The sequence below is a fragment of the Trichoderma asperellum genome, chromosome 3 (assembly GCF_020647865.1).
Source record: "Trichoderma asperellum chromosome 3, complete sequence".
Lineage (NCBI taxonomy): Eukaryota > Fungi > Ascomycota > Sordariomycetes > Hypocreales > Hypocreaceae > Trichoderma > Trichoderma asperellum.
The window spans coordinates 455-1039394 of record NC_089417.1 but is presented as its reverse complement, the minus strand read 5'-3'; the positions used below and the strand labels follow the sequence as shown (position 1 = coordinate 1039394).

The 1038940-nt window shown below is 47.8% G+C and overlaps 326 protein-coding genes and 9 non-coding genes across 355 annotated transcripts in view; 177 read left to right on the top strand and 158 right to left on the bottom strand.

Annotated features, from left to right (window-relative positions):
• Positions 1–1557, bottom strand: part of TrAFT101_004941 (uncharacterized protein) — a 3066-nt gene extending 1509 nt beyond the window's left edge. Inside the window, exons 1-4 of one of the 2 annotated variants that reach the window (XM_024908289.2) lie at positions 692–1557; positions 404–458; positions 208–291; positions 1–142 (exon numbers count right to left, since the gene is read on the bottom strand). The exon at positions 1–142 is cut by the window's left edge and continues 218 nt beyond it. In XM_024908289.2, the coding sequence (XP_024759695.2) occupies positions 1–142; positions 208–291; positions 404–458; positions 692–906 (496 nt within the window). In that variant the 5' untranslated portion in view covers positions 907–1557. Of the gene's footprint in view, positions 586–691 lie in introns of those variants that run through there. The other variant, XM_066127333.1, reaches the window with a different exon arrangement.
• Positions 1558–1816: 259 nt separating this feature from the next.
• On the bottom strand, positions 1817–2964 carry TrAFT101_004940 (uncharacterized protein). The gene is made up of 2 exons (XM_024900414.2): positions 2812–2964; positions 1817–2754 (listed from the first exon to the last, which is right to left on the bottom strand). The coding sequence occupies exons 1-2, from the start codon at positions 2897–2899 to the stop codon at positions 2354–2356; spliced, it is 489 nt and encodes a 162-aa protein (XP_024759696.1). The 5' UTR covers positions 2900–2964; the 3' UTR covers positions 1817–2353.
• Positions 2965–4959: 1995 nt separating this feature from the next.
• Positions 4960–8011, top strand: TrAFT101_004939 (uncharacterized protein). Its single transcript, XM_024901953.2, has 3 exons — positions 4960–5795; positions 5877–7464; positions 7530–8011. The coding sequence occupies exons 1-3, from the start codon at positions 5372–5374 to the stop codon at positions 7627–7629; spliced, it is 2112 nt and encodes a 703-aa protein (XP_024759697.1). The 5' UTR covers positions 4960–5371; the 3' UTR covers positions 7630–8011.
• A 795-nt stretch (positions 8012–8806) lies between these two features.
• TrAFT101_004938 (uncharacterized protein) lies at positions 8807–12408 on the top strand. Of its 2 annotated transcripts, XM_066127332.1 has the most exons (4): positions 8807–8852; positions 8986–9283; positions 9343–9474; positions 9542–12408. In XM_066127332.1, exons 1-4 carry the CDS (start codon positions 8848–8850, stop codon positions 12242–12244), a joined length of 3138 nt encoding a protein of 1045 aa, XP_065983443.1. In that variant the 5' UTR covers positions 8807–8847; the 3' UTR covers positions 12245–12408. The 2 variants fall into 2 exon arrangements, with proteins under 2 accessions (XP_065983443.1, XP_024759698.1); XM_024901954.2 differs by having other exon boundaries at positions 8807–9283.
• Positions 12409–12593: 185 nt separating this feature from the next.
• TrAFT101_004937 lies at positions 12594–12672 on the bottom strand. Its single transcript has one exon. It is a non-coding gene; the product is annotated as a tRNA-Gly (tRNA).
• Positions 12673–12955: 283 nt separating this feature from the next.
• On the bottom strand, positions 12956–13050 carry TrAFT101_004936. The gene has a single exon. It is a non-coding gene; the product is annotated as a tRNA-Ser (tRNA).
• A 193-nt stretch (positions 13051–13243) lies between these two features.
• Positions 13244–16508, bottom strand: TrAFT101_004935 (uncharacterized protein). The gene is made up of 2 exons (XM_024905775.2): positions 15941–16508; positions 13244–15874 (listed from the first exon to the last, which is right to left on the bottom strand). The coding sequence occupies exons 1-2, from the start codon at positions 15951–15953 to the stop codon at positions 13566–13568; spliced, it is 2322 nt and encodes a 773-aa protein (XP_024759699.1). The 5' UTR covers positions 15954–16508; the 3' UTR covers positions 13244–13565.
• A 732-nt stretch (positions 16509–17240) lies between these two features.
• On the top strand, positions 17241–19095 carry TrAFT101_004934 (uncharacterized protein). Its single transcript, XM_066127331.1, has 2 exons — positions 17241–17344; positions 17400–19095. Exon 2 carries the CDS (start codon positions 18028–18030, stop codon positions 18796–18798), a length of 771 nt encoding a protein of 256 aa, XP_065983442.1. The 5' UTR covers positions 17241–17344; positions 17400–18027; the 3' UTR covers positions 18799–19095.
• Positions 19054–22345, bottom strand: TrAFT101_004933 (uncharacterized protein). The gene is made up of 5 exons (XM_024900417.2): positions 21838–22345; positions 21641–21771; positions 21012–21564; positions 20182–20941; positions 19054–20114 (listed from the first exon to the last, which is right to left on the bottom strand). Exons 1-5 carry the CDS (start codon positions 21970–21972, stop codon positions 19471–19473), a joined length of 2223 nt encoding a protein of 740 aa, XP_024759701.1. The 5' UTR covers positions 21973–22345; the 3' UTR covers positions 19054–19470.
• Positions 22346–22822: 477 nt separating this feature from the next.
• On the top strand, positions 22823–25716 carry TrAFT101_004932 (uncharacterized protein). Its single transcript, XM_024904021.2, has 2 exons — positions 22823–24227; positions 24292–25716. The coding sequence occupies exons 1-2, from the start codon at positions 23178–23180 to the stop codon at positions 25144–25146; spliced, it is 1905 nt and encodes a 634-aa protein (XP_024759702.1). The 5' UTR covers positions 22823–23177; the 3' UTR covers positions 25147–25716.
• Positions 25092–26494, bottom strand: TrAFT101_004931 (uncharacterized protein). Its single transcript, XM_024900379.2, has 3 exons — positions 26171–26494; positions 26016–26093; positions 25092–25917 (listed from the first exon to the last, which is right to left on the bottom strand). Exons 1-3 carry the CDS (start codon positions 26249–26251, stop codon positions 25834–25836), a joined length of 243 nt encoding a protein of 80 aa, XP_024759703.1. The 5' UTR covers positions 26252–26494; the 3' UTR covers positions 25092–25833.
• Positions 26495–26638: 144 nt separating this feature from the next.
• TrAFT101_004930 (uncharacterized protein) lies at positions 26639–27624 on the top strand. 2 transcript variants are annotated; one of them, XM_066127330.1, is made up of 2 exons: positions 26639–27394; positions 27448–27624. In XM_066127330.1, exons 1-2 carry the CDS (start codon positions 26847–26849, stop codon positions 27494–27496), a joined length of 597 nt encoding a protein of 198 aa, XP_065983441.1. In that variant the 5' UTR covers positions 26639–26846; the 3' UTR covers positions 27497–27624. The 2 variants fall into 2 exon arrangements, with proteins under 2 accessions (XP_065983441.1, XP_024759704.2); XM_024908290.2 differs by having other exon boundaries at positions 26639–27624.
• Positions 27625–27884: 260 nt separating this feature from the next.
• On the bottom strand, positions 27885–28954 carry SPC25 (kinetochore-associated Ndc80 complex subunit spc25). The gene is made up of 2 exons (XM_024900378.2): positions 28623–28954; positions 27885–28541 (listed from the first exon to the last, which is right to left on the bottom strand). The coding sequence occupies exons 1-2, from the start codon at positions 28849–28851 to the stop codon at positions 27994–27996; spliced, it is 777 nt and encodes a 258-aa protein (XP_024759705.2). The 5' UTR covers positions 28852–28954; the 3' UTR covers positions 27885–27993.
• A 154-nt stretch (positions 28955–29108) lies between these two features.
• Positions 29109–32657, top strand: TrAFT101_004928 (uncharacterized protein). Its single transcript, XM_024909912.2, has 3 exons — positions 29109–29438; positions 29509–31498; positions 31561–32657. The coding sequence occupies exons 1-3, from the start codon at positions 29315–29317 to the stop codon at positions 32471–32473; spliced, it is 3027 nt and encodes a 1008-aa protein (XP_024759706.1). The 5' UTR covers positions 29109–29314; the 3' UTR covers positions 32474–32657.
• Positions 32658–32799: 142 nt separating this feature from the next.
• On the top strand, positions 32800–33888 carry TrAFT101_004927 (mitochondrial 54S ribosomal uL3m domain-containing protein). The gene is made up of 2 exons (XM_024910658.2): positions 32800–33190; positions 33324–33888. Exons 1-2 carry the CDS (start codon positions 32937–32939, stop codon positions 33745–33747), a joined length of 678 nt encoding a protein of 225 aa, XP_024759707.2. The 5' UTR covers positions 32800–32936; the 3' UTR covers positions 33748–33888.
• Positions 33889–34050: 162 nt separating this feature from the next.
• On the top strand, positions 34051–35375 carry TrAFT101_004926 (uncharacterized protein). Its single transcript, XM_066127329.1, has one exon. The coding sequence runs from the start codon at positions 34133–34135 to the stop codon at positions 35129–35131; it is 999 nt and encodes a 332-aa protein (XP_065983440.1). The 5' UTR covers positions 34051–34132; the 3' UTR covers positions 35132–35375.
• TrAFT101_004925 (uncharacterized protein) lies at positions 35128–36381 on the bottom strand. The gene is made up of 2 exons (XM_024900313.2): positions 36162–36381; positions 35128–36045 (listed from the first exon to the last, which is right to left on the bottom strand). The coding sequence occupies exons 1-2, from the start codon at positions 36334–36336 to the stop codon at positions 35543–35545; spliced, it is 678 nt and encodes a 225-aa protein (XP_024759708.1). The 5' UTR covers positions 36337–36381; the 3' UTR covers positions 35128–35542.
• Positions 36382–37015: 634 nt separating this feature from the next.
• Positions 37016–37907, bottom strand: TrAFT101_004924 (uncharacterized protein). Its single transcript, XM_024908291.2, has one exon. It carries the CDS (start codon positions 37858–37860, stop codon positions 37108–37110), a length of 753 nt encoding a protein of 250 aa, XP_024759709.1. The 5' UTR covers positions 37861–37907; the 3' UTR covers positions 37016–37107.
• Positions 37908–38468: 561 nt separating this feature from the next.
• On the top strand, positions 38469–39438 carry TrAFT101_004923 (uncharacterized protein). The gene is made up of 2 exons (XM_024908292.2): positions 38469–38673; positions 38754–39438. Exons 1-2 carry the CDS (start codon positions 38544–38546, stop codon positions 39344–39346), a joined length of 723 nt encoding a protein of 240 aa, XP_024759710.2. The 5' UTR covers positions 38469–38543; the 3' UTR covers positions 39347–39438.
• NUC2 (anaphase-promoting complex subunit Apc3) lies at positions 39437–44528 on the bottom strand. The gene is made up of 9 exons (XM_066127328.1): positions 44319–44528; positions 43720–44211; positions 43283–43501; positions 43112–43196; positions 42681–42803; positions 42568–42618; positions 41682–42480; positions 39826–41606; positions 39437–39750 (listed from the first exon to the last, which is right to left on the bottom strand). Coding segments are annotated over exons 3-9 (3024 nt in total). The 5' UTR covers positions 43285–43501; positions 43720–44211; positions 44319–44528; the 3' UTR covers positions 39437–39567.
• Positions 44529–45181: 653 nt separating this feature from the next.
• TrAFT101_012022 (uncharacterized protein) lies at positions 45182–47056 on the bottom strand. Its single transcript, XM_024901955.2, has 4 exons — positions 46888–47056; positions 46500–46797; positions 45963–46442; positions 45182–45906 (listed from the first exon to the last, which is right to left on the bottom strand). Exons 1-4 carry the CDS (start codon positions 46906–46908, stop codon positions 45503–45505), a joined length of 1203 nt encoding a protein of 400 aa, XP_024759712.1. The 5' UTR covers positions 46909–47056; the 3' UTR covers positions 45182–45502.
• A 187-nt stretch (positions 47057–47243) lies between these two features.
• Positions 47244–49962, top strand: TrAFT101_004921 (uncharacterized protein). The gene is made up of 2 exons (XM_024900418.2): positions 47244–47675; positions 47741–49962. The coding sequence occupies exons 1-2, from the start codon at positions 47454–47456 to the stop codon at positions 49556–49558; spliced, it is 2040 nt and encodes a 679-aa protein (XP_024759713.1). The 5' UTR covers positions 47244–47453; the 3' UTR covers positions 49559–49962.
• Positions 49963–53456: 3494 nt separating this feature from the next.
• Positions 53457–55690, top strand: TrAFT101_004920 (uncharacterized protein; the record flags this gene model as incomplete). Its single annotated transcript, XM_024909913.1, has 3 exons — positions 53457–53686; positions 53756–55384; positions 55447–55690. 3 exons carry the CDS (start codon positions 53457–53459, stop codon positions 55688–55690), a joined length of 2103 nt encoding a protein of 700 aa, XP_024759714.1.
• A 38-nt stretch (positions 55691–55728) lies between these two features.
• TrAFT101_004919 (uncharacterized protein) lies at positions 55729–56085 on the top strand (the record flags this gene model as incomplete). The annotated part of the gene is made up of 1 exon (XM_066127327.1): positions 55729–56085. One exon carries the CDS (start codon positions 55729–55731, stop codon positions 56083–56085), a length of 357 nt encoding a protein of 118 aa, XP_065983438.1.
• Positions 56086–59033: 2948 nt separating this feature from the next.
• Positions 59034–61778, top strand: TrAFT101_004918 (uncharacterized protein). Its single transcript, XM_024905779.2, has one exon. The coding sequence runs from the start codon at positions 59408–59410 to the stop codon at positions 60689–60691; it is 1284 nt and encodes a 427-aa protein (XP_024759715.1). The 5' UTR covers positions 59034–59407; the 3' UTR covers positions 60692–61778.
• Positions 61779–61936: 158 nt separating this feature from the next.
• TrAFT101_004917 (uncharacterized protein) lies at positions 61937–64668 on the bottom strand. Its single transcript, XM_024906769.2, has 2 exons — positions 63399–64668; positions 61937–63325 (listed from the first exon to the last, which is right to left on the bottom strand). The coding sequence occupies exons 1-2, from the start codon at positions 64065–64067 to the stop codon at positions 62231–62233; spliced, it is 1764 nt and encodes a 587-aa protein (XP_024759716.1). The 5' UTR covers positions 64068–64668; the 3' UTR covers positions 61937–62230.
• Positions 64669–65700: 1032 nt separating this feature from the next.
• Positions 65701–67975, bottom strand: TrAFT101_004916 (uncharacterized protein; the record flags this gene model as incomplete). The annotated part of the gene is made up of 2 exons (XM_066127326.1): positions 65701–67409; positions 67495–67975. The coding sequence occupies 2 exons, from the start codon at positions 67973–67975 to the stop codon at positions 65701–65703; spliced, it is 2190 nt and encodes a 729-aa protein (XP_065983437.1).
• Positions 67976–68064: 89 nt separating this feature from the next.
• Positions 68065–68460, bottom strand: TrAFT101_004915 (uncharacterized protein; the record flags this gene model as incomplete). Its single annotated transcript, XM_066127325.1, has 1 exon — positions 68065–68460. The coding sequence occupies one exon, from the start codon at positions 68458–68460 to the stop codon at positions 68065–68067; it is 396 nt and encodes a 131-aa protein (XP_065983436.1).
• Positions 68461–68903: 443 nt separating this feature from the next.
• On the bottom strand, positions 68904–69471 carry TrAFT101_004914 (uncharacterized protein; the record flags this gene model as incomplete). The annotated part of the gene is made up of 3 exons (XM_066127324.1): positions 68904–69076; positions 69141–69200; positions 69258–69471. The coding sequence occupies 3 exons, from the start codon at positions 69469–69471 to the stop codon at positions 68904–68906; spliced, it is 447 nt and encodes a 148-aa protein (XP_065983435.1).
• Positions 69472–71484: 2013 nt separating this feature from the next.
• On the top strand, positions 71485–73961 carry TrAFT101_004913 (uncharacterized protein). Its single transcript, XM_024900442.2, has 3 exons — positions 71485–71642; positions 71719–72148; positions 72201–73961. Exons 1-3 carry the CDS (start codon positions 71594–71596, stop codon positions 73696–73698), a joined length of 1977 nt encoding a protein of 658 aa, XP_024759719.1. The 5' UTR covers positions 71485–71593; the 3' UTR covers positions 73699–73961.
• On the bottom strand, positions 73869–74976 carry TrAFT101_004912 (uncharacterized protein). The gene is made up of 3 exons (XM_024906770.2): positions 74856–74976; positions 74339–74749; positions 73869–74273 (listed from the first exon to the last, which is right to left on the bottom strand). Exons 1-3 carry the CDS (start codon positions 74922–74924, stop codon positions 74148–74150), a joined length of 606 nt encoding a protein of 201 aa, XP_024759720.1. The 5' UTR covers positions 74925–74976; the 3' UTR covers positions 73869–74147.
• A 256-nt stretch (positions 74977–75232) lies between these two features.
• TrAFT101_004911 (uncharacterized protein) lies at positions 75233–79376 on the top strand. Its single transcript, XM_024910659.2, has 2 exons — positions 75233–75352; positions 75415–79376. The coding sequence occupies exons 1-2, from the start codon at positions 75284–75286 to the stop codon at positions 79111–79113; spliced, it is 3768 nt and encodes a 1255-aa protein (XP_024759721.1). The 5' UTR covers positions 75233–75283; the 3' UTR covers positions 79114–79376.
• Positions 79377–79447: 71 nt separating this feature from the next.
• On the bottom strand, positions 79448–83197 carry TrAFT101_004910 (uncharacterized protein). Of its 2 annotated transcripts, XM_024900331.2 has the most exons (5): positions 82512–83197; positions 82310–82429; positions 81970–82233; positions 80149–81875; positions 79448–80077 (listed from the first exon to the last, which is right to left on the bottom strand). In XM_024900331.2, exons 1-5 carry the CDS (start codon positions 82716–82718, stop codon positions 79918–79920), a joined length of 2478 nt encoding a protein of 825 aa, XP_024759722.1. In that variant the 5' UTR covers positions 82719–83197; the 3' UTR covers positions 79448–79917. The 2 variants fall into 2 exon arrangements, with proteins under 2 accessions (XP_024759722.1, XP_065983434.1); XM_066127323.1 differs by having other exon boundaries at positions 80149–82233.
• A 2670-nt stretch (positions 83198–85867) lies between these two features.
• TrAFT101_004909 (uncharacterized protein) lies at positions 85868–86299 on the top strand (the record flags this gene model as incomplete). The annotated part of the gene is made up of 1 exon (XM_066127322.1): positions 85868–86299. The coding sequence occupies one exon, from the start codon at positions 85868–85870 to the stop codon at positions 86297–86299; it is 432 nt and encodes a 143-aa protein (XP_065983433.1).
• Positions 86300–86568: 269 nt separating this feature from the next.
• MBZ1 (BZIP-type transcription factor mbz1) lies at positions 86569–88315 on the top strand (the record flags this gene model as incomplete). Its single annotated transcript, XM_024900334.1, has 2 exons — positions 86569–87457; positions 87513–88315. 2 exons carry the CDS (start codon positions 86569–86571, stop codon positions 88313–88315), a joined length of 1692 nt encoding a protein of 563 aa, XP_024759723.1.
• Positions 88316–88845: 530 nt separating this feature from the next.
• On the bottom strand, positions 88846–91781 carry TrAFT101_004907 (uncharacterized protein). Its single transcript, XM_024905303.2, has 2 exons — positions 90847–91781; positions 88846–90729 (listed from the first exon to the last, which is right to left on the bottom strand). Exons 1-2 carry the CDS (start codon positions 91702–91704, stop codon positions 88972–88974), a joined length of 2616 nt encoding a protein of 871 aa, XP_024759725.1. The 5' UTR covers positions 91705–91781; the 3' UTR covers positions 88846–88971.
• A 94-nt stretch (positions 91782–91875) lies between these two features.
• TrAFT101_004906 (uncharacterized protein) lies at positions 91876–94737 on the bottom strand. Its single transcript, XM_024902590.2, has 2 exons — positions 93454–94737; positions 91876–93381 (listed from the first exon to the last, which is right to left on the bottom strand). Exons 1-2 carry the CDS (start codon positions 94017–94019, stop codon positions 92169–92171), a joined length of 1779 nt encoding a protein of 592 aa, XP_024759726.1. The 5' UTR covers positions 94020–94737; the 3' UTR covers positions 91876–92168.
• Positions 94738–95183: 446 nt separating this feature from the next.
• TrAFT101_004905 (uncharacterized protein) lies at positions 95184–95789 on the top strand (the record flags this gene model as incomplete). The annotated part of the gene is made up of 2 exons (XM_066127321.1): positions 95184–95352; positions 95758–95789. 2 exons carry the CDS (start codon positions 95184–95186, stop codon positions 95787–95789), a joined length of 201 nt encoding a protein of 66 aa, XP_065983432.1.
• A 1178-nt stretch (positions 95790–96967) lies between these two features.
• TrAFT101_004904 (uncharacterized protein) lies at positions 96968–102336 on the top strand. Of its 2 annotated transcripts, XM_066127320.1 has the most exons (5): positions 96968–97616; positions 97687–100568; positions 100626–100980; positions 101038–101470; positions 101563–102336. In XM_066127320.1, the coding sequence occupies exons 1-5, from the start codon at positions 97272–97274 to the stop codon at positions 101571–101573; spliced, it is 4026 nt and encodes a 1341-aa protein (XP_065983431.1). In that variant the 5' UTR covers positions 96968–97271; the 3' UTR covers positions 101574–102336. The 2 variants fall into 2 exon arrangements, with proteins under 2 accessions (XP_065983431.1, XP_065983430.1); XM_066127319.1 differs by having other exon boundaries at positions 100626–102336.
• Positions 102337–102713: 377 nt separating this feature from the next.
• Positions 102714–104116, top strand: TrAFT101_004903 (uncharacterized protein). Its single transcript, XM_024900441.2, has 2 exons — positions 102714–103186; positions 103309–104116. Exons 1-2 carry the CDS (start codon positions 102899–102901, stop codon positions 104008–104010), a joined length of 990 nt encoding a protein of 329 aa, XP_024759729.1. The 5' UTR covers positions 102714–102898; the 3' UTR covers positions 104011–104116.
• Positions 104117–104596: 480 nt separating this feature from the next.
• On the top strand, positions 104597–106777 carry TrAFT101_004902 (uncharacterized protein). Its single transcript, XM_024900420.2, has 6 exons — positions 104597–105065; positions 105136–105395; positions 105470–105542; positions 105604–105773; positions 105831–106046; positions 106119–106777. Exons 1-6 carry the CDS (start codon positions 104893–104895, stop codon positions 106610–106612), a joined length of 1386 nt encoding a protein of 461 aa, XP_024759730.2. The 5' UTR covers positions 104597–104892; the 3' UTR covers positions 106613–106777.
• Positions 106778–107724: 947 nt separating this feature from the next.
• Positions 107725–112607, top strand: TrAFT101_004901 (uncharacterized protein). Its single transcript, XM_024901956.2, has 3 exons — positions 107725–108275; positions 108367–110565; positions 110631–112607. Exons 1-3 carry the CDS (start codon positions 108091–108093, stop codon positions 112351–112353), a joined length of 4107 nt encoding a protein of 1368 aa, XP_024759732.1. The 5' UTR covers positions 107725–108090; the 3' UTR covers positions 112354–112607.
• A 1079-nt stretch (positions 112608–113686) lies between these two features.
• TrAFT101_004900 (uncharacterized protein) lies at positions 113687–117418 on the top strand. 3 transcript variants are annotated; one of them, XM_024900308.2, is made up of 7 exons: positions 113687–114540; positions 114824–114846; positions 115022–115039; positions 115252–115591; positions 115762–116516; positions 116603–116799; positions 116868–117418. In XM_024900308.2, the coding sequence occupies exons 1-7, from the start codon at positions 114345–114347 to the stop codon at positions 116917–116919; spliced, it is 1581 nt and encodes a 526-aa protein (XP_024759733.2). In that variant the 5' UTR covers positions 113687–114344; the 3' UTR covers positions 116920–117418. The 3 variants fall into 3 exon arrangements, with proteins under 3 accessions (XP_024759733.2, XP_065983428.1, XP_065983429.1); XM_066127318.1 differs by having other exon boundaries at positions 113687–114846; XM_066127317.1 differs by lacking the exons at positions 113687–114540; positions 114824–114846; positions 115022–115039 and having other exon boundaries at positions 115151–115591.
• A 368-nt stretch (positions 117419–117786) lies between these two features.
• Positions 117787–121033, top strand: TrAFT101_004899 (uncharacterized protein; the record flags this gene model as incomplete). Its single annotated transcript, XM_066127316.1, has 8 exons — positions 117787–117844; positions 117917–118449; positions 118505–119245; positions 119302–119872; positions 119923–120126; positions 120190–120486; positions 120554–120729; positions 120794–121033. 8 exons carry the CDS (start codon positions 117787–117789, stop codon positions 121031–121033), a joined length of 2820 nt encoding a protein of 939 aa, XP_065983427.1.
• A 135-nt stretch (positions 121034–121168) lies between these two features.
• Positions 121169–126671, bottom strand: TrAFT101_004898 (uncharacterized protein). The gene has a single exon (XM_024909914.2). It carries the CDS (start codon positions 124335–124337, stop codon positions 121854–121856), a length of 2484 nt encoding a protein of 827 aa, XP_024759735.1. The 5' UTR covers positions 124338–126671; the 3' UTR covers positions 121169–121853.
• On the top strand, positions 125023–127314 carry TrAFT101_004897 (uncharacterized protein; the record flags this gene model as incomplete). The annotated part of the gene is made up of 2 exons (XM_024904023.1): positions 125023–125162; positions 127212–127314. The coding sequence occupies 2 exons, from the start codon at positions 125023–125025 to the stop codon at positions 127312–127314; spliced, it is 243 nt and encodes an 80-aa protein (XP_024759736.1).
• Positions 127315–127319: 5 nt separating this feature from the next.
• On the bottom strand, positions 127320–127907 carry TrAFT101_004896 (uncharacterized protein; the record flags this gene model as incomplete). Its single annotated transcript, XM_024908294.2, has 1 exon — positions 127320–127907. One exon carries the CDS (start codon positions 127905–127907, stop codon positions 127320–127322), a length of 588 nt encoding a protein of 195 aa, XP_024759737.2.
• Positions 127908–127933: 26 nt separating this feature from the next.
• TrAFT101_004895 (uncharacterized protein) lies at positions 127934–128167 on the bottom strand (the record flags this gene model as incomplete). Its single annotated transcript, XM_066127315.1, has 1 exon — positions 127934–128167. The coding sequence occupies one exon, from the start codon at positions 128165–128167 to the stop codon at positions 127934–127936; it is 234 nt and encodes a 77-aa protein (XP_065983426.1).
• An 8309-nt stretch (positions 128168–136476) lies between these two features.
• On the bottom strand, positions 136477–140893 carry TrAFT101_004894 (uncharacterized protein). Of its 2 annotated transcripts, none has more exons than XM_066127313.1 (7): positions 140662–140893; positions 139869–140581; positions 139587–139800; positions 138538–139487; positions 138377–138469; positions 137930–138295; positions 136477–137858 (listed from the first exon to the last, which is right to left on the bottom strand). In XM_066127313.1, exons 1-7 carry the CDS (start codon positions 140719–140721, stop codon positions 136958–136960), a joined length of 3297 nt encoding a protein of 1098 aa, XP_065983424.1. In that variant the 5' UTR covers positions 140722–140893; the 3' UTR covers positions 136477–136957. The 2 variants fall into 2 exon arrangements, with proteins under 2 accessions (XP_065983424.1, XP_065983425.1); XM_066127314.1 differs by having other exon boundaries at positions 139587–140277; positions 140335–140581.
• A 959-nt stretch (positions 140894–141852) lies between these two features.
• TrAFT101_004893 (uncharacterized protein) lies at positions 141853–144077 on the bottom strand. The gene has a single exon (XM_066127312.1). The coding sequence runs from the start codon at positions 143722–143724 to the stop codon at positions 142108–142110; it is 1617 nt and encodes a 538-aa protein (XP_065983423.1). The 5' UTR covers positions 143725–144077; the 3' UTR covers positions 141853–142107.
• A 4120-nt stretch (positions 144078–148197) lies between these two features.
• Positions 148198–149329, top strand: TrAFT101_004892 (uncharacterized protein). Its single transcript, XM_024909915.2, has 3 exons — positions 148198–148423; positions 148488–148711; positions 148769–149329. Exons 1-3 carry the CDS (start codon positions 148262–148264, stop codon positions 148953–148955), a joined length of 573 nt encoding a protein of 190 aa, XP_024759741.1. The 5' UTR covers positions 148198–148261; the 3' UTR covers positions 148956–149329.
• An 885-nt stretch (positions 149330–150214) lies between these two features.
• Positions 150215–152617, top strand: TrAFT101_004891 (uncharacterized protein). Its single transcript, XM_024910989.2, has 2 exons — positions 150215–150752; positions 150810–152617. The coding sequence occupies exons 1-2, from the start codon at positions 150299–150301 to the stop codon at positions 152378–152380; spliced, it is 2025 nt and encodes a 674-aa protein (XP_024759742.1). The 5' UTR covers positions 150215–150298; the 3' UTR covers positions 152381–152617.
• A 252-nt stretch (positions 152618–152869) lies between these two features.
• Positions 152870–156151, top strand: PRO11. The gene is made up of 3 exons (XM_024908295.2): positions 152870–153486; positions 153554–155437; positions 155495–156151. The coding sequence occupies exons 1-3, from the start codon at positions 153111–153113 to the stop codon at positions 155752–155754; spliced, it is 2520 nt and encodes an 839-aa protein (XP_024759743.1). The 5' UTR covers positions 152870–153110; the 3' UTR covers positions 155755–156151.
• Positions 156152–156188: 37 nt separating this feature from the next.
• Positions 156189–156260, top strand: TrAFT101_004889. The gene has a single exon. It is a non-coding gene; the product is annotated as a tRNA-Asp (tRNA).
• A 3289-nt stretch (positions 156261–159549) lies between these two features.
• Positions 159550–160835, top strand: TrAFT101_004888 (uncharacterized protein; the record flags this gene model as incomplete). The annotated part of the gene is made up of 2 exons (XM_024905792.2): positions 159550–160277; positions 160715–160835. The coding sequence occupies 2 exons, from the start codon at positions 159550–159552 to the stop codon at positions 160833–160835; spliced, it is 849 nt and encodes a 282-aa protein (XP_024759744.1).
• A 284-nt stretch (positions 160836–161119) lies between these two features.
• Positions 161120–164561, bottom strand: TrAFT101_004887 (uncharacterized protein). Its single transcript, XM_024902592.2, has 3 exons — positions 163950–164561; positions 161676–163892; positions 161120–161596 (listed from the first exon to the last, which is right to left on the bottom strand). The coding sequence occupies exons 1-3, from the start codon at positions 164179–164181 to the stop codon at positions 161382–161384; spliced, it is 2664 nt and encodes an 887-aa protein (XP_024759745.1). The 5' UTR covers positions 164182–164561; the 3' UTR covers positions 161120–161381.
• Positions 164562–164687: 126 nt separating this feature from the next.
• TrAFT101_004886 (uncharacterized protein) lies at positions 164688–166939 on the top strand. 2 transcript variants are annotated; one of them, XM_066127310.1, is made up of 3 exons: positions 164688–165050; positions 165210–166231; positions 166295–166939. In XM_066127310.1, exons 1-3 carry the CDS (start codon positions 165017–165019, stop codon positions 166301–166303), a joined length of 1065 nt encoding a protein of 354 aa, XP_065983421.1. In that variant the 5' UTR covers positions 164688–165016; the 3' UTR covers positions 166304–166939. The 2 variants fall into 2 exon arrangements, with proteins under 2 accessions (XP_065983421.1, XP_065983422.1); XM_066127311.1 differs by lacking the exon at positions 164688–165050 and having other exon boundaries at positions 165165–166939.
• A 113-nt stretch (positions 166940–167052) lies between these two features.
• Positions 167053–170628, top strand: TrAFT101_004885 (uncharacterized protein). The gene is made up of 7 exons (XM_024905304.2): positions 167053–167119; positions 167232–167480; positions 167545–167664; positions 167724–168365; positions 168422–168655; positions 168714–169049; positions 169112–170628. The coding sequence occupies exons 1-7, from the start codon at positions 167108–167110 to the stop codon at positions 170453–170455; spliced, it is 2937 nt and encodes a 978-aa protein (XP_024759747.1). The 5' UTR covers positions 167053–167107; the 3' UTR covers positions 170456–170628.
• Positions 170629–170671: 43 nt separating this feature from the next.
• On the top strand, positions 170672–171852 carry TrAFT101_004884 (uncharacterized protein). The gene has a single exon (XM_024909917.2). It carries the CDS (start codon positions 170801–170803, stop codon positions 171725–171727), a length of 927 nt encoding a protein of 308 aa, XP_024759748.2. The 5' UTR covers positions 170672–170800; the 3' UTR covers positions 171728–171852.
• A 1483-nt stretch (positions 171853–173335) lies between these two features.
• TrAFT101_004883 (uncharacterized protein) lies at positions 173336–177097 on the top strand. Its single transcript, XM_024908296.2, has 3 exons — positions 173336–174458; positions 174517–175342; positions 175399–177097. The coding sequence occupies exons 1-3, from the start codon at positions 173477–173479 to the stop codon at positions 176930–176932; spliced, it is 3342 nt and encodes a 1113-aa protein (XP_024759749.2). The 5' UTR covers positions 173336–173476; the 3' UTR covers positions 176933–177097.
• A 3-nt stretch (positions 177098–177100) lies between these two features.
• Positions 177101–179159, bottom strand: TrAFT101_004882 (uncharacterized protein). Of its 2 annotated transcripts, XM_024904024.2 has the most exons (3): positions 178633–179159; positions 178471–178568; positions 177101–178392 (listed from the first exon to the last, which is right to left on the bottom strand). In XM_024904024.2, exons 1-3 carry the CDS (start codon positions 179114–179116, stop codon positions 177283–177285), a joined length of 1692 nt encoding a protein of 563 aa, XP_024759750.2. In that variant the 5' UTR covers positions 179117–179159; the 3' UTR covers positions 177101–177282. The 2 variants fall into 2 exon arrangements, with proteins under 2 accessions (XP_024759750.2, XP_065983420.1); XM_066127309.1 differs by having other exon boundaries at positions 177101–178568.
• A 1427-nt stretch (positions 179160–180586) lies between these two features.
• Positions 180587–185868, bottom strand: TrAFT101_004881 (uncharacterized protein). Its single transcript, XM_066127308.1, has 3 exons — positions 184667–185868; positions 181852–184601; positions 180587–181755 (listed from the first exon to the last, which is right to left on the bottom strand). The coding sequence occupies exons 1-3, from the start codon at positions 184845–184847 to the stop codon at positions 181324–181326; spliced, it is 3363 nt and encodes a 1120-aa protein (XP_065983419.1). The 5' UTR covers positions 184848–185868; the 3' UTR covers positions 180587–181323.
• Positions 185869–186101: 233 nt separating this feature from the next.
• LET1 (26S protease regulatory subunit 8) lies at positions 186102–188237 on the top strand. Its single transcript, XM_024900370.2, has 2 exons — positions 186102–186671; positions 186744–188237. Exons 1-2 carry the CDS (start codon positions 186437–186439, stop codon positions 187676–187678), a joined length of 1170 nt encoding a protein of 389 aa, XP_024759752.1. The 5' UTR covers positions 186102–186436; the 3' UTR covers positions 187679–188237.
• TrAFT101_004879 (uncharacterized protein) lies at positions 187796–189669 on the bottom strand. The gene is made up of 4 exons (XM_024908297.2): positions 189308–189669; positions 188944–189250; positions 188341–188790; positions 187796–188248 (listed from the first exon to the last, which is right to left on the bottom strand). The coding sequence occupies exons 2-4, from the start codon at positions 189179–189181 to the stop codon at positions 188034–188036; spliced, it is 903 nt and encodes a 300-aa protein (XP_024759753.1). The 5' UTR covers positions 189182–189250; positions 189308–189669; the 3' UTR covers positions 187796–188033.
• Positions 189670–194250: 4581 nt separating this feature from the next.
• On the top strand, positions 194251–195028 carry TrAFT101_004878 (uncharacterized protein; the record flags this gene model as incomplete). The annotated part of the gene is made up of 2 exons (XM_066127307.1): positions 194251–194505; positions 194975–195028. 2 exons carry the CDS (start codon positions 194251–194253, stop codon positions 195026–195028), a joined length of 309 nt encoding a protein of 102 aa, XP_065983418.1.
• TrAFT101_004877 (uncharacterized protein) lies at positions 194874–199171 on the top strand. Its single transcript, XM_024900368.2, has 2 exons — positions 194874–197580; positions 197671–199171. The coding sequence occupies exons 1-2, from the start codon at positions 195742–195744 to the stop codon at positions 198706–198708; spliced, it is 2877 nt and encodes a 958-aa protein (XP_024759756.2). The 5' UTR covers positions 194874–195741; the 3' UTR covers positions 198709–199171.
• A 1983-nt stretch (positions 199172–201154) lies between these two features.
• On the top strand, positions 201155–205189 carry TrAFT101_004876 (uncharacterized protein). The gene has a single exon (XM_024910990.2). It carries the CDS (start codon positions 201625–201627, stop codon positions 204688–204690), a length of 3066 nt encoding a protein of 1021 aa, XP_024759759.2. The 5' UTR covers positions 201155–201624; the 3' UTR covers positions 204691–205189.
• Positions 205190–207111: 1922 nt separating this feature from the next.
• TrAFT101_004875 (uncharacterized protein) lies at positions 207112–209961 on the top strand (the record flags this gene model as incomplete). Its single annotated transcript, XM_024900386.1, has 3 exons — positions 207112–207215; positions 207324–209264; positions 209352–209961. The coding sequence occupies 3 exons, from the start codon at positions 207112–207114 to the stop codon at positions 209959–209961; spliced, it is 2655 nt and encodes an 884-aa protein (XP_024759760.1).
• Positions 209962–211101: 1140 nt separating this feature from the next.
• On the top strand, positions 211102–211795 carry TrAFT101_004874 (uncharacterized protein; the record flags this gene model as incomplete). Its single annotated transcript, XM_066127306.1, has 4 exons — positions 211102–211258; positions 211446–211532; positions 211635–211692; positions 211753–211795. 4 exons carry the CDS (start codon positions 211102–211104, stop codon positions 211793–211795), a joined length of 345 nt encoding a protein of 114 aa, XP_065983417.1.
• A 224-nt stretch (positions 211796–212019) lies between these two features.
• TrAFT101_004873 (uncharacterized protein) lies at positions 212020–213268 on the bottom strand (the record flags this gene model as incomplete). Its single annotated transcript, XM_024901957.2, has 2 exons — positions 212020–213002; positions 213098–213268. The coding sequence occupies 2 exons, from the start codon at positions 213266–213268 to the stop codon at positions 212103–212105; spliced, it is 1071 nt and encodes a 356-aa protein (XP_024759762.1). The 3' UTR covers positions 212020–212102.
• A 241-nt stretch (positions 213269–213509) lies between these two features.
• Positions 213510–216336, bottom strand: TrAFT101_004872 (uncharacterized protein). Its single transcript, XM_024906773.2, has one exon. It carries the CDS (start codon positions 215413–215415, stop codon positions 213715–213717), a length of 1701 nt encoding a protein of 566 aa, XP_024759763.1. The 5' UTR covers positions 215416–216336; the 3' UTR covers positions 213510–213714.
• A 731-nt stretch (positions 216337–217067) lies between these two features.
• On the bottom strand, positions 217068–219541 carry TrAFT101_004871 (uncharacterized protein). Its single transcript, XM_024908298.2, has 2 exons — positions 219126–219541; positions 217068–219002 (listed from the first exon to the last, which is right to left on the bottom strand). The coding sequence occupies exon 2, from the start codon at positions 218996–218998 to the stop codon at positions 217529–217531; it is 1470 nt and encodes a 489-aa protein (XP_024759764.1). The 5' UTR covers positions 218999–219002; positions 219126–219541; the 3' UTR covers positions 217068–217528.
• A 254-nt stretch (positions 219542–219795) lies between these two features.
• TrAFT101_004870 (uncharacterized protein) lies at positions 219796–220972 on the top strand. Its single transcript, XM_024904025.2, has 3 exons — positions 219796–219942; positions 220104–220499; positions 220566–220972. The coding sequence occupies exons 1-3, from the start codon at positions 219937–219939 to the stop codon at positions 220740–220742; spliced, it is 579 nt and encodes a 192-aa protein (XP_024759765.1). The 5' UTR covers positions 219796–219936; the 3' UTR covers positions 220743–220972.
• On the bottom strand, positions 220746–222798 carry TrAFT101_004869 (uncharacterized protein). Its single transcript, XM_024900353.2, has 2 exons — positions 222688–222798; positions 220746–222611 (listed from the first exon to the last, which is right to left on the bottom strand). Exons 1-2 carry the CDS (start codon positions 222774–222776, stop codon positions 220970–220972), a joined length of 1731 nt encoding a protein of 576 aa, XP_024759766.1. The 5' UTR covers positions 222777–222798; the 3' UTR covers positions 220746–220969.
• Positions 222799–224912: 2114 nt separating this feature from the next.
• Positions 224913–227894, top strand: TrAFT101_004868 (uncharacterized protein). The gene is made up of 4 exons (XM_024909916.2): positions 224913–226350; positions 226437–226654; positions 226743–226967; positions 227030–227894. The coding sequence occupies exons 1-4, from the start codon at positions 226121–226123 to the stop codon at positions 227746–227748; spliced, it is 1392 nt and encodes a 463-aa protein (XP_024759767.1). The 5' UTR covers positions 224913–226120; the 3' UTR covers positions 227749–227894.
• Positions 227834–230443, bottom strand: SDA1 (Severe Depolymerization of Actin). The gene is made up of 3 exons (XM_024906774.2): positions 230351–230443; positions 230253–230288; positions 227834–230192 (listed from the first exon to the last, which is right to left on the bottom strand). Exons 1-3 carry the CDS (start codon positions 230395–230397, stop codon positions 228062–228064), a joined length of 2214 nt encoding a protein of 737 aa, XP_024759768.1. The 5' UTR covers positions 230398–230443; the 3' UTR covers positions 227834–228061.
• A 260-nt stretch (positions 230444–230703) lies between these two features.
• Positions 230704–240737, bottom strand: TrAFT101_004866 (uncharacterized protein). Of its 2 annotated transcripts, XM_066127305.1 has the most exons (4): positions 240549–240737; positions 240042–240321; positions 232196–239980; positions 230704–232135 (listed from the first exon to the last, which is right to left on the bottom strand). In XM_066127305.1, the coding sequence occupies exons 2-4, from the start codon at positions 240301–240303 to the stop codon at positions 230841–230843; spliced, it is 9342 nt and encodes a 3113-aa protein (XP_065983416.1). In that variant the 5' UTR covers positions 240304–240321; positions 240549–240737; the 3' UTR covers positions 230704–230840. The 2 variants fall into 2 exon arrangements, with proteins under 2 accessions (XP_065983416.1, XP_024759769.1); XM_024910992.2 differs by lacking the exon at positions 240549–240737 and having other exon boundaries at positions 240042–240446.
• A 77-nt stretch (positions 240738–240814) lies between these two features.
• TrAFT101_004864 (uncharacterized protein) lies at positions 240815–243784 on the bottom strand. The gene is made up of 2 exons (XM_024902593.2): positions 241970–243784; positions 240815–241904 (listed from the first exon to the last, which is right to left on the bottom strand). Exons 1-2 carry the CDS (start codon positions 243489–243491, stop codon positions 241294–241296), a joined length of 2133 nt encoding a protein of 710 aa, XP_024759770.1. The 5' UTR covers positions 243492–243784; the 3' UTR covers positions 240815–241293.
• A 1695-nt stretch (positions 243785–245479) lies between these two features.
• Positions 245480–247164, top strand: MIR1_1 (mitochondrial phosphate carrier protein). The gene is made up of 3 exons (XM_024904026.2): positions 245480–245775; positions 245935–246354; positions 246416–247164. The coding sequence occupies exons 1-3, from the start codon at positions 245648–245650 to the stop codon at positions 246798–246800; spliced, it is 933 nt and encodes a 310-aa protein (XP_024759771.1). The 5' UTR covers positions 245480–245647; the 3' UTR covers positions 246801–247164.
• Positions 247165–248438: 1274 nt separating this feature from the next.
• Positions 248439–250211, top strand: TrAFT101_004862 (uncharacterized protein; the record flags this gene model as incomplete). The annotated part of the gene is made up of 1 exon (XM_024909918.1): positions 248439–250211. One exon carries the CDS (start codon positions 248439–248441, stop codon positions 250209–250211), a length of 1773 nt encoding a protein of 590 aa, XP_024759773.1.
• Positions 250212–252585: 2374 nt separating this feature from the next.
• Positions 252586–253224, bottom strand: TrAFT101_004861 (uncharacterized protein; the record flags this gene model as incomplete). Its single annotated transcript, XM_024905804.2, has 1 exon — positions 252586–253224. One exon carries the CDS (start codon positions 253222–253224, stop codon positions 252586–252588), a length of 639 nt encoding a protein of 212 aa, XP_024759775.1.
• Positions 253225–255712: 2488 nt separating this feature from the next.
• Positions 255713–258907, top strand: TrAFT101_004860 (uncharacterized protein). The gene is made up of 2 exons (XM_066127304.1): positions 255713–256999; positions 257597–258907. The coding sequence occupies exons 1-2, from the start codon at positions 255821–255823 to the stop codon at positions 258671–258673; spliced, it is 2256 nt and encodes a 751-aa protein (XP_065983415.1). The 5' UTR covers positions 255713–255820; the 3' UTR covers positions 258674–258907.
• A 1477-nt stretch (positions 258908–260384) lies between these two features.
• Positions 260385–260561, bottom strand: TrAFT101_004859 (uncharacterized protein; the record flags this gene model as incomplete). Its single annotated transcript, XM_066127303.1, has 1 exon — positions 260385–260561. The coding sequence occupies one exon, from the start codon at positions 260559–260561 to the stop codon at positions 260385–260387; it is 177 nt and encodes a 58-aa protein (XP_065983414.1).
• A 1007-nt stretch (positions 260562–261568) lies between these two features.
• TrAFT101_004858 (uncharacterized protein) lies at positions 261569–264953 on the top strand. Its single transcript, XM_024900312.2, has 2 exons — positions 261569–262356; positions 262457–264953. The coding sequence occupies exons 1-2, from the start codon at positions 262154–262156 to the stop codon at positions 264417–264419; spliced, it is 2166 nt and encodes a 721-aa protein (XP_024759780.1). The 5' UTR covers positions 261569–262153; the 3' UTR covers positions 264420–264953.
• Positions 264954–266503: 1550 nt separating this feature from the next.
• Positions 266504–266583, bottom strand: TrAFT101_004857. The gene has a single exon. It is a non-coding gene; the product is annotated as a tRNA-Gly (tRNA).
• Positions 266584–267254: 671 nt separating this feature from the next.
• On the bottom strand, positions 267255–267689 carry TrAFT101_004856 (uncharacterized protein; the record flags this gene model as incomplete). The annotated part of the gene is made up of 2 exons (XM_024904027.1): positions 267255–267501; positions 267652–267689. The coding sequence occupies 2 exons, from the start codon at positions 267687–267689 to the stop codon at positions 267255–267257; spliced, it is 285 nt and encodes a 94-aa protein (XP_024759781.1).
• A 1993-nt stretch (positions 267690–269682) lies between these two features.
• Positions 269683–270421, top strand: TrAFT101_004855 (uncharacterized protein). The gene is made up of 2 exons (XM_024904029.2): positions 269683–269882; positions 269941–270421. The coding sequence occupies exons 1-2, from the start codon at positions 269733–269735 to the stop codon at positions 270196–270198; spliced, it is 408 nt and encodes a 135-aa protein (XP_024759782.1). The 5' UTR covers positions 269683–269732; the 3' UTR covers positions 270199–270421.
• A 2895-nt stretch (positions 270422–273316) lies between these two features.
• Positions 273317–273944, bottom strand: TrAFT101_004854 (uncharacterized protein). The gene is made up of 2 exons (XM_066127302.1): positions 273817–273944; positions 273317–273584 (listed from the first exon to the last, which is right to left on the bottom strand). Exons 1-2 carry the CDS (start codon positions 273837–273839, stop codon positions 273392–273394), a joined length of 216 nt encoding a protein of 71 aa, XP_065983413.1. The 5' UTR covers positions 273840–273944; the 3' UTR covers positions 273317–273391.
• A 4152-nt stretch (positions 273945–278096) lies between these two features.
• Positions 278097–278521, bottom strand: TrAFT101_004853 (uncharacterized protein; the record flags this gene model as incomplete). Its single annotated transcript, XM_024904030.2, has 2 exons — positions 278097–278343; positions 278502–278521. The coding sequence occupies 2 exons, from the start codon at positions 278519–278521 to the stop codon at positions 278097–278099; spliced, it is 267 nt and encodes an 88-aa protein (XP_024759783.2).
• Positions 278522–282753: 4232 nt separating this feature from the next.
• TrAFT101_004852 (uncharacterized protein) lies at positions 282754–283360 on the top strand (the record flags this gene model as incomplete). Its single annotated transcript, XM_066127301.1, has 2 exons — positions 282754–282785; positions 283045–283360. The coding sequence occupies 2 exons, from the start codon at positions 282754–282756 to the stop codon at positions 283358–283360; spliced, it is 348 nt and encodes a 115-aa protein (XP_065983412.1).
• A 1920-nt stretch (positions 283361–285280) lies between these two features.
• On the top strand, positions 285281–285762 carry TrAFT101_004851 (uncharacterized protein; the record flags this gene model as incomplete). The annotated part of the gene is made up of 2 exons (XM_024900428.2): positions 285281–285312; positions 285522–285762. 2 exons carry the CDS (start codon positions 285281–285283, stop codon positions 285760–285762), a joined length of 273 nt encoding a protein of 90 aa, XP_024759785.2.
• A 2541-nt stretch (positions 285763–288303) lies between these two features.
• TrAFT101_004850 (uncharacterized protein) lies at positions 288304–288792 on the top strand (the record flags this gene model as incomplete). Its single annotated transcript, XM_066127300.1, has 2 exons — positions 288304–288347; positions 288525–288792. 2 exons carry the CDS (start codon positions 288304–288306, stop codon positions 288790–288792), a joined length of 312 nt encoding a protein of 103 aa, XP_065983411.1.
• A 258-nt stretch (positions 288793–289050) lies between these two features.
• On the bottom strand, positions 289051–290025 carry TrAFT101_004849 (uncharacterized protein; the record flags this gene model as incomplete). The annotated part of the gene is made up of 1 exon (XM_024900348.1): positions 289051–290025. The coding sequence occupies one exon, from the start codon at positions 290023–290025 to the stop codon at positions 289051–289053; it is 975 nt and encodes a 324-aa protein (XP_024759787.1).
• Positions 290026–290491: 466 nt separating this feature from the next.
• TrAFT101_004848 (uncharacterized protein) lies at positions 290492–292764 on the top strand. Its single transcript, XM_024900372.2, has 5 exons — positions 290492–290686; positions 290762–291430; positions 291491–291694; positions 291746–292020; positions 292083–292764. Exons 1-5 carry the CDS (start codon positions 290553–290555, stop codon positions 292697–292699), a joined length of 1899 nt encoding a protein of 632 aa, XP_024759788.2. The 5' UTR covers positions 290492–290552; the 3' UTR covers positions 292700–292764.
• Positions 292765–296804: 4040 nt separating this feature from the next.
• Positions 296805–297431, top strand: TrAFT101_004847 (uncharacterized protein; the record flags this gene model as incomplete). The annotated part of the gene is made up of 1 exon (XM_024904031.2): positions 296805–297431. One exon carries the CDS (start codon positions 296805–296807, stop codon positions 297429–297431), a length of 627 nt encoding a protein of 208 aa, XP_024759789.2.
• Positions 297432–298549: 1118 nt separating this feature from the next.
• On the bottom strand, positions 298550–300065 carry TrAFT101_004846 (uncharacterized protein; the record flags this gene model as incomplete). The annotated part of the gene is made up of 3 exons (XM_024909919.2): positions 299009–300065; positions 298784–298950; positions 298550–298709 (listed from the first exon to the last, which is right to left on the bottom strand). Exons 1-3 carry the CDS (start codon positions 299942–299944, stop codon positions 298550–298552), a joined length of 1263 nt encoding a protein of 420 aa, XP_024759790.2. The 5' UTR covers positions 299945–300065.
• A 637-nt stretch (positions 300066–300702) lies between these two features.
• On the top strand, positions 300703–301633 carry TrAFT101_004845 (uncharacterized protein; the record flags this gene model as incomplete). Its single annotated transcript, XM_024904032.2, has 3 exons — positions 300703–300779; positions 300833–301403; positions 301465–301633. The coding sequence occupies exons 1-3, from the start codon at positions 300737–300739 to the stop codon at positions 301631–301633; spliced, it is 783 nt and encodes a 260-aa protein (XP_024759791.1). The 5' UTR covers positions 300703–300736.
• A 25-nt stretch (positions 301634–301658) lies between these two features.
• TrAFT101_004844 (uncharacterized protein) lies at positions 301659–303180 on the bottom strand (the record flags this gene model as incomplete). The annotated part of the gene is made up of 3 exons (XM_024900415.1): positions 301659–302363; positions 302427–302770; positions 302835–303180. 3 exons carry the CDS (start codon positions 303178–303180, stop codon positions 301659–301661), a joined length of 1395 nt encoding a protein of 464 aa, XP_024759792.1.
• A 315-nt stretch (positions 303181–303495) lies between these two features.
• TrAFT101_004843 (uncharacterized protein) lies at positions 303496–307768 on the top strand (the record flags this gene model as incomplete). Its single annotated transcript, XM_066127299.1, has 5 exons — positions 303496–304819; positions 304888–305734; positions 305795–307138; positions 307196–307520; positions 307742–307768. The coding sequence occupies 5 exons, from the start codon at positions 303496–303498 to the stop codon at positions 307766–307768; spliced, it is 3867 nt and encodes a 1288-aa protein (XP_065983410.1).
• Positions 307769–307780: 12 nt separating this feature from the next.
• TrAFT101_004842 (uncharacterized protein) lies at positions 307781–310242 on the bottom strand. The gene is made up of 2 exons (XM_024905306.2): positions 310044–310242; positions 307781–309995 (listed from the first exon to the last, which is right to left on the bottom strand). Exons 1-2 carry the CDS (start codon positions 310084–310086, stop codon positions 308029–308031), a joined length of 2010 nt encoding a protein of 669 aa, XP_024759794.1. The 5' UTR covers positions 310087–310242; the 3' UTR covers positions 307781–308028.
• Positions 310243–310556: 314 nt separating this feature from the next.
• On the top strand, positions 310557–312481 carry TrAFT101_004841 (uncharacterized protein; the record flags this gene model as incomplete). Its single annotated transcript, XM_066127298.1, has 2 exons — positions 310557–312066; positions 312129–312481. 2 exons carry the CDS (start codon positions 310557–310559, stop codon positions 312479–312481), a joined length of 1863 nt encoding a protein of 620 aa, XP_065983409.1.
• Positions 312482–314652: 2171 nt separating this feature from the next.
• TrAFT101_004840 (uncharacterized protein) lies at positions 314653–316450 on the top strand. Its single transcript, XM_024906775.2, has 3 exons — positions 314653–315415; positions 315487–315880; positions 315937–316450. The coding sequence occupies exons 1-3, from the start codon at positions 314780–314782 to the stop codon at positions 316296–316298; spliced, it is 1392 nt and encodes a 463-aa protein (XP_024759796.1). The 5' UTR covers positions 314653–314779; the 3' UTR covers positions 316299–316450.
• Positions 316451–317111: 661 nt separating this feature from the next.
• On the bottom strand, positions 317112–317677 carry TrAFT101_004839 (uncharacterized protein; the record flags this gene model as incomplete). Its single annotated transcript, XM_024906776.1, has 2 exons — positions 317112–317389; positions 317458–317677. The coding sequence occupies 2 exons, from the start codon at positions 317675–317677 to the stop codon at positions 317112–317114; spliced, it is 498 nt and encodes a 165-aa protein (XP_024759798.1).
• A 1337-nt stretch (positions 317678–319014) lies between these two features.
• Positions 319015–321560, top strand: TrAFT101_004838 (uncharacterized protein; the record flags this gene model as incomplete). Its single annotated transcript, XM_066127297.1, has 8 exons — positions 319015–319420; positions 319514–319853; positions 319967–319979; positions 320051–320086; positions 320151–320435; positions 320531–320546; positions 320672–320779; positions 320848–321560. The coding sequence occupies 8 exons, from the start codon at positions 319015–319017 to the stop codon at positions 321558–321560; spliced, it is 1917 nt and encodes a 638-aa protein (XP_065983408.1).
• Positions 321561–322868: 1308 nt separating this feature from the next.
• TrAFT101_004837 (uncharacterized protein) lies at positions 322869–324370 on the top strand (the record flags this gene model as incomplete). The annotated part of the gene is made up of 2 exons (XM_066127296.1): positions 322869–323649; positions 323697–324370. The coding sequence occupies 2 exons, from the start codon at positions 322869–322871 to the stop codon at positions 324368–324370; spliced, it is 1455 nt and encodes a 484-aa protein (XP_065983407.1).
• Positions 324371–326457: 2087 nt separating this feature from the next.
• On the bottom strand, positions 326458–327748 carry TrAFT101_004836 (uncharacterized protein; the record flags this gene model as incomplete). Its single annotated transcript, XM_066127295.1, has 2 exons — positions 326458–327590; positions 327646–327748. The coding sequence occupies 2 exons, from the start codon at positions 327746–327748 to the stop codon at positions 326458–326460; spliced, it is 1236 nt and encodes a 411-aa protein (XP_065983406.1).
• Positions 327749–327835: 87 nt separating this feature from the next.
• TrAFT101_004835 (uncharacterized protein) lies at positions 327836–328327 on the bottom strand (the record flags this gene model as incomplete). Its single annotated transcript, XM_024909921.2, has 3 exons — positions 327836–327929; positions 327991–328067; positions 328136–328327. 3 exons carry the CDS (start codon positions 328325–328327, stop codon positions 327836–327838), a joined length of 363 nt encoding a protein of 120 aa, XP_024759801.2.
• Positions 328328–330487: 2160 nt separating this feature from the next.
• Positions 330488–331568, top strand: TrAFT101_004834 (uncharacterized protein; the record flags this gene model as incomplete). Its single annotated transcript, XM_024900365.1, has 2 exons — positions 330488–331214; positions 331270–331568. 2 exons carry the CDS (start codon positions 330488–330490, stop codon positions 331566–331568), a joined length of 1026 nt encoding a protein of 341 aa, XP_024759802.1.
• Positions 331569–332311: 743 nt separating this feature from the next.
• On the bottom strand, positions 332312–333541 carry TrAFT101_004833 (uncharacterized protein). The gene is made up of 3 exons (XM_024898721.2): positions 333018–333541; positions 332639–332955; positions 332312–332573 (listed from the first exon to the last, which is right to left on the bottom strand). The coding sequence occupies exons 1-3, from the start codon at positions 333469–333471 to the stop codon at positions 332409–332411; spliced, it is 936 nt and encodes a 311-aa protein (XP_024759803.2). The 5' UTR covers positions 333472–333541; the 3' UTR covers positions 332312–332408.
• A 3866-nt stretch (positions 333542–337407) lies between these two features.
• TrAFT101_004832 (uncharacterized protein) lies at positions 337408–338705 on the top strand (the record flags this gene model as incomplete). The annotated part of the gene is made up of 2 exons (XM_024908299.2): positions 337408–338194; positions 338263–338705. The coding sequence occupies 2 exons, from the start codon at positions 337408–337410 to the stop codon at positions 338703–338705; spliced, it is 1230 nt and encodes a 409-aa protein (XP_024759804.1).
• Positions 338706–338870: 165 nt separating this feature from the next.
• On the bottom strand, positions 338871–340844 carry TrAFT101_004831 (uncharacterized protein). The gene has a single exon (XM_024908300.2). The coding sequence runs from the start codon at positions 340639–340641 to the stop codon at positions 339031–339033; it is 1611 nt and encodes a 536-aa protein (XP_024759805.1). The 5' UTR covers positions 340642–340844; the 3' UTR covers positions 338871–339030.
• A 450-nt stretch (positions 340845–341294) lies between these two features.
• Positions 341295–346103, top strand: TrAFT101_004830 (uncharacterized protein). The gene is made up of 3 exons (XM_024902595.2): positions 341295–344837; positions 344920–345248; positions 345305–346103. The coding sequence occupies exons 1-2, from the start codon at positions 341854–341856 to the stop codon at positions 345020–345022; spliced, it is 3087 nt and encodes a 1028-aa protein (XP_024759806.2). The 5' UTR covers positions 341295–341853; the 3' UTR covers positions 345023–345248; positions 345305–346103.
• Positions 346104–346813: 710 nt separating this feature from the next.
• On the top strand, positions 346814–348926 carry TrAFT101_004829 (uncharacterized protein). Its single transcript, XM_024908301.2, has 5 exons — positions 346814–347678; positions 347776–347865; positions 347953–348176; positions 348264–348448; positions 348538–348926. Exons 1-5 carry the CDS (start codon positions 347494–347496, stop codon positions 348682–348684), a joined length of 831 nt encoding a protein of 276 aa, XP_024759807.1. The 5' UTR covers positions 346814–347493; the 3' UTR covers positions 348685–348926.
• A 3557-nt stretch (positions 348927–352483) lies between these two features.
• TrAFT101_004828 (uncharacterized protein) lies at positions 352484–354981 on the bottom strand (the record flags this gene model as incomplete). The annotated part of the gene is made up of 2 exons (XM_024905815.2): positions 352484–354546; positions 354783–354981. The coding sequence occupies 2 exons, from the start codon at positions 354979–354981 to the stop codon at positions 352484–352486; spliced, it is 2262 nt and encodes a 753-aa protein (XP_024759808.1).
• Positions 354982–355204: 223 nt separating this feature from the next.
• TrAFT101_004827 (uncharacterized protein) lies at positions 355205–355628 on the bottom strand (the record flags this gene model as incomplete). The annotated part of the gene is made up of 2 exons (XM_066127294.1): positions 355205–355282; positions 355332–355628. The coding sequence occupies 2 exons, from the start codon at positions 355626–355628 to the stop codon at positions 355205–355207; spliced, it is 375 nt and encodes a 124-aa protein (XP_065983405.1).
• Positions 355629–360305: 4677 nt separating this feature from the next.
• Positions 360306–360746, bottom strand: TrAFT101_004826 (uncharacterized protein; the record flags this gene model as incomplete). Its single annotated transcript, XM_066127293.1, has 1 exon — positions 360306–360746. The coding sequence occupies one exon, from the start codon at positions 360744–360746 to the stop codon at positions 360306–360308; it is 441 nt and encodes a 146-aa protein (XP_065983404.1).
• Positions 360747–360864: 118 nt separating this feature from the next.
• Positions 360865–362055, bottom strand: TrAFT101_004825 (uncharacterized protein; the record flags this gene model as incomplete). The annotated part of the gene is made up of 3 exons (XM_066127292.1): positions 360865–361117; positions 361178–361891; positions 361943–362055. The coding sequence occupies 3 exons, from the start codon at positions 362053–362055 to the stop codon at positions 360865–360867; spliced, it is 1080 nt and encodes a 359-aa protein (XP_065983403.1).
• A 1732-nt stretch (positions 362056–363787) lies between these two features.
• TrAFT101_004824 (uncharacterized protein) lies at positions 363788–364541 on the bottom strand (the record flags this gene model as incomplete). The annotated part of the gene is made up of 3 exons (XM_066127291.1): positions 363788–363818; positions 363875–363966; positions 364440–364541. The coding sequence occupies 3 exons, from the start codon at positions 364539–364541 to the stop codon at positions 363788–363790; spliced, it is 225 nt and encodes a 74-aa protein (XP_065983402.1).
• A 5743-nt stretch (positions 364542–370284) lies between these two features.
• TrAFT101_004823 (uncharacterized protein) lies at positions 370285–372782 on the bottom strand. Its single transcript, XM_066127290.1, has 4 exons — positions 372392–372782; positions 370782–372143; positions 370504–370714; positions 370285–370437 (listed from the first exon to the last, which is right to left on the bottom strand). The coding sequence occupies exons 1-3, from the start codon at positions 372570–372572 to the stop codon at positions 370587–370589; spliced, it is 1671 nt and encodes a 556-aa protein (XP_065983401.1). The 5' UTR covers positions 372573–372782; the 3' UTR covers positions 370285–370437; positions 370504–370586.
• A 208-nt stretch (positions 372783–372990) lies between these two features.
• On the top strand, positions 372991–374718 carry TrAFT101_004822 (uncharacterized protein). Its single transcript, XM_066127289.1, has 4 exons — positions 372991–373845; positions 373914–374019; positions 374077–374104; positions 374179–374718. Exons 1-4 carry the CDS (start codon positions 373240–373242, stop codon positions 374585–374587), a joined length of 1149 nt encoding a protein of 382 aa, XP_065983400.1. The 5' UTR covers positions 372991–373239; the 3' UTR covers positions 374588–374718.
• A 613-nt stretch (positions 374719–375331) lies between these two features.
• On the top strand, positions 375332–379700 carry TrAFT101_004821 (uncharacterized protein). The gene is made up of 3 exons (XM_066127288.1): positions 375332–376021; positions 376089–378646; positions 378713–379700. The coding sequence occupies exons 1-3, from the start codon at positions 375682–375684 to the stop codon at positions 379034–379036; spliced, it is 3222 nt and encodes a 1073-aa protein (XP_065983399.1). The 5' UTR covers positions 375332–375681; the 3' UTR covers positions 379037–379700.
• Positions 379701–380331: 631 nt separating this feature from the next.
• On the top strand, positions 380332–381558 carry ATG27 (type II membrane protein; the record flags this gene model as incomplete). Its single annotated transcript, XM_024904034.1, has 3 exons — positions 380332–380599; positions 380683–381298; positions 381363–381558. The coding sequence occupies 3 exons, from the start codon at positions 380332–380334 to the stop codon at positions 381556–381558; spliced, it is 1080 nt and encodes a 359-aa protein (XP_024759815.1).
• A 769-nt stretch (positions 381559–382327) lies between these two features.
• Positions 382328–383944, top strand: ARG8 (acetylornithine aminotransferase; the record flags this gene model as incomplete). Its single annotated transcript, XM_024909922.1, has 3 exons — positions 382328–382459; positions 382601–382840; positions 382916–383944. 3 exons carry the CDS (start codon positions 382328–382330, stop codon positions 383942–383944), a joined length of 1401 nt encoding a protein of 466 aa, XP_024759816.1.
• Positions 383945–384279: 335 nt separating this feature from the next.
• Positions 384280–386182, bottom strand: TrAFT101_004818 (uncharacterized protein; the record flags this gene model as incomplete). Its single annotated transcript, XM_024909923.1, has 5 exons — positions 384280–384333; positions 384407–385042; positions 385127–385735; positions 385805–385832; positions 385896–386182. 5 exons carry the CDS (start codon positions 386180–386182, stop codon positions 384280–384282), a joined length of 1614 nt encoding a protein of 537 aa, XP_024759817.1.
• Positions 386183–388013: 1831 nt separating this feature from the next.
• Positions 388014–390230, bottom strand: TrAFT101_004817 (uncharacterized protein; the record flags this gene model as incomplete). The annotated part of the gene is made up of 2 exons (XM_024900359.1): positions 388014–390072; positions 390139–390230. The coding sequence occupies 2 exons, from the start codon at positions 390228–390230 to the stop codon at positions 388014–388016; spliced, it is 2151 nt and encodes a 716-aa protein (XP_024759818.1).
• Positions 390231–392203: 1973 nt separating this feature from the next.
• On the top strand, positions 392204–393608 carry TrAFT101_004816 (uncharacterized protein). Its single transcript, XM_024901958.2, has 3 exons — positions 392204–392607; positions 392678–393075; positions 393151–393608. Exons 1-3 carry the CDS (start codon positions 392307–392309, stop codon positions 393508–393510), a joined length of 1059 nt encoding a protein of 352 aa, XP_024759819.2. The 5' UTR covers positions 392204–392306; the 3' UTR covers positions 393511–393608.
• A 346-nt stretch (positions 393609–393954) lies between these two features.
• Positions 393955–395983, top strand: TrAFT101_004815 (uncharacterized protein). The gene has a single exon (XM_024900408.2). It carries the CDS (start codon positions 394009–394011, stop codon positions 395854–395856), a length of 1848 nt encoding a protein of 615 aa, XP_024759820.2. The 5' UTR covers positions 393955–394008; the 3' UTR covers positions 395857–395983.
• TrAFT101_004814 (uncharacterized protein) lies at positions 395953–396634 on the bottom strand. Its single transcript, XM_024908303.2, has 3 exons — positions 396544–396634; positions 396272–396473; positions 395953–396201 (listed from the first exon to the last, which is right to left on the bottom strand). Exons 2-3 carry the CDS (start codon positions 396471–396473, stop codon positions 396176–396178), a joined length of 228 nt encoding a protein of 75 aa, XP_024759821.2. The 5' UTR covers positions 396544–396634; the 3' UTR covers positions 395953–396175.
• Positions 396635–396910: 276 nt separating this feature from the next.
• TrAFT101_004813 (uncharacterized protein) lies at positions 396911–400814 on the top strand. Its single transcript, XM_024900376.2, has 2 exons — positions 396911–400307; positions 400382–400814. Exons 1-2 carry the CDS (start codon positions 397195–397197, stop codon positions 400560–400562), a joined length of 3294 nt encoding a protein of 1097 aa, XP_024759822.2. The 5' UTR covers positions 396911–397194; the 3' UTR covers positions 400563–400814.
• A 1177-nt stretch (positions 400815–401991) lies between these two features.
• TrAFT101_004812 (uncharacterized protein) lies at positions 401992–406502 on the bottom strand (the record flags this gene model as incomplete). The annotated part of the gene is made up of 9 exons (XM_066127287.1): positions 401992–402125; positions 402274–402367; positions 402433–402585; positions 402734–403582; positions 403660–404424; positions 404490–404530; positions 404593–404758; positions 404822–404836; positions 404913–406502. 9 exons carry the CDS (start codon positions 406500–406502, stop codon positions 401992–401994), a joined length of 3807 nt encoding a protein of 1268 aa, XP_065983398.1.
• Positions 406503–411374: 4872 nt separating this feature from the next.
• Positions 411375–413045, top strand: TrAFT101_004811 (uncharacterized protein; the record flags this gene model as incomplete). Its single annotated transcript, XM_024900305.1, has 2 exons — positions 411375–411865; positions 411929–413045. 2 exons carry the CDS (start codon positions 411375–411377, stop codon positions 413043–413045), a joined length of 1608 nt encoding a protein of 535 aa, XP_024759824.1.
• A 1962-nt stretch (positions 413046–415007) lies between these two features.
• Positions 415008–416645, bottom strand: FDC1_1 (Ferulic acid decarboxylase 1; the record flags this gene model as incomplete). The annotated part of the gene is made up of 2 exons (XM_024904036.1): positions 415008–415547; positions 415608–416645. 2 exons carry the CDS (start codon positions 416643–416645, stop codon positions 415008–415010), a joined length of 1578 nt encoding a protein of 525 aa, XP_024759825.1.
• Positions 416646–418299: 1654 nt separating this feature from the next.
• TrAFT101_004809 (uncharacterized protein) lies at positions 418300–419774 on the top strand. The gene is made up of 3 exons (XM_066127286.1): positions 418300–418589; positions 418646–418887; positions 418955–419774. Exons 1-3 carry the CDS (start codon positions 418485–418487, stop codon positions 419586–419588), a joined length of 981 nt encoding a protein of 326 aa, XP_065983397.1. The 5' UTR covers positions 418300–418484; the 3' UTR covers positions 419589–419774.
• Positions 419522–420833, bottom strand: TrAFT101_004808 (uncharacterized protein). The gene is made up of 2 exons (XM_024902596.2): positions 419960–420833; positions 419522–419896 (listed from the first exon to the last, which is right to left on the bottom strand). The coding sequence occupies exons 1-2, from the start codon at positions 420678–420680 to the stop codon at positions 419688–419690; spliced, it is 930 nt and encodes a 309-aa protein (XP_024759827.1). The 5' UTR covers positions 420681–420833; the 3' UTR covers positions 419522–419687.
• A 120-nt stretch (positions 420834–420953) lies between these two features.
• Positions 420954–423896, bottom strand: TrAFT101_004807 (uncharacterized protein). The gene is made up of 3 exons (XM_024902597.2): positions 423651–423896; positions 422756–423577; positions 420954–422685 (listed from the first exon to the last, which is right to left on the bottom strand). The coding sequence occupies exons 1-3, from the start codon at positions 423774–423776 to the stop codon at positions 421405–421407; spliced, it is 2229 nt and encodes a 742-aa protein (XP_024759828.1). The 5' UTR covers positions 423777–423896; the 3' UTR covers positions 420954–421404.
• A 184-nt stretch (positions 423897–424080) lies between these two features.
• On the top strand, positions 424081–425527 carry TrAFT101_004806 (uncharacterized protein). The gene has a single exon (XM_024908304.2). The coding sequence runs from the start codon at positions 424257–424259 to the stop codon at positions 425151–425153; it is 897 nt and encodes a 298-aa protein (XP_024759829.1). The 5' UTR covers positions 424081–424256; the 3' UTR covers positions 425154–425527.
• On the bottom strand, positions 425470–427349 carry TrAFT101_004805 (uncharacterized protein). The gene is made up of 3 exons (XM_024902598.2): positions 427041–427349; positions 426770–426982; positions 425470–426712 (listed from the first exon to the last, which is right to left on the bottom strand). Exons 1-3 carry the CDS (start codon positions 427182–427184, stop codon positions 425645–425647), a joined length of 1425 nt encoding a protein of 474 aa, XP_024759830.2. The 5' UTR covers positions 427185–427349; the 3' UTR covers positions 425470–425644.
• Positions 427350–432214: 4865 nt separating this feature from the next.
• Positions 432215–433513, bottom strand: TrAFT101_004804 (uncharacterized protein; the record flags this gene model as incomplete). Its single annotated transcript, XM_024904038.1, has 3 exons — positions 432215–432579; positions 432687–433346; positions 433438–433513. The coding sequence occupies 3 exons, from the start codon at positions 433511–433513 to the stop codon at positions 432215–432217; spliced, it is 1101 nt and encodes a 366-aa protein (XP_024759831.1).
• Positions 433514–436305: 2792 nt separating this feature from the next.
• On the bottom strand, positions 436306–437592 carry TrAFT101_004803 (uncharacterized protein; the record flags this gene model as incomplete). The annotated part of the gene is made up of 3 exons (XM_024900422.1): positions 436306–436730; positions 436798–437443; positions 437509–437592. The coding sequence occupies 3 exons, from the start codon at positions 437590–437592 to the stop codon at positions 436306–436308; spliced, it is 1155 nt and encodes a 384-aa protein (XP_024759832.1).
• A 667-nt stretch (positions 437593–438259) lies between these two features.
• Positions 438260–439105, bottom strand: TrAFT101_004802 (uncharacterized protein; the record flags this gene model as incomplete). Its single annotated transcript, XM_024906778.1, has 3 exons — positions 438260–438660; positions 438762–438922; positions 439086–439105. 3 exons carry the CDS (start codon positions 439103–439105, stop codon positions 438260–438262), a joined length of 582 nt encoding a protein of 193 aa, XP_024759833.1.
• A 353-nt stretch (positions 439106–439458) lies between these two features.
• TrAFT101_004801 (uncharacterized protein) lies at positions 439459–441145 on the top strand. The gene has a single exon (XM_024900326.2). It carries the CDS (start codon positions 440081–440083, stop codon positions 440957–440959), a length of 879 nt encoding a protein of 292 aa, XP_024759834.2. The 5' UTR covers positions 439459–440080; the 3' UTR covers positions 440960–441145.
• A 4533-nt stretch (positions 441146–445678) lies between these two features.
• Positions 445679–446471, top strand: TrAFT101_004800 (uncharacterized protein; the record flags this gene model as incomplete). The annotated part of the gene is made up of 2 exons (XM_024900340.1): positions 445679–445801; positions 445875–446471. The coding sequence occupies 2 exons, from the start codon at positions 445679–445681 to the stop codon at positions 446469–446471; spliced, it is 720 nt and encodes a 239-aa protein (XP_024759835.1).
• Positions 446472–448481: 2010 nt separating this feature from the next.
• Positions 448482–450425, bottom strand: TrAFT101_004799 (uncharacterized protein). The gene is made up of 2 exons (XM_024901959.2): positions 450052–450425; positions 448482–449950 (listed from the first exon to the last, which is right to left on the bottom strand). The coding sequence occupies exons 1-2, from the start codon at positions 450267–450269 to the stop codon at positions 448708–448710; spliced, it is 1461 nt and encodes a 486-aa protein (XP_024759836.1). The 5' UTR covers positions 450270–450425; the 3' UTR covers positions 448482–448707.
• Positions 450426–455581: 5156 nt separating this feature from the next.
• TrAFT101_004798 (uncharacterized protein) lies at positions 455582–457982 on the top strand. Its single transcript, XM_024906780.2, has 3 exons — positions 455582–456415; positions 456475–456655; positions 456729–457982. The coding sequence occupies exons 1-3, from the start codon at positions 456145–456147 to the stop codon at positions 457228–457230; spliced, it is 954 nt and encodes a 317-aa protein (XP_024759838.2). The 5' UTR covers positions 455582–456144; the 3' UTR covers positions 457231–457982.
• Positions 457924–458734, bottom strand: TrAFT101_004797 (uncharacterized protein). Its single transcript, XM_024905307.2, has 2 exons — positions 458608–458734; positions 457924–458504 (listed from the first exon to the last, which is right to left on the bottom strand). The coding sequence occupies exons 1-2, from the start codon at positions 458666–458668 to the stop codon at positions 458134–458136; spliced, it is 432 nt and encodes a 143-aa protein (XP_024759839.1). The 5' UTR covers positions 458669–458734; the 3' UTR covers positions 457924–458133.
• A 330-nt stretch (positions 458735–459064) lies between these two features.
• Positions 459065–460334, top strand: TrAFT101_004796 (mitochondrial 37S ribosomal protein mS23). The gene is made up of 2 exons (XM_024908305.2): positions 459065–459608; positions 459676–460334. The coding sequence occupies exons 1-2, from the start codon at positions 459229–459231 to the stop codon at positions 460016–460018; spliced, it is 723 nt and encodes a 240-aa protein (XP_024759840.1). The 5' UTR covers positions 459065–459228; the 3' UTR covers positions 460019–460334.
• TrAFT101_004795 (uncharacterized protein) lies at positions 460041–461394 on the bottom strand. Its single transcript, XM_024905828.2, has 3 exons — positions 461245–461394; positions 460978–461184; positions 460041–460910 (listed from the first exon to the last, which is right to left on the bottom strand). Exons 2-3 carry the CDS (start codon positions 461125–461127, stop codon positions 460161–460163), a joined length of 900 nt encoding a protein of 299 aa, XP_024759841.2. The 5' UTR covers positions 461128–461184; positions 461245–461394; the 3' UTR covers positions 460041–460160.
• A 200-nt stretch (positions 461395–461594) lies between these two features.
• TrAFT101_004793 (uncharacterized protein) lies at positions 461595–463231 on the bottom strand. The gene is made up of 6 exons (XM_066127284.1): positions 463046–463231; positions 462626–462981; positions 462530–462557; positions 462241–462444; positions 461996–462175; positions 461595–461902 (listed from the first exon to the last, which is right to left on the bottom strand). The coding sequence occupies exons 1-4, from the start codon at positions 463181–463183 to the stop codon at positions 462361–462363; spliced, it is 606 nt and encodes a 201-aa protein (XP_065983395.1). The 5' UTR covers positions 463184–463231; the 3' UTR covers positions 461595–461902; positions 461996–462175; positions 462241–462360.
• Positions 461753–462187, top strand: TrAFT101_004794 (uncharacterized protein; the record flags this gene model as incomplete). The annotated part of the gene is made up of 1 exon (XM_066127285.1): positions 461753–462187. One exon carries the CDS (start codon positions 461753–461755, stop codon positions 462185–462187), a length of 435 nt encoding a protein of 144 aa, XP_065983396.1.
• Positions 463232–463652: 421 nt separating the features above from the next.
• TrAFT101_004792 (uncharacterized protein) lies at positions 463653–467615 on the bottom strand. The gene has a single exon (XM_024908306.2). The coding sequence runs from the start codon at positions 467288–467290 to the stop codon at positions 464081–464083; it is 3210 nt and encodes a 1069-aa protein (XP_024759843.1). The 5' UTR covers positions 467291–467615; the 3' UTR covers positions 463653–464080.
• A 2416-nt stretch (positions 467616–470031) lies between these two features.
• TrAFT101_004791 (uncharacterized protein) lies at positions 470032–471500 on the bottom strand (the record flags this gene model as incomplete). Its single annotated transcript, XM_024908307.2, has 3 exons — positions 470259–471500; positions 470126–470207; positions 470032–470067 (listed from the first exon to the last, which is right to left on the bottom strand). Exons 1-3 carry the CDS (start codon positions 471287–471289, stop codon positions 470032–470034), a joined length of 1149 nt encoding a protein of 382 aa, XP_024759844.2. The 5' UTR covers positions 471290–471500.
• Positions 471501–473356: 1856 nt separating this feature from the next.
• TrAFT101_004790 (uncharacterized protein) lies at positions 473357–479410 on the bottom strand. Its single transcript, XM_066127283.1, has 2 exons — positions 476652–479410; positions 473357–476591 (listed from the first exon to the last, which is right to left on the bottom strand). The coding sequence occupies exons 1-2, from the start codon at positions 479143–479145 to the stop codon at positions 473404–473406; spliced, it is 5682 nt and encodes a 1893-aa protein (XP_065983394.1). The 5' UTR covers positions 479146–479410; the 3' UTR covers positions 473357–473403.
• A 658-nt stretch (positions 479411–480068) lies between these two features.
• TrAFT101_004789 (uncharacterized protein) lies at positions 480069–484032 on the top strand. The gene has a single exon (XM_024906781.2). It carries the CDS (start codon positions 480414–480416, stop codon positions 483465–483467), a length of 3054 nt encoding a protein of 1017 aa, XP_024759846.2. The 5' UTR covers positions 480069–480413; the 3' UTR covers positions 483468–484032.
• A 2054-nt stretch (positions 484033–486086) lies between these two features.
• Positions 486087–486392, bottom strand: TrAFT101_004788 (uncharacterized protein; the record flags this gene model as incomplete). Its single annotated transcript, XM_066127282.1, has 1 exon — positions 486087–486392. One exon carries the CDS (start codon positions 486390–486392, stop codon positions 486087–486089), a length of 306 nt encoding a protein of 101 aa, XP_065983393.1.
• Positions 486393–488680: 2288 nt separating this feature from the next.
• TrAFT101_004787 (uncharacterized protein) lies at positions 488681–493028 on the top strand (the record flags this gene model as incomplete). Its single annotated transcript, XM_024904040.2, has 2 exons — positions 488681–490956; positions 491153–493028. 2 exons carry the CDS (start codon positions 488681–488683, stop codon positions 493026–493028), a joined length of 4152 nt encoding a protein of 1383 aa, XP_024759847.1.
• A 1007-nt stretch (positions 493029–494035) lies between these two features.
• Positions 494036–495781, top strand: TrAFT101_004786 (uncharacterized protein; the record flags this gene model as incomplete). The annotated part of the gene is made up of 2 exons (XM_024900424.2): positions 494036–494740; positions 494819–495781. 2 exons carry the CDS (start codon positions 494036–494038, stop codon positions 495779–495781), a joined length of 1668 nt encoding a protein of 555 aa, XP_024759848.2.
• A 59-nt stretch (positions 495782–495840) lies between these two features.
• TrAFT101_004785 (uncharacterized protein) lies at positions 495841–496848 on the bottom strand. The gene is made up of 2 exons (XM_024908309.2): positions 496491–496848; positions 495841–496427 (listed from the first exon to the last, which is right to left on the bottom strand). The coding sequence occupies exons 1-2, from the start codon at positions 496805–496807 to the stop codon at positions 495911–495913; spliced, it is 834 nt and encodes a 277-aa protein (XP_024759849.2). The 5' UTR covers positions 496808–496848; the 3' UTR covers positions 495841–495910.
• Positions 496849–497411: 563 nt separating this feature from the next.
• On the top strand, positions 497412–499011 carry ALG2 (Alpha-1,3-mannosyltransferase-like protein; the record flags this gene model as incomplete). Its single annotated transcript, XM_024902599.2, has 3 exons — positions 497412–497662; positions 497736–498344; positions 498413–499011. Exons 1-3 carry the CDS (start codon positions 497470–497472, stop codon positions 499009–499011), a joined length of 1401 nt encoding a protein of 466 aa, XP_024759850.2. The 5' UTR covers positions 497412–497469.
• A 418-nt stretch (positions 499012–499429) lies between these two features.
• TrAFT101_004783 (uncharacterized protein) lies at positions 499430–503119 on the bottom strand. Its single transcript, XM_024908310.2, has one exon. The coding sequence runs from the start codon at positions 502752–502754 to the stop codon at positions 499461–499463; it is 3294 nt and encodes a 1097-aa protein (XP_024759851.2). The 5' UTR covers positions 502755–503119; the 3' UTR covers positions 499430–499460.
• A 396-nt stretch (positions 503120–503515) lies between these two features.
• On the bottom strand, positions 503516–508629 carry TrAFT101_004782 (uncharacterized protein). The gene is made up of 2 exons (XM_024905832.2): positions 507963–508629; positions 503516–507787 (listed from the first exon to the last, which is right to left on the bottom strand). The coding sequence occupies exons 1-2, from the start codon at positions 508193–508195 to the stop codon at positions 504373–504375; spliced, it is 3648 nt and encodes a 1215-aa protein (XP_024759852.2). The 5' UTR covers positions 508196–508629; the 3' UTR covers positions 503516–504372.
• Positions 508630–510702: 2073 nt separating this feature from the next.
• Positions 510703–511236, top strand: TrAFT101_004781 (uncharacterized protein; the record flags this gene model as incomplete). Its single annotated transcript, XM_024909925.1, has 2 exons — positions 510703–511101; positions 511216–511236. 2 exons carry the CDS (start codon positions 510703–510705, stop codon positions 511234–511236), a joined length of 420 nt encoding a protein of 139 aa, XP_024759853.1.
• Positions 511237–512502: 1266 nt separating this feature from the next.
• On the bottom strand, positions 512503–514013 carry TrAFT101_004780 (uncharacterized protein). The gene is made up of 2 exons (XM_024902600.2): positions 512891–514013; positions 512503–512832 (listed from the first exon to the last, which is right to left on the bottom strand). The coding sequence occupies exons 1-2, from the start codon at positions 513908–513910 to the stop codon at positions 512587–512589; spliced, it is 1266 nt and encodes a 421-aa protein (XP_024759854.1). The 5' UTR covers positions 513911–514013; the 3' UTR covers positions 512503–512586.
• A 765-nt stretch (positions 514014–514778) lies between these two features.
• On the bottom strand, positions 514779–518910 carry TrAFT101_004779 (uncharacterized protein). 2 transcript variants are annotated; one of them, XM_024902601.2, is made up of 2 exons: positions 518354–518910; positions 514779–518160 (listed from the first exon to the last, which is right to left on the bottom strand). In XM_024902601.2, the coding sequence occupies exons 1-2, from the start codon at positions 518461–518463 to the stop codon at positions 515232–515234; spliced, it is 3039 nt and encodes a 1012-aa protein (XP_024759855.1). In that variant the 5' UTR covers positions 518464–518910; the 3' UTR covers positions 514779–515231. The 2 variants fall into 2 exon arrangements, with proteins under 2 accessions (XP_024759855.1, XP_065983392.1); XM_066127281.1 differs by lacking the exon at positions 518354–518910 and having other exon boundaries at positions 514779–518331.
• Positions 518911–520390: 1480 nt separating this feature from the next.
• On the bottom strand, positions 520391–523654 carry TrAFT101_004778 (uncharacterized protein). Its single transcript, XM_024900375.2, has 5 exons — positions 523644–523654; positions 523560–523569; positions 522597–523499; positions 522426–522536; positions 520391–522358 (listed from the first exon to the last, which is right to left on the bottom strand). Exons 3-5 carry the CDS (start codon positions 523311–523313, stop codon positions 521555–521557), a joined length of 1632 nt encoding a protein of 543 aa, XP_024759856.2. The 5' UTR covers positions 523314–523499; positions 523560–523569; positions 523644–523654; the 3' UTR covers positions 520391–521554.
• On the bottom strand, positions 523644–525677 carry TrAFT101_004777 (uncharacterized protein). The gene is made up of 4 exons (XM_066127280.1): positions 525128–525677; positions 524322–525070; positions 523743–524248; positions 523644–523656 (listed from the first exon to the last, which is right to left on the bottom strand). Exon 1 carries the CDS (start codon positions 525513–525515, stop codon positions 525312–525314), a length of 204 nt encoding a protein of 67 aa, XP_065983391.1. The 5' UTR covers positions 525516–525677; the 3' UTR covers positions 523644–523656; positions 523743–524248; positions 524322–525070; positions 525128–525311.
• Positions 525678–526301: 624 nt separating this feature from the next.
• On the top strand, positions 526302–528275 carry TrAFT101_004776 (uncharacterized protein). The gene has a single exon (XM_024908311.2). It carries the CDS (start codon positions 526727–526729, stop codon positions 527795–527797), a length of 1071 nt encoding a protein of 356 aa, XP_024759857.2. The 5' UTR covers positions 526302–526726; the 3' UTR covers positions 527798–528275.
• A 124-nt stretch (positions 528276–528399) lies between these two features.
• Positions 528400–528479, top strand: TrAFT101_004775. Its single transcript has one exon. It is a non-coding gene; the product is annotated as a tRNA-Arg (tRNA).
• Positions 528480–529192: 713 nt separating this feature from the next.
• Positions 529193–529272, top strand: TrAFT101_004774. Its single transcript has one exon. It is a non-coding gene; the product is annotated as a tRNA-Arg (tRNA).
• Positions 529273–531822: 2550 nt separating this feature from the next.
• TrAFT101_004773 (uncharacterized protein) lies at positions 531823–532347 on the top strand (the record flags this gene model as incomplete). Its single annotated transcript, XM_024910995.2, has 2 exons — positions 531823–532010; positions 532107–532347. 2 exons carry the CDS (start codon positions 531823–531825, stop codon positions 532345–532347), a joined length of 429 nt encoding a protein of 142 aa, XP_024759858.2.
• Positions 532348–533751: 1404 nt separating this feature from the next.
• TrAFT101_004772 (uncharacterized protein) lies at positions 533752–535518 on the top strand. Its single transcript, XM_024904041.2, has 3 exons — positions 533752–534783; positions 534886–535057; positions 535121–535518. Exons 1-3 carry the CDS (start codon positions 534330–534332, stop codon positions 535308–535310), a joined length of 816 nt encoding a protein of 271 aa, XP_024759859.2. The 5' UTR covers positions 533752–534329; the 3' UTR covers positions 535311–535518.
• Positions 535519–536716: 1198 nt separating this feature from the next.
• On the top strand, positions 536717–539392 carry TrAFT101_004771 (uncharacterized protein). The gene has a single exon (XM_024908312.2). It carries the CDS (start codon positions 536998–537000, stop codon positions 539005–539007), a length of 2010 nt encoding a protein of 669 aa, XP_024759860.1. The 5' UTR covers positions 536717–536997; the 3' UTR covers positions 539008–539392.
• Positions 539393–539909: 517 nt separating this feature from the next.
• Positions 539910–540454, bottom strand: TrAFT101_004770 (uncharacterized protein; the record flags this gene model as incomplete). The annotated part of the gene is made up of 2 exons (XM_024909926.1): positions 539910–540330; positions 540438–540454. The coding sequence occupies 2 exons, from the start codon at positions 540452–540454 to the stop codon at positions 539910–539912; spliced, it is 438 nt and encodes a 145-aa protein (XP_024759861.1).
• Positions 540455–541910: 1456 nt separating this feature from the next.
• TrAFT101_004769 (uncharacterized protein) lies at positions 541911–546912 on the top strand (the record flags this gene model as incomplete). Its single annotated transcript, XM_024904042.1, has 2 exons — positions 541911–546632; positions 546715–546912. 2 exons carry the CDS (start codon positions 541911–541913, stop codon positions 546910–546912), a joined length of 4920 nt encoding a protein of 1639 aa, XP_024759862.1.
• Positions 546913–547944: 1032 nt separating this feature from the next.
• TrAFT101_004768 (uncharacterized protein) lies at positions 547945–549183 on the top strand (the record flags this gene model as incomplete). Its single annotated transcript, XM_066127279.1, has 4 exons — positions 547945–547978; positions 548090–548173; positions 548240–548357; positions 548445–549183. 4 exons carry the CDS (start codon positions 547945–547947, stop codon positions 549181–549183), a joined length of 975 nt encoding a protein of 324 aa, XP_065983390.1.
• Positions 549184–549386: 203 nt separating this feature from the next.
• TrAFT101_004767 (uncharacterized protein) lies at positions 549387–549992 on the top strand (the record flags this gene model as incomplete). The annotated part of the gene is made up of 1 exon (XM_024908313.2): positions 549387–549992. One exon carries the CDS (start codon positions 549387–549389, stop codon positions 549990–549992), a length of 606 nt encoding a protein of 201 aa, XP_024759864.1.
• Positions 549993–550666: 674 nt separating this feature from the next.
• Positions 550667–551620, bottom strand: TrAFT101_004766 (uncharacterized protein; the record flags this gene model as incomplete). Its single annotated transcript, XM_024909927.1, has 1 exon — positions 550667–551620. The coding sequence occupies one exon, from the start codon at positions 551618–551620 to the stop codon at positions 550667–550669; it is 954 nt and encodes a 317-aa protein (XP_024759865.1).
• A 1635-nt stretch (positions 551621–553255) lies between these two features.
• TrAFT101_004765 (uncharacterized protein) lies at positions 553256–554755 on the top strand (the record flags this gene model as incomplete). The annotated part of the gene is made up of 1 exon (XM_024909928.2): positions 553256–554755. The coding sequence occupies one exon, from the start codon at positions 553256–553258 to the stop codon at positions 554753–554755; it is 1500 nt and encodes a 499-aa protein (XP_024759866.2).
• Positions 554756–554865: 110 nt separating this feature from the next.
• TrAFT101_004764 (uncharacterized protein) lies at positions 554866–557753 on the bottom strand (the record flags this gene model as incomplete). The annotated part of the gene is made up of 2 exons (XM_066127278.1): positions 554866–556921; positions 556982–557753. 2 exons carry the CDS (start codon positions 557751–557753, stop codon positions 554967–554969), a joined length of 2727 nt encoding a protein of 908 aa, XP_065983389.1. The 3' UTR covers positions 554866–554966.
• A 1247-nt stretch (positions 557754–559000) lies between these two features.
• Positions 559001–560978, top strand: TrAFT101_004763 (uncharacterized protein). The gene is made up of 11 exons (XM_024902603.2): positions 559001–559131; positions 559187–559337; positions 559405–559428; positions 559497–559551; positions 559605–559663; positions 559733–559898; positions 559953–560019; positions 560088–560169; positions 560225–560459; positions 560523–560649; positions 560721–560978. The coding sequence occupies exons 1-11, from the start codon at positions 559086–559088 to the stop codon at positions 560849–560851; spliced, it is 1143 nt and encodes a 380-aa protein (XP_024759868.1). The 5' UTR covers positions 559001–559085; the 3' UTR covers positions 560852–560978.
• Positions 560979–563128: 2150 nt separating this feature from the next.
• On the top strand, positions 563129–563623 carry TrAFT101_004762 (uncharacterized protein). The gene is made up of 2 exons (XM_024910660.2): positions 563129–563378; positions 563440–563623. Exon 1 carries the CDS (start codon positions 563187–563189, stop codon positions 563373–563375), a length of 189 nt encoding a protein of 62 aa, XP_024759869.2. The 5' UTR covers positions 563129–563186; the 3' UTR covers positions 563376–563378; positions 563440–563623.
• Positions 563624–564900: 1277 nt separating this feature from the next.
• TrAFT101_004761 (uncharacterized protein) lies at positions 564901–565200 on the bottom strand (the record flags this gene model as incomplete). Its single annotated transcript, XM_024909929.1, has 1 exon — positions 564901–565200. One exon carries the CDS (start codon positions 565198–565200, stop codon positions 564901–564903), a length of 300 nt encoding a protein of 99 aa, XP_024759871.1.
• Positions 565201–565250: 50 nt separating this feature from the next.
• Positions 565251–565781, bottom strand: TrAFT101_004760 (uncharacterized protein; the record flags this gene model as incomplete). Its single annotated transcript, XM_066127277.1, has 3 exons — positions 565251–565454; positions 565515–565684; positions 565742–565781. 3 exons carry the CDS (start codon positions 565779–565781, stop codon positions 565251–565253), a joined length of 414 nt encoding a protein of 137 aa, XP_065983388.1.
• A 1063-nt stretch (positions 565782–566844) lies between these two features.
• On the top strand, positions 566845–570337 carry TrAFT101_004759 (uncharacterized protein). The gene has a single exon (XM_024908314.2). The coding sequence runs from the start codon at positions 567157–567159 to the stop codon at positions 569899–569901; it is 2745 nt and encodes a 914-aa protein (XP_024759872.2). The 5' UTR covers positions 566845–567156; the 3' UTR covers positions 569902–570337.
• Positions 570338–570341: 4 nt separating this feature from the next.
• TrAFT101_004758 lies at positions 570342–570437 on the bottom strand. The gene has a single exon. It is a non-coding gene; the product is annotated as a tRNA-Arg (tRNA).
• A 325-nt stretch (positions 570438–570762) lies between these two features.
• On the top strand, positions 570763–571802 carry TrAFT101_004757 (uncharacterized protein; the record flags this gene model as incomplete). Its single annotated transcript, XM_024906782.1, has 3 exons — positions 570763–570846; positions 570937–571140; positions 571215–571802. 3 exons carry the CDS (start codon positions 570763–570765, stop codon positions 571800–571802), a joined length of 876 nt encoding a protein of 291 aa, XP_024759873.1.
• Positions 571753–573813, bottom strand: TrAFT101_004756 (uncharacterized protein). Its single transcript, XM_024908315.2, has 4 exons — positions 572828–573813; positions 572659–572767; positions 572461–572602; positions 571753–572398 (listed from the first exon to the last, which is right to left on the bottom strand). Exons 1-4 carry the CDS (start codon positions 573728–573730, stop codon positions 571954–571956), a joined length of 1599 nt encoding a protein of 532 aa, XP_024759874.1. The 5' UTR covers positions 573731–573813; the 3' UTR covers positions 571753–571953.
• A 2086-nt stretch (positions 573814–575899) lies between these two features.
• TrAFT101_004755 (uncharacterized protein) lies at positions 575900–578228 on the bottom strand. Its single transcript, XM_024910662.2, has 7 exons — positions 578067–578228; positions 577983–578013; positions 577750–577887; positions 577648–577678; positions 577562–577581; positions 577228–577480; positions 575900–577134 (listed from the first exon to the last, which is right to left on the bottom strand). Exons 1-7 carry the CDS (start codon positions 578189–578191, stop codon positions 576128–576130), a joined length of 1605 nt encoding a protein of 534 aa, XP_024759876.1. The 5' UTR covers positions 578192–578228; the 3' UTR covers positions 575900–576127.
• An 841-nt stretch (positions 578229–579069) lies between these two features.
• On the top strand, positions 579070–582492 carry TrAFT101_004754 (uncharacterized protein). The gene is made up of 15 exons (XM_024900335.2): positions 579070–579749; positions 579827–579930; positions 580042–580114; positions 580192–580223; positions 580280–580344; positions 580402–580473; positions 580530–580758; positions 580842–580870; positions 580944–580976; positions 581025–581049; positions 581109–581310; positions 581381–581458; positions 581511–581639; positions 581691–581917; positions 581975–582492. The coding sequence occupies exons 1-15, from the start codon at positions 579655–579657 to the stop codon at positions 582151–582153; spliced, it is 1572 nt and encodes a 523-aa protein (XP_024759877.2). The 5' UTR covers positions 579070–579654; the 3' UTR covers positions 582154–582492.
• A 570-nt stretch (positions 582493–583062) lies between these two features.
• TrAFT101_004753 (uncharacterized protein) lies at positions 583063–583455 on the top strand (the record flags this gene model as incomplete). Its single annotated transcript, XM_024904044.2, has 1 exon — positions 583063–583455. One exon carries the CDS (start codon positions 583063–583065, stop codon positions 583453–583455), a length of 393 nt encoding a protein of 130 aa, XP_024759878.2.
• A 900-nt stretch (positions 583456–584355) lies between these two features.
• On the bottom strand, positions 584356–585352 carry HTZ1 (histone H2A.Z; the record flags this gene model as incomplete). The annotated part of the gene is made up of 3 exons (XM_024905841.2): positions 584356–584544; positions 584601–584732; positions 585245–585352. The coding sequence occupies 3 exons, from the start codon at positions 585350–585352 to the stop codon at positions 584356–584358; spliced, it is 429 nt and encodes a 142-aa protein (XP_024759879.1).
• A 695-nt stretch (positions 585353–586047) lies between these two features.
• On the bottom strand, positions 586048–586484 carry TrAFT101_004751 (uncharacterized protein; the record flags this gene model as incomplete). Its single annotated transcript, XM_066127276.1, has 2 exons — positions 586048–586292; positions 586478–586484. 2 exons carry the CDS (start codon positions 586482–586484, stop codon positions 586048–586050), a joined length of 252 nt encoding a protein of 83 aa, XP_065983387.1.
• Positions 586485–586787: 303 nt separating this feature from the next.
• TrAFT101_004750 (uncharacterized protein) lies at positions 586788–587938 on the top strand (the record flags this gene model as incomplete). The annotated part of the gene is made up of 2 exons (XM_024910996.2): positions 586788–586796; positions 586865–587938. The coding sequence occupies 2 exons, from the start codon at positions 586788–586790 to the stop codon at positions 587936–587938; spliced, it is 1083 nt and encodes a 360-aa protein (XP_024759880.1).
• A 615-nt stretch (positions 587939–588553) lies between these two features.
• TrAFT101_004749 (uncharacterized protein) lies at positions 588554–591036 on the top strand (the record flags this gene model as incomplete). The annotated part of the gene is made up of 9 exons (XM_024908316.2): positions 588554–588825; positions 588879–588994; positions 589049–589199; positions 589256–589373; positions 589438–589564; positions 589618–589882; positions 589933–589987; positions 590037–590354; positions 590404–591036. The coding sequence occupies 9 exons, from the start codon at positions 588554–588556 to the stop codon at positions 591034–591036; spliced, it is 2055 nt and encodes a 684-aa protein (XP_024759881.2).
• A 6561-nt stretch (positions 591037–597597) lies between these two features.
• TrAFT101_004748 (uncharacterized protein) lies at positions 597598–599634 on the top strand (the record flags this gene model as incomplete). Its single annotated transcript, XM_024905842.2, has 4 exons — positions 597598–597957; positions 598030–598615; positions 598673–599515; positions 599573–599634. 4 exons carry the CDS (start codon positions 597598–597600, stop codon positions 599632–599634), a joined length of 1851 nt encoding a protein of 616 aa, XP_024759883.1.
• A 541-nt stretch (positions 599635–600175) lies between these two features.
• Positions 600176–601412, bottom strand: TrAFT101_004747 (uncharacterized protein; the record flags this gene model as incomplete). Its single annotated transcript, XM_066127275.1, has 2 exons — positions 600176–600224; positions 601291–601412. The coding sequence occupies 2 exons, from the start codon at positions 601410–601412 to the stop codon at positions 600176–600178; spliced, it is 171 nt and encodes a 56-aa protein (XP_065983386.1).
• Positions 601413–601709: 297 nt separating this feature from the next.
• TrAFT101_004746 (uncharacterized protein) lies at positions 601710–602932 on the top strand (the record flags this gene model as incomplete). Its single annotated transcript, XM_024908317.2, has 2 exons — positions 601710–601854; positions 601953–602932. 2 exons carry the CDS (start codon positions 601710–601712, stop codon positions 602930–602932), a joined length of 1125 nt encoding a protein of 374 aa, XP_024759884.1.
• A 1647-nt stretch (positions 602933–604579) lies between these two features.
• Positions 604580–606769, top strand: TrAFT101_004745 (uncharacterized protein). The gene is made up of 2 exons (XM_024904047.2): positions 604580–605349; positions 605436–606769. The coding sequence occupies exons 1-2, from the start codon at positions 604760–604762 to the stop codon at positions 606508–606510; spliced, it is 1665 nt and encodes a 554-aa protein (XP_024759886.2). The 5' UTR covers positions 604580–604759; the 3' UTR covers positions 606511–606769.
• Positions 606770–607235: 466 nt separating this feature from the next.
• On the top strand, positions 607236–608081 carry TrAFT101_004744 (uncharacterized protein; the record flags this gene model as incomplete). Its single annotated transcript, XM_024909930.2, has 1 exon — positions 607236–608081. One exon carries the CDS (start codon positions 607236–607238, stop codon positions 608079–608081), a length of 846 nt encoding a protein of 281 aa, XP_024759887.2.
• Positions 608082–608369: 288 nt separating this feature from the next.
• Positions 608370–609117, bottom strand: TrAFT101_004743 (uncharacterized protein; the record flags this gene model as incomplete). The annotated part of the gene is made up of 3 exons (XM_066127274.1): positions 608370–608426; positions 608493–608792; positions 609100–609117. The coding sequence occupies 3 exons, from the start codon at positions 609115–609117 to the stop codon at positions 608370–608372; spliced, it is 375 nt and encodes a 124-aa protein (XP_065983385.1).
• Positions 609118–609606: 489 nt separating this feature from the next.
• On the bottom strand, positions 609607–612324 carry TrAFT101_004742 (uncharacterized protein; the record flags this gene model as incomplete). The annotated part of the gene is made up of 3 exons (XM_024909931.2): positions 609607–611230; positions 611286–611928; positions 612093–612324. 3 exons carry the CDS (start codon positions 612322–612324, stop codon positions 609607–609609), a joined length of 2499 nt encoding a protein of 832 aa, XP_024759888.2.
• Positions 612325–612574: 250 nt separating this feature from the next.
• Positions 612575–615994, top strand: TrAFT101_004741 (uncharacterized protein). Its single transcript, XM_024905847.2, has 4 exons — positions 612575–613016; positions 613212–614671; positions 614862–615207; positions 615267–615994. The coding sequence occupies exons 1-4, from the start codon at positions 612684–612686 to the stop codon at positions 615957–615959; spliced, it is 2832 nt and encodes a 943-aa protein (XP_024759889.2). The 5' UTR covers positions 612575–612683; the 3' UTR covers positions 615960–615994.
• TrAFT101_004740 (uncharacterized protein) lies at positions 615895–616903 on the bottom strand. Its single transcript, XM_024905846.2, has one exon. It carries the CDS (start codon positions 616894–616896, stop codon positions 616048–616050), a length of 849 nt encoding a protein of 282 aa, XP_024759890.2. The 5' UTR covers positions 616897–616903; the 3' UTR covers positions 615895–616047.
• A 1988-nt stretch (positions 616904–618891) lies between these two features.
• Positions 618892–621766, bottom strand: TrAFT101_004739 (uncharacterized protein). 4 transcript variants are annotated; one of them, XM_024908318.2, is made up of 8 exons: positions 621514–621766; positions 621107–621459; positions 620711–621024; positions 620566–620646; positions 619885–620489; positions 619653–619835; positions 619198–619563; positions 618892–619132 (listed from the first exon to the last, which is right to left on the bottom strand). In XM_024908318.2, the coding sequence occupies exons 1-8, from the start codon at positions 621705–621707 to the stop codon at positions 619048–619050; spliced, it is 2181 nt and encodes a 726-aa protein (XP_024759891.2). In that variant the 5' UTR covers positions 621708–621766; the 3' UTR covers positions 618892–619047. The 4 variants fall into 4 exon arrangements, with proteins under 4 accessions (XP_024759891.2, XP_065983383.1, XP_065983382.1 ...); XM_066127272.1 differs by having other exon boundaries at positions 619198–619543; positions 621514–621741; XM_066127271.1 differs by having other exon boundaries at positions 618892–619563.
• A 270-nt stretch (positions 621767–622036) lies between these two features.
• Positions 622037–623715, top strand: TrAFT101_004738 (uncharacterized protein). Its single transcript, XM_066127270.1, has 4 exons — positions 622037–622390; positions 622447–622552; positions 622612–623442; positions 623497–623715. Exons 2-3 carry the CDS (start codon positions 622481–622483, stop codon positions 623425–623427), a joined length of 888 nt encoding a protein of 295 aa, XP_065983381.1. The 5' UTR covers positions 622037–622390; positions 622447–622480; the 3' UTR covers positions 623428–623442; positions 623497–623715.
• A 1391-nt stretch (positions 623716–625106) lies between these two features.
• TrAFT101_004737 (uncharacterized protein) lies at positions 625107–626031 on the bottom strand (the record flags this gene model as incomplete). The annotated part of the gene is made up of 5 exons (XM_024904048.2): positions 625107–625499; positions 625565–625689; positions 625740–625780; positions 625846–625924; positions 625980–626031. The coding sequence occupies 5 exons, from the start codon at positions 626029–626031 to the stop codon at positions 625107–625109; spliced, it is 690 nt and encodes a 229-aa protein (XP_024759893.2).
• A 670-nt stretch (positions 626032–626701) lies between these two features.
• On the top strand, positions 626702–627490 carry TrAFT101_004736 (uncharacterized protein; the record flags this gene model as incomplete). The annotated part of the gene is made up of 1 exon (XM_024906783.1): positions 626702–627490. The coding sequence occupies one exon, from the start codon at positions 626702–626704 to the stop codon at positions 627488–627490; it is 789 nt and encodes a 262-aa protein (XP_024759894.1).
• A 1526-nt stretch (positions 627491–629016) lies between these two features.
• Positions 629017–631307, top strand: TrAFT101_004735 (uncharacterized protein). Of its 2 annotated transcripts, XM_066127269.1 has the most exons (6): positions 629017–629063; positions 629154–629594; positions 629692–629859; positions 629919–630004; positions 630065–630148; positions 630214–631307. In XM_066127269.1, exons 2-6 carry the CDS (start codon positions 629211–629213, stop codon positions 631112–631114), a joined length of 1623 nt encoding a protein of 540 aa, XP_065983380.1. In that variant the 5' UTR covers positions 629017–629063; positions 629154–629210; the 3' UTR covers positions 631115–631307. The 2 variants fall into 2 exon arrangements, with proteins under 2 accessions (XP_065983380.1, XP_024759895.2); XM_024900325.2 differs by having other exon boundaries at positions 629017–629594.
• Positions 631308–632778, top strand: TrAFT101_012021 (uncharacterized protein). The gene has a single exon (XM_066129446.1). It carries the CDS (start codon positions 631335–631337, stop codon positions 632679–632681), a length of 1347 nt encoding a protein of 448 aa, XP_065983379.1. The 5' UTR covers positions 631308–631334; the 3' UTR covers positions 632682–632778.
• A 614-nt stretch (positions 632779–633392) lies between these two features.
• On the top strand, positions 633393–634863 carry TrAFT101_004734 (uncharacterized protein; the record flags this gene model as incomplete). Its single annotated transcript, XM_024901961.2, has 4 exons — positions 633393–633718; positions 633804–633917; positions 633980–634561; positions 634621–634863. 4 exons carry the CDS (start codon positions 633393–633395, stop codon positions 634697–634699), a joined length of 1101 nt encoding a protein of 366 aa, XP_024759896.1. The 3' UTR covers positions 634700–634863.
• Positions 634864–635166: 303 nt separating this feature from the next.
• Positions 635167–635579, top strand: TrAFT101_004733 (uncharacterized protein; the record flags this gene model as incomplete). The annotated part of the gene is made up of 2 exons (XM_024909932.2): positions 635167–635178; positions 635238–635579. The coding sequence occupies 2 exons, from the start codon at positions 635167–635169 to the stop codon at positions 635577–635579; spliced, it is 354 nt and encodes a 117-aa protein (XP_024759897.2).
• Positions 635580–636239: 660 nt separating this feature from the next.
• On the bottom strand, positions 636240–638828 carry TrAFT101_004732 (uncharacterized protein; the record flags this gene model as incomplete). Its single annotated transcript, XM_024900320.2, has 1 exon — positions 636240–638828. The coding sequence occupies one exon, from the start codon at positions 638826–638828 to the stop codon at positions 636240–636242; it is 2589 nt and encodes an 862-aa protein (XP_024759898.2).
• Positions 638829–640129: 1301 nt separating this feature from the next.
• Positions 640130–640303, top strand: TrAFT101_004731 (uncharacterized protein; the record flags this gene model as incomplete). The annotated part of the gene is made up of 1 exon (XM_066127268.1): positions 640130–640303. The coding sequence occupies one exon, from the start codon at positions 640130–640132 to the stop codon at positions 640301–640303; it is 174 nt and encodes a 57-aa protein (XP_065983378.1).
• A 397-nt stretch (positions 640304–640700) lies between these two features.
• Positions 640701–642459, top strand: TrAFT101_004730 (uncharacterized protein). Its single transcript, XM_024908319.2, has 4 exons — positions 640701–641133; positions 641210–641268; positions 641337–641403; positions 641464–642459. The coding sequence occupies exons 1-4, from the start codon at positions 641106–641108 to the stop codon at positions 641955–641957; spliced, it is 648 nt and encodes a 215-aa protein (XP_024759899.1). The 5' UTR covers positions 640701–641105; the 3' UTR covers positions 641958–642459.
• Positions 642460–642565: 106 nt separating this feature from the next.
• Positions 642566–643598, top strand: TrAFT101_004729 (uncharacterized protein). Its single transcript, XM_024900381.2, has 2 exons — positions 642566–642821; positions 642899–643598. The coding sequence occupies exons 1-2, from the start codon at positions 642651–642653 to the stop codon at positions 643301–643303; spliced, it is 576 nt and encodes a 191-aa protein (XP_024759900.1). The 5' UTR covers positions 642566–642650; the 3' UTR covers positions 643304–643598.
• Positions 643505–644115, bottom strand: RSM19 (mitochondrial 37S ribosomal protein uS19m). Its single transcript, XM_024900357.2, has 4 exons — positions 644059–644115; positions 643974–643989; positions 643710–643892; positions 643505–643654 (listed from the first exon to the last, which is right to left on the bottom strand). Exons 1-4 carry the CDS (start codon positions 644099–644101, stop codon positions 643621–643623), a joined length of 276 nt encoding a protein of 91 aa, XP_024759901.1. The 5' UTR covers positions 644102–644115; the 3' UTR covers positions 643505–643620.
• Positions 644116–644587: 472 nt separating this feature from the next.
• On the top strand, positions 644588–646931 carry TrAFT101_004727 (uncharacterized protein). Its single transcript, XM_066127267.1, has 2 exons — positions 644588–645608; positions 645698–646931. The coding sequence occupies exons 1-2, from the start codon at positions 645071–645073 to the stop codon at positions 646237–646239; spliced, it is 1080 nt and encodes a 359-aa protein (XP_065983377.1). The 5' UTR covers positions 644588–645070; the 3' UTR covers positions 646240–646931.
• Positions 646932–646939: 8 nt separating this feature from the next.
• TrAFT101_004726 (uncharacterized protein) lies at positions 646940–648743 on the top strand. Its single transcript, XM_024908320.2, has one exon. The coding sequence runs from the start codon at positions 646999–647001 to the stop codon at positions 648532–648534; it is 1536 nt and encodes a 511-aa protein (XP_024759903.2). The 5' UTR covers positions 646940–646998; the 3' UTR covers positions 648535–648743.
• A 2484-nt stretch (positions 648744–651227) lies between these two features.
• TrAFT101_004725 (uncharacterized protein) lies at positions 651228–653125 on the top strand. The gene has a single exon (XM_024908321.2). The coding sequence runs from the start codon at positions 651616–651618 to the stop codon at positions 652900–652902; it is 1287 nt and encodes a 428-aa protein (XP_024759904.1). The 5' UTR covers positions 651228–651615; the 3' UTR covers positions 652903–653125.
• Positions 653118–655134, bottom strand: TrAFT101_004724 (uncharacterized protein). Its single transcript, XM_024908322.2, has 2 exons — positions 654195–655134; positions 653118–654117 (listed from the first exon to the last, which is right to left on the bottom strand). The coding sequence occupies exons 1-2, from the start codon at positions 654678–654680 to the stop codon at positions 653284–653286; spliced, it is 1320 nt and encodes a 439-aa protein (XP_024759905.2). The 5' UTR covers positions 654681–655134; the 3' UTR covers positions 653118–653283.
• Positions 655135–655876: 742 nt separating this feature from the next.
• Positions 655877–655948, top strand: TrAFT101_004723. Its single transcript has one exon. It is a non-coding gene; the product is annotated as a tRNA-Asp (tRNA).
• Positions 655949–656101: 153 nt separating this feature from the next.
• MUS23 (Double-strand break repair protein mus-23) lies at positions 656102–658688 on the bottom strand. Its single transcript, XM_024909933.2, has 4 exons — positions 658557–658688; positions 658368–658495; positions 657207–658299; positions 656102–657153 (listed from the first exon to the last, which is right to left on the bottom strand). Exons 1-4 carry the CDS (start codon positions 658570–658572, stop codon positions 656198–656200), a joined length of 2193 nt encoding a protein of 730 aa, XP_024759906.1. The 5' UTR covers positions 658573–658688; the 3' UTR covers positions 656102–656197.
• A 344-nt stretch (positions 658689–659032) lies between these two features.
• On the bottom strand, positions 659033–660601 carry TrAFT101_004721 (uncharacterized protein). The gene is made up of 5 exons (XM_024900403.2): positions 660595–660601; positions 660272–660518; positions 659653–660209; positions 659525–659594; positions 659033–659452 (listed from the first exon to the last, which is right to left on the bottom strand). Exons 2-5 carry the CDS (start codon positions 660311–660313, stop codon positions 659144–659146), a joined length of 978 nt encoding a protein of 325 aa, XP_024759907.2. The 5' UTR covers positions 660314–660518; positions 660595–660601; the 3' UTR covers positions 659033–659143.
• A 1450-nt stretch (positions 660602–662051) lies between these two features.
• Positions 662052–663522, top strand: TrAFT101_004720 (uncharacterized protein). The gene has a single exon (XM_024908323.2). It carries the CDS (start codon positions 662091–662093, stop codon positions 663351–663353), a length of 1263 nt encoding a protein of 420 aa, XP_024759908.2. The 5' UTR covers positions 662052–662090; the 3' UTR covers positions 663354–663522.
• A 663-nt stretch (positions 663523–664185) lies between these two features.
• On the top strand, positions 664186–666172 carry TrAFT101_004719 (putative secondary metabolism biosynthetic enzyme). Its single transcript, XM_024909934.2, has 8 exons — positions 664186–664272; positions 664339–664483; positions 664567–664716; positions 664773–664880; positions 664952–665092; positions 665192–665254; positions 665313–665391; positions 665446–666172. The coding sequence occupies exons 1-8, from the start codon at positions 664223–664225 to the stop codon at positions 665472–665474; spliced, it is 765 nt and encodes a 254-aa protein (XP_024759909.2). The 5' UTR covers positions 664186–664222; the 3' UTR covers positions 665475–666172.
• Positions 666173–666174: 2 nt separating this feature from the next.
• TrAFT101_004717 (uncharacterized protein) lies at positions 666175–667451 on the bottom strand. The gene is made up of 5 exons (XM_024904050.2): positions 667177–667451; positions 666874–667098; positions 666765–666822; positions 666539–666706; positions 666175–666465 (listed from the first exon to the last, which is right to left on the bottom strand). Exons 1-5 carry the CDS (start codon positions 667387–667389, stop codon positions 666362–666364), a joined length of 768 nt encoding a protein of 255 aa, XP_024759910.2. The 5' UTR covers positions 667390–667451; the 3' UTR covers positions 666175–666361.
• Positions 667452–669797: 2346 nt separating this feature from the next.
• On the top strand, positions 669798–671106 carry TrAFT101_004716 (uncharacterized protein; the record flags this gene model as incomplete). The annotated part of the gene is made up of 5 exons (XM_024900355.2): positions 669798–670024; positions 670091–670217; positions 670276–670294; positions 670345–670811; positions 670876–671106. The coding sequence occupies 5 exons, from the start codon at positions 669798–669800 to the stop codon at positions 671104–671106; spliced, it is 1071 nt and encodes a 356-aa protein (XP_024759911.2).
• A 143-nt stretch (positions 671107–671249) lies between these two features.
• Positions 671250–673241, bottom strand: TrAFT101_004715 (uncharacterized protein). Its single transcript, XM_024908324.2, has one exon. The coding sequence runs from the start codon at positions 673108–673110 to the stop codon at positions 671518–671520; it is 1593 nt and encodes a 530-aa protein (XP_024759912.2). The 5' UTR covers positions 673111–673241; the 3' UTR covers positions 671250–671517.
• Positions 673242–673663: 422 nt separating this feature from the next.
• TrAFT101_004714 (uncharacterized protein) lies at positions 673664–674252 on the bottom strand. The gene is made up of 3 exons (XM_024909935.2): positions 674048–674252; positions 673879–673950; positions 673664–673816 (listed from the first exon to the last, which is right to left on the bottom strand). Exons 1-3 carry the CDS (start codon positions 674156–674158, stop codon positions 673757–673759), a joined length of 243 nt encoding a protein of 80 aa, XP_024759913.1. The 5' UTR covers positions 674159–674252; the 3' UTR covers positions 673664–673756.
• A 1914-nt stretch (positions 674253–676166) lies between these two features.
• TrAFT101_004713 (uncharacterized protein) lies at positions 676167–677460 on the bottom strand (the record flags this gene model as incomplete). The annotated part of the gene is made up of 2 exons (XM_024900330.2): positions 676167–677130; positions 677204–677460. The coding sequence occupies 2 exons, from the start codon at positions 677458–677460 to the stop codon at positions 676167–676169; spliced, it is 1221 nt and encodes a 406-aa protein (XP_024759914.2).
• Positions 677461–679591: 2131 nt separating this feature from the next.
• Positions 679592–679974, top strand: TrAFT101_004712 (uncharacterized protein; the record flags this gene model as incomplete). Its single annotated transcript, XM_066127266.1, has 3 exons — positions 679592–679687; positions 679748–679756; positions 679822–679974. The coding sequence occupies 3 exons, from the start codon at positions 679592–679594 to the stop codon at positions 679972–679974; spliced, it is 258 nt and encodes an 85-aa protein (XP_065983376.1).
• A 2721-nt stretch (positions 679975–682695) lies between these two features.
• TrAFT101_004711 (uncharacterized protein) lies at positions 682696–683235 on the top strand (the record flags this gene model as incomplete). Its single annotated transcript, XM_066127265.1, has 1 exon — positions 682696–683235. The coding sequence occupies one exon, from the start codon at positions 682696–682698 to the stop codon at positions 683233–683235; it is 540 nt and encodes a 179-aa protein (XP_065983375.1).
• Positions 683236–684418: 1183 nt separating this feature from the next.
• Positions 684419–684985, bottom strand: TrAFT101_004710 (uncharacterized protein; the record flags this gene model as incomplete). The annotated part of the gene is made up of 1 exon (XM_066127264.1): positions 684419–684985. The coding sequence occupies one exon, from the start codon at positions 684983–684985 to the stop codon at positions 684419–684421; it is 567 nt and encodes a 188-aa protein (XP_065983374.1).
• Positions 684986–685137: 152 nt separating this feature from the next.
• On the bottom strand, positions 685138–689511 carry TrAFT101_004709 (uncharacterized protein). 2 transcript variants are annotated; one of them, XM_024908325.2, is made up of 6 exons: positions 688948–689511; positions 688693–688885; positions 687593–688633; positions 687264–687533; positions 686996–687146; positions 685138–686929 (listed from the first exon to the last, which is right to left on the bottom strand). In XM_024908325.2, exons 1-6 carry the CDS (start codon positions 689076–689078, stop codon positions 686037–686039), a joined length of 2679 nt encoding a protein of 892 aa, XP_024759916.2. In that variant the 5' UTR covers positions 689079–689511; the 3' UTR covers positions 685138–686036. The 2 variants fall into 2 exon arrangements, with proteins under 2 accessions (XP_024759916.2, XP_065983373.1); XM_066127263.1 differs by having other exon boundaries at positions 688693–689477.
• A 559-nt stretch (positions 689512–690070) lies between these two features.
• TrAFT101_004708 (uncharacterized protein) lies at positions 690071–692237 on the bottom strand (the record flags this gene model as incomplete). Its single annotated transcript, XM_024902604.2, has 8 exons — positions 690071–690152; positions 690212–690673; positions 690726–691117; positions 691170–691418; positions 691471–691578; positions 691633–691724; positions 691790–691986; positions 692041–692237. 8 exons carry the CDS (start codon positions 692235–692237, stop codon positions 690071–690073), a joined length of 1779 nt encoding a protein of 592 aa, XP_024759917.2.
• Positions 692238–694026: 1789 nt separating this feature from the next.
• TrAFT101_004707 (uncharacterized protein) lies at positions 694027–694713 on the bottom strand (the record flags this gene model as incomplete). The annotated part of the gene is made up of 1 exon (XM_024909936.2): positions 694027–694713. The coding sequence occupies one exon, from the start codon at positions 694711–694713 to the stop codon at positions 694027–694029; it is 687 nt and encodes a 228-aa protein (XP_024759918.2).
• A 245-nt stretch (positions 694714–694958) lies between these two features.
• TrAFT101_004706 (uncharacterized protein) lies at positions 694959–698115 on the bottom strand. 2 transcript variants are annotated; one of them, XM_024905853.2, is made up of 8 exons: positions 697646–698115; positions 697447–697571; positions 697300–697365; positions 696906–697222; positions 696766–696846; positions 696099–696709; positions 695859–696041; positions 694959–695786 (listed from the first exon to the last, which is right to left on the bottom strand). In XM_024905853.2, the coding sequence occupies exons 1-8, from the start codon at positions 698110–698112 to the stop codon at positions 695210–695212; spliced, it is 2427 nt and encodes an 808-aa protein (XP_024759919.2). In that variant the 5' UTR covers positions 698113–698115; the 3' UTR covers positions 694959–695209. The 2 variants fall into 2 exon arrangements, with proteins under 2 accessions (XP_024759919.2, XP_065983372.1); XM_066127262.1 differs by having other exon boundaries at positions 697300–697571; positions 697646–697945.
• A 216-nt stretch (positions 698116–698331) lies between these two features.
• TrAFT101_004705 (uncharacterized protein) lies at positions 698332–700063 on the top strand (the record flags this gene model as incomplete). Its single annotated transcript, XM_024909937.2, has 3 exons — positions 698332–698556; positions 698624–699717; positions 699783–700063. The coding sequence occupies exons 1-3, from the start codon at positions 698351–698353 to the stop codon at positions 700061–700063; spliced, it is 1581 nt and encodes a 526-aa protein (XP_024759920.2). The 5' UTR covers positions 698332–698350.
• Positions 700064–700805: 742 nt separating this feature from the next.
• Positions 700806–701850, top strand: TrAFT101_004704 (uncharacterized protein; the record flags this gene model as incomplete). Its single annotated transcript, XM_024909938.2, has 2 exons — positions 700806–701138; positions 701200–701850. The coding sequence occupies 2 exons, from the start codon at positions 700806–700808 to the stop codon at positions 701848–701850; spliced, it is 984 nt and encodes a 327-aa protein (XP_024759921.1).
• Positions 701851–702322: 472 nt separating this feature from the next.
• Positions 702323–703761, top strand: TrAFT101_004703 (uncharacterized protein). Its single transcript, XM_024902605.2, has 3 exons — positions 702323–702804; positions 702863–702912; positions 703006–703761. Exons 1-3 carry the CDS (start codon positions 702481–702483, stop codon positions 703616–703618), a joined length of 987 nt encoding a protein of 328 aa, XP_024759922.2. The 5' UTR covers positions 702323–702480; the 3' UTR covers positions 703619–703761.
• A 392-nt stretch (positions 703762–704153) lies between these two features.
• Positions 704154–705095, bottom strand: TrAFT101_004702 (uncharacterized protein). The gene is made up of 2 exons (XM_066127261.1): positions 704360–705095; positions 704154–704338 (listed from the first exon to the last, which is right to left on the bottom strand). The coding sequence occupies exons 1-2, from the start codon at positions 705072–705074 to the stop codon at positions 704211–704213; spliced, it is 843 nt and encodes a 280-aa protein (XP_065983371.1). The 5' UTR covers positions 705075–705095; the 3' UTR covers positions 704154–704210.
• Positions 705096–705606: 511 nt separating this feature from the next.
• PRR1 (serine/threonine protein kinase prr1) lies at positions 705607–709076 on the bottom strand. The gene is made up of 5 exons (XM_024902606.2): positions 708992–709076; positions 708674–708920; positions 707849–708557; positions 706553–707798; positions 705607–706490 (listed from the first exon to the last, which is right to left on the bottom strand). The coding sequence occupies exons 1-5, from the start codon at positions 708997–708999 to the stop codon at positions 706034–706036; spliced, it is 2667 nt and encodes an 888-aa protein (XP_024759924.1). The 5' UTR covers positions 709000–709076; the 3' UTR covers positions 705607–706033.
• A 312-nt stretch (positions 709077–709388) lies between these two features.
• On the bottom strand, positions 709389–709742 carry TrAFT101_004700 (uncharacterized protein; the record flags this gene model as incomplete). Its single annotated transcript, XM_066127260.1, has 1 exon — positions 709389–709742. One exon carries the CDS (start codon positions 709740–709742, stop codon positions 709389–709391), a length of 354 nt encoding a protein of 117 aa, XP_065983370.1.
• A 384-nt stretch (positions 709743–710126) lies between these two features.
• Positions 710127–711722, bottom strand: TrAFT101_004699 (uncharacterized protein; the record flags this gene model as incomplete). Its single annotated transcript, XM_024900426.2, has 1 exon — positions 710127–711722. One exon carries the CDS (start codon positions 711720–711722, stop codon positions 710127–710129), a length of 1596 nt encoding a protein of 531 aa, XP_024759925.2.
• Positions 711723–713766: 2044 nt separating this feature from the next.
• Positions 713767–714678, bottom strand: TrAFT101_004698 (uncharacterized protein). Its single transcript, XM_066127259.1, has one exon. It carries the CDS (start codon positions 714633–714635, stop codon positions 714123–714125), a length of 513 nt encoding a protein of 170 aa, XP_065983369.1. The 5' UTR covers positions 714636–714678; the 3' UTR covers positions 713767–714122.
• Positions 714679–716022: 1344 nt separating this feature from the next.
• TrAFT101_004697 (uncharacterized protein) lies at positions 716023–718846 on the top strand. The gene is made up of 2 exons (XM_024900319.2): positions 716023–717843; positions 717903–718846. Exons 1-2 carry the CDS (start codon positions 717609–717611, stop codon positions 717938–717940), a joined length of 273 nt encoding a protein of 90 aa, XP_024759926.2. The 5' UTR covers positions 716023–717608; the 3' UTR covers positions 717941–718846.
• Positions 718346–719077, bottom strand: TrAFT101_004696 (uncharacterized protein; the record flags this gene model as incomplete). Its single annotated transcript, XM_024905857.2, has 1 exon — positions 718346–719077. The coding sequence occupies one exon, from the start codon at positions 719075–719077 to the stop codon at positions 718346–718348; it is 732 nt and encodes a 243-aa protein (XP_024759927.1).
• Positions 719078–720372: 1295 nt separating this feature from the next.
• Positions 720373–723198, top strand: TrAFT101_004695 (uncharacterized protein; the record flags this gene model as incomplete). Its single annotated transcript, XM_024904053.2, has 11 exons — positions 720373–720615; positions 720686–720823; positions 720887–720894; positions 720964–721100; positions 721158–721204; positions 721262–721290; positions 721353–721386; positions 721440–721527; positions 721598–721810; positions 721870–722221; positions 722284–723198. The coding sequence occupies 11 exons, from the start codon at positions 720373–720375 to the stop codon at positions 722567–722569; spliced, it is 1575 nt and encodes a 524-aa protein (XP_024759928.2). The 3' UTR covers positions 722570–723198.
• A 1733-nt stretch (positions 723199–724931) lies between these two features.
• Positions 724932–726999, top strand: TrAFT101_004694 (uncharacterized protein). The gene has a single exon (XM_024908327.2). It carries the CDS (start codon positions 725927–725929, stop codon positions 726755–726757), a length of 831 nt encoding a protein of 276 aa, XP_024759929.2. The 5' UTR covers positions 724932–725926; the 3' UTR covers positions 726758–726999.
• A 137-nt stretch (positions 727000–727136) lies between these two features.
• TrAFT101_004693 lies at positions 727137–727245 on the top strand. The gene has a single exon. It is a non-coding gene; the product is annotated as a tRNA-Leu (tRNA).
• A 1726-nt stretch (positions 727246–728971) lies between these two features.
• Positions 728972–729325, bottom strand: TrAFT101_004692 (uncharacterized protein; the record flags this gene model as incomplete). The annotated part of the gene is made up of 1 exon (XM_024905862.2): positions 728972–729325. The coding sequence occupies one exon, from the start codon at positions 729323–729325 to the stop codon at positions 728972–728974; it is 354 nt and encodes a 117-aa protein (XP_024759930.2).
• Positions 729326–731029: 1704 nt separating this feature from the next.
• Positions 731030–733581, bottom strand: TrAFT101_004691 (uncharacterized protein). Its single transcript, XM_024905863.2, has 4 exons — positions 732714–733581; positions 731579–732647; positions 731378–731518; positions 731030–731301 (listed from the first exon to the last, which is right to left on the bottom strand). The coding sequence occupies exons 1-4, from the start codon at positions 733074–733076 to the stop codon at positions 731186–731188; spliced, it is 1689 nt and encodes a 562-aa protein (XP_024759931.1). The 5' UTR covers positions 733077–733581; the 3' UTR covers positions 731030–731185.
• Positions 733582–734382: 801 nt separating this feature from the next.
• Positions 734383–736513, bottom strand: TrAFT101_004690 (uncharacterized protein). Its single transcript, XM_024906784.2, has 2 exons — positions 736177–736513; positions 734383–736024 (listed from the first exon to the last, which is right to left on the bottom strand). The coding sequence occupies exons 1-2, from the start codon at positions 736318–736320 to the stop codon at positions 734759–734761; spliced, it is 1410 nt and encodes a 469-aa protein (XP_024759932.2). The 5' UTR covers positions 736321–736513; the 3' UTR covers positions 734383–734758.
• A 927-nt stretch (positions 736514–737440) lies between these two features.
• TrAFT101_004689 (uncharacterized protein) lies at positions 737441–739480 on the top strand. The gene is made up of 4 exons (XM_024909939.2): positions 737441–737817; positions 737877–737980; positions 738060–739107; positions 739180–739480. Exons 1-4 carry the CDS (start codon positions 737695–737697, stop codon positions 739327–739329), a joined length of 1425 nt encoding a protein of 474 aa, XP_024759933.1. The 5' UTR covers positions 737441–737694; the 3' UTR covers positions 739330–739480.
• Positions 739391–741337, bottom strand: LEU2 (3-isopropylmalate dehydrogenase). Its single transcript, XM_024908328.2, has one exon. The coding sequence runs from the start codon at positions 740955–740957 to the stop codon at positions 739815–739817; it is 1143 nt and encodes a 380-aa protein (XP_024759934.1). The 5' UTR covers positions 740958–741337; the 3' UTR covers positions 739391–739814.
• Positions 741338–741500: 163 nt separating this feature from the next.
• TrAFT101_004687 (uncharacterized protein) lies at positions 741501–742673 on the top strand. Its single transcript, XM_024906785.2, has 2 exons — positions 741501–742220; positions 742283–742673. Exons 1-2 carry the CDS (start codon positions 741649–741651, stop codon positions 742452–742454), a joined length of 744 nt encoding a protein of 247 aa, XP_024759935.2. The 5' UTR covers positions 741501–741648; the 3' UTR covers positions 742455–742673.
• Positions 742667–744476, bottom strand: TrAFT101_004686 (uncharacterized protein). The gene is made up of 2 exons (XM_024910997.2): positions 742946–744476; positions 742667–742880 (listed from the first exon to the last, which is right to left on the bottom strand). The coding sequence occupies exons 1-2, from the start codon at positions 744302–744304 to the stop codon at positions 742740–742742; spliced, it is 1500 nt and encodes a 499-aa protein (XP_024759936.2). The 5' UTR covers positions 744305–744476; the 3' UTR covers positions 742667–742739.
• Positions 744477–744927: 451 nt separating this feature from the next.
• Positions 744928–746137, bottom strand: TrAFT101_004685 (uncharacterized protein). Its single transcript, XM_024900336.2, has one exon. It carries the CDS (start codon positions 745991–745993, stop codon positions 745163–745165), a length of 831 nt encoding a protein of 276 aa, XP_024759937.2. The 5' UTR covers positions 745994–746137; the 3' UTR covers positions 744928–745162.
• Positions 746138–747013: 876 nt separating this feature from the next.
• On the bottom strand, positions 747014–749992 carry TrAFT101_004684 (uncharacterized protein). The gene is made up of 9 exons (XM_024900389.2): positions 748973–749992; positions 748743–748903; positions 748644–748685; positions 748517–748586; positions 748408–748435; positions 748329–748341; positions 748181–748270; positions 747751–748093; positions 747014–747660 (listed from the first exon to the last, which is right to left on the bottom strand). Exons 1-9 carry the CDS (start codon positions 749096–749098, stop codon positions 747427–747429), a joined length of 1107 nt encoding a protein of 368 aa, XP_024759938.2. The 5' UTR covers positions 749099–749992; the 3' UTR covers positions 747014–747426.
• Positions 749993–751165: 1173 nt separating this feature from the next.
• On the bottom strand, positions 751166–752686 carry TrAFT101_004683 (uncharacterized protein; the record flags this gene model as incomplete). The annotated part of the gene is made up of 1 exon (XM_024900360.2): positions 751166–752686. One exon carries the CDS (start codon positions 752684–752686, stop codon positions 751166–751168), a length of 1521 nt encoding a protein of 506 aa, XP_024759940.2.
• An 8058-nt stretch (positions 752687–760744) lies between these two features.
• On the top strand, positions 760745–763340 carry TrAFT101_004682 (uncharacterized protein). The gene is made up of 7 exons (XM_024904054.2): positions 760745–760942; positions 761017–761141; positions 761207–761274; positions 761341–761445; positions 761504–761881; positions 761949–762598; positions 762653–763340. Exons 1-7 carry the CDS (start codon positions 760787–760789, stop codon positions 763109–763111), a joined length of 1941 nt encoding a protein of 646 aa, XP_024759941.1. The 5' UTR covers positions 760745–760786; the 3' UTR covers positions 763112–763340.
• A 311-nt stretch (positions 763341–763651) lies between these two features.
• On the top strand, positions 763652–765521 carry TrAFT101_004681 (uncharacterized protein). The gene has a single exon (XM_024904055.2). The coding sequence runs from the start codon at positions 764174–764176 to the stop codon at positions 765173–765175; it is 1002 nt and encodes a 333-aa protein (XP_024759942.1). The 5' UTR covers positions 763652–764173; the 3' UTR covers positions 765176–765521.
• TrAFT101_004680 (uncharacterized protein) lies at positions 765367–766470 on the bottom strand (the record flags this gene model as incomplete). The annotated part of the gene is made up of 1 exon (XM_024905870.2): positions 765367–766470. One exon carries the CDS (start codon positions 766468–766470, stop codon positions 765367–765369), a length of 1104 nt encoding a protein of 367 aa, XP_024759943.2.
• A 171-nt stretch (positions 766471–766641) lies between these two features.
• TrAFT101_004679 (uncharacterized protein) lies at positions 766642–768724 on the top strand. The gene has a single exon (XM_024908329.2). The coding sequence runs from the start codon at positions 766953–766955 to the stop codon at positions 768456–768458; it is 1506 nt and encodes a 501-aa protein (XP_024759944.2). The 5' UTR covers positions 766642–766952; the 3' UTR covers positions 768459–768724.
• Positions 768725–769636: 912 nt separating this feature from the next.
• On the top strand, positions 769637–772660 carry TrAFT101_012020 (uncharacterized protein). Its single transcript, XM_066129445.1, has 4 exons — positions 769637–770161; positions 770233–771038; positions 771119–771405; positions 771486–772660. The coding sequence occupies exons 2-4, from the start codon at positions 770281–770283 to the stop codon at positions 772304–772306; spliced, it is 1866 nt and encodes a 621-aa protein (XP_065983368.1). The 5' UTR covers positions 769637–770161; positions 770233–770280; the 3' UTR covers positions 772307–772660.
• A 244-nt stretch (positions 772661–772904) lies between these two features.
• On the top strand, positions 772905–775391 carry MCH1 (Putative monocarboxylate transporter mch1). Its single transcript, XM_066127258.1, has one exon. It carries the CDS (start codon positions 773222–773224, stop codon positions 775007–775009), a length of 1788 nt encoding a protein of 595 aa, XP_065983367.1. The 5' UTR covers positions 772905–773221; the 3' UTR covers positions 775010–775391.
• Positions 775392–779499: 4108 nt separating this feature from the next.
• TrAFT101_004677 (uncharacterized protein) lies at positions 779500–781541 on the top strand. The gene has a single exon (XM_024908332.2). The coding sequence runs from the start codon at positions 779806–779808 to the stop codon at positions 781483–781485; it is 1680 nt and encodes a 559-aa protein (XP_024759948.2). The 5' UTR covers positions 779500–779805; the 3' UTR covers positions 781486–781541.
• A 1925-nt stretch (positions 781542–783466) lies between these two features.
• Positions 783467–785683, top strand: TrAFT101_004676 (uncharacterized protein). Its single transcript, XM_024904057.2, has 5 exons — positions 783467–784019; positions 784098–784594; positions 784664–784730; positions 784795–785033; positions 785127–785683. Exons 1-5 carry the CDS (start codon positions 783899–783901, stop codon positions 785355–785357), a joined length of 1155 nt encoding a protein of 384 aa, XP_024759949.2. The 5' UTR covers positions 783467–783898; the 3' UTR covers positions 785358–785683.
• A 2672-nt stretch (positions 785684–788355) lies between these two features.
• TrAFT101_004675 (uncharacterized protein) lies at positions 788356–790582 on the top strand. Its single transcript, XM_024908333.2, has 5 exons — positions 788356–788506; positions 788583–789383; positions 789441–789755; positions 789839–790005; positions 790075–790582. The coding sequence occupies exons 1-5, from the start codon at positions 788420–788422 to the stop codon at positions 790235–790237; spliced, it is 1533 nt and encodes a 510-aa protein (XP_024759950.2). The 5' UTR covers positions 788356–788419; the 3' UTR covers positions 790238–790582.
• A 36-nt stretch (positions 790583–790618) lies between these two features.
• Positions 790619–791210, bottom strand: TrAFT101_004674 (uncharacterized protein). Its single transcript, XM_024906786.2, has 2 exons — positions 791107–791210; positions 790619–791046 (listed from the first exon to the last, which is right to left on the bottom strand). Exons 1-2 carry the CDS (start codon positions 791164–791166, stop codon positions 790645–790647), a joined length of 462 nt encoding a protein of 153 aa, XP_024759951.2. The 5' UTR covers positions 791167–791210; the 3' UTR covers positions 790619–790644.
• Positions 791211–793443: 2233 nt separating this feature from the next.
• On the top strand, positions 793444–794506 carry TrAFT101_004673 (uncharacterized protein). The gene has a single exon (XM_024908334.2). It carries the CDS (start codon positions 793588–793590, stop codon positions 794410–794412), a length of 825 nt encoding a protein of 274 aa, XP_024759952.2. The 5' UTR covers positions 793444–793587; the 3' UTR covers positions 794413–794506.
• A 34-nt stretch (positions 794507–794540) lies between these two features.
• Positions 794541–796510, bottom strand: TrAFT101_004672 (uncharacterized protein). Its single transcript, XM_024902608.2, has 2 exons — positions 795185–796510; positions 794541–795118 (listed from the first exon to the last, which is right to left on the bottom strand). Exons 1-2 carry the CDS (start codon positions 796493–796495, stop codon positions 794582–794584), a joined length of 1848 nt encoding a protein of 615 aa, XP_024759953.2. The 5' UTR covers positions 796496–796510; the 3' UTR covers positions 794541–794581.
• Positions 796511–796923: 413 nt separating this feature from the next.
• Positions 796924–799459, top strand: TrAFT101_004671 (uncharacterized protein). The gene has a single exon (XM_024908335.2). The coding sequence runs from the start codon at positions 797239–797241 to the stop codon at positions 799429–799431; it is 2193 nt and encodes a 730-aa protein (XP_024759954.2). The 5' UTR covers positions 796924–797238; the 3' UTR covers positions 799432–799459.
• Positions 799460–799672: 213 nt separating this feature from the next.
• TrAFT101_004670 (uncharacterized protein) lies at positions 799673–801126 on the bottom strand. Its single transcript, XM_024908336.2, has 2 exons — positions 799915–801126; positions 799673–799729 (listed from the first exon to the last, which is right to left on the bottom strand). Exon 1 carries the CDS (start codon positions 801081–801083, stop codon positions 799947–799949), a length of 1137 nt encoding a protein of 378 aa, XP_024759955.2. The 5' UTR covers positions 801084–801126; the 3' UTR covers positions 799673–799729; positions 799915–799946.
• A 17-nt stretch (positions 801127–801143) lies between these two features.
• TrAFT101_004669 (uncharacterized protein) lies at positions 801144–805959 on the bottom strand. The gene has a single exon (XM_024904059.2). It carries the CDS (start codon positions 805809–805811, stop codon positions 801279–801281), a length of 4533 nt encoding a protein of 1510 aa, XP_024759956.2. The 5' UTR covers positions 805812–805959; the 3' UTR covers positions 801144–801278.
• Positions 805960–809603: 3644 nt separating this feature from the next.
• TrAFT101_004668 (uncharacterized protein) lies at positions 809604–817593 on the top strand. The gene is made up of 7 exons (XM_066127257.1): positions 809604–810096; positions 810184–810391; positions 810857–811219; positions 811313–811636; positions 811758–814264; positions 814295–816160; positions 816252–817593. The coding sequence occupies exons 3-7, from the start codon at positions 811048–811050 to the stop codon at positions 816804–816806; spliced, it is 5424 nt and encodes a 1807-aa protein (XP_065983366.1). The 5' UTR covers positions 809604–810096; positions 810184–810391; positions 810857–811047; the 3' UTR covers positions 816807–817593.
• A 678-nt stretch (positions 817594–818271) lies between these two features.
• TrAFT101_004667 (uncharacterized protein) lies at positions 818272–818880 on the top strand (the record flags this gene model as incomplete). Its single annotated transcript, XM_024900412.2, has 3 exons — positions 818272–818386; positions 818498–818621; positions 818739–818880. The coding sequence occupies 3 exons, from the start codon at positions 818272–818274 to the stop codon at positions 818878–818880; spliced, it is 381 nt and encodes a 126-aa protein (XP_024759960.2).
• A 340-nt stretch (positions 818881–819220) lies between these two features.
• On the bottom strand, positions 819221–820226 carry TrAFT101_004666 (uncharacterized protein; the record flags this gene model as incomplete). Its single annotated transcript, XM_024901962.2, has 2 exons — positions 819935–820226; positions 819221–819874 (listed from the first exon to the last, which is right to left on the bottom strand). The coding sequence occupies exons 1-2, from the start codon at positions 820190–820192 to the stop codon at positions 819221–819223; spliced, it is 912 nt and encodes a 303-aa protein (XP_024759961.2). The 5' UTR covers positions 820193–820226.
• Positions 820227–821353: 1127 nt separating this feature from the next.
• TrAFT101_004665 (uncharacterized protein) lies at positions 821354–823779 on the bottom strand. Its single transcript, XM_024900406.2, has 2 exons — positions 822610–823779; positions 821354–822517 (listed from the first exon to the last, which is right to left on the bottom strand). The coding sequence occupies exons 1-2, from the start codon at positions 823370–823372 to the stop codon at positions 821457–821459; spliced, it is 1824 nt and encodes a 607-aa protein (XP_024759962.2). The 5' UTR covers positions 823373–823779; the 3' UTR covers positions 821354–821456.
• Positions 823780–824018: 239 nt separating this feature from the next.
• On the bottom strand, positions 824019–825201 carry TrAFT101_004664 (uncharacterized protein). The gene has a single exon (XM_024908337.2). It carries the CDS (start codon positions 825061–825063, stop codon positions 824260–824262), a length of 804 nt encoding a protein of 267 aa, XP_024759963.1. The 5' UTR covers positions 825064–825201; the 3' UTR covers positions 824019–824259.
• Positions 825202–825466: 265 nt separating this feature from the next.
• Positions 825467–827475, bottom strand: TrAFT101_004663 (uncharacterized protein). The gene is made up of 4 exons (XM_024902609.2): positions 827036–827475; positions 826610–826937; positions 826365–826538; positions 825467–826288 (listed from the first exon to the last, which is right to left on the bottom strand). Exons 1-4 carry the CDS (start codon positions 827201–827203, stop codon positions 825657–825659), a joined length of 1302 nt encoding a protein of 433 aa, XP_024759964.2. The 5' UTR covers positions 827204–827475; the 3' UTR covers positions 825467–825656.
• A 1762-nt stretch (positions 827476–829237) lies between these two features.
• Positions 829238–832185, top strand: TrAFT101_004662 (uncharacterized protein). 2 transcript variants are annotated; one of them, XM_066127256.1, is made up of 6 exons: positions 829238–829627; positions 829679–829784; positions 829851–829978; positions 830040–830776; positions 830853–831000; positions 831070–832185. In XM_066127256.1, the coding sequence occupies exons 1-6, from the start codon at positions 829592–829594 to the stop codon at positions 831418–831420; spliced, it is 1506 nt and encodes a 501-aa protein (XP_065983365.1). In that variant the 5' UTR covers positions 829238–829591; the 3' UTR covers positions 831421–832185. The 2 variants fall into 2 exon arrangements, with proteins under 2 accessions (XP_065983365.1, XP_065983364.1); XM_066127255.1 differs by having other exon boundaries at positions 829318–829627; positions 829705–829784; positions 831070–831509.
• Positions 832186–832938: 753 nt separating this feature from the next.
• On the top strand, positions 832939–834654 carry TrAFT101_004661 (uncharacterized protein). The gene is made up of 4 exons (XM_024901963.2): positions 832939–833424; positions 833484–833629; positions 833697–833876; positions 833931–834654. Exons 1-4 carry the CDS (start codon positions 833142–833144, stop codon positions 834522–834524), a joined length of 1203 nt encoding a protein of 400 aa, XP_024759967.1. The 5' UTR covers positions 832939–833141; the 3' UTR covers positions 834525–834654.
• A 739-nt stretch (positions 834655–835393) lies between these two features.
• On the bottom strand, positions 835394–837873 carry LYS21 (homocitrate synthase lys21; the record flags this gene model as incomplete). The annotated part of the gene is made up of 17 exons (XM_066127254.1): positions 837528–837873; positions 837454–837465; positions 837173–837269; positions 837099–837114; positions 836879–837041; positions 836711–836815; positions 836590–836657; positions 836517–836537; positions 836381–836464; positions 836286–836325; positions 836114–836234; positions 836020–836051; positions 835940–835968; positions 835825–835878; positions 835664–835769; positions 835559–835587; positions 835394–835488 (listed from the first exon to the last, which is right to left on the bottom strand). The coding sequence occupies exons 1-17, from the start codon at positions 837725–837727 to the stop codon at positions 835394–835396; spliced, it is 1272 nt and encodes a 423-aa protein (XP_065983363.1). The 5' UTR covers positions 837728–837873.
• A 2621-nt stretch (positions 837874–840494) lies between these two features.
• TrAFT101_004659 (uncharacterized protein) lies at positions 840495–841706 on the top strand. The gene has a single exon (XM_024908339.2). The coding sequence runs from the start codon at positions 840538–840540 to the stop codon at positions 841603–841605; it is 1068 nt and encodes a 355-aa protein (XP_024759969.1). The 5' UTR covers positions 840495–840537; the 3' UTR covers positions 841606–841706.
• A 1504-nt stretch (positions 841707–843210) lies between these two features.
• Positions 843211–845641, top strand: TrAFT101_004658 (uncharacterized protein; the record flags this gene model as incomplete). The annotated part of the gene is made up of 5 exons (XM_066127253.1): positions 843211–843558; positions 843636–843834; positions 843906–845033; positions 845096–845535; positions 845612–845641. 5 exons carry the CDS (start codon positions 843211–843213, stop codon positions 845639–845641), a joined length of 2145 nt encoding a protein of 714 aa, XP_065983362.1.
• Positions 845642–845883: 242 nt separating this feature from the next.
• TrAFT101_004657 (uncharacterized protein) lies at positions 845884–848143 on the top strand. Its single transcript, XM_066127252.1, has one exon. It carries the CDS (start codon positions 846175–846177, stop codon positions 848083–848085), a length of 1911 nt encoding a protein of 636 aa, XP_065983361.1. The 5' UTR covers positions 845884–846174; the 3' UTR covers positions 848086–848143.
• A 257-nt stretch (positions 848144–848400) lies between these two features.
• TrAFT101_004656 (uncharacterized protein) lies at positions 848401–850415 on the bottom strand. Its single transcript, XM_024900342.2, has 5 exons — positions 849979–850415; positions 849755–849908; positions 849227–849701; positions 848860–849177; positions 848401–848805 (listed from the first exon to the last, which is right to left on the bottom strand). Exons 1-5 carry the CDS (start codon positions 850379–850381, stop codon positions 848530–848532), a joined length of 1626 nt encoding a protein of 541 aa, XP_024759971.1. The 5' UTR covers positions 850382–850415; the 3' UTR covers positions 848401–848529.
• An 818-nt stretch (positions 850416–851233) lies between these two features.
• On the bottom strand, positions 851234–852269 carry TrAFT101_004655 (uncharacterized protein). Its single transcript, XM_024901964.2, has 3 exons — positions 852131–852269; positions 851735–852079; positions 851234–851678 (listed from the first exon to the last, which is right to left on the bottom strand). The coding sequence occupies exons 1-3, from the start codon at positions 852227–852229 to the stop codon at positions 851418–851420; spliced, it is 705 nt and encodes a 234-aa protein (XP_024759972.2). The 5' UTR covers positions 852230–852269; the 3' UTR covers positions 851234–851417.
• A 2232-nt stretch (positions 852270–854501) lies between these two features.
• TrAFT101_004654 (uncharacterized protein) lies at positions 854502–855750 on the bottom strand (the record flags this gene model as incomplete). Its single annotated transcript, XM_066127251.1, has 3 exons — positions 854502–854517; positions 854602–855185; positions 855247–855750. 3 exons carry the CDS (start codon positions 855748–855750, stop codon positions 854502–854504), a joined length of 1104 nt encoding a protein of 367 aa, XP_065983360.1.
• Positions 855751–858351: 2601 nt separating this feature from the next.
• Positions 858352–859180, top strand: TrAFT101_004653 (uncharacterized protein; the record flags this gene model as incomplete). Its single annotated transcript, XM_066127250.1, has 3 exons — positions 858352–858518; positions 858575–858995; positions 859069–859180. Exons 1-3 carry the CDS (start codon positions 858353–858355, stop codon positions 859178–859180), a joined length of 699 nt encoding a protein of 232 aa, XP_065983359.1. The 5' UTR covers position 858352.
• Positions 859181–859710: 530 nt separating this feature from the next.
• On the top strand, positions 859711–860869 carry TrAFT101_004652 (uncharacterized protein). The gene is made up of 4 exons (XM_024902610.2): positions 859711–860024; positions 860093–860325; positions 860382–860483; positions 860548–860869. Exons 1-4 carry the CDS (start codon positions 859726–859728, stop codon positions 860736–860738), a joined length of 825 nt encoding a protein of 274 aa, XP_024759975.1. The 5' UTR covers positions 859711–859725; the 3' UTR covers positions 860739–860869.
• Positions 860870–861261: 392 nt separating this feature from the next.
• Positions 861262–863987, top strand: TrAFT101_004651 (uncharacterized protein). The gene is made up of 3 exons (XM_024910998.2): positions 861262–862444; positions 862502–862753; positions 862812–863987. Exons 1-3 carry the CDS (start codon positions 861413–861415, stop codon positions 863703–863705), a joined length of 2178 nt encoding a protein of 725 aa, XP_024759976.2. The 5' UTR covers positions 861262–861412; the 3' UTR covers positions 863706–863987.
• A 1090-nt stretch (positions 863988–865077) lies between these two features.
• Positions 865078–866749, top strand: TrAFT101_004650 (uncharacterized protein). Its single transcript, XM_024908340.2, has 3 exons — positions 865078–865581; positions 865646–865984; positions 866054–866749. Exons 1-3 carry the CDS (start codon positions 865131–865133, stop codon positions 866587–866589), a joined length of 1326 nt encoding a protein of 441 aa, XP_024759977.2. The 5' UTR covers positions 865078–865130; the 3' UTR covers positions 866590–866749.
• Positions 866750–867417: 668 nt separating this feature from the next.
• Positions 867418–869890, top strand: TrAFT101_004649 (uncharacterized protein). Its single transcript, XM_024908341.2, has one exon. The coding sequence runs from the start codon at positions 867474–867476 to the stop codon at positions 869745–869747; it is 2274 nt and encodes a 757-aa protein (XP_024759978.2). The 5' UTR covers positions 867418–867473; the 3' UTR covers positions 869748–869890.
• A 280-nt stretch (positions 869891–870170) lies between these two features.
• Positions 870171–872029, top strand: TrAFT101_004648 (uncharacterized protein). Its single transcript, XM_024900433.2, has 3 exons — positions 870171–870590; positions 870659–871102; positions 871203–872029. Exons 1-3 carry the CDS (start codon positions 870272–870274, stop codon positions 871850–871852), a joined length of 1413 nt encoding a protein of 470 aa, XP_024759979.1. The 5' UTR covers positions 870171–870271; the 3' UTR covers positions 871853–872029.
• Positions 872030–872389: 360 nt separating this feature from the next.
• On the top strand, positions 872390–874277 carry TrAFT101_004647 (uncharacterized protein). Its single transcript, XM_024902611.2, has 2 exons — positions 872390–873777; positions 873834–874277. Exons 1-2 carry the CDS (start codon positions 872437–872439, stop codon positions 874023–874025), a joined length of 1533 nt encoding a protein of 510 aa, XP_024759980.1. The 5' UTR covers positions 872390–872436; the 3' UTR covers positions 874026–874277.
• On the bottom strand, positions 874130–878342 carry TrAFT101_004646 (uncharacterized protein). Its single transcript, XM_024910999.2, has 2 exons — positions 876080–878342; positions 874130–875912 (listed from the first exon to the last, which is right to left on the bottom strand). Exons 1-2 carry the CDS (start codon positions 877893–877895, stop codon positions 875251–875253), a joined length of 2478 nt encoding a protein of 825 aa, XP_024759981.2. The 5' UTR covers positions 877896–878342; the 3' UTR covers positions 874130–875250.
• Positions 878343–879951: 1609 nt separating this feature from the next.
• TrAFT101_004645 (uncharacterized protein) lies at positions 879952–881193 on the bottom strand (the record flags this gene model as incomplete). The annotated part of the gene is made up of 1 exon (XM_024902612.2): positions 879952–881193. The coding sequence occupies one exon, from the start codon at positions 881191–881193 to the stop codon at positions 880135–880137; it is 1059 nt and encodes a 352-aa protein (XP_024759982.1). The 3' UTR covers positions 879952–880134.
• Positions 881194–883252: 2059 nt separating this feature from the next.
• TrAFT101_004644 (uncharacterized protein) lies at positions 883253–885284 on the top strand (the record flags this gene model as incomplete). Its single annotated transcript, XM_024902613.2, has 4 exons — positions 883253–884503; positions 884587–884825; positions 884875–885118; positions 885174–885284. 4 exons carry the CDS (start codon positions 883253–883255, stop codon positions 885282–885284), a joined length of 1845 nt encoding a protein of 614 aa, XP_024759983.2.
• Positions 885285–886393: 1109 nt separating this feature from the next.
• On the top strand, positions 886394–887872 carry TrAFT101_004643 (uncharacterized protein; the record flags this gene model as incomplete). The annotated part of the gene is made up of 1 exon (XM_024906787.1): positions 886394–887872. The coding sequence occupies one exon, from the start codon at positions 886394–886396 to the stop codon at positions 887870–887872; it is 1479 nt and encodes a 492-aa protein (XP_024759984.1).
• A 2727-nt stretch (positions 887873–890599) lies between these two features.
• Positions 890600–893297, top strand: TrAFT101_004642 (uncharacterized protein). Its single transcript, XM_024900328.2, has 5 exons — positions 890600–890981; positions 891040–891473; positions 891549–892072; positions 892140–892429; positions 892488–893297. Exons 1-5 carry the CDS (start codon positions 890776–890778, stop codon positions 892945–892947), a joined length of 1914 nt encoding a protein of 637 aa, XP_024759985.2. The 5' UTR covers positions 890600–890775; the 3' UTR covers positions 892948–893297.
• Positions 893298–893520: 223 nt separating this feature from the next.
• TrAFT101_004641 (uncharacterized protein) lies at positions 893521–894108 on the bottom strand (the record flags this gene model as incomplete). The annotated part of the gene is made up of 1 exon (XM_024900388.2): positions 893521–894108. One exon carries the CDS (start codon positions 894106–894108, stop codon positions 893521–893523), a length of 588 nt encoding a protein of 195 aa, XP_024759986.2.
• Positions 894109–898090: 3982 nt separating this feature from the next.
• On the bottom strand, positions 898091–899359 carry TrAFT101_004640 (uncharacterized protein; the record flags this gene model as incomplete). The annotated part of the gene is made up of 3 exons (XM_024909940.2): positions 898091–898261; positions 898336–898650; positions 898709–899359. The coding sequence occupies 3 exons, from the start codon at positions 899357–899359 to the stop codon at positions 898091–898093; spliced, it is 1137 nt and encodes a 378-aa protein (XP_024759987.2).
• A 4042-nt stretch (positions 899360–903401) lies between these two features.
• Positions 903402–906901, top strand: TrAFT101_004639 (uncharacterized protein). Its single transcript, XM_024905879.2, has 3 exons — positions 903402–903659; positions 903756–906131; positions 906188–906901. The coding sequence occupies exons 2-3, from the start codon at positions 903927–903929 to the stop codon at positions 906734–906736; spliced, it is 2754 nt and encodes a 917-aa protein (XP_024759988.1). The 5' UTR covers positions 903402–903659; positions 903756–903926; the 3' UTR covers positions 906737–906901.
• Positions 906902–907334: 433 nt separating this feature from the next.
• Positions 907335–908558, top strand: TrAFT101_004638 (uncharacterized protein). Its single transcript, XM_024908342.2, has one exon. It carries the CDS (start codon positions 907455–907457, stop codon positions 908433–908435), a length of 981 nt encoding a protein of 326 aa, XP_024759989.2. The 5' UTR covers positions 907335–907454; the 3' UTR covers positions 908436–908558.
• A 174-nt stretch (positions 908559–908732) lies between these two features.
• On the bottom strand, positions 908733–910732 carry TrAFT101_004637 (uncharacterized protein). Of its 2 annotated transcripts, XM_066127249.1 has the most exons (4): positions 910025–910732; positions 909534–909969; positions 909096–909472; positions 908733–909024 (listed from the first exon to the last, which is right to left on the bottom strand). In XM_066127249.1, the coding sequence occupies exons 1-4, from the start codon at positions 910613–910615 to the stop codon at positions 908926–908928; spliced, it is 1503 nt and encodes a 500-aa protein (XP_065983358.1). In that variant the 5' UTR covers positions 910616–910732; the 3' UTR covers positions 908733–908925. The 2 variants fall into 2 exon arrangements, with proteins under 2 accessions (XP_065983358.1, XP_024759990.2); XM_024905881.2 differs by having other exon boundaries at positions 908733–909472.
• A 243-nt stretch (positions 910733–910975) lies between these two features.
• Positions 910976–912169, top strand: TrAFT101_004636 (uncharacterized protein). Its single transcript, XM_024902614.2, has 4 exons — positions 910976–911286; positions 911401–911554; positions 911625–911739; positions 911809–912169. Exons 1-4 carry the CDS (start codon positions 911234–911236, stop codon positions 912159–912161), a joined length of 675 nt encoding a protein of 224 aa, XP_024759991.1. The 5' UTR covers positions 910976–911233; the 3' UTR covers positions 912162–912169.
• Positions 912170–916602: 4433 nt separating this feature from the next.
• Positions 916603–918181, top strand: TrAFT101_004635 (uncharacterized protein). The gene has a single exon (XM_024908343.2). The coding sequence runs from the start codon at positions 916654–916656 to the stop codon at positions 917776–917778; it is 1125 nt and encodes a 374-aa protein (XP_024759994.1). The 5' UTR covers positions 916603–916653; the 3' UTR covers positions 917779–918181.
• Positions 918182–921953: 3772 nt separating this feature from the next.
• On the top strand, positions 921954–922331 carry TrAFT101_004634 (uncharacterized protein; the record flags this gene model as incomplete). The annotated part of the gene is made up of 2 exons (XM_024908344.2): positions 921954–922141; positions 922196–922331. 2 exons carry the CDS (start codon positions 921954–921956, stop codon positions 922329–922331), a joined length of 324 nt encoding a protein of 107 aa, XP_024759996.2.
• Positions 922332–922417: 86 nt separating this feature from the next.
• Positions 922418–922822, top strand: TrAFT101_004633 (uncharacterized protein; the record flags this gene model as incomplete). Its single annotated transcript, XM_066127248.1, has 1 exon — positions 922418–922822. One exon carries the CDS (start codon positions 922418–922420, stop codon positions 922820–922822), a length of 405 nt encoding a protein of 134 aa, XP_065983357.1.
• A 315-nt stretch (positions 922823–923137) lies between these two features.
• TrAFT101_004632 (uncharacterized protein) lies at positions 923138–925076 on the bottom strand. The gene is made up of 6 exons (XM_024908345.2): positions 924823–925076; positions 924621–924754; positions 924261–924552; positions 924055–924207; positions 923441–923996; positions 923138–923376 (listed from the first exon to the last, which is right to left on the bottom strand). The coding sequence occupies exons 1-6, from the start codon at positions 924946–924948 to the stop codon at positions 923306–923308; spliced, it is 1332 nt and encodes a 443-aa protein (XP_024759997.1). The 5' UTR covers positions 924949–925076; the 3' UTR covers positions 923138–923305.
• A 3125-nt stretch (positions 925077–928201) lies between these two features.
• On the top strand, positions 928202–930583 carry TrAFT101_004631 (uncharacterized protein). Its single transcript, XM_024908346.2, has 7 exons — positions 928202–928324; positions 928380–928615; positions 928693–929058; positions 929141–929398; positions 929502–929664; positions 929735–930068; positions 930147–930583. Exons 1-6 carry the CDS (start codon positions 928285–928287, stop codon positions 929995–929997), a joined length of 1326 nt encoding a protein of 441 aa, XP_024759998.2. The 5' UTR covers positions 928202–928284; the 3' UTR covers positions 929998–930068; positions 930147–930583.
• Positions 930543–931344, bottom strand: TrAFT101_004630 (uncharacterized protein). The gene has a single exon (XM_024908347.2). It carries the CDS (start codon positions 931234–931236, stop codon positions 930682–930684), a length of 555 nt encoding a protein of 184 aa, XP_024759999.2. The 5' UTR covers positions 931237–931344; the 3' UTR covers positions 930543–930681.
• Positions 931345–932652: 1308 nt separating this feature from the next.
• Positions 932653–934466, bottom strand: TrAFT101_004629 (uncharacterized protein). The gene is made up of 3 exons (XM_024901965.2): positions 933992–934466; positions 933546–933915; positions 932653–933486 (listed from the first exon to the last, which is right to left on the bottom strand). The coding sequence occupies exons 1-3, from the start codon at positions 934254–934256 to the stop codon at positions 932736–932738; spliced, it is 1386 nt and encodes a 461-aa protein (XP_024760000.1). The 5' UTR covers positions 934257–934466; the 3' UTR covers positions 932653–932735.
• A 1678-nt stretch (positions 934467–936144) lies between these two features.
• Positions 936145–937685, bottom strand: TrAFT101_004628 (uncharacterized protein). Its single transcript, XM_024901966.2, has 3 exons — positions 937354–937685; positions 936675–937290; positions 936145–936611 (listed from the first exon to the last, which is right to left on the bottom strand). The coding sequence occupies exons 1-3, from the start codon at positions 937638–937640 to the stop codon at positions 936273–936275; spliced, it is 1242 nt and encodes a 413-aa protein (XP_024760002.1). The 5' UTR covers positions 937641–937685; the 3' UTR covers positions 936145–936272.
• Positions 937686–941219: 3534 nt separating this feature from the next.
• TrAFT101_004627 (uncharacterized protein) lies at positions 941220–942059 on the bottom strand. The gene has a single exon (XM_024904060.2). It carries the CDS (start codon positions 941944–941946, stop codon positions 941272–941274), a length of 675 nt encoding a protein of 224 aa, XP_024760003.2. The 5' UTR covers positions 941947–942059; the 3' UTR covers positions 941220–941271.
• Positions 942060–942968: 909 nt separating this feature from the next.
• On the top strand, positions 942969–943832 carry TrAFT101_004626 (uncharacterized protein). Its single transcript, XM_066127247.1, has one exon. It carries the CDS (start codon positions 942985–942987, stop codon positions 943672–943674), a length of 690 nt encoding a protein of 229 aa, XP_065983356.1. The 5' UTR covers positions 942969–942984; the 3' UTR covers positions 943675–943832.
• Positions 943833–945355: 1523 nt separating this feature from the next.
• TrAFT101_004625 (uncharacterized protein) lies at positions 945356–946039 on the bottom strand (the record flags this gene model as incomplete). Its single annotated transcript, XM_024909942.2, has 1 exon — positions 945356–946039. The coding sequence occupies one exon, from the start codon at positions 946037–946039 to the stop codon at positions 945356–945358; it is 684 nt and encodes a 227-aa protein (XP_024760005.2).
• Positions 946040–946153: 114 nt separating this feature from the next.
• Positions 946154–946690, bottom strand: TrAFT101_004624 (uncharacterized protein; the record flags this gene model as incomplete). The annotated part of the gene is made up of 1 exon (XM_066127246.1): positions 946154–946690. One exon carries the CDS (start codon positions 946688–946690, stop codon positions 946154–946156), a length of 537 nt encoding a protein of 178 aa, XP_065983355.1.
• A 3293-nt stretch (positions 946691–949983) lies between these two features.
• TrAFT101_004623 (uncharacterized protein) lies at positions 949984–953524 on the top strand. The gene is made up of 2 exons (XM_024909943.2): positions 949984–950703; positions 950762–953524. Exons 1-2 carry the CDS (start codon positions 950448–950450, stop codon positions 953161–953163), a joined length of 2658 nt encoding a protein of 885 aa, XP_024760006.2. The 5' UTR covers positions 949984–950447; the 3' UTR covers positions 953164–953524.
• A 2837-nt stretch (positions 953525–956361) lies between these two features.
• TrAFT101_004622 (uncharacterized protein) lies at positions 956362–958032 on the top strand. Its single transcript, XM_024905321.2, has 5 exons — positions 956362–956557; positions 956614–956670; positions 956724–956737; positions 956793–956911; positions 956963–958032. The coding sequence occupies exons 1-5, from the start codon at positions 956455–956457 to the stop codon at positions 957861–957863; spliced, it is 1194 nt and encodes a 397-aa protein (XP_024760007.1). The 5' UTR covers positions 956362–956454; the 3' UTR covers positions 957864–958032.
• Positions 958033–959154: 1122 nt separating this feature from the next.
• On the bottom strand, positions 959155–960408 carry TrAFT101_004621 (putative secondary metabolism biosynthetic enzyme; the record flags this gene model as incomplete). Its single annotated transcript, XM_024906790.2, has 2 exons — positions 959155–960321; positions 960376–960408. 2 exons carry the CDS (start codon positions 960406–960408, stop codon positions 959155–959157), a joined length of 1200 nt encoding a protein of 399 aa, XP_024760008.2.
• A 2696-nt stretch (positions 960409–963104) lies between these two features.
• TrAFT101_004620 (uncharacterized protein) lies at positions 963105–963974 on the top strand (the record flags this gene model as incomplete). The annotated part of the gene is made up of 1 exon (XM_024909944.2): positions 963105–963974. One exon carries the CDS (start codon positions 963105–963107, stop codon positions 963972–963974), a length of 870 nt encoding a protein of 289 aa, XP_024760009.1.
• Positions 963975–966686: 2712 nt separating this feature from the next.
• Positions 966687–967892, top strand: TrAFT101_004619 (uncharacterized protein; the record flags this gene model as incomplete). Its single annotated transcript, XM_066127245.1, has 5 exons — positions 966687–966821; positions 966871–966947; positions 967264–967422; positions 967649–967739; positions 967854–967892. The coding sequence occupies 5 exons, from the start codon at positions 966687–966689 to the stop codon at positions 967890–967892; spliced, it is 501 nt and encodes a 166-aa protein (XP_065983354.1).
• Positions 967893–968854: 962 nt separating this feature from the next.
• Positions 968855–970613, top strand: TrAFT101_004618 (uncharacterized protein). Its single transcript, XM_024902615.2, has 3 exons — positions 968855–969378; positions 969429–969685; positions 969737–970613. The coding sequence occupies exons 1-3, from the start codon at positions 969019–969021 to the stop codon at positions 970572–970574; spliced, it is 1455 nt and encodes a 484-aa protein (XP_024760011.2). The 5' UTR covers positions 968855–969018; the 3' UTR covers positions 970575–970613.
• A 775-nt stretch (positions 970614–971388) lies between these two features.
• On the top strand, positions 971389–974925 carry TrAFT101_004617 (uncharacterized protein). Its single transcript, XM_024909945.2, has 4 exons — positions 971389–972339; positions 972398–973114; positions 973169–974300; positions 974353–974925. Exons 1-4 carry the CDS (start codon positions 971451–971453, stop codon positions 974435–974437), a joined length of 2823 nt encoding a protein of 940 aa, XP_024760012.2. The 5' UTR covers positions 971389–971450; the 3' UTR covers positions 974438–974925.
• Positions 974926–975318: 393 nt separating this feature from the next.
• TrAFT101_004616 (uncharacterized protein) lies at positions 975319–975773 on the bottom strand (the record flags this gene model as incomplete). Its single annotated transcript, XM_024909946.2, has 2 exons — positions 975319–975598; positions 975667–975773. The coding sequence occupies 2 exons, from the start codon at positions 975771–975773 to the stop codon at positions 975319–975321; spliced, it is 387 nt and encodes a 128-aa protein (XP_024760013.2).
• Positions 975774–975879: 106 nt separating this feature from the next.
• Positions 975880–976316, bottom strand: TrAFT101_004615 (uncharacterized protein; the record flags this gene model as incomplete). The annotated part of the gene is made up of 2 exons (XM_066127244.1): positions 975880–975914; positions 975977–976316. 2 exons carry the CDS (start codon positions 976314–976316, stop codon positions 975880–975882), a joined length of 375 nt encoding a protein of 124 aa, XP_065983353.1.
• Positions 976317–976784: 468 nt separating this feature from the next.
• Positions 976785–985349, bottom strand: TrAFT101_004614 (NRPS; the record flags this gene model as incomplete). The annotated part of the gene is made up of 2 exons (XM_066127243.1): positions 976785–976958; positions 977091–985349. The coding sequence occupies 2 exons, from the start codon at positions 985347–985349 to the stop codon at positions 976785–976787; spliced, it is 8433 nt and encodes a 2810-aa protein (XP_065983352.1).
• A 599-nt stretch (positions 985350–985948) lies between these two features.
• Positions 985949–990815, top strand: TrAFT101_004613 (uncharacterized protein). The gene is made up of 3 exons (XM_024905322.2): positions 985949–986324; positions 986386–989357; positions 989421–990815. Exons 1-3 carry the CDS (start codon positions 986103–986105, stop codon positions 990691–990693), a joined length of 4467 nt encoding a protein of 1488 aa, XP_024760016.2. The 5' UTR covers positions 985949–986102; the 3' UTR covers positions 990694–990815.
• Positions 990816–992158: 1343 nt separating this feature from the next.
• Positions 992159–994305, top strand: TrAFT101_004612 (uncharacterized protein; the record flags this gene model as incomplete). The annotated part of the gene is made up of 5 exons (XM_024906585.2): positions 992159–992287; positions 992339–993103; positions 993163–993294; positions 993348–993471; positions 993524–994305. 5 exons carry the CDS (start codon positions 992159–992161, stop codon positions 994303–994305), a joined length of 1932 nt encoding a protein of 643 aa, XP_024760017.2.
• Positions 994306–994533: 228 nt separating this feature from the next.
• On the bottom strand, positions 994534–997276 carry TrAFT101_004611 (uncharacterized protein). The gene is made up of 4 exons (XM_024911000.2): positions 997104–997276; positions 996708–997049; positions 994812–996657; positions 994534–994752 (listed from the first exon to the last, which is right to left on the bottom strand). The coding sequence occupies exons 1-4, from the start codon at positions 997218–997220 to the stop codon at positions 994631–994633; spliced, it is 2427 nt and encodes an 808-aa protein (XP_024760018.2). The 5' UTR covers positions 997221–997276; the 3' UTR covers positions 994534–994630.
• A 571-nt stretch (positions 997277–997847) lies between these two features.
• On the top strand, positions 997848–998588 carry TrAFT101_004610 (uncharacterized protein; the record flags this gene model as incomplete). Its single annotated transcript, XM_024905323.2, has 1 exon — positions 997848–998588. The coding sequence occupies one exon, from the start codon at positions 997848–997850 to the stop codon at positions 998586–998588; it is 741 nt and encodes a 246-aa protein (XP_024760019.2).
• A 2274-nt stretch (positions 998589–1000862) lies between these two features.
• TrAFT101_004609 (uncharacterized protein) lies at positions 1000863–1003167 on the top strand. The gene is made up of 2 exons (XM_066127242.1): positions 1000863–1002591; positions 1002658–1003167. Exon 1 carries the CDS (start codon positions 1000913–1000915, stop codon positions 1002275–1002277), a length of 1365 nt encoding a protein of 454 aa, XP_065983351.1. The 5' UTR covers positions 1000863–1000912; the 3' UTR covers positions 1002278–1002591; positions 1002658–1003167.
• Positions 1003168–1004116: 949 nt separating this feature from the next.
• Positions 1004117–1005634, bottom strand: TrAFT101_004608 (uncharacterized protein). Its single transcript, XM_024902616.2, has 3 exons — positions 1005425–1005634; positions 1005264–1005352; positions 1004117–1005200 (listed from the first exon to the last, which is right to left on the bottom strand). Exons 1-3 carry the CDS (start codon positions 1005533–1005535, stop codon positions 1004270–1004272), a joined length of 1131 nt encoding a protein of 376 aa, XP_024760022.1. The 5' UTR covers positions 1005536–1005634; the 3' UTR covers positions 1004117–1004269.
• Between the last annotated feature and the right edge of the window lie 33306 nt (positions 1005635–1038940).

Genomic DNA, 1038940 nt, shown 5'->3' with positions numbered 1-1038940 from the left:
TGGTCGTGGAGACGATGTTGTCGCCGGCCTGGGCGAGGGCCGTCAGGGCGAGGAACTGCGCTGCCTGGCCAGAGGAGGTGGCCAGAGCAGCAACACCCCCTTCCAGGGCTGCTATCCGCTTCTCGAAGACATCGACGGTGGGCTGTGAAGGCGCGTGAGCAAGTTTCAATGGACAATTGGAGGCTGCGCATAGTTCGAGGCACTCACGTTGCCGATACGGCTGTAGATGTTGCCTTCTTCTTTGAGGCCAAAGAGCCTGGCGCCGCGGGCGGAATCGCCGAAAACGAAGCTCTGTCGCACAAGGAATTGTTAGCTTCTGGTGTGTTTTTGAGAAAGATACACGACTATAATTGATCGCGCATGTCATGTCGCAACGAGGCGAGTTGAGCAAGTCGACGCTTACAGTGGAGGCGTAGATGGGGACCGCACGGGCATTAGTCGCCGAGTCCGGGGCGTGTCTGGGGACCAGTTAGTTGTCGCAATTCATTTTGTTTTGTTGCGTTGCTGTGTTCTCGAGTCTCTTTTACTCCTTATATCTTTCAATATAGTACAAAAGCAGCTCAAATGGGCAGCGTCCGCAGCAGCTCCTCCGGCCATAGCATTGACCAGTAAGCCGAAGTCGCAAAGCTGCTGCCCCGCGATTGTGTCATCCCAGCAATTGAGTTTAGGAAACACCAAAAAAAAAACTTACCCCGCGTGAAGCTGGAGAGTCGCAAAGTTCTTGCTGTTGTCCGCCATTGTAACCAAACGCTTGATGCTAAAGCGACTCGATAAAAAGTAGAGATGGTGTAAACAAAGAAAGAGAGAAAGCGTGTGAAGTCTAATTCGAGAGGGCGGGAATCGGCCCAAACTTCGAGTGTGCCACTGAGACGTATTTATACCAAGCAATCTACATTCCGCCGGCATCAAAGATTACACTCCATGCTAGCACCGTGGCGGCGCAACCTGGACTGACTTCTCTCACTAAGGCTTCTACAACTCAAACTAGTAGGGATCCAGCCGCGACTAAACCGCGGCTGTAGGGAATCCATTTGCTATATTGAGCCCTTTGGCTTGACAAAAACAGAAATTGAGCGTTCTAAGAGCCTCCACGCCGAGGGTGGGGTCCAAGGCCGTCCCCAAGCACGCAATCGTCGTCTGTTCTTGACACACCAACGGCGCAGACAGAAGCCCTCTGCCGTGTGCTTCTACTAGAGGGGTAAACAGCCAAGAGAGAGAGAAAAGCACTCGTTGATCCTGGTTCTCGCGCAAAAAGCGCCCCTCATCCGCGTTCTCTTGTCCGCCGGTTTTCGCCCTTCGCCCGTCCATCTCCCCCAACGGATCCATCCACCGCGGCCGTTCCCTGCTGGTATGGTTATGGTTCCCCGAATTTAGCCAGCGTATCAGATTCTTGTTTCCTGGAAAGCTAGCTCGTCTGCTGCGAAAAATTACATAGTAGTAGTTGCCCATGGTCTGACTATTCGAGACTTTTTAATGCTGAGAGGCTTCTGTTTCTTATTCAGCCCTTATGTAAGTAAACTTCCTGCCATAGCACTGGCTTATGGACGGTATTAAACAGCGGCAATAAAATGTAGTAATAGATATTTGTAAAACTGCCTGTGTAAAGATGGTTGCGTCAAGCGATGTTGATAAAACCGCACTTGATAGTTAGCCAAGCAGCAAACGCGAGTCCTTGACTCTTGACCAGCCAATCAATCGGGCTTGTCTGGGATTGCATGGAAATAGTCCCGATTACCTCTTCTAGCGAAACAGGAAAATCCTTGAGAGCGCTGACGGCTCTGCGACGCCGAGAGGAGCTCAAGTGGGTGTGACTGCTGTGGAGCGCTAAATACGTGTATTAAATCCGACAGTCTATCCGACTATCGTGAATGGTTAGGTAATATTAGCTAGTTGTAGACGCTGCTGTTGGCCTTTATTCTTGACCATGCTTATCCTTCCTTTCCCATGTTCTTTACATGCTCTCACAAAGTAGACTTCAATGGCTGCTTATACTTGGTGAGCTGGCAACGTCTTCAGCACACATCAGCCCATCTCATGAGAAATAACAAGTACCGCTAATGCATGATGATTGAGTTACAGATTCGCTTAAGGAACCGGTTGTAAACCCAATGCAATGAAATAACTATCTTTTCAACTAGTAAATGCCACCTGCTTACCAAACATGCTCCCTTCTCAGCCATTACCCTGCCTCTAGTCATCATGAGCCATGCTAATCGTAACGCCATGGTGCCCGCTAAGCTACGATAATCTACCTGCATGTAACCCCAGTTCAGCTCCCACCTAATCGGTAGTCTCGACGCTATCTATATCTGACACATGGTCCAAAAAGAAAAATAAAAACAAAGTGCAACGCTCAGAGCTCCACGTCTCTGGTGCCACGTCCCCTGCCCGGCAGCTTAATCTGTCTTCCACCGCCCTGGAAGATCTCCTTTGCAGCAAGGATGGCGGAGAACATCCACAGGCTGAACTGAACTGCCGCTAGAACCGCAGCGCCACGGCCAGCCATGCAGACTGAGCCGTTGCAGAAAGCCAGGTCACCAAGGCATATAGCCACGGCGATAAAGCCTGAAAAGTAGATTATACAGTTAATGGCTTCGATGCCCAACGATAATATAGGGCGTGTAGCTTTGGGTGCGAAGCGCTGCATGAGCTCGATGTAGAAGACGGAGGCGAGTGTAAAGATTGGACAGAATAGAAGAAAGTTGATGGAAGGCGGCGTGGAGAGATGACGCCCTCGGAGATGCCAATTAACGACTGTGAACATGACGAGTTAGAATGAAACAAAAGTGGTATTAGTGCTAGAAAACATACCGTATGCTGTCAAGGCGATGCTGGCAGCGGCCGTGATGCCCTGGAAGGCCCGGACGCAGATGATGAGCGTTCGCGGCATGACGAACATGGCGAGAATATTCTAACCGAAGAAGCTTGAAGGAAAAATTATGGAGAGCCGCAGAACACGTCCATGCCAAAGAGAAGAAGTTGATGTGGTAATGTATTAGCATTAGCGGTATAAAGCTTCATGTTCATAGTCGTACACACTAGCGGTGATGTCTAAGACATTTTGAATTACAGGTCCAAGGGAGGTGAAAAGGGCGGATCAATTGAGCTAGTTGTATGGAGGGCTATGTGGGTGATGTGCGTCCCGAGAAAAAAAAATATGTATGATACTAAAGAATACTACATTGTCGACTCTCTTATAGCGAATGGATCGTCCATCTTGCACAAAGTAGGATATTAGTCTCAGATATCTTGTGATAAGTTTTATATATGTCTAGGTAGGTATGAAATTGTGGCTGTGAATTGGCATTATAGCCTCAATCTGATTCGTTCCAAACGAAAAAGAAATAAACAAATGCAATTGATCATGCAATGGTTTCATGGTGATACAGGGGCAGCTTTGACAGCTTATTTATAACTGATCTCGTCTTAGCATTACAACGTGGCACACAGGTCACCTCGGCAAAGAAGCTCGAAACAGGCTCAACTTGGTCGTGTGCATGAAACACATCAAATGCTAGGCTCGTGACAGCTTGAGCCTTTGACTCTGAGATCTTGATGATATTGGATCTTCTAAGCGTGCTACCTTGAGCGGTGGTGATGAATTGATTGAAGCATTGCAAGAGTATAGGGTAAGCAGCCAGTACATGTATGCCACTCCGTGCCAGCAATGTTCCCTCCAACATACTGCATACATGATACAGCTGACAACTCCAATATGCTGCCCCTTCAACTAAGTATTGCTGTACAGCTGCTTAGGCCTAATGGGTATCTAGCAGAAGTTGTGGGAGAACCAGTCAGCATGAACGTTGTCCTCGGCTTTCAGAATGCGGGATAACGCGGGGAAAAGCACTACTGTCTACTGCTTTGTGACTAATGTGGCTCCAGCATTTAAGCGCAAGTACCTAGGGACACGTTTCCAGCCCGGAACCAGCTGCGCAAGTACAAGTACTGGAGACATATCTCACTACCTGTAACTACCTATTGGCTTGTGAGGGGACGGACAAAGCACCCTTTTACAGAAGCCCGTCCGCGGCGACTCTCCAAAGGGTCTGGGGTTTCACATGCCGAAACAAGACGCTGTGTCGAATAGCAGCGACGTGATTGGCCAGACAGCTGCGGATGTCCCCCTGGGGACCGAGGCCCACCGCCGTGCTTTAGCGGAAGCCAGTAAGCCAAAAGCTGCCTGGCCGCCAAGTTGCTCCCCCAGACAAACTGATCTGTTGCCCCGGATTCCGAGGCATTGCGAAATCCAGAACAGGAGAGCAACACCAGCTCAATACCAGTGCAGAAGTCGGGTTTGAAAAAACAGGCCACAATGTGGGAAGAATAAACAGAAGCACAGAAAGACGAAATAGGATCCGCCTCGCCTGCTGTGGGAGCACAAGCGTCGCCACCGAGTGGTGGTTATTCCCCGAAACAGCCGACGTCACTACGGGATCCGGACTTTTGGCCTGATTGTGCTACGTTGTGGCCCGGAATTTGTACGGCGCCGTTTGGCTGGAATAGACGACGATTCCATTCGTTTTTGTCTTGAAAGAGCAAAAAAATTCGACGGTTGTTGACGTTGATTGCAAGTTGTCAATGTTCAACTAACAAAAGGCGTGTTTACGAGCGACTGCCTAGGTGTTTTGTCGAAGCATTGGGGTAATACGGAGTCGGGGAGTCGGGACATCAAAGAATCGCATGGGGCGAAAAAAAAAAAAAAATTAAAAAATTAAGCTATCAATGCACATGTACCAGTACTTGCCAATCAATATACTATTCGCATATAGATAGACACGCAACTTGAGTTTAATGCCACTCATACAACATTTCGTCGTCGCGCATAGCAGACTTGAGGATCTCGCATCTCGCATCTCATTCACCGATCTTGTTTAGTTTCCAGCGAAGACCGACGGACTGCGGAACACCAACCGCCACGAGGACCTTGAGCGCCATCTATCCGCTGCCCACGGACGTCGAGCCCACTATAAGTCCGCTGGTGGGAACGCCTCAGTGGGCTGCTGTCGGCGGCTGGCCGCTATTAGCAGCTGCGTCGCAGCGCTAATGGTTTCTGTACTTGGCTAGGTTTTTTCCTGCGCGAGCCACCAGCGACCAAAATCTGGGGCTGCCGAGGCCCTCGGCCATCCTTTTTCAGCAGCCCATGTTTCGTTAAACCTCCACCTTTCTCCCAGCCTCAACTCCAGATCTGGATTCCTTCTTTCTATTCCAACTTTCCTTATTCCCTCTTTCAGTAATTTCCTTTCCTCTCCCTCTTTAGGCTTGCACGTCGCCTTTCCCTCACACCATCTCGATTCTCGTGTACGTCACGAGCGTTGCAGGAACTCGTCTCAACAACACGCGGCCAACTCGACTCACAACTCGCGACACAATGGCTACCAAGGACGTAGAGGCGTACATCAAGACCCTGTCAACTCCGCCTGCGCCCGGGGCTCTTCACGGCGTTGCCATCCCCGGATCAGAGCGCCCTGGCCGCACCGCCGTTTACCGCCACCACAAGATTGGCGATGGAGCACTTTTGACCACGTTCTACCCCGAGATCCAGTCAGTCAACGACCTGTTCGAAGCCTCTGTCAAGAAGCGCCCCAACAAGCGCTGTCTCGGCACCCGCCATTGGAACGCGGCCACGCAATCATGGCAGGATCAGTATGAGTGGGAGACGTACGCCGAGGTAGCTGAGCGCCGCAAGAATCTGGGAGCTGGTATCGTCGAAATCCACAAGGCCATCGGCCATAACGCGGATAAATACGGTGTCGGTCTCTGGTCTCAGAACCGCGCCGAATGGCAAATCACCGGTAGGCTGATACCTGCGCATTGCAATGTCCCCCCCAGGATCGACTATAAGCTGCAGAACTAACCAGTCTCTCGATATGTAGATCTTGCACTTGCATCACAGGCCCTCTTCACTGTGTCGCTCTATGAGACTCTCGGCCCAGACGCCTCCGAGTACATCATCAACCACGCCGAACTTGCCTGCGTCGCCTGCAGTCTGCCTCACATCCCCACTCTCCTGAAATTGGCGCCTCGAATTCCCACCCTCAAGCTGATCATATCTCTCGATGAATTGGAGCAGGGTGAGCAAGAGGGTCTGACCAAAAAGTCTGTCTTGAACAACATTGCTGCTCAGCATGGCATCAAGATCTACTCCTTTAAGGAGGTCGAGGAGATTGGCGCTAAGTCAGGCCGACCCGTGCGCCCCGCTGGCTGGGACGATATCTGCACAATCAACTACACTTCAGGAACCACTGGAGCGCCCAAGGGCGTTGTCATCACCCATGGCAATGCTGTTTCCGCCATCTCATCCAGCCGCCTGCAGGGTTCCGTGACATATAAGGATGTCCACATGTCCTATTTGCCTCTTGCTCACATCTACGGCAGATTGGTTGACCAGGTTGCCCTTTCTGAAGGCGCCAGCATTGGCTTCTTCCGTGGCGACATCCTGGGACTGGTTGATGACATGAAGATTCTCAAGCCCACAGGTTTCATCTCTGTCCCCCGGTTATACAACCGCTTCAACTCGGCGATCCGAACCGCCACCGTTGAGGCCGAGGGTGTCAAAGGTGCTCTATCTCGAACCGTCATCAACACCAAGAAGGCCAACATGCGTCTGCCACACGGACAGGCTAGCAACACGCATTTCCTCTACGACCGCATCTGGACTCCCAAGGTCAGGGCTGCCGTGGGCTTGGATAGGGCCCACTCCATGATCAGCGGTAGCGCTCAGCTGGACCCCGATGTTCAAGAGTTCCTCCGTGCCGCCTTTGGTAACAACTTTTACCAGGGCTACGGCTTGACCGAGTCATATGCCGTCGGTACCATCCAGGTCCCTGGAGATTTCGGTCTTGGCACCATTGGACCCCCAACTGGCTGCGTCGAGATCTGCTTGGAGTCTGTACCCGAATTCGAGTACACTGTCGAGGACAAGCCTAACCCTCGTGGTGAGCTCCTTCTCCGTGGCCCGTCCATCTTCCGCGAATACTACAAGAACGAGGAAGAGACCAAGAAGGCCATCGATCCCGATGGTTGGTTCCACACTGGTGATATTGCAGAGTTTGACAAGCTGGGCCGTCTCAAGATTATTGACCGCAAGAAGAACGTCCTCAAGCTGTCTCAGGGTGAATACATCTCCCCCGAGCGTATCGAGAACGTCTACTTGGGCAACACCAACCTGATTGCCATGGCCTATGTTCACGGTGATGCCAAGGAGTCCACTCTTGTCGGTGTCTTCGGTATCGATCTGGAGAACTTCCCTCCGTTTGCCAGCAAGGTTCTTGGCGAGACTGTCACCGCCGATGATCGTGCGGCCCTCAAGACGGCTGCCAACCACCCCAAGGTTAAGCAGGAGTTCCTCAAGGTCTTGAACAAGATTGCGCAGAAGCAAAAGTTCAACAGCTTTGAGCGTGTACGAAATGTCTACCTCGATATCGAGCCTTTCAGCATCGAAAACGAGCTTTTCACACCAACGTAAGTTACAAATCATTGCCGCATATATATATAACAAGAGTGGATTACTGACTTGTCGATAATAGTCTCAAGCTGAAGCGGCCTCAGACTGCGAGGGCCTTCCGTACCCAGATCGACAAGATGTATGAGGAGATTGCTGCCGAGGCTGGCCCTGCCAAGCTGTAAAATAGACCGCGCGGGATGTATATGAATAGGCATGACGATGTTGAGCGACTTTCTTATTACGTTTTTATGTTTGCATAGCTACTAGCTGCTTCAACTCGGTTACCCAGCTACCTACCGATATATAGTGGTTGTGGATAGAAAGAGGCTGGAGGTATTGTATTGCAGTACGTACGGCGGCATACTTTTCTCTTTTAGTTATTTATTTTTCTTGGCTATCATGTGTTTGTCGAGTATCATCGCGAGAGGCTTTATGAATCTAAAGTAATAAAAAAACACTTAATTGAAGAGTATAACTGGAAGCTATGTGCTACAAAGTGAAATATCAAGAAAGTTTTGGTTATAAAAAATATGGTTATAAAAAATATGTAATATAAGAAGAAATATAAAGACTGCTTATAATAGCAAATTTAATGAAAAAAAAAAAAATAGCGTTTCTATATTTATAAATGTTATTCTGCTCTAAATTAACTACTGCAAGTTTTCAGATGCTATCTGATAAGCTGTTGTCGGCGCGCGAACTCCTTTTTGTGGATCATGCTAGATCAACGTCACGCCGGATCTTGCATGCCGGAGGGTAGTAACCATATCTTGTTTGTCGCGATCGTGGTCGATACCCCTGATCTTAGCCTTCAATACAAAACCGTTAATTTTGTTTAATGTGCATAAATTTGCTTTAGAAAAATGCTAAGCATGGTTTTGTGTTCATAGATATAGAATAGTTGTGGTTAACTTGCAACTGGAGGGAGGCATTGTTATTAGCCAAGAGACATCATGACAGAGCCGACGTATAGCAGCGGAGCTTTTAGAAGGCTTTAAGTTACATCATTTGACCCCCAAAAGCAATTCAATCCGACTATACTTTAGTTATAATTGAAAGAGCAGAAACAACCATATTAAACTGTAAGCCCTTGTACTTGATAATGTAGGTAATTTAAGGTCAATAATGCTTAATACAGCAGTTTTAATAAATATATATATATACTTAAGTTGCTGTAAGAAATTAATGCTTTTTCTAGATTTAAAGTAGGAATAGTATTTATAATTAAATAAGCCTTATAATACTAACCGAGGCAAATATAATAGTATTAGTTTTATTACGTAACTACATCACGTGATATTCCATCTTTTAGCTTCCCTTTAGCCGTGTTTAAGACCCCCATTCTTACGTATCCGTGGTTTTAGGAAGTAGCCTGAGTGCTTTAGACGTGTGGGCACGCGATGGGGTAAGTCTTATATCTCTTCCACCGCGCCCATATAGCCCGAGATCCGTTTCGACGCCTGCGTGAGATGCTCGCCCGAGACTTCTGGCGAGCCGGCCGTCTTCATGAGCCTCGTGCTTACCTCTGGCCCCTCCAGGCCCCCGGTCGTTGAGGTTGTCGACTTGACTGAAACGCCGCCACCATCGCCGCCATCTTTGGAACACATCGCAAACGGAAGTCGAAATGGCACTAGCCAGCCTTTGCTTGAAGCACAGCGCCAACAACATGGCCGAGTTGCTGCCCAGGATGAAGGACCGCCGTTCAAAAAGAGACGCGTAGACCTTTCCTGGCCTGAGAAGCAATCAATTGCCTGCCAGCAGGTCTCGCCATACGTCAGCCGTGGCTTGGCGGACCTATCATCCTCCGAGTATATAATAGATGAGATCGCGATAAGGGTATGGGATGCTTAGAATGTTAAAGCAATCTTGGTGATGTTGGCTGACTGTGGTAACAGGCCGTTTCTATATTTGCCAAGGATCCGGTGTTTATTTCCCGATTGGACGAAAACGACTATACGCTGCCTGCCAACGATGAGTGGACTGCTATCAGGGTTAACATGATTGTTACCGAGCTATCCCGGAGACCTGTAGGTGGAATTAAAGAAAAAAGAAGTCAATACACACATGTTCATTCGAGCTGACACTGCTCTCCAGGAATATCAAGTTACTCCAGCCAAAGAGCCAGCAGCCGCCGAATGCCAGTTTCTCTCAGTGGAGGATCCACCGCAAACGCAGGGCGAGGATGCGCCAGAGGTGCACATGGCAGATGTCAAACAGCTGGAGACCCCGAGAACCGACATAATCGAAAACATTACACCTGCAATACACTGGAGCCGCTGGAAGCCGCTTCCCAAATGCGGCCCATCATCAAACGCCTGGTTTGCTCTTGAACAACGACCTTACCAATCAGCATCGGATCGCGACCTAATTGCGAAAGGCGCCGGCAGCCTATATCGTGACCTACGACGAGAGATGAATGGTCCAATGGTCTACCATGTGGACTTTAGCTCTGATGAGGTTCGGCAAATCATGGCGTGTATTTCAACATATCTTCCTCCAGATACCCCTGCTAGTTCTGAAAATTTGGCGCAGCTATGTCTTCAGTTTAACGTTCCTTCAATCGTTGGCACTACGTTGCCTTATCGAACGGCTGAGGATATACGGAATTATTGCTCGGATATACTTGCGGGCAAGGCGACACCACCTGATCGAGCCCAAATTCTGACAATAGATCCAAACTCCCAGAACTCTCGACATCAACAGGAGAGTAGGCGTGCTAGTCGACTATCAACCTTGCTTCTGGCTCGTGAAATAGAAGGAAATCGAGGGTTTGGATCGATGCGCCAATATGAAAACTTTCAAAACGAGTTTAGAAAGGTCTTTGAGGATAGCCTAACCTTGGTCGCAGAGTACACAAACTGCGCCGGAGATATTGCGACGACCACCTGGATTCCGGACGGCAACGTTTTATGTGGCACAACGGTGCACTCCGACAGCCATAATCAGCAATATAACAAGCCTGGAAACTTGCTCCTTTGTTCGACCAAATTGGGTCAGCTGAAAGCGTTTCCCGATCACCGAATTCCGCGACCGCTGGTTGACAAGGGTGAAAATTCCACTGTGGCCATGCGCCAAAGCCAAGATCCGTGGCTCTACTCATCAGTTGTGTGCTCAGATTACGACAACGTTCTCGGCTTGGCATACACTTCTAGTTTTGACAAAACAGTCAAAGTTTGGAAGGTTGACGAGACTGGTAGCAACATGACAGCGTTGGCCACATGGCATTTTGAGGGCAACGTCAACTTTGTTGCCGCGGCCAAGGATGGCTCTGGACGGGTTGCTACTGCGGCCGACACCCCAACCGAGGCTGTTCGAGTATATACTGTCAATATGAACGACATTGCTAATAGCTCCTACGTCTCCTTTTCTTGCACGCGTACCGATGCCGACGACTCTGACAAGTGGGCATATTATCCTGCAACTATGCAATGGGGCCGCTGCTCGAGGAGCAAGCATCTGCTGGCTGTAGGATACTCTCCTCGCAGCTTTTCTGGAGAAGACCTTGATATCCCAGAAGATAAGCGGAACTCGGGAGAGATCACTCTATGGGACGCAGCTGCGAGCCAGCGAGTCACTGTCTTGACGGCGACAACGGCCAACTTTTTCGAGGTGGTTTGGCATCCTACATTGCCGAGATTCATCGCAGCAACTTCGCCCTCACAGTTGAAAGTGGCGCCTGGCGTGCGGACACAGATTCATCTGTTTAGAAAACAGGATGCCGCCTATGCTGAATATCACAACCTTGACTGCTTTGCGGCAGATATTAACGAACTGACATTTATGCCAAACTCGTCGAGGCATGCATATGTTACTGCAGCGTGCACAGATGGTAAAGTGTACGTGTGGGACACAGCTCAAGGGGACAAACCTGTGCACATATTACAGCACGGCCGTCCCTTGGATGAGTATTACGAAGACCGAGAGAAGGAAGATACCGGAGTTAAATTTACAGCTTGGGGAAATAATTTGGATCGATTCTACACAGGCGGCAGCGATGGTACCGTCAGGGTGTGGAATGTGCGTAACAAACGCAAGCCATACTTGCGAACCCTTTTAGAAGCCCCTGGTCCTATTTCTTGTGGCTCTTTCTCTCCCGACTTGCGGAAATTAGTCGTTGGAGATGCTACGGGCCGGGTGTTTTTGTTTTCTATAGACAAGGAAGACGAGCCAGAATCACATTTCATTACGATCCCGGGTGTAGATCGCCAGCTTCGACGCCCTACACCATTTATACCCCACCCCGAGCCAGAACCTCCAGCCCGGAACCCAGGAGGACCGGAAGATGTGTATGATGACGACGAAGACGTGCATATCGCTGATTTGGTGAAGCGTACCTACCTAGACACAAATCAGATTGTGATCAACCCTAATCCTACCATTGGCGCCGTACAAGGGCCAGAATATGCCTCAACGGGACTCTTCCGCCGAGAGGCACACTTGAATGAAGATCCAGCAGGCCATTTACTCAGTTATTTTGAAAGAAATCAAAGGCAGAGCATCGAAGCAAGCCGCGGCGGGTTTGCCCGCTCAGTACGCAGACTTCGAAGCCCGGGAGAAGTAGATCCCCTAATGCAAATTCTACACTATACAAATAAGGCGCGGGAACTGGATATAGAAGCCATTTTGGCAGACGACCTCGCGGATTTACTAGCAAGCAAGGCGGAGTTATCGATGAGCGAAGTGGATTGCGGGTTTGTATATGAGGAATTGCCAGATGAAGAAGGAGAAGAAGAAGAAGAAATGGGGGATGAGATGAATGATGACTCCAATGCAATGCAATGGGCTGCGAGCGGATAGACTTGCGGATACCAAAACGCTGTAGCATATACAGATGGCGCATATGTACATCCAAGATTAGTTAACACGCTGCCCGTTAGATGGGCTATTTAGAGAATATGGTACATGCAAGAAGCCCCCTTCTATCTATTGCCTTGATCGTTGGTAGAAGTAAGAAGTCGAACCCATAGAGAATATTTATGATATAATGGAGTCAATGCAAGGGTACGCATGGATGACAGAAACGACACATGTGTTCACAAGCATGGACGTTATTGAAAAACAGCGCAATATTAATGAACAAAACAATGTAAAGGGTAAAAAAAAAAAAGAGAACAAAAGAAGAAGAAAAATATAAAAGCAAAAGAAATGCGTCATCCGGAACTCGAATCCGGGCCTCAACTTTTCAGCATGGAAGAGTTGAATCCTAACCCCTAGACCAATGACGCTTTTTATCCTTGTACAGAGAGGAGCAATAGACAGCTTATGAAGCTACTGAGACCCATCGTGAGAAATACTAGCTAGCTTGATAGGAAGCTTAGCTTAGCTTGTGATGAAAGCTACTATATATACACCAGCTAAAGAGAAACAATGTTTAAACAATCGAGAGAGCTTTAATAGCCCAAAATAAAGCTAGCTTATGCATAGCCTACCTAGTTTGCTTCGATTGGGAGAAAAAAAAAAAATTTAAAGCCAATGTATGTACATCGCCAAACTTGTCAAAAAATGAAACGACACCTGCAGGATTCGAACCTGCGCGTGCGAACACAATGCCTATGATACCAATTGATAGCAGGGCATCGCCTTAACCACTCGGCCAAAGTGTCTAACCGTTCATGGAATGACATTGTCTTAGACAAACATATAAATTCTATTGCGGCAGAACATGGCCTACAAAAGCTCTAGTTGAAGCCGATTGACATTGTTAAGTAGTAACATCAGATGCTAGTTACTTGTACAGCAACATGCTCTTCACAGGTTACGGGGAATATATCTGTTTATAAATGGAAAATATGAATTGCAAAGAAATAAATATCATTGCTGCCCTTTCTCCCTTGGAGCTTTGTCGTAGCAAAAGTTATCTCCACCGCATGACCCTTTTTTGAGTTCCAATAATCCAAGAATTCAGTTCTACCAATCTATCATCCGATTCAGCTAATTTCAAAGATCGCAACAACAAGCAAAGACAAAAATAAGCAATGAGGAATATGATGATGAGAAAAAAAGAGGGGGGGAAAGGGGGAAAAAGAGCATAGAACGCGCCAATAACAAAAGACAAAAAAAAAGTTCATTCATCGGACGTAGATGAAGAAAGAGCGAGCCTTTGATCTGAACTCTTTGTTTACGCATATCCAAGGTCCTCGCCGCTTCCTCGACGCTCACCAAATAGATACGCTGCTTCAAGACAGAATCGCCCATGGCCCCTTTCCATTCGTCGCTCGCTACCGTAGCAAATCAAAACTGCGTCGACGATTCCGCTGAGAATGCCTTCCATTGCGCCCATAACCGAATACCCAATGAAACTAGCCATCATGCCGACCACGTATGCATATGCTGATCCTCGCACACCTACACCATCTGGAAGCTGAATTCGCAACTGTTTGGCGGTAATTACCCAGCCCGCGAAACCAAGGCCCGTCGCCATAATCAGTCGTGTTGCGACCAAGAGCAACTTGGCCAGCCGGTACGGCAATAAGCCGTTCCCTTGGCCACGTAGGCGCAGAGCCCTTGGTGTTAACGTAGTAGTAGGGATTGCAGCCGAAACAAACTCCATCTGATCAAGACCCCGAGCAGACGTGGCCAGGCCTTGAGAGTGTATAGCCGCAAAAGTAATTGTGAGAGGGTTTGTGAGAGCCACTATCGGCGTAGGAATCCAGAATGAGGCAACGTTTGTAATTATTGCGCCTATCCGCCTTGGTAGGAAAATTAACGGTGCCCGGATGAGGAGAGATAGCAGCGTCGATTCACAAATGCTACCAAAGATTGTCGTCGTACCGTGACTCAGGGCTGCCAGCACAATCTCCTTTGAAGGCGTAGAAGGTCCCGCGTTGCGGTGGAAGTACCACTGAGAAACAGTCGCAGCAGTGGTCGCTCGATGTATCGCGTTGATGACGGAGAGCGTCCACATATACATAAAGACAAAGCCTGCACCGAGCCACCAACTGGATAAGCGGATCACAAACTGAGCCAGAGACTTGGAGAAATACCCGCCCATGAATACCCGGGTAAACATGGCCAGCCATACCCAAGTCCACACAACAATCAATGCCAGACAGCCAAAGCCCACCAGCAAGAGACCTGGGTTTTGAGCCAGAATCTTGGAGGAGAATTGAAGAATCTCAATGGCTTGCTGAATCGCTCTTCGGCTCTTAACGACAAGCCACAGCCACAATATGCACGAAGCTGCAGGGACGGCGGCTGTCCATCTCATAACGCTGTCCTGAAAGCTAGTCCTTTGTGTCCGTCCCTTGAAGGATGATGCAAACGAAAAGATGGCAAAGGAAAACATGATGGCCGGCACAGCGATTAGAATAACGGAAACCAGCGGCCGAACAAAGGACCGCAGGGCTGCCAACCATACAAACGACACCATTACTGCCACCACGGTATCGACGGCGAGCATGTTGAAGGATTTTTGTAGCGTTGTATAGATGGTATCTCCAACAGGACTACTCCTGGGGGAGGTATTTAGCCATACTAGGACAAAAGTTGACATCATGCCAGCGAGACAGATTAAGAAAATCCATGCAAAGAAGGGATCTTGTCGAAATATTTCTCCTTCGATGAACATGTTTCCCGCTAAAGCTGGGTCAACTTCTGGTGGCTCCGTGTGTCGCGTGCTGGCCATGTCGGTGTCACTTCTTGCGGACCTCGCTATTAGGGGCGTTCGTCCGGAATGATCTTTGAACCGCTGGAAAGCTGGGGGGCTGCCATCGACCGTCTCTCCTAACAACGAATCCGGCGGATCCTCGTCAGGATCCTCCTGCGACCCAAGACCGACATCAACCATGTTCCCCCTGTGATCGCCGCCGTGATCGCTTCCGCCATATCTGATATCCTCGTTGTCGTGATCAACTTCTTCTGCTTCCTCCTCTTCTAACGGTGTATCCTTTGCAACGGAGGCTTGGTGTGAGCTCCTGGTTCCATTCCAACTGCTCTTGATGCCTCGACCAAAGCCTTGGGCTCGATACGGGTGATCGAACTGACTTGAGCTATCTTCGAGCGAGCCTCGACTGTTGGCATCTGATTCAACACTATCAGCCAGTTTGCTGGCAGCAGCCACCCGCCGAGATCTCTGCAGCGCAAAGAGGTCGGCGGCTTCCCTATCGCGCTCCTCCTCGTCATCCTCCTCCCGAAACTCGTCCAGTGTGCTGTGGAACAGAGGTGCATCCTGCGCAGCCGTTATGCGCGAGCCGAATGCGAGCTGGCCGAAACGTGAACCGCCGCTGCCGCCAGCTGCTCCTCCGCCACCGTTCTGATATGGGTTGCCCCTAGAAAGAAAGGACCGCTGGCCCCCATTTCCGCGCCCGGCGTCTCGGTAGGGTCGAGATGGACGTGATGACCAGTCGTTTTGCCGGGATGTGTTATCGTTGTCTGGCTGGCCAAAGTTCGATAGCCTCGACTGCGACTGCGCGAGAAATCTTGAGGCGTCTAGCACATGGCGTTAGCAGCAGGTTGGGAAGACGCAGCCTCGCAGGATGCAGTGTCGTCACTCACACTCGGAAAACATGATGGCCCTTCACCTGCCGCCGCCCCCACGATAAGAGGCTGGTCCGGCTGTCACCTCGACGGCTGCGTAGCTGCGGTTATGGTGAGCGGCAGTTTGCTGTTATTTTCTCGTTGCAACGGCGATGTGATGGAATCGGCTCGCAGACTGGTGGCGATGACGAAAACGCTTGGACAGGCAGCAAAGACTAAGACGGGCGCTCTCCCTTGCATTTAACGGGGAGAACAACAGCCCAAGATGAATAAGAAGGACCAAAAATATTACACCATAAAGGGATATGATAAGATGTATAGGCGGCGGTTATTCAGTCGCCAAGATGGAGAAACACCAACGAAAAAATAAAAGATGTGCCTCGTAGTCAAACGAGAAGAGAGAAACAATAGGGTCAGGCGACACAAGGCGGATGAGTCGGTTTGGTGACCTCGATAGCCGCAAAACTTAGTGAATGGCTAGGGGACGATTGGAGCGTGCCGTCGCCGGCGCAGAGCCTAAACTCTGCTGGCGGTCAGCGCCTCAGCGAGAGCCACAGGTGACTGGGCGGCGGCCCCGTAAGTCTGGGATGGACGAGGGAGGGAGGGAGGGAGGTACTTTGTACAGTCAGACAGCCACGCCGGGGAGCGCAGCGATAGGGAGAGAGGCTCTGGGAGGATCCGCATCCGGGGGGTGCTGCCTGCTGGGATGGCACAGGCTGCGTGGTACCTGGGACTTGTGTTGAATGAGCACAAGGGCAGCGAGGACGTCATTTGATCCCGGCCAAGGTATCTACTAGGCAGCGCTACGTGGTGTTACATGATGCCTAAGGGTTGAATAGCCCGCAAAAAGGATGGCAATAATAGCTGAGAAGAGGAAAAGGCAAGTGGAAGGATGCCCAAGCCCTAAAAAAGCTTGAGCAGTTGAGGCTGCGGCTTATACAAGCAGTGGCGCCATCATGCCTCCGAGGGTGTTCCCAAGCTGCCTAAAGGAAAACGCAGCACAGCTTCAAGACCCCGAGATCCACCTCGGCTGCATACCAACCTACGTACAAGTGCCTAGTAGGTAGATGGCTTCATGCATCTGCCATTACAGTATAGCTGTGCATGTACTCCGTACCGCCAGTAGTAAAAAATGTGCACAGGCATCTCTGCTGCCTCCCTCGCTGCAGAGCACGAAATGCTCTTCCACGAGGCCGCTGCCGGGCCGTGCTACTGTAGGTACGGGCCTAAGCACCCACCGCTAGGCCGGCCACCGTCTCGTCATGATGCCGTTATCGCGCCGTTGCGTCACTGATAACGCCAATTTAGGCACGGCAGATGCAGATGCCAAACGAAACGTCAGGCAAGCTCCCGGCTATCTATGCACGTTTCTGCAGCGCAGCAGCCTTAAAAAAGATCATCAGCGAGGCATCCGATCTACTAGTGAGTACACGCCAAGCATTCTGTCATAGATTTCCTCGCTAGAAACAGACAAAAGAAAAAGAAAAAAGAACAAAAAGAAAAGATCCCCGCCCCCAACATCTTCTCCTCTTCTCCAGCTTGTCCCTCACGCACGGGTCACACCGAGCACCAAAAACAGGCCCCTCAGCTCCTCTCTTGTCGTCGCTGGCCCGTGACAAGCCATCGTCACCTGCCCTTTTCCTACAACCCAAGACCCTTTGAACTTGTATTTCTGTCCCTTTCATTCCTGTGTAATTGTACTTCTTGCAACCGCCGCATCCTGTGATTTCCTTTCATTCTGCTCTACAAAGCCTTCCAACCCTTCCCCCCTTTGTCGATTGCGTCAACGGCTTTAAGAACCATCTTTGTCTTGGCCTTTTCTTTTTGTTCCCACGCCGCACTCCACGCACGTGCCGTTCGCCGCAGCGATAGCCTCGAACCCACCTCAATTACACTTCCGTTCTACGAACCACCACCCCGGCAATTATAGCTCTGGAACTTGCGGTTTTTAATAGTCTCAGTCGGTTCGATTCTTATTATAATCCACCTCTTCAGCTCCTCTTTCTTCTTCATCCTCTCTCTCTCTCCCTCGCTACTCCTCGCAAAAAAAAAAAAAAATCAGTCTTGCGCCAACTGCGCAGCACACCTCATTAAGCTCCTCCCACATGTCCTCCTCAGCGCCCTGGGACTACATCGCCAAGCTGGTCTGCATAGGCGACTCGGGATGTGGCAAATCCAGTCTCACCATCCGCCTCTGCGAAGGCCGCTTCTCCGCGCACCACGACGTCACAATCGGCGTTGAATTCGGCTCGCGCATCGTGCCCGTCGGCCCGCCTCACACTCCCGCCGCCATCGCATTCCCTCCCTCCTCGTCCTCTGCCGATGCGCCGCCTTCGCCCGGGGGCCTTCCGGAGCCGCCACGCGATACCAGCAACACCCCTCAGAAGCATATGAAGCTCAGCTTGTGGGACACGGCCGGCCAGGAGACATACAAGTCAGTCACGAGGTCATATTTCCGCGGCGCAAGCGGCGCGCTGCTCGTCTTTGACCTGTCGCGCAAGGCCACCTTCCAGCACGCTACAGACTGGCTAAACGACCTCCGCCAGATCGCCGAGCCGGACATTGTCATCGTCCTGGTCGGCAACAAGGCCGATCTGACACAGCAGGAAGACAACAAGCGCGAGGTCACCCGGGAAGAGGCGGAAGAGTGGGCCAAGCGCAACGGCATCCTCGAGTATGTCGAGACCAGTGCCAAGAGCGGCGAGAACGTGGAAAAGGCCTTTATGAGAGTCGCCGAGAGGATATACCAGAACATCCAGGCCGGCAAGTATAATCTAAACGACAGGAGATCCGGCGTCAAAGGCCCCAGCGCTGGTGGAAGCCGGCAAGTGAGGTTAACAGCTGACGCCAGCAAGTCGGGCGGCGGATGTTGTTGATTTTTCCTGGCATATTTAAATTTCCTTCTGTATAATGCAAATCGTAAGCGAACAGCCGTGTTGAGCAACATGGGAAGAATGAAAGGAGGAGGGAAAGCTAGCAAGCAAGACATGATACCCGATGGGCTTCATCATTACATGACACTCTGGTCATTGAGGACCGACCCTTTAAAAATGACATAGCAAAGCAACTGGAACATGGCACTGTATAATAATAGTAGATGCTCAAAGCAATTGGCATTCATCAAGCCTGTAATCACACACACAACTATTTCTTTACATAAAGTCAAGATTGGGGGGAGATATATGTCTTGCATTAAATGCGGTTTATAGTATTTTCCGCCAACCCTTTTGTTCCTATCATCGTTTTTATATGACTTACGAAATCCATCCTACCTATCCCGTTGCTCTTTTTTTCTTCATTAATGCGAAAAAAAATGTCTCCATCCCATCCCGCGCCTTTTAAATAAAATCTTACATGAAATATTTTTTTCGTTTTTAGAAATGAGTAGTCTCTCCTCTTGCCCATCCTCCACTCTTCTTCCACCGCCACGATAAGAAAAAAGGGAAAAGAGCTTTTGACAACTAACATGAAGTAAGATATAAGTAAATCATGCTCGCCATCAATGCTTGTCGAAGGTGCCTAGTTGAAATACTAGATAAAAAACGAGTTTAGTCGCTGATGCGCCAGTTGTCAAACCACTTCAGGTACGAATACTGCTGGTTGTTTCCAGTCATACCCCAGCAGATGGGCATGAACAGGATGTAAAGTCCGATAATGACGCTGTACAGGACGCCATAAATGACGCCCTGCACGATGGCAGCGCGGTTTCTCATGGTCCAATCGACAAAGAAGCCCAGAGATAGGATGGCGAAATACAGGGCAGGGTAGTAGTGGTGCACGTAGGTGACACGCGCCATGATGACAAAAGGAAGATAGTGCAAGAACCAGCCGATAATTGGGTAGATACCGGCATAGTGGATCTGTTCAATCTCTTTGTTGTCCAGCTCCCTGTATCCACGCTGCCATCGCACAATGTACCAGACCACGACGAGGCCGACGAGGCCGAGAGATACCGTGCTGCCCCAGTAGATGAACGGGTTACCAAGGAGGAAGTACTTGACAATGTTGTCATCCCAGCCGCACATACGAAGTCCCACGTTAAGGATGGGCCATTGCCACCACTGAGAAGCCAAATCGTCCTGCTTATCGGGATCCGGCACAAGGGCGTTGTTGGATGTCATCATTGCTACGTTGAGATGAATGAAATCGTGAATGAAGGGCGACTTGTAAACATTGGGATCACTCTCAGGGACTAAAAGGTAAATGGTCAGCTATTGGCGTCATAAAAATTAGAGGTCCAAACATGAGTTATAACTTACGCTTCTCGTTCCAGTGGGCCTCGACGTTCCAGTGAGTATAAGTGTCACGAGGGTTGTTCTGCTTGTCGCAGGTCACTTCAATCTGCTTAAAGCCCCATTGAGGAAGGTTGACGTTGCCAGCTCGTAGATAACAGCCCAAAGAGGTGTGCTTAAGACGGAAGGCCGTAGTAAGAGTGCGGATCTTGCTGCGATCACGAGATGCCGCATCCCGGACAACCTCAATTTGCCAGTGATCCTTCTCATCTCCAACAGTGAGGTTACCGTAGCTGGAAACTTCGCGGTGGGACTTGGTAACGGGGGCGTCAATATCGTGAGAGTGCAAGTTGCGGCCAGTCTGGGCGTGGATAAGGCGGATGACTGATCCGTCACCGATGAATCGGAGATCACCTTCGGGATCGTAATCCGGCTCGTAGCGGTTGGGGTAAAAGAACCAATCGTTGTTAGCATCCTTGTGGTGGTAGCAGGTGACTTGTTGCTGTCCAGAGCCCTCGGGATAGGTCTGAACGTGAGAGTGAAGGAGACCTCCGCCATAGCCCATGTTCTTGATGGTGGCGCGAGATCCAATGGCAATCTCAAGGGGGCTGTTCTTGCCGACCTCGGTTCCCTTCAAGTTGGCTTGGAAGAGGGAGCTCATCTGGGCATCGCCGGGACCGGTGGAGTCGAGGATAGCGAAATGCAGAGCAAACGAGAGCATATAGATGAGGAAAGGAACGACAATGAGCCCCACGACGCGAGCGGAAAAGTGAGCGGCGAGAACAGGCTAACAGGGTTGTAAGCGAACAATTCAATCACTGTAGCAGAAGAAGGAGGGGATCTAAAAAAGGACTCACAATAGGCATCTTCCTGTCACCATACTTTCTCCAGAGATCCTCAATTGTGTAAAGACCAACCAAAGCAGTGACAAAGAGACCCACGAGCTTAACACTGCAAACACATCCAATGCTCACACCAGTCATGAAGAGCCAGAAGAACCATTCGGGCTCGAAGCTGTTGTGTCGCTGATTGTGGAATTTGGCCCAGCAAAGAGTGGTAGCAAAGGTTCCGCAGAGCAACATGGAATCGAGGAGAATAAAGCGGCTGATGGTGGTGTAAGAGTTCTCGCAGAGAACCATCAGAGTAACGAGCCAGACAGCAGGTCGGGTCAGCTTCAGCTCCTTGGCGGTAAAGTAGGCCATGGGGATGCAGGCAATGCCAAAGGCGGCATTAAAGGCGCGCATAAAGGTGTAGTTGACATCTTCGGGGTATTTCTCGCCAGACTTGAATTCGAAAGATCCGTTGTAGCCGGCAAGGACTCCAGAGAGACCTACCAGCATCTTTCCGAGGGGAGGGTGGACGTCGAAGTAGTATTCATGCTTGATGTAGTAGCTGCCAAACTTGCCAAAGCTGTCAAACAACAATCAGCAAACCCGCTCCGTTCTAGCGTCTCTCAAGCAGCAGAGACCAGGATCCTTGTACATACTGAGCCTCATCCCAAGTCACGATATCGCTAATGCCAATTTTATACAATCGAGTGAAGATGGCAACGGCCGTGAAGATCAGCGGGGCAAAGATGGACTCCAAATCTGCAAACACTTGGAAGAAGGATTTCTCCTGCAACCGCTGTCAGTCAATCCCTGTGCGCGCAATCAAGTCTCGTGGCTCTGGCTGCCTCTATACCTTATTCGCAAGCTTCTTCTTATCATCTGGCTGGGCTGCATTGGACGAGGGCGCGGCTTGCGAGGCAACCTGTCGCTTCCTCAAGCCATCGCCCAGGTCAGCGCCAGAGGCGAGAGCGGCCTTTTCGGCAGCCATGGTTCTGAAGACAACTATCTGGTGTCCCCAGAAGTTGCAAGTGGAAACAAAGAATCAATTGAGTCTGTAGAAAAAATTTCAAGAAGCGGGAGGAGAGAAGAAAAAGGGGAGGGTCGCTCGGCCACCTCCCAATGCGGCACAATTTGTAATGACTGGACGAGTTTGGGACTCAAAAGACTATAACATCGACGACGGCGACGACGCGGCACCGTCGATTCGAAAAGGGAGAAGAGGAGGAAGCAACAATCCTGAGGGCCAAGTCCGGCTCAGGGGACAGAAACGAAATGGAAATGACAAAGGAGGTGTTTGTGGTGGATATTGCTGCTTGCGTCGGATATTCCAAGAATACGACAGCTTCCTTAAACCCCCCTGGTTCAGCTCTAAGGAATATTGGCCACCTTGCAATCCCTCTAGCTAAGGCCGCGCCGGTGCTCAGCCGCGTGGCTAGTGGCGTTCCTTGTTGCTGGGACTATTTGCAAGTAGTGTGCGTACCCAGTTGTAGCTCTCCCTCTTATTTTCCGTTCCGCATACCAGCCCACTACCTGCGGTCCAGGCACACTAGCAGCCACCAGCCACAGATGAGAGCGACTGAGCCACACCGAGCGAGCGCCTGTATAAGGCCCGTCCGGCCGTGGTAAGTACTGAGGTACGTTCCAAGGTACTGCAGCTGCCGGATTGTTGGGCTGGAGCTGGAAATCCATTTGATGGCGCAAAATCACATGCAAGCGTCCCGCCACTAGACCTGCTTCTGTGCAGACCCGCGACAAGAGGGAGCTTTTTCGTTGGCCCAAGAATAGTAATACAGTGCTAGCCTGCTAATCTAATCCCTGCCTTATGTCATCCTTGCGATTAACGCTGGCCATATCTTGCTGAGAATCTCGCCGACGCCTGGCCGGCCATCGCACGACTTCTCTTCAAGCCTTACCCTTTCTTCTGGCCTCCGGTGGCCAAGCAGATGGAATCTCTCACCAGCCGAGCATGTCTGACTGATCTTGCAGCTGAACCTACTTGTGCTCGTCCCGTATCCTACTTGGCGTCTTTTTCTGTCTTGTAATCCCAGACATCACCGCCTTTCCACGGCTGCCCGTCTTATTGCACGAGCCAGGTAGTAGCCTCATCTTCTCGTACTTAATCTTAGACACCCCCCCGTCCTTCAGCTGCGCCTCAGCAGCAGGCGTTGCGGCTGCGCCAACAAATCAATCCCGATGCCTTCCCTGGTTTCCGAATTCATCATCAACCCTGTGCTGCGACAGGCTCGCCGCTTTTCTGAGATCTCCCGTGCAGCGCCATCGGTAGCCGGGGAGGAAGAGACTCCGGTGGTCCAGGCGGATGTTGTCCACGATTCGGATGATGCCGAGGATGTTGTGCAGCAGGGGCCGGATCTCCCACTTGAACGGCAACGCTCACGGCCTCTGAGCTCTTCAACCCAGGAAACGATTGTTGAAGAGGCCGCGGTTGAGCCGGTAACACCCACTGCACCGCTACTCGATCATCTTGGCTTTCCCATAACGCCACCCAGAAATGCACCGGCCAAGAGCGGGCCCATCCCGGCAGACGATGGCATGCGAGAGCTGCGGTCCCGCATCCAGGAGATCAATTGCCGAGACATCTCATCTGGCGAGAAGGCAAGGCTCATCCACGATACTCTGCTGGAGGGCTATCGTGCGTCCATGGCCACGGCCACATCCCTAGGCAAAGGCGACTCGGATGATGGAATAATCGGCCATGTATGGGAGCCCGCCAGCCCAACCGGGCCTCTCGAGTCCTTCAAGTTCTGGCAAAATCAGGTCATGGGTGAGCCGTCGGTCAAGGAGACGTTTGTCTTGAGTGAAAGTGACATCGCCCCGACCTACGCCCCTATCCGGCACTCAAGAACACCAAGCGCAACAACGCCGACGCACTCAGCTGCTTCGCTTACTGAAACCCGAGGCCCGCTAGGATGTGAGCACTATGAGCGGAACGTGAAGCTGCAGTGTTCCACCTGCAAGAAGTGGTATACTTGTCGGTTCTGCCATGATGCGAACGAGGATCACACTCTTATCCGCAAAGATACAAAGAACATGCTCTGCATGCTATGTGCTACGCCTCAAAAAGCGTCTGATGTATGCAACAACTGCGGTGAGGTAACGGCTCAGTATTACTGCAATATTTGTAAGCTCTGGGAGAATCGCCCCAACAAACCCATCTATCACTGCAGTGACTGTGGAATATGCCGCCGGGGCATGGGTCTTGGAAAGGACTTCTTCCACTGCAAGGTAAGTTGGCTACTCTTTCAAATAATCTTTTTTTCCAGATGCGGTTGTTAAACAGCTTAATTAGACATGCCGAGCATGCATCACTACATCGATCGAGAGCTCACACAAGTGTATCGAGCGATCAACTGACTGTGACTGCCCGATTTGCGGCGAATACATGTTCACATCACCGAAACGGGTAGTCTTCATGGTATGCGGCCATAGTATACATAAAAAGTGCTATGAGCAGCACATGAAATCCTCATATAAATGCCCGATTTGCAACAAAAGTCTCGTCAACATGGAAACGCAGTTTCGCAACTTGGACCTTGCCATTATGAGCCAGCCTATGCCACCCGACTTTCGTGACACAAAAGCCAAGATTCTATGCAACGATTGCTCCGCCAGAAGCACTGTGGCATATCATTGGCTGGGACTCAAATGTTCAATTTGTCGGTCGTATAACACGGTAGAGCTGCAGATAATGGGCCGGAATATTGAGGGACTCCAGCCTGCTGCTGGTGACCAGCCTCCGGTTGCAGAAGAAGCCAGCTTACCAGAGGCCATGCCTGGAAATCGGCGAATCTCTATTACGACAGGCCCGCGAGCAATCCCAGGCCCTAATAGACGGCGACACTCTTCCAATGCGCTCGAGCCACCGTCACGCATAATAGACAGATATGCGCGATCCATGTCACCTTCACACCTAATGATGGATCTACCACAGTCAACCGTTGTAGAAGTGGATGGGGAGTCTGATGACGATATCTTGGGTTTCTGGAGAAGCGGTGAAGACGACGAGGACGATGGAGCCAGTGATGACGATGACTATAGTTCAGAGGAATCCAGCGATGACGACGCTCCCGAGGCAGATGATGATGAGGACGACGACGACGACGACGAAGATGAAAACGGAATCAACTTGATTGGACACAGATAATGAACTAGCATGTTGTCCGAGCCTTGGGTTCTCGATGATAGCACACAAATCGCTATTTGATAACAACCATGATGACGTATGGACAAGCAAGTATTCTAGGTATATACACGAGGGTCGTCTTTCTGGGGCGGAGTTTTGCGGTTGAATAAGTTTTGCTTCTTGGGATACCACTCTTTCCTTCTGTATTTCTTTCTTCTCTTTCTCTTCCTTTTTTTTTCTTTTTTTTTTCCCCCTCTCTTTTCTTGCATCACTTTATTAATGGAGTTGCTTGACGAATTTAAAATGACAGCATGGCGTATTGAAATTGATTGGGATTGTATCGACGGCAAAAAAAAGGGGCTCGCTCAACCAAAAAAAGAGGAGGAAGCATTTTTTGGAGTATCAAGATTGAGAGACATCAAATTGGGAGTCAAGTCTTTTTTTGTTTAATTCAACATTTACCATGTAAAATAGTAGTTTCATGCCTCAGTGGTAATACATAGCCTTTTGTAAACATGCCTTAAGCGCCATCAATAACAGTTGATAGAATCCCAGCTCAAAATAAAGTGGCCATCATTACATTCGTAACAGAGGAAAAGTCCCTCAAAATTTGTCGAATAGTGCGCGAAAGAAAGAAAAGAAAAGAAAAGAAAAGAAAAGAAGAAGAAGAAGGAAAAAATCATCTGAGAGAGAGCGGTTGGCGTTGGTTCACCGACGGCTGTTAGCTACAGCGGCCTCTTGCTGTTCCCGCCTCGTCTCGTCGGCAATCTCACGTAGCTCCTTGATGACTTGCTGTAGGGGGCGTTAGCAAAATGACAGAACATCTGAGATTGAATACGATGCGCGCAAAAGGAGGAGGAGGAGGAGGAGGAGGAATCAATGTTACATACGACCAGCGATTCGGGATGGACGCCCTGTTCGATTAATGAGATACACGTCGACAGCATGCGGCGGTCCATGTGACAGTTCTAGAGAGATGAAAGAAAAAGTCAGTCTGAGATTAAGAGGACGGGTGAGGAACGGATGGCGCTGCTTTGGTGCGTACCAGCATGGCGGCAATCTCCTCGAGAATATCGACGGCTTGGGACGCCGCGGCGTGTTTATCTGGCTTATCAGGCTTGGGCATGGCGAGTTGATTTAGATGGTGTTGGTTGCGAGTTGAGAGAGGCCTTGCGGCTCGGATTGTTTGGGATAGGTAGGGATGGATAGTGGGGCCAGACGCGCTCAGTGGGCGTGCTAGGGAGATCTGCCGCCTTCCGGCTTGACGTGCCACTAGGAGCCGCCCAAAATATGAGCTTTAGGGCATTTTTAGAACGAACGTATGCATGTACCTGGATGCCTGATTTCGGCTGTGGCGACTTGAAGATATCCATTGGGCCTTTTAATGGTTGGTTACATGTGATGTCGGGTTAAAGACGCGGGCTTGACTCATCCAGGCCCGGGCCCGCGCCGCTTCCGTACTCCGCACAAACAAACATGCACTCCATTTACTCCAATTATAGCAATCACCGTCTTGACTCTCCTGAAAACAATTTGCTCCTCCCGTACATCGTGCAGCACACAGCCAGCCTCACCAGACCGATTGCTTCCTTTGATTAGACTGGAGTTCGCGGTGATTTTTGCCATTATCCACAATCTATTGGTTTTGATGTTGAACACATACTTAATAGCCAGCTTACTTGTGGGACTCTTTGCACATGTGAAATACTAGTCAACCATCAATGACAATGGCCACCACGTTTCAGTCCTTCTCACGCCTCCCCTTTGAAATTCGCAGCCAAATCTGGGCCTTGGCAGCGTACCCACGTCTCGTCCACATCCGCACAGAGCCCAAGCCAGGCCGATTTGAGGGCCACCGTTTTGCAGGCTCGGACCGTTATTTTGCCTCTATGATTCCACAAGCGGAACTCATGCATGTCTGCCGGGAGTCTCGTCAACTCGCTCCATATCAGAAAGCATTCTTCACTACCTTACCTGGCGACTCCGAGACTCGGTATATTTGGGTGAATTTTAACGAGGACATGATCTGCCTCGAACACCACCATCTGTCCGCCCTTAACCCGCATGCGGCCGATATTCAGCGGCTTAGGTTCACCGTACCAACGGGGAGAGAATTTGAACACTGGGGCGAACCATTTACTAGATTTACGAGCTCATGGTTCACGGAGTTTACCGCTCTGCGGGAATTGCACTTGGCCATATCGTATTACATGAATTTCTGGGGGGCAACCTCTGGCTCGTATGGCATTTGTCCTATCGCTAATGTTAGGTTTGTTGACATTCATACGGGGCTTATGTTGACTAAAGCTCAGATTGATTTAGCAGAGGAATGGTTAAGCCAGAAGGGGTGGCTAGTACAGAATATGGATGACATTGACGAAGAGTTGTGGTCCGTTAGTGGATTTCCTTTTATTGAGCTTTGCTCAGATGTAGAATAAGATTACTGTATAATACAATAACTAAGCTAGCTCAAATGATGGAGAGATTTTTATATGGTGAAGTATAAATTTAAAACAATTGAATACTAACGTTTTCAAACCGCCAACTACGTAGATTCCGAAAATCTCTCTCGTCTCCTGTCCTGATCTTATTCTTTTGCTGGTGGTTTTGGGAGACATCCTGCAGCTTTGTTATATAACCCGAAAGTTAGGCTAGTACCTACTAGGTAGTGGGTATTTTTCGCTGGTACTTGCTGCATTGCAGTACACCGCATTGCATCACTCTGCGTTATCAGCCGAAAAAAGGTATGAGACATCAGTTTTGCATCAGGAACCGTCATGTAAATAAATCATCATCTGCGGGTATCTGGCATATAGGCACAATAACATCATCATCATCATTAAGCAAGAAAACCGAAATCCTCCTCTTTCAAGATTTTATCGCCTCCACAAAGAGTTCTCGCATCCCCTTCAGCAGCACCACCAGCTCCCTCGTCTCATTCACCTTATCCAGCACTCTCTCTACACTCTCCCGCTCCAGTTTCGGCCTGCAATGTTTCACGTCGTAGTCTCTCGAGCTCGTCACCAGCTCAAACCACGCCTCGCGCTCCCAATTCTTCTCATCAATGTGCGTGTACACAAACTTGAGCCTGTCGTCCTTTCCAGCGCCCTCGATCCGCATGCACAGGGTTGAAATCCAAAAGTCCAGCTCGGGGACATTGTACCGTGATTGTGCTTCTTTTTGCTTGTTGTATGCGCGCTGGGCGGCGATCCGGGTTTCGATTTCGGCTTGGGTCTCGGCGATTTGGGCCTTTAATTGGTCTCTGGTGGCGATGTGGCTATCGCGCTGGGCCGCCAGCGATGAAATGGCCATTTCCATCTCGCGCTTCTCAGCCTCCTCCTTCTCGATTGTTTGCTGATAGGTGGACATCTTGACTTGTGCGATTTCGATGTCCTTCCGCTTCATTCGCTCGTCCTCTGCAGGCAAGAGTAATTAGCATTAGAATGATTGCATCTCCCTGTATCCAGCATCCCAGCTTTCCACCCACGCATGCATACCTTGAAGCTCGGCCATGTTGACGCGGAACTGATTGCGCTCTTCCAACACACGCTTGCGGCCTTGTTCAATAAAGGCATCGAACTTGGCCGTGAATTTCGCCATGCGCTCGCGCAAATCATCGAACCCAAAGTCGATGCTGGGCAGCGTGTCGGCGATGGAGGGGCCAGTGGGCGCCATCGTCTGGCGGCCGTGGCCGATAGACATTGCCGGGTCGAAAGCGTTGGACATGGTGAATGCTGTATTTTCTTTTGTGTGTTTTTTTTTTTTAAATGCTTTCTTGGACGCAGAATATTGTCCAAGGCTCGAGTGCCCAAACGGAGCAAAAGACTAGGTTGCTGGTGCTCGTTAAAATCGCCCCAAGTTTCCGGCTCGTGTTTACCAAGAATAGAACGTTGCTGGGTCGACTGTGGCGCAAAGCTCGATCACGTGACTTCCGCCAAAGAACTTCATTAAGATCAGATCAACTCAACTAACACAAGCTTGAATTGATTAGTATTGAAGCAACAAAATTTTGGTTAGCTGAATATGAGCAAATTTTATATCCTCAACCTATCATAATATTAAGCCGAATCATATCGCTTCGTCCCCTTTATGTGACCCCGAATGGAAGCTCGGTTATCTCTCGTTAATTCGAGATGACGGAGAAAAATTGTCACTCTTTATTCACACTCGACACACTTGCTAAGTCATAATGGCTGACTGGTGGCCTGATCCTCTTATGGGCTTGGGTGCTCCAGGAATATTGAAATATATTCCGAGCGAGCACCCTGAAGAGACATTGGGAATACTGGAGACATCTCGGATCACCTCAAAGTGTAAGTGAAGAGTTGGGGAGGATGTTGGTAATCAATAGTCACCAGAATAAGTATTGACATTTATGTGTAGCTCCTCATTTTAAGATTGTTGGCTCTTCGTTCAAGTCTTATGCAGCTTCAAGAACTCAGCTTCCCGAAGCATCCACGAGGCTCTGGAGAGAGCGTCAAGTCCAAGAGCGATGGCTATCCAAGTCTCACCCAGAAATAGCCATGGGCAATACAGCGTTTCAAGATATTCTCAAAGAAGATATGGAGGAGCTGATCATCTCAGACGAGGCCCCTAATACTAGGCCTCTGCTAGCTATTGGGCATTCTCCTGATCCTAGTGATAAATCTGGGGTCAAAAAATTTCCGATAATGGCCGTCGCCGCTGGAGAATCAGGCGAGATCCTACGCCTTGCTTGCATGGAAAATGCGCAGTGGCAGTGGGGAGAGAATGGGGATGCGTTCTTGAACGCTGCGATCATCGACTCAACCGATAGAGCGGCAGAAGCAACTTGGGCTGACGATGGATTGCCCATTCGACAGATCATATTTGCCGGGACTCGCTTGCAAGATGAATCGCATCGTTGGCTACTGGTTCAAAAGGAAACAAAGATCACGATACTCTGGCCAGAATTACGCCAGGTTCCAACAGCTTCGACTCAGTCAGTTAGTAATTTTGCACAAGAACGGCCGTCGCTAATCAACCCAAATCCCTTATTCACGATCCATTCTCACCAGACGGGAGGGAGTGCTCATTCTGACGTTGCTTTAATTCCTACGGCGTCTGGCCGATCACAGCAAATTGCTATTATAAACGAGACCGGATATTGGAGCATCTGGGATCTTCCCGCTGCTTGGCAAAGCCAACGAAAAGGACCGTCTCAGCTATCTCTCAGTAAATGCGGACATATTTCTGATGGCCTATTAAATGAGCTACCATCTATATCCTCTCACCCGAACGAAAGACACGGCATTCTTGTTGTGGAGGGGAAGGGGCCCGAGAAAATCGAAAGCTCGCCTTCTCCCTCATATAACGGGAGAGGCAACGATACTACGCAATATTTACTAATGTGGAATCATGAGAAAATGGAAGTTTTGAACCTAGATGCAAATATACTGCTCCCAAGACTGGGGCGCATAATACGAGACAGAGGGAAGTTGGATTGGATTTTGGATGTTCATCGCAGCCCCGTTAAACAAGACCACGTTTTCATTCTTACACAGTATCACATCACCTGGGTTGATTTACTTAGCCGCGGTGAATCAGCATCAGGCCCTTTGAAGCCGTCTATCTTGCTCTCTTGCCCACACTTGGGGACTAAAAATGACGACTCGAGGATGTTTGTTTGTCGAGCATCGGATGATGATAGAGATACATCACTGGTCTTTATATATTATCCGCGCATGGGTCAGCTTTGCATATACTGGTTCACATTTTCCGCTGTGGGGAGAATGCCACAGTGGCATCGTGACATCATTTCGCTCCCAGGGAGCGAAGACAGAGAGTTTCCTGCAAAGAACCTTATCGAGTTTCTAAGAGTTGATCCAGTCCAACTTGCTATCTCAGTCAGGGAAGGGGCTTCGAGTCCAGGGATAGACTACTATCAAAAAGGAGTCAGGTTCTACCAACTCTCTTTCTTGGGCAAAGATCTCAGCCTGCAACGTTGCTTATGTGCCACATCCGACGATCGGGCGCTTGAAATCCAAGTTCCCACATCACCGGTGGCCTGGGCTGATGTTAGGCAACAGAAACAAAAAGAGAAGAGAAGAAAAACCGCTATCGCGCATGTTACCAGCTCTTTTGTACTCCCAGACGATATAACTACCGAGGATGTTGAAGCTCTGCTAAACAGAGAAGAGGTCGAAGATGTAAGCAACAGTGATGATCTTCGGAGCATCTCAGCAGGACCACGGCCCGTTTATGCCAAAATGGGCAGGATATACCAAGCCTTGCAGAATTCACTCCAGATATCAATAGATAAGGGAGAAACCGGTCTCCCTTCCCATCTTTTCGATGCTCTCAGACAGTGCCTTAACGATGGATTCGATCAGGGGAGGCTCCCGTTGTTGACTTGGTAAGTAGTTTATCTTTCTGATTCTCTTAGCCTCGGCGATTACTAACGATATCATTACTCAGGAATGAAGTAGTCGATGTGATGCTACGAAATCCCACTTATGAACCAGCCGATGATCCTATGAGAGAAGAGATGGAGAGCTTGCTAGATGAAGTTGACGAAAGGATTGTCGTCACCCAGCTAAGGAGAAATAACACTGGGGAGGACTCTATGTCCTTGGTCAGCCTACAATATTTACAGCGACATTTTTCTGAACTGTGGCTCAATCCGGTGAAAGGCGCTATTTCTGAGGATATGCAACGAGTCCAACAGATATGGGCTGCCGAATTGGCCAGGGAAGCCTTCTTGTCCAATTACGGCATCATGTTTCAGAACATACCAGTACTTGGGCCTGCAAGCTCAGAGGTGGCGGAAGAAGGTCATAAATCTCGGGCAGAATCTCTTACGTTTAGCTCCCAAATCACCGCCCCATCAAGATCAAGTTCCAGAGACATTGGATCTTCGCCTGCTTCATCGCCAGCTGCGTCAACAGTTTCTCCCGATGCTGATGGAGCTATTCAACGCCTTCGACTACTAGCTCAATCTTTAGATACCGACATGTTGGATGCTTCCAAACGATCCAAAATACTATCATACTGGCCGAAAGAGCGCGGTGTCGATCCGAACGACTACGTGTCCAGCCTAGCGAGAGCAAATGAGGAGCTCTTCAGGGACGCGAAAGAAAGACTCAAGAGGAAGGAAGCAAAGCGCAAAGCTCAAACAGAAAAATTCAAGCGCCCTGCTTTCATGAGACAGGGACTCCCAGATATCAATCCCATGGCGCCAATGCGGCCACAACCCATGCAGATCATGTCCAGCCAGGCGGCTCCAGCTGCGACTCAGACCCAGGTACCGATTGTGACGATGAGTCAGCCTGTCCCTGGAATGTTTGGAGATAGGAAGAAGAAGAAGAAGAGAAAGAGTGGTTTTAGATAAGGTTGTTGGAGAAATAGAAATTAGGATCGGAGCATATGATTGCTTTTGCTTGCTTGCGGCTACTGGTGTTGGGAATTTTTGATGGTTTTCATTGATACCCGCTGCGATGATTTTGGATAGACAAGTTTACTGGATAGAATAAATTATGGATTCATCTCAATAATATTGAATATTTCTATATGGGCATCTATTGCATTGTATTGTATTGTATTGTATTGCAGCTTAATAAGGGTGGCGATGTTGGCCGCGAGGTAACACTTGCAGTCGCTTTTACGGCGACTTGCGGGGCCGTTCTCACTGTATCAAAACAGTCCATCTACATCATCAAATTCGAAAAAAACTCGTTGTATCTTCGCATCTCCATTCTCATCGATTCTTTTTCAAATAACCGTTTCAACCAATTTCCTATTCTTTTTACTCCCGATTTATTGGATTACCCAAGTGCATTATACATCGAGATAGAATGTCTCACTGCCACGACGAGCATGATCACCATGGCCACGGCCACGATCACGGCGAGCACGACCACTCAGACGACATCACGCCCGCGCTGCAGTCCTCGCTGTACGAGCAGATCAACTTTGATGAAATCACGACGCTCAACGAGTCGCGCAGAGATGCCGGCAAGGCCATTGTCAAGAAGACGTGGGCGGAGAGACTGAGCCAGGATCCCGAGCTGGAGAGTGATGCTGATGAGCAGCTTCTCATGACGGTCCCGTAAGAGTTTTGATGGTCCTTTACAAACGCCCGTTGCAGTGATTTTTCATTCACTACAGTCTTTATGAATATGCTGAATTATTGATTATTATTATTCTTATTCTTATGATTATTTGCTAATTTTCTGCAACAGATTCACTGCGCAAATCAAGCTACACTCCATCCTCATCCGCACATCACCCGCCCTCTCAGCCCCCAAAACCCTGCACCTGTACATCAACCGTGACGACATCGACTTCGCCGCCGCCGAGGAGACGACGCCGGTGCAAGTCCTGGAGCTCTCACAGACGTCGGAAATCCAAGAAATCCCCGTCAAGCGCTCTGCGTTTGGAAGCGTCCAGCGCCTGGTGCTCTTCTTCGTGGACAACTTTGGCGAAGGGGACGAGGACGTGTCGCGGATCAGTTACCTGGGATTCAAGGGCGAGTGGACGAGATTGGGAAAGGCGCCGACGAATATTATTTATGAGGCGGCTGCGCAGCCGGGAGATCACAAGGTGAAGGGGATGAATGTGAACCAGATGGGGAGCGGGATTGGAGGACGGGGGCCTGGCATTTGAGGTGATGTTGAGGTGTGGTGGCGAGGATGCATAATGGAGATGGTGAAGGGCTAGACGAGAATCACGATTATGAGTCTCTCATGACGGCCCTTATACAATACATCAGTTACTTTAGACAGTCCGGAATATGATACACGATGCCAACTTTAGTACCAAGGTGCTTGAATGATGCCATTAGCAACAGTACGTACCCCGCGAGGCTGAACACTTGGGAAAAAAACACCCCGCCCGCAGAATACCCGAACTGCATGCAGTGCTAGCAGCAAATCGCCAAAATTTCCCATCAGCCCACTATCCAAGATCGCAACTCGATCGTCCAAATTCTCCCAGCCCAGAGGGCAGCCGCCAATTCACAAAAAATAGCAACAACAGAGGCTCCCCTCCAATGCCTCCCAGGATACCCATCCTAGTGGCTCTGCCACGCTTCGCCGCAATCAACCGATCGCCTCTCCTCCTCCCGCATATCCCCCAGCGAGGCATCAAATATGGCTGGTCGACGGCACCGCCACGATCCAAGCACAAGCGCTTCAACCAGCCAAACTCGGGCCTCCCCGCGCTGACGACCGGCCCGGCCGCCGCCCTCAAGCGCCGCGAGAACACGACGCCTCTGCGCACGGGAGTGCTGGCCATCAAGAAGGGCATGACGAGCATCTTCCAGGGCAAGACGCGCGTGGTGTGCACGGTGCTGCAGATGGATCAGGTGCAGGTCATTGCCAACAAGACGAGGGAGAAGCACGGCTACTGGGCGGTGCAGATTGGCCTTGGGGCTAGGCAAGGACGCAATGTGACGAGCCCGATGCTGGGATACTACGAGGCCAAGGGCATTGCGCCCAAGGCCGAGCTGGCCGAGTTCAAGGTTCGAGACCAGGAAGGTCTTTTGCCCGTGGGAGCTCAATTGCTGCCGGATTGGTTCCAGCTGGGCCAGCACGTCGATGTGCGAGCTCGGTCAAGAGGAATGGGCTTCGCCGGTGGTATGAAGCGTCACGGCTTCGCTGGTCAGGAAGCCTCGCACGGAAACTCCAAGAACCACCGAACGATTGGTTCAACAGGTCCCTCTCAGGGTGGAGGTAGTCGAGTCATCCCCGGAAAGAAGATGCCTGGCCGCATGGGCAACGAGTTCCGAACGGTGCAGAACCTCAAGGTGCTCAAGGTGGACAACGAACTGGGCGTGGTGCTGGTCAGCGGACCGATCCCCGGACCAAAGGGCCGCATTGTGCGGCTGCAGGATTCGAAGAAGAGAAAGGCCCCTGCGCTGCCTCACAGGGTGAAGGCGCTGGAGCAGCTGGATGAGAGACAGCCTGACTTGCAGGAGAAGCTGGAGCAGGCGAGGCTGAGGCATTTGGAGATGCAAGCTCAGCGGAAGGCATATGTTGCGGAGGTGTAAAGGTTTACAATGAAGGGAAGCGGGGGGGTTATAAACAGTGTAAAATACCTAAGACAGGGCCATGGGATGAAGACGATGGGCAAGGGAAGAATTTCAAGGGCTCTATGTTAATGAATACATACATGGAAGAGACTAGAGAGGGAAAGGGGAGGGAAGAAAGATGTAAAGAAAAGCGGGCTTTTTTTGTATTTATAGGAGTACATCATACATATCATGACAACCTCGTCCAAAGGCTCATCAGGCAAAACAAAAAACAATCTACTTGTACAAAAGAGAATATGCTCTCTTCTCTCTTTTCTCTTTGAGATTTTCTTTCCCCATCTTTTCCTCCTCCCCCAGCTCTTTTCAATCCTCCCATCCGCGTTGTGTTTCCATCCAGAATCTGCTCAAAACAACCGGTTATATCGTTTTTCACCGGTTAAACGCACCCTGCTGCCTGAACCCCTTCGTCTGCAGCTCCGCCACATCCTCCTCCGACAACAGCCCCGAGTCACCCTCGCTCTCGCCTCCCAGCAATCCCCTGAACGGATCCTCCCCGTCCAGCAAATTCACCACCGTGCCATCCTCCAGCGTCAGGCTCCACACCGTCGTCTTGAACAGCGACTTGCTCGAGGGCCGATGGCTCGCGAAGCGCATCACGCCCGAGGCCCTTGAGCCCTTTACGCTGAAGCTGACGTCGATGCGGCCCTTGACCTGGTTCATCTGGCCGCTGATCCAGGGGATCTGGTGCTTGAAGTAGATCTCGTCGCCGAGCAGGGCGTTGCCCTTGGGGGACGTGCGCAGCGCGTAGAGCGTCGACGCGATGATGGGCGACGACGTCTTTTGGTAGTTGAAGATTGCGACGGAGCTGACGGCCACGAGGAGGACGAAGATGGGAAAGGTGCGGCGCCAGCCGTTGGAGACTTCGCCGACGTCTGGTGCAAATTTGCGTTTTAGTATAATTGAAAGCCAAATTTTCTTTTTTCTCCCCATATTTTCTTTCACATGATTCTTAAAATTGAAAATCATTATCAAAGCATCAAAAACTCACCAGGCAATTCTCGATCCGCTCGTCTCGACATCAGCGGTCCATCACCGGGCTTTGGCGCAGGCGTCGTCGTCACTCCCCGTCTCTGCGCCACCGCGCGCGAATTGGCGCTGCATCTGCTGCCGACCCGTCGAGAGGCCACGGCCAGCAATCTCCTCCTCGCAAGTTGTGATATCATTGTCCCGAATTTGTGTGTGGGGGGTGTGAGAGGGAAGAGACAAGCTTTCCGGTATTAGTGAGAGGTTTGGAGGGTCAGATCAGATCATCTCTCGCATCAGGCTGAAGGAATTTTAGTGGGGGCGGGTCAAGCAGGGGTACGTACCTTTATTTGTGGCGTCATAAGGCTGAAGGACATCTTTTAACATATGCCATCAAGGTGCCGCTGCCTTTCTGGAACATATCATGGTATATTTCTACTGTGGATTCGCATTTATTCAATTTTTTTTTTTTTTTTTTTTTCAAATTCGTCCTTTCATTATGCCCAGGTTACCAGTTATCGCAGGACGATACCACCATGTTCATGAGACTGTCTCTACTATTCTCCATTCCTCAAATAGCACCGTAGGCTTATGAATCTCATTACAACGCTTTGTGAGACACCTCAATAAAAACTTGCATCCTCTCATCCAGAATTACCATGATAATGGACTTGGAGTGATCAGTGTGCCTCCACCATTATAAAGGTAATGATAGAGTGCCATACCAAAGCCGTTATGCTACAGTATGGGAAAGACATCACTCTACCGCTCGGCTTATTCAGGTCAGATGAGCCCTGTTTCGCCTGGTTGGCCATTCAAGCAAATTCTACAGGCCGATAGTTTCAAATAGCACCAGATTACATGTCAAGATTCAACAAGCAGCAGCAAGTTATTTCAGTTAGTCTGGCCAAAGGTGAGCCGCAATTACCGTCATCAAATCGCAACACAAATCTGTGCCCGATACTCTATAATCAATGTCCAAGAGCAATAGCAGCAACCTCAGCCAGTGAATCAACCGTATAATCAGGCTTCAAGCTTTCACAAGCATTTCGATCTCCATATCCGTAGCGGCACCAAACAGACTTGGCTCCGATATTTGCCGCAAACTGGATATCCGCAACCGTGTCGCCAACAACCAGCACGTCACGGCCGTCTTCAATTCCCTCAAAGTCTTTGATCCCATATCTCGCGTCTTTCAACCTCGGCAATAAAACATTAGTAAAGCTTGCCGTATCTGGCTTCCGTGTCGCTCCAGGCGTCTTGTCTCCAACAATCAGCTCCTCGTCAACTGCGCCCCCAAGCCCATTGCCATTCAAAGCGGTGACAACAGCAGCCACCCCCTTGTTGCTGACAATCGAAATGGCAACTCCAGATTCCTGGAGCTGCTGAAGGAGCTCGACGGCAGATGGGAAAGGTTTGATCAGAGGCTGGCCGTGCTGAGCGTACAAGTCGCGATACGTGGCGATCCAGCGTTCTTCGAGTTCTGTCGTCCACTGGAGCTTTTCCGTAGCCGCATTGTCTGCAGGCTGGAGGGTGCGGAATGTGTCTTGTAGACCTGCGCCCGAAGAGATGAGACGGTGGATTTCTGCCTCTGAGGGGGTGTCTTGCGGTGATGTGAGGAGGGTATCGAATGTGAGCTTGATACAGTGCGAGATGGAGGCATGAGTGTCAAAGAGAGTGCCGTCAAAGTCGAAGATGACGAGCTTTTTCTTGGAAGGCGCCATGGTTGCTTCAATTGCTCTTTTTTTCGTTCTCTTGGAGTTTAATGTTGACGGAAGAGATTTGCTAGTTTGAAGGATTCAGCTAATGCACTAAGTGCTAACTCGCCGCGATATCGGCCATTGTAGCATCGAATTTACAGGGAGTAGGACAGTCGTGGTAATTTTTAACCATAGCTTTTTCTCTATTTAGTAGATGTTTACTTATACCTTGCCTAAAAATACATGATTTCTACTGCCTTTATTTGCCTTGATGTAGAAACTCCTATAGTGCTCGAAACTGCACTAACAATGCATTCACATGTAAATCTGAACCGACTTGTCACGACTTTTTCTCAGAAGCACAACCATGTTCTTTACTTGAAAAACACAAAGTTGAATAATATTTACACCAAAAATCTTCCTACAGACGTAAATAAGTCACAACAGATGTTTCCATCGCAGCCACTTTTTACCATGCATTGACACTTCCCATCTTAATATAGAGGCGCATTCTGTGAGTGCGGTTGCTTAGGTGCCTTGATTACCTAATCGAGTCCAGGGACCGACCCAGACCAGACTTGAAGTACGTCATAAGGCTGAGGGAGCTCTTCTTCCTCAATGCTCATCGAGGTGCTGCCATTGCTACCTCTAGCAGTGTAATCATCAGCGCCGCTTCGCAAAAAAAAAAAAAACACTCTCCACATTACATGTTTACTTTCTATAACCTTCGTTTTCTCTCTATTGCAGTCATCATGGCATCTTCCGCCCGTCTAAGACGGACCTTTCAATACCCCAACGACTCCGACTCAGACTCTCCAGAAGCTATGGACGAGCAAGGCATGCACAACACCCATCCCTTTCGACCATCATCCAAGCCTCATATATAAAACCCATCCAGACTAACCAAGAAAACACAGAACAAGACAACCTCATCCAAACGCTCGCTTCCCAAAACGCCTCCCAAAACGAAACCCTCGCCCGCACCCTCCTCGCCCTCCCTCTCCTCTCCATTGTCGCTTACATCCGCCCGCTCCTCAACCCAGCCACAACTTCCTTCGCTATCTTCTGCATTACGTCCCTCCTCGCGACGGCGTTTCTGCTCTACCGCCTGCCCCCCGCGCAGACGGGCATTCCAATAATCGACTCTTGGGCCAGCGGTGGGACTGGCCGTGCTGGAGCAGGAGGAGGGCCCAGCGGATCGTCTGCTGCGAGCCTTATTGGCGGACTACGGTCACGTAATTCCCTCGGTGGCCTCCTCGGTCGTGGAGTTGTTGATACACGGTCGCCTTTGGAAAAGACGCTGCCCTACTTGAATCTGGGTCTGGTCGCTTTATTGATACTCATGGGATTAGTGAGAGGAGACGAAAGAGGTGGCGGTTTTGGTTGGGTAAGCATGGGCAATATTCCTGGGCTCGTCTACTCTGTCGTCATAACAGCCAAGATTGTCATGGCTGGCGTGGACCCTGAGAGAGATCTGGGGAGCCTTAGGTACGGGTACAAGGGTGCTTGATAAGAACTACTAGGTAGTCTGTTTATATAAGTGAATTTTCAAAATAATAGATAATGCACCGAGGCCACATGTAGCACCTAGGGAAGGATAGTAATATAGTATATTTCTCTCATTCTTCATTTTATAACATCCACACCATGCCAACTTAGGTACCCAATGGAACAGTTTACCGCACCCAGATTCACGCCTCATTCCAGTATAAAAGAAAACCCTCATATCGTCTACATGTCTATAGAATCATTAAAGCGTAAAATACCATGATCTCTCAAAATTCCGTCGATTCCATTAGGCGGCCGAGGGAAAGGATCCGCAAGAGGGTTTGCTTCAGGGGTATCAGACGACTTGTCCATAACAAGGGCAAGTCCATGTGACTTGACAGCATCAACCAGCGCTGGCACCATATCCTATTAAATAAAGAGTTAGTTTCATGTTTGACGAGAAAAAAGTATAAACAAAATAGAGAAAGGGGATTTGCTTACCAGCAACCGAGAATAGCATATCAATCCCATAAAGTTATTCGTCTGGGCAATCCGCACCGCCTCCTTAATCGACGTCGTCCGCCTGCCGCTAGCTCGCACTGCCTTCTCATCTCGGCCCAAGTCATTACACAAAAATACCGGGAAATTGGGCTGTTTCCAGTTAAGTGCAGTACATAATCGTGCGTTGTAACTGCTGAATACCATGGAACGCACCACGTGTGGCGAATGTGACTGGGCCCTCTGAGCTCGAGCATGATCGAAAACGATTGTGAGGATTGAGTCGACAAAGACATTGACATCCAGAGCCGGGCCCAAGGCTAGTGTCTCTTCCTCCTCCGAGTTAGGATACAATATCTGCAGATTAACATGCATACCAGGAGGGAGAATAGACAGGGCGTCCTTCAGGGTTATGCCTGCAGTCGCCAGGATATGGTAAATCTCTGCAATATCATCCGTCGTCTTCGTTGCCAGACTCGCAAGCTTGGCGCGACTGGCGCTCTGAGCTGTGATGGCATCGAATTGCGCAAACGAAAGCCGGCAGACAGGGATGTCGAGCCCACCGCACGAGATAGTCCATTGTGGCCAGATGATGGGCACTGCATCGCTAGTGTACTGAACAAATACCCGGACGTAATCACCAGACAGACTTGAACCTGTGACAACAGCGTTTGTTGGCTGGTTGAACTGGCTTGTTGCCTTCCAGTAAGTTTCAAAGTCCGTAATCTCGAGGGGCTGCCCTCTAAACGGCTTGATCACCTGCGTCGTAAAGCTGATTTGGCCAATAGCTCGTAACCGCGGGTCAAACAGTGGCAGGCAAGATTTTAAGCCGCCAGACTGGTTTAGGAATACAGATGGTAGCACAACTGTCTTTGCAATTGTCTTGGCGCCGTAAGCCGGGAAAACATCGAAATCGAGTGAAAATGTCTCCAAGTTGTCAACTTGGAACGAAACAACACGGGTATCTTCTTGGAATGGCAAAATAATGTTCTTTGGGATAAGATCTGAGACTTTGGAGGAAATCGTTAACCGAGCAGCCGGATATTTTCCGTCCTGGAAGAAGACCAGCGGTTGCTCGCCCGCATCCTGGAAGCCGATTTGCACAACTGTCTTCGTATCAAGGAAGTTGTGGCCATATCGTCGGAGAGGGATGATTGGCGGTGGCAGCTCTAGGATCGGGATGGCATCTGGATCCAATGACATGGGCAGGGGGCCACTACTGCTGCCCATGATATCAATTGCAGGATGGCCACCCAGCGGGCTTGCTCTCGGGCGTTTGTTAAACGGGGAAAGCAGTTGCATACATTCCAAATGGCCTTCCCAAGCAGCATAATACATGGCGGGAAGATCTTTTTCGTCTCGTATTGTCGCATCGACACCAAGCTTAAGCAGTGCTTGGAGGCATTCGACATTGCCTTCGCTTGCAGCATGCAATAATGGCGTCCATCCATAGAGCTTGTCGATTTGGTCGAGATCAGCCCCATACTGTTTGAGGAGCAGAAGTAAATCCGAAGTCCGTCCACATCGCGCTACCATGTGCTGAGGATACAGTCCCTCGGCATCAGGAAGAATCTTTGCGCCATGCTTCAACAGGATCTCCACAATTGCAACTGAGCCGTGTTCACAAGCAAGATTCAAGGGCACATGATCCGCATCAGAAACCGGGTCAATGCGAGCGGACCTGGCAAGTAAGCGCTCGACACATTCCACATGCCCATGTATGGTGGAGTGTATTAGCGGTGTGAAGTTGTCGTGGTCAATGAGATCAATAGTGCTTGGATTGGCTATTGTATGAGGAACAAAGATAAAGTTAGCTCGTGTATCCTACCAGTTAACGCCGCCTACTGTCTCTGACTCACCATTTAACAAAACTTCGAGCATATCCAGGCGGCCGTGCAAGCTAGCATAGTGCAACGGAACACGTCCGTAAACGTCAGTCCGATCCACAGCAACATTAGCTGCAAGACCCCATTCTAGTACGTGCTGTCTGCCATAGATGGCGGCTTGGTGTAGGCAGTTTCTTTCATTGATATCATCATATGAATGTAAGTCAACCAAGCCGGTATCCAAAAGGACTTTTAGAGCGCTCTTGGGAGCTTCGTTGATCGCCGTCAAAAAGGTCCTTGTTAGCCGCTCAATCAAAGAAACGTCGCCGTCGCTAGCTTGAGTAGCCGATTGCATTTTGGCAAGAAGATCCTTTATGGATTCAAGATTTCCGGTAATGACAGTATCCAGCAGGAGCGAATCCGCATCTCCTTCGTCAGTCCCCACGAAATGCTGAGTTGTAACGACATGTGTGGTAGATGAGTCGAAGCTAACTTGGATTCCATCCGACCAGGCACCAAGTTCTTGAAGGCTGGTAGTGGCCTGGTCGGATAGTTCGCTTATGACCGTCGCATTGAAGAAAGGTTGGACCTCAACAGCACGCGAGAGGTACAGCTCCTTTGTCTTTGATTTGGATGTCTTGTCCCATTTTTTGAGAATCTTTGAGAAAGCGGTGCCATTGATCTCAACAAATTGTTGAAGCTTGTTCAGATCCGTGGCGAACTGCTGGAAACCTTCTTCGAGGGTGGTGAATTTGGACGAGCGCCTCGAGATGCCTTGGCGCGACTTGATGACTTTTTTCTTGTCAAGCAAAGTCTTGAGTCGAATTTTGAGCTATACAAAGGTTGGCGACGAAAAGATTCACAAAACATAGTTAAGGGAGCTGATGGATTAGACCACAGCGCCATTCTGTCTACATACCTCGGCTTCTTTTTGCAGATAGAAAGCGTTCACCTTGTCCAACTCTCTTTCCTGCTCGGGTGTTAGCAAGTCCACCGGAATATTCATCTTGATGGCTGCATGCAGTGACCTACCAATTGGAAGAAGAAAGTTGCCTTGTTAGCCTGCAGAGCAGCCTGCGAGTCGGCCAGTGTGTCCAGGCGGTGGACGTCATTTTGCGCAGCAAGGGTCGGAGTAGCTGAGAGCTTCTTGATGAGCTATAAAGCAGTAAGAATCAAGTATTAGTAAAGAGTGATGCAAGATACAGCAATTGGAGGTGTACATGTCCGAAAGATATGCCAATGATTGGAGAGAGAGAGTCAGAGGGTGCAGGCATGCATGGACAAGGATGCCTGGAGCAGTTGGTACTCCCCCTCTATCAGCCTCCCATATGTCCCGAGCGACTTCATACAGAAGAGAAAACAACAAGAAGGCAGAGCATGAACCAAACGCCTTGGAAAAGGAAAGACGAGGGAATGAGAAGCCATATGCTATCCCAATAAAGAGCAAATCAATAGATGTTTACCTTCTTCAAAGCCTTGTAGTTAACAAAACTGGCAGCATATTCGGGAACCTCAAGCTGGCGCTTCTGAATTTGCTTGCCAAATTTCCTGCGGTACAAATCGCTATGTGAGCCTGGGGTATTATTTCCGAGGGGGCAGGGATTGCGTCACAACGCAGCGGCCATCTGACTTACATGTTGCGACACAGAACCCCGGGGCGGGCGGGAGTCGCGGGGGCAGAGGAGTTAAAGAAACAGAAAAGCCCAAGCCGGACAGGTCAAAGGAAGGATATGCTGGCCGAAGCAGCACAGACGGGCTACAATCTCACGCCTGAAGGCCTTTCCTTTGGGAGGGAAGCCAAGAGCTGGGTGGTAAGATTGTATTGTGGGCGATGGCGCCTGTAAGAACAAACACTGCTATGACCATTAGCTACCTGTGCGACTTGACCAGGCCTATATCGACGGGAAAGGACGGAGGTGACCGAGGGACAGGGCAGGGGTTTAGTTCAGCGCAGAGTCTCCAGACACTTGTCCGCGTGGGGGGAACGATTGACTGATGGACGTCGGCAGCTCGCTGACAGTCCAACGGGCCCCATCAGACAGCAAGCAGCAGGCTCCGGCGCGGCTCATACCTTGAGAGGCCAGTCTTTGTCCCACCAGGGTAGCAGGCGGAGGTCGGTGCTCTGCTTCCGGGATAGTTTGAGATGCAGGTTGAAGCCGAGAAGAGTAAGAAAGCCGGCATGGAGCAAGCCGAAGATGTGGACAAGAGCAAGTTTGAGGTGCTGTATGATGTACGCGCAACCTTGGATGGGCTTTTTGGATATGGTGCTAATACTCGACGCAGGACAAGGCAGTGTGCTGGGGAGGGGGAAGCTTCTTTACGTACACGAAGCAGAGCTGCGGCAGATGCCACTCTTTTGATTCTCTCACCCCGGACTGAGATTTTCAGTCACGAGGGCGTGGCAGCAAAAGAATTTAGTAGCTAGCCTACCGAATGAGGGCACCCTGGGCGCAGAATGGGCTGGTGGTTCAGATTGATCAGATCAGACCAGCAGGCCGAGGTGACGAAGTTGTGTGACGGGCTGGCTACCTTTGGGGCTGGCTGGCTGGCTGGGCGTCTCTATCTGGCCGTCCTTGTTAGTCAGAATGTCTTGCTCCGACCCAATTGGAGAGGAGGGAGAGTGAAGAGGTCGATGGCTTCGGTGAAGGGCAAAGGATGTGAAGGACTGACTTGACTAGCTGGTCCTAGTCTCGAGGGCACGTTGTGCCTCGCCCTGGTGAAAATGCCACTTCTCTGGTCTGGCCTTTCACAAAGTATGGCGACCCTTTTCGAAGCGGGGGCGACTCATCAGAGCCCTCGACTGTCTAGATCATCGCGAGACTAGGCGAATAAGGCCCGTGGCGGTTGTACTTCAGACACCTTTAGCACGCCGAAGCAGGTCGTCCTGCAGAATCGACCAGGGTTGCTCATGCGGCGCTGAGACTTCTTGCGGGCCGTGGCACCGACTTGGCTGTCGGCACATGATGCCGACATTTAGCCGCATAACAGATTTACACCAATTGCAGTATTGGAGCCAGATAGCGTCCTAGCGTCGCCATCCTCCGCGCCCCAAAGCATTCCCTTTGGGGCCCCTCCATTGGGCTGCATTTGTAGGGATGCTTTGCCGGATCTGCTGCTACCATCGTCCCCGTTCTTTACACCGGACCCAATCGCCGTCCAGCATTGCACCTCGTGCGTGAGCGATAGGTGCAGTTGATTTAAGCGCAAACCCAAGAGCCCCGGCCCCAGCTCACTAGAACGAGCTCTGCTTTTATGTACCTCTTCCCACCCGGCCTCCAAATTAACCGTACACACACATGGCACGAGTTGGAGGCACAAGTATGTACTTCGTACAACCCGAAATCTGGGTGGCAGCCAAGTACTTGCTAGTCGTGCCATCTGTCCTGCGCTACGTGACTCAACGCACCGAGTGCCGTTGAGGCAGCTGCAATATGAGAGCGGGCAGCCGCTCAATAACTCGGATGTACCCATCAATTCTTTGTCATGAGAACCCACGCACGGAAAAGATACCCGGCCCATCAGCGCAGTGCTAGCAGGTCAAGCGCGCAGCAGATTCAATTCGCTAATCGTACTCAAGACGTCGCAGTCATGCATATTACTACCTAGTAGCTATGGAGGTAGTCTTCATAAATCTTACCTTCCTATTCAACAGGTAGCATCTACAGTACGAAACTAAACGATGTCACCCAAAATCGTAATAAACCTTCCAAAGCACCAGGAAATTGCTGTTGCTTAATTTCAGTTACCACTTGAAAGCAACAGCACAGATAAAGGATTTTAAAAACATGAGCAGCCTCGCCATTGATTACTTTTAAGGTAATTTAACTCCATCCCGTTTCATCTTCATCAAGCAATCAGCTCTTCTTTGCGCTTGAATCTCCTTCTTTCGCTGGATCGACCAGACTATCAGCCATCGCCTCGGCAGCCGCCTTTTTCAACCGCTCGGCATCGTCCAACTTGCCATCCTTCGGCTTCTCTTTTGTCTCCCCCTCGTCCTCACTATCTCCCAAGCTGAAAGGATCGTTATCGGTAATCGGATCTGGCTCCACGCTAGAGAGCGGCTGCCATTTGCTTGCCTTGGCCCCTGTTGCGCCCGGGGTCTCGCCCTTGGGAGAGAGTTTTGGCGAAGCATCATACATCTTAATCTCTTCAGGTTCGTCCTTGAATCCCACTCTTCGGCCCTCTGGTCGCGGTGAAGCTGAAGGAGGTGGTCTGTAAACGCCAGTATTGGCCATCGGTCGGATGTTATGAGCAGGGGCTTAGAAAATGATTGTCAGCTATGCTTTAGCCACGATGATAGCACCAAGTACTTACTGCCGTCCGACGAGAACTTCATACCAGCGAAATCATCACTAAGCACCTGCGGATCTGCGTCATAATCCGTACTCCTGTTGCTAGGCCCACCATGGCGATACTGAGGCCCATCGCTGCGGTGAGCATCGTCACTCTCGTCGAAATTCTCCTCGATCTTTTTCTTCATCATACTAATCCAGCCGTTGACCTTCGACTGAGTCTCCACGAATCCCTGTCGGAGGTTCTCGCGGATGATTGGGAGGTCGTCATCTATAAAGCTATGCTCTCGCTCCTCTCCTTCGTAGCCGGGCTGCGATCTTGTGCGCCCATTACCGCCACGGTTGGAGGTGCGAGCTTCGTAGGCGCCGACGTTATCGTAGTGCTCTGCCAACTGGCGCGCATATAGCTCGTCTGCTTCAATCTGGGATCGCGAAGGCCTTGGGGGCTGCTGGGGCGGAACTTCTTGCGGCTCGTTGAGAACCGCTTCTGGGTCGGTCATTTCTAGTTTCATCGTAAGCATGCGTTTCCGTAGAATATTCGTCTTCGCGCGCAACACACCTAGTAGAGCGTTGAAGGCGGGCTCGACCTGGCCGCCACTTGCTCTCAAGACCGCTTTAATGACATTATCGTCAACTGTCGGAAATGCCTCTTTCAGAGTGATCTGATTCTTCTGCGCCTCGGTCATGGGACGCGGAGGCTTTGGTGGAGGGGTTGGGCCCTCTGAGCTTTGCCTTGAGCCAAGCATTGGTGATACGGTGCCGTCTCCTGTTATTCCGGATTCCTGCACCTCATCATCTGACATATCAAGCGGTTGCGCTGTGGTTGGCGATTCGGCGCCTGAATCTGTCACTTTGCTCTGCGCAGTCGAACCGCAAGCATCAGCATCAGCGCAAGCTCTCTCTCGCCACTAACAAGCAGCCCGTCTGGGGAGGTGGATCATATATACCGTATCTACGGGAGCCGACATCGTCGCGATCTCTTGTGTTTACCCTTGGCGCGCGCCGAGTGTTACTAATGCGATCGATTCTCGTGATTTCGCTTATAGCTGAGGTGTTCTGGAAAATTATCTCGCTTCAGTTTCGGTCTCTCCGTTGCGATTATGACGGAGGGGTTGAAAGCTAGCCACGACGCCTGCCACGACGCTGATGACGTCCCCACTGTAATAAAGGAGCTCAGGGTGGCAGTGATGAGCCGTGTATAGCCACAGCGCCACACTGTGGCTGGGGTGTTTGGTGCTCTAGGGTAAGTTAGATTGCCTACCTAAAGCGTTCAACGGAAACGAAGAAACTGGATATGCAACGGGTCTTGGGATTAGGCCATGAAAGAGCTAGATATGAACGGATGTGAAGCTGCTGGCGCACGTCTTTAAGTAATTCGATTCTCTCAACAATTTGGCTAGCATAGCATTGTGATGCTATAGCTGAAACGAGCTTCAGACAGACGTCAATCTCACCAGCTAGCTGCTTATTTAGCAGCAATTTTACCAAATGAGATCAACATAAACATTTCACAATGACAGACCTCGACCTCGACTCGTCATTCATCCCCGCATTGCACAAGCCACCATCCTTGCTTCCCATAGCAAAATACCGCGAAAGTTTACTTTATGTCGTAGAGAAGTTCCCGGTTACCATCGTCATAGGCCAGACCGGCTCTGGCAAAAGCACACAGATTCCCCAGTTCCTCGAACGCGCTGGATGGTGTTCAGATGGAAAGATCATAGGAATAACACAAGTGAGCGCTGGTTTTCTCTAGAGCTGTTTCATCCAAATAATTTTTTACTGACATTTACGCGCAAGCCGCGCCGGGTGGCCGCCACAACGGTTGCTCTACGAGTGGCTGATGAGGTGGGATGTGAAGTCGGCCAAGAGGTTGGATACTCGATTCGCTTTGAAGATGTCACCTCGTCTTCAACTCGGATAAAGTTCCTGACCGATGCTCTGCTTATCCGGGAAGCACTGACTGATCCCCTGCTGAGGCGATACTCTGTCATTATGGTGGATGAGGCTCACGAGCGATCCATCAGTACCGATATCTTGCTTGGTTTGTTGAAGAAGATTCGAAGGAAGCGTCCCGAGCTTCGCATTATCGTCAGCAGTGCAACGCTCCAAGCTGAGCAGTTTCTTAAATTCTTCACAGCAAGCTCTGACCAGGAAGCAAAAAAGCAAGAAGACGGACAGCCGCCACAGGAGATTGCTACCATTGTTAGCCTAGAGGGACGAACATATCCTATTGATGTTCTATATCTCGAGGCGCCAGCAGAAAACTATGTCGAGAAGGCAGTCAATACTGTTTTTGATATTCACACCCAAGAAGGCGAGGGAGATATCTTAGTCTTCTTGACGGGTCGCGAGGAGATTGACAATGCGATTCAAGCCGTAGCTGAGAGAGCCATGCAGTTGGAAAGCCAGCACGGCCCATTACAGCCATTGCCGCTCTATGCCGGACTCTCGACAGAGCAGCAGATGTTTGTGTTTGACAAAGCACCTGAAGGAACACGAAAGGTGGTCTTTTCAACAAACATAGCAGAGGCTTCAGTCACAATTGACGGCATAGTCCATGTCATTGATTGCGGCTTTGTCAAGCTGAGAGCTTATAATCCCAAGACAGGCATAGACACATTGACAACCACGCCCATATCCAAAGCATCTGCCTCTCAACGCGCCGGTCGTGCTGGCCGTACCAAAGCCGGAAAATGCTATCGACTCTACAACGAAGCCGCCTACCAGGCGTTACCGGAAACGAACCCTCCAGAGATACAAAGGTCGAACCTTGCATCAACCGTTCTCCAATTGAAAGCCCTGGGTATCGACAATGTGGTTCGATTTGATTTCCTTTCCTCACCACCGTCGGAACTCATGTCAAAGGCACTCGAACTACTGTACTCATTGGGAGCTTTAGATGAGTATGCAAAGCTAACACATCCGCTTGGGTCTCGTATGGCAGAACTAGCAGTCGAGCCGATGATGGCAAAGACACTGTTATCAGCACCGCAGTTCAACTGCCTAAGCGAAATGTTGACTATTGCTGCCATGACAAGCCTAGGGGGGAACATATGGTTCTACCATGACGGCGAGCGACACAAGATGGAGTCTTCACGGCGTAAGTTTGCTGTAGAAGAAGGTGATCATCTGACGTTGCTCAATGTCTACCAGACGTTCATCACGAAGGGAAAAAAAGAGGCTAAATTTTGCCATGAGCATAACCTCAATTACAAATCCTTGACTCGGGCAGTCAGTATCCGAGCCCAGCTCAAGCGCTACCTCGAACGATTCCACATTAACGTTGACGAGACGCTATCGTCCAAACAACAGTCGTCCTCGAATGTGGATAAAAGCAACAAGGCAGAACAAATTAGACGCTGCCTCACTTCTGGCTACTTTGCCCATACAGCACGAATGCAGCCGGATGGAACTTATCGAAACGTCGAGGGCGGCACTATCCTGCACGCACACCCTAATTCGCTAATGTTTAATCGCAAAGCTGACTGGGTCATTTTCTATGAGATAATGGAAACGGGAGACAAGACGTATATTCGCGACATTACGAAAATTGAGAAGAATTGGTTAGTTGAGTATGCGCCTGAGTTTTATAAACTTTCAAACTCTCGAGGCTAGTTGCTTAGCTACGATGCATCAACAACTACTATTCAGGCTATTAGGATCTCGCAATACTCAAATATAGAACAAGAGAGCATGGACATGTCACGCAAATACGACCCTACACAATGCATATCGGCTTGATCCAGACTACTCCGACTAGTCCCAGCTATTTGCCGTAGTTGCCGTCTCTGGGATCTTTGCACTGCTCAATGGATCGTTCTGGAATGCCCCCTTTGTATTTGCCACCCAAACGGAAAACGATTGTTGCTAGTGAGATATAGGTACTTCACTGTTAGGTCTTACCACTTTTACTACTACTATACATACTTTGATTACAAGCATGTATGGAGTATTTGTATGGAGAATGTTAAGGGTCGATGGAAATAGCCGAAAGTGAATAGAACCCACGTCTGTTGCCGCCTTGCTCCACGCCATCCAAACATGCCTGTGCTGCTCATATTCTAAAGTTTCTTTATACGCTCCTTGAAAAAAGATTCACTGAGCTGGGGGCACCCATGATTCACTTTTCATGCTGCTCTCGCCATTGATACTGATACATACACTGCGGCAGCAAAATCTCGTTTGTTTGTTTTTCTGATGGCCAAAACAGGTACGCTTTCTGCCCCCTTGCGTGATAAGAGGGCATGAGCTAGGATCCTAGCAGCCCCCCCTCATGATGCGGCACTTGTACCTACTAGTAGTGCTTGCGTATAATGTGAGAATGGAGAGGCCTAACCAAGATGGCCACCGGGCTCACGGGACCAAAAATGCCTCGACTATCGAGCTCCCAAACGCCAATAGCCTAAAAAGATCTTTCGACGTTGCCAATATTGATGTCAAGTCTAAGGAAAAAGGCTTCTCTAAACCGACTGGCCAGACATAGGTTGGTTGCTAGAGGAACTCTCCACGCAACCTCCACCAGGCTGCATAGAAAGACAAGAAGCTTGTCTTGGTCTCACTCACAGCGAAGTCCCCCATGTCTTGCCAAGGGTCTTAGAAAAACCAACGTGCGGCAGAAGCTTTTTTTCTTTTCCGCATGTCAAGACCCGTTTCTCCTGTTTCGTCTGAATTATTCTGGCGACTCACCGACCTGTGGCATTATGCGGCAAGGGAGAGAGACATGGAGATGGAACACACGGCCTGGCTAGGGCAATTCATTGTCCTAGTCGCCGGCTTAGCATCCGAACGTGGTGCCTGGTATTGATTATTACAAGTACCAGTGCCTGTATCGCAATACACTACTTTCTTTGTTTCTGCTGGAACTCGGCGCTGGAACTCCGTGCTTTTTTTTTTTTTCCTGCTAGTGCCATTAATTGGACTCCGCAACTATCATCCTGAGCGTCTCATCGGCAGGGCAGTGCTCCGGACCACGGTGGCCAGGGGGCGAGTTCATATCGGAAAAGCGGCAGCTTCGTTTTCAAACCAGCCGGGCAGCGGGCCGGATCTTCACAGCACTGCACGAAGCGCACTCTGCGAAGGAGTTGTGGTACTAGTAGTATTATGAGCGTATCGGCAATTTCGATAGTGTGAGCGGAAGACATGCTCTGTATCTATATTAAGACCAGTTGATTGCACCCATAGAACGATAAGATTGCATTCGGCCAAGGGGCTGCGGCGCAAGTGTTTGCGGTGGATGCCTTTGAGGCGAGGATGGAGACAAGCAGGATGCGGATGGAGCTCTTCTGCAGCTCCGCAGTTGCGCGAGACTGTGTGCATTGCGGTGGATATGCGTTTAATGAAGCTGGCATTCTGGCCGCTCCTATTGGATGGATACCGGCTGGGAAGACGCTTGCGCTCAAAGAGGCACCCAGCTTGCGAGTGCGATCAAGGCGAACTCGCTTCTCGAATGCGCCATTTCTTCTATAGCACCAGCAATTCAGACACAAGTTTGTGCGTGCCTCTTTCGCCTGGTTCTATTCTTTCATGACCCAGACAGCGCTGATAATGCCTGCACTGACACAGCACGGACATCTGGTGACAAATTTCCGAAGAAAATGTGGCCGAGGCGTTGTGTTGCTTGTGCTTCGAGCTGTGTGCATTCAATTCTAAGCTCGGGGCGCACAGGCTGGTACTAACAGCATGTACACCGCATATTGTGTTGTATCAGGTGCTTGCGGGAATATATTACCATGTTATAGTAGTTACCTTGGCCATGCTGCTGTTGAGCCTTCATCTTCATAGGCCTAAGCGACGATGTTATCGTGGTACAGTGCTTGCAGCTCTACTTGACACACCGGTGCCGCCAAGTCTCTTCAACTAAGCGGAAGTCAAGTATTACGGAGCAGTCCGAAACCCCATCAGCTCTGCGTTGGCAGCTTCCCCTCAACGGCGCATATGTGGAGTGTCATATACAAGGCTGGCGCTAGCTAAGTTTTTTTTTGCTTTTAAACAGAAAATGCTGCTGCCAACAATGATAAAGGAGTTGTGGCAACGCCGACGCTGTTAAAGTAGCGAGATCACAGATGCTGAGTCAAATGCATAAGTTCAATTTGCTGTTGGAGGACTCCTATACGCGCGCTGGCGGGACGGCTAAGGCGTTCTTGGGCTAGCGTCAGGGGCAGCACTACTGAAAAGTTGCAAAACACAGTGCCAGATGCAGGGATCTGTTGCTTCAGACTGGCCCTGGGACAGTGCAAGCCAGCCTGCTGTAGAGAATGTTTCATACTGTGAGGGGTGCTCGCGTGGGCCTTTGTACCTGCGTCAGGCCCCTGCTAGGCCCAGCTCGCCAGGCCCTTTGTTTTCCTCTTTCGACGCACTGAATCAACAGCTAGAGGACGCCGCCTCGACTGGCGCTCGCATCTGGCGCTCTGGAGCTGCCGCCATGCGCGAGAAACTGGCCGCTGTGGCACGGGGTTAGCGATGGAGGCGATCCCCAGTCGCCCACAGGCGGGCGATTCGTTGCTGTTGCGTCTCTTGGGCGCGGCGGCCCGGCGCTAGCACCGCTCAAATTAAACTCCCTATGACCCTGGGAAGCTCGTCGGCGCCGGAGCTCACTGACCACAGCAGGACAAGCTCCAATCTCCAATCTCCAACCCCTCTCGGTACCGGTACATGTGCCTGCGCGCTCGACCCCTGGACCGCTGCTGGGCCTTGCCCTGCGCTGTCTCATTCGCTCCGGCAAGGGGAAGGGAGCTGCCCAAACCTGCCGGGCTCCCTGCAATCACTCTGCTCACCACGGCCCCGGGCAGGTACCAGTACGCTGGGCGACTGCCGCTACGGGCAGCTGCAGCCGTCTGCAGAACACGCCGTCTGCTGCCCACCCGGTGCTGCTTGTAGCGGTACCTGCGCTGGTACCTGCACATTGCGCCGTCCCACCAGGCCTATTGCACAGGGCCCATCGCCGTCCTAGCCCGCTTCGTCTCCCTCTCCTCTCCTTGGGCTTATCCTCGCTCGCGCTCTTCCTCTTCTTTTCTCCTCTCCCCATCGCCAGTCTTTCCTTTCTGTCGACCACTGCGATTTATCGTGCGAACCGCCTGCAAGCGGGCCAGTCACTCTTTTTTTGGTATTGCTTGTCAAGCTCTCAGTCATTCCTTTTTGCGCGCTGCTTCTGCGAACCAGCAGCACCAGTCACTCATTGTCTCTGCCCGTCCGGTTGGCATTGCATTCGTTTTTTACCCGCTTTTTCTGGTTTCCTGGTCCTTCCTGGACGAACGTCGATCGACAAAGCTATTTGGCCAACTTTCTCTCGTTCGCGGGTTTTTTTCCTTTGGAAAGAGAAGCTACCAATCGGTGTAAAACAAAACAAAACAAAACAAAAAAAAAAAAAAAACAAAATCCACATATTAATGGCGATCGGTATATCACGTCGATTATAGTCAGCGAACGTCATATATAATATCTTTTTGTTTATTTCGACATATACTTCCCAGCAAGTAATTTTTATTATTTATTTGGATTAGGAGGAACGGGAAAGATGAGTTTCATACGAGCTCGAGGGTTCAACCCAGCCACGGCTGGGTTGGTTGCGCGTGATGCACAAGTTTCTGGGATGGGATCGCGAATGAACCTGCGCCGAAGCCTTGAGTCCGTTGGATCTCTGCTGCGTAGATCAAGCACGAGCTGTACTTCGACAGATGCCTCCAATACTTGTGAGAAACCAGTTGGACCATCGGACTCGACGCTCGCCATCGTCCTGGGAATTATGTAAGTGATTTGCTATTGTTTAAAGCCGAAGAAGTTGTCCGTCCCGGATGGTGATGCTAATTGGAGCAGTATTCCGGTTGTTGTGGCCGTCATCGTTTTGTTTTTCCTCCACCGCAGGAATATGCGCCGAGACAGGCTGGAAGAGCTCAACGATCCTACCAAGGACCTGGATTTTGGATTGGGAAATGCTTCCTCCAAGAAGCGAAAGAGCATGTTTGGCGGAGTTGAAAAAGGCATGCACAAGGGTGGACTTTCCATGGACATGAACCTCTCGTCACCGTATCTTCTTCCTCCGGGCAACACTGGATCTCGCGAATCTATTCACTCGTATGCTCGAACCCTCCAAACCGAAAATGACCCCTATAGAACCGTTAGCCAATACGCAAATAGTGATGTTGGCTCTATCCGATCCTTCAAGACGACTGACAGCCCTTCTGGAAGACGCCCTCCCAAGTCCAGTGCCCTCGCCATGCCTCCGACAACGCCCCAGGCCCATTCGGATGAGAAAGAGGATCCCTTTGCTACCCCTACCGCTCCCAAGCCTACGCACCAGCCTCCTCCCAGTGCCGCCGAGGTCCACGATGTCATGGTTCCCGTGCAGCCAATTGTCCCGGAAATCGAAACTGTTGCCCCTGTCGACGTCTTCAACGCCGACGAATTCGAAGTGCCCGATATCCCGGCTCCTGCTCCCGCTGCTCTGAAGCTCGACGGCTCCCGAAGCCCCAACATGGAACCTAGCTCAGCTCGTTCATCTGCTTACACCGATAATGGTCGTGCCTCGCACGTCAGCCCCGCTGACGTTCCCCAGATTCTCTCTCCCGGACTACCCCCTCACGAGGACGCCCCCGCACATGAGGAAGAAGAACCCCGTGGCCGACCTCTCTCTCGACTTCCCGCTCCTCAGCAGAGCGGTGGCCTCGGTGTTCCGCAAAACAACGCCAACAAGCGACTCTCTGTGGGATTCAGGCCTCTGCCTCCTAGCGAAGCCATGGAGTCTGATGACCCTGAAGTCCGCGCCAACCGTATCCGTTCTTTCTACAAGGAGTACTTTGATGATTCTAATGAAGCGCCCCCTCCTATGCCCACTCAACCTCCCCAGCACCTGCAACAGCAGCAGCAGCAGCAGCAACAGCCTCAGCCACAGAGACAGGGCGGTCCCGATTACTATGAAGACTATGATCAAGGTTACCTAGAGGCAGCTGCTTACTATGACGCCGACACCAACGCCTTTGTTATGCCCTATGCCCAGCCTGTTACCCGTCGTGCCATGACACCACCTCCCAGTAGCCGTCAAGGTGCTCCTCGGGGTGGCTCACGTGGCCCCGGCCCGCGCTTCCGTGGTGCTAATGGAAATGGCGGAACCTTCTCTCCCGGCCCTGGTGGACGTCCTCGCGCCGGATCAGCTTTCGGCCCTAGACCGGATTCTTCCGCATCTGGCAGATGGGCTCGCCAAAACCAGCCAAAGAAGAACTTGCCTCCTCCGGCTGCTCTGGCCACGCTGCCAACACCATCCAAGCTAGCTGACGATTCTTTCGCCATCTTCAATGCCGCTGATTTTGCTCCCCCGTCTAGCATCAGGGATAACGTTGCCGGCCGAAGTCAAAGCCCCTTTGGCGAGAGACGCCCCTTCCTGCAGCCACCAACTGCTGCTTCACCGCTGGTGACTGCTTTCGAAGATCTAACACCTCTACCCAGCCCGTAAGTACTATTGATCACATTGATAAAAGTGGGACATGCTTGCTAACTCATCTCTCTTATAGACACTTGCTCCGAAAATCTAGCACCTTCACTGGCCTGGACTTTGCCCCTCCCAAGAAGTTCAGAGATCCTGAGGTCGCCAGCGACGCAGGCAGCATCAGGAGTAACAGAAGCGGCATCTCCCAGACGCAGCTCAATGCCATCCGAAGTGGAGCAGGCCGCATCAGTCGCCTTCCAGGTGACACAGTTTTCACGACAGCTGCCATGGACGACCAGCTGAAGCCCTCATGGACCCTGCGACCTTAGATTGGGAGCAGAAAGTGAAGGTTATAAGCTGAATCTTGATGAAGATTAGCATTTCTTTAGTATCAGCGTCGTCATTTCTTGCTTACGGCATTTGCATGATCTTGCCACCAGACAGCGGCATTCGAAGCGGCTTCTCCCCAGGGAGGTTTGTTTTATTTTTGTTCACTTCCAACCAAGGAGTAATTAGGGATTTCACGACGGAGCTCTCTTTTCGAAAGTTTTATTTATATATTGGGCCTTTTTTCGAATTTTTTTTGTTGCTGCGATGTTTGCATATAGACGGACACTGGAACCTAAACACCCTCCCGAAACACATGAAATTCTATATCTCAGGTGACGACAACACTTCGTGCCTCGTCTTCTTTGGGCATCTGAAGGAACAAAACTGTACATAGGCAATATAGGTCAATCAGATGCACTCACCCGTTTTTATATATTCTCTTCCCCGACTTTCTTCAGACAAGATTATCATGATATATGATTAGCTACCTTTTGAAATATAAGAAATTTTATTCAATTTGCATCTTTCTCTACCTTGTGTCGTCTTTTCAGCTCATTGTACAGGATCGGCAAACAGATAAACTGATGGGATGAAGTTCAACCAGCATCACGTGCTGTTTACTCAGGACTGTTTCCTGTCGAAAGGGAGTTCATGCTGTCGGATGCTTTAATGGCCGTTATTGTGGAGCAACCGGCTTGCGGCGGCGCTAACATCTGCTATGGATGCTTTGGTAGGTAATAATAGTAGCAGTAGGAGTAAGGGATCGTGGCGTCTCTTCTCTCTCTCGCTTCCCTATGGAATAGGAGACCTGGATCACTCATTATAGTACCACTATGACTATTACTACAGTAGTACTACACTGATACTACGATGTACGGTATCAATGTTGTCTCGCTCCAGCTTAGGAGCTTGGCATACAGCAGAGGCGGGAGAATAGCATGTGCACCACCAAGGTACATTGAAATGTCACTGTGCAAGGGCCGCTAATAATAACAGTGTCTAGGCTTGATTTTAGTAATCCACACCTCCCACGGATCCGTCTGTTGTGGCAGTGGCGGGTGGTGAGACGGGCAGTGCAAATTTCATTTCCGTCGCTTTTCTGTTCCCTTGCCGGCTTGTGTTTTTGCCATGTGCAAGGCAGGGTAATTTGGCGCTACTACCTACTAGACTAGTAGTGACAGCTGATGGTGATTGCGATGATGAGATGCGTGAGCGAGATAAGGCTATTGCTTACATACTAGTATGTATCCTGCTGGCAGCGGTCTGGTATGAAATGAGCACACGCATTTCTTCTCTTTCTTTCTTGTCTGCGATTGATTGTTGTGAGACACAGCAGCAGAGCCAAGCCCGTGCGTAATGAATACGTATGATACGCATCATCTGAGCTTGCCGCTCCGTAAATAATGACCGGGGGTTCCTTAGGGGGGAGGGGGGGGGGGGTTTTGTACCGCGAGCGAAATGGTTTGCAGCGCGTTTGCGAGCGTTGCGCAACACTTACAGGCACAATGCTACCAAAGATGGGAAAAATGATTCGCTGATGCGAAGCAAGGCTCCCAGGAGGCGAAAGAGAAGAGAGCAGAAGGGAAAACAGCACGTCGTTTTCCAGGAAGGCGATAAGGGGAAGAAGAATACCTATACTACTACATACAAGCAATACGACCTGCAAATAAACACAGGCGGCTTTGCCCGAAAAAGGGTCACCATGTGCAAAAAAAAAACATGCTGTGCTAAATGGAGCGGCGGCCTCCTTGGCTCTCACAGGGACTGGCCGCGGCTGACACTGACCCAGACCCGAATGGATTGGCTTTAGCGGTTAGCCGGCTGCTGGCGTGACAGCCCAGGTCCGTAATCTCGCCTACCAAGTCATCAATTGACTCTTGTAAGCCACCAGCAACCAACTGCACAAAAAAAAAGAAAGAAAAAAAAAAAAAAAAAAAAAAAAAAAGAGAGAGAGAGAGAGAGCGAGAGATAGAGAGAGAGCCGGTTCTAGTCCACCTGGTGCTAAATTGAACCAAAACAGCCCCATCCGCCTCCTCCAGCGCCGTCGCTCCAAGGCTAGGCTAAGTTTCTTCGGCCATTTCTCTGGGGGCTGCTAGAGTGGTGGTGGCTCTGGCCTGATCTACTAGCAGCGCCAGCCACTGGCCGTACTAAACAAGTCCTGTGCGGTTTTCACTGCTGCTGCTTTGTTTTTCCCTCCCATGTGAATTTTCCTTCTAGGGGGGAGAGAAGCTTTGCATCAATAAGCTTTCGGGGAGGCAAAAACCTTAGAACAACCCAAAAGGCCGGCTCAAGGCGAGGCAGAGAAGCAAAAATAGAACAACAACAGCTTGCAGTACAGCATAGGTAGAGGATGAGGGGGGAATAGGTACACCTACACAAGTACATGTAGTAATACAGGCCAACAAAGAAAACGAAAAAACTGGTCGAGACTGCAGGAACGCGCATCCGGTACGAGTGGCGCTAGCCAGAACAACCCCCATCGTCCGTTTTTCTCTCTCTCTTGTCTGGGTGCATCTGGCCCTCGGGTGCGTCAGAACTTTACAGCTCGGCGTTTCCTTCGTATCGTCGCCTGTAGCTTCTCTTGGCCTCACCCGCGCAGCCCACCCAAACCGAATTTTTCTGCCACCACTTCGAGCTAGTCGTAGCAGCTTGTCTTTTTTCCCTCATCGGCCCAAGTGAGAGCGAGCGAGAGAGAGAGCCCGGCAGCCTTTTACGCGTTTCTGTCGTAGCAATTGATTGGGGCTTGGGCTCGGCCTTTTCGTGTCATCAAATCCTTTTTTTCCCTCTCAGCCCACCCCTGGCAGCGGTTCCCTGTCCTGCCTGGCGCTCGTGTGTGTCTGTCTGTTCGCCTTATTATTATTATTTTTTTTTCCCGCCTTCTCTCGCGCATTCCTAAGCGCTTTCAATCCTCCATCTCCTCTTTTTTTAACCTTCCCACTCTACGACGTGTGTCTCTCAGTTGCAAGACACGCCCCTCCACTCTCCGCGGCCCACAATCCCGCAGCTGCTTGCCGTTCCATTCGCTGCAACGGGTGCGAATCTTGTACGAGCCCAGGCCCAAGGCTAGCTTTTCTGGCCGGCCCGTCAGAAAATCGCTGCATCCCAGCTCTGCGGCTGGACGCCCTTTTGTGTTTTACGACACGGAAAGATAGCGAGAGACCCATCTTGGGCACAGCGCTTCTTTTTTCTCTTCTTTTTTCTCTGTTACTCTGTGACGGTGGCTGCTCGGTTTTCCCATCTGTTTCGTCGTTCGAATTGATTGATTCGTTCCGCGAGCGCCAAAATCCTTTTTTTGGATTCTTCTTTGGAACGCTCGACTAGTCAGAAGAGGTACGTTTGCGGCTTTCATTGTCTTGCCTTTGGCCTCCCTTATCAGGCCGATCCGTTGCTCCGACGATCCTCTCTGTTGTGCTTCGCCGACGTCTTTGGATCTTTTTCTTTTTGGGCGTGTGATTGGATTCTCGCCGACTTTGTGCGCTGCGCCTGCATCCGGCCTCGAGCCGCTTCATGGCTCCGTCTTGCTAGCTTATCTGCGCAGACCCGGGCAACTACCCGTTGTCGACTTCAGATGCTCAAGATGATGATGACTGCTACTTGCTTTCTACGCTGCACCTCTACATTCTTGGCCTGCTTAAGCGCCTTTTCGGCCTCACGCTGACATCACACATAAACACAGCCAATTCACGCCTCTGACCAACCTCGTCGGCGCCGTCACCATGGCCACAACCGATCCACCACAGGGTTCGACCGCACCACCAGCGGAAAACGCAGCGCCCAGTTCTTCGGCTCCTCCACCGGAGAAATCGACGTCGCCGCCAGATCAACCGCCAACTTCGAGCGAACCACCGCCGACATCGTCGCCTCCATCCTCAACCCCGACAGAACCCCCGAGCTCGACTCCGTCGTCTACTCCTCCTCCAGAGAGCTCGACTTCTGCGCCGCCTCCAACATCCTCGCCTCCGACTACGGAACCGCCGCCGTCAACCTCATCGAGCTCGTCACCATCTTCGACGCCAGACTCTACTTCTTCCACTACATCGCCGGACCAAACAACCAGCAGCCCCCCTTCGTCAACAACACCCCCGAGCTCCTCCAATCCGTCATCAGCCACCACAACACCACCACCATCGTCAAGTGATGTCACCGTGTCTGTCTCGGGCACAGGTGGTTCTACCGTTAATGTCATCGTGACACACACTACGACGCCTTCAGGCTCTCCAAGTGGCATAACTACCTCTTCTACCTCTACGGCAACCCCGAATGGCGTTGCTGGTAAGGACAGCAGCAGCGGCCTTAGTTCAACAGCCAAGGTAGCCATTGGCGTGGTCGTACCCATCGTTGCTATTGCTATTTTGGCAGTCATTGGGCTTTTCTTCTGGAAGAAGACTCGCGCGCGCCGTCAAGCAGAGGCGGAGCGCCGAAAGGAAGTCGAAGATTATGCCTACAACCCCAATGCGGATCCTACAATTCCCGTTGTCGGTATGTCTGGCGGAGATTCATATGAGATGAGAGAAGAGGAATCCGTGGGATATCGTGGCTGGGGATCGACCACTCTCGCCGGCGGCTCAACCGGCCGAAAGGCTTCTACAACGATATCTGGCGCCACCAACAACGGATATTCTGACATGGCGCCTTCTCGCGGTAACATGTCCGAGGCCGCATTGATTGACAACCCTGAAGGAGAGATTCTTGGTGCCATGGGCCCCGCAGCCGCAAACAACCGAGGTGACGTTAGACGAGGAGCCTCGAATGCGTCTTCTTCATACAGCGCAACTGGCCGATCAGACGGCTCCGATGCGGGCGTGGGCGTGGCTTACGGCGGTAGTGGCGGCTATTACGATCAATATGGCCAGAGCCCGTATGAGACTGGCTATGGCAATCCTGGCGACAACATGCCCGCTCCACCCATTATCCGTGATAATCCTGCACGTCGCAGCGCGCGCGTTGAAAATCCTGGCCACTTCCCCCAACAGAGCGCTGGTATTTCCCAGAACTTCTAGTTGGTGCGGCTTGTGAGACTCGTATACTTTTTTTTTTTTAACGCTCGTTGTGTTTCAAGGATATCCTGGGGTTTGGAAGATGCTCAAGGACCATGAGAGGCGTTTTAGGATGTTTCTTTTTTGCGACCACCTTGTTTAATAATGCTTTGCATACCATGAAATCTGGCTCTTCTCTTTTTTATTTACGCTCGCTTCATTCACACTCTCGCTTTATTTATTGCACCGCACAGCATAACACGGCGCAGCTGCATATTTTCCCTCATGCCATGTATTGGCATTTGAGTTTGAATTTATTTTAATTTTATGCGCAAAAGAATTGATATAATCTGGACAAGAACAAGAAGGGCGAGGGAGGAGGAAGGAGGATTAAAAAAAGAAGGACGCGCTTATTATGTTTGCTTGTTTTGCGAAGATGACAGGAGGAAAAGGTGACAGCTATCATGGCTAAATGGATGAAGGAGTTGAAACATGACTGTTCATGCTTGGTACTATTAATGCATGTATTGGCCATGACAAGCAAGCAAAACAAACAAACAGAAAAGAGAAAGACGCGCTGCTTTGTACATACGAATACGATATGCATATATAGGCGTAGCGAGCCCGATTTTTCTGCTGCTGCTGCTGCTGCTGCTGTTTCTTATCCAGACTTGCCATTGTCATTAATGCCTTTTTGTCTGAAATATCACACTCTCCCCCTTTTTACGTATTTATCCATATTATGCTATTCATAAAAATAATCATAGAGTCACTACCACGCTTGTTAATGAGTTTTAAATTAACATGTTTTTTTTTTTACTTTTTTATATTCTTTCTTTTTACATGGCTCCTTATAATAAAGAAAAATAGTATAATACTACTATCAGGTATTAAGGAGATCAACGCAGAGCTCAAGCCAGTCATGAGAGAAGAGCAGGAGCTCACAGCGGGTGTACAAAGGAGAAGCCCAAGTAGAAGTGGAATAATTAGGCAAAATCGCAAACTGACGAGAGGATCAGGGAAAGGGCATCGACTAGTGGCGTTATCAGCAGACTAATTCTTCCTCCAAAGCTGCTTCCTTTTTCGCAAAGGAATATATATATATATATATAAAATAAAAAAAAAGAGTGCAGAGTACGCTGTCAGGTTATCAACTGAGCTGATGTGTGATGCCCATATCTGATGAACGCTAACACACCCCTCCTCTCCTCTCCCTTGCTTTCTTGATTCTTTCAAAGCGAGATTCAAGTGATTAATAGGTAGTAGTTACCCGCATATATTGTGTCAGCCATGATTTATATAGCTTTATTTACACATCACGGCACTACTTCTTCCTCAATACTGACCTATCTACAAGTACACTATCTTCGCTTATGTGTTAGCAGTGTACATCATCTACAAATCGCTAGGTAGTTTACAAGCCACTACATCCTCAACTCACGAAAAGCCTATCATACACATTTTTTATTTTCATATTTACCCTTTTTGAAACTCCAAGGATAAAACTATCCCCAATTCATGCCTTTTTTTTTCTCTTTTAATTATTCTCTTCCCCTGATGCTGTCACGCTCTTAACCAGGCTGTCGCTGCGCCTCGCTCTCCCATGCCCTGACTCAACTCCATGCGGTCCCACCAGAAGCGACATTGCTCCAGCTCCCTCTCCGTCAGCGTCCTCGTCTTCACCGGCGTGCCCTGATTCCGGCCTCCCGCGGCTTCATCATTGCCATCTCCAAAGACGAGGAGCTCGCCGAGTCCAGCTCCCGGCAGAGAGCCATCGTCTCCAAAGGGTGATTGAAACTCGGGCCATGCTTCATCTGCGTCGCCTTGGTCCAGGGTGCCAGATGGAGATGAGGAGAAAGAGATCCAGCGTTGGCTCATTTCTTTGGCGGTGGCTACGAGGCCTGGGGTGAATTCGAGGACGTTTAGATCGTGCGTTACGGCTGGAGGTTGGTCGCCGTGAGACGCTGCCTTGAAGGGGGAAGATAGCGCAGCATATTCGTATACATAGACGCGGGCGCCGGCTCTAGATAATGTGTGCGCGGTGTGTAGAACAGGACATATATAGGCGTAATGGCCATACGCCTCGTGAATGCGTCGGAACTGAGCGCCATAAGGGCGTTTCTGAGGACCGCCTATACCGGGAGGTTGACGGTAGGGAGAATCAGGATGGATGAGAGGATCTGGATATAGCATCTCGAGGGCATCAAGATCGTCTGCTGAAAAGGAAGGGATGAGTTTCTGGAAGAAGGAGCGGAATTCGGCGCTGGTAGAAGCATGCTGGGGAGCAAAAGTCGTGCCCTCATGAGAGCAGAAGCCTGTGATGACGGATAAGTCCTTTGCGCGGCCCGAACTGATGAGATCACGCCACAGGTTCAGCGGTAGGTCGGGGATGACGCCTCCAGGGCCATCAATAACGGGCTGGAACGGCCAGGTCACGGCTGTGTGGTGCATCGCATACACCGTGAAGGAAGACTGGACGAGGGAGTCGATGGGTAGGGAGTCGAGAGGCTTGTTGTTGGCGTACATGACGAGTTCGCTTAGCTGTCCAACGTTGCGAGGATGTGACGCTGAGAGGACAGAGCGCGCGGTTGGAGAGCCAGACTCGAGGATGGCCTTGCGGAATGGAAGAGGAGAAGGGTTCAGCATGTGATGACCGACCTGGAGAAGCAATCAATATCAGTAATTTGTATACAGCCATCACCACAATCATCGTCAGCATATCATAACTCACTGAATGAGCCCCAGCACTTGATCCCCAGAGCGTGATATCATCAACATCTCCGCCAAACTCGCCGATCCACTGCCTCACCCACTCAACCGCCACCCGCTGATCCCTCAACCCCAGATTCAGATTCAGGCCCTTTGTCGTTACATCTGGCGAGCCGGCCAAGAACCCCAGCGCGCCCAGGCGATACGAAATGCTCACAACCAGCACCTGATTCCTCCCCCAGGCCACAAACGACGCCAGATCCCTCTCCGCGGGGAAGCCAAAGTTAAAGGCCCCGCCATGCACGTACACCACCACCGGCAGGTCTCGCCTCGTCCCGGCCGCAGCAGCAAGAGCATCCTCCTCATTGCCGATGCCATCGCCATCGGCCACCACAAACACCGACGTCGACGACGAAAACGACGGCCGGAAGATGTTGAGGCTCAGCGGGTCCTCGGCCGTTGCGTGCGGCGCCATCGGGAACGGCTGCGAGGGCGCCGGCCGGGAGGCATCGATGACGAGGCCCGAGGCCTGGTCGCCCAGAGGCGTCGCGACGGCGGGGGCGAAGCGCTGGGCGCTGGCAAAGGGGATGCCGTGGAAGATGTCCAGCGCCTTGGGGTACTTGGCCGAGGCGGGCTGGAAGGCGCCCACGATGGTGCAGCCGTTGACCGTGACGGTCGGCGAGGAAGACATGGCCGGCGGTGCCGTTTGGGCTCCTTGTCTGGCGGGTGAATATCGAACAGCAAGATGGAGTTGAAAAACTGAAAGTTGAAGTTGGTGACGCCTTCAACAGAGCTGCACGCGAGTCAGTTTGGCTTATGACGTACGTCTTTCTCTCTCTTATATCCTATTGAGAAAAGACTCGAGAAGGTCTAAAATGAAGTTGAATAGAGAGTATGGCAACAATGTCTTTGTCCAGTAGAAAGAGAGAAAGAGATGAAAAGATGACGAGAAACAAGATTACTACTAGCAGGTAATGGTAGATGCAGATGAGATGAGATGAGTTCTTGCCCGCCAAGCTAAAACAGCTCCAAGCTTCTGACAGCTGACAGGATTCACGTTTAAGCTCCCCGACTACTGCACCTACTTTCTAGGGCGGGTCTTTTAGGCCGATGCACAACGGCCGGGTGCTTTTCGTAGTGCTATAAAGTCTCTGTAAGATCGCTCGCCTGGGTTCTTTGATCCAAGCAAATGAGGATATGTTGAAGAGTTGTAGAGCTAGGGAAAGGAATAAAAAGGGAAACTGGCAACAAAGGGTAAAAAGGGTAAAAAAAAGAGGACTAAACCCGCAAGATTGCGAGAAAATCCGAATGAATAAATGCAACGATACCTGCGTCCCTAGCTTCGAATTTATCAATAAAAGTGAATACCAGAAACCAGCCGAGCCAATGAACGGCGTCTAGATTGCTTTTCCCGCTTCAAGCGCTTCCCTTGTATTTTCATCCTTCTCGGACCGAATTCCTGCCATAGTTGCTTCCCAACTTGTATAGTAGCTGGTAATAAATCCGTCATTACCTCTCGGTATTATACTAATACAGTAGAATTTGTAACAGTGGCATGTAAATAACATAACACAACTGATATGTATTGCCGTCTATTCTTAATAGCAGACAACTGCCTTGAACTACAATCGCAAAAACAGAAAGAGAAAAAAAAGAAGAAGCAGCCCGTTAGTCTAGTCGAAATGATATAGCCATGTATGCACTAATCCTAGTCTATTGTTTCAACAATGCATTCAAGCCCGGCCAGCAGATCCCTTTAGTCTCATCCACCGTGCTCCAACGCATCTGCCCAATTATCGGCCGCCAAATTGTCAGCCCTGCATCTTCCAATGCCGTGTCCTCCATCTAACTGCTACTAATAACTTACTACTGCTGTGTAGTACACAGTAGCAGCAAGTGCTAATGTATGTTAACATTACTCTAGTCAGGTAAGTATTATTGCGCCTCCGCGGCTGCAACTACGGGATCGCTCCCAAAAAGACGTAAAAGTCTTTGTCTCCCAAGGCGTCAGCAAACGCACAACGCCAAATCCAGATGCCCAAAACTCCAATCCCTCCCGTTGCCGAATATGCCCTATTTGTACAATCCGATCCGTACCAATGCTCAATAAACTTCGCCGCCTGTATGGCCTCCCCCTCAGTTGTCTAGAATAATTGTCGTCGTACCGGTGTTGCTCAGATAACGCAGAGCGTCTGCGGTAGGACAACAAAGAAAAACAAAGAAAAAAAGAAATAGCAGCTAATGATGGAAGCGAGAATAGCCAAAATAGACTATGGGCGGCACCTCTCAAGGTCTAGTGGTGATGCCATCGCTTCTTCGCCTAGTTACGGTTCCGCTTCCCGCTTCAGAGGTGACGTCTCCTTACGGTGCTTTCTCTCTGCCCACTCTCGGCTCGCCTTCCTAGAGTGCTCAGCAGCCTCGTCTCTGGCTGCTTTAGCTGTCATCGGTCTTTCGCTGATCTCACAGCTCTTCCTCTCGTTGATGCTTGCAGTGTCTTGTGCCTGGATCTCCTTGCTTCGGGGTTTCAGCCGCGACATCATGCCTCCGATGGACAAAAGATTCTTATTCTTAGTCGAGCTGCCCAATGATGCTAGAACAGTCCTATTGATCTCTTCAGCGGCCGCCATCATGGAGCTACGCCCGCCGCGCTTCTTCTCCGTCTTGATTAGCGTGGGTGTCGTAGGCTCATCGCGCACAAGACCCAGCGATAGCCGCTTGACCTTATGCAACGAGGCAGCCAATCTCTCTGCAGTCTCTTCCTGGATTTTGGCTTGGCGAGCCCGACTTGCCACCGTGTCCCGGGGAAGCGTGCTGGGTGTAGAGCTTGGCTTTGCTGGCCTTGCCTTGAATTCCCGTTTCTTGCGCTGCTCTTCTTCCTGGGCCTTCAACTTTGCCTCGTTTTCCTCCTTCTTCCGCCGGGAGATGGTATCTCCAGGCAGCTCAAAGGTAGGCCTGGGCAAAGTCTTGCTGGTTCTGGGCTTGGCAGGAGGAGCTTCCAATGCCTTGTGAGCCGCGGCTTGCTGTGCTTCGCGGGCGTCACGAACTTCCTTCAAGCGTCGAGCTACAGCCTTACCTGGTAACTCGAACTTGGGAATTGTAGGCGTTTTTGATGATCCAATTGATGACTTGGCGACCGTCGCCAGGGTGCTACCAGCTTTCGACATGAACACGCCAAGACCCGACCGACGGCTCAGAGATGCCTTGGTTGGCTCATCTAAGCTCTTCTCCCGTACCACAAGAGACGTAGACCGACGCGGCAGTGCACTAACTTTCTCTGTAGGCTTCACGCGAACCGTGGCCGGCGCACATGCTACGGTCGATCTTTTCGAGGCGTTGGCTGCCCTCTCTACAGTTGGCTGGGTCCCAGCTTTTGCTAGCTGCTGCTGCTGTTGTTTTTCTAGCAGCACTAGCTGTTGAGAGTGCAGCTGTTGAGAATGCAGCTGTTGAGAGTGTGTAAAGTCATTCAGTGCCTCTATCTCATCCTCCAGCCGGTCCAGCTCCTCCAGTGAGTCTTCAATCCGCGGCAGTGAGAATGATGTGGTCCTTGATGAGCTCTCGCCAAAGCTTCTATCACTCACTGCCGTAAACGTCGGCGATACTGCATTTTCAACAGCATATACAATCTCCGGAACCTTCATTGGCGGCGTTCCTGGGCGGCTCCTGTCTACCCAGGTAACAGATTCGTCCTCGTCGTTCACAATTCGAGGCTCCTGCATTTCCACAGTCCAATTGGCGCTGTACTGCAATGGCGTAGCCAGCAAATAATATGAATTGAGCGGGCACTCGCTGTCGCTATGAAGCCCTCGCTTCTTCTGCAACACTAGACTGCAAGCGTATACCGTATCGTGGACTCCGTGCGTCCCGTCCCCTGTAGCGTACTCTTCAGAGGAGCTGTCGTGGATGGTTGAGTCTGGAGACGGCAGATGGGTCATCAGCCATTCAAATTGACCGGCTGAGTGTTTCTTAACCTGCTCCCAGATGGAGCGCTCGGTAACCGTGTCTTTCAGCAGGTCGTATACTTCAGCGAAGCGCTCTAGGAGAACCGCAAAATATGTTAATGACTGGTTGCAAAGAAGGAGAAGGAGAGCGCCAACGATTGCGACTGTATGCCAACACACCTGGAGATTCACGAGTGGACGGTGACCCCGTGTTCTCATAATTGTGCTTGTTGACACTCAGCGCAGATGCTTCTCGCAATGAGTCGAGAGGCCGGAACGTCTCTGAATCAACCGCTGGCCGACGTCGAAATGGCTGTGAGGCTGGTTTGGCTGCTCGACAAAGGGTCGAGGGGGATGTTGCCACGACATGTTTCTTCAGCCCATTAGCAAAGGCAACATCCGATGCCTGGCGACCCTGGCCGTGACATTGACCTGGGCAGGGATCCTGGTCAACACTACCCCCCGCTAAATTCCGCTTCGACGAGGTGATTTGCTTTGTCGGAAGATGAGGCAGTTTCTCGTACTCGTAAACGTCACGAGAGCTGGCGGGTCGCCCAAAAAGGTCGGCCCCAAAGCAAACGTCAAATGTGCCTCCATTCCGCAATCGTTCAAAGTCGCCGGCCTCAGTCGCCGGTGTAGCTGCAACGCTGCACCGGGCCATCCCTTCGCCAATGTGATTCCGAGACAAAAAAAAGAAAAAAACCGTTGAGGGCCAAGTGGACTGGAAACTTCGCAAGCAGGGGGTTTCTATCAGATACGACAGAAATCAATTACACTATTCGCGCCCAGTACCAAAAAAACGTATGTAATTTCGCAAACAACCCTGAAGCCCGTCGAGTGTGCAAGCGGGGCCAGATTCAATATGTTCGAGAATTCTTCTATTTCAACTAGTGGTGCTGAACTGAAATCAAGGTTGCGTTGATGATGCTGATTTGGGCATAGTAACATAGGCAAATGATTTTCTGGGGTAGATGAGCTGGGCTGGATTGCCGTAAAAAGCTGCATGAACTGAGTGTGTTGATGGCGGGTGAAACAGATATGGCCTTTGGTGGAGCCGAAATTAAATGAGTGCGGCCTCTTCCGCCTTCCACCACTGCCGGCCATGTTCCACTGTTCTTGCTTTGGACCTTGTCGACCCATCGTCATTTCCGTTTTTCTTTTTTTGTCGCTCGCTTTTCCGGTAGCTGTGCTGAAGTGGCGAGCGGCATCGCAGCCGAGACCGAGGCAACGCGTCGCGATTTTATCGCCCGCCCCGCTATAAGTTACCAATATTCAGGATGCGAAGCTGCCGATCGATGGCTGGTGCTGCCAGCATTTGGGAAGATGTCTCCTCTATCCGCTGCTTGGAGTTCAATATTTTGCAGCAGAGATAAGGGTGTCTTCTGAGGAATAACTTTCCATACCGGGGAACCATAAAACCAAAAATGGAGCTGCCCATCAAGCTCCCCTGTGAGCTGTGGTTCCTGGAGTCATATCCCTAGGTAGCCTCTTATTCCCCCGTGATAGCTTATTACCGAGCCTAGGTTCAATTCTCATAGTAGTCGGTCCAAGGCTCTCTCTTTTAATTACCGTCGTCTGCTCGTTCTAGCCTAAGGATCTGACGTCGATTCCCCTTCGGCTGCCGCTTCTGCCGCTTCTGCTTGCGCCTGCAGTGTTGGTGCGTGTTCCGTAGGAATGCGTACTAGAGTTTGGGGTAACGGCCCTGTCGATGAGGACGCTTCTTCTTCTGGGCCAGGCCCGGCTGCTGTTTTTGCTAGCTTTGCTGTGGGATGGTTAAGCTGCTGTGCAAACTATAGCTATAGTAACCTTGATGAAGCCGGACTTACTTGAAGCCATGTTGATGGCACGAAGCACGTTATGCCAGTTGCCAACCACAGCAGCAATAGCTACCCGTATGTTAATATCAAGCCAACGCTACAATAATAGCTAGGTACCAGTCTTACCCTCTGTTCCGTCAGACAGGGTGGACAGTTTCTCTTCTAGAGCTTCCATCTGGGTTGCTACTGCTGCGCTCAAGTCTCTGAGCTCTTTGAGATTCTCAAGCTCTGCCTTCTTCTCTTCAATTCGAGCCAACAGTGCTGGTGACTGTGGAGCTGAGGCGATTGAACTGCTTGGTGCGCGCATATGCGACGAAAAAGACCTGGTGGGATACGACATTTTCGGCAATCAATGTCCGCGTGCGTGCGGAAGTACGCTCGATGAATATATCCGCTATTGCCGTAGGGCAGTCTGGGAGTAGTGTCTAAGAGGTCGACTGGATAGATCGTGATTATGATAAACAAAGATGCGAACGCGCTGGTGAGCTTCGAGCCTTGGACCTTGAACTAGCTAGCCTGGAGCAGCAGTATTGATTTGGTGCGACAATGTTGGTGTGGCATACAGTGCGGATAGTTGGTATTCGGATTATATATGCACTGTATATTGACCTATAAGTCAAGCTAGATGCACCTTGTGAAGAACCCAGCTTCATTCTACTGGACGAGACACTCATGACAATTCCACTGTCCACTAGCTAATCTAACAGTTCTAGCGGTGTGTGTTGCTTAATTTGACTCACACACAATATTCAGCCCATAAGTCCACTGCAACGCTGCATAGCAGCCGTCAGTTAAATCAACCGTAGTAGCTATAACAGCCGCCCTGCGGCTCTGAGGGGTTGCGCCAGTGTCACACTCTCGGACCCAGTAACCGTGCATGTCTGTTCCTCGTTGGTCTTTAAAGGCACGGGGATGGTTTGGCCCGGCATCAGTTGAGCCGCATCTCCAAACAACTGTCTCCATGTTTCACATCCCGTTCTCGGTTACTGTCACGTTAAGGCCCTAGAAGGTGACTGATGTGCAGTGCTCGGTGGCAATGCCTCCACTTGTGGTGGAGGACATCTCAAAGTCGAGTCCGTCGGTGGTTGCTACGGGGGCAATGGCCAATGCGAGAAGCGTGCCAAAGATGTATCGTTGCATGGTTGACAGGTTCTTGGTTGTGTTATTACCTAACCTGGAACTATTTGAGTCGGTAATGTATTGGGCGTTTTATAATTGCCAATAGCCTGCCTTCCTCCTCCATGAGTTGTTATTTCCTACTGCTAACAAAAAGCATACCTTAGTAAGTACCTAAGTACCTGAAGCATTTCACGGAACTTAGAAAGAATATACAAAGTAGGTGGACATTGCACGATGTAACTGGGACTAGGATTAATCTCTAGCAGCACCTTCTGTATGAGCTTTACAGAGCAGTGATTTTTACTCAAAGTTGAGAATTACTTAGTAGGCACTCAGTATAGCTGTGACCTCTAGCTATACTAGATACTTACCTATATTAGTATTGTAGCCTTTGTCTATTGAGGGTTGTAAATGATGTAGACGCTTAAGGAGGTAGGGGAGAGCCATGCGGTATTGTGCTTCAGGCGCTTCCTCAGTGTCTGCTCTACCAATCCGTGTTAATGCTCCTTCCTGCTAGAGTTAAGTTGACTTAGGAAGTAGTATTGAAACATAAGTCAGCATTATTAGGCTGTCCGAGTCTATTGAATGCTTCAATCGAATAAGAGCTTCCCCCTTCCTTATCAATACAACAGATTTATTGAAGGAGACAACAGCTAACACTCGCAGCCAAACCCAACGCAGCTGTCTTTTCTCACTGACCATAGTGCCACATAATGTAAAAAGGCCACGGAATCATTTGTTGCAGCTACTCAAGACCAGTTTCTCTGAGGACTAGGCAGATGCAATAACTAGGCGTCCTTTTTGTAGGAATTACTTGCCTGTTTCGCCGTCTAAGTGAAGGAATTCATCTTCTTGTTTAAGGAGTAATAAGCTGTAGGCTAATTTAGGGAATTTTTGATTTCCCGTAAGGTGTAGTAAGACTAAAAGCTATACCAGAAGAGCTCTTAGGGATTGTTTAAAATTCAAATACTAGAAGTAAGTTGTCGAATAAACCGGTACATGAACCTGTGCAGGTTAGTTGTTGGGTTGGCGGGGCTTACAGCACTGAAGTGCTAAATTCGCGTGGCGTTTTATGCTCTGGGCATAGCAACGGGAGCTGCTTTGTGTACATGTAGGTACAATGGCATGTACAAATGGGCTGTTAGCGCATGTCCATTCTACGCTATGCCTAAACAAGACATGGAGTAAACAATGATGTCCAAATTCATCCCGCCAGAGTCGACGTCCTGCAGACCGACTTGTTAAACGCTCTTGATGCCCGTGCAAGCATCTCTCGCTCCATTGTATACAAACCCGTACTCTTCGCCCTTTGCGTAGCAAATACGCGCGCTCTGTGTGGAGCCATGGCCAGGCTTAACGAAATGCCGGCGCCGACAGAGAGCATCGAAACGCGTATGTGTCTTCCCTTTGTTTTTCGAGCCCTCGGGCATCAAAAGCTGGAGTGTCGCGTGTGCTAACTACGGCGCAGTTCGCAAGAAGATGCTTCGCCAGAATAGGGAACTCGCAAAGACAAATAACATTCGGGCCTTACGAATTCGAGAGCTGGAGAACGAGTGCGCCTGTATGCTATCCGAAAATCTCGAACTGCGCAGCCGCATACTGGAGCTGGAGAAACAAGTCGAAGACAATGAAGCGCAAAGAATTGCAGATCACGCAATGGCCATCAAAGCCAGATTAGAATCGCAGCTTACGGAATGGGGCTCTCTTATTGCTGAATTAGGCCTTGAGCCTCCCGCAAAGAGACACTCTCCCATGATAAGGAGAAGGCCGAAACAGACAATGGGCTTTAGCGCAAGTCGCCCCAGTCCATCGCAGAGGAGGCTACGCGAGATCGCAAAAGATATTGAGGAGTTGGGCCATATTGCGGAAAATAAGAGCTATCCTCGGAGATCTATGAAGTAAGTAGGCTCGACTTCTTGCAGATGAGTAAAATTACTGACTGATACACAGTCCTGAACAAATCATGGCGCTGCGATCAGAAGCAGACATTGACGCTGAATCACCAGAATTGGGTCCTCCACCAATGTCTAAATATATTGAAGAAGACCCGGTCAAAATCGACTCACCCAGTAGATTAAAGTCCGTCAAGGAAAACGATGAACCTTCCAACAGCTCGAAAGCGAGAAAACTTGAGCCGCCAGTTGCTCTATCTTTATCGAAACCAGACGGCAACCAAAGCAACGTAACGTCTCCACCAAAAGAAGTAGAAAAGGAGAAAGAGCACAACGAATGGCCCGTGGTAGCGCCAAGACGTGGGCGACCGCCTAATAAGCCCAAAAATGTCGTCGAAAATGCACCAATTGAACCCCTTAAGGCCGGGTCTAAACGAAAATTTGGAGCTCGAGACGATGACGAATATGTTCAACCCCAAAGAGTGACGGATGAGAATAGCATTAGCAAGATGTTGGGGGAAAAGACGCTGATTCGCGACAAGGCTGATGGAAGAAGCGTCAGTGATTTTGCTAAGCTGAGAAAGAAATCAATGCTAGATCTTTCAGAGAACATTCGAAAACCACTATCCGCCAAGAGCACTAACGACGATATCAATTCTCCAAAGAAGAACCCTAAGATGAAATCATCCATAGCCGATGATATTATAGCAGCTAAGACCAACGCAGCAAAGCCAAAAGCCGCACCTGGGAGACCACCAAAAACGACGAAGCTTTCGTCTGTCAAAGCCGAAACTGTACCTATTCTTACCGCTGAACCTCAGAGACCATCGGATGATGTGCATGATTCGGCAGCACCCATTAGAGAGTCTTCTTTATTCTCACCCTCTTCTCCGGCACTAGCTACACTGCTCGATGGATCACGGGGAGACACGCCTCCGCCTAACGATATCTCGTCCAACGGAGAAACATCACGGCCTAGTAGGCGGAATAGGATGACAATCAGCTATGCCGAGCCCAACTTGAGAGTCAAGATGCGAAGGCCTACCAAAGAGCTATTCGATGCGGTAGCCGGAGAGGGGAAATATGCTCGACGAATCAGCAACTATGATCCTGCCCTTTCTGAATCAGCGAAAACCCAGCGGCAGATAGAAGCGACGGATATTCCCCCAGAAAGTGATAAGGTTCCGGCAAGCCCGCTGGCAACAAAACACCTGACCACTGATATTCTTTCCGGTAGTGTCGTTACAGAGCGACGCAAACGTTCCTCTAGTATAGTGCCGAAGGCGATGGAAGTTGCAAGCGATAACTCAATGGACATGGAAAACGCCGAAAGCACCAATCTTGATAGCAGCGGGCTGGTAGAGAACGATGTGTACGAATTTACGAGCGGGTCGCCTCCGGACGAGAAAGAAGAGGTCAAACAACCGAAGAAAAGGGGTCGAAGACGGACTACTACCTCAAGGCAGTCGACTATGATGATTGACGAGGATAGTGAAAGGGAAGGTATATCATTTAGGGAGAGGAACAACTCTCGGCGAAGGAGCATGATGATATAATAGCCACTTTGAAAGTAAGAAGGGGGAAACCGGAAAAAAGAACGGGGTGTTTCAAGCACAAGACGTGCTGGGCGTTTCTGGATTTTCACGACTGTTAAATCGGGATATATTGTTAGGCGATCCGGAATCATTTTTCATGCTCGAGATACCAAGCGATGGAAGTTAGTGGATGGTGTTTGTATTTATCTTTATGGCCTCTTTTTTGAATCTTCTGTGTTTTGTCCGTGGTCTGTTTCTCAAGGACACTTCACATCTAACCAAAGTCTGCTTCTTTTTTTTATTTCATTTTTTAGTGTAAGTGATATATGCCTGTGCATCGACAAGTACTAAGGCGTTTTGTATAACTGGGGCTGGCCGGGTATCAACTCTGCTTCTACCTCTGCCGTCGGCAATTAAGATGCTTCTCTATTAGTTGAGTTTCCTCTTGTCTCTCTCCATTCAATTATGCGTCATGATGAGCCGGTAGATGGCTCCACGGGCTTTGTATAAGTAACCTTTTCTACAGCGACATTCTCGTTTCCTTTCTCGTCCGTCTTCAATTGGTATACATAGAGAGTGAGCGAAATGCCCTGAACCTGTGGTAATAGTAAGCACCATGGCGAAGTATGTATTCCTGCGAAACATAACAAGGGCATCTTACATCCATAAGGCAGAAACTTGGAGACGCAGGCTCTGCATCTAGGCTTGCCCCTGTCACGAATGCTCCCGTCGCGCTTCCCGGGTTCACAAAGAACTTGTCCATGTACTCAAAGGCATCGAATCGGTGGGTACCACCCCAGCACAAGACGTCGACGTCTAGTCTGTTGGCTTCGGCCAGAAGCAGATCGGGCTCGTTGGAAACAAGAGTGAAGCCCTCCAGGAAGCCAATTCGTATGCCGCCGTGGGTGACGACCTGCGTTAGCGGGAGAGACGTGGCCTCGACATCGGTGCGGCCCTTGACGATCTTGAGATCCGGCGACACGGATCGCAGGTACTCGTATGTGTGTTTGTCTGTGAGGTTACCGAGACATAGCGTCTGGCCAATCTTGCCGGGCGCAAGCAGTTTCTTGAACTAGAAGAGCGTAACGCAAGTCAGCCAACAAACGCGCAATCGAACTCGGTGACAACACTCTCTACTCCAGGGTATGAGCTGGCCGGCCTCCAGTTTGCGCATTTACCTTGGCTGGGATATCAAGCGCCCGGTCTGGGATGTGCAGATCCCCAATCACCAATATGAGGAACGTCATGGCTCCTCGAAGCTGTGAAGAAGAGGTCGGAATCGAACTTGCGAAAGCTGGATCCCTCAACAGCTGACGACCAATAGCTGCTATTTGGAGCTAGAGACTTGAGGCTTAGAGGGGCCGCAGGGTGCGTCGACGGCTCGGATACAGCGATCAGACGGATACTGTCATAAGGCACGCCTGTGGCTGGCTATCAGCTTAGCCACACTCTCCACAACTGCGCACTACAATGGTCGTTATCGGGCTGGCGGGGATTGCGATAAGGGAATTTTTTTGATCTTGGTGCTTTTGCTTGTCCTCGAAGGCGCTGCGCTTTCTGCTCTCACTCAACCAGATTTGGAGATTGCGACGGAATCGATAAAAAGATGGCGACTCCGACTCTGGCCGAGAAGCTGGACAAGATCAAGTCCCCTGGTCTTCAGAGCCAGCAGAAGGTAAAAGCACATATGAGAGACAGGCTTGGTGATTTCTGTTGCTGACTTTTGTGTGCGCTTAGACTGTCGTTGTCTTGCAGGCGGTCGAATCAACCTTGAAAGAGCAAAACACCGCTCCGACTTCTACTGGATACTTTGCTGCTCTCCTTGCGCTTCTACAACAGGCCGAGAACAATGGAGGCATCAATGTCGAATTAGCCACTCCTGTGGTTTACCTTCTTGACGTGGTCACCCCGTTCGCCCCCCAGCCTCTGCTTCGATCCAAGTTCACTCAGATCCTTACGCTACTCGCACCGGTTTTGCTGATGCAGGATGCGGAGCCAATTCTGCTACGAACTTCAATTGGATGCCTTGAATCTCTCCTCTTGGCTCAGGATGCCGCTTCATGGGAGCTGTCTGTTACCCAGATCGGACCCAGGCGCGCAGTTGCTGGATTGTTGAACCTGGCTTTGGATCAGAGGCCCAAAGTCCGGAGACGATCTATGGATGCGCTCAAGAGAGTGCTTAAGAATCCCCCGCCAACCCCATCTTTGGACCACCCGGCCGCAGACATGTGTGCGCACACTGCGCTGAAGAACCTGGAAGATTTGGCCGCCCAGGCTATCCAGGCACGAAAGGGCAAGAAAGCGCCCAGCACAACGCACGATCCGGCATTGATCCATGCACTTCAGTTGGTCAAGACTGTTGCTGCGGCGAGCGGCGGCTGGCCAACCACCAAGATCGAATCTCTTTGCGAGTTGCTCCTGAACATTGCTAAATCTGGCAACGAGTACATGACCATGGCGGCTTTTGAGATTTTCGAATTGATGTTTGAGGGAATGACGGACGAAGTCACTTCAGCCAAGTTGCCTCGCCTTATGGAGATTATTTCGGAGCTGCGCCCAGCTGCCAACGATACCCAGCTCGTCCCGGCATGGCTTGCCATCCTTTCCCGAGGCTACGACGTCTCGGCACAAGTTGAACCAGATGAGACTTTCCAAAATCTTCCCGAACTCTTCAACATGGTGGCGCAATTCCTCCAGTCTGATTCCGAGAATATCAGAATCTCATCTTCTGAGTGCTTGATCTCGTTCATGGCTAACTGCGTACCGCCAAATGTTATCCTCGAGCCTTCAATATTTGACGAGAAAGTTTTAGATAAAATTGCAAAGGCGGCTGAGTCCCTCCTCAGTGTTCAGTATCAAGCCGCTTGGTTACAAACATTTAACGTTCTAGAAGCTATTTTCACCGCCCTGAGATGGAGAGCGAACCCCATCATGCTCAACGTCACACGTACCATCGGAGAGATTCGAGAGAACCCGTCTTTCAGAAACAAAAAGGAGGCAGATGATGTGCTAGGGCAAGCTGTCCGCGCAATGGGCCCTGAGGCAGTTCTCTCTGTCCTTCCACTGAACATTCTCAAGCCAGTCAAGGGTCAGGCCGGAAGAGCATGGCTCTTCCCAATCCTGCGAGACTACACTAGCAACACCAACCTGTCTCATTTCAAGAGTGAGATGGTTCCTCTCAGTGAGGTTATGTTCCAGAAGGTTTTGGACCATGGTGAAGCCGAGAAGACCATGGAGATCAAGATCTACGAGACACTCGTGCAGCAAATTTGGTCCACTCTTCCAGGCTACTGCGACTTGCCACTCGATCTTTTGGAATCTTTTGACCAACCCCTGGCTGAAATTCTGGCCAACCTTCTTTACCAGCAAGTTGATCTTAGACTGGATATCTGCAGAGCTCTGAGGACCTTGATTGAGTCAAATCAAGCCGTTGCAAACATCGAAGAGGAGGAAGATCTCCTTTTGCAGAGCCGGGTAACCAAAGATGCTGCTCGCAAGAATTTGGCATATCTCGGCCAATTTGCTGGTAACATGCTCGCAGTCCTCTTCAACGTATATACCCAGACTCTCCCCCAAAGCCGAGGCCCCATTCTCCAGACTGTGAATGCCTTCCTTAGCATCACGCCAAACCAGGAGCTTATGGAGACTTTCGATCGCGTTAGCAAGATGCTAGCAGGAGAGCTCCAGAGTGCGCCGGCAACAGAAAACAAGCAGCAAGGTCAAAAATCAAAAGACCACATGCCTTCCACTGCGCAGACGCTTATGGATCTTGTCATTACTATTTCAGCATACCTCCCCCGTGAGAGCTTCGCCACGCTGTTTGAGATTGCCACGGCAATCATCAACAGGCAAGAGGAGCCCCAGCTGCAGAAGAAGGCTTACAAGCTGATCCCTAGACTGGCAACTTCTGAGCTTGGCAAGGCTGCCCTGCAGGAGCGGAACGGTGAGATGCAGGCCCTGATCCTCTCTAGCTCAGAGAAGGTATCTGCGCCGGCCAGACGAGAGAGAATTGCTGCCATCTCTGCACTTCTTCCCTTCATTCCGAACAGCGACCTTCATTTCATTCCGGCTGTCTTGAGCGAGATTGTCATCTGCTGCAAGGAGAACAACGAGAGAGCCCGTGAAAGCGCATACGACCTCCTGGTTGAAATGGGACAGAAGATGGCGGCTGCCAACGGCGCTACCATCGACAACAGCAAAGTACCTCATATGCCGAGCGATGCCCCTGCTGCTACTGCCAATATCGAGGAGTTCTTCACCATGGTGAGCGCAGGTCTTGCAGGAAGCACCCCTCACATGATTTCTGCCTCTGTCACCGCTATCAGCCGTCTCCTCTACGAGTTCCGGTCTTCACTGAGCGAGCAGACTTTGTCCGACTTGGTGCAGACTATGGATCTCTTCCTGACTTCAAATAACCGAGAGATTGTCAAGAGCTGCCTGGGTTTTGTCAAGGTGTCTGTTATCAGCCTGCCCGTTGAGCTGATGATGCCACGCCTGGCCACACTCGTGCCCAACTTGGTTACCTGGAGTAAAGAACACAAGGGCCACTTCAAGTCCAAGGTCAGACACATCTTGGAGCGAATGGTCCGCCGCTTTGGCTTCGACGCCATTAACAATGCCTGCCCTGACTCTGACAAGAAGCTGCTTGCCAACATCCGCAAGACTAAGGAGAGAGCGAAGAGAAAGAAGGACGCTGCCAAGAGTGCTCATGACGAGGACGCCAGCGATGATGACGAAGAGGACGGCAAGCGACAGTATGAAAACGAATACGACCGCGCGCTGTATAGCAGCGACTCTGAGGAATCCGAAGGGGAGGGTGACGAAGAAGACGCGAGACCTAAGAAGAAGGCCCAGAAGGGTGGCAAGACATACATTGTCGAGGACGACGACGAACCTCTCGATCTGCTGGACAAGAAAGCCCTCGCTAGCATATCAACCACCAAGCCCGTCAAGCTTCGCAAACCTCAACGGACCAAGGCCAAGACTGACCTCGATGGCAAACTCATCCTCGGCAAAGACGACGATGAGGAAGAAGGCGCTATGGAGGTCGACCAGCCCGAAAACTCCGGTGTTGGCGCCTACGTCGCTGCTATCAAAGGCCGTGATGCCGCTAGGCGCGGTCGCGGCGGAAAGCTCAAGTTCTCCAACAAACGCTCCAGGGATGGCGACGATGGCGACGACATGGACGACGATGACGCAGTGGCCGTCAAGAACAGCATCAGCCCTGGCCGCGATCGCGGCGGCAGAGGCCGTGGAAGAGGCGGACCTATGCGTGGTGGTGGTCGTGGAGGCCGTGGTGGCGGCGGTTCTTTCGGCGGCCCGAGGAGCGGTAAGGGCGGCATCGCAGCTGGCAGGAGGGGATTGGGCTCTGAGAAGAGACACGGTCCTTCTGGTGGCGCAGGTGTAGGAAAGGGGAAGAGAGGAGGCCGAAACTAGAAAGAAGAAAAATTAAAATAAAGTAAAGGACAAAGTAGAGAGGAGATATAATGCATCTCTGATGGGCTAAAAAGATGTCATCTCATGAGAAGAAACTTGATGGGATGATTTGGGTGAATATCTAGCTTTACAGGCATGTTATGGATACCACACGATCATGAAAGAGAAGAACACTAAAAATACTCTCTTGAACGTGAGCGAATGTGGGTTACGTGGTTAGCTTTTTTGTTTTTCTTTAATGCAATATATATTTACATGCTCTAAACATCTATCACATCCACGTTCACAGTACTGAATAGAGTGAAATCCACACTCATATAAGATGTAAAAGAATGCTCTGTATAGATATAGTCTTCTAAGACAAGAAGATGTATATATTCAACTTTCCACCCATCTCCATCATCCAAGCTTTGTTCCTGACAGAGAAATACCAACACATTTATACAGGCCCTCTTCCCCACTTAATGCTCTCTGTTTTCCCACACCTTTCCTCGAAGAATAACACAATGCCAATGCCTTCCTTCTTTTTGGGTATCAAATAGTGGTGCTTCCACGTTGCCAAAATCTGGCACAAAGAAAATGACAGTATTGGGGTATAATAACGAGTTTAATGAAGCAAAATTCCTCCACTCCATGCTTTTTTCCATCATGCCAGCTTTTGAACAAACCAAAATGTAAGCTTCTAATCAACAATATCGTCGGTATCATGATTGAAGCATGCTATGTGATTGCTTAAAATAGAATATGGGAAAAAAAAAAAAAAGACGAGCTGGTATCCGTCAAATGCTGAAGAAAGACATACAATCAATCGATAATGATTACATTTGGCGCCGGTTGGGCTAAAGGGCGGCGGCCCTGCCTGGTTTCAAACCGTTCATCCGCTCTTGGAGGCAGTGTATTGATGGGATGATAGACTGCGGGTTCGTGATGAGGTCGTGAGACTTGCTCGTCGCCGTGTTGTCGTCTACAATATATGAGCACCACAAAACAAAAATACTCAAGATATCTTTCAATCAAAAGGTTACTATAACTTACATAGTCCAGTAGCCCTCAGGAGGTGCTGCACCATAATCTCCACCAGGCACTCGCCGGGATTGTACTCTGTAATCCTCCTCTTTAGCCGGTGGTGGCGCGCCAAAGTATTCATGGGGAGCGTATTGTCGAATATGGGGCGCGTGGGGGCGAGGATCGATGATAGGGTTGACCTCAATTTCGGCGACGCCACGGCGTCCGCCTCGATTTCTTAAATCTTCCTCCCATGAGAAGATTGTGTGGGGTCTGATAATCCCTCGGTTTTCAACCTCTGTTTGTGGTTGAGAGGGGCGGACGGGGCGTAGCTGGATTCTCGAGCTGCTTTCAGGCCTGGGATTAACCCTTTCGAAATACCCGCCTCTATCCTCCATAAGGATAGGATTAGAACGTTCTCCAGGCCGGGTTGCTTGCAAAACGATTCTCCTTGTTTCCGGGAATCTGGAAGAGCTTGGTCCTGGATTGCTGAGTGCCTGGTGCGCAAAAGGGGGCGCTGGTTGTGCTCCATATCCAGTAGGGGGATGCAAATAGGTAGAGCCACACAAATCATGCGATTGGACAGAATCTCTACTGGACATAGCGTCGATACTCATGGCTTGAGATCTATTGAAACCAGTGATTACATGCGCAGGTGGGGGGCGGTCCCAAGAACGGACTTCTTCTCCTGGATGTGAAACAAACTTGGGAGGTTGTTGAATACTGGTCAGGGATGTGGCCAGCGGCGCATACGAACTTACAGAGGCTTGACTCCTAGGAGGCAGGGTGCGTATAAATGTGGGCTGCGCAGTCGGAGAACGAGATTCGATAGAACGTACCAACATGTCTTGGAAATGACTGGAAGCCGAAGAAGACGCCAGCTCGCGAGAAGACGTGCTAGTCGGAAACGGAACAACAGACATTACCTTTTCATGAGAAGATTGGGCTTCGACTGTTCGGCCAGGGTAGGGCGAAGAATTCAAAGAAGACGGCATCCCATATACTGGCTGCTGCATCCGATGGCCATCCAGATGAGAGGAGATTCCAAAGACACCGCCAGAATGGACCGTTGGATCTGGGTTGTCATATGGCCGACCATAAGCGTCATAGGAAAACCTAACAGGCGGCGATGGTCGATATGAAGCATGACTGATGGCCATATCCGGGGATGTCTGCTCCGCCAAGGGCGTTTCTCCTCGGTTACGTCTAATCGCTTCTTCCCAGGCACGGTATCTTCTGAAACCTCGCTGAGCCCTCCTATCAACTCTACGACCGCGATCAATGTCTTCTAGTCCGATCCTAATTGGATGAGAAGAAGGCACTGGAATCGCTTCTCGAATAGGTGACTGGGGAGGGGAGCGATCTGTTCGATCCACAGGTTGCAAGGGTGGTGCTGACCGATACACAGGCATGGGTGTGAGCCTGGCATTGTCAGCACCTTCATCTGACGTGTAGTCAGTCGACTCCTCTTCGTCGTCGTCTTCATCATCTTCAGAGTCAGAGATGACAACCACCTCGCGGAGGATCTCATCCAGCTGGTCGCGACCAGTCTCTTCGTCTCCCCGCCACTTGACGAGGATGTCGAGACATAGTGATTCTACGGTTTTCCGAGCTTTCTGCCAGGTTGTTTCTTTCAAAAGCATGTCATACCGTGTATGAGTGTGCCTGATATGAGCCAAGACAGCCAGCTGGACCCTGCGGGATAGTGCAATATCTTCCGAGAACCCGACAGGATGCTCGGATCGATTAGCTGAGCCCTAAGGAAGAGATTATTGTTCGTTATGTGTCCTTTCTTTGGAACATGGGGGAAAAGGGAGGCGGGAGACTAGGCAGAAACGAGGAAATACAAACCCGAGTGAAAGAGTGCTCAATAATCATCTGGCGGTCAGTATTGGGAATGCGTGGAAACAAGTCTCTGATAGCGGCATCAACCTGAGCATGGTAGGCCCTCTGAGATTCCGGAATGGGCTCAGGCCCTGCGTCTGTTACCGGAACGACGTGATGAGACGAGCCGCCAAGGCTCTCTTTGGCTTCCTCAACAATGACTTGCCTGATATGATGGCCAACTCGATGCACCTGGTTGGCCAGGATGGTTTCGTCGAGACCTTTGGCATTCTTAAAAAGAGCAAGCAAACGCAATGGTTAGATGGATGCTTTACTGGCAAGAACGCAGCCGGGATTGTAAACAAACCGAAACAATGAAAATCATGGCATCTTTTTCGCGGGATATTTCTTTGCAGGCAGCAGTCAACTGTGGATTGCCGATGGGGACAAACTCAAATCCGGGCGGCGGGGTCTTTTCGGTGGTAATCTGCGGACAAAGTGAGCATCTCTTCTCCAGAGCCGGAAGAGACGACTGTAGATGAGTTGCATATGGCGCCGACGAAGCGTACCTGATACTCGAGCTTCTTCTTCTTCTCTTTGTTCTCAACTAGCTCGAAGTAAGAGTGGTGCTTGGATTTTGGCAGCGATGGCTTGGCCTTGAAAGTGTCTGGCGGAGGCGAGTAGGGATGATGATATTGAGACCGTTGCGATCTCTTATGGCGTTCTTTGGGGCCAGAGGCTGCTGCCGGTACCAAGCCGCGGCGTCCTCTTCCCATCTTTTTTTCTTTTTTCTTTTTCTTTTTCTTCGACGGCTGTCAAACACGATTATAGTATCATAACGTAGCGTAGTGATCCACGAACAAAGGTATTGTTAGCATAGCAAAAAAAAAGGCACAGTTCACCGGCTCAGTACGCGCCCACAGCTGCATCGGTAACCCGATGAGATCTTGCATAAATCTCGCTCACTGGGCGGGAGCGGCAGCAAGAGGGGTTGTCTGGCTCTGGGCGAAAACAGCACACAAACAGATGGGAACGACCAGGTGGAAAACTAGATGCGTGGGTCCCGCGCGAATGGGCAGAGAAGAGCCCTACAGCGACTGTTATCAGTTGCAAGGCGACAGTTCCCAGTGCCAGCAGACGCGTGAGGTGGGCTGTCGCAATATAGAATCAGCCGCTTTGAGATGCACCGCCGGAAGCTGGTTGGGCTTCGACTGATCAGGTGCTGGAGCCAGATGCGTGACCATCTGGCAGTTGGACGCGAGACTCTCTCATGGTGTTGGGCAGTCTGAAGCCTATATTACATAAGGCACAGCGCAGTGGAAGCTCCGGGAAAACTAAATTCCCTTTCCGACAGGCGTTCGCATATTTGGGTAGCAGCGATAAGCAAAGATTGCGCAAGTCTCCCGCAGACAAGTGTCATTGGTCTCTACCTGCCCAGATGATAAGCTATTGGAAGGAGATAGTTGAAATATAGGCAGATATAGATAGGAATAGCCAGCGATGTAGATAAAAAAAAAAAAAGGCTCATCGTAGCTCTAAAGCGCAACAACAGCTGGTTTCCAGACAGTATCACAATATGACCTACTAGGTAACTCCGTGGACGCCTGGTAACAAGGTCCCTACTCATCGCTTGTATAACGATGATTTATCAGAGTTGAATAGAGGCTACTCGGAGATATGGAATAAGGATATGGAATACAGATAAGGGCATAGAGATCAAGGCGGACGACCATCTGTGAAATCACAAATCACTGCCTTGACGGCTTCCCATCATACATTTCCTAAAGCGGATAGCCATTCGAAAAGAACTGACATCGCGGACGGGACGGGTTATGTCATGATCCGCACGCCATCCACCCTCCGGCACTGCCACGAAACACTCGAGGACCCGCGGCTGCCGAATCAGCGGAAACCGGAATGATTGGATCCTCCAGAAATCCGAATGGGTCAAATGTTTAGCCAACGGTGCATTAGATATTTTCTCGTTGTTTGAAAAACACTTCGTTGTGGTCTCGAAGGAGATGGAGATTTGGCGGAAATAAGTGGGCATGTCACCAATGGTCAAACGAGCATCTGCTCTGCCATGAAACCAACAGTGCATCGCCGTCGTGTAGGTGGAACTACCTACTAGCAGTACTGGTATTTGCGAGTATACCTCGTACTTTAAGAATTTGCCTTATTTGTACATGTCGCAGAGCCAAAATACAAAAATAGAAACATCACACGTGTTCTGTCACATCCTGGCCTTGAACAGGTTTCAGCTGGACAGGTATTACTACATGCGGAATACTGCTGCCACCGCGTATGTGAGAATGCCGCGCCAGGGCATTGAGATTAAAGCATCGCCAGAGAAGCAGTGGTTAGGCGTTCTACTGATTCAGTCAATGCTTCTCAGAGCATCTCATACGAGGGACTCCGCCTTTAAAGGATCTCAGGAGCAGTTCGCTGCCGACTCAGCCGCTGCCTAGCAACTTTGAATCCTGATTCCCGGCAAGACGGCACTTGATGGCCAAAAAAGTTTAGAGAGAGGATTCCTAAAAATGCAGTGCTAGGTACTCCGCAGTAATATTCCATAGGTACCTGTACAGTATCATTGTTCGCAGGGTGCGGCTTAGATGTCGCTACGTGGAACGGGATCCAAGCCACGACGGTGATGGGCCTGAAGCTGAATCATGGGAGAAATTGCTTCTCTTCAGGCTAAGCCTTGACGATGGAGACGAACTGGCTTTGACGGCTGCGATAAGACGATGTTCACTGTCAGAATTGCTGATGGAAATCGGCTTCTCAGCCTAATACTGCTTTACCGCACGGTTGGACAACGAAACATGGCATGGCGAGGCGACTTCGTTTCAACAACCAACGATCCACCAACAAACTGACCTTGGCAATGCTTGAGAGGAGTTGGGCTTTGGAGACGCGCACCATGAGCCAATCAGACGAGCGCAGCACCAACCAGCGAATCGCCGCTGTGAAACACTGCCACCGCCTGTCTCTTAGATAAACGAAAGCGAGCGCGAGGCATCACGTGATGAGCATCGTGATCCAGGCCGCCTCGGAGACCGAGGGTGCCACCTCTTCCAGCAGGATTTCAACACCTAATTTGTCTTGGATGGCTCTGAGCAGAGAAGCGTGGTGCACAGCCACCACATTGTGGGGAGATGGTCTCACCAGCAGGCACTTGTAGATGGACTTTGAGGGTACGTTATCCGGCACCGAAGGTTTGCGATTTGCGAAGGAGCCCAGTCACACTCGCTTCCCGGAGTTTAGAGGCGCCAAGTACCCGCAAGGTATCTTTGGCTGCTCACTATTGGCGTCCCCAGAGGAGTGATTACGAACCGTCGGCGTGTTGAGCAGCCCGAAGGAGCGGAAATGGTGAATCGGGCTACAATAAAGGCTGCGTTATCGACACCTAGCAGCAAATCAACAGCAACTAGCACAAGCGAAACGGCGCCGACGAAGTAAAAAAGAAGCCAGCAAGAAAGCTTGGCCTAGTCTTTGTGCTCTTCCCGCGACAGACTGGCAACCAGGGTGGCACCCAGGAGTACAAAGAACAGGCATTGAACCATCTGCCATGGAGTCTATCTAGTAGCAAGTGCTCCCGTATCTACCGTGCAAAAACAAGTGATGGGCAGATCTCCCGCCGGGAAGATGACGAGAAGCAATAATATTCTTCTTTTCCGGGACAGTCGTCGTAAACTTCTGTTGCTCCGGACCTAAGCAGTCAAATCCTCGTACTGATGAGAGCTAAAAGGCTTGGCCTCGCGGCCGCTGCGTCGTGTCGTTCGTCAGCCCTGCCCATCTCCGAGGCTATCGTGCTGCGTTTGCCAGCGGCTCGGTTGGTGCACCCGGCGAAAGCAGCCTCAGGATTGGATCTTGGCCGGCGGTTGAGCACACAAGCAGGTATCACTCTGTATGGAGCGTGTACATGGAGCGTCCAGCTGGCGGGACGGGCGTCGTCATCGCTCAGGCAATGGAGATGCAGCTGCTAGCCCAAAGGTGCAAACGCTGCAAAAGATCCATCGCGCACTTGCACCGAACAGGCCAACGGGCTGCGCCTAGTGGTTGCGCCGCTGTGGCTGCCCGCCGAGCTTCAGCAACGGCGCTCACTGCATTAAATGCTGAGGACCAAAAGGCTTACGCGTCCACTGCCCCATTAGTGCTGGCACCCCTGCTGCATCCCTGCACCCCTCCCAGACGCCAGCAGACGCCAAGGGGCCTCCGCGCATCCCCTAAAGCGGTCCCTTCCAGCGCTGTGGCCAGTGGGCTGTCCACTGGGTGCTGGCGCCTTGTTCCCGGGCTCCTGGTCTGCCCCCAGTCCCCAAGGCACCCATCCATCGCATTCCACCCGCAGCCATAATATCGCCGCTCCCCCAAGCCCAACCCGCCAGGCGTCACTTTCTTCCTGCCTTGCAAATAATTCTCAACCATTTTCCACCCTCCGCCATCTCCAACATCTAACCTGACTTTGTTCACGAGCGGAATTATACATATTCAATTACTCTTTTGGTATTTCCCACTGTGTCTTCTGAAGCCGCCTCGACGACCTCACTTTTGGCACCGTCAACCCGGATCGAGTCGAATCAATAGCCACCAGGTCTCGTTTCGTATCGAATACATCCCGCCGCAATGTCGGGCCCCAATAACGTCGACATCGACGCGCTGCTGGATCTTTCCGAGTATGATGGAATCCCCAGCTACAACTCGCCGTCGCTGTCTCCCTCCACCACCTCCAAGCCCACCTTCGCCAGCCCGGTCACCACCGCCGTGACGACGCCTTCAATGACGACGACGCAGGCTCTAAGCGGGCCTAGCCACAACTATGACATGTATCGTCAGCAGACTGGCTTCGTCCCTGGCGCCATCGCAAACACCATGGCCGTCAATGAATCAAGCAACGCGGGATACCAGGACTTTGGCAGCCTCGACTACCTGACTGGTTTCCCATCAGAGAACGACATGTTCGACTTCAACACCTCGCCTTCGCAGGCTACCCTGGGAGCGTCGGACATCATGGACTTCGGCTCACCGACCGATTCCCAGCTTTTCCCGACAGTCAACCCTAGCAATATCGAGCAGGACTCGGCACTTGCTTCTCCCAGTCTATCCAGCCAGGCTAGCGGCGTCGGCCGCTTGTGGCCTGGTGCGCACTCCCAGGCCGCCATGGCCAAGGCTCATGCCCAGCAGAGACAGCAGCAGCACATTATCCAGCAACAGCAGGCACAACGCCAGCCCATGCAAACAAAGGCTCGTAGCGGCAAGCTGCCTCAGCCCAGTGATCCAATTGTCGAGCAGAAGATTACTCAGCTTCTGAACTCGATGCGGGCTAAGCCTGCTCCTCCGCCATCCGACCCCTCCTCTCCCATGGCCCATCTCAACCGTGCTAAGAAGGATGAGGAGGAAATGGACGAGGACGAGCGTCTTTTGGCAAGCGAAGAGGGCAAGAAGCTCAGCAGCAAAGAGCGCAGACAGCTACGCAACAAGGTTTCTGCCCGAGCTTTCCGATCAAGAAGAAAGGGTAAGATGATATTATCATTCCGTCACTCCGAGACATATTTGCTAACACGCTACAGAGTACATCTCCCAGCTTGAGGCGGAGGTCGCCACCAAAGTCACAGAGAACAATGATCTGCGTGCCCAGAACCGCGCTCTGCTTGAGGAGAACAAGCGCCTGTCTGATCTCACTCGCATGCTCCTTTCCTCCCCTGCATTCTCCAACTTCCTAGACCACCTCAGCGCAAACCCTTCTGTTGCTGCCCCGCCACAGGTCAAGCCGGAGCCCCAGCCATCGCCAGAGCAGCGCTCAGTTAAGGACGTCAACCCTTACGGATCGCAGCCCTCTCAGCATCAGATTGGCATGGCCATGATTCCTGAGCAGAACGTTGATTTCTCGCTTATCGGAAATGGCTTCAACTTTCAACCCCGAGTGTTTGTTGTAGAGACTTCCGAGGTTCCCTCCCCCATCGAATCCAGCATTCTGTCTGGCAAGGCGCCTAGCGTCATCGAGCAGACTTTCCAGTCTGAAGACGAGAAGGTTGAGGTGCCTGTGATTGAGCGACCTGTTGAGCAGACTCCAGTCGCCCAATCTGAGGCAGGCCCCATCGATGAGGAATTTGAGGCCGACCCCGAGTTTGCTCTCTACCACTCGGAGCCTACATCAACAGTGCCCGAGTCCAACGAGTTGGACACTGAGAGTCTCTCACATATTGATATTTTCGGTGGCATCGAGTCCGAGAAGATGCTGTCTCGATTTGAACTTGTGGACGCTACTGAAGAGGAAGCCAACGCTGCGATTGCCATGGCCCGAGTACAAAGCATTAGTGCTAGTATGGAAGCAGTGATATCAAGATTAGAGATCTTGACTATGGACCTTTAAAAAAAACAAGAAACAAGAACGAAAGCAAAGAAAAAAAAAAAATCTTACCACACGGTCTACTATAATTAGCGACTTCTCTTTTCTTTTTATCATGGCTTCTATTTTTTCCACTTATTTCAAGGCTGGAATGTGCATAACATGGGCCAGGGAGCGGCATACGGAGTTTTTCTTTTCTGGGGTTACAACGGATGGGATTCACATATGACAACGTCGCTTCACTTTTTCTTCTTCTTTCCTTTGTCATACCTTTTCGCTAGAGAGGCAAATTATTCTCTCTACTATTCTTATCTATGGAGCTGGCCGGAAAACAGCGGCAGGGCTTTCGTTTTGTTACTTTATGTTGGATTTATATATTTAAATAGACGGGGGAAGGGAGAACTATTCCACTCGGTCAGTGGCTCAGCAGACAAGAAATGCCAAAACTTTTCCATGAACTTTATCTCCAGTTTAACGTGTTCATTGTGATTGTGTGTCATGTATAAGATTGCAGAAGCTCATCGAGCATAGTACTGAGATTCAAATGGCATCATGGAGGCATCGCCAATTAGTCTTATTAGGAGTGTTCTCATTCATTCATTCATTCATTCATCCCATCGTATGTTTGAGCTATCTTCATTAATCATCATTAAGAATCCTAAGAGACCATCCCGCCAAGCTCATTGTACCGCAAACACCTCTTCCTCCACCCCTTCAACATCCCACCCTTCCCCGTCCATCAGCCCATGCGCATAACACTCCCCAATAAGCACCCACCTCTCATTATCACCACCGGCACTAACCTTCCTCAGTACAAAGGGGACCTTGCCGCCGCGCAGCACAGCCACGACGTCGCCTGCCTGCAGCGCGTTGGACCCAAGCACGAAGTAGCCCCTGCGGGTGACTGCGAAGCGGCGGTAGCGAGTAACCAGGACGGCCTCGTGGCTCCATTTGAAGGGGTCGCCGGTGAGGGAGAGGGCGTGGATGGCGGCGTGGATGGGGGTGGCGCTGCGGGAGGAGGAGGAGGAGGACATGGAGTTTGCTCGCTCGTAGAAGCTGGACATTGTGCTTATGCTGGAGGTGCTGTCGGGACTGCCGGGGGATCTGGCAGGGTATGAAGGGAATGTTTGTGATGGCGATAGCGCTGTGGAAGGGGGGGAAGATGAAGACGAAGAAGATGGAACTGCGTAGCGGACGAGATAGGCTGCTGCGCTGGTGAGCCATTCTTCTGAAGGGATGGACGAGTAAGGGCGCGAGCGATCTATGCCCGTGCAGGCGTTGGTGAGGGTTTGGATGAAGGCGAAGAAGGCAGATCTGCGATGATCGTGAGGAGGCGTGGGGGAGGAGTGTGAAGATGAAGGCTGATGGTATTTGGCTGCTGGGGGGTTCTTGAGGAAAGGGGGGTATACGAGGTTGAGGTTGAATGTTCTGTAGCCGCAGATGCGTCTCCAGAGGACCTCCATGACGTGCGTGCGAGGACCATTCTGGTCGAGCTGTGTTCTTCGTCGGTGGAGAGGCGGCGGACGGCCTTTCTGCTGAACGCCTTGTTCATCATGATGCCAGTTATTGTTCCTGCTTGGAGCGCGTGTTGTAGTATCATCCCCCTGAGGCTGAGCAAACCCATCCTCGCCATGATCGCCCTTGTCAAGATCATTGCTGCCATTGCTGCCTCCCCAATTTCTCCTCTTCCGTTCTCCTCCTCCTCCCTTCTTCTTCTTCTCCCGAGCGTCGTCCTGCCTCACCTGAAACGCCGACCCGTAGATGGTCCACGAAATCCTCTCCACCACGTCGACCCTAACGCCGCGAATGCGCATCACGCGCGTGTCCTCGTCAATGGTTAGGTCCGGCTTCGTGTCCCCCGACGCGCGGTGCGGCACCGTAGGCGAGCCGAGAATGTGTATCGGCAGATGCCGCCAGTCTGGAGCCCAGGAGGGAAGGCCTAGATCCTCGCTGGTCCATGCTGCTCGTCGTTTCATGAGGGGCTGGCCGTGGTGTGCGGCCGAGAGGGTGACGAGGTCTTTGGCGCCGCGGAGGGCCCGCACCGCGACGTCGATGTAGATGTCCTTTACGCTCTTGGAGTAGTCTACGGTGAGGGACTGGAGTTCCTTGCCGGCTTTGCTGATGGAAAAGTGTCCCAGGAAGGCGTATATGTGGTCCCGAGGGTCGTTTCCAAGCAGATGTCTGGCCCTGTGGAGTTCATATGCAAAGTTGCCTCGATTATGGTCGTGGTCGTATTCTGTGTCTGGCTCGACGAAGCGTTTGTGGAGGTAGCGAATACTGGACGTGTTTAGAAGAAATCGGGTGCGAAGGTGGTAGTATCTCTCGTTGAGAATGGCCGCCACATGAGATAACGTGTCCCAGTCCATCTCTGTATCGCCCCAGTACAGAGTCGCAGGAGCGTCAGTTCCAATCTCTTGGACGATCCATATTCGTTGAAACTAAATTTCCCCCAGTGTTAGAAGATTCATTCTTACAAGTTCAAAGACTACTAATAGTTCCCACTATTGGAGATACTTTTCAGTAAGGGGGGTGTCATGAGGTATGTAAGTACTTACCCAGGGCAGCTTTGTCAATTTTGCCAGGGGAACCCAAGGCTCAGAGCTTTGCAGCGACAAATTTTCCTCATGAGCGAGCTTGAACTCCTCATGGGCCTTTTCATCTTTGAATACACCGTCGAGATAGCGGATAGTCTGTCCTGCTTCTTCTGCAACTCCATCCGGATCCCTCCCCAGCCATACAAGCACTCTTTTGGCATTTCTATATACCAAATTCATCAGCTTCACCTGCTGGCTGCGCTCTGGTATATCGTCTTGGTTGATGCAGACTTGATCAGCCCACAGCCTCCGCGGCCGGTCCGGTAACCGAACGCGATTCAGCGCATCGTGTATGCTCTGTGTGAGAGGGAGGACGGCGCCATCGCAGATGAGTTCATATTGCCGGCTGCCAGAGCCCCAAACGTACGATATAGCCTCATAGGGAGGAAGCTGTTCGATGTCCTCTGAGTCAAGGCTTCCGAATTGCAGGCTCCCCACCAAAGGATCAGAGCCAGATCCCGGTTGAAGCACAAGAAAACGAACGCTGTGGTTGTCACTCAGGGGCTTGTAGACAAAGCGCTTCTCTTTTGAGTTGCCATGAGGCTTCTCAGGCGGGCGGCAGGGATTGCTATCCATGAACAACGGCCGCAGTTTGAATCCGCGACGCTTGACAGGCTTCTTTCCGTGGCGCGAGTAGAGAAGATGCGAATGAGGCTGAGCAACTCGCCCATGTGGGATGACTCCAGGCACAGCCTTGGAGCTCTCAACGTCGCTGTATGAAAGACGCCTGAGCCTGTCCCCTAGTATGTCGTGCCGTGAATGCAGAGTCAATGAAACTGGCAACCTGCCGTGGCCTCTAACACAACGCGGAAGACGCATGCTTTGGCCGTTCTCTACGAAATTGCGACGACAATGATCGCGGGTTCAGTGTTAGTGCCGCGCTATGCATGAATGTGGAGAGCTATTCCGCTTACCAGCTCCTACAGCTGCATGTCACGGCGTTGACTCACCGTGCTGATCGGATCCTGCACCAATTAATGTAGTATTGGGCCGGGGATTCCTGTTTTTGGCACGCTACGGTAATTATCACCAGGAGCTGTATGGGTCGAGGATATTGAAAAATTTTGACTGGTATATTATTATAAGGTAAGGTAGCATAACCGATATTCAGAAGCAGCAGTAAAAAAAAGCTCTTAAGCTATCCTTCAGTCTGACGGACGATATTACCTAATTTTTCAGTGATGCGAAAAGATGTAAGTGAAGCAAAATGTGGGATATCATGTACCGAGTCTCGCCGGATCTCATCTCGCATTATCTCGTCTCGTCTCGTCTCATGGCTGCATTCAAACAGTCTCGTGGATTTTCACCGGCTGGACTCCTGTTAGACTGATTTCGTCGTCGTCCAGATTCCGCCCCAAATTGGCTGTCGCTACATCAGCAGACCCTACCGGAGGCTCGCCCGATCCATCTCTCAGCTCCCAGCTGCCAATCCTTTCATGCCGCATACCGCGATCCGTAACGGTGACATCAACATCGCTAGCTCTCTTATCTGATCCTTTGAAGCCGCCTGGAGAGCCGCTACGTAGACTGGGCTTGGATCGACGTCCAAAGGCGCAGAATCCAAGCATGTAGAGAGCAAGTCCAGCAAGGCCAGTCACGGCCAGTGTCACCATGGCACCGATGACGCCAGCAACAGGTGCACTCACTGAGGAGCTTTCACTGGTAGAGGAAGGATCTGAGGGAGACGCATCGGCGCTTGTACTGCACCAGGGAGCAAAGATGGCTCGACAAGTGGTGCACCATTGTACAGAGTCCTGGGTGAAGGCCTGAAGCTGACCCAAGAAAGAGGTATAAGGAATCATCTGGCTATCAAAGCCCATCGAAGTGAGGGGATAGGCCGAGAATGGCTCGCCAACATCGGCATTGGCTCGATATGTGAACCGAAGCATGAAATCTTGAGGCGAAGGCATTGCGTTTACGTCACCCGGGTTTGTGCCGATTAATTCAAAGATCATGGCCGAGCCAGGGTTTGGAAGCGTGGAGAATGGGCCAGAAAGCAGATTTTCCGTGGAATAGAGGCCTATTAGGGAGAAGAAAGCCAGCATGGGCTCGTAAGAACCAAACATGAGTGTCAGTGGTGTGCCAACCCCTATGCTGGTAGCACTGAGCGAGCTTGCAATCTGCATAGCAAGAGTTTGTCCAGCAATGGTAGAGATGTTGTTGTAGGCGAATGTTGGATTATCTTTCAAAGTGTCCCCATTCTTAGTACGCTCCAATTCGAAGGCATTGGCTCTGAGCACAGCGATGGTGTCGTTGGCGAATCCTAACCCAGCTGTGACAGTCGCATTGTGAGTATTCATGTAATTTACATACTCGTATATGCCATACGCGTTCCAGTAATTCACCGAGGCGTTGGGTATCGTGCCTTTGAGAGGTGGTGTGGCAAAGAGAGACGTGTAGAGACTTTGAGTTGACCTAAAGCGTCCCATAGGATCATCCAGCTTTATCGCGTTTACGTTGCTATCCCAAGCCCAGCATTGGCTAGTACCTTGGATGCTATACGTTTATCGTCATGTTAGCGTACAAGGTGCAAAGTGCTATCGCCTTCAGAAAGCTGGGCCAACTCACGCAACGGAGTTTGAGTCTGTCATTGACAGAGTCTCAATATTAGGATACTGATAACCTCCCAAAGGATAGTCAATCGGATCTGGGCTGGCAAAGAGATCTTGAGCCACCTCTCGACCCCCAGCAAGGCTGTTGAAAGCGTTGGGATTGGGCGGGTATAAGCCCTGTAGGAAAGCCATAGCACCTCCAGAAACCCATTCATCTGTCTGAGACAAGATGGTGAGCTGATCATTGCTGATGGCATCTGTAGAGATTCCCTGAATCTTTGTGTTCCCCGTTGTATTAGAAAAGGTAGTGGAGTTACGACTGCCCAAGTAGCGGTTTCGGAAAGCACTTCCTTGCCTCCACATTTGACGAGCTCCCGTGGGTGTAAGAACATTTCGCAAGCCGCCGAAAGTGGGAGTCTTTTCTCCATGATTAATATATGCAACGACTGCCCAAACTTTGGCGTTGAGATTGTCACTAGGCTGTGCCGAGACGCCGAGACACAGCAGCGTGATTGAAAGCAAGATTGACAGAACTGGAGCATGTATAGGCCAAAAGAGGCCGCAGCTTGAACGAGAGGCCATGTCGCTGTACTACCTATAGGTAGCTTAGCTCTACGTCATCAAGCGAAAGTGTAGCTCTTCAGAATGGGATCCTGAGCTTTCAGAAGATGGGATGAAACAGCGCAAGAAGAAGCTGCTTCTAGATGGAAAGCGAGTGTGTGAGATGGATGGTGAAAAAAGAAAGATAGATCCTATGTCAGCCAGAATGATGGTAGCCATGGAAGACGGGGGCTGACAAAAGGATATCTAGACCAGGCTGCCAGAGATTCCGGCCGGATAAGAGCTTGAAATTCCAGTTCGCCAATTGTCGTGACGAACAGGTCAGCCACCCATCAAATGGTGTAGTCAGAGTTGACATATGCATATGCGCTGCCGAGCAATCCTTGACGAAGGATCAAATAGCGTATCTATCACAATCAACCCGCATGAGGCTACTGGAGCTGCTGCGATAGAAGCAGCCTAGAACCGAAGCCAAAATCCACTCTCGGGTCCTTCATGGCGAATCCTGGAGCAGCTTCTTGCGGCAGCATCCGCCCATTTTGGCGGGTGGCTGTCCGTCGTCCATGCTGGCGGACGATACGGGAGTAGCAGGAAGGCCTAAATGCTGGCGGATGGAGGTGAGGGGCCATATGACAGGCACTTGAAAGGCAGAGCTTGATTGAGGCTTAATTGTATCCCAGGCTTCCGATCCTGTCGTTGGATTGGTGTTGGATGATGCTTGCGGCCAAGCTCTGGGACTAGCGGCGTGGTAGGTTCAACTCTGACGCCCATGACGAGAGTCAATGGCGAGCGTGTTCTTCACTGACGTCACGCCAGGCCTTGCGTCGGTAAAATAAAATTTCAAAGCCATGAATTACTTACTTTCTCCAATTTTAAAATACGCGTGAAGAAATTTTAAATAACGAAAAGTTAACGAGCAAATGGCTTTATTCTCGAGTCGCATGCCTCATCTCTTGGGTCTGGTGTAAGTAAGCACCTACCTCATAGTACAGACAGGTGAATGCCCGAGTTGGCAGAGGCATTCTTCGGCAACCATCGCCGGTATCTCTGCATTCTATTACAACACTGCCATCAACCCAAATTATTTCCATCGGCCGACTAATTTACTAGCGGTACAGATTGCAATGCTTTTCACAGAGAAGCTCACAAGTATCCTGGTCTTACACATCTTGGTAGGTCGCACAGATGTGCCTGTGCCGCCCCGCACAGCACCGGCCCACAACGCCAGGCTTCATAACCAATAATACACTCATCCCCACCATCGCCATAGGAAGCGGATCACCGCATTCCAAACCTGGGTCAGGGTTCTATGGTCTAACGGTCATGACTGCGGATTCTGATTCCGCCAGCGAGGGTTCGACTCCCTCTAGAACCTGTCTTTTTGAGTTTTGGGTTTGTTTTTGAGGTTTTGCGGGATGGCTTTGCCAGCTGCATGGAGGCGTCAACAAGGGTCTTGCATACTTTTTTTTTTGTCTTTGGCCCTGCTACAGTGCGAGAGTCGCAAGTCGTCGGCAAGGGTTGAACACTGCCACAAACTCTCTCTCTCCTTTTTTTTTTTTTTTTTTGAATGTTTAAGTGGGTTGATCATTCCTGGGCTTTTGATAAACAGCAACTAACATGAAATCATGTCTGTTTATCGTATATAAAGAAGGTATCTATTTATTCACTTGATTGGGCTTTGGCATCTTTGAGAATCTCCTTTCTTCTTCTTTTTCTTTCTCATTGAAAGAGACGTTACTTCTATTTGCATTTCTTTTAGGTCAATGGCGCCGTGATGCCTCCATGGCGTAGTATTCTAGGCTTTCACCAGGCGTTGTCGGCAGATGGGGCTCTCTGCCTATAGTAAGTGAAATAGTAAAGGATGAATCTGTGCTTCAATTATCTTTATTCAGTGTCCTTCTGCCTACCTTCTCGGTTCATGCGCTCTATAGCTGTACAACTGCTCATCCCGGATACTTGGCTACCGTGTTTCTGTTAGTGAGTGTGGTGGTGTCAGACATTGGAGATGTGTTCCCTTCTGTGGTGGGCAAGACCTCGGATTCTGCATCATGAATCTGAGACAGCAGACGCCAAAGCCTTTATTCACATCCATTCATTTACACTGCAGAGAAGCAGGATATGGCTATAACCTGCGCTCGTGATAGCCATGCGTTTGCTTCCTATTTTGGTCCATCTGCGAGTTTCAATCAAGATTTTCTCCTAGACGCAGATCTTATCAATCTGCAAAAGTTCCCTGATCTGGACAAGCGCAGCATGCATCTCTGCCTCAGGTGTCAGCAGCCATGTCGAATCGGGACCACTCTGCCCTTTTTTGGCAATTAATTGTCCAAGGCTGCCAAGACTAAGGCCAGGTACATGCACATGTTCCTCCTCTCTGCACCCATCGTACTGCTGCTATAGGCAGGGAACAGAATGCGACCTTTGCTATTCCGTATCCCAGGCCAAGTATTTAACGGCGATCCTACGGCAGCATGCGCATGATAAGACTAGAATGCTACATACAAGAATCAAGAAGGGATCATCCTCACAGCTTTCCGTTTGTGTGGGGGGCGCAGATTCGGACCCGCTTATCCGAACATCTTTGGCTTTTCCCTTGCATTAGAAGGGCGAGGCCATTGGATATTGGATTCAGCTGATCTGGGAGGCCGTAAATCAGGCTTTAGGAGTACTCTAGGAGTGCTGGCCACGTGCTCCGCTCGAATCGATGCAGCTGCGCGTTTTGCCGCAAGAGAGGCTCGGTGTATTCCAAAAGCCTCCGAATCCAATACCTTAAATCAAACAGTGAGAGTCTAACTAGTGAGGGTACGAGTACACAGATATAAGATTTCGCCTGGAACTGGAGACTCCAGTCGTCGAGTTAAGGGATGCACACAAGGCCGACCGCCTAGTCCATCGGCCGCATCCCTGCTCAGCGCATGCATTTAGCGCTCAGGTGGCCTGACGCTCAGGTGTTATGAGCCCACTGAACGCTTACATCCAGAGCCGCCTGCATCCACTGCACAGCGTGTTTCAGCCCTTCGGCACCCGCTAGGAATTTCTCCGCAACGACGACGACGACTACGAGTTCAGTGGACGCAACTCCCTGTCCCACGCACCACCGCATCTCGCACACCCACACCGAGCATCTTAACGCTGCGCATCGCTCTACGAACCTAGGACGAAAAAATAAAATCAAATTCCTAGATCCTGCTGCTTGGTCGCATTGCGCCTGCGCTTGACATCTGCCGATCGCTCGATGGCCCAGCCGCACGCTGCGTGCTGAAATCGCCCGCCATGTCAACCGACGACATCGACGCAGCCGTCCATGCGTCGTCTGAGCCTCTCCCTGTCGACACGCGGGATAGGATCGATGACCAGATTGAATGTGCCAAAGTGCCCTTGCAGCCCGCCTTCTTGCACTCGCCGCCGGATAGCAACGATGCCGGCAAGTCAGAGGCCAGCGACTCGGAGCTGAGCGACCTCGAGGACGAGCCGCCGCTGGAGGATGCGCCGATGCTACCCCCGGCTCTCGCTGCTGAAGAGGACGATATTGGTGAAATCGAGCCGGACCACTGGTCGTCCGGCAACGTGCCGGTTTTCAAGCCGACGATGGAACAGTTCAAGGACTTCAAGCGATTCGTATGTTGCCAGCCAGCCACGCGAGTCTTAATTGTCCCTATTCGCTAATCGCTGGGCCTTGGCCAAACAGATGACAAAAGTTGACAAGTATGGAATGAAGTCTGGTATTATTAAAGTCATTCCGCCAAAGGAGTGGTCAGATGCACAGCCACCACTCGACGATCTCGTGAAGCAGGTCCGAGTCCGCGAGCCAATCAAACAGGATATCATGGGTTCGAACGGCACTTACCGCCAGGTTAATATTCTCCATGGACGTTCTTACAACATACCGCAATGGAGGCAGCTTTGCGACCAGAGCGAGCACCAGCCTCCTGCGCGGCGCGGGGAGAGACGCGCGAATGCGGATAAGCCCAAACCTGTACGATCTCGCCCTGCTGCCCCGAAGACTGCGGATCCTAATGCTGCACCAAAGACTCGTGGACGAGGACGACCACCTAAGAATAAGGGCAAGGCCAAGCGGGATGAAGAGAGCCGGCCTATGACTCCGGTATCTCCAAGGGTTGAGGCTGATGGTGCAGCAGACGAGGTGATGGAGTCTATCGAACCGATAAAGGAACTGGGCACCGAGATAGACTACGAAGACGATGAGCAGCCTGAATTCCGCAGAATGGGCGGGATTAGACCCAGCAAGCCAAAGATCCAATCAACATCTGCGCGCCGGAAATACAGCCGCCGAGAAGGATCTGCAGTGATTGATGAGGCTGCGTTCAAGGATTTCGACTACCGGATGGATATTTCCGATTATACGCCTGAGCGCTGCGAAGAACTGGAGCGGACTTATTGGAAGACATTGACTTATGCTCAACCGCTATATGGTGCTGACTTGATGGGCACGCTCTTTGATGACAGGACTGAGAATTGGAACCTCAACAAATTACCAAATCTCCTGGATGTTCTCGGCACCAAAGTCCCTGGCGTCAATACCGCATATCTCTATCTTGGAATGTGGAAGGCGACTTTTGCCTGGCATCTCGAAGATGTCGATTTGTATAGCATCAATTACCTTCACTTTGGCGCTCCAAAGCAATGGTATAGCATTTCTCAAGCCGATGCCCGAAGATTTGAGGCTGCCATGAAGAGCATATGGCCCGCCGATGCTAAAGCTTGTGATCAATTCCTCAGACACAAGGCTTTCCTCATCTCACCGCAACACCTTCAACAGCACTATGGCATCAAGGTCAACCGAGTTGTCTCTTATCCCGGCGAGTTCGTCGTCACGTACCCCTATGGATATCATTCCGGCTATAATCTAGGATACAACTGCGCCGAAGCAGTCAATTTTGCCCTCGATTCCTGGCTTGAGATGGGCAAAATTGCCAAGAAGTGTGAATGCGCCCAAGCTCAAGACAGCGTGTGGGTTAACGTATACGAGATTGAGCGGAAGCTGCGTGGAGAAGAGACTGAATACGAAGAGACAGAGGACGACGACGACGAGGACGAGGACGAGGACCACGATGAGCTTTCCGGACTTCCTACTCCTCCTGGTCACGCTGTGAAATTCAAGGATGCAAATCGTAAGAGGAAACGCGACAAAGCAGACAAGGGAGCCAAGACCAAGGTCAAGAAGATTAGACTACGACTTAAAGTCAAGGCCGAACCACCTTGCTGTCTGTGCCCCAACGACATCCCCAGTCTGGAGTTTCTACCTACAGACGATGGCAGAAAAGCCCATCGCCTCTGCGCCCTCTATATTCCCGAGACATACATTGATACAGTTGACGGCAAAGAAACTGTCTTCAACGTTTCCGCTATACACAAAGATCGCCTGGACCTCAAATGCTTATTCTGTCGATCAAAACGTGGGGCTTGCTTCCAATGCTCCCAGAAGAAATGCACGAGGGCATACCACGCTACATGCGCCGCAGCAGCAGGGGCGTTTACTGAAGAGCAAGAGGTCCCAGTGTTTGGCGAGGACGGCACAGAATACAAAGAACAGGCCTTTGAGTTTAGCTGTCGCTTCCACCGTGCCAAGCGCGATAAGAAGCTGGATGGCGATGCTTTGGAAGAAGACTCTCGTATCTTGAAAGCCGCCGAGGCCCTCCAGAAAGGGGAGATTTGTCAGCTGCAATATCATAAGGGCGAAATATTTGCTGGAGCCGTGGTGGACAATCGCCCAGATGAGAGAATGCTGTTGGTTGATGTTCTTCCAAACGGCGATCGGATGGAAGTCGAGTGGAAATGGCTCCTGCTTCCAGACCCATCTGATTATCACCTGCCCAAGGCGTCCGCAAATGCCATCCCGCTGCCTTCTTCCCAAAAGGCAAAGGATAAGCTCAATGCCAAGCGCCAGCAAGGTGATGACAAGCCTCGGAAAGATGATACTTTTGTTGAAGGTGGCTTTACCTGGGCAGAATTTCACACCAGCGAGGTTACGAACAAGGAGCAGGCAAAGGTCGACTTTACCAAGCAAGATCAAATCTGGCATTATCTTGGCAAGACATCGACCGAAGCCAGAGCGCAGTATACCGAGGATCCAGCAATCCCGCGATACAATACCAAGAGCAACTTCTTGGATACGCTCCCAAAGCCCCCCAAACCTGCGCCTGTGCGACAAGTATATCAACAGAGAGCCTACGGGCTATATGGCCCTACTGCTACGGGTTATGCGGGTTTGGAAAAGCCATACGTCTACCAGCCGAGAACTTCTACAGTGTCGACATACTATCATCCCGGTACATACTCATTCCAAGGAGCTAATGCTGCTGCTCCCGCTATTCAAAGGTATCAGCCGTATACAGTACAGCGATTTGATTACATGGCTGGAACAGGTGGGAAGTATCAGAATTACACAGCGCCGCCACCTCCACAGCCGGCACTACCCTCAGCATCATCAATGGAAGGCCAAAGACCTGCTCCACCGGCACAGGTTCCTCAGCAATATAGCAAGCCTACATGGCAGGTTCACTCGTCAGTATATCAAAAGTACCCATTCTTCCAAGTAAATCACAACAGGCAAGTCTCCTTCTCAGTCACTATTATATGATACGTTCGATTAACAGGTTTCAAAAGGGACGCGTCGAAATATAGAACTCCGTATTCACCCTGGGGCGGGTTTACCAACGGGTACGAAGGCGATTTGAGAGCACATCTGCTAGCGAACCAGAACGATCTCCTCCGACGGGCATCTTTGGCTGCCATGTCTCCGGTTGGCTCCTCTAGACCATACCAGGCATCACCTACAACAGCTATCTCACCTGGGGCAACGGCAATCTCCGCAGCGTCACAGCAAGCGACCACTTCGCTACCCCCACCAATACTGGGAACCGCTAGCCATCAGTATCATCCTGCAATTAAGGCTCAATATAGGAATATGGCTCAGCAGCCCAGCAAGCCCAAGCCAACCCCCGCGCCCAAGCCGTACAAGGTTGGCTTACCCGCAGCTATCAGTCTGTCCCTGAAATCGACTAAATCCGCAATGCAGGTTCCACCTAAGCAGTCTCCAGTACCTTTGCCGGCAGGGTTCTTGGCCGCTATGGCCTCGTCGCCCGGCACTCCTTTGCAGTCCTCTTCCAAACCTTCGCCACTTCCACCGTCCAGTCCCCAAGACGGTTCTCCCAACACTAAACCGGCTATGCCATCCTCACCATCGACATCTCTCCGTGGGTCAGCAACGCCTGTGGGATCGACATCCAAAGCGCCACAACAGCTGCAAAGAATATCAGTCACTCCGGTACCACTCCCCAAGTTTTCTATGGTGTCCCAGGAGAGCAAAACAGCGACGATGCTTTCACCAGCAAAGCCCGAGTCATCGAATTTACCACCGGCCACGGGACCGAATGGTTCGGAAGACGGTGTGCCTGGAGCTACTACGCCCAAAGCAGAGGAGGCTACTCCAACAGAAATTGCAGTACCGAGTATTGAAACCCCAGTTACCACCAATAATGTAATTCCAGACATGAAGATATCTACGGCTTTACTAACGCCGTCTTCTACGATTAATCAACAGACCATGGCTGATCGCCCTCCTCAGCCCCATTTTGCGCAAAATACGATGCATCACCAACCCGAAGGATTCCCTGACGTTCCAGGCTGCGAATCTATGGAGTTTGTCGAGCGGATGATGGAGAATTTGAGGAGAGCCTCTCAGCGGCGGAGTACAAGCTGAGGACAAAAATAGTTTTCCTTTCGACTTTTTTTTTTTTTTTCCTTTTCTTACAGGCATACCCATTGTGCTCCTTTTCTAGTACGCATGTACAACTAGGTATTTTTCTTCTTTTCTTCTTCTTATTTTCTTCTCATTGCCTAGGGGCATCAATTTGGCGAGATAAATCATGATTCGACAAGATTACGTATCTTAGTCATTAACGACACGATTGATGGGAAATCCGTGAATTTTCCGAGATTTTTTTTTCTTCTTTGGTTGGAGAGACACATCTTTGTCACTCAGAATTTTCTTCTTTGGAATTCCGCTAATTGGGAACGGGAGTATATGGCGATTGGTTGAAGGCTCGGTCTAGACGCAGATGACATCGTTATTTGTTGTTGAAATTGCGCGGAAGACTGGAGATCTTTTTCATGATTCTCGAGGGGTTTTTGTGCTTCCCTTGTGTTATTAAGGGAAGAGGGCGCGAAGGAGATATCTTGACGTTCAAGTGTATAATTATAATTACATATTGCAGGAGTCACACGACAAACATGATTGTTGAATTTGAACTTTGGTTGTTTTGGAACTTGCTGCAATTAAATAATGTGAAATAATACGCTTTTGTGTAAATAAAACAGCACTTGGATATTCTTTTGTTCATCATGACGAGTTGCTTGTAGAGATATTGGGTGTGTTCCCGGTCATCGATTCACCCAACAGCTGATAAATCTGCCTTGCACGCAATTAAACCGCAAATTTTATGGATGTACTTTTGCCGTCAGATTGTTAAAAGCTAGGTTTTAGAACTGACATAGATGCCCTTGATATAGAATTTTTCTGCCAAGGCCGCGTGCTCCCTTGGGCACCAAGGCACTCTAGTCTTTTAGGGAAGAGGGTGGTGCATCGCCCGGGCGTTTGCAGTCGTTCCGGGCTTGGCTGCACGTATTTATGCCGTTCTTCTTCACTTCGTCCTTCTGCTTCTTTATTTTCTCCTCAGCCTCGCCCTTGTTGATGCGTTTCATCAATCGATGCACACCATCACATCGTGTAACATTGCCAACACTTAGCTCGCGCCTTTACTGAATGATCCTTTTTCGTCCTCTCTTGTTTCTTGCGATCTAAAGGTTATTCATTTTCTGTTCCCTTGTGCCCACATAAAGCATCTGATTCCCATCGCCCTACAGTCTCTGTTGTTACCATGGACAACACTCCACCTGAGGGAACGTGGTTCTCTCAAAGCAGAAACCCAGATTCTAATCTCGACGCGTTTGACATCTGGACCGAAAAAGATGAAATACATTCGGATGTGCATAAACGCACTTTTGCTTCAGACAAGTATCTTCGTGGCAGTGTCTTGGGCCAAGGAGGATGGTCTACAGTCTACAAGATCCAGAGAGTTGGAGATGGACAGATTCTGGCTGGTAAGGCGTCTATGTCGGTTAATCAGCTCTATAAAGAGACACGGATGCTTCGTAAACTAGTTCATGTAAGTATATTGTTTAAAGAATTATGAACCCCCCTCCTCCCCATCCCCTTTCTTTGACTATATTTTGAAAGCAAAATATTCAAGACACGCAGCTAATTGCTCTCTTTTCTTTGCTCGTTTAGAAGCACATCTTGGAGTTTATTGAGCTTTACAAAGAGGCTGGCAAAGAGGAGGCTACTCTTTTGATCACCGAGCTCTGCACTGAAGGAACGCTTCATATGCGTATCAACCATGCTCCTGGCGGCATGAGCCGAGGGGAAATCCTTCTAGCCACAAGCCAAATATCAGACGCGCTAGCCTACCTTCACGGACGAAATTATTTCCACTCAGACATAAAGCCAAGGAACATCCTTGTTCGTCGTCTCGACCCCATCAGCGTAGCGTTGGCGGATTGCGCAGACTGTAAGCTCCTTGATTCGTATCGTGGCCCTCCTGGTGGAACGCCCAACTACTGGTCTCCAGAAATGACGGCCAACAATCGCCACGCGGGCAAGAGTGACGACATCTGGGCTCTGGGCATTAGCCTATTGGGGATGATCGGACAGTGGCCGCAATGTGAGAAGACAAAGGCCGGGTTGGCGAGATACCCTCGACAATGCGCCAACCACGCGCAAGAGCTTCAAAAGCTGAACCCTGGAAATGGACTGGTCAGCCTTGTAGGGAGGCTGCTCACTTGGAGAGCCAGAGAGCGCATCACGGCGGAGAAATGCTGCGAAGCGACGATTAAGCTTCTGGAAGAGACGAAGGGAGAGGAGGAGAGCGTTGGCACGGAGGGGCTACGAATCAAATCTCCTGAAGGGTTTCGACCGATTTCGTTTTGGTAAATGGTGTTTGGAATGGCCTTGTATCTCGGGTCATGGTGAAATGGTTGTGGTTGGGAACTAAAGTGTTGATTCGTTTTGATAGCATGAAATAAGTTGAGGCAACTATCTCTGAGCTATGTGCACATTTGGTGGTTATAGTATAGTATTCCAGTCGTGATGTATCACGGTCGAAAAGGACTGATCCGATAATATTAACGTGTAAGATTGTAGAATCAAATAGCTGGCCTCTTTTTTATTTGATAATACTCGCTCAAATCAATTTTAGTTGAAAATAAATTTTATATATGAGTGGAGTGTTTTCCAGATCTTAAACCGCGATCCATCAATATTAGGGTAGCTCAGCTGCTACAGAGTATATGTGCTAGGTTCTGTATGTCCTCTACCAAGCTGCTGCATATAATCAAGCCAATAGAATTACTTGTATAGAGTACCGCCAGCAACGTCCCCCAATGCAGCCTTCATGCCCTGGCTACTGCACGACCCCAATCGTAAACCCAGCTGCGCGGCTGATCGTCAATCTTCACGGGATTTGACGCCATCGCCTAGATCCTTTTGCGCCCCCGCAGCCCCTCTTAGTCAGCGACCTGCTGCTTTCAGTGCCTGCTCAAGCCGATGTCGCAACCGGCCAGCTCGCCCTTTGAGTGTCATCAAATACTAGGCATTGCTACTCTGACAGAGCGGAATTGCTGTTGAGTAACCGTCCCGGCCGTGTCATCCTGCGTGGCTACAGGCGGCATATAAAGATCAAGGCCCAAAAGGAGGGGTGGTGATAAGCCAAGTCCGAGCTCTGTCTTTTTTTTCTCCATATATCAATCGCATCACCGGCTACTGCGTTAGCTCTTTTTGCCGAGAAAGGGAAAAAAAGCGGGCGCGCGTCTTTCAATGTCTTTTTCTGCTCTGCGAATCTCTTCTCTTGTGACTTTTCGAAACCAAATCGCACTCGCAGCGAGGAGAAGAGGGCCTGTGGCGCATACAGTCAGAGCCTATTCCGCGATGAGTGGCAGTCTGAAACTTAAACCCGCGGCGCGGGTGGAGGGCCAGAAGCAGGATGTGTGGTAAGTTGTGTGTGTGTTTGTGTTTGTATGCATGCAAGAGACAACAAATGCTGAGACGCGAGTGGCCCAGGTCCATCATCAATGAGGCGGCTGCTGCGTCACCCAAGCAGCCCATCGTGAACATGGGACAGGGTTTCTTTGGATACAACCCACCCAAATTTATTCTCGATGCAGCCAAGGATGCGCTCGACCGCGTGGAATGCAACCAGTACTCTCCCACCAAGGGCAGACCCAGGCTAAAGCAGGCGATTGCCGACGCCTACTCGCCCTTTTGGGGACGGAAGATCAACCCTGAAACTGAAGTGACCATTACCACGGGAGCCAACGAGGGTGAGGTAACCTGGATGGATTGAAGCGATGTTGAGAGGATTGGAGCCGGTTCTGACATTGGCGGGTGATTTTAGGTATGCTGAGCGCTTTCATGGCTTTCATCGAGCCTGGTGATGAGGTCATCATCTTTGAGCCCTTCTTTGACCAGTATGTATTGCCCATCAACATAATTTGTGCTACGCAAAGAGTCGCTTACACTGAGGAATAGGTACATCAGCAACATTGAGATGCCCGGCGGCAAGATTGTTTATGTGCCCCTGCACCCTCCTGCCACGGGAGCCGTCAAGACATCCTCAGCAGCCGACTGGACCATCGACTTTGATGAGCTAGAGAAAGCCATTACTCCCAAGACGAAGATGATTGTCCTCAACACCCCTCGTGAGTTTGCCTCTGCGGATGTTATGGGAGACGAGAATCGCTAACTAATAGCCACAGATAACCCGGTTGGAAAAGTCTTCTCCAAAGAGGAGTTGCAGAAGATTGGCGACCTGTGCGTGAAGCATGAGATCATTATTCTCTCCGACGAGGTGTATGATCGCCTGTTCTACGTGCCTTTTACCAGAATCTCGACTCTGTCTCCCGAAATCGAGCAGCTGACTATTACGGTTGGTTCTGCTGGCAAAAACTTTTATGCCACTGGTTGGCGTGTCGGTATGAGACACACAACTTCATGCTACTAAACAATCCCGAGTGCTCATAATCACTAACATGGCTTTCCTCTAGGCTGGCTGATGGGCCCCGAGCATCTCATCAAATACGTTTCTGCAGCCCACACTCGTATCTGCTACTCATCCGTCTCCCCCTTACAAGAGGCTTGCGCTGTTGGGTTCGAAAAGGCCGATGCCGAAGGCTTCTGGGATGAGACCGTTCGCGATATGAAGGCCAAAATGGACCTCTTTAACGAGGTCTGGGATGAGCTAGGCCTCCCGTACTCCGAACCCGAGGGCGGTTACTTTGTTCTCGTCAACATGGCCAAGGTGCAGCTGCCGGAAGACTACCCCTTCCCGCCGCATGTGGCAAGCCGACCAAGAGATTTCAAGCTGGCGTGGTTCTTGATCCAGGAGGTTGGTGTTGCGGCAATCCCGCCGACGGAGTTTTATACGGATGAGAATGCGCATATGGCGGAGGATTACTTGCGGTTTGCGGTGTGCAAGGAGGACTCGGTGTTGGAAGAGGCGAAGAACAGGTTGAGGGGACTAAAGAAGTATATGAAATAGATGGAGAAAAAAATATATATATACACAATGCTTCTAAAGTATTTCTGGACGAGGGTAAAGGGCTGATGGAATATAGAAGGGAGGGGTTTTCTGTGGAGTAAACGGCAGATTGGGGAACAATAGACTTTCATTCCACAAAGGGAAATATCTGTGAAAGTACGAGTTACCAAGTCTTATGAGTTCAAGTTGTTATCTCAATGACGATCTTAGTACATGTAAGTAACATTGTGAGTTGGGATATCCGACTTTTCCAGAGCCGTGTTTGACAGAGTCATTAATGCTTTGAATCAGCCGGGCGGCCAAAAACTTTATATGCCAAAATCTACTAATGCTAATCGTTTATTTATGTACTTTAGCACTCTTTTACCTTGGGATATGACAAGAGCCTCAAATTTCCGCCCCCCTCTTATCAGCATTGACGGTGGAACTACCCGATGGGTGGAGCGACCTTCCAGCAGCGGAGCCGGCCGAAGCGCGGTTTTCTCCAGCGGGGGGGCGATGCAGGTGAGGGGCGATAGCGATCTTGATACGGAGGAGAGCCGCGGGAACGAGATTTGACCCAGCTGCTGTCAGGCGCTATACTGGATAACAGATGCGCCTTATGGTGGTACCTAGTAGCGTATGTATTTGCTATTAGTATTTATCATGGATTACGTAGCGCAACGGCAGCGCAGAACTTTGCTTACTCGAGGTAAGCTTATGTAGCGTACGATGCGATGCGAAACATAGCACAGTAGTACGTACCTAGTAGTTTTTCGGCGTATAATGCTGCCGGATACCTGGTTTCTCGTACAAAGTTGCCTCCGGCATGACGCCAATGTGTACCTCCCCAGGAGGTAGACTTATGTGAGAGGAGAGGCAGCAAACGGGGATACAGGAGGGTGGCATCGGCACAGCCCAGTGCAAAGTAAAACCACAAACACAAACAGCGCGGATCATCCACGTTTCACGCACATGTCTCCGGCTAGGACCAACGTCCATTGGCTCGTGTGCTGTGCTCTTATCTACCCGCTTGGCCAGTACCGGCATGGGCAGATGCGGAGGCACTGGGTACCCGGACTGGAGGTAGCCATAATATAGTATGGGGTAGCGGCACCCGTGGTTGGGCTGCTCTGCGCCATGCTCGGCCACGGGACCTGAACCTGGCCGTTCCTAGGAATATATACTTGTACTTGGGTACCACCGCCTCTTTCCAGGAACTCGACAACCCTTATCGCCACCTGGTACAACTACATGCGCTTGAACATCCATACCGGTGAGCACATCACACAATCAAGTTGACGAAACTGTGTCATCTTGACCGGCCATATTTCAAGCGGGATACTGCATTGATCTGAATCGGATTGTCGTACTGGTGGTTGATCCTTTGCATTTCTAATCATCTCCTGCATCATCATCGTCTTCACTTTGCTATGTCCTAGCGTCCTCTTTACAACTCTCTTCTTCCTGTTCTCCTCTCCTCATTTCAAACCATCACAATGGCACCCATTGCTATATCCCCCGAACGAGACGGGCAGTTGGACACGCTGGCAGATCTAACTGCCAAGTTTGACGACACCCTCCGCTTCTACCTCAACGGAACCAAAGTCGTTCTCGACGAAATTGACCCTGAGATAACAGTCCTAGAGTACCTGAGAGGAATTGGACTGACAGGAACCAAGCTGTACGATACAAGTCTCGCCATTGCATTTGCATCTTGATAGATGCGGTCAATCATCATTTATAGAACCAAGCTGACAAACTCTAACTGATAGTGGTTGCGGCGAAGGTGGATGCGGTGCTTGCACCATTGTTGTAAGCCAATACAATCCCACCACTAAGAAAATCTACCACGCGAGTGTAAATGCCTGCCTGGCGCCGCTTGTAAGTCTCGATGGCAAACACGTCGTCACCATTGAGGGTATTGGCAACACCAAGAGTCCGCATCCCACACAGGAACGAGTAGCAAAATCTCATGGGAGTCAATGCGGGTTTTGCACGCCTGGGATTGTCATGAGCTTGTATGCCTTGTTACGAAACAACTCGAACCCTACGCAGCATGAGGTGGAAGAAGCCTTTGATGGCAACCTGTGCCGTTGCACGGGGTATAGGTCCATCCTGGACGCAGCCAACACTTTCAGCGTCGAGAATTCATGCGGCAAGGCCAAAACCAATGGTGGTGGTGGCGGCTGCTGTATGGAGAATGGGAATGGCAAGCCTGAAGGAGGATGCTGCATGGACAAAATGAACAATGACCAGCCGATCAAACGCTTTACGCCTCCAGGGTTTATCGAGTACAATCCTGATACCGAGCTCATCTTCCCCCCTTCTCTGAAGAAGCACGAACTACGGCCTCTCGCTTTTGGTAATAAGAGGAAGAAGTGGTTTCGACCTGTTACTCTAGAGCAGCTTCTCCAGATCAAGAGTGTGCACCCACAAGCCAAGATTATTGGAGGAAGTACCGAGACGCAGATCGAGATCAAGTTCAAAGCGTTGCAGTACCCAGTGTCGGTTTATGTGGGCGACATTCCCGAGCTGCGACAATACGAGTTCAAGGAGGACCATCTCGAAATTGGTGGCAACGTTACCCTGACTGATTTTGAGCATATTTGCGAGGATGCTGTCAAACGATATGGACAGGAAAGGGCGCAAGTGTTCACGGGCATACTCAAACAGTTGAAATATTTTGCTGGCAGGCAGATCAGAAATGTCGGAACTCCTGCTGGAAACCTGGCCACCGCTTCGCCCATATCTGATTTAAACCCGGCGTTATGGGGCGCCAATGCAGTCTTGGTGGCCAAGTCATTGGCTAAAGAGACGGAGATTCCGCTGTCACAATTCTTCACAGGCTACCGAAGGACGGCGCTTGCTCAAGACGCCATCATCGCATCGCTTAGGATTCCTGTTACTGCGGCCAAGGGAGAATTCTACCGAACCTACAAACAGGCTAAGAGAAAAGACGACGACATTGCCATTGTCACTGCGGCGCTAAGAGTTAAGCTCGATGACGACGGCGTTGTTACGGACTGTAATCTCATCTATGGCGGCTTGGCTGCTATGACTGTATCGGCCAAGACTGCATCAGAGTACCTAGTTGGGAAGCACCTTGCCCAGCTAGAGACGCTTGAGGGAACTATGAGTGCTTTAGGAAACGATTTTGATCTTCAGTTTAGCGTTCCCGGCGGCATGGCATCGTATCGAAAAGCGCTGGCACTCGGCTTCTTCTACCGCTTCTATCACGATGTCCTCGCTATCCTTGGCGGGCAAAGCGAGCACGTTGATACGCAAGCTGTTGATGAAATCGAGCGATCTATTTCGTTTGGACGAACTGATCTAACCGCAGCAGCCGCATACGAACAGGAGGTCACGGGCAAATCGAATACCCATCTGGCCGCATTGAAACAGACAACCGGTGAAGCGCAGTACACAGACGACATCCCACCCCTGAGGAATGAGTTGTATGGATGCTGGGTTTTGTCAACACGAGCACATGCGAAGATTATATCCATCGATTATTCCACTGCTCTCGACATGCCTGGCGTGGTCGACTATGTGGACAGGCAAGATGTGCCTTCCGACTCGGCTAATAGGTTTGGAGCTCCCAATTTCGATGAACTTTTCTTTGCCGAAGGTGAAGTACATACAGCCGGCCAGCCCATTGCTATGATCCTCGCTACTTCGGCCTCCAAAGCCCAGGAAGCAGCCAGAGCTGTCAAGGTTGAGTACGAGGATTTACCGGCTATCTTGACGATTGAAGAAGCCATCCAGCACGACAGCTTCCATCCATTCTATCGTGAAATTAAAACAGGAGATGTGGAAGAAGCTTTCAAGAACTGTGATTATGTCTTTACGGGAACTGCACGGATGGGTGGCCAAGAGCACTTTTATCTGGAAACCAATGCAACACTGGTCGTCCCTAGCCCGGAAGATGGAGCAATGGAAATCTTTTCCAGCACACAGAATCCAAATGAGGCGTAAGTGTCTATTTCCGTTCCAGCGGTATTTGTGGGATTTTATAACTGATTCTTCTTATTTATAGACAAGCATTTGCTGCTCGCATCTGTGATGTACCGGCAAACAAAGTTGTCGTCCGTGTAAAGAGATTAGGCGGCGGCTTTGGTGGCAAAGAGACTCGATCTATCATTCTCAGCTCTGCAGTGGCTCTTGCTGCCAAGAAGACCAAGAGACCAGTTCGCTGCATGTTGACTCGAGAAGAAGATATGATCACTATGGGCCAGAGACACCCTTTCTTGGGCAAATACAAGATAGGTTTCACCAAGGACGGAAAGATCCAGGCATTTGATGTCGACGTCTTCAACAATGGTGGATGGACCTTTGATCTCAGCGCTGCTGTACTTGAGCGAGCAATGACACATGTTGACGGGTGCTACCGCATCCCTAATGCGTTTGTTAGGGGCCGTATCTGCAGAACAAACACCGTCTCCAATACGGCATTCCGTGGCTTCGGTGGACCTCAGGGGATGTTCATCATGGAGACTTGCATGGAAGAATGCGCAGACCGATTGGGCATCCCCATTGACCGACTGCGAGAAATCAACTTCTACGAGCCTCTTGGCCTGACGCACTTCAACCAGGCTGTCACGGATTGGCATGTCCCGCTCATGTATAAGCAGGTACAGGAAGAAGCAAACTATGCAGAGCGCAAAGATGCCGTAACCAAGTTCAATGAGAGCCACAAGTGGCGCAAGAGGGGAATGGCCCTCATTCCTACCAAGTTTGGAATCTCCTTCACGGCTCTTTTCCTTAACCAGGCGGGAGCCTTGGTACATATTTATCACGATGGCTCCATCCTGGTGGCTCATGGAGGCACTGAGATGGGCCAAGGCCTTCACACTAAGATGACCCAGATTGCTGCACAAGCTCTACAGGTTCCTCTGGATAACGTCTTCATCTCAGAAACGGCCACAAACACGGTTGCCAATGCTTCTTCAACAGCTGCGTCAGCTTCTTCTGACTTGAACGGATATGCCATTTTCAACGCCTGCAAGCAGCTCAATGAGCGACTAGCTCCTTATAGAGAGAAGCTTGGCCCGCAGGCCACGATGAAAGAGCTGGCTCATGCTGCCTATTTCGACCGCGTCAACTTGTCGGCCCAAGGCTTCTACAAGACCCCTGAGATTGGGTACACATGGGGAGAGAACAAGGGCAAGATGTTCTTTTACTTTACACAAGGAGTGGCACTCTCCGAGGTAGAAATCGACGTGCTAACCGGCACGTGGACCTGCCTCCGATCAGATATAAAGATGGACGTTGGCCATTCGATTAACCCGGCGATCGATTACGGCCAGATCCAAGGCGCTTTCATGCAAGGCCTAGGGCTCTTCACTATGGAAGAGTCGCTGTGGCTACGAAACGGCGCCATGGCCGGCAATCTGTTCACGCGCGGCCCTGGAGCATACAAGATCCCTGGCTTCCGCGACATCCCTCAGGAGTTTAACGTCACGCTCCTCAAGGACGTCGAATGGAAAGATCTGCGGACGATCCAGCGCAGCAGAGGTGTGGGCGAGCCTCCACTATTCATGGGCAGCTCCGTATTCTTTGCCATTCGAGATGCGCTCAAGGCTGCACGGAGAGACGCCGGTATCGAAGCCAAGGTGGGAGAAGATCATGGCGAAGGGCTACTCAGGTTGGAAAGTCCTGCGACGCCCGAGAGGATCAGATTAATGTGTGAGGATGAGATTATGAGAAAGGCTCGCGTGACTCCCAAGGAGGGAGAGAAGAGCTTCTTTGTGGCGATATAAGTGCATGTTGCAGTGCATCATATCTGCATATGCACTCACTATGTAGATATTAGCTGGGACGATTTCTTTTGATTGGCCCTTTTGTTTTCCCCTGCCCTTCTTGGCGTGCTCATCGCTCGGCTATGATTCGAGGGCCATTTTCGTCTCTACGTTATGCCAATCATGTATGTAGCGACCATGTGATATTAGCGCTAGGATTATTGATATTAAAAATCCGTTGTCTCTTGCTTCAAAATTTCAAAATTGAACATCCCTACTGATACTATTATAACTCAGCCAAATTTAGAAATCCCAGCTTGGCTTATCCCGCGATTTTCCGTCAAAGACAGAGGCATTATGTAATACTATTAGTGTCCTCGAGGTGCGCCGACCCGAGAAGTTCCGATGCGATGCGAAAATCGTCGAAGCAAGTGCCGGATAGAAGGCACTCAGCGCTGGGGAAAGCCTGCCATTAGCCGCGGAGACAATTGTCTATTCTACCTATAGTACCTATATGTTGCCGATCTATATTCCTAATTTTCCTTTGTTTACGGCCAAGTATGTATGAATAAAATGGGCTGTGCTATTACTAAATTATTCATTCATTCTTACGAGACAGGGAGAGATTACTGCCGGAGCGCATGGGCAGGCCCTTTTTGATGTCCATCTTTTGAGCCCCTTGTATAATATTTGACCCATGCCTGTAGTTCCCGAGGTCCTGCATGTGGTTTTGCATGGTTTATGTACTATGTATGTCATGTAGCTCGGGACGAGCGAAGCGACGACATCCGACCCGTGAGGCCGGTGGCTGGCCTGGACCGGGAATATGGACGGGAGGGCGATTAGCCCGGCGGAGCGCTTCAAAAGCCTGCTAGACAGTTTTGATGTTGTGGCAGGCTGTATGTGTTGGTAGCATGCATCATCTTGATTTCCTAGTGGTGTCGTGCTTTAGATGAGAGGGACGAAGGGCAGAGAAGAGATGAAGAAAAGCTTTAAATCGCAGTGTCCAATGAGGATGCGGATATTAAATATGACAGGGACCAACCACCAGGGAAAACCCATCAATATCGCGCTGGATGTTACCTGTTCGTGTGTTATGCAGCTCAGCAAATTGGGGCGGTTGGGCGACATTGAGGCCCCCCTCCCCTACGAGTTACGGCGGTTACAGTTAGGTTGCCTGCCCGTTCCAGGCTGTCTAGGGATTCCCGTACAGCGGCTCAGCAGCGCCCATCAGCGCCCATCACCTGCCAACATCTGGCTGCAATTCGCGGGCCCTACCTAGGTAGTTAGCGCAGCGCAGGTACTGCGCCCAGTTCTTTAGCGCCAAGCCCCGCGAGACGAAAAGGCTTCGGTGCCAGGTCCCCACCGGAAGGGAGGATTTTGGGGGGGGCCGCCCAGCTGAACAAGGCCCGGGTGCCTCAACGCAGCTGCGCTTTTGCGCTTCCTGCTGATGCGCTTCCTGCTCTCGTGCTCGACTTAAATCTCGGTTTGCTGGCCAAACTCTGCGTCTGCATCCCATTCCTGCCTGGCAAAAGGGCCGCGATTCCTGATTCATCACGAAACACCGGCCGAACGAGACGACGCTTGTCTGCGCCCCCCGAAGACCGGCCATACGGATCGGCTGGTGGTCGGACCTCACACGACCTCTTTTTTTCCTCGTCTGTATTTTTGCGTCTGTTCCTCTTGCCCTCGTGTGTTGACGGGGGAGACCCTGCGTCGCCTTCCTGTGGGAAAAGGGCTGGCCGCACAGCTTCGGGCAATGCTGGTTGCGCCATCGGGACCGCTCGAATCGACAGTTGCGGCGTCTTGTTCTCCCTCCCTCCCACTCGATGATCTGCAGTCTTGTCGTGTTTGCGTAACCCTTCCGAGGCGGATAGGTCCAATGGGAGACCGAGCAGTCGGGAGATGAGAGAGAGAGATTCCGAGGGACAAAGACAAAGGACAATAGTAAAACAAAAAAACAAAAACGGCATATACGAAAGGGGGCAGCACCTTGAGCGAGCACAGCAGCAATGAGTGAGCGCAAGGCTGCCGGTACCACGGCCACGGCGTCGGGCGCCATGGATGCCAAGGGAGGCGGAAACAAGGTGGTGGAGCGAAGCAGGCTGGCTGCTAAAGGCGATGCGGCCGAGCGCAACAAGGATAAGGATCGCAATGCGGCTGGAGGTGCAGGGAAGAATCCTAAGAAGAGACGCAAGGTTAACCACGGTACGCAAGATCTTGCCTTCCCACCCTCCCCTTTTTGTTTTCCAGTTATCGTCATGTTTCCCGAGGGAGTTTGAGAAGGAGGGCAGCCGACAGCCGACAGCCTTGGAACACGACGGGCTGCTTTGCTGCCAGTTTCTGTTTCTCTTTTCTCCTCCGCACGCCTTCAGTTCGGTCGAATTCATGTGGCCGGTGACTCTGGAGGCGCAAATGTCGAGCGTGTGTATATGTGTATGCAGCATGGGCTAACGAGTAGCTGCCGGCCTCTCCCTCTCTGCCTTTGCAGCTTGCGTGTATTGTCGCAGATCTGTAAGTCTGACCCGCTTTGGAAGGAGAGGAGACGGGATGTGATGTGATGCGATGCTACTTGCATATGAAAAGCATGGCTGGCATATCATCCGTTTCCCCTCTTTACATGTAACGAAAAGGAGATAAAAAGAGAAAAGGGACTGTGGCTAACTGATTGGAACTTGGATGCGAGTAGCACATGACATGCGATCTTGTAAGTACATCTCTTGCATAAACCTCCGCAGAGGGGTTCTCTCTCTCTCTCTTTTTTTTCCTTTTTCTTTTTTTTTCTTTTTTCTTTTTTCTTTCCTTCTCTTCTTCCCGTCTGCCACGGCAGCCTTCATGGGACTATTCAAGACCCCTCTCTATCCACCACTCTTCCTACTGGCCAAACACTCTGATTCGACATGCTAATGCCCGGGATAGGAGCGGCCATGTACTAGATGCATTAAGCGAAATATTGGCCACCTCTGCCACGATGAGCCCCGCGAATCAGAGCCAAAGAAAAAGACGGCTACCGCCAAAACCGCCTCAACAGCTTCCGTAGATGATTCCGACACCATGTCGCAGTCTGATTTGGGTCACAGCTCCATCTCGAGCGCCATGGGCCCACCCCCAGCTTTCGATGGCGCCAGGCAGAGGGCAAATTCGGGCATGGGGTCTGGAGGCGTGCTTGGACAAGGCAATCCATTGTCTCTTGTGCAACCCGACACTTCGTCGGGCTTGCAGTCCAGCGCGTTGAGCAGCAACGGTAACGCGAATCAATGTAAGCCCTGCCAAAAGAAAAGAAAAAAGGGAGCCCCCCTTTCCCCTTTTAATTACCTTTGCAATTCGCTCTTTTGTCCTTTTTCTCCATTCTATCAAAATGCTTGCCCGTCCTCTAGCCCAGTTTCTCTGTCACGATTATGATGTTTTGGGTAACTAACAGCGAAGCAGTTGCGGGCTTCTCGGATGCTTGGCTCACGGCGCAAAATTTCCATGAGATGAATACCTATAATCCCAACTACATGATTGGACCCGAGGTCACTCACGAGTTTAACTTACTCAACGACTTTCTACACAACAGCCTTCTCGACGAGAGCAATATTGCCTCTAATGAAGCTCAGAATAGTGCAGCCTTTAACCGGCCAGGAGGGGCATCAGAGATGCTTGGCAGCTTTGGTAGTAACAATGATTTAGCAGCAGGTGGCTCCCTACAGGCACAACATATTCGAGGGTCCATGCTACCTCCTCCCAATGTCGATAATAAAACCACTAGGTCTGACAAAGACAAGACGCGGGAATACTATCTCCAGGCTGCGGACCCTTCTGGAAACGATAATCCAGAAGAGCGTATGTCTCGCGTGCTCAAGGCCAAGTACGATGCTGGCTTACTCAAACCTTTTAACTATATCAACGGTTATGCACGGCTCGGCAAATATCTGGACGGGCACATCGCGCCCTCTTCAAAACAAAAGATTTTGCGGACGATCAACCAGTTTCGGCCCAAGTTTAGAGAAAAGGCCCAGGGCTTGACGGACATGCAGCTCGTGTACGTAGAGATGTGGTTTGAGAAACAGCTGATGGACTACGATCGGGTATTTGCGAGTATGGCAGTACCGGCGTGTTGCTGGAGGAGAACGGGAGAAATCTTCCGAGGAAATAAGGAGATGGCAGAGCTGATTAATGTACCAGTGGATCAGCTGCGAGATGTTAGTGTCTTCTCCCTCCTCCCTCTATATCCCGACACAATTTCTTCTGGCAACAAATAGGCAAAGATACTAACAAGATCGTTTAGGGCAAAATCGCGCTACATGAGATCCTCACGGAAGAGTCCATGGTGCGATATTGGGAGGAATTTGGCACCATCGCCTTTGATCCGGCACATGATACGTTGTTGACGGCGTGCTCCCTCAAGAATCCTAGTGATTCCTCAGATCATCCCATTATCAAGTGCTGTTTTTCTTTTACGATACGGCGTGATGAACATAAGTTGTGAGTTGTCTACTACGGACACTACAGAGCAAGCATCAAACCAGAAGCTGACAAAAAAAAATTGATAGGCCCGCGCTAATTGTTGGCAATTTCTTGCCACACGATCCTCCTGTATCATGAAATAATATACTTTCCGATTAATGAAACACTTTTTATTGCTACTTTTAGCTTTTATTATGCTCGGACGAGAAAAGGACGACATATTGGACACGGTATGGAAGGACCGGTTTATATAACCAGCAAAGGCTGGGGGACAAAAAAAAAAAGGGAGCTTCTACGCCTTGGATTCCTGGGCATGACTGATGGCGCAAACATTTTCGATATTGCTTTTGTCTTTTTTTTTTTTTTTTTTTTTTTTTGTTCTTCTTCTATCCTCTCAACGTATCTCAATGATGCTTTATGCACTGTCTAGATTCCTTGAAGTTGTTGCAGAGAAGTTATTGCGGAGAGTTGTTGGGGCTGATGCTGATGAAAATGGGAAAATTTCCTTTTGGGTTGGCTAGAGACTTCAGGTACATAACCTATTTGAACATACAGTAGTGTTTTAATTGGATAATTGCTACTGCAACGAGCACGCACTAAGGGAGGCTGAGGCCAGAGTTGATGAAGAAGCACACACGTATAGCACCTATAGTAGGTAGGTAGTACTTGTGCAGAAGTACCTGCTTCCTGCTTTGAAGCGCCTGCATGCGGGAGCAGCTTCCCTTTGATGGGAGGAGGAAGGAGTGGTGCTGCTGACTTTTGCGTGAGGCCATTTCCCAGTGACTTCGCTTCTTTTCCCTTTCCCTCCTTTTTTTTCCGCCTTCTCCTTTTCTTCCCTCTCTATGGCTGTCTGTGTGATACTATTGTTTGTGACTGGCATTTTCTTTTCTTGACACTGCTGTGATACCAGGCAGTGCGACACCTGTGTGATCAAGTAATCAAGGCATTTGACCTCGCATATCTCAACTTCCACCACATTCTGTGCCGTCGTTTCGCGTCGTCAACATGCCTCCCGAGGATATTGCTTCCGCTGCGAGGATAAGAAAAGTTCGCTCTTTCATAGGTACTTATCTCAACGTCGCGGCCTTCATCAGTACAGCTCCTAGATAATCATCTAACGGGTCTATGGTTATAGATTTCTCCGCGACTCTTCAGTCCAAGCTTTGTGATCCCCTAGAAGTTACAGATATCGAAGTGCTCATCGCGGACACGGGTCATCATATTCAGCAGATTCATCATGCAATCCAGCCAGGCTCAGGCGGCCATTTGCCCTCAAATTTGGCCAAAGATGCCGAACGACACGGGGGTAATCTATGGAATCTTTGCGTAAGGTTAAAAAGAGGGAAAGATGCGACTAAACCGGGGCAGAACACCAAGCTGGTCGCCAAGGCTCGACTTTTCGCCTTGAATATGCTGGAACTGGGCCGAAGTGCAGGCAGAGCTAAGAAAGACGACACATCTGAGGCCGTGGATCTTATGAATCTGGCTTTGGAACTCGCTAAATTCTGCATGGCAGTATCAGATTTGGATTCAACTAGGTTAGCGCTACAAAAAGCTGCAGAGTTGATGGAACGTCTCAAAGCAATCTCTGTTGAATCCTTAGGTTCCATCGGACAAAATAAAGGAATGAAACTTGACGCAGAATATTTGGCAATGAGGACAGCTATGGTATGTATACGCCCTTCCATATACTTTTGGCATGCCTTTCTAACAAGTTGGAGAGTCTTGGAAAGAAGATAGGCTCGACGTTGCAGAGCACATGTTTGGAAAAATTGATCATCTTCGACCGGCGCTTGATGCTAGCTCTGCAGAGATCATAGCTGATACGTTTCATCGCATTGGATATGATCTTTCTTCAAAAGGAGACTATGGTATGGCTGTGAAGTGGTTAAAGCGTGCGTATGATATTATATGTCGTCAAGCGCTGGATAAACTTTCAGTCAGAGGGCTGGAATTGCGATTGGCAATATTTCAAGGACTCGTCCGCGGGCTTCTTGACACTGATTCACAGGAGTGTTTTCAAGAAGCTGATAAATTGATTGAATATATTGAGTCTGAGATTGGAGATAAGCCGCTGGTACTGCACTTGCGCCTTGAGCTTCTCCAGAAAGCACCAGAAGTAGTGTTTGATGTTGAAGCCTACTCTGGTGTACTCCATCGCATGGTTAGATCGTTTGACTATTCCGATATGACTTTCATCTTTCTCTTACATCATCTCAAGAATTTGAGAGAAAGAAACCATCGCCTGGCGCGCGGTCTATTGGATGAGCTTTTGCTGCGGCACGTCATTGCATCAAAGAATAGTGAATGGATGGGTAAAACTATCGTGCGAAGGATCTGGATGAATACAGTGGACGATGCCGATTCTATCTCAGCCTTGACAGATCTTCAAAATCTACTAGACAAGGTTTACGATGGCCTTTCAGAGCCCCTGGAGTCTGACATCGCTGGTGCAGCGCACTCTGTGAGTTGAAGTCCAAAACATTCGCATATACTTCATTATCTGTGCTAATTGGATAGAAGGTCATATGGAATAAAATAGAACCCGTTGTTTCCAACGATCCTGTTGAAGTTGTTGAGGCTTGGTGCTCGATCGCCCTACACACAATATTCATTAATAGTGGCGAAGCCAACCAGGGCAAATTTAGCAGAAAACTCATCACATGTGCCCTGAATCTCAGAGATACGGAAAAAGCTCGACAAGTTTTTCATTCTATGCCTGATAATGTTAAAAACCATTTTCTCACGAGATACCTCACATTCAAAGTATCCCTCATTGACCAGGATCATGAGCTTGGCTGCGAGAGCATCGAGTATCTCAGTAAACTCTCCGACTGCTCAGAAGGTCGGGACATATTGTATGCATGTATCCGCGAGGCACAACAGGCAGGAGATAGACAATGTGCCTTGGCGGCACTTCAAGCCATTATCAGAAGTTGGAATGGCAATGAAGTGACGCCGAGCAATTTGCCATCAATATTACGCTGTTCAATACGCCTTATCCAGCTAATTGAAGAAGATGACGATACGGGGAAAGTTCATCTTCAGAACACGGTATATGCCGACGATTTATGCTATTTATTTGAGAAAGGTAATTTTCAACATCCTCATGCGAAGTCTTTGCTAACTCTACGAATGTAGCAGCTGAATGCGCTGAACAGAATCCTCAAGACGGCGATAACAAAGTGTTTACTGTGTTTGAATTACACTGGTTTCGAAAAAATGCATACAATTTGGGCGTTTTAAAGTGCGAAAGTTGGGAGGTTCCTTATACTATCCGGATCTTCAAAGCTTGCCTTGCTTTTTCACACTTCTATCTCAAGGATTTACCCGCATCTGACGGCAGTGAGATAGCAATAATGGCCATGCGTTGTCACTTTGTTGTCTCATCAGCGCTGATATCGCTAGCTCGAACGGAAGACAAGGTAGATGACCAATTACAATACTACCTTGAAGCTAGACGGCACATCAGGGAATTCGATGCCATGTTAGAGATCAAATTTGATACGACTCAATATGAAAGCGTGATAATAGATTTAATGGCCAAGCTCTCTACGTTGCTTGTGTTCGACTTTGAAGCGGCCACTGCGTTGAAAAACTGGGACTCCTTAAACGAAATCGTTCGAAAAGCAAAGACATGCCAAGACGAAGTCACTTACAAAGCAATGGGGGACTGCATACTGAGAAGCAGAGCCCCGGCAAAAGGTTAGCGCGTAGATAAAATCGTCCATGTCACTTCGTGGATGAGAAAACTAACTTCATATGCCCCTAGTAATGTTTTCAACCATGCGACTAATAATTAATGAGATTTTCGAGTTGGAGAAGTTTGATTACGAGAAACTCATGAAATACATTCGTTGCATGTTTCAAGTGATTCTGGGAACGGACGACATTTCAGCTCTCCAGCTTCTTGAACAAGCATTGCAGATAGCCAGCGAGGCGAACGAAGTAGGTTTCCCTTTATGAGAAGACGTTTTCGGCAGTAGTATAAACTCACCTCATTGCTTCACAGATTGGAAATCAGCTACCGTCTGCTGAAGTAGAATGGCTTGTCGCCACTACCTTTAACCATGGTATCGAATACTACGTCCGAGGAGAAGCAGATGCATGCCATCGCTGGTCGCTGAAGGCCATGAATCTAGCTAATTATGTTGATGATGGCGGTGTGATGAGAGACATGCTGCATGATAAATTTGCCCAGTTGCAATTTGACGGGAGACTTGGGCGAATGGCGACGGCAGTATCTCGATGAGTTTTTGTATGCTCTTTTTCATTTGCAGACGCATACTTTGAGGGTTGATAAAATAAATAATGGACAAGCGCCGTATCAGACCTGGAGTAGACGGTCGACGATGGTGATCATTTAGGAGTAAGGACTGAGATGAGCGTGAGAGTGTACGTAAGGGTGAAATTATCTTGCTATCAATAATCGAATACCAGTCAATAGTATACAGGCTATTTATTATATCGCATGTGTTCTTGAAAAGAAGCCTCATTACACATACAAGACAAATGCACTACACGCTTTCATCATAAAAAAACAGAGACAAGGGAAAGGGAAAAGAGGGCTAGAAAATGGGTAAAGCACAATAAAAATGCTCTCGTGGTATCTCCTACTCTTGCGTCCGTGCTTGACAACGTTTTTAAACAGAAACGAATTAAAAAAAAAAAGGCAGAATTGGTATATGTATATATAAAGAAGAAGAAGAAGAAAAAAGAAGCTTCTTCTCTTTCCAAATCCGTGTGTAACAAAGAATGAAAAAAAGGGGGGGAGGCAATGCAATCGCCACATCGATGGGTATGCGTGAGAGTAGATTGGTATCAAATGTCGTCCCTGCGACCACTTTTTTATTTTCCAAATCCAATAGGTAAGAACAATTCCAAGGTTCAAAAAAAAAAAAGGCGAGTCGTGATTTCTCCCGTGACCCCCTTTACCCAATAGAAAGTCGCAAAATAAAGGGACAACAACAACAAAAAAAAAAAAATACAGGTAGTGGAAAAATTCAAATTGAACGGCGTTTCGTCTTAGATTTCGTGTATCATTTCCAAGTTCCTATCGCTCTTCATTGTGATCATATGATATTCGCAATGCTTAGCCTGTCTCTGCCTGCTGGACTAGCAGTCGGTCTCGATGGTTCGCTACCATATTTTGGAACTTCTGAAGTATACCGAGGGGCATCTGATAGCCGTTGAATAGCAGGCATACTTGGTGTTGGGGACTCCCTCTTCACCTGAGGAGGCGGGAGAGTTGTCCAGTTGCTTATGGCATGAGTAGTCGTTCCTAATGCTCGAACCGCCGTCTCTAGCTGAGACCATCCGCCCCAATCTCTGCGCTCTTCTTCACTCAACCCAGTTCTCATTACTGTACTAAAAAGGGCATGTCCAAGCCCGCCAGATGGAATAGCATCTAACTTGGGGGGCGGATAATCGCGATCGTGCCCTTCGTTCCAAACCCAAGATCTTGAAGGTGAAGCATGAAGGTCGGCGGAGACATATGCTATAAGCTCTTCGTCTCTAGCTAGCGAAACCAAAAGGGTTGATGGATCTACCGGAGATCTTGCAGATGAAAAGGCATGAGGTGATGTTGTTCTTGCTATATGGCTTGAATACTCCCCTCGCTTGACACTTAACGTTGAGGTGAAAAATGAAAGGTACCTCCCACAGGCAGTGGTAATATCGCGCCTGGCATCTATTGCCGCCAAAGCTCGGATACAGGTGATGGCATGGTCCAAGTATCCAGTCAATAGCAAAAATAGAGTAGAGCGAAAAATGTGAGTTGTTAAAAGCGCAGTAGCACCATCAGCAGGAGATCCCGTTCGGTTAATCAGCGATGCGGTCTCTATCGCAATGTGCATACAGCTTTCAATAGCAGCAAGGCGAGTATCGACATCGCAGCTAGGATTCAAATTATGACGGTGGAGGAGCAGTCGTGCATGGAACAAGTAAGTAAGAGGCGCCAAGAAGTGAGGCGCCAATGCCACTGTGCTCGCCGGATCACAGGCTGGAGGGAAAGTGTTTAGGCATTTCTTGAAATGCGCATCAAAATTCGCAAGCTGTGTAGGCGGTATTGTGAGAGAGTCAGTGGCTTTCATGATGGAGGTGTAAGACCGCACAACATGGATAACGGCTAGAAGAGAATGCGTCAGCGGTTCGGCCCCGGTAGGAACTCTCATCCCGTCATCTCGAATATACTGGTCGTCCACAGCAGCCGGCAGATCAAGGCTGCAATCTGCATCGTCAATAAGAAACGGATGGCCCATCTCGGTGGCCAATACCCTGTCTAAAATGTAAATCGCCCACCAAGTCCTACGTCGCATTTCTCCTTCAATCACAGGCCAAGTCTCCGAATCGAAATACAAGCCTAGATCCTGGCCAACGCGCACAGCATTGCCCAGCCAGTTCCACGCCGCAGATTTCAGATTCATTTCATTAAGGCAGATAGTTATGAGGATCAGAGCTCTTGCGTCATCGAGGGTGTGATGATTGCACCAGGGATCTATTGCCTTGCGTGCCGATTCCAATAATTCGGCAGGCCTGTAAAAGGTAACAGGGGTCGCAGGCAATTCGGTAGTAAACAAGCTGCCGGTTGCCAAGACGGCGAAGAATAAACACAAGAAGCCCGGTGGCATACGAGGTGGGCTCGCTCTATATAAATCATCAACCATAGCTTTAAAGGTAGGCAAATGAACGATGGGAAACATGGTATGCGCCGAAACATAATATGTGTTTAGCAGCTGGTCGGCAACCTGACGAGAGGGCAATTCCGGCGTAGGAGCATCAAACACGGCTGGTGCTGACAGGCGGTGCAGCGCCGGAGGTTTCCAAACGCCTTTTGAGAAGCTTCGTAGGTTCATTCTTGCCAGGGCAAGATCAGGGACTGGTTGAGGCCTCTTGCGCGGTCTGCTCTCAGACTCGATGGGAGGTGGCATCTGGGAAGATGATCGCTCTCTTGATTCGACATCGATATCCATGGAGCCATCTCTCTCCTGCAGCAGCCGACGGAGGTTGTTATTGTCGCGCCGGACCTTTTCAATCTGTTTCTCCAGATCCTGCACCTGCTTGATAGAAGACATTCTCCGATTTGTTTCCTTGGTGAACTGGCACTTGACATTTCGGCTAGAGCATTCAGAGCAACTCGTCGTCTCAGTCGCATCACATTTGACTTTTCTCTCTCGACATGCGTCGCAGCTGGGATCTTTCCGTCTTTGACGGTACGCCCTCTTTTGCCCTTGCACGCCTGAGGTGCCCGACAGCTGGGAGCCCCCAAGTCCTTGGCTACTTACCAGAGAGTCGGTTGAAGCAACAGATTCACGACCCATGATGGAAGTTGGCGGCATGGCCGCATAAGGCGGAAAGCCCTGGTTGACGGGAGGCAAAGTTGGGATGCCGAGGGGCTGAGGCGGTGTCGGGTTTGGTCTTCCTGCTGCACTCAGCATGCTTCCAAGGTACCTCGACGGAGGCCGGGGCGACGTTGCAGATGAGACAGATGACGAGTCGTATGACCGAGTTGAAGGGTTGGGAGATCGTGGATAAGGATTGTGCGATGTTTCTGCCATGGCTTCGGGGTGATTTGATCAAGCCCAAGCACACCAAGCCACCAGCCTGCAACGTTGATAGACCCGTCCGTCGTTGCTTTACCGATGCAGAATTAAGTTTGGTGCTGTGTTAGGCAGTTGAGTGACCCAACCGATCTGGCTCTCGGCACTAGCGGAAAGGAACTCCGCGTGCCGTATTCGAGGGGGCCTGTATTACGCCAGCCGTCGATGTCTTCTAGAACCAACGGCTCGATGGCGGCGCCGAGTTCTGGGAGCGAAGTGGCTGAGAAGAGGGAAGCGAGAACCACGGCCACGGGGGAGAGTGGGGAGAAGGGAAACGCAAAACGAAAACAAGGCTAGCCAAGGAATAAAAGCTGCTTCGAAATGCAAACTATTGATTGGGTATGGGCAAATCCGTACGGCGCCTCAGCCGGCTCCGACCTGGTCCTGTCCTGCGATATGGGACAGAATCTATATCGAGCTTCGGCTGTGGCACTGCAGTTGAAGGACTTGGCTCGCAAAATCCACAGCGGCCCTCCCGTTTAGTGAAGCTGTCGCAAAGACGGCAAGCCGGCATCTGACATGTGCAAATTGGGACACGGCGGCGATGACGCGGTCTGCGCTGCGCTCAGCAACTGCAACAAACAGACAGCACGGGAGCGGGAGCTGGTGCCCAGGCCCAAAAGGTGCGCCGCCGGAGGTGACGATGGGCGAAGACGCTCGCGACCAAGGAGACCAAAGAGGCCAAAGAGACGCCTGGAAGGGGCTGGCTGGTCGTTTTAAGACGGCGGCCGATGCTGTGACTGCCGAGATGCAAGCAATGCCGCGCGACGAGAGCCAGGTCTGGTATGTGAAGCAAGCAAGAGCAGCGTGGAGGAGGGGTGTGAGGGAGGCGGCGACTCGGTGCAGGTATACTAGCAGGTAGACGCTGGTAGTGGCATCGCCTCGCGGCCCCAAGCGGGTTACAGCAGCGATGTGCTGGTACTGTATCAGTCCAGTATGCGTGCTCCTCCGTCATCCGCCCATTAAAGCAGATTCGGAAATATATCTGGATTGGCAGGCGTGGGGCTGGCAAGGCCACACCACCCTCTAGCACAGGTAGAAACTGACCAGTCGCGATCAGCCAAGGCTAATGTGTGTTTCGAGCGCCAGCTGGGCGCTGGAGCATTGCATTGACTCCAGGGACGGCACCACCCCCGTCGTGATCAATCGGGCCTGCTACCGGGTCTCTCCCAGGTCATATGTCATGCCGCGCCGCGAACCACCGCCGCACACTCGCTGCATGGGTTGCTCTTCCTCGTCAGCTTCTCTTCTTCTCCCTTGTTAATTTCCGATGATTTGACTGTTTAGATTTGGATATGGAGCCGCTTCAGCCCGAAAACACAATACGACACGCTTCTTACCAGACTCTATTCATACTCGCAAGACAGCTGTGCGTGCTGCAACGTAAAGACGATTGGCACACACACACAAAAAAAAAAAAAAAGAAGGGAGAAAAAAAGAGGTTCTAGAATAGTCAACCAAAGCAAATCAGTTGATCGAGAGATGGCTGTCTTCAGATACCCAAATTCCTAGTAGGTATATCCTTGAAACGTCTGGGTCGCCCAGAGTCCTCGCTGCATGTACGCACAGCAGGCGAAGAGCCAAGTTTGCTGTATTATACTCGCACTACGGAATCCAAACAGCTTCTACTGATGGTTGACAAACGGCGATTCCGATCCGACGACCAACCCCACTCACAGATAATGAAGCTGGCGGTCACCGGTACGGTATTCTGTTACCCCTACTCCGTACACGCACAGAAGCGAGGTGAAAATGAACGAGCCACACAAACTACTTCGCAACGATGGTGATAATACGGCGCGCGTCGTCCCATCTACGGACCGCTCAAACCTGTATCAAGGCGCATTTGGCCAGGCCTGCCAAGCTTCATACGGCATGTGGCTCCCTCCGGGGCCGAATCCGCCTATTTCGGGACATGATGTGCACCAGCGCTCCGTGGACAGGGGATGGTAAGCTTTTTAGCCAATTTTCCTCGATGCCGACTGGCTGCTGCTGCCGTCTCCAGACAAGATTCGCCTTTGGGAAAAGGGTACTGCTGCTACTAGTAGGATCCGGCTACTGCTCTGTGCCTAGTATGAGGCACACCGCATATCCACACGTTGTTTGCTTGGGCACGCCGCACCACTGTAGGCACTTGCGTGCTTGTTCCGGAAAATCAAGTCGCTTGCATGCCGCGTGGCCCGAAATCCCCTCTCAGAAATTCTGATGTGTGCTCGCACCGCTAAACAATAACAAGCGTCCGTCATTGTTGATCAGATTGAGCGCTTATCCTCAGCAACGTCAGGAATCCGACGTGGCGGTTGTGGAAGCTGAAAACTGTAGTCGAGGCTTTCGTCCGCGAGCTCGCGCTTGTTCTGGAACGCCAAATTAGGCACAAACAGTGCTTCTCTGCATTCTAGCGCGTCCGCATGACGAACATTGCTGTAGCATCAACCCCGCAAGTAGGACGGATTCTTCCGTAGTGGTCAACATACTCTCTTACGAAGACGCAACGCTCTCGCTCTCAACAGAGCCCCTTGTTAGGCCGAGCCAGGGCGAGTCCTCGCAGTAGCAGTACAGAGTACCATACTAGCACTGCTGCTAGTATTGCTTGGTACCCTAACCAGAGTGAAATCCACAATAATAAACCATCTCGCCTGGTTAAACGGATGAATTGGTACTGTGTGGCTCTGTGCTAGCTTGGTAGGACGCTCTCAGAGGATGGCCAAAAAGTCGGGATCCTCGCATGAAATTAGGCTCATTTTTTGCCCTCTGCCTGCCTCGCTCTAGCGATCAAGCGCGTGGCGTCTGAAGCTAACGTGTCACCACCCACCACGCTCATTCAAATTTCAGTGGCCGCGGCCAAGAGGTGGTGGGCGAGCCTAAACTTGACCGATTCGAGGCTGTCCCCCGAACCGCCGGCCGGGACCCCGACGGGAACGATAGAGTGCCGTAGTAGCATCAAGAGATGGACAAGGAGAGCTGGCAGGGCTGTTGCTCACGGAATGACGCAGGCGAAGAGGACGACCCTGCACGTTGCCGTCTAAACAGTCGAATGCCAAGCCCTAGAGCTTGTGTCTGCTCGTGCATGAGGTGGTTGGTCCTTGCAAGCAGGACAAGCAGATGCCGCACTGCGCGTGGGCGCCAATGGCGTGGCTGTATCCGCTGAGGAGGGCGCCGAAAGGTGACGAATCTCTCGAGTTGCTTCACGCTGTGGAGCAAACATTCGGGTTGGAGCCGAGTGAGCCGCCGTCTGTAATACGAGTAATGCAAGAATGCCCCGTGCTTGTACATACTTGTCCCTGCAAGCATCGTTTGCCCCCAATCCCCATTACTCCGTGCTCTGTTGCTCTTTATAGAGCGGATAAGGTGTAAGCTTCGGTTCTCGGGACTTGATACAGCCTCTTCGATAACCACGTAACTAAATGTGGCCGAACTGTATCCCCTTTGCTCTCTCGTCCTTTCTTCTTCTCTGTATATATTATGAAAGGAAAGATGGACAAGATAACAAAGAGAAACTGCTATAGGCTCTTCTTTCCTCCCAAACATGGCCTCTAGATTTAGAACTTTAAGATTTAGATAGACGTGATGAAGATGGTAGAGATGTTGACATACTGGCAGGCCGTTGAAAACAACCCCGCATCGAGCGGCTGCGGCATAGTTTCACCACCTGCTGCATATCGGCATGCTGTGTAGCAAAAATACGGAGCAGTGCCCGAGGCACCAGATTGGGGAGAGAGTACCGGGTGCCGGGTGTTGGTGAGCCGAGCAAAGCGCTGGAGAGGACCCTGGCCAACACTCAGCTCCATGGCGGCTCTGCGGCAATGTGCAACAAAGACGAGCCAGAGAGCGCGTGGCGCCGTCCTAATAGGCCAGCGATCGGGAGTCTCCGGAAGATTGCAACATTTAATTGTGCTTCGTGACGCAAGGCCGTGCCTGGGCATGTCGTAAATGTACCGCTGGGTCAACAGCATGGAATACCCAGGTATCTGAGTGAGACCGGCATGGCGGAGACAAGATGGGGAGACAAGATGGAGCCAAGACTAGAGGAACTAGAACCTGGGGGGTCCTAATGGCAAGAGCGGAGAAAAAGGGCTAGCACGAAAGATAGCAGTAAGATTCATCCGAGAACCTTCGTTTAGCTCTTTTCCGAAGACCGAGAATAGCAAGATGTCGAACAGAGAGGCAGCGTTTGGGCTCTGTGATATGGCCTCGAGATTCTCAGCCGCCTGAGCTTTCTTACAAAGCCCTGGCACGGCTATATAACACTGCCAGTAAGGCGCAGTAGCTTGAGATGCTGTGCGAAGCGCTGCACAATAAAGACAGAACGGGTTGATGATCGCCCGAAGTCTTCCTGGCTGCGAGCCCAGAAACATGGTACGCTCAGTGCGACGCGCAGCATAACCGCTCGGACTACTCCGTGGTGAAGTCGCATCGGTTGTGGGCTAACTTGGCACACTCACAGGGTGCACAGTGCCCATCGCGTGGTGTCTGGCGGCGATGGTGATTGCGTACTTGTATCTGCACCACCGCCTCCGTACCCACAGGGGGACAATAGGCATAGGCATCAAAGCGGCCGCGCTCAAATGAGCTCAAGGTCAAACCCAGGCAACAGCGCCGAGGACGAAATGTGACAACTGATCAAAACCAAAGAGGTGTGAAACCAGCCACACGATAGGAGACGCTGGGTCCATCTAGCAGTCCACGATGAGCACACGGGATGGCTTCAAGGGTGCTTGTACGGCGCAGTTCTCTTCTCTGCCTGCCAAGAGCCTGGTGGTGCCCTTGGGTGTCCAGGATCATTCTCCCCATTGACCGTTCTGTCGAAACGAGGCTCAGGTTCGAGAAGTCTGGTACCTGCTGTAGTCATTCAGAACCAACATATGAGCAACCTTTCCCGGCTGACAAGACTGGTGCGAGGGGTGTGCGGCTCTGTTCACTGGATGAAATCTGTTGGAGATAAATTTACTTGATTGACATCACGACCAACCTGTTCCTATACCTGTTCCTGTACTTACAAGTACCTGGGGCGCACAAGCACCTACCTACAGCAGCTATAAGTAATTAAAGACGAGCCTTGGTATATTATGCGCATGGAGCCCTAGATGTCTGAACCTCGAGGGTTTCGAGGTCCTCGTTAGCAGTCAAGCCGCTGGAATAAACTGTGTGGCCTCCCAATCCACCGGTCTGCGAAAAGCGAAGTAAAAATACCCGTTTTGCTTACTGGTCGCACTTGCATCTCGAACGATGAGCCCACGCCAAGTTGTTCCTACTGTTGCACCTTCCCTGGGCCTTCCAGCCAAGTAGGTAGCTCTTTCTAGGGCCATTTAGAGGCTCTATCAAGTACTAGAGGTACTGCCTTCCAACTGCTAAGATACATGGACTTGTCAGCTCATGTGTCCACAGTAGTGCCTGGCACCGGTGGCCTGGACGCCCATATCGGAAGGCTCTCGGCGACTGCGAAGCACTAGATGCCGTAAATTTGCCTGATTGATAACCAATCTTGCCAGTAAAGCGTAGCCCTGCAGCGCACTAAGGCATGTACCCGCAACGTATCATATTCATGCTGCAGGTAGGCGATACGGCCGACGGCACCTACATAGTACGATTCTGCTTCATACCCCGCTAGTCAGATACCTACCTACTACTAGGTAGGTAGGTAAATGCCTGTACGGGGCATCCAGCAGGGCTGGTAACGCCACACGTGGAAGAGAGCACCAGCTCGTCGCCTGTTGCGGCCCATGCAGGTGCGGAATTCCAGGCCACGGACAGTACGACTTTAGCGGTGTGACAGCTACGGTCTGCGAGTGTATCGAGGTGCTAACTGCTTACAAGTAGTAGTAGTAGTGAGTGCCTTCCTGGTTGGAAATGTGGAATCCTAGTATACCACGAGGGAAGTGCGGAAGGAACAATTGGGCAGGTAGTCCAACAAGTATAGTAGGTACTTATCAGGCATTCCGCGAACTGTTGCCCAGCATGAGGTGCCTGTTCAGCTTGACTCGTGCCTCCTATCAAAATGTCTAGTAGGAGGCTAAGTTCTCCGCACCGCCGCCGCTTCAGAGCCACAACCATGCATTTCAAACTAACACCGTCGTGCTTAATTACCGATTGCTACTACTAAGGAGTTTCCAAAGCAATCCATCTCCCGTGTCTGATTTAGGCGACTTTGCATTACCAAGGACATATCAGCAACACCAATATATTGTGCAATACCTACTGTGTGGCTGTGAGGCATTCCCGTCCGCTGTGTCGGTGCTGACTTCTGCCCTTCTACTTGCAGTGAATCAGCGGAGGCTCCCCGGCCCAGATCCTACGAAATACTGTACGCTTCCACACACGCGCGCGCGCACCAAAGACCCCCGTTGCCTCCGAGTCGAAAATGGGCGAGCATACTTGTACATCCCACAGAAGCGCTAATGATTGGGTCGAGCGCTATATGAGTACCCCATATATCTCGTCATGGCTATGGAGCAGTGGGTTCACCAAAAGCGATGTCAGTAGTGATCTGCAGTGCTGCAGGAGAGTCGCCGAGGCCAGGGGTCGATATCGACGAATTCGTATCTCCATCTTTCTTAGTTGACCCTTCTAGGCAACCCCCTAGTATCTTGAGAGCCATTGCCCGCGAATTAGAAATGAGCAGCGACATGGCGGAGAGACCGCTATTCCTGCTGGGCCAAACGAGTACGGCAAATGGGTAGCACTCTTCATCAACCGCTTGCTGGTTTGGCCCCCAAGCCGCTCATGATCCGAATCACTAAGAGGGCGGGTGAATATTCCAAGTTGACTACGTCTAGCGTCACAGAATGCTGCCAATCATCCGATTCGACGCTTTTCTCGAGCTGTCTTAGGCGCCACCATGTAGTGACAGCTAGGAGTGGCAGACGACGCTGCTATCCACGAACAACATGGTGCGCAGCAGAAAATAAAGGGCTAAGCGAGAATGCCTCGAGGAGGTGCCATTCGCACAGCACAAGTACTAGTACTCGCACTACATATTGATGATAACACTAGCGCCAGCCTCTGCTTGCTAGTGGGAGTTGTTGCAGAGCACTCCTCTGAGCACTGGGTCTCTGCAGATGAAGATGGGGCAGTGGTTACGTGCGCAGCATTCCATCCTTAGACGCACCAACTGAGCTCGCGCCTGGCCCCACATCTGGAAAAGCATCTCCTCTAACTCGAAACACCGGCCTCGCGGCTGAAGACTGGCAAGGCATCTAGAAGCACAGATTAGAAGGATGGTCATTGCTTCCAGAAGATTTCGCTTCGCTTCAACTAGCGGTACCGCGAAGTACCTCTTCTGATCATGATGACACTTTTAGTGCCTGTCATCGCGGTTTGGGCAGCAGCCCGCTACCTTGTCGTCGTCTTTGCCGATTGAGCTTTAGGATAAAAAAGTATGGCGCGCAGCCAAGGCTAGTAGAGCAGTACGGCGTCTGTGATCGTCGACAACTAGCCCATCATATCCCCTGGAATGATCTGGATGCTCAACGCTCATCTCCCTTAGGCTCGGGGGCGGAGTTCGACACCTGGTGCGTGCTCTACGAAGTCATCCATACAGGCTACGAAGCACCATCACATTGTGACATCTGATCAGCCAATTTCACGCATTACACTCTATGCTAATGATGGCCCTTAAGAGATCGGCACTCAGCTATCCTACGCCGACATCCAATATCTAGATGTCTAGATCTGTATTGTCAGTCGGTTCATTCCGGAGAAAGCATGGCTGCCGTCTTAGACCGCCCCACACAAGTCAGGCACAGTAGATAATCACCCTCTTCTTGCGATTCGGACCAAAACCTACCAAGAGCAAGGCGACGGTTATTTCCAGCATGCCTTATGTACGTACATTCAAGGGCTATTGGCGCTTAAAAGGCGATACCACCAATCGAATAGTAGTATGGCTCCTCGCTATGCCCAGTGAGGTACGGATAGGTACACAACCTATTTCATAAACAGTGTCTCGAACCGTTTGCACAGAGTTAGGCCAGTATAGCGAAAGTGAGGAATTGGCTTCTTTGCATAAGGCTGTGTCTGCTTTGAGAATTTCGTTCCGGCGAAGCACGTTTGGCGGCACTATTCGATACGGAGTAGTATAATCCGGTCCAGTTTTCGTTCTGCTCGCCTCATTGCTACAGCAGAACTCACTTCCGCTTCTTAGTCCTCTAGCATCATTTTGAGATAAGAACACAGCTCGGGACTTGACACCAGAGTCAAGGTGGCGTCATCATCTCATTATCAATTCATCGCCGCGGCCGAAATGAGCTACTACGAGAAGCAGTCAAAGCATGAAACAACGTAGGTAGCTACTCTAGCCGCAAGGTTCACTTTGAAGAAGGCTGACTAGGCTACTAGTAGTAATGCTACACTGCATGTGCCCCCGTCCCCAATCTACAAGTACGGGCACTCTGACAAGCCACCAGGACCGCTGTGGTAAGGAATTAGATTAAGCCACACGGCTATCTGACGAGCTAGCACGGAGTGCTCCGTACAGCTAGCACTAGCACGAATCACGGCCATCCTCATCCTTGCCGCGCCCCGGAAGCTTGTATGTACTGGAGCATTACCGTATGGATGCTGAATGCTTCGTTTAGAGCCGAGCCGGGGTTACCGAGCTATATGCAACAATGGCTTGTCCGCCCACATTCCGAGTAGACAAAGAGGATAAGCGCATTGTCCTTGGACCCTCTTAAGATCCCAGGAGCACGCGTTGAGCGATTTACAGCACATGGCCTGCATCTGCTAATATTACCGCTACTGTTACTAGTCATACAAGTACATTAAATGCCCAAGGCGGCAGAATTCTGCAACTGGCATTGCTGCCCAGAGCTGATTTGTGCGGGACGCACGACGCAAAGCATCTTGTGGAGTGAGCGGCGCCTCAGAAGTGGTTGTTGGAACCACGGTTGCGATAACACCTCACAGACAACGGGAATGATGCACACAGGTTTAACCCACAGAACCAAAGCGCCCCGCGGCAGCACTTGCGGTAACTGAAATACATACAAGGGAGCAAGCCATGAACGATTGTGCCAGATTCCGGCTCTGCAGCAAGTTGAGCATTTTCGAGATGGAATCCATGCATGTACGAGTAGTGCCATTCTACATAGTACAAGTATGTACTAAACCTGCCAGTGCAAGGTATACCGGCTGTCCTCCGAAAGATCGGAACCTGGATTTACAAGTACGCACACTCGTACAAAGCACCGAATACCGTGCATGTCCTCGCATGAGTTGAAACTGGGGCGAAATATGCCTCCTAGCGTCGGAGACGTGGTGCACTGTGGGGAAAGCTCAAGGATTCCCTGTTTGTGTTGCTCGCAGCCTAGCCAAAGCCGGGCGGCTACTCACAGTCTCCGGATGTTGGCGTCCTGGGGAGAAGGCCTGGCGAGCGAGCTAGGGTTTGCTTTTAGCATTCTTATTGTGGATTTTATCGGGACTACCCACGCCATAGGATGGATCCTTTTGATGCCACACATGTGACTCGCTTAGACCGCCAGCTTTTCCCGAAGATAGACGCTTCTTCCTGTCTCATCATTTGGCAGCAGATATCCAAGCCAGGGTTGTCGCGGGAGCTGGCAATTTGGGAAGGGCGGTCGCAGTTTTGGCCTCGCATCTCTAGCTGAAAGACCTAAGCTTCCGTGGTAGCAACCGAGGCTGGTAGGGTTGCAGTCGTCTGACGTGTCCGGGGGTGGCTAAACAAAAGCCGTACGGACACAAGGCGCATCACGCGAGGAAGTGTATGCCGCGCAGCACGCTCACATTACAAGCATGCAAGCATGCAAGCCGAATAATGCGCCGGCGAGAGGCAAAGGGCATGCTGCTGTTACGGGTCTATCTACGAAGCACCTGCTCGTACAAGCACTACCGCTTCGGAGCAGCTGTGCGAGCTGGGAGGGCACCCGACTCATTTGTATGGATGGGGGGAGTGTGCATGTACTCACCAGCACAGACCTTTGCGCAAGGGCTGTTTGCTTGCCGGTTTCTGATCGCGGTCGTCGCAATGCGCACCTCCTCAAGCCAAGCTTTCAGCCTGTAGCCGTCTGTCCGAGATTAAAGAGATCCCCATGTCCGAATTACGTATGTGCACGCCGATTCGTTAAGCGCCTGTGTGCTTCGGAGAATGCTTCCGCGCTGTGTCGTCCTTACGGGGGGTGGGCAGGCCCATTGCTAGTACAAGCAGAACACCAATACTGACCCTCAAACGCCAAAGATTGCTGACTGCAGCTGGGCTTGGGTGATGGCGCTAGCCACTTTGCGTGCGCTGAAGAGACCAGGGCGACACTATCTGTCGATCGTCGGCGAGTTGGTGCGGCAAACGACTTGCGGCAAAGCACGGAGGCTTAGCCGAGATAATGCTACGAGCACGGAGCACGGAACGGAACACACCCAGGCTAGTCACGATATGTTTCACCTGACCCGGCACGTTGCGCAACGCTCATTACAAGCAACTTCGCAACAGAGAGCGGAGTTTTGCTTTGCGGTCTGTGCTGTGCGTTTCATGGTCACCCAGAATGCTTCCTACCATGTTAGGCTAAGTCCATGGCCCCCACGATGGCACCAGAACAGGCTGCTGAGTCTTGATAGTGCTGTGTGGGAAGAGGGAAGATGTGGAGTCTCTGGCACTGAGACTTGCTTAGTCTGTCGTTAAGCATTGCCTTAGTCTTCCATTTACGGCAGGCCGCCTGAACATGATCCAAGCTGCTGGGCTTTGGAAGCTCGGAAGGTTTTTGGCCGAGCTTCTTGTTTGTCATTTTTACCGATCACTCCTCTTCTTTGCTGCTTCGTGATCGGACACCAGGTTCCTTCTGGCCCTCCGCTATTACTAACAGCCACGTTTCAACAGCCTTTTGCCGGGTCTTGCCTGGTAGTGCATACTGTACTACAACTGGATCTGGAGGCCCCTCAATCGCGGGGACAACGGACCAAATGGTACGGCATCTATTAGCCTTCAATCCACTGATGGGCCTAGCACAATGAAACGAAATGACGAAAGCCTGCCAGGAGTAAGGCTTACGGGTTCGTGTACCGGATTGCTCTCCTAGCCCTACATATGTGTTCTTATCCGAGAGTTTATAAATGGCGATGGCGGCAGATACAAAGCCAGCTACATGCAAATACTAGGCCGCCCTTGTGCGGAATACTGAACAATACAGAACATAGGGCCAGTTCAGTCTTCGTACACGGTTCTAAAACAAGCCGCATTGCTTCTAAGCCGGGAGTGGCTGCCGATTGTTGCGCTTGGCCACCGGCTAGCAAACCGATCTCGAGGCTCAAGATGAAGTCGATGCATGAAGTTCGCTCGCTTCCCTAGCAGGCATGCGTCGGCTCATCGGACAATATTCCTGTCAAGGTGTCAGCAAATGGCTTCTGGAAGTGCTCCGTGCAAAAAGACGGAAGCCTAGTTCCTTTTATCTCACTCCGTATTCTCCCCCCTGGGGCAGATCCTCTGGCTTCTGACCTACTTTTTTGATTGTGTGAAATCCTACTACCTACTACTACTAGGTAGCAGCACAATATTCGGAGTTAAGTGTACAGCGACCCGGCCACGAGGGCGGACCTGTCCTTACTCGTATAAACGGGCCACTGGCCTGTGATTTGTAAGAGGCCTCTTTTTTCATTCATCTCTTTGTGCTTTAATGCTCTCGCGCTCACGCATTTTGCCACCCCGTCTCATCCTTTTCTTTTTGTTGTTTCAGAAGTTTCCCGTACCAATCCTTCGTTGCCGAACAATAAAAGGATAGATAGCAGTGCTTACTCGCCCCCTGTATTGGCGACCTCCCAAACGCCCGTCAATGTCGTCCCCCCTCCCTTTTCTAAGCCCGTGTATATGCCTATTAAGTATTTGTATGGACGTGCCGTGCCTAAACTGCCGAGTTTTGCCTTCTTTGGCTTGAATTTACTAATGCCCTGCTTGCTATTTGGTCATCCATGACAAATTATAAAGTTGTTTTACCGCCTTATCTTGTATATAATAGGTCACTTTTGTCTGATTGTCGGATCTCACCGACTTCTTGGTTACCCTTCTAGTACTACTACTACTACTACTACCACCAACATTTTGCCACGTGAAAGGCCGAGGTACTGTAGTTACATCCCCACCAGGAGCTAATGTTTGCGGAGGTGAACCTTTTTTTCGATACACAGTAGGATGCCCTATACTCTATTCTCTCTAGAGAAGCAAGAGTTCGATCTATCTACCTTCTATTCATAGCTACAGCGTAGAACTTTTGATGGGCTGAAGTGAAGAGTGCTTATGGCCATCCTTGATGCTGAAACACAAGACGTACAGGTGAAAAAAATAAATTCTCAAGACCCCAAAGGGAAGAAGAAAAAAAAAAAGGTACATAATCATGATTTCTATTCTCTGTCATCCCTATGTTGTATCATTCGTCAAAACGATTCGCTTTTTGTTTGCCGCAGATGAATTTTCCACTTGGTTTCCCTTCCCTAACATTAACCAGACCCAAAATGAAAAAGAAAGAAAGACAATGAATCGATGGAAAGAGGGAAAAGTATGTAATGGAAAGGGCAGGAGGGGGGGGAGGACATGCAAATCCATCACAAGTCAGCAATAATAATCTCTAGCCTTCTTAGCCTTAGCCCTCAGCTGTATCCATCGCATCACTTCCTTGTTGTGCCAGTTTCTCCTTTGAAGCCTGAATCTTCTCAAGTCTCCACTTCTCAATCTTCTCCTTCAGCTCCGTCTGCGGAATCGCATCCTCAATTGTCATAGGCTGACGCGTAAACGGATCTTTCGGGTCGCTCAGCAAGTGCTGCACGATTGTCGATCGATCGACAACGTGCCTACTCGGTAGGAGCACGGGATCCTTCATCAGCTCTCCCATGATGGGGTCTTCGAACTCGGGCGGGATGTCACCGAGGTCCATCTCGGCTTGATCCTGCTGCTCCTTGGCCTGGATAAACTTGACCTTGAGCTTGTCCCACCGAGCAATATCTGCGGGGTCTTTCTGGTGTCTTGATGAAAGGATTTTAGCGACGCGATCCAGAACCTCTGGCTTGTAAGAGCGTCCATCTGCCGCGACAGCCTCGATGAAGACGGATGATGCCCCAAGATTCAAATAAATCTCGACAAAGTCTGAGAGCAGCTGAAGGGGTCGGAAATGGTACTTTTCCCTGTTCGAAACGCTCAACTCGGCTGCAGCTTTCTTGCCAGCCAACGTCTCGAGGTTGTAATTCAACATGCTCGCTAGACGTGAGACAATCTCTGGCATGGTGAAAGCCTCGCTTAATGTCTTGGTGAAGAGCTTCATCATCTCAAGGGTTTCATTGGCCAGCTGCATGTAAGATGTCGCTTGGCTTCCTAGGCTCTGTAACTCTTCTTCTTTCTTTTGTCGGTCCTCTGTTGATAGGCTGCGATCCTCAAGCTCTCTCTCAAGATTTCGCATCTTGGGGAACTTTGTAAACGCCTCATCTAGGACGTAAGTGGTATCATTTAGAAGCATATTAACGAACTGAACAAAGAAACCCCGGTTAACCCTGGTAGTATGTTAGAAATTTACCAGATATGCGAGCAGCTCAGAATTTATACGATGAAGGGATTTACTTACTTGCTTTCTTTGATAAGCTGCTGTCTATAAACATCATTAACCCATACGCATTTGATGACTTGGAAGATTTCATATCGTATGTTGAACTTGTCGTAGAAAGCTGTATTGGCTCCCGTAGACTCGCACTCGATGTAGAATTTCATCAAGGCATGCAACAAAAAGTCATTGGCAAATTTGATGGAGATGAGCTGATCGCCTAAAACACCTCTCTTGAGGTGCATAAACGGCCAGGTTCCGGAGAAAAGCAGAGACACCAGTGATGATTTGAGATATGGGTTTTTGATCTGTTCTGAAGAACGAAGGAAAGTGATGCACAGAGCAATCATTTCTTCACCCACAGCGCTGGGAAGAATGGTAGGAAGCCATCTATCAAGAAGACAGAGTTTGATTAGTTTCAAGGGTTTCATATTTGTGAGATGAAGTTGAAAGCTGGCCTCAAATGCTTACCGGAACACAAATTTGAAGTTATCGACAATGTTCTGAAGCGCATACTCGGGAAGATACGCAAAAGCGCCAGAGTTTGCTAGTTCAATGGGTAGCCTAGTAGTATTATTAGTAAAGTAGCTTGACTAAATGAACATTGTGCAATTTGAGGACCGGAGCCTTACCTGATCGTCTCAGTCTCTGTTCCAGGCTTGTAATCGGACCCTGTTGCAATACGAAGCAGCCATACAGCGACATATCGCATGAAGCGCAGAGAAGTGCTCTGCATCCTTTCGTCGAGCAGAACACCCTCAATTGAGTATTTCAGTGCAATTGTCTTCTCTAGCACGTTCGTATGTCGTTTGAGTGTCTCTTCAAACAACCTCAGCTGATGCGGGGCATTGACTAGTTTTGAACGCTCTGCTTCCATAGCCTTAAGATGTCTCTCCAAGTATTTGATCTCACGATCGAGATTCTTCAGCTGTGAGTTGAGTGCCTCGCTACCATAGTGGTGAGCAGCCAGTGTCAAGAAGAAGGCCTCTGAGATAAAGTTTGACTCCCCATCTTCCTTTTGAGCGTAATACTTTTCAGCAGCAGCTTGATCGGCGTTGAGTTTGGTCTCATCTGAGATATCAACTCGCGGCTGCCTCCGAAAATATCTAACATCAATCTTATCTATTTTGCTAAAATCATTTTCCATGAACGGTTCGCAGAATCGATCCAAGATTGTGGTTATGTTCATCATGAATCCGTCCGAAGCAACCTCTCTAGGGTCCACCTGGATAGCTCTCCGTTTGTGGTTGGTGTTTAGGATGTAGGCAAACCAGTCCAACGTAAGATTTCTCGTATCTGGTCCTGCGCGGATGAAAGCGTTGGTAATCACGAACAGGTCATCTTGGTGTGTCCTCAGTACCATTCGTAGAGCGTCTTGGGCGTTGGTAATGCGCGCCTTGTCTAGAGTACGCGACCCGGGAAAGTAGCTTTTTATCACTTCTGGCTGCAATGGAGATAAACGGAAGAAGGGGCCTAGAATAGTGTTCCTCTCAATGGTGTGGGGTGATAAAGGTAGTTTAAAGCAAGCGTGCTTGGCAAGATTAGATATTAAGATAGGGAAACGTGTATATGTTAGCAGTGCCTGCACATACTCAATGTCAGTTCGTCACGCAGCTAGTGATAGAGAGATATACGCGAATTGCTGTCTTTCATTGCTGGAAGAAATTATTAAGAGACTGACCTGGACGTATGGTTTGTACTCATCGCTCATGGAAAGTCCTGAAAGTTGGGTGCTGAGCTTAACCATGGCATCGTTAAAGATGGCCGGAAAAGCCTCATCATCATCGAACCGCTTGATGGCCTCTTTGATAAAGTCGAAGCAGATTCCATTCTCATCTACAGGACCCTTGAGGAGATAAGGGGCAATAGTGTCATGATTTGCGTTTGGCTCGCGGCTGGAAGAAAAAAGTATCAGATATGAAAAGGTACTCAGGGACTGCCTCAAAAAGCATCTGCAACTAACCCATATAAAACCGGCATAGTAACAGCGAAGAGGCAATTGCTCATGCACAAACGCTTCGACTCTTCGTGTAGGTCTAACTTGGGGCCGCTCGTTTGCTTATTTGATGAAGCTGCTTTCACAGCTCTCTTCCAACACGGGAGAAGATAGTGCATCAGAGGCTTATCAGGAGACCAGCTACTACAAGCCTCTATAATAGCCTGATCCAAGTTATTAACAGACAGCTTCAAAGACTCCCCAGAATCGTTGAGCTCCTGATTCAGGTTCGGGAGGAAGGTCAGGCGATGGCTGCCCTGGTTGCTGGTCATCCGGTGGGGATCGACAGTTATGCGGAAGATCTGGCTGAGAATTCTATCGGCATAGTCCTCATCTGACTCGAGCTGGACGGGAGTGGCTTTACGCGGGGGTGGTGCTGAAAGGACGTCGTCAACTTGAGAGGCGGACCTCTTGCGAGCAACACGAAAAGTACCTGTAGAGCCTTCAGGGTCGGTCGGTTTGCTCGACCGCACGCCTAGCTGCGCAAAAGGGTTTGAGGTCGGCTGGGCCGCCGGTGTGATGTTGATCTTGGTCTTCTTGGTCTCGGTTTCGGCCTCGGGGGCTGGAGAGCCCGACTGCGGAGGAGCAGGCGATGATGAGCTTCCAGCCTCTGCAGGCGTGCTCTCCGCGGGCTTTGGAGGGGTTGGGTTGCCCAGCTTGGCCAGACGTCGTGCTCGAATCTACGTCGACAGTGGTCAGTCCCCCGTCTATAGGACCATCACCCACAGTGACGGCTTAGAGGATGCACGAGACGACTTACCTGCTCCATCTTTTCTTTATCAGGGCCATCAGGCCCCGCGGGCGTCTGGTTGGGATCCATGGCGGACGTGTCTTGCAGAAAGAAGCAAAGAAAGAAATCCCCAAGTTCCGAATGCTGGACAGGGAAGCCGACGACAAACCAACAAGAACAATGCAGAGGGCGAAACAAAAACGTGAAAACGGAACGGAGGTTTCGCGGTAACCAACGTCGATGAAACGTAGAAGCAGGTGGAATGGCGAGGCTGACAAAGATGCAGCTTTGGGCAACCCTGCGGCCCTTGGTGGAGAAGTGATGTCGTCTGCCTGCGGGGCTCTGCCGCTACCACCTGCTAGCGATTGACGGCTTCAGCGGCCTGCTCCTCCGTACCTAGGCAGCGCTAGGGCCCGTACTGTAGTGATATTCGATGTTGGCTTTGGCGATTGACCTTTTTTGCTTCTCACTCTCCCGGCGGTTCAAGCAGAGGGCCAGAGGATGGTGAAAAAAAAAAAAAAAAAAAAAAAAAATTGGACAAACAGCTTGGATGGCTGTATTAGGCTGTGCGGACTCCGTGCTGACCAGGCATATACATAGATCGAATGTCGTTCAGCTGCAAAACGAGCACTATTGATTGGTTGTTGCTCTTATATCAGCGGCGTGTCGTTTGTTATTTAGTAAGCCCGTCAGCTTGTTTGTCGCGTATCTGTAGCCTGTAGTAATACTGCCGTTGTCTGCCTAGTGATGCTTGCAGCGAATGAAAATGTGAAAATGTGAAAATGTGCGCTCGCTGGCCGAGTTCAAAGAACAACCAACAGAGTCTAACAGAAGAAGACGGCATGAAGAGAAGAAGAAGAAGAATCAAAATATTAAAGTCTGAGGCCGTGATTTCATGTACCTCGGAGCCCTACTCGGTACAGCACCTTACTAGTAACTTGGTAGGTCTGCAGTGGAACTCCGCTGCCATGTACGCATTTATTAGTGCTCTGTGAGCCCAGTGCCTCATCAAAAGTCCGCGAGCGGGGATTCCCAAATCGGGGACTCTACCATTGCAGCGTCGATAGGCTCAAGGTAGATTTAGGAGAAGGAAGAAGCTCCTCCTTGGTTGCCGAGTTGCGGATTTCTCCTTTATCGTGGCCGCACTCCAGCGTTCCACCATCTGCATGGCGGAGTTGCCAACAGCGATAATCGGCGTCAAAGGTATTGATGAACGCTATTCTTGATTTTTTTTTCCCATTGGTACTAGAAAACATAAGATACAGATTAACATGGTTAATATTTTTTTGGAATTGATAGAGACATAAATAAGTAGATATAGGTTGGCTCCCACAACAATTGGGATAAAACAAAAACATAAAAGGTCTCCCAGTTTTTATACGCCCTGATTGGTATATTGCTCAATGGCATCCCATGCTCGTAAATGCAACATCACCCCCAAAATGACTCAAATACTTGACAAAAAAACTTCGCTATCTATAGTCGTGGAAGATCAACGTCTACACTGGTCGATCGCCGTCTCTGGCGCACCATGGGAGGCAGTGGCTCCTGCACCGTATCGGACCCCATTGACGTGGGCCGTGTGGTGCCACTGGAGGTTGGTCTCGCATGGCCTTCTTCGCGGCTGCGGCTCAAGAGCCAGTTGACCTGCATTCGAATCATATTGATGTTATTTCGTAGTTCAGCAACCTCTTCCCGAACAGGCATAATCTGGTTGACAGTCCACACATTCTGGCGCTCGAGATTGTTCAAGTTGTGGTGTACTTCGCCGAATCCAGCATCAAGATCCTGCATTGCTCGAACGTCCCTGAATCCAGGTTCGCCCGGACGGTTAAGGTTAACCGGCCCAGAAATCTGATCGAGCCGTCGGCTTGTCTCGTCTTGCCTAGCTCGTAAATGACGGATCTGGCTCCCCAGATTGCCGAATGTTTCTATAATCTCGCGCTGGCTGCGTATAATGGCGCCAGAGGGCGAGTCTGGATGGAAAGGACAGGAAAGGGCATGAAGTTCTTGGTGTGCCCGTATAACTCTCACAGGGCAGCCGACGCTTTGAAAGCGGCATGCCACCTCGATGGAAACACAATCCACGTTTCGATGAACTTCTTCGTCCTCACGGAGGATCATGGCCCAGCAGGCCGCACATCGAGTCTTGCTCCTAGGGCATTGAAGCAAGTGGATATCGCAGTCAGCTTCTTCAATAATGGCATCGCAGAACTCGCAGTTGCTTTCTTGATGCTGGCATTTATCATCAGTTGGCTTGTAGCGAACAGTCTTTTCGCATTCGGTATCTGGACAAGGAAACTCCCGGAAGCTGCACTCAACAGTCGCGTGCCGTTCTACCTCCTCCCGTTTCATTTCCTCCTCGCAGCCTCTGCCATGATGAGGGCACTTGACAATCAAGTTATTCAGCTGGGTACGTATCAGCCGTATCGAACTAGAGCAGTCCGTCCATAACAGAGGCTCTCGGTCTATTGGACAGACGCCGCCAGCGGGGCTCGACGCCATGCTTCTGCGCAAGCATCGATAACAGAATGTATGGTCGCAAGGAGTCGTCACAGGGTCGACGAGGGGGTCATGGCAGATAGGACATAGCAGATTCGGGTCCGGGTCGCCGACGTAGGTGAGCGCATACATGTCGAGGATGGCATTGCTGCCATAGCGTCTTGGTATGTCCAAGGAGGACAGGTGTGGTTTGATTTGCGGGCCAGGACGGGGGTTACTCGCAGCGTAGTATTGCGAATATCTTCCAGCGTATTGGGATCGCAATCCGGCGTCATCTTCCACAAGCATCGGCGTCTGGCTTGGTGGATCGGAGTTGATGGAGTATACGTCGGGCGAGTATCGGTCGGGGTTCAGGGTCATGAGCCCTCCTTCGCCATGCGAGATTCGATTACGACGGGAAATTTGCCGCGCGGGTGTTCGATGGGGTTCTCGAAGGTCCTCGTCGCTCGAGTCGGACATGATCACCGGCGGCGGCCAGCCTTCTGAGGACATGTTGTCCATGTGTGTTTGAGTGCTGGGGAGGGATGGGGGTCCAAAGGGAATATAGTCGTCTTCATCTCGTCGCCGTCGCCGTTGAGACGTCGAGGACATGCTGGCAGCGAGCAGCAACTGAGGCGACAGCAGTGGCAGGTGCTGGAGCTGGAGTTGTGTTGGGGGATAGAGTTGAGGCCGAGCCGAGAGCTGAACCTAGATGGCTGATGCCGATATGCGAGCCGCGGGTGGAGACTGATGGAGCTTTTGGGGACAAGAGACTGTGCATGAGATGCCCGGAAGGGAGCCCCTCAGACAGGCACGAGTCTCGACTCAAGACACCTCTAGTGGGCGAGCATGTGCCAACGCAATGCTCGTGCAGCTTCGCGTGTGGCGGTGGATGAATCTAAGGCGAGGGTGATTTCCACCACGATAAGATTTAGGAGGGTCGGCGGTCTGCTAACCGTGCCTAGCGTCGAGACAGACGGTCTAGTGGTGCGTGTTGGTGTTGACCTGCTAATTTATATGCAGTGGCGATCCGGCGGGGTAAACAATATACCGCAAGGGGACACAGCCTGTGCTGTGCCACGGTAACCCTGTATTACGTACGGTATTAGTCGTGGTGCAGCATGGAAGTTCCGGGAATGATGGTATTACTGGCATTACTGGTGGCAGGCAAGGTACACGAATTCTTCTTAACTAAAATACTTTTTATGCCTGTTATAGGTACCGGTGCGTACATACATCATATCCTACGGGCAAGAGTCGCGATGATAGCCACAGGATCCCTCACTAAGATGTTTGTTTTAGTCTCAGCGCTTACAAGTATATTGGCTCAGTACCTGCATATGAATTTTCTCGCCGTAAAAGCTGTATACGTCTAAAGAAACCCCTCCCCCCTTTTTTCACCGCACGTCTTCACGGAAGACTGCTGGCCCATCCCAAAAGCGCGCATGTATGAAAAATGATTTCTTTTCGATGCTCCTTGTTCTTGACATCCAACCATTTAGTTAGGTGAATACGCATGTAGCACCCCCTTGTTCCCAGAGCCCAGTTTTCGTAGTTTTGGAAGTAATTATTCGAGAATTGAAATACGTAAAACCGTATGGAATGGGTCGTTGCCAGGATTGTTACTGACCTAGACACAGAAAGATCAGTATCCAAAATATATGATAACCAAATTAAGATATTCGAAATTTCATCCCAAGTGCCAGGTAGCTGACCGTGCTAAATAATATATTCTTTAATTAGCTTCTAACGAAGTGGCAATGGCGGCGCATTTCTATTCTTGGGAAAGTCAAAATGTAGCATAGACTATGAAGCAAGCTCTCTTCTGGTTATTTTATGTAGTCTGGGATGAATGAGTTACTAAAAAGAGAAATCAAAATAGAAGCCAAGAAATGGAGCGAGTTCTATATTGTTCTATCGTGATCTATTAAACAGCTCCATGTACCCAAAGGCAAGAAAGTGTAGTATATCTTCATGCCAATTCTCCCCTTCTTTGAAAGATTCACCGAAATATCTGTAGTAAGCATATGCTCTTGGTACAGTTGTATATTACTATAAATCAGATTTAGGCGTTTGAGAGACAAGGTTTGCGATCTGCTTTTTCTTATTTTCTCTAATCTTCTGTTTTCATTGGATGATCGGCGGCTGTCTGAAGTAGAAGTACTAGAATGCAATCACGAAACGTACCAACGGGCGTGCGAGGAATCTTGAAAGCCTGAATCAATATCTGAGGCAACTCTGGTAGTGCAATATTAGGATAATCAAACATGTCTAAAAGGGAGGAAGGGATAGCTGTTTTGTAAAGATATACGTAGTTCTTAGATTCATACGAGAACAGAACTTGCGACTATATTGATATTAGCGCTGAATTTATCATAACATGTGACCGCCAGGAGACCTACTGGGTATATCTTCAATGTAGACAAATCTTCCGGTTTTTCTACCTCGAGAACAGACCTTCGTTGTTGTGCTACAGCAATCAAAAGCGCTGCTATATATGGGTCTTTGAATGGGTTTGCGGGCCTGAGTTATTCCAATTTGTGGCTCAATATTGAATAGACGGGAGCCTTTTGGGGGTTGCACGTGTTTAGGTGTAGTGATTCTTTGCGCATTTCTTCGATGCGTCCGCGATCAACGTATGCGCCAATTGGATACTCTGGATCTAACTACTGAGCGCTCGGCTTACGAAGGTAAATGCCTTGGCCGGGTGCTGTGGAGTAGAGCCCTTTGCCGCTGGGACTATCCAAGTTAATGGGAAGGGCATCCCTGTGTGATATCTTCCAGTTAGGTAAAACTATGTAAACAGACAATGGGAAGAATGCGAACCAGTAAGAGCTGAATGGCGAAGGGCTGCAGAACATGTCGCAAAAATACACCTCTCGGCTTTTAAACAGATGGAATCTCCGCAGATGTTATTTCATATACCCCCTCTTAGGAGCTGTAATGCCACGTCCGCTATAATTATCTGTGCGATCTATTTTTGGCGCAGGTGAGGGTTCATCAAAGGAGATTCGTAGTAGCTCGAGCTGACGGCTAGTCCAAAGGCGTGGCTCGATAATGAGGCTTTCTCTGGCATGACGCCGAGCGATTCCGTAAATAGATGAGGCGGCTGGACTTGATGGAACTGACGGTGGTCGTCTAGTGCCTTCGGTAGGCAGCTGCATGTTGGATTCATCCATGATGCGTGATGAAGATCGATGGCCAGGTTGAGTTACGTTTCGAAACGGCCCTGGATGATGTTGGCCAGGAACCAAAATAATAGCGGGGCATCAGCACCGCCGTTTGTGCATGAGGTATTCCTCTGTACCCCCTGTAGAGTACGAGTACCTATCATTAAATTGAGTTCGTTGGCTGCTGCTGTGCTTTAGCAAGTGCCCAATTAGCGCCTAGCACGCTGTAATCTTGTACTGAGCCGACAGTGAATCATCATCTAGGGGAGAGGAGGTACGCGCCTGTTGAAAATAAAAGCTCCTCAGAAATATTCCCCTGGCGCTGGCCCAATTCACCACCGCGATATGCGGTTCAGGAAGACTCCACTTCTGCCGATTCGGTTGCAGAGCTAGAGGGAATGGTGGGTACGTGCTAGATAGTGGATAGCCGACGTGCATATGCATGGAGGCTCTCCACATGCCCGCGCATTGTCAAAGACTGCATGTCTTTTATGGCACAATGAGTAGCCAAGTGAGCACAAGTCGCATGCACCAGAAATACCCGAGCTCAAGCTGCTTACATGGAACCATCTAATGCCCTCCATAACTCATCAACTGGGCCGTGTTGATGCAGTAGATTGCTACTGTTGGAGAATCCTGCAACTAATCTTGAATACCTATTTGATGCCGTCCCAGCCGGCTCGCCTGTAGCCATCAAACTGATTTGTATCAATGCCCCGAATACACGTGCATACTTTATATGGAGCCAACGTTAAGATGGAAAGATTAGAGATTAAAAACCACTACATGAAAAGTGCATGCGCACTCAGTAAAACGACTACGATAAGAATAACGTTGTGAAGCCACGATTGACTTCGCACTAGTAATATGATAAGAAAAACCACAACACATGTGTAGGCATCCGAGTGTAGAGATGACATGGTAATATAACCTCTTTACGCATATGAATAAAATGAAGATATTTATTTTGTTGTTCTACATGTGTCTACGGCGGCAGTTAAAGTTTTGGTGATGTCATCATCCATAGCTACCTAATTCTTGATGCTCGCCTGCGTCTCAGCACAATTCATCTCTGCTCAGCAACATGCGCTACCTATGGAGCATGACATGCTTCGCTTGCTTCGCTGCTGCAGAGCTGGACAGGCTTCGTTTAAACGGTATAAAGTACAAGTATTCCAGACGAAATATCACTGATTACTGCCAACTGGCGGCATGTCCGAACTCGTCCTCTCCAGATCCTCCCGATCCAGCCGCATGCCGATCTTGGTAACAGGCTTTCATGCAATAGATCGCTTGAAGCTTCAATAGTAACCGTTAGCTGCTGAAGCAGTCAAAGATGAGGAATTCCCATCTTACCGAGCCGGCGGCTTTCGTCTCGGAGCAGACGGGAGAGCATGTGTCCGATCAACGGCGCCATGGCCAGCACTTTCGGCAAAGCGCCGTGGAGAAGCTCACTTTGCGCAACTAAGAAAAAAAAAATGAGCAGTTGAGCAAGTTGAACGGCAACGCTCATTGTGACAGAAGGTCGCGCTGCTGTCAGGATGCCGTCGGCATGATGTGGCGTTGGCTTCTCCCGCGCCCAATGTAAGCATTACATCTAGCTCAGTCAATGCGGCTGCTCTGCCAGCAGTGCTAGCACCGGCTTAAACACGCCACCCCAGCCTTGGACTGCTTTAGCTTCCTCCTCTTATTTTCATAATGGCCAAACTTTGTTGAAGCCAGGCATTCTTCGCGTTTTGTTGACAACGGCTCGGCCGGCACTGTGCTTGTGAGGTGGGTGGTGTCGTGTGGTAGAGGCCGGTAGAGGCGCCATGGGAGCTGGAATGATATCTCATATATATAAAAGCTTCCACAGCCCAAGTGCTTCTTTTCTTTCTTCCTTCTTTTTTTTAATAACCACTAGAAGATCTTTCTTTGTTTGATACCCATCACCAGAAGATTAATCGTTGAAACACAACAGCTCATAAAATATCCTCAAGATGGCGTTAGGTGCTGGTCTCGCCAATGTTGGCCTCCGGATGGGCTCGCTCGTCTGTTACATCTTCACCTTTATATCTTCCATTATTGTCACTGCCGTCGTGGGCAACCTTTTGCAAAAGTTTTCGAACCGAAACGTTCAAATTGTGTATATGGAAGTCATTGTAAATCTCCCTCTCTTTGCCATCTTTACAACCAATCTGCCACCATCTAACACACATTCGCTAGGCCGTCATTTCCATGGTCGTTTACCTCGTTGGATCGATTGCGCCATGCCTCCCCAAGTATGGAGGACTCTTGGTCCCTGTCCATCTTGTCTTCAGCTATCTCTGGCTCACAGCATTCATCTTTGCTTCGTTGAGTTGGAGCCACAACCGATGCCGCAATTCATTCCCCGCCCCTGGTAACTGTAGCAAGAAGCACGCAATTCAAGCATGGCTTTTCATTGGATTGTAAGCTGACAAGTCCTCAAATCCACTTTTGTCTTTACTAACGGTATCTGCCTCTAGCTTCTTCATCTTGTGCAACCTGATCATTGAACTCTTCCTCATCAGAGCTCACCGACGAAATACCGTCAACGAACCCAGGCACCATCACACCAAGGAGCGACCTGATTCCACCATCTCTGGAGAAACTGGTACCACTGCACCTCCACCTGTCGCAGCTCCACAGCACACAGCTGCCCCAGCTGTCTAATCTACGCCAAGCTTGAATGGATCTGAGCCCTCTCTAATTTTGATACCCAGGTGCGAGAGGGGCGTGAGAGTTTTTCCTTGATTCATTCATGGGATGAAGAAACTTCAATTACGAAAGGAAAAAAAAAAACGTTTGGCTGCTCAAGCTTCAAGTTTTCTTCAGGCTTCAATTTTAATTAAAAATGGCTTTGTCGAGAGGACCTATGACCGTTAATTTCTCGTCAAGCCTCTTCAAGAAACCCTGATTGATAAACAGAAGAGATATTAATAATAATGTAACTAGCTAGTAATAATACCTAGTTGAGTGAGTAATATTTTAATGAATTAAAAAAAACACCAAAAAACAAGAAAACAATAAACCCGGTTGGCATTGACACGGTAATTTGCGTTGAGTGGCTTTTGTGATGTGCTCCTCATGTCAGAACTCTGAAAACTCTGAAATTGTTGGCATCTGCAAAACTACCAGGTAGCTAGCTGCCAGCTCCAGCTTGCCAAGCTAAGCTCCCATTCCCACACAGTAAGATAACAGTGAAGATTCAAATGATTCAAATACCACGGAAATAAAGTTGTGGCTCGGGTCTAGTTGAGCTAACCCAGAAACCGGATACTACGATTTTTCCAAACGGAACTCTCTGAAATGTTTGGGTCCCTCCGAAACAGCCGGAGCGTGTCTGGGCTGACATCCAGATAGTTCGATTCCAGCGCCATTGACGTGATGGTGGTTTTACATATGGCCACACCTTGTCCCGGGCACTCTGAGCTTGTAGGGCTGTCAAAAGAGAGTTCTGGGGTATTCCACTCTTACGGGCGGGTAATGGCCGAGAGGGAGAGAGAAGAAGAAAAACAAGTTCTTCGCCTATAAGCTCTTTCTATGCTCGGCGTGAGAAAGGAAAAAACTACGCGATGATCGGAGTGAGATTGAAGCGAAAACGAAAAGGGGAAAATTACGTATGGCGGGAGAGCATCATTGTGAGATCCAGCAGTATTGAGCCAGGGTTCATAGCGCTGGGTTCTGGACAGCATCAATTGCGATCTAGCCCATCGGCTTCGCCGCGTGACGACTAGAGCCTATACCATTCGCCTCCCAGAGGATCTCGAAGAGTCGCCAGAGCATCCACCTGACTCGAATATTTTCCCAGCACCACCGCCGGAGAAGCTATCACGAGATGGATAGCTTGAGCTTCATGAGGCTGCCATGGCTAGCCACTAAGGTTAATTAGCGGGCGCCATGCCACAACGGGCAGCACGGTCTTGGCTCCAAGTCACGTTTTTTCCCTTCAAACCAAGTATCGCCGATCCCACGGCAGGCCAGAAGCCACCATCCTTTGCGCATCTGATAGAAGCATGGTGGCTTGCGTCCGTGAATCGCTATTGGCCGTTTGCGGATCATGGAGCTATCTATGCGCACGATGCAGCTCCGTCTGCCTCGGCGCTCTGAAGCGAGAGCTGCCGGCGGGCCTGACGTCTCGTCTGGGGGCGAAAGAGGGGATGGTGTTGCTCCGAGATGGCTCTACTCTGGCCCAGTCGGCAACAAGATGCCGGCTGTGCGGCCTCATCCAAGAGGCGCTTCTCTGCAGCCTCCAGACCGTTGTCAACAAGGACAAGGGCGACGCAGTAGCGGCGCTCTCGTTAGCCCGCGATGCTGTCGTTCTCGAGCCAAAGGCAGACTCGCAAGGATCAACGTTTCCTGATCCGCCAACCGGGGGTTCGCACTTGACGGGGCTGAATGTCACTGCAACCGAGTCAACTACTGGGCGGTTATTGCAAGCCAAGATCCGGCTCTACACACATGGCCAGCGTATGTGGGCTTCATAGCATATCAGACAAGGTTGTTTTAGCTTACAACTAGCATCAGACAAAGGCCCTCGCCACCGCCATGATATCGTAGGCAGGCCTCAGTTGCAAGGACCAGCAAGTCCTGAGGCCTTTTCCTTAGTTGAACGATGGCTGGGCGCTTGTAAAAGGGATCATCCATGTTGCTGGGAAACTCTATCGGGGGAGCTCTTAAACGAGTCCCAGCTACCAGAACTGCCGAGTAGGGTAATCCAAGTTACCGGCAACAGTGTAAAACTATTACCATCAGGACGCCGGTGTGGAAGATATGCAACCTTGAGTCATTGCTGGGGCTCTTCTGGGAGACAGCCGTTGAAGACAACCCGGGCGAATCTCCAGGGCCATCTCCAAGGTATTCCTTGGGCATCGATTCCAAAGACTTTCCAAGATGCAATTACAGTTACTCGCAATATTGGTCTCGAATATGTTTGGATTGACTCGCTTTGTATCGTGCAAGATGACCATCAAGACTGGCTAAAGGAGTCGAAGCGCATGGGCTCCATATACGAGCAGGCAGAGATTACTATCGCCGCTTCTCATACTCCAGGTTGCTGGGAGGGATTCTTTTTCGCTCGCCATCCACCGCCTCCCTCTGTAGAGATTCCCGGTTTCTTCTCCCACGAGACAGATGCATCTAGAGTACAAGTTTTCGCAACCATCCGGCGGGATACAGCCACCAACACCTTTCCCGAGTTCGGTGCGCTCAACAGTCGTGCATGGGCTACTCAAGAATGGCTTTTGTCTAGGCGCATAATCTTCTTTACCAAAGGAACCCTCATTTGGTCTTGCAAGGCCATTACCCAGCGTGAGACGGGAGAGCGGTGCTACAGTGTATCGCGAAATACGCGCTGGAAGAACATCATAGAACAGTACAGCGACCGCCAGTTGACTTTTCCAACGGATAGACTAATTGCACTGGAAGGCCTGCGAAGGGAGCTGGGAAAGAAAATTGCATGTGAATATGCCTTTGGGGTATGGAAAGAGTCTCTTCCCAACCAGTTACTCTGGCAAGTGACCAAAAGGATAGGGGGAGCTGCTATTTCGGACCCTCTCAAGCTGCCAACGTGGACATGGGCTCATGTTCCATCCGGAGTGCGGTTCTTGACGATTGATAGAGCCAAGAATCTGTGTGACTCAATTGCTTTCGGGGACGACGCAAGGCGCATGAGTCTTCAGGTGCGAGCAAAGCGTCTTTCTAACCTGACAACAACCTTGGACTTTGGACAAGGTGACGCTGTTACTGAAGCCATCTATGTGGATATGATATCGTCTCACGCCAAGGCAACCAAGTCCATGGCTCATTTTATATTGGACCAGGGTGACTCTCCCATAGGATGGGTCGTCTTTGACCTTGCAGCGGAAGATACGACTTCTGAGCCGATTCTATGTCTTGCTCTTATGGGTAGCATTGGACGGCGAGAAGAGCAAGCTGAGAGACGCACTGGCAAGGTCGTTTCAAAGAAGCTTCGACATTATTGGGTGCTGCTGGTGCGGCAGCGGAATGACGGCCGGTACTACAGAATTGGGATTGGGAAGACATATGGATCAAAGTGGTGGCAAGACGCTGACATTAAGACTTTGGAACTGGTTTGAAGAAGAATTGGTCAACGTGAGGGTTTGGCTAAAGACGAGACATTTGCGTGTTGTTGTCTTATGCTTGTATTGCTGTGGGTCCGGCTTTTGGTTGAAGTAGCAAGCTCAATACGTGTACTCTGTACTCCGTAGACAAGTTACTTTTACTACTGTTATGATGGAAGCAAGAGTAGCGGGCTGATAATGAAAACAAAAGAAACAATCAGAGATTGGTTCAAAAGAGAGCTAATAGAGCCGAATGCGTATGCAATATGCTCGTTTGAGGCTATACAGCGCGTCATCGATGAAACTCTGCGATGCCGCATCGTGCAGCTTCTAAAGTTCCCAAAAAGACCCCGCCATCAGATAGCAGCGCTGCACGCTCAGGGGTTGAAAATTCGTTGATGCCTTGCGGCCTCACGGACAGCCGCGCCCTCTGATTGGCCGGCGTGCTAGTCTAGCAGTAGATCCCAGCGACAGCATACGGACACCTATTCGCCAGAGCTTCTGTTGAATACCTGAGAATCGTCACCTCCTCAACAAGGCGAGCTCCACGATAACGGTCGATTTACGTGGCAGAAGGGCTGCCAGACAAGCTAGGCGGGTGACAAAGACGCCTCAGCTTCCCTCAGCGTGTCCACGGCGCGTGAAGGTCTCTCATCCCGCTCTCTGAAGCCCAGCCTGGGAAGCTTTCCTCTTTGCGAACGGCTTCCTCTCGATGCACCCACGCAGATAAGCTTGGCGTGCCGTTATGGGCTCGAATATTGGCAACGGCCTCGGAGGAATGGATCTAAGCGGCGCAATGCAGGGCAATGTGTCCAACCAGCCGCCGGCTACTGAATATACGCTTCAGGGCGTGATGCGCTTTCTGCAAACCGAGTGGCACCGACACGAACGCGACCGAAATGCCTGGGAGATTGAGAAGCAGGAGATGAAGGGGAGGATAGCGAACCTCGAGGGCCAGGCGAGAAGAGCAGATGCTACGCAGAAGGCACTGAAGAAATACGTATCCATCCTTGAACGAAAGATCAAGGACCAGGCTGCGCAGCTCAACGGCACCGCTGCTGCAGAGGACGCTGACTCGGCGAAGAAGGATCGTGCCGCCAAGATTCAAGAGAAGCTGCGATGTGGGATATCCTTTCCTTCCCCGGTGATATGAGCCTGGATTTGAACCATTGCTGACTGCAAAACCAGCCTCATCAGAGAAGCAACCGGTTCCGGGCGTTGAAGGCATCGAAGTCGAGAAGACAGACGACGAATCCCAGCGAACAGAGCTTAAGACGTTCCTAGACCAATGCCAATCCGAGTTTATGTATCTCATGATTACACCAGCGAATCCCCTACCTCCTCGCGAGTCACCCCCGCTACCGATTTTAGAAGATCTACGAGAAGCCGAAGCCTTTGGTATGCCTGGCGCGCAGCTCATGGAACGACAATATCAGCTTCCTATGCGACAAGGGCCAAACCACATGCAAGACATGAACTCGAGACAACACCCCGGGCCCAACTCTTTGCAGCAGCAGCAGCAGCAGCAGCAGCAATCCAGGTTCATCTCAAACGCTCCCGACATGCAACCGCAGATGGTGCGCTCCACAAACGACCACCAACAGCAGTCACTTTTTCACAACTCGAACGAGTGGCAGCAGCAGCAGCAGCAGCAGCCGCCCATTTCAGTGACCACGCGACCTGTGGAAGACGGCTTACCGCGACCCAACCACTCTGCTGAGACAATGGGTATAGTAGAGGAGTCTATAGAGCTGAGGGAAAAGCCTCCAGCTGCCCCTGACCCTGAAGGCTGGGAGTTTCCCGATGGCTCATTCCCAGAGCCTGCAGCTGGCCACCCACCTTCGCAAACATCTACTTACCGATCCGATACCGACGCGTTTCCAAACGCAGATTACTTGACCAAGTCCCCGAATCGAGCTCCAGGGCCTCATCGAAGGAAGAGCTCCATGTCCAAGAGACGCAACAGTGACCATGATTTGCTGACTGGCGCAAACCAAAAGGCTGAAAGTGGAAGCTTCAAGCTACGATTTGGGCTGAGGGGACATCTCAACACTATTCGTACTGTCATATTCTCGGGTGGAGGTAGCCCTGGCGAACCTGAGATTTGCACAGCTGGCGATGACGGCATGATTAAACGATTCCACATCCCACGGCTGGATGGCAACGCTGCCAATACTAACAATGCCGCATCCGATCTGGACGTCACTGCAAACTTTACACACCGCGGCCACGCTGGTGCCATTCTCTCGCTGGCATCATGGTCTCTCGCCCCCAACTTTTCTACTGGAGGTCGTGCTCAGGGCGATGGCTGGATCTTCTCTGGAGGTCAAGATGCCACAGTCCGAGTCTGGGAGCGTGGCAGAGTCGATCCCAAGGCGACGCTCGAAGGACATACAGACGCTGTGTGGGCGCTCTGTGTTTTGCCCACGACACTGGGAGCGGTGTTTGGCAATACGAGCAACTACGGAACCCCTGACCGAATACTGCTCGTCTCTGGCGCAGCAGACGGAACTGTGCGGCTCTGGTCAATAAGTGCACCTCCTCAGCCAACTTCACCGCAGCCGGGATCAACCCGAGCGGCATCGGGACGCGGACGGGTGCGTGGCAACTCGATGAGCTCTGGCAGCGGCTTTTCCAACTCTCCCCAGCCCACTGTGGCATCAAATTCGCCCTTTAATCACACACTTGTACACGTCTTGTCCAGAACAGACGGATCTGAGGCAAGCCCAACGTGCATTACGCCTCTTGGAGGCTCAGGAGAGACTTTTGTCGTCTCCTATTCAGATGCAGCCGTCATTGTGTACGACACCAAGACAGGTGAACAGGTTGGCTCCATGGACAGCTTGGAGACTTATGATGGCACGATAAAGACGAGCGTCAATGCGGTGGTGGCTACTACAATCGGCCTGGACCAAGGAAACCAGCATCACGGCACTAATATTGGTGGAGAGGAAGATCCAGCCATGGGAGGACCAACTGGTGGTGGGCGCTCAATGGCTGGTTCTGGCGTAGAGGGCACCATTATCTCTGGCCATGAGGATCGCTTTGTGAGATTCTTTGATGCCAATAGCGGTAAGTTGAACTTGAGATGTCCCCTAAGAGAATGAAAATGCTAATATTCTCCGATAGGTCAATGCACGTACAACATGCTGGCCCACCCTGACGCCATCTCTAGTCTGTCGCTCAGCCCAGATGGGCGCGAGCTAGTGAGTGCCGGCCACGACGCCTCGCTCCGGTTCTGGAGTCTGGAGAAGAGGTCATGTATCCAAGAAATCACAAGTCATCGAGTGATGCGAGGAGAGGGCATCTGCACGTGCGTATGGAGTCAGGACGGCAAGTGGGTGGTTAGCGGAGGGGGCGACGGCATTGTTAAAGTGTTTGCGCGATAGTGTATGATGGTTTATCAAAGAAAGAAAAAAAGAAAGAGGCATCCTGTTTTTTTTGTTTCTTTCAGAATGAGTGATGACGGTGATGAATGAATAGATTGATGGCCTTGGGAAATTGGCTGGTAAGACGTTTGGGAGAAGCATGTATTCTTTTTTATTTTCAGGTTGAGAGGGTGGCGAAATTTGTTGATGTATAAATAAACTTGTGTGTACAGAGTAGAATGGAGAGGTAGGTATGCATTGAAGAGGGAATTCTACTCGTCGATACCCGGCAAAACATGGTCGTTTTCCGATGCTTTATCGTTGCGTGCCCAGATGTGAAGCTGCGCGAGATGTGATGTTTGAAGATAGTAAATGGTGCTTGCAGTATATAAAATATGATAGTTTAGCATTTTCCAAGATCGATCCGCTACACTGGCTGTCCACAGTCAGTTACATCTTCCGTAGTATAGTGGTCAGTATGCAAGCTTGTCACGCTTGAGACCCGGGTTCAATTCCCGGCGGGAGAGATCCGCCAACCCTCTCAGAGGGTGTTGTTTTTTTACATTTTTTTCTTCATTTTTCCATCTCTCTATATTAATAAGCCAGCATGGGAATATTTCAAACTGTTTTTTTTTTTTTTTTTTTTTTTTTTTTTTTTTTTTTGCTACTATCCATGACTTTCTGGACTATTCTTTTTCCATTGCTTCCGGCCTTGAATAGAACAACAGAGCACAGACGCAAAACACCCCACGTCCAGTATCTGGTCAGCGCTTATCCGCCGTATTCGAACGCCTGGACCCCCCCTTCTGCTGCGACGAATGCCGGGCCGATCGGCATTTTTGTCCCGAAAGCTGGCGTAGGCGCCTGCAGCTCAAGTGGGCTCCCCGGGAAATGCGGCAGAGCGCTGGAAGCGAAGCGCAAGCCTCTTTTCCCAAGCTGGGCTGGCTTGAGGCATAGTGTCCAAGGGGATGGGATGGGAAAAAAGGACAGGCACTTTGTAGATGCGCATGCGTACGGTGGAGATTGGCAATAAGAGGAAGCTGGGTTCTAGAATCCCGTGGGGAGACGCGCGCGTGGATTTTTTTTTATTGCTCACGATGGCAGTTTTACTACTGCTATCCTAGTCGATTGTACATGCGGCCGGCACGAATTTGCCATTTTATTATTATTTTACTTTATTTTTTTCCTCTTTCTTATTTTCGCCTTTGTTGAGTGATGGGGGGCGTGTGTGTGTGCTCTTGTTCGGTGATAGTGGCGGGGATGGGTGGTGCGACATGTGAGAAGACGAGACGAGACGAGACGAGACGAGACGGCGAAATGGAAACGAAAGAGCGAAAGCAGAGCAAAAAAGCAAAAAAACCAACACTTTACCCCATACTGCTCGCTACTCCATCCCAATGCATGCAAGAAACTCGTCAGCAAAAAGCGAGAAGCGTGCGCCCTCCCCCCTTGTTTTTTCTTGGCTCTTCTTGTGTCGTGTGCTCATTTACTGTGTCGTGTGCTCATTTACTGTGAATGTGCGCGGACTAGAGGGCAAATGGGGAAATGATCAGTCTCAAGTGTTATTCTACTTGGGCTTGGCAGCTTTCGAATTTTAGGGGGCGTCCGTTTGGCTTTAATCAAATCAGAAAGGAGATTTGCTTGGCGGGCGCGAGGCTAGAGTGGGGCAACTTTCCTGTGTACCTACAGAATGTATGTAGTGCTATAGTACAGATTGTGTATGTGTGTGTGTGTGTGTGTGTGTATCCAGTACGCAGGATTCTGCAGCAGCAACCTCTTGGCGACAAGGTACCCAGTACCCCCTTTGCGCGAAGCAGTGATTGGTGGAGACACCGGATTTGGGACTGCTGAAGCGGCGAGGCGCCGGTGGCTTTGTCCTCTTTTGCGCAGTGATGACGCAAGGAGCGCGTGTGGCTGGAAACGAAGAACGACACACGACTGGCTGCCGCGAGAGGCTTAGCGCTGGGCGTTAGTTTGTGGTGGTGCTTAGCTGGACAGAGTAAGAGAGAGGGGGATGGGAAGGATTTTTGCTTGCTTGTTTCTTTTCTTTTTTTTTTTCTTTTTTTTTTTTTTTTTTTAGATGCAGTAGCTGAGGGAGTGCGTGAAATGAGTGAGCGAGTGAGTGAATAAAGCTGGGCTGCAGGTAAAGACAACGCCATGCCATGCGGCAAAATGGACAGTCAGAAACGACGCAGCGCATCTATACTCTTTTGACTCTGCACATGCTGTATTGTAGATGGCACTACGGCCAAAGAGGCAAGTCGCGCTGGATGATCGTCGTCGCGCACACAGGCAGATTCCAAGCATTTCGCGGAGTTTTGCAGCTGTTAGCACTGCTACCCAGGGCTTGTCTGCCTTCTCCGGATTTTTATTCCCATCGTAGCGTCGCTCCACTTAACGCGTGTATGTAGTATGACCCTGGGCTTCAAACAGGCCCCCGCCTGCATTAGGCTTGTCCCCCCTTGTCCCTTTTTTTTTTCCTCCTCTATAATGTTCCTACAGTAGGTAGTACGGATATTGTAGGACTAACAAGAAGGTGTGTGTATCGTATGCTGTATCACGTTTGTTTCTTGCAGCGGGAATACGTTGACGGCTGAGAGGAGCCTAGAAAGCCGAATCAATCGACGATTGAGCCTTGCCGATTACGCAGCCCTTGCTTTCATCTTTTTCCGTGTGAGGCGAGTGTGTGAGCGGTTGAAGCGCTGTGTGTGCATGTTTTGTGCATGTTCTGTTTTGGCAGCAGAAAGCCGGAGCGGGATAGGACGCAAACCCAATGTCGGCGCCTTGGCCGCCGTCATTCTGCTGTCAAGCCACGTAATTTCGCGGCGCTGTCAGGCTGGGCTCTGCAGCGTCAGGAAACAGAAGATGAGAGGGAGAGGGCCGGGTTTAGTAAGAGGAGAGGCTGGAAACTAAGGGCGAGTGAATTCAGAAGAGGCCTCTCTTCTCTTCTCTTCTCTTGGCCTCTTTGATTTCCTCTTCTTCCTTTCTTTCACCTCGAATCTCGAATTATAGATAACCTCCCAGGCGATTTTGTTGACGCTCGGTTTCTGGCCCATTGTCCACTGCTGTCACTGCCAACAATAGCACCAGCTTATACTGCACACACCCGCCCACAAACGCTATTCCCCATCTCAACGGCGCACACCACACACCAAAAGGCACCGCTTAGCCGACCTAACCACCAATCCTTGCCCCCCCAGCTCGATCTCAGCTCTTTGTCTCTAATTCTCCTCCCCCTCTCCCCTTTTCCACTTAGTCTGCCCTTTTCTCCTCTTCCAATTCTTTATTTTACCATTTTGCCCTCTTTTACCGTTATATCTTTTTTGGGGGCTTCTTTTTTCTTTTGCGTCTCATTGTGTGACCAAGTGGCTCTTTCGGGCCTTTTCGTGGTTTTCCATCTTATTGGTTACTCCATTTCAGAAGACTCAGAAGAAAGTCTTACATTCGCTTGGCGCTGCTCTTTTGAAACACCCATAACGCGATCCCATAACGCCCTACTTTTGCTACCGAAATATACTACCGCTGCTTCAATCATTTTTGGGGACCACATCGACGGGACTAGTAGTAGCCTGCTCCATCTTATCTCCTTTTGACGAATTTCGATATTCGATCTTGCTTCAGGGAATCCCCAGCTTGGAATACTACTGATACATGCCATCCTGGACTGGGCAGTGATTCTCGTCTGCTACACGCCCGCTTGAATCTTCCGCCTTCCTATTCCACGCCTACCTATCCCTCTCTTCATTCCTCTCCTCCTCCTACTACTCTTTTTTCCTTCACACCTACACGACTTATATCCTACAACCACCGCCCACAATGATACCCTCATCCGTGATCTCGCTGCTCTTCGCCGCCCTGACCATCTCGTCCACCGCCGCCTCGCCAACCGCCCGCTTCAGCCGCCTCGGGCGAGACAAGACGCCCAAATACTTCATCGAGCCCGGCGGCAGCCTCGCGCTGGGCCACTACGACAAGCGCTACTTCAAGGCCGAGATCCCTTACGGCGAGCACCGCGACGTGCTGCGCCAGCTAATCCGCAGCTACCTCACCACGCTGCACGAGCACGGCGTCGAGACATGGCTCGCCCACGGCACGCTGCTGGGCTGGTGGTGGAACGGCCAGATCATGCCGTGGGACTACGACCTGGACGTGCAGGTGTCCAACAACACCATGACGTGGCTCGGCGAGAACATGAACCGCACCGAGCACACCCACGTCTTTGACGGCGTCTCCAAGACGTACCTGCTCGACATCAACCCGCACCACGTCGACCTCGACCGCGGCGACGGCATGAACATCATCGACGCGCGCTGGATCGACACCACCAACGGCATGTTCATCGACATCACCGGCGTGCGCGAGCGCGAGGCCGACCGCCCGGGCGTCTGGAGCTGCAAGAACAAGCACCGCTACGGCAGCCAGGACCTGTGGCCCATGCGCGTCACCGAGTTTGAGGGCGTCAAGGCGCGCATCCCCTACAACTTTGAGCAGATCCTGCGCGACGAGTACGGCGACAAGAGCTTGGTCGTCGAGGAATTCCAAGGGTAAGCGATCGCCGTTTGTTTTTCCCTTTTCTGGCTATTAGCTTTTTCTCTCTCTCTCTCTCTCTCTCTCTCTCTCTTGCATTTCTCTCTTGCTCTCTTATTCCCTTCCGGGACAAAGCATGTCTCTGCTGCTGGATCTATGGTATTCGGGGAAGAAGAGGACCCTTTTTTTTTTTTTTTGTTTGTTTGTTTCGTCACGCCCGCTTCTTCTTCCCCCTAAAAAAGAGAGCGTTGTCGTCATTTTTGAGGGAGGCTGAAGTCTTGGCATTGCAGCCCTGCAGCCGAAATACGATCTGGCTCAGCACCACCAGCACAGCCCCATTTAGCCTGCACTCGTTTCCAGCATTTCTTTTTTCCCGGTTTATTGGATATTTATTTCATTTGATTTTCTCTCTGTGGAAATGAAATTATCCGCTAACGTGTTTTTGTTTTTGCAGTCACCGTTGGGATCACGACATTAGCGAATGGGTCAAAATGTCCGACGAAGAGGTCAACCAGCGCAAAGAAGAAGAGGAGGCCAGGAAAAAGGAAGAGGAAGAGAAGAAGAAGCAAGGCTAAGAAGGACTAGAGAGAATCTTCTTTCTTTGAAATTCTTGCCATGCAGCCTTTTTTTTTTCTTGGACAAAATGGCTTCTTTTTTTGTATACCTTGTTTTCCTCCTCTTTTCTTTAATCCTTGGTATATTCCCTCTACACATCATGTTTTCATTGGAACACAAAAGCGGAAAGAGCATCGCGGGCGTTTGTTTTTTATAATGGCGGGTTTTGATTTTATTACCACCTTTTTTTGCGTAATTGCAATGCGAGGGACATGAGCTGTTCTGTACATAGTTGGATACCAGTCTTGTTTAATGAGTTCATGTCGAAAACACATGTCGAGTGAGCAACGGGGAGTTTCAAAGGCTGTTTCCCCCCCTGTTTCTATATATCTGGATACGATATACTATGTACTATACATGAAATATATATAAAAATTTATATATGTCATATATTCGAATGCATCATAACATCACATGCAGTGCCAAGCAGCAAAACTTCCGCCGTGGTTATATACTATTGCAAGCGGACGACCTTTATGCGAAAATCATTACACGCCGCTTTTATGCTATGATTCAATCCACCTCTTCCATACTGTCAAATCTTGCTTCACATCTCCGCCCTCATCCCACGCTCGAATACGACATGCTGATCCTAAATCTACCAGAGGCACCAAGCTGGGCCGTCCATGTGCGCATTGGAAAGGGAATGCGCACCGCGCAAGCCGTTGCACTAGATGCTCGCACTCTCCAGCCGATAAAACATCATTGAACATGACGGCACCTATAAAATACACGCATTCGTTAGCAAAAGATAAAAATGAAGCTTGCATTTAGTGAGAAGACATAGGGGAGAGACTTACTTCGACAGGCCCTCGAATGCAGCAGTTCGAGGATACCTCTCGGGCAGCCATGAAAGTCCGCCGTCAAAGATTGATTCAATGTCCCCTTTCCAGCACTGCGCGGCCGTGGGGGAATCATGCCCTCGTCGTGGAGCTTCCAAATCTCATTGCGTATTAAATCCACCAAAAGTCGCGGCTCACCACGACATCGTTCCAAAATGCTGGGAGGAAGAGCCGTCACCGTAATTGTATAGTCCGCCGCTTGTTGTGTAGTCCTGTACATGATGCCCCATGCTTCTAGATGCCCCTGATACCGCTGTAGCAAGCCATGTTCGCGCTCTGAAGTTTCAAATATCAGCGGTCGCTCGAGAGACTCGACAGCTGCCCTGAGCACCCTGCTGGAAGGGTCTTCCATGAAATATTCCGTCATAAGGTCCTCTAGACGGCACCTCTCGTCCGCAGCATGTTGATCTAGCATCACCAGGGCACAAGAGCTGCCCGGTTTAGGCGCGTCTTTCGTTTCTCGAAGCGGGAGCTTCAGCATAATGAATTTTTTGTCGACTTGTGCAACGACTTCCGCTCCTTCCAGGGCTGATCTAGATACGCGGCCTTCTATACCGATGGATGCTGCCTCGAATTTGACTCCTCCATTGCCATCATTCCGGCATCGGTGTAAGCCGTGAACCAGCGTTGTCTCACGCACTGGTGCCGGCGCTTCATCGTTGATACGTGGTACAGGGAGCTGCGTTGGCTCAAAAACCGGGTTGCGCCACGAATTGAGAACATCTTTGAGCCATTCGCTTGGTTCTTCTCGCCCTCCCATCTCCTTCTTCTCTTCTGATTTCCCACTCGCCCCATCTGAATCATTCACTTTCAACCGCTTGGCCGTTTCGCTCAGCGAATCTTCTGCTGCCCTCTTAGGACGCTCAACAAGCGAAAGAGAGCCCCATTTGCAGATGCTCCCAGTATCAGTTCCACTGGAGTTTATGCTCTCAGCTTCAGTACCAGGCGAATCTGGGATATCGAACGGCTTGCGAAGCAGCTTTCCACCTTCTCCAACTAGCCTCTCTTTTGCGATAGTATCTGAAGGGGTTAGATTAGGATCAGGCCGCGTCGCTTTCTCTGCCGGCTTGGCTTCTGTTCGTGGGCCAACCTTCATCCTACTCCAGCCGTCAAAAGGGCTATCTGACAGGGAGGAAGAGGAATCTGACAGCAAAGCTTGTGAAGATGGAGGCATTGAAGCCTGAGTTGATGGAGGCTTGTTGGGCGCTTTAGTGCTGCGATGTGGCGTTGTTGAAAACACAGACTTGTCTGAAGATAACTGAACCTTTTGTGGGCGCATGTGGTGTTTTCTCAGAAAGCTGTAAGTCATAGCCCTCAACAAGTCGGTAATCCTTTGAAGGTCTCCGTGCGAGTGGTTAGATATGTCGTCTACATCAAAAGAATCTTCGATCCCTTTGAGCGTGATTCGGAAGTAAAACATAGGCCATCGGTCTGCTCCTTTGCTCTTCTTCTGAGAATTTGGACCCACCCAGTTATCCGACTCCCCTTCATTGCCTTCGGCTATCCCAAAATCTGAGCCTTTGAACATTTTGTTTACTTCTTCGTAGAGAACATTGTTACCATACTCGTTTGAGATTGGTAATATGCCTATGCTCATAAACTGAGATCGGCGTGTCGCCACCGGAGTTAGAGAAATGCAGCCCTTGATAGCGACGTGTCCAGCAGTCGCTGATACTGGCACCCACGAGTCCATTTCGCCGGAGTCTGCGAATGAAGCTTGTACAAAGTACCGTAGTGCTCTAGGGACCATACTCGCATTTTCCGGTGGCTTCAGACGCAGTTCACGCTGTGCCTTGATTTCACACAAGAACACAGTGACTCCAGAAGACCAAGCCACAAGTAAACCGACAACATCGTGAACTAGGCGTCCCCATTCCTTGTCAAGCCCAGGGCGGTCTGCGACGAGAGTCGCGCGGTGTTTAACGCGAACAGGAAGCGAGCCAAATAAGTCATTAACTGCAACTCGCGTACCATGGTCAAACACATCGAATCTTTCCCCAGAAACAGATTGTGTCTGCCTCTTTAAGAGTTTGCCGTGGTGAATCGACAGGGAGTTGTGCGAGTTATGGCGATGATGGTGAGATGTCACTGTCAGCAAGGACAAAGTGCTCAAAGAGGCCAAAAAGGTCCCCTGCCTGCCATGCAGTCCATGCTGAGGCGGAAATTTGGATGAGTCTTGACACAACAAAAGTTAGTATCCACTCTGTCAGCCTCAGATTTTAGTTTTCATACAATAAGACTTTCCAAGTCCTCCGTCCTCTGAAAAATCTCCGGGAGCAATGCCCAATCCATTGTCTTCTACGGTACAATTCCCTCGGCCATATTCGACATAGATATTGACTTTGGTGGCACCAGCGTCAAGCGAATTCTTGAGCAGACCACAGACAACGCCGTTCAGCGATGTGATGGTTGACGAGGATCTGATCTTGCCGACGACATCCTCTGGGAGTGGCCTGATGGACATGGCACATGATGCTTCATTACAAGTAGCAGCCCGTGCTAGTCGAAACCAAAGCCGAAACCGACGTTTGAACAAGCTCCCGACGCTGGCGAGCTGAAGGCTGATCTACGGGGTATCGTGACGTGAAAATGGATCCAGGGTTTATGTAAGATTAGCTTGCCACCATTTCGGGCATGGATCGTCGACCAACTCCAAGCGCCACTTCGAGTCAGGGTCTATTGCGGGAGGAGTACTCCGGACAGCGCGGCGAAACGCGGGGAGGTGGATGTACTCGCAGACGGCTATTGCTGTAGCTCTTAATAAGAGGAGCCCACTTGAGCGCACAACTATCGTCAGACGCGTGTGTCGTGGGCATGGCGTTGCTAGATTAGCTCAACCGCAGATGCGAAAGGCTGAGACCCTCTTTCTCCCAATTCAGATGCAGCATTTCGTCATCGTCAGCGACTGCTTCATTCCTCCATGTGATCCCGGCGCATCACGTGATGGACCCTGCCCTTTGAATGCCGAAATGATGCTCAAGCAACGCTACTGCTCCTAGCGTTGCACCATCGGGATGGTTGGACGGGCTTCAACCGCTTCGCGATCTGCCATCTACGCTTCTCCCTCGCATCATATTTCTGCACGCCACGCTCCTTTGTTCCCGCCGTTGGTCGACTGAGAGACCATCGTCCCGATAGCCGATTCCGCGAGTCTGAGCCTTTGTCCAAGGCCCCTCTCCCCCTTCTTTAATCTCCATCTTTAATCCCCATCTCAGCCTGACGCTGTTCGCCATCGCGCCAACACCAAATCCGCTACTCCCTTCGAGCCGCACCCGCGGCACTCCCAGTCTTCGCCCTTGATGGCGACTACCGATTTTATCTCAGAGGCTCACGGTACTGTCTCCTTGCTTTTCGCCGCTGTCTTCGTCGTTGCCTGCCTCGCGTAAAATATTGGGGCGTTTCAGCCCAAGCAGCATCCCTTGTTGGGTTCTCAGCGGCGCTCATTCCAAAACAAAAACAAAAAAAAAAAAAAAAAAGACTAACCATCGGTAGATCGCCAAGTACAGCAGAGAAGAAGACCGTTTTCAACATGGGTCAAAAAACTCACCAATTTCAAGTCGTCATCCGATGGCGAGCGGCAGAAGCGACACATCAGAATCAAGCGTGGTCCCAAGCTCAATAACCCGTATCCTCAATCCGGCCACGTTAGTAGCAATCATCCCAATGGACAAAGCTCGTACTCGTTTGCTACTGGCCGCACCGACTGCAGCCTTTCGACAATTGATCAGCCCACTCGCTTCTCGGCAGATGGATATGCACCACCGACTTCAGGAGGGCGGAGCCTGACAATGACCATATCAACCGAGACCGAAGCCGATCCACCTCGATCCATCATCGCGCCGAGTCACGCGCCGAGCTCTGTGACAGGAACAAGCAGGACGGTCAACGGGGGGCACGAATCTAGAAGAGGCGGCGACAGCACATTTTCGAGTCCTTCCCCATCAGTCAGATCACTCGCTACGACGCTGACCACCATTCAATCATTTGCTCCCCATGGGCAAGCCCCGGTAGCGCCAACTCACAGCATCACCCAGTCGATCCAGTTCAGCCAACCGTTCCCTACGACTTCACCGGCATCAGCTATACCATCGCATCTCATTCCGCCAAACCACCTCACGACATACACTACAGCTACGGCCAATAATCTTCTTACAGACAATGCATCCATCTTGACTCTAGCCTCGTCGAGCAAGCGAGGCCGTCGTCGGTCGATGGATACCGATGCGTCTGTGCGAGCCCTCGCGCCCTCATCACTTTGGGGCGGCAGTCGTGAAAGCCTACCGCTGAGTGTTCTCAGCGCCAATATTGATCCATCCGGCATTCACAATGCCTCCAGGCTGGGGGCAGAGCGAAACAGCATATACTCTGCAACGGGCGTGGCGCCAGCCATTCCAAGCGAGCGCAACAGTATTTATACCAAGCAGGGCGACGGTGCAAGCGTCAGAAGTGGCCGCCTAGGACACAACCGACCCGATAGTGTGAGCGGCAGCGTTGCACTCGCCAGCCCCCGAGAGGTACCTGCTAAGAAGAGCCTTGCCGAGAACCAAGAGGATATCCCGCTAACACCAGATTCCAAGGAGGACTAAACTTGCTTTTTTTTACCACCAATATTTTCAGTTTGCTTTATTACTAGGCGTTTCGGAAGAAGTACTGTCCGTATTCGATTAGACAGGCTTATATGCGTGGCTGGGTCTGGGATTTCCTGGTTTTTTTTTTTTTTTTTTTTCTCCTTTTTCCTTTCCTTTCTTCCAGACTTTTTCTGCTCCTTTCTAACTCTCTCTCTCTCTCTTTTTTTTTTTTTTTCCTTTCTCTTTCAGCCATGGGGGTAGAGACTTCAAAGATGTGACAAACGTGATACCCTTTAGCCTACGGGAAGTTGCGAGCAGTATTGAATTTGTTTTGTGTTTTTCGTGCTGTGAAAAGAATAGAAGAGAAGACCAGGCTTTTTAAAGCACAACCAGCGGGATCCTATTAGTTGAGAGTATAAGCGATGGAAGATATATTTCTGGTAGCGTCTTACCATATTTCTGGTAGCGTCTTACCATCTTATTATCGGCTTTGTAGAGAGGTCACTGGCAACAAGATTCGGCACAGGCGTATAATCTGAGGTTGATTTCCTGTTCAAGAATGAAATTATCTATTACCATTAATATCTACGTTAATTCAAGAAAGATGGAGTGCATGCCTAAACAATTGGCCGCTGCTGTTTAGGCACTTGGGCCGTATCTAACATGAGCCACTGTGGCGCTAATTATGCTAGCCCAGCTGCGTGCACCTGGCGTTGAGAGCTTCGGCGCAGCTCCAGCAGCCCGCTCTCTGTCCCGCCATCGTCATCGTGCGCTGAAGCGCTACTGCGACTCTTCCAACCTCCGCCTCTCCAAGGCGACAAGATGGCCATCTCAGTACGTGAGCCAGCACCGGCATTGGTTTACTCTTCCAGCATCTATTCTTCTCCGCTGATGGTGAACTATGGCTTGCAAACGTTCTCCCGACCGCTAACACCCGTGCCCACAGTGGAAGTCGTTCGACTTCTTCGACGTCTCGCAGGTAGCGCTGCCTGACGATGAAACCCGCCAGCTCTTCGAGGGCAACGAGATTGCCAGCATCTGCGCAGGCTCCGACAGCCTGTTTCTCGGCTCGAGCGATGGATACGTCAGCATCATTGGCAAGGGCTGGAAGGTGATCAGGAAGTTCCAGGCGCATGAGGCGCGGATCACGCACATGCGTCAAGTGGAGGGGACGAGCTTGCTGGTGACGGTTGCGGTGAGCTTTGAGCAGTCGTTTGCAGCGCAGTAGGGGCTCTCTCTTGTTGCTGACGGTTATGTAGGAGGATATGAGCAGTGAACCGATCCTAAAGGCGTGGGCGTTGGACAGATTGGTTAAGAAGACAAACATGCCGACCTGCCTTAGCACCTTGACGATCAATAATGGGAGGCGGCAGTTTCCCGTAAGTAGCTGTGATATGGCTGAGGGATTTTCCATGCGTTGGCTGACTCTTGCATCAAGATATCGGCGTTTACTGCGCTCGACGACCTTAGCCAAATCGCTGTGGGCTTTGCGAACGGCGCCGTAACCGTCATTCGAGGAGATCTCGTCCACGACTTGGGAACAAAGCAGCGGATAGTCTTCGAGTCGGAAGAACCTGTAACTGGTGTCCAATTGGCAACTCAGGAGACCTCAACAACGCTCTTCATCTCTACGACGTCGAGGATATTGCAGCTCGCCTTGTCCAAAAGGGGGCAGGGCTCACCGCCGAAAACCATTGAGGATTCTGGCTGCGCCGCAGGCTGCATGACGGTCGACCCTAGGACCGGAGACATTATCGTCGCCAGGGACGATGCCCTCTATACATACAGACTCGACGGCCGCGGTCCCCCTCGGGCATACGAATCTCCCAAGCGGCTTATATCCATCCATAACAACTACTTTGCGGTTGCAGGCCCATCGTCGGTCAGCAGCAGCCGAGATCCCGAGGCTTTGCGGAGGAGATTCGGTTCAGCGACAGCAGACGGCCTATTTAATGCGTGGACCTTTGTTCTCTTGGAAGCGGATCTCCGAGTAGTTGGCCATACAGAGACGCTCATCTCTCCGGTCCGATTTATCGTTGAATTATGGGGGGATTTGCTCACTATTACAGAGGAAGGAAAGGTATGTGTTTTCAAATGCTCAATGCATAACCATAATTCTAACTGGATACTATTCAGATTTTCCGATATCATGAGAAGCCACTTCAGCAGCGTCTTGAGATGCTCTACCAGCGCAACATGTATCCTCTTGCGATCGAGCTGGCTCAGAACTCGGGGATGAGCAACGAGCAGCAGAGTCTGATCTACCGCAAATTCGGCGATCACTTGTACCAAAAGTCAGACTATGACGGAGCGATGAACCAATATATTCGAGCGATTGATGCTACTGAGCCCTCTCAGGTTATCAGGAAGGTGAGGAACCCGGATATTGTGTCTTATTTATACTTTAGTTCGCCACTAACGAGACCAGTTTCTGGATACACAAAGAATACACAATCTGATTTTATACTTGGAAAAACTGCATCACCATGGAAAAGCAACTTCGGATCACACAACACTCCTGCTCAACTGCTATGCCAAATTAAAGGATATCAAGAAGTTGGAGGAGTTCATTATGGCGCCAGGAGACTTGAAGTTTGATCTGGATACAGCCATTACCATGTGCCGACAGGGTGGCTACTACCAGCAAGCTGCTTTTCTTGCCAAAAAGCATGGCGAGACCGAGCTTGTTGTGGATATCCTAATCGAGGACTCAAAGAGCTACGATGAAGCGCTGGATTATATATGGCATCAGGATCCTGCTATTGTAAGCAGCCACCCTTGACCATCGCTTATTACGCGAGCTGATCGATATGCTAACATCTCCAGGCGTATCCGTGCATGCAAAAATACGCCAGGGTTCTAATAGAGCATTGTCCCAAGGATGCCACGAAGCTCTTTGTGGATTACTATACTAGCAACTACCGACCACGGCGGGTAGTGGTACTGCCAGCTGAAGTCTCTGGGACAGCCACTTCAAGTACAGGATTCACGGCTGGAGCTGCCAGTGCTGTGCAGAATCTCACAAATCTCCTCGTCTTGCCTTCATACATCAGCCCTGCCACAGGCACACCAGGCAGTGCGAAGCCAAACGAAACTACCATTGTACCTGACGAAGACGATATCCCCATACCCAAATACAACCCCCCACCGCCGAGAACGGCATTTTCATCTTTTATCGACCATCCCGATGAATTCATCACATTTTTGGAAGCATGTCTAGAGGAAGAAAAACTGAAGACTGCTCATAGCAGTGATCTGTACACCACATTGTTTGAGATGTACTTGCATAAATCCAATGAAAAGAAGGGAAGTCTACACAGGGAAGAGTGGGAGGCAAAGGCGAAGAAACTGATTGAGGGAGAGCATGTGCCTATGGAGAGCTCAAATGTGCTCTTGTTGTCGCATCTATCCAACTTCCAAGACGGTACCGTTTTAGTCAAGGAGCAAGCTGGGCTGTTGTCTGACATATTCAGATCGTATACCTCGGCAAAGGACACCCGCGGTGCATTAAAGGCACTGAGGAAGTACGGCCCGGAGGAACCGCAGCTATACCCGGCAGCCTTGTCTTATCTCACTTCAGATCCTCGGGTGCTAGAAGAGGCTGGACCCGACGAGTTGGCGGCCATCCTAGCAAAGATTGATAAAGACGGGCTCATGGCCCCGCTCCAGGTCGTTCAGACTCTTGTCGGGCAAAATTCCGGAGGTGGAGTAGCTACGATGGGGATGATCAAGCCGTATCTTCGCGAGACAATCACCCGGGAGCGCAAAGAAATTGCTCAAAACCGTCATAGAATATCTACACTGCGTACCGACACGGAAAAGAGACGAAGTGAGCTGGAGGACCTAGGCTCCAAGCCTGCCGTGTTCCAGGCTACGCGGTGCTCCGACTGTGGCCAGGGACTAGACCTTCCGGCTGTGCATTTTATGTGCAAGCACAGCTTCCATCAGCGGTGCCTTCGTGGCGGCGGCGAGGATGATGAGATTGAGTGCCCAAAGTGCGCTGGCGAGAACGAGGTGATTCGCAAGATGAGAGAGGGTCAAAGGGAGCGAGCAGGACGGCATGAGATATTCAAGGCAGACCTAGAGAATAGCACCGATCGATTTGCGACCATTTCTGAGTGGTTCTCACGAGGAGTGATGGATGCGCAGGGCTCAGAGCAGGCTTCTTGATTTTTTTACATTCCATGAGCGGGCGCAGGCGATGAGACGGTGGTTACCTTTTATTGTTGCTCTTTCCTATCCTTTTTTTTTACCTTTTCACAATTTTGGGATATATATCTAGCTAGACTGTTTGATAGTAATTGTGACGTCGAAGCCAGAATAGAATGATTTTGTTGTGGCCCAAGATGCTTATTATTCTCCTGTTAGTCAGTTTTGTGGTTGATATGCCGAAAATGCCCCGCGTCTCATGCCACTTCAGATCAGATCGGATGCTACTCATAGTCAGCCATTTAATACTCCCCTGTCGTCATCACAAACATTCAGTCATCCTGCGTCTCATTCTGGTGCAGCATCATGACTGATTCAGAGGCAAATCCATCAACCATGCGTCCAAATCCGAAGCAGCTGGTCGACTTCTTCTCGCGCTCGCTCTCGTCTTTCCACTCATCGCCCGATGTCTTCCGCATTCTATGCACACTGCCCCATCACAGCGGCAGCAAAGAGCCAGCTTCACGGCCGTCGACTGCAAAGCCGCGGCAGAGATTAGTGGTTCTGGATTCAAGCTTCAATCCACCGACTCGGGCGCATGCCGAGATGGCAAAGTCGGCCCTCAAGTGGGCTTCTTCTTCTTCTTCAGAAGGCGGGGCTGCACGCTTGATGCTGCTGCTGTCGGTGAACAATGCGGACAAGGCGCCCAAGCCGGCGAGTTTCCCGACGCGGCTGGGGATGATGGAAGGATTCGGGCATGAGCTGCTGAGGAGCTTTGACGGCGAGGGGGAGGGGCGGCCGGAGATTGACCTGGCCGTGACGAAGATGCCGTATTTCCACGACAAGGCGAGGGTGATTGCCGAGAGCGGGTTCTACGGGCCCTTGGGGAGCAGCGCAGGGCCGGAGCAGATTTTCCTGGCGGGCTTTGATACGGTGATTCGGATATTCAATCCAAAGTATTACAGTACGGAGGAGGGCGGCATGAGGGCGGCGCTCGGGCCGTTTTTCGAGAGGGCGAGGCTACGGGTCACGATGAGGACGGATGATGAGTGGGGAGGGGAGGATGAGCAGGTGGGATATGTGAAGGGGTTGGGAGAGGGCGGGTTGGATGAGGTTGGGGGGGATGCTGCGTGGGCTGGGAGGGTGGATTTGGTGGAAGGGAGGGAGGGGAGTGGTGTGAGTAGTTCGAGGGTAAGGGAGATGGTGAGGAAGGGGGAGAGGGAGGAGTTGGGGGAGATGGTTGATGGGGAGGTGTTGAGGTGGATTGATGAGAAAGGGCTGTATAGAGAGTGATGGTGTTGAGGATTTTTATATTGCCTACCCTGAAGTTATGCAGATGGATGGATTTTTACGTGATTAGAACCGTTTATCAATGAGGAATGAATTATGAATGATTATCATTATTAAAATAAAGGCTGTTTTGTGGTAAATCACTGATGCAGTTTTATGGTTTAGTGGCGCTGGAAGGGATATCGCTGTTGGTTTTTTTTGACTGAGGTTGGCGGTATCACAAGCAAAACTCGGATGCTATATCGAAGCAGCTTGATCGAGGCAAACACAATAACCGGCAAATTCTCTACTAGCGCAATCTTTTTCGGTGAAAATTTTCAAGAACCACAGAATAGCAGGCATCTTCAATTACTCTTACGTGATATCTCAACATCAATCAGTGCAAAACGCAGAAATTTTCTTCACGGCAGCTGTGCATCTCGGCACTTCTTCTCACTAGCTGACCCAACTGAGGATCTCGCGACTCATTTTTTTGCAGTGCACCCCTGTCGCTCTAGGCAGATAAGCTTGATAACGCAGATTGCAAGCCACGAGCTAAGTGAAAGTGGTGGGTCTGTTGACATTTTTCGTTTGTGGCAGAAAAAAAAAAAAAGTTCTGGGCGGTCAGGCCGCCCCACCACAGCAGGTATAAATGTCTGCTTCGTCCGCCGTGCTTTGATTTTTTTTTTCTTTTCTTCTTTACGTCGACAATACTTCAGTATGTGTACCCCTAACTGTGGCCCTGCAGTGACTTTTTCCCCATCACAGCAGCGGCTGCAGGAAAAGAATTGCTGTTTAGGATTCGAAGATGGCTAACAACTTTGCTACAGGAGAATCATTTCTATAGTATTTGTCTCTTGCTTTGGTTCCCAAAAGAGCCATCGAATCCACCCTGGTTGATGATTGTATATCCTCGATACCCAAGAGTGAATTTTTTTGGTCCTCTCGCCCTGTCCGCAAGGATGGCGGTAGTTGCCTTGTGCTTCTGCTGTATAGAGAGCTGTTTTTTCTCTTGATGATCTCGACCCTATCCGTGGTCATGCCTTCGGGCGCACTGGTAGGGTGGGTGTCGATGGACGTCTGACAGGCGTGTCTTTTTCTATCTTTTCGTTGCTGGTTGGGGCTTGCCCTGATGGTGAAGAAGGGATCTAAATAATAGTCAGTTATAGGCGTGAGAAGTCTTCGATTTGTTAGGCACAGGATGAAACTAGAAAAGGAAAATTGTTGAACAGGCGTGAAATACACAGGAAACATCGGCGGCTCTTGAGCTCTTGACAAAAGCGTGTTCATGCCATTGCTGTACGTGCTTACGTATTTTGCCGTCTCTGTTCTGCCTCCAGAATTAGACCGTCTCTAGATTTCACGCTGGAGAAATTTCAGATAGACGCAGGCCTAATTTAGCGGCTCTGATTGTCTGATTGTTCCTGGCGCCGGATGCTTATCCGCTAGTGATAGCTGAATACAGGAGACTGTATCGTATAAATAATGCGATGCGAACAGTTTGGGTTGATGGCATTGTCTCAGCCTCAGCCTTGCCTGTAAAGCACATTTGCGCACTTAATGCACAATGCAGGCGGCTCCTGGTATCATTGGATGACGGCAAAGACTAATCCCAGAGGCGCACTGCCCAATGGAAGAAATGCCTCTACAAAGTACAGCGTGCAGCCTCTGGCGCCCAATATTGGCCTAATTCCACACCTCAACTGATAAGATTATTTCATCTTTCGTTCTTCACTCTATTATAACACGAAACACATAGTTGCCATTTGTACAATGTCGGACCCGAAGAATTATACCGTGGGTTGGATCTGTGCTCTAAGCACTGAGCAGATTGCAGCGGCAGAATTTCTTGATGCTGAGCACGAATCCCTGGAGGACCAACCGCTAAACGATACCAATAGCTATATCCTAGGATCTATTGGAAAACATAACGTTGTTATTGCTGTTCTTCCTTTGGATCAAGGAACAGCCTCCGCCGCCAATGTAGCGACCAACTTACTGCGAACATTTCCCAATATTAGGGTTGGTCTTTTGGTTGGTATTGGCGGGGGCGCACCTAGCAAGAAGCATGATATCCGCTTGGGAGACGTTGTGGTCAGCGCACCCTCAGGCGGAGATGGAGGTATATTTCAATATGATTTTGGGAAGACAATCCAAGAAGGGGCCTTTCAACGCACCGGACATTTGAACAAGCCTCCGCCTGTTTTGCGTTCTGCGGCGGCAACCCTCCTGACTAAATATAGGCGCCATGGACATCAGTTCAAAAAAGATATTGATGGCATCCTGGAAAGGAATAAGAGGCTGATAAACGAGTTTCGACGACCAGAGGCATCCAGCGATATGCTATTTCTACCCAACGTAGTTCATAAAGAAGGAGAATGCGCAGCAGAATGTGTGACGGAAGACAAATCTGGTGTAGTCTCACGTCGCAAACGTGCAGAACACGAGAATGACCCTGCAATCCACTACGGTGTTATCGCCTCTGCAAATCAGGTTATGAAAGATGCCCTCATTCGAGATAAACTTTCAGCCGAGAAAGACGTCTTGTGCTTTGAGATGGAAGCAGCTGGGCTAATGGATAGTTTTCCTTGTTTGGTAATACGTGGTATATGCGATTATTCCGACTCCCATAAGAATGACGAGTGGCAAGGTTTTGCAGCAATGGTAGCCGCTGCGTATGCAAAGGACCTTCTCGGCCTGATTCTACCAAGCAAAATTGAAGCTGAGCAGAAAATTAGCGAGGCCATTGCGCAAGGTTGTCCACCCCCATATTATAGAACTTGAGAGTGAAGCTGGTCCTAATAGGATTATAGTCAGAGACACTGTAGCCAAAATTGAGACAAACGTTGAAGATATCAAATCTCATATAATTTCACAACAGGATCTCGAAATTTTAAACTGGCTAGCAGATTCTGATTATTCTAGTCAGCAAAATGATTATCTTGCCAGACGCCAGCAGGGTACCGGGCAATGGCTCTTGGAATCTAAGGTACATCAAGATTGGCTATCGACAAGTAGACAAACATTATTCTGCCCCGGTATACCCGGTGCCGGAAAGACTATCCTTACAGCTATTGTTATTGAGCATCTCTATACCCACTTCAATAGTGATCTAACGGTTGGTATTGCATACAATTACTATAACTTCAACCGCCAAGGCCAGCAGACTGCTGATAAAATTTTGGCAAGTCTCTTGAGACAGCTGTGTGCCTCTAGATCTTCGCTGCCCGAGCCTCTAAAATCTCTCTATATCAAGCATAAAGACTCGAACGGCAGAAATACTCGGCCATCCTCTGAGGAAATTGCAAGCACTCTACAAGTTGTAGCCCAAATGTTTTCTCGAGTCTTTATTGTAATTGATGCACTCGACGAATGTCAAAATCAAGAGCGATCTTCATTTTTTACAAAAATATTTGAAATTCAGATGAAGGCCGACGTTAATCTTTTTGCAACTTCACGACCACTTTCAGAGATCAAAAATATGTTCCAAGGGTGTCATTTAGTAGGCATCGTGGCCAACCAAGACGATATATCCAAGTACATCGAAGGCCAAATGCCAAAGCTTCCAAGGTTTGCCCGTGATGATAATTGTCTCAAAGAGCAAATCAAAACAGAAATTACAAATATCGCGCAAGGAATGTCAGTATTAAACACACTCTAGATAGCTAGCTAAACATGTGCTCACACCCATCCAGGTTTCTCTTAGCCCAGCTCTGTCTTGGCACGCTTGAGGATATGGTTACACCAAAAAAGATGAAGCAAGCATTAAAAAAATTCCAACAAATAAGCCAGGAGCAAGGTGAAGACAAGAAATTTAAAATACTTGGAGCCGTATACGAGAATACAATGGAGAGGATCAAGCAGCAGAAGTCGGGTCACCGCTGTTTGGCCGAAAGTGCTTTATCCTGGCTTTGTCACGCAAAAAGGCAACTTACAACCGTTGAGCTTCAATATGCTCTCGCAGTGGATATAGAACTAGACGGACAAGACAGCGGCAATGTTCCGCAAGAGTTTGATGATGATAATATCCCAGAAATTGACGTCATAGTCTCGAGTTGCTGTGGATTGGTCACTGTTGACGAAGAGAGCAATATCATCCGACTAGTACATTACACGACGCAAGAATACTTTGATCGAATGCGAAAACAATGGTTTCCTAATGCAGAGGTCGAAATTGCAAATGTCTGTGCTTTATACCTCACTTTTAGTAATTTCGAGAGCGATGCATTTCATGATGAATGGAGCTATGATTATGAGTTGCCTCGAGAGCCATTTTATGGCTACGCGTGTATGAACTGGGGATATCATGCGCGCGAGGCAGAACCTTCCAGTCGCATAGTTCATGATTTCCTCGCAAACACGGCAAAAGTTAAGATTGCAGGTCAGGCTATACGCTGCATACTTGATAAACTGGACCGATGGCTTTATGTACCAGGAGATATGATCACAACGGCGCTGGGCTTGACTGCGTATTTCGGGGCTATCAATTGGATGAAGAAGCTGCTGCCAGATATCCTAAATTATCAACTGGATGATGCTGTTTGTGACCGCGCGCTTCAAGTGGCGGTAATAAATCGACAAAGAGATACAATCCGGCTGCTTCTTGACATGGGTGCTGACCCCGACTTCCTAGATGGTCACTATGGGAATGCCTTGATTTATGCAGCGCGTTACAACGATGCAGAGACAGCTCAATTACTTTTGAACAACGGCGCAGATCCGAATGCGATGTGCAATGCAGGCTGGACGCCTCTCACAATTGCGGCAGACGAAGGCAATGTAGCTGTGGCTCGGCAACTTCTTGATATGGGTGCCGACGTTACTGAAGAAGCAACTGAGTTGGGTACAGCTGCTTATTTCGCAGTGGAGCATGGCGATAAGGCTATGATACGCCTTTTGCTTGAGAAGACTACCTATCCTAAGCAGAGAGTCTACCATCTGAAGAACCAGTTACTTGAAGCTGCGGTATGGCGTAGAGGTATAAATTTTATTGAAATGGTCTTTGAGAAGCATCCTTGGCCGAATATGAAGGGAAGGTTTGGTAGCAAGATGCTTTATGGGGCACTTGTTTCAGGTCACAGAGACATTGCTGAGCTACTTCTCCAGAAAGGTGCTAAAGTTTTGCAAAATGGATTTTACGGAAAAGAGAGGATAATTCGTTTTACAAAGATGGATAAAGAATGGCTTGCTCAAAAAGTACCTACACTTTTCATAGACCATGTTGGATAGAGGAAATACTGCCATATGTTTATGCTCATAGACCGAGGATATCAGCTATTTTGAGACTTATTAGACTCCAAGTTTTAATTATCAAGGCACGAGAATGCTAGGCTTTGCTTATTTTGTAATACATAGGACTTAAGTCAGTGTGCACCAGATACACTTGTTATCTCAACTGCCTCTTTCTCAATATAAATATATATACATATGGATATGTGACACGTATGTTTATATATTTACACTTTTAACAATAAGTAGCCTCATATTCCAATGTGTCGTTAGGGTGAGTCGACGATTGATACCATTCTTCATATTCGTGTTATATATAAACCAAAGTCACAAAACTCATACAAGTCCATCTATTTCATCCATCCCAGTTTATTCGCAACAAAGCTCACACATCCCACCAACGCCGTAACACCCGTAAATACAATCAAAACACCATAGCCACTCCCATACCCTCCAGCAGCCTGGCCCTGCCACGGCATACCCCTGATCAGAGCCTCGCTCAGCGGGCCTGATACAATATTCCCAACACCTCTACCAATGGAGAGGAACGAAATCACCATGAGCGGATCATACTTACTCACGCTCATGCCATCAAGGTCTCCAGCGCTGGCTGCCTTGTCTCTTTCGGTAGCAACCTTGACGACATGCTTCATGATGCCTGGCCACGAAGTCGTAAATGAGCCGGCGAAGATGCCATAGGAGAGACAAAAGACATACAGAATGCCAATGTTGGAGCCCAGACCCCACAGAAGAAGAACACCGAAAACAGCTCCTACGGTCGATATCAGAATGCAGGTCGTAACATGCAATCTGTCAACCAGCATCCCCATCGTCACAGGCCCAACCACCGACCCAATGTTGAGCACCAGCAGCGTAGCCGCAGAAGCAAACGAACCCGCACCGAGAATGTCCTGCGCATACGTCGGCAGGAAAATACCCGGCAAGAAGAACCCCATGCCTTCGATCACGTTGCCCAGCTGGTATATCGCAAAGACGCGAGTCCTCATGAAGCCCCAATCCAGCGGCTTGATGTGAGCAGTCATTGACGGCGGCAGACGGGGCTTCACGAAATACACCAGAGGCATCGTCACCACAAAGAGAGCCACCGCCCATATCCGCAGCGTGGCGCGGAACCCATAGCGGCCGAGCAACGCCTCGAGAACCAGCGGGATCGTGAAGCCGCCGAGGCCCGTTGCGGACCACATGAGGCCATAGGCCATGCACTTGCGGCGGTCGAACCACTCGTCGACGTACATCAGACACGGGTTGTAGGCGATGGAGCCGCCGATGCCGTACAGCGCGCCCTGCGTGAGGATGAGGTGCGTCGTGTTTGTCGCAAAGGACGAGAGCGCGAGGGCGACGCACATCATGAGCAGGCCGATGGTGGGATTCAGCCGTCCTTGGTTGGGATAGAGGCGGGCGAGGGCGATGACGAGGGGGGCGTCGAGATACATGATGCCCTGGGGTTGAAGAGCGAAGTCAGTTCATTGCATCTCTCTTGCTGGTGAGGGTGGTTGTCAAGGTTTAGTTTGGTTTACCGTGGCGCAGGTTCCTATGATGGCCGTCTTGGACGAGCCTTTAAATGGTTCGTGAGTGCGGTAGTAGTCCTGGAAGATGCCAAAGGCAAATGGAAAACCTAATGTTTGCTCGAATCAGCATCTTTGTCGATACTCGAGATATCCGTCACTCAATCAACTCACCCCATACCATGACCTCCATCATAAAACAAGCCGCCAGGAAGAGCCATGCTTCTTTGCTTGTATCAGGCGGCGGAATAGAAAGGTCCAGCTCTTCTTGGCTCTGGCTCTGGCTCTCACGCTGGGCCTCCACATCACCCGGACCAAGTTCCACTACCGCAGCAGCATCGCTTTCGCGTTTCTCATCTTGGCTGCTTTTGATGTCCGCCAGAGAAGTGAGATTCTGGTCGCTGGGACACGTAACCGTGGGAGTTGGCGAGGACGGCGACGTCACTGTTGGCGACGTCGAGGCGGATATTTCGGTGAAGATGGGCTCGACCGTAGGCATTGAGCTGCACCCGGCGGAAGCCCTTGGACAGATTTGCTGATATGAGGTGATGTGTCTCTGTCTGTCTATCTGCCTGTACAGCCAATGTCTCAAGTCCTGTTGTGATAGAATATGCTGATATGTAATAAAGCTGATATATAGTAAAGGCCAAGATGGCATTGAAGATGCAAGATGAAGCTTGTTTCCCAGAATCCGCAACTCTAAATGTCTTTCTATTCCTAGTACTAGGGAAGAAGAAGGCGAAGAAAAGCAAGAAATGACGAAAATAAGACAGACAGACACACAATCACGATCACGCTCGCCCCTTTTCTCTCAATCTCATTCCATCTCTTCGAGCTTTATATACCCAGCCCCCCCCCCCCCCCCCCCAAAATCCACCTCAGGATACCTCCCAGTATCACACGGAGTACACCCGGCGATCATACCCAAAGATGGAACCACAAAACAGGTAAAGAGAACAGGAAGGAAGGAAAAAAAAAAGGTTAATCTTCCATCCTTCCTAGTTTCGGCTTGTCAGATGTCACGTCTCTTACCCCTGGCTTCGGCACTTTTGCCCATCGCCCAGATACAACAAAGTAGCCGCACGCTCTTTGTGAGTGTGCATATAATAGGTATTAGTATATCGGGATAGGGGGCATCATCCGTGGATTCCATTACGAATTAGTTTAGTTTTTCCCTTTTGACATAGCAGCATCTGCCACTACTACTATCATTACTTACTCCTCGTAGTACCTAGTACTCATCGAGTAATAGTATCAAGCAAGGAACCGAAACTTTTCTATGACTTCATGCCTTCTCCCTCCTAACAAGTCAGGAGACACGAAAGAGGCGCTTATTTAAAAAAAAAAAAAAAAAACAGGGTGCAAACACCAAAAATTCACAGCCCCCCATCGGTATGCGCCGCCCGGAAAGGGCAACTCCAGCAGCCCAGCAGCAGCATCACCCAGTCCTGGTATAGTATTACTAGTAGAAACAAAAAAAAAGAAGGGGTTAAAAAAAGATGGAAAGAAAAAATTAAGATAGTCAGCTGAGCTATCCATCCAACCCCCCCCCCTTGTTCCTTTTGTTTCTCCTCTTCCAAAAAACTGGCTGCGACTTATCGCGATGCCGGACGCACGAATTATGGGGCTGGGCAAACTTGCGGTAAAGCCATCTTATACCACCCGCATACATAGATTACATACCTATCTTGCCTCTTCTTGCTCCCACGTGTTTATATATATATATATATATATATAGATGTATGCTTCAACACTTTATTTTACTAAGTAGACACCATTTTATTCTTCTCTAAAGCTGCACTAATGAAACCACCACTTTATTCACTAGCATTAGCAAAGGGGCATTCCTCCAAGTTCCATTTGCTGATAGAAACAGAGCATCGTTTTTGCTGCTCTGCTCTCACAAAAGCGCCGCCACCACCCTATCCAGGGTCCTCATGCAAGATATGCACAGCGCTTCCTATTCGGGCAAAGGAAGACCCTATTTTTTCTCCGGGAGCTAAAAATCGTCTCCCGCGTTAGTGGAAAAACTGGAACTTCGTGTGTGTACTTGTACAGTATGGTTGACCTTGTTAGTGGAGAAGATCTAGAACATGCTGTCTTGGGTGGCTGTCATTCCTCTTTGGAGGGCTTGCCATCGTGCTCATGTTTCAAGAGACAGAATGAGTGAGAGTGAGAGTGAGAGTGAAAGATGCAAATGGTCACGCGGCTCATGCAGGGATTAATATCAATTCATGCTTTACATAGTCATGGTGGCCATGGTGGCCTTTTATATGGCGGGAACACACAGTAGTACAACGGTTGACAAGACAAGAGATTTTCTTTTTTCATAGAGATACATCTGTCGACTTCATGCCACATCAAGCTTGTCGCGTAAAACTAAAGACAGAGAAGGAGAAAAAAAAGGAAACAAGCAAAAATGCGACTCGGCCCAAGTATTACACAAATACATGCAACTGCCGTGCAGCCTGCCATCCTGTCAAACAAGTTCGAACAAACCATGCTATAGATATGGGATAGTGATGACAAAAGAAAGATGGCGAAGAAAGAAAAGAGAGAGAGAAAAAAATGCACCCGATTCGCTCAAAGGAACATGCCGGCTCTGCAAAACAAGACAAATACCCTACGCAGTTTGCCCTCCAAAAAAGAAGGAGGAAAAATCATGCAGATAACCCACACTGCAAGATGGAGCACCCACTTTCCCAAAACCCGCTTAGGGCAAGAAGTAAGAGGAAAAGGAAAAGCAAAGGAAACACAGACGAACAAGGCTTCCCGACAAATACAGCTTGTTGTTCGACCCTGGCGGATATTTTATCAAACTAAAGAGATGGAAAAATTGCTGCTGCGACTCCCCACAGTCTTGGCTCAAATCACTTGGAATGCTCTCCCGTTTGTTGATCTGCCAATCGTCTTAAACTTCTGGTACTTGCCATCGGCTCCCATCACGTCGAACCGCTGCAACCCCATGGTTCCCTCGGTGTAGCCGCTGAAGTAGTACCCAATCACCACCACAAGGTATGTCAGCATGAGGATGCTGCCCTTGAAGTAGTTACTCTTGCCTTCACCGTATACATAGCTGAGCAAGAATACGCACAGGACAACGGTAACCAAATCCCATTGCGGGAAGAGCAGGGAAAATGTGTACATGGCGGCGTCACCTCCCACAGGAATATTCGGGAAGACGGCCGAGAAGAGTACCAGGCAAGGGATTTGAAGCAGGCACACCTGGAGAGCGTATGCGGAGCCAATCTCCATCGACAGTGCAATGTTTCCGTTCATGGCGAAAGAAATGGCGTTCTAGACATATTCAATTAGTGTCAGCCCAGACAAGAGAAAAAGGAACGTGGGCATGGGTTCAGGGGATTGGGCGGGAATGATCCGTTTTGTGCTTACCAAGAACTCGGTAGTATTGGGGACTAGAGCAAAGAGGGTCAGTCCGAGGAATTTTTGGTCAATGGCAAAGCTCTCCAGCACGACGTCGACAGTGTCGACCAGGATCTCGGCAATTATGGCATACAAGATGGTGGCCCCTAGCAGGATCACAGTACTCTTGGTGCGGCTCCAGTTTGGCGCGTCGTGGCCTCCATGGCCCCCTGCGTGAGCAGTTGCAGCCCCCGCAGTGGCGGCGTCTTCTTCGACATCATGGAGGTGGCTTGCCCGGCTGGCGCCGTGCGGCCGCGGTGTAGCAACGCCGGTGCTGGGCGGCTTATGCGCATATCGGTCACGGGAAGCAATTGTAGCCGCAGTGGCTGCGATCTCGGCAACCTCACGTACGAGAACGCTGTTGTCGACCTGGCTGAGACCGGGGACCTTGATCGTTGGGCGCAAGAGCGGTTGATCCTCATCAGCAGCACCCTTAGGCGGCACTACGTGAGGAGTAGTGTTTAGTCCGCCAGCATCCTGGGCGGCCGTGGAGCTCGGCCGGGAGCCGTCTGGTAAGCCGACCTGCTTTAGAGACTGGCCCAAGATGCGCTTGTAGAGATTCGAATCCCGTATATCAGCCCCGGTACCTTCGGCCGTGGATGGCTGATGCGGGGCTCGAAGGGTGGCCGACGCGTGCATGGCCTCTTCATGTCTCTTTTCTTCCACTTCTGCATTCCAGATGACGGCAGCGTGCGTACGCAGAGTAAACCAGAGTCCGACGAGGTATGAGAAGAAGAGCAAGAAGGCTGCCGCATAGCAGTATGGTCGCACGGCCTCGAGATAAAATCGGTCGTCGAGAGCAGGCACTTGCGAAAAGTAGCACCGGCGGCAATCCCTTGCGGCACCGTCGCCGTTGAGGCCACCATGGGCATAATCTTCGCAGTCCATGCAGTTAAGCTCGTGAGAGCCGTAGATTTGGTAGAATAGCGTCGGACCAAAAGCACCAACCACGGCAAAGAGCAACATGGTGGATGTCACGCCGGCCGACTTGGCGTTGAAGCGCTGGGTCTTTCGCTTCAAGGCGCCAAAGCACATGGAAATGCCCGGCAAGAACAAAATACCGGCGAATATACTTCCCACAATACTTCCTTCGACAAGCTGTCCTTTGCCCTGGTTCAGTGCAACGCAGTAGAGGAAAACCTCAACAACGGTAGCAAAGAAGGCGTTGATGGCAGCGCCCAACCCCATAGAAGACTGAGCAGAGATGGATGCTACGGCCTGGCCAATGAAGTACGCCAGCGGGATAATAGAAAGCAAGCCCGCAGCAAACAAGAAGGCGGGCGACGTGATGAGAATCTCTAGTCCCAGTGTTCGGTCCAGAACGAGCCAGTCGGCGATGACAAAGACCACAACGACCATGAGGTTGATTAGGAAGATGTTTGTACCATCGATGGTATACTTCCAGTACTTTGAACCAACGGCACGATAGGTGCAGACCAGGATAGATGAGTCGGGAGCATCGTCCACTCGAGCGTAGCTGATGTGAGACTCGAAGGATAGAGCGAGAGGATGTCGCCTAAGGTGGTCAAATAGCAGCATGGTTACCTTGCCCATGGGGATCCAAAAGACGAGGAACCAACAAATGCCAGACACGAGAATCAACGATGGTGAGATAAGGCAATAGAAGAAAACGAAGAAGATGATGCGGCCGATGTTCCACTCTCCGCGGCCAAACAGCCTTCGCTTCAAGCGAGGGTGTAGATCGCTAGACTCCCTGCGGCGTCCTCGTCCCAACAAGCTCTCCGTCTCGCTAGGCGGCTCCGAGTCCAAGCTCCTCCTGGAGCGGCCGATGATGGAACGGTGTCTGTCAGGCCCAAAGAATAGGCGGCCGTATTCGAGGTCGCCGTTCTGCCATTGCTCGTATTCCGAGATGCTTCTACCTTCATCCTGATCCTCGTCCAGGTAGGCTTCGTCCTTCTCAAGCCGAATAAACTTGCCAAAAGGGTAGAATATATAGCCCGCTAGACCCCATAGGACTCTTCCATACTCTCGGCCGCTGGGCGCGGCAGCAAACAAAAGGCAGATGATTGCGCCAAAAGCTGCCAAGCAAGCTATCCACCATCCAAAGAATATGGTCCAAACCAAGTTAAAGAGAAGCAGCCAGCTGCTTACTCTGCCACCAGGCGTCGAATGAATATCTGCCTGAGCAAACTTTTGAATCGATCTGTCTTTCTTGTACAACGCAGGCTTCCAAACTCGAATGCCAAAAGGGTGCGTTTGGTTGATGGCCTGTTGTCTGTCTTTAAGGGTAAAGCTTTCGGCTTCGCTGATTTCGCCTTCAGACTCGCAGTCAATATGCTCGTCTAACGGTAGTTCCTCTTCCTCTTCATGTTCTTCTCCCGCTTCACTATTTTCGTCGTCTCGTTCGGATTCCTGCTCCTCCTCAGCACTGCGATATGACTGGATGCGGGTGAGCCCTGAGGGAGGTTGTTGGCGTCGGCGCGTTGATAAGCCCGCGCGGCGTTCGGCGGCGTCTGCCTGGACTTCGTGGGCGTCGTCGTCTACGGAAAACACTGCGCCTTTGTGTGGTGTATTCGCTGACGTGCGCCGCGACAATGGCGGCTTTCGCAGGCGGGTGTAAGACTGACTCCTTTCGGGGCCTGCGGCAGACGTAGAACGGCCTGCAACAGCCTGAATGTTTCGCGCTGCCTGTTGGCGATCGATGGAGGGCTCGCCTAGTGTTTGACTGCTTCTGATGCTCGATGACCCCTGGATGGTGCCTTTGACGGGTTAGCATCTCCAACCTCAGAATCTCGCTTGGGTATGACAGTATCGTTTGTCCTACCATATCCCTCGGGTCGCCGCCGTACGGTGTCTGTCGACTGACTGTTTTCTGGCACGCCTTCGCCAATTATCGACGAATGCCTGGACAGGGGATTCGTTCGTGTGTCTGTCGGTGACATCATGCCAGAGGAAGTGCTGGCGCGATGCGCTGGAGGCGCGTTGTCCTGCTGCGGAGGATCCATGGCGGTCGAGGCGAGCAGCGACGATGCCGCGACGCAGTTGACGATGAGCTTCTCACGCCTGCCGGACGAGAGCTAGGCAGGTCAAATAGAAAGGGAAGAAAAGGCTGAGATAACGTCCGACGTCGAGGGTATCCCTGTCGCCCAGCGGCCTAGATAGATCGGGCTAGTGAGCTCTAGCAGTGTGGAGGGGCGCTGAACACGGGATCAGGGAGAGAGTGTGTCGATGATGGTGGCTTGAATTTGTAGCATCAGAGACATGGGGAAAAGACACGTAAAGGGGTGGTGGGAGCGTGCCGTGAGCAGAGAAAGCGTGGAAGAGCCAAAGAAGACGGGCGGTGGTGATGTGGTTTAAAGCCAGAGCCTTGGAGAGAGGAAGCGGACGAGGTAGGAGTAGAAGTGGAAGCAGCAGCAGGCAGCGCTAAATAGAATTAGAGCTAATAGCTGAGGCTCGGCCTCACCTCTTGCCAGGCCGACCGGCGATGGAACTCTAAAAGACGCTTCACAGTGCCAAAGTGCCGAGTAATAGGCCCGGATCGCTTTTATCGCCTGAGCCACGGCCAACCAGCGATGTCTTCCCTTTGTCTCTTCAGCCGTACTCGTACTCTTTGCAGAGGCGCTGTGCTGGAGCTTCTGCAGGATGACACACTATTAATACGCGCAGCCCGCTTTTCGCATGGCATGCAGCGTCTCCCTTGCTTGGTCACAATGAACGGCTCGAGAAAACAAAGGCCGGGGAAGAAAAAAACAAAAACAAAAACAGGGCATCCTTGGGCTCTTCACCGTCCGGCGGGCCGCTCGCACGACTTTTGCGACCTATCGCCTGGCACATCTTGTGATCCGCCGGGGCTCATCCAGTTCGTGACCTGCAAGGCCTGCTCTTGGCGGCTGTAGACAACGTCATTGTGCTTATCTTTGGCGGTGGCACGATGGACAAGATGATTAGAAAAACGCGCCGGTTGCTGCCCAATGGATACAGCAAGTATGGAGAATTATCATGCGCTTTAGATTAGGTACTCTGGCGAATTTTGGTAGCGGTGAATGGTAAATGGCGGGCTTTGAGTGGGTAGAGAGATGGAGATGGATCTTGTTCATCTACATTCGCAAGGCACTTACACACATTAGCATGTCGACTGTACAACAGATAGCCGCTGGAGCTTGAGACTAAAACGGTGTGGCTTTTGACGTGCATGCCTCGTCCTTAGCAGCTAGTCTCGCTTTTGGCATTCTGCAGCCTTTTATTGGGTGCACAGGCTGCTTAGCACGGTGCTACACCGAAGTACTGCCCGGAGTCCAGCTCAGCTCAGCTCCCGCTGCGCGGAGCCCGGCAGATGGATATTCCGCTGCCCAACGACAGCCCGCCCTGCTAGGCCAGGCCGCCTGGCTTACGAGCACCAGCTGTAGCCTTGTGCAGCTTCAACCTTGGCCCCAATTCGTCTGTACACTAAGCAGCAACTTCCTACCATTCCGCATTCCACTCTATACGAGAACCATCTTGACGACGCATATCACGGCCGCAGCAGATCCCCCAAAGCGCCATCACCGATTCTCTCTCCTCCTCCCTTTGCAACCCCACCCAGAGCCCGCCCAAGATGGCGCTCGACGAGTACTACCGCAACAAGATCGAGGCGATGAAGCTAGAGATCCTCAAGGGTCAAGCTGCTCTCCGCCGTCTCGAGGCCCAACGCAATGACTACAATTCCCGTGTCCGGTTACTGAGAGAGGAGCTGGGCCTGCTACAACAGCCCGGATCCTACGTCGGAGAGGTCGTCAAAGTGATGAGCACCAAGAAGGTTCTCGTCAAGGTACATCCCGAAGGCAAATATGGTTGGTCATCACCATCATCATCGCTATAAGACACCTACGTCCCCACAGCTACTAACTACTCTCTTACCCCAGTTGTCGATGTCTCCGATAATGTCGAAATCGCCAAGCTTACCCCCGGAAAGAGAGTCACACTGCTGTCAGACAGCTACAAGCTAGAGAAGATGCTGCCGTCATCCGTCGATCCCCTAGTATCGCTCATGATGGTAGAAAAGGTCCCCGACAGCACATACGACATGATTGGTGGATTGGATCAGCAAATCAAGGAGATCAAGGAGGTTATCGAGCTGGGTCTTAAGCACCCGGAGCTATTCGAGTCTCTGGGAATTGCCCAGCCCAAGGGTGTCCTGCTATACGGACCCCCAGGTACAGGAAAGACCCTGCTGGCCAGAGCTGTGGCCCACCACACAGCTTGCAAGTTTATTAGAGTCTCTGGTTCGGAGCTGGTGCAGAAATACATTGGTGAAGGTAGCCGAATGGTCCGAGAGCTCTTCATCATGGCCCGAGAGCATGCTCCATCAATCATATTCATGGACGAAATCGACAGCATTGGTTCCTCTCGAGTAGAGGGCTCATCAGGTGGTGACTCCGAAGTCCAGAGAACCATGCTGGAACTGCTGAATCAGCTGGACGGTTTCGAGCCTACCAAGAACATCAAGGTCATCATGGCCACGAATCGTCTCGACATTCTCGACCCCGCCCTGCTGCGACCCGGCCGTATCGACCGCAAGATTGAGTTCCCTCCGCCAAGCATCGAGGCACGAGCCGACATTCTCCGAATCCACAGCCGAAAGATGAACTTGACCAGAGGCATCAACCTCACCAAGATTGCAGAGAAGATGAATGGCTGCTCCGGAGCCGAGCTGAAGGGTGTGTGCACAGAAGCGGGCATGTACGCCCTCCGTGAGAGAAGAGTTCACGTCACACAAGAGGACTTTGAGTTGGCAACAGCCAAGATTCTCAACAAGCATGATGATAAGGAGGTTTCCCTCGGCAAGCTGTGGAAGTAATTGGGTCGCGTTTTTTTCAAGCAAATACATACAAAAATACACACACACAAAATTGTATGCCGCGACCTCGGTTTTGTTTTATAGAACAGAATGGCAGTAACGGAATTGGAGTTGTATGGATAGTTGAATTATACCATTATTCGGGTATCAACCCCCCCTAGCTCCCTTTTACATTGGCACCATCTTCAGATACGTGCTAAATGAGTAACGAAATTGTATCATACAACAACTACCTAAAAAGAGACAAGCCTCTCTATTTTCCCGCTCGAAATCTCGGGCTGTTCAAGTGCTAGTAGATGAATGAAGATCAGCGATATATATATACTCTATGTCTATACTTGGTTCGAAACTGATCTTATTTTCGCTGACTGGCCTCTCCTTCAGGGGAGAACACTCCATGCAGACCTTTATATCCGGCGGTCTCTGCGGGCTTCCACCCGCTCTTTTGCAAGAGCTCCTTGTCTTGGAGCTGGTACACCTTGACGTGTAAGGGACGGCAGACCTTGATCATCTCTTTCTCGCTGTCACTTCCAAAACCCCAGAGGGAAAGATCACCACCGGGACAAGTACCTGTGAGAAGCAGTTAGTCAGTCAATTCTGCCGTTCTTAAAAAAAAAAAAAAAAAAAAAAGCCTCGGATCCATGTATGAAATCAAAACATACTCAACGCCATGAGCACATCCTGCTCTGCCAGGAACTCAATCGAATCGCCCTTCTCAGCCGGACAAGGACTCATAAAATATCGTCCCTTGTCATCCAACCCGGTAACCTGGAACAAGTTCAACACATCGTGGACGTCATCCTCTCTCAGTCCCCACTTAGCCACAGCCCGGCTCAGGTTCGAGTGGCAGTGGAAGTCGTACTGCGATCCGGACAGCACGGTGTTGATGTACGGGTCGCAGCGCGTGCCCAGCAGGTCGTGCACGCGGCCGCCGTTCTCGTCCTGGCCATACCATGCGAGGCTGTCGGAGATGATGGTGACGAGGGGCCGCATGTAGGGGAGGTTGGACCAGAGGCGGTCGTGGGTGGTGACGTGGGTGGAGTGAAGCTGGCGGGTGCGGGAGGCCCAGAAGCGTTCACGGGGGTTGTGGCGGTTCCAGATGTTGAGATCGCCTTTTTTTGGTATGATGTTAGTGTTTTGGCATGCAATTGCTTTTTGTGGAGTTGAGCCCTTATATAGCGGGTTTTATATGAAAACAATATCGGAGAGTGATGTGATGTCCATATATAGAGAGCAACGGCAATGGCATGGTGTATGTAACTTACCAACCTGCGGTCCTTCGGGCGTGCTAATCTCAATAATCGATCCAGCTGGTGCCTCCCAAGCCCTGCCCGATCGAATGGGCACGGTGAACTCTTCAATGAGAACTCGCGGGGCCTGCTGGATTGCAGCGTAGAGATCCTTGTCGACGCTCAAGGGGGATCCGGCAGTTGGGAGATATGCCGGGACGGGTTTGGGGACGGGCTTGCGGGCCTTGAGGCGCTCTTCTGGGGATTGGGACATGATTGAAGCTTCCTGCTCTAATGATCCCCTTTCAACTCTTTTTTGAAGATGACGATGAGTCTGATGAGTCTTTTTTCATATCAGTGTTCTGAAAGGAGAGAGAGAGAGGCTTGTGCGTCAACTAACATTGAAACTTCAAAGCTGGCTGTTAACGGATATAGTCTTGTTCTACCGTAGAGTCTCGACAATGGTTAACAGATCTTTTTGCGAAGACTCTCGGAAATGTGTTTATCCCAACTCTCACAAAATCCAATTATCGCGCCCTTATTCTAACAACCGCAAATAAACCGCACCTTATCCCCCCTCCCTCCTCTCCTTCTCCATCGCCTTCATCGGCCTACAATGCGGAGGGCGATGACTAAGTAAAAACCACAAGCTCTTACATTGTGGGGATTTTTGGCGCCTCCGCAAAATTGGTTCTTTCGCCGCCAAAACGGCTTTATCTGAATAGTTTTTTTCTGGGGCAAAAACTAAAGGGGGGGGGGGGGATTCGTTATCTAGCACTGAATACGGCGCGCGGGAAGAGGGAGTAGAATGTACTTGTAGATAGGGCGCGGCTTGGCGGATTTTGGCGGCATAAATGAATTTCGGAGAATTGAGAGGTAGATAGGTGGTTTGTCCGTCTTATCAGCCTGATGTGGGAATATATGGGAAATTGGGAAAACATTTGGGTGGTGAACTATCTGCAATTGCGCGCAGTAGAGGATTTTGCAAGTGATACCAGTGTGATGGGTCTCAGAGAAAATGTTTTATATGAAACCTACATCTATTAAAAATGTAAGCAAGTATAATCCACCTGATACCAAGACTTATCGAAAAGCATCCGTCCCCAAAATTAGCAATATGAATCGAAAAAGTCTAGGGTAAATTAATCAATCAGATGTCAAGCCCCTCATTTTGACGTTAGGCAGCCAATCTGGACTGTTGCATGAAGACAAAATGCATGCATGTACTCGGTCCGACCCGTGCTACTCAAAACGCAACACAAAATTTCCCATGATTGCCCGCTATAGGTGATCTACCGTTTTGTCCTAGACACATGTTGAATTCTGCTGATGCGTGTGGCAGATCTCAATGAAATGAGCATATCGACTGATATGGACATATTGGCTTTTTAGCTACATGTTTAATAAGGATATGCAATGCATGCATAGCCGAGACAAGGAGGCTGCTCTTATTTTTAGATGTCTCAATTTTTCTAACATCATATGCGGGCCTTGGGACTCTTTACCTACCTAGAAGATGCATCGTCTTGATAATCAGACCTTTTTTTTGGCTAAAAGAGGAGTTTCCATGATGATGATGATGATTACATATATACGTATAAAGTACTGTACCAATGTGCAGTATCTACAGATTACTAACAAGTGTCCGAAACTATCAGTAGAGAATAGCACGGATGAGGGAAATTCACTGTGGACATTGTCTCTTGGGCTTCAGTTGCCTGGAGTCACCCCCACTTCTCCATTTTCTAGAGACTGGTGTCTTGCCAGCTCTACTCATGATCTATTGGACCGATTGTGGGTAGCAGCAGCAAAAGGTATCATCAATGTGAGATATGGGGCGCGTGTGATGCGCATGATGATGATGTGTGTATGTATCAAGGAGTTGTAATGATATCATGCCAAGCATCTCAATAGCTTTGCCACAAAGGGTCGGTATAACAGTATTTTACCTTCTTTTCACTTGATAACATGTGGTCGAGTTTCTTCGAAAACAATCCAACACCAAACCTCGAATATAAGGCACTAGCGAGAACCGTCAGTAACAGGGCAGCAGCGTGCGTTATTTGCAGGTCCCTCCCCCTCAAGCACCTCCATCCAGCCGCTGCCTAGCGGGATACGTGGGTGCTTGTTGTTAGTCCAGGTGTTCTGTGCGTCGAGAAAAAAAGACGTGGTGGGCAGGCGGTGGTCGTTGCGAGCTGCTTTGCTGGTGCTGCCACGCTATTTCTCGCCGAGCGATGAAGTCTACTAACTTGGATCGGATTCAAGGCCATAGACCAATCATGGTGCCTTGCAAAGCGGGAATAGAGAAGATGCTAGTGCAGATTTGAAATGACCTGATAATGCCTTGGAATCGTTTACTGTACATCAGTCAGCAGGAGAAGCTGAGGCCAGCCTTACGAGAATCTTGAAAATGAAATGCACCGAGATTTTCGATTTTTTTTTTCTCATCAAGGCCTCGGACGTTCGCGGCCTCGGATTTTCAGAGGTCTGGAACCCCCAAAGACAGGATTTTTATCCCAATCCCGCTGGGATCGCTGTTCGCGTGCACCAGACCTCATGAGACGTTGTGGGGAAAATGGTGTTTTGACGATTGCGTGACCTGACAGAGATTGCGTGACTCGGAAATCGGGCCAGGCCCAAGGCCAGAAAAAAAAATCATTGAGAGTAAATCCCGGGTTCACCCCTTGCTGATATTTCTAATACTTAATAGAACATAGGCTTAGTAGAAAGGACTAATGACAGCAGTAGCACGAATGAGCTGCGGAATACTCTTAGAATATCGTCTCGTTCTGCGTTTTATTGGCAGCAAAATATATGCATGTTTTGACATATGGACTATGGTTCCAGCTACCCGCTTTACCTGCTCTTACCGTTACTAGAGAGAAAGAGGTTATGCACAGCGTTCCTGGACTATGGGGCTTGCTTTCCTTCGTATTTGAAGTTTTAGTGATGCGCCGTTATTATGGAGCAGCCGAATGTGGTGCCATTACATACTCGCTCCGTTGGCTGCTGATCTTCGGAGACTTATCTCTGCTGTAGGAGGGATGCTGTGATACCTGAAACTACAGCACTTTGCAAAAGTCAGCCACGCTCCGAAGCCCTGCTGGGGTCACCATCTCAACACAAACTGAGGGATGCAATGCATCCTTAGTGGATGGCAGATGAGGGGCCCCGAGCAGGGGCACACAAAAACTGGCAACTCTTGACCGATCGTGAGCATTTTTGGGGAATCTGAGCGGCTGGCCTTGTCACCGGTGTAATAAGAGTGAGATGAGCGACTAGATGGCCAAGTGCTGCGCTCACAGGAATCGGGATACGACGCTGAATGTTGGGCATGGACGAGTCTGGAACGCAGAGGCGGGAGAAGGAGAAACGGCAGTGGTCTGGAGCTGTCAATGGCATTGAGGGACTCCATACTGCTCCGAGCACTCCGCATAAGACAAGGGACTCGCTGACTTGTCCACGCACGCCTTACAGACAGACGAGGCCTGCCAAAGGGAGAGAGTGAAGGGTGTGGTGTGTAGCTTTTCGTGTATATGTTAGTACCGCGTAGCGTGCATGGATATACATGCTACCGCTATCGATAGTCCACTTGCGGCCATGTTTTGATGCTCGTGCCTGTCCATCACCATCTTTCCATCTCGACGGCCCCTTTCCTGTGGTTACGCCTTGCCTCTGCTGCGCCGAGTTGCATTTGCAGCTCTGCATCGTGGTCTGCTTTTCCATTGAGGATGCTGGCACCGTTTAGGAAGGCGGACAGACGCCGCTTACAGCCCTTATGCCGTTTCGAGACGGCTACGTCATCGCCCAAAGGAGAGCTGCCCTTGTGCTCCCCCGTTTTTAAATCTCAGCTGGCCGCTCGCCTTGGCGCGCCTTTGTCTTGGGGGAGGCGGGACACAGGCGGACAAAGTACAGCGAGGTACCGCGCAGTAGGCGCCTTCAGGGCTGTTAGGTACCGTCTACAGTGCAGGGAAAGGGAGCAACAGCAACAGCAACAGCAGCAGCAACAGCATTGTGCCCTCTTCTGTGCGATATGACAATTCGCTTCGACTGCCCGTGTATGAGGTGAGCGTGACCAGCCGGCAATTTGCAGCTGCAGAGCACTGGATTGGCACAAGAATCAAATCAAGCTTCCGCGGCAGGCACCCGTTGCGCTGGTGGATGGAGCGAAATCCCTAGCCCGTGATTATCAATCGCTGGCTGGCACCGCTGCTAGCCCAGTCCGAGTAATCGTAGCAGTAGCACGAGTACGGGATGCTAGCTGCAGCACTTGCTTTTTCGTGCTCTGTTCTTCGTGTGCTGGTGACGATGCTGGTGGAGATGAAGCAGTAGCAGCAGCAGCAGCAGCAGAAGGGAGAGAATGCCTGGGCTGTGGACGGCTCTCTACATGGAGGCTTGTGATGGATTCGAACTCTGCTCGTGAAGCAATTCCAATCTCGAATCGTGCGTTGAGCTACTATGTAGCAGTCTTATGCCATTCTGAAGCAACCATGATGAAAACATGGGGGAGCAGCTGGACGTCCAAAGTATCGCAGCGTCTACAAGGCGGTACGCGACAGGGATGTAGAGACACGGAGCATCGCGGAGCCGCTTTTTCTTTTGGGGCTCCAAAAGTCTAGACTCGCAGCGACCAAGACTCAAAGGGGCCGGTGACGTTTTGCGGCAGCGCCACCCGCTCTCTGGTTGGCCCTGGCGCCGTGGATGGGGGCTTTTTACGGGGACCTATTGGGGGGGCTGTTAGCGGGGACCCTTGAACTTTTGGCGCCGCAATGACGATGGTGGTGGAGCCTCCTTTGGGACTCGACGGTCGACCCAAACGGGGGGAGGAGCTTTTCCTGTGTGCCTGTGTGTCGGGAACGGTGGCTGCAGCGTTTTGCGAATGCTTGACGCTGCTGCTGTCTCATTGATGGGTCAGGACTGGCCTGGCTGGCCCTAACGGAGGAGGAGACGCCCGTATCGGAATGGATGGATCGATGGCCGGCCTGGGGGGAGATTGATTTTGTTAGGGGCTGGTGTGTTAACGCAAATAAGTAATCAGAGCAACGAGATTCTTTTTGTGCTGTGTATGTTCTGCTACGGGGAGACAAGGAGGAGGGAGCTTCGTCAAGAAGCCATCTTGTGCTGGCATGCTGTACAGTAGGACATTTCTCAGGTGAGCAGCCCGTTGCCAGTCAAATGAGAAAAGAAAAAAACCGGAGAGCCCAGCGTCTCCCCTCACTCGGCCTGGATATTGCACAGCACTGCAGCATGCGAGCAAGCAATATCGATTGCTGCTAGCAGGTTAATGCGCACCCCCCATTTCGCGGATCCTGTCCTGGCAAACCGGATTGCAAAACCAGAGCCATGGCCCAGACCCTTCTCTTTCTCTCCGCCAGCGACGATCCCTACCGCACGCGATCAGCGTCCAGCGACTCTCTCTTCCAGCCCCGGACCACCGCCGTCATCCCGGGCCAGGTACCTCGTTGTACCTCTGCTGCACCAGCCCGCTGCTGGCATCGCTCACCAGGCCGTCGCCACGCCTTGCGTAGTGTAGACCAGACCCGCAAAACCCTTCAGCCTCTGCACATTCTGCTTGTCTATACGGCCACATTGGTGCTCGTACGCGGTTGGTTTGGGCAATCATCATCATCATCATCATCATCATCATCATCATCATCATCATCCATCATCAGAATCATACCAGAGCCTTGTAGACACACCAAATGCTTCGGTACATCCACCCCCTCGCCGAGTACCGCCAAGTACCAGCGCCGCACCGTCCCAGTCAACACTGCGCTCTCGCGACACGACCAGCTCCCCTTCCCACAGCGGTACCTTGCAGTACATGCTGCTCGACCCCTGTCGCTCTCCCACACGCACTCCCAGCTTGCCCTCTCGTGGCCCGTCCAGCGGCTGCTGCTGCTTCTGCCGCTGCCGCTGCTTGTACACGCCGGTACTCATGCTAGCAGCTTTGCGTTGTGTCGTCTCCCTTTTTCCCACCGCTCGCCCCAAATCTCACACACACCCTTCGCCCAGAAAATCCCATGAAAAAAACCCCTTCTTTCTGCGCGCTAATCTTGACGAAAAGGCCCGCCTGGGGTGGGATCCTCACCAGAACGTTAGGCCCTTCCAAAGCACCTGAAGGGCTCTACTCTGCAACACGAGAAGCACCAGAGCGTCTTTTGCCCCCTTCATCCAATCTCTCTCCCCAGGACCCAAGAGGCATCTGCCGAGGAGACTGGCGGCGGCTCAAACCAAGTTCTGGGCCTTCTCTCGGCTTCACTCGTCTTTCTTGCTTTTGGTTCTGCTCCATCTTTTCCCGCCTCGTATGCAAAGCATCATCTGTTCTTCTGCTGAGCACCCCCCCTTTCCCTTGTCATCCGTTTCCTCTTGTCTTGCCGGGCACGATCTAGATCCTGCGGCAGACAAGCCATATCCCAGCTTGTCATCATTGCTACTCCTCCTTGATCACTTTCCTTGCACCGCACATTCGGCTGTGTGTACTCGCCCATCTGTTTATAGATATCAGCGCCACATCCTTTTTCTATGACCCTCGTTTCGGCTCTCTTGCCACCACGTTCGACTTAAAGAGCCACCGAGGATCTACGATTGCCACTCATCACTCTTCGTCCATCTACTTGATTCTATTCGACTTTACGGCAGCCAACGACTCAGAAGAGGAATACCGGCCCTGAGCTAGCTGACTTCGACACCGTTAACGGGGACACTGGTACCGAGAAGGAAAAAAAAGCCTCTCCTCGTCTGTTATTCATCATTGATTTGTTTTCCTTCACTTCACCTCACAGCATCAGCCTGGCTATAGGCCTTTCCAGCTGCCGATGAACGCCATCTTAAATGCTATCGACGCCTCCACTTGACCACCAGGCCCAGGCCATGCATGACTCTCGAGCCGGCGACCGGACGCCGGTCCACTACACACTAAAGACCAATGCACCCATCACTTCTCACTCACATTCCCTCTCGCTGTCGTCTCGCACTGGCTTGAATGGCGGCATGTCGACGACGCCCATATCATCTCCCCGCGCATCATATTCCGTTGGCCAGAACCACCCGCCTAAGCTGTCCCCGCTTCGACCTGACGTGCGTCCATCAAGTCCCAACTACTTCGGCTTGGTTGTCAACGACTCTACCCACGATCCCCGAGAATCTTCTGGCTTGGGGAACAACTGGAGTCCGGCATCATCTTCGGTCAAGTCTTTTGCAGCTGCTCTTCCTAAGCCTGTTACCCTCGAGGCCAATTCGGAGTTTGAATTTGAGGCCTTCAGGCGGCAGGTTGACCTGAACAGGGGAGCCTCATTTGCCCTATCGACTTCTCACTATATCCAACCCCCAGCTCCTAAACGCCCCCAGCCGCCCAGATGGCACACACATGCTAGTGACACAGGCTCTGAAAGCTCATTTCCTCGTGCCCTGAGCTCTGCCAGAGATCACCCGCCAAGTCGTATGGATATTGACCAAGTTAGCCTTCAAGACTCTGCCTATATGTCATCTGAGTCGAAGCGGAATTCGGAATCATCTTTGCCCACCATGCAGTTCCCAGGCAGCATTCCACGGTTTGAGTCTCCGCGCCCCATGGATCCCATCCAATCCCGGACAAGCTTGACTCGGTCTGAGGATAGAGATCCTCGACTGTCTGTAATGGAGCACCGACCCGAGCCTCCTTCGCCCCAGATGTCGGAGATCAGGAGATCAGTCACCATGCCAACCAAGTTGGAGCCTGGACAGCCATCCATGATCAGTGCCGCTGCTCTCAAGGAGCTTATTGAAAAAGAAGACGAGGAAAACATCCTACTGCTAGATATACGCTCTTCTACAAACTACGCTGCTTCCCGAATTAGGGGAGCGCTCAACCTATGTATACCCACCACTCTGCTGAAGCGTGCGACGTACAACACCGAAAAGCTGCAGCAGATGTTCCAAAACAACGACGCGGCGGGAGAAAAGTTTAGCACGTGGCGTGACGCATCCTGGATTATCGTTTATGATGCTCGTTCATCAGATAATCGTGATACCGTTGCAGCTCAGAATATGATTAAAAAATTCACTAATGAGGGCTTCTTGGGGGAGACGGGCATCCTGAGAGGTGGCTTCCAAGGATTGCAAGGCACAAATCCCGACTTAATCGACAGCTCATCAAGCGACTCATCGAAATCAAACGCCGGCCCTGGCCCCATTGGCGGTCTGGCTCCTGTGATTGGCGGCGTCATGCTACCTACGACTAAGAACCCTTTCTTTGCCAATATTCGTCAGAATATGGATCTTGCAGATGGCGTAGGCCAGCGAGATGTCTCTTGGCCACAAGGGCTTGAGCCAGAGGTGCTTCCTCAGTGGCTTCGCGATGCCGCAGACCAGCCGGACCATGGCAAGAAGGTGTCGGATCGATTTTTGCGGATTGAGCAGGATGAGAAGACTCGGATGCAGAATGCGTATGCCGCATTCAATGAGAACAATCCGTCCCACAATCCCGCCATGAACGGCAGAGTCCAGCTCTGTGGTGTTGAGAAGGGAGGCAAAAATCGCTACAAGGACATTCTCCCCTTTGAGCATGCTCGCGTCAAGCTCCAGAACAAGCCCGAGGGATCTTGTGACTACATTAATGCCAGTCATCTTACAGCTTCCAGAAGCAACAAGAGGTATATTGCGAGCCAGGGTCCTCTGCCCGCCACGTTTGAGGTAAGTACTAGAGAGTATCGTGCACCGCCTTGTAGGAACAGGGGGGGGGGGGGAAATATCCTTGGCAGCAGCTAATCTTGATCTTTCTAGGATTTCTGGTCCGTTATCTGGGAACAAGATGTACGCGTAATTATCATGTTGACTGCCGAATCTGAAGGCGGCCAAACGAAGTGTCACACATATTGGAATGACCGTGAATACGGCCCCATCAGGCTGAGGAAGCTATCGGAGAAAAAGGCGTCTCTTGACCTTGACAAGCATCGATCTAATGCTGCTGCAACCCAAAGCACGATGTCATCGGGCGAGGCTAGCCGAAAACGAGCAAACACAACCACTACTCTGGAAGCGCCTGCAACGAACCCTACTCCAGCACAGCCCGAAACGTTTGTCACCGTTCGGAAGTTTTCACTCAGCCACTCAGCCCACCCCTTTGAACCTATCAGAGAAATTACGCATCTGCATTTCTCTTCATGGCCCGACTTTGGAGCGCCGGCACAGCCGTCTCACCTCCTCGCTTTAGTGGAGCTCGCCAACGTCATGCAGCGGGCGGCTCTGCCTGTTGAAACGGCCTCGATTGTGGGTTCCAGCAAGATTGCCAACGGCCTTGCGCCAATTACTTGGTATGACGAGCCCGAAGCCGATAGCGCGAGTCGTCCCATGCTGGTCCACTGCTCTGCAGGCTGTGGCCGGACAGGAGCTTTCTGCACTGTCGACAGCGTGATTGACATGATGAAACGCCAACGACTATCCAAACTAGCGGGAGGACAGCCACAAGCGCAAGGGTCAACAGCCGACGTGCCCATGGAAGATTTTGATGATGCCATTTCCCCCATGACGAACAGGCAGATGAGCTTCAAATTCGATCTGGGCCACCCGCCCACGTTTGAGGAGAGGAAGATTGAGGAGCACCCATCCCTTGATCTGTCTTGGATGCAAGATGATTCACTTGACTTGATCCAAAAGACGGTAGAAGACTTCCGTGAGCAGAGAATCAGCATGGTTCAGAGCCTACAACAGTATGTGCTGTGCTACGAGACGGTCCTAGAATGGGTCAATCGACTACACGAAAAAGCAAGGGTAGGGCCTGACGGCAGACGACCCCGTAGCGAGAGCTACCAATTCGCATGATTGAACTTTTTACTATTCTTCATTTTTTATATTCTCTTCACAATAATTTCTAGAATGCATCATGGCCTGCGGGTAAAAACCTTGGGGCCAGAAAGAGTTTTACGCATTAGTATGAGTAGAGCGGAAGCAGAAGCAGAGCAAAAAGATTAGCAGGCACAGCAAGGGAACCGGCGTTGGCAAGGATTGAACTTTATTGTTATTATTATTATTATTTTTTTTTTTTTTTCAATTCTTTTTTTATGGAAGAGTAATGCATTACGCGGAACAACAGGAAGCGTAAATGGTCGACTGGGAGGAAATACGATGGCATGGCATGGTTATTGGTAAAACACAACACACAGACACACACACACACGCACAACTACAGAGTATATGTACATATTATATATTATATATACATCTTTGCTTGAAAGATGGTAAACCCAAGGGGACTGAATTAGTGTTACACGTTTGATAATTCGTTCCACATTACTACTGCTCTATAGTTGTGAAAACATGATGTTGAGATATATATTTCGTCGTTCATAAAGACGAAATAGCAAAAATTCAAAGGCTTTGATATGGCTATCATCTAATATAGGTTTGGCTATTGTCTATAGGTTTCACTGCAAGCCATTACCGCTTGTATTACGAGAAAATACGTCTAAACGGCAATGAAAGTGGGAACATGACGTGCATGTCAATGAGACAAGAGAAAAGGGAAGAAAAAAAAAAGTGAGCTTTCCAGGGATGGATTAAAAAAAGTCGGGGCTGTCGACGGGGGGTCGGTCGCGTGCGTTGCGCGCATGGAGGTGATGGGCCCGAGACAAGAAAGACGTGCATATGCATGCATGCCTCTGTGTCTTGCGGCGTACGCGGGGACGGCGAAAGTGGCCCGGCGGAGCGGATATGGGATGAGAGTTGGCCGTGTGGGATTAGATGGATATGGATATGCGTGAGTAGAGTGTCGACGTCAGCTTGTACATGCTTTATTATTCGAGCACGGGTTTCCCGGAGTTACGCGCATGTTCTTTTTTTTTTTTTTTTTTTTTTTTTTTTATTCTGATTTTCTGGGGTAGGGGTCCATCTGATATCGTGCTTGCATCTGGGCAACGGTGTGCGCGCGCGTCAGGGGAATAGCATACATACACGCTGTAAAAGCACACCTAGGCAACCAGATCTGCTACTGGCCATGTATATGTTTTGCCCCCTTCTTTTCTTCTATTCGTTCATTCTGCCGTGCTCCATCGAAGTAGTATAAAGTAGCATGTGGATTTGAACTTCGGAACGGCGGTGCTATTAATAGAACGGGGGGTTCTGAATAAGAGAGCTGTGGGTTTAGATTGAAATTGACACGCCGAGTACAGCGAGAAAGTACACAGACAAGTACGGTACTGCGCGGTGACTGCCCAACGCCCAGGGGCCGGGAAGAGAAACATGACCGATGCTAGCTCCTCCCATGCCATGGAAGATGAGCAATGCCATGATATGACAATCCTCTGCTCTGAAACCCGGTAGCCCGATTCTTGACTTGCTTTGTGCACCAGATGAGGAAGTGCTGGGGATGGCTGGCGTGGAAAGGAATGGAAGGTGATTGCCAATCAATCGGTGGGTGTCTCATATTAACACCCCCGCTGTTTATGAGGTACAGGTACTGCTACTTGCTGCTGCTACTACTGCAATAATGCAGTTGTTGGGCTGGAGCCGAGCCGAGTATTGATGGCAGTAAAAAGCAATTGACGCCCTCCTGCATATCGTTGTTGTCGCCTGGATGGCATTTGCTGCAATAGTGCTACCTAATTCGTATTCCTCAAAGCACAGGTGAATGCCTATTAGGCGCCCGTTGTTTTTTAGCAAGGATTATCGAGAGGCCAATTAGGCAGTCGAAAGCTGCCCTGGAGCTGACTCGATACACTTGCATGACCTCTTTGCCTGCGCAGATGACGTTCAGTGCCCAGGTACCAGTACTTTGATTGATGCTTGGCGGCCTGGGCTGTGCTGAGATTGAATGGTGATACCACTTGGAGCACTTCAATGTTACTTGGTAATCAGTGAACAATACGGAGTACACCCGATAATAAATAGGACATGCATGGCTGTGCATACGTACAGAGCCGGGTGCGCATAATGGCCCCTGGAGCGCTCTGAAGGGGCAGACATGTATGTAAGGTAGTAGTAGTAGTAGTAGTAGTACGCATTTACAGGCACCGCAACTAAAGCAGTGCTGCGCTCTCTTGCTAGGTTCTCTGTACCCAAGAAGATGACCTGCAGCAAGCTCCAGCATCTCATCTGCAGCACTCCAGGCACTTGCTAGGCGACTCGCGCCCAGGTACCGGTACCGCCCCCCTCCACCGCCTCGACACCGCCTTTCCCCTTCTGTAAATCCGGATCAGTCATCCGTCATCGTTGATTCACCACCCTGTTCTGTCGATTCCTCCTTCGAAACCAGCCTCGTATGCATGCAGAGCTCGTGAAACTCGGACCGGGGGCCTTTTCTGACGGCCTTTTCCTCTAATACCACATCGCGTCTCTTTGCAGTGAGGCCTCTGTCTGTCTTTCGCTTTTCTCTCCTGTTGGTATTGTTTAATCCTCTTTTGGCACAAGCCATACCTCGATTTTTTTTTTCTCTTAGCATTGCCTGGTAAAAGGGTATTTGCACCAGGACGAAGCGGCGCACCACCTCACACTCTCTATATCGCTGCCTTGTCCGACGAAATTACAAGAACCACCCCGCGCATACTTAGTTCTTGGATCTAATCCTACCTTGTCTATACATACACTCATCGAACTGGCGGTGGCCTAGAGGGATTGGCCTCCATTGCCCCAGCTGCTGCAGACGACGCCTGCTGGTTTCGTATTTTGTTATAAAGAGGCTACTGGCCGTCCCGCCGGAACTGGCAGCAACATCTACCTACGGTCGCAACTACAACTCTCACCATGGCCGAAACCAGCGAGGCAGACGCCGCGCGTCGCTCTTCTGTTGACCTGACGGACCCCGTGGACAACTTTGAAGACTCCGACTGCGCATTCTCAGACGACGACCTAGGCCTGGGCATAGATATGGATTTTGCTCTTGGCATGCCATCCGTGGAAGAAGACATGCAGGATAACGAAAGACGCATCTTTACGCCTCCCCCACGAATCGCCGCTCGCTTCTACCGACCCTCGCAAACACGCCGCAGGGATTCAGCTGCCTCATCGCGCCGCAACTCCATGTCTTCCGCCCACTCCCGCTGCTCATCCATCCAGCCCACCAGCCGCCGCAACAGCGACCAGAGCAAATATAATGCACAGCATGTACGACGCACAAACTTCCTAGAGGACCGCCGGGCCCGGCTAGCTGATAGGGCTGCTCATGCTGAAAAGGTTCGATTGAGGGCTGCTTTGGCCAAGGCGGCTCCTCGTGGACAAACCGCCTCGGAGGAACGTGCGTTGGCGGCGCAACAGGCACGACAGCGCAACTTGGCTGAAATCGTGGCCAACTGCGCCGAAGAGGTCAAAAAGGCCAAGCTGGTTGCCGAGTCAACAAAGGAGCGCCGCGAGCAAGAAATTGCAAAGATGAAGGCGCAGATGGAGGAGCGCATGGCTGAAGCGCAGAAACGGCGAGAGGAGCTTCTAAACAAATCCGCAGTGAAGCGCGCCAGGGGCCAGAGCGTCGTTGCTAAGAAGTCTTCTGCCGAGGCACTGCCCCTTGCAAAGGATGTGGCTCTACGTCCGGCGTTGAGTGACGACGAGGCAGCCACCAAGATCCAGACCTGGTGGCGCGGATGTGCGAGAAAGAAGACTATCCAACAGTTTTACGCCCTTGGCCTCAGTGTTGACGGGATACGAGATACATCCTTTGACGCTGTTGTCAATCTACTTGCTCAGCCACACGTCGTGCTCATTACATCACAGCTTCTGAGGATTTGTGGCCTCCAGGAGGGCGAACCAGGCTCTGTCGAGGAGATGGCTGCGGTTCGCACCTTTTTGAGCGCATTTCTCATTCTTGGGCATCCTAACCAGGTGCTAAATAACGTTGATGAAGGGGCCGAAGCTAAAGATGAGGAAGCGCTATTTGCCGGCCATCGACTGCCCGCGACAGACTTGAATAACCCTCAGCTGCAGGACTTGGTCGATAAGGCAAAGGATGTCTTGATCTCCTTTGAAAATATTCTGGCTTGGCTGACGCCAGCTAACCGGTACACCATGCCCCCTTCACTGCAGACGACCTTTCCACAGGCATACTCGGCGTTTTACAATGCGTTTATAGCTTGGAAGTCCAGAGACTCGGACGCCCTTATTGAAGTAATGTTGATGCAGATTGTGGAATTGGATGCCATCTTCCATACTGTCAAGGAGACTACGGACGAAGCGGCCGCGGCGCTCTATCAACAGAGCATCCAAGACAGCCAGCTTATGCTAATTGTTAGGATAAAGCAGCTGGCGGGTGCGGAGAAGGGAAGGAAGATGATTTTCCAGGCAATAAGTGAAGCCAGAAAATCACGTAGGGTCAAGAAACTCGGCGATACCAAGCCCCGAGTTGCTGACAGCGAAAATGCGTCTGGAGATGCTCAAGCGACAGCAGCTAGCAACTTTGTTTCGTCGGATTCACAAATGCTTACTCCTCCGTCAACACCAGCTAGCAAGAGTCAGGCCAGAGCAACAACAACAACTAAGACGGGGCTTAACGGACTGATTCCAGACAATCGCGTCATTGTACACGAGCTGGCCATTAACAAGAGGTACCAAATTCCAGCCGAGGAATATGTAGAGAAGCAGGCCGTCGTTTCCCGGCCACTGTACGCTCATATGAGGGCTGCTATGGACGATGCCCCTGAGGAGGCGAACTTCCGTTTGTTCATGCTCAGGGCCGGCCACATCAAGGACCGGCTCCAGCGACCCTTGAAGGAGGGAAACCCCATGTACAACCTGATTGGCGAAATCTTGGACGTGGAAATTGCGCACAAGCAGTTTGAAATGGGGAGCTTTTCATACGAAAAGTTCTTCTCGGCCATGGCGTCCCTTCTGCCCAAGCTCTGCGCGCCATTCCGGGATGACCAGCTCAAGGATCTGGTCCAAAACAGACTGAGCAACGGCAGCGTGATTGACAAGATTGAAGCTCTGGATCATTTTGTCGATGTTTTGCTTTGCGACTACATAAATTACCTGCTTAAGGCGGCGGCCCCATCGCTGATTGAGTCAGCTGCTACGTATGAGTCTAAACGATTCGCTGAGGAGCAAGGAGACAAGCAGGATGATCTACCGGTTGCCGAAGCAGCATGGCGGTCGGCAAGGGCCAAGGTAATGGCTGAGGTTCAGAAACGGGACGTCGAGGGCATCAACCACCCCAAGTCACGACCAACTGCCTCCAAGATTTATGCTCAGATGCTTGTGGATGTCTTTACACAACCTACCCCTGTTGGCCCGGAGCAGATTCCAGAGATGCTGCGCCTTGACCAGGCCCGCATCAACCAGGTGTCGATCATGATTCAGCGAATCATTACTGCTGGTGCCGTGCTGCTGCAATGCAAGAATCTCATGAAACGAGATGTACGTTCAGCGTGGAAGACGGAAGCGGCTCGTGTCATGGCTGTCCTCGAGGCTAATCACGCATCGGTGGACACGGCGGTTGACGGTGTCATGGCTGCTCTGGAGGCGGGCCGCTCTATGCCCCTTCCCACCAAGACTCACCTGCGTGCTTTGGTGACCAAGGTGTTGACGGCGAGTCGGGAGATGTCTGCCCGATCTACGGAGCCGCGCGACCCAGTCCTACGACTCCTTCTCACTCGTTTACGAGGCAATATCCTGGCTCGTCTTGCATCCGGATCGGCGAGTGAAAAGGTCAAGGCTGCCAACACTGCGGGCGAGAAGCTGGCCAGTCTTGGACTGTCCGAGTTTGTTGAGAATGTTAGGCAAATGTCTGACTTGCTGGACAAGGTTGGAGCGGTTGATCGAGCAGCTCACAGCCAGTGGTGGGATGCTGTTGCGGCCAAAGTACAGCAGGAAGAGTCAAATGCTTGAATTGCATTGTCATCTATACCAATGCTATACCCCGTATCTAGCCTCGCCTTGTTGCTAGAGGATAGATGAATCAGGGCGCTTGCCTAGTCTCTGCCTTTTGTCTTCCTTTTGCATTGTTCTTCATTTATCATACTCTCTCTTTTGTTCTCTCTTTGTTCTCCCCATTTTCCTAGTTGAGATTCTTGGAGACTGAGGCTCTTGAGTAGAGCTTTCTACAACACGGCGTTTTACGGGAAACACTACCTTATCATCATATGCTTACTTGTTTGTGTGCACATCTTTAACTGAGGAGCCATTCTGGGTAGAGCAGGTGCTTAGCAGCGTCTTTTGATGGTACTTTTTCTTTTTTCTCATTATCATTTTGTTTCTTCCATGTTATTTTCAAGCGCATCATCATTTTTTTTTTTTACTTGATTTGATATGGGTTCCTTTGAGAGCGATCTTCTGGTTTTGTCATGTTTAATATAGGTATAGGTATATGCTTGCGAGAGGACAGCGTTTTTTGTTTGTTTTTTTTCCTTTATACTTTTTTGCTTCTTTAAATTGTTCTCTTTGTCTAGATCTAGATGAGAATAAGAATCTATGATTTGAAGAGAAAGCTTGCTTAATTTCTGCCCCAACAATGTAGACGCTTGTAGTCGGACTTGGCGTCTGATCTCGGCTCTCGGCTTGGTAACACTGCAGATGAGAGCCGAAGCCGAAGCGGAGATCAGGGGAGGATTTTGCACTTTTTACGTACAATTTGGTAAAGGTCCTTTTGTATATCTATTTATGATGCGCTGCCTGTCACACAATTGGCAGATTTGCGGGACACATGGGCTACAAAAGTGCCCGTTTTGCGAAGGAGTTGTTGGCTGATTGGGAGGAATTGCCTGATATACTGTAGACCATTGTTCTCAAAATAGTGGAGCCAGAAAGCGGGAATTTGGTGCTTTTCTCAACTTCTATCCTACACACTAAGGTCTATGTACCTGTATATCATATCTTTTTTGTAATAGGCCTCATAAGGAAGATTATTGCTCAATTGGGTTATTTCACCCTTTGAGCTAAACACAATCTTTTATTCTTCTTGTTTTGTCATGAGGTGAACACACGTCTTGGGTGGGAAGATCATCTCTTTTACTTAAAAAAAAAATCTTTTTTTTTTTTTGCCCGTTATGAGCGGGTGGGTGACGAGGCGGCTGGTGCTTGCTGCGTCGGCCACTGCACCGAAGCCGACTCCTAGTCTGCGGCCGGTTGTTGCTGGTGGTGATGCATCGGCTGCTGCTGCTGCTGCTGCTGCATGGAGGTGTGTGAGGCCAAGGGTTGGTGGCACGGCGGGCGTGGTTGGGCTGGGACGAGGAGCAGCGGCTTTTCAGACCCGGCGTTGGTTTCATGGCTCTTTGACTGCGTCTTCAGCCTTGTGGCCCGTGTCGTCAGTATCAATTTCTTCTCGGTCTCGGTCTCTGTTCTCATCGTCTTCTGGTTCATCTTGGTCTCCTTCTTCTGGGGTTGGCATTCGAAGGTATGTCTTTTAATTTTTCTCTATTGTTTTGCCCTCTCATATCATCCATCACTCCATTCATTCCATACCATGCCTCGTCCATCCATTCATTCACCAATCCGCAAGGCAAACGCCCAGCTGCTTTCCGGCGTCTTGCTATCTTCCTCCTCATCCATGGCCTCATCAAACACTCGCAGCCGCCTTCTTCTGCTGCCATCATTTGATTGGCTCCTCTCGGCGCTACATCCTGCCGTCCAAGTCCTTCACATTGGTGGGTTAGGCGCAGCAACGCAAAGGCTTAGCGGCAAGCCACGGTTCCGGGACCCGAAGCTGGTGGTGCCCAACCCCGGCCAGATGAGGTCAGACGAGAAGAAGGACGAAAAAGAGAAAATGAAATTGAAGGCACAATCAATGCGAGGATGAACAACAAAATCTCCCGCCTTTTTCAATATTCAGCGCTCACCTTTCCACCTTCCACCTTCCAATTTCAATGCATCACCCCCTTTCGGCATCTTTTTCCATCGCACGGCACTTTTGCAAAAAAACGAGCTCCGAACAGTGGCTCCGCACCAAACGCCGCGGTGCCCCGCAACGGCCAGCGGCTCAATGCGGAACTTGGTGGCCGCTAAAGGCACAAAAATGCAAGAGCTGGGACGAGCTTCAACTCGGATTGGAGCTTTGAATCCGGCCAAGCCTCCCCTACAAATCATTTTCTTTCTTTTTTTTTTTTCCCTCTTCCGGCATCTTCTTATCCACTGCAACTTCCACCAACGTCTTACGCACTTTGCCTCAGCACTGCTTAGGTAATTGGCACATACGAGCTCCATTCAAAAGACTAACTTGCTGCCCCTCCTCCCCTCTCTCCTCCATATAGTCATCTTCCTTTGATACCCTCTCGATCTTGCTCTGCGCACGCCAGAGCAGCGAATCCGAACAAAATGACCGACCGCGACGTTCTCCCCGACAACATCAAGCCTTCTCACTATGTTCTGTCCTTGCGCGACCTCGACTTCAAGGCTTGGACCTACAAGGGCACTGTGACGTAAGTAACCGCCCATCAGCTGTGGTAGCTTCAGCAGCTGCAGCTTATTCCTCTACTCTGCATACCCATTTTCTACAATTGCCAATTAACACAATTCATCCATGACAGCATCCAATCCGAAATCGTCAAGCCTACCAAGGAGGTTGTCCTCAACTCCCTCGAGCTCAAGGTGCACAATGCCAAGGTCCTAGTAGACCACACAAAGTCTGAGCAGAAGTGGGAGTCCTCCAACGTCTCCTACGACGAAAAGGCCCAGCGTGTCACCATTGCCTTTGACCAGGAGATCCCCGTTTCCAAGAAGGCCTCCGTCGTCATCGAATTCGAAGGCATCATCAACAATGAGATGGCTGGTTTCTACCGCAGCAAATACAGGCCCGCCGAAACTCCCGCCGCCTCGGTCCCCCACGACGACGAGTGGCACTACATGCTCAGCACCCAATTCGAATCCTGCGATGCCCGCCGAGCTTTCCCTTGCTTCGACGAGCCCAACCTGAAGGCCACCTACGACCTTGATGTCGAGATCCCTGTCGATCAGGTCGCCCTGAGCAACATGCCCGTCAAGGAGATCAAGCCGTCCAAGGAAGGATGGCACGTAGTGTCTTTCGAGACTTCTCCTCTTATGAGCTCCTACCTCCTGGCATGGGCTGTCGGTGACTTTGAGTACATCGAGCAGTTGACCGACCGCCGATACAATGGAAAGCAGATTCCCGTCCGTGTCTACACCACTCGTGGCCTGAAGGAACAGGGCCGTTGGGCTCTCCAGCACGCACCCAAGATTATCGACTACTTTTCTGAAATCTTCGACATTGACTACCCTCTTCCCAAGTCCGATCTGCTTGCCGTCCACGAGTTCACCCACGGTGCCATGGAGAACTGGGGTCTCGTTACCTACCGCACTACCCAGGTCCTTTTCGACGAGAAGACTTCCGATGCCCGGTTCAAGAACTCTGTTGCCTATGTCGTTGCTCACGAACTTGCTCACCAATGGTTTGGCAACCTTGTTACTATGGACTGGTGGGATGAGTTGTGGCTCAACGAAGGTTTCGCTACCTGGGTCGGATGGCACGCCGTCGACCACCTGCACCCTGAATGGGAGGTTTGGTCTCAGTTCGTCAACGAGGGCATGCAAAGTGCCTTCCGCCTTGACGGTATCCGTGCCAGTCACTCCATCCACGTGCCCGTCCGTGACGCTCTCGACGTGAACCAGATCTTTGACCACATCAGCTACCTCAAGGGATGCTCTGCTATCCGCATGCTTGCCAGCCATCTCGGTGTTGAGACGTTCCTCAAGGGTGTCTCCAACTACCTCAAGGCTCACGCCTATGGCAATGCCAAGACCAAGGCCCTTTGGGATGCGCTGACCGAGGCCTCCGGCAAGGACATTAACGAAATCATGTATCCTTGGATTTCCAAGATTGGACACCCGGTCCTGACTGTTGAAGAGCAGCCCGGACAGATTGCCATCAAGCAGTCCCGTTTCCTGCTTACCGGTGATGTCAAGCCCGAAGATGACACCACCACCTGGTGGGTTCCCCTTGGTGTGGCAGGAAAGAAGGGTGAGGCTGGCGTTGCCGATCTGTCCCTGACCAAGAGGGAGGATACCATCCTTGACATTGATGAGGATTTCTATAAGCTCAACAGCAACGCAACTGGCTTCTACCGTGTAGCCTACCCTCCCTCCCGTCTGGCTAAGCTGAGCACTCAGCTCAATAAGCTTGGCACTGAGGACAAGATTTTCACCCTTGGCTCGACTGCGGATCTTGCTTTCGCCGGCAACAGCTCTTCTTCAGCCCTCCTGACCTTTATCCAGGGCTTCCAGAAGGAGACTCACCCCCTCGTCTGGAGCCAGGTTCTTGGCTGCATCAGTGACCTCAAATCTGTCTTTGAAGAGGACAAGGAGATTAAGAAGGGTCTCTCCAACTTTACCGTCAAGCTGATTGATGAGAAGGTTAAGGAGGTTGGATGGGAGTTCCCAGAGGGCGAGGACTACCTCGGCGGTATTCTGCGCAAGGAGCTCCTTGCAAACGCTATTTCTGCTGGCCACCCCGAGTAAGTAAATTTTCTCTTGTTTTGTTTGTTTGTTCTCTTGAGCGCATAAACACGACAAAGCAAGTAGCATTATTAACCATTGAACAGGGTCAAGGCGGAAGGTATCAAGCGATTCAACGCCTGGGTTGAAAACCCCGAGGCCAACCCCATCCACCCGTCTCTCCGAGGCGTCGTCTGGCGCGCTGGTCTTGCCGACAATGCCGCTCGCAACGTCGAAGTCCTCAAGAAGGAGTGGTTCAATACCAAGGCTATCGACGGCAAGCTCATTGCCCTCGCTTCCCTTGCTACTGTGGAAGATGCCGATCTTATCAAGAATAACCTCGTCCCCTTCAACTTCAACTCTTCTCCTCCCCAGAACTCCGTCCCTGCTGCCGATATGCACGTGCTTGGTGGCAACCTGGCCGCTCACCCTAGCGGCCGTGCCATCCAGTGGGAGTTTATGAAGAACAACTGGGACCTTGTCGTCGCCAAGCTCGGAAACCCCATTGTTGTCGACCGCTTCGTTGGCCTCAGCTTGAAGACCTTTACTGACGCTGCGGTCCTCGACGAGGTTGAGGAGTTCTTCAAGGACAAGGACACGCACAGCTTTGACCGTACGCTGGAGACGGCCAAGGACAGAATTAGGGGCAGGGCTGCGTACAAGAAGCGTGACTCGGCTGCACTGAAGCAGTGGCTGTCGACTAACGGATACATTTAAACGATACGAAAAGCGTAAAAATTATTAGCCTGTGGAATCCCAATATTTAACATGCTTTGCGCATGCTGTATATATAAATGCGAAAGGAAGCTTAAATAAGGGGTAATTAAATTCAAAACAATGTATCTCTCACTTAGTGGTCACAAAGTCTGAAATCATGATGATGCTATGAAGTCTGTGATTATGATTGCCTTTGGCCTCTCCCTTTCTACGAGATGTGCTGGAAAAAGACCTATGGGCAAACCACACCCCCTTTATCTACCTAGTAAGACTCAAGGGGTATAAAGACTTTCAGAAACTAATGGAGGAAACAAGCCCGCCGCCCCAAGATTTAGATTGATACTACACTTTTATTTCTTCATCTGAAACGTAAACGCGCGATCTGAACCAGCGGCTGTTCCTGTCCTGTTGCTCAGCCGTGGCTCAAATGCCAGTAATAAAACAAACAAACAAACAATCGGCTCTACATATGGTGCCAATTAATAGCACTTCTAAAGCCTCGACCACTGGTACTAGACTTTACTACTACTTTTGCTATTTCTCCTCTGCTCTCCTCCTACCTCTATTACTCCTACCAATCAAACTTTTATGGCTTCTAAAGTGGAATATACGGGAAACCTGCAAATACACAAATCTCTCTAACTGTTAAGAAGAAAATCTCATGAAATGGCTCCTGGACCTACTTGTTATACGGCGTTGATGTGCAATAACTTAATATTTCTGCTCCAACTCAACCGCTTTTTCCCTGTGACCACACATGTCTATGTCTATAAGAGGGACCAGGATCTGCAATTCTCGACTTGGGAAATGCTCTCCGTGAAAGCAAGATGAAATCCGATGCAATGGCACAGAAAACAAGGGCCCCGTCTAGTGTGCATCTAGCAGAAATGCTCTCTTATATGCTTGATGAGGATGAAAGCTCTAACTGTTATAAAGGGTCACGCCATGGATGGTGGTCAAGGAAGACGAGATCCGAGAAAATGGCCATGTTGCGATTGCTATGCCAGAAGTATTGGATGCGGGCTACAGGCCCGGCGGATTTTCCACCAACAAAAGCACCTCTTCTGAAAGAAAGTTTGGTAAAACATTTCATCTCACCTTGGCAAGGATATTTATAATTCAAAACGCAAGGTACACGGAATGATGGACTTTTATCTGCAGCTGATGGATTCAGATTTTGGCCACGGTCATGACGTCCATGAAATAGATCCTTCTCAGCTGGATAACGCCGATTGTTTGGACGATAATCCGCGCCATATTGAACGAATTGGTTTAAACAAGTTTGATGAACAAGAAGGTGAGCTGCTTAGAGCATTAAAATGGAACGAGCAAAATGATGAAAGGTTAGATCACAGCATGAAGAGAGGGGATGAGTGGTACGAAATAACGGATGCGATTGCGCATGCGAAGATGGGACACCTGCACAGAAGGACCGAGAGCATGTTTGTTTTCCAGTCTGAAAAGTTGACTGATTTTGGAAATAGCTAAATATGAAGATGAAGAAGACTACGACCTTGTACCCGACGGAAATCAACCACGCGAATGGGACAAGCATGAACTTCTTCGCCTAGGTGAGATTGTTGCTATTCTGAAGAATGACGAGCCATCCGGTGCTTCTAGAGGTTTCAGACCTTTGATTTGGGTTAATTATTGACTATTCGGAATGGTTGCAGGTACATGTAGTGATGGAGGTCCACATGTCATTGAGATTGTGCACAAAGAGCTCTGGAGGCAAGTACACCGGAATCCACCATGTTGAAGCTTTCGTCGGTATGATTAACAGCAAACGAGTCTATCATTTTTGTTGTTTATGGAAGATGATCATAATGTATAATGCTCGTTATATGCAGTTATACACGCTGCGTCTGCTACTTCTGCTGCTTATACCACTTCTACCCAAACGCTTTTACCACTTCGACTATGTACTTTGATTACTTCTGTCAGATGCTTCTACCGCTATTATAGATGCTTATTATATAGCTACTTATCAACATTTGTTTTGTAGCTGGGTGAAGGGGAAGTAAAGGATTTGCCTAATCCATACGTAGGGGGGAGAAAAAAAAAACAGATGATTGATGGTAATATAATTACTGAAAATACCAGTTTTATTAGTATTCAATTCCAGATCCGAGAATGGCACGTCAATCCACGACTCTATGAATCACAGCAAACTCCAATACAATAAACGCAACATAACCAACACCCATCAATCCGCCAATCCACCGCGCAACCCTCCCACCAAACCACACCGTCGCCGCAAACGCAGCCGTTGAAACCCACAACACGGCCAATTCCGACATTTTCACATTCTCCCCCTTCAAATCACCCCCCGTGTCTGTCATGATGATGCCGCAGCACAGTGACAAGAGGAAAATATTACTGCCGGCGCAGTTGGCGACGAGGATCCCAGCATGGCCGCGGTAGCCGCTCATCACGGCTATGAACTTTTCCGGGAGCGTCGTGGCGATGGCGAGGATGATGACGCTGAAGAGCACGTCGGACATGCCGAGCTGGTCGACGATGTTGATTGCCGCTTGGGAGAGCACATAGCTGGCGAGACATATGGCGAGAAATCCAAACAAGAGGTAGAATCCGTGATGGCTGAGTCGTCGGCGCCGTCTCACGTTCGGATTAGAGCCATCAGAGAGCAGACCAGTCGCGCTCCCCACAGAGCCTGCATCGATCTCATCGTCATCATCGCCGTCGCTGTCCGAGTCCTCCGGTGCGACAAGGACGCCTCGCCCAATCGCCACGGCCACAAGCAAGAAATAAACGCCAAACACAGCCACCAGCAGCGGCCCGCAAACCAGCCAAACACTTCTCGTCGGGAAGCAAATAACCGGAACCACCAGCGTCGTCAGCACAATCGTCAACAGGGCATAGATCCGAGCGCTCCTATCAAACTCGACTGCGCTCCCGCCCTCATAGCACAGCAGGCCGAGCGAGAAGGCGCCCAGGATGTTGGAGATGGCCGAGCCAACGACGTTGCCAATGGCCAGGGACGGGCGGCCCTGCGCCAGAGACGCGACAACAACCGCAAGCTGGGCCAAGGGGGGGGGTGGATGACTCGCATCAGCAAAATGGATTCTTTGTTCCAAAAACAGCCCATCGAGTGCCGGAAAAAAAAATCACTTACTTCTTCCCATTCTGCGCCCGCGGTGACGAGTCCAATCGTCACTTGAGAGACGCCGATGCGGCTTGCGATGGCGGCGGCATGGGCGATGAACTTGTCGGCTCCGAATTCGAGAAGGAAGAGTGTTGAGATGAATGCGCCAATGTTGAATGCAATCGCATTAGCTTGCGCCATTGGAAATATTGAACATTTTTGGAGCTGAAATAAAAGGACTGTTTGGATACCATCTTGTGATGGTAACTGCGTGCCTGGGAGCTTATACATGAAGTGACATAGTTGGGTGCTAACCAGGTTTAGTTAAAGACATATTGACAATAGAGGCTTCCTTTTAACACTGCCAAGTATTAGAGACGAAAATAGATAGGGAATTCTACAAGTGTAAATATCTAATTAATTTCTACTGTCTTTACTGTCTCTCCTGTCTCTATAAAAGACACATACATAAAAGCCAAAATAGTTTCACGTAGCATTACCAGTTCATTCATTCATACACATATATATTCATTCATTTGTCTTATTCATAAGTCACACGTAAATTCATCCAGTCCCAACCCTTCAGATCCCAAGTTTTTCACATAAATTCCATTCCTAAACGCCAAGCCCGCCCATCACCGCTGTATTTACACTCTCAAAACAGCCTTATTTTGAACAATCCACTGGTAGCTCTCATTCCGGAAGTTATCCGCCAGCAGACTATTCGAGTTGGAAGATTGGAACCACATAAGCTGCTGGTTATCCGTCCACTTGGGCCACTTGGCGTATCTTGTCACCCCAACGTTTGGATCCAGATTGTACATAAAGTTGAAAAAATATGTTCTGGTGCTCGACATGGCATTGTTAGGCAATATTCCGTAAAACACCTGTAAGATATCGGAAGCATGGAAAGTCCCGAGGAAGGGGGTGCCGTAGTCGTAAGATGAGAGGTAAGACCAAATGGGCACGCTGGGATTCAGTTTTGCGGCAGTAGTGAGTTCCATGCGTCTGGTGAGCGTGAAAACGAGATCGCCGAGAAGCGCGGCCGTTCGCTTGAATCCGGGGTAAAATTCGTTGAAAATACTTGTCCGGAAAGGACTACCGCTGGAAATAGCGGTATCGTACGTATTCACCAATTGAGTCAGTTGAGCTTTTGTGGCATTGGAGAACATGTACGTGGATAGCCAGTTGACAAGGCTCGGGGTGTCGGTCACGTTGGTCTGGAACACAGAGAACAATGTGCCCTCATCCTCCTGATCGCCGACAATCATAGGGACTGGATAGTATTTGCCTTGCTCGAAGAGAACCTCGGGACTATCCTCAAGGACAACGCCATCCGGGCGTGGCAAATAAGACAGCCCAAGAGAGTTGTAGGAGAAGATGCTTGGTACCGAGTTAACCGCATTGAGGAACGTGCTGTAAGGAGCTTGACGCAAGCATGCCAAAGTATCCGCCTTTCCGCTGCAGCCGGCCTTGTTGACAACATTGTTATACACGGCTTGAGCTTTTGGAGAGTCGATAGGCTCAGCTGGTGCGGCAGTTCCAGAATTCATAATGGCACCGCGAAACAGAGGCTTGCCATTGTACGTAGCATTGCCGCCGTAAAGAAGCATCTGGTCAAAAACAGACATTGCACCGGCAGACTCGCCCCAGATGGTGACCTTGTCTGGATCGCCGCCAAAGGCCGCGATATTATCAGCCACCCACTGAAGGCCCATGCGTTGGTCCAAGAGCCCCAAGTTTGCGCTACCATTCCTGAGGATTTCAGCTCCAGGAAGGAAGCCGAAACCTGCAACGCGGTAATTGACAGCAACGTAGATAATGGGCTGGTTCTGAGCAATGGCAGTAGCGAGGAGACTGGTGCCGTCATAGGTGACTGTGGCACCAAGCTGAAATCCTCCACCGTATATCCAAAATGCCACTGGCAGCTTGTCACCGGCCTTGGTGCCTGCAGGCCGCTGGACAGAGATATTCAGACAGTCCTCTTGGCCAGTGATGGGCTGCAAGAAAGGAAAGTTCAAGAAGCTTCCCAACAGCTTGATCAGAATGTTTGACGAGCCTGTCGAAAGAAACATTTGAGGGCACGCAGGAGGAAGTACGGGCGTATTAAACGTTCCCAAGTTCTTGGATAGCTTTTGAGGAGGAGCAAGTCTGAGGTTGCCCACCGGAGGGTCAGCAAAGGGTATACCGTTAAAGGTATCAATGCCTAAGAGGGAGCTGCCGACGATGGTTCCAGAGGCTAGTTTTACGCTGACTGAAGACCGAGCCTCGAGAGTCTCTGGTGTTGGGGCTGCCACAGCCAAAGAAAAGAAGCCCAAAAGGGCCGGCAGAATAGTAGTCAACTTCATCTCGAAGGGTCAAGGCGTTGCCAGAGAGATGATGGGGAAGAAGACTCGACGACTGGATGGTTCCCAGCTCAGACTCAGAGTACTCGCCATCTTTTATATATTTTCAACTGCATACGAATACGGGTCATTCACGCCGTAAAAGACCTCTGCGGGGAATTGTGAGACTAATTCTCAAGAGGCCATCTCATGGTAGGCCAAAAAATCTCTGCAAAATTCTTGGCTCAGGTTGGGTTCCTGCCTTCCGCATGGTTCAATGCGTGGTCGGATAATGAACATCTCCACCCATCCAGCAACTCTTGGAGAAAAAAAATGATTTTTGAAAATGGCACTACGCCTCTTGGCGGAAGCAAAACGTATCCGCTCTGGCGTTAAACAGAGACTATCACATTGATAAGCAACGGCCGTCTACTCATTCTCGTGTGTAAAAAGAACCGCTGCCAGGCCACAATGCAAGCAAGGAAGGGCTACACTGCAGCCCATAGCCGCAAGACGAGAACGGAGGTGGACAAAAAAGGGCCTTCTTCCTCACTTATGGATGGTCTCGTGCCATATATCTGTGGAGCTTGCATTGAAAACGCGGCGGCGGTGCATTTTTGTCGACGCTTCGGCCATCTTGCTGATGCTGCAAACGCTTCAAACCCCGCCTTTGACAGCTGCCGGTACTCTGTATTTGTCCTATTGAACTGCCTAGAAGAGCAAAGAAGCTCCTAGTTGAAGTCCAATTTTTCCCCGTGGGGTAAGAAGTGCGGGGCGCAGTGCAACGCCAGCAGGGGGGTGGGCAGTGGAAGCTGGAGTCGTCGTAGGCGAGCCTCGAGGAGTTGTAAGCTCTTGAAGCTATTGGGAGCACATGTAAAAAAGAATGGTGTTTATGGTGATAAAAGACACAGACAGGGGCATGAATAAGGTTGGGAGCCGAGGTCAGTTGTGTATTGGGTGGCATACCCGAATTAGCTCCCATTGCCTATTCGAGGTATACCGGTCAGCTCAGGCACAAAACGACGGATGCGGAGAGAAATACCTCACGATGCGATTGGCCGTCAGAGTAGCGTTGAGGCTGGACTTTGGTCTTGGCTGGGCAATATCATTGGCAGTGTCTGCCGTGTAGATGCATCGACATGGCAATGCTGCAAGCCACCAGCGCTAATTCAGTCACGGCTTTGTCTCACTTACGTATTACCGTAAGACTTTTTCGGTGTCTTAGTCAACATATTGCAAGGTTGATAATGGAGGTTGATAATGGAGGTTGGAGGAATGCAGAAAGAGAAGAGGCTCTTTAATGCATGCCTCAGGAAGGAAGTCACATGCTTCACCTGTTTTGCCTTTGATGCTGCCTACATGTAGATGCCAAGATACATGGGTGTTAACTCGGTCTAATGCAGCAGTTTACCTTGGACAACACAATGATCAAGTACAGTATCTAGAATATGTAATATATTACTAAGAGACGTGATAATAAAAACCTCATGCGGCCAAAGATTAGGTTGTGCAATGTGTGCATTCTTCAAGACATCATCTCACAAAAGAACACACGGCACAACGCCCCGTTTGTTCCACCACAATCGACATAACACTACTAGTAAAATTTTTCCATTTCACTTTATGCACGTCGAAAATGATAATTGCTTTACAGGAAAATCTGGATTTCGTATTGATTTGGTAGTTAAACAGAATATTGCATTTAAAATAACGGTGTCAGCGCCATAGAACTCGCTCAACATTTCCATGGTTATATCTAATCTAATCGATTCATCAATGATATCATTACATGCCTATCTTGTCAAAAAGAATACAAAACAAAGTCGTCAAGTGCCTTGCTGATGAAGAGATGGTCTGGCCTTGCCACCATCTTGAAATCTCGGCACCGAAACTGAAGCCTTCAGACCATGTGGGATATCTGCCTGTAATATCCGCAGACCGGATTGAGTAAAAGTCAAATGCTGTCCTCCCAAGATACCGCCAATCCAGTCTAAGAGACCTCTCTGGTTCAACCCTGCGCCAAATTGGCTTGGTATATATAGCCCCCTCCTATCTAAACATTACATTTAGTCGTAAGCCCTGCCTTTAGCGCCCGATGGCAACGTCCATGCATTACCAATTACAGCTGTTTTCTGCCTTAAACCACAACGCCGACAAGATTTCTCTCCTCGCTCAGACACCGCTTCTTGTCGCCCATGGCGGGCTGGTCTTCGTCAGATTCTTCATCCAAGTTTTCATCAAACGCTGTCGGAGTTCTCCGCTTCCGCTTGATGTTTGCGCCTCTAGCGCCTGAGTCTGAAAATCTCGACTCGGATCCAGAACCAGAGCTATCATCCTCCCACGTCTCCATTTGATTTGAATCAAATGACCCCACAATATCCTCTCCCAAAGCTTTGCCTAGTCGTTCTCGCAGCCCCAGGATGGGCCAGATGGGAACGCGGGTAAACTCAACCTTCATCCCCGCAATCGTGCCGTCCTCGTCATAATAGGCACCAGAAGGATCGAAAAACCGATCCAAAAATTGAGCTGTTACATGGCCCGTATAGACCAAGAACTCGCTGGTCTCATTATCATGCGTCAAAATTCTCATCTTGACATCTTGAAAGTCGGGCCGACGAGAATTAAGCTTTTGTAGTCCCAAAGATGATTCTCTTGTCGAAGTTCGTATCGGGGGCGTATAGAAATGCCTCTGCGCCATGGCCAAGAAGATACCGACGAAGTGCGCATCTTTATCAGCATCCGCTGGAATAAGAAGCTTGGCGCGAAGTTGCTGCAGCCGTTGGACAGGGATGTTTGGGTTGTTATCTGGTCCGGTAGCTACCCGAAAGATGCACTTTCGTATTGATGCAAGCTGGTACTTCCCAATGTAACACAGCATCGGCAAGTTTGCAGTGCAGTGAACAGGCGGACTTGACGACGAGCTTACAGGTCGTGCTGGTATTGTTGCAACTGAGCTTTGCGATGATAGGGCCGAAGGATGTGAGGGGAAGTTCCACAATGCTTGAACACGCACCACATCATGATATATCTTGTCACCGAAATATATGTTCAGATCCGGCAACGGCTGCCACTTTGCAAACGCAGTAGGCCACAGCGTCATCAGCACAGTCTTGACGGCAGTAGAAGTCGGTTTTGGAAGCCCCGAAGAGAGCAACAAGACCTCTGTCAGCGCGTCACTCAGCTTGGTAATGGTGGGCGATGGGCGCATATGGCCCTGCGTCGGCGGAGAGCCTGGCAGGTTGCATGGCCGTGGAGTGTCGCAAGCCGGCAGTTCACAGAAGCGCACACCTAGCAGGCTGGCATGGAGATCTGTCCAACCGATGGGGCGTACAAAGAGCGAAGTCCCGGAGTTCTCGCGGAGGATGTCGCGAAGGGAGCCCTTTTGCGGGCGGCGCCTTCGAGCTGCACGTCGCGATGGAAGAGTTCGCCGCGGTGGAGGTGATGAATCGAACTTGGGCTGCTGCGTTGTTGGTGGAGTGGATGCAGGCGACTCTATGACCTTGTCGTCATCTTCTTTGGGGTCGGAAGATGGCGGCATGGAGGGGCTGCTGGTCATATCGTCCACTAGGGCACGCAACTTGGCGACGATGGCGCTTTGACGAAACATGAAGCTACGAAAATGCGTTAGCAAGACCGCAGCGAGCAAAATATCCCTCTACTCCTTCAAAATCAAAAGGTGAGGAAGCCACCCGGCTCCTAGACGAGCATCTCGTGTTGCGTGATTCATATCTTACCATGCGTCTGTCTCTGAATGGCTGAGGGCCCTTCCCCGCGTTAAACGCGACAGAAAAATGCAACAGCCTGCTGCACGTCTATTCCCTGTTGAATTTCCCCGCAAATCTTTGCTTTTTTTCTCCAAATATTCGGAATTTTTGTCCTTCTTTCTTTCTGGAAGTGCAAAAAAAGGAAAGAAAAAAAAAAGTGCAGGGATTAGCAGTAGAGATGGGGGAAGGGGAGATTTGGAGATGAGAAACCGCAAGTGGTGATATTTTGCGTGCGCAGGGATGACGGAATATTACACAAGGGAAATAACAAATCGTGAATGAAGGAAGGGGCAAAAAGGGAGTCGTTTGTCTTTTGTAGGACACAAATCCGGGCCTGAGGAATAACGTGAGACAGCTCTTGATACAGCAAACGCGCCGCGCAGGGCAATTAATCGATTAATAAATATTCACACGTTTGTTGGGCCGCAGGCAAGCGGGCGCGTCGGGCCAGGGAGCTCCTAGGCGGCGCGACCGTAGAGCGAACTCACGTGATCTAGGCAGCCAGATGCTGTGTGGCGGTGCCAGCCGCGGGCTCGCTGTTTGCTTGCATGCGCGCTGTGGCACATGTGGCACGTGTGGCCCGCGCTTACCTCAGCACGGAGAAGACTGAGCTCGGCGCTGGCCCCACTTGGCGACTCGAGTTGACGACAGCTCCATGGGTCTTTGATCTGGCTGTGTGTCTTAGGAGGAGCCCCGCCAACCGCAGCGCAGACCATCTCGTGCTTCCAACCTCATTCCCAGCAGCTTCGTCCTCCGCGGCACGGCGCCATTGCAGTTCAAGATGCCGGTACGTGCATTGCCTTGTTGACGGAGAGGACCGGACGGCGCTCGTCCGATTGCAGGTCGCATTGCCGGTGATGCTATTGCCGGGTGCTTGCTTGCCCTCGGCGTCTCCTATAGACTCTCCTCGAATCTTCAACTCTTGCTAATCCGATCTCCAACTGCCAGGCCTACAACTCCGACTTCAACTCCGACCCCAACCCTCCTCGCCTCATCGGCAACTTCCCCCTCCTCCCTCTCCGCACAAAGACTCGCGGTCCCGCCTACGTCCTGCCCTTCCCGTCACCGCCGCTGCCCGCCTGGGAGTCTCCCGAGATCGAGAGCGAGAGCTACGACATCCTCGATGAGGTCCTCCGCCTGTTTCGCGCAAACACCTTCTTCCGCAACTTCGAGATCAAGGGCCCGGCTGACCGCCTGCTCGTCTACGGAATCTGGTTTGTGAGCGACTGCCTGACCAAGATCAAGCCCAATGCCACCGCTCGCGATGCCGGCAAGGAGGTCAACAACCTGGCTTTGGACCTCAACTTTGCCATTCCTGGAGACCCAGCATTCCCTCTGAACCAGGTTCGCCTCTACTATTTCTTTATTCGTTACGATTGAACGGTGAAAGAGACTAACATTAAATTTAAGATGTACGAGCCTCCTCGGGACAGACAGGACGCAGAGCAGCTCAAGCTGTACATGGCGCAGGTCCGCCAGGAGCTTGCCACCCGATTACTGGCTAGAGTGTACGAGGAAGACGAAACCAAGCCGAGCAAGTGGTGGTTGAGCTTCACGAAGAGAAAGTTTATGGGCAAGTCGTTGTAGAGTGGAATTTCGTACTTGGAGACATCTAGACCGGGAATACTATTATTGTTTTACTGCATCTTAAACAGCGTTGTACACGCCTGGTTGGAAATTCCGTCATGAAAGGGGGCCTATTTTGCATGCACGCAAAGGGTATTCGAAATTTCGATTCCAACTTGAAACTCTCATATACACTCCGTCGCCAACTTCAATCCATGCTTCTCTCCCACAGCACTTGTCTACCATGATTATCCAGTCCTTGGCTTCTTCCTATTAAATTTGCCTCTGGCCGTAATATTTCCCTCCGCCGGGATCGCCCTCCAGCCCGTAAACACGTAGCCGCTCGCCCCGCCCCTCTCCGTCATGAACGGATGTGTCCGGCCGGGCAACACTTGCCATCTCCTCGCCCGGCTCGTCTGCACCTGCGCTCCGATCAGCAGCGCCGGGTTGATGGGGAACTCGGTGGTGCCCGGCCAATTCTCCAGCTCCACGGCCGTCTTACCCTCCGCCTCGGCCGGAGGATTGGAAACCCAGGCGCCTCGTCGGCCAATGCTGAAGCAGTCCGCCAGTTGCGTCAGGGGTTCAATTGTCGGTGAGTAGATGGCGACGGGGGCGCCGCCTGCGAGCAAAGGGAGCGCGTGACGCAGCACTGAGATGGGATCCATGGTGCTTGCGACGGCGAGACCGGAGAAGCCGCCTGTTCGGGTGGCGTCGACGATTTGGCGAGTGCGAGCCCATCGCCGTCGCTTACGGTGGTAATTTGCGCGGCGGTTGGTCTTCCAGGAGGCGAGGACGTCGGACTCTACTTCTGGTACTGGCTCGGAGTAGGTAGGGTCGGATTCTGGATCCAGCAGCTGGAGCCAGGATATGGGTAGCAAGTTGGTGAAGAGCGGGTGGTAAGGATATGGGGGGTTGGGGTCGCTGTAGTCGTAGTCAAAGTGGCGGAGGAGAGAGAGGTTGGGTTGTGAGTTGGCGTGAATGAGGGTAATGCTATTTGTGAGAGCATAATGATCATCCAGATCGTCTTTTCGGGGTCGCTTGGGTCTGCTTCGCTGGGCCTTGGGAGACGCTGACACGGCTAATGACTCTGCTGCCTCTGCCTCTGCTTCATCGTTGGCAGGCTGTGTCTTTGGGTTCTCTTCCTCTTCGGCTACCTGTTTTGCCGTCTCCTCTGCTTCTAATGGCTCGGCATGAAGTATTCCCATCCTCTCGGCCATGGCTGCAACTAGCAGGCCACCTGTGTCATCAACAGCCAGCCATCGTCCGCCATGGGGACCTTGTTCCCCGTCGATTGGCAAGCCGCCAAAGTGAACATCGGCCCAACATCCTAGCAAGCCAATCATTTCTTGCCGCATCTCCATAACCTTGCTCGCGTCTCTCTCGAACAGCATCCAGTGTCCAAGCATGGCCACATCAAGAGGCAGGACAGTAAAGCGTCGCATATATTTTTTCTCCTTGAGCAGCTTATACTTGGCTAGCGAATAAGCCGTCTTCTGGTCAATCGCTGTGTGAGAGAGCATGAGCTTGGCGATCAATTCCTTGCCCGCCGACGCGCCCTCTTTCTTCAGCTGGTCAATCTCTGCCATGGTGAGGGTTTGGCGTGCAGATTCGTCAATCACCTCGCGGGTGGATCGCGCGACAACTTTGCCGCTTTCGTCAACAAGGGTGAGCTCCTCTCCATTTGCCGGCTCGATAACCTCGTCTGCGTCGGCGGACTCGGTAGCGCTCACGTCGGCGAGCTTATCAGCATTGAGCTCCTTGCCGGGAACGACACGGAGTCGAGGAAAGCTTTCGCCCTCGAGCTTATCTTGGATTTCATAGGTGAGATGGAACGGTCGTTCGATTAGAAGATTACTCGGGAAAGAGCCGTATTTGCCTAGAGATATGGTTCTGTCGTTCCAGTCAGTTCAGAGGCAATCAAGGAAGGAAGAAAGAGACAGAGAGAACAGAAGGGAGAGAGGCGCACGTATTGGGAACAACCTGAAGGACTCGCGTCACTTCACTTGGCAATCTAATTGCAACCCATCCATTGGGCTGCACCGTGTTTCTGGACATTTCGGCAAGGCTGAAGAACAAGCTCTCGGTCTTGTCGAAATTTTGTCTCGGCAGAAAAAAAAAATAAATTGAAGCGCCGACTTGGCCTCGGTGAGCCCCGCGTCCACTAACGGCCCCACCATGGCGCATGTCGACTCACCGAGGTGGGTCGATGTTTGAATGCTTTGACGGGGGGGTATCATTGGATATTGCATATAAATGTTATTTCTTTTAAGCAGACACATTTAGCAACGTAGATTTTTGGTTGTTAGTTAAATATCTACGAATAAAATGTTAATAGGGCCGACAAGTCCCTGAATCAGGCTTGATTGTATCGCATTTCAAATTTGGAGCGCCGTCGGGATTGCTTTAGAGTATAGTAAAATACTAGGTATATCTCGATTTAAAGGGTTTATCCTATAAACAGCGATTCGCTTGTCGCCTTAGTGTTGGAACCACTCATGATACCAAATGGCCTAGAATTCTGAAGTATCTTGCAGTGATCAGTATAGCTATGAAAGGCTAATTCTCTCCTTCTCTTAAGGTCCAACATCATCTCCGCTCCGAAGACGCTGAGCAGAAGCAGATAATGTACAGTAGCAATGGTTCAAATTGATTACAATTTTATTACTCCAGAGGTTAATTGTCACAGTCGCCATAAACATACTCCAAATTCTTCATCGCTAGTGGGATGAAGACGAATTATCGGTAACAGAGCTAGACTACCCAACTTATATCCTCAAAGCACATTTTCTTAGGAAATCTGATAGTATAGTACTTGATATTTTCACAAACACTAAACTCCTTTACAGACACTTTATACTCGATAAGATGCTTGTGCATTTCCGTCTCTATAGCTCTTGTATCAAAACGGTATCGGCAACAAATACTTATAATCCATATCGGCGTCGCTTAATTTTCAGCTGGATGAATAGACGGCAATCATGGATCATAAAGTTATTATGAAGTGGCGCGGGAGAAAGTCCAGACAGGTCTCATTTACCCGACGAGATAATCTTGCTGCCGTGTTAGTCGCCCTGATAGGATAGCCTCAAGTTTACGATGCGGTGAACAAAAAATATGAGTCTAGAAGAGTTGGCGCAAGGAAATATCAAAGTAAGATAAAGAATATTTGAGCGACGGAATACGATATACAAAGGCCATCTGACAAAGTCATGTGTAGCTCGATGACTAACAAGCAGTAGTAGTCGTTTCAAGCTAGAAGTCTCAGCTCATGATAGCCGACGGGAGAATGAGGCAGAGCTTCCAGATGGCCCACGAGATCAAATCAGGCAATCTCAAAATACTTAGCGTTTTTTATTCATCCTTGCACCGTTCAGCTACAGTCAAAGTAACCCAATCCTGAAAGGCTGCATTACAGCTGACGATGCAATAGTCGACGCCATAAGGCGGCAGAGTTGATGAATAGCTTCTCTTTGGCTGTGGTTAAGGCGAGCTACTGGTGTGGCGCATTTTATGCATGGGGCTTCTCATAGCCAGTCGTCAATGGCTGGTCGCTTCGTGCCGATCACGGTCCAGGCAAGGCTGTCCAGTAACATCCCGCTTGGGGGAGGCCATCAACGCCTCTACTGGCATCGACGTAGAGTAGGGTGACAATATAAGGCTTCGCCAATTTAGCCAGCCGGCTGATTCTAGTTTCATCGGCATGGTCCGGGGCCCCAGAGTTGCGGCCTGCTTCTGGGGCTGAAAGAGCTGGAGATCTGGGGAAGAGATGCTTGGACCCGTTGGAATGAAGCCGACGGGAGCTTTCACTGATGGATGGAAAGCGAGTCAGCCACCGGCAACGTATCAAGGTAAATAGCCGAAACGCCTCTTGGAACCAACAGCCGTGTGTGAGGTATGCAATACAGGGGTACTTCTCACAAGACACGTCCAGAGATTGGCGGCCGCACGTGATAAGCGGTGATCTGCGAGTGGAAAGTCAAGCAGCACTTTACAGCGCCTGCGTCTTAGCAGCCACGACCTCAGGCACCGAAAATGGTTCCTTGCTTGAAGTCGGGACTTTTTCATCTTCTGCTGTAGCATCTCATCCATCTACTATATCTACTAGAATGTACGACAACTCCTACTACTCTCCAGTATGTCAACCCTTGGGATGAAATGGGTGTGAAGACTTGTCCACATCGCTACACAACTTCTCCGCACGCAGATAATATGCTTATGCTTAGCCGATTGACAACCCCCGCGAGGATAATATAGGCACCAGCTAGGGGCTACATGCGGCTACAGCGCCACGGTATTGGATGTGGGAGCGCAAATGCAGATGCTACCGGCCCATGAGCAGCGTTTAGCACCCCACGAACGGTGAGGGGAACCTGTTTCTCTCGTCTCTACTCGCGATAGAAAATTCCAAGGCTTCTAGCGCCAGCAGATCGCGACGCTGCAGTGCTGCGAGCTCCCCGCATGGATTTTGCAGAGGGAATGTACAATACGACGTCAAGGCATTCTTTGTGGTCGAGTCACAGTGACGATCTCTATGATATCTGGGGAACTACTGGGGGGCTTGTTCGGCAGCCTACAGTTGCCGTCATCGTTGCGACTCGCCATCGGCCCATCTTGTCCTCCTCGTGTCCTGCGCCCAGTTCAGCGCGTAATTACCAGGATGTCGGGGCAGCTTTGACTCGAGATCCAGTGTCCCCAGACTGCTAGACCTCGCTTCAAGCCAATGGCCAGCCATTCTAGGTTCCCCGCCTCCTTCAACCCCAGCAATCCCAGACACCTCCACCTCCGAGACCCGTCTTTTCTCCAGAGTTGCTAAAGACGGGTGGGCGGCTGTGATGCGCGTACAGATCACTGCCGTCTCTCTGTCTGCTAGCAGTGAACTCGGAGGAGTTTCGACCGCTATTGTCGGGGGAAATTCTCGCTAGCAGCCGAAGGACGCCACCGTAAGCGGACAGTCTCTCCTTTATTGCGTCGCCTCCAATAAGTCGGGGTTTAAGACGCCACACTTTAAAAAAAAGACGCGAAGAACCCACAGCAATGAGGCATCTCGCAGCTCGTTGGAGGAGCCATTTTACCGACGGGAGTTTTTAGGGCGACGAGGCTAGTACTAACCTGGAGTTTGAGGCCGGTAATGCGCCGGATGATCATGTCCACATTTTGCCAGGGACAGCAGCGTTGCAATGCAATGTACATGCACTATCTATCAAGAAGTTGCCTTGACGAGTCAAAGTAAACCCTGGCCGGTGATGTGAGGGGCTGGTCAACCGAATTGAGTCAAAAGGGTCGCATTCCCAGCGCGGGAGAGCAGTTTTGATCGAGAGTGTCCCAGCATCAATTTCGTCCTTCTCTCTCTCTACCGCCTCTCTCACTTGGTGGAATCCTCCAGATTGGAGTTCATCACCATGGGCGCCTCATTCTTAAAGAGCCGGTCGCTCAAGGCCAACGACAAGAGCCGTACAAGATCTGCGGAGCTCACTCTCAGAGAATCAATCTTTCCTCTCGCGCTTGTCACCGTCCTGTTTTTCCTCTGGGGATTCAGTTATGGCCTGCTCGACACGCTGAACAAGCATTTCCAGAACACGCTCCATATCGACCAAGCGCGTTCTTCTGGTCTTCAGGCCGCTTACTTTGGGTGAGTTTCTCTTTCTAATCGCGCAGATACACATTCCATTGCGCCGCGCTTTATCAGGAGAGTTGGCTAACATTGAGTCTCTTCAGCGCATATCCGTTGGCCTCGCTCGGTCATGCCGCCTGGATTCTTCGCCACTATGGTTACAGAGCCGTCTTCATCTGGGGTCTCTTCCTTTACGCTGTAGGCGCTGCTATCGCCATCCCTTGCATCAAGGCGAAATCGTTTGGAGGATTTTGCGCTTCCATTTTCATCATCGGCAATGGCCTTGGTTCCCTCGAAACTGCCGCCAATCCCTTCATCACAGGTATGTAATGTCACAATACCAAAGTCAATTATGCTTAAACCTACCTCTCTCCATCTTTTCAACCCCTGCTAACTTAATATTACCCCAGTCTGCGGCCCACCAAAGTATTCTGAACTCCGAATCAACATCTCGCAAGCTTTCAACGGAATCGGTACCGTCATTGCCCCCGTTCTTGGCTCGTACGTCTTCTTCAACTTCAGCGACGAGAAGGCTCTCCAAAACGTACAATGGGTTTACCTGGCGATTGTCGTCTTTGTCCTTCTCCTGGCAACGCTGTTCTTCTTCGCCAAGATCCCCGAGATCACAAATGCTGGTAAGTATCTTGTTGTAGTGGACACCCTTAACACAGCTTGCTAATGAAAATTTCACTTCTAGATATGGAATTTCAAGCCCAAGAAGCCCATGGCAGCTCAGACGACAAACCACTCTGGAAGCAATACAGACTCTTCCACGCTGCCCTTGCCCAGTTTTGCTACACTGGTGCTCAAGTTGCAATTGCCAGTGGCTTCATCAACTATGCTGTAGCGACCCGACCAGGCACTTCAAGCAGCCTCGGCTCAAAGCTGTTCGCCGGTGCTCAGGCTGCTTTCGCCATTGGCCGATTCTCCGGAAGTGGTATCATGCGCTTCGTGAAGCCACGATGGGTGTTCCTTGTCTTTATCAGCATGTGTATCATCTTCATCTGCCCGGCTACTACCCAAGGTGGAAACACTGGTATTGCCATGCTCTACGTCGTTCTCTTCTTCGAATCTGTCTGCTTCCCTACCATCGTTGCTCTTGGAATGCGTGGTCTTGGCAGACACACTAAGCGTGGCAGTGGTTTCATTGTTGGTGGTGTTGTCGGTGGCGCCTGTGTCCCACCCTTGACCTTTGTAGCAGCAGAGAGACATGGCAATGGCATCAGCATGGTTGTTCCTCTTGCCTTTTTCGTCATTGCTTGGTCATATGCCTTTTGCGTCAACTTTGTGCCTGCGTATCGCGATGTTGTCGATGCCTTCAGCGAGACTGATGTTGGCACCCAGGGCCACACACACGATGAGGAGATTGCAGAGAAGATTGATCACGAGAAGCCTGTAGTCACCAACGTTCAGTAAAGGATGTTGGGCATTGGATTGATGGAGATGGTTTTTATCTCTTTGGTTATTTGGGTTGGTGGATTTCATTGGATACCAGTATTACCGCATGTTTCTCTTCATATTATGCATATAATGATTCTATGGCAAATATACAACATTGATACTCATTTTGTAATGTCTTAATTACTCTGTGTCCGCTGTACTCTCCTTTTCCCTCTTCTTGTCTACGTACTTAACACCACGCTTCGTTGTATAGATGTATATACGAAACTGAACAGACTATTCCCCCGATACATAAATCGAAGCCCAAAAAACCCCCACATTACATCTTCTATGTACCGTTCCTTCTCCTTCCTCCTCTCGTGCTCCTCTCCACATGTCCTCTCAAGACTTTCCTCGTCTCGACCAAGCTCCTCTTCTGCTTGCTCTTCGCCTTGCCCAGCGTCATCAAGAAGTTCTTCTTGCGCTGCTTCTCCTTGTTGCTCGTGCTCTTTCCCGCAGCCTCCTTCTTGGACTTGCGGATGGCCGTCGTGCTCTTGTGCTCCTCGCGATCGGGCTTGCCCTCCTTGGCGAGCGCGACCTTTTCCTCCTTGGTCAGCTTGCGGAGGCGAATGGGCGCCTCGATGTTCTCGGCGGTGAGGCCGTCGTCGACGTGGCCGTCTGGGTTCTGGTTCTGCTGTTTGCGGAATTTGCTGCCCATGGCCTTTTGGACGGAGGAGGCGGCGCGGAGTTCTTGAAGCTTGGCGAGGTCGGCGGGGGTGAGGATTGTGGTGGTGGCGAGTTTGGTCATGCGTTCGAGCTCAGCGGCGGCGTCTTGTGCGCTTTCTTTGTCTTCGTCGTCGCCATCTCCTTTTCGCTTCTTGGGCGCGGGTTCGTCTTCTTCGTCTGAGGAGTGCTCGACATTGATCCATTCTCCGGAGTCGCTGCTGTCCTCTGAGCCAACTTCCCACTCGTCAGAGTTGAATCCATCTTCTGGATCCTTCTCGTCATCAGAGACATCGCTTCCATCTCCCTTTTCAGCGCGCTTCCTCTCTCGCTGCTCTTCCTTCCACTTAGCAAGAAGATCTAGGCCCTCGATGCCACCGACTTCTTCCTCTCCGAATTTGCGCTGCTTCATCCCTCCAGAACTCAAGCCCATGGTGGCTTCCTTGCCACGGTCTCTCCTCTTGAGCATCTCTGCGCCGACTTCTCGGTACAGTGACAAGAGACCCTTGGCAGCCATCATGACACCCTTATCTTTACTCTTGCGGTACTGAACCAAATCCTGCAGCAGTGTTTCCGTCATGGCAAGAGATTGTCTGGAGCAAACTTCACGAATAGCATTCAGACCAACGGCAGCGACTTCTGAGGCTGACGCCTCTGAGACGAACTCATTTGCAATCTTTTGGATCAGGGGCTCCAGAGCATCAGGAGGCACCAAGTTGTGTACACCTTGTGCTAGAGATGCCAGGATTGAAGTGACGGACTGTTGCTTGGGTGTAAGGTATTTGATGAACCACGAGTAGAGCGGCACAATAGTAAGCTTGTGTAGACCAACTAATCTGGTGACCAGCTGCAAGATGAGTAGCTTTGTATCCAGTGAGAGCTTGTTCTTAGTACCCTGCAGGTGCTTTGTGAATAACTCTTCGGCAAAGTCCTGAGGGTCGTGCAGCAGATGCAGGGCGGAAAAGTTGAGCGGGTGAGGCTTTGACTTTTTCTTTTCCTGCCTCTTGACCTTGTCGACTGCCTTTTTGTATGCCTGGTTCTGCTTCCTTGATTTTTTATTGATGGTGATTTGATGCCTCACTTTGGCCAAATCAATCTCTTCGTCGCTGCTTTCGTCCTCAAGCTCTTCACGCTCCTTGTCGCCACCTAGGAAAAATCGTACAGCGCCGACAATGACTTTCTCGTTATCGGCCAAACAAGCTTCTTTCATGATATCTACCGGCTTCGCATCCGTCCAGATTTGTCGCTTCCACAGTTCGCGCGTCAACTTAATGGCCCAAATAGCCCTCGGCGAAGAGCGATCGGCTGTGATGAGGTTGTAGAGCACCGCCTGAATAGTTCGGTTCAGCGGATGATTTGTAGACTTGGAGTTTGAATTTCGCAAGTCGTTGAGGATTTTCTGGAAGAGCATCGCGCGCATAGACTTGCTTCGCGAGGATACGAGGATCGGAAACAGCGTTGTTAGCAGAGCAGTTGAGTCGATTACTTCTTTCCGTCGCAGCAGCACCAGACTTCCGACGACCTTGTCTCTCAGCTCAGGGTGGAGCGTTTCATGGTTCTGGGAGACAATGGCCTTCAGATCGTCCTGGAACGTGCGAGTCTCTTCGGGATAGCAGTCGGCGACGTGCGCAATCAGGTCGATCATGTTGTGGAAAGACTCGACCGAGTCGGCAGCGGCCGTCGTCGGTGACATGAAGAAGATCTCGCGCTGGGCTTCATATTGCTCCCACTGCTTCATGAAATCATCTTTATAAGATCTAGAGGAACGTGAGCGACAGCCCGCAGCAAAGATGGAGAGACGGTCACGAAGAGCTTACTTTGGGTCTCGCCGGATTTTGTACTGAAGACTCGCGCTGTGTGACAATTATTAGCATAACGAGGAACTGGAAGCGCATGTAAATGCAATTGAACCTACAAGTCAGCATCGATCTTCTCGAGCGCGGCGACTTTTCGTTTCACCATTTTTGCGACTGTCGGGGCGCAAAAGGTGCGATTTCTGGTGTATGGAATTTGGGCTTGGCCTTTGGCGGGATCGATATGTCGAAGAAATTTTGGCTATCGGCGCGGGTTGATAAGATAAGGATAAGCTAGCTCGGCGCCAAGTTTATGGTGGCGCAGGGGCATATGTACCTTGGTGCTTGTAGCAAATCCGACTAACACACCAAGAGGCCTGGTACGGCATTATCAGATGAAACAATTCCCAACTTGTTCCTCTACATGACCCGGAAGAAAAATAATGATTCCATATGGAATTTACATGGAAATGATCAGGTACTCATCAATTTCTAGTTTCCATTCAGATACAGTAGCGCTACACCGTCTAATAACATTACAAGTAACCTCTCATCTCTCAGAGCAAATTGAGTAAGTTGAAAAAAAATCAATATAATATAGTATTGCAAACTTCAATCAACATCTTCCTCGAAATCCTCCTCTGTCAACAAAACCCCGTCCAATATCTTTCCTAAATGCGTCTTCTCAACAACTTCACAGTTCCGTCGAATTTTCGTAACCAATACCTTAATAAACTGCACAGGACTCTTTTTGAATTCGGACTTGTTCACAAGATTCCCACTATTTACCCCAGGTGGGATGAAACCGTCAGGTCTGAGAACAACAGAATCATCAGCAGGGCTACAGGCAAGGCCCAGCTTATTGCACACTTCGATATATTCTTCGAACGACGACAAATATAGTTGACCTGCAAAGATGTTCAGTTCAACCATCATTCCAGGCGGAATGACTGACTTCTTCGGTCTATGAGGCACCGTGTACAACACCAACTGATCCAGGGGCCTGAATCCAAGATTACTCCTCGGCGCATATAAATGCAGGGTGACTGCCTCAGATGCCTCAATATATGGCATAAGCTGATGCGCTTCCCACGGACTTATTATGACGAGACGGCTAACGGTAGAGGAAGAATCTAATTTACTTGTCAAAATCCAGTGTACTGGCCGCTGGAAGAGGTCCATGCCGTTGTCTGGTATGTTCTCCATCTTGACAGTTTTAGAAAAGTCTTCAGTCACCCATATGCTCGTAGGAAACTCGTGTATATCGAAGTATTGGACTGCCGAAGTTCTCTTTAGAGCCTGGAAGGCAGGTTTAAACGCGTCCGATCCTACCGGAAATCCTCCAAGCTTAATGAAAGAGCGGAGATCTGGATGGCATGAATGTTTCTCGGGAAGAGCAGGGGAAGGCTGCTCGACCTGGCGTTCCTGCTCAGTCTCGGGTGAAAGCTCCCTTTCTTGTTCCTCTTGAAGTGATGAACTGCAGAAATTCATCAATCCGAATTCTTCGCAGCGACGTTGAAACTGAAACTTCACGGCGGGCCTAGCTCGTTTAATTAGCTCAGCTGATTCAGAGCCAGTTTTTGGTCGATAGCGAGCCTTGAGACTTTGAGCTTCGGTTTCAAGGAATTTCTTGGCCCATGTTTCCATATCATGTGAATATTGTTCCCCGTCGTTCCAAATAGACTCTTGTTCGTAGTATCGGACGCCTTGCGTTAACCATAACGGGACCATCCGTCGAAGGTCGCGCCAAGTCTCGGTTATTGCCCAACATAAAACATCAGATACTAAGATTTCTTGTGCCATAGAAGATTTGGTGTCCCGCTGTGCTTGAATCTTTTGTTCAATTTCTCTTGAGATACAAAACACGACCGACTGTCCTCGTCCAAGCTTTCTCATCCGCATACATGCTATTATACGAGTGAGCAACAAAATCACATATAATGTTGGTAGACATATACACTCCTTACCTTGTACAAGTTTGTCTTTAGTTAAATTCGCGCCGAGCGTCACTGCTGCCTGATAATTTGTAGGCAGTCGCAGATCTGTGCCCCTCGTATGTGCTTCGTCAAGGAAGACAAGGCATTGATCTAATTGAGTAGCAAATGGCGATGTCTGTAGGAGCTCAACCTTGTTCGATCTGTCTAGAACCATCAACTCATCTGCTTCATTGAAGAAGACGACAGCTTGAACGCTGTCATCTTCATGATAGCGCTTGAGCCATGCCTCGGCAAATTGACGGTTGTCAAGGTCAATAACCTGTGCGCCTACGTCAAGAATGACTCTAGTCTTTGAGCTCATCTGCGATACCATCTCAAGAAGCGATTCGCTTTCTAAATTAGCTCCTTTCATATGTTTTGGCATTAACATGATACCATTTTCAGAACGAAGAAGATGGTTCAACACCAACGCATTAGTATGATTCTGTTCTGGTAGATCCAACTGCTTTATATCCATCGGCAGTATATACCTGGAATCATTGGTGCCGCTAAAGCCAGTTGTAGGATTAATTTTTCTCTTGCCAAGATCCCAGCCTGAGGCGGAAAGTTTGTGTGGAAATTCCCTGGATTCCTTCGCAAACACTATGCGTGAAAGAAAATAATCAATACATCCTTTAGAATAGCGCAGGTGAGGGAAAACATCACTAATACACTGCGTGCGATCTCGAACGTTGATGCCCGTTAGATGTCTAAAACAAGGAGGCAATCCTGGCGCAGATTCCACCCAAGCCCGGTACTCGAGATCGGGGTTATCTGACCTCACGAGGAGCTCTAATGCCTCAAAAAGCTCTTCATCCTGAAGACCTTTATAATAGTAGCTCAGACATGTGAGGACAATGACAACATCTGGGTGGCTAAATTCTGACCGAGGCGTGGGATTATCCTTTGCCCTGAATGGCACGGCCAATCTAGTTTTCTTCTCACGATTAGGATGCGTACCGTAGTCGACTCTCCAGCGCTTCTGGCCAAAGGCAAAAGAGAGTATTCCACCCGACAACAACCCGCGAAGTAATAGAATGTTGTCGGCAGTCGTCTCACCCCAAAACAAGCTTTGTTCAACAGCATCAATCTCCTTCGGTTTCAGATCAATATTGCTGATATAGTGGTTGACCGCGTTTCGCAACCGTGTACATTGCTGTGCAATTGGAAACCCAGACATGCCTGTGTTGCAGATGAATTCAGCAAGACGAGTCAAAATAGCCGCCTCAGCATCGGAACGCAAAATTCGGATTCTAGGAAACCTCTCAGGATACCGGTCATCGACGTCAAGGGACTCTGGGAAAGACGTCTTCAACTGCAAACAGATTCGAGCAAATCTAGAGAGTACATTCTGAATTACCACCCAGCGTTCAGGCGTATGTTCGATTGGCCTCTGTTTGCCGATGGTATATACTAGCTCAAACTTGACGCTGAAATTCTCATCGCTCTCGTCAACTATGTCTCTGGAGGAAACATTGAAAAGACGCTGGGTTTCCAATAAAGGACGAGCAATTTCATTACGTCCATTGATCGCGCATTCGAGTCCCATTAACTGGAACGAGAGAATGTGCTCTGGCTGGACCAGTAAGATACCGCCTTCTTCCATGCATCGGCGCGCCAATTTATTTACAATCTCTGCCTTGTTTTCGTTCATCTGCACTGCTCGTGAAAAGGGCATTCGGAATATTGGGCGGTCCAACAGGCCGGAGAGCTTCGACATTAACATTAGATGCATCTGCTTAACCTGCGGTTTAGCAACGATGACACGTACGATTTGTGAGCCGTTGCTGAGTGCAGTAGCTGCAATTGGCACAATCACAGAGGATTTTCCTTCTCCCATGTTGAGCTGCATCACAGCGTTCTCGTTGTCTTGAGGTGAAATCATCTGCTCAGCAATTTGATGTTGCACATGCCGGATGATGATGCCACTCTCGCACTCCAAAAGTAACCATTCTGGATGTTGGCATGGATCCCATTCCCTTTTGCAGGTATTCTCAAGTTCTTTGAGGAGATCAACTTCGTTATCTTGCAAGTTTACTAGGCGTTGAGCCTGTTGAAGGCTGGTTATTGCAATTGCGTAGGTAATAATGGTCTTCTGCCATGCTTCGGTGAGAGAGGGCCACCGATGCCTTCCGAGCTGCTGTAAAAAGAAAATAGGACAAGCCCTAGGATGGAATCCAGCTGCTGAAATGATCGATCGTATTATCGTGCTGCTATCGTCTGGGCCTAGATGAGAGCAAGTTGATTCCGGTAGAACGGCTTTTAACAACCTGCCATAACATTCTTGAACGAACGATTTGCATTGCTGTAGATAATTCTCAAAAGTCATACTACGCGAGGAAATATCATTCCTTTCCAATCGCATCGTAGTAAGACCTCCGAGATCAAGAAGACTTTTTCGTAACTCGGAAATATATTGACGCTCATAGTCGAATTCGATTCGTGAACTCAAGTGATCAAGAAGGTCGACTAGCTTATTGTTCGCCTCTTCTGTGATATCCGCTGCTTGCTGTAAGGCTTTTCGATTTAGAAGTGCAGCATTGCCGATGACGGGCGATGTATTACAAAACACGTCATCAATAGATACATATCCACGAGGACGAGTAGCTGAGGCTTGGTAGATAGGGCGCAATATCCGAGGAATATATACATTCCCCAATTCTACAGCATTGAATGTGAGTATAAATCTCTCAAGATACTCTCTAAATCGTAAGTTTTCAAGCCAAACTCGCCATTGTTGTTTAACGAGCGCCATTGCACTTGAAATCTTTATATAGGGCGTGAACCAAGACTCATTGGGCGTGACTAGGTCAGAATTCGGCCATTGTATGGCAAGCCTGTTGACGAAGGAAGTAACCGCCCTCCCCTTTGCATTATTGAACTCGGTCTTTCGCCGCTGTCGTGTGTTATTCTGAGATTCATTCTTGTATGGGGATAATTTCATCTCGGGACAGCCAGGGCCGAAATCTCTAGTCGCACTACGCACAAGATTCTCGAGCTGATACATTTTGACTGTATAACCTTCACTTAGCTTGAATGCCGACCCTACGGGTAAAGGTACGGCTGCTAATTCAGTCGATAGTGGAAGCATCATTATAGCCTGGAGAACACTCGTCTGGCGTTTCGAGGAGTATGCCAATGTCGCGAGCCAGATCATGGTCTGGAATTTGCTAATCCAGGACGGTTTTGTCTGGAAAGCGAAATGCAATCGGCACCAGTAGGCAGGGAGGAACATATTTGGGTCACTGAGCCATTCTGCGCCATACTGAATCTCTTGCGTGCCAGGTATATTCTGGGAAGCGAAAGTTTCTTCAGGCCCTGAAAGAAGGTCGTACAAAATGTCCAAAAATCCTTCTCCAGCCCGTTGTCCCACGGTTTTGATGTTATTATGAACGCGAAATGTGGTTTCGAGTGTATAAGTAGTCCCGGCCGATGACTGGCCTCGATCTCTAGTTGAGTACTTAACATCATAATCCACATTGAAGTCTTCAGCGCCAAATCCAGACACTTGGTAGCGCGAACTTCGAAAAATTTCTCGATGAACAAGATCCATTTCGTTATGAGCGAGTTCAACCGTAATAGCCTCATCAGACGGATACAAGAAGCTCATATCTGAAACATTATCAAGGATGCTATTCACAACATTATAGAATCGCGAATCTTGAGCCATAAAACTCAACACAGGCGACCATCGGACCGTTTGCATATGCTTAATATGTTTTGGATAATAGTCCCGACAAGGAGAGAGGTTGGCGATAACTTGCAGTACCTGCACATTGTCAGGGGTTAGACAGTCGAGTGATCGTATTGACGCAGATGCCAGAATTGAGAGGCTCTCTTCAGTTCCGGTCCTACCCAAAAAGGGATCCGGAATGCAATAAGAAGTGAGTGCGTGTATATAAGCAAGATATAGCTTGCTTTGAGCCGTGGCATTGCCAACCAAGTGACGGAGTTGATTGTCAATCAAGTATCTCTGGACGCGATTTGCGGTACCATAAGCCACGTCCACATGCACGTGACCCTCTGAAATCGCTTCGAAGTCGATGTTTCCTTCGGGGATAATCACCATCCTATTTTCTGAATTGTGAATGTCTTTCATCACAAGCTTACTGTTAAATCCAATCAACGTGCCAATATATTGATTAGAATCGATTTGCATCCCTCGAAACTGCCGTGATACGATAACCGATTCCCCCTTTTTCAGCGTGAATTCAAGCTGTAGCCGAGTCACTTTGATCTCAAGATTGCCTGTCTTTGCGTCAAGCAGCATATGTAAATGCAACACAGTGTCGAGTGGTGAAAATATGGATGCAATATAGCGGGCAGAGGAGCTACCAGGTGAAAGAAGTGATATATTTCCAGCCCGTGTGAGCTTCCAGTGCCGTTTATGCTGGCTTAAAATCCAACCTTGGGTAGATGGCTTCCATGGGTCACCTGTCGGACGAAATTCAATACTCCCCGTAGCTTGATTGTACCAATGGGTATAATCATCGATGAATGAGTTTGGTAGCCACCCGGTAAATAATCGAGATGGGATGAGATCTAATACCGGATCTTGGCCATCCAGACGTACCATCAGATCTTCGTCGGAGAATAAAGTATCCTCCATACTGAAGTGTGCAACATAGCCTTCGAGATCTTTAGAACTGCAAAATTTCATTCCATGTGAAGAACTAGGCATGACATCCAGTACAAAGGCCCCAAATAACTTTTGATAATCCTTATGGACTTCGTATTTGCGAGGTAGGCGAGATAATGGGCTCCCGTTTACCAACAATTCTCCGGTAAGGAGGTTGACATGTATCTTTAGTTCAGCAGATACTGTCTCAAGCCAGCTGCAAGTGGAATTAACCAAGCTCCATTTGCCTATCCGACTGAAATCTGGCCAGCATCGCTTTATAGCTCTATCAAGACAAGAATTTCCGCCGCAGAGAATCTCGTCCGAGAGCATAGGCCGAGAACGATGCATCGTAAAAATCCATCTATCATACATAATCTTCTCAAGCTCATCTTGGTCTTTTTCCACCAATGAAGTATTGTTATTTATATTGATGGAAATTTCGATCAAGATGGCCGCCTGGCGAGGTTCACTTAGTATACAGGCCAAGAGCTCATCGTCCACGTTAAAAGTGTCTGCACATAACAGAGACACTCGAAACGCGATCTGTAAAAACTGAACCCTCTCATCTTCATTAGGCGAGTCATACGCCCTTGAGCGTAGCCTTGCCAACCATTCGTAAGATATCTCTCTACACTTCTTCAAGAGGTTAAAAACTTCCAGATTTAAGTCAGGCGTCGTAGTCATCGATAGAAGGCGAGCTGCAAGAAAGACAAAAATCCACATGGCAGTGTGGGATTCCCAATTCTCTTTTATACGAGAAACGCACAGCTGAAGCTGATCGAGCATTGCCCGACCAAATTCTGCGTCCGTCAGTCGCCCATGTGCACATCTCTCAACTGTACAATGTTCGTTTGGCCCTGCTTGAAGACTGAGCTGTAGGAGGAATATTGCAGTCTCAAATTTATTGAAATCGACATCAGGCATTGCGAGTTGAGTGAGAATACTCATCCACTGTAGACGGTATCCAAATGGTAGCGTAGCTAAAGCTTTATACTCGCCAAGAGACATATTTTCAGGGCAAAAGGCCTGACTCGCAATAACTGCATTTGGAGCCTCGCCGGTTGGCTCATCGTGGGTACGAACAAGAAAACGCTTCAATTGGTTCAAATCCTTGCCTAGCCTGAAAGTACAGAGTTCAGACAACCAAGTAGAAGCGGTAAATGTCTCAACAAAAGTTCTCCTATTTTCATCGAAGTAACGCAATTGAAGTCCATTATTCACACAGACATCCGATTCAGTGCTATGGCCAATCTTAATATTTTTCCGGTGAGTGGCCACATGGGGCTTCGACTCAGACAAGAGGTGAATGCGCCGCCTAGAATTAGACCGGAAGAATTCACCGAGACCAGCATATGATCTTAACGGATATTCCGAGTTTAATTTTTCGTTTTGAGAGCACATGCTTTGAAGAACATCGTCAATAACATAAAGGGTCCCATCACGCCATGCGCCGAAGCTGTCGGGAAGGGCCAATTCAAAGACCGTCGCCTGAGCCTCACGTGGAGAGCTCGAAAGGGGCCATTCGTAAACATTTATCGACATATTAACGGCTTTGGTACGGTACGCGCAACGTTTGCAGTCTGAAGCGTGCTCAGTATACCAAACCCCATCCTCCCACCACCCATCCCTCTCACAAACTCCTTGCTCGTAATGTCGCATAAAGGTCTCGTATTGAGCGCGGCACAATCGGTATTCTTCCAACTTTGCTTGTTTATCGAGGTAAGCTCGCGCCTCAATCTCTATGAGAAGATTTTGGTGGGCTGGCGACTGCGAAAAGTACTCAACCGGGAAGGACCCTCTTTGGCCGTAAGAGGAGAAAATTGACAGGTTCTTTTTTGGTCGCGCAAGATCTCGCCGCTTTGTGAGGTATGTTTGAACCAGATGAAGCCTTTCCATATCTCTTCTGAATCCAAACAGCAGAGATTGAAATACTTCGATAGGAATCTCATGTTCAAATTTTTCAAGCTGTGGGAACTCATGGATTGCGGCTTTATCGGCAGCAACCCAGAGCTCCAGAATGACAAGAATCATTCTAGATGCTCCTTCTGGGCGGCTTGAATACCAACCCCTACCCACTGCATGATAGTTTTGCATCAAATTGAATAGATCTATGCAAGCCGAGTCGTCTCCGACGTGTTTTTTAATCCAATCGCTAAGGTGTGTGGCCACCCACGATTCTACCATAGCAAGATAAAAAGGACATTCGTTTTTATCGATCTGGCCCGAGATACTAGGAAGTTTCTCGGGTCCAAAGGCTGTAATACCCGATTTCGGACAGAATGATGATACTTGGCTGCCATTGCGACGTTCCGATATAGACGAGATGAAGTCTTTCAGTCCTGGGATAGATATGCTTGTATCGCCAGCCATGTTGAGATTTTGCAGGCTTGTAAGATCAAATTGCGACTTAGCTTCATTTCGTATTTGATACCATCGGTCATCTACAAATTTCGTCGCAATGGACACAGTTTCGTGCACATCTGTCAACCATGTCCCGTTTGCGGGGTGCCCCAACTTCAAAAGGCGTCGAGAAATTTTGGCTGACATTGTCATGAGGATTTCACTAACCATCATGTCATTTGTTGCAGCGTTAAGAACCCGAGACAAAAGAAAAATGATGAAAGATTTGTAGAGCTCCTCAGAGCCAACAGCAACACGGTCCATAGTGAGCTGAAGAGAAACTCGAATGAGAAGCCATACGGCAGATCGCCTCCAAGGAAGTTTACTTTGCTCCCACAACACTTCTTCTCGTGTATTCTTTGTGATCCCAGCTACGTTGGCCTCGCTCCCTATGCCCCGTAGGAAGCCATATAACAGCTCTGTAACTATCTTTGGGTCGACTGTATCTCGCTCCTCGGCATGATATTGCTTAGCTTTCTTAGTTTTTGGAAGTGCTTCGCTGACTGTTTGATAGCTCATCTTCACGAGAGTCTTGGCCAAGACATCTTGGAAATCATCCTCTGCATAGATGTTGACAGGGATACACACCGCAACGGCGGGAAATTGACGGATTAGGCGTCCTTTGGTTGAGTAGACAGACCCGCTGGTTGGACAAAGTTCGAACATCTCGAATGTGACAGAATCATTATCCAAGCGAAGCATGACGCCTGCATTCTGAGCTGTGATATGCAATGATGCAAGGGATTTTGAAGGACCTATGGAAAGAGTAAAGTCAGCGATTTGCAAAGCGTAGACAGGCAGCGCACAAGAGCATACTATGAGGACCTATCTGTTTCAACACGGCTCTCACACCATCTTCCTGCAGATATCCGTCTGGACCTGTGACATAATGCATGTTTTTCATCAAGGCCACCGCACTCTTGATAGCGTCATGGTTGCTAGCATCTGTCTTTGGTAGAAACTCGGTCAAGGAATCTCTGACCAGCTCAATGAGGCATAACTCGTTCGCAGGAGATCTATCGTCTCCATTTGGTAGCTTAGGGGGTAAGAATATATGATGGAATGCATATTCTAGCATTTCTGAACTCAGGAAGTGCTTGGCCATTTTGGATAAAGATGTCAGACAAAAGAATGCAAAAGAAATTACTACAGTTTGTAAAGCCAGAAGGCAGCAGCAGGTGAATAAATAGGCAGAGAACCTTGTGAATGCCTTGAACCTCGTGAAAGCCTTGCGGCAATAACGAGGAGCCCCTCACCAAGCGCCTGCTGCCTTATGTGCGTCACTGGGCGCCTAAACATCTTCAGATTCTGTGGGAGGCCTACCAGCTGAGTTCCAATAGGCTCGACAGGAGGAGTAGAAGAAGGGCTGTTGGCCCGGTTTGTCGACCAGCTGTCGCGGCTGGTGTGTAGTGGCTGTGCAGGGGTCTATGTCTGCGTCGTTGTTGCTTCGATTGCGATTGTAGGAAATGCGGTACTCAAGTACCTTGTATGCCTTGACCGTGTTTCATGCGCACCAAAGTACTTTACTTGCAGGTATCTAAATATAAACACCTTTAAGTTTGCGAAATTGTAGATGTATTTTGACTGGTGTTTACGCTAGCATGTTACTTTTAGAAACAGAAAAATGCTTGTTCTGGTTGGACCAGGATCTATGAGATGCGACAGCGACCCCAGCGATAGATTCTCTGTGGGAAGAAAGGGAACTGTTAAACGCACCACTTCCATTATCCAGCACTCCAACCATGGTTCTGTCGCGAATTTACAACTGTTTTAATACTTCTGCCTCCACTGCCTCTACCTTTACAAATGCTATATGTTTCTCAAATATGTTTCGGCGTGGCCTAGGTTGTTAGATAACGATACTGGAGCGTTTACTAATGATTCTCTAGACATTCAAACTTTTAGATGAATCCAAGAGTTGCCTACTAGTAAGTTATTACGGCTGATAGGAATTCCTGATACCCTATGGATCGTAGCAAAACCTTCCAGCATCTTAATTACTGTGCCAAACTGTCGTCCTGCCTCTCTTTATTATATTGCGCTATCAAATATAAAACATCCATTGACCTTAGCAGTCGGGCACGCTGACGGGAATATGAAGTGGCACACTTGTAGCCAAACCACTCAAGCTCGTCTCTTTAAACTCGTTTCTCATGCCCTGCGCGGTAACGCGCATGGCCCGAATGGCATCATCAAGGCTGACCTTTTGTGTGCCAGTCTCGCCGCTCAGAGCCAGGTTGGCGCTCGAAATGGCTTTGATGGCACCCAAGGCATTGCGCTCGATGCATGGCGCTTGCACCAACCCGCCAATGGGGTCGCACGTCAAGCCCAGATTATGCTCGATTCCAATCTCGGCGGCCTGCTCAATAGTTTGAGGACTAGCACCCATGCATGCTGCGAATGCGCCGGCTGCCATGGAGCAGGCAACGCCTACCTCAGCCATGCAACCACCCTCGGCTGCTGAGATGGTAGCACCACGCTTATAAAGCATACCGATGGCAGCGGCTGTTAAGAGGAAGGACAAAATGTCTCGCTCGGGGTCGTCGCTGACGAATTCGACAGTATACTTGAGCACTGCGGGGATGATACCAGCTGCACCGTTTGTTGGAGCTGTGACAATGCGTCCTCCTGCTGCGTTAGTCTCGTTGACAGCCATGGCATACACCGTAAGATAGTCCACTACAGAGGCTTGAGTTAGTTTCTGTTACCATTTCCAGATTATCCCTGAGATGGCATCTACTTACTAGCTGGGAATGTCGTGCGTCTTCGAGGTGATGGCAGCACTGGGTGAGAAAAGGAGCCATGGGTGCGTAGAGCTGCCGCTCTCCTAATAGCCATGTCTTTTCGGCCAGTTGGAGAAGATGAAGGGGTTGGCGCCGTAGTCAAGGATCCTGGCATTTGTGAACCAGGCGACGGTTCTTTACTGTCAAGCGGTAACTGGGCTTGAGCTGACTCTGTAGCATTGCTTGCCGAGGTAGTGTAGGAAGGATATAAACCTCTTGTGAGTCGTCTATATAACGCCGGTGCTCGCCTATGCAACTTCAGACTGCCTGGTAGTGTTGAATCTGGAGCTGCTTGGACGCCTTCCAAGATGCTGTTGTCCATCACCTCCCAGATTCGGAACAGCTTGTCCCGAATTTCATCGTCTGTGTAACCGTGGCTCTTTTCATTCTCGTACACGACTTGTGCGATCGTCAGGTTGTGCTTGTCACACAGTGCTAGTAAGCTCTTTGCGTCTCTAAAAGGATATCGAGGCTGAGGGCCGTGCGCTCCGCCAGACGAAGAAGCCTCATCGGTTGAGGATGCGGCTGGGGGGAGAGCATCTCCGCCATCAGCACCAGACGTAAGCAGACCGGCAGCGTCTCCGATTGGCTTGATCTCTTGTCCAGTCCTTCGATCTCCTGCTGCATCTTCTCGCCGAATCTCCTTGTAGTACATATTCTCGGCGAGGTCAGATGGATGCGCGCCGTGGGCTTCTGTAGACAGTCCCAAACCGGCATCTTTCGCGGATGACTCCGAATCCGCCTTATTGATTGACAAGGCACCATTGACAACAAATCCGCCGCCCACGCTGAATAGGTCATTCGTTGCCAACATGTATCCCTCTTTGTCGAATACCATGAGGCGCATGCCGTTACTGTGCAGCGGCAGCTTCTTGCCCCACTCCCATTTGAAGTCACGGTCAAAGTCAAACGCGATTTCCTTGCCCTTGCCATCTGGGAGTTGATGGCCCAAGAAGAGTTTTTTGTCCTTTTTGATCTGCTCAAAGCGTTCAGGCACGTAGGCTGTGTCGACGGTCTCGACGTTGGCGCTTTCAAGGCCGAGCAGAAGAGCAGACGGCGTCATATGGCCCTCGCCTGTGAGTGCAAGACTGCCGTAGAGAGCTACGCGTATTCTGTCGACTTTTGGGAGCAAGCCAGCCGCCAGGAGGTCTGCAACGAAGATATTGCCCGCTCGCATTGGCCCAACCGTATGGGACGATGAAGGGCCAATGCCAATGGAAAAGAGATCAAAAGTTGAGATGACAGCATGTTCATGATCGGACTCGCTGTAGGTTCCCTGGTCATCATCGAAACTGCTCCGCAGAGAAGTCGTGCTGCTGAAGCTTCGACATATCGATGCGCATGGTGTAAGATTAGATGCGTGACTTTTATAATTGGCAGCCAGACTAAGTGGCCGCTTGGATGCGCTTGATGAAGCCCATGATGCCCGCAAGGCAGCACTTCCCGACAGCCTAAGCTGCTTTGTCGCTGCACGGCGGTACATCGTGAAGTTGGCGCCGATAAAGGAGATGAATGGATCAAGGTGTCAATGAGCGCACCATAAATCCAATTAATTTCACTCCCAGCTAATTGGCCAGCCGCGTGGTTGATGGAAGCTTGATCGACCCAACGCCGGTCCTGATAAGGAGCAAAGTCTTAGCAAACCGTTTGATAATCACTTTGTGCCGGGGCTTGCCGACAAAGGCCGCGAAATCATCTTGGGAGCGTTGCAAGTTTGCTCAGCCTCCCGATCTTATAATCCTATATTTATTCTCTACTTGGCAGGAATTCCCTGGACCAACGCCCATACATCTCGAGCCCAAAGTCATGCAAGACTTGGATATACATACAGCTGTATCCAGGGCATTGGTTTGCGACTCAGCAAAGGGCCGATTGAGGCCACGTGACTCTGCGTCATATATGCAGCAGCCAATGAGACACATCGGATTAGAATGACTCGCTGAAGAGGCGGCTGGAGTGCAAGACAATGCATGTCCCTAAAAAATACTCCTTATATCAAACGGAGAAATAGCTTGCACGTTATATAACCTCGATTCGCCTTATATACAGCGCATCTTGTAAATATTGCATCCCTATGATTCCCGTCATTTTTACCAATGAATGGATTTACTTATGCTTTAGGCTTTGGAAAGCCCGATGGCTACGATATGTGTGATTCATGTAATGTCATGCGGTCAGCTTATATTCACTGCTTGTAGCACTTTCCCTGCGTAGCACCGCACGGCTGCAGCGTGAGATAGAATTCGCTGATATCAGTAGAGATTTCTTCCGCTGGTCGGTTGATAGTACTAACGAAGTCTAAAAATAGTTCGGTATAATACGCAGTAGGGTAGCCGGGAACATACCCGGCAGATGCTACAACAACCATGCCAAAATGAATAGGTCCCTTAGAAGACGATAGGGCAATATAATGATTAACAAGATGCTTGAAAATTAGAATGACACTATTTCTAATTACCGCTCACTCTAAGTCTAAATATCATCCCTGCGTTTGTCGTTCAAGATAGATAGTCATGAATTACCAGACTTAGTGACATGCATCTATTAGCCACTTGATATGGGGAAATACAACCACTCGCTTCTCCACAAGTCGGAAAATAATAACCCGGGGAATTATACCGCCTCTGTTAGATAATATGTTACTAAACAACGTAAGTGAAAGGAAGACCTTTTGCGAGAATGTCCGAATGTTAGGTAGAGTTCTGGGTATGCAATGTCGGAAGCAGCATTACCGTACCTCCGCCATACAAAATTTTACTACTGAAAAAGTTAATTTGGACCCTACAAAAAGAAATATAAAATACATGAAAGATAATATATTCAAAGTACACCTTTTTGACTTCTATATTATAGGCTACCGGCAAAACCCGGCATGGCCGAACTGGGCGCTGCTACTTGGTGCAAGTTTGCTCTGCGTCGGCACTTCACTACTGCATTAATATCGGCTATTTGCATGCATCTATGCTTAATACCCTCGAGCTGCGATTAGCGGGGCCGATCAAAAGGCCCCCACGTTGACAAGGCTAGGAAGATGAATGGCTCCGAGAGCCTCGGGAGACACGACACCAGCCACGGGAAAGATTAGTATCTCAGGTATTGATAGGCAGATGCCGAAGCAACGCACGGAAAGGAAATTGCTGGAATAATGGCTAGCTGATAACCGCCATCAGAGACATAGAGGCACTGACACTCATGATACTAATAGATGAGAGAATAGACATAGTGATGCGCAGGACAGACCGGCCAGAAAATTCTAGATAAAAAATGCAAACTCTCCTCAGCCTCATCATCACCCCAATCTCGGTATCTCGGAAAGGCCGATTTCGACATCGCCCTGGGACCTGTGGCTGATGCAGCCACATCATCATGGCCCGTGCCCACCCTTTGATCCGTCCAATCGAATTACCCGAGTGTTCCCGAACCCACCCTGGCAACAATTTTTTTTTTCTTGCCCCTAGACTAGCGTCCGGCGAGAAGGGAAGAACAGCGAAAAAGACCTCAGTCAAAAGCCGCTGCTTTTCACCACCGCTCCCCAGACAAAACCTCAAACCTCTCCACGTCGGATCTTTCGACCCTCCCTAGACTTTCTCTTTTCTCCCCACTCAGTGTTTGTTCGCTGCTTCGACTCCCTTCGTCACAATGGCTGCCGCTCAAGTTCAGGTTTCCGAGCCCAAGAAGCTCGAGGGATTCTCTCTCTACTCTCGTTTCGCCCTCGCTGGTGCCGTCTGCTGCTCCGTCACCCACGGTGGTTTGACTCCCGTCGATGTGTATGTTTGATGATACTTCCTGAGTTGTTCTTTGAGGATGGTGGAAGCCCAGATCACCCTGGCCTTTGGCTGGCTGGCGGTGACGGCTTCGTTACCGCCATTCTCTTGCATGTGAAGATGGACTGTTTATGGCTGACACGTTTTCCTTTTGCAATACAGCGTCAAGACCCGTATCCAGCTCGACCCCGCTACCTACAACCGCGGCCTCGTCGGTGGCTTCCGCCAGGTTATTCAGAATGAGGGTGCTGGCGCTCTCCTGACTGGTGCTGGCCCTACCTTCGCCGGTTACTTCCTGCAGGGTGCTTTCAAGTTCGGTGGTTACGAGTTCTTCAAGGCCCAGTTCATCAACCAGCTCGGCCTTGAGACTGCCTCCAACAACCGCACTGCCATCTACCTGGCCTCCTCTGCCGCCGCCGAGTTCTTCGCCGACATTGCTCTCTGCCCTCTTGAGGCTACCCGTATCCGTCTCGTCTCCGAGCCCACCTATGCCAACGGTCTTGTTGGTGGTTTCTCCAAGATGCTGAAGAACGAGGGTATCGGTGCTTTCTACGCCGGTTTCGGACCCATCCTCTTCAAGCAGTAAGTTTCCTAGCCAAATTAAGCTCCTCATATGTCGGAATTGCGCTTACATTATCTCCAGGATCCCTTACACCATGGCCAAGTTTGTCGTGTTCGAGAAGGTCTCTGAGGCCGTTTTCCGTGCCTTCCCCAAGGAGGACCTGTCCGCCGGCATGCAGACCACTGCCAACCTGGGCTCTGGTCTCATTGCTGGTTTCGCTGCTGCTATCGTTTCCCAGCCTGCCGACACCATGCTTTCCAAGATCAACAAGACCAAGGGCCTTCCTGGTGAGGGCACTACCTCTCGTCTGATCAAGATCGGCAAGGAGCTCGGTCTCCGTGGCTCCTACACCGGTATTGGTGCCCGTCTCTTCATGGTCGGAACCCTGACCGCTGGTCAGTTCGCCATCTACGGTGACCTGAAGAAGGCTCTCGGCGCCGTTGGCGGTGTTGAGATTGCCAAATAAATTTAATATTTTATGATTTCATGACAAAAATGGGGCTTTGGAAGGACGAGTGAAAATGGACTGAGATTTCGAAGAGGGGGCAGCTATATACGGTACTGCCCAGAAGAGCTGGGCTTTCCTTTGGTTGCTGGGAGTTTTTCCTGTTACATATAGAAAGGGAACAGTTTCCATTTCCGCCGAGACCTTAGAGAGATTTGGTTTCTTGTTCGATTGTTTTATCGGGTTGATGAAGAGGGCCTAGATACAGGCGCTGGTATACATCTCTTGATTGCCTGGAGTAGAGTATAGAATCGGCAGACCACCGGCATCCCCGCTAAGGGTTGTATAATAGTCAATCTTCTTGCGTTATCTAATAGACTGGAGTTTTCTGGTTACATGACACGCTTTTTCTTGGACGTTCTTCTGTATCGATGATACATGTTTGTTGACACTATGCCTATAATATGTAGCTTTAGGCTCTTACACCAAAATTCGGTGGTGGACTATTGATAGCCCGACGATCTTGAACAGATGCCAACGCGCAATTCACTTGCATAAGCTATGATTTCACTTTGCTGTAACTAGGTGCCTATCCTTGGTTCTTCGCTGCCTTGTCTTTCACTTGTCATGTGGCATACCTATAAGCTCTATTCTCTTATGTTGCTTCTTGGAATAGATCCACGTGAAGTATTATCAAACAATCGGTTCCTGATACTCTGATGGCATCAATACTGCTATGCGGATGTACGTCATTAGCTATCATTCACTATGCTCGACTATCCCATATACAGACTCATTCACTTAACGACTAATTTAAATTAACCCCTTCTTCTCTGTACACTAGTATTAAAGTGTAGTGATAATGATAAGAGAAGCTCAGATACGGCGCTGAGCCTTTGAACACGCATTCCAGGGCATCGCTCTCGCCAACCGAAAGAAATCGTCCTACAAAGAATACGATCCACGCTGGTAATTCATGCTAATGCTGTGGCAAGATAGTTCAGACTTTTTTTCCATTCAACATCAAGTGCTTCACTGGAGTCCATTATTTAGAGCTAATTGGATCTCCAGTCCAAATTTCAGATTTGTTCCTCTGCTTTTTATTCAGACATGACTACCAACTTGCTATAAGAGCAGTCTTTTCGCTACATCGATAGTCATCTTGTGTAGATTTTGTTCAAACTTGACAACCACTAGCTAGGTAGATATTAATTTGGAAAGCCCGTAGCTACAGAAAGGATCATTGAAGCTTTTGGGGAGCATCTCTGTGTGTCTAATGCCAAGAAAAGCGTGAGAATCTTTACCTGTAAGCAAATGATGGCGACCAGCTCTCATAGCTCGCATCAAGCCCAGGCATAGAGGCCTGCAGCTGTTTACAAGTTTGCCGTATCGCCCTTTGCACGCTGTTCATCGTCGCTGGCCGCCAGCCGGCAGTCGTTTTTGGGCCGCCACAGCATGCACCGCTCCTTCCGTACCTCATAACTGAAATCAGGTGACAGCCACGTACAGATTTATTTTGCAACACCAGAAACACGAAGCCTTGGACCGTAGAATCTCATCTTCTTCTAGTCTTCCTCTCTTTACGAGTAATGCTGTGAACTGTCGCCATTCTCACGCACGAGATATTGCGCTTTATTAATCGTTACTCCCATCGCAGCTATGGAGCGCGAATCCCTTGTCACTGGGACAGCTGTTGCCAATAAAGATTTGCAGCCCAATCTCAATGAAGAGCCAAGCCATTCTCAAGCCGAATCTGACTGGCAAAATATTCTACTTCATGTCAACGGCAGTATTTTACCAGGCTTTGATCTCGAGCATATTCGCTCCATGGGAACAGACGACTCTCCTGGACTTCGAGTAGAAATTCTAGCTCGGGCTGGAACTCCTGCTGCGCCTTTGCTTCTCATGAAGCTACAAATCAAATGTGGAGAGATATGGCATCTTTTTGCGATCATCGCTTTGCCATTTAGCGAAAATAGAGTTCCGTTGTCCGCCGATCTTATTCAAGTAGCCAACACGGCTACTATGAAAGCCTTGTTCACCATACCGTCTACGTATATTAGCTCCAGTACTGTTATCGATCCTACGAATGGCTTGGATTTCGACCTCATAAGATTGGGACTACCTGATCCTCAATATAATAGCGCTCCTTCGCCTAGTAGCACTTTCGTCCGGCCCGAAGGCACCCAGATAATCTGTATCACCGCTGAGGCAAAAGCTAACCAACTTGTCGTGGAGTACCCATCCTCATTTTGGCGGCAAGTTCACCGCCAGCCAACGGCGACGCGAAGCATCGTTAGTCGCATTAAATCGATGCTCTCGCCGATGAGTCAAGAGAGCCATATTTCATTCTGGATCACGTTCCCTTTCTATCAAGATTGGAGACGTGATTGGCGACTTTTCTTTGGCGATGGACTCAAAGAGAGTCCCTTTGGCAAAATTAAGTGGGAGAAACGCCAAGAAGACAATACCCCAAGCCGTCCATTTCGATCCCTCTTGATTCCCTTCCCAGATTCAGAATGGATTGCAGCAGAAAACGACAAGCAGGAATACGGCATAGACGCTACAGGGCTTCCTACAGCCTACTTGATGGCTGTCAACATGAAGACCACCGAAGTGGTCCTACCTGATATCGGAACCTTGGTAGAAATAGATCTGTCAGTTGCCCAGGGTTATTTCCAGCTGCCGAAACAGCCTCAAACATCGCCTCACATCCGAAAGATTGCGGTAGAAGTTCAAGGTGTCCTTAAAGTAGCTGAAAATAAGGCGCAGGGTGCTACAGAAGAAGCTCAGACCAAGCTGAGTGGTATCCGCGATAGGGAGGCTATTGCAGAAGACTTCGCCCCCTTGATATCCGAGATTTATATCGAAGCCGCTGCCAAGGGCTTAATGCCATATATCAATAAATTGTCAAATAAAGCAAAGGCAAAGCATCCCTCCGGGCCTGAAGATGCTCAGCGATGGGTAGACGCCCTAGAAGTAGCATCTCTACTTCGAGCACGCAGCGGCGAAAATGACAACGCGCATGTCAAACGTATTGCCAAATGGGTCAAGTCTCAAGGTGTATCATTGCGGACCTTGAAGCCAAATAAACTCGGTGAACCATTTCTGGGCTGTCGTTTAGACCCGCCTTGCGATATTCCCACAGAGGTTGCACTCTTCCACCTGGAAGTACCCAAGCAGCCAGACTGGCCGCGCGGCTTTAAACAACCCCCCCTGCGAATCGCCATCCCAAAGGTCCTTCCGACCCCCAAATCCCCCATAAATGTATATAGGAAGAAAGACTTCTTTTTTGCTACTGAGGCAGAGGCGGTAGAGGTGGAGTGTCTCGAAATCCGCGTCGTGGACAATCTTGAGCTGGATCCCATAGAGAGCGAACAGTTGGAGTCTACTCTCCGGAAAATTGCCGTTGCAATAACTACGGCTGAGTAGGCCGCTAGATCTAGACCTAGCGACTTGACGTATACGCACTTGAGTAACGAGTGGACTCTGGAAACTCAGGACAAGCTCGCATACCCACAGTTCCATTATGCTTCCCTCGCTGCCAAGGTCAAAAAAAAATATTAAAAAAAAAGGGCCACTTCAGAGATGACATCCGCCAAGACTGGTTATTTTCTTTTCCTCGATATGAGCACGGCTATTGGGATGAGATATGAGACCTGGGATCGGTATACAGATGGAGTTTCTTTTTCTTTACAATAGCTAGAGCTCGATATATTCGTTGTTGCTTCATTTGAGTTAGAGCGTCTCAGCAAACGCATGACAATGCGGTATACGGCCGTAGCAGTGTTGTCAATCAGATACTAAGAAGCCAATTGGCATTATATGTTGCTGTCAGGCCGTATTCAATTTCTCTGCATCTCGGCTCTATAGCAATGCTAACTTGAAAAAAAAAAAAATTAGAGCATTTTCAGCCGTTCAAGGTTATACTTGCAAGCTAAAGGATGATAATTCGATATTTACAATGGTATTCCAGGGATACTATTATAATGTGTTTAACATATGAATAAGAGAAGAAGAAGAAAAGAAAGGAAGAAAGAACTATTCAGTCCTTCTTTAGGCAGGCTTTCTAGACAGACACGAGCATTATACGGTCATTCCTATAGGCTATCGTTGTCCATCAAACTGACATAAGATAAAGGCAGAATAGAATATGCCAAGTGAAAGGCTTTGTTCAGTCAGTCAGTCTCCAAATCGAGGTAAAGAAGCCAGCCCCATACAAGTCATGGAGGCCAGCGTCCGCGAAGCTCTGTATCAACATGGCACAATGTTGGTCACACGAAGCTCCTTTGTTCGCTCTGGAATCCAATCATTGCAGCATCCCCGTCAAAAATGAGAGTATATACGAACGAGATGAGTTGGCAACGAATGTGATTTCCAGTTCAGGCATCAAGCAGTGTCTGTGCTCACCGTCGCCAAATTTGCCCAAGAGGCACGGGGCATTTAGCGGACTATTCAAGCATCTGAGGGTCCCATTGGCCGAATGAATCTGAGGTGACCAAAAAAACGTCTCTCAACTGGCGTGTTGGCCGCAAATGGTGATAGGCCACGGCCGTTTGTACCCAACGACAGATCGATCGAGAGTCCATCAGCGATAATTGTCATTGCTGAGCCAACAAATTCAACCCAAAGACGGAGAATGAAGAGAAATGAGCAACTCAGCTCGTCATAGAACAAGAAAATCTCTTGAGCTAGACTTCTGGCTAAGCTTCTTTCGTCCCTTGTACTCTACATACTGTACGGGCACCATGTTGAAGGATGATCCTGAAAACCACAAAGCTGAATTCATCGGGATAACTGACAGTAGCATCATTTGGCTGTGGGGACCTCAGACCACAAAGCCGGTCGCTCCATCGCCCCGTTCGCCACCTCTCTACGCATAGGGACGGCCTGGCGGTCGGGCCACAACAGGTGGGCTATGCCGGAGCCGAAAAAGTAACATCACGATGATGTTGGGTATGGTAGAAGATGGGGCACGATGACTGGAGAAGGTGGCTACCCGAAAATGCCGAGCCTGTGGGCTACAAACCACCCTTTTACACGCAGGATATTGCTAGAATGAGGGTGGTCTTAGTGGAAGTTGGCAAAATAACTCTCTAAGCGGATATTCGTGTGAGAGTGGTCTTCAATGCATGATGGCAAGTTTTAGGGTTGTATAAGCTTAATACGATGGGTTCCGGATGCTAATTTTTTGCAGGCAATATAAAGCCTCTTGCTCATGTGAGTTGTGACTGTGTATACGAGGCGTTGATACTATTATTACCCATTGAGCCTCCAGCTTTCCATATAGCAGTGACCCGCTCGTGCGAGCCGTCGTACAAACAGAGGCCGCAGCGCTGGTGGTAGCCTAGGATGCAGCTAAGCTTGTCCTCCTGTCGATGAATACGGGATGCGGAATGGCGGGCCCTGGGCAGTGGATCTCGTGTCTTTGTGCTCCGTACTACGGCCTTTGGGATTCCTGCTTCTAGGAACTACCCTGTATGGATCGATGGCTGCGGTGGGAATTGAGGCATCCAGCATTCGCTCACACATACGCAACTACAGCTGCAGTAGCCCATCTAATTCAGCTACAACACAGCAGCAGAGGATGGCAGATCTAACGAATATTACTGGATGGCTCAGCTGCATGAAGCGTTGGTGGCTGCAGTGCAATATGGAGCTGGGCCTCGTATCCAGACCACGCGGGAAGATGAAAAATAAAATTGGAAAATGGCCCTAGGAGTGCTGTGCTGTCATCGGGGCACACGCTGATAATCGAACGACACAATCAATCAGCAAAGAGGAGGGTTCAACTACCTACGCAAGCCTACAGTACTTCATCCAGCGCCAAGGATAACAGGTTTTGGCAAGCCTCGACTAGCTGGTGGACAAAATGGCTCAAAGGCGAGGCCTCCTCTATGATGCTATGCGGCCCATGAGATCCACCTGGGGGCGCACAGCACGAAAATTCGCATCTGGTGAAGCCAAGCCCAAACCCAGTCCCTCTCCGTCCTGTGTGCGGATTGTGCGACTCGGCAGGCATGAAATTTTCGAGATCGGCGTCCCACTCCCAGCCGCGGACGTGGAAGACCAAGCCTTGGAAGGCGGGAATAACTTGGCTGGATCGTAGCGATCGTACCGACGGAAAAGGCGATGCGCGATCGATGCTCGGAGTAGCAGGGAGAGAGATGAGGGTATTACAGAGCAGCGGCCGGACCTTGGAGCTACTTGGTGCGGTTGTGTGAGGTAGATTGGCTTTTTTTAGCTGCTTGGATCTGCCAAAACCTCGCGCTAGGCAGTCGTGTCTGGTGCATGAGAGCCTCTCTGCCCAGTCGCTGCAATTGCATCGCAGCTTCCTGCGGTCTCCTGTGCTGGGAATCAGAGACAGCATGAAGCAGGTACTGGGTGCTCGGTGTCGAATCCGCTCGCGCATTCTTCGCCCTTCCACTTCCATCTTCATCCTCATCCATCGTCGATGTCGTCGGCGTCATCGTCTTGTCCTCCAGCCGGCATCATCCCTCCTCGACTCGACTCCCCCACCCTTGCTTAATGCCAAACAGATCAGCACAGCCCATCAGCAGCTGCGGCCCCTGCCAATTTGACTGGCCAAAGAGACACGCCGCACGAGCTGCCGAAAGTACTGCCCGGCTCCAGCGCACAAACCGCCACGGCTCACGGACGAACCACAGCCAATCATTTCGCGCAGCACACGCTGAGAGCAATCTTTGCGCCTTGGCGGCCTGCCCCCATCCAGTGCATTTTCCGGTGATGCAACGCGCATTCGCACATGCAAGCTGCATCGTATTGGCACTGCCCAGCACTCTCAAGAGTACAAGCACAGCGGCAGCAGCAGTGAGAGAGCGCTTGCAACGTCACGGTTCCCCGCCAGCCCGAAGTGAACTGAGTGTGGTGGGGGGACGATCGTGCTCAAGAATAGAAACAACAGGTGAAGGTGGTGAGGGATCTGGAGAGCTTGCCGTGTCTTTGCCGCCGCTGCAGGTCTGAGTGGACGGAAACAACTGCCGCTACTCTGTCCACCTGAACGAAATGACATGCAGATACGCAAGCAGCGAAAATACGGATAGTAACGCGGCCTTTTTTTGCCTACAAGCTCCCGAGTACTTTACTCGTACGCGCAAGAAGGCCCAAGTCACGACCGTTTTGAGCGGAGCACAGACGCCACATCACAGCATTGCAGCTAACTCACGCTATTATGTTAGACATCGTCATTCTCCCTACGTGAAGATGGAGGAATGATAATGGCGTTAATCTATCAAACGGCTGCGAGGTCGACTATGACGCCTTCACTAAGACACGCAGTAATGGCCCCTCGCTGAGTAGGTAATTGAGACAACGGGCGCTTACATGCCTGTTATCGATGCTGTTAGGAAGCTGCATGTCTCCCATCTCTGTCTCCTTCTATGTACGGAGCGTGTATGCCTTCAACTCGTGCAAAGCACAAAACCAACTACATTCATAGGTGAACTGGATTATGTAAGACCGCATCTGCCGCCGAGCCGTGTAAGAAGCAGGGCTCTGCATGATTTCTAATTTCGGATCACCGATATGGCGGGACTCCGAATCTCGCCAATGAGTCTAGAAGAAGAGAGAGAGTTAGGCTTGCCACCTTGTTGGTCATTTCCGGTGGCCTGTTGACTCTTAGACGGCAATAGGCGATATGCAGCACAATATGACATGTTACCTTGGCTCCGATACTGCAGGTATACGAGCGTATGGCTGCTATTGATAGCAATTTTGCAAAGTGCAACTCCGTATTGTTACTGCTGCCCAATATGGAAACTGTATCGGCGCACTTTTACACATAGGGGCCATCCAAATTGTGGAACATGGGACGCTCGGAGAAAAATACAAGGAAAATACCGTTTGTCCCTTGATACAAGTGCGAATACCTAGTATGTATTACTCAATTTCCAAGGAAATTCTACGGTTATCTGCTACTACTAATACTATGGGGTGTTAGTAGTACGGAGTATTATACTCCTTACGAGCGTTACAAGCACAGATACAACTGCACTATGAACAAAATACTACAGTGACACGTTTCCCCGTATTAACTAAACTGGGGTGTTTTGTCCTGACAGAGATTGCGATGGATGAGTGCTTGTTTCCAGAGACTCCCCCGCGAGGAAGATGGGGGCAAAGACAGGGCAAGCACGGCTAAACATGGCTGCCCAATGCCCAAAAAAGATTGGTTGAGATTGCGGGAAACGAAGAAACAAACGACGAGGGCAAAAGGAAAGCAAGTGGACGGGCAAGCAACGGCGAAAGATGCCTTGTCGACACAACCGAGAAGTGGTCAAGTTGCGAAAAGGATTGGTCAACAAGCCCCCATTCCGAGTGATAGGTGCTGGTCGTCAATGGGCCGCGAGACGCTGGCAAGGCCCTCCCTGCACTTGCGTTGGCGGAAACGCTGCTGCGCTAAAGACCTAGTCAGGGGCGCGCCGAGTGGAGAAGCACGCTTCTGCGCTTCGAGTGTGCTCGTACTGTACTCTGTTCAGAGTGCTGGCGGTGCTTTTTTGGCCCTCTCCCCTTGTCATCCCAGTTTGGCACCACACCAGCGGCTCCACAGCCGGGTCTTCGCGCGCCACCACACCACAGTATGCAGACGCTGCCGTGCCATGTACCGGTACCATTTCACCTGTGCTGATGTACCGCCCTGTTGGTGGCGGCGGCTGCGGCTGCACCTCAAAGGAGATGGATCCTGGATCCTCCTCTCAAATCATGCACGCAGCACAGCGTCTTCGGCTTCACCACCTGGACCACCCGTGCAGGGTTATTTTCGTATTCCGGGCCTAGCACTATGGGCACTCCTTGGTCCAGCCAGGCTCTTCCTTTCTTTGGAAAGAGTGGAAGATTGCAAGCTTGCAAACATATAAGGCTGCCATCCGTCCCAGAGTCCCCGGATTTGGAACCCTCTTTCCTTCCTTATCCCAACACATTCTTTTGCTGGATTACTTTCTTTTCCTCTTTCCTGAGTGGTTCATTCGTTTATACCCTCAGGTAGACATTTCAAAAGAGGCTTTCTTGTTTTTGTGTTAATCATGAAGGGTGCCTTAGTTGTTGGCGCCATCGCCATTGGCGCGGCCAATGCCACGAAATTCCCCGAGTGCGAGCAGAACAACTGCTACCGCAACCTGATCGATGAGCGCTTCAGCGCTGAGGCTACTCCTGCTTGCTTTAGCTGGCTCGCCGGTACCACTACAGCCAACGCGGCTATTCCCACCGACTACTCCAACTGCCCCGACTACAATGCTTTCAGCTCTGCCTGCTCATGCATCACTTACACTGCTACCCACACCGGCGGTGCTGCCGCTCCTACTTCTCTGCCCGCCGTCCCTACCACTGCCGCCGGTCTTCCTGGCGACGAGGACTGCGACGAGCCCACCAAGACCCCCGGTAGGCCCGGCCACCCGGTGACGACTCCCGCTGGACGCCCTACTCCTCCCTCTGGAGGCAACGGTGGCTACCCTCCCCCAGGCCAGTCTTCTGAGGACTGCGACGAGACCAAGACCCAGAACTTCCCTGGCCACCCAGTGACAACTCCCGCTGGACGCCCTACTCCTCCTGCTGGAGGCAACGGCGGCCACCCTCGCCCCAGCAAGTCCGAGGATTGCGATGAGAGCTCTACCCAGAACCACCCTGGCCAGCCTACTGGTCCTGGTGGCGTTCCTCCTTACAGCGTCCCCGTTGGCACCGAGACTGGTCCTGCCGTCTCTGTTCCTACCGGCCCTGGCGGTGTTCCTCCTTACAGCGTTCCCGTTGGTACTGAGACCGGCCCTGCCGTCTCTGTCCCTACCGGTCCTGCCCAGACCACCGGTAGCGAGCTCCCCGTTACCACCGGCCCCGCCGTCTCTGTTCCTACCGGCCCCGCCACTGGCCCGGCTTCCGTTCCTCACAGCGTCCCTGTAGGCACTGAGAGCATCCCCGTTGGCACCGAGACTGGTCCTGCCGTCTCTGTTCCTACTGGCCCTGCTTCCGTTCCTTACAGCGTCCCCGTCGGCACTGAGACTGGCCCTGCTGTTTCTGTTCCTACTGGCCCTGCTTCCGTCCCTGTTGGCACTGAGAGCATTCCCGTTGGCACCGAGACTGGACCTGCTGTTACTGAGACTGCTCCTGTTACCACTGGTAGTGCTTCTCCCGTTACCACTGGTGTTCCTCAGTTCAGCACATCCACTGTTTTCACCACCTCTGTCCGCACTATTACTCAGTGCCCTCCTGAGGTTACCAACTGCCCTACGCGCCCCAAGACTGTGACCGACACCATTGCTCTGTACACCACCATCTGCCCTGTTACCGCGTCTGAGGGAGCTCACCCTACCTCTTCTGGCCCTGCCGGCTCTTCTCCCTCTGGCCCTGCTGGCTCTTCTCCCTCCGGCCCTGCTGGTGGCTCTCCTTCCGGCCCTGCTGGTGGTGCTCCTCCTGCTCAGACCTCCGGTGGCTCTTCTCCCGCTACCACTGGTCCTGCTGGCTCTTCTCCTTCCGGCCCTGCTGGCTCTTCCCCCTCCGGCCCTGCTGGTGGCTCTCCTTCCGGCCCTGCTGGCTCTTCTCCCTCTGGCCCTGCTGGTGGTGCTCCTCCTGCTCAGACCTCCGGTGGCTCTTCTCCCGCTACCACTGGTCCTGCTGGCTCTTCTCCCTCTGGCCCTGCTGGCTCTTCCCCCTCTGGCCCTGCTGGTGGCTCTCCTTCCGGCCCTGCTGGTGGTGCTCCTCCCGCTCAGACCTCCGGCGGTTCTTCTCCCGTTACCACTGGCGCTCCTCAGTACAGCACCTCTACTGTCTTCACTACCTCTGTCCGCACTATTACCCAGTGCCCTCCTGAGGTTACCAACTGCCCTACGCGCCCCAAGACTGTGACCGACACCATTGCTCTGTACACCACCATCTGCCCTGTTACCGCGTCTGAGGGAGCTCACCCTACCTCTTCTGGCCCTGCCGGCTCTTCTCCCTCTGGCCCTGCTGGTGGTGCTCCTCCTGCTCAGACCTCCGGTGGCTCTTCTCCCGCTACCACTGGTCCTGCTGGCTCTTCTCCTTCCGGCCCTGCTGGCTCTTCTCCCTCCGGCCCTGCTGGTGGCTCTCCTTCCGGCCCTGCTGGTTCTTCTCCTTCCGGCCCTGCTGGTGGTGCTCCTCCCGCTCAGACCTCCGGCGGCTCTTCTCCCATTACCACTGGCGCTCCTCAGTACAGCACCTCCACTGTCTTCACTACCTCTGTCCGCACTATCACTCAGTGCCCTCCTGAGGTTACCAACTGCCCTACGCGCCCCAAGACTGTGACCGACACCATTGCTCTGTACACCACCATCTGCCCTGTTACCGCCTCTGAGGGTGCTCACCCCACTCAGCCCGCTGGCCAGCCTGGTAACTCTGCTCCTGCCGAGCCTACCACCACCACCACCGCCACCTCTTACATCACCCAGACCTTCACCATCACCCGATGCCCTCCTGGAACCCCCAACTGCCCCGTTGGCGCTGTCACAACCACTGTCTACCCCAACGGCCCTTCCACTCTTGTGTCCGAGACCGTCCCTGCGGTTGTGACTCCTCCGGTCTCTTCTGCCGCCGCTGTCACCGTTCCCGTGGTCCCTGTGCCTCCTCCGGCCGCTTCTTCTGCCCCTCCTTCCAACCCGGCAGTTCCTCCTTATAACCCTGCGGTCCCCGTTGGAACTGCCCCCGCTGTTCCTCCTCCCGTTGGCACTGCTCCCGCTGGTTCCCCGGTGTACACCCCTCCGGCTAACCCTCCGGTTGTCTCTCCCGCCTCCCCTGTCGGCACCAACCCTGTTGGTCCCCCAGCTGGCGGTCCTCCTGCGGGCTCTCCCTCAGGTATCCCTGTCAACTCTGCCGGCCGTGTTGGTGGCAGCCTCTTCGCTGTCATCGCCGCTGCTGCAGTCTTCCTTTTGTAAGTTGGATAAGCTAAAGTGTTTTTTTTTTTTGGTCTGGAACATGTACACTTGGGAGTCACCATGTCATAATGTTCGGCAACGTGTAAATAGTATGATTTAGAGAAGGATTTTTTTATTGCTTTATTCTTAGCCAAGCCAGGTCCTGTAGATTTTGGATACATAGAGCGGGCTACATATGGTAACGAACGCCATATTTATTTCTTATTCTATATTAGTTTGAATGGAATGGCAGTCTAAAATTATCCTCTCTTTACCTTTATGATGTTTTCTACGTGCTTTTGTCTATATTATCAGTCTACAAGCTCAAAGGATGGAGGAGTGAAAAGCCTCTGTGTGGTGTGTAGGATGGTGTGATGTTTTATGCATTGTCCACTTTCAGCAGCTAGCTGGGTGATGCATGAGCTTCCCCGACTTGAGGGTTACGATTCACAACCTAAGATGTGATCTTTGCTTTTGCGTAGGTTAGGTGGAGTATTCTTGACCATTCAGCGAAACTGCGCAAATCAATGTTTACTCTACGGCTGCTATTGTTGTCGCGAATGTGATTTTGTCAAGCACTGACCGTTGTCAAAAAGAGCGTTGCCCTAAAAACCCAGACTTGTCTGCTCTCGATGCTAGTCGGGCACCCGGATCCAAAAGGGGATCCAGAAAGGCAACAACGTTCCGTCCGCCGGGCCCTTAGTCAGATCTGGTGGCTGAAACAAGGTGTCGCCCGCCACCGGGGGGAAAAGGAAAAATAACAAAGAGCTAGACAAGGGCTCCATACGTGAAGACAAAAAAAGAAGCGACGGAAGGGAAAAAAAAAAAAACGCCGCAATGTGCGACTTCTGCGGCTTTACTATTTTCGGTTAGAATCCGGTGACTGGGAGGAAAGAATCTTGCGCGGAGGAATGAAGGTATCGTATGCTTTTTTTTTTTTTTTCGGTACTCGCCGAGAGGGATGGAATGCATTTGCAAGGATCGAGAGATAGACCTAGCCAGTTAGGACGATAGACTTAGGGGATGATTGAGCAAGGAGCAAAAACAGGTTTGTACTCTTGAGGAATAGGTATTGGACTACTGCAGCTGCTGGCCTTGTTCGTCTGTGATGTGATGAGAGATGTGGCATCAGCACCATACGATTTTCCCTTCTTCTTTGATCGGCAAATACCACCTCTCCTGCCAGCAGCAGCAGCATCCTTGACATACACCACGGAATATATTCGTATCTGCGAAATGAGCTGCACAGTACGTGATTATTCTCTCAGAGTACTCCGTACTTTGACCGCTGGACAGGTGCTCGTATAACTCCGCATGCTAACAACAGCCACGCACGCACAAGAAAACCGTCACTCACTCTACCTGACACATGCCGATGCAGGTACCAAAAGCACTTTACTGGGAGTGCTTTGCACACCCACCAAAGAGAGGATCCTCCTCCAGGATCTGTCTGCCGCTTTAGTGTTAGCTAAATTACCCAGGGGCAGAGGCCGGGGTGGGGGAGCTTGTCCACGTAAGGCCTGGCGGGTGTTTCATGGCGTTTGTCCCGCGTTCTTTTTTTTTTACTTGCTCTTTGCAGACAGCGGGATGCCGGATGTGGCGTTCTTAAGTGCCTGGCCAAGTGGAGGTGAGGCGTTTTTTCTTTCTGGCTTCCCGGCTACTGTCACCTTTTAATGCTGTGGAGCTGGCAGAATGAACATGAACGAGCTGTAAAGTATCCTCCTTTGTACGGTCATTGTTCTCCGGCATGCATGTCGCCCTCACTTGCTTCGGCGCCTTCGGATCGCCCATTGCTAGTGCGACACTCGATGATTTGGGACCAGATGGTACCTGCGCGATCACCGATCCAAGCAGCCAGGCACCCGGGCGCTGATGAGCTTTTCGCGCACCAGTGAGACTGGATAGCCATGGTGGGCGGTAGAACACACTCCGAACTCCGCAACTCTCGCGCCATCCCTCCTTGCCCAGCAGCGCTCCACAGCAAGCTGGATTGAGCGAGATGCCGTGCTCTCTGCCTGCACTCACGCCTGAATGAGCGCTCCATACCTGGGCAACGCCGTTGGTTTGCTACGCGAGCAGTCCGTCTTCTTCACCGCTCGCTTCTCCAGGGAATCATGAAGCCCCGGCGGCTGGTGCGAGTCACGCAGAATCCTGCTTGCGTTAGTCATTGCCCAGTTCGAAGCCCCCTTATATGGAATGTCTTTCTCTCCTTTTGCCTTTTTTGTGCTGGGGAGCCTGTTCTCTGGAGCAACAAGCCTGGGAACAGCCAGTGCTGCAACATTTGCTTGCTGAATTTGGCATCCTGGCTATTATGGAGACCTCGTGTGGTCGTGACCCTTGCCCTGCACAGCAACTCGTATTTGTATGCAGTACAAGCATCTCCCTATTTATTTCTTGCTTTTTCCTGCTCCACGCAGGGTTATGGGCAAAGTACACTTGTATAGGTACGAGGATCAGTACCATACTGTATGCATATCGGCTGCACATTAAAGTGGACTTGAGCCCAGCATTTGCCAGGCTTGAAACTTGGGACATCATGCAGGGGCCGATGTTGTGAGGCAAGATGCTAGCACCTGCAGCACGCAACGCAGTGTGGCCTCCAGTGGTCTTCCCCGCCGTGGCCAGCAAGAATTCGCTGTGCCGTAGATGCAGAATATTATGCCGTGATCACTTTTGCCCTTTATGCCGCTGTGCTATGCCGCTGTGTCAGATGTGCACATACGGCAGTGAGTTCCACAAAGAGCACCGCATGTAGGACAGCCGGCTCCCAATAGTAACTGGTCTTCTGTGAGCAGCACGGCGCCATTGCTGCCTTGGAGGCCGAACGTAGCCGGCGCCGCATGACCGTCGTGGCCGCTGACTGATGGCCTTGAAGCCTCACTCGCTTGCCGAGAGCCTTGCTGTTGGGTGCGACACTTGGGTTTGTTGCCTGTTGCAGCCTCAGAAAATGGCCGTAAGCTTCGAGTTTGTGCCGCTGGCCAGCAGAGCTCAGGCATGCAATTGGGGGCCGTGATGTCAGTAGTGAAATGTTTTTCCGTGCTGTCGTGCTCCGCCACCGAACCAGCCACACCCGCCCAGCGGCCGGCTGTAGGAGGATGCGAGGCGCAGTCTTGCCCGAGCCAATGACGCTGCGCAACGCCGCAAACCAACATGAGCAGCGAGCAAGATGACCGCTGAAAGCTGCACCGCATCGCCCATGAGATGCACCGTGGCCGGCCGTGAGACCAGATGCGCAAGTCTCCAATGGGACGGTGGTGGCACAGCTCCGTCGATGCCCTTCGACGGCCCTCTTTGCCTGCTCAGCCATCCCTAGACGCTGCTCAAATATCGCGAGAGCCCAACTGGCATGAGACACCCAACACCCGTCTTCTCTGAATCGTCGATGCGGGCACGGGGGCCCATTCCTGAGTCTATTTACTTGGTTGAACTCTGAACTGGGCCCTGATAGCTTCTTCGCGCGCGCCTACGCTCAAAGACTAGAGCTGCAAGAGGCCGAGAACCATGAGCCAGCGTCCGGTAACCAGGTTGGTGATACCAACACAATCGTCGTCGCCTAACAGCCAGCCGACCACTCCAAATGGCCGCCCTTCGGCATGGTCCTGGTCTGCTCAGCGTAAAATGGCCAGGCTCTACCTGTATACCACGCTCCCGGCCGAGAAGATTCGGGCCATTATCAATGCCCATTCTCCCGACAAGACCATAAAGTATGTCCATCTTTCCAGCTTGGCCAAGTATTCTGAAATGCTAGGCGCCTGGCTATCTTATATACGCCCGGGTGGTCCGTCCATGCTAAGAAAAGTACAGGCAAAGTTCTGCGAACAAAAAACTCCAGTCCTTCTTTGACAAGGAGCCGCGATGGCTCCATCCTCACGACAATGAAGATATGGGGCGGCGAATCACCGAGCTGGCCAATTCGCCAACCCAGATTCAAAAAGCATCGGAAATGTACTTCTCCTCTGTTCATCTGGGCCCTCAAGACCATCCCTCATTGTATGGAAAGAGCGACTTTCTTGGGGTCGGCGCATCGCCAAGCGCTTGCTCAGATTCCATCTACAGCAGCAGCGACGCTTTCTCAGAATCGCAAATGTCACTGCCTTGTGCCATGCCTGACGTTCCAGGGGAAAGCCCGGGAGAAAGTAGCAGAGGCCAAGTCCATTCCGTGGACGATAGCCAGGATTCCAGCCCATTTATCCCGTTCCTGGAGCGAACCACGTTCATGACCGAGTCGAGCGCAAGGACTACGGGGACTTTTAGAGACCATCTTCAGGAATATACGGAACCCTATATCAAGGTGGTCAAGCGTCTTGTCAAGAGGTTCACGTCGCCGGCACTCGATCAGCCAAGCCCCTCTCCGCAGCAGGACATGCGCGTAGATCCCAGTCGTGATTGGATTGGTGAGTCGACTAGAAAAATACCTGACGCTCCCAAGGATTTCTTGGTTTTACCTGGATACTTTATCAGTCATGAAAGCTTTGCTTCGGTAAATGCCTCGGAAATATTAACGGCCTGGAGATACTGGTGGGGCTGCCACCCAACCCCAGATAAGTTCTTCTGGTTGACGCCCGATGGATTGACAGCTCTTGCCAACGACGTTTTGTCTTTGAGATCCATCCAGTTCGATGATATGCCGTGTGATTGCTTTGCAAACACGGCACTGCATTTCCTGGGGATTTGGGGTAATCCCGAGGTATTATGTCGAGCTCTTCAGATGGGCACATGTACCCTCACAATCAACATGCAAAACACTGCCGGACAGACATTTATGCACCTTCTCAATCCTTCAAATGGATGGAATCAACAATTAGTTCTGGAGTTAGTCAGAATTGCGCAGGCAAAAGGATTCGACTTGTTCGCGCGAGACTGCCTTGGCCAATCTAGTCTCCATGTGCTCAAAAGGCTAAACCTGTTCCCATATGAATGGAATGATATTGGCCTTTACGATTTTTTGGTACGAGATGGATTTGGGTGTATTCCGGTTAATCACAAAGTGAGCCGCGAGGTGAATTCAAATCACAAGAATCTGTTCAATTACGAAAAAGTTCGAGGAGAGAACGAGAGCGTCCTGATACCCGACCCTGCTCTTGACCTTGTAGAGAGTAACTATCCTGAAATATCGCAAGAGAGTCAGCTTTTGCAAAACATCAGAATGTCCTTTACAAGTCCGCATTGGGAAGACGAATATGGACACAACGGCCTCCACTGCCTTGCTATGGCAACGCTGAGTTTGGACAGCCTAGCAGAAAAGCACGACATGAAAGGGGAGGCGGAACAATTTTTTAGTCCGGGAAGTTCCCACCACTTGAGCGACTCGTCCACAGAAAGACTGCAACTTCGTCTCTCGATACTGGAAAGCTTGCTCGATGCTGGACAAGACCCCAACCACAGAGACAAGTTTGGCCAAACCCCTCTGATGGCTTTCGTTGCGGCGCTTCCGGAGGATGGCGGCTATAAGATTGGACCCGCCATCTTAAAATTACTCATTTCGAAAGGCGCCGATATCAAGGCGCGAAATAGGGCTGGAGAAACTGCCTTACATATTGCCGTGCGTTTCCACCGAAAGCTCGCTATCAGAGTCTTGACTGAGGCAGGAGCCAATGTCCATGTCACGGATGCCTACGGCCGAAGTTTGCTTGGTGTATGCGATATTCAGCTGGCAAAGTACAGCCATCCGGCAGAGTATGGCAAATACTTGGCTTGTCGAGCTTTCTTGAGTGGGCAAGCTGGCGCGGTGCAGAGTCCATTTTGTTTGCAGCAGTGGATGGGGTGAAACTAGGTTTCATGATGGCGCTGAAGGAAGAGACGCTCAAGACCTACTCTCCTGGCGCCGATATCCTTTGTTTAAATTTTTTTACCTTTTCTCCTTTTTCCCTCTTTCTCTAGCTTGAGCTTTTCCTTGTACTCTTTCAGGCGTTTATCATCGGGGTTTGGACTTGTTGGAGGAGCATGTGAAGCATTAGATGCGATGCGAGGCTCGTGCCATATACCTTTATTTTTCTTCATTGGGTTTTAGAATGAAGGAATATGATGATAAGACGGAGTAGAGCATATCATAATAGACTACTGGATAGTTCTTGGATCAAGTGTTAGAATGATTGGCATTTTCTTAAAGAGTGTCTCTTTGTTATATTGTTCCAGTTTGTGTCACGATGATTGGACCTCGGTTGACGAAGAATTCTTGCCCCTTTGTTGCTACCATGATGCCTCTCCTGTTATGTATACATTGTGCGGCCTCGTTACATGCACTTGGTGAAACCGCCATAGCGTAAGATACTGCTACTATGCCGGAATAGAGTACATTGAAGATGCTCGCTTTATCAGATCTGTACGCTAGGATGTGAGGTCTTGACGTACTTGTGTTGCTGCATTTCCAGAGCGCTATAGCAGAATGAACATCATGTCAGAGTCACTCCAAAATATTTGCTACCGCCTATCTCATTTTATATAACAACGTCCCAAATTGGTTTTTTCTTTCCTCCTTAGAATCGAGGCTTAGTACTAGTATTTACCACCCTGGCAGCATAGAGAGCACAAAAGATGAGAGTCGCCCTGGCCCTGGCTTGAGCACAGATCAGCTGTTGGACTGGGGCTGTGTTTTCCTAGTTAGGCAGCGACGGGCTCTGTGATTGGCTGGTGGGCCTAAACCGAGAGACGCTTTCGCTCGATAGTGAGGTGGAGAAAACAGTGCTACTAGTCGTTTGAACCCTGTCTTGGGGAGTCCTGGTTTTTCGTTTGCGCGCCGTAGTTGAGAGGTGTTTTTGAGATTTCTCGGAACTTACACGCAGGTAGTAGTACGTGCTGCGGTGACGAGGCTGCTGTGTGCAGGCACCATATTCCATAATAGTGCCCTACCAACATACGCTCACACATCCACGCTCTTGATCATTATTTGTATACATTTCAGGAACGAGGTGTGACACTGACTAGGGCAGATTAGAGCACTTAACCCCTAGCGGCCCGAAATTCGTTCAAGCCAAGATCCTCAAGCTCCAGGCTAAAGGAATGATGACGCTGAATACGGAGGTGACGCGTCTGGCTCTCGGCTGTGATGCGTTTGATGCTTTCCTAGAACAATGTTCGGGGATGTTAGAGTCGAAAGAAAGCTCTGCCTTTCCTTGCGGCTCTGCGACAAAAAGGTCCCCATTTTCCCATTTACCCATTCAACAGATGAATTTTCTCGTCTTAGCGCTTGGAGGATTGCTTAAACCATGTATGCTTGCTTGGACCCAACAGATGGTAGGCTGATATGCCGCCTTCTCCACACACTGGCCAGTTAATCGTCTTCGTATATGTAGAACTGAATCATGTGCTAATATGTTTGGTGGAGGCATACGTGTTGGCCGCTGTTCAGCGGGTTACATCGGGCTTTGCCGAAGTCCTCGTCAGCATGCCAATCCTTCCTACCAACCACCCATCTCCCTTGTACTAGTAAATAATACTTTCGAGGAACTATTGAGAGTTTCGACAAAACTGAATGTCCATTTAGCTACACGAACTCTACGATGGGCCAATTTTCTACTGATCCATTAATCACAGGGGTCTCAGCCCGATGCATGTCGGCCTAATAATAAACCACCAAATGCAGTAACGGGAGGGTTGCTTATCCCAGATAGCTGAGAAGTAGACTTATTCTCACCCGCGACGGTGCATCCCTAACTGTAGCCGGATGCGTCACATTAGGTACATGTAGCTGAAAAGAACGCATTGAAGGAAAGCGAATCGACAGACGCGGCGGCCAGACAATCATCCAGAGCAGTTTGCTTACGCGCCGCTTTGTTGCAATACTTGGTCTACCAGAAATGAGATTTAAAAAGAGCGTCAAAAAATGAATAAACTCCAAAAAGAAAGGTTTGTTGCGTAATCTGGGAATCGAACCCAGGGCTCCCCGACGTTGCGGATGGCAACGGAGAATTTTACCACTAAACCAATTACGCGCTTATGTGATTGTTGAAGTGCGATGGCAAGTTTTCATCTATGAAGTTTACATTTTGCAATTGATGTAATCGAGGGACCCGAAAGTTCTTGTTTGGATGTCCAACTACTAAGGGACCTCGTTATATTGGACATACCCTACTTACTCTTTACATTGTGTTCCACAAATGAGCAAAGCATGTATGAAGCCGCCCAAATTCTGCATAGATTCGTATTCTATATTGCTTATCTTTCTTTAATCCCATTCCAATCACACATTAATGTATTTAATTACCAGAATCATCGTGGTTCTCTAAATATCCGCGTACGAGTTTATCCACGTACCGGCCATGGACCATTATCTTCCTCACACCATCTCGGACGCAAAAGAACCCTCCAATCCTTCCACTCAATCTGCCTGCAAGGTCAAGACTCGCCTTGCCAGGTCAAGTAAATATACTTCTGTTGTTGGTGACCATTCGGGCACTCCGAGGAGCAGCCAAACCATGAATAAGTTCGCACTAGACTCCATTGGATCGTAAAATGCGACTTGGAGAAGATGCTGTGCGGCTGCTGTGACAAATGCTGCAGGTTCCTGCCACTGGAGCCTCGTTTCCAAAACGTCCGATATCATTAGGTATAATTTTATTTCTTGAATCGGCTTGGAAGATTGGCAGTGTATGTGTGTAGTGCCCTACTGTTCTGGAGGCTTGCTAGAATGACTGAACTGTGTATCGAATGCGTGTAAAATTGCGGTGGCTCTAGCTTGTCTTGCTGCTATGGCTCTAGTTTCTACCTCTGCACGTCCTGAGCCTGGCGATTGGCGTTGCTGGTGACTGACGATCTGCCCGCTGCGGCCAATGAATCGATCTATGTTATAGGTCGGATGGTTGGGGACCTTTCGAAGTGCGGAATTCTTGCCACCGAAACCTGGCTTGTCCCTGTATAAGCTTATCAGCATGTGCATATACATCAAGCGAACATAGAGCAAATCTAAGCTTGGACAAGGCAAGGCATGTTACTTTGAGAAGGCGAAGTGGGTGAGAAGAAGACAAAAAAGGAATACAAGACACTTTGGGCTGGGGGCTTACTTGGACTTGCCATAATAGACAGCGTTGTGAGAAGACATGGCTCTGGAGGCTTGTAAGATGTTACGAGGAACAAGGTGGATGCGGATGCTAAGATGTACAAGCTGTATGATGAAGATGGAAACTGTGCACTCGACGAACATTCGACGATAGGTACTGCGGATGAGCATAATTCTTGGATAAATTGGACAAGCGGCATTATATATTCTTTATCGACCATTTGTGGACGCCGTCTCGATACTGCAAAGCTCACATGTGTGATCCTAAAGAGAGAGGGTACACTATCCTGGCAAGCCACTCTCCCGGGTTGGCACTCTGTGCCGGCGCACTTGCTCGATCGGGAAGCATCCTTGCTCAGTGATGGATTTAGACACGTTGGTGTCAATTGTATGGAATAACTACTTGCACCCGGAGCTACTATTTGCTGCGTGACAATGCTGCCGGAACAATGCTAAATTTATAACCCACGCGTTCGCCGGGAAAGTGCCCTGAAATATACCACTACATCCGGCATAGCCAGTTTAAAAAAAATTCTGGTGAGTCGATGAGGCTATTTGCTGAATGGAATGACGTGCAGAATCATTTGTGCAGAATCATTTGTGCAGTAATCATGGCGATCTTTGCTGTTTAAATATTAGGCATCAAAGTTTGAAGAGTTAGAGAAATGATCCTAAATCATAACATAAAACGTGGCTAAAAGTCAACATGTACCACGCAGCTGGGACGAGTATTGTTGGCAATAGCGTTGGTAGGTAGCTGTAGGGCGAAATTGAAAATACCTTTGCCCTATTATTGGATGTCCTTCTCTTATTACTGTCGTGGCTACTGCATACAGGGCGGGATTTTTATAACCAATACTACCTACGTATTTATTACTCCCTGTCTTGGAGCGCTCTTAGTGCTAAATAGTCTTGTGTTATGGCTATAGCGGATCCTATTTTTTTCTTTTCTTTTTTGTCATACTGTGCCTGCACACCTTTTAAGAGCTTATTGCAAGTAGAGTACGGTATTGAAGTCGCTAATTGACCTTGAAGTTTCATAAGTCATTTTTCTTTTCTTTTAATTGCTATTGGTCTATAGACATTATACAGTAAAGATATGGCTGTGCCTGCAGCAAGAGCCAAGAATACCTACTGTGGGCAATGATCAGCAAACATTGCAGCCTTGTATCGGCCAACAAAAACTTGATGAGTTCGTTTCTCAAACATCCATCAAGGACGAGAATATGTTACACATTCAGGGAGAAAATCCTGAATATATTAAATAATCTCTACGGTATACATAAGTAGCTGATAGAAGCTTTGTGCACAACACAAAATAGAAGCCAGTTCATCAATACATTGAGATGCCGGATGGGAGCATGGCTTTAGTGGGCTGCAGGCTAGAACAGGCAGCACTATAAAATAAAAGTAGAAATCTCCGAGAAAGCAGGCAGCTACAATACTTTTCTGATCTGGATTGCATTTGAGCCAATAGATTGTATGAATGTGTTCTATCCTTTCGGGATCTTTTTTTTTCCCTGCTGCCTGGACGCCGAAGACTTGCATAATAGAGAGTTTGTGTTATTCCCGTCTCAGTTACTCGGCTTCCTAGAAACCGGCGTGTCGGCGTCGCACCCAGATTTGGCCGACGAGAGCAGGAAATAGCACGCAGTGTTACAGCGCCACAACGTAATGGAGGCTGACCGGCCACTATTGAATTTGATGAATGAAGTGGGAGGGAACATGGAGAAGGGAGGAACCAAAAGCGTCGAATAGGCTGGGCCGAGCTTGTATATCGCGTAGAAGCCACCTTGCTGAGACTCTCCTCGGCCGTACGGCTTGTCTCCTCGTAGACATTTATGCAGGGGCGCTTTTGACACGGAAGCTGAAGGATTGGACGGTAAACAAGATGCTAGCGCTGGATGGGTTACTCCATGCTACAGGTAAACGAGCTTAGGTTACGTGTAATTGAGCCCTCGGTCCATAGTTGATCCAGGTCGACTTACCCTGGCCTGCAGGTCCGTTGTTGCAACCACAAGAGTTGGGTTGAAACAGTGGCCTAGCTGTTGCGAAATTAAACTTCATTCCACGACCCTTTCTACGATGACTTCAGCAGGGCTGTTCAAGCTCACAATGTTTATTAAGCGCAAGCCTGGTCTTAGCGAAGAGGAGTTCCATTCTTACTGGACGGAGAAACACCCAGCAGTGGTAAATGAATGGCTTGCAAAGCATGGTGTAGTTACTTATGTTCAGGTGCGCAATGCAACTGCAAGAGCACGCGCTTTGAGCAAATACTAAGCTAGAATCATAGTTTCACACTCCGTCAGAGATTCGCGAACAGTGCAAAGAGGTCGGGACTGGTTTGGGGAGCGACAATGTCGTGGGTTACGATGGTTACGTTGAGCTCACTGTGCGGAGCATAGACGCGTTGAAGAACGCCTTCTCCGACCCATTCTACAAGTCTTATGTCCAGCCCGACGAAGCTACATTCATTGACCCGATTTCAAGCTACCGCACATTTGGTTATGAGGAACGATATATTGAAGGTAACAAGGTACTGAAACAATAGATGGGGGCGGCCGAATCTAAGACAAATCGTCAGTGGTGGTTGATGGGGAAAGTATGATGAGTATGACGCAGCAGATCAAATCGTACGGTTTAACAAATAGGGTTCAAGGCATATAATATCATTGTTCTTAGTAAAGACGGGATGAATCAAATCTGCGAAATAAGTTGTTGATAATGCTATTCTATCTATCATGGCTCTATGCCTTTATGTGGATGATAACTAGTATGATTACTTGTGATTAAATTCCGGCATAGTTTTCGCTATAGAGGTGCACTCTCAGACTTATATTGTAATGTTTGGGAATGCACAAGCGAACTTATCTTGTTCTTAGTTGGCCCGACCAGTAATCGACATGGTCTGATATGAACTAACGAGGCTTTACGCAAGCCTTACTTTCTATCACATTATGCAAGGACCCTTTTCAAATTGGGCCTTCGGTGACTCCAGTGATGTCAGCTGAGTGGGAATAAATCTCTTGCTAGACTTACGAGGCAGCTGGCAGCTGGAAAACGTTGTATTGGTGTAGGCCATGGCCGGTAGGATGGTTACATTCTAGACGTGCAAGGCGTTTATTACCTCATGGTAAACTAATCTCGCCCTGTTTTCGGTTTTAATACTACTAGCTGCTGCCTGGATAGTCACTGCGCCATTCAATAAACATGTGCTATGACCTATTAAAAAAAGCCTATCGCCTGCATGTGATTAAATTTGATATTTATCACAAGGCTCTCCCTTGCAGTAAGACCAACACGGACGGTAGCCGTGACACCGAAAACAAGGCCTGCCTAAACGCTAAAATGCGGCTGAGATTTGAAATCAAGCATAATGCGATGAATGATTATAACCAGAGTGTTTCCAATACCTAGAAAAAAACAAAAATAAAAAAGTCTGTCTATGCGGAGTATCTAGCGAATAACAGAAATCTGGAGTTATCGCAAACGGATCACCGAGAAGCTATACCAGCCCTGTAAGCGGGGTTATTGAGGGATTTCTTTTTTATGATTCTTGCATACATATTTCTCGCTCTTCTACAAGAAAATCCCTTTACCAATGCGCTATTTTCCCTGTTTATCTCCATGGTCGTTATCCACCTATTGTGGCGTTGGTACTGAATCTATGTAGGAAGAAACGACTGGGTATTCATTTAATAATATATTACAAGCAATCAAATAGCGACAGAAAGCCACCAAGCAGAAACAGGAGGATATGAGCGACACGGAGGCAACCTTCGAAGGCGGCCCTTTGCGGTTTTCTGATGCGACGGCGTATGCATCTCAGTACGCCTTATGAAAAGCCTACACCCAGTCGTTTCGCGAGAAACATCATTTGCAAATTCCGACTAACAGCCTCCGCCACCGCTTTCACTACTACGACACGATCCTTTTGACGAGCTCTACGGAAGTTGCCTTTCCTTAATGCAAACAACTACATGCCCCATGCATAAGGCAGAAGCATCTGCTACGCCTTGTCATGTCTGCCTTGGACGCCTTGTTTGCATCAACGAGCCCGAGTCGAGAATTTCGATAAAACCACCATCATCTACGAATCAGGCGTGAGCCTAGAAATCTAGAGAGAGCTACCATAATAAGACAACACGAGAAGCGTCGGGCGCCTTCACAGAGTCCGTTACATGGCGCATGGCAAGAGGGGGCAGAAAACCACTCGAATCTTGGCATAGGTCTACGTCGCTACTCTCCTGATCTCGGTCCCTTCCGATATGGATGATAATGTTTCAAAACGGAGAAAAAGTTTCAAGGAGTGAATAAGCTGTGAAGGCTCTGGAGCCGCTGTCGTGGACTACCTGAACCACCTCTTTCGCATTAAAATAGCTGAGCAGATCCCTAAACCCCCTTACTCTACTCTACACCTTTAGATTTACGAAGATGGATCCATAAGATTGAGGGATGAAGAAAATTTGGCGCTGTTAGCTGGGGGTAGCATAATATGCGTCTTGTACAGGTGACCACTGCAGGGTGGATTAGACGTTGTATAAGATGTATCGAGCCAACTAATACGGTGCTAAGAAACACACAGAAATAGGTATATGTACTTGTGCGGCTCTGCTCGATTAGCTCCAATTAGTGTGACGAGCGATTCGACAACGAACTGCCAGATCCACTCGTCGCGAAAACGAGCAGCAGGAGGCAGAAAGTATAGCGCTGAACGATGCATTTACATTTTCGAAGAAACGAGTCCACTAGGTCGCAGAGTCTGAGGCCAGGCGCTTAGATGTGAAGAGGAATACCAATACTTTGGCGACGTGGCAGCAGATAATCCAACCAAAGCCCGGTGGGATCAACCCTGTTGGCAGAGACATATGCTGAAGGAACTAGGATGCGATGTTATAGGGGCAGCTTCCGGACTCATCACCCCCACACGGATGTCACGAGCCCACTAACTAGTGTTTCGTGTGGCTGTTGCTGATATTAGTCTCTCACTTACGAGGGATGATGTAGGAGGAGGTGCACGAGAGGCGATTAGGCGTACCAATGCTGCTGGATGCCTTTTTATGTCTGGACAAGTTGGAGTCTAGACTCAAGAATGTAAGGATCTTTCGGTTATCAAATATTTGACTCGGTTTAAAAACACTGTTTAAGGTTAGAAAAGCCACATCTAGTTTTTGTGTATTGTCGAGCGACATCACATCCCTAAATTAGTCAATATAGACAATCATTATTACGGGGGGTCGAGACGATATGGCGCCTTTGAAAGTGAGTCTGGAGGGCACTGTATATCGGGGCGGCAATGGCTTTTCCTCTTCGAGATTTGACCTCCGCAATTCTCCTGTCCGTTCTTACGAGCCCAGCTGCCGAGCCGTTGTGGGTATTGTCACGGCTATCGCAACCTCGAGTCCAACTACCAAGCGCTTACGGCTGCGGGGGAGGGGACGGTTGGCCTAGCTTCGGAATCGCATTGTTCTTCGCTGTAACCGTCTTAACCCGTAGCATATTTAAAAACATACTCAATAATTTGATGTAGCGACTATTGTTAACATGCGACAACACGAAACGAGTGTGTATTGTGTGTATTCAGCTACGTAGAATTGACACCAATATCCTAAGCTGTATGCGCATCTTGAACAAACTACCATAAGTGAATTTCATCAAAGATTCGTATGCCGCCCTTATAAATGCCTGGCTTAATCAGATTTCAGCACAATGTGACTACTTCACAGTCCACCCCTACGTCCACTCTATTGAGGACCGTTTTGTTCATTGTGTGGATCAAGTTGTCTATCAAGCTCCTGCAACTGCGCGTATATACGAGCTATCCTCTCATCTCCGGTCTCCTTCCGATCAGTATGGTTGGCATCGAGGAAAGTATTTAGAGTATGACTTGGATCGTTGGGAATTTGTGCGACAAAGCAGGGCGTTAGGTTTGGGGCCCTGAGATTCTCACTGTTAGGATTAAGGGGCTGGCAGACGCGGTAATTGTAGGATACAGAATATGGTGTAACCAGTAAACGAATGAAACGGGCCTAAAAAAGCCGAAACAGGACGTGACCATCGATACATGTTTGGCAATGTAGCGACACAGAATCTATTTGGGAATAAGGAACAAATGGTGTATCATGTTTTCGTAGGACAGCATAGTAATTGAACATGTGTTGTACAGTACCTTTCCTGATTATTATCTGCCATCTTGGTTATGGAGTGCAAGACAATGCCAAAGATCTGGATAGTGTATCTTCAGAGAAGATGAGGAAAAGAGTTGAGAAGCTCTGGTATATAAACCGAGGAGATAAATCTAGCAGTGTACCATTGACTAGAAGGATATATGAAGTTGTTGTTAAAGAGAGCACGTAAAGCAAGCGAAAAGGAAGGTCGTCGTTTTTGCTATTTAATCGCTCCGACTAGCTGTGTTGCCTTGTAGCATTTGAAGTCTAGTGCGAGGCACTCGTACATTATCATATACATTTGCCGAGTCTCCTTTAAGCTGCATTAGAATACTTTAGCGGCGTTAAATATACGCTGTGGTTCTGACTATTGGCCAAACCAAGACGGAGCTTGATGCGTATGGCGTACACCCCGTGTGACTTCTCTGTATGCATACTCTTACTCTTACCGCTGCAATCATTTTGTAGGATGAGAATAAAAGAAAGTATATATCTAATAAAGCTCTCCTGCGGATGATGGTGAGATATCTTGATAGCAACTAGTCGTTGGCGGCATCGTTAATTTGCGTTGCTCGGAGAGTGATTTTGAGCGTGTATATGCTCGAAGGTACGGATGGCCTGTACTGCCATCCTCTTCTGCGTTTTGCACTCGATACGTCGTACCTTGACCAGTCACTCAGTGGCCTCACAGCCAAGCGAGTGGCGAGGTATGGATCAGCTACTGCAGTGTGATAGGCAGTAACATGCAAGATGCAGCGATGTGAGATTCTGCGCCATTCAGTGAGCGTAGGGGAAGTGCGGCAGAAGCACAGAAAATATTGCAAGCCCAACTTTTTTTTTTGCGCAAGATTGAGGGGGGGGATTTTGCCAGAGTATACATGTACCTACTTTGGCACGGGTTGCCTCGAAGGGTGCCTAGGTCAATAGATGATAAGGCAGACACTCATGCGCAAGTGTAGGGGGGACATACTCGTACCGGATGTTTCCAAGGGCTTTATCTCGCTTCTAGAGCCCTTCACTGGCGAATATGGGGATGTTTGCACTGTAGTAATAGTATTACGAGTACCTTATCTGAATACGACGGGCGCCGAGCGAGAGGGGCTGCAGTGCATGTACCTAGACATGCTCCTTTGGAAATACCGGAACGTGCCGAGCAACTAAATATAGCAGTGCTGGCAAAAATAAACCTGTGGCTTATGAACCCGAAATTACTAGGCTGTTTTCTAGCCTTGATTTGACACGTTTATTCTCAGACCAGAACGCCGTGGCGTTTGTGGCCGTCGACCTAATGCGCTTAATTAGCCCGGATTTTATGCTCGCATACACACATGATATCTCCAATTGATGACAGTTGGATCATGCAGCGTGGCATTCAAAGCAGATGCGAGATTTTATGGTTGCATATTCGGCTGCATTGTGTATGTAAGCGCATGTAAATGCGCAGCGCACAGCTGGAGCAACGTTTAGGCGTTTCAACCCTTTTTTACCTATTCGTTATACAGTACATATGTAATTATTTGGGTAATTTGTGTATATCTCTATTTGCACTATCTTGATATGTTGCAGCTGTGTATTCGGGATTGGCCAATGCCTTGTCTTCCGTACCGCGCGACACAAACTACTCTCCAATACGTTTTTCATTGGGCTGAATTGGCATCTGAGGTAAGGGATCTTGGTACTTATGTCATCCCTGTGCTCCGATTCGACGTTTTGTGCATACAAGCACGTTCAGTGTGACGCAACGGATTTGCTTCCGTGGTCTCCATATCCGATATCCGAGAGCCGGGTGAGCTCACTTACACGTGGCAGGCTAGTATAATCTCCATGCAAGGGTCCGACGCACCTGCGATAGCTTATGCATGTACGGAGTAGATGGTTAGAAAGCTTGAATCACCCTAGAGCTATATAGGATTAGATCAATGGAAGTTAAAGAGGAGGGGGAAAAGGCTGTCGCCCCCAGAACTCAAGTATAAGGAAGCCATTCGACTTTTGGTACTGATGTTGCGGTGGTCTGAACAAATGTTATATATGTCAAACGCCAACTTACTTATAAAGACCCAAGCTTGTAAATGATTGAAGCAAATAGTCTATGATCTTAGTGATATGCTACCGCTAGTGACGAAAGTAGCAAAGCTAAATGAGCCCACGACAGAGATCGCAGACTAGTGGCGATTGATCGACTCTACCAAGACTATCTGAGCCAATAATAGGCTCTTCTCTTTACAGAACTTTAGTTACAGCATACAAAAGGTAAGGGACGTCGATTGGATCATTGATGCCACTAGCAACCAATGAAAGCAAATCCACAATCGAAACTCACCCTTGCGCAAACACTGGAGCCACTCAGCGAGAAGATGCTTGCGTCTATGTAATCATTCAGCTAATACTTCAACATCAACACGGTTGTTACAGGGATATATAATGAATCTCAATTCCTCCCCCTCCTCCTTTTAAGTCTCGTTTCACGTTTCTGGGTATGTATAGTGTCTTTGTAGCTACTGGCTTAGCCTACTGACACAGAGATGTTTTATCCTAGGCAATTTTACTCTCTATCACACAAGAAGCCTTTGCGAGAGCACAGTTATCAATGAAACAAAGGCGCCAAGGCTTGCTCTATGAATCGAAGAAAATAAGAACGAATCGCTACGACAGTGAAGAATTGCTGTTGGCAAGAATGTAGAATAAAATGATTTTTGCCTATTTTCACTTCATTTTATCGGCTCTACATATAATATTGGCGGGTAAGAATTATCGGATCATTTTCTGACATCTCTCATTGCGAGGAGGAGAGGCAGAGACGAAGTTTGGCGAGACAGATACACCGCCAAACGTGAGATTAAAGCGGGAACGTTGTCTCCAGCCCCTCCCAAATGCACATATGCAGCCCACTGCGGGGCATCCAACTGATATGATATTCCACTTATCGAGATGTACCTTTTCCCAGGCACCAAATACTATAGGACTATGTAGGTAGGTAGGTATATATCCTTCTAGTGAGCGATTCTTGCACCAATATGTACATGTATATTGTATCTAGGTAACCTCTACAAGTAATTTCATGCACGTCCTAACGTGACCCTGCATTATGCAATCCAGCAATAAACTGAGGCTCGAAGACCAATTACCGGAAGCCATTACAGTAGGCTGTCAAGCTGCCGACATTTGCTTTGCATTCTAATCCTGGTATAATATTCGAGGGTTCCATGTCCCTTTAGAAGCAACCACAGATGCTCAATATGTAGCTCTTGGACCACTGGGTTTAAATAAAACTTGAGCAGGTGGTGTTCCTTAACCGTCCCTCAAGATTGCCTAAGCATTATCCCGATTGTGGCCATTTCACTTTTTCATATGAGATAATCCCACCGCAGCTCAATTATAGTGAGTCCGCTTGAACTAGAGTTAAAAGCCCAGATAGCTTCTATAAATAGCTACTGTAGGTACGTCAGGATTTTGGGTACACCGGACGTAGCGCCGATCAAGGATTCGTGGGTGACTCGGAATCAGCCTCTCTAGAAAGAAGAAAGAGAGAAAAGAGAAAACAAGAAATTCTGCTCTCATTCGTGCTAGCGTTGGTACGGCTAGAGTAGTATAGAGTAGCGTAGAGTAGCGTGTATGTTGAAATTAAAGGCGTACATTTGCTCTTTGACGGCCCAATATCCCCACTATTATTTCGAAGACTAATTCGGCGGCTTGCATTCGGAGGGCGGTTGCCTGGTGTAAGAGGCAGGCTTCCCGAAAAGGGTAAAGTGAATTAGAAAACATTTCGTCGGCACAGAGTACCTGTTTTTTTGGTGGCAATACAATACTCAGTAGCAATGTATCAAGAACCGTGTGTGTTTACGATTCGCATCCAGAACGTTGCTTTCTGTGCATAGCACAGCCGCAATATACAATACTGCTACTTCTGCTGAATTAATTCAACCTCGATTATATCAAGAGATATGTGACCAAAATAAAGAATGCAGTTGATGGTAGTTGTATGAAAGGTCTTATAAACTACTATAGGTCCCGCCCCGCCACAAACGATGCGAGTATGCCTGTGGTTGACGGTGCTAGCATGCGCATGCACAGATCCATGCATACAAGACATTGAGGGGTGGGCTACCTTCAAAAGGGCTGCATCCTTATATATTTACCGCCACTACTACGAACAATATTCCTCGCTCCCTGAGAATAGCATATACATACATGTATGTAACATCATCATCATCATCATCATCATCATCATTCCACCATAACTACATATTGTAGGTTCATCGTCATATTTTTCTCAGCAGCTGCTTTATTTTTGCGTAGACTTAGTCCCTGGGGGCGTATTGCCACAGCCAAACTGCCTATTAAAAGCACTAATATTTGCCGATGCGCGAGCTTCACCCGCAGCTTTGGTCTCGTCTTGTGTCTGAACAGGCCCAAGGCCAACTGGGGCGCATTGATCCTGATCGACCAGGAAGCGATTGATGTTATCGGCACAGTGGAGACGGGCGCGTTGGGAGTCGCCCTTGCTAGCAGCTGAGGCGGGGTTGCTCGCACTGTATAGAGATTGAAATTAGCATTGCTGCTTCTCACTTAACGAATGATCGCCACGAAGTATTAGGGATTATGAGACATCTGAAAAAAGCACACATTGTTTGTCTAAGGCAAGAGGGATAGAAATAATGAAATGTCTCTTATGTAAAATAACACCTACCTGTCGCTGCCATTGAGCATGGTATAGGTAAAACTTGAAGCCATTCTCGTGTCGATTTTCGAACAGTTTAGTAGAAGCCAAGACAAGGGGAGAGAAAAAAATGTTTAATGGAGTGAATGGAACAAAAGCAAATTTGTATTGGCCTCTATTCATTCTTATATTCATGAATGAAGTGAGAAGAAGGAGAGTCAGATTTATATGGTCTTCATCCAGAAGGCAAGGTTTGCCCATCCGGGCAACAAGACTTTGATCAGCTGCGAGTCTGTCTAAACGGCCAAATAGCTTGCAGGGGAGGGGTGTGTGATGTGACATCGACTGAACATGGATCCGGACCCTGGCGGGGAAACCAGACCAGCAATACAAGCACGGGCGGCGCTGCGCCCCAGAAAAAAATACTATACTTGCGCCGTACGGCATATGCGCTATGGGAAACGAGATTCAAAGTCATTGAAGGGTCTGGTGCTACAGATGCAGACAAGGAAAGCCGGATATGGCCAAGCAGCGAGACCCATAGTGCCAGTGCCTCTGCGTCCATCCAACATGTAGTATGGCACTTACCAGCCAAATACTTATAAGCCTTACGCTGTGCTGTAGGAAATTGGTATACACGTAGGGAGTATATACTCGGCCAAAAAAAGAAGACCGCTTATGCTAGTCCGTAAACAGATGGTGCGGATGCCTTGGCTATGGTTCTGGGCTGCTGAGGGATTCATAAAATGTCTACAAGAACATCCATAGCTGTCTACCTCTCCCTGCGCTGCTCGCTAGCTGCTCACCAGGCCTCAGGCGCTGCGAATGCGAGGGTACTTGGCAGATACCCTTACTTGCATAGAACCATCATGTCACAGAGGAGAAAACGCCGCTTGTTGAAGCATGAGAGATGTGATAAGTGCTCGAGACAAGAGAGAACTAGGCAGAAGGGTGTTGTCTCCACCTCTGCCGCCAAGTACATGTATCATGTATCGTGCTGCTCAGCTCCAGCGCCATTGCAGATACAAGGTGGCGTTTCCTCTTCGCCCGTACCCGTTGTTCTCCCATTTCTTCTCTTTCTCCCCCCTTTCCGTCTTTGTTTCCTTCTAAAGCCGATAGCCGCCGCGCCATACCTTCAATATTCGCACGCCCTTAGCCTCTCCAGCTAGTAGTATCATCTTAGATTCTGCGTTTCGTCGTTACTGTCATTTTAGCAGCCCACTACTTAATCTAGTATGTTTATTACATGCACTCACCGCTTAGCCGGACGGAGGTTAAATACGTTTTGCGTCTGGGTTGCATTGACTTTTGTTTTTACACCCCCGCTCTATTAAAAATGCCGTGTCGACCGAGGCGGAGCCCGGGTCATGGTCTTTTCTTCTTTTTGGCACCCTGGAGCTGAGGTCCTGCCTTGGCCGACGTGCCTTTCAACTTTCGTTATGATCATGCAGCCCTACTTTGCTTCGCCGACACACACTTGAACGGCATATAGCTGACGTCCCTCTTCCTGCGCTTTGTGCTCCCACACCACCCACCGGCGACATGGTATACTACATGGCTAGGGAGTATGTTGCTATACTCGTGCCTCATGGATTCACGGCTCCGGCGCCTCTCACGTTTTTGTTTTAATTTCCATCTTCCTGCTAGCTTCTGGAAAAATATCCTCCAAGGTTACTCGCATGAAGCCTAAAATCTATCTCAAGATGATTAATTAATAGGCACATACCGCAATGCGTTTCTGGAGCGTTTATAATACGATGCAATGTAACTGGTTCAGTATTCAATCATTGAGCGATCGTATGCAGCAATGTATATCATCTGCGGCTAGCCGTTATGGATGGCCATGCGGGAGTGTCTCCTGCAATCTTAGAATGATCAAGAGGCTGAAGAGCGGTGTACTATAAACAGACCAGCAGAAAACATAAAGCAGCGACTAGAGCAACCTTAGCAGCTTATTGAAAACAAAATCTCCCAGAGATTACTGTTAGTTACACCCCCTGGATGCAAAAACAGAGCAATTTTTTTTTAAACAAACGGCGCAGAGTCGCCATGAGGATTTTCCCCTGCGCCGATAGGCGGCAGCGGGGTGGAGATAGGATAGCCGTGCTTTGTTCGTGAGTTTAGGTCTCGACATTTACTGTGCTTATCTAATGAGCTGTAATGATACGTTCGATTTTCATAGGAAGGGCTACATAGATGCACGTGGTTCGCGGCCACTCTTGCTTCCCCCGTCTTCTTGGAAGTACAGTGCGAGTATAGGAACTTTTGCAAAAAGGCAAACAAATGAGCTGCCCAGGTACATGTAGCCATTCACAGCTCACCTCACGTGGATGCCTGCAGCTTTAGAAACGCAATATATCTGATTTAATGCTGTCCAATCTGGCCGATCCAATATGACCTGTCATCATATGCCCTCCGCAGCCCGACAGTTTATAGATATAGCGCGTGGTGCGTGGCCCCGTCGCTGACACACGAGTAGCTATTGCGGATTCGCCAACTCTGTTGTTAATTCCTTATTTCAATATCTACAATAGAATCTGGCAGCAATAAGGATTAATGTGTATTATATAATTGGCTATATCCATGTAAATGCTTACATGTAGCTAGGCTATCCTGTTTGGTAATGGATAGTGAGACAAAACAGTCTGTCTGCCAGCTTACCGTTGAGAGACTACTAAAGTATTGCCACCCACCAACCAACAGCACTTAATATGGATTGAACATTACGGTATAACATTTGGGACCAGTGCCTGATGCCGCTGCTTGTCATACTGCAGACAAGTGACCTGCGACAGGGCCAGGGTTCGGAGAAAAAAAAAGAAAAAACTGAAAGGCTTATGCGCCCAGATTTATTAGCGCAAGCGCTAAAGCAGCACGTATTAGCCTACAAGTACATAAGAGAGATGGCGATTTGATCAGAGATGGGTACATGCACATACATACATAGTATTGGTGCATGCAGCAAGCCGAGTCCAGTCGTTAACTCATGTGTGTTGAGAGTCTACTAGAGCTTTTCATCTTGGCCATCTTTGTGGGATCTGGGACAAGGATGCCTCCCCTGCAGGGATATCATCTGAGCCGCTCGTAAACAATGGGCTCGGTGCATTTTTCAGTGGCGGCAAAACAGAGAGGCTGATTCTTCTTGCCACGTCGTGAATACATGAACTGACGTGGTAAGCAGCCGAACAGCAGCCGCATTATTCGCCTGTCAAAGTCTATATTTTTGATGGATTTCTTCGTGGGAATGTCGACTTTAGAAGGGGTTAGCTACATGCTGAATGCGAGCTTGTCGTCCAAGGCAGCACACCATAGGGGCAAGGCGACAAGTCGATAATTGCTCCAAAATCTGGCATGGAGTCTTTGGATTTTTCAAAACACACGGCAGGGCAAGGGAATGGGACACGAGAAATATGAAAGAACGGGGGATGGAGGCGGGACACACCGGTGACGGATTGTAGGGCGGGCAACAAACGCTAGAGAAGTTTGAAGTTGATCGGCTGCCTCCACCCCCGATTCTTGCCGCCTTGTGTGAGATGAAGTGCTCAGCAATATACACGCACCTACATGTAGATATTGAGAACGCTATGCGTAATGCTCGACCGGACGCTGGCTTGGCTCTCCCTGCCTGGGGCATGCGGTGCAAAGAAGTGATCTCCATACTAAAAACACCAAATTCAGCCGTCTTTTCTTTCCCCCACCTGGACCTGGTCTCTAACAATCAGCCTTCACATCCCTTGCTTTTTGATGCTAGCGTTGCCCCTAGCGCGTGCCTCTAGCGTGCCTCTAGCGTCCGTCTAGCACTCAATGCGTCTACTCCGTGCGGCTTTAGCGTCATGTCATATCATTCAGCGTCCTGGCCGATGTCGTGCCCGTTGCCCAATCCATTTCATCCGCCGTCTAGCTGGGCATCTTGCCCAAGATCCGGCACAGCCTGGCGCTAAAGGCACACGTCAACATGTCTAGTTCGCCTTTAGTTTGGTCAAACGCGAAGATTCCGACAGAGTCGGTGCTTGGCACGAAGGAATGGATGCGCTGCATATTCCAAGCGTAGCAACGCCTGGCTAAATAAAAGGAGTAAAAGACATCGGGAGAACAAAAACGCTTCATCTTGTGCTTAGTCTGGTATATATAATTCCTTGTGCCTCTGTTCTCTGTGCCATTTTTCCTATGCTATCTTACAAAGTAACCCTAATCATCACCCCATTCTCCTGTTTGTTGTATTTCGCTTCCAACTTTGTACACCCGCGCGTGCTGCAACATTGCATGTACCCAACTTTCCAAAATGGCTTCTAACGCTAATGGCAATGGCAGCCAGTAGGTGCTATCATTTCCTACCTTTTCCTCCCACTTTTTGCTTTGGACTTGGCAAGTGTTATTGTTGCTGTCGCCATTACAAACACTGTTTATATCTAGTACAGGTCTCCAGTCCAAGATTGGAAGCTAGCCTCTTCTACTTGACTATTGTTTCCTCCGTGCAACAGCAGCGATGGGATTTGAGCAACCCCTTCCAAAATAGCCTACAAATGGTCCTCATTAGATAGCCATGGCCCTGACTGACCAGTTTCGATGCTAGGCACAACGATACCTCTTTTACAGCCACCCAGGGTTGCACACAAGCCAACATCTCTCTCATCCCTGAAGATCTAACCTTTTGCATCCGCCGCTTTCTCTCCGACAAAGACCAACGCCCGCCGTCCAAGGGCTGCACACGAGACGGTATCCCACTCGTCCACGAGGATGCAGGCTTTTGCATGCGTCGATTTCTTGAAGAGCCTATGCCGGTCGGTATGAGGCCAGTACGAGGCGAAGCCGAAGCTGAAGGGAACATGTCGGTATTGCTGCACGCACTTGATGCGAAAATTGGCAATTCCCCTGTCGGCCACAACTGAAGACATGCACGATATTCGCACAGTGTTGTTCTGCTGCTTGTGAGTGTGTAAAACAAATTGGCATAGTATACATATATATAATGTATCAAGTAACTATATATATGCATTGCGAATAAAGGATAGCCTAGGATTTCATTACGTCTTTGTTCTGTCTTCTTTTCTTTACCGGATACCTATATGTATGAGCGCCTTTTGATTTTGATTGCATGTGATTGCACGGAGCCACACGTGCCCAAGGCAGCCAAAAGTTTCCTAAATGGGCACTTGACCGCTTAGCCGCATCTCGCAACGGAGCGCGCCGCCGATCTGCCGTGTCCGATCCACAATAGCGGGCTCAGCCACGCTAGAGCAAATCTAAAAGAAATTGAAGTGAGCAGCGGGCAGTGTATGGTCACAGCGAAACGTTGTAAATGGTGACTGGAGCATCCCTGCCCCGCCAGTTCTGCGCTCTTTGCTACATGTAGCTACGTGGCAGTGGTTAGCAGATGGAAGCACTGAGAGAGACTTCGATGTTCTCTTCCCTGGATGTTCCGCGCCGCCAGCTTGTGGCTGAAATACATTCCGTGTGCTTACTGCCTTGCTTCCCCCTGGCCTTTACGTCAAACTTTAGGCCACACATACTTATTAGTTGTATTTATTTCAAGAAATATACATTCAATTTCAGCATTTATTATACTGGTCTAGTCTTGAAAATAAAGAAGCCTGTTAAGCAGAATTGCTGCTATATTGACAATGGGGATTTAGAATGCGGCTTTTTGCTCAAGCCCCTCGATTTTCTTTTCCGAGGTACTTTTCTACCATCTGTCTTAAGGCTTGCGCCCTTAACAGAAAGACTCATAGTAGCTTATGCTGCGAGCTGCTATCCCTGCACTATGGAATATGAAGCTACATAGTTAGGACGCCCTAGAGCCTATTGGCCATGACGCCGAGGCAAAGGCTCTACGCAACGATCATCACCTTGATATCTTGGCCTCAGCAATAATCGAAAGCGACACCTCGAAATCTCCTTTTGCACATCTTGGTATCTGGAGCTAAGCCTCACCTGCTCATTCATTCCGACTTCGATGTGAGACATTGGATAGTAGTGTAGCAACATTGAAGTGACAATCCGCGGCCAATCTTATCTTATCTTGGCAATTTGGTAGAATTGAAAATTATGACAAGTAGATTAGCTACCTATGTATCGTATTACTGCACAGCCTATTTAAATAGCTACCTTGTAATATGGCGTCAGTAGATACATGCATACTATATGGTTACCTAGTAGGTACCTTGGCTATATTTATGTACCTATTGGACAAGCCACCACCCCTAAGGCGGGCTTTTGCTGCTTAACACTAGTAGTAGGCTCCCGTGGGCGGGGTTGCCATAAAGGGAAAGAGAGAACAGCTGTAGTCTGCCGTCCCGACTTCGCTCGGATCCGACGCATCGGCGATTGGACCCGTCCAGTCAAGATCTGGCGATAGGCGCTAATAACATGGAGTATGCCTGATAGAACCTCCGAGGGGCGAGTACTAACAGTTATACGTGCATAACCTACCGTTGTGCAGCACGCTGACCGATCACCACCACGCTTGCTGATTGGATTGCATACACGCTGACTTGCCTAGCAGCGTGTATTTTTCTTCGCTGAACGCCTTAATGGTGCGTGCTGCTAGACTTTCCCGAGGCATTAATGCGTGCTGAAAAGTGAGATGGAAATCCAAGTATCGGTGTGCCATTTCGTCCTTTGGCCTACCTATTTAAATGTTTACATTTCCCTCTGTTCTCCCCGTCTACTCTCTTCGACTCTTAACCATACCAACTAACTGCAGTCATCAGCCCGTCCCTTGTTCTCTTGTCTGCTGTGTATTGACCACAGTTTAGCTGATCTGGCTCCCTGCCCTGTATTTGCTTGTACTAGGATATTCGCTTTCTACCATGGCTGATAACGCTAATCATAACGATAATGTGTAAGTACTATTTTTTTTTTTTTTTTTGGAATTGTATTAGACTGAGTAGCAACCGTTATCGGTACGGCCAGTATAAATACTACTATATATTCTCTACGATTGTTATGTTTTTCCAAAGTAAACCATTATTATCTGTGTCCAACGTCTCCTTACAAGCTACCGTTCGAATCATTCTTTTGGCCTGAGCTAATCCAAGTATATACTACTAGCCACAACGATGCCTCTTCCCCAGCCACTGTGGGTTGCACTCAAGCCGCCATCTCCCTGGTCCCGGCAGATCCCACCTTTAGCGTCTGCCGCTTTCTGTCTGATCAAGACCAACCTCCGGCGCCCGGTATGAAACAAGCACCAAATAAGGCCGAAGCAGAATCGAAAATGCTTGTGAAGCTTCGCGAGTTTGATGCAAAATTTGGCAATTCCGTTGCGGGCCGCAGCCCTGCACACAACTGAGCATATGCGGGATATTGACAGAGTGCCGTTCTGCGAAATATAAGTGTAAAAAGTGAATTGGCACAATATACATACATTGAATGGTCATTTATATGCATTGCGAACAAATTATTACCTGAGATTTTATCATGTCTCCTGTTTACTCTAGCTTATCAGTGCTCTGCATGCCTGATTAATACTCTCAGCGGTACAAAGTGCGAGGCAACTAAAAATTGCCTAAAATGGTAATCAAAGCTACTGTACATGCACGTAGTAGAGACGGCTCCGTAGCGTAGCCAGTGCGCGGCTCGCCACCCACAGCATCCTTGAGTGGTGCGCCACGGCTAGAAAAGGCTGCCGTATGCTGAGGCCAGGCCTGATTCCCGAGGAGTTGGGATGTGCGACATGCTGGGCAAAAAAGAAAATCTAGACTTTGATAACATGTACCTGCTCCGAGGACTTGTCTGGCGCTGCTGAGGTCGACTGGGGGGCTGGAATGATCTAATTGTTTCCTTTGGGCATCATCGCGCCATGGTCCCCGTCTATGCTCTTGTTCAACTCGGCGCTGGTGGTTGAATGTGTTTACTGCGAGAGACTTTACTTCCCCGGACGCTCTATGGTGCTGGCTTGTGACATTGGACTACCGCAATACCTACGTATACGTATTACGCCAATTTATATCTTGCACTCAAAAGAGACGAAACGACATGCAGACATCTTGCATCTATTCAGTGCAGTGCTGTGCAGATCTGTGGCCGGCAGGAGAATTGCCATGCTTCGCATCGGAAGCGCGTGACTGCACGTACATGCATTTTCCTTCTCTTTCGGCTGAGCTTGTTGGTTGCTTTATACCGGGCGGCGGGGCGGACATCGACCTTGATCTTTGGCTTGGGTGTGCTGCGGAGGAGGCGCCGTGGTGGCTAGAATTGATACGGATTAGCCTTGATCGAGCTTACATGTATCTAATGAGCAGCGCTTTGCAGGTTACGTGCCCCCCCGAAAGGACTCAATTTATCAACTGTGTCGGGAGATATGACATGTGGTCAATAAGTAGTGAGGCTCGCTTTGAATTCTTTTGTTTGAGGGTCTGTACTTGGATATAACAAACATGTCATGATGTAACTGGTATTTGCACTGACCGCAATAGTAACTTTTGCCAAGTCAAATAGAAAAGATTGAGAAAAGATTAACGAGTAAAAGCCAGGCTGCGCGGATGCACGCACTAAAATGCCAGTCATATAAAGGACTGGAGACAGATGGCGATTGCAGTCAGTCGATGCAAGAGTATAGAAAGGAGGGCAGGGCGAAGAACGGAAGAGGCAAATGAGTACTGGTCTCGCTTGTACATCTTCTCGAAGCCATTGTTTGAATCAGCAATTTTTCTCCCCCACAAGCGAAGCCCACTACCATGTCTGCAGGTTTCCCTGACACATCGTCGTCATCGCCCATGCCGTAGGACGAGGCGGCGGCCGGCTCAGGGGTGGAGAACCACACTTTGGTTTTGGGCGATGAGATGCGATTCTGTCGCCGTGCACACCCTTGGTTATGTGCCAACCCAGAATCTGCAACTAGCAATTAGTGCATGGGCGCCAACTTCGATGCTGACTAGCTCTTTTTCAATTCGCACTCCATCATGCATGGATGCATGCATGGGCACGCAGAGCTTAGGGCACCATAAAGGCAACCAGACAGGCAACTATCTCGCCCAGCCATCCTGGATCGACGTCGGACAAGCCAGGGCGGAGCATGCTGAGCTTTGTGCTTCGTCCCTGCGAACTCTGCTGCGGATGCGTATAGGTCGAGGGTCCAGACCCTCACCACCTCCCGCCTGGTCTTGTCGTCGCTGCTGCTCTGCTCTGCGTGATCCATTCACCCGTCCCTGCATGTACATGTTACCGGCGTCACAAACGCTAGATTGGCAGTTCACCGGGTACGGGCAGGCATATAACTGAGAATGAGTAATAGAATGACACCTTGTCCAGTAGATAATTTGGCAAATTACTCTAAATTAAAAACAAGAAAAGTACTCTAGAATGGTGTAAAACGTAAATACTAAGTTATATGACTTTTTTATAACTCAGTAGGTTCTGTAGGTATAATTTGTGGTGTTTGAGAGATACCGGCCAATCTCTAGGTATGTATTTAAGTATCACAACCTCATTCTCCATACTTCAACAAATAATTAGCAGGTCTCTATACAAGCGCCAACTTGTACCGCTTTGAGGTTCATGGCGCTGGCAGGGTGCTCCACTTGGCTACATCAAGAACGGAGTAGTAGGATTTGGCGCAGATATTAGTGGCGCACTAGTTCATGCATGCTCGTGGGTGTGCAAATGACATTGAGCAACATTGATCTGTGAGAATGCACCATTCGCGCTGGAGTTTGGAAAAAAAAGCATTCTGTCATCTATTATCCTCTTCAAATATAAAACCCGATCAAACCCCCTTTTTATTCCCTCTCCAATCTGCTTCATATTGCTCTATAACCATAACTTAGTGAATGCAGCTGACCTTTTGCACTTGTTTGTCTTCAAGCTTTCAACCGCTCTCCAATCTTGCCCAATGCCTACCTCATCTACACACGCGATTTGCGGTGACAGCATTGTGTAAGTGCAACCTGAACAAATACTTGTGGTTCATGTCCTCTTTCGTCTCATTAAGCCCCATTCTCCCCGATCGTGCATTGCCAATATAGCATTCTGATGTACGGTTCCTGTCTCCGGCATCCCCATTTTCCCGTAGCTCAAATGTACACGCTAACACTGAACCAGCCCATCACACAGAGCCAACGAACCTCTGGCTGCCACCGATAATGTTGCACAAGCCGATGCCCGTCCTCGCGTTCCTGACGACCTGAGCTATAGCCTGAATCGTTTTCTTGACAAAAGCAAGGAGACAGCACACGGTTGTCAGCGTCCACCACTGGGGTTTGGCAAGGTGCAGTGCGACGCTGAAGCAGAGATTGAAGCGGAAACCCGCACACGCAGAGAGTTGCGCGCCTTTGATGTCCAATTCTTTGGTGCAAGGTCGGCTGGTAAACAAGCGCATTGATGATTAGACAATGTTTTGATGAGATCGTGTGTGAAATGCAGACTTGTTTAGACTATGATGTACTTAAAGGCTTTGTGTGTCAGATGCAGATGGTAACCTACCAGCATGTATTTCTGGCAGGCTAAAGAATATATCGCTTTAGTGACATATTGTACTCAGATGAATAGAATAGATTACAATACAAATATAGATTCAGTCGTTGAAAATAAATACGATACTCTATTGGAGATTGAGACTTCTAAATTATTTGCCTCTGCTTTACAGTTTCAACCCGTTTAAAAATTCGACAATAGCATCTGCCATTTGCTGCAGTCCAGGTTCCTCGAGGGGATAATGACCCGCCTTTTCAAGTTCCACAGTCTTCACAGGCACCTTGGTAATACGAGACAGGAACAGTTCACTCAGCTCCAAAGGTGTCCATCGGTCCAGCGAAGGCTGGGTTAAGAGCACGGGACACAAGTCAAAGGCTTCTGGCTCTATCGCCGGTTTGTATTGAGAGTAAGTTGCCAAGAAATGCATCGAGGCTGCTGAACCTGCTGAAGTGCTGTCGTTCAGGAAAATCTGTAAGGCATCGTCGTTGTTTACCAGCGTCGACATTTTGCTTGCGAGCGACATGGGTATCTTGGTACGTGCGAAACATGTTGCGTTGGCAGCGCGAGTGAGGGGCAATCCAACACGGCTCAGGACAATGTTTCTTGCGGTAGTGTCGGCGACTTGCTGAATGCGCTGGTCGAGAAAAGTCATGCCAATGATGCCTTTGACCTTCTGGTTGAGAGCGGCAGAATGGTAGGCCAGCATTCCACCGGCACTCAGACCGTAGAGAACAATGGGCCGCGGGTCTGCCTCCAGTTCGCGGTCCATGAAATCGCTCGATAGCTGAACCCAATCATCGTATGACCAAACTTGGCCACTAGGCGCCTCCGTACAGCCGTAGCCAGGCATGTCGATGGCAACAAGCTCGAAGCCGGCCTTGTGCAGGGGTACTCCGAGAATCATCGACATTTGGCGGCCATTGGTTCCAACGCCATGGTGCAGGATCAACCGAATCTTGGCTGCTGCGTTACGCCATCGATCCAGATGTAGTTTGTATCCTTTGTGTTCCCACCATTCTTCCACAGGGCAATGTTCAGTCGTGAAATGAAGTCTTTCGGGAAGAAATTTCTGAATGTCGCGCCAGGCTGTTTGTGAAGCATAACCATCGGAAGCGATGCTGAGAGGCTTTGTGAAAGGCATTATTTTTTTTATATACAGAGGCAGAATGGGTATCTGATTTGCTGGTTTCAATTGCAGATGAGGAATGGCAAACAGAGATTAAAGTCTAAAGAGGTTGGAGTTATAAGGAGAAATAGTAACGGAAAAGGGGATTGCTTAGAATATAAATACGAATGGTGAGGGTCGACTTAGTAACAAGTATTAATGGATGTTAGAAAAAAGGGTTTGTAGTTTGAATTTATTGCCATTGAGTATTATGATTCTTCCCCCATTTATATATCATTCTCTCGCCGTACATGCGTTATGCAAAGTCGTGCTAGCTGATGGGATATTGCCACAACTCCAATCCCCAAGGCATGGAATCTCCCAAATCCGCGGGGTTGGGGCCGGTGTTGACCAAACCCGTGGATTTCAAGTCTCCGGCTCCCGCGGCTTTTCAGCTCTCCCTCGTTCTCGGTTTTGTTTCGTATCGCTCACAGCTTGCGATGCAAGAATCCTGCTCTGGCAGAACTAAACGAAGCGGAATTGATTTCGATTGGGATTAAGCGATGGAGCCCAGCGCACTCCACCAATCAACTTCAGCAGAGTCACTGACACCAGCGCCATATGGACGTGCATGCGTGGCATGTTCCCGAGCCAAATGCAAATGTTTCTATCGGTCTGATGGTTCTGGATGTGAGAGGTGAGGGCGCATTGCCATTTCTGACCTACTTCGCCCAGAGTTAGAATAGTTGCATGTAATTAATGGAGCCTCTAGGTGTCATCGTCTAGCCAAGGCTTGTGAACAGCCGATATCTATACGTAAGCGCAGAGCTCGAAGGGCTCCCTCTCGGTTAGCGCATTCGCCGCCACATCGTAATTTGCTGGAAGAGAAGCTGGACAGCGTGATATCCCTTTTGCGCTCGCAGGCGTCCGCCAAACAGCCCGTCGAACGAATCCTTGAAGCTAGGCCCAGTACTGACGATACCCCATCAACAATGAGATCGCCAGACGATCCTATCCTTCCATCGATTGCGCGTGGCCCAGAGGTCGTTATTGACACGACTGAAAGCGTCGTTCATCTATTTCGGCCTACCGAGACCCCAAATGACCCACCATCGATGGCGCTTAGTCCTGTATCACCAATTGCGCTTGATATACCTCTTGATAGTATCACGAAGTGGGAGGCTGAGGAGCAATTAGCAACATTTCGTCGTGCTTTTATCCCCATGTTTCCATTCATTAATATTCCAACCACAATATCTGCTTTCGATTTACGTAGGGAGAAACCTTTCGTTTGGCTTGTCATCATGGCGTTGACTACAAAAGTCGTTTCGAGACAATTCGATCTTGCAGACCATATTTGGAAAATCATATCGCGACGGGTCCTGTGTGAACAATATGCAAATTTGGATCTCCTTCTCGGCATAATTTGCTTTTCCTCTTGGTATGAAATGATTTATCACACTGAAGTCTTTGAATTAGTGCTAGGGACTGATTAATTCAGGTCGCATCACTTTAAAAAAGACAAGCCCTTCATGACTATGCTTACCCAGATGGCTGTGTCGATGGCTTTCGAACTCGACCTACACTGTGGAACATCACCACGTGGCAGACCTAGCCGTCTAACAGCCCACCAGACATCCGCAAGACCTGATCGGACCATGGAGGAACGTCGCACATTCGCTGCACTATTTCATCTTACTTCTGCGTGGGTAGCATCAAGTAGAAAATGAAACGTCATCTAGCTAACGGGAACTAGTACGTGGGCAGGGTATAGGAAAACGTATCCACTCGATTGGACGCCGTATCTGGAGGATTGTGCTCGAACTTTGAGCCAAGGTACTCAGACGAGCCTCGACATTCTTTTAGCGACTCAAATAAGATGCCAATTAATCACAAATCGGATTACTTGTCTCGTAACCGAGAATGCGGAAAGCGGAGGCCTGAACCCACCGTCTAGAATGCTATATTTGGTGTTGCTTAGGCAGCTTGATGATATCAGGCAAAACTTACCTGCACAGTTTCAATCAGAGAGTATAAAACCATTCCAGTAGGATTAAATAAATACTTGAATAAGTCTAACTGAATTATTCCAGGAGTCACACTGTCTTATCTACTCAGCACAGAGCTGAAAATAAAGGAATTCTTCCTCAGACGCAGCGAAAGCAGCAATCAACATAATGGAACTCACATTCAAAGATTTCAAGACCTCGAGTCGGCTCTAATCGGCATTGAGCATCTACTGGCTTTGTTTGGCAATCTGGCACTCCCTGACTGGGTTGGAATCACAGTTGACAACTTCACCCAACTCACTCACTGCCTCGTGGTCCTTTTCAAGCTCAACACGCTCAACGAACCTGGCTGGGACCTAATCGAAACTAGGAAACGCGCTGATGTGATTCGAATTCTTGATCATTATTCCGAGAGAGCCGAACGCGCCTTGGAAATGGCCGGGATAGTGGAGAATGACGGGCTGAACAGAGGACTGTTGAACAAAGCGCCGCATTTTTTTAAGACGGTCAAGATGTTGATGTGGACAGAGATGACTAAAAACATGGCCCATTTAAACCTCGAGAAAGATATTACTGAAGTGTTTCCTAGGTCAGCTGAGGATACTACGATTTCGGATGATTTTATGATGAGTTTGGTCCAAGAGCCGTGGCTCTCTGACTTAATGGAGGATTCGTGGGATTGTATTTATACTAATACATAAGTACCGAGTGTTGTAAGTTAGTGACAAATACTAATACCACTGTTTTTATAGCCAGACTATAGGAGACGAAAGAATTCATCTTTGGTTGGCATAACAACAATACTACTCATATTATTTTACTGAATATAACAAGTGGTAAGCAATTTCCGCTAGTAATTGGATTAAGTAAAAAGGCGGCGTGTATGTAAAGACGAAATAAATATGAAAGACAAAATAAAAGAAAAAAAGTAGGATTATTTCGTATTACAAAACACACGAACACAAAAAAAAAAAAAGAAAGTTCTCGTTACTACCTTATACGAAAGACGTAAGGCGAAAATCTCACAACCCTGCAAGCAGCTGAGCTCTGTGGATCAAGAGCGGGGCAGTACACACGCTACAAGCCTGATGTTGAATGCAAAAGGGTAAGTGTTGTGAGGACTTGCATCAAGATGTCTGCCGAACAACCCACAATCGGTGATACGCGTAACTCTAAGTCAATTGATCCTAAGGAGGGGCTAAGATATTGAGCACATCTGATGTTCTTTGTGCCCTGGTATCTATGTGGATGCTCATTGGACAATGAATGTCATATATCGCTGATTCGACGCTATGGATCTCAGCAAACTTCAACCCCTAAGGTGTTCCATCCAAGCATACAGTCGGTATCACACGCAAAAATCGGTAGTCGACGCCGATCAATCTCCCGACTGCGCTTTAGAATGACCAACCAGAGCTATATATATCGCCTTCCCCAGTAGTTACATCCTTCTCTTACTCCTCCTTCGGGTTTCCGCGAGAAGGGCTATCGATGGATCACCTGTCTAGACCTTGTTTCTGCTTGTACGAGATCGGAAAACGCATCTCAAATGCTTGTCATACCATCTTCCTGGTCTTGTGTTTGGAAATTCTACGATGAGAGACCGCAAATGTGGTTGCGTTGTGGGCCAGATTTTGATCACTAGCTTCTGACCTCGGAAAATCGAGAATGAAGATATAAAGGAACCTAAAGGCAGAGCCGCGTGCTAGATTCTTCGATCCTTCAATCTTCTTTCTCTCATATGGACCACAATCATGCTTTCCTTCCCCCAAACCTTCCATTTTGTCACGTAGCTTGCGTCCTACAAGTACATCAATGACTCGAGATTTGAGTGTTTCACAGAGAGGTTGGTAGTCGAAGGAGCACATCGGCATGCGGCGAAAAATTTGCCGTATTCCAGCCTGCATTGCATAAATTACAATGTCGGAAAAAGATGTAGTGTGATGAGTTGGTAATGGAGCCGAGCCTGACGGCTTGCAATGTCGTTGGTGTCTCTCTTGACACGCCCCAGAACAGGTACTGTGTTTGTTGACTTCGTATGTGGCGCACTGGTGGCTTTCCGCGACCTTGTTCATGTCGTCACCTTTCTCCCATTTCTTTATGTCCTAAAGCGAGTATAGGCGACCAGTCAGTGCTCATTCTTGCTTGCCACTTCTAGCTGTTAATTTGTTCCGCCGAAATCCTGGAGAGCGTCTTTCGTCTTGATCTCCATGCCTGTAAAATAATGCTGCCCTGTTACTAGCGATCTCAACTTGAATCTCGAAGTCGTCAGAGGAGGGCTCTTGAACAAAGCGCAAGAGTTTGCGGATATTGTTCCTATCGGTAACTAGATCCATACAGCGGGGGTTTCGCGCCGCACTCTGGTCAATACATGTATGTAGCTTCCTAGAATCAGGCGTTAGCTTCGGAGGCACTGGCGGTGAGAATCAAAGAGGCGGAGCACTTCAAACATTAGAACTACTCATCAAGGCAGCGCAGAAGATATCCTATCTGGAACCGAGATAGTCGGTAAGTATCCCTCAAGCCAGTCGTATGAAGCGATATGCTGAAGCCCCTTAATCGTGGTATCGTATGATAGAGGGGTATCCAGATTGGAGAGAGATGTTTCGGCCAATGCAGAAGCCATATTTAATCTTTGATGGCTAACTGTGTAGCCATGGCTGTTCTAAATCTATAAAGAAAATTGTAAAATTTAATTATACGCTCCTTAGGTTAGCTTTCTGCTAGTATTAACTTACCTTGTAATTGATCTATTAGTTTATAGTATATCTGCAGGTATACATTTTATAAATATTGGATTGTAATAACGTGTAAGATTTTAGCGCTTATTTAATCACCTTCCTATTTAAAATGAAAATTGTTCAATTAAGAAGGTATTTTAATATGGGAAGAAAGTCGGACATATTGTAGTATATAGAAAGTTGATTGCTTTCATACTTCCCGGGCTTGGCTACCGTTACAACCTGGTCTCTTGTAGCAGTTAAATCCATATAAGCAACTGGTGCCATTCCAGTAATTGCTACAATTGGCCTAATCTTTTGTCCGGTTTGGCTGAACGGACCAATGGGTTATTACAGCTCCTTAATTCGGCCTAGGTGTTTTCTACGTGTTGATTAAGCTAACTTAAATATGAAGAGCCTTTGCCATTTGGGCAATATGATTTTGCTATTCGGGTAATAGTCTAAGTGTAACGATCCGTTATACCGTTAAGCCAAACAAGGCAAAACATTAAGCTTAGAGTAATTCCAATTATATCAATTACTATAACGGAATCGGCTACTTTTAAGGGACGAGGTTGTACTATATGTGGGCGAAAGTAGTCCACAGTGTATATATTGTAACGATCCGTTATACTGTTAAAAAAAATTAGGTCAATAATCGCAATTGTGGCAATTACTGTGATGGAGTCAACTACTTATAGGGATCCTACAGTAATACAATGCTCTCTCCCTCCAGGGCTTATCCTCAAGCCCTATAACCAATAGCTGCTTTAACCCTCAAGGCGCCCGACTACATAAACGCTCCCTGTAGCGCTGACTATAGCAGTCGTCAGCAGCAGGGTTATCCAGTCTTGCAATATACAATAAGCTGGAATTAAACCCTAGGCTACTATTATTTGATCATTATTTGTTAAAGTATTATACTATTTAATTAAATTAAATAAAGATAGAAGATTAAGTTAATAATTATATGTAAAGGAATTACTGTAATAGAACCGGCTATTTATAAGATTTAAGTATTATAAGAAACTAGGTTCTAACACTAAGTACTTATATTATTTGTTGTTAATTTATAAATATTTACAATATTAATATTTAAAATTCTTAATAGCATTGAATTTTGTATAAATTTACAACCATATCTAGCCCTTCTCCAGAGCCCTTGTATTGTAATCCAATATCCTCAATTCAGGCTTACAGCGAGTCATGTACTTGCAAAAACCCAAAATCTACCAACAACACACAATCATGCCGTGATTCTGTGAATCCTTGCATTCCCCCGCCTGGAGAATGCCTGTAGGCAAGGATGATACCATCGATAAATAATAGTAGCATTTCGTTCGTCGGGACATGCCGTCCGCTCCACCTAGTGACTATCCAGACACTGATGGAGCCCCACTGAGACGAGTAGTTATTTCAATACATCAGGCCTTCGTTGCTAATAATCATGCCAGATTTCCATCCATATCCTACTTTCGTCCCATCTTGATATTACGGACATCTGATCACCAAGCAATGGCTTCTAAAGATGATGACTGGTCAGAGATTTCAGATCCAAAAACTCGGAAACGCCTGCAGAACCGGCTGGCCCAGAGAAATTACCGTACACTTACTTGCAAACTATGTATGCCTTTCAAAAGGATCTGACTGATCTATGGCCAGGAAAAAATCTTAGAACACGAATAGAAGAGCTGGAACGCCAGCTAGCTGAACGATCCGCTGCTGATGCTCAACGCAGAATGTCGAACCAACTAATGGCCTCTCCAGCATCGATGATGTCTAACGAGCAGATGGACTATATGATTTTAGCCCAGGCATCGTGCCACGGCTTACAGTCGTTAGTCCCGTCGCATTCAAGCAACTCAGGACAGCAGAACCCGTTAGCAATCTCGAATGGCAAATTGGACAGAAATCTGACATCAAGTATTGAACACCCTCCATCCCTGAGTGCCTAGGCCTATGTGTACATTCTTGGTGCTAATCTATATATACAGGCCATGCAGACGAGAGCGGTAGAAGTCCAGAGCTATTGGCGGAAACTACGCTACACCAGAGTAATGGATCGGATAGTCACAGTTCGGATATCATGTATGATTTGGAATGGGACACTAAATATGTCTTTTCAGATGCCAGCGTCTCATCCAATGTAGAGTCTACTAGAAATGCCTCGCGTATACCAGAGCTTCTCGAGTCAGACGTTGAGTCTCCGAGAGATCCCAAGGAGTACAGCATAAAGCATGTCGAGTCTGGAATGAAGCAGCCTAACGAGAATGCATCACTCACTGAACGGCTAGAATATCTTGTCGGGGTCGTGCATCGATTGGCGTTTGACGACCTAGAGAGCGTGATGTCCAAGTACTATACCTCAGACTTTCGTCCTTTTCCCAGACTCGCTAGCCTGCAGCGCCTAAGTCGGAACCGCAAGTTGCCTACAGTCTTATCAGACTTGAGAGCGAGCGCGATGTCTTGGTCTGAGTGGGAGGCACAGGGGTACAAGAGCGAGATTGTACGGTCTGCCGAGAGCATATTAGCAGCTGAGAGGAAAAAGCTGGTGTCGCCCCTCATGCTCCAGCAATTCATGGAAAGTTACGAGAAACATGACCTACCGGAGAAAAGCAAAGGAGAAAGTCCAAATTCAGCTTTGCTTATTGCTACTCTCCAGCAAGAGGTTAATTGCCTTGGGAAATTTTATGAGGGGAGGGATATGCGCTGACTTGAGATTTAGGCACCATACTTATGGACACTCATTTCCTCGCTGACGACGGAAAATGGATACGCAGAAACGCAGGAAGATGTGCAGCAAGCACTCGCCCTGATGTTGATTTTGTGCTGTTCAGGAAACACATCGCGGGGGAAGCTTTTTTCCATGCTAAAGCAGTGCCTTGATGAGGACTAAGCTGTAGATTCTGTTTGGGCGTGAGGGGGCAGCTGGGGGCCTATGGTCATGGTTTCACATGATATCTCGCTTGGGGATTATAAGGGATATAGGCTCAAAGCCTCTGAAAAGCGATATTCTGTTTTACATACACACAGAAGCAATACTTACCTACAGTAGATCCAAGGCAACATCAATATTTGGACTGCTACATATGCACGATGCGGTCTCAACATGTACCTAGTATCCAGGGGTGATCGTGCACTAGGAGAAAGACTAGCGCTAGGGAAAAGACCAGCGCTAGGGAGAACTCCAGCGCTAGGGGAATATTGCGGCATCTAATCCGTAATTTCCGTGCCAACTTGCGCCATATGTGTAGGTGCTTGTGTTTCGTGTACAAGTACTTGATAGAAACCCATTTTCGCCGAAGGAACTCTAGGTTGCACAAAACAAGTTAAGTAACGACTATGTTTAGAACGTTATACGAGTGGGGATAAATACTTTGACGCTCAATGGGTTTTATTGTAAATTAAAAGAGACTTGTCCTTTTATCAAAGCGTGGGATTTAAAGTGCCGGGGAGAGAGCGAATCCTTTTATTATACGGTAGAGGCACAGGCTATGTGCTTTCAGGAAGCCCTAACTGGATTGGCTAAAAGCACTATGCTCGAAAGTGTTTATTATGTTGTCTTAACCCATACTTTACCGTATACATTTTACGTAGATGCAACAGCGCAGATCTAAGAGCAACTATAAAGCCTCACCATTGATTATGAGAGTGGCATTCACGTAGATTATACAGCGTAGGTTGGCTTCTGAATATAATACACACTCATGCTATATTCTGACCGACTTATAGGAGAGATATTCTAGTGTTGTATCTATATACAGGTCATATTTTCTCTCTCTACATTACACAATGTAGTAAAATTACTGCACAATATTGGGCCCTTGAATGTCAACCCTGACGTATACTGAAATGGACGAGAAGGGGTCGAAGCTGCCATAGATGAAAGATTTTCATATCTTTGGACCATTCTGCGCATGATTTGTCCAGGGAAATGTCAAAGTGGAATAGTATTTTTGCAATAAGCAGCTGGATTTCTGCCAATGCGATGCTATAGGTAATCCTCTTATGTTAATGGAGAGGGTCTTAGAACACAAATTGTTTAAGCTTGAGGCTTTGACGTACCTTTTTCCTGCACAGGCTCTCGGGCCAAGCTGAAATGGGTGGAATACTTGCGGCTGGTCAGATGAGAACCGAGGGTCATCCGTCCATCGTTCCGGAAGGAAAGACTCGGGGTCTTTAAAAAATTCTGCATGGTGGTTAATGCAATAGGGTGGCGCTCCTACTCTAGCCTTGTTATGCAGTCAGTCTCCAGATATGCCTACTGATGGGAGAGATCTTAGATCTTACGCCTTCGGGCACCAGGTTACCCGAGACAGCAACGCCACCCTTGGGCACAACTCTCGACTGTGTCGTTGGAGCTGCTGGGTTGAGGCGCATCGACTCATTAACAACACCAGATAGGTACTTCATCCCACCAATCGAGGTAAACGTGATGTCCTCGTCACGCTTACAACTTTGTCGCACTTCCTCTGTGGCTTTGCGAAGAGCGTCAGGATTCTTGAGTAAGTGATATATTGTAAACGATGCTGTTGTTGATACATTTTCACTACCGGCGATCATCAGCGTACCGTAAGTGGAACGAATTTCAGCCATGCTCATATGGGTTGTTGCTTCGTCGTATGGGAGTATGTAACTCATAAAGTCGTGACTATTTGAAGCCTTGCCTTCCTTGAGTTGCATTCTCTCATCGACACTATCCCGGGTGAAAGCTGCATGTTTGACTTGCTGGTCCATCAAATCCTTTGGAAAGAAAAGCTTCAAGAACGGGGTGAGATGCGGGAACTGTCGTGCCGCGTTGAAATACGTGATGAGGCGCATCGTGCTTCCGAACAGGCCGTCGAGCCATGGATGTGGGTGTTCACCTTCTACGTTGCCAAGGTTTTTCCCAAAGATCAAATCTGCAACGATGTCAAAGTACAATAAAGCAGGCCATTTCACCATATCTTGTGCCTCCTCGCTGCTGCACTTGGCCCGAAGCTTCTCGATAAGCTCATCAACATGCGTCATGACCATAAGCTCTTGCCCTCGAAACGCCCGCGTCGAGAAGCCCGGGTTCAACCGTTCTCGAAACCTTGCATGCTCTGCGGGATCAAAGCTCGTTATAATGTTGTATGCACCTTCGCTACCAGGTGACATAACGTATGGATCTTTGGTGAGCAACTTCCTCTTGGGCCGGATCTGGTAGATGTCTCTCCAGGCGTTTGCATCGCGGAAGGAGAGCATGTAGGGCAGAACCCGAACCACATCACCGTGCTTTGCGTGCAACTCCGAGAATACAAAGGGCAGACGGCCGTTGAGTTGGTGCCATACATATGGGATCGGTGTTGCGCCCCACCAGAACGGGCCAGGGAAACGGGCAAGTGGATGGAAGTAGGCGTTGTACACCACTAAGGAAAGCAGGTAACAGACGTACTATAGACAGTTAGAACGGATTCAACACGACTCTGTTTTCACGTACGGATGCTAAAAGAATGCAGAAAGGGGCAACGAGCCGGTCAGCGGCAAATTTGACTGTCTGAAACTGTTCCATGCCCTGAACTTGTGTTCAGCTGCCTATGGGTGGCATATATTGTGCTAAACAAGCAATACAGAAGCAAAGGCGCCCTCTCTTTAGTACGATGGCTATAAATTTCGACTTTTGCAGTTGCGCGCCGCGATACGTGGCACTAATAGCCACCAGAGAAGCTGCTGGCTTGTTCCCAGATCTCGGGTTTAAAGGGCCGATTTCGCATTGTCAGTTATAGACTTGCTCGTGTACAACTCGACATGGAATCACTGTTCGGCTTTGGGGATGTAGGTGGGGGTGTGGGCAGTTACTTGCCGTCTAACTGGGGCATAGTCAGATTCCGGTCATCCTACGGCCAATCAGCGAGTGCTGGTCAGACAGCTTCACCATTACTCAGATCAAAGACGCCTGACATTATGAATTAAAAGATAGCATTATGTTCTTGCAACTCAATAAGTACATCCGATAATGAGACGACAATCGCGCCACTTAGACGGGAGACACTCAACATGGCGGAGAAAACAGTCTATTTGATCACTGGTGCAAATCGAGGTACGATCCGGTGCACTTTGTTATACTGGACCAGATTTAACCGTGTCTCACAGGACTTGGCTTTGCACTCGTTGCAGCCCTCCTACTGAGGCAACACCACATCGTCATCGCCTCTACCCGTCATGCTACAATTCCAAGCGAGCTTGAGGCTCTTCCTCGAAATCCAACTTCCTCAATCTTACATGTAACTGCTGCTCAAGAGCCGTGGCCCCCTGAGACTCAAGGCAATGGCGCGCCAAACTTGAGCACGGCGAAGTTACAGTCTTCCTTGTCACAAGCTCATCAAAACATCGATCATATTGATGTCGTAATTGCCAATGCAGGAACCACAGGCGCTCGAGAGTCTATTCTCGAGACAAAGCAAGAGAACCTACTCGAATGCCTTCAAGTTAATGCGCTCGCGCCCCTAGAGCTTCTGCAAGCAAGTTGGCCATTACTACAGCGTGCTCAAGCACCCAAGTTTGTGCTGATCGGAAGCATAGCTGGCAGTGTTTCTGGGATTGATGAGACGGGGCGGTGGTCAAACGCTGTCTACGGTGCAAGCAAAGCAGCAGGCCACTATTTGATAAGGAAGGCTGGAAAAGAGCTGGAAGGACAGCTTGCAGTGTGTGTAATACATCCTGGGTAAGTAACCGTCTTTAAAAATGATGTGATGATTCCTTGCTGATTTTCATGCCTGAATTAGATGGGTTCAAAGCGAGACTGGAAACAAGAGAGCCATTGCCCAAGGATTGGACAAGGCGCCAGTCACCTTGGAAGCGTCGACGGAAGGAATTCTCGATGAGATAGCACAAATGACCCCAGGGAAGGATGCTGGATTTCGCACCTTCGATCACGGGTCTATAGCATGGTAGATATATTGATCTATGTATGCATTGTCTAAGGCTTTGAGCCGAGAACCTCTTCTACTACCCCCTTTATACGATCGATGATCAATTCAACTTCTTCCACAGTAATGTTGTAAGGCGGTGTAATCGTAATGTGATCGCCAGCAATGGTATCCGCCGTGCCCATACCTGCGTTGAGTGCAATGTTCCACGGATCCTTCAATCCCGCAGACTTTATGCGACTTGCGACGCGTTCCTTTAGAGGGAACGGCTCTTTTGTCTTACGGTCGTTCACAAACTCCACTGCCCACATGAGTCCTCGACCTCTGATATTACCGACGTGTGGATGATCACCCAAAGCTGCCCTCAGCCCTCTTCCTAAACAATCTCCGGTCGTCTGAATGTTCTGGAGGAGATTGTCTCGCTTGATGATACGCTGGACGGCTAACGCAGCGGCACAAGCTACAGCATGAGAGCTATATGTGTGCCCGTGATTGAAGAAGCCAGAACCGGCTTGAATAGTATCGACAATTCTCTGGTTCATGAGGAGCATAGAAATGGGAGCATACCCCGCCGCAAGGCCCTTGGCGACGGTTTGGATATCAGGATACACGTCCTCCTGCTCCCACGCGTGCATTGATCCAGTTCGACCCATACCACAGAAGACTTCATCAAGGATTAGGAGTACCGAGTGTTTATCACATATCTCTCTAACTGCCTTGAAATATCCCGACGGCGCGGTGAGACAACCCATAGACTCAACATCATGTTAGAATGAATATCGACAAAACGGCATCTGTTCGGCTACGGGGATACCTACGGTGCCAGATGCGGTTTCCGCAACAAATGCGCAGACCCTACTGGGCCCTATGCGCTCAAACTCTTCATCTAGTTCCCTTGCAAGCCGGTCAACGTAGTGAGCCTCTGTCTCGCCAGGATGCATTCCCCGATAGAGGTTAGGCATTGAAACAAAAGAGACGTTGTCGTTCAACATGATGGGTTCAAACGGTTTCTGCACCGCTGCCTTTGCTGTCAGTGCCAAAGAACTCAGAGTTGTGCCGTGGAAAGCGCCTTTGCGTGCAATGAAATGCACCCTCTGCATCTCTCCTTTATCGACAAAGTATTGTCTCGCGAGCTTCAAACCTGCCTCGACGGCCTCAGAGCCTGTTCTCGCGTTAGACCACTATTTCATTTTTGAACAAACAAGATTTACCGGCATCCTACGCACCTGAACACATAATAGTAGCTCTAGCCATCACTCCATTAGTTGAATCCACAATCTCTCTAGCTAGGTCTTCAGCTGCTTCGTTGGCGAACGTCAAACTGTGGCAATAAGAGAGCCGATCCATTTGGGCGACAACGGCATCTCTTACTTCAGTGTTGCCATGGCCGATGCAAACCACACCAGGGCCCCCACTTGCATCTAAGATCTTCGAGCCATTGTCTAGAATTATATAACTGCCTTTTGCTGAAACGACTTTGGGGTTCGGCGTGTAGATGTTGGGATGAAGCACTTTGCTGGCAGTTGATGGGTTGGTGCCATTTTGCCGAACAGGCTGGAATATGGAGGCCATTGAGTACCGAATTTGGAAGTATGGTGTGATTGCGGGCACTTTTTTTTTTATCAATGTTGTTGTATTAATAGTTAATTTTGCGGCCAACGCAATTTCATGCTATCGCCCAATGAGAGGTTGCTGGACGCCTGGTACAGTAAGAAAGGAGTCAGAAAATGTTAGTCCACCAGATTGGGCACCCCCTCGTTCCTGTCGGCACCGCGCAGGTCTGAATGCTTTTCCCAATTTTTCGAAAGGAAGATACCGCACCGCTGTTCAAGCTGTTGAGAGTCTGTAGAAACTCCATTCGATTTTCAGTAGCCACACGCATCCATCATGGCCACCTTGCAGTTGGACGGCCATGAACGAGCCATTTTGGATCGCCAGTTGAATGGCCTCGAAACCGACGGCAAAAAGAGCAACCATGTCTTTGTATATGCGACGTTTTTGGACAAGGTCATTCTGTCGATTAGTTCCCTATGTGCAATTATTGCTGGCGCCCTGAATCCTCTGGTTCCTGTAGGTGATGCTCGAGACAAGTCTCTTTTCCTTGCTTACCATCCATTCAAGGTCATCTACGGTCTTCTTGTTGGTGTATTCGATGGCTTCACCGCTGGAACTGTTACCGCCAACGAGCTGCGGTCCAAGATATCAACGTTTAGCCTCTACTACGTCTACCTCGCCATCGCACTCTTCGGCTTCTCATATGTATCCACTGTTGGCTTCTACTACTCTGGAGAGCGCATCGCTCGGGCGTTACGAACTGCATATCTGTCGGCAATCATGCGCCAGAATATGGCCTTCTTTGACCTACTTGGACCGGGGGAAATAACAAACTGTATCATGTCGGACATGGGTGTCGTCCAAGAAGCTGTCACAAGCAAGGTTTCAGTTATGCTGACTGCCGTTGCGCAGTTCTGTGCTGCTTTCGTCATCGCCTTTATAATGTATTGGAAAATGGCATTCATCATCACTCCCTTTTTTGTCACCATGATCGTGGTGGGAAGCGTCGGTGGAGCGTATGTCGTCAAACACCATAAAAAGGCCATGGCAATTTACGGCCAGGCGTCCGTCTTAGCGGAGGAGGCCATCAGCGCTGTAAGGCATGTAACTGCCTTCGGAATCCAACCGTTATTGTCGCGACGATATCTCTCTGCGCTGGATCAGGCGGCGAAGGCGGATGCTAAAGCAGAGAACACGGTTTCGGCCATAATCGCTTGGTCAAATGCCATGCCGTGTCTCATCTACGCACTCTCCTTCTGGGCGGGCTCCAAATTCCTGGTCAAAGGAGAGGTCTCCGTTGCAGAGGTGACGACAACGACTTTGGCCGTAACTATCGGCTCGTTTGCCATCGCCAGAATCGCTCCTTCAGCCCAAGCATTAACATCCGGGATCGCAATCGCTGGCACAGTTCTGAAAGCCATTGCGAGACAGTCACCCCAGGACCCATTGTCGGCTGGAGGAGAAGAGCCTGAGGGAGTTGTGGGCGATATCCAGTTGGAGGATATTGGAATGGTGTATCCCTCTCGGGATGATGTGAAGATATTAAACGGCATAACCCTGATCTGTCCCGCAATGCAGAAGACAGCTATCGTGGGCCCATCGGGAAGCGGAAAGAGCAGTATTCTGGGATTGATAGAGCGATTTTACGAGCCAACGAGTGGCAAAGTCTGCATGTATCATCCTGGAACCAGGTCGATAGTGTTCATTGCTAATTGAAGGTAATAGTGCTTGACGGTCGGGACATACAACTTTTGAATCTTGGCTGGTTGCGGCGCCATATCGCCATTGTCGATCAAAATCCGATCCTCTTCAGTGCCTCTATATTTGAGAATATTCAGTACGGATGCTCTGAGATGTTGAGTCAGCTATCAACAGCCGAAGTCTACGAACGAGTCACAGAGGCTTCTAAGAAAGCTAATGCACATGACTTTATCATGATGTTGCCCGATGGCTACGACACCCAAGTGGGTGAGAAGGGCCTCCAGCTCTCTGGGGGGCAGCGACAGAGAATTGCCATAGCCCGAGCATTGATCAAGGACCCAAAGATCCTTCTGCTTGATGAAGCAACATCTGCGTTGGATTCAAAGTCCGAAGCAGTAGTACAGACAGCGCTTGATGCCGCGGCAGAGCATCGCACAACTATCATAGTTGCACATCGTCTGTCAACTATCCGTAATGCTGATAACATTATTGTTCTCGCCGAAGGCAAGGTTGTTGAACAGGGAAAGCATGAGGAACTCATTGCAAAGAACGGCGTCTATTCTGCGTTGGTGCAGAAGCAAAAAATTGAAGATGGGAAAGAACAAGCAAACATCGACAATCGCCTTTCCATCGATGACATTGAGAATGGCTCACAAAGGATGTCAGCAAAAAATCTCGATGAGAAGATTATTGAAGTAGAGGAACGGCACCGCAGCTCAACTGCAGGGATGGCAGCAGAATCGGGGAACAGTTCCCAGCGCCTAAGTGCGAAACACACACTGGCTTTCATTGGAAACATGGCTAAAGATGACTGGAAAGTATTACTTCTCGGGATGATCTGTGCTATCCTTGCCGGTTTAGGAATTCCCGTGTTCGTATTCTCGCTCGTTTTAACTCTCCCATCGCAGCATTAGCTAACCATTTGGCACAGGCAATCCATATTCTTCGCCAAACTCTTGACAGCTTTTGGTTTGCCACCTGCTCAATATGCTCATCTTCAAGACGAGGCAAAGCTTTGGTCCGGCCTGTACGTTGCCATGGCAGGTGCTGCTTTCATTTTCTGGATGGCTGTTGGCATAACGCTGTCATACGCAACTAAACAGCTCTCACGCCGAGTCCGTGATGCCTGTTTTAAGTCCATCATGACGCAAGATATGGCTTTCTTCGATGAAGCTAAGAATGCCCCTAGCGCACTTTCAAGCCTGCTCTCGAAGAGTACGAATGACCTTGCCGGAATGGGCGGTCCTGTTATTGGCGGGATCCTGACATTCATCTCGACGATTATCGCCGGCATCGTTCTCTCTTTAGCTGTAGGGTGGAAGCTAGCCCTTGTTTGCACTGCTACTATGCCTGTCGTGGTGGCCTGTGGCTGGCTTCGGCTGCAGATGCTATCGGCATTTGATAGCAAGATTAGACAGAGTGGACTTGATTCAGCGGCTTATTCTGGAGAACTTGTCCGCTCAGTGCGGACAGTCGCATCCCTTGGACTTGAAAAATATGCTCTGGCTCGTTACGACGGCTTCTTAGCAAAGCAAGCAGCCAAGTCTCTTCGCTCTATACTCTCTGCCTCTAGTCTGTACGCCGCGTCGCAATCTCTTGTCTATCTCTGCTCTGCTTTGGCGTTTTGGTATGGCGGAACCCTCATAGCAGATGAGGAGTACACCACTTTCCAATTCTATATATGTTTCGTCAGTCTTATTTCAGGGTCTCAGATCGCTGGATCCATATTTACCTTTGCGCCTGATGCTAGCAAAGCTATGCATGCCAGCGATGAACTGCAGCGCATCCTGAACGTAAAGCCTAGCATCAACAATAAAGCATGGAGTAGGCATTCTGCGGACGAAATGCAACTGAAAGAGAAACAAGATTTGGAGACGAGCAGCACCTGTCAAATTCACTTTGACAATGTGTCATTTACTTACCCTACTCGGCCAAACCGCCGTGCTCTCGATGGGCTCAGTGTTACAATCAAGCCAGGCCAGACTCTTGCCCTCGTCGGTCAGAGTGGAAGTGGAAAAAGCACGTGCATATCCCTACTCGAGCGCTTCTATGATCCGGATCACGGACGGATTCTTATCAATGGACAGGATATTCGAGATTTGGATGTGGACGAGTACCGCCGGACCATCTCACTTGTTAGCCAAGAAACAATCGTGTTCTCGGGCACAATAAGAGATAATGTGGCCATCGGGTTGGCCGAGAACGCAGTAAGCGATGACGACGTTCTGGCAGCGTGCAGAGCGGCCAACATTCTAGAGTTTGTAGAGTCGCTACCGTAAGTGCCCCCCAGTCAATGTCATCCTGTTTGCGAGAGAATCTGACAACATGATAGTGAAGGGCTGTCCACACCTGTAGGTACTGGCGGAAGCATGCTCAGCGGTGGGCAAAAGCAGCGCATCGCCATTGCACGCGCCTTTCTCCGAAAGCCAAAAGTGCTGCTGCTCGACGAGGCCACTTCAGCGCTGGACACCGAGTCTGAGACCATTGTTCAGGCAGCCATGGATGCTGTCAGAAAGGGCAGGACCACCATCATGGTGGCGCACCGGCTTCGCACCGTTGTGAATGCAGATGTTATCTGCGTGCTGCAGGATGGGGCGTTGCTGGAAATGGGCAGCCACGAGCACTTGATGGAGAGGCGAGGGAAATACTGGGAGATGGTTGGGATGCAGGCTCTACACTAAGAGACAAATTTGGTGGATGAGGTAATCCTAGATACAGCACTGGGTTTGATCTTTATATCAAAGTCAAAGTAACATTCATTCAAGCGAGACTTTAACATAGTTAAGGATTCATTTTTTTTTTTTTTTTTTTTTTTTTTTTTTTTTTTTTTTTTTTTTTAGAATACTGTCTACTTGGCAGTTGATGAAAATTGTTGTAGGAGAGATGGCAACAACTACCTGTTTAATTTAATTCTGAGGGAAAAACTAGACACATATTTTTGTGAAATATTATCAGAAAGGCGTCAGCCGCATTTGGTTGGGTGCGTTCGGTTCACCAATGAAGCATGTTCGACAGTGACGGCAGGAGTCAAGTATAATTTGAACTGGCTTATAGCCTTGCTCAGAGTACCTATTGGTCTTATGCTCGAATCAAGTAGGGTTGTGATACACCCACTACTCTAATACTTAATAAGTACCTAGGTATAGAACAGCTCTATGCCTTGGTTCAAATAAATGAAAAGCGAACCTCCTCCCGCACCCTATCCGCCAACTCCAGGGCCTCTCTCCTTCCCTTTCTTGAGAAAACATTGAAATAGGCCAAAAAGCTATTCACTCCAGAACTCGGATGCGGCACCTTCTGTCCACGCTTGACCAGGCACCCACATCGGCTAATATGGTTCGCAAGATCCGGCCTACGGGCCTTCAGCTCAGCGCAGATATCGTCCGAATCAAAGATGCCTTGGCAAGAGGAGGGATAGTCAGCCGGAATAAAGACCATGACACATGTGTACTGGGCTCCATGCTGGAATGGCTGGGAAAGGAAGCGGGCGCGAGACTTGTCTGCAACGGCGATGAGCATGGCTAATCCCCAATAGTCGATTCCGTACGTCGATTCAATGACCTGCGAGCCCGTCATACCGAGCGGACGTGGATTGATTTCAATAAGCCAGGCAGTGGGCTCTGGAGTCGCGGCTGCGGTGTCGCGAGGGTGCAAATCGAGAACTCCATCCTGCATCTTGTAGTCAACCGACGAGTACTCCACGCGGCCTTCCAGATGCATAATGCCGTTCCGCAGGCCGAGCTTGACTAGCGTGTCCAGGAAGCTGTTGCGAAGCACATCGACTTCGTGAGCGGGCAGCGCCGATGGGTATACACTGTTCAACTCAATGAAGGTGTTGAGCGACCCGACGCTGGGACCGTTGGAGTCGGCGGTTTTGGGGAAATCGTCACACGCTTCGAAGAAGAGGATTTCACCGTCCAGCAAGACAAAGTTTGCATCAACTTCCGGCCCTGAGCAGTATTTCTCTATAACAAACTCGGACCCATGACGAGATGTGTCGATGGACTTGACCGCTGCTGTGAGAGTGTCGAGAGAATCAACGCGGAATACCCCCTCCGAGCTCCATCCATTGCATGGCTTGATGATAAGAGGGTAGGGAAGGTCGTTTTTGCCGGCAATCTCGAGAGCTTCATCTGGACTAGATGCCTGATAGGCCTGGTGCCCTGCAAACTTGCTTGTCAAATATTTGTCCGTGGCAATGCGCAACGCATCTGGTGAAGCAGTCTGAAGGCCTAGTTGCTGCGCGGCCTGAGCAACCTGGGTCACATAAGAGTCACAGAACGTTATGATGCCGTCCACTGGCTTGCCGTAGGTTTTCACAGACTTGACAATGCGATCGGCAAAACCCTCTTCTGGGGGGTCCGTCAGTTTAGTTGGGATAAATGCCTCACGCCAGTGCGCATATTCCGGCCCTTCTAACCAGTGTCCTGAGTTGTCTAGGACGACCAAGTTAATGCCAAGGGCTCCGGCTGCGAGATAAATGCCCGGCCCTACACCGCCGTTTTCGGGATGCGCGCGACTTCCTTCTACTAGCACCAACGTTCGACGTCGAATAGTCTCAGACGATATCCAGGGAAACGAGAGTCTATTGTCAAGCTCGGATTCCACGGCGAGAGACAGTGCTTCAATGCCCTCACCTGATTCGTTCTCAGAATTATGGTGCAAGATCAAGCCGGCTGTTGCAGCCGAGAAGAGTGCCACAAGGTTGCTGGTCTCTGAGGATGTGATTGCTAAGCCGTTGTAGCTCTCGAGAGGCTCTGCAAAAGACACTGCAGTTTCCACAAATTGAGAGTCCCTTAGACGCAGAGGAATAATGTCCGACCGCACTATATGTCCCTTCTGCAGAGGGACGATAAGCTTCACCACACTTCGACGCCCCCCAGAGGATGCAGTCGTGGCGCGAAGACATTGCAGGAAGAACTGAAACGCCCTGGCTGAACCAAAAGATTCGGGCTGGACGCTCTGGCCCGGATTTTCATTGTCGATATGGATACTATACGCGCTTTTAAGGTAGTTAAAATGATCGGCCGTATCGGCCGAGTTAAGGTGCTCGAAAACGATGTCCAGCGACTGCCAGAGGCTTTTATTGATCGGCTTGTTAAGTAGACGCCATGAACACTCCAAAAGTAGCGCTGCTGCATATTAGCAGAGGTCGTTTCAAGCTGAAGTGAGTTTCCCACCTCCATCGTCGGTCGACCGAACTTGAATCTTTTGAGAAGTCATCACGAGCAAACGATGCGAAACACATACACCACAAAAGCTGTATTGGCACCAGAATCAAATCTTGGTAGGTATCGTCCCTCCCCTGTTACAACTGCTGGGGTTATGGTCCAACACACCCAGTTCATCCGTGTTTATCCGGCGACAGCTCGAAATAATCCGCGACTTACTGGCAGACAGCCTGTTGCTCAAGAGCAACTTGATTGGGCTGACTGTGTTTTGCGAATCCCACATGTTGTCATTTCTGCACTGTGCGAGCTCTGACTACATGTAGTAAATGACTACTCCGTACATGGCGAGTTGTTAGCTAAGGTAGCATTTCTTTCCACATATTTCGATCTTATATCTTATAATTCCAAGATAAACATCTACTTTACCAAGATCTCAATCTATGCTATCTAACTTTTGGTTAGATACGGCCTTCTCCCTAAATAGGCAATTACAAAAAAGCTCAAATCAACATCGTTTAAGCAATGCCTTCTAAGCGAGAAGAACAAGCCTCAAGGGAGCCTACGCGCTTTCTGCTCGTCGGCGTCGGCCCTCATGCCAAACGAATCTATATTCCACATCTCAAAACTTTGGAGGGTGATGGTCGAGCAAAGCTTGTCTGCGCCGTCGACGTTGAAGAAAATGCGGAAGCAATCACTGAGCACCGCAACAAGGCTTTCCCCGAGGCAGAACTCTTTTTCGTCCCTTTCTTCTCTGGAGCCATGCCGGAAAATGTTTCACTCTCGTTGGCAAACCTTGCTGCTCGCCTCAAAATCGACTGTGTCATTATTTCGACTGAGCCGCTTGCACACAAGAGCTACGGATTGTGGGCAATTAGTCGTGGCCTCCATGTTATCATGGACAAGCCTATTACCGTCAGAAAGAATGTCATACACGACATGGACCAAGCACTAGGAATTGCCAAGGATTACGAAGACTTATTGACCGCCTACAATGAGCTTCAGAAGCGCCAGCGTACTTTTTTCCTCGTCACCAGCCACCGCCGATACCATCCTGGCATGTACTGCACGTTCGATATGATTAAAGAAATCACCGAGAAATCCGGGTCGCCAGTCACAAATATCATTTCTACGCACTGTGACGGTATGTGGCGGCTGCCGACGGAGATTGTTGATCAAAAGTATCACTCATTCAATAACGGATACGGAAAAGTATCTCACAGTGGTTACCATTTCCTCGATATGGTGTACCGATTCGTCAAATCTGGGTGGACCGCAGAGAAGAAACCCGACAGGATCGAAGTCGTAAGCAGTTTTGTGACACCTGCCGGGTTCCTCAAGACATTCAACTACAATGATTACATGAAAGCGTTTGGAGACAAGACATACGGCGACTCATGCAAGTATACAGATCGCTACATCCAAACGTTGTCGCCGAAATTTGGAGAGATCGATGCCGCTCTCCAGATCTCTTTTATACAAGATAATGAGCCGATATGCCTCGCTCAAGTCAATCTCCAGCATAACGGTTTCACCCGCCGTAGTTGGGTCACTCCCGGGCCGGATCTATACAAAGGTATCGGCAGAGTCAAGCACGAGTTCCACGAAATCAAGAGCGGGCCTATGCAGACCATTGTTATCGACTCACGACAAGCCAATGACAAACATGATCGATCTAAGCCCAGCACTGCCACCATCGGCACAGATAACCACTTTGAAGTGCACGTCTTTCGCAACTGCGACCTACTTGATGAGGAACAGCCGCTGGTGAGCTACTCAGTTGCTGACTTAGACCGGCGTTATAACTCGCAACTCCCAGGAATCTACTCAGAGAACGTCAAACGAGGGATCCTGTGGGAAGCATTGGACTTCATTGAAGGCAAGAAGCCTTTTGATGACTTGGCATCAAACTTGGACGATCATAGCGTGCCGGCAAATATCATGAGTGCTGTATATGCATCGCATATCCAACGCATGCGAGGTCTTAATCCGGTAGTGAGCATTGAATTAACGTATGATGGTGCCGTGCGCCCAAGTAAGTACCCTCGTCTAAGTACAGAAACTTCGGATGATAACCATTGATAGATCATGGCTCAGCAAGAGCAAGCATCCGACGCGGTGAGGACGTTACCCAGACGCTGACCTCACCTACACTAGCCCCCACAACTCCTCTTTTACAAGAAGATAAGATCTCAGAGGTTGGGGTTAATAATGAAGAGAGTACACGTGGTGGAGCGGTGATGTTGAACAGTAAAAAAAGCCACGATCGAAGTATTGACGGTGACAAATTTACGACCACTCTCTTGGATAAGCTCAATGCCACCAATCAGTTTGTGTCCCCGCACATCTCGACAGTCTATCCTAGCGAGGAGAATATCAACCATGATGTCGAGGCGCATTACAACTTGGCGCTCACGAGACAATCCGTTGGCGCAGAGGTCAGTGCTTGACAGGCACTAGAGCCGTTTTTGAGGTTGAACACTATAGATACTTATATATAGATACAAAAACACTGTGAATCTTACGAAACAATGAATATTATTTTTTGTAAACACTTCGTCTTTTCATTGTGCCATACCATTTTATCAGCTGTTCTTTTGTTTAAACTACATGATTATGGGACGATGCCAAAGTTCCCGTTGCGTACATTGGACTTTGTTACAGCCACTGCTTATTTTTGTTGCTTCAGATTCCACCAGATACAAACAGCGATCTTGCAATTGTTGGACCTAATCTTTATGTGATAGAAGTCTCAATCTTGATAATTCTACATATATTTTGGCAAAAAACTAGAGGGAGGGGAAAGCCCGAAGCAAGCACCATGATAAAGTGGGTGTATTAAGTTTTCTCAGACACGGGTTGATACGCTAACCACTTGTATATCTTGAATGGCTGAGACTTTCACACACAACAGTCCGTATGATCAGCCCTTGATGAGCAATTCATATCATCAATAATGCTATACGGAGCCCTTTGGTCACTGCGCAATGTCCTGATAAGATTGATATGTATCTTCGGCTTATCATCCTATTCTGCTTGTCCCTATTTCGATCTCCTTTTTAGATTTGCGCTCGTACCCGTGTTAATAGCAGGCAGTAGACTTTTTTGTAGGCTCGAATAGCTATAGCTGATGGTGGGTCTGCTTGGTGACGCTTCCCCAGTTAGCTTCGGGCTGAACCGGTAATAGTGGTATATCTTCTGACAACATTCTGACTGTACTCGGGAGATCACCATCCAATCTTCCCTCTACGAACTGACTAATGCTAATGCTAATGCTGTAACCCATGCTTCATACACGAACGGTGGTAGTAAGAACCACCAATCTCGCAAAGTCAGCGTCAGCAGAATCGGACATGCTAGAGGCTATCCTAACGTCGCACCACCAGGACTGCCTCGTCTTCCTCGTTGACGAATATGAGTGTGACGATTCAGAGTTTAGAGGCTATGTCTTTGGGGCTGGAGAAACAGACTAGGGATTATAACTCTTATTACTAAAGAGCTTCTTTCCTTTCCAAGTGAAAGCTAAGACCACGTACCTCGTCCTGTTAGACCTAAAAATAGTAGTAGGATTGCGAATTATATCGTACACGCAAATGGGTGTTCAATGAATACGTCCTCTTAAACTTTTCCAAGAGTTTGAATTAATACAATACATCGCGAGGAAGATAGACTAAATCATTTACCTGACTATGCATACTGTATACATGTATCTGACAATGATACGGATAGCTTATATTTTCTCTGCAATATTTACGATAATACCTACTAATATGATTCTCCTCCACCAAGCCCTGCGTATATTCAAGAAATCCTATCGTTCCTATCATCAACGTAAAATCAGGTAAGAACTTGAAGCATACCTAGTAAAGGGCCCTCTTACTCCTCTTTTGCTTAGATAAGGTTGAACAGGTATCACTAGTCATATGATAGATGCTAATAATATATGATATAATAAATGAGATAATAAATACTTAACCTATACGTATAAGTTAAATTTATAGCAGACACATACCATCGCGCCTCTTTAAGTTGGCATAATGCGCCTACAGTTTCTTGCGCGACCCACTGTACACAATCTGTCTGCTTCCAATTAGAAGAAAGTACTCCGTGGGATTCTGCGGCGGCATCTGTGGACGCTTGTTCACCACTTCAATATTGAACATCAACTAGTAATATCCTGCGCCCGAGGGAGAAGGGACTATTTATAAGAGGCGTGTTATCTAATTGTTGTGCGCGGGGAAAATCCATGTGGTTTTCAATGGTATTAATCCGGCTTGGCATTGAACACGTTGAGTCGTACTCAGCTAAGATCGTCCCATCTCAGCCCACCCATTCTAAGTATATCTTCCACTTTACCTATCTTGGTGGCCTGATGCAACATCAACCCTGTAACTGGGCATCCTGACGCTGATCCCAAGCCTTGCATCACCACTCACAGCCTTGCAATTGGCGCTCCCTGCATCCTTCAGCACCGCGTCCCTGCAAAATTATCTCATACATAGTGGCTCACCAAGCTGCGAAAGCTTGGCAGTGGAATAATGCTACATGAGCCTCGCTCGGATTTGAGGGGAGCCACCTGCAGGCTGAATTCGCCTGAGTAGCCTTACCATTGGCAGGTTTCTCTGCGACACGCGACGCCATGTCTTGAATCCTCCTCTTCCAACCTCTCTTCTCCCCTCCCCTCTCTTGTCCTATTTTTCTTTGCCTTCTTCCTACCTAGAAACGACGACTTCCAGGCGCCCCAATTGATGCTCATGGGATCACGCTTCAGCGAGGCCACAGGGCCTGAAGTTTTGCCAGAGGTCGATTCCTCCGGAAATGGCACCGCTGCACCTGAGCTTCTCCGCGGATATGATGGTTTAGAGGTGGTCGCCGACGATTTGCCTGGCTCAGGCGTCAAGACAAAAGCCGAGAATGAGGCTGTACCGGCAATTGAACTTCCCACGCCGCAGAAAAATGCCAGAAGAAGGAGAATAATATGGGTTGCGGTCGCAGTCGTGGCCCTGGTTGTGGTAATAGTCGCAGCCGTGGTTGGCGGTGTTGTTGGGTCGCGACATCATCACAACTCCGCAGCGTCCTCGAGGTCTTCGAGTGCTCCTTCGTCCCCTTCTTCGACTCCTTCGTCATCGTCGCCGAACTCCATTGCCCGCAACTCAAGCATAGCTGTAACCGGATGGTGGGAAACTACTAGCCAATACAACATCCGCCTATTCTACCAGGGAAATGATGGCCAATTACGCATGACCGGCTACAGCTCCAGCGATGATAAATGGTCTACGGTAGCAACGTATCAAACCGACCCGCCACCTAGGATGGGTAGTCCACTTGCAGCTAGTTGTTACAATTCCACATTCTACTTCAAAGATGAGGTCAATTCCACCAGCGTAAGTCTTGCGCCCCCCTTCTCTAATCGTTGTTCATAGCTAATGTGCTACATGTCATCTGTATCACATAGAATTACACGCAAATCGATATATACTATCAAGGAAAAGAGGGCTTTCTCAACAATTGGGCAATCCAAGAGGAAGTAGCTCCCGTGCGGAAGACTACTGACACAAAAGGGACACTCTCCGCGCGAGCCTTAAGAGCAGGCATGAACACGAGGCTTGCGGCACACTGGCCAAGCGTTATCTTTCAGAACGGAGTGAATGGAATAGAAGAAGCCTATTATTCAATACGCAGGTATTGGGGTCACAACGTCTTGAACCTCTCAGCCGTAAATCATTCAGCACTGGCAGAAGTCCCTTGGTGGGGATCCAGGACCGGAAGCGCCAATTTCATCTACCAACGAGGTGACCAGAAGCTTTATGCGGAATGGAGGCAGAATGCTAGTGTAGACGCAGCTCCAGGTGAGATATAACAAAACATCTCTGGCAGTCAATTTGTACCTAACGTAGACTTGCAGATGCACCACCCGACATTTCCATCCCGCCTCAAGCAGCCATCGGGGCATTTGCTATCCCCAAGACTGCTGGAGTGATACACAGCCTCATGAATTTCTATATTCTATGGCAAAATGATACTGTTCTCCAAATGACCAAGAATGACGATAACAACGGGTGGCAGACTTCATCAACTCCAGATACTCTCGGAAGTCCCGACGAAGGAACTGATATAACGTGCCTTACCGCGACCGATTATGTTTGGACCCCTATACAATCCAAGTACGATATGGCCCGCTGTTATTATATGGTGGATGGAAAAGTAAGAGAGGTGAAGTACGACGGGTCGACTTGGTCTGTTGTTGGATATGTGCCATTGGATTGAAACAAAATTCTGCATTTTCCGCTTGGGTCATTAGAGGAGTTAATTGATTTTTAGATAAACAATGCGATTTCAGCAGTCAATTAAACGAACTAAAAGACGAAAACGAAAAGAAAAAAAAACATACAACAGCCGGTGTTCGCTGATGGTCACCCACTCAACTACTAATCTGCCGGTTAGTGGCTTGTCTATGGGGGAGCAGACGGGACCCCGAATTTTCCACTACCTATGGTCGTATGTGACTGTAGATAGGTATGAACAAGTATATAAGGTTAGTTAATCAGTAGATATTTTATCGAATTACATCAACCCTCAAGGTCTTGAAGGAAGGGAATAACATTGATACTAATGGAGCGTTTGTTGCCGACTTGGTGAGCCAGCAGACTCTACAAGACCTCGTAAACCGTGAATATTAAGAGATTTAGCTCTATAATCCTCACAATGTGCAGTCTTTAAGTCACCCGGGCCTCGTCGACGAAGCCTTTGTAGCCCAACTCCACGGATCCATGGTATTTCGGGTATAATCATCTATAAATCTATTTGCACTATGATCCAAATAAAATGACCAGTCAATCAGAGCAAATAGATGTGACTTCTTGTTTACTACAATTTTCTAGAGTGTATACTAGTACATATAGAAGAAACATACAGGATAGAGTGTTCCAAAGAACACAAATTCGAAAAGTACCAGGTACTTATAGTTTCAATAATAGTCAAACAGAAAAGAAAAGTGCTTGAGCTATCTTATATCAACCGAGATTACTCAACGCGCCGCATTCTAGGTCAAACTTATATCCTCCGGTCCAGAGTGTTCCATCAAGGTTTATTGACCATCTCCCAGACATCAACTGCGACTGTGGTCTGTCCCAAGGTGGATATGCCGACGGCAACGATATTGTTCAACCGGAAGTACTTGTCGCTGCCGGTCTCAAACGTGATATGGTTCAAGACTTGTCCGTTTGGCTGTGTTGGGCCGGTGACATGTACAAAGATGTCTGCGCTATCATTGGTACGCAACTGATAGCGAGCGTCAGCCCTGAAGGTACCGTTCGCGTCAATAGTCCCCCAATCTGCACCAACGTTCATAACTTCGCCTGGTGATAATGTATGCAGTCAGTATGTTGAATGGCCAAGATGCGGAAGTCGATATGGCAAAACGTACCGCAGATGTTAGGGCCTTCAACAGTCCCGCCTAGAATAGGAATAGACATTTTGGTACCGCTTGGGCCGGGACCAAAAGAGACCGGCTCCCCAAGAGAGCTATTGAGGTGATACAGAAATCTCAACTCTGGAGCGGGTGTTTGATGAGGAGCTGGGTGGCAGTTAGCGGCACCTGTTAGCACCAGCAGCTGTAGAGCGAGGCCAGACTTTGCAAGAGTCATGATGGGATTGGCTCGGATTTGTTCTTGGCGTTATTTGTCTGAGACGGGGCGAAGAGATAGTCCAGCTAATATACCGATCAATAACTGCTAGAATGGATGGAGTGCCAGTGAGTATTTATATCTCCTCTAGAACTACCGACAAACCAAGGACGGTTGAGGCTTAGGCACCTGGAAGGCTGACTGACCCATCTGTCGAAAGCCCCTTGGATGCAGCCAATGCCAATGTAATAATTGATCATACTTGGTTCTGGCAAGCAGGCTTAGACCTCGACTCATTAAACTAACAGGAATACTCCTCAGTGTTGTCCATGATCCCAAAAACGCTCATCGCTGGGACCGCTAGTCTTCGCAAGCAAAGCAAGCAAGGCAAGCGTTCTCGCTCATTATCCTTGCAGTCAGGGACAATCCAGAGGGGTTCATCTGGTTTTCAAGCCGAGTTTCCGTAGAGCAAAACTTGAAAAGCCTTAGGGCTTACTCTGTGTTACACACATGAGCATGCACTCGATCCTTGCTATCAGACCTAAAGCGGAAGCGTTCTGAGAGCCCTGCTGATATCAATTTAAGCGGCTGTACAAACTGTGCTTACTTCTTTTGATCTAAAATAGCTAACAGCTATTAGGTGACTGTACGTGTGACAGTTTCGTAATGACTAGTCTCAAACGATTATTTAACATTTATGACGCTCATGGGTTGGGAAAGGAGATTAAAACCATCGCGATCTTGGCCCCGCTAACCGGGCAATGATAATGCCTGCGTGTATGAATACCCCAACGCTTCTCCCAAAAAGGAAACCTAGTGCGAGCTGGTCTGTGCTTTTTAATTAAGAAGATCGCGAGGCCATGTAAGACTATAATATGGCGATTTTTTTAGACCATCCGGGGGTTTAGTCTCACGAGAGAACTTTACTCTTGTTACACGTATACATTGTTTCCAAGCAAATTGCGCCTTGGGCATTCATATGCGGCAATGCTTGTGTTGATACAACTGTCTGTATGGACAGGCGATCTTCACTACGGCTCTCATCGTATTTCCGTTTTAAGTAAGCGATTCGAGAAAACGATTCGGGCAAGTGATTCGATTCGAGCAAAGCTCGTATTTATCAAAATTTTTGTATGCCATCCTTAAGCGTATCTTTTGTTGAGTTAACAGGATATGCGTGGCCGAAATATCGTCTACTTGTCTATATACATGTAAACAAGTCCTGCTCTGTATCGCACTCGCGTCTTACACTACATTCAAACTATGTTCTTTAAATCTTGATCCCTCATCTGTGACGGTTTAAGAGTCACCACAGCCCATCTTTTACATCTCAAAGAGCAGTCAAGCTTCTCTCGACGATGGTTGTTGCGGAAGAAATGCCACCAGCGCGCGAATACGAGTACTACCGTCAGCAGGCTCACGATCGCGAAGACCTCCATGCCTATGGCCGAGTATCGCCTCAAGAAATAATGGACCAACCTTCTCAGTCTCTAGTAGAAAATAACCCAAAATGGTGTCCCCAACATGATGTCCCCGAGAGAGACGTCGGTGACTCGACTGGCACATTCATGATTGAGCCCCTGGATGGAGAGGGACACGCCTTGGGTCAACCAAACCAGGCCTGCGCTTGCGCGAAGAAGCCCGAGCGAAATAGCACAAAGTACCGGATCAAGCTGATTGCGGGTTTGGTGCTGCCATATTTGTTAGCATCATTGGATTTGACCGTTGTCGCGACAGCATTGCCCTTCATCGCGTCCCATTTCGGTAAGTACAGCGTCTAACCCGGAGTATTAGAATCATATCACAATTGTTGTTGCTGTTGTCGATACCACATTCTAATCTGATCACATATTGCAGACAAGTTCGACCAGCTCGATTGGATAGTGACTGCCTACACCCTCACTTCGACAGCGTTCATTCCCTTCTATGGCCAGTTTGCCGATGTCTTTGGCCGGCACGTTTCGTTACAGGTGGCTCTATTCTTTACAGTGATTGGCAGTGTGCTCTGCGCCGCAGCTCAGTCCTGGAGCATGCTCCTACTGGGCCGCGCGTTGCAAGGGTTGTCCTCGGCTGGATTAAGCAGCATCATTCTTGTCGTCTTGGCCGATAAAGTCACGCTGGAAGGGAACGCAAAGAACAACACTCTCTTCACCATCGTATCCGGAAGCACTTATGCCATAGGTCCGGTGATTGGCGGGTAAGTGACTGGCCTGCTTCCTCGTTCGCTGCGGCCCGACAAGCCATCATCACTGACGGTCTGATGCCGGTATGCAAAATCAGAGTCCAAAAGCTAACAGTTTTGATTCGCAGATATTTGAAAGACGTATGTGGCATGCCGCCCTCGTAATGTTATCTAGGCTTAATCACCATCGCTAACACATAGTGACTCTCCAGGCAAACTGGAGATATGTCTTCGTCATTTCCATCCCAGTAAGTAGTGAAGATCGCCCATGGCTGCATTCTTTTACTTCCTAGATCACGGTTGACGTTACAGATCGCTGTCGCGTCCCATATACTTCTCTTCTTCATTCTGCGGAACGAACTGCTAGAAGGTACCCACTTCCACAAGAAGTCCAAGTGGTCTGCCATCTTCCCAGCAATGGCAACTCTTGATATAGGCGGCGTCATTTTGTTCATTTTCGCTGTTGGTCTCATTATTCTCGGCACCTCCTGGGGAGGGAGTACTTTCTCATGGGACTCTGTACAGGTCCTAGCGCCCATTATCGTCGGGGGCGCTCTGCTGCCTGTCTTCTTTCTGTACGAATTCCTTTTGGGGGTGGTAGGATACTGTCACGGCTGTTTCCGCATCAGTCACCTATGCTGCCATTAGATCTCTTCTCTCGAAAAGATACATTCGTTATAGCCGTGATTCAGTTCTCTGCTGGAGCTGGTGAGTTCATCGACCCCCTTTCCCCCAAACTGTTCAACCAAGTACTCCTTCAGTCTCTTCATATCATTATTTCTTGCGCTCTCTCTTCATATTTTTCCGACGAAGACTAATCTTCACTGTTCCAGCTATGTATGCCGTCTTTTACTTCGTGGGAATCTATTTCACATTAGTCGAGGGCAAACCCGCCTCGCAGGCAGGTATTCAGTTGCTATACTACATTCCAGGAATGGCAAGTCAGTTTCTCCATGATCCGCGCCCAAGATGCTGAGCTGTTACTAACATGATACTTCACTATGCGCAGTTGGCGTTTATTCAGCAATGTACTTGTGCAACCGATCCCCCGGCCAAACGTTTTGGCCGCTGCTCCTGGGCTCCGTCGAGGAAGCGGCCGGGCTCGGCGCCTTGACCTGGGCCGTTTCAGCGAGCCGGTCCAGTATTGTCTCCGGCATGATGGTCTTAACCGGTGCCGGTACAGGTTTGCGCTTTATGCCTGCTTCTCTGCATGTTGCTGGAGTGTGGCCTGATCGATTGGCACCAGCCATGTCACTTATGCGCTTTGCAATGCCCTTTGGAGGCACCCTAGGGTTGACAATCATGAACGCTATATTCAACTCCAAGTTCACTTCAGCCATCTCCTCTCTTTCCATACCTTCCAGTAGCGAAAATATTGGGAGTGTCAATGCTCAGGACGTCCAGTCGTTGGACGCCATTGCAGATCTACCTAGCGCCTTGCAGGCCACTGTGAGGGAAGCAGGCCGCAGCGGAGTTGAATGGGCCTTCATTTCCATCCTACCAATACTCGGGCTCAGTATTTTGGCTTGCTTAGTTCTCGGAAATGTCTGGGTTAAGCCCACGGCCAGAAAGGAAAAGGAAAAGGTCGCCAGCTCTACATCTTCTGGTCAAGACGAGAAAGGAAATACTGGAGACAGCACGGTGGTCTATGTCCCATATCTTTACGCTTTGCTAAAGGTAGCTATCCCCCCCACCCTTATCCCCCAAGAGTGCTCATCCTAGACACTTTCCGGTCTCATCTCCAATGTATCATGTTAGTCAACTAATGCTAATCCTCCGTAGGGAGTCGATCGCTACAAGCACGAGTCAACAAGGCTACCAGCAACGGAAAGGCATACCAGCGCCGACGGCGTATAGACGGTGAAGCCTTGCAAAAGGAGGTATGCGTAGCTTTTATATACTTCAACATGGTAGGGATTTGAGTATATGCAGTAGCATCAGGTGAGCAAATGACAGGGTACTTGTAGTGAGTGATAAGGCAAGCTTGAGGGGGAGGCATAGAAGTTCGACTCATATTACGTGGTTAAATTACGGGTTCGTATTAACCATGGAAACTATTATAATGAGTCTTTGAATATATTTCTAATATTATCTGCCCGGCTATTAAATAGCAGATATAAATTAATACAAACCAGCTAGTGTTGGCGATTGACTAAAGCTGGGTTGTGGACTACCTGTAGTCTTTCATTAAACCAGCTGTTACAGCTCTGTAGGCTCCCTCGCTTTGACTTTAAATGTGATCTCTGTAGATAACCTCTAAAATGATAAATTTTTTTCTTCATCTCTTTCTACCTTTCGTTATCCAATTTGGCTTCTAAATAGAGATTGTATCCCCTTCTCACAAATCAACATGTCACACATCTTATACTATTGCCGTAAATATAACGACATAAAGGCAGATGATGTATAACATACATGTTACAAGGCACACAAAAAAGACGTGAGCTATTACTAATGCCCAAAGGAGATGACATTGACCCTGAGACGAGGACTTGGCAGGACCCCCCTTTATGGTCGCATGAGCCCTCATTTACTCCACTACTGTTTTGTTTGGCTAACTGCGATCAATCTCGGCGGTCCTGATTAATCTACCATAACTGTACTCCGTAATTATATTAATATGCCAATTTTCTATACCCGTTGGTTCCACTTTCAGTAACCAACTTTAAGGCTTCACCTTAAAGTTAGGCGCTTCCTCATCCAGCCAGGTCAATCCCGGCATCACCCACCTATCTAAGCGTCGCCCAACAGCACAGAGCAAACAACGTATCAAGCTTTTACCGGGGAACAACCTAAATTTCCTTAATAAAGTTTTGTCTAAGGATGCGTTACTTTACGGTTGCAATGTTCGCGGTTGTAACCTTCAAGGCTGCACATATTTGACTCACAGAAAGATTTCCACGGTTCCCTCGACAAAAGCACAATGCGCCACAAATTCAACTATAAGAAGCCGACTACCCTTTTCTGCCAGCAATCATTGGACAAAATCAACTTACTCAACAAGTCATCCCAGACCATTCACACTACAAGATGATTTGGTCTCAGTTCCCTCCCGAAATCAAGTGCATGATTCTCGAAGCCCTGACAGATGACAAGAACTGCAGATTATCCAATGCTGCTGTCGTGTCACGGGAGTGGCAGGCTGTTATCGAGCCACACATCTTTGCATATATACGAGTCACGTCCCAACGCATCGCCCAACTTAACGCCATGACGCTGCGCAACCGGGATCATGTGCGTTATATATGGTTCTGCATAGAGCTTGAGCGATACAACTGCCGCAAGTGCGATTCTTTGGATCCTAGAGCATTGCAGACAAGCGACAGCGAGAACAAGTTCATCTTGGCATCGTTCCAGTCGCTATTCACAGCTTTGAATACGTGGGAGCCAAATGGGAACCTGACCCTCGACATTAGCCTGTACTCGAAGAGCGATAACGAGCACGCATTCAAGTACCTAACCTTTATGCCCGACGCTACGGGACACCAGGTCGAGCCGATGTCGATCGCCGGAAGCGAGGAGCCCGACAAACACCGATGGGAAACGACTGTATTGGGGTCTATCCCACCAGAAAGAAGTCTTGAGCGTCTCTTTGGAAATGTCTGGCTCCCCATTAAGGATGAACGAGAGTGTTGGGCGCAGACACCAATGGTTCCGGCTGTGACACGCCTTGAAATGAGGCTACAGAATTATCGCCGATGGGAGACGTTTACAGTCTCCCAGATTCTTTCTCACCTCTCTGGCTTACGTGAATTCCACTATGAGATATGGATGCAGTGGTTTAGCGAGATGCACGAGAGCTGGCATGAATGTGAGTAATTCATAACTGAAGTTTGCTAGCTACTAACATTTTCACAGCGTTGCTTGAACTTCTTTCGGCTACCGAAGGGCTGGGCAAGTTAACAATCTTTGAAAACTCCAACCAACAATACCCGCTCTACTTTCTAGGAGAAGGCTGGCCAGCCCATGCTCCCACTATTCATCTCAGTCAGAAGCTTGCCCGAGTGAATGTCGGCGTAGAAGTCCTCTCGGCGTCATTCATGGTAGATGCTGCAGAGTTTTTCTCTGAATTTTCAACATGGCCAAACCTAAGCCATCTTACCCTTACTTCACAGCTTCTAGCACCCACAACATGTCCTACACAGATTATGGATCTCCTCCAAGCAGCAGAATCTGCAGCTTGTTACATGCCCAAGCTCAAGATGATGGAGATATGGTATGGACGAGAGGGGCTGGCAACTTTATTCAAGTATGAGCTTATCCCTGGCTATTTGCGGCAATCTGTTGTTACTTGGCGAGCAACATGGTGTATGAGTATACAGCCTCGAGTGATTGAGGCGTGGGAGGGGGTTGTACGCAGCCGTGGTGGATATCCTGGTGGCGTTGATGTGGTATATGAGGCGGTCAACGAGCACATCACGTCACATGTTGATGCGATTGTCAGCCTGAAGCTGTCAGAGACAGTGCTCCGGCCTATCTCTTTGCAGCAGATTAAGAGAGAGCAGAGCTTTGTTGGTTCCTTGACAGTCTAGACAGATATAATTATACACGAGAACAATCGATGAGCACACAGCAAGCACTTAAAGGATCCGTTCAAAGAGAAGTGACGAATTAAGAATCTACAAAGTCTACTTTGACGGCTATATACAAGCAATTAGTCAGGTCTTGGTTTCGACAAGCTCCTTCGGGCTGCCTACTTATCCAGAACACCGCGGAAAGGTGCCTGACTGTCGTTCTGGGCCACTTCCAGAACTTTCGGACAGTGGTGCCTCCGCTCGATCACTCGACCAAGCATCACCGGCCTATCTACTGGTGCAAGGGCAGATTGTGCAAGGTTGCGCAGAAGGAACATAAGAAAAGAAGGGACTTAAGTTGAAAGAGCGGCAAAGCCGCGGACAAACGCCCGTTCGACGGCGCGGGCCGCCTGCTCGCGCCGAATGGCGAGACGCCACGCCTCAAAGGCGGTGGTGGTGGTGGTGGTGGTGATGATGGGAGAAGAGGAAAAGAGAAGAAAATCGAGACGCGAGGGGAATATGTAGGTAGTCCATCCTTGGACAAGTCGATTAACTCTTTCCATGTCGCCGTCCTTGCCAATATTGCGGTGTTCTCACAGGCAGTAGCGGTAGGTACTCTTCAATCCAGTACATGGCTGTCCGAGAAATAGCTCCCATGACCTGACCCCCTCTGCTACTACTAAGGGACTACCAACCCACGTACCTACCAGGACAGAGGGACCGCTTTGCGGCGCCAGGCAAGATCTGTTGTACAGAGCCTCTCAGTCAAGTGATTGACAGCTTCCTCCCTCTCTCGTGCTGCTGGGAAGCTCTGCAGCTACGCCCTCTTAGGCACACATAATGGCACAAGATTGGCAGGCCGATAAGGGATCCAATACCCCTAAGGATAGCCACGATACCCAGTTTCATTCCCAAGCGACTTATATCCGGAGTAATAGATGCTAAAACAATAGACTTAAGTAACACTACACTGCCGGACCAAAAGCTATATAAAACAGCAGATATAAGACTACCAGCTTTATTTATTATAGCAATTTAATAAAAGACACTTATACTGCTTAAGGCATATATAATAGTATATATATTTAATAAACTAACTTTATTAATAATAAAGCCAGGTAAAATTTTCTTAAGGAGGGATAATGCTATAATGTATCATCCTATAATAACGCATACCATGGATTAAATATAGACCAACAGCTAATTATTTATAAGTTAACTATAATCCAGCATTAACTTTACAAAACTTAACATAAGCCAATTATTAACCTCTATTAACCTTATAAAAATAACTTACTATATAAAAAGTTATATATATGCTTGAAAATGTGTGTCCTGAAGCACAACTGAATCCTGACAATGTCTTATAGCCCGGTGTGACGTCCGCTCCATTCGCTGCGCTTTCCAGTCCAGCGCAAAAGAATTTCATCCTTGGCCCGTCATTCCACTTGATCGCCCGTGAATATAATTCTGTTAGATTCAGTCCAACTGCGAAAACATGCTATCTGGTATCCAGACCCCTCAACCCGCAATCTGCACACATGGTGGCAAGAGGGGGGAGTCAAGGAACACGTAGCATGAAATGGAGGTGGATGTGGCAAGGGTATCTCAAAGGGAGTGTAAGTAGCAATGTTCCTTGTTTTGGGGTTAACCAATGTTGGATTCTTGAGAAATAAAATAAATAAAATAACTAAAATTAAAATTAAGAATGGCTAAGAATGATACAAGTACGTATCTGAACTGTTGGGGGTTCAGTTTGCTTCAAAAAAGGCCCGTTTTAAAACAAGTAGGTCACATAAGAAAATAGTTTTCAGTTTCAAAGGTTGCGGACGCAGGGGCCGTGTATTTCCGATTTTGGAAGCCGAGGAGCCAAAAATAGAAGACTTTGAACCGCATTGTAGAACTTGACGGGACCCCGAATTTTCCACTACCTATTGTCGTATGTGCTGGTGATAGTTCAAAATGGCTATATATTTGATACGAGTCGATAAGCTCGTGAATATGAAGCTGCGAACTTCTTTGCTGCATGAACTGCACTTCGTAAACTCGGTTTCATTGTAGGTCACTACTAGTAGGAAAGCATGAACATGAACCTTTGCCTTGTGTTATGCTCCGGGCTCTATAACCAAATTCTTTCCTTTAATGTTGATCCAAGGTATCCCAAACGATATCAGAACCGCAGCTGCAGACGCCGCTGCAGAGAGATAGAATGTACCTACGAGAGCCTGGTTAAATGCCCCCAGAACAACGGGCAAATCGTCTGGGGGCACCAGCTCGCGAATAGCCCCTGAGCCACTGGCAAGCAGGCTCTGTAAATCAACACCGGGGATGTCCACCGTCAACTTATTAATGAAAATATTGGCAAAAACAGCTTGAGAAATTGCGAGAAAAATGGCACTGCCAAAGAATTGAGAGAAAGTAGCAGTAGAAACGCCAAGAGGACTTTGCGAAGTCGGCAAGGATGCTTGCACCGCTACAACGGGCATTTGAGCCATCAAGCCAAATCCTATGCCCGGAAGGATTTGATAGCCTATCCAATGTGAGGAGGGCGTAGAGAGATCAAATGTACCATAGAGACCAATGCCGATAGCCATGAGAGCACAACCAATATAGACCCAGGGGTTTAGAGGACCTAGTTTGGGGGCCAATGCTCCAGATAGGAGGGCGGCCGCGATTTGCGGAATGAAGGTCGGGAGATTCATGACGCCACTTCTGATTGGACCAGCCCCTTTGACGACTTGGAACCACTCTGGAAGATAATACACGACTGAAAATATTGCGCCATATGCAAACGCTAGAGTCAGGCTGCTGAAAGCAACAGTGCGGTTGAGGAGTATGGTCATGGGCAGCATGGCTTCTTCGCCTTTGTAAACCTGCCAGATGACGAAGACTACACAGAGACCTCCGAAGCCGAGGAAAAGTCCGATGATAGTCGCTGACTTCCAGGCATATGTGGACCCTCCCCATTGAAGCGCAAGTAGAGCCATCAGGATTGCCGGAATGAAGAGAGATGCACCGATAAGATCGAGAGCCCGGATGCGGCGGGCGATGGGCTCTGTTTCTATTGCTCTCGTGGGCGGGTTGAAGACCAATATCAACACCAGGCCGGCTACTGCACCGATTGGTAGGTTGATGTAGAAACACCATCGCCATGATACATGTTCTGTGAAAGCCCCTCCGATCAGAGGGCCAATTACGGTCGCAATTCCAAAAAACGAGGAGATAAATCCGATATACACTAATTTCTTTGAGTTAACTTCAGGGGGCAGATATTGGAAGAATGCAGTTCTTACGCGGTCTTTTCTGGAGTGGAGCAATGAATGCAACAATGGAAAAGGCACCAGAAACGATACCTGCTCCTCCGGCTCCTGCAACAGCACGCCCCCCGATAAACATATTAGAGCTCACAGCCGTGGCACATAGTAGAGAGCCGAGCTCAAAAACAGCAAAGAAGCTGAGGAATGTCCACTACTGGCGGTCAGATTAGACTTTTCGCATAAACGTTACGGGAGGAGCTTTGCTTGCTTTGAGAGAAAATGTCGCGTAGAGTTTACCACTTATCGGCTGTAGTGAGCATCTGGGTAGACCAATATTAGCACCAATATATCATACAATAGAAATCGTCTAGAGAAACGAACAGTGCAAGGAAATATGCGCTCCCGTACCACCCAATATCTTGCGTGGATCGGAATCGATCTGTGATATAAGGAATAGCCTGTGAACGACGCACAAATTGGTTAGTCAGTTTCTACTATCAGACTGGCTAGTGATGGGGGTACCAACTGTAGCAACAATGGAAGTGTCCAGGGCAATGAGAAAAACGGGTAAGCTCAGTCCCAAGAGAATAAAAGCCACTGCCGTGGAAGAAATTGATGGCTGATCTGAAGGCTCTGCCGTTTCGACTGGCTGTTTAGTCTCGTCGTCTGTATTGTCATTAGTGCTTGTTACTGTTTGAGATCCTGGCTTGGAGGACATGGTGAAGGTCCTCTTGGGCGGACAGTCTGCAATATGATGAATGACTAGCCTATCAAGAACTAATAAGCTGACTTAAAAAGAAGAAAAAGAGATGTAACAGCAGGTTAAATGTCAAAATTTTCACGGAGCCGATGGATATGTTCGCAGCTACGGAGTACAGCGGCCAAAGTTTAGGCCGCCAATACACAGTATACATTACTAGGATTTGTTTAAGTATTTCAAGACATTTCCACTCCGCTGCGGAGTTCGTCAGCATAGCTATTTTGTCCGCGTGTGCTCTTGAGGCTATTTGTCATCGGAAATAGCAGAGAAATAGGTTCATCGCATTGGCTGCTAGCATTATTAGCAGCAAGCTGTAATATCATTGATCTTCATCAGTGGATATTAAATCACACGTGTCCATTAAAATAATGATAATAGTAATGTAAACACAGTTCCAAAACCGTCTGGAACAAAAACAGACTAACTTTCAGAATATCTACGCTTATAGCACATTAGAAGGTCCAGTAATGGAAGCAACGAAAGAAAAGACAGATTAGAGGTAAAATAAGAATTTTAGGTGCCCCATTAGGACGTAGGATAATGGTTTTAGGGTGATGTGTCCTGAAATTGTAGAATCTGTGTAAGGGATTTTGCCAGAACAATAGCCTACATGTTGGTACTGTGTTTCGTATCCAATATTCTACAATTAAAGTTGGACCCCGAGAAAATAGTCACGTAATGGAATAATTGAGCTGCCTCCGAAATCTATGTACTTTTCTCTAAGTGGGATAGATATATAATCATCCTGTTACTGTCATCTCTTCCGTCATTAGATAAATGTAAGTTGGTCATTACATCTGCCATTAGCTGGTAGCCAGAACCCGCGAATACATCCTATGTCCCGACCTGATTTGTCCGGTCGGAAATAGCTTTGCTTTGCTATGCTAATCAGACTGCTTGCAGACTAGATTACCGTATCCCTTCGCGAAACTCGGTAGTGGATTGCTGTTTTCTTTTCTAGCATGATGCTAGGATAAAATAGCTACCCTTGGTGATTACGGTATTCTAGTCAAGGCAAGGCATTAGCTCGGCTAAAATAGTACAGCTTCCAAAAGAGGAAAAAAAAGTCTTGGCGCTCCGACCTAGCCAGTTGGCGGCCGTCAAAGCGTAAGGAGGTGAAGAGAGAGAGCCTCTTTTCATTTATTGTGTAATTCCTTGAATACTTCTCGGCACAGTGATGTGGCTAGGTGTCTTTATTTACCAAGCATCTGGTATGCGGAGAATTTATTTCCGCTCCGCAGAAATTGTCAATGAGTCCATGACTTAGTTATAGACACAGTCCATGTACGAACTCTCCATCTCGATCCCTGGCCATGTAAAAAAAACTTGTCATTTTGGTTCAAATTCAACAGGTTCATTGTTTCACATTAGATATTCAATAAACAGGCTGAAGATATATGATGTAAATGACACTTCCATCAATAATTTTGCTTATTCAGACTACGGAAAAGATTGATCAAGTGGCGGCTCTCCAAGCCAGTAATGTGATAACTAGCAATTTCCCCCATCAAACACTATGTTATTCATCACCCGAGGTACAATACGCTAGGCAGGCGTTTAACTTCCTGCATTTGGCATATTATCTGTATTATCTGTCTAAATCCGTCAGCGTAGTCTTGAAAGAAGTACAGACTCTCAGAGGGACTCTTTGCACACATTCCTAGAACGGTAATTTCTCCATCGCTTCCTCGGACGATTTTTTTTTTTCCAACCTCGGGTGTGTTTTTCTCAATAATACTAACTATTTCATGCTCTCACGGCTTTATTCTTATTTGAGCTACATTTGAAGCAACGAATCACGCTAATGTTTGAGTGTCGGTCACTGTGGATGTGGCTAGTCAGCTTCGTGATGTGATCCCCGGCTAAGATTCCTTACTCTACGGAACACTTGCCCGTGATTATCAATCTATTGAGCCTTTTATAACAACGAATGATAATTATTAATTGTGAAACTGATTGCTCAGCAAGGCGGCTCAGGGAGCAGTATCTTTGGTAAAGAGAGGAGTAATTAATGTATATAAGTATGAGTAATAGATCGCGGAGGGAAAGAGTTTGTTCATCAAGATTAAATTATCATCAGACACCAATCTCATCACCAATTGATAAATCTATAGCATCATGGCTGAACTGACTACAGCTATCCCCAAAGGTTCCGTCGTCCTCGTGACCGGCCTCACGGGCTACATTGCGACACATGTGGCACAGGAACTCTTCTCCCAGGGATATAAAGTGCGTGGGACAGTTCGTGACCCCGTTAAGGCGTCTTGGCTCAAAGATGAGGTGTTTTCGGCTGAGCATGCGGCTGGCAATCTAGAGCTTGTCCAGGTGTCAGATCTTGGAGCTCCAAATGCCTTTGGTGCTGCCATTAAAGGGGTTGCAGCTATCGCTCATATTGCCACAGTCTCGAACATGGACCCGGACCCGAATGAAGTTATTCCACGAACTGTGTCTGGAATTGTTTCGCTTTTGCGCGCGGCTGCTGCGGAGCCTTCCGTTAAACGATTCGTGTTCACATCTTCAGCTGGCTCTGCCATAATGCCTGTCCCCGGTGCATCGGGACATGTTGGCCGTGACACCTGGAACGATGCGGCTGTGCAAGCGGCGTGGGCTCCACCACCATACGATGCCAGCCGTGGCATGATTACCTACATGGCGAGTAAGGTGGAGGCTGAGAAGGCTGTTTGGAAGTTCCTTCAAGAGGAAAAGCCCAACTTTGTGCTGAATGTTGTGAGCCCATTTACCACGATGGGTACTGTGCTGCACCCTAGCCATGCAAGGGGTACAGCCGGTTGGGTGAGCGGATTGTACAAGGGTGACACAAGTGCCGTTAGCATGATGCCCTCATGTGAGTCTCACTTCGACCCTCTCATTTTACCCAGTGTGTTAATAGCATGAGGCAGTAATCTATGTTAATGTCAGAGATGTTGCAGTCCTCCATGTCGCGGCCATTCTCGACGAGGACACCAAGGAAGAAAGAATCCAAGCCTGGGCCGGCCCTTTCAATTGGAATGACGTCCTGGCTATCCTGCGACGTCTTTATCCGACCCATGAATTTGTTGGCGATCTCCCGGAATCGGCGGCAATTTCCGTAACGGCCGATGACAGTGTTCCACTGAAGCTGTTAAAGAAGTGGGCTCAACAAGATGGCTGGAAAAGTTTGGAGGATACAGTTCGCGAGAATATAAGCAGCCTCCTATAGATACTGAATATCAACCGCATCAGATCAAATTCATGATGGATTAATTATCAGGGGATGATATCATAAGACAAAACACCAAAGGACTAGCCAACCAATATAAGAATGGGTGTCATCTCAGCATATGCAACACTAGCAATAAGCTTTTATCTTCTCTAGCTATAACGTAGCATCCTCGCTCAATATAGAGGTCAATTCTTGTTGCGGGCTATTATTTCATTCACTAGCCAGATGATTGGCCCATTAGTGACTGTTGTGGCTTTCAAAGACATTGCTGTCATGTAACAAAAGCCTTTAATTGTAATTGTTTGTTTAGTCAAGAATAGCGGAAAAGATGAGATTTTCACAACTTGAGATTCCGTCATCTCCTCACCCCCTCTTCACTCCTCGTAACTGGTTCAACCGCTTCGCTCCGGGAATCGGTCTCTTTCAGCACTATGGCAGTCGATAAGTTCACTCAGTGAGCTGTGGCTTGATATCGTGCTCGAGAATTCGGACATTGAGGAGTGCATGTTACCTTGGCAGTCATTGATGGGGATATTTGATGTACCTTGGGCCAGGCATTTCACCGTCAATGGTGGTATCGAAAACAAAAAGGTGAAACCTTATGCCATAAGACCATAATTTCCCTTAGAGCAGCTAAGTACAGTTTGGACTGAAGCTAATCTATGTGCAGGTCGCCAGCAGTCTCTTGCATTTACATATACAGCACCGGCCTTTGTAGACTCTGGAGCCAGATTTGCTTCCTTATGTGGAGAAGTTTTGAAAGAAGCTCTGTTACCATAAAACTAGTATACAAATAACTAGGGATTTCATATATTATCCCCTGTACTTTTAAGATGATTAACCTTTGAAGTCCGTCTTCAGGATCATTTCCAAATTGCACCATTCAAGAGCCTTTCCCAAAAACCAGCTAGTGCCGAGATTTGATAAGCCTCCTTTCAACTTTATCATTTTGTTTATTCCTTGAAAATGCAGAACTGAGGCATTTAGGTTCTTGCATATAAACTATGCAATATTTCTATTAGATATTCTATCTCGCCACATTTCTCGAGGAATCGATATAGACTCACGTCATCTGCGCACAGCAGTAGGGTTATCGCAATTATAGTTTCGTTAATGATTGGTCTCTCTGCGGCAATAGCTGCATTTACATATCTGATGCACTCGAGCTTGTACATCGTTGCAATTTGAGAATAGTCGTAATTTGCTTCCGCGTGACACCCATGGAGTGCAAGATTACGACACGAGGATAGAAATATACCAGCTAACAAGGCAGTGTCTGTGATTACAAAGGGGAGCCAATACAGCCTCACACCTTCAAGGAACAAGGACTCCTCGTCGCCATGGGGACACCAAATCCGAGCGTTTGGGATAACTGACTTTGCATCTATGGCGAGTTAGTGGCATATAGGGAAAGAATTCAAAGCTACTCAGCCGGATGACACTTACAATATGCGAGAAGAAAATGCTCAAGCTTTGTTATAGGTCGCGCACAGCAATTAAACAAGTCGTTGTAAATAGGAATCATTAAGTCTACTGGCCAAGCCATGTTCAAATGAGAGTCCCCGTCGGTCTCCACTCGCATTCTTATTCTCCTCTCAACCCTCGGCTGCGAGGCCGACGCGCGACGCGAAGCATGAATATCTCGTGCTGCGTGTGAGCGAATGCTAGAAATGGCGGTTGAGGAGGTGGCATCATGAGGATGTGCAATGTTAATGAATTCCAACTCAAGCCCTTTTCTCAACGGTCTAGCTGATGGCCCAGACGACGTCCGCGGTGTTGTCTCATCAGCGTCCAAACCATTATCGGAATTAGGATTCGCCGCCGGTTGGTAGCTTCTCCAACGACGGATTCGCGTCTGAAGCTGCGGTCCATTTGCGGACCGGCTGCCTACCATTCTCATGATTGACAATGATCATTGACTTCGACATCTCAAGTTTGCTAAGAAGATGTCTGTGACGGTATATAGCAGGCGCAGCGTTGGTGGCCAGTTGTCAGGAAGTTTAGTCCAAGATTCTGACTAATGTCGATAATCAGCACAGACCGCGTATCCACTTACACATTCTGAAATAGGAAATTTTGGAGTTGATTACTAACATCATATAATTGGCCATTACGGTGATGAGAGAGCAGCATTAATGCTACTGCGCTTAATAATTATTTTAGCGGGCATATAATCACAGAGGGAGATTAGAGCAGGTATTTTCACGATATACAATCTCGCTATTATTTACATACAACATCGAGTCCGTATCTTTAGCTGAATATTATGTTTACGCGGTTTCGGATCAAGACTTTCCCTCCCCCAAAAATTATACAATTGGGAGACCCAAGGCGTAGGGAAATGCCACCAAGAAGAGGATAGCAAATTCAACAACGAACATGCATCAATGGTCGCTCATTTGATTACTAGTCTGCCGGTGAGTGGCTCATCTCTTGGGACCAGACGGACCACGTATTTTCCTATAGATACTGTCCTATATGTTGAGGTCAAAGTCTTAGATCGTTTACGATATGCATAATCTAGCGTCGTGTCTTGATTCATTTCCGTGTTAAATAGCAGCTTCTTCGTACAACATCCGAAACCGGCTCTCAGTATAATGCCTGACCAAGCGGCGGCCAAAAAATTAGCAGGACTAGCAGCTTTGTCTATTCAACACGAGGCTACAGAGCCTGGAGCAGCTGAGATCCGCAGACACGTGGCGCATCTTGCGTCGTATCTTCCACACAACGACGCATCACGGCACATGCTCTCATCGCTGCGGCAGCTAGTATTGCTGCTTGGCATTTAAAATAGATCGGCAGCCCAAGCTAGGTAAAACCCGCTATTAGATACTAGCGGTCGTTTTAAGTATATACACATGTGATAAACTTTTATTGGCCTTTGATAGAGCATAGATGCGGGTATCGGAATAAAAAGGGCATATATCATAAATGATAGGTTGAGCTAGGGTGATACGCACATGCTGCTACTGCTCGAGACGGGGAGAGAAGATGATAAAGACATGACAGCACCGTCATGTACCCGCCATGTACTAATGTATTATGCAAAATTTGAGATGCTTAACTAGCAGTGTAGTGTAAATACAGAAAACGCAGTGAAAAGCGATCGATTACTTACTGTAGCTTTGTACGTACGTATTCATTTTGCGGTCCCTATTTTTCTGACCCCCGCTTGAGAGGATATAAAACTTTACCTGATATACTTGATATACTTGATATACTTGATATACTTGATATACTTGATATACTTGATATACTCCGATTGGTTTATAAGAAGACGAAGCAGCATTTTTTTTGGCGTCCGTTAGGTAAGTTTAAAAAACCCAGAAGGACACATATGCAGAGAGAACTTGATTTGACAGCACATCTTGGACTAATATAGATGACAGTAAACAGAAGTAGTATACACATGTTGAAGAAAGAACAGAGCAGGCTACATACCTTTTCGTAGCTACGCCAAGTCTCGTGTCTACACCGAAATGGGTTGTGGGCTACTGTGCTGGCCTTATTAGCAAACCAGTCGACTTAGGTAAGGCGAATAGGGGCCACAATGAGCAACTATGATATTAGCGATGATCGATCGTGTAGCTGAGAATCATGCGGGTAAGATTGTACCATTTATAGCTTTGCTTCAGGCCAATCTCCTTTTCTTCGACGCATAGGATATACTGTAGCATGCAGTGCATAGCATGTTTGGCGCCTATTTGCGTCTTTGTTCTCTCTTGTCTTGCTAACCACTGTGAGCATTTACTTTGGATGCTCCAAAATTAGACGTTGAATTGGTGAATGGCGCTGAAGGTATCGGTGCTGTCGCCACAGCCTTCAAGTCTCCACGTCGTGTCTGTGTTAGGGCATATCCGTGCCGCAACGTCCTGCTAAACCGGTTTCCAGAAAGAATTGCTCTCGCTTTGGCGCCACGTCTCGATCAGCTCCTGGCTGCTGGTAGCCGGATCTGCCTGCGCCATCAAGATGCCGTGACCAGGTCTTCAACGTCCTCGTCTAGGCTGTGTAGCACGGAATCTCCTTGCCTACAACTGATCCCTCCTTGAGCTGCAGTAAGCATTCTCGGTACTCATCAGAGGTCAGATACACATTTCTAGATACCACGCAACTCACCTAGGACAATCACTAGCCCTTGTTCCCTTCTATCCCCAGTTTTATGCGTCTGGTAGCATGAATCGCGCAAGAATACGCGATCAGCGCCCCATCTGGGGCATGGATTATACACATATGTACTATGCACACACCACTTGGCTGATTAGATGCACGCCCCAGACCCTCTTTCTCCCGTCCCGCTTGCCTCCCTTCCGTGGCTGTAAACTCGCACTTGGAAGAGGAACCAGATCCCTGGAACCAGCCCTGGATTTCGCTCCGAATTCTCGGGGAAATCGGCATGGCGTTGATGGGGCGTGTCACGATGCATCACATGCTTTGACATTTGGTGTTAGCATTCGCTCTGCTTGTTTGCAGTGCATCTCTCAGCTTCTATGTTATGGTGACTGCTGGATTCAGGGAGTGAGCTGGGACGGTCTGTTTGCTCAGATGGGGAAGTTCTATACTGCGGTGGGCGCACTTTGCTCCTGAATGAGAATATGAGCCCGCTGCTCGTCTTTTTGTTGATGCATTTTTATTCTTCTCAATAAATCTACTGTGTTTCTCGCAGCTGCAACGCCAGATGAAAATCGCCTGGATGCTTATCCACCCAGCCAGCTCACAGTCGTGCCGGGTGTAGATATAGCCCTGTAAGGGGAAATCGCTTTAGCTTTATCGTGCTGCATCTCGCTAGTAGTAGGAATTTACTGGCTCTGATATCTAGAGTGCAATTTTTCTGATTCAATGCTCCAAGTGAAAGTGTAATGGATTGTAAATCGAGCCCTCATCATGCGAGAAGCTCTGAGTGGCGCACCGCCACGTCTGTGAATGCGCGATTCATTATAGCAGGTTCCTAGTGCCCACTGCCTTAGGTACGTTGTGTTTAGCCCACCCAGCAGCGCTAACTGCATGTACAGTAGCACTTGCCCAGCATCTGCGTCTGCAGCGGGCGTCTGTTGATAGCGGCAGGCATCGAACATCCATGCTATGAAAGTAGACTTGGGTGCCTATTCCCCCTCCGTGGCGCCTTTAGCGGCCCAGATGCGCCCCTAACTTGGCGTTCACATGGCGCCTGTTGATGCCTGAAAGCGCGCGAATGACTCCTTCTCTCAACGATTTACCAGCCGAAGCAGGGTGCCGTTGAGGTTCTCAAGAAGTACGTACTTACTTTGCTGGTTCACGGCTCCAAAAAAAATAATTCCTCTCATCCTCATCCTCACGTCTGCTGCTCTTCCTCCTCTTCTCTTCTCTTCTTCTCCCTCTTCAAAGCTCTCTTCGTCCACCACCAAACATTTACCACCATTTGTTCCAACATCATCACTGTCATTTCAGCTAGCGACGCCTGCAGCAACAGTCAGCAACGGCTCGCCCCTCCCACACTCGTCACTGCACTCGCTGCAAGCAACCGTTGGCTTTTATTCCCCGATCTAAATCTTCCCAACGCAGAGGCACATGCAGCTTCTTAGTACGTCACCGGCGGGTGGACTATTTTAAACACTCTTCCTACCCAAAAAGGTCCCCGGAGCTGCGTTGGGCAGCCTTCGCACGCAGGCAAATACCTATTAACTCTAACTCTTCTCCATCCTGCACAATCCACATAAATTACGCACTCGGCTCTGTGGCTCAGTGCAAGCCGCTACAAACGTCCCTCATTCACAGCTCTGCTCATTCCGTGCTTTACATCGAGCTTCCTCACCCACGAGCTTCATCTGCTGCCGCAAAATCCCGACCCCTGCTCAACAACATGAGCGGCGCACCCATCAAATTCGAGATTCCCGACGAGTACCGAACGTTTCTGCCTTTCCCCCGCCTTCCGCCTGAAATCCGCCAGCAGATATGGCGTGAGTCCGTTTCGACGCCGGGGATGCATTTTGTGAAGCTGGAGAGTCGGGGCCGACACTGGAGGTGGATATCGTTGAACAGACTGGCGCAGTTGATCACACAGCAGCAGGACACCGAAAAGGACGACGACGAAGAAGACGACGACGAGATAGCACACGAGGTCAAAAATGAAGTAACTCCCAAGCCGCTGTGGGACACCCGTCTGGTACCCATATATCCAAACCAAAAGTCCGACATCTCCAGCTACCATGGCCTCAACAAGCAGATTGCAGCTCTGACGACAGTCTGCGGAGAGTCAAAGGCTGTAGTTGACAACTTGATAGCCAAAGACGGCGTCCTAAAGCTGAGCAACGGTAAGCTGGTGGCTTTGGAGGCGTCGTCTGATGTTATCTACCTCGAATATTTCCCTCCTGAGCTCTTTGAAAGCGGGTGCGGCTACGACATCGATCCCAACTGCTCCAGCTTGGACAACATAAAACGAGTAGCAGTGCGTTATTGCCATCAGTGGCAGGAGAAGCCGCTGCCGACAGTCTGCTCGCTGTGCGGACTCGTCCATGATACGACGGGCGGCATCATCTATCCGAAGCACTTGTACCATTTCCTAGCGAGACATTTGCCCAACGTGGAAGAGTTTTATTTTGTGGACTATTTCCTTTTGCGCAAACCAGTACAGTCAAATGCCGGTCCCGGTGAGTGCCACGCTTCGTGTGAAGAATGGTAGATTTCTCTGTTTCTCATACGTAGATATGTATACTAGGCAAACTACCCACACGCAAGTATCAATGCGGCAACCGAACGTTTTACGAGGCAAATGACGAGCATTGGAATGTGAAGCCGCAACTTGTCAAAATGCAGACGTGGCTGCAGGACAGATTCATTCGTTATGCCAAAGCCAGCCGATTAAGCCGCCACGAAAACCCTGAAAAGGTGCGATTCAGCATTTTGGCCTGCGAGTGGGATATAGTCCCGCCGCTGTCACTCAAAGCGCAGCCCACGCCACCAGCTCAAAAGGGCCGTAACAAGCGCATGCTTTACGAAGATCATGCGCTGCGTCGAAGTCGGCGGCGACTCCTGCGCCAGAAGTCACGCAATGCACAGCTGATAAACTCCAATGCATTCACGGCCAATGTGCCGTTCATATTCGGTAATCCAAACAACTCGTTTGACTTTACCTTTACAGTTGACAGGAGGCAGACGTAAATGGAATCATAATTTGGAGATGAAGCTTTCTTTTGTCGGATTGGATGATTATGCCATGGATTGGGCTTTAGAGGACAAGGCGTCAGACGGAATGCGGGCTTTCTTCTTCTGCATGTGTGGCAATGGTAAACGAAAAAGAGAAATAACGAAAAAGGCATGCGAGCTGTACGATAAAATGATTGAGTTAAACAAATACCCTAAAGAACTGGATGACTATTATTGTTACCTAACGAGTTGAATTACAAGTTTTTTTTTATTACACCAGTTGCCTGACTTATGATGCGTCTACGGTAAATCTCTATAGAAAAGTCTACAATTTACTATTTTATAAAAAACCCTTTACAGCTTCCCAAAATGCATCCGGGTCTTCAGACATGGGCAAATGGCCCGTGTTGGGAACAATTTTGAGCTCAGTGCCGTTTGGTCCAAGCAGGCCCATAAACCCTTCCATTGCTTTGACCAGCACTCCATTAGCGTCGCCCTCTCCAACGACAAACAGTCCCGGAACAGAGCATGAAGGCATATCAGGCTTCATATCGTAATCCGAAAGGGCGGTGCAGCTATGCTTGAACCCCTCTACATTATTTCCAGCAACCATTTCGGTCATCCGCTTGACGAGGTCCGGCTTTTCCATGGACACTGGGTGGAACCAGCGGGCGACGGTCCGTTCCGCGAGTTGGTGGATACCACGGCCGGAATCCTGCTCGGCGATGGCAACGCGGTCTTTCCACGCTTGAGAGTTTACGGCAGAAGAGGTGGCGTTGAAGTCGCAAGCGATGAATTTGCCTAGGCGAGAAGGGTATTTGAGGACGAAGTTGAGACATGTGGCGCCACCCATGGATACGCCGTCGAGGGCGTACAGTTTTGGGATGCGGAGGGCGTCAAGGACGGTAAGGAGATCGTCGGTGAGAGTGTGGAGAGTTGCTGAAACGGGGGGTTGTGGGATGGAATGCCGGCCGCGAGTATCGTAGCGGAGGATGCGGAGATCTGGACGATTGAGTTTGAGGATGTCGATGAAGGCGTCCCACATGTGGAGAGAGGTGAGAAGGGAGTTGCAGAAGGCGACTGTGGGGGCAGTTGGCGAGGGATTGCCTTCTAGGCGGTAGGGAATAGTGAGGGAATCCGGGGTGGTGATGTATGATGTGAGGACGGGAGTTGAGCTGGCGGTCGTAGATGTCTTGGAGTCTGCTGAAGTGAAAGATGCTGCTGGGGGCAGTCTCGACAAGTGGTCGAGATCTCGCGGGGCAGGGCCAAAGGTGTAGAAGAGAGAGTAGATGCGCCTCTTCCTAGACGCGACGGAGTTATCAAAGTCGTCGCTCTTCCAGGAATCATCGGTGGCAGCTTTCTGCACTGCAGCCAGTAATCCATTATCCTTGGCAAAGTCGTGGAAGCTCAGGAATTTAGTGGGTTGGTCCGTTTCGAGGGTCGAGATTACGAAGAGACGACTCCTTAACCAGCCGGGAATGTCGGCGATCATTGGGACGTGCTCTTCGATGAACCATTTCTTGAAGAGGTCTTTTGCCTCGGGCGTGTCTTTAAGGGTGATTTCGGAGGTTGCCGCCACAAGGCCCTCTGCTTCTTCGTCTGTCAACTTCTCAACCGGCATGAAGAGAGGCGACTCCTTGACATGGACGAGGTCGTAAAAGTACCGCGAAACGTCTACTTGTGCAATTGTCGCAGCCTCTCTCGGGGATCGATTCGCGCGCAACGTGAGGTACGTCTCGGTCTCGAGATGCGCCATGTCGGTGACATCATAGGTAGCGAGGAACTCGGGCTGCTGGCCGTCGGCAGCTCGATAGCGCAGGCCGTTGGCGAAGATTTGTGGGAGGCGTAATCGCGTAGGGCCGTGTTCGTTGTTGTACCACTCGTGGAACTGGTCGAGCGAGAGGCCAGCTTGAGGCTGCATCGTGACGTAGAGGTTGCCGGGGGTTGCCATTGTGGGGTGATTTGTGCTTTGTTAGAGCAGTGTCCGCGGTTGGCAAATGAGAGAGGGGAAGAAGATGAAGCAAAAGATGCGTATCCGGATATCATCTACTCCTTATATAGGAACAAGGAGAGACGAGAAAATCCCCGAGAGAGCCTTTTTCGAAGCGCAACATCTTGTCCGGATAAACATTTAGGTAGCCTTTGAATGCTCCAGTAAGAAAGTGGCGCTCGAGAAGAAAAAACGAACCCCGCGATGTCTCGGCAATTGGGGTCGGAGCTGGACGCCCCCCACGTGGATTTTGGCGCAAGCCACCGGGGAGATAAAACTTAGTATTGATTATGGAGCACCTGCCAAATGCCCATCGGAAAGTGCCAGCAAGTGCCTGGATTTGATCCCCGATTTGCCCTGGGCTGGGGCTGTTAGGCTAGGGAGCTACAGCGGCACTGCGGTAGACATTAGCTTCCATGCTGCCTACTAATACATTAGTAGGAGGTAGGTAACTTCTCGACTCTTTTCTTTATTCATCATCTGCATCATTCACGCGGCGTCATGGGAAAGCAGCACAATCCCCAACATTGTTGCATTGTTGCACCAATCCCCCAGCTTCGCCTTATCTAGAGAGGAGACAAAAGGGCCGCAGCATGGCGCAGTATCACCAGTCCCGGCGATTAGGCATCAGCCAGTCTGCCTCTCGTCTCGTCTGCCTCGCCTATCATGGCCACACGTCGTGGTAACCCACTATGAATGGCCACCGCATGTAGAGGCCACGAGCGGGCAGCCTCCTAGACCTCTGGCCACTCACCATCAGCTCTCTCAGCCAAACAGCCAAGAATCTTCGACATATACAATCCCCGTTTGCTGTATGCAACCCCACCTCTGGCCATCTGCGCTGCGGTGGTTCGCTGGCCTGGGCCAATGGCACGCCTGGTGGAGCAGACGGGTGGGATGAGCCCGGATCAACCCCTCAATTGACGCTATCACGCGCTTTACGGCTGTAACAAATCGAATCCAGAGTCCATTCACATCCTCCGCGAGCTTCGCTGGCCTCCCACATTAGTGTCGTCTACTGCCTGGTTGAGGTGGTACAGAGAGGCATTAATAAGAAGAGGGGTCGAGCTGTTTTCCCTCACTCTTTTCTCCTTCTTTCAGGGCATTCCTCTCTTCTGTCCTTTGAATGAGTCCAAGAAGTATTCCATCAAGGCGTTTCCAACAAACGCCGCGATGGAGCTGTTCTTAACCAATGTGCCCTCCCACCTCACCGATGACAGGCTTAGAGCCGAGCTTGAACCCTATACGAAGGCCTTGGGTATTATAGATTGGTTCTGCGATAAACCCAAAAGAAAGACTCATGCCTGGATCACTTTGCTGTCCGAAGCTGACGGGAAAGAGTTTCTCAAAAAGCACGAGAGCGTCCTCAATATTCTGACACAGCCAAGAATATTCCAAAATGACAAGGGTCCGTCTCAGTCTGGGACCAAGGCTGTGGCAAGACTATACATACTCAAGACTCCCATTTTTGTCAAGAAGAGCAACAGAAAAGTCGATAAATACTTGCTGCAGCATCTGGAGTACATGAAAGAACAGCGGAAAAAAGTGGCTGAGAATCGCAGCCAAAAGGCCCCAAAAGACTCAAACGACTCAAAAGACTCCACCATCAGCACGCCTATCCGTGGCATCTCTTGCGGCAAAAACATATTTGCAAACGAATCCGATACTCTGATGTTTGTCCAGCAGAGCAGTGTCGCTGTCAAAGGTGTAGCAAAGTTTGGCCGCCGCGCCTTGATACTCATGCTTGGGCAGGAATTTCGCGTCGATATTGCCTATGAAACTATTCAAGATCTCATAGCCGGAGCATCTGATAATTCGTTGACTCTTGTCTTGATTGAGGCTCCAAGATTTTATGAGATGGGGGAATCTACATCTCTGCAGTCTGTATATGCTACACATTCTACGAAATGGGAACGGCAAACGCATATAAGTATCTGGTCTGCTCACGATAAATATGTCGCTCATTGTCTGGTCTACCAAATAACACTTGCTTCACATTATATGGAAACGTTAGAAATTCTGAGGTCTCGGAATGTTATCGCTGTTACGAGACAAAATTTGCCTGTATTGAGGAACCCTAAGCCCTTTGAGGATGATTACACTACTAGCATGAGTAGGTTTGAGGGGTCTATTAGGAGTGCTGGCGCTTCGGGGAGAACAACATTGTTGCCCTTTGTCATCCTTTTCCAGCTCCAGGCATTGGTGTGGAACAATTATTTACATCCCGCGATTGCAACCAAACTGCTTCAGCTCATGACTTCAGTTGCAAGAGACTGCAAGAGATCGGGCATTCCGCTACCATTCACCACTGATGCCATGAAACAGTTGTTTCAGAAAATTCCATATCCATGTCCTGGAGTAGAGCCTCGAGATCTTTTTGAAGGGGAGCTGGCGTCAACTGTCGTGGAAACTGAACGGGCTCTCCGCAACGAGGATCAAGCACGAGTCCTACACTATGGTGCTCAACTACCTAGACATCAAGCTTGGATTTTGAAAGCAATGGTCACCCCAACTCGCATTACGCTGCATGGTCCGGATGCCGAGAGCATGAACAGGGTCTTAAGAATGTTTCCAAATCACTCGGATTACTTTATGCGAGTCATATTTGGCGACGAAGATGGTCAGGATTTAGCCCTGACCCCCAACGTGAAAAACACCATGATTTTTGAGCGGTACAGAAAGATTCTGAAAGACGGAATTCTGGTTGCTGGTCGAAGATTTGAATTCTTGGGCTTTTCTCATTCATCATTACGCTCACACTCCGCATGGTTTGTGGCAGCCTTTGTTGATGATTCATTGAACCTTCAAAATAATGACACCATCATCAAATCACTCGGCGACTTTAGCGATATTCGTATTCCCGCAAAGTGCGCAGCGCGCATTGGTCAAGCTTTTTCCGAAACTCCTTACGCTGTGCCAATCTTAAAATGTGGCATCAACATCGATTACATCGATGACGTGAAGACTGCAGATGGCAAACGAGTTTTTAGCGACGGAGTCGGAACCATCTCGTGGGATGCCATGGAGGAGGTATGGGATCAGCTTCCAAAGGCCTCGTCAGAGGCCACCTGCTTTCAAGTCCGGCTAGGAGGGATCAAGGGCATGCTTTCACTTGACTCTCGTTTAAATGGAAAAGTGATTTGTGTGCGGAAAGAATCCATGATGAAGTTTCCCAGCAAAGATCAGACGGAAATGGGCATCTGCGATACTGCCTCCAAACCGATGCGCACAGTTTTGAACCGTCAGACCATCAAGATTTTAGAGGATATGGGAACAAATTCTGAGTGGTTTATAGATCAGCAGAATAAAGCTCTCAACGTCCTGCGAAATGTCACTACCACAGCAGCAAATACTAGCACCTTTTTGAAGTATCAGCTGGTTGGTACCACTGCAGGCCTCCCCAGGCTCATCAGATACTTAAGTGCAATTGGAATCGATTACCGGCGAGAAAGGTTTATGAAGTCGGTCGTGGATCATACCATCTTGCGAGAGCTGCGGCTGCTGAAGCATAAGGCCCGGATTCCAGTCGACATGGGAGTCACTCTTTTTGGAGTTATGGATGAAACCGGCTTCCTAGAAGAAGGTCAGATATACGTTACCTTTGATGAAAGCCACGACAATATCCAGGGTCGGATCAAACGGTCGCTCAAAGATGGGACAGTTCTCGTAACACGCTCGCCTGCCCTTCATCCTGGAGATATTCAACTTGCAGAGATGAGGACACCACCACAGGGGCATCCGCTTCGCAATTTAAAGAACTGCGTCATCTTCAGCCAGAAAGGGAGTCGTGATTTACCAAGCCAGTTAAGCGGGGGAGATCTTGATGGAGACCTGTACAGCGTCTTTTGGGATCCCTTCGTAATCCCCAAACAATATTTTAGCCCTGCCGACTATCCAAGAGTGAAACCGCCGGAACTGGATCGGGTGGTGACGCGCGATGATATTGCGGATTTTTTTGTGAATTTTATGGAAGCAGACATTCTAGGTTTAATTGCCACCAGACATCAGATGATGGCTGATTACTGCGAGGAGGGGACGCTAAGCGCAGACTGTGTCAAGCTCGCGGAGATGCATTCAACTGCGGTCGATTACTCCAAGACTGGTATTTCAGTGAAGCATCAAGATATGCCAAAGCCGCCACGGATGCGGCCAGATTTGTGAGTTTGCATCTCAAACTTCTCTTAGCATCCCTGTACCTTTCTCTACCTGTTTCTAACTTCCGTCTTTTTTCCTACTTAGTCTCGCTCCTGCCCCCCAACTCGTCTATATGATCGTGGTGAAATTGACAACATCGGAGATCCAAACGATGACGAAGACGATGAAGACGGAATGGGAATGGTAAAATATAAATACTACAGGTCATTAAAGATATTAGGCGAATTGTACCGCGGCGTGGACGAAAAGAAAATCTGGGCTAAGGATGTCCAACGGCCAGTTGATATGAGCGGTCCGTCGTTGTGGGACCAACTAAACACGCATGTGCGGACTGCCTTGAGGGAAGAAGGATATTCCACCTTGGATATTAATTATATGCGTCAGATTGATCACGCTTGGAAAATTCGCGATCTGTAAGACTCTTGTGGATTCGCTTCGCAATTAAAGTAGCTAACTTGCACGCATTTAGGTACGAATCAGCCGTCTCTAATAACATGTGGCAATTTTCATCCAACCCTCGTGTCCCTATAACAGAGGTGGAAGCTTTTTGTGGTTCAATTTTAAACCCCAAGGGCAGCCAGACTAGGCGACAGCGAGACTCGTCAATTAAGTTGAAAGATGAGATGGATAGTGTCATGAGCCATATCGTGAAACTCATAGGTGATCGCAGCGGGAGTACCACCAATGCAGATGATGCCTTATCCACTATGAGCGATGACGATGAAATAGGTGAAAGGAAATCAATGAACGCGATAGAATTGTCCTGGGCATGCATGACTGTTGGGAACGACAAGTCTGCGGACAAGACCAATCGTCTGGATGAGCCGAAGCTGGAGAGCTTTCGAGTGGTGGCGGCGTGCTGTCTGGTGAAGGAGCTGAATGATCTTTTGACGAGGAAGAACTGGGGGAGGATGTTGAAGAAGAGCGGTGGCTATGTTGGAGTTTCGTCGGGGTACCACAATCGACAGCATGGACCGTTGCCGATAAGATGATGGTGGATGTTTGTTTATGCATCTTGGTAATGGATATTGCGCACGGAGATTACTAACGGATTTATAAGTGCATACCTTGTTTGTACGCACTTATTAATTAAAGATGTGTGATTATGTCATGATATCTACTGAGTAGATTATGAGATGAAGATGATGATGGGTACAGAATGACAACAACAACTCGAAAACTCTACCATTAACCAGTCGACCAGTCTTTTTAATTATTATTATTAATAGTAAAGGAATAAAAAAATTATAATTATAAAAAATAAACGGTTAAAATATACAGTATTTTTTTTTTTTTTTTTTTTTTTAAAAAAAAAAAGGAAGCGATGCATATTTCGCCTGGAGATTATCTCGCTCGACCCATTCGAGTGGTGCCCGGGCGGTTACAAGCAGGCGGATGATACAGAACACGAGAATATGAATATTGGGCTCTGTATAGTCAATACGGATATAAGGAAGGATGAATCTAAATTCCCACAAGTATGCATTGTAACAGCAGCTGGGACTCTATTCGGCAAATAAGGAGTTAGACTAGGTGAAGCCAACATGTCGCAGTGCTTCCTTGCCTAGGATTGGCCAATCATCACGAAGTGCTACCTGATCTAATTAGGGAAGACCCAAACTAGAAACGATGGAGGATGTGGGCGTTTTTTGGCTTGCATGGCCATCGTACGAGAGGCGCTCTAGCTCGACTTGGGCGACGATGATGCCTGGATCCGTGGGATATGATAGAGCGGTGATGGTCGCAATGTTTGAAGAAGACGCCTTTGGGTCACAGCGTGATTGGATATTCCATAAATTTCACACCATTCTTGATTAAAATGTCTTTCGAACAGCTGTCTAGTCAATTCGTAACGCTCTGTTTACCTGGTAGTATTTGAACGTCCGCTGGACCCACCAAAATCTATTGAGAGGCAGAAAGTACGTACCCTCGGGCGAGCGGAAAAGAGTGGGGAGTGGGGAATGGAGGGGCAGAATGCGGGAAGTGGATTGGCTAGTGGATCTGGTCGGGAAATCTGGGGTAAACAAAATAGAGATGGGTTACTATATTAGGAAAGACGGCGAAGTTGGACAAGGAGATTCGATGGACGCCATTGGAAGGAATGGGTGGACGGGGGGGCTGTACCTCCGTATGTGCGGTGAGATTGATTGACTTTGTTTAGACTACCTTGCTAGGATAATGATGGTGTGGGGGTTTGGAAGGATTGGAGCTGAAGGGTTGATGGGCTAGGGCTTGATGGCCTGATGATTGGGAGCGTATTAGTACGGGGAAGAGGAACTGGGGACGACGTGATGACACAGGTCTGGGGTAAAGCATAATGTAGGTGAGATCTATCCATGCTGACTCGGGCGGCCGGGAAATGGCAGCTCCCGACATTTGGAGCTCCAAGTAGCTGATAGTCGGAGTTTGGGGCCAAATGGCATAGAGTAAGGTTCTGCGTGGCTTTTATTGGGTCCGGGACAAAGGAGGAGAGCAAGGTTGATGATAAGGGGCTGACAGGCTGGATGGAAATGTATAACAGTATTGGGCAATAACATAAAGCTCTTATTCATCCTTTGATAGACAACAGGAAACAAGACAGCGGGAAACAAGGTTGATCGATCTCACTCTTACACATACCTCTCCGCCCGAGATCATTCACATCACAAACGTTTCACCATGGCAGAAGAAAAAGGCAATCGTGCCAATGTCGACTCCGACTCCGACCGTCTGGATGCCCTCAATCGATTCCGCTCCGCAGCGAGCATCAGCATGACGCCCGAGCTGTTTGAGAAGCTGTATTTGGCGCCGCAGAGCAAAGTAAAGGGACAGCTGAGAGATACGTTTGGAAATCCAACACCAATGTAAAAAAAAAACAACACCCATTTGGCGTCTGCCGCATTTGATAAACATTTTTGCTCAAGTGGACTGACTATGTACTCACCTTGTGGCTCTGCACAGTGCTCTTGTCGGTTTCCTCATGTCTTTGACGCCATTGTCATGCGCTCTCATGGGCTGGCGCGGTGCAGGTGGTGACGGCGCGGCAACAATGTGCGTATACGTGCTTCTTATCCTATACCTTTTTTTTTTTTTTTCAACGAGAGAATAGTTGTACTAACGGTGGAAAATATCTGCCAGCCCCGTGTACTTCTTCCAAGGCGGAATCCTCATGACCCTCGGCGGCCTTCTCGAATGGATTCTCGGCAACAGTTTCCCCGCCGTTGTATTTTGCACATTTGGTACATTTTGGCTTTCTTACGGCGGAGTGTTAAATCCTTCCTTTGCGGCCTTCTCTTCATTCGCGGGCGAGAATGAAGCTGGTGCAGAGGGACTGAAAACAACTGGCTTCAATGCCAGTTTAGGTAAGTCTTATCCCATCGCCTACTATTTTGTGCTTTTCCTATCTTGATATAAAGTGTTCTCTGACCATCTCTGTTATGAATAAATAGGCTTCTGGTTTCTCTTCATGGGTCTACTCTGTATCATATTCCTCGTCTGCTCGCTACGCACCAACGTTGCCTTCTTCGTCATCTTTCTCAGCCTGACGATTGCTTTTGGACTTTTGACAGGAGCGTTCTGGGCAATGGCAGAGGACTTTGTTGGTAATGCTGACTATGCTCACAAACTACTTGTGGTACGTACGCTCTTGATATATGTCATACCTGACTCAATGCTTAATCCAGAGAGCGACGAGAGACTGATTCGATGTGTGCAATAATGTAGGGCGCTGGTGCTTCGACTTTTGTGACGTGTTTGGCTGGGTGGTACATCCTTTTAGCTATTGCGCTGGCCATTGTCGATTTTCCAATTCAGATTCCTGTAGGAGACTTGAGCAATGTGGTTAAGGGGAGATCTATTAGAGAGCGATAGTAATGAGGGTGATAAGCTTCTTCTTCCAAAAGTTTGTTATCTACAATTGTAATCTCATTCTCAAACCATCGATATATGTGGAAATAAATCAGCTATTGCAGGGAAGACATCTGGGATGATCTTTAGGTATAGTTTGACGCCGAAGATGTATAGCACTGTCTTTTTCCACTCAAGAGAAGGTTGTGAGCTGGTTGTCTAGGACACTTGCAAACGAAAGTATAGTATCTTCTAATGTAAACGGGTCTAGTATAGCATTCAAGTCTCGCAACAGCTGGAAACGGCCTGAGCACTCTCTTGCTGTTCTCTTTCTTTCGACGTCTCATCTTCATGACGAGCGTCGTAAGAGAGTTATGAATAGCAAAATGGACGGTAAACCGCCCTGAATCTACACATAGCACTGGTTCACATTTCTCACACGTTTACAGAGTAATATATTAGATGGTAACCTTGATAGGGCTTCTTTGCCGTCTCCTCTTTTTCTTGACTATCAAAGCAGAATTTATTATCGATAGCTACTTGAGAACACCATTTCCCAGAGCCAAATCTTCTACCCGCACTCACGCGTCTTTGACGATACCCATTTACTTAGTGCCGTCTGCTATCTCACCGCTATCCACAGAAGGACGTGCCAAGAGTAGCATTAGTAAAGTATCTTAAAATCCTTTGGTACTTGCCGCTGCTCATTCAGCGGGATATTATATTTCTAATTGAACTCTGCCTGGAAGGATCATATATGTTCTAGTAGAAGCAAAGTGCCTCGGCCTTTAAAATAATTTAAAGTATTCTAACTAACCTACTGAAAAGAAGACCCTTGGCAATTGACTCTCGGCGACGTCTCAAAGCTGCCCATCTGAGGTATTGTTGAGATGAAAAGGGCCAAGTTCTATCTTGCAAAATCGTCTACGACGCACATCCCTGGCGCTATTTCAAATAACACAGAATATGTCTTTCTGCGGAAGATTCATATTATTACTCTGCTCGTAAGATACAATCGTCATAACGAACACCTATCTAACTGTCATCTACATTGGGTAGCTCTTCTTTAGACGCTATTAGCTGTGGTTTATAAACATCACCGACTACGAGACTTGAAATACCTGAAAAATACTGTTTGACTACGGAAAATCCTAAATTCATGGGGCTTCGTCCCTTCGATTGGATGAATTGTGTAGTGAAGTCTCACAACTGAAGGAGTTTACTTTGATAGCCACTGACGATGCATGAAGCTCAGTCACTTCTAGTTAGAGCTCCGAATTACGATCTATTTCGTGCTGCCCTTTGATTGATTTGAATGCTACTTTTAACACTTCTCAGCCAAAGAGACACATACCATGGCTTCGGACGTTATTAGCTATTATTATTTGCTTAATCCAATGACAATCCATATCCACGTCATGGGTCAACTAAATCGATTTCTTTATACCAATCTCCTGCCTATAGCACATGTGGAAACGATTATATTCCTAGTTTACTCATACTAGCAAAATGAATGTTGTTGCGTGTATAACTACGCACATACTCTAGTCTCTGAGTCTGAACAAGGAGAATAGTACTGAAATGCTTCAAGCACTCTGCAATCCATCCTTCTATCAATTCCTCCGTCCTTTGCTTCTTCCCTCCTTCACCGCCTCCACATATTCAGCCCGCATACAGAACTAGGCAGCAAAAGGCAAGCAAACTCTCTTCAGTGCCCGTCCACCACTAATCCTCCATACACCCATACACACACACACACACACACAGTAAAGCAAAGGCATCCAATTTAAAACCAACTTAGTCCGAAGGACGCCTAAATCTTTATCCTATTCCCCTTCCGATAAGCTGCATCAAGCCACCACCTCACCGGTCACACCTCCCAACAAACCCCCCTCAGCGGCAGGGAGAAGGGCATTTCTCTCCGAGCTCCGAAAGGAACTATTAGAAAAAAACAAATCCAACGATAAAAAGCAATGTTTATTGAAAAATCCCCTGCAATAGACACGTTTTAGCCCCCTAAGTTAATTTTTTTTTCTTCGCCTACGCCTATCGGCGTTATTCTCCGGCGCAGAACTCAGGGGCAGGTTACCTCCAGCCGCCCAGACACGGAATGCCACCCACCCATGTCAAGGAATAAAAATTAGATAGCCAAACTTGAGCGCTATTTGTTCCTAAGAAGAAAAGAAACCAAATAAATAAATAAATAAATGAATAAATAAATAAAAAATAAAAAATAAAAAAAAGCGCCACCGGGTTTGCAAAGTGAGTTGCCTAAAGAGGAAGAAAAGAATTAAAATGATTGGCTCTTACAAGGTGTGCGAGAAAACAAGAGTCGGATGGCGAGCTGATTGGCTGAGCCACTGTATCTCGGTTTGCTAGGTTTGTGCATTCATTGTGTAATAGTCTAGTATATTCATTAGTATGGTAATGCTGGCATTACTACGCTCTTGGCTAATTTGGACATGCAACTAACTAACCATTATCGCAAATACGGGCTTTGGAGCTCCAATCACCTCAGACCAGGTCATCGGCAGATGAGCCCAACTCCCCAGCCGCATTTACTCCTAGCGAATCAAACGTCTTCATTTCCAAGCTAAACACGTAGGCAAATACGTAGTAGTATTCCAATGCTTGCTAGTTTAGCAGCACAGCTGAAATACGCTCGAAAAGTACGGGGGCCATCTTCACGGGCTATCCAATCCCAAGCAGCCGGCACTTTTGCACCCTCCTTTCCTCTCAGCCGCTCGGCATTCCATCCCGTGACTATCCAGACAGATCAATCACATGTCACTCCGCAGGCAGGCCGTCAAGACGAAATTAACGGTTGAGACAGGCCCAGGGTCCACAGTCCAATACACCGCATTAGACGGTCCAAGAACTCCGTTTCGCTCTCATACATCAACACCCACCCACCCACACGCTATCTCAATCCCATCATTTCGCCACAAACACCGCCGTTCGCTATCAAATAGAGGCCAAGAAGCACCTATATTCGCACATCATACTTGGCTCTGGTCCCGTAGGAGTAGTACTTACCACCATTACTACCACTTTCGGTAAAGATGTATGTTTCAGCCACAGATGAAGGCAGCAGTGGCCCCAAGACCAGCCAAGAACCAATCTTCTCGTACCGATCTCAAAGCCAAGCACAAGGAACAGCCATCGCACAAAATACAACAGATTGTACTTTTCCCCTTAGTCATCCGGCATCTGCTCTCTCCGGTGCAGAATACGAGCACGTTTGCTTAGCTCCGACAACCCAGACATGCGATTTTGCAGGCTCTACAACGTACGACCATCTAGACTCTGTCTAGAGACAGTGCACGTCGGTTGCTTCTTCTCCGGATGGCCCAGCTGCGACACCGAGCGAAGGAATCGTGCTGTGTCGTAACCAAGGTACATGGTAACACAAGTGTAAAAATAGCCGTGCTAACCGTGCGCGTAAATGGTCGTGTAGGCGCTGTGAGCGCTTCTCATTGGCATGCCAGCAGTGGTAGCATGATGAAGAAAGCTGGACGGCGCATGTCTCGGCAATCGCTGAAAACACTGGATTTAATATTCCCTGTCAGCTGTCTCAAGCCATGTTGACTTACGTTCCGTGAAATATATGCGACTCTGCCAAGGAGGCAAAAAAGATAGGGAATCATGCAACCACAAGCACACAACTCCACCATAACCTATAACGCACACTGTATTACACAATCTCCGTTATTGCTTCTATTTGTATCATGTAACAAGACTGTTTCCATCCGCGTGTGTATTTCGGATACTCTATTAGTCATTATCGTTTTCATCAGCAAAAAATTAAAGCAGAATCGGGCATCTATTCCGAGTCTATAATTCTCAGGCTTCCCCGCCAATACCAATTTGTAGTGTTGGGGTCCGCCTTTCGTGCTCGCCCAAAGGCTTCACGCGCGGGAAGCTGGAGCTGACGCAATGTAGCAGCCACATCCTTAGACTTTATCTCATCTTGAATGCCCTGAGGTGGTTGAATCCGCCGGGGCAAAGAAGCATAGAGCCAAACAGTGTGAAAAATGAGGCATTCGCGGGGAGTCCCGGCTTTCTGCTGAGTGAGATTGACGGGCCCTGCACCCTCTTTTAAGCCACAGTTTACAACTAGATAATTGTATAATTTGACGATGGCGTTCGGTGCCTCAGGATTACCAGCCCAGACCACTATTGCATCACTACTTCCATCCTCTGGCTGATGAAGCACCCATTGGTCTTTCATGGCATCTCCATCTGGGGTTCTTGGCGACGGGTTATATGCGTCCCACGGCTGCACAGTGGTCAACGGGGATTTGAGCTGACTCATATCAGGGCAGGACCAAAGATCTAGATGGGGCCTTGGCGGCGATGGCACCTCCTCTAATGGACTGTCAAAAAAGCTGAATGGGGTCTCGTCAAAGTTCATGAGTCCCTCAGTGTCCTCTACGTTTAAAGATTCCGGTTCCATTTCCAAGGTCAGATTCCGCAGGCCGCGCACCAAGCGCGGCGACTTCCCTGGCCGAGACGCCTCAGCTTCGTTTGTCTCTGTCACGTGGGACTCTTGCAGGCCCAATTGTTGAAGAAATAATGCCAATATCTGAACGAGTGGCCCAAAAGAACGGCGGGGGACACAAGTTAGTGTCAAAGACTCCAACCGGGGATTCATATCCGGAATAAAAGCCAGTGGATAGGCAAGATTGAGACGAGGATGTATTTGCATTTCTGCCAAGTATGTGCATTCAATGGAGGAGTATCTACTACAACAGAGGGTAGGGATATTTGTGACGAGCGAGTGATGTATCCTGAGAGACCGGAGATTGGAAGACCACACAGGGCGAAAGATATGCGACATACCCGAGAAGCCGTCCAATTGGATTGCATCGGACGGACACAACGGGTGTCCTTTGACTGGGCTTGGCGGAAATAGACGCATTGAATCGCAATCGAAGTGCTCCAGCTGGCCATAGGATTCCCGCAGCATCCTTTCCACTGCAAATGCAGAGATTGGATTGCCTGATAGGTGCAGGTGTGTGAGGCCTGAATTTGGTATGTGATGTACCGCGTCGGTGGAGTCATGTCGAGACAAGAGGCGTATGACACCGTCGGCTGTGTCCGAGCGTACAGGAGCAGAGCCGTCGGACCGTGTCATGACGTTGTTGGCAGTAGCGATATTAGTCGCGGTATATGGGGGAGTATCCGCGAGATATCTATCGTCGGGAACAAACAGAATGCTTTGAGCTGACTCGCGAAGCATGAAGAACTGGCCATGGCTTCGTGTGATAACAGGGAGCCTCTCCAAAGTACCCTCCGCCTGAGCACGGGCGTCTGATCGCAGGTCATTGTGTGAGAACATGGCGTGTAGTTTGTGTTGAAAAGCGTCGTCAGTTAGCCTATTATTACTCAAGTCTAGGCTCCATAAGCGGTGGCCGAGAACAGCTGAAAAAGCAGCAAATGCTGTGGAGCTGATGCCTTGACGGCGAAGCTTGAGGATACGTAATTCAGGCAAGTATACCGGGTGTAGTAATTGCGGAGATACACTAGCAATGCCAGATACGTCCAGGAAAACTAGTCCACGGAGGGAGTAATTCCTAATGAGTCCTATAGGGACTCCATTTGGACAATTTTGGACGCTCAACATGGAGATTTTCAGCTGATCATTAATGGTGGCGTCGCTGCGCTGAAAGCGCATTTCCACGTTAGGGTTGTTATCAAGGAGAAGGCTGTGCAAATTTGGTAACAGCTCCAAGGCTCGAATAACAGTCTTTTCCCTGAGGCCGAGATACAAGCTGAACTCTCCCGCCGTTGCTCTGGCATCTAGCACGCGGACCAATGCGCGAGTATGGGCTGTGAGCCTGCTCAACTTGTGATCGATGAAGGCGATCCACCAGGATATGGCATCTGTCAGAATGAACAGTTAGCACCGATACGTTCTTCCTCTACTGCCTAGTCTGCCTCTACGTTGTCTGATTCATCTACTTTCTCTACACTCCCCTCCTTCTCTAGTTTCTCTCCTTCTTCAGCTTTGTCCACCTCTCACCATTCCTTGCTTTCTCTTTCTCTTTCTCTGTCACTTTGATGGTCTCCCTAGTTTCTGACACTGCTCCGATGCTGATGCCAGTGCTTGATAGACTCACCACTGTCTTCTCTCCATCCCAAACACCCAGACGCCATACGGGGGTCTCTCCATATCCTCGGCGCGAAGACGGACCAGAAACGGCGGTTGACGCAGCAGAGAGATGGATAGTCGGTGAATGCGATGTATGGAGCCGCCAGCGGCAGCCAGTCGCCTCGTGAGGTGGCCTGCTGGTACGATGGCAGCACGTCCACTTCCATGTTTCAGGCGAGCAGCGGTCATTTGAGGCGCATCCGGCCGGTAGTTAGCCTGCCAGACTAGGCATGCGATATTGCTGCCGTTGGACGGTGGATGCGAGAAGGAACTCAGCCTGGAGGTTTCCGGAGCCGCGCGGGCGAAAATGGGGTCCCAACGTGGCGCTGGCCCTGTGGTGGCTGGCAGTGGCGGCAGCTGGCACCGATAGCGCTAGCCAGGCTGCGGAAGCTACCGCTTTGCGGGCTGGGCACGGGACCCAAATCTAAGAAAGGGCCTGGATGAGTGGGGAGCAGAGGAAATAGAGAACTGTATAAGCGTCAACATCCGCGCAGCAGCTCCAGGATATCATGCATACTATTATTACACTATCAGCTGAAATAAAAACTCTTCTATACACTGTTGCTTCGACCATGATTGTAGAATCATAAAACTCTTTTATGCCGGTGTACAGTAAAGAGCCAGGTTGGGTAGGTACAAGGGGAGTGACGCCGTCATCGGTTTTAATAGAGTCTGGGCGGTGGGGGTCGGGAAGTCGGGAAGTGGCGCGGCTCGGGTATAAAGTCGTGCTTGCCATGGCCCAGGAATGGCAGACAAACATGCATCTCATTCTCAATGCTGGGTCAAGCGCGGCAAGAGCGGTGGAGCTGCGCATATTAGCGCTGCTACTATGGGGCATGCGCAGCAGCAGCAGTGCAAGTACCTTGGGTATACCTGGGAGTGCGGCCATCTAACAGCGATGATGCGAAATTCCCGGCGTAGCGGCTAGGTACAGGAGGTACGCTGGACGGCGTGTGTAACCGTGTGTAACCTGTGCTTCCTTCTGTCATACATGTACAACAGAACCAGGCAGGCGTAGCTTGTCAATACCTACATGGTACCTAGTAAGCACCTTAGGTAGGCAGGTACATGCACTCTGCATGGGGCAATTAAACTGCCATCTAATATTAGCCCTGTGCATAATGTAGGTACCTACTTGCAAGCTGCCAGCACCTGTAAAGCAGATCGGCTTCGTACATGCGATGGAAGAATGGCACAGCATGGGAACGGCATCCATGCAGCATGCAGCGCGCAATAGACCAAGGCTTATAGTGAGGGCTGCAGTCAGCGCCCCGGTGCCAAGTCGACTGCGCTGGCTCGGTGAGAGAGATACATTGACGTATGCATGTGCTGCTGAATGGTAGACACCTGAGATGGCATGCATTGATACTGTAGCTGGCCCCTAGCACAGCTGGTACCTACTAAATGCAGCTGGTACCTAATGCAGCTGGTACCTAATGCAGCTCTACGGGGTGGCACTCTTTGCCCAGTTCCAGCGTGCAGGTTACACCGCAGCTACAGGTAGGTACCTTGCCTTACACATGGCAGCCATATCGCTGTAGTTGTGCGTTGGTACCCAACAGCAGCTGCTCCATTGCCGGTACTAGTAGGCAGTATCTGCTCCACAAGCACAATCTTCCATCATGTACTCCTCTATGCAGGTGATGCTGCTTCTGCTGCGTAACCTCAGCCCCGTACGCCGACGCCCATGTCACTGTGGACCTGCCCTATGGCTGCTCCATAGCGGCTACATCGTTGTCACGCCACGCGCCACAACGGCAGCTGTGCCTAGCGAGCGCTAAACTTGCGAAGCGAAAGCTTCTGCGTAGCATCAAACATCGCGGTTTCAACCTCACCGCACAACCACCACCGACGGCCGGACGGAATGCCTTTTGCCTGCAATTGCTTTTTCTTGTTGCCGGAGCCTATAGCGTATGAAAATCTCGCACGTGTGCGATGTGTGTAATGCATGTATCCGGACTAATTAGCCAATACAGTGCATCGATGAGCTGGATAGGACGGATTAAGCCCCCTCCATCCTAGTGCCATGTATCAGTCCGATGCCAACGGCCGTCTTGAGCCATATACCGCCAATTGGCAACTGAAACAGCCCATCAGCCTCACTTGCAAGAATTCGGGCAGCCTTCACCGCTCAGACTTTGCAGTTACGGCGTCGTCATAGCCTCAGCTCGCAACCTATCATGACGCCCATCTTGCCTCCATCTGCCCTATGACGAGGCCGATCCTATCCGACGCACACATGAGCGAGGCATATATGCCGGATTTCGAGCAATTACGTACAGTTCAGCTTCTGACCTGGATACTGGCACCTCCGATATGCATCAACCAGGCCAGCGGCAAGCCTGTCTTGTCCATGTTCTACGTGTGTTTGCGTGTTCGTACATACGTCCTCGTATGTGATGCTAGCACGTACAGCTGTTTGTTAGGCTGGACTCAGATGGACCAAGCGTCATACCAACACCCATCAGCCCGACGGCACGGAACGGTTCCGGCATTCCTTTTCATGGAGCTAAATTCGCTAAGACCGCCATGTCATACAACTCGTAAGCCTCCAGCCGCTGCTGAGCCCGACCGGTGAAGGTGAACCCAGCTCATGATGCCCATTAAGATGGCTAACTAAGATGACGGGTCATGACGGATCGCTCATAGTGAGGTGGCTTTTTTAACTACGCTAGGAAGAGAAATTAAACAGTCCAGCGCTCAACCAGGCAGCCATCTCCTTGGCGCTCTTGGCTAACATGTCGTTAACACCACTATGGATGGCAACAGTTCACATAGCAACAGACATGCAAAAACGGTGAGAAAAAAGGAAAGAAAAGTTGACCCGACAGCTTGGCTTGGGAGCGTGCCGTTACCTTTCTTTCCTGCTATCGCAGAGATCAATGATCAGCACGGCCTTAGCGCCCAGGTTGCGATACTCTAACCTCTTTCGACGCTTCCAAGGCAAATCAATTCCCTTGTTGCTCGTTGGTTCTCCAGGTCCTTGTTGGTTGAATGGCTCGTACGGAGTCGACACGGCTAATAATTCTCATACTACCGGTACTCGTATGCACGTACACACTTGCATAAACAGGTCCGTATGAGACGGCCGTGCAGAAACCCCGTGTGTGGGCTTATCTGCAGCCTGTGTCTGAGACTGTGTTCAGACAGCCATGATTGCATCGATAAATCGCATTTCTCGACGGGGGATGAAATCTGCTTCATGTTTTGCCCATAGACAAACTCTTGGCCGCTGCACATTTTCTATTTCATTAATAGACGCTAGCACTAAGACCCAAAAAAAGGGGTAGTTCTGCAGTATTATTGCGTTGACGATCATCCTTAAACTTTTTGACTGACGGTAGTGCCAAAGCAGGTGTAAAATACTAAACTCACCTACTACTACGTGGAGAGTTCTCAACCAATATCCCGATTTGACTTGGCAATTTCTCTCCCTCCTACTTGTATTGCTCGTCTCAATCTCAGCCCTTGAGCTAAACACACTAACGATCGGGGTTTTGAGCGGACATGAGAAATAGAGTTGACGTCTCTTTTCTTTTCAGCCTCTTTACTTTCGGCTGTCATTATCGGACAGGGGGCCACATATACATAAGCGAAGTGTCATCATAAAGCCACATCACCAACGCCCATGCTCATACACATGTGCTCACTCATATTGACACTCGCGCGATTATAACAGAAAACGTGATGAAATTGTACCTTTAGCTTTTCACATGCCCGACCGAGAGAGAACATCGCATTGCCGGAAATCGAATACTACCCATGGCGAAGCTTCCCTTTCCCCAAAAACTCTATGTTATTAGGGACCCTTTTTTCTTCCTCCCTCATCTAGATCATCTCAGAATGTATATCCACTTAGATGCATAAAAAACGTCGTCTAATCCTCCTTGCATTAAATCTTCTCCAAGACATTCACATGTGCGCACAAGCACCTTGATTAGCACAGCTGCCAACACACTTCGCCCTCTCTCATTCGCTCAAATTCACTTGACTCTTCCCGCTCCCCCACCTCTGCTCTCCCCTTGGTCTTTCTTCTGAGGCCCCCCTTCTCATCATGCCCGAATACACATTCGTATCCCTAGCAAAGATAGATAGTAGCAGCAGTATGGCCTACATGTGGTGGCTAGGCAGATCTAAGACAAGAGCAAAGCAAAATGCCCACACACGCCCCGCTCTTCTCTTTTCACCGTACAGGAACAAGAAAGACCCCCAGTACAGTAAGTAGTAAGGATTCAAGGATCTGCGCGTAGCTTCGAAAACCCTGCCAGCCTTTTTATTCTGCTAGGTACTAATGCACATGTACTTTCGCCAAAGCAAGCAGATCTCATGGATACGCACGCACGCATCATGGAGCCCCAGCACCTCAAAACCGGTGAAGGCTTAGTTGCATTACTAGTAGTCTAAGTACTATTTTCGCCCAGCCCAAAAATGCCCAAGGCTTCGTCTGTCTGTCTGTACCGTTGTTCAGGTAAAAAAAAAACAAGTTCTCTTCGATTAAGTTTTCCTTTCCTGCGAGTTCAAGACATTCGGGCGCGGTTGATGCTCTCACTGGTCGCCGAGAATCGCCCGTGATTTTGGTGCTCACCCAATCCCGTTTAGCTCGCTAGTATTTTGTTTCTCTCTCTCTCTCTTTCTCTCTCTCTCTCTCTCTTTTTCGCCCCCCCTTTTTTTCTGCTGTGATTCAGTCGCCTATACTGCTATTCCGATTCCTATTCCTCTTTTGTTCTCCTTCCAGCCCCGAACGCGTCTGGAGGCTGGGAAACCAACTTCCGGCCCCCTCCATTTATCATCCTCCTCTCTCTCTCTATCTCCTCTACCCACCCCTTGCTCACCGATTTAGGCCGTTAGACATACCGGCATGTAGTACCACTGGGATGGAGGTGCTCCAGGCAGCCTTTTTTTTTTTTTTTTTTTTTTTGAAAAGGTTAGTCAGCCAAGTGCTGCTATCCGTAGACTTGCATGCGTCAATTAATATACTTGGCTGCTAAATAGTAGTGGCCATAAGGCCTTTTACTGTAAGAGAGAGAAGCGGTGAGCAAGATTTCGAGGAAAAGACACCAAAGCACAAAAGAGTTGTTCTATAGAGCCAAACTTCTTATTCGTCACAATACTACTATATTATACATTTGTCAAGTGTATATGCCAATACACAAGGATGAATTCTAGATGCTGCTAAGACATCTTAATAGTTCCATAATAGACCCATACCGTCTCGTGTATCCTTTGGTATCAGTAAAAACATCAAACGCGTATCTCCTGACCACAGTAAAATAAAAACTGAAAATGGTCCGCAAGGTCCTTCGAAAAGACATGGGGGAAGGGATAATAACAATGGTAGTAAAAAAAAATAGTTGGGGGCCAGTGGCAACTGCCGCAGGGGCCGTAAAGGTTGGTGTATAAAGGATCGAAATGAAATGAAATGAAGTAGTAAGAAAAAAGGGAAGAACCAAGCATCAACCATATACGTATCCATCCACTCCCACCTGGGATATCAAGATTGTAAAAATCCACAGAAAAAGGCGCCGGTGTCCTTCCCTTCCCCCCCAGTATGTCCTCCTCTCCCACCGTTGGTTAAAACAATAAATAGTATGATAAGAAAATTAACGGGAACATGTTTTCCCAATAGATGCCAGGTCTGAATGATGTTGCTTTTGTTTTTTGTTTTTTTGCTCTTTTTTGTGAATGCTGCTGCCCAAGGGTGTGTGTGGCGGGTGTTGAGATAGACAAAGAAAAGCTGTCCGTTGGAGCCGTAGCTGCCAGACAGGTGTGTCGTAATTAGAGGAGACCAATAAAATTGGCCCCCGGGGGCAGAGACTGTGATATCCACTGCATGAAAAAAAAGAGACATATGAAAAATATATGTTGTGCTGTTACCCGATGACAAGCCCGCCACCGTACAAGCCCGTCGTCGTCCAGCTCGTTCCCGACGCATCGGCGTCTGTCGGGTATGGCTTGCCCCACTGGGCGGGAGGATAGATGAGATTGTATGGAATGGGGCTCGAGGCGTCGTCTGAATCCATGTCTAGAGCGGGCCAGGATAAGCCATTCCCTTAGTAGCTGCCTGCACGCTTCTCAGCTGGCATTCCAGCTGCTGGCAGTCTTGACTTGGGAGGCGCTCGCCTCTTACGGCTTCGCTCCTCTTGTTCAATGACTGGTACCGCAGCAGCGATGAACTCAACTCCGCGGTTGCGGCTGTTAGGGCGGGCATGTAGTTTGCGATGATTATTGAGGTTGTCTTGGCGATTGAACTGGTCTTTTCCACAGAACTCGCAAGAAAACCGATTGGGACCCTCTCCGTGGAACCTAATGGACTGATTAGCACTCTGTTTCAGCATGTTCGTTCATCATGTAGATTATACTCACGTCTGCTTGTGACGCTTCAGATGCTCATTTCTTCTGAAGGCTTTGTGGCAATTGGGGTAGTCACACTTGCACATTGCCTTTCGTACAACGTCGTATGAGCCTGGATCATTCTTCTCAGGCACTACCTTTCTTTGCATCCGAATCTCCCTCTGAAGATCCGCCGTCTTGGTTATTGCGGCATTCCAAGCATTCACCTGGTCTCTTTGACTTGGCAGCCTGTGCGGCGACAAAGGTAGGGAATGTTGGTAGTACGTCCGTCCCAATGGCGATTCTGAGTATCGCTGATGAAGGTTCAAAGGCTCGACATTCTGCGGAGACTGTCCCTTTGATCTGAAGAAAGAGATGGGACTGTCATTGCTGCACCATGCAGTTCCATTATTCTCCGCTATCTCTGAGGGAGAGACACTGTGGGTAGGTGTCATGATGTAGGATGTTGATTGTAAAGGTGCTTCAGTGTAGACAGGTACTGGGCCTGAGGGGGAGATGGAACCCATAGAGTGTGAGTTGATGTTGTTCACGTCGAGCATATAGTCGTGGGACATAACGTCGGTCATTTTTCTGAGAGGTGTGGAAGGAGAAAGAGTTCCGTCGGAGGAAGAGAAAGACATACGCTCGTGCTCCGCTTTCACGGGACCGAACATGTACTTATGCATCATTACCGAAGGCGGTGTGGGTGTACTTGCAAACGACTGATAGGAGCCGTCAAAGTCCATTCTGATCTCGTTAGGTGTAGAACGGCGAGAGATGGGTGTGAAGACCTCGTACGGAGAAGATGAATTAGAAGAGACTGAAGAAAAACTGCCGTTTGGTGGGCATTGTATGGCCAGATTGAAGCCAGAGTCCTCAATCTCAAATCGGTATGGCTCGGCGAGCTGCATCTTGGAATATGTAATTTTTGGGGGCGAAATAAGAATAAACGAGGGAAATGAGTGATGAAACACTGCTTGAGAACGAAGTCCAAACACGCTTCAACTCAGGGATGCTATGATGATGGTGGTGATGGTGATGACGATGATGATGAGGAAGAGGAGGAGGAATAATCGCTGGATATTGAGTATTGAAGGAGTGTAAGTTAGAATCCCTTCAATATGGAGATAGTACTCCAAGCAAAGCAGAACGGTCGGGCAGCGAAGAAAGATTGATCATGCAGAAACTTGGGGGTATGGGGATCTGGGTCGGGAATGTTTGTTATTTACGAGGGCAGACCAGGTGAAGATATACAAGAACTTGGATTGGAATGGTCCCTGGATATGCCATTAGCGGCCTGAGACAAGCCAACCTGCAGATCAATCCCCAGAAAGCGAGAGTTTTTTTGGCAGACAGTGACATAGTGACACCGAGATGGAAGAAAAAGAAATGTGGGCGCGGTATGGGTGTTCACCAAGGCCAAGGAGGACTCGATAGATCTCGATAAAGTCCGATCTAAAGGGGTGTGTGCCCAAGACCAAATCAAATATCAAGCGAGGGCGACTACGGACGGACTTTTATCGCCGGCGTATATTGTAGTCTGTCGTGTTTTGGGCATCTCAACTCTTATCCGTTTAGGCTGGGGGGGGCGTGTCAAGGGATAGATGGAGAAGGGGGGGGGCTCAATTTGCGCCCTGTCTACTCACTGAGTATCGCTCACCTACTCGTGCTAGGCAGCGTTCGAATGGTAAGCGATATGTACTAGTATTATTACGTCCCCATGTACATAGTATGTGTAGGTGGCCACTCTTACTGCCTGCCATGCAGACACCCGCGGCATAGCGTATCTCCTAAACGATCGTGGCCTTACTTGCGGGGATCTGCCACTTGGCAGGGTGCTTGGTACCGCTGTTAGGAGCAAACAGACCTGGTTAGAAGCTAGAAGCTGGGCCAAGCGGACAAATGTACAGCGACAACAAACAGAACAAGGGTATAATAAATGCATATGTGCATATGAGATCCATTTATGCGCCAAGTTAGTGTAAGAACACGAACCCAGCTATCGAGTACAATAGCGGTTGAGGTCCCAGCAAGTACTACTTGCCTACCAGCTTTTCACGCACTTGCATGTGGCCTGAAGACAGGGATAGAGGACAGCAGGCGTTGAATATGCCGGCCAGCTTAGCTGAATGCCCTGGGCATCGGCCCAAGACTAATAAGCAGGCCAACTCGAGCAAAAGCAAAAAGACACGCCCACACAAGTCCCTATCACTTTTCGAGGCGGTGTCGCCAAGCCAGCTCGCGGCAAGCAATCCGTTGCTAGCTATACATCCATCCCTTCCTGATTAGGCCACTTACTATGAGTAGTACACTTTACCTTTAAGTGGGCCACGATCGGATGTGCCCGGTTGGCCAGGGTCTCGCTGCGTGATCTGCTGCCAGCCATTAGTACGTTGGGCCATATTAGCGGGCGGATCTCATCTGGCCTGTACTTGCATTGCTCCATGTCTGTGCTGTTCCCCATATACTTTATACCCTGTATATCTCTGGAAAACTAATATGCAGCTAGACCCCATACATGAATACAGGCAAAATCGAATAGCAGTACTAGTAGCTCTGTCTGGCATTAGGTGTCATCAATGTGTGAATAACCAGCGCTTTGCTTGCGATACACTGTGTAAAACCCACATGGTAACAGGAGGTTTACCTCCGCGGGGCACAAGGTCGATTTTGTCTCGTTATTGTGTCAACTCCAGATTCCCCGATTATGTCTCGATAGTCATATCATACATTAGATGTGACTCCACTCTTTGATGGTCCTGAACCTCAAGTGGAACGTAGAGGCACGTTTGGAATGTGGGCACAAAAGGCCACAATTTCATCTGCTTAAACTCCGTCAGTAGGTGAAACAGCTACCATAATGATTCAAGGCGAGGGAAAAGGCCAAAAAGGCCCAATTTAGTTCAACAGCTGTTAAAGTTCAAGTCAAAGTCTTGATCCAACCAAGAAGAAGATAGTGTACGTCAAGGGGAAATGAATGGGTATCTTTATCAGCAGCTATGAAGAGGTAGAGAAGCGGGAGGGCAAGCCGGCTTTCAGCGCGGTTCCCGCTTGACAATATCTGCCTTTGCCACTGGCCAGGCGAGTGGCAAAAGTTCGTAGCATTAGCTGCCACAATATAGGCCATCATACAGCCGTGCCAGAAAATGCAACTTGAGGGCTGGAGGCTGCGGGCAACAAATCAACGAGGCAAAGTCAAACAGCCATGCCATGTCGAGACCAGAGCTGTTTCGCATCATCGTGCTGGAAAGCGTGTGGCAGAATCCAATCAGGGAAAAAGTAAAGGATGGCATACAGTATGGAGTCGAGTTTGACGCTCGCTCATACAAGGTCTCACATACCCAGCCCTCTTCGTGAGGGTAAACCAGCGAGGCCAGAACTGGCGGCCCAGAGTCATATGCCAGAACCCACTCCAGGAGCCGTCTTTTGCCAGGCACTCCAAGGCCGTCCCAGCACTAGCTCGCTCTCTTCCACGGCATACAGTAGCATGAGGACGGGTGCCCACTAGCGATAGAGTTCACGGCTCGGTCCCTGAAGCTGGCTGCACCTGGTTTTCGACGGACCGTCTCTAGGGGCCAATATAGTAAGGGACAACGCACTTGGGCCCGCCCAACCACAACTGCCGGCACCGCTTCGCAAGAGTGGTCCCTGGATGGTCCCTGGATGGTCCCCGGATGGTCCCTGGATGGACGCTGGATGTGCTCAAAGAAGGGTGTCTGTTGCATGCCATTTGCGCATAAAGGCTGTTCAGAGCGACTTCTTCTCCACGCAGTGCTCTAAGCGGGGCAAACATTGCAGATTAGTACTAGTATGCCTTCATTGGGGGATGCGTGTATCCATAATCGATAAGTCGGCAGGTACCAGCCATTGTACACGCGCATTCATATTCGCCGACCGCATCCGCCCTACATTTCATGCTTGTACCTATCTTGACTGTCAGAATTATCATTATTGATTACGGAGCAGATGCGTCGACTAAGACCTATCGTCGCAGACTAATGCAGATAAAGTCTCTCGCAAACTCGCCGGCCAAACGAGGATCGGCCGCCTGCCCCAGCCAGCGGCCAAGGGAGGTGAAAACGAACTGGAGCCTCGCCGACGCTGATTCGCTGCCGCTTATCCCTGGCTCCTGTGGTGAGTGGTGTAATATTTTATGTTTGACATTCGCCTGGAAACTGAAGTCAATATGCGCCGTTCAATCGAAAGATGCGACTTTGCTAATGCGCAGGGGAATACGCAGGGAGTTAGATGACCAGCGCATCACGCCGATTTCTCCAGCTCCGGCCCTAAAACAGCCTCTAATCAGGGAGAAGAGATTCAGTTTAATCATTTAGAGTTATCCACAGTGCCTTGTGTACACGATTTGGCGCTGCCGAGTGCCTCGACGAAGCACTGCCAAGCCACGTGTTTTCTCTGGGAGCCATATGGGCATCACAGCAACACCAGTTTCACCTTCAGCTAGATTGTGCTGCGCATTTGACTTATCATTTTTCCCGTATCTCCCTTCTGAACAATCCCTGTACCCATAATTTCTCCAGGTTAATACGACATGTAGGTGACCCCTACCTTACTTACCGTAGCTACCGCTCACTAACCAAATTGGTTACAGGCTTGCAGCTCTTGTGCTATCACGTTTCATTCAGCCGGCGTCAGTTCTGTTTCCCCTCCTAGCAACTAAACATGTATTGCTTGCCTTTCAACGACTCTAGATGCTTGAGTCTTGAGCGGTAGCTCGATATCGGGCAAAATTTGTCACTCAATTCCTCGCAACACTACCGCCACTAGTATATGGCACGCTCTCGTTATACTCGCTCTTATCTCGCGCCATTTAACCGCTTGTCGACTTGATTAGGGTAGGCTTCAGAAGAGCACCAGACTACTCGGCGTTTCTAGCTAGAGAGGGCCTAGCAGATACAGTAGTAAATACGCTTCGTACCGGCAAATGTATTTGAGGCCAAGTGCTATTGAAGGCTCCGTTTTGGTAAGTGTCCTCAGCGACTTGGATATTGTTGAGAGCTTGTTGATGGCAGATAACGACCCTAGCCTTTTTGAAAGCACGCAAGGTTCAAAACTAGCTAAATTGCTGTGCTTTGCAAAAGCACTCTTATATGCCTAAATAGGGACAGTCTCCCGTGCGCTTGTTTAGCCAGTCTAACCACCAAGGTAGTATTCGTACAGCCTCCTCTATCAAGTTCATCGAATAAGAAGCTATTGTTCGCCAGCCTGAATCAGCGGCGCAGATCCGGTCCAGATCCAAAGTGGTACTATGCTCTGCTACTAAGCCGTAGTAGCAGTGCTAATACGGGTATCATCCGCGGATGCTGTGTAACCAAGCTGTGTGCCTGCCTGGCGGTTGATTTCGATCTTTTGCCGAAAGCTGCTGTTCCATGACCGCAACATGACTTCACTGGAGCGCTAGGGTTGGTGCTCTTTCATGATTTCACTTATATTTCATGAATGGTTTCAAGAAAGGCATATTTGCGTCACTCTCGCTCCATGAATCGACCAACGACTACCTAATATCAAGCGTCGGCTACAGGTAACATTCCATGGGGTGTATCACAGCACATCGTTTGGTACTACCTGCTAATAAGTAGTCCGATATCTCTACACCCAACCCCAAACCCAGATTTCTGGGCTGCTGTCGGGTAATGCGCTCTGGTAGCATGGTAGTCTCGATGAACCGACTCGTCGGTTTTTTGCTATTAAAAAAAATCGACAGGCGCTATCACATATTGATGTTGGGGGCGAGTATGTCTCAGTTCATGCAGCATCAGTGTGACAGCTATGGCCGCATTCACATATCAGTCACGCGTCTCCAAGTGGCAGCTAGTGCGTTGTATTTCCGATTCAATTACCACAAAAGAGAGAACAGAAAATGAGCTGTAATTTGCACTTCTATAGACCTAAATCCGGTCCTCTCATATTGGCGACGGAGTGCGGCCAAGTGGGCAGCAAAATAATCGACTCGTCATATTCCAAGCTTCATACGCATGGATCGCCGCTAGGCTGAGAGATAGACGTGGATCAGTGTGTGCAGCCATGTTATTGGTGTCCGCAGCAGCCATATTTCCTCCTTCACGCGAAATTTTGGCCCAGAATCATATCTCCTCATTTCAAGATGAGAGACTCTGACTCGACGATGGTTGCAATGAACTTACCATATCTAGCTGTTGTCTCTCGCGTCACATTCAACATGTGGCTGCATACCCTGCAGCTTGATTTTCAGCCTTAAGATTCGGATAGCTCAGTCTCCGGCCAAACCCTTTCTTTTTCTTCTACTTTCTTTCTTTTTCCCAGCTAGGCCTCGTATTGCGACGGTCACCACCATCCTATCTTTCGTTCTTTGTTTGTTTTCTCCTCGCCCTATTTACCTGTTTAGGTATATCACAACTTTCCCCCTACACCAGACCGGATTTAGAAATGATAGAGACGCTGCATATAGGCTCGGCATGCAGCATGATGATGATCTTGGTCTCCGGTTCAGCTCGTCAGGGTATCAGCCAAGGCAACCAAGATTCTCTCGAGCTCATAGGGAAATATATATGGTGCGTCACATCTAGCCAGTGCGCGTCGCCCGATTCCAGTATAACGAATCACATCACAGCTGGACAGTGTTTGCGTGTTCTTTCCTCTGTTAGTGTGATACACGGCTAGGTATGCATGTCTCTAGCTGTCTGTTGGCTGGTCCTCTATTAGCCGATGGGCGGTGTCTGCTGAAACAGGATGAGCCAATGTTGTCAGAGACTAGAGTTGCTTTGTTGGTACTCGTGTGCGATTGAGGCTGCTGCTCAAGCGTTTCATCCTGGTCTGCCGGTCCGCCCCCGTCGCCTTGACAATTTGGGGACGCGCGCTCACACTGCCCCTGGACTTCCCTCAAGGCAATGCTACGGAAATAATCAAGTCATGTAACGAGTTGGTTGGCCATTAGCATGACTTCGCACCCCATCCGCCCATCCCGATTCTCCCCAGCACATTCCCAGAATCTGGCTGTGCACCAATGCGCCATCCGCCCGGTCCGTCCCTCTTCACACTGCTCTCCTTCACCATCCTTCGTAGGTAACCGGCAATGATCAGCTTGATGGACCCTGATGATCATCGGTTGTACCAAAGACAGTACTGTGGCTACGTCTATATGGACTACTCAATTTCTCGGTTTCAAATTCTTGAACAAAAGGCATGCTAATACTGTCTCGCTAGCTGGCCATGCCTTCGGCATTCCGAATTTTCGGATCCTCAGCTCACACTGATTGCCTCAATTTCCCACTTCCTGTAAACCAAACACGCAGTCTCAGCTGCTTCAGTGCGCCCTTGGAAAGTGGGGGAATGAAGCTCCTCCTGCCGGTAGAATCGTGATCTTGCTACTGGTGGGGTGGTGACTGAGGCGCTTCCTAGAGAAACGAGCGGAGCGGTGGTCGAGGCATATGTGTCAGTGTTCCAGGAGCAGATGTGCATCATGCCGCGCTACTCAGACATATTCGGCGACCTCGGCCAGGGGATTCGCGCGATTGCGCTTAAAAGTGTCTAAGCACGTCCCCATCACAACAAATTTTAGCATCTCCCCATGATCGTAGCCGTCTGTTAGTGCTACCCCATGCTCGGCATTGGGCGACCCATGCTACTAGGGGTCTAGCCGCATGATGTTGGCCCAGCCTGGTTCTTAATACTGCTAGTATCGTTGGCAGAGGCGATACACAGAGACGCGCCAGGCACCAGGTCAAAGCACACTTCAAAGAGCTAGTGCTATGAAAATCTGACCCAGGGACGAAGGCAATAGGGACCAACGGAGCCGAGAACATGGTACTGGAATTTCCAAGTCGCCAGAGTACCATTTACTTGGTAATCTACATGGAAAGCTCGCCAGGTACGTTTTCCTTGATGTTAGCAGCGGAGACATGGCGTGGCCGTAGCATGTTTGTTTATGCCGTGGCGGATGTCGATTAGGGTGGTGGTCGTGGGAATGCTGTGACCAGATGCTATAATTACTACTAAGGTACCCAACTACACGCCCCTTATATTAACCCAAATTACTATACGTACTTAGCCGCATGATATATGACAGAGTTTAGGAACTGAATGCTCAGTCGTAGTAGCCAGTTCACTTCAGCTTAGCCGGTGGCATGAGTGAGGTCGGCGATATGTCTGTACCCAGATGAGCTGAGTGGTTGATCCAGGGGAAGCTCTTAGAACGAGGCAGACGCATTGTCAGGCACCTACGAGGCAGAAATCAGCCCCTGGGAAGAACTTGCGGGGGAGTCTCATACCAGGAACCGGGTTCGCGCTGCTGCTGGCGATAGCGTCTGCTGGCCTGGACCTCCTTTCTTCGATTGACATGCGCAGAAGAGTTCTTGGAAGTGGAGGAGAAATCAGGCCATCATTATGTGCAGAGAGGTCTAGACAAGTAATGTTTCAGTTCAGGTCGGATTTATCGGCGAGGTTGTGATGGTAGTATCGGTGCTAATCATGTTGGTCTCTCCCTTGAGCGGACGTCATTGCGGCTCTGGCGCCAGGTCTGCCTACTTGTGTAATGCCCGTAACCCGGATGGAGAATTATTGGTAAAAGCACGAAGTCACAAGGCGATGCAGCGCATCCTAATCCGCCGAGATTCGAAGGATTCTAACGACGAATGGGGGCTACCCAGAGTGGATTGCTTGTCCTAGCGGGCCTGGCGCCGATGTTCCCTTACAGCTCGATTGCCAGCGAAAAAAAAAAATGCGTGTAAGTGGAGAGAGTGAAAGCGCAAAGAAGAAAAAGAAAAGAAAATAGCGGAGTGGTTGACGTAAATGTGGTCTGACGGGCTACGCTGGATTTGGACGACAACTGTTAGCGAGTGTGACAAGCGGGAATAAACGAACCTGGAGAAGCGACCACGGCGGAAGCCTCCGCGATGAAAACTTTACGCATACTCGCATTAGTAGTTTCTTTGTTTCAGCTGATTATACTGCGTATCTGATTGGATTTGACAGCCGCAACCGCGTATCTGGTATGTCCGAGAGTGGCATGATTCTTGATAAGGTGATCAGTGTAGCATCGGGCGTTATGCATGTCTCAGTCTGTGATACCGATGGGTGACCGCCTGGAATAGTCGCCAGGCAGCAAGTTGTAGGTAAGTTTACAAACTGGAATTTGCTATTCTAGGGTAGGTTTGGGATTATGGTGTAGCTGTTTTATGGCTCTGCGATAATACTGGCGCGAGCTTTGATCGACGCTGCCTGTGTTATTCTATCTTGTGGTGTGCAACTCTGCCGCGACAGAACGGATCAAGACGAGTGAAGATATGTGTACCGCTGTTCTTTATATATTATGATAGCTGTCAATCAGTTTCATGGACTCACTAGGATAGGGTATTAGACATCACCTTCGTCAACGCGTAGGCCAGCACTCATCAAAATAGACAAATTTTCACTTTATTTTTTTTTTCTATAGCCAACTTTTGACACCTTATTCCAAATCCAGATCTTCCCCTGTTGCGGCTACCTCTTCGTCCATCTCATTGAGGACCTCTTCCATTTCCGCCTCTGTGGCCTCGAGACCCTCAGAGCTCATGAGCTTGTTATCCTTGTCCTCGGCTGTGTAGTGACGATATATTAGCATACATTATAAAAATTTCGCTGAACAAAAAGTGAAGATACTTACTCCGTGGCTCGACAATAAGGTTCTCCTGCACCTCACAGTCTGTGAGAACGGAACCAGCACCAATGATACACCTCTTACCAAGGATACATCTTGTGAGTTTGCATCCCTTTCCAACAACAACGCCTTCCATGAGAAGACACTGAGACAGCTTGGCTCCTTCGTTGATTTGGCAACCAGCCCCAATAACGGTCTCTTTGATGGACGTCTTCTCTTCAACGGTAACGTTTTCGCCGATAAGACTGTCTTGCTTCGTGATGGTAGTACGAGGCTTCACACCCTCGGGGTAAGCGACTTTCCTAGGGTGCGCAAAGGGCGACACGGATTCGGCGTCTGCTTCCTCTAGAGAAGGTAGCTTCGCTAGCTGTAAAGAAACAGCCAAAAGGAGCTGTGCCGTATCAACGCGGCGGACTATTGAACCTGTTGCTCCCTCCTTGTGGGAGTGAATGTAGGCAAGGATAGATGGGGGCTCAAATGCTGATGTCGTTGCTGTAAGTCCGTTCTTGTCATCCGTAGTGGTATTTGTTGAAGTGGCCGCCTTTGAGTTGTCCTGGTTGTCAGGGGTGGACTCAGTGGGAGATGAGCGGCCACCAACAGATTCATTTTCCTCGCCGTCATCATCGCCGCTGCGCAGAACCTCGCCGAACTGGAGCTTTTCCGCCAGGCCAGACTGCCATCCGGCCTTGGCCCACCAGCCTATCACGTCCTCACCAATGCTCTCCAAGCGTTCATTCTTTTTGATAAAATCCAGGATCCATCGAGGGAAAATGTAGATATGCGCGTCTCTGTGATTCGTGTACATGCGAACTCGAGGGTTAGCCTTCATCAGACCGTGCCGGATTGGAATGGCTTTTCTTTCCTCGGTGAGATCGTTGAAGGAATCCGTGGGCATAGAGTAAACTAGTTTTGATACGTTTGGAAAGATGGATCCTTTCGGAGAGACAGTTGGGGAAGAGGGTAGAGGAGCCGTGGAGATGAAGTCTGTCTCTTCGCCTTTGACTGGGGCGCTGGCTTTTGTGTCATACCATACGCCAAGACCTCCGCTGTATCTGCTCTGGTGGCCGTTTGAGAGCTGCCGTGTCCCTAGGAGGCCCGTGAGGCTGGCGGATTTAACCATCCATGCTTGGAGCAGCTGCTCGCCAGCAAGCTCGCAAACGAGATCGCAAGGTAGAACAACAAAATCGCCAACCACTAGCTTCCTGATCTCGGGCAGCCGCAAGATTTCAGCTGTACCAGTATTCTGGTCAAGGTCAGCAGGAGCCAAGACGTCTGGCCGTGGCAGAGGCAGCGCCGTCAGATAGGGATTGGTGTTTAGAGCGGCTGTCAATGCTTTTGAAGCCGATGGAGGGCAGATGAGAGTTATGTCTGAGAGTTGTCAGCCATTATCCTGCACAACAAGCTATGTTTTCAATATATATGAATATCTATTTCACTCTCGCCGCAGAGATGAAGACATTGGTGAATAATATGAGCGAGTAAGAATATTCTGACTCATTAAAAAAAAGGCAAATTCTCCAATACAGGGCCAAATTCTCCAATACAGGGCCACCAAGTGCCGATTCAATGAGACAGGCATGACAAACGAAGCCGCCAAGGAAATGAAAATCACCTACTTGTGATGCCAGTGCGGAGACAGAAGTCAATAGGATACCACACCATAGGGCGGTTGGCGATGGGGAGCAGAGCTTTGGGGTTCTCATCTGGATTGGAGGTGAACGTAGGGAACGAAGACCCGGGCCCACAGAGAATGAGGGCTTGAAGCCCGGTTGAGGCCATCGACAAGGCGTGAGGCATCCTGCTTCTCAGAGCCCCTCCGGCGGACAGGAAAGCAGAATGCGGATATCGAGGTGGGTGATTCGTTGTCCAATTTAGGAAGACTGCGGCCGTGTCTCTAATGGGGCTCAAATGAAATCAAAATCGGAATATGGCCTGTTATATGCAGCCGGTTAAGATTTGACCAGGGTTTGTGAATACCTTTAAGCTCTCCCCCACCTTGAAGTTTGAAGAGTCATAGCAAGGCAAGGCTGAGATGTAGAATTTAGCTGTGGCGCAGCCCCAATATGTGGCTAGTGCACGTCGCCCTAGTGCTCCAATCTGAGTGCAGCATTCACGTGCGTGCAGCCTCGGTGGCGCGGGATTTAAATTGCTCCACGCCGCGATTGCAACCTCGGGACCCGCGTTGGCGCGTTGCTGGGAAGATCGGAGAGCGCTCCACATTGTTGACATCCCCAAGCCAGCTGAACCCCCAGCCACCGGACTTGTTGCGACACACCTCGCAGCCGGCTTCAGGTCCTCCCCCACTCAGCCGCTGTTGAAGAACCACTTCGTTTGTACTTGTATGCAAAACACGGCGTCTTGCAGCTCTCTACCGTGACCAGGATTGGGCATCATCACAATCCGCCGTCTTCAGCTGGGCAGATTGCTATAGCACTGGCAAGCGATGCTACGCTCCTCCGTCTAAATGTCGCCTCCCTACGACAATCGGGGCTCCTCCCGCTCGCGGCGAGGCGTCTGGAGCCATTGGGTGCCTCTTGCTGTCACCCTCACCGTCGCCACGGCTGGTCTCGCCGCCTGGGTCTGGAGCCAGCGCAAGGAGAGTCCCGAAGACCACACCACGGAGCCGGATCCCGGCTTGGACTATGAGAATGCAGACTATGGAGAGAATCCAGCATATGGTGCTTCGACGGAGAGGCGCAGAATGGCGCCGCCGTCGGATCAGGACCGTCAACGCGACCAGAGCTATGCGACTGGATCCGAGGCGGCAGAAGGCAATGCAGCAGGATGGGGGTCGCGAGTGAGCAGCGCGTTCACATCAAACCCTGGAAAGACTGTTGCTGCTGGTGTCGCTGCGGCTGGCGCTGCCGTTGGCAAGGCGCTGGCTTCGATCCGTGAGGAAGACAAAGCTGAACATGATTCGAACGCCTGGCCCGAAGAGAGAGAAGTGCGAAGAGAAAAGGGTCCGGCACCTCCTCAGTCTATTCATAAGAAACGCAAGACGGTTGCCATTGTCATTTCTGCCGATTCCCAATTTACAGACGACGACGACGACATTGCTCATGAACATGCTGTAAGTGCTTGATGCTTATCACCTGTGTAACAGCTTGTGTTATTTTGGCTGCTAACTCGGCATCGTAGTCTATTCTAAACCACATTCCTCGCCACAATGACCTGTCTGCCATCAAGCTCTTCGTGCTCATCTACGCTCCTAGCTTGAAGGATAGCACGGTTGATGCCACTACGAGTAATCGCCCGCCTCCTTCGGTTAGCTCGTCATTCTCTAACGTTGGATATGATCAAGCTCAAACACCCGAGGCAAAGAGCCCTGTGTAAGTCTCAAGTCTTCTGCTCCTCTACGCGTGTCTTCGTCTATTGGATAGTATTAATAACCTTTTGCTACTAGCCTTGGCGCTACCCCGGAGAACACTCTGTTCAACGCCGTTTACTCAGAAGCACTGGCCCTTGTTGATAAGGAAACCATGATTCTTCCGTTTACCACGCCCAATGGCCACACTCATGTCCTTCGCCACCTGCAGCCTGACATCATCTACCTCCAGGAGTCTCTCTCTGGTGACAACGGCAGCTATATCACCAACATTCAAACGTGGCTTCGTCACGACATCATCTTGGTTGTAGGCGCCGAAGACGGATCCGGTGGTCTTGCCGATAGCGAATCTGAGACTGAGAGAGCTGATAAGCCCGAGAAGTGGTGGCAGCGCCCCGAACGCGTTGGTCGTGGACGAGGCATCGTTGTTGTCGATAGCGTGCGCGTGAATGATGATTGGACACGCAGAGTTCAAGGTCGTGAGTAAAGCAGGCGTGCGAGTTATGTTTGATGGTATGTATCAGGATATTTAATGAAATGGAATGTACCAGGGATGCTGGTTGTGTAGATTTGTATATACCATTACCGATTATTTGATTGCTTTATTTATTAGTGCTTTATATATAAAAACTTACTTTACAACGACGCTGTTGCTCTGGCGGTTGTGTTTAGGAGAAGAGAGATGGGGAAAGCGCAATATATCTGTAAATACCTACCTATGTGCATAGGTAGGTATACGTAGTAGATATTTGGCGCCAGCATGGTTAAATCTCCTACCTTTTCTTTCCATTGCTGTAAGAACTAGTTATCAGAATTGAGTAAGACCATTATAATGCGCATGACAGCATTTGATGTGTCATCAAGTCGTCGACACTGGCTAGGGCTCTGCTGCCGAAACATGTTCAAATGTAAACAAAGAGAGAGAAAGCTGAGATGTACTTCAACTGTACGCCAAATTGGCGTGTAACAAATGACAACAATAGTCAGCTTATGCTCATTCAGCGCTTCAATTATGACTAGGATGCAGCATACGACTCATGAGAAATATTTCTGGATTCATAGATTGCACGGAATTGCTCTATATAAAGTGGCAGCAATTGATATTTTGGCTGTATTAGATAAACTTTGGCAGCTGACAGCAAGTGGGAGTCACGTGATGACAGAGCCTCCCAGCTTGGTCAGTCAGGTTCAACGTCCGTTGCACATCTCGCAACGTCCTTTGAGCGCAACGGCAAAGTCGCTGGCAAAATTTAACTCTCCCTAGCCTCTCGTTTCTGCTGACACACGACATACTGCTTGCTCATGCATCGCTGCTGACTTTTATACTCTTGCGCCGCCCTCCCCTGGCCCTCTGCACCAGCCGATCCACGTTGAGCGATCGTCTCCACAACCCACCCATCTCGCGCCGCGACTCCAACATTCACGTTATCGACTGCGGCTGGAACTCCGACTGCAATTGCGGCGCAGGCGTAGACGCTCGCCATAGACGCCGGGTTATACGCATAGCAGGCGCGGCGGGAAAGAAGCGGCAACAATCTCCCTGAAGCCCACGCGCGCCGTCGTGGTGCATTCGGGGTCACGATGGCGCCGTCCAACGTCACCACCACCACCACTGCGGTGCAGCAGAACGCTACAGGCAAAATCAAGCGCCCTGTACCTCCTGGCATCCAGACAAACGGAGCTGCATCGTCCACATCATCGCCTTCCCCATCCATGTCCAATATCAAGCCACCTGGCGCGAAGCCGGCGCCGAGCTCGGCCAGCGATCGGGCCATCACTGCCTCGACTGTGCGGCCCAATAACCGAGCCCGTCGCGATACTCTAAATCTGTCGTCAGGGCGAAGTTCGAGAAACAGCGCAGGCTTACGATCGGTGTTTTTCGCCATGGACGAGGCGGCTCATAACGAGCCCCGACCTGCAGGTACAGGATCCTCATCTTCTGTGGCGCAGCGATATCAGTGCAACTGGGACCTCTAACATATGCATAGTTGTGACCGATAAATATATTTTAAAGAAGTTTGCCGGGCGACCCCCATCTTTAGTTGTTCATTTGCACCCGAACCATTTCCGCTTCGATGGCCAAGATGGCATGTTCCAGTATAAGTCGCCCATGAGAATATTTCTTGAGCATACGAAGAATCGCACAATACCCCACGATCTCCTTCCGTACTTTATTCAAGGCAATGTGCCCTTCTATGAAGGATGCCTCATTGTACAGATCTATGATCACAAATCAGTAGCCCAGACGAAGGACGTTAAGCGACCCTCGTCGGCTTCCAATGCCGTCGTGCAATCATCTATACACAACTACAACCAATGGCTGACGCCTTCACCCTATGTGCCATATCCTAAAGAGGAACTGAATCCAAATGAAACGAATGGAAAGCTAAAAGAAGACGACTCCAAGGACGCAGCGGACAGTGATGAGAAGGATGCTGAAAATGAATCCTCCAGTGTGCCTGCGGATGCCTCAACTAATAAAGCTGCCCCAAAGCCGAAAATATTCACCGTTGTTCTTCATCCAACGCCCGAGAGTCTACGAATGGATCTTTATATCAAGGCGACGACGCCGCGAGGAGCAGGAGAGGGACGAGACAGCTCTGCGATGGCTCCTCCATCAACGCCAGCGACAGCGGTACCACCCACCCCAACCACATCTACCATGCAGCCACCTGCGAAGAAGAATAAGCGAGAAAAGAGCGAAATAGATGGCAGTAACATATATGCTGTTGAAGGACAGATATTACTCGCGACCGCCGCCCCTCTTTACCTTGAGCCAACCAAGAGCATTGAGGAAACCATTGAGTTATTAGAGAAAATGTCCCATCCCAGCCACAGCAAACCCCCTCCTCAACCAAAAGCTCGCAAGCGGACAGTGGCGGAGATGGCTGCAGACGAGGCAGCGGCAGCAGAATTGGAGCGCTACATGCTGGTTTTGGACGATCGGTTGGCATCAAATGCCACGGGCGCTCAAGGTGGCGGTGGGACAGATGGAGATGCTGCAACTGGTGCTGCTGCATTCGAACCTAGATTTGAGCGGTTCAACATCATAGAAGACATCAAGCGGGAGCATGCCGAGAAGAGGGAGCAGGAGAAACTTAAGCAGCAAGAGAATGACCGGAAGCTACAGTTGCAGAGACAGCAACAAGCTGCTGCAGAAGCTGCTCAGCGACAAGCAGACATGGAGAGGGTCAGGCGTGAACAGACTGCGGCGAGAGAAAACCAACTGCGTCAACAAGCTGAAGCGCAGCGGCAAGCGTTGGCCGCTAGAGCCGCGGCGTCAACTCCTGTTGCTCAGGCTAATAACAACCAACAGCAAATGAACCAGGCGCAGCACGCTCATCCTATTCAGAATGCGGTGGTGCCTAACGCCATGCCAAATGCTGTGTCGACCGGTCCGCAGAATACGATGCCAAATGGCATATCTGGACCAGCCCAGGCACGGTTCCAAGCAACAATATCCCAAGCCCCAGTATCTTCTCCAATTGTCCGGCAGAATACACCCCAAAATATGTCGTCGCCAATGGTCACAAGTGTTCCTATGCAGCAAACCAATTCCAGCATGGCGGCAAGCCCTCCTCGACCAGCCTCGGTTGTGCAAAACCCACAGATGTCAGTCCCTATGGCACATACAATGTCCTCTAGAAACAGCCAGCAGAGTCATCCGTCCGGCACACCGCGCATTGCGCAGACGACGCCGAATATGTCTCATGCTACTCCACTTAATCGACCTGCAATGGTTGCAACTCCTCGCATGACCCAAACGAGTCCTCCTCCTAACATGATGGCTCAAAACTCCCAAATGGGCCAGCCCATGATGATTAACAATCCAGGCATGGCTCAAGCCAACCCTCAAATGATTGCCCAACTCACTGCTCAACAGCGAGCTATGCTGCAACAGCAGCAGCAGCAACATCAGCAGCAGCAGATGGCGGCCGCTCTCCAGAATAGCAATTTTAATAACATGAACATTGCTGGACAAGGCCAACCCATGTCTCAACAGCAAGCGCAGATGATGCAAATGATGCAACGTCAAATGATGGCGGCGCAGCAACAGCAGCAGCAGCAGCAGCAGCAGCAGCAGTCCCAGCATGGGCCTCAACAGCCTCAGCAACAGCAGCAACATCCGCACCCCCAGCAGAATAACATGGGTAACCCACAGCAGCAGCAGCAGCAGTGGGCGGCGCAATATGCTCAGCAGTTACAAAATATGCAAAATGTTCAGATGCGCCAAATGGCTCCAGGGATGCAAGCTCAGATACAACGGATGGCTCAGATGGGCCGGTTAAGTGGGCAGATGGGCAACATGATGCAAGCTAATGGCCAGATGATGAATGGTAACAACGTGAATGCCGCCAACATGCAAGCGTTGATGGCCATGCAGATGCAGCAGCAGCAACAACAGCAACAGCAACAGCAACAGCAACAGCAAGCACAAGCTCAGGCCCAGGCTCAAGCCCAAGCACAGGCACAAGCCCAAGCACAGGCACAGGCACAAGCTCAGGCTCAGGCACAGGCTCAAGCACAGGCACAGGCTCAGGCACAGGCTCAAGCTCAAGCTCAAGCTCAGGCACAGGCTCAGGCTCAGGCACAGGCACAGGCTCAGGCACAGCAGCAGCAGCAGCAGCACCAAGGACAAACTCCTCAGCAAGTACAGCAGGCTGCCGTCCAAGTTCAGATGCAAAACCAGGCGCGCGTCATTTACAACCGCCTCATGGCTGGGGCAGCTTCCAAGTTTGGCGGAGCAGAAAATGTTCCACAAGAGACGGTTGATAAGATTAAGCAGTCCTCTTTCGCCCAAGCTTCACAAATGGTCAGAGAACTATATCAACGGAGAGCGCAGCAACAGCAGATGATGCTTCAGCAACAACAACAGCAGCAGCAGCAGGCAGCGATGCAAGGCATGGGTGGGATGATGGGACACCAAGGAATGTAGTTGCGAAAAGGCAAAGAGGGGAGAGGGGGGAAAGCCCCCATACGACGACTGAAGGAGCCTTAAGAAGTTACGAAAGTACAAAACGAAATGCATGCCTTTTTGGGATATGTGAAAAGTTGAGTTTAGCCAGCTTTGGATTCTAGGTAAGGTTCAAGAGAGCAGGGGAGGTTGTTGGCTTGTCTATTTTTTCTTAAATCTGGAGTTACGGAGGGAGGGAGGCTTATAATTTCGGCATCACGAAGGACTACTGCGTTTGAGCAAGTCTGTTCTAATACCCCTATCAACGGAATGATGTTTACTTGGGAAGAGGCAGGTTAACCCCCGACGAACTTGCTTTAGTGTATTATCGCTGTTTCTTGTTTTTCTTATTTTTCTTCTTTTCTGTTTTACTCTTGTTCTTCTTTCCCCCTCCTTCTTTTTCTTACTCCCTTTTACATCATTTTCGTTTTCATTTCTCTTCTCACGAAGAACGGGTTATATATATATCGACTGTTATACTGGGCATGATATTAATGAGTTCGTTAAAATAGCAACTGGCGTTGGTGGAGGGTAATTAGTTGTAATAGGAGGTCGAAAGGGCTGAGTACGTATATTTGTACAGATTAAGGCACCTTTTACACTATGGCTGTACGAAAGATGCAATTTATTTTTTCATCGATTTCCGTTCATTACTGTGATACAAGTCTATCTAATGAGCCCTGTGTATGGGAGCTACTAAGCTACGCCGCTTGTAAGTAACCTATGATATACCGCATTTTACGTATAATCTGGGCACTTTTTTTTCTTTTATCTCTATTCATTTCAACTTTAGCAACATCTCATTGGCTTTACACATTTTCGCAAGTTCATTTTTATGAACCCCTTTTCACCGAAAAAGCCGCACACCCGCAATGTTGCGCTTATTGCTGAACCCTGTGGGAATGCGCTTCCGCTGAAGATTGCTGGCGGCGACGGTCACGTGCTTGCGGCCTCGTCGGGATGTATGACGGAAGCAGAGGTTGGTCACGTCAACTCCAGCTTTAGCCCCGTTTCGCTTTCGCGAAAGCTTGACGTGATCAACCAGCGGCGTGCAAGCAGATCTCGTGCATCCTTCTTCCAACAGAATCTTGCAGTCATTCTTTTCTAGAGCCTAGAATCGCCCCTTTGTTTTCCGTTTACAGGAGCGTCGAGTTCAGCATCGTGCTGCCGCCAGTCCTTATCGCCGCACTCTCTCTTTGTCTCTCCCGCCATCTCTCGAAATCGGCGGCGCCCCTGTCTTTTCTCAACCCCGGCCCTTTTGCTGCTCTACAGTCACGATGCATCCGCCTCGGTCATCAGCGCTGCTGTTATCCTTTTTGTTGGCGCCCTTGAATGCGGCGGCCATGCTGAGCTGCAACAAGATTCGAGTGGATGAGCACAACTTTGATCTCTCGCCGCTTGGAGGCCCGCATTCGGTAGTGACGTCGCGATTTGAGGCTAGCACGAACGCCCACTACAACACCACTTGGACCGTGGATATCTGCCAGCCGCTGAAGAAGAGCGGGAAGGCGAAGACGAAAGACGAGTGTCCGAATGGAACCAGAGGTAAGGCACAGATAGATATTGTCTGGTTATTCTGACTTCCCCTTGCTCAAACTGCTCGGCTAACGTTACTTGACCCCTTTTAGTCTGTGCCATTTCCCATTTTCTCAAGGGCGATCAAGACGCAGTTACACAGGTGGTTGCTATCGCAGGAGGGCTGGAAAATGCCGGCGGATCGCAATTCGACTACGAGGCAACGCGGCTCAAGAGCAGCGACTCAAACTCCGATGCCCAGAAGGAAGGCCTTCGACTAGTTCTCAAGGGCGGCAAACACCCTCTCACCGGCCCAGTCTCGGAGCGACGAAATCAGAAGGCCGTCATCGAGTTTATCTGCGATCCTGACAAGACGGGCACCGAGGGCGAATGGACTTCTGAAGATGAATACGAAAAGGCCCCCAAGACAAAGCGACGAGCAGCGGATGACAAGGATGACAAAAAGGAGAAGGACGATAAAGACGGAGACAATAAAGACGACGATGGAAAGACTGACTCGGCCATCGAGCATCAGCTGAAGAACGAAAATGCTGCCCTCATTTGGGAGGACTATGCCAAAGAGAAGGATGTCGACATTCTCCGACTTACCTGGTACACCAAGTATGCGTGTGAGAAGCGTGACGGAGGAAAGGACGGAGGAAAGGATGATGACCGCGAGCCCAGCGACTCCAGCGCCAGCTGGGGCTTCTTCACCTGGTTCGTTATTATGTAAGTGCAGCGTCCCCTCTATGTTGAGAAAGACGGTTGAAACCGTGACTAATGGCCTCTGTAGCGTCTTCCTTGGCATCGCGGCATACCTCATTTTCGGTTCTTGGCTCAACTACAACCGCTACGGCGCACGGGGTTGGGATTTGCTCCCCCATGGAGATACCCTCCGCGACATTCCTTACCTCCTCAAGGACTGGACACGCCGAGTGTTGAACACTGTCCAGGGCGCTGGCAGCCGGGGAGGATATAGCGCCGTCTAGTGAACGAGGATTTACATAAATTTTTCTCCATGGCACGGTGCTTGACGAATGGATGGGAAATAGGCGCGATATGAATTTCGATGGCTGCAAACAAAGAAAGGCTATACAATGCACAATGCTTTGGGGCTCTTGGTATTTTTTCCTCTTTTTTCCCCTTTTTATTTTTACCCTCCCTGATGCTCTTGTCATTATTATCATTATTTGGCAAGGCGGCGTTCTGGTTGCATACTAAGACCCGTTTGCGTTTGTTTTGGGCGGAATTTGTAGAGGCTGTATTATTTTTTTTATTTTGGGTTCTCCTATTGATAATGCCATGACATTATGTTTATCATCTTTTGCTCTCCAACCAGCTGTAGAGATATTCGGCGATCATGGACGTACTGATGTAATTGGCGGTGATATCTGCAGGCCTCCGGTACCAGGGTCAGAGGTGACTCTGCGTAGAGGCTAGACTCACAATGGCCCCCATATTCTGGCTTGGTGCCCCATTTAAACGAATGCAAAGCAATGACTCCATCGTTATCAGTGCTCCTAGAAAAAAGAGGCCTGCAACAAATGACTCAAATGGCGCCAGGGAGAAAAAAAAATAAGTGTCGTCACAAATACTTTTTTGAGAGGCTGCAGCGGGAGCAGCGATAGCGGAGCTTTTATCGATAGCAATTGAAGGGCGCGCGACTGAAATTATATCGCTCCCAACCGCAAAGTTTAAAGCGCTGGCATTACGCCTGTCCATCCGTTCCACTTCAATACTTTTTCTTATTCAGATCCAATGGCTTTCAGGGTATTCGCTGGGCGTCAGGCGGCCTCTTTGGCTGCAAGCGCCAGGGTTTCTGGTGGACGATTCTTTTCGTCAACGAGGGCGGTTGCGAGCTTGTCTGATAGTGTGAAGCAGGCCATCAAGGTGAGTCCGTTGGAACTGTGGCATTTCTCTCTCCCATCCACTCAGCCCACCTCGTTTACAGCACGTTTGGCGTATCAATTGGGATGTATAATTCTGTTTTATCTGCTACAGGAAGCTAATAATCACCTACCGCAATTGCAGCGAGATGCAGCTCTGCCGAATCCCGATCCTGCGGCCGATTCTCCGAGCGCGGCCCTTGTCAACGACTATGCGCCGTACATGGTCGCTACCTATGCTCGCCCGCCGCCGGTGTTTGTCCAGGGCGAGGGCTCGTGGCTCTGGGATATTGAGAACCGAAAGTACCTTGATTTCACGGCCGGAATTGCTGTGACGGGGCTGGGCCACAGCGACCCCGAGCTTACGGATATTATTGCGCAGCAGGTTTGTAGCGTCATCCGACAATAGTGAGGGCCCTTTGTGCTGAGCAGATAAACTGACATGTGAGCTGGAGCATAGGCCGGCACGCTGATCCACGCCTCGAACCTGTACTACAACCCCTGGACCGGCGCGCTGTCCAAGCTGCTCGTCGAAAAGACGCTCGAGGCAGGATGCATGCACGAGGCCTCGCGTGTCTTCATCTGCAACTCCGGCACCGAGGCCAACGAGGCTGCCATCAAGTTCGCCCGCAAGGCAGGCAAGATTGTCGATCCGTCGGGCGAAAAGGTCGACATTGTCTCGTTCAAGCACGGATTCCACGGCCGTACGATGGGAGCGCTGTCGGCGACGCATAATCCCAAGTACCAGAAGCCATTTGCGCCGATGGTGCCTGGCTTCAAGGAGGGGACTTACAACGATGTTGCTGGAATCAACGACCTTGTCAACGACAAGACCTGCGGTGTCATTGTCGAGCCTATCCAGGGCGAGGGAGGCATCTTTGCCGGCAGCGAGGAGTTTATGATCGCCCTCGCCAAGCGATGCCGCGAGGTTGGCGCTGTCTTGATCTACGACGAGATCCAGTCCGGCATGTCGCGCACCGGCAAGCTCTGGGCCCACGGCGATCTGCCCAAGGAGGCCCATCCCGATATCTTGACCACGGCCAAGGCCCTCGGCAACGGCTTCCCCATCGGCGCCGTCCTGGTCACCGAGGCCGTCAGCGAGAAGATCCAGCTCGGCGACCACGGAACCACGTTTGGCGGCAACCCCCTCGCCTGTCGTCTTGCCCACCACGTCCTCACGAAGCTCTCTGCGCCTGAACTCCTCGAGGGCGTGCATGCAAAGTCAAAGGTCTTCAAGGACCGCTTCGCCAAGCTCCAGGCTAAATTCCCCGAGCTCATCACCGAGGCGCGCGGCCGCGGCCTCATCCTCGGCCTGCAACTCACCGAGGACCCATCTCCGATTGTGAAAGCTGCCCGGGAGAGGGGCCTGCTGGTGATTACGGCGGGCACGAACACGCTGCGTTTCTTGCCGAGCTTGGTGATGACTGAGGAGGAGATTCACCATGGACTGGATATTTTGGAGGAAGCGATTGCTGCTACCCGTTCCTAAAGTAGGGGAAAAGAGATTTTATGCTCTTTTGGCCTTTTTGTTTTGAGTGTCTTGTATAAATGTTTGGCAGCTTAGATCATGATTTAGTTTGGTAGGAGGTCCTACTGTGTATAAAAGTTTTTTTCCTATTTTTACAGAAAACATATAAAAAAGCAGTCATGGTGTTTGAACACGCTCCCACTAGCATACGCTGGGCACAGTCACATCTCATGTATAGTGAAGTTGGAATGAAATAATGTGGCCAGGATAACCTTTTTTCAATATATGTAACATGTACTATTGTACCCATTGAACTTTTTCTTTTGTTTTGAATTTTGAAGCATACGCTTTTTAATTTAGCAAATGGCATGGGTCTTGCCATGCTTGCCCTGTAACGAGTGTCCCTCGCCCTAAAAGATGGTTCGGTCAGCTCCAAGATATCCAGAGGAAAAGAAAGGCTACAACGAAGCTGTCAAAACTTACCTGGTAGTGCTTCGAGGCATGGTGTCTGGCCTGCTGCTTGTTCTTGCCGTGCGAGGCGATGTGATCTCGAATAAAGGCCTCCTGTCTCTTGATCGTCTCCACGTCCGATTGCTCCAGCAGTCCCAGGCAGAGTCTGATGTCATGGATGAGCATGTCGCATCTGCTCTTGGAGAAGTCCTCCCGCACGACGACGCGCAGCATCTTGAGCTGCTCGGTGTGCGGCGCCATCGTGTACGCCGGGACGACCCATCCCCGGGAGCGCAGGTGGTGGGCGAGCGCAAACTCGTCGTAGTGACGGTCCTTTCCGCCCTCGGCGGCGCTCTTGAAGCGGAAGGCCACGAGGGGCAGGCCCTGGCCGCCGCGCTCGGACATGATGACGAAGCCGTCGCGCTCGAGGACCTCGGTGAGGTAGTCGGCGGTGCGGGTCAGGTTGCTCATGATGGACTCATAGCCCTTCTTGCCGAGGCGGATGAACTGGTAGTATTGGCCGATGACCTGCGAGGCGCCCTTGGAGAAGTTGAGGGTGAAGGAGGACTGCTCGGCGCCGAGGTAGTTGATGTTGAAGATGAGGTCCTGGGGGAGGTACTCGTGGGAGCGCCAGATGACCCAGCCAACACCGGGGTAGACGAGGCCGTACTGTTTTTTTGGGTGGGAGGTTAGTTGGCGATCTGGAGGCATGGATGGGCAAAGATGATGTGCAGACAAGATGGGAATGCTTACCTTGTGGCCGGAGGTGTTGATGGAGACGACTCTGGGCAGTCTGAAATCCCACTGCAGGTCGGGCAGGACAAAGGGGGCGACGAAGCCGCCGCTGGCAGCGTCGACGTGGATGGAGATGTCCAGGCCGCGCTCCTCCAGGAGGTCGTTGACGCCCTTGACGTCCTCGTAGTGGCCGGTGTAAGTGGTGCCCAGGATGACGGCAATGCCAATGGTGTTCTCGTCAACCAGGTTCACGGCCTCCGAGGGATCAATGGTGTACCGGTCGGCAGTGCAGTAGACGTACTTCTCCTCGACCTCGAAGTAGCGCGCGGCCTTTTCCCAGCAGACCTGCACGGCGGACGACATGATGATGTTTGGCTTGTCGGTGGGCTTGCCCTCGGCCTGGCGCTTGAGCTTCCAGCGGCGCTTCATGGCCAGCACGCCGAGCATGATGGCCTCGGAGGAGCCGATGCAGGACGTGCCGACGCTGTCGCCGCCGGGGGGAGCGTGGAAGAGCTCGCCGATCATGTTGACGCAGCGGTTCTGGATGTCGGCGGACTGGGGGTACTCCTCGTAGTCGATGAAGTTTTTGGAGAAGGCCTCGGTCATGAGCTTCTCGGCCTCTTCTTCCTATACATTTTTGCGAGGGACTGGTGAGACGCTGGAAGCAATTGATTTTGACTGAATAGCAAGACATACCATGTAAGTCGTGACGAATGAAGCCAGGCTTTTTACAGATTAAATACTTAGATTAGCTTCTAAACTCAATTGGCAGCCTCAGAAAGCTTACTTGAGCTTGGGGTTGTTGTCCAAGCTGAGGTGGTCCTTGATCATGTGGTAGGCAACGTCCTTGGGCATTGCGCCGCTGGGGATGCTGTGCTTGGGCAGATCCTGGCCGGCGAATTGCGAGCCGTAGACGCTGGTGGTGAACTCATCCTGATAGCTGGACAGCTTGACCTGCGAGAGGCTCTTGTGGAGGGCCGTCTCGGGAGCGAGGGAGCTGGAGCCTCCGGCCGGGGCCATCTGGGGGCCGGGACTGACCGAGGCAGACCGGTTGACTGCGCTGAGATGGACCATGATGGCGGGTGTATGTAGAGCTAGTTGGGTAGAGTATTGGAAGAGTGAAGATGGAAATAAGAGAGAAAGAGTAGAAGAATCAAATCAGCAGTGGTGAAATGGGGAGGAGGGGAATATAGGAATATAGGAGGGAAGAAAGAGGAGCAAGTGGGAGGGAGCAGTGACGACGTTCTGGGTATTTCTACCTATAGCAACACGAGCTCCATGCCGCGACTCCAGTGACATCCATCTGCGAATAGCAACGTGCAGCAGCTCCTAACTAGCACTTACACGGCCTGGTGAGGGGTACCCAGCAAACCTCGCCTCGCGAAAGCGCATCTCAAGCCCAGCTCGCATGGCTTCAGCATCCAATGACGGGCTGCCTCCGCGGCCGTGGAGCAGCAGCCAGCCACAGACGAATGGCCCAGGATAGTTCTGAACGCTGAAAGCTACAACGCTGTCTGCCGGTGGGCTCTGGATGGAGCTCCAATGGGCAGTGCCGCGCGCTATTAGTTCGAACTGGAGCTTTGTTTGCAGCAGATTAATTGACGCTTATGATGCATTTGAGTGTTTTTGGAGGAGCCTTCTTTGTTTGCACCCCCTCTCTCTCTTTGTCTTGTTGCTCCTTATATCATGCGAGCGGCGGGTCAATTTGTGTATATGATGGGACGCCCGGTTTAGAACAGCCACAACGGGTAACAGTTACGAAAAAGGCAATCAAGCTACGTATTGCTTCGTACAACTACTGCTGCTCAGGTACTTGACTCTGTCGCAACAATTGAAAGCAATGCAGCTTCAAGCTTCCCATCTCGTTGCCCCTCATCTCGTCCAAAAAACCTGGCTCTCGAGCTGCCCCTCCCCCTCCCTAGACTCTTGTCTGCATCATACGTACCAATATGCTTAGGACCTATCCCCATCCCTGTCACACTAGACCGCTCCCCCCCCCACCAGGCTCGCCGGATCTGACGGCTAACAAAGCCCCCATCTGAAATGAATGATGTCGACGCTTTTGAAAAGCTTGGCCCTTTGGTCGCGGCCGATCCCATCAGATGTGCCGGCGACCCGGGCTCTCGCATCTCTCGTCTTCGTGTTTTGCTGGGCCGGACGCTCCGCCTAGGCTCTTTTCTGTGGCACTTGCGCTTTTTTGGTTGCTTGTTCGATTGTTTTGTCTCCCAAGTATGTAGATGCAGATGGGCTGTGTATTGTTGGCGCAGATCACCGGGCCGCGCGCAGGAGCAATCGCGAAACGAGCTCCTGAGTTTTATGCGCGGGCGGGCGAATGGCGTTGGATGAGACTTGAGATGAAACCAGATATTGCCGGTGTGCTATGCCGCTGTTCCGAGCAAATAACGGATGTATACGGGATGGATGGATTGATGGACATGGACACGACACACATGCAGACTATTTGATGCTGTGTCGTGCTGTCAAGCGAGTTACTAGGCGAGCTGTCATCTCATCCTTTTCACCAACAACAGCGTGGAGTCGTGGAGTCGTGGCGCTGCTACACGTGGTGGTGCCAGAAGACAATCGACCGCTCCAGTTTGTAACTGTATCACTCAAATCATACCAAACAGACAACGGTCAGTGACGTGAAATGAAAATAAATCCTGCAGTTTTTCGACTACAGCTCTTTGCTTTCTGGCGGCATCCAAGCGACGCTCTATATATACGGCCTCGCAGAGCCCAAAGCAGAAGAAACAAAAATGATACTAGATGGCTTGCGCGCTCTATGGTAGGTATTTCATACAGTCTCAAAACAAACAAAGAAAAAGAAGAAGAAAAAGCAGCACATGGCTCGACAAGCATCGTCGTCTTCGGCTGTTGTTCCATATCATTCATTCCGAAATTATTATTCATCGTCGCCCGTGCTCGTCAATCCACTCGCCAGCCCATGCATCCTTCGTCCCAGCAAGTCTTCCGAGCTCGCCAACTTGACCAGGCTCTTGTTGCCTCGAATCGACTTCTTGCCCCTCCTGCCATTCCTGTCGCCATTAACCGGCAGCGGCGAGTTCGACTCCGTGGTATCAGCAGAACCAGGCAGTGGTGAATGGCCGTTGGCGTCTCCGTTTTGCGTTGTGCTCCTCCCGCGAGACAACTTGGTCATGCTAATCTCCAGCGGCCTATCTTCATCGCCACTGGATTCCGCAACTGACTGCCGTCGTAATGCGCCATTCGTGGTCTGGGTTTGATTCTTGATCCGAGCTGCCCGTCTGGCTTGTTCGAGTCTCTGGCTCTCTGCATCAGCAAAGAGCTGGTCGAACCAAGCTGCGCTGCGGTCAAAGTGCTTCCACGCCGGCGGGTAAACGCCCGGAAACTGCATGAAGCCATGCGAAGTACCGGGAATTAGAAGCACCTCTGTGACTTCTTTGTCGTCAAACGTCCAGTTCTCATCCAGGCGTGATGAGCGGGAAAGCTCCCGTCGTGCGGCTGCCTCCTTTGCACGTCTCAAGCGTCCCGCAAAGATGACTGTGTCGTCCACCAAGGGATCTCGCTCTCCAGTCATGAAATATGTCTTGGGGAAATTCTCCAACAACTCTTCGGGCGCAAGCACAGGGCTGAGGAAGTAATCTTGCGTGAAATCGGGGCGGTTATGAGCGCCAATGTACAGAATAATCATGGCTCGCATCATCTCAGGAGTGAGTACTCGATCATTGAAGTAGGATATCATCGAAGCAGTTGCCAGGCGAGTCTTCATGGGTTCTGCACGATGGGATACGGCTCCCTCTTTCTTCTCGTCGGGGGCTCGTGAAGAACTGAGCGATCTTGGTCCGGCATGGCAGTATTCAGGTCGTGTGCCTCCATCGGGAGATGGCTCTGTGGGGGGCGACTCGTCTTCGTTGTCAGAGTGATGCGGTGTGCCGACCAGATCGTTGTACTGCATGCTTTTCCTTCGCATGATGGATTTATTCGTCTTTCTCATTCTCCGATCTCGAATCAGCGACATCTGCTCGTCTGACATCCAGTTTCCAATATTCATATCCAGCGTGGGGTAGAAGCAGACGAGTCCGTCGGGGGGCGGCAGTTTGCCAACTCCAGACGCGCGTCGGTAATGGCTGATTCCAGTCTCGAGCACCATCAGCGTCGTCGCAACAGCCAAGTTTCCGCCTGCGCTGTCTCCAGTAACTATGATGTTGGGGACCTCTTTGCCCGACATACCGATACATCTGCCCCGAGACTTGATGAGTGTTACATAGACATCGAAGCATTCGTTCAACGCATATGGATATGGATATTCCGGTGCCTTTTTGTAGTCAATGCTGAGGATGGGCAAGCCTGTTTTCGCAGCCCAAGCAAACAGCTTGTCGTCATTGCAGCGAGGATCCATAGCCACAAACCCACCACCCGGTATATCCAGGATTAGTCTATTATGGTGCTCCAAGTCTGCAAGCGGCCCGTCATAGTAAAGCCACGCAGAGACATATTCCTTATAGTCGCTATTCGTGGGTCGCGGAATTCGGACTTGCCTTGGCGGCCATCTCGTAAATCGTGGCCGCATGAGACGCTGAAGAAAGCCCAAGTACGGAGTTGTTCCCTTGTTCCACGCAACTCGCAGGTGGTCAACCGTAATCATTCCACGCACCTTGCGGACCTTTTCGTCGGCCTTTTCAGCGGCCACTAGGTAATAGAGGGAGAAGACAATGCTCGCAATATCGCGTAGCCATTTGGTTCGAATCTTCATGGCAGTCCAAAAGCCAGCATCCAGTGCAGTCAACACCCAGGTGGCCCGGTAATAAGTTGGGTCGTACATGTTGGCCATGGGCTCGGGACTGGCAAGGCCGACCAGAGCGCTGAAGTTGCGGGCAGCATAGAGATAGAGCATAGTGATGATGGCGGTCTGCCATACTGTTAACCGCCTAGAGAGGAATTTTGAAACATTCTGCGCAAAAGACGGGCCATGCTTGTGGCCTCTGCTGTTCGGTTAGAGATGCCTTTATTCTGCCACTGCTGTTGAGCAAATCCTGATGCAGACGTACTTGTAGAGGTAAAACGTCCAGAAAGATAGCACGGCAAGAACTTGCAGGCGCCTTGATTTGGACGACGGCCGTCCGAGAACGTGATCTATCATGTTGCAAGCGAAGAGAGAAAAACAATTGATCTATGTCCGGGTATTATAGCGTGTAGTATTATACATGTGATGCGCACGTCTAGGCCCGGTGCGATGGCCTCTTATAAAAACGGATCGTAGACGCAATGACGTATCATTTCAATTCGCGGCAATCCTGGCCGAGCACGCTGTTGGAGCTTCGCAAACTGTTACACTCTCTCTCTCTCTGGAGAGAAGTGGTTATCGTCGGGTAGTGTAGTATATTCGGTCGTCTTCATGAGATGAGGATTTCATCAAAATCCAGCCATCCGGAGCTCGCGATCCGAAACTGAGGCCAGCCTCTTGGACACGGTCGGTTCACTGGTCGACGGTGGCGATAATTACTATTACAGCTTGGTAGGTGTTATGTGATGTACTGTACGGAGTGCGCGGCGAGATGGGCGGAAGACATGGAGTTCACAGAAAAGGAGCAGCCGGTAACGATTACGAGAGATGTGGGATAAGGATCCTAGATCGGCCAGGCCAGGCTTGTGACAGGCACATGTCACGTCAATACAAGATGCTCGGTTGGATTCTCGGCCTCTGGGCCTGTGCTGTGTTCGTCCTCGTGACGACGATGCAGACAGCAGGGTCTTGTCACACTGTGGCCGGCGGTTGCTGACATGTGAAAGTCGGGCAAAAGCCCGTCTTTGGGCAGACACTCTCCACTGTCCGTGGCAGCCAATCAGAGGCTTGCCCACAGTGTCTTCCCGGGGTCTCCCCCACGATCTGACGGGTTGTTTGGGGCTTTGTTGCTACTCTGCGTTGTCGCTGGTTGACAATTCGGGTCGCGTTGGCTCGCTGAAAACGGCATGCGAGGCGGCGTCAAGCTCCAGCGTCAATGTGTTTCAGTATATATTGATCCAATCCTAACGCCATGACTGCGGAATTGGAACTATTTGCGACCTATGAGCGACCTATGGAGCATTCGCATCATTTTCTAATCCGACCATGCTGCAGTATTGGAGAAAGCTGAGGGTTGGAGTTTAGCTGAAATGCATCACAGCCATGCAGGGTATTGGGAGTACTAGTAATACGAAAGCGCCGCCCCTGACTCTACATAAGCATAATTACGTACGATGGTAATATTTCTGCCTACGAAATATTACTTGTTGCTTAGTGTACGCATGCGCCAACACTACCCTAGAGCTGCAGCTTGTTATCTCATCTACTTTGTGTAAAGCATGCCCTTTTCTCGGACTGTACTAAATACAACATATAACTATTGTTGAGCAAAATGAAGAGCTGATCTGTCGGACATTATCAGCCCTTTCACGCTCTCGCTCGCGTGAGAGCCACGGGCAGGCCCCTAATCGTATGCTACCAGCTAGATCTTAATTGCGTCATAGCACAGAATGAGGCAGAATGGGAAAAAATGTATCGGTGAACAAGGAATTATCTAGACTTACACGGACAGCCCGGCAGCCAGTGGAGAATATCCCGGTCTCGGGACTTGCTGAGGCCTTTTCCAAACCCCTTTCTCTGACTCGCACCTCTCTTCTGGCGAAATTGACTATTGTGGACACACTACACGTAGTCCACTCAACAGCTCTCCACAGCTCTTAATCTCATAGATCTAATGAGCCTATCCTAAAAGTAGGTCGTAGAGCCAAGTAGAGGTAGAGGTTGTTCGTGGGGTTTACCCTTAATTTTTACCTTAAAATTTCTTCTCATTGCTACAGCATAAGTGTACAAATGGCTGATGCAGCGTTACGCAAGGTCGTAACCAAGTAGGACTCCCTTGCCAAGGCCCCAAGCAACTGAGACATGCATGGTAGCCTGTACCTATCACCACTAAGATCACAGAGACCGCATTCCCATGGGCCATTTAGACTCCAAAATCCTGGCTTGTTCATCTAGTTGATCCGCACAAGTCGCTCACTATCCCAGATGGCCGATCATGCGCGTTCCATTCAGGCCAGCTTCATCGACCAGGGCCTGAATCGCAGCGGGTCCAAAGCATCTCAAAAGAGCTGAGCTGAAGTCGATCCCGTTGAAAAAAAGAAGCTGTGTACTACATAGATTGATGAATCTGAGACAGGCTGGGTTATACCGACTATGAGATTGGGGGCCCCAATCTCTAGCTATGGCGTTGTAGGCGATTTAAAAGCAGTCGCCTCGCGGCTTCATCCATCATCATGTAGTAGTCTTTTTACAGCTCAGCCAGCTCTTGATAGTGTAGCATCTTTCGAAATGGCTTACCTCTGCAAACTTGCTGCCGTTGTGGCCTTTGTCCTTGCGACTCCGGCTGCTGCTATCAGCCCTAATGCCATTTATGACGGAGGAATCAAGGGCAACAATGGCTCGATCCAGCTGGCCATTGGTAACGGTGGTGCTGGCCAAAGCGGTTTGATCAAGGGTAATATTATTCACAATCCTGAGCCGCTGTCTTGAGATGCAGGTATCTGACGTCTTATTTCTTGTATTAGCCCTCGCGGATGCCTACATCAAGGATACCGTCTCCAATGGCACGAAGCCCTTCCGCGTGGCGTGGTACACGAGTGACACCACCTACAGCATCGAATATCTCCAGTCTGGCCTCATTGATGTTGGCATCACCTACAGCCCGGCAGCAGAGAAGATTGCCATCGACCAGGGCATCGCTCTGTCTCCGAGCTACTATGCTTTCCGGGACCATTTCCTCCTCGTTGGTCCCAAGTCCAACCCTGCCAACATCTCCAAGTCGATGGACATCTTCACCATGTTCTCTCAGATCCACACGGTGGCTGAGAATGAGCAGACTACACCACCGGTCCGCTTCCTGAGCCGTTATGACAAGTCTGCCACCAATATCAAGGACTCCCTGCTGTGGGTTAGCATCGGCCAGGTAAGTCTAGACGGCTCCTTATTTTCCATCTCCTTGGCCATTTCATGATCCAATGGACTAACAGTTGTTTCAAAGGTTCCCTGGGCTACTGCTTACTCTACCTGGTACCATCAATACATCGCTTTCCCGATCCAGGCTCTCACGGCTGCCATTCTTCTCGATGAATACACCATCACTGACAGAGGCACCATTCTGTCTCTGGATGCCAAGCTCCGCAACCAGACTGTCATTTACAAGGCTGGTTCAGACAATGCCGACGATGCTCTTCTGAACCCTGCTCACCTCCTTGTTGGAAAGAAGGCGCCTCACCCCAAGGTGGCCAGTGACTTCGCCAAGTGGGTGGTTGGCAAAAGGGGCCAAGCTGTGATTGCTGGATTCAAGAAGGACGGCCAGCAGCTGTACAGCCCGGCGCCTCCCACCAACTCTACCGCATAAATTATGTATAAAGATAACATCGATGATAGCGAACCTGGACATTAGAATATGGCTAGAAATAATATCTAATTGATAAATGCTAATATATTGGTCAGTCATTGCATGGATCCTCGTATGCTGCTCCATGATGATACGTATGTGCACTGGCGTATGGAATATAGAGCATTCAACTTAAAAATGCACTAGAAGATGCGCTAAAAATGAGTTTCAGTTGATTGAACGAATAATAATTGTATATAATTTGCTTCATTATAACTATCAATTGCCGTTTAGCTCTGAATTGAGCGAATCTCTGTGTATAAATGCGGCACGCTGTATGAAAATTTCCCATATTCGCACATACCAGCCGCCCCGCCCTTTCATTGGCTGGAGCTCGCAACACATCCCACCATCTGGGCCCCACCTGCAATTATCCCGATTCCAATACTTTTTTCGGCCTGCTAACCCCAATCTTCAACCCCAAGCGAAAAACCGCTGCGGCATCATGAGCAGCCGCTCATGAAACTCCCCGGTCGAGTGGACGGCTCTTTCTGCGGTGCGGTGCTGTCGACCCGATCATCGGCCGGCTTCGTGGCAGCCAGTCTGCGCCGCAATGTGGCTGGCCAAGAGCCTCGAAAAAGCAGAAGTGCTCCTCCAAAAAGACCGGCAGCTTCGCCGGTAACATGGCGCCAGCCACGGCCGCTCTCCTGTCCGAGGAGCTCGCAATGGCTGCTATCGACCTTTGTGCCAGGCCTCGAAAAGCACCGCACCGCACCGACGCAGAACCCACGACGCACCGCTCGCTGCTACGGGACAGCCGCCGCATCTGATGTCTCAGGCACACGACAGCGGCCGCAGCCACCGCCTCCCGCCATAGGCCAAGATAAGGGAAAGATGCTGCTGTACGTCGACCAGTCCGACGTGGGCAGCGTGGAGGAGTATTTTGATTTCTACAAAGATCCATACCGGCGTGGATATGCTGCGCCAGACGGGCCAAAGCTGAGAGTGTCTGAGAAGAAGAGCGATGTGCAGTATCCCTCTTCTGACGAGACGGCCATGACAAACGATGGGACGCAAGAAACATTGGGCCGGCTTCAAACTGCCATCGGCCAAAGGTTGCGGCATCCGAATCGCTACTCTCTGGATGGGATACACAAATTATACTCGGAGCTTCCCGAGCCACGCATGCTGTGTCTCACGTGGCAATGGCGGAATAGACTTTTGAGAGTGATGGGAACGCCTCAGAAGCGTGACATGGAGTCCATGTTGCGTTATTTCGCTTTGGTTGCGGATGTTAAGAATGCAGGGCTTACTCTTCGCCGCTCGCAGTGGAATTACGCTCTAGCCTTTGCGACCAAGTATACTGCCAGGGTCACGACGCAGGAGATGGAATCTGCGCTGAGAATTTGGAAAGAAATGGAAAGGGAAGCCAAAATCATGGGAAACGACGTGACGTTTAACGTTCTATTTGATGTTGCCGCCAAGGCAGGGAATTTCACGCTGGCTGATATGATATACAAGGAGATGGAGACTAGAGGAGTTGAGTTTAATCGTTTTCACCATGTCAGTCTCATCCATTACTTTGGATTGAAGCTTGACTCTGGTGGGATTCGAGCTGCATACCGGGAGATGGTCGAATCTGGCGAGATGATTGATACCGTCGTTCTCAATTGCGTCATCTCAGGCCTTCTCAGATGTGGTGAAGAGTCAGCCGCCGAAGAGACATATCAGCGGATGAGAAATGATCACCATATGGCGTCTGAGATCCCTCAAAAGGACTATATGATGAACAAGGTTGTCACCAAAGTTCTTATGATGTTTACACGAGTGGGAAAGAAACATCCAGAGCTGAAGAAATCTTTTCAGACAAATGTGCGCTTGACACCAGATTCGCACACGTACAAGTTGCTGGTGGATCACTATGCTATCAGAGTGGGCAATCTCCAAAAAGTTGCTCAATACCTGGATGAGATGAAGCATCTGAAAATATCCATCCATCCTACCATTTTCCTGGCCCTATTCAAAGGGTTTTACGCACATGGAGGATTTGCCGGCTCGGACTGGTCAGAGCAGCGCCTAGAGGGTATACTGGCAGCATTTTATCAGGCTCACGATGATTACGCAAAGGAGTTTCGTATAGACCGCTGGGTAGTTATTTGGGCTCTGCGGGCGGTAAAAAAGTGCTGCTCCAACGAGGCACTCATCCAGACGTTTGAGTCCATGTCTCAAAGGTGGGATATCCAGCCGGACCGTCACCAATTCATGCAGGCACTCTTTGAGAATATTCTCCATGACAGAGACCTCAGGTCTACTCGGAATGATGGGCTCCAGCTGCAGCGACGTAAGAAGGATGCGTCATGGTTATGAGGGGGCTTCTAGCGATGTGATTGTATATAAGCATTCATGTAGTTGTACTTTTAGATGGCATACATACAAGGCAAACATATAGACAAACCCTATTGTGGTATAAAAAGACGATTTATGACATGATTAGTATCAACCAAATTTGTAGTCCCAAGAGAGGTCTGGTCGCAAAGTAGATTTGGCACAAAAGATATTTTACATATGTGACTGCAATTGGCCTCACGTCTATTCGAGCTATTTACTCCATTCCAACAACTCGCTACCCGTACAGCACGACGCCTAGCATCCAACCCACAACGATATTTCGAATCGATCCAGCAATTTACTGAGTCTTGTAGGTCTGGTAGACTGAAATTGCCTGTTAGCCGCATCGCATAGCCGAAAACCGCGACGCATGGTGGGGTAGCTCTCGACTCACCAGCAATGCCGAAGGGAGCAAAGAAGCCAACGGTCATGAAGGTCCAGTAGCCGGCGCCGAAGTACTTGCTGCGAGGGTTGAAGGGCAGGTTGGAGTAGGGGCCCTCGGGGTAGTGGTAGGGAGAGGACATGCGAGGGCGGGTGGTGTGGAAGCCTCGGCGGGCGACCATGGAGGTGGTGCGGGTGGCAGCGCGGGCGATCATCTGTAACGAGGGCCAATTAGTTGTCTGTGGGCTGAAGAAGCAATGTCTGTGTGCCTGGGATGAGGCTGACCTTTGCGGGACGTCGAGATTGGTGAGACGTGGGCGAGTTGAGGCGAGTTGAGATGGTTCTTCACAGTATAAGCTTCCCGAATCAATATCGTTCGATTGAGGTCAAAACGCCGCTTGCGAGTCACGTGCAGCTGTAGCTTTTAAGCATGGGCTTATGTAATGCAATGGCTAAAGTGCTGGTACGGAGAATTATTGCAAAGGTACTTGAATTGCGCCGAGACAGACGGTGTGCGCAAAGTACCCGTGGATCTCGATGCGCCTCACCGCCTTCTCCCAGAAGCAAGGTGATTTTCTTTTCTGCCACTCTAATCCACTTCTTTTCAGGGAAATATTTCGTCAAACAATCTTTGCGTCTTGGTACCGTTTGGAGGATCTACACCTTCCAAGTGGAATTTTACTTCAATGTCTAGCTAATTTGGCTGGCTAATGTGGTTGATTTGATATTCTCATACTGTCATCAACCTGGAATTTTGAATTATTGTCAAGAGCTTTCCATTGCGATTTTAGACACGCAAAAGTTGCAGGAACTGGCTCCACATTCGCCCAGAATCGATTGACACCTTTTTTTTTAAGCATACCATTTTTTTCTCTCCCAATTTCAGCATACCCTTCCGCTTATTCATAGCTGCAATTAAGATACAGATTCGGCAAGATGGATGACATGTTTAATGTTTTCGACGGCAAGGCGGAGGCCCCAAGCGACAGCGAAGATGAAAGAACGCCTCAGAAGAGCCGTAGCAGAGCCCAGAGCAAGAAGCGCAAGGCCGACGAAGCGATGAATGGCAACGCGGATGCGGATGCGGATGCGACAAACGACGATGCAGACGTCGGTATGGCTGACGCTGCCGAGGCTTCTCGAGACGAGGAGTCTGAGGGCGAGGAGGACTCAGATGCGCCCGATAAGCAGGACAAGAAGCGACGCAAGAAGGCCGAAGAGGCTGGGCCGGTCATGACGGACAATTTCCAGACGGCAGAGTCAAGAGAAGTAGCGGGCGCCTCAACATTTGTTTCACAGGATGCGTCGCTCGTTCTGTCACACAATATTCAGCATCAGGTGGCTCTTCCACCTGATCTCAACTACGAATACATCCCTCTTTCAGAGCACAAGTCGCCCGAAGAGCCCGCGAGAACATATCCTTTCAAGCTGGATCCTTTCCAGAGCTTGTCTGTTGCATCGATCGAGCGCGATGAAAGTGTTCTGGTGTCGGCACACACCAGTGCGGGAAAGACGGTGGTGGCAGAATACGCGGTCGCACAGTGTCTCAAGCGCAACCAGAGAGTCATTTACACCAGTCCGATTAAGGCCTTGAGTAACCAGAAATACAGAGACTTTGAGGCCATTTTTGGAGATGTTGGATTGATGACTGGTGATGTTACAATCAACCCCACGGCAAGTTGCTTGGTCATGACCACCGAGATTTTGCGATCAATGTTGTATCGCGGTTCTGAGATTATGCGCGAAGTTGCTTGGGTTGTGTTTGACGAAATCCACTACATGCGAGACAAAACTCGAGGTGTGGTTTGGGAAGAGACAATCATCATGCTTCCCGACAAGGTCCGATACGTTTTTCTTTCTGCCACCATTCCAAACGCTTTCCAGTTTGCGGAATGGATTGCCAAGATCCACCACCAGGCCTGCCACGTCGTTTACACCGATTTCAGACCTACTCCGCTACAAAACTACTTTTACCCTGCTGGGGGAAAAGGCGCCAGAATGGTGGTGGATGAGAAGGGTTACTTCAACGAGGAGAATTTCAACCTTGTTATGGCCGAAGTTGAAGAGAAGAAGGGCTCTGACCCTGCTGATTTCACCGCCAAGATGAAAGGAAAAGGAAAGAACAAGAAAACCAACAAGGGCGGTGCTGACGAAGGCTCCGACATCAACAAGATCATCCGAATGACGATTAAGAGGAATTTTAACCCTGTCATCGTCTTCAATTTCTCCAAACGGGAGGTTGAAAACATGGCAGTCAAGATTTCCAACCTCAACTTCAACGATGACTCAGAAAAGGCCATGGTGAACAAGGTCTTCCAGAGTGCTATTGAGAGTTTGTCAGAACAAGACCGAGAACTGCCACAGATCCAGAACCTGCTGCCTCTGCTGCAGAAGGGTGTTGGTGTCCATCACTCTGGTCTGCTGCCGATTCTCAAGGAGACAATCGAGATTTTATTCCAGGAGTCCCTGATTAAAGTTTTGTTCGCAACCGAGACCTTCTCCATCGGTCTCAACATGCCTGCCAAAACAGTTGTCTTTACTCAAGTTACGAAATGGGATGGCGTAAATATCCGACCAATCACGTCATCGGAGTATGTTCAGATGGCTGGACGTGCTGGTCGTCGTGGTCTTGATGCCCGAGGTGTTGTTATCATGATGATTGACGACAAGCTTGAGCCAGATGTGGCTAAGCAGATCGTTACTGGCCAGCAGGACAGACTTAACTCTGCATTCTACCTGGGCTACAACATGATTCTCAACCTTCTCAGAATTGAAGCCATCTCTCCTGAGTTTATGCTGGAGAGATGTTTCCATCAATTCCAGAACGCTGCCAGCGTTCCAAGCCTCGAGAAGGACCTGATGGAGCTGCAGCAGGAGAGGGATGCCCTGACAATACCAGATGAGGCCACAGTGAAGGATTATTATACAATCAGACAACAGCTGAACACATACACAAAGGATATGCGAGCTGTCATTCAACACCCGAACTACTGCCTACCCTTCTTACAGCCTGGCCGCCTTGTGCAGATCCACAACCCTAAGGAGTCGGTGGAGAAGATTGGTGGCGGACTCGACTTTGGCTGGGGTGTTATCACTGATCAATACCAGCGACGAGCTCCCAAGCTTGGCGAGCCTGATTACCCGCCCCAAGAATCCCACATTATCGAAGTCCTTCTCTACATTTCCAAGTCAAGTGCGGAAATTATTCCTGGCCAGCCATCTGGTGAAATGCCACCCGGCCTGAAGCCATCCACCAACGATGATGGCATGTTCGCAGTCGTGCCGTGCCTCCTTACATGCATCAAAGCCATCAGCCAGATCCGAATCTTCATGCCAAAGGATGGCCTGAAGTCCGATGACGATCGCAAAGACTCCGCAAAGGCCTTGAGCGAAGTACAGCGCCGATTCCCAGATGGCGTGCCCATCTTAGATCCACTTGAAAACATGGATATCTCAGATGAATCTTTCAAGCAGCTTCTCCGAAAAATTGAGGTCCTCGAGTCCAGACTTGTAACTAACCCACTTCACATGTCTCCTATGCTTCCTTCATTGTGGGATCAGTACCACGTCAAGGTTCAGATATTGGAAAAGATCAAGGAGAAGAAGAAGGAGATTGCAAAGGCCCATAGCATTGCACAGCTGGATGAGCTCAAATCCAGAAAGCGTGTCCTGCGCCGTCTCGGATTCATTAACGATGCCGAGGTCGTTCAGCTCAAGGCTCGTGTTGCCTGCGAGATTTCTTCCACCGAAGGCCACGAACTGCTCTTGTCGGAGCTTCTCTTTGATCGATTCTTCAACGAGATGACTCCTGAGACGATTGCCGCTGTTCTTAGCTGCTTCGTATTCGACGAGAAGATTGAGACCCAAGCATTAAAGGAAGAGCTGCAGAAGCCTTACCGCGAGATCCAGGCCAAGGCTCGACTGATTGCCAAGGTTAGCCAGGAGTCTAAGCTGGATGTTAACGAGGACCAATACGCCCAGAGCTTGAAGTGGCAGCTTATGGAGACGATATATGCGTGGGCACAGGGACGGCCGTTTGTTGAGATTTGGTAAGTAACGATATCTCAGTCAAGTCTCCTTCTTTTATGGATTATTCGTAAACTAATAATGTTTTCTTTTCTAGCAAAATGGCAAACGTCTACGAGGGTTCGTTTATTCGTATCTTCCGCCGTCTCGAGGAGCTTCTGCGACAAATGGCCCAGGCCGCAAAGGTTATGGGCAATGACGATCTGACGAAGAAGTTTGAGGAGAGCTTAGGAAAGATCAGGAGAGATATCGTAGCTGCCCAGAGCTTGTATCTGTAAGCGCGACAGAGGGTGCTCTTGCTATTTATTGGAGAAAAGGGGAGAGGGGAAAGCATTTTATTTCTCTCGGCATTCAAGTCGGTTATTAAGAGTCATATGTACGGAGTAGATACCTCTTTTTTTTTTTTTTTCTTTTTCTTTTTTGGGTTCCTTTGCTTGGCATCATTCATGGTTGGTGGAGTTCAAGGAGTAGGGGGGTAGATTAAAAGAAAAACATGTATTTTTTTTTGCCTGCCAGTCTACGTGGATAGCTTTTTATATATATATATATATATATATCTCTTTTGATATGGTAGATGACTAGCATTTTTCAGTATTGAAAAGACCTGTTGAAGAGTTATTCGGCATTCATGACTCGTGAGAGGCATTCACCTCCATGAAGGTTTCTGCAAAGAAGAAGTAAATGACTGAATTGGACAAACAGTATGATGGACGCATCGTCTATTTCACTTTACTTTAGAAACTGATAGCTAGTTTAAGCTGTTTTTCCCCTAGCCGGAATTACATGAGATTGAACAAGTGTAACTGTGTAGTCTATTATGTGATATCATGCCGGCGCATCATCATTTTGAGGCTCAAGGTAAAAGAGAAGTCTCCCAAAGTCAGTCTAAAGATGTGGATGCTCTAGTATATTATGACTCTCATCCATCTCCTCTCTCACTTTCCCTCGCTCTCACTCGCTCCAGGCAGCTTATAGTTACATCACCTTGTCGTTTCTTCCATGGTCACCGCTGAGGAGATATTGCGAATATGCCAATCGACATGGATCTGGCCAGAGTTGTAGTCCATGTCGCTCACATCGGAGTTCCTACACACTGACTATGAAAAGCGCGGCGAGATCGAAGCTTTGCTTTGTCTGGTCGGGGATCTTGTACGGCAAATGCCTAAGATGCGAATGCTTGTGCTTTGGAATGGCGGAAAGGAGCATGCCAGTATATTTATATATTGCGTGGATGGGGAGACTATCCATCTAACACATGGAGTGGGACATAAAACTTAGATATGAGCCTTTATATACTTGAATCATAGCAGAATGTTGCATCAACACTTCCATCTTGTAGGCTTGATACACGGAAAGAGCATGTTGAGGAGGCTATTAGATCCCATGGAGATGCCATTTATATCCAAAACTGCCTATCCAAGTCGTTGATCCTTCGTTCATTTGGCAGATACGGAGGGAAGCTGGGGGCTTTATGCGATATTAAGATATGGAAGCTTTGTTTAGTCTCTCTTTCTTTTAGTCTGATAATGAGGAAATGCGTGTATCGCATTAGCATCGAGTTGTTCATTCATAATTCGGCATAAACATTTTTATTAATGGTTGTATTTCGTATTATTGTATTTATGCATTTATAGATATGCCTAACATATTCCTATGTCATAATTCTGCCGAAGCTGCTTCATTTAAAGCATTTTTTCCCCCCTTGCTTTACACTTCCAGAAGACTTGTTCTCGGCGTTTGAACAGGCGTGCGTTCGTCAATTCTATCTCTGACCCAGTCCCATTTAGAAGCTGCAAATCCAATTACAATGAACAAAATCGATGTAGCTGCGGATACTGGGACTAGTAGACGTAAGTTATGGTCAGTTTTTTTTTTATCTCCAACACATTCTACATACAAGTATATTGATGTATAAAGTCAAATAAAGAGAGAGAAGGACAAAAGAAAAAAAGGACTATAGCTTTATTATTAAAGTTTTATAGTACTTACAAGTAATTCTCGACACAAAGTCCAATGTTAAGATGTTATTGCTGAACTCTTTAACGGGAATAGCGAAGAAGGCAGCGATGAAAGACAAGGGCAGCTATGAGACATTCCAAGTTAGAATGTGATAATGAATTCTTGTTGAAAGGGATATTGCAAACTCACGAAGACAATTGTAACAATTGTAAATACCATAAGCATTCTACCTTGCTTTTCAGATTCCATTGCCATTTTGTGGGATTGTTCGGCCTGAAGCCGTGCCGTTCGAGTGTCGATCATGTTACTCTGTTTCTGCTTTAAGTCAACGAGAGTAGTCAGCTATTGACAATATATTGTTAGCGTAGTTCCTTCATCTCAAAAAATTGGGACAAGCCCATGCTAAACACCAAAGTATCCATTTTCAATTTGTTAAAAAGAGGAAAAAAAAAAAAAAGAAAAGAAAGGACAAAGAAAATGTAAGACACACCGCCGAATTGGTATTCTTTGCTCGCTCATTCATTTTATTGATCTGGTCCGCAAATCGATCAACAGTACGAAGCGGAAGATTGCCTTTCTGATGGCGAAAATTCCATATTTCACTTTGAGCTTGATTCGTGAAATCTTTCCTCTTTTGCCTTTCTTTATCGAGGTGCCCTTGACGCTCGTATGCAAATAAATACTCGTCTCCAACAAAACTGCTTGAATCGTCTGTTATGTCTGAACCTACGGTATTTGACCATTCGTAGTCCTTTCGAAAGTCATGGATTATGTCGTCATTATCTCCTTCTGGCCCGAGATTATTAAGATCTTCTCGTAAGTTGCGTTTGGTGCTCGTGGCTCCCGCCTGTGTATCGTTACCAGGATCCATTTTCGACTGTATCATGGAGTGGATAATCCGATTCATGGCTTCGAGAGCTTCTTTTTGATCTGAAAATATTTTCCCCATCATTTCTAATTCATCTTGGATGTCTTTGATTTGTCTGAGGAGAGCGACCTCTCTGGATATATCAAGGACGTAAAACCGAGCCAACTTTTCAATCAGCCCAGTAACACGATCCTCCTCGCTTTCACATTTTATCCCTCGTCCTTTAATCTCGTTTTCATCTGGAATTTCTGTATGTCGAGTGTATTGGCGATATTTTAGACAGCACTGTTTTTTTTCCCCGACACTTTTTTTGCTGTGTTTCAGAGCCAATATTTCTTCCACGATACCAATTGCTGGACTGGGATCAGTCTTTCTTGTATCAACTTTCTCGTTTAGCTGTACTCTTATTTCTCTTGTACGAGTTTGCATCAGGTAATTAAACGTATTGAAGAGCAAAACTTCTTCATTCATCTACTCCAAATGAATTTGGACGGCGTCAGTAGGCATTTTCCAGATGAGGTTAGGGTATAATAGAGGATATGACGAACAATGTCACTGATGGAGTTTTCATAAACCTCTGCAAAGTCAAGCATATCAGTCGAGTGATCTAAAAGCGCTCTAGAACACCTGCTGGTAATAACGCCCGCAAGGTCATAAGGTGTTTTCACGGCGCTAGGTCTTTGTTGAATATAGGATTTGGTAGTCTGTAAAACGTCAGTGGTTCGTTGTGGGTCTAATCTCTCGAACCTTGACTCGGGCTCTTTCTGAATGTCGAACCAATCTCTGGACGGAAAACATGTTACGACTGCCTGAGCTTTTCCAGATGGGCCGAGAAGAATCCATAGCCAAAGCTGATCTACCATAATAACGGCGAACTCGCCCACCTCGTCTGGTCGTTTGCCTTCATTTAATTTCTCTTGATATCGGTGAACAGTTTGGTCACCATCTCTAACCGTCGTGTCTTTTAAATTATGGTATAGAGATTGATCCAAAGTCCGTCGAACATGGAGGACGTGGCGAGAACTTTTATTGAAGTCACTTTCAGACAGCAAATATTTTTCTAAGAGCAAAGATTCTCTTTTAGACAATTCCTTCAGAGTAGACTTATCGTTTTTTGTCTTATCGTTTGATAGTAATGCATCTTGAGACCCATTGACGGGAAGTATCACAGTGCTAGAGAGCGACTCTCCTGCAGAGTCCTTGGTTGAAGGCATCGCGATGCTAGAGGGGGGCGATACTTTTCGAGAGGATGGAGCAAGAAAGTTCGACCTTCTTTTCATTGCCATTTCCTCGTCCCAGTAGAGATAGGGCATCTATTTTTCATATTACGTCAGTTAATGCATCGGTAGCAATGAGTTTGGTTGATCGCAGTACTAACGAAAAGAACCACATGTCTGTCTCCATTTTGGTACGCAATCTCTGTGAAAATGGATGAGCTAAATATTTAACAGAATCTAGAAAATTAGAAAGTAAGTTCTTACTTTTCTTGCTCTTAAAGGCCTCTTGGAAATCATGGCATGCTGACATCATGAAACGTGCATGTGAGGAACCATCTTTTCCCTCGTGCTGTCTCTTCATCCATCGCTTTTGCTCTAGGACTTTATAAGCTAACGATGAATCTCGGTAGTAGATTTTGCTGATTAAAGCCTTTTTGTTATGTTAATTAGCAAATATGCTTTTGTCCTATTTATTAAAATATGCATGACTTACCTCAGCCCACTTCATCTATTAGGGAGCAATCAGTAAGAAAAGTAAATTGATTTGAAGCAATCAACCCATTATAAAGAGCGATGCAACTTACATTATTTGCAGGTAAATGAAACCATTTAAACTTAGACTCGTCTGTTAAGTCGAAGAAATCTTGATCTTTATGCATTAACTTATGCACACTAAGCTCAGTAAATTTCGGGGGTTGATCTTCTGAGAAATCAGCCACTGTTGCTTGGAAGAGCCTGTCGACGTGTGGATGTAAATCATTGTGTGTTGCCAACGTTTCGGTTCCTTTCTCTAGTTTAAGTAGCATAAGAGTAGTTGAATCTTTGTTTTTTTTTGCAATTCGAGTCAATTCCTCCTTTGATTCTCCTTCCATCAGCGTTTTGACCTGGAGTAGTGCTCGAATCGTGCTGTGCTGCTTATTCATTACAGCAGTAAGCAATGCATGATTTTGACTATCCGTAGCTCCTTGAAAAATAAGATACTTAGCAACCTTGGCTTTTCGTTTGGTTATTGCGCCCATAAGTGGGGTCATTTTGTTTTCATCTTCGCAGTTGACGTCTGCACCACAAGATTTCAAAGCCTGAACAAGATAAAGGTCCCCCTCCTCCGCTGCCTTTACTATCTTCGCGGTCAGCCATTTGTCTTGTTGAGCTTGTCCACCTTGCCTATCGCGGAGGTATTCGACTAATTTGCGGATTGTTACTGTTTGCTCATTGCGGACCGCTGATTGAATCTCTCGTTCAATATCGTCGTCATTGAGGTCGGGAACGACTTCAGGAATTTCGTCCGACTCAGTTGTCGCAGCTATTGCTATTGGATTTTCGAGATATTTGAGCCACTTAAGAAATAATATAAAAATGATTTCATCTTTACTGCGTGCTGCAGCTTCGAGAGGGGCGGGTCCCCTAGTAGTTCTTCTCCTGGCGCAAATGGAACCAGTTTGTTGCAGTGCCAGTCGGACTACTGGAGCCCAGCCATTTCGTGCTGCCCACGAAAACGGAGTCATGCCAAATGCATCCTCCATCTCAATTCCAAGTGGTAATTGATCGAGATATGCTTTAAACAATTCGATATATCCTAGCCCTGCTGTCCAACATAAGAGTTCGCGAAGCTTTTTCTCGTTGGGAGATGATGCCGTATAGGGGCGACTGGCACCGGTAAAAGCGCGCCGAAGCTGGTGAGTTCCATCTATAGTAGACAACGATACCGATACGTTGATGTTTGATGGATAAACGTTTGAAAGTACCATGAACCTGACATAATTGTCGCCCCAGTTGCCATAATTAATGGGCGGGCACATTTGGGCCTCGACTGCACCACCTTTCGGAGGCTCGAATTTGAGTGTAGGGAATTTTTTTGAGTCATTTAGTAGTTCTGCCATGTTGTTCTCAAGGTTAAAGTGGTTGGCTTCCACAGCTTGTATCTCAATGGGTACATGATATTCTTCTTCAATTTGAATCGTAAAATTTAAATTGAATTTGGGAGCGGATTCTTTCTGGACAAAGAATAGATTTGAAGAGTATGTGAAATCAAACGAAATTATAGCTCCACGCATTGGCCTGTCGTTGTGACATGGCGCGGTAGTTCTATCAACGATGTCGATACAACTGGTCAAGCTTGGTGGAGCGAGAATTCGAACACCGCGTGCATTCCTCAAAGAGCTCGCCTCGGCCATGGCGGATGATGTAATGACTGAATCAAGATATTGAGATGAAATAAGATAATGTTGATTCTACAATAATGCGTGTTATATATAGTCGATACGAGTATAAGCGTCGGAGAGCAGGTATAAGTGTATTTATTTTGGGCATTGTTACTGAGTACAGAAAGGACTATTATATGTTTTATAGACATAAATTGGATGCGCGGGATTTTGTTTTGGTGTAACCATTCCCAGATTATTTTGTCCAATAAAGGGAGGCTTCGGTGAGGCGACGATTTACAGCCACTGTCCACATATTGAACCGAGTGATAGCTCATCATAGGCTGAATAGTAGCGTTGCCGACAACTCATACGCATATGTAAGGCAAATGGTTCTATTATTCAAGCAATATGAAATGAATCCTTTGTCTAGACTGCCTTGTATAATCACCGTACAACATTTTGAGGATTATGTGGACTGTGTGCACAACATAGAGCTGAATAACAAGATTCCCACCATGTAATATACATGAATCCCTGTCTAAATTTAGCTACTAGTGCATTTGTTTTGCATGCTTTCACCGAGACGTATCATCGATGTTGGCTGAAAACAAGGGTCAAAATTATGATGACGAAATGGTCAAAGCAGACGTCGATGCAGACCTTTGTTCCTTTTGTAGGAAGAGAAAATTATCTACGGGAACAGAGAGGCATGGCAGCATAGCGGCCTTGAGAGCTACTATCGAGTCATCGACAAACTAACACCTAAGTGAAGAAAATAGGAGCCGCCTCCCCAATACTATACAGAGTCGTTTCGGGGCTGATCTTCGACACATTTAATCGCATACTAGCGGCAGAGACACGACTTGGGTAGCTACGAAGCATATGTGAATGTTGATAATAGCATTGTACAGACTCTCAGCCTCGGGTATCAACTTATTGCATGAGAGACAAGATGCGGTGCCTAAATTGCGAATAGCCATATTCTTACTAGAACCGTGTCGTACAAAAAAAAGGCTTTGTGCATGCTGCGAATACTCAGGCATAGGAAAGGGTGTTGGTTGCCTTCAGTCCAAGCTGGTTTTAGCCAGGTTCAATGCATGCACGATACGTGCAACAAACACGACTAGTACTACATATTGACAAAGTCACTTGAGATAGAGTACTAATAGCTCGGTATGAAATGGCCCTTGTTACTACGTTGATCTCTATCGACGGCCTTCTTGAGAGTTCGTATCTGTCACAGCCTTAATAGGAGCCTAGCCGTCATTTTCTTACTTCATGCCTTGTTAAAATTTGTTTCGGTGATGGATAATCCTGGCTTGCGTCGTGATACCACACAGTTTGCAAGCCTTCTTATAATAGCGGTAACTTCCCGAGAAAATGAATCTAGCGATTGTTCAGCTCGTGAGGAGCCGCCGCGGTGGCGGCGGAGTTAGCATGGATACCACCCTACCTGGACTATTCTATGGCTGACTGGCCGCCGAAAAGAGATAAGTCGGCGATACAATGCAAGCCACAGCCTTGCGTTTTCTGCCATGGCCACGATGTGCGACACTGATAGATAGGTGAGCTGCCCAGTTCCAGATTAAATGTTACCCATAAGATATTCCACATTTACGGCTGAAATCAATAGAGCCAATTATGGACGGCGATTAAGCAATAGAGAATACTGCAGAGGGCAACTACATGACTTTACGGGAATGCACTTCGGACAGGGCTGGGATACAGCGTAGGCCAATGAAGTGGCCGCATGCGAGATTGACTTGATGGTACTCAGGTATCTTCAGCTTGTTCTTTAAACTTTTCATGTATTTTCGGTGTCAGCTAAGCATTGATTCCAAGGCTAGTGTGTAATCCCTTTAACCCAATTTTTTAGATTGTCAATTATAGCAGACGGCGAATCCATTATAGATTGCCTCAAAAACTACGCAGCCAATGAGGGGTTTGAAGTAAGCGCGTATGTGTACTTTGTACGTACATACAATTGAACGAGGCTCGATCCTGATTGGAAACATTACCAAAACAAACAGGCATCATTCGACGTTGCAAGGTATGACGATTCAAGTCATAAAATGCTATAACAATAAGGATTAATGGCATTTCAACGCCGCCTTGACCTCAAAAGAGTAGTTGCTTATTTAAAACCACCCCATTTGGTTTCATAGTGGAACTTCTGAAAGCAGCTGGCATTGAATAGATACTGCTTTGGCGCTGGATGGCAAAGCAGCCTTGAAGTGTTAAATGGCGTCAGCGAAAAAATACTTTTGATACTCAATGCTTTATCTGCCTCTTTGTGTACCAATAGAGTACTAATAGAACTTTCCTCAGCACGAATCGAGAAATCATGTACATTCGCTTTTCAGCGTGGTTTTGTCGATACCGTGCGCAAGGCTTGCCACGCCTAACTGTATACAAGTAGAAGCTGGCTTATACTGAGATACTCCCAGCCTTTCACATCAGAGTTAAGCGTTATGTCGTATATCAGCACTGAGCAGATATTTCTCCGCAAAGCCCGACGCTAGCAAGTATAGCTGAGTGATATGTTATATAGAGCGAATCGTACAACTACAAGAAGAGCACTTAAGCAGCATTAAAGAGAAATGTACAGAAAAGCTTTGCAAACGCAGGCTGTCAATAAATATTTCTCAATATCTACCCTTGACCAGTTAAAGAGTGAGAAAGTTGCAAGCCCAATGCTGTACCCTAAAATTCAAGTGAGCATAGGTCACAGCTCCCTATTTATACTGACAAAGATTTTAATCCAAGCAGTGTTTTGTTTAGAATAGCGAATATAAGCGCCATACTTATTGCAGACCAATTGATAGTAGAGTAACACATTATTAACAAAGAAGGTAAAGGAATCGTAAGATAGTGCTTCCCACTATAACAGTACTTTTGACTATCAAACCCATTTTATAATATTCGCGGTTTGTAATTTATTATACTTACTGCTTATGGCTATTTATTTTGGTTTATTCCTTTATAAGTCTATAAAAGCTTCTGTTTACAAATAAGTTACGAAGTTATTAGTACCTTTTTTTTTTCCAGCTAGCTGGGTTCTAATAATACGGGATAGTTACAGGGATTCAGTATAGTATTTAACCCTCCCCCTTGCATATAATAATACCCATCACTAGCTCCTTGAGCGATTTTTCGGGTTTACAATACACTTTGCAGCTACACTAGGTTGCTGTCACAAGATGCCAAGTAGGAACCTAATACTCTAATGCAGTAACTTATGATGTGGTCAATGAAATGCCTTGACTAGTTATTAGCCAATGGAAAATCAGTAACAACTACAATATAAAGACAATCTAGCTGAATGGAAGGGAAATGTAGAAAACTAATATCCTCTAGTATGATAGCTTGCAAATAGCTTCAAAACTAACCAAGTTATTGAGGAGTGTTCATTTTCAATGAGTATAATCAGCAGCCTTAGGTACAGTAGACAGCAATGTCTTAGATTACTTGGTATGACTAGGGATGCGCTATCCATCCTGGTGTAATCATCCTCCAAAATTATCCTAAAAAGGATAGGGGTTAAGATACACTAACCTAGCCACCCTAACTTAACCCTAAGATATATACTACTATCACTAACTATTAACTCTAATATAATTACTAACCTTAATCTAACCGGCTATATAAAATAATAAAATATAAAATAATATTATATTAATTTTTAATTATATTTATTTAAAGTATATTTTTCTTTTGCAAGATTAGCTTATAATTTTGCATAGTGAATAGCGCATTCCTGTGTATAAATCCATTTGTTCCTTCGCTCACTAAAAGTGGAACCAACAAGTAGGTAGGTTTACTAGTGGACTTATTGCTTACAGTGGGATGCAGTAATTTTTTTTATTGATCCTTGTCAGGCTTTTAAAAAGTTATATCGCAATACTATAATTTTAGTTTAACTACAATAGGAGGGCAGCTGCTTGCTGTTTTTAGAATAAATCTAGTTACTATACTATAGCGCTTTACTCACCATAGCTTAGCTGCTAGTTCACTATATTATAGCAGTGTGCTGTAAAACAGCGTAATATATCTACCTATTTAAACAGACTAGTTTACACTTTCTGCCTGACAAGGATTGAAAAATCACTGCATCCCACTGTACATCGGAATTAGACCATTAGCTTAAATCTCACGGTCCGGACCGTTGTCCATGTATACCTAGTAGTCGGATATCCCATGAGAGAAGCCGGTGTAAGATGGCCGATAAAGGGCTTACATTCCTCCTTCTATCTTATCGGCTAAGGGGTGTAACGGGTTTCCGAAAACTCCGGATCTGGCTAACGGTTGACAGCTTACCCTCAGAGCCCCTTCTGAAGGCTGATGAAGGCTAATAATCACGGATCTAGCCGTTCGGGGAGCATGAATTAAGCGTTGATATTTCCCCGATGGGAATAGTGCTCTTTGGACTAAGCCAAGTCGTATTGTGCAGCAGGGGGTGCCCATCGGCATTTGAGCCACAATTACTGATATTTCCGAGTCTGGTATAGGATTGCACTGATTTCAATACATAATCATTATGATTGCCATGATTCCTCTGTCATCGTATGACAGTGCTGAGAGGAGTTACCGTTCAGGGGGGTGGGTGGGTCTCTGGGGGTTTCCGTCTGGACAATTGCGCTCTCTAGGAGTTATCTGGGGTCCGTGAGATCTTAAGGCGAGTATTGGCTTTGTTGAGATTGAGCAAGTCAGCCACAACTACTCAGGTATTTAAGAGGGAAGCCTCGGCTTGTGGGGCAGGATCTCTGTAAGGTGAGATGAGCTGCTGCGAGGAGGGCCAGTATATATTCCAGCCTTCCCACTAGTGTCTCTTCTCAACAATGCCAACGGTCCTCCTTTATGATATCCTAAGTTCACATAGAAAATCGTTATTCATTATTCGTTATGTCTAACACATTTGATGCCATTATCGTTGGCTGCGGTTTTGGGGGTGTTTATAATCTCTTTAAACTCAAGCAACTCGGCCTCTCTGTAAAGGCCTTCGATAAGGCTCCAGAGGTTGGTGGCACATGGTACTGGAATCAGTATCCCGGTGCTACCACTGATACTACCAGTGAAATATATAGGTACAGGGCTGACGAAGAGCTGCTAAATACATACCCATGGTCAACACGCTACCTAACTCAGAAAGAGAACCTACAGTACCTAAAACATTTTATCGAGAGTCATGACTTAGGGCAGCACATTCAGTTAAGTGCTGAGCTAAAAGCAGCCTCCTTTGATGCTGCTACATCTACATGGACTGTTACATTTAACTCTACTGGCGAGACTTATAAGACCACGTACCTTATATTGGCTACTGGGCATTTACATACGCCTAATTATCCCCAAATACAAGGCCTTGAGAAATTTGCTGGGCCTGTTTACCACACAGGGTAAGTTAAATTCATTGAATATTAACTTGAACCAGAATACTATGGCTGAGTTAACCTTCTCAGTGACTGGCCTGAGTATCGTGATCTCAAGGGCAAGAAAGTTGGTGTTATAGGCACAGGATCATCTGGAGCTCAGCTCTTGGTCAATATCGCAGACGAAGTTTCACATCTAGTTTCATTCCAGCGGTCGTCACAGCATGTGGTGCCTCACAATAATGGACCCATCTCAGCTGAGGAAAGAGAACGGGTCAATCAAAACTGGGATAAGATCTGGGAGACAGTCGACAATCATCCTATTGGACAGAACATAGTATTCAAGAGTACTCCGACTATGAGTGTCAGCGCAGAGGAGCGCGAGCGTATCTGGGAGGAACTCTGGAACGGAACAAATGGCGTCGCATTTATGTATGGACCTTTCGGGGACATTGTTACAAACGAAGAGGCCAACCGAGAGCTGTGCAAATTTTTCGAGAAGAAAATTGCCCAGTATATCTCTGACCCTGATAAGCGTAAGAAGCTAACGCCTACTGAACTCTATGTCAAGCGCCCTGTCACTATGTCTGGATATTATGAGACTTTTGCCAAGAAGCATGTTGACATTGTTAATTATCAATATACACCCCTCGTTGAAGTTAATGAAAGGGGTATCTTAACCACTGAGAAGCAGTGGGATCTGGACGTCATCATTCTGGCAACTGGTTATGAAGCTATGGACGGCAGCCTTAAACGAATCAACCCAACTGGCACGCACGGTACTCTGAAGGAGACCTGGGCTAACGGCTCAACTTCTTACCTCGGGCTTAGCGAAGTCGGATTCCCCAACATGTTCTTCTCCATCGGTCCTCAGTCACCAATTGCCAATATCCCTCCTGTGATTGAGGCTCAGGGCAACTTCATCGCGGGACTAATTGCGAAGGCAGAAGCCAAGAAGAAAGACAACGGCGACAACAAGACTATCCTTATCGAGGCCGAAGAACAAGCCAAGAAAGACTGGCTGAAGAAATGCCTCGAGATAGAAGACGGCAGTTTGATTAAAACTGTCAAGTCTTTCATCACCGGTGACTTTGTTGAAGGATCAAATGTGCCTGTTCATTCTTGGCTTGGTGGCTTCCACACCTACCAACGCTTCATTAAAGATATATCAGATACCGGATATGTGGGGTTCAAGCTTTCAAATTAGGCAGCGAGTTGAGGGAGAATACATCAAGATTTATAGAAACTGTATATAGCTACGCCTTTACCGATCAAAGTTGAATGATTCTACTTTATAGTATTTTGTATCGAAGTTATTTCACCTAATTATACATGAATACTAACGTTGTAAAGGGAAACTACAATAGTAGATTGATACTGTTCAAGAAAATTTCGGCCTGGATCACAGTGTAATCTTGCCTTGATGTACATTATATTTGGTGAAGTAAAGCGTTAGTAATATAAATATCTCATGAACGCCATTAGGTAATAAATTCATATGGTATACTACTTAGTTCGAGATATTTTGCTGCAGCAGTGCTGACGACTTTTTGCATGCATGTTACAACCTGGTCCCTTGCACCAGCTGAATCCTTCATAAGCATCTGGTTGCGTTACAGTAATTGCTACAATTGCGATTATTTGTTTAACCTTTTGCCCTGTTTGGCTTAACGGTATAAAGGATCGTTACAATGCAAGGGAAACAGCTGAGTAATACGTATGACATTCCTTTGTCAAATTAATTAGCGGATATCCCTGGTTATCAACTAGAAATGGTATTTAATAGTCAATTAGCTTTCAATAGGTAATACAAAGAGAAATCCTCTAGCTACGCGAATGAAATATACACAAGGATGCACTTTACTAATATTGAAGCTACTTATTAAACCAATATGCAAGCTAGGAAACAAAGAATTCACTTTGTAATTCTATGTAAGACTGCCTAAGGGTTGGTCTGTAGTGCATTACGTGACCCGTTGGTTCCAATTTTAGTAGCCAACGGGTAACCCATAAAGCAGGCTACTTCTGCATCTATGTGTGTACATCCATTTAATTAACCTTGTTATTGTCCTATATCAGCAAAAAGCAGGCCCTGGGTAAAGTAGCTACCATAGAGACTTTAGTATCAGGAAGCAAAATTAAACAGACGCTCGCAATTCTAAGTCTCGACTACTTGAATAAGAGATGCGATATGCTGTCTAAAGTCGTGTTAGTCTTTTTTTATTATTATTCCTACAGTACTTAGTAATATCTAGGAGCGCATCATACATTATACTTGTCATCAGAAGTGGCATGTTACATGCTGCGAATGCTCGGGGAAACGGAAAAGTGCTGGCTACATTTGAGCTAAGCAATTCCGTATGTAGTTTATCATCGGTAAGATGCTAGAGATAGAATAATCGCTGCTTGGTGCAAAGCAGCTATGCGAGCTGATATTCTCTCAAGCGTGGATGTGGATGAGAGCTCAGTGGCTATTGGGACATTATTCTTGATGAGTTGCTAAATTGTGCTTACTATTAGTAAGTCCTGACATGCGCCGCGTGGTTCCGCGGCGCATGTCAGGACTTATACAGCTGCTGCAGTACCTCATGAGAAAACAAACGAGATTATTTATCTTGAATGGGTATGTTGCAGTGGTGGTGGAGTCAGCATGGATTAATCCTCCCCTTCTTGGATATTTTGCTGTACGGCTGATTGGCCACTGAAAAGAGATATCACGAGCCGGCGATGCACTGCAGGTTACATCCTTGCGTTTTCGGCCAACGCTATGTACAACGTCTTTATAATAACTATTATTGATTTACGGAGGAGTGTGTTAGAGCTAATCAGGGGACGGCAATATGGCCATAGCAGGATATACCCTACTATGGATAGCTATCACTATAAGAGTACACATTAGAAGAATTCTTGGACGCGTAAAAGTGGGTGAAAATGGTTATAAGGCTAAATCATCTTCATGAATTTTGCTCACTCAACCAAAATTTAACCTAAGTTCGAGCTGTCCGGTAGTAATGTTGAGAAAGAAAGCATACCAGAAAATACTTATAGATGAGTAAAATTTTAAATTATGATATTTCCCCTGAACCCTTTTCTCTATACTCTTTTGTCCCTAGTCTACAATCTATAGTTCATAATCTAATTATAGGTCGAACAAGTCATTATCCATGGCTTATTCCAGCTTCTTAAAGCCCAGTCTCTCCCAGTTCCTGACAACCTTATCCTGAATGTTCTTGGGATAAGAGCTCTTAAAGTCAGCAGCCTCCCAGTCCTTGCCAGTGGTATACTCTGCAGTAAGGAGAGCGTCGCTAACAACCTTGCCGCCCTTGGAAGCATCCGCATTACCGTGGCTCATGTACGGAATAAGCTGGAATCCAAGGACGTCCTCGAAGAACACCTCATCTGTGCCAGGGCGGCAACGAGTTGTAAAGGCCCACATGACATCTTTGTCATCATAGACGTCAATGTCATCGCCGACGAGAATGAGACGGTGGATGGTATAGCCGGGCTTCTGGGCAAAGACAACATCGCCGACCTGTTTGGCAAAGGCTCTACCATTGGTCTTCATAGCTCGGAGGCGCTCGGTGTCGACCTTGAGGGCGACCCAGGTGGCTTGGCCGGTGAAGGGAGCGAAAGCATCGGTGATGGGAAGGCCGGCCCCCTGGCAGAGCTGGCGGATCTCCGCAGCCGCAAGGGATCCAATCATAGTTTGCTAGACGTAATAGGTCAATTTCCAAGCCTTGATAGCTGCAGATGGTTTGAAAAAACTTACAGTCTCATCCGTCAGACGGCCGCAAGCACTTATGGGCATGATGGCATTGTTGCGGTACGTAATCTTGTTGACTGTGTACACAGGTCCTGGGTGGCTATCTCCTGGGAAAACATAGCCGTGCATCTCTCCAAAGGGTCCTTCAGGCGCCATCTTGGTCGTAGAAAGAGTGCCCTCGAGAACGATCTCCGAATTGGCCGGAACATAGAGGTTGTTGGTGTCGCACTTGACCAACTTGATGGGCTCGCCAGCGATAGCTCCCACGTATCCGGCTTCACTGACTCCATCAGGGATAGGCATCGACGAGACCATGATGGCGGTAGGAGGGACACCAAAGGCGAGTGCCCAGGGTATCTCCTCTTGACCAACCGCGCGCCATTGATCTTGGATTCTCCGAATATGCTGGGGTTTGATAACAAGGCCGGCCATTGTCCTCTTTCCATTTACCATGGCCCGGGCAATTGACCAGTTGGTCCAGCTACCGTCAGGGGACTGAATGACGTGCATTCCATAAGTCTGGATGTATTTGCCGCCATCTGACTGATGGAGCATAGGCACTGGAAGAGCCTCCAGATCGATATCATCCCCTTCAATAGAGTTCTCCTTGATAGGTCCGGTGGGCACAATAACTGGCTCAATAGGAGGGATGCTGTGAGCAGAGAGCATCTTGTCGAAAATCTCCTTGGCAGAGGCAGTAGGAGGTAGGGCCAAGTGTCGTGCAAGACGGCCAAATCTCTCCTTGGGAGAGCTGCGCAGAGAATTTGGCGCTCCTAGGATTCGCCAGAGGCCATCCTTGGCTCCAATAACATTGTTGAATAGAGGGGCCTTGTCGTCGGTTTCGCAAACGAGGCGAGTGATTGCTGCAGCCTCCAGATCCGGATTGATAGGCTCGTTGATATCCACAAGGTCTTTGTCCTGGCGGAGGGCTTCGACGAAGGAGCGAAAGCTCAGATGAGGAGGTTCGGGATCTGAAGCTTCAGGCTTTAGAGCAGTTGAAGGTATGATAGCTTCTTGAAACTGGGCATCAGTAGCAGCAGGCATGACGAAGTTTTGAGTAGAAAGTATAGATATTATATCTGCTTCGAACTGATGCTTTTTGAACAAGTTTGCTGTGACTGGGCAGTGTTTATAGTTGAGTGAAATCTCACAGATGTTGAGAGTTGTTTGAATGCTATGGCTATATGAATTGTGTTCCTGATAACGGCCAAAGAGGCCAATATATACTCCCATCTCTTCGTATATACTTGAAGCTCGCCGAGCTGTTGTTCGGCCCGGAACTCCCAGGTAACGTCATGTCAATTTCTCCCTTCGCTTGCATCGCTTGCTTCGCTTCTCTCAAGGTCCTTGGGTGTGAATATCGTGATGGAATTTCCAGAAAACCTCCTGATGGCATGATGCTGTGGCGCTGCGCCGAGGTTCCGTGCTATGATTAGGCGTGTCGCTCTGCCGTGTTGCTCTGCCGGGTCGCTCTCGGGCGCTAAAATACCAGCAAAAATGCCAGAGCTTTCGATATTGTCCGAGCCTCCGAGATGCCGCCATAGCCATCGCAAAGGCAGGTTTTGGACCTCTGAGCATGAAGTTTACTCAGTTAGCAAGTTCTATGAATCAATTAATTCTCATACTCTCGGAGCATGAACAGAAGCTATAGCCGAGGTGTATTCAACTTGGCTAAGATCACAATATCTTCCACTTTATGTCTCGCCCTTTCCATTATGATGTAATTCAGCCATACCACTAAGTGCATGCACCAGTAAATGGATGTCTATCATGTTAATAAAGCAATGCGTCCTTTCTTTTAGGAAATTACAGCATTATCTCCTTTCAAGAAAGAGAGCATATGGATTGATTTTCCGATATGCCTATTTCGTGCTATGCCCTGAAATAGTCTGCAGCCGGATAGCCTTTGGCCATACCAGTTGATTCTAACACCAAATACTGACTGGCGGCATCCAAAGTTATCCACCAGCGTGCCGAAAGCTCCGAGTTCTAGAAAAGTTGAAGTTTACTGGATCTCGATAGATAAACTTCAATCTTGACAATCGAGCTGAACAGCTCATCGAGTCAATCGATTGCCACTTTCCCTGGTGGCGTGTTAGTCGATACACTTTTGGTACAAGCAAATTATTCGTGATACTCGATCATAGCTAGGGTCCAGATATGTTAGCAAAGGAAATTCGCAGAATCACACGAATACTACTACTTTGGTTAGTCGAGCTTAGATAAAATCTTCTATCATTGTTACGAGAAATGAGTAGGGGAATTGTAATTTTTTTTTGTTTTGGTTCACTCATTTGAGAATCTTATCATTCCCTTTGTTCAATGCCTCTTTATCCCTATACTTCTCTACTTCTCTATCTTACACCTACCTTTTCTCCACCTCTGCTTTCTCCCATTACTATTCTCTTGATTGCTGGGATGCTAGATTTACTACTAACCACTTTTTTTTTTTTTTTTAGCGGCAACAAACTATATGTTACTCTCCCCAATATATAAAAGCAGATTTCGAGAATGGAAGAGCAATCTGAAGTTCTAGGTTCAAAAACTACTTAACTAGTCGCAGATTACTCTCTTTTCGATTACAACCTGTTAGGGCTGGTTTCGAGCTACAATATGCGATCGCTTTCACCTCATTTACCGCCTAAAATCTTACATTTCTCCTATAATAGCGAACGTTAGGGGGATATAAAAGGCCATAGTAGATCTGTTACATCCATTAGCGGCTCGTGCGAGGTTTTCGACGCCCGCTGTACAATGAAGGTGCGGGATGACTTCCCCGCTCTATAGCCAGAACCAGTTCCATTAAAGTAAATATCCTCCTTCTCCGTTAAATTTTCTTGGCAATTTGTTCAAAACGCTTTCTCAGTTTTATATAACGTTACAATGGTACACGTCGCTGTCACAGGAGGAACTGGACACGTTGGTCGGGCAATTGTCCAGGGGCTGGTTGATTCGCAAGAGCATCAAGTTTTCGTCTTTACGCGAAAGGTGAGCCACATCCTCATGATAGTACTACCCCTCATAAATCGCTAACCATTCATCAGGCGACATCAGTATTCGATCACCTTCAAGCCGTGAAAATCATCGTCATCTCCTATGATGACCAAGATGAGATTCAGAATGTCTTGGACAAGCACAAAATCGAAGTTGTTCTGTCGACAATATCACCAGCCAGCTCCGAAGCTTTTGATGCCCAAGTAAGACTGATCAGAGCATGCGACAAGTCGGAGTCCGTCAAGAGATTCGCCCCAAGCGAATATTTGATCGACTATGAAAGAGATGAAGAGTAGGCTACAGCTATATTTATCATCATTTTGCACGCACACCAAAGATGGCTAACTTAACCCTGGCAGATACCAACGCTTCATGCCAATGCTGGCTTTTCAGCGAAACATTGTAAAGGAGTTGCGCAGGCACCCAAATCTTGAATGGACGCTTTTTCACAATGGCTACTTTATGGATTATTTTGGACAGCCATGGGCCCCTACGACGATGCCATCCGAAGTGCCATTTGTCGATATTGAAGCTTGCCAAGCAACCATCCCTGGCAGCGGTGACGACCAAGTGGTATGGACACACACAACCGACGTAGCCAAATTCGTCAGCCGCGCAATCTCCATGAAGATAGGCACATGGAAAGAGCATTCTTGGATCATTGGCGATAAAGCCTCTCTCCACGAGATCCTGCGAGCAGCAGAAAAAGCTCGAGGGGTCAAGTTCCGCGTTGCGTACGATTCGGTTGAGAAGCTGAAAGGTGGCGAGGTGACGCCGATTCCAGGAAACAAGGCTCATGCTGCGCTTTATAGCACGCCGGAATTTGATGCTTATCCGCTTGTGCTCGCCATGTTTGCCGGTATAGGGATGGCAATTGTTTCTGGCCATCTGGACGTTCCTGAGGGAGAATCTTTGAATGCGGAATTTCCGGATATCAAAACAACCAAGGTTGTGGAGTTTATTAAGAAATACTGGAGTGGTAGACATCCATGAGAGAAATCACTTGCAATGAATTGTTACAAAGCAAGAGATCTTTTACTCTAACTTATAACAATTGTATATACATACTTATATAAACAGCTTTATAGCGCTCTAAGTGAGAAAATCAGCCACGATTGAGATGTATTTCTCAGGCTGCTCCAAATAAGCGACATGCGCAACATTGCTCATTACAACCCACTTGACCTTTTCAATATTTGTGAAAAACGGCCTCATCACCTCATCTGTAGCTTCATCGTACTCGCCATTGATAAGAAGAGTAGGAACCTTGATCTTGTGAAGCTGGGGCCGCAAGTCATAGTCTACTTCAAGTTAATAAAGAAGACACAACAGAATTCCCTCTCTGCTCATATATGTTAACTTACCTTTTAAGCCGCCAGTTACTGTAACTTCTGATGGTCCCCACATTGTGAAATAGACCGTGTCGTCCTTACCCGCCTCAGCGAATGCATTATTCAATGCTTCCGGCCACGGAGACGTCCTGCACACGAATTGCTGGTAGTACGCATTAATCGCCTCCTGGTACGCCGCAGACTGGTAGTCCCTTTCACGCTCTCCCTTCTCGATGGCGTCTTGCACCGACTGAGGCATCTGCTTCAACAATGCACGCTGCGCCACCTCCCACTGGCTGGAACATGACAGTCCGCTTGCCAGGATCAGCCTCCGCAGGTGTCGCACAAACGGGCGGTCCGTGGAGGCGACCTGAGCTGCCAGAAGAGCGCCCCATGAATGCCCGTACAAGTCAAAAGTCGTGACCCCAAGTTCTCCAAGCAAGTTTTCCAGCTCATCCACAAACAACTTGGGAGTCCAAAGCGATGTGTCCAGTCGCGTCTGTCGGAAATGCGTGCTCTTGCCGCAGCCAACCTGGTCATATACAATCACGGGGTTGCCACTCTGAGCTGCATATTTGTCAAAGACGTCTGAGAAGATGATGCTCGGGATGCCAGGGCCGCCATGAAGAAGAATCAGCGGAGTGCTGTCGGGCTGGAGGTTGCCAACAATTCGATACCAAGTCTCAGCAGAGCCTCCAGGCAGAGACGAATGGCGGAACTGGACCGTTCCTTCGGTTGACCCTAATGAGGCCATTTTCTAAACACTGAGAATCGAGGATGATATTAAAGACTATGACTACAAGGCAAACAGTGAGCGACTGGAACTAAGCAGGATTTATTGAACTTGGAGCCCCGTCTTCTCTTCTATGTATTGCCTGGGGTTGAAGTAGAGCCAAGTGCGGGGGCCAAGCTTACAACCCTCGTCTTTCAGCGGGGTTGTTGTCAGATCTAAGGTGGACAGGCTCGGCTGCGAATCTAGCCAAGGAATCAGATTATAGTAGTATTACGACTAGTCAATAGTTGTTGTTCGCCATCTACACAGTATAGCAATACATCCACCATCGATTCTTACCGAATATGTCAACGAAAACCATGAACACCCCTTTCATCAGTTATAGGTCACTAGCAGAGACGAGTAGAAGCTAGTTCAAGGCAGAAAATGGAGTTGTCGTCGAGATATCCAAAATCTCAATGTTGTCATTATTCCATTAGGCCCAATCAATTCCCAATCTTACAAATAGCCCTTTTCTCCTATCCTTGTCACTATCTACACATGCAGAGGTCCAAAAATGCCATGACCTTTTCTAGTCCAAAAAACGCCGTTATCGTCCATGATGCTGCGCTTGTATGAAATGAGTTTCCATCCATCCACCATTACGGTCTTATCAACCAGTGGAGCCATTATATCCAACATCTCCGTTTCATCAGCTAGAAGAAGGAGGGGGAAAAAACAACAACAGAAATTATACAGTCCAATGTTATGAGTTTTGTCTTAAAGAAATGCCCCTTAATACTTGATGTCCCAGCATAGACGCCAACACGGCCGCGCCATGCTGGAAAACGTCTCCCTGGTCGGTCCATAGCTGCCATCCGGTCCAACAAAGAGCACTTAGCTCGCCCACACTTGTAACTGAAGCGATAAACATGGCTAGGCCAGACGAATTGGAGTCACCGCCCAAGAGTTGCTGGGTAGCTCCTCCAATGCTTCGAATAGCGATAATACCAGCAATAGACAATATTGTGAGTTGTGCTTCTTTGCAATAAGGAACGGTGGCGATCAATGGGATGAACCAAAGTAAAAACATAGTGACCAAGAAATAGAGGTCGTATTTATGAGAGGATTGCCCGCTAGAGAGAATGGGAAGTTCTTCGTTAACGACAGTTTCTTCCGAATCAGATTCTTCATCCGCATCGTTTGCAAAAGTAAAGCTCTGGCCAAGAGCATCAGCAAGTGCATCCGTATCATCGGGATCTTCCGGTGCAAAGAAACTAGGGCCTTTAAAGTCCACGCTGCTCGCTCTAGACGGCTCTTCTCGCATTTCGTCCAGCCGGTGCTTTCCAAACCCGAAATCTCCTTCCTCTCTTCTTGGTTCTGAGAACGCTCTATTAAATAGTGGAGCACTTGGAAGATTGCGGAGCCTCTGTGCTGGGTTTGTTGGTGCGGCTGGTACCTTGAACCAAAAGGGTCCAGCATCGGGTTGTGTAGGAGATTGACCAAACGGGCGTGCGCCAAGCTTAGATGGCACAGGGGAGTCTTGAAAGGCACGGTATTGGGATCTTTGCAATTGTTTTGGTACAGGGGACCAATCCATCGCGTCAGGGTCTTGTGATCGAAGGCCTTTCTGAGGGGACTTGTCTGATATGCTGAAGCCAGCAAAAGAAAGCTCATCATGAGTCGTCCGAAATGGGTTTGCGGCACGAGAAGGCGGTAATAGCTCTTGGAATCGCCGCGGTGCGAATTCTTTGGTTGGAGATGAAGTTGCTGAGTCGATTTCAAAGGCCCTTGATGGCATAGGTCTTTTAATGGGTGAAGGATCTATCGATTCCCAAGCTCTTGCTGGAGTGGGTTTCTTCATCGTCATTGGTGAAGAGTTTGCCGATTCGAGGGCCTCGGTGAGTGCTTCAGCTAGCGTCTTTGGTTCTCTAATCTTCTTTCTAGGTGTCGGTTTAGGCATCTGGCTCGCAGACACTGTTTTCTCAGTCACGCCGAATAAGGGCGTCGTATCTACCTTGATAGACTTTCTCGCAAGCGAGTAGATCTGAAATTGAACTCGGTTTAGATGATGTACCTCGCGATATCAGAATACACAAACGAATATTATCACTTACCAGTCCCATAATGCAGGCCATTGCGAAATGCGCGCTGATTTGCGCCCTGTCGGACTGAGCTTGACCACCCTGCATATGGAGAACAGAGCGGAAGATGTATCGAAAGAAGATGATGAGCCCCTGAAAGCAATACCACTGCGTGAATCCCAATAGATGCCGGGTAAAGCCGCGATTAAGTTGCACAAAGTGCGGATTCCACCAAGCCGAAAGAAATCCGGTATTTATACTGCATCTAATCAGGGTATCGGCCGCCGGCAAGAAGCCACGCAGGTAGCTAAGCCAAGAAATCATCCCCTTGGTGGCGCTCTCATCGTCCGGGTCAACCATGCCGTCCTTGCTCGTCGCTTGCGCTTCCAAGACGTATGATACGCTCACCAGATGCCAAGCAATCTGAATAACCAAGCCACCCCACCATAACCACCGTCCCATGGCGTTTGCCACATCAAGGGATGTCATTCTCTTGGGGACTCTTCTGCCTCTGCTCTTTTCCATCATCCGCCTCAGATGGTCTGTTTTGGCCGTATAACCAGCCTGGTTTATGCGATCTTCCACTCGCTTGGCGCAGTCTGAACAAACTTGGGGATAGCGCTTCTCCAAGTCTTTGCGGTATCGATAGTATTTGCGCTCGAGCTCGGCATAGTCTGGATGAGAAGGATCGTCGGGGAGGTACTGCGCCAACGATGCTGTAAATAACCGTTGGTTCTTGAGGCATTTTTCGCAAAAGATGCTGTCTGTGGGTGATGCAGGCCGGGAAGGCAACTGTTTGGCGAATTGCTTCGGAGTTGACGATTCAAGGGCAGGCGGATCCGTGATGTCGCCATTCTAATTTCGCAAGACTCTGTCAGTATCAAATATCAAATCCATGCACATCAAGAGAAAAGAGGTGTTCGCGGACCTCGTCCAGGTAGTTTGTGGCCTCGCAGTAAGTGCATAGAAAGTCGCGTATCCGTCCGTCGTATCTGATCGATGACCGCTTCCCGCAGTAGAAGCAGGCCAGAAGCCTCCCCCTCATGCGCATCATGATGAGCCCTGCCCTGCCGCTGGGATGCTCGAAAATAGCTGCAGGACAATCGACAGGCTGTGTGATGACGGCCGGCGGGAGTGACGGCGATGGGATTGGCAGAGCTGCAGCCGCAGAAACGAAGCGACTCGATGCTTTTTTTGGAGTTTCTGGAAAGTCTGGCGATTCTGCCAGGCGGTCAGCGCAATAACAGTCGCGGCAGCAGCAGATTCCAGCGGCCCACCAGCGCTAAGACCAAGCCGGAGGGCCCTGGAGCGGCCACGGCCCCGCTAAATCTGCAACTGCCATGAACGGTGACGACGTCGGATCGTCCTCCATCATAAGCGAAGCCGAACCATCTCATTCGCTGCTTCGAACAACCCGCTGGCTTCCACTGCATCTACGGCTTTTCATATATTTCAAGTTTTAAGCTGTCTTGTATAATCTAGGAACCATTTTGCTTGGATTATAAAGCGCATCGCCAACCGATATGCTCCCAACATGGCAGCCTTAGCGCCCGCATTGCCGCTGACACCAGCATCTTCAACCACATCTCTGCCGTATCATCTCACCATCCGCTTCTCCAACTCGCTACCAGACCTGGACCTAGACATCCCATCTCCACAGACTACAACTGTCCTCTCTCTCAAGAACCTGATAAGAGAACGTCTCGCCTCGCGGAATCGCCTTCGCTTCATCCATCAGGGCCGCCTCCTTCCAGATGCTTCAGCCCTCGGTTCTGTCATCAAACCGCCTCCTCCACCGCCATCATCATCAGTATCACATCACAACGACTCAAAGAGCTCGTATAAAGGAAAGGGTAAAGCCACGGATCATGGCCTGGCCCCCGTGAGGATATACGTCAATTGCTCCATCGGCGATGAGCTATCCCCTGAAGAACTCGCCGAGGAGCAAGCTGCTGCTGCCAAGCCCCCGGATGAATCAAGTACGGCCTCGTCTCAGCAAGCCGGGCATCCCTCATCATGGACGCGCCCTCGTCCGCGAGGCTTCGATCGTCTCCTCCAGACAGGCTTCACACAGTCGGAAATCGAGACGTTGCGCACGCAGTTTGCTCTGATCCGCACAGAGGGCTTCGCACCAGACGCTATGCCCTCGCCAGACACGTTGCGCAACATGGAAGACGCATGGATCGACAACAACGCTGGAGGACTCCCGTCTGCGAATGCTTCCACAGAAGATGATTTGAACGGCATGTCTAATGTGCTTGACGTCATGATCCGCGCCATGTTGATAGGCTTTTTCTTTCCGCTGGGGAGCCTGGCATGGCTGCTTCGCTCGAATGTATGGAGCGAGAAATGGCAGGTTTTTGTAGGTTCTGGAGTTGCACTTAGTTTAACGGTTGGAATTGTCATGAGCCTTTCTACTATGAATCACTGATTGTGTAAAATCTGGAGCAGCGTTTTACTTTATCTTTTGGTTTTATGAGCGCGTCTTTTGGAAATGGAAATTTACAGTCATCATGATGACCACTTTTTGACCTTTTATGCTATTTGACACAGTTTTTTAACCCCCACCCAGTCTCGTTATTCCTGACCTGCCTCGGCTCATTCATCCGCAGCTTAGTTGTATCTTATTGCGCCACCTAGAGCTACTGTGTAATGCTCTAGTGACTTGTATTTAATTACACATAAGATATCCAAGTTACACAACTATCATGAGACACGTGAAAGTAAAACTTTGAAGACATATCGTTTCTCACGTGGGATTCGTATGTTGAAGGAAGAGTTGTCCGTCTAGAGCCCAACTACCGCTATATACTTTTATACTAAAATGCTTTTCAAAACCCAAACTCTTTCTCTATGAATTAATCATATACTCAGATATTAATTACGTCGAAGTCGTCTCTCATAATATTGTCATGGCTCTCTTCATGACTTCTCTTTCACCTCAGTCTCCTGCTGAATAGCCGCCTCTTCGTCAGGTGGATTCTCTGTGGCAGATGATACCTGAGTGGCCTCAGCCTCTCTTTGCTTCAGCCTTTTCGCTCTCACTTCCCAGCCGCCACTCCAGCCTATCCAACCTTTCTCATGCGGTCCTCGAAGGAGAATAATAACCAAACTCCCACCTACAAGACCGATGGAGAGAGCACCGCTGCGAATCCATCCGCCGTCCGCATACAGCTTGTTTCCTACTGCCGTTCCAAAAAGCTGGCCGCAGAAAGTGAACACCATGTAGACTGAGTTGACGGTGTTCTGCGCAGTAGGTTCGACATGTGCAAACAACATGCGGTTGGACACAGTTGTAATGTTGCTACCCAGGTCTCCTATGCAGGCCCAAATTATGGGTCCTGCTAGCGAAAATGTGCCAGTAAACGTTCCTATGCAAGCAGCTGTGATCAAAATCAATTGCCCTATGATCAAGGAGGCGCTTGGATGAAGATGTATCATCACATAGCGAGAGAATAGGGGGCTGAATACAATCGGCGACATGCCAACCAAGGCAAAAAGACCAATGACAAGAGTCGACAGATGGAAAGTAGGGCCAGCCAGCTGAAACGTCAAAGTGGTCCAGAAGGAAGTGAACATGCCCATGTTCAGAAAGGCAACCAGTGACGACTGTGTCAACACGGGATATTGGAAAGGCAACTGTACCATCTTGAGAAGGACGCCGGGATACGACCCACCAGGCCGTAAGATAGGAAAATCAGGCATGAACAGAAAGACGAGAAGGATAATCGCAAGCTGCAAGCCAAATGACACCCAGTACATGACGCGCCAACCCGCGTACTGAGTCACAATGCCGGAAAACAAACGAGCGACCAGGATCCCAAATACAAGCCCGGACATTACAATGGCGGTCATCGTGGCTCGATGGCGGGCGGGAGCATAGCGCACCGTCAAGGGAAACATGAGTTGCGGCGTGACGGTGAAGAGGCCAACAACGAATGATAAGCCGAGGAAGACTTCGAATTTTTTCGTTAGGCAACAGCCAAGCCACTGATGTTCAAACTATCAGTTACCAAATTCTATACCATCAAAGGAATCGCAACTTACAATCATGGACGTCACAAACACTAAGCTGATAATCATCGGCCGACGAGGCACAAGATCTCCAACGGGCACGATGAAGAGCAAGCCAGCGGCATAGCCAGTCTGAAGCAGCGTTGGAACGAGTGAGGCACGCTCTTCTGAAATATCAAAATCCTCCGATAAGACATGGAGAATCGGATGGGTATAATAGAGATTGGCGACACTAAACGCAGCCACCTAGAATTATCCATGAGCATCACCATTGCAACTGATTAAAGGGGCACATGAGTCGTACAAATCCAAACAGGCATGTCAAAGCCCAAGTCATTTCGAAGTTTCCTTCTGGATTCCATCTCACCCATGGCGGTGTCCAAAAGAGCTTTGAGGGTCTTGTTGAAGGCTTTGCGCCCACCGCGCTTTTGTTGACCACCACGGCCATCGTGACGTATTTTGACGGGTTTCAAACTCCCAAACCGCGGCCTCTATTTGCTGCAGGCCTAATGACCTCAGCTTCTTGATTCCGCCCTACCTCTATTTATAAAAAAAAAAAAAAATAAAAAAAAATAGATTGTCTGTGCAAAAGGCACCGAAGAAATATTCGGCCGTTGTCACGGCACAAGCCCTTCGGCTCTTGTCAAGTCGTCGCGAGGGGGCATAAGACTTAGTAGCTTATCTCCGCGAGTTTCTTCGGCGATGCATTTGTCAGCCCTATCAAGTACCCGTTCACTCTCTTCCAAAGCTACTAGAAACCTCTCAACTAGGTGATAGCGTCAAAAACAAAAAGTGCAAGTTTCGACAGCGTAGGGCTCCAGATAGGATTTAAAATAGAAACTCTGTTTGATGGATTTCTTGATCGTTTTCCGCTTTGGGAAATAATCGATAGGGTGACTAAGGCGCAATTAGTCTTTGCACAGCTTTTGCTAGGTCAGTTCCGGTGTAGTTGGATAGAATACGCGTGTGGAAGAGATCTATTTTCATATTTGATTATGCTCACCGTAGGTAAGCCGAATGGCAGCCTTTTCTCTCCCTCTCTCTCGAGTTTGCACATGACTCGAATCTAATTGACCAGGAAGCTATTTGTGACCAATAATATTTGCTATTCAACTTTTAATAGCTATAACTAATTTTATCCCGATATGGCGTTTGAGATGGCTTATCTAACTATGAGATAAGCCATTTAAGCGGTCTGCCAAAAAAAAAAAAAAAAAAAATCGAACCAGTGAATATACACATACATAAGGATAATACTATGTAAGACACTAGGTAATTCAAAAACCTTTACCCCGTAGACCTTTTAGAATGCGCGCTGAGCGTATTTTTGTGTGTTGATGATTTCACCAGTCTCGACGTTTGCAATCCACTTCAGTAATGGCTATCGTTTCGTTATCTAACGATGGGCAATTATCTCCGAGACTAAAGCAATGGAGATGCAACTCAATGGAATGCGGCTATCCAATGGTGCTTCTACGGAGTAATCGTACTCATATTGCGGAACAACGTTGATACACCTATGATATTTCACGCTTGAAGAATACTGCTAATCATACAAATACTACGGGTGACTACAAGCCCTTTTGCCAATAGAGGCGTTTTTGCACCAGTTGATAATCTAGTCACCAGCCTCATAACATCTACGTTTAGCAGCTATTCGTCGAAACAGCCCAAAGCACTTTATCAATCTGTATGGCACATCTGTTATAGCGTCTTTCAATTGCTCAAGTCTCAAGCCAAAGCTCAATCCAGCACATTACGGAGTACGCAGACAATACAATCACGACCCTAGCCAAAACAATGGCATTGTAGTTGCCACCTAGCAGCTGAATACAGCAGAATTGCATCGGTAGGCCTCAGTACGTATGCATACGATTCCTAGTAGCAGTATAGAAGTAAGTAGTAGTAGTAGTAAGTTGGGGTTTGCTACCACTTCGAAATGTCTATTAGCCAAACTATACGCGGAGCAAATGTCACAGTATCACATATCTTGACATCATCTCATGTCATGAAACCGCTCTTCAGCTTCTCAAGCATCTAGAATTCCCCCTTCCGGAGAAGAGCGATTCCTAGTCTCAGGCAAAGCAGGGATACGGCGAGGGTGCCCCAGGAGGCTCGAGTCAAGAGGTCGAGGCAAATGCTACCATCTCACTTACAGTACCATGGCGAAGACTCCACCGCCTGTGGCTCCCCCGATCTTTCACCTGTAACAGCCATTTCAAATTTAACACGAGCACTTCTACTGACCGCCTCAATGATCATCCAGAGCCAGCTTAAGGCTGGGTCGATTTCCCGCTCTGCAATTTCGAATCTAGAACAGGCTACCCTGGTTTGGGTCCAGTTTCAGCACAATGTGAGAACTGATCAGTGCTAGCCATGGATTTCGTCAAGAATTTAGCCCATGCAATTGCGCATGAGATGTATTGTGTAGTTGGCTCCTTATCTGGCAGTCGTTATATTATTTGACGTTTTTGACAGTGTCTCTAGCGCGTAAGACCATCTCCCCATCTATAAGACACACACACAAAAAAAAAAAAAACCACAACGGGTAGTGCTGCAACTAGCTCACCACAAACCCAGCATGAGGCTCAACCCCAAAACACCCTCACAAAGCCCACATTCTTAAATCTCACGATGGGTACAATCAAGATTGATAGATGAATAACGCCTTCAGCTTTTTGAAGATCATGAACAATTACAGACACCACGCCACGTGCCAAGCGAGAAAAAGATCAGAGCTCAACTCCACGTCCCACGAGATGTGATGCCCTCTTTTCTTCTCCATCAAGATACCGGCGGAACCGACTTCGTTTAAGCCGAGAAACTCCACGATGAAAATGGTCTCGTGAGAAGTATTATGGATCAACCTCCAGCAAACCTACGGGGGAGGGGGGGGGGCATATTGTATACTACTACTACCGGTATATTACAGAAAGAGGAGACTCCGAATTCCGTCTTCCGGGAACTTGGTCGATGGAGAAAGCAAAACTCGGTCACCGCCGATAGCCAGCAAATCAGGCTCCTTCCTAGCAAAACGTTGCTCTTCTTTCATTCCATTTTTGATCTATCACATAATTTCCTCTCCAACCTAGCTGTAATTTCTTGCAGTAGCTTGTCTGGAATGCAGGGCACTCAATCGAGCCCTCTCTCCTCATGACTCGTTTTCTCGCCTGGAGAGAGCCCGCCATGCCCTTTACCGAAGAAGATTACAGCTTCAATATTTACACTATCTCGTTAGTACTACCAGGGTCGTGGAGCTGTCAGAGCGATAGCCGCAGCTATACCAGCTCGCTACGTAGTTAATCCTCGGCCGCACCAAGAAGCCGGTTCCCTCCACTCCAGCTCTGTTGTCCATTCGACAAGGCGTTGTGGATAGATAGAAGAGCTGTAGTCGGACCGCTGCTCTCCAGCTTGGTCTCCCCGCACTATGGAGCAATTTTATATAGTACTACTAAACACCAATAATGATGGCGAATTCCAGGGGTTTGCACCGAGCGCCTGGATGCGCTCAGCTTGATCGGCGAACACAATACGGATACTCGCCACCTTTCGCAAACGAGGCTGCGCTCTGGGGTTTGAGGCCATTCACAAGAGAGAGGCCCCCATTGTGGTCAGTTTGTAAAGGAATATGGACATCCCCCATATGTTGCGGGGAGTTTACATCCTTTCCGTCTCCACGCCAAAGGAGGAATTTATATAGCTTTCCCTCTACCGAGGCTCTGTCAAACTCAAGAAACAGCAGCCCAGCATCCTGTCCTGCTCCCAAACCCGGGAGAGAAAAAGAAAAGAAAGTCCACCGCTAATTAACATCTAACAAGCATTCCTCCGTCGCAACCACAACGGGTTTCTACGGATATGGCCTTAGCCGGGGACTCCTTGAATGTGTGATGGTCAGTGCTTTCAAAAAGCATGAAAAGCACGAAAAAGTGTAGCAGCGATACCACCTTTACACGCGCGTGCAAGGAGAGAGAGGCAAAAAAAAAAAAGGGAGACTGTGCGCGCCTAGATATTAGTGAATTCTCCGCACTTCCTAATGCGGTAGGTAGGCTGTCGCTCACTATGGACTGGGACGGACGCCCTCTACCTATTACTTATTAGCTATTACTTATTATAGGTATCACGCATACTGTACTATGTCATAGTTACTGTGTATTACGAGGCACAGCCGGCCGTCATCGAGATGGCTGCGCTATCCTAAGCCTCTACCCGTACCGCCAACGGCGACTACTACCCGTCGTAGCATGCGTGAAGTGCGGTATACGAGCAGACAGCACCTCTTGGCATCTGATATATGATCAAAGTCATACTCGTAGCAGTATGGGCAAAATCAATAGTTGCAGCACAGCAGCCACGTCCTATATTATCCTTCATCTCAAATAACCCTTTCTACACGGGAACTGTCTCAGATCAGCTCTCAGCCCCAAGACAAGCATCCAAAAGTCCCATAATGGCTCATCCGTGCATGCCAGTACCGCGACGGATATTTTCTCTCTTTGTTTGCCTCCTTCACCTTGCATTTCCCCCTGCTTTCTTGACTTCTTTTCTCCCTTCCCCCTGTCAAGCCAACGATTAGTGCTGGTACCTGCGTGGCCCACGCAGCTCTTTGCTTAGCTTCTACAACGGCGGCTTGAGTCCACCTAGCAGGGATACAGGGCTCCGCACGGCGAGAGAGGGCACTTCGCCGAGGCGAGAGAGCGTACATACCGTGCAGGTATTTTACCCACGATTTGCTGGTTCAGCATTGAAATCCTTCCGTTTAAGCTTTAAACCTGGGGCAGCTTGTGACTGTGACACGCGTGTGATTTGCTATTTCTTAGTAACTGATACCTCTATAACAGCCAACCTCTATCAATACCGCTCCTCCATATTTAGTTATTAAACATTTTTTTTTTCTTTTCTTTTGCCCGCAGCAGCACCAGAGATACCGCCCCAGCAGGTAGAAATTACGCCCGTTCGTCGGAGCGAATAGCCCGGCCCTAGCTCCCATCCTCATAGCTGGTAAAGGTGGCAAGGGGCTCAAAGAGAATAAATGACAACTCCCGACGCCCTATTCCCGAAATGATGATAGCTCGACTGTATGCGGACATTACACCTTATATTGAATCCCAGCAATCCAACTCCGTACCTGACTAGCCCCCTGCAGAGCTGCAAGCTCTCCTCTCTTTCTGTCCTGGTGACCACCACCAATAAGTCCGTACAGGCCGGTGTCTCCATCGCATGCTCCGAAACAAGAAATAGTAACAAAAAAAAGAAAATATTGCCAATGCGTCAACTTGGGATTCCGTCCCACTGAGCTAGGCTTCGTTGCCTCCCGTATCCCCAAATCCCAAGCCCTCCCTCTTTAGCCCGTAGAGAGGGAAGGGGGAAGCTAGTCAATATCCACGAAATACAAAAGAAAAATTGCAATGAGTCGTAAATTGGGTCGTTTGTCAGATGATCGTCAACACTATCCCTGGCCCAGCGTTTTGGGGCGGCCGCTTAGTACCCCTCCGGTTTATCGATGGACATTCCATCCTTGAAGGGATCTTCACGATATCTCGCGACTGGTCTCGCTGTGGAAACGAGGGGAATGTCATCAACACTGGAGTGCATCCCTGTCGTCGAGACATTCTCCTCGTCGTCGAATGTGTGGTGGCCCCGCTTGTGCAGCCAGCTGTTGCTATGGGCTCCAGGATTGTTCTGGCTGCGATCGCCCGAAGGATGAGATGCGCTGTGGTTACTTGCGTACGTCGTGACCTTGCACTTGATGACTCGGAAGAGAGGACCCAGTGTGGGTAGTGATGCACCGATGATGAGCAAGGCCCCCTCGGCAACACCAAATATATCGAGATAGGGAACTGAATCTGCAGTATATCAAGATTAGCATATGATTTTCCGAAGTACTAGAGCTCTTTCCATCTCTCGCTCCACATAATGGCTCTTTCTCTCCTTTCAGTCAGCTGGCACTCACATGTCCGGTCCTTTGCCATCATGTCAAAGACAGACTCGAAAACCGCAAGTTTGTAGACTGACACGGCACATGCCAAAGCACTGAGTCCAAAAGCGAAGCAAACGGCGATTCGATTTCGCAGAGGCATGTTGAGCCTCATGATAAAGGGGACGGGATAGAGCGCAAAAAATAGGTCAAGGAAGGCTGAAAACGCCGACGTCGCGAATGCCAACTTTGTCAAAACATCTGTAGACGCACATGTCCCCTCAATAGACTTGTCCCACTGATAAGCCACGGGAGTGCACTGAGCAAACCACCATACCGACGTAGCAAGAAAGCAGGCCTGGCTAGTGAGGGCGAGACCCCAGAACAGAATAGTCGTCTTGGTTCCATAATCGAGAATGCGTTTGAGGATGGCGACGATGGCGAATTTAGGAAGAGAAAAGGACCAGATAAGGACGGCGTTGATGATGACGTTCCATTTGACAGCTTCTTTTAAATTTCGAGCGTCAAGGGTATCTTCATGCTGCCCCAAGCCGTAGTTTATGCCAATGCTAGCAAAAACGCAGCTGAGGATAAGGATAACGAGACAAATGAAAGTAATCAGGTCATCGAGGCCGAGACGGCCAAAGGTGCCCCGAGAGAAGGTTGCTCGACAGACGAGGCGAAGTCCAACGATAACTACACACAACGGAGGAGAGAAGACCTCGGGTTAGCAATAATGGTCAACTGGCAAAAAGAGAATGAGAGAGCTCAAAAGGGCTGGACAAACAAATAGCAACGGCAGTTAGTGACCAGTTAACTCGATTGGCCACGGCGCCGAAATTATCAATCGCCCCCAATCCCATCTGGAAGTGGTGTTGCGAGCCCGATTACCGTCCATCCATGTAATACCCAAGTCAGCGCCTATATGAATGAGTGACGAGGCACCATTCTCCGTATCAAAAGGCGCCGAGGCAGAATACTAAAGGAGGTGGGATGCACCCTGTTCTTGTATGTAACAGCATCAGGGCCACAGCCAAGTACCTCGTACAGCTCTTGGTGCTAGCAGCAGCTTGCACTCCGGCGGCTTTCCCAGGTCCTCAACGGCTGCTCCACTTGCTGTAGCACAACAGACGACGCCACCGCTAACATTACCGATGGGAAGAGCCTTATGCCGGGGACAACAAGCACGGGATGCACGTCACAGCGTTCAGCATCATCCCACGTTCAGGACAGCCGCCCGTCGCAGTCGAGGGTGTGGAACAAGCCGTGAGCACTACGGAGGCACTGGTCGAGTGCAGGCATAACCCTTCTTTGGGCTAACCAACCCCGGCCCGTGCTCCATCCCTGGGCTTCTCTAACATGGCCTCCCTTCTCCTTAACAACAGCAGTTTTCCAGACTTCCGTCACCGTCGCAACATGACCAGGCCTGCCGATAAGATTGTGGTAAAGCGGCCCCCTTGCCTAAAACCGGTCTCCACCACGCCTCACACCTCACAGCTGCTCGAATGGGGCCGTGCTAAGGCCAATGCAGGAAACTATTTTGAAATTCCAGCGCCGCAAGCGCGTGGGGAATATTGGGGAAGCCAAGCAGTGGCGCTCCCTGAGTAAGTGTAGCGCAGTCCTCCGTAATAGTCGTGGTATTGCCAATTTGTGTGTGTTATAATAGCGGCTTCGATGGAGGCGTTATACGCCGCCTTTCCAATGGAGAGATGGAGCCCTGAGCGCATCAGGAACCGAGCGTTCGACCAGGTCCGATTTGCAAGGCCACGTACGGGTTTATTGTTACCCCCTGGTCGTGCTGGCTGGCCCTGTGGAGAACTCGGTTTGCAGCAGTATTATCGGACCGTCCGCTATTGGATAGTTTGCACATACTGTTGGCATTGTCTTCAATCGCTGCTTTGTTGATCATTTTCATGTGACTTTTTTTTAACTCAAAGTGGTGTGGTAAAAACGAATGGTTACTAGGACTTGCCGGTTTGATTTGAGATTAGTAGGAAAACAAAGTAAAAACAAAGGAGAAGCCAAATGACCTAATCTCGTTTTACAAACAGAAAAACCAGGTGACCGGACGCTGTTGTTATTGCTCTGCGCATATTCTTATGTATGTTATGTGATAGAAAAAGAACCTGGGCACGAAAAGGCAAAGACAGAAGAGCATAACAAGAAGTGAATATCGCAAAAACAACAGCCGTGAACCTGGTGGAAGTTAACGTCCAACGAACGCCGCTGCCTAATAGCCTGTCACTTCAAAAGGAAACGAGCGGCACACAGTTGTTCGTATCTATCAACCAAGAACATCATCCAACCACAAGACGTGGCTCGTCGTCAAAGCTGCAGGTCAGTCGTTCTAAGCCATCGCAATTTCATAGTAATATTGAGTATGAAGTGTACATAAATCTACCGGATGCAGGGAATAGCGCATAACTCGCAACGTTGCCAGAGTATCCGATCGAATCTGCCTTACCAAGGATTGCAGTAGCGGCCGATTGCCGCATAAGACGTATAGGATTATTCGTTCCGGTAACGCGGGTGGTCTCTGCGGCGGCCGAGCATAAGCTTACGAGTTCCCTGCGCTGCTGCTGCTCCGTGCATCGTAAAGTAGCATTACATACTCTGTGGTTCTACTCTGTATCTTGTGCGGTGTAGCAGCACGGGGGCCGATATGGGGAATGAATCAGCGTGGCACAGCCCTACGGCAGGCCAGGTGCCAAAAGGAGTTATACGAGGCGAGAGATAATGTTACCTGTCATTTTTTTCTCTCCGAGCCGCGCATGAGTGATTGGTATGTGATGGAATGCGCATGTTCATCTTCAGTTTCGTTTTCGCATCTAATAGATGATGTCGGCACCAGTCAAGCCTATCCACAATCGTTTGATCCGTGCGGAGTATTATGAGCGGAGTGTTGGTCACCGGAAGTAAAGCCCTCCCAACATGCATCTGCAGACGAGTAGTAGTAGCCGTGTCTAGTAGCCGTCGATTGAAAGTTCTGTATGTGCTGGTGTAATACTCAGAAGCAGGTAACAGAGATACACGTAGTTGGTTCTCCATCAACAGTCGTATATACAACAACTTTCACATCAGCGCTACACATCTCGATTAGAGAGGAATAGGTAGCTCTCTAATCATGGTGTTGATGGGACTGTTTGCTTTCGTTCCTGCAGCATTGAAATGCTTGTCCAAAACAACTTGCATTGTGTTTTTACATTCGTCCACTTCCGTTGCAGCATAACATCAAGATGCTGCATCAAGCAGACATCGGCCCGATTCATAGCTCTCTCATCGTTTCAGGAGGCCGCTCAATGGCCCTCAAATGAATGATCCTAAGACTCTGTAGTTGGCTGCTCAGTCTTGAGCTGGTAACAATTGCCTAGGCCAACGAGAGGTTTTGGCAAACAAATGCTTGAAGTTGTTGTTGGATGAGCTTCTTTTAGGCAGCCAAGGAGAAAGCATTCACATGAAACCCAAGTTATGCCCTAGTTTGACTCATTGGTCTGGCTTTATAGTATCGTAAGAGGTCCAATGATGACCAAATCCTTTGTAGTGGCGTCAACAGACTTTGCAGAAACTTGAATTTCAAGAGGGGATGCTGCATAGTAGCCAGGTCATGTCGTTGGGCCCATCTGCAGTTGCTCATTCGCCAAGCTGCATCGTTGGATCAAAATTCCAGCTCTTCCACCTCCATTCCGCACGTTACGCAAGTCTTGATTGTCATCCCCTCTTCGTTCTCGACTGTCCGTCCCCATTCATGCACATGCCGGCCTCCTCCTCCCACGGCATCGCCAAATTTGCTCGGCGCCCCATTCTTGTTGCCTAACGTCCCAGCTTGTCGTCGGAACGCTTCGGTTCTCGTCTTTCGCTTCAGGTCCAGTAGTTTCTCCTTGAATTTGGCTTCTTTGCGCGCCTTCTTTTGTGTCTCACGTCGTTCATATTCTGCATCTAGTGCCTCTGCTGAGCCCCATTTGGTACCAATGGCGTATTCCTCTACCTGGAAACGCAGAAAGAGCATCATGTCGTGCCAATGAGATTTGTGCGGATTTGGCTTGTTCAGATGAGGAAGTAATTCAGGATCTCGCAGCTCAGCTGTCAAGCATTTCTTTAGTATCAAGAATTGTGAAAATTGGTGCAAGAGACGTTAAATTTGACTTACGATCTGTTAAAAGATAATCCTCTTTGCACTCCGTCTTTGTCAATAGGGAGTATTTTTCGGGGTATTTATCTTTGCAGTTGTTGCACACACAAATATGAAAAACTTCTTCCCATACAAAGTCTATCTCCAGGCTACCGCACTCTCTGCACTTTTTTCTCGTCTTTTGGTCATCCAAAACGCTAATGCCAGGTTCAAAGGGCCCTGCTTTTAGTCTTTTTAGGTTTTGTATCGTTTTTTGTTTCTCCCACTCTTGGATGGTCATTCCTTTTGGCCGCTGTTCATCTGTCTGTCCTGGTTTCTGTGCGCCCAACGCATAGTTATTGGGGTCGTCTTCCATGGAAAGAAAGCCGCCTTTTGTGTCTGTCATCGAGCTCATATTGTAGTCTACAAACTTGGTAAATTTGCGCGCTGGTTTCAAGGCCGCCTCATCGCCCACATTGCGACCGTCACGGTTGTTGCCCCCGGCAATATCGCCAGTTGAAATGTCGGTATAAGGTCGCTTTCCATTTGAAAGTTTCGAAACGTGAACATTCTCTGTAGGTATGAATCCAGCAGCCGACTTGGGCAGTCTTACTGCAGTCCCCGCCGCCCTCTCTTCGGCCTCCCGTTGCTCGCGGATGGCTTTGGCACGAAGTCGACTCTCTCCCTATGACATTCCGAGTGACGCAGTCAGCCAAAGAACTCGTCGATGAACGCCGGAGGACAACATACAATGCGTCTGACCATTTCTGGGGTCTGTGACGAAGCAGTTCTGGGTCTGTCCGAGGGAGCCGGAGGCGTGACTGGACGGTCCATTGTGGATGCGCAAGAAAATTAAGAAAAACAAAAGGGAATAACAGTGTATGATGAGTATAGTCAAACACCAAAGTAGAGCGGCAGGTCAAAGGCCTGTCTATAGGACTGCGTTAGAGTGTGAGAGTCTTCAAACACGATTGACGCCATTTGGGAGGGGCAAAAGTCGCGACGACAAATCGCCACTTAACGCGAGATAACGTGACTTAGCTCCAGCATAGACATTACATAAGACGACGATAGTTAGTTGCCGTGTATTTCGAGAGCCTGGCGCCAACTACATAGTATATATGTATGTAGGTTAGTAATTTAGTAGCCTTTCAAAGAATCGTACTAAGCTATGCGCAAAGTAGAAAAGTCTATCCGTGAGATTGGAAGAATAAACGAATAGTACTAGAGCATGGCTAAGATGGCTGGAGGAATCGGGATGCATCTCGAATCTGCCGCGTCAGAGCCGAATTGTTTGCCGCGGAGAATAATATGAGGAAGATGAAGAAATTAGGTATTACAAGCTAATAGATATGGTCCAAGACGTGGCGCCAGGCAATATATTCCCTTCCCAAACAAAGGTAATACACGATTTTAAATCCGAATTCGCGCCCAAAAGAGCCACTTTTATGGCATGCTCCAACATGGTACATCGCATGTCTAACCTGTGAATACCCAATTTTTACTCTTCCTTGGCACCGCCGCGGCCAGCCTTCTCAGCGGCCTCGACAGCCTTCTTGTCGCTCTGGACGGAGCCGCCACCCTGCTGCATAGCGCTCATGAAGCCCTGTGCCTGCTTGAAAGGTCGCTTGAGATCACCAGAGGCGGGCTGGCCGAAGACGTGGATCTTGAACAGGTTGCTCTCGATGACGGACTTGACGGGGATGATGCTCTGGATGACCAGGGGATTGGTATACTTCATGTAGAGGTGCATAAACGACATCATGGCGATACCCATCAGCTGGCCACGCCAGGCCTGGCGGAGCTGGTTAAGGTCGTAGGCGCAGATCGTGGTGGTGACGAGCTTGCCCTCTTCGGAAGAGCCCATCGGCGCGGGCTCAACGTACTTGAGGGTGGTCATGTCTAGAGAAAGAGATGCCCGCGTTAGCAGCAATCATTGAATGGTCAAGCGACAAAGCGAGGAAACGTCAAGAATCCGTCCAAGGATTGGAAATTGTCCTTACCCTTCTTCTTGTTGATCTGGAGTTGGATGTAGAAGTAGATGGCGGCGATAATGACGTTGCTGCCAATGTAGATGGCGCGAACGAGGTTGAGCACATTCTCATCTTCGAAGGGGATCCTCTTGGTGACTTGCATCATACCAAGGATGATCATCAGATTGGTGCTGGTGCCAAATGTTAGCGAGCTGTATCAATGCGAATCTGTCACGCGGCAACTGTTTCGCGCCATGACCTGCGACAACGAGGCTTTTTCGCTGCCTTCTCTTTCTCTTCCCTTTGTTCCTTTTGCCACGACAAACGGAAGCATTTCGACTCGGCGGTACTTACATTTGCGGACTGATACCCATTGTGACGACGACTGCAAGCGCAGTAATGCTCCAAATCAACTAGAAAAAGAGTTGCAAACAAACAACAAACAAGAAGCGCCTCGATGCTGGCCTGTGGGAGAGGGATGGATGTTCCAAAGGACAAGGTGGATGGAATTGCGCCGCTGGAGACTTTTTTGGGGGAGCCTCGCTGGCCTTTTCCGGGGGGGCAACACCTTTTTTCCGGGTGGCGTATGGGGGACCGAACCTGGCGCTGCCCCGCTCTAAAGCAGATAAAGATAACGCCAACCACGCCTCGGGTTCTTTTTGGTTCCGGGGCTTTCGATTGGCGAGAGAGTTGCCGCTCCTTGTTGAAGCCGCCTTGTCTCTCAAATCTAGACTACCTTGAACATATAAATTCGCTTCTCGTTAATTCGTCGGAGCAGTGAAATTGAAAGCGCGACTAAACTAGCAGCTCAAATATCTTGTCCTTTTGTTCTTTGACATTTAATGCGCTCACGTGGAAACCCATACTTTGCCGTATAAGCGCTTCTTTGTGTTGGGGAGATGGCGGCACCAATCACGGCTCTGCAAAAGCACTGCCTTGGGCTGTATCAAGTACTGAATAGTAACAACCACTCTTTGTAACAGCAGAATGAGAACACAAGGATTTCTTTCTTGGATGATGCGTACTGCGAAATTCTACCCCACTAACTAGATTACTTCTACTCTACTAGCTGAACAGAAAGGCTACACAAGCAAAATACTTCAAAGAGAGGCTGTCAAAAGCTCACCATCATTTTTTTGTATTCCTATTATTACGTCCAGCTTTTGATGATGTGGAGTGGCATGTCTCCAAAAATAACAGGCGTTTTCAGCCCAAGACGTCCAAGTGCAAATACTTAAGTGGAAGAGGACACCATGGAAAAGAACATAAAATGAATCTTCGCATCCGCACTGAAGCAGCTGCACCCATCGCCTCAGTCTAAATCTCATTCTCACTTTCAAATCAAATATATGTTGAACTTATTCAAGAAAAAGTCAAAAGTAACCACAAAGATGATGAGCCGATACGGCAGACAGTCAGAGCGCAGCTACTACAGGCACGTCGTACGCCGCCAAGAACGACGACGATCCTACGGAGTTTACGAATATGATAGCGACGAAGCAGACGGTCACGATCACGATCACGATCATGATCATGATCATGGATCTGACGATCGCAACTTCTACGCAGTTCATAGGCCTGGCAACGGACATGTCTCAATATTCGAAGAGGAAGAACAATCGGGGCCACAATTGGTGTGCTTCTACACTTCTTCGCCGAACGCTATAGTGGATGGCTGTCGTGCGATACCATGCGCCACAGATATGTCCGGCTGGCGGAATGTGCTTGCTCCTCCATGCATCAATGGCCAATACGTCTATGCTCCGCTTCAGCCGCCAGCTGAAGCTCCCAAACCCTTCACCCTCCGGGTAATAGATCATACTAATGGCAAAAGATGGCGGCGTTATGGAGAGTCGTATGTTATCGAGGTCTCACCCCTAGCCACCGGCCATGATATTGCCTCTTGGATCTTATCTTGTGCGAAGGATATAGAAAAAAATGAAGTGTTTGTGCGATGGGATACTGGTTCCATTGAGGAACTGGATTACAATATCGATTTGAAGGAGCTAAAGAAGGGGTGTCGCAATCTCATTGTCAGGGTTAAAGATGCGCATGGACACGATCATGGACACGATCACGGACATGATCACGGCCACGATCACGGCCACAGTCATGGACACGATCACGGCCACAGTCATGGCCACAGTCACGGCCATAGTCACGGCCACAGTCACGGTCATCGCCATGGTCGTCATGGTCACCGTCACAATCACAATCATCATCACTAAGCGTATTGGTTAAAATGTTTGTTGCTTGTTGCAAGGCAGATTAGACGAAGACAGGGGAGAAGTCATGATATATGTTGCTAGGCGTTATAGATAGAGAGAAAAACACGGTTTCAGTTTAGATAATTCATCACATTACAACTTGCACAGCCCCTTTCCAGAAGAGCATATGGTGTATTGAATATTAACAGACCCAACCCCGTGTTTACAAGCGCCCCTTCATAGAGCGATTGCATGAGTTCGCAGCCGTTAGAGTTGCAACCCCCAAATAGTTCCACCTGTCAGCATCACCATACATGAAACTTAACTGTAAGAAAAAAAAAAAAAATCTCCGATGCTCATCTCCCGGGCAAAGCAGTTTCTCCACATGATTATGCCACGATTAAAGAATGCAAACAACAAGAACCAGGGTTGTTTGATTGGTAAACCACATCTACGGTACAGTTGTTGAAATGAGATCTACCCGTGACTCACGAATCCACTTTTATTTAGGCAACACAGCAGGGTGGGCAAACAGCCGCAGTTGACAGCAGTTGACAGCGGCACTAGAATTGGTCTAAATGGCTTCTTGTCAGTTCATGCTCTGAATAAAAATTACTTGGGGTTGCTAGTTCTAGACTTGTCCGAAATCAATTCATGCATTTACTCTGTCTGATTTAGACTCGGGAACTTTTTGCTGTTCTGCTTAGTCCAGTAGTAGTTGGGCATTTACTGCATGTACTGAAAGAAGCGCCGACCACGGGCCCATCCACCCCAGCATGTTTGTTTGGTTTCTCCCGTGTTAATGACTCGAGAATACTTTTTTGCATGGTTTTTGCTTATAATTGTGTGGCTATACTCCGTACATAGCCTCGGCAAATTAGACAAGTATTTTCTGCCAGATCGTCCGCAGGAGGCACGTGTCCTCGAGTGCCTAGAAACCCTGTCCTGTTGCTTGTAGAAATTGCTTAAAGGATTTAAGTTTATCAAACTTCGTATTGGGACGTGATAGATGCCGACGCCGTGCATAGCATGCAGGTGGTGGCATGCGTATAAGCAAGGGAGACCATGCAATGATATTGCTGCCATTCAACTAGAATGCAAGAGTATGCACATGCATGGTTTAAAAAAAGAAGGGGTGCGTACAGCACAGGCAGACTAGGGCGCCGTAGATGCTCAAGTGAGTGCGTGCATGCAGTTTCGGATCCGGGCTGACTGAAAAGGCTACCCTGAATGAGGCCCCGGCTGTGGCGTCGGCCAGCCACACTTAAAAAGAACGGAATCTATGTAAGAAAGCTCGTATTGATGGCGGCTATTCGCCTGTTATATCTTGTAGAGCTTTTTTCTCGTATTGTACATGTTGTGATGGCAGTATGTAAATGATGCGAGGTAGATAGGAATTAGACAACATAAGACAATTCGATACGAGGTGGTAGTATTTCGTTTTGAGGTTGGAGAAAGTCTTGGCTGCGCTACATGTGCATCTGGTAAGCTCAAAGCCAGGGGGGATGGATGAGACAAAGATCCCTTAGCGGGACTCTGACTTGGCTTATGTTTGGAATTGTATACTTTGCAAGACAGCCTTTCCTCCTTTTTATAGTTGCTTTTTCCAAAATGAAAAGCAAAATATAGTGCAGCAATACTTTATATATGGCTGTTTGACGAGTAGGGTATTTATTATCCACTGTCGTAGCATGAAAAGGTATTGTTTTTTTTTCTCTTGTTTTGCTTAAAAAAAAGACGCTTTTAAGGCGCACTGGTTAGGCATTCTCATCCCCCTTTAGTGATCGAGGAGTCATTTACTACGAATGGAAGTCGCCGTCTTATAAATATCCACCAAATAGCTAGACGCCGGATCCGATCAAAGCTGGCTAAGGTTGTCAGCTCTTCAACCGCCTTGCGGATCAGCACAGCGCCATCTCCTGTTCCTCTCGAGATGGACGACGATCAGTGGTGAGATTGCCACGCCTAGCAGATCAACGCGCCTTCATCTAGTCTCACTTGTATTCGCACCCTACATACGTAATCAGAGTACAATGCTTGATAGGGGTTCACAGACATAGATTAAACAACGAATGAGTAAGATACATTCGTCACCGCGCGTCGTACGCCGCTGCAGCCCTACGGGCTTATCCTGCGAGGATGCAGAAGAGAACATGTACACGTAGTACAGCATATCGGCCAAGTGCGTGCTACACCCACTCCACAGCCATGTATGGAGATGGAATGGCGCGAATCAGTAGCAGGGTGAACGAACCGGAGGAGCCACGCCACTAACCGGCTCAGCCATACCGAGCGGCGCTACTTGTACGGCTATACTCCAGATTACTGGAAGAGGAAAGCTGGGCTGCTCGCACGGTAGAATCTGGAGCGGCGCAGGCCACGTTGAATGGCTGTGTTGCGATGCGCTGTGCTACTGTCGCGCTCGCGTTCGTTCTCGGTCAACTAGTTTTGGTAGAGGATTTGACATTTTCTTATGCTATTCTATTTTTTTTAATAATAATAATAATAACACCAACAACAAGAGAGAGAGAAAAGAAAGAAAGGATGAAAGGGAAGACTGCTGAATCCAACAGGGCTGTATGCGTCATGCCGAGGAAGATCCGGGCCTCGATCGCGGCAATGGAAATCCCGCCACTGTGGTCGCTGGGATGCGTACCTTACATTTTGCGATGCAATACTCTCGGTAGGCATGGCACGTAGGAAAAACAGGAAATGTGGCATCGTGTGTATGCGAAACAAAATTAAATTACTCGCTTGTTCTCGACCAAGGCGTTCCATGGTCAAATTTAACGAACAAACCAATCATCTGTCTGTCTTCATTCTTCTCGGGTATAAGCAACATAATACCTCATTTCCAGGATACAATACACCACAGCCTCACTTGAACTCTATTTCATTTTTGCCTCAATATTTGTTATTTATCTCGCAGTTTGATACATAATACCTCATTGCCGGGATATGATGTGCCGCAGCCTCGCTTCACTTGACCTCGCCTTTTGCCTTAGTTTGCTACAGGTCTTCGTCTCGTAGCCACACAGCACCTCACTATCCCATGTGCCACAGCCTCACCGGACCTCGCTTCCCTTTTTACCTCGACTTTATTTTCATCTCGCATGCAGGAGCATATGGGGCAGACGGCGGACGGCAATGGAGCTATACCAATCAAATCGCTGATGCACCGCCACTACCATGGTCTAGTTCCAGTTGCCGTGGTTTAATGGCAAGCCCGTATGTATGCCTCGTTGGTAGGGCGGGTAGCGAGCTCCGTAAAGGCAGCGTATTAGTGCCTCCCCTGCGAACTTTTGTTGTCGTACACAAGCCACGCCTGGAGTCTCAGATCCTGCTCGACCTTGGGTGTGGATTTGGGCGACTGGAGTAGGCATAGCAGGCGTGCCAACTGCCTAGGCGGATCACGCATGGAGTCATCCCGGGCTTGGCAATTGGCGATTTCGCACCAAATATCGCATCAAAAAGAAAGAATTTGTGCCTATCCGCTGTGCTGCGGTAGAAGACATCATGGGACCTGAGCTACCTTAGTGCCCGGCCCTTAGCTGGCTGGGACAGAACAGCAGCTCTACCAACGCATCTATCTATGCTGTATAATACACCCCTCTCTTAAAGGTGTGACTCTTACTTTGCCTGGGATGCTACTCTTTGCTCTCTTGCTCTCCCTCTATCTCCCCCTCTCTCTCTTTTCCTCTTTTTGCTCGTCGTGTAGCGCCATTAGCTGCTGATGGCTTTCTTCTAATTTCTCCATTGTATCATACACATATACATCTTATGCATTACCTGTCTTATATGCACCTCGAGATTGATAGCCTCGCTGCTGGCAATACGTGTACTGAATAGACACTATGCTGCTCCGTCTCTGCAGCCCCACCCGCGGGAGCCTAGTTTTAGCGGGCAAACGGCCCACTTTACCCACCACTCATTACCTTTTTCTCCACCGGCGCCGCCAGAAGCTGCTGACAAAGGCGGCAATTGGCCAATCGTAGCGTCCGGATTCTGGCCCTGCAAGACGGCGCTACTTCATCGACTGAGCCGGCAGTTTGGGCGCTGTCCATCCATCTCAGCCTTTCGCTTCTCCCACGAACACATGATGTGCAGCTGCGCGTCTGCAGCGTCTGCCGGGCTGCGACTTTTTCACACGCCCCGTCGTGCCTCGCAGCGGTGTCTCTGGCACTCCCTCCATTGCCCAAACGGGATGGCGCTCCCGTATTGGGCACAGACGCCGGACAGATCTGGACTGTGTCATCAGTATGGCCTCTTCGTCTGCTCGGGGCGAGTCGGAGTGGAGGGATCGTGGAGGGGTGCCAGGGGTCCCGAACCAGACGACTTGTCCGGTGGAGAAGGCCCGCGGCTGCCTGGCTGGCTGCGATCAATCCTCCAGCATAGCTATCGAGATATAAGAGGCCTTTGTTCGGCCTGAATTAACAGGTAATTGACCCATTGCATCGAACGTCTTCATAGCATCTATCATACATTCAGCTTGGCCGATTGTGCATCTACTTGACTTGGCAGGAAAGGCTTCATTGTCCTACTATTGACCAAAGATATATATTCATGGGAAACTCTGTTAGCTCGCAACAGCCTCAGCATCCTTTCTCTCGTTTACACCAATAGCCTGAGTAAAGCAAATAGACACTTTTTGTTTTCTTTATATCAGTGTCATCACACTTGCACCCCCTACCTAGCGGTACACACATTAGGCTCTCCTCAACAGATAATAAGTCTGTAGCCATGTTCAACACCTTCAAGTACGACCCTGAGACCAACAGTGTCCAGGAGCTCAGGCGAGCCTCTGACCCCATCTCTGCCCGGTCAAGTCAGCATCAAGCATGCAACAACTGCCACGCTAAAAAGGTAATACACCGCAAAAGCCACTGAACCACTTACTTTGTCGTTAATCTGGCGCTAACATCAAACCCCCTTCTAGCTCAAGTGTAGTGGCGAGAAGAGCGGTTGTGAACGCTGCATTGCAAGCCGTCTGCGCTGCGAGTATACCCGCTCTCCCTCTCGCAGAGGAGGCAGAAGATCTAGCGGTAGAAATTCGACTGATAGCCGCGGCGGGCTTGAGCTTGCCAGCGGCGAGACCAGCCCCGGCAGCCGGTCCGGCAAGTCTTCAGGACACAGAAGCAGCAAGCATTCTCACCATGGGGGATCCAGCAGCAGCAAGTACAAGTCTCGATCAGGAGACGATGGCTACGGCGATGCCCTGGATCGATTGGATCCCTCAATGCTTAGCCCTGATGACGGATTCGACTTGCGTTCCTTGTCACTTGAGGGCAGCGGCGGTGCCATGAACTCTGATGTGTACGGTGGCAGCCCTTACTACGGTCAGCAGCAGCACGGTGCCGGAGGCAGCTGGCAGGATATGCCCTCCCACAGCCAATATGGCGGCTCCTCTTACATGGGCACGCCCAGCTCCCATGCGCAAGAATACGACATGGACGAGTACTACGGAAACTATGACGAATATTCGCAGTACCAGGAGCACCAGCACGATCCCCGATACTGGGGACAGCAGCAGTGATGAGGCCTCTCTGCTTCCTCTGCTATTACTTTTGTCTAATTTCCTTTGGCACCTTTTCCCTTTGTCTTGCTTTTGCGAAATGCCATATTAGAGCTAGCCCTCGTGGCTGTGTAAGTGAGTGATGCGACGCATCTAGACTCATACTTTGAATACCCCAAGCCCTTTGTATATTACGACACCACTTTTCGGCTTACCCCCTTTCAATATTTTCCTTGTCTTTGTTTCTTTTCCTTTTCATTCTCATTTTCTTTCGCTTTTCCTTTTTTTCTCTTCATATTTTTTACGTTGCCGTTTTCTGCCTACTTGCATATTTTCCGCATGTGCCTGCATGGATGACGTAGCATTCCTGCAGCGTACGTGTACCTTGGCTTTCAGCCTTGGGGAGAAAAACTACCTGATTAGGCCATGTATTATTCGATAGACGCTATGCCATTAATGGTTTCATGATTAGACGATATTGGGAAGGAATTGGACACAGCATAGATGCTTTTTATTTTATTTTATTTTTATTTCATCATATTTTTCATCTTTGGAGCCTAGTTAGATCAATCGATTTGATGTTACCCTTTGATTTTGCTATTGATACAAGCAAGTGGCTGAATGACCTCATGTTCTTTACCATACATGTCCTCTTTCACAGGCAGCAAAGTAGTAGTAGTAGTAGTAGAAAATCTTATGAATCACTACCAGGGGAAAAGACACATATGGAGATATCGTCACGAGATCTTGATTTGACTCATTTCGCAAAAAGCTGTGGCCTATGAGTCTACGAGTGTTTCTCCAGTGACATTCATACATCTCACCCATCCAGCGCCTCTTGAAAAATGGCACCCGCATCCAAAACCCGTGACATGAGAATCCCCAAGATTCCGAATATCTGGGGCGGTAGTGGCAAACAAAAAAAAAAAAAAGAAAAAAGAAAAAGAGCAAGGTAAACGAGAATGCGGATACTGGGACGAACGCATGTCTACGTCAAAAAGGCATGATTCAGCCCAGGCACTGGTCCGAACTGGTCACACAGAGGAAGAGGGCGGAAATGTGACATCTCCCCCACACACATACGACGTGCGTGGGAAATGCGCCTCAATGTACGCCATCCTACGCACGTACTAAGTACTGGGTTGTCGTATTCTACCCTATCATCGTATATGCGTTCGCTGGGTGCCAATGTATGCACTGCGTGCTAGTAGAAATAGGCACCGAAAGTCGTGTGCAGGCGGACTATAATTTCCGTGTGGTGATTGGATGAGAAGGGGGGGTTGCATGCAGCGTGGCTGCTTAGATGAGGGTGTGTTTGCCGTATTGGGTGCCTTGCAGGGGGGAGTGGTGAGTGCGTGCAGATGGTGCCTTGTAGACTAGGTTGCTATTGAAGATGTTTGTGGAGGAATATTCCAACAAGGAGTTTAATAAGCAGGGTGTGGATGCTGTATGATATATTTCGGGGCAAAAATGTGTGTGTGACTCGATATGTAACGGTGCTGCATATATATAGATAGTATATATATATATATTTGGTTGTTCTTTTTTTTTTCTTTGGCTTATAGAAACGTTGCTTTTTGCGTTTCACAGTAAAATAGGATGCTGATTAATTAATGTGAATCCTTCGACTTTTTTATCGGCTCATCAGCTGGACAAGGGTCAATGATCCTGTAGTACTGTTGTGATACGATCCGCCTGCTTGACATGCGTTATGAGCCGCATAATAGGAAATATATTAACGTAATGTTTTTTTTTTAAAAAAATAAAATAAAAACGAAGAATAAATTGAAAAATAAAATAAAGTGTCATGGGAGAGAAGGGTGACGAGGCTACCGGCGATATACATAGTACACGCGTGAGATACATTTCTTTTATGATGACATGGATGAAGGCGTTGGTTATATGTAGCATAAGAAATTCCCCTGTGAAGAAAATGGTCCTTCGAATTGGGAGGCATAACCAGTAGTTGAGTATTCTTTTATCTCGCAGTTATAGAGAAGTAGACGGGAAAGCTTTAAAAGTCTGTGTTGCGGAACAAGTTGATCATCCGTCTATCTAACTTATAAACACGAATCTAAAGTACATTCTGACCGCGTTAATAAACATAAACAAATAGATTTGAGAATAATTGACAGGTTGCCAATATAAACCAAAGGCTTCATATCGTCTCTATCCCGAGACATGTCACAAATCCCGAACCACCCAAATAATGCACTGAGATATTCAAATCATCAAGATACCATATAATTTCAGCCATCTAAGTTGCACGCTCATCTTCAACAGGCCGGGACAAAGCAGCTGCCTTTGTCTTCTGCTGATTTGCATTCACATATGCTTCATCATCATCCCTCACAACCTTAAACAGCGCTCTCGCAATGACCAGACGCAGAACCATGGACAGAAGCGAGGTAAGCATAATGCCACACGCCGAAAACAGCTGAATGCCAATATACTTTCCAGTACTCCTAAGTATTGCACCCGAGATTGGCGGGCCAATGAGGGATCCAATCCCCTTGAGGATAGCCACCATGCCCAGTCTCGTTCCCAAGCGACTCATATCCGGAGTGATGGATGCCAAAACAACTGATCCAAGTGACACCACGCTGCCGGACCAAAAGCCATACAAGACAGCAAACGCAAGATTACCAGCCTCGTTTGTCACGCTGATCCAGTAAAAGACACTCGTGCTGCTTAGGGCGCACACGACAATGTACGTGTCCAAGGAACCAACCTTGTCGGCAATGAAGCCCGGTATGATTCTGCCAGGGAGGGACGAGGCGTTGAGAATGGGCAGCAGATAGGCAGCCACCGCGGACCCCTGCATCCCGTGCGATACAGCGTAGCTCTCCAAGTAGTAGGGCGGATTGAAAAACGACAGGTTGTTAAAGAAGATGGCGATGCTGTAGAGCAGAAACGTCTTCTCCTTCAGGGCCGAGGCGTCCCAGAACCACCTGATGGAGAAGCCATTCGCCTGCCACGCCGGCTTCTCCGCAAGGGTCCGCGGCCGGATGAGCAGCAACGCAAACGAACACATGGCAAACGCCAGAAAGCCCATGATCCGCACAGTCCAGCCAAAGCCCACCTGCGGCCTCAGATTCTGAAACATGATGGGATACAGCGTCGACCCAAGCCCGCTGCCCACGGTGGCCAGGCCCATGGCCCGGGCCCTCTTCTTCTTGAAGTACATGGGCACAATGGCAATGGACGGGATGGAGAGGCAGCAGGTCCCCAGGCCGAGGCAGATGCCCTGCGCGAGCAGGATCTGCCAGTACGTGGTGCTGATGCTGGTGAACATGAAGCCCAGCGTGACGAGCAGCGTGCCGGCGGCGAGCAGGGCGCGGCAGTAGCCTGCGTCATATAAGGGGCCGATGATGGCTCCGACGGACATGAGGCAGAATATCTGGATGGAGCCGATCCATGAGATGGCCGAGGGCGAGGAGTCCTTGAGGAGGTCTGTCTCGTAGTATGACTGGAAGGCACCGAAGCTGTTGAGCAAGCCTCTGAGCGGTCGCCAAACCAAGGCGAAAGTTAGCACATGATTCTTGAGGGCTAGGGATCTTTTGTACGTAGTTGATATCAGTTGGTGGTTGGTGAGCCGTACAGGTGATTAAAGTAGAGCAGAAACGAAGCCACCACTTGCAGCCATGCCCGGGCGCCGCCATCTATAAGCGCGCTGTCGTCTTGAGTTTTTGTCTGAGCCGGGGGCTGAATCTGTTCCGCTGCTGGTTCCAACACTGATTTTTCGAAAACGCCCGCATCGGCTGCAACGACTTGCTGTACTTGGGCAGCGTGAAGCTCATCTTGGTGGTTGTTTGACATGGCCGGGGGGTTCTACGTATAGGAAGGAGCAGGAGAAAATCAAGGCGAAGCAGTGCAATGAGACGCAGACATTACAGCTTGGGTATCACGATGCGTAAAAACCGAGATAATCATACGCATTTGTAATCTGTATTTGCTTCTTTAAAAAGAGCATGCGAAAGAGTGAGTCGAGGGTTAAGGCACATGAGGGTGAATCCCGAAGCCGGCAATCCAGAGGCTCTCATCCCCCGCTGGGGACGGCAATGAGATCCGGCATTGGAGAATGGCGGGAAATACTACATACTTCGTGGAATGCCTGCAGCTGTAAGCTTTTGTTCTGGAAATACGTCGGGGAGAGCAGAAGAGACGATCATGGGTGAGCTGGGTTTAGCGCATTGCAACGATATGGGCTTTGGAGAGGCGAGTTGGTAGGAGCACGGAGAATGATTAGATGCACAGGCGAATAGGATGAATCTATGGCATGCACATATTACATATTTAGATCTTTTGGATCATATTAAGCCAAGCTCTAGCTATGCTGGGGATGCTCAGGTGAGATACGTGTATACGTGTATGAGTTGTAGCGAGCGTAGCGAGCGTAGCGGGAGTGCCATCTCCCCGGATCTTCGAGGATGGATTCCTCAGCCATTGATCTGATAACGATGAGTGCGACGAATGCAATTATCTGATCAGATACACCGCGCTCTATGGAGTTTTATGCTTGCTGGCGATTATTTCTCCGTGCAGTAGCTATTCCATATTAGGTACTACCTGTATTCTGCGCAAGGCTCAGCAGCAAATACCGGGTCATGAGATGATGGCGACATGGACTACGTATAACACGCAGCTTACGATGCTCCCGCGTCAGACTCCGTGGATGCTGGCGGGCGCTGAAGAGAGGCACTGCATCTGCACGTCAGTCACTCATCTTAAGCTACAAGTATTTACTCGTACTGTGAGAGAGATGTCTCGTGACAGCGAGAATGAAGGCGATCCGGATATTGGGCCCCTACGTATGCTGGTATGGTCCAGTAACAGGTGATGGCAGAAACCCAAAACCACGGGCGGGAAACGACGACATGCCACAGAAGGTTTCTACTAGCATGCATCTACAGCTTGCCGCCAGTAGAGATCGTTGAAGATTCCTTTAGGCCACTCAAAAACAACGACACACACTCTCCTCGCTCTTTTCGCCCTGTCTCTGACTCGGACATTGGCGGCGGCACTGTTTATTTCCGCTTCAAGCTTGCGGAGACTTTTTTTTTGTGGTGGCCACGGCTTATTGGAAATACAAGCTGCGCGACCGAGACTAGACGGAAAAAAAGAACGAGAGGAGATGGTGTGCAGTTCTCAGCACCGCCGTCAAAATCGGCGCCGGATCGGCCTCGCAGCTCCAAGACGGCCGTGTGTGTGCATACAGTACGGGCATCAAATTTGGGGCCCTCAAAATTCTAATCCCAATAGTAGTACCTACATGTATCTTCCGACAAGGCAGCATCGGCAATTATGCAGCAGCGATTAATTACTGCTTCGGCCTTCTTCCCTGATTCCCAACCGGCCCGTTGCAGCCGAACGCCTCATCAAAACCTGAAGCAAAGCTGTAGATGCCCGGTTGCAGCGCCATCACTAGTTTGCGGTCGAGCCGTGTCGTCGGTGACGAAAACTGGTAGCTTGTCGCGTGTGGCCCAGCGACAAGGGGGGGGAATTTCGGTGCTGCATTTGTTGCGGAATGCACAACGGTGCCCAATTGGCTTCTTTCTTTCTTTCTTTTCTTTTTGCTTTGGCTGAAACTGCACTGCGGCGAAAAAAGAAGGAAGACAAAAAAAAAAAAAAAAAAAGGAGAGTGAAAGGGATACAGTACGGGATAGAGGCTTCGCAGGGATAGAGCTTGGGGAAGCCCAGATGCGGATATAGCGGTGCAAGTCGCGGTACTGTGTCGCGTGCAATTAGTAGTGATTGTTCCCTTTTCCGCTGCCCTAATTTACGGAGATATTTCCCCGTAGTATAAACTACCAAGAAGAATCTGCGACACTGTGGCTTCAAGGGCCCCGAACTCCGTCGGTCCCTGAAAAAGGAAAAAAAGGGAATTATAGAATTTGGCGCATTAATAAAGCGGATTGGTAATTCGGGCCTGCAGTTACTGGTAGTATACAGTATAGCAGTGCTGCTAGCACCCAGTTGGAGGTACCTAGCGGGATGGAGCTTGGAAGGCGAAGAATGAATCACGGCTAGAACCAATTGCGCATTCTATTTAGATTTAGATTAAGGCCCAGATTGCGTACTCGTACGTACTGCCGAGTCTGCCTGCGCGTGTCTCAATGGCCTCACCTTTATCAATCTGGTCTAGGTGCGCAATTACGGATTGTGGATACGCAGCGGCAGCAAAGCAAATCATTTGCTGGCCATGCCATCTCTCCCTGATCATGGAGTAAAAATAGCGACTCCTACAGTACTCCGTACTACTGACTACTATAATTGCTCAGATCTTGTAAACCCCTATTCCTCCTCTAAGGTAGACACTTTACGGGGTATTTACAACATCGGTCATCAGGTGACGCCTCTTGGACATGTATCGTAGCATTCGGAACGGCAGATGAGTACATACTTGGACATGTAATTATAGATCCCGGCGGGCTGCGGCTGAAGAGGCACAGCGGTATTGCAAAGTACCACTACTACCTAGTACCAACAGTAATACCTACATGTACCTACCTACCCAGGTGCTCATCATTGTTGTTGTGACATGTAATACCGGGTGGTGATGGGAATGATATTTATGCACGCTTGGAGCTGGCTTTTGTGGTCTGCATTGCATGACGCGTTAGGAAGGTTGCACGACACAGCTCTCGGTTGGTGCATGGTATTTTTCTTTTCTTTTCTTTTACATGCGCTCAGGGTCCATTAAAGTGGCCACAGAATGCATTGAGCGTGCCGGATCGTACGATATGCAAAAAAAAGTTTTTATTTTGGTAGCATTCTGAATCTGGGCATTTAAGTGGAAAATACGCGCGCTTTTCCCGCGGAAAACAAGTACGGGGCAGCATTGCTTCGTGGAGTTGTGAAGAATTCATTCGTAATCGAGTATAACTTGCACGTGGGGAGACTATGTTAGCACTAGACCTTATGTCACTTTCCAAGTTCCCAGTCCACGTATAGTACTTCTCTTAGCGCAAACCGCCAAATTGAAAAGTTGGGGGTTGGGGGTTCTGCAGCAGCATGTTTTCTGCACTCTGTATTCTGCACTCTCTCTATCACTTTCAGTTGTTGGAACCACATGGGAGCCCCCTTACCGTGCGGGCACTTGGCAGCACCCCTTAGCTGCGTGTTGGGAAATACTATGTATGTGCTCTGAGATGGACCCCAGTGAGCGAGTGCATTCCACGCTCGAGGTCGAGATCTATGTGCCGTGCTTTGTGGCTTGGAATTGACTTTGGTGAATCGAGGTAGGGAGGGAGAATCGATGGCATCATGCATCTGGCTATTTTTAAGTCGTGCTTGTTTGTTATTGCTGCTCATCCTCCTCCAGCCAGCGCGGGGCGAGACACCACTGCTGCATGAGGAGAAGCTTCTCCCTTTTCTTCTGCTCTTCTCTTCCCGCCTATCGCCATTGACGTACGAGGCCCTTGTTGGCCCCGAGCTTTTAGCTTTCCTATTTTCTTGTACTGGCGTGTACAACACATGGCTTCTTACCTGCACGCGTGACCTGTGGTGACCTCCCGCGTGCGTCATTTCCGCTTTCAGAAATTGGCAGAGCACGGCGTATTGTCCTTCGCAACACAAGCGCAGATACCTGCATATGCTACTGTGCATAGCAAGAAGCGAATTGTCGGCGCACAGCAAATCTCGGGTTACCGAATGACATGACGAAAAGCGTCTCAGGGTCCAATTAGGTGCAGCTGGCGAGGCTGGGGCCCCCCTGCGCCGCGGGCTTTAGCCTCCAGGTTTTTGCCTCAGTGGCGTTTCCAGCTAAGACGTTCTCGAGAGGTGGTGCAGCAAACGCGGTCCCCAAACAGGGTAAGGAGCAAAGAAAGTTGATGGCTTACAAAAAAAAAAAAAAAAAAAAAAAAAAAAAAAAAAAAAATTGCTGAGCTGTCAAGAGAGAGAGGCAAACGGCTGCGGGATCGAGAGAGGTTGAGTCGCGTGAGCCCTTCTGCGACCTCCACGCATCATCATTACATGCAGCCCAAGGTCAGACTTGCAGCTACTATTGAATCCGATGTAGGTACTTCGTCGGTCTAGAAGCGCCATATGGACTGTAAAAGGGCAAATACAAAAAATGCCCAAGGCTGGACGGCCGGACACTCTGATGACTACACACACACACACACACACAAATCAGGCACATGTCTAAAAAAAGCGATGGACGGTTTGCGCAGTGCATGCAGACTGCGACAATCCCTCGAGACTCGCCACAAACGTCGCCGCGGATGCTTCCAATTCGACCGGTCGACCTGATTTCTGGATTGACTAAGGCTGCTTGAGCAAGTAGAGCCGCGTCAATCATTCCTGCTTCGTAAGCCTCCCCTGCAAGGCACGACAAAGGGCGAGGTGAATCGTATCAATTTGGTAGTAGTAGTAGGTAGCATACAAGAACGATGCTTGCGAATGGCCTGGGAAGGGGACTTGAATGGTACCTAACCGCGGATTCCTGCACAATATATGCGATGGCCTCAGTCCTCGCGAGCCCAAGTCCTTTTTTTAGGCCTTTGTCTCTCCTCTTCTGGACCACCGAGATGTCCGCTGCAGCCGCGATCCAAGAGCAGGACTTGCAATGGAGACGCTAGTATTGACCCCAATGGCCTGAACCCAACTGGCCGGCACGGAGATGGATGGCAGCCTCAGCGTGCTCCCAGCACTGTATGCCCGGCCCACCGCACAAAACGCACAGGCCCATGCTGTGCTGTACAGCGAAGGCGAATGCACTAGACGCTCCCCCGAGGCGCTATGCAATGCACCCCACCCTTCTACCGCCCGAGTACCTACGCAGTACATGCAGCGACCGTGTGGAAGAGCTGCCCTGTCTCCCCACCGTGATGCTACCAATTCCGGGCCCGAAACCTGCTTCTCTGGGCCTGCACGGAGTATTGGCCTAGACCAAGCCAGTGACAACACGGGGTGGGACACCACTGTAACGCCGACGCCGTTCTGTGCTGGATTGTACTGCCCTGCTCCAGCGGCGTCTCCAGCGACCGCGCCGTGGTACCGCCCACGTACCCGCCAAGTATCTGCTGGCCCGGTAGCTACGGCTTGTGCTCGCCTGTCGACAGGATTCCCCCCCAAAATTGAAACCTGAGCCCCCCGGTCTCAGTTCAACCAGCTACACTCACAGCACTCCAAGCATCGTCTCGACAGGGCATGCGATCTTCCCACCTCCCACCATCCGCCCACGCGACCTTGCCTGTTCTTCCTGACCGAAGCTCTTCGTACTTTACATTGACCTCTCCCGCTTCTCCATAAACCCTGGACAAGATGGCCTCTCAACTCCAGCTCTCGTTTTCCAAACGGAATACGCTTCTGTAGGCCTTTGCCCACCCCGCGCCTATTCAACTAGAGCAAAAGTTGAACTCAGAAAATCTTCACCACGAACAAACCCCATCCACGTCACTTCTACTTAATCATTGATCCCTTCTCCATCTCTCAAACTATTTTCTGAACTAAGAAGACGCCCTCAACCTTTTCTTTGGAGCCAATTTCTCGAGAATCCATACCTTTCTTGACAAACCACGCCGCCTGTTCCGACGCCATTCGCGCGTGTTGCTGTGCTGAACCTTGTCCAAAACGATATAGAGTCCTATACGTGCAATCAAACCAGCCAAAAAGACAAAAAGAGAACTCTCTTAGTTGACAAGACAACGGAGACAAAGACATACAAACACGGACGCGCATATAAGGCGGCATGGAACTGGACATTTTACCCGACAATAGCATCCCACTATTCTCGCCAGAGATAGCAGCGCCCTTCAGTTCTTCCGAATCATTCCCTACTCGGCTTGACGAATCTTGTCTTGTCGTTGACGGCTTGCCCTTGGAAACGAGGATGATAAAACCCCAGAATATTGCAGAGGGACCGCTACGCTCCGAAGAAAACGCCACCCCTCTTTTCCAGCGTCGAGCGACCAGCCAACAGACATCCTCCTCAATGTCGCCTAAAACTGGTACCATTTCTGGTAAGCCGCCTCTATTCTTGAATCCCCTGGGAATTAGTAAATACTAATAATATCATCAGCCGCTGCAGCAACCGGATCGGTCATATCAATAACTGCAAATCCTGCGTCGGAATTTCCCCTGGCTCCCATGGAGGGTCGACCAGTCAACTTTGGAGTGGTTGTGCCTGGCGTATATCGAAGCAGTTATCCAAAGGCAGACGATTATGGCTTCTTGAAGGGCTTGGAGTTGAAGACGGTAGTGTATGTTTTACCTCTCCATCTGTCTCTGTTTTCATATTACCGGATCGCATCACTAACCACGGGCTATCTACAGTACACTGGTTAAGAGAGATGAGATCGACCACGAGTTCGAGTCCTTCATCGGCGCCAATGGCATCCAGCAAGTTGTTTTCAACATGAAGGGAACAAAGAAAGAGGCTATTCCTTCAAGCACAATGTCCTCCATCCTCGAAGTTGTCTTGGATCGCCGAAATTACCCTCTTCTGGTTCATTGCAACCACGGCAAACACCGCACCGGATGCGTCGTCGCCGCCGTCCGCAAGCTGTCTGGCTGGAACCTCGACAGCGTCGTTGACGAATACAAGACTTATGCCGAACCGAAGATCCGGGAATGCGATGTCGAATACATCACCGCACTTGCGCCTAGCTCCCTGAATATCAGCTCACTTCGGTCGTTCCACGGCGAAAGCTCACGATTCACTCCGGTTCAAGTCCGGTCATTTATGAGGACTGTTTTATTCACTGCCTTTGTTGCCACCATCTGGGTGGTGTCTGGCTCTCAGATAGTCATCACCCGTGACAACATAACGAGATAATCCCCCCAAAACAAACGATTTTGGAGGGGAAAGAGTAGCTTTGTTGAATAGCTTCACTCGGCATGACCCACATGACGAGAAGTCCAACGTTACTTTGCTTTTAATTTTCTTTTCTCAAAAGTTCATCCAACAGAATCATCGGCAAAGATGAGAGAGACAAGAGAGTCCTGGGATACTACTGCAGATACAGAGCGGGGTTTTTTTGTTAGAAATTGTTAGTGTTTGGTGTTGTGTGTAAGGACCGGTTATCACGGTGTACAGATTTGTACTTTTCAAATCCTCTCTATCGAGATTGGGAGGCGGAATTGGGCTCGCAGAAACTTCAAGAGCTGAGATGATCTGCGAAATGGGCGTTTATTTTCTTTTGTTTTCTTTTTTCTTTTTCTTTTTCCCTTGTCCAACTTGTTCTTCTTTTTCTTCTCTTTGTCAATATCAGCTTTTATTATTGGCGCTGTGAATCGGAAGGAATGGGATTTTATGGATACTACACAAAGGTTTTGTGTCCTTTTATATTCAGATGTCTGTATAGATAGTGTTGGCTGAACGCAGCGAATACCTAAGACTGCCAACCCTTTATTTTGCTTGAGATCGGCCGATTGTTAGCGAATTTGGTGGCCTTGATGGAAAGGATACCATTGGCCCCTGTAGGTAGAACATCAATACGAAACAAGTATGTATTGACAATGCAAAGTGTCTTGTTTGTGTGAATTGTCTTTTCTTTCATTCTGTGTCATAATAATATACATGTATGCATCTCTTTAGGCCCAGCAACAATGTTGGTAATAGTACAAGGGAATACTCCTTTCTTCTCCTTTTTTTTTTGTTGTTCCGTTCATCCCCATAAACATCACACCTTCTCACTCCTTTCCCCCGTTGGCATCCAGTTCTTCATATCGTTTCCCATCATTTATCATCATACTGCCCCCACCGATTCCTCTCCTCCCTAGCCTTCTTATCCCGATCCTTACTGCCATGCATGTACACCCACCCGCCCGCCACGCAATTCGCGGCCCCCAAGCCAATCGCCGTGCCTCGCACCACGCCGCGGATGCTGAACTTGGCCCGCAGGGGCTGCCTCCTCCGCAGGGCCAGCAGCGCGTACAGGCCGGACCAGGCGGCGGCGAGGCCCGCGCTGGCGGTTGGGTAGCCCGACAGGTTGAGGTAAGACGAGAAGAGGAGCGTTGGGGTGAAGAGCGTGAGGGGGAGGGGCTGGAGGGGGCGCGCGTGCAGGGCGGTGATGAGGGTTGCGAGGAGGGAGGGGGGAAGGGATGAAGCTGTTGGTGAGATGTTAGTGTGTGGTATGAACTGCTGTGTGTGGTGTTGCGTGTGTGTAAGAGGATGGATGGGCGTGTAGAACTGGGGATGGGCAGAACTTACAGCCCCATTCGGTGAGATGGTCAGCTATGGATTTTTCAGCGGCGGTTCCTTTGGAAGCCATGCTGAGGGTGGGTTTGAAGCTAATGTTGCTACAAAAGACTGACTGGGTTGAGAGCTGGGAGTTTTTACATGAGAGAATCGTTTCATTAAAGGTGCAAGTTGTGACGTGATGTATTTTCAAGATGGATGACTAAGCTTAGAGGCATGAATGAAAGAGGTTATATTCACCACCTTGAAGCTGCAATAAAGTAAGTAGATTCTACATTCGCAAGGAAAAGTTTTACAGGGACGATTGCAACAATTATACATGTAAATAATCCCATTGAGTAACAATTCATCGCTCAATGGCTTAAACATTCATAGAGGAAGATTGATACGTTAGAACCCGCGGGTCCGGCCGAATGATTCGCCGACGACCCCAAAATTTCCTAGTTTGCCATATCCCATCGCACGACTAACAAGCATCGAATTAACGACAAACTCCAATCCAAACGCCTCTCTCTGGCTCCATTCGCGAATCCAATTCGCACTCATACGCCTCCATTCAACAACGCCTCTATACCCCCCTCTTCCACAACAACTCTCTCACACAACACAGCAAAAACCGCAAAATCCCCCATCATGGGCGGCAGGCAAATCCGCCCCGCGGGCGTCTACCGAGCCGTCAGCGAAGAGCTCAAGCACCAGCTCATGCCCGGCTACAACGTCCCCACGCCGCCCTGGTTCGCCGTCATGAACTCGGTCCCGCCGTCAGAGACGCTCGTGCGCAACGTCACCCCCCGCCACCGCGTGCCCAACCCCAAGGCGACCAAGCCCAAGAAGCTGTTCCGCCCCCAGACCATTGCCTACCCCGAAGATGCGCTGCGGACGAGCTTCTACAAGGACCATCCCTGGGAGCTGGCGAGGCCGAGGGTGGTGCTGGAGCTGGACGGAAAGGATCATCAGCATTGCGATTGGAGCAAGGGGTTAAGACAGCCTGGTATTCCGCTGACGGGTGAAAGGTGAATATTAAACGCTCAAGATGTGTGGATAAGAAAGAAGCAACATCAAACTAATTTTTTTTAATAGCGTGGTCCAACGACAACTGTGGTTAATGGAAAACCAAAACATGAGCAAGCGCAAAGCATACGACATTGTCCGCCGAGAATTCTACCGACTGCGCCAGGAAGAGGAAATCGAGAAGAGGATAGCCATCGAGGAGGCCCGCTATGTCGGCGCATACTTTGGAAAGACGAGGCTGGACATTGGTATGCAGCTCGAAGACAACGAGTTTGAGAACTGGAAGATTTGGGCCGGCAAGGAGACGGCCAACCGGGAGGCCAGGGCAAGCTCGGAGATTGAGACGTTTGGACTGGAGGATGAGGAGGCTGGCGCAGAGGCGGAGGCACAGCCTGTACCGGCAACAGCATAATAGAGAGAGGCATATAGATGTGTGTGTGTGTGTGGATGGTGGCCAGATTTGGCACTTCTTGTATTATATGATGTGTATGAAGAGAAGATGGAGAAAATGAGGCGAAGAAAAAAAGGTTAAAAGGGAAGAGCCAAAAAGTCCGCTAGCATTTGACGGGGCTTGGTTCTATATCATCCAAGCGGCGAGAATTAAACACAATTTCTCCAGCATTCTGTACGCCATACCGTATGGCCACCTCTTCGTGCTGTACGACAAAGACATCCGCTATGCCGGTGTGCAACAGTAACTTGCCCGTTAGACTTAGGGTCGATATCCGAGCCCAAGATTCGATATATATGACCTTCATGCAGGTCTCTGGAACAATATAGAGCATCTTCAGCAAATGAATCGCCAGCGCAACAAAGAACCCGGTAGCCGGCCCGTTGGAAAAGACTCGGCTGGGATACCGCAGCTTCCTCCCAACCTCGTTGTCTGGCGAAACGAGCAGAGCGGGGAAGATGTCGAGAATGCTGAGCAGAGCCGTAAAGGGCGTTGACCAGAGAGGTTGGTGGACTCTGCGCGCGCGCGTGACGATGCGCTTGTCGTAGGTGCCGGATGACGAGTCGTGAGATTTGCACAGGGTCTTGAGGCTCTGTTCGTAGTCCTCGAGGTGGTTCTCTGACATGGAGTCGCCGCTGGAGATGAGGTAGCGGCGGTGAGAGTTTGCGAAATGGTAGAAGCCGTCGTCCATCATCATGAGCATCTCTTTGGTGTGCCCGCCTGAGCCGAGGACAAATAGGTTGTAGTCCATTGGCGGCTGAGGAATGCCGACGCCATGCTGTGAATTAGAAGCTGTCTGTTGCTTTGCATTTCGTTTGGAGCTGCGATGTGAGAGGAGCTGAATGTGTCTTGTCTAAAAGGATTGAAATTTTTTGCTGGTTAGCCTGAGCTTTGTTTGATATATGTCTGGGGAGACTTGCTGAAGCAAAGATGATGAGAGCTATGCCGGAAGCGACAATGGTCAAGAGGCTGCGTCTTCCAAGGAGGGGCGAGGAAATGATTGTAAAGGCAGCTGAGCCGATGGCTGCGGCACCAGCGAGGCCCAAGAAGAGGATTGTAGAGCGAGCCATGATGAAGCGCTGGGGAGCAGCCTCTGCTATTGAGATTTCATGTGGACACGTTCATGTCTGCGTTTTTGTAAGCATCATGAGCGGCTGTGAGATTGGCGGGTGGTGTGAATCACTTACAGCGAGATAAACTTTATGAGAGGGGCATTTTTTATTTACAGAGAATCAGAGCTGGTTAAACGAGTGGCTCCTGAGAATAAAAAGAGTCGAGCTCGGTGATGGTTGAAGTGAAGTCTACGGTCAAACGGAATGCTTGTTTGTTCGCAGTGCGGCGTTCAGGTACCGAAGCTTCAGCGCACAGACCCACGTGCTCTCGGTGAACACCGCAACTGCAACATTCCTCCAGTTTCTTCTTCTGATTCAAATATACATGTCCTTGGTTCGAATTATTCTTATTTTCAACAATTTCAATAATTTTCTTTTCTGAAAAAAGTTACTGGCCTCTTCCTAGACTATAAGAAGGCAAGATTCGTCTGTCATATACGGCATCGTTTGGTATGTAGTAGGTGTCGTATCCTTCAACCACAGAAACCCCCTTTCAAACCTTTGATACCCCCCAAATTTCACAAAAAATCACGACTTTATCCGCATAACGCGAGGTACATCAGAACATGCGTCTCTTGTTAGGATGAGCCATCTGCATGAAGCGAGCCATATCAATCGCCCGTCTGGTCGCCTCTCTCGCAGCATCCTCAAGCATACCGTCGACCCCTTCGCCCGTCATGGCAGAACACTCAAGATACCTGTGAGCTCGGATGCGACGAGCATGCCAAGCAGCCTATCATGGAAGAAAAAGAAGTGTCCCCTGTCAGTTGTGCGTCTTCTTCGTAAAGCGGGCTCAACAGAGCAAACACACACAACATGTACTCACATCAGACGGGATCACACAGCAGGTCGGATACGGGACAAAGTCGTCCGAATCAAACGGGCATGGAACTCTGTGCCTCGGATCCGTGCACTTGTCGCGAGCGTCCTTCTTCAGGCCGACCAAGTGAAGAAGCACCTCTGTATGCTGCTGGGCGAGGAAGCCGCCCTGCACAGCCTCGAGCCACTGAGACGGTGATGTGAATGTTAGCCAAACAATCAAACGAGCATCAGACGGCTTTATATACTCACCCACTGCAAGATGGCATGCATCGTTGGCTTCTGCTGAATGTCAAAGCACAGGAATATGGCATCCCACTGCACATACGACAGCCGCTCCACCGTGTTCAAGTCCGGCGCGCCCGAAGTGTCCTACATTTCGACGCGCACCGGCTGGGAGTCGTACATGCGAGTGTTGACATATGTCTCGTAACAGGTGCGAGCAATGGCCCTGGACTGCATGCAGTGGCGGAGTCAGTATCTATGGCATATGTACATTTGATAAACGTGAATGTCAATAACAGAAGGAGTTTGTTCTTACGTCTGGGAATTGGCCATAACGTGCGCGGCTGTGTTTCATTGTCAACATCAAACCAGAAAAGCTAGAACCAAAGGTAAAAAAAAAAGCTCATCTTACAACAACAAGGACGTCTGTCCCGCCGACTTGGCCCCCACAAACAAGAAATGAATCGTCAACGGCACATTCAGCACCACCTGCGGCGACGGCGACGGCGACGGGCTACGCTGCTTTCTCTTGCGGCTAAACAGGCCCAAAAGGCCGCCTCTGCGCCGCCGTGGGTTCTTTGCTCCCGCCGCCTCATCGCCATCGTCGTCTCGGATTCCCAGCGCGGTTTCGGGGCGCTCTATCAGCGGTCCTTGGAGGAGTCCGTCGGAGGGGGTCACTGGCCGCCTATTGAAGACGGGGATGGCGTCGCGGATGAAGGCGAGGCGAGTGGATGGACGGCGCATTGGTCTCTCTGGTTCACGAAACGTCTAAATGGAATGAAATTATTGGCATATTGAGAAAGAGAGGATATTGCTGGGGGAGGTTACTGACAACGCGAGTGCTCGGTCGAGCTATGAAGCCATCGTCGAGGAAAGGATCCTCGCGCTCCATGCGACTAGGAACCGAGTGCCTCCAAGAGTCGATAGACTCGGCGAGCTCTTCAGTTAGCTCTTCAGAAACGTCTTGCATCGTTTAATCGTCGTTTAGTTGGCCGCGCTTTCAGCAAAAATGAACAAGTTGGTGGAATGGGGCAAAGGAAGCTTGAAGCGATGTATGTTGGTTGTTGAGCGTCTCTGATGATGAGGGGAGTTATCATCGAGTTGCGGCGCATGCAAACAGGTGATTGGCCGAGAGAGAAGAAGTAAATAAAAACAAAGCACACACGTTGACGCGTTTCGTGATTGCCGCGACCAAGTGAGAGCAAAGTGAACGCCAGGTGAATGTGTGATGCTGGTCGTGATATGCGGCCAGCTGCCAGACTTGGCTGTCATGTGGTCAAAGTGAACGTTTTTTTTTTACTAAACGAATATAAATGACTTGTCCAGATATTTATGTGCCATCCTTAAGACTCGAGTATGGATTATCAAAGTTACAGCAGCTAAAACAGGTAAATGTGTTTTCTACCAGCGCATGAAAGTGTTTGTGTGTGTGTGTGTGTGTGTGTGTGTGTTTGAGTATATTCATCGTCTAAATGCTACCAAAGGCTACTACTCATCCTCAAAGCATTACAAAAATAAAGAAAACAAAACAAAAAAAAAAACCAATTTCGTCCAAAAGTCCAAATCTATCCTTTTTTTTTTAAGAAAAAAAAAACGCAGTGTTTTGTATTTTTTGCTTGCCCGTGTGCTTTCCCTTCCGCTAGCCCCTCCCCAAAGACATTCTAAAAGAGAGAGATATGGTATAAGATGAAAAAAAAAAGGAAAAAAAAAGGGGTAAAAAAAAAGGCAGTTGTAGCAGCGTAGGCTACAATTTGTGATGGGTATCATATTCAACGTTCGTGCTCCAATCCCCGGTCCATTCTGATCAGAACTTTTTTCAACCCCTTTTTTTTGTGAAACACCGCCTCTTAAAATGCAGTACTCAGACTCAGCTTGAGTCCTCGTCACCATCACCATCACCATCACCATCACCATCACCATCACCAGCAGTCTCCGTCGCATCCGTATCTGTATGTGCACTGTCCCCTCCAGCATCTCTCCCAACGAGCATATCCCTCTCAGCCTGAATAGCCGCCGCCCTCCGCTGCTCCACCTCCTCTCGTCTCACAACTCGTCTCAACCCCTCGCTCGCCTGGATCAATCCATCAATGCTAATGGCATGCTCCGTCATCTGGTGGTTGATATAAGTATACACTCCAGCCGGCGTGTCGCACCGCAGCAGATTGCTCTCGTTGAGCTTGAGCAGCGCCAGGGCAACTTGGAAAAGGAACGTGCTTCCATCGTTGGTGCACAGCACCACATCCCAGACACGGAAGAGAGCCTCGGCACAGAGGCAGTCTGTAAACACGGAGAGGAACCACTGGAAAGTCAGGGCCTCGAGTTCAACGGATAGCGAGTCGAGGTGCGCTGACAGCTTGGGAAGAACCGTCCGAACATACTGCCTCAGCACCTGTTGGTCTGCTCTCGAGGATATGAGAGAGTGGTCGTAGTACCCGTGAGGAAGGATCTTCTCGATAATCGATGCTAAAATCCAAAACGCCTCCTCAGCAGACGGCGTAATGAGAAGAATATTGGCGGTAATCAAGTTCATCCCCTGACAGTAGCCCACATCCTTGTTCCGTCGCGAGTATGCCAGCAGCACCTCGCTAAGCTTCTGCACGCCAGGACCCTTTCGGAAAAAGATGTTGTCTGTGAGCGTCCGGTTGATGTCCATTTTGATCTGGCTCACAACCGTAGGGTCGTCATCCTCCCCGCTCTGAGAGACAAGCCCCTCGTAGTAGCCAGGAATACGCAGCGCCGTTGCCCCTGAGCACTCTGACCACACCTTTGCCCGATAGCTGACAGGGATGCCGCCCAACACCAGCGCCTTGAAGCCGTTCCATTTCGCTCGTCCAACTTTGCCCTTGTTGCCCAGATTAGAGATGCCAATCATTTCTCCATCAGCCACCTGCTCCTCGGGCTGGATTATCCCTAGGCGCTCGAATCGAGCTTCGGCAGCTGCCGTCGCAGCGGCGAGCGCCGCCTCGCCCTCACGCTGCCTCTCGGCCCTGACTTTGCGCAGAAATTCATTCCATTGGGCAGTCTTATCTCGCTGAAGGGCATCGTGCAGATCGCTCAGCTGCTGAAGAAGCAGCTTTACCGGCTCTGTATCTTCCTTGACCAGCGTCCCTAGAGTTGGGTCCTCAGATGGCGGCTGTGTGAGAGTAGTCTCGTGGTCAATCGCCGTCGTCGTGCTGGCCAGGGGAACGAGCCCTGACTCGGTCGGGGTTATCGCAGGCGAACGAGCTGAGCGCTCAACTAGCCGCTGGCTGGAGTTCGAACTGGCTCGATCGTCGGCGCCTTCGGTCACAGACACAGTTGTGGCGCTTATGCCAGGCGTATGGCTCAGCAGCTCGGTGGGAAAGGTCGCAATCTTTAGGTAATCCTGCCAGCGCTTCGCCTTGTCCTCACCAGCAGCCCTCTCCTCCTGGCTGCTTGGGCTCCCTGGCCGTGGATCACTAGATACGCTCACCTTGGAACTCGGCACGTCGTCCAGCATGTTGGGTGAGATGCCTGCTCGGCCGTTTCCTAGCAGTTCTCTGCGGTGGCCGTTTGAAATATGCTGTGCCATCTGCGAAGCCTCCCGTTGCCGTTTCTTGCGTCGCTGGTCGTAGATGAAGCCAAACCGATCGGTTAGAAATTCGCTGTTGGGGTAATTGTTGTAGATGCGCGTGAGCGTTGGAGGCTGAGACTCTGGGGGCAGTATGGCGTCCATCTCAACGGGCCCAAACTTGTCTGCACGCAAGGATGATGGACCAGGCGAGCTTCCAGCGCCGCTCCCCCGCGGGTCTTGGGCTTGGGATTTCGATACGCCGGCGATTGAGGAGTTGGACGGCGTCGATCTCCCCATTGCCATCAATGCTTTGGGGCCGCCAGCGACAGACACGGCTCGGGATGAACGGTTGGTGTGGTTACTAGCCGCCGAGCCTGCCCTGGTCGTCTCTGTTCTGGCAGCACTGCTAACGGCACGTCCTCTGGCTTCTGCCTCACGACTGGCAACAGCGCCGCCGGCCACGAGCCTCAGCGCCAGGCTTGCAAGCGATGCAGAACCTTTGCGATCGGGAGTGGAGGCCGAGTGTATACTAGACGGCCGGCTAGAGTTCTTGGCAGGGCCGCTGCTTGTCGGAGTGGCGGGAGGGTCGAAGAGGTCATCCTGCAGCGCTGGTCGCTGGGCGAGGCTGGAATGCGATCGTATCACAGTAGGTCTGTTGCTGCTGGGCGCGCCATCCTTGAGGCTGGTCCTCCTCGTTGTGCCGCCCCAGATGTAGTCTTTCCAGCCCTTGACGGTCCCCGGTGCCTTGACGCTGTCAGAGCTGCTGGGCAGGGCAGAACCGCTGCTGGCTCTAATCGTGGCGCCTGCTATGCCCGTCTCCCCATGCGCACTCTCCGTCACTGCGCCCCCCATGGCGTCACTCATCAGATCGCTGAGTCCACCTCCATCTCTTGAAAAGTGGCCGTTCTTCCGCAGCTCGGTCTCCACCACCCTCAGCCTCGTCTCCAGCTCCAGGCTGGACAGGCCACACTCGCGTATAATCTTCCTCAATGCCCTCTCGCGTTCATCGGCCCGCCGCCGCAGGCTGGATATCTGTGCATCTCGCTGCGCAAGATCGCTTGCAATCTGCCTAACCAGCGTCACTGCGCCGTGTCGAGCAATCAAGCGCTCGATGTGCTTGTCGTCTGCCTTGTGTAGGGCGCCGGGCACGGTTTGCGACAGCGGCGCATCCTCAAAGAGGGCCTCGCGGGCAGAGTTGCGCCACGTCAGGCTGTCGACGATGGAGGAGCCCGCGCCGCTCAGCTCCTTGGCACGGACGGTCCTGTCGGGCTGTCGGATGGCGGCCGTGAGCTGGTTGTAGTCGGCATCGTCGTCGTGGTCGTCGGCGAAGCGGTCGGTGCCCGGCAGCTCGGGCGAGAAGCTGGGGAAGCTCGTCAAGGACTTGTCGCTCTCGGCGATGCTACTGGCCGAGCTGCTGAGGTGGTGATTGAGGAGCGCGCGATGGCGGCCGGTGCGGATGCTGCGATGCGAGCGATACGACGTGTTGCTCTGCTGCGAGACGGATCGTTCCAGCGGAGGGGCCACCACCGAGTCGGACAAGTCCATGCTCCTCCCTTTCTCTGCAGGGCGCAGCAGAGGAGCGTCTGTCTCGTCGTCGTCGAGTCCGCCTGATGATTGGTGTTTGTGTATGTGAGAGTGCGGGTGGTTGTTGTGGTGGAGAGAAAGAAGAAAGAAACAGAAGAGAGGTGCAAGCAGACGCTGAGCTGCCCCCGGGAGGAATGGAGAAGCTACGCGCAGTTTCCGAGGGGCATCACTCGACGGTGACCGATGGATGACTTGATTTGGCTGGGGCAGCTGGGCTCTAACGGGCACTAGCGGCCGATCCAGGGTCCAGGATAGGCAGTAATTAATGCTAGTAGCAGCCGGCTAGGATTGGTAGAAGAAGGCGTTGACTTTGATTAATTCAATAGTCTCTCAGTCTGTTATTATGAGAGAGTGAGGCACGTTTCTCTGCTTCTCTCTCGCTTCAAGGCAGCAGCAGCTTGGGGCTCCAGGCATCAACGTTCTAGACAGCGCAGAAGAAAAAGAAAAGAACCTTGGGACGAATCCACTCGGATTATGGCGATTATGGCATGGAGCGCTAGCTGCAATGTTTCATGTGATGCCGCAAAGAATGCGCCGGCTCGTGTTACGCTGTGGGTAGCGAGGGAGGCAAGTAAATTAAAGATGGCGCTGCTGTCATTTCTAGACGGGGCAAAGGCGGAAAGACAAAAACACAGAGCTGGCACTGGATGAACTGGACGAATGAATGACTCCTCTCTTTCTTTTACTTGTATTTTTATTTATTTACCGGACAGGTGACAAGAGCCCAAGACTGCATCTCATCATCGGTACGCGCTCAGCCCTCCCACGCTCGTATAGCTCCTGATGTTGGCGAATTCACGGTCCAGAATAAGAGCCAGGCGAAAGTAACAGCACCTAAAAATGGCCCTCGTTTAGATAAATTGCATGGCCCGGGGTTCGGCGTCGACTCGCCTGAAGCGGATCAAAAGACAGGAACCAGAGCCAAAGCCAGCCTTGGGTCGTTATCAAAGCTGAGACGGACTCACGAGCCACTGTTGGGGCCTTACAGGTGCCCAAGTCTTAGCAAGATTCTTAGCAGCATCATCAGGCGGTGTCTGCTGGGTGGCGGTCACCTGTAACGGGACTAGACGCGTGCGCTAAAGAACCTTTCAACGGTCAGTAGCATTTAGTACTACTCAGCTCCAATATTAGTATAAACAAGGTAATATCCCATCACATGAAAAGGGTCTTGTTAAGTAAATAAATAAATCTCTTGAGCTCTTTATCAAGACTCGTCCATGTGAAGTTCCTGCTCTACATCTTCCAGGCAACACCAGCGGAGTCCAGATATATCGCCGCTGATGATTCTGACATGTGCCACATATAAATTGCACGCAGCCCACACTCGGCACCCCACTTTCTCTCGTCATCGTCATCGAACCGCAAGCAATTAATGCATCCAATTAACTAACGCCTTGCAGCTTCTCCACCCGTAAAGTCTTCAGTGTCAGCTGTGAAACTGCGTCACCGCCTGCGGAGTGGTCTATAGCGGCATGTATCAAGCTCTGTACGTGTATAGGCTAGGGCGCGCACCCACCGCTTGCAGCAGCTGACGATACTGCTAGATTTTACAGCAAAGTTGGGAGCGAAATGGGCGTTTTTTTACATTGCTTCTCTGAAAACTTATAAACACATATTATAGGCACTCATAGCCATTGGCATCTCCAGGGCATGCTTAGCTTATCATATTTTAGATGAGGCATTGCCAAGCATCGCAAAACATATTACGATCCGGCAACTTTTCCTCTTGTAGACCGTGCAGATGTCGCCGGTGAGTATCAAATCTCCCCCAGTTTGGTCCATGTTTCAAAATTACAGGACTACATGTATCAAAGGCTTTTCTGCTAATGTAGCTTCATCCGCTTGCATGATTAAATGCTATTTGTAAATTTAGAGTGGTGCTGGCCATGTCTTACACGTTTTTCAACAATTAAGCCATAATATCCTCACTTGGCTAATCACCACAGAACGCTTGAATCAGTGGACACATGCGGCTGCCATGATATTAAAATTGCGCTTACAAGCTATATCTTAATTACCAAAATAATATCCGAAACAGTAAACGACTCAACACAATAAGCAATCCCCATTAGTCAAGTCTTTACCTCTTTTAACTGGGTAGTTACAGGTATTACTTGTACGGTTTATACAGCTGGCCTATATAACATATTTACTTAAGAATCTAATATTTCTCTAATAAGAGAAAAGATTTTAAAAAGGTAGCTCAAACGAGAGACTTCTGAGGGATTCAAGTCAGGGTACCTGTACTATCCCCAGACGAAGCCTACCTAGCCTCTCAAAGCTGTCGCCCTCGTACTGCATCTAGACTCCTCTCAAAGACACCTTGGAGGAGCGGTACCATGTTTTCCATTCCTGCTAACCCCAGGACATTCGAACGAAACCCCCCTCAGAATTAAACAAGAGTCCAGTGGACTTTACCAGTGATGGTCTGCCGTCTTTTCCGATAGGTAATGGAGGCTTAGCCCGCGGATATAGCTTTCCCTCGTAAACACCTCCACGCATGATATGGCCATCCAATATGGCCAAGACTGCACTGGAATTGAGAAGAACTTTCATTTTCATTAACTTGCAAACCGGACGATATCCCCGAGATACGACAGTCTGGCCATTTCGTGGCATTCTTGACAGCCAACTCTCTAATTTAGTGAAGGCATTGCCGCCAGTTGTTTAGGATGGCCCTGAAGTAATGACTCAAGAACATTCTAAGTCATGGCATCGCCCGAGTCATCTTTTTTAAACTACATTGACGTCAGGTTGATGTACTGAATCCTAGTGTGCCAATGTGATGATACTCACTGGCAGTCTTGCACGCCACAGCTCTGGGGCTGTGATATCCCCTTTTCCAAGCGGATCATTGACCATCTCGGGGTCCCTGTCACTGAGAGCCATTAGTACAAGTTGGCAGACATTCACACCTGGAAGGTCTCACAGTGCTTCAATCTTTCTGACAATCTTGATCATCTCGAAACGCAAGGATGTGCGAGCCTCGATGAGACTGCTCAACGCCATGTCAACTCCGTCAGGTCGCGAGCTCCTCTCGTATCTGTCTTGATGGTGAATTGCGTCATTCAAAAGGAAGAGGTTGCCCTTGTACTCCATGTACATGTCAAGCAACTCGGACGCGAATCCCCGGGCACCCTCATATTGTCTAACGCAGATGGCAGGGCTGAACCCGCGTGACCAAACCACGAAATCAGGCAAAGTGTCATATCTTGTCAAGATCGCACAAGTTCGTTGTGGACACTTCAACACCTTGTCCGAAAAGGCGCTCGCCGCACGAATAAGCGACTCGATATTCCATTCTTCATTCGATGGATTGATCATGCTGCCTCCAGACCAATAGACCGTCACTGAGACGTCGGCTTGTCGGAGTGCCTCGATGAGATCCGCGCTCGACGATGGTGACCATTCCGAGTTTGTGCCGTTGAACAGGCTTCTGAGCTTGTTCTTGATTTCTGATTTCTTGGAGGCATCAATTGATTTGATATTGATGATACCATGGAAGACGCCTCCTTCGATGAACCCAGAAATGAAGGTATCACCATAGATTTCATGGAATTGAGCGTTATCCAAGTTCTTGACACCAATCTCTTTGAAGGATATGTTGTCCTGAAAATTGCGAGTCTCATTGACAACCTTGACAGAGATGACTGCGTTTAGATCACTCTCGGCAAACTTCATCTCATCGATGCTGCTTCCGCCGCCAAAAACACTCACAGAGCCTGTTCGGATTGACGAGCCTGCTGATATATTCATGGCACGAACAAAGTCAGACATTTTCTCTATAACTTCTGCCGAGTATGAAACAGTCTGGGACGGTTTGCTACCCTCCTTTGATGCAATATAGGTAGCATTCTTGATGTCGACGGCGTCGCAAATGCAGGGCGCGTGCATGAACGAGTTGTAGCCCTGGCCTAGGCACATGGAAGCATCGAAAGGGGCAAGGAGAAGAGTCGACATTCTGGCTATGTGAGAGCAAAACAAAACTTCTCAAACGATACTGGTAACAAGGCGAGCCTCGAGGTTCACTATGGCCTCGTTTCTCTCGAGACAATGAGAAAATCAGGCGATTCCCATATGCAGTCGAGCAATGTTTGGCCGAACGTGTCTTGATCTACCAATCCATTCGCTGGATGCCGGTTGGATTTATACGTCTCTGATCTAGAACCTCATCGAGCTACTAGCAGGGTTCTCGTCTATTCAACCCTTGGCTAGTATGCCAAGAACGCCTCTCAGAAGCAGCGCTAACGCAAAGTCATTCTGTTATTTGTTTGGCGCATCAATACTTCCCCAGGTGAACTCGGCCGTTTACTGGACATTAGCTGAAAGTGTTGGGTATCAATAACTGCTGGAATTATGGCCGTATTCCACGCACTAGACCCTGAAAGAGAAACTAGGCGCAGGGTCGCTACTGCATATAGCATAGCGGGTGATCTGAGGGAGGGTCATAATACATTGAAGAGCAACTATCGTTGTGAACTATTGCTTTGCCCCTCCACTATTTGCCGTCTAGCCTGTTGATCTGTATTCCGAACAATTGAGGGTTAGCTGGACGATTCGGGCCGCATGCCCCCCAAAATCGATCCCGTTGGTTGCCATCTTTAAAACTGCCCTGCCCATTCATTTGTTCTTTCATAGCGAAGAACAAATTCACCACCTCATCATTTGAAGTCGATGGGATCTGCTAACATCAAAGGAGTATATATTGGCGCATCAGGGGGAATTCCCAACGCGAAAGAGTATTGTACCGACGTCGAAACGTTGATGATTGGCAACACATCGATTCCCTCTCTCCCTTCAGTCTTTATCAGAGCAGAGGATCCTGAACCTACGGAGGGTCTAGCATCTACGGTTGAAAAAAATATACGGGTGACCAAGTTTCTGCATTAACTGAAAGCTCTTTACGATAGCCATGGTCATTTCTTTTGCGAGGAAGAGCTCATCGGCTGTTGGCTGCAACGAAAATGACTGATAAATACTCACGAAAAGTCAGTTCAAAGTTCAGGTCAGTGTAACAATCTCTGCTCCGACGATTGCTTCAATCAATGCCAAATACTCCAAGGAAACTGAGAGCGACGAAGAACACAATAAACAGGAAAACTTCTCGGTAAATGAAGTGTTGTGGAAATGAGACAAGCAAGCGCATGGTTCGCGCAAGCTGTACCCTATCTTTCCAAGCATATCGCCATCCCAGAGTCAAAGGTGATTGATTTCAGCCCGACTCAAGCTAAACTCAAAGATACTACAGTTGAATCACCAGGTTTTGGATCATGACGTGTGCCACTACTTTGGATGTTACTCCCATGCAATCTTTCACACATAATACTAAGCTGGAGTCAACAAGAAGTAAGAGTTCATCATCGTGTAAATATGATACACTATTATATATGCTACACTATGACCTGTCCCAAGCAAATACGGAGCAAGCTGAGAGAACAGCCTGGTTGTTTCAACCACAAATCTCTTTCCAGTACTTCATGCAACACGCCCCTTGATACACGCATGTCATGACAAACATCAATTTAAAGTATCCCAAAAATTAGTAGATAAAAAGAAAACTTCTATTACTAATAACTCAACAATCAAGGTCATTGTATAAAAACAAAGAAGAAAAAAAAATATCGACTAAAAGAAAATCGATACAGGATATCATCATGTTACTCCCTAGTATTCCGTACTCATACAACATCTAGCTATTCCCCCCTTTTGCAGACCATAGCCACGCTCCAAAAAAACAACGAGAGAAAAAAGACTATGAAAAGGAAAAGGTACTAAAAAAAAGAGTCAATATATCATAGACCTACAAGCGCCTGGCCTGGCCTTGTGCCATTATTCTTTGTAACAAAACGCCACCTATCAAAGAGAGAGGGAGGGAGTGTTTTTTGCGCTCCTTTGCCTTGCCATCATCATAACCAAACATCCCTAAAAAGAATCCAAACACGCCTCGTGTAGATGCCAGTAAAACGCCCAATCGAAAAACAACAACCCCCTCAAAAAAAAATTACCATTACTTTTTAAATTTCGTCACTTTGTACGTTCACTTCCTCTCTTTTGAGTCTTTGCCCTCCGTCTTTTTATGCAAAGCTATCTTCAGCGTTCCATCGACTGCGCGTCGTTTCTTGAGTGTACTCTCCTCTAGCTGGATTACGCGGCCGCGATGCCACTTGCTCTTGCTGCTGTGCAGACTCGTGATCGTCAACCAAAGTCTCTTCGAGCTCTGGCAAAAGCCCATCGTCAACAAGTCTTTGCAGGAGAACATCCTTGGTCAACATCTTCTCACGGTCAATCGCTAGGCCGTCTAATTTGCGAAGGCGCTTGCAACTAGCAACGTAGACCACTTCGTAGAGACGGCGACGCAGCTTTGTAGTCTCATCTCGTCGCTTCGCGAAAGCCCTATCTCTCTCCACATCTGCATCTGGCATCACAAAGGAGTCGGCGCTTCCCAGCTTGTCCGCGCTGATCAGCATCTGGACGGGAGGATAGAAGCCCTGGGTGATGGGGTTATCTCGCAGATCCAGCTCAGTGAGATGAGGGAAATCCGTCAAAAGCTCCGTTACCGCCATCGTATTTGAAAGTCGATTCCCGGCCGCCAGCAGCTTCTTCAACCGTGGGATGAAACGCAAAGATGATAAGTCCCGAATAGCATTGAAATTGATATTCAGTGTTCGTAAATTGGGCATTAATTGGCCACATTCATCAGGCAACACCTCTAGCCCGCAATTTGCGAGCTCCAACAGCTGCAAGTTAAGGAAATCGGTCTTTAGCGTAAATGATTGCATATAATTTCCAGACAGGTACAGCTTTCTTATCTCGCAGGCACTAGTTAGGAAATCCAACTCGAGCGGGTCATCGCCTCGCTGTTCACGCAGAGAGACGCTGTCCACCCGACGAGCGTAACGGAAGCCAGATATGTGACTGATACAGTTCCGATCGGCATAAAGTGTACGCAAGTTGCCAAGATTTCGAACATCCAAGGATTCGAGGTCATTGCCGCTGATGTCCAGATCTTGTAGCGCCCTGTTGGCCTTCTCAAAAACAAGCGTTTGAAGTTGGTTGTCAGAAACATCGAGCTTGGAAATCGCCGGGAGCAGATGCAAGCCTCGAACCGATGTAATCCTGTTTGAAGCCACATCGAGTTTTGTCAAACGCCCCCACTTGACCATGGAGAAATCTAGCTCCTCAATGAAGTTGTTTCGCGCTCTTAGATTGAGAAGGCCATCATGAGTATCCAATCCATCCAAGGTTGTCAGCAGATTATTATTGGCCTTTAAATTTCGCAAGTGAATGAGCCTCTTCAACGCTGACAAGCTCTTAACTTCATTGTTAGAAATGTCAAGGTACTCGAGATGGATGAGATGGTCCCACGACGTAAGCTCTGTCAACATGTTGTTGGACACTTTCAAGTCTCGCACACATTCGGGGACTCCATCCAGATGCCCCAGAGAGTTTTTTGACGCATCTAGGGTGATGAGTTTGGAGCAAAACTCGTTCAACATGTGTAAGCTGGTCAGTTGTTTATCTGGGAGAGCGAGAGAGGTCATATCCTCCCAATATGGCTCATGCGGCTCAGCTTCAGAAAGCTTTTCCACGAGGTCTCGTATCGTCATAGACAGCACCTTCTTTGAGCCGTCGCCCGTCGCCATGCGCTTGTTGGCCATGACATAGCTCACTTCGAGTCCGAAGGACCGGTCCGCATTGTTCATAGTAAACTCTGAGAGGGGACTTAGTGAATACTTTCCCACGTTTCGGCCAATGAGCAGGCTGTCGTCGGCTCTCATCGAGATGGGACGGTTTGCCGGGGTTGGAGTTTGATTCACAAGGAACCCAAGGCCTGGTCCGCCTTCAAGAGATTTCAGACTCAGTGACGTATTGTCACCTATAAAGCTAGCATGTCGCTCATTCTGGCTCTGGCTCTGGCTCTGGCTCTGGTTTTGGCTTTCGTTTGGACTCTGTTTCTGGTTGTGCACCTCTACCGTACTCTCTTCATCTTGCTCGTCTATTCGCGAAACGGGCCGAGGGGTAAACTTGGTGCTAGAAATGGTTCCGTACACCGACCCAGAACGAAGTCCTCGCAAGGAGCCCTGTATAGCACTCTTTGGGGTGCTGAAAGGAGCTGCCTGGAGCTGAGGAGAAATCGATGTGTCGGGCTCCGGGTCGTCCTCCAGGCCTTCAATATCCTCTGGCAGCACACCCAAAACGATGGACGCAATGGGCGATGTGAACGAGATGGTAATATTACGGCGCTTAGAGCTCAATGCATCAAGACTCGACTTCGCTTTAAGAACGGGCAAGCCGCTGCCTCCTACTTCTTCTGCACTCTTGATACTGTCTCCGGGCTGAGCATCGAGCTTTTCAATCTCTCCTCTGGCCCTCGCTGCTACCTCAGGGTCAAGGGGCTCGTAAGCTGCAAGAGTTGTGTAGCTCTTCAGCGAATGCGATTGCGCTGAGCTCTGTCGAGAGCCGCCATCCTTGGGCACAGGTATTCCGTCGCGGCCTCGAGATGTCTGCTTCAAATGCTGCATCTCTTCCGTCATGTCAACAGACAGATCGGGTATGTTGGCAAATGGATCTTCTTCGCTGTCCTCAGAGCCCATGGCGTGAGATGTTGCAGAGTTCTTCGATTCTTTGTTTCTAATCCAAATATTGTTTTGCTTATCCAGATACATGCCACCTATCTTGTCTGGAATCAGATGCGAAACGCTCTCGGGAGCAATCATTTTGCGTGATTCAGAGCCCCTCGACGAAGAGGTGGGAAATATATGACTTGTGGAACGGGCAGAAGTGCTGGAGAACAAGTCATGTACAGGGCTCGTTGATTCACTCGCCGACTCAAAATTTGAACCACCACCGCCTGTCCGAGCACGGTTGCTGGCTTTATCAACCATTCGTTCAACTTCTTTGGCGGCACGGATTGCATCCTTTGCAAGACCCATTGACCTCACTGAGGAAGTAATCACATCACCCATGTCACTCAGTTCCTGGTACTTTTTGAGTCGTTTTACAACTTCAGGATCTTCTTGCTGTCTCGATCGTCTGGGTATTGGTTTTCCGTCTCGACTTGGCGGTCGGGAGAAGGGCTCAGCTGTGGATCCGTCTGATTCTTCAACCGTCGCATTCATCGTAGTATGGCCAATTTCCAACTCAGATTCCTCAAGACTTGTCAACCCTGGCTGGCTGACTTGGCTGCGAATCATAGCCATGATCTGTGCAGCCTGATCCACGAAATCCTGAGTTCGTATAGATGGTTTACGCTCAGACTCGCCTGGAGCATTCGGCTCAGCCTCTTCCTTAACCGACCTTGCCGTCGATCGACGTGACTTACCCTGAAAAACATCATCTTGTGATGACCTTGAAGTGGCAGCCGAAGAACGAGATTGGGCCCCAGACACTCGTCCCACGTCATGAGTATCACCAGAGCCAGAGCGGTCGGACTGCGAGCGTTTCCGCTGCTTTGCGAGTCCACGGAGGAATTTTTCGCGTTTGGGAGACAAAAGTGCTTTCCAATTTTCATTACCAAATGCAATATCAGATCGATGAAGCGTGCGGCGGCGCTTCGGTGTTGGGTGTTTAGTAGGAGATGTTCTAGGCCGCTTGGATTCAGAGCCATAATCACGCTTTGTCGCCCAGGACTCGTCGTAGGCTTCATCCTGGGGACTGGCAGAATTGTCAGGTGAACTGGACGACATAAAATCGTATCTACTGTCAGTAGCAGCTGAGGACGCCCGGGAGGTTTTCTGATTCCTGCGAACATGCAGCGAAGAGTATTCGTGGAGCCATAATTCTGGAGGGATAAGCTTTAAGGCGCCTTTGGCAGCCAAGGGAGGATTTGGTGATACGTTCTCCTTGAAAAGGGGGCTGGAATGCTGCTCGGCGGGTGAGTGAGACAGCTCGTTCGTGAATTCGTACCCCTCCAGCTCACCAGCTCCAAAATGACTAACAAATCTATTTGGCGTGGGAGTATGATCGAATTGTTTCTGGTTATGACTAGGTGTAAAAGGCGAGGCCTCTGGCGAATTCTCACGCGAGCTCTCGCGCGAGTTTTTACCAGACATGCCCTCTTCAAACTGGCTGATGCGTCGAAGCAAAGTCTGATTGGTAAAGGTGTCATATGGCCCAAAAAGCTTTAAGGGGTTTGAGTTTGCTTGACTGCTGCCAGTGTCACGAACTTGCCTCTTGATGGGGCTTGGAAACGGAGCCCGAGGCACATCGGGGCTGTCAAACAGCGAGCCACTGGCCAATTTCGAGTCGGCTTCTTGAGTCCTCAGACTTGGAAACTGCTTCGGCGTGCTAGCTTGCAGTGAATCCTCGCCCAGCATTTCCGACCAATCCACGCCCAAGTCAGGGCTCAGGGCGTGATGTCGCAATGACCCACCAGACGAATTACTGCTTCCATGAGAAGTATCGAAGTGGTATTCGTGTTCGTAGCCATCCATCGGATTAGAATTTGGTGGTTTTGCATCCACCGCGCTATCAGACGCGTTATGTGAAGGGTCCAAGATCATCTGGTTGAGTTGCAGCCGCTCGAGTCTTTGTCGTAGTTCATCTGCAGGCATTTCAAGAGGGGTGAATTCGATTTTTCCGTCGTCATTGCTTTGCCTGCCGATCAAAATGGGGCTGAAGTCTTCATTTTTTGTATAACTCTGGCCGCTGGCTTTTCTGGATGCGCCGTCAATCAAGGAGGGGATCGCAAGGTAACTATCGTCTTGAGAGAGTTGCTGATCGTGTTCGTCGTCTTGTCCCTCATCATGCTCGTCGTCGTGCTCCTCATCGTATTCCTCGTCGTATTCCTCGTCGTGATTCTCGTCGTGGTCCTCGTCATGGTCCTCGTCGTGCTCTTCGTCGTGCTCTTCGTCGTGCTCTTCGTCCTCATACTCATCGTATTCCTCATCGTGTTCCTCGTCGTGTTCCTCGTCGTGTTCCTCGTCGTGCTCGTCGGGATGCGCAGGGAGGTCAATATGACTATCATTGCTCATAAATGACAGGTCGGAATCTTCTTCGACGTTGAGTTTGTATTTAATATCCCGTAGAGGCCTTCTAGGGCTCGGACTCGGTGTGATCTGCTCTGAAAAGATGCCTCCATCAGTGGTGGCCTCTCCCTCAGATTCCAAGTTAATTGTCGGTGCCTGCGGCGCTGGCGGGCTCGACGGCATTTCTGTTTCGTATAAATCTGCTGTGCTAGGAGATTGAAGGGGTGGCAGTTCAGGGCTCGGCGATGGAGGCTCGAGGTTTGGCGACGGGGAGTCGAGATTGTGAGAGAAAGAAGGAGAAGGTGAGGGTGAGTCGGCGTCGGCGTCGCTAGAGGGCGGCGGCTTAAACATGTCCTGTAGCCCAACGGCTGCCGAGCTAAACAGGTCGCGCTGCTCTCCATACTGCATCTTGCCGTGTACAAGTCGTCGCTTCCATTCCGGCGTGTTGGATTTTCCCGGCGTGTCGGGGCTTTGCTGCGGGATGTTCTTGCGCACAACCACCGATCCGGTAAATGCTGGTGACGGCGAGCGCTTGAGAAATTTGTCGTCGCGTTTGCGCTCGGCGGGAAACTTCAACAGGCGCTTCTTGGGCGATCCTCTTCCTTTCGGGCTGCGATCGCCCTCCAAAATAGTCATGCTTTTGTCCTGCGGCTTGGGAACAACTGCGCCGGGGTGTCTCCAGGGCGCACGCGGTATGCGACTGGGCGTGGGCTTTGGCGATGGCGAAGCCGAGCTCTTCTTCGCTGACGACTTCACCAGCGCAAACTGCGCGGGCGACGGCTGCACAGGCGAGGACCCGGGCTGGGAGACCCAGTCCTCCGTCAGCGAATCCAGCCAAGCGTGCGACATGGTGACGGCCGATAGATATATTCAAAACAGGGGGGATGGGATCTTCACGCCATAGGTAGCGAATACAAAAAGTTTATGCGGGGTCGCGTCCGATGGGTGAAGCACTGGAAGCGCGCGCACTTCTGCCAGGCGGGATGGCGCAAGAGGAGGAAGCAATACAGAATCGGCGGACACAAAAGATGCAGAATAAGTATCAAAGAGATAAGATGGAGCTTGGAGCCTTGGATGCCGATATGGGGGAGGGGGCCCAGCGCAGATGCAGGGGATTCTGCTTAGAGCGACCGTTAGGGAACGATGATGCGCGCTGGAGCTTGAAACGGGAGACCAAAACAGGGATGCTGATTGGCCGCGGCGGGGGTTGCTGTGCCAACTGCGCAGCAGAATCACGTCGCTATATTGACTCCGATGTCTCTTGGTTTGCAAAGAATATGGCTGTTTATAGCACCTTTTGATAAGGGAGTATCTATGATATAATTGCTACTACGTCCTATCTATCATGATGTATTCTCCACTGGCTTTCAGGAGGGAGGCCGTAGAATTAAATGACAAGCGGATGCGGCTCAATACAAAGAAAGAGAGGGCTTTTGCTAAGATTGCCGAAATTTCGCAACCTGGCGTCATCCTACCTGCAATCTGTATTTTTAGCAACAAGCCATTAAACGATGCGCCCGAACTCTCGGCTGCAGCCACTCTGTGTTAATGAACTCTTTTCTGCACTTTGCCGCATAAGCGAAATCGGGAACGCAAGATGCACTTTATCTGCATGCTGCAGAAATTCTACCTTTTTGCTTCTCCCTTGAATAGTCAAAAAAAGAAAAAAAAAAAGACATACAAGTAACTTACACTCTACACTATCTTCTCTGAACTACGGCTCGATTGACCATCTACGCATACCCAAGGCATTTTCAGGTCTAAGGAAACTTCGTGAGCAGAGGGAATAAGCTTTACTGCCCAATTAAGTACATGCACTTATGACCCACGCGACGCGCCCGCGCTCTCACGTGACAACGCGATAAGCCTTAACTGCTGTTCAATCTCCATAGTAGAGCTTCCCAAGCAGCTGCAATTTTCTGGCCAGGTGCCGAGCCTCAGCTTGTCTACAGCCACAGCTCAGACCAAATTCACAGTGAGGCGCAGATGAGGAGTTTCTCAGAGTCTATGGCTCTGAGCCTGCGGTGTAATATACAGCATACTTGACCTTCGCTGCCACTCTCTCCCTCGGCCAATCCGCCGCTCTCGACATTGATGCCTGAGTATCCGCCACTGCCATGATGCTGCGAAGAGCTCCAATCTACTGCGAGGCGGTCTTGCAGCCGCAGGATATCTACTACGAAGGGTCAGAAGATGAAGACTACGACAATGCGGAGGCGCGCAGGCAGAGGTACGAAGCCGCCGGGCAGAGGTTTCTCGATGGCAACGTTCCCTTGCTGCTATCTGCGACGTTGAAGGGTCCCTTTGAAGAAGAGTCTGGTTGGGTGAACCCGTGGCGATCAAAGAACCGTACCGCCAATTCACAAAATCCACGTGTATCCGACGATTTAAATATGCATTCTACTCCCAAACGACTTGCCCCGTCTGCGTCTATCGAGCAACATGCGATAGAAGCTCTGAAAGATGCCGAGTGCGCTCTTCCTAGTCCGGAAAGCCTCAAGCAGGCGCCCTTCACTAGCTCTTATTCACGCCCCCAGGAGACAGGCGGCACGACACACGGCCGGAGAGACAATAGCGTGCCTCTTTCACGAAGCAGTGATGAATTTTGGACAACAAACTCACCATCAAAATCCCCAAAGAGAAAATCAATGTCATCACAGACGCTAGATGGCGTCGCGAATAAGCGGCAAAGAACCAGGTCAACCGAAATCGAAACTCCAACGCCAAAGAAGAATCTAATAGCCAAGAGGGATGCTAGTCAAAGAGGAGCAAGGACGACCAGAGCCACTTCCGACAGCTCGTCAATATATTCCCATATTAGAGAGCTCACGTCACAACTTCCCCCTGCTGGATCACAAGATTTGTCAAGCGAAGATGCAGATACAGATACAGATGACGATCACCATCATGAAACCATCTCTACCTGTTCCTCCGTTGATTTCTTATTGGCCAATGCACGCAGGACTCCTAAGAAAGACCTGACCAGCAAGATTCTGCGTCCGAATGAGAATTCATCCTTGTCCTTGTTATCACCGTTTTCTCAAAGGAGCTCCAGAGGAGCTTCCTCTCCTCTTTCTGTCTCGCCAGCGCAAACGCCAACAAAACGGAAGGTTGCATCAAGCATATTCTCTAGCCGCCGGCGGTCTTCAGGTGACCTATCTACACTGTCTGAAACACCAACAAACCTATCAAGCTTGGCAGATTTAGAAATGCTAGGCGTGGATGATGACAACAGTGAAGATCTCGACGATGCAACTCTGATAGAGCGCCAGCTACGGGAAGAACAAGTCCAATCTCCCGAAATTTCTACCGCCAACAACAGAGACCATATAAGCACTACACCAGATACGATTCCACCAAATCTTCCTACATCTAGACCAAGTTATGAAGAGCATCCATCAAGGGAAGAGAGTATCATTGAAACGCCAAAGGCTAAAAGAAGGGATCATCCGGATAGTTCAATATCCAAGTATGATACACCTCGTGGGCGTCTCAAGCCGTTTCGCGGTACACAGTCTTCACGAATGGCTGACCCGTTGATATACGATGATACTGAGGGATCCGATCAACCAACTTCTGGATCTGGCAATAAGGCTTCATCAGACTCACAGCAACCCGTGCCCAGTGAAAACCCGTCAATCAGTTCACCCAAGCAGAACAAAAGTCAGGCATTAGCAGGCAGAAGCGCCACAAAGTCGAATAGTCCTCATAAGTCATCACCTCTTCGGTCTCTGAGCCCTCGAAATGGTAGAATCAACTCACGGCCCGCTCTCAAGAAGATGGTTCAGCCTTACATGTCATCTCTACGCAAATCACGAGCAGCGAGTGCAGATGAAAGCTACTCACAAGAAAAAGCTACCCAGCAATCGAATGAAAATGAGCAAGAGAAAGAAGTAAAAGAAACTTCGCCGCCATCCTCGAATACTTGCCCTCCGGCATCGCATCCTAGCCCGAACGAGATTGCCACAGACAAGGACCGTGAGCCCGATCATTCTACATTTGACGATGCCCAAGAAGAGCTGATGGATCGTGATACTTCAGTCTCATCAACAACACCGCACTCTGATAAGCCTCCAGCCAAGGTTACCGCACCTGTAGAAGTGGTGAACTCAACTCAAGGAGATGTGCCACCTGGTATCTTAGAACAAGATGAGCCGGGCCTCACTACACCGGAGCTATCTACTGATTTACAACGATCTATCCCCATTGAGCTTGCTAATTCGGATATAATTGAGCCGCTAATGAACGGAGACGCACCGAAAAATCCAAATGAGCCTAGCTCGATTGCCCCCATGGCAGATGGCGACAGTTGTGAAGGCCAACAAGAGCATCAAGATGAGACCCAGGCATCTACTGAAGCCGTCGCTGAAACCCAGGTTCTACCAGCCGAAAGTGATGACATGTCTCAGCCTCCGTCAAATATCTTAACTGAGCCCTCCGAGGAAACACCAAAGCGACCGTCTACGCCAGAGCCACAATTCGCTGTTGCTTCTTTTTCAACATTCATGTCGCCCTCTCCAAACCCTCGCCGCCAAAGACTCTACTTTTCTGGGCCAAATTTGAGTGGAACTGCTTCTAAAACACAGGGCTCCCTGCTGTCTTGCATGAAAAGGTCATGGGGGAGTACGATACCCAAAAAGCGAGTTTCCTGGGCTCCGCTACCGCATGAAGGGAGCGACATCTCCGGAGAGGATGCCCCATCAGGGACGGACACGTCATCGTCAATGATACGAGGCAGAGACCGAGCAGTTTCACCGCCTCCCCCGCCGTCTATGGGCTCCTCTTCCGATTCGCTCATGGAAGGAGACTTAAAATTTGGTCTTCACTTTGCTGCTGTGGCCGACCGTACGAAGAGCATAAACCCTCAAAGCACGCCTGCTGTGCCAGAATACAGGTCTCCTAGCCCTGACAGGCAACGCCCGGCGGAGAGCGTCGATGCATCGCTGGCCGAGAAGAATAGCTTTAGTACGAAAACATGGGGCTATGACGACCAGGACCCCACCGATATTGTTCAGGACATATTCAACGATATGGACGACTTTTTGCAAGTCTGGGATGTCGATGCAGAGCTAAATGAGGCACGAAAAGCCGACAAGACACGAGCTAGTGGCGCAAAGGGGACAGAACGTGCTTCTGAGGACGATGTAGACATGTTTGCATCATTCCTTTAAACATGTTACCCGAAGCCCTCTTTTTCATACAATCATTATGCTGCATACCGCGACTAGTGTTCACGGCCTTTCAGCATCGTGTGTGGCCAGTCGCTTATACGATGTGTCCAATATCTGTTCATTATCCCGCTCCAAGTTATTTATGAAGAGAAAAGGTCTTTTTTTTTTTACCATGTATCTAGCATATTGCATGCGAGCGTACTTTTTTTGTCACCCTTTGCTTTTACTCTTTGCGTATACGTTTTTTCCTTCTCATCAGCATGTGCATTACTTTTTTTTCTATACAAATACTAGAGCTTCGGAGAAATGATGAGGCAGAGTCCTTTTTATTGGCATCTGAAAGTGGCAGAATAGCAGTAGCTTAGATGTGGATATGAGAGAAATATACCCCGATGGATGGCTGCTTACATGTAAAAGATGGCTTTCCTGTGATGGGATGAAATCTCTAGGATAAAATTCTTGGCAGCAAGATTTTTTGTCTTGCTGAATAAGATGTGATGGGGTACTACCTAGTATTTAATGGCATGTGAATTGTTCACGTATGTACGTTTAGTTGGAATGTAACGATGTGTTATCTCTTTATTTATTCTTTCTTCACGCTAGTCTATCTTACTGTTGTCATACGTATAATACGTAAATAGCTAGGACGCTTCAGATACACGATATCTCACCTCACATAGGACATTATTATAGGTAAATAACATCCTTACAATTAATTTAATTTCTCTCGCCAAACTTCTCTTCTCAAAAAATTATCAACAGCCACACCGTTTTATTATTATTAGGAAAACTCTAACTCTGTCTTCACACCCCCTCCCCAGGAAATTTCTAGGGTAAGCTACAGTAAGAACCCAATACCCAAACTAAACAAAGCCAAATTAAAGCACAGATTGCATTGGAATTACGGAGAAGCAAGTAATAGCAAGTGGCACTACATGGGGCAGACGATGCAAGTATCAGTCACCTGGCCAGAAAATTCACTTACTCCATTAGCTATTTGCGCACCGCACCAGGCAGTGAGCAGCTACTGCCATTACCTCACATACATGCCCGTGCATGCTGCATACATGTGGGAAACGGCGTACATATTAAGAAAAGCAAAAAGACGAAAATAAAAAAGGCCATTGGGCATATCCAGAGTTGTAGTGAGATGCATCTTGCAGTGGGTCCGTCCACTGCTCCGAAAACAGACGTCCCTTTGGTCCAATGAGTGTGGTTGGACAAGAAACGTGGCGTGCTCTGCTGGTGGAAAAGCAACGCCGGCTGGCCTTTGTTTATGTTGCTTGTTGTCTTTTCGTCTTATTGACGCAAGTTTTGTGTTGATTTCAGTTTTTCTCCCTTCCCCCCCTCCCAGGTACCTGGGTCAATTTAGGTAGGCTATACCCTGGCCTTGCTACCTACCCAAACTGTTGCTAGGGGGTGAGAGATGGAGGATCTGTTGGGTAGGTGTAGCTTGGATGTGATGGGAAATGTCACCCTCGTCGATGTTAGCTGCGCCATGTGTCTGGATAGGTGTGAAGATGGCATCTTCTAACCCCATTTTCTTGAAGCAGTTTTCTGCATTGAGATGTTGAGAACTGACAGATTGACCTCGCTGTCGTCGTTGCATCGCACACCGGATGAGTTGTAGGAAAACACCCGAGTGAAACTCTAAAAAAAGAAGAGCAAACGCTTGGTGACGTCGGAAATGTTACGAGCCGATGGAGTGGAATGACATCCGGCATGATGAGAGGGCGCACAAATTGTTACGAAACAGAAATGGAGGCGGTATCGTGTTCAATTGGCAGAAGCAGATTTCCACCTAGCAAGCTCGCGTCGAACTCGTTTCCCCCTTTCCTTTCAAGGTTATCAAGTCTCGGCCAACCTAACCCTAATCGACGTCCAGTAACATTCGTGTGTCCTGTGTAGCGCCTCGTTTCATATGGTATCGAACAGAGACCAATGCCTAGATTTGGCTTGCGAACCAATTCGCTTCTCTGGATCATGCAACTTGTCGAAGGATGAGGTGACACGTACATACGAGTACGACGACGGCTGCACTCTGTTCAACTCTGTTCAACCATCATCTCACGTGCTAAATGACGTGAAGCGATTGACTGCGTAGCCCGTCCACGTGCCCTTGGGGCAATAGACCGCTCATCTAGACCATACATGCTCTAGAATGCCCTGCCCTTCGGTAGCTCGGGAGAGGCTCGACGGTGACATTTGTTCCTGGCTTGCCTGTTGGGGGCAGAATACTAGTAGAGAAGCAGCAGCACTATACCTACTCCTACTACTATACTAGTGGTAGCAACAACAAGCTTGACCATTTAGTTGAAATTGAGATCCTTGTTGAGATCCAGGAGATCGGCGACACCACAAATTTGGTGTTCCGTTGTTGGCACCTCTAAGGCCGCAGATGTGTCCGCATTGTCTGACTCTCAAGCCTCAAACTTGTGACGTGGACGGTCTGACAATACGTAAGGATGTGCGATGTGGTGTTGCTGGCGGATACACCAGTCAGGCGTTGCTGAAGCACGCACGTGGGATAAGGAAGAAGCCGTAGTTGAGCTCGGTAGCTCGTGGGAAATCCAGGCACTCTTATCCAGGCACCCTATTTTGAGTTTGGGAAAGTAACCGTTAGCCGTTTGTTTGTTTTCCACTTGTTCTTTGTGTGTTTCCGGCAGTGTCGGTGACGAGGATGCGGACGAGTGGTTGAACAGAAAACGCATCGTGCACACCGGCAACTCCGGGGTGACTTTGAATTGGTCTGGTTGCCCGGCAGTAGCCAAGTGTGAGTGCGTTCGATTTGCATTCCAATTGGTGGCGTGGCGTTACCGGTGAGCTCGCCTCGCACAAGCCATGCCACCAAATGCCGTCCATCATGGCAGAGGTAGGGCTGCATATCGGTCGCAAATTTGCACGATCGTTGGCCATTGACCGCATGCCCCAGTCTTTGGCGATTGAGATTGTTGTCTGTTGCAACTATTCCTTGTACCGGAACCTAGACTCCGGGGAAGCCTTGGCCATGCCGGGCTAGAACCCACTTAGTCCACCGCTATGCTGTCGGTGAGAGAACAGGTCGTGGGTTGACTGGATGGCGGTTTCAACTGTTCCACGTGGGCTGCGGTGACGTCCATGCTTCTGGAAAATGACCAAAGAACAGCGGAGATGAAGGCAACTTGCAGACCTCGTGCACGCCATTGGAGCTGCATTGACTCACCGTGACCGTCTAAGCCGACACAGAAATCACTGCTCTGCTAGAGGATCTTGCTCGTTTGCTGGATTTCAGAAGCAGTGAATGCATTGAGCCGGGGACGTGCTATCTCTGATTGCGGGTCTGAGACAGGCTGCGGGAATCAATCTGGAAACACCAAATTTGCCGGCCACACGCCGTTGGGCACCGGCGCAGTCAAGCCACAACCTTTTCTTAGTGTTCTCCTCGCAGTGCTAACATTTTTAGTATGTACTACTATTGCACACTCCATGCCTGTATCATTGCCTGTATGATAAGCTCGAGGCCTGAACATGACGAGGGCTTGACGCATGATTCGAGAAGAGGTCGGCCTCCATAAGCAGCCGGGTGTCGGGTTCCTATCACAAAGCGAGACCAGGGCACGATGGTCCCGCCCAGATAGTAGATAATCGGCGGGTGGGAGAGATTCCGCGATCGCTAGCCTCAGTCTAGCGGCCTTGTTCCTGCTGAATGCCTTTGACTTTTTGTCCTCCCTTCGACTGCGCGGGATTCTCAGCCGGCGAGCCAAGCGTTCAATGTTTGGTCGTTGGCGGTTCGTGTAGCGCAAAGCTGGTGCATGCGGCGGTGCCAAACATGGCACAGGGACACAAGGCACGGCATGGGACACCCCATCGCCTCGCTTGCTTCTGCGTCTTGCCGGCGCTCACCGACCTTTATCTCTGCAGTGTGGAGGAGACACGATATGTGCGTTGCATGGAGGTTGCATCTTCTCCGCGCTGTGTTGCACAGAAAGGGAAGCCCCGCTATCAGGGCGGCGATAGGCAGGCCAGATACAGAACCTGATATCAGATAGAGCCGGCGCATGGTGCCCAAGGGCGGCAGGTACTTGTACATGTGATATTGAGAGAGATCACGATGCCTTATTTACGCGGCATCTGTGGGATACAGCGCATGTGCATTTTGCATTCATCAACCGCCTATTTCACAAACAATTCAGCCGAGATGCGCTGTCCTCCTTTGTGGCTGCTGAGCTCCTTGCTTGTTCGTACATACGTGGTGCTTGCTGGATGGATGGCGTTATCATAGCTCTCTTTGGCGAGATAAGACGGCCAAGCACTCACCTAAGACAATTGATATTGCGCCGATGTACGCGACCTGACCTCGTCCGTGCATGCCGCAAAAAGCATGTGTATCTGCCTATCTTTATGGATGATTTCACCGTCTCCTGAATATTACAGTGAATCTTACACGACAGACAGGCATCTTGAGCTTACTGTACCGAGGCAAACTTACACAATCTCTCATGTTAAACCTACTACTAGGTAGGTACCTTTCCTGGGTGCCTGATTCTCCGTATGTACATGTACCTCCATCTACATTGCGGCAGGGACGAGATATAGTAGATATCAAGCAGCTATACCATTCTTTTAATGCCATTGAATTGACTGGAGATCGTAAATACGCATACTCGCAAGCATCGATCGATTCAGACATGAAAGAACACCCCTTGCACATGTGTCTATTCACACACCATCACAAGCCTGACATCAACTGCCCCTGTAGCAAAGCGCATTTGAACCACTAGGACCCCGCAAACGCGCCTTGTGCTTCAGCAGCCCCCTCCCACTGACAGCGTCGCCCCGCCCCTGGAAAATCTTCCCTGCGGCTAGTCGCCGTCGTGCAACCTCCAACGTGCTGCTGGGCGGTGGGGATGATTCGGCGGGCAGCTTGCTGCTTGGGGGGCCTGTCGGGGGCGTGTCTGATCGCCTCAAGAGCGCTCAGCGGCGCTGCAGCAGCGCCATGTAGGCGGCTCCTGTACCTGTACCCGCCCGCCCAGCGCCTGTAAGTTTAGCGGCCTCCAGCCATCGAGGCCCCACCCGGCGGCGCTGCTTTGAGTTCCCCCCGTTTTCTCCTGCCAGGAAAACCTGGCGCTCACTCCATTTTCCTCTCTGCAACCTCTAGAAGCGTCTCACGCCCGACCAACCCTCCGAATCAAATCCTCCCACGCAGACGCTCTGCCGCGCCAGATGTCCTCCCCATGTCCAGCTCGCCTTCACACGCCGAAAATGCCGCACCTGCTGCGCTGCTGAGCCCCCAGGCCCCCGTCCGACCCGACCGCCAGGACCAGCGGCAGCCGCACCACCATGATGCGGATGCCCCCCCGGCCCTGGGCTGTGCGAACCACGCAGATGGGAGCGCCTCTGCGGCCGGAGGAGACGTCTCTGCCTCTGTGTCTACCTCCTCCTCTGCCGTGCCTCCTATAAAGCCTGCCCCTAGCGGCACCGCCCGCCAGCGCCAACAGATGGGCCCTTCCCTGCTTTCCCAAGCCTTGGCATCTGCTCGAGGCATCCTGCGGACCAACTCGACGCCCAATACGAGCACTTCGTCACAGACACAATCACAGACACAGGCAGACAAGTCGACCAGATCCACGCCGGTCTCCGCCTCTTCTTCCCCAGCGCCCGACCAGCTGCCCTCAAGGCCTATTCGGTCGTCGCCTGCCACTCCCCAGACAGAATCCCGAGATGCATCAGACTACATCGACCACGACGGCGCCCTGACGCGGAGCGTATCGCAGCCCAAGACAATGGCGACGACAACAACGACGGCTACCGCCACAACAACGATTCCGATTACCTCTTCCATCCCTGCACGAGACCGTGCTATTCCATCCTCGTCATTCAAATCGGACAACATCCTGAGCCACGCAAAAGACATGCTTTTAGAACACCGAGAATTTTTAGACCGGACCAGAGGGAGAGCATCGCTGGACCACGACACCAAGTCACCGCCCAAGATACAACATCACCATCAACCATTACCTCATTCATCACACCGCAATGACTCGGTATCGCCTACCAATGGCAGCTATACCAGTGCTGCCTTGTCTACTGGAGTCTCTACCGATGCAGGAGACGAGTCTGGATCACAAGACTCACGTCAGGAACGACACAAAACGATTGATAATTCCGAGAAGACGGAAAAGATATGGTCCATTGGCTCTGGCGATGGCAGCGAAGAAGATGGCTTGGTTGAGCAGTCAGTTGCCGAAGCCATTGCAGGTGTTGAGCACAATGCACGAAGCCGAAAATCCAGCTACAGCTTGCGATTCTTCAAAGAGGGCCTTCCCCCGGAGGACAAGGCACGTCGGAAGGATGGCAAGGCCTCCCACCGCGACAAGCATGTGCCGACAATAGACGAGGAATCTACTTTAACCGAAGAGTCGCCGCAAAAAAACACAAAGACGTCGCCAGCCGCAGACTCGCGCGTGCAGCCAGAAAAATCCACGCGGGCGGAATCTTTTTCATCACGCGCCTCTGATGTACGGCCTGCGCTTGCCTCGCCGAAAGAAGCAAGTAGCTCTGCCCTGCAGCAAGCTGAAGAAACTGGTGGCGAAAGTGCCCCTACCTTTACACACAAATCACCAATATATCATAATGAGGCCAAGCTGGAGCCACCGATTGGAATTCAGGTGGGGCCGGGTGCGGTCCACGACACCGAAGTGGAGAAGCAGCCGACATCACATGACGCCTCCGAGGTCGGCAATTTTCAAGACATTGCCGGCGACAAGGATGCGGGCGCCGAGGCCGACTCCAATATCAATGCCAAAACCTCGGATATCGGGCATGCTAACGGTCACATCCACAAACATGCCACCGCTCATGCCAACGGCAATGCCACTGCCGCCGACTTGGATGCCGAATCTGACCTAGAGGCGGATGCCGAAGGCGATGGAGAAGCAGACGAGTCTGGAGAGGAGAAGATTGCGTCGGCTGTGTTCCTGCCCCATCAGGAGCTCGATGACAGCCGCGCAAGCGTGAGTGAGGGTAGCGATGGTGATGCGATTCGGCGGCCCAGGTCGCACTCGCTGAGTAAAAGTCATCCTTGGCTGGTCAAGGCCGATGAGCCTGAGCCGGAGATGGAGATGGAAGAGAAAAAGGATGACAGTTCCTATCAGGTGTCACATGTTGCATCCCGTGAGAGCCTAGCTTCTCGCCGTGGAGAGATTCTCCCGGCGGAAATCCATGTCCCAACCGAAGCTGCCGTGGACACTGAGACCGAAGTGAACCAAGTTACCCCTACCAAACCCCGAGCCGTGACCCACCATGAAGACCATGTCCATGACCATCAGCATCACGCACGCCGACCTCTAGAAGCCATTGAGCTGATCCCATACAAGCACCAAGTTGGTGGCCACAATACCCTGTGGCGATTCTCTCGCCGAGCCGTCTGTAAGCAGCTCAGCAACAGAGAAAATGAGTTTTATGAAACCATTGAGAGATATCACCGTGACTTGCTACCATTCCTACCCCGGTATGTTACTAATAAGCTTTCCCTAATTCTAGATCTCCAATGCCCGGCATCCCTATATCCCTCTTTGTTATTCTTTTTTCTCCCTGCCTCCTGCCTCCTGCCTCCTGCATTGAAATTAGTGTTTATCTTGCCCGTCTTTTCACGCTGTGAATTGTAATTTAAAATGCCGAATGAATGCTAATCTTATGGCTTCTAGGTACATTGGAGTGTTGAATGTAACATTTCAGAGAAAGCCTCGGAGGAAGAGCACCGTTAGAAAAGATGAAATGGCTGATAAACGCCATCCCGACTCAAATGGTAACGGCGAGGCCGAACAGACTCCCTCCACCCCTGCGCGCGTCATCAGCCAATCGCTTGCGAGCTCTAATGTACCCATCCCTACCGTAACTTTTGACGATAATTGGCACATCCTTCCTCGCAACCTTCTCCAGCCGACGCCCGAATTAGACATACCGCACCGCCGGAGTACGTCGCTCTCCAAGATTTCTTCAGAAGCGCCGATTGCGTCTCAACACCCCGTGCGACCCCACATGGAAGAGCGGCCTAATAGCTGGGGGGCTACAACGGTGAATAAGCGACTGCGCAATGAAGTGTTCAATGATGCATTCCTTAAACAGCCGATTGCGGTTCAGAAGCATCGGCGGCCTTATCAGCGAGCTGTTCCTCTGCCAACTCTTCAGCGATTACTCCGAACCAGTAACTCGGATCCTAACCTAGCTCAAGCCCCTGAGAGTCCTACCAAGAATGAGGAAACCCGCAGGACCACGCCCAATTCTCTAAAACCGTTGACACCACTCGTTCAGCAGATGAGCGATCCCGAGTCCCAAGCTAGCCACCTTGCAATCGAAAGAGAGGCCCCTGTTGAAGTCAAGGATGTCACGGGTACTAGTGCTCCTGAACCAGAAACATTAATGGCCAACCCTGTGACAGCAAAGAAAAAGCGAAGATATTCTGGAAGTGGACTTCGGCGAAAGCCGCAGGATGTGCGCGACTCACGCGGAGATTTGAAGTATTACGAAGAGGCCGATGGCATGGAGTACAAGCGCGAGGGAGAAGACAAGGACGCTTCACTAGATGCACCAAAAGCGGATGCCACAGCCGCCAACGGACCCGGCACTGAAGATGTAGTCTTTGATGCCCCTATCCTTGCTCAGGAGCCTGAACCTACAGAGGACTCGGCTGTAGCTTCAGATGCCTTGCAACACCCCCCTGTGGAATTTGGACCAGTCCTTCGGCCAAACAACCCCAAGGAAGCGAAGACTCAGCGTGACAGAGTAGAATACTTTTTACTACTGGAAGATCTCACGGCTGGCATGAAGCGACCTTGCATGATGGATCTCAAGATGGGGACTCGACAATACGGCGTTGAGGCTTCTCCTAGCAAGCAGAAATCCCAGCAAGAAAAGTGCAAGAGGACGACTTCGGCGGAGCTTGGAGTGCGGATTTGCGGGCTGCAGGTTTGGAATTCCAAGACTCAAACGTATGACTTCCAAGACAAGTACTTTGGCCGAAAGGTGAAGGCTGGCAACGAATTTCAGGCCGCCCTTACCAAGTTTCTGTATAACGGTGTTGACTTGCACTCTATTCTTCACCATATCCCCATCATATTGCGAAAGCTTTCACAGCTAGAGCAAATCGTAAGCGAGTTGCGCGGCTACCGCTTCTATGCTGCAAGTCTCCTCATGTTCTATGACGGCGATGCGACTGATGAGAATGGGGGATACGAGACAGCATACGAGTCCATGACGGATGCGGCGACCGATACCGAAGAAGCTGCTATCAAGAAGAAGAAGAAGAAGCGGGAGATTGATTTCAAGATAGCAGACTTTGCCAACAGCCTCACTCCACTGGATAAGGTAGAGGACAAGCCATGCCCGCCGCAGCACCCCAACCAACCAGACCCTGGCTTTCTCAAGGGCCTCCGGAGCCTGAGGAAATATTTCTTGCAGATCCAGCGAGACACGAGAGCCGAGCTGGGGCTTGATCCTCGCGGATGGAGCTCAGGCCAAGGCGGTGACTCAATGATGTTGTCTATTGAGGACGAGGAGGATGAGGGGATGATGAGTGTATAATCTGTCCTATGCAGAGGAATCTGGCTGCATTTCGAGCTTGCCCAGCGATGCCTCTGTTCTATACCTCTCTGCCTTTTGCATTCTTTTCTTTTTTTCTTCGGTTTGTTTCGCCTTACACTATTTTTTTTCATTGTCTCTTTTGACGCCACTACGAAATGCTGTTTATGATTTTTTACAATGGATACCAGACCAAGCGTGTCAGCGTGATGAGCCATTGAAGTTTCATCAACGACTTGGGCTTGAGCGAATGACGACGATCTATGAAGCTTTCTTGTAATGCTAGCATGCTATTTGAGAATTTTTCTTGCTCTTTCTTTTCTCTTCTCTTTCTTATACCTTGTCGTCATAAGGCTGGTTTCATCTTTTAAAAGAGTCAATTCGGATAGTATTCATGGCCAGGTGGCCAAGGAAAAGGAAAACCCCATGCACCATTCATTTTACGGATTTGGGCCAAGCATCCCCCTCAGTTCCGCATAATAAATGCTGTCCAACCGACGCCTGTTTGTTTCAGCGTTTGAACCACGTTGTTCATACTATCAGCATTCCCCCCCCCCCCTTTTCTTTTCTTTTCTTTTCTTTTCTTTTCTTTTCTTTTCTTTTCTTTTCTTTTCTACATGTTTTTATTATATGTGTTTTTTCCCTTTGGCGGACTGGCGGATGGACGGAACGGCATGAGGCGAATACTAGGGGCGCAGGTTCCTTTGCTTTTTGCGTTTCTTTGCCATTGTTTGTTTTTGTCTGGATTGGAACGAGATTGATACTTTAGAGCGGTAGATTAAAAAAATTGAAATGAATGAGCTTTTCTTGACGAAAATTGAGGAGAAAAAAGTGATTGGTGGCGGCTCGAGATGCAGATGCGGAGTCTGTTGTATCGGCCGTCGGCCGCTAATGCAGGCCGAGTTGAAACCCGGGAGCAATACCAATATAGGTGGCACGCATAAAGAGCACAGCCCCGGAGTTGTTTGTCAACTTTTCTGAAACGGTCGTCTTCATCGCTGTTGTCGCGAATGAAATTGAAACAAGGGAGAGAGACAGAAGACAGAAATCAGTGCATTCAACCAACAATGGGCGCCGTCATTTCGTATCTCCAGGGCGGCATCACCACCGTCACAAGCGCTCTCCGCACGCTCTCGGCTCTCAACGCAAAGTACCAGTCTCTCCTCCAGCGAGTCCACGCTGGCCCCTTTTCCCCCGCCGAGAACCCGACGGTGTCCTACTGGATGCAAAATCCGCCATTTCCAGAGATTGGCGACATTCAAGACGACTTGCCCGCGGAGGCTGATGTGGTCATCATTGGGAGTGGCATCACCGGCGCCGCGGCTGCAAAGACGGTGCTGGAGCTTTCTTCATCAGTATCGCCTGCAAAAGCGCCGCAAGTGGTCGTTCTGGAGGCAAGACAGCTGTGCAGCGGCGCGACGGCGAGAAACGGCGGACACATCAAATGCGTGCCGCACGAGGAGTTTGCGCAGCTGAGACGGACGCTGGGCGAGGAAAAGGCGAGGAAGATTGTGAGGATGAAGATGCGGCATTTGGAGGTGCTGCAGGAGGTTGGCGCGGAGATGCCGTGGGGGGAGGTCAGGGAGGTTGAGACTGTGGACGTGTGTCTTGAGAGAGGCGTGTTTGAGAAGCTGAAGACGCGTGCGGACGAGTTGAAGGAGTGGATGCCCGAGTGTGAGATTGAGGCGTGGGAGGCGGATGAGGCGAGAGAAAGGGTGAGTTGACGATGGCTCGAAGCATTGCCATTATAAGATGTTGAAGCTGATTTGCGAGAGGAATATCTCTGTCTCTAGTTTGGAGTGAACCAGCATGTTGTCGGCGCAGTCTCGTACAAGGCGGGTGCTCTGTGGCCGTACCGTCTCGTCACCAGCACCTGGAACGACCTGATGAAGCGATATCCAAACCTCGCCGTCAGCACACACACGATGGTCTCATCCATCTCGCCCAACAGCGATGCCGCCACAGCAGACTCCACGCCATACACGGTCCACACGCCACGCGGCACTCTCCGCGCAAAGCACGTCCTCCACGCCACAAACGGCTACACAGGCCATCTGAATCCGGCCCTGAGGGGCTGCTTGACGGGTGTGATTGGCCACATGACGGCGCAGAGTCCTGGAAAATCCTTTGCGCCGGTGTGCCATGGCGGGAGATCATGGTCTGTCATTTACGGCAATGGATATGACTATGTGACGCAGCGGCCGGATGGAGAGGACGGGTCTGCGGGAGAGCTGATGCTGGGAGGAGGCCTGTTTCGGAGCAAGGACGAGGGGCTGGACCAGATTGGCGTGTGGGACGATGGCCGGACGGATGCGTTTCCGCTGATGCACCTGAGGGGGAGCATGGCGACGATATTCGAGCCGAGATGGGGTGTTGGCGGCGAGCTTAAGGGGGCGTGGACGGGCATCATGGGGTTCACGGGGGATATGCTGCCCTTTGTGGGGAGTCTTCCCGCCGAGATGGATGTGTTAGTTCCGTCGAGGAAGAGTAAAACGAAAAGGATCCAGGGAGGCTTTGAAAAGGGGGCGTCTGGACAGTGGCTGGCTGCTGGCTTCAACGGAGAGGGCATGGTGTGGGCGTGGCTGAGCGGCGTGGCGGTGGCCATTATGATGCTGGGCTTGGAGGAGGAGGACTTGGAGAAGGCTGTGGGACGGCCGGGGGGGAGGCTGGATGAGTGGTATCCGATGGAGGAGGTGAGAGTTGATGCGGCGAGGCTGAGGAGGGCGGATTTGACGAACATGGCGGGTGAGGTTTGATGAGATGTGAGTCTCGAGTTGAGCGAAGCAAGAAGGGATATATATATATATATATATATGTATAAATTTATTTATTTATTTCTATTACAATCGTGACTAACAAATCTTTGTCTAGTAGTAAACACGCTTTCACAGCTTCGCCTTATTCTCCTTCCGCCACTGCTCAACAAACACCTTTCCAAACTCTTGCCTCTCCGCCTCCTTTCGCATATCCTCCTTGAACCGGCTCTCCTCGGCCTCCAGCCCGGCCCCAGCCAGCTCCCTCACAAGATCCCTGTAAATCTCCCGCTTAATCGTCCCGTACACGCCCTTCTTGGGCTTCTCCAGCAGCTGCCTCTCCGCCACAAACTTGAGCGCGTCCTCCACCCCGCCGGGGGCCAGCGCATCGGCGACGCCGTCGTCCACGGCCTCCTGGCCCGTGAAGCGGTGGCCCTCGAGCGCGACTTTCCGGTAGACGGCGTTGGAGGGCAGCTTTGCGCGGAAGAGGGCCGCCATGGCGGGCTGGAGGTGCGCGCCGAAGAGCACCTCGTTCAGGCAGATGAAGCCCTTGGGGGAGGGGGCCAGGCGGTAGTCGTGGGCCATGGCGAGCATGAGGCCGCCGGCGTAGGCGTGGCCGTTGAGCAGGGCGACGGTGGGCATTGGGAAGCTGGTGATGGAACTTGTTAGCTTGGTGATGAAGACTTGTTTTTTTGTGTTGGGAGATTTTTACGTTAACAGACGCTGCCAGACGGAGTAGAACAGGGCCCAGAAGCCCTCCGTCTCAATGGCATGCTGCAGGTCCAGGCCGTTGCTGTAGAACTTGGCGATGCCGCTGGTGGTGATGAGCACGCCGGGCGGGTGGCCGCCAAACTCGAGCAGGTCGAGGGCGGCGAGGAGGGCTTTGCACACGGCGGAGGTGAGGCGGTTGTCTGGGGGGGAGATGAAGGTGAGAAGATAGACGGCCGGTGAGGGCTCGGTGACGGTTATGGAGCCGCCGGGATGGGGGCCGAGGGCGGGGATTGGCACGGTGAAGAGCGTTTTGGACATGATGGCGATACTTTTGGTGAGAAATGAAATAAAATGATGTGAAAAAAGGATGAGTGAGAATGAGAATGAGAATGGCTTATGAGTATGAAGAAGGATTATGGCAGTTGGTTGAGGGTGAGGCTAAGCTCAGCTCATCAACCTCGGCAGTTTGTCTACAGGTATGGAGACGGGGCGTGGTTTAGTTGACGACACCCCAAGCTCATGAAATTACATACGCTATGCTGTAACAACGTATCAATGTATGTATTAGCATCTGTCTGCTGTAGTTTCTGAGCCCTTGACATGTCATTCGGTTTACCACGGCATCAGCTGCGATTATTAAACAATCCCATCCGAGCATCTCCATCACGCATGCTGCTGATATATAAAGCGGTACATCCGGGGCATGTCGTCGCATGTGATACCCGTGCCGCGTTTTAGCTCCCAGCCTGCACCTTTCAGTAGCTCCCTGTACTTTCGCCCCAAGTACCACGCCTTGCGTCCCTTATTATTCCCGGAATGCTGCAACACGCATCGCCCACTAAGCTGCTTCCAGCCTAGACCGCTTTACCCCACAGTGTACCTGTCGTCCAAGCTCCAACTTTTGCTCCAAATTCCAAAAAGGCCAAGTTCCATCTCTAGATTGAACAACACCAAAACCCCTCCATCCCGACTCTCTCGCCATGTCTTTGCAAGCAGACGCTCGGCCTGCTGCCCAGGACGGCACAATCGTCTTCTTCCATCCCGACCTGGGCATTGGCGGTGCGGAGCGGCTGGTAGTCGATGCGGCGGTTGGGCTGCAGCAGCGCGGACACCCCGTTGTCATCTTTACCAACCATTGCGATCGCAACCACTGCTTTGACGAATGCCGCGATGGTGAGTGGCAGCGCACACTTGTATAAACATTGATAGTAGGATAAAATCATTAATTGATTTTCAATCACTTCAGGCACCCTCGATGTCCGCGTCCACGGCGAATGGCCCATCCCCATGTCCGTCTTCAACCGCCTCACCATCGTCTGCGCCATCCTGCGCCACCTCCAGCTCCTCGTCCAGATTGCCCTCTCCGGCGAACTCCAAGCTCTCAAGCCCCGCGCCTTTGTCGTCGACCAACTATCCGCCGGCCTTCCGCTCTTGCGCTTCCTCTCCCCCGATGCGCCGATTCTCTTTTACTGCCACTTCCCAGACCTTTTGCTCGCGCAGGGACGGCAATCCGCGCTGAAACGACTTTACCGACTACCTTTTGATTGGATCGAGGAGTGGTCTATGGGATTCGCGCAGGCTGTTGCTGTCAATTCGGAGTTTACAAAGGGCGTTGTTGCGAGGACGTGGCCGCGGTTGAAGGAAAAGGTGGACACTAAAGTTGTGTATCCATGCGTGGACACAACGGTCAAGGAGGACAACTCATCTGGGAGTGATGAAGCATTGCTTGGCGGCAAGCACAAGGTCATTCTCAGTATTAATCGATTCGAGCGGAAAAAGGACATTGGGCTAGCTGTCAAGGCCTTTGCTGCTATTCCTGAGGCGGACCGCCGAGGAGTGCGTCTTATCCTAGCAGGTATGTTATGTCTTATATCCTCTATTTCTCTATATCTATGCGTAGAGTTGACGCTGACCAAATTTCAGGTGGCTACGATCCTCGAGTTGCCGAAAACGTCGAATACCACACCGAGCTCGAGACCCTCGCCTCCTCCCAGTCTCTCAAACATCACACTGTCACATCCTTCGACACCACTTCTCTTTCCTCCATTCCCAGCAATGCTTCCGTCCTCTTCCTCCTCTCTATACCAAACTCTATCAAAACCTCGCTCTTGCGCGTAGCTCGCCTCCTAGTCTACACTCCCTCCAATGAGCATTTCGGCATTGTGCCCCTCGAGGCCATGCTCGCTCGCGTGCCCGTTCTCGCTGCCAACACCGGCGGTCCCGTTGAGACAATACGAGACACGAAAACCGGCTGGCTGCGCGACCCTGAAGATATTGAAGCGTGGTCGAGCGTCATGCGTAATGTATTGGAGATGCCTGACCAAGATATTCGTCGCATGGGCGCTGATGGTGAAGAGCGTGTGCGGTCTCTGTTTGGTCGCGATAACATGGCCCTGCGTCTTGAAACGTCTCTAAACGAGATACTCTCTCAGAAACATGCACGGCCATCTTTATTAAAGCCAGTTGGCATTGTGATTTCTCTATTATTAGCCGTATTGGCGATTTACGTCCAGTTTTCATGATTAGCTTATATCATTTCTTTTTTCGTCTCCCAATTTGTTCGCTCCAGATACATTTGTTTCATAATTACGACTATTTCTCACTAAACTAAAAGAAGAACTAGTATCATAGTTACTGATATACCCAGATAATGCAAAATAAAGAAGTATTTTTATCTAAATGGCTATAGCTGGTGGCCAATTCCCGATCATTGCTTCTAGAGTTCAATTTCTTAGACATTCATATAAAAATAGTACGCAACACTACCTCTACTGCTTCAGCAGACTGTTTTATCTTAATATTTAAGCGATGAAGTGGCTATTTAGCGCCCTACCTTCGCTTCATGCGTTCTGCGCAGCGAAAATGTTTCATCCGCTCAATCTTTCTTTCTGAAGCGGCATCATGTCCTCCCTATACTATTTTTTTTTTTTTTTTAACAAATCGACTATCAATTTTTAATACCCGTTTCAATTTACTTTTCGCTCTTCTCTTGGGGTATTTCCTTTGCTCTAGCCGCAGAATAATCCTGATACCATGAGCTGGTAACGAGATCATGCACTATTGATATATCCCAGATTAAGATATCCTTACCTCCTACTCCTACCAATAACTTCGAGTCATGCGAGAAGGGGGCTGAACAATGTCCGACATAACCACCTTCGAGCGTGTATAGGCATTCACCAGTTGTGCTAGCCCATAGCTTGGCAATGCCATCCTCTGACCTTGACGCTATTAATTTCGAGTCGTGCGAGAAGGCAACTGAACAAACAAAGTCACTATGACCAAGGAATGTATGTAGGCATTCGCCAGTTGTGCTATCCCAGAGCTTGATGGTCTTATCACATGACGCTGATGCTACCAATTTCGAGTCGTGCGAGAAGGCAGCAGAACAAACTATGCTACTATGACCATGGAATGTATGTAGGCATTCACCAGTTGTGCTATCCCATAGCTTGATGGTACTATCACCTGACCCCGACGCTACTAACTTCGAGTCATGCGAGAAGGCAACTGAATAAACAAAACCATTATGACCTTGGAATGTATTCAGACATTCACCAGTTGTGCTATTCCAGAGCTTGATGGTACTATCCAGTGACGCTGATGCTACCAATTTCGAGTCATGCGAGAAGGTAACTGATTGGATACCACCACTATGACCTTGGCATGTGTGTAAGCATTTACCAGTGGTGCTATCCCATAGCTTGATGGTCTTATCATATGACGCTGATGCTACCAATTTTGAGTCATGCGAGAAGGCAACATACTCAATATTATGGTTATGACCTTGGAGCGTGTTTAGGCATTCACCAGTTGTGCTATCCCAGAGCTTAGCAGTGAAATCCTCTGACCCTGACGCTAATAATTTCGAATCGTGCGAGAAGGCAACTGAACAAACAAAGTCAATATGACCACGGAGTTTGCGTAGAAAGTCAGGCTTGTCTCTTGGGAGCATCAGTTGTACTATGTTGTAGTATCCTCTCTCCAAGGCCCAGCGCAGTGGCGTCCCTCCATATTTATCTTCCGAGTGAATATCCACCTTTTCCGTGTCGAGAAGCAGCTTAACGACATCTCGATGGCCATTCATACTTGCCCAAGCAAGTGGTGTCCGCCCAAATATGCCGTCTTTATGCTCAAGCTCAGTCTCGTCAGTGTCGAGAAGCGATCGAATTTCATCGACATTTCCTTTTCTCGAAGCTGTAATCCACCGTGCCCATCGCTTGTCTGCAGCTATAATATCGGTTGTCCCATCGAATAGCAGATTCATTATATCCATATCATCAATCTCCATGGCTGAATGCAACTGTGTCCAGCCATCTTCACAGCCTTTGGTATGGTAATATTCATTCAGCCGCTTCTTCTTATATACCACCCGTTCGGCTATCTCATTTTGTCTCTTTCTCATATGTCCTTGCTTCTCCTCTAAACGCTGCATCTCTTGAATTTTTTTTTGTTGTTCTTTAACAAGTAATCTCTTTTTCGCTTTAAGTTGTTTGACTTCACCCTCTATCGCCCCTCGCTCTTCCTCAATGTATCCTAAGCGACTCTTGATATTCTCAGCTCTTTGGCTCAGCTCCTTTATGTCTGTATCGTTTTTCTTCCTTTCCCACAGCAGCCTTGTTGACTCTAGCACTGTATCCAAGTTTTCTAACGCCATTGTTGCGTTAATAGTATAGCTTGACGGGCTGGCCATTGCTTTGGGTGTGATAGAGGTTATATTCCCTTCCATAGGCTCAAGTTCAATGCGTAGGTGGACATGTTCGTTACTGGCATTTGCCTGTCTGAGTGCCAATAGTGTCTTTCGGTCAAACTTTCCGGCTATTTCATCCAGCGCAGTCTTTCTGTGGCATGTAAAAACGCAACATAGTTGGTCTGTGCGAGAATTTGGCTGATGGAAGTCGATTACTATTACAAAATCGAGAGACTGTTCTTTGTTTTGACGAAATCGGATTAATATTTGGCCAGGATCGTTGTTATTGAGAATATTTGTTTGCGAAATTAGGGTCAGTTGATCATCCCAGCAGGCCCGGGGTACCACATCAATTATAACCAAACCAATTTTGGCAAATACGTCTTCATCATAAAACAGATATTGCTGATTCTTCGTCGATATGTTTTTTTGGCCATCTTTCTTGATGTGAATAAGCTCAGGTAAAACATCGGATGAAGGCTTCGGATGAAGAATTGCAGAAGCTCCCTTTGGCCTCACATATTCATTTGCTGCCGCAGACGTTATTTTGGCAAGAGGGATAGCAGTTACTTGTCGTGTATCAAGCTTTGGCCCACAGCTGAGCAGTCCGAAAGTCTCACTGGTATTGTCAATAGTAAGCAGCGGCAAATAGACGCGAAGGCTGCCGCCAAAAATATCAAGTGAGTGCAAAGGATTTGTAGCCTGCTCTCGAGTGACAATATGCCCAGAATTTTCAAAATCCGACGGAGTGGCTGCCAATATGTCTCCGTGAATGAACATATCTCCACCAACGGATTTTTGAAAGTTGCTTATTGACGAGTCTTTAAGTAGGCCCCATGCCAAGATAGAATCATCTCTGGTCGTCTTCATAATCTGCTCTTGCAGTCGAAAGAAGGCCTCCTTGCCACCCTCGCCATATATCATTGGCATTGTTATGCCGAATATTCCTAACAGACAGTATGCAAGATCTTCAGCCCTTTTGGTTTCTCTCTGCGCAGCCCAGGACATGCGCTGCGCAACGCTGGCAGTGTGCAATTCAGCAACACCTAGTATGAACTGGCGCGGTATCTGGGTGATTTCCTGGATGACGGTGCTTCTGCTCCCCTTGGTGCCTATGCAGTGCCAGTTTGAATTGTAAAACCGCAAGTGCTTAGGCGCAAGAAGCTCTTGTAAAGTCCATCCTCTCTTAAACCACCGACTTGTCCGAAATTTGGATGCTTGATCGGAGGGATCATCGCCGTCAGGAACATCAGATAAATAGGCGTAGCAGACTGTAGCGAGGCTATACCATCTGAACATGGAATTGATCGCCTCGCCAAGCTCTACCAAATTAGCTTTATCGATACAGCAGGTGTCGATCCAAGCGTAATTAATTGAATTCGCTTTCGCCTGCTTACAGCACTCTCGAAACTTGATCGATCCGATGCCTGGCTTGTCGGTTATTCCGTTTTTAACATCAGAGAAGGTGAGTTCTTCAAAGTCAGGGCCCCAGGTATGCGATAGAATAGCATAGCTGGGAGGTTTATCATCTGAAAATTCCTCCAACTTCAACGTTTCAGTATTGATCAAGCGCATAATGATGAAAATCTCGGTTGTAAAAAGACTGGATTGAGGGTTGAGGTCAACCAGTCAAAATGCGAGCCTTGTTTACTTCTGGATATCGTTGTGATGCTCGCTGTAAACTCTTGCAAATTGAATAGAAGGCCTGCAGAAGGTGCACCAGCGTCAAATTAAAGTATCTCAAAATATCGTGAATTGGGCCGCCATGGCGTGAGCAGAAAATGCCTTGCAGGCTCCCTCCGTAATCTAGGCTGCAGCTAAGGCGCATTGCATATATTACATGCCCATTGAGTCGAAATGCATTAGTAGACATGGAGGGCAAAGCATGCAGACATGCATCTTCATCGCCCAAGTCTGAGATGTAGTTAAAAGGACAGAAAAAGCAACAACAGGAAGACAATATAAATGACAAGAAATCAGCACTTGGCAGCAAGTGTTTCGCTGCCGCTGGTGATGTATATGTGTTGCCTGAAAAGAAAAATCGTATACAACGGCGTACACAATCGCATCGCCTTAGGCACCAACGAATTTGCATGCATCAAAATGGAGACCCAGCCGCAAAACGAATACGTAGAGCAATAAGAACAGCACCGCAAGGAAAGAGCGGTGTCATCACTTGCATGACTTGAGCACCAATCATATACCCATGGAAGTTTAACATCCGCTTGGCAGGAACGCCTCGCCGCCTGATGACCGTCAGAGGCATGTAACCCTCCCAGCTCATTATCATTACAAAAAAAGAAAGCGAGAGGAACAACAAAATCCAGCAAAGTAGAGCAGAAATATGCATTCATATTACACAAGTAGCTACCGATGTTTAACTAATATCATTCTATTGCATTCAAGCATATCAAGCATTACCATTGATTCCATGCCACCCACGGCCTAAATAAAAACAACAAAAAAAGGACTCCATCATCCCAATACTCCATAAACAACACACTTTGACAAAAATCTCAATCTCATAATCAAGAGAAAACAAAAAGTAGGAAAAGAAGTGGAAATAAGACCCCATCTATTTCAGCCCCTCATCGCAAAGCAAGCAAAGCCTGAAAATTAAAAAATAAAAGAAGAGCGAAAGCAATGGGGTTTCCCAATTTCCAAAAGATATAGGGGGTGCGTGCAATGGTTTTTTTTCTGTTTCTGTTTCTTTATTTTCAAGCAAGCAAGCCTCCCATGCAATGCAAAGAGCAAAAGCACAACGCCCACCTGTCCCAAGTTTACCCTTCATTCACTCCTTCCAGTATTCAAGCAAAGGGTATTCAATAAAAAAAGGGAAAACAATAATAATGTCTGTTCCAGGCCCATTCCTTGAAGCTCCGGTTATCCGTCCCTTTTTGTTAATGATGCAGATAATAATGATGTGTTGTTGATAATGGTGATGATGGTGGTGATAGTGATGATGATGAGGATGATGATAGTAATAAATGATGCCATCATTGATTTGCCTTCATAATTGTTTGTATTCCAGCCTTTGCCAGTAGCGCTTGTATGAGTTCTCTTTGTGTCCAGTAATTATAAATTGTATATATATTTCGCTCAAAAAAATGTTCACATGAAATACAAAAAAAGAAGAATCGAACAGCGCTCTGGTCGGCCCACCCAAAGTAAAACTCCCAAATTATGCCTTATGTCATGATCTTGGAGAAATGTCGACTCTCCTAGCAGTCTCATCACTTGCTGTGCTCATGTTCGTGTCGCGTCGCCTGGCCTCAAAGGGCCGATGTCTGGTCGTAACTGGTGGTCGCTTCTTAGGCTTAGCCATCAACAGCAGTCCCTCATCGCTATCATCATCGTGCTCTTCATCCTCTTTGTGAGGATGGCTTGTTGGTGCTGGTGGGCGTGTATCATCAGTGCTCACCCGAAGTCGAACACCTTCCATGGAGTTATGGCTCTCAAAGACTTGGTCAATGGGAAAGCCATTGACAGGCTCCTTTGGCAAGGCGGGAGGAGTGAGTGAGTCCTTGGTATCTAGGAACGTGCCTTGCGGGCCTACTGTTCCCGGCCTAAGCAATAGCTCTCCTTCTAAATCTGCCGAAACAGAGCTGGCGCCACTGAGAAGGGCTGGCAGCGACGGATCAGACTGAAAGACGAGCATTCGCTGCGATGCATTAGTTGCTTGTGGGCAAGCGACCACAGGACTGGCAGCTTCGCTTGGACTGGTCAGTGGCGTTCCGAGATGATCCATGGAATCCGTGCTCGCCGTCTTGGCAATTTCTATAGTGCCTCGGCGTGACTGAGCGTCGGATTGCCAATCCTGATTGGCAATCCGTGACCACTGACTCTCCGAACCCATGTCCACTGAGCCATCTTCGCTTACATATGAGGCAGAATAGGCGGGGCCAGGGCCTTTGACGGTGGAGGAGCGTGTAGAAGGTGATTTGATGTCAATGCCATTGGCCACACGGTGAGCGGTAGTTGGGCGCTCCTGGAGTCTGTTGTGATGAAAGTTTGGGTCTGATTGAAGATGCCTGTGCTGCTGGTATGTAGACGGATGCACGGTATGAGGCGACGAGGATAATGGGGAGGATGAAAGTCCGTAGCTATATCTATTTCTCCCCAGATCAACGGAGCGCATCGACCGCGTACTTCGCAAATTTGGAATGCTTCCAGGGGCGACGGCGGTGTTGAGAGCTACTTGAGGCGTGGCTCGTTTGTCATGGCTCACGAAGAGGCTACGGTCTGCGGAAGGGGAGCGGATAGTGCTCTGTCCCAGGGCATTGAGCTCTGCTCTTGCGCTCGGCAGCTCGAGCTGGAAAGAAGTACGCCTGTCATACAAGGGAGTAGCAGGGACTGTGTGAGGTCCACCAATGTGAGGAGTAAGAGGCAAGAACTGCGGGCCATTTCTAGCCCGTATAGTGCCCCCTCCGTTGCGGTTATTTACGCGACTGGCAGAAGGGCGAAATTCTGACGTTGCCGCCTCATCCAGTTCGCTGTGAGAGCGGCCTCGAGTGATAGCAGATGGTGTTTCAAGGGGACGCAAGACAGTCGCCATTGGATCGTAAGCTGCAGTTTCCCCGCCAACATTGGCCGTCACAGAGTCAGAAAAGCGAGGGTCAATATTTGACAAAAAGTCCTTGTCTAAAGGGGGGATGAAATCGCCTGTGTGAAGGCTGCGGCGCCTATCAATGTAAGGAGTGGGGGGATTCGTGGCAGGAAGTGGTGGCACGGCGACGGCAACAGGTCGCGGCAAGCTATCGCCTCCGGAACTCGCAGCACTACTCGTGGCCCTTCGACGTGAGCGACTTTCGCTGCGGTCGACCAATGGATGCACGACTCTTGCAATTGTCTTCTTAACGGCAGACCGAGCTCGTTCGAGAAAGGTGAGAGGCACGACAGCAGAAGAAACCTCCCTCTCGTTGACGAGAATCTTGCTCCCGCTTGTGGGCTTGGCTGGGTCAGTTTCTTCCAGCCATTGCCTTGGGTTGGGGAGTCCCTGGAGAACCCAAGGGTGCCGCTTGATGTCTTTGAGGCGAATTCGCTTTTCTGGATTCTTGGTGAGCATCTGGCGCAGCAAATCGTACAAAAGGTTGTCCACATCTTCATATTCGACATCGTTGTCATCGCGGTAAGGATACGTATTCTGGCGCTTGTAAAGTGATGTTACTGCTGGGGAGGTTGACGGGTCCACGGGCTTCAATCTCTTTCGCGGAATGTACACTTCCTCGGTGGCAATCTTCTTGAACATCTGGAACTCGTCCTCTGCTAGGAAAGGGATACGGGCGTAGATGAGGCAGTAGAGAGTCACGCCAAGGGACCATACATCGATCTGTTCAGATACCTTGGGCTGGGGCTCGTCAGGGTCAGTGTAGCAAAGTTCCGGGGCGAAAAAGGCCGGGGTGCCAACGGTCTTGGAAAGTTCCAGATCATCATCGAAATCCCGGGCTTCCGACTCGGATACCAAATCATCGGGTTCACCATCACGGATGGGTCGGCCGAAATAGGAAACACCAAAGTCGGAAATCTTGACGCGGTGGTCTTTGCTCCACAGCAAATTGGCAGGTTTGATATCACGGTGAACAACGCCATGGTAGTGCAAATATTCAAGGCCCAGCACAGTATCGCGGAAAGCAGATCGTGCCTGGTCAAAGGTAAAGCAAGGGACATACGAAAAGTCGTCAGCAAAGGGGTCGTGTGCACGAGGGTTGTAGTCGATGGAGGACATGTGGGAGATGATGGAGTCAGCCATGCTGGGAGACCGTTCGCGGAAGCTCATGGTCTCATCGTTGTTCGCGTAGGAACCAAACATGGATCCGTCCAGTGCGCTTGTGGACATTGCTGGTTGGGAGGGGCCGGGAGTGACGTGGTCATCCTGCCATTCGTCCTCTTCTCTGGGATGGAAGCCTGAAGTCCCGGGCGAGGACGAGTTGGAATAGGAACGGGAGGGAGCCAAAGAGGACCGGCGGGAGATTGGCTGGGACATGGAGCCCTCGGTGGCAGCAAAGTCGTCCTTGGAGGAGATACGGGACCAAGGGCTCCCGTTGATCATGTCGTCGGCAGCGCCGTGCTCCACGCTCCAAAACTCGGTTGGACCGCTGTAGTTTTGGGCCATCTTGGCTCGCTTGATCTCTTTGATGGCCTGTCGTCGCTCGAGCATCTGGTCGTAGAGCTGCTCTTCCATGGTGGGCGCCTCTCCGCGCATTTCGCGCTCGGCTCGTCTCCGTTCATACAGGCAGACATGGGGCAGTCCCTTCTTACGCCATACAATCTCGCCCAGCTCGACGTGCTCCAGCACCATGTAAATCTTTTTGAGCTCGGGATCGTCAATGACTTCAAGCAGGGCGACGACATTGGGGTGTCTGATCTTCTTGAGGATGGCGATTTCCTTTTTGGTCTTGTCCTGGGGGGACAGGGCCGTGAGCTTGCCAAGGCGGCGTTTCTTGGAAAAGCGCGGGATGATTTTGATGGCGACATTCTCGCTGGTGCCGAGATTGCGGGCCAGCTTCACCTTGCCGTGCATTCCACGACCAATCTCTTCGATAACCTCATATTGATTGATTGATTTGCGGCCGGTGACGACGTCTGAGTCGATGAGAGCTTTATGGGTCCTGTAATTGGAGGGGAAAAAATTCAATCAGCTAGTGTGTCTCAAGGGCGGCAGCAGAATGGTAATGTTGCAATGCTGCTGTTGAGGGGGGAAAAAAAAACAAGGGATTCAACGAGGATTGCAGAAGAAGACAAGAGAATGTAAAAGAAGAAGAAGAGAAGATTGTCTAAACGTACTCTCTGACTCGGTGAGTCTGCAGCGGGTGCAAGTAGGGGCTGTCGAACGGGGGAGCAGGCGTGTTGCTCTCCGAGAGGGACGAGGTCGGGATATGATGGGCGTGCCTGGCAACCGGGCTGAAGAGGCCCGGCGACGTCGTGGGCGTGCTGCTGGCGGTGCGCAGGGGAAGCGAAGACAATTGAGACAGCTGCGTGTAGAGAGCCGGCTTCGGCTGCGGCTGCTGGCTGTCCATGATGGCGGAGGAGGAAAGATCGCAGCGAGGTGCTGTCGGTGATCTCGAGGAGGGGAGCGTGAGGATTGTCTGGAACGGCTCGCGAGAAGGAAGAGTGCCTCGAATACAGCCGAATCACAGCGCTGGTCAGGGAGGCACCTCACTAACGAAGCATCGTCTCTTGTGCAGATTGCGTCGAGGGGCTCCTGGCGGGCGAGGAGCACCAAAGCGGTTGGCGAGGCGGGAAGCAGGCGATAACGATGCGAGGCGAGGATATGCGACAGCGGCAGAGACTGAGGCTGGGCACAGAGGAAACGACGAGCGAACAGGCGACGGTGTCTATCAGTGGCACGCTTCTCCGTGCTGAGGGCTTTCGAGTTGCAAAGGTCGAGTCTTGTCTTGCTTCTGCTTTTCACTAAGTGGGCAATGTTGGATTGGCTATGGGGCAAAAAGCGAGCATGAAGGCGGCGAACGGCCTTGGAGCGGGCTGGCCAAAAGCGGATTTGCGGTTAGCACAGTCTGAGTTGGAGCGGGGCGCCGGCCGCATACGGAGTACCGCGTGCCGCAGTACCCTTGGCAGGGATGGTGGCAGCGCTAGGAGGCGGCGTTGTAGGGGAGGAGGAGCGCTGGTAGCCGAGGCTTGCAAAGGCAGACGGCTGGGAAGAAGGGAGCGGGTACTTGGGGCCAAAGTACCAGAGATAAGATCAATAGCGCGGCAGCGATTAGCACGTTTGGCTGTTGATAGTGTGGCAGCGATCGGTTTAGCACTAAACCTTCTTAACCTTCCGCTAGCAATAGTGGCAGCACTACTTGTAAGCAGCCGAGCATTTGCAACGGACGGATGCTTTGTTCTGTGAGTCTGTCAACATTACGAATCGCCGATGTGCGTGGTTGAGGGCAACGACTACGGAGCACATGCCTGCTGTATGTAAACACTGCATATGTACTGTTTTCCTGTTGTCTACTAGGTAGTTGCCGGGCACATACCTGGGCAGCCCCCTTATTATCCTGATCGTCCTCCACTGACTCTGGCTGCCACTTCTCCCCCCAATAGCCTGTTGCAGCGCCGCGGCCCCAGTCGCGCCCCATGGTTCTGCGTCTGCGGCCGGGTCTCTGCGTCTTCGTACATCTTCGTACATCTTCGTACATCTTCGTACATCTTCGTACATCTTCGTACATGCAGAAAGCATGGCGGCGCGCAGCAACGAGCAAAAGCGCAGCGCATCGCAAAGCGGCCCTTCTCTTCCCTCTTCCCACTTCCCACTTCCCACTTCCCACTTCCGCAGCTGGCCCGCGTACCTTCAGCAGTGGAGCCCGCGCATGTCCCTCGCGCGCCAGGGACGTCACCACGGGCCATTAATCTCGCAGCGCGGCCGAATCATGGCGCGGCGCTGCGCACTTATCTCTGGCCGTGGTGGTGGGCAAAGGCGAAAGTCGGAGCACTGCATGTGGGACAGGCGATGCAATTAGGTAAGGTAGAGATAAGTGCTGGGGCGCGGCCAATTGAACGATCGCACTGTGACGGCCGAGTGACGAGTCACATCTGCTAGGCTGCAATCAGCGTGCTGGAGGGCCGCAGCCTGCAGATGCGTACCGTGCGCCTTGTACAGTGCACTGTGCGATAAGGAGACTGTGGTTATCTATCCAGCCATCCCAGCTACATACATATCTTGGCTGGCGCCGACATCATTGATTTGCGAGGCTTGCAAAGGCGCGCAAAGGCTTGATGGCTGATTGAAGCTTGTTGCGCTTAGATAATCGGCCCAGCCAATGACGCGCCCGTAGCCCCTCTTTTCCTGTTGGATCCTTGCAGCCTGTTCTGCCGGAGAAGTCCCCCCGGCTCTCCCGTCCCGTTGTCATTCCAATCAGGTTTTCTCTCATGCTGCGCACTCAAACTCAATCACGCCTCCATCTGCGATAACTGCTATTCTTACCACGACGACGTGCTACTGGGTAGTGCAAGTACTTTGTACTTGGCTTCCTGAGTATAGTACCGAGGTAGTACCTTACCTGCGTAGAGACGTCGCGCAACGCTCGCTCAACAAACAGCCTGCTCCAATATGGGGAGGCGAGGCCGCCCGTCACTCAACATCACGCCAGAGGAGCGGCTCCAGCGCAGGCGATCACAGCTTGTCGCTTCTCAACGAAAGCGCAGGGCCCACAAACGGCTCCTATCCCAGCCATCTACGTCTGCCGGCGACCCGGCGGCAACATCCGAGAGGCTGGCACCGGCCATACCGACTGTGCTGCATCCCGTCCATGATGCCATGATGCTGCGGCACCGCGCGGGAGTCGCCGTGTCTCAGCACCAAGGCGTCGATGCCACAACCGCAATCGCAAACGCAAACACCACGTTGTCTCCGAGCGCTCGGTCGCCGCCGCCTGCAATTTGTCACCGGTGCGGATCGGCTCCCTTAGACATGGCCGCAATACCCGCGGCCGTGTCGCCTACTTCACCGGCAAGTCTTTTGTGGACTCGTCAACTTGGAACAGATACTTATGCGTTATCCTCTAGACTCGCGAGCCCGATGCCGCCATCATCAATATGGGCTGACGACAGACACGCAAACGAACCCGACGATGCGGGCACCGACAAAAACTCATTTACATACATAGCCAGTCATACGTCACTGTTTGGCCGCGGAGACGATTCCTTCGACTGTCTTGGTAATTCTCTGCTAAGCGAGGAACTTGAAACAACCTCGAACTGGCTGAAACGCCCCACGAACGCTCTCGCTACAGGGATAGACAACGTTTTCTTCCCAGGGCGAGCTACCTTTACCGCAGACTCACTCTGGATGCCATCGTCTCGACAGGAGGATGACCCGATGTTGACTGGCGCGACATTGTGCGGTCCAGCTCTCTGCAGCCCGATGTTGAGTAACGATGACATTGAGATTTGGACGCCGTGGACGGGAGCTAAACAGGTAGGTCTTTGTCGATCCCCTAATCGATAATCTAAAACGTACCTTGATGATGATTGATGGAACTTGTACACTTCTCAAGGCTAATGGCTAACTCTTTTTTTTTCTCTGCACCAGGCGATCCCCATGGGTTTCTGAGATTTATTTCTTGCACACGCAAGCAGCTGTCGCAAGCAATAATCGAAACCTCACATTTGCATTAGCAGTAGTCGAAGATCGACTATACAGTTTCTCGGGCAAAAAACACGCTCCACACCCCCGAGAAACAGATTCGCAGATTTGTGGAAGCATGTGATATTGGCGCATCATTATTTACAATGGAATTTAATACGGGGAGCTATTGTGGAGACAGAGCTGGACATGGTCACACATTTGGTAATCAGAAAATAAATCCGGGAACAAAGAATGAATGGAACGCCTTGATTGTCTTCATGCCCAGTACCTACATATAGGTCCTGTCGTAGAATAAGAACCTGTCATTCGCGCAAGCTGGCTATTTTTAGGGCCCCCATGACGGCTTAGATTCGGCCTACTAGTAATACACAACGGGCGTTTGCTTGGGTGCGGCACACAGTATCACAATTTGGCCCTTCGCCCATTGTGTGTGACGCTAGGGAATGGGATTTTTATTACAGCCAGCCTCTATTGGTCGAACCGCAACGCTGGAAGGATGAGAACAATGGCTTCGAACTTGAAACTTGGGCGGCTCCTTTTCCGCCGCGATTACTACCTACCCTCTTCGTGGGAGTGTCCGTGACTCAGGTTTGTCATACACATTCGTTTGAGAGCACGTGTGCCCCTTTCCTTTTGACTAAACGTGGTGGATGGGAAGAGGGCCGGATAGCTTGCGTGAGTTTTGGGATCAAGTGCCGATGCCGATGATACGCGTCCATGGTGTTGAATGTGACGCGCGCAGGTTATTGGCGAGGCAGGGCGCGATTTGGTGTTGCTTATTACTAGCACCAAGGTTGATGATGCCAAGATTGCGAGCATGCAAAACAGGCTTTTTTGCTTTCCTGCCATAGGTCTGGATGTTTTGTGAGAGGTGATGTATCATGAGTCCATTAATACACTCTACGTCTCATATCCTGTAGTTTGTCATCTCTAGGCTGTGATATCCCTAGGCGAGACATTATCAGTGCGATGGATCAGGACTCGCTTCCTTAATTTTTGCGACTGGGAGATTGAGTGGAAGGGCCCAAGGAAGGATAATAATAATACGTACCGGAGGGTGACCTTAAACACAGCGTTGCTGTAGATGATGATGTGCCGTACTGTATATCGCCTGCCCGTTGGTAGCTTGAGATGAGGCCCCTGATGTTGAACCAGCAAAACATACCGACATTACTGAACAAGAGAAACATAGTGAAGGAGAATGAGTTGTTAAAAGGTTTAATAAAATTCCTTGACTAGACTATCGCAAGTTATTATTAAATAAATAAATATACTTCTATTCATACAAGCCTCTATATCGTTCAGCCAAAAAATCTACATCTCATTCAATGCCATCTTGGCATATTCCGCGCCAAGCACCCCATTCAACCACTCTCCCGCCTCTTTGCTGAGACCGTCCCCTAGTCCAGCTCGTCTAAGCGACTCTGTCCAGTTGGTAATCTCCCATACCGAGGTCCCGTGAAACACAGAGGCATCCAGTCCGTTGATGGCGGCTCCGTCGCTGTGCTTGATGCTCATGTCTTCTATAACGCCATGTCTTGCGAAAAGATGAATGTTCAGCTTAGAATAGCGCATTAGTAATTTACATATCAACCAGATAAACAGTATAAACACTTACATCGAACGGCAGCTCTGGTCGAGGCCGGGGATCCTCCTCCGTCGGATGCGTCGAAAACGTAAATTTCGGCGTCTGGCCCCAAATCCAGCTCTTGGATTTCAGCTCCTGGTAGCCCTTTCGTATCTCATCCACCTCTAGAGCCGTGTCATCAAATTCGCCGCGGAAATGAACGTCTCCATACATGCTCTCGAATTCTCTCACCACCGCATCTTTAAACTCTTGGTTGTCCACGTCAATGTTCCTCACTGGACTGCGCACGCTGTCAACGCCACGGGCATCAATATACCCCAGCGCAGGAGACCGCAATAACCCAGAAATGCTGGCAAGGTTAGGACTTCGAAGGAGACAAGTGCCGTGATGCAGGGATCTCAAACGTGTAAGCTTGTAAGCCGAGCCAGAGATTTTATACGTCTCCATATCGGGCGCTACATCCGACGCCACATCCATGACAATATCATGCCTCTGATTGACGCGCGTGTTCGGCCTCCCCAGCGCTTTCAACGCCCGCACAACCATTTCGGCGTGCTTGTCGCGGTCGAAGCGCTCCGGCGGGCAGATGACGCTGAAGTTGACGTTGCCGGCATCGTGGAAGACGGCGCCGCCTCCGGATCTGCGGCGCACCAATTGGATGGGGGAATCGGTCCAGCTGACGCGGGAAGGCTGCTGCGCGATTTGGGTGAGGCGATTCAGGTTGACCTGGAGCCAGGGATTCTGGTTGCGGCCAAAGATGATGCTCGGGGAGTTGACGTAGAGAGTGAGGACGGTGGAGTCGGGAGGCGTGATTTGGAGGAGGCGGTGCTCGACGGAGAGGTTGAGGAAGGGGTCGTTGGAGTGGGACGTGTAGATTTGGACTTTGTTGGAGGGGTGCGAGGCTGGGGCTGTGAGAGATGAGAAGCGAGAGGCAGAGGATGGAAGTGGTGATGAGGCTGGAAGCAGTGATGCGGCTGAGGATGGAGATGGTGAACGGGTCAGTAGCCGGGCAGTGGTGGCCCTGCGGCTCGACAATTGCGGGATCCTCATTGGATGGGGGGGTGGCGATGGATGAGGAGATTCTAATTTTCTACATGCAGCTTGTTGAGGGCATCATGAATGATGTGCTGGTTGATTGGTGGGGGGTGGCATAAGTAGCTATAAAATTGAAGAAGCTGATGCTATTTTCAGTTGTTAGTTGTCGAATTCTCCATGCTAAGAGGCGGAAGCTAGCACGCTAGCAGCTGTTGAACCCGCATCTACAACCTCTTTTGAATCAATTGGGGTAAGACCCATATTCACAATGCTAAATAACTCTACTTTATATAAAATCTAGATTTTTGGAATAATATTCACCGCTCCAGGTATTGCATCACAATACCTCATCCCGCCTCTTCGTCTACATAAGATGCAGGGTAAGCTCCAAATGCATCCAGGGTCCAGCGCTAATCGCCTCGGACAAAACACGGGAGAATCCTTGCCAATGCACGTCAGATGGCCCCTCGACTCCAAAATTCAAGGAAAATTAAAAAGTAAACAAAAAAAAAAAAAAGGAGTTTATGGAGTCATTCTTCTTTTGTATAAATAATAAATAATAATAATAATAATAATAATAAAAGACAGAGAGAGAGGGAAAGAAAAGTACCAAGGAGAGGCCCAGAGCCAAGTTGGTCAAGAGTTTGAGCGACACAGGCTAATATATGCAAAATAGGTAACGATACTGTCTGTATACAGACAATGACACATACTGCTTTGGCGTCAGCTAAAGCCTACCTTACCTATAGCTAATTATAATTATATTTTACAATCGTTTATCATAGTTATATAATTACGCGAGACCTATTACACCTTCTGCCAATCCTACCACAAAATCTGACGGAAAGTTTCTCTTTTCTTCTTTGAAACAAGAAAATAGGCTACCAATGCAGTCATTTCAATTCCTTCCCTTTCTACATTTTGAATTTCTCTGTACTCGATAATAAGAACATACCTAGGTATTTACAATTCTCCATATACGATATATATATATATAGACAGCAATGCAGCGTTTGACTACGTCCATTCACATGACACGAAATAATAGTAACAATAACAGATAGCATCCGGCTATTCTGCACATCATCAAATCTGATATCCAAAAATGCTGTAGACATTACGTATATGCTTGTAACACGGTTTACCAAAACACTGCGCCAGATTTTGCATCGCTAGTATGACCAAGCGCCGAAAACACCATCCATCCATCGTCCATCCATCCCACCATAGCAGTCTTACAGAAATGCGCCATTGCCGTCATCAGTCAATAGATATCGAATAAACACGGAATGGCGCAACTAAGTGCCTGGAAATTTCATAGCGTTCTATTCACCGCCTATCCAGATTCTTGATGCTCATCAAATAATCCTCCCAGCACATCGCTGGGAATGTATTCCAGCCACCCTCCCATAAGATCCGGCTGTTGTAGCCCAAGGGCTCCAATGTCAATATCCTGGCTGTCAAACGTAATGGCGTCCATGTTGCCCATAATGGGACCCCACGGCCCATGGTAGGCCATATTCTGTGCATAATACAAGTTGTTATGTGCTCCGCCCACCGTGGCAGCAGCACTAGTCACGGCCGTCGAGTTCATCATGCTTCTTGATCCATTGACCGGAGATACGTTGTAAGCATCATATCTCCCAGACCCCTGACCCAAAGTTGCGTAACCAGCAGGCAGCTCTTCGGCTTCTTCCTTTATATCTTCAAAGCTCATTACATTGCGTGAGGCCACACCACTAACATTCATTGAGTTCGTAGTAGCATATGCCGACCGCCGGGGAGAATGTCGGATTGCCGAAATGTTTGGCTGTGGCATAGGGGGGGAAAACATTGCCCCCGCCCCTGGCATTGTAGGTCGAATAGTGTCGTAGGTTATGCTCCCTGGTGATTCACTAGCCGGTCTCGCCATGGTGTGAGAAGTGGGAGGGAATCCAGTAGGAGGTCCTGCGTTGGAGTTGAATGCCTGGTACATGAGTGTCAGGCTCGAATTCGGCGAATGGTTTGTTCCGGATAAACTGAAAGCAATCGGTGAACCGGCCATCATCTTTGGTGACGACTGCTTCTCCAGCCGAGAGAGCTGTTCGCCGATAGACGGCCGGGCTGGCGGCAGCTTAGTGCTCTCATACTCCTCCACGGTATATGTCTCACAGTCCCATTTGCCTTTTGACTTTTGATCCAAAACAGTGAGAATGTACGTCACGCCACCCCAGTATGACTGAATCTGCTGTAAGGAGTTGTAGCATTTTTGGTAGTTTTGATTCGCCGCCGAAGCGAGGAGCGAATGCCGAGATTGCTTGGTATTAGACTTAGCCTGCTGCCGGGAGCGGTTTGTGTTGGAGTTTGAGGCAGGAGGTGGTGTTCCCTCTCTGGATGATCCTTCAGACGCATTGGTGGCGCTGGATTCCATGAGAAAGGCGCATGCGGCAATGTAGATGGGTTGATTGGTGAAGGGATTACCGATGAAACTTTTTGGGTCGATGAGATCGGCAAAGGATAAGATGTCGCAAATCGTCTTTGCGCTGCTCATGCTCAGCTCACGGCTATCAGAGAGGAGCTGAAGCTCGCTTCTCAATTCACAAAAGGGGGTAAGAAGGGTTGGCTGATGCAAGATGATGAAGAGCGCGTGAAACCAAAAGTGAAGGAGGATGAAATTGGTGCCCTGGCCCATGCCAAGGTATGTCTTGAAGTTGCTGACGTTGAACTGAAGCCGTGGATCCCAGTGTTTGTACATTCTCGTCAGCCGATGTTCCATTTCAGATAGCTGATCCCATTTATCTTGGGTAAGGTCCTGGGCATTATGAAGATTGTTCAAAACATCGCACACCTGGCCGTAGAGGTTGATGATTTTGACAAAGACTGGGAACGGATTAGGCCACCCAGTCATCAAGTCATTGTTGGATTCGGGAAAAGCAAGCTCGTAATCGCCGTCTCGTATGGTTACCGGCCGCCCTGTGCCGGAAGAGATGACTCGATCCAAGATGAAGACGGACCAAAATGTGTCGATGCGTTCTTGTTCCACCTCCTTCTGCTCCTGCGGGCTGAGCGTGTCGATAGCGTCAGTTTTATGCGCTTCGGGGCTCTCTTGGTCATCATCATTGGCGCGGCTACGATGTCGGGTATACCAAGGGTCCTTCTCGCCCTGATACTGGATTCCGACGCACTTCTGAAGACCAAGATCGACTGCCATGCGTATGGCCAGACCCAAGTACATCCACAAGGCGCTATCTTGGTTGGCGCCAAAGCCTTCGTATGCCATGAGCAGGCAGGCTTGGACTGCGCCTACAGAAGGGCAAGGGAAAGTATCGACAGTGGCTTGTCTGGCTCTTTGCGCAAAGACTTGGCCCCTCTCTGTTCGGGGCATTTTGTCATTGCCACCAGTGAGTATATGGTTGTCTGAGAAGCGCGCCGCAATGGCACATACGGCATCTACCAAGATCGGCTCGACGCGCTTGTCCTTGACATGGCGCAGGAACTTTTCTTTGTTGAGAAAAGGGTAGTTGCAGCCAACATGAATGAAGAATGCGGTGACGAGTTGGATAATGAGGGGATGGACTGGGGCGGGGTTATTAGGATCATAAGACGGAATGTCTTCGCGGACAATGTCGCTATCCACGGCCGAGCCGCTGGCCATGACGCCACTGGGCGTGGACTGGAGCGAAGGGTTAGAATGCGAGCCTCCAGTAGACCGCCGCCGATCGCGTACGGAAACTACCATTTGCTTGAATCCTGGGACAATGGCCGTGGAGCCAAAGTATCGGAAATAAGGGATGCGACGGCTGGGGATAACCCGCCGGAGAGTGGGAGAGCTGGGTAGATCATCGGATGCAGCTGATGGATGAGCCTGGTGATGGCTCACCACATGATGCTGGTGATTGAATACAGGGGATTGGTGTGGGTCTATATCGTTTGGATTGCCATCGGCACCAAGTTCGATGCTTGGTGCAATGTTGGATGTTCTAGAAATCAGCGGCGGTCGTGAAACGGAAGCAGACGCTGCTGGCACATTGTCTCTTCCCGATGACGTTGGTCGAGTTTCGGACGCGGCACCAGCATGCTTCCTTGCCACAGCGCCATCGTCTTCTGCTTGGTTGAAGTCTTCGTTTGGCGCATCGTCTTCGTCGCCCGGCCTCAGTCCTGAGGGATCGATGCCATCTCTCCTATCCTCGGGATAGCCCAGGCACTGGTGTCCATTCTTGGTGCATGTCGAGCATTGCGGTCGTTCGCCGGCGCATCTTGTCTTACGCCTTCGACAGGTCAGGCACCTGTGTCGCAAGAAGAACGAAGGGCCGTTGTTAGCAGGAATGCTTGTTTATTCGTTTGCCATGTTGGTGCTGGAAGGGCATGTATCTGAAACCGCTGCATATTCGCCACCATTGCTCCAACCGGTTGAGGGGCAAACCAGGCAACATATGGGGGAGAAGAGCAGGCATGATGCGAGACAGATGGGGGACTTACGCTGCATTGATTCTGCGTCGCTTGGACGGCGGCTGGCCCTGGTTATGGACAAAGCGGATCGGGCGAGGCGGGGGACCTGAATCCGGCCGGTTGTTGAGCAGCGTGGTCATGGCTAGACCATGACGGTGATGATGCGGAGCATAAGACACATGTGCGGGCTCTGCGTCTGCGTCTGGTTTTCGAGAGAATGGGCGGGAGCGGGAGCGGCAAATGGCGGACGGTGGAGCGAGATTGGGCGCAAGTCTAGCAGTCTATGAAGCGCCGGAGAGCTTGATTTGGCGATATCGTGTCGACGAATGGAGCTTGGCGAGGTCGTGGAGGGTTGCACAGCAGACGGGAGAACGATTAGGCGTTGTTCTAAGCAGGGGATATCGACGGGCGGTGGCAGATAGCAGGAGCAAAGGTATTATTCGTAATTGAGATTATGGCATTAATTAGGGCGTGGGCACGTATGGGCGAGTAAAAATAGAAACACGAAGCTGGAAAATAGGGATATGGATATGCATATGGGTCACGACAGATTCGCTGGGCTGAAATTGTTCGTGGGATGGAGTTGGAAAGAATGGGGTCTGGTGCCATTGATGGATGTTTTGCCTGTGGGTAAAATGGGCTCTAGCACACAATACAGCGCCAAGCGGAGGCGAGTTCCAGGGCCTTTAGCACGCTCATGCACCCTGCACAGCAGCACGCTCCAGCAGTGCTAAAGTAGGTGCCTTTGGCGCGGGCCAACCGAAAACCTGCTCGGGGCGCGTGCACTGACGTACCTGCTAGTACGCAGCCAAGGTACTCCATACTCGGCGGCAGATGGGCGTCTAGCGGGAGACTCAGGTACCCGGTACCCACTGCGAGTCGCATGCTGCCGAGTTGCATCCTGTGCCGTGCCCCGGATCCGGCCAGAGACGCAGCCAACCGCAGGTCTGCAACAGCGTCTCGCTTTGGCATCACGGCTTCTAGAAGTCTTCCATCGCTTACTTGGCGTTTTATCTAGATTGGAATGGCACTTTTTCTTCTTCTTTTGACCCCAAAGCATCGATTGCAGTTGCAACTTTGACATGGTCGGACGTCAGAAATTGCACCGTCGTTGACAAGTTCCCCCGGCCCCAGCAACACATCGATGCTTGCTTGACTTGCACGATCGGCCCCCTCTATGCAAGCTAAATTATCGAGAAAAAGCTTGGCCATGCTTCGTCTCCGGATGGCGTCCTTATCTTGCGTAGCCATTCTAATGATGAACAGTTTCACAATTGACAGCAGTTCATTGGCATTTGCCTTGTCCTACCCCAGTAGTAGAACATGGCACAGGCACAGCATTTCACGCACAGCACATTCAACCCAAGCACCAAACAAGGCATTTGATAATACAAGAATTGACGCTACACAGCATCTGCCCCAACACCCGCTCTTCCGATTCCGACAGAGAAACCCCCGCATCCCGCCGGTGGGTAGCATCGAGCACCCCGGCCGCTTTGGAGGTTACAGCCTTAGCATCTGATTTGAGCGGCACTTCCATTCGACGTTGTCGTCGAAATGACCAATAACCAACACCAACCAACTTCCTAAATAGGCATCGCCAACGAAGAATGCCCAGTAAGGAAAGGCTGAGAAACGAGCAAAGCGAAGAACGATGCCTTTAGCAACTAGGTATTCTCTTGGCCCGGCCTTCAGGCTATTCTAGCCGTTAGTGGCCTGATGCTTTTCAACTAAAGCATTGTAAAGCAACATTAACTGGATTCGTACGTGTTCGTCGTGGGCTTGTGTTGACTCGGCTTCACATGCCCGCTTTTTCGTATTTTATTCTTCTGCCTAATGAACGACTAGCCTTCTTCTGCCCTTTCTTTTCTCTCTCTCTCTCTCTTTCTCTCTCTCCCTCCCTCTCTCCCTCCCCCTCCCCCTCCCCCTCTCCTTCTTATGGCAGGTGAATCTAATATCCATATACGAGACAGCAATAGCATCTACTAGCAAGTAGCAACACCACTAATAATAACACGGAGTCTATTAGCAGTAATACTAAGCACATAGCACTGCTGCTAGCTTTCCCCATGGATGTCTTTGGCACCTCTCCAGTTAAAATACTACTTGCAACAGCCGTCTCCAAACTCCATCCTGCTACTACTGCTGGGAGCTATGGCCACTGCCCACAAATCCCACGCTTTAGCAGATCGCTAATCCCTCTCTCCCAGCCTTTGGATTACGGATGCTCCGTACCGACATCGCTCAAGCTTTTTTGGCATGCAGGGCGATCCTGCACTAGACCGACTCTCCTCTCCAGGGTCAAGGGTCAATGCTGCACTTGCATTTGCTTCTCCATCTTTTTATCTGATCTTGTGACCTCCAAAATTTCCCCTAATGCTGTGGGTAGAGCAGAGCCCATAATTGCAATTACTGCCCGCAATTGCCATGCACCAACTGCAGCCTCCTTTTGACAACACGAGGGGGCTGGCAAGCCGCATGGCCCGAAACTTGGCGCTGCAACGCAAGCCATCTCGGAGTCGCAGACTTTTGCCTCCCTGCCACGCGCAAATAGATCCATGTCCGATCCCATAGTGCTTATTTCTCTTCAAATCCACTATTAGCCCTCTGCTAGTATCTGCCATCCAACCAGTCACATCTGACGGCCAGCGTAGATGCTGTCATGTTGTCCCAACATGCTTCCCACGTCGTGGCACTCGGACACAGGAAACTCTAAAACTCTATTTTTTCTAGAATAGTCCATCTCGCACAGAAATGCGCAGATAGGTACACAGTGCCTATTTTGCACTGTACTGAGACAAATAGTCCCTGCAGTCAACCAACTTCCTTTGGAGGCATACTGCAGCCGGTATATGATATATCCATGAGAATCAATTAACAGTTTAACAGTATTTATACATAATGCTTCTTCTGGTTTTGAGTCCTTTCTTGAAAAAAAAAACGCATCAGTTTCGTTTGTTTCGCTATAGGAAGGGCTCTTTGAATATTCCAACTCCCCGTCCGTCTGTCCACCGTGATAACATCTCCAACGCCTCATATGAAACTGAAGCCAGCTAGCAATGACGTAGTCCATCACCTGTTCGCCTGATTCAGCCTGTCGTAGTCTCAGGAGAGAAAAAACAAGCGAAAACTCCTTTGAAATCCGCTCCCATCCATGCCGTGGTATTAAAAGCTTTCATTATACAATCTGCAATGCGTCATCGCTCCCAAGATTCGCGCTGCTCATCGTGTCTATCCAAAGACAACCGATACCCCCATATCTTCGCTGACTCTCCTCCATAAATCCTTCTTTCGCTCATCAACATGTATTATTTCCTCTTCGATATCTTCGCCATTGTCCGCTCGTCTCCAAACTTCCTCCACTATACACCTTGCTCGCTCGATATTGGTCATTCCCTGTCGCTGCCCAACAGCCGCAAATGCTTGTCGGGACATCTCTCGGTCCACCGGATCAATCGCCTCACACGAGGCCACAAAGAGTGGCCAAAGCAGAGCGCCCATGGGTCCTTCGTTATTCACGGTTCCAATACAATGGAGAAGGCTGATGTGCGTGTGGCGTTGCACAACGGCATGCCGCCGAGAACGGCCGTAGATGGTTCGGTAAAGGTAAACAAATCCAGAATGTCGATATGCCATTGCGCTGTTTACAATGCTCTGCATACGCTTGCTGGCTGTGGTGACATTTTCTTCCTCGTTTGGCGAAGATTCCTCTGGTGGAAGAGCCCACTCCTGTAGAGCAAGCTCCACTGCAGAAGCCGTCGTCGCAAATTCCGTTCGAAGTATTGCTATGTTTGAAGCATCGCCTCGTAGCTCAGCCAAATGGAGTTCTTGCTTCAAGTCGCCTAGAGTCGAGAGTCGGTGTATAATGGGCCATAAAGAAGTAGCCATTCCAAGTAGTGCATCAGCTCCTGCGGAGACTGTAGCACCACGGCAGTCAACGGGAGGGAATGGAGCAAAATTTCCGCTGTCTGGTGCGGGCAGGATTGGGGTAGAGCCAAAGGATAGTGCTGTGATAACGTCATAGAACCGGAAGGCCTATATTTTTGATGGCCGTAGTTAGCTAACAAAAGGCTGGCGACCCCTAGGCTGCAAAAGAACTCACTCGTTCTAAGAAAACTGCGGTTGGATCAGACATTGCTTGGCTATTGTACATAATAGCTACAGCACCTCGCAGGTGTCCGTCGACGATATTAGAGCGGCCAGTTTGAACCAGCTGTATTGTATCAAGGTTAAGATAGTGCCGTGGAAGAAGCAAAGAGCAATGGCAACTTACCACCTCATAATAAATTAACAGGATGATGGCAGCTAATAATTCATTTCTTCTTGAATCACACCCCTTTGCTATCAGAGAAGACAGCCCACGGATGGCATGGTTGTGGAAGTGGATGCTCTTCTCGTTGTTTCGTACGCCTCGGTGTTCCATGTGAGCACTAGCCAGTGCAAAAACAGCGTTTAAAACAACTGGACTCTTTTGGCATAATGGTAAAACAAGCTGCTGAAACGGATTGCCTTCGTCTTCACGTAGGACAATGAGATGAGATAGCACATTGGCGAAGTGATCAATCAGCGCTCGTCTATTTGTCTGTCGAGAAAATTCGGCAAAGGCGGGCATTACAAGTTCGATGGCGGGGAAAGAAGGTGCAGTCGATGTGGAGGCGACCACTGCGAGAGAAGAATTGTGCGGGTTAGAGTTGGAAGCTTCATCGTCGATGAGGGTGATGGTTTGGTTGTCGTCATCGTCATCGGCATCGTCATGCTCCGTCTCCTGCTTTGCAGGGCTCGTGACCGCATCGAAATCCAGCCCGGTGATATCCAAACAGCCATCGTTTTCTATTGTGTTAGGGGCCCATGTCGTAAATATCTCATCCGCAACATCTTCACCGTATTTAGCTAAAGTCGGCTGCTGCATGCGGCCATCCACGGTGAGATCATTGCCGAGATATGTGTCGGAGCACCACAGAAGAGCATCTTCCCATTGCTCAAAAGACATTCGTTTCTGGGCGGCTCGAGATAGCGTATTGTTTTCCAAAACCACAGAGGAAAGTGCATTCACTGATGAGTCGTCGAAAGAATCTTGCCTCCGCCGTTGGCGCGGCTTAATAGGCTCATATATACAGCTCTGCCCATGGTCCTGGCAGCGACTGCATATAGGTCTGATTTCATCGCACTTCTTCTTCTATTACGATGGCGTTAGAGGGAATCAGGAGTAGAAACCTGCAGTAAGATGAGATGTTACCTTTTCTTTGCTATAGGAGAGCAAGAAACATGGGTGTTAGCTTTTATGCTTCTGTCTATCGACAGTAAACAGAGTCCAACTCACCAATAGTTACATCCTTCAAATCCAGTCACAACGGCAATTAGTAAAAGACCCCTATCTCATATCGCTCAAAGAGAGCGGCGAATTCGGATTTTAGCTTACCAGCTCTAGAACGGCGCTTTGGAATTTTTGGTGGAGCTAATCGAGTATACAACAACATGTCTTTGACAGCTTCGCTTAGTGGTTCTCAAGAAGATATGGCGCTGAAAAGATGGCGTAGCGAAAGTCCTCAGTAGCCCATCACCTACTCCTACAGAACTCAGAGTGGAAGAGCACTCAGAATCGAGGGTTCAGATCGGCAAAGGTTTGACAGTTTCTGAGTATTGATCCAAATGTAAAAAGAACAAACGGAACTTGGCCGTTAGCCAGAATGACACTGCCAACAAAGGAGTACAGGGCTGCTTTGCACGTGGTGATCGCCGGCAACCAGCGGCTTCGAGAGCGGATTTTTTTTGGCAGACGGGAGATGCCGAGAAAGGGGTTAAATAAGATTGTAGACGGGACGTTTGGTTGATGAAACGGTCGGAGCGGCCTAAGCGTATGGAGTAGATAAAGAGAGGAGACTTAATTGTAGATGATGGGAAAAGGTCAGCAGATTTGAAGCCGGTCTTGACATGGAGGATTAGCCGTTTCTCCAGACGCTTCCACAGTGTCCCACTTTGTTCGCCTTGAAAAAGTTACCTCACGCTATCCGTACGGTTCACCACATTCCGTGGTTTCTCAACACGGCTTAAGCCAGGTCAAGGCACCAAGTTCTCGTTGGAGGCAAAAAGTGGAGGCAGGACTAGCATGCGGGGTTGGCACAGGCAGGCCTGAAGATCGCTGTTTTAAACACAGTACGGATTCGCATGGGGAGCACCCTAGGCTGCCAAAGGTGCTTCGTACTATGGTAGGTGATTTTCTGCTATCTTGCATGGGTGAGGAGCCAGCTAAAGACGCTCAATAGAGGAGCTTTGGCTATGCTGTGCAGCCCTGTGTCTTCCGTCAGCCGAGCATTTTTTTGAACCTAGCAGAGATGTCTACTACTACTGCGAAAACGATGAATCGCAGAGACAAGCGTATTGCATTATACGCAAGACGACTTTCGCGCTCTACCTTTACTCCGCACCAAAAACGGAGGTTTGACCAGTTTTGGGATAACTGGTCACTGTGACGCCTTGGAGGCAAGAAGGGGGCAAGGTCCCTGGCGTGCCTTGGAAAATGTGAATGAAGATGGAGTCCGCCATTCGGCCTATTGCACCGTGAGAGCGGGGAAGCGGGTTGGCTAGTGAGGGCGACGAGGGTTTTTTTTTCTCCACGTTTTCGCGTCAAACTACCGAGGGCCTGGAAGCAGTCCGTGATTTCGATGTAACTGAAAAACACTGTACCTGCTGTGTAAGGAATGGAGACGGCAAGCTTCCGTACAAGTAGAAGGGTATTACTGCTGCTTTCTGCCATTATTAGCTCGAAGCTTCCAAGAGGCGCCGCAATATTGCAACATCACTTACGAGATCATGTCACGTATAGACGCTGCTCATGGATCATATGACAGGCCCTCCGCCCATACCCATGCCTGTATCCAAGGCCTTGCCAGTTCCTGGGTGGCCGCGTGTCGGCCAGGTAGCATGTTGCGCCCAGAATATATCCTGAATCCAAGGACGACGACCCGAGTCTCTCTCTGGAATCGCCATCTCAATCGTCTGTCTGCCTGTCATTGCCATCGCGCGACGTGATGCCGAGGATCATGCCTTCGTTAGGGGGTAGACTAATAGTGGATGCTAGGAAGCACTTCGGCGCCTTCATCTTGGTCTGTGACGTTTCTGATCCGTCGCCGCCACATGCCGGATCCCGGTCTAGCGCCTGCACACGGTACGTGCAAATATGTACTTCGGTCATGGAGCCCGGCTCGCTGGCTGGTCCTTCTTGATGAGTGATTCGGCATCTGATGTTCTGATCCTGGTGACATTGCAGAGTTCAGAGTGTAACTTTGCCGTGGCTCTGCTGTCGAGCCTTCTCTGATGAGCTGTGGCTTGGCCGTGCACCATCCGTCGCAAGTCGGGATTAGATAATATTCCGGCCGCTGCCTCAGGTTGTCAGATCAGGTAGCAGCACCTCACCTCGACCTCATCATGTAATCCGCAGATTTCTTACCTATGCAAATTCTTCGTATATTACATTCGTACATACGGCAGCACCACTTTTGACATTCCGTTCGTCCTTCTGGTGAACTTCCTAGAGGGGCTCCTGCAGTGATGCTGAGTGCTTAGCCCCAGCGCCCCAGCACCCCAGCGTGCCGAGCCTGTCGATACCGACTTGCAGACGGGCAGGCAGGTCTACGGGTCATGATGCTAATTTTGGCACACCCGCACCGTCGTATTATTGGCGGCCTTGTGTAGAGCTTTTGCTGCATCCAATATCCACAGCCAGTCAGGCGGGGTAGAGCACCTCCATTACAACGTCGAGATGGCACATCACGCGAGAGCCACGGGGACCACGACTTGGCAGCCAATGGCGATGGAGCGAGATGCATCCGCGCGACGGGTGCGATGGAGCGCTGCTGCCACACTGCAGATCACAGCCTCAGTGCTGAGTCCTGCAATGGAACCACCCTTCAGCGGCATCCTCTTCAAATTTTCGCCCTTGGGCACTCTCGATTGCTGGAATTAGCCGTCATCTCCACCGCCTGCCCGCGTGTTTGGCCCGTATGCAAGGGATCTTCGATCTCAAGGCGCTTATTTCGTCTGATTCACAGCTTACAGCCTCGATATTCAGCCTCGTTTGTCGCGGCAGCAGAGACTGGCATCATGTCTCTTTCATTTAATCGCGGCCCCCTCGTTACTTTTCGAGTGGACCATCAGCGCAGCGTACGGCTATATCTATAGAAGTGGCGGGGACGCTTCACTATATCCAGCAACATAAAATACGAAAGGAAACATTGGGCTCTCAGCCAAAACTATTAGAGAAACTCTTCTGTTTGAACAAATCTCGTCTTACTTATACCTTCTACTTTTGATCGCTCTCTTCAACCCGAATGAGCAACGAAATCTCATTTCATTTCACTACACTGGCCTGCTCCAGGTAGTCGTTTACGGCTACTGCTCATCACGATGCTTGCTTCTACGCCAATCTTGTACAGCGTGTTGCTGCCTGGGACCTTCTTTGGCGCAGTCGTGGGGGCTTTGGACTACAGACGGTATGATGGAGTCCACCGCGTGACGAAATCACCTCAATCTACACAACCAATCGCGGCGACAATAACAACGGCCATCAATACAAGCGTATCAACTAGTATCGCGGTCACATTTGCAACAGTGGTCGTTAGCGCCAAGAATTCAGATATTCCAATTCGTCTTAGCAGGTTGGAGGGTCGAATGAATGGCGATGGCGCCAGCCAAGCAGCCGGCACTAGCACTTCCACCTCCATCCCAGAATATGCGTCTTCAGCAGCTGAGACGGACAACAGTGGCAGCGACAGCCAGGATAGCCTGTCATCGACACAGTTGGGGGGTATAATTGGAGGAGCTGCTGCGTTTCTTGCATTAGTGGTTGCTGTGGCCTGTGTTTTGATCCGGCACATTGACAGGCTAGCTGACCAGATAGCCAAGATACCTCGATCATCCAAGTCTACCAGCACAAGGAGATCAAGACCTAAGCCAACCAGCATATCATCGTCAGATACCGATAGCAGAGATTCGCGAGAGGATTCTGTCATCGAGTCAATGCGGCGGTCATCATTACGGCGCTCACAAGCTCATCGGAAAGCTAGATCTACAGCTCGTCGTAACAACCAGCGCCGCAACGGTCTATACGTTGCTGCAGCCGGCAACCCTCAGGGAGAACGTGTCCAAGAGAACCAGGATCGTTCAACTGATATACCCCTCCGAACATTACCTCGGCCTACCATCAATCGCCGCCCTGTCCCGGCTCCAAATCCGGCGCATGCGGGCATTGTGTCGCCTGCACCAATTAATGCTATTTCTCCGAGGCTATTGAGCTCACCATCACCGGTCAGCGCCATATCCTCGGAACTCGAAGCGTGCTCGCTTGCGCAAGAATTGGCTGGAATATCATCTGCGGAAAGCCTGGCAGCAGACTCGCTCATACACTATGCCCGAGATATACCCCGAGTGATCTCCCGAGGGTTGCTGTTAGGCCGCCCCTCGCATACCAATGGATGAAGAGCATAGGTCTTCTGAGGCAGTCAGAGAATGTGTCTCCCGAGCACTTCAGTCTCGATGATGATGACGAGGAATGGCACGGATTCTACGGAGCCAGAGGCTATATGGCAGGACGAACTGGACTTGGTATAACCTATCCAGAAACCTTGGGGGAGAGTCGAGTACGGATGGGCCACGTCAGAGAGGGGAGCAATTGACATTTATGATACCACCAGCATTTCCAACCTTTTCTATTAAATACCCAGGATACGAATTTTCAGCTCATAGAGGAGGAACTCAATGGGGAGGTTTGAATATTTTTAAAACTGCATTGCGGTTGCATACGGCGCTATTTTGCATATGATACAGCGAGGCACATATTGATTTCATGCTACATACATACATATATAGTACACGGCAGGAGTATGGGAATAGCAGTAAAGCTTGTTTAAAATAGAATATAGAGAATGTAATAGATAATGTTAATGTTACACTACCAGTATTGCTCAACATTTAGCGTTTCTTCCATGATATGCTTAGGATGAAAAAATACTACCAGAGGGGCTGAACAGGCAAGAGCTAGCTTCCTAGTTGGGAATAATGCAACCGATATGCATGAAATAGGCCGTGTGGCTCAATGGCAGAGCGTCTGACTACGATTAAGTACATCAGGAGGTTGCAGGTTCGACCCCTGTCTCGGTCAATTTTTTGATCTTTTTTCCCTTTTGCTTACAGTAAATAAGGCTTGATCATTTTACAAGCAATTGCGGTCTGTAAGAAATTATTTTTTACAACTATTTTAATAACTCTTGTCTGGAAAAGTGTAAAACGTATATTATGTGCCTTACATATTTACCCCGCAAAGTGCAACTGCCTTGAAAGGCTTCGCGATATAGACAGTGTATACTACCCTAGAAGAGGCAGGAAATTTTACTTGAGGTAATACCTACTAGGTATAGAGTGGTACCAGTAGTAAAAATTATTTAAAAGCTCCAATACAGAGCAAGTTAACCATGTAAAGGAGCGTCTAATATAAAAGAAATCCAACGGGGTGGTCCTCGTCAGTCAATTATTTTTGGCTAGGCGACCATTTCAGGCAGGAGAAGTGCCTTTACACGAGGGTGAGAATCGAGTATTCAACTGTATCAATTCATATGATGCAACGAAGTGAAGATGCAGTTTCAGCTAATTCAGTAATTCACTAGACCTATTAGCGCTGCAGCTTAACAAGCGAAACTGCATGTACCCCGCGTGTTCTTCCCTAGGCGATGAGGACTCTCACGCTGATTAGTAGCTGGGGCAGCCACCCCATTGTGCATATGGTCTTTTCATGGCGGCAAAATCACTGAACAGCAAGTCTCAGCGCCTGGCGCTCAGTTCTTGATGTGAATACCGACAGTCGGCTTCCATCAAATAGGCCGTGTGGCTCAATGGCAGAGCGTCTGACTACGATTAAGTAAATCAGGAGGTTGCAGGTTCGACCCCTGTCTCGGTCAAGCAAATTCTTTTTTTGCCTATTCCGCAATGGGGAAAGGAAGAAAACTTGCGTAGGATGCACCTTTGATGGCTTTTGACGATGTCGACCATTTTTCTTCTTCTTTCTTCTTCTTCCTTTCTTTCGATTTCCATGCTACTCTTGGATTACTGATGAACACAAGTTTCTTTTTCGCTGATCATCAAACAATTGGAGCTGCTGGGTCCCAGCGATCGATGGGCGTGCTGATTGCCCGATCTGGCTCGGATACTGCCGATGGGGTCAAATTGTGCATCTGGATCTGCGTTCCACACTAGATGGATGTGATGAGAGAATCAATAGCTGGTCCGAGTGTAGATGGGTTTGGCGACAATGAAGTAGACGTCCTCTATATATACCATGGAGTTTTAATGGGCCGTTAGAGGCAAATGCTGCATCTAGTAATGCTGAGCTTGTGCACGTAATATATCTCGAGCCCAGGCCAAGCTACGTTACACCAAATAGAGCGACCTAGGCTTCCGAGTGTGCCGCCCAGTCAAGAGATTCCATTTCACGGATTTCCCTGAAACCGAGCAATTGCTGGAGATGATTCAAGGCCTTAAACTAAAACCTGGTTGTCTCCAAAGAGCAAAGAGAAAGTATATGAAGAGACCAGACTTCAATGTTGTTGCTCCACGGTAGAATGGTTCTACCTATTATCCTTCTGTCATGACGGTTTGTCTTGGTGCTCTTGGTACCTTTATAGGCGTATCTATTAGAATGCTCTGGACATCAGTGGCCAACATGTATATCTTCTCTTAGGTACCCGTTGTGGGTAAAAACAACACGAGCAAAAAAGCTCATCTTCCAAAATAGTACCTCCAATCCCTCCGGCAAGGGCTGCCACGTGGATGTTGCTATAAGAGAGATGCATTTTATTTACTGGCACAAAGTGAGGATACATGTATCCATCCCCTGACTACCTATCTTGGCGAGGAACTTTTACTTCTCTGCTTCTTCCATTCTTCACTTTTGCCTATTTCCCTCCCGCTGCGGATTGATTTCTTCAGCCCCAATGCACCTATATCATTTCGGGCTCCATCCGATAAATTACGCTCGCATCCCAGCACACGCATCGGCCAATAGAGGCACCTGTCAAACCGGCCACGGCGGGTAATACAGCGCTGTTAGCGTCCCAGTACCTGCAGTTTAGGCTCCCGCTAGAAGGAATCGGGGCTAACCAGCACCGCTAGAGCAGAGCCTTCGTGCCAATTTCTTCATCAGGCCACGCCAATTGATGACGGCATGAGGCCGACCTGAGCTTGCATCTTGGCATCTGGAGTTTTTACTCTGATCCCTTGTCTTGGAGACATTCCGGTGGTTCTGCTCAAGGGACTTGTGCTCGTATAGGCTGAAGTTGTTACCCAACAGTGAGTGCGTTTTAATTTCATCCAATCGTTAATACAAAGCCCCCCTTGCCACGAGGCAAAAATGTTGGCTCCTATGCCCGGTTCCTGCATGCCTGCATCTGGATATTTGGTAATATGGCAATGTTCACTTGCCGTTTAACCGAAGAGCGACTTGGCGTGTTGAATCGTAGAGGTTGAGCAGACACTGATGAATTGCTAGTTTAGGTCCCGGAAGTTGAGCTTGGATCCGATACTGCGACTGAGACAAAGAGCCCTATGACCGCTGGGCAAATACGATTGATTCTCTCCTTGGTCTAATGCACCTGCAGCCAAAGCAAATCGTCATGTTTGCACAAGCATCAGCACCGGTGGATGGAATCAAGAGTACGCGTCTCTGAGCAGGGTCTTCCTGTTCCAGCTGCCATGGTCTTGTAATCGTGCCAACGGATCGTACGGATAGCAGACTGGAGTCACCTACTGATGTTGACGGGATTTTGTAGCTGTATCGCCGCTATAAAGTGCGTACTAATACCAATATTGACCAGGGTCGTTTTCTTGGTATGCAGGGAACAAAGAACCTGGTCAATCTAGCAGCAAATGCACCCGCTTCCAACTCTCCCAACACGGCCACCGACGGATTCACGTCTTTGCAATCTTCCAAGCTGAGATAGAGCACTCCGCAAGCTTGGATGAGTTGCACCAAGTCCCGGAAATGGGCCGTTTGACACTCGTCAGCCCCAGATTATTCCCGCCTCATGGGAGATAGAGAGGCCCCGATAGGTGGAGAGACATCAGCCACGAGGCTTTTTAAGAGCTGGCCAACCTCGGGAACCTCTGCTAGCTTCCGCGATGGAGCTGAAGTGACGGGGAGGCCATGCTTTTTGATTCGGCTGGTCGCGCCGACGAGGGCCTGTAAGAATGGAATACGCTGCTTTAGTTCATTGTGAATCCCCAAAGCGGCCACCTGCCGGCCAAATTCGAATTCGGCCCCGAGCCCAATTGTCCTCTATACGGCCCCGACTACTATATAGTGGCTGTGTGGCGCTCTCTACCCGTCTTGCCTTTGTTTTGTCCCTTCTTCTGTATTCCTGTGTTGGCCAATCATCATCCACCCCAGCGGATCGCAACTCAAGTCTCCCTACCATCTCCCACTGTATCAACCATACTCGTCGAATACCGCAAAGATGAAGGCCTCCATCGTCTTGTCATTCGTTGCTGCCGCTATGGCCAGCGTGATCGAGCGTACCAACGGCTGCAATGCCGATAACTGTGCTCGCGCCGTCACTGGCACTCGCGACGGTCTGCTGCCTATTTCCTCTCGCAAGGCCGACTGCTCCAGCTTTATGCGAGCTACTGTCACCCCCCATGCTACGTATGTACCCATTCACTCACTGTTTTGAACTACATGTGCCATTTATAGTGAAAGGAGTATATCGGATTACAATACTGCTGCTAACTGGATGTGAAGAACCACCACCATCACCGTCACTGTTCACCCCGGTATTACCGCCAAGCCCAAGAACGATGTCAACTACGCCGCCGCTACTGTCTGTCCCACGGCTGTCCCTGCTTATGCCTCTGCTTGCGACGGTGCTAAGAGATACTCCTCTGCCTGCTCCTGCTGGGGCATCACTGCCACCACTGTCACCGCTCACACGCCTACAAAAACTGAGATTGTCACCGTTACTCAGAACTACTGCGAGCTGTAAATGGTGGACACTGAGAAGTAACAGGAAGGGATGGCTATTCACAAAATAGGACTTTTGATAGAGTGAAAGATTTGCCACTTATAGAGGCCGGTAATTGAATGCTAGCTACGCCTTTGGAACTGGCTGACAATCTTTATGACGAATACGATAGAGCATGAACAGATGCAAAACATGCATGTTTACTTAATAGCGTTCCTTAGGTAGCGAGCGACCAAATGTCAAACAATTTAGTCACATACTGCTGTTACATGTCGCCGAAGGTGGAACAGAACAGATGAAAATGGAATAGATCAATTCTGACAATCACAGAATTGGAGAATCGCCAAAGATACCGCAGTTGTCTCAGCGGCGTTAACTGTTCTGATGTGAAAGGGTTAGACTTGCAACTGCAAGAGGAGGAATCTTTGCCTGTGATGAGCCTGCATTATGATAAAATGACGACATTTCCAATATTAACCATTTGATGTTGGAAGAAAGGTTACATCTTTTAGTCGGAATCTTGAGACTGAGAGGGCATAGTTGCAGTTTATACTTCAGCCTTAATTTAACACTTAAAGCTGATAGGTCACGGCCAATCCCAAGAACATAAAGTATTAGCACTTATTATAAGATAGTAATAATAATAATAATAACAATAACAATAATAATAATAATATATATACAAAAGATCACATACTAATTATTACGACTAGGCACTTAATGGTTGTAGAATGGCCAAGGCACCAAATGGCTGCGAAATATCAGTGCGCTTTGCGCTTTTTGTTGAGCTCTAATGAATAGAATTAAACCAAAACATTTCAGAGATATCTAAAAGCCCACCAATTCTTGTGAGATACCATCATGAAAGAGAAATTTGTTTTTGACAAAGCCATATATCCGGGCGACTGAGAAATAACCTATTCCTGCTCCACTGTATATATCGAAATAAGTTAGACTATACAGACATCTTTTGCACCAATTAAAAAAGTAAAGTTTTCCGCAGACATTTTAGACGGAGCACAGTCACGATGATTATTGCTGACCCGTTAGAGCCCGTCCGGAGAGTGAGAAGCCCCAACATCACATGCCATTGGCAATCTGGAGCTAAATTAGAAGTCCGCGGGCCTACAACTACTGCCGCCCCAAGGTTAAGAAAACCATTTTCTTGGTTTTACGCACAGTTTATTTTGAAACCGATAGTTTGTAAGGGGTCTTTTCCATAATTGACATGTAAGATTAATACCCATGCATACCTTATCGGAGAGCCTAGTATGTGATGCGCGCTCCCCCACGAAACGAGAGGGAAAAAAGAATAACCCCCCCAAAAATGCTAAGCATAAAGGGATTTGCTCCGTGGAAATTGACCGAACTCAAAAAACCTATGGCTGTCAACTAAGCTCCACCACAGCGGACCAGCTGGCCATTTGAAGCTTAACCCGAGCCTCTCCAACGCCCACGATGCCCGAGAGCTGAGGTCGAGAGAGAGTCGCACGGCACGGATATCCGATTAGTCTGTAGCCATCCAAAGAGGTAACAAATGAAGATCGCCGGATCTAAGCTGGACGCCTTGATCGAATCCGGTAGGATATTACCAATTTGATCCAAAGAAGTCTCTAGCAGCACGCTATGAGAGTCAGTCACCGCTGGATCGGTATCGCGTAGAAAACCAGTGTGGAGCTGAGCTTCTTCTTGTAGGTTTTCTAGGATCCGGCATTCGCCTTGGACGCCCGCCTGCTCCGTGAGTTAAGCTTCAAGATAAGGCCTGCGAGGAGCTGCAATTACCGACGATGACGAAGACGGGGGAGGCTGAATGGGAGGCCGGGGGGGTTTGAAGAGGGTCGCAGCCGAGATTATAAGACGTTTTACAAGCTCATCCCCTTTCTTGGCGGAACTACATCTAGAGCTCGCATCCCGCTCGTCTTGTTGATTTCGTCGTCAACTATACTCTTCAGAAGTTGTCCGTCCTAAACTCCAATACTTGAATTTCAACTCTGTCCGTAAACATGACTCGACTCGCTCAGTTCACTGCTGTTGCCCTCGCGCTGGTCGCCCCGGCATTCGCAGCTTGTGATTACGGAACCCATCTCTATCCCCGAGAGCGCACCGTCCCGGTCAGCACTTTTGGCTACAATGACCTCATTGGCCCTCTGAACTGGTTCGGCCTCAACAAGACTGCCAACAAGCTCTGTGCCACCGGCCAGCACCAGTCTCCTATCGTCCTGGACTCTTCCATCGCTACCGCCCACGGCAGTTCCATCTCCTTCAGCGTGGAACCGTCCCCCCTTGGAAGCGAGTTTGAGAACTTGGGCAGCACTCTCGAGGTGCCCGTCAACGGCTCACTCAAGGCCGATGGCAAGGACTACACGCTGGCTCAGTTTCACTTCCACACTCCTAGCGAGCACCGCATCAACTCTGAGTATCACCCTATGGAGATGCACTTTGTGTTCTCTGCCCCTGGTGAGTAATGAGCTGTACCTGGTAATCCAGTCATGGGATTCAATCTAGGTCTTATGCCAAGAGCTTATGCTAATGCCGTTTTTTTTTCTTGCATGTGAATAGACAAGTCCACTGCTGTGGTTGCTTTCCTGATCGCTCTCGGTGTGCCCGACCTTCTGCTGTCCTCCGTCTTTAAGCATGTTGAGGAGATTGCGACTCCTGGCCACACTACCGAGACTGGACCTCTCGTGTTTTCTGCGCTGGAGAGCCACCTTACGTCCAACGCCATCTACACGTAAGTTGAAAGCCTAAATTATACAAGATTTGCTAAACTTGAAGCTGACTCAAAATGAAATAGTTACTCTGGCTCACTGACCACTCCTCCTTGCACCGAGGGCGTTACTTGGTACATTAGCTCCCAGCCTCTGCAGATTGACCAGGTTACCTATGGCCGTGTCAAGGAGGTGATCAAGTTTAACGCTCGCTACACCCAGAACAAGCTTGGCGGCGTGAACCTGCTGCAAAACATTGCCGACGAGCTGAAATAGGCTTGGTGTTGAAAATGACGGATTGCGTGTATTATTAGTAGCTGTACATAAATTTTTGAGTGTCTATATGTGCAGCAAATGAATGGGCTGGGTCCATGGGTGTCTTGTTTTGTTCTTCTTTGGGGCGTGGAAAAATAAAGCTGTAAAGTATAATGCCAATAGGTAAAGTTTTCAATATGTCAAAACATGTAATATGGATGGATAGCTCCCGTGAAGCTTCTTACTACTGCGGATTGTGGAGTTGCCGATGTAGGGGTGCAGTTTAGCAACCCCAGTGTCAACTATATGCAGGGACTTGGCCGTTGCAGAAATCTTGGCTTAATTTAAGCTTTCAACTTACAAAACGCTACTATTATTATCGCCATGGTGTATAGTATAGAAGACGCAGAGGGGTTTGTAGCAGTAATATCTGTCTTGTGACAGCTCCACACCTTTATTTGGACCGGCAGGGCGGGAGATGCCGCGAAGGTTCATCTTAGCAGAGTTGAGCGGTCAACTCACGCTGCTGTCACTTACAATGGGACTTATATAGGTACTACTATATATACCTACCTAGTAGGTACTACAGAATGCTGTCATTGTCAACTCTATGAGCATGTGCCCACCTATATTCTGGTTGCCTTATGTAAGATGGAGAGCATATAACCTGATCGATTTGGCGGTGAGAGTGGAGGATACGCGTTGGCACTTTTTTTCCCGCTATTCTGTCGAGGTTAGCACGTCATGCTACAAGCAGTAGCCAGATGGAGAGTGACTACATGCATGAACTCTGCTTGTCACAGTTCTCCTTACTCCTACTTGCCCAGCAATTCTTGGTACGGGAGAAAGGATGAGTCTGCCGCCCATCATCCCCAGGTTAACCGCTCTTGGCACCGTAAACTGATGCTGCCATTGTCGCAGGAAATAAACAAGTCGTTGTTGCTTCTGCTACCTGCCAATCGTCCGTTTCATGCCCCCCCCTGGCTGGGAAAACTGGAATTGTGGACCAGCGACAGGGGGAGTGTAACATCGCTGTACTGTAAGGCATCTATGTGATCGCTTCAGGCTGCAAAGCACATAACAATGGCGTTGATACTGCTGTCGACGAATAACAGACTCAATTGGCGCGCAGAAGATGGGATGCATTCAGAGATGCTTTGCTTCTTCTCCCTCTCTTCCTTGCATGTTCCGTAGCTGCAGCAGTCAATCATTCAATTGACAGTGCTGTTGAGAGAAAAGGCACCGTTCTTGGGCGTCTACAGGCTCCAGGGGCTGGTCGCTAGTGGCGTCTTCACCAATCAGGCCCCGCGATATGGGCGGCCCGCTCCACATTGGCCAGGCAACCGGAGTAAACAAATATCCCAACCAGGCCGCCACAGGAGGTTGGGCCAACCAAGCGAAGCCACATCTGCACGCACTGCAGCCCTCTCCATATTTGGCCGTCACATCTCACCTCCATTGGGGAATCTCTGATCCCCCCCTTGTGGTGTTTTTCCTTCTTCTTTCTTCATTTTGCTGTCTTTGGGACGGTTATATCATACGTTCACGTGTACTGTACATCGTACTGTTGCTGTTCCTGTCCAGCGTTGTGGGCGTCCATTTTGTTGGGTTAGCGAATTCGAGCATCCGTACATAATAAACCAACCAGCCTCTGGCGAGCGAATCTCGGCTCGTCCTCTTTTAAGCTTTACTTTCCTTCACCCCCCTCATGCCCCGGCAGTCGAGGGCACAGGGTCTAGACTTTGACATCCACAACGACCCAGCCTGCAGTGGCCCTAGCATGGAAGACGAATACCGCTACGAGGACGCAGACGAGAGTGTGCTTCACCACTACGACGACGAGGAAGGCGACATGTCCCACGTGGACGGCGGCGACAACAGCTCGCACCACGACAACGAGGACGACGTCTTCAGCGACAACAGCCCGCGCAGCTCCATGGGCTCCGTGTCCGAGGGCGCCCCCCGCAAGAGCTCGCACGACGCCCGATCCCCGCGCATCTCCGACATCCAGCAGTACGAGACCGAGGCCGACTTTGTGCCCACCGCCAAGGGTGCGCCGCGACCGCCCTTCAGGTCTCCTTCGTCGGTCAAGGCCATGCAAATGAACTCTCCGGCGCCGTCTGTCTCGGGCGGCCAGCCTCGCTCTGGCCGGCGCAGCGCCCTGCCCACCGTCTCTCGCATAGGCTCGCCGGGCAGCAGCCAGCCGCCGCAGTACTCGCCCAAGAAAACCCCGCCGCGCTTCAAGAAGAACGACCCGCCGCTGGTGCTTCTGCACGTCACTCTGCTGCCGCTGCGATGGCCATGGGGCGAAGTCTTGGACGAGGCCAAGACCAGCGAGCTGAGCGAGGGCGTCAAGACGCTGCGAGAGGCCTGGCGAGAGCTCCAGGACACCATCGGTGACACGATCCAAGACCGCGGTGTCCTCTTGCCCCATCCCCAAAACGACTTTGAGGTCATGGAAGAGCGCCTTCTCGAGGCTCTGGAGCTTCCCTTTAAGCGACGAGCACGCATCCTGGAATGCGGCCACTATCTTGGCCCTTCCAACGAGATGCCCTTTGCTGATGAGCACGACAGCGATGACGACGATGCCTTTGATGAGGACGGCGAGATGCTCCCCAGCAATGACAAGAAGCCGACTCACTGGTGCACCACCTGTTCTTCCGAGATCCCAGTGGACGCCCTCGGTGCCGGCAAGATTTATCGCGTCAAGGTCTATGCTAGCAACGGACTGATGAGGGCTGGTGCGTGGGAGGCCTGCTGGAAGGAGATGGAGCGAGTCGACATTGAGCTGGAACCCATGATGGACGCCAAGCTTCAGGACGAACTCGTCCATCTTGCCGCGCGCCAGGACCGAGTCATTCACTCCAAGAGCAGAGCAGGCAGGCGACCGATATCATCTCGCATCCAAGATGTAGAGGATGAGCGGGAAGACGAGGACTTTGATGACCATGTTCGCGAAGAAACAATGAATGACGGCGAAGAGTCCTTTATGGATGAAAAGGCACACCGCCGACAGACCTCATACGACACGACATCCTCTGGAAAATTTCGCCAGCACTCCGCCAGAACTTCCATGGGCGGCCGGTCCTCGATGGGATTCGCGCCCCAAGAAGAATCTGCTGGCAAGCAAAAGCGGCGCTTTAACCCCGGCAGCTTTCCCGACGTGGTTGTCAACGCTTTCAAGGCGCTGCTGGATGATAAGAGAAACCTTGCAATCCTCCTCCTGAGTGCTCTAACCGTGGTAGTTGCGCTTCGGGGTGGCGTCAGCAACCGGCTTGATGATGTTATTTCGTTCCAGCCGGTCGTTACCGACTCTGAGGTGCCGACTGCAGTCCTGAAGGAAGGCGAAGGAGAGGGAATAGAGTTGGAGGGAGAGGCCGGAGCTGAAGGTGGAACCTCGCCTGTGGATGACATCCTATTCACGCCCCAAGTCAACATTGACGGAGAGAACCCCTGCCCTGCCGTGGAGCCGCAGACCGTTGAGAAGTGGATGACTGCTACGGTCACCGAGATGAGTACTGTGGCACGTACCGACATGCCACTTGCGGATTCGGATTTTTCTTCTGACGACGACGACGACGAAGATGCTATTGTGGATAAGATGCTCGCGGGCGAGACGCTCACTTTGGGCGAGAATTATGTTGAGGATGAGGAGGAGATGCATGGACAAGGACATTCGAGCTGGGAGTGGGGATCTCCGTTCAAGTTCCCCTGGTAATTTACTTTTCTTCTTCCTCTGCTTCTATTTTCTCCCCCCTTTTCTCTTTCTTATCTCTCTCTCTGCTATTTTGACCAGCGAATGATGAAGAATACCAATGATGTAAGTATGCAAGTAACAGCTGGAAAGATGGAAATATGCCGCGACGAATATGATTATGTTTATTTTGGGGATTGGAAAATTCTGTAGTTAGCTTGAGAGAGATGCGTACTTGTAATAAGACTGGAACGTTGGATGATTGTTGTACAATGGAAGTCTCTTGGATATTGTTTAGTGCCCAGATATCTATTTAGATGGTGGCTTATTTGTTTGCGCGAAGCCCCATTATACCCGAGCCTCTCTCTCTACCTTACCTATATAGAGTAGGATGAAGCAACAAATAGACTTATTTTCATGCTTATATCCAATCCCCCGTCTTGGCATTGGACACAGCCGACCATGTCTACGTTTTGAAACATCAAGGCGCTCAACGGCATCCTCCTTTATTCATGCACGTTTCACAGGCCTTAGCTTTGTGGCTTGCCGCTGAAGAAGTACAGGGACCCCACTAACCGCCGCAGCTACGTCAGCTGTATCACAAAGGTGTCATCCCGAGCGATAGGTACCCGTCGCCAAGCTGGGGAGACGCGCGCACAATTGTGTGATGGATGCCGTGTATTATTACAGGTAGCAGAAACCAATTAATAAAGGTAAAAAAACAATGATGATAATAGACAAAATGCTGTAGCCCGTATGTTCATATCCTTGCGCTGGCGAAACGAAAGAATCTATAAACCGCTTCTTCTTTCTACATATTTCTGTCCAACGCCCAAGGTCATCAAATTAAATATTCGTGTGTTCATGATTCCAGCCTCGGTGCTCCGTCGCCGTTGTCGCCGTCGCTTTTTCGCCATCATCGTCCATCACAGCCTGACGTAAATGTCCATGCAGTCGATCCTCCATTCCCGCTTGCCCAGCATGTTGCGCAGCCACTCGAAGCCGACGCCCGTCCACTCGTTCCTCAGCACGGCAATCTCCTCGGCGGCGGCGCGGGCGGCGGCCTTTGCGGTGGAGTTGAGCATGTCGGCGACGGACTCGTTAAAGGCGTTATGGGCGATGAGGTCGTCTTCGAGGAACGGCGCGGGGACGGTCGGCCGGGGCTGGAACCAGTTGCTGCCGAGGTCGAAGAAGCAGCGGTCGGACCAGTTGCACGAGGTGAGGAAGAGGATGAGGAGGAGGACGGAGCAGTAGACGCAGGGGCGGTTGAGGAAGTACGTGCAGATGAAGAAGAGGAGGATGAAGGCGGGCGAGGCGTTGGTTGGGATGAAGAGGAGCGGGAGCCAACTGTGGATTTTGGTTTGTTGTGTTAGCTGTGATGATTTCGTAGAGAGAGGCAAGGGATGGATGAATGGCACTGAGATGCTTGGGGGGCGGAACTGGGGGAAGCGAACCTTCGAAGGCAGAACATGGTGGCGGCGATGTGAAGATAGGGAGAGAAGAGAAAAGAGGGCAAGATCAATGCCGAGTAGAGGAGGGAGTTGTAACGTTGAAAGCCCAGCTCCCTTGAGCGTGCGAAAGTCGAGAGTGGCGAGGCCTGTGATGTGGTATTACTGAAGTTGAATAGCCAAGCATGTGATGGAGAGGCCAGCTCAGAGACGATGCGAAAATGGAATCAATCCCCTGAATAAGCAATAAATGGGTAAAAAATGGGGAGTTTGTCTTAATCTTATGCCAGATGGACAATATTACTGCTGGCGGTTTTGTCGCAGAAAAGGTTCAAGATAGCTGGAGATAGAGATAATCTCTACCGGCGCTCAAGGCATGGTGAGGCTGAGCTAGTGTTACGCCACACGAGGCTGTGGTGGACTCGACACCGCATTTTCCTCGTCTTGCGCTTTTGTCCTTCATGCCGCCTTTTGGTGTTGGGTATAAAGCGATATTCAAGGATTGTGTTTTTCTTGTTCTTGTTCTTTTTTTTTTCTCACTAAACTTAGATGAACTAATATTCTGTACTACTTGATTTTTTTTTTTACTACCTTTTTTTGCCGCTGCTTTATTCCTTATCTGTCTCGCTTCGGGCTTTGTGGTTGGGCATCTGTGACGTGCTGGGAGGTGTGTGTGCGTGTGAGTTGGCAGCAGTGGGTACATGCTAGTGCACGCATAAAGGCACTGACATGCCTTGTTGGTTTTTCTCCTTTGTTGATTTGTTGCCTAATTCGAGGGTGACTAAAATAACCTGGTCCCGTAAAATTTTCTTTCTTTTCCCGAGCGAGTTGCTTTCGTCTGGACTCCCCCGTGTTGACCCTTTGTCGTGCATAATAACATCTCCAAACATGCAAAAAGACGAGGTTTTGGGCTTTTCCTGCTGACTAACCCGCCGGAGCTTAAACTCTTCAGCAGCCCGTGCGCCGCAAACTGGTGGGATTTACAGGCGCGTCTCCAGCGGAGGCTCTAGCGCAAACAGGCGTCCTCCCGCACATCTTTGTTTCCGCAGCTAGCGGCCAACAGAGGCAGAGGCACGCACTAGACTAAGAGATTTAGCTGGCCGCCATAGCGAGGCTGCCTTGTGCTACGCTACGGCCGGAGTGAATTGTGACCTGACTTGGGCCAAGTTTTTTTTTCCGTACTCCTTTCAACGAAGCGCCTACAAACAATCTTGTTTCTCCCAAATTCACCTCCATCCTCCATCCTTCCTCCTCGCCATCACCCTCATCTTGTCTCCTCCCCGCATCGCCACAAACTTTCTTCAGCCCCTCCAATCGAGAGACCAGACCAGAAAGAAAAAAAAAAAAGAAAAAGACACGCAGCGTCGGGCCGCTCCACTCCCGCCTCCACGTCTTCTCTCGCGCAACGCGGCAGCGGCAACCAATTCTGCATTGCATCGCATCGCTCCGTCGCTTCCCAATTCGCAGCTCGTCTCCATCATGGATCTGCCTCCTGCACCAACTCCGCCCGTGTCTGGCGGCGTCGGGCCCAATTCAGAGCGAACCGCCAATCTGCTGAACCTGCTCAAGTTTAGTGGCCCCGGCAGCTCCAAAGAGCCGCTGCAGGCGTCGAACCAGAGCCAGAGTCAGGGCCAGGGTCAAGCTCAGGCTCATGCTCAGGCTCCGCTGCCAGCATCCTTATCATCCGCCCAGCAGCATCAGCAGCCGGGCGACTCGCCCTCCCAGTCTCATTCCCACCCAGAGCCGTCGTCGGTGCAGCAGCAGCAGCAGCAGCAGCCTGAGAGGCAAAACGATGAAGTCGACGACGAAGACGACGAAGAGCAGTACCAGCGTATCCAACATCTCCAAATGCAGTCTTCGAACCAGTTCCAGACCCGGATTCATCAGCCTGCCCCCACGGCGGCCGATCCTACGGGCCTGCTCGCTGCCCTTATGAGAGGCGCTCACGAGATTGACGAGCCCAAGTCTGCTCCCACGCCGCCCCAAGTCCAGGCCCAGCCTGCGAATCCCTTCGCTAGCGGAACGCCGCCCCCTGATACCAGATCGTACCTGCTCAATCTCCTCAACAGGCCCAAGCCTAGCCAGACCGATCAGCCTCTGCTGGTTGAGTCTTCACGCTCTAACCAACACACCCCACAATCGCAGGAGCATCTGTCAGAGACGAGCAGCCGCTACTATGGCCATCACCCGCAACAGACCCAGCAGCAGCACTCTCAACAGCAGCAGCAGCAGCAGCAGCACCCGACCGCATACCATCCACAACAATTGTACCAGCAGCAGGTCGAGGCGTTTGCTGGGCACGGCACTGCCAACGCCAACCCCATCTTCTCTCCTACACCAAAGGACCCCGCAGATGTGTCGGTTCTGTACCAGGCGCTGGCGGGCACGTTGAACCAGATGTCGCCTCATAGTACCGGCAGTGTCCACGGGTCTGGCCCTCCGCCTGCATTCCACATCTTGAAGAAGGATCAGAGCTCGCCAGCAGGGTCTAATCCCTTTGCCGGCAGCGAGCGAAGCTCTCTGCAGAGCCCTCCCCAGCAGTTCAGGCACAGCCTTGACCGGGCTTCATCTCTTCATTCTCATCAATCGCACCATTCGCATCACTCTCAGCACTCCCACCATTCCACCCAGCAGTCCATCAAGCAGACGCCTACGACTTCTGATTTTGGTAGCTTTGTCAACATTGATAAGAACAGAGAGACTGTTTCCGAGGCTGTTCATGATCTCGCCGGTAGAGCCGATCGCGACGCCCAAGAAGCCTTGGACAGAGCTGAGCGCGAAACCGTATCCAACTATGCCGATAGTGCCACCGTCCGACCCCATGACGAGAGCGACTGGGTTCAGCCATCCAACTACTCTGATGCTACTCGCTCCATTGAGAAGCACACGATTGATGAGATCAAATCTGATCACGAGCACCGTGGATATGGTTCCTCTGCGGAGCATCTTTCCAAAGAAGAGGCTCCCGAACCTAGAGAAATTGACAACCACGGAATTGCCGATAGCTGGGAGAGCGCTGATCAGGATGAGATTGTCGTCATCGAGGGAAAGGAAGCTCCTTCTGTCAGGGTCTACAACTTCCCGATGAAGCCATGGATTTCCATCACGCTTCAAGAGGACACCACCGAGCCTCGACCTCAGTTCCGTGAAGAGTCAATCATGGACGTTGCCCACCTCAAGAAGGACTTTGACCAGATCGACCGCAACTTGTACACTGCCTCTCAGTCCTACATGACGCACGGCATGTCTAAACAGGGTGGCTTACGTGTCATTCGTCAAGACGATGGCAAGGACGCAAAGGTTTTTAGAGACACCAAGGACCGCATCTTCAACGTCGCCATGTCTGTCACCCCACACGATTACGAAGGCGTTCCCCGGGAGGCCATTATCGCTACTGGCATCAGCGGCACCGTCTACTGGGTCCAGATCAAGGACGGCGAAAAGGATCACCTCGAGGACCCTCATCTTGAGCAGTACGGCTTCGCGCTGCCTCCCATCAACTCTCAAGAAGGCGACGCTCCTGGTGGTGCCCTCAAGACTCGCGCCCGAGCTTCTACCAACCACCCCGAGTTCTTCGCCGTCGGCCGCGGCAAGTCTATCCACTTTATCTGGCCGTCCTTTATTCTGCAGAACAATCTGTTCAAGCCCGGTCATGACCGCGTCGCGGATACTGAGGCACTGCTGAGCCAATGCTCCCTCAAGATCAACACTGGCAAGGCTGGTAAGGACTTTACCTTTAGCCAGGACGACTCTGTTGTTGTCTCACTGGACAAGTCTGGCCGCGTCAAGTTCTGGGACGTCCGCGACCTGACTGCCGTCAAAGAAGGCTCAGATCCTCGCAACCCCGCCCCTGCTCACTCCGCTTTGGAGATCAAGGAGCCCTTGATGACTCTGGCTAGCACCCCAGAGGGCGAGAAGGCTTGGCCTACATCTGTGCTACTCCTCGACAAGCAGCGCCCTTACCAGAAGCGATGTGCGTTGAGGTACATGATTGTTGGCATGAAGCAGAATCATACTTTGCAGCTGTGGGATCTTGCTCTGGGCAAGCCTGTTCAAGAGTTCAACTTGCCTCACAGCAAGGAATCCGATGCCGTCTGCAGCGTCATGTACCATCCGGCCAGCGGCATGATCATCATCGGCCACCCAACTCGCAACTCGGTCTACTTTGCGCATCTTTCGGCTCCTAAGTATAACCTGAAGAACGTATCTCAGGCCGAGTACATCCAGAAGCTGGTTAGCCAGGACCCCTCTATTCCCCAGCCAGATAGTACTGCTGTCATTAGCGGCGTTCGGGAGTACTCCTTTGCCAACCGTGGCATTCTACGAAGCCTGGACATTCTTGCCACACCCGCCATGGTCCAGGACACAGAAGAGCCCACGTTGTTTGAGCTGTACGCCATGCATTCCAAGGGCGTTGCTTGTCTGATGATCAAGCAGGCTGAGCTAGGATGGTCCAAGGACAACAAGGTGCTTGATCCTGTCGATGCCGTGATTGAGGGCGTTGTCACGGTGTCTAAGCTCAAGACTCCTGTGCAGACGGATGTTACCAACGGCACAACCACCGAGCACACCACCCCAGTGCGCATTGCCACTCGGTCTGCGACGAGAGAGATTCTGCAGCAGCCTGCCCAGGCCGCTTCTTCTGAAGCAGCAACTACTCCTCGGGGCATCGAACAGCAGGCGACCACTCCTGCCAAGCCCAAAAACGACGCCAGAGAGATTGAGACTCCGGGACAGTCATCTAAGGAAAACCATCCCGAGAAGCCTGAGCGCAAGCAGCGCAAAAAGAAGGGCAAGGATGCCGAGTCAAATGCCAATGGATCGGCATCAGCGCACAAGGGCGAGGCTGCTGCCTCTTCCAATAAGAGTGCTATCAACGGCCTTGGCGCTGGTGGCATTTCATCCGAGGCATTCGACTCTGCCATTGGCAGCCTGGAGACGAGGCTCGGAGCTACCGTATCCGACACCTTCAAGGTCTCGATGAACAACTTGCACAACAAGATTAACGACAGCGCTCGCGTCAGGGATGAGAGCTTCAACCAGCATCAGCTGAAACTGCTCGACATGGTTTCGGATATTTTGAACGAGAACACTCAGAAAGTGCTCGAGAATTTGATCCACCAGCAGTTCACTGATGTCGTGATACCCTCCATTGGTGACAAGACCAGCAAGGCCGTGGCTGATTTGGTCCAGAATAAGATTCAGGTCAACATGGCTTCGTCTGTGCAGAAGGAGATCCAGAGTGCCCTACCCCATGCTGTTAGCCGCTCGCTGCGATCCAACGACTTCATCAACGCCATCTCTGATAGAGTCAGCAATGTGGTTACCACCAGCGTGCAGCAGGAGGTGCTGTCCACAATCTCGCAACGCTTGGCGCCCACGTTCAACAACATTGCTACCCAGGCGGCTCAGCGCGTGGCCACTGACATTCACAAGCAGTATCATGAACAATTCGAGCAGCTGAAGGCGCAACATGCCGCGGACAACAACAAGATCGACCAGCTTCTGTCTTATGTTACCCGGCTGTCGGATATGGTGTCCACCATGGCAGCTTCGCAGTCGTCGCTCCAGGCCGAGTTCCTTAAGTTTAAGCAACAGCCTGTTGAGCTTCCTGTCGTTACTGCTGCAGGCGGCATCAATATCCCGCACGCTGCCAGCGTTGCTCACAGCATTGGATCCCATGGCTACGCTAACACTGTGGCTAGCCAACGCGCAAGCTTCCCACCTAGCCAGGCACCTAGCCAGGCACCTAGCCACCCACAGCAGTATGGAAGCCCTCAATACATGCGCGGATCTCAACATATGGCGAGCCCCCATGGATCTGCTGCCCCCTCGGATCACGTCGGACCCGCCAACAACGTGGCTGCACTTGCCGGTGCCTATGCCAACCAGATGAACAAGACTGAGGCCGAGGCAGACAACGACCTTGTGCAGCGTATCCGAGTCATCGAGACGGCCATTGCCGAGAATCGTCTGCAGGACGCCATGATCCAATGGATCCAGAGCGGCCGCGAGACGGAGATTTTCCGCCGCTGCCTTAGCCGGTATCCCCCGGGCAAATTTGATTCCCTGCAGCCGCTGATGCTGCTGGTCGTGATTGCGACCATCTCCAAGGACTTGAAGCCGAACCCGCGTTTGAAGGAGGAGGTTGAATGGATTGAGATGGCTGTGAGGTCGTTTGGCGCCAGCCTGCCCAACTACGTGAGTATATTTCCATATCTCTCCCCCTTATTTTCGAAACATGTTTGCCAGATATGCTAACCTTGAGTGTTGCAAACTACAGAACTGGGATGACGACATGTCTCGTGAGGTGATGAAGAGCATGTCGCAAACGATGCAGCTGCTCATTGCCCGCGTGCAGCCTTTGATTGCTGGCATCCAGGATGGATTCCCTACTGATCCCTTCCTGGCCAACCTTGACAGAGGCAAGCTCGAGTGGATTGTGCAAACGTCCAACCACATCTTGGCCAACTTTTACTAAACGACAGCAGCGATGGCTTTGTTTGTTTTTTTCATAATGGTTTTTTATTTTCTATTTTATATACTGCCTGGCGTACGCGAACGTAAAAGCCCAGTTGCATGATGCGATAACTTCTTTTTAATTTCATGTCGAATACTGTACATTGTAGTAGAGAAAATGGACTTGGGGAATATCATGTGTAATATCTTAAATTCACACTATATCACGCAAATGTTTGTTCTTCCTTTGAGTTGTGACCCCTGTCTATCGTTGTATTTTTTGCAAAGCAGCGGTGGTTTTATAGTTTCTGATTGTTATCTACCCGCACCTACAGTACGGGCGAGGAAAAGTTAAAAATGCCGTGCCGCATACGTAATGCCACACGTCACGCAGCAGGTTTGGGATATATGCTGGTGTTTCGTCGCGTGCGTGGATACGTATTCTGCGGGCGTCTGGAAGTTATATTCGCATGTAGGCACTTGAATTGGCTTATGAAGATGGGGTGTGTTTGTGATGGTATTTTAAGCCCCGTGAAATCTGACGAGTGCCTTGTTCAGAATAAAAGCATATTTGACCTCTTTTTAACAAACACTATTAATCCTTGATTATAGGGTTTGCTTTGCTTTGCATTGGAGTGAAGTTGATTTGCTGTTAGGGTGGGCTCGAGTCTTGGCATCGATGATACTTCCGTAGCTGCCGAGATGATGAGGCGGCAAAGGGGTAATGGAAGAGAGGAGGAGGGAGGGAATACTAGAGAAATACTAGAGATGGAATATCTTATTGAAATTAGAGTTGTAAGAAGAGAGATTCGGGGTGTGTGGCGATGTAGATGTGTCGTCATTCATTTTACTTTTAATATCATGGTTCCTCGTTATCCTGTCATATATGATGAGTCTTTAGTTATGGCCGGCAACATATATACAGACCTATAAGCTTTTTCTGCTCGCGTGACTGTTTGCCTCCCTCTTTTTCTTCCTTTTCTTGCTATTTTTTCCCCCCCCTTCTGAGGAATTGATGTTTTGAAGAAGTGTGACACGTGTATGTCGTGTGAACATGGGCCTCTTCAAGGATGTTATTGAACCAGCGAGTACGTCAAGAACAGCAACAACGCAAAATACCCAACTTGCCTATTAGTTTTCCAGACAAATATATTCACCTCGTAATGCTGACGGACTTGATATTTTTCAAAAAACAATAGCCATCACTCTTGCCTTTACAGCCGGAACGCTGATTAATCGGCGGCGCTTGAAACCTCATCAACATCATCATCATCATCATCATCGTCAGCGTGACATCGAATCCATACCCGAATGCATATCCGGCGAGAAGAGGACTGACGTCTCGTCAGTCGAGCGCAGGAAGAACAAGAACAAGGGCTCGGACCTGCTCGTGTTTCGACAGCTGTCGTGGATCTTTGGCACGTTTCCGTTTTTGATCGAGATATGGTATTGGCTTTTGACGTACTGGTTCGTTTCTGACAACCCCCCTACTTTTTTTCACAAAGCAGATGGCAAGAATGGGTGGAAACTGATATGTATTACTTGTATCTATAGGATATATCAACTCAGCCGCGCCTTTACAGCTCGTGCCATCGCCGGCTATCCTCACATCTATGCCCTCGCCAAGGAACACGCCCTGCAGCTCCTCGCCGTCGAGCGCGTCCTCCACATTGATTTCGAACAGTCGTTTCAGGCGCACATGCTCGCGAACCACGCGTGCGTCATGCCCGCGCTGCAGTACATCTACCACTCGCACATCATCGTCGGCGTCGTCTTCATCATTTATACTTACACGGTGCTGCCGCCGGCGGTGTTTCGGCGCATCCGCCGCACCATTGCCGTGGACAACGCGATTGCCTTTGCGATTGTCTCGCTGTGGCGGTGCTACCCGCCGCGGATGCTGCCGCCGGAGTACGGCTTCGTGGATGTTTTGCACGACGCCGCGGCGGGGGGCCAGGCGGGCTCGGTGTGGACCAACAACCGGTTCAGGCTGACGATTGCCGCGATGCCGAGCCTGCATTTCGGCACGGCGCTGCTGTTTGGCGTGTGTCTGGCGCGGTTCAGCCCGCATGCGGTGGTGCGCGTGCTGGCGCCGCTGTGGCCGGCGGCGATGTTTGTGACGGTGGTCGCGACGGCGAATCACTTTGTGCTGGATCTGGTGGTGGGCGCGGTGGTGCCGATGCTGGGGTGGCGGTGGAATCGGGGCGTGCTGGTGCTGAAGCCGGTGCATGATTGGATGTGGTCGCCGGTGACTCATCGGATGGATCTGGAGCTGGATTGTTATGAGAGTTGAGTAGAGGGTGAGTGAGTGTAGTTGTGAATGTGAAACGATGGACGATTTACTTATAAATCACTTGTAAGAGACAGTAAAACCTAGCTTACCTCTTCGACTAATGAACTCAATTTTAGTATAATAGCACAAAATATATATACAGTGCTCTCAGCATTGTCAAGAATTGTCATCCCTTGCCTTTACATCTCATCATACTAGCCAAAATGCCCGTGCCTGTCGAAGCCATCATCAAGACCTATCCATTCGATCCAAACGACGCCGAGAGAATCGCCTTCCGCCGCGTCAAGAACGAGATTGAAATCGTCGAGCCGGACCCCTCATGGCCGCAGTCCTTTGAGCTGCTCAGAGACCGCATCGTCTCCGCCCTGGGCCCGACCATTGTCGAGCTCTCCCACGTCGGGTCCACCAGCGTGCCCGGCCTGCCGGCCAAGCCCCTCATCGACATCGATCTGACCGTCAAGGACGTCCTCGACGAGGCTTCGTACGTGCCGCAGCTGCAGGCGGTGGGCTTTGACTTCTTGTTCCGGGAGCCCAAGTGGCATCAGCACCGCTTCTTCTGCGCGTACGAGCCGGTTGCCAACTTGCACATCTTTGGGCCGGACTGTCCCGAGACGGTGAGACACAAGATCTTTCGGGACTGGCTAAGGAAGACGCCCGAAGATAGGGAGCTGTATGCGGCGGTGAAGAGGGAGGCGGCGGAGGCGGCGCGTAGGGAGAATGAGACTGTGAATGAGTATGCTAAGCGCAAGGATGGGGTTGTTGCGGCGATTCTGGAGAGGGCGTTTCGGGATTTGGGGTATATTGAGTAGTGGTGGGCGGCATTCATGTCCTGGCGGCTTATGACTTGCTGAGCTGTTGTTGATTCAGTGGTTGAACAGACAGATTTATCCATGTGGTGTGGTCTTATGGGCCGTACGTGATCTATAAGGAGTCTTTCTTGATTATCTACCGCGTCTCTCTTAATTACTATCCGCCATAGCTTGGCTTGTGTCGCGTGACCAATATCCCAAAATATCCTCGATAACGCCATCAACAAGCCAAAAACCTCTATTCCAAGAACTTTAGATTCAGCCGCCGCCCTGGGCCGGAGGTACGTGGTTTATGCGTGGCTGATAAGGCTTAGATGACGCCGTGGCGCGCCATGTTTGGCTACCCAGTGCGTCGGTATTAAAGTAAGGCTGGATAGCTGAATCCATTGTTGTTTTAGCAGATCTGCCTTGACCTCGGACGGTATCTTCAGAACCATTATTGTCTGGACTTGAGAGGCGAGTGTGGGCTTTTGCGTTGGCATCACACAAGACATCTATAGGCCCTGGCGAGATCTGCCGCCTGACCATTTTCTTCACCAACGTCGTCGTTGTTGTCATCGTCTTTGCTGTGAAATTTGAAGAGGTATACTGCTTCTTGAAGTATTTATTTATTATTTCCCACGATACGATACTATCTCAAAAAAAAACTAAAAATACATTATAAAAGACTTTCATCAATTCTCCCAGCTTTGCATTTGCGCTACTACGGTTGGTTTTACTACATATAAAAGCTCCCTGGCATACGCAGCAGCTGTTGCGGCTGCATAGAAGTGCCAATCGTCATTCTTGTGTACATCGCAATAATCACATATACCCCGGATCGCAAGATACTGGAAGTTGTCCATAAGGCCAGCGGCTTCCATCTCAAAACACAGCACATTCAGCTCCGGATCGTTGGCATAAGAGTCCCTGATCTGGGGATTCTTCATGACTGTGTTTGAAGATGCGATTGTACCGTAAAAGACGTCAATGGCCCTCGTTGAGGTGCGAGGCTTTCGCTCAACGAGGCCATCTGGGTCACATTCCGAGCAATCCCTTTTTGCACCGCGATGTGCGCTGTCTGTGCGGAATAGACGATCCAGCTCTGGTCGATGGAAACGGGAATCATCATCGAATCGCCTTAGATGCTCATCAACGCCTCCATATTGATCTGGGTTGCCATGTCTAAGACGCATTTCCGGCAGAACACCAAGTAGTTCTGTCGGAGGGGCGTCTAGATGGCCGGTTCGCTCAAGGCGGCCACCGACTTGCTTCCCCAGATCGAACTGAACGACACCGCCTAGCTTGCCGTTGGGTACGCTGACGACCACGTCGCCGAGGCGAATATCCTGAGCCGGAGTTGGTGCGCCGCCTCCTATGCCGACCATCAACCCGAAGCGGATTTGGGGAAAAGAGCGCATCATGTCTTGCGCAACGCGAGTCGCAGGAGTTAGTCCGTAGCGACCTGCTGGGAGGCATCCGATCACGACACGATGCCCGCCGATGCGACCAAAGAAGTATGTGTTGCTGTCATTGGGCTCTGCATATTCAGGACCAGCAAGTTCCTCATCTACCATTATACAAGCCGCCTCATATTCCTCTTGAAGGGCGCATATCCATCCCACTGTAAAGGAGTCTCGAAGTGCCATGATAAATGATGATGGGTGTTCACAAGAAACTTCGCTGTGGCTGGTAGAGTTTGGAGAAAATAACAATAATTATTATATTTTTGTATTTCACCCAGGTCATGGGGAATATGTAGTGCTTTATATCCAGCCATCTGGAGATCCTCATGTATAATAGGTAGTAAGGGTTGAATCTCAAAGCTATGAAAAGCGCTAATAGTTGAGATCTGATTGATTCGTAGTTTCAGGTCATGCAAGCCACGCGCGTATGTATAGCATCGTATGGCCAAGGTCCTCGCCCGTAGGGCATCTATGGATCACTATATTCGTGCCTGCTATGTTATAATCGGAGTGCCATCTAAATGAGTTCATAGGATTTATTTGATTTGCTATGGTCTTGGAGAATCTTCAACGCCACTTACACTAGCCGATTGACCATGGATGAGTGGAGTCTCCTCAAGGTCAGATCTAAGAACCAGCGGCGCTTAATATCGCGAGAATAACGGATTTGCCCACTCTAAGCGCGTAGAATGACTCGCGCAGCTATTGCGGGCCATCAGATTGACGACGAAATAACTTGGATTGGTCAGATTTCCCTATACCATACATGATATGAGAATGGAGAAAGAGCTTCTGGCCCAATATAACACTGCGTATGCAATGCTAGCTAAAGACCCCCCAAAGTTAGTAATCCGCCAAACAGGATGATAAATTCAAATTTCAGTGACGGCTTAATCTTGCTGTAAAGTAGGCAAAGCTTCTCTTTCTGCTAGTCGCATGCCATGTGGGATAGGATGAGAAGAGACTTGCGTTGCCCCATTTCCACGGAGGAGGTTGCATATTCTACAGACTGAATGTACGACGAACCAAAGTCTCAAAGCTTTGTTGCTACAGCCCAGCATATTGCGATGTATTCGTCGTCCGATATTTGTTGTCATACCCTATGTCTGTGCTCATTCTATCGTGGGCGATTATTGCAGGAGGCACGCTTTAACTTTCTTCATACACATCCTTGTAAGCGCACATCTCATTCATCTTATCCATCTCATTCTGGATGCCTAGTAAATAGTAGTGGCCTCTTGCCTTGTCAACTTGCCTAGGTACGTAGAGATAAGGCGACACCTATCAGGTAAGTAGATGGATTAACATGGACAAAAAGTCTTCACCTGCTCGCAAAAGGCTTCAGAGCCAACCGCTTGAGAATTTCGACTACTGTCTAATACAGTGGCTCTTTAAAATGATGTATAGCCTGTAGGAGTAAAACCGTAAAGTATATAAGTAAGTTACACATATATCAACTAGATTTGGATCTAAACTTAATAATAGATGTGTGAATTTAGTGCCTGCTGCTTCTACTATTTCGACTGCTCCCATCGCTCCCACAGTTTCTACTCCTTTTACTGCGTCTAATACTTCTACTTCTTCTACTTCTTTTACAGCTTCTACGACTTCTACTACTAACATTTTGACGACTACACACATACCCTATTAAAATTAGCCGATTTGATGATGGAGCCGCCATCCCCGCCAAGCGTCGAGGAAAGGAACTTCTACTACTACGGGCTTCCTTCTTGCCCAAGGCTTGTTGCTCGCTCAAGCACACATGCCTGGGAGAATCCGCACCGATACGACACCACAACTTTTCCACCCTCCGTAAATATGTATAAATCGCTTCGGCCTGCTGCGGGCGATCCATTGCTGCATCGGTTGTGGAACGACGCAACATCTTCTCTTAGGATCCAGATCCTAGAAGCCGTCAGCGTCTCAGACTGGACAGCGGTTGATATCCTACGCCTTGGCTGGACAGGAGAATTCCATACAACTCTCTTGGTATCCGTCAAACCAGAGTCACTGACTTGGAGCGAGGCGCACCCCATCACAATACGATGCAAGGAGATTCTGGAAGAACATGGCATCAGCAATATTCACTGCGAAATACGCGAAAGCCTTGTAACCTCATGCGGCAATGCCCCCTCTGCGACTAGATCTGCTACTACTGCCGACACTCCAAACCATTTCCAACTTTTTTCAGCGCATTTCAAGGGTCTCACACAATATATTTGCAAGGACAGTGCAGACCTGTCCGACTGCCTCGGTACCAAGATATCAATGAAGGATGACGATGCCAGATCTGGCACCAAGGGCATATACCTCGCTCTCAAGTCATCTAACACCAAAAATCACCCTAAAATCGTGGCCCTGACCTGTAGGCATGTGGTAGTAAACCATGAGACTGAGGGCATTCAATCATATCGCCACCAGGAGTTCCAGCCGTCTAGAGAAGTCATTCAAATAGACCAGCCTACTTACAGTAGAAGACTTGAGCGATATGAACTCTACGTTAAAAACGATCGTAATCACGCTCAAGCGTTCCGAGATTGTGATGATACGGAATCAGCAGCCACATACGAAACAATGGCAGACGACATGGAGGATTTCGTCAGAAAAATGAGACCGTACGTGGCCTCTTCCTCAAGAGTGTTTGGCACGCTTCTTTATTCGCCAGCATTTGCGTTTGCACCAGCTCAGCGAGAGGCTCCCGGCAACGGTCCATGGCAAAGAGACTGGGCGCTCATTGAGCTATTGCCCAGCCGCCACCAGGCTCAGCTCGGCACACTCAAGAACAAGGTCTTTGTCGGACGACATGACAGAATTGCATCTCTTCTATTCAGAAATACACGCGGATGGGAGGAGCTGGCAGGACTAATGGTGCCAATACCAAGGGACTGCACCATAACGCTTACAAATGACGTCGTTCCCATGAGTGAGCTTTACAAGCCTGCTAACAATGCCAGGAACGACGAGCCAGCGATGGTCATGGTCAAGTATGGAGCCAGTGAAGAGCTGACGATTGGCCTCGGAAACACCCTGAAATCTCTCGTTCGCCGAGAGGAGACCTTGGATGGACACATGGAAGGCTACAGCGAGGAATGGGCGATAACATCGCTGAGCAGTACTGGCCAGAAGCAAACGGCGTTTTCGTTCAAAGGGGACTCTGGCTCCTGTGTGTGGGACATGGAGAGGCGCCCTGCCGGGATTATAATGGCGGGTGTACACCACCCGGCCCCGAATGGGAACGACGATGTTACATATGCCCAGCCTTTGGAGCGCCTGCTTGGTGATATTAAAGATCATGGCTTTGACGTTTCGCTTATTTAACGTAACAGATGATTGTGTAATGTTTTCTCTTCCTTTCTTCTTCTCTTTCTTTTCGTATTTAATGAGTAATACAATTATAGAACTTTAATAGAACTTTAATAGAACACGGCTTATTTATGTCTTTTACCTTCTACTACTTCTACTACTTCTACTACTTCTACTACTTCTACTACTTCCGTCTTCAAACATTCTATAATTTTTACTAAATTATTTACCGCACTAGATAGACAGGATTTACAGGACACTTTTCCAAAAGCTTATCATGCTGATCAGTCCAGCCCCCATCTGTCGTATATGCCAACCCAACCCTTCGAAACACCAATTCCGAAACGTCTCTATGAGATAGATCCGGATCGTAGCCCTCAGTAGTTGCCTTGTGTCCCACAGGTTCGAGAACCAGAGCTGCAAATACCGTCTTTTCCTTCACAGTGCTCTTAATTGGTAGGCGCTTGAAACTCGCTATAGGAAGGCAGTAAAGCGACTCGGTGATAACGTCATGCATGCTATCCGGGTAAAAGACCAAGGGAGGCATCTTCTGAAGGGCAGATTCGTCGCTTTCATCTTCCTCTTGAGGGGGCATGAGAAGGATCCTCCTTTGGACAATCTCTCTCCCAACAGCGCTTTCCTGGAGTATACTAGCTGACATGGCTCCCAAATAGTAGGTGTATTCCGGATACTCTGTATTGCTGATTGTGAATGAGAACGCTGTTGCAGTCATTTTTGTCTTCCAAATAGGCCCAATAATGACAATTGCCGAAGGAGGCACCTCCGTATACATGTCGTCTTTCACCCAGTCCCGCGGCTTGTCATGATCGTCGGGCAATTTTGGAACATTCTGAGCGCCGCCAATAGAAGCTACCAGCGAGAATTGGTTAGTCGCTTCATCGTTTACAAACGGATACGTGACTGCGCACTCGGGGTAGGCCCAGCTCCATGAAATAGGCACAGCAGGCTCTGGCAAGTCCTTTCTCTCGGCGTCTTTGAAGTATGTCAATCTCCACAGTAGATCCAGCGCTGTCTCAGCTTGTGGTTGAAAATCTTCTGTTTCGCCCTCTTGGTATTCTTCATACCAGATTCCTGCGAAATAATCCTTGCTGCCTAATCTTGAGTTAAAGTTCTTTGCAAGGCCGGCTATAGCGTATAGAGTATCGCTGCGATATGTGTAGTCGAGCTGAGAGTATGCTTCGATGACGTGTCTCCACGCGCGACGAAGTTGGCTGTGAGAGGGGTTATCACCAAGAAGTTGTTGCATATCTCTCCTGCTGCCGGCTGAGCGTTCTGGTACGTAAATATTATCCCCCCATTCTTTCATGAGCTTCACAGTCTGCGACTCAGATTCATCGAGGCCACATTCACATCTGTGGTGGCTGGCACATTGCCATGAGAGCTCATCGGGTCCGAAAATAAGGAGACGGTGTGAGAGAAGTCGTTCCTGGAACACCCATGCTCTTTTCCAGACGGGGACGCTACCATCGTTGATCATGTAGGTGGGATGATGAATTGGCTTTCGGAAATGTAGTTCATGGTTGTTGCCTTGTGCATCTCTAATAGAAACCGGCTTCGAAATATCCCTAAAGGAAGAATCCTGGAACAATCTCTTTGCAGTGTCCAGCTCGTGGCTTTCTACTAAAGTAATTGAGGAATTAGAATAGATGTCGCTCATTTTGAGAGAGTGCTTCTCCCAATCACTCTTGGAGTCCTGTACGATGCACAAACTGTCGATCCAAATGTAGCGTATAGGCTCTCCATACTCTTCCTGGTGCCATTTCGAAAACTTTCGCAGAAAGGTTATAGAATCTTGGTACGTGGGCGAAAGGTAATCCCATGGAACCTCCTTGCACAAGGAATTGATGTTCATTCCTATTGTCTGAGAAGTATCTTTTCCCCAGCGGTGACTTAGACAAGCATATCTTGCTTTTTGGCCGTTTGTGTGAATCAACTTGACACCAGAGATGGTATCTTCAGCAAAGATATCGAGAACTCGTTCGGGCATTTCTGAAACTTCTCCAAGCGAGCAACTTGAGTGTGTATCGTTGCATTCACGAAACCAACTGGTAGCCTTTTGGAAAGCTTGCTCAGATGCGGTGTTTCCAGAAGTGTCAGGTCGTTCAAAGATGGTTAATCCACGGTCCGGATACCAGGGCTGTCTCCACGGCGATGGAATTTCTGCATACCAAACGTGTTAGCCATGTCACTTGTCAATGATCGAATTATCCAGATATGTACCGTTTTTGAGGAAGGGCTCGACGGACCACACGTGTGTTGGTATCTCCCCGGCACTCATATGCCCTATTCTCAGACACTGAGATGCTGAATATCCTCCTGTGTTAATAAATCCCAAGTCTTTCATCAACTGTTGACGGTCCGCATATCCACCACTGGCTGCCATCATATAGTCGTGAAGCCCGCGCCTAAAGGTTACGCAGGGTGCGGTTTCGCCTTTGGTATCACGATGTGCAGGGCAAGGCTGCTCAAGCCAATATGTGAATGGGATGGATTTATTTTTAATGAGCTCAGCCTTGACAAAGGCTTTCGCCTCTTCATACCCACTCTCCTTGATGTCTGGGTTTTCGCCGCTGAGAATGTCATAAACTCGTTTCTCAACTATATCGTTGTCAATAGGCATAGTGTAAATGGTATCGATATTCTTATCAAATTTATGCCTCATAATCTCCGAGCTGGTCAACCTGTTGACAGAAGACCGTGTTTTGCTCCCCACTGCGCTACTCTGAGATATCCCGGAAGCTGTCTTCTTCGGAGGGCTATCGGGCGTCTCCTTGACAATCTCTTTCTCGGTCTGTCCATTTCTAGGGCTTGGTGGTCTAGAGTTGGAAGAGTCTGATGTGGGATCGTCCTCGACAGTGCCGCGAAATGCAGTTTGCGTGAAGCCAAAGTCGAAACAGATTGGGCACACCAAGTCCACCTGTTTCGACCTGCGTGTAGAGGTCGTCAGAAGTCGTCGAGCGCCATACTGCAGACTATTCCGCAACATGTTCATTCAAGGCGATAGACTTTGTTAAGAACGCCAACCCAGATGATGTAGATTTGATTCAATCAACCTATTCTACTGGATTTTACGAAATAGCCAGGCTGACTGCTCTGCCTCACCCCGCCCATGGTTCATGCACCCCTGGCAGCCAGGATTTAGCGTCAATGGTATCGGCGCAGGTTTTGGAAGACATGATTGCCAAACTGATTGCATCTTGCTAACTAGCGAATTCTTTGAATAAAACATTGTGTACGTCAAAACAAAGCTAATGAAAGACAAAAAATTTTCCCTTTGAATCCCTCTTATTATAAAACTCATAACTATCGCGGAGTCTTGTTGGCGGCCTTCATATTGGGACTTAGACTAGCTCGCTGTTAGCGCTTCACACCGATCTGTTTCCTTGGAAGTTCACTTATAGCGGCAAATTCAGCAGTTGCAGATTACTCGAGTCTCAAACTGCCATTCTTTATGATGTCTTGAATAAGTACAGAACCACCAGCCCACTGCCTCACGCGTTGCGCACAGACCATTGAACTCATAAGATATAGCTACACATAATAAGATCCTAATAATTGTGGGCTTTTCAAGCAAAGTTATTCATCAGGCCAGAGGATATCAGTTCCTTTCATCTAAAAATAGTTCCGTGAGGAGTCGACAGATTACACTCCAATCTTTTGAGGGCGAAATCATTATGCAATTGGCTGCCATTGTAAAACCCCTACAAAGCTCAAAGTATAACAGCATAGAGTTATTAGGTATATTTTAGACAGTTAATGATTCGTGGAATATTATCATTGTTGTCTTGCAATACAAAGTGCAAACTCGTAGACTATCAACCCTGCATATGCCGCATCGATAGATGTCTTATATAGCAAGCCCTTGTCAATGCAAACCGAATACAATTACATGGGCAGATCTCACATTTACTAACGGCTTAGTTTTTGGTCTCATGTTTGAAATTCATGATATCTTTAGGATGGGTGCTGCTGAAGATCTCCGCCAACCAGAAAAAGTATAATTGTGCCCGCTAGAGTTATAGACTCATACAGAGCCCCAAACTATCCCAAACTATAACGCCGTTTCCGGAGTCGAAATATTTTAGTTTCATAAATGAGACAACTAATGCATCTGGGCATCAGACACAAGCCTATGATGTGTCGCTATGTCGCAAAGTTCTGACGTTACTGATGCGGGGTTGAACCAATATTTCTGTCAGCTTGGTGTTCATAAAATTCATAACTCTTCTAAACACGATCTACCTTTCTCCCTCATTCTTTTTAGTGACGCTCAAAACCATCGACACTACTGAAGACTTTAAAGTGCAATCAGTGACACCGCAAAATGATTATCCCAACTGAAGTAGTGGGCTCACTGCCTCGTCCCGCCTGTAAGACAATACCCAGTGCTCACTATCATATAAACTAGCGCTAATAAAAGGGCAGATTTACAAAAGGCTTTTGCTGACTATGATGCTGGACTAATCACTCGCAATGATCTTGTGGCCGCTCAGGATAAGGCTGCGAAAGATTCCGTTGAGAGGATGGAGGCCGCAGGAGAAACCTATGTAACTGACGGAGAGCAGCGCGCTAGCTCGTGAGTATAAAAACATAACCAGACGATAACATGATCTTTTCTTGAATATGTTAACATGAAATTTTAGTTTCGCGACATATCCTGTTGTTGAGTAAGTAGTCGGGATGACGATAACTAGTTTCACTTATAAGCTGGGATTCTCACGACACATGAATACAGAACTCTCAAGGGTGCTGGACTACCTGATAATTTTGCAGGGGACGGCCAGTTATTTGTATGCTTCTTTGAGGAAATCGAATACTAATATATGCTAACCTCCATCAACAGGCTTATTTTGCTGATGGCCATCACCGCCAGCTTCCACGCCTGGTCAAAGGGCCTTTCAAGTATGATCTTCTTATTTTTAAGTTGCGAGAATTGTAGTGCTAATAAAAACCTTTGATCTCATGAATTAGATATGCGACATATGCGTCTCAAAATCTCCAAAAGTCTATACCCTACGCCTCAAATCCTATGAAGCAAGCTGTCATTTCACCGAGTATGATGTACCTTTTATACCCCCTCCAGGGAGAATTAGAAGGTTACCCTCGAGCAGATTTTATTAAAGATTTAATTGATGAAGTAAGCTGTAGTGCTAGCTTCATAATAACATACTGGCTAATTTTTTGCACGCAGTGCGAAAAAGACATTCGGGCATGTTTCGAAACAGGCGCGAAGAGAGTCTCGATTGACTTCACAGAAGGTATATCTGCTAAAGTTGAGTATCAAGGATCATTAAGTTACTAACGTGGGCTTCTATTTCACATCCAGGTCGTCTCGCTCTAAGAAACGATCCTAGGAATCCTTGGACAAACGCCGAGCTTCTTGAAAGATTTATCTTATTGATCAACCAGTACGTATAAGTAGTGCATTGAGGCCTATAAGATATCTTGCTAAGTCATATGCAGGGTTCTTAGTCGCTTCACTCCCGAAGAACGAATTAACATTGGCCTGCACACCTGTCCTGGCGGCGATTGTGATTCTGTGCATTCACTAGATGTCGATTATCACAAGCTACTTCCATCTCTATTCCAAATTAATGCGGGATATTTCTTAATCCAGCTCTCTTCTGAGAAGGATCGTGAAGAAATATATAAAAAGATTGGGCAGCATATCCGCAAAGATGCCAATGGCGTCAAACAGGTATGCTCATGTTTTATAGGGCGCAGATGTGGTGATCGTACGTATGCTAATACATCAAACCAGGTTGCTTTTATTGGAGTTATTAATACTCTCAATCCAAGAGTTGAGACCCCAGAAGAAATTGCCGACCATTTGATACTTGCCAGCAAATACATACCGCCGGACCAGCTCGGGGCAACAGATGATTGCGGTAAGATTCAAGACTCTAATTTTAACTCGTATTCCCCGTTGATATGTAACTAACGAATAAATTACCAAAAGGATTCTCTCCATTCTCCATTGACGTCAAGCCAAGTCATGGAAGTCCGGATTTTGCCAGGGATATCGCATTTCAAAAGATCTCAAACCGCGTCCAAGGGGCTAAATTAGCTAGTGCAGCTCTTTCTGCCTAAATATCAACGTTAGGGAATTGAGTTGGCAGAATAATAGTTTATAATTTTAGAACTAATGCCAAGGGCCGAAAATGAAACGACTAAAATAATACGTGTAAACGAAGAACGAAGAGTAGTTCCTTTCGTCATAGACATGAGGAATATTCCATTAGCAAATTTGTAAGGTTATTATAACCCTATCGTTTTCGTTGCATAATCATCTCCCCTCTTTATCAGCAAGGCCAGCAGCCATGTAGTATATATTGCTGGCCGTATGGCCTTGTGCTTTATATAGACTTGCCAACGTAACTGGTATATACTCTTTCAGGTTTCTCATCTCATAGGCGTGTTGCTGTAACCAAGTGAGAGAAGAGATACTCCGTTAGCCTCCCCCATGACTAGTGAAGGATACTCCGTAATTGAGAGATACCCCGTAGTGCTGATTCCAATCCCCTGGGGTAGGCAGCCGACCACCCGATATGAAGAGAGATTCGGCGGGGTTCCAGCCTCAACGTTCCATACAGTAGCGCACTTGAGCAGAACATCTCCCCATCTCATCATTAACATGGAGGGGTCAAATCGGCAAATACCTATCTAGTGTGTGCGTAAATGCTGACAAGGCTCCCTGGACAAGGATTACAAGCAGGGGTTTTGGTGCCCGGCTACCCGCGATGATAGCTCACCTTAAAACATTGACACGATCTACCAATGGAATAATGGTTCTGACTGAATTTTATAAGATAATATGAGTAACTGCAATATATATAACTATGCTAAAACGTATTCCATCAGTATTCTTGGTTTATTATGTACTTTACTTAACATAACATTTATAAACACGTAACAAAAAGTTGAACAGCTGTGCACTAGCCGCTTTGTCGCCCCCCTGCTTTATATCTTACACGGGTATCCCCTGTGACTACATGTACGTTTACCTGAGTTTGGCGATTACCGCTGTCGACTAGCAAGAAACAGACTTTTGGATCTCACCTTATAGATCTAAATGAGTTGTGGAAGTCTATAGCACATAAATTAAACACTACTTTTGTTTCTTAACTGCTAATAGTGCCCGTTGACCTCGCTGGAGAGCAGCTAATTTTCCCGTGAGTCAGTAAATAGAATATTGAACATATGCTGCTATTTACAGCAATAGGCTGACAAAAGAAAATAATAGAAAAGACCATTCTTGGCAGAGAAAATGAGGGGCCTACTACTCCGCTAACATCGCCTTTTGTCAACGATCTAGCCGAAAGCAGCAGTCACAATGTGGAGCAATAAGGTCCGATTCTGATGAAAGGGTCTGCATCAGCTTACTCTGCTGCATGTTACCGGGTGTTTGGTATAGCCTGAAGTGGTGATATTGCTCGTATTCCGACTTCCGTACAAACGGCTTGCAAAAACCCGGGACTGGGGAAATAATCGGCATACGAATTGAGGGCAATAGCGTAACTAAGCGGCGATATATTTTCCGTGTATTGGTTGTGTGTAGTATGTATTATCTTATTGTATGCACTTATTCACTCTGCAGTCCAGATTGTTTTGCAAGCTGCTTGTAACAAAAAAATCATTCCATATCTTGTTTTAGATGTATCACAATTGACCGTACATTGCAGAATAGTAGTGATTTCTTCCATCTTCTACTCTTTTACTCTAGGTGAAATATGCAGATCATCGTCCTCTTTAACACGAGACGCTTTGTATTGAGAAGTCATGCTTTCAACAACTTTTCAATGGGGCACTAGAAACCAGTTATCTTTCAATTTACATCATATTATCTACAAAGTCCACTCTGGGGGGCAATATATTAGACTTGGGTTACCCCCTTGGCGTAATGTATTTTATTAAATATTGCTCCTGGATTTACTTTTACGGTGGTATTTGCCCGATCTGAAACGTAACCCCAATAGACTTCATTAAAAGTACGAGGACTCTTTGAATAAGCCTAAAACCGAATGCATTAGATCTATTATACAGGAAGCATGGCAAGTGATGATACAAAACACAGAGACTGGGGAAACAACCAGCACACAGCTCCACTCTTACACACTGCAGTATCCACATCCTCTCAACAAAGAGAATGCGTCTATTTTATCACAGTATGCGTATTTTCATTTTTGAAGTCTACAATTTCTGGTCCCCCCTTGCATGGGTTGGAACACATTATTGAAAGCGTGCATATAGCTATGGCAATACGAAATGGTGGCCTGGCATTTACGATAAGTCGAAAACTATAAATATCAGGTCCAAGGTCGTATCTCAAATCCTCTTATCCCCATCACTCTTCGCCCACAGCTAAATAACAACTCATCCAAGAAAATCTACTTTTCTAACTTTTCAACTCCCACACACCTTCAAAATGAAGACTGCCACCGTCCTCCTTGCTCTAGTTGCTGCTGCCTTCGCTGCACCCACCAACGTCGAAGAGCCTACTCTCGCCAAGCGTGGCTGCGCTGCTGGAGATATTTGCATCAGCGGCACTTGCTACGTATGGAACTGCGGCCCAGTCGGCTGCTCTGTCGGTGGCAGCCTCGGTACAAGCTGCTAAATTGTATGTTACTTCCCATATGCTCAGAATTAATAGAAAATCCATAACTAACCAAGTAGATTAGTGAAAATGGACCATGAAATGAACGGAGGAGGACAAAACTCGAATACTGGGTCAATGTGCCTGGATCACATATGAACACTGTGGTCTCAGAGTGATTCGGGAGGAGGGATGGAAGTATATTAAAGGGAGTTTCTATTATGAGTTCCATAGTCCCAGATATCCACCGATAAATCTAAGTATTCCAGGATAAACATTAGCTTGAAAAAGTGTGATAACCGCCTGTATGAGTGATTTCTCCTGTTCAGTTCGTTCAAATGCCACTTCGATCGAATTGATAACCTGACATGCTGGATGCCGTCTAACAGAGCGAGCTATATTAAATTACGGTATGTAGTTACTTGATGTCTACTGCCAGAGTCTGCGATATTGGAAGAAAATCATTCATCAACATGCTTGACGCTTGACACCTTAAGGCTTTGGAATAATAAGTTAGCTTGACATTGTCACGGCATCAATAAAATCTCATTTCTAGGACCTTTAAAGATGGGAAGCTTTAACCAAGTTCATCGAGATGAAACGATCAGTTTGATGCTACAGTATTTATATCCCATATATCAATATATATTCCGGCTTACGTATTTCCGATGAAACTTACGCTCCAGCGTACGCCTTCTCTAAGAAGGGAACAGACACACCAACACCGTCTAGAGTTGGAAGAACGCTGGTATACTTCAGAATAGCTCAGAGGCTTGGAAATTATAGTGTCTTGCTGGTATAAAACTACTTCTCTTTAGCACTCTGTTCCCGTCCCTAGCTTGGTTCATGGTGAATCCAACTGCTGCACATTAAGACTGGAGCAGAGAACATCCGCCATGTTTGTGCTCTCATTTCGGCTACCTACGAATATGGAATTTCAGCTGTCGGCCCCAACCAGATCTTATGGGGCCGTCCCTCGGGCCGTATAGTGCTAAGCTAGTACGCGTATCCCCCACATCACGAGGACCCTGTACTCCGTAGCTCAGGGCGAGATGGTTGGCGTTTCTAAATTCCTCCATAACCAAGATTCCTGCACCTGTCGACTTACCGAAAATTTTCTACGCATAGAAGCCTACTCTACGGAAACAATACATTATAATACAACTCATAAAGCTCATCCCTAGACCGCTAGGACGCTGACACATCTCCAAATTATTGTAGGAGCTCCAAAAGTGCGAAATACGATCGCTATCAACGGCAAAGAAAGGGATTATCCAGAACTGTAACGTATTGATACAAACGAAAAATTTTCATTGGTGCCATGGCCGTTGCTTCTAAGCGTTGAAGCACGAGAGCAATGCTCTAATGAAATACATTCTTGGCTCAATAGTATTACACACATAATCATTGAAGAATAACGTTTGTATAGGAGATTTGGTATAGCTACATGAAATTGACCTGGATAGGTAAAGTTGAATTAGATAAATGAAATGATCTTCACATCAGTACTAAGATTTCATATGTGAAGTGAAAATAGATGACCTGACTACTCCTCTTCTGACTCAATTTCTTCCTCCTCGACCTCGGCCACGTCCTCAAAATCACCACCGCCCTCCATATCCTCGGAATTGACCAATTCGTCAGACTCAAACTCCCTCTCACGTTCGTCGAATTTTTGTTTGAGAAGCTTCGCCTCGTTCACTACAGTTTCATCAATCTTTACCTGAGCAACAACGTCCTCAAGCTTGGCCTCCATCTGACTGCGAAGTACAGCCTCATCACAAACCAACAACTCCTGCAATTCATCCAAGGTCATCGTCGTGACTAGCTTAGCCAGCGCAAACATTAAGCATTCATCGTTATCGGTCCAGTACTGAGCTCTTTCCGATGATATTGTTAGCTTCGCAAGAGCCGAGCAGGCGTTCCCAATTTGATGATTGCCTCCGTGTAATAGTCCATCTTGATGCCATCAAGGTCATAGGTTACGACCCAGGCATAGCGGTTAAACGGATGATTGAAGTAGGCTTTCATGAGCTCAAAGAGAACAGCTTCTCTGAGTGAGCCCGTGATCCAGGACGGAAGATTAGCCTCTGCGGAAAGCTGACGTGAATACTTGGTGAGCATTACCCTCTCCTGGTGGTCGTGAAAAGAATTTTTAACCTTGAGGTTGTGCCACTTCACGGCCTTCGTTTGTCCCAAGCGGTTAAGCCGACCGTGCATTTGCAAGATAGTCTTTGCGCTGAAATGCATATTGACTAGTAAACCTTTGCAACAAGCAGTATGCAGGTTAAGGCCCGCACTCATGATAGATATATTGGCGATGAAGACTTCTGCTTTAGAATTAGGACCTGTAAACAGCTGGATAGCCTCGATTCTGGAATGAAGACCTTCTGATGGTCGCACTGTCAACGTATTAATACCGGCCATCTTCAGTGCTCCGTACATCATTCTGCGCACTTGGTGAGTAAAAGAATATATAATGACAAATCCGTAAGAGGGTTTACTCATTGCTGTATCCATGGGGTGTCAACGTAGATGATCAGTCGCTTTTTTTGCTCATGTATATATCTGTGCGATAACGGAGTTCATGTCTGAGCTGTTGGCTCAAGGCGGTGCCCATGTCGTCCTACAGAGGATCTCACCATGCAAACCGATGTCCAGATGTTCAGGACCTTTACCAAGAATAAGTGAAGAATTAGTCCAAGGCGAGATTATGGGCCAAATTATCATAGAGTGGCACGATACATAAGGTATCAAAACATGTAGAAGCTGCCCTGCCTTGATCATTCATACTAATAGACGGAAACAAGGTAGGCGAGAATTTGACAGGCCATGTACTTTTCTTGGCCCCTCCTGATGAGATACTATCTCCAATGCTAGCCAATAGTACCTTTTTGTACGACTCATAATGGAATGAGAAGAAATCCGGTGAAGTTATACGTCGCCTACGCCGATCAAGAGTGTGGCGGTGCAGATAGGCACACAAGCACTCCAGCGTGGCTTATCGCAGAAAGACGCCTTTCAATGGAGTGCTCGGCACATGTAATCACTCAGGTACAGTATTAGCGCAGTACATGCCAAGCTCCAGTACTTACAGCGGGCTGAGGTGTACCGGCGTCAATGGCGTATCCCGCGGGTACCTCATCAAGGTCCCCAGGTGTAGCGCCATGGCAACGTACCTTGGTGCTCTATGAAGCTATGAAAGCTCCATCAAATGCGCGCGTTGATACAACTATGCGTTATGCTCTGGTACCTTTATTGGCCCCTTCACCCAGCATTATTATACGATCTCAACGCAGCGCCGGGCAAACCATAAATCGCCACCTTCAGCCTGATTCCATGCATTGCGCGGCGCTTGACGCTGGCTGCGTCATCCTTGCGTCCACTAACACGCAGCGGGCAGGCCTCCGCACTCCAGAAGGTACAAGCGCTGCTCGCACCGCCACACTCTTCCCCAATCCTCCAGGAACAGAAACAGACATCCTCGATTGCCACAGTGCCTGATTCTCTTCAAAACCACCTAAAGCCTCATGCAAGACTCATTCTTTCGTCCGATACTATAGCCCTCAGCTCCTCACTCCTAAACCTCGCGTTCGCTGCAATTCCTGCTGCTCTGCCATACTCCCGCCACCATGCGCTGCTGGCCTTGATCGCTGATCCAGTGACGACATACTTCCAACCCGTCTCCCCCACCTCGATTCTCTCCCCCAGCCCTTGCTGCTCGGCCCTGATCGACAAGCTGGCGTAGCTTGAGGACAAAAAAGCAATACAGCTTCTTCCGCCAGATCATCTTCATCAAAGCATGTATGTCCAGCAGCCTCCCGGCAGTATCGAAGACGTTCTGCCCCCGCCTGGGCCGCCACCAGGGCACCGTCCGTCGATGGAGAACAGCAGCTGGACAGACGAGCCGGCCACAAGTGCCTGGGAAGACGTGGCTCCTCAGCATGTGGCTCCTCAGCATGCAGCCGCGGCTGGTGCTACACCAAGCTCCATCCATCGCAAGGAAGTTCCTGCGTCTCTGCGGCCTGGTGGAGGCGGCATCGACGTAGGCTTCGGCTCTCCGGAAGAAGAGGATAGCGTGTGGAACGAGGCACGGAAGCAGCCATCCGAGCTGAGTCTGCCCAGCCAGATCCCCGATGCCCTTAGACCAGGCGTACAGAGATCAGAGACAAACCCATTTCTGAAAAACCGAGCTCCGTCCGACTCCAATCTCCACGCTGTTCCGGCATCTCTGCAGCCACCCATTGCCTCGCTTTCTCACATAAGCCTGGACGAGACGGGAACTAACAATCCCTGGAAGCCAACAATTGCTGTGCAGCCGCCAATCCAAGGAAATGAGCCACCTGTTGTAATAGCACCTGGTGACTCGGAGCCTGATCCTTGGGCTCGTTCCACCCCGGAGCCGCCTGCAAAGGTGCCTATTTCGCCGAAATCCCCAGATTTAATCTCCCTACGCTCTAGAAGCTCGACATGGGATGAAGATTCTCATAGCGAGCGTGATGAAAAAGGCTCTCCGTCGCAGAAACCTGCGATGCCAGATGACCTCGAGCGTGAGCAGCATGTCTGGGACGATTTGGGGTCTTCGGATGTGGCTAAGGGCAAGGGCAAGGTACCCGAGCTGACGGCAGCACAAGCACCTCAGTTGGATGATTGGAGCCTGATAGACTCAGATCCGTCATTGAGCCCTCCACCAAGACAGCCGCAAGAAGAACTCTCGACAGCAGTGCTGGAGGAAAAGCCGGCCTTGCCGCCCAGAGCCACAGAGGGTCGTGTGAAATGGGTTCCTTCACGTCCGCCAGTCGATGGCAAGGCAGAAACGTACCAGGTGAAGAATATCCGCTGGCACGACCCCAACTCATCCAACAACCCCCGCGTGTCGCCCATACTTATACAGAATGAGAACGGGCCTTGCCCCCTGGTCGCGTTAGTCAACGCGCTGACTATGACGACGCCTGACGATATCCCCGATACAGTACTGGTTCAAGTTTTGCGTTCACGGGAGCAAGTCAGCTTGAGTCTTCTGCTGGATGCTGTATTTGACGAACTCATGTCTCCTCGAAGAACATCGTCAGAGGACTCTCTGCCAGATGTCGCGGAACTATACTCATTTCTCCAGAGTCTCCACACCGGCATGAACGTCAATCCGCGATTCATCCCCACTCCAGAAGTTATCACCGCATACGAGCATACTTCACTAACACAGCTTCACCCACTGGAGCGGCACAAATACATCCCTGGAACTTTTGAGGACACGGCGGAGATGAGTCTCTATGCGACTTTTTCTATTCCTCTCGTTCATGGATGGCTACCGCCTTACGATGATGCCGTCTGTGCTTCCATGCAAAGACATGCTACCTCTTACGAAGATGTGCAGAATCTACTGTTCCGCGAAGAAGAGCTAGAGGATAAATTGGCCACTTCTGAGGAGGGCCTCACGGAAGCGGAGCAAGATTTATATCAAGACATCATCACCATCAAGATATTTTTGAATGAGTCGGCTACCCAGCTGACGCCGTGGGGAATCGAGGTCATCCAAAAGGCAATTCGACCCGGTACATTTGCTATCCTTTTCCGCAATGACCACTTTTCAACGCTTTACTGCCATCCGCAAACCCAACAGCTCCTCACTCTTGTGACAGATGCCGGCTACCGGAGCCATGATGAAATAGTATGGGAAAGTCTGGTGGATGTCAACGGGGAACTAAACCAGTTTATGTCTGGGGACTATCGACTTGTAAGCGGTGATAACACGGCAGAACTAAGTACTGGAGCTGGCAAACGCCACAGCGACCAGGGAAGTGGTAATTGGACAACTGTCACCAACAAACGGGGCAAGACTAAGGAGACCGGCCCTATCGAAGAACAAGGTCAAGCGAGCTCCAGCACCGAACAAGAAGACAGAGACTTGGCCCTCGCCATGCAGCTACAAGAAGAAGAGGATCAGAAACACCGAGAAGAACAGGCTCGCCGGCAACGGGAGCGAGCACTCTCAGAGCAATATATTGAGCAAGCTCACCTTCCCATACCCGTTACTCGCCCTGTGGGCAATTCTGGAGGAAATACCGGTGGTAACAGTACTTCCCGGCGCAGCCCTGCGGCCGGACCAAGTAGCAGCACGCCTGTTCCGCCGCCACGGCGAAGTTCCAACAGTGTCAGCAATAGTGCCAATAATAGCACCAGTGCACTCCCTGCCTCCACATCTCAACGGTCTTTGCCTGCACGCGCACCAACGTCACAAACCGTCCGACCCCTAGTTCCTCCTCCGAGACCAGGTGTCAATAGACCGGTTAGCTCTGATGAACCGCCGCCACCCTCATATGAACAGGCTGCTCAGGTTCCTGCATATGTTCCTCCTCCAGGACACCCTAACCACCACGAAAGTAGCCCTACAGCTTCCAGACAGGCATCTCGAACAAGCAATGGTGTAGGATCTCCTGCGCCAGTTCGTGGACGACGAACCAACGCCTCGGTCCCAGCAAATCGAAGACCTGCTGTGGCTTCTGGAGGGTCCTCGAGCAAATCCGATAGAGATTGTATAGTAATGTGAAGAGAAATGACGGAGAAATCGAATGGGAATGGGCTATCGATTGTAGTAGGGACTGTCACTTTTGCAGATAGGGAGGGGGATATCATGCTTTGCAGGCGTTTCTGGGCTTCAGCTATTATACGGAGGGTACATTCCTTTGAATTTTCTATCTTCAAGCATAGGAGCATGTTTTTATGACGAGATATGCATTGATACGAAAGCTTTTATTTATAACGCATTGAACGAATGAACAAATGTCTTGGGTTATATTTCTCTTACAATACCAAATAAATGCTTGTGTGAGAATAGAACAGGAATTCTGCCCAATCTCGAACTCAGCAGATAGCCCCTCTCATTGTATATTTAATATCTATGAGGAGGAAAAAAAAAATCATGTACAATTATGATTATATGCAACGTAGAATAGCCTACAGTCAACAAAAAAATAAATCATGGCGAAACGATGTACCAGGGACTCGAACCCTGAGCCTCAGTCTGGATCTCCCTGTTACGGATAGTAATAGGAGGACTGCGCGCTACCATTGCGCCAGCACACCATGCAGTTATCGGGGTCGATCTTGTTATCTCTTATACTTGTATTGGCGCTGTATTCGGCAGGTGGCGTCTAGCGGCAGAATTGGCCATGCAGCTATGGGGTAGTCTGTGTGCCGCTGTTTGCTGTTTGTTGACATCATCAAGCGCCAGCCACAGAAGGCTTGTGGCTTACGGAGAGCTACTGCATATACGCATCTACGTCAATCACTGTATTCCATCGATTGACGATTCATGATTGAGCATCTTACATGATTCCGTGACGCGTGGCTTTGTTTGTTTCTGCTTTATCGAGTCGAGCATATTGCTGGATCTGCCATCCTCGTCGTCATGTCGCTAATTGAAGGGTGGTATCCTCCCACGCGGGAGAATTACGAGCTTCTGCTTTTTTGGTGGCAGATTGGCTATCCAATTGTAAGCTTCCCTCATATTCTCTCTGATCTCTTCATTTTTGATTCGAGAGGCAATAATGGGTTGAACTTACACTAATTGCCGTGATGACAGTGTGGTTCGCTACAATGGGTTGTTAACTGGTATGGCATGGGCAAAACGTCTGTGAGCAGCAGACTCAACATCCCTGGCCGAATAGCCTGGATTACGATGGAGTGCCCTGGCTTCTTGACGCTGTTGTACGTTATGAATACGCTGCCGCAGAAAGCTGGGGTCGACGACCTGCCGTTCCAGAATCGAGTGTTGGGCGGGCTCTTTGTATGTGTCCTTTCATCAATTACACACATTCTAGTGTGATGGCGAGAATATCCACTGACAAATATCATATCCAGGTCATCCACTACTGTTACCGAGCTGTTCTCTTCCCCTTCCTCCAGCCTTCCATGTCTCCCATCCACGTTGGCGTCTGGGCTCTCGCCATCGGCTTCCAGGTCTGCAACGCCCTCTGCATTTCCTCCTGGCTCTCAGCCTACGGCCCCACCACCACCGAAGCCTGGTCCTCTGCGTGCTCCGTCACCCAGTTCATCTTCGGCATTGGCATCTTCTACCTCGGCCTCTCGTCAAACTTCTTTCACGACGAAGAGCTGCGGGAAATCCGGCGCCGCGAGCAGAAGCGCCAGGAGCGCATCCGCAAGAAGGCCGGCGGCAACAGCCAGGCCGCCAGCGTGGAGAAGCACTACCAAATCCCGCAGGCGGGGTTGTTTCGGTACATGCTGTATCCGCACTACTTGTCTGAGTGGGTTGAGTGGTTCGGCTTTTGGATGGCTGCTGGGTGGGGCTGCGCTCCTGCCAGGGCGTTTCTCGTGAACGAGATTTTCTCGATGCTGCCGAGAGCTGTGAATGGGAAGAAGTGGTATATGGAGAGGTTTGGGGAGGATAAGATTAAGAAGAAGTGGGCTATCATTCCTGGAGTTTGGTAATGGTAAGATAACTCAGTGAGAGGAGCATTTGGACACTTGTCGCGACAATTGCTAATTTATTATTTCTTTATTCATAAGCTTGAGACCATCTAAGTCTTACAAGTGTTCATCTATCGTTATATATACCGCCGACGCCTAATATATATTTCATTTAATAGTGATTCTTTCCTTTCTCATCATAAAACTCCTGCACCCACTGCTTGATGGTCGCCACCTCAGCAGAAAAAATGTTTGCCAGCGCGGTGTTTGCGTTCGCATTGCGCCTCAACTGGTCGCCGCAGTGTGCTCCTCCGGGAATGACACGCACGGGGTGGGCTGAAGTCGACTGCAGCTGACCGCCAGGACGACTGGTTGCCATAACTGTAGCGGGCCTCCATGGATCGAACTCTCCAGCAGCCCACTGCAGGCGGTGCGTGTTGACGTTGAACCAACCGCCAGTAACCCTGTTGACATCGGACGTGGTGGCGCCCTCGGCAATGCCGTAGCTGTAGTCTCCTTCCCTGGGGAAGAAGAGGCCGCATTGGCGCTCAAAGTACTCTTGCGTGACGAGGCGAGAGACGAGGTTGCCCTCACCGCGGACCTGCCACCACTTGAAGCTGTGAAATTTGTCAGTATGGGATGCCCATCTGTGGGGTATAAGCCGGTTTTCGGGACTTACGGCTGATTGCAGAGGAACCAGTTCCATTGGCGGTTGGCAGCGTTTCTAGGGGTGAGATCTGTGTACAAGGGGCTCGTTGCGTTGTACGTGTTGAAGCAGTCGGTATCGTACTCGCCGGTCCAGTATCCGTAATTAGAACAAGCTATTAACAGGTTGTTAGATCTAGTATCCGTCACCTCTATCACATATATAACTCACTGTTTGGCAGGCTGAGTTCGGTAAACCATTTGGCATATCCAGCCAGGGCCTTTGTGAGACCAACGCCATGAGGCCCAGGAGTTGGGCTGGTGCTGTTGGGCCATTTGTTCTGTTGTCACCCATGTTAGTTTACATTCACTTCAGGAAACAATTCAATATTTTTACTTACCTCAATATAGTCGCACATTTGGTTCGTGGCGCTGAAGCCGTCCGAAAAGAGCACATCCTGCCAGGTGTACAATCCGCTGACCAGCGCGGCCGCAAAGTCATCGTCATGCTCAACAGACTCTAGGCGGAACAAGCTCTTGAGCTCGTCCTTGGCCTTCTTATTGTATCCCAGCAGAATACTATCCACGTGGTCAACGATCTTGACATAGTCAGCTGTGCAGTTCTTTGGCATTGCCAGCTTGACCTGCTCAAAGTATTGCCACAGCGGGCCAATGGCCTCGACCACGGGGCTGGAGGCACTGTAGGCCCAGAAAGTTCCAGGAGCAAGGTCCTGCACCCACGCTGTCAGAGCACCGCTGTAGGAGCAGCCGCTGAGGACCCAGGGCGCCTTATCGGGAGTGCTGGTGCGGTTCTGGTCGAAAGGCAGAACGACATTCTTGGCAAAGTAGGTGAGATCCTTGATGGACTGCTCCATTGTAAGATATGTCATGTTCTCAGTGTCAAGAGACTGGTATGGCGAGCTATCTCCCCAGTAGCGGTGCTCAATGATGATGGCTCCGCCGCCAACTGCTTGCGCATAGGCACCGGGAAGAGTCAGATTGGTGGTGTATCCCTCGTAGCCATCCAGAGCAGACTCGTTGGGTCCAACCAGGATGATTGGCGAGCCGGGGCCCTTGTAGTAGTCACCGTTGTAGGCATATCTCTGCGAAAAGGTGCCAAGCTCGGGGTGATCATGGTCGATGAGCTGCTGGAAGTAGCCGTGAGTAGGACCATTGTTTGAGGCAAGGACACCAGGTGCAATGGGAGCCTTGGGAGGGTTTGTGTCCTGAGGGGTGCTGGCAGAGACAGCCCCGGCGAGCAGGAGAAGTTCCGCTGCCACGGAGATGGGATTAGACGACCGCATTGCGACGGATTGGTCTGTCCACGCTTGAAAGCTACCGAAATCCTTTGACGCCTCGGATTATGAGCCGGCTGCCTTAAGACTCAAGCTCTCTCTCTCTCACTCCGTCAGAACCGAGTGGCCGAGTCGACCGGGCAGTTTATATACCCATCTTCGCGTCTTCTATTACATGCCTCTGACCAATCAATTCGGGTTCTCTGAAGAACTATTGTATTCACAAGGTAGTATCACGCAAGTACCCGTCTAGCTCTTCTTGTCAAAGCTCCCGCGTCTTGGTTCATTCTCCACCCCGGCCGCACTACAGATATGGCCCTGACATGGTCCGCATGCCAAGGGATTTTTGTCGCCAATGAGCATAGCCTGCGCAGTCAGGTCCGGATTCCTGCCGAGAAGAGACTATGCCGAGATTTATCTCCCGCTTGAGCGGCTGCCAAAAATTGTGTCTGGCGTGAAGCAGCTGCTCCTCATTGTATTAACCACGACTGACTGGAAAGGCGTGAAGCGACAGACGGCTTGAGAATTAAAAGAACTTTATAAAGAAGATAAAAAAACAGGATTCTTTGGAAGGAAGTCTGCCTAGAGTTTACCTTGTCTTTCCGGAATTCCAGGCAGACTACAGCAAAAACCCCAGTCGAACAAGAGACCTTCCCAAGTTGATACTAGATGCTGTAACATCGGCCGTTTGCCGTCTTCCAAGCCCCGATCCAGCGATTTTAAGCTGGTCTCCATGAAATTGATTCAAAAGGTCCTCTATGGCAACTTACTAACAACAAAAAATTACAGCGCACGTCAATGAAATCCTTGCCTAATTCGATCGACCTTCCCGATACGGCATACCTTCTGCCAGGGTCCGGACTCTACCGGCCGGCGGTGATGGCGAGTAACATTACCAATCTGCGAAAGGTCCCAAGAGAACTTTTTAAAAACCGGCGGGGAACTGCCTTGTTGGAAAAGATATTTTGTAGCATTGGAGGCTGTGAAGACGCCGGACAAGGCCAGGGGATTAACAGCGATCATCGCTATGTTAGTCTCCACCTTGCGATCATATGTACAAGGCATGCGCCCGCTTATCGAAAACTCCCGCGATTCGCTTGTTCGGTGAGAGCTTGGCTGAGAGACTTTGTCACGAGATTCATGCGAGGATGCAGGCAGGCAGGCATTATTGATATTGTATCACACAATTGGCGCAGCTTGAATCCATTCGTGCTCCTCATTGTGCTCGGATAGTCATCTCTTCCGATTACGTTTTCTTGCGCTTCAGCTACTTATTTTGCGTTGATGCGTAATTTATTTCACTTACGCAGCATGGAGAGAAAGACGATACACAGAGGATTTAAGAGCTAGTAAGACACATTGGATGCGCTCTCTCTTGGTCACATTTAACATGAACCAGCTGATTGATCTCGTGCGACCTCGGTCACCATCCGCTCGGTCACCAGAAGATCAACAACGCTCGTGCCAATGCCGATCTCATTTAGCTCAACAAGCCTAATTCTCAACGACGGCTATGCAATTGCAAAAAAAAGATGCGTTAATATTATCAGACAGGAAAAGGCGGTCGGTCTTATGTACGCGATGAAACAAACGAGGCGCGACTTTTGGCGTTGGCGATGTTCACCTTTTTGAAATGCGCACGCAGCTTGGTAGGGGCACACTGGTTGAAGCAAAAGCGGTGGTTTCGTTATGTCAACGACCCGAGAGCCCGGGGAAGATACCGAAATCGACGTCACTGGCTGCATTAATTCAGATTTCCAGGATGATTGCTGCACAGGGCGTTGGACTCGGATAGGATGCATTTCTCAAGCTCTCGCGCCGTTGATGCAGCGAGCCATGACTTTGGCTGTGTTCAATGTGCCCCTACTACGCTTTGCACGTATCTTTCGTCAAAGATGAAGGTCTGTTGAGAGGCCTGCCAAAGCAAGCAGAAGCGCCGCCTCTAAACATCGTCAGTACTTGGGCAGAAAATCTGTTCTGTTGAACAAAACTATATTCCACACTAACTAATCACATCAAGTTCTTGTGAATAGTAGAAATTTCTAGCTTGCCGCGTAGTCGTTGGTGAGCTTGGCGCTGTGCTCTTGGAAAAAGAACTTTGTCTGTTCCAGGATTCCTGTATCGTTCCAAAATTTCTGCCACGATAGTTTTGTCCAAGAGTCCAAGCTGCATATGGCAATGCTGTGTTGCGTTCAAAGCAGACAGCATGAATAAAGCAGTAAACATCGTCCAGATGAGTTCTTTTGCCCCAACAAAATATCTTGCAGCTACACTCGCTTGTTTCAATAAGAGACTCAGTTACTCTTTTATTCGCTCAGGTATACCCAAATAGCAACTCATATTATATACTAATAGATGCTATATATTAATACCACGCAGAAATGCATGTGATTTATGTAAAGTCTATCAGTCATCGCCGTCATAGAGACTGCTCACAGCCCACCCATTCAATATGCTATACTGACTCAACGGCGACGTCCCCGTCAACATGTTATAATGTATCCTCTCACCACACAGCCTATCGTTTCCATACTGCACGCATGGTCTTCCCTGAAGCAACGCCGCAACCTGGGCGCCCGCCTCGCGGCCTTCAAACCATGCCCCGTGCAAAAAGCCAAAATACTCTGCGCTGGTGGCCTCGCCGGCGAACCACAGGCGCCCGGTGTTGGCTCGTAGGTTTTGATGGGCTAGCAAAGTAGTGCCCGGCGGCCAGTTTGAATAGCTTCCGTAAGACCACGGTTCAGAGGTCCAGCGAGGGTAAGTAAAGGCGATGGGCTCGGGGATGGTAACGTTGGGGAACATTTGGCGAAGGACCTCCATTGCCTCTGCTTTAGTCTCTTCGTCGGTTTGTCGTTCAATACGGTAAGATTCATCGTCCACAACGGTAGCGAAGATGATATTTGACCCGGGCATAAAACCTTCAGTCGATAGAGATTGCCATACCGGGTAGTATCCCCTTGTCGTGGGCGAAGCATAGAGGAAGTACTGTTTATCTTCTGGCCAGAAAGTCTCGTTAAACTGAAGGAAGATCTTGGTGTAAGTCCCCATGGCGAAATTCTGGATTGCCCTCTTCTTCCACTGCGGCAATTCAGGAGAGAAGCGCACGGTGCCTCTCTGCAGCACGCCCAGTGAGAAGGTCGTTATGGCATAGGCAGCAGAAACGCAGCTACCGTCGTGGTTGTGTATTGTGACGCCGCTGTCGGAGTAGCTAATGTTCGTGACCTGGGTATTGAGCAGCAACCGAGGATCGTTTTTGGTTAGAAACGTCGACGCCTCGCCAGTGATGATGGCACTGTAGCCGCGTTGGTCGATGACAAAGTTATTGGCGTCGCCGAACTGGTTGAAGGTGAGGTTGTCGCCCGCAACGCCAAACACAAAGGATGACTCTTCAGGGGGGTATCCAGCTTCCCAGTCTAGATAGTTGTCAGCGTATATACAATATATAAACTAACGTGCCTCCTCATATGCCAAGAGGCAAATAGCTACTGCTGTTCGGAACAACTCACCCCAGTTCCACCACTCAGCCGCCATTTTCTTCATATCGCCATGCCTAGGATTCCATCCTGCAAGGGAAAGACCCGCGCGCATAGTTTCATCCTGCAAATTCTGGACAAGATATCGGCCTGCTTTCGCTGCGGCAGTGTCATAAGCATCGTTATACTCGTCTAGGAGATCAGAATAATTCGAATATCCCGTTTCATCGTAAGTCAGGATGGAATCGTAGTCTGAGTAAGTGTTGGCGAGGTGGTATTTTTGGGCCTAAAAACCGATCCAATGTTAGATTGACCCCGCAGTAGGGGGACTTGTATATTTGAAAGCGAGGTTGAAGGTGTCGCCTACCAATAAGTCGACAGGATTTTCTGGCATGATGTCAGCAATCAAGACCATATGCATCTCGCTGTATAAAAGGTATTGTAGCTACTTACGAGGACCTTTAGTATTTCCAAGCCCTTGTATCTAACAGTCGATGTCGTCAATATTTTGCCATTGTCAACGTTGGTTTATGCATTCGAGCTCGCGGTACGTACCCAATTGCAGCCATACTCAATCACATACGGGCTGCCATCCGATTTCTTGCCAAAGTCGCCGTGCCATGCCCGGCCACCGATTCTATCTTGGTACTCGATGATGACAAAGTCGGACACTGAGGCGTTGTGCAAGGCTTGCTGCGAGCGAGGTCAGATATGATAGGAGTCTGTGGATCATATCCCAGTGCAATTAAATAGAGGAATTGCAGAGCATGAGGGGTCATGGCACTTACAGCGGCAGTGATACCAGCCATTCCGGCACCTCTATGTATGTATTAGCAGAAGTCACCTCCAACTTGACAAGCATAGATACTCACAATATCGCCACAGACGTCTTCCTACATGTAGATTCACCCCCACTACTTGCTGGCGCCGCATGTGTAAGTGGAAGCCATCCCGCAAGCACGACTAAAGCACCCAGCTTGCAGCTTTTCGGTGCCATCTTTTCATATATTTCATAACCCGAAGAAACGACGTAATATTCAGATTATCTTGAAAAGTTTATACGAATAGTTCCCTTTTCACGAGAGCTTCACCTCGTCCCTTATCTACTCACCACCAACCACTTCTCTTCACACCCCATGACGTAAAATAGGAGGCTGTACAACCAACCATTATCTAAATGTGCCCACTCATATCCGTGCAATGGAGGTTTCAAATGCGCATCTTGTACACCCTGTATACAAACTGAGCATCGCGGCATGCACACCAACACAGCTGTCAAAGCGGCACAGGCCCAGGCCGCGGCTTCAGCGACGAACCTGGCGATCTCCATCTCCATCTGACCCATCAATGCAACCTCAGAAAGCATGGCGCGCGGAGTCTCGTGCACCGAGTACCCGCCCATATCTAAACATCGCGTAGGTACCATGGTTCCCATTCCACTTTTTCATTCTCACTAATCTTATCTGTATAGATGGGTATGTACATTATCCAGGTTATCATATCCACCGAACAGATAAGTAATGACAGGCATCAACTAAATCGCCGTCGCAGCTACAGTAGTAATAGCAATAGTTGCTGAGATACGAGCCTTATGCAGCCGAGGCCGCGCCCTTGACGCCCTGCGTCCAACACGACGCGGATCAAACAAGCATCGAGCCACCAAACTCCACCACGATGCGTTTACAATTAGACAGCCTACCAAAACGACAAACGACGGCGCTCTCCGCCTCACCCTCTTCCAGTCAAATGCCATTTGCTAACCTGTTTGAGCCATCTTATCGATTTCCCCGCATCTTGCTGAGCGGGGAGAGCGCCAGACCGTCTCCACGTTTTGATACCTCTAAGCTAATGACAACTGCTGCTAACGGCTTACATGGGGCTCGGCCGAGATAATCTACCGTACATGGCTGATAGCCATTCCAGTACCAGGCATTAAGTCTCATGCTGGATTTGCTTTATCAGTGGGCTAATCACATAGCTCTGGTGCCTTGTCGGTCAATCACACCGGATCTGTCCATCTGCACTTCTCTCCCTCTTATTGCCTGTCCCGGCAATAGCATGAGAAACCAAAGAGTCTCAAGCGCCGGCAAACCCTTGTCTCCGCACGCCGAGTTCGGGCTTCCCAGCATGATGATCAACTGAGATGTCGTTGACTCGTCTGATGGACGAAAATACGACTCAGTTTCACGATTGACCCCCATCGATGATAGCGTGGCCAAGTTGGCCGACGCGGGCAATGGGGTCCCCATATTCTCTCGTCTCCATCTTGAATCTCTGTTCTCACGCTCTGTAATAAAACAATAAACTCCTGATCACTCACTCCCTCTCACTCACTTACTGGCCCTTTTTTTTTTCTCCTCCTCTGCCACTCCCCTCAATGCAGGGCACATTGTGATCTCCCCTGAATCCTGCCGAATGAGAGAAGAGTAGTATCCAATAGCTGCTCATCGTTTTGACACAATGAGCGAAGAATATACCAAGCACGAGAATAGCGATGACGCCCAGCTGGCGGCCATGGGTCACCGGCCCGAGCTGAATCGCAACTTTTCCACTTTGTGAGCCCCAAGTCCCGCGGCAAAAGTTCCCGTCTCGACATACATGATTGGCTTACAAGAGCTCAATGCGTGGTTAGATCTATGCTGGGATTAGCATTCGCAGTATTGAACTCTTGGACAGCTCTGTCTGCCAGTCTGTCTCTCAGCTTAACGTCCGGAGGCAGCACTGGTGTCGTCTGGGGTCAGTTATAAGTCGTATGCAGATGCCGTTCGCACATGCATGCTTAGTCCCCCTTTCATGTGGTCTTGTCCTGGCTAACATGCATGTGTGTGTGTGGCTGTGGGTGTACAGGCCTAGTCACCGCGGGGATATGCAACTTGTGTATCGCTGCCTCATTAGCTGAGTTCCTGTCGGCGTATCCAACGTGAGTGTTTGATCCTGTTCGGCAAGGGATTGACAGGGGCCACGGTTTACTAACAACGTTTGGTTGGATCTATGTAGCGCTGGCGGGCAGTACCATTGGGTTGCAGCAAGTATGTCTTTTGCAGCAACTAACTTACACCATCCGCTTCGTCTAACAAGATTACAGTCTCTTGGCCGAAATGGGTGCCGGTGCTGTCATGGATCACAGGCTGGGTTAACGTCGCCGGCTGGGTAAGGCCTTCTCTCTATTCTATACGAGTAGCAATTTCTAACACTCTTTACCTATAGGTTGCTCTCGTAGCCACCAATGCTCTGTTATCTAGCCAACTGATTCTCGGTATCATCTCCGCCACCCACGAGGTACATCAAGACTCCTCAACCTTTTTCTAAGACAATCTTTTTGACATTCTTGCCAGAGCTACGAGCCTCAACGTTGGCACCAGTTCCTCATCTATATCGCCTTCACTCTCGCGTCGTTCGTAATCAATGCTTTCTTGAACTCCTTCTTGCCGCTTCTCTACCGCGGTGCCTTTATCTGGTCTATTGGCGGCTTTGTTCTCGTGTCAATCACGGTTCTCGCGTGCGCCTCGCCGAATTATAATACTGCGTACTTTGTGTTCCGCGAATTCATCAACACGACAGGATGTAAGTACTACCATCTCTGGTTGATTGGTTGACATTCTTTCACACTATAAAGTCGCAACTTTGGATGCTAATAACAATGTCAGGGCCTGATGGAATTGCATGGCTCCTTGGGGTGCGTATACAACCCACAATACATACAAAGAGAAAAAAAAAGGATATTGAACAACGTTTCTAACAACCTGCAGCTTCTCCAAGGTGGCCTCGGTGTTACCGCTTTTGTACGTTCATCTCTTCCTCTCGTCATCACCATGACTAATGCCTTGTAGGATTCCGTCGCCCATATGATTGAAGGTAGGTGACCGTTTTCTCCAAATTCCTCTTGCAAGATGCATACTCACCACTCAAACCAGAGATCCCCAACGCGGCTATGGAAGGTCCCAAGATCATGGTCATCTGCGTTGGCATCGGCACCTTTACCGGCGCCATCTTCCTCATCGTTCTACTCTTTGTAGCCGGCAACATCGACGATGTGATCAGCTCGGCAGCAGGCCCCTTGCTTCAGATTTTGATTCATGCCACGAGCAACACTGCTGGAGCTATTTGCCTTCTTATGTTAGTCTTCATTCTTTATCATATCGTTATAGGCTTCCTTCTTGAGGTTAATCTGACAGTTGAAACCCAGGCTCCCGCTTGTATGTCTCATTTTTGCGACTTTTAGTGTCATGACGACGAGCAGTCGCATGATTTTCGCATTTGCCCGGTATGCTTCCATTGAGACAACCCGGATAATTGCGCCTGGCTAACTATTACAGCGACGGCGGCCTCCCCGCATCCAAATTCTTCGCTCGCGTCCATCCGAGACTCGGCCTTCCTTTGAATGCTCTCATTCTTACCTCTGTTGTCGTCATAATCTTCGGCCTCATCTTCTTGGGCTCATCAAGGTAAATCCTCACACGTATTCTCTAGTTCTTCTCCAGCTAACGCCGGCAAAGCGCGTTCAACGCCATCATCTCGGCCTCTGTTGTTACCCTCGATCTTTCCTATGGCCTGCCGATCATGGTCAACTGCCTCCAAGGGCGTAAGAAACTGCCTGAACGAAAATGGGTGCTACCTAGTTGGTTTGGCTGGACAGCAGACATCATCTCGCTGTCGTATATCGCGCTCACCACAGTCTTATTTGTCTTCCCTCCAGTCCTACCTGTTACTGGTAGCAACATGAGTGCGTCATACATAGATCTGGCCCCCAATATTCATGTGTGCTAACTCGCCCTCATAGACTACTGCATCGTCGCGTTCGCCATCATCATTGCAATCTCTCTCTTTCAATGGATCATCGATGGCCGAAAGAACTTCACCGGCCCTCGCGTCAATCTCGTCAGTGGGCAAGTTATAGGAGAGAATATTACAGAGATTGAGAGCGTGCAGGAGGTGGCGCCTACAAGCAAGGAAGCTTGAAGGCTGGGGCTGTTTGTAGAGGCTGGTACCTTTTAAACATTCAAAGGTACAGAACAACGTACCTATCTATCTAAAAACGGTTGAGTTTCTCGCTACAAAAAGGGCCATGTTGACTAGATAAGAGAGTGCACGTTTGAGATTGCATAATGGCTGATGGATGATATGAAGAAACAGATGCCAGGCATGCGTGTGTTGGAACCCTTTAATGCTAATAAATCCATCTAGAAGAACAAACGAGAAAATGAATACAAAATTACATGATGTATTATGACAGTGGGTCAAAAGAAACATGGCTGCTTCTCGCTTTTTGCCATCAGCCCAACAATTTTCAAAGTTGACACGCGTCTTTCACTTGCTATCAAACTTTTCAACAAAATCCCTAGAGCCTACTGTTGCTTTCTCCATACCCAATATATACCTATCAAGCAGCAATACTAAATTTCTAAATTCCGATTGCTTTTCATTCCTTGTACTCGTATCATCATCAGCAACTTTCTACCTCTTTTTTTCCTTCAGCAAGCAATTCCCATTATTTCCGTACCATTTGCGAAATCTTTTCTTCGATATCCTCGACAAATACAAGCTATATACGTCCTCGATCATTGTTATCTTCGTCCACCATAGTACAACTTTAGAACACAATAGACGCTTTAGAAAACAATGGACACGAGCTCAGATATCCCGACAACCTGGTCTTGGCAATGCCACAAATGCCATCAAAGCCATCCTATGGCCTGTACTCAACGATGTCTCTCTTGTTCCCACACGATATGTTTCCCCTCTGGGAACACCGGACACGATTCAAACTCGAACTGCAAGATCGTATTCGATGTTCCTAGTTGGCGGAGGTTCTTCAAACGGCGTCGCGAACTGTTTCAGCAGCAGAGTTCATCAAACGAAGAACAGCAGATGGCCGTTGCCGATAAAGCCCCTGAACAGCATGCAGAGGCCCCTGCGAGAGATCACGCTCATGTACAGCCCGGGTGGCTCGTCAAGATGACCAACGGCACCCACAGCTGCTTCACAGACTGCGAGTTCCCCAGCGAATGCTTCTTCAAGATAGCACTCGAACGCATCTGCAAGCCCTCCAACCAGCCATCGTCGTCGTCGTCATCGTTGTTCTCACAGTCCACGACTGAAAAGCTGCTAAAGACAGCGAAAAGGGCCAAAAAGTACAAATCTCGAGACAGCAAAAGCTTTCAAAAGGTGCCGTCCCTTTTGGGCCAAGAGTGGCACGTTGACACTGCCTCGGATGAGGAAGTAAATCGCGACGCGGTCAACTCTCAAAGGGGAAATGTTTAAAGGTTTCATTCAGCATGCAGCTTGAGGTTATTGTCCCCTCGTTTTTTTCTTATTTCCTTTTTTTCCTTCTAGCAAGCAAGTTTCGCGTCCATATATACTCACACATACATTCAAGGACAGCACTATAAGGTTACACATTTCGGTTACACATCTTCCAACACGTTTGTCTAAAAATTGTATGACACTTAGTTGCTTATTAAAGGGGGAATAGAAAGCTCATGTACTATTAGCAGGCATTTTTATCAAATAAAGAATGATATTTCGCTGTTAGCAAACAATCATGGCGTGTAACAGCAGTGGCACAACTGCAGCAGTCCCAATCACGTCTTATGGCTTCATGCAAACTATGACAAAACAATAACCGGGACCAGACATCTGCATAACAGAGCCGTACTTCATGCTTGTTTTTTCTCCTTTTTTTTCTTGTTAAAAGTACCTAACCCTAAGATAATCTTGCGCTGCCGAATGCCAGCCGCCCAACAAGATGTTTTTCGTCCACCATATCAAACAACATCAGCTACTATCTCCAAACTGCATCCAGCAACATCAAACAAAAAAAAAAGAAAACCCAAACACAAACAACTGTTGTACATGACCCACACGACAGGCCATTTGCTCGACTGGCAACAAGACAAAACCATCATAATGTGGCCCTGTCATTCGGCCTTTTGAGTCGCTGTCGTGCGCCCAGAATCTGCACAGTTGTCCAAGCCTCCTACAGGTTGCATACCCATTGACAGGTTCGGATACCCTCTGCAGAAAAAAAAAACCAAAAAAGCATCATCCAGTTCAACAATTCCCAGCCCATCTCCCGTCAATCGCTCTGCGATTCGAAGTAGAAGGTATTCAAAGTATTAAAAAGAGCGAAAGCGATTCGAGCGCGGGAGTAGAAGAGGTAATTTAGGCTTCCAAGGCCTTGGCCTTCTTCTTCTGCTCGACCTTGAGCAGGAGGGCGCGGTTGATGTGCGGCAACACACCACCAAAGGCGATGGTGGCGCGGATGAGGGTATCGAGCTCTTCGTCACCTCGGATGGCCAGCTGGAGATGGCGGGGGGTGATGCGCTTGACCTTGAGATCCTTGGCTGCGTTCTACACGGACGGTTAATGATACCAAGTAGCGAGTTACAGGATGCAGAGCAACTTACTCCTGCCAGTTCCAGAACCTCAGCAGTCAGATACTCCAGGACGGCGGTGACGTAGACTGCGGCTTTGGCGCCCACACGCATCTTGCTTTGGGTCTTTTGCTTGAGGAAACGCTTGACACGGCCGCAAGGGAACTAGATGCGCCCAAAACAAAGCGGTTAGTAACAGTACATCTTCTGGCTGTAATCCCGGTTTCGATGACAATAGCATGGGTAGAAGAAGCCCGTCCCAAAAGGTTTCCGCTAAGAAAAAAAAAATCCTCTCCCCCTCCCTGCGCCCAGCTACGCGACTAGGCATCCAAGCAACCCAAAGGCAACAAACTCCGCAGGGTGACACAATTGCGCGGCTCGGGTCTGGCGAGATTCATCGCCAACATGCCTCTGGATTTCCGTGCCCAGTCGCAGCAGCCGTGGCAGTGATGAGATGGCGAACGCGTCAACGTCGTCCAGGGAAAAAAACTCGTCGAACTCGGCCATCGCGGGGAGGTTGGAGGCTAAAGCGGGACTCGCATGAGGTGCAGATGGGCGTGCATGCGCGCAAATCGTTTGGGCATCAAGCAGGACGAGGAGACGCCGCCGCGGATGGCGACGAGAGGGCAAAAAATCAAGCTGCTGCTGCTGCCGCTGTCCGACGACCAGAAACTCACCTGAAGACCGGCTCTGGCAGAGTGGCTCTGCTGCTTCTTGGCTCCCTCGGCGCTCGTCTTACCGCCGGAGCTCTTCCCTCCAGAAGACTTGCCCTTGCCTCCGGCCATTGTGAACGGCGTATCGATGCGGGACGGCGACTAAAGATGCTTCGTGATTCAAGCTGAAAATGGAGCGTCTGCACTGGCGAGAGGCGAGAGCAGAGGTTGATGCGCGTGCGGAGGCGGTGATGGCGTCGAAGCAAATAGTGGGATGTTTGGTAGAAATTTAGCAAATCGACGCAAGCGGGCGGTCCAGCTGTTGTCATGTTTTTTTTTTCTGCCCGCCTTTGGGGAGGTCCGCTGCAAGGAACAGCCGCCTTCTGGCGCGCCGTCGCCCAGCCGAATGAGCTCCCCCAACCTCCCCCAAAACAGCCCCTCTCGCAGGCTGCAGCGCTGTTGAGCTGCCTAAGAGCAGTCTGTGGTGCCGTCCAACAGTAGCCTCTGGCGGTGCTGACGGCCTACCAGCGAGGCCTTTGGTTGGAATGTCCGCATCCGAGAACCCGGGGTATAGCCGAAGGCTGGCCGCCACTGGCGCATCGCAGGCAGCTCGAGATAGTAGCAGGCCGAGAAAGGGCTGTCAGTCGGCCAAAGGAGCTCCAAGGCGGCCAACGCTTTGGAAAAGACGTCGAAAGGCGTCGAATCAGACAGCTTGAGAGGGAGGAACTCGATGGGTAGTCGCCGCAGAGACACCTCTAGAGCACTAGAGATGGTGCTGAGGACGACTCATGGCATCGAGATATACTGACCATGCAGCTCGGCTGCCATCACAGCAGCGCTGCCAATGCCTTGTCTTGGCCCATGAAGCTGCAAGGTGCAGTAAAGGCAAAGAAGGCAATCACCCCAAAGCAGTCATCATGCCAGTTCAAGTCGGTGTGAAGTTGCTGGCTTGAATGGACGATATCTTGCCTTGGTGAGCCTGGAGTTCGACTGTTTCTAAACTCGGCGACTAGAGTTGGCATTGTCCCGCTGTGGCGGCTAGGCTGTGGCGCAAGGCATGGCTTAGTCCCGGCTATTTGCCGATGTCAGTGCGATGCAAGTAGCTGAACTTGGCCGGAAAAAGAGTTTTGCGTCCAACTTGCGTCAGCATTCTTTTTTTTTTTTTTTTTTTTTTTTTTTTTTTTTTTTTTTTACTTGTAGGAGGTTTTTTTTGTAAATACACGGGCACTATATGCTACAAATGAGCTGAATATTAACAAAGCATCAGCGTTGGTCTGCCGTAGGGTACAGATTAGATGTAATGGCTATCCTCACTTGTACCAAAGAGCCGTATCAAACCACTGTGGCTCAGTACGAGGTACCAAGGTACCCGAGCACCCTGCTGTCTTAGCCTGCTGTCACTCCAGCTCGCACAGACCACATGTCGGCACGAGAACTGGTAGAGCTTCATGCACATCCCACCTTCTACTACAGCAGATAAGCTGATAAAGAGCCGCCTACAGTCTGTATATCTGTACAACTCTGCAAATCCAAAGACACGCCTTGCAAAGTTTACGGACACAGCATCATGGCAAGCGTGAGCGCATTCTTCCCTCAATATGTGCGGCATAGATTGCTAATGCGCAAGGCTGCGGCCTGCTCCAGCACAACGTAGCTCGCACAACTCGGGTGCGCACCGAAGAGCAGCGACTGCAAGAGATCGAGAAGATCAACAAATATCGCGGCATCGAGGACCAGATACGCTCTCAGGCGGCGTCAGGGACCTACAGCCTCGAACTCTACGACCTCACCACCAAACTCCTCCGTCTCAACCCCGAGTATTACACAGTATGGAACGTCCGGCGCCGCTGTCTCTTATCCTGCCTGCTGTCTACAACAGATCAACCGGTACCAGATGCTCAAGACCCGACCCCAGATGCCAAGAACCAACAGTCAGACGGCGAGGTGCTACAGTCCGAAATCGCCTTTACCATGCCGCTCCTGATGGAGTTCCCCAAGTGCTACTGGATCTGGAATTTCCGGCAATGGCTATTGTCGCAAGCCATTCTGCGGCTACCCCTTCCAGCAGCACGCAAAATATGGGAAACGGAGCTCGGCCTGGTGTCCAAGATGCTCAACAAGGATCAGCGCAATTACCATGCCTGGGGATACAGAAGATTTGTGGTGGCTCAGTTAGAGAGCGCCAAACTAGACGGCAAGAGCATGGCCGAGGACGAGTTCGCATATACCACAGCCATGATTCGACAGAACTTGTCGAATTTTTCTGCGTGGCATAACCGAAGTCTACTCATCCCCAAAGTTTTGGAGCAGCGAGGCGCCGACGACAAGGCCAGAGCAGCTTTCCTGGCCCAAGAGCTGGATCTTGTACGGGAAGGCCTCAATGTCGGCCCCGAAGATCAAAGCTTATGGTACTACCATCAGTTTCTGGTGTCTCAAATTGTTGGAGACGGAAATGGACAGAGCATCACGCCAGCTTTAACTGTCGGCGAAAAGATCGCCTACCTGAAGCGTGAGATTGATGAGATTACAGACTTGTCAGAAGATTATGACGACATCAAGTGGATTTACGAGGCTCTGTTAGAATACACTCTGGCTTTGAATCGACTAGAGGACAGCAGCGATGGAGCTGGTAATCTACAAACCTGGCTCACCAAGCTGCGGACTCTTGACCCGATGCGCGTGGGTAGATGGAAGGATGTAGAGCAACAGGCCAGATGATGATGCCTTCTATGTGGTCGATATACCAAGTCACCCCTTGTACGAAATAGAATGAGAAAGGAATTAATGATACAAACACCACAGATCAGGTAATATAGAAGCAGATAACGCAACAACTATTTTGGGTTAGGATGAGCGGATGACTATTGGACGAACAACAGCTACCCCGCTACAGTACAAATACAAGCATTGAAGTACTTACGCCGCTATGATGATTCGGCCATTAGCGTTACCTAAATCCCTAAACGCAAATACGTTTGGTGCAGCTGTAATCCCAGCTAATATGGCTCTTTGTAGATAGAGTCCAGCCATTGGCGCATAGATACCTTGCCTACTGTTTCAACACCAAATACCTATTTAAACTCGCGTTACCAGCCAAAACGAGCATTGTTTGGCTTTACTACGATGACGTCAGTATAGCTGAGCCCCGCGCTAAAGATCACGAAGCTGGTCAACCTGAATAGAGGCCCAGATTCCAAGACTCCAAGTTTTAATGGGCAACAGCTCACGTACTATCTGGACTGGTTTTACAAGCAGGGTATTATTATTGAATTCAATCTCAAATACATTAGCCAATACATAATACTTGGAGAGACAGTTTCGCTTTTCATCACTATGCCTCCCTCTAATGAAGACAACGCTATGCGAAATTCGGAGACTGACAGTGTTCAAGTCAGTGATTTTACACAACCCCCTGATGCTGCATTTGAGAACGAAGTCCAGAACTCGGAAGAATTAAAATACAACAACGATGTTGAGGATGGAAACGAGGCCGAGAACAGACATGTGGACAATGGCAGCAAAGATACAGACGCAGCAGATGCAAGCGCGCTACAATATCCCTCCATTGATAATCTCAAGTTCGATAATATGCCAGATAGTGCTATGTAAGTATCATGATAAGAATTTTGTAACAACACTCTCTCACCCAATATTCAAGCAATGCAGAAGATTTAAGCCCGTCCGATTGGCGAAATATTATCAACACTAATAGACTTCTGCACGGCTTTCAAATCCGAGAGGTGAATCAGGATATTGTTCGTGCCAGAATGAATGGTGGGTAGGCGCGTTCTCAGCACCACTCCTGCTGTCGGCTTACTTTCGAGGCAGCCTTTGTGCTTCATAGCTCCAAGACAGGGTCCGAGGATCCCTGTTTCCAAGTGGAGGATGGATCGAGTATAGACGTCCAGGAGACGAAAAACGCATTTCAACGGTCCCTTGCCCATAATGCATTCTCCAGACAATGCATCGAGTCGAATGTGTACGGTTCTCAACACACATATGAAGCCAACCCTCTCTCTAACACGTGTATATTAGTTCCGCCGGCGATTTCGGCATTATGCTAGGCGTGTCGGGGAAACGGGAGCGCGAGTCGTCGTCATCCCAAACATCGGGCACAACGTCGCGTAACCAAGAGTACTATGCGACTTTTAACGTATGGCATAAGTCATGTGCACATGAAGGAAAAATATGGACGGGCGGCTGACTTTCTTTCCAAGTTTCCACGGACACGTGTATTCCTTGACGAAGAGGAGCTGCAACTTTCAGAACGGTGCAAGACCGCATTGGCCGAGATTAAGGAGGATCCAGTGTATACGCGACTTCAGAGATTCTATAAGCTTTTCGGCAAGTATCAGCACTTGCTCAGGATATTTAACTTTCATTAACGCTTCCTTGAGGCCACATTTTTGTCACATCCGTTTTGCTTGGAGGGCAGCAGACATCGTCGAAATTTGCAGCCGCGCTCAATAACACTGCCGACGAGCTTCAGCAAGATGCACTGCGCAACGCTATTGGTGTCCAGCTAAATGCCAAATACGTCGCCACATCAGCAAAGTTTTCTAGTGAAAAGGGTAAATCTTCATCTTCCAATGAACAACAAAATAGTTCTCTATCACAATTGGGAATGCGTGCAAGGGGAGGAAACACTCTCTGGGGTTCAGAGTAAGCAGCTTCCCATCCCAGACAAGCTACAAGTAGTAACACGAAAGGAGCGTTTGTAAATGGTGCCAAACAGTCGGTCCGTTCAAAAACTGGCGCGTCATCGAGGTATTTAACAAGCAATAATGTGGAAGATTCCTCAAGCTAACTTGCGCAGAATGAAACTGCAGTGCCTATTCATGATCTGATAGGAAAACTTCCAGGCTGGGAGCATATCCCTGCATTATTCAAAGCTATAATTGGCAACAGAGAGGCCATCCATCGACCCTGGAGGCGAAGGCTATCATTCTTATTAGATGGGAAGCCTCTTTGTTGGATCAGTAATGATGGAAAGACCAGGCTCTGTCCATCAAAAGATCCTCTGGCTGAAAGAGCGATATTTATTGTCTCCTCAGCTAATGGACTTGAGGATCAGAGTTTGAATGAATGGAGAGAAAGTGTAGGGGTTGACTTTAGTCAAGAACTCAAGCACAAAGTACGTCAAACTTCTCCCAAGGAGTTAAACTCTACTAACTAGTATGCAGTTAATTCCGGACACGCCACTGATTTTTAAGAGCTATCTTCCCCAGGACGTCAGCGAAGCAACTCCGCGTGCGTCTCTACCGCCGATGGTAGGAGTTGAAATGACACACGAAACAAGAGGAGCGCTATCACCCAGCATCCCCGTTTTATCACCAGCGAGAACGTGGCGGTTTTCTTTGCGTCGAATCAGCGAACTTGGACAGTGGAACCCAGCGAAAAACGCCCGTCCTGAGAGTCCTGGAATCATGTCTGGCGACAAAGTGAAGCTGTTCTGTCATTCCCTAGGCCTTGGTCCCTTTGCTACATTCCTATCACCCCCATCATCTGCCTGCGCCGCGACCTGTAGCGATGATTTGATCACTTTCGGTATCCCACGAAACATCATCTCCCCTGAGATTCAGCAGCTGGTGTACCTTTATGACAGCTACAAGTTAACTCGGGGCGACATGGATGCCTTTGAGAAAATGGGTTTCATATCTACAGCAGAATTCGCTCCAAAATCCCCCGAGATGACTACCAAGGGACAGGAACGAGACCTTGGCTTCTCAGCTGAGGTCTCGGCTGGGGCCTCAATTGGGGGGCTTCGCTTGGGGTCGTATGGGAGTTACCTTCAGTCAAGGAGTATACAATTGTGAAAGGGAAGAAGTATCGAGTCGATTATAAAAAGCTGCAGGGTGAACCCTTGAGATCTGCCCCGCTTGACTGGAGCAAACAACGGCATGAGCTCGAAAGGCAGTCACTTACAAAATCCGAAACAATGGAAATTTCCGAGCCTGTTATTCTAACAGTACTCTTTGAGTAAAAAAGTATCTGCAGAAGGTAAATTGGAATTAAACTTACTAATACAATTGGCTGAGTGAATAGCATACCGTAGTACCTCTTTCTTATCTACTTACCCAGCGTGCTTAGCCTGGAATGTTGTACGATGAATTCTAAAAATTTAGTGTGCTGCAATTGTATACAGGGTACTGGTGTATACCTATTCACATAATCGAACCGAGTGCCATTTCAAGTATCTTGCCGAATCAGAAAGTATTGTAGACTCAAAATGATGATAGAACTCAGTCGCAGGGCCCATTTTGCGTCATCAGTCCTTGTTGCTATGGAGATATACTCCATGTTAAATACTAGGTAAGTCAGAAAGGGGATACGTCCCCAGACTACATGTATCCAAAGCATCTAACTACCTATATGCCAGTATCCTATCAGAGCCCCTTACATAACAGTAACACAAATGCTAGCAGCGAAAGCGGCTTTACTCCAAACAAGACAGGGTAAGAGCGATAAAGCCCTAGATTATCGTGTATGAGATTTTGATAGCTTTGAAGTGGCTGTACTCTGCTCCAGGAGATTGGCCCGCCAGGTGGATATCTTACTGCAGAGGCATGCATGTCCTGGCAGGACAGTACACCGCCGTTCTCGCTTAACAGCAGCTAGGAAGATATGCATCTAGGCAGTTTTATAAAATTGCCTATGAGATGATTGCTATCGGACTGTTGTTTTGTGGGTGTACTTTGGCAAGTGTCTGGTTGTGTCGGCGTTGGCGTTGGATGCAATGCAGTGTCTCTACAAGCGATGCTTGATTGCCTTTTTCGTTGGATATAGCCTTTTAGTAGTTATGTCCCTATTTTTTAGACGATTTACATCACTCAACGTCAAGGAGTGGCTGTTGTATAGTGCCTGGTTTATAAATCCGAGTTATTGCCTATGCTTTGTTGTTTTTGACCTTTTACTGGTTTTCAAGGCATTTTGTGTTGACGCAATGAATAAGAATAGCGACATAATGCGTCTCTTATGATCATGGCTGATACATTGGCATGAGCCATTTTTATTGAATTATATACCTCTGCTTTGACGTATATGTGTATGGTATAATACAGTTTGTCACGACTTCATATCCGTACCCTATATTAGCGGTTGAACATAGGATGCTATTTTGTGCTCCTCGATAGAGCTAAATAATACCACCCAACGAAGTAAAATGGCGCTTCTAACTGCAAGTTAATATTTATTTGGCTGGCATAGAGTGCATTGCATCTATAGCATGGCTTAAATGATTGGTTCTTACGAAATACGCCTTAGTGTTAAATCGCATCTGCGACTGACAGGCCAAGTCCACAACTAGGAAACATGGAATACAAAACGCCAATAATAGAACAACCGGCGTCAGTCCTTATTCATCTACAAGCCAGACCGCAGATTGATCATGGTCCAAGTGTCAAACGAGAGCCGCCTACAGAGTCAAAGCACAATCGTCCATGGTTAAGCATCGACGACACTAAAGCTGCAAGTGCATACCCGGGCATCCGTCGGTGCTCCCCCAATGAGCCGTAGCGCAATCCGTGGTGCTACGTACTTCGTATGGAGTTCGTCCCAACATCCATCGACTAAAGGCAGACATGAGCCGGGCCAACCAGCCGCCGGAACATGCAGGCTGCTGCAGGTACTGCTCCCCAGTACGTGCATGATCAAACTGGCCAATGCCCGGCAAGCAAACTGCGGGAGTGTGGGTATATGCGCATGCAGTACGTTTGTAGCCCATCGAGGGCCATTGTCACACGAAGGATTGGGTGGCTGTAACTCGTGTGTAAAGTATAGAGTACCAGGTAGGATGACGACTGGTGAGTGCCAACACGTGGTTGACATCGTGATGCCCGTAGCCAAGGAGCCACAAGACTGCTACATCAGTCCTTCATTAGAGCAAGGGGGGCCAATTTTAAAATGTGTTTGCGTGTCCCTGATGGCGAAGCACCGTCTTCATCGGCCGCAGAGATTTGCCTGTCTTAGACAAAAGAAAGGATTTGCTGATTTACACGCACATTTCCCCCCTTTATTGTCTGTCTGCTCTAGACAAGGCAGTTTCAAAAGCAAGACGACCACTTTCATGGCTAGAGCAACGGTTAGTAGTTGACAAATTAGACTCAGAGCGTATGCTACATAGTTGGGCCCAGATGCAGTAGATTGATAAACTTGGAAACCCACGATCCCAGAATGCGGAATAATACAAACAGAGTTGGAAATGGCACGGAATTGGGAGCTGTCAGGGGGGGGCTTGAGTGGACCCTTTAAAAAAAAAGGCGGTGCCTCGGGCTGCCGATTTCTAGTCAGAGAAGCCCAGATGGCAGAAAACGAGATTGGCCCCGGAAATTCAGGAAGATCAAGGAGGGCCGATTCGCGGAAAGGGGCTCAGGCCAAATGTTTGTCGCAACGACAACAATAGCGGACTGCACACAGCAACAAGAGGGCAGAGAGTTGCCATGTCGGCATTGGTGGGCTATGCCGTGTGACGCGCAACATCTGATAATTGCATTTTCCTGTTCGCGTCTTTTCCGATACAGTACAGCGCTTCTTTTTGGCGCACTGCACGGAGCAAGCCAGCGAAGCGATATTGCAGATCCATCAATGGCATTGGAGCCTCTGCTCAGGAGCTCAGCTGCTCAGCAGTCCCCGTGCCGTGGGCTGAAGAGACGCAAGCCGGCCCTTGTGACTCTGCATGTGAGGCTTCCTCTGCGATGGTGGCTTGTCGCCTGACTGAGCAGCAGCGAGTGCCATACCCCTGCAAACTCGGCCAGCTACGAATCCGATTCGCTAGACAGCCCTGATCGCGGGTGGATACACTAGAGATCCATATTTTCTGTTGGAGACATGCCGTCAGAAGGAAAAAGAAAGCTGAAGGACGTGAGGTTGAGAGGAGCAAAAAGGGGCAGGCAGCGGGAAATCTTTGCAAATGAGAGGCCCATGCTGGCAGCGCCATTTCTAGACTCTCTGCAGAAGGAAGACATGGAGAGCCAGCATAGTTAAATGTCCGAGGCAGGCCTGCTGTCTTCGCCATGAACGTCAATGAGGAATCGAAACTCGGGATCTAGTGAGCGCCACGCCGTCCCGTTGTCCAAACTACTCTACTATAAGTTGAGTCTATTATAGTACCTAGTACTGTCGTGCTCCCGGGGTTTCTCACCCATTTTGCCGCCTGGAGGGGTCGCGCACGCAAAAAAGGGTTCGAAAGAAACGAAGCGTAGCGTGATATCATGCTGGGTGATGCTGGCGGCTGGCTGGATCTCGGGCTGATGACACTTCGTAAACGATTCGCCTCCCCAAGCAAAACAAAACATTTGCCAATCATCACTACCACTCCAGGTCGTAGCACTGCGTCGTAATACGAGGCGCCTGGAGTAGATGCAAATAATCGCTCGCCCACGCAGTAGGGGTCTTGTTTGGAACTGCCGTTTAATGCCCATCCGCCCCTTTAGTGCCGGGTCAGTCTTATTACACTCACCCATCGTGTTTCAGGGCGTAGAGGTGCACCATACCACATGCCGCTAGATCGAGCGTGTGTGCCTAGATATCCCGAAATTTGATGGCTGCAACGTGGCGCAAATTGCTTTTTACGGCGCATTCCAGAGCAGTTACGGTACGTCAGACGGGTTGAGGGAGCAGAGCGAAGGTGAAGTCGGAGGGTCGAAAGGGGGAGCATCGAGCACCTGTCAACACCACGTTATGGATCATGAGGACGAGACAGAGACGGATATACTACTAGTATCAAGCAAGGACGCATTCTATTCGTGTTTCGTATGCATGTGGTGTGTGCAGTGCAATCAATGCAGCGGCTGATCGAGTGGAGGCTTTCCCTGCTTCTCCAAAGATTGCTCTTGGTCATCGTGAAGGTGATCTTGCAGCGGGAGGGTGTTTTGGTTGACGCAGCGTGAAAACGACCCCTGCGCCTGCATGGGAGCTAGACAGGGAGCCTGCGAATGGATGCACCTGCGACTCCGCGCGTCTTCCATCGGTGGCCTACATAGTATATGCCGTCGCAATAGAGTTACCTATTGAATACCTAGGTGCCAGATGATGCGAGGAGGAGCTGTCGTTGCAGCAGCCCAGTCCTTGTGCCATCAGGCAGAAGCGGTCCTGTACAAGTGAAGCAGGGCAGGAAGATGCTGTGCTTGTTGGATAGTAGAGCAGACTCTAGGCAACCTGACAGGCGACGGGACTGAATAGAGGCCGATTCAATGTTGCTTTCACCATCTGCAGGGCATCGTATCCAGCCGTTCAAGCCCTTTGACGCACCTAAACTAGCCTGCATGTCAACATCTCAGCTCTCTCTGTGCCGCAACGAATTATCCTTCCAAGCCACCGATGGCCGGCAGCCCCTGGTCTGGCCGGTTACATGCAGCCATTGTTTTGCACCGCCTGCGAAGCTTCGTGCACCTCAACAAGCTGAAGGGTGTGGCGATGAGCAAGAGTTGCCTTCACACAGTATAAGCCCCATGACACAGTGCCGGGAGGGAGCCCTTTTGGCCCCATCTCTTCCATATTGCTTCTCCTCGAATTCTACAGCCAATGGCTCCATCCGGGACTCCGTATCATAATAAATGCAATGCCTGGGTCATTTCGCAGCAAAACAGAGCAGAAGCCGCGGAAAATAGGGGCCGGCCTCTTTTGTCTTTTTTTTATTTTTTTTTATTTTTTTTATTCTTTTATTATAGAACGTCGAAGCATGGCCAAAGACCCGGGTTTGTTCAGGGGGAGCAAGAAATAGCAGCCAGAGGAAGAGAATGACAGGCAAATGAGATGAGAAATCGGAACCGGAAGCGAGAAGGGGATGCAGGTACATCTGATACCCCGCTGTTTTGCTGCGACAAGAGGTAGATTCATTAAAACGATAGATTCCGCAATCGCAATAAACCGCCTACTAACCTGTGACTATTCCACGGTACCGAGAACCTCCCAGCGGCCGGGGCTGCTAGGCCAAGGCGCAGGTACGTACACGTATTAGGGCTCTGGCTGCTGAGCTGAGGGTACCATATGCAGTGGCGGCACAGCAGATATTTTCACGTCCGACGGAAACGGGAGGTGGATGCAGCACAAAACAGAACAACAACAATAAGAACGAGGTGCAAGAAGGCGAAAACGGCAGCTGGGGAGAGAAACAGAGGGAATCTCACGCTGGTATAACAGCAGCTCGTTTACCTTATGCAAGAGCCGTTTGCTCCCTTGCTTCATTAGATTGTCATTAGATTGCAGGCGGTACTCGATACCTTTTGCGCGAGCGGCGCATCAGCACTGTTGTGCCCTAGAGTCCAGCGCCCTAGCACAGGCCGCCAGGTACGGGGAACCTCCAAAATTAGGGGTCTGCGCCGTGGTGTTGCTTTGGGCCGTAATCTGCCATATGCACCTAGCCGGTGCTACCTTTCGCCTTGGTGGCGGCCCCTATCATCTCACTTGTACCCCGGCCATCTGGCGCACCCAAGTCGACAGCGCGGTGGGGCGGCAAGAGCCTCCCCCCCTAGTAGGTTATTACCCGTACTTAGGATTATGCTCTGGCGTGCAATTTTTCTTTTCCATTAGCCTGGCTCTCCAACTCTCGTACTTCGTAGTACTGCTCGCTTCTCTTCTCTCCTCTCCATCGCCACCTCTCCTCTCCGTCGCTCTCTCCTGCGAACCCGCGACATCCAACGACGTCGTCAGAGCCGCTTGCGAGAGTCGCCAGTCGCCAGTCGACGCCCAGTTTTGCCGCCACCTCTTGACAGCTCCTGGAACGCGAGTGTGCTAGATTACGCCTTGGACTCCGGATACAGAGCTCCCTGGATCCGACTTTGGCCTCCCGCGCATCTTCGACCTGATCCGGCTGGCACAGTTTGAAGCAGGGACACCACGTTCCCAGATTCCTCGACCGTAATTTCTCGGAAAAGAATCGCGAGCACCAAGCTCGGTGATTCTGCTGCATTACTCGACGCGGCGCCCAGTCGCCTTCGAAGAAAGGAAGAAAAGCAAGAGTGCTTCAACAAACTTCGGCCATCTTGAATTTTTCTCTTCATTATAGACTTCACTCCCTACCTCTACGCATTGCACAGAGCTAGCTAGCTAGCTTTGCACTGCCGACTGCACGACTGCTCTCTTGTTGGGTTGGCCTGGGCTGCTCCCCCATCTCACGTTACGACCGTCACGACTGAAACGATCCGATCAAACCAGACTGTGCATCATCTATGCTGCCATTTAATCGTCCGTCTCTATCGCGTTTTTGAGTATATTCTTTTTCTAGTGCGAAGGCCTGGAACCTCGTTGTCACGCCGATTACGTGGTCCTTCTCCGCCCATTTATTTCGCATCATTTTGACTTTTTGCCCCTTTGCGTATCTCCGGAAAACGCTATTCACACCGTAGTCGCAATAACTACACATTGGACGGTATTACGATATGGCCCAACAGCCTCACGATATGACTTACCTCGATTACGGCACGGCGACCAACCGGTCGCCCAGCTCCTCGAGACAGAATTATGGCTTTGCCCCTGGCCTGACTATGCCCCGCCAGACGCAGCGAACCTTCGATGCACCTCTGCCCTCAAACAGCCTCTACTCCTCCGATAGACTGGCTAGTAGCTATGGAAGCCGAGCTATGGATACCATCGGCGGCGGCGGCGGCGCTATGCCTGGATACATGATGGACAACAGCCAGACATGGAACTACAACGGCGCCAACGTGGCTACCGTTGGAGGCGCCGTGCATGGCTCACAAAGGCAGCGAAGCGTTAACCGTCGAGCTGCTTTGCCTACTGTATGTTTAATTCCTTCAACAGCCTTTTCCTTTGAAAAAGCGAAAAATGCGTTACTGACTAACAAGATGCAGAATTGGACCGAACATGGCGGAATGGGTATGCCTAACCTTCAGTCTTACTCGAATGGCCTAGCTGGAGCTCCCATGTCCAATGGTGGTCTCCGTGTTGATGCTCCTGGATCTCACCCGTCCCCCAACAGCCTTCAATCCGTCGGAAACGACGCTGATCAGCTGATTCCTACTGCCATTGTTATTAAGAATATCCCATTCGCCGTGCGCAAGGAAACCCTTGCTTCCATTATGCTGGATATGCATCTTCCCCAACCCTACGCCTTCAACTATCACTTTGATAACGGAGTTTTCAGAGGCCTCGCCTTTGCCAACTTCCAATCAGCCGAAGATACTCGTATCGTTATTGAGGCGATGAATGGAATGGATGTTCATGGCCGAAAGCTGCGAGTCGAGTACAAGAAGATGCTTCCCGAAGCGGAGCGCGAGCGCATTGAGCGAGAAAAGAGAGAGCGTCGAGGTCAGCTGGAAGAGCAGCACCGTGCTCCTATTTTACACAACCAGAGCTCGCTTCAGAGTTTGGGTGGAATGTCCCAAGCTCAGGCGCGCACCCCGTCTGCCGCCGCTCCCTCTTCTGTTTCTCATCTCGGTAGGGTTTTTGTACACATATCAGTTATTTCATGATTTACTAACGAACAAGACATAGGCGATATTGATCTGAACGACCCCCAGACCCTTGAATTCTACACCGAACTTGTCATGTTCCGAAGAGATGATTCACGTGAAATCTTAGTGTTCCCTCCTGGAATTGCACCCGAACACCGCCGGTCCATCCACATTCTCGCCCACCACATGGGCCTTGAGCACCAGTCCATCGGTGAAGCTGATTCCCGACAACTTACTGTGCTCAAGCGACGACAGCCCTCACCTACTGCCGATATCCATACGCCCCCTGCTAGCAGCTTGGATGTTCACAAACGCGGTCTGAGCCGGGCTGCCACATTCGACTTTGCCGCCGACCGAGAGTCTCGAGCAGCCAGCAGCAACTATGCCCATCTTGTTGGTCGACATGGCCCTACGCTTGAACTTCCCGGAAGCCCAGATGGAGCTGGAATCCCCAACAACCTACGAGCTGCCAAGAGCTTTGCCGACCTTCGCTCGTTTACCCCCAGCCCCTCTCAAGCGTCATCAAGCTATCTGGCCCCTGGCAGCGGACTAAGCGGTATTGCGCCTGCCTCGACTGCTCGATTTGGCGACTATCTCAGCAACGGCAGCCAATCTCAGAGCGGAAACCCAAGCACACCCGGTGCAAAGAATGACAATGGCCTTGTTAGCGGCCTCAGCGGATTGAGCCTGTCTCCTTTTGAGGCAAGCGGGCTGCAGCCCCAGGCACGGAACACTCCTGGTGCTATTGGTAGCCAGCGACCCAGCGCAAACGGCAACGGCACTTCCAAGGGTGCCCCCGAGAGACAGCCACGTGGCCCAGAATGGGAGACATCGAACGGCTTTGGTCGTACTCGAGCAAATGGCCACATGCAGCGCGGTAGTGGTACGTTCGATCACGCCTCTTACGCCACTTGATTTTAGAAGCTAACATGAATATTAGATTCCTCGGACAATGGAGCTCGTGTTGGCACCAGCTCCACTAATGCTTCGCGATATCACTAAACCAATACAACACGCGTCTACTCGCTCTCTTCTGTGTGCTGCATGCGGCTTACTGAGAGAGCTGATGGACTGCCCTATGGGGGTTATCGGAGCAGGCTTTCTGCGTCGCATCCCTCGCCTTGCCCTCACCCATTGCTTTTTATGATTTGTAATATTGATTTTCATCAGGACGACGAGGGTTCTTGGCGATTCCAGGACGACTGATCAAAATAGTGGCGTGCATTCGCTCTAGGTTGCCCAGAGAGTCAGGTTTTGGCCAAGTTCAACCCTCGTCGCTCCGTAGCTGGTTTTTATGATGATGATGCCACCCCCCGATGAGAATGTGGAAAAACAGGATCAGGATACAAAAAATTTTGTTCGACAAATGGGCAACCGTTACGCAAACGTTCATGATTCGTTTCCGAGCGCAATGCCTGGAATATCCCCCTTCGAGTGTACTCGTTCAACCAGACCTACGACCGATTCTTGACGATTATGACATTTATTTTCACGACTTTTACGTCTAGACAGCTGCAGCGAATCCACCTCGTCGTGCTTCGCATCACATTGGCACTGAGTGGAGTGGCTTCGGCGACGATGACGAGCAGTACCTATACCCAAAGAGAAAAAAGAATCTTATTAATACCCCCATGTCTGACGTCCAGATACGACCGTGACGACAACGAATTGAGCATCCCAGCTTCTTGTATATGCAAGTGGTAGGCTTGGGATGAGAGTAGCGATGTGTATGTTGGAATGAATGAGTTGATTGGAGATGATTTGTGAGGAGGCGAAGAAAAAAATTATCTCCCAGAAAAAAGATGAAATTTCTCTTTGGTGCTTTATACGAGAGTTTATTGCCTCTGCTTGCGTGGATTAATAAGTCTTGTCTCCGCCACTGAGGCAATTCCCGCGTAACGCGACAGAGAAAAAAAAGTCAACTTCGCTGAGAAGGTATAATTTTTTTTTATGGAGGCGTTGACCAGGCAGCATTTTTTTGGGTTTACTATATTTTGGATATTTTCTTGTCTCTTTCCTTCTCGGAATATGCATCTATGTGAGATTTCATTCTTTCTTTTTTGTTTCTTTTTTGTCGAAGAGAGGGGATTGGTGAAGGGAAAGAAGAACTCCGTGCATCCTAGATAGATGCAAAAGAGGAAATGGGCAAATTTATAAACTCATACAGGGCTATACGATTTAGCAGGAACATGTGAAAGAAAGGAAAGAAAAAAACAAAATGCGGCAAAACTTTTTTTTTTCGCCGTCCTAATTTTTCTGTTGTTTTAGTTTTTTGTAAATCTTTTTTCTTCTTCTTTTTCTTCTTTTCACGACTGTAATTGTTGTATTAGTGCCACCGAGAGCTTCTTTTTCTACCTTTTCAATTCAACTTGGAGTTTTAGTTTTTTAGTTATAATCGAGTTTGAATGGTTCATTTTCTATCCAATTGTGCATGTATTTACCTAGACAGGCGGGCTTTTCGCTTCACAAATTTCCTTTTTCTTCGACATACAATGGAGAATTAATTCTTGACTAATTTTCTATACGCACGAATTTAGTTTTCTTTACTGGGATTCCGTCAAGCTTCCTATTGACAGGACGCAATGAAAGTCATACGCTGTCCAACTTGCAGCCCTGGTTAGCGTTGACGATGTCTACTTATGCTTATGTTTTGCTGACTCGTTCTCGAGATAGGTAATCGGATCCACTAAATGTGGGAAGATGGTCTCTTGTCTCAGGGTCAAGTCGTGATGTAGTGCTCGTATCGCAAAATCTGCGGATGACGTAGCCTGTACGGGCATTATTGTCCGCAAGTTGAAGGTTATATGCGGCTATGATTGGCAGATGTTGACTACCCCACTGAAGCGTAGCATTTTGAAATTTATATCTTTTGTTTTTCGAAACAATTGAGTTCGTTCCTTTTTCTTCTTTTCTCTGGCGATTGTTGATTGATATTGATAAGACGTGCTATCGTCGCACTAACTTCGCTGAAACTTGGATTCCCCGCATCAAATCGTCGATGCAATCGTCAAGACAAGAGAGAGAGAGAGAGATACAAGACACTTATTAACTTATAAGTCGACGACTAACAAGTGACCATGGCACCGACCAATAAGCAATGGCTTTCTAAGCTGGATGGGGTTGATAAGCTGGAGTTTACGGAGGGCGAGGTGCCCGTGCCGAAGGACGGAGAAGTGCTTGTCAAGATTCATACTGTGAGCTTGAACTACCGAGATATTGAAGGTATGTCAAGGCAGTGAATTTACTTGGTCGGTGTCTGTTGATGATACATGCGTTGCAAATGCTGTGAGTTGACACCTTCTGTTCTAACTTGGTTGTAGTCTGCGAAGGCCAGTATACCCACCACTCAAATCCCGATGACTTCAACGCCGGCATCGTTCCTTGCTCTGACATGTGCGGCACCGTTGTTGAGAGTAAATCACCGCTCCTCACTACCGGCACACGTGTCATGTCCATCTTTTCGCAAGCCCATCTCTCTGGAGCCCTTAAGCCGTCTGACTTGGCAACGGGCCTGGGCCTGCCTCTGCCCGGTGTTCTGACCGAGTACAGATGTTTTGATGCAAAGACTCTGGTTAAAGTGCCCAAGTACCTGACGGATGAGGAGGCTAGTTGCTTGCCGATTGCGAGCGTGACGGCGTGGATGGCGCTGAACTGGATGAGGCCTATTGGTAAAGCCTTTCAGGCGGTGGAGATATATGGGCAGAATCCGGAAGAGAAAAGGGTCGAGACTGTGTTGCTGCAGGGCACTGGAGGGGTGAGCATTGCGGGGCTGCAGATTGCAAAGGCGGCTGGGTTGAAGGTCATCATTACGTCTTCGTCAGATGAGAAGCTCGAGCAGGCGAAGAAGCTTGGTGCGGATCATACCATAAACTACCGTACTTACTGGGAGTGGCAGGACCGCGTCTTGGAAGCCACGGGCGGCAACGGCGCCGACTACATTGTCGAAGTGGGCGGTGCGAAGACTCTGCGCAAGAGCTTTGATAGCGTGGCCTTTGGCGGAACGATCAGCTGCATCGGCTACGTGTCTGGCAAGGAGGATGAGAATAATGACGGGGACAAGGGTAAGGCGTCGAGCTGGAATAAGCTGAATGTGAATGTCTTGGCGCTGCGGAAGAACGTCACGCTGAAGGGGCTGATCAACGGCGGCAAGGACCGGTTTGAGGAGATGGTGAGGTTTTACGAGGAGAAGGAGATTCGGCCGGTGGTGTGTAAGGTGTTTGGGCTGGAGGAGGCGAAGGAGGCGATGGGGTATGTGCAGGCGGGGAAGCACTTTGGCAAGGTTGTAATTAAGATTGCGTGATGCTGTGAGGGTATGAAGAAGGGTCTTGTTGGTTACTTTAGAATAGGTAGTATAGATGACTTGGCTTGGTTACTCTTTAAGTACTTGGATTACCTGGTATCTTTCCTGTGCTTCCTTTTGGCTGTGTAGGTTTGACAAACTCCGTTGATAGGTACTCACAAAGACTGTTAGAATTGTATTGTTAGCAAAGTCAGGGTGCATGATAATGTTTGCGTCAGTATTACTTAGATGTTGAACTTTTTCAGATATCGCAACGGTATCTAGATGGGCTTGTTGAGTTGTCATGGATGTAACGAGGTGTGGCATTTTAATTTAATCTCTTATATGAATAAGAGGGGAGACAAATCAAGCAGAGAAACGGTACATGGTGATTATCGCAACGGTAGATGGGCTTGTTGAGTCACCATCCATGTAACGAGATGTGACATTTTAATTTAATTGAATAGACGGACGAATAAGAGGGGAGGCAAAACAAGCAGAGAAATGGTAGATGGTGGATATTATCTCTATTACTACGGGTGGAGCTGATATCAATATACAACAACGTAGTTTCGTGTTAATGAATGCAAAGTAACATATCTTTCCCCCTCATCTTCACAATTTTGTAGACTTCTCCAATACTCCCCTATGCCTGTAATATATCATATCCTAGCAGGCCGGTCTGACAAAAAATCCCAGTCGACCACTCTCATTCCTTTTTTCTCGTTTACACTGCGGGGTGTGGCAGTGCGACTTGACAGGCTGTTTTATTGGACGACAGAGTTCCTTTTTGGGACTTATCTGGGGTAGGATTGCAATCAATAGTCGCAGCTGAACAGCCGGCTGCCTTGAATATTGATGAACTGGGTTCAGCTAGTAGAGAAGGCAGCCATCACATGTGTGTTTATCATGCTCTCTTTACGCTATTGGTGAACGACAGCGCCGTGAATGCGATACTACGAAAGCAAGCTACTCCCCATAAGGACTGTCTTGCATACCGGTTACGACAGTGTGCAATAGAGATAACGAGTAAAGGGTATTTTCCTGTTTCCTAATTATTTATAACTTGTTATTATTATGAATGAAACAAGCAGGTCCTGTTCATTACAGGATTGGCCACTTACGTTTTGGAATTTAACGGAACGTGTCTCGAGCTTGCCTTTAGGTTTTGGCCAGAGAAGTCGTTATCTCTTAACTTTGTGACTTTTTGAGAGGCAGATATGGAGTGCTGCTAGCAATTACTGTTATTGTTGTCGTTTTGGTTTCATGTTTGAACTTTGTTATTTGCTTTCGTGACCCATCTCTACTTATTCTTTCCTATATGCAATACAATTTATAATGTTAATGCCACTGTTTATGTTAAATGTTACACTTTGAGTAATAGTTTTAGCGAAATAGTCCGCGATGTAATGCCTACCCCTCTTTTCGAGAGAGCCTTGCCCTCCACTTGTTGACGGAAAAGTGATATGAGATGGGTTACATCAAGTACTAGGGAGCTATGTGTTTGTTTTTGGATCAAGATCATTTGCATAATCCTACAAGCCTCATTCCATGCGCAATCACAGCTGCTACTCAATATTTACTACATCAGGCATATGGTCAATCCTTGCTCCCAGTGGCTCAAATCCGGTATGTTATCTGGCACGAGCCAAGCCAATCGCTCAAGTCGGCACTACACCTCTCTTTCTCATGATGTAAACAACCAAGTCTAATGACGTTAGTAGGTTCTAAGGATAACATGGATTGTATTTACGGTTACGGTTACTATAGGTTCAACATCAGCCGCAAGAGTTATACTTAGCCTCAGGATCCCAAGTGTAATATAATCTATTTAAACGGCACCCTCTTATGCACCTCGAAAATGAGACCTATCTGAACTCTGTAGTCATACATATTACAATTTACTGCCTGCTTCTGATAAGAATGACATCGGTAATCTTGATCCAAACCCTCATAGCTCTAATAAGCTTCATCGTCTACTGGCAGCTATTACGCAAGCCTAAGAAGAACCTACCACCCGGCCCAAAAAGAGTGCCCCTCATCGGCAATATTTTCGACCTCCCTCCAGATGGCACTCCTGATTTTGTACACTGGAGATCAATTACGGACAAATATGGACCAATTGCTTCCATCACGTTCATGGGGCAGCCTTTGATTTTGATTGCCAGCAAAGAAGACGCACTTGAGATTTTGGAAAAGAAATGTTCCACTTCATCTACGCGCCCGAATTTCGAGTTTGGCAACTATGCTGGATTTGGAGGCATTGTTTCTATCATTAAACATGGAAAAGAGTTCAAGTTTCACCGAAAACTCATGCATAAAGGCCTTGGCACCAAGCTTCTAGTGAGCAAGTATGCGGATACACAAGAGCTACACGCAGGACTGCTGGTGCAGGACACGCTAAAGACACCTGAAAACGTCATCAAACACCTAGAAAAGTAAGTCATATGTAACGTTTTGCTATTATAGGAACAGTGATGGCTCACGCAATGCCTTTGTATGTGCTTGGCTAACTCACATTTAGTCATGCAAATGCGGTTATGCTTAAACTCTTATATGGCTATAATATTAACCCCCACGGAGATGATCCATTAATACAATTAAATGATCGCGTAAATATCAAATTCTTCCAGGCTGTTGATGCTTTTGGTCGACTTGTCGAGTACTTACCTGGAATGAAGCGGCTTCCAGATGGATTTCCTGGCACGAAATTTAAGGCCGATGCTGGGGAACATTATGCCCATGTTCAAGCTTGGGGTGAAGAGCCTTACAGGTTTACTCGTAAACAGATGGCAAATGATAAAGGCATGGACTCATATGTCGCGAAACTTGTCCGAGAGTACATTGGTGACACAAAGGAACCAAACGAAGCTGACGAGCATGCTATTATTTGGTCAGCGGCGGGGTTACAAGTTGGTGGCGCAGAAACTACAGTCACAACTATCACTGGCTTCATCTTGGGTGCTATTATGTTCCCTGAAGTTCAAAGAAAGGCGCAGGAAGAAGTCGATCGAGTAACTGGGGGCACTCGCATGCCTATTATTGCAGACCGAGAGCAGATGCCCTTTATCAATGCCATAGTCTCCGAAGCTCTTCGCTGGTTCCCAATTATACCAATGGGATTCCCTCACGCCTTGTCAGAAGACACGTCATACAAAGGTTACGATTTACCCAAGGGGTCATACCTCGTATGGGCAAACTGGGACTTCTGCCATGATCCCTCTGTCTATAAAGATCCCTACAAATTTGATCCGGAACGCTTTCTCGAGCCGCGGAATGAGCCGAACCCAAAATGGACCGTCTTTGGGTTTGGACGTAGGATATGTCCTGGGCGACATCTCGCCGACACAGCCTTATTCCTCAACATAGCTAGCTTGGTAGCCTTTTTTGACTTTACCAAGAAAGTTGATGAGCAGGGCAATGTGCTCGAACCAAAGTTGGCGTTTGACCCTGTGAGAAGCGCTGTTTCGAAACCTGCGGCGTTCCCATTCAAGGTGACGCCACGGAGCGAGAGGCATGTGGAGTTGCTCAAGGCTTTGGAAAAGAATTATGTGGTTGAGGAGAGTGACGCGAGGCTATTAGGCGAACTACCAAGCTGATGGAATTTTCTAAGTATTATGCGTACTATATAGCCTACCTATTGGATTATCTGAACTGATTCGTGTTGAAATCTGGAACATGGAATTATCACCTAAGCATGCATGGCTATATATGGTCATGTCAAGGGAATGGGAATAGTGCAGCTTATCGGTGGAAGAATACTCAGCTTGACTATCTAGTGCAGCTTATCGGTGGAAGAATACTCAGCTTGACTATCTATGTTCAGTCTCAGTATAATATCATTTTTATTTGATTCAATTTGGCCTGTGCCAGCCATTTTTGTGAAGCATAACACTCGTAATTCGCTCTCATGTGGACAGGCTGCCGTGGCTCCATGTGGATTCGTTGAAGACCCATATTATATCTTTTTTGTGTCAAAGGAGTGCCAAGATTTAGATGAGCAGTGTCACTGGCGCATGCAACTCATAGAAGTGACAATGCGCTGTGCTATGGGGATATCGATGTTTTCGACGCTCAGACCACACTTCTGACCATCAGCTGAGGGCCAACAGAAAGAAAATATTATTAATGGCTCATATTCCGAGTTGGAGTTTGCTACTACGTGCCGTTTAGTTTATGTTCGTCAAACTTTTATTCTCGCCTGGAAACCGAAGCGATTCCGTCTGACCATCAATTTTTCGTTAAGCTGATATTCTGAACTTGAGCTCTATACAAGTCATAATCCTTCATTGTTTACTCCCCTAATTGTTTCAATATTAAGGCTATGACGGAATATTTGCACGATGGTACCATCCAAAGCGTACGGGAATATGAACCAAGCCTGCCGCCCCCTTATCAAGACGAAGACACCTCCCTACCTCCATTACAAAATGTACCATCACTATACTACCGTCATTTCCCTTCATTGATGATAATGCACGCTGGATGGTCGAAGTCTTTCACAATAAATGATGCGAAATCGAACGAAGTTCTATACCTGGCAGAATTCCACCCTTTCGGCTGGTTCTGCCCAAAGCCGCTTGGCGCAAGAGGAGGCTTCATTTTGCACAACGGCGTCGCTCGTAAAGACCCTATTCTTGCCGCAGCTGGTGATGTCACTGTTTTTGAGCAAAAAGTCAATCCATTTGGCAACGAGAGTAATATTTTGCTGCCGCCACTCCCGAAGAAAGACAATGTCAAGGCTTCGACAACAGTTAGCCAAACCGAGACGATGATTGGAAAATCCACGCCAAATAACGGCGTTGCGTTCCAGTTTTCAATTGAAGCTGGGCGAAGCATGAGGAGGGAGAAGTTCGAATGGAGAAAGGTCAGCGAAGGTGGCAACGAAAGCGTCGCGTGGGAGCTGATGAGACACCCCAGTGCATCTCGAAGAGTCCCCCCAGAAGGAGAAATAATTGCCAAGCTCTCATGGCTGCCCACCTCCTTGATAAATGTGGCCAACCCATTGAGTCCCAAGCCTATCTTTACACTACAGCTGATGAATAGTCTGGAATCTGGCCTGTTGGGAGAGCGCTGCATTCTCACCGTGGTCATGACTGCGCTGAGATTATGGCACTTGCGCATAAAGGGAAAAGATAAAAGGTCTTACATTAGAATTGGAGAAAAATGACAAGGTAGATAGGTTTTGAGAGCTTTTGGAATACATTTAATCCAAAGAAGGGACCTTTCTTCATTTTTTGCAACAGTGATTCTAAATACATGTAATAGACTATTACTTCGCTAGAGCAGCTTCATTATTTACTCTGTCAACTAGCTAGTGTTTATCACGAATGTCATAGCATATAAACAATAGCTTACAATGATATCTAAGATTGCAACCCTTGTGGAGGCTATTGATAACCAGGGAGCAGCCTTTATCGATACCCTGAAGCAACATGGAGACAACAAAATCCGTGGACTAACGCGGCAATCTGAAAACAATGCTGCTAAAGCTCTTCACAATCCAGGTATATAACTCACCAAAGCAGATGTAAAAGATTAGTAAATATTAAAGAGATTTTCGAACAGATAAGCCACTCACAAAATCCGACCACCACTTATCAACAGCTACTTCATGAAGGACTGGCCCACCCCCATTTGTCGCAGCACTTACAGCGGCATTAGCCACTAATATGTCTGCAGGACGGCCATATCGCTCCCGAATACTAGCGAATAATTGTTCCACAGCAGTCTCGTTCGTTATATCCAATGCAACGAGCAGTGTCTCGACTTTGGGATTAATTCGAAGAACTTCGGCCTCCACATCTTTCAGCTTAGCCTCGTCGCGTGCAACGAGGACTAAACCGTGAGCTCCTGCCTTGGCCAGCGAGGGGACGATTCCCTATGAATAGTACTATGTGAGTAGGATGGTCTATAAAGATGTGAAGCCAGCTGGCTACGAACCCTGGTAAAGCACGCCACTGCTGGCACCGAGTTTGCTATGCTGTAAGGGGCAATAATGGGATAAACAAAGTATGATGCTGAGGAGCTAATATTGACGATAGTGGATGGTGTATTTGTATTTGGGGTAGGACGGGACGATATAAAGCATTTAACTAGGCTTTGAAAATATATGTTCGTGGATTTCTAGCGCGCTGTCGGCTGGGGTGAAAGTATTGATCTCGTTCTTCGCCTATGCAGCTGTTCACCTTGACTCCGATACTCATGTTGGGCTGGGACCCATACCGGTGCCGGTACAATGTTTAATTCTAATCTCCCACATTAGTGCGTGGGATCACCTTATGCTGTAGGATCTACTTCATCACGGATACTGGATGTTCAAAGGCAATTGACATTCCTTGCGCACTGTCGTGAGCGTAAAACTCAAGCGTTGGTCTACTATTACCCCAGCGAGTTTAGAGTGGAGTAATAGGACCAAGTTTCTGACACTTTATGCTGCCTTGATGTAGAATGAGAACTTCTCGGCCGCCAGCTTTCGTTCTACAGAAGCAAACATCAATCTCAAATTCGGCTTGGGGATCCTGAGTCTCTTAAACTCCTAAAGTGATATGCAATATCTGTTCATGACCGAATTACTGTCAACTATCGCTACCACTGCAAGGCCATAGCGAACTTGTCTGAGCTGTGTATGTAGACCGGCGTTCGAGCACTACAACCTTCATTGCTGGTCTGTCCATTCATATCTCTCGGTCTCACTAACGACGAAAGTTGCTGGACTTCAAAGCATCATCGGTGAGAGAAATCTTCCGTAGTAAAGCTCTTGCATATACTGCTGCCGATAGAGCAGCGTAGCCATGCCACTGCTGATTCCCGTGTGAGTCGCAATAGTCGCAGATGCCTCGTATCACAATACATGGGAAGCTGTTCATAACTCCGGCAGCTTCCATTTCGAAACATATGACACCCTTTTCCTGGGCCAACTGGTCTCTGAAGCCGGCATCCTTGACCCGCAAGTGGCCAGAAGCGATCAAACCGTAGTGCACCGCTGGGCTATCATCGTCCTCATCCAGCTTACGCCGCGCTATCTCGTATTTGGCATCGCAGTCAAGCTCGCATGGACCATCCGACGCATGGATATATGAAGGTAAATATAGTCTGTCTGAGCTCGAGTCTGGCCGTGAGTAGTGGTTGCGCAATTGAGGATTCTTGGCGAGAATGGATTGGATATCATGCTTGAGCCCATGGCCTCGCAGCTCAGACTCTGTTTCTAGAGATGCTACCGCCACGAGCAGGGCTCGGGGTGGCGAATTCAAATGTCTCGTCCTTTGGAAGGCTCCATCTTGGAGCCGCTTGCCCATATCGAACTGCATCACGCCGCCGTGAGTGTCGCTCGGGTAGCTAACTACAACATCACCAAGTCGAACGTCGTGATTGCCTAACGGCACGCCGCCGCCAATACCGACAAGTACAATAAACCTGATCTGAGGAAAACTGCGTGTCATGTTGGCTGCCAAGAGTGCAGCTGGAGTCGGCCCATGATCGCCCATAGGAAGGACGCCTATAACAATATTATGACCGCTGATCTGACCAAAACAATAGTTATGGTCGTCTCCGGGGATATTCGGCATATCCTCGTGTCTAACGTCAAGGCAAGCAATTGCGGCAGTAAGTTCGATTGGAAGAGGGCAAATCCATCCTACAGTGTAATCACTGTAACTGAATACAGGCTCCGCCTCTGTAGATCCGGGAGGTGGCGAGTCGGAGCCGGCTTGTTCCTGTTGCTCCGCTAATTCTTTTCTTACCACAGTGGCCGTATCTTGGCTTGGTTTGGTTCCGTCTTCCTCTCTTCTCTGGCCTTGTCCATAGACGTCCTCCTCCACTTTAATTCCCTCCCCTTCTTGTTGCTCTACCTGCCCGTCTTCATCTTCTTCGTCATTAACTTCGGCACAATTTTCTTCGTCTTCTTCATCTACTTCCTCGTCATCCTCATCGTCAAAATATCTCATGCTACGCAGAGGCCAGAGGCCAAGTTGGGCCTGATGGCGACCAATGTGTGTTCTGATCAGTTCGGGATATCGTATCTCGTCACCACATATTGGACATGTGGGTACCTTGGGCTCCGGTAGTTGTCTACTATGCGCCCCGTGCTTCTCGGCTTGGGCGGTATCCTCAAACTCCTCGTGAGTGGCCCTTAAATGGGTTTCATAAGCTGACTCAGAGGTAAACTGCCTCAAGCAGCCCGAGATACAGACCCAGGTCCTTCGATGGAAAGCAAGCTCGTGGCTATACCAGTCGTGACGACTGGAAAATAGTCGGTCTGGTTCTTTGCAATCAGTGAATGTGCATACGTAGGGGCGCATATCTGAGAATACATGTCTCCTGCATTGTCTATTAATTTGCAACCTCATCTCGAGATTCGACTTCTGCGACTTACTTCCATTTCCCTCGATTCTTTGCTTCTATCATCAAGAAGCAGCATGGGCATTCGAAAGGCTTCCCCTCCTGGCCCATGGGCGGCATTGGGGGCACTCGGGCTGACATATCAGAGCGGATGGATGATGAGTCCGAGACGTCGGACGCAGCTCCATCGCTGGCGCTGTCAGACACCCCTATTGGTGTAATGTCATCTATGAGGATGTCCGGAGAGAATGGTGTCGCCATGGTGTCTGCGAATTCACTCTTTTCCTCCGCAAGAAGCGTTTCGTCTCTCTTTTCATCTTGCTGAAATGGCGCTTCCATTGCTAGTTTCTCCTTGTGCTCTTGGGTATACTGCAGAAACCTCCTGCGACTCAGTACTGCCCGCAGCAGTCTCTCTCGGAGTATCGGCACTGCTTTTGGGAACAGCTCGTCAATATGACCTTTGTCTGTTGGGTAGAAATGGTCAACGTTGACCTTTTCTGCCTTCGCGTACCTATCGACCGAAGCTGGCGTCCTAATTGCGATGGAGATGCGAATCAGAGACTCAACAACCTTATGCATTAATGAACTAGGCTTTGAGCTTGCCGCCTTGTCTACCAATATATCCAGCGGCTGGTTTCTTTTTGATGATTTGCTGGAGTCCGGGCTTTTCCTGCTGTCTGCTCCCACGTGTGACTTTGTCAGCCTCAACGTCTTCAGCCATGGCAATGTCGGCAAAAGTTGTCTACCCTCCAATGAGGGTTGGGTCAATAGAACTAGCAAGCAGCCATAGATGCTAGAATTGATTCGACATATCCAAATCCCTAAAACAGAGTCAACTTACGGTATTTAAATGCTGTAACCAAAATGTCAAGAAACCGTAAGATGCCGGCTCGAATGTCTGGGGCGTCGCGCAGGCGCTCGTCCAGGGAAGCTGTGCCCACTCGATGAGCGGCAATGTTGGTATACCATTCCACGAATCGCTTGCGCGCATCTTGTACCTCAAAAGACTCCACCGGTGCCTGCTCGAAGAGCTTGGAGCAATACAAGACCTTGTCCCGTATCGTGGAGTCCATCGTGCTGCCTTTGCTCAGCTTATCGCGACGACCACTGGGTTCGATTTAATGGCAGCTGTGCCAGTGCGGAGGTTCATTCTGTCCGCTGTGAGCCTGAAGGTATGGATACGGCCAATAATAAGACTGGTAAGACTGGCTTGCTTAACGCGGCCCAGGTCCAGATGCAATTAACCAGGATTGTGAGGGGTCGTGTAGCTGCGGCTGGAGGGCCCTCAGATCCTTCGTTTCAAAAGCTGTTGAAGAGACGATGAGCTTGCGATGGAAATTGATTCGATTTGGGCCCCAGATATTATACGATAAATCAGCCGATCAAGGTCTTGGTGGGAGTCTGTGAGAATAGTAGAGCTTCCTTTAACGCAATGGCCCCTTCACCGGCCCAACTTGCGGGTATGACTTTCACGGCCATCACTGAGCGGTTTCAGAAAGCCATAACCTTTGATCCCGAGTCTAAACGACGGCTTGTAATTCTTCATTGCTTGTTGGGCATTCAAGCTGAGGAGACAATCTTCAAAAATGCTGTACAGCGATTTTTGAAGACCGACCAGCCCTTTGACAGGATTGATTGGTCCACTGCGGAGAATATGCTAGAGTCAAAGCTGGGGGCACAATATATGGTTTACAATGACTCTATTAGGCGGGTGCTCGCCGCTGTGAACGCGCTGGCAATTTTGACCAATCCGGACTCCAGCAAGGTGTGTAGTTAGTCTCTCAACATTATCAAAAGTTGATCTTGTCTATCCGCATACACCTCATCGTACCCTGGTCCTAATTTCCGTCACATTGGTTAATCGCATTCTTCATATGGAACATGGACTCCATTAAACCCGCCTGGGTGCCTTCTGCTGACACTACTATCTTTTGTCTGGATCGAAACTAATCACATTCAGGCCATCTTAACGGTCGAGGAATGGAGCGAAGATAAGTATGATAGATTCATACTTGCAGTCTTGGACGTGGACAATTCCATCGAAAAGCAGATCAAGATCCTCCGCGATGCCAACCAAAAACTTATTTCTACCAAGGTTGAGAAACAGATAAGGGTTAGGAAGGAGTCCACCAGATTCGATAAAATGAGGACAAAATTATCTGCTGCAGCCTCTGTCCTGGGGCCAAAGCTTGGGTTCGACTGCCTATGCCACCAAAACCATGCAGCCTTCCTCAAGATACCTGAGTGGTCTCCATCTCAAGGCCAAGTGGTGGACGAGAAATTTTCGCTCCTATTCCACAACGAAGCCGATGTTTGTGCATGGAAATGCGTCGAGATGTGTTCGACTGTAAAGCAAGTAGAGGAGATTCGTCAAAGGGGACAAGATATAACACATGAAGGAGGGACTGGTCGGCAGGTCCGGTTCGCTGAAGACGAGTTTGAATTGGACGAAGACGCGGATTTTATCACCATCAACGTAAAAGCAGAATCTGCACGGCACCTGACAGCTGAAGCTATGACTGGAGGCATTTCAAGCTCGCAACATACAGAGCTTGCCAGGCCACCGAGTCTGTGTGAATATATTGCATCAAATCAGAAAGAGGACAATGAACGTGGAAAATTCAACTTCGTCATGAATACTCCAAGTCTGTCCTTGAGGATGAACCCAATAGCCACTCTTGGGATACCAAGTGCCCCTATTCCGCTAGAACTACACTTTAGTGAGCGTGGTGGACGATCACTTACCACGTTAGAGAGGCTTAAATTGTCCACCCAGGTAGCCTCTGCAGTTTTGTACCTTTATGCCACGACTTGGCTCCCGGAATTTTGGGGTTCCACGGACATCTATTTTAGGTACGATGGTGATGACATTAAGTTCAATCTGTGGACTGTCAATTCTCGTACCACCGGGGCTTTGGGCCCAGCCGTGAACGACTCAAAGACCTCCCTCACTGACCCAACAATTCTCTCACTCTGTCGGTTCCTGGTAGAACTATGGTTTGGTGCGCCTTGGTCTCATATCAGAAGGGTCTACGGATCGCATTGCCAGCTCGACGAAGGAGAAGCCGCGGCAGACCGCGACGTGATCGAAACTATATTGAGCTGGGCCGCAGATGAGACTATAAGCCCGCATGACCGGCCATTCCACGAGGAGGGGCGCCTCTACCTGGATGCAGTAAGGAACTGTCTGAAATGTGACTTTGGACAAGCGAAGACCTCCATGACAGACCGAACGTTCCGGGAAGGAGTGTATAACAAGATATTATGCCCCTTGCGATGGGCCTTGGAAGATTTCCTAGCCGCCCAACTCCAGCTGTTCGGAGCAACTCGAGAATCTGCGGCTGGAAGAGAGAGAGAAAACAGGAGGCTGATTGGCGGGGTTAGTCTTTATGATGAGGATAGTGACATCGATAGTGCCAAGTACGTGCTCCTTTCTAGTTATGCCTCTTCTAGATCCGAATGCATGCCCCCAATACATCTCGTGTGGGCGAGTACAGAATCAGTACAACGTTGACTCAACGGCCTTCATCTGCTTACAAGCCGAGCTAAGTATCAGCTCACTCAAAAATGCACCGTGCTAATATTGGGCTTCTCACTTCTGGAATCCTAGGGATGCCACTACTGACAAGTGGTTCAAATCATACCTCGAAGTTAAGAAAGTTGCAAAGAAGATCAGGACAGATCGACCGAACAAGCCCGAGCAGCGTATTCGCGTGGCCATCCTTGATACCGGCGTCAACGTCAACGACCCGTTCCTGAAGCCTTTCGCTCTGAAGCGGCGGATCGTTTACCAGGACTTTGCCCAGCCCGGTTCGTTCCAGAGCTTGCCTATAGACGAAGTCGGACACGGCACCCACATATGCGGCATTCTTCTGACGATTGCGGATAACATCGACGTTTATGTGGCGAGGGTTTCTGTAGACGGGAAACGCTGGAATGGTTCCCAGGTGGCCGAGGTTTGTGTTATTCACAATTTCAATCTGGGGACGAAGAGTTAACAATCATTTGCTGCTAGGCCATCAATTGGGCAGTGGAAGAAAAAAGGGTGCACATCATCTCCATCTCATTTGGTTTCCCTTACACCATTAAACAACTCGACCCTATAAGACGTGCTATCCTGAAAGCGAATGCAGCAGACGTCTTGATCTTCGCTGCAGCGAGCAACGAGGGGGGAAACCAACCAGTGGCATTCCCTGCCTGCATGGATGAAGTAATCTGCGTTGGTTCAACAGATGGGAGAGGGATTAAATCCGACTTTACCCCAAACCTGCCCCAGGGAAAGCGTCTCTGTGTGCTTGGGGAGAGAATTGAGTCCTCCTGGCCACCAGATATGTTGGACGACGATGAGGATCCCCCGCGAAAATCAGGGACGTCTTTCGCGACTCCTGTAGCCGCCGGGGTTGCGGCGATGGTTCTCGATTACATGTGGACGTTTAAGGACAAAAAGGAGTATAAGTCTTGTATCCCCAAGCTCCTTACGAGGCGGGGCATGCTCTCCGTGTTTAAGCAAATGGTGGAGGAGTATCCCACCCACGACTACCTCGTGCCGTGGCAGCTGTTCAGCTTCCGAGTTAGTGGTGATATGGACGAGGATGAAGATGAAGGCACAATGGACATTGATGAGACTGGAAGTGTTGAAGTACAGGAGGAAAGAGATCCGGGTATGGGCATTGTCCAGAAGATTGTAGCTATACTTCGACTATTATGAAACTACGCTCAATTTATCTCCTATTTAGATATTCTACCTCACAATTTCGAGTTCTCCCTCCGCCGTACTCAGAAGAGCAACCCATGGTCTACGCCGTGGTGGCTGTCACTGGGACAATCACCACACACGGCGAGCCATCCTCCTCGTCTATGGAAGCGGACGCAGAGAATGCATCCCCAAATTCCTTTTTGAGGACTTCAGAGGTCACTTCCTTAGCTATCGTCTTTTCCAGTTCTTCGGCTGGCAAGCCACTATCTACATCCAGCCCAAATAGTGCCCCAGTGTTGTACGCCATGGTACTAACGTTTCCCTTGGCGTCGCATCGGACCTCCATGAGTTGAAATGCAAACACGATGGGCGTGGAATTGCTAAAAGTCTGGAGCTCAGTGGACTGCGAATTATGACTTGCTTGTGGTCCAACAGACACGGGGCCTGCATCCACTCCTAGAAACGCCGTAAAGTCCTTTCCTTTATTTTTCAGCGTCGTCACGCTGGCCCCCTCGACAATCTTTAGCCCAGTGATCATATACAACGGGCTATCGTATGTTGTTCGTTTCAAGTGACTGGCTGCTCTCTTGCTCTGAACTGCCTTCTTGACGAGATCTTCGCTTGGGATGAACCATTCGGTATGCATGTGCTTGAAAGAGTACTTGAGCACTGCCTTGCGGTCGTACTTGACGCTTGCCTCTGCGCCGAGCCCAAACAGGTCCAGGAATCGAAAAAATAGCCCGCCCTTGTCACCCTTTTCGGACCTGACGACGCCAGTGTAGTCATCTTTAGTAGTAGGGAACGTGGTCGTGTCAATGTCGCCGTCGCCAGGTTTGAACAGGGTTATGTGTGGCTGTTCAGGGCTGGAGGTTAGGCTGCCAAGGCAGACGGATCCCTTTGGGAAGTCCCACGAGGACACCAGGAAGTAAGTCTTGTTTGTATTGGCCATGTTGCCAGCGTTGCGGAATGATCAGACATCGCGATGTTTACACACAGCTGGGCATTGGTAAAGGAATCTCCACGCTCTCAAGCCTCGTTAGGTTCAAGTGCTCGTTGATGGCATATCGTCCTTGTTCCTTGCACCATCTCCTGCAGACACAGCCGCTGCAGGTGCGCGATTTTTCTTATTGGGTGACGACTAATGGAAACGCAAGGATTCTACCAAGTGTTTGAAGATTTACTGACCCCATTAGAAAGAACGCTACGAATAAAAAGTTTATATATGAAGATGGTTGGCGGTAAGTAATGCTTTAATGAAGGAGCCCCAGGATGCTATCTTAGTTTTTATCTCATGCACCCAACTGGTGACCTACCCAGTATCAAAATCACGTCTCAGCAAGTCTTAATAATTACTGCCCCTCAAATCTTTCATTGAAAGCCTCACGAGTACTTGACAACTATTTTAGAATTGTTCGTTTTGAACAGACTTCCAACTTTTTGCTAAACTCCATGCGGATACGCCCTAAGTAGTTCTGAATCACCTGGAATCGTCAGGAGTAGAGAGTAGCGCCTAAGCCGATATGAATAAGTAATTGTAAGCACAAGTGTGAAGTGAAATTAGTTAAAAATGAAGTATTTATTTTTGGCTTGCTATAAATAGTGGCTTGCAATACAGGCATGGATGTTATTTTTGAATATCTTATTTGTTCCTGTTGCAGTCTCAAAATTGTTCTTGAATAAATCAAGGACTAGAACATTAACTAATAGTCGATTAATGAAAGAGTACATAGATTGGAGCCTGAGTAAATTTCAGGGCATGATTTATTTGTAGTTACGAGGATTTCAGCCATTGCTTTGCTAGGCTAGGGTGCGTATTCCTGGTAAAGAGAGAAGCTTGGCGGAACCGACCTATTTACTACGAGAGGGAGGCTGTTTGAAGATTGCTACTTGAATCAGTACAAGGTTTAATGAGAATTCCCATATACGGTGTTGTATCTCTGGCGGAAAACACGAGAAAGCTGCAAAGGCATCATGATTGTCCATGTAGAGTGGATTGAGATGAATGGAAGGAAAATAGTTAGAATTCTCCCTGGTAAATGGGCGGCTTGGCCATTTTGTGCACTGCATAGATCACATAATCTCACAGATACCTTCGCAGGTACACACAGGCACATATTAGCGTTTAATGAGTAAATCAAGCCTCAAAGCATGGCCATTTGATCACCGCAGCAGCCACACCGTCCAGCCTCTAGTGATCGCCACGAATCAATGTACAGCGCAATGAAGCTCACCCTTGCATAGAAACCGCATGGCTCTTCGCCTGCTGTGGCAAACATCAAGTGAAAGGGATGAGTTGATAGAACTATCACTAGGCCTGACCCAGTTGTGCCGCACAAGTCAGCGTGCCTTGTGAGCGCAGTGTTTGTGTCACATAGCAGTATCCGGGCTTCGGTGAAGTAGGGCAATACCGAATATTACTTGGAAATAGAAAAGAAAATGCTTTGTCAACGATGAATAAATAATCTTCTGCTGCGACGAGTGGGACATCTGAACTTGGGCAGAAGCTGCATCATGTTGACTCTATGCGCAGGAAGCCGGCTGTCGATATATCAACATCATAGGCCAATAGCAAGCACTGGCAGCCACTGAAATGGAAAAAGCAAAGTGCGGCTGATGGCCCTCGTCCCAGATCCCGGCTAGAGGTTATGTCAATGCGTCAAGGGAGAGCGGCTTTCCGGTTGCGGGGATCGGCTGTATGGGGCGATGCAAGATACAAGATCCCAAACGATATAGGACTGCTTAACAAGTAGCAATAGCGTTCCAGCTAGCTATAACCTACAGCACATTTTCTACATCTAGCATAAGTACCTAGACTAGATTTACTAGATGTGATCTCCTTTCTTGAGGTATCTTAATAACAGTGCTTTGGAGAATTGCATTTGCCACTGCCAAAATGGAAGGTTTAAATGTCAAGTTTTGGGTATAAAAAGTCTGCACAGGACATATCTGTTGAATGGGATTTTTTATTTGTCCAGATGAGAGGGCCTATAAACCATATACTTTATTTTACAAATATAATAAAAGAATAAATTAGTAGCTTATAATTAGCGTCAAAGGGCGGTAGGGCTTGTGTCCAGCAAGGATACTAGAGTAGGTTACTTCAGCCGCCATACAAATTCGTCGTCGTGGCCTTGTAAAGAGATGCAAGAGAGCAAATATCAAATTCGAGTCCGGGTGTCGCGAATCTGTCAATTCAGTGAATCTTTAGCCTGACTTTAGCTACTTTTACCAGAGATTGTGGGAGGCATACTCGCTGTTACCGACATGATCATCCAGACTAGTCAAGGGGAACCATGGTAACGAAAAGGTATCTTCCTCCTCGGAATGCCGTAGACCTTCATCGTCTTGTCGGTCTGCAGTCAGCTCTTCAGCATTTGAAGTCCGGGGATCTCGTTTCCCCGTGCGAATGTCTCCTCCAGTTCGTCGGTCCAGGATCTGCTTTCGAGCGTGGGAAAACATTCGATATAGGATCTCTGCACCAAAATACGTCCTTCGCAGCTCCTCAGCTACGATCAAACAGAACTCAAGGTTATGATGGCCCATTCTCTGAACCAAGGGTTTCGCGGAGGTGGAGTTAAATAGGTGTAGCTGCATGGCTGGAACCATGGCGATGCAACTTCGGCCAATTCTTAAGTCAGTTACAGTGAGAAGGGATGGGGGCGGGCAGAAAGTGAGGGTAAGAAAGTTAACAAGGTGTACACCAACATAATTGCTTGGCAGATACCTATCATGTCTGCGGTGATAAGACTCTCCAAAGTTCTGGTGATGCTAGCAACAGCGGTCTGAGCCTTCCGTTCTATGACCGAGCGCCACTCCTTGGACGCAGCGGAAGGATCCTTTTGCGATGGTTCAAGGAGATATGGTCGGTACAGAACCAACTTGACGGATCTAATCATGACTTAGCTTCATACTAAAAGCTGCATTTGATGATGCTTACTCCAAATATAGTTCAAGATGATAGACGTGTAGGGAAACCGTACGGATGTAAGAGTTTTTGAGCCCATCTCTGGACTGAAAGCACGCTGTAATCTTCCGTTCGATTTCCTCTACCTCGCTCATTTTTAGCTTTGCTCGCTCAACTCGATAATGTACCGAGAGGACACCAGCCAGGACAACTGTAAGTCTCAGCAATTCAACCCACATCCAGGACAAGTCTTCGGCACCATCAGGAATATACTTCTCCCGGACATTACTGGGTATCCCACGAAGCAGCTCATCTGAATCGTTTGCGTCTGGCATAGGAGTATTACAATCATCTAGGTTTATGTGCATCGGTCTACCCATGCCTACCGAAAACCACGCATCGCGGAAGACGCAGGCCCACCAGATTTGACGCCATAGTCGTTCAACACTGGCTGATACAGATCTTGTAATCGAGTCAGGCTTGCGATGCAGCCCAATTGTTTGACAGAGACTGATTGCAACGCCAATCCAATGCCACGGTCCTGTCCTGTCTTCTGTGTCGGCGTACCAGAATCCCATGAGTAGAACTGCCTGAATCAGAGTAATTCTATTTCTTTCATACTCTAAGTCGTAAAGTACCTTCCGAATATTGTTAGCCAATCGTGAACACGTTAGCCTGAGTATGTTTGCCCCGATGGTGCGGTGTGGTAATTACCTTCGCTCTATAGTACGTTGAGCGCCTCATCTCTTTCCGAGACGAAAATCCGGCTTGTTGCAGGACATCTTGGTCTAAGAACTGAGTTTTGTTAGGTCGACTATTGGGCCATAGGGTGGGGGTTTGATGGAGCATCGCTTCGCACGTTTGACGCGGCCAAAAACATGGACCATAAAAGGTGAACACTCAAATTTACCCTCTCGGCGCTTTCGTACATATCCAAAAAGGACTTGGCGTCGACAATCGGGAAAAAAGGATGTACATGATGAAAGTAGGCTCGAATTATAAGGTCACAGACCGGAGGCTCAGGCAATGAAAATGCACCCTTCAGACGCAAGTAATCGAGATCCTCGGGACCCAAACAGGCGGCTATTGCTTTTGGCACGAGGAAGTGTCCGCTATTGTTTCTCAGTTTTGGCTCGCAGATGTCGGCCACAAAAGCAACACCTCGCGGGTCCCCTAGCAAGTCGGCCATCAGGAGCAAGATCATCAAAAGGCGTAAGAACACGAAGAGAAAAGAGACTGGGCGGTCAATCCTTACCATAAAATGGAGCTTGTGCCTCAGCTCTGCTACCAGGTACCGTCTGGCCATCGCCGTGATGGCTAAAATGGTGGTTCAGCGGGCGATAGGGAACGGAGTGGTCATCAACACACGGCCCAGTTGAGGGTTCCCTCACGGGAGAGGGAGTCTGGGAGCAGCCCTCCCCTGCCGAAGTTGCCGAGGCAAATGGGTGGTCGAAGGCTGCAGAAGCGTCGAGACTTCCGGTAGAATTATCCATCTTCCCATGCAACAACTCCTCTGAGGAGGGTGCTGCAGACTCCACCAGCTGTAAACATCCTGAACGTGGGTATAGACGCGCTTCCTGCCCTGCCTGCGAGTCTAGAGGTGCTATGCTATGTAGGTCGTGCTCAGTCAAGCTCTCCGTCTTGCTCGAGTTGAAGACTCACTTTCGTCTCTTTCTCGCTCTTGGCTCACATGATATTCCATCCAGAGAGCAGTTCACGCAAGGACGTCCGGACGAGACCGCATTGCACCTCACTTTTCGATCGTGGCAGGCTCGACATGCTGCTGCTGATCGCTTCCTCGGCGCTCGTCTGGCGTCCACGTCCGAGGAGGTTGAAGGTCTTAGCACCTTGTCCATGTTGTGTAACCAATGATCTCCAGATGTTTGAATACGTCGACGGAGGTCATGCCTTTTCAAAATCCTCGGCGATATTTATTATATATATGCTAGCGTGGCAGCTGGATGCGGGCCTGAGCCTCGGTAAATTTAATATCAGATGGAGCGTGGATCCTCCGTATTAGGTAGTATTAGCGGATAGTTGACCGATAGAGCGCTGGACTAAGTGATCCTGAAAACCCATTAGGATTAGCATAGATTGATTAGATTCTCCGCCCCAGATTTGTACCAAGATGAATTACGTCCGTCCTACGGCTCTTACGACTCAAATTCCGAGACCGCTAGGAATACAACAAAGTGAAACATGATTGTAAGTTGCCGCCATGGTGCCTTAAAAATGGCCATCGTGTGCTACAGGTATACTTTAAAGTAGTGTGCATACGCTTCCTACGTAAAGTGGCGTCTGCCGAATGCCGCTTTTCAACTTCGCCTATGTTGAATACTTCTGTCATAACAGCGTGGCGGACTCGCTGACATTAATCTTGACACGCCGGGCCCGAGAATGGAAGATGGGTTTGCCGAGGCGCATTGCGTTTCCGAAAGGTATGACGACTGAATCACTGAAAATCCGAGGTATAGCGCTGGTCCATGCCTGCACTATCCTATGAACATACAATCGGGCCTGATCGAAATAAAACCACTTGGTGCAATCTCTCTTTCCTTGCGTGAATAGAGTAGCCAATACTCATCTCACGAACAGACCAACATATATCTCTCATCGATCAACATCCAAAATGGGACTGTGGAAGTGGGTGTTCGGTCTATTCCTAGTTGTGAATTTGAAACTTCTACCTTTTCTTTGGCACGTAAGTGAATATTTACTACTGTTTCTTATATCTCTGGACAGGACCTAACCGCCGAACAGTTTCGCTTCTTCCAGGCCCTAGGATCAGGGATTCTTCTCAACCGGAGGGCCAGGCGCCTTCTGAAGCCTCACCACATCCTCCTCCCGATAATAAGCACTACCAAGGCCCCTTTGATGGAAATTGATTTCAACCTCCACAAATCCAATTCAACATACTTCACTGACATTGACGTGTCACGAGCGTTCCACAGCGGTGTGATCTTTGGCCCACTTATAACAGGTTCAGGTGGCAAACGTTGTAACTTGATCGTCGGTGGCGTGTCGTGTACTTTCAAGCGGGAAATCAAGCCCTATAAAACCTACGAGACCTGGACACGGGTGGCGAGTTGGGACGAAAAGTGGATTTACACGGTGACGCACTTCGTCCAAAGGGGGAAGCTCAGGGCCGGCCAGCGTGTGCTGCAATCTCATTCGTCCGAATGGGCGGGCGAAAAGCCGGAGACAACTTCGAGAAGCGAAGGCAGCAGAGTCGTATTTGCCTCTGCGGTTACCCGATTTGTGTGCAAGAGGGGTCGCCTGACAGTGCCTCCGGCGCATGCTCTGAAAGAATGCGGTCTTCTGAGAGTCTCGACAAGTTCATTCGCCATCGGCATCGGCGAGGCTAGACTGCAGCATGAAGAACATCCGAACGCAGACTCAGCGGCGAAGCCAGATGTCGCCGCTGGTGCGTGCTCGACGATGCTGGAGGATGTCGAGTCATCCAGGATTGCTAACCTGCCCATTGTACGGCTCCAGCAGGGCTGGGATAAAGTCCACGAGCTTTTCAGAGAAGACATTGCTGTACTGGGAACATACTCTGACATGGGGTGGCCATAATATAACCGCAGAAATGTGTGAAGAACTATTGGTGTCCTGCTATAGACATATTTTTGACACCGCACCTAGATTTAGACTTACCGTCAGGCAAGAATCAAGCTATAAGGCTCTACTCCAGCGAGGTTCGAGGAAGAGAGTGAAGACACTATATGCTGCGACGTGAGCTTCTAAAGCGCAATATAGTGTGCTGAACAGGTTACATCTACAGCAAAGGTGAAAATCCCTCAACGTAAACATTTCCAACGGATGACTCGGCCGTATATGCCCATTGTGGGTGTACTAAACAACATTACTACTTTATGAGCCATTATAAGGCAGCGTTCCCAACGGACCTGTCCAATGGACCGTTCTATATAACAAATCTACCCTGCTGATAGTCACAATACCACAGCTCTATCTGTCAACCCCTAAGCTAGATATATTAAAAGAGTCATCGCATTTCCACAAAGCACTTTTTGTTCGTCCTACAGGACGCAAAGGCCACCATTAACATAGCTAGACAGATCTACAATCGAGAAGGCATTTCCCTACAAAAACTTCCATTTCGGTGTTACATTTTCTCGGGCTGCTAAATAGGCTAGCTAAAGCAGATAGTGAGAAAAGATCAGAAAACAACCGTGACAACTCTCAGTATGAGGCCTTATGGTGACAAAGGTTGATTGCAGACCAACTGAGGAGTGGTAAGCCCCATTGTCGAATTTCGATTTGACAGACCAGTATGGGCATTGGCAGTAAGGGGTATTTCTAGGGGACTGCCATGGCGAGAAGGGCTCTGCTGACGGGCTACGGGGTTAATAGAACTACGATATCTTCCACGGGAAGGCCGAGTTCTCTTCCTAACTAGCTCGATATGGCGCGGGGTTATCTGTTTATTTGTCATGCTCATCGCGAGATAGACTATGTTGCTACATGTCCTCCAGTACACTTTTGGACGCACAACAATTGAAAGGTAAGTATCAAGGTTTTCCTGACATACAAGCAAGAAGGTTTAATTTATATACGTAACGGAAGTATTTGATGCCTCTCCAGATTGTACAAGGATAAACTATCAACATCGACTACCATCAAATGATCTAGATTATTAGACCATCATTTAGTTGATAGATAGAATACAAACCTACAGCCCGAAGATTTTTGTAACTGCTGGAAGTGTATAAGTCTGGCGATTCAGTGTAGGAACAGCAAGTAATATTTTGTGCTGCCCGTTGGGAGGGCCCAATACTCAGGAAGTCAGAGCTCGTGCGAATTTCCATGGCCATCCCGCGACCATATAATATTGTCAGAACTTCGTAATGAGTGATATTTGAAATTGAGTATTCTCATAAGCGATTAGCGCCTGGAAAGACGGCTAAAACTCATTTATATTAGGCATATTGTTAAGAGTAGTAATGAATGCCAAAGTTCCCATATAGGCGTTCAAGATATTAGCGACTACTCAACCAATGCACTGCATTATGTCTTAATACTGGGCAAACAGCTAAGATCAAGTGGCTCTATGATGGAGTTGGGTGACTAGCAAGTATAGCCTTCGCTAAGCAACTAGGTAGATATGAATTTGTCTATTATAAGTGATTTGTGGTTATCTAGGAGAACTAGCTACTTGTTAAAATTCTCTCCGGGTTCGCTAAACGAGTAGCAAAATCTTGCAATATTGAATTCTACCATTAATAATTCCATTCTTAAAGTTTAACTTGAGTCGGCGGGATGAGCTCAAAACCTTGGTGTGGTAGCTCCAAATATTGCCACATAAAATGAAATCTATCGCTCCCGAAGAAAGGCTCCGCGTTTCCCTTTCCGTCGAAGACCCAGAACCACGGGCACCCAAAAGCGCCGAGGTTTTTGAAGGCATGTGTCGTGTTGTCAGCAAGAGTTTGTTTGATCTCAGGCTCATCCGCAGCTCTGATTATCGCCTCGGCTTCTTGTTCGTCGAACACGTTAAGGAGAGCGACCTTCAAGTTGCCTGGTTTCGAGATATCTTTCTGGTTCAGCCATAGTGTCTTAAAGCACGCGTCGAAGAAAGCCTCGTATCTTTCTGGATGCGCTTTCTTCACATAGACCAGACAACGTTGGGGCTGAAGAGACATCCAAGGAGGGTATGTTAGTTTGAGCTCCTAAGTAAAGACGCAATACAACTTACTAAGAGGGAAACGATGGGGAAGAAGGATGGAATTTTGAACTTCATTCCGAAATATCTCTGAGCTCGCTCTCCGTCATACCTGGAGTAGACCGCCTTTGCCGGCAGCGTCCATGGTGGTTTATTCCCTATCATGCTGTCAGCTAGAAATCATCATAGTGCGGCGCAGTTGTCTTACCACTGCCCACATTGATGCCACCTAGAAAGACTGGGATGAACCTGCGAGATAGGTTAGTCCTTTAACTTTAATTAAGACTGGCCTGCCGGTTTCATAATTTACTGACTCTACCTGAACTCCTAGGGCATCCAGTGTCTTCTTGTTCCGGAAAAGATAAGTGAACGCGTAAAAGCTGTACGGAGAAACTGGGAATTCGATCTTAGTATCGCGTCCGCTTCAACATGGGTTTGCCAAACTCACCACAGTCGATATACGCCTCGATTCTCTTTTGGGATACCACATTGTTAGACATGATTAGTACACGAGGAAACCGCTTTCACTTCCACCGCTCTCTACAAGCTGTAGAAGAAGATAGTACGGGTAAAGGGCCAACTAAGTCAAAGATAGCCATTCCACGATTGGTTGCCTATTTATGTTACAGAGCGATGTTGAAGCTTATGCCGAATTCCCGCGGTTTAGATAGTCCCACGGTTTAGATGGTCCCGCAGCATAATGCCCCGGCCGTCCTTAGTCTTGTCGCCGAGGCACTAGCTGCGTTGGCGGGTCGATCTTTGTAGGAGAGTTACAGCTTGTCTTAAAACTCCAGCCAAAGGTGGAGTTAGCGGCTGGAATTATCCCGTAATACCAAGGAGCCAGCTCTTTTCACGACGCCCATTTGCCGTGATAATGCCTCTGAATAGTTCCGAGGATGCCTCCACAATGGTAGTGTTGAGATCTTCGCAGAATTCTTCCCAACCCAAACTCAGAAGGTTACTGAACCGGAAGGACGGGAGTGAACAATTCTTTTCTTTGCTTCAAAATTAATTAAAACTTGTAGCCTATTTCTCCTCAACGATTTAGAAGAAAGTCCTGGGTCATTCAGTAAACCTCAACCCATCTCCGGGACAAACGAGACAAGCAGCTTAGAGAAGCTCCTCCCGCACCTCACCGGGTTTTCCCCAGAATCCCTGAATTCTTTCAATATGGCTGTCAATCCAAAAATGCATCCTGTTATAGCCATCTTAGGTGCTGGCCCAGGGATTGGTGAAGCCGTCGCTCACCGTTTCGCTGCTGAAGGGTTCGTCGTCGCACTTCTAGCTCGCTCGGAAGCCAAGCTACAGAATATGGCCCAGCGCATCGACATTGATTATGGCGAGGGTACTGCAAAATACTACCTTACTGACCTTTGCGTCGAGGAATCCATTAACAACAGCCTTGATACCATCAAGACCGAGCTAGGATCAATTCAGGTCCTAGTGTATAACGCCGGAGCGCGGCGAGTTCATGGAAGATCGATAATCGACACAACAACCGAAGAATTCGAAAACTTTACTAAAATCAATTTGTATGGTGCCTTTTGGTCTACTAAGCGTGTGCTACCCGACATGATTACCGCAGGCAGAGGAACTATCCTCTTTACAAGCGCTACTGGTGCACTTCGTGGCATGCCCGGCTTAGCCAGCTTCTCGCCCGGGAAATTTGGTTTGCGATCTCTCTGCCAGATAATTACCCGAGAGTATCAGTCTAAAGGAATTCATGCGGCACACATAATCGTCGATGGGCCGGTAGATGGCGATCTCATTGGTGGAGTAGCCAGGAGGCGATGGGAGCAAGCAGGAGAAGAAGAGAAACTGCGAAATATTGATGCATATCTGGTACAGCCTACGGACTTGGCCCAGATATATTGGTTTCTACATACGCAGCCGAGAAGCGCGTGGACACACGAATTAGATGCCAGATCCCAGAATGAAGCCATGTATTCTAAGATATGAAAGTTCGGCGCAAGGTCTGTAACGCCACAAAGCTCACACAGTTCGAAGGTTGATAAGTGGTTTTCTTTGGGGGTGCTCACAAATGACAGCAGCATTTGAAACGCGATATAAACCATAGCGGCTGCAATTGTTAATACGCAAATATCCGCAGGGCATTCATGTAATTAGTGACATTTGGTTACTTTTCTAGCAACAACATTTTACAAATATACGGGCTATATCACAAGATTTTCCCTTATTGGCTTATTGAAATAGATTGTGCGTATCTTGAATTTGCGGATAAGAATCAATACGAATGAACATCGAGATAAAAGCGCGTCAAATGAAGCGTGAAACTTCCAATCATGCTGCCATACAGTGTTTCTATACCAGAGTTATATTTCCAATTAAGGAATACGCCTGGATGACGCGATAATCTTTCTTTCCATCTCTCTTCTATCTGGACTTAGCATAATACAATGCGTTCTGAGGCAAGTATTATGTCTTTCCAATTTTCTCAGCCGCCTGGTCCGCTTCTTGCAGATGTAAATTAAAAATTGGAAACATTAGATATAAAAGAGTTAGATTGTTAATTGAGATATTAAGCGATCTTGACGCACTCCGACCTGATTTGTACAGAGGAGTATACAGCTTGATAGAGCGTTGAAAAAAAAAATACACTAGGTGAGCTATAATCTCTGCATATAGGAAACGAGTTTTAATATACTATACTTAAGGGTCACGGGGATGAGGATGTTTAAGCTCAAATAGAGTGTGATATTATTGATAAGCATTAAGCTTAAGTATAAATAAATAAAATATAATTTAAAACTAAATTATAATAATTATAATAAAAAAATTAATTAAATTAAGCAATGGAGGGAGGAATAACTACATATGGGTCACATGACACCTTACCTGGTAATGCTCTGTAATGCCAAGGCCAATCTTCCTAGTTATTATTCCTTGTGACCCACCGCGTATGTTTTTTTTTTTTTTTTTTTTGCCCTGCCCTGGATCGCAGTTTATTTGTGAGACACGAGTTAGATGATCCCATCACCGGTGTGACGGATTCCAGGTAACCGCCTCTTAGACAGGCTGAAGCTGATGGCCCCCTTGCATCCTTTGCCCTAAAAGGGGCTTATTTCGGTGTAATTTCCTGCTAGCTGTGATGAAAAGAGAGAGAGAGAAAAGAAAAGAAAAAGAACCCTTGTGGTGTAACTCTCAGATGGCTTTCTTCTTCCCAGCTATGCAGATGATGTCAAAAACGATAGCCACTTGGACCTGGTGCCAAGATGATGGAGTAATTATGTCTCTCAGTCTCAACCAATCTGGCAGCTGGAGGTGAAACAGCATGTATTAGCCCGGCGATCAGCAAGATTAGATTCGATTGGTAGTTCTCCTAGGAGAGACAGCAGGCTGTTCTACATACTATGCCAGAATAGAGGGAAATGATGATCCAACGTTGATGGAAGTCTTATAATATGAAACTTAGACCTCCCTTAACGCCACTCCACAACTCCGGATACCTGATTACTATTGTCATACTATCCTCAGTAGGTTTTTGAGATTTTGTCATCCTTATCTTCTCTCTGTTCGTCATCCAACTTCCTAAGCCAAAGTCGATATAATGGCTGCACTCTCTGTATACACACTTCCACCAAGCCCTGCTAACTGGGACAAGATTGGCGTGTTTTACATCTCTTGGTGCGCATCATGGACGGCCACACTCATTGCCGGCATGGCCTTTTGCTGGCTTAACAAAAATCTGCCCATCCTAAAGATTCGTGGATTACCATTGTCTTTTTTTGCAATTGGTTTTTTGCACATGTACTGGATTCTCGCGCAGCTGGTGTATCCTATCGGCCAAACCATGCCCTTGGTTCTCGCATATGATATCCAGTACTTCTTCATGGGCCTCTGGTTTCCCTTGGGTGTTGCATTGTTCCACGCATCCAACCTTCGTTTCCTTCACGTGGCAAAGCTGCAGAAACAATTTGCCGGTCAAATTCATCGAGTCGAATCCGGATGCAGTGGCGCAAAAACCTCATGGCTTTGCCGCCTACGAAACATGGATTATACAGCACGATCGATGATCTTCATTGGTCTTGGCATGATTATCCAGGTGTGTTTGTCTGAGACTCCGCGCATTAACAATGCTAGATAACGATTATTACGAGTATTTTTTAACCCTTGATTTGCATACTGAATGATATCTATAGGTCTTGCTCACGGTTGGCATGTGGCTAGCTTGTCGAAAATACCATCCCACGTATGGCATTCCTGGCACCGAACTTCGCGGCGCAACAATCCTAGAGCAACTTGTAGACTTGGGCCGAGGATGGGAATGGTGGCCGTCGGTTTTGTGGCAAGTCATTTGGACCTGGATTGTACGTAGAGAACAAGTCCTTACAAGGCGATCATTGTGACTAACTAGTTTTTTTCCAAGATTGCACCGATTCTTCTATGGCGCGCTTGGGGGATCCGCGATACCATGGGATGGCGTGCACAAACTATCGGCTGCTGCATTTCTAAGTAAGTCATATTTGATTGCCGCGATATTACGATTACAATAACTAATCTTTTGTCTTTAAGTCTCCATGCAACACCGATGTTTCTAGTCTCTTCGTATATCCCTGCCTTTCAGAATGTCAATAAATATTTTACCCCAAGCCAATGGTAGGTATCTCGCAGACCACTTGCTCCTCCAGCAAGGCATAGGTGCTAACTAGGTATCAAACCAGGATCCATCTTTCCATTTTCATGTTTGAAATCTTCACAGTTTTCGTTCCAGCCCTCCAAGTCATCAAATTTTGGATTCAGAGAAGAAAGACTACCCGCTCGAGCAAGAAATGGGACAGTCCTCTCCAACCCACGACCCTGAGTCTGTCACCTCAAGCTGGACCCCTCACACCTTCGTCTTCATCAACGGAGAATTGGGTCTTTCTACCCGCCATTTCGACGACGAAGAGTACACCTTTTGACATCTTTAGCGAAGACTTGGGCGATCGCCTGCTAACAATGAGCGCCCTTGAATACGTCCTCAACGAGAATCCTCGACCACTACAAGAATTTTCTGCTTTGAGAGATTTTTCGGGGGAAAACATTGCCTTTCTAACAAGCGCGGCGAAATGGAGATCATTCTGGGCTACACAGAAGACTAATGGTCAAAAAAGGAAAATGTTCAACGATGCTCTGGAGATTTACATCGATTTTATCAGCCCAAGAGACGCCGAGTTTCCCTTGAACTTATCTTCCGGCGAGATTAAGCGCGTTGAAAGCATATTTGAAAAAGCCGCACGCAGCATATATGGAGAGCAAACCATCAATCCAGCAACATCGTTCGATATTGAGATTGCTCCCTTCGGCTGCTGCCAGGCCAGTAGTCCCATCGATCTAGGCGCTCGAAGCACCCCCAAGATACACTATGAGGGCGAAATCCCCGACATATTTGATGTAACAGTGTTTGATAGTGTTCAGACTCATATAAAGTATCTTGTTTTGACCAATACATGGCCGAGATTCGTGGACGAAATGCAGGCCAAGCGACGCCAATCGAGCGACACGGCGAATAGCGAAGGTGCCTGGAAATCTGGATCGACCATTACCAATCGGATTGCCCAGCTGGTCCGTCAAATACTGTAGACGAAAATACGGCGTCTGAGAATTTAGAAGAAGTGAATAAGGAAAGATTACGGAGTCTGCCCGTTGGTTCCACTTTTAGGAACCAACCGTGTCTCTGGGAATCCCGAAACAGCCCAAAAATCGGAACATGCAGATATCTAGCCTAGTTGAAGATTACATACCGTGTTCTAGTAAATAAAAACAACAGCGCGTTTGATAATTGAAATTGGCATCAAATCCAATGGCAGATTTTCCTCCTGCCTTCAAGGCTGCGGCCGCTGTTTTATCTGATCGCAATCGACCTCCAAGAGTTCGAAAAGCATATTCCGTACGGAGCGCTGCCGCTCAGTTCAACATAAGCCCGGCAGCAGTTCAACGCGCGATTTCCTCGTTCCAACGCGCTGATCCTCTTCCTACTCCTAGACAGCCGGGGCGGCCGCGATCGCTGACGAACGAAGAAGAGGAAGCCCTCATTGCCTATGTGAAATGGCTACAGCGAGGAGGATTTCCTGCGACTAAAGCCCACCTTGTGGCCGCTGCCAACGACCTCCGACGACGAAGAGATCCCGAAATTGCGGATCTAGGGAAGAATTGGTATTGCCAGTGGCTTTTGGAACATCCGGAAGTTCAGAAATCCTATGTTAAAGCTGTGGAAACAGCTAGCAAATCGCTTGAGGCCTCAAATGTAGAGAATTTGATGACTTTCTTCGATAGGTTGAAGAAGATCATCACCGACTATCGGATCGGTGCTTCAGAGTGTTGGAATGAAGAGGAGTGCGGCATACGGATTGGCCGCCTTCGTGAACGCCTTGAGGTTGCAGTCGTTCGCTCAACTCGGTCACAACAGCCAAAGGTCCTTGATCCGAAGAACCGCGAGTCTTCTACAGTTGTAGCTTCAATCAACGCCGCCGGCGAGACTATTCCTCCCTGGGTAATCTTCAAGACTTTCCCCACTGAGCCTTGGTCAGAAGTAGAAGTTGGGGCTGACGAGGCTATCCACTTCGCCCGATCAGAAACGGGCTTCTCTAACAGCGAGACCTCGTTTGAATGGCTTCACCACTTTAACCTGTCGTCTTGGGAGAAGTCAGAACAAGCACAGCAGTCAGGACTAGCATTTGAAGAATATTTTGGATGTAACGTATGGCTTCGAGATCCTGACAGTCCTTGGTCGCCGCCGTACGAAGCTCCACCAATCCAATGGCCTGACGATAAAAAGATCTACCGTCTCCTCGTTATTGACGGCTTTGTAGAGCACACAGGGCTCGATTTTATGGAATATTGCATTAAATTTGACATTATCGTCGCCGTATTTCCGTCATATTCAACTCATATCCTTCAGCCTCTCGATGTAGGCGTTTTTCATCCTCTCAAGCTTGCACATAAAAAAATACTGCGGCAGAAATTGCTGTTCCAAGACAACGTGGTGTTTACACAAACAGATTTCCTCACAGCGTTCCGGGCTATGTACGATGAAGGGTTTACGAGGTCTAATATCATCTCAGGCTTCAAAGAAACCGGGATTTTCCCTCCCAATGCGCAGCCATCAGTCATGAGGGTCTTCTCACAGCAACAGAGGAAGCGCTCTTAGTCAGTAGTCATGCATGGTAGACGCTAGTTACAACGATTACTGAGAAATTAATAATGATGATATGCATATTTCTACCCTTCACAGAGAGTGTCCTCAGTATGAATACACGTAAATCGGGTGGCCAGCCTGGAATGCAATCGGATAATATCCTTGCTAGTAGGCATATGCAAGGGCGAAGTACAATAGCAATAAAGTAAGGCGTTCCTTACCAAGAAATTTTAGCTATGAAGCCCTGCATATAGCGGATGACGTAGCGGCAAAATAATAAACCACTGCTCGGCGGCTGCGTTAATCTCTTTTTCCGCCTCTGATTCCAACTGATGTGGATATCCGCCAAAGTTAGACTAGGGTGACCATTGTCTCGTTATGGTAAAGTCACCCCGATAACTCATTTCGGCTGACAAAAGAATATAAGAAAAGGCACATTTATGCGACAGGCTTTAGTATAGCACGATGATATTGAACTGGAAGACGCCCTTTGATTTCATAAGCAGCGAAGGTCAGGGCCACAATTGTCAAAGGCTGGCTTTATCATGCTATTACCAATTCAACAGAGGTATTAGTGAGTTGAAAGCAAGGTGCTAGGGGGAGATAGTGGTTTAAAAATGTATAAATATGGCAACTATGAACAAACAAGAGTGACAACTTTGCCTTCTATACAGCTATTGGTAGTGAACATTGGAGTTATCATCTGTCTTCCTCTTAAACAAGATGCTCTTCAACCAACTAATTCCCATTTTCGCTGCGGCGGTTCAAGCACTACCCCAGCCAGCTTCAGCCAGTTGCCGAGATATTCAGATCCCAATTACCGTTTCAACCCCTCGGTTCATTTTGACAACGTCGCTCCAAGATGATTGGGATGCTGCTGCACTAACTCTCAATTTGACTCGCCGAGATTCGGGTAAAGCGGCCGACCCTCTTCCCATTAGTGGATCCACATCGGCTTCTGTGAAGAGTACTTACACCGTGGGTGCGACATTGTGTGGCCATGGAGGACCGACGCTGGTACTTACACATGGAATCATTGAATCGAAGCTGTAAGTGTATATGTTGATCTATCATTATAAAAATTGAGGTTGCAAAGAACGGGAAAGAGGCTTTGTTCTGATCTCCGTGCTACAGTTACTGGCGACCCAACTTTCCAGGCAGTGAGAAATACAACTTTGTTGATGCTGCTATTGCCCAGGGATATTCAGTCCTCAGCTACGATCGCATCGGTGTTGGATCATCACCAAAGTGAGTCGATACTTTATAAACCGCTGCAAATAAAGTGGCACATGCTCACATGATCACAATAGAGTAAACGCGTTCACAGACGCACAATTCCAGGTCGAAGTTGCCGTGCTAGAGGGTCTCGTTAATTACGCCAAAACCAAAGCCAACGCTAGCAAGATTGCCCTTGTCGGCCACAGTTATGGCTCCTACATCTCCTCCGCAGCAGCCACTCATATCGCCATCGATGGTCTCGTATTGACTGGTTTCAGTGGAACTTTTGAATTCTTCCCCCCTTTCGTTGCAGGTGCCGGCTTGCGCGTTGCTAAGCTACAGAACCCTGCGCGGTGGGGAAAGCTAGATTCTGGATACTTCACCAGCTCGGATTTGTTCGCCGAGACCTATATCTACTATGCAGCTCCGCACTTCGAGCACAGCGTTGCTGAATGGAGTTATAATGTTGCCAGCGAGCCGTTTGCAGTTGGCGAGCTTCCCTCGCTGCTGGCTACTACGATTGACTACTGTAAAATTAAGGCACCTGTCTTGGTTCTCCAAGGCCAGTTTGACGTCTCTGCCTGCGGCGGAAACTGCATCGGTGTTGTAAATGGCACAAAGGATATATTCACCGGTGCCAAAGTCCTTGAATATGTTGACAATTTGCCATCAGGGTGAGTAATTCTATCCAATTAGTCCTTTGAAGAAACAGAAAAGCCTAATTATCTATTAGTCACAATCTCAACTTTCACAAGGTTGCACCACAGGCATTCCAAAAAATCTTCAACTTCTTGAAGGCCCAGGGTGTTTGAGTGTTTATGATACAGACAGTGGGACCAACAAATCCCTCATAATCATGCACATATATTGGCATTTATAGAGAGCAGAACCAACGATGTTCTATATCCCGAGGAAAAGTGTTACACTCCATATGGATCCTCTTACTTTTCATTTTGTATTACTATGCCTAATTTAGTAGCGACCACTAATATATGTCACATGTTGTTTGACTCACTCTATATTTAAGCGTATAAGGATCATCTACTCCTCACTAGCCCTTAGCTGCTGCCTGCTACCTTAACATATTGACTCATAATTTGGTCATAGCCTGCCTGTTTTAATTATTATATAGTATTTTCGTTACAATTAGGAGCATCCATTTACGTACTCTACCTATAGCTATAGATTTCATCGCTCTTACTTATAATCTGATAGTATATACATTGCAGAATACTATTCCCATTAGACACGACAACTATATACATTAAATAGCAGCACCATGAGCTGCCGAGTATGTGTCTTATAAGTAGTTAAAAATTGTAGTACGCTATCTGATGAGACTTCCTATAGATTCCCCCGGATTTCGTTCGAGATATGCAGCGCGACCCCAATGGGGGTAGCACGCACCTTGGCAGAGACGGTGTGCTTCGTACATTATCTACTGAATATCAGGTTGTCGATGCCAGGGCATTGAACCCAGATCAGATCAAACAAGTGTTAGATTTTTTACCCAGCGTTATAGATAAAGAAGGATTTGATGGTGTCGATGGCACCAAAGTGCCAGAGGAACAATGGTACAACCCGGCAGATGGAATCTTGCCCCAAAAGCCGACCGATGAGGAGCGAGAAGCGCGAAGAAAGGCGATAAAAGAAGCGAATGAGGCACGTATGCGTGACAAAAATACTGTATGAAATAAGTTATCACAATATACGGGTCTACTTCGCTTCTTAAAGCATCTTCACAGTGACTCCCGGTTGCTGCCTAGGAAATAGTTCGAACACAATATGGTTTGCCAGATCTAGACCATCGACTACGCCCTATCTCTTGAATACGTTTAACTGCATGTTGCTCAATATCGTTGGCACCGACGGGTCAGCAGTAGGGGCAAGAAGCGGAATCTTGACCCTGGAGTCCCCTCTCGCCTTGACAGGTATTTTACGACAGGGGACGCCGACCATGATTAGTTTCAGAGGATATGAAGAAATTCCTAATCCGTTCTTTCTTAATGAAGAAGCGATCTCAATTGGAAGAGAATCACAGGTTGGGATGTGTTTGCGTGTTTCACTTTAAGCCCAGATACATTGAAATTGAATTGTAGAGGATTCATCAAACGTTGATAATCCGTCATTTGTCAGTTAAGTGATAAAATTTCCAAGATCGGCGCACTTATAGGGTTGTTCAAACAAAATTGCCGATAATAAAGAGCATCTTAAAGTCGGTAATGGCGGACGAGAGCGTCGAATGAACTCACTCGCAACCTAATCCTCTATTAGAGGTGAAAGTAAAGGAGCAGCTTGTTCTTGTCGAGAAGGAGTTGATAGTTGAAATAGATCAACGGGACTTTCATCGGGCTATTTAGAAGATATATCATCAATATCTAGCTCAAAGATTGGATTGCTCAGCTGCAGCCCGAGCACCGCTGAAGTTGGTTCCTCATCAGAGAACTCCTTCTCTCTTCCTTCGCGCTCATGATCAACGAGGAATGTTGCAAAGCACTCTGGGTTAAGCGTGCGTAGATTCCAGTCAAAAATAGGCGCTGGTTTGCCGGTAGGGTCAAAATCAGTAGAGCCAAGTGTATCACCTGGTTGAGCAGTGCTTGGCCTCTCCGTTGTCGTGTAAAGCTTCTTCCACGGCACCGTTAGCTTTTTGTTGGTCAATATCTGTCCAATTTTGAAACACTGTTGATGTGGAGGCATTCTAAAGATGACTCGGCGCAGATCTGGTGGCGCGGCATCGAATAGACAGTACATGGTATCTGGAGCAAGACGCTTCTGAACTAATATTGGTTGTTTGGGAGGCGTATTTTCAGGGGCTTGTACTCTAAATTCGTCTCCGCTTTTTGATATCGGTTCACTTCGAGTCTCTGAGAAGGCTGCTTCGACTGTAATATCTGGCAACTGGACAAGTAGTTGACTGCGTAAGAGGAGCCCGTATCTAGGCAGTGGAACGTGCCAGCCTCCAAGAGACTCATCTGGGGTCCGAAGACACTCATTAATAGCAAGCTTGATGGCATTTCGCGGCTCATCTCTATCCGTCCCATGTCCCCAGTGGTTTGCGAGACTCAGAGCCCCATCTATCAATGCGTCAATCCAATTATCATCGATGAAGAAGAAGCGGAGAGTTTCCTGTGGGAGGAATGAAGGATCCGGTATGAGATATTGAGCAGGCACGTTGGCAAGATGCACTTTGTCGAGGATCCAAGAGTAGATGTAGACGTAATCGGGACTAGCAGTTATGGTGTGCTCGTTATACATGACACCCTTTTTATCTGACGTGGCAAACATGAGAGCTTCTGCGTTTGAGTGAGATGATATACGGCTTGAGATGTGAGTCGAGTTTTGTGAGAGCATATCAATGCTGTTGAGGGATATCTCCTCCCCATCTTGTTGGCACCGTCGGTTTCGGGCGAGAGATATCTCAGGGTCTCTAGATGCATGCTGGTTGGCGTTGATATCACAGAGGCCTTTGACCAGTTCTACCATGCTGTCTGCTGTCTTTGAGGGTGGTCCATATCCATCGTCTCCAAAGGGAGCATGAATCTCATGTTTAGAACGGTCCAAACCACGGCCACGAACTGCATTCCGTAATCGAGAAAGAGCAAAGCAGAAGCGTTCATCCGCCAAAGCCAGCGTCTTGCCCAGCTGCCAGGCACTCGAATAGGTTTTATTCATAAGACCAAGCTTTTTATCCAAAATAGCCAGATCACTACCGCAATTTGACTGCATGGTAAGTCCATCTCGTAACGGACGCTCGACTCGCCTTGGCACAAGAGGCCCGCGAAATAACGCAGCGGTCACTTCGCCAGTAACTGTACGAGAGCGAAGGAGAGTGTATCCTTCAACCTGCCGCGCTTCAATAATATCTGCGAGGGATACATCTCTGGAATCGTCTCCAGAGGCAAATGGCTTAACATTGTCTCCAGTGCGCAGAATGTTCAAATTTTGCCCTAGGTTTGTCAAGAGGTCAGATGTACCGGCTACATTCTTTGATGGAAGACAGGTGTAGGTCCAGCTATGAAGACTAGTCATAGCTACACGATCGTTGGCTGTAGAAAATGGCATATTCTCGTCAAAGACAAGGGATAAGAGGTGAACAGCCATCAACGTGGGTAGATCTGAGTCAATTGGACCGGTACGACGGCTGATGACAATACTGAACAGTGCATCACCGTCTTTGGAACCAGCATTTGCCATGCCGTCTGTTGCTATATGTCTTACATGAGCCATGTGCTTATAAGAGGCCACATTGAGCTTGCTAGCATCGCCACCTGGCTCGGTGAATAAAGCTTTAAATAGCTGGCCTGGCAATACGACCACATCAGTAGTCTCGGTCGCTTCTTTTGCATCTAAAGTATTGTTAAAAGCGGTCGCGTTTATCACTCCATTCAACTTGGGCATATCACGAGCAATCATCCGCAGAGCACCCGTCTCGCTCTGTTCGCGCTTTAAATTCTCAGGCAGATAGCGCATGACATTATCAATGTCAGGTTTGTCCATTTGAAGCTCTTCCACCGAAAACACCATTAACGCAAGCCATGTTGTCCGACTTTGATCCGTTTCCTTGTCCTTGTGGGGAGGAAGATGTACTATTGATGGGCTTCTATTCCATGGCAAATGCGGGTCGGTTAGAACAATGTGAGGCAGAATTGTATGTTCTGCGCGTGTCCCAGGCGTGGGGAAGACTGAGTCAACGGCTCCTGGCTGAAGAGAGAATTGAGAAGCAACAGCAATGAATGCCTGCTCAGTGGCCTCAGTTGCGTCTTTTTGAGTATTTTGATCAGACTCATTGGGGTCTGCTGGTGCCTCAATTATTTGGCTAACTTTAATATAATGAAGGCCATCGGTGAGAGAAGGTTCGAAGTAAGAGTAGAGACGGGTTTCTCCTGGAACCAGTGGGCGAGGGGTCCCAGAGGGGATGCGCTGGTCATTTCGAAGAGGCATCGTGAACCATAAATCGGAGCTTCAAGGCAGTGTAATCGAATCGAGTTGCTGGATACTTCACGACCTCAGCGAGAGCAGCATTAAGATCATCACCCAAACTGAAGATAGATGAGACGTAAAGGTAATACAGATCTAAAGTTTTTGTATCTCTAAACTCTTCAATGCAGCAGTCAGCCTTTCTATGCTATGGTGCTCCGATTGGCTGGCCATGACTCTTCTCTGGGATCCAGGGGGTCTCCTTGCATCCTCAGCCCCAGTTCCACCTGGCCACCGGTCGATAATCAATCAATAATGCCATTCCCAAGACGCAGCTGTGGAATCATCAACTCTCTCTAGTTGCGTGTTCGGCACACATTTAGTTTAGCTCACCGCAGTATCAATAATGCAGGGCTCTTTTCTAGAGAAAGCCAAGAAAGACACTGCTCACATGGGAGATATTGGGGACTACATGTATCTATTCCAGTTCAGCTCGCTACTAAGATCACACTAGCCCCTCCTTTGAGGTCTAGACTTTACTCCGCCAACCCCTCCTCGATCAATTCAGCAGATAATGGTACGTTGAATATGGTTTACGCTGTACGAACTCTACGGCTCTTAACGCTCTGCCGATTGGGTAATTACCTGTAAGTATTCAACAGCTACCTGGGGAAGTTGAAGCTATTGGAAACGTCTTATAGGAATAGATCAAATGATGAAATCACAGTTATTCTTACTAGCAATAGCACTAACGATAGGCCTCCAAGTTCTTAGTAAGTGGAGAATTTTAAGACTTGCAGCGGCGGCATTACTAGTCGCGGAGGCTAGGTTTAACAGCCCCATCTTGATCCGTCAGTCTATTCGTGCTACTATGAGGAAGTAGAACTTCAAATTTACTGCGATAGTTGTTTTATATTAAGAGTTGAAAGAAAATGTAGATCATAAAAGCAATGCTCACAGATTACAGTTTCAGATCCACTGAGATCGCTAGTCATTTCTACTCCAGCGAAGGGCCGCCTCTCTTGAAAGAAAGATAGCTGCTATGTATGAACCTAGATCGAATTTAGCTCGCCCATCTTCTATAGCACTTGGCAAAACCATGTAGCTCTCCAAGCCCTCTTTTTCCCCATATTCCGTTACTGCAGACTTTTGTTTTTTTGTCTTCTTGTAGTTAATAAGGCTATAACCACGCCCAATGTCCTTTGCCTACTCTTGATCGGAGAACCGCACCCTCCTCAGATGGAGTTGAAGGAGCCCCAGTGATGAGTTCTTCGGATTTAAGCTCACGGCTTGAGTTGAGGGTAAGAGGTACATCCTTGGTTATCATGAAGGAGATTGATACACTAGACTTGGACTATGTGTTTAGACGACCTAGGTCTAGGGCAGATGAAAGGCAATTCATGACTCAAGACGAGAAAGAGTATCAAGATCCTACGAAAGATCCTTTCAAGAAGAGCGCTAAGCCTTTACCAATTGAGAACATCGGTCTTACATTTTGAGGTAAAAGAGAAGAGGCTGTGAATTGTACTTGATACGACTGTTTTGCTAGGTCCTCTTGGACTTACTCTGATGGGCTTTGGCATCAGCGCTTAGTTGGAACCTTCTCAGCCCAAAAAACGCTCCTCGCTTTCACGACGATGACGGCCATTGCTAAAAACAACAGAGCGGTTCAGTTTGTATTCCTCAAGACTCTTATTGAAACGAACCGAGATGCTCTTCCAAGATGCAATGATGTCATCCGTTGGACCACGTTCGATTACATAAGTAGACCGCAACGCTTGCACAAGTATACCGTACGCAATATACACTGTTCCGTGCAGGGACGGGTATTGCATATTTGGGGCTGATGTCTGTATCGGCGTCACCCTCGCACATGCAACACGATGCGCCACGATGCGCAATTCGAAACAGGCCGCTGGAACTGCCAAAATCCCCATTATTCACTAACAGTGGCAGCGCAGGGGTCCAGGGGGTGAATCTGCTATTTTAAGACGCGGCAGATGTGTTCCGCCATGCTAGTCATCGCCGTGCGGATATCTGCTATTGACACTGTATTTCTCCCTAGAGCTGCGTCGCTCGTCCAATGACATGCCAGTCGCGTCGTGTCCTCTTTGCTGCTTCGCCAAATCTTATCGCCTCTTCGTCTACTCACCAACGTCCATCTTTTGAGCCTTTCCTTATCTCGACGCCGAATCGCGTACCCATCGGTTAGATCCTGGTTTCTCTTCTTTTCCTTTTGATCTCGGGCGCCTATCGGAATTCAGCATCTTGTCGCTGCCATCAGGGCATACAGCAACCAATATGCCGCTAAACGTCTTTCGCATCGCCGGTAGGTTGATAGGATAGCAGCCGACAATGCTGCTCGACGGGATTGATGGCGACGAGCGCTAACATGTGCGGAACAGCGGATTTCTCGCATTTAGCGAGTATCCTCATCCTGCTGCGCAAGATGGTGCAGCTCAACGTGCGTTGCCTCCTTTGAACATGGCCGCCCCTATACCCCATGTGTGTCGCTAACTCGGCGCTGTGCAGAGCTGCTCGGGCATCTCTTTCAAGTCGCAGGGGCTGTATCTGCTGGTCTACCTTACCAGATACCTCGGTATGAAGCTCAGCCGCCACCGGAAGTGCTCAATGGCTGGGCCAAGCTAACCCGGCGCAGATCTCTTTTCGACGGAGAGCTACTACAACATCGTCTTCAAGATCCTCTTCATAAGCTCGCAAGGGTACATCATCTACCTCATGACCAACGCTTACAAGCCTACAAACGACGTCAACACCGATACGTTCCGTGTGCAGTACCTCCTCGGCGCCGCCGCTGCTCTCGCCCTCATCTTCCCTTACCACTACACCCCGTCCGAAATCCTATGGGCCTTTTCCATTTGGCTGGAATCTGTGGCCATTCTCCCGCAGCTGTTCATGCTGCAGCGCACAGGCGAGGCCGAGACCATCACTGCCAACTACCTGTTCGCTCTCGGAATCTACCGCGCGCTTTACATTCCCAACTGGATCTACCGCTACATCGCGGAACCCAAGCATAAGGTTGACTGGATCGCCATTGTCGCTGGTATCATTCAGACCATTCTGTACAGCGACTTTTTCTACATTTATTACAACAAGGTCCTCAAGGGCAAGAAGTTTAAGCTGCCTGTCTAAAGGCGCATACTTCACTCGGCACTTCATATAAAATGGGGCCCCGAGATACTTTCCTTGTGATTTAGTCCGGATGAAATCATCACTCTACGATATGGCCGACGGTAAAAATCTCCAGGGGGGATTACGGCAATGGTAGATGGCTGCGAAAAGGTGAACTCCACAGCTACGGAAAAGTTACAAGATCAAAAAATAGTGTTCAAGAAGGCAAATGATTGCATTGGCGGCGTTTGATGGTGTGCTCGGTTTGACGGCAGTCAGGTAATTGGCGTCATCTCTTGATATGAGGATTTACGAGTCTGGGCCATGTATGTTGTGGACATGAAAAAATAGAGGGCAATCAATTGACTGTTTTTTTTTTTTTTTTTTAATATTAACTTGGACGACGGAACCAAACTGCATGGAGTGATGAATGCGATATTTGCGAACCCAAGCGCAGACTACAACCGCTATTAATAATCACGACTGCTAGAAGAAAATAAACGCTGAAAATTAAGAATTCAAGAAGCAAACGCTGTCGTTTCCATAAACCAAGTTCCGTTTATTGAAGCAGCTCGTCATCGTCCTATTGTAGCTATCACGTGATCTCCATCCATCATTCAACTCGCCATCCTCTGAAGCGTGAACTTTTCCATTCCATCTGCAACACTCTTCACTCGTTTTCTGCATCATTTCAACCCGTTAATTGATTTCATCATGGACGGCGACGCACCGGAAAATGTCGAAAAGCAGGTTGCCCCCGAAAACGGGCTGAGCGACTCTGTCCCTGAGCCCATCGCCCCGGCGCCAGATCTGAGCAAGCTTCCCACGCGAAAGGACGTTTCTCTTCGCGAATTTCTCAACAAGATTGACGATTATGCCCCTATAGTACGTTTGCCTCTTGGATCAATCTTTGGAATGCAGTCATTTCCTTGATGAAGAGTCGAGATGCTTACCCACCGCAGATCCCCGACGCAGTGACGCACTACTACATGACCAAAGCCGGCCTCCCCCCTCCGCCGCAAACCGACCCTCGCCTCGCTCGTCTGCTCGCGCTCGCCACGCAAAAGTTCATCGCCGACGTCGCGGCCGACGCGTACCAGTACAGCCGCATCCGCGCGTCAAGCAACACAAACAACCCGATGGGCACTCTGGGCGCGGCCGCTGGTTTCCCCATCCCGGGACAGCAGTCAGGCCAGCCGAGCAGCAAAGAGCAGGGCAAGGGAGGGCCGTTGGGAATTCAGCGACCTGGTTTCGGTGGCGGTGGTCAAGGAGGAAGCCAAAACAGGACGGTGCTGACGATGGAGGATCTGGGCATGGCGGTTGGCGAGTATGGAGTCAACGTCAAGAGAAGCGAATTTTACCGATGAAGAAGATATGGGGGAAGGGGGGAGAATGAATGGCATTTCAGCTATGCCAGAGGATATGCTGGGAGGGGTACACGGGAAATTTACGTATGGCGTTGGGGATATTGGCGTTGGACACGGATTGTCATGGGCAGGCCCTCGGGATCTTAATTTAGCTTGATCCAACATCAATACAAATACAAGCTGCTTTTTGGTACTGGCTTTTGATGGTGCAAACATTTTGATTTGTGCAAAAAGTCGTGGCATTACGGCGTTGATACAAGTATTTGTACAATATACAATCTCTTCTTCTTCCTCCTCGTCTATGTCGTCTTTCTCATCTATTTCCTATCCCAAATATTCGGTTTCCGCGTCCTATCCTCCAGTCAGCGCCGTTCTCACAGAAATTACTGACATATACGATACTCACGGCGCAAATTCACCCAGCTTGTGCCCCACCATGTCTTCCGTTATTGTGACCTGTAGATAGTCCTTGCCATTGTGAATCTCAAACTTCAGGCCCACGAAGTTGGGCAGGATGGTCGCCGAGCGGGCTTGTGTTCGGACGGGAGGGACTTTGTCGTTTGGTCCCTTGGGCCAGACAATGGAAAGACTGTAGCAAGCAAGCGAGAGAAGAAAGTGAGTTCAACAGTTCATCACATTTTTTTTCCTTGGAGGGGTGGGTTTGCCTTACGGCACAAGGTTTGGGCCTGTGAAGAGTGGTCAAGTCAGCAATTGGTAGGATTTTTGGGAGCGGACTATGTGAATTGAGCAATTACCCTTCCAAACGGAGCGCTTTAATAGCACTCTTGTGGGCTGCATTGTGGATTATACTGCGGTCTTGGAAGCTGGCTTGGCGGTTGATACTGGTGATGGTATGGAAATCTTAGAGAGAAGTTGAGTCACGTGATTGGAGATGGTGACATGTGCTGGACCCACGCCTTGAGACTGTGTAAGTCGGTATGGCGATGTTGAATATTGGCAGGATTCAGCTAGAACTGCGTCAAAAAGAGTGGTTTTTTTTTTTAATAAGAAACTATTGTATGGTGTTTCTATTAAGATACAAAGCATAGGGAGGGTTTCTCTAATATAATTAGTAGAATCTAGGGACTATGGTATAGTATCTCTGCCTCTTTGGCTCAATCCAACAACATAGTCAAGTTGGAAGACTCATGCACTTGCCAGGAGATTATGAATTATCCCAATACTACCAGATAGCTATATAAAAAAAAAAAGCATATATTCTTTACTCATTCATATTCTTATCGCTACAGCATCATCTTTTCCCCCTGATTTCATTCTTCAGGTCTAGGGTAGCTCGACTCCCTCCAGCATCACGTGTTGGCCGGCGGCTTTCTGGCCAGACCCTCAGTCGACCAAAGTCCAATGCTGGTTGGCGCCAGCGAATTGCATACCACAAGTTGCGTGCTGCGTCGACGAACCAGCAGCGACACCGACGACGAATCAAGCAGCGGGGCCTCCCTTATTGCGGTGCATTGAGTTGCATATCTTGACGGCATTGCTGCATTTGTGGTGATTTTCTTGGCGAGTTGCTCACTTTCGGCTTCTCTTTTTTTTTCTTGCTGCCGGCGCCCATTTCTGGAAGAAGCCACCTTCCAGCCTGTCATCGGAAGAAAAAAAAGTCTTGCTTTTTGGCTGTTGGAAGATTCATCTCAACACTTCCGAACTCGCTGATTTTATCGATATCGACACCGCTTCCGCCCTTTTATTCTCCTTGACTCTTCGAACCGACACTTCCCTCCATCACTGCATCGCAGATAAGCTCTTTAAATGCCAGAAGCCACAGCCTCCGGTACCGACGCGGGCGGCACCGCTCGCCACCGCGAACATAATCAGGGCAATCAAGGCCGCACCTACACCGTTGACCAAAAGGCTGCCGTTCTTCGGATCCGGAAATGCAAGGCCACCGCCTTTTACGACATCCTGGGCCTTGAGAGCGTCCGATCCACGTGCAGCGACTCGGACATCAAGAAGGCCTACAGGAAACAGTCGCTGTTGACGCACCCCGACAAGAATGGCCACGAGCACGCCGATGAGGCCTTCAAGATGGTCAGCCGCGCGTTTGGCATCTTGGGCGACAAGGAGAAGAGGGAGAAGTACGATAAGTACGGCACTGATCCGGACAGTCGGTTTGAGAGCGCTCGCGCACAGAACCCGTTCTCGGGCTTTGGATCGCGGCAGGCTGCAGCGGCAGGAGGCGGTGGCTGGGACGATGAAATGAGCCCAGAGGAAATGTTTGCGCGCTTCTTTGGCGGAGGAGGCGGTCCATTTGGCGGTGGTGGCGGCCCGTTTGGTGGCGGCTTTGGAGGTGAGTTTCTCTAAGAACCAACTACTACTACTGCAACGGTTTCAATACTGGCTTGGCAACATGTGCTGACGATTAAGCGTTTGATACAGGCCCTCAGTTCGTCTTCAACTTTGGCGGCGGCCCAGGCATTCGAGTACACCAGTTCGGCGGCGGTGTGCCCCGAGCAAGACCGCGAGAAGCTCAGGGCCGACAACCTGAACGAGAACCATTTGGTCTTCAGACTCTGCTTGGCCTACTACCCATTCTCTTGTTCTTCATCCTACCACTCATCTCATCCATCTTCTCCGGCGGCTCCTCATCTACACCCGCCATCCCACCCATGGTCTATGACAAACCACAGGACCCTTACACTGTGGGCCGGACAACACCAAATCTCAAAATCAAATACTTTGTCGCACACTCTGATGTAGCCTCGTATAGCGGGTCAAAGTTGAATCAGCTCGATCGTACAGTCGAAATCAATCGTGTGCGAGACCTACGGAATAAGTGCGAGAGCGAGGCTTTGTACAAGAGGCAACTCAGAGAGAACGCTATGGGATGGTTCTACCAGGATCCGGAGAAGATGGCCGTTGCTGATGCGTATAAGATGCCATCATGCGAGAGGCTAGAGAAGATGGGCGTGAGTCGATAAGGGGGCGCATAGGACGAAAGAGGGATATATATAAAGCATTAATGGAGGAAGTGCGAGCATTGAAAAAGACATTGTTGATATGATATTTTAAATACTCAGTAGGGAAACGGCGGCAGGGAGTTGGCGTTTTCTTTGTACGATGGCGTGAGAAATATGAAACTTGCATGGTATGACATGAGCGAGTAGACGATCATGACGAATAGCACGCGAGGGTTATATGTAAGAGACGGATCACATATTATACATGCATGACACAGCATTGAAGGGTTATTCGCGAGACAGAGGACAATGGGAAGATAGATATGCCTTATGAAGACGTAAAATCTATTTGGCTTGACTGGAAGCGAGACTGAGCCATGCTTGACGCTATCATATGGGTGGCCATGCAGGTCGAAAGAAGCTATGGATTCAAAAGCTGAGCATCATGACGAGCTCTAGCCATTCATGTCTTATCCTTGGCTTTTATTGATGGCTCAGACCCACCAAACCCAGCCAATATTCGCTGTGAGCACGGCAAGATGGCCTCAATGATTGGTCTGGAGTTGCGGCCCCGCCAATTATCCCGCGATAGTAACATTGGGCTGCATATACTAACAGGTAATTAGGCTCGCAGTAGACCACCTATATGCTGACAATACGTTGATCAGCTACATGATGTGCCTTAATATATCGTCACCACCCCCCCCCCCCCCCAACGATTCGATGGACATTTTTCATCTCTTTCTCCAATTTCTGTTGTAATTGCACAGTCTGTGAATCATGGCAGATCCAACAGGCCGGACAATTTTGCGCATCAATTTCGGTGATATTGATGATCGGCCATTAGCCCTAACTGGAGCTACGAAATACCGATTTCGTTTCTTGGAGGGTGACGCGCTCGCCCACAAGTCAACCATCCATGTACTGGAATTCGATCAGCTGCCCGCAGAGCCGTATGCCGTGATATCATACGTCTGGAGGGGCCTTCCGGCTCACCCCGGTGCGAAATCTCCGCTGCCGAATATTCACGTTGAAGGCGCCGATGGGGCTGATCCGATATCCGTGGAAGTGCTGAGGCTCATCTCGCTGGCGGCAGAGAATCACGGATGTAGACTAATCTGGTTGGATGCGCTGTGCATTCTCCAAGCCCATGAAGACGACAAGGCGTGGCAGATTCAGCGCATGTATGACTTGTATCGAAATTGCAAAACGTGCATCGTTGCGCCGGGCGGCCTTCAGCGCCTTGTGGCTCCCAATGAGGAGACAAACTGGATGACGAGAGCCTGGACGCTTCAGGAGGCGATTGCGCCGCCTGAGGTGCACTGCATATTCTCGTGGAGCCTTGGGAATTGTATGATGCAGTCGAATTTCTCGCTGAGGATTGAGGAGATCGAAAAAGGAGTCGCAGCAGTTGCCCCTCTCGGCCCCACCTTGACGACGGCTATGAAAGGAACTGGATTTCAGATGCTTGACTGGTCTGGGAAATCGATTCAGAAGCCATCTCCCGACTTTCAAATCAGGATGTTTGGTGACAGGTCAGGATGCTATCCTCAGATGAGGGAGCTTGTCGATGCTATTGACATGAAGGGCAAGACGGGCATGTATACCGCCATTTGGAGGTCTTCATTTATGCGTATGGCCAAATACCCGGTAGATTCGGTGTACAGCATCATGGGTATCATGGGAGTGACGCTGGATACTACCAAATTTGGCCATGATGATCGGCTGGAGGCCACGATTGCTTTGATGCAGGCCATCTTGGCGAGGGGAGAACATGCCGAATGGCTTGCTATTGCAACAAAAGTGGTGCCGAACCCACGATTGTCAACCTTGCCGGCTTTTCCTCAGACAGATGCCTCCCGGAAACCTGTTCTGGAATCAAGAGAGGGCATGAAGGATATTACAGATGTCATGGACACGGGTTGGAGGGTTACAGACACACCCAAGGGAATAATGAGCGATGATGGGTATTTCCGATTTAGTGCCTTGTCGGCATCTGTGAGACTGAGCCAGAACCAGGAACAAGAGTCTACTGCTTCTGCGGACGAATTTGGCTCTGAAACTGGGGGCAATTGGGAGGTGATGCCACAGAGCAGTGACGGCGGGTCGCACAAGGCCGTCTTTGTAGGTCGCTGGGAGCAGTATAGAAATGGGGCGTTTGGGTTGATGAGAAACCCGTGCGATCATGCTTTGATGTTGATTGAGGAGCATGCGCCTGGGAGGTTTCATAACGTGGGATATGCGTTTGTGCCGGAAGGGGTTGTGAAGACGGGGAATTGGAAGGAGGGTGTGTTTGAGGTTGGAGGTCCTAAATGATGCTGAAGGTTGAGTATTGATGATGAGATGAAATATTGAATGAATTACGATTGGTTTGAGTCTTGGGGTTTGAATTTTATAAATTGAAGTTGAGAAGCATGATGCAGAGCGTTGTTTTGGTGGTCTTACCTTTCTTTACCTTTTGTCTATAGGGTCACATCTGAGGCTACCCTAGGGCCTAGGATTCGAATTCCAACTAGAGTGTCGAGAATATATCCTTTTGACATAAGATTCCAAATGAAAACTCAGTGGATAGTTTGACAGCTTTATCATCTATAAGATGCGATAAGCTTGTAGGACTAAAAACCCTTCTTTTTCGCCGAAGTCATCGCTGAATTCCAAATTTAGTAATTTCTAAGTGGTAGAACTCTCTCCCTGTAGTGCGATCAATGTTTACCTCCACAACCTGGTGTGTGTTTAAAACCCCAATCCTGTGGATGCCTAGTTCGCTGGGTCTGCAGGTTTCTGCTTTGTCAAACAACATAGCACATGCCTGTGTTTTGTCTTGTTGGGCGATGCTTACCTTGTTTGGAGGTATTACAATGTAGTCCTTTCGTGACGACATTGAACATTGTTGAAGGGATAATAGATGTTGAACGCCAGCATGAATTTTAGAATAAGTGACATTCATTAAATGAAGGTATATGTGAGTTGGTGTTGTGATTGCTGACTTTCTAAAGGGAGCTACAATTGGTGTTACTGCCTGGCCTGCTCTTGGCGACTTGAAGAAACCATCTCCAAAACATAGCTACGTTCTATTGGAAAGTAATTCTCGTATCGTGTTTATTATTGTACATTGATATATACTAAAACTAAAATGTGTGTATCTAGGCACTGGTGGTGTCAGCATGTTTGCGCCCCTCCTTCTCATCGACGCCAGCATCAAAACCATCATTGGATCATCCTCGGCTACCAAAATTGCGTAGATTGAGAAGCTGAATCACTAGGTCACGAGTGTCAATTATACAACCCATTCCAGATATCAATGTGGAAGTCAAGCGCGTAACCAACGGCAGGGGAGTCGACCTGGTTGTCCACAACGTCGGGCCGAAATCCACACCCTCGAACATTGACTATGTATATTCTCCGCGGAGGAGAAATCGTGGCGGTTGGATTCCTTGATGGCGTTACAGCAGAGTGGAATCCGGGCGAGCTTATGCTCAGCCTCTGGCTTAAGCCCATCCGAAGAGTCTTAGTCTAAGTAGCTAAGCCCTCTCCTGTTGGAATAGTTGTGAGACGACTAACAAAAGAGCAGTGACATTCTAGTGGACCTGGTAGGGAAAAAGATTGGGCTTTGGGAATCATTGGATCAGGTGTTCACATTTGACGAGGCGAAAGATGCTTTCGACCACATGATTGCAAAGCGTCACGCTGGGAAGATTACCACAAAGGTTTGCAGAGTAGGTACTAATGCAGGTGTAAGTCAATGTAGCAGTCAAAGAAGGGCTTTCCGCGGCGAGCAAAGTAGAGGAGCGTATTTGGATGACGATTTCGCATCTTTAGATCAATACGGACTTAGACTGAGTATCGAATCTCAATTACGCAGACAGTCGCCCAACACGCAAACATCGAGGAGGCAACGACGTCATTTCTGGCCATCACCGCGATAGCTTCGCTTCCCCGAGTAATAATGCATGGCGAACTGAGATTTGGTGGGTGTGCAGCAAAACATCACATGATGGTTCCTGGGAGATACGAGTACGAGGGCCGCCACAGCGTAGCTCTTCAAGAGTCAAAGGAATCATGCTACGCCCATGTCATAGCTCCCTCATTGGGATATTGATTCGGGAAGCCTGCATTAGCGAAATCGTGGCAGCGGCGGATCATCGACCGGGGCCCGGTGATCCGGGACGGCAGGCATGCGGGAACCGGGGCGGCCAAAAAGGGGTGGCAAATTAAAAGGAAACGATTCATATTACTATCGGTGCTCTCGGGGAAGAAGCTCCAGCTGGTGCAATACCTAGTATAACAGACAGCGCATAGGTACTTGTAGCCCTCTACCATATTGATTCGAAGTGTGTGGGTGTGAGAGTATTGCAAATAATCGTTTTAGCCGCGGGACAAGAAAAACCGCCGAGGCCTGGTTTGAAATCTCGAGATTTCATTGCTGCCAAGAAAAAAGTCTCATGCTTTGCTGGAATTTTCCACAGTGCAGCTGACAATATGTGTGCCCAAATCTCGGGGATATGCAGGGGTCCGACAAGGGCCCGCCGCGGTATGTAATCCGATTCACAAGCCACTCCACCAGCCACCTGCTGCGGTGGCAGAATCTCGGGGAAGCTTGTTTGTGGCGGGACAGGCAGTGCAGCTCTGTGGCGCAGCTCTCCGCCCAGCTTTGGGCTTGGCAGTTCCGGCGATGGGCCTTTTCCCAAAGGGGCAATCAAAGGGGGGTAAGGCAGAGGCCGCCGTGACGTATTACCAAGCAGCTGCCGAAGGTGCCCGAAGCTCCGACAGGGAAGGCGCGAAGGAGCAGCAAGCAGGGCGGCAGGAGCTCCCCAGGATGCACCTGCTGCATGGCATGGCATGGCATTTCTCAGCCTGGAAAGAGCCGCCTGAGCGGATATGCCAGAATATCCAAGTATCTTTGCCCCATAGGCCCAGCTAACAATAGATACCTAATTAAGTAATCCGATTCTTCTTCTTATTTTGTGAGAAAATCGCTTTTTAATAATTCATGATTCAAACTTTTTCTCTCTTTTTCTCCGGTGCTTTTTACGCGTAAATACGGAGTGCTGGTAGCGGGTGTACGTATGCCACCCCCTTCAGGGTGAAGTATATAAATGCGAGGCGTTTGCATCCAATAGCCTGGGCCATCAGCTGTTTTACATTTGTCATCACCAAAAAGCCGCCGTACTCATCAACACCCCCCTCCCTCAGGCATTCCATCTATTACATATCACACATACATCTATATCTGTATCTTACTCAGTAGCTGTATAGATATATATTTTACTTGTTGTGCCATACATATTTGGCGACCCGACCTGACGTCACTTACTCTGACTTCAATTTAACCCAACATTGTTTAAGCAAAGGGACCAAGCTCATACAATACACACCACCTACACACTGAACCCCAACATGACTGATGTCGCGACTCGTCCCAACCCTCCCCTGCGAAATGACGAAGACGCCACCATCAGCGATGCAGTAACAAGACAGCAGCAACCTCTGCCATCGTCATCATCAGCATCAACAACAAACATCGACAGCAGCAGCGCTATTCACCATGAAGAAGCCATCGAGATGGACGCTGCAGCGCCGTCAACTGCATCCGCAGGCGAGTCGGACCTAGACGACGACGACGACAGTGCCGCCGACCAAGTCGAGGCCGTGAGCATCACCGTATCGCATCGTGGCCAGAAGCTGCCCTTTGAGCTGGAGGCCGACAACACCGTCATGGATCTGTTCTGCGAGATCGAAGCCGTCCTCGAGATCCCCATCCAGAACATCAAAGTCATGGTGCCCAAGGGGCCGTTCATCAAATACCCCTTCAAAGACCCCGAGTACTCGGTAAAGAACCTCGCCGGCAAGACAATCTCTGTCATGGGATCGACCGCAAACGATGTCCAGGCCGTGCAGACCATGTGTCACAAGCTGCACAAGCTCAGGGCCGCCCGCGATGCCCAGCGATCAAAGGCCAAGGCAAAGACCACCCGCCGTCGCACAGCCGCATCACCAGAGGACCTCAAATACACCTTTATGCAAGTGCGGCCGCTGAGCGGGTTGCCTCATCCGGAGCGCAGCCTGAAGCTGCTGATGCGACTCAAGGAGGATCCGGGCATCAAGGCGGCAATGAAGAAGCACAAATTCACTGTGGCGCTGTTGACGGAGATGGAGCCGCTGGCACACACCGAGTCAACGCATGAGGGCACGACACGCATCTTGGGACTGAACCGCAACCAGGGCGAGGTGATTGAGTTGCGTCTGAGGACTGATGCGCACGACGGATATCGTGACTACAAGACAATTCGCAAGACCTTATGCCACGAGCTCACCCACAACGTTCATGGGCCCCATGACAGACAATTCTGGGACCTCTGCCACCAGATTGAGCGTGAGGTCGACGCAGCCGACTGGAAGTCCAGCGGCCGGACAATCGGCGAATCATCGCGCTACCACATCTCAGGCCAGGATGAAGAGGAAGACGTACATGAAGACGACGGCGGTTGGACAGGCGGCGAGTTTGTGCTGGGCGGCAGCAAGGTGAGCAGCGCGGGACTCAGCCGACGAGAGATTCTGGCGCAGGCGGCGCTGGAGAGACAGCGAAAAGAAGTGGAGGAGGAGGCGACCGCTGTGGAGGCGGTGGAAAAGGGATGGCGGCCGTGCCAGAGACCACAGCCACCGAACAATGATCGCAACTTGTGAAAAGGAGCGTGAAGAGACAAAGGCATTTGCATCAGTTGGCGTTATATAATGGCAGGAGCACCAATGTTTTTCTCGTTGTTTTATTCGATTCTTGTATGTCTGTATCTGCAGCTCCATCACCGATGGAAGGGAAGCAATATTTGGGTTATTTTTGCGTGTCTAGATAGGACGAATTATTTTTGTGAGTGTACTAGGTGAGAAAGAGAGAGAGAGAGAGAGAGAGGACAAGATTCAATCTCATGTCAATCTACACAACTATTACTACTTTAATCCTGCTCTGGTGATTGAACTCTTTCCATTTGTGCTTGTTCAAACTAGTTGTACAGATATTGCTAGTGATGACATTTCCATCTTTCTTTCCACCTTTTTTTTTTGTTTTTTTCAGTAAGGTAGCGGATCAAAGTCCAACCCCTCCACCGTCAACTTGAACGCATCGTTGCGCGCGTAACTGGCCGAGGTGTCCATGTCGAGTCTGCCGCGGATACAGTCGCGGAGGTCAATGTCGGCATAGAGGAGGTTATCCGAGTCTTCCCACTGAGGGCCGGCAACGACGTCGCCAAAGGGCGAGATGACGGCAGAGCCGCCGCGGGAGAGGTAAGCCGCCAGTTTGTGCTGTTGAGTTTGCTCGGTGTTTTCTTGTACTCTGGGAAGATGCTGTTGCTGCTGTTGCTGCTGCTGCTGCTGCTCTTCTTGGGCGGTGTCGCCATTCTCTGCAGGGCACGACAGCACAATCTCGTTGCCGTCCTCGTCAAAGACGCTCTTCCGCCGTGCGTGCCTCCCCTTGGATGGACTCGGCGGCGAGCTGCTCCTCGCGCCTTCCGCGCCGGCTGCCGTCCCGAAGCCGCGTCTTACTCCGCCGTCAATCGGCACCACATCCCGGTCGCCCAGCGCGGCCATGGAGGCCAAGCCGGCCTCGCTCGGGAGGCTCGTGTTGCCGCCGGCCTCGCCGGGGACGCACATGTTGCTGCTGACGACGAAGCACCGGCCCTCGATGCCAATGGTGCGCATTGCGCTGAGCCAGCCCTCGCGGCCGTCGGCCGTTGGGGCCAGGTAGAGGTTGATGTTTTGGTTGTAGAGAGACTGGCGCAGCAGGGGCATGTAGTTCTCCCAGCAGATTGCGGCGGCGAGGTTGACGCGCTGGCCGCGGATGACGGTGGACACGGCGCGGAGGGTTGATGGGTGGCCTTCTGCCCACATGATGCGCTCGGTGCCGGTCTGGTTGTTTGATGGTTATTAGATGCATTTACGTCTTACAAGCGTTCCATATAAGAGAGGCGGAGGGGGAGACAAACCGGCTTCACCTTTCTTCTCTTTCCTACCATGCCCTCTCGCGGGCAGATGTATGGCACTGAACACCATAAGCTCCCACCCGCTTTCTCGATGCATCCCACCACGATGAAGACTCCCGTCTCGCGAGCAATTCTCTCCAGCTCTTCTCGTGTCCCGTCGCCTCGTCCCTTGCCACCCTCTTCATATCCCGGCAGTTGCCGACGCACCCATCTCAACCCGGCTCCTGCACTGGCTTCGCCGACGGTATCGCCAAGATCGACTGCCTTATCAAAGTACTGAGCGAACGATTCTCGGCCCTCAGCAGAGCGGCTTCCAACAACAGCGCCAAAGGTCGTGTTGCGCGGATAGCCGCCGATGAAGGCTTCTGGCAGGAGGAGGATGTCGACGCCCCGGTCTGCAGCGCGGCGGGCAATGCCTTCAAGATGCGCGAGGGTGAGCTTGGTGGTGGCCTGAGTGTGGGGTGAGGCGGTTCCAACACGGATAGTCATGATGGATAATGACTACGGAGTAAGTGATGGATGGGACGGGTTGTCACTTGGATCTTCAACAAGGAGATTGGATAGCTTCAATGTAGACTTTTTCGTACAAACTACTAGCAGATAGAAAAGCAGGAGACCTGCCTTTGCTACAAAGAAAAAGCGGAAAAGAAAAAGTGAGGAGACTCAAGAGGAGCTTGTCATCGTTTGCAGCAACCACTTTTAAGGTTTTGCGTCATCAACACTAACTCAAGCTGAATAGAGCTCTCCCCCTCCTCTGCTCACTTGTTTCCACATTTGTTGTAAGTCGTTGGAGAAGAGGGCGCGGCTCTTGCATGCGGTACTGCTAGCAGTGCCTTGTTTGGGAAAAGTTGCCCGGCCAAGCGGGGAGCAGAAAAATCATGAGGAACTCGAGCTTGGCGATGAGTGATAACAACAGACTAATTAGGCGTTTGGTTGGAATCTATTTCCTGATGGTTTAATATAAGGTAGTTGACTACATGTACTTTGCTCTTCCACAGTAGAAACAGTCTATTCGCCACTGTTTGTTTAGCGTTTCATAGGTAGATAGGTACCGCTGTTATGACATTGCGCTAGCTGTGGAAACCATCAAAAAGATCAAAGGGCCGCAATCATCTCGTCTCAGCTATGCCGCACATGCCGCACGCCGTTGCCGATATCTCTGATCCATCAAATAAATTGCGAGAATATTTGGCTAGTTTCTTTTACATATGGCGATGGAGTAATTTATGGATGCCTTTTCAGAAATTCCCTCATGTGGTGATGGAAGAGATGGAAGTATGCCTGCAAGAAGGAGTATTATAAAACAATTATTTATACATAACTAACATTACAGCTTATATCCAGTATCTTATTTGAGCATCCAATTTGATTTCTCAAGCTATTCAGTACATCGGGTTAAACGCTCACGTATACTGGGTAGCAATAGAAGCAGTTGTCTCGACAGTAGTCAACCTCGGAATAATTGCTACCAAGCATTATCATGAGTGATGGACGGCGGGGCTGGAATGCCGGAAACAAGAAATCTCCAAGTTGTCCTTTATCTAGACGTCGGGTTTCATACTCTCATTCTTCACACAAGCGTTCTACATGGTTGGAGCGCTTGCATAAACTCTATAAGCAAAAATACAACTCCACCTAACAACTGGATCTGATCCGCTACACCGGCGCTAACAGCGCGGGTTACATCTTCCGTAGTATAGTGGTCAGTATGCAAGCTTGTCACGCTTGAGACCCGGGTTCAATTCCCGGCGGGAGAGACCGCCAGCAGTTCCAAACTGTGAATTCCTTTTTTTGCTTCAACTCCTGATGGCTGGAGGTATGGATTTGGCTTGTCCCGACTTTTTGATGTCTACCGCCCGAGCTGCGATCGGAGACTGTCTGTTATAGAAAGATATTATTATATGTAGATCTCACCGAGTAATTGCGAGTGCATATGCGTCAATTGTTGCCCACTTATATACATCATTACATTGTGGCAGCTAAGGTGTCATGAATGAAATTTCCCATCACTTTCTTCTCGTCCGACTCGCTACCGGCGCCGGTTCAAATGCATCATCGTCCGATATTTCGTCATCGCTAATCTCAACCGCCTTATCCTGCGTCGCTCCCTGTGAAAAATTGAGCTTTGTCTGCCGCGTCTTGGCCGCCGCGGCACCTCTCGCTGCCGTCTTCTTTGTTGCCGCAGGTTTGCTAGCAGCGGCTGTACTCTTCGCATTCTGTCCGCGCCTAGTCGTTCTTGCAGCTGGTTTAGGTGGTGAGGGAGCCTCTATTCCATCTGAATCCATCACTACGTCTTCCTCTGGCGGCTCCTCCTCCTCCTCGCTGTCCTCAAAAGGCTTTCGGCCACGCCGAGCGGGCGGTTTTTTAGCCGCAGCAGCCTTCTTAGTCGGCGCAGCCTTTGTCGCTCGTGCAGGAGCTCTCTTCGGCTTTGCTGCCGGTGGCTCATCATCCAAATCTAGCATTTCATCATCTCTAGACTGTGCTTTTTGCGATGAACCGGTAGCTTGCAGGCTTGGCGGCGCGTCATCTTCGTATACCCACGCACCAGGTTCGTTCTCCCAGTTACCATCAAAGTCCGAATCCCATCCGTCTGGCTTGGGCTTCAGTATCCTCTTTCGTTCGCCTTGTGCCATTTTCCCCAAGCTACCGGCGGTAGCCATCCGCTGCTCTACTCTCTGCTTGTAAGTCTCCATGGCATTGTTTAGGTCCTCATCGCCAGGTTCGAGACCCAGCATCTGTCTGACCTGTCCAGACAAGTGTTCTGATACAAAAAGCTCCATAGCGTGTTTATCGTCCTTGGAAACGAACTGATTGACCGCTTCGCCAAAGGGACCTTGTGGGAGCACTTTGAGAGATTGCGCCGAAAGAAACTGATTGACGAGATTTTCCACTTTGATCGTCTCGGCTGAATCACCCCCGAGGGATTCAAGAACCTCTAGTGTGTTCGCCTGCGTATTTTTGCCTAAAAAATGTAAGTTTTAAGGAAAAGCGCAAGATCAATAGATAGAAACTCACTGGAGGCCTTCTTCTTTCTGTAATAGTAAACCACATCGTTGGTGTTGGCAACTCTGCCCACAAATCGGTTTGAAAGCCGTTGTGGATTCTCACAGTCGAATTGGCCGCCCTCTGGAGCGGTATACTCAACTTTTAAGCGGATAAGGGGTAGAGGTCGATCTTCCAACGCCTCATCATCTGTCTGAATAGCCTCCCAGTCTGCGTTTGCCTCTGCAATCATTTCCTCAATCACCTCCATTAACCGTTTCGTAACCTCATGTCGATTGTCCTTTTTTGTGTCTAATCCTCGGAAACGTTTGTCTTGAGAGAGAACAATTTCCCTTGTAACAAATGGTCGAACCGTTTTGAGGGGGAACTTGTCGACTTTAAATGTCTTGTTATTGACGCTCAGCACCGCGACATGCTTCTGGACAGCCTCTCCCGGTACTAATGAAGTCGCTACCGACGACCCCGGCTGCATCACATGGAAGCCAGTCTCTGGATTCTTTGCGGGATCGATCAAACACTCATGCTCATGCCCCCAGACAATTAGATCAAGCCAATCCGGAAGCACATTCTCCGGTAAATGTGACGTGGCCGTGTGGGCATGGTGGTTTTGATGGACAGCAAGCAGGTTGAACCACTCGCCAGTTTGCGTGCCAGGGCGGAACCATTTGACTTTGTGGTCTCGGAATGTCCTAAACATGCGCTCATCACGCACATTGCTCAGCCCATACAGCGCAAGCTTCGTCTCGCCCTTTTGTAGCAGAATCGGCTTCGCCTGGATATTATCCGCCTCGGCGACTCTGCCGTAGTAGTTTAGCAGGCCTGCCGCCTGCAGTAAATCCAATGAACAGTAGTTTCCATCGCCAGATGGATCATCGTGATTGCCATGAATAGAAAAGACAGGGATCGAGATATTTATGTCGGGATCTTCGTAATTGACGTGGGGGAAGGCTCCCTCAAAGACATCGGCAGCATCAGAGAGAAACTCGAGCGGGCATGGCTTCATCCCCAGGCAGTTCTTGCGGAGCGTGCGCATGACCTGGTAGAGGGACTTTCGAGAAGGCTTGTTGTCGTGGAATAGGTCGCCGGCAAGCAGCACCATGTCGACCTGCAAAGCGTGAGCTCGGAGACAGACACACGAGCAGAGATGTCCAGGAAGATGTCGGTGCAACGTACGTCCTCTGTGCGGGCCAGAGTCATGATCTCGTCAAACGTCCGCCAGCTGTCGTCTTTGCGGATCGCATCTCGCTCCTCGTATCCCACATGATTGTCCGTCGCAATCAGGATGCGGATCGTGTCTGCCTCTGGTCAAATGGTTAGCGGGGCAGCCTGCGATAAGCACATTTGTGACATCTCAGAGCTCACCAGCAAACTCGGGCATGATGCCAATCGAATGTCTTCTGGTCGGTGAATTGATACAGTCAAAACTCCATTGATTTTGGGGCTGTGAAAGACGAAAGGGAAAGGCAACAGAGAATAAAGTGTGCACAACAGAACACCAAGCTAGGCGGGCTATTCACGGTGGGAGACGCGATGCTTCTAGGCATTAACGCGCCATGATGCGAGGTCACGTGCTACCAATAATGCGATAATGGCCTTGATGAAGGAGCCTCAATTTTTATTATGAATAGGAGAAGAAGTAGAAATTAATATGGTGCTAATCAAAATTAACTAGATAAGGCCTTTTTTAGTTGAATTTTGTGGGAATTGCGTTCGAGACGCTACATCTGAGCTTTATTGGCTGAACACTACATTGTATGCTATCTTCATATTAGCTGAGTTACATACATGTATACATATGCAGCAAGACCGACTTTGTCAACGAAATAGCCATAATTTTTGGCGTGATATTTATATCAATATATTATCTGTTTTATAAAACTGGACATCACTTGAACATCATATTTCAGATCCACGCTCAGCTTGTGTATATCTCTGATGACCCAGTCATGCTAGTTGTGATACGCAATCGCATCATCCCCAATTTCCGTAAAGACAGCATTGACCGCATCGACAACATCCTGCGGAAGTGGTCCTTGCTCAAAAATCTCCAAGTTCTCATTCAGCTGTTTAATGCTCGAGGCCCCAACGATGATGGCATCGCCACGCTCAGCAGAAAGAGCGCTGTGGTAGGCAGTCCATCGAAGAGACGCAGCATGTCCAGAGATGCCATGCTTCGCAGCAACTTCTCGCACTCGGTCGGCAGCAGCGTCAATGCTCGGCTTGACATACTTTGAAGTATAAAAGTTGCCAAGGTAATGCTGAGAAATGATTAGCATATTTGCCCCATCCCCTTTCTGCTTATGGGCTTGGACTAGGAGTTTTCGACTTACAGAGGCATCGTAGCGACCTCCAGCTTGAGGGTTCTTGTGGTTACCGTTGAAAAATCCTGCAGCGCCGGGACTATTGTGAGAATGAGTCAGTTATGAATCTTTTTAACCAGAGTGGCGTTGAAACTCACCTCCAGGCGTAAAAGGCAATGTTATGCTTCTGTAACAAGGGGAGAAGCTCCTTTTCTCCTGTTCTAACGACAGGGTTGTACTGTCCTTGGTAAACAGTTGGCTTCACAAAGCCTTTCTCTTCGCTAATCTTGATAAACTGCTCGACTTCGGCGGCTGTATAGTTAGATAATCCAAATCGCTTGAATTTGCCCTCCCGATATGCCTTGTCCATGGCCTCTGCAGTTTCTTCAAAAGGCACAGTTCGGTTCGGTTGATGCAAGTACATAATATCTACGTGAGCAACTTTCAATGAATCTAAAGAGCCACCAATGCTATCTGCAATCTTGTCCTTCGAATGAGCCCCGTCGGGGCGGGAGACAACCTTGGTGCCGACAACGAACCTATCCCCGACATTGGCTGCACCGAGACGGGCCTCACAGGACAGTGGAGCGTGTGGTGAATAGCCCCTGGCGGTATCTATCTGGCGATAACCGCTCTTGTAGAAGGCATCAAGAAACTCCTTAACTTCTGCTGGAGAGTCAAACTTGGCCACTGGGTCTCTGGATGCATCTCCAACCTGATGTCGATTATCGTTTAATGACGTGATTTTGGATGCTATGGTCGTGATAGTTAACTTACATTTCCGGTTCCTAGGACGATCTCAATAGGTGATTTAGGCATATTGGCAGTGATTCAAGTGTGAAATGGCTCCTGATAGTATAAGAAAGCCTTTTGGAGCTTGTTATCGCTAATCAAATAACTTTGTGGCCCTTATTTTGTCCTTTATGCTGAAAATGACACCAGCCAACGTTTGTATATTTCTTCATACTGGTTATTGCACGGTATTTATTTAGAAAACTTCATAACCCGAATTGCCGACATTTCACTGAATTTTGCTATAGATCTCAGTAACGCTGTCTGAAAGGGTCAATGTGATACAAGTAGCTGACAAATGCACTTGCCTCTCAGAGCCGATGGCCTTATTTGAACAGACTCGAGTACAGAGAATTGAAGTTGCCGAGGAATTACTAGAGCGAAAATAGTTACATATATGTAAAGTCTCTTAGATAATCCATTTTTTGTGGCACGGAATGAAGCCGATAGGGTCTAGAATAGTAATCATATTTTGGCGGAGATAGTTCGGATTTTTATTTCGACTTTCCATTGGGTTTGGGACACGAATTTATAAGCAAAACTCATGCCAAACTACTAGGTGGGTGAACTAAACTGATGCGGAGGTAATTAGTTAATACCTTCCGGATTGAGGGACGCCCTATTTGTGACTTAGTATTTCGCCCTATTTATGACTTGGCATTTAATATTACTTCTAGAGCTGCCCCAACTCTCGAATTAAGATTTTTCGACGAACTGGTGGCGTGAGATCGATCTAATAGACGGCTAGATTGCATGCTCACCACACGGGAGTATCCATAGCAAAATCGTCCTAGGCCGGATGGTTGAATCTTATACTAATGTCAGCAATTGCGACTTATGGAGGATCGTCTGCAGATTCACTTACCACATCTGTAAGTTTGCAAGGCATGGCACCAGTAAGACCGCAACGTTACGGTGCAACCGTCTCGACTCCTACAGGACTGGCGCGGAAAAAAAGTCCCTTCTTCCAATTGGAGCAGGACCAAGGATAGGACCAAGGATGAACTATGCTTCAATCTAGATATTTTTTCTGTCTAGGACGGGCATATACCTATATAGCATTTAGATTCGAAGACGCTACCCATATGAACCAACCATAACGAATTACCTGGCCGCTATCCTAACTCAGTCCCTAAAACTCAAATGACTATCCCTCCTATGTACTACTATTGACGACCTAGTTGTGCGACTTTCGTTTAGCCAGCGAGCTATTTGGGTATGAGGGCTATCAAGAACGGAGCAAGCTGTCCAACGTAAGAGTTTCAGGTTAGTGGAGATGAATCACGTACCACGCGAGACGCTTTCGCTATGGTAGACGGACAGATTAGATCACAACAAAAAATAAGCTCCTTGAAAATGGAGATTTAGATACAATATGTGTAATTGAGCGCCATATTTGGTGGCTAAATGAAGCAGAGATGCAAGGAATATTACCGTATAGGTGTTTTAGGTAATTCCTCCGTATAAGTAACGTCGGAACATTGGTATATAATGTGACCAGCTGTTTAGACTTGGAAAGGGGCGTGGAATAAGTCCTACTATTAATTGAACACTATATTTTCCGGTATAGAGGTCATTTCTCCTGTAATACCCCGCTGCCGAATACAGACGATGCTTAATATTCTTTGTGTAAAGCACTGCTGTTACTTGGCAGTTTGTAACGTTGTATTTTGTACGAGCTTGGCCTACGGTTTGCCCCAAGGATTAGAGCCATAAAAGGTCTGCGTCTTTCGTAATCGAGAGATTGCGAACGAGTAACTGTAACTGATTTGTCTCTTAAATTGCCATTTCACCATCAGCAAGCATGTATGATGATAAAGCACCTCCTCGGTCGGCAGACGTCGGCGTGCTAATAGACGCTCCGAAAACACATCTTCCGGATGGAATCACACTTTTATCTTCGGACAAGATTGACCATCGCGCGGATGAAGAGATCGCAGCATGGCTTCAAAAGCGTCACCCCGTCACCTCTGACAAGAATATCTGGACATTCTGGCACTCTGGCTTTGCTCAAATGCGACCATGGGTACAGCGAAATGTTATTAACTGGGTCCGTCGGCTGGGTCCCGATTGGACTGTCCATGTAGTGGATCGTGTCGACGGCTCAGAGACGAGCATCTTCAATTACATCGATGCCTCTTTCTTTCCGCAGACTTTTATTGATGGCACTATGGATGGCCACAAGGCGCATCAGGGCGACTTGGTGCGCTTGCCTCTGCTATGGAAGTATGGAGGCCTGTGGATGGATGCAGGCCTAATATTGCTGCGACATGTCGATGATATTTGCTGGAAGCGAATTGAGGATCCCGAGTCTCCTTATGAACTGAGTGCGGTGGCTTTGATGCACTTGCCGGACACTTACACTCCACTAAATGGATTTCTAGCCACCAAGCGGAACAATCCCTTCATCAAACGGTGGCACGATATCTATGTTGCGCTTTGGGATGGAGTCACCAACGCAGCGGGATTCCATCGACATCCACTTTTGTGCCATTTGCCTATATTCCGCCCTCCCTCAAGTGCGACCAATTTGACACCCGTGGAGATTAATTATGAAGCCTTCAGCGATTATGTGGCTCATTACATGTGTTGTGAGCGACTGAGAAAATTAAGCGACCCAAACGACGGCTTCAACGGTGCAGAATGGTATAACAAACATATGCTCTTACTCAACGCCCGAGAGGAGATGTTTTACGCCCAAGAAATATCTCAATGGGATGCACAACGCCAATTCAATCTTCTATCGATGACAAGATCTGGAAATGATGTTATTGCAGACAAGGAATGGCAGGAGGCTGAGGATTTTGTAACATCTGTGCTGGCAAACACGTCTATGGTGAAGCTGCCTCACGGACCCGGCAGCGGCGGAATAGCGTTGAAGATGCTGGCTGATATATGGGATGATGAGGAAAATCACAATAAAGATAATGAAGAGGGAACGTTTGCCGCCTATTTGCGATATGGTTCTACACATTTTGATCAGAAGCGGGAGGTTAAGAAGCTTGAGTGGCAGAACCCGGAAGAAGAAGTTTATAATGTCGGCTACCTAGAGCCTGTCAAATGCTAGGCAGCTATTATCTTCTGTGAGCTGTCTAAAGCTTGAATCTAGGAAAGTAATGTTTTACAAGATGCGTTTTAAGAAGGCCAAATGCCATTGATCATGTCGAATTTATTTGAGCTGAGGTCTGATCAATGAGCCACTATAACCATACTTGCTTCACATCATTCTATTTCCCCCTTTCCTTTCCTTTCCTTTCCTTTCCTTTCCTTTTCTTTTTAGCGCATTCTTCACTGGAAGAGATATCAGAAACATATAGTTCAAGAAATCGACAGATTTAATTGCGCTTCAAAAACTTGTGGCTACTTGTGAGAGTGAATATTAGTATTACCTAACCTCTAAAAGGCTTGCACTTATAACGCCATGGGAGCTTTAACATGATCTCGATATCCCCACTCTATAACCCACCATAAGTTCCAAAAAATAAACCAGTTCTTCAAAGCCGTTTGCATATGGTATTTTGGTATCACAGAACTTTATCCTATTCAAAGTTCGTTGAACGTAAGATCTTCCAGTGCTATCACATAATCGGAAAAAGACGATATTCAAAGCTGGCTTGCCCCTTTAGGCAAGATCTGCTGCTCATATATCTCCAAGTAGCAGTCCAAATTATATATATGACACATGTTGAGCTATAAATATGCATCCTGCGTGTGACCTTTACAAGAATTAATATAATCCACATGAAATTTGTAAGCCTAACGGGGGAAGAGGAAATATAACCTCGAAGCCCTTTCAGCAGTGGAGCGCCGAACGGACCCGCCCTCCTCCCGTGCTGATGAATAAGATAAGGTACTTTAAGTATGCGGGGTTATAACAACGAGAGCAGATCAGCGGCACATATCCATTGCCTTTCTTTCTTTAAATTACCAGAAACGATGCCTTACTCACTGAAAGGAAGAAACGTTCTGGTCACCGGGGGCTCTAGGTACGATTTGATGACTCTGCCGCCTGACAGGAAAAGAAAAGAACGCCATACTAATCACTGAGACAGAGGTCTTGGGGCCATCATCTGTAAGAAATTCGCCCAAGAGGGAGCTAATGTCGCAATCAATTACGTTTCCAATTCAACAGCAGCCCAAACATTGGCGGACACTTTGGCAAAGGATTATTCCAGCAAAATATTCGTCATCCAAGGCGTAAGAAATCTCCATAATTACTGCCTGTGCACTATCACATTCTACAGAAGCTATCAGTCAAGACTAATGCTCTAAGCGGACAGGACGCCGAAAAACGAGACGACAATGTTCGCATCGTTCAAGAAACAGTAAAAAATCTTGGCGGACTCGATATTATTATTGCAAATGCCGGGTGGACCAAGCCGAGCAAGTTTGGCGATCTCCATGCACTAACTGATGACGAGTGGAACAAGGTAGAGTGCAATAGAGGACAGTCCTGGAATAGAAAAATATCTAACGACTGATGTAGTGTTGGGCAGTCAATGTCATGTCTCATCTGCAACTCGTACAAGAAGCCGCGCCAATCTTCAATGCGAATCCCGAAGGAGGTGTCTATCTGATCACCTCTTCTGTCGCAGTAAGCAACACCACGAAGTGCCTGATTGGTGAATTTGAGCAAGCGTTAATTTGAGAGATTAATATTTTCAGGGAATTAGCAATCGTGGAAGTAGCATGGCCTACTCTGTTTCCAAGGCTGCTGGGTTGCAGCTCATGAAGAACCTCGCATTCACTCAAGGGCCTAAGATTCGAGTAAATGCTATTCTCCCTGGTCTTATGCTTACCGAATGGGTTTGTCTCTCCATCCTTTGCTTACTTTACTTGCTGCTCTTTTCTTTGTGTTTTTATATAAGGAATATTTTCGAGCATCACTCACCTGTTTGATGATAGGGCCAGCGGTTTGGACCAGAAATTATTGAAAAAGTCAAAGGCGCATCCACGCTGAAGCGCGAGGTATGAGGAAATTGTTTTTCTCTTAGTAAATGTCCAATAATTAACTTTGACTTGGTAGACTGATCTTGACGACGCCGCCGATGCGTTCATTTCCGCGGCTAAGAATGCTTCTATGACTGGCCAAGAAATTGTAATTGGTATGTCACACCACCACTTAGCTCTGAGATCTTGTTAATAACATCGTATCATAGATTCTGGACTTAATATGGGCACGTATTGAACCAAGTTGGAAGAAATGGGTACGCATGTGTTGTTGTATGGTATTGGCCATTTATGAATTTAGATACACCAAACACTTGCGTTGCAGCTCAAAGCCGTATACCTGAAGCATCCACGCAAACTGATAGCAATTATGTCTCCTTCTGCGATCATGAGGCGATTTGGCGAAGAACTTACCAAGCATCACAACAATTGGGCGAATGGTCTAGTGGTATGATTTTCCCTTAGCATCTTTCCGACGCAGAAATACTTGAGAAGGACCCGCTTGGGAGAGGTCCGGGGTTCAATTCCCCGTTTGTCCATCTTTTTGCCCGTTCTTACCCTTTAAGTTGGAATTTAGTTTTTGAAGTTTGTTTCTGTCTATGGTTCGAGCTTCAGGGAATGAAAAGCCCGATAATTTGTAGTTCAAATGCTACGCCTCACTCACCCCAGCTCTCCTTTATCGAGTCAATCCGGCATTGGAGATGAGACTTATGGTCTGTCGTTTATTTTGAGTGCAGCTCATCGCAAGCCTCGATAAAAAAGGGCTTGAAAATAATAAATGAGAGATATGTGATGCATATTTCCGTAATATCCTCTTCTAGATTACGGAGCTCTCGAAGCTGCGTTCGCTCAAAGTTTTGTTCTGCTGTATGATGGACTAATCAAATAACACTACGCTAACGGTCCATTTGGCATTGCATGAGGGATAGATGTCCGAAGCGGTATACAGTATTAATTGACAAAATTAGTTAAGCGAACACATCCGCTAATATGAATGTAACTAAACGAAAGGTTTTATCATGCGACTAACCTTGACACTACTAAACTCGAGATTTTGATTCATCACATTAAGATAAGTAATATATACTAGTATCTAAGCACCACTTCTGACACAAACACACATACCTATGATAGCATCCTCTGGGCTTTTTCGTAGCTTGGGCGCGCCAAGAGCTTCTTCAGCCATTTTTCTAGATAAGGGTACTTATCGAGAGGAACGCCATCTAGGTCTAGAGGCAATCACAATTTAGAATTAGCTACACAGAATGACACCTTATATAACGTGGATGAAAAAAATCTTACCGTGGTTGGCAACCCAGCCTAGGCAGGCTATATCAGCTATAGTAATGCGGTCACCGACAAGCAGTCCATGAGGAGACTTAGCCAGGTGAGCTTCCATAGTGTTATAGAGGCGATGGGTCTCATTATCATAACGGTTAATACCGTACTCAATCTTCTCTGCTGCATATCCTGCGAATGCCTAGTTAGCGTCTAAACATCCACGGGAATGTATGTTGAAGTAGCCCACTCCTAAAATGTTCTAATTGCCCTTGCATAGGGCCAAGGCCGCCGATCTGCCAAGAGAGCTAAACGACTGTCAACCATTGAAGCTTCGGACATATCATTCCTAAACATACCCAACTCTTTACCTCCCAATATTCAGGGGAGTCCTTTGGGTATGAGAACCTGTTCTCCTTATCATAGCGTTCAACAAGGTACTCAAGGATTGCTCCGCTTTCAAAAATACGGTGCTGCTTTCCGTTCACCCATGTATCAGTCATAGCGGGGATCCGGCCATTGGGGTTGATGTCTAGAAACCAAGGTAGTTTCTGCTCGTTCTCCCTTAGCTTAACATGGTATAACTAGTAGGAGAAAAACATATGTGTAAGCAACTTGATATCCCGAATCTACTTAAAACGAGGTACATTGTCTTTCCGCACCTTGTATTCAAGCTCAAGTTCCTCAAGCAGGATCGGAACCTTGATCCCATTTGGTGTTAACGCGGTGTAAAGCGTGATGTCAGTCTTGATACCCATGCCGACAGATTGGACTTGTCGCTGTGCAGTGCAAAGTGTCCTTGTACCAAGAGCAAATTCGCGAGGCGTGTATTGTCGTAGATGGCAGATAAATGTACGGCTCAAAAGAGATTGCATTGTCTTAAACAGCTGAGACGTTTAAAACAAAAGGTTGAGCCGTGAATTTAAGCTTGCCCGTGGCGCACGTAATGCACGGTGACCAGCCAAGAACTCTAACGTTAGTCCGAAATCGTCCGCCTCCCTGCCAACAAACACAACAAGCTAGCCCTAAAATATCTCTCTTTCTTTAGGAAATACCTAATGATGAGGGGGTTAGTAATTCGGCAATTCAGTGTACTCCAATATTACAGGACAATCGGCTCACCATTGTGACTCAATGCTTCTATCCTCTGTTGTATTCGGACTTATCAGAGAGCTAAGGCAACTGAACAAGCCTGGACCCACATCTACACTGATATGCTTATATATCGTGACAATTATCTAGCTTGTATCGGACATAGATTATTCTGTAGTGTTGCTTTGATATTCACTCCGTGCATTCAGAGTAACAGGCCGTCAACATTACTAAGCGCTTAGGCAATTATTCTTACTTCGGACTTATCAGAGAGTTACTGCCTGCATAACCTCAAACCCAAATTTGCAAAAGAAAGTAAAAGTACCTATATATACATAGAGCCCATGTGTACGTAGGAAAAGGTAATCCCGCAAACCTCCTCCGAAATTCACACAATTCATAACGCAACCGTAGCTATATTCTAGCTCTCTTCTTTAAAGAAATCAAGATGGGGCACGGCAAGATCGTAGCGGATCCTCCAAAGTATGACCAAAGGTATAGCAAAATCCATCAAACTTGTTTTACGTCGTAACCTTTTTTTCCGAAAAGACGCATCTGAAGATAAGACCATCAACATCTGGGACATGACTATAGACGCTTGCCACTAGGCGCACGGAGGGTATACCACCGCTAACTCAACTCAATAGCCTTCTCACAAGACGGGCCCTAGTTGGAGAATAAAGTTATTGTCTGGGATACAGCCACAGCTACATGGCTTAAAACACTGGAGGGTCATTATTCAGTGTCCAAGCGGGCATATTCTATCTCTAAAATAGCAAGGGCTTATAAAAGCACGTACTATAACTTACAGCATTAGATTACAGCACTTGGTCACTAAAATACAGCACTTGGTCACTAAAATACAGCACTTGGTCACTAAAATACAGCATTTAATCACTAAATTACAACACATAGTCACCATATTACAGCACTTACTCACCAAATTACAGCACTTACCCACTAAATTGCCGCGTTCTTACTAGATTATAGCATTTATTTACTATGGGATTACATATAGAACTTCGTTACTAAATTGTAGCATTGATCAACAGTAAACATTATACCGTAAGGAATTCACTGTAATTTTTTTAATTTTACATGGACTAATTATAAGTGCTACAACCAGGACCCTCGTAGCTGGTTCCGTCACAATCATTGGTCTAGTCTTTTGCTCTCTGGCTTATCGGTATCAACGTATTGTTACAATACGCAGCATAAACTTAGCTGTTTTAAACACAGAATACGCCTGCTTGGGCCGGATAAGCCGCCACTATGTATTTTATGGATAATTAGAGCGCATGACAGGGTTTTCGGTAGGTAGTGTTTTATCGTATAAAGCTAATTGGATTGGGCAGTAAATACGCCTGCTTGGCAGCTTACTGAATACGCCTGCTCCGTTATTTAATACGCCTGTTTAGCTGTTGAATACGCCTGCTCGAATACTGGATAAACCATCCATAATGATATCAGTTTGTAGCTAGGGCTACGGGCTATGCTATGTACTTTAACAGTGAGTTTGAGGCTGAGACAGGTATTGTGCCTCGTAGAGAGGTATATATTACAAAAGTTCCCTGGCACGCTAATGTGATATTAGCATTTAAGTAAACAATACAACGGTACGTATCTGCTGATAAACTTAATACAAGAAACTAGGGAATATACAGGTAAACATGAAGGTGAACAGGTATCATAAGAGGCGATGAAGTATACCTTAATATAACGCTTTATGCATAAATAAATGTTAACTAACGAATTGTTACTTCTGTGCATGCATGTATTTTAACTCTATATATTTATATTGTTTAATCTTCTTGTTCTTGTATTATCTGGAACATAGCCCGAGTCCTTTCACCGAGTCATCAGCGATTTCTAAGCTAGATGACCCCTGCTCTATATTGAGAATAAATGGGCGTATAGCCGGCTTTGACGCCCGCTAATATTGCATCATACCGATGGATTTCATGACTAAATGATATCAATGAATTATCTGACTCTGTAAGATTACATGGAATTATGACGTATAACATTTCAAACGAATGGGTTGTTACGTGGTATTTGGGATAAGTATAAGTTTGGGGGCACCGTACCAACTCAAAGGCAGTCAGAGAAAGGAGTTCTCAATGACTACCATTTAAAAAGTAGTGAAATCCTTGGTTATTTGCCAGTCTAGCACCATATGGATCAACCAAAGATGACTGTCCTTTTGGTACGTGACATTGTGGTTAAATGTATGCCTGGTGTCATTCAGATCACAGATAATGCCGCCAAGCCATTCGATGAGCGCGAAGAGGTTATAAGAAGAGCTCTAAACAAGAAAGTTCTTGTTCCAAACATTCTGGAACTAATGCCTGCGTGGCCTAGCGAATTTCAGCCGGACATTGATGAGATTAATGTGAAGGTCGATGAATGGCTGAAAACGTAAGTTTAATGTTATCAACTTGTTAGTCAAATTTACTGAGCAAGGTTGTTGAAATATTTTATTAGTGTGAACGTTGCAAAGGAGAAAAAACTAAAACACCGTACTCGAGGAAATTATACTCTTCTAGCAGGCATTTATTATCCACACTGCAAAAAAGAAAAGATGCTGGCTCTCTCTCAGTTTTTATACTGGGTATGTAATATGATCGATTATATTATATTAAAAAACGCCTGGCTAACTGTTCGTACAGATCTTCTTTTGGGACGATGGTAATGAAAATCTAATATCTTGATCTATACATACTGACTCGGCTTTACAGAAATTGATACAGGTGGAGACCTCACCGAAGATAGAGAAGGCACAATTCTGTGCTGTGCCGAGACTAATAAGTGCATTGATGATTGCCTTGGCCCTAGTCCTAACTATACACCTCCTTCTGGCTCTCGAGGCACCGTGGAGATCCTCTATCCCATCTTGAGAGATCTTCGGGCTGGTCTTGGCCCTGTCTCAACTATGCGGTTGAAAAAAGAGCTCCACGATTACGTCAATGGTGTTAGCAACCAACAGAAAGTGCGCCAGGAAGATCACCTTCCAAATCCTTGGGATCATTTCCAGATGCGAGTTGATGATGTTGGAGTCATTCCAAGTATCACCCAGAATGAATATGCCATGGAGTTTGAGCTTCCAGATTGGATTCGCAAACATGAAGCCATGGAGGAGATTGTTCTGCAATGCACTAAACTGACAATCCTATTAAATGAGATCTTGTCCCTACAAAAGGAATTCGTAAGTTGTTCTCCTCTATGACTTCAAAATTTATTTGAAGGCTAACAAATTATTCTGTGGCTAGCGTGTTTCTCAACTAGAGAATCTCTGTCTCCTTTTTATGAACACTTATAATATATCTATTGAACAATCTATTAATAAGATTCTTGGCCTTCTGAAAGATCACTACACCATCTGCACTGAGGCAGAGGCCAGAATTCCTTGGAGTACAACAGATGAGAAGCTTAACAGCGATATTCGTGAGTATATTCGTGGTTGCCAAAGGTTAGCAACGGGGACCGCTTGCTGGAGGTAAGATTTTCCCTTGTATGCGTAACGCTTCTTGTACTATATCCGCTAACATTAGTAGCTACAACTGCGAAAGGTATTTTAAACTGAGCCAGCTGAATAATAAACAAGAGCTATTATTGGATTTATCCCGTACATAAATAAACATTGTACATGGTATATACCATTAGTCTGCTAGCAAGCTTGGTATATATTCCAGATTGTTACAATGTTTAAATGCTTATTTGGTATTAATTGTATTATTGCAATACTATTAGTACTTACTGAATATGGCTACTTAGGCAGATTAGGTACTAGATATGCTTGCTTAGATACCAATTACACGCATCAGCGGTGTGATATGCCAACCACGAGAAAATAGGAATAGCAATACTAAAATGTATTGTATGTAGTAGCTTTATTGCTGTATAGCGTTTGACTAATCTTCATCATCTTCATCAAGCAGCGAAGTCCACGGAAGTTGAATACGTGGTGGTCTAGATGCACCGCTCACTTTCTGAGTGACGCTACTAGATCCATGATCCATTTCTTCCAGAAGTGATTTGGCCTGAAGTATGATAATTCTTAATAGAATATTGCCATGAAGCGCTGCCGGAATGTTGACCTCTGGTACGGTCCGCTTTGTAGGTTTTGCCTCTTCTTCCGAAGACCTGCTCCCCGTGGCATTCTCCTTCGCGTTACCACTGACGGTCGTAGTTTCCGTAGGCACTACAGGACTTGGCGGGGACGTTGTATCCTTGCTAAAGTAGTTATTCGCAGCGTCTTTAACCTCACTAGATTCTTCGACGCCACCTCGGGCAAGTAGAAGAAGTGAAGTGACAAAGAGTTCTTTCAAGTATGCGAAACTATATTCTTCTGTTAATTGTGCAATAATGGGGCACAGTTCTTCAGGGAAATCCACAGTATCAGATTCGCTGAATTTTTGGCGCCAGTAGCGACAATAGGCAATGCGCTCATCTTCGCTAGGGAGCTTGAAATGGTACTTGCGATCAAACCGACTAGGTCGCTTTGTCACAGCTGGATCTAACCGTTCGATATGATTTGTAGAGCCGATCATGAGGATGCCGTCATTGGACTCAAGTCCATCAACCTCATTAAGAAAGTAACTGCGGGTATTATCGCCAACGAGGCTATCGAGGTCCTCAAAGATAAGAAGGCACGGAGCCATTCGGCGGGCCTTTCGAAATATCTGCTTAATTGACCATTTTGGCCCGGAACAAGCGTCCAGTGACTTCACATACAGAGAGTGGACTGGGTGTGGTCGTTTAGCAAGTGTGTTGATTATCGCTTTGATAGATATTGTCTTGCCGTTTCCGGGCACACCGTGAAAAATCAAGCCACGCTTCCAAGGAATTTTGAGTTTTTGATACATTTCCCGGCTGTTGAAGAAACCTTCGACGTCTTGAACAAGCTTGTCTTTCATCGTTGGATCGAGAATGACGTCGTCCCATGAAGAATCTTGCACGCTCTTCCAAAGCCCTTTGCTCTTAATCCACTCTGAGTTGTCGTATACCCAAATTTGCTCATGGAGTTCTTTTGTCCACGAACCTGACGCAAGCAATAGTGCATCGGTGGCTTCATGATGACCATCACGCATAAATTGAGGCGTATTGGCAATTAACACAAAGAGGAAGGGGGTGTTTTCATGAAACTGGTTAACGTAGATCAACTGATAGACGATGAACTCGTTGCCTTGCCACTGGTACTTCCAACGAGCAAATTTCACAGCATCTTCAAGTTTCCCCGGTGTCTGATCCATCCTAGAAGGAGGCAAACGATAGACACGAGTCGCGTCGAGGCCATCTTCAACCTGGAGAATGGACGTAGCATGCCCAGCCCGGGCATATCCTAGTAAGTCGCATGTAGATGGAGCTGTGCGTGTAATATGATATCCTAGATATGCTTGACGAAGGATCTCGTGGACGGTAGATTCGGTGTCGATACGGCCTACGCTCTTATGGGCGTTCCAAGCGGCAAGTGATTCTCGGTGGCTCCTAAATTCTTTCGCCATGATATCGCACTAAACAACAAGAATACACACATGCGGTTTTTATAGCTAAATAATAGCTGAGGAAGTTGTAATAGCTTCCCGGCCTTGTGTTCCGATTCTTTAGGTTCTTATATAGCCATTCTAAGATATAGAGGCCTGCGGTGTTTTTGCGCTTTGTTGTTGGGCGAAGGCCCGTCTACCCCGCAGTTGCTGCCTAAACACTGCCTCAATTTCTTAGTTATTACAATACTGTTGGCCATAGCTAAGTATTTCGAACCAAGTACCAAGTGAACACCGTCACGTGTAAAAAGCTCACGAAGTGGTAGTACTACGAGGAAGGGGTCCCCTACTATTTAATAGGCTACTATATGAAGTTACGGTGAAGATGTGCTAAACGTGATTCTTGGCCTGTAGTTGTACATTAACGACATGAGAAGTCTTATTGTGGTAGCGTAGTTATAGATATTAATCCATCCTTACTACACTATCTACTTCATTGTGAACCGTTAGCGGCACATTAATAATTACTCCATTATCTTTTACAATCACAGAGGACGATATCTATTCAAGAAAACTCCCCAATCTACTTCGTTAATTAATCTACAGCCACTGTTTTTAATAATTTTTCTACATTGTTGATACACCACCATACAGTGTAATAATCTTCTTATTCGCCGCAGAGAACAACACCATCGAGGTAATAACAAACACCATCGTTAATCGAGCACTAAAGATTTCAGTCAAATTAAGTTAAGTTAATAAGGGTGGTGCCTTCAGTACTGAACTTACATTGTACCCATTATTACATTTATACACTTGTCCATTTGACAATCTGCAAGTATTTGAACCAGGGTCACAAAACTAAATGCAAACACAAGCGTCAGTAACAAAATGCTGAGAAACTTGAGCTCGACCTGGTTGACGGGAAGGCGTAATGGTAGATGGAACGTGCACTTACTCCCGAACCCGTCTGTCGTTTGACTAGATCACTGGCGTAGTTTGCGGAGGGTGCTCCCATACTAGGAGTGACTGCCAGCATAAACAGGGAAAAAACTTTAGCAGCAAGCATTTTGGTTAGATGGAAGACGTTTTTCAATGAATTTTAGAAAAGAGCCTTGATAGGTGAGTAGTTGAAAGGTTTGCGTTGAGGATGCAGAATGTATAGTGGGCTGTATAGATCTATTTATTTATTTGTACGCTGTAACTGTAAAGTGAAGACATAAAGCTGCATAAAGACTGGCCTTTCCATTTCAGATATTTGTTTATAACCCTTTTAAGACAAAAGGACATGAGATTCAATATAATACACATATGTTATTTTCTCGTATAAAATTATATAATTGTTATCCTGCTAGCTGCAAGTGAGAGATTTAGCATAAACTGTACTTTTCTAATCAAGATGTTGGTTAGTGTAACATTTTGTTTGGCTTCCCCGCAGACTATTATGCCGTGCTTGCCGATGGGCTTGAAGGAAGAGGATTCAATTTTGAAAGGAAGAGGATTCAAGTTTGAAGGAAGAGGATTCAGTTTTGAAGGAGGAGGATGCAAATCTGCTGACGTAGGGGACTTTTAACCGACCCCATTACGTTACTATTTTTTTTATTGTTTTTGGCTATATCCTTGCTAGTTTATATGTAGGTATGACTACTACGGAGTACCTAATTCATATATATTTTTTGGGGGTAGCGACCCACTTTAAAGTGCTACTTTGATTGTGCTAGAAAATAATATTTTGTCAATAGTGTGTATTTATCGTAGAAAAAGTTTGTAAAAAAATATTCAATATACATTATATATTAATATGTAAAAAGAAATAATTTTGTAAATATTAAAAATATATTTTTTGTATCATTTAACTAAATATAGTACATTTTGTAGTCCACCTTATACTAGAACTTCCGCAGTAGCCGTAATGTCCTCCATTAGTATATATATTTAAAGCACTTCCTTTTACACGCCATAACCCCAACATTTCGAAGTTATACCACAGCTTAATAAGATTTCATCTTCGCGCTTTTACAACTTCAAAACCAATCTACAATTTACTTCCAAAACACTTGTTTATTTGGAAATTCTGGCAAAATGAGAATCTTCGCCTTCGCGCCCTTGGCTTTTCTCTTTAGCGTAGTTACGGCTAACCAGGGATTTTGTGAAAACCAGTTCGTGGCTACTGCTCTCACCCAATTCTTTTTTTATTATTATTCTAATCAAATTAAAAACAGAGCCGACCCAGACAGTGGTATTGGCAACTATTGTTATTGCAATGGAGATGGTAGAACCATGATTCACTATGGAGTTCTCAAAAGTGGCTGACTTATTGTGTTTAGGAAAATGCTATTTCGACAGTCCTTCAACTGGCTGTAATCCACCTGATTCGATTGCCATTCCCTGCCCATAGTCATGTTGTATAAAACATAACTGCGATTGATGACGTAGTAAATGGACGAACAGACAGGACTAACACAATTGTTTGGAGGGATAGTGCACTGAGCATAGATAGATCATTATTAGTTGTCTTGATCAAATGCAAAAGTTCACGGATATTCCAGGCAATAGCAATACAATTATTTGAAAGCGAAGATCACTGGCTCCCTTATAACGTAGTAAAATTGTGGAGAACCGTATCGGAGAATGTTACAATCTTATGTACAACAATTTACTTGTGATTGTTACCTGGAGATCATTAATAATAAGAGAGCATTGGTTTTATAGTTTTGTAAAGAAATGATCTGGGCGAGAATGGTGAGAACCGTGGTGATGTGTAGAGGATTGAATCAAGGCAGCTATTGGGAAAGTTTTACAGTACGTCGCGGGATTAGCATGCGTCGCCTACTGATTAAATTGTTAAATTACTGCTATTCTACTACTTTTGTAAAGTTAAATTTTGATACAATCGTTAATCCAGCCCCAATTTACATATCAAGAGGACATGTTTGGCTCTTGTCTAATTCTCGGGAGGCACCCAGCCATATAAACTCACTGGCGCCGTTGGTTATAACGTTGACACACCTTACTAGTGTTCTGTCCTGACAACTAGCATTTATATCGGATTCCGCATCAAAGTTCAAACTTCAGACTTATAAGATATTCATGAAAACATCCTTTAATCTTGCAAAATCCGGACTGCCGAGACCGGTAACAGCATCCCAGCCCTCAGTAGCTCTAAACGCCGGATTGGCTCCACAACCCAGGCTTACACCCGTTTTTATGTCGTTCAGCGCATCAGGGTGAGCATACAAAACTGGATTAATGAATCCCACTGGGGCCTTTCCGGCGTTTAGTCTCTCGTTGTTAATAAGGGTTATAATAGAGGCAAAAACGGGAGCTGAAGCTGAAGTTCCGTACACTGTCTCGAGCACGCCTTCGACATAGACTAGATAAGTGGACGCGAGCGCAGAAACGTCTGGGAAACCTCGACCAGCGCGCGTGAGGTTGAGAAATCCGTTCTCTTGAAGGCTAGCTAGATGTGCACCCTCGTGGCGCCGATCAAAGTACGTGGAAATTGCCTTATGCTGATAAGCTGGTACGGGAAATACGTTGCTGAAGCCACCACCTGATGTGGATTGTACTCCTGGTAGAACGACATTAAAAGCAGTCTCTTCATCTGCCGTCTGTGTATTTCTTATTACATTTGTAGTCCCGGTGACGGAACCATTCCCGCCCGTGGATTGAGTGAGTCGCTGAGTTCCCCCTACCGAAGTGATCCAGGGGCAAGCTGCGGGCCATTGAGGACTAAATTCACCAGTTGTGGCGTTAGAGACGCCTGTGGTGTTGTTAATGCAAGTTCCAGGTGAATAGCCACTAGCTGGTCCGTAGTCACCGCTGCTCGCGACAACGGTCACACCCATCAGCCCTAGTTTAAGGAATTCGATACACTGCCGCTTCAAGTAGGCTATGGGAAATTTGTCTTCAGGATCTGTATATGAGATTGACAACACTTTTGGTGGCGTTACATTGCCGCAATCGGTCTTGTTGTAACCTCCCGGCTGCGGGTCAGGATACTGGGGGTCGAGAGATGAATCCAGCGATCCGCAGTAGTATCTTAAGTTGTGTCAATGGAATTTTCTCTGTTTTGAACGGCCACTGGTATGAAACATAGTGTGAGGATACTAACCTATCAAAAGCTGCCAACATATTATTTATGTCTCCCGAGACAAACTCATCGCCAACTTGAATATCCAATACTGTTGCAGGACTCGTCAAAGCCATAGCATATTGAAAGTCTAGATCGGCTTCCAGGTTGAATGGCGTGAGATTGTAACTTGTCTGTAGATATCCACCGTCAATCGAGTCGACAACTGGGCGCTGGCCGACCAGATCCGGCCGGAATAGACCAAAAAACTTATCAAGATCTTCAGGAAGCCAGGTCATCCATGCGATCTCATAAATACCGAATGTATTAGAAGCGTTGGCGGTCTTGTTTGTGTTTGGGGGGATATTATAGAGCTCGGTCAAACATGAAGGGATCGTGTATATGCTACAATTTACTGATGCAGAATTGGACAACTTAATTTTGTCCTGCGTCTGATGCCTTGATTGGGCCCCAAGCTCGGGCCCTCGTTTTTTTCTGGTGACGTTTAAGGTTGACTGAGGCACCCTCGGACCGCTTATTGTGAGATAGTCGACTAAATGAGACACAGATGTCGGGATGGTATAGTCCGTGCATTTTAATTTATTTGTCCGGCCAGACTCATAGGAACAGGTAATATTGAAGATTCGTTCGACTTCTCCCAAAGTTGAACGGATCAAGAAGTGTCCTCCAGCGTGCGATGATGACAACCGAGCAGGTGGAATACCCAATTTGCTCAGCCAGTCTGTAACGGATTTTGTACTCTGTCTAGGGGGAACAAAAGTTGTAGCAACTTTTTCTGCGGACCAATGCTGTCCATATTCTGGTGATGTTGGATCCGAAACCTTCAACAGGGAATCTATTGCTAGATCCACATTGTTTTGAGAGATGGCAATGTGAACCTGGACTGGAAAGGCAGCCCCCAACAATTCATTCAAGTTTCTCCTTGCCACGAAATGATTCTTGGGAAGTAACGTATCCGCATTACAGGGCCCAAAGAGATAGACAAAGAAGAGTAAGATAAGTTGAATGTAGCAAAACATTTTTAGAGCTGTTTGCTGTTCGTCTCAGTGACAAACGGAAAGCAGTCGTGATCTGATTTGTGATTAATAATTCATCAGCGATTGTAAGTGTTTTGTTTAATATAATGTAATAGGTAATTTGAAATATAGTCTTGGGCTTTAGCAGGTGCTTACAAAAGAAATGTTTCATAGAAATTACAAATTTAGGGAATGCAAATAAATAATAAAGGTTTAGCAAAAAAATAAAATTGCATGGTAAATTCAATACTTTAGTTATACTACATAACGAATATACTGTATTAAGTATCAATATTTGTAATTTAAATAGTATATGCGAAAACGATGTTACTATGCTACATGCGATAGTTATATATCCATAAAAGTAAGCTAAAACTTAATAATTAGGATCTTTGTTTCATTTTAGCTAAGAAGTATGTAAGTTGCATTGTATTATATTATTGTACACACACCTACTAATGTCTCGTCGCAATAAGGATTCTGAACTAATGTACAATAACAATAATCTATACTTTAGCCGGACAAGGGAAATGTAAACTATTGATTAATACGAATTATTATATCCCCACTTCATATATCTAAGTATTACTTCTTATAATTCAATTCTAATACACTGTACGGATTTAAATAACACGCCGGCAATAAGCAGAGGAGTTGATCCCCCTCCTTTCCCAATGTAACGGCCGACTTCCGTGTGTAAAGCCCCCAAATCTTAGTCAACTTTTTACGTTTTATAGGAACTAGCGTTGCCGATCTTAAAATTCCTTACAAAGGTCCTCAGCCTGATTTTTCTATTACAATCTTACAAACAACAAATCTAATTATAGCTAGTTTGGTTTAAACATATATTCAGTTATTGGCTAGCTATGGATATATCCTTCATTTTATTCCACTAGGATCTGAAATAGGAGTTGGGGTATTTTGTTAGGATCCGAGGTTCCACCAGGATCCGAGGATTCCATGAGGATTTGAGACATTCCATTGGAATACGAGGTATTCCATCATGATACGAGTTATTACATTGGGATTTGAGGTATTAACTTATTCTACTTTGTAAGGAATTAGGCTAAAATAATTTCCAGCGTATAATATAATATTAAAATAAAGCTACTGCTATAGTATATTTAGGATAGCTTCGATTCCTGTAGGATCTAGCAGGTCTTACAAGATATATTCATAATTTTATTGTGTATTAGTTTGACCTTTTAGTACAGTATCTAGATAGTAGCTCAACAGAAGACAATGGCTTGGCGAATAGGTATACAAGACAAGTATATATTGCATCGTGGTTACCCTTCCTTATCATAGAAAGAGCCATATTTTGAGGCAAAAGCAAACTCAAGTACACTTATTTATACTCTTTTTGACTTGATCAGGCCATTTATTATTAAATATGAAGTTCCTTCTCTGTTCAACGGTTTTGGCCGCAGGCATCGCTTCTGCTGCCTCCATTCCTTCAAAGCTTGACCAACGCGCCTCTGGGATTCCGGTAACTTTTATTTCATTCATACTATAGAGCTAATAGCCGATACTGACTTTTGAGTAACAGGGAGCCGCGGTACGAATTTCTACGCAAAATTTCTTGTATAAGTCTCGATTGAAACTAACTAATTGACTGAATAGCTTGCTTGTCTAGCTGAATGCGCACCTCTTGCTGAAGCTCTTCCAGCATATGCTGCATGCCTCGCAATTTGCACCGCAGCTGCTGAAGAGGGAAAACCTGTGAACTCTACCGACGTTGTTTCTACAAAGCGCGCCGTTCTGCCTTCGGAGTAAACGTTCAATAGCGTTGTTTCAGTGTCAACGCACTATATTTGGAGATTAGTATGGTCTGCATATAGTTATTTAGCAAATTATAAACAGTTCATTGGGCCCAAAGCTCTTATCTTTTTGCCTGTGAGTGTACATGTGGTATGAAGTTAGAGATGTAGTTTCGAAATAGCCAAACAATTCAAATATCATCCCATAGCCGATATACTATCTTTTAAAATCTCCCGGATACCTAATAACCATTGATCTAAGATATAGTTGCTACATCAAACTGGTTTAAATATTACGCTGAATTTATCCAAGGAAGTCGAATATTGGTTTACGTTGCCTATATTAGAACATGTACAAGCGAGGAACATGAACAAAAGATTAAGTGCACACTGTAGCTGGAAAAGATAATGCATAACTCTAAAGGTTACCGAATAACCATTAACTTAAGCCATGCCATCAATAATAAAGCAAGTCAAAGTAGAAGGCCCCCTTCCATGCGCGCAACCTCGCTACCATCCGTGGCTATACAGTTCCATCGTGGCCCAAACAGTATCCTCTGACGATATGCTCCCGTCGGTCGGAAGGTGTATAAGAACCCCGTGGACTGCTGCTTGCGGCTATAAATTCATTGTTAAAGCCTAGTGGCTATGCTCATCGTAAATATTAAGCGTATGTACTGCATAGCTTAACAAAGTCAAATAGAGTAGAAACAGAAGTAGCAGTTATGTCTCTACATTACCAAGCGCGCATTTAAATTCGCCAGATACAAGTTTCGTAAAGAATCTAGTATTCTGGAAGTCCGTACTATAGAAAGGAAAGTAGAGAGAGAAGAAAGACAAAATACAAGTTTCTAAAATTTCACTTAGTATCGTGCATAAGGCGTGGGACTTTGGAAGGAAAGCTAAATACAAATTCCAACATCATTAATTAGCATAGCACGTAAGGTTAGGGCACAAATAGAGAGCAAACGAACGATCCAAAGAGAAAATAGAAAAGTAAAGAGGAAAAAGAGAACCAAGAGGCAAGAAGAATTTTGCGACTGTTCGTTCGCCTCCAAATCCGGATGGTTAGACTGTAGAGCAAAATCGAGTTGACAGGCTAACTCCACTCGCCCCCAACAACCTTCGCTTGCGTGGCTCAGCGGGGAGGACGTTGTACTCCTTTTCTTTTTTCCGCGACAGTCGTAGGGCGATTCTAGTTGACATCATCAACAGATAATGTAGACGTATTTGAAGATTTGGAGATGGCAAGTAGAGCAATTGCTTTCGTGAGCTGTGCTGCGTCGTTGACGACAATGAATGTTGACGACCATTTCTTATGACTGGACATTATATGAAGGGAAACAGGGGTGCCTATGACGATATTGACCTTTAAATAAAGAGAGGCAACAGTCGGCGAGCCTCAGCAAGATGGTTCTTTCGTTTAATATTGTTATGATTGTTTGTAGGGCGTATAATACTTGAAGGCGAGTTGACAGGACCCGCAGTACCGGCTCATAAAATCGGGAAAAAGCTTTCGTCGTCTTTATTATCTAATTTATACCAGATACGACCTCTACTCTCTAACTTGGCAACAGCTATTACCAGGGCTGGGTAATTATAGGAGAGCTGTCGTTCCCTAAATTAGACGGATGTTGTGAGCCCTATAAAAATTTCTCTTGTGGGTATAACATGTTCAACCAGGCGCATATCCTGAGGTCTGATGATAGGTACAAATCCGACTTGGGAGGTTTAGGGGAAAAGGGCAAGAATTGTTGCTAAGGGCATTATGATCAACGTCAACAGCGTCCTTGGTCGTCGTTGCCTTCTGGGGCGATATTCCTCAAGCCTGTTCTGTCATAAATTTGTTGCAACTAGTCTTGTTCAACCCCTCTACATGCTTGGTTCTGTAATTGACTATCAGGGGTAATGATATTTACGCCGGGGTGTGTTACATATGTTGCACTCTTGTTATTTCGTTTCCTTTGCGGCGTTGCTGCCGTCGCTCCTAATGTTGTAGAAGAGCCACTGTTTGCCGATATATATGATTTACCAGACAGAGCCAAGAGGTAGGTCAATGGCATCTTGTTACAACAGATTTGCAGAGGAAGCTCACTCTACGCTCACTCAGGCATGCTGCTTTAAGGAAAAAAGAAGCTGGGACGGGTGAGCAAAAGGTTATGGGGTGCCCTGCAGGTGCTTTGGGTGGTTGAAGGTGAGCGACAGTATCCACTTATGGGGCATAGTAAATATTATGGCTCTTTGAAATATTTAATGCAGGCTGCACCCCTCAAAATAGTTTCCAAGGTCATCATCGTGACTTATTGCCACCCTCTTAAGAAGTGTTTAATCCCATTCGGGCTGGAAAAAAAAAAAAAGAAAAAGAAAAGAAAAACGCTCTAGTCAGGCTTCGCCACTTATTTCTGTATTTGATGGCTGGATATTTAATTATTTGCTTGCTTGATTGTTTGCTCGATTGCTCGATTGTTTGTTTGTTTGTTTGACTGCTTCTGTTTATTAGCTAGGTAAATGCCGCTTAATTTGCCGATCATTTTTATCTTGGCCCCCTGACCTTTTCATTCTTTTTGGACAAACTAGACTAGAACTTTTCCACTTTCTCTAATCCACACCAGGCCAAGCGTCAAGACCAAACTGTCAAAGAGTCAAAGTGAGTGAGCCACCTATATGCGCTAGACTCTCGTTCTATGATTGCGTCTACTGACGACAGCTAATAATTCATTAGTATTCCTGACACGCCATGGCCGGGTCTCGTCTCGAGTCGGAGCAATACACGTCGGAAGCGTTCGTCGAAAGCGCAGGCGGCGTCTTATTCCGCCTATCTTCTCGTGAGGTCTGTGTACTTCATCTTTTGAATCGTGATGAGTATGTGTTGGCCAAAGGACGACGCAATTGCGGAGAAGCTCGCCATGAAGCCGCCCTACGCGAGGTCACCGAAGAGACAGGCTTTACTTGTCGCCTCCTTCCGGTAAATATGCATACTCGCGCCCCGCCAGCTGTGGAAACCGAGCAGTTGGACGACCAAGCTCGTTTTTACACGAATCTTTGCGAACCGTTTACCTTGCAAATCCGCCGCCTTGGGGAAAACCAAGTGAAGCTTATATGGTGGTTCGTCGCCGTTCTGGATGAGGAAACATCGCCAAAGGAAACGATGGAGAAGGACAGATACGCGGTTGAATTTTTTAGCTATACGGACGTTCTGGACAAGCTAACGTTTCAGTTGGATCGGGATATGGTTAAGAAGGCTATCGAGCTCGTGGAGAATACCTATAAGGAGTGACGCAGACATCGTGGGATTGGAGCTGTTATTTAACATCGGAGTGTGTTATCATTCAAGGATTAAATGGAACTTTGACCGACGGATGGATAAAAAACAGCCGCCTGCCGTATTCAAGAACTGTGGCTCAGTAAGGAAATATAGCTGTGGTCGTTTGCGTCATACTAAATGTTGAAGGCGTTGACATTTAACTAACAGTTGTGCCTAGATGATGTTTTGTCAAGTTTGTAGGAAGCTGAAATGGATTAAGAGACGAGATAGAGAGCACCCGGAGGTTCGCTGACGGCATAAAAAGATGCCAGGGCAGGACGGTTCCGGGGCCGGAACTGTTGAAGCATGGGGAGCTTTTCTTAGACTGCACAAGCCGAGTAAGTGAATATTATGAAGATCATTTAAAGCTCAGTATCAAAGAAGAACTTTCAAATTAAACATATGATCCTTCAATGCGACTGTGGGAGGCCCTAATAAAGCTATAAGGGCTAGTTTCCACAGCGATTGTAAATGACGGTCAAGTACAAACGGTAACCGCATCCGATTTATGCTTGTCTAGGTAGGGGCTTAAGCAAGCAGGCTTGCTGGCTGGGTCACACGAGAACGAACTTTGGGTATAGGTTATTACAGAGGTGATATTTACAATCAAGATAAAAGGGTCAATAAGCCTGTCTTAGCTGGGTCAGTGCAGGGCTACGTTCAAAATCTAGAATCCATCCTAAGATCAAATGGATCAACCCTTGAAGATCCAGGCACAACTTATTATAACTCACAAGTTTAGTTCCACTACACTTCATAGAGTTCAAGGCATATTATCTCCAGTTGGTAGCTTTTCGAACTGTTCGCGACCGGTTCTTGTACAGCTCCCCTCTACTTCCCACCTATAACACCTGCAGCGAACCGTCTTCTCAAAAGTGACGCCGAAGACCAGACTTACACCTATAAATGAGCTTAGAAGTCAACCATCCATCATGAGTCCTCAAAGCAATTGACTCTTCCCGATAATTTCCCACTATTCACACCATCCCAGCCTTCTGCGGTACCAATCCCCTGTCTTTCGAGAATGATATTAGGGCGGAGATGGACCCGGAAAGCGGCCCATTGTTCTCCAACACGAAATCTGCGTACGGTCGAATATTCATCACCCCCCTCTTCAGTTTTATCCTATCGTTCCTGGTCAGCTCTTCTTTGGATACTAGCGATTGCTTCCGCCGCTGGCTCTCTTCGTGTCGATGAACACGATCCGAAGCTTCTCACCGAGCCATGACTTGAGATACTGGGCGACAGAGTCTCGGTGGAGGCTTTCGATCGTGAGCAAGCGAAGCCTGTAATGGCTTCTCTGGAACCGGTCAAGCTCATGGAACAGATACAGAGCTTGCTCCTTCTCCGGCAGGTCATGGACCGATCGTCCGATCGTCTCGCTTAGTCTGCTGTTGAAGTATGCAATCTTTGCCCGGAATGCCTGACTTGTTCCAAACGTTTCACAAAATGCTTCTGCAATGGTGCTTTTACCACACTCGGAGAGCCCACCGAAGGCGTAGATGCCGGCCAGATTCTGCATCGTCGGTTGGAAGAGTGGGTTGGCTGTCTGCTCGAGGAGGACTTTCCGAATCTGATCTTGTATGCCTCTGATGCTGTCGGTAGTGGTGACGTAAATAGTGTGCTGGTACACCCCCGCCAGCTCTTGTCTCCGTAGTTCAGTTTGAAGTAGGTGTTGGTATCGGTTATTCCGCTTGTCGTTGGAGTTGGCTTCGCGTTTCATGGTGAGCTGAACCACCAATTGGTCCTATGATCTGTGGAGATGGCACAACAGTTTCCTGGCGCTTAACATTCTGGTTTGGGTTATCATTTGCCGTCGTTTTCTTCCTACCTGTGGTTTGTCTACCAGAAACATATTATTCAATCCTTACAATCACACATATGTATCAAATTTACGATCTAGAGCACAGAGATAACGCAATGTGTCCAGCGGAAAAGAAACGGCGGCACAACCTGCAGGAAATTGAAGCATTTTTGAAACCTTTGCATCATGATTATGGAAGAGCCAGTCGTTATGTTCACGTTACCATCTTTGGCTGTGATTTATGCAACGCCATAGAATACTTGTTGTTCTAGGCGTATGCAATCATTTTTCGAGGTAAATGTGATGCCTAACTGATCGTCAATTGTCAGTCAGTTTCACTCTGCATAGGAATATATGGACTCTCTGACTGTGAAGTCGGCTTAGCATTTTCCTAGGAGAGCAAATCCATACTCGGTCGAATCATCCTGGCAGGTTCTAACTTGGAACCAGTGATAGTTGGCTCATTCATTGCTCTGGTAATTTCTCTCTTTTCTACTTCATATTACACGATTACCATGGAAGTAGGGACTACTTGGGCAACTAAGATCAAACACCACCGACTTCCTATGGTGTGCGATGGTAGTCCAGCGTAAGCAACCTCTTGCAAGCCGTACCATGGTGGTTTTGAAGCTAATGGAATCTAAGAATTGTCATTTCTCTCTTCTGGCTTGGTCAGACTCAGCATTATCAGAAATTTCGGGGTTATTGGTTGGTAACAGTTATTGGTTGCTCATTATGGAGTTGCTGAAGTATAAACGGACGCATACAGGCAATTTACTGCCTTGGTACACGCGGCTGCAAGCACAGTCAGGCCGATCACCGCTGTTTGTCTGCCCCTGGCTGGCAGCCCCATGTATGGGAAACCGGGAATCCATTGGGCATGCTGACTATTACTGTCCCATGCACCTGGGGCGAGAAGATCTCCGTACAGAAGAATGCATACATCTGTACTTACGCCTACTTCAATGTGTCAGGAGGCGGCCGCCGACCGAATCCGATGGAGCAACTGCAGCCCCTTTCCCATGGCTTGACAACGTCCCCAGGCAGAAGCGGCGCACAGCACCCGGGCAACCTCCTGGATAAGCCGTGCCGCACCGTCCGGGCCGATGATACAGCCCACACCCGCTAGATAGGGGCGCATCCGGGCGCCGTGTTTCAGCCAGGTCTGCTCGTCATGCTGGCTGTTCTTCTGGTCTAGGCGAAATGTTGCTGGCACGCCTATTTCGTCTTGATCAAGCACTCGCTCAACGTCCTGCTGTGCAGGCACACCGGAAATCTCTCCATAAATCCAAAGGGCCTGGCAAGAGACTGTCATCGCGTGGCCCTCAAAATACGCATGCATGTTGGAATGACGAATGCAGCGGTACAGCTTGCCCGCGTGTAAGGCGACCTGACGAGCCTCTCCACCGCGTTGTCGTACCCAAATCCGGAGACGTTTTTGGCAGTCGAGAATATCGTCACTCGATACGCGGTACCCGCAGTAGCAAAAAAGCTCGCCTAAGGATATACCGAGAAGGATACCAATCGAGTGATAGTGTATTAGGATCGCAGACTTGAGCGAAGACAGCCTGGGCAGCTCCTCAATACCCGAACACAAGATACGCAGGTATTCCATGGCCCTGCTATTGCCTGGAAAGGAAGTTTCTTGTGCCATATCTAAGGTGTCATCAGGTTGCAGATCATTTGCAGTAAAACCAGGCGGTGACCAGAATCCATCTTCCAGGCAGTGACGATACCGCAGCGCAGTTCTGAAGATGCCCAAGACAAGCAGCAGGGTGGAGAAATCACCGAGATTTTGCGGGTAGGTCTTGGTTCTGTACAAGTTGTTCAACTCCTGTCGGATGCTCAGGGGCCGTTCTGCTCCTGCACCACAATTGCTCAGCCGCCTACGATAGCATGAGTTAACATACCTGGGAATTTATGACTCACCGCATTCGCCTTGCTTCCGGAGGACTTCAAGCCACGCAGCTGCGGTAGGAGCCCGCCACAGCTCCTCCGGACCTGGAAGTTTAAGCCGAAGAAGATCTGTCGGGATGATTGGTGGCAGGTCGAAAAACAACGCATTTTGGCTGTCGAGGAGCTGATCTCGCAAGACTCGTTAGCGAGGTTTGGTAGAGAAAGAGCAAACAGCAATCTCAGGGGCCATATGCTTTCATCATGGAAAAACAGGGGGAGGCACAGGGTGGTACAGACTGACCCAGACTGAATATGCCAGCCGGCACATGCTCTCTTTACGACTCCACAATTTCCATGCCTCTGTACATGACTGCTCTGGGTCTATTCCATCAATACGCCGTCCTATTTCGTTGAAACAGTTGACTTTTCGGCACACTGATGCGATGAGACTCCGAATTGACTGGGCGGACTCAGTGAGCCTGAGGTCGCCCGAGAATTGCATACCAATCTGGTTCAGTAAGCCAGCCTGTGCTAACCACGGCTCACGCGTTGCGCCATAGTCCTCTTCAATCTTGTTCACATTCTCAGCTTCATACTTTTTCAGGTCAGGTAAGGATGTTGTATACGCACAGCGACATGAAAGGCCCGGCGAAGAAATTCCTGGAAAACTACCACGCAATCAGCCGCAGCAGGGACCCGCGAGTAGCGACATCCGATCGTCACCAAAGCAAGGAGTACTAGCCAATGCTCGTAGCAAGGGTCAAAGCTCGGTTTGTGGATGAAGGGGAAAAGGGGGTCGAATTCCTCGAAGAAGAGCTGCATAAACGCGTTGCAAGCGGTAATCGAGGGGAAAGCACCGGTCGAGAACTGCTTGTACCCAACTTTGGCCGTGCCGTTTAAGGCTTCGAAATTTGCTACGATTTGATCGTACTTTTGTTTGGGGAGAGGGCCTACGTGGGCCAGGTCCTCGGCGCACCATATGGCGTCCTTTTCCCTCGAGGATAGAATAGGGTCAAAGGCTCCCATGATGAGAGGGGTGGCCTGGCCCTTGCCGATCCTCGCACTTTGATATTTCCATGCATTATGTATGTAGTCGTCGAACCGCATTGCTTGGCCCAAGTTTGGCTCGGGGCTAGCTCTCGCAGCGAGGAAACTCGGAACAGGTGCGCGAGACTCCGGTAGATGTTGGCCTGAGTCCGATGCAGAAATTAAAGCACCTGCTTGCGAAGGGGAGGATATCTCTGGAATCATTGCCTGTGGAAAGCCGGCATTTGGGCACTGATGGAGAGAGCCGAGATCCAGAAAGCTGTCCCAGAAAGACGGATCCTGTGCAGCCAAGTCGAGCGGGTAGGGATCAGAAGACTGGAGCCCAAAGGCCAGAGAGGCAAAATCGAAGCCAGGATGCAGGGCATTTGTGTGCTGCGGTGTCTCTGAGCATTCCGGCGCAGCCCCATACCCGGACGGGATGGAAAGCAACTGCTCGCCGGCCACAGCCGTGGGGACAACCGGAGTGGGAAGGCCATCAGAGCGTGTCGACATGCCCGGGGAACTGCCCGAATCGCCTGCACCATGTGTCGTTGGCCGTGGCTCCTGCAGCTCGGCATCCGAGTGGCCACTCTTGAGCGAGCGATCGATGGCCGTGCTCATATATCGAGGGTCATCGTTGGATGACTGCCAGCAGCCGTTAGTCGGGCTCTTCCAAAGCCGCACGTCTCGGGTATAACACTTGCCTGGGAAGACTGTGGATGCCGGTACGAGCACAGCTGGTTCCTGGAGAGGCATCGGCTACATGGTTGGTGGCCATCGCAGCGCAGCTTGGATCGCGAGCACTCGCGGCATGCCCGCTTTACCCGCTTTGCCCTGCTCTGCTGGCGGTCTCGATGGCTCCCCTCATGCAGTGGGAGATGCCGCTGCAGGGTGTCTCTGTCGTCGGCCAAGACGGTTAGCAGCCCTCCAAACTTGATGCCAGCAACGAGATGGCCTACTTGCGCGAGAATGCGCGCCGGCAGTGGGGGCAGGAGAAGGGCCGCTGGCCCAGATGCCGCGTCCTGTGCCTCAAGAGGTGCTCGGCTCGGCGAAAGGCCGCGCCGCATTCGCTGCAGACATGGCCAGCCATGATGGATGATGGAGCGGCGACGAGGACAATGATGAATCGATGGTGGTCGTTATAGACTGGAGATGGCTTCGAGTGCAGGAACCATAGAGGCTTTAAAGCGGGCCAGCTTGGCCCACCGAAATAGGTTGTAGAACGCAAGATGCAGATCCAAAACCCGGAAAACAATGAAACCCTGTATCCAACTATCACTCATGCGTAGTCGTGAGCGCTCCGACTCTCACGACAAGAAGACAGACTCTTGCCACCACGCATCGAAGCCTGTTTCCCCCCTGGGTCAGGCTCAAAGTCAGCCCTGCAAGGGTCTGCGGTCCGCTGGCGGCAACACTGGGGTTCGGCCTCGGGGATGTGACTCCCGCAGCACTGTACTGTGCTGTCATCGACCAGGCCCTGGTTCTGTGGGTTCGCATCAGCCTCGATCGAGACAAACCCTCAAGCCCGGCATGGCCACCTGGATGTGACCTTCACACACCGGCGACCCGAGCGGGGTGACCCCACGCGGGAAGTGCAATGGGGGCATTGGTAAGCATACAAGTAACGACATATCCTTCTAACGAAGCAGAACGCAGAGTGGAAGCATCCAAGAACGTAAGTTAGAGACTGCAAATCTGAAAAACCATCTGGTAGGGCAACCCAAAGTAACTCTATTGTCAATATCTACCTTAGGCAGTGGTTCCTAATTCTGGGGGAGAGGGTGTAACGAGCCCTAGTGACGACGGTGAAACAATTCGGAGCAGCGCGCTCTATCCTCTCTGTGTTGTCGGTGGTGGGCTGCTCCCGAACCCTCTAACATGCCCCTTCACCACGGCAAATGTCCTGAATAGGAAAATTTGAACATGTTCCCAAGTAATACTGAATGGAATCTAACCCACACGACTAATCTTGATGATTTCTCTAGTCTGCCCATTGCTCCAATATACTCTAATACTCTAGCAAGAACCATGGGAAGTAGAAAAGAAATTCGGGGTCGGCTCAATTTAGTCCTGACCACATGTCTAAACAATTGGCAAGACGACATAGCTTTCGTAGCCCTCGCCGATATGGACATTATTCGTTCCGCGCAGCTTTCTCTCGTCCCTTGCCGATTGTCAGTTCTTGAATCATACCTAAAGATGGTTTCAAATGGGAATATTGACCTGTCAATTGGGTCGTGGCAAGCAAAGGGATCCGCGCCTGCGGGGTCCTTGGGCGAGATCTCAAGCACCAAACGTTCGCCTTTTTCTACAACCACGTTTGTGGGCCAAAGCTCAATCTGCAGATCGTATACTTGACCATTTATCACCTCTTTCTTGTCGGACTTTTTGTGACTTGGTACCGGTACTGGAAGGTGGAAGCTATCAGGGTATGGATTCGGGTCGATGGTGCGATGGGAGGCGCGGAGCCAGCCAAACACTACAGGTGTAGGAGTTCCCATGCTCGAGCTGTACAAGGACTCGTTCCCTTGTGCGTTAATTTTTCGAAGAGCAACGTGAACGTCGAGATCTGGATCGGCTTCGCCCTCATTGTCGGTTAAGGAGGCAGCAAGACGGACATGTCCATGACCTGTTACTTCGTACTCCTCTTCAGCCACTGGCGTGCTGAACCGAATGCCTTCTCCACTACATACGGTATGAGTAAAAGTATCTATGCAAGTATCTGCAATTAACTTACGCTGGCGCCTGGTAAGAGAAGGTAGCGGCAACGGAGGGCTTCTCCCTTGATAGCATGTTGTCAGCAGTAAGATGATATTTTTCATACTTGGTGCGGGCGAGCGGCCACTCCTTCTCATCACGGTACTTGTATTCCAATTCACCTTGTATACTCCCTGGTGTTTGAGTCCCGCGGCGAACCGCAAACGCGACGGGAGCCTGTTTACCAGTCTTCCAGCCGTCGTAGTCGTCGCCCTTGAGGAAGCAGTCGTAGAATGACTTTTGATACGTAATATATGGTTCAAGGTAGTAAGGCAAGTCGTGGCGCCCAGTGTGTATACGCAGGAATTTATACTGAGAACTCGCCCGCATATAGCCCAAGACATTGCCTCGTAGATGCAGACCAGTTCCACCCTGTAGATAATGTCAGCCCGAAAAGTACAACAAGCAGTTCACTTGAATTTACCCAATTGCCTGCACTGAGCAGTGGAATCTGAATTCTAGAGTAGTCTTCGCCAAACATACGGTCTTTGTACCATTCATCATCGATCCATTCATTTTCAAGCAAGAGTTTGGGAAGGTCTTGGTGCAATTCATCCAGCTCGGAGTCGCAGAGCTCGCCCTCGGGTGACGTTGGGCCCCAGCAACCATCCGACCGGTTCTGGCTGCCATAGTGGTTTCGCTTAATCTGCCTGTGATACCAGCCATCGATAAACTGCAATCAATTAGCATCAACAAGGCAAACGGATGGCTCGAAAATTGCATACACCATGATGCATGCCACCATGGCGGCTTCCCTCGCGATAATAGTCACCCATGCCCTCCCAAGGCACCATGCATGTGAGTCCTCGTGGTTGGCGTGCTGCTGTTGGCCACTTGCGCCAAAAGTTAGCAAAAAAGTGACATAGAACCGCTCATGAAGGACCAACCTGATTAAGGCCCAAGTAGGATATTCCTGTTAAGCCGACTTTGCCAGTTGACCATGGCTGGTCTGCAGCCCACTCGATGGCCATGGCGTAATCTATGCTGGCATGAGAAAGTGTACTTCCGTGCTGCCGCCTGAAGAGACCACTTAGAAGCACTCACCATCCCAATCTTGGGTGCTGAACCGCCGGGACTTGCCACTGGAGGCCCCTGAACCTCGATGGTCCATAATAACAACTGCGTAGCCGTGAGGGCACCACCAACTCGGCGCAGGCGCCTCCCAGCACAAATGCTTGCTCTTCATAATCTCGGGAATATCTCTTGCAGATTGCTTATACACTTCATTGTGAATATAAGGCCTAAGCCAGTTATGTTAGAGATTTCCCAAGGTCAATGATGCGTGCGCTGCCTACACATCTTTTCCGTAGGGAGTTGCGGTCATGAGAACAGGGAATCTTGGTCCCCCTGAGCGAGGGAGAAAGACATTTAGGCGTATGCGGTCGCCGTCGCCAACCTCGAACTCCTCGTTGATACGGGCAATGTAGCGGTCATCGCCTTCGTCAACAGTGGTGATAGCCCCGAGAGGCTTATAGTTGTCCTTGTAGCCCATAGTAATCGCAAAAGAAGTGATTGATGCTTAGGATATTTTGCTGTGTCGATCTTGTATACTACCTTGTAGATTCATCGAGGATTATTTGACGAGGATGTCGTTGCAGTCTTATATAGTACGCACGAAACTCGTGAGTCTGGTAAAGTAACCCTTGGGCTTCGTAATAGGCCGAGCCTTATGAAGCACAATATGTCAACTTTGTGGAAGCCGATTATAGAAGCCACTGTACGAACTAGCCAGAGCAATCCGAGTGACGGTGGCGACGCTGCGGGGCCGAAAGAGCTGGGCTCCGAAGGTCGTCGTCCCATAGTATACATGTAAACGCTCGCAACCTTTTTTACGGCTGATGAAGCTGTCCAAACCTAGCTTAACCTGCCGGCCCCTGGCTTCTATACTTCTCTAGTACATAAATGCAACTCAGCATGAGTATGCGGCAGCTCAAACAACTACCAGCTACCCAGTACCCTCTTTTTATCTTCACGGCGGTCAGATTATCAGCTAAGCAGCGCCTCGGCAAAGGTCCGCATTGAATCTCACTCTCACTATCCCCAACGTTTGGTTACTATGATCCTGTACATTTGAGAGAACATTTTACGTGTAAATCTATTCAAGTTGTTAACCCTACTATGGTAGAAGTAGCGAGATCCCAATCTTGTGTATCACCGACCCGAGTGGAGGCTGCCCCCGCTCGGGAAGCGCTTCGCTTCCTTGCAAGTGTTACCGTAGATCCCGCCTGTTCCTCCGAGCTTTGCTGCTCCTATTTCATCTCTCGGATGCCTCCGTCAGAGTGACCATACAACACGGACAATGGGATGCACGATAGTGACAACGTAGGGGTAGTGCAGCATTTACATTCATTGGTAAATAAGGTCACTGTGAGCAATATAGTCGTGTTTAAATCGTGTTACGGTTACACAAAGTAAAAAAAAACGGTCCCCACAGTCACTTCTATATACACTACATAAGCTTAACAGTTTTCAAGATGGTTTCATTACTTTTCCAACCAACAATGTTGCATTTGATGATCTTCTCCTTCGTAACGAGTATGTTATCAATCCCCTTGACTTGAAAGACAAATCTAACGTTACAATACAGAGAAAATACAGAAGAAAGAAAGCCAATTCCGCATGTTTCGGAAGCTCTGAACGATTTTGTGATACCAAAAATTGCTATTTGTAAGCTGTAACCAACAGTCGCTGACTAGATAGAGGTCTTTGTATATGGTACATCTGTGTTTGGCGCATTTAATTGAGCGATGTAATCGTTCAGTTGCCAACACATGTTTCTATTCTCATCTGAGCATTCTTTCGGTGACACAAGTGACCAGCGACACTTGGTCCACAGTAGACCAAACAGATTTCTAGAGCGATGGAATTTGAAGAATAGCAGCATATTACACAATTTGTTTAAATTCCTTACGTAAATGACAGGAGGTCTTGTTTGGATAGACTGGAGGTTATGTTTTTTCCCGGATTCATGGTCGAGGAAGAATGCATAAAGATGGTCAACTCATGATGTCGGTGCGTTCTGTTGCTGGTTCACTGAGGCTTGATTTGGATAGATACGACCAGAGTCGTTATGATCATATCCACAAGACAATTTATAAGAGAGAAGGAGTTTTCCATTTACTAAGCTAGATCCTGTCGATAGAAACACATATAACATAATACAAATACACCTAATAGCTAATCCATAAGACAGTCAAATTCGATGCCGATTGTTTTCGATACATTGGCTTCTTTAGAGCACTCACGGTAGCCATCCAATAAAAAATCCAGAGTTGAGGTAATCACAAACCCAGTTCGCGTCTAATGGCATCGATTCCTTCGTCCAATCGTCCAACTCTCTCCAAGATAGTAGTTAGTAGCACGATCACATTCATGTGACTCGCGTCGACCTTTCGCCGAAGATCTGCCACGGAAGCTTCGAGCGCATCGCATCGCCTTTTGAGAAGTGCATCCTGATTGCTGAGAGCTTCTCCCATAGTGATGCGACGTGCCGCTCTGGAGGATGATGGAGAGACTGTGGGGCTGAGAGTGGGAGTCGCGATGTTCTGAGCACTGGACCGAGAGGGCTGAGTTTGAGTCGTAGTGACGGGAGTCTGCTCGGAAGGCATGATTTCCGGTGATTGCTTCTTGACAATACGGCTGGGAATCTCTTCATTGTCTTCAGTCTCGGATTCCTCCTCTCGCTTGCGTTTTGCGACGTGTCCCTGAAGGTATGTCGAGGTGAGGTCTTTGATATCGAGAGAACCAAAGATAGGTTCAAGATCTATCTCAAGGTCGACCATGAGTTTCTGGCTGAGGATCTCTGGGCCGTAGATGGCCTTCAGCATCACGTACTTGGGCCAAGAGGGGTTGGTTGCCAAGTCCTTGTACAGCGTATGCTCTCTGGGATCGTCGATGGCATCCACCTGGACAACGAAAGAACAGTTCTTCAGCAGTTGAATGTAGATTTCTTGGTCGGCCTTGGTCATATTCGCAGCCTGTGCCCAGTATGCATGTAGAGCGCGCTCAGCTCGGCACCGCTGCTCGGGAGCATCCTTGATTCGGAAGTTTGGGTCTGGGAGGTCTTCGAGATCAAACCTGATCGGTGGGATCTGAGGGCTTGGGCATGGATTGGCCGATGCCACTTATCATTGCGGGCGCCAGTTGATTGAGAACGATAGAGATTGGTATGAGTAAAACACGAGGCCAATTTAAATATGGGGATGATATTAGACCACAATCTATTACATTGGTATTTATAGCTCAATAGTATCGCAATTTTCTCAACAATAGATACCATCTTCCAAGCATTCTCGTAGAGCGGAGGTAGGTTTCATGTGCTCTCGCACTCCCATGATGCCAGAAATGACATGACTCTACTTCTATAGAGTCACCACATCATTTCTCGTAATCTAGATATTATTATTGCTGGTAATTAAGACGAGAAAAGAGAGTCTGATGCACTAAACTAGAATATATTACACATTATCGTAGAATCCCGTCACTCATCTTGCTTGATCCCACAACAAGCGGGCCGTAGACGGCACTGTTTTCGTAGCCAAGAACAAAGTCCGGAAAAACATCCTCAGAGAGGTAAAAGTCAGGACTAAGTAGCTGGTCAACGTCGCTAAAGTGCGGGGAATCGCTAAACCAGGGGTTGGCTGGTTGTTGGTCGCTCATCATCATTGCGGCCTCTGGTGTCATGAGCATAGAGATGCCATTCGGCTGAGGCTGTTGTGGCGCTGGTGATGGCTGTAACTGCAATTGTTGTTGAGCATGCATAAAACTGCGGTCACCAGTGCTCTCAGAGATAGCTACATGGCTGAGATGACTGTCCGAGTTCTTATCCTTTTTTGATGCTTGGGAACTCCCTTTCTTTAGTATCGTCTGAGCCCGTTCAAACAGTCGGTACATGACATCGGCGCTCCAGTACGTCCCTCTCAAATTTGATAGCACAAGCATATGAAGCTGAAGTTTGTTCTCTGCAAGACCGCGGATTAAAGAATTGGATGATTTACAGTCGTATAGATGAATCTGCATAGCAGGAATCATTGCCGTTATTCTACGCGATGCAGATGATTGTCAATGTCAAAATCCCCATCAGATGTTATACAGGAGAGAGATTGGCACTTACATCATTGGCTTCAAGTATCGTATAGCATCAAGCTCAATGAGACTCTGCAGCAACCCGTTTGTATGCGATGCAGCTTCACGAGCTCGGCTTGTAGCCGTTTGTCTCCAGTGGGAATGTGCCCCAACCGGGAGAGAGCTGGATCGACTCAAGGCGTATGGCCGGTAAAGTATTGCAATTGAAGCTCTACGGAGAACGTCAGCTGCTGTCAAGAAGTAATCATCATGTTGTTGGGGTACAAACTGGTAGTATAAATCGATCTGATGCGCATGAATGCTTAGCTCCTCGCTGGAGTCCCCCGAGGTCACTTCGTCTTGCGCCAACGATTGCAGCTCTTGTGCATATTTGTCAATCTCCGCCATTGTAGGTACAATCCCATTCACACGATAATGAACTCTCAAGATGTTTCCCAGAGTATCGCATATCTTTACAAGCCGAATCCACATCTCTGCCAGAGCTCTCGAATCGGTGGGAATAAATTTGGCACTTCCTGGGTTTGTGACAGATTCTAGCTCGTTCAAAACGTCCTCTACCACAGGAAAGGGGGTATCACAATCTTCGCTGTGAATTCGCATTGGACGACCCCGAGCCAAAGACACCCATCGATCTCTGACAACACATGCCCACCATATGCGACGCATCAGAGACTCTCGCGCTGTTGAAGGCGGTTTCTTTGTACGGCCCCTCAAGCGAGAAGATCTATGGAGGCCGATATTTTGGGACAGAGAAATGGCAATGCCTATCCAGTACCAAGCTCCAGTGTGATCTTGCGGATCAGTATACCAGAAGCCCAATAAAATGACTGACTGAATGAGCACCAGCTTGTCGGTTCCTCGATCGACATCATAGAGGCACTATATCGGCTTAGCAAGCTGCAAAGTTATTGTGCATCAGTTTCCAAATCACTCACTTTGGCGCGTTCATACATTGCAGTTTTCATCGCCTTCCTACTAGCGAAACCTGCTTTTCGCAAGACATCTGTATCGACAAACTGTAAGGGAACGTCACATAAGCGCGGGCAGCTACATGTGAGTTGGAAAGCCGACTTACATTTGCCGCGGCCAATAGCATGCTCCAATAAAGCAATAGGCTGATGTTCCGAGAGCCATTGCTGCAGTAATCGTTGAGAAATGCAGGCGCATCAATTATCGGGAGGACGAAGTGAACATGCTGAAAGTAGCATCGTATCAGCTCGTCGCACACCTCATCTGGAAGCTTGGAAAAGACGCCTTGAAGACGCATGTATTCCAACTCATGAGGTTTGTGAGATGTTGTTGTAGATATAACGGGGGGTATATGCAAGGTTTCTTCGGGAGATTCAGGATGACAAAGGTCATATACAGAGTGACGCGGGCCGCGTCTATCACCTAAGAGCTTATTGTGAGCTTTTTTTCGCCCCGCCCCCTTTGTCCTAATTCCCAACAGAGGAAAGAATTATGCTTACCGATGTAAGTGAATGAGGTGTCTTCTGACAAAGCTGCCTCCGGCGCGGCTTGGCCATAATCATCTTCTATACTCATGACATTACTTTTAGACTGTGATCTTGATGCCAAGAGCACATAGCTATAGGAGTGTTCTGGAACGTCTCTACCTTGTATAGCATCAATGGGCGGCTCTGACAGCCTGCCAGTAGCAGCAGTCTTTGGGTATGAGATTCCAGAATCGCCTCGGTTTATATCCGATAACGGCAGTTGTTCGCCCTTTTTCCTCCGAGGTCTGTTGGAAATCAAGCCACACGTGTCAATATGTCTCAGCTGCCCGCCATTAACCTTTCTTTCTTCCGCTCTTACCGATGCTTTTTGCGAGGAAGAATCACGCAAGATCCCCCGTCTCGCTGACATTTTGAACATGGGTTACCGCCAGTGTGAACCACATCACAACGCACTTTTCGCTGATTACAGGCTTGGCAAGCAACGCGTGAACGATTGCGTGGAGCAGCTATACCCGCAGTACTGCTGCCCCATAGGTTGCTGCTGCTGGGCCGCGTCACATATGGGCCATCCCCAGATTCCATGATCGGTAAAAGATAAGTAAATATCTGGGGAAGAAGTTTGCCGCCGGCAGAAAACGAAGATGAATGCAGGGAGTCGATCCAGCTTACTTTTACTCCGGATGAAGAATCCCCAGCTACGCCACAAACCCCAACTTTTCGGCGCCAAGCGACGAAGTTGTTGTCGCGAGCTAGAACGGCTAATTCGGCAATTAAGAATCGATAGTCGCGTTCGATTTCTGCCGAATATTTCTTCACATTGACCATCTACCATGGCGGTTCACCACAAAATTTTCTCCTCTTACGTTGTCCTTAAGGATAGGCAACATGACAGGCCATCAAGGAAAAGAGCGGGGGCTGTCATAATACCGGCATTTCCCTTGCGTTACAAAATTTGCCGAGACAGAATCAGCTACTTGTTAAGCTATACGCTAGCTACGCCTAACGGATCAATATTATAAAACGTCTTCATCGCTTGGCAGCGAGAACTAGCTGGAATATCGCAATGCATACCATGCAGCAGCAAGACAACTACACAGCAGATTGTTCTATTACCATGGAGCCTCGCGAGATGGAATCTCTTGACGACACAAAGATTGACAGGGCGGAGGAGATTGAGAAGATGGAGGACGATACTGCCAATATGAAACCGAGTCATGATCCATTTACTGCAGAGGAGGAGAAGCGACTTATACGCAAACTCGACTTCTGGTATGATAGTATTCTTTCCAATGACTTACATTGTTTTACTTGGCCTGTATCTTACATTAGTCTACAGGATTGTCCCCCTCATGATGGTAACATATACGCTGCAAAGCTACGACAAGGGTGTCATGAGTGCTGCGACACAGTTCAATTTCAATGCAGATTTGAAGCTTACCACTATTGTCGGCTATGAACCCAATGGAACCCCCATCACCAATAACCAGAAATACGCCAATGCGTCGATGATTTTCTATATTGGATACCTGGTTGGCACATATCCCATGATGTTTTTATCACAGCGCTACTCCACATCCCGTGTGGTAGCATGTGCGACTTTCTTATGGGGAGTCGTTCTCATGTCTACGGCTGGATGCTTCAACTATACTGGCATCATGCTTAACCGTTTCTTCCTCGGATTCCTGGAATCGGCTGTCGCGCCCTCGTTCACCGTCTTGGTGACCTTTTGGTGGACAAGAGAGGAGCAGGCCTTGCGAACGGGATTCTGGTACAGCTGCGTTGGCGTTGCCACGACTATCTCTCCTCTTATCAATTACGGCTTGGGCCAGATTCATGGGTCCCTCCCTTCTTGGAAGCCCATTTTCCTTATCCTCGGTGCTATCACGGTTCTGTGGTCAATAGTTCTCTTTTTCTTCCTTCCGGATAATCCCATGACCAGCAAGTACTTGACCGACGCCGAGAGGCACATTGCCATTCGCCGCCTCGAAAGAAACAATGCTGGTACCGTCAGCCATGAATTCAACAAGAGCCAATTTTTCGAGGCTTTCCGCGACTACAAGCTATACAGCTGCTTTTTCATCGTCCTTCTTACCGGTGTGCCATCAGGTGCTCTTGGAACTTTTGGCACCATTGTCATCAACGGTTTTGGCTTTGATCACTTCGACTCTCTAGCTCTCACATGCCCCATCGGCGCAATTACCGCCACCTCAATTCTTCTTTCGGGTTACATTACGCGTAAATGGAAGAATACGCGTTACCTGCTCATTGTCATCTGCGGCTTGATCTCTCTTTCTGGAACTCTCATCTGTTGGTTTGGGCCTCGCAACAACAGAGGGCTGCTGTTTGCCGGCATTTTCCTAGTTGCCGTGCAAGTTGCCTCTGGCGGTCTTGCAGTTTCTCTGGCAGCATCAAATATGGCAGGACATACAAGTAAGTTCTCTTCTTCTGTTATAGCATATACTGCACATCAATATCAGTGTCTTACTGTTTCCCAGAAAAGTCCACAGTCAGCGCGTCAACCTTCGTTGGCTACTGTGTCGGAAACGTCATTGGTCCCGTGATTTTCGGTGCATCGCCGGGGCCAATTTATCATGCAGGGTTTGTCGGAAGTTTTGTTTGTTTGTGCGGTGTGGTAGTCATTGCATCTATAACTTTTGTTCTTCTGCGCAGAGAAAACAAGAAGCGGGATAAGCGATCTGGTTCGCCAATGGGCCTCCACTCAATTGATGAAGATCTTACGGATATGCAAAACGAAGATTTTAGATATGTACTTTGATTCAGAGTAATTATTTCTAAATTATTTTATTAAGCTATTATTATTAATATTATTTCTTAATTTTACCCCAAGATTCAAGGCAACATACACAAGTCTTATTAGGTAGTCGATGTTCTTCAAGAAACGTGTGTGCAACTAGAAGTAAACATATACGCAGTTCTAAAGCGAGTAACAATATTCTATACCGACACGCTCCTGGCAAATAATGCCACGGCTGTGCTTTTTCCAGGGTATATCGTATGAGGTATACATTATTATTAATTTAGAATACCAAGACATGATAAATGCGTTTTGCAATGTCTACAGCCAATCGATGTAGGGTGGCTAAGTAACCAATAGCGCACATTCAAGCTACTTTGCCGACTTTCCGGCATTGCCACGTTTCAATTCACCAATTAGCTCTGGATCCAAAAAAAAAAAAAAAAAAATATAGCGCGGTATGGCTGGTTAGATGCTGATGATGAGCTTATACTTGCGGTGAATTCGGTATTGGCTAAAAATAAAAGGCAAAAGTCGGTAGAATCTCATGATTTAGTCACAGCTGATCAACTTTCTCCGGCTTATACGGCTTGTAACCCCAACATGGGGGGGTTCAAGGGGTAAAGCTTTCTAGACTGGGATGCAATCGTACATAAAATGCGCAATTCTCCGAGACAATTGACATAAGTGGAAAGTGCGTTTCATTGTTCTATTGTTGTTTCGTCCTAATTCGGAATTCTGTTGTCTCTGACTTGCTTACACAATGCTGTGGCTTAGAGTTGCATTCTTAGCTGGGTTGGGTGAAGCCTTGGCGATAACCAAGAGCCGTTCACTGATCTCGCTAGAAGGATGTCTTAAAAGATTACCTCATGGCCAGTCTGTTGGAAGCGTTGCCAACGTAACAATCACAAGCGGCGGGTTGTTGCGCTACTTTCTCATCTCTATACCACCAACCTACCATGCAGAGGCTCCAACGCCTGCCATCTTGTCTTACCATGGTGGTGTCCGGACCGCCGAGGACCAACTACAATTAGATCAGATGACGAATCCGGAATTTAACACGAACTCGTTTGTAATTTATCCTCAAGGTGTCAATGTATGTATCTTGAATATGCAAAGTTGCAGTTGCTAGAGGCAATACCAACTAACAAACCAAGAACACATGGCAAGGCGTTCCAAACATCACCATAAACGATGTTCAATTCACCACAGATATCCTCAACCATGTCCAAAGCCAATATTGTATTGACTCTGCCCGTATCTTTGCAACTGGAAAGTCGGACGGCGCCGGGTTTTGCAATGTCTTGGCCTGCGACCCAGTAATGTCTCACCGCATAGCTGCGTTTGCCCCAGTTTCTGGCGCTTTCTACATCGATACGCTGCCTTGTGCACCCAACGATGTGCCCATCCCGTGTCACTCTAGCAGAAACAACATTCCATTTCTCGAGTTTCATGGTGGCAACGACTCGACGATCAAATATCAGGGCGGGGAGCGCAAGAAAGAATGTCTTCCATCGATTCCGCATTTCATTCAACAATGGGCTGTAAGAGACAGACTTGGCCTGCACAATGTCACAACGCAAATCTCGTCAAACACTGTGTCTTACAAATTTGGAACTGGAGTCAATTTTGGATTGGTGGAACATGTATACGATGCAGTTATCGGACACGATTGGCCTAGTACTGCACCAAATGCGGATAACCAAGTAGTTGGGCATCATCTTGCAAGTTTCAACGCTACTCCGATCATTTTGGATTTCTTTAAACAACACCCTTTGAGCTTTTGGGATATTATTTCTGAAATATAAGGTAGCGGGGGGGAAAGACAATAGCATGATTGGTTTACATATGGAGAAAACATATAGTAGTATAATTTGTAGACAAAAAAAAAATGCAACTGTTCTCCATCCATACCTTCTCTTCCCTTTTCTTTCTTTGCAAATCAAAGTATTTAATTTTCATCTTAAATCGCCTTTGTTTTCAACATAGAGTAACTGTAGACACTCAATCGGGAAGCGCACATTTGATAGGCCTGCAAGGGCTCAACCACAAATGCTACTTGCATCGAAAATCTGGGGTGCGTGACACTAACGGAATGCCAAGACGTCTCATCTGTCAAGCGTTAGTGTCAACACTACGGGCGTATTTACTGGAGTTGACCGAAATAACCGAATCTACCGAAACCCCTTGCTTGTCGGCTAAAAAGTCAGAACCGGCATATAATTGCCGGGTAAGCGTTTCCTCTATGAGCATCGGCTTGGATATATTCGATTCTTCTATTGCTATAGAAAAGTATATTAGAATTAGCGAGTTATTCGTAAGCCACACTTTATTCCCGTTTATTCCCTTTATTCCCTTATATTTCTGAAAAGATATTTAAGCATTCTAACTGTTTGCTTGTTCATGCATTCAATAACGTCGAGGAAGGTCGTGTCAACATGTCAGATTCGTTGCTCTCCCCAAGCACCACGCCAGATGGCTTAGAACCACGCTTTTCTCTCCCAAGCACGACTCCACGTTCTAGCAAAACTCCTCTAGTAATAGGTGGCGTGACAATCTATATCTATGGATTAGAGGAGATAAAAAATAAATCCGGAGTGGACGTGGGTGTGCTTTATCTAGCTCACAACCGAACAAGGACGTACTTGGTGACAGAGGGCATTGCGCATGAAATATTGCATAGGTATAGAAATGATGGAAGGAACAAAAAAATCGAGATGATTGCCGTCACCATGAATATGAGAAACCATGGAGATCGTGAAGTATGGACCATCCACTGATCTATCATCAAGACAGCAACTAACATGGTACACTTACTAGGTTAGTCGAGAAGCAAACTTGACTTGGTCAGGCGGCAATGAAAATCATGCGTAAGTCACAAACTCACCAAAAAGATAATTCTGGTTTCAATATTCCCTTTCCATTTCGTCGAATGAGGCTGAGACTTGTTGTTTGGCATATAGTATGGATTTGATATCTATGATATCCGGAGCGACCCAAGACTTCAAACTTGTTCTCGACTTTCTACCAGCCTACCTTCCACAATATACTCGATTTCACAACATCATGCTTGGTGTATCCCTGGGGGGCCATACAACCTGGCGTATGGCATTAGCCGCGCGTGACCAAATCGAGGCTTTCGGAATGGTTGTCGGTTGTCCAAATTTGACATCTCTCCTCCTCGAGCGCCTAGGCATTGACGCTGCAGTATTTGGCGTAAAGGGAGAAGAATTAGAAACAATTGATTACGATCAACTAGAAAAGGTTATGAACGAACAGCAGCGACGACGATGGCCGCGAGCACTGGCTGAACTGATCCGCGAGGACGATAAGAGAATACTTGAAGAATTTCCCACCAATGTGCCACTGTTTATGTGTAACGGAGAGTACGACAAACTAGTTCCTTCACGGTATACTTCATCATGGCTAGAAAGAAGAAAAGCTATGCTGGATGGAGGCATGGCCTCGGAGGAAAGCAAAACCAGGCTATTTATACAAGAAAACACGGGGCACAGCTGTACCAAAGAAATGGTAGCGATGCTTGCCGACTGGCTGGGAGATTTATACAAACTGTAAAATTGGGCGCGGAATGGATGAGTCTTGTCTTTTTTTTTTTTTTTTGTGGACTGTGAACGAGTTTACCCTCTATAGACGGTATAAGGAGAAAGTACTATTAGGAGGCGAAAGTTTGCTATCCTAGGCGACGCTGCAAACCATCCTTAATACCCTATTAGACATTATTTGAAGCTGCAATGAATTTATAACATTCTTTTCATGCATAATTCTGTTTATAACTGATATTCTGTACTAGTGCCTTGATGTTGACTAAAGGGTTGAAGCGACCAAAGGGCGTCGGCACCCGGAACAGGATTCGATGAAGTGGAAGCGACACACTTGGTGGTATTGCGCGGTTAAATCTTCGTATTCGAGCTAACCAAAAGACCATTAGGGAGTACCATCCGGAGATTTGGCCACTTGGTAATATACATCCGTTACCAGTTAAATGATCCCCAGTAACACACATCAAGAAACGAAACCAAATGAACATCATTATCATATATTGATTCAAATTTCTCACCCTAAAATTCCTTCATTTCATACATTCTTTTGCCTCACCAAATACTAAAAGCAAACCTCTTTACTGTCCGTCAAGCACAAAGACAACGATTTACAAAATACCCGGAATAAGAATGCCGCCCAGCAGGCCGCCCTTTTTAAGACCACCCAACAGTCCAAGACCACCAGTAAGGCCTCCCAGACCCCCCTTCAAACCTCCCAAACCGCCAGTCAGGCCTTCTAATCCACCAGTCAGGGCACCCAGACCTCCAGCACATCCACCAGTGAGATTAGAAAGTCCAGAAGTCGCAGATCCCAGCCCAGAGGTTGCTCCTCCAGCAGTGCTTGTCATAGTTCCTAGTAGAGCTCCCAAGACTGGGATGCCCTTAAGGATGCTGAGAAGGCCCGTTGACGAGCCTAGAGCGCCAGCAGCGGTGCTGTTAACGCCAGTTGTATCAGCTCCAGCCACGGGAGTCGCAGCATTAGAGCCGGCCGCAGTCAAAGCAGCAATCACACCATCAAGGATGTCCAGAGCAGTGGAGTTGGCGGAAGTAGGAGTGACAGTAGGATCCGCAGCGTCAACAGGAGCAGTATCCGCAGCGTCAACAGGAGCAGTATCTGCAGCGTCGACAGGAGCAGTATCTGCAGCGTCGACAGGAGCAGTATCTGCAGCGTCAACTGGAGCTGGATCATCTCTCTTGACGTTACCGGCAGCGTCGCCGTGGAGCGCGGCCATGAAGGCGTCCATCATTTGCATCTCCTCCTGGCTCATTCCCAGCTCCTGTTGGTGCTTGGAGAGGACCTTGAGCACAGCCATCTGGCGCTCGCTGAACATGTCGGCCAGACGGATATTGGTGATTGAGGAGGCATCTGTGGACATGTCGGCCGCCTTACTGGAGTTCATGTTCATGTCTGCGGGGGCAGCGATTGCGCTGCCCGCGAGAAGAGAGACTGCGGTGGCGGCTGTGAATCTCATTCTGACGGCTCTATCTTGTGAGTTTTTCTTTTTTTCTTTTTTTTGTATAATGAGTAGACGTTATTGATTTGTTCGGTGTTTGGTTGCTGTTAATGTCTGTATGAGCGTCGCATGCAGACTGCTGTATTTATATCCATATCCACCATGAATATAACTTCCAGCATTTGCCAATGACTCTTCTTTTGATAAAAGGAATGGCGATCTCAACTCTGCCTTGATTCCTACGATCCTTGAGTTGTTGGATCGACAAATACATATTCAACGCAAGAATGAGCATGTCTGTTGATCAAATCGGTCGGAATGTAAGATAACGAGCCGAGCAACCGAGCTTCTCTTCAATATTGAGACAATATGAAGCGTCATACCAAGTCAAAACGAAAAGTCTCACATACAAAGGGGTTGGCATTCATCAGCGTAATGTCTAATATTGTGAGCGAAATACGACATTGTATTTATCGTCCAAGACATCCTTAGTCATTCTTCTTTCATGGCCTTCCCACCATGAAATTTGTGCACCTTCTTGGACATATGTGGGTAACTCAATATATTTTACCTATCACAGCCGAATTCTTGCCAGAAAAATACAGCATTATAATAACAGCGGCCATTCTCGCTTGATCGCCTCACATAGACAAGCTATGCTCTTATATGTGTGTTAGTCGATAGCTTCAGCCGTCTTTGTTCTATGATTGAATCTAGACTATCTAGTTCAGGTCAAACGTTGCAGTATCACTCCTTCAGAAATATCATCATCCGTGCCCATATGATCCTTAAAGTAATATATGACACATTGTCATCGCATTTCCCCCATTTCAACACTCCATCTATATGCATCCAAATGACCTGGAAACTTAAACAATATATGAATGCTCCCCGAGTATGTACATATGGACATGATATACATATATCGATTTTGATAATCTCAAGCATAATTGCGCCATTTCAAGTATATATCCGTCTCAGCCAAATCGAATCCCCGAATTGGCGTTCCATGTTCCTTCTTGGCCTTGAGGTCCTCCGGGCGGCGGCCCTCCAAATTTAATTCCCATGGATGGGTTCCACGTTCCAGGCATTGGACTCGACTGCTGCCCGGGTTGTGGCTGCATCTGTGGCTGTTGCATTGCTCCTCCAGCCCAAGATTGAATCGATGCTTCCGCGGGACTCTGGACTGCCGGTCTAGAAAATGAGGTCTGTTGCTGCGGTTGTAGCGGTTGTTGATACTGTTGATGCGGTGGTGGCTGTTGTTGCTGGTATGCCTGCCGATACGACTGTTGGAATTGAGGTTGTTGCTGCTGCTGTGGGGCAAACTGATGGTTGTGGCCGATAGGCGGTGATATGTATCCTGGTGAAGGATTGCGAATAGGCTGCTGGTTATTTTGAATGTTGAGATTTGACAGAGTCGGCATATTGAGTTCCCTATACCATCTTCATTAGCCCGCAATCAATCAATCATATGACACTTCCAGATGTTTACTCACTCTTCCAGGTTCCTTGCCTCTATCCGTCGCTCGGATACCCACGCTTTGATAGGATCCCGAAAACCATTGGCAACGATCCTATTGAGATCATTATAGAATTTTCTTCCTACTTCCAAGTTGTTGCCAATTTCCTTGTACTTGAAGTACGCGCCGTTCAATTCCTGCAACACGTGCTCGCGCTCACGATGGCCTTTTCCGTCAACGAGACGCTTCTGCGATTCGAATTCTCTGTTGGAGCGCTGAAGCAAAAGCAGAAGGTTCTCTTGGTCTTGCGCTTCCTTTTCAATAGCTTCAATCTCAGGCTCATAGAGCTTGTCTAGTCGCTTTTCAAAAAACTCTTCAAAATGAACCGTCTGCAAGGGCGTCGTAGTATATGTGCGTTCAAGACGAGCTGCTTCTTTGAGAATATCAGGTTTAATGTCGTCGCGCCGGACTGCCTCCCGTAAAGTCTCCACCTTTCTTCTCCTCTTGCTTTCCATTCGGAGGATATCATTATAAACACTTCGTACACGCCCAACTGAAGCTTTCAGATCGCTTGAAGTTTCAATAGGCGTGCTTGTGGGTACGTAGTTCATCAGAGATTGATTTGAACCGGACAAAATCTCTAGCATCTCTTTATTTGCGACGAATTTCTCGCGCACGGCGTCGTCGCTGCTTGCGCTGTTTTGAAAGTAGCCTCCAATTTCAGTAATCGCAGCCCAAAACTTTGAGCCTGTGGGATCAGCTTGGCTCTCGGGTCTCAGCCATCTACTAGTTCCGTATTTCCTGCGTAACTCGTCATCCTGCTCTTTTTCTGCTGCTAGCGCTGCTTTTCCCTCCTCATATATCGCCCAGTCATTAGATCGCAGCTTATCAATGTCAATTAAGCTTCTCTGAATCTTGTTAATCGCATCAGACTGTCGAATTTCCTCTGCGTGCTGAATTAGGCTCGGTGGAAGGCCAAGGGGTTTTTCCAATGCCATTAAGGATCCAGGTAAGCCAATGGTACTGAGCAGTGTATGGATTTTCTCTGTTAGAGTCTCTAGCTCCTGTATAATGTTTTGGTTTACCATTCGGTCTCTGCGTTCCTCGTAGATCGATATAGCAACGTGAACCGAAAACGGGACCAGCTTCGAGAAAAGTGCTGGTCCAAGCTCGCCATGGTCACTTAGGTAGTCGAGAGGATTGGCTACCTGCGGGGGCGTTCTGGCAGTAGCCATATTTGCCCTTTCCAGGATCTTCAACTCGGCTTTTGGAGGTACAGGGTCTTTATATGTGTTAGCAGCGATATCCAAAGCCAAATGAGAAATAACGTACTAAGAAAGATCAAGTCATTGTCCTTTTCAGCTCTCTTCAAATCTTCTTCTAGCTTGCGTTTTAATGCCTGCAGGTCCTCCAGGACTGTCTTGTTTAGAGACGCAACTCGGCCTTCCTTGATACCGTCATTCGCGCAAATGACAGCGTCCTTTAGCCGAGCAATCTCTTCTCCGTATTTTCTCTTTTCTAGACAATCGCACGCAGCGCGATACTGTGCAGCTGCGGCGAAATGGTGATGCTTTGCGTTCATGTGATGAATCCAGGGGCTGCTAATGGCCTCGCTGCTAACCGCGGCATCCGCAGCCAAGTTGTACAGATCAGAGACTCTTGCCGCCAGCTTCGCAATTGAGGCGTCCTTGTAGCCGTCCATCACAGCCTTCTGCCAGAAGCACTCTTGGCTTTGCGCCAGAAAGAGCTGTACAAGGGATTCGAGCGTATTGTTGTCCATGTCGTCGGGCGGGTTCGACATACGCAGCTCGGGAAGCACGGATTTCTGGACATGCGACAGCACGCCTGCGGCAAGAGAGAAGTAGTTTGCCGCTGACTTTAGACCCTCGGTGTCTCCTCGAGGCGTATTGAGGGCAAGCTGGGAATAAAGCGCGGCAAGGTTGTAGAGAATGTTCATGAGCTCGTATTTGAGGTTGTTGCGCGCCATCGGTCGCTCGGTGTGGTAGCCAAGAGCGGGATACCAGGTGAACTCGGCACCAATCTAAACAATCCAAGTAGTCAGCATCCATGGCACAGTATAGAATCTTCCCCCTCGTTTTTGTATCTTTTGATGCTATGCTTCACAAAAAAACAATTCGTAAGGCGATATTTACGCACATCGATTGGAAACTTGCCGCCTATCCACACGAGCTGTCCCGCATACACCTGGAGCTTCTTGATGCCGCTCAGATGCGGCTCTCGCACATTGGTGGCGTCTCGTCGCAGCGCGTCAATCATCTCCAGATCGTGCTGGAACATGTCTGGGTGCTGGTCATATTTGGTGTTTATGTACTGTCGAATCGTCGTCGACAGAGAGAGTTGCAGAGACCGGCGGAACGGTATGCTCAGGATATTGCTGGAAGGCCTGCGTTGCAAAAAGCTGTCAGTACAACGCTCGAAGCAGAGAATAGAGAATAGAGAATCGGAATTCCATACGTAGACATGGTGGGCGCCGGGCCGCTGTCGAGAAGACAGGCTATTCGAGGACTGCGAATAACGAATGTTGGGGAAAGGAAGCGCCAGCAGCTATCATGACATAATAAAGCCCGAGTGTTTGATCTTTTCGCCTTGCTCTGCTGGTTGGCGGGGCATTTGCCGGCTGTCCATAGAGGGGCGGATGACTCAGCAATGCCATTCTCGACGACGACAAGAGTTGATACATGTACCCTGCACTTATTAGACACTGAAGATACGACACGCCATCCAAGTTGATAAAGGATACGTAGTCACGAGCAAGGCCAGAATTGTTGAATGCGTAGTGTTTCATTGTCTATGTTTCTCCATTTATCAGGAGTATTTGGGTCTATAATCTTGCCGGTCTGCCTCGTTCCGGTCACGCAGTAGCCTCCCTAAAGCCATCTTGCATCATATAAGTCAAAGCGATGCGGCGCTGCACTAGGCCGACATCACCAAAGCCAACAAAATCTACATGACATACATCCCAAACCCATGCTCCAAGATGAAGAAAAAAAAAAGAGGAAAGTAAAAGAAGTAAAAAACAAAGAAGTTGAAGCAAACAAAGTCGGTTCAAAGAGAAACGCAGCTTCTTCCGAGACGACCACTTAGACAGAGAAACCTCCAAGTAGTTACCAAATAAAGCCAGGGTGTTTGCTCTGTGTCCCATGACTAGGTCCTGTTTCCCGATTCTATTACACGAGATACAAGTAGGTGATGATATCCAGCCCATTTCCGGAACGCCAGCCCTCGGGGAAATAAAAGAAAGAAAAAAAAAAAGAGAAAAAAAAAAGAAAGACGAGCTTTCAAATTGTCGCGTTTGAGAGCGTTTCACATTTCACTGATTGGCTTTGAAACGGTCATTTTTCTTCGTCGACTGTCCTCATTTTGCTGGGCCACGGTGGCCCTCTGTCGAGAAAAGAAAGTAGCTGTACAGTCACGGTGTACTAGCCGGTAGCACAGCTAACCAGAGTGCAAATGGTGACACTTGGAGGAGAATAAACAGACACCGTCTCCAGTCTGTTCCACGTTACCCTTCTCTCCAGACATGAGGAATAATTTAAGGTAGTGCCGATCGCGGGGCGTACAAATGTTGTATTGAGCCAGGATTTGCTTCTTATGATGGGATCCAAACAAGCTCGATGACACCGTCAATATTGCTCATCGGCTGTTTGTCGGCGTGGATCCATCTTTCGTCATCCCTTTTGCGCGTGTATGTTTGTAGGACAGAACCATCCGATTGGACTTCTGATTCTTGGAGCTCCCAAGAGATCTTGCGGCCCGTCTTCAGGAGTGACTGTCGGCGCGGTCCAAACATAAAGTCAAGGTTCCAGCCCTTGTTTTCCGGCGCCGCGTACAGAGTAGCTTCCATTTGGTTGGTGTCAAAGGTGATGCCCTTTGGGTAGTGGGAAATGGAGTAGCCCGAGATGATAAAGTCGTCGGTTGTTTGGAAGCGCATCAGGGAGCAATCCTCGCCGCAAGCGTGAGCAATCTTGGTGTACTGGCCAGGCTTGGCAGTGTGCCAACCTCCGCCGCGGTAGTGGTGCAGCGAAAGCGGCTTGATTCCCCATTCGTAGAAGCCGCTGGGATGTCCGAAGAAGTCGAGTTGCCAGAGATCCCAGAGGGTGGTCAAACGGACCTCGGTATTCTCGTAGATGCACTTGCGCAGGATAATGTCTCCCTGAGGACCCCAGCCAGAGTTGGACTCGAGAATTTTTGCTTGCGTGGTGCAGCTGCCAAAAAGGTTGGTGATTTTCTCAGCCATAGACCGAGACAGGAAAACGCCGGCCCCTCCAAAGGCTTGCGAGCCGTGACGCTCAATAGCGCCCACGTCCTCGGACAAGGTGCCGATATACATGTCTCGAGTGTGGTCAAAAGTAGCCATCTTCTCAATGAGGCCATGCATGTTGGGGAAGAAGGTGTCATCATCGCAAGTCACCAACCACTTTTTGCTTGCTGCGTCAGGGTGGGTATAGAGCGTCGGCACGAGAGTCAAATAGCGGACAGCCATCTCCACGGACGAATTGGAGTGATAAACGTCGACGTCGATGCCGACATCACCCAACATGTTGGCCACTTCTTGAAGCTGGTCGTCGGTTGCGTCGAGGAGCATGAGAAGCAGCTTGCCGCCGTTTGAGTTGCCATGGCTGTCGGTGAGCCAAAAGATCCACTCGTTAATCGGCGTTGTGTTTGGATCCAAGAAGCGTTTGTAGGTGGTCGAGACACCAAACATGAACTCGGAGGCGTCGACGCTTCGAGGGTAGCCAGAGGCAGGGACTTGGACTTCCAAGGGGGCGGCACAGGCATCGCCTCCGCCTAACCGTTTCCCCAGCTCAATGGTCCTAAAGCTATCTGGCAGCAGCTTTTGTGAAAGCTTGGTCATTCGCTTGCGCTCCAGGCCGTCCTTGCGGGTGAATCGAACGTAGCGCTTCATGTACTGGAATCTATCTTCAAGCTTGTAGCGTTCTTTGATTTGTGTGAGGTGGTCTAGGTCAGCGTTACAATCCATCTTGATGTTGACCTTGGGAGCACTGGACTGCTCAGTGGTCTTGTTGTCGAGTGGCTGCTGGCTCTTGGCGTGCGAATCTGTTCTTACGCCGGCTTGCTCGAGGATCTTGGAGCTGACGCGAAGGCTGTCGTTGCGCACGGTGGCCATGAGAATAAAGAAAACGCACAAGGCGCCCAGGATCGACCGGACGATTGGACTCTTCATGGTGATGACTCGATTGGGGCCCGGTAGCAGTTTGGCGCCCATGCTAGAAAGATCAAGATGGTGGAAGGTTGTCTGGCGTTCTCGTCTGATGTGAGACGTAGATCAGGAAGGCCCGTGTTTAGTGCAGTGTGAAGGACCAGCAAACAATGCGTTGCTTCTGGCGCAAAAGCTGCTTCTCAGCTATGACCCAGCCGCGGGTGAAGCCGTGCTGAGAGTCAAGAGTCGATCTGTGAGTGATACAAAGCGAGTGTAATGGTCGGTAGCCAATGAGTAGGTGGAAAGGCGTAGGCGAGCCAGCGATGCAAACGAGGCTCCGCGGCTGGAAAGAGAGGCGAAGGGGCAAAGGAGTGACACAATCAAGCTAGTCCGAGGGATCTTGATTCGAGTTGAGGCGGAAGAGGAGATGCAGGCAAACACGCAAACAGCCGCTGCAAACCAGATCCTACATAGGTCGATCCGGCAGATTCGACTGCGAGGGATTAGCGAGGATGGAGGAAGAGGAGAGGAGAGGAGAGGATAGAGAATGGGAAAACGAGTAGAGGGCGAAGAGGAAAAGAGGAAAAGAGGAGAAGAGGAGAAGAAGGAAAAGTTTCTGGTGTAACAGCTGGCCTGGGAGCTCAAGCCATAAGGCAGGAGACGGTGGCCAGGCCAGAGTAACAAGACGAGTCAAAGGAATTGCCAGTCTGGTATAAAAAGAGGGTCTGCTGAGGGCCGAACTGTGCAGGGATTTGGCTTGTCATTGAGGTGGGTGTGGATGGCCCAGATGGAAGATTTTGGTGGGGGCCTTGTTTGGGGACTCGACACGGACGGAGGGGCCGGGATGGGGTACACGGCGGCGGCGGTAGAGGGACTTGGACAGCACGCAGCTTGCGGCAGAGATTTGCGCATAAACAGGAGGTGACAGGCCAGAGTGCAGGTAGATGTACGCAGCACGGTGTTGGAGCGTGAGTACTCCGTTTGTGGTTGCTGCTGGGCACTGTACGAGCGTTTCTGTGTGGAGGTTGCAGCACATGTGTACCTACTTATTTACGGAGCACATCCCTAGATTTGCTGCACCATGCGTATAGAGCATAGGTGCTAGTAAAATACGGTGAAAGTAAGCCAGCTGAAGCGATAGAGCATGTGCCTTGGCCATTCGAGGCTTGCGTATAGACACAAGTTGCGAGCTGAGCGGTTAGTTTGATATGGGTAAAGTAAGTATGGTAGGTAGGTACTAGTCTTGGGAACCTTCAACGGTATCTTGCAGGTACTGCTACTTGCATGTAATTGAAGCGATTGCAATGCTGGGTTCTGTAAAAGAAGATGGAGTACCTACCTAGTACTAGTCTAGTTCCTCCTACTCTCTATGGTACTGTATATTCCCCAACTTCGTGCATATATCCAAGTACTTACAGCAGTACCCATACACTCGCTCGCCTTATCGTATTCTCATTTTAGCTTGGCTTCTGGAATTCCTCAGGCCAGCCTCGCCCGTGTGGCTTGGCTCCCTCTGGTTGGCTCGCAAAGCATAACCAGCCCGGCCCGAAATGTGCTTTGGCCTTGAGCTTCTTTTACTAGCAGCTCAGCTAGCTACTACCGGTAGCAGTATGCTTATACTATAGTAGCAGCTAATATCGACTGATCAAAAACGAGCGTTCAGAAAACTTGGAAAAGAAAAGCCATCTATGTGATACTGGGAGCCGTGTTTGATCTTTTTCGGGTCCAGCCTGGTTCTGCAAGTATGTACAAGGGACCTTACACAGTACTTCCTGGGAGGTTATAGTCCAACGCGACCATTTGCTTACCACCAAGGTCCTAGATAGTAGTGCATTAAATGATATTACCCTAGCTGTGAGAAATATATACAAGTCAGACAAATCAATGATTAGAGAGAACGGCCACTACACAGCCGAGATAAACTCCGTCTGTAAGCTTGGATGGCCACCAAAATGCTGACCTTCCAGATCCATCAGGGAGCCTGCCTTAGTCTACTGTACAGGTACGCGCCCGGAGTACAGTGCCCGAAATCAGGGGCAGCAGTTGTTCCTCGTCTCTGCCAGTGGCTGCCAGCTGTTGTTCTGTTCTTCTGCACAGCTACCTAGGTACCTTAGTAGTAAACAATGGAACACTCTTGCTATCATACAGTCCAGTACTATCACGCTATGGTTAATAGTAGTGGGTACTTAATACTGCTGTCGCTGCTATCCTTTGCTGCGTCTTCTTTGCTTCCCTTCTTTAATCTTCTCGACTATTCTCGAGCACCATTTTGCTATCACGTCTGTGGATACCACAACAACTGCACTTCTTTTTTTCCCATGTGCCAGCTAAAAACCCCCTGGGCGGCCGTTGATCGCTGGGTCCCCGCGGGCAATGCCCGTAAATCCATGCCAAGAGCGGGACGGCTGGACGGGTCTCATTTCGTCAGAGCGCTCGCATCGAACAACTCCTGAGAGCCTTGGGCGGGGACCGATACTGTGTGAGCATGTACTTGTACGATGATCGAGGAGCTTGCAGCGCGTGTGCTGACTTGAGACAGGTCTCTGTACCTGCAGACACAGTCGCTCTGCCTCGTTGACCGCTGAACAAGCAGAGAAGGGCTGCTTTGATAGGCGAGCAGACAGATGCAGGGGCCAAGATTACAGCCGCATGAAGCATTTCCTCCTGCCTATCAGTCATCTTGACGTGATTTCGAGGCTGAGATGGCTGAGATGGCTTGGCACGAGAGGTCTTCAAACGTTCGCATGGCGTGCGGAAGCTTCGCTCGCCGTGCCTGAGCGACGCCAAGGCGAGCGTGACTGGAATTCGCACGGCAGCATCGCGATGAAGCCAGAGCAGAGCCAGCAAGGCCGCACAGTTATCCGCTCGTTGCAGCTGCTCACCGGCTGGCCCCCCCTGAGTGATTAATCCTGCTCCATTGTTCTCGCCCATCTCCATACAGTGTGTCTGATGTTATTAGGCATTCCTCCGATCGCCGCCATCCTGTAACGCTCGAGGCGGCGCGATGCAGAACCAGAAACGGGGCGCGCGAAAAAAAAGCCAAGTTTTGGCCCTGCCCTGTCCGGCGGGGCTGCGGATCCAAGCCACGATCCACTGAAGAACAGCAAAACAGACTTTTTTCCAAGTCTTTAAACGTCATTGGCGTCTCTCTTTTGCCTTGTACGGTGCAGCGATCGGCGGGAGAGCCGCGCAATCATCTGCCCTGAAGCATTGGCTCAGGGGACGGCGTTTTGATAGGGGCGGCGAAGGACTTTTCATCACTGAAGGTTGATAGAGGCGTCCAGCCTTTTTGGCCAAGCATTGAGATTGGGGCTAGAACTTTGACAGTGGGCGGTGGCCCTGACAGGGCAGTTGAAGCTAAAAGTTGACGACAGGGGACAAAACCGCAGGCATTGGAGCAGCACTTTTGACTTCTCCCCTTCCGTGATATTACATACTGCTGCCGCCTATACTATGCCAGTACTGGCAGTAGCAACCTGCCCGAATGCTGATTAGAGCGTCGAATATTATCGCCGTCTTTGTCATCGAAAGGAGATGCCGACTGCGCTACGCTGCTGCTGCACGACAGAAACATACTGCTGGTGGTATCCTCGTTGCCATGGACCAGGGCCAGCAGGTTAAGCATCAGCCAAGGCCGGCTTAGGCGTCGCGATCTGCGTTTCTAAGTGATTGCCAAGAACCAATCTGCCGCTTGGCTCGGCTGCCTCAGTTGGACTTGGCTTTCAAAGACCCTTGTCGTGCTCTAAACATACATATGCAGCATATGGTAGGCGGCACAGGGGTGGCCAAGGAAGTGGATATCCAGTCCACAGCCGTGCCGTACTGCAATAACCTGCAATAACATCGTCCCTGACTAGGCAGACTATGGAAGGCGAAGGAAGGAAATCTTCAGCCAATCTACTTCGTCGAGCCAGCCATCTTTCCTTTTTGGCGCCATCAAGAGCGTTTCCCAGACTGCAGCCATTCTTCATTAGGCCACAAGCTCCCTGGACAGCGTTGCAAATCCCGTCCAAAAAGATGGAGGGAGCGAAAAGCATGTTGGACACTTAAGTTGTGCGACGCCCGCTATTATGAACGATGGCTCATGCTATTGCCTACCATACTACCCTCTTACATACCATGTATAGTAGGTTAGTAGTAGGAGGTAGTAGGAGGTACATGTCAACACCACCAAGCAACATCGCGTAGGCTATTGGTGGCGCTTCGATTGCTGTAAGTGCAACGTTGGCGATGTGCGGGTCGGCGCCCTCAAGACCAGACACGTCTCATCGCCCAACGTATCGTGTGACGCTACACATACAAGTACATAAATAGCATGGCGGCTGCCGTTTCCACATCGCCGTCACGTTTCGCGATTCCACATACTCCATACCTACCTACCACACAGTCCTTATACTACTGCTATACATGTATGCACTATGTAGCATCCAGTGGCAAAACATGTTGAAACCTGGAGTCCGTCTAATATCCCGATGCTCGGAGAAACATTTTTAAACGCATAATAATGCTATTTTTAGCTACACCAATCCGACCAAGCGAGCGGCTACATACTTTTGGGCGTTTGAGATGTCAAATTTGGATCTCGAATCGCTTCAAACTAACACTACCTGGCCGTATTTACTTCTTCTGGAGTGCGATGAGGCAACCGCCCAGCACGAGTCTTTTCTTTAAAGCGCTCAACAAGTGATGATCCAGCCGCAGCTCCACCAGCCTCTAAACTTCTCCATGGCTGCGCGACTTAGTATTTCGCTATATCGCTGTCGAAAAGTGGACTTCCTCGAGAAGAAGCACGGCAAATGGCAACATATCAGGTGGGATATGAGCGTCTAGAGGCACCCGTCTCTTCATGAATGCCTTGTAAGAGTGTTTAGCATGGCCCATCCTTTGATGGCAAGCGGCCATTCCACCGGTATCTTCACGACGGCTACAAAAACGCAGAAATCCGCTGTTTACATTTGGCCACCGGATGTCGGCTGGACGCAGACATTGGTCAAGCTGGGCATTGCCAAGTATATCTACCTATGCATTTGCGCTTAACTAGCCAAGTCTCTTATGGCTCTCCACGTCCGAAATGCAGAGGGTGGCTTTCTGCAAAGCCATAAATGACTGCTTCACCTAATCGGAATCTATGCCCACGCATCCACCTACATGGCTACCAAATCTTTTTAGCTTGACCAAAGGCAACCAATATGACGCTTGCGCAGCCAAAAGCGTCGCCTTGCTCCATACGCTTTTCCCCATTCTACCCTGTTGATAAGCCAAGCAGGCTTGGCATCTGCGGTATGAGCAGCCTTCTTCTCATTCTTGACCTTTAATACGCAGATTTAGAGAGGTAGCGCACGCCTCGTGATGCATATTTTTTAAGCTTAGTTAGTATATGACCTGAGTCTGGAATCGACAGACTAAATATGAGCTGGGGGCTGAACAGAGCGCAGTTTATGAACTTATAAATTCGGTATGTTCGGCGATAGATTTGGGTGCCGATATCTTCTCTATACACTACACCTAGTTCGATATTGAGACGAAGTAGCCTCTTAGGGAGATTTGTGAAGAGTATATCGAATAGTGTCATGGTAAAGAGACATTCTTGTCAGATGACGAAAAGAGACATGGCTGATTTGGCCAATCTTGCTGCCGTCGAAGTTCAAAATCGTATAAAGGAGCAGAGACCCCTTTGTTTCAGAAGACATGCTCGACATGAATGTTGTCGCTTGATGCTACCTCGTAGACATGGTCTCGCATTAAAGACGTGCATGAATAGATCCACTTGGCTTTCATCATCGCTTTTTCTGTAACAACCTGGCCAGGACGATTCCAGGCTATAAAGCTCTGATATTATTTCTGGCAGGTTGCTTCTTTTAATAGCAGACGCTTTCCGATCAAAACTGCCTACAAACAACACTGACGAAAATGACCATGGAAAATACCGACGAGCATTTGCCTCCAATGTATGAAGCTGAAGACCAGATTATGCTGCTCCCCCCGCCCTACCACGGTCGAGACGACTGCCCTGCTGCTAGAAGTGATGGGGTTATAAGAGTGAATAACATTCTTCCAGCATCTGGAAAAGCGTCTGGCACGATGTCAAGATACTGGAAGTGGATCGCTAAAGAAGTGGCTTCGTCGACGGAGCGTCACGGGAAGAGTAAGTCTGGATGTGACAAAGTTGGGCGTTGTATTGACGACTCTAACACGATGTATTAGATTCCGACATGTGTTTTGGTGCTTGTTGTCGCGGCTGAGGCATTTTTTCGACCTGCAGATACTTGTTTATAATCGAGCATGTCCCCTTCGTTGTAGCTTTGTTTAATGAGAACTTTGCGCATGTATGGATCATTTCGGACAAGCCAAGCACATCGGTATATGATGCATACAATATGTTGGAGCTGGAGTACTTGCTAGTTGCGGACACACTGCCAGTCTTTATATTTACAAGATATTGTGAGCGGTTCATCTCTTTCAATATGTGATGCAGTGACTATCTGCAGTGGAGTTGACTAAATGACTTGCAGTCCTTATTCTCCCTCTCACTCTCCCGCTCATCCGTCAACCAACGGTTTCACTCTGGAGAAGCAAGACAGATCATCATCGCCTTGCCAACGACAAGACAAGCAGTAGAGAGCATCGTGTGAGCGTCCCGCATATCTCTAAGACTTCCACGTCTGTTCGACAGCACCCGCATATTCGCTGATATCAATCGGTTCAAGCGCACTCCATTTCGCCTCATGCTCCACCGCGTCAATGTAGTGCTTCAGCGCAAGGACTGTCTGACGCGCCCACTTCTCAGGGCTCACGGCTCCAACACCCGTGGCCATAGGGACCATGAGCAAACTATGAATCTCATCCTGTTGCCCATCCTGTACGCCCCTGCGCACGTTTCGGTTGTGCTTGTCTATTGCGCATAACAAGCTCCACGTGCACTCGTAGACGACCTCGCGGTCCCAGTCGACGGTTTGCGGAACGCGCATTAGCGGACACAGAGCCAGATACTTGGTGCCCCACGTGTTCCTCGAGCGCTGATGGAACTCGTCGGGGATGCGCAGCAGCGTGCAGGTTCCTGGAGGAGCAAAGCCGCGCCAGTCGTCGTACAGCCTCGCCTGGACGGCTCTGGTAAGGGCGAGATAGTCGTCGCGGGGGGAGAATGAGCGGGAGATTGCGTCGTCGAAGCCGCCGTCCAGCCTGCCGTAGGAGTTTGCGGGCGAGACGATGAGGTCAAACTGCGCTTCGACGAATGAGAGCGCGCAGTTGTGGTAGGTTATTGCGATGGAGGAGAGGCCGTGAGATGAGAGGGCTGTGTGCAGGGCGGCGCTGTGATCGTCGTTTATGCAGAGCATATGAATGTGCGGGATGAGCGCGCTGCTTGGCTGGGAGGATGGCATGGTGGCTATGGAGTTTTGCTTGTTCGAATTGGTTCATGCATCTGGCTGGTTTGGTTATACTATTCGTTATACTAGCTGGATTGTCAGCGTTGGTTGGCGTTGGTGTTGGCGATGGAGCTGTTCTCACATGATTCGTGTTGATGCAAGATTACATAAAGCCGCGGGTAAAGAAAGAAAGAAAGACACGCTCCCAGCCTACATGTGCCATTCAGTCTCCACGCTCCAACAGCACAAAAGATGCATAAAGTGAGATGAGGACTGTTTTTACACTGCAAGTTAAGAGAAGAGCATACATGTAGCTAACACCAACAGTGCTGTGTAGTATAATTGGCAGAATTGAACCCATGTCCATGCACTCAGAAACCGGCTTCAGTCGAGTTGTCGGCATTTGACGCCAAGACGTCACATCAGGCCCCAAAAGAGCCGAGTCGGAGCAGTAGTTTGCGTTGCAGCCTAGATATCAGCGGCCGTCGGATGCGAAAAAGAGGAGGCAATGAGGCGACATGGGGTATTTCTCGGCTTGGAGGGTTCCAATGGCGTCTCCAGACTCGCGAAGCCATCATCATTGCCGTATACATGAATTACTGCTCGTCAGTCTTCGCGTTACAACCCTCTCAACAAATGCCAGTCTTCGCGCTGCTCTTTGTTCTAATTGCGAGTCTCTAGTCTCAGACAAAGTCAGGAGAATAACAAACAACAAAAACAATTGTGTCTCTCCGCAAGACACTGCCCAGGGCCAGCTTCATCTGCAGCCAAGCATTACAACGCCGACAACCAACAACAACTGCTGCCACTACTACTAGCACTGCTACCGTGCCTCTCTCCAGCTGCCTCATTCAACACACCAAGACCTCTCGTCTCTCCACATAACAGCATGATTTCGGCACAACATCTATGATCCTTCTTCTCATTCGAAAATCTCCCACAGACGCTCCAATCCCGGCTCGTGGCGATGCTTGCCTTCTGTCTCTCCCCGCTTCCCCCGCACGCTTTTTTACCCAAGGACGAGTTCCCAAGGGCAAGATCGTCATGCATGTCTCGTTTTCCCCCCACTTAATTGAATCTGGGTGTAACTCTGGGCGAGGCAAGATGACGATAAATAAAACGGCTGGCCCGGAGTGAAAGCGAGATGGACGATGATCGGTGAGACCTGCCTCGCAACTGCAACCCCTCCTTGCCGGTGCTTCCTCTTAGAGAGACACGAAACTTGTCAATTGCTCAAGATATTTGGTACGTGACCGTTGGCAGGTCGCGAGAGGGATTCACCTCTGAACAGCCTCAGTTAGAGAATCGCCATGCCGCTCCACCTGTCTCCTCAGAGCGTGCTCGGCGCCGCGCTCGGCATTCTGGCTGCATTCCCAGCTGGCGCATCTGCTAGCTGGAAGAACTTTCAGCCTCAGCGCCGCACAGCATCGTCGTGTCCTGATTACAGCTCTTATTCGGAGCAACCGCATGGCCCATATTCGTCAGGGCCGCTGAAGCTGCCGTACATGCGGCCGAGCGAGGAATGCAGGACGTTTAACAGCCCAGCAGTCGAGGTGCGTTGATGAGATGGGAAGCGTAATCTTTTTCGCTGCTATGCTGACAATTACGTACGAACTTGTGTAGAAAGTCATCAGTGATTTGAAATCTCAACTCAAAGATCCAGACGTTGCTCGGCTTTTCGAAAATACCTTTCCATCAACTCTGGATACGACGGTCAAGTACTTCGATCCCTCGCTAAACCTGGCATTCATCATCACCGGTGTAAGTTGCGCGCTTAACTCATTTTCTCTTGTAGCTTATCCCCTTTATCTAACTCTTCGATAGGATATCACGTACGTTATATATCTGAGTTGGAGAATTGTGGTGGCATAGACAAATGGAGCTAATCAACCGCTTACAAGTGCACAATGGCTGCGCGATACCGGCAATCAGTTTGCTCATCTGTATAAACTCTTGCCGTATGACAAGAATCTTCAAGCCCTTGTCAAAGCCGTAATTAATACAGAGGCGCGATACATCTCACAGTATCCCTACTGCGGTACGTTGAGTTATGGGAGTTTGAGATTAAGCACGCGTACTAACGAAAAGATCTTAGGTTCGTTCCAGCCACCACCCGAGAGTGGCTTGGCTCCATCTGTCAATGTGAGCTATAACCCAAACAGTGATTGTGGGTAAACATCATAATAACAGCTTATTCAGGATTGGGCAACAAATGTTGTTGTAAATCCGTACGTATTCCCGCAGTGGAAGTTAGATGTTCAAGCAGCTAACCCATCGCCCATCACGTTAGGCCTGTTAACAACCAGACCGTGTTTGAGTGCAAGGTACGATAATGATAAAGCGTTTGCTAAAAGGGACGCCTTCTTACATTTAATAGTATGAGCTTGACTCTCTCGCTGGATTTCTCAAGATCACGCGCTCATATTATGCCAACACCAAGGATTCGTCCTTCATCAATGATAATTGTACGGACGGCCATCAGGTCTTTCTTCCTCTTTTTTCACGAGCTGAGGGGCTGACACAAACATATTAAAGGGAATGCTGCGATGAGCCAGATTGTCAGAGTCCTTTATGAACAGTCACAAAGCAGCTGGTCAAGCGACTTTGAATGGGTCAGCTATTATAACTGGACTGGTACAGCCGGGGCACTTTCTCCCATGGTACCCAACAGTGGCAATGGCGAACCGAAGCAGGCAAATGGCCTGGTTGCGTCAAGTCACCGGCCTTCTGATGATCTCTGCGTGTTCAGTGAGTTCAACTTCACCAGATAGAATTACGAAACACCAACCGTCGCTAACCTGACACAGACTTCATCACTTCTGACAACGCAATGATGTCTGTTGAGCTTGCCAACGTTGCTAATATGCTCAGCACAATTGGTGTCCAGAAAAGCCTCATTGCACAGTTACGCCAGTACTCCAACACGATTAAACAGGCTGTATGGGCACATACGCGTACCACCAATGGTATCTTTGCGTACGAAACAAACGGCATTGGTGCTCAATACATCATGGATGATGCCAATGTCCCAAGCCTTGTGTCGTTGCCGTACTTGGGATTTTTGGAGAGGAGCGACCCGACATATCAAAAGACTAAAGCAGCCATGTTTTCGAGGGCGAACCCGTATTATGCGGCAGGGAAATCATTCAATGGTATCGGGTGAGTTCAAGTCGAAGCGCCTTCTAGGAGACAGTATGACAATGCTAACCACAAGAACATAGTGGCCCTCACGTCAATGCCACTTATCCTTGGCCCATGAGCCAAATCTCGGGCATATTTGGCACCGACGACGATAACGAGATCAAGCAGCGACTCGCAACCATCTTGGAGAATACTAGCGGTTTAGGACTGATTCACGAGAGCGTCAACATTTACAACACGAGCGTATATACTCGTCCGTGGTTCGCGTGGGCAAATAGCTACTTTGCGGAGATGATCCTGGACCTGGCGGAGCGTAAGCCACATCTAGTTTTGAAGTCGGGGAAGCCGTACAAGATTGGGCAGTAATTGGCTGTACGATGGGCGAAGCTGTTTAGAACACTAATGACGCTTATGATTAATGCAAGATCATGCAATACTTCTTTGACCTTGACAAGATCGTTTGACATTTGACTGATGGTAGGTTATATCGCGGTAAACTAGATTCAACAAGACGCTATAATTCCGTGCTTCGAAGATTACCTGCCACTATGAAAACGCAACGTCTTTGCCTGACCTTGATAAAAGCTGGTATAGGTAGAAAAGAGGGTACTGGGTCTGAAATTGGTGCTTACATAGTCGTAGTAGCTGCGAACGATGCCTACGAAAACCCCAGCCTTTATGAACTAAATGACCAGGAGAAGCGATAACCACACGCAGAAACTTTCTTGGATATTCTCTGCCATAAAGATGAGCATAAGAAAGAAAACGAAATGTTTTCAGGCCACAGATAATGGGCACCTCGTGACCGCGAAATAAAGGCTTGGATTAGAGAAGGAAACGCGCGGCATGGGAATCGCGCCACGGTCATCAATGCAACACCAGCCCCCCACTCATATTTGTAATAAAGATCCTGGAGCAGGTGGAAACCTCGAAGGATCTAGCTGCGCTGTAGTTCGGTTAAAGACGAGATGGATATAGCCCAAGCGAGAAATAAGCATACAAGATGCCGGCAGTGCATCAGTTGACGTTCAAAGCAACAGCTTGTAGGCTTGGTGAGAGCAAACAGAGTGCATGTAGTTATTTTTATCGTCATATGGGATAGAGCGAAAGAGGAAGGCAACATTACGGCTTTTCTCTCTCTCTCTCTCTAGGTTAGCATCATATGCGTGTGGAAACTGTCTTTACTACGTGTACCTACGATTAACCCGAGATGCTTGCTTATTTCATCTATAGCCAATTTAACAGTATATCATTTTCAATGTCCAATTGTCGACGGCTAGCAGTATTTCTTGTATTGTAGCACCCATTTACAACTATCATACTCTTATTGAAATGTCACTTCAACTGCATTGTAGCATAGATCTCGCTCATGCACACTAGTGCACGCCCAGGAATCGCCAAGCTGGCCATCATGCTTGGCTCAGCCTTAATTCTACGATGACAATATCGAAAAATGTGAAAGGGCACGCTAGCAATCAAGGAACATATCGAAATGGTCATTGCGAGCTCGTGTTTATTCGCAGTTGTCTGCGCCAGTATCGCGAAGTCGTGGATTTGCTGCTCCTTGTCTCTAGGATCGTCGCAAGATAAGCTCAATTCGTATCGCTCACGGCCAGATCACATGCCAACAATTGGAAACAATTCAGAGAGCAAACAACGGCGATTTAGGCAACGTTCAAGAAAGGACGGGGACAAAGGATAAACTGCTTAAACTGACACTTTCTTCATTCAGCCAGCCTACCGTTGTGATTATTACTACTCCGTATTGTCTCTTCCATTGCATGAGCAAGAATGTGTTTGTTAATAAAAGAGCATTTGCGATCAAAGTGCTGATGAGCCTCGGGGATGGCCCCAACTTCGTTTTAACCATTTTATGCATAGTTGAGCGTAAATAACTCCGTAGCGCCATACATGGTCGCATTGAGTCCTACCCTGCCAGGATATTTCAACAACCAGTGCTGCTGCTGCTACTTGCTTGTACACCACCACAACTACCTAGTACGACCAGGACGAAATAGCCGTGGCGGCTTAGGCGCAAACAAAATAAAGCATGAAACGCTGAAAGGAGCAGCCTATTTTTATGCCGTGATTTTAGCTGCGCTGCCGACTTCCATTTGGGGGGATCAATTCCCGACACTATGCAAAAGGGCCCTGCACAAAGCCTAGCTATCTTCATCGATTGTTATGCCTGAGACAAGCCTGCAGGAAAGCCAACTATGTTGCGAATTAGTAGGTAGTAGTACCCAAATTTTCGCTGCCGTGCCAGAGTATCCACAGAATTTGGTTAAACCTGCTTTGGATACACCCTTTGCTTTCTGACTCTAGTTCAGCAATACCTAACTTAACTTATAGGTTTATCAGTAGGTAGTGGGAAACCTGACAAGGCCTAGGCTTACCAAGGACGCAGGAGTTACTTCAGACACTTCTCCAGCTTGAATATATGCTCTGTATGTATAAATTTAGCTGGTAAATAAGGCTTTAAAAGCAAGACGGAGAGGGTGCGTTCGGAGCCGCCCGACGACCTCTGTTATTCCTACGATGAGCCAATTAGAGGCCGCGCTCCACCAAACCCGCTCTGGAGAAGTCAAGCGCGAAACAGGATTTCTCTGTTTCTTTTCCCTTTCTGTTTCCTTTGTTCGAATGTTATCTTTTATCGTGAAAGGAGCCTAACTAGTCCGCTCCCTGGAGGCTATACTTATAAACAAATCGGCATCTCAGTGCCGGGACCAATACTACCTTCCAGAACCGCTGCCGAGAGTCCTATTTACTTTTATGAGAGCTCTCTATTTGGCGCTCTGGCAAGTCCAACTTCACGCCCCGCAATGTCCGGCCACCTACCATTTTTGTATAGCTCGCTTGGCCTGGTTAATACACGATCTACGGGTAGCGGGAAGCCATCGCCGCTTGGCGCCTTGGGGCGAGTTATTACTCATTTGTGCTAGTGCTGCTATACAACATATGAGTTGGTGGGCACCATACCATTTCTTGAGTTGCAGTGTGAGGATACCACCTCGTACTGCGATGGACCGATGGGAGAGGCTGGCCATCGGGCAGATGAGTAGCAGCACTACCACCTTGAGGTCTGGGCGCTAGATCCGAATTATCCGACTATGCCAGGGGTGAATAACTCTGGATTGTAAGCTTGGTTAAGGGCATATGCAACTTGTTTGGCCAGGAGACGCTAAAGCGCTTCTGAAGGTAGATGGTGTGGCTTGGAGCGGATCTTAAACTCCTTGATGCCTTGACGGATGAAAGCAAAACAGGAAGGTGAGGGCTGTCGTCATTGGATCTTTTGAAGCCTACTTTTGATGATATCTCAAGTCTTTTGCCAGAGAAGCCTGCCTATCAGCTTTCGAGTCCGTATCTATGCTCTCTCCGTTGGCTACAAAGACCAACCCCATCATGAACTTTTGAGCAAGCATGTGAGCTAGATAGCACTGAAGATGGCTTCGATTAGCTTCCGTGGTCTTGGCACGCCGTGATAGAGGAGGTATGCTACTACTCTGCGTGCTCGTGAGTTGCTGGAAGAGGAAGTACAACCACGAATTGAGGCTTGGCAGAGGCATTCAGGCATCAGTGGTCAACAACCTCCTTCCAATTCGAAGAATGTAATCCGTGATCCCAAGCATAATGGGAGCCTATGGTGGTTTAGAGAGTATGAGGAGATGTGCCGGTTACCGTTCTTGGCGTTGAAGCTTCGAGATAGATATAAAGGCTGGCTAGATGCCATCGTCAAATGCTCTTTTCTCGTCAGCACTCAGCTCCAAAGCCAGTCTTGATCTCAAACAAGAAGAGTCTAACAGCTCTCCAATCGTCGCCATCATGAAGTACTCCACCGTTCTCCTCGCCGCCGCTGGCCTCGCCGCCGCTGCCCCCTCAAACATTTCCCCCAGGTTTGGTCGCCGCAACGGCGCCCACTCTCTTCCCAACCAGAGGAACACCAAGTACCCCCAGTACTCCTCCAACTGGGCTGGCGCTGTCCAGATCGGCAAGGGCTTCAACAAGGTCACCGGCACAATCACAGTCCCCCGTGCTTCGGGTGGTGCCAATGCTGCCGCCTCGGCCTGGGTGGGAATTGACGGAGATACATGCCAAACCGCCATCCTCCAGACTGGTGTCTCTTTCTACGGTGATGGCAGCTTCGATGCCTGGTATGAGTGGATTCCCGACTACTCGTACAGCTTCTCCGGCTTCAACCTCAAGGTCGGCGACGTGATCCGCATGACCGTCGATGCCACGTCCAAGACCAAGGGCGTTGCCACTCTTGAGAACCTCACCACCGGAAAGTCTGTTTCCCACACCTTCACCAACACTCCCTCGACCCTTTGCGAGACCAACGCCGAGTGGATCGTCGAGGACTTTGAGGAGGGCAGCAGCCTCGTCCCCTTTGCCAACTTTGGCTCCGTCACCTTCTCCAACGCCACTGCTTCTGGCTCCTCTGGCACCATCACCCCCAGCGGCTCCACCATCATTGATATCGAGAGCTCTTCGGGCAAGGTCCTGACTGACTGCTCCGCCAGCAGCAGCGGTGTCACCTGCAACTACACCGGTTAAAAGGTCAGCTGAAGGATAAGACGACGTAAAAGGAAAAAAAAAAGGAGGATAAATTTGGAAACGACAAAACGGGATATATACTTGTTTTGCAGAATGGGAGAACTGTGGAAGTGCTATGGTGCATGCACTGGTTGAAAGACGAGTAAGCGCATCACTCGATTGAGTATATATTTTCTTCTATAGTTAATATATTGGACCCCAGTTTTGTATAACCCCATTGTGCTATTACCGCTTATTTGTGACTGCTAGAGATAGCTCGTATGAACTAATGGTATAGGATGACAACGATGCCTTATGCTATTACCCTTTCGCCTTCAAAAGCGTGCGCATACCAGAATTTATTCATATGCGTATTTGTGACAATATGACATGAATGTTCGCGAGTCTGGCCGAGTGGTTAAGGCGTTGTGTTTAGGTTGGTTCGTTGAACTGAGAATACTTGATCCGCAATGGGCATGCCCGCGTAGGTTCGATCCCTACGGCTCGCAAAACATTTTTTTTTTACCGGTTGTGATTTTGAAAGTTTTTGGTTGAATATATTGAAGATACTTCGTACACTACGATATGTTTGCAAGCTAGCGTTGTCCCTAACATGGCGATCGTTTCGGTGGCGAGTGTAGTGTGCGCACCAGCATTCTCTAATTTTACCTCTCAATGGGAACTTGACTGTTGTATTTGTCCAGCGATTTAAATGTTCTACGCATGTATATCAAAGAAGGCAAACTCATAGCGTCAATAATGTATTATCTATATGATATTTTGAAACAATGTTAAATGGCATGACTGGCAACTAGCTACTAGTTGTATCACGTCCGACGGCCTGCTTCAACTCAAAGACCGAGACATCGAAATATTATAAAGAAAACGAAAAGGCTTTCATCTTTAGTACTCGCCCCTAGCAACTCGTATATAATTATATATAACGCTCAATCGGAGTCGTCGGAGTCGCCATCGTCGCCGTCGTCCATGTTGAAAAACATAAAACCTTGAGCTAAACTTGACATTAACATTTCTTCTCTCCGTTTCATGACTTTCGCATAATTTTCGTTACTTAATCCGGCATCGGCTCGTCATCTCCTTCTCTTCATCGTCGTCAACTTCTTCCATTACCATTCAAAGTTCAATTCGCATTCAACGATTTCTTGCTCACCGAAGAATTCTGGTGGCATATTTTCAGCAAGAAGTTGTCTCCAACTCAGTAGCGGCTCTGGTGGCTGGAAAAATATCTGATTATCCATAGGTAGCGTATGTGATTCTTCCAGTGTTAGAAGACGTATTTTTTCAGCTTCTTTTTCAAAATCTCAAATACTTGGATGCAGGTCAAATGTACATTAGATGAATCCGTAGGGGTTGTTTTCAATCTCTCTCATCACTTCTGGAAAGCAGTCGACTCTGTATGTAAAATCTATGAGTCAGCATAAAGCAATATCAGCATATAGGTCATAAATACTTACAGCGATGATGCGCCCTATTCATCAAGAAATTGTGCTCGGAACATTCTTTAGCTGCCACAATTTCCCATGCGTCTTCTCTGTTTACGGTTGAGCGTTTTGTAGTACTTGAAACTCCGCGCACTCCAAGATTCTCTCAGGGCAAGTGCTTTTTTTCGAGGCGAGGATGGCACATGACTAGCTCGATGCTGATCCCACTCGGTAAATGGTTAAAGGTTCAAAATATCGATTATCGTTTCATTAATGTTATTTCAACGAGTCTTGGCACTTCCCAAATTGCCATTCTAAATACTCTCTGATCCATACACATAGCGCCGTTCTTGTCGAAATTTGGCCATATTTCTTAACCTTTCTGCCAATATGTCGAGCTGAATAAATGGGCGTGCTTTCAATCTGTCAGCACCAAGGCCAGCTCATTGTCTGACCAAGTGAAGCTCTTTAGTATACTCGGTATCATAGACATTTGCTTGACGGGCAATTGCCTTCATCTACAGCAATTGTGATAGTGGTTAAACGTGTAGTTCTTTTCGAAGGAGAATTCTGGATGTCTTCTTCATGGCTCTGGAAATTTCAGCGAGTAGTTCTCCTTGTATCGTATCCAGCTTCTTAATCAAGGGCCGTAGGGTGTACCCATGACGAATTGTGCCTTGGTAGTCAAAGAACCAAGCCGGACAGCTATATGTTATGACGGGCAAAATTTTAGAAAGATAGAGTTGTCGCATTCTGAACAAGCTGAGACCCCATGTGGAACCAGAGATGCATTTCAAATAGCGTCTTTGTTTTGCCACTTTGTCCAAAACCAAGTCAAATTGATGTTTCTGTGAAAGCTTATTATCCGCTCGAATACCCAGAATATCCAGACACTCTTTCTTAAATAGTTTCTCAGCATAAAGTAAGTTGTCGATATTCGGTAAATCTTGACGGTGCCTAGTTTTGTATTGGAAAATAAGCTATACTTCTCAGGCGCAAATGAGACGCCGTTTTCTTCTGCCCATGAATTGAGTAGATTGTGGACTTTTGCTATTTTCTCACAATCCTTCTCCCATGCATTTGACCGCATCATGATATATGAGTCGTCCATAAAAGAAAACTTCATGGTAGGTGGACTAGAAAGCATCAGAGCCTCGTGGTTATCGACAAGGGGAGATTCAAAGAAGAGGAAAAGAATGGGAGACAGAGCGCTACCTGGGGAAGGCCGCTATTTTCATAGAACATCACGGGTTCGTGGCCAGATAGTTTCGAAACGGTGATTCGAGATTCGCATACATTTTCATACCCGCCATGCATTGGATGGTCATTTTCTGTAGCAGATCGTTTGGTTTGATAGTAAATTTGATGCGTGCGTCGAATGCCTCTTATTAGCCACAGGAGTTCGTGAGGCCACAGGAGTTCGTGAAGGGGGTCTTGTATAGCAACCACATCCCAGGGATGCTCCATACCAAGCATATGTTTTTGAAGATTTTCCGCGCGGGTGGCATAGCTTTTGAAATTTAAATGTGCTATCAGCATATTTCTGGTAGAACCTGGCTCCATAATATGATAGACCTTGAGCTTCTTTTGGTTCAAAGTTTCAGCATAAAAACACCATGTAATTTTTCGGTATGGTAATAGATTCAGTAAAGTTCACCTGAGTAATATCATCTTCTTCGTATTGACTTATGGCTTTAATGCAGCTCAAGATGTCGGCGCTACGGTTGGAATTCCACTCTGAGTCATATATTATCGAGCCCCTCTACGGAGTTTGTCATCTTTGTAGTTGTCGTCTCCGTATTCGTGATTTTCAAATTGCGTATATTTGACTTCGGATTCTCTTTTAGAATGTGTGTCATATTGACCATCAATATTCGACATTATCAATGTTGATTAAGCGTCTTGTAGATGGCCGCTTGGTTCGACAGCAAAGTTGATGTGTGTCAAACATTCAACGGACAACTCGCAGTTCCTGCCCCGAACGCAACTTGGCGCCACGCTGCGCCCACTCCGAATCCACCGCAGTTGCGGGAACATTGAAATCAACATGCAGCAGAAACTCTCCGTAGAGCCGCCCCCACCGTCTCCCTTCTCCATCCCCCTCAGCATTCAAGTGTGCAGCGTAAGCTGGGGAAAAAAAAGACACAGCTGCGCGCTTGGAGGTGATATCATTCGGGCAATAGTCAATCGCAAAACACATGCATGTCTTTGTCCTACTTTTCATTGTTGTATTGTTTATTCTCAATTTCCCATTTCTTCCACTCGCTTTTCGCAGGCCGGAGTTTTTTTAGGTGCTGGTGACATTGCTGCAGGCCCCCAACTATATAATTAGATTGATGGCTGCAATTCATGTACACTCCCACACCACCATATACGCTGCATTACAACATCCGATGCGTGCATTTTCGCTTGCTCTTTTTGTAGTTATTGGCAGGATAATATTTGTAAGAAATCAATTTGTTCGTAAACACACCAGAGCACTGTAAGTAACTCCCTTCCTATCTGCATTCTATGAATATAGAATGGCCTCGCCTCGCTGTAAGTGGGCAAAAATCCCTCGTACCGAGACTACGGCACGTAACTGGCAACGAGGCATTATTTAGCTGGCATCCCTCTCCGGCATCTGTTGGAGCCGCGACCGCACGATGTCACCCACCATGATGGCATGTGCTCTTCAAACCGATTCCTGAACAGACTTCTCCGGAAGATGAATCCTGCATAATTGGTGCAACTGACTTCATGCATCGAGAGTGAGGCAATACCAATCGCACCTACAACACAGAAATGAAGCCATTTCAATTATAGATGACTCTGGAGATTCGAATATGTACGATATAATGTCGTTATTCGTAGCTATCTAAGCAGTGTAGTAAATACATGTAATAATAATCATAATAATAATAATAGCACTAGTCAAAAACATTACATCTCATGATTCTTCATCAGTATTTCCCCATTTATACATATACAGCCTTCATATTCTCAGCATCTCTCTCGTGGTTATCGTTTACCCAGACAACGCTTTCAACACCACGCCCGTCATTGCAAGCACCTTCTCCTCCTCCAACCTCCGCGCCACCAGCTGTAAGCTAATGGGCAGTCCGTGCATCAACTCAGGTTCATCTACACACCATTTCTGTTAGCATCAAAGTTACTTGTAAATGTTCCGACCAAAAGCCTGTTATAATATAGCACTTACAAGTCGCGTGGATATCTTTACAATCGTTGCTGAGGGGCGCATAGTCAGGCTCCTCTACATCGACGCCTTCAATAACATTCAAGCCGGTAGGGAATGATACGGCAGAGTAGTCTAGTACATTGTAGACTCCAGTGTATCCAACTAGCAAATTTGTCGTCAGCGAACCATCAAAAATAGAATAGAAATCAGCGAGTAACATACCATGCTTAAAAGTTCCATGCTTGACCGTGTTAAACGGTATTGTGGGCAGCAAAAGAGCATCGAGACCCGCCTTGTTCCATCTATCCAGATGTCGGTTCTGATAATCCGTCCTCTCCAAATGCAGTTTCCACATCTCTGCAGTACCCAACTCCCTCGCCACAGAGTAGGGATACATCTCGCTCCTCCATGGCTCGCCTGTAGGATCAAGCTGCGACTTGATAGTCAGGCCACCGTCAGCCACAAACATCCGCTGCAGCAACAGGGCTCCCTCAGCCTGGTCAAAATTGTCCCACTCCACAATCTCATGACCAGCTGCCTTGAGCTTGGCGACTGTGTGTTTCAGGGCCCGAGTTACAGGAGCCGTAGGTTGGACAACGCCGTCGTGCCACATGACACCGATCCGCAGCTTTTGGGGCAGCTCAACGTCTCTCCAGGGGATTGGCAGACACTTGGGATCTCTCAGCCATGGCTGGCCGTCGATGACAGATTTGCTATATAGCTTGACGTCCTCGAGCGTAGGAGCCAAAGGTCCATTGACAGACGCGACGGCTTCCTGGCCAGGCATGCCAGATCGGCAGTTTCGCACGGGAAACCGGCCCGCTGAAGGCCGAAGAGTGAAAATGCCTGTGCAAGCAGCCGGAATCCGAAGAGAGCCGCCGATATCAGACCCAACACCAATGGGGCTGCCCTTCATGACAATAAGGGCAGACTCTCCGCCGGAGCTGCCACCACTCGTCGTCCGTCTGTTTCTCGGGTTCAGCGTGCGCCCAAACACATTGTTCACCGACTCGGCAATCATCATGGCCGTGGGCACATTCGTTTTGACGTAGAAGACGGCTCCGGCCGCCTCCAGTACCTCGACCAGCGTTGCGTCTGACTTGGCGGGGTCGCCCACATGCGTCGCCATGCCCACGGTAGAGTCAACGCTCTTGACATTGATGTTGTCTTTGAGCGAAATGGGCAGGCCGTGTAGAGGGCCAATTGGCTGGCCGATTTCTGCCAAGTGTTCGTCTCGAGCACGAGCCATGGCGATGGCGCGATCGAAGCACGTCTCAGACAGGCAGTTTGTCTGCATTGGGTCAGTACCAAATTCTCTACCAAGGAACAAAAGGAGACGACAACATGTAACACTTACAAGTTGGTGAGCAGCAGCAGCTCGCTTGCAAAAAGCTCGGGTGACATCCTCTGACTTGAGAGCACCCGAAGATAGTTTCGAGACCAGCTCGCTGGCGGTCAAGCTTGTAATGTCCAGTTCCGCACTTGTAAACCATCCAGATGTTTCAGGCCATGTTGTCACATCGTCTTGAGACTCTGGAGGCAGCAGGTTCTCCGGGATGAGCCATTCTGGTGGTATAGAAGCAAGCAACTGGCTGCGCTTCTTGGCGCCGAGCTCCTCCCACGACAACTTGACGCCATTTGTCTTGGCTCCGTTGACACCATTAACACCATTGGTGCTATGAGCACTGTTGGTAATAATTGAGTCTCCAGAGACTGTCATTTCGACTCTTCCACACTATCAAAATAGTTCTTTGAGGAATTCACAAAGAAAGAAAGATGATGGGAAAACAAAAAAGACAAATTTGATCCAAAATTGGGTTTGAGAGAGGAGCGAGTATAAGGTTAAAGTCGGGGCTGCCGCTAGCTTCGACTCGACCAAGAAAGCCCGTCTTTCTCAGCTTTAATGTATCTCTTTGGCTCTCCTTGTCTCTCCAGGTATCTATCGCGCCACTTCTAGTTGCTTCAATGCCCGCACCGATGCCGGATTTCCTGCCTACGATAAGGTCAAGCCCACAAGTCCCATTCCGCAGTCTATACAACGGGCTGGTGGCGGCCCAGTGCGGGGTCTCTCACGATTCCGAGGTCAGAGGATCTTTTTGTGATGGGGCCCGTTGCCGATGTGAATAGCGATAGCGGTAGTAGTACATGGTATGTAATTCGTAAAGAGAAAGAGGAGAGCCCAGCTGATAGTACGACTTGGTTGGGCCCAAGGAACAGACAGACGAACAGGCAATGAGGGGTTCCTCGAGTTCCAACCCTGCTCCCAAGGGGAACGAGGCGCCCTTTTACTCCACCAACTATCGCGCGCTTGGCGAGGGGATATCACCATAGATTGATTGCCCGATCGGGCATGGATCATGACGGCTTTCGGAGTAAGTTGTGTTACAATAAAGTTCTGATATCTCTGTGGAGAGAGTCTAGGACTGGAGCAAAGAGGGGGCCGTGCTTACTAGCCGGTGGCTTGATGCTAGGTATGCACCCCAGTTTTTAGTTGGAGATGCTACTGGAGCACTAATACTTTGGAAACAATGCGGTAATCAGTTGACACGGGCTTGGCTTTGCTTGCCTGGGTGATTATTGATGATACCACGTTGCCGGCTGGGCCGCCCACTCCACGGGTGATTCCACTGATAACCCATTTAGTCGACTTACAGGTTTCAAGTTAATAACCTAATTCAGCTCCATAAGCGCGGCAATAAACCACTCCGTTCATACAAGCTCGTCTTTATTAGGTTTATTCAAACTTGTCATGTCTAGGGCGCGGATTCATATTGAATGCAGCCTTAGTCTACCCCTTAGTTATATCAGACTTGAACCAAGAGTAAAGATAGTTTGGAACAACATGACTAGTTACTCGCTTTGAAGAGTAGTTAACTATTGGATGAACTTTGCAGCTTTTCACAGAGCCTTATCGAGATTCCCAGGTTATCGACAAATGTCGTGTCAAGGTGTCAATATGATGCTTTAAAATAGGGTAACACAAAGAGCCACAGCATGTGAGCTGATTATGCACATACATGCAGCCAAGAAGCAAGACATTGGGTAATTACGCATCAAAAACGTAGTCCGTAAGCCCGAGAAACATGCCTTTTGCCCAACGCTAGGTTAATCACGATATATCATATACAAGATATGAATAACCCCTTAAAGTGCTGATATCTCATTCGATCAGAACTATCAAAGAAAAGAAACCAACAGAAAAACCCAATATCCGTTTCATCTTTTCAAACGCGTTTTCCCTACTTTTAACTGATTCCATGTAGTATATTCCTTCAGAAAGCAAACCAAAAAAAAAAAAAAAAACTTGAGAAAACTCCCTGTGCCTTCGCTTTCCTTGCTTAAAGATAAAGAGGAACAAAATACCAACAAAAAACAAAATTGCTACTTAGGCAATTACCCAGCCTATGCCAGCCCTTTCATCTTCCAGCGGTCTTCGCATCTAGCCAAACCATCTGGATATCGTCGAACCCCAGCATGGCTACAGTTATGCCAATATGACCTTACAATGTCACATTGCTTTTTCGAGGTTGCGTTCATCCCGGCCAAGTATGCCGGAACAGCCATGTGGATATAAAACTGCGAGGAAGAAGGTGTTGCTGCGATAATCTGGCACGCCCGGTCCACAGCTACGGAGATTGTGCTCTGTGTGGACAAAGTCATGGGTTCGCTGCCGGCCCGGGTTAACACAGCAATGACAGCAGCGCAGCGATATGCATCAGCTGAACGATCCCAGTCAGAGGTTCCTTGGCCCAAGCCAAGAAGCTGTTTGATCGCAAGAAAGGCACTATTGGTAGGACTAGACGCAACCTCGCCGCTGGCTACTTTAGTGAATAACTCAAAAGTTTCTGCCGCGCAACCAACAGTGCGGAAGAAGTTATCAGTCAGAAGCTCTCGGTGCCAGTTCTCAAAGATGAGATCAGTAGTGCCCCGGATGATACTGCCGCAGGTATCGAACCACACCAGGCGGACCACCATTTCGCTCAAACCAGTTACACTACGTGACAAGTTGTCCAGCTCGGCCCGGCTCTTGCAGTGGTAGTCCAGCAGCGACTTTGCCCCATACAGATGACGCTGCCAGTCGCCGAAGCCGCTGTCACACACCTCGAAGAAGGCAAAGGCCGCAATCCCGATAAAGGCAAACGGATTCGTCGCCTTGAGCGCATCCTTGAGGCTCATGAGCGCGTCCAGCCGGTACCGCGCCAGGTCTTCCGACTCCCACATGTCAGCACGCGCCGGGTGGCCGTCGATGCGAGCCTGCACAAAGTCGCGCAGCCGCGAGATCAGCCGCAGCGCCTCTACGGACAGGTAGTGGTTGCTGCGCAGCGCGTCGCCGTCCAGCGAGATGATCTGCTGGCACAGCGTCGCTAGCGGCTTGATGAAGCTGTTCTGGTCGGCCTCGGACCAGCTGATCGGGGCGGCATCGTCGCCGGGGCTCGAGGCTGGCCGGTCAGGCGGCGACCACGAGTCCGAGGCGCCGCGGTCTGGGGGCGTCTGGCCAGAGTCGCTGGACCGCGAGATGGCCGACTGAGACCGGGCCAGTCTAGTGGAGCGGACTGAGGTCGATGATGGCGCTGAGGTCGGCGAGGATGCCTCCTTTACGGATGAGCTGGCACCGACCCAGATGACTCGCTGCGGGTATCCGCCACATGGCACCCCGGCGGCGACGCACTGTTACACGCACAGAGTGAGCAATCGTCTCATCTCCGAGAAAGGACCAGGATTTCAAGATCAAGATCATGATTTATCTCTGCGCAAGGGGGGAGGGGGGAAGGGAGGCAAGCAAGAGAGAGCCAGCTTCATGGAATAAGGGGCCTACCCACTTCTCCGCACGAGGGCCTGTTCAGATCGCATTTCACGTTTCTTAGCTTGCAGCTTCGACAGTCCCGGTCCCGGCGCATGCCGCGAGGCTTTCCGACTGGCTTGTTGCGCTGTTGAAGGACCCCATCGTTGGTGTTGGAAGCCATTCCCGCATCCAGTTGCTTGATTTGGTAAGTTGCCAGATTGGGAAGGCTACCAAAAAAAGAGGGTAAGAAACATCTGGGCCTTGACAAGCTAGGGGGGTGGGAAGGGGGGGTGGTGGGCGTGAGCGAAAAGACAAAAAATAGAAAGAAGAAGACGAGAAAACGAAGAAGAAGGAAAAAGAAGGTTAGTGAAAAGGGAAAAGGTCAGGGGAGCATGGCGAAAAAAAAGGTGTCTAGCAACGCCCGCGTATGGTATTGGATGGAAAAACTTGGAGGATTTTTGGCTGCTCTTGTCTGCGGGGGCTCCCAGCGCGGACCGGATCTCGTTATCGCAGCTCCATAGTGCGAGCGACTATGGATATGAACTCCGTGGACTAACAGATACTACTGCGCATGGATGGGATACTGCCATGTTTGTACCAGTAAGATGCGCTGCTCGATGTGTGTAAAGGATGGATCCTCGATTCGTGCTACCTTGCGTTGGGGGCCCCTAGCTAAGCTACCCCAGCTTTTCTCGACTCGAAGAGGATCCTCTTCTTTGCTTCCCCACGTTTTTGATTAACGGAAGCCGGTAGTAGTATGCATGTTAGTAGTATAATAGTAGTTGGTGACGCCTCGTCGTGGTGGCTTACGGCGTATATAGTAGTGCGCTCTCGTATTGAGGGGGGACCGACCTTTTGGATTTTTCCTCCCGAGTTCTTAGTCTAGCCTAGCGGTTCGAAGCCCTGCGTTTCGACAGCATGGAAAGACGCCGCATTGCAGCGAAGCCACGCTAAGGCTTTCCATGCCAAACCCCAACAGGGATCTCGCCTCGGCCAACTTTTTAGCTGAACTTCCGTCAAGCCTTGCCGGCAGTTTTGTTCCAATGAGGGTCTCTCGCAATCAGTCTATCAGTCTATCACCGCCTCGCATGACCACAAAGCGAAAGGCGCAAACATGTACTACTATCTGGATGGGTTATCAATTGTACTAAGGAGGAGATTGGAGATAGCGGTGGCTGAGAGGCGGTGGCTCTTATCTAGCTAATACATACTACTACGATAATGCTACTCCTAAATAGCACCAGTCATTTTTTTATCGCCGGGCCTTGATTCCGTAACAGTACATAGCCTTAGCCGGCAACGGCGCGTCAACACGGTGCGACTGATCAACTCTGGGTAAATCCAAACTCATAAAGATCCACTGAAAACCCTCATCTTTCGGTCACTTGAGAAGGATATCTCAGCTCAAACGCTGAAACGTTGCTGTAAACTCGCCTTGGCCTATTGCCGGCGTTGGAGTTGCCCTTGTCTCAAACCTCCCTTACAAATTCTTCTTGCTTTTCTCGTCACTTTGTGGCTAGGATTGGGGGTTGTCAATCCTCCTCGGCAGTTCAAGATGGTATCTCAAAAGATCCGCGACTACTTGCATACCGATTATCAGCCTGGGGAGCGCACGCTGTTGCGCAAGATTGATTTCTTCATCTTAACATTCTGCTGCCTGAGTTACTTCATCAACTATGTACGCGTCTCCGCTCTGTTCATCCCGCCCTATTGTGAGTCAGCTAACTCCCCAGCCAGCTTGATCGTTCAAATCTCTCCAATGCCTATGTTTCGGGAATGAAAGAAGACTTGGGCTTTGTAGGCAATCAACTCAATGAAATCAACACTTGCTTTACAGTTGGGTGAGTAACTACTGCTTTCTTCCCTTGCGCTATAGTTTCTGTAAACGACCAGCTACTGACAAAACGTCCCATTTCACAGTTACGTTTTGGGTCAGATCCCTTCCAACCTTTCTCTTTACTATGTCAAGCCACGCATCTGGTTCCCCTCCATGATGCTGCTCTGGGGCGGCCTCACCATGGTCACCGCCTCGGTGCACAACCCTCAGTCCATCATGGCCATTCGCTTTTTCCAGGGCATGTGCGAAGCCTCCACTTTCGTTGGCACGCACTACATCCTCGGCGCCTGGTATACTGAGCGTGAGCTCGGCAAGCGCAGCGGCATCTTCACGTCCTCTGGCCTGGCCGGCACTATGATCGGCGGCTTTATCCAGACAGGCATTCATAAAAGTCTCAATGGCCGCGGCGGGCTTGCAGGTTGGCGATGGCTGTTCATCATTGACGGCCTTCTCACGATCCCTGTTGCGTTGTATGGCATCATCTTCTTCCCAGACACGCCTCGCAACACCACAGCGTTTTATCTCAGCGACGATGAGAAACGCCTGGCTGCGGCCCGCGTGCCTGTCATTGAAGAGAGCTCACCCATCACCCTGCGCTTCCTTAAGAAAGTTCTTACGTCCTGGCAATTCTGGGGCTTTGTTATGCTCTGGGTCATTGCTGGAGAAACAGAATCTTTTTCCAGCAACGCGCTTCTTGCGCTCTTCCTCAAAAGCAGCCCTACTCATACTTATACTGTCAGCCAACTTAACAACTATCCAACCGGCGTACCGGCCGTTGGCATCGTCTCGACCCTATTTTGGGCCACACTGACTGATTTCTTGAATGGAAAACGCTACCTCGTTGGCTACTGGATCGGCATCGTTGGCATTGCCACCTCTATCATGATACTGGTGGCTTCACACCACCCTACAAGCCCAGGCTCTACCCCGGTAGTAATGGCTGCTTACTACATTGCCGGCTCCGTCTATGCGTGCCAGGCCACCTTCTTCGCCTGGTGCAATGATTCACTTCGTTATGAAGAGCACGTCTTCCGTGCTATTGTGCTGGCCGGCATGAACCTAGGCAACAATGCCGTCAACGCTTGGTGGAGCATCATCTTCTACGGCGCCGCTATGGCTCCATGGTTCACGGTGAGTCCTCTTTCGTATTCTAAGCTCTGTCCTCTTTGAGATCTATGCTTGCTAACTTCTTCATGCTATTAGCGCGGTATGTGGGCCATGATTGCTTGCTGCATTGCCCTTGTTATCTGGACGGCCGTGCTGTCTTACCTGGACCGTCGCCACAAAAAGACTATCGTGGAAATTGATGAAGCCGGGGGTAGCCTCAGCATTGTTGTTGAGGGCAAAGAGTGATTAAAGTTTATTGCTTTTGCGTATTGGGGAGGCCGTGTCCTCCGCTGTTTTTGATTATAAGCTCGTATGAAGTATGTTCTGTATATCTATTTAGCATGCCTATTTCTAATATAATGATGCGTTACAACGCTTGAAAATTGCAATCTTGGTGGTATTTTAATATAGAGTAAGAGGAACCGAATTTTATCAACGCAATTGGTTGACTCGTTACGTTTATCTTTGTCTCTGTGATACGCCGTAATTACATGCTCATCCTTGCAACTGCTCTTCAGCTGCCACTACGCAGAGGAGAGGAGCACATGGGCCTCTGCACCCTTGCCTGAAAGACTAAAATATTACTGCTGCTTTGGCTCTGCGAAAACCAGATACTACCTACCACATGCCTATAGCCACTGAACGAGTTCCTCGCTTGTGCTACCACTAAAGATCTCAGCTCGCATTGTACAGCCAATCGTACCACTAAGTTGAACAACACCTTATCCTTTTCAATTTGCCTGTAAGAGGCGTCGAACCTCGCTAGCAATGGCATCTCCAGCCTCCTTCGTCCCAGCATCACCTCCCATATCCTTTGTCCGAATCCCGAGCCCGCCAGCTTCCTTCGAATCAAATACCCTCTCGACGGCCTTCTCAATGGCCACCGCCTCGTCTACAAGCACGCACGAATACCTCAGCAGCATCGCCAGACTCAGAATCTGCGCGACTGGGTTGACCAAGTTCTTCCCAGCAATGTCTGGAGCGCTGCCATGCACCGGCTCATAGATGCCATTGCATCTTCCCTCTCCAGGGATGCCAGAAATGCTCGCACTCGGCAGAGTCCCGAGGCTGCCTACGATTCCGCCCGAAATATCGGACAAAATATCGCCAAAGGTGTTGTCTGTATGAATGACTCCGTTGAAGCCGCGAGGGTTCTTGACCATCAACATGGCCATGCTGTCCGCGAGCTGGTGGCGCAACTCGATATCCGGAAACTCTCTCTTGAACACGTCTTCCGTGACTCTGCGCCAAAGCCTGCCGCTGGCCAGAACATTTGCTTTATCAGCGCTCCAGACAGTGGCTGGACCGCCGCCGCCTTTGCCGTCACCCTTCTTCCCCAATATCTTCGCCACCGCGGCCGACACACGAGCACAGCGCTCGACTTCTCGGGGCTCATATACCCACAAGTCCGATGCAACTTCGGGCTTTTCGACTTTGTCTCCAAAGTAAGCACCGCCGCAGTTCTCTCTCACGACGATAAACTTGGTGCCTTTGACGATATCAGGCTTGAGAGGCGAGGCTTCCAGCAGGGACGGCACGAGGATCTCACACGGCCGTAGATTCGCAAATGCATCCAGCTTGTGTCGAAGACCCAGAATGCCAGCCTCTGGGTTGGGGGAAGCATTTGCCCACTCTGGGCCGCCCACGCTGCCAAATAGCACCGCGTCACTCTTGCTGGCTTTGTCGAGGACCTCCTCTGTAACTGGGACGCCGTGCTTGTCGATACTGCTTCCGCCGACGAGGTCGAAAGTGCGCTCGAATTTGAGGTTTGGGCGACACTCTTCCACGACGTCTAGTACTTTGAGGGCCTCGGCCATCACCTCAGGCCCGACATGGTCGCCTGGAAGGACAAGAATGCGGAATGTTTGAGTCATGATGATGTTACAGCCGTTGATATGCGGATAATGATACTGGTAGGAGCGGGCAACATGCGTAAATAACACTTGCTAGGGAGGTTTCTATTTTCTTTCCTACACAATGGTGGAGGTTTTGCCCCGTAAGCACTGCTTCTTGCGATGGCCCCGTTGAAAACCGATTCTCTCGTCTTCAAGCTGCCTCACGCGCCTGACATCGGCGTGTCTGATCCGAAATCGGCTCCTTGTCAAGATGTTTGATCAAGTTATTGTCCCCAATGCCAAGTGATATCCATAATACTCGTCATCACGGACTAGCTATCCAGCCGCAACTAGCCAATATTATCCAATTCGTTTTTGATCCATCTTCAAACTACCTCCCCCGCATGGCCCTCCGGCGCTTCCCCACACAACCGACTTGAGAAAGTAAAGTGTAGAGTGGTTCTAGCCGAGTCGGCCTAAATTGGCTCACAAGTGGCCCGCACTGTGTGTCACTTGGGACATTTCTTTATGAATGTTATCGGCTGCCGCCCTCGAAGAGGGGTCCGTTGTAATACACGAATTTGAATGTCTTGCATATATTGCCATCGAGTGTTTTTGATATTCACTGCATACAACATCTTCATTTAACCAACCTCCACTCCCTAGTGAACCCTGGTCTCATCAATCTATCTCTTTCTCACTCTCTCTTTAAAAAAAAAAAAAAATAACAATGCCGTCAACCCGTCTCGAGGGCAAGGTAGCCATCATCACTGGCGCTGCGTCTGGCTTCGGCAGAGGAATTGCCACAAAGTTCGCCCAGGAAGGTGCCAAAGTCATTGTAGCAGATCTCTCAGAAGAGGCCGGCAAAGCGGTTGCATCTGAGCTCCAAGGCGCTTTTTTACGCACCGATGTCACCAAGAGGGCTGATTGGGAGGCCGTATTGGCGCTGGCGATCAAAGAGTATGGGCATTTGGATATTGTCGTAAATAACGCTGGCGCAGCCTATCCAAACAAGGCGACAGAAGGCGTTACTGAGAAAGAATTCGACTTGGTGATGAATGTCAATGTCAAGTCGATTTATTTGTCGACCAATGTCATTGTGCCATACTTCTTGAAGGAGAACCGCCCTGGCAGCTTTATCCAGATTGCATCAACGGCTGGCATCCGGCCCCGCGGTGGATTATCATGGTACAGCGCTTCCAAGGGAGCTTGCATCACAGCTACGAAAGCGCTGGCTTCTGAATACGGCCCCAAACAGATTCGGTTTAATGCCGTTTCTCCAGTTGTTGGCATTACGGGAATGTAAGTATAAATGCTGTCGGTCGCGTTAGCCTCCAACTCTTGCTAACTTTGTGGTACAATAGGACGGATCTTTTCCTTGGAGCTACTGATATATCTGCTTTTGTCTCGACAGTTCCGCTGGGTCGGCCATCAACCCCAGCAGACATTGCCAATGCTTGTTGCTATTTGGCAAGTGATGAGGCATCCTTTATCACTGGCGTCAATCTAGAGGTAGATGGTGGACGATGCGTATAAATGTAATGCTAGAAGCTCATTTGATTTTAAAAAAAAGGTTGGTTGTAATAAACTTTGACTCGATGGGATTGCACGGATTTCATAGTTAGGGCAATAAGTGATGCAACAAGAGAAATGCATCTTCCATAAACTATTATGCCTTTTCCTACCCTAATATAGATTCACGTTGTGATAAATAATCGGTCAGATCATGTATGCACAAGAAAATGAAACCCCATGGTTTTTATTATATCAGTAGCTTTGGTAAATGCATTGTGCATGTTAAAAACGTATTCCTACAATATTTTACAAGCCCTCAAAGGTGAAAGTTCCAGTCTTTGTAACCATATACTCATCAACAGCAACGTCCTTTCCACTCTCCTTACCCGATCCACTCTCCTTGATGCCCCCAAATGGTGATTCAGCGCAAGAATTAGTACCTGTATTCTAAAGAGGATTCAGTCAGTAAAGGTTTTGGCTATCCTGAAATCAGCCATATAACTTTGACTTACCAAACCAATCATGCCTGCTTCCAATCGTTCAAAAAGCCTCCAAAGTCTGTCCACATTCTTTGTAAAAGCATAGCTGGTTAGGCCCATGGCAGTATTGTTGGCCCGTTGAATTACTTCCTCTTCTGTGTCAAACACCGAAACTCCCAATAGAGGCGCAAATATTTCATCCTGGCTCATGAGCATATCATCTGTGACATTTGTCAAGATTGTAGGCTTCATGAAATAACCTCCATCTGCCGTTTGGTCTCTGAGCCCATTCCCAAGCACCATCTTTGCTCCCTTGGAAATAGCATCCTTGGCCATGTCTTCGGCCCTATCAAGACTTCTTGGCGTCGTGACTGGACCTAGGGTAGTGCCCTCTGCCATTCCGTGGCCAATCTTCAGTTCAGATGTGGCCTTGATAATGGCAGCAACAAACTTGTCATAAACTCCTCGTTGTACGTAGACTCTATTTGAAGAAACGCAAGCCTGACCCGCATGCCGCCACTTGAGTGGCATAAAGTGTTCCAGCGCTTGGTCAAGGTTGGCATCCTCAAAGACGATAAAGGGGCAGTTTCCGCCAAGTTCAACCAAAGCCTTTTTCAGGTTTTTCGCACAATGGCTCGTGATAATTTTGCCGACTCTTGTGCTACCAGTAAAGGTCACCTTTTTGACCAGTGGGTGAAGACACAGTGCTTCTGCCAATTCTGGCGTGCCTTCGAGGCTTGTTGTTAGGGTATTAAGTACTCCCGGAGGGAATCCAGCCTTCAGTGCAAGCCGAGCCACTGCGAGCGCTGTGATGGGTGTCTCAGGCGAAGGCTTGACAACCATCGTGCAGCCTGCCGCAAGGGCTCCGCTCGCCTTTCTGAGAATCAGAGCTAGGGGAAAGTTCCATGGCACAAGAGCAGCGACAACTCCAATAGGCTGCTTGATGGTAACTGCTCGTCGGCCAGGGACTGCGTTGACAATTGAAGCTCCCTGGATTCGCTCTGCTTCGCCTACAAACCACCAGGTGAAGGTGGTGCCGTAGTCGACTTCGCCATAAGCTTCCGCAAGGGGTTTGCCCGTCTCGTAGACCAGAATCTTGGCGAGGTCATCTCGCGCAGCAACAATCTCCTGGTGCCATTTCAACAACGTCTGGGCCCGTTGCCTAGGTGTCCATTTAGAGTATGTTTGAAAGGCCCGATGTGACGATTGGACTGCAGCGTCGACGTCTTCTTGTCGGCAGTCTGGGCACGACGCCCAAGATTTGCCAGTGCCGGGGTCAATGACATCGAAGCGTTTGCCTGATTTGGCGACTACAGTCTGCCCATCGACAAGACAGTCTAGGTGGCCAAGGCTTGCATCGGCCAAAGTAAAAGGAAGTTCGTTACTACCCATGGTTGATAATTGCAGTGAAGATTATTGCGTGGAGTAAAGATAATGACTAGAGGAGTTGCGGTGTATAAGGTAGCAATCTTCTTTTTCTCCCTCAGTCTCTGTATGTGCTCACAACTATTTCTCTGTTTTTTCGCTACGCTCTGTCATTTCCCATCTTCCAACCTTACCCCAAGCTAGAAATATCAGGTTCGATGTCATTATGCGGGGATAATGCGGAGGCGTGTAGAACACGCCGTCCAGACAGTGCGGGTGGAACACTCCGAGTTGGTTCTAACAGTGCGGGTCGACGTTTCTAAATCTTCGAAAACGTCCCCTCCGGGTGGCTTCCCGTTGCATAAGCCACGAGCTACACCGTAACAAGAAGGGAATCTATCGCCATCTTTCCGAAGTGGTGGTTACTTTTTCGGTTGGCGATGGCTTCATTAGTTCCACGGGGTCTTCCCGTGGCGTCGCAGGGACGCAGGTAAACTGAATTAGGCAACCTTTCATCTGAAAGGTTATCTTCTCCCGATGGACTAGGATTATGGAGATGATCTAGTGTTTCTAGATGATCGTATTGTCGAAGATTTATTACCTTCACCGAGGTCGGAGATTACATTCAGATCGGCCAACTTTTTCTCAACGCCACCTTTTGCATCACAGGATGAGAAAAACTATTTTGAGGCGGTTGGCTGCGGCTCTTGCGGCCTGCCAACAAGTCTTTCTTTGGTGTCTCATTCATGAATTCTAAGAAAGTCTATCCACTTGTCTATATATGCATCTATCCTTTGAGCCGTGTCTCGTACATCCATCTTCATGTGTGAGACATCAGTCTTCAAGTTACAGCGCCGTATCGCTACTAGTCCTTCATACCGCCTGTCATGCTACTGTGTAGCTGACCCGGCTGATACCTTTGCTTCTCCCAATCTTCTTCACCGTTGTTGCGCCGCATAGATCAGTTGTGTCAACATGTGTTCCTCCACAGGGATAAACCTCAGCTCCCACAATGCGCACAACGCGGAACTTGCTCTCTCCTGGAGGCAACAGGCTTCGGTCGGGAATCAAACGCTCTAGGCCCTCTCGCTTGAAGTCGTCTTCTGTCCAGAAGTCAATTTCCACGGGCATTGCACGGCGAAGATACTCGTCGACGCGGTCCTGGATCGGCTGCTTCCATTTGCCCTCGATAAGACCACGAAACTCGCAGGCAGCGCTGTCGGGGAAATGCGACGCCTTGAGTTCATCGAACCCTTCAATCTCCTTTTCCAGGAGATTCCTTACTGCTGATCCCAGAACATGACCCGCGGTATGCAGTCTTGAGTAGAGGAGGCGCTTCTCCGCATCAATGGTCTGCTCAACAACATCGCCAGGCTGAAGCGTCGTCTCCGTTGAGTCTTTGAAGCGGCCGAGATGCAGCACCAGCCCGTCGTTGACAACGTCCATGCGTGCCGCTCTGATGTCGATAGAAATGGCAGGAGATGCAACTGATGTGATTGATCCTTCGTCAGAGGGCTGTCCGCCACCCTGGGGGTGGAAGATAGTCTCCTTGGTTACGACAACATAGTCATCATCGCCAGCGTCCTTGAAAATGGCGCGATTTTGCTCCTCAAGGGCAGAAAACGGCCGTATTGACACTACTTGAGTCTGCAAATTGATCAATTTTCCATCATGGTGAAAGGTCAAGATAGTCCCGGATGTCTGTTCGGAGGCCATGGTGTATGATTATTGATGATCTCCTGCTGTTCCTCCCAATGTCTATGCCAGGATATGAGACTATGCCGCTAAACGCTTTTCACTGCACTGCAACTCAGCTTCGACGTGTCGTTAATATGTATGAGCGTTTCATCGCTTGAGCGAGGCATTCCCACTTTTGTTGTCGAATTTAGTGGGGGTTAGCGCCCTATTTGTCATGAAATTTATGCTATTTACGAGTCATTTATCCTTGCCTGCTAGAATCGAACAGAATCTGCCGTCATTTAACTCAAACGATGAATATAGGAAAAAAGCAGGTAAAATATGTGAATACCAATTAATAATATCATACTCTGTAGAATCCCCCACATTCTGTTCCATGTTCGAGTCTGCGCAGATAAATGCCGTTGGCTCTTGCTGGTAGGCTAACGGCCTAAGCCTCAGCCGGGCCCGTGGGCTGGCGTTGTATGTGGTTCTCGCTGACAATGACACAATAAGTTTGCTCCATAGTTATATACTAATTTATGAAAGAAATAGCCGAATTGAGAGTCAAAGTAGAAAAATAAAGAAGGCATGTATGAGAAAATAAAGGTTGAGCGTGCAGTTGGGCTGGTGAACAGGCGTAAGTTCTAACTAATACCTACTTATGGGCCCATTACTTCGAAGTATATCTTGCCCACAATTCAACATGGCCAATATGCCTCCAACGACATTCCAATATCCTCCACAACGAGCTACATCATACCCCAGACTTCCTAGAAATTATATTAGGTTGTCAGTCCAAATAGATCAGACACATTGTCATTGAACTACTAGTGAGAGGCATTCCAAGACTCCCTGCACCCGCATGAAATTACAAACTTGAAGATTAGTATCATCGTCTGTATTATCATTGGTCGTAGTCATACTGAATAGAAATGGAAAAGGGTGCTTCAGCAGTAATTGACTGGCCGATGTGGGACCTTGTGATGATGGGTTTGGCTACTGTTTTGGTACGTCGGAGTAGAATCAATGAGGAAATAGAGTCATGCCCCATGCATCATTATAGTTAGTATTTTGTCAATAAGAGGGCAACAATGTTCCGATAGATTCAAGGATTAGCTTCCATTTATATATTAATTCCCGAATACTACGTTACTATCTATCCGCTGGCACTTAGCAATGTCTCGCTTAAAGAGACTTGCCGTCATACTGTGCCTTACTTCCAACGAAGGTAGCTTGCGAATACAAAAATACCACCCTGTATGTGTTATCAGGACCAAAAAAAAAAAAAAACACGCTCAAGCGCCAGCAATTTGTGCAAAAAGTCAAGACGTGCTGATACATTCTTAGTAACATCTAGCCCGTGCGCATGAAATCAGATAGTGCAGCACCAACTTGTAAAGCTCATTAAAGAACATCCGTTTTTATAATAAAAAAATTAGCATGAAAGAGAAAAAAAGTATCAGTTTCTCTTAATTGAGCGGCTTCCTTCCGTAAACCGCTTTGAATTTATAATACGCGTGATAGTTGTTCGACCGAATTTCCCGTCGCAGCAGGCTGATGTATACCAAGATTTCTTCTCGTGTCCATCCCAGCGTATTTGCCATGAAGACAATGTAGCCCTCGGTGTCTTTTTCAATGACCAGTTGCGCAAACTGGCCGAGTTCCTTCATTTTCGGGTCTCTGGCCCAGCCTCCTATTGGCATCTGTAGAACAAATATTGTTAGATTGACTCGTTTTGCACTGCTTTGCGGCACACAAAAAAGAGTCGTGTCGCTTCGAAGCCATAAGCTTACCTTATAGTTAAATTCCTGAATGTCGACGAAACCAGCTGCCTCCATCGACCTTCTCTGCGTCTCATCTTCAACCACGGTAAAACTCCTTCCAATCTGTTTACCGCCGTTAATGAAGAACTTGCCCCATTGTCCTAGAGCGCTTGTCTCCGTCACGGTCCCATCATCACTTGTAATAATGGCTGATGGCTCCAAAATCTCAAAATACGCTCCCGGACGCAGCACGCGATATGCTTGCTGCATCAATTCGTCCCAGTCCTGAATGCTGCCCAGAAGCCATCGAATGTGGACATAATCAAAGTCCTCGCTGCGAAACGTCCAGTCTTGAGTACAGTCTTCGATTTCGCTATTTCCATTCGCCGAATTAGCAAGCCGATGATAAAGCACACCCCCTCTGGCAAAAACAAATATCCATTTCTGGTAATAAACTCACAACTGGAGGTTCGGAGGCACCCAAGTGGGCTGGATTGGAGAGATATCTGTGCCAATGACCTGAGCATCAGGATATTCATCGGCAAAGTCACTATAAGGCGTCAGTACTTATTGTGCTGATATTAAGACGCAGGGCTCCAACTGCTCACATGGCCCATATTCCTGAGTTAAAAGAGAAGTCAGCTTCACAAAAATATAAGACGAAACAGATTGGGAGTGAGTACTAACCTGTACCAGTGCCTATATCAAGTACTCTCTAGTTGCAAGATTTACGGCGTCAGTTTCATCATGCGAATAACGCTCCAAGGAGTATACTGAATCATTGGAGAGCACTGACTTTAATCTTTTCTTTCTCTAAAGGAGCCAAATATAGCTTATCTCCCATTGCCATGCAAATGGCATGATGACTACAGGGCCCCAGTTAACTAGTCTAAATAAAAAAAAGTTTGGGTCGCTAAACTTACTTTATATCTAATGATTCGCTTGCCGCTTCGTCGTTGGATTGCCTGTTGCTGATATCAGTTTGCTGCTTCAAGTCGCTACTCAATTGGCGAGGGACTCACCAATATTGAACAGAGCCCATTTCGCTGTGAAACCTGCGTCCATTGATCTCTCTATATTGCAGGATAGTCGAAGTTATCGACGCGGTTGAGCTTCCCGCATCAGAACCAAGGGCTGAGTCGCTATCATCATCGTAATCATCGTCGCCTTCTTGTTGGGCAACCTATTTGCGTGAGTATTTCTCTGTGGCGCGCGAAAGCAGATGCTGCCAAAGGATTTGAAATGCACCAACCTCTTGCCAGTGCGCAGCTGGGAGGATGCCTTCTGACGGGGCTTCTTGCTCTTGCTGACTGCCCTCGCCTGATGCTCCCTGCCCGGGAGAGACAGGCGACTTTGGAGATTTGGGCGACTTTGCCATGTTTGCTCGGCTGCAAAAAGATGCAGTATGTGCGCCTTTTTAAAGTACTGACCCCAGTTCTTCTAGTTCCTTTGTCGTCTTTTCAAAATTTTCTCTTTGTCCTTTCTTCTTCTCTCTGCCCTTCCCCTTGGTTCCCGATTTGGTTCTTCAGTTAATTGTAGCAGACTCAATTGCAGGAGAGCACGGTGCTTGGAGAAAGCTTCGTTGCAGATGATTAAGCCGGATGTTATAGCTCCATGGTCCAGTAGCTTGTAGATCCACCAATGGCCCTTCTCGTTATGCGAATGAGCAAACGATTGAGTAAGCATATGCAGTTACTCGCAGCCGCGTCTGCTTTGTCGCACAATCATGCGTCTCTTTGTCCGCCAGTAGAAATTTCGCGGGCGCCTTGCCTAAATGAACGATTCGACGAGCTAATAAACACAGCGGGTGCGCCCCTGCTTGCTTGCTTCCTTCAGCTCTGCCGTCGCTTAGAAGATGTGGACGCCCGAAACTACCATCCGTATGCGCGTATCATTTATCAGATCGAGTCGGCCAACAGTCGGTCGTTTAGGCCACTCCTCCTACATATGCAAGGCAACGCTAGGCCATCTAGAAGAAGACGAACAAGTTGAAGGTGAATCAGGAGCATACGCGAGGGAGGGATCAGGCGCTGGAGACGGGGACTATGACATGGACTGGTGGAGCAGAGACAAAGGCTTCTCCGCTTATTGTTGGCTGGCAATGCTATTAGCTTCTCCATAGTGCAATCTAGTTACAGGTAGCAAGGAGCCTTGCTCCGCATTGTCGTTGTTTTCCGCGGCATCGACGAGTTTTCCACAGGCTAAGACTCTAAGGTCCCTCCCGTCCCGTGGTCGTGCATTCGCTCCAGTGTAGGCGGATTTTCGTGGATTTGTTTTCTGGGCCCTTGCTGTCCAGCAGACGTAGTTCTCGGCGACTAAAATAGGGGGAGATGCTAGAGGTCCAGCTTATTCTAAGTTGCCGCGCGATCTACCGATGCCGACTGAGGCGCTTGGGTTCAGCCCATCAAAGCTGACAATCACGACGCAGAACGCCACATATACGTAGGCATGGAAGTAATAGAATGTAACCAGTCATCGCATTTAGGCTCATCTATTGCCCCTCTGCAGGGCATTCTCCGATACCACACGCAAACTCACAGATCTGCATCCACACTGCGTGCAACGCTGCAACGTGTCGGCCCTCGTCAGGTCTATTGCTTCTGCAGCCAGTCACACTAGAGGATTCGCCGCAGCTGTGATGCATGCAGAACCTCTCGTAGCATTACTAATAGGACTTTGTTCGGCAAGACAGCCGGCGAAGGATGTGATGTACTCATTCCTTGATTCAAGGTTTGACACGAGGTAGATACAGGAGAGCTGCATAAATGGTTCGATACGCGCCCAACACGTGTAGACGTAAAACCACGACTTAAAGAAGTTCCGCCTGGCCGACAGTTTGACAGTTATGACGCCGTCAAACTGTGGGAAATGATGCATAATTTCTCCTACTTTCTTCTAACTAGCCATTTTAAGCAACTACACTACACCAACACACAATAGAACTATTGTTAAAGCGCCACCACTAGCTAGCCTTATCACGGCCAGCCTAGCACTAATAGATAAAGAGAATGGATGTTTAAGCAGCAGCGTCTCGAGATTCTTATCAGCGGTATTAAGTTATATAGGAAGAGAAGAGAAGAAGTGATCAGAATCCATTAATAGGACACGTTCTTATGTTGAGGTGTGATTCGCTGATGGCGATATAGGAGACACCAGCCGAGTAGCGGCAATGCTTCATCCCCAAATCCCTGTTTTTCTCTTTTGAATTATTAAACAATGTACCGGAGCCTGGTAGGTTAGGTTGAGGTTGATTTCACAATGGGGAAAAAAGTGCGAATCTGCTTAACCACACGCATAGTGGTTCTCTATTTGTCTCAGTGTCTTTCTCATCTATTAGGTACTACATTACATGATATCATCCGCTTTGTAACTAAGTCTTTTCGTCCTCATTCCACGCCAAATCCCTCGGAGCGGCATATCTTTTATGTCTCCTCTCCCATTCTGTCTATTTCGACAGAATGGCAGTCGCTTTGCTCATTTCAGACGGATCAGCCAGCAGCTGGACAGCAATCTGAGCCTCTGCCCTAGCCACGATCTCGGTCTGAGAGTATGCCAAATCCGTGTTGGCCAGGGCCTTGAACAGCGGCTCATGGTTAAACGCGCAGCCAGCTCCGGACAGGTTGGGGCAGATGCCGTAGTTTGCGTGGAGCACCGCCTTGGCCGCGCTGGTCAAGTTGTGTGTGACAGGATCGAGCACAGGGTCCTGTACCCACGAGGCATCTGTGGAGGCGGGAGCAAATGTGCTGAAGTTAAACTTGGCCAATGGATAATCAGCGGTCTGAGTCAAGTCGATAAAAGCCTGTCCGAGGTATGGATCCACTTCCAGAGATGGATACTGGACATCGTGGGAGATGCTCTTGGGGAGAGTGCCGAGAGCAGCGCTGACGAAGTTGGCCACGGAGTTCAAGTCGCTGGTGTAGCGGGTGCGCATGTCAATCGTAATATCGAGCTCATTGATGGAGGTGTTGCTGGGCAGGTAAAAGGAGACTCCAGGCGTGTTCTTGAGGGCGTTGTATGTGTTAATTGACAGCGTCAAGGGACCTTTGCTCGCCTCTGAAGCATGGCCTCCGGGGCCATTCATCGTAATTGCTACACCGTTGGCATCAGTGGTAGCTTTGAAGGTGACGTTGGGATAACTCGAATCGAGGATGCTGGCAACAGTGCTATTAACTGTCGCGAGACTCAGGCCGGCCACGCCAAGGTCGATAGCGGTCTGCACAATGTTGGTCGCGTAGACACCAACGTTCTCAATGCTAATGGCGCTTGAACTGGTTCCCGGCAGGCCAGTCAGATTTTGTACAATACTCATTGCGTTGTAGGCCTTTCCAACAGCCTCGGAGTGTGTGCTGCCAATGAAGGTGGCAAAGTAGTTGAGGCGGGCGTTCATCGGCTGAATAGCGCTCGTCGTAGTAGGATGTGCCATCAGCCAGACATCTGAATCAGCAAAAGCGTCCAAGTTGTTGAGCTTGAACTTGCCTGCCGCGTTCTCCTCGTCGGGAGTCCCGACAAGGATCACGCGGCCAGGGATGTTGTAGTGTACCAGAGCATCGCTAGCAAACTTGGCTGCTGAGATGCCATTGAGAGCAATGAGATTGTGACCACAGGCATGGCCTATACCCACCAGAGCATCAAACTCGGCCAAGAACCCAACAGTTGGCAGAGTGCCTGTGAAACCAGACGGCCGGTTATCGAACTCGGCTCGGAAAGCTGTAGGGAGACCAGTGTAAGCCGATCCTGACACCGTCCAGCCTGGTAGTGAAGAAAAGTAGTTGACGATGCGGCCATGTGCGTGAGTTTCGTTGAGGCCAACTTCTGGGTCGTTCCAGATCTGCTGGCCAATGACCAGAAGGGTTGGCCAGTTGGTACTTGAGCTAGACTTCAAGAAAGCCGGGAGATTGGAGAGATCAACAGTTGATTGGGCCACCGCTCCAGCGGCAGCCATCAGGACTGTTGAGGACAAATGCATTTTGCTCTGAGATGAGAGTGAATGAGCTTGGCTATTGTTTCTGCTACTTGCTTCTTTTCTCTGATGAAAGAAAACAAGCAAAGATCAGCGACTCTCTTTATACTAGTACCTGAACATTGGCAATTCCCTTGCATCATCAGCTATGGAGAAACTCTCCCCTTGCCACTCCGTGCAAGGCTTTGACAGATATGGATACGAGCAAGGTTCTTGCAACCTCGTTACGGCACTAGTTTCTATGTAAGCATGATTCTACCCGGAACTGTTGTCATGTTGGGCATACCGTATCAACTATCCGTGGTGGTCTACTGCCGCCCTTAGACTTCATCTTCTAAGAACAAAAACAGGTAATATATACGTTAATAGAAACAAAAACAAGCTTCTGTTTGTATAAGTGTCAAAATTGGGATATTTTATTTACTATTTGTTCGGTATACTCCTTGGCCCAAAGGTAGGAAGCACCAAGAGGACCACTTAGTAGGCGTCGTTGCTTGACATTCGATATCCCCTGAAGCATTGCCCTGTCATCGCTCTTACTTGAGCACTAGGAGCCTGAGCTCTCCTTGGCAACCTGGGCCTCTTGGAATACCCAGTTCTTCGGACCTGGGCTCATCAGTGCAACTCTACTCCATAATAGAGTCTACTTTCTTACTCGGCTGCATTGTGTATTAGTATAGAGGCAAGTTAAAGTGATCTACAGAGGACACCACATATTGTCTTGGGCCGTTCCGCAAAGGGAATGACGGTGTAAGCCCTAGGCTTAACCATTCCAACTAGCGGGCTTGTCAGTAGTGCTAGCGTTCCGACGTAGAAACCCATACGCGGTGTTCTGCATTCAGTGGAGAGAGGTACTAGTTTCCTATAACGTTCGCGAAGCGTAAATGTAGAGTTTAGCTTTACTACTAAGTTGGCGATAGTCCTACAGTTTCCCAACATCTAGTTGTCTATCAAGCAACAAGGATAAATAGGGCGGTAGATCTAACATAATATCTGCTTCTAACGATAGTCCGATTTGTCTAGATCAAACAAAGGGGCCGCGGGCAATACCTGGTAGTTCAGCGCCATGTGGAGTGCATCGGATGAGTCCTCGGCACAACTGAAAAAAGGGTTATCGGCACTTTTGTTACGAAATAAGGAGGGAGGTCCCAGCGCAAACACGGAAAGTAGTTTTGGCAATTTTTACAACAATCAGCTTGGGGTTATACGTATTTAGAAGAGGGCCAAATACAGAGAGCGAAAAACGAATCTCATTATCTGATATTCAAGTTGAACATTCAGATACAAAATTCTTGGAGATTTCCGCCCATCGTAGAAGCATCAAGCACCCCCCGAATCTCAATCACTTTTCATATTACTGAACGTCCATAATAGCCTTGTCAAAAGCGGCAAGTCGCAGCGGCAAGGGACGGCGCGCTTACATTACACGTCGACGCGATTAATAATCCCGCCACACCGAATGTCAATTTGAAGCTCAAGAGACAAGCTGTGGCTATGAATATGCTGTGTTTATAGAGGCGGTGATCCTTTATGGAGAGAGGAAAGAGTTATATTACATATAAGCTGACCTTGCCGTGCGTGAATTTTGTGGCGGACTAATGCTTCTCTTCTCCTTGTACTAACGATTTTTTTCGGAAAATCTCCCCTTGCCTCAAAGTTACCAATGATATGAGTCTAAGCATGGCATATTTGCAAACTCTGTTAACTTTGCGTACTATTTATTCTCCGGTAAATACTGATGCCGCCATTCAATAGCTATAAAGCTGATGTGGGCCAGTAGTACTCTCAGAATAGTCCACCAATACTCGTCGTATCCTCGGAGTACGGAGTATATACTGGTAGGTGTGCCCGGCATCGTCAACCGGATCAGCAAGTCGCAGCCCTAGGACAAGTCACTACTCATTTCCGGAAGCATTTCCGTATGCCTATAATACTTCATCGTTTGCCCTGGACAGCTGACACTGGCATCGACTTTTTAGAGCAGGGCATAGTACCCTTGGCGCAGGATTAAAATCCTGGCCAAATACAATACTAAATGGAACCGTGTAATATTCCGTCACCTATCCATCACAGGGATCGGAGCGATTCGCAACTACACTAAAGTCCTTTTGTGTGACCCAGGACAGACAAATATAAGCTCACGAGTAGGTATATTGCTAGGTATGCGGCGTGCATCAAATTGTCCCTTCTTGCTTTTCAATTTCCAGAATACTTTATTCGACTAAAAAGGAAGTTCATACGCCAAGAATAAGAGCTTGGACCACGAAACGCCCCGCCTTAGCATGGACGACCTTAAACGAACCTACATAACCCACCGCCACTTACAGACTACAAAACCATGTCATGTCTATCATCCCACTTCGACTATTACCAGAGATCATGGCACCGCATTACCTTGTAAAACTAGCCAGCAGAACTCTCCAAACATTAACAATGCAGTATAACGATACAGCAACGTTATTGCACTAAAGCATTCTTATGGAGAAATTCCACTTTTTGCGAAGTAACAGGGCGTTTAGAGTACTTCGTCTCATAGTCTTTGAATATGCCATACCATGTTCCGTGAGACACTAGTGATTCAGTCCACATGCTCACCTTAACTCAGTAGGCCCATTGTATAGTCAAGGTGACAGACTAATATACGGAGCAATATCTCTAGTCATACCATCTCCTCAAATGGCAGTACAGAGTAAGAAATGGAGACTTGTTAGCGTATATCCGGAATTGGACCGAGATGTCTGAGATCTAGCCATCGAGACCATCTCTACTATATTATACGAGTATAAAGGTATTATCACTGCGCTACTAGTTGCAATATTGAATCTATTACCTAAATGGTGCAAAAGCTCCATGATCTACTTCTATTTACTGGCTATTTGTTTACTATCAACCGCTGAAGACATCCACGATCATTGACGGCGCGATTCTCACTCTACCATTTTATTTTAATTTTCTCTCAAACGCATCAATTATTGAACCATTCTATATACTACTGATGACTCACAAAATAAAAAAATAAAAATAAAAAAAAAATGAAAGAAAAAAAGAAATAGAGAGAGAGAGAGACTTATTAATGAAGCTGCAGCGTTCCCGTTAAAGTCGTCGGGTAGGTGGCTTATACGCACTCCCCTTGCTCTATATTTTAGAAGCATATTCACCACGCTTCTTTTTTTATCAATTATTCATAGAAAATACTTAGCACACTGCTTACCTTTTCTCAGAATAAAACCTATGCATTATGCGTCGTTATTATTCATGGTGGACATAAGCTTCCAAAGAGGGCCCAGCATACGCAAAGGATATGGAGATAAGTTTGATATGCTTCCTCACAGCACTCAGCTCTACAATGTATAGGCAAGTGTACCCTAGAGGTTTATAGACACGTCAACGGCTCCTACGAATTAAGGAGCCCCGAAATATCCATATACCACAGTTCTACTATCCGAACACATCTGATTGTGACTGTTCCTCTGTAAGTCTATCAAAATATGATATTTTGTTTCACATTGTGAGCAATCTAGAGTGGCATGTGAATATATTCCACTTGGATATAATGGATGCAACTTGCAGCTTTGTAATCATTCTGATTCATACTTGTCAGTGTAGATTGTTACTGAAAACTTAATATTTGTAATGGAAAATAATGCCATCTTATTAAATTTAAATAATACACCTCGGATTCCCTTTCGTAGGCTGTAACCTTTTGCATATCAGGTTTACTGGCCGACCGATATATATCTTGGTGAGGTGGATGGGAAAATCTCATTATTCGGTTAAAAAAGAAAAATGCCACCCGAATTTACGATTCCGAGCTCAAGCTGCAGGCGTAAATATACCAGGGGTGAGGGGATTTAATGAAGAGCGGCGATGGTGTCTCTTAATCACGCTACCTCACTCTAATATTCAATTCGATAGCGACTAAACAATAATTGAGATTGAAGTGGCCTGTTTGGAATGTCAAGCGCCAGATTTCATGACGTCCTTTCTTTCACTGTTTACTCTGTGAGCCTGGATGTGACCGGCAGAGGGTGCAACCATCTTTCTGTATATTATTGGCACCGTAACAATAGCTCAAAATGTACAGAGAGAGTAAAGAGCTGTTTTCTAACACAAACCCAGTTACCTTTATTGAGTGTCTCTCTCAGAGAAGCATGGCAGGCTCACTTGTGGGCATGGCGATGGCCCCAAACGAACCATTAGCTCTAAATCCGATTCAATTCGTTCTTGCTGACTGCATCGTAAAATCTCAAAGTTTAGCGTTATTGGAACCAGTTTGCATCTCGTCGAATTGTTTCTCAACGATTCAATTCGCTTAAATTAAGAGATTGGATGCCAGAAGGGTAGAGGACAAATGGCGAAAGGGCGAAAGGGCGAAAGGAGAAAACGATTCGACAAAATGATAAATGTACACGATAAATTGCTCTCTAGCGGAATGACAGGAGAAAGAGCATATTCTTTGTAGTGTACATTGACGGCAGTGATCAAGTTTCTACTCAAGTTGGCGGAAATAGCAAGATCAACATCTGCCTAGATACAAACCGAATCAATTTTTAAAAAATTACGAAACCCTTATTTACCATGGATATATAATTAAATATGCTTATGGAATGAATAGCGGTAATATGGAAGAATAGGGCGAGCGATAGAAGCATATGCATGAGTGAGATGGAGAAGGAAGAATTTCGACGTACCTGTAAGGCAAACGAGGATTCTCCTATCTAGTAAACGATGAACGGGAAATTGTCCTCAGCTTATACGATAAACGAAAAACTATCGACTACTAACTCCACGACCTAACCTAAAATCGTTATCTTGCATGGTTATCATTCAAAACAATAAATCCATTCTGCAGGATCATCCTAACTAGACCCAACGTCAGACAAGTCACAGTTTAATGATCTCTCAGTTTCACTACAGTACAGCCACATCAAAGCAAGCACATCGTATTACTATGATCACCCCATCACATTAATTACTCCATAAACCCTTTAAAGAGAAAACAGCTGGCAGATCAGATTATTCTACGTATTGTACACCCATGTAAAGAGAATTGAAACACATACTTCACGAAGGACAGAAAGGGGGAATGGAAGAGATGTACACTAACTTGCCTTGCTCACAACCTTTAGCCAGATGCGGCAAGATTGAGCCAGCTGAACCACGAGTGCTTACGGTTAGAGTCTAAAAAGCGTGCTACGCAAGTGTTTGGTGTACAAAAGCATTATTGTTTAATTATATCAATAGGTGTGACACCGCCAAGACCATCTTTCTAGTACTGCTGGTGATTAGTGGACTTGATGCTCAATTAGCGTAAGGCATAATAGCGATCAAGGGCACACGCCTTTATTTTAAGAAGTAAAAGGCAGAGTCTTTTGGCCTTACATTAATCTCTACAGTTTTATGACGGGGGAAGGGCCGTAGACTATTTTTTTTTTTTTTTAAAGTCTTCTAAAGGTATGATAGAAGCTACGAAAGAATCAATGGGCGATATATTTAAGGTCTTGCCGTTATTTCTAACTCTCATACTTCACTCAAATTATTGAAGCCGTCTCTCCTGAAAGCTAACATAATACGAAATGTAGCGCATAATGAATCGCCATATTGAGGGGTTACTCTAGCAGCAAAGCAGGTTTTCCAAACAAGCTTCATTAGTATTTTTTTTTTCTTGGCAATGTTAATCCATGACACGAGGTGAAACTATCAATTAGCTGTTTTGCAAGAATCCTCACACGATATTGGGTCCGCAGCTTACTCCATGTGTGGACAGCGTAACCCAAATTTGGTTAAGGTTTTATATTAGATTGCCGAAGAATATGTCATTTTGCGGTAAGATGTCAAGGCTTCTCAACATGGAAATGTTTACCCAATACGTACATAGTACAGAAAGCGTATCAGTCAGAAGCTGACTTGCTTTCAAACAATCCGTTGATTTTTCGTTGTATGTTGATCCATCCTTCAACTTCAGCCGATCAATGTAGCGCGCTCACATGAGTGTTTCATAGGAGTTTAATAACAATGCTCGGCAAGACAAACACACAGAAATAATTGGCAAGGTTAATGGCCTGCTGTTTACTGTTGCCAACGAGCGGCTGATCGATGGTGATAAGCACAGAAATTTGTCATGGCAGAATTATGGATTAGTCTTCTCGATCGACATGAGGCATCATGATTTTTAGCTGACTCTTAGACTACTGCGCTAAGTTTACGCTTACAGGGCTCTTATCTCATTTCGATTGGCCAGCCGCTTAGACCGGTATCCAAGAATAGAAATAAAAAAATGCATCTTTGGCGTCATGTTCTCGACTCTCTCTTTTTAGATTAATAATCTTTCGCAATACAGATTCTCCACCGTTGGGCGAAGCGATCTGTTTGTCAACTTAGAGGCATGATTCATGACGGCAGTGCCAGCAACATAAGGTTGAGTCGAGTATATGCTTACAGGCATCGTTAATATGACGGGCTATTGAACTTCTATAATTGCATGAAAGTTTCTGCGCATTTACAGGCAGAAACACAAAGTCTCATCCATTCTAACTTGGATATTGTTAGCTTCAGACTCTAGTAACAATCTCGTACAATCCTTCAAGCCAAGGCTTCACCCAGATAGCGCCTTGATGATTTTTCTTTCTCTTTCTTGATAGGCCACTAAAGTAGTATAATCAATTTCATTAATTGTTTGGTCTAGATCATCTAGTTCAATTATAATTCTTGAAGGCTGGTTGTGACCCTGGTCCCTCGCAACTCTCAAGTAGACGCCGAAAACAAGTCCCACTTGAGCAAAGTGAGCTACTGCTTAGTATTACTAACCAGCCTCATCTGGCATTCGCAGTCGCTGTAAGGCAAGAAGAAAAGGTTATATACAAAAGTTGAGAACAAACATTAACGATGATTGTCATATTTGTGGAACTTGTCCAAGGTTACGAAAGGACAGGCGCATGGGAGTGTTGGCTTCAGTGAAGAAGCGTCTCCAGATTGTTGGGACGATCGTCCAAGTTGGTGGTCTCAGCCTCAAGTTCACGCCAAAAACGTCGTGCAGGTGCGTAAGCACTAGCGACAGGCCCCAGCCCCATGGCCATGCTCGCGTGGACGCCAAAAGTGACACGACGAGATTAAGCGACGAGATTTTCCAGCGGCTTATGCCTGAAGAAGTAAACCGGTTTGGCAAGAAGAGGGCTCTGCCTTGCCAGTGTGGTTCGCATATCGCAAACGACACTAATCGTGTTTTAAAATCGGCGAAGTTACAAGAAGAAAGAGAGAGCAACGAATAAACGCCACGGTTTCTGATTAGAGCCTCGCTATACCTTTACAAGAACTTTGCAGCTTCATATGAAGATGCACAAGTTCTACTCTTGTAGAACTATTTTGTCAAATTTGATTTGTTGGATGAGAATGTCTGTTCTCTAGAAGCCAAGCCACTATCATATTGATTTCGCGCCTTTCCCCCAGTGCTCTGCATCTAAGATCTATCCCAGATCTCCATGCCCGTTATACTGCTCAGCCCCGATCGCTTTTTTGACTCGTCTCTCTTTTCTTCAAACCATTTCAAACATGAGATGAACTGCCCCAGTAATCAGGTGCTAGCTACGCAGTACTAGTATGTGCAGGGCCCTGGCTGTAAGGGCCGCACAGATTCGATAACGGACACAGACAAGGGAAGTCTAGGAATTGATTGGCACAAAGTTCTGGGAGTTAGTGCCGCTCTGTACCTATTTTTGCACCAGGCTATGCGCAAGCTTAAGCTCCACCATGTCCACTTCAGCCTAGGGAGTGGTGCCGCCAGAAGCTATGCATATGCGGGAGATCAAGAATGAAGGGAGTCGCTGTACAAGGACTGCTGCTCCGCAGCATGTCTTTAATTTCCCGAGGCTCTGTGCTGACGACCCAAGGGCCGGCACATCACACCCGACATAACATAGCTTTGCTTCTTCTAACACGCCAATCGAATTCCTAGTAAGGCTGAACGCCTAAGGAGGGCGGCGCCCGGCTATGATAGCCAAGGTATTAATACCATAAGCTGCCGCCATTAACCCTTACTTTTAGCATTCCTGCCTCTCCGTTGATAACTAAATCGTATATCATTTACCGGTACTAAATTCACCAGCTAAAATGGTGGAGAGAGAAAGTCTCGAGCTTACTCCTCGCGAGAAGCTCCGGCTCATGAAGAGCCCCCTTATCGATGGCGGCTCTGAGAGAGGACATGAGCTACCGAATCTCAGCGAATTTGGGGATCGCTTTAGTGATCCCTCCATACAGTTTGAGAGAGTGAGTCTTTGACTACGGCGCAAAGATTATTCCAGAGTTGGGTTTCGATTCTAATAATAATTTCCTGCGTGTAGCATGAAGAGGCAGGTATGCTGGAGGTATTCACGGACCTTTTTTTCGCCGCCAACTACGTCGTCTTTTCGAAGGAGTTGGCAGTCACCAGTATCGACCGACTCGGATCTTACGCTGGATACTTTTGGTGCGCTATGAAGAACAACCGTAAAATGGGGTAACGATGCAGACTTACTAATCTGTTTCGTATAGTATGCTGTGGATGACCTGGCTTGTCGTTGGACTTTACGATGTTAGATTCGTGACGGACAGCATATTTGGTATGTTGTTACTGTACCCTAATGATTATACTGGATGCAGCGTCATGTCCTAACTACCTTGTATAGAACGACTTGTCCGAGCTGTTCACCTTGGAGTCTTTGTGGGATTCGCAGTCGTCGCTCCGAAATTCAATCCAAATGACCAAGACCTGTCTTCAATGAAGGCAATGTGTAGGTTTCTTACAATCTCATGGGGTGCTGGCAACATACTAACGTTTCTTCTTAATAGCCATCATTCTAATGGCCTCTAGGCTGAGTTTGACCGTTGAGTACGCTAGCATCTTATGGCATGTGAGAAAATTCAAGACCGTCCACATCCCATTCTATATCCAGATGTCCATCCATTTTATCGCAGCAATGATATATCTCGGCATTACATTCCGCTTCAGCGAAGACAAAGAGAGCCGGGTATTCATTACGTGGTATATCGTTGGTGCCTTGGAGGTCGTTTCAACACTTGGGTTATCGATTGGGTTCTCTATTCTCAGCCTTGCAAAGACTCACTTGATGAATCGTATGAGCCTTTTGACGATTGTCATTCTCGGCGAAAGCATCGTTGCTCTGGCTGAAAAAGTGGTCATTATTGTCGAAGGTCCCGATGCCTGGGGTAAGTACTTTTGATGTATCTCTTACACGTCATAAAGGAAGACTGACAAAATTCCCTCTTGAACCAGATGCTACTGTTATTGGAATCCTGACTGCTGGCGTGGCAACGACTTACATGCTGTTCTTGATCTACTACGATTGGATGAAAACAGCCTATCTTCCTCCTTTGCGCCAAGTACTATGGACGCTGCTTCATTTCCCATTCCATCTCGCGCTCGTCCTGTTCATGCAGGGATTCACTCAGTTTATTCAGTGGTCCAAAGTGATAGATGTCATTAACCACTTATCATTCAACTGGATAGTCGATGATCCAAAAGCACTTGCTGATACCACTAGTGTCGAGGTGCAGAAGAACATAACGGAAGAGCTTAGCGAATTTTTCGAACTTTACCACCCTGAATACTCAGATACAGATGAACTCATTAACGATGCACTGGCCAACATAACTAGGATTCCTAATGCCTTTTGGCCTAAGCTGTCAAAGTACTGGCTTGTGGCAGACTATAATCTACCAAACGATACCAACACAAATCTGTTTTACAACATTATGGAGTCTCTCCAGACTGCAATGTACAACAGCATATTCCAAACTTTTGAAATTGATCTCGAAGGAGAGATTAGCAAAGAAAACGAAGAAACTGGCGTTGAGGACAACTCATCCAATGCCCAGTTTGCATCACAGGTTACCGACGAGACCTTGGATCGCTATTTCCTAGTGGTATGTTGCTACACTACACACGATCTACTTTGTATTTATACTAACACTTTTCAGTTCACCTATGGCTACATCGCCGCTGGGTGCTGCCTAGGACTCATGTGCCTTCTGGCAGTCGTTGCCAGAGTTACTCCTTGGAAGCCCTGGCCTGTGATTCGTACAATCATCATCTTCCTCTTAGCTCTGGGAATGGGTCTCGTTGCACTGCTCAACCTAAACAACGACAAATTGTCTGCCTATCTCAACACCCCATGGCTGCTGCCCACGCTCTGTATTGCCTGGGCCGTTGTTCTCTTCCTCACGCATATCCGCCACGACGCCCCAGTGTTCTTCAAAAGGCACGGTCCCATCCCCATGCGCCGGGGATCTCGCGAGGACAAAATGAGCCACGAGTCCGAACACACACAGCCCATGGTCAGCAACATGGACGGGTCAACCTCCTACAGCGGAGCGGCAGGAATGCCTTATGAATATCAGCCTGCGCCTCAAACTCACCCCAACAACGATTACGTTTAACCGCGACGATGGAGGTTGAGAAAGCATCAACGCAGTTTCACCTCATTTTCTTTCTTGATTTTTTTTTTTGAGAACAACAAACATAAAATTTCCGCAAGGTTTGCACATAATGTGTAACGTTAGAAGAAGATATGTGCGCGAGCGAGCGAGCGAGCGAAAGCTTAGATACCAATTTGTTGAAAACGGCTAGATTTGTATATATATTTTTCAATTTCGATTCCAATTCTTTCTCCTCATAACCTTTTCTGAATATTCTCTAAGGCCATGTGCCAATGCTCTCTTGTCTGTCTGTTATGGCATATCTAACGCTATTTTAGTTCCAACCAACGAGTTAATCGACCGTCCTACTTGGCAATGATGGGAGGATAAGACCAGCAAAGTCAAAGTGGATTGCAAGGGGTTATTACCCTGAGGTGCCGGTATCTCTGAACCGATAAAGGGTAAGAGTGTGTTGTTGCAGCGGCAAGAAATGTTCCGAGACTTGTGTCACTAACCTCAGAAAGTGTCTGACTCACTTTCAGTCCACCATGCCGAGCGTTCCTCTCACCTGGTTGCTCGTTGGACCAGAGACAACAAGGGTCAAACTATCATCCAAATATTCAACATGTTATCAGCAGCGGGAGCACACGCAACAGCCATCGCGAAACGTGAAGCTTCGGATCCATTGTATTTCTCAGCTATGCCTGATGATTCGAGTATTAGCCAAGATGGGACCTCAACTGCCACAGTGCAACTCTGCAGCGCCAGTCGCTCTGGTCAATCTCAATTTTTTTAACCTTAATTTTTTATTTCCTTTTCTTCTTCGCCGACTTTCATTTTTTTCCTTTTCTAGACTAACGTCGGAGCTGAGAGTCATTTACCGGTTTCCCCCAAGCGCACCCCACCAGCCTAGCTCCAGCCTCTCGACGACGATGCCAATCGGAACGGCCTATTTATTGGCTGGTTGCCACTTGGATCGAATTTGATTTGAATTGATATTAGCTGTGCTTCAGTTACCTTCACCATTTTTCTGCTACATATTCGTTGGAAATTCTCACAGGTTGCCAAAGCCATCGTATCACCATGGCCCAATATGATGTCCTTGTCACAGGCTCCTCGGGTCATTTAGGCCATGCTCTAATGATAACATTGCCGTCGCTCGGATTTACTCCAATTGGGATTGATATTCTGGCTTCTGCCACAACTACTTGCGTCGGCTCAATAATAGACCAAGAACTCATTAGCAACACCCTGCGAAAATACCCCATCAGGCACATTCTCCACACGGCAACACTGCACAAGCCTCATGTCGAGTCCCACACCAAGGACAATTTTGTGCAAACAAACATTGCAGGAACTTTGGTCCTCCTCGAAGAAGCAGTTAAGCTTGCAGATCAACTTGAAAGCTTCGTCTTCTTCAGCACAACCAGTGCCTTTGGGAGCGCCCTCAGCCCCAAGGCTGGCTCTCCAGCCGCGTGGATAGACGAGAACGTGACTCCTATCCCCAAAAACATATATGGCGTGACAAAAGTCGCCGCTGAGGATATCTGCCATCTCTTCCACAAACAGCATAACCTGCCTGTTCTTGTTCTTCGCACAAGCCGCTTCTTCCCTGAGCAAGATGACGACGAAGACCGACGCAACGCAATGGGAGACGACAACTTGAAGGTCTTGGAGATGGCGTACCGCCGTTGCGACATCAAGGACATTGTCTCGGCAACTATTTGCGCAATGGGCAAGGCGAGGCAAATTGGCTGGTCGAAATACATCATCAGTGCACCGCCACCTTTCTCAAACGATGCGGAGACTCTCGCTGCGCTGGATAAGAACCCGGAGGAAGTGATTAACAGGGCTGTGCCCGGAACAGCAGCAGTGTTCCGTGAGAAGGGATGGAAATATTTGAATCGAATGGATCGCGTGTACGATTCAAGCAAGGCGGTTCGAGAGCTCGGCTGGAAGCCGGAATACACATTTGCGCGGACGATTGAGAGGATTTCCCGAGGAGAGGACTGGCGTAGCGAATTGGTTGGGAAAGTAGGAAAGAAGGGATATCATGCTGTCAGCCATGGAGTATATACTGCGTAAAGAATTCTTCATTTTACTTATGATAATGCTGCTATGTGTCAAGCTTTTCGTCCAGGTTGTGGATAATCCAGTCCCTAAATCACCATATTCATAGATTAACATGTATACAATGCTACTATAGTTTAGCAAGTCTTTCCTCCTCTTTTTTTTCTTTGTTTTATTTTGTGCTGTCTCGTAGGCAACTCAGCCAGCTACTGCAGAAACTCATCTCGGCCCTGTTCTTTGAGCACATCTTGCACAATGCCCAGCACCTTGGAATGCAACGCCGCAGGCGCAGCCACAAATCCAAAGTTGTTGCTCAGCTTTCTCCCGGCCGATAAGTCAATATCCTTGCCATGCACATCGGTAATCTTGCCGCCCGTCTCTTCAAAGAGAAGCATGGCGCCCGCATGGTCCCAGGCCTTTGCATAGCGATCACGGCGCTTATACACCCAGACAGTGACGCTGCCTATGCTGAGGGCCAGAGCAGCCCATCGCACGACCCAGGGGACGATATCGCTGCCTGGAAAGCGGAGGCCCAGGCGCTGAGCAACAACGTCGTGGACGCCGTCGAGAGCCGAATCGACGAGGCCGGTACATGTGACGAAGCCAGTATGGTTTCCTGCAAAAGTGGATGGTATCGAAAAAAGATTGCTCTTCAGCTCTTTGTTGTGCTCATCCAAGTATCTGTAAAAGGCGCCGTGGCCTTTGATGGCAAGCAGGATGCAGCCATTGCCATTGGGATCAGCACTTTCGTTCTTGAGATCTCCGGTGTGCCGCAATGACAGATTCGGACATGCAACAGCACCGAATGCCTGCTTGCCGTCGACAATGAGGCCGATGTTGATGGCATACAGCTCGCCCCTGACGTAGGTCTTGGTGCCGTCAATGGGATCAAACACCCAGACTCTGCCGGATCCTGGTCCTCCCGGGCTGCTCGAGCCGGCTTGGTCGATCAAGTCGCACATGTGTGCCTTTGACTGCGGCAGCTTACAGGCGCCTTGTTGGGTGAGTTCATCCTGGGCGATGGTGTTGAGAAGGCCCCAAACACGAGACATCAGCGCATCATTGGCCCGCAAGTCGGCGGCGTCTTCCTCGCCAACAAAGGTGTCGTTGGGGAAGGCTTCCTTGAATGAGGAGATCAGCAGAGCCTGAACGGCGAAGTCGGCGATGGTTACGGGGCTGAGGTCGTCCTTGGTGATGGTGCCCTTGTCGGTGGACGAGACGATGAGCTGGCTGAGCTTGGAGGCTTGGATGAGGGCGCCAATGGCAGTCTCGACTTCTCTGACGAATATATCGGGGGGCGGCACTTCCATGATGCTCTGGTTTTGTTTTAATTTAATTTAGTTTTAATTTTGATTTATTTTTTTCTTTTTCTTATTCGAACAGCGGGCGAAAATGAGAGACAGCAAGTGCGAGACTCGAGATATTTGAGATCAACGGGCAGTGTTCATTTCTGTTTATTTCAATATTTATGGGGGGACGTCACTCGTGGTACAGCGGCTCTAGCGCCTGAAGCACGGCCCCCGGTTTACAACAAGCTCTAATAGATGCATAAGACACTCTAGGCTGGCGCCTCTCCTCTCATGCACGCACTTGTGATTCAACGCATCTCAACGCTTCCTCGTTGCCCGCCATCACGCCCTCCTGGCCGTGGTTCGTGCTGCCTTCATTGGCCGTTGCCGGGAAACCCTGCTCTGGACGGGGCCTGGGGAATGACGCTCGCAGGTCGCGGCAGCAACTAGCAGGCCAGCATCCAGCGTGCAAAGATGCCCGCAAGGACGAATCCCATGCAACGATGGCTCGCCTCAATCCTGCCGCCATAACGCCAGCGCCGGGCCACGAGCCATTCACGCTCCAGCCTCTTATCGGCGCCATGCTTCAGACTCGCCGCTGCATCCCGGGCTCCATTTTCATGGTCGAGGCCATCGACGTGATGCCTGTGGCGGCTGCATCGCCGGATGAGGACGACACGCATGCTATCCGATTGGTGCTGGGAGACGGGGAGCTGTGTATTCAGGCATTGTTGCATCCCGACATGTTTTACCTGGTAGAGAAGAGGGATGTATTCGTGGGATGCTGCGTCAGGGTGGGGGACTTCCTGATGCGGCTGGAAGAGCCAGATGGGGGTGGCGTCTTTGCAGAAGAAGGGGAAGACGACGAGGACGATGATGAGGAGAGGAGACAGGAGAGAGACAAAGAGGGTGCAAAGGCCATGGCATATCTGATTGTGAACGAGCTGGAGACTGCTGGATGGAATGAGACGTACATGGCATTGTGGCGAAACCATGAGAAGAGCAACAATGCCACGGATGATGCCAGCACCAAAGGGGCAGCAGTCATGGAAGAGGAGGAAGACCGAGTCCAGGGGGCAGCGCCAGACGAGGCACACGTTACCCCCAAGGCGTCTGCGCAAAAGAGCAGCAATGTCGTCAGATTCGCGGGTCTGCCAGAGTCACCGTCAGTCAGGACTCCTACCAGAACTCCTACCAGAACCCCTACCAGAACCCCTACGGATATGCAGGTCAAAGTACAGCAGCACGGAAAAGCCAAAGTCAGCTTCAAGTTGCCGGAACATTCAATCCGCGACTTTGACAATGACGACAACGGGGCTGATGACGACGATGATGACGATGAGGACCTGGAGGGCGCATTCGAAGCATTCGAAGCACGCACATTTCCCCTTCGAAATGTTGGTTCTGGTAACAGCACTGCTACTACCACTAGCACCACGCCCAAGACACCATCATCAGATGCAAGGGAGATGGTGGCGGCAGTAGGCGACATTAACACCGACAAGTTGCAGCAGCAGCAGCAGCAGCAGCCCATTGCGCTGCCTAAAGACTGGCATAACCACCAGGTTCCCCTCAAGCTCACAACCCTGCGCCTAATCCCGCATCTCCCTTATGCACAGAACTGGTCTGTCAACGTGCTCGCCATCGTCGCCTCCCTTTCACCCGTGGAGCCCTCGCATCTGCCGCCGGGAAAGCAGCGAACAGCACGCCTCGCCGACCCTTCGACCGCGAAACAGGTGCATCTGACAGTATTTCTGGACCCGGACGGTTTCACACCGAAAGTAGGCAGCGCGGTGTTGCTCGTCGGCGTGAAGAACCACCGTTTTGACGGCGGTAGCTTGAAGAAGTATGCTAGCGATGGGAAGAGAGATGCTGGCGAGAAGGGGTGGTGGTTTGAGGACCCCTGGGAGCTGGAGTGGCTGGACGTCGCAGGGATTAAGAGCTGGTGGAAAGGCATGGAAGAGTATTACAGGCAGACGGGATCGGCACGAAGCGTAGGCCTGGAGTAAGAACAAAAAAAGCACTACTGCTAGCATGGCGGAGGAGAACGTGGGGGATCAATCGTATGACTTTTTTTTTTCTTTCCTCGTACTTTTAACTTTTGCTTTCATCTTTTAATCTTTATTATAGAACACTACATGGTCTAATTCTGACATTACTATTTGCTAAAAGATTACTATATATGCAGTTACTTCATACGCATACACGTCTTGATCATAAATGGAGGTGCTGTTACTGCCGGCGTGTATTATCAAACATGGCATTTGATCCTAAGGCGTGTGAGACTACCTATATACAACTCACCGAGGAGATGCAACCAACGTATTACCTACTAGTACTACTTGCATCTGACTGTATGCCCGTACTTTTAGAAGCCGGCCGTCCCCAGTCCGGGATGCATGCAGACCTGCATAGCGGCGCCTTCTCATTAGGTATTCCACAGGCTTCGCTATCCGACTACCCCGTACTCCACATGGCCTCGATCAGCGGCGTAGCTACACGTGAATGTCATCAGATGTCTCTCCGCAAAACGAATACATCGTATGCCTGATACCTATTTAACTGACAGCCAATCTATCGTATATGATAAGGCAGCCCTGCCTGTGTGCCGGGATAGCAACGCAAGCCGGGGAATAATAAGGTATGGCACCATACAGCGCAATAGCATGGAGTGGTAGCTAGTGTATGTGCATGCACGCGAGTAATTGCTTGAACCACGGCTGCTAGCACAAGAGTGAAATACATACTACAGCAGCCCTATTACAGTACTTGCCTGTCCTGGCGATCAACCCGGGCCGCTGTCCAGGCACAGGGACCCAACTCGCTGAGACCCAAAGACGAGGCGCCGACGGCCCCGGGATAGGGCAGCAATGCCGATCGAGAACAAACGATGGATAGGAGACTTGACTGACAGCCGGCGAGATTGAGATACGCCTACAGTATGTAATACCCCGAGTACTCCGTCGGTTCCCCGGCGAGAGACAGGCATTAGACGCAAGGGCGGCGACTTATCTGATCTTGGCATGGAACCGAGCCACTGGGGTGGGACCACGTGTGTCATTCAGGTGCAGTTCCCGTTATGCCTACATATAGTCTTATAGAGCACATATTTGTATGTATGTGCATGCAGTGGACTTGCAGTGGACTTGCAGCCGCCTTTCGCTGCCGCTCGGTGTCTTGTCTTCGATTTTTAAAGTGAATGCCCGTGATGGCTGCCCCTCTTCCTCGTGCATGGCATGGTTCGATTTGGACCGTCTCGCGCAGTGGCTTGGTTGTTTGTCTGGCTGTCTTCTTTTCTGGGGCGTGTGTATGTTCGTCCAACGTAGTGGAGTCGTGGTGTAAGTGTCCAGTCCTACCAACGGATAGCTCTAATAGGCACCCATCTATTACAGGTATGGCACAGTAGTAGGCATATCAAAGAGCCAACCGATTCGGCTTGTATGTATTAAAAGAAACACACTTCCCCTGGTCTTGAAAGACCCTTGACAAGACGATGCAGCACAGTAATAGAGCCAAGCTCACTCACCGAAATGCATGCCTGCACGTGACACCCCGTTCTACCGCTCTCTAGCGTCTCGTTCCCCAGCTTCTGCGCTACTGCCGACTGGACTGGCCTCTCGTACGAGCACTAACCTGCTGTATACGCCCTGTACTGGACTCCATACGGGCTCTATCGACGGCAGCCGAGCGAGGCTTCAGCCGCTCATATCCAGTGCGCCTTTTCTTCCTTTTCTTTTGTTTCTCTCATTTTCTCACTGCTCCTGGATCCCCTCGCCGCCACAGTCGCCTTCGCCTCAACCGTTGCCCTTGCCTCCAACTCTGGCGCAGCGCATGAGGCCGTCGCAAATGCCAAGTAGCCGCCCTCCGCGGCGAGACCGGGGACCGGTGCGCAGAAGAGAGTCGCTCGATGCGCTCCTCGACAGCCTCTCATCCTGGGACCTGCTTCATATCCGGAACCGCTTCATCGACGGCTCCGTCAGCCTCGACGGCTTCGCCGGCCTCAGCGAGCTGCCCCCCGAGGTCTTCGCCTACATCATCCCCCATCTGGATCTGCAGGATGTGCTCAACTGCTACATGGTGAGCAAGGACTGGCGCGAGGCCTGGATGCAGGGCGCCGTGGCCTCGGCCTTGTGCAGCCGCTTCTTCCCGGGCCTGCTGGAGCTCTACCACAACGACGTGCCGGATCGCAACCAGCTGTTTCGGGCCACGGCACAGCAGTACATGCGGAAGCTCTATGTCAAGCGGGCCTTTGTCGCCTGGGACGTGGGCTGGAGCAGCGACATCTTCACCAACTCGGAGCCGCCGCCGCCAAGTCGCCAGCTGGGCAATCTTCGCCAGGTCAACTTTGGCTTCGGGCCCCTGACGGTGAATTACAGCAGCGGCAAGCTGGCGTGGCAGCCGGACAACTGCCACGTTATCGTTGATGACCTGTACACGCGGGAGAGATCGCGGTTCAGCTTTGGCATGGACTTCATCTCGGGACGGCCACTGCAGCTGCAGGCCGTGACGGACAGCTTGGTGGTGCTGGCAACAAGCATGCCTCAGCATCAGAGTAGACACCAGACAACAACTGATAACGGGCAAACCATGTAAGTTGCAGCTCTTGTTCTTTTCTCCCCCGTTTCCTTATCAGTCTGCTTGTCTCGTCCTGCACTGACACATTTTATAGAACAGTGTTTCACCTGCAGTTTCGACAGTCCAAGAATGTCGTCCTCCCTGGCAAGTTTGCCCATTGCTACGCCCAGGGCGACACGGTGGCGTTTGTCACCAGGCAGGGCCATGTCGTTGTGTGGGGTTGGAGCGACAGTGCCTACGAGCTGGACATTGACCATGAACAGCACTTTTTCGGGCGAGATGGCTGGGAGAGCGACTTGGGAGGCATACCAGGCATCATGTTTCACCCGACAGACACGGATATCATCTATGCAGCGTGGCTGCACTCAGCCTTGCAGCCCGGTAAGCGCCACCGAGCAACTCTCTGAGACTCCTTCGAGCTAAGCTAATCATGTGTGTTGTGCCACTGCCTTGCATTGTAGATCCTCTCATCCATGTCGGCGTCATCATCAAGTTTGAACGTGGCAAGCCGGTGAAACGATTTGAGTCACCCATATCCCATCCAGAGTACCACCGTGATCCTACAACCCGGTATTCGTGCCCGGCAATGCGCCTGACGCTCACTGTCCAGAAGATGGACAACTACGGAGGCTACGCGGTTGGCATTGTCCAGCTCGTCCTGGATAGAGGACACCATCCAAACATCTCCAAGCCATATACCGACTGGCTCTGTGTGCACTTCAACGTCTTGACCGAGACTTTTCTTCATATCAAATACGAGAGCCGTCGGAGGCCGAACCCCGCGCAGGCGAGGCACTTTGACTTGTGTGCATGGGAGGACCAGCTTGTCATTAGTTGGTTTGACGAGTACCTCGTTAGCCAAGGTTACTTTCACGGCCTGGAGTGGCTCCAACCGGTCCCCATCGGCGATGACGCCACTCGTTGCCCTCACACCAACAAGGTTCGTGAATCAATACAGCGCCAGCAGATAGAGGTTGAAGACTACATGTCCGACCATGGCTTCGGGCGCAGAATCTTCATGGACAAGGACTTTTTCATCGCCACGACGGGGCAAGGCTTCTTGCTGATTTCCTTCAATGACAATCTGGATCTTCCCGGACTGGCCACCAGGGATGAAAATGGCGAGGTGGAGAGGTGCAAAAACCCGCCACCGGCGACACAGGGAGAAGACATAGAACCGCCGAGGATGTCTGCTTCGTGGGACACGAGAAAAGTGACGAGCTTGGTGAGAATTTCGCTGGATAACTTTCCGGAAAATGCGCTGGATCAGCCCGGATGGTGACGTCGAAGTCGGCTGGCTGAAAGAGTACGAGATGAAGGGATTCTGGGCGCCAAACCAACCCAGTAGTATTTATTGCGCGATACGGATATGTGGGAGGCATATGATTGATGTGGGTGATGTGAGGGATGTGTCTTGTTTTATTCTTCTTTCATAGGTAGCGATGGATATCGGTGCGACGGAGTCCTTGTTTGGGTGGTTTTGGAAAAAAAAAAGGGGGGAAATCAAAATCGGCGATGTTTAGGCTAGCGTAGCGATGAAAATGGCTTCTTTCTTTTCTTTCTTTTGCTTGTCCTGCATCTGGATAGTTACCATCGCCTCCTCTTTTATAGACGTCAACCGTGTCTTGCATGGGTGTTTTTGTCTGATCTGCAATTTGCATCTTCTCCATGCCTCGCTGCATCGCTGCATCCACAGAAGGGTACAAGACCCCAGCCATCTCCCCTAGGGCCCGTCTTCCAAGTGTCGATCCCCTAAAGCGACCCCCCTGGAGGCTCCACCACAGGCGCCGCTACGGAGCCTGCGACGTGCCACTACAGCGCTGATGACCGAGGCCATTCGCGGGATTTCCCCAGACTTTTCCAGCGGTTGCAGTCGCTGACGCTATCATTATCGGTACCTATCTATCCCGCCGATAAGAGCTCAACTTGTGTCATCCGCCCATCCATGCTCCACTCCCGTTCGTGACTCTCTCTTCCCATCAATGCTTGCTCTTCCGCAGTTCCTCTTCGTTTCAGTCTCTTCCAGCCCCTTTTCTTCTTCTCGCTCCTTTTCTTCTGGTTTCTCTGCCGTATTTATCACCAACCTCGAATCAAGCATGCGAAGCCACTGAACAACTCCATCAAGCCCGACCGACCCTCGCCCAATTCCTTCTTCTCCTGCTGCTTGTCGCGCAGCCATCTCTCCGAATCGCCCGTCATGCCGACCTCAGCGTCGCCCTCTGACCAGCAGCGCTTCATCTACCCGACGCCCCCTACTGCTCTCGACGAGGACGACCGCTCTTCCTTTCTCGCCAGCGACGATGAAGGCGACTTGTCGTCAAGCGTCTCTGACCCGCTGACCCGCCGCCGCCAGCTGAGATCCAAGCAGATTGTCCGCTTCATCTCGCTCGTCTCCGCCACAATTGCGGCCCTTTGCGCGGGCTCCATCGTCGTCTTCTCGCTCTACGCGCCAAAGTTCCTATCGCGACTGCATTACACTCAGTTCCAGGTCAATGGCGTCGCCATCGGCAGCTCCGTGGCGCTGTACCTGCCCATATCGGTGATGGGATACGTCTGCGATCGGATGGGCGTTGCGCCGCTGGCTCTATTGTCTGCCTTTTTGTTCGGAGGAGGCTACGGACTCGCAGCGGGCATCTACAAGAAGCTGGACTACGAATACAACACGCTTGGCAAGTCTCATGGCGCGGAGAACGGGTGGTCGTACCCACTCATGGTGCTCGCCTTCATCATGATTGGAGCTGGCACGTGCGCCATGTACATCAGCTCGGTGTCGACATGCGCCAAGAATTTCGGCAAGGGCAAATATCGAGGCCTGGCGCTGGCCATGCCCATCACCGGCTTTGGTCTCAGCGGCATGTGGCTGAGCCAGTTCGGCAGCCGTTTCTTGGCCGAGAAGAATCCCGATGGGTCCAGGGGCGACGTCGACGTCTTCCGCTTCTTCGTTTTCCTTGCCGTCCTGTTGTTCGTCATTGGCATTGTCGGCGTCTTCACCCTCAAGGTTGTCGACGAGCAAGACCTGATTGAGGAAGCCATTGAAGAGCTGGAGCAGAGTGGTCTTCTAGATGGAAGCTCTCTGCTTGCGCGATCTGAAAGTCGAAGATCTAATGCAGGCTACGGCGCAATCCCCGCCACCGCCCAAGACGATGTCAATGCCGAGGACGTCGACGACGACGCTCAATGGAAGAAGAACTGGGTTCTCAATGCCGAGACGCGCCGCTTCTTATCCGACCACACAATGTGGCCATTTGCCCTGGCCTTTCTGCTAATGATTGGGCCTGGCGAGGCTTTCATCAACAACCTAGGCACCGTCATCGGCACTCTAACGCCTCCCATTACTGAAGATGTCAACCACAAGACGTCAGCTGCCACTCACGTATCAATCTTTGGCGTTACTAGCACCATTGCTCGTCTCACGATTGGCACCTTGACCGACATCTTGGCTCCAGCACCAGAGACTCAGCACATCCAAGTCCCTCCTTCGCGCCCTTTGTCTCCGATCAAGCGCTTTGCCATCTCTCGCGTTGTCTTTATGCTTTTTTTCGCAGTCTTGCTTGCAGCCGGACTCCTATTCCTTGCCAGCGGTGCTGCTCAGAATCATGCTGACCGATTCTGGATTGTCTCTGGTCTTGTTGGAGCGGGCTACGGAGCTGTCTTCTCTCTTACTCCACTTATTGTCACAATTATCTGGGGCGTGGAAAATTTTGCTACAAATTTCGGCATCATTGCTATGCTGCCTGCTTTTGGATCTACCTTTTGGGGCCTTGTTTATTCGGCCGTGTACGAGGCTGGGGCGAGAAGCTCTTCTGCTGACCCGTCGCAGCCTGGCGACGACAAGGGTGGATCTGATGACTCTGTTTGCTACGGAAAGCATTGCTATGCGGCTACGTTTTGGGCAGAAGGTCTTTGTGTCATTGTTGCGTGCTTCCTATTACTCTGGGCTTGGAAGGGCCGAGGAGGGTGGAGCCAGCGTGGTATTGTGATATAAATGGGTTGTCTTTATTTTGTCTGAAGGCTTGTTTTGTCATTAACCGGCTATCTTCACATCTTGGTTCTATCTTTCTTTTCATGTCTTTCTTCAATTCTCTTATGCATCTGTGTTACCCTATCTAGATTGGCTTTTTCTTTCTTTTCTCTTCTTTTTGTCTTCTCTTTATATTGTGTATCCTTCTACTGTTTTTTTACGGGGGAATGTCAACGGGTTTGAGGCCGAGACTGTCCTTGGGTTCGCACCCACATCCTAGTTATCTTGAGAGAATAGTAGCCACAGTCGGGCTAATCTCTCCATTAATAGCACACGTCATATGGTGCTGGTGGCGTTTGGAAATACTACATCACACTGCTTAACTGAATAGCACTTCATGCGGCCTCGACTCCCTTGCGTTGTGATTTCAACCTACATGATGCGTCTGCCACCAGCACGCAATGTATTCCAGGTCGTGTCGTAATTGCCGTGTGAGGTGAGACAGATACACGATACAATCAAGTATGCTGCTCGCTACTCCGTGCACTCCTCAACATGTCTCTTTGTCATTGTTGTGAGTAATCATCAGCGACGCTGAATGGCCACGCTCTCCATCCAATCTTCCCCCCCTTACGTGCAACCCAGCCTTCTCACACTGCACAAGACTGGCGGTGTGACAAAACAAACAGCAATACTAAAAGCAAACAGGCAAACTCATGCAGTGTGACAGAGAGAACTTCGCCTAGATAGCGAGAACCGCTCGGCGACCAATGGAGGATTTTGATTGAAAGGGAGTCGCATGAAAAGAATGCAAGCCAGCATTTTGAGTTTGCGCTGCATTGATGCAAGTTTCGTAGGATGCATGGCACTAGTAGCTGCAGTTTGGCCATCTGCACTTACACGTGTGTTGGCGAGTTTGGACGACGGCTTTGGTGGCTTGCATTCCATGGGGGTTTGTGTGATGGTTCTGCGGATTCTGGACAAAGGCATCCTTTTATTCAAACATTGATGTATTATGCATGTAAAGAGATCGATATTCGTACTTATTCAGAATTAGAGCATGATAGTATCTACAGGTAGGTGTTATGGTCTTGGTACTGTGGACATGTAGCAGCAAAGTGTCTCTCTAACATGTCACAATTATGGTGTACTACTCACTACGACGCATGCTGAGGATGGGAACAGAATCCAGGTTAAGAGCCAGAGCCGTTAGTCTTTTCACATCTTCCTCCTTCTGTGAAGTGTCTGAGAATTTAGTGCAAGTGCACAAACATGATCCTTCTCTCCAGGCCTGTCTAAGCTCCCACTCCAGCGTTGTCCTGAAGATTGACCCCCTGGCAGTCGCCGACCTTTATATCAACTTTTATCTTTAAAACTCAGCCACTCGTTGGCCATATTAACCGTAATGGCGTGTGAGCACTGCCTCATCGCTTTGTTCTCGGGGTGCTTCCCCGAAAACAATATGCCAAGCTACCACATCGAGTTTTATCTGGGGGCACAGCCACAATACACCGACAGTGAGGAGTAAAACACTCAAGAGATTTATGAGAATTCCAGTACGAGCAAGGTTACCGCGCTTTCATGAGCGGGGGTAAGTATGCAGGCAAGACAAACATCACTTCTTCGGCTGTACTGTTCACAGATCCTGCTCGAGCCATGCCAGTGAGCTGTACTGGATATTGTATTAATATCACCGTGAGACTATCTTGGTGTGCCTGTAGGACTTATTACCATGTTTACTACGTAATCTAACCGGCGCTTTTCCGTACCTTACGTTAATATTCATGAGATAATACTACATGTATTCTTTGCTCCTAGTTTCGTCCCCTGTGTCATTCGTAGAGAACACACTGGAAGCCAGGTGCAACCAGAATCTTCCTACTAATGTAAAGATCAAAGCTTTGAGCTTAAGTGACTTGAGTCCGAGCTAAACAGCGGATTCAACATGAGAACCAGCATAGACAGAGTATCGCTCTGCACTTCAATTGGAACAGCCTAGCCTCCGGTTGGCTCATTTGCTGGAACGTCACATCCGGGGCGCGTGGCAGATGTTTTTTGCAAAGAAAGCAATGATATGGTCGTTGAGGGAGTATTCCGAGTATGTAGCAGTTATTGTGGAATGGCTGGATTGACTAGTGTGCATCAAGGTTGCCGTTGGCCTCATAGGAATCATTTCTAAGCACGTTGGAAATTACATGTAGTCACACATTGAAGTCAGTGCGACAGCCGAGAGTGAAAAGGGCGCTGCGATGTGTGTCTAGAACGTCGCCTGAAATGCAAATGAGGTGTGAAATATTATAATAATACAATGAAATATAATGAATTACTTCCACAATATTATTCAGGGCCAATGTATTGCGACACTATAATCATATAAACGAAATATGTTTTACAATATTCCATAGATATTCAGGTCATGCTTCCATGTCGCTACCTTCTTCAACACTCCCGCCTTGGCCCATACTGACTTTGCGGCTGGTCGAGGTCTAGGGACCAAGCCATGACCATGATCTCATCAGCGATCCGCGCCTTAACGCCCTAGGATAGGAGAGATCTGATGCTTCAATCGAGTAAACCCAAGAAACTTGGCACTGCTAGGCTCCTCCAACGGCTTATATACCTGTGAGTGACTGATCTATGTACCTTTAAAACAATGCATCGCTACTTGATGGCAATATGCTTCAAGGGCAGCGTCTCGCCCACTAGAGGCTAATATCGTGGGATGAGACATGTTATCTGAAAGATAGCTTTCAGTACTATGTAAATTCAGAAAAAATCGGCCTATCGTTATTATATTGCATCTCGACTGACTTATATCTATTGAGTTGTATGGTGTGGTGAAGCAGCGCATCAAGACGAGGACCTTACAGAGTTCTCAATGATCCGCGATGTTTTCATTTTGGTCCTCTCTTCCAAGTGTATCCGGTAGAAACATAATGTCATATATTGTGCCGGTATTTAGGGGTTTTGAAGTGCAATCGACTACCAATCGTACAGCAGCTGATCATCATGTTTCTGTTGCCTTATGAAGGGTCTGCTTCATCCGGGAAACCTACCATTTAGAAGCGGTTCTGGTTTACCAGGGCTCTGATAGTAGCCTCATCAGCATTATCGTTGTATACTGGTTTTATTCCTACGGGACCAAAAACGGTTCTTCGGCCAATCTCCCGAGCGAGTGTTCAGGATGCAAGTGTACGCCAGTCAAAATGACAACCTGGTCTGGTTTCATACTCGGAGTGTCAATCTCTCGTGTCAAATTATATTGAATTAAGCTAGAAAATACAGCTAGAAGACATCTTTACGTATTAATTTGCAGCGACTGTTACCTTGTTCATATGAGCATGGAAATAGAGATGACAGCTCTCGCGACTTTCTACAATAGACGCATGTCTCTGGCGTGCACGACCAAAGTAATAGTAGAATTAACTATTCTTTCCCGCAGGCAAATATTTAGCATGAAGGCCTGAAGCTATCTAGCTATGGTCACTGCTTCTGCTTTACATGTGGACGTCTGAGGCGGAGCACCCAATGGTGGCTGTTTAGACGAATAGACGGCAGGCTGAAACAGGTATGTAGTCAGTCTGGACAAGCAAAGATCAACCACCTGTGGGGACGCGGTTGATCAGAGACGAGACGAGGCGCACATCCATTATGGAGCAACGCCTCTAAGCTTTCCTCTCCTCCTCATATGCATCATGTGGCCAAGCTGAAGGTTTTCCTTATAGGCACGATCCGGCCATTCATTTGGATTTATGACGGCAATAATACGGGGCAGTCGAGCTTCGGCGGCGGATCGCCGTTAGCGTTGGCGCATACATGTACACGGAAAAGCGCAATGGCTGTGTTGTTGCTACATGAGCCCATGTTGCGCTATTTGATACGTTGTAATGTCCTGTTCCTGCGGCCCATGTTTGTCTAGGCCAGGGCGAGGCTCACCTCGATCGAGTGTGTGTTGGCGGGAATATGGCGCAGACGCATCTTACGGAACGGCGGTTAAAAAGCCCTCATACAGCAACCAGCATCCAGCAACCAATTCCGCGATAGATTTCATCCGCGCCATATTATTCGAAATCCCCAGTATAAGCAGCGGTCAAATGACCAGCCGCGGCCATCGCAGGAACAGCGGAATGCCGAGTCTGCCCACGCCAGAGCGTTAGGTTGTGCGGCTGAGAAGCGCCATCCCGGCAGTTACTCGAAATTGGGCTCACCCCTTGAATAAGTGCGATTTGGGACCTCGCCTCACTGCCAAGTCCTGGCTTTTACTGCTTGTAGCATTCGCCGTAGCATCTTTGCCGTCTGCGGGAAAGCTTCTAGAACGGCTGGCGCTGCGCCACCACCGCTTGGAGAGTCGCGTTTTATACCATGCCGCCTATGGCCGACCGAGGAGATGTCGGAGCTAACAGAACAGCCCTGCATTATAGGCCAATGGCTGCAAGGCGCAAATGCGAGGCAATGACAATCTGGGCTCTCTATTGGGCTTATTTGTGCTTCTAATTCCCTCTGACTTGGCATGCGTAGATGGATGTTAGGTATAAATGGGCGCGTGATTCTGTATATTTGCTATGCGGAACTCTGCATATAATACTCGGAAGCCAATTTCAGCCACGCACTTACAGCAAACGCCCAGTCACGAGCTGTTCAATTATACATATATATAATACATATATATACAAACACATATATATACATCGCATTTGCCTTTTCATTACTCTCTATACCCCTGCCTTACTTCGCTGCTTGTTTTCCTTTGCTGTGCCAGTCCTTCTGGGCAGAGACCCAAACTTCCCATCACCACCACACCATCAAGAAAGTCTTCCATCATGTCGTACAAGATCTCTGCTCCGGACGAATACCTCGCCATCACTGGCATGGGTATTCGTACCGTCAGAATCACAAAGGCTGCTTGGGTATGGCCCTTCCAGCGATATACCCGCTTCAGCGTTCAACCCCACGACTATGCCATGGATCTCCAGGCAATGACAAAGGAGAAACTCCAATTCTCTCTCCCCGTCGTCTTCACAGTCGGACCAGACGTGAACCAGCGAGGAGCAAACATCAAGGGGCGTACCGCAGCAGACGTGGGCCTGCAAGACGGCGAAGAGAACGATGGGTCAGCTGGCCACCGAGAAGACTCAGGAGATGCCCTCGTCAAGTACGCTATGCTGCTGGCTCGCTCCAACAATAGCAATAGCGATGTTGCGGATCGAAACCATGTTGAAAACATCGTCAAGGGCATCATTGAGGGCGAAACGCGTGTGCTCGTGTCTGGCATGACTATGGAGGAAATCTTCACCGAGCGTGAGGTCTTCAAGCGACGCATCTTCCGCAACATCCAAAGCGAACTCCAGCAGTTTGGCCTCAAGATTTACAATTCCAACGTCAAGGAGCTCAAGGATGCACCAAACTCCATCTACTTCGAGTCACTGTCACGCAAAGCCCACGAAGGCGCCACCAACCAAGCCCGTATCGACGTGGCCGAGGCTCAGCTCCGCGGTAACGTTGGTGAGGCCCAGAGAAAGGGCGAGCAAGACCGTGAAATTGCAAAGATCAATGCCGAGACAGCGGTCCAGAAGACGGAGCGAGATATCGAGCGAGCTCAGGCCGAAGCACAGCTACATACCCGTCAGGCCGCCCTTACTCGAGACGTTGACATCGCTCGAGTCACTGCTCAGCGCACTCTTGAATCCAAGGATGAAGATCTCAAGCGTGAAGTCCAGCTCAAGCGCGCGGCTGCTGAGATGGAGCGTCTCCGTGCTCAGGATGTAGTCAAGGCAACCATTGTTCGCGAATCCAAGCAGCAGGCTGCCGACGCCGCTGCCTACGAAACCGCCGCTCGAGCCAAGGCCGAGAAGGAAGCCAGCGAAAATGCCACAGATGCCGCTGCCTACCAGATCGCTGCCCAGGCCAAGGCTAACCAGGAGGCCAGCCAGAGAGCTGCAGATACGGAAGCGTACAAGACTCGGGCCAAGGCAGAGGCTGACCTGGACGCCGGCCAGAAGAAGGCCGACGCAGACGCATACAAGACTCGCGTCGCTGCAGAAGCAAGCCAAGAGGCTAACCAGAGGGCTGCAGACGCCGAAGCTTACAAGATTCGTGCCGAGGCAGAGGCTGGCCTTGTCCGCCAGCTCAAGGAAGCTGAAGGTATCAACGCCATGGCTGAGGCATACAGCAAGCTCTCGGTTGCTTTCGGCGGCCCGGCTGGCCTTCTCCAGTACATGATGATCAAGGATGGCGTGCTTGTCGACCTGGCCAACGCCAATGCCAATGCTATCCGTGGATTGGAGCCCAAGATTAGCGTTTGGAACACTGGCAACCAAGGCAGCGGTTCGGACGCCACTGACACGATGCGCAATGTCTATCAGATGCTTCCACCTCTGATGAGCACCATCAATGAGCAGACTGGGATTACTCTGCCCGAGTGGCAGTTTGGACGACTCAACGCTGCTCAGAACGCTATGATGACGGAGACCAAGGTGAATGGAGATGGAAAGAGAAAGTAAACACAATCGCTTCAAGTATTTCATTTGTCCTATGACTTTTTTTTTTTTTTTTTTTTGTTTTTTAACCTTTGTTCGTTGGAGGTTCGTTTCTTTCAATGGGGTATTTTGGAGCGGCTTTTTTTTTTCATGGTTCATGTACGGATAGGATAAGAGATTGATACTCCGCCTTGGTTTTACTTTGAATTTTCTGTAATATTGTCTATTTGTACTCTATTGTCTATTACTAGAAAATAAAGAGGTTTCAATTCAACTTATAGGTGATTGGCTACGGTGAATATTGTTAGGTATAGGAAATCATGTGCTGGTAGACTTGCCTGAAACCGAGAGATTGTTTAGTGAAGTTGAACTTTAGCAACAACCTCTGTTACCTCATGTTCATTATATCCAAAAGGCCTGTCTGTGTGACCATATATCACGGGCACATATGCCTAGACCGCCTTCTCATCCACGTAATTATCGCATATGGATCGAGCCGTTGCATATAGTGAGTTATAGCTGCGACAACCGCATGCTGGTTTCGGTTGCAGTATGAAACGCGCCTATATGCTTTCGTCATATCCAAAACGCAGACGTTCACAGTTTATAGAGAACAAAACGGGATATTGTATGGTTTCCTATCTTGCTTGCTCCATTCCCGGCTTGTGATATAATGCCTTGTATCGGAGATAAATGGCTGCTTCGTTTTGCGTAATACAGCAGATGATTGTAGTATGGTCGCGTACGTATTCTCCTTTGTACTGGCGCAACGCTCCTTGCAAAGGCTTAGAAGAATCTGATTATGGTGCTAGATCGACATATTCTTCGCGTTGTATACTCTTGATAACTGCATAGTGATTCGTTGGCAAATGCGTGGTAAAGGTGTATCACTCTCTTCAATTCGTTCGGTTTACTGTCCAATTTGACAATTTAGCCTGGCAAATCAGACAAATTGTTGGGTAAATATTATTCATAGCTCAAGACAGAGCAACAGAGTGTTTTAGACGTATAAAAAAGACGAAATAATTGGGCGTGTAAGCGACATGGGATGCCATCTGATAAGCTCCACAGCGTAACGGCATCTTACATGCATACATACCCGCAGCTAAATATCCGCCCGTATTAGTGAGACGGGAGCGTGCCAAGGCAATCTTTTTTTTTCCACATCAACACTAGGTTAAGAAAATCCTTCGATCCGAGGAATTGCTAGCCTTGATATGGCAAATTCTCTTCCATGTATATAAGAGCAAGCATGGGCGCTCCATTCAGGCCAACCAGGGCCATTAACTAAAGCACCGAAAAGGCTAGTTTGCGAAACAAAAGGTGATGTCATCTGTCTTTTATAGAATCTCATATCCTCTATGCAGATAAGAATCTGTAAAGCTCGGATGCCGCGGGATGCAGGGTCTTGAAGATGACAAGATTGACGATGCGTTATGCTTACTGCTCTGTACCTGGTAGACGTCGATGGAGCATACTACCTATGTACAGGTATCCACGGTAGCAGCTACTGCAGAACAGGGGTATCTGCATCTCTAAGGAATCTTGAGGATAGGCTTAGTAGAAGCCGTGATGTGATAAGCTGCGTGTGAAAGGATTTTATATCTTGGTTAAAAGGGTATATAGCTATCTAAACCAATATTAAATTACTTTGGGATAATTACGTCAATTATGGGGTATATATTGGCTATAAAAATCCCAGATAAACTATAATATATATATTTAGTTATTGCCAGTTCCTTTATAAGAAATCCTATAGCTAAACAGCAAGTAAGTACTTCTCCCCCTCTCTCTCTTGATTATAGGGTAGCAGTTGCTTGCTATAAAGGAGCTTTATTTGCAAGCCTTGTTATTATATGAATACTATTTTTTGAAAATCTTGCGGATTGTTATACAAAAGAGATGAATAATGAGCTCAACTAACTGATTACAGGTCTATGATATGAGTTGAGACAACTGGCGGTGTTTAGCTTTTCTCGAGTCCATGTCTTACTTACAGGCACAGGCATCATGCCCCTCCAAGTCCGATAAATCGCCGAATCAGCCCCTCCAATCAACTCTGAGTCATAGAGAATCAGAGTCGCATTGCAAATGGAAGATTGTTGTTCCGCCGTCAGTCTCACGTAAGCGATCCCTCAGGCGCCTTTGCGTGCTAAACAGTGGGCGCTACCGAGTACATATGCCTTGTAACGCCCCTCGGCAGCGCCTAACGCCACTGGCATTGATAAGCCCGAAAAAAGTCCAATCTAGGCACTAATTATTGCCCCCCCATCCGTATCGGATTGAAATCGCAGCGCATCACATCACATCGATATCGCATCGCATCGCATCGCATCGCATCGTCCCCAGCACCAGGGAGATTTCAACGCTTTTTCTTCTTCTCTTTCTTCTTTTTCTTTCTTTATTGGGTTGTGACTGAATAAACCAGCGAACCACAATGGCGGCCGCAGACGCATCCGAGAAGCTCGCGCTCATCAGCGAGAACCTGACCGAGATCCTCAACCCTGAAATCATCGAGAAAATCCTAGCCGAGGGCCGCCATCCCAAGATCTACTGGGGTATGTCGATGTCGACGACGACGACGATGACGATATGGCCTCGTCTCTCCAAACGCGCAAGACACTGACAATGACCAGGCACCGCTACCACGGGCCGGCCTCACTGCGGCTACTTCGTCCCCGCCATCAAAATCGCCCAGTACTTGGCCGCCGGCTGCCATGTCACCATCCTGCTCGCCGATATCCACGGCTTCCTCGACAACCTGAAGGCCCCCATCGAGCTGGTCGAGCTGCGCGTCGAGTACTACCGCTATGTCATCACCGCCATCTTCAAGGCCGTCGGCGTGTCCACCGAGAAGCTCAAGTTTGTGCAGGGCAGCTCGTACCAGAAGAGCCCCGAGTACATCATGGACGTCTACAAGCTGTCGTCCGTCATCTCAGAGCACGACGCCAAGAGGGCCGGTGCCGAGGTTGTCAAGCAGACCGACAATGCGCCGCTGTCTGGCCTGCTCTACCCCATTCTCCAGGTCTTGGACGAGCAGTACCTGGACGTCGATGCGCAGTTCGGAGGCCTTGACCAGCGTAAGCTCTTCATTGCTGCCAAGGAATGGCTGCCCAAGCTCGGATACAAGGAGGTAACAAGAACCCCCGACCGCCAATCCTGCATCTTCATGTCGCCACTTGGCTAACCCACCACGTTCCAGCGTGCGCATCTTATGAACCCCATGGTGCCTGGTCTCAAGGGCGCCAAGATGAGCTCCAGTGACGAAGGTAAGAGCAATTCCATACTATAAATCTGTTCCAGGAAGACTTTGCGCTGATTCATAAAATACAGACAGCAAAATCGATCTGCTGGATTCCCCGGACGCCGTCTCCAAGAAGATTCGCAAGGCTGTGGCCACCCCCAAGGTTGTTGAGGAAAACGGTGTCTTGGCTTTTGTCGAATACGTCCTTCTGCCGGCAGCAGCCTTGAAGGGAGAGCGAAAGTTTGTCGTTGAGCGCGAGAGAGACGGCCTGGAGCCCTTGGTTTACTCAACCATTCAGCAGATGCACGAGGACTACAGAAATGATGTGGTATGTTCTTTTTTTTTTTTTTTTTTAATGGCCAATTTGACTGGCTCGTCACCCTTTCCATATGATGCCCAGATGCTTACCAATGACATCCAGCTATCACCACAGCTGCTGAAGGCGGCAGTCACGAAATCATTAAACGAGCTCCTAGCCCCGATCAACGCCGAGTTCGCAGCGTCAAAAGAATGGCAGGAGATTGCCCTGAAGGCCTACCCTCCTCCCGCGAAGAAGGAGAAGAAGGTCAAGGACAAGGGTACTCGCCATCCTGGAAAGGCAGCAGAGACCATCAACGTCAAGGACCTGAAAGAGGCAGTCAGCGAGGTCTAAAGAAAAAGAGAGAAGCAGAAAAAGATAGAATGTAAATATGGGATGATTGGCATTTGCAACAAAAAAAATTTGAGAGGAGGGAGCGGGAGCTTTGATGGCGTCCGCATTACGGCATAGAGGAGCAGGGCGCAACAAAATATTCTAGAATACTACTCTATATACACGGAGTAAATGCAGTTACGAATACACGAGCCTGGATACCTGTCATTTATTCATTATTTTGTCTCAAAGTCGTCATGACAGAACCTCGATGCATGTATATATATTATATAGGTGTACGCTCTTGGTCTATATTTCTCCACGTCCCGGTTAAGGAGACAAAGCCGCTCCCCTTTCTTTTCCTAATTTGATATCATCTTGAAGTATCCGACAGACGACTCGTCTCTTGCCAAACTCAGTCCCTTCCGATACGACAACCCCTTGGCCCATCTCCTGGAGAGTGCCTATTTGGCCCTAGCATAATTCCCCCTTCTGAATGCACTTGGAATACTTTTTGGCGCAGTCCGCCACCTTCTCATAGGTACATTCCTTCATCTCGTCTTTGCACTTGTTGCCTTTCCGGGTGCACTTGTCCAGCTTGTCGTTGCGTTTGATTTCCCAAAAGCACTAGGCTTGGGCATATGCCGCGATGCAGCTCCAGCTTTTGGGAGGGCCTTAGAAGCGCATTGCCGGACAGTTTTTTTTTTTTTTTTTTGCAGTATATCTGTCAGGAATATATAAGCCACCGACATCTCTATGTTGTACGATTTGTTTGAAGACATGGAAGACGTGGAAGACATGGAAGACATGGAAGAAATTGAAGAAATTGAAGAAATTGAAGAAATAAGCATCGCAAAGTGATTATTTCAGTCAAGTAGTTGATACCGTTGGTTAAATTTGCGTATCAGATACTTAGGAGCCGCAAGGGTATATGTGGCATCAAGGAAAATAGCAGTGAATCGAGACACGATTATAGACATGCATAGACATATATAGCCCTATATAACCCTATATACGGATACATGTAGGCGTATTCATACAATGTTGAATTTGTATTTTACTTGGAGAAATCTGAATACCCGCGTGGCATAAGAAGGCTATAAGCGTTGATATTCTGTGCGATGATTGCAACATATTAGACGCCGCTTAGCACAGATGAGTCAACTGTGGAGTTTGCGTTAGAACAAAATAAAGTAATAGGTTATACTTTGACCGCATCCTAATGTTCTACAGCAGCGGAATTTCATTTACAAGGAGGCAAACGCTCCAACGAACTTCATGTTTGCTAACACGGCCATTACTAGATGGATTAGGTGCCCTGTGATGGAATAGGAGACTGACCGTTGGATACTGGCTTGTGTGCAAGTCATTCTCTTCTTATACCGACCTATTTTTAGCATATTTCTCCTATGATATCTCAGATCATTGTAATAATAATACATAAGTGCTTTGATAACCTGAAAATTCCATCTCTTGGCGTCATATTTCACTTTCATATCCATAGCCTACGCTGCTGCTTATCACCGTTGCATACAATGGTAGCTCCCCACCCTCGTATCGGAACACAGGTATCCGCCCCAGTTTTGCGATCAAATCAAGGGTTCCTCACTGACCCCAGCAAGGGATGCGAAGAAAAATAGGGAATTAGCAAACGATCGGCACACAATTCCCAACTTCGCGCACAGCAATGACAACTAGTAACCACTATTTAACTAGTCCAATAGTGCTCATATTCTCAACTTGATGTGTATTTTCATTTTGCGCTCCCTAATTTTTTTTTACGCCCAGATACTACGGCTACAAGTAATGTATTGTACTAATGAAATCCGACGGGATTATGAAGAAGCCTAAACATAGTATATGGCATCGATATTTTTCTCCCGTGTCTACCTGAATCAGAAGCCTCGGCTATGGATGTTTTTTATGTGGAGAATCCAGGGCTTTGAATCTCAAATAGCCTGATTGGTAGTATTCGACTGTTACCTCCGCCATAATTAATGCACGGCAAGGGGCGAACATGTATTCTCGGGTACAGTTTGCCGTTCTCGGAACAATGCAATGCTACTGCGCTTTTTGGCTGCTCACACAGAATGCACATATCCATGTTGAATGATGTCAGAGTGCTCAACGAGATGAAGAAATGCGCGAATAACTCCTGATCTCTATAGCAAGTTGGCTACTCGAAAATAAAGTAGGTAGTTGTATTGGAGATATATCCCCCATTAGCGGGACGTGCCATTTCCAAGATGGCTCTAGAACACGCGTATCGCTTATAGTGTCCGTCTTTAGTCCCTGTAACTATGTATACTTGGTACTCTGCGACTTAATTATCCCATCGGTACCTAGTTGTCCTATTCTCCGAGTCCGCCGCGCGAATCTCCTTTCGCGGTATGGAGTAGCAATGCCACACAAGCAACAAGTTTGCGGACATGGCAGATAGGTCTGGGGTACTAGTGGCTGGAACTCCGCCAATGACTGTACAATTATGATTCGATAATTGCACGCCGCAGCATGAACCCCATGTGCTTCTCCCCCATAGCAGCTAAAGCCTGCCTATCAGCTCCATGGAGGGGTTGCATTACATGGAGCATAAAGGGGGTTTGATGTAGCTCTTTTTGTTTTATAAAAAAAAGACAAGAAAACGACGTAGCTTAAATTCCGAGGAGTTTCCATGGATAGACGGAACCTCGATATTATTTCCCCTTTGAAGGGCCTCCATCATCACTAGTTCAGCTGCCGAGGGACATGACATGGTATCAGCTACCAAGATCTCAGAGAAAGGGTGAAATCGAGCTTAGGGATCAAAAGTATTCGAGCGGAAGACTCTCTTCCGGGATAATAGATCGGAAAATGCATTGTTTAAGCCGAGGGGTAGTGAATGGATTGCTCATTTTATGTCTCTCTCTGTGATCAACCAACGACATATGGGGCCGCACGATGTAACATCCTGCTCCATAACATATAAAAGCTGGTGGCCGCTCAATAAACTAAACATATAAACCCATTAATTCTTGCATTACCCCTCTTCTTACTGTATATCTAGGCTATTTGTGAAAAGAGTCTAATATCGAGGCCATTCTGCGATGGGTATTCTCATCGACCATGGCGGTTTCAACGCCGTCTCCCTAAGCCAGCTGGCTTGGGGTCTCCCACTCGCCGCTCTGGCGCTGGTAAGTTGGCATCAACACATTGTCAATTGTCCAACTATAGCGAGTCTTGTCCATTGTCTTACCACGTATAACCTAGGGACTTGGCTACACTGCCTGGCTGTGCATTTATAATCTCTATTTCCACCCACTTCGCAGGTTTCCTGGACCCAAGTTGTCGGCCATGTCATTCATCCCATACTCTCTCATTTTGACTGGTGGCGATGGCCACCATAAGGTTTTGGATTTGCATCTCAAATATGGCCCTATCGTTCGTGTGGCGCCCAATTTCCTTCTCTTCAGCCACCCAGACGCCGTCAACGATATTCGCGGCCACCGCAAGTTTGGACAGCCTGAGCACGGGAAAGACCCAATACGCCGGATGCCAAACGTCCATAACATTATTGGGGCGAATCGCGAGGACCATACGCGTTATCGAAGGAGCCTGGCCCATGGATTTTCCCATCAGGCAATGCTGGACCAGGAGCCCATCATTGGCGCGTATGTCGACCAACTGATGGATCGCCTGAAACGGGACTGTGGCAATGGAACACAGCAAATTGACATGGTCCGTTGGTTCAACTTTACAACATTCGATATCATTGGCGATTTGTCTTTTGGCGAGTCATTCGACTGCCTCAACAATTCCAACTATCACCCTTGGGTTCAGCTCATCTTCCAATCCATCAAGAACCTCGTCTTCATGGCAGCGATAAGATACTTTCAGCTTTCACCAAAATTCATCACTACTTTCCTCAACAAGTTTGCCCTGCCCAGCGACATTGCTGGTAGATTCGCTGAAAATTTCCGATTATCTGCTATGAAGGTCCAGAAGCGTCTCGACAGCGGCTCAGATCGCCCTGATTTTATGGCTTCAATGACAGCCAAGCGCAATGGATCAGTAAGTATAAGTGGATGCTTAATAGCAGAACTATCAAGACTGAATCAGAATTTCTAGGCCCTCTCTTTTGAAGAGCTCACGTCGAACGCCGTCATCCTCATTATTGCGGGCTCAGAAACTACAGCCACGGCGTTATCCGCAGCAGCCTATTACCTCGGCCTGTATCCGGAAATCCAAGCCAAACTTGCCCAAGAAGTGCGGTCAAACTTTAACAGACCGGAAGAGATTACCATCACCAGTGTACAGCATCTATCCTACATGTTAGCAGTACTAGACGAGTCCATGCGTGTGTTCCCTCCTGTTCCTGGGGGCCTGCCACGATATACAGCAAAGGGAGGTGGTATGATTGCTGGTGAATTTGTCCCAGAAAACGTACGTCGTTGCATTATCTCACTATTCATCTATTTGTTTGTTTTATATCTCTGGGAAACAAACAATCTAATCCTATTTATTAGACCCATGTCGACGTTTGGCAATGGCCGCTATACCACAACCCAAACTACTGGACGCAGGTTGAAGATTTTATTCCGGAGCGTTGGCTAGGTGACCCTAAATTTAAGGATGACAAGCGAGATGGTTTTCAGCCATTTTCTGCAGGGCCTCGCAATTGTATTGGTAAAAAGTAAGTATCCGCTGTGGAGAAACACACCTCTATACCCCAGATGGCGTTATGCTAACTTGTGACAAAAAGTCTTGCCTACGCCGAAATGCGTCTCATCTTGGCTCGCGTGATTTTGGAGTACGATATTACGCTTGCTGAAGGCACCAAGGGCTGGGATAAAAGAAGCAAGTCGTATACACTATGGGAAAAGGGCGCAGTGAATGTCTATCTGACTCCTCGTAAGGTGGAGTAAAGTTGTGCTGAATTGTATTGTAATAGCTTTATTGTGTTCATATCTATCTGGAAATTTTTACATTGTATTTCATGGTTAATTGCTTGACGAAATGACTTGGTTACTGACATGGGAGGGAGGTTTGGGACTTTTGACAAAATCAACGGTAACTGGAGACTGTGCCGTGGTAGTTCTTAGGTGCCCTATTCTTCCATGAAAAGGAAATGCTTCGCGTGGTTAGGAAGGGCTATATGCATGGCATCATATCAGAGGAATTTATGGCAGTGGCTAGTAAGAGAGATGTAGGATAACGGCATCAAAATATGACTTGAGCTCAATTTTATTGACTACCTAAAGTGGTTCCCCTGAAGCAAAGTATCTGTCGTCACCACTAACGCTGAGTAAGAGTGCAATGTTATCAAAGCCTCTTAATTGTTGATGCACTTGGCGGCAAGCTGGTTGATGGTGTTGGCCAAAGCCCCAACATCATTCTTGGGTACAGTATAGGTGCAGCTGGACTTGCTGCCGCCGGGGATGATCTGGATGTGATAATTGCCATCGCTGTCGGTAGAGTAGGTATACTGGTAAGAGGTGCTCGTGCTGACGCTCGAGTTGCTGTTGTCATTATGGTGGTCGTCACCAGGAACTTGAATGATAGTGCTGCTTGGACAAGTGCGAGCTCCAATGAAGCTACCCAAGATGCAAGCAGCGGTATCAAAGATGTCGGCAATAATGTTCCCGTTGCCGTTGCGAGGGGGGTCAAATAAGCTCTTGGCGGCCATTTCAACTTGCTGCATCATCTGAGCATCGTTGGCTTGCTGGGCTTGCTCCTCGAGGGATGTTAGCATGGCTGTGAAGCGTGGTAGATACATTTGGACAGAAAACCTTACCATAGGAGCCGCAAGACCAAGGGCCGCGAAAAGAGAGAGAATGATGGCGCCAGTCTTCATTTTGACGAAAGTGAATACTCTTGATATCGTGGAATAGATAATGAAGACGCAGTGATGGCTGATGAGTTGGAGAGGAGATGGGTGGCATAGACGTTTTTTATACTTTGCATCGCAAGTACAAATGCGATGCATCGTCGGTTATTTCTTCAGATTAACATGCAAGAAATGCAATTTGGCAATTAGTCTCACGGTAAGCTAATTCTATCTGCTTCTAAGACATGTCGATCCTATCTCAGACAATTAGCTCTAGAGTTGTGGATATTTATTGTCAAGACGGCGGTGCAGCAATGTTAATTTGGCGAATCGTCTAATACGCAGAGGGATAATTTAATATCTCGACTCTGATAGTGCGTGCAGTCCAGCAAATTAATCCCATGTGAGACACGGCGGCACCCGAATACAATCTGACACATTTTGCTTTGCCACGCTATGCGATCACATTCCACATCCCACGCCTGGGCCCAGCAAATCGGTTGGTCCTAAGGAATTCTCTATTTCTAATATGCTGTAGATTTGTGAAGAGGAAAAGTTGTGTAGCTCATAAATGATGTGGGAAAACCAGTATTGAAGTTATGAAGAGTTCTTTAACTCGAGGAGAGCTCAAATTTTAGAAACGCTCACTGCTATCAGCAGTGAATACTACAAAGTTCACCCAATTAAATGCGTCCTCAGCTTCGATGTTTGTAGGGAGACTCAGATGGCATCTTCCAAATGATAGACACCTGCTTGATATGGAGCGTTTTGTCTTAGACTGTATCACCCTAGCTCGACATGGCACCCAAGAGAAGTTTTGTATAACCCGGCAGAGATTTAGTATTCCCAGAAATTTTATACGAATGAAATAGAGCCTACCACAATTATTTTTGAGTCACATGTAACAGTAGCTCAACTCATTCTCAGTACCTAGATGTATTTGATAAGATATCTGGGGCTTGTATCCTGTCATGTTACCTTTGTGTAAGTTACCTGACATACTTTTGACAAGAAAGCACACGTCGATGTTCGGTGTTGGATGCGCAAATCTAGCCGAGAGGCTGAATATCCCGGCATTTCCATCAGCTCATTCCTTAAGCCTTAGACAAAGGCCAATGTTGGAAGCATTAAAATTAATCACATGAACTGCTTATGTAGACGATGTCTTGCTGCAACTTTGTAAAATCCAGGTTCTAGAACTTCAGGGCAACTACCTAGCTAGCAATGCTACACTAAGCGTCTTAATACCATGAGCAATGACTCTCGCTAGGTAAAATCCCCAAGAAATGGTTAAGAGATGAGAGTATATTTGTTCGTATCACCTGTATTTACGGTTTGTAAAGCCTCTGTTACGCAAAGATATATATTGCTACAGGAGAAAAGCGAAAGAAGCGATAGAATTATGTTCCTATTCAGGTATTGTAGAATTAACGAGTAAAAATAATAGGCTGGTCTAGAGTACAACACATCCATTCCAGGTATTCGTCAGCACATTCAAGCCAGGGCGGACTGCACCTATGAAAAGGCTTCTGGACCAAGACCGTAATAACGCGCATACTTTTTGTGATTATTAGGACTTGTATATAAGACAAAGCTGAGGCATTAATGGCGAAGCTCAGGTGATCTATTTCAAGTTCTCCAATGCAGTAGGCAAAGATGCATGCAAATCGCATATATACATGTGCCATTAATACATGTCATTTAGAGCTACCTGTAGAAGGCTGATTACTACCCCGATGAAGCCACGCCAAGCGCATCGAAGCTTGTGAGCTCTACTTAAAGAAATGTTCTAGAAGAATGCCGTAAGATATAGTTATACTGCGGCTAGTTTTGTGGAGTAAAGATGGACTCCTCGTATTCGATTTTCATAGGCAAAGTTTTGCATAGACGTGGCTTAGACGTGATAAACTTACTACTTACCCTTACGGGGGCTCATTTGAAGTGTTTACCTTCTACGCTCCACACAGGCGTGATGTAGCTGCATGTATCCAATAAAGCATGAAATGGATCATTGATATGTACATTCTTTATGAAAAACATGCGGATCCCTCGAAAAAGCCGAAACTCAAAAAGAACATGAACATGTCGGCATTGTCTCGTGCTCAAGCCGTAGATTACAGGGCGATTTCTCCCGCTTGGCCGTAGCCACGCTACGCCTCGCTAGGCTGAATGCATGGATGGTGTGTACTTGGTGCAAGGCAAAATGGCTCAGAGAGACTCAATGATGGAGGTTGGCTAGCGATTTATTTCGAGGCGGATTTCTCAAAAAGGCAGATTTCCCCAGCGCTAATTGCCTCACCTGAACGAATCTTGGCACCAGAAGCAGGGCTGTTTTTGTTTTTGTTTTTCCCAAGACGAAATAAACATTTCATAAGTCCGTATTTCATCGTCACTGTAGCCATCTAGACCTACGTCTAATAGGCGCTTTCTTTCTTGTACCTGTTCGTCATGGACAACGGCACGTATCTCGAAGATGACGGCGAACTTCCGCCTCCATACTCTGCAAGCGCAAATCCATCCGGCGGCACTTCAGCCGAGCATCCAGACCCTCGCTCCTATGCATCGCTCTTCTCGTCGCACGTAGTCAATCTTCGGACCCAAATCTCCGCTTCGCAGGCTTACCGAGCCTCAGTCACAGATGATCGCGACAGCTACATTCTATCCGTCATCTTCCCCTATGTGGAAGAATTCATGTCGTCTATTTCTGAAATCTACCCAACACCGAGACTTGCAGAGGCAATTCTGGTCCCCGACGCAGCGGTCAGCAATGGCTGGAGGTTCAACGACGAGGATGATAAGCGAGAGGGAGAATACAAGACGCTGATTCGCGTTTGCGAGGCTAAGAAGAAAGATGGCAATGACGAGAAGAAGCAGTGGCCGTCTGAAAAGGGCGCTGGCAGCAGTCTTTTGACCAGCGAAACCAACGACGAGACCAGCCCAGCTCTGTGGTGGGAGAGCGAAAGCACGGCGCTTCGACTCGCTAAGCACTTACAGCCTCAGCGTCCTGCCGCGTCTTCTTCAACAGATGGACAAGCCGCCAAAGACAGCAGCAGCAGCAGCAGCAGCAGCAAAAAGTCTGGTCTTCGGGGGCTATTTAAAAGATCTGAAAACGTACCGCAGCGTGTTGCTTCGAAGGAAGAGAGGCCGGTGGAAAGAGTGACGATGACTACGAGAGCAGAGGAAGTCACATTTAGAAAGGAGAATGAGTTTGGGATCTGGGAGACTAGAACTGGGTGGGGAATCATCATGCGGGTGAGGATTCATAGTTCTTGAGAAGGATTATCTGAAGATTTGCTGGGGCGTTAGGAGATCAAATATTGTCAGCAGCTCTACAGCTCTACTATCAATAATATTCATAATGACTCTTTCATTTGTTAGACACAACTCGTCATCTACCAAATACGCATCATCTATTCGTATCCAGATGCCAATTTAATCCAATTCAAGCCAACTCTTGCACCACCTCTTGTGTCAGGTCGTCTGGCCATCTCGCCGCGTCCAGCCCATTGCCTCGTGTTCCAACATTGTATCGCAAGTCAACTACTCCTCCCCAATCCGCAACTCCTTTCACTGCGCGAAACACCTTTTCCCCAAGAACACTCGGCGAGCGCCTATCCTCAAAAAATTCCGGTCGAAGTATCCTCTCTCTCGCCGGGCCACTCTTGAGTCTCTTTACGGTTTCAGGCGCTGAGACGCCGTTATTGTGCCAGTGGCGATAGACGGGTCGGCCGTGTTCAGCCCATATTTTGTCAAAAACCTCGGGAGAGTATGTTCCCACGGATCGGATAAGCCATGCGCTGTAATAATTGAGTGAGAGGTCAATGCTATATGAACCACCCTTCTCGGCGCGGCGCAGCAGTGCGAGGAGAACTGCACAAGAGCCAGCAACGCCGGTACAGTAATCGCTGTGCGGGAAGATGGGGGTGACGGGCTCGTCATGGCCCATGGCTTGCCCAAAGGAGCAGCTAAGACCGGTATTCTAAGAAATGATTAGACTTGGGGTATCGCGAGAAAATGTAAGGGGGGGAGGGGTCCATAAACTAACCGCATCAGCAACTTGCTGCCATCCACTTCGATCTTTCCATGGGCCATGCCAGCCGTACGAGTTCTCTCTCACATATATTATGCCCTTTGATCGCTGTTCAGCCATTTTGATAATGTCTTCCTCGCCAAAGCCATATTTGTCAAGAACACCGGGACGATATCCTTGCACGACCACATCGGCTTCCTGGATGAGCAACCTCAGCTTTTCCCGATCTCTCTCCTCTCGGAGATCAATACTGCAGTTCCATTTCCCCCAGTTCAGATCCGCTTGGAGAGAGACAACGTCAGGTAAATGGGGTGCGGTACAGCGCATCACGCTGGCTCCCAACTCGGCCAAGCTTCGAGTGATGCTTGGGCCGGCGATGATGCGAGTCAGATCGACAATTTTGATGCCAGCAAGGGGTCGAGATATGCCTGACTGAGACACTGGTGTTTCCCACCAGCACGGACGCTGCAACTCGTTTGCAGTCTCGCGAATCTCCCAAAGCCCAACGTGTGCATTGGCTTTTCCGTGCTCTGAGTTTAAGAATTCCTCTACAGTATAGCAGATGGTGCCTGCTTGCCGCGTCTCATCTGTAATTCGCTGCAAGGATTCGCTGTCGATATTTCCAAAAGCTTCATTAAACGGCTTCACAGCATCCTCATAAGCATTGGTGTCTTTATCTGCGTCTGCTTCTGCCGGGAGGCCAACATTGAGGAGCGTAGGCGTCGGGTTGAGAGACCCATGAGATTGAAAGTAGCGGCCGTCTGCGCATTTGTAGATGTTTGTGGCCAGATTCCGATGCGTGGAAGCGTTCATGCGGTGCTTGTCGCAGCTGGGGAAATATTTGAAGAGATTCTTGTTTGCTTCACGGAGGCTGTTGGGGCTGATGTTTTCGCCTCCATCAACAGGATCGATGGTCCAGAGGAGGGTAGAAAAGATAAACAGGCTCGCATGGTCAGTGTTTATGGTGATTTGATGAGGCTCTAGGGCGTAACGGCGCTGCAATATCACGTCCACCAAAGTTGCTTCTAGTGCCTTGAGAGAAGACACAGCTTCTGCAAGTCTCCAGTTGACGGGCAGAGATGGACTCTTGGATCCAGTAAAGGTAATTTTGGTCTTCTTATCCATTACCTCTGGCGGGAGGTCTTTGGCTATGAGAGGATTTGATATGATTCCCTCATCATATACTTTGTTTGCGGCCAAAGGAACAGAGTATACATCAGCAGCAACATTGCCATTCTTGTTACATGTAGTTATTGAACCCATGATGGAGCAGCTGCGTTTGCATCTACCAGCGAGGAAAAAAAAGAGTGACGAAGATCGACTCATTCAACGAAAAAAAAAAAAAAAATGATATATATAATTTATTCGGAGTTGAACATTACAGAATACATATTTTTCACACAATGGCGCATCGATCGGTTATATATAATTTTCTAGAATACCTGAACCTCGATGAACAACTGCCGCTTTGGGATCGATTCTCGGGGTGGGGTCCGCAGCGGACTGCCCTCCGGAAGCAGGTCCAGTCGCTAAAGCTACAAGAAAGGCGCTGAAGCCCGAGCAGTTACAGCGCAGATCTGCTCCGGAGGGCCGGGCGGAATTACGAGCTGTGGAGCAGCTCAAGATGAACGCAGCCTATTTGGCGCTGAGTGGTGCATCGACGTCTGTGGGAGCAGCACAGCAGTCAAAACAATCGCCACAGTTTTCATCCAGGGCAGCAAATATACCTGATTGGAAAAGGAATGATGTTGTATTCCGAGCGAGATTTCGGCTTCAGCTTCAGCTTCAACTCTGCCTGCTATAAAAAATCGGTGCTGGCGCCAGCACTGGTGACGTAGATGCTTTCTATCACGTGATTTGGCGACTCTGCGCGAAGCTCTGCGCGAAGCTCTGATCGCGTCTCCCGCCCAATCTCGCGATGTGATGTGAGAACTGAGCAGCGAATCACGCACGCAACGGAGAGCTCCCGCGGGGCCGATTGCAAAGCGACAAGACACGGCATGGCATGGCAGCCTCGCTGGCCTCGGCCCTGAACGACCGCCGCTGGAAACATCAGACCGCCCACTGCCATGGCTCCCCATGTAATTGATCTCGTTTCATCCAGTCCGCCTCTACCGCCGTTGAGTCGCCTGGCAGAACCAGCGGCATCTTCCACTGCCACCGATCAAGGGCGAAACAAGCACCGGCTGTCCCGTTCACCAGAGCTCTTTATCTCATCAGACTTCGATGTGCTTGACGATGAATTGCTTGGCCAAAGCACAATAAACGCCAAGCGACTGCGCATATCGACGTCACCGCCGCCTCGACCAGCTGCAGACCCTCCTCGGACGGCCCAGCCTCCCTTTCTCAGCACCGTGTCCAACAGGCCAAACCACCTAGAATTCGATCCTATTGAATTTACAAGCTCTATAGATCCTGATACGCCGAAAGCCCAGCAAAACACAATCAGCCATTCTGCCACAGGTGCTGCGGCTGCACGGCCTCATGTGGCGAAACAGACAGCCCAGGCTCCTCTACACATCTCCCTGAGCTCTGATCCTTTTGCCAGCTCTCCACCCCTGGCGCCTACTACCAATGCAAAAGAGAGGCCAAAGAGGTCAGAGAAGCCAGAAAATTGTGCAAGGACCATACACGACGAATTCGCCGACGCCTTCGCAAGCTCACCACTTCCTCCGCTACCACCCCCCTCACGCGAATCACACAAACCACAAGAGCAAGCCACGGCTGTACATACGATAGTGGACGTGGATGAATTCTCGGATCCATTTGTTAGCTCTCAGGATGTTAATCTGCATCCGCCCACCAAAGTCCCCACCCCGCGCAGAGCAGTGTCTGTAGAGGTGGTGGACCATTCTCGCAAACGCAAGCATTGGGATCCCATTTCAAGCTCAGCTCCAGAAGAGACTCTACGAGTGTCACCTCCGAAGAAAACCCTTGATGAATCAAAGAGCGCCAGACCTACTGTCATAAGTATAGACTCGGATTCAGCAGACACATCCGGAGATGAATTTCCAGACATTGCCGACTTTAATTTGTCTCGCGCCAGACCCCGCCCTCGCTCCCCCATCCGTCGCTCTCAAAGCGATATAATCTCTTCAAGAAGCAGGAGGCCCGGATCGGCAGCTACAGCTACGGCAAAGACGGCTGAGCAGAGGGCGCGTGATAGAGATGCCCAAGCTGCTGCCAAGGCTGCCGAAAAGGAGCGAAAGAGACAGGAGAAGGAGCAGCTCAAAGAAGCCAAAGCTTTGGAAAAGGAGCGCGCTGCTGCATTGGCCGAGGTCAACAAAGTTCGCACGGACAAAAAAGTCTCGACGCCTGAAATGATCCTCGTCATGCCGTCGGGCGTGGCCGAGGGGCTAAGAGTTCAGCTGGGTACCTTGCTAGACGGACTCAGTGTAGAGCATACTACATGGAATAGTCCTGTCGCCAACGCCTTCAAGTGGCGGAGAAAAGTAAACAGTCGATTTGATGAAGAGGCGGGGCGCTGGGAGCCTATCCCGCCGCGCATTATGCCTGAGAATCATGCCTTGGTTCTTCTCACGGCAGAAGAGTTTGTCGGGCTCGCTGTCAGCGATGCTGTGGATTCCAGCGTTTCTGAGACGAAGAGACACTTCCCCGGCCACGAACTCATATACATCCTCGAGGGCATAACGCCTTGGATGAGGAAGAATCGCAACCTCCGAAACCGCAGATTCGCAGCTGGAGTTCGTGCACAGGACCAAGCTGCCCCTCCGGAAGCTGCCTCGGCCTCCTCCCGCAGACGCCGTAACAATGCTACCGCCGAGGAGTACATTTCGGAAAGCATCATCGAAGACGCAATGCTCCAGCTACAGGTCGAGCACGAAGTATTGATTCACCACACTGCTGCCCCGCTCGAAACTGCGCAGTGGATTGTCGCCTTCACTCAACACATTTCAACCATTCCGTACAAGAAACTGCGCGAAAAATTGACTTCCTCGGCAGGTTTCTGCATGGAAAGTGGACAAGTCCGCACTGGTGATGATGCTCGCGATACATACGTCCGTATGCTACAGGAGATTGCGCGCGTCACGGCTCCGATAGCTTACGGCATCGTCTCGGAGTTTGACACCGTGAGCAAGCTCGTAATGGGGCTTGAGCAAGGCGGACCTCTCAGATTGGAGAGCGTGCGGAAAAGTGCAAACAAAGATGGGGCAGTTTCGGACAGGACCGTGGGACAGGCTGTGAGCAGGAGGATTCACAGAGTGTTTACCGGAAAGGATGAGATGAGTACGGATGTATAATGAATGAGCGGCAATTTTTTTTTTATTTATCTCTTCATGTAAATGGAAAGGGAGAGAGCAATCTCAGGGAAATGCTATAAATATAGAATAAACGTATAGGATAAATACAGGCACTCTGCAAAGCCTAGGAACGAATGATTGGAATGCGTACGATTGAGGGCATATCTTTTATGTTACAAGGTCAAGGTCACGATCACAATGCAGGGCACAGAGACTTGGTAGAAATATTGGAATAATCAAAAGGGTATCATGTTATATTTTCCATCTATATCGTAATCATAAGGCGGGCATCTAGAATCTGATGGTCGCAGTTAGCAATGACCATGGACAACATGTGTGCAAACAAAAACGAATTGTAAGAGTGCAATGTCAGACAGCGGTTGGACAAAATATTTTCCACATTGTGTGTTCAGAACAGGTCTGTGAGTTATTTGTTGTATCATCATTGAAGAAAAAAAAAAAAAAAAGCAAAAAAAACCGTACCTTTTGAAAACAGAATGCCTGGCAAGAGTCGTTCAGCCAGCACTCATATCGTGACTTTTTCGCTTCTTGGACCCCGGCACAAAAAACGACGTCAAGGTGCGCTGCTTTTCGTCATACGCAGCGCTGCCAATGCCTCCTCTAGTCTTTTTCAAGTCCTTGAGGTGGACGGTGCAATTGACCCGCTGAACGTGCAACTTCAGCGGCAGCGACTTGTCCTCGTCAGCCCCTGCACTGTTCATGGAAACCGTGCATTCGAGAAAGCCGGTGTTGTCCCAGAAAGGAGGGGATATGAGCGAGCTGGCGGCACTGGGATTGGGGTCGACAGTGATGCCGCCTCGGCTGACGCGGGCGCAAAGCTCGCGGTAGAGGACGCCGAGGATGATGCCGTGGGAAACGATGGCGCACGCTGACGAGGCATCATCTGGCTGGGAGCTGAGAAGCGGGAGCAGGCGCTGGTCGAGAAAGGCGTCGACCCTCGCCTTCATCGACTCGGCCGTCTCAGAATCCGGCGCCCGTCCTCGCGAGTCGCCAAACTTCAGGCCCTCGTCGCTCCCAAAGTCCTTTTCACGAAGCTCGGGGAACTCGACGACGGGGATGTCTCGCGAGCAGACACGCCTCTGCTCGGCCGCAATCGCCTCGGCCGTCTTCACGGCGCGCTGGAGGTCGGACGAGTAGATGAACTTGAGCGTCGATTCCTGCCTTTCGGCGAGGTGCGTGGCCAGCCGTCGGATCTGCAGCACGCCGTGCGAGGTCAGCCCCGAGTCCCGAGATCCGGCGTAGATGCCGGCAACGTTGTCGACCGTCTCGCCATGGCGGATCAGGAAGAGGAGCATCTTTGAGCGCACACAAGCAACGAGCAGCGTTGGAGCGACCAGCTCCGCGTCATGGAGGCGAAGACGGTGCTGCGAGTGCCATGTGGGAAGGCCCAGGAGAGGTTGTGCTTGCCGAGGAGAGCACGGAGGAGGATGGATTGGAAGAGAGAGAGGAGGGCGAAAAGTTTTCCTTTCATAGTACGGGAATTGGGGCTTCTGATTAGGGCATACATGGTGGGGGGGTTGGCGCTGCCTATGTGCATATTGCTGGGAATATGCGGTAATGGGGGCGCGCAGCTGGGCACCCCGCCAACCCCGATATAGCGCGCAGTCGGGCAGAGCATCGCATCCTCCCATAGATCGGCCTACCCTGTACCTGATCTGTATGTATAAGACGTGTGTTTTAAGTCTTTTGAGATGAGCACATATCAGTCAGCAGCTGTTGATATGGGTGAGAGGAGGAGCTTCTATTTATCTGTAAAAAATTAAACAAGTGTCTACGCAGCTGTTTTTTTGCTGTTTCTCTTGCTAGTGCATGTGCATACACGGCTCTCAGTGGCCGTGGTGGCGCTTGAATGGGTTCCTGCCCTTGAACTTCAAAAACGTGCAAAAGTACACAATCCCCAGGTTGAAAACGATGAAGCCGCAAAAGATGCCAAAGTCTCGCCAGATGTGGCTGTACTCGACGCTGAACCCCTTGCCAAACTGGTCGCCCGTGGCGTACTGGCAGAGCTCGCAGAGACCGTCTGCCGCCGTCTGGACGTAGCCGCCGTTCTGGCTGATGAACGGGCCCGCATAGCTTTCGCACGTCTCGCCCGGCGGAGCGCTGAACCGCGCAAACTCGGTGCTGCTGCACTGCACGGGATGGTCGTGGATGGCGGCGCCGAGGAAGGGCTCCATGAGATAGTGGAACGGGCTGAGCCAGTACATCCAGCTGCGCCAAAACGTGGGCAGCTGGCTCGGGGGCACGACGACGCCGCAGAAGCTGACGACGAAGAGGAAGAAGACGGGCACCAGCAGGCTCGCCATCAGCTCGTTGGGCGCAAACGACGCAATGGCCTGGCCGAAGCTGATGTAGTACAGCTCAAACACAATGACCAGCAGGAAGCTGAAGCCCGACGTGAAGCCCGACACGCGCGTGCCAAAGATCCCCCACCACCAGCAGTTGAAGTAGATGGCGCCGGCCACGATGCCGTACGGGATCTCGACGACCACGGCCGACGTCACCCAGGCAACCCACGAGTATATCTTGGCGCTGTTCTCGCGCGACTGGAACAGGTTGCGCGACTCGAGGAACACGGGCTGCAGCTGCTGGATCAGCGGCGGCGAGATGGTCAGCGTCATGAAGATGGAGAAGAGCCGGCTCTGGTAGGCAATGGTCGAGTAGCCGAGGCGCCAGAACGTGAAGCAGTTGAAGAGGCCCGTCAGGATGTGCAGCATGAACTTGCCCACGATGTAGTTGGGCGATCGCCAGTACGAGACGAATGCGCGCCTGACCACCAGCGCCGTCTGCAGCGACAGCGGCGCGGCGTATTCGCGGTCGTCCTTGAGGCTCTTTGACGGCTCGACCCCCTGCCGCGTGTCGATCATGCTCTGGATTTCCTTGGAGCGCTCCTCGTGATTCGAGGATGACGCCCATACGTCGGCCCAGTCCTGGCCGTGATAGCTGGGGTCTCCCGCGCCAATGGCCTCCAGCATGTACTCTGCCGGATTGGCATTGGGCGGGCACTTGGCGGCGCCGTTTGATTCAAAGTACCTGATGAGCGTTTGGCTGTCCTGGCCCAGAGGTCCGTGATAGACGACTCTTCCGCCGGATTTCAGCAGCAGCAGCTCGTCAAAGTGTTCAAAGAGCACGGCTGATGGCTGGTGGATGGTGCACAAGACTGCCTGGCCAGCATCGGCCAGTTTTCGTAAGAAGCGGACGATGTTGAATGCGGCTCCCGAGTCGAGACCAGACGTTGGCTCGTCGAGGAACATGAGCAGCTCTGGCTTGGACGCCAGCTCAACGCCAATAGTTAGCCTTTTGCGCTGTTCCTGGTTGAGGCCCTGGCCAACCCTTCCGATAGTTGCGCCGGCAATGTCTCTCATCTCGAGAAGATCAATGATTGTCTCGCAGTACGCGAGCTTCTCCTCTTTGGGGACTTCCTTTGGCTGTCTCAGGAGGGCAGAAAACTGCAGAGCCTCGCGCACAGTTGCAGTGCGCTCATGGATGTCCATCTGCTCGGCGAAGCCCGTGGCCCTTTGGAAAGATTTGGGCAGGGGCCGGCCGTCGACGAGAAACTCGCCACTCAGCGTCCCGAAACGTATGCGCTGTGCCAGGGCATTGAGCAACGTCGTCTTTCCCGCCCCTGAGGCCCCCATGAGCGCTGTAAGCCTTCCTGGCCGAACATATCCTTGGACATCTTGAAGCAGCTCCCTATGTCCCTTCTCATACGGAATGGTGTAATTGATGTTTCGAAACGTAAAAACAGTCTCGTTCTTGGCAATTTTCGGGCCGTCGCCGTTTGGATCGCTCTTCTCCGGGTCCTTCTCTTCAATCATGGCTGGCGTTATATGGGGGGTCACTCCACCAGACTCTTCGTCCAACTTCTTGTCCAGGCCCCTGCCGCCAGTCTCTATAGACGCTTCCACAGCCTTGGGCACTTGGCCTCTTTTGAACATGGTGATTGCTCCTCCGCCAGCGTTTGGCTTCATGAGCTCCATTCCAAGCGCCGCCAAAGCAACAAAGAAGGCGAAGAAGACCCAGAGAATGCCAAAGTTGCGCCAAAGATGCGATCTAGAGTACTGAAAGGCGGTTTGTATGTAAGCTGCGCCCTCAACAACTGTCTGTCCCGGTTGGCTGCCCGCCAGAGTGCAGGACTGGAATTGAGGCGACGTGCCAGGACCCACGGGTACGAGGTTTGGGCTGACGCAAACGAGTCGTAGGCCTGTAAACTCATTTGCCATTAAGCTCTCGAAGCCGTATTGTATCCAGTTGATGCGGCGAAGCCAGGAGAACCATACTCTCATGGACGAGGGAGGAATCAAGTACCCGGTGTACACGATCAGAATCTGTAGAGATACGCCTGTAAACCGTGTTGCTTCGTCGAGAGTAGGGCACCAGGCTGCCAAGCATCGAAAAAAGGCATATGTGGCCATGGTGACCTGCCACAAGATGAGGGTGGCGATGAAGTACTGCGACGCTGTACGGGCCAAATCTGCCATGAAATATATAATGGTGTTGAACAAAACAATCTGGATGAGAACAAGAGGCACATCCATGACAGTCTGGGCAATGGCATAAGCAGCAGGTCGATAGAACGAAAACGACTTTTGCTTGAGCATGATGGGCTTTGAGGAGAATGCCGCAGTCATTTCGCTCAACGCAAGGAGTGCATTAAACAAGAGAAGGAAGAAGATGGCACCTCCACGAGGAAATGCCCCCAGTGTTGTTGATGGGAGGGAGAAGAAAAGACTTCCCACAATTAACCCTTGAAAGATGAGGCCACCCCATTTACCCACTATCGATGTTTTGTCGCCTATCATGATGTGGAATTGGCGCTTTGTGAGAGCAATGACTTGCTGGTGGAAGGCCAAGGTATAGTTGTTTTCCACTGGCTTCTTGGATTGTGCAGTAGCAGCCTCTCGCTCTTCAGCCTTGCGGCGCACCTCTTCCTCAAAGCTGTCCATGTCTTCAAGGTTCTCTCTATATACATCACTTTGGCGGTAGGAATCAAAGAACTCGTCTGCGGATCGTGGGATGCGATGCTCCCATCCAGGACGAATGCTTCGTTCGTGCTGGTCACTGACGGATGTCAAGAAATCGGCCGTGGTCCATCGATCGGGGCAGTCAAATCCCAAATCCAGAAAGTATTGTTTTGCCCTTTCTGCTGGGCCAAAGTAGAGACACTTGCCGCCATCGATGAGGAGAACCTTGTCCACCAGCTCGTACAGGGACTCTCCCGCTTGGTATAGCGAAACTGAAGTCGAAATCTTGCCCATGTTTGTCATGGCTCGTATCGCCTTGACATATTCCAGTGCTGTACTTGCGTCAAGGCCTTTGCTCGAGTTGTCCCACCCTTGTACGGAGGCTCGAGTGATCATAGCCTCTGCGATGCTGACACGCTTTCTCTCGCCGCCTGAAACGCCGCGAATGAATTCGTTGCCAACTTTGGTCCCCAAGGTATGTTCTATCCAGAAGAGCTTCGTTACAACACGAAGGAATTCCTTGACATAGGACTGACGACTTTCACCTTCAAGGCGATCCTCCTTTCCAGGAGTGCGCGTCTGAAGTGCAAATGATAGAGTTCGCTTCACCGTTAGAGTCGGGTAATGCAGATCATCTTCAGGGTTATAAATGACTTCGCCGCGAAAGTGCTTGGCAATATCCTTAGCAGGCGTCCCGCCATATGTGACGTTTCCTTCTACAGCTTTGAAGCCGTATCGCTGGTTACAAAACGCCTTGAGAAACGTCGAGCATCCCGCGCCAGGTCGCCCCAGAACGAGCAGAAGCTCACCGGGCCGGACACAGCCATTGAAATGGCTAATCAGCTCTCTCACCGGTGGCTTAGCTTGGGCGGCCTTGCGACCTCCCTTGATGAAATTCCTGATGGTCCTAGGGAGACCTAAGAATATGTCTCCCACCGTGGGTTGAAGACTTGCACCGAGTCCAACGCCTTTGACGGTTAGATCGCGGAAGATTACGCCGCTGTGTCGCATACGCTCTTCTTGGCCATGTTCTTGCCTAGCATGGCCAAACATGCGCGACATGAGCCGTTCTATCTCTGCTGGTTCCTCATCTTGACCTGCGCCAGAACCAGTAGTGCCGGTTGTTCGGCGTCGAGACAGGGCTCGAAAGATATCATCCTCACCTTGGGCTGTGCCCTGTGTCTGGCTATTTACAGGACGGCTTGGTGTAGGTGGCGCATGAAGACTCGTTGTTGATGAGCTATTTGTACTTGATAAAATATCACCGCCGGTCAGAGATGAGGCATCTTGATCTATGTGATCTGCTCCTTGGCGATTCTCATTGTGGAGCGTGGTGCTTGTGTCGTCCGAGGAGGCGTGAAGCTCCTTGAGATCGGATGGACTAGGACTTTCACTCATTATGTGCTAGGAATAAAAGAAAGGCCGTTATAAGAGGACAGGCTTGGATGCAACATGTTCCAATATTCAACAGAGAGAGCTTCTCGAGATATCGCATCAACTTCATCAGCTTGTCCACCAGCAAATCACTTGACCAACTTGGAATTCGCCTTGACTTTATTTCCAGCGCTGTCGGACACTTCAGAAGTCCGACAATGGGCTTTAAGAGTCCGATTCCACCGAGTAATGGCGAGAGTATGACGATAGAGTTTCCGCTTGGGCGTCCTATTGACGGAGACACTGTGTGCATACTTCCGGAATTGGGTGCTAGCGGAGCGCCACAGTGAATTGTTGGCAGTTTGAATGGCGAGCAAGACAATTGCGTGAATAGCCAAAGGTGGAATTTAAGCTGCGCGGCAGATGACACCACTGATGATTGGATCTGCCGTTGGATTCGAGATCGGCGGCTTTCGCGCTCCCGATGAGGGTAAGTGATGACGTCCGTCCGCGCCGGGCGGCCGAGTCCGAGGCTACCGCGTATTTTGCGGACAATGATGTGGTAATCGGACGTTGCCTTTATTGGAATAAGCTTGTGTGTAAATGGTTGAATGAGATGTTGGAAAGGGTGGTGCGAGTAGCTCTGCTCGGTGAGGTTGTCAAAGAATGTGGGGGTGAGAGTGGTAGTGAAGAAGAGAATATAAAGGAAGGAGAAACGAAAAGGAGCAAATAGCTAATTTTTTTTTTTTTTTTTTAAATTTACAATATTCTGTTCTTATGTCTACTGCTTATTTACTCTGGAATAAGTTCTCTTTATAGGCAAAAACACCCATTTCCGACGATACGGCAGAAGAATGGCGTCACTCATTGTACAGGAGAAATGTTGTAGTGTGATTATAACATTTATGCTTTGCTTACTCACGGGCGGTGCTGGTAACTTGATATCACAATATTGAAGAATATATTACCTCATCTGAGAATAATAATGCATGAATATATCAACAGCTTGATCAAATCTGCGGCCATAGATGGAAAACGGTGTTCTTATCTCGATGATGTAGGGGTATCTCGATGATGTAAGGGTGACTACTGATGGAAGTATGAATGATTTTATTTTTTATAAATTACACATCGACATTACCAAGAGATACAGATCGGATGGCCCCGTATTGTTCAAGCTCGACCATCCTCATATTGCTGCACAGGCTGACATTGCACGATATATTGTTGTGTTATTGGCCCACCTCTCGAGCTACTCCCCATCGCAATATCGCCTGGCGCTGCTTACGTTAGTTCATAGTTGGTAGTCTGCAGTGTTTATTCGCATAGCAACGCCAAAAATAGCCAGCTTCTCCGCAACTAGACTATATCGAAACCTGCTCGCGGTTGGGCACTGGGATCAGCTCTGCCTGAAGAGTTATGTGCTGGACCTGTCCTAGTTTCTGGTGAAATCCGTTTTTGGTGTCTGATGCACCGATCTTCATTTGCCCAGAGCCTCGTTCTAAGATTGATCTCTTGACAAGGAAAATTACATTTGCCGTCAAAATGTGCTAGTATTGCTAGTACGATGCAGCTGGGACACAAAATGATATGGCCTACCATTTTTAGGGGGGTTGTACGAAGTATCTAGTAGTATTATTATCAAGCAAAAAATTACAAATCGTTGGGTTGACATAGCACAGAGACAAGCGGCTGTATTAGGTATGTGCAATTTACCAATAGAGCCGTCCAATCGACACTGTAGCACTGATTACTACATGTACGTCTCGCATGTACGATGATTGTGAATCTACGGCTTGTGGCTCTTGACTGGTAATGATTTGTCAGGTGGATTGGTCCTAGTTGGGGGAAAAAACTAAATTTAAAGCTGGAGCTGAGAGCTGGGATTGCAGCGGGTAGGCCGCGAGGCACTCGTTGTTACCAAGCAACAGGGCCATGTACATATGTTATACTATGTACGGTACTCGTAGAATATAATGGGCGAGCAGGCATCGCGATGCCCATCCCTGGCCCTGGCATGCTTGTCCACCACATGTCGGCCCAGCTTAGGCGATAGCGCTATTAGTGGAAGAAGATCGACAGGTTGTCGGCCGCACAGGCATGTGCGTTTAATTGCTCGCAAACACTGACCGTCTGCCGTTGACGATGTGACGGATCCGAGCGCAAGGCCTTCAAGGGTACATGTACGCGCAGAACCAGTACTGCAACAAATAGGTACTCCGTCGTGCTAATGAGCGTCGTGCAGGCAGTCTATGAATTGGCTTCATGCATTGATTGATCTGCATGATGTGGCTGATACTCGTAGTTGCGTGCCATTGTGTATGAACCTACCATTGTCCAATGTTTGCCTCTTTATATGACGGCACGAGGCGCGACTTGCATAATGAAGGGCGATAGGTGAAACCGGTAAAACGCCAGCAAAGTGTTCGATGTGAGCGGACCAGCGTGAAAATGACGGCAACGGCGACGACGGCTGGGGGCGGAGCTGCAGCAAATTAAGACGGCAGATTGGACTGGCTGCCAACCCTGGTCTTTGGGCGCTGTCTTCATCTTAATTCAACACCATGTCTGGAGTCTCGTACTACGATACGATGCTCGTAGCGATGGGAGACTTTTGCCGTAGCCCGCAGCCTTTGGCAAGACAGCATTTCACATGTCTGCTGTAGATAGTGAATCCGATTTGCTGGTGCATGCAGCTGGCCCGGAGACCGTGAAAGCCAGCCGCGATAGACTGGACTGGTGGACCTTGTCCAGTCCGTGAGTCTCGGCCGGATACCTAGTTAGGTACTTGTATGTATGTACAAGTATGGGGCGTGGGGACCAAGCATGAGTGCCTCTGCCAACGATCGAGGCTTTCAAACAATGAGAGAAAAAAAAAGAAAAAAAAAAAAAAAGGATGCTCTCCTCTCGCGTTCCCACCACCGATTTTGTCACACGCTAGGACGTGCCACCGTGTCCCACAGTGGGCTCAGCTTTCAGCAAATCAGCCTCGTTCGACACTTTTTGCAAATCGCGGCACGCATGTGGCAATATCGTGGAGAATAGAGGACGGGCACTTTGTTTTGTGCATTCTCTTCGGTTATCGTCTTCTTGCTGCTAATTTCCAGACATCCAAGGGTCAGTTTTGGCACCACAGCAGCCTGACAGGGGTGGAGGAGAACAACGACAGATGCTGCAGACACTGCGGTTTCAAATTTTGGCGGAGCATGGAGCATGGAGCCAGTAACTGGCAGGGGAGGGTCCTGCGTCTGCGGACTAGCCGGAGAGAGGGAAATCCAGGAACAAGCGAGAGGAAAAGATGCTTCGTGTCGTGCAAAACGGATCTGATGGTGCGTCAGGCCAAAAAGCCACAAAAACGTCGAGGCCAGCCTCTTTTTCTCAAGCCTCAGCCAGGGCCTCGCGGTGGCTGGACAGGGGACTTGCTGTGGCTAGTGCGGGCCAGGATCCCCAAGCAGCCTAGCGCGCACATGCTGGGCGACCATTTTGGCGCTGGCATCCCCTGGGTCTTGACCCGTTTAGGCACTGGCAAGCGCTGGGAGTTTCAGGGGTTTTTGGGGCACCGCATTGGAGGGAGCATGGATGATGCTAATGGATTGGGAGAGCATGCAGTGCAGCCTGATGAGAGCATCAATTGCTCTGCTGGGCTTTGGTTTGGGGGGGGGGGGGGGGGGGGGGGGGAATTTGCGTGAAATATGCGTGCTGCCACTGACTGCTCAGAGGATCAATAACATATACACTCTTGATTTTGAAGCTAAGCGGTGTCTTGTCTTTATTGAACAAGTTCTTTAGTAGAGGCCTCGGTGACAGAAGCCGGGTACACGCCCGTGGTGCTAAAATTGGCTGTCCTGTTATACGGGGCCCCTTTACGGGCAGAGGGTAGTGCTCTGTGCTCTGTAATTCTCTGTAACGGCTGGCTATCAATGCCCGTGATTTGTTTTCCCTCTCCGGGTCTATCGATTTTCTTCTTCGTCTGATGCCGACCTAGGCCTGCCAGGTAATAGCCAAGATTAACCGGCAGCACCACTACTGCCTACTAACAGCTGCTGGTGGTGGCACTGAAGCCTCTCCCCCTTTTTCCTCTTTGGGTCCAAAACACCACCGCCGTACGGCCAGTCCTGCTTCTCTCCACCTCGTGCGAGCGCAGACTCTCCTCGCTGTCTCTGGCCAGATTGACTGGCCAAAACAGGCCTGCAGAGCCCATTCCTGCGTCTCTGCTCGTACGAGCCGGCAGGCCTCAAGCACGACCTTCTCTTCCACTTCCACTTCCACCCCGTGGTGGGCTGGCCAGGCCTGGCGCTTGTTTAATTAGGTACGGATAGCAAATCCACCCGTCCAAGGGCCCTGGACGCCGTCTCCATCGAGCTGCCGGCTTACCTAGACCTGTCCATTTTGATAGGCGAACGAGGACCGCCAGACCCCGACCAGCGACCTGGAACTGCAATCATCACCAGGAACGAGCAGTCGCCATATCCACACACGACCGTCCGACCGAAGAAACCGTCGAATCCAGAGCCTGCCCAGACGCTATTCGCCGTAGCTCTGCCCGACATATGAAGACATACATACACGTGTGCTACACACATACAGACATACAGTATATACAGGTACATACAGTGCTGCTCCATACAGACGCATCGCAGACGCCACGCATCGTCTGCCGGTACGAGTTCATGCACCAGCATCTTGTCCCCACCAGCCAACGGGTGCGCAGATTGGATCATAGGAAGACGACAAGGGGGGCGCTGCGGACGAGAATCGAAGAGACGAAGAGGAAGAGTCAAGAAATATTATTAGAAAAATTTCAAAAATCCTGCTACTGTACTACTGCTAGCAGCAACAAACGATCGGCGCGATACACACGCCAGCCGTTAGTTGACGATCTTCTCTCTTCAACTCTTTCTCTCTCTCACCATCGTCGCTCTTTTTCTTCTGGGGGCAACACCGTCGCGCTCTCTTCTCCCCCCCTTCCCTCGTTCCTGTATTCGCTCGTTTTTATTTTTATTTTTATTTTTTCCTCTTTTCCGCTTTGCCGCTAAAGCACTGCCGCAGTCCCTGACTATTGTCGCTAGTGTTTGCGCCTTTGCTGGCCACAATTCTCTGCTACTCAGTCGCTTGTGCGCGTCTGCGCCGTGCAGTCCCGCTGGCTTGTGCGCGCCGTCGATAACGGGTCCCCAAGGCCTTGGACCAGCTCTCGAGCTATTACGGAGCTTCGCTCCCTGGGTGACATCTGCTGGGTCCGCTTCGCTTCGCATCTTCCGCCATGGCTTCTTCTCCGCCGGGCTCACCATCGCCAGCGCATAAGCTTCAGCGTCCCCTGAGCGCGATTGCTACTCGTCCTCAACCACGGAGCACCAGTCGGTTGAGTATGAACAGCAAGCAAGGCGGCGAGAGCAGAGCCTCTGACGAGGACAACCGGACAGCTGTCCGCGTCGGTAAGCATTCCCTCTCCCTTCTGCCTGGGGCTCATAAATGCGCATTTGGTGCCTGATCAAGAGTGAGCTGACAATGACCGCCTCTCTTCGCAGCTGTCCGAGTACGACCGCAATTGAGACCGGAGGATCCTGGATATGACTTGATCCCGCAGCGCTTCCAGCGCCCTATGGTGCATGTCACATCCAACACGAGCCTGTCCATCGATTCCCCCCAGGGCCGCAAGCTTTTCGTTTTCGACCGTGTCTTTGGCCCAGAGGTCACGCAGAGTGGCATCTGGGACTATCTGTCCGACAGCATCAACGCCTTTACTCAAGGATACAATGTTTCCCTTCTTGCCTATGGCCAGTCTGGTGCTGGTAAATCACATACCATGGGCACGTCGAGCCCCGACGCGCAGTCAAATCCTGAAGACATGGGTATGAGCTTTTCACTTTCATCTGCCATTTCAAATTCTGATTGCCTACTTTCCGTGGCTGCGCAACCGTATTTCTGCGCAGTCCGTACAATTTCGCCTCGCTAACCACGCCTTGTTTTTAGGTGTCATTCCTCGAGCGGCAGCCGCCCTTTTCGAGCATCTAGACGTTCAGAGAGGAGGAGCAAATAATAATGGCAGCACGATGAAGAGCGCGAGTAGCTTCAGGTCACCTCGTGGATATGGACAGCAGAATAACCTGGGTGATCGGAATTGGGCGATGACGGCCACGTACGTCGAAATCTATAACGAAACGCTCCGAGATCTTTTGGTTGCAGACTCCACAGGGTTCAATGACCGAACATCAGTCGCAATCCGCGAGGACGTAAAAGGCAACATCATCCTCACCGGCCTGCATCAGGTCGATATCACCTGCGTGGACGACATTCTCAACGCCCTCGACTTTGGTTCCTCCATTCGTCAGACCGATGCTACTGCCATCAATGCCAAATCATCCCGCTCCCACGCCGTCTTTTCGCTCAATTTGGTTCAGCGGAAGAGCAAGTACTCGAATTCCGATAAGCGCCACTCGATGCCTCTGGAGGCCATGAGTGGCCAAGATGTCTCCGTGACAACCGATAGCAAGCTGCACTTTGTTGATTTGGCCGGTAGTGAGAGACTGAAGAACACGGGTGCTCAGGGAGAGCGTGCCAAGGAAGGAATATCTATCAATGCCGGATTGGCTGCGCTAGGGAAAGTCATCAGTCAACTTTCATCGCGAAACTCGGGCGCCCACGTCTCATATCGCGATTCCAAGCTCACTCGACTCCTACAAGACTCACTCGGTGGCAACGCCATCACCTACATGATTGCTTGCGTCACTCCGCCGGAATTCCATCTCAGCGAGACATTAAACACTGTTCAGTATGCCCAGCGAGCTCGCGCCATCCAGTCAAAGCCTCGAATTCAGCAGATCGAGGAGGGAGATAAGAATGCCATTATTGAGCGACTAAAGGCCGAAGTAGCGTTTTTGCGCGAACAAATACGTAGCGCCAACACTGGGCTTACCGAACAGCCGCGCAGTGCTAATAGGTCCAGCGAGAGATCGGAGAGACAGAATGAACGGGAATTGGAGCTTCAGAATCAGCTTCTGGATTCGCAAGAGAACTACAACACCTTGAGCCAACGCCATGCTCACCTGATTTCCGAAATGGCCAAAGCCCAGGAGAGCGAGTCTGAGCACCACCGCCAGCTTGATGAACTCCAGGGCGAGAATGCAACAGATCGGCTGAATCGGTCCAATTCATTTGCCAAGGCAGTTGAGCAAGTCGTTCTTGAATATGAAAAAACTATCCAGACGCTCGAACAATCCCTGTCAAGTACCCGAACTACCCTGTCGAACACGGAGACAAATCTGCTTGAAAAGGAGACTAAGTGTGCCTACGTCGAGACCATCAATTCCCAGCTGCAGTCACGCCTTCAAAAGCTCACGGATCGCGAAGCCCACACCGCAAACTACCTCCACGACTTGGAGACTAAGCTGGATGGGCACACCAACGGCGAGGAAAAGAATGCAACCATTATCGTTGAACTGCGCAAAGAAATTTCCCGTATTCGCGAGAATGAATCTGCGTCCGAGGACTACATTTCCACACTGGAAGAACGACTTGCTGAAGCGGATCAGGATGCTGAGCTCATGCAGCGAGAGATTGAGCGTCTTGAGCAGGTCATCGAGAGGCAGAGGAGCTTGGGAAAATTGGATGCTCTTCTTCACGAACTTGACCATGTCGATGAGTCTAAAACAAGCGACTTTGAAGGTGGAACAAACGATGAGACGGCAGAGCGCCAAAGCAATCAATCTGTGGGTTCCAAGGCTCAGGGATACGACGACGACGAAATTGCGACACCAACACTCGCGCCTGTTGTGGAAAACGATGAAGATGCCGCCAATGCTGCGAAACCGGTATCCAAGGCGGCCGAAGAGCAGTCTAATGGTGATGTTGCTCAAAATCAGGCTACCGCCCAGACCAAGTTCGTCTCTGATAAGCTGGAATTGGTGACTCGTGAGCTTTTTGACCTCCGAACTGAGCACGAGAGCACCGTCCATGACTACGGTAGGCTGCATGCCAAGTACGAAGAAGCCATGAAGAAGCTCTCAGAGCTTCAGGATACCATTGACGAGGCTCGCTACCCTAGCCGTGCACGTCATTCCATCATTTCCGTCGATGCCGCCACTGAAACCCGCCCCGAATCATTCCAGTCTGCAGCGACAAGCGACGTCAAAGATGACGTTCGCTCTTCGGTCCCTCGGTCACTGTCGTCCGAGCTCTCTTCTGTTATTGACTCGCCTATCACTGCAGATACCACCCATATGGATCTTGAATCCGAAGACGACACTGCTACTGCCAAACCCGCGACATCTGTTGAGGATCTTACACGGGAATTGGTCGAGCATGTTGAGCTGCATGAGCAGGACGAATTGAAGGAGAAGCATGAGCACGTGGAGCATGTTGAGCTAGCTGAACCCATTGAGCAGCAAGAAGTTGAGCACTACGATGTTGAGCCACGAGAAGTTGAGCAGCAAGAGGTTGAGCAGCAAGAGGTTGAGCAGCAAGAGGTTGAGCAGCAAGAGGTTGAGCAGCAAGAGGTTGAGCAGCAAGAGGTCGAGCAGCACGCTGAACAAGTGGAAGTCGAGCCGGTTAAGGCGGTTGAGCAAAATGCCAAGTCTGAGCAGAACGAGCACAGTGAACAGAATGAGCGTCTTATTGCGGAGCTTGAGAGACTCAGGGTCTTGGCGGAAGAAAAAGAAACTGCCGAACAGGAACTCGCTCTGAAATACGCCCAACTTGAGATGAAGCACCATGAAACGCTTGACATGGTTGAAGAGCTCAAGACGGAAGTCTCCAAAGCTAGAACTGTCGAAGCTGGTCCTCGCGTTATTCGCCGCAAGTCGAGCCAAAATCTTCTAGGCGTGGATCGCGCACAGCGATCTTTCGCCTCCCTTAGGAATCTTGCTGCCGAAAACTTCGAAGGAAAGCCCGAAACCATGCAGTCATTCGAATTGAGTCTCAACTCAGCTATCCATGAACTTCAGTCTCGAAGCGAGCGAATCCAAGAGCTCGAATCAGACGTTGCAGCAGCTAAGAAAGAAATGGAGAGCAAAATGGCCATCATCTCAGGCTTAGCGCGTGAACGCTCCAGCTTGAAGGCTTCCCCCGTGGATATGTCAATGGTTGCTACTTTACGTGGCCAACTTGAGCAGAGTGAGAGGCAGCTGTCTGATCTGCGTTCGGCGCACGCTGCCCGCGAACGTGACCTCACAAGCGAAGTCGAGATCCTCCGCAAATCAGTAGCATCCACACCTACCAGAGAGTTCACGCCAAGTGACGAAGAAGAGACTGATATTCCTTACAACGAAAGAGTCTCTACGCTGCAGGCGGAGCTGGCTGGCTGGGAAAACAAGCACCACAATGCTTTGGTATCTATGCGAAGCACAGAGAGGGAGATGCAAGAGACAATTCAGCATTTGGAGGCTCAGGTTGAGGCTGCCAACGCCCAGCTAGCCGAATCACAATCTCTTGTTTCAGCTGGAAGAGATGCCGAGGAAGCCAAGAAGGAGGTTCGCAAGCAGCAAGACCTCATTGAGTTCCTACGCGGCGAGATTGACGAGTACAAGGCCGTCATCAGCAGTAACGCTACCAAGGTAACTGAGCTCGAGGCTCTCCATCGCTCTGCCCGGGCAGCAATGGATGATATGTCCAAGATGCACAGCGAGGTCACTGCGGAGACGACCGCTCGGCACCAAGAACTGTCTACTAAGCTAGAACAGTTGATTGCTAGCCACGAGGATGCTACAAAGGCACACCAAGAAGAAATGGAGGCTCTGAAGGAAAATCACGCTCAAGAGCTGGCCGAGCTGAAGCACAACGAGCAGACCGGCTACGAGAAGCAAGTGGAGGTCCTTTTGACTGAGCATTCCGAAGCTGTGCTCAAACTAGAGGCAGATCTTGCTCAGTCGAGAGATCAACTGACAAACGTTGCCACCCAGATCGCTGCTGTCTTTGGTGCAGAGTTGCCCTTGGAGAAGTTAGGCGAGCGGATTAGGGCTCTTGTCGCTGACCAAAAGTCTCTCGAAGCGGAGCGAAAGAAGATGGGAGAGCTCACGTCCCATGTGACGGAGCTTTCTACCATTAACGATTCCCTTGTTCGGGATCTAGAGGGCGTGAAGACTATTATTGCGGGCATGTTACCTGGTAACGCAGAGGCCACGTCTGGTCCCCTAACGGATCAGCTCGCCGCGGTCAAGGCCAAGGTGGATGACCTTGATGGCCGCAACAAGAAGAATTCTCGTCTCATTGAGGAGCTTGAGGAACAGCTGCAGCACAACTTTGACGAGGTACAGGTAACCAACAACCGCTTGAGCTCGTTACAGTCTGAGCGTAATGCTCAGCTTGACGAGGCGCTGAATTCAAGACTGAAGCTCCAGTCCGAACTAGAAGCAGTTCGCGAGGAATATGCTGCTCTCCAGGTAAATTCTCCGCTCCCCTTTCTCTATCTCTCTCTGCTCTAGTACATATATACATATATTTGGACGAATCTGACTAACTGTTAATGAACAGATGAAATACAACGAAATCGTCAACGGAGATGTCAAGCGATCCAACTCCAATTCTACAATCCGCAAAAGTTCTTCACACAACTCTCTGCCATCGCCTCCTCCCTCCGTTCCTCTGCCGCCTCTGCCCAATGGTGCCCCCGCAAACGGAGTGCCTAGCTCCCCCACATCTACACGCCCACCAAGCAACAACTTCAATATTTCTCAGGTTACGGAGGATCAAGAGGCTCGTATTAGAGCCATCGAGAAGCATCTTTCTGCTGAGCGTAAACTCACACAGACGTTGGAAGAGGCTCTAGGTGATTTGGAAAAACAGTCCAAGAAGGTCAAGGCAGACTGTGACGCCTGGAAGAAGCGCGCTCAAGAGCTTGAAGCTGAGGTAAAGGAGCTCAAGGAGCGACCAGTCGACCAATCACAGGACAACCGTTGGAGTATGCAAGCAATCGAAGAGGAGCGCAAGAAGAGACAGGCGGCAGAGGCTGCTCGAAGGCAGCTGGAAGAGAGGATGCAGGCTATCAACAAGGGCAAGAAGAAGAAGGGCAGCCTGAATTGCTTCTAAGCGACGTCCGTGAAGAGACGCAGCCATGGGCGTGGGAACTGCAGGACTATACCCCCCAATTTATCTGCGCCTCGCAGGAACTCACTGCCTGCTGTGGCAATTCGCATCGAATCTCTTCTAATACTCTTTGGTTACGATGAAAGCCCGCTCTTCTGAACTCTTTTTTATTCCCCTTCTATGAGCTCTTGATGATTGTTTTGTCGGTGTTTCTGGTTTGGAGAGGAAACAGATTATTGATATCTTCCGCCTTGGTGTTGGTTTCCTGCTCATTCTTCTTCTTCTTCACTTGTTTCTTTGGGTTCGTTCAGCACTGCCGGGAGTTTTCGATCCTCATTCACACCTATTTTTTTTTTCTTACTCGAAATGATCCCCGTATTTTTCCCCTAGAGGCGAGCAAAAAAATACTACATTATCTGCTCAATGCTAGATGACTGTTGTATGTCATGATGCGCGTTGCTTTTATTTTACCCATATATTTATGTTTAGTTCACTTTTTTATTTTTCTCTTTGGGCCGTTCTACTGTATATTGCAGTGGGAGGTGGTTATTATTATTTTACTCTGATGATGCAGAAGGGGCGTGAGGTGGAGCTTGACGTTGGAGGAACTGTTAAAAAAAGCAAACGAGGAGACTACGTGGACCAGACGGCCATGTTATGAAAGGCTTGGAGTTGATGTGATGGACATGGAACCTGTAGATTATTTGTACTTTTGTAAATGGCTTTTTCTTTTTGTTTGGAGTGCTGAATGTGAATACGCATTGCGGCGCGGCCCTTTTTTTTTTTTTTTGGTTTACCATATTACCTATTATTGCAAATGTTTATTGTCAAATGTTTATTCTCCATTGGCATTAGACCTGTCTGGATTCTGTTGCGCTGATTGATGGCATTTCGAGTGGATTTATAATGCAGTGTGGGATAAAGAGGAAAAGACGGTTAAGATTCCTAATCAAATATCCGTTTGGAGTATGGAGCTGAGACATTGTACATGTAATAATAATAATAGCACGTGTGGTTGTATAAGATCATAGGAGCTGGATAGAGGATCTAAGTATTAGATGACCAGAGATCCAAAGATTAGTAGTTGATTATAACTCGCCGGTTGAACTTTTACATAGATTGTTCATTTCCTGTGAAGCTATTTAGACGCCAAACAATAGAGAGCGTTGCGTAACAGTGGTGGCAAAGATACCTTCGGCTGTCTGTTTCATGCTTACGGTAGACTTACAGTGCGATTCAGTAGCTGTCATGCAACCAGTACCTGTCAAAAAGCTCTAAAAGCTCCAAGGGCCCACCAAAAAAATGCTTCGTCTTCCCTTCTCCAAACCCCCTTCCGTTTACTTGATTGACATTCCTCTGCATGTAGCCATTTCTCTTTTTCTCTCTTCGTAAACCTTTCTATCTATACGACTATTTATCTATGTTCTAACCGCGATTTTCCCCGTTCACTGTTTTTGAACTGTAAACAATGGCGCGATCAGACGAAGCACAGGCCTTCTTTCACGCTGTTTACTCGGCTGCGCAGCAGATTCCGTATGGAAAAGTGACTACCTATGCACACCTTGCTTACTTGGTCGGCACGCGTACGTTTCTACTTGGCGGTGGTTTATTGTATTTCAGTTTCGATTTCTGAGACGATTAACTTGACGAATTGAATAAGCGAGATGCTAATGTCGATGCGAGGTGTGAAACAGCACAGAGACCAAGACAGGTGGGCGTATGCATGAAGCATTTGCCTCATGAGGAAGACGCCGTGTTTAATAGCACGAATGTGCCGTGGCAGAGGGTGATTAATTCCAAGGGCGCAGTATCTCCGAGGTGAGCAAGTTTTTTCTCATTTTGTATGCATGGGTATGATTGCTTGTGCATATGAAACGCAATATTAAGTCCTGTGAAGTGCCAAAGACACAGTTTCTAATAACCGTGAATCTTTAGATCACAACCTTCAGGCGCCACAAACCAGGCCGCCGCGCTACGGAAAGAGGGAGTTGAAGTGACGCGGACCGCCATGGGGGAGTTTACTATTGATTTGGAAGTATACGGATGGTTTCCTGAGGAACTGGAGGAAGAAGAGTAATGTGAGCTTCATTACCACAGTTGTGGCTATAGACTGGTAAGCTGCTGTTTGCTTGACTGTACTGACAAGACAAAACGTGACTAACACATTTCCTTTTAATAAATTACAAGTGTATACATATTTAACATGGCATAAGAATACAAAGCGGGCTTTTTGTGATTTCAAACCACCATGAGCTTCTTCCCAGAATTTGTACACGGCGAATATACCCTCCATATGCTGTTCATTTTAGGTACGGTACTCATCCCTCTGGCGAGTTTGGGCGCACTGTCTCTGCCTTTCAAGGTGACAATTTTTCCAGTGCACTCCCCCTCCCAAAAGATCAATGCATTATTAGTTATTACACAGCTTGGAATCCCTGTGGAATTGAATTGGTCCCGCCAATCCCGCTGTCTCGCGGGTTATGCCCACTTGGCGTCCGAGGCTTTGATCCGTCGCTGGTGTTGCTATACTGCCGGTCATTTGAGGGGATAGCCATACCCGCTGGATTCTTCTTCACGTTGCTATCGTCGTCTTGGCCTGGATTGGCGTTGTGGTACTCCATCCACTTGAGAATGCTGTAGACCGCAAAGGCGAGCAAGGCGCCCATGAACGGTCCGGCCCAATAAATCCACTGGTAGCCCGTGAAGCTGGTGACAACACAAGGACCAAATGATCGAGCTGGGTTGATGCCCGTTCCGGTGAAGTTTGTGCCGCAAAGGTGCGCGATGAAGACGGAGAGACCGATGCCCAGGGGGGCCAAGAAGGTAGCTCGGTGCTTCTCTACAGCGAGGAAGTATACCGTGATGACGAGCTGTGATGTGAGGAACATCTCGATGAAAAGACCGCGAGAGATGCTGGTGCCGGAAGAAAGCTTGTTGGCTACAAGGAGAGGGCCTGGCAGCAGGGCGTCGGTAACTGCGGCGGCGGCAATGCCAGCAACAATTTGAGTAGGAAGGATTAAGAGGCCACGGAGCGGCTTGACTGCGCCGACGAGAACAAGCCCGAGAGTAACCTAAGGCTGTGAGTCAGTCATTTAATTTTTCTCAAGACAGCCAGTGGAGGGGAAACTTACAGCCGGATTAAACATTCCGCCTGTAACTCGATAAAACACCCATACGTTAACAGCCAAAGCAGTTCCAAAAGAAGCAGCAATGTACATTAGAGAAAAGGGAAAAAGAGGTGCGTCAGGATTCCCCGGTGAGTTATTATCAATGGCGGCTTGGGTGCCAATATAAGACATGAGAAGGAACATGAAAGTGCCACAGAACTCGCCAAAGACAACGACGAGCTCGTTGCGCATCGAGTCGCGGGAAATAGAAGGTTGACGCATTTTTGGACAGGTTTCTCTCTGTAAAATGCCTATGAGTAACTTGGATAACTTGGATGATATCTAGGCGGATAATTGTCATGTAAGGACGTTAAGAAAGGGTGTGATGCCCCTTTTAGCTGCCGCATCTCACAATTCATAGATACATGTATTAACAAGGCAAAATAAGCCTCTGATATAATATGGGCTAAATTACATGTTCCAATATACAGGCTAGTTCGCTTTATCTTGTCACACTCAAATTGCTGGCCTCTTAAAATCGTCGTTGCAGCAAACTGCGGCTTACACCAAACGCCCCCAATGAAGATGTCGCGATATCATATAGAGCGAACCTTGATCCTAGTCTATATAGCTACCCACAAAACAAACTGCAACCCGCTTCTTAGCGAGTATCAATTGCGTAAAATGGCGGGAAATTCAGCTCGATTGTTCTCTGCGGGCCTTAATTTTGGCGTCGGCAAGCTTGAAGCTGAAGATGCCACATTCGAACTTTAAGTTTGGATCCTTGGCGCAGCCACGCCAGCCCGAAAATCCCGGGTCGCGTTGATCCCCCTCCCTTGAAATCCTTTGAGCTGCGGGCTATTAGCTGCTTGTCCTGACGATCACTACGGGTTGTGAAACGGTTCAACGGCGAGAACCGCTGTTGGACTGCTTGTTGGACTGCTTGTTGGAGTGGTTGAAGCGTGGGTGTGGGTGTGAGAGGCAATGCATGTTTTCCCTGACGAGCTGAGCTGCGGGTCTTGGCAAACTCAAAACGGCTGAGACATGCTGTCAAACCCGACAAGGACCCTGCACGCAGCTCCCTCCTGGATGGTGTGACTATGGTGGGATTCGGCCAAAGACAGAGTCTTTGCCATGGCTAAATGGGATTTGAAGAAAGTTGAAGTGGAGTCGATGGCAGATATTCTGCACAATGATGTCAAAAGGGCAAAATTTCAAATGGGGACGGGACAATTAAAGTTTCTTGCCTCGCTCAATTATTGTGTTTCGGGCCAATAAGCCAAAAAGAGGCTGGGAAAACAATAGAGGCCTCTCAAGGACCAATAGCAGCTCTGTATCGGACGGCAAAGGGAGTCTCACGGACGCCGAGGCGCGACGCCTCTTACTTTTACACAAAGATGGAGGACTACACAATAATCAAGCCGTCATAGAGGAATACGAGTATCGGGATAATTAATGTATTAATTTCAAAGCTGAACCAAGTCGTTGATTCATCCATCATTCGTTAAAGCGCCTTCTCCCTCTGGTCTTTATCATCTCATCGTCTTCAAGCGTATTTGATGTCGCCATCGATTGGACGAGGCCCACTCTCGGCGTACGAAGGAGGATTGGGAGCATCCGTGTATGACTGCTCGCGTGCCGGCCGTCCTTGACTTTGGCCATGGCCTTGTCCCTGTTGAAAGTGGCTTGGTGAAGCTGGCGGCGGCTGCTGCTGGTGGTGCCCTGGGCTTGTGGGACGCTGCTCGTGCTCGTGGGATGATGTTTGCAAGGCACCGGCCTCGGCTCCCTTTAGAACGCCAAACAGCGTTTGGGCTCCAGCTGGCCACATTCCTGGAGGGCCCTGTGGCGGGACTTGGCCTTTTAGGATTTGATCTACTGAGACGCTGTGGCCGTAAAAGGCAGCGTTTGCGTCTTTGCGCTCAGCTACGACGGTGCCATCGATGCGGATACCGGCATAAAAGCCTCGTGATTTGACATACGAGAAGACGGGCTTGACTGCGCTGGCGCTGAGACTACGTCTGTGGCTCTTTTTGTCTGCCGAGTCGTTTGGTTGCAGGTTCTGCTGTGACTGCTGCTGCTGCTGTGCGTGTGAGTCTCCTCCATGAGGCGATGAAGGACGGCTGTTGCCTCTACTGCTGCTCCCTCTGGGATCTAGGGATGTGCCAAACTCAACCGCCGCGCCAGCGCCATAAGGGCCAGCCACCACGGCCAGATCGCTGCCGAGACTAACGCGAGTGTTTGTAAAGGCGGCAAGGGCCTCCCGATTATTGATTACACACACGCAGTCGTATATGTCTAGGCCGATCTGAAAGCCACCGCCGACAGAGTGCAGCTGAATGCCCGAAGGGGGGCTCCAAGATCCATCGGGCAGCCGTGCAATGAGGATGCCGGAGCCCGTCGCACCAGATACTTGGAAGCCGGCGCGAAGCGTAGTGAAGATGGCCAGGCCAACCGCCTTGGAGATGACCTTGGGAGGGATCGTGACAATGACACGGTTCTTGGGCTTCTCTCTTGTAGGATCGATGACTCTGTCTGTCGACTCGGCGGCGTTGGGGTCGGTCGAGGTGGGAAGCGAAGACCCAGCAGGGTCGGCATAAACCCCCTTTTCTGCGGACATGGTGAGCTCATGAGATTCTCTTGCTGCCTTGGGAAACAAGCAGGCGCTGTTTTGGCGCATAGGCGTGTATGTGTGGACTTACTACAGAAGGCCCTGAGTATCGTTGCGGCCTTTTCGCACTCCTTGTCCAACGTCTCGGGGAGGAAGCTCTGGCTGCCAAGCTTGTGCGCAATGCTGTTGATGGGCGCAGCGGCCTTCATCCCCAGCGCAGAGAGGCGCTCGCTCCAGCCACTCTTGTGATTTCCGTGATCATCGCCATATGCGAGATGCGAATCTGGAGACGGGCTGTGCTGTTGTTGTTGATATTGATGCTGTTGCTGTTGCTGTCCTTCTACTGGGGGCTGATAGGCTGAGGGACTGGCAGGTTCGTTGAAGGCGTTCGATGGCGGTGGCGCAAAGACGGGATTCGCAGGGTTGTAGGCGGGGATGGAATAGGCCGAGGGCTGCTGCGGCTGCGGCTGCGGCTGGTAGGTCTGGGGATTGTATGTTTGGTTTTGCTGTTGTTGGTTATGTTGCTGTGAGAAGTCTGGATGTTGCTGCTGCTGCTGCTGCTCTTGGTGAGGTGGATGTTGAGGCAGAGGTGGTGGCGGTGGAAACTGCTGCTGCTGCTCAGTCTGTTGATGCTGTTGGTGGGGATCGTGAGGAGGCTGCGGCGATTGCGATCCGGGCTGCTGTGGAGGTGGAGGGAAAGTTGGGTATGGCTGATGTTGTTGTTGCTGAGGAGGAGGAGGAAACGTTGGGTATGGCTGTTGTGACTGTTGCTGCTGGGGAGGAGGAGGACCAGGAGGAGGAGGCGGGAAATACTGCCCGCCTGGAGCTTGACTCTGGTTCTCGGAACTAGACATTATGTGTTGTAGCAGGCTGTCGGCGTGGTCTGTAGATGCAATTCTCGAAACAAGCTATCGTGAAGTCTCTCTTGTCGTAGACGGTCAATTCTATGAAACGGTTTATAATTGACGAGGCTGTTGTATGTAGATCAAGTCTGCTGCGGGGAGGCCTCACCACCACCAGCGTCACGATCAGCTTCAGCGGGGAATTGTTGACAGCATCAAGCTTAGCGTCTGGAGCGTCCCATGGTGACTAAGCCCAATGCTCGAATCCATCCCGCCAATAGGCCTAGGATCAATAACAAGCTGTTTGGCTGGTGAATTCTGCTCGTCCGATGCTGATCTTGTGCTCATCGATGGAATCACAGAGCGCGCACGGGCTTGGGTAAAGCCCAAAGTTTGCGATTAAGGCCTACAAGGGGCCGATTACTGTGGCAATCGGCAAGCTGGCCGCATGATGCATGATGCATGTAAGTCGAGCGGATAGATAAGAACAGACGCCTGCCTAATTGGCCAAGATGGATTCGCGATATACATGTGGGCTTCCGTCTGGTTTCCGGGTTGAGTAGAGTAGATGAATTTGCACAATGTATTTCCATCAGCCCTCGTTCTGCGCCTTTCGTTGCAACATTCTGTAGAATGTGTGGTTTCTCGCACCGGGATATGGCAAACACTTAATACTGTATTATAGCGTGCTCCATGTAAGTGCTAGGATAACATGCAACACACCCTATCTGGGCATCAAACAAAAAAGGCAATCATGGGCTTGAGCACCAAAAAGAAGAAGAAAAAAGAAGATCTATTTTGGTGAAGTCGAGCTTATTCCTTTTCTCCGCCATTCTATTTCCATACGCCAGCCCAAGGTCCTCAAACTCGCACAATGCAGCATCTAAACATCAACACTTCTAGCACCAAACATCATCATCGTAAGCCTCCAGGCCGACTTGCTCGGCCAATGCTCTTATCCCACTCACCAGCCGCTCCACGTCGTTCGTCTTAATCGGCAACCTGTGGCCTCCATCCCACTCCATCAGCTTTGCAGTGCCGTTTTTGCTGTACAGCTTATACAGGCGTCTGTGGCTGAGCAGAGCCGGGTCCTGCAGGCCATGCACGTGCAGCATCGGCGTCTTGATGATATGGCTCTCGTCTGTGGCGCCCTCTTCGGGCCAGTCGAGGAAGAGGTCCACCCTCTCATTGGCAGATGGCAGATGGCGTGGCTTGGGCAAGGTGCCGCTCTCGTCGATGAAGAAGACCGGCCCGGGGCTGGCGATGACGACGGCGAAGCGAAAATGGACGCCGGGCAGCGGCCTCTTGGCCTCTTCCTCGATGTGCTCCTGCGACCAGAGCAGGCTGGCGGCGACTACGCCGCCCTGTGAGAAGGCCAGCAAACCCACCCACTCGCCTGTGCCTCGATCCTCGTCCATGGCCTTCTTGAGCTGGTTGACAATGTTCCGGGACGCGGTTTCAGCGTCCATCTCCTGGTGCTCTGGCTTCCAGCGCAGCCACCGGTAAAATGGCGCAAACTCGCCAAAGACGGCCACGACGGTTTCGTCGGCCGGGGCTTCGGCAGGGGCATCAGCAAAGACAAACCGGAACTTGTCCTTCAGGCTGGCGATGATGGCCCGGCATTGGATGCGGAAGACTTGGGCATTGACGCTGGCGCCATGGAGGCAAAGAATGCGCGGGAGGCTGAGGTCTTCGCCGCTCATCCTCGCAGTCGCTGCTGGTGATGGTGATGCAAAGGAACTCGGCTGGCTGGCTGGATTCGCCTGAGGTCGGCCAGGCACCACCGACTTTATATGTCATATGCACCTATGGATGGATTCGTCTTACCAGCGAAGGATTACTGTTGCTGCTGCTACCCAGTGTGACGATGTAAGTGGCCACTTGTAATGCACTCTGATGGAGCCCCGCGCCAAGGTGGCATACGTTGCTTGTCCATGTCAGATTCGTCCTTCTTACTATTCTGAGCCATTCTGGGCTATTCCGCGTGAGGCATATTTTTTTTTGTACGGCCGTGTCCTGAATGTGAGCAGCTATAGAAGCTCAGCTTGAGATATGCTTATCTGCTCCCTTGCTGAGAGATTGAATTCGAGGCAATTTATTTATAGTGGTAGAAGGAAATTTGTTATTGCTATTTAATCAGGCCAAGCTGTGAATAAGAATGACCGCTCAGGCACATGCTATCAGTGTACAGATAGGTGGTTGTTAAAAGTATGAATATAATAGGTAGCCAGAATCATCCGATTAACCACATTAAACCAAGACTATACTCTATATTCGTCTTTCTTAAAATAGCCTTCTAAAAGAGAGTTCCATCCCCATCAATCAATATCGGGCTGGATCTAGTCTCTGGTCGATACTTCGCCGCCAGCTCTCTGCCGCTCTTCCAAGACCCAGCCTCCAGCAACTGCGGGAGCGAGAGAGAGACTCCTTGCGGCGCCAATGTGTCGTTGACAAGTTTGTGCAGCTCATCCAAGAGAGCCACCGTCATGCCCCGCCATTCCACAATCACATCGCCAGTAGACGAGAACAGTGGCAAAGCTTGTCCTGAAGCCTTGACTCCTTGGCTGAGAACTTCAGGCTTCAATTTGAGGACGCCCATATCGATGAATAGCCCTCCGTTGCGGTACTCGGGCAGACCAGTTCCCTTCTCAATGTTGATCCACTTAAGCTTCAGCACTTTCATGAAAGGCACGGTGAGGGAGTATCCCAGCCACTGAGTCAGTTTATGGAACGGGTGGAATCCAGTCGTTGGATTTCCGTTATCGCTGTCTTCGTCTTGTAGCACTCGGAGAGGCCATGCGTCTCCAATGGGCTGGCCGTTGATCCGCGGGCGGTTTGATGGCCACGCAGGGAGTAGAAGACGCTGAAGAATGTCCCAGAGAGTTTCGTAGTTGAGATCTTTGTCTTTGCCATCTTTGAGAAGAAAATCTATGATAGTACGTAAGCAATGTCCTTAGAAAGGAAAAGAAATGCTCCGCGCCGTGAAAAAAATAAAAAAACTTACCAACAAGCAGACCAGGTCTACCAGTTTCGCCAAAAACGTCTGGGAGAGCAAGAAGAGACTTTCCAAAATTATTCAGTAATTCAATTCTGGATGCAGAGCCCACGATTGGGTTCTGGGGTCCAACTTGAAAGTGGTGAATGAAAGTGTCTTCTGTGAGCTGACTGAGGGCACGTCCTATGCATGGTTAGTCCACTCCCGAAATCGATCCCTCTGTAACCCTCTCAGAGGAAGAAAGAAACCCTTACCATCTACAGCAGCCTTATTTCCATCCGTAGCTGAGTTGAAAGCTCCGTCGTTGAACATATACAGTGAGGCTACAGCAATGCCCTCGCTGCGGCCGTAAGACTTGTCGCTTCCAGGCTCGCGGAACGACCAAGTGTCTCCCGCTCCAGCGTCGAGCAGGACAGACACAAAGAATAGATCAATGAGGCGTCGAGTGATTTCTACGTCTTCCACTCCACCATCTTGCCATTTTTCTACAAGATTTTCCAATCGCGGCACGCCTCCGATGCTGAAATGCTCCCACCTTCCATGAGGAGGAATCTCTGAATATCGGTCGGGGCCAAAGTCTCGCTGCATTCACTGCGTTAATTGTTGTTCACCCATTTCTGGACCATATCATGATATAAGAAGCTTCAAGGAGAATAAAAGGTAAACAGAGAATTACTCACAGAGATCACACCAGCCACAAACTCCGCCGTCTCCTTCATCCGGCTCTCATCATAGATAAAGTTATTGAGGCTCCCATTTCGGGCCCGTTCAAGGACGATTCGCGAGCGCTCTCGGACTGCCTGGAGGCTTTTCAGATATTCGATATCAGAGGCAAGATCAGTCGCCATTTTGATTCTCTAAGCTATGTGCAACACTTGAAGCAATTGTATAAAGAAGCAAGTCTCATCACAGTAACACGCGGCAATGTTTAATGCTTTCCCTCTCCCAATTCCGACCCAACGATAAGCATCTCAAATGCCCCGCCTTCTCCAGACCTAGCTCTTCTTCCCCGCAATAGCGCCGGAGCTTGCCGAGCAGTACCGGACACTGCCGGCTGCTGTTTCGGTCGTGCCATCCCGCTGTTCGTAAGAGATGTACAAAGTATAGCTGTTACTGTGGTACATAAAAGGACTGGGCATACAATATATCTGCAAGATACAGGTAGTAGAGCTCACTGAATGGAAAGGAGTGGTTACAGTGAAGAGTGGGGGGGTTTGAGCTAAGCTTCTAGCATGAACAAAAAGGATCTAGGCCATGAGCCTACCCGTGAGTCTCAGGCACATCGCGAATGAAGGTGTCGAGATAATTTACCAGGGGCCACTACGCAAGGCACAGGCAAGGTTATTTGATTAGCCGTTATCTCAGCTCATCGGACAATTAAAAGAGTCCTGCACATGTTGTCTGGCAGACGCCACAGGTAGGATAGGGTTCCAGAAAAGATAACAGCCATCTCCGACAATCCCTGTGGCCGCTATCAACAAGGTGTATGAAGGCACAGATAAGATGTGGGTAAACATGAAGAACGCTACAGGCAATGAGGCCCGGAAATCTCCACCACCTCTTCATCGATTTAATGGGTAGCTATCTGAATCCTGTCCCTATCTTCCATGTTACAGATAAGCTACGTGCAAGGAGCGAGAAGCCAGACGCGAAAGCAGCCGCACACGGCGACTCGTGTGTGTAATAAGCCGATGCTGGACCCCTCAACCTCTCTACTTTACAGCCTAGAATAGACTACCTCGTGCTGTACTGCTGATCCGTTTACTCTAAAAACTGCCATAATGGTAATAGCGGCACCACTTGATTCTGCGTAGCTGCGGTTAAACGGCATGAAGGGATCGTGAGAGTAATCCTCTGCCTGGGGTTTGCGGGGAAGCTTGGTTAGTGCTAGGTGTTGAACCCGCTATCTAGACCATCTTTGACAACTTGGCCATGACCTTCAAGTGTTTGATTAGTTTTGAGGTGGCTAAAATACTGGTTTTGGCATGATAGATGGAAAAGTAGTACCTAAAACCCAAGGAAATAAGAACAGCTGCAAAAACGGTAGAATGGTTTTACTAAAGCTTGGTTGAAGAGTCGGCCTACATAAAGCTCTGATTGCTACGGATATTATAGTGACCTGTAGAACCGGCTCTAGGCGCGGTTGGCTGTTTTTAGCGTCGTTCCTTATAACTTCCTTGCCACTAAAGTGTGGAACAGCCCCTCAGCATACGCCTGAGGTTGCTTTAAATGGCATCTGTTCCCTTTTCATATCTGTGACAATTGTGTGGCCCGGAGCCGTAGATCAGGTTGTGCCATGGTTATTATTACTTAATAGTCTATTCTAGAAAGTGTAGAATTATAATCATTATTACAATTACAAGATTATTTAGCCAATTGTGCCACCTTCCCCGCGTTCTAGCGATTTTGATGGTCCTTCTATAAGTTGGTTCCATATTCTCAGCATAGAGCCGACAGGTACACGTAAATTGTGTAGAAAAACTGCTATTTGTCTGGAAGTGCTATATTTCCAAGGATTTTATTTAATCATTTCAGAGCTAACAGGAAGGCTATTGCCAGCAGATTTAAATTATATAGTAAAGGATGCTTGACTGCTCGTGCTGCTGTCTCAGCCGTTTCAGTCATCCAGAGCCAATAACACGGTGACAACCCGCAGTCTGGCTACTGCAGGGATAACCAACATGCATTCAGAGTGTTAATTCGGTGTGGAGCTTATCGGAGTTGCTGGCTACACCCCGAGTTACCCCAGGCCCAGGACTCGCTCTTAGGGATCGTCACCCCGGTTCGCAATCCCGTGCGACTAACCATCTGCTAGCAAAAGCACTGCGTCGTTAGTACTTAGCTTCGGTCTTGTGACGTCGATGTAACGCTGATCCAATTATCAATCCATATGTTTTAGATAGGGAGGCGTAGTCGATATAAAGACCCTCGGCTTCCCACGGCAGTCCGCTATCAGTCACTTCCATGAATGTTGTACAAAGGGCAAAAATTTGCTTGTCGTAGTGAATTCCTCTATGACATCCTCTACCTTGCACGGAGCCACGCTCAGAAAATAGGATCATTTCTGTTACCATGCGGAGCCCAGAATTGGACATTGATGAATCTCAGATCCCCGGCACGGTTCTGCTCGTTGATGTGGAGCACACCGTCGAGGCTCTGCATTCCCAGAGCAAAGACAGCATCATCCTTATTCCAACCCCATCGAATGATATAAATGATCCTCTAAATTGGTCGCCATGGAGAAAGCGCCAGCATCTCATTTGTCTGATTGCGTGAGTATTTGGTCTTGCTCGAGTCCACCCACTGAGTTGCCAATCCTGAAGTTGACCTCGCAATCGTGCCGCCACAGATACACGCTATTTAATGGCATGAGTTTATCTGTAGTGTATTCGCTTCTTGTGCCTCTATCAACAGCTTTAGAAGTCAGCGGTCGGTACCAGTGCAATCTATGAACCAAGCATAAAACTTTTCTCTAACATGAGATTGCATATACAGTGAGCGACCTCAATGAAGGAACGGGATACATGTTCTTGCTATGTGGCTGGGGCCTGCTTTTCTGGCAACCTTTTGCTTTACAGTACGGAAAACGTTTGACGTATCTACTCTCTATGCTCGGTTGTATAGTAAGTGGTAGACTTTTTTTTGGTATACTCTCATCCTCCCAGCTATATCTGACATTCGCAGGCTGTCTCCGTCTGGAGCCCATATGCCAAAGGCCAAGGCCAGTGGATCGCTCGCAATATTGTCACTGGATTCGTTGCCGCACCAATCGAAGCTCTGCCTGAAACATCAATTACAGACATTTATTTTGCTCACGAGCGAGGCACCTACATGGGATGGTATGCATGGATTTTGGCCACGTCCAACTATTTTGCGCCCGTCATTTGTGGTTTCATCAACGACAGCATGGGGTTCAAATGGCCTTTTTACTTTATGGCTATATTCGACGCTGCTTGCTTCCTCTTCCTCTTCTTCTTTTTAGAAGAGACAAACTATGAGCGCCAAGCGGTAGGAGTGATCTATGCTGAAGATTCCCAAGAGGGGGTTGGTGAAAAGACGTCGCCATCTGCGGCTGCTGCGGTTGGGAATAAGGAGGAAGAAGCGGCTTCTTCCTGGGTCAATAATGGTGGTGTCAGCAGCAGAAATATCATCCTCCAAGGCAGTGAGAAAACCTATTGGCAGAAGCTTTCCCTGCTCGACAAGTCGCGACCATTCACGATGCACAAACGAGCATGGCAGATTCTCCGGTTGATCGCCTGGCCAGTAGTTTTCTATTCTGGCTTCTCATACGGCACGTACCTCATCTGGTTCAATATCCTCAACGCGACATCGTCCATTGTGCTTGGTGGTGCCCCGTACAACTTCCAGCCCAGTATCGTCGGCTTAAGCTATCTTGCCTGCATAGTAGGAGTTATTATTGGGTAGGCTTACCTTGAGACCCAGTTCCATATGCATGTGCTTTGTTATTCATGAGGGGGGCTAATGTGTATTTTACAGATCTGCATACAGCGGCATCGTCTCAGACTGGTTCATCATCAAGCTAGCGCGACGCAACCGTGGAGTATTCGAACCGGAGCAGCGTCTTTGGCTGTTCGCATTGACCACAATCTTGGTGCCGGCCTGCCAGATCCTTTGGGGTGTTGGTGTAAGTTGACAACAGCCTGGTCCTCAAGCCTTGCTTTGATGCCTTGTTTGAGACGCTAACTCTGCAAAGGCTGCCCATCACGTCCACTGGTTTGGACTCATTTTCGCGATGTGTATCCTTGCGGCCTGCAACACAGCCGGAATTACGCTGTCCATCGCCTACCTCGTTGACTCGTACCGAGAGATATCAGGAGACGGCCTAGCATCATGCATCATTATCCGTAACACGATGAGCTTTGCCATCGGCTATGGCATCACTCCTTGGCTAGACGGCCTGGGACTGCAAAACTGCTTCATCAGCGTCGCATTTGTTGCATTGGCTATCTGCGCAATCTTCTTGCCAGTCATATTTTATGGCAAAGAGCTTCGTGGAATGAAGCGAACGAGCTATTGGAAGGAGGTCAAGCTTAGGCAGGAATAGCGACGAGCAGTTGCAGCTCTATATACTAATGCCAATCCAATACGTCTTATCTACATTTGCAAGTCTTGGAAAGCTACAGTAAAAGGTGCGCCGTAGTATGCCGTAGTCTAAACTCTTCTTCGCAGCCAAGGCAAGCCTCGAATAGCAATGAAAAGAAAAAGCCTGTCAGACGTCCATCGACATCCACCCTGCCAGTGCGCCCGAAGGCATGACCACGGACAGGGTCGAGATCATCAAGAGAAAAACAACTCTCTATACAGCAGATGCACAAGGCGTCTACCGCCATCCTTTCGGACGGAGCGAGAGGACCGGAAAATTCACTCTTGGATGTCGAGGATATGCAATCATCAACCAGGGTGGATTCGATGGCTCTTTTGGGAACCAAAGCAAGAGACAAATACTATAGAAATGATTCTCCTGTTGAAGTTGTTAGCACGACGGCCACGAGGTACAGGGTCAAAACGTAGGGGGGCACATACTGAAGTATTGTCGACGTAAAGAAAAAAGAAGAAAAAAATTCCAAAAGCTCGCCAGCGAAATGAAATTTTATACCGAGATTTTGCTGGGTGGGGCCGCATCTCGGCCCGACGCCATCCCGAGTTCAACGGGCATTACATAATCGGAGTTGTGAATAAGTGTACTAGTAGGTGTACAAAGTTACTATGTAGGACTGGAAGATGTGAGTAAAGTGAGGCGTAGAGACAGAATAGATAGAATAGGTACATATAGATAAGCCGTGATGTAGATATCTAGCCTTCAGTGCGGCCAAATGCTTTATTTACTGTATTGATTTCAGCTCGACAAATTGTGCGATTCCCTGTCCTTATTCACGCAATTAGACTTCCGCCATGTAACAGTGTGGCCTGATTTATATACATAACAGTAGCAAATTTCCGCGGCTATCACGGTGACAGAGAGATGGAGGGCCATATCAAGATTCACAATGCTGAATATGTACTTGGAGCGACGGAGGCATCATCTTCCGCATTTACGCCGGGTATAGAGTCAGTCTATGCAAATCCACGCTCATCACATGTAGGTCTATATCGTGTCCAGAACCATGCGGCTCACCAAAATGGATTTTACCCAATACAGCGAGTTGCCTCCGCAGCTCTACAAATATGGAGTACGGAGCGGCAGTCAATTTGATTAATTTTTATTTATTTATTTGTTCAATTTTTTTTTTTTTTTTTTTGGCGGAGCGGCGGATGAGCTGGGGGCCCATGTCTCTTAACATGGACGAATTCTGATGCCGACTTGGTCAGCTCCAATCCTGGCTCTGCTGCATTTGATTGGCTTGGGGCCGCAAAAGTGAAATCTAGCGGCGGCTTAATTAGTCATGATGCACTTCACAGCTTGACCCTTTTTGTCCTCGACTTGCCCCAATCTGCCCATCTTCTCCACAGTAGATCAAGGAGGCGTTGCCAGCTATAGAACCTCTCGAGGTTCTTTGGGGCATTATGAGCTTCAATTCTGGTGTCATGTAAAGTCCGCACGAATGGTCAGGCGGCATAACTTCATTTTCCGTGTCTGCGAGAGTAGGGATGAGAATAGGGTGACATAGTAACATTAAGGTTTTTCCCTTTCTTTCAAAGGGAGAGCATATATATATATAGGTATGCCAGTCACAACAACATTGAAGCCATCTTTTAACTTTAACATAGTGTTAAACAAAGACACCGGAATCCGAATATTCATTCACACACTAATTTTTAAAAAGAATGTCTCCTACTATTGCCAACCGCACCGCCTTGGTGTTTGGAGCCTCTGGAATTACTGGATGGGCCATATTGCGCGAAGCTCTTAAATATCCCACGCCCTCAACATTCAGCAAGGTGATTGGTCTTACAAATAGGCCACTAGATCGATCAAAGGCCTTTTTACCTGAGGATAGCCGTCTTGCGATTGTTCATGGCGTTGACCTCACGGCGGCCGTAGACGACGTGGTGGCCAAGCTAGCTGGTATCGATGGCATCAAAGACGTAACCGATGTGTACTTTGCTGGTATGATCCCCCCCTCTTTTTTCCAGGGGGCAAAATACTAAATTGTATAATCTCTACAGCATATGTGCAGCCCGCTGGAACTTCAGATTTTGAAGGTTTTGATAAACTCAAGGAGATCAACGTTCGAATTCTTGAAACGGCAGTTAAAGCAGTCGAGCGTGTTAGCTCAAACTTGAGATTCTGGACGTTACAGACAGGTGGAAAGGTTTGTCACTTGTGGCTAGTAATGATATTAGATCTCTATCTACATATACTAACAGTCTTCTTTTCAGTCGTACGGCTTTGTGCATGTTCATCAGCTGGGATTTCCCAAGGTTCCAGCGAAAGAATCTGACCCACGAATTCCTCAGCCATACGAAGATCAAGTATTCTACTACGCTCAGCATGATTTACTTCAGAAACTCTCTGCCGGAAAGAATTGGCGATTTGCTGAGATTCGCCCAGATTTGGTGGTAAGATGGTGTTGGCCTTGCTGGCAAGAATTGTGTTTATCTGACAATTATTAGATTGGTTTTGTGCCAGGCGGCGGTAACGCGATGAACTACGTTCAAGCTCTAGGCATCTTCCTCAGCTTTTATGCAGACCGTGAGAGGCAATCCCCAAAGCCCAAAAAGACGATTCCCTACCCTGGCCCTCTTGCTGCATATAACGGTCATTATACTGAGATTGGTCAGACGACATTGGCTAGAGCACATCTCTTTGTTTCGAACTTGGATGGAATTGAAAACGGTGAGGTTTACAATGTCGGCGACTCCCCAGTCACTGCTGGGAGCAGCTGGGCTGAGAAGTGGGCATCGATCTGCGATATGTTTGGCCTGGAAGGCGTTGCTCCTGAAGAAACTCCCAGCCTAAGCGTGGCAAACTACATGACACAGCATCGTGATGAATGGGCAAATTTTGAGACAAAATATGGCTTGACATCAGGTATCATCGGGCGGAGCAGCTGGGAGTTTATGGACGTGCTTACTTCGTTGGCTGTATTCGACCGTCACTACGATTTGACCAAAATCACGGCTGCAGGATTTGAGAAACGCTCAGATGTGTTTCAGAATTATGTGGAGGCTTTTGATCTGATGAGGGCTGCAAAGATAATTCCATAGGTGTGGATTTGTGAGTTGTTTCTACTTTTGCAGGCACTATTTAGGAATCTTTACCACTGTTGGACTTTTCTATCGATATAATCTCTATCAAACAGCAAGGTGATGATGGTGGGCATAAATGAGTTGCGACTATTACCAATGCTTTCGTTCTTATTCTTTTATGCTTCCTCTCTGGTGCATATACATTTAAATTGCTATGTAATATGAGCTGCTATCCTCCCATAGTTTGCCAACTTTTTGCTCTAGCCGGATCATATGGGAATATTCGTTATTATATAAGTCTCAAACCCTAGTTTAGCAGACATATGGTACATATTCTGTATTAAAAGGTCAGGTATGCATATAGCAGGGTGAATAAAAGTAACCCCCCACTGAGCTCTGAACGCGTTTTTTTAGTCAGCTCGATTTGCGGAGCAAGCCCGATTTCTGGAGCCAGCTTGATTCTCCAGAGAGCTAGCTATTTTCTAGCGCGAACTTGATCTCGGCGTGCAGCCGGATTTCGGAGGTTGGGAGGATAGCTCGGTTCTGAAGTCTCTTTCACCAATTTTTGGAGCTTGCGTCCTGCCGTACAACCAACCGAATTACGCGAAACAGCCTACACAGAACTGCCTGGGTAGTGTTGCCGAGGTCGTGTTGATTGTTCTCTCCGATCTTGCAAGCCGTGCCCGGAGGCGCACGTGATACATCAAAACAACCAAATAGACAGATGATAGAGAATAATGCTTGTTTTAGGCCGATGATCGGCCCTTAATATTTTGTTCCAACCCAATCAATTTCCTTCGGCCATTTTTTACATTGTGGCGCAGTTTTCCTTTTTTTTTTTTGATCCTCAGCCTGAAATGCACAACCAAACACCTTTTTTTCAATCTCTATGCCTGCTGCTCCTGCAGCTCCCGCTTCTTTTGCAGCTCGATGTGGTAAGAGTGGAGGATGGAGTCGGTATCGTCGATAGCCAATGGTCGAACTAAATAGGAAGTGTAAGACTTGGTATGGATAGATTGGGGATTAGAAGACTAGGAATGATAGGTACTTACTGTCGGCCATCTGCTTAATCTTGGCAGTCCTATTATCGCAGTCAGCACCTTGTTCGCTCTGCCAAGTGGTTATGTAAAGGGGCATCGTGAGATTGGCAAACGTACACTTCCTTGACCTCGTCATCCGTCATATTTATTCCTAATTGCTCGCAACGCGAGCGGATCGCATTCCAGCCAGTAATTCTTGAGTTGATTGAGATATATCGAGTCACTATGGGACAGTTAGCATCGGCAGGCGAGTAGCTGAGGGGACGCAAATGGCCTACATCCGAACAGGGCGGGGTCGATAATCTCGTAGGTCGAAGGGTTTGCCAGAATAGCTGAATTCGTTAGTGCCAGAATTGGAATTGGGCATGCTACGCTTATTATAGACCGACTTACCCTTGGCGTGGATACCAGCCTTGTGCGTGCTGTTCCAAGGTTAGCTGAAGAGTTGACAAAGAGAAAGAGATTGAACCTACAAAGCGCAGAAACCGGTGATGGGGTTGTTGAACTAAACAATCAGTTAGACTACCAAATTGCGAAACGTTGGTTTCTCAGCGAGGATTGCCTTACTGGAATATTGATGTTGACGGCAGAGGCGACCAGCTCCTCAACCTCCTTGAGCGCCTTGAGGTTATACTTCTTGGTGACATACTCGGGGGCGGTCACAACCATGCGAGCCATCAGGGCGCCACTGTCCTCCATTGTCAGCCAAATTCCCATCCATGATTGTAGCGAAACTTACAGTGGAGTAATGCCATTGCGCTCACCAATGCCCAAAACACCTGGAAATATGAGATTAGACGTTGGGCACAATCTAGGAACAACCGTAATGCTTACTAGTGTCAATGTGGGTTGCTCCAGCCTCGAGAGCGGAGTGAGCATTGGCGACAGCACAGCCGGTGTCGTCGTGGAAGTGTGTTTCTATTTGGTATTAGTGAAGAAGGGGTAGAAACGTAAAACTGGGGAGGCTTGCCGATATCACAGCTCACGACGCCTGATTCAAAGGTTAGCCTTCTGATAAGCAGTTTTTAATAAGTTCAAATTACCTCGAAGCGTTCGGATAAGGTCGTAGACCATTCGGGGGGTAGCTCCTCCAACAGTATCCGCAACACCGCTGCTTTGCGTCAGTAGTCCACCCAACTAGACGCTTGAATCCGGACAACTCACACTCGGTTGACACCAGCCTTGTCGACGGCCTTGTAGAGAGTGAGAAGGTCGACAAGGTCACTTCGGAACGAGTCCTCTGACGAGAAGCGGACCTCAACACCTTGGCTGTTATTTTCGTATTAGCCGTGAAGTTCTAGCACTTACGCCAAACAAGGTGTTGGCACATACCTCTTGACATATTCAATGACTTCCAGGGCAGTCTTCTGAATCATCTCTATGCTCTTTCCGTGGCTGTACTTTTGTAGGAAACTGGAAGTACCGATAACAAGGTCGACACCATCTACACCACACTCAACGGCCTTCTTGGCGTCCTCCATGTTGCATCGTACGTCTGCTCATGGTTAGAATATGAAATACCCGCAGTCGGCCTCTATATTCAAGCACATACGAGTGAGAACCTTGGTCTGTGCAATTGGTCAGTCTCAACAGCATGTCCAACCACCAACTATGATGGAAACTCACCTTCAAGCCAAGGCTGCAAATAGTCTTACAATCCTCATATGATTGAGGAGAGGAAACAGGACTGGTGAGCTCTATATAATCGACGCCAAACTCATCGCTACAAACCGGTGTATCAGCAGACGCGATTTTTTATCAAAGCGTGTGTAGATTAGTGAGTGAAGGAGTCAAGGGCGGCAAGCAATGGCCAAGCTGGGGCGCCCAAGAGCGAGGAGGCATGAGACAAGGGGGAAATAAAATAAGGAACAACAGGACCAAGTGAAATGAAAGGCAATTGGTCTTACAGAGCCTTGGCACTATCACGCAGAGTCAGTATTTTGCTTCATGGCGCTGTCCAGCGGAAGACGGGGCTACTTGCATGCGGATCTTGGTTTCTGTGTCGAAGAAGGCATTGGCGAACTGCTCGCCCTCGCGCAGAGTGCTCTCGATGATCTTGAACCGGTTGACATTTGAGATGAAGTCGTTGACATTCTGATACGGCGAGCTGGCGGACTGGTCTTGGACGGGGTGTGAGCCGCTCGACACGGGGCCAGAGGGGGGGGCGTCGGTGAGGCACATGGTGATTCGATTGTGCTGGGCAGGAACAGAATAATGGCAATTGAGATTGAGATATCGGCGTGGATGGGCTTGTCTGGGGCGCTTCACGAGTTTTACGAGTTTTCAATGCCGTTAAAAGATTTCCCAGCACTCCGAATTAGCAGCGAGCGTGAGTCACTGTGGTTTAGCGAATTTTTTCCTTGGTGGGGGCTCAGGGCGAGGGAGTGGCAACAGTGCGTCATTCCAGCTGGCGGCCGCAGCTGCCCCGGAGCCAGCCGGAGGCGTCGAGCGCGCCGATTCCAGCGCATCAATCGCTGCAGAGGTCCACTTTAGAAGTTTTGTCCAGGCTCGCAGGAGTCGCGAATAGCCTAAAATGCAGTGTGCAGAAGACGCGCACTGTGTTCTGACGGCATTGTCGGGGACAGCTGCTGCTAAAACTGGGCGGGGAGCTGCTCGTTTGCTGTTGGCGTGCACTAAAACTTCAGCGCGCCATTCGCTGGATTTCCAGAGCCGTCAGCGACAAGACTTGGTGGTCCTCGGCATCTCTTGCTGCATCTAATCTAGATCTTTGCACTGTCTATACTGTATACCTAGGTACATGCAGGCTGAAGTGAGTTTAGCGCATGGAGAAAACCTCAATGTCAAGTTTCTGGCACCGAAACTGAAACCATGGAAACCTCCAGCTGGAGTCGAGCCCCAGCCTTGGCAGTGACGCACTTTGCTGCGCTCGAGTTTGCAATTGGCAAGGTCCCCGTCCCCGCTACTTTATGTAAGCAAGAGACTGGTCTTTCTTGACAGTGGTTACTTGTAGTTTTCACCGACTTCTATCTATGATCTGAGCCCTAGCAAGCGGGGGACAGAAAAAGAGAGACTGCAAAGTTACAATATGAGTGCATGTACCCATTTGATTGAATGCCCAAAGAGCGAGAGTGTGAATAGATAGGTTGTCTGTGCCGCAATTGACCAATCTTTCGTTGAAGCAGGGCCATTGGTTCGTTGGAACGTGATGTGTGCGCTTCAGCCTCCCACAATGTTTGAGAGTCGTATTCATCAGAGGCTCGTCATAAACTCGGTCGATGAGGGAAAATTCAACGAGCTGCTTTGAAGACGAGGAAAACTCATCGTCCAGAACCGCGTCATCAAGACATGGCTCATCGGGACCGCGCGATTGCCATCCAGTGGCCGGGCCTAGGTGTGAGTGATACAGTCTCAGGCTTCTGGGTGCCTTTTATACAAATGTCCGCAATCCGTTCCTTGACCGTCGGCAAGAGAAAGAAGATAGGACGTACACCAAATCGCGATGTTTTCCTAATAAACTCCCTCGCCATAACTATTCCCTGAAAACTCACTCCCGGTGATTTTCCAGGTGCATTCTATGCACCCGAGCCTTTCGAGCCCCTAGAGAACCTGCTATCCGCAATGTCTTTCAACAGAGAAAGAATAGAAGGAACTTGCGGCCTCTTGACGGCCGTACTCCCGATCGTAACATTCTATCGAGGGGTCTCTTAGGGTAGCCGTCTAAATCCCCGTGATTGTTTCACTAATGGACTGACTGTTCGCGTTCTTCGCAGTGCTATGGTTGACATTCTTTTCCTTCACGTTGGGTGTGGTGATGCGCTTGCGTCTTGCGCATGTTCGCCATATGCCGTAATCCAAAGTCCCTGGCACGACCATACTAATTGCAGAGAATGCGGCGTCTTCTTGCACCTTGATAGGCCTTGTATCGCTTACCACGACCAGCCTAGGTGCAAAAAAATCCACGTTTGGTGCTATTCTCGTCTTTCATGTGATAGACATGGATGTATTATCTTAGATGTTCAATACTAGTGATTTTGGAACCTGTACAGTCCTTGAATAGCGGACAAGGCAGGGTTATGCCTTTATATAGATATGATACTCATATACTTCATCGCTCATTTAGTGCTGATGCTCTTGAACTGGCAGTCGACGGTGTCAAAGTCCTTGATGAAGAGGCACGTGAGCTGTCCGTGTTCGAAAACGTGAAGTCGGTAGCAGCAGAGAGAGAGGATCGTATAAGTGGACGCAGCTTCTTGCGTGTCAAAGATGTCTGTAGTCTTTGATGGCCCATCCAAGGCGTATGGGGCGAGGCATCAAAGAGATTAGCAAGGCCACGCAGTACAAAGTGGACTTTTTAACTGTTCCGCCATGGTGCTGTGCCGGCAAGGCGCAATATCAAGAGGGTGAGTCAGGAAAGAAGTTGTGCGGGAGGGTTTACGAGTGTAGATATAGGGGCTAATACTTGCAGGAGAGCCCTGCACTGGCTGCGTACATGTAACTCGCGCGCACGCAGCGCAGCCCTGTGCTCTTATATGGGATACCCGCTGGCCCTGGCACTCACAGCCTGTCACAGTCCGCCGCAGGTTCCCCTGCTCCTTTCGTATAGGAAATTGCTTCAAAGATTAAACCTATTGCAATTTGGGCTACTGGCGCTTGTACTTCATACTGACCTACAGTAATATATTCCTGTAGTAGTTCGGTATGACGCATGCGGGGTGTACATAGCCACCGAAGGATTTGGCGAGCCTCTGCCGCTATCCGAACTATTCAATCAGAGAGAGCCTGGGAGCACTGGAGGATTCATCCTATGAGGAAACCAAATAGTTAGCCGCATAAATTAGTATGAGTGCAATAGTGAAAGGGGGATCGCTTTCATTGTTTGAGACGTCATTGAGCTGCCTCAAGATGATGTAATCGCAATATTTCTGTGTATATATAGGGAGCTGCAAAAAGTATTGAATCTGTTGCAGCCGGTAAACTACACTGCCAAAAGCATTAAATGACTATATTTTTCGGCAACATTAGTCAAAACAATGATATCGTCGCTCATTATAATAGCATGCGAGCTCCTAACGTTGGCTGTTTCGCTAACAGCACCATCGGCTTCAATTCGTCAATCACGCCGCCTTGATACGCATCTTCTTCCGAACCGAGTAATTGCCCAGTTTCCCGCCGGTATCTGGATCGAGAATATTGCCGTTCGCTCAAATGGCAATCTTCTTCTTACAAGTTTTTTACCAAATGCCACTCTATATGAGGTGTCGGACTTGGATTGTCAGACGCCAACAGTTACCCGCCTATTTACTGTAGACGCAATCACAAGCTTCTTTGGAATAACGGAGACATCTGAAGATGTTTTTGCTGTGGCTGGTGGAAATTTTAGCCAGTCAGCTGGAATTGGCAAGGGATCCTCTTGTCTTTGGAGTGTTGATTTCACTTACGGCCAGCCCTCCTATCCAGAATTGATCGCTACCCTTCCCGATGCGGCTCTGCTCAACGGTGCGACAACGGTTCCTCAAAAAAATCATTTGGTACTTGTGGCGGATTCAATATTAAACGCAATTTGGCGTGTTGACATGAAACAAGGCAGGGTGGACAAGGCGGCTCAATTTTTACCAGAAAGAGAATCATCCTCAGCTGTAAACATTGGTATCAACGGGATTCATATCCATGACGGTTATTTGTGGTTCACAAACGATACAGCAACAGCCAACCCTGTGACTGGTGCTCTCGAAACATCCATGTATCGAATCAAGGTTGACGATAATGGAGGAGCCGCTAATGGTGCGTCAGCTGAGAAAGTTCTCACTCTACCATCGGGGGCAATTGATGACTTTACATACGGCCCTGGTGAAAGGAATGTTAAATGGATAGCGGCGAACAAGGAAAACAAAGTATTTGCAGCTACTCCGGATGGCAAATACGCTGTTATTGCTGGTGCGTCCAACTCATTTGAAGTGGCAACGGCGACGGCCTGCAAATTTGGAAGAACAAGAGCGGATTCGTATATTCTTTATGTCTCGACTGGCGGCGGAACGATCAACGGCACGACTGAGGGGGGTAAAGTGCAGGCAATTGATACTACTGGATTTCGAGTCTGAAGTAGAATCAGTTTCTGTTTTGTGAGAAACTGCATTTCTTCTAGAGTAGCAGGGAAACTTAAACTTCCAATCTTACTCGTTTACTACATTTTTGGTAGTCCTTGTTTTTGTTCTTTTCTTTCTTTTTTTGCTTGTTTATCCAACTGTACGTGCATCTGAACTGTACGTGCATCTGAACTGTACGTGCATCTGCTTGGTTAGTCAAGCTGCAGCAGGATGAATCTCATTTTGCATCCCGCATCTGGAAATTATACCTAGAAGTAGAATAGTAAGTTGATAATACTACTAGGACGCAACCACATATCATGAAGTCTCGATTAATAATTGGGCACACGATACTACATAGCGATCCTTTGCTTCGAATTAATTGATTAGTCGATACGCGGCTCTTTGTGTCTGCCGTTCAAAGAGGAACTCTGCCAGCTGCGCAACCTTTCCTCAACTCGTTGAGTATTCAGCATGCGCGCTTGAATCTACGTTTCTGCCTCATATCGACACTAAATGTTCTGTAACATAATATCTCCCAGAGATAATTAAATTAAAGCGGCCTATCAAGCACTTGAACTCCTTGATAACACTAGTTGACGTAGTGAAAGAGCTTAGTCTAAGCTGCTTGAAGATAGGCTCGTTGTCAACATGCAACTCAGCAGAGCCTCCGATTGTCCATGTGCTTAACTTGGGTTCTGTCCTAGCTGGCTAAGGGCTAATCATGATGCGCCACATCCGTATTTTTTTAGGGCCGTTTTCTGCCAGGAAACCAATCCTGCAGCTCTTATTTTAGACACTCCACTGTGCAACTCCGCCTTAGCGCCATCTCCGCCGAAGGCTGTTCCGTCGCTTCAAAGACAGGACGACATGGATGCTCGAATACTAACCGCCGTGCCTTTGTCGTCGTTTGGTTTAATAATCATTCGTCTTACGATCAGTAGCTGTGGGGTTTCCAGCTTTTAGTGTGTTTTGATTCTTGTTGGTTAGCACACTATTAGATGCCCTAGTTTCGAAAAGTCCACCAAGGTCTATCTTCGTTTATTCTTTCTGGGAACCCAAGCTCAGCTGTTTTGTGATTGCAAAACATACGAAAGGCTATGCAAATTGCAAGATTATGAAAGATAACTCACCAATACCCAAAGGTAGGTTACTGTAGATTGACTACGTTTGTACATAGGCCTTAGGTATCCTATTGCCTCGGGATATGATCTCGTCCTGGTTGCTTACACGCTAGACAAACGAGTGGTAGCTAAGCTGCATGATCAGTCGACGGCGACTAACAAGGGTCATGCGGCCATAAGACGTACTTGTACTCCGTATACTAGCAGAAAGATATCTGCTAATAAGCATGCCTGCCAAGCCCTTGGCCCGTTCTTTGATTCGTCTTATGTAGTTTCTTATAGGGCTGAGTTCATTCAGCCGCAGCTGTTCCTACTCACTAGTATTAATTTTCTAAATGATTTAAAGATGAGCTGAGCCCCAGTGGGCCTGGCCATATAATTGTCTTTCGTGGTTGTTTCATATTCACTTATAGTAAACAGAACTTCCAGCGATACCTGTCATATTTACTTTCCTACTCTCTTTTATCCCAATTTATTATTCCCTATCTTTGGTATCATGGCGACCAAGGAAGAGGAAAAGAAATTAGCTGCCGAAGATATAGAAAAGGATAATCGCGATGTTGCTGACCTGTGGAAGGAAGCCCTCAAGCAGTATAAGGGTATCGTTGGATTTGACCTTCAACCCAAATTTAATAATGTCGAGGCTATGATAGATTTCGGCACAGGCGAAATGAATGCTTTCCACAAGTTTCGTCACAATAGCAAAAAAGTGGACAAGCTCCGTAGCCTCTTCGCCGCTAATATCGACTACATTGAGAAAGGCGCTCAGCAGCTGATAAGCGCTGCTACTCCTGCCTTTCCTCCAGCTGCCGCCATTGGCACCGCAATCACATATCTTCTTTCAGTGAGATTAACCCCCATCTCAGCGATCACAATGCATAGCAATCACATCATAAACTGACTTCAAGCGTGCTTTTTAAGGCTTGTAAACAAGTTTCAGCCGACTATGATGTTGTTGTTGTGTTCTTTGAGGATATGAATAGCTTTTTAGAACGCGTGACTATCTTGGAGACTCGTCTTCCATCACATAAAGCATACCAGAATTGTCTCATGGACGTCTTTACATCTTTTCTAACTTTAACTGGCTATGCGCACAAGTATATAGAACTTGGCCGTTTTAGTAAGACACCTATAAAATATCGAGTCTTTCTTACCATGCAACGATTATGCTTACATGATTTATCTTGATAGAAAAATGGATTACCAATTTGATTGGAGGTGAAGATGGCGATTTGAGTGGTGCTCGAAAGAAAATGGATAAAGATCTTACCCGGCTGCAAAATGCTACCGAATTCGCCATTCTTGGCAATAGCGAGGAGCTGAAAAAGATGAACGGTGAGCTGCAGGTCAACCAAGTTGAACACACACGCATGCTCGAAGAGCAAAAAGAAATTATGTTCTCAATCAGCCAAGATACTGAGAACATTCGGAGTGATGTTGCCAAGCTCCTCAAGGCATTCACAGAACAGAATGCCAAGCACGACCACAAGGGGAAGCCGTCATCTCAGGAGGCGTCAAAACCGGCATCAGCCAGTCGAGTTCGAAACGCGATGCCCGACGTGGAGGGAGAAGGCCATGAGTACAAAATCCTCAAAGAGACCCTGGTTCCGGATACCTGCGCATGGGTTTTTTCCCAGCCTGAGTGGGAGGCGTGGATAAAGCAGGATGAAAAAGATGCTACATTATCGAAGCCAATTCTTGCTTTGGCTGGACAGCCAGGTACTGGCAAAAGTCATTTGGCTGCGACAGTATACGACAAGCTCTACAATTTTGCAAAAGAAGATTCCAGTCAACGTACCTGTGTGGCTCATTTTTACTTCCGCGAGCAGCATAGAGACCTATGTTGGTTTTTGAAGGGGATAATTACTGTCATCAACCAAGTAGTGGAGCAGAGTGCGCCGCTCTGTGAGAGGATCAATGCAGAGATGGTTCGCGACGAGGTTATTTACAGTGTCTGGGAATGGAAGGACCTGCTGCTCAAAATACTTGGGCCTTCATTCAGTAAAGACTCCCCTAATCATCTATTTATCCTCTTTGATGGCCTCGACGAGCTATTTAACTTCCCTCAGTTTCTCGAATTTGTTAAACTAGTTAAAGGGGAGAACTTTCGGATATCGATCGTCGTCACGTCTCGCCCTGAGCTTGTGCAGCAGCTCTCAGAGCAAGCCGAAGTAAGCACCATGGAGATAACAAAAGAGAAGCAGCTGGCAGATTTTAAGTCACTTATATGGCATCGGATAAACGACCTCGGCTATCTTAAAAGATTTACACGCTACGTCCAACAAAGAATTGCAGAGAAAGTGGAAGAGGTATCCCCAAGTAAGTATGGAATTCTGGGCCAACACAAAGTAAAGGGGATTTTAACAAGCTTTTAACGTTAGATCTGCTATATGCTGAGCATACCTTAGCCAGACTTGACGCGCTTGGTCGCGAAGGAGCGGCTCTACAATTGCTCGCACGTCCGCTGCCAGAAACACTACAGGGTGTATACGAGATAATGCTGAATGAATGTCAGCGCCGAATGCCCGTTGCTCGCCAGCAGATTGCTCTTAAGCTGCTTCACTGGCTTGCATTTTCTGGCCGGGTCCTTACTCTCGACGAAGTAACCTCGCTGCTGATGTATCTTTCTCAAGATGACAGCTTCAGCCTCGAAGAAATCCCAGAAGTAGCTGCCAAATTTCTCCAAATTGGAGATCCTGCTCTAGATGCAGAGTCACGAAGTGGTCGCAGAAACACCTACATTAGCTCAATTGAAGATGTCGAAAAGGCGGATTCAGCATCGAATAACCCAGACGATGCTTATAATGATGGCGCGTTGCCTGTAAAGTTTAAAGAAAGATCAATGAGGGCATTCTTTAGAGATGCTTCCACTTTAAACTCAGACTGGCGCTTTACAGCATCAGAAGCTTATCGTCAAATATTGCTAGATTGTGTCAATCTTGTAAAGCCACTGGGTCCAGGGCACTCGATCAAAGAAACCCTGCGACTATATTCCGCCTATTGGCTACTTCCTCACTTTGTCGAAATCAAATTGGACGAGCACACACCCCAAGAGAAGGCGGAAGTTATGGAAGGGCTTGCAATGGCGCTTTCACATACCGATTTTGCAGAAACTCTCAGTCGCACTGGGATAGTATATAATAGGAGTTTAAAGAGTATGGTGAACGATAAGGTTGCTCTGTGGGCCGAGAATCTCAAGATTCCAGAAGTTTCGTCCATTTTGACACCCGCTGCAGCCTCGTGGTGGGCTGACGTTGCGATTGATCCTCGAAGATGCCGATTGGGGATGGCTAAGGGGTACCTTCGCCTCATATATACTGCAGCTGACGTTGAAGCGGCATCAGCAGCGTATAAACTTCTCTATGGACTTTTGGGTGTTGTAAGTTTCGATTTATTTATTTGTTTTTTTTTTTTTTTTTTTTTTTTTTTTTTTTGGCATTTTCTTGACTAATGATGCGGGATGCAGGGCGGACTTGATGATCTTCTTACCGACAAAGCCAAAGCAAACTTCCCAGAAGAAATTTCGGCGCAAGTGGCCAAAGCCGTGAATCCGGCCCCCAGCGATAACGAAAACACTGAATCTCAGACCAAGAAAGAGCTTGGCGAAGAGAAGAGCTCACTAGGCTTGCCTGACCTCTTCAACGACCTTGAAATGGATTGTACTGCATATCGGGCTGTGGGAGAGCTTTTCTTCCATTTTAACCTGTATAAACCTGCAGAAGTAATGTGCAATAAAGCGAAGAATTCTTTCCACTCTGGAGACAACAATACGGAAAGATTTAAGATATCAATCCTACAATGCAATGTTCTGCTGAAACTACACAAAAAAGAGATCGCTTTCGAAACTATTCTGGAGTGTGTCAAGGGCATTGAGACTGTCAATGTTCCTACCTCACTCAAACGTCTAGCTCTGTTGGCAAAGGCAAAGGTCGAAACGAAGCTAGGGATGCGCGAAGCCGCAGCTGAATCTTACACTCAAGCAAAATTGATTGATCCTACGGGGCTAACTCCAGGCAATGCTCTTGTTAGTGAACTCAATTTGTTTGAGAAAGCATCTGATCACGCTGGGTACATTCGAACATTGAAGAGCTGGAGTTCCAATGACAGGCTGACTTGGATGGCCTGGAATTATTGCAACGAAGGCGACGATCGCCATGAAGAACTTCGAGCCCTCGCCATTAAAGAGGGCGAAGCTGAATTTATTATTGAGGCCTATAAGGATGCTATTCAATTCCTAGATCGACTGAATTCGGGTGCTCCTATGCGCCTCGAGCTCTCGTTGACCTATTTTAGAGTGGTTGGTGATCTTGAGAATGCTCGCAAATACTTAAACGAGATATTTGCAAGCACCTCTAACGGAGAAACGTATGCCATAACAGACGAGGAGCCACAAACTACTCTCCAGCGAGCGGTGGATGCCATGTCTGACGTCTTGTATGAAACATTTCGAGCCTCGCGTGATCCGAACGTTAAAGCAGAGGCGCTTGCAGCACTTAAAGGGTTGATGGATAGGCCACTCTCTTTGGCCGTGCCAATGTACACAAGCTTGGACCTAGTTCATCGCCGAATCGTCATTGCGTCGATGTGCTTGAAGATGGGTCAAGGTAGCGAATTTCAAGAGCGGCTTCAAAGCATTCTTGATGACTGCTTCGCTGGTCTAAACGATAAAGTTTCGTGGAACGATGGCCAGAATTTGGAAAAGTTGGGCCATGCCCTCATGGTTTTGAGCAAAGCTATTCCAGAGGGGCAGGATATTCAACGATATGCGCGAATCGTCATATCTGCCATGTTTTCAAAAATTACTTTCGTTCCAGATGAGGAAGACGAATCGGATTCTGACTCTGACTCGGGTTCCGACTCGGACTCAGACTCGGACTCAGGAGATGGATCCAGCGATGATGCTGATGTAAAACCCGAGGGAGGAATGGTAGCCTTTGAATGGATATCACCTTTTGAAACCATAGCTAGCCTCAGAAGCGGAAAGGCGTCGGCACCAAAAGATGAAGGAGACCTTGGTAATCCCGGCATTGTTGCATACAGCTGTGATGGAGGTATATGCAGCCCCATAGCCGGATACGCCTGGTGGGGAGACTCGGTTGTTCATTACTGCACGGAATGCTCCACCACGCTGATTTGCGAGATATGCTACAACGCTAGACACCACCCTGAGAAGGTGGGATCGCCTAACGTGATGCGTTTTTGCGATAAAGGGCATAATTACATCAGGCTCCCAGTAGAGGGCTGGCGGGGCATAAAAGACGGTATACTGAGGCTGGACGGAGAAGAGCCAGTTAAGTTTGATGACTTTCTCAATCACTTGCAGAAAGAGGTTTGTAAAGATGCTTGGGATCGATTTTGGGCAGGAGCTTGATGACTGATGAGATATGATACATGAGCTATACTTTGAATGAGTAAAATGAAGCCACAAGAGCTATTTGCCAGCTTTGCTTTTTATTTCCTTTCAGCTTTGGCTGTTGCTTGACGTACATTGTAAAAAATTCCAATCATAGTGAGATTCTTGGCTAGTGAAATGCTAGAAAAATATTAGTTGAAGTGTTTAGGATGCAGCTTCAATATACAAAGCGCGGCTAGTATACTCACTGCATAGTCCCAGGTAGGGCATACATGGTGCTCAATACATCCGGTCGATAATGGATAAAATGCTATAGAAAATTTATAATGTGAGGATAAGTTAAAAAATGTATGTTTTCCACCTACTGATTTGGCTTTAACATATGTTAAGTACACAATCTATATATATTTATACGTAAACGTACGCTGCGAGCGCATCGAGATTTTATCCCTTCTAAATAGATTACATCTTTGCCGGGGCAGCGTGTTCTATATCTGTAACCACGGTGGAACCTTGAACCAACTGAGGATTCTCTTCCTTTAGCTTAGCAAAATTGCGCTCGGCCTCCCAAGCCCATATGCTGTCGCTGGCAAAGACAAGATCCATTTCTTCCAATGTGCGCTGATTCGACTCAGGATACAGCGCCCAAACGACAATAATGGATAGCACATTAACAGCCCCAAATATGTATAGAGTCTTCTCGTTCAGTCGGTTGAAAATAGTGGGAAGCAGTAATACCTAAGAAGTAAGTGTGAGATGCGGCTACATGAGAATTTTGAACAGAGAACTTACAGTCCAGCCATTGCCAATAGACCAACCGACAACACCCCAAGCATTTCCCTTGGCTCTAACCTGCAAGGGGAAGATTTCTGCAGGGTATAGCCAGGGAACAGTGAGCCAGGTGGCACCAAATATCGCGGTGTAGAGGAAAACAAAAAATGTCGCTGCTCCACCAATTTGCTTTTGGTTGCCTTGTCCTTCGGCATTAATCGTTGCCCGAGCAAGGCCGCCTGCTACGAACATGCAAATCCCTTGTCCAATCGCTCCCCAGTATAGAGTCCAGCGGCGGCCAATGCGATCGAGAGTAAAGACGCAGATTAACGTCGCAAACTAAATGTTTGTTAGAGAATATGTTGCAAAGCTTGAATAATCGTCTTACCATATATGTGATGTTGTTGATACCGCTAACCCAGAGTCTGTCTTCTGAGCTTATCCCGGCAATGCTGAATATCTCAGGCCCATAAATTGTTATGCCTGCAATGCCAATCCATTCTTGCAATATCTGGAGCCAAATGACAAGCTGAACGCGTCGGCCAGTGTGCAGCTTCCCAGAACCGATGCCGAAAAGCATGTTGAAATAGCTTTGCTGAGTTGATGTGTCTTTTTCAAGGTTTCGTATGTTTACGATATCTTGATACTCTGACTCTGCTTGAATAGCGTCTTCACCTTCATTTCCTCGAAGGCGGCCTAGTATAAAGCGAGCTTCTTCTTCACGGCCGACTTTCACAAGCCAGCGAGGAGATTCTGGCATGAACCATATAACGACGAAAAGGACCAGGAGAGGCAGAATCTGAAATGCGATGGGAAATCTCCAAATAAATGACGATGTGTTGTCGTGATATTTGGAAGTACCACTATTAAAGCATTAAAAACGTCCCAAACAGCCATTATCACTTCATCAACTTACAATTCCAGCCAGTATGCTACAACAACACCAAATATGTTCAAGGTAAACTCAATAGACACAAACTGCCCTCGGGAGGTATGGGCAGCCGTCTCGGTTGCCCAAACTGGTGTGATGGCATTCAGAATTCCAGTCCCAATGCCATTTAATACGCGTGCTTTACCGTTTAGGTCAGTCAATATTTCACAGCACTTGGCGCAATGTTGGAAATCACGGCTATTACATACCACAAAACATCCAGTTTGCGTTCATAGCTGCTGACTGCAGAGTAGCTCCAAAGATACTCCAAATACAAGCCACGGCAATAGTCTTGATGCGACCATAGCGATCGCCAAGCCAGCCGCCAAGAAGACATCCGAACAGCGTACCAGGAAGATAGTACACAGCAACTATGCCTCCCTGCAATAAAGGCTTATCAACGACAACAATGTTTTGGTCTTCATCCCAATGACCAAAGCCCATGCGTTCGGCATAATCGCGCGTCGTATTGACGCCGCCCATTAATCCTTGGTCATAGCCAAAGAAGAAAATTGACAATCCAGCAACAAGACAGACAGTATTTAACAAAGAACTTTTGTACAGCTTATTGGCTGCATTGTATTTGGCCAGCTTTTCATTGAGCACGGCCATGGTGCCCAATGAATCTAAAAATATTGGGTGGATCGTCGACGTTGCTCATCCGCTGCATCTGAAATCTGGGCATGCAAGCTTATATGTCTGTTGAACGATCCGATCATCGGCATTCTATGTAGCATTAGGCAGCACAAAATGCCATGTTAAGTAAACAATACCCAAATATGGGTTTCGAATCTGAATGCACTGATCCTCATTCGTCAATGGCAGCGCTTAAACGCCTTCTCGGTGACACCCGGTCTTGGTCCAAGATGATCGGCCATCTGTCTTGAACGACAATCATTGGATCTTACGTAGGCGGTAGAGAAAGCTGGTAATTAAATCGTACCAAAAGATATTGTTAACCACTTTCATCGCTAGAATGGCAATCATCTTATCCATGATCTGTCGATCCCTCTCAACCGAGTGGTCATGTGCGCCAATAGACCTGTTGAGACTGAGTCAAGAATGGGGCAACCAACTTGGCGCTGTAGAATCGCTGGTCCTTGCCTGCCAAGAGGTTTGAGAAAGACCCCAGACTGCAAAATGAATATGCGCGTACATGAGAGTAATAAGAGCACTAATGCGGAGAGTTTATCGCGGCCAGTATGTGCGTAGTTCGCATTTCGGTGTGCTGATCATTACTCTCTCTAGGCAAACCGCTTGCCTACCAAGTATTTCAGTTGATCTCCGCAAAATCCACTATTGCGACACGACATTCATCCGCACCAATCATTCTTGCGATCCCCAGATTTCGATATGTGAGGGGAAAAGAACGGCGATCATCATTCGGAAATAAACTCCTCGGGTATTATAGCGGTCAAAGGGAAAATATTCCTCTCTGGCCATGACTACTGTACATGCGTTGCAGGTTAAATCTCCATTATCAAGATAAGCTAAGACGATATGAAAATGCATATCAGTCAATGAGAAAAAATCCATATACATTGAGCGCCACTATATATGTTCATATGCAGGAATTGACAGCAGTTAATGCAAAATATAACCTATACATCTTTTTCTTTTTTATCTCTATAGGCTCCTTTGTTCTCGTTTAAGCCTTGAGTCCGGCAACAAGTTTATCTCCTAGAGCCTTGATGCTGTTCTCGAAGTCATTGGTATTCTTGGCCGCCCAGTTCGCACCACTCTTGCCGGGCACTGCTCCGGAACCAGTAAAACCGATGAACAAGACGTCTTTGGGATCGTGGCCGTTATCACCGCTCAGACCTTCATTGGGGAAACAGAGCTTGCCCAGAGCAAGCGAAGCCTCTCCAGTCGAAGTACCGCCGTTGGTATCGCCCCAAATGCCATAGAACTAGTGTTTTATCAGACACCATCATGACTAGGAGGGAGAAAGATGTATAAACTTACGACTTGGTTATTGCATACAACAGCCATGACACTAAGAGGTTTCATGCTAGGCTGGGGGTTGAAAGAGGGGCTACCTCCCTCATTACCAAAGACAACATATGGGTGAATGTTGGCATCAAGATCGGGAATACCAAACGTCTTGACCGTATCCTTGAAAGCAGTCTCGCTCTGACCACTGGGGTCGTTAGCACAGGCTCCGGCCGATCTATTGGCACCGTCGCAATCAATATCCATGTTATCGTAATTTCCCGAGCTTCCTTTGAGGAAGATCGCTCCTGGAATATCACCACAGTAGACTGCTCCACCGCTAAATGTTCCCGAGAGTTTGTTGGAGCATGTTCCCGACTAAGGTAAAAGAAGTTAGACAGGTTATGGGCATTATACCACTTCATTTACCTTGTGGTTGTTGTAAATTGTCTTGAGGTTAGCAGGAAGGGAAAAGGCTGAGGCGGCTGCGCCGAATGTAGCAACGCCAAAGAGAACGTTAGGCAACATTTTGGTGGCTTGTGGTAGAAGACAAAGTATTGAAAAGAAGGTTGTTGGGTTGTGATTGATGATGAACGGCATATTAGAGGATTGATTGCCAAATTTATATTCTTTTTAAGCAACATATTAAACTTCCAATTAAGCTTGACACCCTGACATGTCCTTCCAAATCTCCACAGCTCGATCAACTTAACTCCCTCCACCATTTCGGCATGCTGCCGAATCTTTGAAACGCTGGCGTGCAGCGAAACTAGCCCATAATAAGGTGTTTTAACTCAAGCTTAATGCTTTAAACATGGATGAGGAAGGTCCTTAGAACTCATGAATAAATAAGATTGGAGGAAAATCAACTCAAGATTTGCCGCCACATACTTGTAACGTAGTAGCCGTGTTTGCTACACAGGGGAAGCTTCGCTTGGACATGGGTCGCCTGTTTACCGAAGAGCTTATACGAGCTTATTTCAGGTGATAGAATACAGAAGGCACGCGAGACCCAAAAGAGACAATATTACACAACATTTATACGACAATTGGGGGAGAAATAAGCATGTGCGCAGATCTTGGCGCCGCTAGCCACTCGACGCGATGCAATCCGATTGGGTTCGAGATCAATCAAAAGCGGTGTGCCGAAGATGATTACAATTTAGTTGAGCTAATCTGCCTTTTGTAGGCATTCAACTTTTGCTTTCTAATTTTTATAACAGCATTTTGGAAAAGAAAATGTATTATTACGGCGTAATACAGGCCCCATCCTTCTCATCGCAAGCATTCTTGTTGGAGAATGACCGGATCATATAATGCAGAGCACGGATTCTATTGTAACTACCGTGTCTAGTTTAGAGCCTTAAATAACTAATATTGAATAAGCTTTTTAGCACTATTATGAAACATTTACCAAATACATTGAAATGCGAAAACTGCATTAGTAATACCGTAGCTATGCTTAACACGGATACTCGTGGCTTACACTTCTATCATCGCTATCGTTATAGGGGGCTCATAAATATCGTATCGTTCCATTGCTCTGCGTTCATGATAAATATACATATATGCGTACCTCTATATACTAGGTTGTGCTACGAGTGCTCATCGCACCGCGATCGCATGGAACGCTTTTCTCTCGGCCTAGGCGGCGAAGAATTATTGTCTGGCTGGCTGTGCTTACAGATTACTCACACGTTCCGGCCATATCAGAACCACAGCTACGTAAGCAAGAAGGTGAAGTTTAGAATCAATACCAACGGTAAGCTTGGTAGGAGACAACAAGTATTGTTTCGTACGTGTAATGGGAAATTCGCGCTCACTACTAAGATCGATGTCTCCAATACTGCTTTAATATATAATCATCGTATTTTATCGTCACGATTACTATAATATTGCGACCTGGTCGCTGAGATAACAGCTCACCGGCTATGATAGTTTCCAGCGTATTAGAGAGCAAAGGCTCGCTATAATAGTACTTAGTTCGGGCTAAGTCGACTTGGTTAGGAATTTCTTTATTTTCAGTGGTGGGCCATCGAATTTTCCAGGAATCAAATCTTGAGATATATTCACGTATATGTAGTAAGAATAACCCCGGGTCCCAACTAGATGTCGTACCTACCTAAAGCCGACCTTAAAACACCGCACTCTAGCGCTGACAAATATTTGGACCCCTCTTGCCAGATACTCTTTTGGGTATGTCCTCTCGTAATAATGGCCATTCAACTTTCTCCCAACTGATCTTCAAATCAGTGGCAGCCATCTCAAACTGACGCACCAGTTTCAATGTTTCCAAAATACAAGCTGAATAATCAGGTGAAAAACACTGCCCCAATCTCTTTGTCTAGTTGCCCTTCATCTTGATGTCCATTTAGAATTACTACGTAGACTGGCAGCGATTCGCGAATTAACCTTCATTGTTAGCATGGCAAAATGGCAGATTAAGAAAATAATGCTTTTGAGTTTATATCGCATGTGCCCAATGAACGAATTTCACCGGAAAGTTGTTCCAAGTCCTCTGGACCTCTCTTCACTTACATCTGTGCACATGGGGCCAGCGTATGTACAATATCAGCTCCACAGCATGTAACAAAACGCTGACCGCTTTAGTGCTTCCACTCTGCTGCAACTAGATCCAATTTGACTGCCTGGTTTTCTGAAAAACAGGCAGAAGTGGTATTCCATGACTTAATACCGCCATGATCCCAATAAGCATCCCAAGTAATGAGTAGGATAGTAATTGCACATGTACTAGGCAAAACTTTGAGAATCTCATCGTCATTAATTCAAGCCAAGTCGCTTATCTAATAGGTATCCTTGATTGAAATGTGAACCAACCCCCCCCCCCCCCCCCCCCCCCCCCACCCATGTAACTTTGTTTCAATTCAATTCAAACTAACCAACTTTTGAGTAATTGTGTTGCTCGTTCAGAGTGGCTGACAATCCATTCACTACACAAGTAAGCTCCAATTCCTATGATAACGCCAAACGCAGCAAAAAGAGAAGTAATCTTCCTCATCGGCGCTCCTTCGACCTCTTTTCTAAACGTCGTTGATGTTCGATAAGCAAAGTCATCCCAAGAGACAAAAATGCTTCTAAGCCAGAATTTATACTGCCAGTCAGGGAACATTATTGTGTTTCTCTTAGTATTTTCGTCGATGAACCAAGATGTGCACCCTATCGCCCATACGAGCTTCTTAGCTTTTTCTTGAACTGATTCGATATCTTGCGTCTCTGCGGAAGGCTTGACGGCGACGATATCCCAATCAGACCTTCTTACTGCCAACCATGGCAGCTCTGTCCTTATTGCATTCAAGATTGGCCTAATAATGCGAATTATGAAGTTAATCTGGCATTCTGTGGTATAAATGACAGAAAGGTGACCGCTCAAAGTATTCGGACCCATCAGCATAAAGAAGTTTGGGAACCCTGAGAGACATGTTCCAAGATATGAAGAAGGCATCCCTTCGCTTACTAGATTCCACTACAGAATCAAGTTAGTTACAATACAGTCTTAGTGCTTTGAAGTGTTGGTTTTAACTGACATGATCTTGGATGCTGACACCATTTTCTCCAAAAATTTCCAGCGATTCAAATGGCTTTTGAGTCTCGAAGCCGTTGGCAAGAACAATAGCCTCAGCAGTGATAATCTTACCTGATTGTGTGCGAACACCAGTGGGTATTATCTCATCAATTGGATCATCGTAAATGAGATTGACGTTTCCTTGATGTAAACTGGCAAGATAATTGGTGTCGTTGACACGCCTCTTGCATCCAATTTCGGTCTTCGGGATAAGGAAATCTCGGTATTTTGCGGGTGCATTGACTTGAATATAATCAGCTGCTTCCTTCGACCAACCGTTGCGAATCTCGGCGCCAGTTTCTATATCGAATCCCTTAAAATCCTTTTCCTTGTCCCAGTACAACTTTGCTCTGTAAATGCGCATGACCAGAGGAATCCACTTCATAGTCCACTTGAACAGCATGGAATACTTTGGATTTGGGCGCTCAGCTAGCCAATGCGATTGGCGGGAGAATTGTGTGATCATTTTTGCTGCTCCAGGGCCGGAGCATATTTCAGGAATTATTTGTGTTGCAGAGCAGCCGTTTCCTATTGCTTACTGTAAATACAGAGAGCAGATATTAACGCAAGAGGGATACTTACCGACTACGACGAGCTCTTTGCCTTTCCAATTGAATGTATGGTCCCACTGCGCCGTGTGAAATACTCTACCCCGAAAATTTGAAGCTCCCGGAATGGAGCATTCACGCGGAACAGATAGTGCTCCAACAGCAGATATAAGGATTTTGCAGTGATGTTCGGTTATAGCTGATGACTGTAGATCTCGAATTGTCACACTCCATGTCCCGGATGCCTCATTCCATGAAGCTCTCTCGACAAGAGATGCGAACTGAACATGTTTATGAATTTCGTATTGCGCTGCTACGTCTGAGAAATATTCATGAATTTCTGATTGCAGGGCAAATTTTTGAGTCCAGTTGGGGTTTAAAGCAAAGGAATATGAGAAAAAATGAGACGGAACCTGGGTCAATCACTTGTTAGCAATGTTGAGGAATAAATAGAACCAGGTCGAAGACTTACATCGCAACCACAGCCCGGATACGAGTTTACCCACCATGTCCCGCCCAGATTATCCGATTTCTCAATTATTTTAAAATTTCTTGTGCCAAACTGCCTCAGTAGCTGCACGGCGAATCCAATACCAGACATGCCTGCGCCAATTATAAGCACATCAGTATTTTGGAGAGCGCCCGAGTTCTGTGCCATTTTAAGTTGAGGCTGTTGCAATATATGTTCTATAGATCAATTGAAGAACAAAGTAAAGATGGCAAGAATTCTAAGCAGGTAGTAGCTATCTATATATTCATATAAGGCCTCGTATGGTGTTTTCTATTATAATTTCTCTATCTTGAAAATGGAAACTACTCTTGTCTCTTTGCTCACTTAAATGCGGGCACATCTTATGAAGTAGGCATCCCTCATAATGGCAACACAAGCGATTTTGGAAGGTGAGCCGGAATGCATAGTAGAAATGTAGGGAGTAATTGGTAATTGGGCCGCCTCACTTTCCTATTCCCGAAACTGGAAGTGCGAGACGGTGGCCCCAGTTGGCTCACACTTAGTTTTGAGGCGGCTGCAGCATCTTCAGCTAGGCAACTCTGCCTGGGGCAAGCGTCAGATTTGGCAAGGGAGCCGAAGCAATCGGGCAGAACGCAGAGCGGTACTATTAAATAGCGCCTGTCTTGGGGGCGACAGATACTGCGACAATGCGTCAATGAGTAGATAATGTGGGCAGTCAAAGCGGTTGCGCTGGAATTCCTCGATATCCGCTTTTACTAACACCAAACTGACTTCTATTAGCTCACTGTAGCTCTGTAAAGCTAGACCATGCGTTAATAATGATGGCGGCGTGGAGCCAGCACTTCGGCTTGATTGCCACTAATGTCTTTCTCGTTCTCAGGTTGCCACGAACTTCCCCTTTCAAGTAACATGTCGGTATCGATACCTTAAACATTCTGCCCGTGTATTTTTCCTCTTTAAAAATTAAAAACAAAAAATACAACGCAAATGGGCAAGACCAGGAGCCGAAAGAGTATACGGTCATATAGTGGCTGGTGAGTATGCATAACACTCTTCACAAGGTACCCATCTGAGAAAAACTCGCAGTATTACATGTCGGCATCGAAAGTTGAAGTGCGACGAAGTGAAACCGGTATGCCATAACTGTATCAAGAGCTCCCGTGAATGTTGCTACGTAGAAAGGACCATATTTCGAACCTTTGATACGAGCATCCTAGCAAGCGGGAGAATACAGCACGGAGCCGACTCTCGGCAGCTCTTCGACGATAATCAAATATGGCTAAGTATTCCAAAAGATTGTATCATAGCCTTCAAATTTGCTCTCTATAAAGCAAGCAAGCCGACTCATTCTGACACTTTCTCTAGTAACATTCATAAATATTGAAGATCCCTATGAGTCCGACTCTCCGACTGTGCTTTCTTGGGATGTAGGGGAAGCAAGTCAAGCGGTCTCCCAGTACGTCGAGGATGAGACAAGGAAGTCTCATTATGATGGCGAACATGAAGCACCACATGGTGAACCAAATATCCCTGCACATTTCCCAACAGCCTTTGATGAAGATGAACCACCGTCTGTCCTTAGCTCAGATACGGCTATACACAATGGCCTTATGGCCATGCGACTGCTGAGACACTTCAAAGAGGGTCCTGGGCAATGGTGAAGAACGAATATGCTCCTTTATTTGTTTTCGGCACTGACAAGTGCTAGGATGGATACTTTCGATAGTGGCGCCTACTTTTCGCACAAGGTGACAGTCATGGCCGCTACAAAGCCATTATTGAAATCCGCCGTGTGTGCTCTTGCAGCCAAGCATTTGGGTCACTGTCAACATAACAAAAATAGCCAATTTGGGGAAAATTCGTACGAGAGACGCACTACACTTTCACAACTTGATAACAAAGTTGACTGGCAGTATCAGTCCGTTAAACACTATGGGAGTGCTATAAAGCACCTTAAAGTTGCAATTAACCATGGAGCTTTTGAAACTGATGATGCTGATAAGGAAGAGCTGTTTGCTTCTATTACAATATTATGCACGTACGAGCTTATGGATGCACCGGGCACAGCCTGGAGGGCTCATCTTAGCGCACTGCCCTTGTTCAGCCAAAACCCCAGCTCCAGTTCCATTTTGGGCTCTCCCATCTCTATTCCAAGAGCTGCTATCTCAGGTCCGATATTTTGGAGCCTCGCCAGACAAGATTTGCTCTGTGCATGTAAGTCCCGGCTGTACCGGCTCCATGGCATATTTTATTGTGCTAATTTTCCACAGTCATCAGTGAGACGCAAACACGGCTAGATTTAAAAGATATACGTTTGTGGCAAAATGCAGGTCTTGTTACAGATGAGCGTGGATCTCTGATGCCATTTTACATCTCTAATGCCGCTGATGTCGAAGAGGATGCACGGAGTAATGAGCTTGTCTGGCTACTGGGCAAGATTGCGAATCACATCGCCGCCGGTGACGCATTAAACCCACAACATTATTCCCTTCCGCCGGGGCAGCGACCGCTAGTTGGCGTGACTCAAGAGCAGCTACTAGAGAGATGGAATTTGCTTAGTCGGGAGCTTCAAGATTGGCGTTGCAGCCTCCCAGCGAGCTTCGTTCCGAGTGCTCGAACACGTAGTACGGATATGGTGGGGACGTTCGATAATAGCGAAGGACATTGTTCCTTGAATTTCGAGAAGATTTGGTACGAGGCGTCCATATGTGCTGCAACAATGCAGAGCTATCATATGGCTTGCATTCTACTCTTAACGAACCAGCCTCAGGAGTCCACTGCCGTTCGATCCTCTGTCTCCGCTCGCCTGGACTCATATCGACAAAGCGAGCGCGAGGCCCTCCGCCATGCTAGAGAAATCTGTGGCATCAGCCTGACCAATCCGCCAGATTCTGTGCGAGTACATTCTGTCCAAGCCCTCTTTGTGGCTGGTCAAGTATTTACGGACTCACGAGACCTTGAAGTTGTATTGGAGCTATTATCCGGCATTGAGCGGGACCTTGGGTGGACAACAAGCCATCATGCTTCTAGAATTGCAGATTTACTAGCCAGACGCAGTAGCGATAATGAACCGGATTGGATTTTTGAATAGAATGAAAAGTTATCGCCAGTATAATTTGAAAGCAAGTGAAGGAAGCCACAGGTGCCAGCATAGGTCTGATTAATGCGCTAAAAGTCTGAAGGTGGAAAGTAAGCCGAGTCATCAAGGGCATGGCTCCCGAATAGCTGCGCCTGCATATGTAGCTGAGCGAAAGTAGTTTATAATTGGTACAATCCAAAAACCGCCTCTCCAATGGTTTTAGCGAGGAGCTGCTGTGCCTGTACTAAGCTTATAACTACTGGACGACCCAGAGAAGAGAAATAGCCGAAGTATCGTTTTGTTTATTACAAACTTTCCATGCTTAAAACGACAAACCGCAAGATGTCAGAAGCAATTCCGTCCCAGCGCCTGTTGAATAAGGTTTGTATAGTGACTGGATCATCTTCAGGTCTCGGGCGGGCTATTTCTCTGGCATATGCTCAAGAGGGCGCGATTGTTGTCTGTGTCGATTTGAGGCCAGGTGCCCGACAAGAAATAAAATCCGAACAGGAAATAGAAACGGATGTCTTGATTCGACAGAAAGGAGGGCAGGCTATGTTTATAAAAGCAGATGTAAGCGATGCGGTTGAGATTGAGGCCATGGTCAAAGCGACAGTTGCTCATTATGGACGCATCGACGTGTAAGAGTACAGAAATCTCTTCTCCCGAACAAAGGGTCATCGAAGACCTGGCTGAACAATTCTCATAGGTTGGTCAATAACGCCGGCATATCTATTGAGGCAGGACAGAAGGCTCTCAAAATTCATGAGACACCCGAGCAGTGGTGGGATATGACTATGTCCGTGAACACGAAGTCCGTCTTTTTGGCGACTAAATACGTCGTTGGTCAAATGCTGCGCCAAGATAAGCTTGTTTCGGGAGACCGCGGCTGGATCATTAATGTTTCTTCCATCTTTGGTTTGGTCGGTGGTAAATACATACGTATGGCCATTGTGAATACTTGCGGTGTAGAAAATACAGGCTAATGGGGCAAGCAGCGTGTTACGCAGCGTCTAAAGGAGCAGTAGCAAACTTAACAAGGCAGGTCGCGATGGACTATGCTGAAGATGGGATTCATTGCAATGCCATCTGCCCTGGATGTGAGTGATTTCTGTTCGACACAAGTCATAGATTCTGCTGTTCCTAATACCTTCATCTCAATAGATACTGCTACAGCCATTTTTGTCAATACGACCCAAATTCATGACGCAGAAGAGATTCGACGGCGCCACCCGTTGCATGGAATCGGTATGCCGGATGATGTAGCCGGAGCTGCTGTTTTTCTTGCGAGCAGCGAAGCGCGATGGATAACAGGGGCCATGCTTCCTGTCGATGGAGGTTTCACAGCACAATGATGCATTCTGGCTTGTAATATCCATAGAATAAGTGGGTTCGATCGTTCGTAGAGCGAACTGCGATGCACGCAACGAGATATAGACTATGTCGTAGTTCCAAAAATTAAGACAATCGGGTATTTAAAGAGAGAAATAGTACAAAATTGCAATACTACGGTTGATGGTTAACATATTATTACAAACCGCTGAATCGAAGAGTTACTCCATAGATACGTCTACGGATCCTATAACTTGCTAGAGAACGCATTAGGGACTTCTCGATCCTGCAAAAAGTTACATATAATAGGTTTTATAAGACCGCTAATATGCGGCCAGATATCTCTCTAGATCGCGTAAAGCTGTTTGCCTTCGGGCTTCTTATTCTTTTTTATAAGGTAGCATTGCCGATGGTGCACTGAGCCCACTTGTGCATCTGCCCTGGAGCCATGACAGAATGGAGAACTCGCCCCGCAGCAGAGTTACATTGTGCAGCCGGATTGTAAATGCTCGGCACCTTTTGCTTCACCACCAAACGAGGGCTGATTCCACCTTTCCGATACTCACTCTTTAGCCACCTAACTGACCCTCGGCTCGTGAGCTCTTCTCCTAGCCCAGACACGGAGTACCTCGCCTGAGAGACTAGTCTCCGCTCCACGGTGCAAAATTGCTTCGAGACCGCTTACTTCAATCACCATATGCTACCATCAGGCAGTAATAAGGGGGGCGGTGTTCGGAAGCGCGGCCGCTACATCGCATACGCGTGTAATCGCTGTCGTGCAGCCAAAGTGCGATGCAACGGAAAGCAGCCATGCTCATACTGCGTGGCAAGAGATCCAACATCTTGCCATTACCGAAATCCGCGTACCCTACATGATTCTAATCAGCAAGAACAACAACGATTTTGGGGCCAACAAATACAAGAGGAAGACTCCCGTGCTGTGTGTATACCGGCAGAAGGCGCCAGCGGGATCAGCGTCTCAGGCTATGAGAGTGTCAAGATGCTGTTACAACAACAGAACAATAAACTTGATGCAATACTTGAGCGCGTCTCCAACGTAGAGGCTACTCAGAGATTGCAACAGCATGAAGTTAAAGGGCCTTCAAGCAATGCGCCATTAGATTGTGAAGAGCCACTTCCGGTGATTCAAAGCTCGACAAGTGCATTATTTTGCATTCACGTCATTGATGACAATCTCAAGGCATTAGAAGAGCCAGATTTAGGAGCTCTGCAACCTAGAGGCTGCAAGCCGCCTTTGACATCTTCTTTCTCCATTTTGCATGGTCAGATTGTTAACAAAGTTGCAGCTGATATTGGCGAGTGGGGGGATGCAGGAATAAGCGTGGGTTCGTCCAGTTCTGGCCGCACGACTTATAGCAGGTCTACGAATCCGCTAGGCAGCTTAGAGAATGCAGAGCTTGTTCGCTTGATTCAAAAATACGATGATGTAGCGGGAATGATGTATCCAGTAGTGGATATAGCGAAGATGCTGCGCTTGGTTGAAATCGATGGCCATCTTCAAGGGCTAAACGCAGCGCCTGGATCTCTCCCTCTAAGACGAAGCGAAGCAACCATTCTTCAGATGATGGCTGCCATTGCTCTCACAGCTGAAAATGAGAATGGTTCAGATCTAATCCAAAGCCTCCACGATGATGTGTTACCGGATGTCCAACATATAGTCTGGAATACAAACACTGATCTCCATGGCTTGATTCTACTAGTACTTGTGGTATGCGGCTGCTTAAGCCAAATAGTTCTTGAATTTTGCTAATGGCCACTATTGTAGGGCATATTCTATTACAATACCCATAAGTGGCGCCTCGCTTGGCGTTTCTTGGGCAATGTGGCGCGAATCGTGGTAGAACTCGGCCTCAATAGACAAATGGTCCTGGATAGATCATTCCCTCAGATAGAGACGCGTACACAAGCACTTAACGTTATATGGTCTGTTTTTGTATTAGAGCAACAACTAAGACATGGATTGGGACTTTCGACTATGACGCAAGACCTAGCTCTGGATTCAACGTTCCCCAAACCAGTAAGTTCATCTCTGTAGCTTCCATGGAAGTGGCAAAATTAACAATAACGCTCCCTAGGTTAATGCACCTTACCTGGATGCGATGATTCAGTATCTTAGAATTGCCAACCCTACGACTACAATAATTTTTGGCAGGCATAGTACGCAGTTAACGCCTCAGGAGTTCCAAGAAGTTTACAGCTACTTCCAATACCGCCTTAGTGAGTGGTACAAAAACATTGACTGTGAATTCCAGCTCAAAGCCGAAGGCAAGAGAATTGAGCAATGGAACCGCTATCTTAGTGCTACGCTTCGCCTAAGAGCATACGTCCTTCGAATTGGGGTCGCGAGGTTCGTTCTCTTCGGGAAAGGAGTCATAGGAATGCCATCCACAGATATCTGGTCCACATGCGTCGACGCAGCGGCCTCCATATCATCCATTTTAGCCGCTATAGATGCCGACCAGCCGCAGTTTCAATCTGCGAGACCGGAATCCAATTACTTCCTGATCTCTGGGCTAGGGATTCTGCTGCTTGCTATTTCTCAAAATGCAGTGCTCTCTGTAGCAGAGCGGCCACTGTCTCCAGAGACACTTCAAAGCGCTCAACAAAGCGCTATTCTCTGTCTTAACCTCTTACGCAATCGTGCAATTTTTTCTCGTCCATCTAAGCACCTTTGGAACAGAGTACAAAGCCTCGCTATACGCTTAAATCTCATAAATAGCCCGGCTACCTCAAACCAGGGCGCGGCGGCAGAACAACCAGAGGTCATAAATGAGATGGGAGACATCAATTCACTACCACTAATAGCAGAGCTAAACTTGGAAAGTTTTCCATCTGATGCAAATTTTCGCTCTTCTAACTTGAGTGGAATAGCAGAGATGTCTGTGCTACCGAGAAATAATGATCCACCGTTTGGTATGGATCTTGACTCTGCGTATATAATTAACGAACTAATGGCGGGCTTTGAATAAAGGTGAACGCGCTGGGAAATATCATACTCTTTCTCGTTCTTGTGCTTTTACATTCTATCAAGTTACCATCTAAGATAATGAAATATTTCCGGACGCGGTTTAGCTGCGTCCGTACTTGTAGCGTCACCACTCTATACAGGAGTTGTATTTGACTTTATACTGGCATTTGTTTCCAGAATAGGAACGTCGATTTAAAATCAGGTCCACTGCTTAGTTGCCTATCATGCCAATTGTATCAAGTGTCAATATTCTCAAATTTTAATTATAACGGCCTGTTTTATTGTTATGCCAAATAGGGCAAGGCATCAGGCCAATAATCACAGATATACCAATTATTGTTGCAAAGGTCCCAACAATTCTGCTGCGTACAAATCGCTGCATTGCATCTGCCGCGGCCGTGCTAGATTGAAGTCTTGCGCAAATTCTCTTTTAACTTCCTTCAAAACCTGACTTCATGATTTAATCTAAGTAGTAATCCGCTACCAAGAAGGCCACTCACGGAGGTGAAAGAGATAGAAGTTCATTAATGAAACGCCAAGGAGGAAATTGCATGTTATTGACGGCAGGCTGGAACTTGCGCCGCAAAAATTAGCGCCTGGGATACATGATGTGCGTAGCAATATGCATCTGTGTAGTATTTTAGAAAATGGAAGTAATTAACCCAGCAAAATCAGTAATCAGGGATAGAAAATGATTAAATAGTTGCTAAATCAAGAACCACACAGCTGTGACAGTTAAACATCTCTTGCGGGAAAGCGCCGGGAATACCTACTTTGTGGACATAATAGGTGTTAGTGCGGTAGAATTATGAGTGGGCGAGATTTCCAAGCAGCATCATTTCTCGCCATCGTAAACGCTCTCTATATCACGAACATGACCGATGAAATATACTTTCATTATGTTATTCCTGTAGCCAGATCTTTGATATTTCACCGAACGGCTAATCACACTTCTTTCCCTACCAGCTCTAAGCTCCATCTCCAAAAAATTCAACCAAATGGACTTTACGAAGTCCGACTCATAGGAAAGATCTTGTATATGTTATCCTTTCCGTTTCTTCGTATCACTTTCAAATGAATTTTATAGACATGTCGTAATGCTCTGTCGAATTGCGCGATGCACGTTGCGTTCGTGATCTCGCGCTATGATCGCGTCAAACGTCCATTCGGCACGCAATCGCGGGGGACACACCACCCTCAATCATTGACTCACGCCTGAAAGCCGATAAGCCGTCAATCTGAACCATGATACAGGGTTAAATTGAGCAAAATTAGGTGATACCCCGCGCACATCTGCTGCCGACTTCCGCTGCCCAGAAGAGAACACAAGCGTGTATTGCAATCTTACCAATCGTTTTCGTGATATGGCAACAGCGATATCTGGAGATAAGATGATGAAATTATAGCCAGTGTTGCACAATTGTATATGAGAAAGCTATTGCTGTATCAAGAAGCACTGGATATCGTACGCCATCACTGCTGGCTAATATATAAACCGGGTATATATCCCCTAGCCATAGCACAAGATACATGCAGAAGGTGTATGCTACAGAATACCCAAGTCTATCTCAGCTCCCTCTTTGTGTTATACTTAACAAGAAAAATAAAAGAGGGAAATATGGCACCTGCAGTCACAGAAACCGTGGCTCAAGTCACCGAAAATCCCAAGCAAAAGCCCGTTGCGAGCTTGAAAGAGCAAGTCCAGCCGAATCTGGAGACCGGACATCGTGAACCATTGAAGCTGAGCGGTGCCCTCGATCAGTTCAAACAATTCGAGGTCACTCCAGTTATCGGAAAAGAATTTGTGGACGTTGATCTGGCAGAATGGCTGAGAGCGCCTAACTCAGACGAGCTGCTTAGAGATCTGGCGATTACTGGTACGACTATATGGAGATGTTGACGCTTCTTTTATTTAAAATAATTGTCTAACAAATTCTCAAGTATCTCAAAGAGGTGTTGTTTTCTTTCGGAAACAAGACAATATTACAAACGACCTCCAAAAAGAACTTGTGCAGCGCCTTGGCGAGCTGTCCGGAAAGCCAGCGACCTCCGGGTTGCATATTCACCCCGTTAACAATGGCGCCCGGGACCATGGTATAGAAGACAACGAAATCAGTGTCATCTCTTCTGAACAAGCCAAAAAGATTTATGCCGACCGATTCTTAAAAACTAATAAGCGTCAGAGTCAGAAGTCTCAATGGCACTCTGATATCACATTTGAGCCCATCCCAAGTGATTACGCTCTATTGAGGTTAACAGAGTTGCCCACAACTGGCGGAGGTATGCAGTCTTTACCATTTGAGCAGTCTGTTAGTATGCCACAAAGTGCTAATAGTCGTCCCTCTCCAGATACACTATGGGCATCTGGATATGAGCTCTATGATCGCATCTCTAAGCCGCTGCAGGGGTTCCTGGATGGTTTAACTGCCTACTACGCACAGCCGGGGTTTAAAGAGGCAGCTGACCACAACGGATTTTCTCTATTTTCCACCCCTCGGGGAGCTCCCGAAAACATCGGCGACGTTCTAGAAGCTATTCATCCCGTGATCCGTACCAATCCTGTTACTGGGTGGAAGAGCGTCTTTGCCGTGGGCCACCATGTTCAGCGTATCCATGGCTTGTCAGAAGATGAATCAAAACATTTCCTCGACTGGTTTGTTCGACTAATCGTTGAGAACCATGATCTACAAGTTCGCAATCGTTGGCAAAATGTGAATGATCTGGCAATTTGGGATAACCGTAGTGTGTACCACGCTGCTACGCCAGATTACATCAATCAAGGGCTTGGTGAGCGGACTGGATCAAGGTCTGTGAGCTTAGGTGAGAAGCCTTACTTTGACCCTCAGAGTTTGAGTCGTCGGGAAGCGATTGCACTTGGAAAATAGTAAGAAACACAGTCATGCGGCAGCGACCGGCAGCTTATGGGAGCCATAGCAAGTGTATGAGAGATTTACATAAATACATCAATAAAGTCCGATGTATCAATTCGATATATGATCTTGCACGCATTTAAAGGTTCTTGGAATCAACATTATCAAGATAACTACATCATTGGATCCACTTTAAATTAAAAATAAATAAATAAATAAAACTTGACCTAAAGCTCATTCATATGCGAGAGCGAGCGTCGATTAAGAACGCTGTATAATCCCTGCTTTGTAGTTTTGGCCAACATTTGAGGTTTACCATCATTCATGACTGCAGTACTAGATACTGATTAGTAGCGAATGGCACAAGCGTAAGTGCAAGTGAAGGGTTGGTTTTTTATTAGCTCAAGACGAGATGCAATGTTCATTTGACAGTAGAGCGCCAACCACGATGCAGCGTACTAGCATATCCAAAACTGTGCTTGACTAAATTACGGACCATATACTAACTTCATGTATATGTTAAATAACCCAAGAGTCATGTTTAACGACTTATAATAGTCACCGAGGTCGTAATTGACATGGCTGACTAAGTAAAAGGTACTCTATTATAAAAGCGTCCAGGCGTCAGTAACTTAGTTCCGCGTAACGTGTTCTGTGGGCAATTAACGTGGTAAAATGCTTAAATTAAGCTTAACTCAAATCAGCTTGATCTAGAGTTCACTTGTGCGCCTACCAACACAAGGCAGAATATAAGGCAGCCAGCGTGCGGCTGAAATGCATCACCTGATAGATGGCATGGGGCTACGTCAAAGCATTTAAAAGCTGCTTCGGCTATGGTGCAAGTAAAATGGCAGCTTCCGCGCTCAACACCATCAATACTTCCTCTAAAGCTAACCGATATGTCGCTATTCGAGTTCAAATCGTTGAAGCCTTTCAAGTACCCTCCTTTATCCCCATTGAAGAGAATATTTCGTCTAGTCCAACTTCTCCCGCCAAAGCCTTCTATCATACCCGGCGCTAATGGCACAATTCGAATCAGGCTAATAGAGGCCGATGTTGATTCCGGCATGCACTACGATGCTCTCTCATATGCATGGAATTTGGGACCGCGTTACCAAGAACCGAGTAGACAGGTCATCGTCGAAACAGAACAAGGCTCTTATAAGCTGTATATTTACCCAGCATTGGAGATTGCGCTACGCTATCTCGTCTCCATTCAGATGACGGAGTATCTTTTCATCGACCAAATCAGCATCAACCAGAGAGATCGCAGCGAGAAGAGTCACCAAGTATTGCTTATGCAAGATATTTATGCGCGGTGTGCTCGCACAATTGTCTGGCTAGGTGCCCCAACTCGAGAGTCCGATCAATATTTTGATCTCGTTTATGAAATGTCTCAAGAGGGGATACTAAGCAGACTCATGGGGCCTCGGCTTAGCCAGTTCATGCGCGTTTTCGATGCCGTAATGGATCCATCTTTTCCAGTTAATGAAGAAGAGCGTGAAGATCGAGATGATTTACTGGACTTGATCCAACGATTCGGCGACCGGTTCCCACTAGATGGCTTTGCCGATGTACTTGATCGAAACTGGTTCAGCCGCTTGTGGGTTATCCAAGAGGCTTGTCTGGCTCCATCAGTAATCTTTGTATGCGGCAAAAAAGCTCTTTGCTTCGATTGTTTCCGCTCTGGTGCACTCTTTTATAATATATATAACACCCACTGGGTAGGACAACTAACCGGCCCAGTGCCTCAACATGTACTTCGTCAGCGAGACGCTCTTTTTGGCAAGACGGATGGACTCAGACGGATATTCCAAGAGCGTAAAGCAATTCACCAATCAGGCATACGACTGGGCTTACATGACCTTGTACTGAAATACAACGTTAATGATGATAATAAGAAAATCGGGGTAACGCTAGAACAAGACCGAATTTTCGGCTTACTGGGACTAGCGGCGAATAATGATGTTCTAAGGGCGCAAGTTCATGTCGACTACAACTCCAATGCCACTCAAATGTATTCTGAAATTGCTGGATTGCTTCTACAAGAGAGCATCGACGTCTTGCTGTTCAACCAGCACCCAAAGAAAACAGCAGATTTGCCCTCGTGGGTGCCAGACTGGGCGATGAATCTTACTATGCCAGTAGCATACTCAAACTTAAAGCAGCCTACCTTTGCTTCTGGAGGGTTGACGACGAAAGAAGCTCCTGTTACATTTCAGGGAAATCATGCCCATCTTCGCATCAAAGGAATCGCTGTGGACGAAATAGCAGAGGTGGGAACACAGCTATATCGCGCACAGCTTCGTCCGCAAGTGGCAGAACAAGTCGAATATCGTACGGCAAAAATGTTTTTCGATGAAGTCACTCAATTCGCAAGAGCAGCAGCTGTCGCGAATAAAGAACAAGATCCCTCCGACCCTGAGAACACACCGGAACTTGGACTGTTGATGCGCCTGTGCGACTCCAGTCTTTCTTATAGACATTTTACTCAAGCTCTCGGTCTATCTGGTGGTCTTGAGAGACTTCATGCTTTGCACAGTAGTATATACACACTTGGAGAACGACTCATCAAATCGGACGAGATAATTGCGTCGTATCACATCACGCGTATCTATCAAACAATAGGAATCGTTCCTTGGTATTTGAGACAGATGTCTGAGATGGATAGCTTACAAATCTGCGCAGTTAATCCGGTTTTAGCAGGCAAAATTGCTTATGAGGCTGTCAAGGACTTTATCACAGACATGGCTGGCTTGCTCATCGCCTCAGCAAGGGTATGGTTTGCATCAAAGTACATCGTATTTCGTCGCCGTTTTAGCAAATTAGACCTGCGACCTTCTCGCGAGAGCGTTGAAAGGGTTGGGCTCGATCCGAATGTTAGCCTAAGTCCGGATATGAATATTCTCACCTCCAATATGCTCAAAAATATGAGGAGAAAGTTATATCGGACAAGTGCTGGGTATGTAGGTCTAGGGCCGCCAGAAATGGAAACAGGGAACTCCCTTGTCATATTCCACGGGGGCACAACGCCACACATTTTGAAGAAGCTGGATTCTCAGTGTGGATCTGACGAGTACCAATACTTGGGCGAGGCGTATTGCGACGGATTGATGGACGGCGAGATTTTTGAAGACAACACGAAGTCTGAGCGAATGTTTGTCCTAGTGTAAGCGCCTATGGCTAGAGGCAAATGTTAGAAAGGGTCAGGGCACTCGGGAGAGCACACACAGTAGCCAATATGTATCTAGAAACTCGTTATTCCATTGTCAAATGAGAAATTGAATAATACAAATTTTAGAAAAATCGATGCAGCTACATTTCATGCGTTCAGAGCATAGCTTCTGTATACAAACTTCGCCTCTCGTCCCAATACATCACGTAGCGGTCGCTCGAGCTAATGGATTGTAGCGCATCGCACTTGAATTTACAGCCTATCAATGTCAGCTCCGTTGCTGCTATCCGTAGCTTGAGCGTAAGAGGATGCGATCTGCACACCAAGAGTATGGACTAACAACTCTATGCTGAAAACACGCATGATGGCCTTGACGTCATGGGCTGCTCATTACGAATTGTTGCGTCAATGCTTCTTTTATCATATAAACTGTATTTTCGAACCATGGCGATAATAGATAGATAGACAATTAACTGTCGCTTTAGAAACGCGGGCCTTACGCAAAGCAACTCCGTTTTCACAATGAATTTGAACACTGCAGAGTTGATCAAAGCCACTGTCCCAGAAGCGGAAGGGCGGAATGCGCGCATCATCTCACAAAATGTGTCGGACAACAGAGATCCTAATTTCCTGTCCAGTGATTTCCCGCGGAACCCCCCGAAGTTGTATATAACAGCAGAAAGTGACGAGTTTGACGCTGTAACCTTCGCTGAATGGCAGGCCGAAGGGTTCGACGTCGAATACCTCCCAATGGGTAATGGTGGAGATGAATACCTGCAGAAGCTTCGAGGGCTGCGAGGGAATCAGACTATTAGCGCGTTTGAAACTTTTGGGATTATCGGTAAATCTCGAGATATAAACCAAATACATGTACAGAGAGGCGAGACTGACTGCCGTGATGTCTGACAGCATATGGTGACGCAGCCGCAATTTGTCTCAAGCATTACCATATCATGGACAACAACCCGGACTTCAAGCTCAGGCTTCTTGTTGCTTACTATCCAACCGAAATTCCAGATCCAAAGGGCCGGTTCCCGAATAACATCACAGCTCTTGTGCATTTCATCGCCGGTGAAGATGTCGGCGTCACGAAACAGACGCAAATGATTGGCATCCAAGGGAAAAAACGCACAAGTCGCAGGACTATTCAACCCGGCATCGGTACTGGCGGCCTGCTTCAACTCGCCTATCCAAGTTATACTTATCAAGCACAGGCAGGATTTGCAGAGCATGACTTGGATGAGTATAACATGATTTGCGCGGACTTGGCATGGAGCCGAAGTCTGGCCACGGCAAGGAGAGCATTTGCACAGACGGTGGATTTGGAACATGTCTGGGAAGAAAATGTGCAAGGTAAGGAACAGGTTACTCTTTTCTCACTGACACTGGGATTAATTTCACGCAATATCTTCAAATCCACCATTTTCATTTGCAATATTAAAATATGAATTAGGCAAATTTTTCACACACAGCCTTCAGCCGACGATGTCTACCTATACAACGCATAAGAGCCCGCATGTTACCTATATTCCTACCTTGACCGGGGGGATTGGTGCTGAGGAACTGCAAGAATTCTACTCTCAATATTTTGGCAATCCAAAGTCGCTCAAATTGACTCTGATATCTCGCACCATCGGGGCCGACCGTATTGTTGACGAGATTCACGTTCGATTCAAGCATACACAAGAGATGCCTTGGATTCTCCCCGGAGTGCCAGCCACCCAAAAAATAGTCCGAATACTTGTGGTTAGTATTGTTACTCTCAGAGGGGGTAAATTATATCATGAACATGTATACTGGGACCAAGCTAGCGTTTTGGTTCAGATTGGGGCTCTAGATCCCGATGTGGTACCCGAGACAGCTCGGAAGATTGGAATCAAAAAGCTGCCCATAGTGGGTAGCGCTGCAGCTTCAAGAGTGCTGAAAGGCTGGGATTCCGAGCAAGAGGGAGAGGCGGACAATGAATTAATACCCGGGTGGCATGACGACGACGAGGGCGAGAATGAGGGCGAGAATGAGGTGGCCAGTAACAAAATTGTGGGCAATGGCAACGATGCAGACAAGATCGGCGAGCGTCAATCAGCCGGACAGCCAGGCGAATAGGGGAATTACAACTCTCTGTTATCACAGCGAATCAACAGGCGTTAGTTTATTCTCGACACATAGGTAATGGTAACAAAAGCTGCGGCTAGATGATTAACCGCCAAGTCGTATAATCGTACAACTTTGTATGCCGCACATAGTTACTCTTCCAAGTTAGGCTAGGTGGGTAAAGCCGCGGCTGGTTCTTGGTGTCAATCTTCGAAATGACGGAAATCCAGCGCACCCTTCAGGAGGAAGATGAGATAATCATTGTTTCCTAAATGCCTTACTCTTTGGAGTTTAGTATACGGCGCTGGGAGAAACCAGCTTGCCGTCTAGGGTATTATAAAGCGATTGCCAATGGCCAGATGCGATCGCGGAACAGAAACGGGCATAACTAAGCCGACAGCATCCGCTAGGCCCGCAAGCTATTGTCCGAATCGGCACCTAAGAGCATAATCTGGGGTAAATTAATGGCAGTGGTAGCAATCCAAAATACGTTAGTATATATATATATATGAAGGGCTGTGGAGAGTATCGTTCGGCCGCTATGCATTCCTCACAACCCATCTTCCGTATCAAGTCTCGGTAGCAAACGAACAGTCATGTTGACCTTGAAGTATGCTGTTTTAACGTCACTTGTCCTAATCTTCGCTCGTTGTCTCTTTATTATTGCCAAGAGCTTCTCTTCATCAACTCGGCATTTACCAGGTCCATTTTGGGCGCGGTTTACTCGACTTTGGTATTTTAAACGAGTCGCTCTAGGCGGATTCGAGCGAGAGAACATTGTGCTCCATAGAAAACATGGCCCAATTGTACGGCTCGCGCCAAACATGTTTAGCATCGATTTGCCAGAATCAGTAAACACAATATATGGCATCGGTTCAAAACTGCCGAAATCAGAATGGTACGACGGGTGGAAGCATCCGAGTCCCGATGCCTGGACCTTGTTTCCAGATAAGGATATCAAGAGGCATGCTCAGACAAGAAGAGTATTCCAAGGACTTTACAGCATGTCTAGCCTAGTGAGCTACGAGAAATACGTGGATGAATGTGCAGATATCCTACTAAATCGCATGTCCATCTGTTCAAAAAGCCGCGAGCCCATCAATATGGGCCACTGGTTCCAATGCTACGCCTTCGACGTTATTGGAAATATTACGTTTTCCAAGCCTTTTGGATTCCTCAACCGTGGGGAAGATGTTTCGAGCATAATGCGGGCTCTAAATAAGGTTTTTGCCTATTCTACTCTCATTGGCATATACCCTTCTCTTCATCCTTACATTTATAGTGTAACCAGTTTTCTCGGCATAGGAGGAGCAGCCGGGCGCTCATATCTCATACGCTATGTCAAGGAAAGAATTTTACAGAGGAAGAATGAGAGAGAAATAAAGGAAGAAAAGGACAGAGGACAAGCTCACGGATTGCCTGAGGATTTTCTCGAAAAAATAATGGTTAAGAATAAAGACGCCCCATCTAAGGTGACCGACTATCATGTGTTCATGATGAGCATGTCGAACATCATTGCGGGCTCAGACACCACCGCTATCAGCCTTTCGGCAATTTTATATCATCTTTTAAAATATCCAGATGTAATGAGCAAACTGCGAGACGAAGTCGATCAATCGACAAATGGAGTTGGCCATGTCCATCTGAGCTTCAAGGAAAGCTTAGAAATGCCGTACTGGCAGGCAGTAATGAAGGAGGCACTTCGCCTCCATCCAGCTACCGGACTTCCTCTGTGGAGAAATGTTACTGAGGGCGGTTTACATCTAAATGGGCAATTCTTTCCCGAGGGCACGACCATTGGCATTAATACTTGGACCGCGCATTACAACGAAGATGTCTTCGGCAAGGACGCCACAGTGTTTCGGCCAGAAAGATGGCTAGAAGCAGAAAAGGAAGGAGGAGATAGGATATCTCGGATGAATGCATACTATTTCCCAGTGAGTATCGCTTATAGGTTCTACATAAGTAGCTATTTAAGCTGACACACTTCTAGTTTGGCTTGGGATCGCGAACATGCATTGGCCGTCATATCTCTTACCTGGAAATGTCTAAGCTGATTCCACTGCTCATTAGGAATTTTGATTTTGAGTTGCAAGACCAAGAAAACGAGTGGAAGACAACAAATTATTGGTTTGTTAAACAAGATAACTTTGACGTGACGGTTAGACCAAGGGTGGCAATGTAAGAACAACTGGGTACACAAAGAATATTATACCCCATGTTATAAAATAGCTCCATGTCAACGGCCGTATGTTATGTTAATGAATCCGATGGCTTCTAAGGGTCTGTGTTTACTTGCTTTTGTTATTATTAAAACTATCGAAAGTCTAGCGACGTGATACAGGACGTAAGAATTTCCCAGCACGTGTTCACGCAATTAGACACTGCGCTTCGAGGCTCTTTTCGGATAACCAATTAATGAAAATTATATTAATCTATATGCGCTTCTTTCTTATATTTCCCATTCATTCCGTTTACTGTATGTGAATTTGATACCTTTTCTTTCGTCGAAGCAGTCGTCTCCGGCTCCTCCGGAATCGTGACGAACTTTTTTAGCACTTTTTTCAGGGCTGGCCGCCGTATGGGCTTGCTCAAAAATTCATCCATCCCTGATTCTATACACTCTTTTACATTGCTCTCTTCTGAAAAAGCAGTAAGCGCCACGATGGGCGCCACGTAGCCCATCTTTCGAATAAGTCGCGTTGATTGTAAGCCGTCAACATTTGGCATCTGGATGTCCATGAATATGACATCGAAACGCTGATTCTTCTCCATGCTGGCTTTGACCAGCTCATAAGCTTCTTGGCCGTCTTTAGCAATGGCAACATCGTAGACATCTTCAAGCTTGAGCATCCTGCTGACGACTTCGACATTGGTTGCGTTATCATCGGCAACTAACACGCGCAACCTGCCCTTGCCTGTTTTATTTGCCATTGCCTTATCAATGACCGCTGTGGCGATTTTATCATCTTTGCTGGGTGACGAGGGCTTGGCAGCGAAAAAGGGGGCACTAAGGCCCACAAGACGCGGTAGTTTGTTTTCTATCAAAGCAGGCGTGCTTTTGGATTTTGGCTCTTGTAGAGGAGATGCGGAGCCGTTCATGGAATTTCGGTGACCGTCTGCAGCAGCTGTGGACCTGACACTTGTCGGCCTCGAATTCGTGCTACTAGAAGCCGTACTTGGCGGACGATCTTTGACGTATTTGAGAGGGATCTGCATCGTAAAAGTCGACCCTACACCCACGGTGCTTTTAAGAGCGATCGATCCGCCCATTAATTTAGCAAGCTGTGAACAGATGCTCAATCCAAGGCCTGTCCCTCCAAACTTTCTATTAAGACCAAGGTCGCCTTGTACAAAGGGCTCGAAAATCTTATCTTGCATATGTTCGGGAATACCTGGGCCAGTGTCTTCTACTTCAAATTCGAATATATAAGGCTTTGCATTTGGCGGAGGCGGCGTTGGCGACCTCTCTCGGATTTGAACGTGAGGAGTAGCCTTGGGGTCCATGGGATTAATGCTAAGAGCAGTGCCACCTTTGACCGTTGAAGAGGTGTTTGTAGCTCTAGAGTTAGCAGAGCGCGTAGATCCCGTGCTGCCTCGATGCCGGCTGCGCCCAACTCTCGCAGAGCCACTTTTGGACAAAGACGAAGTCCTGCTATCATTATTGGCCCGCTCGACCTCGGCAATGCACCGAATCTTAAGCTGCACTTTCCCCCGGCCGGTGTGAACTTTAAGCTGTTGTTGACCAGATTGATCATGACTTGTAAGATTCGATGCTGATCTCCCCAGACATAAGCATCCTTCAGTCTGCCCATGCCATTGGGGCCTAGGGCAGGCAGTCTCTTCTCCAATGCACTATCATTCAGGATTCCATCCAGTTCAATATTCTCGCTCCCAAGAAAGCTGACGGTAAAGGTAATGTCGCTCTCGCGAGCCTGTTTATCGAAAGTAAAAAGCATTTGTGATTTGATGTCGCCTAGGCGAAATTCTCTCTCCTCAAGGCTCACATGCTGGCCAATTTGGTTTTTGGAAAAACTAAGCAGATCTTCTAAAAGATGCAGCAGGAGGTCGCCTAACAGAAGCAAATTAGCATACATGCATACTGTGTGAACGCCGGCAGCTCAAATGTGCACATGTGCCCTATTTGCCCTTTTATCTTCTACTGACGGGAGACAAGAGATACATGGAGCGAACCATAGTCGAGCCAGGGGGTATAGTGTACGGAATGAGGCTGCTTACCTGATCTATAAAGTGTCTTGAGTGAATGCTTTATCCGTACAATGTCATCCTCTTCCATGCAAACAGCGCACATGCCCATGATACCATTCAGCGGTGTTTTCAGTTCGTGAGAAATGTTGGCGATAAACAATGTCTTGCTCTCGTTGGCAGCCTCCGCCGCTCTTTTACTTATTTCTAATTCTCGCGTTCTCTCGGCAACCTTGTCCTCAAGAGACGTATACTGCTTCAACAGCTCATCTGACATTTCATTAAACGTCTGCGAGAGCTCCGTTAACTCGTCGGTGATGAAGTGTTTGCCAACCTCAACTCTGGCAGGGATTTTGAAGACGTGTCGGTGAGCGTCATCTTCACTTATCGGCTTAACCTTCTTCTGCGGCCATATCCTCCGCCAGATGGTCCCGAAAAAGCCCCTGTCCGATCGCTTGGAACTCGTAGCTCCTGAGCTTGGGTGCTCTTCATCAAACCCATCGTCAAACTCGTCATCATATCCTGGGGGGTTGATAGATTTCTCTGTCGCGGACTTGAGCCGCCGGATGGATAGTACGCTGATGTGTGCGCAGGGAAAGACTAGAATTGCAACAAGGCCGGCAGTCCCAAAAACACACCCCAAAAGGATATCTCTCAGCTGATTAATAGGCTGGTAGGCTTCTCCTTTGGACTTTTCGATGACGATGGCCCAGTCGACGAGGGTGGATGCCGGGCGAGCGACGCCTACAGCAACGGCAACGCCTTGCTCATTGGTTGTTGACAAGGCTACAGTGGAGTTATTGGTCGAAGAGAGCCTCTGAGTATACACTTTCTGCAGGCTTGGAAATGAATGGAGCGGAAATGGACGTGCATAATTTTTGCCGTCATCGTAGTTGCGCTCAGAATGCCGATCGGGTTGCCCAGGGATTGGGACGGGGGGGATGACGAAGTGAGCAGGAATGTTTTTGAATCCATCTTCCGAGGGAGAGTACGTGTCGTTGCTTGCTGGTGAAGATGCATTGAAGCGATTAGAAGGATTGGCCGGCCCGACGAGGAGGACGACACCCGTCGAGCCCAAGCCTTCGGGTGACATTTGGACGCTGGTCAGAGAGCCCGCCGCGACAATGAGCGTCATGTAGCCCAGAATGAAGCCCTGGATGGTGAGAGACCTAACCGGGATGGTGAGAGACAACAAGGCAAAGGTCTCGTTGATGACCAGCGGACCAAGGAGAAGGCCGCCGCCGGTGCTCAGGTTGACGTTTGGAAAGGCATAGGCCCCAAAGGCCGGGGTCGACGGGACGTACGGGTTTGGATACCCGAGGTTCGTGTATGTGATGTTTGGGTAGAGCGATGGGGGGTACCCATACTCGGTGTCGCTCAGGTTGACCCTGGAGCCGTCTGGCGCGAGGTAGGGAAGCAGGATGTTGTCGGTGGCATTGCCCACGCCGGCGCCGGTCACGCTGAGGAGGCCTTCGTGGCCGCCGCCCGTCGTGTTGCGCGAGAAGAGCCGGGCCTGCAGCAGGCCGGTGAGGCGGCTAGAGCTCATGGCGCTCTCCAGGTCGGTGCGGGCATTGGCAAAGGGGTCGGACGAGTTGCGGTTGTAGAAGTCGACAAAGGCCTGCTGCAGCAGAATGCGGGTGGCGACGGTCTGGCAGATGGTCTGCGCCAGCTGCAGCTCGGAGGCGATCTCGGAGGCCTTGAGCGACGCCGTCAGCGCCAGGCCGCTGGACTCGACGTCGACGACGAAGTTGTGGACGTAGATCCATGTCGGGATGGAGATGATGGCGAGGGCAACGAGGACGGCCGAGAGGACAAGCGCTGCGAGCTGCTCCCGGATGGCGATTCTCATTTTCAGCGAGCGATGGAGGGCAACGAAGGGGCAGGCAGGCAGGCTCAATGCATGGCATTCTGCTCAGGAGCGACCGCGACTATCGTTCCCTGCGCAACATGCTTGCCGGCGCGTTGGCCAGGGAGAGGATGGAGGTGAGGTTTGCAGGCGAGCCGATGACGGGCGCATGCAGGAGGTATTACAGCAGTATTACAGCAGTATAGCAGCAGTATAGCAGCAGTATAGTAGACTACATGTACTCTGTATGGAAACCGGTTTTTTTCTTTTCCCCGGCCTGCTGGCGTCCGTGCCTGGCTTCGATTCCGGGGGTCGTCCTGGCCGGTCGCTGTCGCCGTCGCCGTCGCCGTCGCCGTCGCAGCAGCAGTCAGTCGTGTCGCTGCTTTAATTGCGTCCAGAATGCTCGCGCAGCATGCCTCGGATGCAGTTGCAGGAAGACAAGGGCGATGGCCAGACGGATCAGCGCTGCTGCTGGTGCACGGCAGTGGGCGCGCGCCCGAGACGCTGGAAACAGGGAACAGGGCTGGCCAAAGCATGGAATTTAGGTAGGCGGAGCCGCTACGACGGTTCGCCGGAGATTGGTCGGCTCGACATCTGGCGAATCGCCCGCCTGGAATTCCAATAATGCTGGACGCTGGTGGGGCGCGCGGAGCAAAGCGTCCTACTTTAGATATTTTTGCATTTTTTCTTAGTGCCTTGAATCGGGCCCGATGGGCTGGAGTTTCATATTCTAGAATATCTACGCTAGGATTGGGCTTTGGAGATGGGGGCTGTTTGTAATAGTATACATGTTTGTAGATTGCCATTTGTGCATTTTCTTTATTTTCTACTCTCTTGATTCTATACCCACCTTGCGAGGCGCCTTATAAATCTGTCCAGGCTAGTAGGACACATATTAATTCCCAAAATATACCAGGGCGGGAACAAATACTCCTGCTTCTACTGCCTGCCACAAGCTAAGCGACTCTCGCTTGGTGCGGCCGAGTAAGCGTCTTCTTAAAGGAGCCACTCGACTGTGAGATCTCGATCGCTCCTGAAAGTAGTTAGTATGTCAGTAAGCGCATCGTGTTTATATGCACGTTTTGGTCCAATTTTTTTTTTTTAACAACTTGCTATAGACAGAATTGTACTAGTAGCTCTATGTAGCACCTGCTCCTCTATAAGTACTAAAGAGTAATGGGCATTCAGCCAGAGAAGAGGTTAGAAGGAGTCCCAGATACGAGCTTATGCATTGTTACCACTTTCTCTCTTTCTCTATGTACGCTCGACTAGCATTAAGCCCATTGTTGAGGTGCGGGTGCTGGTCCTCAAAAGTCAATTGTGGAATCGCCAATCTGAGATTTTCGCCAGCGCGGCTCAGCTTTATGCATATTCCCCGGATCGGCATATTAGTAATGCGGTACCATGTGCGCAGATGCTGCTGTGCTGACCGTTTCAATGCCACACAACCCGACTTTAGAGAGACATACAACTACTACCAAGGTACGCATGTATAGTTTCATATATACTTATATATATATATATATATACTTCCATTCAAAACTTCAATGGATATTGAATATTGCGTTTTTCAAGTGCGTACTCAGGTAATGCTTCTCTATGTATCTATTGCCAATTTCAACACACACCAATCTTGGACGGGATTTTGGTATGCAAGTCAGCAAAGTAGATATCGTGTTGTAGATATAATAATATTACTCAGATCTATACGATTTTTTTTCTATTTTAGCCCAACTTTCTTCACTAATACAGATTTATATTGCATAGATGCATTTCTCTTCAAGTGCCAATCAATGTTTTGTTCAGAGATGCAGGGTAACGGTTAGCTACCATTTATCCACGCTAGCGACTTGATTCAACACCTCCGTAATTGAAGCAATGCAATACCGCTGAGACATGGCTAATGCGTCTTTGTAAGTTTCAAAAAAAAAAAAAAAAAAAAAAAAAAAGTACCATGTGCTGTATTTCCGCTGCTGGGACTTACAAATGATAAAGCTGCTTATCAGTAGCCGCCAACAATCGCTTATTAAAGACATTGTACTTTAAAACCCATGCATAGGCCGCGCTTGCATTCGTTTTTGGAACAAGGGTGCTTTATCGTATAAAACATTTATAGCTGGGAGCTTCCCCTTGATCAATAGTTTCATTGTACCAACTACCTCACATTCCTTTCAGACTTTCCTCGTCCCTTCAACTAAGAGCTAGAGAAGTAAGTCTAGATGCACCCGCAGGTATCGCTTTTTTAAATCCAATTTTGCAACACACTGTCCACTTCCCTTAAAAGCTGCTCTTTTCTCTCTGAAGAGCACCAGCTTCCTGCAACAGCTCCGCGAGTAATCTTCTCCCAGTCTTCCACAGTCAATCCAAAAGCTTCCTGTACAGCACAATAATTTTCCATTATATAGCCTCCAAAATAAGCGGGATCATCGCTATTGATGCTGAATCTCACATCGGCATCTAGGAATTCTCGAATTGGTATATCATGTATCCTGTTCACCCCTTTCAACACGACGTTCGACAAAGGGCACAGAGTCAACATAGTGGCTGATTCGGCAAGCTGAGCGATAAGATCTGCATCTTCAGCAGAGCGCCGACCATGATCTATGCGACTCACGCTAAGAAGTGATAACGCATCTTTCACATATTCTGAAGGACCTTCTTCGCCATAGTGAGCCGTGAAGTTATTAATCCCAGCGGCTTTGGCTGCATCGTAAACAGACTTATAAACCGAAGGGTGCTTTCCTAGTTCGGTACTAGACATTCCGAACCCGACCAGTGTACCGTCAAAAAAGTGACCAGAGGCGAGTAGCTCTACGAGCAACTCATGCGCTGAAGGCACTGGCAGATGGCGTAGCAAACAAGGTATGAACTCAACGCTGAGCTTAGGGAAATCAGCCGCAGCTCTTGCCTTTGCGGCATTCATCCCAGCGATAACGGTATGGTATGACACATTGCGCGAGATATGGGCTTGCGGATCAAAGAATATCTCGCAATGGTATACATTCTGTGAATACGCAAGAGCGAGATAATCATATGTCAGCGCTTCAAAATCCGAAGCATTGATGAGTGCGGAAAATCCAATGAAATAGTAATGCAAGAAATCGTCGAGAGAAGAGAAATTTTGATAACGCGCTTGTAAAGCTGCCGGGCTACTAAAAGCCGGGTCATCTGACGGTAATGATACGCTGTTTTTAGAAGCAATACTGAAAAATAACTCTGGAGAGATAGTGCCCTCTATGTGAACATGATGCTCACATTTGGGGAGAGCCTGAAGAAACTGATGAAGTTTGTCGTTGCACATGTTGGCCCAAGCGTATTGTCGTGCGTTGAATTTGGAAGGCTCTACATGGCGCCTTTTAAACTGTGGTTCAAACTGTGCTAGTGAATCGGATTGAGTGGAGATGCTGTCAGTCCCACGCCCAGATTTGCTATTACTAGTACTACTGCAGAGTAGTGTCCCAACAGTATGCGGTCCAATTTCTCACATTTGGCGGAGCACATATCGGAGACCTCCGAGTACCGGTTCTTCAATATATCGGGATTAAGTACCAGACACATTGGTGTGCAGTGCTCAGTAAGAAATGCGAAGCATTCTGCTTCGAGAACTTTGCCGACTATCCAATAAGTTGGCGGTGTTAAAGCTGTTGTCAGTATAGCTACTAATATCTCTACGAATAATCACCGGGTGTCCGTCGTGGTTGGATGAGTTGGGTGTGACTTAAAACGCACCGCTGACTTTTAGGAGAAGAACTTTGCTGGTAATACGATTCTTATTTTGCCTTATTCTCTTTATAAAATATTTTCCCTTCATTATGCCTTGTCATTACAGTATTCCGGACGCGTGTAATTTGCATTGGAGGGAATTCCTCGTCGCACTGACGATCTACGAATATGGAGGCTTCGTGCTAGTGATGTTGTGGGCTTAGACTAGCCAATTCAGGGACAACCGATTAGCGACCGTGTGGTGACAAGCAGGAAAGGAGGAAGCACGAGTTTGCTGCTAGTAATTACAGCACTGTATGTATGTATGTACATACTGTATTTGACTGTTGGGAAAATTAAGCATAATCTCTGCACTGACTGGATATAAAATTGCTACAAGTGCTCAGCTGCTATGACCTCGCGCTATGTATATTTTACAATACGTATTCAACCCGGTAAAAGGATTAGCATCCTTTGCGCCCCACCCCCATCAATAACAGATCTACATCGATATTGGCGATTCCCCCCTTGCGAGGTCTGCCGTTGGTGACATACTTATGTTGGCAAAGGCTTTTGTGACAAAGTTGGTCGACAATCAGAAAGGTTCCCGGGTTTGTTTGTCCATCCGACGGCAGTTACAGTACAAAATTCCTGAGGTTAAACTGATCAGAGGTTATGTATGTATGTAACTGGATGAAACTGATATACCTCCAATAACTCTCCGCTGCGCTACAGCTACAGCTACTACTACTACTACTAAGTACTATCAGCATTGGTAGTGATACATACATACCACACATGTCGTGTTTGCGTTCCGTCTTAGCGTATCAGATCCTTATTCTAGCTGACGTTCTTCTCGTCCCTCAGAATCATGGAGGGTGCTAACCGACCCGTTGCCCTAGCAAAGTAACACCGATGATAAGGACAGATAACCGAATTGAACTTGCCTGCACTTTGCGCACCGCGGAATCTATCTATCAAATGGAAAAGAGGGAGACTGCTGTAGGCCAAGAACACGATATTTTGTGAGATATGCGCGGATTGTTGGTCCGATGGATTTTACTAATTCACATGGTCATTGACTGTTTTTTTTACTACTGGGCCGCCAACCTGTACCGCAACTACATCCTGATTCACATCATAAACTACCGGGAATTTGCTAGAAATGCCATATCAACAGCGCTGCATATTTGCAGATATTATTGTATTGTTCGTTTTGCGGCTTGGAACGGCACGCTCTTTCACAAACTATGGGCTGTTAACGCCTGACTAGTAACAATTGATATATTGCTTAAGCTTCCATCAGGGATTGAAATAGACCACAGACCTTCTGTTAGGTCCGCGAGGGTATCTTTACTCTTTTTACCTGACTTTTACATGTATGTATTAGCGTGTGCGTCCGTTCACTCTGGTATCCAGTGGTTTACGAGCACTGATCAGCCATAATAACATTGCATCATCGAGCGAAGAGTTACATACATACTGTACCGTATGTACTGTACAGTACATTAAGTCTTTAAATAACATTATTTTCAACTGAAGTTGAAGTACATAGCAAGTACCTCCTAGTACACCTGTAGGTATAAGTATGCGATAGATGGCCTGGAGGTGAGCTGCCTCCTTTCCTTTCGACTTCATTATCGCGCCCTGCACTTAAAATGGCTAAACTGACAGCTCTTCGGCTCGCCAGCCTTCTTTGTTTTGCGGCCGTGCAATCCTCTGCTGCCGTGCTTGTGGAAAGTATTAATCAAGTGCCTCATGGGTGGAAGTCAGCCTCAATCCCACACCCTTCATCATCGATTGTCTTGCAGATCGCCCTCGCGCAACAGAATATTCATGAATTGGAATGGAGACTCGCAGCCGTATCCACGCCCGACTCACCCGACTACGGGAAGTACTTGGACATTAAAGAAATTAATGAAATCTTCGCCCCAAGCAATGCCACCTACACAGCCGTAGAGTCCTGGCTTAAGTCTCACGGTGTGGCGAGCTACACCAGGCAAGGTGGCAGCATTTGGTTTCAAACTACTGTCTCTACCGCAAATGCAATGCTTACCACAGACTTCAAGACCTACAGTGATTCTACTGGAACTGAAAAGCTGCGTACTCTTCAATACTCGATCCCAGAAGAACTAGTCGGCCATGTTGATCTCATCTCTCCGACAACATATTTTGGCACGACCAAAGCTATGAGAGCTTTGAAGTCTCAGAATGTGGCTTCCGTTGCTAGAGCAAAACATCTGAATAATCCACAAAAGCCATCTGGCTGCAATCAAACTATCATTCACAAGAACGAAACATACCAAATCTTTCACCCAGACTGCCTCAGAGCGAAATACGGTCTTGATGGGTATACTCCTTCTGCAAAATCCGGCAGCAGGATTGGATTTGGCTCATTCCTGAACGAAACTTCAAGTTTTTCAGATCTTGCACTATATGAGAAGCACTATGGCATTCCCAAGCAAAACATTTCCGTCTTTTTAATCAACGGTGCAACTGACGTTCAGCCACCTGCCAACAAAAACGACAGCGAGGCTAATCTGGACGTCCAAACCATTGTGAGCTTCACGCATCCTCTTCCTATCACAGAGTTTGTTGTTGCCGGAATCCCGCCATATATTCCTGATCCTGCTTTACCGATCGGAGATCCTGTTCAAAACGAGCCGTGGCTGGAATTCTATGAATTTCTCATGTCCAAGACCAACGAAGAACTTCCACAAGTGATTACCAACTCATACGGTGACGAGGAACAGACAGTACCAGAATCATATGCCGTTCGAGTATGCAATCAAATTGGGTTAATGGGCCTTCGTGGTATATCTATTCTCGCATCATCGGGCGACACAGGTGTTGGAATGTCTTGCGTCGCTTCGAACAGTACCACTCCTCAGTTTAATCCTATGTTCCCGGTATGTGTTATACCCCAAACCGTGCGTTCTCTTCAAGGAAACTAATTGACCCCTCTCCCATCCTTTTTTCCCAAAAAATATAGGCTTCGTGTCCTTATCTTACTACTGTCGGTGGAACTCAACACCTTGATCATGAAATCGCTTGGGAGCTTTCATCCGGGGGTTTTAGCAACTATTTTCCGAGGCCATGGTATCAAGAAGAAGCAGTTAGAACATATCTCGAGCGATATGTCAGCACTGAGACAAAGGCATATTATGGACGTTTCGCCAATTTCTTGGGGCGCGGCTTTCCTGATGTTGCAGCACTCAGTCTCAACCCCGAGTAAGTTTTGCCATGTTAAGACCATCCATAGAGGCTAAGTAAGATATAGTTATCCAGTGATTATCGGCGGAGAACTTGGTCCTAATGGAGGTACTTCTGCATCTGCACCCGTCGTGGCTAGCATTGTTGCACTCTTGAACGATGCACGCCTTTACAAAGGCAAGCCCGCGCTCGGGTTTTTGAATCCCCTAATTTATCAATATGCATATAAGGGCGGCTTTACGGATATAACATCCGGTCAGTCTAGCGGTTGTGGTGGAAATAACTCTCAGACAGGACCCCCTCCACCTGGAGTACGTATACATCTTGATGCCAAAGGCTTTCATGGCTAAACTAACTTCTGGACAGGCTGGCTTCATCCCAGGGGCACATTGGAATGCGACCAAGGGATGGGACCCTACAACAGGATTTGGGGTACCGAACTTTAAGAAATTACTCCCCCTGGCCCAGTCCATCTAAATTTGCGATAGAACGCTTTGTCACAGCATAGAAAATATTCTAGTTTTAGGCTATTTCTTCCAAGAACTTACATATAATTGAATATAGATTTGGCTATCCAACTACATGCATGCATGCACGAACTCATGCACACACATATATGGAACTATTAGCAGAAGGGTTAAGTTCTTGTTTAGCTGTAGTATGATCGCAAAGAAAATGTCCCTAGAAACTATTTTAATGATCGATATCTTTGCCATTTGAGTATTTACAGGCAAAATTAGGAAAGAAATAAGCCCTGATAACACATGGACCGAGTCTTGCACGAATACAATTTTAATACCTCTTCAAGGCAGAGTAGTCGGCGCTTGGGAAAAAGAAATACGTAGGGAAGTAAGTGAAGTTTAAAAATCCTGTACTAATAAAAGGTTACATTGTGTCTCGAAATATCCATGTCAGGTCTTGGCGTTTGCAGCATTCAATTTGAGTATAGGTATGTGGTGGGCAATTTTCCATTATCATATCATTTGGAAGAATAAAGTTCCAGAACCGTCGCCCGTTAACCTATGATTTCTGAACTATAACCGAATGCCAACTCTCTTAAAGTTCTTACTCTAGCTGACAACTATTTGTGCTATTTTAGGTGGATAGAAGAGATTGAGGCATAATGAAATGTACAAATAATAATAATAGCATCTAAATTATCTTACGTTATAACCTAAGGACTCGTAATGCTATTCAAACCAAGTAAATATGGCAGAAATCTCCGCCGAAGCTTAGGTAATATCCACCCAAACAGTATGAATTGGTCTCATAACTGTCCAAGCAAAAACATAACAGCCAGGTGTTCTAAAAACTCTCTCATCAAGCTAAACAATATTAGCTCACAGCCATTTAAGGGATAAAATTTATGACATAAGCGCTAGAAATGTAAATCAACACAAGCAATATGTTTCCAGACAACATTTACCTAAATACTGACACCGCGTGGGTATAGCGTCAGCGCTAATTGACTCTTCTAGAGTTTAACAATGATCATGAAAACATATAATAAACCGCCCGCCCGAATAATGTATCAACGTGGAAGCGGCCATTTTTTATTTATCATTATGCATTTTTGAACTTACAAAATGGAGCCACAAATCTATCGAATCCGCCCCGAATCCACTTTCAGCGCCGAATATCCTTTATCAGAATGTGATCGTCAGATTCCGGCACGATTCATTCGCAAAGCATTCATCTATGCTATGGACGAAAATATCTCGTCCACATCTAAAGACGGCAAAAATCTTATACGAAGACTCCAAGAAAGCTTAAAACTGCAAATCCAAGAACTCAATCCGGAAACCTTTACTTATCCACAGCTGCTGGGCCGTGTTATTAAGCCCGCCGATGGGAGACCTTCATATATAAGGGTAGAAGAATCTTCTGCTATCCAATTGAAAGTCATAAATAGGCCAGATATTGAGTTTGGAAATCTTCACCGCAACGGAAAGTTCCCTTTGGAAACTATTACCACTGGGGTGTTCGGAGTAGGACTTGAGAAAGAAGACTTAATGAATTGGCCAGATGGACCACCAAATCTGGCCATTCAACTAACTTTTGTTTATGGCGGCTTCGTCCTTTTGCTCGCATTTGATCATCGAATTTGCGATGCCTATGGGGCCAGTGGATTTGTTAAACGTTGGTTTCGTCAGGCTAGGCTTGGAGCAGTTGCCGATTTTGAGCATGAAAATGGATTGATACCTACATTTGCTATTCATGATAAGACCGTGCTTAGCCGAACAGAACTGGAAGGGAGTGAGCATGCTGCCCAAAAGTTAAGAGCACTATACGATAATTCTCAGCCATCAAACCGGTCACCAAACAAATGGATTCAAACATCATCAGAAGCAGTATCAAAAGTTTTCTGGATCCCAGCACATAAAATTAAAGAATTAAGGTCTGCCGTAGGGGAAACCTCCTCCCTGACCCCAACCATTTATGAGTCAATTCTCATCCTGCTGTGGCGCAGCATTATTCGCATCCGAATTACGCCGGAAACTGAATTAGCATCTACAATGAGCAAAGCGGCGATAATCATGTGTATGCGCAAACGTTTGGAGCCTCCACTCCCAACGGACTATTTTGGGAATGCCGTCGCGGGAATATTCGCTATGCAGCCGCTTTCAAATTTCAAAGAAGAAGATTTTATTTCGAGAGCAATTGAAGAAGTACAGGAAGCAAAGAGACTCGATGGGACGGGTCTCAATTTGCAGGTGGCCAGCTTATTAGTGGGAGAGCAACTGCAAAAGTTTGGTATTGGTCCACCTATGAATCTTCTCGGGTATGATGTCATATTTAATTCTTGGGAGCATCTTTACCTGAGCACTGAAGATTTGGACTTGGGTATTGGTCAATTCTGCACCATGCGGTTTTTGATGGACAGCCCAGTGAGCCCTTCTTATATATGTACCCTCCCAACCTATGGAAGGAGATCAATGGATTTAAAGGATAGCTCCTCTTGTCAGTATCCTGGAGGTTTAGAATTACAGATTAACCTTCTGGAGAATGAGATGGCTCTGCTGCAAAAAGACGAGAAGTGGTTGAAATACGCCACCGTTGTTTGAGAATTTTTATCCATGATTATGCTGTTAGTATGAAGGATAAGTTAGAAATCAGACTTGCATACGCTTGATAAACATAGTATTGTTTTGTGCCATCATGGCAGATTATATCTTAGATGAGATCACCGCGTGTATACTATCATGTGAAGCAGTATTATATGCTGGTAGCCGTATTTGCTTAATTCGTGTTCTTCATAATCTGTGGTATCTTTTGGATCGCTTCTTATATATGTACAACGCCCCTAACATTTAGCATGAGCTGCTGTATATCTGGATGTTTCCTCTTCAAGACGGGCACAGTATATTTATCCCCTCATTGAGTAGGGTCAGAGTACTTGACGATATAATATTAAATAGTTGCATAAAATATGGCTTGTAAACTAGTCACACACTGTCTGATAACCAAGGGATATGGTATTACTATTTGATGATAATTTCTGCGTAGTTAGCTATCAAGATATACCCTCTATACCGTCTGAGCTCCCTTCCCTCCATCGACCTAGATATATATATAATGGACCAACAAATGAAGCATTTTTACCCTTCATACTATCATTCTCTAGATTATAGTAACATTTATCTCATGCGAAGTTTGCTCATCTGACGAACTGCATTTACGATTTTAAAACCATCTGGGGTTTAAGTTCCTTTGCGAATATGAGCTGTAGCAATAGATCCGGCTGCACCATCCTTGGAGTAACCGCTTAGCCTCTCTATCAATGTTTCATTCCCCATCTCTATCGGCAATTCTCTGGAAATTGCAGAGCTATTGGCACAAAAGTATTGGTATGAAGCGCCGTCGGCGTTTGGCCAGCAGGTGAGGCAACGGGGCTCGGCTCAAGTATGTTTGCCCCGCGCATCCTGTAAAACCGATTGCCGTCTCAAACTAACAGCTATGCAAAAATTCGGGGTGTGACACCAGCAGAAATCACTCGATAAAGATGGAAGCTCAAGCATGATAAGTGCTTCCCTACTAGCAATGTAACTGCGGGGAGCGCGATACTACTACATACCAAAGATAACGCCCGCCCTAGGAAACAGGCTTCCACACCCCCTCCTAAAAAGAGTCATGCTACTCGCGCACGGCTTGTTTTCTGTTCGTGTAGCTTTGTATAATATTTATACCCGTTCTAAATCAGCATAGTGGAGAAGATAATACCTATTTAATGGCTTGGAGCGGTATTGGCGTGCTTCTAAAACAGTATATGTGCAAACCCCAGCCACTATCTCGATGAAAATAGCATGGACTCTGCGGCCGACCTATCTGGGAACATAACCGCTTTGTTGTATACAAGTAAACAATTAGCCACACCCACAATTTTCTTATCTTGGTATCTTTATTTACTAATCTAGCATTAGTCTCAATATCAACACGCTTATCTATGCGACTTCTATTATATGCAAGGCTTCTGTGCCGCTCATGGAACTTTTTTTCTTTCATGCTTTCCTTGTATGTTGCCTCATCTATGCATATATGCATGGCAGGGATTGTAGAGGTGAGTACGAAGTACCGGATACAAAATGCTACTGCCGTATTCCCTTACAAAACTCGGCAGTGGATTTCGGTTTTTCTTACTCCGTAGTATAACTACGGGATAAACCGGCCCCATTGGTTAATTTGGTTAATTTTGGGGGCAATCACTACGGAGTCTTGCGAGGGAATACGGTATTCCGCCAAACTCGTATTTTCTCTCGCTCCACCGTATTGTTTGAGAACAACGACAGCGATCCTGGGGCCGCTGTCAGATATTACTACTATCTACTGCCCCGCAGTCGTAGCGGGTTCGACTCGGAAACTTGATTGACCGCGAAGGTCCTATTCAGTATACATCTATCGTGTAAATGAACTATTGGCTTAGGGAGCAAGCTGTAAATATTATGATAAAAAGATATGTATAGAAAATGGTTTTCTGTTTAAAAAAAAAAAAAATGATCAATATCCGCGCATTGTTAGTATGGAGCTAGCTAGCATAACCGTCGTGTACTTCTACGTTAAAACTGCCAATGAAGATTCGTCCGGCGCGGGCTCAGAGTGCATATATTCGACCGATCGCTGAGAGCAGTAGTAACATTGGAGGTGGATGTAGAAGCTTGAGCTTCCGATTATCCGGATACCTTCCCGATCTGACATTTGCCTCCGTTAGCATCCTTGTCCGGGAAGATGATGCCACAGACAGGTCGACACGCATGATCCGCTCGAATGGCCCAGCCTGGTCTGATAAACAATAGAAGGAGAAATCAAGCTTATTACGTATATTCAATTAATAAATGACTTTAAAAGACTTTAAAGACGCATAGCGACCTATAATATGCGCGGTTGTGAAAGTAGTTGGCGTGAAATTCCTGGGGCGAAGGAAAAGATAGCGTGGAGGTGCAAGAAGACCTTGGTGGTTTTCGTATTTAAAGGAAAAGCTAGTAACTTAGTTGTTATGCTTGTTTTTTGTGTCTCCATTCAGACTGTGTCAAGTACGCTAAATCAGGAAGGAGTTCGTAACACAATTTATGAACTAGAGTAGCAATTGCTGCCGTCTAATAATTAGAAATTCGTCAAACGCGATGTCACTCCCCATTTTTTTCCTCCGAAGTTCATGGCCATGGACTCGCCAAGTTTGCCCAAAAAGGGCTACCTTCCAAGGAGCAGGGTTAATCTTGCCCAGAACTTTTGAGAAAAGATATCTCAGTGGTGAGCGCATTACTCAGAAATCGGGAAGGTGATCCAAAAGCTATAATCAACCCCTCTCGACATCTAGACCAAGCATTTCGGGTAGGGAGCAAATAGATATTTTTATAAGTCAATCAACATCTATATAAACCAAGCCTTCTCCGTACAAAGCCAAGAAATATCTGCTATCGACTCAGTGGTGTTCAATAAGAAGAAAGTGTTTGGAAAGGCTCACAGAAGCAACATGAAGATCAGCCTAGTTGTTCTCAACAGCCTTTTGGCTGGGGCTATTGCAGTACCAACTGGATCCCAAGTAATCCATGAAAAACGAGATACCAACAACCCTCGATGGATTAAACGAGAGGCGCTCAGCCCGAGCACCCAAGTCCCCGTCCGCATTGCCTTGAAGCAAAACAATCTGGACAAGGGAATGGATTATCTACTAGACGTGTAAGCATCTCTCTAACTATATCATGAACCACGAAAACATATCTCATGGCAATACTAGGTCGCATCCAGATTCCGCGAATTACGGCAAGCACTACTCGAGTGATCAAGTAGTCGAGCTTTTTGCTCCTAGCGAAGACTCCATCAGCACTGTAAAGGCCTGGTTGGTCAAATCTGGCGTCCCAGCCAGCTCAATTACTTCCTCTAAGAGCAAAGGATGGCTCGACTTTGTCACGACATCTGGGCAGCTTGAGTCACTACTTAAAACTTCATACAGCACTTACGACCACTTCGAGGCCAGGGATGTTCATATTGGTACAGACGAGTACTCACTACCGAATGAGATCTCCCAACACATTGATTTTATCACTCCTGGTGTAGTTTTTGCTCCTGTGAAGAGGACCTCCAACGCGGAGAAGCGTGAACACAAATTGATTCGCCAGCCTTCCAAGAAATTACCTGCTCATATTGCTCAGCTTTTGGCTGCAAATCCTCGTGAGTCTGAAATCTTTTACCTTTCGAGTAAAAGTGGTATCAGCAGCACACTTATTAACAAATTTGCGAATTTAGTTGCTACGTCCTCGTGTGGTACTGCAATTACCCCACAATGCATCAAATCGATGTACAATATCACGGCTGGAACTTCAGCCATCTCTACCAACGCATTGGGTATCTTTGAAACCGAAGATACATATGCCCAGCAAGATCTCACCTCTTTCTGGAAAGCTTTTGCCACCAACATTCCTTCTAACACCGGACCAAAAGTTGACGCGATCGATGGTGCAACTGCTCCTACGAGTGTTGGAAACGCGGGTGGAGAGTCCGACTTGGATTTTGAGATTGCTATCCCTATTATATATCCTCAGACCACCGTTCTCTACCAAGCTGCTGTAAAGAATGATGATATCTTTAACACGTTCCTCGACGCCATCGACGGAAGTTATTGCACTTTCTCCGATGACGGCGAGACTGGAGATGACCCTACCGTGGACGGCACGACTCGGAACGAGATGTGCGGAACTTTTAAACCCACAAATGTTATTTCCTTCTCTTACGGTACCGCAGAGGCTGATTATCCCACTTACTATCTCGAGGTCAGCAATTTACTATTTACTATTAAATTAAGTTCTCAAGAAATATGTTTGCTAACTAGATTCACAGCGTCAATGTGATGAGTTCATGAAGCTCGGTCTTCAGGGTACAAGCATCGTTTTTGCCAGCGGCGATGACGGTGTTGCACGCCGTTCTGGTGCTTGTCTTGGAAGCAAACACAACATTTTCACTCCCGGCGAACCCGCCAGTTGCCCTTACGTTACCTCGGTCGGTGCCACCACCCTTCCATCTGGGAAAGTGCCTGGTGATGCAGAGACCGCCGTTACATCATTCTCATCTGGCGGTGGCTTCAGCAACATCTGGACAACGCCAAGCTACCAAGCCAGCGCTGTAGCCTCGTAAGTTACAATAGCCTTATTATATTCCATTTGAGACTTTAAACTAATTTTTGTTCAGATACTTTGCCAGCCACAACCCTACTTATGCGTCCTACAACACATCAGGTGGTGTGATCCCTACCACTGGAGGCATCTACAATAAAGCCGGTCGTGGCTACCCTGATGTCTCCGCTGTGGGTGACAACGGCGTTGTCGTTAATGAGGGTGAACAAGTGCTTGAAGGCGGTACCTCGATGTCCGCTCCTCTGTTTGCTGCCATTTTGACCCGCATAAATGAAGAGCGTATTACTGCTGGCAAGAGTCCTGTCGGTTTTGTAAACCCTGCACTCTACAGTAACCCATCTATGTTTAACGACATCACGGTTGGCAATCAAGCCAAAGGCGGACCAAACGGCGATAGTGCTGCCAGTGCTTGTGGCAACACTGGATTCTCAGCTGTTACTGGCTGGGATCCTGTAACGGGTCTTGGAACACCGAACTACCCTGAAATGTTGACGTATTTCCTCAGCCTCTCATAAGTAGATGATGTAAACCCATGAAAAACAAAAAGAAAGAAAGAAAGAAAGAAACGAAGAAAAAGAAGAAATAGCGGTAGAGAAAATTTGTCAACTTGAAAGTCTTTTTAGGATGGGAAGACTGCGTTGTTACTCTAGTTGTAGCTAATGACAAAGGCGAATACTGTCATAATAAATGGCCAAATGCTTTTGGTGTACATTGCTATCTACTAGCGCGTAGAATGGCCGACTGTTAAGCAATTCGTTGAAATTTGGCGACTAATGAAAGACGCAGTTTATGTATGGGCTTGATATCATGTCTGTAAGACTTTGTTCATGAATTATTGAATACAAATAATAATGAAGACACCGCGTATTAAATTATTTACTATAGATAATGTTCGTCATATATTCAGGTAATAAAGCTATCGGCACGAAATTTTCGACAATAGTGCCTGGAGATATATACAAAATTCGTACATATATACAAGAATTTTATGTACAAGCCGTTTTTATATATTCGCATATAGAAAGGAAGCAACGGGAGATACAACAGTAAAATAGCAGCTAAGTTTCAGACTGCGTGTTGTTTATAATCTAAAGACGACGACGGCTCCCTCTCTCGGATCGCTTGTTGACCGAGCGGCGCTGGTTTACGGGACCGGTAGGCTGACCTGGTGCGTTGGTATCGAAGTTGTAAAGGGTCTCGTCAACGATTTCCCAAGTAATGTCAAAGTGGCCAGCAAAGCATGCGTTGCTGTTCAGCTCTTGAGCAACCGTGTAACTGAAATCCAACCCTGGAGCGCCGTTAGGGTTCCAAGCGGTGTTGGTGCTGGGGCCACCAGCGCATCGTGCACAACCATCACCGATAAACAGTGGGAGGTTAGATTGGACACCATTGCTGGTGACAATAACTTTCTTTCCGCAATACTTGGCCAAATCACCGGCCAGCAGGGTGTGGTTCATGGCAACAACGTAGTCGGTGTTCATCTGGTCTAACGAGAGACCAGTGAAGAAGTTACATTCGACAAATCCCTCGTTTTGGAGAGAAAAGTCATCTTGACAGCCATTTACATCCGAAACGTCGTAGTAAAGGGTTCCAAAGCCCGATCCGCTGTTCAAAACAGTTTGAGCGACAGCAGATGCGGCGAATAGGCCAATGGATGAAAGCATTTGATTCTTCATTGTTGCGGTGGATACAGACGAATAGTTCCTGATTGCAAAGGATTGTGTTGAAGCTAGGAAATCTTTTGTGAAAAAGAATGTAAAGAGTAGCTGAAAAGACAAAACGTTTCGAAGGAGTGCTTGCGGCAAGTAAAGACTGCTGTTCGATAGAACTAAAGCTTCCCACACACAGGGCATTTGTCCGTTATATACACAATAAGACCTCAAAGACTCCTTTAAAAAAAATTGAAGCCACAGATAGACAAACAATTGCATGAACGCCGATTAGCCGTGTGCTTCAAAACAGCGGCCCGAAACATCGCGAGTCCCTTGGAATTTGGTCTTTACCGACTGGGACTAGTGCAGTCTGATATAAGCACTCTATAGAAGCTGTCCTGCCATTTTAGGCCGCGGGCAAGCATTGGAGTTACGCTAAGCCACGCTAAGGAGACATTCGTTAAATTACTTGTATCCTCGTTCATGGAAGTTGAGTTGCGCGTTTCATGACTGTTGCTTTAATGGAAGGTCAAAGACGTCAAATACGGTGGATTACTGAATGATTCCGGCACGCCATTGCCGATCAAGTTCCTTAAATGGTAAATGCAATAATCCATATACTCATCCGAATCCAGGAACGAGCTGTCACACACGCCTTATTATATATTTCGCCTGCAACTAGCATCATCTTATGGAAATCGAGTTGCTATATCTAGCTATAACTTGTAACTAAAGTTAAAGTATTCGGCATTTCATGTGGGATTCGTAGCAGGTATCCTTCCTATGATTTGATGATAATAGTATATGCTCTGGTAGTTAGTTGTACTATATCTCGCGCTGATACGGTACATCTGCAACCTTTGTTTGTTATATTTATGTCATTGCATATATGTCAGCGGTTAGCAAAGTCTCACTATTGTGTGTTTTACTTACGACTGATTGAATTAGGGACGGTGTAATTAGGAAAAAAGCCACCATGGCTAATATCCAACTTCGTTTGATCCAAGGTCTCGACATCACACAATAGCCTAGCTAAAGTTGAAAATTTTTTTTCAACATGCACTATCGCCCATTCTTACATGAAAACTTTCTTTTAACAGAGACAATAAAATATGGATATGAATGAATAGTCGCAAATGTAATAATAGTATATGATACCTACTTTTAAGATAACACTGTGCTTAATACAGGAGACTTGGGACTACTTCGGGGAGGGAGTGGATGATTGTGTAATTTTCTCTCGCTCGCATCTTAAGGGTTGTGAAAGCTTCACTTCATTGTATGTTGTTTTTTAAAAGAAATGAAAGACCGAGAGAAAAGGCTATACTAACTCAAGTTATAACATCTTCTAATCAAGCAAGGTCGAGCTTTACAACAATTGGCGCAAAATCCTACAAAACGCAAATGTACCGCGCTGCTTCTCTGATATGGCGTAATTCTATATATAATTATCTGTCCATCCTATGATGCCTCGGCTGATTTAACTGACTTTTTCCAATTTCACGACTAGAGGTACCGCGGGGCAATATCGATCGATACGCTCTCTGCAACAAACTGACAAAATGCCATAGTTGCTAGGTAAATTGTAGCTTATATTGTTACAACTTCATTCAAATAGAATGTTACTAGCATTTAGATCATGAGCCCAATTCCGTGAATGGACTTGATGAACTGCTTAGAAGGGCACTTATGGCGAAATTAGTTCCCATTCGAGGCCCAATATAGTACTTTGGATTGTATAGATAACGGTCAAGAGGTAATCGGGTGATTTGGGCATACTAAATGTGGCAACTATGGGAATGTATGTCGCGGAGATGTGGGTATTTAGAAATACATCGAGTACCTCGGCTTACTCCAGTAGCCTCGTAATCCGTTGCAGCATCCAAATACACCAGGCAGGGACAAGCTCAGCTGCTTGATGTAAATACTATAGCAGAGAATCTCGGAGGCTTAGGCAAGCTTGAGGTTCGAAATTAATCATTTTGGACAAATCTTTTTATTTGGTGTGGCTAAAGAGGGCTGCTGTATGCAAGTTTCATCTGGCTGAACTTTGATATCTATAAAGACCTCATGCTGCCCAATATATTGTCGCACGCACTGTGCTAAGAGTGAAAGGGATTATAGTGTTAGTTTACCTACATTCGATTCACAATAAAAGTTTAACGGATGGCCTATAGAGCAGTTCCACCGAGCAGTATCTCCGGAATCGTCAACAGCGCCAAAGCCAAGCATTTATTTTAGGTGCGAAGAAGGGGCCGATAGACACAGTTTGAAACATCTTAAGAAATATCTTAGTAATAGTAATTTCCAAATTGCTTAGTTTTATCTCTTCAAAAGTTTGAATAGTTATAGAGTTTCACCCGAAATTTACAATTTACCCCATCAGTTAGCTATTCGTATACCTATGAGTACCTATTAACGCATGCCATCTTACCTTCATCATAAATGTACCCATTTGTAATCACAGCCCGCACGACCTAAAATATAAAGCGTACCATGACTATCCTACTTATATGCCAATCAACAGTTTTGTTAGAAAGTTTATTTCGGCCCCCCATAGCCCCAACACAGATGCAACACGGCTTCGGGGATCCGTTTCTAGAGCTTCAGCTACTCTATATGGTGAAATACTAGGGTCATTAAGCTACACAACTTCCTCTAGCAGCCAGAATTAACATAATAGTGCCATTATTTCTTTCCATAGATCGAGATCTAAGATGGATATCTACATAGTACAACTAGCCAAGAGCATGGATGTCTATTTAGTGCTCGAGGTCATCAACACGGCCGTAGCTCGCCGATACTACCGGGAATTTTCCATCTTGATGTCTCCGGCAAGCAAGTAGAAATGAAGTCTTAAGTGGTATATATTGCCATATTAAATCTCTTAGCTAGTATATAACGCCAATTTTGACAAGCATACTACTCACTTGGAGCAGACGCGTTCCTTAGTGCTAGCCAGAACCAAGGTCCATTGCCAAGACCAAGCAAGGTATTAGCCAGTGATATTTCATGAAATTTACCAAAACCAATAATTTAACAGCCGCCATATTCTCCAGAGTATGATTTTCTAAACTATGACACTGCCTGCGCAGGATGTTTGGCTGATTGACTCTAAATTCTCAGCCACGGTGACTTTGCAAGAATCAATGCTCTGATTGGAACAAATACGTACAACATTACGGCCATCGCCATGGAGGGGTGGGTTGATGGCTATTTCGTCCCTCGGAATGGAACTAGATTACTTACCCTTGAGACTGGAATACGGATATCCGCGGATGGTATAATTATGGTGGCCAACAGCGGACATATCTTACCACACTTATACATACCACTTATACATACCACTTATACTTTTAGTGGATCTTATAATAGTAAGATGTAAATTCTCCTCTGAAGATAGGTCTTTTGCGGTTCATTGACTTGGTACCGAACCAATTTCCCAAGACTACTTTAAGATATAATCGCCTCGACCTTGCGGAGGCTTCGGAGCGAAGTCAGATTGACTCGGCAGACAACTTTTTTTTTTTAAGTACCCGAAGACATTATCTCAAGGATAGCACATTTAGCTACAATGGCATTTGAATTGCTGTTTTACTATTTTAAAGTAGAGAAAGAGTTGATATATGGCCATTTTAAATGTATACGACGAAACAGGATTGGCGAGAATTTGAACACAAAACTGGTCATGAACGTGAAATTGGATCATTTAATCTTTAACTAATACCAAAAGCTGTCTATGTCCTTCTATATTGGAAATTTCACAGGCTACGGTGTTCTTTGCCATTTCTTTTTTTTAAATCCCCTTTCGCTTTGTAAGTTGCACATATATGGGACCTTTCTCCCACAACATGTAGACTTTACTTTTTACATCCCATCCAATGCTCTCTTCTGCCAGGTCTATATCAAAATTCCAAACGACTTTTGCAAGAATCAATCTCATCTCTGCGTACGCAAGGCTTCGGTATAGTTAGTTTCCGCAATAAAGTTTTGGAACCAGCTCTGCTTACTTGTGTCCAATACAGTTTCGCGGGCCAACAGAAAATGGCATAAACGCGTCTCTTTTGTCGTTTTCGAAGCGTGCATCGCCAAACCATCGTTCCGGAATAAAAGATTCGGCGTCACAAAAATGCGCGGGATTATGATGATTCACCCATTGCCATACTCCAACGATAGTCTGCAAAGCCATACGTTACAACCATAAAACTAAAAAAAATTCACCATATATCACACAAAAGCTATACAACTTACACCGGCTGGGACGTATCTGCCAACAATTACGTCGCCACCAGGCGAAATAATGCGAGGCTGCGTGCCAGGCGCCGCGGGAAATAACCTCATCGCCTCGTCAATCACGGCTTTCAAATAATTGAGGTGCTGAACGCTAGTTAGTTTTATATCCTTCTCCGACCGAAACGATGAACGAATTTCATCAGCCAGCTTCCGAAAGGTTTCTGGATAGAGCCCAAGATAGTAGGTTGTTGCCGACAAGGCCGTGGCAGTTGTCTCTGAACCAGCAGCGATAAGCAGGCTAGCGTTTGATACTAACTCTTCGAATGTTAATTCCTATAAAAATATTAGTATTCTACGCATATCCGCTTATATCTCCCTAATGTAGAGTTACTTCTGTAGACCCTCGAGTCGTCGTCAATGCTGTCATAAAATCCGGTCGGCTTGATCCCGAGTCGAGTCTCCTACGCGTTTTTTCAACAGATAACCTTCGATGTTCTCTACCTTTTGCTGGTAAATCTTTCGGAACAAAAAGTAATGCCAGTATCATACCAAGCGTTCCGTATTTCGAGCACACCGATATAAATGACAAATTCTTAACGCCAGAAAAGATAAGTGCGACCCATGGATGATAATCTGATTTCTCGAGACAGTAGAAGGGTTCACCGAAAGCCAAATCCCCAATGATATCAAATGTTGTATAATTGTACCACCTGACAACATCGACTTTTTCTTGGTTTGCGCACTGCGTTTTAAGCTCCGTTAATAACGTATCAACGTACTTATTGATGATTGGCTCTTGATCAAGCATGGCCTGGTGCGAAAATCCATAAGCCAAGCTGCGTCTGTACCGAACGTGATTCTCTCGGCTTGCACCGATAGCATTGCTTTGATTACCAGAGTGTAGATGGGGATCTTTCAGATGCTCTACCCGATTGCCTTTACGGTGACCACGAATTTCTTTGGAGGCATCTGGATGACTGTAAAACACTGTGTTGGGACCAACACGCACGACTGGTCCATATTTGATGTGAATTTGAAGCATTATCTTATGGGCGTTGCCACTTATTGATACCAAAGAATATGGAATGTCTGAGGCTGCCCAGAGCCATGGTCCAGGGTATTCACGAAGAGGATGAAAAAAGAGATTATAGATCGTAATGCAAAATGCATAAGCCAAGCCCTACAATGTCCATTTACCTATCAGTATAGCAGGCAGCTGGGTCCGAGAGTTGCGTGATACTGACAAGAAGAATGGCAAGAAGTGGTAACAATATAAGCGACTTTATTATAGAGCCAAAGACACTATTGGACAGAGTTAATAACGCCATTGTATCTTGACTGGAATCAAGATCTCTCAGGCATTAGGTATGAAAATCTTGAACCGTTTCCTCTGCCACTAGATTAACATTTATATTTATAAACTCCGACTGTCTTTGCCATCGGACCGAATTAGCTAAGATGCGCAAGGGTTGAGCAATTGTAGCTTAGTGCGACCCCCGGATTAGATATCATCAATGCCAAGATGACTTCGCTGACGAAGATATGGAACATACGGTCAACTATGCAAAACAGCCGATAGGGTTATGAGGCTTGTGGTGATTTTTGTCCCCCTTTTTTTTTTCTCCCAATGGACTGACAGGCGCAGACTTGCCAAGTTGTGACTTTAATTGCAAACATCCTAGAGACGTGAAATAGAGTCCGTCAATATTTAGAGTCTTTTATAAATTGAGTAGGTAGTTTAGTCTTGACGGATACGCTATATCATCAGCAGCTTAATACCAATACCATGGGAAACTAGTACTAATGCGGAGTGCTATCATTTTCCCTTTGAATATCACATTTATTAGGTAACCAATAAAATCTCACGAGCAATAGACTAATCAGAATAATATTATTATGCTAGCAGCAGAAAATTCTTTCGTATTACTTTAGTCTGCTTTTCCTGTTTTTAGCCACCTTTCATACAAACTCTTTCTTATAATAACAGCACGGCAGTGGCGGGAAAGTATATATCCGGCGCTGTTATATGTGCCTAGTACCTTCAGGTAGGGCAGTATATAGGTATGCCGTTTCACCTAATTTTTCCTTTTGTGACGACTTACTCACTTCTGGATTGAATCCTTTCTCTCAAAGCAATAACTTTCCTTATAGTTTCTATGGGCGATGAGCGAATTGTAACGTGTCGGCACAGTCTATGAGCGACAATGGTGCGAGTATGATCGCTGTGGCTCAGCTACAGTTAAAAACCTATCCTTTCATGTCAATATTGCAAAGAATACACGTATATTTGCACTGGTCGCTTTGAAAGTCCAATATCGCATTTTCCATTCATCCTAGTTAACGTTCCTAAGACGTGAAACGGCGAAATTGTCATGCAAGCAGGAGCTCGTAAGTATTTGCAGATGAATCAATGTTATTAGAAATTGATAACGCGGCAGAACCCGGCACTCTAGCAGCTCACCAGATGCGTGGCCTATATTTCAATCCTTCTCCAACCCAGATACTCTCTTGCGGCACAGATCAGGCCGATGGAAAATTCCGCTCGATTCGTTTGTTCCTCGCACGATGTTAATGCGTTTTGGTGTCATTGCAAATGATCTCTAGAAATCCAAAAAGCTACGAAGGAGCCATCTACGGCGCCGCCCATCCATTCATCCGAGCAAAAGTTCCATCCCAAGTCAAGAGATAAAGCGGGTGGCGCGGCGAGGAATAGCAAACACAGGAAATAATTCGGAGAAGTAAAACGCAGCATGATAGCCCAGCCAACCCTTTCTTTTCAATGCAGCCGTAGAGACCGTATAGATACAATGGATAATTACTGTAAGAGCTTCAGCCCCTTGCCCTTCAGGCGCTACCGCGGTTCATTAGCACTGGCCTTGATCTGGGACAAGAACAAATCCGGCAGTAGCCCCGCCAAACTATCAAACGATCCTCGCTGCTGGGGCTTGCATTCTCGAACCGGAACCAATCAATATTCCTGACATTAGTCCCAGACGGCACTTTTGATTCCGCGTGGCTGATAGCGGCACGGATGGCCGTTGTGGGTGAATCGTTTCCCCTCATGCGGAAGAAAAAGTACACCATAAATCAAGTACTATTGATTTATGGACACAATTTGAAGAGCAAAATATCGATTGCGTGCCCTACCAACACCCACTGACATGCATCCATCGGATACGTGCTTTAGCGTCCCTTCCAATGGTCACCAAGATTGAAACTGCGTCAGCATGCGTAGAGATGGGTTGGCACAAGGCTCTTGATCAATACATCGCAACTCTACAGGCGCCGTCCTAATCGCCGATGAGGACCGATCCTGCTCCATGCACTGACAGTCTCGGGCCTGTGTTACGTTATACCTATTAGCATGGGCGTCATACCAACCGTTGCTGCTGAGCTTGTCTCATCCAAAGCCTGCGTCAGGGTTAATTGTGCACTGATCGCTTTGGAAAACCGCTAGACTTTAGTACACGGGCGATAGAGCTTGTAATGGATTGCCCTCCTTGATAGATAAGAATTATCGTAGTCATTCCATTCTCAATCATAGCTGCTGAATTGAAACACCCATGGCCGTCTTAGCTAAAGATAGCGATGCGGCCGCTTAAATCTTGGCGGCTTTGTCCATTAGGTAGCTTCAAAAAGACCCCTTCAAGCGCCAGCTATCACGCCACCGGGAGCTAAAATCCAGCGAGCCAGGAACGTTTGTTTGGTGGCCACGGCCCGCTACTTATATAGGCAGTCTTGGCAGTTATGGAGAGGACGGGCAAGACAGATTTTGAGAGAGAGTGTGTGACCAACCACGACTGTCGCCATTTGGGTTGGTTACATAGATATCAACAGATACTACTACTACTACTAGTAGGTACCACTACCTACATAGTAGCAATGCTATCGGATTCTAAATTTATTTGACACGCAGATGCGGAGTTGCGAAGCGTTGTGGACACGCCAAGGTCCCGCCAAATCTTTTCATCTCTGGGCGATCGCCATGACTTCACCTGCCAAGCACTTTAATTTAGGAGATTTACTGCCACTTTTTTATTATTATTATTTTTTTTTTTTAAAAAAAAAATTCCTATTCTTGACAACCTTTCTATTACTACTTAATTTCGTGCAATGTAATATACATATATATATGTATGTATATTGATTCAAGAAGAAATTTTCACAAGCATTTTTGGTGCCTGTTACCGGATAGTACGGCATTCAGTGGCATTCTTGGAGGCAGTATCTCATTAGGACGAGTGACCGGGTGGGGATTAAAGCAATCTACTCTACTGCAGTTGGCGGATTTCCGATAATTGAACGAGAGAGATGGAGAGATAGCTGAGAGTGGATAATGACTGTGAAGCTACTTTGGAGCAAGACAGGGCCATGAAAATGCGATATCCGCATTTTTTTTTTAATAAAAAAAATAAAAATAAAAAGAATAAAAAGAATGGCTGAGGACTTGTTCTCAGCGCTTCAAGGCATACAGTACACAAGGGCCCATGGAAGACAGACGAGATGAGAAGGTACAGCGTCAGCAGCGTCGCACTACGGATGGAAGCCAGTGCAACACGAACCACTAGTTTTATACCTCTAGGTCAAGGGCAGCAAATGATTTTAGGAATCAGACCTTTGCATCTTTACAGCTGGAATTAATCCATGGTATTATAATAGTAATACCTACTATCATACATGTTACTGCATCATGCGCCCGAGTAGCTTTAGAGGGTATTGATGGCGACGGTAAAACCCGAGTTTTAAGGTAGCATAACAATTTCATCATACTACAGCATGGTATTGCACGATATCCTTTGAGGTATTTTCTGGGACCAAGATAAGATATAACCAGCGGATGGAGTAGTTTTGGTCTGCACCCCAGATGAACTTTTGATGATCACAATGATCACCCTCCAATACCACATCCTCTCAAACCCTGCTAGCTATCGCCATGTCACTATGCCTAATTCGGATATTCCCCGCGTCGTTCGACCGGCGACCTGCTTATTCTACTCTCTTGCTGCCCTTTTGTAGCACGCTATGGCGCCGCACTTTTGTCTCGTTGGGCCGTGATCCAGAGCGGTCTTGTTAATGCAACAGAGCTGACCTTGAACGTGCCGTTTCCCGGCATTATGGTGTTGGATTGTAGCCCCCACAAGTTGGAGAGGGTGCCGATTCCGAACGCTCAACTCCACTTTTCAATGATACAGGTCCGAGCCTAGATCACGAGCTTGCAGTGCAAAAGTTCTCAGCAAGGCTAAGACATGGGGTGCTACAACACACAACCCTCAGGGGAAGTGAGTCGCGATGATAGGGAGTATCCGTGTCAATGTATCGCTTAGAGATAAGGAAGCCATACTGTGAGCACCTCGTCTTTGGCGTTGGGTCTAGTCTGAGGAGATTGGATGTAACCTCTAGATGCAGACCGCATGCGGCTAATGAGAGTTATGCTGTAGTACCTGTGCTCGAATTATTATAATAATAGGGTTGGTTCAGCCGCTCATCAAGAGCTTTGTTAGGTATATCCACGCGCCATACGACTTCTCGTCTCAGAGCTGCCTCACCTCTCTGCGGCGAGGCTTGCCACTCATAACGTCTTTAGTTATACAGCTAGAGAGCAAGGCATCATGGCTCCACAAGAAGACTACGTCGACAACTCTGTCGATAGGGATAATTCCTCGCCTGAACGGCCTCTTGATGAAAAGACAGCTTTCCCTAGCACGGTCCACGATGTCGACGATGCCGTACATGATCTTGCTGAAAAGCTTGGTGATAGGGTTACTGGCACGGCACCGTTGGATGACATTGAATATGTCATGGACAAGATCGAAACGTTGACTGTCGAAGAGAGCAAAGAGATTATTCAAAAACTTCTCAAAGATCACGAGTACGACTATAACTTCTCCAATAGTCAGCGCGAGAAGCTTGCAACTTTGACTGAGGGACCCTCCGACGGACAGGATCCTGAAGAGTGGGAGCTGGAGTTAAAAACCGAGGCGGCAATCAACAAGTTCTATTCACCATACCCCGAGGTGCGCGCTATTACGACACCGACAGACGATGTCAATATTCCATGCGAGACTATTCGTGCCCACTTGCTTGGCTATATATGGGCGGTTCTCGCCCAATTCACCAATTCATTGTTTAATTCGCGTTTTCCATCAATCACGCTGACATCTGCCGTTGCGCAAATCCTTCTATACCCATGCGGCTTATTACTTGCCCTCGTTTTGCCAGACTGGGGTTTCACAATTCGTGGTCAGAGGATCTCGCTCAACCCAGGCCCATGGTCGTACAAAGAACAGATGCTTTCCACTATCATCATTGATGTTGGACTGACATCGGCCTATTGCTTCTGGAATATCCAGACTCAGACTGTTTACTACAAGGACAAATGGCTTACTCCTGGATATGGCATTCTGTTGCTTCTTTCTACGCAACTCATGGGCTTGGGATTCTCCGGCTTGCTCCGTCGCTTTGTCGTTTATCCGGCGGAGGCCATATGGCCCAATATTCTTCCTACAGTGGCACTGAACAGAGCATTGTTGGTCCCTGAAAAAGTGGAAGTAATTCATGGCTGGCGGCTATCGCGTTACAAGTTCTTCTTTATTTTCTTCGGCGGCATGTTTATTTATTTTTGGCTTCCAGACTTCATTTTCCCGGCTCTCAGTTATTTTGCCTGGATGACATGGATCTCACCAAACAATTTCAACTTGAACATAATTACTGGTTCTACAAATGGGCTTGGATTCAATCCCATTTCGACTTTCGACTGGAATGTGATTTCCACATATTCACTTCCTCTTGCTTACCCATTCTTTGCATACTTTCAACAGTTCCTGGGTACAGTTGTGGGTGGGCTGATCATTATTGCATTGTATTGGTCCAACACAAATTGGTCGGCATATCTCCCTATCAATTCATCCGGCATCTTTGATAATACTGGTCAATCATATAATATTACGAGAGTTGTCAATCCCAATGACGGTTTCCTCAATGAAACTGCTTACAAGGAGTACTCCCCCGCTTTCTATAGCGCGGGAAATTTGCTCATCTATGGCGCATTCTTTGCTTTCTACCCCCTTACGATGGTATTCATATTACTTGATGCTTGGCGACCACTTCTCAAAGCCTACAAGTCTACGGCAAGAGCCGCTATCGATTCGATAAGAAAAACCTTTGTTGGTACAAAAAATGCAGTCGCGTCGCTTGCCAGAGGCAATGTACGTGAAGCCGGTCGACATCTGTATGATATACTAAACGACGACACATCAATATATGACGGATTCGATGACCCACTGACAAAACTCATGCGTAATTATCCCGAAGTACCGGATTGGTGGTTCTTGATTATTGCACTCGTTGCGTTCATCTTTGCAATTATCATTGTAGCCCACTGGCCCCAGCTCAATACGCCTGTTTGGACTGTCTTCTTTGTGATTGGATTGAATCTGGTGTTCCTCATTCCAATGTCCTACCTCTATTCAATCTCTGGCACAACTGAAGGGTTAAACGTTGTCACGGAGTTGATTGTCGGTTACGCTTTACCTGGTCACCCCGAGGCCTTGATGTTTGTCAAGGCGTTTGGGTACAACATCAATGGGCAAGCAGATAATTATATTTCGGACCAGAAGATGGGCTTCTATGCCAAGGTCCCCCCACGCGCTATGTATCGTGGCCAAGTATTGAGCGCCATTATTACTGCGCTTGTCGCATACGCAGTTGTCCAATTTGCTGACAATGATATTGCGGGCATTTGCACTCCGGGCCAGGTCTCCAATTTCAATTGTGAGAACGGATCGCAAGTATATTTCTCGTCGTCTGTTGTCTGGGTAAGGCGCCGCTGTCCTAGAACTCACCTCATATCAATGTACTGACAATTTCACAGGGTGCAATCGGTCCCAAGAGAATTTTTAGCCAGATCTATCCGACCATTAAATACACATTCCTCTTTGGCTTCCTGCTCGCCCTCCTTTGGTGGGGCCTTAAGCGCTTTGGTTCCTACGTCCGCGAGGGATTCAGAGCTGCGTTGCCTGCCATCATTTTCAAGCCTATCAACCTGATTGTATTTACGCCTATTTCATGGTTGAAGCACGTACATCCATCCCTTGTACTTAACGGAATGCTTTTATGGGCGCCTCTCAATCTCACCTACTTCACTGGTGGCCTTTATTTCTCCTTCGCTTTCATGTACTATCTGAAAAGATACAAGACAGCCTGGTGGGAGAAGTACAATTATGTCTTAGCCGCCGCACTCACTGGCGGGGTCGCGTTTTCAGGTATTATCGTCTTCTTTGCTGTGCAATACCACCCCAAAACAATTAGCTGGTGGGGTACTAAGGTGCTTGGAGCCACGATTGATGGTGGCGCTGGCCGCCAGAGTCTGCTCACCGAATTACCTGCGAAGGGCTACTTCGGCCCTGACACATGGTTTTAGGTGTGAAAGGGGAATAATGTGTTAATGAAATGATTTTTTTTTGAGTCCAATTATGGGCTAGGAATAGGGAAATACCAGTCATTACCTTTGTATGCTAGTGTGAATACCCGAAGATATGTCGTGTACGTGGGAATTGATATTAATAAACCAAAGCCTTGAACGCCGTGTAAAGCAAGTGAATTAAGATACTACATCCAGTGTGGTAGTTTCTTGTCTACAGCCACAGTTACAAGTGTAATTCTCCGACGCGAAGGTAAAATTGAATATAGTCTAGGAAAAAATTGTTTCTTATAAACATTATTAAGGCTCATTTCTCTCAGAATCATTGCTCAGATATCCTATTAATGTTACGAATCTTAATTTATGATTTTTTGAGATGGGATGAAGAAAAGCGGTTATATTACTCGTTCATGGTGCTTTGAACCAGCCTATCACGCGGTTAGCTCTTGGTGTTCTCCTCGTGCAAGCATCTGCTCCTGCTAAAGAAACATATACATGTAGCTTTCAACACGTCATATCAGCTTACCCCGCTAATAATTGTCGACTTGTACTACCTACATGTAGTAAACATACAATACTGAGAGCTCAACTGTGTGATTTAACCATCAGCGTCGCAACTTTGATGCTCGGCATAAATACATATTTGCTTGCGTGTTTACATCTACTATTATGCACTTCGCCTTACATGTCCAGTCACTTTTTCGCTTGATTACCCAACATGCACTCCTCTGAAATCTTTGCTTCCATTGGCGCAATCGCTGTTGCCGCTCTCGCTATTAAAGCGGCTTCCGCCATCGTGGTCCATCTCCTCCCCTCAAACCTCCAGCGATATGCCCATGTTTCAGCCGATGGCCGCCCTCCGTGGGCGCTGGTGACGGGCGCGTCAGATGGAATTGGTCGCGCTCTTGCCGACGAGCTCTCGCTACAGGGCTTCAATGTGGTCCTTCACGGTCGCAATCAAGCGAAACTTGACGTAGCCAAGTCTGAGCTGCAAAAGAGACATCCAGGAAGAGCATTTCGGACTCTTATTGCGGACGCTAGCACTGTACAATGCGTGAATTGCCTCCAGGCAGGAGAAACTCCGTCACAGCACTCGCTAAGTTTCGATGCTATCAAAGACGCGCTTCAAGATTTGCATCTCACAGTCCTAATCAACAACGCGGGCGGCGGCCCCACGAATCCCGTCTACCTCTCGTTGGACGACAGTTCCGAATCCCGTATCACTGGTAATGTCAGTGTCAATGCATTGTTTCCTCTGCATCTGATTCGCGTCCTACTCCCACATCTAGCTCAAAGCTCACCTGCGTTGATAATGAACATCAGCTCTATGGCTGACGCAGGCTTCCCGTTGCTTGCTTCCTATAGTGCGAGCAAACAGTTTCTAATGACTTTAACGCGTGTGATAAACCTAGAAATTGCATTACTGGGACGAGCAGACATCGAATGCCTCGGCATCCGTGTTGGTAATGTTACAAGTGTATCACACAACAAAGAGGCTCCATCGTTTTTCACGCCATCGGCTGATATTATGGCTCGAGCCGCGCTGGATCGAGCTGGCCACGGGCACGTGGTTGTAACTGGATACTGGGCACATGCACTGCAGCAGGCTGGTTTAACGCTTATGCCTTCGTTCATGGCGAACAAGGTCATGATTAATGCTGTCCGCGTGAGGAAAGAGGCTGAGCTCAAGTCAAGCTAAGGCATAGCTAGGGAAATAAAGTCAAGAAGAAAATGCATGCAAACAGGGACTAATCGAGATAATGAAACATGTTAGTCAAAATAGCATTTGATTTCTCTTGGACAATATAATTTGTCTCTCAAGCACACATTCTCTCTCTCTCTACATGTAGTTGCTAGTCCGACGCTATGTCTCACAATATTTTCTTTATAGACCAGCATTATCGAATGCGGTATCTCAATTTTTAACAGATAGATTAGTTTATCAAGTTTCGCTGTAGGCCTATACTTGTACAAGGAACAGCGGTAAGGGACAGATTGTAAGCATCTCTAATAACAGTCTCGTAAATGCGAACTACCAAACGACCAGCTACAATCAGATTCTATTGATGCTTATTTGATAGCTAGACAAGGCCAGTTGATAGTCTATACTGCGATGTAGCCGACGAAATACCATGCTGATGTGATTTTGAAATGGCTTTTAGCAATAGGAATGTAGTCGCGCTACCTCCCTAAATGAACATGGGATTTGGTAAGATGAGTGAGAGGCTAACAAGCAGTATCCCTGCTAAGATGTCGGATTGCCCGATATTTTCTCCGCTTGAACATGCCTAAGTAGCTAAATCAGAGTCCCTTCAAGAGTAAAGAGAGGCACCAATTGTTTGATTGAAGGCCAGCTTACTAATGCCATTGCTTTAGGGATCGAGCATTGTTCTCCAATAGCCCAGAGTACTTCTCTAGCCCAATTCCTTTGCAGATCTATCAGGCCAGGAGCTTTAGAGACACAAAACAAAGGCCATATGAAAATTAGAGCTTGCGTCGTTTTTATATGTGGCATTGCAAGGCGATATGACGCTGTCTGGGTGCTCAACCCAATATAGGAAGTGGTAATAGAGCATATCCCCTCAGCCGCTCCTTGTATGATATGAGATAATACTGCGAATTCTCTTTTGCAGCGATAAGTCGCATCTGAGTAGAGGAAGCTACCAATCTTCAGAAGCACTGCAGATGTCATGATTTGCAGGGTATAAAACACTACCCATTGCATCACAACCAAGTCTATTAAGTTGTCAGAACCAATAAATTAAATGAGAATATTACAAATCTTTTTTAAGCTTACCATTTGTAAGAATATTTTGACACCCTTTATCCGGCTGGTTGCCTAGGCTAATTGGAGCCGTTGTGGAACGGATGCTATCGCGAACCACGGTCGGAAATAGATCTAATTGATTGCAAATACGCTTAATCGACACTTGCAGCTTCTTTATGTCCAGTTTTCGCAGAGGCGGTGGTGAATTGCTCGCAATAGCATCCATCTCGGTAACCAACTCACGAAGCTGAAGCTCAACAATATCCAACAGCAAGGACGCTCTTTCTAGGCCGCCTGTAGTTGATGATACCAGGGCTTTATTAACATCAGTTACTAAATCTGTAATCTCTATTGCTTTAGTCAAGGTAAATTTTGTAGTGTTGTACGGTATTCGTTGGAGTATAATTAACAGGCCACTAAGATGGGTCTGCCAAGTTCTGTCTTCCGAATTTAGGTTGACGATCATCTATATTGGATGGTGAGAAAATTGTTGTTTATACCACTGATGAAATATGACCTACTTCATATAGGGAGAAATGGAAAATTGGAATTAATAAGACCGATGAAGATGGCCAAAGAGTAAGAGCCTCTCTGAGCTGCCGTGTAGCGGAGCCGTACTTTTTAAGTAAGTCTTTTCGCGCCTCTATAGTTTGAATAGGCCGCCGAAGTGAGTGAAAGGATTTATTTAATGTCTCTAGGATAGACCATATTGCCATGGCAAGATGTTCTCTGCCAGCTACTGATTCATTATCACAGTCGTCCCAGACGAGTCGATGGATACCTTTTCCGCCGTAGGTAGAGACTAGGCTATAGGGATAGAAGCCAATATTTGATTGGGACGCGCCGTAATTTGCCCTTAAATGATTTGGGCGTGATAGAGGGTATGATACAGTCAACTGGGACGTAGCAGCTGGAGGATGTATGTTTGGAGCGACATTGTCATAATCAATGTTTTCGTGAGACATCATCGTTTGTTTCTTCCGGACATTGTAGGCCAGGCAAATCCGTTTAGACTTGATGCAATGCAAGCAAAATGGGCGGCCATAGTCGCATCGAATCCGCCTCAATTTGCAGGTGGTGCATCCTTTACTGGCGTGACCTGGATTGACCATTGTGACGGAAAACGCATGCGTAAATCACTCCGCTTGGATAACTTCAGGAGAAAAAGAAAGGCTCACAATCCGTAGCCTAATTAAACTTGATTGGAGCTTCAGCTGGACCCTGTTTTGCTTGCGGTTGAATGATGTATAAAGAAAGTAGAAGATCAGAGAATGAGCGGAGATAGATGCATACACATACCTAACGACGTGTTTCTAATCACAGCTATGGGGCCATACGCGCTAGTGTTTTCGCAAAGCTATAATAGGGCAGGATTGCTTTGCTTGGGTGTCCACCTGTAACCCATGACAATGGTGGGTGCAGCGCTAGAATTCTCGCAAGCCACTTTGGCTCGAGATATTTTCACCGTGAAGTCTAGGCTTTTCATTTGCAGAATGCCAGGAAACGGTGGTCAACTGCAGGCACACTCTATGACCCACCTGTCGTCGGTTATGGAATTAGGAGTCTACAGCGGCGGTACTCTTTCCAGATCTCGAACTGGGTAACCATAAAAGGACGGTCATAGCCAAACTTTCCAATAGCTTCATTCATGATGATTCTATCAATTCACCTTTCATTCTAGTCTATTTCTTCCTTTGGGTCAAGTTCGAATCCAGCGTATTAAACTCACCATGGTTCTCCAGCCCATTGAAGTTTGGGGGCATTGGGGTGCACCGAATCCATGGTACGTAAAGAATAACGATGTTCTTTTTTTTTTTTTTTTTTTTTTTTTTTAAAAAAAAAAAAAAAAATAAAAAAGAAAGAAAAAAGGAACTAGAGAGCTTATGATATTCTACAGGAAAGTATGTCTCATTCTTGAGGAACTTAAGCTGCCGTATATAATTCACCAGCTAGAATTTTCCCAAGTGAAAGAAGAGCATTACGTCAAACTGAATCCCAATGGGCGCTTGCCTACAATCAAAGATCCAAACACTGGCATCACGCTATGGGAAGTGAGTTCAAACTCATTTTCATCTGTTTGACACTTTAATTAGCTGCTATTAGACTAAATATTGCGAAAAGTCAGGTGCAATTATCTTGTATCTGGTAGAACAGTACGACGATGACAGTAAAATATCGTTCGAAACCGCACCCGAAAAGCATTTAGCACAGCAATGGTTGGCATTTCAGATATCTGGTACGTTTGCTGAATGTATTGAATCTCTTGTGTTCCATACTGATTGGTTATTGTTTAATACACCCAAAGGTCAAGGTCCCTATTTTGGCCAAGCTACTTGGTTTGCTCGTTTCCACGCAGAGAAACTTCAATCAGCTATTGACCGCTACGTCGACGAGATACTTCGAGTTACAGGGGTCTTGGACCGTGCCCTAGAGACAAATGGTACGGGATGGCTTGTCGGAAACAGTCTTACGTATGCCGACCTTTCATTTATTACGTGGGCTTCGGTAGGCAAAGGATTACTCAAGGAGCTCAGCCGAGATTCGGAATTAGATAAGTATCCAAACTATACGTCATGGATTAAAGCGATGGAAAAGAGAGGTGCAGTTAAAAAGATCCAGGACAGTATGGCGAAAGGCAGAGCAGCCAATGGCCTCTAAAGAACGAGGATTCCGAATATACATTGTATTTTATTAAATCTCGTCTTTTCGAAGTCTTTGATGTTTCGTAGCACTCGACCTCACAGCTTCAGCATTGCCGTCTTTCATCTCAAAGATCATATCTTCAACCTGCCTCCCCTTCATAATAGCCCTCATGCTTCATCAATTTCCGTATAATCACCCTGACGTCTTCGGACTGGACCGGCAAACCAGCGAGACGTGAGATCGGTAGAGAGGGAGCCGGCACCGACATCGATGAACCATGGGGGCGCCGACAACAAGAAGCCCCTCGAAGCAGGGCGACGAGAACAGCGAGCTAGCATTGCCATGTATGTGGTTAGCTTAATCTAGATACACAAGAAGAATAAAAAGATAAAACAAGATATGGAAGAACATGCCTCTGCGGATGTTTTACCGTTTTGCTGCTTGTGGCATGCACATCCCCAAAAAAGTTTTGCTGCCGAAGGTGGGAAAGAAATAGATAAATAGAAGTAAAGGTATCTTGCCTGCCTGCCTGCCTGCCTGCCTACTAGATGGGTGGCCTCGAACGGTCCTTTGACCTTGATCAAGCCGGCTGACTAGGATCAAACAAGGCGGCTTCGATCAAACAAGGTGGCTTTGATTGGCGCAGCAGCTTTGCTCACCGCTTTGAACGCTTTGGGCGGGCAACACGATTTTAGACCGCCACTGAGAAGAGTCCATGACCGACCACTGCTGTCAGGAATGACGAGTCGCCGCTGAAAAGAATGACGAATCAACGCTGAAAAGAATGACAAAAACAAAAAACACCGCTGAAAAGATTGGAAAAAAAAAAAAAAAACCAACGCTCCTGAAGCGCTAAGTTAAGCAAAAAAAAAAAAAAAAAAAAAAAAAAAAGGAGCAGACAGAGAAGGGACTATGCTGTCTGGGAGCCGTCGGCCCGGGCACGTAGACTCTTAATCTGCATGCTCACGACAGCCAGCAGGTGCTGCCGCAGCTCGCCCACCTCCCTCTCTCTCGTCGCTGTCTCCCTCTTTAAGTCCTCCTCCAACATCTTCTTGAACTCCACCATCCCCCTGTTGAAGTCCTCCAACTCCCGAATCCTCTTCTTATCTTCGCTCTCTTGAAAGAGAGACTCCCGGTTTCATAGCCGGTAAATAATTCTTTAATATCTACCTTAAAGAGAGCAAAAATGCTCACCGCAAGGGCGAGCCAATTAACGACAGCCATTTTTTGTTTTAGAAAATAGAAGAAAAAAAGAACGTAAGACGTTGTCTCTGGACCTAAAGAAGAAAGAAAGAAACCAAGGTAGGCTCAGGGCATCAAGCAGTATAAATACCTCCAATATCACTGGCTTTCATTTTCATACATAGTACCTATGTATAGTTATGGATTATCTGAGGCGTAAAAGTGGCTTGGTATTCCTCTCAATTATTCTTGTTATCAGCGAGATGCTCCTTTGCTTGTGGAGGTGTTCTCCCGCGAAGGCTCTAGAAAGCTTATTATTGTGGCTGTGGCTGTTGACAAGTTAGGTATTGAATGTAATAGAGTTTATAGCGGCAATAGAGAGGGAAAAAAAGGGAAAGGGTATTTAGCATCTCAGCCGCCTTATCAATACTGCTGGTGCTGCTGGTGCTGCTCTCAAAGATCGTCAATGTCTGAAGTTGCAGATCCCATCAAGTAAAGGGACGCGGCTGTACGAGGTGGAGAAGCATACTGAAGAGCCATAAGACCTCACGGAAGCCAGTGGATTGTGACTTGAGACGTTTGTTGTCATGCGGCCGTGGTGCTTCGCTCCTGCCCTTCTTAATTACTGGCCCTTCAACTATCGCATTCTTTTATATGACCAATTTTACGTTCTTCTCTCTCTCTCTCTCTCTCTCTCCGCTAGACTGGCTGGAGACTGAAGTCAAGAATTTGCATGTGACCATCGTCGCGTAATACATAATGCAGCTGGGGCATAGGATCGAGCAGCCTGATGGCATCCAACTAGGCCGTCGACCAGAGCCGCCTCTTTGACACCTGTCGATTTGATTCGAGACCCAGATGATCTCCCCCAACAGCGTCAATATGTCAGCGACAACAACGACAACGGATCCTAGCTCGACTTTGATAGTAACAATAAAAGCTGTTGCAAAGCAAATAATGACAGCGTAAAAGAATGAATTTAATTGCACGACGAGAATTGGCGCGTATCGGGATATCAGAAGATTGAATACAGCCTCTATTAGAACCAACCTAGCTATCAATGGGACACGTTAAGAACACGGTAGGAATATGAGGCTTTCAATGTAAGAATATCTTGCAATTTTATTAAACATTAACAATAATTTAAAATACCCAATAATCCTCGTTGTTTTCAAGCTGGTCATATAGATCCCGAATGCTTCCAGGCTGGTGACAGACTCTTGTGAGATCGCATAGCATCGACTCCCATTCTGGATCAACTACTGTTCCTTCTGGTCCTAAATCTTGCCATGTGTATATAGTCACACGCTCCGGCGAGGCTTGTATAGAGAAATCTGTTCTACAAGAACTGCAGCAAAAGAAAAGCCGAGTATTTTCTGCTGAGAATGCCATGTCGATAGCTATTTCAATGCTCTCTTTATATCCACCTATATGATGGCATATGTCTCCCCATTTTAGATACTGTCGTGATATTTTATTCTGACCCTCAAGGTAAGTCTGGATAGATAAGTATATATATCTTCCCTCTATGACCTTGGGATAATATGACCAATGTTCTAAGATGCCCTTATTTTCAATGGTGTAAAACTTCTCTTTAACCGGGAAGTAATGTGGTTTGAGAAGTTTTTGAAGACGTTTCTGATGTTTCCAGCTTAACCTCCCTAATCGAATATACTTAAGAGTGAGTTGGACGTGCCTGTGCGCTGGCATATGAAGGGCGTACGTATTGCGATTCGAAATGTCTTCACGATTGGGCAATATGGTACCCTTTTCGCATTCTGGAGTATATATGTAGTATGCTGGCACATCTAACCAGTAAGTTTTATGAAGTTTGCAGCATTTGGCACAAACCCATTGATCAGGGAGGGATCTGGCGAGGCAGGTTAGATAGCGCAGCTTATCTTCGAGTGTAGCCAGCATCTCCCCCTCCCAGAAAGGAAGTTCTGATGAATAATGGCGCGTAGCGGTCGACAGGTCTGGTATACGACCAGTAAGCAGTATGGAGGGAGGAGATTGAGTATTTCTAACATAATTTCGATTGGCAGCCGAAGGAGATAACTGTGAGTATGAGGCCGGAGCCGTCGGAAGCTGGAGAGAAGTTTAATGATGTTCATGATAAAATCTTCTTGTGTTTTCTCGTTATTCTCGTTTGAGTAGGTGCATATCTTTGGGAAGAGTCAGAATTTAGTCGTGTGGATGGGCAAAGTAACCTATTTGTTCTTTATCAGCTTCGCCCTATTGCAGTACTTGGATAGTTAGCCTTTATACAGGCCAGATTTGTCTACACATTGCTGAAACCTTTTATGCCATTCTAATTTAACAACATTAAACGAAAATCTAGACACAAAGTTTAAATACACAGCTAATGCTGGAATGGCTGCCTAAGTATACCCGTTGTGCTGGAGAAAGATGAGACAAGACATTGATAAGCTTTCACGAAATACCGCCGGGCCGAACCGCACCAGCCACTTACACTGCAACAAGCTTTATTGAAATGTGGCTAGCTTCGTAGCAGGAAGAGATTGAGTTAAATGTTTCGAGAGGTGATCTTAACTTCGAATTAAGACGATGTGGCTTCCCGACGGGATCCTTTGGTGGCCCCAGCCAGGCTGGCCGTTGTCGGGATCGAGTTAAGCATCTTATATACTACCCCATTTGGTATACCTACATTGTGTCCTGAAGGGGAGTCACACCATTGACTACAGGTATTCTTGGCACAGCGCTAAGGGGACGAGTGTACAAGTACGTGGATTCACACCAGCTGAGCTTGTTGGCGGAAGCGCCACAGAAGCCAGCCGGCGCCTAAAGCTAATTTAACTCTTTGCATAATTTAGGCCTCGCGTTAAGCTACAGAGAATACAGACGATGTCGACGGCAGGAGGTGAGCGAAACGTTCTCAGCTCACCGTTACTAACTGGTACCGAGAAAGCAACCTCCTGAGGGATAGGTTGAAAAACTCGCTTTAAAAATGTTTCATTAAAACAAAGTTTGTGACGATAGAATAGAGTGTCAATTTCTGGCGACGGGTACATGGGTCTTGGTTAATCTAGAAATAAGGTGACGGCTATTTGTCGACTTGTACCTGTTAGGTTTCCGGCTGTACCCCGCAGATTCTGTAGAGTACGGCAATGAAACCAGGACAGCCAGGACGGAAAATACACTGCTGGTAACCCGTCAGCGCGACTCGGTTGGTAAATACTAGTACCTGTTGGCATGTCACCGACATGACATGCATTTCGTAGACTAGCTCAAGTTTTTACCCCTCAATGCCTTTTCCAGTCATCTTTTTCAAGTACATCTCACCAGGCAACAACATACTGCAAGTATGATCGCCTGCGTCCAAGTCCCGGTTACTATTACAAAGGATGTGAAACCGACCAAGTCCGTGCTCAAAGATATTGTCAGCACCTTCCTCTCAGAATGGGCAACTATCGATCCAGACTACCTGGTTGTGAGGCATGATGTTGGGCAAATGTGCGCACATTACTTTGTTGAACGACCAACCCAGCTTGCCACTGAATCACGACTAGAACCCTCCAAGGTTTTCATTAAATTACACGAGGATGAAGCAACAGGTGTCGAGGTCTTTGAACACTTAGCACCGTCAAAAGATGCAGAAGCTGCTCTGGTTCAGCAATTTGGCAAGACGAGCTTCGGGCCCAAGATGATTGGCTTCTTCCAGACTAATAATGGCGTACGGGGTAGAATCGATGAGCTCATCGATAGCCGCACACTAGAGCCGGAAGATGTTGAGGACGAGACCATTCGAGCCGACATTGCAAAAGCTTTTGCAACGTTTCACGCCTTGGAGGCACCATTTTTACTCAAGAAGTCAGTCGACTCCTATCGAGAGGCTGTTATTCGGGGGCTGAATAAGTATCACAAGATGGCAAAGCTCAAGAGCTTGGCTAGAGAAGGTGGTGTCGATATCGATGAGTTGGTGGACTATGACTTTACCTCTAAACTTCGAGAGATTGTTGACCGTTTGGCGTCAATGGGGGCCAAAGAAGGGTGGTGCATTCACGATGTGCAATTTGGAAACGTACTCTTGAAAGATGATGTAAAGAGAGGCGAGAGCAAAATTGCCCTCATTGACTTTGAGTTTGTCTTTCGAAATTACAGAGCGTTCGATATCGGTGGACACTGGTTTCAGAAGATGTTCAAGTGGACCAACGAGGTGAGCAAGATTGTCGACTGCAAGCCTTATACCGACGAAGAAAAGAAACAATTTTGCCAAGACTATGCGAAGAAGTGGAACGAAATCACAGGCGACAATGACACATGCGAGCAGGTTCTTGCAGAAGCAACATTAGGATATATACTGGCCTTGAGCTTCGATATCCATTTTATGCTGATGGCGATGGACGAGGATGACAACACAGATCCGCTCGACGCGCTCGCGTTGAAGAAGTTGTTTGATGAATTTACGAAGCAGTATGCCCTGCTATAGCATAGCCAGATAGGTAGATTTCCCCCATAAAAATTGTTGTTGAGGCTAAAAGTCCCTATTGTGTGTGTCGTTAGTGTTGTGGGCTACTTTGCGGTAAAATCTTTGTCGCTATCTTTGCCTATTAACACCCCTGAGCTTGCTCTTCCATAAGCATCACAAGTGTGAAGACCAGCAAGCCGTCTTGTTCGTGGTGGTTTTGGAGGCTTCAGGCTTTAACCCGTTATTGACAAGGACGCTGCTTCCGGAGGTCACAGGAGCAGTAGTGTATAGTTCTAAGATTTAGCTAACAAGTGCAAGAGATACTACTTTACAGCGCAAGAAAGTTAGTCGACTTAGACAAACCAAAAAAAGTTTCTGTAGTACTGCTAGGATATACTAGACATCTATCATTTACTCATATGAGCATCACCAAAACAGTACTCTCGCATCTTTCAGTGGCATATCATTTAAACACCTGGTATAGTCTGAACCTTGGATGTAGGAGCGTGAATATCTCGACTCGAATGACGTGGATTTTTGCTCGCTAAGCTACATCTTATTCATAATGTCTCGGTACTTGGTTGCTGGTCAACTAGGTAGTTTTCTACTTTGTGGATCGATGATGTACGTCATTGGCCATGACAAAGGTCGCCCGCAGTGTCATCATGCACGTAAAATTGCATTACAGCCAACAAGTCGAGTTCTGGATCAAAGTCCATCCAGTCAATATCCACGGCTGACCGCCATCCCCTACAGCCTACACTCTTGGCATCTGCACGGGTGTAAGGGATTGAGATGCGCTGCTGTCAGCTGACCTGTCACGATCGTCACTTTCGATATCTATGAGTGAAACACATATAAATTGTATCATGAGAGAGAGAGACATCGGTGGTGACGAGAGGAATTAAGGCATCGCCTGGGAACGCGTCTTGCAGATAGCAGAATAAACCAGTCAACTTGTCTGAACGTGTATTAGCCCCAGAGACTGCTCGCCCATTTGTCAAGACTTGTGTCAAGACGTCAAGGACCGCTATATATGTACCCGGCGCGTCAATAAGGATTGCAGCATTGGCGTACACGGGCGATACACCTTCAAAAGATATTTGAAATGTGTTCTTTCTTCAATCTACTCCAGAATCCAACTATCAAGAAGAAGGTTATCTTAAGTATGAACTCCGAAGACTATCATAGAGACGTTGACGTCTCTCTGCATTATCATCGCCGGGCTTGCAGGGTGAGCAATACCAGCCGGCGAAGAGACCAGTAACAGCTGACTATGTTGGCAAGACTAATGTTGGGTACATGGGTGGCTTGAACTGGTGTCTCGACTCATATTGTCGACATCAAGAAGGGTTCTAAAGTATGTAGAGATGCCGACGGGATTGACCCACAGACGTGGGAGATTCTCGATAGCTTCAATCTTGCGGCACTGTTGTGGGCCCAAGCAAATAAACGATTGAGCTAAGAGTGTGGGTAAGTAACAAGTCCATCTAATTTATTATATTCACATTAACGTTGGTTAGCAATTCTCCTAGGGGTAAGCTGCGTCGGCAAACGCGGAGATTTAATAGCAATCAGGACGTTTCTCGCTTCTTAAGTGCTATACTACATTAAGGCCATGTAGAAAAGAAATAATATGTAGTCTGACTATCCTTGAATTGAAATAATGTGGAAATCTGAGCCGGCTAAGCTAAGTGGGATAAAGTCAACTATAATGGACGAAACTGTCCATGGGTGTAACGATATGGAACATAAACTAACCTTGGATGTTTAATCTGGTTATTTGGGCAAATGGCGATGCCGCGCAAAGTACAGTGTTGGCTGTGATGGTGCTCATAGCTTCGCCAGCAACTCGATTTTCCGCCTCACTTTCATATTGGCCACTCGCGATGGGGTGTCATCGATTTTGTGCCTATTACCAACTTCCGTAAGCTAACTTTGATATCCATAATCTCAGAGATAGGCTAAACTAATTATTACAGCCGACATTCGAAGTCAATATATTGCCGAAACCCAGAAATATGGCAACTTAATGGTAACTCCACGTGAAGACATTCGTGTTGGGATATATGTGCAACTGGATCATCTGCATGGCCTCAACATAGATAGCACTCATGCGTCTGTTAATATCTCACATGCTGCAAGAATCCTCGTGCCGCTTGCTTCGAAAGAAGGGAGCATAAATCTTAACCTAGCCGAGCGAGCCTCTGTAAGAAATCGCATGTTTTTATGCATCGACGCTGTCCAATTCCATTCCCCAAAATCCAGAATAGTCATGAATACAAGTATGCAAGATGCTTATAGTTTAGGGTAGAAGATTGCCTGTGTCCTCAAGGGCCACGACCCAGCTCTTCTGCAAACATACGCCAAAGAGAGACTGCCTATCGCGAAAAGACTTATTGAAATCGCCGCGATGTTCTGCGACAGATTAGCTGAGCATTTCGCAGAGTATGTGTGGCATTTCAACGTATCTTCAATCACTTAGATATGGCAGGCTTACTCAACTTTGACAAATTGATCGACGGGGAGCACTCTTTTCTATCGGGGATTTAGTGTAGCTATTTGCTACTGAACCTTATTGATTGTAGTAAGAGATCTGCGTCTTGTAGTGTACACAATAGTCTGAGAGATGTAGGCTTCTTTCCGATATCTGTTGGTTATCGCATGCCAAACTTTGAACTACGCATCACTACATAGTCAATTACGTAGCACCGGCAGCTGGAGACTATTGATCTTTGCTGGGGATATGGGGAATAAAAAATCTCTCAGCACAGGTTGGGAATCAATTTGTTCCGTTTTTTCTCTAATCACTCTGAAATAATCAGAAAGTGACCTTGAGGTGTTGCTTATACACGCCTCATCGAGAAACTCTGTGGAGCTACACGACATCACACCTATACTTTCCAAAGGCGTGTGTGAGAATATCTTCAGTCACAAAAGGATTTACACTCCCAAATTGGAATCATGTACGGCCGAGTCGATCCAGACACTGACCCTTGTTATAACAAGCAGCAGTACTTGGTTTTGCTAAGACCTTATACTCATGTTGACTTTGTTTGCGGTTTTGGAGATATTGACACTATTTTCGTAGCATACAAGGGTAGGCCAAGCTGCATTGGAGTCAATATATATTAAAAAATGTAGTATAAATATATTGTTCAGTAATTGCTAGAGCAATGACTTCGCCCGATGAGATTTCCAATAGATCTCCGTTGGTCATAACACGAGCAATAACGACTTCGCTTCTCTGTGCACGATCAGTCGATAAAATAAAAGTATTGAAATACACCACTGGAGGGTGTGCAGCCTGAGCGGAATCCAGCACCGGATGAAGGCCGCGCTGTTGGAGTACCAGTGCCTCGCTATGGTGCAACACTGCAAGTGTGGCTTGCGCTTTGCATTATCTTAAAATGTACTATCCAGCAGTAATGTACTTAACAGGGGGGATCTGGGTGCTGCCCAAGCCCGGCTGGGAATGCTATAACACTGAGATATTAATATATTATTTAACATACAATTATTTTATAATATATATTTATTATAACATATGAATACTTCGAAAAAAAAAAAAAAACTATTCTTATACTATAAACTACTAAATATAGTTAGACTGAATTTGTACTTTAACAAGGGTCAAATACATTTTTTTATCTATGTTGCATTATGCAAATAAATAAATCGCCGATACTGTACCTAATCTTTTCCTTGATTAAGTTTCAGTTAAAGTAAAAAACAAAAATTTATCCAATCGGCCCGATACAAGAGTACGCTTAATAATACAGTGTTTTTTCAAGGCTTGTAAAAAGTTATATATCCTAGATTATACAACCCCCTTGTATAACTAATATTCTATATTACGATATACTACTATACGAAGGTAATATTTTAATAAGCAATAATATACTGGCTATATATACTACTTATAACAAGTGCAAGGGGCCTGAAAGAGAATTTATTCCAGCTAGCCGAATGGTATATAGTAATCGAAAATGTTTGTAGTGTTAATTTTAAATTCGTTTGCAACTATTTGGTCTTACTTACGTATTTACGATCTCTAACTAGTAACCAAACTAATCTACTGTACCAGTAACTTTTTTTTCTATAAAAGACAGTAGTTTCTTTTCTATAATTAGGACTAGTCGAAGCTTGCGCTTTTTTGTTTTTATCATTTAGTATTCATTTCTTCGTATATTACAATGACTTCCTCGATTATAGACGTTGACTACCGCGGACGCATTGCGGTTGTCTCTATTAATAATTCCAAAAAGCTCAATGTACTAAGCCAGCAGCAATATTTCGAACTAGCCAGCCGCATGAGAGAAATAGCCACTCATGATGAAGTGTTCGTTACCGTAATCACCGCAAAGGGGCGTTATTTCTCTGCGTAAGTACAGGCACGGTCTCATTTACTTGTGAAATTAATACTCACTTCCAGCAGTGGCTTCGACGTTGGCAGTAACCCCCCTTGCCCAAGGGAGAGGACAAGATACGGCTACACTGGCTTCAGCACTTTCTTGCATTCAATATCAACATTACCGATGCTTTCGCCACCCACCCAAAGGTCTTGGTTGTAGCCCTCAACGGACCTGTCATTGGACTATCTGCATCCCTTACAGCGTTTGCAGATTTTGTGTACTGCATCCCAGACACAATTCTTTTCATGCCATTCGCATCTCTTGGCCTCGTCACTGAGGGCGGCGCCTCGCGAGCCCTAGTTCAGCGACTAGGAGTAGGAAAGGCGAAAGAGGCGCTACTCATGTGCAAAAAGATCACATCAGATGAACTCCTAGCTGCGGGCTTTGTTAACAAGATCTTCCCCTGTAGCCAAGGCGAAGAGGACAAGTTTCATCGGCTTGTATTCGACGAGATTGAAGAGAAGCTGGGCGATCAACTTGTGGGAGAAAGCTTGATACAGATTAAGAAGCTCATTAATAAATCTGAAGTGGAAGCAATGGAGCGGCAAAATATCGCCGAAGTATTTGCCGGTGTCAACAGCCTAGTCACGGGACTTCCACAGGCCGAGTTTGACAAGATTTCTTCTGGTCGTAAGCGCTTTAAACTATAGACAACTATTTGTACAAGTCATTATCTAGGAACCTAAATCTTAGTCTAATTGTTTCTTATCCGTTGAAGCTTCTATCTAGCAGATTGGTGGAGTAATCTTCCACTATTACAGGAGACATCGTACCCATTTGTAGTTATCGATTTAGTTATATCAATAGTGAAGGCTCTACTTTCAGTAAGAGACTGTAAATCTTTACCCTCTACTATTGGCCCGGAAATCTGTAAGATACCCAGCAAATTGGAATCTTTTGGCTTATAAAATAAGTATTAAATAAGAAGTTATTTAACTTATATTTTCTATACAATGTCTCTTATAGCCAGTTTTACGACTATCGATGATTTCCACAAGCTGGACAGGTTTGTTTATTTCGTTTTTTTTTTGAAACGAAAATTGTAACTGCAATAGTAAGTGAAGGTTATTAATCTATACTGAAGCTATCTCGAATAATATTCTCTAGCATGCTGATATTTCACATATGCACAACTATATCTTAGATTTTGGGTTTGGCTTTGGTTTGGACGGAAGGCCCCGAGCCTTACCAAATCCCCAACCAACTATAGACATCATTAGTTAAAAGTCCGACATGGGATCCAATATACCTCCCAGGGTCTTACTTACATTGGCTTGCAACATGGATATCGACACCTAGCTCGTCAGCCCACTGCCAGACCAGGTTTGGGTTTTTTACAAAGGCTCGCCCCGAAACAACAACGTCTGCGGCCGATGTGTCCAGGATATCCTGAGCCTGTTGTCCCGTTATAACGCTGCCGCTGACTCCAACAATGACGCTAGTGCCTGCCAGTGCCTTCTTTATCTGCTTAGCCAGGTGAACCTGGTAACCCTTCCCGTATTTCATTTTTTGGCGACGGTCGAGAGCGCCGCTTGAGACATCAATATAGTCGACTCCGTGCTCTGCAAGAATTTTGGCAAGCTTGGTGGATTGCTCCAAATTCCACTGCGGCATCGACTCGTCATACTCCAGGTGGTCAGTTGCAGGCATGCGGACTCCGATAGGGAAGCCGGCGGGGACCTCAGCCTTTATCAAATCCACTATCTCAATTAGGAGACGAATTCTGTTCTCAAAAGAACCACCATAGTTGTCCTGGCGCTGATTGGCAGCCGGAGACAAGAAACTGTGGAGAAGGAAACCGAAGGCTGCCTGAAAAAGAATTGTCTGTAGAAAGTTAGAAAGCGATATCTCAAACAATAGGAGCAATAGTTCAGTTGCTTACATCAAAACCAGCCTTGAGAGCCCTCTTCGCAGCCGCTACCCAGTCCTTCTTCAGAGATTCAATATCGGCCTTGGTCATTTCCCTAGGTAGACAGGTATCAGGGCTGAATGGCACCGGGCTGCAGCTGATGACCTCATTAGGCCATCCAAAATCCTGAAATGAATTAGTGTCGTGTTTTATCTGCTAAAGATATCTGATGCCCCTACCTTGCCTTTCGAAACCTTTGTCATTTCCAACCATGGCGAGAGTCGGCTCGCCTTTCTTCCGGCGTGCTGAAGCTGTATGCCAATCTTGACACCTTGACTATGGGCGAACTCGACGATCTCGGCCAGAGGCTCAATGTGTGCGTCGCTCCAAAGACCAGCGTCCGAGGGTGTGATGCGGCCATAAGGGCTAACAGAGTGGGCTTCCATGAAAATTAGGCCTGGGCCGCGTGCAGAAAAGCTGTTGATCAGTGATTTATGCCATTGGGTAGCGAAACCATCCGGAGATGAGTATCTGCATTGCTCAGAGTTAGTCGCATACATCATTGGTATATTGCGGGTTAATTTAATTGGAATTCGTACTGGCACATTGGAGACACAACAATACGATTGTGAATGGTCATTCCTCCAATATTGATTGGCTTGAACAAGCTCGGACAATCTTCATCTTTGGCAGTGCCCGCAGCTGGCTCTTGTCGAGGCGTGTAGAAAGAAACCTAAGTCTGCACTCAGAATCGTCCTAGTAGAAGTGCACTTGCTATTAAACCGCTGGTACTCGACTTACACCGGGCGCGGCATCTATTGCGCCAATTGCTCCTTGCAGAGGTGCCATCTTGTTGTCGTTGCTACTGTTGCTACTGTTGTTGTCGTTATTGTTCTTGTTGTTATTGTTCGTGGTGATGGTTGGCATGTTCTGGTGCAGTTTCAAGGCCGTATATTGCTAACTATGTGTTTTATTGACAGGTCAAAGATAACGAAACGAAAAAAATTAACTACTAGATAGTTTCCTGTTATTCAGTACCTTGAATAAAGCTAACTTAATTTGGGTAATAGGCCGAAGAAAACAAATAATACTAAATAAAAGAAAAAGTAACAATATCTATCTATTTTACTAATTGAATACAAGAATATATTTCGATAATTTCCTTTATATTGTTACTTACTAATTTACTGCCTAGCCTTGCACTAGGTAGTAGTAGTAACAAAACTATAAAGCAGGAGCTGAAAACTACTCTAATAACCCTGACCCTGGTACCCAAACTTGTAACAGTTAGCGGTCTTTGGATAAACGGCCCGGAAGACAGAAAGATAAACAGCCTGCCGCTCAGTTTAACAGCACAGACGCTGGTGACGGTATCAAACCCTTGGCATCTAGATAAAGGTCTTGAATCCGGGACCTGGAACTTGCAACCGGGATGGGGTCAGAGTCAGCACTAACGGATGTTCCTGATCCTTCAGCACAAATATTTTCTGGAAAAATAGACATTAGGAAAGAGAGCTGAGCAGCTAGTGTCTAATGCAAGTTATATCTTACACATATTAGATAATGTACTGGCGTGTTTCGCCGTAATGTAACCTTATAAACCAATGCGCCGCTTACTCATCCAATAAAATAAGCTATCTAATTCCCAACTGGATCATAGTGAGGTACTAAAACATTTATCGGTAGGGGTCAAGGGAAGTGGAGATCGGTACTCGGTCTCATTATAATTGGCGTAAGTATTCTCTGATGCAAGAATAAGTTCTTTAATAGCCTAATAGAGCTTGATCTTCCTATCAAGGCATGCGAAAACGTAATTATTATCGACTAATACCTATTCAATTCTCTCTCTGCAGGGTCCAGGGTTATACTCGCTGCCTAGTACAGCAAAACTGCATGTCAGCAGCCCAAATCATATCCCTGCTAACAATAAGCCGCATGCTCAGAGACTTGAGAGACTACTGCCCTATTACAGGTAAATATCCTTACTTTCCTACACTAACTCTAAACTAATACTTGTAGCCATGGCCACTTAATTAAGATATTACCCTATCAACTCGGCAAAAGAGCAAGAAGCCGAGACTCGGTGTTGCATTTTTAATACCTCATTCTATTTGGAAAATGCAATCTCTTTTTCTCCTTAGTATTACCATTTGCTAATTTTTTATTTTACTGTGTATCCTTGAAATGGAAAAGCCAGGGTTTAATATAGTAACCAAGGTTATTAGTACTTTTTCGCTTTCCTTTAGTTTAAACAAAACTATCCGTTTCCGTTAACAAGGACAAGAACAAGCTCGATTTATTAGTTTTCTTAAGCTTACTAACTTGCTTGTTTATTCATTCAGGTAAGTACCTAATGTCCATTGACTTAGCTAGTTATACAAAAGCTATATTTAAGTAAAGAGACAATAAAAGCCGCCTGCATTTGCTATATTTTACATGTGTAGAAGAAAGTTGGGGGAGGGGTTAATTGACATTATGGGAATACTACTATAAGGATTGGTGTTGTCTGTTGGTTTTTAAATCTTGATAGTCTTTTCGTCTTGATTGTAAAAAAAAAAAGGTCTTGAAGGCTTTCAGAAAGAAGGGCATAAGTATTCAACACCTTGTAAAGTATCCTTGCACCTTGGACTTTTGTATTTCTACTTACAGTACGGCTTTGCATTGTGTCCAAATCCCTAGTACTAGTAAGCAATCTATAAGTTACCGCGCCTGCTCCTTTAGCTAAAAGCCTATGTAACATAGGCCATGGTAGCTATATTTTAAAGGGTTTGGTGGTGCATTTAGCATAAAGATCAGTTACTATTTTAGTCTAGCTCCAGAGTGTTTTCCTTTCTTAATAGTTTTATAATGCTAGAAGTAATTTTATATAAAAGAGTTAGTTGGGGGCGTGGGGGGGAAAGGGGGGCTTGGGAGTTCTAATTCTTTTTTAGCAAGTGTATCGGTGTTTTTTGTTTTTTTTTTTTTTTTTTTTTTTTTTTTGCTGTACATACCCTTGTAGCTAGGAACCTACGTTACCTTTGTAACAATATCCAGAGGAGTTATTTGACTATTTATCTTGGGCCCATGTATATTCTGCTTGAAAACAAACCTAGTAACTAAATAGAAAAAAAGAGAATTAGTTACTAATAGAAAATGTAAGGTAATTTAATTAAGCTCATGGTTAAGTTCTAGCAATTCTCCCCTGTATATATATTTTACAGTTATTGTAGCCCCAATTGATTATAACCCTGCAGTGCACTGTAAAATTTTTGTAAACGCTATTTGGAACCAATTTCTGGGGGCTAAAGTTGTCTTATTGGACCGCCCTTAAAAAAGAGTCACGTACATATCTACATTACTATTAGTACGACTGATATATGCAAATCCTATATAGTACAAGAGGGCTTAATAATGGATGTGCACAAGGGTGCGATATTGCAATTTGGACAAAAGATTCACTTGAATTGGTCAAATAATATAAATCCGACAAAATCGTAAGTAGACAGGGGTTCTCAGACTGAAATGTCTTCTAGGCATTTTCAGCTTGTTTAGACTAGGAATTAACACTGTGGGTATTCATTTGATCTATTTTTTTTATGACAATAGGACTATTAGAGAAGTAATAATAGTTTTTAAGGTATTTGGTAAGTAATAAAAGGGCACCTATAAGTAATAATGAGGTTGAATGTATTTGCCACGTTGAGATAAAGAAAACAATGCATTATCCGTGTCTTAGAATTAAACAGTCTCAATCGCAATGGACTTTATTAATAAATGCATATTACTAATAAAATGGATTATGTACTAACTCTAGCTAAGAAATCACCGATTTTGTTGGGATTAAAACTCCGAAGAAGTACGGAGTAATATAATCCTGATATGGGCTATACAGGGTTGGATATATTAAACCAGGCACCGCTGTTTGGATATGATAGCGCTAAAAGTCTGTCGCTTAATTACTTTAGCACAACACCTAACCATTAATTAATTGAGTTTAGATGCATTGCACATACGGAGTGTAACATATTGTATCGGTCATTGTATTTATTGATCCGAAGATTTATCCCCTGTACTTTGTATCTGTATACGGACTACCATTCCCACTATTTGCCTAGTTACCGTTCTCCCGCTAATCTCATTCTATACGTGTGGAATGTAGAATGGTATCCTCTAAGGCATGGGTGCTGTATTCCTAGCGAATTTAAAAGAGTCAATCGGTGTTTCTCTTGAATCTAGTCTTAGAGTAACAATACAACTTCATTGCGTTCCAATTTACAAGCTACAATGTTTAGTGCTCCAGCTTGGGTGCCTGATCTCCCATTTGGTACTCCTCCATGTCTCTTCTATATTGATCCTGGCTAATAAACGTTATACTCAAGAACCTCCTAATAATATTACTATTGGGGAGTTTATCTGGTCCAGCAAGCATGGCAGACGGCCAGCAGCGACATCGCGAAGTCCTTTTACATGCGGCCTCACGGGAAAGAGCTTCACAGTTACCCAGGCGCCACAGAGAATCAACTTCCTCGCACGAGGCCTTGCCCAGGTTCTCAAAGTTGAACCAAACAAAGGCTTGTCATTAGACAAAGTGATTGCAATATTCTCGCCAAACACGGTATGGATATCCTTATGGTGTCGACTTCAAGGTTTCATCAATCACTATAGCTAACCAAGAGTCCTGAAATAACATAGATCGATTACATACCACTAATTTTGGGGATTCATCGAATTGGAGGCATTGTAACTCCAGCAAGCGCATCTCATTCGCCGTCTGAGCTTGAATATCAGCTCAAAAAGACTGGTGCTACAGCCATCTTCACCTGCGTTCCGCTTTTGAGTACCGCAAAGAAGGCTGCAGAGCAATGTGGTATTACCCACGACAAGATATTCATTATGGACTTCCCCGGGGTCGTGAACACCACGTCCCATATCAGCCTTGAGAAACTAGTGTCTATTGGCGAAGAGTTACCTGACCTGGAGGCATTGAACTGGCCTAAAGGAGAAGGAGCACGGCGAGCGGCTTTTATCTGTATGTCCAGCGGAACGTCTGGTTTGCCTGTAAGTCAAATTTGATGCCACTGATTGTGTAAAGTTCTACTTTTGACTTTTTTCCCCCTCTTTTTTTTTTAAAAAAAAAAAGAAAGCATGCGTCATATCCCATTACAATGTCATTGCAAACGTGTTAGCAACAGCCACATACGAAAAAGGTGCTAGAAGTCATTTCAAGTTTGGCACCCAAGTCACCCTCGGGCTGCTACCCATGAGCCACATTTATGGCCTCGTCACTGTTGCACTTTGCGCGACATACCAGGGTGATGAGCTCATTGTGCTTCCCAAGTTCACAATCGACACTTTTCTCGATGCTATTCAGCGCTTTAAGATACGGCGTCTATATGTGGTACGTATCATGCCCACGCGAAACCTGTCTTGGCCGATGAAAACTCCTAAACAAATATTGTCATCCGCATGCTAGCTAAAATATATGCTGATGTAGCTGCTAGGCACCGCCGATCATCATACAGATGCTCTGGAATCGGGACAACTGCCTCAAGCATGATCTCTCTAGTGTGGCAAGCATACATACGGGCGGTGCTCCTCTTTACGCAGAAACCGCAGAACAGCTGCTCAAGATGTATCCCAATTGGCACCTTGGACAAGGTTACGGTAAACTACTGAATCTATGAGCCTATATTATAAGATAGCACACGAAAATTGACCAAAGCTCATTTACCAGGCATGACTGAAACTGCTACATTAATTTGCACTACCAGCGAACATGACATCTACCTTGGTTCCTCCGGCTCTCTGCTCCCTGGTATCCGTGCCAAGGTCATTGGCTCCGACGGCAAAGAAATATTCACTTATGAGACGCCAGGAGAGCTCTTTGTGCAGAGCCCTCGATTATCCCGGGCTACCTGGGCAATGGGAGAGCTGACGAAGAAACCTTCGTCTGGGACGATGACGGGAGGTGGATTAAGACTGGCGATGAGGTTGTGATTCGCAAAGGACCGTCCGGGAACGAGCATATAGTCATTGTCGACCGAATAAAGGAGCTGATCAAGGTTAAGGTGAGTGCATTTATCCGAAGCTTTTTAGGTGTCTCTTATAAATGAAGCTGGGGTCGTCTTTAAACTGACGTGAAATAGGGATTCCAAGTTCCGCCTGCAGAGCTAGAAGCACACCTGCTCACACATGTTGCGGTCCAGGACTGCGCTGTCATTCCCGTCCCGGATGAATCCGCTGGCGAGCGGCCCAAGGCCTTTATCGTAAAGAAACCATCGGGTGTAGGGTCCGTGGACGATGAAGAGCTGGCACGCCAGATCTCGCTTTATGTGCAGAATCATAAGGCTTCGCACAAGTGGCTAAAAGGTGGCATTGAATTTGTTAATGAGGTACCAAAGAGCCCTTCTGGAAAAATCCTGCGACGTGTTCTTATGGATCTAGAGAGAAAACGCCGTGCCAGAGAAGGACCCAGGTTGTAGAGACACTTTTCTATTTGCACATATATTATTCTGTCAGTTGTATATAGAATTTCATAGTCTCACTCACTTATTTTAGTACAATTGATGTCTTTCTAATGCCATAATTGTATGCTTTCTATGCTTAAGACTGTATAGAAGCTACGAGATTGTGGTTTGAAATGTATTACTCTTGATGCTTATATATTAGAACTTAAGACTTTTATAGTTTTCCATCCAAACCAACAAATACAGCACTCGCTTTCGCAAGTGCTTTCCCCGACCCGTCCTGCAGACAAGCGGTGATACACAGCTTGCGTCCCTCCACCTTGTCCAGTTTTACTGCGACTACCACTGTGGCCGGCGTCTTGACAGGCTTCTGAAACAATATATTAAGCGAGACAGTACCGTACCAAGGGCAAATAAGTGCCCCGCGACCGACATTTATTAGAATGAGTGACACCATGGACTCATCCAGTAACGTGGCGACCATTCCTCCATGGCAAACGCCAGGAAACCCGTCTAATCCATTGTTTAAATTAGCGAGGAGCTTGATATTGTGGATGCGAGAATTGTGCTCCTCTGTCTTTGTATAAAGAGCAAGGAACTCTGGGATGGTATTTGAAGTGTTTAGAGTGCCTTCCCAGAGCTCATATGTAATATCCTTCCTGCTAGCTCGGCAAGGAGGAATGCACGCTTCAACGTCGGGGTTGTTGAGAAGTTCTGAACACCACGGGATAGAAGCAAAGCTCTTCTTAAGGCCAACGATTGCGGGCATTTCGAGGTAAAGATAATGGATGTTAAGGGTAAAGGTTAAAAAAAAAGTTTGGAGAGTGCAGGTAAGCTCAAGCCAAGATTCAAAGGTTTACGAATTAAAGCAACGTAGGAGTCGTGTTATGGTGGATGCATGTAGAGATCTTGGGGTTAATGCTACTTAAATATTTAATTGAATAGGGTTACTTATTACAGGGATTGAGATATTAAAATCTTACTATTCTATATATCAGTAGTGAATAACAGAAACGGCTTATCAAGCATTCGCGAAAGCAATGTAGCTCCTAAGAAAACAGGGCATGAATAAATAATTAAGGCATTTTGTTTGACACTATCCACTATAAAATAGCCCATCTGCGCTATACTTTAGCGTCCCTCCGCTATAATAAAATTACCGAAAAGGATAATTGCAACTATTGCTGCACCTCTAGCCTGTTGTAAAGGGCTGAACCCAAGGGGGATAAGCGATAGCTAGCGCAACGGCCTTTAGCGCCTTCTAGGGCGCTATCCAGTTGCATTATGCAAGAGGATACAGTGGGGATGCAGAAGTAACGACAAGCCCCACAGTGCACCACCCAATGCCTAAGAAAATCTATACTTAATACTCTTTTATATATCTTATAAAATTTAACTAAATAAGATAATATCTTAAATATATAATCTTTAATAGTTAAATAGTATAGTAATATACTTTTTATTCTATTTTTCTTTTTATAATATTTATTAAAAAATATATTATAAAGAAAACAAAATTTACTATAGTACTAGCACTGTATTTGTTATTATAGCTCTAGTATAAGCCTGCTATATACAGTATATATAATAATATATATAAACTGGAAATTTTAAGTTAGTGTTTATAAGTAATATATTATATATAAATATAAATAAAAAAGGTTTTATGGATTTTAATATATAAAATTATTATAATATTTTTTTATTTTTTTATTTTTGGTTATATATAGTATTTATTTTTTATTTATATTTGTTTTTTTTTGGGGGGTATACTATAGAGTTATCTTGACTTTTGCTGACCTACTGTATGTATTAATGAAATCGCTTATTAATCTATTTAACTAGCTATATAAGGCCAATGTTCTCTAACATTGGGCAAAGCCCGAATCTATAACACCTGTGGGTGTTAAGTTTTATATTTTATATACATGTGCTTTTTAATAGTTTAAATTAATAATATAATAATATTAATTTATTTTCAAGGCATACTTTCTACTACAGTTAGTATATATACTGGGAAAAAAATTAAAGTAAGTAAATTAAAGGATATATATATAATAAAAATAATATATAATAATAAATATACCTAATATTTAATTTTATATTATATATTCTATATTAATTATATATTAAGCAATAATGCAAATAATAGCATACTTTTGTATTATTTAGATATATATATATTGGTTGGTATAACCTAAGTTATAATATTAAATTGCAGCATAAGCAAAGCTGGTGCAAGGAAAACATCAAAGGTATACACAAATTTTATACTTTCGTTATTAGAGCACCGTTTGTCTTCATTAGGCGCGCTGCAAACATTAAAGCAGTGCCAACACCAGTAGTAACTCCAGTCCAAATCCACACCCCTGAGTAACCACCGGCGGGCTGGATAGCACCAGCGATAGGGTTACTTGCAAGTACTGAAAATGACAAGAAGCAAAACGCCATTCCCACTCGCGTTCCAATAAGCTTGGGGTTAGGACAAAGTCCAATCACTACCACTGGCTGTAGTGCAAAGAATAAGCCAGTAGCACCTCCAAATCCCATACTTACAATAATAAGCGAAGCAAGGCTCTGCACACCCTCAAAAGCAAATGCAAAAACAAACGTTAAAACACTTGTTATAATAAGCATATTAAAGGGACCCGTGTATGGGCTAAGGAAGTTAGGCAGGACGCGCCCCAGTGCCGATGTCGCATTCATAACTGCAATAATATAGAAGCTGAGATTTGCGTCTGCGATGTTGTTTTCAACTGCGAATACTTGAACATAAAAGAAAGGCGTAAAACCTCCAAGTAGATAGATGAAATTTCCAATCAGCAAGGTAACAAGTGGCCAGTCGGTGAAGGCTGTCGTGTCAATAATTTTGCGGCGGCCAGTACCAGGAATCATGCGGGGTCGGAGGAAAAATACTGGGAGCAGAAGTGTAGCAAGAAGTATGAAACCAATAACGCGAACAGTCCATGGAAACCCAATCTTAGGTTGAAGTTCACGGAACACAATCGGTAGGATAATACTGAGTATAAATATGTTAGCACTATAGTATTTTTCCAGGAAAACAAAATGTCAACTAACCCGCCGATTCCGGTTCCCGAACCCGCGATTCCTACAGTTAAGGGATATAAAGATGTAAAGTAAGTTGATAGAACAGTAGGCGTTAAGGCCGATATTAAGCCGCCCCCAAGCCCAATGCATAAGGATTGGGCCAGGATAAACTGCCAATAATGTATGCAAAGACTCTGCATCATAGTCCCTAAAACAATAAAAATTGCCCCTGCTAGAACGAGAAAGCTTGTATAGCCTGCATCGTATAAAGGGCCCGCAGCGCCGCTAGCAAAGAAAAGAAGGAACGTCTGTATTCCGCCAATAAGAGAGGCGCGGGAGGGATCAAATCCAAATTCAGTCGTATAGTAATTCTGGTAAATTCCAAAGGTATTGATGAGACCTATCGATCGAGTGTCAGTCAGCAACCTTTAACGCACGAAGGCGGATAATAATTTTGGATGCTACGGCTGCCGTACCATAGGTATTGAAGTAAAGAAAAAAGCCACAAGCAACCTGTAACCAGGCCTTCCATCCCCCATTTGGGCGCGTTGCCAACAAATTGGCTTGGTCCGGCTGAGAAGTCTTTTCCACTTCTATAGTTGCGCCATTATTCTGTAGTACCCCAGAGGGTTCAGTCCCCGCAGGTCTTGTCCCGCTATGTAAGAAAGTTGAGTCTTTGTCTGTGATGTTGGTGCTGCTGGTATCGACTCCATCCGGATGAGAGTGTTTGACATCCATCATGATGTTCCAAACAGAGCAATGGTGACGGATCGAATTCAGCACGTGGAGTTAATCGTTCCTTTCACAGAATTTGGCTTGCATCCAAAAAGGATCCCGCTGTATTTCTTTCTGTCGGCAGTGGTAAGAAACGTTGCCTCGTGGGAAAATTCAGTTCAAAGTGCATTTAACAAATAAAAGAAAATGTTAAGAGCACCATGGTAAAGAAGGAAGAAAAAAAATCTCTAGGAGTTTCGACACGTCAGATTCTAGACGACGGAAAAAGGCCGACAATCGGTCTTTGTCGCTATTTGGTTTCCGATAGTGTTAATTTCCGGTACGGCCCGGTTCCGCTCAAAACAAGCTCAGGTACATAGCTCGGGTACATATCCTAAAAAAGACTAAGGTATACTAGTGCTTATGAAAACTAAACTCGAAATCGAGATATAATAAACTAGGGTGAGTGCATTAGGAGATAGTGATCGACACTCGGAACTTGCTTCCCGGCTACAAGCATACCCTTATGTCGATCAGTTAGTTTGGAGTTTCAGCAAGAAGCGGTAAGTCTAGATAATACTAAAAAGTAAAAGTAAATAACTACCAGCAGGTAATATTTTATTTATAAAATAAAACTAAAAAAATTATTTCCATTTTATATATATAATAATACTTTTATAGTCTTTATATTAACTATATATTAATAGATGTCTTTAAATAAATAAATTTATTATATATTTTTAATATACATATATATATATATATGTATATATACTTATTCTTTTACTATATATATATAGTATTTCTTTTAAGAATAAAAGTTTTATAACATAATTTATATTATAATATTTATAACAGAAGCTTCTGTTACTTTTAATTACTTTTTACAATTTATTATTCTCGTATATACTAGTTTCAACTACTAACCCCAATTTACATCCCAAATTTAAATATTAACTTCCATTAACAACTCTATTGTATTATATAGATAAATAAACGTAAGTATTAAATTATACTCAGTAAATACATTTACTATATTACTGTAAATTGATATAGTATTTAGAATTTATATATACCCTGTATTAAACTATATAAAATTAGCCATTTCAAGATCATAAGTCATGTAAGTATTGTATGAATAATACATTAATATTATACAAATAGCACAACTCTACTATATATCCCAATATGGACCAAATATCCACCCCACCACCTCTCCGAACCTCCAACCAGGATAAAACTAGGCTAGACTGAACAACCGCCTGTGCGTATCCAGGCATGTTCAAACCAGACCAGGGAGTGAGATAAGAAGATATAGGTAGACGCACACGTCAAGGGCACTCTACCCAAGGAGTCCCGTTTTACAATAGTCCCCATTATGCCATTGAACGAAGTACGGGATCACAGTTGTTAATATGGGGAAACAATTGCCTCACACTAGGGTGCTGCAAGAACCCTAGCGCCAAGGCTTTACGCGGCAGAGGAGATTGTAGCGTGGAATACCGATCTGTGATTTCTGACTACTCATCGAGCATCGGACATTATCCGTATGACGCTCCACCTCAATATTAAATAATACCCTTACATAGGGCCCAAAAACAACCGCAATTCTCGATCAGAATATTACCTGATCGGGGATTGTAGCTGGTTTGAAACATTTCTAGTACTTAAAAGGCAACTGTTTGTCAGCTCTATAATAAATGGCTCCTATAGTCGATAGGAAAGGCTTGATCCACAGCCTCTATCTTCATTTGCTAACCTTGGACAGGTTACTGCCGATAACTGGTAATGCCGATAACTGGTAATGCTACGCTATAGATTATAGTGCCGACAGCAAATAACGCCATAAATACTAATAGCACATTATACTAGTTGAACTCTCCTGTCTCATATATCGCCTTAGCTACTTGTACAGGAATTAATAAGACGTTGAAGGGAAAAACTATGGCTTTTATTGTAAAAGATTGTCTAGCGATCTATCGAGCTCAAAACTCCTGCAATAACAAAGTGACGCTTCTGCACACCCCCATTGATCAATCCTTTCTAGTGTACCCACGGCATGTCAGCCGCATTCTGGTCTGCGAAAGGGACCCTTTCAAATTTGAATGACCTGGAAACAATAGCAGGTACGCGGGCAGCTACGGCACCCATGGCTTCGAGTCGAGGTCCGTTCTTACTCACAGCCGAGTCAAGGTTGAAGCGAGATAGTCGCTGCCATGTGCTAACTTTCCCTTCTAGCTCGCATTGATATGCGCTGAACACTTTGGAGACCTCCTGCGTAGTGGGCTTTGGGTTATTTTGCAGGAGAGCTGCAAGCTTGTTGGTGAGACAGGCGGCTGACTCCATGCCAACATTGGCAGCAACACCTTGTTTTGGTGAGATCTGTATGTAGTTAGCATTTTAACACGTTGCTATAGAAAGAAGGCCAGAGTTTTTCAATCGTACCTTAAGTACAGCGTCCCCAATAAGAGCAATTCGATCCCAATGCCACATTTCTACAACACCCTCTTCAAAGTTAGCCGTCCCTTGAGCAAAACGCTGATTCCATAAATCTTTGAAGGTGACATTGTCCGTTAATCGAACATTGGCAAACTCTGCGATTAACTCTTCTGGCACATTCGGCGAGAAGGGGACTCTTTCATTAGTTGTTTTAATGCTTTTATAAATGAATAGGTGCGTTTCTTTTTGAGATGGGAATGCTTGAATCAGCCACCCATCACCATGAACTTCAATACCCTGTCCTGAGGTAATGCCTTCAAGTAAGGGTGCTCTACCAAAAACACCTTGGTACGAGGCCTGATATGGGTTATCAAGAAATAAACCATCAGGTGCGTATTGACTGATTTGGTTACGAACTGTACTCCAAATCCCGTCTGCGCCAATGACAATGGATCCTTCAAAGCTTGTGCCATCAGCAAACTCCACAGTTACCCTATCTGGGCGTGTTATAACGTTGGTGAGCTGCTTTCCCGTATGTATACGCTCTTCAGGCTTGTCAATCCCACTAAGAAGCACTTGGGCAAGACTGCCACGATCTGTAACAACTACAGGATAGCCATGACTGCATAGAAAAAGCTTTAGCTAAGAAGGTTACTACAAGAATACTATGTCAGCGTCAACTTACGTCTTATAGCTTTTAGAAAAATTTGTGTCCGAGCTGAGAAGCTCTCCCGTAGGCATGCTATGAATCATGCCAGTCATTGGATGAGAGACCTTTCTTAGACTATCGAGAAGGCCTAACTGATGCATCATTCTAGTGACCTGTGGCCAAAGAAAGATGCCAAAGGCAGTGGAAGGAGGTATAGTACTTCGCTTCTCAAAAAGCACATAGTCTATCCCAGAGGCTTGTAAGCCGTTGGCAAGGAAAAGCCCAACCGGGCCGCCCCCAATGATAATAACTTTAAAAGCCATGTTTGTGTGGATAGCAAATAAATATAGGGTAGTAGTTTATAGCCAATTTAAAGAGTAGGTAGGCGCTGCAATGTAGATGAACTCAGGAATCAATAACTATTTATATAGAAGCTCTACTATACATGACTTGGGTCTTCAAGGTTGTATGCCCTGCCCCTGAAAATCAGTCTAGGAGCCAAAAGTCACGGTGACATTTGTTACGTATCTGCTGAATAGAAACAACCAAGGCATAGGTACTTTTGTAAATCGTTGCCATTTGGTGAAACGATATTCACGACTCGCCGGTAGATACTCTTACAAGGGTGGGGCATTAGCGCAATATTCTACAAATCAGATCGGGACGCTCGCGCGTTAGGGTAATTTTGTAGAAGGGACGATAAGAAATTACTCATAACTATGATGATATTTGACTAATAACGAAATAGTTCATGTATATGTAAATGTAACGGTGTGTTATTCTGCGGTCCCCGGCACAAGGATTCGGCTACTGAATACATTTGTAGCACTAAATTTCGCCGAAACATCTACTACCTATAAAGGGTTTACCGTGACAGCTGGACCAGATCGTCAGAGCAAAATTACTTAGTGTTCGAGTTAACTAGTTGCCATAATATACAACTAGGTGCTGACTAGAGACTTGACAAGGGTTTTTACAGGGAGGTCTTTTATATCTAAGCAGGTAGCTTTATTTAAGGTGGGCGGAATTGACACCTGGTAACAATACGTATTCCTCCGATCATTACCGCAATAACTACCTTGCAATAGGCCGATATTATAGTTAGACATTTACGTAAAATTCTACACGCAAAGCTTCCTAGGGTTCCACAATAGCCTCTACCAGGTTGTATATTATTGTCTCTTGTATATAATTTTCCTAAACTGATTTTTTTACTTAACACTAACTATACATATTAAATAAAGTTCAAACAAGGACTAAAAGGCAACTACTAATTAAAATAGATTTACCAGGTAATATATAAAAATATATTATATTATATTTAATAGTATTATAAATAAAATTAAATTCAGTAAGAATTATAAAAAATATTTATATATATTATATATTTACTAATACTAATACTATTGTTAATTCTAGTATTATATTTAAAGCAAATTATATAATAGATATATTTTACTACTTTTTAATATTAATTTTAACAAAACTATAAAATAGAATTCAATTAATTTCTTTAATATACCATTATAGCTTATAGCTTTTAAAATATATATATATATATATTAACAAATAAAACACATTTAAATCTTTTATAATAGATACTTTAATAAATAATTCATACCTTATGCAAATTCTTTCTTACTAAAGGCTATTACTTATATAAGATGTTTCGTTTTATTAACTAATACAAGCTTGCTATTGAAGATTAAATATTCTTTAGCTTAACTGCTTTATACAACTGTATTCAATAATAAAAATAAAACACCCCTCAGATAAGGAACTGGGGTATACCTCAATTAAGGCATACGCATTATGTATTTACACCAATTACTCTAATAGGTATAGATATTAGCGTAGCGAAGAAGCTCCAGGTTAATCTACATGACGTAACTAACTACAACATTTTATTTTTGCAGTCCGGATGTTTAGGTGTTTAGGATTGTAAAAAAGCAAGCAGAATAATTAGGTAATCTATGTCATAACCGAGGTGTAGCGGCTCGCAACCAAGAGGGATTGGTGCTGCCAGTGCATCAAGCCCTCATCGAACAGCCACTCATTGAATTTGGGTGGCAACGACAATGAAAGCTCCCAGGTGCGGGAAATCGAGCGCACAATGCGTTCTGTATCAAAACATATCGTTATTAGTTCTATCTATATATTGAGGAGTAGATTTAAAAACTCAGCCAATAGCATTTTAATACTTCTACCTAGAGACGCACGCACAGCTCTGAGAACGCAAATGAAATAGCGTCCCCTATTTATAAGTGTTAAAAAGACCCAACGCTAGCGGCGGAGTTTACAATCGATCCCAAGTGCTTACTTGGATTCTAGTAGACTAAGAGATAATTTAAACCGCAAATCCGCAAATCCAGGAGTCAAAGGCATTTCTTCCTCGAGCAACCACAACAGGCTGGGTTCAATAGAAGAAGGCGCAGCTTGGTAACTACTCGTGGTGTAATTTCCAAGAGTAAACGACTCATGTGTGGGGATATCGGCCAGCAAAGGGACAAGTATGTATCATCTGCATCATCTAGTAGCTTAGTTAATGGTCCTTCTTTCTCTTTAATCTCTGCTGGTTTCCAGCAAGGATGTATAATATCACGAAGCAGTCAGATTCCACGTTTTATATCGAATCAAAGAAATGGCTCTTTCTGTATAGATATGACGCTCATGTAGTTCTAAAGAGGTCATTCTATGTCTTGATCCTTGATATTCAGCTGCATCCTTGTATCGAAGCTCTTAACAATAGCCTCTAGGCTTATGTCTTCTGAAATATATTAATAAACATTATAATATAGTAAATGAATAGTATACTATAGCGGAGCGGATAAGCGCTATATTATAGTAAATAGGTGCTATATTATAGTAGATAAGTCCATATTATAGTAGAAAGCCTTGTATTATAGTAGAGAGGCCTTGTGGATAAGCACTGTAATATGGCAGACAAGTGTTGTCATGCAGTAAATAAGTGCTGTAATATAGCGGATAAGTGCTATAATACAGCGGATAAGTGCTATATTATACTAGAAAGCCCTGTAATATAGTAGCTAAAAGTATAGGAACCTAGACTTTTGACACCCCACTGCACAAGCCCTGCTTTTTTTTTTTTAAATATAAAATACGCCTGCTTGGATACCGGATAAGCTATCCCTTTATTTAATACGTTAGGTAAGGAAATAACAAATGCCTGGAAAACCCGAGGGTTATATATTTGAAGCACCTAAAAATAGGTCAACGCCTTTTCAACTACTGTTTTGAAAGAGGCAGTATAACTGTGATACTCAAAGTCAACTCTAACTTGAAACGTCGTCATCGAAGATACTGCACAGTAGCACATTTCTAGCATCAGAGCACGAGTCTGGGAGTTAGGGTTTCCTTGCAATAATGATAAATAATTTATGCTTTGTTTAATGGTAGGCTTATGAAGAGGCCTAATGAGGAAATCGACGCTTTACACATATGTCTTTCACAATCGAGGTATCTAACTGAAGGAAGGGATCGCGACTGCTTTCCGAGCCTGTGGAAACGCATACGTGAATAGAAAGATTCCACAGGACATATTTTCGTTTTTCGTAAGGCGTTAAGGCAAATTATTATACTGAAGTAGCATTGAAGTCTTCAAAACACACTCAGAAATCCTATTTATTAAACATTTCCTTATTTACGTACTTTCATTTTGGAGAGTTACACTAAAAGGCCAACGATTTCACATAAATTTAAGAAGGGCAACAATTGTTGATCTAATTCTGCCTTAGGTTCCTGAAATGAGTCGGTCTTTTCATCAAGATTTATAACAAACAATGTCTGAGATTGTTATCGTTGGGGCTGACCCGCAGGTCATTGGCTCGTATTAGAGCTCTGCAATGCTAGACTTGAGGTCACTTTAATGGAAAGAAACATAGCCCGAGATGATACTTCGAAATTGTATTTTTAGTGCATAGTTCTAAGAAAAATTTACATAAAGTCCAATAAAGCATTATACAGACTTGTAGCCTCCTTAAGTGGAACCGATTGGCCCTGTCTTGGCAGCCCAATCTTGTTATGCCAGACGACTTTCATGCCGGCATTTGTTGCGCCTTCAACATCTCCTGCACTACCTGCAACAAACAATGCGTCTTGAGTCTGAACACCCATGGCTGCCAAGATGGCCTGATAAGCTTGCCTAGCAGGTTTGTAAAAGCCACTCTCCTCTGCGGTGACGACTGAGTCAAAACTTCCGACTATACCGGCGGCAATAGTCCCCAGATGCTGCGAACAATTGGTTACTACGCCAAGCTTATAACCCTGAAACTTCAGCTGCTCTAAGACGTGGGCAACCTCGGGCCATGGTTGAAGTTTGTCCCGGTTTTCCAATAACGTCCTGGGAGCCGAGTCAGGCAAGCCAACATCCTTTGCGGCTTTGTGAACGAGCTGTTCATATGGGACGTATGCGCCAGTGTCGAAGGTCAGTTCCAGATAGCGTGCCCGCCAAAGTCGGCCCTCTGCAGCAGCTATAGAAGTTGTACACGCATCCCAAAGACTCCAAGAGTCTAACAGGGCCGTAAGGAGGTCGAAAATAATTGCTTTTGGTTGCCAGATTGGCGATGGGGACGTCATGATGATAGACAGCTTGTCACGTATGACGAGCATCGGCAGATTCTGGGAAAGATTGAGAGTCTGTCAACTGCCATACACTCGTAGGAGCGGACCAACTATAGATATAAGACCCTATGCTCCATAGTGAACATGGTTTTCTAAGCCTAAGGCGTGGTTCATGTGGCTTATGTATGCCTCTTCTTTGCACGGGGACGATACCTAGTGCTCCACTGATGCCAACTCTAGTCATCAACTCGTCGCAGCCGCACACCTCATTGGGAATAGCGGCATTATTTGAACACACCGCGAAGCTGCACAACGTCGCACCCGCGCACTCTATTTGGTCAATGGTTTTGTATCCCGCACTCAGGCATGGTAGCGGAAGGGACTGAAGATTCAGTCTATAAGAAGCGCACGGGAGTACGCCCATAGCTAAGCTCACTCAACAGTCAATTTATAATTTTTCATAATGGGATCAGCACATGTGATATTACAAACCGCGGGCGATTTTCGACAACACTATGTCGCAAAAATGATCACTCAACTGCCAAAACCGGCCTTGATACTTGACAGGGCCAAATGCATCGACACTGCAAGTCTCTCCTTGATGCTGTAGAGTACTTAGGCGTAGGCTTTCGGGCACACGTCAAGACACACAAGGTTCATGCAACCCTTCCTCTTCTAGTATCCCAGACTTCAAACACTGACTTTGGACTGAAGACTCTGGAAGGGGTTCGTCTGCAAGTTGGGGAAGCCAAAACAGAAGCTCTACTCGTTGCATCAACTATTGCTGAAATCGAATATCTACAGCCACTGCTGCATGAATTTATAGAAAATGGCCGCCAAGTGAACATCCTTTATGGTATTCCCCTGCCACCTTCCCAGGTTGATCGCCTGGCAGCTATCGGCCGGCAGCTGGGCCAAGGTGCCATTTCTGTCATGATCGATCATACATCCCAGCTGAACCATGTAGCTCGATTTGCAGACCAAGCTTCTTTTCCAGCCGGGGTCTACTTGAAGGTCGATACAGGCTACCACCGAGCCGGCTTACCTCCTTCCGGTCTCAACAAGGACGACTTAATTTCCAAACTGATGAACCTTGACAGCCTGGGCAAAATAAACTTCATTGGTCTTTACTCTCACAGCAGCCTGAGCTACAATGGCTCAACCACCGAGCAAGCAATGGCCCATCTCGAAGGCGAGCTTCGTGGTTGTCTTGATGCGCTCGAGAAAAACTCGAGTTTGTTCTATAGCGATAAGGAAATAACTATCAGTATCGGAGCATCGCTGCAGGTAACTTCCATAGAGAACTTGGTTGGGGCTAAGAGCGCGTTATCAGAGGACGCCAAGTCTCTACGACGGACCTTGCACAAGGTAGTGACTGACAGACACTGCGGATTTCGCACCAAACTCGAACTCCACGCCGGTGTATATTCCCTCCTTGATGTGCAACAGCTCTCTACCCATTCCCGAGCTGACTTAGGGGACTATGAGGATGAGATAGCCATATCTGTCATGGCAGAGGTTTGTAGCGTCTACAACGACAGCGAGCGTCAGCAACCCGAAGCTTTACTTGCGGTTGGAGTACTGGGCCTAGGACGTGAACCTTGTGCAGCATATGATGGGTGGGGCATTATCGATCGCAATGACTACTCCTCTAATACGAGTAATCCTGATCGCCGGCTGATTGTGAAGCGCGTGAGCCAGGAACACTGCGTTGTGTCATGGGGAGTCATTAATGGGCATGGCGATGGAGATTCTCAGCAACCCATACCGCTTTAGGTAGGCCAGATTGTTCGCATCTATCCGAATCATGCTTGTATTACGGGAGCCTTATACGGTTGGTATTACGTAGTAGATTCGTCGGAACATGGTGAGCGGGTAGTTGATGTTTGGGAACGGGCGAGCTGGTGGGAAACGTCGATAGCTAGATAATTCAGATTTTTCACATGGAACTAATAAAACACATCATTATTATATACACTATCTACAATCATCTAGCTAGTTCTATCTTTGATGGGTTTTAGCAAGATGGGACAGTAATGTTCGCACCGCAGCCAGAAATCAGTCAACTGCGCATAACTACTGCAATACACTTAACCTCAATATGTGGATCATTAATAGTTTGAGTATATGTAATATCAGAGCCTATTTTGAAACTTACGCCCTTGTAGAGTTTAGTCCTCTTTAGTAAGTTTTGTGACCGAGAGACGACTTATCAGCATCGATGATGTTCGTCAAAAATACCGTGACTTCAGCTACCCTCTCCAGGCTGGAGTCGGCTTATTTGAGGATAGGCTCAACATTCCTCATAATCTGGTTCTGCGCGGTGCATTGGGCTTAGGCGGGGGAGGTTGGACAGGTTCAAATGATGTACAGTCGATCAATAACCGTGCCACGAACTATTTTCTTGGTGGTAAGATCAGGGCCGAATACGCCTGATGTAAATACAGCGCCATTGGCGATGATAGCCGGCGTGTAATGGCCTCAGCGAAGAGTAGACACATCGTTAGTAGATACGCAGACCTTTTTGAGAGACGTTTGCGATTTTATCGTATTGTACTCAATTAAGGTGTACTTCTGACAACGCGTTGATTTCGTTTGACTCAAGGTCAGAAGGACATCTCTTGTGTAAGGGGCATCTTAGGAGCTACGCTCCATTAGCTTCCTAAAAAAAAAAGAAAGAACAAAAAAAAATTCTAGTAGTGTTTAAGTGGTGTTTTTATATAATATCTACGAACTCTTATATGTAGTGGGAGAACCGCCGAATAAATTGGCCCATACAAGATGGAAAAATGCATACTGGCGCTCTCTCGTGCACAAAGGAAAAGTTTGAGCGTCATCTCAACCCCCATTCTACACTGGACCCAATATTTGTTCCGGGTCTTCCAACTTGCCCACTTCGGCTGCGCTCTCGTGCACCAAATGCGGCAAGCGTTCGAAATCTTACGAAACAATATGGGTTTACTGCCCGACATATATCCCGACATCGCGTTCCGGTGCACTATAAACAGCAAGCTCGATCCGAAGTTCGGCATATTTCAGAAAGCAAGAGAACGTCATGATGGTAAATTTTCGGATTGGTAATGCGTCTATGTCGCGGCGGTCTTGGGATATAATGAAGTGGGGGAGCTGCGAATGTATTAACAATTCCATAGTATCTAGAAACAGTCACGGCATGGATGGTAAATTGCCAAGAACCAATTAAAAAAAACTTCAATAGCACAATTACAGAGGGAATTTTCAAGGCGAAATGGCCGCTAAGGAAAACGGCCGCAACAGCAAATTATCCAGAAAAAGGAGGGCCTAGCTTAGCTCCCAACACCGCTCGTGAGTGCGCCTATTGAGAACTGTAGTCGGAATAACTCTTACTGACAAAGTTGTGCGAGTGATCTTGATGTTTATCATGGTATACTATAGAAATTACGTCGTAGTGTCCCTAATAACACCTAGGGAAAAAAAATTATCCGGGAGCAATCAAACCCCCTGTTGAGACGTGGTATGAGCCCAGCTCTCCTGTACTTCTACACCTTCCGTAAACCAACATCGACCGGATAGATTGGCTGGAATATGAGCCAAACTTACCGCTACCGCCTCCATCATCTACTGTTTGGAACAACGCAACCACATCCAGACCATTTTTGCGTTCGCGATTGATGAGTCGTACTGCATCTAGAATTTGAAAGACAGGGAAGTTACCCTCTTCAATCCCTCCCTGCTCTAAACGCTTTTCCAACCACTCCTGGATCCAAAGTCCGGTTTCGAGATTTCGAGAAGAAAGGGCACATGCGAATAATAGCCCCGAAAATCCGATGGTGTAAGCGTTGAGACAAATGCAGTCCTCCCAGCTGATTCCAGCAGCGATGCGCAGCATGATGAGGATCCAAGCCTCTATTTCCTCATATAAATCATGAATATCATGGACAGACTCCCTAGCAAAGGTCCGTAGCGGTCCGGCGCAGTGCATGACGCGGGCCATCACGTAATAAGCCATGTTCATGGCCAATTTGTGACATGGGAAATATATAGCTTCATTGTCAAGACTTTTTAAGTCGAGACGTTTGAGACGGTTTGGAATTTCCCCGATCTCTGCCAAATCTGGGAGTGAAGCGCGCCATTCCTGCAGCTTCTCGGAATAAATCTTCATGTTGGCCAAAAACTCACTGAATATAAATTGTTTATTCGTCGCTGGAGTGGCATTATTTAAAAGTTTTGTGACTGTATTTTCTCCCGTTATCTGACTGCTGTTTTCTTGTCTTGCTCAGCACGCAATGAGAGCGGCAGTGTTGAGACGATGGGATTCGCAAAGAATCCAAAGAACAGTAGCCGTGCGACCACTCTCAGTGTTTGAGATGAATTGTATTTCTGGACAAAGTAACGGATTGAAGTGGTCCTGAAAGAACTCAGGAACCCCAAAATACGCCCGACGCCACCAATTTTGCATCTTGACTTCTACCCAAGCTGCAAGAAGGCCAGCGCCGTGGGGAAAGATAAGGTCAGCAGACTTCTTCAGGAGATTTTCTACTCCTTGGGAATGGATGTAAAATCCTTCGAAGTAACCCATTGAGGATTCCACATAGCAGAACAGGACCAGCGCGACAAAAGCCAGCATTGGGTTCAAGTCGAAATTTTCAGTGCTCCAGCAGCACATTTTGCGCAGGGCAGAGCCGTATAGCTCACTGCTTAAGCATTCATGGCCAGAATCTGGTCTGAAACCGAGCCCTGGTGAGTCAGTTGACTTGAACAATCGCCTTTGCGGCAGTTTCCGACTCAGGCGACTGGCTGCAAGGGTGGCCATGGTGTCCGTTATGAGTGACGATTGACTGTGAACAGTCACTATAGATTCGAACACCACATTTAAAGCTGGCAAACAATGAACCTTCCAAATATTCATGTAGAATATGACTGCGTCACTAGTTCTCGGCGCTGGCAAGAGAGATGAGGTTAAGCTAACAGATATCCCATTGGTAATCTCCAAGCCCAGCGGCTCCTCGAAAAGGTCGGAGTTAGAATAGACTTCCCGGACTCTTTTGTGAGTCTCGGGAGCACAAGATAAGCTGGGGTCCGATTGCGGGGTCGTGTTTGCATTCAACAAACTGTCCGGGTCGAAAATGGTGTCAACGCATCCATCCATTCTTCCAGGCGAGCGTCGCCAATGCTTCGGTGAATTCTTTATAACAGCAACAGATTTATTCGACGGCTGATACATTGAAGTGAATGGCCACACTTTAGCCTTGTGAGACCTTGGCGGGCCTAAGACGCTGCGAAACTCGAACGCTGGGAAGATCTGCTCACAGGCTACTCCAAGCCTCATACAGAGGCCGCAAGGTTTCCGCTCATCGCACTATTGAGCCGTCAGCCTTGACATTGACGACTCGAATTATAATCAATTTCTCAGCACACCTTTTTCCGCCTCTGCCTGCACACTTTGCACCCAGTACGGGAGCGACAAATATTAGTCTTTTTTGGACGAGGTGGAGGTGGTTCATACATGTTGAGACATGCCGACCTGAAAAATGTAGCTAGTGAAAGCGGCTTGCAAGTTGCCTGCAAGCTGCGCTAGGCAAAAGTTGCGATACAGGTCGCGCAAAAGATCGTCACCCGGTATAACGATATACTCTCTATAAGAAAGCTAAGCCAGCCTCTGCGAGTCAGGAGACAGCGAAACAGTATGAGCCAAGGTAATCCACCTGGGCTCATGATGTATTTTTACCTCGAACCGTACTACGACTTTCGTTCACGGAGGCGGTGGATAAGGGGCCTTGTGCTTTCAAATGAGTGAAGATTTTTTATACAATTATTTGCAGTGAATGTTGTCATATAGGGCGATCCTTATGCGGAACGAAAATGAAACAAGAATTACTGACCCGGCGCTCAACAGATTCTCATGGGAGATGAGACAGATATTAAACTCTTCATGTAGTTGGTACTTAATTTGAGAGGGTACTAGTGTAGTCTTTATACCATTTGTTAGTTTGGAGGACGTGTCTACAGTTATAATTGTGATGTACAACACACTCATGGTAGAAATGCTCTAGAATAATCATTTTTGTGCATGTGCGCGTGCGCTTGTGTGTTTGTAAATGAGTGGTTATTTAACCCTCATGTTGCATAGTGGGAATGGCCAAAGTAGGGTGAAGACATTATTTATTTAGACATCTATCAAGGACGTCCAGAAATTGGTGAACTTGATGATTTATTCGGTGTGTGTGTGCATGTGTGTGTGCGTGTGTGTGTGCGACTATGGAAAAGGGAAAAGCTGTTTGAGCAAACAGATGGGCTTGATAAATACAGGTGGGACGACGTGACTTCTCAACAATATCTTTATGTACCGTATCAATTTCTTTCTTCTAGAATTTCGGTCCCTACTGTTGAAATCAAAGATTGCATAGTAATGCACTCACGATACTATGGCATAGTGATAGATGCTAGCGTACATCATTAAGCTTTTATAGCCAGTGTTTTTGTCGAACAACGTCCGCATCTACTTAAGTTAGGAATAAGCTGGACCCGTTCCTCTAATTACGGTATTTCTGATGATATAATTGCAAAGATTTGTATCCTAAGGCACTGATAGAGCCAATTTAAATCTTAATGCCCGCAGCCCTCGCGCATACATGCAGTTATGTAGCCTTGCGTAGAGTCGACCTGATTGATCTTGCTTTGTAGTGATCAAGATACAGCCAATCTGTGCCATTGTACGTAATATGGGCCTCTAGCCTATTGCCAGGTTTCAAGACATCACAGCTAATTAAATTAACCCAAAGTCTGTGATAATGCCCAAAATGTGCAACTCGTCACACACCTACATTGGCGTAATCATTTGTCGTGCGGCCCAGTTATTGAATTCAACCTCCCCTAAATAGCTACACTATTAAAAGCAACTTTTGAACCATGAATTAGCTGTTATTACTTCATAAACTCGATCAAGTCTCATATTGCTACTTCTCTCTGCAGGCGCCCTCTCACTAAAAATATAAGGCAGGCTATCTTGGACTGGGCTACATAACTCTCCCAGAACGTCATACGATATTTGATGATGCTAGACTTCTTTAAGCGTAAGTGCTTCATAGGGCCACATAAGGATGAAATGGATCTGCTCATACTGCAACACTTTTGACCAACTCTGAAGAGGACTTGTACAGTGTGACTAGAAGAATTATCGTACATACATACAAAAGCACGATCAAAACGGCCCGAAACTAACTGTGGGTTATTCGGATATCTTCCGGAGATAAAGACTCAGTAAGAGCGATAGACATTGGAAATTGGCGTACGCCCGCAGCCCCTGCGCTAAAAACTATAGAAATCTCCCAAGAAACTGCAAGCGGCTATTCGGTGACATAATAGGCGCAGAGCTAATGGCGATCCTGGTGTAGAGAGACCGAACGTAACCTTAGTGGAGCCGCATATAAGAATTACAACCTTAAACTGCTTAAAATGCTCTCTCCGCGGGGGTCAAGTGGAGAAGCAACAACATCCACATGTCAAACGGCCCGGCCCTAAAGAAGGGAAAACTGAAAGCCACATTTGCTGCTCTAGAAGCATGCTTATACAGGAACGTTTTTAGCAAATGAAGTTGAAACGAAAACATAGAGAATATTATCTGTGGAGTATATGACTTGTTACCGCGCTCCGTACTGAGCATTGCTACGAAAATTCATTACGTATATTCAGCGCTGATCTAATCCTACAGATATGAACCTCTGCATTGGTCCAAGTATCCCTACGTTGGTTTCGGCAGGATTTCCTCGCGTTTTTTTCCAATAGCGAAGCGCGCGAGAATAGTCTTGTTTAGCTCTGACAGCTTCTGCTCATGCGCGACTCCCCGGTTCTCGCTAACGCATCTGTACCCAGAAAATTTGAGCTTAACCTCACGTCATGCCAAGCGCCCGGCATACTCGGGGCAGTGTCTGTTCTGCACTGCTGGATACTGGGCGGATGTTGCTCGACAATACTCAGATGTGAAGGTATAGACTCTCTTACTTGGTTGAGACCTGCCTCATCCATCAATCATATCATCACAATCGCTCTAAAGACGATGATGAGCATCTCCCATTAAGCAACTGGCTTTTCACGTGAAGCTCGGCATCATCCCGGTCTTCATATGGCCCTCTGCCTTGGCAAGTCTAGGGAACCTCATGGTTGCATCTAAGTGCCGCCCATCTATCATGTACCGTTTTACCCCGCAACCGGCCGATTTATGTCACATTTTGGTTGCCTGTGCCCCTGGCTGATCCCCCACGGGGAGACACTCCATGCTGCTTGGAAACCATGCAATTCTGATCAACGGCCCTTTTGTACCTACCATGTTGCATGAATCAACAATTCTACATTGCCCCATACGCCAGTCACGTTTCTACTGGCGCACAAATGCTTTGCTATAGATTCGAGATGGACACCCAACGACCTCGCGTACAAGGTAGCTGCCCAGAATGGGGTCCCACAATCGGAGGTTGTCCGTGAGCTATTACCGACTTCTAGGCTCCTCATGAGGAGACGATAAAGTCTAACATGGAAGAGCAAGGATATAAATATGACCAGAATGGCATGCAATGGCTTTTCTGATACGGCCCTCCTCACCAGCAAGCATAGCTCTCAGAATGAAAAAGGCGTGGACGTCAATCGTCATCGGGGCCATCGCGTCCACGGTGCACGGTTCAACCATCGAGGATTGCCTCGGATATTCTGCTTCTCATGTGTCGCACTCATCCAATGGACTAGTTGCAGACCTCACACTAATTGGCTCCCCTTGCAATATCTATGGAGATGATCTCAAAAGTCTGAAGCTCCAGGTCGAGTACCAGGGAGGTGAGCTGTCATTACCAACGTAAATTGATCTATCTATCAGAGTCTAACTCGCATCTAGATAGTCGTTTGCATGTCAAGATCTATGATGCGAATCGCCAAGTGTATCAGATTCCTGAATCGGTCTTACCCTCGCCGCCTAATAATAGGGGTGATCCTAGGCAAGCCGCCCTAAAGTTCACCTATACAACGAGCCCATTTTCTTTCGCAGTCTCACGATCCGACTCTGGAGACGTCCTATTCAACACCTCTGGATCACAGCTTATCTTCCAGTCGCAGTACGTTCGGCTGCGAACTCAATTGCCTCAGAACCCGAACCTCTACGGCTTGGGAGAGCACACTGACACGTTTCGCCTCCAAACCAATAACTACATCAGGACCTTCTGGAATGCTGAGTCTCCCTACGTCCCAAGGATGTCCAACCTCTACGGAAGCCATCCCATCTATCTCGAGCATCGGAATAGTGGTCATAGCCATGGCGTATTTCTAAGAAACTCGAATGGCATGAACATCGTCATCAACCAGACAGAATCAGGTGGCCAATACCTCGAGTATAACACTATCGGTGGCGTCCTTGACTTCTACTTCCTCGCTGGTCCCTCGCCCACAGAGGTGAGCAAGCAGTATGCCGAGGTTGTCGGACTGCCGGCCATGGTCCCTTACTGGAGCTTTGGCTTCATGCAATGCAAATACGGATATTGGGACGTCAACGAATTGGCCGAAGTCGTCGGCAACTATTCTACTGCCGGCATCCCCCTCGATGTCTTATGGTCTGATATTGACTACATGGACCTCCGACAGGATTTCACCACCGACCCGGATCGCTTCCCCATTCCAAAGATGCGCGAGCTTGTCCATACCCTCCATGATAGGGGACAAAAATTTGTCATGATGGTTGATCCCGGCATTCATCGAAAGGGAGACTACGGGACATTTGCCCGTGGTGCTGAGAAGGGCGTTTTCCTCAAGGCGGCTGATGGCTCCTACTACCGAGGCGTCCAGTGGGCCGGCGAAGTTGTTTGGCCTGACTGGTTCAACCCCAACACCCAGGACTGGTGGACTGACGAGTTCAAACGCTTCTTTGATCCCAACACAGGCCTTGATATCGATGGAGTATGGAACGATATGAACGAAATTTCAAATTTTTGTGGTGACGTCAACTGCGACCCGGCTCAGCTTGCTCACGATACCAATACACCTCCACCACCGTCCCACCCGCCTCGGCCGAACACGGGCAGGCCGATACCGGGATTTCCCAGTGATTTCCAGCCGAGCTCATTCCGGGTCCGAGGACGGCGGGAGGCTGAGAGTCGAGGTACTATGAAGGGGCTGCCGGGCCGTAACCTCTTCACTCCGCCTTATCGAATCAAGAATCACGTCGGCGACTTGAGTGCTGGTACTGTTTACACTAACATCACCAATTACGATGGCACTGTCCAATACGATACGCATAACCTAAACGGCCTTTTGATGGCTGCCCATAGCCGGGTTAGCATGCTTGCTCGCCGCCCCGGCAAGCGGCCTTTTGTTCTCACACGATCGACCTTTGCTGGCGCTGGAAACAAGGTTGCCCATTGGTTTGGCGACAACTATTCCGCTTGGGATGACTATCGCTTCTCCATCTCGCAAATGCTCGCCTTTGCCGCTGTCCACCAGATGCCTATGGTCGGATCTGATGTCTGCGGTTTCAACGGCAATGCTCAGGAGAATATGTGTGCCCGATGGGCGCTACTAGGCGCCTTTCAACCATTCTATCGTAACCACGCGGATATTTCCGCGCCCAATCAAGAGTTTTACCTTTGGGCGTCTGTTACTGAGGCTGCTAAGAAGGCTATTGCTGCTCGGTATCGGTTGCTGGATTACATCTATACTGCCATGTACCGGTCTAGTACCACGGGTTCCCCGATTGTAAATCCAATGTTCTTCACATACCCCAACGACGCCAATACCTTCAGTATCCAGACTCAGTACTTTTTCGGTGATTCCATTCTCGTTTCTCCCGTTATTGACGATGATGCTCAGAGCGTTACCATCTACCTCCCAGACGAAATATTCTACGACTTTTGGACGTTCAAGCCGGTTCGCGGCAATGGACAACAAGTTACTCTTAATAATGTAGCTTACACCGACTTGCCAGTATATATTCGCGGAGGCAGTATCATCCCTATGCGTACCGATGGGGCTAATTCAACGACCGCCCTACGGGAGCATAATTTCAACATAATTGTCGCTCCTGGCCTTGACGGCAAAGCGTCTGGCTCCCTCATTTTAGATGACGGAGAAAGTCTGGAGGGACGGTTTTCAGACATGAGCTTCTCCTGGGATGGTAAGGAATTCAGGGCCGATGGAAAATTCTGGTATCAAGCGAATGTGCAAATCGAGACCGTGACAATCCTGGGCGATGAACCCGTCACGAAGAAAGGCCCCTGGGGACTCAACAAGAGATTCTCTTTTCATTCTTAAAATAGATTAAGCTGAATAGAGATAGAAGATCACCATTAAATAGGTAATCCTTGATTCTTTGGACAGCCAGAAACTGCCATCCAAACAGAGTTGCAGCAACTAGAACTTTATCATATTATGAATGTTGTAGTAAAAGTTGGATCCCACGAGGAAATCATTATACCATGGCTAGTCAACGTTTACCTTCCACTGTTATAATTGGGTAGAGGGTATTTAGTTAAGACATTTTCTAGGAAAGTAATGATATGAAAAGTAAGCAATACTGAGAACGTGGAATAGAGAGCAAGATTCAGGGAAAGACTGGCAAATTGTAGTACGACAAAATACTAATACTCTTCGGTCATGTATTGAACTAATTGAGCAGACATAATCTTGAGCATATCATTTCCTCTTCCCTAAACTCCCTCAACCCGGAATGACCAAGATCTGTATCGGTCTGAGATACTAATCCCCCCACTACATCGTAGAATTCATCGAGGCTAACGCTGATATTGGTGCGAAATGGGTGCCTTCAGAAGAGAATAGTCTTCTAAAATGTCCGGAGTAAATCGTGTCCGTTTCTAGCTAGCATTTGCGCACCATTTATGCTGAGCAATGCGAAGTCTAAATGTCCAATCTGTGCAGAAAGCTTGGCTAAGGAGACATTTCATTCAGACAACAATATGGTTTACAATAATCGCTCATCTTTTCTCATCTTTTAGTCTCATCTTCTTGAAGAAGAACTATCAAGCTGTGACTTCGTAGGTTTTGTATACCACGCTCTCAATTCCTGCTGTTTTTGCAAGGAGGCTGACACGTGCACGCAAGATAGTGAAATTTGTCCATTCATACTATTGGCTTGCATGTTGCATTTTAGCACCCTGAAATCATAAGGCTCATCTACTGAGGAGCTGTTGCTGCCTACATATTTGCCAGCTCTGCCATCTACTGCTATAATAGTCGGTCGATCAAGGTAGGGGTACCCAGTCACAGTAGGCGTAATAATTCACTGTTGAATCTCTGAAAATGCGTCAAATGTCTACCTCCACGTCATTGTCTTCAATTTATTGGGTCAGATAGTCTCCACCTCGGGAGAGTCCATCGGAAATCTGTTTGCTACCTGCTCCTGTGAAATTAATGTACTAGTCAATTTAAACCAAATTAACTCAAGTCAGTATCAGTAGTAGCATAAAGAAAAGACCAATAAAGCAGCGATCACACGACCGTTTTCAACACAAAGAGTTCGAGCAACTTACTTTTCGATGATATTGAAGACATAACTTGGGGACGGTATTCCGCTATGATGATGCAACTTAAACTGGGCAATTACTCTCTACAACTGAATGCTGTGAAAATTGCGCACCTAAATTTAGGACCTAGCTATATTATATAGAACTGTAATCAGGCGGTACAATCAATTCATGTGAATCCACCTCTTTAGACCCAAAAATTTCTAACAACACTAGTATGACATACAAACGCTACTTAACAAAACGTTCAAAACGATAAACTGGAAGTTTGATTCAAAGTGATGCTTTAACTTGGAGGAGTGCTATTCTCACTGATTGAATATATGGTTACCATCTTCTGCTTTGGTAGGCAATGGCAGCACCACAATTGAATGGCCGTATCGACTATCGCAAGGGAAGAACGGCGAAGTGAAGGCTTTCGCTTATTTAGTTACACTTGCGAGAGGTTGTTTATACTTAGTTATCTAGCAAGAAGAGTGTATAATCTTCTCCTAGCTCTTTATATTTGCATTAGTTGGCGACGTTTTTTGGGTTTACGTATGGCATACTTAAATGTGTTTCATTACCAACGAATCCGATATCGTTAGCTGACATTTGGGATACAGGCTTGCATGTAAGTAAAATCCTCATTGTATCAATAGAGACATCTTTTCCAAGTGCCAAGATTGGCGTTTAAGACAATTCTGATTTTGTTGTTCAGGTAGTACAGCAAACCCGCCGTGGCTATTAAGTAAAATTTACGTGTACTAGTTGAAACGTCGGCACTGGGCTGGGCCATTACTACACGTTCTGCTTGCCGCCCTGATCAAGTTCCCATAAATACAGATAAATACAGTACACTTCTCGCGTATCGCATTGTAATAGCGACCATAGGGTTGCTTTGACTTCAAGATAAGCGAAGAAAACGGGGGGCTATAAATAAGGCCATAGACGAAAATCTCAAAGAGCGGTAGCCTACTTTGGCGTGCGCCAAGCCTACCCCTCCGTTCAACACCTATAAAAGGGAATTCTTTAGAGCCATCAACTTAGGCTTCGGATGGATAGCCAGCTACTCTATGTTTCTAACACTAGCTGCAGCACTCTGTTCAACTGGATCGTTGCATACATTTGAGCAAACAAGAATAAGCGCCCATCACGTTCACTGCAATCAGAGGTCACAGCTACTGCAGAGCCTAGGGTTTTATGTCCAGTGCTAGTAGCACCAATTAGGCAATTACAAAGCCGTAGCGCAGGTACCACCTGACATAATTGGTCAGTCGACGGACTATTGACCCCCCTTGCTGCTTAACATTGCCAATATAGGCAGTTGGCAAATGCCTGGCGCCATGATTAGGCATATGGCCCTCGGGACTCGAAGGCACAAATTACTACATGAATTAATAGATTATATCGGGAGTGATATAGCCTAAACGTGACTCAAAGCTCCCACGTTACAGTATCACAATCGGCCAGCAAATTGTAACCCAGCTAGGCCGTCTACCGAGCAAATCCACCGCACCTGGACTGTATCTGATCAAGCATGCGACCACATCTGCAAGCATTATACCTTGGGGCTTTTTGTCTCACCAGCATGCCAATCAGCAGTAGATAGTTGCTATTGTAGCTGTTAAGCTATGGCACACGTCTCTGAATCTGTGGCTGGGACTCATTCCCCTCGCCCTCACTCCAGCCATCGTCTGGCCTGCATCACTTGACCACTTAAGTCACCTGGTATGCAACATGTTGCCACATGATAATGATAGTGTTCGGTATAAACTTGCTTTGGGCCCCTCCTTGCTGAGAGCCTCTATCCTAGCTATCGACGTCTTCCCCGGATACAACGTTGTGCTGATATCGTGGGATGCTGTTTCGAAACGTGGCACTTGTTGCCCCGCCTATCCTTGTGAAGTAAAGCCTGAAGCGGTTACAGTTCTTCAATACTACCCTGCAATCTACGTTATTAGTTTTGGATTTTTTTTATTTTTTAAGTTGACTATATATGAGCCTTAAGGAAGTAGCAATTTACAGTTTGACGGACATATATTTGCTACCCTAACAAATTACGTCGGCCAACATTATCAGCATGGTTCACTCATTGGCTTATCTAGGAGCCTTGCTGGCCGCTCTGCCATCGGCACGTGCCGGCTTCAACGCTAGCTCGACGCAAAACATTGCTGTGTACTGGGGTGAGCTAAGTTAATGATTTCAAGACTTGGGCTTCGAATTAATACATCGTGTCCAGGTCAAAACTCGGCAAATCAAGCAAACTCTCAGCTACGCTTGTCTACCTACTGTGCCAGTGAGTTCCAAATCAACTCGGACTAATTTATGGCAAACTAACGATTTTTCTAGACGCTGAAATAGATGTGGGTATTACCGAAATCTTTGATGTGACTCGGTAGCCTAGCTGACCTCTTACAGATCATCCCGATTGGTTTCATGAATGGCATCAGCCCAGTCATTACGAACTTCGCCAATGCAGGCAATAATTGCACTGCCTTCGCTGATAATGCTAACGCGCTTAATTGCCCCCAGATAGAGTAGGTTGTACCCATGAATTCTGCAGTGTTCGATGCTTAGATCTTCTTTAGGGAGGACATCATTACATGTCAGCAAACATATGGCAAGACAATCCTGATCTCACTAGGAGGCGGATCTTATAGCCAGGGCGGTTTCTCGTCCGCTAGTGCTGCTACATCTGCGGCCCAGACAGTTTGGAACATGTTTGGTCCTGTCAATCCAAACAGCAATGTAGATCGCCCATTTGGCTCCGCAGTGGTTGACGGCGTTGATTTCGACTTTGAGTCTGGTGTCAATAACTTGGCCACTTTTGCCACTGAATTGCGGAGTTTAATGGACGCCTCTGCATCATCTGCGAACAGAAAGTTCTACCTGTCTGCTGCACCACAATGCGTCTACCCCGATTACGCTGACAACCCTGCCCTAAATGGTACGGTATCCTTCGACTTCATTATGATCCAATATTACAACAACGGATGCGGAGTCAGCAGCTATGTCCCAGGAGCAACGACCCAGTGGAACTACAACTTTGATGTCTGGGACAACTGGGCGCATACTGTTAGCAAGAACCCTAATGTAAAGATTCTGCTTGGTATCGCCGCCAACACTGGTGCTGCCAGTGGATACGTGTCCGGAACGCAACTTTCTGCGGTCATCTCATTCACCAAGCAATACTCAAGCTTTGCCGGTATTATGATGTGGGATATGTCCCAGCTATATGAAAATTCCGGTTTCCTGGACCAGGTTGTCAGTGATCTCGCCGCATCTGGCTCAAGCCCTCCAGCTACTACTTCTACTGGCGCATCCAAGACTACTTCTACTAGTGGCAGTTCCACCAGCCCAACTGGGGGTAGCGGGGGTAGTGTACCGCAATGGGGTCAATGTGGAGGTGAAGGGTACACTGGCCCTACTCAATGCCAGTCGCCTTACAAGTGCGTTGTCAGCAGTGTCTGGTGGTCATCTTGCCAGTAATGCTGAGAGTAGCGCTAAAAGACACTCTGGCACAAGATGACAGAGACCATGCGAACAAAAAAGATTGACTCGCTAAACCATTGACACAGACGGTCGTTAGTATATATCTTGCACTTCATGTTTATACTTGAACGCGTACATAGTACAATACAAACATATAACATCTTCCTTAGCATCCAACACTGACAGAGATGGCAGATTTGAGCTGCTAGTCTTACAAGGCTCTCTATTTAGAGCTATGGATTTGAATAGTTCATATTGCAAACAATTGCGCCATTTGTAGAGATAGCCTAGGGTTATTTAAGGTCAAAGCAGATGGAACTTGCTCATGGGATACGTTAAATTTGCCTATTCAATATCATGCAGCTTACAACTCATTCAGTTTCAACCCATGAACTCTTTATGTTTAGTCATCCTTAACAGTACTTCGCAGCAACTAAGTGTAATATCGATGTTCTGCCAAGAGCCCTCAATAGAAGAATTCAAGATGTGGGGAACTATGAGTGTTGAAATGCCGATTTCTCGAAGTGGTTGTGGGATCCAATCCTAGCACTGTACATCCTCTGATGTAATCCATCGTTGCGCTAAATCAAGCTCAATCCGTACAAAGCCAGTGTGGCTGATAAAGGTCAAAAATGAACAGGCATACAACACCTAAAAAGCAACCTTGTCGTTTATGAGGTAGAAACCCGCTCCCCGCGACATTCTTGTCCAGTTAGGGATCGTCGATGAAACAGATGCACCTTAGTGGGCGGCGCAGCAACTGGAGTGGGGTCAAGATTGGGACCAATTTGCGAGAAGATTTGTGAGAACACGACCACTTTTAAAGACCCGAATGGATCCCGTATAGCGGCAACGAGCCAAATCTGGTAGACACCAGCGCGAATTAAAAAAGTAAAGGCAAGACAGTGGGTATTTTCTGGAGCCAAAAAGACCATAGCAGTATAGTACATACCTAGGTAGAATAGTCTTTATATAAACTTTTATTTTTTCTTTCCTTTTCCTATTTGTTTAAATGCTAAAAACAGAATCCTGAAGAGGAATTTCTATGTTTGAGATATTTTTATATTAACTTGATAGGATAAGTAACGATATCAATACAGAAGAGGAAATTGCTTGGGCTGCTATGTTCATTGGACCATTCACATAAAGCTACACAGATAGCTGTTCAAGAGGGTAGTTAGACTTGAAAATGCATGCAAAGCGTTATAATAATAACAATGCAATGCATGTGATAGAGATATCGTTATTGTAGCACATTCGAGAGCATCTCCATCGCGCAATCCCATTTCTAGGAATACTTTGCTGTTTTGCGCTTCTCGCCCAGGAGAGTACTAATCTTTAGAAGGGCTTTCTGCATGTTTTCCGGGGACACTGTGATATGCATTCGTGCGTATCCCTGCCAGTTGGCTGGTGTTTCCTCACCAAAACAGATACTCCCAGGACTGAGCAGGACCCCATAATCCTTCAGGAGGTCTTGGCAGAATTGGACGTCATCAATGGCATCCCCGCTTATAGTATGATACTTCACAAATGCTGTCCCTCCTGCAGTAGGCCGTATCCAGGTACACATGTCGCTATTCTTCTTAACAAAGGCTTCTAAAAGCTCCAAGTTCTGTTGTGCATACTCAAGATGTCGTTTTAAGATCGCTGGCCGACAACGAAGGCTCAAGCACTCTGTTGCAATTGCCTCGTCAATATTGCTTGTGGCTTGAGCGATGTATTGCTTCGTGCTTGACATAAGATCCGTGAGATCCTGGTCACGGCAAACGATCCATCCAATTCTGACGCCGGACATGCCCCATGCTTTACTCATTGAGCTAGTTGTAATGACTTTGGTATACTCATGCTCCACGAATGATGGGATTGTTATTCGGTTGTGGTATAGTGGTCGGAAGATTTCATCAGCAACTACTATGACGCCGTGTTGCTGTGCAATTTCCAATATTTCAAGCTGGGCTTTGGCGTCAAGCACAGAGCCGGTGGGATTATTAGGGTTGTTTAGTATAATCATTTTAGTAGTGGAGGGCCTAATAAGAACACGAAGCTCAGCCATATCGAGGCACCATTCATTGTTGGGGTCAAGTCTCCATAGAGAAACATCACACCCAATGCTTTTAGACAAATTCGATAGCTGTGTGTATGTAGGATACATGCAGATCACATGATCACCCGGCCTGAGAAAACTCTGAAAGACAATGAGGTTGGCGCCTGTTGCCCCTGGTGTCGTCAAGAAGTTCTCAGGCTGAATCTTTTCATTGTACAATGCTGCGAGCCTTGTCCGTAGCTCCAGAGAACCTTGATTGGTGCCCAAGCCCAAAGGTAGTTTATCAAACTTGAGCGCAGCTTCAGTTTCACTCGGGCTGCCAGACAGTGATATCAGCTCGCGCAGTGTCAAGCTCGGAGCGGCACTGCCTGCAATATTGTATTTCGCATGCTCAGAATTCTCGTGGATCCACTGATTTTTCCCAATTTAGCTTGTAAGACCTCGCAATAGGAGTTTTTAACTTACCTCAGCAAGATGAAATTTAGCAAGTGACGCCATCTCGGGCTTAAAGTAGAATCTCGAATAAAATGATAGTATGAGGAAGGAAAAGAAGGAGGCTTTCTCATGTAAGGCCACTTTCGGGACTCGTATGTATTTAGGAACTTCGGCATGCTAAAAGGAACTCATTGTATGAGTCATTAGCCATGGGCAAGGGCTAGGAAACATAAACCTTGCTATTCACACAGCACTTGCATAAGCACTAGACAAAAATACGTTAGTGTTTATACAATGTGTATATTGTTGAATTTACTGTATTTATCCACTGTAATATAGCACTAGTGTTGTACATTAGAAGCTGTCGTTGCGGATGGTTATGGATATGAAATCCCAATGTCTTATTATCATCATAAAGAACCCCATGGGAATCGATCATAGCTTGTCTGTATTTTGGGAGCAGCAATAGCTGGATTTTAACGTAATAGGTTCTTTAATTTCACTAATAAGTCGCGGCAATCCAAGTAATCCAAGTAATACGATAAGGCAAGCAAGCACCATAGGGCCTCGCCAAACAGCTGCAACTTTCAAGAGATGCTTTTACTAATCCCTCAATTCTACTATTGACCAACAGTATTACAATTCAATTCTAAGATAGTAACTATTTGTTTTCTTACTTATCCTTTAGTATAAGCTTAAGTATAAGTATGTCACAACATTAGATAGGTTAGATTAGGGTTACTTAAGTCGGATTACAAGATAAGCGTTGCCCGGAGTTATAGATCAATATGAACAACCCCGAATACCGAAGTGCCACTAGGGCAAATGAAATACACCTTTGCCTCTCCTTTATTAGCCGCTGCAATTAGTAGCTTGTCACCGCATTTGGTAGATTTGCCGCAGTGATAGTACGAATATCCTCTGGGTTCGCGTCATCAAAGGGATGATCCGTTGCTATAAAACCCCCAGACTCGTTGGTATCGACAAATTTGCCAGCGCCACTAAGATGATACACAACTGATGTCGTGCCCGTCTGAGACTTACGAGTGCGTACGCCTCGAAGAATAGCATCCGTCACCAAATGATTCATTGAACTCGCAAAGTTGAAAACCTGAGAATGAGACGACGCTAGCTTCTCAATTTCATGAAGCTGATCGAAGGTTCCATGGACAACAATAGTGTTTCCGAGATCGCGCAGGCTCCATCCAACTCAAGCCGACGAAGATAAAACGTAATTGAAACCTCAGGGTATTTCTCCCGGAAATGTGTAATAAAGGATCCTGCGCTAGGTTAGAACAACTCTCTGTGCCTGGTACCCAAACTCACCTACAATCTGCCCAGACGCTCCAAGATATAGTATAGAAGCCAGTGTAATAAGAACTTAGTTCTCAAACAGTAGATCGGTAGAGACTCAGGTAATCCTCGGTCGTTACCAATTTCTTTTCCAACTTGGTAATCGAAAGATTGTTAAATTAAAATGAACTTTTAGGTGCTGGTTCCAAGCTCTTTTATAGTAAATCATAGAAGTATTGTGAATGCTCACTGGCACTACGTTTTATTAGAGCTATCGGGAGCCCCTCTCTTCTTAATATGCGCTATGTCCTAAAGTCTGTTAGTACTTTGCTGAACGAAACTGTGGCAAAGGGTTCATATGAGATGACAAATTAATTGGTTTGAAGAAAGGTTTTTTCTCTTGAGAAACGATTAAATTTTCCAACAACGAAAACCAATGGAGAAGCGCCGTGATGCCCTACCACGTTAAGTTGTATTTGCCAGTGTGGAGTTCTGGATTAATGCCATGTTTACCGAACTAGATTGGCAGTACCAATGGGGAAATACAGTACCTATGTAGTGATTATAACGCTTTAGATCTCGATTAGAGATGTCGCGCACTCCGCTAAAATGCAGCTAGCAGACACCTACTGCTTCTTCAAGGTTTGCCTGAGATCTCATACCTGCTTCCTCTTAAAATTGGTCTATGTAGAGCATCAGCTAGATTAGGCAATGTTAATTAGGAAATGTTCATTTAGCAGCCGCCCTGCCGGTTAGTTAACGCAATGCTAAGCCCTATTCGTTAGGTATGCCGTAAGCATAGCCGGCGGATTGTGGCTTCAACTCCAAGTTAGGTGCACGAGTAATGCGAGTCGCTTGCTGGTTTGGTAACTCGTTGATATAAACGGTTCCAAAAGGGAAGATTATTCAACAGTACCTGTCGTTGTTTTACTATTACAAATTTTGTCACATTGGTCATACTATTCATTTATTTACAATAACGCCGCACAACCTAAAATAAGAAGCGACAAATGTAGTTGCAACTTTCGCTCCAAGATTAATAATACACAGATTGAGCAAACTTTGACGGGGCTGGGATAGGGAGGACCCTGGGTTTACTCGTCGCAATGGCCATCAAGTGGGATAGCTAGATTGTCTCACTACTAGCGTTAAAATGAATTACGCCGCTACTGCTCGTGCAAACGCCAAAGCTGCATGGCCCTGCGGTTTTGTCATTGTTAGCCTGAGTCCGGTTGGTAAGCGTTGTAATATGGTGAAAAAGGCTCTGCCAATCAAACAGGAGCACATATCACGGCATAAGTCTTGTACATTGTTTAAACAGAGCGTCCCTAGAAAGCTGGTGTATATAAGACAGCGAACCTCCCCAACGTTTTGCTCTCAGTTTTCCCATACACTCAAGTTTATCTATCAAATCTTTATTTCCTGATATTATTTATCAATTTTTATATAAATCAGCATCCTACAGTATGGTATCTTATGCAACTGCTGAGCCTCAGTTTATTGAGGTCAATGGTATTTGTTTTGCCTATCTCCGGTTCGGCTCAGCAGCCAAAAACACTATCCCTCTTGTGTTTCTTCAGCATTTTAGAGGCACTTTTGACCACTGGGATCCTCAGTTGCTTGATCCTATCTCAACTAGTCGTGAAGTCATCCTACTGGATAATTCCGGCGTTGGAAAGAGCAACGGCACAGTCCCAGGTACTTATGCTAAATGGGCTGATAATGTGCGCCTTGTTGTAAAGGCATTAGGCATCCCGCAGATTGACCTGTTTGGCTTCTCTATGGGAGGTTTTGCAGCTCAAATGGTGGCTCTTAACTACCCAACTCTTGTTCGCAAGCTTATCCTTGCGGGAACTGGACCGAGCGCCGGCGAAGGCGTTGAGAGTGGCGATCCGGCCGCAACTGGGCGTCTAGCTGCGGCCTCCAATGATGAGGAGGAGCGCGGTGGCTTTTTAGAAACATTTTACTCTTTGACACCTGGGAAGCAGACCCTAGGCGACAAGTGGTGGAATCGTATGACAACTGCTCGCTCAAACAGGTCTGACTATGTGGGATCTGAGGGCACGAAGGCGCAAATTGAGGCAGTTCTTCGCTGGACAAACCGTGAATATGCGTCAGAAGGTTCATATGACCGCCTGCATGAGATTAAGATCCCCGTGCTTGTCGCAAATGGCGATAATGACATTATCATCCCAACTGTCAACAGCTGGGTTATGTTCAAGAGGTTGAGCAACGCCGATGCTCATTTCCACTTGTACCCGGATGTGGGACATGGGTTCCTGAACGAGTACGCGGGTCAATTTTCGAGCCTAATCAACCAGTTCCTGGATAACTAAGCGTAAAGCAGAGCTGTTTGACAAGGACGGCATGCTACTATGTTACAGCATGTGGTGTACTCGTTCGTAAATGGAATTGATAGAGCTGCAGGGCGTGTAACTAGCTGCTATTCCTAGCATAGAAATTTAACCTATCAGCCCTCCCTACAACCTATGGCCTTTAAATTTAAAAGATGTGTTCAAAAAAGTGTCTAATAAAAAGGTAAGCCCATTAATAAAATTGAGAAAAGCAATTGGGCTAAAAAGGATATTTTGTGAAGATCAGCACGACAATGACCCCCCCCCCCCCCCCCCCCCTTTTCCCCCTTTTTTTTAAGGGTTCCCATCTTAAAGGAAGTATAGCGCGAAGCTTGCGTATTATTTCGATTTTGTAAAATATCCATGAATAGTGTCCAGAGAGGTATACCTGTTATAGTAAACGGTGTCGTACAGAACTGCTAGCCTGACGGGTCATTGCGCTATGTAGGTCGCCGATGAAACTTTCGGTCGATTCGGTAGATGCGAAGTGACAGAAATCTTCTAGCTGCGGCTAGCTCTTTATGCGTGCCATATACTACAATAGGAAATTTTAAGGGTTAGTGGCATCCCTCTCGAGCGCCACACACCGTATCCCAGATATGTTTGGCTCAAAAATATCGGTGGAGGCGGTAGTAAACCAATAATATTACAAGGCCAAAGCTGCTGCTAATCTAATTCCTAAATTGCCGAGTATGCATAACCCTTTGCAGCTAAACAGGCATTTAACACTCATAGAAACGTTTTCTCCACTAGATTCCTAAGCATATGAAATTTAAAGGCAGAAAAAATATTAGAAGAGTGACTTTGGTTGTTGTCCTTCTGCTATAGCACCATATACAGGTGCAGAGGCACTCAGGACCATAGTTGACTGGTTGCATTAGGTATGACACAGGCGCAAATATATATATATTTCTCTTAGCCTGTGATATATGCCTAAGACTGACTTAAGCGATGTATCTTAGAATGTTTACTTTAACGATGGTAATCAGCAGCCTTAATATATTTTACTTTATTAGGATGACTTGCTAACTCTCTCGCCACTTTAATTAGAATTTAATAAAGGCCGAGGTCCAGCGGCCGCACGAAAAGAGATTAGCTAGTCAGGCACTTGCTGACTGGATGAGGGCAAGGAGACTCCGAACAGAGATATACACCCCTTGTAATTTCTATTCAGCACTGTAATCCGCATGCAACATAAAAGAGCGTGGCTAACACATAAAGCACATCAGCGGTCTTTGTTTAACGTGAAATTGCAATTTAACGCCATGTATTAGAAATATGCGGATGGACTCAGCTCGATGCGATGCGCAAAGATAGCAGTTATATCCGAGCCGAAGAGGAGTATAAAAAGATGCGTGGACGGACGGTTGGCAGATATCCCTGCATGATTGACCGCATGGGCATCAAACTCCACATCCTAGCCTATCTCCCCGTAGATGTAGTTTAAACCCGGGGAAGCACAAGACCGTAGGTTTTCCGCTCACGGTCATGGTGGCGACGGCCCGAAAAACAATCCGCAGCCACCGTGCTGGGAAGAAACTTGCTTGATGAGTTTTTACTCCAGTCCCGCTTTAACATCCCAGTGAAGTACGCTGCGCGCCCTGATAACGACCACGAATTAGAGATTACCCCGTATTTCCTGAGTGGATGTTTTCTTATGAGTATGAATTGTAGCTGGTATGAAAAAGTCTCCGGCATAGATGGGGACGTAGGCACAGACGGGATAGAATCTGGCGCTATATATAACATAGAACATTGTTTCTTTTGCTACTTCTCTCCTTGCCTCCAAGTATCTACCAGGCTCTACAAACTATTCTAAGCCAAAAGGAATGATATGTACCTACTATGGCATCCACCCATCAGGGTTTGACAAGACTAAGATGCCATTCAACATAATATGGCCTTATTGTGGTTGACTCTGGCTTTACTGTGAGTCTGCTAGAGCTAGGATCAGAGGCAAAGAAAGCGTGGCTCAAATGCTTATGGATGATGATCAGGGTTCGATGACGACTCTGGATTTTCTCGAAAATGCGAGGAAAATGGGCAAGAATGCCAAAGTCGCCCTGATTGAAGTAGGTAAAGATGGAGAAAGATGCGCCGCAAGCAGGTATGAAGCACCAGAGTTTGCCAACCAAGCTAAATGACCTCCTCTAATTGTCATAGAAACGGGCTTGTCGACCAGGCGTACTGTAGGAAATTGGAGATTGAAGTTCCCTATACGGTCCAATATCTTCTTGATCGTGAGCAAACTTTTATATATATATATATTCGTACACGATTGACGCTATGTGATGGAGTAAAGTTGCAGCACCATGGGAAAAAACGTCTACCTTGGATTCCAAACTTTACGTCTTATTTATTTGACATTAAGCGAATGTTGAAAGGTGATTAGACCAGCACTTCAGTAACGCAGATGTAAGTATTCAGGGTGGCGGGTATGCCATCATCCCCAAGTTGCTGGAACATATTCGATCGTTCCCCAATGTGACCATTATGTGGGAAACAAATGTCGAACAGCTCTTGACTCACGAAAGTGGCACCATTTGGGGATTCAAAGTTCAAAAAAAAGATGGATAGTTCACTCGGGTATTTGGAAAGCAAGTCATGCTAGCCTGTGGTGGTTTCGAAGGTAATCGTGAAATGTGAGTGTAAACAACGCAAGTTTATACGACATGTAAATAACTCTTGCCAAGGATGGGACGATACATCAAACCCAGAGCAGAGCAGCTTGGGCTAGTTGCCCCTGGCCAAAAATACAATACTGGCTTTGGCCTAAAGATCGGCTTGGAAGTTGGTGCTGCAACAGCTGGCTCTTTCCATTGCCTACATGTGAGTGCCTCTCTGTGAACTCCAGCCCAAGGCTGCTAAGTTTCGGCAGTACGAGCTTGTCGATACCCGATCCCCGAAACCAGAGGCGACTATTTGGGACCATAGCTTTGGTATCGTTGTTAACGAGTATGTTTTCGAGCAATTGCAGTAGATGAGAGAAGAAGCTGATGTACCCTCCCAAAGCGTTCTACAAGATTGTACGTTGAAGGCGGCCGACCGTATGTGCGGATCTAGGTTTTTGGTACACCGATACTGACATACGCAGTCTTTTTGCTACTTGCGAGGTATTAACTGCATATGAGACATGGCGAGGTAAGCGATGCGCATGCCTGAATTTGGATGACCTCTACTAATGTCAATTTTAGAGCAGGATCAGATGGCATACTTATGAGAAGGGTAAGCTGTACTCTCGATGAGCCTGTATTACTAACGGCACTTCCAGTATCACCTATGCTACTATCATGAACCGATTCCGACCGGGCTGGGTGTATAATACTACGGACCCTGATCTAGAGAAAGGAGACACAATTGAGGACCTTAGGGAAAAACTTGGCCTCAATCCACAAAAGCAGGAAAAGCCTGTGGATGAATACAATGCATCGTAAGTGATATCTGCGCAGTCTTGAAATAAATCGTAATACCCACACACCTGTAGGATAAACGACAAAGTTTAACCCCGTGATTCTCGATGGCAAAAGCACGACTGGTCTGGTCCCCAACAAGAGCAACTAGGCTGCCGCGATTAAAGTGCCTCCATTCTTTGGGTATGTATCATACAAAATGTCAGTCGCTCTATAGAAGACTTTTCTGACTAACAATTGTTTTAGCTACCCACTGACCGCAAAGGCTATTTTCACTTTCGGACTCAAGGTCGACCTTGCGTCGCGAGTGCTTTCCGTGACGGCGAGTCTATTTCAGGTGAGAGGGCTTCCTTTCTATAATGCATACATGTGCTGCGACTTTTTTTTTTTTTTTTAATAAAGGTTTGCATTTAAGTCTATATCATGTTGCATGCTAACCTGTGAAATATAGGAGTGGATTGTGCCGGTGAGCTCAGCGGTTTTTACTTAAGCTAAAACCTTGAAATCTTTCCTCAAGAGGGCAATATATAGCTTACTAACAACCCGGAAGAGTAGATCGGTCTCGATCGAACACAGCGGGATTGATTAGTAACAGCTTCCTACTACTATTCTTACTTGCCCTGCCCACATTTAGAACCAAATTCTAACAATCCTCGTAGATCCCCCCCCCCTTTTGCAGCAGTGCCCTCCGTTGTTTAACATTTGGCCGTCTTGCTGGAGAAACTGCAGCACAGGCTCCGTAGTTGTTTGAGAAAAGAATATTAGTTGTTAAGCAAAGTTCAGAAAAAAGTACAAAAAGGAGGAAATACATCAAGCATAAAGCTCTTGCTTATTATTTTATATCTTGATGTATTTTGATGCATTCTAATTAAACTATTGCCTGCATTGGAGCTTGTGCTTCATAATATACGCTCGGGATGCAGCCAGTTTTATTTGGCTCCTCTGAAAGTGATGATCATGCGTCGGTTTGCAGCATGCCTCAAGCCTGCGACAACAATGCTAAATGAGATTAGTAGTAGGCTTCACCATTTCGAACCTTCCACAAAATGAGAGAGATTTCACTATGTTATATGATTGGTTAGAATACGAATACGGTGGCTGGTTTTGGATATGCGTGCGGCGACACATTGGTATGTATACTGTAACCGACCCTTCCACACTGCCTGTAATGTCACAAATGTTGGATCATGCGGCCTTCTTCTTTGCCGTGACGCCCCACTGTCTTCCGCCCCACTGTCTTCCGCCGTGGCGTACATAAGGCGCGTCTTACAACAACTGGCGGGGCCACCTCTATTGCGCAACGTTAACGGCGTGGGCCCTACACATCCGCGGCCACCAGGTGATTCTAGTTGCAAATGTGGCGAACTGCAGTTAATCCCTTTCATCAATCTCAGCATCGGAATAAATGTCTACGGCTTTTTTTTTTTTTTTTTTCGACTAAAAGCTTAAACGCCGCCTATGTTTTTCTTCCAGATACAAGACCTAGTATAAGGTCGCTCGAGTGATGCTACCAAACGCCTCTATAGCCGGATTTTAATAGGACCGGCCGTCAACAAACACCCTTCCCTAACCTAGAGGCTGAGAGACTCTTGTCTCTTCTCCTCAGCTCAAAAGTCATGGGCCAGGAAAAGTCTTCACAGCCAGAGTCGGGCACTCCATCACAGTTGGCTTCAACCCAGCTTACGACCAATCATGCGATTGAATGGAACCAGCATCCCTCCAATCCATTCAATTGGCGGTTGTGGCAAAAATGGGCAACGATGGGTATAGCATGCTGGGTTACATTTATTGTTGGACTTAATGCCACCTCCATCACGACCGCTTCGAACACCATTTCATCGAAGTTTCATTTGTCAAGTGGTGGCGCGCTGGATGTCAGCTTTTTTTCTTCAACAGCATGGAATGCCGCAGCGGCAGTAGGCCCTTTGGTCACGTTACCTTTGATGGACACATATGGTGTGAGGGCCGGATATGTGGTATGCTTGACCCTGTTATGCCGATATTTATCTCAATGCTAATACTTTAGACCTACTTCATTCTCTTTTGCATCTTCCTCATACCACAAGCTCTAGCCGAAAACTTTACAACCCTTGTGGTCTGTCGTGTGTTTGCCGGTGTTTTTGGCGGTACACTGCAGAATGCGGCTGATGGCATTGCTGCTAACATGTTCCCATTTCACTCCGAGCGCGCGTTGCCCTTGACTGTATACGTAATTTCGCTTCTTTTGGGTGTTACAATGGGTCCTGTATTGGGCGCTATTGGGGAGCCGCTGGGATGGCGCTGGTAAGTTGAGCCTTAGGAAATGATGCTGGGTGTGTTGCTGATTACTTACAGGATCATCTGGATTCAACTCATCATCTGCGGCGCCTCTACCCCCCTTGTCATTATGTTCATGAGAGAGAATCGAGGTTCCGTTATCCGTAGTCGTCTCTATAAGGCTAGCATATTAGCCGATCAGGATGAGATAAAGGAATCTCCGGCGCGGGTTCTCGCGCAAACAATTTCCCGCAGTGCAGTACTTCTTACCATGGAACCGACTATCATATCCATGACCACCTGGTCTTCATTCACATTCGGTCTTATTTTTATTTCGACTCAGTCGGTACCACTTGTCTTTACGGACGTTTATGGCTGGTCCGAGACCAGTGGTGGTATTGTGCAAGTCAGCATAGGGGTTGGGCAGCTTTTAGGGTTCGCAGCCTGTTTGGTACAAAACAAGGTCTACACCCGTAGTGCAGCCTCCAACAAGGGGACAGCGGGAGCGCCATTCCCCGAGTCTATCTTGTACCTTTCAATTCCAAGCACGGCTATTGCTCTAGCCGGTGGGCTTTTCATGTACGGTTGGGGCATTTTCCAGTCGCACTGGATTGTTCCTGCGATAGGATTGAGTCTTACTGGGTTTGCAATTACTGTAGTTGTGCATGCAGTTACCATATACGTTACCGATGAGTACGCAACTTGTGCCGCGAGCGCCATCGCAGCCGTGGCATTTGGGGAGAATCTCTTTGCGGCATTTCTACCTCTGGCTGCGAAACCGATGTATTTACGTTTAGGTATTCAGTGGGCAAGCACATTACTAGCATCAGTCGCTTTATTGTTGACATTGGCGCCTATTATACTTGTATGTAGAAGGCGTGATATTCGACACAAACCCACTATTACTAGGGTGTAGTTTGACATGCAGCCTAATCTATAATATAGCAATTAGCGAATTTCTCTAGGTTTCTGTTGCATGCTAGCAACTAACTAAACAACCGAGTGGAGCACGGCATGAATTCTATCGGGCTGCTCAGAGGGCTGATGTTCTCTTATAAAATACAGCTTTATTTCCAATAGTATAGCTAATGTAATAGTTATATAACTAATAAAAAACAATTTTCTGTTGTATACTTTGATAATGAATTACATTGCGGGTTTCTTATAGTGCTTCTACCCTACACCCTCTTCTTAATTTCTAGCAGTATATTATTTTTATAATACCCCCTGTAGGGTTCTGGAAGAGTTTATGCTGTACGGCAGCTGAGGGAGATTAAAAGAAACTGGAATATAATGCTCGCGCAGGTGAGAGCAATGCTTCGATAATTATTTAATATGTTTTCGAAACCTAGGCAGGATAATATGGAGCATTTAACTATGAATGGGCTAGGCTGCTTATTTGCCTCATATTTTAAAAAGCATCGATTTTTACTCAACTTGCGGATATTGCTGCTTATTATAAAGTTTATAACTTTTTGTTTACTTTTTATAATATTTGTAATATGTAAATTTTCATTTTTTGAAAATAGCTTTCAACAGCTATTACTCCTTAGGCGTGTTACTGGGAAGAATCTATATATTTAGGACTTTTACTAGGCCCTTTTTCTACCCCTCCCTAACAGGTATAATAATAAGTGGGCCTTGATGACAAAGTGGGCCTTGATGGATTATTCATGAATCCGAAGCGGCGAACGCCACGTCCCGTCCGTCGTCCTAGCCCTAGAATTTCCAATTCCTCGTTCTGTCGCATTAGATGATCGCCATTTATGCCATGTATACCGTCGTTTGACACATGCCCTCAGTTTTCTGCAGTCTGAAGAACATGGCGGGAGCTCAGAATGAAATTATCCAGCCTTGTGACGCCCCAGATCCCGACACCTCTCCAATTTCTAGGCAACGAGATCAACCGCCCCTCCAAGAAGACGACATCACGCAGCGCAGCATTTCAGCCCAAAATTTAAGCACACAATTTTTGGAGCAGCCTTATGATTCAGTAACTGGACATCAGTATGAATTTGACGATAACTTTGATGATGACTCCTGGGGTTTGGGAAATATGGCATCCGCAGCGCCATATACACCTCACACCGTAGCTCCATTGAGTACCAGCTCTTGCGTCCTTTATCCTCCATCAAGTCAGAGCAAATCTGTCATAGCCGATGGAAATATTTCTCAAGAAAATTTTACTTCTCTATCGCTACTCCCTAAGGCGTATTGGGAATCGTATACCCAATCTGCAGCGTCAGATTTTGGCCAATCTAATCTCAACACCACGAATCCCCCGAAGATAGGCACGCGTTTCTCTAGAGAATCATCCAAATTATTAATAAAGTGGTTTGAGGACCACTATAGCTATCCGTATCCAAGTAAAGAAGAAACAGAAACACTACAACATCAGACTGGTCTATCTAAAACGCAGATAAAAAACTGGCTCGCTAATACTAGGCGGCGAGAAAAGATGCACCAAAGCATCAAATCTTCCCGGAAGGCAACAGCTGAAATCAATTTCGATATAGTATCGATAGATATGCCCAAACGACCTGATACACCTACAGTCCAGACAAGGCGTAATCACCATACTATGGGACCTCTTGAACGCTGGGTTGACTCCCCCCCGGAGAGTGAGCCTGCAACAGTCACTGCTATTGCCAAAGCAGTCAAAAGTGCTAAATCGTCACGAAGTAAGTGGTCCCTTGGCCGATATAACGGACAAGAATACACGCTGATATGAGTACCAAGGTTGGCCGCTGTCGAAATCTATAGACGATGGGTCCGGTCGGTCTATCAACGAGACGTCAGACAATAGCTATGGGACATCTAGTGGTAGTTCACTTGCTTCCATATACTCCTATGGCTCCAGCGACTCTTTCACGGGGGGCGCAGCTCTAGTGCGTAGCAGGTCACGTCGTCGAAGACGAAGGCTACTGCCAAGGCCGAGGAGATCTCTTATGCGCAACAAACAGCATCCATTCCAATGTACCTTCTGTGCCGAATCATTCAAAACTAAATACGACTGGCAGCGGCATGAAAAGACTCTTCACATACCTCTTGAGCGGTGGCTATGCTCTCCAGACGGACCGCGCGCCATCGACAGCGAAACTGGCCAGCTAGTGTGTGTCTTCTGCGGTATTTCGGAGCCAAACGATAGCCATATAAGTGGCCATAACCCGAATTCTTGCCAAGAACGAAGATTTAATAGGAAAGACCATCTTAAACAACATTTACACCTCGTACACAAGTCGAAACTGATAGACGCGATCACGGAGGGCTGGAAAACGTCCACTACAATAATTCGATCCCGTTGTGGATTTTGTGGGGCCCATCTGGACTCGTGGAATGACCGAGTTGAGCATTTAGCTGACCATTTTAAAATGGGCAAGACTATGGATAATTGGACGGGTGACTGGGGTTTTGAAGACGCCATCACAGATACACTTGAAAACGCAATTCCACCTTGTAGGAAATTCTTTAGTTCACTCCAGACTTTGATGTAAGCTGATTGTGATATAGATCTTCTAGGTGAAGAGAGAAATAGTCCGTTTCCGTTCGAAGCAAGTGATATTTCACCAGAATCCCCTCGTACTGCATACGAACTACTCGTCGTAGAGCTCTCATGCTTTGTTGAAACTCATCAAGAAAAGACTGGGCAGATTCCTGGTAATGACGCCATGCAACTCGAAGCTTGCCGCATTATTTTTGCCTCCGAGATATCATCGTTAGAAATAGACACCAAACCCTCATGGCTGCGTGACCTAGTCCTGTCGAACGAGATTATTACTACTCAAGCGCAGTTTCTTCCTATACGAACACCATCTGAGGGAAGGCTTCGAACACTAGAGATTAGGGGAAAGAAAACACTATTTGAAGAATGTTCTCTTGAAGCGCAACTTCATAATTTCGTTCTTACCGAGGCTATGGTCAATCAAAGCGCCATATCCAATGCAATATTGCAAGTCGAGGCTTGTAAAATACTCATACAAATGCAACACAGCTTAAACCTGTCCTTATCTGATTTTGTGTACACGTGGTTTATGGCGCTACTTCAATCTTCCTCGACTGACTGGCTCAGCCACTTTAGGCGACGTGCGTATCTTCCCGCCGCTCAAAGTAGTAGCTCGCCTACATTTCCGGCTTTGATCGGGCATCGGACCTCATGGACTGCATCTGGTGCAATTCTGGACCCCCCATATATTGATACTAACGAGTTTGACGCTCTCAGAATATTTAAAGAAGAGGCTATCAATGGGATTGGGCCAAATAATAAACCTTTGCTCAATGAACCATGCTTGGCTTGGCATGGACAGATGCCGATGAGTTCCGGGGCCATCATGCTGTCATCATCCCAGTCATTTATTCCATCCAAGGCGCCGTTACTGGACGAAGAACTCTTCACCCGCAGGCGGTTAAGTTCTGGAGTAGCGGCCAATCCCGTTTCAGAAGCAAGCAGAAGATCGTTCCCTTTAACTCAAGCTGATGGCCTTCAAATGGGATCTTATAGGCTCCATGATCCCAATTTTTACAAGTGGTTGGGCCGGGAGCTGGGCCGCTGGGTGACTTCTATCATGTCTCCAAATAACCCAAATTGCCATATACCGTCCGACAAAGAGATTCAACATCATGCTCGGTTCTTGATGTATGATGAGTAAGTGATCACCCCATTCCATAACCCTTCTGCCTTACTAAATGACTTTCAGCGATGACCCATGGAATCAGACGGTAGCGGATAACTCAGAATGGTTGCACCGTTTTAAAGTGGGTGTTGGCATTGTTACAGAATAGAATCTGAAACTAACTTGATCTCGTGTGGGATCAAACTGGGTGTTACTACCTTATATCGGCTCGGTTATCGATATAGCAGCGGCTGACTTTTTACCTCATATATGTGCCTACCTATGTAAGTATCGAAGACACTAGTATATGATTGGAACTAGCCACCCTGCTTGCTTGCTGAAATGCTAGCGGATTCATATGCAGCAAGTCAAAATATCTTATATGATTTTGCTTTGGGATATTACAGGAATATTGAGTACTAAAGCCGAAATGAGGCAATATTTATTGGAGGGAAAGGATAGAAATGGAACAACAGACAATACCTGCGCATCCACTAAACGGAAATAATGAAGTGAAATAGCCTGCACTTCTGTAGATAAGGTGTGTTTAACAAGTTTACAACGTCCCAGCATTGATGGGTTGCATAATATACTCCTTAGCCTCGGCCATGGCCATATTACCGTTAATCGTTTATATTTGGAAGAAGTTATTCCTGCCATAGTCTGTGTCAATTACCGGAGCTAAGAGATGCTTGGTGATTCACGGTAAGGGTTGATGTTAACTGTCCGATGGGGCATATAGTAAAATTTCTTAATGTCGCCACAACGAAAATAAAACTCAGCGGGCTAAGACTCTTACATGTAGTTGACGCCCGAGCTCCTCTTACTTAGTTATGTGCTATATGCTTAATAATTGCAAAGAGGCCTACCATTCTCTATCGTGGTACGTCTTGTACAGATATTTATACCGCACTTTCAATGGCCTTTGAATGTAGTGATTAGGTCGGGCATGATGGTACAAAGTATAGAGTTGGTAGTTGATTTGTGCGCGCTTGGTCTCAGATTTGAGACTAGTGCCATTTAACTTAGTTTGACTTCTCTTCTCAGTGTTCAAGCCAGTGTCTCCAAGAATTTAATAACCCTCTCCCCCAACCATTCACGAGCCGAGTCTCGTCGAACAGTGTGGCCGGTATTTGGTATCAAATCTGATAGAGAGCTAATTTGAGCCCCTGCCTGCTGGTAAAGCTTGTTCAACTTTCTTTGGTCCACATTGTGTGGTACATTTTCATCCTTTTCTGAATGTAGCACCAGGACAGGCTTATCGAAGCGGCCCCATATTTTCTTGACAATGGCATCGTCAAGGTCAGAAGAGAAAAAATCCTCATCGCCCCTACATCATGAACTATTAGTAAAAAGGCTATAATATATTGTGGACCTATTATGATTCCAGCCACGAACCCTTTTGCCAGCAATGATCTTAGCCTGTACGCTGAAACTGCAGGGCCCAGCGATGGTGGGATGACCTCTCTGGGAGCAATGTGGTCTGCTTTACCGGCTGCAATCATCTGTTCAGCAACTTGTACGCTTTTATCTGTATCTGGGAACTCAAGCTTAAATGCCTCGCGGTCAGAGATTGGTGCTTGCAAAATGAAGCCGTCGACAGGGTTGCTGTTATGCTTGGCGTAATTTGCGTATTCCACACAATCCTATATGACCATCAATCATCACTCCCGATACCCTGTTGATAGAATGAAATTTCAGAATATACCTGACAGCCAGTTGAGTTGGCCAAAAAGCACGACTTTGTCCTTTCCAATATCTCTCAAATACTTGACAAGCGTAGTGATGTCGGCAACATCATCAGCGAGAGACCCAGTACCGAACCCTGAAAAGGAGCTTCTTAGAAACTCAAAGAGGGAATAACTCAGATTCTTGGCCTCTTCGAGATGCTTTGAAACTGTCCGGAGATACTGTACAGAATGTGGCCCGTCTCCTAAACCCCCAATGAAGACGATGGCATTCTTGCGCCCGGTCGGGCCTGATTCGTAGGCTGCATAGCCGGAGCGGTAGGGATGGACTGTAACTGGGAAGGGGGCATGGACATTCATCTTAACAATGAGAGCGCAGCCTGGTTTGTTTCTTGAGAGCAGTGTTGGTGGTGTGCTTTATGTTTTGAATCAGACGACTACTAGATGCACCTTGGGGATGACACGGTGGATTAAATACCTACCGGCCGGCGCAAGCTGGAGCGTATCCGCTGAAAAACGCTCGAGGGGTTATGGGAGTGTGTGCAATGTTAGGTGCTGGGGGTGTCTTTAGGCGTCCCGTTTATGGGTGGATTGGAAGGTCCATTAGTAGGTAGCTGACAAGAATGATGACCAGCACGAGGTACCTCTTAAGGAAGATGCAGGCTTGTTCGTATGGTACATAAGTACATAAGTACCCAGGTACGGAAATTAGTAATCATAAATGCCCAGTGATATGATGTGTGTTTTTAAAGTAAGTAGATAAACGTATATGCATTCAACATAAAATATTCAGTAGAACAAACGCCCAGATAGAAACAGTACGAAAGATCAAAACTCAATATCCTCAATCCTGCGTAAAGGATTAGCAACAATTGCGCTGATCGCCTTTCCAAAAATACGAGCTATCTCTCGCTTCTCATCGAGACCAAGGAAAGTCGGCCGGAAAGTCAACTTCACCACAGTCCTGGCGGGTCCATCGCTTACGCGCACGGTAATATCATACTGAGACTTGGGGTTAGCGGTTTACTCGAGTAGTTGAAATAGATGCTACACCTCATTTGGATCGAAGGCATCGAGATGATGCACCGACAAGCCGTTTAGATCTTCTTCGATCCATGATCTCTGAAAACTTACGATACTGTTGAAAAGCGCCTTCTTTTTAAGACCCAGCATGTGGTGAATCTCCCTCAGAGGAAGATGTTGGTATGGCAGACTGTCAAGATAATCTTGCTGAGCGGCCTTCAAGACCTTGAGCACCGATGCTGAGTTTTCAAGAGAAATCAGGCATGGTGCCATACTGATAAGAGGGCCGAAAATCTTATCAACGTGTGGAATGGCAACATCTCTTCCAGAATTGATATTGCCGAAGCAGGGCGATAGACTGCCAGTGTACAGTCTCAGAACCAGGGCCCACGCAACCCGGATCAATGTGGCAGTTGTAATCTCTGACGTGCTGCAAAAGCTTTTTATAACCGCATTTGATTCAATGGGAACCTGGATATTTTCAAAAGTGGTTGAATTTTGGCCAACTACTGAAGCTGGCAAGATGCAGGGCTCAATGTTTTGGAGACGCCGAGACCAGAACTCAGTAGCGGCATCTCTGGGCTGCGAATCCAGATACTCCACAAAATATTTGTAAGAACCTGTTGGACTCTGAGAGATATTGTAGGCTTCCTGCAGATTTTTCCACAGAATTTGCAGTGAGAAACCATCCATGATGGCGTGACTAATGTGAAGCTCTAAATAGGCGGTCTTGGCGTCGATCTCGTGTATGACAAGATGGTGCTGCAATTCTTCATGCCCATAAGTCTCACTTATCTCATGCTGAAGCATCCACTGAGCAGTTGAGTCCAGCTTTGATATACGAGAAATGGAGGGCAATGGAACCTTGAGCACAACATGGAATGCGTACCTCCGTTTACCAGCTTTGTTGATTAGAAGTGATCGCAACAGTGCATATCTACGGACCACTTCTTTCCACGCCATTTCAAGTTTTGAAATGTCTAGTGTTCTTTCCCCAGGCCCTATTCTTACTTCAACAGAAAATTTGGCTCTGTAGTTTCTTGCATCTCGAGCGCAGGCTGCTAACACACCCTGCTGAAGAGGGGAACATGGAAAGATATCCTCAACATCGCTGTGTTTGACACCAAGTCGGTTCAGTTGATACTGGGAGAATTCATGAATCTCGTCGTACGTTTTGAAAGTCAGTGGGAAATCTGTAAGTGTCCAACAAGGGTTTATTGTAAGCAGCTCGCTCGACATATTTGTCATCGTGTCATGTAAGATGTTGACCCAGTCGCAAATCTTGCCTTGATGGTTCATGTATTTATCGTAAGCAACCGACACTATAAGCGACCCTTTCTCTACTCGTGCACCAATATCGAACAGGGCAAATCTTTGAACCTCCAGACGAGCAAGGGGATCACAGCCACGGGGCAACTGAAGCTTTTCAAAGAATGTGTCGCCATGCTCAAGTTGTTGATAAATTCCAACATAGTTAAATAAAATCTCCACTGGAAACTGATTAGCAAATTCAGCGGCTCCAGGGCCATCTTTGCAGAGAGATGTGAAATTTTCCCATCCGTTCTGTGGTTGCCTGCGCATCGAATCTTTTGTTAATCGTATTACATCTTCCAGACTGTAATTGACGTCACTAGCCACCTTCACGGGAGACATCGTTGTAAACCAACCAACCGTGTCTGAGATATCCATGGCACTGTTCCATGGCTCACGGCCATGGCCCTCATTTATCACTGTCGGACTCTGGCGAGCTGTAAATGTTGATCCAAACGAGTGAATGATTGCTGCCATCATGAGCTCTACTGGTCGTGTTCCGAATGCATTATTACAGTAACCCAGAATGGCAGAGGTTGCTAGCGTATTGAGTGCAAAAGTCCTGGTGAGGATGCTGTCGGACTTGTTTGAGAGGGAGTCCATTCCCCAGTATTCGAGATACTCTGTCTTTAATTTGCCTAGGCCAGATGCTTGTATTTTCAAGCTCGCCGCAGTATACTCCTCTTGTAGCGATACCCATGTCTGAAAGTCCAGCGATGCGGAGGCTACATTTACCTTGGATGTCAGAATGGACTCTAGATCGCGCAACAGCACTATCCAAGACACCAAGTCAACCACAAGATGGTGTATCGAGAGAAATAAATCTTGATTTTCATCTTCATCGATAATACAGGCAGCAACCATTGGCCCTTTTATAATGTCAAGGCGGTCGCGACACTGAGCTATGGCATCAGCGACAGCTTCATTTGCCTGCTTGGTACATATGTAAATTGACCCAGAGATGTCTTGGCTGATTGTCTGTTGCCATGTTTCTTCATTGTCCTGAAAGAACCGCGCACGCAGTATGCTATGTTTTTTAGCCAAAACTTCAATTGCTGTTGCAATGATAGCGTGTGGTATTTTTGTCTTCAAACGAAGGAAGAAGTTTTGATCATAAGGTGCATTTGGAGACGGTTGGAGATGCATGTAGAGGTTCTGCATGGGGCTTAACGGAAAATTCTTGCCTCCATATTTAGATGAATGGACAACATGACTTGCAAGAGGACTGGCAACAGTCAAAACTGCCGACAGCGTCGATATGGTCTTGACACGCAGGACGTCTGCGCTACTAATGTTGATGTCAACAGCCCGAGCTAGAGAAGAAACTTGCATCGCGGTGATGGAATCGCCACCAAGCTGTAAAAAACTATCATCAATACCAATATCTATCTCATTGATGTTGAGAACCCGTGACCATATACGTCGTAGCTGAACTTCTATTGGAGTGGACGGCTGCTGTTTGGATTTTGGTAAATTTGTCCGCCGTTCTACCACCTGTCTTGCCAAAAGCTCCGATCCGATAATACGGAGTTTCTTGCGATCAGTCTTTTCAGTGGCTGTCATAGGCATTTCTTCAAGCTGGAAAATTGCCACTGGGATCATATATGACGGTAAGCGTTCTATGAGAGCTTTCTCGACGTCAGGCTCGAGACCATTTGTTGTCTCCACCGTCGGTGAACTGGGTTTTGTATTTATACTGGTTTTAGTGACAAATGCGACTAGTACTGGCTTTGTATTGGGCTCGCCGCTCGGTATAATCTCTGCTGCGACCTGGACAGCATCAGCTACGCACTCTTTGACGTGATGCTCGACTTCTCCAAGCTCAACTCGCTGGCCGCGGATTTTGACCTGGTTATCTTTTCGACTGATGTAGTTTAGGGTACCATCATTATTATAGCTGACAAGATCTCCCGTCTTGTATAAACGTCCGTGTCTTCCTGGGCGTTTCTTGGACCCCACCAACAGCCAGGATGGGTCTTCTATGAAGACAGCCTGTGACTTCTCTGGGTTTCCTAGATACCCGCAGCCAACAAGCGGCCCTTCTAGAAGCAGCTCACCGACTTTGCCAATTGGTACCAGGCGATTGTGATCCTCGGTATCTACAACCCAAGTGATATGCCCCAGCCCACGGCCAATATGTGGATTCCCTTCGCCATCGCCTACATTGCTGTTGATTGTACTGACCGGAGTGCATTCTGCTGGGCCATAAGCATTGGCAAGCTTTATACCAGCATCTACCCATGGAGTCACATCATCTCTACACATGGGTTCTCCAATGGACATGATTGACTTGAGGCAAGATACTTGTGTTGGGTGTAGAGTCCTTAGTACCGAAGGAGTAAGAATGATAGAATCGGCCTGCATGTTGTTGATGGAGTTTGGCAAGTCACTCTTTCGATCTTCATCGTTGGGGATGCAAAGGCAAGCGCCAGCGGCGAGTGTGTAGAGAATAGCAAAGATAGACATGTCGAAGCTATATGAAGCAAAATCGAAAACCCGCCAACTCTTATCGTAGGCGAACTGTTTTGTCTGATGATGTATGGCAGAAGCAAAGTTTCTATGGCTGACCTGTGCTCCCCTGGGCACTCCAGTGCTGCCAGATGTAAATGCGACATACAAAATTGAGTCTGGCGTTGGGCTACTCAGCTGTCGTTTTGGCTGATTTTCCAGATCGGAGAAGAGATTTGCCGACACAGAGATGACCATTTTAGCGAGTTGTTGGCTCAGGTTATGGCAATCTATAGATGAGAGGATCATACGAGCATTAACTTGCTGCACAATGACCTGGAGCCGCTGCTCAGGAAGTGCGTTGTCGAGAAGAACGAATGTACCGCCTGCCTTAATTACGGCTAGTAGCAATACAATAATCCACGCCGACTTCTCAAAGCAGAGTGGAATGATATCGCCAGATGATAAGCCACATTCTTGTAGCCGCCATGCCAATATAGAGGAGAGGCGATCTAGTTTCTCATATGACAAAGTAGCATCCCAAGCGTGGACAGCAAGCGAAGTCGGACAAGTAAGGGCTTGATCTGCAATCAAAGTGTGAATACAGCCGTCTATTGCTTTCGGCAGACTATTGTTCCAATTCCATATTCTCTCTATATCTTGAGTTGTCATGATGTCGACGTTCGATATACTCTCAGACGGAGTCGCTATGCTCAGCTGGTGCAAGACAGATTGAAATGATTGAACAAGATTTTGGACTCGCTGAGCTTCTATTATTCTGCAGTCAAATCCTGCATGCACTGTAATGCCGCCTGGACTGAGCTTCACTTCTACTGTGAGAGCATATGTATTGAGTTCCTGATATTCGTTCAAATTCCACTCGCCCAGAGTCTCTTCTATGGGACTGATGTCTGGTTGGACAAGCAAGAGAGTCTGAAACTCGCAGGCTCGCCGACAACCGCCACCTAATTTAGCAATAGTCCTTAGCCCGGATTGTTCGAATGGAATCATTTCAATAGCTTGCTTCTGCACTGTCTGCAGATAGTCTACAATCATGGAATGTTCGTCCCACTGGACTCTCACTGGAACAGTAGCAATAGTCGGGGCAGCCATTTTCTCAATATCAGGTATTGGCGCATTTCGTCCGGAGAGCAGAACACCAAATACAATATCGTTGGCATCGACCCAACGACCAACAGTCAAGGCCCATGCAGCCCGGATTAGCGAAGACATGGTAACCTTGAGCTTTACCATATTGGGAACTGAAATGCCCCATCGAAACCTTGTATCTATTGAAGACTGGGATACCGTTGGAGCCATCGGAGGAAACGGCGTCCCGTTATAGCCGTCTAAGAAACCTAGCCAGTATGATTTGACCAACTCTGCATTCTGTTGATATACATAATCAATAAAGCCGTTGAATCTAGGGTGTGAATTCAGATTCCAGCCATGATAAACCTTTTCAACTGAATCAAGTATAAGACGCATAGACCATCCGTCGTAAAGTGCATGGTGGACTGTCAATACAAAATGTTTGTACAGCCCAATTTCGTCTTTCACCAGAGCAAAACGTATAAGCGGCAAGCCTGGAGACATTTGGTGAGCTTTGTCTGCTTCTAAGTATTGTTCAAGCCCAGTGGCTGTGACAAATGAAACGGGCTGATTTATGACTACTTGAAGGAGCCGTCCATCATTCGGCGCTATGATTCTCGTGCGCAGGACCTCAAACCCCTCAAATACCGTTTCCCAGGCTGTACGGAACCGATTAAGGTCAATGTCTGATGCCAATCTCAGAATGCGTTGGGCAACGTAGTCACCCTGCGTTACTGAAAGTGAAAAAAGCCCTTCCTGGAGCGGCGTACACGGGTATATATCTGCAATGGCTTCTTTTTGAATCCCATACCGTCGCTGCATATCATCGGATAGCAGTTGTAGATCAGATCCTTGCGGTAAAAGCTGGAAAGCAGAGATAGCAACTGGACTGTGGAGAGACACTTGTTGCACTTTGCTTGCCACTTCTTCTAGAGTTGACAAAGAGCCTAGAACATCCGCAACAGATAAAGCCAGACCAATTTCTCGAGCTTCGCTGACAAGTTTCATGGCTCCGAGAGAATCGCCCCCAAGCTGCACAAAAGTATCGTTCAAGCCGATGCTCGAGAGCTTGAGATTAAGCAACTGACTCCAAAGTGATTGGATTTGTTGCTCCAATTTAGTGCTCGGCTTTCGCTTAGGAAATAGACTTGTAGTTCGCAAATCTGCCAATTCCTGGAGAGAGAAAGAGCTGCCGAGTGCTCGCAATTTCCTTCTATCTATCTTCCCAGTTGGTGTGGTGGGTAGTTTAGACATGGTGAAAAACAGTGTGGGTATCATGTAGGAAGGAAGATATCTTGCTAAACGTTCTTCGTTGTGTGGTGTAACAGAAAATATTGTCGCCTTATATAGGTCACTCGTAGCTGAAACGGACGGTAATCCATTTGGTTGAGTGAATGCTGCGAGGATAGGATTACTGGCCTTTTCCCGCTGAGGACTGATAACATCAACCACCACTTTCTCAACATTCGCAAGGGCCTCCTTGATTTGATACTCCACTTCTCCAAGCTCGACACGTTGACCGCGGAGTTTTACTTGCGCGTCCTTTCTGGCTACATAAGATAGGCTGCCGTCCTGATTATAGCGAACGAGATCGCCTGTCTTATACAGCCGTCCCTGTCTTCCAGAGCGTTTGGACGGACAGCCTTCAACCAGCCATCGAGTGCTATGGATAAAAGACTGTGCGGTTCTCCCTTCGTCGTTTAAATAGCCAAGTCCAACAAGGGGGCCTTCTAGAAGTAATTCTCCAACGGCGCCAATCGGCATCAGACGATTACGATCCTCAGGATCGACCACCCATGTCACTTGCCCTATACCTTTCCCAATTCGTGTCGCCTGCTCTGGTGATTGGGCATCAACATTGAGCACACTTCTAGGTGCGCATTCTGAGAGCCCTAAAACATTCATCACCCGTACTTTCCCCCACCAGACTTTTATATCTTCAGCATGAAGGCCTTCGCCAGAGAATATGACAAGCTCTACTTTAGGAACTAAGTCTGGGGTGATAAGTCTCGAGGCCGAAGGAGTAAGGTGGATAACATTAGCACGCAGTGATACAATACTCTCTGCCAGTCTATTTCTCTTATCATGCTCGCTAGGGATACAAATGCAGCCACCCGCAGTAAGGGCAATGAATAAATTTGCAATTGAAGCAACGAAACTATAAGAGGCAAAGTCAAACATCCTCATCTGATCGGCGACCTTATAGTACCCCAGTTGATATGCCATGGCTGAGGAGAAGTTTCTGTGGCTGATTATGGCTCCTTTAGGTGTGCCTGTGCTGCCGGATATGAATACGACATACATGGCAGAGGCTGGGTCTGGCTCCGGTACAAACAGCGGCCCGCTAGATATGTTGACAAAGAATTCTGAATTAATTACAATGACTCTATCGAGTAATTGCATGCTGACAGAATGGGAAGATATGGAAGAGAGTATAAAGTTGGAGTGTGTTTGATGAGCTATAGTGCGCAATCGCTCTTGAGGGAGGGAAGGGTCGAGGAGCACAAATCCACTGCCTGCTTTAAGAACACCAAGCAATGCAATTATTGTCCACATAGACTTTTCGAAACACAAAGGGATCAGCTGATTAGGCCCGATGCCTAGTTCCACTAATCGGTGGGCAAGAACCGAAGATAGCTTATTCAACTCGCTGTAAGTCAACTGTCCATCCCATGCTTGCACAGAGACTACTTCTGGCTGATCGCGAGCATGTTGTTCGATAATAGTATGGATGCAAAGATCTATAGATGGTAAGGTGTTACCATTCCAGCTCCATATTGTTTCCAAATCATCGCGCGTTACCAACTCAAGGTCAGCCAGTGTTGTAGTAGCACTAGACTGCTGGAGTTGCTGGAAAAGAGACGCGAATTGTTTCAAAGCTCCTTCAACTACCCAGGGCTCGACGACAGTAGCGTCAAAGGTGGCACTGATCGAGATTGATTCGGCATCGTGAAGGATATGTAGCAGGAGCGACTGGCCCGTCCAGCCAGTCAATGGCAGTTGGAGGTTTCCAGTTTCTCGCGTTTGAATGATAAGAAGACTTTGAAACTCGGAAGCTTGGCGACTATCTGGCGATACGTTGGCGATGTTGTCAAGTCCTATGTGCTCAAAGGGAGCCATTTCACGGCCCTGTTTATAAATGCGGTTCAAATAGTCTGCGATAGTGGAATTACGATTCAGGTTTATCCTCACGGGAGCAACAGCTGTTCCCTGTTCGACAAGACTATTTGTGCCATCAATGGAAGCATTTTCTCCAGATACTGCAACGCCAAAGATGACGTCGTCCGAGTTGGTCAGGCATCCAATAACCAACCCCCATGACGCCCAGATTAAGACAGGAATGGTGGCATTGGGGGGCATTTTCAGGTGAGTATGTGTAGATATATGGTAGGTGAATATATCATTGGCCTTGGGGTTCTGATCGGGCAATTTGAGATGCGGAAATGTCGCGGCATTGAAGTCAGCCAGAGCATTTTGCCAGTACAGCTTTGACTGACGATGAGAACCGCGGAGTGTCATGGCAGAGATAAATTTTCAAATAGATATAGAATGTAAGAGTATTGATTCAGCTTCGTGTAGCTATTAAGCCGGTGAAGAAAGAATATAAGACGTAGTCACGCAAGATGTTCGCGTTCATGGGAGGATATGGCTCATGGTGTGGTGCCGGATCAGTTACTTTAGTTGTTATCAAGCACCGAACATACGAGACCTCAGTCAGACGTCTCGAATAGTGCGTGCAGGGCCACCGAGCAGACAGACCAAGAGACTTGGGATTATTCAGTCGACAGGCGAGGGCTGGCCAACGGCAGAGCTCTTAGCTGCACCCCTGTCGTTGAGGGGTGAACGTATGTGCGGTACACACGTATGGGGGACAAGGATGGGGACGGCTCGTCTGACGCTGGCCCTTGCTGCGGATCTCCACAAGTCTCTGTGGAGTCCGCTAATATTATACTATAAACGGTGGATCCCGCCCGCAAACATGCCATTTTCCGTCGTCAGGAGGGACCCCGGCTGATTGACCAGTTGGTTGGCTGGCTTCATGACAAAACCACGAGCAAACACGCTAACAGCAAATCCTCGCCGACTTGCTGCTTGGGCTGCGGTTCATCCCTTCTTGCTAATTTAAACCAGGGACTTTTGGTTCCGATGGCGGTGAAGTTAGCAAATGCAGTCAATTGGAAAGCCAGCGTGAACCTGGCTACCACTTAGCCTTTCACAGTTTGCTATCCGACTTGGATTCTGTGTTTGCTTCCTTTGCACTGAGTATCGTCCATGCTCAACGCCATGAGTGTTTCTGTCTGCGCAAATGACGACGCCTTTGGGCCAGTCGTCAAGGGCTGTAGAGGCAACTTTGATTTTACCATCACCTTTGAAAAAACCATGCTGTCCATCTTGCCCAGCGCCTGCTTTGCGATACTCGCTGCGATTCGTCTAGTCAATCTGTCGCGACAACCACACATGACAGCCAACATCTTACTCCGCAACGTTAAAGTCGTGAGTTAAAAGTCAGAGTAAATGCGAGGGCTACCAGTAAGACGCGTTAACATCTACATAGATCCTGTTTTCTGGCTTTTCCGCCACTCAGATCGCAGTCCTAGTAGTTCTAGCCAAGCATCCCGAAACTGCTGCCTATTCCCTCTCGCTAGGAGCAGCCATCATCACCTTGCTAGCTTCAATACTTGGCATCGAACATTCTCGATCCCTGAAACCCTCTATTCTTTTAGAGTCCTATCTATTTTCCACACTGCTCTTTGACATCGTACAAGCCCGTACAATCTGGCTCTCGCACCACAGAACTCTTTCCATTGTCTTCACGCTCGCCGTCGCCATTAAAACCGTCAACTTTTTCTTGGAGGCCATCCCAAAGTCAAAATTGAAGGGCAACCAGGAACCCAAACACAGTCCAGAAGTCACGAGTGGAATTTTCGGCATTGGTGTCTTCTCATGGCTCAACTCGCTGCTTTTCCGTGGGTATCGCGGGACAATCTCAACTGACGACTTGTATCCCCTCGATGCCAGCATGAAAGCAAGACAACTTCACAACAAGCTCACGTCTATCGGCCAGCTTGAAGCTGCAACTGATCAACAAAGCTTGGAATTGATCCCCCTAAAGAGCATATGCTGGGCAATGCTTGGCCCCTTTCTGTACCCGATTCTACCCCGCCTGCTTCTACTCGCTTTGAAGCTCTGCCAGCCATTCTTTATTGACAGCATGCTGGAATTTTTGGGGACGCCAGAGGATTTGCGCAATAAAAATCACGGATACGGCCTCATTATAGCTTCTCTGCTCATCTACGCCGGCATTGCAATCTCCTCCGGAGTGTACCAGTACTACAACCAAAGATTTGTCTACATGCTTCGCTCCACTCTCCACACTGCTATTTTTCGAAAGACCACCGAAATTAGCCTGGGCGCTGGCAAAGCGGATACAGCCATCACCCTCATGAGCACTGACCTTGATCGTGTCGTAGCTGGCTTTCGAGTAATCCATGAAATGTGGGCAATAACTTCGCAGGTAGCCATTGGTTGCTTTCTTCTGCAGCGCCAAGTTGGAGTTGCATTTGTCTCACCTATTGTTGTTATCGCCGTCTGCTGTGTATTGACGACGGCACTGGGCAAGCCTATTGATAAGCGCCTAGGGTCTTGGATGACAGAGATTGAGAAGCGTGTCAGCGCAACTGCTACAGCAGTCGCCAAGATGAAGTCGTACAAGATTTCAGGCCTTGCAGAAGTTATGGGCTCCATTATTCAGAGCCTTCGAGAAAGGGAGATTCGTACTGGCCTACGCTTTCGTTGGCTTGTTATCTGTACCATTGCACTTGGCGCCGTGCCTTCAGCCTTCTCGCCACTCATAACTTTTGCTTTTACCGCTGATTCCCGATTGAGCGTGTCGGGTATCTTCACATCCTACTCGTACATCATTCTGATCACGCTACCATTCACAATCATTTTTAACAATATTCCAATGGTAATTGCGGCTTTCACCTGTATTGGGCGCATCCGAAGCTTTCTCATTTCGGATCCAAGGGTTGATTTTCGTTCTTGGGTATCTGAACCGGGCATAGAAGAGAGTGCGGATCGCTCACACGAGGAAAAGCAAAGCAGCTTGGCCTTCAAGATTGAAGATGGAACTTTTGGATGGGCAGTCGATAAATCAGTTTTGACCAATATGAGCTGCGAAGTTCCGCTGAAGGCATTGACTATTGTCATTGGTCCCATTGCTTCAGGCAAGTCGACGTTATGCAAGGTTCTGCTGGGCGAGACTCCTGTTCATTCTGGCAAGGTCTCTGTTTTTCTGCCCCGCAGAAGCAGGATCGGCTACTGTCAACAAGAACCCTTTCTCTATAACGAAACCCTCAAACACAACATTATTGGTCGCTCCAACTTCAGTCAAAAGAAATTTGACGAAATTATTGCGGCTACGCTCCTTGACGTTGATATCCTCACCCTCGAACGTGGTAGTGACACCATGATGGGAAGCAGTGGCTCCACTTTGAGTGGAGGTCAGAAGCAGCGTGTAGCCATAGCCAGAGCGCTATACTCCGAGGCTGAGACTCTCATCTTTGATGATGTATTGAGCGGACTCGATACAAGCACGGCTTCGATAATATTCCAACGCGTCTTTGGATCCGACGGTTTCGTTAGAAGAAATGGCATTACTGCAGTGCTCTGCACCCACTCTGTGGGTCATCTGCCAGCGGCAGATCATGTTATTGTCCTTGGAGACAACGGGACAAAGGTTGAACAAGGCCCTTTCGAGCGGCTTATAGAAAGCAACGAGTACGTTCAAAAGCTTGGCATCAAGATGACTGTCACCACAGTCCAGGAAACGTCGGCCTCAGAGAAGAGCGCTTCAAAATCAAGTAGTCTAGAGCCAAGCCTTCCAGAAGATTCTGTTACCGTGTCACCAAGCTCAGATACAGGATCACCAGACAACTCAGCTCGCGGGTCTGGAGACTGGGCTGTGTACAAACATTGGTTCAAAAGCATGCGTCCGTTCTCAGCAATGTCCTTGGCTATCTGGGCCATCATTCACGGATTCAGTTCCAATTTTGGTGTCATCTGGTTGAACTACTGGTCTCAAGATTCCTTTGGTCATGAGCGAGGTTTCTACATTGGAATCTACGCATTGCTCCAGTCCATGTTCCTTGTCTCATGGATCCTTAGCGCAATTGAGATCTTCATCTCCATGACTACCTACGCTGGAGCTGCCTTGCACAAGGCAGCCTTGAATACCGTTGTCACAGCTCCGTTGAGGTATCTCACGACTACTGACGTTGGTGTCATTACCAATCATTTCTCCCAAGATCTAACTTTGATCGATGGCGACCTGCTATTTGCTTTCTTCTCTGTTGCCCTTACCGCGACTGAAGCTTTTGGAATGGTGATTGTCATTGCAACTGCCGCCCCATATCTTGCCATCGTATTCCCATTTTTGTTTGCGACACTGTACATCGTGCAGCGTTTCTATCTCAAAACATCGAGGCAAATGCGGCTTCTCGACCTAGAAGCTAAAAGCCCTCTCTAGTAAGTGTGGCACTAGAACCTACGGTTACTCTACTAGTAATTTTGGCAGCTAACCTTCTACAGCACCCATTTCCTCGACACCACAAAAGGAATTGCCACCGTCCGTGCATTTAGGTGGACCACTTACGACATTGATCATAACGATAACCTGCTTGACAAATCTCAACAACCAGCTTACTTGCTGGCCATGATTCAACAGTGGCTCCGTGTGGCCATGCAACTTATAGTTGCTGGCTTGGCTCTTCTGCTTGTCTCGTTGGCCACACAGCTTGGCTCCAATGTGGGCCTGGCAGGAACGAGCTTGGTCAGTCTGCTGTCTTTTGGCTCTTCTCTCTCCGAGCTTGTGCAAAATTACACAGACCTGGAAACCTGTATAGGGGCTGTAAGTCGTTTGAGGACGTTCTCGGCCACGGTAACGCCCGAAGACAGGGTAACCGATGACCTCGAGCCTCCTCCATCTTGGCCAACTAGTGGAGCCGTCGAGTTGAAGCACGTATCTGCCTCGTACGTTTCAAGGGTTGCGAGCTCCGTCTCACCGCCCGTGTCATCTCAGCCCCCTGTGGACTTGGTCTTGCATGATTTGAGCCTGAGCATTCCAGCAAGACAAAAGATCGCCGTATGTGGCCGTACTGGAAGTGGTAAATCTACTCTAATGCTACTTCTCCTGCGTCTCCTCGACCCACTCAATAATCCGTCGGGGATATTAACGATAGACCATGTTCCGCTCTCCCAGATCAAACGTGGTATGCTTCGACAGAGAATTATAGCCTTATCCCAGGAAGCCATATTCTTACCTGATGGAAATACCATCAAAATGAACATTGATCCGCGTTCCGAAGCCACAGAGGCCGCATGTCTGTCCGTCCTTGAGGTAGTTGGCCTTGCCAAGTTTGTAAATAGCCGAGCAGGGCTAGACGCTTGTATGAAGGCCGATGACCTTAGCATGGGTGAGAGGCAATTGTTCTGTCTCGGACGCGCCATCTTACGGAAAAGGATCAAGGGTTCAAATGCTAGACAAGGAAAAGATGGAGGCGTGCTCTTGTTGGATGAGGTGAGCAGTAGCATCGACCACGACACGGATCGACGCCTACAAGAGATTATCAAGGCTGAGTTCGAGAACTACACCGTAATTGCAGTGTCACATCGCCTGCAAACGGTTGTGGACTACTCTGATCGTGTGATTGTCCTAGATGGGGGTAGGCTAGTTGAGTCGGGTACTCCACAAGCGTTGATTGAGACTCCAGGATCGTATTTCGGGGAGCTATGGAAGAATGACAGTGTCAAATCTTCCGCAGATACCATTGAGACAAACTCAGCCACAGGAACGATAGAGTAAAGGTGCACGCCCACACAGTCGGCTAGCTTAGCTATTACAATAACCGCAAAGCGTAGATCAATTTGTAGAGCAATCCCCTTGATCCCACCTGTTCAATCAGCTCGCATTCCAAAAGAAAAATTACCTTTTTTATCATCAACTTTACAATTTACCATTTCTCATAGCTCTAAAGTGATCACATGAAGGCTCCCACTCAAAATAGCTGCAAATGATTCAATTTACTAAACACCGCTCATGACGGCCATAACAATGGCGTGAGCCATTGAGCAATATCGGGTAGAAGACGACCACCAACATTCAAGCATTGCCGTTTGCAGTGACATTATACCTGCCAGGATCGCTGCTAATAGCCTCTCACTAAGTAATTAACTACGGTAGTGATCAAGATCGTTAGATTGTTCTTTTTTTTTTTTTTTTTTTTTTTTTAATGGCTCACAGCTTCTAGGGTAGCAAGGCAGGCTACATAGCCGTATCGCTAACGTTTTAGAACGTCATGGTCGTGCCAATACCCATTATCGGTGTAGCGCTGGCACCACTAATCGCATTCTGGAGCACATGGGCTCGGTTGAGGCAAAATGAGGAGACTTATGGTAAAGGAATGAAGCGGGGGATCCTTCAGGGTGCAGGGGCGATAAACTGGCGGTAGAGGATCGATATAGCAATGTTCGAAAGAAGACCAAATTTTATTGCCTGGGCGGCATCTTTAAAAAGGAGACGTGTCACCACGCGTACTCCTATATCCACCCAGGCTTATTAATGGCAATCAAATTTGAAGACGTAAGCCCTGGGGCTCTCTAATCCAGTCTAAGTATGCAGAGAGTTCCCAAGATGCTGCAGTATTATTATTAACAGCCTCTTTAATTATAAGCTTCTTCTCACTACACGCAGAAGAGATATTTATCACGTACAGCACGAATCCGTTTGGCGTTGTGAGTGAGATAATGTACATCCTTATGGGATCCCAAGATAACTGTTGCCTAATACTATATAATACAAGGACCATGAGAACCGTCACCTTCTTTAGCACGTTGTTAGGTTGAAAATCCGTAGAGAAGGCTCATCCCAAATAATTGTGCTAAGTAATCCGTACGTAGGAGCAAATTATAAATGCCGAATCGGCAGATCCGGCGCTGGGACTTGAAGCCACCGAAGCTAGGATATGACGTGCCCCACTGAGTCTAGGGCGACATCCAGGGCTAGGTATACACTCCCTCGGCTGGAGCTGCACCGAGAGTGAAGGCCAGCCCTGTCCTTGGTGAGCAGCGCGGAGTTGTTCAATTCCCGAGAAGCATTGAGTACGCTACCAAACAAGCATCTAAATTGGCCGAAGGAATTCGATTGCATCCCGCTAAGCAACTTCCTAGTAGTTGTATAGTTGGGTACCATTGTGTTCCGTAATAAGTCGAGCTATATATAACGCCATGGAGACATATTGTTTAGCATTCTTTAACAACCAACCATCATCATGCTCTACAAAGCGTCTGGACTATTGGCCTTGCTGGGACTTGCATCCATAGCCCACGCTGTAACCCTTACCGTATCCACTGCGCAAGGCAATGCAAATAGTCCTATCTTGTACGGCCTTCTCTATGAGGTTTGTAAAAGAAATCGGCCAACTGAAAGACTCTAAACTAATTACTCTTAGGATGTCTATCACTCTGGCGATGGGGGTCTGTACTCAGAACTGATACAGAATCGCGCCTTTCAAGGCACTTCTGTATTCAATAACCAGGGCCCGTATCAGACTCTTCAGTATTGGCACACAAGAGGGTCTGATACTCTAACTCTCGACAATGAAGCACCATTGTTAAGTAGCGCTCTTCCTTGGCAGATGCGCGTGGATGTCGCCAAGGGGACAACTGGCGCAACCGGTTTTTGGAACGAGGGATATGCAGGCATGAATATAACAACCGCCACACGCTATGCTGCTAGTTTCTACCTCCGTGGCAACTACAACGGAGAAATATTGGCCGCTTTCTGGAGCAATACGACGAACTCCATGCTTGGTAGCACTACCTTTCAAGTTGACCAAACAGAGGCCAATGGCTGGGTGCCTTATGCACAAACCTTTACCACGCAATTTTCCGCACCCGATCAGAAAAATACCTTCCACCTTACTTTCGATGGTGCTAGCACGACGGGCCAAAGCCTGCGTTTCCAAATGATTAGCGTATTTCAGCAGACGTTCAAGAATTCCAACAACGGACTCCGGATGGACCTTGCCGAAGCCCTCGTTGAACTAGGTGGTAAATTTCTCCGCCTCCCAGGGGGGAACAACCTCGAAGGAATTGCTTCTCCGTATAGATGGAAGTGGAACGAAACCATTGGTCCAATTATCAACCGCCCTGGACGTCCGGGAACATGGGGCTACGTCAATACCGACGGCCTCGGACTTTTAGAAATGATGCAGGTCAGTTTCACTTATTGATTGGAAGATAACTTTCCACCTCTGACAAAAGGAAACGGCAGTGGTGCATTGACATGAATCTCGAACCAATATTAGCTATTTGGGGCGGGCTGTATCTTGATGGAGAGATCATCTCCGAAGCAGATTTAGGACCATATGTCGACGATGTTCTCAACGAGCTAGAGTTTCTATTAGTATATTCTGTCATCCATATTTCTCGCAAATCTTTTTTTCTAATATATTTTAGGGTCCATCAACGTCACCTTGGGGCAGCGTTAGAGCTTCGTTGGGTTACCCAAATCCTTTTACAATCAACTACATCGAAATTGGCAACGAAGATTTCCTCAACGGCGGTATTCCTAGCTATGTCGGTAGGTTTGCGTATATGTACATTTGTAGAAATGTGCGAGTAACCATGCCTAGGCTATCGCTTCAATGCTTTCCACGACGCTATCAAAAACGTGTACCCAAATATGAAGATTATTTCGTCCATCTGGTCCGGATATTTTACTAACCCCTCAATGCCTGCCGGCGTCATTCAGGATCTCCATGATTACCTCTCGGTAGATGATATGGTTAGCAAGTTTGGGGGCTACGACCATGCCCCTCGCAACCAGCCTGTCCTGGTGGGTGAGTACGCGGCCATCTATGACGCCGATCACGTTAACCCAAACCAGCTGGACAACCCAACATTGCAATCGGCAACATCCGAGGCTATTTATTTTCTAGGCTTGGAGAGGAATTCGGATGTCATTGTTGGAATTTGCCATGGCGCACTAATCAAGAGTCTGCACGACGAGCCAGACAACGTCGCCATGATAAAACACACTCCTAACGCTCTTGTCCGATCCATGAGTTACTACGTATCTAAACTCTTCTTCACCAACGTTGGCACAGAGACTGCCGCAGTCTCTGGGAATGTGGGATATGGGCCTCTATACTGGTCTGCGACGAAGAATAATGCGGGAACGTACTTCGTTAAGATTGTCAACTATGATGGTGCAGCTTCTACACCAATCACAGTGATAATTCCCGGGAAGACGGGCGTCGCAACTTTGAAAACTGTAACTGCTCCAGATAAATACAGCACCAATGCTCTTGGAAACACACAGAGTGTCTGGACCGAGACGCAGGTAACAGGATCTGGGGGACAATATTCGTTTATGTTGACAGGAAACTATGTCAACGCTGTCCTAGTTGTATAATTTCCAATTGTTTAGTTGTTAGATAAGAATCTATATAACAAACTATATACTAGATAGTTAATATAAGGTAGATTCCTAAAGGATAAACCTAAAATAAATTCTTTAGGTTTATATTAGTAAATTATTTTATAGTTATTACTTATATAAATTGCATTATACTTAAAAAAAATACTTCCTTAGAGTTACAGTCTTATCTTATAAATAGGTATATATTTTACTAAGAATATATTTCCTTTATCCTAATTGGTTGTCTTGTCTGTGGTTTACCCGGAGGTATGTACTAGAGGGATCTTATGTGGTTGGTTCATGACAATAATACTACAGCTTACTTATATGAGTCGATACTCCATATCCACCCTGGGTCCTGACTCCCAAACGAACTCTCTATTGAGGATTCCATGTCATTCAGCTCCATTTCAGTGCTTACATTTGTGTTTATTTCAAATCCTAAAACCAGTTGGAATTAATGAAACTTTTGACTGGATTGTAATTGGTAAATTTCTCACCCTGTTCGAGCTGGAAAAGCGCCTGTATCATCGACGGATCTTCGCAGATGTCGAAGCGAAATATATTGTCATTTTCTATGAAACTGGGTGAATCTTCCGGTAGATCGGCGCCAGTCAATGCGTCTTTGGATTTTTCCACGGGCGAGGCTATAAATTGGTCACCGACCTGTAGATCCTCTTGATGGGGGCTTCGTGGGTGTGGCAACAAATTTCGAGGGTTGAGTGATATCTGATCATCTACACCAGTGGATTCGAAATTGAATATTTTCTTTGCCTCTTTCTCAAGTATAAGAGACATCAGTGTCTTCAGTATTCTGAACCCTTGTTCTGCGATAATACTTTTGGACTTCAATCGGGATTGCATCTCCATCAGCCGTCGTAAGCCCATTTTTGATTCATGAGACTCTCGACTGAGCGGTTCAAGGCCTGTCAGGATAGACAGTGTTATACTCGCTGTGAAGAGATGTAGCGATACAAAGGATACAGCGTACGTATCTGCGACCTGTTGAAAGATGGGAAATGAACCAAGCAGCAAAACTTGAAAGGCCGCATCTCGACATTTCTGTATCGATGTTTGAAATGGATCTATTGCTTGCGTATCCTGTGTTGTAAAGCTGTCTCTTGTTGCGTGAGTAGTAACGATCCGTCTGTACGAGAGCAAGGGCCGATAGATTAGTATCCTGGCGTTCTCGAATGCGAGCTTAAGTGCAAGGGCCTGAAGCTGGAAGAGATGATCTTCGAAATAGCGATCTGACGAAATATGCAAGCGAGAAGTCGGATCTTTGGTCGCTTCATTGAACTGGAGCCGTACCGGTAAGCTCTGAGACCATTTTTGTAGTCTTGCATCCAAGTTTGTAACCGTTTCTAAGAGCCGGTTCAAGCTATATTTGTCATCTCGTTTCTTGGAGTCATCGGAAGGCCGATGCAAGCCATAAATATCAGCCAATGCCGACTTGACAATGATAGATAGCTGCACCATGAAATATTTATACGAAAGAAGAGTTGGTTCACCAGCTGCACGGCGAAAGATGGAATCTCCTAGAGAATCCAACGACCTTACTGCATATGGGTGCAAGGGCTTTGTGTCACAATCCCTGTCTGAGATGCTGAGCGGGAAACCATAGAGCATCGAACAGAAGGTCTCGATTTCATATATAGCCCACCAGCATCGTTTCCTGGATTCTTGCGCTCTTTGTATTGGATCATCCAAATCCGGGGTGGAACTGCCACTCGATGATCGCCGATGTATGTTCAGAGCTTGAGCAATTCGTAAACCACAACCACAAATTGGCCAAGCGAGTTCTGGTTGCCCATGATAGAGATAAAAAGTCCCTAGCAGTACACATGTCTGAATCGATTCCAAGGAGCCTAGTGATACTATGTCAAGAAGTCTAAGCCTCAAAGCGTCAAGTATATCGTCCTGTAGCACATGTTGCTCGACCCCGACATCTGCTAGCTTCTGCTTTTGATCAGAACTGGTATACTGTAAACTGACGGCGCAAACTGCGAGAAACACGCTGATGTACCCGAGTCGAGAGCCGTGTTCTTCAAATTCTTGACACTCAGAGGCGTAAAGCTGCTGAAACTTATCTCTAAATTCTCTCTGGTGGAAAACTAGTACAAACCAGTGAATTTTATCAAAATAGTTTTCGACTAGTAGCGTAGCAGCTCTGATATCTGGGAGTAAAATCATGAATTTTTTTTCAGCTGCAATAAGCTTTTTGAGGCGGGCTTGACTTTGTTTAGGCCAGGTGCTGCCTGATGCGCCTTCCCGAGTCCAGTGTGTAGCAGAGAGAGCTGAAACATCTCGTCCTTCTGGTGCTATCGTGTCCTGGTGGTCGAATGCCTTTGGATATCTTCAGTTACAATTCTGCAGAATTATCCCTTAAAGCCTACCTCTTTTACAAAGGTCATGGCCGCGGAGCTTGAAGCCCATGGTGACTGCAAGGCTGCGGGGCTTGCATCCCTGGCTTCGCTGGCTTCGCTGGAGATACATCGAGCTTCATGGCGTGCGGAAGAGGAGACTTTTGTTGCTGTTGTCGTTATAGCTTTCTCTTCGACGGCTTGAGCTGGATAAGAAGCCCGCTTTGTATCCCGGTGGATAGAACCGTCGCCATCGAGTTTACGAACTTTGCCTATGATTTGGTTTGGGCTCACAGGCTTCCAAATATCGGCCTCCATAACTGAGCAATCTACCCCAGCCCGTTCACACAGAGTGCATGGACGATTAACATCACACTTTAAAAAGGAGTAATTAGTCTACTGTTGGGATTTGTTAACAGAGTAGCTTGCCTTGAGTTTCTGGCGCCGGCATCTCTGACAGGCCCTGGGAACTTTTTGAACTCTCTTATTCTTCAATTGTGGCAATTGATTGCTCTGGGCCGCAGTGTTCTTCCCTGGGAAGACCATAATCCAACCACAAATATTCGCGAAGTTCTAATGAGTTTCCTTGGCTATAATGCTAGACTCGAATGTACCTTTCTCGAGTTTCAAGAGGACAAAAAGGGTATTATGACGTAGGAATTCACACGCGAGCCTTGGGAGTAAAAGAAAAGAAGAAGCTAAACCCTTTTAGGAAAGTCTTCCCACCGGAAGTAATTCCTTAGAAAGAAGGCAAATTTCCTTTTAAGGGTATGATCCCGAGACTCGCCCTCGGAACATCGCCGTGCTCACTAGTCCAACGAATGGCTACCAAGGGAAAGTAATTCTGATCCGTCGACAATAATATTTTCACCGGAGACTGATATCTCTCATGTTGTCCTCCGGTGGAATAGACGCCACCAACGGGGCAGGATTGGTGATTGTGGGTCTGCGGAACTGACCATCCGTACCTTCGCATTGACAAGAAATTGGTATATATTGTCTGTCTGTACTGACCGCCAAACTGCACTTGAAGCTTTTCCCATCGGCTTCCTTCAGCTCTTTCATTTGAATTATTATTTTAACGCAATCATATCTTCAAAAAGCTACTTTCAAGTGGATGGAAACATGACTTCAACAAAGTCCATAACCGTGACTTTGCAGCAATTGGCGAAGATGATCGACCACTCACTCTTGCACCCTACAATGACTGATGAGGACATACTCGAAGGTCTCGCCATTGCCAAGGAGTATGGCGTCGCCACGGCATGTGTCAAACCATACCTCATTCCTCTCGCCAAACAGGAACTTGAAGGATCGGGCGTCCTAGTGTGCCCAGTTATTGGCTTCCCGCACGGCAACAGCACCACCGAAGTCAAGGTGATTGAAGCAGATCGTGCTGCCGCCGCAGGAGGCAGTGAGATTGATATGGTTATAAACATTGGAAAGGCTTTAGGCGGTGATTGGGATTATGTTGCACGCGAAATTCGGGAAGTTAATGAAACAGTTATCAAGCATGGCGCTACGCTCAAGGTTATTTTCGAAAACGACTATCTCAAGGACGAGCATATCATTCGACTTTGCGAAATATGCTCCGAGATTGGCGTCGCATTCGTCAAAACTTCCACGGGATACGGCTTTGTTAAGCAAACAAACGGGCTCTACACGTACGCTGGAGCTACCATCCACCACCTGAAATTGATGAGAAAACACTCGAAGCCAGAGATTCAGGTCAAGGCAGCTGGAGGGGTCCGGACGTTGGATGACTTGCTACATGTTATGTCTCTTGGCGTGACTCGAATCGGAGCCACGGCAACGGTCGCCATTATGAAGGCTGCAGCTGAAAGGGGAATAACAAATGAGCCTACGACAGTCGAGTTTCAGCCTATGGCTGAGCAGCAGCTCGGAGGCTACTAACAAACAATGGATATTTGGTTACATTTAGATACTTTTTCCTAATCCATACAATTATTACCGACCTTTCACTTCAGCTAAAATGTCACCTCTCGATGCTTGTTATGTAAAGTAAGCTAAGTGACCTAATCCTCCTTTTGTTGTTTGTTTGTTTGTTTTATTATTAACGTCCACTAAGTAAGGCTAGTTGCATTAAGCCGCATCTGTTCAATAGGACGGTAGGAGCTGCTGTTTAAATCAGGCGTTTGCTATGTATTAAATAAACAAAAGGAAAAGTGTTGTTAATTTATATCTTAGGGGGCAGGGCTATAAGGGCTAGTGTAACGTTCTGATCCCTATACCTAGTATAGGATAGCTGTTCCTAAGGGATAAACCTTAACGTTAAGTTTATGTTGGCAGAGAGATGCAAGGGATCTTATAAGCGGTCTTAGTTATATAGCTGATAACTTTAAATAAGAGTCTAATCTAATTATTATATAAATGCTATATTAACAACTGACTATCTAAACTTTTATTTAATAAGTATAATAAATGGTCTTATATAGTAAGTCATTCTGTAACTACCACTAGTATAAGTCTTATAGTACCTGATACAAATGCTCCTATAGAGTTACACTCATTTCTCACTAGAGGTATGTATATTACTGAGAGAGAGTCCTTCTTTATCTAATTGGTTGCCTTATCCGATGTATTACCGGAGGTATATACCATGGGGATCTTATGTAGTTGGTTTTGTAATACAATGCCCCTCTTCCGAAGGTCTTGTCCTCAAGGCCTAGTAATATATAAAGTCCGGATTCCCCTTTTTATTATAGTAAGCAACTTATCCTTTTTTATAATATCTTGTAGTATTGTTAAGTAGCATTCTGCAGTTTTAAAAAGCTTTATTAATTATTATAAAGCAGCTATAGTAATAATTAATACTATTAGGGTTTTATTATGCCTTATTCTTTTTGCAATACCTGTGGTTTATTATAATTGACCTACCACATTCTGGGAGGTGTGGGAGAGCGACGACACGGTTCCTGACTGCGACACAATACTGGCACTCCCAGCCAATTAGTATATTGCATTTGCGCCAGAAAATTTCCTTGTGGCATCTTTGAAAGACAGCTATTCGCTGCGGTTTAACCCCATTTGCTCCCCGCCAACGACATGTGGGGGGCGCTGTCGAACCTAAGGCACTTGACTTTGTCATTATCATCAGCTTCATCCAGCCATTGGGCGTCAAGTGATGTTTCGCAGGTGAAAGATAAACACTTCCGAGTGTTTAAAGAGGAAAAGTTCCATGGGGCTTTTTTTTTCCCTTGCTCAGCTCTTTAAAGACCTCCTACCTATCGAGATTGTGATGGGCTCACAACTCACGCTGTCCTCGCCTTAACAGATTTAGCTAAATGAATTGACGGTCAGTGTCATGAACCTGCACTCCACAATGTACGAACCAACCTTGGTCAACCCTATGTTGATCTGTCCCCAAAGCCCTGCATGGCCTCAAGATCTCGGTCCAAAGCTTCTCAGATCTACCGACCTCCATGTCTGATACAATAAAAATTAACAAAAAATATTGAAACTGCGAAACAAAAGGCAAAAATAGCGGCTACGCCAACTATCCGCAAACCGAAATCGCCTTAGTCTAGGGTGCAATTAGAGTAGAGACATGAAACCCCTGACGACCCTAAGCTTACATTTACTTTAGAGGGTTTCTAATACGCACAGTTTTGTATAAAGTGAAAGGCGTGGTGGTGTCGCCAATTTGCACATAAGTGCATGAGTGGATGGTTCAACCGGCAGCCATTTTCAGCTTGTTTCTAGTGCAGAGGAACCAATAACAGTATTCTCCCAACCTTCCTAGCCGCGGGGTAACGCTAAACTAGCTTGCTTAGGGACGATATACAGATAGCCCTAATTATAATCCTACCGGTAGTCGCATTGAGTCATATTGATGTCAGGTTGGAGCGTCAATCTGACGTTCCGTGAATATTGACGTTGGGAGAGCCTTCGCGTGTTCAAAACAGACTTTCTAATCAGTGGGTGCCTACGCTTAGGGAAACATCACCTTGTTAATGTCTTCCGTTTTGGAAAAGTGCGGTGTCGCGCCATGCTACAATAAGAATTAACCTTCAGTGGCCGATCAAATAGAGCTAGTAACAATCCAGTCCACGGTCCCTAATCTCATGGCCACATTCCGTCGACGATGGCTTACATACATGTGCGTTTATAAAGAATCGTTACGCGCTCTTGCTGCTCTATTCTATAACTTTGTTGCCAATTCATAAATCCATTTTCAACCGTAGTAATACATACATCCCGCACTGTTGTCCAACATAATGACTGTCTATTCCTTGGGGCTTCTGCTGGCCTCTTTGGCTGCCCTCGTTCAAGCGCAACAGCCCAATCGTCCAAACGACCTCAACATCACTCAGGCCCAAGGTAATGCGTACGGTTGTTCTTCTAAGGCCTGCCTAGAGAACCTACAAACATTCGAGGCATTGGACCGTCCGATCTTTGGAGATGTTCCCTTCAACTATGACTTCTACGCCACCGCAGATAACTTTACTAAATCTAAACCTGGAGACTTGTTGAAGCTTCAGCGACAGAATTCCACTCTGTATGATATCACCCCTGGCAGCTCGTTATGGTTCATCCAATATACATCTGTCGGTGTTGGTGGACAGCCAGTCCCATCCACTGGGTTTATCCTTCTTCCCTATTTGAGTGAGGCATCCAACAAAACACCGCTTATTTCATATGCGCATGGTACTATCGGAACTGTCGCTGCTTGCGCCGCGTCGTCTTCTTATAACGGGTACGATTACGACAGCTGGAAGCTTCTCCCACCCCACGGATTCGCCGTGGTTGCTACAGACTACGCGGGCTTGGGCAACAACTACACCACACACAAGTACGGAAACCCGGTCATTAACTCAGAAGACGTATATTTCGCTGTTGTTGCCGCCCGCAAAGCTTTCCCAAACGTCTTCACCACTAAATGGGCTTCTCTCGGTCATTCTCAAGGCGCTGGAGCCATATGGGGTCTCGAGGAGAATCCCCGTGTTGCTTCTAACCAGAGTGGCGAATACGTGGGAGGAGTTGCCGTAGCTCCTAGTGCGAGACTGAATGATCTCCTGACCGCCGTTCCTCTTTCTGAGGGATATGGATTCGGCCCCCTGATTGTGAACATCTTCCAGTCCCTGAATTTCTCCATACAGCCACCCGTCTTAACCCCAGAGGCCATGAAGCGTTACCCGCTGATGAATGCGCTTGGGCTCTGCGACAATTCATATGCGGGCCTCAACTTTGACCTCCCGAACCATGGCATATTGAAGCCTACTCCTGAGCAGAATAAGACGATTCATGAAGCTTACACCAAATTCCAAGACCAGTATGGCGCCGCGACCGGGAGAAAAGGATACAAAGATTTCCTTGTTGTACAGTCCCATGACGATGAGATTGTGAATTACACTGCTACGATTAAAGCATACGATTTCGCCTGCAAAAAAGGCAACATCGTTCACCTGAGCGTGTATCACAACCTCACCCACGACGAGTCAATGGCCGCTTCGGCGCCTGAGTGGCTCAAATGGCTCAGTGATAGAATTTCAGGTGTGCCACTTGCCAATGCAACCAAATGCACCATACAACAGAAGACACCCTTATACGTCCCTTCGCGTTCTGGGTTTGGGCTGGCGTGATTATGGATAACGCAAGGCCTCGGTTCCCGCCTTATTGGACGCTCTTATATTACTATTGATCCTGGGCTCATCCTTTCTTCCCTCGTTCTTCTGCAGTCATCCATTTTTGGAAAAAAATCCAACCGGCTCCAATTTTCGCGTGCGTCCAAGGCTCACTGGTCGTTTCCTTGTCACGGACCTGGTGGTTGTAAATGAGGAATGCTGGGGACCAGTATGAAAACTCTAAGGGGCCAGTATTTTGAAACCCCCCTGTATACAGTGCACTTGGTATAAAGAAGAAAGGACATAAAGAACAATCAAATTACGAACTACTAGTAATTATTAGGTTTCCATTATCCAATTCCTATATACAGTAGCTAATTTGAAGCTCTACGTACCAGTGGTTTGCTTCCCAAGCTATTAGCCTACTCGTGCGGCCGCTCCGGCTTTGGTGTAGCCGCCGGTACCAAACCTAATAAAAGCGACGGCCACTCCCCCAGATTTGGCAGACTGAACACCACTTTCTATCTTAAAGTCTGTAATCAATCCTAGCCTGATTTACACCATTTCCCTTAACAATTGTATCGTAAACTTCAACCTGCGCTTGCCAACCCAGGCGGCTGCGATGGCATTTGCCTCCTCATCTGAGACTCCCCACACCGGACCGAGACAACCTGGCTCACTCGCCGACTCAACAGAGGGGCTCCTGCAGGACCACGCGGAGTCATTCGACGCAAAAGAGGGGGTCTTCCGTGCCTTCTCCGAAGCATTCGACTCCATAGCCCAGCAAGGAAAACAGAAAAAATCAGCAAATTGACCTATTTGCAGTCTGTAAAGGAAGGTAACAGGGATCCTAGAAGGCCCCGGAAGGCCCCGGAAGGCAGCCCGCCGGTCCGATAATTGGAATGCGTTTAAAACCTTATATAAAGACAATTTAATAACTTATTAAGTAAAAGGAATTAGAAAAAATAAATTATACTATTAAAAAGTCCTGTATTTAAGCTTTCTAATGGTATTAAACTTTTTATTACATTCTTTATTAATAAGCAGAAAATAAAGATAAAAGGAAGAGGATTTCTAAATTAGTTTATATTAGAAGATTAAGAGAAAAATATATATATTAATATATAACCCTTCTAAACCAAATTATTGCTACCCTATACTATTATATTTTAACAATTAAAATAGCTATTATTAAATCTTTAGTTTATAGTTAATCTAATCTAACGGATCCTACCCTGTAGGTCTATTGTTATAACTATTAGTTAGGTTATAATATACTTTTCAACTTTTTTTTATTACTTTTAAGTATTAAACCAGGCTGTTAAACATAAAGTAAAACTTTTAATAACCCCAGGACTCTTGAATAAAGGTAAAGAGGAAGAAAGAAAGTAAATTTAGGTTCTTTATATATTGTAGTTGATTGTTTAGATTAAGGGAACTTAGTATAAATCAGGTGAGTTCCGGTAGCAATTTGCATCGTATGCAATCGATCTGTTCTACGCATTCTGCATCAGATTGCGGAAGACACACTTAATTGTTGAGATAATGATGCTTCGCCCCAGGGTCAAGGGAAAGCAGGACGCATCTGGTATCCAAAGATCAGGTGAATGACACTGCACTCACGAAGTCCGGCCATAAGTTGAAAGATACACTCGATACGACCGGAATCCTGACACCTGGGCGTTGTGTGATTTGGCCAAAGAGATGTCGAGGCAGTGGATTGGAGATGACCGCGCAAATCGGAGAATCATCCCGGGGCGATGGAGTACAGGTTGCATAGAACTGTGGCCATGACAACTTAAACCCATAATATTTCTCCCACTCGGACAATCACTTCACTGGGATCCTTCATTGTCGGTAATTACGGTTGGAGTCCTGATAGAACAACAAGTGCGACATGAATGTAATTAGGTATGTATATTGCCCTTTTATGTATATTATACAAGCTGTGTGATTTTATATAACAAATTGCGTTTACCTAACTTCCCGATGACCCGCCAATCGGCATGCTCAGGTGTGGATGACAGTGAAAGCGGGCTGCAGGCAGCCGGCCATGGGAGCCGAGCTGAGTTGAATAACGTCGTTCCCGCCGGGGCACCAATTGAGGACGGTATCGACACCATTCTCGCTCTGGCAAGTAAAAGAACCAGAGGGGACGGACGGGTTCTGGACTGTGCAGTGAATGAATCCGCTGGACGGATTCGAGACGAAGGAAACTGCGTCACCGCTGCCGGTTTCAGCGGAAACGAGGTAGTTGCTTGTGAGAACGGCCGATGCCACTCTACCGCATCCATTGATAGTGAGGGGTGCATGGCTATTAGTCGAGTCAATGATCTGGAGGCCGGCGCCCCCCGCAGCCCAAGTTCTTCCATTCGCCGGATCCTGGACGTAAAACGATGGGCCGATGATGGTCGGCTGCGCGGCGATGGTAACAGTGGTAGTCGAGCTGGACACGACGTCGACGGTCGTGGCTGATGTCGGGATAACGGTCTGGCTGGCCCACGAGGTGACCGTGTTGGTGACCTGGGGAAGGGTCACTGTAGACTCGGGAATTCCATCGCAGGAGCACGCGGACGAGTAGGCAGAAATGCCACCGCAGGCTGAGGCGTATGTGGGAATTCCCGAGACGGGGGTAGCTGTGGTAGTAGCCTTGGTGGTGGTGGTGGTAGCAGCGGCAGTAGAAGACGTGCTAGTGGAGGAAGAGGCCGGAGGTTTGGCCGGGCAGGCGCGCACACCACGGGCCCGGTGAGCCTCGTGGTGAACCGGCGGAGCATTGAGCTCCTCAGCGGTGACCTCTCGCTCGTCCGCGCGAGGGACGACGCTGACTACTGCCGCTGTGCACACGCTTGTTGTTACAGTCACGGGCACAACACTGACATCGATGGCGGTGCTGTAGACGGGGTCCCCACTCAAGGTACTGGTGAGGGTAATGGTCGCGGTGCTGGAGAACGTTTTGTCAGGCTCCAGGCTTTTTCTCTTATCGAGGTAGAGATAAGGCACTCACCCTACAGAGGGCGTGACAGTCTTGCGGAAGTAGGAGGAGCAGTCAGCCGAGCCTCGCGCATTGCCCCCAGGGACCGCGCTGGCGATGACCTAAAATTCCCTTATTAGCTTCAGATACTCCACCTACTCTTCCTTCATCCCGATAAGTTGTCCTTGACTTACAGCACGGAGACAGTTGTTGTGAGAGCAATCTCTCCTCTCGTTGAATTCGGGATAAGCATTGGCAGATGCGGCCAGGAGACTGGCAAGGACGAGACACCTAGCAGTATACATCTTGAAGTTGGCTTTCTGCCTTTTTTTAAAATTTATAAAAAAGAGTGACTTCGTTCCGAGGGATACAGAGTGCTGACCAAACGAGGAATTCGAGGTGAAAGAAATTCTGACAAACCTGAAGGAGCACATGGCAGCGGGAGGAAGTACCAGATTTATTTATTCTCAGTCTTAAGTGTCCCATCTAGTGTATCCAGCACCCCACTCTAAACGACGGCCAACAAACATGCAAGAGCTGTGGCAGTGGATACGAACTATCGAGACCAGGTTATTAAGAGTACTCATACGTATGTCGAGGAAGCAATAGTCCAGTCCTATCAGTGGGTATTCCTAGGGGAGCCATGCAAGCTGTGTGGCAAAAGAAATTAATCCCTGCAACTTGCAAGGTTCACTTGTGCGGAGGATCGCAGTAAACAATGCAATTGTGTGGCTTGTTCTCAGCTAGTGGAGCACCCAAAATTAATTGGGGAATTGTGCAGGTGAAGAGCTCAGCTGAAAAGGCCTGGTCTTTGCCAAGGAAATAATTAGCCAGGGGCACAACTTCATCCTATTATTGAATAGGAGCTCTGCGAAGGCACGAGCAGGCGCTTAGCTAACTGGACCAAGTTTGACAGCAAAGTTTGACAGTATCAAATCTGCGCCCTTTGTACAGCCCATATGTGTTGTATTCTTCTTTTATTCTTTTTTTTTTTTTTTTTTTTTTTTTTTTTTTTTGAAGTTAGTGGGATTGACTGAGAAGCCCTTTAAGGAATGCTGAGCTCAGTGCTGAGCATATACAAAAATAATTTTTTTGCAGATGTATTACAACCATCCCCCTGTGACGAACCGTACACTAGATAGTTAGTATAGGGTAGATTCCCAAGGGATAAACCTAGAATAAGCTCTTTGGGTTTATGTTGGCGGATGGGTTAGGAAACCTGTGGGCAATGATATTACAATAATAGTCACCAGTAGGGATTAGAAGTGCTTTTCAATCTGTAGGTATAAAACTGTATTAACAACTGGCTATCTAAGTTATCTAAATGAGCATAAGAAGTGAATTTATATATTTAGTTAGTATCTTTAGATTGTAATGAATTAATGTTGATTTTTATTGATCCTAAGTATGCGTTGAGATGGATTGAATATGATTTGTGTTAACCCATTGCTGATTGATGCGTTAGGCCTAAGTTAATCCGACGATGCCTACCCGGTAGGCCTATAGTTGCAACTATAAGAGTTAGGTTGTAATATAATACTCCCCCTCTGTTGGTTTTGTCTTTAAGACCTGGTTATTTAGTGTATAAGTACCTATATCCTTCCTGGTGAGTTATTTTCCTTCTTTATGTTTTTCTTTTAGTGTTTATTATGTCTTACTATATCTAGAAATTAAAAGTTCTTAATTTTTAGAAGTAAAAGAAAGTTAATAAAAGTATAGCACTTGCTGCATCTATTCTCTCTTGTCCTACTGAAATAAAGCCTTATTACTTATGTAAAAAGAAAGGTACTCAGTGCCTTGCCTTAGCAAAAGATTTAAGTTGCTGTTTTAAATATATAAAAGATTATAAATCTTATTATAAGGCTTTTTTTACTGCTTAGCAATTATTATAAATTTCCTATCGTTAGGATTAGTTAGATAATAAAGTTAAGGCTGCTGAAGAGGAGGCAATGTGCTTAATAGCTAAGATTGCTTGTTTTTATAAGCAGCGTAAGGATTAGAAAGAGAAAGCAGCATAAGCTGTTTCCTGTAGTATTAATAATTTAAAGGAATTGGAGTGCATTAAGCGCAAGGAGAGGGAAGCTGTAGAGGTTGCTTATTAAGCTACCTTGGCGGCGCCTAATTCTGCCGGCCTGTCCTAGTCTATTAATATTATTAATTAGTCTGCATTTAATTTAGACCCGTTGCTATTTCTATCCCTAGAGACTAGTAGTATCCCCGCAGGATTGCTTAAGCATTCCTCTTAAGTTCTTTTTCAGGAACCTATAAGTCTTTGGATAAGTTGTACCCTTTTTATCTTATAAGGTATTCTTATTCACCTGTTTTTTTATTTATTTATATATAAGTTATTTTATTAATTTTATATTCCTTTTCTTTATCTTAGACAATAATTTTATTTATAATTAATTTGCCTGTTTCTTCATCTACTAGTGCTTTTTCTAGTAGTAAGATATAGAAAACGGCTGTTTTTAACTTTATATTATTAAATAGGTCTAACTTATAGTTAACTTCTTTAATTTTCTTTAAAATTTTAAATGGTCTAAGTTTTCTAAAATCCAGTTTATCACTTAGTTAATTTATTTTAATGTTTAGCAACTTCTTATTGCATAAGTGCTGTAGTAGGTAGGCTATGTCTCCCTCCTAAAGGGTTAGTCCTTCAATCCTTGTATAGTCTGCTTGTTGCTTTATGCAATCTTAAATAAACTTAAGTTATTCCTTAAGTTCTTCCTGTAATTAGATTATATCTTTAGCTAAAATTTAAGCATTTTCTGCATTTAAACTATTATAAGGTAGTCTATAGGCTTCTAGTATAAATCTATAATTAGCATAGAACGATGTAACTTCTATAGATTCTAAAATAAAGCTATTGTATTAATTTTATACTGCAGGGAGTTTTTTTACTTAATTATCTTATGCAAGGTTAATATAGCATTATAAATATGCTTTAATAACTTAATTTATTTTTTCTATTTGGCTATCTATTTATAGGTAGTATACAGTACTTAGCTTATAATAAGTTTTAAGTTTAGCTATAAGCTTTTACTAGAATTTAAAAATAAAAGTATTTCCTTTATTTAATATAATTTCTGCTAGTAGTCTATATTCTGCAAAAATATATTATATATAAAGATATATTAAATCTTTTACAGTATAGGACTTCTTATATAGTAAGAAGTAAGCTTGCTTAAAAAGTTTATTTACTATTATAAAGATGCTGTTATAGACTGTATTAATTAATGGTTCTTTTAACCCTAGTAAATTAATGATATAGTTAAATATAATAGTGTACTAATTTTATTTAGGAACTGGGATAGGTTATAATTTCCCATATAGCTGATGTTATTTATCCTTTGTTTTCTTATATATGTTATATTTTTTAATAACCTCTTTAACTTTTTATTTAAGTCCTTTAAAATAGTAATAATATAATATATAATTATAGGTGGTTTATATACCTTAATGTACTGCTATAATTATACTATAATAAACATCTTAAATTGCTTTTATCTGCAATTCCTCTAGTATCTAGATTTATTTACCCTATCTTGGGAGTTTATTAATTATAGTTACTTCCTTAAGGAACTGTTTTAGTTGCTAGTCTTTGATTTAATCTTTAATTTTATTAAGGATAGGATTATATTCTTTTATAATAAATAAGGTATTAATTCTAATTTATTTATAATTCCCTTGGTTATTTTTATGCAGGATTTATACTTTAAATTCAGGAATTTCTTTAAAATGTTCTTCTTTTTAACTTAAAGCATTAGCTTTTCTATTCTTTATTCTTTTACAGTAGATAATTTTATAGTTAAAGTCTATTAAAAACTTAAAATAATAAGTTTATTATACAGAGAGTTATTATATAGTTATAAAGTAAAATATATTTTAGTGGTTAGTGTAGACCTTAATCTTATATTTATTTTCTAGGCAATAGTATTACTATTCTTTAAATACTTTAATAATTGTTAAGAATTCTTTATTGTAGATGGAATATTTTAGCTCTGGATTATATAGTTTTCTAGAGAAGAAAGCTACTGGCTTAAGTCTTCTATCTTTATCTTATTGTCCTAAGGTTCCTTTTAAAGTAAAGTTAAAAGCGTTTGTTTTTATTTTAACAGGCTTACTTGGGTTATATATAGTAAGTATTGGTTTGCTTGTAATAGCATTTTTAAGCTTTTAAAATATTGATTTTATTTTATTAGTCTAGGATAGTTTTCTATCTTTTTATTTCTTCTTGCCCTTTTTATTTTCTTTAAGTTAAATAGCATTGGTTAAGGGTTTTATAATTTTACTATACCTTTAGATAAATCTTTAGTAATAATTGGCGAGTCTTAAGAAACTTTATAATCCTTTATGGGTTTCTAGGAGTTTTTAGTCTTAAATAGCAGTAACTTTAGTTAAATTTATTTAAACTTCCTTTAGTGTAATAATGTATTTAAGGAACTTGACTTATTATATATGAAATTAGCATTTATTAGGGTTAATAAGGAGCTTGGCGTCTTACAGTTTCTATAATACCTTATAGATGTGTTCTTTATGTTCTTCTAATGTCTTTAAAAAGATTAGGATATTGTTAATGTATGTAACTATAAAGTTATTTAAGTATTCCTTGAGAATAAAGTTAATTTTCTTCTAGAATGATGCTGGTGTATTTATAAGTCCTTGTAGCATAATTAAGTATTTAAATAATCTATATTTTATTTTAAAGGCAGTTATCTATTTATATCCTTCCTTTATTTTTATAAGTTTATAGGCTTCTATAAGATCTAGGGCTATAAACTAATTTATGCCTTATAATTTTTTTTTAATTTTAGTAATTAATAGTAAAAGTATTTTATTTTTAATAGTTATTTTATTAAGCTATTAATAGTTAATGATTAAATAAAGCTTTCTATTCTTTTTTAGTATAAAGATAATGGGGTACTTTACTAGAGAGTTTAATACCCTAATGTATTTTTTATCTAATTATATTTATAGCTATTCTTTAAGCGTTTTAAGCTCTGTTTTATTAAAATTATAAATCTTATAGAGTTTTAGTGAAGTTTCATCCTTAAGTATAATCTTATAATCCCATTTTAAGTAAAGTAGTAGTCCTTCTTTAAATACTTGCTGGTATAATTTCTTATACTTTTGATATTATTATAGTATTTTAGCTAAAGGCTTCTTTTTATTAACTTTAGCTTATTCTTTTACTTTTGCTAGTATAATATTAAGTTTGGCTAGTTCTATGCAATATCTAGCAATAATTTTATTAATTTATATAATTTTTACTTTTTATTATTAATTATTATATTATAGTAATACCGGTGATTTTTTAAGGTTAAGTCTGACTTTTTTTTATATTTTTATTTTCTTAGCTTTATCTTTCTTGTTTTATTTCTTTTTCTTTAATTGCGCAGGAGGTTTTGGTTGTAGGTCTATAAGCATGTCTTTGCTTTCTGTGACGTTCTGATCCTATACCTAGTATAGGGTAATTAGTTCCCAAGGGATAAACCTTCAACGTCGGGTTTATGTTGGCAGAGAGATGCGAGGGATCTTATGAGCGGTCTTAGTTACGTAGCTGATAACTTTGGATGCGAGTTTAATCTAATTGTTATATGAATGCTATGTTAACGACTGATTATTTAAGCTATATTTAATGAGCGTATTGAACGGTCTTATATAGTAAGTCGTTCTATAGTTATTACTTGTGTAAGTTGCATTGTACTTGATGAGAATGCTTCCTTAGAGTCGCAGTCTTATCTTATGAGTAGGTATGTATCTTGCTGAGAATACATTTCCTTTATTATGATTGGTTGTCTTGTCTGTGGTTTACCTGGAGGTATGTACTAGAGGGATCTTATGTAGTTGGTTTGTGACACGATGCCCCCCTTCCGTTGGTCTTGTCCTCAAGGCCTAAGACTACATAAGGTCCTGTTCTTCCTTCCTTTGGTAGTGAGTAACCGTGTTTCTTTATAATGCCTCGTGGTGTTTTTAAATAACGTTCTTCAGTTCTTAAGAGCTCGACTGATTATTGTAAAGCAGTGATAATAGTTATTGAGACTATTGGGGTCCTTGTTATGCCTTGTTCTTTTTGTGATTCTTGTGGCTTGCCCTGCAAGATGGCGACGGGGTATAATAAGTGTCTAGAATGTATCTGTAGAGGTCGGATGTGTGATGGAAATGGTATTTCTCTGGCTGCGGGTGAGCGTTTTTCCTTGGCTTTTAATGAGTGCGTGTTTTGCTAATTTGTATTTTTAGTATAGCGTTTGGCAGCTGAAAAGGAGCGTTTGGATGCTGCTGAGTGCCAGGCCGAGCGTGAGCTTCTTGAGCAGCAATAGAAATTGATAGAGTATTAATAATAGTTAATGTTGTTGTTTTAATGAATGAATAAGAGTTTTGCGTAATTATTGTGTCTTTAGGAGCAGCGTTAATAGGTTAATGTATGGGGTGAGCAGATGCTTTGTTGCGGGGCTTAGTCTTTTGATGAATTAGATGACTTAGAGCGTGCTGAGTTAAAGGCAGTGGTGGATGTGCAGCTTAACAGTAGTGTTGACGTGATTGATTGAAACGCGGTGCTTGCTGATTTAGGCCCAGTGTCTAAAGAAATTTTTTTATTGGCGCTTAAGAGCTAAAGTGCTTAACGGGCTCCTATAAGTTCTTAAGTTCCAAGTATCCTTTTTATTTAATAAGGTACTTGATGTTCTAGGTTTTGGAGTTTTAGCATACAGCAATAATGTTTTTAATCTTGTATTCTTCCTTTTGATTTTCTATAATAATTTCGTCTAAAATGGGCCTTCTGGTTTCTTCATTAATTTATGCTTTTTTGAGTTGTGATACGTAAAAGACTGGATTTTATATTTTTATTGTGTCTGGCAAGGCTAGCTTGTAGTTGACTTCTCCAATTTATTCTAGAATTTCGTAAGGTCTTATTTTTCTAACGTCAAGTTTATCACTTGGCCTATTTATCTTAATGTTCAGTAGTTTATAGCCTTGTAAATATTGTAGCAGGTAGACTATATCTCCCTTCTGGAGAATTAGTCCTGCAATTCTATCTTTATCTGCATATTTCTTCATGCACTTACTAATAAATTTAAGCTGTACATATATTTCTTTATATAGGTTAATTATTAATTTAGCTTATAGTTGTGCTTTTTTTAAGTTAGGTCTATCTTGTAGTGGTCTAAATGCTTTAGGCGTGAATCTATAATTTGCGTAGAAAGGTATTATTTTTATGGATTCCGATGGTGTACTGTTGTAGCATAATTAAGCTACTGGTAGTTTTTTAACCTAATTGTCTTGTGTAAAATTAATATAGGCTTGTAGGTAAGCTTCAATGACTTAATTTATGCATTTGGTTTGTCCGTCCGTCTGAGGGTGGTATACAGTGCTGAGTTTGTGGTTTATTCCTAGTTTAGCCATAAGTTCTTGCTAAAATTTAAAAGTAAATGTTTGTCCTCGGTCTAAAATGATTTCTTTAGGTAGTCTATGGTCGGCGGCGATTATTCTTATGTAGGTATAAGCAAGGTCTTCTGATAAGTGTGACTTTTTATGCAGTAAAAAGTAGGCTTGCTTTGTAAGTCGGCAGACTACTATAAAAATACTGTTATATTGTATTCCTGTAAATGGTTCTTTTAACAAGGGTAGATTAGTAATATGGTTGAAAGTAACTAATTCCCAAGGTCGTTTTACGACAGGTAACAGCTGTAGTTTTCCATAAGGTTTGTGTCTTCCGTCTTTTGTTTGTTAGCATATGTTGCAGTGTAACACAATATACTTTATATATTCTCTGAGCTTTTTAATGTTGTAGTATATTAGAACTTGGTTGTATGTTTTTGTTATACCTTTATGTCTATGCAGCGGATGTTTGTAAATATATTTAACTACTTTTCTTTATAGTTCTTCAGGTACCTAAATTTTTCTATGTCGTTCAGGGTATCCTGAGTCTATAGTAATATTTTCTGGGTACTGTTTGTTTTCTTAGTTTTTAATAAATTCTTTGATTTCTTTAAGCATGGGGTCGCTTTCTAGGACTTTGAATATTGCGTGAATTTATACTTGTTTAATGTTTTTATTGTCGTTGAATTGTAGTGCTTGTGCTGTATACTTAGGTACTTCTTGCTTATGATTAATTCTTCTGCTTAATGCATTGGCTTGTCTGTTTTCCGATCCTTTGCAATAAATGAGTTTGAAGTCGAATTGTGAAAGGAATTCGAAGTATTTAACTTGTCGGCTTGACAGTTTTTGTGTGGTGGTGAAGTAAGCGAGGTTTTTGTGGTCTGTGAGGATTGTGACCTTATGCTTGCTTTTATGGCAGTAATGTCTTTATTCTTTAAGTGCTTTAATAATGGCTAATATTTCTCTGTCGTATGTGGCGTATTGTGTCGCTGGTCTGTGGAGTTTATGTAAGAAAAATGCAATGGGTCGTAGCTTGCTGTCTTCTCCAGGTTAACTTAATACTCCTTCTATTGCGAACATTGATGCGTCTGTTTCAATTGTGATGGGTTTTTCTGGGTTAAATATAGCAAGGACAGGTTCTGATGTTATTGCCGTTTTAAGTTCCTCGAGGGCTTTCTGCTGTTCTTCCCCCCACTCAAAAGGAATACCTTTTTTTGTTATATTCGTCAGTGGAGTAGCTTTTTGCGCGAAGTTTTTGATGAATTTTTGATAATAGTTAGCGAGTCTAAGGAATGCTTGTACTTCTTTAAGCGTCGTAGGCGTTGGCTATTCCTTGATTGCAGCAACTTTCTTAGGGTCTATGTGGATTTCTTCTGGGGTGATAATATATCTGAGAAATTCCACTTGTTGAGAATGAAAAATGCATTTTTTAGGATTGACAAGGAGTTTTGCTTCTTTGAATTTTTATAGTATAAGATGGATGTGTTTCTTATGTTCTTTAAGGGTCTCCGAGAAGATAAGGATGTCGTTAATATAAGCTATTGCGAAGTCGTCTAAGTATAGTCCTAATATGTAATTTATTCTCTTCTGGAAAGATGCAGGTGCATTGGTAAGCTTTTGTGGCATAACCACGTATTTATATAACCTGTATCTCATAGCGAACGCTGTCTTCCATTCGTCTCCTTCTTTTATTTATGTAAGCTTGTAGGCTCCTGTAAGGTCGAGAGTTGTAAACCACTTCTTCTTATGTAATTTATTTTTGATTTGTGAGATTAATGGCAAGGGGGTTTTGTCTTTAACAGTAATTTGATTTAGTTTACGATAGTTAATGACTAATTGAAGTTTACCGTTCTTTTTTAGAACGAAGATGATAGGATATCCAATAGGTGATTTTAATATGCAGATGTATTCTTTTTATAGTTGTGTTTCGATCCATTCTTTAAGTGTTTTTAGTTCTCCTTTACTTAAGTTGTATATTTTATGGAACCTTAGTGATTCTCCTTCTTTTAATACTATTTTATGGTCCTATTCTAAGTGCGGTGGTAACCCTTCTTTTAACTGGTCGTTAAAGAGTTTTTGATATTTCCGATATTGTTCTGGGATTAGTGTTAATTGTTCTTCAGGGGTAAGTTCCTTTGTTTTTAACTTATGTAATTCTTTATCAAGTCTTATTAGTTCTCGGCATAGGATGGCAATATGCCTTTGCGTGTGAACTTGTTTTATTTTTTCCCTTTTCTAATGGTACTGAGGAGGGATGTCTAAAGGGCTGAGGAAAACCTTAGGCTTCTGGCGACCTGGTTCCTCTTCTAATGTTTCTGCATTAGTTCTGTTTAAAGTACTTCCGTTATTGCGCCAACGGATTTGGCCTGTTCTCTATTCTATGTCGGGTTTGTATTTACATAACCAGGGTATTCCTAAGACGAAGTTATATTTCAGGATATTGGCTATATTACATACTACATTTATAGTGCGGTTGCTAATTTATAGCGGCAGGGGATCAGTCTGTCGCTTTATCTATCCTTCATCATACTCAAAGGTTTATCCTTTAGCATGGAAAAGTCAATATGGTTTTTTCTTCTTGTACGCTGGTAACTGCAGGCATATTGCAGTTGTAGCAGATATATAGTTGCTTCCTAACCCACTGTCTATTAAAACACTAAGTAGATTCCCGTCTAGTGACACTGTTAAGATAATTCTTTTGTTAGGGTGCTTTTCTTCTTCTTTACTATTATATTTTAAGTTGATAATGTCCAAGTGTCGTAAGTCCTCCTGCTGCCCTTTTGCAGAGGACTTTAGTAGTTTTTTAAATAGTGCCAGTTTCTAATCTTTTCATCTGCGTATTGTAAACATTCTATTTTATTACAGTCCTTAAATTCTTCTTGTTGGCAATCTAGCTTTGCTCTTCTAATTTCTTCTTGCTTATGCCAATCCCATAGTTTTCCTAATTTATGCACTTTACAGGATTAATCAATGCATCCAAAAAGGCTTGTTTCATCTAGACATTTAAGGGGTTTTAAAACGACTGTCTTAAGGGATCGGTATTGTTGGGTAGCTTCCCATGTGAGGCAGTATGAATCGTTGTAAGGCTCTAATATTACACACTAAGGGATGCATATTAGAAAAACATTCTTTTCGGCCTTCTATTTAAAATGCTTTATGCATCTGTAAGTGATGCAATTAGTCTAATTAATCTGATGATGCAGTGGATGTACTGGGTTAATGTAGTTATGTTCCCTGACTACTTTTCTATAATCAAGGCCTTGGATAAGTGCTTGATTAATGGTGACAGCCCTGATAATATATTATGTTTCTGAAGTTTGCTTCTGTAGGTTATTTAGGTAAGTGTATAATACTATTGGAGTATTTTCCACGTCTGCGCTTGCCTCTTCCACAATGTTGCATTAGAATAAGTTAAGTGCTATAATTTCAGGGGTGAAATTCTTATAATGTTGTATAATATCTCTGGTTTCTCTGAAGTAACATCCATAATTACGTCGTTTATTGTCTTTATCTATTTCCGGGATGATGCCTTTAACTAGGTTTGCTAAGTTTATAAAATTAACTTAAAGGATAGGTTGTTGGTCAGGGATTTTATCGTTTGCTTCTACATTTATTGTCTGGGAGTAGTCCGAGAGTTTAGATGTAGATTTATAAAAGTCGTAGTTATTATTGTTTTCAGGAGATCCTAATTGTTTTAATAGATGGATAGTCTTATTGCCTTTGTCTATGATATGTATTGCTTTTGGCTTAGGAATAGTGGATTGTTCCTTTTTTGGGGATTTGCAGTTCTTGGCCATATAGTTTAGCTTCCTGCAATTGTAATATTTAAATTTCTTTTTCTTCTTTTGCATTATATCGAGGTCTATAGGTCCAGCTGTATTACTATTATCTTTAGTAATTGGTTCCTGTTGTTTTTTACCTTGATTTGCTTGGAATCCTGAATGATGTTTCCCTTCTTGTTTGAAGAGATCCATTTTTAATTCCCATAATAAATTATCTGCTTCTATGCATTTCTCCATAAAGGACAAAAGATTGTATTGTTCTTGATTGATCTAATAGACTTCTTTTTTGATTTTAAGTTTAAGTCCATTATAGAATCGTTTAACAAGTGCTGATTCTCCCCAATTAACGCATGTTGCTAGATCTTGAAATATTATAGTATAGTCTGAATACTTTCCTTTCTAATAGATGGTGGTGAGTTTGTTTTTAGCCATTCTGATTTCTCTGACATCCTTAAAGGCTTTTTTAAGTTCTTCTTTAAATTTATTGAAACTTCTAAAAATAGCTTTGGTAGCGTCTTTAGCAGTAAAGTTATATTCTATGTAATCGTCCTAAATTGGTCTAAACTATTTAAAAGCGAGTCCTGAAAGACGAGATGCTGCAAAGGATACTTTATCTTTTTCCTTTTTAAGGATGGTAGAGAAGTTCTGAAAATAAGCCTTGAGTTGCGTGATGAATGATTGAAGTTCAGTAGGCTTGCTATTATATGCTGGTGGAGGTTAAAGCTTAAGGGTAACTTCAATGTCCTTTCCTGGGGCTGGTGTTTTTTATTTTTTATATAGTTTCTTAATAAGTTTTTTAAGCTGCTTAATAGTAAGCTTGTCCCAGTTAGGTTTGCCAGTGAGGTCGATGTCTCTATCTATATCCTTAATAGGATCAGAGGTAGGGGTGTTGAAGTTGCCTGAGGTTGCTATAGTGGTTTAAATTGCTTAAAAGATCTAAAGTATTTTTTTAAACAAGAGTCGTTAATATATGACGTTCTGATCCTATACCTAGTATAGGGTAATTAGTTCCTAAGGGATAAACCTTTAACGTTGGGTTTATGTTGGCAGAGAGATGCAAGGGATCTTATGAGCGGTCTTAGTTATGTAGCTGATAACTTTAGATGTAAGTCCAATTTGATTGTTATATAAATGCTATGTTAATGACTGACTATTTAAGCTATATTTAATAAGCGTATTAAACGGTTTTATATAGTAAGTCATTCTGTGGTTATCACTTGTGTAAGTTGCATTATACTTGATGAGAATGCTTCCTTAGAGTCGCAGTCTTATCTTATGAGTAGGTATGTATCTTGCTGAGAATACATTTCCTTTATTATGATTGGTTGTCTTGTCTGTGGTTTACCTGGAGGTACGTACCAGAGGGATCTTATGTGGTTGGTTCGTGACAAGAACCTAACTAGGACAAATAGACCTTAATACTATTAAAGCAATTAAGTTTAAAGGAAAATGCTATTTTTATAGTAAACTAGGCCATAAGGAGGCATACTGCTATTTTAAAAAAAAGCAAAAAGAAAACGGGAAAAGCCCTGAATGGAATAATAAGGCCGATAAAGTTTAAATAAACACTATTATAGAACTACCTTACAATAGCCTTAGTTAAACTGCCTGTTATAATAATACATGCCTTATATATAAAAGTAACAAAAATAGATTAAAACACTACCTAAAAAAGCCAGAAAAAATAAAATCTTAAAAGAAAGTTAAAATTAATACTTTAACCTCCTATAAGCCACTTAGCAATAAAGATTTAGATTTTAGTGTAAAATCAATCTATAAACACTGCAGATTTACTAATATTACTTATAAATGCAAAAGAAAACAAGCAGCCACTTAAGAAAAGAATTATAACTGCAATAACTGCCACTTACAAAACCTTAACCATAAATACCAAGGATGCCCAAACTGCAGATCTATAAAAAAATACTAATATAATTATAAAGGTAAATAGTAATAAAATATAAAAGCCATATATAAACTTTTTAAAAAAAAAGATAGGTTAGCTAAGGAGTACCTTAAAGAACAGGAACAGGAACTCCTGGATAAAGGAAATACCTTTAAAAATATATACAACAGCAATAGCACCAATAACAATAAATATTACTAATGCAGTTCCTAGGAACTACAATATAATAAAACTTGCCTAAAGTTTAATAGAAAAATATATAAATGCCTACAATACTATTCATAAAGTATAAACCACTATTGCAAGAAACTATAAAGGTTAAATAGATCAGTCCCTTTTTATATATATTAATATAACCTCTATTACTCTTAGGACCTTAATTATAACTACAAAAGATACAACATCTATAATTTAATAAATAAAGAATATAACTGCATGTATATCTTAAAAACGCAGATAGAAGAAGAAGAAAAATAAAAAGAAAGATAATAATACCTTAAGGAACATTTACTACAGAAGATAAGTTTAAAATAAGCATAAGAATAAATAAAGGCTATTAAACTAAACCTTAAAGATGCCTATATCTATATCTTAATTTATAACATCTTTAATGCTTTTAATAAAGATTGCAGAAAACATTACTAAAAGAAATATAATAATATATACTATTAAATGCATGTGCTTAATAAATTGGCAGATTAGCAGAGTAAATAACTAAAAAGAGTTAAAGTATAAAATTATTTAACAGATCACTTTCTAGACTGCAATATATAATACTGCAGAAAATACTGCAAGAAAAAACACCAGTTCTACCAAATAACTTAAAAACTTTTATAAAAAAACTATAACTTTAATAACCACTTAAATAAAAAATAAAAAAATAAAACCTTAATTAAGAAATATTACTAAATAATTAAAGAATAAAATAATTAAATTAAATGCCAATAGTATAAAAAATATTAATCTAAGATATAGTAAAAAAGCCCTTTAGATATAATTACCATTAACTTAATTAAAACATTAAAAAAGAAGCTGGTAATTAATAGATATTTAAACTAGCAATTAGTTAAGATTTATATAGATAGCGGTTTAGATCGCAACCTAATTACTGACAGCTTAATAGACTGGCTTAGAATACCATACATCATTAAGAAAACACTATTAGTTATCTCTAGCATTATAAGCATAAATATAGAAACAACTATTACTTATAAAACTAATTATCTCCCTATAATAATTACTAATTAAACTAAGGATATTAAGTTTAATATACTAAACCTAAAAGACTGCAATATCTTACTAGGACACCCATAGTTAAAAAAATACAACCCCATAATTAACTAGAAAACAAAAGAAATAACTTAAAAAGAAGACATCTCCCTAAAGTTATAACTAAGCCAGGAAGGGGGCAAGGAAAGCAAAGACATGCTTATAGACCTATAACTAAAACCTCCTGCATAATTAAAGAAAAAGAAATAAAATAAAAAAGATAAGGCCAAGAAAACAAAAACATAAAAGAAAATTAGATTTAACCTTAAAAAATCACTGATATTACTACAATACAACAATCAGCAACAAAAAGCAAAAATCATATAAATTAATAAAATTATTACTAAATATTATACAGAACTAGCCAAACTTAATACTATATTAGCAAAAGCAAAAGAATAAGCTAAAGTTAATAAAAAGGAGCCTTTAGCTAAAATACTATAATAATATTAAAAATATAAGAAATTATACCAGCAAATACTTAAAGAAAGACTACTACTTTACTTAAAATAAAATTATAAAATTATACTTAAAGATAAAACTTCACTAAAACTCCATAAGATTTATAATTTTAATAAGATAAAGCTTAAAATACTTAAAGAATAGCTATAAATATAATTAAATAAAGAATATATTAAAGTATTAAACTCTCCAGTAGAGTACTTTATTATTTTTATACTAAAAAAGAATAAAAAGCTTTATTTAATTATTAACTATTAATAGCTTAATAAAATAACTATTAAAGATAGAATGCCTTTACCACTAATTACTAAAATTAAAGAAAGATTATAAGGCATAAACTGATTTACAGCCCTGGATCTTACTAAAGCTTATAAACTTATAAAAATAAAAGAAGGACATAAATAGATAACTGCCTTTAAAATAAAATATAGATTATTTAAATACTTAATTATGCTACAAAAACTTATAAATACACCAGCATTATTCTAGAAGAAAATTAACTTTATTCTTAAGGAATACTTAAATAACTTTATAATAGCTTACATTAACAATATCCTAATCTTCTTAAGAATATTAAAAAAACATAAAGAATACATCCATAAGGTATTATAGAAACTATAAGACGCCAAGCTCCTTATTAATCCAGACAAATGCCAATTTCATACACAATAAGTCAAGTTCCTTAAATACATTATTACACCAGGGGAAGTTTAAATAAACCCAGACAAAGTTACTGCTATCTAAAATTAAAAACTCCTAAAAACCTATAAAGAATTATAAAGTTTCTTAAGATTTACTAACTATTATTAAAAATTTATTTAAAAATACAGCAAAATTATAAAACTATTAACTAACGCTACTTAACTTAAAGAAGATAAAAAAAGCAAGAAGAAATAAAAGAACAGGAAATTATCCTGAATTAATAAAATGAAATTAATATTTTAAGAACTTAAGGATGCTATTACTAGTAAACTAATACTTACTATATATAACCTAAATAAGCCTGTTAAAATAAAAACAGATGCTTTTAACTTTGCTTTAGGAGGAACCTTAGGATAACGAGATAAAGATAAAAGACTTAAGCCAGTAGCTTTCTTCTCCAGAAAACTATATAGTCTAAAGCTAAGATATTCTATCTACAATAAAGAATTTTTAGCAATTATTAAAGCATTTAAAGAATAACAATACTATTGCCTAGGAAATAAGCATAAGATTAAGGTCTATATTAATTACTAAAATATATCTTACTTTATAACTATACAATAACTCTCTGCATAATAAACCTATTATTTTAAGTTCTTAATAGACTTTAACTATAAGATCATCTACTGTAAAGAAATAGAGAATAGAAGAGCTAATGCTTTAAGTTAAAAAGAAAAACATTTTAAAGAAATTCCTGAATTTAAAGTATAAATCCTGCATAAAAATAACTAAGGGAATTATAAATAAATTAAAATTAATACTTTATTTATTGTAAAAGAATATAATCCTATCCTCAATAAAATCAAGGATTAAATTAAAGACTGGCAACTAAAACAGTTCCTTAAGGAAGTAACTATAATTAATAAACTCCTAAGATAAGGCAAATAAATCTAAGTACTAGAGGAATTATAGATAAAAGTAATTTAGGACATTCATTATAGCATAATTACAGCAGTACATTAAGGTATATAAACTACCTATAATTATATATTATATTATTACCGTTTTAAAGAACTTAAATAAAAAGTTAAAGAGGTTATTAAAAAATGCAATATATATAAAAAAACAAAGGATAAATAACATCAGCTATATAAAAAATTATAACCTATCCTAGTTCTTAAATAGAATTAATACACTATTATATTTAACTATATTACTAATTTACTAGGGTTAAAAGAACCATTAATTAATATAGTTTATAATAGCATTTTTATAATAGTAAATAAACTCTTTAAGCAAGCCTACTTCTTACTGCATAAGAAGTCCTATACTATAAAAGATTTAGTATATCTTTATATATAATATATTTTTGCAGAACATAGACTACCAGCAGAAATTATATTAAACAGAGGAAATACCTTTGCCTTTAAATTTTAACAAGAGCTTATGGCTAAACTTAAAACTTATTATAAGCTAAGCACTATATACTACCTATAAATAGATAGCCAAACAGAAAAAATAAATTAAGTTATTAAAGCATACTTATAATACTACATTAACTTTATATAAGATAATTAAATAAAAAAACTCCCTGCAGTATAAAATTAATATAATAGCTTTATTTTAAAATCTATAGAAGTTATATTATTCTATATTAATTATAGATTTATACTAAAAGCCTATAGACTACCTTATAATAGTTTAAATACAGAAAATGCTTAAATTTTAGCTAAAGATATAATTTAATTACAAGAAGAACTTAAGGAATAACTTAAGTTCATTCAAGATTATATAAAGCAACAAGCAGACTATATAAGGATTAAAGGACTAACCCTTTAAAAGGGAGACATAGCCTACCTACTATAGCACTTATACAATAAAAAGTTACTAAATATTAAAATAAATTAATTAAGTAATAAACTGGATTTTAAAAAACTTAAACCATTTAAAATCTTAAAGAAAATCAGCAAAGTTAACTATAAATTAAACTTACTTAATAACATAAGGTTAAAAACAGCTGTCTTTTATATATTATTACTCAAGAAAGCACTAGTAGACAAGGAAACAGGCAAACTAATTATAAATAAAATCATTATCTAAAATAAAGAAAAAGAATATAAAATTAAAAAGCTAATTTATATATAAATAAATAAAAAAATAGAAAAATAAAAATATCTTACTAAATAAAAGGGATATAACTCTAGCAAAGACTTTTAAATCTTAAAGAAAAAACTTAAGAGGAATGCTTAAATAATTCTACAGGAATTCTATTAGTTATTAAAGGTAGAAATAATAATAGGTCTAGCTTAAAGGCAGACTAATTAATATTACCGACAGACTGGGATAGGCCAGTAATAGTAGAACTAGGCGCTAATAAAGCAGCCTAATAAACAGCCTCTGCTTTACATTCTTTACGCTTAATTCATTCTAACTCTTTTAAATTATTAATTCCCTGCTTAATAGCTCTTTTTATTTTTTTAAACTACTCCTTCTTTTAAATATAAAAATACTTTATATATATACTAGCCTTTAACCAAGCCTCCTCTACTTTTTTTAATTTAAAGTTAAAAACAGCACCTTTAGTTGCCATTTTCTAAAGCTAGGTTATAAAAAGACTAAAAGCTTTATAATTTAACTATTAATAATAAATATATTAAAAACAGCACAGGGAATCTTCTTTAGAAGTAAAACACTTATAATTATGCTTCTTATAATAAAAATAAAACTTTATAATTAATAGCATAAGTAAAATAAAATACTTAAGTATATTACATTAAAAAACTTAAGAAAATTTAAAATACTTATATTTACTGCTAGCCATTATATTAGCTAAATTTAAAGAATAAAAGAAATAAGAATTAATACTTATAGAGGGTAAGGAAGAATAAATTTAAAAATAAAGTCTTAGGGACAAGACTAACAGAAGGGGAGTATTATATTATAACCTAATACTTAAGGTTATAACAATAGGCCTACTGGGTAGGCATAAATAAATTAACTATAATCCATTAACTAATTATATACTACTTAATAAAATCTATTATTAAATATATTAAGTATAACTTAATAAACTTAACCATTAAGTACATTAAAAACATTCAGTTAACTAAATATATAAGTTTACTTCTCTATACTTATTAAATAACTTAAATAGCCAGTTATTAATATAGTTTTATACCTATAAATTAAAAAGCACTTTTAATCCCTACTAGTAACTATTATTATAATATCATTGCCTATAGGTTTTCTAACCCATTTGCCAACATAAACCCAAAGAGCTTATTCTAGGTTTATCCCTTGGGAATCTACCCTATACTAACTATCTAGTGTACAGTTCATTACACTTACTAAAGTAAACTAGACTGAGGAAATAAAGAAAGAAGTCTATTATAACAGCATTAAGTCTAAAGTTAAGGATAAGTTATTTAAGGAAAATTAAAGCAAAATTGGATTTATTAAATACACTTAGAAGGCCATTAACATTAATAACCACAACTTTAAAAAAAGCTAAAAATGCAAACTAGAAAAATATAGCTATTAATTAACCTTTTAATAGAAATCTTAACATTATGCAAACTAAAGTAAAAAATAAAAAAAATATGTTGTAAAAGACAATAAAACCTAACTAAGACAAATAGACCTTAACACTATTAAAGCAACTAAGTTTAAAGGAAAATGCTATTTTTATAGTAAACTAGGCCATAAGGAGGCATACTGCTATTCTAAGAAAAAGCAGAAAGGAAATGGGAAAAGCCTTAAATAGAACAATAAGGCTGATAAAGTTTAAATAGACACTATTATAGAACTACCTTACAACAGCCTTAGTTAGACTGCCTGTTATAATAACACATGCCTTATATACAGAAGTAATAAAGATAGATTAAAACACTACCTAAAGAAGCCAAGAAAAACAAAATCTTAAAAGGAAGTTAAAATTAACACTCTAACCTCCTATAAGCCACTTAATAACAAAAACTTAAATTTCAGCATAAAATTAATCTACAGATACTGCAGATTTACTAATACTACTTATAAATATAATAGAAAACAAGCAGCAATATAGAAGGAAAACTATAACTGCAATAATTACCACTTACAAAACCCTAACCATAAATACTAAAGATGCCCTAACTGCAGATCTATAAAAGAATACTAATACAGTTGTAAAGGCAAATGGTAATAAAACATAGAAGCCATATGCAAACTCTTTAAAGAAGAAGATAGATTAGCTAAGGAATACCTTAAAGAACAGGAATAGGAACTTCTGGATGAAGAAACTAGTAAAGACAAAATTATCTATAATAAAACCGGAAGAATCTATAAGTATAGCTTCTATAAAATTAATAGAAAACACCAACAGTAGATTAATACCCTTTTAAATATACACCCCTTTGCAAAACATAAAGTTACCTTTAAAAACATATACAACAGCAATAATATTAATAATAATAAATATTATTAATGCAGCTCCCAGGAACTACAATATAATAAAACTTGCCTAAAGTTTAATAAAAAAATATATAAATGCCTATAATACTATTTATAAAATATAAACCACCACTATAAAAAACCATAAAGGTTAAATAAATCAGTCTTATTTTATATATATTAATATAACCTCTATTACTCTTAAGACTTTAATTATAATTACAAAGGATGCAATATTTATAAATTATTAAATAAAGAATATAACTGCATATATATTTTAGGAGTATAGGCAGAAGAAGAAAAAAAATAAAAAAAAAAACAATAATATCTTAAAAAACACCTACTATAAAAAATAAATATAGAATAAGCATAAGAGCAAATAAAGGCTATTAAACTAAACCTTAGGAACGCCTACATCTATATCTTAATTTATAATATCCTTAATGCTTTTAATAAAGATTGCAGAAAATATTACTAGAAGGAATGTAATAATATATACTGCTAAATACATATGCTTAATAAATTAATAGATTAGTAGTGTCACGACCCAACACTTAAGGTCGCGACAATGGGCCTACCGGGTAGGCATAAACGGATTAACTATAATCCATTAACCAATCATATACTACTTAATGGAATCTATTATTAAGTACATTGAGTATAACTCGACGAACTCGACCGTTAAGTGCATCGAGGACATCCAGTTAACTGGATATATAAGTTCACTTCTCTACACTCATTAAATAACTTAAATAGCCAGTTGTTAATACAGTTTTATACCTATAGATTGGAAAGCACTTTTAATCCCTACTGATGACTATTATTGTAATATTATTGCCTATAGGTTTCCTAACCCATCCGCTAACATAAACCTGAAGAGCTTATTTTAGGTTTATCCCTTGGGAATCTACCTTATATTAACTATTTAGTATACAGTTCGTTATATATTAATAACTCTTGTTTAGACGGTTACTAGACCTACGGGCAATAATGAAAATATAGCAGGCAACGGTCAGCAAGGAACTACTTACATGGATGAGGAAACTCATGAACAACATCTACCTCTTACCGCAGAACAAGCCGCAATCAATTTGCTCCTTGCATAAATTAAGAAGCTGAAGGATTAACTAAAGAATAAGAAAAAGGAAAAAGGAGAAATCCTTAGGCCTAAGCGACCTGATGACTTCAACGGAGACACCTTAAAGATAAATAAATTCTTTGCTGAATTAAACACTTATTTTAGCTATTTCTTAACCAATTTAGGAGACAATGAAGACCAAGTCCTCTTTGCAGCCAACTGCCTTATAGAAACTGCTGCTAAATAATTCAGGCCTATTTTAATGGACTATAACGCTATAAAGGAAGAACCCACTAAAATAAAGATTCAAACAAGCAAGATTTTCAGTAATTACAAAACCTTTAAAGATTAATTAGAAAAATCCTTTAGGACTATAAATAAAGAACAGGAAGCAGAAAGAGAACTTAAGTTCCTACAACAAAAAGGAGCCTTATCTAAGTATACTACTACCTTCTTACGCCTGCTTACTAAAGTAAACTGGACTAAGGAAATAAAGAAAGAAGTCTATTATAATAGCATTAAGTCTAAAGTTAAGGATAAGTTATTTAAGGAAAATTGGAGCAAAATTAGATTTATTAAATACACTCAGAAGGCCATTGACATTAATAACCGCAACTTTAAGAGAAGCCAAGAACGCAAACTAAAAAAACATAGCTATTAATTAACCTCTCAACAGAAATCTCAACATTATGCAAACTAAGGCAAGAAACGAAAAGAATATGTTGCAAAAGACAATGGAACCCGACCAGGACAAATAGACCTTAATACCATTAAAGCAACCAAGTTTAAAGGAAAATGCTATTTTTGTAGTAAACTAGGCCATAAGGAGGCATACTGCTATTCTAAGAAGAAGCAGGAAGGAAACGGGAAAAGCCCTGAACGGAACAATAAGGCCGACAAAGTTCAAATAGACACTATCACAGAACTACCTTACAACAGCCTTAGTTAGACTGCCTGTTATAATGACGCATGCCTTATATACAGAAGTAATAAAGATGGATTAGGACACTACTTAAAAAAGCCAGGAAAAACAAAATCTTAAAAGGAAGTTAAAATTAACACTCTAACCTCCTACAAGCCACTCAGCAACGAAAACTTAAATTTCAGCACGGAATCAATCTGCGGACACTGCAGATCCACTAACACCACTTACGAGTGCAATAGAAAACAAGCAGCAATTTGAAAAGAAAACTATAACTGCAACAACTGCCACTTACAAAACCCTAACCATAAATGCCAAAGATGCCTAGACTATAGATCTATAGAAGGATACCAATACAGTTGCAAAGGCAAATGGCGATAAAATATGGAAGCCATATGCAAACTCTTTAAAGAAGAAGATAGATTAGCTAAGGAGTACCTTAAAGAATAGGAAAGGGAACTCCTGGATAAAGAAACTAGTGAAACCAAAATTGTCTACGATAATAAATGTCACTAATGCAGTTCCCAGGAACTACAATATAATGAAACTTGCCTAAAGTTTAATAGAAAAATATATAAATGCCTACAATGCTATTTATGGAATATAAACCACTACTGTAAAAAACTACAAAGGTCAGATAGATCAGTCCTATTTTATATATATTAATGTAACCTTTATTACTCTTAAGACCCCGATTATAACTGCAAAGGATGCAATATCTATAAATTATTAGATGAGGAATATAACTGTATGTATGTCTTAGGAGCATAGGCAGAAGAAGAAGAAAAATGAAAAAAAAGACAATAATATCTTAAGGAACACCTACCATAAAAGACCTGCGTCCCAATTTACAACATCCTTGACGCTCTTGATAAAGATTGCAGAAAATATTACTAAAAGGAATATAATAACATATACTGCTAAATGCATGTGCTTAATAAATTAGCAGATTGGCAGAGCAAACGACTAAAGAGAGTTAAAGTATAAAATTGCCTAATAGACCACTTTTTAGACTGCAATATATAATACTGCAGAAAACACTGCAAGGAGAAACACCAGTTCTACTAAATAACTCAGAAACTCTTATAAAGAAACTACAACTTTAATAACTACTTAAATAAAGGATAAAAAAACAAGACCTTAATTAAGAAATATTACTAAATAATTAAAGAACAAAATAATTAAATTAAATGCTAATAGTGTAAGAAATATTGATTTAAGATATAGTAAGAAAGCCCTCTGGATCAAGCTTCCCTCCTACATCTACAGGTACCCTACCTTTTGGGTGCCTAACCATCAAGAACCTCACTCCGTTTGACTTGCTATCAAACAAAAACGCCTTTAATATTTACCTTCACGGCCCCCTCTGGGGACTCTGGAGAGATGGGAACATCTACAAACCCTCCAGATACCCAGAGCATAACCACCACCGTCGCCCCCGGGCCAGCGACAGCACCACAACCCCAGAAGGAGGCAACTCCTTCGATCCCAGGAACAGGGGAGACCACTGTGCTCCCCTTCACTCCTAAGAAAAGAAGACGCTTCGGAGAAGACTTTGAAACAGACAACATGCGATCACTCAGCTTTAACAGGGCGAAGCCGAGCGCAATCGCAGCCACACAGAAACCGTCGAGAGGCCTTACCTCCTCCATCTTCAGCGGCCCGAAGGAAGCCACCGCACCCAATAAAGAGGGAAAATCCCTCACCAAAAACAAAATCATAAGCCAGATCGAAGAGATCAACGCACAGCAATGGGCTAGACAGGACGTGGTATTAAACATAGCTACGGCTATCGACTCCTGTCTAGCACAATATACCACCAAACCCTCCTCCGCAGTGGCAGAACAAATACGAGCTGTCTTTAATGCTGCCCTCGAGACCTTCGTCGCCTCCTACATGAACCCAGCGGGGAGGCCCAAAAACCCTGAGAAAACGGGCAGCGACTTGAAAGATGCCCAACCAACTGAAACAGCATCAGCCAACACACCTCGCAGCGCAAGGAATAAATCAAGCGGCCCGAAAGACCCCACTTTGACGGGAGCTCCCGCGCCCACTGGAAAAGCGGACCACAAGAGCGCCAGAGTCACGTGGGCACAGGTCGCGTCACAAGATGCTACTCACAACAAAAAACCGCAAAGAAGCCCCGACTCCCAGAAAAACTCTGCTCCCGACAGCGAAGGGCCGGCCCCCGCTGCCAAAAACAAAGAAAACAAAACCATCAAACCCCAGGAAAAACCCGATGACTGCATCTTCGTCCGAGTCCCGCCAGACCACGCATGGAGAAAGCTGATGGCCATTGGGGCTAGACAAGAAATGATTAGAACGGCGAAGATCACCAACGAGGACATTACTTACTTTAAGGAAGTTCTGACAGGCTTCGCCCTCAGGGTTAAAAATCAAGACATTAGAAGCAAAATCATCGCACTCAGGCCGGAGGCAGAAAGCGACAATTTGAAAATCGAAGAAGCATGCACATGGAAGGTCTTCCTTTTACGCGGCGTGTCGAAAACATACACGGATTTAAGTGGGACCCACTCCACGGACGCGCTAGTCCCAGAGGAGGCACGCGTCAGGTCCGGAGCCAAAGATCTCCCGGTGGCCTGCCACAAGGCCCCCTTCGGAGAATCCCTGGACACGTGCTGCTACTTCATCTCGTTCAAGGAGGACGTCAAACCCGGCTTCAGGCTATTCAACAACTCATCCCCGGCGGAAGCCCGGGTCCAGAAACCCAGAATCATACAATGCCGACGGTGCCTCGGTTTCCACGACCCGCGGAGCTGCACCAGGACCGAAAGGTGCCTCAAGTGCGGCAAGCCCTCGGACAAGCACAACGACACCACCGTTAACTGCCCTGCCCCTCCACAATGCGCCAACTGCAACGGACCGCACAAGGCGGACTCCCCCAAATGCCCCGCCCGGCCAACTATAAGAGACGGAAAAAAGGTTCATGCCACCAAAGAGCAGCTCAAGGCAATCAGAGACCTAGGACGACAAGAGTTTACTAAAGCCAATCCCCCCAAGCCTGCCCAAACCCCGAGCTCCTCCCCAGCGAACAAATCCAGCACAGATCCCAAAGCCCCTCGAATGGGACCGAGGGTCCGGCTCCCACTATCAAGCTCAGCTCCTATGCCCCCTGCCAGGACTCCTGCTCAGACCCTCACGATCGAGGTCGACTCCGACGAGGAGAGCTCCCCAATGGAGAGCTCCCCAGCCAGGTCGGAGATCCACGCGGTAGGGTCGGACAACGGCGAGGAGGAAGAGGATGAAAACATGGACGAAGCCCCGAACGGGGAAAACGAACCCCCTAAGACGGACCTATGAACAGTAGGCCCCGTCGCAGCCGCCGAAGAAAAACTGGCCTTAAAATCTTCCAAGCTAACGTCGGGAAGAACGGCCCCTATCAGGACGTCGCTCTCTCACTAGCATGGGAAGGTGGCTACGACATCGTGCTCATTCAGGAACCCTACGCCGAATGGGACAGAACCTCGAACAGGAGGCAGACCAAAAATCACCCTGGATTTCAAGCATATAACCCCCTAAACGACTGGAGGGACGCCAGACCCTTAGTCCTCACATTCGTTAGAATCTCACCCAACCTCTCCAGCAAACAACTCTCCCCTCCAGGTCTGGAGAATGGGTGCGTCTGCTGGGTAGAGGTTTGCGGCTATACAATCGTGAACATCTATCGGAGAGCCTCGGAGGATACTACGACAGAAACCCTTATTAAATGGGGTCCCCCCCCTCCCCGTTCCATTATCGCAGGCGACTTCAACGCCACCCACTGGACCTGGCAACCGGGCAGGAGACCAGACACAGCGGGCAACAGAATAGCAGAATGGGCTGACGAGTGCAACCTCCTTCCCTCCCTGGTGGACTCTCCTACGAGAGACTCAGGGAAGTGCATCGACCTCGTCTTTACAAACTGCTCTACCTCGTCATGGGTGGAACGCTCCCTAGATACGGGCTTGGACCACTATACAGTTGTTACCACTCTACCGGAACCCACCCGCTCCACCCCAGGAGCCGGGAAAAAATACCTCCCCTTTGAACAATATGAAGCTTTCAGTTAGCTGATGCACTCCTTTGCGTGGACTCTCCCTACAATCAACCTTAAAGAACCATTAAAGGATAACCTAGACGGCTGCGCCAAGGCTCTCCAGAACCTCTTCAGAGACGTGCTGGAAGCCACGGGCAAAACAAGACACCAGAACGGACACAGCGCTCCCTGGTGGACCAAGGAATGCAAGGCGGCCCATAGAGCGCTGGAAGCGAGCGCCAAGGGCTCCCCCGAAAGGGCAGAAGCCAAGAAACGACTGAATCTCATCGTCAGGAAAAGCAAGAGAGCTCATTGGGACAAGATCATCGCGGAAGCAAGCGCGGACAAGAACATCTGGTCCCTGGCCAAGTGGCGGAAAGCCACCGACCGTTTTCAGCCCCCTCCATTATTAGACGGGAATAAAAGCATCTCCGACCCCATTGAAAGGGCAACCTACCTCAGGGACAAGCTACTCAAGAGAAAAACCACAGAAGAAGACATCTCAGATCCCTGGGACGGGGACTTCCCCCCTGACGAGAAAATCAAATGGAACACAGAAGTTACAGAGGAGGAAGCCAGAAAGGCCACCACAGGCTCCGGCAACACTGCCCCGGGGGCAGACAGAATATCGGTAGCACTTCTACAGCTCGCCTGGCCGGCAGTCGGTAACTTCATCACGGACCTCTTCCGGGGGTGCCTAAGCGTCGGGTACCACCCACTCCCCTTCAGGAGTGCCGAGGTGACCATCATCCCCAAGCCCGGCAAACCCAAGAAGGCATACACCACGCACAAAGGGTACAGACCGATCTCACTGTTGTCTTATATCGGAAAAGGGCTAGAGAGACTCCTCGCTCGGAGAGTATCTCTACTGGCCTTAGAACACAAAAGACTACCGGAGCAATATTTCGGTGCACTCCCTAAACGAGCGGCGTCGGACCTGGTGGCCTGCCTGGTCTATGACATTAAGGCAGCCCTCGCTAAAGGACTGGTCGCCTCACTGCTCACCCTTAACATAGCCGAGGCTTTTGACATCGTCATGCACAACAGGCTGGTTCTCAGACTTAGAAAACAAGGCTGGCCAAAGCTCTTCGTCCTGTGGGTGGACTCTTTCATAAGCAACCGCAAGGCGCTAGTTCGCTATGGATACGGCTCCAAGCTACAAGGCATAAGCCTGGAATGTAGCGCCCCACAAGGGTCCCCCATCTCCCCGATCATCTCCATGCTATACTTCTGCCCCATCCTTTGGCTCAACGACCCCAACACCAGATTTAGCTACGCGGATGACGTAGGCATCGTGGCCATTGGAAAAGACACAAAAGAAACCACCAGAATTCTGCAGTGGGAACTGAAAGACACCCTGGACTGGGGCCGACGGAATGCAGTATCCTTCGACCCAGACAAGGCTGAGCTGGTCCACTTCCACCACACACGGAAGAAGACCCATCCCAACGACATTAACTTCGAAGGCCGACCCATTCCCCCTTAAAACTCGATGAGATGGCTAGGCGTACACCTAGACTCCAGGCTCTCGTTCAAAAAGCACGTTGAGGTCATGACGGGAAAAGCCCTAAAGGCAGCCAACTTCCTAAGATCCCTCAACAAGACAATCAAAGGGTCCCCACTAGATGCGGTAGCCATGGCGGCCAAGGCATGCGTCATCCCGGTCGCTCTATACGGGCTGGATGCATGGTGGCCAGGGGAAACCAGACAATGCCGGTCAGATCTCTCCAAGACCACAAGCACTGGCACAGATAATTTAGTCGAGAAACTAGATAAAGCCTTTAAGACTGCGGCCAGGGCAGTGGTCCCAGTATAGAAAACCACCAACTTAGAAGTTATACACAGGGAATCAGGCTTTCTAAAGGCCTCACTGGCCATCGCATAAGCAAGGGTCCGGATTAGGGCTAGGTTTGTATGTCTAGACAGATACCACCCTATAAGCAAAAGAGCGGACAGAAAAGTCGCGGGGGTCCCGATGACTAGACTCCAGCAAACGACCTCACTGGCGGGTCGTACGGTCAGGCCCTCCCTCTTCGCCCACAACAACAGGGCTGTCCTCCCAGGCCCGGATTATCGGGGGTCCACGAAGGACGAAGCCGCCAAAAGACACATCAAACTCCTGGACGACCTCCCCAGCTCCACCCTCGTCGCGTACTCGGACGGTTCACAGGACAAGCTAGGCAACACTGGATAGGGAGCGGTCACTTTCCACAAGGCTCGCGCCACCAAAACGAATGGGTGCCTCCCCAACGCAGAGGTATATGACGCAGAAGCGGTCGGAGCTTTTGAGGCGATCAAACTCGCCAAAGAACGCATCCAATCCGACCCGGACATCAAAGAGCTCATCCTCTTTCTGGACAACTCAGCGGTCGTGGATGGCATCCTCGGCCTCACCCCAGCCTCCACACAGGGTGCCTATATGGGCCTCAGAAAAATAGCCAAGGATCTCTCACCTAACACCGTCACCAAGGTGGCCTGGGTGCCAGGACACAAGGAAATTTACGGCAATGAAGTAGCAGATAAACTCGCAAAGGAAGGGTCAGAGCTTCCGACACCACCCTCCAGGATTGCCACAATAACCCACATCAAGAGGTGGGCCAGAAGCGAGAGGAGACGGCTCCGGGAGCTAGACTGGGACCAAAACCGACCGCCCTACTATAGACGCTGGCGACTGGACGCCCTCCCCAAACCACCAGAACTACAGCTACCGAGGGCTATACTTCATAGGCTGTACGCGGAGAGGACAGGGCACGGAGACTTCGTGGAGTACCACGAAAGGTTTAGACACAGCACCAGGCCTACCTGCAAGTGCGGTGAGCCAAGAACACAAGGCCACTTTGTAGAATGCAGGATGGTCAGACCCTTCCTACCGGAAGTCCCTGAAAAAGACCTCCAAATAGGCATTACCCCCCTCACCTACTTACTAGGACCCGAAGGATACAAACACTTTCAGACATTAGTGGAGGACACAAGCCCCTATGGCCCTGCCCCCTAAAACACAGATTGACACCAAAAACTTTCCTTTGTTTCGTACGACACGTAGCGAACGCGGACTCTGAACCTGCGGCTCCTACCGTCCTATTGCCCAGCAGGGATTTATGTAACTAGCTTACTTAGTGGACGTTAATAATAAAACAAACAACAAACAAACAAAGCCCTCTGGATATAATTACTATTAACTTAATTAGAACATTAAAAAAGAAGCTGGTAATTAATAGATATTTAAATTAGCAACTAGTTAAGATTTATGTAGATAGCAGTTTGGATTGCAACCTAATTGCTGACAGCTTGATAGACCGGCTTGGAATACCATGCATTATTAAAAAGACACTATTGGTTGTCTCTAGCATTGCAAGCATAAATATAGGAATAACTATTACTTATAAGACTGATTATCTCCCTGTGACAATTGCCAATTAAACTAAGGATATTAAGTTCGATATACTGGACCCAAGAGACTGCGATATCTTACTAGGACACCTATGGTTAGAAAAATATAACCCCATGATTAACTGGAAAACAAAGGAAATAACTTAAGAAGAAAATATCTCCCTGAAGTTGTAACTAGGCCAGGAAGGGGGTAAGGAAAGCAAAGACATGCTTATAGACCTATAACTAAAACCTCCTGCGCAATTAAAGAAAAAGAAATAAAACAAGAAAGATAAGGCCAAGAAAACAAAAATATAAAAGAAAGTTAGATTTAACCTTAAAAAATCACCAGTACCACTATAATATAATAATTAACGACAAAAAGCAAAAATTATATAAATTAATAGAATTATTACTAGATATTATATAAAACTAGCTAAACTTAATACTATACTAGCAAAAGTAAAAAAATAAACTAAAGTTAATAAAAAGGAGCCTTTAACTAAAATACTACAATAATATTAAAAGTATAAGAAATTATACCAGCAAGTACTTAAAGAAAAACTACTACCTTACTTAAAATAAAATTATAAGATTATACTTAAGGATAGAACTTTACTAAAACTCTATAAGATTTATAATCTTAATAAAATAAAGCTTAAAATACTTAAAGAATAGCTATAAATATAATTAAATAAAGAATATATTAAAGTATTAAACTCTTTAATAAAGTACTCTATTATTTTTATATTAAAAAAAAACAGAAAGCTTTATTTAATTATTAACTATTAATAGCTTAATAAAATAACTATTAAAGATAGAATGCCTTTACCACTAATTACTAAAATTAAAGAAAGATTATAAGGCATAAACTAATTTACAGCCCTAGATCTTACAGAAGCCTATAAACTTATAAGAATAAAGGAAGGATATAAATAAATAACCGCCTTCAAAATAAAATACAGACTATTTAAATACTTAATTATGCTACAAAGACTTATAAACGCACTAGCATTATTCCAGAAGAAAATTAACTTTATTTTTAAAGAATACTTAAATAACTTTATAGTTACATACATTAACAATATCTTAATCTTCTTAAAGATATTAAAAAAACATAAAGAATATATCTATAAAATATTATAAAAACTATAAGACACTAAGCTTCTTATTAACCCTAATAAATGCTAATTTTACATACAATAAGTTAAGTTCTTTAAATATATTATTACATTAGGGGAAGTTTAAATAAATTTAACTAAAGTTGCTGCTATTTAAGACTAAAAACTCCCAGAAACCTGCAAAGGATTATAAAGTTTCTTAAAACTTGCTAATTATTACTAAAGATTTATCTAAGGGTACAGTAAAATTGCAAAACCCCTAATTAATGCTACTTAACTTAAGGAAGATAAAAAGGGCAAGAAGAAATAAAAAGACAGGAAACTATTCTAGATTAATAAAATAAAATTAACATTTTAAAAGCTTAAAAATGCTATTATAAGCAAACTAATACTTACTATATATAACCTAAGTAAGCCTATTAAAATAAAAATAAACGCTTCTAACTTTACTTTAAAAGGAACCTTAGGATAATAAAATAAAGATAGAAGACTTAAGCCAATAGCTTTCTTCTTTAAAAAACTATATAGTCTAGAACTAAAATATTCTATCTATAATAAAGAATTCTTAGCAATTATTAAAGCATTTAAAGAATAGCAACACTATTGCCTAGGAAATAAGCATAAAATTAAAATCTACATTAACTACTAAAATATATCTTACTTTATAATTATACAATAACTCTCTGCATAATAAATTTATTATTTTAAGTTCTTAATAGACTTTAATTATAAGATTATTTACTGCAAAGGAATAGAGAATAAAAGAGCTAATGCTTTAAGTTAAAAAGAAGAACATTTTGAAGAAATTCTTAAATTTAAAGCATAAATCCTGCATAAAAATAACTAAAGGAATTATAAATAAATCAGAATTAATACCTTATTTATTATAGAAGAATATAATCCTATCCTTAATAAAATCAAAGATTAAATTAAAGACTGGCAACTAGAACAGTTCCCTAAGGAAGTAATTATAATTAATAGACTCCTAAGATAGGGTAAATAAATCTAAGTACTAGAGGAATTGTAGATAAAAGTAATTTAAGACATTTATTATAGTATAATTACAGTAGTATATTAAGGTATATAAACCACCTATAATTATATATTATATTATTACTGTTTTAAAGAACTTAAATAAAAAGTTAAAGAGGTTATTAAGAAATACAATATATATAAGAAAATAAAGAATAAACAACATTGGCTATATAGGAAATTATAACCTATTTTAGTTTTTAAATGGAATTAATATACTATTATATTTAACTATATTACTAATTTACTAGGGTTAAAAAAACTATTAATTAATACAGTCTATAACAGTATCTTTATAATAGTAGATAAACTCTTTAAGCAAGCTTACTTTTTACTATATAAAAAGTTCTATACTGCAAAAGATTTAATATATCTTTATATATAATATATTTTTATAAAATATAGACTATTAATAGAAATTATATTAGATAGAGGAAATACCTTTGCTTTTAAGTTTTAGCAAGAACTTATAGCTAAATTTAAAACTTATTATAAGTTAAGCACTGTATACTATCTATAAATAAATAGCTAAATAAAAAGAATAAATTAGGTTATTAAGGTATATTTATAATGCTATATTAACCTTATATAAGATAATTAAGTAAAAAAACTCTCTGCAGTATAAAATTAATATAATAGCTTTATTTTAGAATCTACAGGAGTTATACCATTTTATGCTAATTATAGATTTATACTGGAAGCCTATAGACTACCTTGCAATAATTTAAATGCAGAAAATACTTAAATTTTAGCTGAAGATATAATTTAATTACAGGAAGAACTTAAGGAATAACTTAAGTTTATTTAAGATTGCATAAAGCAATAAGCAGACTGTATAAGGATTAAAGGACTAACCCTTTAGGAGGGAGATATAGCCTACCTACTATAGCACTTATGCAATAAGAAGTTGCTAAACATTAAAATAAATTAACTAAGTAATAAACTGGATTTTAGAAAACTTAAACTATTTAAAATTTTAAAGAAAATTGGAGAAGTTAACTATAAGTTAGACCTACCTAATAACATGAAATTAAAAACAGCCGTTTTTTACATTTTATTACTAGAAAAAGCACTAGTGGATAAAGAAATAGGCAAGCTAATTATAGACAAAATTATTGTCTAAGATAAAGAAGAAGAATATAAAATTAATAAAATAACTTACATGCAAATAAATAAAAAAACAAACAAATAAGAATATCTTATAAGATAGAAAGGGTATAACTCATCTAAAGACTTATGGATTCCTAAAAAAGAACTTAAGAGGAACACTTAGGCAATCCTGCAGGAATACCATCAGTCTTTAGGGATAGAAATAATAACAGGTCTAAATTAAACGCAGACTAATTAATGACGTCAATGGACTGGGATAGGCCGGCGGAATTAGGCACTAATACAACAGCCTAATAAGCAGCAGCCTCTGCCTCTTTACGCTTAACACAATCCAATTCCTCCAAGTCTATAATACCCTGTAAAACAGCATGTCTTATCTTTTTATACTACATTTTCTTCTGCTTATAAAGACGCTCGACTTTTGCATTAATACATTAACGCTCTTCCTCAGCTTCTTTAAGTTTATCTTTTAAACGGAAATAATATACAGCAATACGCTCTAATTGCTCCAAAGTTAAACCTCAGACGTCATAATATAACTGGTTTAACCTAACGCACTTTAAACAGCAAGAAAAATTAGTAGGAGATAATAAACATTCCCAATAACCCTTGGAAATATAAAAAGAATAACGCTTGTTTATTTTATTAGCACTAGCAATAACTAATTTAAACAAAGACTTGTAATGCATAGTCTTAAGATAAACTGATTTTAAAATCTTGTCTAGTATAATAAAGTTAGTAAAAGAAACCAGAAACTGCTAGTAAAAGAACTAAAGAATAACTACACTCACTAAGTGGAGGATGCATTATTTATACTAAAATTTACAAAGGTCTTGAGGACAAGACCAACAGGAGGGGAGTATTGTATTATAACCTGCCTCTTATAGTTGCAATAATAGGCCTATAGAGTAGGCTAAACTAGATTAACATAGGACCAACCTACCAATTACAACTAGATCATTAGATTATTACAATAATCCAATAATCCATAAATAGATTATCAATCTTATAAGATAATCTACAATAGATCATTAAAATCTATAAATAATCCAGCCTAATTAACTAAATATATAAGTTTACTTCTTACGCTTATTTAAATAACTTAAATAGCCAGTTATTAATATAGTTTTATACCTATAGATTGGAAAGCACTTCTAATCCCTACTAGTAACTATT

Excerpts from the sequence above, each read along its gene's own strand:
- TrAFT101_004940 (XM_024900414.2), bottom strand. The coding sequence starts at position 2,899 with ATGTTCGTCATGCCGCGAACGCTCATCATCTGCGTCCGGGCCTTCCAG. Across the intron at positions 2,755-2,811 it reads CATCGCCTTGACAGCATACG|TCGTTAATTGGCATCTCCGA; the intron begins GTATGTTTTCTA and ends TCATGTTCACAG.
- TrAFT101_004939 (XM_024901953.2), top strand. The coding sequence starts at position 5,372 with ATGGCTACCAAGGACGTAGAGGCGTACATCAAGACCCTGTCAACTCCG. Across the intron at positions 5,796-5,876 it reads CGCCGAATGGCAAATCACCG|ATCTTGCACTTGCATCACAG; the intron begins GTAGGCTGATAC and ends CTCGATATGTAG. Across the intron at positions 7,465-7,529 it reads AACGAGCTTTTCACACCAAC|TCTCAAGCTGAAGCGGCCTC; the intron begins GTAAGTTACAAA and ends TGTCGATAATAG.
- TrAFT101_004938 (XM_024901954.2), top strand. The coding sequence starts at position 8,954 with ATGAGCCTCGTGCTTACCTCTGGCCCCTCCAGGCCCCCGGTCGTTGAG. Across the intron at positions 9,284-9,342 it reads TAGATGAGATCGCGATAAGG|GCCGTTTCTATATTTGCCAA; the intron begins GTATGGGATGCT and ends CTGTGGTAACAG. Across the intron at positions 9,475-9,541 it reads CCGAGCTATCCCGGAGACCT|GAATATCAAGTTACTCCAGC; the intron begins GTAGGTGGAATT and ends ACTGCTCTCCAG.
- TrAFT101_004934 (XM_066127331.1), top strand. The coding sequence starts at position 18,028 with ATGTCCTCCTCAGCGCCCTGGGACTACATCGCCAAGCTGGTCTGCATA.
- TrAFT101_004933 (XM_024900417.2), bottom strand. The coding sequence starts at position 21,972 with ATGGCTGCCGAAAAGGCCGCTCTCGCCTCTGGCGCTGACCTGGGCGAT. Across the intron at positions 21,772-21,837 it reads AGAAGAAGCTTGCGAATAAG|GAGAAATCCTTCTTCCAAGT; the intron begins GTATAGAGGCAG and ends CAGCGGTTGCAG. Across the intron at positions 21,565-21,640 it reads GTGACTTGGGATGAGGCTCA|CTTTGGCAAGTTTGGCAGCT; the intron begins GTATGTACAAGG and ends GTTGTTTGACAG.
- TrAFT101_004932 (XM_024904021.2), top strand. The coding sequence starts at position 23,178 with ATGCCTTCCCTGGTTTCCGAATTCATCATCAACCCTGTGCTGCGACAG. Across the intron at positions 24,228-24,291 it reads AGGACTTCTTCCACTGCAAG|ACATGCCGAGCATGCATCAC; the intron begins GTAAGTTGGCTA and ends CAGCTTAATTAG.
- TrAFT101_004931 (XM_024900379.2), bottom strand. The coding sequence starts at position 26,251 with ATGCCCAAGCCTGATAAGCCAGATAAACACGCCGCGGCGTCCCAAGCC. Across the intron at positions 26,094-26,170 it reads AGGAGATTGCCGCCATGCTG|AACTGTCACATGGACCGCCG; the intron begins GTACGCACCAAA and ends TCATCTCTCTAG. Across the intron at positions 25,918-26,015 it reads TCCATCCCGAATCGCTGGTC|CAAGTCATCAAGGAGCTACG; the intron begins GTATGTAACATT and ends CGCCCCCTACAG.
- TrAFT101_004930 (XM_024908290.2), top strand. The coding sequence starts at position 26,847 with ATGACAATGGCCACCACGTTTCAGTCCTTCTCACGCCTCCCCTTTGAA.
- SPC25 (XM_024900378.2), bottom strand. The coding sequence starts at position 28,851 with ATGTCCAACGCTTTCGACCCGGCAATGTCTATCGGCCACGGCCGCCAG. Across the intron at positions 28,542-28,622 it reads CAACATGGCCGAGCTTCAAG|AGGACGAGCGAATGAAGCGG; the intron begins GTATGCATGCGT and ends TCTTGCCTGCAG.
- TrAFT101_004928 (XM_024909912.2), top strand. The coding sequence starts at position 29,315 with ATGGCTGACTGGTGGCCTGATCCTCTTATGGGCTTGGGTGCTCCAGGA. Across the intron at positions 29,439-29,508 it reads ATCTCGGATCACCTCAAAGT|CTCCTCATTTTAAGATTGTT; the intron begins GTAAGTGAAGAG and ends ATTTATGTGTAG. Across the intron at positions 31,499-31,560 it reads AGGCTCCCGTTGTTGACTTG|GAATGAAGTAGTCGATGTGA; the intron begins GTAAGTAGTTTA and ends ATCATTACTCAG.
- TrAFT101_004927 (XM_024910658.2), top strand. The coding sequence starts at position 32,937 with ATGTCTCACTGCCACGACGAGCATGATCACCATGGCCACGGCCACGAT. Across the intron at positions 33,191-33,323 it reads CAGCTTCTCATGACGGTCCC|ATTCACTGCGCAAATCAAGC; the intron begins GTAAGAGTTTTG and ends TTTCTGCAACAG.
- TrAFT101_004926 (XM_066127329.1), top strand. The coding sequence starts at position 34,133 with ATGCCTCCCAGGATACCCATCCTAGTGGCTCTGCCACGCTTCGCCGCA.
- TrAFT101_004925 (XM_024900313.2), bottom strand. The coding sequence starts at position 36,336 with ATGATATCACAACTTGCGAGGAGGAGATTGCTGGCCGTGGCCTCTCGA. Across the intron at positions 36,046-36,161 it reads AGCGGATCGAGAATTGCCTG|ACGTCGGCGAAGTCTCCAAC; the intron begins GTGAGTTTTTGA and ends AATTTGCACCAG.
- TrAFT101_004924 (XM_024908291.2), bottom strand. The coding sequence starts at position 37,860 with ATGGCGCCTTCCAAGAAAAAGCTCGTCATCTTCGACTTTGACGGCACT.
- TrAFT101_004923 (XM_024908292.2), top strand. The coding sequence starts at position 38,544 with ATGTTTACTTTCTATAACCTTCGTTTTCTCTCTATTGCAGTCATCATG. Across the intron at positions 38,674-38,753 it reads AGAAGCTATGGACGAGCAAG|AACAAGACAACCTCATCCAA; the intron begins GCATGCACAACA and ends AAGAAAACACAG.
- NUC2 (XM_066127328.1), bottom strand. Across the intron at positions 42,804-43,111 it reads ACTACAAGGCTTTGAAGAAG|CTCATCAAGAAGCTCTCAGC; the intron begins GTAAACATCTAT and ends ACTGCTTTATAG. Across the intron at positions 41,607-41,681 it reads GCTCGAAGTTTTGTTAAATG|CCAATCCAAGCACTATTGAT; the intron begins GTGAGTCAGAGA and ends CTCATACAATAG.
- TrAFT101_012022 (XM_024901955.2), bottom strand. The coding sequence starts at position 46,908 with ATGTCGGCTCCCGTAGATACG. Across the intron at positions 46,798-46,887 it reads TGTCGGCTCCCGTAGATACG|AGCAAAGTGACAGATTCAGG; the intron begins GTATATATGATC and ends TCGACTGCGCAG. Across the intron at positions 46,443-46,499 it reads CGCCTTCAACGCTCTACTAG|AAATGACCGACCCAGAAGCG; the intron begins GTGTGTTGCGCG and ends CGATGAAACTAG.
- TrAFT101_004921 (XM_024900418.2), top strand. The coding sequence starts at position 47,454 with ATGACAGACCTCGACCTCGACTCGTCATTCATCCCCGCATTGCACAAG. Across the intron at positions 47,676-47,740 it reads AGATCATAGGAATAACACAA|CCGCGCCGGGTGGCCGCCAC; the intron begins GTGAGCGCTGGT and ends TTTACGCGCAAG.
- TrAFT101_004918 (XM_024905779.2), top strand. The coding sequence starts at position 59,408 with ATGGCCACAACCGATCCACCACAGGGTTCGACCGCACCACCAGCGGAA.
- TrAFT101_004917 (XM_024906769.2), bottom strand. The coding sequence starts at position 64,067 with ATGTCTTCCTCGCCGACCGTCACGGTCAACGGCTGCACCATCGTGGGC. Across the intron at positions 63,326-63,398 it reads CAAGTGCTGGGGCTCATTCA|GTCGGTCATCACATGCTGAA; the intron begins GTGAGTTATGAT and ends TTGCTTCTCCAG.
- TrAFT101_004913 (XM_024900442.2), top strand. The coding sequence starts at position 71,594 with ATGGCCAGGCTTAACGAAATGCCGGCGCCGACAGAGAGCATCGAAACG. Across the intron at positions 71,643-71,718 it reads GACAGAGAGCATCGAAACGC|TTCGCAAGAAGATGCTTCGC; the intron begins GTATGTGTCTTC and ends ACTACGGCGCAG. Across the intron at positions 72,149-72,200 it reads TATCCTCGGAGATCTATGAA|TCCTGAACAAATCATGGCGC; the intron begins GTAAGTAGGCTC and ends ACTGATACACAG.
- TrAFT101_004912 (XM_024906770.2), bottom strand. The coding sequence starts at position 74,924 with ATGACGTTCCTCATATTGGTGATTGGGGATCTGCACATCCCAGACCGG. Across the intron at positions 74,750-74,855 it reads CGCTTGATATCCCAGCCAAG|TTCAAGAAACTGCTTGCGCC; the intron begins GTAAATGCGCAA and ends ACGCTCTTCTAG. Across the intron at positions 74,274-74,338 it reads CAAGTTTCTGCCTTATGGAT|GTTCAGGGCATTTCGCTCAC; the intron begins GTAAGATGCCCT and ends CTATTACCACAG.
- TrAFT101_004911 (XM_024910659.2), top strand. The coding sequence starts at position 75,284 with ATGGCGACTCCGACTCTGGCCGAGAAGCTGGACAAGATCAAGTCCCCT. Across the intron at positions 75,353-75,414 it reads GTCTTCAGAGCCAGCAGAAG|ACTGTCGTTGTCTTGCAGGC; the intron begins GTAAAAGCACAT and ends GTGTGCGCTTAG.
- TrAFT101_004910 (XM_024900331.2), bottom strand. The coding sequence starts at position 82,718 with ATGGGAAGAGGACGCCGCGGCTTGGTACCGGCAGCAGCCTCTGGCCCC. Across the intron at positions 81,876-81,969 it reads TTGAGCACTCTTTCACTCGG|GGCTCAGCTAATCGATCCGA; the intron begins GTTTGTATTTCC and ends TCTCTTCCTTAG. Across the intron at positions 80,078-80,148 it reads CCTGAGGGCTACTGGACTAT|ACGACAACACGGCGACGAGC; the intron begins GTAAGTTATAGT and ends CATATATTGTAG.
- TrAFT101_004907 (XM_024905303.2), bottom strand. The coding sequence starts at position 91,704 with ATGCGTCTTCCGCGTTGTGTTAGAGGCCACGGCAGGTTGCCAGTTTCA. Across the intron at positions 90,730-90,846 it reads AATTGACAAAGCTGCCCTGG|TTTCAACGAATATGGATCGT; the intron begins GTAAGTACTTAC and ends GGGGAAATTTAG.
- TrAFT101_004906 (XM_024902590.2), bottom strand. The coding sequence starts at position 94,019 with ATGGCCTCTCGTTCAAGCTGCGGCCTCTTTTGGCCTATACATGCTCCA. Across the intron at positions 93,382-93,453 it reads ACAGACTCAAACTCCGTTGC|CATCCAAGGTACTAGCCAAT; the intron begins GTGAGTTGGCCC and ends ATAAACGTATAG.
- TrAFT101_004904 (XM_066127319.1), top strand. The coding sequence starts at position 97,272 with ATGTCAACCGACGACATCGACGCAGCCGTCCATGCGTCGTCTGAGCCT. Across the intron at positions 97,617-97,686 it reads TCAAGGACTTCAAGCGATTC|ATGACAAAAGTTGACAAGTA; the intron begins GTATGTTGCCAG and ends TTGGCCAAACAG. Across the intron at positions 100,569-100,625 it reads TTCCAAGTAAATCACAACAG|GGACGCGTCGAAATATAGAA; the intron begins GCAAGTCTCCTT and ends AGGTTTCAAAAG.
- TrAFT101_004903 (XM_024900441.2), top strand. The coding sequence starts at position 102,899 with ATGGACAACACTCCACCTGAGGGAACGTGGTTCTCTCAAAGCAGAAAC. Across the intron at positions 103,187-103,308 it reads TGCTTCGTAAACTAGTTCAT|AAGCACATCTTGGAGTTTAT; the intron begins GTAAGTATATTG and ends TTGCTCGTTTAG.
- TrAFT101_004902 (XM_024900420.2), top strand. The coding sequence starts at position 104,893 with ATGTCTTTTTCTGCTCTGCGAATCTCTTCTCTTGTGACTTTTCGAAAC. Across the intron at positions 105,396-105,469 it reads TACCACGGGAGCCAACGAGG|GTATGCTGAGCGCTTTCATG; the intron begins GTGAGGTAACCT and ends GGGTGATTTTAG. Across the intron at positions 105,774-105,830 it reads GATTGTCCTCAACACCCCTC|ATAACCCGGTTGGAAAAGTC; the intron begins GTGAGTTTGCCT and ends TAATAGCCACAG.
- TrAFT101_004901 (XM_024901956.2), top strand. The coding sequence starts at position 108,091 with ATGGCACCCATTGCTATATCCCCCGAACGAGACGGGCAGTTGGACACG. Across the intron at positions 108,276-108,366 it reads GGACTGACAGGAACCAAGCT|TGGTTGCGGCGAAGGTGGAT; the intron begins GTACGATACAAG and ends TCTAACTGATAG. Across the intron at positions 110,566-110,630 it reads ACACAGAATCCAAATGAGGC|ACAAGCATTTGCTGCTCGCA; the intron begins GTAAGTGTCTAT and ends TCTTATTTATAG.
- TrAFT101_004900 (XM_024900308.2), top strand. The coding sequence starts at position 114,345 with ATGAGTGAGCGCAAGGCTGCCGGTACCACGGCCACGGCGTCGGGCGCC. Across the intron at positions 114,541-114,823 it reads GAGACGCAAGGTTAACCACG|CTTGCGTGTATTGTCGCAGA; the intron begins GTACGCAAGATC and ends CTGCCTTTGCAG. Across the intron at positions 115,592-115,761 it reads CAACGGTAACGCGAATCAAT|TTGCGGGCTTCTCGGATGCT; the intron begins GTAAGCCCTGCC and ends ACAGCGAAGCAG.
- TrAFT101_004898 (XM_024909914.2), bottom strand. The coding sequence starts at position 124,337 with ATGGCAGAAACATCGCACAATCCTTATCCACGATCTCCCAACCCTTCA.
- TrAFT101_004894 (XM_066127313.1), bottom strand. The coding sequence starts at position 140,721 with ATGGATCCCAACCAGACGCCCGCGGGGCCTGATGGCCCTGATAAAGAA. Across the intron at positions 140,582-140,661 it reads ATAAAGAAAAGATGGAGCAG|ATTCGAGCACGACGTCTGGC; the intron begins GTAAGTCGTCTC and ends CTGTCGACGTAG. Across the intron at positions 137,859-137,929 it reads CAGCTTATCAAAGAAAGCAA|GGTTAACCGGGGTTTCTTTG; the intron begins GTAAGTAAATCC and ends ACATACTACCAG.
- TrAFT101_004893 (XM_066127312.1), bottom strand. The coding sequence starts at position 143,724 with ATGTCCTCGACGTCTCAACGGCGACGGCGACGAGATGAAGACGACTAT.
- TrAFT101_004892 (XM_024909915.2), top strand. The coding sequence starts at position 148,262 with ATGGCGTTAGGTGCTGGTCTCGCCAATGTTGGCCTCCGGATGGGCTCG. Across the intron at positions 148,424-148,487 it reads TTGTGTATATGGAAGTCATT|GCCGTCATTTCCATGGTCGT; the intron begins GTAAATCTCCCT and ends CACATTCGCTAG. Across the intron at positions 148,712-148,768 it reads GCATGGCTTTTCATTGGATT|CTTCTTCATCTTGTGCAACC; the intron begins GTAAGCTGACAA and ends ATCTGCCTCTAG.
- TrAFT101_004891 (XM_024910989.2), top strand. The coding sequence starts at position 150,299 with ATGGTGGCTTGCGTCCGTGAATCGCTATTGGCCGTTTGCGGATCATGG. Across the intron at positions 150,753-150,809 it reads GCTCTACACACATGGCCAGC|ACAAAGGCCCTCGCCACCGC; the intron begins GTATGTGGGCTT and ends AACTAGCATCAG.
- PRO11 (XM_024908295.2), top strand. The coding sequence starts at position 153,111 with ATGGGCTCGAATATTGGCAACGGCCTCGGAGGAATGGATCTAAGCGGC. Across the intron at positions 153,487-153,553 it reads GATTCAAGAGAAGCTGCGAT|CCTCATCAGAGAAGCAACCG; the intron begins GTGGGATATCCT and ends CTGCAAAACCAG. Across the intron at positions 155,438-155,494 it reads ATTCTTTGATGCCAATAGCG|GTCAATGCACGTACAACATG; the intron begins GTAAGTTGAACT and ends ATTCTCCGATAG.
- TrAFT101_004887 (XM_024902592.2), bottom strand. The coding sequence starts at position 164,181 with ATGTCCATCAGGCCACTCCCAGAGGATGTCGTCGGCAAGATCAGATCC. Across the intron at positions 163,893-163,949 it reads AGGACTTGGAAAGTCTTATT|ACTCATCCAAATTTCCGCCT; the intron begins GTATGAAAACTA and ends TGTTGTGTCAAG. Across the intron at positions 161,597-161,675 it reads GCATTCGAGGGCCTGTCGAA|GTGCCGTCATGTTCAATGAT; the intron begins GTAAGTCTCTCC and ends TGTATTTTATAG.
- TrAFT101_004886 (XM_066127310.1), top strand. The coding sequence starts at position 165,017 with ATGGCGACTACCGATTTTATCTCAGAGGCTCACG. Across the intron at positions 165,051-165,209 it reads TTTTATCTCAGAGGCTCACG|ATCGCCAAGTACAGCAGAGA; the intron begins GTACTGTCTCCT and ends AACCATCGGTAG.
- TrAFT101_004885 (XM_024905304.2), top strand. Across the intron at positions 167,665-167,723 it reads ATGGGAGGCGGCAGTTTCCC|ATATCGGCGTTTACTGCGCT; the intron begins GTAAGTAGCTGT and ends TCTTGCATCAAG. Across the intron at positions 169,050-169,111 it reads GGCATCAGGATCCTGCTATT|GCGTATCCGTGCATGCAAAA; the intron begins GTAAGCAGCCAC and ends TAACATCTCCAG.
- TrAFT101_004884 (XM_024909917.2), top strand. The coding sequence starts at position 170,801 with ATGACTGATTCAGAGGCAAATCCATCAACCATGCGTCCAAATCCGAAG.
- TrAFT101_004883 (XM_024908296.2), top strand. The coding sequence starts at position 173,477 with ATGTCGGACCCGAAGAATTATACCGTGGGTTGGATCTGTGCTCTAAGC. Across the intron at positions 174,459-174,516 it reads TAGCGAGGCCATTGCGCAAG|TCAGAGACACTGTAGCCAAA; the intron begins GTTGTCCACCCC and ends ATAGGATTATAG. Across the intron at positions 175,343-175,398 it reads ACAAATATCGCGCAAGGAAT|GTTTCTCTTAGCCCAGCTCT; the intron begins GTCAGTATTAAA and ends ACACCCATCCAG.
- TrAFT101_004882 (XM_024904024.2), bottom strand. The coding sequence starts at position 179,116 with ATGCCATCTTGGCCTTTACTATATATCAGCTTTATTACATATCAGCAT. Across the intron at positions 178,569-178,632 it reads GATGGAGGTCATGGTATGGG|GTTTTCCATTTGCCTTTGGC; the intron begins GTGAGTTGATTG and ends AGCAAACATTAG. Across the intron at positions 178,393-178,470 it reads TCATAGGAACCTGCGCCACG|GGCATCATGTATCTCGACGC; the intron begins GTAAACCAAACT and ends CTTCAACCCCAG.
- TrAFT101_004881 (XM_066127308.1), bottom strand. The coding sequence starts at position 184,847 with ATGGATCCTCCGCAGCAGGACAACGCGCCTCCAGCGCATCGCGCCAGC. Across the intron at positions 184,602-184,666 it reads GCGGCGACCCGAGGGATATG|GCACCATCCAGGGGTCATCG; the intron begins GTAGGACAAACG and ends AACCCGTCAAAG. Across the intron at positions 181,756-181,851 it reads CCAATACTACCGAGTTCTTG|AACGCCATTTCTTTCGCCAT; the intron begins GTAAGCACAAAA and ends GAATATGTCTAG.
- LET1 (XM_024900370.2), top strand. The coding sequence starts at position 186,437 with ATGGCGCTCGACGAGTACTACCGCAACAAGATCGAGGCGATGAAGCTA. Across the intron at positions 186,672-186,743 it reads ACATCCCGAAGGCAAATATG|TTGTCGATGTCTCCGATAAT; the intron begins GTTGGTCATCAC and ends CTCTTACCCCAG.
- TrAFT101_004879 (XM_024908297.2), bottom strand. The coding sequence starts at position 189,181 with ATGTCCCAATCCCCAGAAGAGCGCCTCAAGGCCCGCAAGCCCGTCCCC. Across the intron at positions 188,791-188,943 it reads GCCCGAAGGACCGCAGGTTG|GCGATCTCAACATCTGGAAC; the intron begins GTAAGTTACATA and ends TACCAAAAAAAG. Across the intron at positions 188,249-188,340 it reads GGATGTGCTCATGGCGTTGA|GTACTTGTCCCGGTGGTGAT; the intron begins GTATGTTTTGAT and ends TGCTTCTCACAG.
- TrAFT101_004877 (XM_024900368.2), top strand. The coding sequence starts at position 195,742 with ATGCTATCGACGCCTCCACTTGACCACCAGGCCCAGGCCATGCATGAC. Across the intron at positions 197,581-197,670 it reads CTCTGCCCGCCACGTTTGAG|GATTTCTGGTCCGTTATCTG; the intron begins GTAAGTACTAGA and ends TGATCTTTCTAG.
- TrAFT101_004876 (XM_024910990.2), top strand. The coding sequence starts at position 201,625 with ATGGCCGAAACCAGCGAGGCAGACGCCGCGCGTCGCTCTTCTGTTGAC.
- TrAFT101_004872 (XM_024906773.2), bottom strand. The coding sequence starts at position 215,415 with ATGAAGTTGACTACTATTCTGCCGGCCCTTTTGGGCTTCTTTTCTTTG.
- TrAFT101_004871 (XM_024908298.2), bottom strand. The coding sequence starts at position 218,998 with ATGTTTCGTCAAAGCGCCATCGTCGCCAAGTTGCGTGCCCTAGTGGAC.
- TrAFT101_004870 (XM_024904025.2), top strand. Across the intron at positions 220,500-220,565 it reads CAGCATTCCCTCTGAACCAG|ATGTACGAGCCTCCTCGGGA; the intron begins GTTCGCCTCTAC and ends ATTAAATTTAAG.
- TrAFT101_004869 (XM_024900353.2), bottom strand. The coding sequence starts at position 222,776 with ATGTCCAGAAACACGGTGCAGCCCAATGGATGGGTTGCAATTAGATTG. Across the intron at positions 222,612-222,687 it reads CTTCAGGTTGTTCCCAATAC|AACCATATCTCTAGGCAAAT; the intron begins GTGCGCCTCTCT and ends CTGGAACGACAG.
- TrAFT101_004868 (XM_024909916.2), top strand. The coding sequence starts at position 226,121 with ATGGGCGCCTCATTCTTAAAGAGCCGGTCGCTCAAGGCCAACGACAAG. Across the intron at positions 226,351-226,436 it reads CTTCAGGCCGCTTACTTTGG|CGCATATCCGTTGGCCTCGC; the intron begins GTGAGTTTCTCT and ends GAGTCTCTTCAG. Across the intron at positions 226,655-226,742 it reads CGCCAATCCCTTCATCACAG|TCTGCGGCCCACCAAAGTAT; the intron begins GTATGTAATGTC and ends ATATTACCCCAG.
- SDA1 (XM_024906774.2), bottom strand. The coding sequence starts at position 230,397 with ATGGTGAAACGAAAAGTCGCCGCGCTCGAGAAGATCGATGCTGACTT. Across the intron at positions 230,289-230,350 it reads GAGAAGATCGATGCTGACTT|CGCGAGTCTTCAGTACAAAA; the intron begins GTAGGTTCAATT and ends ATTGTCACACAG. Across the intron at positions 230,193-230,252 it reads AAAATCCGGCGAGACCCAAA|ATCTTATAAAGATGATTTCA; the intron begins GTAAGCTCTTCG and ends ACGTTCCTCTAG.
- TrAFT101_004866 (XM_024910992.2), bottom strand. The coding sequence starts at position 240,330 with ATGGCCAAGCACTTCCTGAGTTCAGAAATGCTAGAATATGCATTCCAT. Across the intron at positions 239,981-240,041 it reads GAAACAGATAGGTCCTCATA|GTCCTTCAAAATCCCTTGCA; the intron begins GTATGCTCTTGT and ends CTCTTTCCATAG. Across the intron at positions 232,136-232,195 it reads TAAAGACAAACTTGTACAAG|CATGTATGCGGATGAGAAAG; the intron begins GTAAGGAGTGTA and ends CTCGTATAATAG.
- TrAFT101_004864 (XM_024902593.2), bottom strand. The coding sequence starts at position 243,491 with ATGTACCGCCGTGCAGCGACAAAGCAGCTTAGGCTGTCGGGAAGTGCT. Across the intron at positions 241,905-241,969 it reads ACGCACGACATTCCCAGCTA|TGGACTATCTTACGGTGTAT; the intron begins GTAAGTAGATGC and ends AAGCCTCTGTAG.
- MIR1_1 (XM_024904026.2), top strand. The coding sequence starts at position 245,648 with ATGGCTGCCGCTCAAGTTCAGGTTTCCGAGCCCAAGAAGCTCGAGGGA. Across the intron at positions 245,776-245,934 it reads GGTTTGACTCCCGTCGATGT|CGTCAAGACCCGTATCCAGC; the intron begins GTATGTTTGATG and ends TTTGCAATACAG. Across the intron at positions 246,355-246,415 it reads GGACCCATCCTCTTCAAGCA|GATCCCTTACACCATGGCCA; the intron begins GTAAGTTTCCTA and ends CATTATCTCCAG.
- TrAFT101_004860 (XM_066127304.1), top strand. The coding sequence starts at position 255,821 with ATGAAGGGTGCCTTAGTTGTTGGCGCCATCGCCATTGGCGCGGCCAAT. Across the intron at positions 257,000-257,596 it reads TTACTCAGTGCCCTCCTGAG|GTTACCAACTGCCCTACGCG; the intron begins GTTACCAACTGC and ends TGCCCTCCTGAG.
- TrAFT101_004858 (XM_024900312.2), top strand. The coding sequence starts at position 262,154 with ATGAGCCAGCGTCCGGTAACCAGGTTGGTGATACCAACACAATCGTCG. Across the intron at positions 262,357-262,456 it reads TCTCCCGACAAGACCATAAA|GCAAAGTTCTGCGAACAAAA; the intron begins GTATGTCCATCT and ends AGAAAAGTACAG.
- TrAFT101_004855 (XM_024904029.2), top strand. The coding sequence starts at position 269,733 with ATGACTTCAGCAGGGCTGTTCAAGCTCACAATGTTTATTAAGCGCAAG. Across the intron at positions 269,883-269,940 it reads GTGTAGTTACTTATGTTCAG|TTTCACACTCCGTCAGAGAT; the intron begins GTGCGCAATGCA and ends CTAGAATCATAG.
- TrAFT101_004854 (XM_066127302.1), bottom strand. The coding sequence starts at position 273,839 with ATGGCAGATAATAATCAGGAAAG. Across the intron at positions 273,585-273,816 it reads GCAGATAATAATCAGGAAAG|GGCCCCAAACCTAACGCCCT; the intron begins GTACTGTACAAC and ends TGAGAATCTCAG.
- TrAFT101_004848 (XM_024900372.2), top strand. The coding sequence starts at position 290,553 with ATGGAGCCCAGCGCACTCCACCAATCAACTTCAGCAGAGTCACTGACA. Across the intron at positions 291,695-291,745 it reads CTATTTCATCTTACTTCTGC|TACGTGGGCAGGGTATAGGA; the intron begins GTGGGTAGCATC and ends AACGGGAACTAG. Across the intron at positions 292,021-292,082 it reads TGCACAGTTTCAATCAGAGA|GAGTCACACTGTCTTATCTA; the intron begins GTATAAAACCAT and ends GAATTATTCCAG.
- TrAFT101_004842 (XM_024905306.2), bottom strand. The coding sequence starts at position 310,086 with ATGACTTCTCAAAAGATTCAAGTTCGGTCGACCGACGATGGAG. Across the intron at positions 309,996-310,043 it reads TCGGTCGACCGACGATGGAG|CGCTACTTTTGGAGTGTTCA; the intron begins GTGGGAAACTCA and ends AATATGCAGCAG.
- TrAFT101_004840 (XM_024906775.2), top strand. The coding sequence starts at position 314,780 with ATGCTCATGGGATCACGCTTCAGCGAGGCCACAGGGCCTGAAGTTTTG. Across the intron at positions 315,416-315,486 it reads ATGAGGTCAATTCCACCAGC|AATTACACGCAAATCGATAT; the intron begins GTAAGTCTTGCG and ends TGTATCACATAG. Across the intron at positions 315,881-315,936 it reads TAGTGTAGACGCAGCTCCAG|ATGCACCACCCGACATTTCC; the intron begins GTGAGATATAAC and ends GTAGACTTGCAG.
- TrAFT101_004833 (XM_024898721.2), bottom strand. The coding sequence starts at position 333,471 with ATGAGAATGGTAGGCAGCCGGTCCGCAAATGGACCGCAGCTTCAGACG. Across the intron at positions 332,956-333,017 it reads GCATTTTCTTCTCGCATATT|ATGCAAAGTCAGTTATCCCA; the intron begins GTAAGTGTCATC and ends AACTCGCCATAG. Across the intron at positions 332,574-332,638 it reads TACTGCTGTGCGCAGATGAC|TTTATATGCAAGAACCTAAA; the intron begins GTGAGTCTATAT and ends AATATTGCATAG.
- TrAFT101_004831 (XM_024908300.2), bottom strand. The coding sequence starts at position 340,641 with ATGGCAACCCCCGGCAACCTCTACGTCACGATGCAGCCTCAAGCTGGC.
- TrAFT101_004830 (XM_024902595.2), top strand. The coding sequence starts at position 341,854 with ATGGAGCTGTTCTTAACCAATGTGCCCTCCCACCTCACCGATGACAGG. Across the intron at positions 344,838-344,919 it reads CCACGGATGCGGCCAGATTT|TCTCGCTCCTGCCCCCCAAC; the intron begins GTGAGTTTGCAT and ends TTTCCTACTTAG.
- TrAFT101_004829 (XM_024908301.2), top strand. The coding sequence starts at position 347,494 with ATGGCAGAAGAAAAAGGCAATCGTGCCAATGTCGACTCCGACTCCGAC. Across the intron at positions 347,866-347,952 it reads GGTGACGGCGCGGCAACAAT|CCCCGTGTACTTCTTCCAAG; the intron begins GTGCGTATACGT and ends AATATCTGCCAG. Across the intron at positions 348,449-348,537 it reads ATGCTCACAAACTACTTGTG|GGCGCTGGTGCTTCGACTTT; the intron begins GTACGTACGCTC and ends GCAATAATGTAG.
- TrAFT101_004823 (XM_066127290.1), bottom strand. The coding sequence starts at position 372,572 with ATGCCTCACGCCTTGTCGATGGCCTCAACCGGGCTTCAAGCCCTCATT. Across the intron at positions 372,144-372,391 it reads TCTCCGCACTGGCATCACAA|ACATAACTCTCATCTGCCCT; the intron begins GTAGGTGATTTT and ends GACAACTCTCAG. Across the intron at positions 370,715-370,781 it reads CCTTATTGTCGAGCCACGGA|CCGAGGACAAGGATAACAAG; the intron begins GTAAGTATCTTC and ends GTCACTACACAG.
- TrAFT101_004822 (XM_066127289.1), top strand. The coding sequence starts at position 373,240 with ATGTCGCCTCCCTACGACAATCGGGGCTCCTCCCGCTCGCGGCGAGGC. Across the intron at positions 373,846-373,913 it reads ACATTGCTCATGAACATGCT|TCTATTCTAAACCACATTCC; the intron begins GTAAGTGCTTGA and ends TCGGCATCGTAG. Across the intron at positions 374,105-374,178 it reads CCCGAGGCAAAGAGCCCTGT|CCTTGGCGCTACCCCGGAGA; the intron begins GTAAGTCTCAAG and ends TTTTGCTACTAG.
- TrAFT101_004821 (XM_066127288.1), top strand. The coding sequence starts at position 375,682 with ATGGCGCCGTCCAACGTCACCACCACCACCACTGCGGTGCAGCAGAAC. Across the intron at positions 376,022-376,088 it reads TAACGAGCCCCGACCTGCAG|TTGTGACCGATAAATATATT; the intron begins GTACAGGATCCT and ends ACATATGCATAG. Across the intron at positions 378,647-378,712 it reads AGGCACAGGCTCAGGCACAG|CAGCAGCAGCAGCAGCACCA; the intron begins GCTCAAGCTCAA and ends GCTCAGGCACAG.
- TrAFT101_004816 (XM_024901958.2), top strand. The coding sequence starts at position 392,307 with ATGAGATTGGGGGCCCCAATCTCTAGCTATGGCGTTGTAGGCGATTTA. Across the intron at positions 392,608-392,677 it reads CCAAAGCGGTTTGATCAAGG|CCCTCGCGGATGCCTACATC; the intron begins GTAATATTATTC and ends TTCTTGTATTAG. Across the intron at positions 393,076-393,150 it reads TGTGGGTTAGCATCGGCCAG|GTTCCCTGGGCTACTGCTTA; the intron begins GTAAGTCTAGAC and ends GTTGTTTCAAAG.
- TrAFT101_004815 (XM_024900408.2), top strand. The coding sequence starts at position 394,009 with ATGAAACTCCCCGGTCGAGTGGACGGCTCTTTCTGCGGTGCGGTGCTG.
- TrAFT101_004814 (XM_024908303.2), bottom strand. The coding sequence starts at position 396,473 with ATGATCGCCCGCGCTGCCACCCGCACCACCTCCATGGTCGCCCGCCGA. Across the intron at positions 396,202-396,271 it reads TGCTCCCTTCGGCATTGCTG|TCTACCAGACCTACAAGACT; the intron begins GTGAGTCGAGAG and ends AGGCAATTTCAG.
- TrAFT101_004813 (XM_024900376.2), top strand. The coding sequence starts at position 397,195 with ATGGATGACATGTTTAATGTTTTCGACGGCAAGGCGGAGGCCCCAAGC. Across the intron at positions 400,308-400,381 it reads CGGCCGTTTGTTGAGATTTG|CAAAATGGCAAACGTCTACG; the intron begins GTAAGTAACGAT and ends TTTCTTTTCTAG.
- TrAFT101_004809 (XM_066127286.1), top strand. The coding sequence starts at position 418,485 with ATGGTACACGTCGCTGTCACAGGAGGAACTGGACACGTTGGTCGGGCA. Across the intron at positions 418,590-418,645 it reads TTTTCGTCTTTACGCGAAAG|GCGACATCAGTATTCGATCA; the intron begins GTGAGCCACATC and ends ACCATTCATCAG. Across the intron at positions 418,888-418,954 it reads GACTATGAAAGAGATGAAGA|ATACCAACGCTTCATGCCAA; the intron begins GTAGGCTACAGC and ends TAACCCTGGCAG.
- TrAFT101_004808 (XM_024902596.2), bottom strand. The coding sequence starts at position 420,680 with ATGGCCTCATTAGGGTCAACCGAAGGAACGGTCCAGTTCCGCCATTCG. Across the intron at positions 419,897-419,959 it reads AGTAACTGGCGGCTTAAAAG|ACTATGACTTGCGGCCCCAG; the intron begins GTAAGTTAACAT and ends AACTTGAAGTAG.
- TrAFT101_004807 (XM_024902597.2), bottom strand. The coding sequence starts at position 423,776 with ATGATGCGCATGAGGGGGAGGCTTCTGGCCTGCTTCTACTGCGGGAAG. Across the intron at positions 423,578-423,650 it reads CCACAAACTACCTGGACGAG|AATGGCGACATCACGGATCC; the intron begins GTCCGCGAACAC and ends TTGCGAAATTAG. Across the intron at positions 422,686-422,755 it reads TGGCCTGCATTATGGGACTG|ATCTACTCGCTTGCGAGAAA; the intron begins GTAAGTGATAAT and ends GTTCAATTTCAG.
- TrAFT101_004806 (XM_024908304.2), top strand. The coding sequence starts at position 424,257 with ATGGCAGCCTTAGCGCCCGCATTGCCGCTGACACCAGCATCTTCAACC.
- TrAFT101_004805 (XM_024902598.2), bottom strand. The coding sequence starts at position 427,184 with ATGGCCGTGGTGGTCAACAAAAGCGCGGTGGGCGCAAAGCCTTCAACA. Across the intron at positions 426,983-427,040 it reads TGACATGCCTGTTTGGATTT|GTGGCTGCGTTTAGTGTCGC; the intron begins GTACGACTCATG and ends GGATAATTCTAG. Across the intron at positions 426,713-426,769 it reads TGTTTGTGACGTCCATGATT|TGGCTTGGCTGTTGCCTAAC; the intron begins GTAAGTTGCGAT and ends TTTGAACATCAG.
- TrAFT101_004801 (XM_024900326.2), top strand. The coding sequence starts at position 440,081 with ATGTTGAACTTATTCAAGAAAAAGTCAAAAGTAACCACAAAGATGATG.
- TrAFT101_004799 (XM_024901959.2), bottom strand. The coding sequence starts at position 450,269 with ATGTCAAACAACCACCAAGATGAGCTTCACGCTGCCCAAGTACAGCAA. Across the intron at positions 449,951-450,051 it reads CTGCTCTACTTTAATCACCT|AGGCTTGCTCAACAGCTTCG; the intron begins GTACGGCTCACC and ends GCGACCGCTCAG.
- TrAFT101_004798 (XM_024906780.2), top strand. The coding sequence starts at position 456,145 with ATGGAACTGGACATTTTACCCGACAATAGCATCCCACTATTCTCGCCA. Across the intron at positions 456,416-456,474 it reads TAAAACTGGTACCATTTCTG|CCGCTGCAGCAACCGGATCG; the intron begins GTAAGCCGCCTC and ends TAATATCATCAG. Across the intron at positions 456,656-456,728 it reads TTGGAGTTGAAGACGGTAGT|TACACTGGTTAAGAGAGATG; the intron begins GTATGTTTTACC and ends GGCTATCTACAG.
- TrAFT101_004797 (XM_024905307.2), bottom strand. The coding sequence starts at position 458,668 with ATGGCTTCCAAAGGAACCGCCGCTGAAAAATCCATAGCTGACCATCTC. Across the intron at positions 458,505-458,607 it reads CCATCTCACCGAATGGGGCT|CTTCATCCCTTCCCCCCTCC; the intron begins GTAAGTTCTGCC and ends TCTCACCAACAG.
- TrAFT101_004796 (XM_024908305.2), top strand. The coding sequence starts at position 459,229 with ATGGGCGGCAGGCAAATCCGCCCCGCGGGCGTCTACCGAGCCGTCAGC. Across the intron at positions 459,609-459,675 it reads ATTCCGCTGACGGGTGAAAG|CGTGGTCCAACGACAACTGT; the intron begins GTGAATATTAAA and ends TTTTTTTAATAG.
- TrAFT101_004795 (XM_024905828.2), bottom strand. The coding sequence starts at position 461,127 with ATGGCTCGCTCTACAATCCTCTTCTTGGGCCTCGCTGGTGCCGCAGCC. Across the intron at positions 460,911-460,977 it reads CTCTCATCATCTTTGCTTCA|ACAAGACACATTCAGCTCCT; the intron begins GCAAGTCTCCCC and ends CAATCCTTTTAG.
- TrAFT101_004793 (XM_066127284.1), bottom strand. The coding sequence starts at position 463,183 with ATGCAAGACGTTTCTGAAGAGCTAACTGAAGAGCTCGCCGAGTCTATC. Across the intron at positions 462,982-463,045 it reads CTCGACCGAGCACTCGCGTT|ACGTTTCGTGAACCAGAGAG; the intron begins GTCAGTAACCTC and ends CATTCCATTTAG. Across the intron at positions 462,445-462,529 it reads GTTATGGCCAATTCCCAGAC|TCCAGGGCCATTGCTCGCAC; the intron begins GTAAGAACAAAC and ends CACTGCATGCAG.
- TrAFT101_004792 (XM_024908306.2), bottom strand. The coding sequence starts at position 467,290 with ATGGACTTGTCCGACTCGGTGGTGGCCCCTCCGCTGGAACGATCCGTC.
- TrAFT101_004790 (XM_066127283.1), bottom strand. The coding sequence starts at position 479,145 with ATGTCGCACGCTTGGCTGGATTCGCTGACGGAGGACTGGGTCTCCCAG. Across the intron at positions 476,592-476,651 it reads ACAAGATGATGTTTTTCAGG|GCGAGTCTGAGCGTAAACCA; the intron begins GTAAGTCACGTC and ends CGAATGCTCCAG.
- TrAFT101_004789 (XM_024906781.2), top strand. The coding sequence starts at position 480,414 with ATGATGCTGCGAAGAGCTCCAATCTACTGCGAGGCGGTCTTGCAGCCG.
- TrAFT101_004785 (XM_024908309.2), bottom strand. The coding sequence starts at position 496,807 with ATGTCCAAAACGCTCTTCACCGTGCCAATCCCCGCCCTCGGCCCCCAT. Across the intron at positions 496,428-496,490 it reads GTCTGGCAGCGTCTGTTAAC|CTTCCCAATGCCCACCGTCG; the intron begins GTAAAAATCTCC and ends TTCCATCACCAG.
- TrAFT101_004783 (XM_024908310.2), bottom strand. The coding sequence starts at position 502,754 with ATGCGCTTGATCAATACTGAAACGTTGAAGTTGGAGGAATTTTCAGAT.
- TrAFT101_004782 (XM_024905832.2), bottom strand. The coding sequence starts at position 508,195 with ATGGACAGCCAGCAGCCGCAGCCGAAGCCGGCTCTCTACACGCAGCTG. Across the intron at positions 507,788-507,962 it reads CAGACTCACCGAGTCAGAGA|GACCCATAAAGCTCTCATCG; the intron begins GTACGTTTAGAC and ends CTCCAATTACAG.
- TrAFT101_004780 (XM_024902600.2), bottom strand. The coding sequence starts at position 513,910 with ATGAGGATCCCGCAATTGTCGAGCCGCAGGGCCACCACTGCCCGGCTA. Across the intron at positions 512,833-512,890 it reads GACCAGAGCTGCCGTTCGAT|CTGAACATTCATCTTTTCGC; the intron begins GTAAGTGTTTAT and ends CGCTATTCTAAG.
- TrAFT101_004779 (XM_024902601.2), bottom strand. The coding sequence starts at position 518,463 with ATGACCACGCTGCTCAACAACCGGCCGGATTCAGGTCCCCCGCCTCGC. Across the intron at positions 518,161-518,353 it reads CGACGCAGAATCAATGCAGC|GTGCCTGACCTGTCGAAGGC; the intron begins GTAAGTCCCCCA and ends CTTGCGACACAG.
- TrAFT101_004778 (XM_024900375.2), bottom strand. The coding sequence starts at position 523,313 with ATGTCTTTTGAGCAATGGGAAGATGCTCTTCTGTGGTGCTCCGACACA. Across the intron at positions 522,537-522,596 it reads TGTTAATTTATTATGAGGTG|CTGGTTCAAACTGGCCGCTC; the intron begins GTAAGTTGCCAT and ends GATACAATACAG. Across the intron at positions 522,359-522,425 it reads CCGCAGTTTTCTTAGAACGA|GCCTTCCGGTTCTATGACGT; the intron begins GTGAGTTCTTTT and ends TCAAAAATATAG.
- TrAFT101_004777 (XM_066127280.1), bottom strand. The coding sequence starts at position 525,515 with ATGACCGAAGTACATATTTGCACGTACCGTGTGCAGGCGCTAGACCGG.
- TrAFT101_004776 (XM_024908311.2), top strand. The coding sequence starts at position 526,727 with ATGCTTGCTTCTACGCCAATCTTGTACAGCGTGTTGCTGCCTGGGACC.
- TrAFT101_004772 (XM_024904041.2), top strand. The coding sequence starts at position 534,330 with ATGACTCGACTCGCTCAGTTCACTGCTGTTGCCCTCGCGCTGGTCGCC. Across the intron at positions 534,784-534,885 it reads CTTTGTGTTCTCTGCCCCTG|ACAAGTCCACTGCTGTGGTT; the intron begins GTGAGTAATGAG and ends GCATGTGAATAG. Across the intron at positions 535,058-535,120 it reads ACGTCCAACGCCATCTACAC|TTACTCTGGCTCACTGACCA; the intron begins GTAAGTTGAAAG and ends AAAATGAAATAG.
- TrAFT101_004771 (XM_024908312.2), top strand. The coding sequence starts at position 536,998 with ATGCCCCGGCAGTCGAGGGCACAGGGTCTAGACTTTGACATCCACAAC.
- TrAFT101_004763 (XM_024902603.2), top strand. The coding sequence starts at position 559,086 with ATGATTATCCCAACTGAAGTAGTGGGCTCACTGCCTCGTCCCGCCT. Across the intron at positions 559,664-559,732 it reads CTGGTCAAAGGGCCTTTCAA|ATATGCGACATATGCGTCTC; the intron begins GTATGATCTTCT and ends CTCATGAATTAG. Across the intron at positions 559,899-559,952 it reads TTAAAGATTTAATTGATGAA|TGCGAAAAAGACATTCGGGC; the intron begins GTAAGCTGTAGT and ends TTTTGCACGCAG.
- TrAFT101_004762 (XM_024910660.2), top strand. The coding sequence starts at position 563,187 with ATGAAGACTGCCACCGTCCTCCTTGCTCTAGTTGCTGCTGCCTTCGCT.
- TrAFT101_004759 (XM_024908314.2), top strand. The coding sequence starts at position 567,157 with ATGTATGTCCAGCAGCCTCCCGGCAGTATCGAAGACGTTCTGCCCCCG.
- TrAFT101_004756 (XM_024908315.2), bottom strand. The coding sequence starts at position 573,730 with ATGCGGTCGTCTAATCCCATCTCCGTGGCAGCGGAACTTCTCCTGCTC. Across the intron at positions 572,768-572,827 it reads AAATGTGCGACTATATTGAG|AACAAATGGCCCAACAGCAC; the intron begins GTAAGTAAAAAT and ends GGGTGACAACAG. Across the intron at positions 572,399-572,460 it reads TGGTTCCTCTGCAATCAGCC|CTTCAAGTGGTGGCAGGTCC; the intron begins GTAAGTCCCGAA and ends CAAATTTCACAG.
- TrAFT101_004755 (XM_024910662.2), bottom strand. The coding sequence starts at position 578,191 with ATGGCACCGAAAAGCTGCAAGCTGGGTGCTTTAGTCGTGCTTGCGGGA. Across the intron at positions 577,679-577,749 it reads TTGAGTATGGCTGCAATTGG|ATACAAGGGCTTGGAAATAC; the intron begins GTACGTACCGCG and ends ATCGACTGTTAG. Across the intron at positions 577,582-577,647 it reads TGGAAATACTAAAGGTCCTC|AAAATCCTGTCGACTTATTG; the intron begins GTAAGTAGCTAC and ends ACATCATGCCAG.
- TrAFT101_004754 (XM_024900335.2), top strand. The coding sequence starts at position 579,655 with ATGAGCGAAGAATATACCAAGCACGAGAATAGCGATGACGCCCAGCTG. Across the intron at positions 580,224-580,279 it reads GTACCATTGGGTTGCAGCAA|TCTCTTGGCCGAAATGGGTG; the intron begins GTATGTCTTTTG and ends ACAAGATTACAG. Across the intron at positions 580,871-580,943 it reads GAATTGCATGGCTCCTTGGG|CTTCTCCAAGGTGGCCTCGG; the intron begins GTGCGTATACAA and ends AACAACCTGCAG.
- TrAFT101_004745 (XM_024904047.2), top strand. The coding sequence starts at position 604,760 with ATGCACCTCGAAAATGAGACCTATCTGAACTCTGTAGTCATACATATT. Across the intron at positions 605,350-605,435 it reads GTCATCAAACACCTAGAAAA|TCATGCAAATGCGGTTATGC; the intron begins GTAAGTCATATG and ends ACTCACATTTAG.
- TrAFT101_004741 (XM_024905847.2), top strand. The coding sequence starts at position 612,684 with ATGGCCCCTTCACCGGCCCAACTTGCGGGTATGACTTTCACGGCCATC. Across the intron at positions 614,672-614,861 it reads AGTGACATCGATAGTGCCAA|GGATGCCACTACTGACAAGT; the intron begins GTACGTGCTCCT and ends CTGGAATCCTAG. Across the intron at positions 615,208-615,266 it reads ATGGTTCCCAGGTGGCCGAG|GCCATCAATTGGGCAGTGGA; the intron begins GTTTGTGTTATT and ends ATTTGCTGCTAG.
- TrAFT101_004740 (XM_024905846.2), bottom strand. The coding sequence starts at position 616,896 with ATGGCCAATACAAACAAGACTTACTTCCTGGTGTCCTCGTGGGACTTC.
- TrAFT101_004739 (XM_024908318.2), bottom strand. The coding sequence starts at position 621,707 with ATGGACAAGGTGCTAAGACCTTCAACCTCCTCGGACGTGGACGCCAGA. Across the intron at positions 621,460-621,513 it reads AGAGCGAGAAAGAGACGAAA|CATAGCACCTCTAGACTCGC; the intron begins GTGAGTCTTCAA and ends CGACCTACATAG. Across the intron at positions 619,836-619,884 it reads CATCTTGAACTATATTTGGA|ATCCGTCAAGTTGGTTCTGT; the intron begins GTAAGCATCATC and ends AGTCATGATTAG.
- TrAFT101_004738 (XM_066127270.1), top strand. The coding sequence starts at position 622,481 with ATGGGACTGTGGAAGTGGGTGTTCGGTCTATTCCTAGTTGTGAATTTG. Across the intron at positions 622,553-622,611 it reads TTCTACCTTTTCTTTGGCAC|TTTCGCTTCTTCCAGGCCCT; the intron begins GTAAGTGAATAT and ends ACCGCCGAACAG.
- TrAFT101_004735 (XM_024900325.2), top strand. The coding sequence starts at position 629,100 with ATGGCTGCACTCTCTGTATACACACTTCCACCAAGCCCTGCTAACTGG. Across the intron at positions 630,005-630,064 it reads ATCGGCTGCTGCATTTCTAA|TCTCCATGCAACACCGATGT; the intron begins GTAAGTCATATT and ends TTTGTCTTTAAG. Across the intron at positions 630,149-630,213 it reads TATTTTACCCCAAGCCAATG|GATCCATCTTTCCATTTTCA; the intron begins GTAGGTATCTCG and ends GTATCAAACCAG.
- TrAFT101_012021 (XM_066129446.1), top strand. The coding sequence starts at position 631,335 with ATGGCAGATTTTCCTCCTGCCTTCAAGGCTGCGGCCGCTGTTTTATCT.
- TrAFT101_004730 (XM_024908319.2), top strand. The coding sequence starts at position 641,106 with ATGCCGCTAAACGTCTTTCGCATCGCCG. Across the intron at positions 641,269-641,336 it reads GCAAGATGGTGCAGCTCAAC|AGCTGCTCGGGCATCTCTTT; the intron begins GTGCGTTGCCTC and ends GGCGCTGTGCAG. Across the intron at positions 641,404-641,463 it reads CTACCTTACCAGATACCTCG|ATCTCTTTTCGACGGAGAGC; the intron begins GTATGAAGCTCA and ends AACCCGGCGCAG.
- TrAFT101_004729 (XM_024900381.2), top strand. The coding sequence starts at position 642,651 with ATGGACGGCGACGCACCGGAAAATGTCGAAAAGCAGGTTGCCCCCGAA. Across the intron at positions 642,822-642,898 it reads TTGACGATTATGCCCCTATA|ATCCCCGACGCAGTGACGCA; the intron begins GTACGTTTGCCT and ends TACCCACCGCAG.
- RSM19 (XM_024900357.2), bottom strand. The coding sequence starts at position 644,101 with ATGCAGCCCACAAGAGTGCTATTAAAGCGCTCCGTTTGGAAGG. Across the intron at positions 643,655-643,709 it reads AAGCTGGGTGAATTTGCGCC|GACGCGGAAACCGAATATTT; the intron begins GTGAGTATCGTA and ends ACTGGAGGATAG.
- TrAFT101_004727 (XM_066127267.1), top strand. The coding sequence starts at position 645,071 with ATGCCAGAAGCCACAGCCTCCGGTACCGACGCGGGCGGCACCGCTCGC. Across the intron at positions 645,609-645,697 it reads GTTTGGTGGCGGCTTTGGAG|GCCCTCAGTTCGTCTTCAAC; the intron begins GTGAGTTTCTCT and ends CGTTTGATACAG.
- TrAFT101_004726 (XM_024908320.2), top strand. The coding sequence starts at position 646,999 with ATGGCAGATCCAACAGGCCGGACAATTTTGCGCATCAATTTCGGTGAT.
- TrAFT101_004725 (XM_024908321.2), top strand. The coding sequence starts at position 651,616 with ATGACTGATGTCGCGACTCGTCCCAACCCTCCCCTGCGAAATGACGAA.
- TrAFT101_004724 (XM_024908322.2), bottom strand. The coding sequence starts at position 654,680 with ATGACTATCCGTGTTGGAACCGCCTCACCCCACACTCAGGCCACCACC. Across the intron at positions 654,118-654,194 it reads AGAGAAGAAAGGTGAAGCCG|ACCGGCACCGAGCGCATCAT; the intron begins GTTTGTCTCCCC and ends TCAAACAACCAG.
- MUS23 (XM_024909933.2), bottom strand. Across the intron at positions 658,300-658,367 it reads CTCTGGCCCGCACAGAGGAC|GTCGACATGGTGCTGCTTGC; the intron begins GTACGTTGCACC and ends CACGCTTTGCAG. Across the intron at positions 657,154-657,206 it reads CAGAAAGAAGAAGGCCTCCA|GCAAAAATACGCAGGCGAAC; the intron begins GTGAGTTTCTAT and ends TACATTTTTTAG.
- TrAFT101_004721 (XM_024900403.2), bottom strand. The coding sequence starts at position 660,313 with ATGCCTAAATCACCTATTGAGATCGTCCTAGGAACCGGAAAT. Across the intron at positions 660,210-660,271 it reads TCGTCCTAGGAACCGGAAAT|GTTGGAGATGCATCCAGAGA; the intron begins GTAAGTTAACTA and ends AATCGACATCAG. Across the intron at positions 659,595-659,652 it reads ATTGCCTTTTACGCCTGGAG|TCCCGGCGCTGCAGGATTTT; the intron begins GTGAGTTTCAAC and ends TTCTCACAATAG.
- TrAFT101_004720 (XM_024908323.2), top strand. The coding sequence starts at position 662,091 with ATGTATGATGATAAAGCACCTCCTCGGTCGGCAGACGTCGGCGTGCTA.
- TrAFT101_004719 (XM_024909934.2), top strand. The coding sequence starts at position 664,223 with ATGCCTTACTCACTGAAAGGAAGAAACGTTCTGGTCACCGGGGGCTCT. Across the intron at positions 664,717-664,772 it reads CTGATGACGAGTGGAACAAG|TGTTGGGCAGTCAATGTCAT; the intron begins GTAGAGTGCAAT and ends CGACTGATGTAG. Across the intron at positions 665,093-665,191 it reads GTCTTATGCTTACCGAATGG|GGCCAGCGGTTTGGACCAGA; the intron begins GTTTGTCTCTCC and ends GTTTGATGATAG.
- TrAFT101_004717 (XM_024904050.2), bottom strand. The coding sequence starts at position 667,389 with ATGCAATCTCTTTTGAGCCGTACATTTATCTGCCATCTACGACAATAC. Across the intron at positions 667,099-667,176 it reads AACTTGAGCTTGAATACAAG|TTATACCATGTTAAGCTAAG; the intron begins GTGCGGAAAGAC and ends TTCTCCTACTAG. Across the intron at positions 666,823-666,873 it reads ATTGGGAGGTAAAGAGTTGG|CTCTCTTGGCAGATCGGCGG; the intron begins GTATGTTTAGGA and ends ACAGTCGTTTAG.
- TrAFT101_004715 (XM_024908324.2), bottom strand. The coding sequence starts at position 673,110 with ATGGCGAAAGAATTTAGGAGCCACCGAGAATCACTTGCCGCTTGGAAC.
- TrAFT101_004714 (XM_024909935.2), bottom strand. The coding sequence starts at position 674,158 with ATGCTTGCTGCTAAAGTTTTTTCCCTGTTTATGCTGGCAGTCACTCCT. Across the intron at positions 673,951-674,047 it reads AACGACAGACGGGTTCGGGA|TTTTGTGACCCTGGTTCAAA; the intron begins GTAAGTGCACGT and ends GTTTGCATTTAG. Across the intron at positions 673,817-673,878 it reads AATGTAATAATGGGTACAAT|TGCTCGATTAACGATGGTGT; the intron begins GTAAGTTCAGTA and ends TGAAATCTTTAG.
- TrAFT101_004709 (XM_066127263.1), bottom strand. The coding sequence starts at position 689,055 with ATGCGGCGCGGCCTTTCGCCGAGCCGAGCACCTCTTGAGGCACAGGAC. Across the intron at positions 688,634-688,692 it reads GGCATCCACAGTCTTCCCAG|TCATCCAACGATGACCCTCG; the intron begins GCAAGTGTTATA and ends GGCTGCTGGCAG. Across the intron at positions 687,147-687,263 it reads GGCTGGCATATTCAGTCTGG|CTCCTCGACAGCCAAAATGC; the intron begins GTCAGTCTGTAC and ends TTGCGAGATCAG.
- TrAFT101_004706 (XM_024905853.2), bottom strand. The coding sequence starts at position 698,112 with ATGGTCAATGTGAAGAAATATTCGGCAGAAATCGAACGCGACTATCGA. Across the intron at positions 697,223-697,299 it reads CACCTCATTCACTTACATCG|GTGATAGACGCGGCCCGCGT; the intron begins GTAAGCATAATT and ends ATAAGCTCTTAG. Across the intron at positions 695,787-695,858 it reads CGATACTTGAAGCCAATGAT|AATAACGGCAATGATTCCTG; the intron begins GTAAGTGCCAAT and ends TGCATCGCGTAG.
- TrAFT101_004703 (XM_024902605.2), top strand. The coding sequence starts at position 702,481 with ATGTCAGATTCGTTGCTCTCCCCAAGCACCACGCCAGATGGCTTAGAA. Across the intron at positions 702,805-702,862 it reads GAAACCATGGAGATCGTGAA|GTTAGTCGAGAAGCAAACTT; the intron begins GTATGGACCATC and ends TACACTTACTAG. Across the intron at positions 702,913-703,005 it reads GGCGGCAATGAAAATCATGC|TATGGATTTGATATCTATGA; the intron begins GTAAGTCACAAA and ends TTTGGCATATAG.
- TrAFT101_004702 (XM_066127261.1), bottom strand. The coding sequence starts at position 705,074 with ATGAGATTCACAGCCGCCACCGCAGTCTCTCTTCTCGCGGGCAGCGCA.
- PRR1 (XM_024902606.2), bottom strand. Across the intron at positions 707,799-707,848 it reads CAATGACTTGATCTTTCTTA|ACCCTGTACCTCCAAAAGCC; the intron begins GTACGTTATTTC and ends ACACATATAAAG. Across the intron at positions 706,491-706,552 it reads GAGGCAAGGAACCTGGAAGA|GGAACTCAATATGCCGACTC; the intron begins GTGAGTAAACAT and ends AAGATGGTATAG.
- TrAFT101_004698 (XM_066127259.1), bottom strand. The coding sequence starts at position 714,635 with ATGGAGATGGGCGAGAACAATGGAGCAGGATTAATCACTCAGGGGGGG.
- TrAFT101_004697 (XM_024900319.2), top strand. The coding sequence starts at position 717,609 with ATGACCATGGAAAATACCGACGAGCATTTGCCTCCAATGTATGAAGCT. Across the intron at positions 717,844-717,902 it reads GACGGAGCGTCACGGGAAGA|ATTCCGACATGTGTTTTGGT; the intron begins GTAAGTCTGGAT and ends ACGATGTATTAG.
- TrAFT101_004694 (XM_024908327.2), top strand. The coding sequence starts at position 725,927 with ATGCCATCGTCAAATGCTCTTTTCTCGTCAGCACTCAGCTCCAAAGCC.
- TrAFT101_004691 (XM_024905863.2), bottom strand. The coding sequence starts at position 733,076 with ATGACAGTCTCTGGAGACTCAATTATTACCAACAGTGCTCATAGCACC. Across the intron at positions 731,519-731,578 it reads GCATGGAACTTTTAAGCATG|TTGGATACACTGGAGTCTAC; the intron begins GTATGTTACTCG and ends CAAATTTGCTAG. Across the intron at positions 731,302-731,377 it reads TAAAGATATCCACGCGACTT|ATGAACCTGAGTTGATGCAC; the intron begins GTAAGTGCTATA and ends AATGGTGTGTAG.
- TrAFT101_004690 (XM_024906784.2), bottom strand. The coding sequence starts at position 736,320 with ATGGCTTCCAACACCAACGATGGGGTCCTTCAACAGCGCAACAAGCCA. Across the intron at positions 736,025-736,176 it reads ACAGGCCCTCGTGCGGAGAA|TGCGTCGCCGCCGGGGTGCC; the intron begins GTGGGTAGGCCC and ends TGCGTGTAACAG.
- TrAFT101_004689 (XM_024909939.2), top strand. The coding sequence starts at position 737,695 with ATGGTATCTCAAAAGATCCGCGACTACTTGCATACCGATTATCAGCCT. Across the intron at positions 737,981-738,059 it reads AACACTTGCTTTACAGTTGG|TTACGTTTTGGGTCAGATCC; the intron begins GTGAGTAACTAC and ends CCCATTTCACAG. Across the intron at positions 739,108-739,179 it reads CTATGGCTCCATGGTTCACG|CGCGGTATGTGGGCCATGAT; the intron begins GTGAGTCCTCTT and ends TCATGCTATTAG.
- LEU2 (XM_024908328.2), bottom strand. The coding sequence starts at position 740,957 with ATGACTCAAACATTCCGCATTCTTGTCCTTCCAGGCGACCATGTCGGG.
- TrAFT101_004687 (XM_024906785.2), top strand. The coding sequence starts at position 741,649 with ATGCCGTCAACCCGTCTCGAGGGCAAGGTAGCCATCATCACTGGCGCT. Across the intron at positions 742,221-742,282 it reads GTTGTTGGCATTACGGGAAT|GACGGATCTTTTCCTTGGAG; the intron begins GTAAGTATAAAT and ends GTGGTACAATAG.
- TrAFT101_004686 (XM_024910997.2), bottom strand. The coding sequence starts at position 744,304 with ATGGGTAGTAACGAACTTCCTTTTACTTTGGCCGATGCAAGCCTTGGC. Across the intron at positions 742,881-742,945 it reads AAGCAGGCATGATTGGTTTG|AATACAGGTACTAATTCTTG; the intron begins GTAAGTCAAAGT and ends AATCCTCTTTAG.
- TrAFT101_004685 (XM_024900336.2), bottom strand. The coding sequence starts at position 745,993 with ATGGCCTCCGAACAGACATCCGGGACTATCTTGACCTTTCACCATGAT.
- TrAFT101_004684 (XM_024900389.2), bottom strand. The coding sequence starts at position 749,098 with ATGGCAAAGTCGCCCAAATCTCCAAAGTCGCCTGTCTCTCCCGGGCAG. Across the intron at positions 748,436-748,516 it reads TAGAGAAAGAAAAGATTAAA|AGAGTACTTGATATAGGCAC; the intron begins GTCAGTGCTCTC and ends TCTTGCAACTAG. Across the intron at positions 747,661-747,750 it reads TTCAGGAATTTAACTATAAG|ATGCCAATAGGAGGCTGGGC; the intron begins GTAAGCTTATGG and ends TTTGTTCTACAG.
- TrAFT101_004682 (XM_024904054.2), top strand. The coding sequence starts at position 760,787 with ATGGTGGAGAGAGAAAGTCTCGAGCTTACTCCTCGCGAGAAGCTCCGG. Across the intron at positions 760,943-761,016 it reads CCTCCATACAGTTTGAGAGA|CATGAAGAGGCAGGTATGCT; the intron begins GTGAGTCTTTGA and ends TCCTGCGTGTAG. Across the intron at positions 761,446-761,503 it reads GTCTTCAATGAAGGCAATGT|CCATCATTCTAATGGCCTCT; the intron begins GTAGGTTTCTTA and ends TCTTCTTAATAG.
- TrAFT101_004681 (XM_024904055.2), top strand. The coding sequence starts at position 764,174 with ATGGCCCAATATGATGTCCTTGTCACAGGCTCCTCGGGTCATTTAGGC.
- TrAFT101_004679 (XM_024908329.2), top strand. The coding sequence starts at position 766,953 with ATGGCTCGCCTCAATCCTGCCGCCATAACGCCAGCGCCGGGCCACGAG.
- TrAFT101_012020 (XM_066129445.1), top strand. The coding sequence starts at position 770,281 with ATGAGGCCGTCGCAAATGCCAAGTAGCCGCCCTCCGCGGCGAGACCGG. Across the intron at positions 771,039-771,118 it reads ACTGATAACGGGCAAACCAT|AACAGTGTTTCACCTGCAGT; the intron begins GTAAGTTGCAGC and ends CACATTTTATAG. Across the intron at positions 771,406-771,485 it reads GCACTCAGCCTTGCAGCCCG|ATCCTCTCATCCATGTCGGC; the intron begins GTAAGCGCCACC and ends CTTGCATTGTAG.
- MCH1 (XM_066127258.1), top strand. The coding sequence starts at position 773,222 with ATGCCGACCTCAGCGTCGCCCTCTGACCAGCAGCGCTTCATCTACCCG.
- TrAFT101_004677 (XM_024908332.2), top strand. The coding sequence starts at position 779,806 with ATGTCGTACAAGATCTCTGCTCCGGACGAATACCTCGCCATCACTGGC.
- TrAFT101_004676 (XM_024904057.2), top strand. The coding sequence starts at position 783,899 with ATGGCGGCCGCAGACGCATCCGAGAAGCTCGCGCTCATCAGCGAGAAC. Across the intron at positions 784,020-784,097 it reads CCATCCCAAGATCTACTGGG|GCACCGCTACCACGGGCCGG; the intron begins GTATGTCGATGT and ends GACAATGACCAG. Across the intron at positions 784,731-784,794 it reads GATGAGCTCCAGTGACGAAG|ACAGCAAAATCGATCTGCTG; the intron begins GTAAGAGCAATT and ends CATAAAATACAG.
- TrAFT101_004675 (XM_024908333.2), top strand. The coding sequence starts at position 788,420 with ATGGGTATTCTCATCGACCATGGCGGTTTCAACGCCGTCTCCCTAAGC. Across the intron at positions 789,384-789,440 it reads CAGCCAAGCGCAATGGATCA|GCCCTCTCTTTTGAAGAGCT; the intron begins GTAAGTATAAGT and ends CAGAATTTCTAG. Across the intron at positions 790,006-790,074 it reads CGCAATTGTATTGGTAAAAA|TCTTGCCTACGCCGAAATGC; the intron begins GTAAGTATCCGC and ends TGTGACAAAAAG.
- TrAFT101_004674 (XM_024906786.2), bottom strand. The coding sequence starts at position 791,166 with ATGAAGACTGGCGCCATCATTCTCTCTCTTTTCGCGGCCCTTGGTCTT. Across the intron at positions 791,047-791,106 it reads TTGGTCTTGCGGCTCCTATG|GAGCAAGCCCAGCAAGCCAA; the intron begins GTAAGGTTTTCT and ends ACATCCCTCGAG.
- TrAFT101_004673 (XM_024908334.2), top strand. The coding sequence starts at position 793,588 with ATGGACAACGGCACGTATCTCGAAGATGACGGCGAACTTCCGCCTCCA.
- TrAFT101_004672 (XM_024902608.2), bottom strand. The coding sequence starts at position 796,495 with ATGAGTCGATCTTCGTCACTCTTTTTTTTCCTCGCTGGTAGATGCAAA. Across the intron at positions 795,119-795,184 it reads GGCAGCAAGTTGCTGATGCG|AATACCGGTCTTAGCTGCTC; the intron begins GTTAGTTTATGG and ends ATCATTTCTTAG.
- TrAFT101_004671 (XM_024908335.2), top strand. The coding sequence starts at position 797,239 with ATGGCTCCCCATGTAATTGATCTCGTTTCATCCAGTCCGCCTCTACCG.
- TrAFT101_004670 (XM_024908336.2), bottom strand. The coding sequence starts at position 801,083 with ATGGGAGGATGCGATGCTCTGCCCGACTGCGCGCTATATCGGGGTTGG.
- TrAFT101_004669 (XM_024904059.2), bottom strand. The coding sequence starts at position 805,811 with ATGAGTGAAAGTCCTAGTCCATCCGATCTCAAGGAGCTTCACGCCTCC.
- TrAFT101_004668 (XM_066127257.1), top strand. The coding sequence starts at position 811,048 with ATGGCTTCTTCTCCGCCGGGCTCACCATCGCCAGCGCATAAGCTTCAG. Across the intron at positions 811,220-811,312 it reads CCGGACAGCTGTCCGCGTCG|CTGTCCGAGTACGACCGCAA; the intron begins GTAAGCATTCCC and ends CTCTCTTCGCAG. Across the intron at positions 814,265-814,294 it reads AAGAGGTTGAGCAGCAAGAG|GTCGAGCAGCACGCTGAACA; the intron begins GTTGAGCAGCAA and ends GAGCAGCAAGAG.
- TrAFT101_004665 (XM_024900406.2), bottom strand. The coding sequence starts at position 823,372 with ATGTCTAGTTCCGAGAACCAGAGTCAAGCTCCAGGCGGGCAGTATTTC. Across the intron at positions 822,518-822,609 it reads GATACTCAGGGCCTTCTGTA|AAAAGGGGGTTTATGCCGAC; the intron begins GTAAGTCCACAC and ends CCATGTCCGCAG.
- TrAFT101_004664 (XM_024908337.2), bottom strand. The coding sequence starts at position 825,063 with ATGAGCGGCGAAGACCTCAGCCTCCCGCGCATTCTTTGCCTCCATGGC.
- TrAFT101_004663 (XM_024902609.2), bottom strand. The coding sequence starts at position 827,203 with ATGGCGACTGATCTTGCCTCTGATATCGAATATCTGAAAAGCCTCCAG. Across the intron at positions 826,938-827,035 it reads TTGTGGCTGGTGTGATCTCT|CGAGACTTTGGCCCCGACCG; the intron begins GTGAGTAATTCT and ends CAGTGAATGCAG. Across the intron at positions 826,289-826,364 it reads TAGACCTGGTCTGCTTGTTG|ATTTTCTTCTCAAAGATGGC; the intron begins GTAAGTTTTTTT and ends GTACTATCATAG.
- TrAFT101_004662 (XM_066127255.1), top strand. The coding sequence starts at position 829,428 with ATGCGGAGCCCAGAATTGGACATTGATGAATCTCAGATCCCCGGCACG. Across the intron at positions 829,979-830,039 it reads TCTCTATGCTCGGTTGTATA|GCTGTCTCCGTCTGGAGCCC; the intron begins GTAAGTGGTAGA and ends TGACATTCGCAG. Across the intron at positions 830,777-830,852 it reads ATAGTAGGAGTTATTATTGG|ATCTGCATACAGCGGCATCG; the intron begins GTAGGCTTACCT and ends TGTATTTTACAG.
- TrAFT101_004661 (XM_024901963.2), top strand. The coding sequence starts at position 833,142 with ATGTCTCCTACTATTGCCAACCGCACCGCCTTGGTGTTTGGAGCCTCT. Across the intron at positions 833,425-833,483 it reads AACCGATGTGTACTTTGCTG|CATATGTGCAGCCCGCTGGA; the intron begins GTATGATCCCCC and ends TAATCTCTACAG. Across the intron at positions 833,630-833,696 it reads CGTTACAGACAGGTGGAAAG|TCGTACGGCTTTGTGCATGT; the intron begins GTTTGTCACTTG and ends TCTTCTTTTCAG.
- TrAFT101_004659 (XM_024908339.2), top strand. The coding sequence starts at position 840,538 with ATGATATCGTCGCTCATTATAATAGCATGCGAGCTCCTAACGTTGGCT.
- TrAFT101_004657 (XM_066127252.1), top strand. The coding sequence starts at position 846,175 with ATGCAGGGCGGACTTGATGATCTTCTTACCGACAAAGCCAAAGCAAAC.
- TrAFT101_004656 (XM_024900342.2), bottom strand. The coding sequence starts at position 850,381 with ATGGCCGTGCTCAATGAAAAGCTGGCCAAATACAATGCAGCCAATAAG. Across the intron at positions 849,909-849,978 it reads CGCAAACTGGATGTTTTGTG|CACGCGTATTAAATGGCATT; the intron begins GTATGTAATAGC and ends TAAACGGTAAAG. Across the intron at positions 848,806-848,859 it reads CTATTGGCAATGGCTGGACT|GTATTACTGCTTCCCACTAT; the intron begins GTAAGTTCTCTG and ends CTTACTTCTTAG.
- TrAFT101_004655 (XM_024901964.2), bottom strand. The coding sequence starts at position 852,229 with ATGTTGCCTAACGTTCTCTTTGGCGTTGCTACATTCGGCGCAGCCGCC. Across the intron at positions 852,080-852,130 it reads CAATTTACAACAACCACAAG|TCGGGAACATGCTCCAACAA; the intron begins GTAAATGAAGTG and ends CTTTTACCTTAG. Across the intron at positions 851,679-851,734 it reads TTGTATGCAATAACCAAGTC|TTCTATGGCATTTGGGGCGA; the intron begins GTAAGTTTATAC and ends ATAAAACACTAG.
- TrAFT101_004652 (XM_024902610.2), top strand. The coding sequence starts at position 859,726 with ATGTCAGAAGCAATTCCGTCCCAGCGCCTGTTGAATAAGGTTTGTATA. Across the intron at positions 860,025-860,092 it reads CATTATGGACGCATCGACGT|GTTGGTCAATAACGCCGGCA; the intron begins GTAAGAGTACAG and ends CAATTCTCATAG. Across the intron at positions 860,326-860,381 it reads GGTCGGTGGTAAATACATAC|CGTGTTACGCAGCGTCTAAA; the intron begins GTATGGCCATTG and ends TGGGGCAAGCAG.
- TrAFT101_004651 (XM_024910998.2), top strand. The coding sequence starts at position 861,413 with ATGCTACCATCAGGCAGTAATAAGGGGGGCGGTGTTCGGAAGCGCGGC. Across the intron at positions 862,445-862,501 it reads TGATTCTACTAGTACTTGTG|GGCATATTCTATTACAATAC; the intron begins GTATGCGGCTGC and ends CCACTATTGTAG. Across the intron at positions 862,754-862,811 it reads ATTCAACGTTCCCCAAACCA|GTTAATGCACCTTACCTGGA; the intron begins GTAAGTTCATCT and ends AACGCTCCCTAG.
- TrAFT101_004650 (XM_024908340.2), top strand. The coding sequence starts at position 865,131 with ATGAGAAAGCTATTGCTGTATCAAGAAGCACTGGATATCGTACGCCAT. Across the intron at positions 865,582-865,645 it reads TAGAGATCTGGCGATTACTG|TATCTCAAAGAGGTGTTGTT; the intron begins GTACGACTATAT and ends CAAATTCTCAAG. Across the intron at positions 865,985-866,053 it reads GTTGCCCACAACTGGCGGAG|ATACACTATGGGCATCTGGA; the intron begins GTATGCAGTCTT and ends GTCCCTCTCCAG.
- TrAFT101_004649 (XM_024908341.2), top strand. The coding sequence starts at position 867,474 with ATGTCGCTATTCGAGTTCAAATCGTTGAAGCCTTTCAAGTACCCTCCT.
- TrAFT101_004648 (XM_024900433.2), top strand. The coding sequence starts at position 870,272 with ATGAATTTGAACACTGCAGAGTTGATCAAAGCCACTGTCCCAGAAGCG. Across the intron at positions 870,591-870,658 it reads TGAAACTTTTGGGATTATCG|CATATGGTGACGCAGCCGCA; the intron begins GTAAATCTCGAG and ends GATGTCTGACAG. Across the intron at positions 871,103-871,202 it reads CTGGGAAGAAAATGTGCAAG|GCAAATTTTTCACACACAGC; the intron begins GTAAGGAACAGG and ends AATATGAATTAG.
- TrAFT101_004647 (XM_024902611.2), top strand. The coding sequence starts at position 872,437 with ATGTTGACCTTGAAGTATGCTGTTTTAACGTCACTTGTCCTAATCTTC. Across the intron at positions 873,778-873,833 it reads TGAATGCATACTATTTCCCA|TTTGGCTTGGGATCGCGAAC; the intron begins GTGAGTATCGCT and ends ACACACTTCTAG.
- TrAFT101_004646 (XM_024910999.2), bottom strand. The coding sequence starts at position 877,895 with ATGAGAATCGCCATCCGGGAGCAGCTCGCAGCGCTTGTCCTCTCGGCC. Across the intron at positions 875,913-876,079 it reads CAAGACACTTTATAGATCAG|GCGACCTCCTGCTGCATCTT; the intron begins GTAAGCAGCCTC and ends TGCTTCTGTTAG.
- TrAFT101_004642 (XM_024900328.2), top strand. The coding sequence starts at position 890,776 with ATGAAGATCAGCCTAGTTGTTCTCAACAGCCTTTTGGCTGGGGCTATT. Across the intron at positions 892,073-892,139 it reads ATCCCACTTACTATCTCGAG|CGTCAATGTGATGAGTTCAT; the intron begins GTCAGCAATTTA and ends CTAGATTCACAG. Across the intron at positions 892,430-892,487 it reads CAAGCCAGCGCTGTAGCCTC|ATACTTTGCCAGCCACAACC; the intron begins GTAAGTTACAAT and ends ATTTTTGTTCAG.
- TrAFT101_004639 (XM_024905879.2), top strand. The coding sequence starts at position 903,927 with ATGGCTCCACAAGAAGACTACGTCGACAACTCTGTCGATAGGGATAAT. Across the intron at positions 906,132-906,187 it reads TCTCGTCGTCTGTTGTCTGG|GGTGCAATCGGTCCCAAGAG; the intron begins GTAAGGCGCCGC and ends ACAATTTCACAG.
- TrAFT101_004638 (XM_024908342.2), top strand. The coding sequence starts at position 907,455 with ATGCACTCCTCTGAAATCTTTGCTTCCATTGGCGCAATCGCTGTTGCC.
- TrAFT101_004637 (XM_066127249.1), bottom strand. The coding sequence starts at position 910,615 with ATGGTCAATCCAGGTCACGCCAGTAAAGGATGCACCACCTGCAAATTG. Across the intron at positions 909,473-909,533 it reads TCAAAATATTCTTACAAATG|ACTTGGTTGTGATGCAATGG; the intron begins GTAAGCTTAAAA and ends ACAACTTAATAG. Across the intron at positions 909,025-909,095 it reads TCCCTAAAGCAATGGCATTA|GCATGTTCAAGCGGAGAAAA; the intron begins GTAAGCTGGCCT and ends TTAGCTACTTAG.
- TrAFT101_004636 (XM_024902614.2), top strand. The coding sequence starts at position 911,234 with ATGGTTCTCCAGCCCATTGAAGTTTGGGGGCATTGGGGTGCACCGAAT. Across the intron at positions 911,287-911,400 it reads TGGGGTGCACCGAATCCATG|GAAAGTATGTCTCATTCTTG; the intron begins GTACGTAAAGAA and ends GATATTCTACAG. Across the intron at positions 911,740-911,808 it reads GTTGGCATTTCAGATATCTG|GTCAAGGTCCCTATTTTGGC; the intron begins GTACGTTTGCTG and ends ATACACCCAAAG.
- TrAFT101_004635 (XM_024908343.2), top strand. The coding sequence starts at position 916,654 with ATGATCGCCTGCGTCCAAGTCCCGGTTACTATTACAAAGGATGTGAAA.
- TrAFT101_004632 (XM_024908345.2), bottom strand. The coding sequence starts at position 924,948 with ATGCCAACCATCACCACGAACAATAACAACAAGAACAATAACGACAAC. Across the intron at positions 924,208-924,260 it reads CAAAGGTTTCGAAAGGCAAG|GATTTTGGATGGCCTAATGA; the intron begins GTAGGGGCATCA and ends AATTCATTTCAG. Across the intron at positions 923,377-923,440 it reads TATCCATGTTGCAAGCCAAT|TTGGTTGGGGATTTGGTAAG; the intron begins GTAAGTAAGACC and ends TGATGTCTATAG.
- TrAFT101_004631 (XM_024908346.2), top strand. The coding sequence starts at position 928,285 with ATGTTTAGTGCTCCAGCTTGGGTGCCTGATCTCCCATTTG. Across the intron at positions 929,059-929,140 it reads GCGGAACGTCTGGTTTGCCT|AAAGCATGCGTCATATCCCA; the intron begins GTAAGTCAAATT and ends AAAAAAAAAAAG. Across the intron at positions 929,665-929,734 it reads GCACCTTGGACAAGGTTACG|GCATGACTGAAACTGCTACA; the intron begins GTAAACTACTGA and ends CTCATTTACCAG.
- TrAFT101_004630 (XM_024908347.2), bottom strand. The coding sequence starts at position 931,236 with ATGCCCGCAATCGTTGGCCTTAAGAAGAGCTTTGCTTCTATCCCGTGG.
- TrAFT101_004629 (XM_024901965.2), bottom strand. The coding sequence starts at position 934,256 with ATGATGGATGTCAAACACTCTCATCCGGATGGAGTCGATACCAGCAGC. Across the intron at positions 933,916-933,991 it reads TCTTTACTTCAATACCTATG|GTCTCATCAATACCTTTGGA; the intron begins GTACGGCAGCCG and ends CTCGATCGATAG. Across the intron at positions 933,487-933,545 it reads TCGGGAACCGGAATCGGCGG|TATTATCCTACCGATTGTGT; the intron begins GTTAGTTGACAT and ends ATTTATACTCAG.
- TrAFT101_004628 (XM_024901966.2), bottom strand. The coding sequence starts at position 937,640 with ATGGCTTTTAAAGTTATTATCATTGGGGGCGGCCCGGTTGGGCTTTTC. Across the intron at positions 937,291-937,353 it reads TTTTCTAAAAGCTATAAGAC|TCATGGCTATCCTGTAGTTG; the intron begins GTAAGTTGACGC and ends TTTTCTATGCAG. Across the intron at positions 936,612-936,674 it reads TTGGGGACGCTGTACTTAAG|ATCTCACCAAAACAAGGTGT; the intron begins GTACGATTGAAA and ends AACTACATACAG.
- TrAFT101_004627 (XM_024904060.2), bottom strand. The coding sequence starts at position 941,946 with ATGCTCGTCATACGTGACAAGCTGTCTATCATCATGACGTCCCCATCG.
- TrAFT101_004626 (XM_066127247.1), top strand. The coding sequence starts at position 942,985 with ATGAACCTTGACAGCCTGGGCAAAATAAACTTCATTGGTCTTTACTCT.
- TrAFT101_004623 (XM_024909943.2), top strand. The coding sequence starts at position 950,448 with ATGGCTTTTCTGATACGGCCCTCCTCACCAGCAAGCATAGCTCTCAGA. Across the intron at positions 950,704-950,761 it reads CCAGGTCGAGTACCAGGGAG|ATAGTCGTTTGCATGTCAAG; the intron begins GTGAGCTGTCAT and ends ACTCGCATCTAG.
- TrAFT101_004622 (XM_024905321.2), top strand. The coding sequence starts at position 956,455 with ATGGTTCACTCATTGGCTTATCTAGGAGCCTTGCTGGCCGCTCTGCCA. Across the intron at positions 956,558-956,613 it reads AAACATTGCTGTGTACTGGG|GTCAAAACTCGGCAAATCAA; the intron begins GTGAGCTAAGTT and ends CATCGTGTCCAG. Across the intron at positions 956,912-956,962 it reads CTTAATTGCCCCCAGATAGA|GGAGGACATCATTACATGTC; the intron begins GTAGGTTGTACC and ends GATCTTCTTTAG.
- TrAFT101_004618 (XM_024902615.2), top strand. The coding sequence starts at position 969,019 with ATGGGCCAGGAAAAGTCTTCACAGCCAGAGTCGGGCACTCCATCACAG. Across the intron at positions 969,379-969,428 it reads GTGTGAGGGCCGGATATGTG|ACCTACTTCATTCTCTTTTG; the intron begins GTATGCTTGACC and ends CTAATACTTTAG. Across the intron at positions 969,686-969,736 it reads GAGCCGCTGGGATGGCGCTG|GATCATCTGGATTCAACTCA; the intron begins GTAAGTTGAGCC and ends GATTACTTACAG.
- TrAFT101_004617 (XM_024909945.2), top strand. The coding sequence starts at position 971,451 with ATGCCCTCAGTTTTCTGCAGTCTGAAGAACATGGCGGGAGCTCAGAAT. Across the intron at positions 972,340-972,397 it reads AAGTGCTAAATCGTCACGAA|GTTGGCCGCTGTCGAAATCT; the intron begins GTAAGTGGTCCC and ends ATGAGTACCAAG. Across the intron at positions 973,115-973,168 it reads TGAAAACGCAATTCCACCTT|ATCTTCTAGGTGAAGAGAGA; the intron begins GTAGGAAATTCT and ends ATTGTGATATAG.
- TrAFT101_004613 (XM_024905322.2), top strand. The coding sequence starts at position 986,103 with ATGCTCAACGCCATGAGTGTTTCTGTCTGCGCAAATGACGACGCCTTT. Across the intron at positions 986,325-986,385 it reads TACTCCGCAACGTTAAAGTC|ATCCTGTTTTCTGGCTTTTC; the intron begins GTGAGTTAAAAG and ends ACATCTACATAG. Across the intron at positions 989,358-989,420 it reads GAAGCTAAAAGCCCTCTCTA|CACCCATTTCCTCGACACCA; the intron begins GTAAGTGTGGCA and ends AACCTTCTACAG.
- TrAFT101_004611 (XM_024911000.2), bottom strand. The coding sequence starts at position 997,220 with ATGGTCTTCCCAGGGAAGAACACTGCGGCCCAGAGCAATCAATTGCCA. Across the intron at positions 996,658-996,707 it reads CCATGACCTTTGTAAAAGAG|GCATTCGACCACCAGGACAC; the intron begins GTAGGCTTTAAG and ends AGATATCCAAAG. Across the intron at positions 994,753-994,811 it reads GCTTTTCCAGCTCGAACAGG|GATTTGAAATAAACACAAAT; the intron begins GTGAGAAATTTA and ends AACTGGTTTTAG.
- TrAFT101_004609 (XM_066127242.1), top strand. The coding sequence starts at position 1,000,913 with ATGACTGTCTATTCCTTGGGGCTTCTGCTGGCCTCTTTGGCTGCCCTC.
- TrAFT101_004608 (XM_024902616.2), bottom strand. The coding sequence starts at position 1,005,535 with ATGTATACTGCTAGGTGTCTCGTCCTTGCCAGTCTCCTGGCCGCATCT. Across the intron at positions 1,005,353-1,005,424 it reads ACAACAACTGTCTCCGTGCT|GTCATCGCCAGCGCGGTCCC; the intron begins GTAAGTCAAGGA and ends AGGGAATTTTAG. Across the intron at positions 1,005,201-1,005,263 it reads ACTGTCACGCCCTCTGTAGG|CACCGCGACCATTACCCTCA; the intron begins GTGAGTGCCTTA and ends AACGTTCTCCAG.